The following is a 1,092,371-nucleotide window of genomic DNA, read 5'->3' on the forward strand; positions in this document are numbered from 1 at the left end:
CGTAATTGTTACAACTGCCATGGTTGATATCCTCCTTCTGTAGTAAATAAGCAAGACAAAGAGAAAAAAAAAAGCCATCAAATAAGTGTGGTGCCAAATATACACCAATACAATCTTAAGCCTTTTTGCATGTTGCTACTTAGGTAAAATAGAAAAGTGTTAATAAATGCTGAAAATTATGTTTTACTGTACAAGGTGTCCACAAAGTCAAGAAACATGAAAGAAACTTATTTTTAAAGAGTTATTGATTACTTTGTCAAATATGCTCAATATATTTTTCTTCATCATTTTGATACCTTTTCAGGTGAAAGACCTCTAAGTGTAAGACAAGGGTTCAACTGTTAATCCTAAAAAAATCTATAATAAACATGATTTTCCCTGTTATACTTTTTTTTTCAGGTTAGCAATTAGACCTATTGCTTTATAGTATTTTGTGTGAAAACTTATGGAACAATATTACTTAAAAATGTAAATTAATATATAGTTTAAACACAAGTTTATCTTATGTTTCCCAACTTTGTGGACAGCTTGCACAGTTAAAACAGCTGAAGCCAACTTTCTTCTCTTCACTTCTAAGGCATAGCTCCAAAATGAAGTTTGTTTTCTTTCTTTTTCCCTCTCTGTCTTCCCTTTTTTTCTTTTTTTTTTTCCTTCCTCCCTTCCTCCCTCTTCCTCCCTCTTCCTTCCTCTCCCTTCCCTTCCCTTCCTCTTCCTTCCCTTCCCTTCCCTTTTCTCTTTCCAGAAAGAAAGTTTTACAACCAGAATCTAGAGGAAAGATAAATAACAGATTATTCAGGGTAAATAATCCATTGTAACCAGATAGGAAAAACATTGTTTCAAAGGGCCATCCCTTCACAGTTAGGATACAGAAAAAAGTAATTGATATACAAGGCCAGTATCAATTTCACAAGTCCCAATGTTCCTAATAGGTCAAATTAAGTTAAAAACATTTCAGGTTTTCTCATCTGTATCTTGTGTCTCACAAACTTCTTGTATATTTTATTTTAGTTAGCTGTATATTACTGTCTTAAAAATAACATGTAAATTTTAATATCCTATCTGGAAACAGAATAAAACATCTACAAAGATTTTTAAAAATTTATTTATTTTAGGTGGAGATGGGGATCAAAATTTATTTTTTCTTCATACATTATACAAATCGACCCAGAATTATTCTTCAAAAATTTTTCCCATGTGTCAAATTTTTTTGGTCACAAATTAGGGAAGCAATCTCACAAACCAAGTGATCATGACCTGAGCTGAAACCAAGAGTCAGATACCTAACCAACTGAGCTACCCAGACGCCCCTCCCCAGTCATCTTTTGTTGTAATGACTATTCTTTGGAGACTCAAGAAGGGTCCATGGGTACAAAAATTCCTAAATCTTAGCATGTTTAAACTGTTTTCCTAGAGCCTTGATGTCTGAAAAATAGCTTTAATACAAGTAAAATCCTTTCTCTCCTTAAGGTGTTTTGTTTTGTTTTGTTTTGTTTTGTTTTGTTTTAAAGGCTGAATCATTAATGCCTTTCTCTGAATGTTATTTTAGAGACGTCTGATGTCTGACAAATTCTCTTGCCTCTGTAAGTTATTTTTTTTTTCCCCTGGAGTTTATGAGATTTTTCTTTCTTTCTTTAAAAAATCTAATAGTTTTGGGGCGCCTGGGTGGCTCAGTCGGTTAAGCCTCCGACTTCGGCTCAGGTCATGATCTCACAGTCCGTGCGTTCGAGCCCTGTGTCGGGCTCTGTGCTGACAGCTCAGAACCTGGAGCCTGCTTCAGATTCTGTGTCTCCTTCTCTCTGACCGTCCCCCATCCATGCTCTGTCTCTGTCTCAAAAATAAATAAACATTCAAAAATTTTTTAAAAAATCTAATAGTTTTGAGTGTTCTAGATCAGTTTTCCCTGTTTGGAGTGCTGTGTTATCATTTCCTTCTCCTTCATAGAGCTTTTGGGGCAGGAAGCAGGGGGTTCAACAGTTCATAATGTGGTCTTGTTTTCTGTTTCCTTCATATAATTGGTTTGCATGGTTTTAGTCTGTTTTTGCCTATTTATGTCATGGAAATTCAGTGACTTTTGCAAGGGTCCTAGTCAGAGAGCGCCCCCTCCTGTCAGTGCAGAGAAGTATGGTCTTTAATTAACTTCGGGGGCTTTGGGAGAGTTCTGAGTCCTTTGATGTTATGGTTCTTTTATCTTATAAGATCCCACATTTTCCCTTTTACTTCTTTTCCTTTTGCTTCCCAACCTACAAAGAAATTCTCAGTAAGAAATTACTGGTTTCAATTTTTGAAATTAATAAAGTTGTTGTTTTGTGTGTGTGTTAGGTTTGCATAAAAATAGAGTAGAAAATACAGTTACCCTTCTAATTTAGCATGCATCTAGAAGCTGACTGTGTTCCTCTCCAGAGAACAGGTAAGTCTGTGGCTACCTTCCCTGCCCTCTCCCTCTAGCTCACCCTGTCACCAGTATCTCCCTGGAAGAAGCTTGTACACATGTCTATCTTTTGCAGTTGCCACACAAGAGCTGGGCCCCTGGAATGTCTGGCTCTGATAGCCAAAGAAGCTTGTATTCATGAGTCCCACAGGATTGCAGCAAACAAACAGTGTCAACAGGCACAGGAGTACTCACCTGTGGCTATACAGTTGGTTCCAGTGCAGAGGGAGCAGGCAAAAAAGCCCATCTTCTAGTTTCTCCATGGAAGGGACCTAAGTACATGTTTCCTCAGCTGCAGCCTGAGGGTCTAGGTGCTGTTGCAATCCTCTCCTTTGGGACACTGACAGGTCTTGGCAAACCCTCAATTACTAGGAGCCGCAAGAAAAAAGAAGGTAGCTTGGACAATTACAAAGGATTGAGAGACAACCAAGAGCCCAAGCTGCCTTAATCAGTAAGGTTAATCTCTTATGTGAGACCACAAAGTCAAGACTAGAAATGGTGGCTATTTTATCTAATGCACAGAAACCAACACAGAGTTGAGAAATATGTTCTGAACAAACAAACATAGCTTAATGAAACAGATAAGTGACTTGCCTGATAAAGAATTCAAAACAACAGTCATAAAGATGCTCACCAAAGTCAGGAGAACAATGCATGAATAAGTGAAAATTTCAACGGAAGATAGAAAATATAAGAAAATACCAAATAGAAGTCACAGAATTGAAGAATACAACAACTGAAATTAAAAATTCAATAGAGAGTTTCAACAGTAGACTAGATCAAGTGAAAGAAATGATCACCAAACTCAAAGACAGGGCTGTGAAATTCATCCAATTAGAGGAGCAAAAAGAAAAAAAAAAAAGAATGAAAAAGAGTGAGGATAGATTAAGGAACTTATGGGACACCATTAAATAGACCAATATTCACTTTATAGAGGTCCCAGAAAGAGAAGATTGAGAGAAAGGGGCAGAAAGCTTATTCAAAGAAATAATGCATGAAAACTTCTTCAATAACGGGAAAGAAACAGACATTCAGATCCAGGAAGTACAGAGAATTCCAAAATTATAAATGCATGGAGGCCCACACCAACACACAACATAATTAAATTGCATAAAGTTAAAGACAAGGAGAGAATCTTAAAAACTGCCAGAGAAAAATAACTTGTTACATACAAAAGAAACCTCTGAAGACTATCCCCAGATTTTTCAGCAGACTTTGCAAATCACAATGGGGTAGCATGATATATTGAAAGGGCTGAAAAAAAGAAAAAAATGACAATTAAGGATATACTCCACTACCTGGTTAAGTTGTCCTTCAGAATTGAAGAAGGGCACCTGGGTGGCTCAGTTGGTTGAGCATCCAACTTTGGCTCAGGTCATGATCTCACAGCTTGTGAGTTTGAGCCCCTCAACAGGCTCTGCTGTCAGCATGGAGCCCACTTTGGATCATCTGTCTCCTTCTCTCTCTCCCATTCCCTACTTGCTTTCTATCTCTCTCTCAAAAATAATTAAAAATAAAAAAAATCAAATCCAGAATTGAAGAAAGATAAAGAAGTTTCAATACAAGAAAAAGCTAAAGGAGTTCATCACCACTAGACTAACCTTACAAGAAATGTTAGAGTTCTTCAAGCTCAACCCAAAGGATGCTAATTAGTAATAGGAAAATATATGTAGGTATAAATATCACTGGTAAAGGTAAATACATAACTTAATTCAGAATATTCTAATGTAATGGTGATGGGTAAATCACTTGTAACTCTACTATCAAGGTTAAAAGACAAAGCTATATATTTAAAAACACCATAAAACTACAATAATTTGTTAATGGATATACATGTTAAAAATGTAAGTTGTGATTTCAAATACATAAAATGCAGAGAGGGAGAGAATAAAAATGTAGAGCATTTAAATGTATGCATTAAAAGTTAAGTTGTTATCAGCTTAAAATAGACTGTTATGTTACATGTAAGCCTTATGGTAATAACAAAAGTCTACAGTAACACAGAAAAGATAAAGAGAAAGGAATCTAAGCATATCACTACAGAAAATCATCAAATCATAAAGAAAGAAATCAGGAGAGGAACAAAAGACCAAAGGAATTAATCACAGCCAGAAAACAAAATGGCAAGAATAAGTCTAAACCTATCAATACTTATTCTAAATGTAAATGGACTAACTTATCCAATCAAAGGACATGAATGAATTAAAAAAAAAAAAAAGCAACACCCTTATATGCTGCCACAAGAGACTCACTTCATCTTTAAGACCACACATAGTGTGAAGGGATGTAAAAAAAAAAAAAAAAAAAAAATCCAAGCAAATGGAAACCAAAAGAAAGCAGAGATAGCTATACTTATATCTGACAAAATAGACTTTTAGCCAAAGACTGAAGAAAGAGACAATGAAGGTCATTATATAACGTCAGTCCAACAAGAGGATAAAACATTTGTAAATATTACACACTCAAGAGAACCTAGATACTGAAAGCAAATATTAACAGACTTAAAGGGAGAAATAGACAGAAATACAGGAACAGTAAAAGGTTTCATTATCCCACTTCAACAATGGTTAGATCATCCAGACAGAAAATACATATAAGACCAGAGAGATTTAACAGACATTTAAAGAATATTCTATAAAACAGTAGAAGAGTACACATCCTTCTGAAGTACACATGGAATATTCTCCAGAAAGATTATATGTTTTATCACAAAACAAGTCAGAATAGTTTCCAACCACAATGATATGGGATAAAAAAATCAGTTTACAAAAAGAAAACTAGAAAATTCATAAATATATGGAGATTAAACTATGTGTTACTGAAAAACCAAAGGGTCCAGGAAAAAATCAAGAGAGACATAAAAAAAAAATCTGGAAACAAATGAAAATGCAAATACAACATACAAAACTTATGGGATTCAGCAAAATTAGTTCTAAGAGGGAATTTCATAGCAATAAATGCCTACATTAAGAAAAAAGAAAGATCATAGATAACAACCTAAATTTACACCTCAAGGAGCTAGAGAAAGAAAAACAAACTAAACCTAAAGTTAGTAGAAGGTTGAAATGTAGAAATGACAAAGATCATAGTAGAAATGAATGACATAGAAACTAAAAAAAAAAAATCAATAAAACTAAACGCTGTTTTTTTAAAAAGATAAAGTCAACAAACCTTTAGCTACTCTTACCAAGAAAAAAAGAAAAAGAGGATTCAAGTAAATAAAACTAGAAATGAAAAGGAAGACATTATACTTAACACCAGAGAAATATAAATTTTCATAAGAAAATACTATGAAAAATATATACCAACAAATTGGAAAACCTAGATGCAATGAACAAATTTCTGAAACATACAACCTACCAAGACTGATCATAAAAAAACATAAGATCTGAACAGACCAATTACTAGGAAGGAGATAGAATCAGCAATCAAAACGCTCCCAACAGAGAGAAGTCTAAGACTAGATGGTTTCACTGCTGAATTCTACCAAAAATTTAAAAAAGAATTAATAGCAATGCCTCTCAAACTCTTGCAACATATAGGAGAGGAGGAAATACATCTAAACTCCTTTTACAAAGCCAGCATTACCTTGACACCAGAATCAGACCAGGTCACTATAAGAAAAGAAATTATAGGTAAATATCCTGGATAAACATAAATGTACAAATCCTCAATAAAATACTAGTAAACTAAATTCAGCAGTGCATTAGAAGGATCATTATACCAGGTTTCTAGTGGGACTTATTGCAGAGATGCAAGGATGACTTGAAATCTGCAAAACAGTCAATGTGATACACCACAGTAACAAAAAGAAGGATAAAAATCATATGATTATCTCAAAGATGCAGAAAATGCACTTGACAAAATTCAACATCCATTCATGATAAAAACTCTCAACAGATGTAGAGAACATATCTTAACATAATAAAGACCATATATGACAAGCCCCCAGCTGACATCATACTGAACAGTGGAAGGCTGAAAGCTTTTCCTATAAGATCAGGAATAAGACAAAGATGCCCACTCTCACTACTTTTACTCAACATAGTACTGGAAGTCCTAGCCAGAGCAATTAGGCAAGAGAATAAAAATAAAAGGTATCCAAATTGGAAAGAAAGAAATAAAATTGTCTCTATATGCAGACATGATATATAGAAAAAGTTAAGTCCTCCACTAAAATTTTGTTAAAACTAATCAACAAATTCAGCAAAGTTGCAGGATACAAAATCAACATGCAAAAATCTGTTGATTTTAATGATTTAATGAACTACCAGAACAATAAATTAAGAAAACAACATCCATTTATAATAGCATCAAAAAGAATAAAATGTGTAGGAATAAATTTAACCAAGGAGTGAAACAACTGCACATGAAAACTGTAAGACACTGATGAAAGAAATTGAGGAAGACACAAATAAATAGAAATTCCACACTCATGGAGTGGAGGAATTGATATTGTTAAAATGTCCACACTACCCAAAGCAAGGTACAGATTCAACACAATCCCTATCAACATTCCAATGGCATTTTTCATAGAAATAAAACAAACACAATTTGTAAGGAAGCACAACAGAACCCAAATACCAAAACAATCATAAGAAAGAAGAAGAAAACTTGAGGCATCATGCTCCCTGACTTCAAACTGCACTATGAAGCTATAGTAAAGAAACCAGTAAGGTACTGTCATAAAAACAGACACACAGATCAATAGAAGAAAGTAGAGAAGCCAGAAGTAAACCCACACATACATGGTCAATTAATTTAGAGAAAAAGGGCCAAGAATATACAATGGGGAAAGCACTGTCTCCTCATAATGATACTGGGAAAACTGGAAAGCTACATGCAAAAGAATGAAACTGGACCTCTATCTTACACCACACACAAGAAATCAACTCAAAATGGAATAAAGGCTTAAACCTAAGATATGAAATCATGAAACTCCTGGAAGAAAGTATAGGGGGTAAGCTACCTCACACCAGTCTTGGCAATGAATTTTTTATATATAACACCAAAAGCAAAAGGCAACAAATGAAAAAAATCAACAAGTGGGACATCAAACTAAAAATCTTCTGCACAGAAGAAACCAGCAACAAAATAAAAAGGCAACTAGTGGAATGGGAGAAATTATTGCAAAATATGTGTCTGTTAAGGGGTTACTATCCAAAATATATAAAGAACCCAAAAATTCAATACAAAAAAATTAAAAATGGGTAGAGGATCTGAATAGATATTTTTCCAAAGAAAACATACAAATGGTCATCAGCTACATGAAAAAATATTCAACATCACTAATCATCAGGGAAATGCAAATCAAAACCACAATGAAATACCTCACACCTGTTAGAATGGCCATAATCAAAAAGACAAGAAGTAACAAGTATTGGCAAGGATGTGGAGAAAAGGCAACCCCTGTGTATTGTTGGCAGAAATGTAAATTGGTACAGCTACTATGGAAAACAATATTAAAATTCCTCAAAAAATTAAAAGTACAACTACCATCTGATCCAGCAATTCTATTGCTGGGTATATATTCAAAGAAAATGAAAACAGTATAACAGATATATCTGCACTCATATGTTCATTGCAGCATTACTCATAATAGTTAAGATATGAAAACAACTTAAATGCTCCTCAATGAATGAAACGATAAAGATGTAACATGTGTGTATATGTATGTATATGTATACATATATATATGTATACATATATATGTATATACACACACAATGAAGTATTGGAATGGAAGACAAATACTACATGTTATCACTTATATGTAGAATCTAAAAAAAAAAAAAAAAAAAAAGGCAAGCCCATAGAAACGGAGAGTAGAAAAATGGTAGCCAGGGGCCTAGGGGTGGGGAGTTATGGGGATTAGGGAGAGGTTGCTAAAAAACACAAACTTTCATTTGTAAGGTGAATAAGGTCTGAGGGTCTAATATATAACATGATGACTGTAATTGATAACACTGTTATCAAATTATTGAAATTTTCTAAGAGAACAGAACTTAACTGTTCATGTATGTATGTATATATGTGTGTGATGTGATAGATGTGTTAATTATCTAGACAGGAGGAATCCTTTCATAATGTATACACACATCAGCTCATCACAATGTACACTTTAAATATCATACAACTTTGTCAATTATACATCAGTAAAGCTGAAAAAGACTGACTTCTTTCTGTTAGCAATATGCATTTAAGTGTCTTCCATATATTTTTGTGACAATAGCTTATTTCCTTTTATCGGCCAATAATACTCCATTGTTTAGATGTACCCAGTTTGTTTTATCCATTCACCTATTGAAGGAAATTTTGGTTGCTTCCAAGTTCAGGTATATGAATAAAGTTACTATAAATATTTATGAGTCAGATTTAAGTGGATATAGGTTCTCAATTCATTTGACTAAGTAACAAGGAGTGCAATCGCTGGATTCCATGGTAAGAGGATACCTAGATTTGAAAGAAACTGCCAAAAAGTCTTCCAAAGTAACTGTACAATTTTGCATTTCTATGAGCAAAAAATGAGAGTTCCTCTTGCTCCATATCCTTACCAGTATTTGCTCTTTTCATTGTTCTGGATTTTAGCTATTCAAATAGGAGTATCATAGTACCTCATTGTTTTAATTTCTAATCTTGTAATGACATATGATGTTAAGCATCTTTGCATATACTTATTCATTATCTGTATATTTTCTTTGATGAGATATCCATTCAAATATTGGGAACATTTTTTAAAAGATATTTTTAAGTAATTTCTATACCCAATATGGGGCTCGAATCCACAACCCTGAGATCAAGGCTCTCATGTGCTACCTACTGAGTCAACCAGGAGCCCCTCTTGTGTTTGTTTTCTTACTGTTGAGTTTTAAGAGCTCTTTATATATTTGGGTACAAAACCTTTAACAGATCTGTTGTTTGCAAATATTTTTTCCCACTCTGGCTTTTCATTCTCTTAAAAGTGAGTCTTGCAGAGCATAAGTGTTTAATTTTAATGAAGGGCATTTTTTTTTTCATGGATCATGAATCATGCTTTTGGTGTTGCATCTAAAATGTCATCACCAAACTCAAGGCCACCTAGAATTTCTCCTGTTACCTTCTAGAAGTTTTTATAGCTTTGCACTTTACATTTAGATCTATGATCCATTGTTATGGAGTTATTTTCTTGAAATATGTAAGGTCTATGTTTAGGTTTATTATTATTGTTGTACATATGGATGTCCACAGAAGTCCCAGTATCATTTGTTGAAAAGACAATTCTTTCTCCATTGAATTGTCTTTGTTTCTTTGCCAAAGATCAGTTGACTTTATTTGTTTATCTATTTCTGGGTTTTCTATTCTGTTCCATTGATAAGTTTTGTCTACTCTTTCCTCAGTAGCACATTGTTTTGATTATTATGCCTATATATTAGGTCCTGAAGTTCAGTAGTATCAGCCATCCAACTTTGTTCTTCTTTTTCTTCAATACTGTGCTATTCTTGGTCTTCTGCATTTTCACATAAACCTTATAATCAGTTTATCAATATTCACAAGATAACTTGCTGGGGTCTTGATTTAGGTTACATTAAATCTATGTATCAAGTTGGAAAGAACCAACATCTTAATAATACTGAATTTTCCTACCAAAAAATATGAAATATCTATTTATTTATATCTTCTATGATTTCTTTCATCCAACTTTTATAGTTTTCCTCATATATATCTTATACATATTTTGTTAATGACCATGCATTTCATTTTGGGGAGTGATAATGTAAATGGAATTATATTTTAAATTTTAAATTCCAATTCCTTATTGCTGGTATGTAAGAAAGCAACTGACTTTCATACATTAACTTTTATCCCACAATCTTGTTGTGATCATTTATTAGTTCCAACAGGGTTTTTGTTGTTGTTGATTATTTGGGATTTTCTAAATATGCAATGTCATCTGTGAACAAAAAGTTTTATTTCTTCCTTCCAAAGCTGTACACCTTTCATTCCCTTTTGTCTTATGGCATTAGCTAGAACTTCTAGTACATGTAGAATAGGATGGTGTGAGGGGACATTTTCTATTATTCTTCATTTTGGGGGGAAATCATCTAGTTTCTCACCATTAAACGTGATGTTAGCTATAGCGTTTTTGCAGATCTTCTTTATCAAGTTTCACTCTGTTGCTAGTTTGCTGAGAGTTTTTATCATGAATAGGTTTTGGATTTGTCAAATAGTTTTTCTGCATCTATTGATATGATCATAAGATTTTTCTTCTTTAGTCTATTGATGTGACAGGTTAGTTGATTTGTAAATGTTGAACCATCCTCACATAGCTGTAATAAATACCATTGGGCATGGCATATAATTATGCAATATAATTATGTACATTACTAGATTCAATTTGCTCATACTTTTTTGAGAATGTTTGCATTTATGTTCATAAGAAATATTGGTCTGTTCATTTTTTATAATGTCTTTGTCTGGTTTTGGTATTGGTGGTAATTGGTGGTATTGGTATTGGCTTCATAGAATCAGGAGGTAATCAATCCCTCTGCTTCTTTTGTGGAAGATATTGAAGAGAGTTAGTATAATGTTTTCCTTAAATATTTGGTATTCACCAAATGAGTATACTGAGTATACTTCTTTCTGTTTTTCAATATTATTTACTACTGATTCATTTTCTTTAATAGATTTAGGCCTATTTGAATTATGCATTTCTCCTCATGTGGATTTTGGCAAATCATGTCTTTCAGGGAACTGATCCATTTCACCTAGTTATCAATTTGTGGGCATAGAGTTGTTATAATATCCCTTTACTATCTTTTTAATGTCCATGGGATTGGTAGTGATGACTACTCTTTCATTTCTAATTTTTTTTCTTAGTCTGGCTATAGGTTTATCAATTTTATGTATCTTTCCAAAGAACTACCTTTTGCTTTCACTAATTTTCTGTATTAGTGTCCTGTTTTAAATTTTATTGACTTTAGCTTTTATTATTTTTCTTCTGCTTACCTTGCATTTAATTTTTTTTCTAGTTTCCTAAGGTTGAAGCTTAGATTATTTAGATCTTCCTTCTGTTCTAACATACACATTCTCTGTGACATATTTCCCTCCTTTACCACTGTTTTTGCTATATCCAATAATTTTGATAAATTGTTTTCATTTTCACTTAATTTTTTTTTAACATTTTTATTCATTTTTGAGAGATAGAGTACGAACAGGGAGGAGCAGAGACAGGGAGACACAGGATCCGAAGCAGGCTCCAGACTCTGAGCTGTCAGCACAGAGCCCGACATGGGGCTTGAACCCACTGACTGAGAGATCATGACCTGAGCTGAAGTTGGACGCTTAACTGACTGAGCCACCCAGGTGCCCCTCATTTTCACTTAACTCAAAAAATTTTTAAGTTTTTCTTGAGACCTCTTCTTTGACCTACTTGTTATTTAGAAGTGTGTTGTATAATCTCCAAATACTTGGGAATTTGTTCAGCTATCTTTCTGTTATGGATTTTTAGTTAAATTCCATTGTAGTCTGAAGGTATACTTTGTAGGATTTCTATTTGTTTATATATGTGAAAGCATGTTTTATAGCCTAAAATGTGATCTATCTTGGTGACTGTTCCATGTAAGCTTTAAAAGAATGTATTCTGCTGTTGTTCTATAAATGTCAACTAGATTCAGTTCATTAAAGGTGCTGTTCAGTTCAAGATGTAATAATGGATTTCTGTTTCTCCTTGCAGTTCTATCAGTTTTTGCTTCATATATTTGACACTTATTAGATGCACATACATTAAGGATTGTCATATCTTCTTGGAAAACTGACCCATTCAGCATTATGTAAAGACTGTCTATTCCTCATAATTGTTCTTAAAGTCTGCTTTGTCTGAAATTAATATAGCTATTCTAGCTTTCTTTTGATTAGTGTCAATATATCTTTCTCCATCCCTTTAGTTTTAATCTGTCTTTAAAGTGGGTTTATTCTAAATAATATACAGTTGGTCTTGTTTTATTTTTATGTACTCTGACAGGCTGTCTTTTAATTGGTGTATTTAGACTATTAACATTTAAAATGATAGTTGAATATCCACCATATTTGTAAATGTCTTCTATTCATCACCCTTGTTCCACTTTTTTGTCTGTCTTCCACTTTTTCTACCTTTTATAGTTTTAATTAAGCATTTTATGATTCTATTTTATTTCCTCTTAGCTTATCAATTACAATTCTAAAGAACATTAGTGGTTGACCTAAAATTTACAATATACATGTGCAACTAATTCCATTTTCAAATAATAATATACCACTTCATAGGTAATGCAGATAGATACCTTATGGAAGAGCATTCTCAATTCCTTCCTCCCATTTCTTAGTGCATTGTTGTCACTCATTTTACTTGGCTATAAGCTCTAATCACCCAATTCATTGTTGCCTCACTGTTTTCTATTAGAGCAATTAAAAATAAGAAAAAAAAAATTTGGGGGCGCCTGGGTGGCTCAGTTGGTTAAGCGTCTGACTGGCTCAGGTCATGATCTCGTGGTTCGTGAGTTTGAGCCTCGCGTCGGGCTCTGTGCCGATGGCTTGGAGACTGGAGCCTGCTTTGAATTCTCTCACTCTCTCTCTACCCTCCCCCACTCATGCTCTCTCTCTCTCCTTCAAAAATAAAAATTAAAAAAAAAATTTTAAAGAAAAAAGAAAAATAAAAAATTTTATTTTACCTTCATTTATCCCTTGTCTAATGCTCTTGTGTATATCCAAGTTTTTGACCCAGATCATTTTCCTTTTCTCTGAAATACTACTTTTGACATTTCTTCCAAAGCAGGTCTACTGGTAAGATACCCTCAATTTTCATTTTTCTGAGAAAGTATTTCTCCTTCACTTTGGGGGAAAATTGCACGAAGTACGGAATTCTAGGTGGGTGAGGTTTTTTCTTTCAATACTCTCTTCTTGCTTTCAGGCTCCTGAAAAGAAGTCTGATGTGGTTTATATTTTTGTTTTTTGTATAGGTAGTTTGGTTTTTATTCACATTTTTCCCCTTTGTTTTCATTCAAGATTTTTTTGTTTCTTGATCTTTTTTTTTATTTTCTTTTGCAGTTCATTATACTTCTAGCTGTAGATATTCTTGTATTTATACTGGTTGGTGCTCTCTGAGCTTCCTCAATCTGTAGTTTGGTATCTGTCATTAATTCTGGAAAATTCTCAGCCATTATTAATATATTATTAAAATATTTTCTTCTGTTTCTTTACTTTTTTCTCATTCAAGTCATTTTCTTACAGGCATTTTACACCTTTTCTAACTGAATCTGAGTTCTTGGATATTTTGTTCTAGTTTTTAAAATTTTCTTTCTCATTATTTTTGCTTTTCAGTTTTAAAAGTTTCTATGGACATACCTTCATGTTCACGGATTCTTTCCTCATCTGTGTCCAGTCTGACACTTTTAGACTTCAGTCTCCAGAACTATGAGACAGTCAATTTCTATTGTTTTAAGGCACTCAGCTTGTGGTAATTTATTATGATGGTCCTTGGCAACAAATACAGTAATACTACATTGATTTTCATCTTGATTCGTTCTTCATTCGTTCGTTCTCAATTGATCATAGTGCATAATCCTTCTAAAATGTTTCTGAATTGGGTTTGCTAATGTTTTGTTGTGAATTATAGTATTCATAGTATTCACAAGGTATATTGGTCTGTAGTTTTCTTATGATGTTTTTGGCATTAGAAAAATACTTCATAGAATGAGTGAAGAAATGCTATCTCCTATTTTTTGGAATAGTTTCAGAAGAATTAATGTTAACTCTTAGCATTTACTATTCAAGCCATCTGATCTTAAGCTTCTCTGTTGAGACTTTGATTACTGATTCAATCTTTTACTTTTTTGTTATAGCTCTATTTAGATTTATTTCTTCTTCAATAAGTTCTGATAATTTGATTCTAGGAACTTGATCATTTCATCTAGGATGGCTTATTTGTTGGCACATGATTGTATTCTCTCATAATCATTTTTATTTCTATAAGATTAGTAGTATTGCCTCCAATTTAATTTCTTACTTTAGTAATTTGAGTCTTCTCTCATTTTTTCTTGGTAAGTCTAGCTAAAAGTTGGTCAATTTTGCTGATCATTTCAAGAATGAACCTTTGGTTTCATTGATTCTCTGTTGTTTTTCTGTTCTTGGTTTATCTTTACTCTAGCCTTAATTTCCTTCTTTCTATTACCTTTGAGCTTAGTTTTCTTTTTCAGCTCAAAGTCCTGCTTTTTGATTTGACATCTTTTTTTTTTTTAATGTAGGCATTTACAGCTATAAATTTCCCTGTGAGTACTTTCTTATACCCAATAAGTTTTGTTATGGTGTGTTTTGTTTTCATTCATCTTAAGGTATTTTTAAATTTCCCTAGTGATTTCTTTTTTGATCTACTTGCTGCTTAAGAGTGTGTTGGTTTATTTCTACATATTTACAAATTTTTCAGTTTCCTTTATGTTACTGATTTCTAATTTCATTTCACTGTGATCAGAGAAAATACTGTGTGAGTTCAACTTTTCAAATTTATTCAGATTTGATTTGTGGTCTAACATATAGTCTATGCTATAATGTCCCATGTGCACTTGAGAAGTATATGTATTCTGTTGTTGGAGTCTTCTATATTTGTGACGTCTAGTTGGTGTATAGAGTTTATTCAAGTCTTCTGTTTCCTTGTCTATATTAATTCTATTATTAAAAGTGAGTGTTAACATCTCCAACTATTATTGTATTATCTTTTTTTCTAGTTGTGTTTTTTTTTAATATGAAATTTATTGTCAAATTGGTTTCCACACAACACTCAGTGCTCATCCCAACAGGTGACCTCCTCAATGCCTATCACCCACTTTGCCCTCCCTCTCACCCCCCATCAACCCTCAGTTTATTCTCCGTTTATTATTGTATTATCTATTTCTCCCTTCAATTCTTTCAGTTTTTGCTTCATGTATTTCAGGGCTCTCTTGTTAGATGCATGTTTACTATTGTCCCATCTTCTTGATGGACTGATCCTTTTACCATTATATAATGTCCTACTCAGATATGTAAATTCATGTTTGTAGGGTGTTTGAGAGATTTGGCGATTGATCAAGAAAAAAGTGATATAACCATGAGAAGGAGTTAACACACAGTAAGTTTTACTGGGTGGCACTAGGACAGGGTTGTCTGAGTGACAAAGTCCCTCACAACATGAGACTATCCAGAGGTCACAGGGGAGGGGCCCACCATCAAGAAGGGGAGCACAAGGAAACTCCTGGCAGAGAAGGGGACTGAAGAGACAGCTTACATACGTAGGTGATACTGCTCAGCAACATGGTGGGAGTCTCCAAGTGAGAGAATTCTGGAAAGCCGCAGTAGTTTCGGATCTGTTAACTGCAAGGCCCTCTCTTACTAGGCAACAACTAATGTGGTCAGTTTTGCAGAGTACACAAAAGAAGCAAGTTCAAAATGACTAAGAATCTGCTTGTTTAGGCTATTTTTTAAATAACTGTATGTGTTAACATTTGAGGTTGACACTGATGGGCTCATAGGTCTCTGCCTGTAGTAAAGAAATAAAGTCGGAGCCAATTCATAGAGACCATATTTGGCTCATTTATATATTACTGTCTTTTGTATTTTGGAAAATTTGTAGCCGTGATTTCTTCAAATATACTTTTTGCACCTTTCTCTCTTTCTAGGATTCCTATTACACATATGTTGCTATGCTTGATAGTGCCCTACAGATCTCTTACACCCTGTTCATTTCTCTTCATTCCTTTCCCTTTCCACTCTTCAGGCTGAATCACCTTAATTAGCCAATCTTCAAGTTCACTAACTCTTCTACTTGTCCAAATCTGCCGTTGTACCTCTCCAGTGAGTTTCTCATTTATTATTGTACTCTTCAACTCCAGAGTTTCTTTCCAGTTCTTTTTATTATTTGTTGATAACCCCTATATGGCATTGTTCTCATGGTTTCTATTAGCAATTTAAGCATATTTGCAATTATTGATTTAAAGTTTCTATTTAATAAGTCAAATTTCTGGGCTTCCTTATGGATAGTTCATTATTTTTCTTCCCCTATATACAGGCCATACTTTTTTGTTTCTTGGCATGCCTTGAAATTTTTTACTGAAAACTGAACATTTCAAGTATTATAATGTGAAAACTCTGGAAATCATATTTTCTCCCCTCCTCAGAGTTTGTTGTCACTGCTTTAGTTGTTGCTGTAATTTTAAAATGACTTTTCTGCATGAATTTTGTAAAGTTTTGTGTTGTTTGTTGTATGTGGCCACTGAAGTCTCTACTGCATTAGTTTAGTGGTCAGAAAGTGATTCATCAGAAATTTTCTGAAATGTCAAGACTCAGCTGTCTTTTCTTGAATAATTGCTCACCTGGTTGTTATAAGTCTTCGGGTCCAGAGTCCAGTACAGTTAATTCTGATAATCCTTGTCAAGTTTATTGGCTGATTTTTGTGGGGAGATTGGCTTTTGGCATTTCCTATCCACAATTTTTCTCTGGTATTAGTATTCCACTGTATTCTACTTTTATCTAAGAAAGAGGATGAAGATTCTACCAACCTATGTATTTATACCTCCTATATAAAGAAAAACAGGAAAATCAAACTATAAAAGGTAAATGGCTCCTAGTGGGAAAAAGAGGAAACAGGAACAAAAGACAGATTTCTTTAAATACACGTTACTTTGTAGATTTTACTTTGGATCCATATATTTACATAATTATTAAAAAATTAAAATATTAGGGCACCTGGGTGGCTCAGTTAGTTCAGTGTCTAACTCTTGAATTTGGCTCAGCTCATGATCTCACAGTTCATGAGTTTGAACCCTGCAGCAGACTCCATGCTGACAGTACAAAGCCTGCTTGGGATCTCTCCCTCCCACTCTTTGTCCCTCCTCTGCTCATGCTCTCTCCCTCTCTCTCTCTCTCTCTCTCTCTCTCAAAATAAATAAATAAAAGTTTTTTTAGAAATTAAAATATTTAAAAAAATTACCTAAATAAATTATTCCCAGAGTCACAAACTTGCCCACATCTAATTAACATTTATGTGAAGTTGAGACTTTAGATACTCTACAAGTGCTACAATATTAACTATTATGCTAAACTACATAGTATTAAGAGACATAACATAGGTAAAACACCTAGAAAATCAATAAAAAATTAGTTCCCTTTCACCAACACCTTACTTGGGGAGACAAAACATAATTCTTTTGCCATCTTTTTTCTCAGCTCATATACAGGGCTCATTTTGTCTAATTAGTGAAAACTGAATAAACCAAGGTTAGGAGTATAAACATTTGACCACAAGGTTACTTTTTTAATAATGATGGGGAAAATAAATGTCTATTAGAATAGTTACGTTAGTCTTACATTTTCCTTACAAAAATAAAGATTTAATGAACAGATTTATTAGTTTTGATTACATAAAGAAACAAATATATCCCTTATCCCCAACATGGACACCCTACAGGTACTTCAATAAAACTATCCTCAAAACTAAAAAATCTCCTACTCCTATTTTCTGTTAACACCACCACTCATCCATTCATATCAGATGTATCCTTTACACCAGCGTTCCACATCCTATTTGGTCAAAACCTCTTGACCATTTTGCTTCTCTAAATAGTATCTTGAATCCAATGGCCAATCTTCATTCCCACTGTCACTGCCTCAGTTTGCATCTATATTTCCTACTTGGAGTAACCAAATGGTCAAACTAGTCTTTCCTGCCTCAATATTATCTTTTGCAACATCCAATTTTCCATTATGCTTCTAGTGTTTTTATTAAAAATAAATTCAATAATGTATTCAACCTTATCAGTTTATTCAATAATTGCTTTTTTATATCAATTATTCAGTTGCTTCCTATCATCTACAATGGTTTTCAAAATACATTCTTAAAAGATTCAAGACTAAGGGGCACCTGGGTGGCTCAGTCAGTTAAGCATCCAAATTTGACTTAGGTCATGATCTCATGGTTTGTGAGTTCAAGCCCCATGTCAGGCTCTGTGCTGACAGGTCAGAACCTGGAGCTTGCTTCAGATTCTGTGTCTCCCTCTCTCTCTGTTCCTCCCCCGCTCATGCTGTCTCTCTCTCTCAAAAATAAATAAACATTTAAAAAATACAAAGACTCAAGACTCAACAGGAACACCTAAGGGTGATAAAGCAGAAGGTAGATGGATACGGTTCTCTTCTCATTCCTATTCTTCAACCTTTAATCACAGTTGCTCAGTTTGTCTATAGGATTAGAAATGTTGTTTCATGCCTTTACTCTTTGAACAGCTATTTCTCCCACCTGTAGTGCTATTCTCTCCATGCCTCAGGAAACCTCTGAGACACTGTAAAAGATGACAAAGATATAGGAAGGCCACAGACAGTTTCTTGTTTCCCTCTGTTATTACAGTACTTTGTATACTTTGCTATTAATAACCTCTACCACACTTTTCATCACTTACTAACACCTGTGCCCTTGGATTAATAACTTCTCTGACCTTGTTTTCTTCATCTATAAAATGAGGATAGCAAATACAAATATCTAACTCTCAGGGATGTTGGAAGGTTAAATGTGTAATACATGAAAGGGCTTAGAAGAATGCCTGGACATTAGGTTTATTCAATGTTAAATATGATTGTTATTACAAGTAATAACAGTACTACCACTACTCATCTATGTGGGTCTATTAAACTGAGCTCTAAAGGGTTATTTTTGCACCCCTAGCACACAGCTTCACATAACAACTCAATATTGGAAGGAATTAATGTATATTTTATAATATGCAATGAATATGGTCAATTATTTGTTATTATCCTCAGGTTAAAATTTTCATTCCCTGGTGCCTTCAGCTACTTCTTTTTGCAAGAGTTATTATTTAATGTGAAATCTCTAAATTGTTTAGAGTATGCTTTTTTCAGAAAATTAGAATTAAAAGTTCATTTAATTTCTTAGAAGTGAGAGGCAAGTTCCTTCTATCTAATATATTTCAATAAACTTAAGTAACTGACTGTGATGGTTAATGGTATGTATCAATTTGGCAAGGCTAAGGAGCCTAGACATGTGGTCAAACATTATTTTGGATGTTTCTTTGAGAGTGTTTTTGGATTAGATTAACATTTAAACCTGCAGACTTTGAGTAAAGTAGTTTGCATTCCATAAAGTGAATCGGTCTATGTATGCAGTTAGTTCAAGTCCTGTTTAGAACAAAAGACTGAGCTCCCCAGAGCAAGAGAGAATTCTGCACCAAACAGCTTCTGGATTTGAACTGTAACACTGGCTCTTCCTTGGGTCTCCAGCCTGCTAGCCCATCATGATGATTTTGAACTTGCCAGGCTTCATAATCACATAAACCAAGATCTTAACTCTCTCTCTCTATATATAAATAAATACATCCACCTACAGTATATGTATATATATGACATTAAGTTGTAGACAAGATTATAATCATTTAAAGGAAAAAAAAGTCTTTATTTGGAAAGTTTAGAATTAAAAATATATATTATATATATGTATATAAAATTATATAAATTATATACGTGTGTGTGTGTGTGTGTGTGTGTATATATAAATTATATGTACCAGGGAATTAAGAATTTCTGAAGTTTCATTTTACTTCCTTTATCCCCTTTTGATAACAATGTGTTATCTATACAGAGTAAAAAAAATAGGGGATCATTTATGGCAGTTTTAAGTTTCAAAATTATATTTTTCATATGCTTGAGACTTAAAATTTAAATCACGTGCATGAATACAAAGATAAACATAGATGCTTTAAACACTGATAAAATCCAGTTACAATATAATATATATTTTTAAACTAAGTTTTCTATTTTTATAATATAGTGAAAAACTAAGTTCATTAAAAAGTACATAGGAAAATGTAATCGTTAATGATTTGTGTTCTTTCCAAATATGTGACTTAGAAGGTATGTGTTAATGACACTTAAAAAATCCATATACAATGCAACAAATAATTTATAATAACACTTTCCTTCAGTTATTAGTTTATTTACTGTCATTAATAGAAGTTCCATGAAGAGTCATCATTTAAGGAACTCTCCTGCTTAGAATCACAACCAAATTTTAAACATTTGGTCAGAGGAACATGAAAATGCCAGGTCTTGGCACAACAGGTAGAAAGAAATAACCTACAAGGTTGTATACTTCTGATAAAGACAATCTTAACAAAGCTCCAAATCAACCTTTTGGGCAAGTGGTACCTTACTCTCATTAAAGTAAAGTCCTTACTGCTGAGGGCACTGGGTCTCTGGAGTTGATTTGGAGGACACGTATACAATAGGATGTGATTTCTTACAAGTTTCCTTTTCCAATTTGCTTGCAGTTTCTTTCCTTTCTTTAACTTCTGTTTGAAGCCTTGATTCAGCAGCTAACCTACAGGCATTAAAGCATCCACTCTGAATTCAAATATGGTTAAGAAAAATTACAGAAGAAACAATCTTCTCATATAATGGGCCTCTAGTGAGACATAATTGTTTGTATGTATATGAGGAAAAATTATAGGTGACTCCAATACCATTAAGAAAACTAAGTAACTGCCTCTCTAAAAGAGACTTTTTACGTCAACAGACTTAATATTTTAAATGTCCAAAGAAATATTTTTAACGCCGATAAAAGTCATGGCAAAGCCTAAATTTAAGAATTAAAATATAATGGGATGTCTACTATAAGCACACCTAACAAAAAAATTTAAATGCTAGAGCACAACTTTAATGTTAACATGACCTACAAAAGGAAAACACAAGATAAAAATAACATGGAATACTGAAGTGCATGAACACATGGCAATTTGTCTCATAAAAGAAACACAAAATTTAAATTGAATTTTAACTAGCAGAATAATCATTTATGAAAAAACAGTGAAGATATATTTTAAAAGGTTTATAAAGATTTAATAGCAAAATTATCAGTTAAATTTATAAAGCATGCAATAGTGAAGTCCCCAGTAAACCCATATTTACTATTGTAATATTATCATAGTATTGTGTGTCTAAGTTAATCATGCAACGAGCAAAGGCTGGAAACATATTGAGTTAGCAGATGGACTCACACATACACAAAAACAAACGTTTTGTGGTATTTTATTTTTGTTTCACTAGCCAGACAAAATTCCAACGTGCTACTTAATTTGAGTCAAACAAGTAGCTAAATACATTTGCTTAAGTAATTTTTATCAAGCAAAAAAGAGCAGAAAAAGAAATGAAGACAACACAGATAGCAAGGTCTGCACTGATTAATTCTGGAACTGCACCTCCAGAAATATACAATGGTCAAGCACACTTACACAATGAATCACATATATACAAACATAACCTATTGACTTCATTTCAAAACTACTTGGAACTCTGTGTGTGTGTGTGTGACTTATAATTCATTTGAAGTTACTTTTTCTTTGAGAATATTAGGCTTTTACCTTATGAGACTTATAATGTTACTATGTAAAAATTCAAGGAATGGAGTAATAAATTATAGATGATCTGTGAACAATGCTGACCCCTGCAGTCAAAAATCCTCATATAACCTCTGACTCCCCCCAAACTTAACTACTGATAGCCTACTGTTGATTGGAAGCCTTACCCATAACATAAACAAGTGATTAACACATATTTTATATATGTATCATATGCTGCACTCTTAAAGTAAATCTACAGAAAGGAAAATGTTAAGAAAATCATAAGAAAAATACATTTACAATAATGTATGGTATATAAAAAAAAAAAAAAAAAATTCGCATGGAAGTGGACCTGCACAGATGAAACCCATGTTGCTCAGGGGTCAACAGTCCTCTTAATAATAATAGCTGCTCACATTGTTGAGGTGCTTTCACTGTACAGTACCTTTAGTAGCACTGAAGACTTATTAAAAAAAATCAGGCAAAACATACAAAACAGCCCTTTTACAAAGGTGGGCTATGTCTTACTATCTTAACTCAAATACACACTAGTAAAATGTCTTATTCTGTACCTTCCCATCAAAGACTCATGTAGCCCTAGTAGCACCTTAAAGATCTCCTTTTAATAAGTAGACAATCCAACCTGTTTTCACATCAATATGTTTAATTTTTAAAATGTCTAAAGATACTCATTTTAAATGCATCTATCATTCCACTGCATACAGACATCCTTCATCATCTTTTTATTACCTTCTCCATCCTCATTCCTTTTTTCCCTACTCTTGGTCCTGCTACACTTGCCCTGAGCTTGTATCTTATTCTATCCTAGCTTCAGTCACTGTTACCTACCTTTTCCTTTCACTCACTTTCTCTTACCTTCCAATCTCTATTATTTTAATTTGTTTTAAAGATAAGGCCCTTAAAATGTTAATTCCTATAGACACGTCTGACACTTCCTCTTTGAGTCACAAACTCAAACATGCAGAAACTACAGGCTTTGAAGTTTTGATATAAAAATGAAAATGAATTACCTTTGATATTTAAAAATGTCAAAATCAAAGCTGTTTCTTGTAGACTTAGGATAAACAATTTCAAAAGCCATAAAAAAATTTCACCTAACAGTTTCTAGAAGGCTGAAATTTCTTAGACTACTAGAAAGCCCTTTTAGGACGTAAGTTAATTTTTCTTTCATGGTCACTCTTGAACTAGGGGAAAAATAACCAACTATACATTTCTTGAAACCAACAAAACATTCAGAGATGTACTAGACTGTGGTATTTCTGTTTCTTGAAATAGCAAAGTGTAACTCTCGAAAATAATTCCCTTATTCAGGAGTCCTTTCCCTTTGTAATCATTTTAGTTTTTCTTAAAGTTTTAAAAAAGTTGAAGGTAGGCAGATGAAATTGGGGAATTATACTACATGCAATACTAAGAAAATAGATAAAGAAACAGATAGCACAGTTCATGCAGCGATAGAGAAGAGATGGAGAGGTCTGCTGGTTGCCCTGAGGAAAATAGGACACTGACCTGGGAGAATCCGGGGTGTTTCCACTTCTTTCACTTAAGACTTCAGAATCTGCTGAAACTCCTATAAGTTTTACACACTTCTTTTCCTTCCTTGGCTGAGTATCCATGGGCAGACTCTTACGAGGAGACAGAATGACTTCTGGTGTATTTACAGAAACTGTCTTTTCTATCTGCAAGTTGTTATTTTCTGAATTGCTGGGACAGCCCTGTGCCTCCTCTTTCTGAGGTGGTAATCTACAAACTTCTTCCTCTACTGCACTTTTGGCACATACACTGTGAGGGGTGGTTATATCCACAGGCAGGACCTCACGCCTCTTTTTGGCCACAGGCACTTCAATTTTCTCTGAGGACAAAAACATTAAAAGTATATTCAGTCAATAAGTCAAAACAAAGACACTGTAAACATAAAAAGACAGAACTAGTTATATTGGTTTTTCTTTTCCTTTTCTTCATTCTTTTAAAACCCACTTACCTCTTTATTGAAATATATTGTTTCTGTCTTTTATCCCTTCTTTTTCATAGACTTCACTAACTGTATCTTTTAAAAGTTATCTGGCTATAAATTTTCCTTGGGAACTCAAAAGATTTGGCTCTCAGAATTAACACTTATATGTTCTCTTCTGATATTGTGATAAAAGTTACACAGGGCTTTATAAGACTTCAGCATGGAGGTGAGGAAGGATGCAGTGGCTAAGAGTCAAGGAATCCAGATACAAATCCTCATAGTAGTACTCTGTAGCTGGGTGACCTGGAGGAAGTACTTAACCTCACGAACTTTATTTTCTTTGTCTGTAAAATGGGGATTCAAAACACTTACTCCACTCAATATTGTGTGTTGTAATGACTACATGCAAAGAACAAGTCAAATTCTCTATGGCAATTTGTGCTTATTAGCCCCACCCACAAAGTATGTTCAAAATCTGAGTACTTCCACTGTGGATACCTCCCAAGTTCAAACCATAGTACGTCTCACTGCAGACTACAGCAATAGCCTTCTACCCCCACTGCCTAACATAACATCATTCCACCCCCTTTGCAGGCATACTTACAGTCACTAAATTAATTGTTCTATCTTTTCCCTATCCTCATACCAATGTGTTTTTCATTTTCAAAATCAAAATTGTTAGTGAAGGTGGGAGAAACCATGGGTGGACATGGGGTTGGTGTCCCTGCTCTACACTGTTCTTTTTATATCATTATCTTCCCTTTCTCTTGCATCAGATAGATTCTCCCTGAATCAACTAGATTCACGATACTTTCCTCTGTTTGCAGTGTTCAGTTCAGCAGACCTTTGAAATTCATAATGTGTAATTTTTAAGTAGGAAAGCCTATTAGAATCAGCAAAGAGAAAAAGGATGAGAAGAGCAGACTTTTTAAACTATAAAAAAGCTTACTATTACTGACAACCTCCCCACTACTATTGAGAATGACATGAGTCATGAACAATAATGACAGTCTTAGGTATGTGAACAGCATAGGAGCAAAAACTGGCTGAAAATCTATAACCTAAAACATGTAACAACACTTTTTTTTTTGCTTTAAGAACCATCACGTTATTAGGCTTTGTTTTATTTTTGGCCTTTTATTTTTTAATTTACAGACAGTAAAACTACTCTTTTTTAGTATGTAAGATGCAAAGCCTATATATTAAGGCTATTTTCTACCTCAGTGATCAGACTTGCTAGTTGTCCTCTAATATCTGTCCCACTAGTCTTCCTCAATAATAGATCCCCCAAGAATATACTCAATAATATTGTAATAACTTTGCATGGTGACTTATCATGGGGGGGTATCATTTTATTATGTATAAATATTGAATCATTATGATATACCCCTGAATCTAATAAAATATTATATGTCTATTACACTTATAAAAAAAAAAAAAATCCCAAGATGTAGTTGGGAATATGACCCCTGAGAATCAAGATTGCCTTTCTCAGCTTTTCTTGTAGGGGAGTCATGTGACTCAATTCTACTCAAGGATTATACTGATGAACAATGCAAATGAAGCCTAGATCCTGACACTCTGACCAGTTCTGGAATGTCTCTTCCAGACTTTTGTAAGGGGAAGAATTAATACCTATCTTTTTTAAGTCTCCATTTTTAGGTTTTCTATAAATGGTATTAACTAATACAGAGCCCAAACATCAGTTGCCTCAACAAAATCAAACTCTTTGGTATTATGTAGGGTGTCTGCAATCTTAAATGGAAAAATCTCTAAGGTTTTCAAACCTTATCAAGGCTCTAATATACAGATATCCAACAGAATACCTATCATATTCATACATACCCAGTATCCAGTTCTCTTATAATTTTCCTACATCTTTTGTAGGAGTAAATCTGTTTTATTAGATACAGATACATAACCATAAATTAGTTTGTAATGGGATTTGCATAAAGCTGTAGTAAGAAAAAAACTTGATATGATTTCTCAGGGTGTCTCATAATTTAAAAGACAACATAAATGAGACATGCATACCTTCAGGTTCATACTTCAGTTTTAACTCATCTAATTTAGCTCTCAGTTTCATATTTTCACTTTGGGAGAGCTGGAGGCATCTTTCATTTGCAAAAAGTTTTCTTTCAATATCCAAAGCCCGTTGGCTCTCAAATAATGCTTTCATTCGCTGTATGGACAATTCACCTTTAGTGCTTTCATTTTCTTTGCTATATAAATACAAAAAGGAAAATCAAGGAATATTAAAATAACACACAATATACATACATGTTTTATACACACACACACACAAGGTATATTGTTACTGCAAAATCTTTTACTATATACTTGAACTCTTAGACAAAAATACATTTTTGGGGGGTTTTAGATAAGAAAGAAACAATAAACAAAATAAGCTTTAACAATAGCATTTTCAAACAAAAAAATGTCATGCATTCTTCAAAGGAAATGGACAAAGGGGCAAAGTATTATTTCCGCAGTAATGCACGTACAAATAACTTAACTTTCAAGTGTTAAATTAGGTGATATTAATCTTGAAAAATTTAGAGTATAAGTACATTTTCTGTATTAAAGTTCTTTTCACTTACCAGTCTAAAAAACTAAACCCAAAGAAATCAAAATCTTTAATTATTCATTGAAAATATTTTTTCTTCAATAACCAGCACTAATTATATCTTCAATATATCTCATCTGCCACCAATATATTTTTGTTGCTTTTCTTTTCCAGAATTTCTTTTGGCAATGTGAAAACAAAAATTTGTAGTCACTAATACTACTTATTATAAGCAAGTCAAGAGTGTGTCCATCTTTCTAACCACCCAACACTTACTTTAAGTTGTCAAGCTTTATCTGAAGTAAATCTGTATAGTAAGTGTTATCTTCTGGAGTGTCAGAGTTGACGGACTGCCTAGATTCCGTACTTTCATATAAACTCTAAAGAAAACAACAATTCTTATTACTCAAAATGAATAGCATATTGGGTTAATACAGTTGTCCTTTGAATAACACAGGTTTGAGTGGTATAGGTCCACTCATATGTGAATTTTTCACAGTAGAGTACTGTAAATGTTATTTTTTCTTCCTTATAATTTAACAACACTTTATTTTCTCCAACTTACTTTATTGTAAGAATATGGTGTATTATACATATAACATACTAAACATGTGTCAATCAACTGTTTATGTCATCAGTAAGGATTCCAATAAACAGTAAGCTACTAATACAGTTTTGGGGGAGTCAAAAATTATGCAGAGTTTTGACAGCACAGGGGTGGGCATCCCTAACCCCTGTGTTGCTCAAGGATCAACTGATGTAAGATATTCAAACCAAATCTGGCTGCACTATTGAAGGAGTTACACATACCTTAAATTTCTCCAGGTTTCTGATTTCACCTAAGAGGTGTTTAATTTCACTGTTCTTCTGCTCCAGCATGGCAAGCAGCCGCTCCTGTTGCTCAAACTCAGTTTGAGATCCTTTCATTTGTAGCAATGTCGCAATTTGTAACTGGGGAAAAAAAAAAAAAAATTTACAATCCCACCCCCACCCCCCACAGAACTGAATTGGGGAGAGGAAAATTCTAACAATAACATTTTTGGTATAATGCATATTTTGTACTATACTACCCCCTGAACTCAGTTTGGAAACAAAACTAGCTATGTCTAATTTAATAATCTAATAATTTGAAAATATTTGTATCAATAAGTTTAGTTATAGATATAACTCTGAGTACTTATCTGAATACTTAGGAGTAATATCTGATAATAAAAATTATTTGTACTTCTGTGAAACATAAAATTGAAATGAATGGCTATGATCCAGAAGCATCACTTAGCCAGTAAATAAACCTGCTCAAATGCTATAATGTTATACTTTACTCATCACATCCACTGTCATTAAGGGTCTGCTGGGGTTTTTCTAAAATTTTGATTAACTTCAATAGTATTAAGTGGGAGAAATTATGAAGCTACTTATATTTATAAAGGTGAGATTCACAAATGAAAAGGATAGAAAGCAAAGGTAAAAGTCATCTAAGGACACTGAGGGAATCTTCAATACAAATATAAAGAAATTTATTTAAGAGCAGCACCTAATTATGACTCCACCTAAACCTGGAGTTGCATACCAGCTGAAAGGAAATTAACTAGAATCTAAAATTACCATTCCTTTCTGCCTTCAGAAAATTTTGAAGTTCTAAAAAGTATCAGTTTAAATATAGTTTGAGGAAAGCAAACAATATTACATTGCAGTTATGGTCACAAAGGCAGAAAGATGACTTCTAACATTTTTAAGGACCCATGTTTTGTTCCACTTCAGACTAGAGTCTAGACACATTTAGCCTAAGAAGATTCAGAATGCTACTTGCTGTCCCAATATCATGGGAACACTGGGAGATTAATCGTAACCCAACAAATATTGAAAGAAAACAAAAAGCAAATATGAGAAAATTTACAAAAAGTGTCATTCCTGGATTGGGGAGAGCCTCAGTAAACCAGGCAGCACAATCAAAATCCTTAAAAACCACAGATCTTTATTAAGTCAGTACTTCCTTCTACGCCAAGCACCGTGTAAGCATTTTACTATACTTTTATTTAATTCCAGGACAATTTAAGAGGCAGGTTCTATCATATCTACTTCATAGATGAGGTGACTGATGTTCTGAAAAGTAAAAATACTTGTCTAAGGTCACATAGCTAACAATGGATAGAACTAGGATTAAATCCCAAGTTCATCTAACACCAAAGTTTAATTATGACTTTTCATATTTCTTTGTAAATCTCACCATCCTAAATAAAAGGCAGGAAACCCTTCGAGACTTCCAGTTACCAGTTAAGCAAAACAGTTTAAGGATCAGGATTCTAAAAGCTGGGTACAATACTACAATCTTTATAACTTCCACATGTTTTTCTGTTACTGCCTGTTTGACTAAAATGACCAAAAACCCCTTAAATCAAAACATGCTTGACTTGAGGAACTGCAAGAAAAGGAAATCTAAATCCCACTCTTTAATAAGCCTTTGCAGGAGAACTGAAGAATGGTGACAGAGCTAGCTTCCATTGAAGTAGGAACCTTAGGGCTGTGCTAAGAGATGCCAGGACAACAGCAGGAAATAAAAACTTTTCAAGTTCTTTTCCCTACTACACAAACATTTATACATTTCTGGCAAAGTTATTGAGTAACCATTAAAAAAAAAAAAATCAATGGATGCTAACTGTATTACTACTAAATATTTACTAAGGAATTAATTTTTTAAATAAAATACAATAGATCTTTTAGTCAATTTTAAAATGTAGATTTTTGGGGGTGCCTGGGTGGCTCAGTTGATAGAGCATCCAACTTCGGCTCAGGTCATGATCTCACGGTTCGTGAGTTCTAGCCCTGCATCGGGCTCTGTGCTGACAGCTCAGAGCCTGGAGCCTGCTTTGGATTCTCCTTCTCTCTCTGCCCCTCCCCACATGTGCTCCATTTCTCTGTCTCTCAAAAATAAATAAATGTAAAAAAAAAAAAAAAAAAAAAAATTAAAAAAAATTTCAATTAAAAAAATATTTTTTTCTAAAATCATGCAGTTCTAGAAATAACTAAGTACATTCTTTGAATAAAAAGATGCTTTCTTTGATATATTTGTACATGTAATATGGACACAAAATAGGTTTAATAAGCCTCCAATTATGATAACTCGATACCTTCATTCTCTGCATCTGTTCTCTATTAAATGCATTTTGCTTCTTTAGTGACTGATACTTGACTTTCATACTGATGAACTGACGTTCCATTGCTGCCCTTCGATCTTCCACCTAGAAAATATTAACATGTGTAATTATTCTTGTATTAAGTGAAATGCCAATTTAATCAATGGAGTATTTGTTAAGTACCTCTGCAAACAAAGAGTTGCCTTTACTACTGGGGTCCAAGGCTTGCTGGAGGGCCTGGTCTAATTGCACCTGAAGATCTTGATTTGCTACACGAGCTTTCTAAATTTAAAAGAAAACAATTTAGCTGATAGGGGTTAAGTTAGCAAGGAAAAAACTTATTATAAATTGCAAAAAATAATGTTACCGTAATCACAGTACCTCTAAGGCATTATAGTAAGAAACTGCTTCTTTCTCTCGCTCCTCTTTTTCTTCTTTAAGACGGTCTACCTGGCGCATTAAATTAGTACTAAGAAGTTCTAGTTGTTCTTGTCTATACTGTAATTCATTCACTTCTTCTTTGAGGGTAGTCTATTCAACAGGAATTGAAAAAGAGGAAATTCTCCTCAATAAATCTTTCATTTAGCAGCTGCTCAGTTTATCAGCTGTGGTTCAAAACTAAAACTAAAGAACTAGTCAAAGGTTGTAAGGTGCATCATAAAATAATAAAATTATATTTTTCAGCAGGGAACACAATGAAAAGGTATCTTTCTCTCCTGTGAAGTTAAGACTTTAATTTTTAATTAACCTCAGCGCCTACAATAAAAAAAAAAAACCTACATTCATCTGCATATCAATTTCCATGAAACCAACATTTATATAGGGTTTTTAGATACAAACTAGGATCAGTTAATGACTCTAAATTCTTCCAGAGGTTTCATTAATCAGAAGGTAGTCTGCTTTACATAATCACATAATTTAAAGCTTTACTATGCATGAAGTAATCCACCTAAAAACTCTCTAAAATATTTTTCAATTAGTTACATCAAAATTAAGCCAAAAAGTATTTCAGCCTTAAAATTATAACAAAAACATGTAACAAAAATATGCAAGAAAAAAAAAAAAACTCTAAGAACATACATGCCATAAATATTACCTTCATACTTTCCATTTCAGTCAGCTCAATTTGAAGAGCCAGCATCTCTGAAGACATACTTTCGTGTACACGCTCAGACATTATTCTCATTTCCTCTGATTTACATGAAAGGAGTTCCTTCTGATGATCTACTTTGTGCTTCAGCTGCTTTTCACTAAGCCTAGCTTCGTCTAATTCTGCTTTTAGTTTTTCTAACTAAAGTAAAAAAAAAAAAAATGAAATCTTAAAAAATCAAAAGGTAATTGAAGGTCAACAGAATATATAGTTGCAGTACAAATTATTCTGGTAACTGCAGTATAACTATTTTGGAAGACAGTCAAGCTGAACAAAACAAATTACATTTTCATATAGTTCTAAATCTTGGAAAACTGAAAATATATAGTTTAAAGGGAACAAACTTATAGCAGAAGGATGAATTTTTAAGGGAAAGCCTAGATTTAGCCTATTTCATTCCTCCTATATAAAACTGGTAAATGATTGTATCAACCATTCCTGGGTTACTGTGAGGCTCTCAACTGAGATCAGGTGGATAAAACATATAACACAATGCCTAGTATTCACTACACAATTTCTGTTACCAACAAAAAACTTTTGCTTGACGTCCAGGGTTACAATTATCATCTATATTGAATTATCTTCAATTGTGTATCAACTTTCTTAGATTATATCCTGATATTTTCTATTTAAAATATAAGAGCCTTTTGACTTACTTTCCCTTTCCTATTTTCATAATGTGAAAAAAAAAATTTTTAGCTGAATGATCTATGTTGGAACGACTGACTGACCCAAATTTACTACATGATGAGACGATTAGGGTTTCCTATTTGGCCAAGGCTAGGCATCTTTTAATAGTGATATGCTCTGTCTTACAAACATACAAATAGTCCATATTAGTAATCAAAGTAAGTCTGGACTTGGCCACTTTGGCTATTGTGTGAAGAGTGAATGTTATGAGTAGCAACAATGGAGGCAGGCTACCTGGATAGAAGGTTACAATAGTAGTCTGGAGGAGAGATGATGGTGATCTGGACTAGAGTGGTAGCAGCACACATGGATGTTTTATAGATTAGGTTCTTAGAACTTGTTGATGGATTATATGTGAGAAAGAAGTGAAAAATTTCAGATAAAATGTGAAAATTTTGGCACAAGTGACTTGAGAACATCCGTTAAGACTGAAAATATTTTTGACTAATTTAGTCTTTGCTCCACCAAAAAGCCATCTCTTATATAGGTGGCTTTGCCTCAGACTCTGAGTATTTCCTACATTACTCTTTTACTCTTTTTTGTTTACATAATGAAAGCCACTGCTAAAACGAAAATAACGTGGCAAGGAGTGGGGGAAGAAGAACACATCATTATCAGTCATTGGTGTCTCAACTTAGATCAGTTTCAGACAAGGTGGATTACTGTTTGCCCGAATGAATGTAAGATGATTCTATTACCATGAAAGCATATTTTGATAGTCATGTTTTTCTGACAACATTTTAGGAAAAAATATAACCAGCTCAAATATATAATTTCAATGACATCATTACTTAAAATAAGAAAATATAAAAAGAGAGTCAGTTTAAAGAAATTAACAGTACAGGTGGTACAGATACATAGAAATCTTGAAGGATGCTACACGAAACAATGAAAATTAGAAAACAGGCTTCTTAGAAAATAGGCAAAAAGTCAGGAGAGGTTTTGTAGAGAGGGGTCTGGGAAGTAGGGACTCTATACAAAGAGGAGCCATGATAAAGGTTCTGGATTCCTTAGAAGTAACCTGAAGGCACTGGATAGTTGGGGGTACCAGAAAAGAATGGACAATTTGTATTTATGCATGAAATGAAGCCAGTATAACATGTCATTAGACTAAGAACAGCAACATGGACTTTAGAATCAGACAGCTTCAGTTCAAATCTCAACTGATTTCTGTGGTTTTGTCCAATTTACTCACTCTGTTTAAACACTGATTTTCTCATCTGTTAAATGGAGACAATCATGGTATCCTCCTTAAGGAGTTGTTGTAGGAGGCAGATCATATGTTATCAGTTAACCTTCAATAAACAAACTAGAAAGTATCAATTCTAATGTATGTTATTTTACAATAAATAAACTACGGGTTTCTTCTGTAGAATTACAAAGTAGATCACTAGTTGCAGTGAAAACTAGGAGACCAGTCTTTCTAAAACGGGACTGCCATACTATGCACTTTAAACAAGGTCATGGTGGTTAGCAAACTAAAACTCCATTCAAATACCCAGTTAATAAAATTAAATAATTGTATTCAATTAGTACAATGTTATTAATACAAGTCCCTCAGGTAAACTTGTTTCTCAGTGTTCCCACTCCCAACATTATGATGATGGAACCTTTGATCTCAGCTATTATGAATAGACAATATCAAGAAAATCATCATCACCTAACATTTACAGATTGGTAATTCCATAAGCATGAAATATTTTTGTTTTGACATACATAGAAATCCAAACCTTAGTTTTTAGTTCATTCACTTCCTGTCCGTGGCTTCTGCTTAGTTGTTCTTTTAATTGCTCCAGATGTGTTTTCTGTTGTTGTTTAACAGCTTCACATTCAGAGCTCAAACTTTCTAACATTCGACTCTTAAGCTCAACTTCTCTCTGAAGAGTATATTTTTCTTGTTCATAATTCTGAAAACAGATTCAATTATAATCCAATTACATAAAACTAACTTAAAGCCATCATATATAAGCACTTCTCACCTTGAACTGTTTCATTCCTACTTCACCTATTTGCTGCTTTCTACCTAACCAGCACATGTTAGATATGGAGTAACTTTGTAGCTAATCAGTCCTAAGAAAACCCAGAGGCTTTCAACCCATGGTACTCATGTGGTAATTGCTTCTATGCCCTGTTAAGGAAAAAAAAGGTGTTCATGGAATGTCAACATGTCAAGTAATCTCTGCTAGGGAAAACAAAAACAAAAATAAAAACAAAACAAAACAAAACATTTTATAGCACTTCAGCTTTCCTAGTGAGAATTACTTGGTTTGATAATGATATGCTCTACTTATGACTCTGAAAATAAAATAGTGGACTAGGTAAAAAATGAAATACTAAATTAGACCTTTCAGAATGTAGTCATCTGAGAAATGTTTACAAGTGACTTCTCAAATGAATATAGTGCAGAGATAAAAGGAGGATTTAAGAGGGCTTTTGCTTCTGACAGGGAAGTTTAAAGATTAAAAAAAGCATTAGTTCAAACTCCTTCAATAAGCTGTTAAAAATAAGAGAAAATTAAATAAGAGAAAAATAAGCAGGTTATTTTTACTTGCTGTACTTAAATACTGAGATCAAAGTTTAACCATATTACTGAGCACTTACTACATAAAACGGAAAACAGATTAATTCATTCTTTCAATAAATGTGTGCCAGACACTACAGATACAGCAGTGAACAAGGCAAACAACATTCCTTCTCTCATGGAGCTTATAATCTGATTTAATTAGCTGGATCAGTGAATGATGGCAACTTTACAAAACAGTCAGGGAAGGTCTCTCAAGCTGAGGTAACATTAAACAGAAATGTAAAGGTTGAGGACTCAGTCCAAGGGTTGGGACAGGGAATGAGCAATGCAGATGAAGGCAACAGCTCATGTAAAGCCTGTAAGGCAGGATTAGTATAGCTAAGAACAAGGAAAAATAGTTAAAGATGAGGTCAAAAGTAGTTAAAGATGAGTAAAGTAGTTGCCATGGGTCAGATCACATACAAATCTGCAAACCCCGGTAAGGAGTTGAGATTTTGTTGTGAATATAATCGGAAGTCATAGGTGGGCGTGTGTGCGTGTTTAATGTTTATTTTTGAGAGAGAGTGCACACAGGAGCAGGGGCAGAGATAGAGGGAGAGAGAGAATCCCAAACAGGCTCCATGACACACTGTCAGTGCAGTGCCCAACGCAGGACTTGATCACTTGATCCCACAAACCATGAGATCATGACCTGAGCCGAAATCAAGAGTCAGATACTCAACCAACTGAGCCACCCAGGTGCCCCCATAGGTGTGATTTTAGCAGGGCTGTAACATGATCTTTTGTTTCTCTTTCAATGGCCACTTGGCTGCTGTGTGAAGAATGAACAGTATGAAAGGCAATGAGGGAAGCAGGCAACCTGGTTAAAAGGCTACTGTAGTCTAGGGGACAGATGATGGTGGTCTGGATCAGAATGGCAGTAACATAGATGGATGGTCAAGTTCTTAGATCTTCCTAATGGATTAAACATGAGAAAGAAAGGACACAAAGATATTGAATAAAACCCCTAGAAATTTGGCTTAAATTATTTACGTTTACTAAGTAAGCTAAATTGCAAGAGAATGTTTTGTTAGCAGGCAGAGAATCAATGATTCTGTTTGTTACATTTGAGATGTCTATTAGTAGGCAATGGAATATACAAATCTAGACTTTAAGGGTAAAGTAAGGACCTGGTATAGTGTCATAGGACATTTAGGTATTATCTAAAGCTATGAAACAAGTGAGGTCACCAAGGAAGACTGCAGACAAAATAAAATCTAAAATCCAGTATGTGCTAAAGAGAACAATAACTTTTCAAATTCAGAACACACAGGGTCAGAAAGAATATTAGGAATTCATTTACTTCAGTTCCTTTTATTAGAGATGGGGGTGAGTAAGAACTAGAACTAAAATCTTCAAAAAGGAATCAAACTAATATTAATAATTTCTAGACAATACAAATCTTCAATAGCTAAGCACACCCTTATAAACAGAGGAGTCCCAGGGTCCTACCTCAGTCATGGTCATCATTTCATTACGACATTTATCCAACTGATTCTGCAACTCATTTTGGCTCTCTACTAGTTGTAAACCATATTGTGCAGCTTTTAGTCGCTCTTCTTCAACCTCTTTGAGCTTGCATCGAAGATCTGCAATTATATCTGCCTCCATGATTTTTTTTTTTTTTGCTTCTGGTCTACTGTAAACAGAGGAAATGTAAGTACTTAAGCTTAAACAAAATACTCCATACAGTAACAATAATAAAAAAAAATAGATATATCTTTTCCCCTAATACTACTGACATACAGAAAAACATAGCATCAAAGATATTATTCCTGACTTTTAAATGGTCAAATTTGCTTATTCTAAAAGAAAAGTCTGTTAATTCCATTACCTGATTTGAGACCAAATCACAGAGGAAAACAAAAACAAAACCTGAACACACCTGTTTCTAAGAAATGCAGGGAACTGTTCAGTTGTGTGCTAAGCTTCTTAAATACTAAGGTTGGATGGGTCTCATACATCACTAAACAGGTAATCAAGTTAAGAGAACAATGAAAGAAATCAAGAAACTTTATAGTAACATGACTGCTAACTTAAAATGTAAGAAGGCAGCTTTGAATAAGGTTTGTAAGGCAAAGACTCTCAGGTCCACAATTTTTTGAAACAGTGTTAACTTCTTGAACACATTAAATATGCTTTATTGACAACATGCTCCTAGTATTTTCCTAGTTATTCATAAGAAGACATGCAAAACAGAATCATGTTCAGAGTAACTAAAGAACATTTCTCTCATTCTAGATTTCTAATCAATGACTGAAACATTGTATATAGAAACATTCCACTGTAACTGGACCTTACTCATGATCCTTTCCAAATTGATCCCAGTCTCTCAGGCCAGATTTAAACTCAGCTTTGCATTCAAAGAGCAACAGGCTATTAATAAGGTGTTTCCCCACTCTCCAGTCAATGTAGTCATTCATTCACCAAATATTTTTTTTTAATGTTTTATTTTTGAGAGACAGAGACAGAGTATGAGCAGGGGAGGGGCTCAGAGAGAGTGAGACACAGAGTCCAAATCGGGCTCCAGGCTCTGAGCTGTCAGCACAGAGCCCAACACGGAGCTTGAACCCACAAACCGTGAGATCATGACCTGAGCTGAGGTTGAACGTTTAACCAACTGAGCCACTGAGGCGCCCCCAACAATATTTCTTAAAGCCTATGTGCTGAGCTCCATTCTGGGCATTTCAGATCCATCAGCATCCAAATGGACCAAAAGAAAAAGCACTCTTCTTTCATGAAACTTAACTTCCAGTGGGAGAAGATAAGCAAAAGTAGTATAATAATTAAATGCATTAAAGTGGAAATAAAATTAAAAAAAAGAACAGGATAAGGGAACTTAGAAGAGGTAGGAGTATTGTTAGTAGGATGAAATCTAAAATAAGCATTGGGGGAAAAGTCCTCAAGGGACTTAGGAGCAAAGCCTTGCAGAAGGTAAGAGAATTAGCCATGTACCTTTTTCCAGAAAGATAAAGGAATAGAGGTAGAAGGGTAGCATTAAAGTGGAAGGAAACCCAAGGAATGAACAAGAATTTAGATCAGAGGAGAGAATAGGCTAATTGGGCTATTGTGAGGACTTTGGCTTCTACTATGGGTGAAAGTGAGATTCATTACAAAGTCTGGAGTAGAGATCTGATACATTTAAAAGGATCATTTTGGCTGCTATGTTGAATAGTTTGGAGGGGAGCAAGTGACAGACCAAGTGAGATGATTGCTCACATGAGTGGTTATATAAGGAGTACGGAGAAATGGTCAAATTCTGCATGAAGCTTGGACATAAACCCAACATGATTTTTTAACAATTAAGTGTGGGGTGTATAAAAAAGAGAAAAGTCAAAAATATCTCCAAGGCTGGCCTGAGCAACAAGTAGAGCAGATTTGCCATCAGTTGAATCCACAAAAATTGTGAGCAAAAATTGTTTTAAAAAAAAAAAATCAGGGGCTTGCGGTGTCTGGTTGGTGCAGTTGGTTAAGCGTCATGATCTCACAGTTTGTGAGTTTGAGCCTTTCATCGGGCTCTGTGTGACAGAGCCCGCTTAGGAGTGTGTCTCTCTCTGCCTCTCTCTCTCTCTCTCCCTCCCTCTCTCAAAATAAATAAACTTAAAAAAAAAATCAGGGGCTTATGTTTTGGACATCATATATGTCAAGTAACCAGCTGGCTATACTAGTAGAAGGATCTGGGCTGGTAATATAAACCTAGGAGTTATTAACATAAATCCTTGAGCCTTGGTATCTCCAGAGTACGAGCATAATTAAAGAGAAGAGGACCAGGGTTTGAGGCATTAAGAGGTGGAAATAAGAAGTAAAGTGTACTTAGGCATGACCAATGAGGTAGGAGGAAAACCAAGAGCATGTGTTATCCTGGAAGCCAACTAAAATGGGTTGGAGAGGATGGTGGGAAAATAGGAAAACAAGTAGTTTTGCTGCAAAGGAGACTACTAGATAAACAGGGCAGTAGCTGAAAGGGGAATAGGTTTGTCTTTTAAAAACAACAAAAAAACAATTAAGAAAAAATAACAGCATGTGTATATGTCATGGGATAGAATCAGGAGAAAAGAAAAACTGATGCTAGAGAGGTCATGGCAAACTGCTAGAGAGATGAAAAGACAACGAGGTCTAATGTACAGGGACTGATTTCAGAAAGGAGCATGAATATTTCATCTAAAGTAAGGGAAAGCAAAGTATATGGGTACAGACACTGATAAGTAGGTAGATTAGTGGTGGGAGTCTGCATAAGTGCTCTTCTAACTGCTCCAATTTATCAGTGAATCAGGAAGCAAGGTCATTAAGAATGAAGATGAAATGGGAGATACATGATTTTAGAAGACAGAGGGAAATAAAAGGTATCCTATGTTATCCAGGGCTGGCAGTTACTGCTCTAAAATAGAAGACCTTTCCATGGGTGCCTGGATGGCTCAGTCGGTTGAGTGTCTGATTCTTGATTTCAGCTCAGGTCATGATCTCATGCTTCATGGGTTCGAGCTCCACATCGGGCTTCACCAGCTCCATGTGCTGTCAGCTTGGGACCTGCTTGGGATTCTCAACCCCTCTATACCCTTCCCCTGCTCACTTGCAGACACTCCCTCTCTCTCACACACAAAATAAACAAACTTTAAAAATAAAATATAAGACCTTTCCAAAGCTTGGTGGTGGGGCTAGGCACTAATTATTGCATTGTCAGTAATAATATATACTCCGTGAGGATCTACTATTTGCCAGACAGAGTGCTTCAAATGAATTATCTCATTTAACGGACATAAGTTAAATATTATTATAATCGACATTTACCAAAAAAAAAAGGGGGGGGGGGAACTAGCCCCAAGACATCCTGGCCGACAATATCAAGGAAGCCAAAAAACTAGCTCACATTCATTCAAAGACTTGCTAGAATTCTTATTGTGTGTCAGATACTATGCTATTAATGAGGACACAATGATGACCCCAAAAGTAGACAATACCCCTGCCTTCTTGAATGTAAGTCTGTTAGTGGAAAGGCATTAAATCAAATAAATGAACTGTAAAGATTTATAAGTGTGGTAAGTGCAAGAGGGAGAGATGTATCAGGCTGTAACATGGAGGTGCTGTCCTCAATTGGGAAGTGGGGTGGGGACAGAGCAGGGTTAAGTATGGGCAAGAAAGATTTCGCTGAGGAAGTAACTTTCCAGCAAAGGTCTGAAGGATGAATAAGAGTTAACCTATAAATCTGCAAAGAGGTAGCCAGGGTTGAATAACTACAGCTAACAGGTGCCAGACATCGTACTTGGTGCTTTGCATATGGTATCTAATTCTCTCAACAACTCCGTGAAGTATAAGGTATTTCCCCCATTCACACATGTGCAAACGGAGGCACAGAAAGGCTTAGTAACTTGGCCGGGGTAATCAGTATGTGGCTGAGATGGGAACGAGGGTCCAGCTCCGAAGCCTGGTGCTCCTAACCACATTTTAACCTCTCAGAAACATAACAAAGCATTCAGGAGGCAGGGAGCTCACGGATTCAGGCTGCCTTAGCTCTTACTCCACTTCCACAACTCACTGGCAGCATGAACTTGGACAGTTTAAGGTCTTCTTTGCTCATCCATAAAGTAAAGACAGTAATATCGACCTAACAGGGTTTTTGAGAATATTACACCAGCTAAGGGATGAAAAGCAATTAGAACCTGACACGCAGCTGTCTGCGGCCGCGCTGTCCAACGGAAATAGAATGCGAGCTACATCTGCGATTTTTAATTTTCTAGGAGCCAGGTTAAAAAAAGTAAATACAGTGAAATTCATGTTAGCAATATTTTATTCAGCCCAATACATCCAAAAACGCTATCATTTCAACATGTAATCTTTATAAAAATTATCAACGGGCCATTCCTCCTTTTGTGTAGTCTTCGAAATTCAGCCTGCATCTTCCATTTTACAGCACTTCTCAATTCGACTGCCACTAGTGGCTAGCGGCTACCGTACTGGACCGAGCGGACCCGGTGTTTGTTATCACCCGGAGGCCCAGGCGAGCGACCCCGTCTTCCGTAGAGGCAGAACACCCGGAGGTGGCCACCCCGCCCAACGGAAGATTGAGACCGGCTCGGAACCTGGTTGAGAAGAACTCCGGGTTCCGCTGAAGAAGTTGTTCCTGCTAAAGGCCTCCGCCTTGACCTGGACCCCAAGTTTCCCTAGGCCCTGCTTTCCCCCACTCCCCAGAGAGCACTCCCCTTTGCCGCTCCCACAGCTCCTCTCCACACGCACCTCCCTCCAGGACCCTTGCCCCTACCTCTCTCCTCACCCTTTTCCCCCGCTGCTGCAGCCAGCCGCTCGAGACGAGGGCTCACGGCGCCCAGGTTCGCGATGGCAACCCCACTTCACGACCAGAGTCGTCTACACATTCATTCAGCTAGTTCTCAGGTAAGCGCCAGGGCTTTTTGAATGCTGTTCCCGCGAGAACTCACAGGTATCGCGAGATGTTTCCCCCAAGCCGCGCGTTAAGGAAAAACTGGCAGGAACCTCCAATTGAGCGCCCCGCTCCGCCTACTGCGACTGCGCACATGCACGTGGCCAGACTGGGGCTTTGCGCAGGCGCAGACGTAGTTCTTTAGCTGATCGGCTTTACTCAGAGTTGTTCTGCGTGTCTTCCGGCGTCCACTTTGAATTGCCATATTGTTTGTTTTTTCACCATTACCTTCGGGAGAGACAGTGTCACTAAAAGGCGAGACAGTGGGAAAATCTGTGGTGTGCAGAAGCCTCTTGCTTCCTACCGCGGACTGGCCGGCTTGTGCTCTGAGGGCCATGCCCTCACATATCTCCCCAGGGTTCCAGGAGTCTGAATCAGTGTGACAGTGCCTAAACTCATCAAAGGACAGAAGCACAGTTACTGTTATAGAACAGGATGACAGGTATCATTATAATGGCATTGACATTTTTCAGTACAGTGTTAAATTCTTTGCGGATTATATCAGTTAAGTCCACAAACAGCCTTAGGAGGTAGGTAGTACCCTCTCTTTTTACTAAAGAAAACAGCCTCAAGAAGAAAGGTATATTGGTCAAATGGAAGAGCTAGAATTTGAACTAATGCAGTCTGCTGCTAGAGGCCAAGCTCTTGCGTATGTGTTTAAATAACGAATTTATGTTTTGTAAGCCTGATGTCTATTCATAATTCAAAAATTTAAGCAATCAGAACTAACAATAGCCAGAATATACTGAGCAATTCTGAGTCCTAGTAATTGTTCTAAAGGTCATGTGCTTTGAGATCATCTTTCTTGCCTACTTGAGCCCTTGGCCATAGCTCCTCTCTTTTTCATCATCAGTGTTTTTCTTCCCTGGTGGATCTTAGCAGCAAATAAGCATGCTGTAAGGACTTACATCTCAAAAAATAATTCTAATCTTCCTTGACTCCAGCCAGCTATTTGCTTCCCTTGATCACAAAATTCCTGGGAAAAAAATTGATATTGACTATCTTCATTATCTTTCCTTTTATTCTTACATTTTTTTCCCACTTAAGGTTTGGGTCCCCACAAGTCCAGTAAAAATGGCTGTTCTCAATGTCACCAGTGAGTTCTGTCTTTCAAAATTTATTACTTAGTCCTCATTTCTCTTGTATTATGGCAGAGGTGATCAGTCTTATTGAGTCTGGCTTTAGGTCTTAGGGTGCTACACCCTCCTTGCTTTCCTCTTTTCAGTTTCTTTTGTGGACTTCTAGTTCTTTTTTTAAATTTATTTATTTAAATTCAAGTTAGTTAACATACAGTGTAGTCTTGGCTTCAGGAGTAGAGCTCAGTGATTCATTCATCTCTTACATGTGACACCCAGTGTTCATTCCAAAAGGTTCCCTCCTTAATGCCCATCACCCATTTAACCCATACCCCCCACTCAACTCCCCTCCAGCAGCCCTCAGGTTGTTCTCTGTATTTACGAGTCTTTTATGGTTTGCCTCCCTCTCTGTTTTTATGTTATTTTTCCTTCCCTTCCCCTATGTTATGTTATGTTTCTCAAATTCCACACATGACTGAAATCATAAGCTATTTATCTTTCTCTGACTTACCTCGCTTAGCAGCATACCCTCTAGTTCCATTCATGTTGTTGCACTTGGCAAGATTTCATTGTTTTTGATCGCTGAATAGTATTCCATTATATATACATACATATATATGTATATATGTATGTATGTGTGTGTGTATACATATATATATATATATATATATGTATACACACACACACACATCTTCTTTATCCATCCATCATTTGATGGGCTTTTGGGCTCTATCTGTAATTTGGCTATTGTTGCTAATGCTGCTGTAAACATTGGGGTGCATGTGCCCCCTTTGAATCAGCATTTTTGTATCCTGTGGACCTCTAGTTCTAACTGAGTGAGGCCAGACAATGAAGGGTTGACATAGGTTTGAAGACTGGCAACAACTGATACCTTCCAGTTGCCTAGCAGATGTACTTTGGGTCTGAATGAGCCAGGTGCTTGTTCATTTGTCATCACTCCCGTGTTCTTGAGCAAATGAAATTCCATTTTCCCTATCATTTAATAAAGATTTCTCAACCCAACTCCATAAGTAAGAACATTCTAGCCTAGGTCAACCATGATCTGAACTTCATTTTTTTTTTTTGTTACATGAGAAGGTAGACCTACATTTCACTAATGTTTATTCCAAATCTAGGTTTTAATATTTTAAACTATTAACTGAGTGGCCACAATGTGTTAAGCATAGTGGAAGGAATTCAGAGATGTGATAATCCCTATCTCTGTCTGAAAGATGTTCAGAATGCAGTAGGGGACTAAAAAATAAAACATAAATAACTACAGGGCTATATATAAATGCCATGTGAATAGTACATACCTTATACTAAAAGAGTTGTGTGAAGGGAGAGGTCAATTTTGTGTGGGTGCTCCTTTAATGTGTCACAGTGCAGGTGACGCTTGAGCAGGGCCATGAAGGATGGCTGAGCTAAGGGGAAGTGCATTCAAGGGGAGGGGACATTAGCAAAATCATAGAAGTTAGCTATTTCATAATTATGGTCATTCCTTAGGAACAGTCTGGATAAGTTGTTACCACTACCACCATTGGACACTAGATGTCACAATTGAAATAATTCTAGATGGTCCCTGCTTGTTTGGAAAACTTGATTAAGATTCATAGTTCCAGATACAGATGCACATACCCAGATGAGGTCCACAGACCATGCACTAAATGCCATGGGTCAGGAAAAAAAAAAAAAGCATATTATCTGTCATTTTCAGTTTACATAATATGAGATGAGATTTTGCTTCCTCACACAGGTTTTGGATTCACCAAGCATAGGCAGGGAATTTAAATGATGGGAAAGAACAACCCTCCTTCCCAATACAATTTTTAATATTATAGCTGTTCAAAACTAGAAGAGACTGCTATTGTGAACTGGCCATCATTCCTTCACTATGGCTGTTCCAGTGGAAATAAGAGGATTGTTTACCAGAAATGGTGTTGAAAGAGTGTTGCATCGTACTAAAAGCTGTGTGTATTTTGACATGAACTAACTGAATGACTAAATTTGCTTTTGGTATTATAGGGGAATAGTCTTTGTCCTCAAGGAATTTAGAACTTAGTGAAAGAGGCATTTACCAAAATGAACTCTTACTGAGAGTATGGTTTAGACTTTCTTATTCATTTATATTATTAAGTAAAGTTCTCAGCTAGTTTGGAGCACTAGACAAACAAGAACAATACCAAGGCTGTATGACACAGAGTTTGCAAATAGAAACTGGATAATTTACAAAGCTCCATAATTCATAGGATGGGCCAAGAAACGAAGTTTTGGAAGTTACATTCAAGGTTGTGGTGATTGAAACCCAGAGAATGGCTGAGATCAAGAAAAAGTCTAAGAGAGAGAAGAGAGGGCTGTGTGTAGGACTTTGGTGATTGTCCTAATCCACAGAACAGGAGAAGAGTAAGATACTATAGCAATGACAACAAACAACAACAAAAGAACCATTTTAAAAGTGACCAGGAAATTTAACCATCACAGTTACTGCGTTAATTAGATATCTACATGAATGACTGTACCAGGCAGGTGGATTTGACTCTTTAATAGTAATAATAATGATAGTGGCAGTCTTCCTTGGCTCTGCTATGTGTATCCAGCTTCAATTTTTGATGAGCTCTATTGCTATACTCCTTTTCCTCCTAAAAAGATATAGTCCTCACTTGGAGCAAAGTTGCATCATCCTGCCATTGTTGACATTTATTGGTTAACTTCCCAGAACCAATTCCATACTCTTTTTCTTGTCTGAAGCATTCCAATCATTCTTTAATAATTCATCTTTCTCTCCATTTTCAACCATGTGGGTTGTTTAAAATTGATACTACCCTTCAGTTGTAAGGTAGCCCATCACTTTGGTTATAGTAATTTGTTCAAAGATGGGCATGCAACTGAATCCAAGTCAGTGAAACAGAATGGAATATCCACTGAGACTTCTGGAAAATGGATTTTGTTAACCCACTTTGTACCTCAACTTTGTAGCCCAGAGCTGCCAGCTGCTATCCTAGTTCTATGAAGCTTAAGTCTGTTCGGAATAAACTCAGAAGCAGAGCTAATAATTAGAGAAGTTGAAAAAGAGTCCAGGTAATTTTGTTTGTGCCTTACATCAAGCTAGAGATATCCATGAACTATTTAGTCTTTGCTCAAGTGTCTTAATTTTTGTTTTCTGTTACTTGTAACATGAAGGGTTTTAACCAATACACTCAATAATACTTAAGTCTGAGCTTGAGTGAACTAATTATCTTGTCCTGTTCCCACTTTACAGTTAGGATGCTATGAGGCCAAAACTGCAAGTTGCTAACATCCAGAGATAGGATCTAAGATGGCTTCTCTGAGAAAAATGCATTGGTTGAAGGAAGACTTATCCTAAATGAAGGGGCCTAGTGTATAGTAGAGTAAAATAAGGACCCAAAATAGCTTGTATGTAATCCCCTTCTTGGCACCACTTCATGTTACCATTATGCCTCTGTTAAGCTAACTTCAGGTGATTTTAGCACCCAAGACAGTTAGAATTAAGACTGAAGGGTCATATCAGCTATAGTTTTTACTTGCCCAGAATAGTTCCCAGTCTAGTTAAAGATATATATGTAAGTTAAAAATACCAGTTTTAATTTTTGCACCTATTCACAAGACTGTAGTTGCTATTTATGATATCCTGTCTTTCAGTGCCCATTACATATTTCTTTTATTTTCTGTCAGCATCCCAACTAGTTGAGGCTCTTTATCCAGTATAGTGACCCAAATCTGCACCGCAAAATAGAACATATTCACTAGTTATGATTTATATTAATTACTGTTCTTTTGGCCCTAATTTATTTGGTCTGATTCAGAGTGAGACAGGATAAAACTTAGGGTCTTGTTCTTTCTCTGAGAGCTTGAAACTGTCACACTGCTTTTCTGTGTGTGTGTGTGTGTGTGTGTGTGTGTGTGTGCGTGTGCACGTGCACATGAATTTGGTGGAAAGAAGTGGAGATTGTCTTGATGTTGTAACACTTAGTTTCATATATTTTATTCCTAGAAAAAAACAACTTGGGAGTGTACGCAGGAAAAGGAGAAATGGATGAGTCGGCATCCCCAAGTAAGCAGCTGAGTACACCTGTTCGATAATCCTTGCCCATGAACTACCTCCTGCGTGTTGCCACTAGGTGACAGTCTTTACAAATATTTTATCTGAAAGAGCGTCTTTCTGCTACAAAAATTAGATTCTGTTGGGAGAGATGGTTACCTTGCCAGTTTCAGCTAGAAAATTAAGCAAACACATGTATTTGTTATGAAACTATATTCTTAAGTTATGTGAGGTCATAGTTATTCTTCATCTGGAACACTCTTCTCCTCCTATTATTTAGTTTATTCTATTCTACAGACTGAAAATTTCCCCCTAAAATTCATATGTTGAAGCCCCAACCTCCACTGTGACTGTATTTGGAGATAGGCTTTCGGAGGTAATTGTAGTTGGATAATGTCATGAGCGTGGAACCCTAATCTGATAAGGTTAGTGTCCTTATAACAAGAGAAAGAGAAAGATCATGGAGATCTTTCTCTCTCTCTTTCTCTCTCTCTCTCTTTCTCTCTCTCTCTTTCTCTCTCTCTCTCTCTCTTTCTCTCTCTCTCTCTTTCTCTCTCTCTCTCTCTCTTTGTCTCTCTCTCTCCCCCATGTCCCACAGAAGAAAGGCCATGAAAGAAGGTGGCATCTACAAATCAGGAAGAGAGCCCTCACCAAGGAATGGGCCAGCACCTTGATCTTAGACTTCTCAGCCTCCAGAACTGTGAGAAATAAATTCTCTGTTGTTTAAGTATTTTGTTATTGTAGATTGGCACAGACTCTCCACAGCTGTAGAGACCCTATGACTCATGGTTCAGAATACAGTACATGTTCTAGAGTCAACATCTGGGTTCATTTGGAGGCTGTGTTTCTCCGTAGCAGTGTTACCTTTAACAAACTTCTTAGCCTTTCTAAGACTCAGTTTCTTCAAGTACAAAATGAAATAATCAAAGGAGCTAATTCAATAGGTCATTGTGTAGTTTAATACTTTTTAAACATTTAGCATGATGTCAGTAATGTCAGCTATTATTAAGAGCATTGTCTCAGCTAAGATGTTACTCCCTCTGGGACAGAAAAGAGTTCCCCTTTTCTGGGTCCTTATCCTAGAGCATGTCATTTATGTACAGTTTTATAGCACCCTGGGCTTATCCTTTTGGAACACTTACAACAGTTTACAGTAATTTCTGTCATTTATGTCTGCCTGCCTCACTAAATTGTAAGCTATTTGAGGCTAGAAAGGCCTTTATATGTTTTACTCCCTGTGGTTTCTCTTGGCAAGGGTCATAGTGCATGGAGAGCTAGGTGCTAAAGTCAAGTTTCCTTAATGAATGAAAAATGAAATTCATTAATTTAAATGAGGACTCTGTAAATGGAGAGAACTAAGTAACTTGTATTCTTAATTCTGAATCAAATATGCAGAAAATGTATTAACTGTGAAACAAATTAAATGTCTCAGAGATGGTATGCCAAATGTGTAGTTTAGGATATTTGATAACCTTTGAAATTTTAATCACTTCATTCACTTATGATAATATGTGTCCCTCACTTGAATCAGTTTTTCTTCATTGAGAATTTACATATTGATGTAATTTCTTTAATTCAGGAATTTTAAATTATACTCAGGAACCTGGTGTAAAAAATAACCCTATGGGAGGGCCTGTAAAGCAAAGCATTTTTGGCCAAAGGAAATGTTCACTTTTATGTAAATATAGACTTGTATTAAATTATTTTAAAGGAAGATCCACCCTTGATTAACTTAAAGTTTTAAAACTCACATTTTCCTGATATTTTATCATGTCATGGACAGGTTTATCTATTTCGTGCAAAACAAAATATGTTGTCTTATTAATTTTCCAAAAATAGAAAATATTAAAAAGGGTGTATAATTGCAGTAATTCTTAAAGTCTTTTGGTTATGAAATGCCCAACTAAGCAAGATAGCCCAAAAGCATAATAATGAGAAATGTATGAGAAGTATTAGTTATTCATATTTAAAAAGGTAATCTTATGTTTACAAAGTTTTGAGAAAGTGTTTTGTGGGTCTTACATACCTTAGACAGATAGTAGAACTCCCTTTTTCCTACCATGGTGATAAAACTTTAGGAAGCCTTGATATGGGATATGATCCTTTCTTCAAATATTGCTTTACCATTTTATTTGCCTCTGCATTATCAGGCAGGATGCTTGGACCCTGGCTTCATCACAGATGAACCCCATCAACTCCCCTATGACATACTACATGCTGGCAGTACTTGGCTACTTTTGATAAATTGGTCAGTCTTGTGAAATACTTCTCTGAGCTGAAGTTCTGGAACTTGTCAGGTGTCATCTCTGACACTTATGTCTTCCTTCGGCTCTCAGATTACCCAACCAGCTGGGGCAAAGCCCATTTTCTCCCACAAAGCATGCTTCTTTGGAAATTTGGATCTATTGGCTTTTGGCACTAAAAAGTAACACTCTTGCACTTTTTGTCAGATCAGTACTGAATAATCTCTCTGGGGTGAGTAACCTTTTAAATGTTGGAAGAGTAACAATTCCATAGACCAATGTGCATTTACAATTTGTATGAAAACTCATAGGAATACAGTGTACCTTTTGACTGCATTTGAATATAGCAAGGCAAATCTCTATGAACAAAATAGGTATGTCTTATGAATTACATCGGCATGTAATTATTATTATTATATATGACTGAAGGCAGGGAGTTACGAAAGGGTCTTGGTGACTGTTATCCTCCTACCAATAAAACTCCTGCCAAAGGGATTATTAATAAGCGTCCTATAAACAGAGGCAGAGTTAAGTTCTTGAAAACAGCATATCTTTCACAGGATTTAAATCTCCCAGTCAAAGGGAAAAATAGGTTAAAAAAACTAACATCTTGTCTATTCTTAAATATGATGGGAAGGTCTGATTTCATTCCAACTGCCACAAAAATAAGCAGTGTTACTCTCAGTCTAAGAAATAGATATACGTATGTACATTTCAAAGAGTGGTTTCCAAACTTTGTTCTACATTAGAAACACCTAATATAAAACATTAATGAGGAGCTTTTAAACTCCTGATGCTCAGGCTGTACCCTACACTAATTAAATTGGAATGTCTGGGGGTGGGTGCCAGGCATCAGTAAGTTTTACAGATCCCTGGGAGAATGCAACGTGCAGCAAAGTTTGGGAACCCGGGTTAACACAGGCATGCACTCGTTCCTGCACTCCAGCTTTTCTTTACTGCCTCTTTAGCTCAATGGTTCTCAACCTGACTGCCCATTAGAATCACAGAAAATGTTTTTAAAAAATCCCATTCTTATTCATTTGGTATAAGAATCAGAAACGTTTGGCTCTTTCGCAGGTGACTCTAATGTACAACCATGGTGGAATCACTGGGCTAGCTGATTATATAAAGAGGTAGGATAAGGTGGGTCCTTTAGTCTTTTTCTGGCAGTTAAGAGCTTTCTACATTTTTAAATTATTGTTCACGTGCTTTGTTGAATGAATTTTTTCTTCAGTTCACTAGACTGTAAAGTCCAACCATTTTCCTGAATCCATTGGTGGTAAGATTGTCCAATAAAATACAGGACAGCCAGTTAAATTTGATTTCAGCCACACAATGAATAATTTTTAGTACAGGTATGCTTATGCAATATTTGGGATATATAATTAAAAAAACATTATTTATCAGAAAGTCAAGTTTAACTGGTGTCCTGTGTTTTTATTTGCTACTTCTGATCATGTTAAGTAGTGGGAGAACATGGCTCATGCTTGGGAAAATCAGCAGCTGAATTTAGTGAGACTTTCATCCTTATAATCTTCAGTGTTTATGGTCTCTGTCTTTTAGCTTTTACCATTCTAGCTGTAGAGGTGGTAGATAAAAAGGCAGGAGCCGTTTGGGAATTAAAAGCTGCTTAAAATCCTGCAGTGAGCCAAGTATTTACCCACAATTCCTTTTGCTTAGGGTATCATCGAGTGACTAACAGGGGGCAAGCATAAGCACTATGCAAGAAAATAGAACATGGAAAGGGGTAAAGATCTGAGTCTTCAGTATAAGCTTTAGTTTCAGGAACCCAAGTTCTTCACGTGCTCTCAAGACGATTGCCATTTTGAGCCTTTTGTATGACTTTTAAATGGTTCAGAATTGCTTCTTTAAAACGTATTTCTTCTAATCTACCTGAATATCAGATGCTTGCTGCTTCAGCTGGTGTTGAGATAGTTTCAGGTGAAACTGTTCTCAGAGCATAGCTTACTGAGTCTGAACTAATGGAAATTTTAGATTGTCCCCTTTAATCTTGTAAGAACTCTGTCATCTCAAGCGGCTTCCCAAGTGGTCTGGATGCCTTTCAGCCCCATCCTCTAAGGACTGTGCACCATAAGCTGATTACTGAAATTTCCTTCCTCCCCACCATCCCAAATAGGCCTTGAATTGTAAATAAAAGCTGTGGGTAGGTATATTTCTTGGCCGATAGCAGGCTTTATACAAAGGGAAAAGGAGCAAGATTTCACGATAATTCCCAGAAAGCAGGTGTTGTAATGATTTTAGCAAATCGGAGCCTGACATTTTGATGAACAGCTCTTGAGCACCCCTCATAATTTCCTCTATTGGAGAGATAGGCAAACAGGTAATATGTCAAATCCCCATTTTCTGGTCCAAGTTTACTAATAGAAGGAGGTGAAACAGGTGAAGCACATTAACTTTTAACCTGTTAACATTGATTTTTTTCACTAAGCGTTAGATGTTTAAAAGGGAAATGCACTCTGGCAGAAAGGAGACAAGACAGAGGGTGATAGGAAGGGGCTGAAAGCTGGCCTGTATCATGGAACATATTTGCAAGCCAGCTGGGCCCATGTGCAGATGTTTTTATAGGAATAAGAAGGAGGGGCAAGTGTTCTAATATTCAGTGCATTAATGAAGTAGTGGAATTTCTCTTTCTGTGATGCTGCTCCTTTCTGTGGCTGGAGGTGAGGTTAGAGGATCAGAGGCTTTGAGATAAAATTATTATTCAAACTGAGTTCAAGGAAATTGCTTACAGTGATAGTAATGCTTTTTTCCAAGTTCACTTAAAAAGGGGTTAATTTTTTAGTATGCTGACTCTGAAAACCAAAGAGCCACATGTTAATTTGCCTATGGATAAAACAATCAAATCATCATCATATACTTTTTTCATAGGTGGGCAGACATGTACCTAGTTGGAGAAAATAGTTTTAAAATTGATCTTCTTGAGTCTAAATGTTGAGCATGTTTTAGGGCAATAGAAGTTAAGTCCTCCCTTACCCAAATGGTTAGCTTGGTCTTCCACTTTTTGCCTGAATGCTTCAGTACCATGTCTATGCAGCATGCATTCCAGAAAATGGAGGAAGTCAACTTTTCTATGTTAGTTGCAGGTTTACAAATTAATGGCCCACTGTTTGGCGCACATAGTGCAGGAAAAGGGGGGGAAAACACCTTTGAGCCAAAATTAGGAACCAGAGAATTTACACACACACACACACACACACACACACACACACACACACACACACAAACGCTCACACACATAGAAATTTGGATTGCCGGCTTCTCTTGAAAATTCAGATTTGGTTATGCTGTGCCTACATTCTCATGGCAACACCTTTGTATTTTTCTGGACACATGTTTTCCAGTTTACTGTAGTGCCTGTCACTGAGTCATTGGTTTTATTTATTCAGTGAAATAGGTGAGATATAAGGAGACATTTATTGTACCTTTATTTATGGTTCCTATATATATTTGAATTTATCATCTATGATATGAGGCTAGACTAGATTATATTATTGCTCCAATGTCTTTCAAGTTGATTCTGTGATTCTTATATAAATGGTTTTTAATATTGTTGGAGATTATCTGATACTTTGCTTGAGCAAAGAACTTGACTGTATTGTAGCTCTAAAAGTCACTTCTGTCCTATGTCAATTTAGTCTGCTTAAAGTGTGAATGAATTTATGATTAGCAGAATAACTCTTAAGTTCATTTTCTTCTTTGGCTGTGTTTTCATTGATGGGAATTAAAGAGATCATCTGGATAAGCTTATTTATAAATGGACAACAGAACTAAATAATTTGAATGTTCAGAAGTGATTGCCTGTGAAGGTAAAATCTGGCAATGAGATGTTCAACTGCTGACTCCACGTAGTATCAGGCAACTTAACACAAGGAAGTACCTAAGGGATAAAAATCCACCCCCTTTGTTTGACAGATGAAACTGAATTTAAGAGAAGTAAAGCCATTTATTCTTAATCACGCTATAGATTTGTGTCAAAGCTGGGCCTAAATCCATCTCTTTTGACTTTAACCAAAGCCAGTGTTATTTCTTTTATGCTTAATTGCCTCTAATTATATAGATACAGTTTCGGGTTTATTTCTCAGTTTTCATTGTTATTCTAATAAGCATTATTTACAATAAAAATTATTACAACTTCGTCATACCTATGCACTTTATAGTTATCAAAATTATTTATGATGAAATTATAAATCATTTCATAGGTACTTTACTTGAAAATATGAAAATGACCCTTAATAATAAAAAGTTTATAATTCATAGTTTAATTTTAAAAGACTTCCAAACAATAGGAAATGCTAACAATATTTGTCTTTGCATAATTTTAGATAGCTTCCCTACTTCTTTCCTGTTATTTTTTGTTTGTCCAAATTTTCCATAATGAATCTATATCATTTTTATAATTGTTAGAATTTTAAAACAGTTATATAAAAGAAACAAAGGCAAATACAGCTTAATAAAGACATGAAACACTTATATGAAAGTAAAATGTTCTCACACCTCATTCAGTCCTATGAATGGGATGTAAAGACCATTTCCTGTGACTCAAACATGCACACACAAAGAGAAAGGATTTGACACTTTCCCACAGTGAAAGAAAAATGTCTGGTGGCCATGATTGCAAGGGGCATGTGCTGAGGGCTGTGACCTAGAGTGCATTCCAGGCTGAGTAACGCTGACTTTAAAATTGAAAATCCAGCAGTTCCAACCCTCTGAATCATGATCCTTTACAGTATCTGGCTAATTGACTTAGCCCAATCTTCTATCATGGACTTGTCAAAAAAAAAAAAAATTTTTTTTTTTTTGAAATTCTGAAAGCTAAGGAAAATTCAGATTTTGATTTACTTTTGTCTAGTGTTAGGAAATGTAAAGGAAATTTGCACCCAACATCTAAAGGCTATTGCAACAGCTGCATGGTTACCAGGGGAAGAATTTACTTGGATGGAGAAAGAAAATACTTCTTTATAAGTAACCTGTTTTTATGACTCCTGTTTCTGGGAAACCTGATATATACAATGCACCTATGAGTATTAGAGGTCAAGTTCTGACTGTGTTTTTATTAAATATTTGACTGTTTTATGTTTTATTGTAATCACTAAGTTTGAGATCTGGGTGATTAAAGAGCTTGTCTGTAAGGAACTTGCCACTGTCTCTCTTCTCCTTGTCTCTCTCTCTCTCTCTCTCTCTCTCTCTCTCTCTCTCTCTCTATATATATATATATATATATATATATATATATATATATCCTTCTCCCTCCTCTTTCCTTCTACCTCTCTCTATATATTTTGAAAATACTAAGTTTAAAAATAAGGATCAGTCTACTTTCTCACGCTTTTTAATTTTGATTTCTTAAGAAGATGAAGCATCAGAGAATATTGCATAGCTCAGTGTTGATTGAACAATTACTGTCCTCAGTCCTTTAATGTCCTTTCTGCAAAGGCAGGATGCTTGAGAGACTAGTATTGACAAATACATCCAGTGTTTTTTGTCTGCTAGAAAAGCACCATTTTACTTACTTTCCCTTTATCATGAGAAGGGACACACACCCATCTTACAAGACGATATTTTAGGACTCCAGATAACCTATTTTAATTATGAATCTCAATAAAATAGTGCATCAAGTTTTTCTATCAGCAGTTAGCTCTTAGCAGGACTGTTCCCTTTTTACATTTTTATTATGTTTTCAGATAAATCATAACCTCTTTTAATATCTAAGTCAGCACTAACACACACACACACACACACACACACACACACACACTTACCTCTAATCTGCTAGCTGTATCTATAAACCTTCCTAATATAGTTGGGATGTAGAACTGCTTCTGCTTCTGCTTATAGAGTTGGACAAAAGAGCCCTTCGACAAGGCCTAGTGATACTTCACATAACACAGGCATGAAATTTCCTCCCTCCTGTTTTCCCCACTAAGTATAATTTGCCAAAGTAAATTTCATATTTTCTTTCTCAAAGTCAGAGTGATGAGCTCTGGCTGGGAATGCTGAGGCTCTGACACACAGCCAGGAGGGTACTTAGAATCTAAGTGACAAAAGAGTACTTCAGTTTAGAAGGAAGAGTAATTGAAAAATCTCAGGCTGTTCCATGCAGTTCTTCTTAAGTGATTCCTGGAAACAAACTTTTATAGTGAAACTCCCTCTCACTCATGAGTCTTCTTGCTTCTAACCCTACAATGACGTAGGTATAAAATAAAACACATTTACAGTTGCAGATGTGAGTAAAGAAAATTCCAAAGAGCAACCTTAACACAAGTTTTGACTTCTTTTAAGTCTTTTCAAATAACTTTTCAAAAAGTTGTAGGTTTAAAATGCTACTTAGGTTGGAGAATAAGTAAAGTTTTTGTATTGCCTTATACTTTATGAAACACTTACAGGTAGATTACATTATTTAGCAGAAAAAAATAAAAGAGTCTCCCCAGTAGAAAATGGGTTGTGCAATTTAGTCAGATCCCTGAGTGAGTGTGAGGTATTAATATTCAGCACAATGTGCAAACTTGGGAGGGAGAAACTTGGACAGGCAGTGGAATAAACGTGACTGGGGAAGCACCTAGTTCTGAAAGCTTCAGCTGGTGGAATGGGTAAGTCCTGCCACCAGTGACAGACAAATGTTGGTTCTAATCTCTACTTTACTTCTTTATAGAGAGTGGCCTAAGAGTGGAGGTTTGGGTGACATTTCTTGGATCCAAATCCTGCATTCGTAACTTATTCTGTGACCTTGTTATCATCATGGTGTTTGTGTTTTCTCATCACAGAATAGAGACAATAATACCAACTAGTACATAGTGCTGTGAGGATTGAATGAGATCTGATATGCATTACGATTGGAAAGGTGCTGGCACATAGTTCATCTGTAATAAATAACAGTGAGCCACTGTTAGTTAATGTGTAACCTTAATAAAGGCCAGTCACGTGACTGCTCCCTATCTCAATGTCCTCATATAATAAAAGGGGAGAGGAGAATTATTGTAAGGATTAACTGAGAGCATGTTAATTTAATTTTAACCTTTTTATTAAAAATATTGCAAACAGACACAAAAGTAGAGACCAATGTGACCTTGGTTCCTGGTTCTGCATGTAAGGAACTTGGAAGTTGCCTCTCTTGTTCTAACATGTAAAAGTCAAACAAACTTAAAAAATAATAACTCTTCTAGGATATGTAAAAGTGGGGAAGATTCAGGACATACCACTGCCCTCAAGATTGGAGAGTCAGAGAGATGAATACAGGAAGGCATGACTTCCTGGAACAGAGACTTATAAGCAGGTACCAGTGGGGGAACAAGTGCCAGGTAGGAAAACCCAAATCATAATTGACGAATTGCTGGAGGCTCAATGCAGACAAGTCTCAGAGTTAAAAACAACAGGGAGGGGGCACCTGGGTGGCTCAGTCAGTTAAGCGTCCGACTTTGGCTCAGGTCACGATCTCGCGGTTTGTGAGTTCAAGCCCCGTGTCCGGCTCTGTACTGACAGCTCTTACGGCTCAGAGCCTGGAGCCTGCTTTGGATTCTGTGTCTCCCCACCACCTCTGCCCTTCCTCTGCTCTCGCTCTCTCTCTCTCTCTCTCTCTGAAAAAAAGAAAAAAAAACACAACAGGGAGATGCAGGCATAAGGGGACTCCCACCCCGACAACAATATTGTGAGATTTACCAGATTCCCATGGTAAATATGGGAGAAAAATCCCATCATGCTTCCAGCAAAAGGAGGGGAAAATAAACCAGTTTGAAATATGCTGGAGCACTCTCTTCTTAACAAGACCTGCCATTAGGAGCAGCTAGTTAACCAGAGCCTAACCTGGCAAGGTATCATCAGAGCCTAACTGACCTGGGGAAGGGAAATACCCAATTTCAGCTGGCTCCAGCCACCTTGTGCCACCTAACAGGGGAGAAAAGAAACTGAGAAAGACTTGTGAAGTTCACAGTCCTGACATAGGCTCACTAAAAGACTGAAACCTGATCATAGGACTATAGAGTGTCTCTCCCCAGCCACTACCACATTATGAAAGACCTATTTACAACAATACCTGTACCCCAAAACATCATATCTGGCTATCAAGAAAAAAATTACATGGCATACCAAAAGTAAAAAGCAAGCAAACAAACAAAAAATATCACACAGTTTAAAGAGATAGAGCAAGCATCAGAACCAGACATGGCAGGATGTTACAATTATCAGACTGAGAATTTAAAACAGCAATGATTAATATGCTAAGGGCTCTCTTGGATAAAAGAGACAGCATGCAAGAACAGATGGGCAATGTAAGCAGAAAGATGGAAATCCAAAGAAAAAAATCAAAAAGAAATGCTAGGGAGACTAATGTAAATAATTGCATTTGCCCATCATCAAGTTTTAACAATGATCTCTTTTTGCTATTTCTGTTTCAATTACTACCCCATCAATTTTTTTCTGAGACTTTTTGAGAAAATTTCAGACATTATTTAACCATAAATTCTTCACCATGCAGATGTAGTAGATTGCAGAATGGCCGCAATGATTCTTCTGTGTATAATGTGAATTGCGATATGACTTGGTGTCTCCTCCAGTTAGGAAGTGGAGTCTGTTTCCAGTCTTGGGACGTGCCTTGACTAATGAATGTGAAAAACGTGATATTGTAGGATTCCAAACCTCCAAAAATTGCCCACCTGAGCCCAATCCAAGTTGCCGACCTTACAGAATCATGAGTAAATAACACTACTGAGTCTGGGGTGGTTTACTGTGCAGCAATAGATACCTAACACAGTGATGTGTTTTTAAAAGTGCCTAACATAGGTCTTCAAACATAATAAACATTATTTTGCCATCCTGTCCAGGAGACTGAACTCACAAGGTTTGAGACGTTTTGTAACTCTGAGAGAGATTGTCAGCATGCTAGGATTAGTGTGGCATTAATTCCATGGCATTAATGCTAACTAAGATAGTCTTTCGTGGCTGAATTAGATATTTCAACTTAAGGTACAGGATGCTGATCCTTGACCCAAGCTTTATTGGGTCACCGTCTCTTTTGAGAATCTGATGAAGTCTATAGAACTTCTTCCTGGAAAAGAATTCCCATGTACACAGATCACCTTGCATGTGCATCCACATTTGTATGTGCCCACATGCACATGAAAGTTTACTTACATTGTAGAGACTCATGAGCCAGTCACCTTAGGTGAACGCTGAATCCCCCTGGCTGCATTATCAGTGCTAATGGCCGAAGAACCAGTTTATGACTATTTCCTAGGCATTTGCTTCCATTGCGATTGCTGTTACAGCTACTAGTGAATGAGGAGGAACTGTTGGTAAGGGTCTGGCTGGATTTCAGATTTAGAGTCTAAAAGCTTCTTCATCAATGCTTGGTTTAAACAGATCTGTTTTAAGGCCCTTAAAAGCTCTTAGCTCATTTGTCCCACTCCTACCCAGACCTTGCTTTTTAGACCAAGCTCTGGATGACAGAATGCTCAGGAAGTTGGCAGCTGCCCACAGAACCTCAGCAGCTGCATTTTACCATGCTGCTAGCACTGTCCAGTGTGTTGGATGCTTCCACATGACTTTGCTGTCCATTTCATGAAGATTGTAATTGGTTATTTATTAGGATTGTGCAAACTATAAATATTTGTTCATATTTTACACTGTTTAATTGTTGTCAACACTAGTGTGTTCAAGATCTTATTGATGGAGATGGCCAGCTCTTCGGCCATTGAGTCCATCTCTTGCTAATACTCCATAGTGTCCAGTATTCTCCAGCAATAGGTAGAGCTGGATGGAAACAAGGACATGCTGAAGACTAGAGAGCCATCCCCAAACTCAGGTGCACTGACAAGTTGGAATGCCTGTAATTCAAAATTAAAGTAACTTGATTGTTTTTAAGAAATATAAATCAAAAGTGTTATTAATAAACATAAAGTAGTACCCACCCGATATCACTTATTACTCTCTTTCCTCTTTGCTTTATTCTTTGTAACAACACTTACCACCTTGCATAATAATACACATTTATTTGGTTATTGTTTGCCTTCCTTTATTTTAATGTAAGCTTTATTAGAACATGGACTTTATATTGCCAGCACAGTGACTGGCACATAGTAGGTTCTCAGTAATTATTTTAATTTTCTTTTGAATAAATTAATTTAAAATTGATTCAACAATTCTATACATTACTTGGTGCTTATCACAGTAAGTGTACTCTTAATCCTGTCCACCTATTTTACCCATCCCCCTACCTCCTCTCCTCTGACAACTACCAGTGTGTTCTTTATATTTAAGAGTCTAGGTTTTTTTGTTTGACTCTTTTTTCTTTGTTTTGTTTTTTAAATTCCACATATAGTGAAATCATATGGTATTTGTATTTCTCTCACTGACTTATTTATTTCACTTTGCATTATGCTCTCTAGATCCATCCATGTTGTTGCAACTGGCAAGATTCCATTATTTTTTACGGCTGAGGAATATTCCATTGTATATATACCACATCTTTTTTTTTTTTTTGAATCAAGCTTCTGGTATTTATTGTCTGTATCAGGGAGGGACCATTTCTTTTCTTTTTTTTTTAATTTTATTTTTTTTAATTTACATCCAAATTAGTTAGCATATAGTGCAACAGTGATTTCAGGAGTAAATTCCTTAATGCCCCTTACCCATTTAGCCCATCCCCCTTCCATAACCCCTCCAGTAATCCTCTGTTCTCCATATTTAAGAGTCTCTTATATTTTGTCCCCCTCCCTGTTTTGATATTATTTTTGTTTCCCTTCCCTTATGTTCATCTGTTTTGTCTCTTAAAGTCCTCGTATGAGTGAAGTCATATGATATTTGTCTTTCTCTGACTAATTTCGCTTAGTATAATACCCTCCACGTAGTTGCAAATGGCAAGATTTCCATCTTTTTCATTGCCGAGTAATACTCCATTGTATGTATGTATGTATGTATCTATCTATCTATCTCACATCTTTATCTGTTCATCAACTGATGGACATTTGGGCTCTTTCCATGCTTTGGCTATTGTTGATAGTGCTCCTATAAACATTGGGGTGCATATATCCCTTCGAAATAGCACACCTGTATACCTTAGATAAATACCTAGTAGTGCAATTGCTGGGTCATAGGGTAGTTCTATTTTTAATTTTTTGAGTACCTCCATACTGTTTTCCAGAGTGGCTGCATCAGCTTGCATTCCCACCAGCAATACAAAAGAGATCCTCTTTCTTCGCATCCTTGCCAACATCTGTTTGTTGCCTGAGTTGTTAATGTTAGCCATTCTGACAGGTGTGAGGTGGTGTCTCATTGTGGTTTTTATTTGTATTTCCCTGATGATGAGTGATGTTGAGCATTTTTTCATGTGTCAGTTGGCCATCTGGATGTCTTCTTTGGAGAAGTGTCTATTCATGTCTTTTGTCCATTTCTTCACTGGATTATTTGCTTTTTGGGTGTTGAGTTTGATAAGTTCTTTATAGATTTTGGATACTAACCCTTTAATCTGATATGTTGTTTGCAAATATCTTCTCCATTCTGTCAGTTGCCTTTTAGTTTTGCTGATTGTTTCCTTTGCTGTGAAGAAGCTTTTTATTGTGATGAGGTCCCAGTAGTTCATTTTTGCTTTTGTTTCCCTTGCCTCTGGAGACATGTTGAGTAAGAAGTTGCTGCGGCCAAGATCAAAGAGGTTTTTGCCTGCTTTCTCCTTGAGGATTTTGATGGCTTCCTGTCTTACATTTAGGTCTTTCATCCATTCTGAGTTTATTTTTGTGTATGGTGTAAGAAAGTGGTCCAGGTTCATTCTTCTGCATGTCACTGTCCAGTTTTCCCAGCGCCACTTGCTGAAGAGACTGTATTCCATTGGATATTCTTTCTTGCCTTGTCAGAGATTAGTTGGCCATACGTTTGTGAGTCCATTCCTGGGTTCTCTAGTCTGTTCCATTGAACTGAGTGTCTGTTCTTGTGCCAGTCCCATACTGTCTTGAAGCTTTGTAGTATAGCTTGAAGTCCGAGATTATGATGCCTCCTGCTTTGGTTTTCTTTTTCAAGATTGCTTTGGCTAATTCAGGGTCTTTTCTGGTTCCATACACATTTTAGGATTATTTGTTCTAGCTCTGTGAAGAATGCTGGTGTTATTTTGATAGGGATTGCATTGAATATGTAGAATTCTTTGGCTAATATCAACATTTTAACAATATTTATTCTTCCTATCCAGGAGCATGGAATCTTTTCCATTTTTTTGTGTCTTCTTCAATTTATTTCATAAGCTTTCTATAGTTTTCAGTATATAGATTTTTCACCTCTTTGGTTAGATTTATTCCCAGGTATTTTATGGTTTTTGGTGCAATTGTAAATGGGATTGATTCCTTGATTTCTCTTTCTGTTGCTTCATTGTTGGTGAATAGGAATGCAACCAATTTCTGTACATTGATTTTATATCCTGCAACTTAGCTGAATTCCTGAATCAGTTCTAGCAGTTTTTTTGTGGAATCTTTTGGGTTTTCCACATAGAGTATCATGTCATCTGTGAAGAGTGAGAGTTTGACCTCCTCCTGGCCGATTCGGATGCCTTTTATTTCTTTACGTTGTCTGATTGCAGAGGCTAAGACTTCTAATACTATGCTGAATAACAATGGTGAGAGTGGACATCCCTGTCTTGTTCCTAACCTTAGGGGGAAAGCTCTCAGTTTTTCCCCATTGAGTATGATATTAGCATTGGGTTGTTCATATATGGCTTTTATGATCTCGAGGTATGATCCTTCTATCCCTACTTTCTTGAGGGTTTTTATCAAGAAAGGATGCTGTGTTTTGTCAAATGCTTTCTCTGCATCTATTGAGAGAATCATATGGTTCTTGTCCTTTCTTTTATTGATGTGATGAATCATGTTAATTGTTTTGCAGATGTTGAACCAGCCCTGCCTCCCAGGTATAAATCCCACTTGGTCGTAGTGAATAATTTTTTTAATGTATTATTGGATCCGGTTGGCTAATATCTTATTGAGGATTTTTGCATCCATGTTCATCAGGGAAATTGGTCTATAGTTCTCCTTTTTAGTGGGGTCTCTGTTTGGTTTTGGAATCAAGGTAATGCTGGTGTCATAGAGTTGGGGAGTTTTCCTTCCATTTCTATTTTTTGGAACAGCTTCAAGAGACGAGGTGCTAACTCTTCCTTAAATGTTTGGTAGAATTCCCCTGGAAAGCCATGTGGCCCTGGACTCTTGCTTTTTTGGGAGATTTTTGATTAGTAATTCGATTTCTTTACTCGTTATGGGTCTGTTCAAATTTTCTATTCCTGTTTCAGTTTTGGTAGTGGATATGTTTCTAGGAATTTGTCCATTTCTTCCAGATTGCCCATTTTATTGGCATATAATTGCTCATAATATTATCTTATTATTGTTTTTATTTCTGCTGCGTTGGTTGTGATCTCTCCTCTTTCATTCCTGATTTTATTTATTTGGGTCCTTTCCTTTCTCTTCTTGATCAAACTAGCTAGTGGTTTATCAATTTTGTTAATTCTTTCAAAGAACCAGCTTCTGGTTTCATTGATCTGTTCTACTGGTTTTTTTGGTTTCGATAGCATTAATTTCTGCTCTAATCTTTATTATTTCCTGTCTTCTGCTGGTTTTGGGTTTTATTTGATGTTCTTTTTCCAGCTCTTTAAGGCATAAGTTTAGGTTGTGTATCTGAGATCTTTCTTCCTTCTTTAGGAAGGCCTGGGTTGCTATATACTTTCCTCTTATGACTGCCTTTGCTGCATCCCAGAGGTTTTGGGTTGTGATGTTATCATTTTCATTGGCTTCCATATGCTTTTTAATTTCTTCTTTAACTTCTTGGCTGGCCCATTCATTCTTTAGTAGGATGTTCTTTAGTCTCAAAGTATTTGTTACCTTTCCAAATTTTTTATTGTAGTTGATTTTGAGCTTCCTAACATTGTGGTCTGAAAATATGCATGGTATGATCTTGATATTTTTGTACTTGCTGAGGGCTGATTTGTGTCCCAGTATGTGGTCTATTCTGGAGAACATTCCATGTGTACTGGAGAAGAATGTATATTCTGCTGCTTTAGGATGAAGTGTTCTAAATATATCTATTAAGTACATCTGGTCTAGTGTGTCATTCAAAGCCATTGTTTCCTTGTTGATTTTTTGATTAGATGATCTGTCCATTGCTGTGAGTGGGGTGTTGAAGTCTCCTACTATTATGGTATTACTATGAATGAGTTTCTTTATGTTTGTGATTAATTCGTTTATATATTTGGGTTTTTCCACATTTGGCACATAAATGTTTGCAATTGTTAGGTCTTCTTGGTGGATAGACCCCTTAATTATGATATAATGCCCTTCTTCATCTCTTGATACAGTCTTTGTTTTAAAGTCTAGATTGTCTGATATAAGTATGGCTACTCTGGCTTTCTTTTGTTGACCATTAGCATGATAGATGGTTCTCCATCCCCTTACTTTCAATCTAAAGGTGTCTTTAGGTCTAAAGTGGGTCTCTTGTAAACAGCATATAGGTGGATCTTGTTTTCTTATCCATTCTGTTACTCTGTGTCTTTTTATTGGAGCATTGAGTCCATTGACGATTAGAGTGAGTACTGAAAGATACAAATTTATTGCCATTATGTTGCTTGTAGAGTTGGAGTTTCTGGTAGTGTTCTCTGGTCCTTTCTAATCTTTGTTGCTTTTGGTATTTATGTATGTATGTATGTATGTATGTCTTTTTTCCCCTCAGAGTCCCCCTTAAAATTTCTTTCAGGACTGGTTTAGTGGTCACCAACTCCTTTAATTTGTGTTTGTCTGGGAAACTTTTTATCTCTCCTTTTATTTTGAATGACAGCCTTGCTGGATAAAGAATTCTTGGCTGCATATTTTTCTGATTCAGCACATTGAATATATCCTTCCACTCCTTTCTGGCCTGCCAAGTTTCTGTGGCTAGGTCTGCTGCAAACCTGATCTGTCTTACCTTGTAAGTTAAGGACTTTTCTTCCTCTTGATGCTTTCACGATTCTCTCCTTGCCTTAGTATTTTGTGAATTTGACTATGATATGCCTTGTTGATGGTCAGTTCTTGTTGAATCTAATGGGAGTCCTCTGTGCTTCCTGAATTTTGATATCTGTGTCTTTCCCCAGGTTAGGAAAGTTTTCTGCTATGATTTGCTCACATAACCCTTCTACCTCTATTTCTTTCTCGTCCTCTTCCGGGGCCCCCTATGATTCTGATGTTTTTCCTTTTTAATGAATCACTGATTTCTCTAATTCTTAAATCATGCTCTTTTGTCTTATTCTCCCTCTATTTGTCTGCTTTCTTATTCTCCATAAGTTTGTCCTCTATATCGCTGATTCTCTGTTCTGCCTCATTCATCCTTGCTGCTGTGGCATCCATTCAAGGTTGCAGCTCAGTTATAGTATTTTTTATTTCATCCTGACTAGCTTTTACTTCTTTTATCTCCACAGAAAGGGATTCTAATCTATTTTCGACTCCAGCCAGTATTCTTATTATCATGATTCTAAGTTCTGGTTCATACATCTTGCTTGTATCTGTGTTGGTTAAGTCCCTGGCTGTCATTTCTTCCTGATCCTTCTTTTGGGGTGAATTCCTTCATTTTGTCATTTTGAAGGGTGAAAAGGAATTAATGAGATAGAAAAAATTAAAATTAAAAAAAAATAAAATTAGGGATGCCTGGGTGGCTCGATTGGGTGTCTGACTTCAGCTCAGGTCATGATCTCACAGCTCGTGGGTTTGAGCCCCATGTCGGACTCTGTGCTGACAGCTCAGAGCCTGGAGCCTGCTTCGGATTCTGTGTCTCCCTCTCTCTCTCCACACCTCCTCCACTCATGCTCTGTCTCTCTCTGTCTCAAAAATAAACAAACATTAATTTTTTTGTAAAAATTAAAATTAAAAAAATATTAAAATTAAAAAATTAAAAACACACACACACAAAATCGAATAAAAGATGCTAGATCCTAGGTGTGTTTTGGTCTGGGTGTTGAAATTGGCTTGATAGATTAGAGAAAAGAGGGGAAAAAAGAAAAAAAAAGAAATCACTTGAAAATTTGAAAAAATGAATACACTGACGTAGACTAAAATGAAATGGTGGAAGTAAAATAGAATTTGAAAAAAATTACACAAAAGTAAAAAACATAGTAGAATAAAATTAAAGAAAAATATTTTTAATAAAAATGAATTTTTTCTTTCTGTATTCAAGAAAAACAAAAGTAATGAAAAGGAGAAAAAGAAAGAAAAAATAAGAGAAAGAAAATTGAAGAGTTGGGCCGGCAAACAGTGAAATACGACTGAAATTGCTTCGTTTTCCCCTAGAAGTCAAACTATGAAACTCTTTATAGTCCATAAACTAAGCAGGTGGTGAGACTTGGGTTCTTAAAGAGTGACGATGGCCCAGTTGGGTGGGGCTTAGTGTAATGGCTCTGTTCTCCACTAAATGGCGCTGCTAGCCTACTGGGGTGGATTGTTGTGGCGCTTGTATGTGCATATGCACATGTATGGGAGTGGTGAAAATGGCGTTGCCCAGCTACCCAGTCTCTAGTATCGGAACTCTTTTCTCCCTGATCAGCAATCCTCACCGGTCCTTCGTATTCAGCTTCTGTCCTCTACCCACTTCCACACTGTCTGTAACCAAGCTCCAGGCAGCACCTACCTCCTGAGTTTTGTCTTAGATGCGGCTGCCTTCCCCAGTCCCCCACTTCTGAGGGAGTTCGGCTTTGACCTGCTCCACACCTCTGTGGAGGGTCTCACTGAGCAATGGCTGGGTGCTGGCTGCACCCAGGAATGCTTGCAGGACCGTGCTCCTGTGATGCCCAGAGACTACAGCCAGGTGCCAGCCTGCCCCAGAAAAAGTTTGCCAGATAGTGTAGCAGCAGCATCTCAGGGATTATGGAAAATCACAACACACATCTGGCACCAGGCTTAACCCCCAATGACCTTGTTCCAGCACCAGCGAATGTGGCTGTTCTCTGGGGTCTGCTGGGCCCCAGTGGCCTCACAGCGTCTACCAAATGGCCTTTCAGTAGTGGAACCATTTCTCCCTGTGTGACCCAAGAACCTCCTGGACCCCATTCTGCTCCTGGGGATTCACCCTTCCCACCAGAACCCCGCCAGCTATCGAGCTGCGGGGTTTCAGACTTTGTGCTCCCCCTGTTTACAGTCTTAATGGAATTTAAACCCTCTCCTTTCTCCTTTCTCCCTTTTTAGTTCAGTCCCTGCGGCTGTTTCCAATTTTCCACTTTCTCTCCGCTGCTTTTGGGGAAGGGTGCTTTTCCTGTATTCTCCCCCGACCCCCATCTCCGTCCCCTCTCTGCATGCAAAAGCGGCTCCCTCCATGGCTTCTCTCTCCCAGTGTTCACCTCTCCATGCCACGTACCTGCTGAATTCTGTGGTTCAGGGTATGCAGATTGTTGTGTTAATCCTCAGATCAGTTTTTTAGGTGTGCAAGATGGTTTAGTGTTGGTCTGGTTGTATTTCATGGACACGAGACACACAGAAAACTTCCATGCTGTTCCACCATCTTGGCTCCTTCCCTGTACCCATATCTTTTTTGTCCATTCATCTGTTAATGGACACTTGGGTTGTGTCCATATTTTGGCTTTTGTAAATAATGCCGCAATAAATATAGTGGGGCATATGTCTCTTCCAATTAGTGTTTCATTTTCTTTGGGTGAATATGCAGTAGTGGAGTTACTGGATCATAGGGTAGTTCTATTTTTAATTTTTTGAGGAACCTCCATACTATCTTCTACAGTGGCTACACCAGTTTCCATTCCCACAAGCAATTCCTTTTTCTCCACATCCTTGCCAACATTTGTTTCTTGTGTTTTTTATTTGTTTTCTATAGGTTTTCCTGAGATATACATCTCAGAAAGGCTGAAAGTTTCTCCTGATTGTATTTTTTTTCCAACTGAGAAAAATTTGGTAGCTTTCTTAATAATGCAAAAAAAAAAAAAAAGTTTGAAAAATGGGTGGACTCACTCTTGCCTCTGGTCTTAATTTAAAGAGTACATAGGCCAACTAATAACTATAATAAAATAATCTGTTAGGCCTCAAAGAATATAATTAAGTAATTCATTTTAAAAGAGGAATATGAATAACTTAAGATATTTGTGAATCTTTAAACTTTTTTACTGATGAAAGAAATTCAGATGAAAAGAGTAATGAGATTTTTCACTGACATGTTTGGCAAAAATTAGTGTCTGGTGTGGGAAATGTGGAAAAATAGCCAGGCTTGTATGCAAAAAGAAGAACTCCTGCATGACCTGGAATAAATTTTCTAAGGGGCAGCTTGGAAGTAAGTGTCAGTTCTAGGTGTGGATATCCTTTGGCCCAGCAATTATATTTGAGGGAATGTATCCATAGGAAATTATTAGACATGTGTTCAAAGATATATTTTCAAGGATATTAATGGATGGACCATTTATAAAATAAAATATTTTAAAACAATACTAATATCTACTAGCCAAGATTAATGAAATTAGTTGACATATATCCATAAAATAAAAATAGCTGACATTTATTGAGCACTTACTATTTGCTTGCCACTGTACTAGTTCATTATAGGGATTAACTCATTTAATTTTCACAAACATTCTCTGTGTAGATAGTATTATTATCTCATTTTAAAGATGAGGAAAGTGAGACACAAGGAGGTCGAGTAACTTACCCAAGTTTATGCAGCTGCCAAGTGGCAGAGTAGGGGTGACACCCAGGCAGTCTGGTGTGAGTCTGTATATGTGGAATATAACACAACCAGTTTATGGAAAGGGGCATGGGTGTCTTTAGTAGAGGAAAGTAGATTTCAAAAGAATCTAGCATGATTATTGGAAGAACAGAGTGGAGGAAGGAAGAAGATATGTGGAATGCTTAGAAAAAATTGGAAAGAGTTTATGCCAAGATATATCAGGGATTACTTATAGGTGACTTTCATTTTCTTCTTTATAATTCCTTATAATCTGAGATTCTGTACAGTAAGCTTGTATTTTTTTTAACAATTAAAAAGGTGTTTTTTAAAAATCAGTGAACTTTTGGGGCACCTGGTGGCTCAGTCGGTTAAGTGTCCAACTCTTGATTTCAGCTCAGGTCATGGTCTCAAGGTTTGTGAGATCGAGCCCCACATCAGGCTTTGCACTGACAATGCAGAGCCTGCTTGGGATTCTCATTCTCCATCTCTCTGTCTCTCTATCCCTCCCCCCACGCTCAAAATAAATAAATAAACATTAAAAATAAAAAAATAAAAATCAGCCAAGTTTTAGCCTTAATTTGTTTTGAGACATTCCTTTTTGACTCAAATGGTATTGGTTTTCTCGTCTAATGTTTCCTACAAGCCAGTACCTTCCTAAATTTCAATTATTCAACAGTTTAATGTTGGCTATACATCTGTATTTTAATAAAACCCTATGTAACTATCCTATGAGTTGTAATTAAGGAGATTGTAGGGATATGAAGATATAATACTGAAATGATTATAATTGACACAGTTACTTGGCTGACCAAATAGCCATTGATGGGATCTCCACTTTGCAGATTGGAGAAGCTGGATACTCACTTTCATAGCCACCCTTGGACCTAGAGTTGGCCATGGGACAGAAGAGACCAAAGGGGCTGGTGGCTTCATAAGCCCCTACAAAATGTTTTCTTTTCCTTGTAGGAAGAGCAAACCTAACTGGCACTGCTTTCCTCTTCAAGCTGTTAGCCTGTTGTGAGGGCATGATTTTTGCAGTTGTAGTAGCCACTTTTTGAACTTCAGGTTACATATGAGGGCCAAATCAAAAGATATTCTGACCCTAACATGTGGTAGTATTGAACCTAAGACAGCTGAAGCTTATCTCCAGACTTCTTGTTCTGTGGGAAAAATAAAACCTTATTTGTTTAAGCCACCATGAACTCTTTCATAACTTGAAGGCAAGCATATTCCCGATGGATAGTCTATTCAAAATGCTCAGGTGTTATTTTATATTGCATTTAAGAACGTTATAAGGGCACCCATGTGACTTAGTCAGTAAAACATCCAACTCTTGATTTTGGCTCAGGTCATGATCTCACAGTTTGTGACACTGAGCCCTGCAGTTGGACTCTGTGCTGACAGCATGGAGCCTGCTTGGGATTCTCTCTCTCCCTCTCTCTCTCTCTCTGCCCCTCCCCCCTCTTAAAATAAACATTTAAAAAATGTTTCATATCTTACCTTGTGAAGAAATGTTGTTTGAATCATTTTCATAGAGTCCTAAAGGACTGTATGAAAATTAGAACTGGAATTAAAACTTATTTAGAAATAAAGTTCATCTGGTTAAATTTCTTCTTTTTTATATACAAAAAAAAGTATTTAAGGAGGGTAAATTATTAGCACAAGTTTATATGACTAGTTGTTCTTTTCTTTTATAAACATTTTTAGAACTTTGTATGGTGACACCTTCAGGTGGCTATTTCTGTTTACTATAAGTCATAAGTCACAAGGTATATGAAGTGCAAGATGATAAACTATGAGCATCCTACCACATTTCAGTAGATAGACTGCCTGACAAGAAATACGTCTTCTCCTTACCCTGAGCATGGGAACTGCTGGCTGAATAATTCACAGAAGATATGAATGAAGAATGCTTGCCTGGGTGTATTGGTGGGTGTTCTTCATCATAAGCACTTCAAGAGTCATTTTGTTGGATGATTTTGGTCACTGATAGAGGCTGAGATGTGCAAGCTTATGGCAGCCGGCACAGCAATGAACTCATTATTTTTTTCTCAAAGGCCAGCTCAGCCTCTGCTAGAATGTCTTTTTGGGATTTCTGTATCACTCACAGCTAATGAGTCTGGACTTGCCACTTACATTTCCAAAGTGGATTCCAGTGGTATAATATCATTTTAGAATGAAGCTTATAAAGGAAGAAGGTTGACACTGAGAGTATACTATAGAGCCCCATCCACAAGATATTTATTATAAAACTGCATTTGAATGTGTACCAGTAAGGTCTTTTTCTCATGGCCAAGCTATAAAATAGCCCCACAAAATCAGAAGACACAGCTGTATCCTAAACACTTGTAAGCTCTCAGCTCCAAAATCACCTCCAAGAGAGCATTCCCTAATTCTTCAGTCTGAGGCAGCCTTACAGCTACTCCAAGATATAACTCCACCTTAGTTTCTTCTAGGCTCTTATTATCATCTGACCATTATGTTATGAATTCTTTTCCTTGTTCTCTGTATCTCTCCCCACACTAGCATGTTATAAGAGAAGAAGCAGGACCCGCTCAGTCTTGTTCACTGTGGCATCCTCAGTGAAGATGAAAGGCCAAAGAGCAGGAGTTCAATAAATTATTGTTGAGAGAAGGAAAGAGTGACTGTGATGCTGTAGCTACTTTGGCTATTTAGTGAAGTTAATAAATTTTCTTTTAAGGGTGAGATGGAAGATGAATTCTCTCTTTTTAGTTTTGGTGAGGGTATTGATTTGTATGTTAGCCAAGTACTTGTGTATCTTAGCCTGAAGAGTTACGGTATAAATAAGTAGAAATATACAGGAGCAGTTGCAACTAGCATATGTCTTAGTCATGATAAAATTCGTGTGTGTGTGTGTGTGTGTCTGTGTGTCTGTGTCTGTGTGTGTATGCATATAGGTTGGTTAGCTTTATATAACTTGCTTTAGCCTGAGTGGCCAAGGGTCTGGGTTACTGGGGAAAAGATATATTTTTTAGATTGTGCCAGAATTATACAGATATTTTCACATTTCACTGCATAATATGTTAAACAGATATTTTCACAATCTTCAACTGATCCTATTCTCTAAGTATACATACACGTTGGTTCCCCAGTATAGAACCCAATATAAAAAGCACGAAAACCAGGCCAACATTAGCCTCACTTAGGAAACCTGCAGGGAGTTTGATGGAAAGGAAACCTGGGCGTCTGCAAGAGGTTGACACTGGGCCCAAGAGAGAAGAGCCCATAGAGAATCATGTAGCACCCCACCTACTCTTGGGATGGAAAGTCATGTAGGATGTGATATAGCAAAAACATTATTCAGCTCCAAAGAGCAGCTAAATCTGCCAGCAAACTGAATTTTCAGAGCAAGATAAAACATTAATTACAGATGACAAGATTAGCGTTTGCTTTTTCTGCAAATTCCACGGGGTCTCTAAGCAACCTGATCTTTGAATTCCCAAGGTACTAAAACATCCACACAGAAGAGTTTGTTGTCTTAATGTTGCAAGAATCCTTGAGCAATTTACTTGAGCACTGCCAAGTAAAAATCTAGCTTAATGACACAGACTATAAGGAATATTTCTGAGCTTCTTTTAGAGGACTGACATTTAAAACACAGTTTAAGCTGATAATTTTAAGTATAAATTCTTCCAAAATTCTGTGAGTACTCAAGGTGACTTGCCGGAGCTTAAATAAACAACTGTGTAATCATCAACATTGGATTTTCATTTTAGAAAGCCTTTCCACACACTACTTTTTAAAAGTATTTGTCACTTTGAAAGTGTTTGTAATTTTAACAGAGAAGCACTTCCCAAAAGAGAAGTTTGGCTGCTGGAAGGCAAAAAGCTGAGGCCTCATATTTGATATTCATAAATGTGAAGTCACCTTTCCTTTCTTCTTGGCCCAGTCCATTAATACTGATCTCAGAGAATCCTAGGGAACACAATACAGATTAAATTACCAATGTTCAAGGTTTGGAATAAGTTACCAATGTCCAAGCAATATCTGTTAGAGAGAAAATGTTGCTGTTTTGGGTATAGACTCCCAGACAACAAGACAAACACAAGTGTACAAGAAATAGAATACTTTTTTTTTTTTTAGCATGGACCCTCATCTTAATGTTAATTCCCCATTCTGTTGAATGGCATAAAACATAAAGTTAGTCACCTGTGGGTACATTCAGTCTTTTCAGGTTTAAACTTCATAAGTTGAGAGTTTCTTCTTCTCCATCGTTCTTCTTGGAGTAGCAGGTAGCATCGTGACAATTTACAAATCCCTCTGAAGTACCTGGAATGATGCAGAGTTTATTCTGCCTTGGCAATATGGTTGGCTATCTTAAGGTCACTAGGCCTTCAACAATCCATGCAGCCCTCTTTTCCTTTTTCTTCCAGGCAAGACCACTGCCTCCCAGAAACCTGGTTGGGAACTACAGTACAAGTCTCCTCTATTTTATCTGAACATTATATCATTTCCCCTTTTGCAACAAACACTAGCCCCTTCGCTGAGAGCCCCTCCCCCCATCAGCATCTCACTATTTCGCTCTCTTTTCTGATTTTTTTCTCCCATCTCAAAAAGTGTGTTAATTCTGAAAAACAAAAACTCAACTTTCAGAAAAGTTGTAAGACTAATATAATTAATGACTGTATACCTTTTATGTAGCTACACCAGTTAAGATTTTGTATCATTTGCTTTATCTCTTTCTGTCTACACACAGGGATACACACACACACACACACACTTTTTATTCTCCTGAATCAATAGAGAGTTGCTTACATCATGCCATTTCACCCTGAAATACTTAATCATGCATCTCCCAAGATTAAGGCATTCTTCTACCTTATCACATTTGGGAATTTAATATTGACACAATGCCTTAACTAGTATTACTAATGTAGCTCTATTTCTAAAAGTTTCCAATCATCTCAGCAAGGTCCTTTATACATTTTTCCTTTATAATAATAATCTTTGTATAATGATCTGTGATCCAATTTGGGCCCACTAACTGCATTTAGTTATCGGGGGTCTTACTCTTAACTGAGATTATCAGCTCAGAGAATTATCTTGTAAGAGTACATGGAGGGAGAAGGGTTGGGAGTGGAGAAGGAAAAACTCACTTTGTTCTTTAAGCCAGGCCTGTGGTTTTTAAAGCTCAGAAACCAAGAGATCACTTCTTTTGTCACTATTTACATCCTTGCTCTAGCTGCCTACCCTGTAGGCAATGAGGGCCAGTAAAGGAAAACTAGAGGCAGGAAAACCATGCCAGTTAATATTACACTTCAAATTATTACCCTGACCCAATGTTATTACAGAAAAATGGATTTGTGCCTCCCATTAAGGTGGATTTTTCTCCTTGGGGATTTTTTAATAGTCCACAGTGTCATTTTGTTCCGCCTTATAGAACTCAGTCTCTGGAGGACGATGTTCTTCCTTCTCACCTTACTTTCTCTTTTCTGATTCCCTTCTTAGTGTCATATTGTTGCAACTGATACCAGAGAACAAATACTTATAGTTGCCTTCTTGGAGGGAAATTTTGGCCACTGACTAAATTTAGAAGGACAGTCGTGTGGATCAGGTATAAAATCAGTAATGTTATAGATGAAAATTTGCAGGACCCTGATAATGAAGTAAATTGCTTTCACATAGGCCTCCTATAGCTAAAAGCATCAGTAGCAGCCTCAAGTTAAGTGTAGTAAGTTAAGAGTGTCTTTGCTTTCTGATAGTCTCTGAAACTGTCATTTGGACGATGAGCTCAGTTTATTAATTAGAGCTGATAACTTGTGAACTCTAAATCAGTTGTAGGTTTTCAACATGACAACCTTCTGCTTTTGAGAGGCTTATATTATAAAGCCAACAACTTTATGACAATGAACCAAGGGCCTTTTGTGCTGTTCTAGGCAGTATTTTACTTGACATCAGGAAGATGTTATATAAATACTCACTGATTGAAACACAGAAGAGTAATTATTCTTATTCAAATGATAACATAAACAATTGAGCTCAGATTCCAGGATTTACTCAACTAACCCTCAGAACATGCTTTGCTGCTACTAAGATGTGCAGGGGGTAAAAAAAGAAACCAACCAAAAAAGAAAAAAAAAACTACTTTTATATTTTATATTTGAAAGACAAGTCATAGACTGCAAAAAAAATATTCAGTATGCACTTACATGATAAAGCAGTTGTGTGAGAATATAAAAAGAACTCTTACAGTTCAATAATATGAAGGCAAACAACCCAGTTAAAAATGGGCAAAAGATAAAAACAGACACTTGGGTTGAAACGCAGGCCAAAAGGTGCTCAATAGCATTATTCATCACGGGAATGTGAATTATAATGAGATACTACCTCATACCCACTAGAATGGATAAAGTTAAAAATACTACCTAATACTAAGTATTAGCAACCCAAATGTCTGTCAAGATGTGAATATGTTATGCGCGAACAATGGGATACTCCTCAGAGAAATTGTAAAAGGGAATGAGGCAACAGCCTGGATAAATCTCGAAATGATTATATGGAGTAAAAAAAATCCAGGCCAAAAAGAGTACATATTACTCTTAATTCCTGTCATATGAAATTCTAGAAAATGCAAAATAATTAGAGGCAGAAAGCATACAGGTGGGTGTCTGAAGATGGGATGGGAGAGGGTGTCTGAGGGGGGATGGACTACACAGGGGCATGGAGAAACAGTATCTTGATTGTAGTGATGGTTTCATAGGTGTATGGATAGGTTAAAAACTCATCAAATTGTACACATTAAATATTTGCAGTTTATTGTATATCAATTATACCTCCATAAAGCTGTTTTATATAAAAAAAGAAAGCATAGATTGGGAGGGAATATTTATAATATGTAAACCTAAAAAAGGGACTAATATCTAGAATATTAAAAATTAAATTCCACAGCCCAATAAAGAAAAAATATAACCCAATAGGAAAATGGGCAAATATCTCTAATAGGATATATATCTGACCATGGTAGCATGAAAGTAAGATAAGAGGAGGAAGGTAAATAGACTTAGAGTGTTCTAACGTCCTTGAATTTCTTGGGAATTGGCAGAAGTACTTACTTATATTAGATTTAAATATGTTAAGGATAAATATGTCATTTCTAGGAGAACCACAATAAGATAATATAAAAATACATGACTAACAAGGTAATAGAGGAGGGAAATGTAATAATAAAAAAACTTTGTTAATGCTCTCCATTCCAAGAGCTCTGAGCTTAAATTTTTCATATCCCTCTTTAACCCTGGTTCAGTGTTCAAAATAGGGCAAATTTGTAAATTCTTCAGGTTTTTGTTTCTTTTTTCCTGATTTGGGGTAAGAGTTGTGTGTGTGTGTGTGTGTGTGTGTGTGTGTGTGTGTGTGTGTGTGTGTATAATTTTATTTTATTTTTTGCTGCTGCTAGTTTTTACTGTTATTGCTATCATTATTATTACTATGACTAATTATTTGCCCTATGCCAGAGGGAAAGTAATGAAAGATAATTTAATCTTCTACTTACCTAAAACCCAGATAAAATACTTAGCTGAGAAGGAGTCTGAAACTCATAGTTTAAATGCATAATTCATGTCTCCTATAGTTTTGTCTTCACTGTCACAGTGTCCTATGCAAGCAGATAATTGAAAGTTGTGATATTTTGCTTTCAAATGTGTCTCAGGGACAACAATAGAGTCCCATCACATTTATATATATAAGCTACCTAATGCAGGCATCAGCCCTTTAGCCCCTACACTCAGAAGTTTTCTTAGTACTTTTCCCACTGAGTCATGACTGCGGAATTGCCAGAGTGTCAGATGAGAGATTTTAAGTTTGTGGACTAATCTACAGGAGCTCTATAATAAATTATTACTGTTTATGAAGTTAGTATTTACATATATTTATTCACATATTTATGTTGCTCTTCATTACTTCCCAGATATCTGTGCTTCAATCTAGGATCATTTTTCCTTCCCCATCCTTTACTGTTTGTTTATATAAAAATGTCTATTTTTCCTTCATTTTTAATAATATTTTTTGTTGGACATTGAATTAAAAATTGACAGGATTTTTTCCCAAGTGTTTTCCTGATCTGCTTCCATTGTCTTCTGACTTCCATTGTTTACGTTGAGAAGTCAGTATCGGTGTTTTTTGTCTTCTTTGTTAATAATGCATCATTTTTCATTGCCTACTTTTCTCCCCTTTTTATTTTGAAAAAATTCAGAGCTATAGAAAATTTGAAAGAATAGTACAATGAAATCTATATATACTTTACCAATATATACCAATTTTAAATATTTTTCCACATTTGTCTTCTTTTTCACTCTCTCTGTCTGCCATACACATACATACGTATGTCCTCACTATCCTCACTCAGAATACCTCCCAATATCTGTCTTCATTCAGAAATTCATTGCTCTTAGCAGTAGAATCTATCTTTCCTAATTCATCTGACCAACAATACTGTCCACTGTTTTTGATTGAGACAGTCTCTAAACATCTAGCCAAACAATATAAATATTTTAAAAAATGCAAGCATATTAGTTTTCTATCACTGCATAAGAAATTACCATAATCTTAGCAGCTTAAAACAACATATATTTATTATCTCACAGTTTCTATGGGACAGGAGTCCTAATATGGGTTATCCAGGTCCTCTGCCAAGGATCTCATGAGCCTGAAATTACAGTCTTATAGCTGGCACTGTGATCTCATTGAGACTCAGGGTTTTTTTTCCAGCTTACTAGTTGGTAGGATTCAGTTCCTTGTGATTGTAGGACTGAAGTCCTCAATTTCTTCCTTGCTAGAAAGAGGGACAACTCTCAGCTCCTAGAGGCTACCCTCAGGTCTTTGCCACATGTTCCTCTCCATAGGCATTTTATACATACTGCTTCTTCAAGGTCAGCAGGAGAATCTCACTCTTGTCTGCTATGACAGAGTCTCATGTACAGGAGTGATTATCCCATCATAGTTACAGTCCCTACCCACACTCACAAGGAGAGAATTACACAGCACAAATACACCAGCAGGCAGGAATCTTGGGGGCCATCTTAGAATTCTGCCTACTGCAGCAAGATTTAATGGCACTGATGACAGTGATGTTTGGAGAACTGCTTGATTCCTACACAAATCATAGATAAATGAGTAAGATCAATTAACAAGTGAAAACAAAACAGATGAAATTGATAGCATTTCCAAAGAGAATGATTGGTTATCAAGGAATTAAGAGATACTCCTGGAAAAATTGCTAAATGTCATAGAAGTTTTTATAAAAATATGCTTACATAGTAAGTATTGAAACTATGGGTATTGTTTTAGGTTTCTAAAACATTTGTTAGAGAAATTTTGTCTCTCTAAACTATCAAAATGTGATTCATTTTTTTGTCCTAATAATTAGAAGATAGTTATGATAATTTAAATTTTATAAATTATAAAAACAAAACTGGAAGTAAATTCATTAAAAAGTGGTGTTTTTTTTCATTTTATGAGATAAATCCAGAATCACTTTTCTCTCCCCATTTGATACTGAATTTTTAGTCTCTATTTAATTTATCTATCTATCTATCTATCTATCTATCTATGTTTATTTTTTTATTTTTGAGAGAGAAAGAACACAAATGAGACAGGGACAGAGTGAGAGGGAGATGAGAGGGAGACACAGAATCTGAAGCAGGATCCAAGCTCTGAGCTGTGAGCAGAGAGCCTGAAGCAGGGCTCGAACTCGTGAACTGTGAGATCATGACCTGAGCTGAACTCAGACGCTCAACCAATTGAGCCATCCTGGTGTCCCTTGGTCTCCATTTTAAATTGATTTACTTTATGTGGCTTTATCTGGGATCAACTTCCCTGGTGTATTGAATCCCTGCACTTGAAAAATGCATCATGTTTGGGGGGACTATCTGGCTTGGTATATGAAATACAAGAACTATTGTCAGCTAGTAGTATTGCCATGCAGTGAAGTAGACTAAACTATCAATATCTACAGTGGTTAGCTCAACTTGTTGGAGTACATATTGAATTATTTATTGAACCATGGTCTTAGTTTTTCACAGTTATGGTATTCAAAATTATTTACAAATAAGAAGGCATGGCCACTGACCAATCAGATTGAATGTCTTCCATAAACAAATGATAAGGCCATACTAGGGCATTTCAGGTAGATAGGCAAATACCACTCTGTTTTGTATATTTCATTTCATTATTGGCGAGTATCATATTGCATTCCTAAGCCTAGATAATTTTACAAATGATTATACAGATATGACACTAGGAAAAGGAAGAGACTGAATTCCCTGTCCAACCATTTGAGAGTCCAAAGCTTACTACTCAAGCATTTAAAGAGACCAATGAAGTCTCCCCTCACAACTCCCAAACCACAGAAATAATCTTTTTTGTAAGGATGACATTGCAGAAGGGAAAAGTGAATAGCTACAAAGAGGGTGGGGCTTTTGTTCAGTGTGAATTCTGGGACACTGCACCTGGGTATGTCAGACTTAAACTCCAGATGTTAAAAATCAAATAAGTTATTATTTTTTTTCTTTAAAGTAGGGGTGGAGAGAGAATGAAGTCTATACTGTATAGTTCGGGACATTGACTTTGTGTGATACTGTCTGCTAAGAAGCACATCCTTTGACTGGAGGGTGGTTTTTTTTTCTGTTTATTTTTTTAATTTTTTAATATAATTTATTGTCAAGTTGGTTAACATACAATGTATACAGTGTGACCTTGATTTTAGGGGTAGATTCCTGTGATTCATCACTTATATACAACACCCAGTGCTCATTCCAGCAAGTGCCCTCCTCAATGCCCATCACCCATTTTCCCCTTCCCCCTGCACCTCCATCAACCCTCAGGTTTTTCTCTGTGTTTAAGAGTCTCTTATGATTTGCCTCCCTCCCTCTCTGTTTCTATTATTTTTTCCCTTCCCTTCCCCCATGGTCGTCTGTTAAATTTCTCAAATTCCACATATGAGTGAAAAATTATATCTGTCCTTCTCTGACTGACTTCTTTCACTTAGCATAATACCCTCCAGTTCCATCCATGTTGCTGCAAATGGCAGGATTTCATTCTCTCCTATTGTGTATATAAACCACATCTTCTTTATCCATTCATCAGTTGATGGACATTTAGGCTCTTTTCATAATTTGGCTATTGTTGAACATTGGGGCACATGTGCCCCTATGCATAAGTGCTCCTGTATCCTTTGGATAAATTCCCAGTAGTGCTATTGCTGAGTCATAGGGTAGTTCTATTTTTGATTTTTTGAGGAACCTCCACACTGTTTTCCAGAGTGGCTGTACCAGTTTGCATTCCCATCAACAGTGCAAGAGGATTCCCATTTCTCCACATCCTTGCCAGCATCTGTGGTTTTCTGAGTTGTTAATTTTAGCCACTCTGACTGGTGTGAGGTATCTCAATGTGGTTTTGATTTGTATTTCCCTAATGATGAGTAATGTTGAGCATCTTTTCATGTGTCTGTTGACCATCGGGATTTCTTCTTTGAAAAAGTGTCTATTCATGTCTTCTGCCCATTTCTTCACTGGATTATTTGTTTTTCAGGTGTTGAGTTTGGTAAGTGCTGTATAGACTTTAGATAGTAACCTTTTATCTGATATGTCATTTGCAAATATATTTTCCCATTCCATTGATTGCCTTTTAGTTTTGTTGATTGTTTCCTTTGCAGTGCAGAAGCCTTTTATCTTCATGAGGTCCCAAATAGTAAATTTTGCTTTTATTTCCCTTGCCTTTGGAGATGTGTCGAGCAAGAAATTGCTGCAGCTGAGGTCAAAGAGGTTGTTGTCTATCTTCTCTAGGGTTTTGATGGTTTCCCATCTCACATTTAGGTCTTTTATCCATTTTGTTTTTGTGTTTGGTGTCAGAAAGTGGTCCAGTTTCATTCTTTTGCATGTTGCTGTCCAGTTCTCCCAGCACCATTTGCTAAAGAGACTGTCTTTTTTCCATTGGATACTCTTTCCTGCTTTGTCAAAGATTAATTGGCCATACATTTGTGGGTCCAATTCTGGAGTCTCTATTCCATTGGTCTATGTGTCTGTTTTTGTGTGAATACAATATTGTCTTGATGATTACAGCTTTGTAGTAGAGGCTAAAGTCTGGGATTGTGATGCCTCCTGCTTTGGTTTTCTTTTTCAACATTACTTTGGCTATTCGGGGTCTTTTGTGGTTCCATACAAATTTTAGAATTGTTTGTTCTAGCTTCAAGAAGAATGCTGGTGCAATTTTGACTGGGATTGCATTGAATGTGTAGATTGCTTTGGGTAGTATTAACATTTTAAAAATATTTGTTCTTCCAATCCATAAGCATGGAATGTTTCTCCATTTCTTTGCGTCTTCTTCAATTTCCTTCATAAGGTTTCTATAGTTTTCAGCATACAGATCTTTTACATCTTTGGTTAGGATTATTCCTAGGTATCTTATGGTTCTTGGTGCAATTGTAAATGGAATTGATTTCTTTATTTCTATTTCTGTTGCTTCATTATTGGTGTATAAAAGTGCAACTGATTTATGTACATTAATTTGGTATCCTGTGACTTTGCTGAATTCATGTATCAGTTCTAACAGCTTTTTGGTAGATTCTTTCAGATTTTCCATGTAGAGTATCATGTTATCTGCAAAAAGTGAAAGTTTGACTTCTTCTTTGCCAATTTGGATGACTTTTATTTCACTTTGTCATCTGATTGCTGATGCTAGGACTTCCAACACCATGTTGAACAATGGTGGTGAGAGTGGACATCCCTGTTGTGTTCCTGATTTCATGGAAACATCTGGTCTCAGTTGAGGTCCATCTGGTCTCAGTTTCTCCCCATTGAGGATGATACTGGCTGAGGGCTTTTCATATATGGCTTTTATGATGTTAAGATATGTTCCTTCTATCCTGACTTTCTTGAGGGTTTTTATTAAGAAAGGATGCTGTGTTTTGTCGAACGCTTTATCTGCATTTATTGACAGAATCATATGGTTCTTATCCTTTCTTTTATTAATGTGATGTATCACATTGAATGATTTGCAAATATTGAACCAGCCCTGCAGCCCAGGAATGAATCCCAATTAATCATGGTAATAATTCTTTTTATATGCTTTTGAATTTGATTTGCTAGTATCTTGTTGAGAATTTTTGCATCCATGTTCATCAGAAATATTGGCCTATAATTCTCCTTTTTTTATGGGGTCACTGTCTGGCTTGGGAATCAAGGTAATGCTCACTTCATAGAATGAGTCTAGAAGCTTTCTTTCCATTTATATTTTTTGGAACAGCTTGAGAAGGATAGGTATTAGCTCTTCTTTAAGATGTTCAGTAGAATTCCCCTGGGAAGCCATTTGGCCCAAGACTCTTATTCATTGGGAGATTTTTGATAACTGATTAAATTTCTTTGCTGGTTATAGGTCTGTTCAAATTTTCTATTTCTTCCCATTTGAGTTTTGGTAGTGTGTGGGTGTCTAGGAATTTGTCATTTCTTTGAGGTTGTCCAGTTTGTTGGCATATAATTTTCTGTAGTATTCTCTAATAATTGTTTGTATTTCTGTGGTGTTGGTTGTGATATGTCCTATTTCATTTGTGATTTTATCTATTTGGGTCCTCTCTCATTTCTTTTTGAGAAGTCTGGCTAGGGGTTTATCAACTTTGTTTATTTTTTCAAAACCAGCTCTTTGTTTCATTGATCTGTTTTATTGGTGGGTTTTTTTTTTTTGGATTCTGTATTGTTTATTTCTGCTCTAATCTTTTTTTTAAAATAATTTATATCCAAATTAGTTAGCATATAGTGCAACAATGATTTCAGGAGTAGATTCCTTAGTGCCCCTTACCCATTTAGCACATCCCCCCTTCCACAACCCCTTCAGTAACCTTCAGTTTGTTCTCCATATTTATGAGTCTCTTATATTTTATCCCCCTCCCTGTTTTTATATTATTTTTGTTTCCCTTCTCTTATGTGCATATGTTTTGTCTCTTAAAGTCCTCATATGAGTGAAGCCATATGATATTTGTCTTTCTCTGACTGACTAATTTCACTTAGCATAATACCCTCCAGTTCCATCCACATAGTTGCAAATGGCAAGATTTCATTCTTTTTGATTGCCAAGTAATACTCCATTGTGTATATATATATATATATATATACCACATCTTCTTTATCCATTTATCCATCGATCTACATTTGGGCTCTTTCCATACTTTGGCTATTGTTGATAGTGCTGCTATAAACATTGGGGTGCATGTGTCCCTTCAAAACAGCACACCTATATCCCTTGGATAAATACCTAGTAGTGCAATTGCTGGGTCATAGGGTAGTTCTAATTTTAGTTTTTTGAGGAACCTCCATACTGTTTTCCAGAGTGGCTGCAGCAGCTTGCATTCCCATGCTCTAATCTTTATTATTTTTCTTCCTCTGCTGGCCTTAGGGTTTCTTTGCTCTTCTGCTCCTAGTTCCTTTAGATGTGCTGTTATATTTTGTATTTTGGATTTTTCTTGTTTCTTGAAATAGGCCTTGATTGCAATGTATATTCCTCTTAGGACTGCCTTTGCTGCATCCTAAAGTTTTGGATTGTCATGCTTTCATTTTCATTTGCTTCCATATTTTTTTTTATTTCTTCTTTAATTGCCTGGTTGACCCATTCATTCTTTACCAGGACGTTCTTTTGATCTCCATGCATTTGGAGGTTTTCCAAACTTTTTCCTGTAGTTGATTTCAAGTTTCATAACATTGTGGTTTGTAAATATGCATTATATGGTCTCAAATCTTTTATATTTATTAAGGGCTGTTTTGTGAGCCAGTATATGATCTGTCTTGGAGAATGTTCCATGTGCACTCGAGAAGAATATGTATTCTGCTGCTTTTGGATGAATATATCTGCCAAGTCCATCTGGTCCAGTGTATCTTTCAGGGCCATTGTTTCTTTATTGATTTCTGTCTAGATGATCTGTCCCCTGCTGTAAGTGCAGTATTAAAGTTATCTGCAATTATGATATTCTTATCAATAAAATTGCTTATGTTTGTGAATGATGTATGTATTTGGGTGTTCTCAATTGGGTGCATAAACATTTATAATTGCTAGCTCTTCTTGATGGATAGACCCCATAATTATGATATAATGCCCATATTCATCTCTTGTTACAGCTACTTTAAAATCTATTTTGTCTGATATAACTATGGATACTCCAGCTTTCTTTTGATTTCCAGTAGCATGATAGATGGTTGTTCATCCCGTCACTTTCAATCTGAAGGTGTCCTCAGGTCTAAAATGGGTCTGTTGTGGACAGCATAGATGGATCTTATTTTTTATCCATTCTGATACCTTGTGTCTTTTGATTGAAGCATTTAGTCTGTTGCATTCAGCATTATTATTGTAAGATATAGATTTAGTGTCATTGTGTTATCTCTAGGTTTCATGCTTGTGGTGATGTCTCTGGACGTTTGTAGTCTTTGCAACATTCCACTCACAGAGTCCCCCTTAGGATCTCTTGCAGGGCTGGTTTAATGGCCATGAACTCCTTCAGTTTTGTTTATCTGGGAAAGACTTTATCTCTCCTTGTATTACGAATGACAGATTTGCTGGATAAAGGATTCTTGGCTTCCTATTTTTCCCATTCAGCACATTGAATATTTCCTGCCACTCCCTTCTGGCCTGCCAAGTTTCAGTGGACAGGTCTACTACTACCTTTAAAAATACAGACACTTCAAAAATTTGCATGTCATCCTTGAGCAGGGGCCATGCTAATTTTCTCTGTATTGTGCCAGTTTTAGTAAATGTGCTGCCAAATCAAGCCCTGGAATGTTTTCAATGTAATATTAGACCAGGGCCATATCTAAGGATTGTGTGAGTCATGGCCCTAAAAATCAGTGCCTTCTTCAGTTTTTTGGTACTAGCTATCTTGCTTGCCATGTCTTAGTCCTGTGCTTGTGTTAGACCTATGACCATAGACTGAGAAGTCCTGTTTCCCTTTTCCTTAGAAACTCAGAATGTTAAAACACCGTAGACATTCACTTGTTCAGAATTGTTTTCACTATTCTTATTGCATCTTTACTTGGTCGTCTTCTTACTTTATTTTCTGAAGTATATACAGTTGACCCTTGAACAATGCAGGGGTTAGGGATGCTGACCCCTACAGAATTGAAAATCCATATATAACCTCGACCCCCCCAAAACTTAACTACCAATAGCCTACTGTTGACCAGAAGCCTTACCAATGACATAAACAGTCGATTAACATATATTTTGTATGTTATATTTATTATATATGGTATTCTTACGATAAAGTAAGCTAGAGAAAAGAAAACATTATTAAAAAAGTCATAAGGTAGAGAAAATAAATTTACGGTACTCTATTTATTGATACTTTAAATTTACAAGATGGATTGTCTGTCAGTATCTATTTCAATATTGTCTTGTATGATACAAAACACTATAGATGTTCTGTGTATTAGTAACCCTGGACATCAAAACTGGAAAAGCAATGTGAAAAATGTTTATTTATAGGTATGGTAATTCACGCATTGATAATAAAGAAGCAGCAATATGATTGCTTTATGGTAGCCTAGTGTAATCAATATGATCACTTAAGGGCAGCCTAATCTACATACCAATGAATGAATAGTTATAAAAATTCTATTGCATAGAGTATTATAGTCATATTCATAATACTGTATTGGAAACATTGCTAACATTTTCTAACAACACACTTACCTGTAATGATACACAGTTTCTCTAATTAGGGAGAGAGAGAGAGCAGGCATACTGTATAGTAATATAATTATTGGAAAGAAAAGTTATAAAACAGTAAGAAAACAAAAATCATTAATCTTATATTAAATGTCACTCACCTTACGCCTATGTAAGGATAGACTATCCATTTCCATACAAGTCTTGCACACAATGTTTTACATGATACTTAGGCGGTGATGATGACACAAAAACGTCTCTTACAGTTCTTGCCAACAGTTGTTAGTTTTTCACATGAAGACACACACAGGGATACACAACAGGTACATTTATTAACTGCATGGTGTGATGATTACCTACTATTCACTAAATGAAAGTGGATCATCATAAAGGTCTTCAGCCTTGTCATTTTCACGTCGAATAGGCTGAGGGGACAGAGGAAGAGGAGGGGTTGGTCTTGCTGTGTCTGTGGTGGCAGAGGTGGAAAAGGTGGAAGAAGTGCAAGGGGAGGCAGAAGCAGAAGGCACACTGGCTATAACTTTACAGAAATAGATTGTAATTTCTGACTTTTTGCTTTATCATTTCTCTAAAAATATTTCTATATAGTGCCAATTCTTCCACCGTTTGCTTTAGTTTCAGTGCCTGTTTCATAGAAAGGTCTATGTTGTAAAAGAAGTCAAAAGCAGTCTTAAATAATCAGAATCCTTCTGCCAGATTGTCTAATGTCAATTTGTTTTCTGGCACTGCTTCTGCTTCTTTTCCTCATTGTCTGGCACTGGTTTAGAAGCACTCATCTCCATCAAATTGTCTTCTGTTCATTCCTTTGGTGTGGTGTCTGTTAGCTCTTGAATTTCTCCAAGATCCATGTCTTGAAACCCTTCACCTCCCACCTTTTTTGTCATATCCACAATCTCTTTCATGATTTCCTTGATTGACTCTGTTGTGAATGCTGTGAAGTCATGCACAACATCTGGACACAGTATTCTCTAGCAGGAATTTATTGTTTTAGGCTTTAATGGCTTTCACAGCTTTTTATGTAACAAAGATAGCATCTCTAATGGTGTAATCCTTCCAGATTTTCATGATATTCTCTCTATCGGGGTTCTCTTCCATAGTTTGACATTTCTTTCCATGAGGTACCATGTGTAAACAGCTTTAAAGGTCCTTATGATAACCTGATCTATAGGCTGAATTAGAGAATTTGTGTTTGGGGGCAAATAGAACACTTAATTGCTTTCAATGTTGAAGCCATGGAGTTCTGAGTGGCCAGGAACACTGTCCAATATAAAAAGAACTTAAAAAGCAGTCCCTTACTGGCAAAGTACTTCTTGACTTCAGGGAAAAAGCATTCATAGAACCAATCCAGAAAAAAAGGGTTCTCATCATCCAGGCCTTCTTGTTGTACGATCAAAGACTAGAAGCTTGTGTTTATCTTTTCCCTTCAAGTCTTGGGGGTTAACCACTTTATAGATAAGGGTAGATAAGGATAGTCCTGATCATAAAACCAACTGAATTTGCACAAAACAGTAGAATTAATTTATCCCTTCTTGCATTAGAGAATGGTGCTCACTTCTTTCCCTTAGTATTAAATTTCCTTTGTGGCATTTTGTCCAGAATAGGACACCTTTATCTGCATTAAAAACCTGATGCACATGTCCTTTTTCCTCAATGATTTTCTCATGGCATTTCATCTGGGAACTCATCTGCTGACTCTCGATTGGCAGAAGGTGCTTCTTTTGTTATGTTGACATTTTTTAAGCCAAACCTCTTTGTGAAATTATCAAACCATCCTTTGTTGACATCATATTCTCCAACTTCAGACCCTTTACTTTTTTTTTTTTTTTGCTTACAGTTGTCATATAATGATTTTGCTATTTCTCAAATCATATCAGAGTCTGTAGGTATGTCTTTCTTATAATAATCCTGCACTCATGTAAAAGTTGCATTTTCAATACAAGATAAAAAAGGTATTTCACAAAAAGTGCAAGGTTTTTGCACCTGCTCGTGTGGCCACAGTGACAGCTTTACACATTTCCTTTTCTTTTTTTTACTATGTCCTTACACTGGATTCATTTATCTTGAAATGGCAAGCAACCACAGCTACAGACCTCAATCTATGCTACATATCAAGCAATTCATCTTTTTCTTGTAATGTCATGACTTTTCTCTACTTCTTGAGAGCACTTCCAGCATCACTAATGGCACTTCATATGGGTCCTGTGATGTTACTCAAAGCTTATGGTATTGCGGTCAACACGGTGAAAAATATGCAAGACCTGTGAGAAATCACTTTTTACTGCAGTACACAATTTACCAGAGAGATGAACTGCTCGCCCAGAGATGATTAGCATCATATAGCATTTTAAGCCGATAATCCTAGCACTTGAGCTCACCACTATGAAATTATTACAGTTTTGTAGTGTGTGCTACAATTAATTTTATGCAGTTATGATTTAGTACTGCATCTTTACGTTTGTTTACATTTCTCTGGATTGCAAGTGGTTCCATGTACAATCTGTAAGTGTGTGTGTAAGTTTTGATAAATTTTAACTTTTGGTAATAGATTTGTATATACATTTTATGGTAGCAAGTGATAAAATAGATTAGCACCTACATATAATTTATGTATTCATGACAAGCCTAACTTTTTCATAATTTTTCAATTATTTCTAGAGCACACGATTCATCTTCAAGTTGTTTCAAATTGTCACAAATATAAAAAAAATGTCCAATATATTTATTGAAAAAGTCCACATGTAAGTAGACCTGTGCAGTTCAAACCTGTGTTGTTCTGGGGTCAACTGTATTTTTAAAAGTATTTAACTAAAACAGAAATCTATGTTTGTAAAAAAGCTCAAATGCAAAAATATAAAGAGGAAGAAAGTGATCTTCTCTCAGTTCCTCTCTCCATTCAGTCCAGTTCATTTTCTAGAGATAATTGTTGCTATTGACTCGTTCTTCCACACTTTCTTCTCCATTTATATGCATACATATGTATTTTGCCTATATACACTTAAATAATTAATAGAATCATCCTTTATTTACTGTTTTGCAACCTTTTTTCGTCTCACGGTATATTTTGCAGAGTTTCCTATGGCAGGAGCTACAGCTAGATTCTGTTTTTAAATGCTGCATAATTGTGTGTTCAAAATAAGAAACATGCTAACATACTAAGTACCTGCTATGTGCCAGATAATATTCTGGCTGTTTAGAATGGTATCACATTTATTTCTCACAATAGCCCTATAAACAAGGAAATCTTGTCTTCTTTTCTTACCACTGGGGAATACTGCGTCACTGAAAAGTTAAGCAATTTGGCCAAGGTCACATTGCTGGTAAACAGTGGAGCTGAGATATGAACCCAAGCATTTTGGTGCTGAAGACTTTATTCCATTACACTCTGCTCCTAGTATAAATATATCAAATTTTGTTTAGCACTCCCCTATTCCTGGGCATTTAGATTTTTCCAATTTTAGAATATTGTAAGTGATATTGAGTTGAAAAAATCCTCATTTATATGTCTTTGTGTGCATGTACAAATATTTCTTTAGGATAGAGCCTTAAAAAATGTACTCTCTGGGTAAAAAGCCATGCACACATTAAAGTGTGATAGTTTAGATAGAAGGAGGCCCATTGCATTTGGTTAATTGCTGGTCATGACCAAGATCAAATTCAGGGCAAGTTATGACAGGTACATCTATGACAGGAGTTGAGAAATGTCTGGGTTCTCAAGCCTGGTTTATCCTTTTATACTGTGATTTCATCCTTTGATTCATGGACCCTCCAAAACTCCTGCAATCTGTCTCTCAGGAGAAATTGCCTAGTCCACATGTTGCTCTGCCCCAAATTATTGTTTATTTCATTTGCATTTGGCTTGTCTCATAATGATGCAATTAGCATGCAGAGGAGGTCTAATTGCCCAGGGGATTGTGAGTGGGGACCAGAGTTCCATTTCATTGGGACCTCCTCAGGTCTTTTTGGTTGGTTGGACTCTAACAGTGCTCTTGGTTATGCTTATTCTTGTGGTCACAGGAATATAAACATCTTTTCTGCATTTCTTTGTTTATAAAAGGTCTCATCAGCCTATTCTTTTTCTTTAAGTTTTCTAATTTAACTCTTTACTTCTACTTATCTTGCTACCTTTCTCTTCTCCACTATAACATATTCACTTTCTGAACAATTTGGAACACACAACATAGATATCGTTGCACACTTATGTTAAGTGTCTTATTTAGATGGGTGCCTTAACTGAGTCTAGAAACTGGAATTTCCAAATGGTCAAATATCTTTGCCTTGATTTACTGAAAATGCAAGCAAGGGTTCACATTTGAGTGCCCTGACCATAGAGTAAGCAGATGATATGATACAGAGAGTATGAAATCATATTTAACATAAACCTTTATTTTCTGGGAACTACATGAGCGTTCCCCACTTGAATAAGCAAAAAAGGACATTTTTATAAGGGTCTGATTCTGTGAAAATTTTTAGAGAAGGCAGAATTTTAGAGATGACAGAATTTTTAGAGAATACAGAGAAGGCTGTGCTTGGTGGTGGAATGGTATTTGCTTTCCTGACAAATATTCTCTTTCTTCTTATACTTTAAAATAATCTATGTTCCACCAGGACTTTAATAAATATTTGTTATTGTATTTTGTTTCTTGTATCTTGGGTAAACTGATGGTAGAAAACCTAAATCAGGTGTTTAAGAGAAGTTCAGTTATAACCTCCCTTCATTTTTATATATACCATACAACTCCCTCTGTCAAATACATTTTTTTTTTAAATTTGAAGTCTCCATTGCCTGGTTAAGTAATGGTATTTCTCACCTCTGTGAAGATAAAAATTAATATGAAAGTCTTATCACTGAATTAAAGTCAATTCCTGAAAGATGACTTCAGTCTCCTTCCAGATTCTTTTGAGTCTCTTGCTTGAAATCCTTCCCCACCCATCCTAACTCCCCAGCCGGGGGGGCCAGAAGGACAGGTCTTTTCCACTGAGAGTATGCCAGTAAGCTGCACAGTAAATTGAGCCACAGTCAGAAGCAAACTATCAGTGGAGATAGAACTAAACAGAATCAAGTGGTCTCCTGAAAATACTGTCTTTTGCTAACACCAGTTACACTATGTAACACCTTTACATAGAGTAAGCCTCAAAAGCATTTTGAGTTCTGGAGCATTTCCCAGATTTACTCCATCTTGTTTGGTCTCCTTTTTGAAAGGAGAATGCCCAAAGTTAAGACACAGAGGCAGACTTGCTATGGACAATAAACTAGAGGGAGTAAGTGAATGTTCTTGCATTTGTTGATTAGATTTGAGGCACATTGTCTGTTTCTTATTAAAATCTAATGTCCTAGAGAAAAGCATTTTTGGAAAAACCGCACTAGAGGAAATACTAATCAAGAACTTTCTATCTTCATTGAAATATCTACCATATTCTCTCTTGGCCAACCAGCCATTGTTAGGCCAGATTAATTGAAAAAGGCTAGATGCACATCACCTACTTAAGTTTCAGACATTGCCCTTTACTCTGATAATTAGGATATTATCATTGAGGCTGGACTTCAAAACTATTTCCATTTGATTGCTGAGAGCTCCTGTTTTCCACAGGAATGAGAAAGTGTCCTGGTAAAGGTAAGATTACCATTATCATCATCCTCATTGTCATCACGACCATGCATTCTCAACTGAGGAAAGAACATTTTGAGGTTGTAGGTATTTATGAATTTTCATAGCTCTGCCTTGAAGTTTCCATATATATATTTTTAAAAAGAGATGGACGTTTGTGTAGAAAAGGCTAACTCTACTCATCCTTTTGATGTGATAGGCAAACACTTTGTAGGAACTGCTTCCTTTCAGACTCCATTGTCAGAAAAATATCATATCCTACTTTTTTGTGGGATATGGTTACATGGAAAGAAGCCACAAGTCTCTCACCGTACATTGACATCATGAGCTATACTAATCGTATTCATGACTCACTATTAGTATCCTGCTCCCAAATCAAGCTGAATAAAAGAGGTGTCTGAATAATTCTAACTATAGCTACCACTGAGATTTCCTTTTAACTCACTTCTGTATATTTATGAATTAATACATGTTTTTGCTCTGGAAAATATTATTAAATAGAGAAGGAGTTTGTCTGGGCTGAATTCCTTCAGCCTGAATTCCCTGAACCCTTTGAATATGAAAACATATTCAAGTCCTTGTAAATCCTGAGTTGGTAGTATTTTTCAGCCTAAGATCCATGTAAACAAAGATGAGAAGATTTCTATTCCTAGTTCATTTAAGTGTGAGATTTTATGATGAAGTTATTTGTTCATTTGACTATTCTATTAAAAGAAAGAGAATTCCAAACACATAAAGAGTTTCTATGTTTTTTTTCCTTGAGGTATTGTCTATACTAGAATGAGATTGACTTCCCAAACCACACACAAAAAAAATCACCTTCAACTTCCTGCATTGTGTCATTGAGAATGAAGCACCATCCTAAACTTGAGGTTCTTTGGTTGCTGCCCTGACTTTTTGCTGATCTCAGGCTCCTTAGCCTCAGCTTCTGGCTCAGACTTCTCCTTGAGAATCCTGGTCCCCTGAGACCATGTTTAAAGAGCCTACCCAATTCTAGATGTTGCTTCTATCTGGAACCTTGTGCCAGCCTAGACAACTTTAGGTATTAGTTCAAACCTGGATCTAGGCTGAGTTTTCCATACTCTGTTTTGATCCTGAATACTGAACTTCTGGTCTTGGGAGTCAGGTCTAGAACTGGTTAATGGCTAATACTCCCAGCCCTACCTGACCCCAGTTTCTTTCTCTGCCCATCAGTTTGTGTCTTTGGCAGACATCACCAAAATTATGACAGGCATAAACTCAATAGTAGAAAAAATGCAAATGAACTTGGATATGAGATTTCAAACGGTTAATAGGCAAATGCACTTAAGCAATCTCTCAAAATAAAGCTAACAGTTTTAAGTTTCATCTTTTGTTTAGGGTTTTATATATTATGCCCCTTCCTATTTATATTAATAATTGAGAGCTGATTAGATTTCTAGAGGCATTACAATAAGTGATTAAGTTATAAGCCACCGGATGTCACTCTTAAGCTATACAAGTACGGCTGCAGTAGAGATTTTTGATAGTAAATTGGAAGTGGATAGTTAGGAGATAGAGCCAGGGATAGAAACCATTTGAACTGTTTGGGTAGGTACATTTACAATGTCAGTGAACTATGGCAGAGTTTGCCCTTATGTTCTTATATATTTTCTTTAGTTTTGTTTCTCAATGGCAGTTAAACTGGGTTAATAATCAGAGAAAATTCCCTCAGCACCAAAAAGCCAAAAAGACATTCATTTATCCATTCAATTTGTACATTAATCACATGCTATAAGCAGGATATTGGGCTAATGAACTATGGGATTCCAAGAAAAAGTGAATTGGCATCATGAATACATTTAACTTACAGGGATTCAACTATGGTAAAAGAATATGAAGGAAAATTCTGCTTTTTATTCCACTCAGTGAGTTTATGCCTGATAGTAATTTTACCTACTCTGTCTCAGCCTCAAGCTCAGGCTTTTTACACTCCACTCTGTGACACTGGAGCTGGGACCATGCAAACTACATTTCCCAGGCTTCTTTGCTGGCTAGCTTCTGGTTAGGTTATACTGCCTCGAGGCATGATAGGACAGCAGAAGGAGTATTTCTGTTTTTGGTTCTAGCTAGCTTCCTTCCAGCAGTAGCACTCAAGTAGGGCTCCAGACTTCAACTTATTCCAGCATTTCTAGCACCAGTTCTCTTGTGGCCCCTGCAGAGCACCAGTAGCAACTGTGCCACTCTTCCTTTTAGAGCTGTCTATCAGAGTCCACATAGCAATCACATGATGTCCCCCTCAGAGGTCCTAGAACCAGCTGAGCTGTGACACCTTGGGGGTCTGACCATCTGCTCTGTAGAGACACTTCCCCCAAGATCCCAAGTTTTGCTAATAGCATGTATTCTCTTTCACTCTCCCAGCCCAAAGAATGGTAGCTGTTTCCTGAGCTACTAATACCAGGGTGGCCTTAGCAACTGGTTTTGCTCTTTCAGCTTTCTAAATGCTGTATAACTGACCCCCTGTATTAAATCACCTTGTGAAACATCGTGTATGGTTTCTGTTTACTTAATGGGATTCTGACTACATTGAGCAAGAGATGAGAGACATGAATGTTCTCTGTCCTCATTCAGTATCGGATCCTTGTGTGTTTCTTATAGTTGAGACATCTTATAACACTGAATGAGATTCTAGTGTTTATATTTTAGTTATATTTTTCAAATACTATGGGACTTAATCACAAGTCTACTAAAAACATTAGAATGTAAGGCATCATCCAAATAAAGGATGTGATGATACACTAGCCTGTTCCAACACAAAAGGAAACCTGATGTTGAACTTAACAAAACATGGCTTCAAAGTTGCCCCTTTCTAAGAGCTTCCACGGGTTTGATCATATAAGATTTTTGCCTTTCAAGTTGATTTTAGAAACTGAACTTCTCACAGTACACATCTCCATAGTACAATCTTACAAAGTTGAATAGGACAATAGTTCTTGTCTTCAGGAGCTTTCAATCTGGTAGAAGAAACAAACAAACAGGAAGAAAATACATGGCAACATTTGATAGAAACAACATTATAAGGATAGACCCAGTTGTCACGTTAGTGGTCAGACTTCATGAAATAGGTTGGAGAGTGGAAGGAAAACAGGGAACATGATACATAAATTCTGCTAGAAATTTTAGTCACTCCCTTGCTTAGAACAAGAAGTTATTATTATTATTATTAACATTATTATTATTATTATTATTATTATTATTAATTATCCCATTTAGAACAAGAGATTATTATTTAATATTATTTCAATTTTAAAGACCTATTTGGAAGAAGATGCTTGCCTAGTCATGGATTTTGCTTAGTGTATAAATTTCTTTTTATATATTTCAGTGCCATTTTATTTTATTTTTTTTCAGTGACAGTGGAGAACATCTTATTCCTTCCTCAATGTCTCTCAATAATACACTCTTTAGAGGTTTACTAGACCAGTGTTAATTCTTCATTTTATATTGTCAGAGTTTCTTTTTCAATTTGTCTCATTTCCCCCCTAGAAAACACATGATTATATTTACTAGCTCTAATTTTTATCAGCCTCCATCCTTCTTTATGTCTCACTTCTGTAGATGATGAAGTAATCATTGTTCTTTCAGCACAGAACTCCAGGTTTAGAAAGACAAGGAAAGAAATCTTCCATTTCTAGTGCTGGGACCATCACTCCATGGGCACTTTTGAACTTCAGCCTGTGCCATCCTCATACCAGGTCATTTATCTTTGAAGGTGGTGACATACTAGGGTGAGAGATGACCTAATGATGAGGGATGCCTTCAGAAGTGATCATTTGAGGAAGTGGTTTCTGAAGAATAAGGAGGGCATGTGGGAGGGGGGTTAGCAGTTAATTTTTTTCTTAACTTCTAATCTTAACTGTTAAATCTTTCAGGACTCAACACTCTTTCAAAATATATTTGCCTATAATTCTTCAGGGATTCCTTTAAAGGAGAAGAGTAAGAGGGAAAGATAGAGGTTCAAAGCTGAAGAGAAAATTTTTGTCGCTTAAATAGTGTTTGTCTTGCCAAATGACTTAGTTTGAGGGGTTTTCTTCTTGTTTTGAACACTGATGAGAGTGTAGAAAAATGTTTTTTTTTCCTGAAAATGCCCCTCCTATTACTTCAGAGCACACTCTGTGCATAATCCTGTACATTTATCTCTTTTTATTATGGCAGCTCATTCTAGATGAATGTGACAGCCTGAGAGGCACTAATACAATGGAAGTAATAAACTTATTTAAAATAGGGTGTGCTCTACCCTAAAACAAAATATCTATGTAACTATAGCTTGCTGAGTAAAACTTTTTACAAATGAAGGATCTAATGAGATACTGGTATGTTTTGAATATTGATCCATGTGATTGTTAGAAGAACTTGGCTGCCTTACAGCATTACGTTATGGACACACTTCAGTGTGTGGGGTAATACAATTCATGTACACCTTAATGGGAACCTCCTGGCTCTGACTCACAGCAAGAAAGGAAGCCAAACACTCCAGTCTGTAGTACTTGTTCTGTTCAAGTTCCTGGATTTAAATCTGGAGTCATATTTACTTTACATTTATTTTCTAAAGTGAATGATATCATGGTGGCCAGGATTCCAGGTATGGAACACTAATAGTTAGGAGATGCTTCATCTTTCAAAAAACAAATGTCAAAGATTTTCATAAGATAAGCCAAAAGAGACTATTTTAAAACAGAAAAGACGTAGGCAAGAGCCCATAGAGAAAAAGCCAATGGAGAAATTCAATTCTATTTAGACGTCATCTAACTAGGATATGTGAAGAAGAATGTTAGTTTCTAAAACAGGAAAAAAATAATTAGGTGCCTGTAGCACCTGACCATAAGAGTGTATAAAGGAATTTAAAACTTGCAGCCAATTAATTAAATAACAGTGTCAAACCAGCATTGGGTATCATTTGAGCTAGTCTGGTTGATTGCCTAGTCATTTTGCTATTTCATAAAATAAAACTGGGAATAAGTTTAATGTTAGATCTGTGTAATGTGATTAAATTGCTTTGGGACAACTAAATTAATGTGTTTTACTCTCTCCACAACTGATTGTGTTAAAGGTAACTTGATCCACAGTGATGCAGCAAAATTTTTGTTTTTGAGATAGGCCTCCATGGCTGGTTCAACTATGGTTATTTTAGTTGTGAAAACACAGTCTCAATCTCCGTGACCCAAGCCATACAGGTGGTTAGGGCAATTCTCCAAGTACTCTAATTCAGAGAAAACATTGGCTTTTCTGGAAATTACCTGGGTCATTTGACATATGTTTTGCTTGAACTTATTCAAGAATTTTTCCAATCCTTTACTTTGCTTTTGCCAAAGAGACACAACCCTATCTTGTCTGGACATAGAATATAAGCTAGAGATGGAGAATTTTCCTTGCTATAGGGCTTCAATAGGATTTTTCTGACTTGGCAGGTGCAGTCTCATCTAAAATTAGGAAAAAGGTTGTTTGTCTACGTCATTGTGGCACTGGAAGTATCTGGAGTGAAATAATAGAGATCTGTAGCTGTTCAAGATCAGGAACTATAAGGCCACAATACTTAGCTTTGCAATCAGACTTACAAATAATAGGATATTCCACACCAGTGGTTTTCAAAAGTTATTACTAATAATTCTATCTAATAATCAGTATTCCATTATCTTAGTTAGAAAAAGCCAGTATTCTAAAGAAGGAGATTTATGTGATTATAGCAGGAAATACAAACTTACATGTTGGGACAAAATGACAAAATTAAATACCTAAATATAAGTAATATGGAGTGCTGAAGACTATGACAAATTGGAACATTCATGCCCCATTGAAAGGTGGCTGCCATTCATTACTCAGATCAGCCAGTGGATAGTAGGTACAAATATGGAGCCAGTCTTGCCAGTCCTTCCATTTTTTAATAAAAGTCATAAACCTTGATCTTTATATGAAATTTCCCAATATTTAGATGGTGGCAACCTCTTGGGATTTGTGGAAGCCAATTTATAACACCCTCTCCCTTCTTCTCTTGAGTTCATTAGCAGTTGAGAAATGACACAGGAGTAAGACAGATGGAAATCAAGATGTCAGCATTATTACTGATAAAGCTGATTGAAGAACAAGGCTGATATCTGTAGCCAAATGTATTTTCTAATTACCTCTTTCCTCAGAAGAAACCTTAGGTATGCAGAACTGAGGGCTCATAGTGTTCTCAGATTGTTAATAGAATAACTTTACCCAATTAAGAAATGAGGAATAATGAATGTCAGATATAGCCTCCTGTATCTCTTCCATCAGGGGGAGAGATCAGAGGGTTCCTAGAAAGGAAGTCCCCCAACACACACTATCACATACACATGAAAATATTAGGTATAAGGCCAGGGGAATTGTAGAAGTTTCACCATAGTGAGAACTAGTTCATTTTTAAAAATGCTGTGCAAGGCAAATACAACTGGACTCAGCCCATGGATAACCAAGTATAACCTCTGGTTTATACCTATACCATTTTTTGGTCAGTTAATGGCAATTTTATGACTAAAAAAAATTCAGTAATATTATAAGCATAAATACTAAAAGTAGTATTAACTTTTATGAGAAATTCAATATATTAGGATACTTTTTGATAATTTTATACAATAATTGTTGTGTCTTTTTTTCATTGGCTAAGTTTTCCCAACAATGTATGTCTGGATATAGATTTTAGTTGATGTCCAACTCTATACTCTTTACTTATTTATCTAACCCCATAAAGCCAGTGTTCAAAGTTCATGGCCCCAGTTATGATTTCACATTTCTCTTCCACTTACACTTTAGTTTCATATCTGCTAAGACTCACCTTCTAATTTTGTCCTTGCCTCACCCTTCTTTTTAAACATTTGAAGTTGTTTTCTTGGTGACTGTTTTAACTGCTCCGTGATTCTGGTTTCTCCTCCCCAATCCATTTCTAGCCATGCTCCCTTGAGGTGCTTTGAGTAAACACTCTACTAGATTCAACAACAGAGACCCCCAAACACTGCATAGTTCTCCTCTTACACTTGCTCCAGACACTTCAACAGGAAATGGCATTCATAGGTTTTCCATTCTTGGTGGTTCTGGAAATGTTTATTAAATCATTTTGCAATGAGTGAACCATTGGCCAGGGCAATGATATTTGTCATAACAGGATCAGTTCTGTTGTAATGGCCTGGCATTTTAAATGGGTTTCTTATTCAACAGAGCGAGAAAACAAAGTCGTCTTCAATGGAAATATCTTGATGTTTCCTCCCTAATGTGACTGAATCTCAAAAAGTGATTTTAAAATCTAGCTTCTATTTTTTATAAAACCCCTCTCTTAGAATCATAATTGACTAAAAATGTCTTTTTAATTTCATTGTAGAAGTGGTCTGGGGCATTTTTGATGTGTAGCTCTAATTCACTGTTTGTTTTTTGGTGTGTTTTTGATTATTCAAGAGCTGTTTTTTAGGAAAATGACACCCACATTTAAAATGAGGACTCTTTCTTGCATATTAACCCTGGAATTTTCCCATTAGGAGCTTTCTTCTACTAATATTCAAGGGAGGTCTGTCTGGTCAGAGTGCTTTGAAGGAGGCACTAAACTGGATGCTGGAATCCATGCCTGGTATTGTCCTATTTTGTTCTAAGATAGTCCTGTAAGTGAGATTTACCATCTGTGTGGGGGTACAGGGGGAAAAAAAAACTCAGCCCTGTCTTCTCAGCCTTCTAAGCTATGGGCCTTGAACTTCTGCTATTGCTTCCAGTATGGAAGTTATTCTCAACTCAGGCAGGCAGAAGGCCGGAAGACTTGGGTCGACCAGCCATGAGCTATGCAATGAGTTGGCTAGAAGTCATAGGTTCCAACTAGGATGAACCCTAGGCATATGGCATCCACCAAAACTCAGTAACCAAATGGCTGCCATTTACTGAGTATCTATCATGGTTCTGGAGTATACTAAGTGTTTTTCATATATTATCTCTTCTAATTTAATCCTTACTACATCCATGAGATAGGGATCCTCATATGTGAAGAAACTCAGGCTCAGAATAGTTAAAGACATACACAAGGTCACATATCTAGTTAATAGCAGAGCTAGAATTTCACTCACTGCCTGTCAAACCTTGTCCATTGCCCACCCCCACTCCCCACCTACAATGTTTTTTTTGTTTTGTTTTGTTTTTGTTTTGTTTTGTTTTTGTTTTGTTTTGTTTTGTTTTGTTTTGTTTTGCCTAGACATCCTGTTAAGCATTCCAGGTCTCCTTTTGGCTGAGAACTGCAGCATTTGCCTTGCTTTTAGTAAACTGCCCAGGTAGATTTAGAGCTGCCATCTATGGGGTGGCTCTGACTATATCTTTTATGCTGAACTCTCTATTAGAGACGGTCTGTCTTGACTTTCTTCCTTTCCCATCCAACAGAAAGAGGGACCTCAAAACACCTGTCATTATGCCCATGACTGAAAAGATTAATGTTCAAGGCCATTCTCTTAACATAAAATTATTCCATGGACTCCAGTTATATTATAGATTTAAGCTATATTCTTACTTGAGGCTCTTACTTTTCACCTTAAGGCTGCCTTTTGATCTTTACACCATATGTTGAACCTGATCTCTCAGGCAGACAGTTTTATAGCTGATGAGTATTGAAAAGTATCTTTTGGAGAGGTCCTAGCAATGGAATATAGTAGTTATGCACATAAGCTCTGGGATCTGATTGCCCTGGTTAGTATTTGAGCACTACTTTACTACTAAGTCATCTTGGGTGAGTTTCTTGATCTCTTTATGTTATGCTTTCCTCATATAAGAAGAAAATATAAGAACCACCTACATAATGGATTTGTTGTTAGGATCAAATAACTTAAAACATATAATGAAGTTACAACAGTGTCTGGCCCACAGCAAGTACTCAAAAATCTTAAATCTAAGTTATATTGATAGTGTAAGAGTTTGTAGAATTGTCTTTATCCTTTATTTTATCCTGGGTAATTTTTACAAAATGTGCATATGTATATAATTTATGGAGATTTTTAGTTTACAAAAGAGAAAAATTCAACCAAACTGGTTTATAGATGGAAAAGAAGTTGTTGACTCTTAAAGATCAAGCAGTTCACAGACAAACCAGCTTCCGATATGGCTTGATCCAGGGACCAAAGTGAGGACTCCAGAATTCAGTATGTCTCTCTACATTTCTCAGCTATGTTGCCTTGGTGTTATTTCCATTCTTGGTAGCTCTTTTCTTGTGTTTGAAAGTTAACTGTCATCAACCTTTGGAGCTGCATGCTTCTATGTTGAAATCCAGTGAAAAAGAGTGAGCATCTTTATCCTAGCATTTCCAGAAAACATTCTAGGGTCTACTTTCATTGGACTAAGTCAATCTATGTGCTCATCTTTGATTTGATATCTGATGCCATTTTGGCCAGATCTGGATCATTCACCCCATTTTTGAATTAAGGGTAGAGTTGACTCCACTGGAAGCACATGGACTGAATGTGGGGGGAATTGGGGAATAGCTACCAGAACAAAGATAAAAAAAATATTCCAGACAGCAAAATAATAGATGCTCACAGCATGAATGCTTTTAAATAGATTTGGAATACTTTGTACCTATGGGGACTCTAGTACGTATTACTCAGTTCACTGAGTGTCCAAATACATTATGTTTGATGACTAATTATTTCTAGCATTATATAAAAGATAGCACTAATGTAATAGAGATAGTGGGTCTCCTAAAAGAACCAAGTAGACATATGGTAACATATACAATGCTGAGGTATGAAAGATGTTCACATTTTGGTTTCTAAGAATGGAAAAGAACTCTTAAACTATTCCTTTATTTATTATAATCTCTACCCTCCACCTGCAAAAGGGGGAGTTATGGCTACCATTGGCCACATTAGGTAAAGTCCCTGTACACAGATCATTAGGAAGTTTTTCTCCTCTCCTCTGGGGTGGTATACTGGCTTAGTCCTGCTACATTGGAAGAAGGCCTAGCCATCTCTCTGGGTGCTTATTTTCTACTAGAGCCTAAGAATGCCAAGTTGAGCTTTGGGTACTGAAAAATTTGCAGAGATAAGCATTAAAACTGGTTAGGCTTGGGGCACCTGGGTGGCTTAGTTGGTTAAGCATCCGACTTCGGCTCAGGTCATGATCTTGCAGTCTGTGAGTTTGAGCCCCATATTGGGCTCTGTGCTGATAGCTCAGAGCCTGGAGCCAGCTTCAGATTCTGTGTCTCTCTCTGCCCCTCTCTCGCTTGCACTTCTGTTTCTCTCTCTCTCTTTCTCTCAAAAGTAAATAAACATTAAAAATAAACAAAATTTAAAAATCTGGTTAGGCTTTGTTGAGACAGAAAAGCCTTTCTACTGACTTGTACTCCATTCAGAGCTGCTTCATTTTGTTATATAGGAGCTCTCTCTAGATTCATTCCTGGCTTCCTTGAATTCTGCTTTGGCATTTGGGGTCAAAGCCCCAGTACTTTATCTTCTTTGTTTAATAGATCCCTTGTAGTCTTTATAAAATAAGTAGTGGTATACTCAAGGCAAGAATTCAGGTAGTACTAGAGCCTCTGGTTAAAATACCGTCATAATATCTTTATACCACCACTTCATTGCACCTAATTATACATTCCAAACACAACTTTTGAGATCATTTAGATGTAATATTATTGTCTTTAAACTCCAGAATTAAAGGCCCAAGGAACGAATAAAAGGGAAATCAAAGGCACATTATATTGCTCATACACTTGAAGAATATAGATCAGTAGTCTGAGCTGGGCTGTCAAAACTTCTTGTTAAGAACAAAGGAATCTGTCTCAGAAAACCAAACTTGAGTAAAACCACTTAATGAAACAAACTGTTTACTAATACGATTTTCATGGGAGGAATCTGGCCCTAGCTCAAAATTTTATTTAGTACAAACTAATCTACTAAGGGGATTTGTTTTCTTAACCCAAAGCCTGAAAATCATTTTTGTGAAGCTCACCACTGTATATAGTGTGACTGTTGTGCATTTTCCTCATTAGGAGAAAGAGTGGAAAATATCAAATCTTGTCAAATGAAGCAAAGGAAAGAAATTAGACTTTCATTTGTAGGAGAGAAAATAACACCCCAGGGATTGAAATGCCTGCTCTGTATTACTAGGCAGTCTCTAATTGAGCCCTCCTTCAAAAATCCAACTTCACAACTTATGTCTTAGAAATTCCCTTTAATTTAAAGTACTCAACAGTTTAGGATCTGAGAATGTCCCCTTCTGAGCTGTAAGGACTAATGATCAAAAGGAAACCTGTGAGGTATAAAGATAGTTAACTTCTCTCATGTGAGTTCAGTGATTTAGAAGAGATTGATATGCCAGGTTTTTTTTTTTTTTTAATGACCTTTCCCGCATGTGGCTTCTCTGATTCCCATAATAACACTTTGTTTATACAGATAATTTTCTCTCCAGCAGGAGCTCTTACATGCTTTAATAACCCTTTCTCATAAATCAACTCAGTTCCCTGTAAAGTTTGATGAGGTACAGGGGCTAGGAAGGGTTTCCCTCAAGTCTGTCAACTGGGGCTCTGATTGCTCTATTGCCCCCTCCTGGACTTCCAAGTGGGCTGATGTTGGTGTAGGGACCTAGAGGAAGGGTTTAACTGGAACAGGACAGTCATGCCACAGTGGCCCAGGGGTGAGTGCAAGCTCTATGATAAACAGAGTGTCTGAGAAGGTCCTGTGTGAAGAAGCCAAAATCTGAATTTGGGTTCATACTGAGGAAACCTTGGATCAGAGGTTCTCGGGTTGGGTGTTGGTTATCTCTTAGGAATGCCATACTTTTTACTGACCCAAGCCTTCATTTAAAAAATAAAATATCTTCACCAGATGATTCAGGTGGATTAGATAGTGTTCTTTTGGTAACATAAGAAGGAAACAGAGCTCAAATTAGCATAGTCACAAAAAAAAACAGTGTATGATGTTATTGGGACACCCAAAGAAGGGCTTCAGGTACAGTCTGATCCAGAGAGCTTTTTCTTTTTCTCATTTCTTGGCTTTGGTGTTCTCAGCCAGGCTTTTTACACATAATGAGAAAAAAGGCTATTAGCAGCCTCCTTTTCTGAGATCTTAATAACTTAGGATCCAAAGGAAGAGAGAGACCTTTTTTTTCTCTTGGCATGCCTGTATCAAGCCTCAAGGAATACAGTGACACCGTAATTGATAATACCAGCAGAACTACATGGAATCCATGTGAATGAATTTCCCCAAGGCGTCAGACAAAGGAGATGCAAAAATCTGCTAGACTGACCCATCTCTGTCAGCTCTATACTTCTCTTTCCTGTAACCTGCTCTGCCCTGTGACAACCCTCCACACACACATATGCAGGTGTGCATATACAACACACACATACACAGCAAGTATTTTTGCAGTCCTGGCTAAAATATTCTGAAAGGATAGCTCATATGATAAAAATAAAAAAAATAAATAAATGTGGCATAAGCAACAAATTACAGTTCTTAGGGGTCTCATTGTAGTACCACAAGAAATTCTCTAGTACCACTTACCATGTCTGTTTTATTTCACAGATGCTATTTTATGTGTTAGGCACTATTCTAAGTATTTTATAAATATTAACTTATTTAATCCTTATAACACCTGGAAATTGAGGCACAGAGTGGCTAAAGCATGTGTACACAGGTAGTGGGAGTCAGAGCTAGGATTTGAATCCGGGTAGTCTAGAAAAAGTTCCTTTAAAAAGAACTTAAATGTATTAAATGCACTATCTCCTGCTCATTAGCCCTTGTCCTATTAAAACCACTTCATTAATGGCTGCTATGTCCTTTGTTTGAACTGCACTTCAGAGTTACCAGAAGGTACATGTCATATGCTGTCCACTCCCCTCACCTAGTACATACGGTAGGATTGGCATTGCTTGTGACCCAGACAGACCACAGAGATACTATGCAAAGAATCTAACACACAGCAGACTCTCAATATGAATTCATTTATTCTACTGTACCTAGTTTTGTTTTATCTAACCTTTCTTGGCTGTTTTATTTATTTATTTTTCTTTTAGTAATTTCAGTCTTTAAAAATACGGAGATCATTGTATCCTATTTGGAAGAGCCAACACCTTGAGCTTTGAGCAGAGTCAGGAATAGCTTTATGTTCTCATAGAAATATAAATGCCTTTCTTCCCTGTATCCATTAGATCATGGAGTACTTATTCAGGTAGATAATCCAGCAACTGATATCTCACTCCAGCCCTGAGAACCTCCCAGACTATAATCCTATGATAAAGGAACTAAACCATTTGTACTGGGTTGAATACCCCTCCCCCCCTGCCAAATTCATGACTATCTGGAATCAGAACGTGACCTTATTTGGAAATAGGGTCTTTGCAGATACAATTAGTTAAGAAGAGGTCATACTAGATTAGAGGGGGCCCTAAACCAAATAACTGGTGTCCTTATAAGAAGGCCACGTGAAGATACAGACGCAGAGAGGGAGGAGGGCTATGGGAAAACAGAGGGAGTGATACAGCTACAACCAAGGAATGCCAAGAATCTCTGGCAACCACCAGAAACTAAAAGAGGCAAGGAAGGATTCCTCTCTAGAATCCTTGGAGAGGGTGTGGCCCTCCTGATGCCTTGATTTCAGACTTCTAACCTGTACACACTGTGACAGGATAAGTTTCTGTTGTTTGAAGCTACTCAGTTTGTAGTAATTTGGTATAGCAGCCCCAGGAAGCTAATGCACGCTTTGTGCTAATTATTTTCTCAAAGTTTCAAGTACTCCTTCCTAGACTCTGCTCTGTGATGCTGGGACTGGTACTCTGAAACCAGGTTTATGCTTTGCCAGAAGCTTCCTGTTAAGATCTGCCAATGTGGGCCCTAGATGGAAACTTCAGAATTGGGGAGAGTTATGGGGTAAGGTTCTTCCTGTTTGGTCCTCTTCTGATCTGTGTTAGTACCGTAATGCTTCTTCACCCTAGTGTGGACAGTTGATTCCAGTAGCAGCAGTTTTCTCCGTCCTGTCCTCTCAAAACTAGCCTCATTGACCTCCCCACCCAAGAAATCAGTATCAGTATTCTGACTTCCCCACAGTAATCATGGGGGTTCCAGGTTCTAGGAGATCCTCCTCTAAGCTTCTACATTGTAATAATCCAACCTCCTATCTTTCTTTGTTCCGCAGCCCTACGGGTGGCAGATGCAGTTAGTATCTGTGTCATATTTAACTCTTCTCTTTTTGCTCTTTCAGTTCTTAGTACCTAGCTAACAAGTCTTTATATTTCACTCTTAAAATCACCAATGTGGTTTCTGTTTCTTAACTGGACTCTGACTGATGCAGCCTATAGTCCTTGGCTTAATCCTCCCTGTTTGTTCAAATTAGCTATGGGGAGGCAGACCAATCAGGAGGGTTGGAAGCAGTAACACTAAGACCTGACTATAATGCCTTAACCCAAAGTATTTCTTTCTTTTTTTTTTCAATTAGGACTTTTTTAAAAATGTTTTCTTAATGTTTATTTATTTTTGAAGGACAGAGAGAGATAAAGCATGAGTGGTGGGGGGGAGGAGCAGAGAGAGAGGGAGACACAAAATCTGAAGCAGGCTCCAGGCTCTGATCTGTCAGCACAGAGCCCAATGTGGGGTTCAAACCCACAGACTGTGAGATCATGACCTGAGCTGAAGTTGGACGCCTAACTGACTGAGCCAGCCAGGCACTCCAAGACTTTATTTTTTTAGAGCAGTTTTAGGTTCACAGTAAAACTGAAGGGAAGGTACAGAGAGTTCCCATATACCTCCTGTTGCCTCTTACACAGCCTCCCCCATTACCAACTTCCCACACCAGAGCAGGACATTTGTTACAACTGATGAAACTGCATTGACAAATGGTAATCACACAAGATCCATAGTTTACCTGAGGGTTCACTCTTGGTTTTGGACATTCTGTGGGTATGGACAAACGTATAATGACATATATCCAGCACTAAAATATCATACATAGTATTTTCACTGCCCTACAAATCCTCTGTGCTCTGCCATTTATTCTATTCCCTGCCCACCGCCATCCACAACCACTGATCTTTTTACTGTTCCCATAGTTTTACCTTTTCCAGAATGTCATATAGTCGGAATCACAGAGTGGCCTTTTCACATTGGCTTCTTTCATGTAGTAATATGCATTTAAAATTCCCCCATGTCTTTTTATGGATTGATAGCTCATATCTTTTTGGTGCTTAGTAATACCCCATTGCCTGGATGTACTGCTGTTTATCCACTCACCTACTGAAGGACATCTTGGTTACTTTCAAGGTTTATCAATTATGAATAAGTATGCTATAAACATCTTTGTCCAGGTTTTTGTGTAGACGTATGTTTTCAACTCCTTTGGTTAAATACAAAGGAGCACCAAAGTCATTTTTTATTAGGATATCCAGAAGCCGGCTCTCCCTATTGGTTAATTCAGTGACTCAAGGCTATGGTATCATGACTGGCACAAAAGCTTTTTTCCTTTTTTGCCTCTACCACTTTGGTGAGTTGGTAATATCAGCTGTCATGGCTGTGGGATGGCTGCAAAAGTTCTAGATGTCACATGGAGAAGTGAGGACATGTAGTGAGGAAAAGTGGCATGCTTCCTCCTGCATACCTTTTTAAAAAATGTTTATTTATTTAGTTTGAAAGAGACGGGCAGGGGGAAGGGGCAGAGAGAGAGAGGGAGAGAGAGAGAATCCCAAGCAGGCTCCACTCTGTCAGCACAGAGCCCAATGCAGGGCTTGATCCCATGAACCATAACCTGAGCCGAAATCCAGAGCCAGAAGCTTAACCGACTAAGCCACCCAGGCACCCCCTGCTTACCTTCTTTAAAAATGTTTATTCATTTATTTTTAAAGGGAGAGTGTGTACACATGAGCATGGGAGAGGCAGAGAGAGAGGGAGAGAGAGAATGCCAAGCAGGCTCTGCACTATCAGCACAGACCTTCTGCATACCTTTTATTAGGGAGTAAAATGTTTATAGAAGCCCCTAACAAATCCCCTTCAGGGCTTATTGACCAGAATTGGAACACACATCTGTACTGTATCTAGGATAGGTGTCAAAAGTGAGCATTTGGTATTTGTAGCCATGTATATGAATGAGGGGTAGTCACTTCCATCTTCCTTCACCTGACAAAACTTCTCTAAAATGAGCCTCATTTTCCTTGTCTATTAAGTAGGGATAATAATAACTATCCATACAGCGGTTTTATAGGAACTAAATGAGGTAGGGGCTAAAATGTTTCCACCATAACATGTGCATTTAGTGCACATTCTATAGAAACAGACTTGCCCTCCTATTACCTAACTTTTGTCCCAGGGGTACCCTATACAGTCAGGAAGCTGCTCTTGGTTGACTGAGGTATATCTGGGAAGTCAGAGTTCAAAACTCCTGCTGTAGCTCATGGGTGTTCCATTTACATGGCCCTTCTCCCCCCCCTTTTTTTTTGAGTGCTGTCACCTGTGGTATATTATTAGTCACAAAAACTGTGTGAGGAAGCCATCATCACCCTCAAATGTAGGGTTGAAGCACTGAGAAGGAAAGAGTCTCTGATGAGTTTATCAGTATGACTTTTAAGTCCAGAGTTGTGGGGACCATTCTTCCTTTGAGGATGAATCTACATGTCCACAGAGATTTTGCCACAAATAACATAGATCCCCATTCTATGGTAATGGAGTTTTTGGCTCAAGTCTGAACCAGTAAATTTTTCTTAAGGCTTCCTGGGAGAAACATGTCTGCACATAGTTGCAAATGTATTCATCTGTAGCCTAAGGCATTGTATTTCTATCTCTGCATTTTTATTTTGACTTCTACTCTCCCCAGCCTTGTTCATCCACACAAAGGACCTCTTTGAATCCTTTCTGCTTATGCTTAATTCACTAGCATATTAGAAGCATCAAGGAAAAAAAAGGAGGCTGTTGGATCTGGGACAATGCATTCTGAGTAATGGAGAATGTGCTGTGTTATGGCCCAGGGCAGCCCCCAAGACAGAAAGCTCCTCAGCTTGTTTCTAGGACCATTTGGGCATCTTCATGCTATAGTTTTGTGGATGTTGGGAGAATTTCTCCTCCGAACAATCAGGAACACTCAACCTTTTCTCCATTTTGCCCTGTTTGTGTTACATAGTATCCCTCCTGACATGGACTATTAAGTATACAATCTTCTTTACCATAGTGTATCAGGAAGCAAAGAATATTCAGATTGGTTAAGTAAGAGGTAAATTACCAATCACCTTGACTTCAAACCATCTCTCTGAATCTTGAATTTTGCAAGAGTTCTATAAGGCACTAGTTTCCTCTCCTTACCTTTACTGTGATGGCGGAGACTTCTGTTCTGAGAAACACTGTTTTTCCTTTTTAGCCAGGCAGACAGTGTTACAATGGAGTGGTTCTTAAACCACAGTAAAGGTATTAGGTTCTGCCACTTAACATCCTGAAGAACTGTTTAAATCCATTGTGTGTGTTTGTGTGTGTGTGTGTGTGTGTGTGTGTGCGCACGTGCGCATGCACACGTGTGCATGTGAGTGTGATTGCACAGATGTATGATGAGTTGGAGGGTAGGCAGTAAATGTCACATTTTTCCTTAGGACCATCGGAATTTCTCATTCCCTTACAAATCCTCCACAACAAAAGAGCTGAAATACTCTCTTGCAATTTTTCATGGGGTGGGGTGCTTAAAAACCCGTTACTAAGTCTCTGGCTATACTTGGAAGGTGACAGAGAGGACAGGAGGTGAAGGGCCCCAGGTTTGTGAGAAGCTTCCCTTCAGTCAGCAGGACGCTGACTCGTCTACTCTGTGGAACTTGGAGCCCTGCCTGCTCCCTATAGTAGCTGTATGCAGTGTTATCAGGAAGGAAGCCTTTGACAAATGGAGATCAAACTGGCCTTATGGGTGGTAATTCTTATTTTTGTATGTATTCTTGCATGGTGGGTTATCTGGTGAGCTGTCACACCTCCATTTAATTTAATGAAAATGCAAACAATGTTATGTGAAAGGCAAATCAAAAGCCTTTCAAGGTATTTTGAGGAATGATGGAGACAGAACAACAAATAAAAACAAAGTATTTCCTTTTCAGAGAACTGCATATGGAAACTTCTGGAGAAGCAAGAAACAGCCTGACTAGGAACAAAGATTTTCCTCAGGCGTGGATTCTTTTCCTGTCCCTGAAACTTACCCAGGGATCATGCACAAGTCACTTAACCTCTGACACTTCACAGGGTTAGCTGTTCTGTTTTCGGAATTACAGGATTAAATGCAGGTACATCTTGCTGTGACTGCAGGGGCAGCCTGGCATTGGGGAAGGGTGAGAGCCAGGTGTTCACTAACAACTGAGTTTTATATTTTGTTTTGTAAGTTGGAAAATCTTTTCTACTTCAACACATGATATATTTGTACATGTAAATCTCTGACGTGCATCTCAACATGGGGTGCATGTTACTCCAAAGAAGCAGCCTATTTTGAAATTCTGGGCTTATGTGGCTTATTTTTAAAGAATCTGAAATGAATTATTCTTTTTTTATATAAAAAATAATTTAGGGGAAAAGGTCAAACCTCAAACTGCTCTGTTTTCCTTCCAAAAAAAAAAGACCCTTCAAAGTTGAATATGAAGTCAAAATTTCTATACTTCTAAATAGGTAACAAGTGCCAAAAAATTAATCTAATAGGTTTTCAGACTCAAAAAACATGGTTCTCTGCACAGGAGACAAACTGACGCTCAGTAGATGGAGGAGGGGTAGGTGTAGTGATCAAGGGATTGATATCTATAAGGTTTTCACTTATCCTCAACCTACCTCTGCTATCACCATTCTCACCCCCTGAAACCTGTGACAAATGAATTTTGCTACTAAATTATGACTTTAACTTTGTTGATTTCTAAGAGTTAAAAATTAGCATTTTTTAAATATTTAGCCTAAACGTATGATGCAATCATAAAAACCATGTTTTAGCCTAGCACTAATCTAAGTTGTTTTACTACTAATAAGACAGATAAAACTGCATTTTCATGTCTTATCCTATAGCAAATAATCTGTTGCCTAGTTCAAAAAAAGTTTATTCAGAGAAGGTGTATAGGAATGATCCCCAGGATAAAAAATACTTGATTTTCAGTATTTGCTATTATGACCAATGCTGCTATGGACATTCTTACGTGTGCCTTCTGGCGCAGGGATACAGCAGTTTGGTGTATCAGCCCAAGAGAGGAATTGATGGGAAATAGTAAGTGCAATTGTTTAGTCTTACGAAATAGTGTCCAGTTGTTTTCTAAAGTGTTTACACTAATTTACACTACTACAAGCAGTTGAGGTGGGTCCACGTCCTCAGTGATTCTTCATATTCTCAGACCAGTCAATCTCTGCTAACATCCATCTACATATTGATGCAATAATACAGTGAAAAAAGTCAAAAAGATGACATAAGGTATACTATTCTTATAAAGTTCATTAAAAAGACAAAATGAAACTGTATTATTTAGGAACACATCCATGAAAGAGTTTTTAGAAAGAATCAGTCTAAAACTCAATAATGGTTACTTTGGGGAGTGAAGAGAAGGACAGGGACAGGATTGGACAGGAGCACACAGATATTGGTAATGTTCTAGCTTTGCTATTCTGCTTCATAACTTACAATACTTTATGTATATTCCTTTGTGTATAAAAACTATTTTATAATACTTTGAGAATAAAAAGAAATTTCCCTCCAGCTGGAGGTGGGATACTGAAAATGGCCCAGTGATGTAACAGTGCAACCAAGAAAGGGTGCAGACACAGGGAATGAAGGATCAGAGCAATAGCATGAAAGGGTGAGTGAGGCAGCTTATGTTGGACATTAGCCCTTTTGAATTTGAGTCTTGACTCTGCCACTTACCAAGAGTGTGGTTTTGGGGAAGTAATTGAACCACTCAGGCCTGCATTCACCCTCTCTGTAAAATGGGGCCAGTGAAGAATTCAAATTTCGTAGGGTGGTTGTGAGGACTAAATGACAAAATGCAAATAAAGCCCTTATTCTAGAGCTGATACCTTTCAATATTTTAGTATTTGTTTTACAAGAACTCTTGTTGGAGCTTGGAAGTTTAGAGAAAAGCATGGGTAATTTGCATGTAGATCTTAGGCACCTTTGGGAGGGAAGCCTTTGAAACTTTTCCTCCCAGACACCCAAAAGAATCACAATCCATCTGGATGTGGATGATGGAGTGAAGTTGGTGTTTGTCAAGTCCATGGGGGAGGATTATACTCAGAAATCACATCATTTTTGTGGTAGAATGAGATGGTGCCTGTGGGCTGGTGGTTAAAAGGGTCTGCAGAGTTGCAGGCACACTAAAACTTGTCCCAATTTATGCATCTAGGTGTCAACCACAGTCCTAGAACAAAAATGGTGGCCATGAATCTAAGCAGACTAGAATTAGACCACCACTATCACCTTATATCATTAATTTGCAATAGCTTCCACATTAGCGAAGTTACCAGGACACTCAGCCCCAGTCATATTTCTTTGTACTGCTGGAATTTCCTTGAATGTTGAGTTGGGCTCTGGCTTTGGTGCATACAGCAGCAGTAAGTAGGGCATGGAGACATTCCAAGCTTATAGCCCTGTTGGGGTATGTATTTCCAGAAATGCTAGGATTCCAACCAGTCTTCCAGCTCCAACTGAGGCATCTTTGGCAAACAGGTATCTTTTGGGCAGTGACAGGGAGACGTCAGCCTCAATGTGAGTTTGCAGGTGAGAGCAAGCAGGTCTGTATCTTGGAGCATGATGAGTAAGCACCACTGGGTTTATACTTTCTGGACTTTGCAAAGTCAGGGGGAAACCTGCGTGAGGAAAGACAGGGTTTCTCCTCTGAGACTGGACATGAGAGGTCTGAGTGTTTGCTATACTTTGGCCCACAACTGGTTGGTGAGCTATCATTATTCAGAACCCAACCTGTAAAACCAGAATGAAACCTCCAATGAAAATATTTTCATATTGGTTACAATAAAATGACATCTACAAAATGTGCAGGCTGCCATCAGCTGAAAACAAGGCCTGCCTTATGCTCTGTCAGCAGGGAACATATTTGTGTCCTCATCTTGCTTAGATCTTGTGAGATGGAAGAGAAACTCTTTTTGCACGTACACTGGATAACCCAGGACCTAAAGTGATAGTTTAAATTTTTTTTAATGTTGTTATTTTTGAGAGAGAGACAGAGACAGAGACAGAGCATGAGCAATGGAGGGGCAGAGAGAGAGGGAGACAGAATTTGAAGCAGGCTCAAGGCTTTGAGCTGTCAAAATGCGAGGCTCAAACTCACGAACCGAACCGTGAGATCATGGCCTGAGGCTAAGTCAGATGCTTAACTGACTGAGCCACCCAGGTGCCCCTAAAGTGATAGTTTTAAGTCTTCTAAATTGCATTTAGAAGGGTTTTTTTTAAAATTATGTTTGTATAATTTTTTAATCAGATAATATAATAAGCACTCTTATTCCTACAATATAATATTAATAATTCCAACATTTGTTCTACTTGCTAATTTTTTTTTAAAAAGGAACAAACCATTATAAGTAGATCAAATTGAAGTTCTCTTTGCTTACACATTCTGTCCCACTGTTCTCTTGCTCTTCTGAACTGTTCAGAGGCAACTGATAATACAAATTAGGAGCATCCTTCCCCTGCATTTTTAAAAGTATATTTCTTTATTTTGAGAGAGAGAGAGAGAGAGAGAGAGAGAGAGAGTGCATGTACTCACAGGGGAGGGGCAGAGAGAGGGAAAGAGAGAACCCCAAGCAGGCCAAGCTGTCAGTGCAGAGCCCAACATGGAGCTTGATCTCACAAACTGTGAGATCATGACCTAAGCTGAGATCAAGAGTCAGACGCTTAACCAATGAGCCATGCAGGAGCCTCCCTGCTGCTTATTTTTATACATTTACCACACTTGATATATACATATATATATATATATATATATATATATATATATACACACACACATACACACACATATATATGTATACACACACACACATATATATATATGTATACACACACATACACACACACACATATATATGTATACATATATATATATGTGTGTGTGTGTGTGTGTGTGTGTATATATATACACACATTTTTTAGGTCTGGTTCTTTGTTTTTTAAATCAATGTAAATTGCATCATTTGTACACATTTTTATGAAACTTCCTTTCACTATTTTTTTTTTTGAGATCTATCTACTTTTGATGCATTACCATTGTGGCATAATATGAATTACATAATACAAATATTCCATAATACAAATATATAATGTTTTATTTATCTATTTTTTTTTACCTGTGGATATTTAGATTTTTTAAAATATTCACAATTTTAAATAGGCTATAATGAAAAACCTCTTAAAGGATGTTCTTAACATGTTGTACCAGCTAGACTTGTCTGCTTTACAGGAAACATGGATTATTGTAACATCAACATTAACATCAAGGGCAACCAACTGCTTCTGTGATCACACCGTGGCCAGCTCGTTTTGTTTTGTAAGAGGCAATTGTTAAAATTTTATGAATTTTGCGAGGCAGTTAAGAACAGCCATTATTAAAAATGCAATCTGTAGTTTTACAATGTAATAAAATTATATTTTAAAGGTAATAAGTACTCAAAACTCAACACTTTCTAATTATTTTACTAGACCTTGTGATTATGCTCTTGAAATTATATCTATCATTTCCATGTGGTGGAAATACTGTATAATGGTGTGTGACTCTACATTTCCTCTCAACTCTGTGCTGTATTGTTAGCTTGAAATCAGCCATAGAGGGAAGATTTACACTATAGAAATCAGCAGTGCTACCAAATCAAGGCTTGATTGATTGTTTTGTTAATTATGTAGACCAAGAGTTGGCCAATTTTTTCCATAAGATCCACCAAGTAAATATTTTAGGCTTTGCTGAACACATTCAGTTGCTTTCCTACCCCCTTCTTCCTCCCCCCACCACTCTTCCTCCTTCTTTATAATCCTTTTTAAAAATTTTTTTTTAAGTTTATTTATTTATTTTGAGAGAGAGGGAGAAAGTGCAAGTAGGGGAGGGTCAGAGAAAGATGGGGGGAGAGAGAGAATCCCAAGCAGGCTTCATACTATCAGTGCAGAACGCAATTTGGGGCTCAAACTCATGAATTGTGAGATCATGACTTGAGCTGAAGTTGGATGCTCAACTAACTGAGCCACCCGGGTGCCCCTATAATTCTTTTAAAATGGGTCAAAAACAGTCAGCTAATGAGATTTACAAAAACAGGAGCCAACTACAGACTCCTGTAGTTGGCTAGCCCCTGGTCTAAACATAAGAAAGTGTTAGGGAAATGTTACTGCAGATTAACTTAAGAGTGCATTGTATACATAGTATTCACATTTGTGAATAGTGGAAAAAAATTAAGGAAATGTTCTTCCAATGTTTGAAAACTGTTATATGATTCAACAACAACAACAACAACAAAGTTATTCACATCCTTCACAAATGAATGAAATTTTGACATATGTTCTCATTTTTTATCTCATTTTCACCTTACTCATTAACACAAGTGAAATATGAACCAACATTCATCAGAAATACACCTGGAAATCTTGTTGTTAAACATTCATCAATATGTCTGGATCACACTCATTCAATTTATGAGGAAAAGAAGCACTGGTTCCTCTGATTGAGATGCCTTATTAACACCACACCCACACCCTGCCCCCTCCCACACCCCACACCTCCTCACACACACACACACACACACACACACCACCCCTCCTCATACACACACCTCCATACTCCCTACACACACCTATACACCCACACCCCATACCCCTCACACACTCCCACACACACATCCACATGCACCCCACACCCCTCCTACGTGTGCACACCCCCCTACAAATGCACACACACTCACACCCATCCCTATACGCACCACACACACAAACACACACACTACCCCTCCTCACACACATGCACACACAACACACCCCACACTCCCTACACACACCCATACACCCATACCCCTCACACACTCATACACCCACACCCCACACCCCCTACATGTACACACACCCCTAAATGCGCGCGCACACACACACACCACACCACTCATACAGTTGGCACATCTTCTGTCTTATGTATGATCTTCTAGTTTTTTTCTTAAAGCAATTTAAATTGCTACTAATATTAATATTATGAACATCATCATCATCATCATCATCATCATCCTTCCACAGTCTGACACCCTACCAGGTGCTGATCTACTCAAGTGCAGGGACTGACTGTGTTGCAGTTATTCTCTCTAAGCCTCAGTATTCTCATTAAAAAAATAAGCTTAATAGTAGTAACCACCTAATAGGAAGTCTCTATGGGGATTAAATGAGATAATATATATGAAGTGCTTTTGATGCTACCTGGCATATTGTAAATACTCAGTAACTATTAGCTATTATAACCATTATAAATGTTAGTGGTATTTGTATTATTCTCAGCAACCTCAATATCAGGGTAGCTTCAAATCCCAGAATAATTCCTGGCCAATTGCATGTACACTGAAAGTGTTAAATTCATGAATGTGACCTCTTCTTAGCATATGGGATGTACCAATAAAAAAAATGAACTATGTTCTCCTTCTAATGTCTCTAGGACAAAATGCTAGATAATGTGGTAATACCAATGTGTGTAAGACATAAATGCAATGACAGTTAATTGGGGAGACTAACCACCCTAAACTGTAGAAGGAAAGTCCAGTGGAATGGAACAGGCTCTAAGTCCCAGATGCATAAGAGGTCAGGGAAGCTACGTCACTTTCTGTGATCAGGGAAGACTTATGCGTGAGATGGGTCATGGGCTGAGCTGTTTCAGAGGGGCAGAATTTCCTTTGTCACGGCCACCTAATGACACAAATTAATGTAGATCCTTAAAAAATAACATATCTATTTCTCTCTCATTTTTTTTCAAATATTTTTCTTCACTCTATAAAATGTCCTCAGTCTCTCTAACTTATGTATTTTGAAAATTATCTCACATCTTAAACCATAAAAGCTAACCCTGACATACAAACAGCACAAAGTACATCCTTGCAGATGCTGGCAGCCTCCATATCTAAGAGCATTTGCAAATTCCTAACAACCATAAATAAGACTCCCACATCCCATAAAGTGCTGCAGCAAATCACTCTGGGAATATTCCACTTTCATGTTAATATTCTCAATATCTGATGGGGACATCTTGCAAGAGGGCCTGACATCCATCTTAATGGTGCTTATCCATAAAGCTGTCTTATGGTGAGCCAGGCTTTCTCTGAAATGACCTCACCCATTCCCCCAGGACTTTCCTCTCTCTGTTTGTTGTGATGTTTCTGATATACAGGTGTCCTAGGGCTCTCATCACAAGTTTAGGAAGAGTCTGAGGAGGAAGCCTAATGCCAGAAGAGTGGTGTTGGAACATTTTGTTGGCCTGCCAAAAAGGCCTGCATGTTCTATCAGCTGGGTTTCTAGCATTGCAGAATAGAGCTAGTAACATGAAATATCTTTCTCTTTACCTACTGGGTTTTGTGAGGGGGAAATAAAACTCACTCTTCACCCCCTTTGAGTTCTAAGCCTTTCAAGAAATAGACACCCAAGTTAGATGGACCTCACAATATCCATAACATAATTGGCAAAGCTGGTAGAAGAATGTGACTTCGGAGGGCCTAGTGGGCATCCTGTTCTTTACCTCCAAGTCTAGACCTTAGGATGAACGTGGAGAAAGTGTTTCTGCATAGCACTGTCCTCCAGCCTGCCACGCAGACAGACATGGCCAACCTCATACCCTCCTGACACCAGAGGCCTGAAAGAGAGACACAGAGATTGGGCTCCAGGCAAACATTGGCTTAAAATCATTACCCTGCCCATAAGACTTGCAGACAGTGAATGCCAGAGTCTGATCACCTCACCAAGAAGATAAATCACTCTTTGTCATGGAGAAGGACCAGAAACAGGTAGAGTGGGGGGCCGCAGTCTCCCACTCCTTCCCCACCCCTAAGGCTTCTGAGAAAGGGACATTCTTATTTGGGAGGCAAGATTCTGAACAGAGGAAAAATGCTCCATTTTATGACACACCCAGAGGAATACCTCACTCCCAAATAAACTGCTGACCAATCACTATGCATCTCCATGTTGTGACCAGTTGTTGGTGGCCTAGGGGAAAGGCCCTGTCTCTGCTCCCCTCCCCTCCCCTCCCTGCCTTCACTCCCCTTTCCTCCACTTTCCTCTATTCTCCCCTTTTTTCTTTTCTCTCCTGTTTCCTTCCTTTGTTTTGTTTTATTTTCTTCCCCTTTTCTTTATATTTTCCTTTCAACAAATATTTATTGAGTGCATAGTGTATGCTGGTGATAGAGTGGTGACCAAGACCAATGCAACACTTACTTTCAAGGAGCTTAAATTCAAGTGGGAAAGACTATTAAAAAAAATAAGCACATAAGCAAATAGAAATTGTAAGTCATGTAAATGATATGAGGGAATCAAAGTAATATCTGAGATAGAAAATAATGGGAGGCATTTAGGCATTTATTTAGACAGCTAAGTAAGGTCTCTATGGAAAGTCTCTTTGGAGAGGTGTGTTTTGGCTGATCGGGAGGGTAAGAAGTCAGGCGTGAGAAGGGAGTAGAGGGAAAGGGAGAATAGGGCAGGGAAGAGCTTTTCCTAGGCTTCTTATAGGACTGGGCCTTTCTAGAGGTCAGAGAAAGCAACCTCTACTACCAGATAGGAGCTGACCTGTTGGTTTTCTGTCTGTATGCAATGCTGGTAAGTTGGTAGTGGCTTCCTGGAATGTTGTGTTGAAAAGGATTTTTAGGTCCTTAAGGGCCCAGTAGTAAAGAGGTCCATGGAAAATTGGTTGTGCCTGCTGTGAAAGCCCCCTGGGTCAAAATTGTCCCTCCTGTTCTAGAGGATTTGTCCAGTGGTCTGATGTCTTGGAGGTGAGCTGGGAAAACTGAGGATGATGTACTTACCACTATTACCCTTAAAATCAACTTATTCCACTCCAAGCCTTTCATTGAAGGAGGTTTAATAACTCATTCAGAAAACATTTAGTGAATGAGCTGCAGAATTGAAGGTATCTGACCCCACCTTAGTTTATCTCTTCAAAATTATTCCATAGCTCTATGTGTCACTTGCAGCAGTTGAGCAAATTCCTAAAGAGAAGAAAAGTGAAGAGTATATCCCTCCCCATCCTGCTTTCCCATTTTAAAATCTTTTTGTGACCCTACCATACAGAAAGTTAGGTGGACTATTTCTGTAAGACTGATGAGATGCTTTAGAGCAATTGGAAATGTAAGGACTACCCCCTAAATGGGATTTGCCCCATTCAATAAAAACCTATAAAACCCCATATCACATGGAATATGTACAAACCTGCACATTTATGAGCCATTTGGATTTGTGTTTCTCAAAAGGTGGTTATTCACACCAGTGGTGGTACATGAGATAATGTTATGTGGTATTTTTATTTTTAATGCTTATTATTTTAATATTAATTAACATTAAAATTAAATTAATTTTAATTAACATTAATAAAAAGTATTTGAAATAAAAATTAATTAACATTAATATTAAAATAAATTAATATATTAATTAATATTTTTAATACTTTGTGTTTTAATGTTAATGTTAATATATATTAGAAAAGCATTAGATTATTATTTATATGAGAGAAAATCACCTTTTACAGTAAATCTATGTTAGTACAACAAAGTGATTTTTAAGTAGTAAATAATCATATACAGGGTATATGAATGTAGCAGATATATGATGATAATATATACACACATGGCTAAAGTTTGGGAAACACTGATTTTGAGCTTTGTATGGGTTCAGTTGTTCCCCCCAAAATTAGTATGTTGAAGTCCTAACCCCTGGTACCTTAGAATATGACCTTATTTAGAGGTAGGTTCTTTTACTAAGTGTGAGCCCTAAACCAGTATGGCTAGCATCCTTATAAAATGGGGAATTTGGGACACAAATACAGGCATGCATAGAGGGAAGACAATGTGAAAAGATATATAGAGAAGAAAGCTATCTATAAACCAAGCAAAAAGGCCTAGAACAGATTCTTCCCTCACAGCCCTCAGAAAGAATGAACCCTACCCTGCTAACAACTTGATTTTAAACTGCTAGCCTCCAGAACTATGAGGCAATAAATATCTATTGTTTAAACCATCTTGTTTATTTCATTTCAGTAGCCTTAGCAAACTATTACAGAATTTATTTTCATATGATTGAGACCAATTGCCTCCTGGATGATTGTTGAAATCTCACAAGTGTGGACTTCCAAAGGATGGGAACTTCCAAAGTGCCTGTAATGCCCACCAGCAGGTGCAGAAGATGGCTTAGTAAATCCCATTTTCACAGACGATCAATACTCTGTTAAATGTGGAGAAAGGGGGAATATATTTCTCAATGTATATATCTTCTAGTAGAAACACTGGCCTTCAAGTCCAAAAACCTGAGCTCAAGTTCTTAATATGCCACAGACTGGTTTTGGTTTTTTTGGTTTTTTTTGGAACAAGTTTCTTCATTTATGAACTCTCCCTAATGGAGTTCTACAGTTCCCATTAAGTTCTATTTTCTCACTTTAAGAACCCATGTTTAGAAAGTATATGTCTCTAAGCTTCCAAAATGTCAGTCATCTCCACAGCTGGAGAGAGGGAGAGTCAGGGCAGGGCTCATGGGAGATGTGAAGAGGTTTGACTAGCTGTCTAGACAGACAATCTCAATGTTTAAACTTGACTGAACGTCTGTTAATCATCTAAGATGCTCCTGATGCTACATCAGCCTGGTCACCTGGCCGCCAAAGATGTTGTTTGATTGTGGCAACTCAGGGGCTACAAGATAATGAACTAATGAATGGGAAAAAAGTCTATCTAGTCTACACAGAATCCAGATCCTAAGTGATACTAGGAACTCAGTTAGGCTACTAGCTTTGGTCTACCATGAATGGAATTCAGTTTTCCTCATAATTGGCAGGATTCCAGGACCCAAAAACCCTCATTTCCAACTGTTTAGTCTGCCTATAAGAAAGTGTATAAATTTTATTCTCAAAAAACAAGTTAATCTGAATTGGACAAAGCATCTCTTTCTTTAGTCTTTACTCCAACAGAGGTCCCTTTCTCTCTAGCTACTACCAAACAAGTGAGGGAAGGGCACTTATTCTGACATTGGAGATTGTCTCCTACCATGTGGTTGTTCTCTCTCTTTTGAATTTTGGGAAACTTGGAATGAAAATTCAAAAAGAATTTAAAAATCTAATCAAATGAAATCAAGTTAATCAAATCATATCAATCCAATCAGGGCATGCTACTGTCTTGCTGAATCTGTCTGAAGGAGCAAGAATCAGACCAAGACTCCAGCCAGGTTGTTGGAGGTTATTTAGTTCCCATCTTTCTATACAGTGATAGTTGCTGACACTGCAGGAGAAAATGGAACCTTTAGATGGGAAAGACATACGCTCACCCTCAAAAATGTATTTATCTGGCTCCAAATGAGAGAATCTCTCTTTCTAGGGAGAACGAAGAGGGTACAAATGTTTCTCCAGTCTCTTCTCCAGTATGACAAATGTCAATAATGGCAATAAATATTTTATGAGACACTGTTAGGCAGTGATCAACCAATAGCAAATGTAGCACTGGTCCTTTCCGAATCTATGTGTTAGGAGGGAAGCCCATCGTTTTTCAGACCACTGGCTATACTAGTACTTCACATGGGATTTTCTCATTAAATATTCCAACAACCCTACTGGGGGGCTATTATGATACCTGTTCTATAGTTAGGAAAGTTGAGAGTGTGCATAGTTTATCTTTGCCTATGGTCATGTATCCTAAAGCTGGTGATGGTGGCATTTGATTCCAGGCACTCTGGGGTGGAAGACAGTACACCTATTCAGCCTTCTCCCCAACTTCCCAATGTGGTCCTGTAAACAGAGTTATGTGTCTTACCTCTATCCTGTTTACATGTGTGATGGTGCCCCAGGAACCAGGACACGTCTCTGGCTAGGCTTTGGCTTACTCACCAATATCTCACTTTCCCCTTAGATCCTGGAGTCTAGAATTCAGCATTTTTATTTTAACTCAGCTCTGTCTCTCAGAAAGCACAGTTGCAGAATGTTATTTCGGTTCTTCAGTGTAGTTTTTTTTCCCCTCTGTCTTCTGACCCCTTTCTCATTCTCGTTCTCTCATAATTATAATAACAGTTTGAGAAGGAGGTTATACTTGATTTTGGACTAGTATTTCTTCCAGACTTTGGTTCTGTATTTGAGGTTTGAGGATGCTAATTATCCATTCATTTTCTGTTGTTGCTTTTTGTTGTTTTTGTTTTGTTTTGTTTTGTTTTACCAGTGGCAGACAGATATAATGAGATTGGGGAAGACCAAATTCTAGGATCAGTTTTGTGAATTCCAGATTTGGGGCTGCTGGCACTCTGTGCTGAAATATACAGATTGACCTTGAAATAATAATTGTTCTTCCCACTACTTCCTCTTCCCTATGCCCCAAATGTAAACTTTGGTACCCTCTCTGGGGTCTGCATGATTGACATTTAGCTAGCCAGTTACCTGAAAGGCTGTACCTGGTAACTGGCAGGATAGAGAGCTGAGGAGGGGACTGAGTCTCCAAGACTTCTCTTGGAGGCAGATCCACAGCCTGACCTAGCATGCTTTCTGCCTAACAGCAGGAGCACAAAGTACAATTTGGCCCCCTTGCTGGAAGGTGGGATGAAGTGAGAGTGGACAGAGCCTGTTTCCCACTTCTGTGGCAGAGTATCTCCATGCACTAGAGCCAGGACATGGCCTTCCAAATTTACTGGGCAGGAAGGGAGTGATCATATTAGTGGGTAGAGAGAAGAGTAGAAGTGTTGGTGAAAGCACCCCCTTTTCTGAAAGACTAAAAGTAAGAAGAATAAGCACTTCATTTAATACTCAGACATCTGACACATGATTTCTCCCATTTAGCAGACTGTAGAATTCTTTCTCTGTGGAAGAAAGAGCCAGGGAAACACTTAGTGCTGGAAGAGGCAAGCTTGTTCGTGTTGCAGATGAGAAAACTGAGAACCTCGGCGACTCGCCCAAGGATACACATGTGCTTAGGAACTGGACCAAGGAACCCAGAAGTCCTGACTCCCCTCCCTGTGTTCCTCTGTTCATTGACTCAGGCTGGAACTTGGAGGCTTCTCCCTGAGAACATCCACAACACCCACAAACGATTTTCAGCTTGCTCTCAAAAGCTTCATATGATATCTAAATTCTCTTTGTTCAAGAGCTTTAATCAAGTGGCCTTAGGCAATACATGGCTCATCCCAGTCCCAATCCAATTGTCTCTGTCTGTTGACTGTCACCCTCTTCCTTGCAGTCTTTTGTTCTACACCAGGAACCCTAAGGGCAAGCTTGGAAAATCAAAGAGCCCTTCTAGTAGGTGCCCTGTCAGTCTGGGACTGACAGTCAGGAACAGTCAGGAACAGGAAAAGGTGTTTAGTGACCCATCTTCTGTATCTTCTCCTTCTTGAGAAATTTTTAATTTGAATTTCTGTTTATTACACAACTAATATCTTGAGAGCTATGAATAGAAGATGGCATTTTCATCTAACCAGAGAAGGACATGAGTAGAATACAAGCTTTGAAATCAAGAAGGACTGGATACAAATTCTAGCTCTGCCACTCTATTGATTTATGACACGAAACAAACTTAACCACTATAATTGCAGTTTCTTCATCTATAAGTGTGAATAATAAAAGCTGTGTGTGTGTGTGTGTGTGTGTGTGTGTGTGTGTGTCTGTGTGTTAAAATAATAATGTTTATAAGGTCCTGGACATATACATTTAATAAGTTTTAGTTCTCTCCCACTCTCCTTCTTTACTATAACTGTTTGTAATTTTGCTGTACTTCTTTAAGTTCTTGTCCAAATGCAGATATACTTTCACTTCCTGTAGATGTAATTTTGCTTCTTAAGATTTTCACCTAATGTTACACCATCATTTGTTTTCCTCTGTTACTCTTAAGTTTGGATTAGATGAAATTTCTCATATTCATCTGTTTTGAGCCAGATAGAAGATTTTATATATTTCCACCTTCTACAGACTTTTCAGAATCGTCATTGTAAAGGAATGAATAATATTTTATTGAGTTGATATATCATGATTTGTATAAGAACTCCCCATTGTTGACTCCCCATTTTTGGTTATTTCTCATTTTCCCCATTAAAAAAAATAGATCTAAGTAAAAATCTTCACATAGATTTTTTTTTTCCTTCTTTGAATAATTTTCTTGGGATAAATCCAGAAGTAGCTCCAGTTTTTATTTTAAGGCCCAATATTTTGCCCATGTTTTGCCCATATTTGTCACTTCCAAAATGTGTTCCCAAAGTCTGTCTAAGGAGTTAAATCTTTGACAAGAACCACTCAGAAAACAATGGGAATTCTAAAAATCAGCACCTGGTATGTGTCAGGGCTGAGGCAGAGGGGCAAACAATAAAGATACAGTGGGAATTCTTCTCTGGAAGCCTGGTCAATCTCAGATAGAAAAAAAAAGATATTTCATTCATTTTGAACTGTCAGGAAAGTCAGGGGGGAAATGCACAAAAAGGAGAATCTTGGAAGCCACTTTAATGTTCATCAGTAGGAGAATAAAAAAATAAAATGTAATATAGTTCTCTGATGGACAATTATAAGCAGTTAAAAATGAACTAAATCAATATATAGCAATATGGAAAAATTCTCAAAAATAGTTAATGAAGAAAAGTTAAAGTACAATATAGTATACACTTATATCAACTTAAAAACCACGTGTTACAATATTTTGTATTCTCATGGATACTAACATTCATTTAGAAATAAAAAAAAAATAAACTGGAAAGATGCACATCAAAATCATGATCCCCTTTACTTTTGGAAAGGAAAACAGAGGTGATTTGAATTGTACCTATATTTTTTATTAAAAAAAACACAGAAGAAAATATGGCAAAAAGTGAATGAGAGTGAATTCTAGAAAGAGGACATCCTAATGCTTGTTTTATTATGTTTGGTATTTGTCTGTATTTGTTAAATTTCTCAAATCATCGTTATCATCATCATCAATAACAAAAGATCTAAAGATGAGAAGTGGTGGAATTGTTGGAGAGACCACCCAAGTGGAACCTGTATCTCTTCAAGGTGGTCATGAATCAGCATATTAGTTACTCTTGTTAAGTTACTCTTTGTTACTCTTTAAATTAGTTTTCCTTTCCTTGCATTAAAACAGCTCTACCCTATTGTCTGCTCTGTGACACTTTCAAGTGTTTGGTCAGCTGGTGTTTCTGGGAAGCACTGAAACCCCAAGGCTACTTCTCTAGTCTTATCTCAGATGGATCCCACAAAGACTGAATCTTCACTTGAGATTCTAGGAATCACCTGACTGAACAACTACTTATCTGATTTGAGAGATTTGAATACTGACCAATTGCTAGTTCAGCTAATAAGTAGTTTTTGATAATTTGTTTCTGATAAATGAAACAAGAAACTGCAAAGAAGGAAGAACTTGTGATGAATTAAATTTTTGATCTACAATGAACATGTTTTAAGTCAGGTCAAGCAGGTAAAACATCATAGCCAGAGAACAGGTGGAGCTAGCTGAGTCCCAAGCATAGAGGTTTAGCCGAGAAGGCCAAGAGATCATCATATTGTCATGTTACCCAACTGTAGCAGATAGTGTGGTATACCACCAGATTCTGCCCAAGGCACTTACTCTACCAGTTGCTAGTACTGTTGACTCCTGACAGCTTACAACTGCATCCCTTTCCAGGAACTGCCAAAACCGGTTGCCTTGCCTAATGTTATTCTTTATCCTTAGGAATAAACTACATCCAAGGAATGGTCTTAGTGAACATGCAAATACCTGGCTCTTTTGCTTCAATTGGGACAATTTAAGGGACATTTCAGCACCAGAGCTCCCTACAACATTGACTGAAGACTATTGTTAAGTATAGCACAGTTCAGCCTCTTCTTCCTCTACCCAATCTTCATCCTTTCCTCTTGCCCCTCATGCCCCAGAGGTGTTGTTGATCTAAGAGCAACGACTTCCTGAATTAAAATCTCAGAATCTGGAACAATAGCAAAAGTAAAATTGAAAACAAAATAATGATAAAAACCCTTAGAGTTCTCATGCTCTATCTTACAGGGAGCCTGATCTATAACCTATGGACCTTGAAATCCAACTTTTTCTTACGCCTGGGTTGTTTGGGTTGTTTAAATTAGTCTTATAAATTGATATTCCTTGTTCCTGTCATCCCTTATAATTAATTAATCAACTACTCTGCTTGCAAGAAGAAGAATCAGATACAACCCCTGGTCTTGAGGAATTTGTAATTCAGATTAAAAACTAAGACATCATTTTAAAAAATAGTCAAACTCCCACCAAATGAAATAACAATACAAAAATCTCGCTAAGAAATACTACAAATTTACTTGCTTGGTGAGTAGAACAGATGTCTTCTCTCTCAAAAGAGAGAGAATGTGGTGAGTTAGAGAAGTTAGGAAAGAGATTGGAAAGTTAGCAAACAATAAAAGAATTAGAAAATTGGAAAAGAGCAAGGAAGTTCACAAATATATTGTCCACAGATACAATGATGAATTAGATAGTTAAGAGGAGAATGGAGGTAATTCTGTATTAGAGTTTGGACTGATTGAAGCAGGAATGAAAAGCCTAGCTGGAAGAACTGTGAGAAAAAGGAGGACAAAGGTATTCTGGGACATAACTGAATGCAGTTCATTGTCAGATTGCGAAGAGCATCACATATTGGGCTAAGGAGCTTGGTTTTACCCTGAAGATAGTGGGATGGGCTTAAGGATGGGGAAGACACTGAAGGCTTAGGAACAGGGGAGAGACAAGAGGTCAGCAGTGTTGAAAGAAAGCTGAACTGGTGGAGGGTGTATAAGATCCACTGAAAGGATGAGCCCAGAGGCAGCCTGAGGCTTGTGCAGAGGTCTACCTTTAAGCTGTAGGTCAGAAAATAAGGGTGATGTCAAGCCTGCTTCCTGGGCTGATCACTGAAAACTAGTCCAGATGTTCAGTGCAGCCTGTGTCACAATAGTCCCCATCTCCCTGCTTTTGATGCTTTTCCCTCAATAACCTCCTATCTGTCTTCTCATCTACATCCTACTTGTTCAGCGCAGCCCAGGACAAATCATGCCTCCTTCATAGAGTCTTCTCTGTCCCCTTCAGTCCACAGTGATCTCTCTCTTCTTTGAACTCCTACAGTCCTTGAAGCCAAACTATTTAACTGTTCTGAGTTTAATCTAAGTCAACACTGTCTTATAAGTTATTGTTGAAGCTCATCATTATGTCTAGACAAGAGCTAGGAACCCAGTTATACACCACTGTGTTGTCTGGTTTCTTAATTCTCTTCAAAAAGTTAAAGATATATGTTTTTTTTTAATTGATATGTAACCTGATATTTGTTTCAGGTATATAACATGATGATTAACATTTGTTAATGATCACCACAATAAGTGTAGTTAACTTCTGTCACCTTACATAGTTGCAAAACATTTTTTTTCCTGTAGTGAGAACTTTTAAGATCTGTGTTCTAGCAACTTTCAAATATGCAATTCAGTATTATTACCACATAGTCACTATGTGGTACACTCCATCCCCATGACTTATTTATTTTATAACTAGAAGTCTGTACCTTTCGACTCTCTTCACCCATTTCTCCTACCCTCTATTCCCCACCTCTGGAAATCTCCAATCTGTTCTCTGTATCTATCAGCTTGGATTTTTTTTTTTGTATTGGTTTTGTTTTCATTTATTTATATTCCACATATAAGTGAGCTCATATGACATTTGTCTTTCTCTTTTTGATTTCTTAATTCTTAATTAGTTGATGGCTTTCTCTTCTTTACACTCATTTATAAAAACATTCTTTTCACCTATCTTTTCCTAAAACATTAAACCCTCATTGTGTGTCAAACCCTGGCTTTTCATCTGTAGCTCTCTAACTCTCACAGCAATCCTGAGAGGTAAGTCTTATCATTATCCCCATTTTACAGATATGGACATGAGGCACAAGAGGTTAAATAACTTGCTCATATTTATACAGCTAGTGAGTAGTAGAGTCAGGGTTCTAAAGTAGGCAGCCTGACTCTACTACCTACCCATTTAATCCCTACCCTATTCAACAAGGGACTCAAAAAAGGGTTGATGGATGCAGGAGGGAATCAGAAATGGATCATGTATGACATGTCCAAGTCTTTCTTGCACAGTAAGAGATTAGCTTCTCAAAGAAGGCACTCTCTGAACGTTTGTAAGGGAAGAAACATTGCTACCAATCCCAGGTATTCCCATAGTGGATTTAGTGTGTGTATATAGGCTACTGCTGATGGGACCTCTGAGGTCTCATTCAATTCTTAAAGATTAAGAGACTATAAAACTCTCAGAAAAGGTATTGAAACCAGGAATTTCTACAAAGCATGTTTGGTTGACTTAGATGTGTATTTAAAAGTAAGGTGCTAAACAAGTCACAAACCCTTTAAAGTATATTGTTCATCTTAATCTGTAGTTTCAAATGCTCATAAACCTCTCCAGATATTAGATAGGCCGGTAGGGCTTGGGATTCCTTTGGGGCTCAGTTAACTTAAAAAGACCAAGGCACAAGCACAGCCAGGGGTGTTTATCATTAAGGCTCATCATTGTTTCCCACTTTCCTCTTCCTTTATCAAAAGTCAAAGGCAATGTGAAAGATATGTGGCTATCAGAGGGTTATCGCTTGTTGCCAAGTGAAAAAACACAGCTGAGTTGGATTTAGCTTGATGGCCCCTCTGTTGAAATTCAGGATCTCTTATCTTTGCTTCCACTTCTCCTGTCTAGACACTTGACAATGATTTGCAGGAAATTGAGGCACTTACCCTGCTGAGAAGTCATCGCTAAAACATTTCTGAATATAATGTGTGTGTGTGTGTGTGTGTGTGTGTGTGTGTGTGTGTGTGTGTGTGATGTGAGTTAACGATAATTCAAAAGGAAAACAGAGATGTTTTTTTTTTCTGGGTATAGGATTAACAGACCTTCACTCAGGCAGAGGAATGTGACTTTCCATACTCTAGTTTTTCTAGGCTGGTAAGTTTGTCCATTTATTTAGGGCACAAAACACTGGTCTGTCTCATAGGACAAAAGAAAATTAGAAGATCTAAGATTCTTATTTGCAACTACTTTTTCTTTATTTACTTTCTATTTTATTTTTCTTACAAAAACAGGAAAATAATTTTATTTTCTCCACAGCTGGTATCAGAACTTCTTACAATGAAATTTGGCTTTTGTTGAGAAAATGCACTCATAAATTCTCTTTGAGGTTTTCAGGGCCTAGGTGTTATCATCTGGCATCCAGGTTTTGAGAGGAAAGAGGTTTTGCTGCTGGATGGATTGGAGAAGAAATTTGGGATTTGGCTTTCCTGGGAGCATCTAGAGGGGGTAAGCCTTTAGGGTGAATGTTGTTGGAAAAAGAAAAGAGAGACTTCCAAAGTTGTCAATTCTAAGGAGAATATTTGAGGGAGTATGAAAACGTCTAAAGGCCAGTTTTAAGATTTTCTCTGTAGGATAATTAGTATAAACTACTCCCACCTCACCTCTCATTTCTCTTATGAAATCTAATTTTTTTGGAGGAAGAGAAGGTAAATTGTGTGTTCATGTTGATGACCAAAATGCTTTTATGGATTCAATAGCCAGAGTTTAGGGAGAAAACAATTGTCTGGGTCACATTTTAGAGTTATCTAAATGATTAATTTTTGCACAGTGGACCCAATTGGCTGCAGATTTGATCTGATTTAGTCAAGATGCTAACTCTTCAATAGGCAGTGCTCAACCACATTATCTTTCATTCTGCAATACATTCAGGAGAAAGGAAATGAGGAAGAACCAGCCATTTGTAGAAGGCCAACCTTTCCTATAAGAAGCATTTCAGAATGCTATGGAAATTTATTTTCTCACAGTTCTGGAAGCTAGTCTGAGATCATGGTATCAGCAAGGTTGATTTCATTGTGAGGTTTCTCTCCTTGGCTTGTAGATGGATGTCTTCTCCCTTTTGTTCACATGGGCTTTCCTCAGTCTGTGCGTCTGTGTCCTAATCCTCTCTTAGAATACCAATCCTGTTAGGTTAAGGCCTACTCACATGACCTCATTTTACCTTAATTACCTCTTTAAAGGCCTATTTCCAGATACAGTCGCATTCTGAGGTATTGGGGGTTAGGACTTGAACATATACACTTTTGAGGGGATACAATTCAGTCCATAACAGAAATTGGGGAAATTTCTTCACATATGCACACATAACACACACACCATACATCTGAAGACACACATGTTTTTAGCTGCTACACAATAACACACATGCATTTTAGCAAATTTTGAAGGATTTCTGCCATGGCTGGAGGCATGTAGTGGAGGATATGCAGTAAATTCTACTGAATACAGCATGATGTAGCCCACCAGGAATGTTTTCTGTTTTGCAGCACTCTTTACAATCACACTGGGGCTTTTTTTCCCCATGTCTGTAAACTCCAAATGGTATTACTTTAAACCGTGCTATACTTGTGAAACTCAGACCTTAGCTCTGTCTTCTGCAAGAGCCAATGCTGTTTTGTTTGTTTGTCTCAGCTCTGTTCCTAGCTTTCTCTAGTATTTCTACAATTGATCTAACAGAACACTTCCAGTATCTACCAAGGGAATTTGCAATTCCTTTAAATATCTCCAGCCTGCCAACCTTGCTTTTTTGAGAAACCTATCAACCTTGCTTGAATGTGTCTATGGGTGTTCCTTTTATAGCTGGAGATGGAGAAGTTAGCTATAGCATCAGAGCCCAGCTTTTGTTCTGGTGTTTGTGGCCATGTTCTTGAAGAAATGGGGGGCCTCCACTCTGGAGAAGCTTGTGTGAATCATGATTTGCTTAAGATAATTGTAATAATTTTCATTCCTCTTGCTAGTGATTAGTTTGAGCATGGAACCTTAGAGAAAGTCTGCTCAGTGGCTTTTTGGAAGAGGTACATGTTAGACAGTGACAATACCCATTCCGTTTATTACTGATTGTGCTTTTATCTGCTTTAATATTTGGCTTTTTGCAGCTATCTTATGTCCATGAAGACTCTCTATCTCAGTAAAACAATATCCATCTCATAGGAGTTTCGAGAGGACCAGCTATGTCAAAATGCTTGTAAAACATTTAGAACTGCTTAAAACTTACAGGCATTCAACATATGAAAGTGAGGACCATTTTGAAGGCATGCTGAAGATAGCAAGGGACCAACCCTAATGATACTGCTGAGACGCTGAAGTAACTAACTGCAACTCTGAGTTAGCTACCACTGGGCATCTTATTTTGTGAGATAATACATACCCTCTTTATTGCTGAAGATACTTTTAGTTGGGATTTATGTTACTTGCAACAAAAATAATCCTTACTGATACATATCAGTAGATCCTTCTGAGTGAAAGCCTGGTTAACATCACCAGGTGGTTCTATTGTTTCCAGTGCTACTAAATGTGCTTGGGAAATTAGTCATTTGTTAAAGAGTTAACTATGCTTCATAGTCAAGAGCAGTATTTTTCATCTTCCAAGTAATTCGTGCCAGGTACTCTGGGATTTCAAAAGCAATAGACCTTGTATTCCTTGGAGTAATACTATAGAAAAGAGCCTGGATTTTGTAGTCTCTAAAAGTTGGGTTTAAGTACCTAATGTGCCACTTACTGGTTCTATGACCCTGGAAAATTTGCTTAATCTGTATGTGTCTGAGTTTCTTTATCTGTAGGATGGAAACACATAATCTTCATGTCCCATAGTTACTGAAGTGATTTTTAAAAATTATACATGTAGTAATAATATTGAGTTTTTTTCTGTGTGGCCCCAGTCACTGTGCTAAAACACAGACATGTTATTCTCCCATCTGTGAATCTGCCTAAAACTGTATTAAAGAATTCATCAAGGCAGAGTCCCATTTTATTCACAGATTTTAAACTGTCCTGGATGAAGATCTTGACATTAGGGCTCTTGAGAATTGGAGTGATACTAGTTATAGATGAGCCTCTTCATAGTTATTGCCATTTGTGAAACATTTGGAAATGGGCATTGTTTTTCAGGGATGTGCCATGAGAAATGATGACATTCCGCCCCCCCTCCCGCTTGACTCAAAACCTTAAAATCATCTTGTTTCATTTTTATCAGAAATGCACTTATTTAATTTCAGTGTCCTCAAGACTATTCCCAACCAAAAAGCAGTGGATCAGAACAATTCGCATTGAATAGAGCCTTCAAGAGGCCAAAGAACTGCTTGCCAAACACAAATGACCTGAGAAAAACATGTGCCAAGGCAGGCTTGCTGTCAGATACCCAAGAAACTCGTGTGTTCCTTTCTGCACTTAATTTCAGTGTCCTCAAGACTATTCCCAACCAAAAAGCAGTGGATCAGAACAATTCACATTGAATAGAGCCTTTAAGAAGCCAAAGAACTGCTTGCCAGATACTAATGACCTGAGAAAAACATGTACCAAGGCAGGCTTGCTGTCAGATACCCGAGTAACTGATGTGTTCCGAGTTCAGGTTCCATGATGGAGGTGTGTTGATCAATATTCCTTAAGATACCTATAAAAAGAATCTTAATGTCATGTTCTTCCCTTTAAACAAAGAACACCATGTGTCTTTTATATTCTCATGATGATGTTTACTTTTTATGTCTTAATTACCAGAAATCCCAGAGGTAAAATTTTGTGTTTAATAGTGATAAATAGCTTTAGGTAAGCGTTCTGGTGGAATTAAATTTCCCTTCTCCACCATTACATGGTTCTTGATCCAATGTCCTTCTTAAAATGGTCCCATATATGGTGAGTCACCTCAACTCTTCTTCTAGGAAGTAGTTATTATCCATTCATTGATTTATTCACACCAGCATGAACAGATACTTTTGGGTTAACTGTGCTATTTGCAGAGAAATCAAAGGTAAATTAGAACCTCTGCCTTCATCCCCATGATTCTCATAACCCATTGGGAATGATAGACATTAAATAATTTTTTAAGTATTTTTTAATTACTAAAAATTAGAAACACAGGTTCCAATGAGAATGTGAAATAGACATTGTGGGAATACATGGTCATCATATGCATATTCTATAAAAAGGCTTCCTTGCACTCCATGAATCTGAGTTGCAGCTATCAAGATCTTTAGCTGATATGTATAGACAGAGACTGAAGGGGATGGATGTTTACACATAAAGAAGTGGGTCCTCATTATTATTTGTCATTTAAAAAATTCATCCACGAGACGCCTGGTTGGCTCAGTCAGTGGAGCATGCAATTCTTGAGCTCAGGATTGTGAGTTTGAGCCCCATACTGAGTAGAGAGATTACTTAAAAATTAAATCTTTATTAAAAAAAAGTCATCCATATTTAGCTCATAATTATCCCATCAACAAATATAATCTTCAAATTCCCCAAACTATAACATACTGTAAAAAATTTACTTGGCATACATTTTCTCAACATGTGGGTTCTGTTGTCATTATCACTTTTTTCTCCATCTCTGCTGACAACAGAATGAATTGCAAGTTCCAAGAGGAGCGTTCTACATCTTTCTACATTGTTTTGCAGCATATAGTGCACCCAATCTACAAGCCCGTTTTAAATAGGAATTTTGGTTATTTTATTTTGAGATATTTGTCTTGTCCATTTAGTCTTTGGGAATTTTGTAGGCAGAATTCAGAGCCAAGTGCGTATATTGAAAGTTGTATAGGGGAAATTGTTCAAGAATTTAGAAATGTAAAATCTCAGTGTTGGAAGGACTGAAGACATCATCAAGGCTTACCACCTCATTTTTGATGGAGAAACTATGACCAGATAGAAGTAGTATATATAAGTGCTATATCTCACAGGGTACTGCTTATATATCTTATTCTTGGTAGACTCCAATTTCATCAACACTTGTGATATTTTTTACTATAATTTCTGAACTGGCAAAGGGGCAGCTTGGAGTGGGGAAATGGAGTAAAGAGCAAAGGCATCCAAATAACATTAGGCCATCTAAGAAAGTCACATTTGATGGCTACATTTAACTTCTTTTTAGAACAATTTCTTGCTCTTTATCCATACATAAAGCAGCATCCAATAGAGTACAAATGTAGAAACTGGAAATTTGTGCCAGGAAGTACATATCTAGGAAAAGCCCAAGAAATCACTTTATTCATGTTTTGGTTTCATCCGGATACACATGGTTAGAACACAATTTATGTGGAAAAAATAAAACATGACATTGTTCATTTTGAGGAAGGATGTGCCCTGCAAATCCAAGGCAGTGAACTGATTATTTTTTTTTTTTCAAACAAAACCTATTTAGTCTGACTGAGGAACCTGCTGTTTCTACCTTTTGCAAAATCGCTGTTTAAATGTAACCTAATGGTAAATTTCATTGTTTTGCATCAAGAATTTCTGTTGCCTTTTGTCTGACAGGAAGTCAAGGTCATGAAGTGTTTACACCTTCCAGAATCTACTCTGAAATAACATAAGCTTCTGAGGTGTAATGGCTTTCTAAGGTGTCCTTCTAGGTAGCTCCGCCATTTTTTAGTTGAAAGGAAAAAATAGGGTACCACGATATGAAATTTACTCCTCTTGCTTTGTTGTGATGGATACTTTGGGGTTGTGTTTTTCAGTGCTGGCTGAACATTTAAATAATACAGTAACCTTAAAAATAATGCAAGTTCACAGACATTCTTAATTAATCAGGAGTGAGGTAGGGTCAGAATTACAAAGGACATGTGCTTTATGCACCTTGTTAGCTTTCCTTCATCTCTTCCATCTTTCTAAAGGATCTTCTTGCCTCTCTGATCATATTCACCGTTTCTCCTTTGCTAGACCCTTGCTTAACCACCCCCCCACCCCACCCCCACCCCCACATGCAGACACACTACTCCTTAACTCCCACCTCTCCTGAGCTGGCTGGAGCTCAAACTCCAAGCAGCAAGAATCTCAAGAACCAAATGTTGATGTTAGCTGCTAAAAGTCATCTCTCTTTTTATGTAGATTTGGATAAAATGCTATACCCCATGACATGGAATTTGATTTCCTGAGAGTAGCCATGGGCTAAATGATGCCCAGGAAGCAGCTTGCTGTGAGGTGAACCTTGAGTAATGAGAAATAGAGAGGGAATTGGCAGATAAACCTCTTCCCTCTTTCTCTCTTCTGTGGACTGTTCAGAGTGTCACTGTTCCTTGCATTTCTGGAGAGGTCCTGATGAGTGCTGGCCATCAAAGTAAAACTACATAACATTACTTTGCATCTTTCTTTGCCCATTTCCCTTATCTCTTCACCTTCTTTGTCCTGGGCTTGCACCACCCAAATAAAGTGTCAAGCATTTTAATCTTTGCCTCAGGCTCTGCTTCCTACAGAACTTGAATTCACACAATTTTTTTTTTCTGTTCCCCAAGTGATTCTACCTTATAGCCAGAATTGAAAAGCACTCCTTCTGAGAAAGACCTAAACTCCCATCTCTTCAAGAATATCACATGGGAATGAGGTTTTTCTTAATGTTGTTTCCTTTTATTAACTTTTCAAAACAAGCATAGAATTAAATTTAAAACTGTCTCTTTACATTCCTATTTTTCACTATTCCCTATTCATTCACTTTCTCAGAGTTCCAACATTAACTACTGTAAATGGTTTGATGTGCTGCCGTATAGAAATGTGCTTTATAAACAGAGTTCCAAGGTTCTTTTATTTTTTTCATGAACTTGATTATCTATCCATATTGTCTTATAATAGTTTTTGTCATTTAACAGTATCTCTCAAAGATTGTTATAATACCAAAGACTTCTTTATCTTTTGAGTTGTGGTATAATATTTTGTTTTGTTTTATTTTATTTTATTTTATTTTATTTTATTTTATTTTATTTTATTTTATTTTATCACTTAAATGTTTACTTATTTTTGAGAGGGAGGGAGGGGCGGAGAGAGAGAGAGATATTGAGTGAGCATAGCAGAGAATCCCAAGAAGGTTCTATGCCCAGTGCGAAGCCTGACTTGGGACTCTATCCCATGAACCATGAAATCATGACCTGAGCTGAAATCAAGAGTCAGATGCTTAAACAACTGATATACCCAGGCACACCTGTGGTATAGTATTTTATAATGTGGGTATATGGAATAACTTTTTGTTACCCTTATTACCAGAGATTTAGGGGCACCTGGGTGGCTCAATCAATTCAGCATCTAACTCTTGATTCCAGCTCAGGTCACGATCTCATGGTTGGTGAGATCGAACCTCACATTAGGCTCCATGCTGACAGCATGGAGCCTGCTGTGGAATCTCTCCCTCTCTCTCTGCCCCTTCTCACCTTGTGTTCATTCTGTCTCTCTCTCTCTCTCTCTCTCTCTCTCTCTCCCTCTCAAAATATATGAATGAACTTAAAGATATAAAAAAAAAAACAGATTTAGATTGCTTCTAACTTTTTGATATTAAAAACAGTGCTGAGTTGATCATCCCCTGGTGTGTATCTTTGTGCACACGTGAATGTAGTTCTCAAGGATAGATAGTTAGGATGGGAATTGTTGAGTTGAACAGCATAGTCACAGTAAATTTTGATATATTATCCCCAAGTGCCCTTTTAAAATGGTGTCTCAATGTATACTTCCACCAAGAGTATAAGAGAACTACCATTTCTTCATACCTTTGCTAACACTGGATATTTTCAGTTAAAAAAAAATTGTCAATTGGCATGAATAATGATATCCCATCATTGTTTTAATTTATTAAACATCATATTTTAATCTTTATTTTAAGTCTCTTTTGGCCTTGCATCTCCAGTGTGGAAATTTTTATTAAACTTTATTAGAACAGGATGTGAGTATAGTGTGGTTGCTGAGAAGTTGGACTGTTCTTTATAACAATAGTCTTTAAGGCAGGTCTAATTACTTCATACTCTCTATAACACTGCGTTTGGGAATTTAGAGAGCTGACCCATCCCAGCCCCATCTCTGAGAGGAATCAGACCTACGCACCAGAAGATGTTTGAAAAGCCTTCTAATAATTGACTTGCTGGAAGAAGACTTCACTCCTGCCTGGCCTGCTCTCCAAATGCCCTGTTGACTCTAGCTCTAAACAGTCAGTTTGAACAGAGGCAGAGCTTGCTGAGAACTTTCTCCAAAGACAAACCAACATGCTCTGCCAGGGAGTCTGCGTCAGAGAAGCTGGGCCAATATTTCTTTGATAAACAAGCTTTAGGCAAATCTGATGTTGACTTGCCAATGTGAAACATCCCAGGTCCTCAATATAATTGAAGCATGGTTGTTGTATAGATAGGGAAACTGTGGTAAAAATGAGCCTTATGATCAGATATGGACTGTAGACACCAAGCCAGCCTTGCATCTCTAGTCCTTATATAGTCATTATTTTTATGTATTAACTTTCCCTGGATGGGGGTGGGGGGGAAGGCATGCTCCTATCCTTAGGATGCATGTAGTCTGATGAAGAGACATGGTCTTTGCTCCTAAGCTCTCCCAAACTTACTGAGAAAATAGGTAGTGTTATGTCTAGTTAGAATTTATAATATAATTGGTGAAATGAAACATCTTCACATAAAATGACTCAAGAACACTTCAAAAAGCAATGCATAATGAATTTAGTGTAAGCACATTCAGAACAGAAGGGAGCAATAGGAGTGGTTAATTTGGACACAGTTCTAAGAGGCAATGTTTAGCATTTAGGAGCCCAGAAATTTGGCTCCCTTCCATTCTTTCCACTTAATTTTCCATCCTTTGCTTATCCCCAGGTATATACTTCACAGTGGCCTGAAATGGAAAGCCAGTCAGTGCCCCAGACTGGCTCTGCTTCTCAATCCATCCTTCAGAGAGAAAGACCAGGTCCTGTTCAGTGTAATAGCTTTTAGCTTAGACTGTTGGTCTCCCCTGTCTCTGAAGATCCCCTTATATGTGGAATTCAATTTAATTGACCATACTTATTGAGAAGAAGTCTACTGTTAGGAACTGTGCTAAGTGTCGGAAAAACAGCAATGATGAAAACATAATCTCTACTAACAATTTAAGGAGAGAGAAATACAAACAACTAGCTGTAAATAGTGTGATGAATACGACAGGGAGATTTACATAAGTGTTTGTGGGAACATGTAGAAGGGGCTGTTTATTTTGTATATGTTGAGTTCAAGCAGCTTGTGGGACATCTAGCAAAAGATGACCAGTAAATTGTTGGCTAGATAGATCTAGAATTTATGAGTATGGACTCAGATTATGATGGAAATTTAGGATGAATTTAGGATTCATTAACACATGGGTTTACTTGAAACTTTGGGATGAGATACCCCAGAGAGAGTGATGAAGGTGAAGAACAAATGGATGGAAAAACACCGTGTTTTAAAGAGTGAACAGAACTAAAGCCCATGAAAAACTGAGGAAACACAGTCTCATCAAAGTGTTATAACCAGGGACTTCCACATTCACTTAATATAGAGCAAACGTGATCAGATTCATTCTCCCACCTGAAAAAAAAAAAAAACCCACCACCACCACCACCAACAAAACAGAAATATTATACAACAAGAATTTTCAAAATACTGGACATTGAGTAACAAAGGATAGTGATTCATGTGAGATTAGGAAAACATGAGGTAAGCCCTAAAATTGCCCCAGCTTACTGCCTTGAGAGAGTTTCCAGGCCACAGCACAGAGGGAACCCTGATATTGCCTGGTGGACTCCATGAGCTGAAGAGAGAGAGAGAGAGTAGAGACTCTGGGGAGACAAAGACAGCTAGGGTTCACAGGATAGGATACAGGAGGGAGAGAACTGCACAGAAAGAGAACTTCAGAGATCTGAGGATGGTGTTTCTCTAATATTCAGATGAGTACTAGTGCATGCATATGAGGAAACTATTCAAAACCAAGGAAACAATCACCTGAGACTGATAAAGAGATAATCTAGGGCTCCTATATACAAGACCAGGGTTAGTGTTTGTTTTTACTAGCTAGATCCTTAATTACATGTAAGGGAAAGTACTTAAATGGATTTTCCTTTAGTAGTATGGTAAAATTAGCCCTAGAGTAAATTCGCCTAACAAAACTTATAACCAAGACCAAAAGGACCAAACTCTCTCCAAGTAATATAAGTAATAGGAATATAAAAATAACCAACAGCCAACAATGTAAAATTCACAATGTCTTGTATTCAACCAAAATTACAGTTAATTGAAACTGCTCCAAAAATAAAACAGATAAAGTGAGCATTGCATAATGCATAGAATTGTTGCATCACCATGCTGTATACCTCTAACTAACATAGTATGTCAACTATACTTCACTTAAAAACATAACTTAAAAATAAATAAAATAAATGATAATAACAGTAGACAAAGATATTAAACATTGTTATAATTGTATCCTCTATATTCACAAAACTAGGGGTATGAATATATTAGAGTCATGGAAGATAGAAAAAAGAGCCAACTCAAACTTTTAGAGATGAAACTACAAAGTCTAGGATAAAAATACCCTGGAGGGGATTAATATCCAATTACACATTGCAGAAGAAAATACTGATGCACTTGAATACATAGCAATAGAAATGATCCAAAATGAAACACACCAAAAAAACAAAACAACCCACAAACAAAACAAACAAACTACATCATGGCACATAATAATGAAATTGTTCAAAAATAGTGATAAAATACTAAAAACGGCTAAAGGAAAGAAAAGCACACTATATACAGAGAAACGAAGATGTGGATGATAGCAGATTTCTTATTAGAAACAATTTAAGCAGGAAGATGGTGGAACATCTCTAAGTACTGAAAGAAAAACTAAAGTCATAATTATATACCCACTGAAAATAACTTTCAAACTAAAGATGAAATAAAGGCATTTTCAGACATGTAAAAACTGAAGGAATTCATGATCAGAATTACTGCACTACAAGAAATGTTAAAGACATGTTAAAGAAAATCCTTTGGACAGAATTAAAATGTAACAGATAAAAATTTCTACACAAAGGCATGAAGAGCCCTAGATGTGGTAATTATATGTACATGAATATAATTTTTTTCATATTAAGTAATGGTCTCTAAGAGAAAATTGTTTAGACAATGACTACCAATATATTCGGGGATTAATTACATAGGTATAGGTATAGATATAGGCATAGGTATAGGTATAGATATAGGTATTGGTATAGGTAAAATGTATGACAAAAATAGCAAAAGGCCTGAAAGGACAGAAATGTAGTATTTATTATAAGGTTTTATGTATGAAGTATTATACTATCACTTGAAGCTAGATTTTAATGTTATAGCTGTATATTAAAAACTTTTTTAAAAACGTTTATTTTTATTTTTGAGAGAGAGAGAGAGCGCCCGCGCACAAGCGGGGGAGGGGCAGAGAGAGAGGAAGAAACAGAATCTGAAGCAGGCTCCAAGCTCTGAGCTGTCAGCAGAGCCTGGCATGGAGCTCAAACTCACAAATCACGAGATTATGACCTGAGCTGAAGTTGGATGCTTAACCGACTGAGCCACCCAGGTGCTCCTGTATATTACAACCTTAAAGCAACCGATAAAATAAGAAAAGAATTATAACTAGTAAGCCAATAAAGATAAAATGAAATAATAAAAAATACTTAATGCAAAATAACTCAGAAAAAGAGGGAAAGAAGAACAAAGAACAAAGGAGACCTATAAAACAACTAGCAAGATGATAGACTAACCAATCAATAATCACATTAAATGTAAATTTTTTAAACACCCTATTTAAAAGTCTGGGACTTTCAGATTCAGTAAAAAACAACTTGGTGTTGTCTACAATAAACATATTATATAAAGACAAAAAAATAGATTAGTGGTAAAAAGATGGGAAAGATATCCTGTGCCAACACTATTCAAAAGGAAGCCTAAGTTGCCATATTAATCTCAGACAAAGTGTCATTCAGAGCAAATAATTTTACCAAAGATTAAAAGGTCATTTCACAATGATAAAAGGTTCAATTTGTTGAGAGGATATAACATCCTAAATGTATATGCTCCTAATAACAGAGCTTTAAAATACATGAGGCAAACCCAAAAGAACTATAAAGAGAAATAGAAAATCATCCCATTATACTCAGAGAAATAACTCCTTCTCAGTATTGTAGAACAAGCAAACAGAAAGTCAGCAAGTATGTAGTAGACTTGAACAATCCTAGCAACCAACTTGTTCTTTGCTGTTGTTATTGTTGTTAAATATAAAATTTATTGTCAAATTGGTTTCCATACAACACCCAGTGCTCATTCCAACAGGTGCCCTCCTCAGTGCCCATCACCCACTTTCCCCTCCCTCCCACCTCCCCCATCAAGTCTCAGTTTATTCTCAGTCTTTAAGGGTCTCTTATGGTTTGCCTCCCTCCCTCTCTAACTTTTTTTCCCGCTTCCCCATGGTCTTCTGTTAAGTTTCTCAGGATCCACATAAGAGTGAAAACATATGGTATCTGTCTTTCTCTCTATGACTTATTTCGCCTAGCATAACACTCTCCACCTCCATTCACGTTGCTACAAAAGGCCATATTTCATTCTTTCTCATTGCCAAGTAGTATTCCATTGTATATATAAACCACAACTTCTTTATCCATTCATCGGTTGAGGGACATTTAGGCTCTTTTCATAATTTGGCTATTGTTGAAAGTGCTGCTATAAACATTGGGGTACAAGTGCCCCTATGCATCAGCACTCCTGTATCCCTTGGGTAAATTCCTAGCAGTGCTATTGCTGAGTCATAGGGTAGGTCTATTTTTAATTTTTTAAGGAACCTCCACACTGTTTTCCAGAGCGGCTGCACCAGTTTGCATTCCCACCAACAGTGCAAGAGGGTTTCCGTTTCTCCACATCCTCTCCAGCATCTGTAATCTCCTGATTTGTTCATTTTAGCCACTCTGACTGGCGTGTGGTGATATCTGAGTGTGGTTTTGATTTGTATTTCCCTGATGAGGAGTGACGTTGAGCATCTTTTCATGTGCCTGTTGGCCATCTGGATGTCTTCTTTAGAGAAGTGTCTATTCATGTCTTCTACCCATTTCTTCACTGGATTATTTGTTTTTCGGGTGTGGAGTTTGGTGAGCTCTTTATAGATTTTGGATACTAGCCCTTTGTCCGATATGTCATTTGTAAATATCTTTTCCCATTCCGTTGGTTGCCTTTTAGTTTTGTTGATTGTCTCCTTTGTAGTGCAGAAGCTTTTTATCTTCATAAGGTCCCAATAGTTCATTTTTGCTTTTAATTCCCTTGCCTTTGGAGATGTGTCAGGTAAAAAATTGCTGTGGCTGAGGTCAGAGAGGTTTTTTCCTGCTTTCTCCTCTAGGGTTTTGATGGTTTCCTGTCTCACATTCAGGTCCTTTATCCATTTTGAGTTTATTTTTGTGAATGGTGTGAGAAAGTGGTCTAGTTTCAATCTTCTGCATGTTGCTGTCCAGTTCTGCCAGCACCATTTGTTAAAGAGACTGTCTTTTTTCCATTGGATATTCTTTCCTGCTTTGTCAAATATTATTTGGCCATACTTTTGTGGGTCCAGTTCTGGGGTCTCTGATCTATTCCATTCGTCTATATGTCTGTTTTGTGCAAATACCATGCTGTCTTGATGATTACAGGTTTGTAGTAGAGGCTAAAGTCTGGGATTGTGATGCCTCCTGCTTTGGACTTCTTCAATATTACTTTGGCTATTTGGGGTCTTTTGTGGTTCCACACAAATTTTAAGATTGCTTGTTCTAGCTTCGAGAAGAATGCTGGTGCAATTTTGATTGGGATTGCATTGAATGTGTAGATAGCTTTGGGTAGTATTGACATTTTAACAATATTTATTCTTCCAATCCATGAGCATGGAATGTTTTTCCATTTCTTTATATCTTCTTCAGTTTCCTTCATAAGCTTTCTATAGTTTTCAGCATACAGATCTTTTACATCTTTGGTTAGGTTTATTCCTAGGTATCTTATGGTTCTGGGTGCAATTGTAAATGGAATTGATTTCTTGATTTCTCTTTCTGTTGCTTCATTATTGGTGTATAAAAATGCAACTGATTTCTCTACATTAATTTTGTATCCTGTGACTGCTGAATTCATGTATCAGTTCTAGCAGACTTTTTGTGGAGTCTGTCGGGTTTTCCATGTATAGTATCATGTCATCTGCAAAAAGTGAAAGCTTGACTTCATCTTTGCCAGTTTTGATGCCTTTGATTTCCTTTTGTCGTCTGATTGCTAATGCTAGAACTTCTAACACTTTGCTAAACAACAGCAGTGAGAGTAGGCATCCTTGTTGTGTTCCTGACCTCAGGAGGAAGTTCTCAGTTTTTCCCCATTAAGGATGATATTAGCTGTGGGCTTTTCATAAGTGGCTTTTATGATGTTTAAGTATGTTCCTTCTATCCCAACTTTCTCCAGGGTTTTTATTAAGAAAGGATGCTGAATTTTGTCGAATGCTTTTTCTGTGATTGACAGGATCATATGGTTCTTATCTTTTCTTTTATTAATATCATGTATCACACTGATTGATTTGCGAATATTGAGCCAGTCCTGCAGCCCAGGAATGAATCCCACTTGATCACGGTGAATAATTCTTTTTATATGCTGTTGAATTCAATTTGCTAGTATCTTGTTTAGAATTTTTGCATCCCTATTCATCAGGGATATTGGCCTGTAGTTCTCTGTTTTTGCTGGGTCTCTGTCTGGTTTGGGAATCAAAGTAATGCTGGCTTCATAGAATGAGTCTGGAAGTTTTCCTTCCCTTTCTATTTTTTGGAACAGCTTGAGAAGGATAGGTATTATTTCTGCTTTAAATGTCTGGTAGAATTCCCCAGGGAAGCCATCTGGTCCTGGACTCTTATTTGTTGGGATATTTTTTATAACTGATTCAATTTCTACACTGATTATGGTCTTTCAAATTTTCTGTTTCCTCCTGTTTGAGTTTTGGAAGTGTGTGGGTGCTTAGGAATTTGTCCATTTCTTCCAGGTTGTCCAGTTTGTTGGCATATAATTTTTCATAGTATTCCTGATAATTGCTTGTATTTCTGAGGGATTGCTTGTAATAATTCCACTTTCATTCATGATTTTATCTATTTGGGTCATCTCCCTTTTCTTTTTGAGAAGTCTGGCTAGAGGTTTATCAATTTTGTTTATTTTTTCAAAAAACCAACTCTTGGTTTCATTGATCTCCTCTACAGTTTTGGTTTTTTTTTTTTGTTTTTTTGGTTCTGTATTGTTTATTTCTGCTCTGATCTTTATTATTTCTCTTCTTCTGCTGGGTTTCAGGTGTCTTTGCTGTTCTGCTTCTATTTCCTTTAGGTGTGCTGTTAGATTTTGTATTGGGGATTTTTCTTCTTTCTTGAGATAGGCCTGGATTGCAATGTATTTTCCTCTCAGGACTGCCTTCACTGCATCCCAAAGCATTTAAATTGTTGTATTTTCATTTTCATTTGTTTCCATATATTTTTTAATTTCTTCTCTAATTGCCTGGTTGACCCATTCATTCTTTAGTCAGGTGTTCTTTAACCTCCATGCTTTTGGAGGTTTTCCAGACTTTTTCCTGTGGTTGATTTCAAGTTTCATAGCATTGTGGTCTGAAAGTGTGTATGGTAGCATCTCAGTTCTTTTACACTTATTAAGGGCTGTTTCGTGACCCAGTATGTGATCTATCTTGGAGAATGTTCCATGTGCACTCGAGAAGAAAGTATATTCTGTTGCTTTGGGATGCAGAGTTCTAAATATATCTGTCAAGTCCGTCTGATCCAATGTATCATTCATGGCCCTTGTTTCTTTATTGATTCTGTGTCTAGATGATCTATCCATTGTTGTAAGTGTAGTATTAAAGTCTCCTGAAATTACCATATTCTTATCAATAAGGTTGCTTATGTTTGTGATTGTTTTATATATTTGGGAGCTCCCATATTTGGCACATAGACATTTATAATTGTTAGCTCTTCCTGATGGATAGACCCTGTAATTTTTATATAATACCCTTCTTCATCTCTTGTTACAGGCTTTAATTTAAAGTCTAGTTTGTCTGATATAACTATGGCTACTCCAGCCTTCTTTTGACTTCTAATTGCATGGTAGATAGTACTCCATCCCTCACTTTCAATCTGAAGGTGTCCTCAGGTCTAAAGTGAGTCTCTTGTAGACAGCAAATATATGGGTCTCATTTGTTTATCCATTCTGATACCCTATGTCTTTTGGTTGGAGCATTTGTCCATTTACATTCAATGTTTTTGTTGAAATATATGGGTTTAGAGTCATTGTGATGTCTGTAGGTTTCATGCTTATAGTGATGTCTCTGGTACTTTGTGGTCCTTACAACATTTCACTCACAGAGTCCCCCTGAGGATCTCTTGTAGGGCTGGTTTAGTGGTGATTAATTCCTTCAGTTTTTGTTTTTTTGGGGAAAACCTTTATCTCTCCTTCTATTCTGAATGACAGACTTGCTGGCTAAAGGATTCTTGGCTGCATATTTTTTCTCAACCAAGTTGTTCTAACTGACATTTAGAGAACACTTGATTCAACAACAGCAAAATGCACATTCCTTTAAAATGCACACAGAATATGTATCAAGATAGACCATGTTCTAGGCCATGAAACAAGTTGAAATAAATTGTAAAGGACTCAAGTCATAACAGTATATTCTCTGATCACAGTGAAATTGAATTAGAAATCAGCCACAGAGAGAAATAGAAAACCCCCAAATAATTAGAAACTAACTCTTCTAAATAACCTATGAGACAAAGAATAAATAAAAAAGAAATTAGAAGGTTATTTTGAACTGAATGAAAATCAAAACATAGCATATCAGCATTTGTGGGATGTTACTAAGGTAGTAATGAGAAAACATACAGCAACAAATGACTGTATTAGAAAATGAAAAAAAAAAAGGTGTCAATCAATGCATTCAGCTTCTTCCGTAACAAACAGAAAGGAAGAACAAATTAAAGCCAAACTAAGGATAGAAAGGCACTAATAAAGATTAAAGCAGAAATCAAGGAAATATAAAACAAAAAATAATGGAGAAAATCAATCAAATAAAAGTTGATTCTTTGATATCATTGAATTCGATAAGGTGTAGCCAAACTGCTGAGTTAAGAAGAGCACAAAAATTACCAATATCAAGAACCATTGAGGTAACATCACTACAGAATCTATAGATATTAAAAGAATAATAAAGGGATATCATGAACAACTTTATGCCTATTAACTGAACAACTTAGATAAATTGGACAAATGTCCTTGAAAGACATAAACTACCAAAGCTCATTCAAGAAGAAGTAGATGACCTGAATTGCCTATTTAAGAAAGTGAATTTGTAATTAAAATTTTTCCCATAAAGAAGCTATTCAGACATGGTTGGCTTCACTGGTGAATTCTACCTAACAATTCAGGAAGAAATAACACCAATTCTACAAAAACTCTTCTAAGAAAGAAAAGAGAGGGAAATACTTTCCTACTCGTTATTTGGTACCAATATTATCCTGATTCCAAAGTACGACAAAGACATTATAAAAAAAGAAAACTACAACTTGATAAATATTTCATCAACATGAAAACTTATACTTTTTGAAAGACACTGCTAAGAGAATGAAAAGACAATGCACAACTAGTAGAAAATATTTGCAAAACATATCTTGATAAACTACTTGCATTCAGAATATCTAGACAACCTTATAACTCCATAGTAATAAAATATCAATGCAATTTAAAAATACGTGTACATTTGAAATGGCATTTTATCAAAGAAGATATCCAAATGATGAGCACACACAAAAAAATAATATTAGTCACTGAAGAGATACAAATTAAACACAAAATTATATACCACTAAATACTTATTAGAATTTCTGAAATTAACGACTAACCCTTATCAAGTGTTGGTGAAGGTGTGGAGGAACAGGAACTGTCATATACTCCTGTTGGGAATGTGGAATGATACAATCGCTTAAGAAAAAAAGTTTGGCATGTTCTTAAAAAATTAAACATGCACATAGCATATTATCCAACCATTCTGTTCCTAGGTTTTTACTCAAGATAACAGAAAACATATGTCCATATCAAGTCCTGTACATGAATATTCACAGTAGCTTTGTTTGTAAGAGCTCAAAACTGGAAATAACCCAAAAGTCTATCAACAGGTGAATGGATAAACAAATTGTGGTATATATTTACAAAGGAATACTACTTAGCAATAAAGGGGAATAAACTATTGATGCTGGAAACAATCTAGATATATTTCAGAATAATTATGCTGAGCAAAAGAAGCCAGACCAAAACCAAAATACCTTGTATATTTCCTTTTACAAAAAACTCCCAGTGCTTGCTGGGAATGAGGGGTCAGAGCCTGAGAAGGCAGGATTACTGTGGGGCGTAAGGAAATATGTGGGGGTGATAGATACACTTATGCTCTTTTGATTGTGATGAGAGTATCATGGGTAAAGCTTACATACATCAAAACTTATCAAACTATAAATGTGTAGTTTATTAATTATGTATAGTTTATTGTACATCAATTAAATCTTAATAATTCAGTTTTTAAAAATCCTATAATCATTTTTCCATATTGCCATATATGGAATTGATTTTCTTGGTGGAATGTTAAACAAAAAACTTTTCAGGGGCCTTACACTGTTTCAATGCCATCATAAACCCAAACAACCTAAGTCATCTTTACCATGATAACTGAAATGCCTTTAAGAAGTAGCAAAGCCAATATACCAACTTAGATAAGGTTTAAAATATCCAGCTTAATTTGTAATCTTCTACAGATCTTCCACATGGGTGTGCTTCCTTTATATGTGTGATATAAATAACTTGAGATGATTTAAAATAGTAGGCAGGAGATGGCCACTATGAAGAGATTCCTATCTTTGCCATTAACTAGCTCTGTATCTTCAGGCAAATCACTTGCCCTCTCTGTTCCTTTATGCAGTTTTAAGGTAAAGTTGGACTAGATGGTCTCTAACTTCTTTCAGGCTCCAAGATTAGTTTATTTTTAACCTACCCTACCATCACACAGAGGTTTTTAACACTTTTTCCAAAATATGGAGGACTAATTTCCCAGTTACCCTTTGATAACATGATTCCACATTCAGGTAGATTTATTGCTATTATAGCCACCTCCTAGAGTATTGCAGTGCATTGCAGTGTACTTTGGCATGTTAAGTGCCCTGGTATAAGTTTGTTTTTACTCTGTCTTTCCAAATTTTGACCACAGCATCATATGTTTCACTAAACACCTAATAAATACCTCATGATTTGGGGGATGGTGATGTTACAGATTGTTTTCTAGAGAGCAGGGATTAACTGGGGGAGGATGCCCTTGGATGGCTGGTGTGCCAACACTCTGGAACCAGGAAATGGGGAAGTTGAAAGGGATGTGCATGAAAGTGACCAAGATGTGGAGAGACATCTGGAAGATGATGAAAATGAGTAGACATTTTGGAGTGGGTTCTGGGGAAAGGAGGGGCAAGTGACTTCCTTTGGGATATGTATTCCAAGACTCTCCAAGTTGCCTTCATTCTCTCCCCACCCTCCCCAGCTCCATGCAGAGTCACTGCAAAGTACTTTTCTGTGTATCCATCAGTCTGCATATTTTGCTTGGCTTTGATTCTCTCTAATTAAATTTTTAGCAGATGGAAGTCTATTGACTTGGGTCAATATTTCCCATTGTGTGTGGAAGAGGGAGGTTTGGTGGAGGTGGGATTCGGTAGGACCAAAGTTCCTCTGAGGCTGAAGCTCCCCATCCAGGGCCCAGTACTTCTGATATTTGAGGGTATTCAGATCACACATCAGAGTAAAAGTAATCATTTTCACCAATGAAACTAGCTTTGTTGCTTTTATTCCATACATAGACATAAATACTCAAAAAGATAAAACCGTATGTAGAATTTTGAGGGAAAAGATAAAGAACTGAATTTTACTGCTTGTGATAACCACTATCATTCGATGACCATCTTCCATTTGTCATAATATACACACACACACGTGTGTGTGTTTGTGTGTATGCATCCACATTTTGCATGAATGGGATCATAATTTGTGGTAGGCAAGTTCTCGCAGATGTTCATGTCCTGATCCCCAGGACCTATGACTATGTTACATTAAGTGGCCAAGGCAATGAAGGTAGGTAGCAGGTAGAATTAAGGTTGCTAATCAGCTGACCTTAAAGTAGAGAAATTATGCTGGATTATTCTGATGGCCCAATAAGGTCATAAGGATTTTCAACATGAAAGTCAGAGACAGAAAAGTTACTGTCAAAGTGATATGATGTAAGAAACATTAGACCAGTCTTTGCTGCCTTTGAAGATAGAAAAAGGAGCTTCCAGCCAAGGAATGTGGGTGGCTTCTCGAAACTGTAAAAGCATTTTAAACTAATACATGATGTAAATACTGTTATTGTGAAGAACACTTTCCCGTGGTCTTTCTGTCTCCTTTCTTGGTTTCTGCCTCTCCACCCCACATAAACAATTTTAATGACCTGTTATGTACCCTTTCATGCATTTTCATGCTTATACGTACACACACAGATACATAACTTAGAAATTATTTTATAAAAATAGACAAACACTTTCCATTTGGATCATATTTGAACATTTTAGATTGATTTTACAACTAAATATGGCTGCACTGACACAATTGAGGCAGGAGTCAACCTCCCTTATGAGGATTTTCTTGGTTTCTGAATGGAGCACAAGGATATGACTGAACCATAGAAGGCAAAAAAAAAAAAGTGATGTAAAGGGTCTGAACTGTTGGGGACAGTGTTTGAGCTGTTAGATTGAGCATGGCTGTCTATTTGTGAGAGCCACTTCTGGACTTTTTAGCTGCATAGGTCAATAAATTTCCTTCACTTTTTTTTAGCCATTTTGAACTGTTTTTTTTCCAAGTAACTTAACAACACATGGTCCTGAGATATAAACTCCAAAAGTCTGTTCATCTTTGGCTACTATACTATTACAAGCTTTGGGTGACTAGATGGCTTATCAGCTCCTTTCCCTACCCCACCACATTTCAAACCTTGGCAATTATTTTAGTCAAAAGACCAAAACAGCCTGGGTTATGCAATATAATATATATATACATTACAATATAATACAATACAATATAATATATATGCACACACACACACACACCAGGAAGTAGAGAACCAGGAAATGCTACAGAAGTTGTTATCTTATTATCTTTCCATTTTCTCTGAGAAGCTCTCTTCGGTGGTCTGGAACTATGCCAGGAAGTGCTTAGCTCGTATCCTTAAAGTATGCCAACCAAATAAGAAATCTTTGGTTTCTTCAGTTTAGAAAATTCAGAGAAAGTTTTCTGATCGGCTGGCTTGGATCATGTGCACAGGTGATGAGAAGCTATGATTGGTCATCCTGGGCACCAGTCTACCTCAGTGGCCCTGGTTGGGGCCAAGGTCTGTTACCAGTGAAAGAGTCATAGCATAGACATTTCCACAGTATTATTGCAAATACATTACAGGCAAACTTGACAGTCAATAGAGACTGAATCAAAGAAAGGTAAGTCAGAGAACTCTCAGATTTTGAATGTGTCCCTCTTGGGTGTATAGGGTTTCTTGCTAAAATATGAGTAAAATTTAGGACAAAGTGGAATAGTTATGATGTATCACTAAGTGAGGAAAAAGAAGACTCAGAGAAGTGACATGGAATGTATGATCTGTTCCATATGTTTAACTTTTAAGGCAGGTTGAGGCCAGAGGCTAATACTGAAGGCCCCTAATGCCCAATGAGATAGTCCCTGATAGGCCGGTAATTTTCAGAGGTCATAGGCCCACCTCTAGGCAGAAACACCTTTCAGATGCTCATGTTCCTAGAGTTCTCCTGTGAGGAGGATTCTGGCCATCATCTTTTCTGTCCCTCCCTGCTAGACAAGTCCTAGTCCTCTCCCTGGCATAGGACTAGATGACATTTTGAGTCAAGCTGTCTCTTGGAAACTGAAACCATTATGAGAGGCTGGGTTGGGATGGTGGGACAACTGGCATTCAGCTGAGTGGGAGGATGAGAAACAAACAGCTTGCCAGATGCTGAAGAAAGTGTTTGCAAAGTATATGGAAGAGCGATGGAAGAAAAATTGTGGAAATTGTGTGTGTGTGTGTGTGTGTGTGTACAAATGTCGTTCTCCCATCCAAGGCTAGAGAAGAGACAAATGGCATGAGAGCCCCAAACTTCCCACGGATTGTGTAGGACCCTTGTGTGACCTAGAAGGTGGAGTGGATGGTTTCTTTCTCCCCGAGGCCTCCATCACACCATTTAAAGCCTGTCAGTGCTTGCATTACCTCTGTGTCTATGGAGGACTCATTGCCTTTCACCCATTTGTACACTTTAGGTGGGTAATTTAAGCTGCTTTGTGGGTTGATCCCAGTGATTTGCCCATCCAAGGTTCTCTTCAGCTACTATCCCTTATGATGATGAAATAGGCACTGTTTATTGATCTCCTATTATGTGCATGGACTGTGGAGTCAGACACCTTGACTTCAAATACTGACCCTTCTAAGCTGTTAATTTGGATGTATCACTTAAATGCTATCAGCTTCAAATTTCTCACCTGGAGAATGTGACTAAAAAGTAGTACCCAGTTGCACAGAGATGTTTGGGGCAGTGAGATAATAAAAAAGGTGTAGAACGGTAAATGCTCAACAAATGTTAGCTATTGATATTAATCTTCATATCCTTCTTAAGAAGGGGGGTATATTATCTGCATTTTAGAAATGAGGAAACTGAATGTCAGAGAATAAATTAATAACTGGCTGCAGATCACACAGATTCTGAGAGATGGAACCAGAATTCATACTCTTCCTTCCAAATGGAAAAGCAATACCTTGTGAAAGGGGCACCTCCTTACAAAGTTCATGAGCATGTAGGAAAGCAAATTCCTTCTTTTTTTTTTTAATTTTTTAACGTTTATTCTTTTTTTTGATATAGAGAGACAGAGTGTGAGCAGGGGAGGTGCAGAGAGAGAGGAAGACGCAGAATCTGAAGCAGGCTCCAGGCTCTGAACTGACAGCATGGAGCCCGACACGGGGCTAGAACTCACGGACCGTGAGATCATGACCTGAGCTGAAGTTGGGTGCTCAACCAACTGAGGCACCCAGGTGCCCCGAGCAAATTCCTTCTTGTAAGACTGAGCAGTTTATGTAATGTCTCAGGACCTGTTTCCTCATTTATATGAAGTGGGTAATGGTATGCTTGCATAATAGTTGTTATGATGGCTAAATGAGATAATGTCATAGAAGTAGTAAATATTCATTTCTTTTCAGCCTCCTTTCTTTTTATTGTAAGCAGAATGAAATATGATGGAAAAGGTATATTTCCTACCTAAGAAAATATTCTCAAGTGATAAATTCTTTTTGGTTTATTTCATGTTGTAGATCATCTGCATTCCTGCTCTCCTCATGATGATGGAGAATTAGCTGATAATGACTCAGCATCTTCTTACTCAAAGTGTCTCTTTTCTTTGGAAAGACGTGAGATTTATGTGTGGCAGTAGATGTACAGGGCAGTGACAAGTATTGGACAGGCATTCAGAACACTGGCTCCCCAGCCTGGCTCTGCTCTCACGCACCATGTATGTGACCTTGTCAATCACTGAATGTCATTGGGACCCCATTTCTTCATTTTAAAATATAGGCGATGGTATGTTGTCTGATGTCCTCACATGATTATTGTGAAGGACACATCAAAGAGTGAAAGCAAAATAAATTCAATGAGTGACATGCTGTAAAAATGTAGGGATTTTAATTGATGTCATACCCAACTTGATCACTCTTCTTGGGAACTTCTGACAGTGCCTGCTTGTTAGTAACAAGGCACTGTGGAGGGCTGGACTTGGCATCTACATGCCACAGTTCAAATTCTACCTTCAGAACCTTAGCAAGTCACATCTCTTCTCTGGACTTACGTCTTCTTTTCTGTGAAACTGGAATTATCACTTCTGCCTTAAAAACCAAAATATTTGTCATGAAGATCAGATGAGATCACATATATGAAAGAGTTTTACAATCTGCGTGACATCATGGAAACTGTATAGAACCCAAATGGAATCATTCTAGGAATTTCTATTATGTGAAAAGAAGGCTTCTGGATTTTATTCTCACCCTGAGAACTTTAAAGATACTACCCCATTCCATATTCTCTCAGGCTTTCCATCTTTTTCTTCCCCAGCTCAGAGATGGTACATCTTCCCACTAGCTTTGTTTGTCTTGAGTGGTGGCCAAAGGCAAGTTGCTGGTAACATCCAAACTGGCCTGGTGTCTGGTGTTCTCAGACTATCAGATGCTCAGCCAGGGACAGCTAGGGGTGAACAAAGCAATTTAGGGGAGAAAAACTTTTCCTTTCTTTCCTTCCTTGGCTGGCCTAATAATTAAATTGAGATAAGACAGATTAACAGAAGGAAAAATAATTTAATTTTGTCTATACAGGAGCTCATAAAAAATATCAGACTCAAAGAAGTGACCAAAGCAGGCAGCTTTCATACCTTTAGACAAACAAACAATGAAATTGTGAAGAATGGACAAGACCTAAGAAGTCTAGGCCTGAGATAGTTAGTGAAGAAGTAACAAGGTTTAAAACTTTCTTGGCTCTGAATTCCATCTCTGTGATAACGATGCCTCTTTAACTCCTGGTACAGGGAGGGTAACTTTCATATGGGAGATTCATTTCCTGTTTTCAGGGGGGACAAAGGAGGGCCAGAATGTCCTTTTTGCTCTGGCTCTTTCTTAAATAACTTTAATTTCTAAATTATCAATATGCCAAAATGACATCTTTTGGGGCAGCTTGCCCTGAACTCATCAACAAGGAAGGGTTTGGATAATAGCAACCCCATTACAGGCTGCAGAATAGAAATTTCTGCCCTGGGGGTGATGTTCAAAATATTTAATGACCTATAGGACAGAAATATTGGGCAATGCCACCCTGGTAATGGATCAGGTTTGGAGAGACCCCTGTAGTGTTAGGAGACACCCATTTGTTGCTGGGTAGTGTGGAAGTGTGGATCATAGGGGGTGGACCAAGCACCTGGTATGATAGTAGAACATTCAGGGGGTTGGAAGCAATTGACATTTACTAACCAGTTTGTAAGTCAGCATTTTTAGTGTGTAACTATTTTTCAGTACTGCCTTAGCTGAGACTACCAGATGAGTATCAAATTTGCTTTTTACCCAGACATAACAAACATGAACCTTATCTTTAGTATCTTCAAAGACTAGGACAATATGCTTGAAGCTGCTTCTTCCTCCTCCTTTACCTTCACCCCTCTCTCCTCCTTCATCATCTCCACCTCCCCTTCTACTTCTGCCTTTTTCCTCCTCCTCCTTGTTACTTTCAACACAGTATGAAAGAAAAACACAAACATATGAAAAAAAAAAGGTGGATGCACTCCTATACATTTGGAGCCCTGGTCAGAGTTTGGCCCTGTCCCTTCTAAGTCATTCATTAAAACAATTTCATTCTCTCTTTAGTCTTAAAAAAAAATCCATTTATAATTCAGCCATGGGGTTAAGTAAACACTTGATTCAAACAGGAACAAGATTCTTCCTTTTCTCCCCCAGCCTTCCACTTAAGGCAAGACTTGAAGGTTCTCTTTATAGACAGGGAACCACAAAGAATAATGGGAAACACAAAACGATGATTAATTAGGCCAGGATGCAATAAGAACATATATGGAGAAAATGCAAATATATTAACATGAAAAGGTTGAATTTAAAACTGTCTTTGTAACACAAGAAGTGATGTTTGTTGTTGTTGTTGTTGTTCCCAAGATGAGAGGATTTGAGATCTAAAAGGTCACCTAAAGAAGTTCTGGGGAGTATGGCAGCTTTACTGGTACACTGTGTTTGAATTCATGCTCTACCACTTACTAGCTATGTGAATTTGGGAAAATTACTTAATCTCTGTTCCTCAGTTTTCTCATCTGTAAAATGTGAAAAAAGGAATTGTTAGTAACTCAGAGTTGATGTGGGATTAAATGAGATCATTCACTAGCATTCTTAGAGCATTGACTGACATGTAGTAATTGCCGAATAAATGTTTATATTAATTGAGCTTCTCCAGGAAACAGAACAAATAGGATATCTATCTCCATATATCAATATCTATCTCTCTACATATGTATACATATGTGTGTGTGTGTGTGTGTGTGTGTGTGTGTGTGAGTGTGGAGAGAGAGAGGAGGGAGAGAGGGAGAGAGGGAGGGAAAGACAGAGAAAGGCAAAGAGAGTGACAGAAAAATATTATGAAGAATTGTCTCACACAATTACAGAGGTTAAGAAGTCCCACAGTCTGCCTTCTGCAGGCTGGAGACCCAGAAAGTCAGTGGTGTAATTCCAGTCTGAGTCTGAAGCCATAAGAACCAGGGGAGCTAAAGGTGTAAATCCCATTCCAAGGACAGGGGCAAAATGATGGCCCAGCTCAATTAGTGAGGCAGGGAGAAAAAAATGGGCAAATTTCTCCTTCCTCCACTTTTTGTGCCATTCAGGCCCTCAAGAGATTAGATGATGCCTACCCACAATGGAGAAGCCAAAATACTTTACTGAATTCATGGATTCAAATGCTGATGTCATCCAGAAACACCCTTACAGATACACCCAGAAGCAATGTATCTAGGTACCCCATGGCACATCAAGTTAACTTAAAGTTTACTATCACAATGTTCACTGTGTGTTCCAAATCCTTACTATGGTAGAGACAATGCTATGTGTTCATCAAAACCATGTTTTCTTTTCCTCTTAGTCACATGGCTCGACTTTCCTTATAGTTTTGTTCAGACGTATAACTGAATTCTGCCAGAAGTGATAGTAGAAGTCATGTGACACCTCCAGGTCAAGATAGTTAAGAGATGGGTAGTTTGTCCGTGCCCTTCTCAGCACTTGAGAACCTGAGGTAACAATGTGAAGGCATCATGGTCTCTGAATGACTGTGAGGAGCAGATCACCTCTCTACCACCATTCTCTTTTGAACTGTGACACCAATAATAAATAAAATTTTATTGTGTTTTCCGCTGAGATTTGTGCAGGAGGGGGATGTTTGGTATACCAGTTAGTATACCCTGACAATACAAAGTGAGTCACTTCACTTAAAAGTTATGTAGGGAATGATTAAGACTCTGTTTTTCCTTCTTGTTTCCTAAGGAATGGGCAAGGATTTAAGAAAATATCGTCCTCAATCTAATGGGCATTGGCTGTAGTTCAGCTCTGGCTCTTCCTGGATAGCATGACATCATGGAAAACACATAGGACTTGGAATCAGATATCTTGGGTTTAAATCTTGGCTCTGTCAGTCTCCAATTATGTGACCTAGGATAAACTTCTTAACCTCTCTCAATATGTTTCCTTATCTTAAAAATTAGGATAACACAAAATTTAAAATTCACTGCTCTTGACCCAGAAATCATACTTTTAGGAATCAGTGTCATGGAAGAATTCCTACATGTGTCCAACAATGTATGTATGAAGAGACATGTTGTACTGATGTATGTAATAACTTTAGGTCCATCAATTAGGGAAAGCTACAGAAGTCATGGTGTATCTTTATCGTACAGATACCTAAAACTTTTTAAAAAGCAATGAGATAACATTGTATATGCTGGATATAGAAGAACTATCCACAACATATTATTAAATGCAAAAGCAAATGCATGATACAAAATTATCTGATCTCATTTATGTTCTTTAAATGGGTGTATACACATGCGCACACACACACACACACGTATGTATGAATATACACACACACATAGAAAAAGCTCTTGAAAGATGTAGAACATCAGTGGTACATCTATGAAGTATAGTATTCCAGTAGGTGCTTTTGAGATATTATGTTAGGTACTTTTGAAATGGGATGAATAAATGAGTTAGATAAGGAAATAAAGGGGAACCTTCATTTTTACTCTAAGACTTCTAAATTTAAGAAAAATTCATGAAGAAACTGTAAGTCTTTTATAATAGTAAAAACTAAAAAAAGTAAAAGGTGATAGAAAGGTAAATAACCTCACAGAGTTTTTGTAAAGTTAAATTTACTTAATATAAATGGAAGTTTGGGGCACATAATGTCCTTAAGAAAAACAACTTATTTTTTAGTTTTTTTACTCTTCTTGGGGATCCAAACCTATAGTGGTTTGAATTTTAAACACTTTATTATATTACTTATGGATGTATCTCAAGTGGATGTGTTGTCCATTTTACTCTGTTCTCTTTAATTCCACTGTTGTGTGTCCTTTTTTTTTAAAAGGAGGCTTTTCTTATGCCATGTGACCCTGATTTCCTGCTGCCACTGTAGTCTTGACTGTCCCACTTTATGTTCCCTTAAGTACTTTCTTCTAAAGAGGCAACATCTCACCTACCAAGCATGACCTCAGAATCCTTGAAAAATCAACTGCAGTCTTCTTTCAACCAGGGCTAACTCCTCTGGTCATTTTATTAACAGATTGTTGAGGCCAAAATGACTATGATGGGAAACCAGCAGAAGGGTTTCAGAGCACTGGAGATCTTGGCCCTTGAGATTCTTGAGATTCAGAGTACTAACTCTCTACTTTCTTATAAATTCAGTGGGTTGGGAATTCAGATAGGGCAGAAAAGGGACAGTTTGCTTTGCTCCAGGATGTATGGGGTCTCAACTGGAAGACTTGTAGGGTGGAGGCTGGAATCAATCATCTGAAGGTTTATTTACTCACATTTTTAGTGGTTGGTACTGGTTGTTGGCTTATGGCCTCAGTTACTCTCCTTGTGGGCCTTGTGAGACAGTCTCCTCACATGGGCTTGATTGGGCTTCCTCATAGCATGGTGACTGGGTTCCAAGCTCAAACATCTTGAGAAAGATAGCCTTTTATAATTTAGCCTCAGAAGTCACACAGTATCATTTCTACTGCACTGTGTTCATCAAATTAGTTACAAAGTCTTCCCCAGTTTCAAGAGAAGGGAAAATAGATTCTACATGCTTCTGGAAGAGCATGTGGAACCAGAAATATTGCTGTGGCCATTTTTGGAAATTATGACTTTTCATAGTTTATAAGCTCTAAAGTTCCTGAGATGGGAAAGATCATCATATACTTGCAGCTTTGGGGATTACAGCTAAATGAAGTTATTCTGGGCGCTCTTGGGTTGATGATTTGAGCTTATAAGTTATGCTGAAGGCTGAGTATGGCCTTGTTCTTTTAGAGTTTCTCCTGTTATTTGTTTGTTTGTAGCTTTTCTGGTTAGAAAGTGAAGACCTACAGCAGCAAATACTTTATATGTTTATTGCCTTGCTCCAGGCCACAAACCTTCCACAGTAAATGCTGCCCTTTAAATAAGTTAAAGGATTCAACTGACCTTATCTTCTGCCTTTTTGTTGAAAGTGTATTTAATTGCTACCCCTCAAATCCCAACATTTGGATACCAAGGTCCTACAAAGTTGAGGATAGGGAAGGAATCCAGACTAGGAATCTGAATTAGGGATCAAGTTAGAAAAGCAGTCATTTTTCTTGCAGGACAGATGCGTGTAAGGAGCATTCATCTCTGTCCATTTGCATGCTCAGTTCTTTACTCAGAAACATCCCACATAAATATTTTAATGTGGTGATGGTGATAACACATTCTGGGTTTTTTTTTTTTTTTTTCTGCCATTAGAGTAAAGTATTCTGTCACAGTGCCCAGTTAATGTAGGTTATTGTCTTTGGTCCTCAAGCTACTAAGGATTGAGAAGTAAAATTAATTTATAATGGATTTGAATTAAATACTTCACTCTTTTTTTTTTATTCTTAAATCAACTGCCTCTGGTCTCACTCCATCTGCAGAGAAGTCAGGAAATTTGAATGTAGTCACGATTGTGGTGGTGGTGGCAGATCATGGGGGTGAGTTGGGGTGGGGATGATGCTCTCCCTTTCTTGAGGTTGTACATCTTGTCTAGAATACCATGGTTGTAGCTTCCCATCTTCAATCCATTGTTATTGCCATTGATATTCTTATCATTCAAGCTAAAGAATCAACAGCAACCCAAAGGAAGTTCTTCCTAAGACAAGGACAGGAATAGAAGATGGTGAGTGAAAACCCAAGAGGTCTCCTAAGGCCTTAGCTCAGAGTTTTGCAGTCAGTTCTGCTCCATTCTATTTTCGAGCAACTTTCATTGCCAGGCCCATGTCAAGGGCAGTAAAGTACACTTCTTCCACAGTGAAGCCATGCCATGGGTATGGATGTAGAAAAGGGTAAATAATGGAGGCCAACATGTCAGTTGATCACAGTTTCCTTTCTTCATTTTTTCCTGCTTATAATTTATTTGTTGAAGAAACCAAATAATTTGTCCTGTGGAATTTCCCACATCCTGTATTTTTCTGATTGTATATCCATAGTATCATTTAACATGCTTCTCAGTTTTTTGCATTTCTGTAACTTGGTAGTTAGATATAGCAGCTTCATCTGGCATGAATTTTTACAAGGATCTTTTATAGGTAGTGATGTGTCCTTTTATCAGGAAGAACACAGTGTCTCTTTTTGTGTTAGTTGCTATCATTGATCTTTACCTAAATCCATTAGTTAGTTGGGGGTTTGCAAAAGAATAATAGCATTTTTCCTTCATTTATTATTGGGAACCCTTCTATAAAGAAAAAACTTTTCTTCATCAACCCTTATCTGAGGTACAGGTCCTACAGGAAATCAGGCCAACTGCTTAATTCTTTCCTTTACCAGTTTCTGAATAATGTGGTCCTGCAGCAAGCTCCGGAGAAGACATTGAGTATTGTTTTTAGTATCTTATGAACTCATGGATTTTAATACATTTGAATTTTTTGGGGGCACCTGGGTGGCTCAGTCAGTTGAGCGTCTGACTTCAGCTCAGGCCATGATCTTGCAGTTTGTGAGTTCAAGCCCCACATCAGGCTCACTGCTGTCGGCCTGTCAGTGCAGAGCCCGCTTCAGATCCTCTGTCCCCCTCTCTCTGTGCCCTTCCCCTGCTTATGCTCTCTCTCTCAAAAAAATAAATAAAACATTAAAAAATATATGTATTTGAAGTTTTTTCCTTCCTTGGTATATTATTCATGTCAGTGCTTGACTTGCCTTGTTTTAGTCAATGGAAGCCATTTTGAGCTAATTCTTGACCTTCTGACTTGACTACCATTGTCTTTGATGGTGTCCCTGCTTTCAGGTGTGATAAGACATTCCAGGGTCATCTTGTACATTCTCTGCCTATGTTTTTGTTGTTGTAGTTCTCAATGTTCCAAGGTAACTCAGCTATGTTTGGGTGCTAAATTGAAGAAAGATATCAGACTTTTTTGGAATAGTGCTTCAGCTAATATATTTGGAGGTAGGCAAGAAGATTCAATGAGGAAATGGGCATTGATAATGGATAGGACTGTTTTTGTTGACTGAGCCACTGAGAGGAAAGTGGCAGATCCATACTAAGAGCAGTTTTGTGGTTTCAGGACTCCGAAATTCCTATTTACCTCTTTGTAGGTCTGATTACCCACAGATTCATGACCCACTGTTCTCTGGGAGCTTTTGATCAAGACAAGAAATTTGTGTATCAGCAATTAATGAGCATAATGGCTTCATCTCAAGGCAATGCCACCTCTGGACAATAAAACATAGCCTTTAGGCCCTGAGGCACAGCCTCATTTTGAAGCTGTCTGCCTACTTGTTCAGATAACCATTTACAGACCAGCCCCTGAGTCTTGGGTTTTGAACAGCTGGTAGTAATTTTCTTGCACTAAATGACTGCTAATTATCCTATGCACCACACTTAATTTATGTGTTGTTGGCTGAGTTGTGAGTTCACCTACTCATTATAATTACTTCTTGCCTTCATCCTTTAAAAAAATTTTTTTTAACATTCATTTTTGAGAGACAGAGTGTGAATTGGGGAGAGGTGGGGAGAGAGGGAGACACAGAATTTGAAGCAGGCTCTAGACTCTGGGCTGTCAGCACAGAACCCAACGTGGGGCTCGAACTCAAGGACCACAAGATCATGACCTGAGCTGAAGTCGGATGCTTAACTGACTTAGCCACCCAGGTGCCCCTACTGCCCCCTTCTCTCTTATTCCACCTTTCATTTCCAGCACCACAATGCAGGGAGTTAGATACAACTGAACAAAGGTTTCATAGCACTAGCCAGTCTTAGTGGATCAGCAGATGAACTCTGGTCTCTGCAACAGGCCACTTGATGATGAGAAAATGAAAGCTCCAAGGAGAAACTGTCATTTCAGCATCATGGTGACCTAGAAAGCATCATAACCAAGAAGCTGACAGCCTGAGATCTAGTGCCAGGTTCTCTGTTGTTAGGCTGTGTTACTTTGTGTCATTTAATATTTCACTCTGTTTTTTCACCTCTAGAATAAGGATGGTATCTCTTGCCCTGTCCATTTCACAGGCTAAAGTGGGATAACATATATAATTTGGATTTATACATTATAAAGTGCTAGTAAGTATTAATGTTGACAGTTCATGTTTTATGAAATATTACTATCTCTTCACAGCAAATAGTAAAGGGGAGAAACTCTTCCAGGCATGTGAATATTAATATATCATTTCAAAAGTCTTTTTCCATGAAGACATAAAGACATTGGCTTACTGAGTCCTCATAACAAGTGATGAGATGGATTAGAGAGGTGGAATTATCCCTGTTCCAAGCTGAATTGTGTCTCCCAAAAAGATATGTTGAAATCCTAGCCCCCGGGACCTCAGAATGCAAACTTATTTAGAAATAGTGTATTGCAGAGGTGCCTGGGTGGCTCAGTCGGTTGAGCGTCCAACTTTGGCTCAGGTCATGGTCTCACAGTTGGTGAGTTCAAGCCCCGCGTTGGGCTCTGTGCTAACAAACAGCTCAGAGCCTGGAGCCTGTTTCAGATTCAGTGTCTCCATCTTTCTCTCTCTGCCCCTCCCCTGTTCATGTTCTGTCTCTCTAAAATAAATAAATGTTAAAAAAAAAGTTAAAAAAAAAAGGAAATAGTGTATTGCAGGGGTGCCTTGGTGGCTCAGTCAGTTAAGTGTCTGACTCTTGATTTTGGCTCAGGTCATGATCTTATGGTTCATGAGTTTGAACCCCTCATCAGGCTCTGCGCTGACATCATGGAGCCTGCTTGGGATTCTGTCTCCCTCTCTCCCTGCCTCTCCCCTGCTTACTCTCTATCTCTCAAGATAAATAAAAATAATCTTTAAAAAATTATTTAAAAAAATAAAGGAATAGCGTGTTGCAGATGTAGTTAAGGAATAGGTGGACCCCTAACCCAGTAGGACTGGTGTACCAATAAGAAGAGGAGAAACAAACACACAGAGAGAACACCATGTGACAACAGAGGCAGAGGTTGCAGTGATGGAGCTCTAAGCCAAGGAGTGCCAAGGATTGACAGCCACCACCATAAAAGGAAGAGGTAAGGAAGGATTCTTCCCTACAGATTTCAGAGGATTGATACCCTGACATTGGATCTATACTCCACAAATGTGACAAAATAAATTTCTGTCACTTTAAACCACCTAGTTTGTGGTACTTTGTTATGAAAGTCTTAGGAAACTAATACAATCCCCATTTTCTGACCAATATTTTGAAGTTTAGAGAGTTCAATCAGGAAGTATTTGTCAAGAGTCTGCAGTGTGTCAGGTACTCTTCCAGTCCCTATGCATACAGCTCTAAATAAAACAAAATTAAAATCATGCTCTAGGGTATACAGCTTGTTAAAGACAAGTAATATGATGACACCCAAGTGCCAGGACTTCCAGATCAGCATTTCTGTTTTGGTTTATTTTCATTATATCCTCCAAAGTAAGGATTGACTTTAATATTGGCAATGCTGGGGCACCTGGGTGGCTCAGTCAGTTAGGCGTCCGACTTCAGCTAAGGTCATGATCTCACACTTCATGAGTTTGAGCCCCATGTCAGGCTCTGTGCTGAGAGCTCGAGAGCCTGGAGCCTGCTCCAGATTCTGTGTCTCCCTTTCTCCCCCATCCCTGCTCATGCTCTGTCTCTCTCTGTCTCTCAAAAATGAATAAACATTGAAAAAATTTTTTTTAAAAATTAGCAATTCTTATACTGCTTGTGAATGTGCCTGGATTGTTTTGCTATTCTCTAGGGAGCTCAATAACCTGTTTCCTTACTGGCGAACTTATATTCTCCTTTAGACACAATACATGCATTATCACAATCCTCTCTAGCCCTCAGGATGGGCACCCTTCTTTTTTTCCTTGGCTCTGAATTCAGGATCAGATAATCTGATGCAAGAACAACTTTGTGATGCGGCATTTCTGAACAAAGAGAAAAAGGGGAATTCCAAATTGCCACATTTCTAGTTATGTAAGTAGGTATTTAAAACACTATGAAGGTCTAAGAGTCACTGGTCAAGGGACTTGTTAAAAAAAAGTCCTTCTGGAGCACCTGAACTCATTCTTCCAGGTATGAGGAAGTATAGCAGATGGTAGAGTATGGCCTGACAATAGCCTCCTGATGGAGAGAACAAACGTTGGCTTTTGAGCTCCCTGGTGAAGGTGCTAACGGACTTGGTTATTTCATCACTTAAGAGTAAGAAAAGGTAAAATAAGTGTGTACAGGAACCTTACTTCATAAATAAAACCAACCATGGCAATAGCCTTGAAAGACTTAATTCAAGACCTCCTTTCCTTCCCACCTTGACATTTTAATGGGGTCGGCAGCTTGAGCCTCATTGTAATGGAAACCAGAAGACAATCTCCAAAAGTGAAAGGCTACAACAGAGGCCCAGCAGCCTTTGTGTCTAAATGTATCAACTCTGTCCTCAGCAAATGGCAATGTTGCCTGACAGGCAATTACTGCTGTTCCTAATTGCTTCCATCAAACCCGGCTGTTTGAAATACCTAGAGCCCCATACCACCTCGTGTCTCAGCCAACAGTTTTCTTGGCTTTGGTTAATGCTTTATTTTTGGCATGCTGGTTTTTGTCTGGCCATCAAGTCCATTCTGACCCATTAAACTTTCCAAAGACCTTCTCTGATCAAAGCTAGAAGACAATCTAATTAGGTTGTTTTAAGTGGAAGACTGGCAAGGCAAAGTGTCTCCTGTTTGGCTTGTCGGTACATGGGGAGAAGATGAAAGCTCTACTTAGGACTCTGCCTGCAGATATAGAGTTCATGGTAGAGCTGCCTGATAGTGGCATTTTCTTGAATGCCTATAGAAATGGGTTTTGTGTGGGGAACTCTGAGCACCATGAGAAAGGGTGAATGGGTTTACATGTTAAAGTACATAAGTTTTGGGGCACCTGGGTGGCTTAGTTAAGCATCCGACTTCGGCTCAGGTCATGATCTCTCAGTTCATGGGTTCAAGCCCTGCATCAGGCTCTGTGCTGACAGCCCAGAGCCTGGAGCCTGCTTCAGATTCTGTGTCTCCCTCTCTCTCTGCCCCTCCATCTCTCATGCTCTCTTTCTCTCTCAAAAATAAACATTAAAAAAATAATAAAGTACATAAGTTTCATTAGTGTGCTATAGGAAACATGATTTTTTTCTTAACCCAAAATGTTTCCAATGTGATTAAATTAGAACTTTTGATATTTTTCTCTACCAGTAGTATCCCCAACTCAGGAAAGGCCACAACCACACAGATAATTATGAGTCATCTTTGGTGTTTTCATGGCCCTCATCCCCTATTACTTTGAGTTCATTCTCTATCTCCACTCTTATATTGTTTTTCAGTTCCCACCATCTTGCACCTGGACTAGGAAATAGCTTTTTAATGATTCTTACTGATTCCTGTCTTGACTTTCTCTAATTCATTCTCCACAAGGCAGCAGGGATGCATTTTTTAAAAATGTACATCCAGGGGCACCTGTGTGGCTCAGTTGGTCAAGTGGCTGACCATTGATTTTGACTCAGGTCATGAACTCACTGTTCATGAGTTTGAGTCCCACATTGGGCTCTGTGCTGACAGCACAGGGCCTGCTTGGGATTCTCTGCCTCTCTCTCCTTCTCTCTCTCTCAAAAATAAATAAACGTTTTTTTTTTAAATGTACATCCAACAAAAGGCTACTTACTGTATGATTTCCTGTATATGACATTATAGAAAAGGCAAAACTAGAAAGAAAGAGAGAAAGAAAGAAAGAAAAGAAAGAAAGAAAGAAAGAAAGAAAGAAAGAAAGAAAGAAAGAAAGAAAGAAAGAAAGAGACAGTATTTTCCAATGTCTAGGGAGGGGATTAACTCTGCAAAGGGGAAAAGGGAAACTTTTTGGGGAGTGATAGAAATGTTCTATATCTTGATTGTGACATTGGTTATATGAGTATAGGCATTGCCAAAACTCATCAATCTATGTACTTAAAAAGGTCGATTTCATTGTATGTGAGTAAGTCACAATAAACCTGACTTAAAAAAAAAATGTCAAAAAGTGTAAAAATCTCCAGTCTTAGGGCTTGTCTTTATTTGGCTGATGCAAAGATCTGCTGTCTTTGAACAACCCTATCCCTAGGAAATTTGTCAAAAACAGTGACAGGGCGCCTGGGTGGCTCAGTTGTTTAAGTGTCCAATTTCGGCTCAGGTTATGATCTCGTGGTTTGTGAGTCCCAGGCCCACACTGGGCTGTCTGCTGTAAGCACAGAGCCCATTTCAGATCCTGATCCTATGTCTCCCTCTCTCTCTGCCCCTTCCCCACTCTCTGTCTCTCTGTCACTATTTCTCTCTCTCTCTCAGTCTCTCTCTCTCTCTCAATAATAAATAAACATTAAAAAAATCAGTGGCAGTTGTTTAACATGAGAGTCGCCTGTGGTGGAAATATCTGTTGAGGCTAACAAGAAACTTTCAGACAAAAAACTTATCAATCCATAAGGAATAAAATGTAAAAATTATAAACATATACACCTAACATGGTTAGGAGCTGAAAATACATGAAGCGAAAAATTGGGGAATGAGATGTCCATGAAGGAATTTGAAAACCTGAGACATATTCCTGGGAATCTAGAAGGCCCTGCATATATGCAGGGCAGTGCACATACCCAGAAAAGACATTAGAAGACCTGAATCACACCTCTGAGGAGATGTTAATCACACCTCTGGCTGATCTTGAGGACATGTACAATCAGAAAGTGAAAATTAAGGCAGAATTGTCAGCTGCCTGTTGGAGTGTTGAAATCATGCCCCCAATAAACACAGAAAACCTCTTGATAAAGGCTGAGAAATACATTGACTCAAGACATTTAAGTAAATATCTGTCAAATCATTAGTTGAACACTAAGTTAACCAAGCAGAGACTTCAGCAGCTCTACACAATAAAGAATAAAGACTTTATAGAACTAGTCCTGGAAAGCTACTAAACAAATAGCAATAATGACAAACTCTGGAAGGGGGATGGATCTGATTTTTAGAGTTGTTAGATGTATTATTGAAATTGTTCCTTTTTCAACAAAAGAAATGATGAATGCAAAGAAATGGAAAGTACGGCCCAAAAACAAGGAAAAAAGAAGTTAATACAAACTTCCATGAGGAATCCCAGACATTGGGCTAACTGGTTAAATACTTTAAATCAGCTGCTATGAATAAGTTCAAAGAAATAAAGGAAACCATGTAAAAATAAAGTGTGAAAATGATATTTTCTAAATGGAGAATATCAATAAGAGATATAAATTATTTTTAAAAATAAATATTCTGGAGTTGAAAGATACAATAACAAATGAAAAATCCACTAGAGGAGCTTAAGAGCACATTTGAGCTAGGAGAAGAAAGAATCATCAAAACTGAAGATCGATCATTTGTGACATTAACTAGTTTGAGGAACAGAAAGGAAAAAGAATGAAGAAAAAAGAACAGAGCCTCAGAAACCTATGGGAAATATCAAGCCTACAAACATACACAAAATGGAATCCTAGAAGCAGAGGAGAAGGATAAAGGGAAGAAATAGTATCTGAAGCAACAGTTGCCAAAAATTTTTCAAATTTGGTGAAAACCATGAATCTACATATTCAAGATGCTCAATGAATCCAAGTAGAAAAAACTCAGGGATATGTACCTAACTATATAATAACCAAACTATTGAAAGACAAAGAGAAAATCTTGAAAGAAGTAATAGAAAAAGAACTCACCATGTACAAATGATCTTCAATAATAATTAAAACTGATTTCTGTTCAGAACCTCCTATGGAGGCCAGAAAGCAGTGGGATGACATATTCAAAGTGTCAAAAGAAAAGACTGTGAACTAGGAATTCTATAACCAGAAAATTATCCTTCAATAATGAAGAGAAGTTAGATAATTTTCAGATAATAAAAACAGAGAATTTGTTATTAGCAGATATGACCTACAAGAAATGCTAAAAGGTGTCCTTCAGGCTGAAATAAAAGGACACTAGAGAGTTACTTGAATTCACACAAAGATATAAAGTTTGTAATGTATATCAAAGCTAATACATGTATAAATGTGTAATTTTTATGACCATAAAAGCATGAATAAAGGGAAAGAAATGAAGCTTTATTGGAGAAATTTTTTTGTATGGTATTGCAAATAAGTCAGTATTACTCTAATTTGTTTTAGGTTAAGATGCTATGGCAACCACTAAGACTAACTTAAATAAATAAATAAATAAATAAATAAAATGATACTATATATTATATATAATAATAAATACATAACATCATGTGTATATATGACAATGAAATTAAAATGATATGTGAGTAAATATGTATTTAACACAATAGAAGGCAATAATGGAGGACTAGAGGAACAAAAAGAACATAAAACATATAGTAAACAAAGAGCAAAATGGCAAATGTAAATCCTAGCTTATCAGTAATTATATTAACTGTAAATGGACTAAACACTAATTAAGAGGCAGAGATTGACAAAATGGATTTTTTAAAAATACAACTGTATACTATCTAAAAGAGACACATTTAAACATAAAATACATACAAAATAATAAAAAAATGAAAAGAGATATCATGCAAACGATAACCAAAGAGAACTGAGGGAAAGGATTATATTAAAACAAGATAAAATAGACTTTAAGACAAAAAGTATCACTAGAGACAAGGAGGATTTTGTAATGGTAAAAGTGTCAATCCATAAGGGAGAAAATGTAAAAATTATAAACATATACACCTAACAATGGAGCTGAAAATACATGAAAACAGACAATTATAAAGAGAAAAAGATAATTCAACAATAAGAGTTGGAGATTTCAATATCTACATTAATAGATAGAACAACTATATAGAAAATCAAATAGATATACAAAAATTGAACAACACTATAAACCAACTAGATCTAACAGATATCTATAGAACACTACCCAACAAGAGTAGAATAGATCATCTTCTTAAGCACAGGGTAGAACATATTTTAGGCCATAAAAGAAGTAAAAAATTTTTAAAACGATTGAAAACATACAAATTATGTTCTCTGACCACAATGGAATGAAATTAGAAATCATTAACAAAAGTAGATTTGAGGATTTCACAAATATGTGGAAATTATACACTGTGCTCCTAAATAACCAGTGGATCAGAGAATAAGTCACAAGGAATATTAGAAAATTATTTGAGATGAATGAAATAAAAACACAGAATACCAAAACTATGGTATGTAGTAAAAAGCAGTACTTAGAGGAAAAGTTTACCTTTAACTTTTTATATTAAAGAAGATCTTAAATCAAGAGCCTAAACTGCCACTTTAAGAAACTAGAAGAAAGAAGAGCAAACTAAAACCAAAGCTATGAGAAGGAAAACTATAATTAAGATGAGAGTTGAAGTTAATAATTAGAAAAACAATAAAGAAAATTCATAAAGCCGAAAGTTGGTTCTTTCAAAAGATCAATAAAATTGACAGACTTTTAGCCAAACTGATCAAGGAAAAAAAAAAGGACTCAAATTATTTAATTCAGGAAAGAAAATAGGAGGCACCACTACTGAACTTACAGATATAAAAAAGTAGTATAAGAGAATAGTGTGAACAATTGTATGAAATGAAATAAAAAAAATCATAGAAAGACACAAACTACTAAAACTGACTTAAAAAGAAATAGACAATTTGAATAGGCCTACAGTAAGTAAGTGGAATGGATTACTAATAAAATGTGTTTTTTTTTCACAAAGAAAAGCTCAGGCATGGATGATTTTGCTATTGAATTCTACCATATGTCTAAAAAGAATACTAATCATTTGCAAATTCTCCCAAAAAGGAGAAGAAGCAGGAACACTTTCTTATGTATTCTATGAAGCCAGTATTATTCTGATACCAAAACTAGACAAAGACATTACAAGAAAACCACAGAGTAATATCCCTTATGAATATGAATGCAAAAACTGCTCAACAACATACCATCAAACTGAATCCGGCAACATATTTAAACTATGACCAACTGTGTGACCAAGTGTGATTTATCTTAAGAATGAAAATTTGGCTTAACATATAAAAAGAAATTAATGTAATATATTAACAGAATAAATAACAGAAATGTAACAATACCTTTGACTCAAAAAAGGCATTGACAAAATAGTACACATGATAAAAATACCTAACAAAGTAGTAATTGAAGGCAACTTCCTCAGCCTGATAAAGGACTTCTATAAAATACACATTTCTAACATCATATTTAATGATGAAAGACTTAAAACCTTATCCCTAGGGTCAGGCATAACAGAAAGATGGTCTACTCTTTCCACTTACATTCAGCACTGTTTTAGAGATTCTAGTCTGGGCAATTAAGACACACACACACACACACACACACACACACACACACACACATCCTTATGCTATTGGAATTAAGAAAAGAGTTCAGCAAGATTACAGATATAAGATCAATGTATAAAAATCAGTTGTATTTCTGTAAACTACTAATGAACAATCTAAAATGAAATTTAAAAATCCCATTTGCAGTGCCTCAAACAGAATAAAGTACATTAAGCGTCATCTTAACAAAAGAAGTACAAGATATGCACACTGAAAAATACAAAACATTTTTGAAAGAAATTAAAGAAGACAAAAATAAATGAAAAATCATGCTGTATTCATGGTTTATAAGACTTAAGATGGCAATACTTTCCAAATTGATCTACAGATTCAACACTATCTCTATCAAAATTCCAGTTGGCTTCTTTTCAAATATTGACATGCTAAATCTAAAATTCTTGTGCAAGTGCAAGAGAACAACAATATTCAAAAGAACCCTAAAAGAGAAGAACAAAATTGGAGGACTCACACTTCTCAATTTCAAAACTTACCACAAATCTACAGTAGTCTAGACTGTGGAGTACTATCATAGGATAGACATATAGATAAGGGAAGGGAATTGCAAATCCATAAATATACTCTCATGTTTATTATCAAATGATTTTTTGACAAGGGTGCTAAGATCATTCAATTGGAAAAGAATAATATTTTTGACAAATGGTATTGGGGCATTCAAAAGATGAAGTGGGACTCCTTTCTCATACCACACACAAAAGTTAATTCAAATGGAACATAGACCTAAATGTAAGAGCCAAATCTATCAAACTCTTAAAAACAGAAAATATAAGAGTAAATCTTTTTGACCTTGGGTTAGACAAAGCCTTATTAGCTATTGTAACAAAAGCACAAGGAACAAAATTAAAAAATAGGTAAATTGGACTTCATCAAAAATAAAGCCTTTGTGCTTCAAAAGACATCATCAAGAAAACTAAAAGACAACCCCCAGAATGGGAGAAAATATTTGCAAATAATATATCTGATAGAGGATTGTATCTAGAAAATATAAAGAATTCTTCAAAATGAAAAATAAAAAGTCACCCAATTAAAAATGGGCAAATTATTTGAAGATTTCTTCAAAGAGCATGTAAAAATGGCCAATAAACACATAGAAGATGCTCAACATCATTAGTCATTATGGACATGTAAATCAAAATCACAATGAGATACCACTCCATACCCACTAAGATGGCTAAAATTAAAAATTAAACAAGGCAGATAATAACAAGTGTTGGTGAGGATGTGGAGAAATTGGATCATCATATATTGCCAATGGGATTGTAAAATGGTATAGCCATTTTGGAAAATGGTTTGGCAATTCCTTGAAAAGTTAAACATAGAGTCACTGATATTACTCAATAATTCCACTTTTAGTCATATGCCCAAGATAAATCTAAAAAAATTTCCACACAAACTTTTGTACAAATGTTTATAATAGCATATTTCTACAGCCAAAAAGTAGAAACAACTGGAATGTTCATCAACAGATGAATGGGTAAATAAATTCTATCCATACAATGCAATATTATCCAACCATAGAAGGAATGTACTGATACATGCTGCAAAATGGATAAACTCTGAAAACTATGCTAAGTGAAAGAAACCAGACACAAAAGGGCACACGTCGGATGATTCCATTTATAGGAAATATCCAAAATAGGCAAATCCACAGAGAAAGTGATCAGTAGTTGCCAGGGTCTGGGAGTAGGAGAGAATGGGGAGTGACTACTAATTGGTATGGAGTTTCTTTCTAAAATAATTAAAATGTTCTAAAATTAGGTAATGGTAATGGTTGTACAACTCTGTGAACATACTAAGACTACTAAATTGTACACTTTAAAAAGGATGAATTTTGTGGTATATGTATTATAGTTTAATAAGGCTATTATTTTTTTAACATAAATTAATATTATTCTGAATACATCTTTTAAGCTGTTCAATAGCTCTCTTCATTCTTAGGATAAAGTCCAAAGTTTGGCCATGGTCTACACTGTCTCGCCCACACTTCTGAACTGTCTTGTTCCACGTGTTTCTTTCTGAGTATATGCTAGTCACCCTGACCTATAATCTGTTCTTTGAATACATGTAGTTTCTACTGCAGTCCTGGTTTTTGCTCTTCCTTCTGCCTGGAATGTCCTTTCCTGCTTTGCCCCTGGCTTTCTCCATTTTGTTTTTTCTCTATATAAAGTAATTGCTTTTCCTTCCATACATTTTATCACATCATATTTAAAATTTTTCCTTATCCTCTTATAATCCCCAATCTTGTTTATATATGTATTTATTTGTGTATTTGCTTATTGACACTCTAGCCTCATCCCTCTACCACAGGATATAGCTTCCTTGGGGAGGACCATCTCTGTCTTGTTCTTCACTGTATATCTCATTTTGAGAAAAATGTTTGTCCAATAGTTAATGCTCAATGTATGTTCCTTGAACAAATAAATAAATTCTCAAGTATAATGAGTGACAGATTTGACTCCAGACTTCTCAAAAACAGTACATTTTACACAAGGGCCTTCTCATAAACAAACTTTAGAAATGGTTCCTGAGGAGCCAGATGAGTGGTCATGTTTTTCCTCTTAATGGCATCAGGAAACCTAGAAGTTCTTGCCTCTTGCCCTTATTTGACATTTCATTCACTGAGCCCCACATTCAGGTATTCTTTCAGGTGGTAGGAATGCAAAGATGTGGAGCCTGCTCTTGAGGAGCTCACATTCTAGGGAGGGAAACATACCTGAACAATTATGAAATAATGCAATAAATGCTAATAGAGAGCCACAGGACACTAGGGAAGTACAAAGTTGAAGCTGTAAATTCTTGGTTGTAGGAATATGGCTTTAGGGAAGACTTCACTGAAGAGGTTAAATTTGTAACCAGTGATTCTCAAATTGGGGGTGGGTGTGGTAGGAGAAGTGGTTTTGCCCTGCAGGGCACATTTGGCAATGTCTATGGACACTTTTTTTTTTTTTGCCACAGTTGAAGGCAGAAGAGGTGCTACTACTGGAATCTAGTAGGTAGAGACTGGGATGTTGCCAAACCTCCTACAATGCACAGAACAGCTCCCACAAAAAAGAATTATATATATGGTCCAAAATGCCAATAGTGATGAGGCTGAGAAACTCTGATTAAGACATTAATTATTAATTGTTGCTTAAGCTGTTATGTGAGAGGCTGCTAGGTAATTTTAGACTGGATGGGTCAGGCTGATAACACTGATCAATCTTACCTGAAACAAAGAGAGATAACTAGTTGTTCTATGTCCCCTCATGTAGTAGGGTATGAAATATTCTCACCAAAGCATCAACTCTGAACCTGACCAAGCCTCTAGTACAGCACTGGCTGTGTGAAATATGTGAGCCACATATGTAATTCCAAATTTTCTAATAGCCATGCTAAAAAAAATTTAAAAAGTAGATAAAAATTAATTTTAATGATACAGTTGACCCTTGAATAACACAAGTTTGAACTGTGTGGGCCACTTTACACAGATTTTTACAGTACAGTACTCTAAATATATCTTCTCTTCCTCATGATTTTCTTAATAACATTTTCTTTTCTCTAGCTTACTTTATAAAAATATGATACAGAATACATATAACTAGAAAATATGTGTTAGTCAATGGTTTGTGTTTCCGGTAAGGCTTCTGGTCAACATTAGGCTATTAATAGCCAAGTTTGGGGCAAGCCAAAAGTTATACATGAATTTTTGACCATTAGTGGGTCAGCTCACCTACCCCCTGTGTTATTCAAGAATCAACTGCATATTTTGTTAAACCCAATATAAACAAAGTGCTATTATTTAAACATTTAGTCATAAACATTATTAATGAGATATTTGACTTTTCTGCACCAAGTCTGGTATGTATTTTTTATTAAGAGAACATCTCCATTCAGACTAGCCACATTTCAAGTGCTTAAAAAGCAGCAGCTAGTGGCTGCTGTTTTGGATAGAACAGCTCTAGAATTAAACACTAATTTGTAGGACAATTAGAGAACAGAGGCATATGTTACACACACTCCAAGGATGTAATCAGAAAAGATCTGGAATGTGGGAAACATTTTAGGACAATGATCTGTTTTCTTTCAAAAATGAAAAAAAGGAGGGGGGGAGGTGTTATTAATTTTAAATGACTTACGAAATATACCTGTCAAATAGACTGTGTGGATTTTGTATGGATCCTAATTTGAACAAAATGACTGTAAAAAATTACATTTTGAACACTAGCTATTTTATTATTTTAAATAGTTATTAATTTTATTAGGTGTGAAACTGGTATCATGATTACAGTCAAAATCAAACTCCTCTTAAAGACACATACTGAAATATTTACAGATGAAATGAAGCAATGTCTGTGACTTGCCTCATGATAATCCACTGGGAAGGGAGAAATGGGTGTGAGTATAGAGGAAACAAGGTTGGCCATGAGCTGGTAATGCTTGAAAGTAGGTGATGGGTATGTGGGTATTATACTGTCCTCTTTACTTATGTAAATATTTTTAAAAAATTAAGATTCAGGAAATATTTTAATAACAATTTTTTTATGTACATCATTTTAACAAATATTGCCTATGGATATGGTTTGTTGCCCTGGTCCATGGTGTGCACATGCCTCTGACACTTGATGGTGGCTTTCCAGAAGGGATCTCTGTCTTCTCTTCTCCCTTATTCCCCTACAGAAGCCACTTATAGACAGTATTTTAAAGAGAATTGAAAAGAATCAATGGTTGTACTATTTATTTTCACTTGGGATTCCTAAGCTTTAAAAAAAAAAAAAGGGCATTCTGGAGATTCTGCATATTCTATCATTGAGATCAGAGCAGCAATTGAAAGTTGGCATAAAAGTTTATGTCAGGAACAAAAATAAAAGAGAAACAGAAAGGGAATTGCTTATATTGCTAACCTTCTGAGACAGCATGCCCCTATTCAACTTAGGAAGTGGGTTTTTTTTCCCTAAAAGAAATTTACCCATAGGGTATGATTTTAGGTGGTATAAAAATTGGAACTTTTAAACCTTAATATTATATTTATTTTATGTGTAGGAAAACAAAAACTAGCTAGCATACCAAACTCACAATTATATGGATGATATCAATTAGAACAGGTAGAAAGAAGTATGAAATAATAGATAAGTTTAAGTGAAAACATGAAATAAAAATAGTAGCTGGGACACATATATGGCATAAACTCTGAAAGTGATTCACAAATAGGTGAATTTTGGGAAATGCTCAATATAAAGATTTTCTTCTGCTAACCTGGGTCATAGGGGATGAAATTTATTGAAAAGCCCATGGAGAAAAAAATAATACAAAACAACTCAGGCTGAGACATCATTTTAATCGAGTGATTTTCATTATGAGAGTGACATATTCCTGGATTAATCTCTTTGTGTTATGCCAAGACATATTTTTCTATATCTTGTGCCTCCCAGAACGCAAATCTGGTGGGAAATATAATGAGAGAAAGGATGGTGGCTTTTGTTTTAGGGGCAACATGTGCTAGGTAAAAAAGTTCTGAGTAGGAGTGGAGACCTGTGCTTACGCATGCTGTATCAGATATTAAGTCAACTAGTTTCTTAATTGTTGCCTCCTTATTATCCCAGGGCCCTGTGTGACCTGGTCCCTGCTCTTCTCTAACTTCACCCTGTAAACTACAGTTTCATGGCCAGCTTTCTGTTCTCCAGCGTGGGAGTCTTATCCTATCTCAAAGCCTTTGCACTTGCTCTTTCCTCTTTGCCTTCCCAAAGATCTTTGCTTGACTAGTTTTTTATTACTTTGTCTCAGGTCCAATACTGTTGCTTCCTCTCAGGGTCTTTCTATTGAAAGGACCACTTCTTTATCACATTATCTAGTTTTTGTTTTTGTTTTTTTTTTTGTCTTCTTCATAGAAACTAACAGGCCCTGAAATTATGCTATTTGTTTACTTGCTCCATAAAAGAGGAGCCTTGTCTGCTTTGTTCCCAGTATATCTCCATCATGTTGAATGGTGTCTGGCATGTAGAAGGAGCTTGGCAAATATTTGTTGAATGAATACATGTATTAGATAAGCTGGGGTTTGGACTAGATCATCTCTGAGGGTCTCCTTCCAGCTATGAAGTACTATGATTTTCAAAATCCATCACCAAAAGCATTCATCTTTCCAACAGAGAGGTTTTCTCCACAAATTGGCCAAGATAGGATTTCCCAAGGCTTAAGTGAAATGGTGGGTAAGCAAGCCGAGTGAAACAGATGCCTCCGGGTGCCGACATATCTTTCTCTGAGTTTAGCAACAGAGCAAAGAGCAATCATCATAATCAGTAAAGAGGTGGATGAGAGAGTAAGTAAGTCCTCTGCCAAATTGCCTTTGTGGATGTCAGAGCCAGCTTCTCTGAAAACAGCCCTTTATTTAAAACATTACTCCAAGTGGAGCTAGCCCCCAACCCCACCCCTTCCCTCTTACTTGGGCCCTCCAACTTGTCACATATGTGTTCAATTGCTTTCTTAACATCAGTTTGGGTAACCCTGATGTGAGGGAGATGTGAGAGTCAGCCATTAGGTCTGTGAAGCCCTGATGAAAGCAACTTTAACACATAACCATTTGCTTTGGCAGGAGCTCAGGCCAAGAGCAAAAGTCCTCTTGATGTGTCAAATTATAGATAAACACAAGTTTCAAAAACATTTGTGATATAACTGCAAATAAATGCTGGTAACTGGCAGGGTGCTCTGTTTACAAATAGTTTCTGTCAACCAAACAGTAAGAAGATAAACTTGAACACGACTGACTTCCCAAACATTTGAAAACACTTTAATAGCAAGACTCTGAGGCTGCAAGTATAAAACAGAATAATAATTAAGGCTTAAAATACCATCCAGCCGACAGAAAAACTGCACAGGGCTGTGCCTTGGGCTCTGGGGTTTATCATGATGACTTAGTGTCTGATTCCTTGAACCCCTCCCATTTTTTGAAGACCCTCTGAGATGTCCACGTCCTTGCTTTTGGTTTAGGTTGTCCTGTCTTCTTCACGTCCCCAGTCTGAGAAGCATAACCCCTGAGAACTGACTGGAAGAGTTCGTACTTAAGAATAGATGGTGCATTTCTTCCCTAGGTGGGGAGTTTTAGGCCTTAATAAAGTAGTTTCATTTTGAAGATTGTTTCTAAAGAGGAAAAGTCAGGAGGGACACTTGCCCTGTCTGTGAAGCTGTCTGGGGGTATACTTCCCCAGGGGGTATACCCCTGTCTGGGGGTATACTTCCTTCTGCTCATTGGCCACCATGAGCTTTTATCCATGAGCTGAGAAATAGGTATTGAGTTCTTCTGATGTGTCAAACACTGTGCTAAACACCAGAATACACTGGCAAGAAAAACTTGGGTGCTGGAGTCTGATCTCTATGATACAGTAAAGCTCTGAAAAGGGAAGCCATAGGTTTAAGTTCAGGTCTGCATTAACACTAAATCTGCTGTCTTAGTGATATATCAGGAGCTTCAGATTCAGTGCTTGATCAGGTAGCAAAAGAATGAAGCACTCAGGGTGGGCACCATGTCCATTCTGGAAATGTCATGCCCCACGCACAGTAGTTGGTGAGCCCCACCTCTGGTTAACTCTGTGCTGGAAGACAGCACAGGTTCCCCTATTTTCAAGACAAGCAGGAAATCTTGACCTTTAAAATGCAAAATTTCCAGGGGCGCCTGCGTGGCTCAGTCGGTTAAGTGTCCAACTTCGGCTCAGATCATGATCTCATGGTTTGTGGGTTTGAGCCCCGCGTCCAGCTCTGTGCTAACAGCTCAGAACCTGGAGCCTGCTTCGGATTCTGTGTCCACCTCTCTCTCTCTGCTCGTGTTCTGTCTCTTTCTCTCTCTCTCAAAAGTAAATATTGAAAAAAAATTTAAATGCAAAATTCCCTCATGTTAAATATTGATGATTTTGTTTTTAAAAACACTGATCAGGGCAAAACTAAACAAAATCTAGGGTATGTGTCTTCTCAATTTGTTCATAAATAAGAGAAAAGTCCTATATCTATGGAGTCTGATGGTCTGTGTGGTGATTTACAACCTGTAGTTGGGGAAGAGAGAGGCTGGTGGCAGGGCACTGCCCCCCACCTAATTTCAGTCAGTGAAGTGCTGTTTCCACCTGTGTTCCCAGTTGTCATTTGGGTCTTCTTTGCCACCTGAGATCCAAATCGTATTGTCTAAAATCCATCAATTTAAAAGTTCAGTACCCTGCCCAAAATTCTGAGAAGTCCTGGAAGTGGGGTGTATATTTTCATGGCTTCCTCTATCTCCCAGGCTACCACACCACCCCTTGAAGTGGCACTGTGCCCAAACATGGCACTTGGCCATTTCTTTGCATTCCATAAGTAAGTATCTCAGGCACCCAAGTGTTTGTAGACTTTACAACATACATTTTTGGTAGAGGTGGGGGCAAAGTTAGGGAAAGCAGAAGTTTTATTTTGCAGCAAGCTAAATTAACTTCATGTCAAATAGCAGACTTGAGTGTTTTTAAGATGCCGTTTCGTCCGCTCCCTTCCTGCTTCATGTTTGCTACTTGTAGGATCTGGTTAAGTTGTTTAGCCTTTCTCTTCTTCAGAGTAACTTTTAAAATGAGAACTATAATAATATCTACTCACAAGATTGGTATGGGGATGAAATGAGTTAATATAAGAAAAATGATTAGAACAAGGCCAGATGTGTGTGTGTGTGAGAGAGAGAGAGAGAGAGGGAGGGAGGTGGATGGATGGAAAGATGATAGATAGATAGATAGATAGATAGATAGATAGATAGATAGATAATATATCTATTATATTACATTCTATTCAATTCTATATATAAAATAAGGTTATTATTATTTTAATTTCTAGTTCCTTTCACTCCTCCATTCTTTTCTCTCCTCACTGACCTCTCCTTTTCCCATTCAGGAATAACAGCTAAAAATTTGCCTATGACCCTTCTCTATTTTCACCCAGAATAGTTTGTCTTCTTTCTCCTCTGAGGTCTTGGCTCTTGCTGATGTCATATCCCAAGTATGTTTATCAAGGTATTTTCCAAATAATGATAGTTTCCTCCCTAAGAAGGATTAAAATGTCAAATGTCAAGATAATAGTTTTTCAACTTGTTATATTTATTATATACACAAAGGGTTCCATATTTTAAAAATAAATATTACAACACTGGCTAGGTCTTCAGGATGTTTTCAGTTTCTAAAATTATGTGATTCCATAGAAATAAAGTTTTCTGGTGGAGTGGGATGCCTCAGTACATGACTCCTCATGATGGATCAGGGAAGGCTGGAGCACCCAGCCTGGCAAGATCTCCTCCAGGCACATACCTAGGAGCTTGGAGATACTGTTGGCCCTTGCCTAGGAGTCGAGGATGCTGTAGTGCCAGAAGGTCGGAACCCCATCCGATATTCATATAATATGCTTTTCCTCTCACAAAAAAAAATTCACCCCATTACTTTTAGAGTATTTCTAACCTCTTTAATCTACCCAACCTTCAGATGATCAGTCACACAGATGATATATATGGAGACAGTCTTCTCTCAGTGAAGGCAAAGAATTACAGATTTTATCAATCTCACTTTTATGTATTGATATTGGCTTGTAGCTAGAATTAGCAAACACAAAATCTCCAAAGATCCATTCATTTCTCATTCTCTAATAAAGCTAATAATCATATATGTATATAATTTTAATTTATAAATTACATATATATGTATGCTTTATAATTTATATGAAGCATTTTTGCATTTATTACAATACCCATAGAAAATAACAACAGCAAAAACAAAACCCTCCAAGATTGATCTCAGTTTCTAATCTGCATGTGAGTCCTTCTTTTCTTGCTACTATGGCTCAGATAAGAGGATGGCAGTCTGATTTTTAAGCCACTAGTTGCTATCCTTGGCATTTGTCAGGTTGAGAAGTTGATTTTGGAAGCACTGTAACAGAGATGTTCTATTGTAGGTTCAGGAAAGAGATATTAACAAAGTTAAAGAAACAGGAAAGGTGTGTTCTGTAATCTCTTTCTCACGGGTGTGTCATGGCAATTGTAGAGCAGACTTGGCTTTGAGTTTTAGCTCTGACACTAATGTTGTGGTCTTGGGAAAATGTAAAATTAACCTGTCTCAGTTTATATTCTTCATCTCTAAGATAGGAATGATAATATCTGTCTCAGGAGTCTATGTGATAACACACATAGCAGCGGTTGCTTCTCCTTTGTGAAACATGTTCTTCTCCTGGTGGCCTCCATCACCATCGCTCTAGCATTTTATTCCTACCTTTCTGGCTCCTCCTTCTCAGTCTCCTTTTCTTTCCTGTAGGCTAGCTTGAGTTGAATGAAGCTCTTCAACATTTGTTTCTAAAAACAATTCTCCCTTGATACTCTTATCCTGGATGATTTCACACATACTATATTTATTTTTATTCCACTAGAAAAGATAGCAAGATGGTTTCTCATTACTTCATGGAGCAGAACAAGAGGAAGGGGATATATAGTAACATATTGGCATTCCAGGTGGTTTTCAGGTTTGGATTTTTCCAGAAGATACCACCCGAGGTACAGTAGAGCCTCCCAGGGGAGCAGCTGGAGTGGGCTGGAATGGGGTCATGCTCAGCTGCCCAACAAAGCCAACACCCTATATTCATAACAGAAGTATCCTGAAAACATGGAATATTCATGAGACACTAGTAGTGGGTCCCAAAAATCATTTGGGGGAATTCTGAAGCCTTGCTGCCATGCAGGGGATGGTGGAGGGCACTGAGGTACAAATGTGGTTATACATGGCAACATGGCCATATTTGTATCCACAGGCTAGTAAGAACATCAAGAACACCTGTTGCAGATGTAGAATGCCTAACCTACAGTGGGTTCCTAATACATTTTAAATACATTTTAAATTATCTCTCTCCCATTTATTTGGAGGCAAGAGGCCATAAGTCTTGTTTAGAACTAGTCATTTTTGCTCTAATAATTGGATTTTAGATTAAAGATTTCATGGAATTTTATAGTCAAAAGGGACCTTAAAAGGCCAGGTGATCCACTTCTTCCAGTGGGATTAAATAAGCTTGAAGATTCTTTCAGTATAAAATAAACCATTTAAGGAAAATGAAAACTGGGAATATCCGAAGGACTCAAAAGGAGTTGATGTCTTTAGGCACCTGATTTGGGCTAATTCTAACACTTGGGCTAATATATTTTTGGCACAAGCTTCCTGGCAGTGAAGGCAAAGTGGAAACATCTTGGGTTATTTAGTTTTGGTTTTCTGATGATGGAAAGCATACACATTTTTCTTTAGAGACAAACTTTTTCCTGGAACCAAACTTAGGCATTTATCACATGAGTCACTGTGGGACAGAATGGACAACATCTCCCTCCATAGCTTCTTATATAATGTGCAGTTTTTCATCTGGATGGTCTCATCTTGACCATTTATGAAATCAAACATTCTAGTCACTGGGAATCCCCTTTCTAATACGCTGAGAGAGCCTGAAATAAACCAAAAAAGGAATCACTTATGCTGACCTCCTCACCACTATGGAGAAAACCTATGGAGAAAAACTTTGGAAGCAGTTCTGTTTACAAATAAACTAAAGGCAGTCATATTTTTCATCATCACCATAACTACCTTTTATCAAGCACAAGTGCATTTCATAAATATAAGCAAGTTAACTAAAGCTAATTAGGATTGAATAACTCTTCCAAACTCACATAGCTCATCCTGGTTTCTAACTACATTTGATTGGTGGTGTTTTCTTGAAGCATTGTGTTGAGGAGAATTCTGAGGTCACATTGTATAATAACGGGAAAGAGAGGGGCACCTGAGTGCCTCAGTTGGTTACTCATCCCATTCTTGATTTCAGCTCAGGTCATGATCTCATGGTTCTTGATATTGAGCCCTGTGTTGGGCTCTGCACTGACAGTGGAGAGCCTGCTTGGGATTCTCTCTCTCCCTCTCTCTCTTCTCCTCCCTCACTCACACACACTCTCTTTCAAAATTACTAAATAAACTAAAAAAAGAGGTTAGAGTGGGAGAGAGCCAAAGCATAAGAGACTGTTAAAAACTGAGAACAAACTGAGGGTTGATGGGGGGTGGGAGGGAGGGGAGGGTGGGTGATGGGTATTGAGGAGGGCACCTGTTGGGATGAGCACTGGGTGTTGTATGGAAACCAATTTGACAATAAATTTCGTATATTGAAAAGAAAGAAAGAAAGAAAGAAAGAAAGAAAGAAAGAAAGAAAGAAAGAAAGAAAGAAAGAAAGAAAGAAAGAAAGAAAACCAAAATTACTAAATAAACTAAAACAAATGAACAAACAAACAAAAAAACAATGGGAAAGAGAGCCTTGACCAATTCATGATGTTTGCGTGTGAGAAGGTAGTGAGACATGCTGGCTATGCATTTGCCATCATTGTGTGATTACATGTCCCACTAGCAAAGCAAATTTCACATGGTAGTAATTAGCAGATAAATGTGTTACCTATAATTCCTCTAAATTTGTCGGCGGAAATATCCCAAGATGTATGTTACTTCACTGCTTTTCGTTACATACCACTGGGAACCTCAGTATGCCCAGAAGCTGATATAAACTCATAGGAACCAAACCAAATGAAAATTCCAACCTCATCACCTCCCACCAAAAAACACCCAAACCCACACTGCAAATAAGAATTATTTATGTGAATTAAACATATCTACATAATCCAGTTTACAAATGTATTAACTGTTTTTTTAATCTTATCCCATAGCTAGGGAATTGTATGCATGTATGTATGTATGTGTGTATCAGATTTTATTTATTTATTTATTTATTTATTTATTTATTTATTCATTCATTCATTCATTCATTCATTCATTCATTCATTCAGCTAACTGAAAGAACCCATTAAGAGTTGCAAACTTTACAGGTTCTCTGTGTGACACTTTGAATGATTCAGCAATTGCAGCCTACATGCAGCAGTTGAAATGCGTGTCTATATCCTGAAGGGTTGTGGTCCTTCAAAATGAAACACTTATTCCAAGTTTGCTTGAGGCAGCTGATTGTTCTGAGTAGGCAGCTGCTGCTTTTGCCTGCCTAACCTCTCTACATTTGGTAACAGACCATCCATCTCTTCCTTTATCCTCAGAGCATGAAGTTCTGGTAGAACTGACTCTACTTCCTCACCCTGGCATCATGTTCCCCTGACCAATGAATGATGCAAGGAGGTACATGCTATGAAGTCAGACAAGGTAAGCCCTACCTGTGACTTTGGCTGGAGCTACAAGATAAATGCCCTCACTATCTTTGGGTTGCGAGGCTGGTAGAATACACACCCAATAGCTGCAGGTGGACATAGTCCCTGAAAATAAATCTAGCTCCAAAGCAAGTATCGGTGAATGGAGAAAGAGGGATTCAAGGCTTTGAGTATATACACAGAGTTGTGCATCCATAACCACGATCAATTTTAGAACATTTTTATTACCTAGAAAAGAGCACACTCCTGTTAGACATCATCCTCAAACCCTCCAAGTACTACCTCCAGTCTAGGCAACCACTAATGTACTTTTTCTCTCCAGATTTGCCTGTTCTAGACATTGCTTATAAATGGAATAATAAAATATGTGGTCCTTAGTTCCCTTTTTAAAAATTTTTCATAGTTCCTTTTACTTCTTCTTACAGTCCTTATTAAAACTAAAATTTTAAAACATGTGTTATCATTTGTTTAATGTTTGTCTCTTCCATTATACCATACATTTCCATCAGAGCACAGACTCCATGTGTTTAATTCATATTGTACTCCCAATACCAGTGCCTACCCCAATACCTGTGCACTGCAGAATAGACACTTAATAATATTTACTCAATAAATGGATGAATGGATAATAAATGGATGGCTGAATGAATAAATCAGATATCCGCCCTGCTGTCACCACCAAGATTGATCCAGAAATACCAGTCTACTTAGTACAGTGAAAGAGGTTGATCTGGTTAACTTCAAAACCAGTTCCTCATGTTGGGAAGAAAGAGAAATAAATATCTATTTAACAAGACAGAGTGTGGTTACATATACAGATGTGTAATATTTGTAAATGAGAAGTGAATTGTTTGTGTATTGGGGTAGAGAAGCGAGAGACTCAGTAAGCTGGAGCTGAGTTAAAGTAAATTATTTACTGCACTAAGCCACAATATGGCCACAGCCAACTGGTCACAACTGCTGTTCCTTTTTCTTAAAGGCCTCAGTCTCTGTAAATATACTCTGAGTAATAGGAAAGAAAGCATTCTGTTGCTCAGAATTTGCTCATGGCATCCTCAATTGTTTAAGGCCTTATTCCGTGAGTATTTAAGTCTGGTTGTTTTCTTCCTGTGCCTGTAACCACACAGGGAGATAATGGGATGGGAGAGAAGTCAGAGATGCCTGCTCTGTTCCTTGGACAAGCAGATCTTAGAGTGGGAAGCACACTCCCTTCTTAGATGGCTTCTACACTCTGAGGCTTGGCAGAGCAGTTGCTGAAAACATTGAACAAAATAAACTACAGAATAGAGAAGGAATGCAGAAAAAGTCATGAAAAACAAATTGGTGATTCATAGAGATTGCAGTCTAATGGCTACAAGATTTTCCCGTCTTTGATTTAGAATTTTTCAAGAAATCAGTTGTAGTAGAGTCTCCCTTGATGGTTGGATACAAGAGGGGATTTTCTAGAAATAATGAGTTTTTGTTTAGGGTATTTAGTTTATTTTTAATAAAGCAAATATTGTTTTTATTCCCTTCTCCACAAGAAATAAAATCTCTAAGTAATCCCAGATCCTGCATGCCAGCAGCATAAAGAATACACACACACAGATCATTTCAGAGATGGGACCATTTATTTGTGTGTGAGTTGTGAGCACTTCAACAATTATATAAAGAGTTATAAGTGGCAGATGTGGCAGGTGTGTGTGTGGGGGGGTGCACACACGCACATGTGCGCCCATGTGTTTTGCCCCTTCTCTTATGCTGAGCAAATCATTGATTAGAAATGTAGTGAGATTGATTTCTTGAATTATGATCTCTATTATGATGGTCCACAAGGTTATAATTGATATTTTAAAAAAGATTCAAGATTCAAATAAATAAGTAACCAGGATAAATTTTGATATTTAATAGTGGGATATTTAATAATATATTTTTTTGGAGTATGTACTCCAAAGGTTAAATGCCCAGCCTAGCTTTGCCCAGTGAAGGGTTATTCACATGCTTACCTGGTGTAATAAATAGGAGGAGCCCTGTAGAGTTTTCTTCCTTGACCTTGCCCCCAACCAAATATCTCACACTTTTCTGTAGCTCTTGCTGTTAAATTCATCATTCATTCCTCATTTCTTTCAGATAATTCAGAACCTTATAAATTCTTCTAATGGTAAAAATCACCTGGGACGCTTGTTAAAATCACAGATTCCAGGTCCCACCCATGGAAACAGACTTTTCAGATAAATTTCTCTTTTTAATAAGTATCCTAGGTGATTTTATGATCAGAGGAATTTAGGAATATAAGGTTAATAATAGTTTTCCAGTTTCATTTTAGGATAATAAAGTACTTTCATGAAACCCTTTCATGAGATTATCATCATGAATTTGTGACAAAAAATATTATTCCTGTTTTACGTAAAAGGAAACTAAACTTTTAAAAGGTAAAGTACCCTGATTAAGGTGATTCAGGGCTGGAACTTGGCTCCAGGCCGTGTGGCTTCTAGTCCAGGCTTTCCCCACCAAGCCCCACTGCCTTTCAGGGGCTTATGATAATGATGGTGATGTTGGTATCCAGCAAGTCTTGTTTGAGCAAAGAAAGGAGAGGAGGGAATTATGATAGAGGCTATGAGAGCACCTGAAGAGCCTTGAAGGAAGAGAAATCCTTTAATAGTTGAAGATGAGAGAAGAGAGTAGATGAACAGTCATGGAAATGTGAATGTCAATCTATTGTTGGTTAATGAGATGGTGTTGAAAATAGTGGGACCCTAAGAGTTTTGTAAAGTCTCCTCTACAGAACACTTGTTCCTCAAGATACTCCATGAAATGGGGGTTCTTGATTCAAATAAATTTGGAAAATGTAGTGAACTTTACTCTAGCGAATAGATTCCCAAAGTACATTAACATATTAAAGGTCTGAGAAGTCCAGCAGGAAAACAAAAATTAAAACTTTAAGCCTGCAATATCACAAACTTATTTGACATTGGAACCCTTTCCCCTTCTTTCTATAAAATATACATAAACATCTGACTGAGCCCACTTTGGGAAATGCTGGCCTAAGGCATAGATTTGGAGTTGGGAATATATAACTGGGGGTAATTGTAGTATTAACACCCCCAGAGATTGTTGTTGTTGTTTTTTCTAGTGTGTGTTTTCTCATTCTGGAGAGAAACATTACCACACATAAAATAAGTAACAGAATATTTATTGCTCTTAAGTTTGTTGATACTTTCTTATTGCTAACACAAAGCAAATGTATGGCAAGAGAATCAATCAGGAGCTGAGCTAAGCTTTGTGATGGAAAAACATGATCTCTTTGGACCCCCTGACTCTCTCCAGGCATCTGGATTGGAAGCCCAGTTTATCTTCCTTTCTGCCCTCACCAATTTGCCTCTTTGGGAATGAGAGAGTCTAATGATACCTCCTCATGGACATGCTTCCTGCACTTTGTGTTTAACTGTATTGATTCAGAGGAATTCTGCATTCCAGAAGCCTCTTGGGCTCCAGAACTGCCTAAGCAAGATCCGGGTGGCCTCTGGTCAGAGAGAATAGCAGCAGGAGCATAACTACTCAGGCTTGCCAGCTGCATCAGTCTTCCCAATATGAACACCACTCTGGCAAGAATGGAAATGCTATTGACTTGTGGTTGTAAGTTCCATATGTCAGAGCCCGATGGCACCCAGAGATGCCTTCTTAGCTTAAATGGGTAGTCAGGTAGACATGGGCATGGTGTGCAACAGTTCAGATAATTGGGATGGGGCTCACAAAAAGAGTGGAGGGTTAGGGAAGAAAGATCTTCCTTCTTCATTTTTTTTAAAACTTAGCCTTTATACAGGGAGAGAACCTATTTCATTTGCTTGTGTTTATATGCTTTGGAGATGATTGATTTCTCAAAACTGTGAACTCTACTGTTATTATTCAAGTGGGCCCTGACCTTGACCTCTCATAGGTCTGACACAGCAAAAATGGCAGTGGGAAGAGGGTAGAGTGAAGAAGTTTTGTTTAGAAGGATAGTGTTTATATGCATAGAATTTTATGCATTCTCAAGTGATGGTTGATTACCATCTCAATGTCCCAGTTGTTTGTTGATGAATGTTTAATGACCAGTTCTCCAAAAAATAATAAAATGTGTGTATATGGGTATATATGTATACACACACATACATTGCTGATAAAAAGGATGTGTAGCATAAAATTTGTAAATAATAATAAAATATACAATATTCTTTATTGTAAATCTCATAAAGCCAATTGATTCTCACAGGATTATTCTATACCTTTCATCAAACTCTTTTATCCATAGCCAACTGCAACTGACAAGTACATTTCCAACGTGAATGTTTGATGTTTGTTGATATTTTTATCTATGTTAACACGTAAGATAAAATTGCAACAATGAAGATATATGTCTAAGATTGCCAGACTTGACAAATAAAAATACAGAAGGCTCAGTTAAATTTAAGTTTCAGGTAAGCAAAAAATAAAATTTTAGTATAAGTATGTTCTGAACAATAGTTGAGACATACTTAGGCTACAAATATTTTTGTCAGTTTAAATTTAAATTTGACTAGGCTGCCTGGCTGGCTTAGATGGAAAAGCATGCAACTCTTGACCTCAGGGTTGTGAGTCTGAGCCCCATGTTGGGTATAGGGATTACTAAAATAAATAAATTAACTTAACTAGACATCCTGTATTTTACCTAGCATTAAAGAACTTCACTGGTTCTTCAATAACACAAGTGACTTCTTTACTGAATCACAAACTAGGTTCTGAATACTAGAAAACTATTGCCTCAATTTTTTATGCTACTCATCATGTAATGACTGAAAGGTAATACAGTTTTACTTTTATCATCATTAATGACATTTTTGTCATCACTCTCTTCAGTAGAAAATCAACAAAACAATAGGCCAAACACTGATTTGTAGCGTTAGCCAATTTCCTTAATGTCCAAACTCCCACCATAGCCAGTTTCAACCAACCAACTTGACATCACTGGGTGAGGACTGGAAAGAGATGCACAGGAACACACACTATGGCATTTCCATCATACTAGTACAATAGACACAACCTCAGAAACATAGGTAAGGCAACACATTAAAATAGTTAGGAAGTGATGAGTTTTTAGTATTTATTACCTTTGTTTTCTGATGTAATTTATGTAGTGGTAAGTTATTAAAGCTTTGTTTAAACTGGCCCACAGAAGTCTTCACAGTATAACAATTGGTTCTTAAACAAGCTGGTAAAACCACTGCAGTGTACTAAACCTGTCCAAATCACCCTATACCCAGCGCTGTTTTATTAATTAACAAGACCTGCTTGGTTCCTAGAGATGTTTGAGTTTGTGACCTTTGTTAAGTTGTTGAGATTTTAAAGACAAAAAAAAAATGATACATCCCTTCTCTAGGGAACTTTTAACTGTTCAAGGGAGGACTTAACATTTATTGAGCATCTTCTCTATTTGAGGCACTGCTCTCTACCAGAAATTTAAGATTACAACCTTATAAGATACCATGCTATATAAAAGCTAGAAAGGTAGACGGGGCATGCACTCTAGACATAAAAATGTCACTAACATTGTAAGGTAGAAAGTTAAAAGATTAAGTCAATTTGCATTTTCACCAACAGTACATAAGTATTCCTTTTTCCCACATCCTTGCCGACACCTGTTGTTTCTTCAGTTGTTGATTTTAGCCATTCTGACAGGAATAAGGTGATATCTTATTGTAGTTTTGACTTGTGTTTCCCTGATGATAAGTGATGATGAGTATCTTTTCATGGACCTGTTGGCCATCTGGATGTCTTCTTTGGAGAAATGTCTGTTCATGTCTTCTGCCCATTTTTTAATTGGATTATTTGGTTTTTGGGTGTTGAGTTGTGTAAGTTCTTTATATATTTTGGATACTAACCCTTTATCAGATATATCATTTGCAAATATCTTCTCCCATTCTGTAGGTTGCCTTTTAGTTTTGTTGATTGTTTCCTTTGCTGTGAGAGGCTTTTTTATTTTGATGTAGTCCCAATAGTTTATTTTTGCTTTTGTTTCCCTTGCCTCAGAAGACATACCTAGAAAGAAGTTGCCATGGCTGATGTCAAAGAAGTTACTGCCTGTTTTCTCTTCCAGTCTTTTTATGGTTTCAGGTCTCACATTGAGAATTTTTAATTTATTTTTGTCTATGGTGTAAGAAAGTGGTCCAGTTTCTTTCTCTTGCATGTGCTGTCCAGTTTTCCCAATGCCATTTGTTGAAGAGACATTCTTTTTCCCATTGGATATTCCTTACTGCTTTGTTGAAGATTAATTGACCATATAATTGTGGATTTATTTCTGGGTTTTCTATTCTGCTCCATTGATCTATGTGTCTGTTTTTGTGCCAGTACCATACTGTTTTGATCACTACAACTTTGTAATATAATTTGAAATCCAGAATTGTGATGCCTCAAGCTTTGCTTTTCTTTTTCAAGATTGCTTTGGATATTCAGGGTCTTTATGGTTCTATACAAATTTTAGCATTCCTTGTCCTAGTTCAGTGAAAACTGTTGCTGGTATTTTGATAAGGATTGCATTAACTGTGTAGATTGTTTTGGGTAGTATAGACATTTTAATAATGTTTGTTCTTCTGATTTATGAGCATGGAATGTATTTCCATTTCTTTAAGTTTTTATTCAAATTCCAGTTAGTTAACATAAGGTGTAGTGTTAGTTTCAGGTATACAATATAGTGATTCAACACTTCCATACATCACCCTGGGCTCATCACAGCAGATGTACTCTTTAATCCCTATCACCTGTTTAACCCATCCCCAACTCATCTCCCTTCTGGTAACTGTCAGTTTGTTCTCTATAGTTAAGAGTCTCTTTCTTGGCTTGCCTCTCTCTCATTTTTTTCTTTGCTCATTTGTTTTGTTTCTTAAATTCCACACATGAGTGAAATTATATGGTATTTGTCTTTCTCTGACTGACTTACTTTGCTTAGCATAATACTCTCTAGCTTTATCCATGTTGTTGCAAATGGCAAGATTTCATTCCTTTTTATGGCTGAGTAATATTCCATACATACATACATATATACATACATACATACATATATACACACACAATTGTATATTGTATATATACCTCCATGATGTTTTGTCTTTTGATTTCTTTGTGTCATCTTCAGTTTCTTTCATCAGTGTTTTAGTTTTCAGAGTATAAGTCTTTCATCTCTTTGGTTAGGTTTATTCTTAGGTATCTTATTATTTTGGATGCAATTATAAATGGGATTGTTTTCTTAATTTCTCTTTCTTCTGCTTCATTATTGGTGGGAATGCAAACTGGTACAGAGATGGTGAACAACAGTACAGAGGTTCTTCAAAAAGTTAAAAATAGAACCTACCCTGTGATCCAGTAGTCACACTACTAGGTATTTACCCAAAGAATTCAAGAACATTAATTCAAAGGGATACATGCACCCCTGTGTTTATAGAAACACCATTTACAATAACCACAATATGGAAACAGCCTAAGTGTCCATCAATTGATGAATAGGTAAAGAAGTTGTGGTACATATATAATGGAATATCACTCAGCCATAAAGAATGAAATCTTGCCATTTGCAACAACATGGATGGAGCTAGAGAGTATTATGCTAAGAAAAATAAGTCAGTCAGAGAAAGACAAATGCCATATAATTTCAGTCATGTGTGGAATTTAAGAAACAAAACAAACAAGCAAAGGGGAAAAAAAAATAAGAGAGAGCAAAATCAAGAAACAGACCCTCAATTATAGAGAACTGATGGTTACCAGAGGGGAGGAGGGGGGTTGGGGGCTGGGTGAAATAGGTGATGGGAATTAAGGGAGCACATGTGATGAGCCCAGAGTGATGTATGAAAGTGTTAAATCACTACATTGTACTCCTGATACTAAGATAACGCTGTATGTTAAATAATTGGAACTAAAAACTTAAAAAAATAATAGAGGCATACTTTTAAAAAACTGATGAAATCAAAATTCCTAGCATAGTTATAATATCATTGATTATCTATACTCATAATTAAGGATTGGAAGGGATTTGTGTAATTGTTCCTTTAGGACAATGGTCTTAAGGAGTGGTGCATTTTCTTGTATATTTTTCTTTGAAGTTTTGTGAAGAGTTTTTGGACAATAAGTACTAAAGTCTTCAATTCAGACAACAAAGACATTAAAGTAATTTAAGGGGCATTTCTCTGTGCTGGGACAGCTTTGAGGGAGCACATGGAGTATAAGTTAGGCCTTAAAGAATGGGAAGGATTTAGAGAAGTACAGAACGCATTCCAAGCAGGACAAATGGCATAAGGGTTAGAGACAGGTATTTCAAAGGAACAATAAATAAAATAGTCTGTCTGGAAAAGGTTCAGATGTATTCATGTATGTGTCAGCTGTATAAAACCAGGCCCTAGAAAGTCTGCTTTTGGCATGAAATCAAATTCAAATAAGTAATAGTTGGAAAAATTGAAACTAATTTGAAGCTTTACTACAGCTGTTTAAGGAAACACTAAGGCTCTGCTCCTCCTCACCAATCTTTCTCTCCTCTTAGGTTCTCATTTCTTTTGGCAAATTATTCTCTCCCTGTTTCAGCCCTTCTCTACTTCATTAATTACCCCAGTCTTCCCATTAAGTTTCAGGACAGAGTCGAGTGGCAACCAGAATTTTCCTTAGTAGGCTCAGGAGAGAAATGGGCTGGATACTAATGCAGATATCTTTTGTTTGGTACACCTGGTAATAATAATAGTCACACCCACACGTAACAGTTCTGTCAATAAGCAGTTTCTCTACACTTCCTTTCCTTTCCAACTCTGTAATACTAAATTATGTTCATTTCTTCATTTTTTGGTGTGTTCACCCTTGCATTAGGTCTTGTACTTGCTACCAACCTGCATATAATACGCAATTCCTCTATCTTTTACCTACCCAATTAGTGTTAATCCTGAAGGATTAATTTTAGAAGTGACTTCACCCAGAAGTCTTCCCTGATCACATGAGCTGGATTAGTTGCCTCTCCCCTTTAAACCCATAGTACCAGATACTACCTCCTAGTACCTTACCTGGTACCTGGTACCTGGTACTCCTGGTACTTTAGCACTTATTACATTATCTTATCATTGCCTATTTTACCTGTTCTGTCTCTACTGGACTGTGCAAGATTTGAGGACAAGCCCTAAGTCTTATTTGGGGGATGTGTGTTTGTAATTAAATATATTTATATTTATATGGGCATATATAACAATATATTTATGTTTATGCATGTAGCATACATTTCTGATGCATTTATATACATATATATTTATTTTTTAGTGTTCCTTTTATATTTTTGGATAAATTAATGCATTTATAAGCAACTTCTATGTAGCAGGCACTATATTAAGCAATTTGCAAATATCTCTTTTCCTGCTCTGACCAACCGTATAAAGTAGAACTTACCCTTTATTATCAGAAGAGAAATCTGTGGTGCTGGGGTTAGTTAAGCCTCAGTTGGTTAAGCCTCTGACTCTGACTCTTCATTTTGGCTCAGGTCATGATCTTGAGGTTTGTGAGATCGAGCCCTGTGTCAGATTCTGCACTGACAGTGTGGAGCCTGCTTGGGATTCTCTTTCTCTCCCTCTTTTTCTGTCCCTCCCCGACTTGTGCTCACACTCTCTCTCTGAAAATAAATAAATAAACATTTTTAAGAACACAAAATACAAAAGAGAAATCTAGGGCTCAAAGAGATGTGGTGCTTGCCCAAGGTCACACAACCAGGAAATGGCAACAACAAAATTGAACCCCAGACTGTGATTGGTTCATGTGCATGCCTCAGCATAAGGCTTAAAAAGTCCATTATGAGACTGCCTTCAGTGGGGTGGAGAGAGAAGATGTGTTATCAGATCAGAAGGTAGGCTCTGCTTGGGACTGTCAGCCAGGCCTTTGTTTGGCCGTGGGAAGAAGAGCTTGTGCCAGCTAGCTGGTGCTGATTCAATCAAATGCTGCAAAAAGATGGGTGGAGAATGGATGCAACCACACATTCATCACCTGTGGTTAAGGGACTCTTGTTTATTGATTTTTTCACTTCCCTTATGATGAGACATTTAAATATAAACAGCACTTTTTTTCAATAATGATCTCCTGTCCTCCCTCAAAGGACTGTGAATGAGTCTGTATAGTGGGTCTCTGAAGTTACAAGCATATATTCTCTTTTAAAAGTTATAACAATTGTATAAAATAGTATGAGCTTCATACAGTGGCTGTTACTAAGAACCACATACTTAGTGGCTAAAACAACACAAATTAAGTTCTGTAGGTCAGAAGTGCAACATGTGTGTCACTGGGCTAAAATCAAGGTGTCAACAGAGATGCATTCTTTTTTAGAAGTTCTAGGGGAGAATCTGTTCCCTTGTCTTTTCTAGTTTTTTTATTTTTATTTATTTTTTTATTTTATTTTATTTTATTTAACGTTTATTTATTTTTGAGACAGAGAGAGACAGAGCATGAACAGGGGAGGGGCAGAGAGAGAAGGAGACACAGAATCTGAAACAGGCTCCAGGCTCCGAGCTGTCAGCACAGAGCCCGACGCGGGGCTTGAACTCACGGACCGTGAGATCATGACCTGAGCCAAAGTCAGACGCTTAACCGACCAAGCCACCCAGGCGCCCCATCTTTTCTAGTTTTTAGAGATGACGTGCGTTCCTTGGCGTGTGACCCATTCCTCCATCTTCAAAGCCAGGAACATTAGGCCAAATTCTTCTCATGCCGCTATCTCTCTGGCACACTTCCATTGCCACACTGCATCCAACAATAACCAGGAAAGATGCTCCACCTTTAAGGATTCATATGATTAGATTCCTACCCACCCCCACCCCCCCCCCCCCGGGATAAGGAAGGATAATCTCTGCATCTCAAGGTCCTTATTCTTAATGACATTTGCAAAGTTTCTTTTGCCACATAGGGTAACATATGCCACAGGTTCTGGGGATTAGAATATGGACATATTGGGGGGGGGGGCTATTTTTCTGTTTGCCACAATGTAACCCATTCTGCAAATGAGGAAACTAAGACTCATAGAGGTGAAGTGACTTTTCCACAGTCCCAGATCTAGTTAAGTGACAGATTTGAGGTTCAGACTTGCGTCTTTGTGACTCAAAAGTGCTCACTCTTTCTGGAACAGCAAGCTGCCTCTTCTAACCTTTCTGTAGAGGTCATAGAACTGGGTGTCAGTCTTGAAGAGGTGGCAATTTATAGAATGTAATGAATGGATGTCTTTCTAATTGGGAGCAGGGAAGCATCCTTGAATAATGAGAAAACAGAGACCCCTTACTGATCAAAAGGATAATGTTGCATTTTATCTCAGGGGTCTTTTTACGGTTTCCTAGCACAAGTTACACTGGGGGTGAGCACTACCACATATTAGCTGTCAGACCATGGCACATTTATTAGTCAGCTTGGGCTGCCATAGCAAGATACCACAGACTGGGTGGCTTAAACAGAATTAGTTTTCTCAAAGTTCTTGAGGCTAGAATTCTAAGACCAAGGTATTGTCAGGGTTGACTTTTTGTGAGGCCTCTCTTCTTGGCTTATAGATGGCCAACTTCTTGCTCCATCCTCACAGGGCCTTCCTCAGTGTGTGCAGAGAGAGAGAGTGCTCTGGTGTCTCTTCCTCTTTTTACAAGGACACAAGTCCTGTAAGAATCGGTCTCTACCCATATGCCCCCATTTAACCTTATTACCTCCTTAATGCCCATATTTCCAAATACAGGGGGTTCAACTGATACAGATTTTGAGAGGACACAATTCAGTCATAATGCATTCAAGAGATAGTCAGTAAATATTGGCTGAATAAAAGACTGAATTAATTAATAAATTTATTGAGCAAATATTACATACCAGATATTTATGAGGACTCAACATTTGTTGTTCTTTCAATCCTTAGAAAAATGTATGGTATAAGGCTTATTATCCATACTTCTCTAGGCGTTGATACATTGAGCTGTAATCCAAAGTAGTCTCATAATTTCTTTTCATATTTAAGAATCTGTGATCCTCTTAATTGCCTTCTGTGTCCTGTTCAGGGCCCTGTTTTCCAGACCAGAGATCATGATTTTTAAGAGCCTTGGCTTCTTTTAGACAAGACTTACAAGTTATTTTCCCTTGATCTTGTATGTAGATCAGCCTTCCACAGGAGGTATAATAATCCGAGTCAGCATTTTCATTGACCTGGAGGTCAATAGAGCACATTACCTGGAGTGCATTACCTAAAGAGGTTATGATGGAGGAGGCCTATGTAAGCAGAGAAGTGTGCCACATATACCCCTGCAGAGCACCAGCCTACTCAAGTGCTTGCTTTGCATTGACTCAGACCAACCTATTGAACATCTGTTATATCCCAGGTGCCAGGATTATAGAAATTACTCTACCCTAATGTGTTTCTAGTCTAGCCAGATAGACATACAGGTAAATTAGCGAGTGCAATCTAATATGCTATAGAGTGAAGAGCTAGGGCTATAAAAGTATAGAATAGGGGCATCTAAACGAGTCTGGAAGGGTTGGGAAAGGCTTCCTGGGAAAGGTGATGCTTGAACTGAGTATACAAGGATGACAAATATGTAGCCAAAGGAAGAAAGTGGAGGGAGGAAGAAAGGGTGATTGAATTATAACTGACATTCCTGTGTGTGCACAGCAAGAAAGAGGGCAGTATGTATCCAGGTACTTCAAAATGAATGTAACTCTTCATCTGTTAATTCCACTTCTATGAATTTACCCTGCAGAAGTTACTAGACATGCATGTAAAGATTTATGTGTATAGATGTTCTTTTCTATATGATTTATAATAACAAAAATAGAAATAGCCTAAATGTTTATAATGAATTGGATAAATGAACCCATATGATAGAATATAATGTAGCTATTAAAAGCCATATTTAATAAGAGGAAAGTGCTCAAGCTGTAGTAAGTAGGGAAAAAGTAGTTTGAAATATGATCTCAATATTGTGTTAAAATTGGATGTAAAGTAGGACAAATGCATATTAGTTATATAAGTTCTGCATGAAAAAATATTGGAATGAAATACATCAAAATGGTCAGTGGATAGTAGAAATATTGATTTAATTTTTTTCTCTTTTTGCTCTTTTATATTTTCTACAGAATAATTCATTATAACTATAATTTTAATGTAAATTTAACCCCTCAAAACGGTAAAGTGTTGTTATTTGCCACTCACGCGTCCCTTCACATCCTGCCAGTGCTATATATCCCACTCATGCTGGGGCCCCAATCTCTATGTCACCATCTCTACCTGGTTTTGTGCACTTGTCTGCAAGAGAGACCAGAAACACAATTTAGAAATGGTACTTCTATTCCAGTGCCCACAGCTTTCTTTTTTCCATGTCCCTTTCCACCTCTTCTTGATCTCTTTTCCCCAGAAGTGTCTCATTCTGCCCACGTGACTTTCTTGATCAACCCTACTTTTAGGGAATAAAATAGAGCTTTAAGGATAGCTAAATATCCCTAGATATTATTGTAACCTCCATTTTACTTATGGGTGCACCAAGGCCTGAGGGAAATTCAAGAACAGGCCCAAATTCACCTGATTACTAAGTGCTGGAACATGGATTTGAGTGCAGGAAGTCCCTGTGCACACTACAGACTCCTGAAGAGATGTTGATACGTAACCAGAAGCAGAACCTTTCCCAATAAGGTGTGTATTTTAGTAGAAGACAAAATTTTCAACTGACTTAGACCAGTGCAATGGGACTGAGACAGAGAAGTTAATATTAGGGAGTGCTGGGTCTCCCATTCCGATGAGATTCTCAGGTCTCCTGTAGACCTGTTGACATGTGGATCTTTATGTTCCTATTTCTTTGAAGCTCACTTCTGGGCAAAACGCCAACGGAATAATAAGAATTAGGCTCCTGCATGTAGCTGAGAGAGTGTGCCTGTAGAAAGGGCACATAGAACTGTGTTCCGTGATTCTGCAATTTCATGAGCCTCCCTGTTATTATTTTTCCATGTCATGGAGGGGAAAACCCAATCTGTAAATAATGATATGAAGAAAAAAAAGAAGAAAAAAAGCTAGCTTGCAAAAGAGCCTAGCCAGAGCTTTTAGCAGGTTGAGTACCTTGGATGGATCAGTTCCTGTGTGAGCAATCCTGAAGAGGTCCCTCAGTGGGACAAACCCTTTCTATTAAGGTCAGCATGGGCATCAGAGGCAGAGGCCTAGGCCTGAAGGCAAAGTTAGCACTCAGCTTTGTATAAGCTGAGGTTTCAGGGAGCTCCAGCTCATTGGCATTCACCAACTCTACCGAGTCCAAGGTGACCTTTTATATTTATGCCATGTGTTCTATCCGGTCAGAGTGCGTGGTGGTTTATGCAGCCCTCTAAGAGAACTTTCTGGACTGCCTGAAAAGGAAATCAATTGTTAGAGGGCCAGGCTTCTGGCCAGGAGATGTCTTTTCAGCTTTAATGTAGGTAGCCTGAAGCCGAGATAATGGCTGCAGTAATATTAATAATACCCAGTTCAGTTTCACATACATTGACTCAGGGGCAAAAGAAGCATTTTAAAGCCTACATTGAGGTGCTTGGCCTGTTGTTTTTGTCACAGGAAGGCATTGCTTTATCAGTCATTTTGATTTCCTCTCCATGTTTGCGATGTACCTTCAGTCAACAGGATAAGATGAGTATGACCCTAAAGGCCTGTCCCCACTCCACCCTGTTTCTGATACAAGGCATGAGTCACCCACTACAGAATCAAGATATAAAGGCCATAAGCCCATGCTATCAATTTCCAAAATATGAAACAGAAGGAGCATTCTAATGGAAACCTGCAAAATAGTTGCCCCACCTTTTGACTAGAAAAAAGTCATTGGGTTGAGAAAAAAGGAAGGAGACTCAACAATGTAAGACTGATAAACACAGCAGACTCCATTTATCAGAAGGAGCCAGGTGGCAGCTAAAATAGCACCCATTTCTCTTTGTCACAATCAGTGAGGATGACCAACCATTGGCTGGATGGTCCCCAATAACCAGGAAATGATTTTCTGGGCTTAAGACCCCCATACAACCACCCCATGCAGACAGCCCTCATTTAATGGCCCAGGATTCTCAGCATCCTTGAATGGACTCTGCACTCCTAGAGGCCATGTCTTAGCATGAGAGGGAAGCTCCTGTCTCATGCTGGTGGGACTAGATAGAACTAGACCTGGAATTCTTATGATGCCAGAGGCAGAGGTGGAAATCACAGACACAGTTTTATGTGCGTGCGTGTATGTGTGTGTGTGTGTGTGTGTGTCTGTGTGCGTGTGCCGTGCGCTCTGTTATCCTCCCTGTCTCAGCAGTGATGAATAGTTGGAAAGAGTCCCAAGCAGGGCATAGAAACCTCACTTTTGGTACTTACTCAAAAGGACTAGCCTATGTATTGGAGTAAGTCCTTCCAGTTTCCTCTCTGCATATTGGCTACCTTAAGCAAAAATATCAGGCCAAGTGATTTCCATCAGCTCTGCAGTTAAATCATCTGCTCTCCTTTTTCCTAACATATGCCCTTGGGCAAACTGACCTTCACCTCTATGAACCTCAGTTCCTCATATATGCATTGGGGATTGAAATACTTATTCAGAAAACAAAATAAGACATACATAAGACAGTTGTTGTCAACTCTGGTGCATGTTGGAATCCTCTGCAGAGCTTTAAAAATACTGATACTTTGGTCCCACCTCCAAATATATAATTTAGTTGGTGTGCAGTACAGCTTCCAGGTGATTCCAATGTGAAGCCAAAGCCGAGAACACATAATATAAAAAGAATAACACATTTTCTGGCCCCCGAATACACATTTGATGTTGGAAATTCTTCGATAATGCCCCCCAGGAAGGTTCCTGATACTTCAGGCTTGGTGAAGAAATCTAGGGCCATTAATGTGGCCACTAAAGTCATGGCAAATGCAGCCAAATGTATCCATGGCAGAAGGGTTCAGATGCAATACTATGTGTTTAAATCCTGTTTTTAAAAAATAAGTAATACTTGTTCTCAATGTAGAAAACTTGGAAGCCACAGAAAATTATGAAGAATTCCATCACTGAGGGCCAACTACCATTAATAATTTGATGTATCTTCTAGGTTTTCCCCACCATAGCTAAACTGAACAATTAACTTAATCAATAGGTATTTACTAGTGCTTATTATGTATCTACAATATACCAGCACTTTTTGGGCTGCTAAACTAATTTATCACAGTGAACAAGACAAACTAGAATATAATTTTGCATTCTACTTTTTTCACTTGACATTTTAGTTCAAGTGTGTTTTACCACCTTATTAAATATTCTTTATAAATCCATAGTTGTTAAGGACTAGATCATAATCCATTTCATGATCATACTACAATATAGCCACTGTTGGACATTTAAATTATTTCTTATAACTGCTCAGATCTTGGAAATAAATTTTAAAGCATTTCATTGGAGAAATTTTAAAATATTATTCCTACATCGTAGCTGACTATCTTTAACCTTTTGAACTAGGGGTAGAACTCAGCCACTTTTCGTGAAGCTTGTTTCCCCTGATATGGCTCCCTCCCTTGTTGCCTTCAGATCTTCACTCGAGCTTCACCTGTGGAGTAAGGTCTCCCTCTGGGTCTCCCTACCCACATCCTGCTTTATTTAACTCCGTAGAACTTGTGTCATACTGTCTATTTTGCTTTTTGAATTTTGTTTATTATTTGTGTGTGTCTGCCTGAACATAAACTCCACAAGAGTAGAGATGGTTCTTCAGTTCTGTTCACTACTATATCCTGGTGCCTAGATAGGGGATTTGCTGTGTGAATCAGAACATTTGTCACAGACCATGCCCAGCAAGGATGGGAAGGATGGAACATATGCTGTTGGAGGTACTGAGAGAAGGCTTGTGTGGCAGAAACCCGGAGAACAATAGAGTCCAGTTTCAGAATAATGGTTGAGAGTAAACTCTCTTCTACATTTGACTGTTCTCTTACCAAACTTGTACTGGGACCTAGCATTAGAAATGCCTTGCTCTGGGAAGCTGAGAGTAAGTTTCCTGCATCAGCATTAGAGCCTTTCTTTCTTCAGAAAAGTTGACCCTGAGATTGTTTACAGTGATTGGTCCAGCTCAGTATCCATGGATAGAAGTAACTCCCAAGAATTAAATGGCCCTAAGCAGCCACAAAGGCCTGGGCTTAAGATGTCAACTGTTGGTAGGAAGTGTTCAATATCAGCCAAATCGAGACCTTTGTCTTTTTGGCACATGGGTCCCTGGCAAGGGTGCCAGATGCCTGTAGCCCAGGTGAAAGGATGGATCCTGTTCCCTGTGCCTGAGTCCAGCCTCCTTGGGGAACCCTTTGTTATTTATGCGCAGAATGGCAGACAGATCAATGAAATCATTCTTAATCCCTAAACCTTGTTAAGCCATAACAATGACCCAGCCTAGGACTGAGGCATTTAGTGAAATGTTCTAAAGACAGCAAAAGGGCAGGGAAGGTGACCGGTAGTTATGTTGTGTCTGCCAGAGCCAGGATCTGATTTATTTATTTGTTTATTATTTGCTTATATACTATAACTCAAGATAAAGCACACACAAGTTTTTAAAAATCAAATAAGGTAAAGGATTAAGAGTTGAAATTTTCCTTTCCCCACAGCTCTCTACTCTCCTAGCTTTCCCCACCCAAAGGAAACCACTTTTACAATTTTTTATACAATCTTTTCAGAAATGTGTGCTTGTGTGTACATGTTTATGCAAATGGAAGTATACTATATGTTTTATGCACCTTGCTTTTTTTCCTTAATGTAGCGTAACAAATGTACCATAGCAGATGAAATAGATCTTAATTTTTAAGTGTTTTATCATAATCTATTATTTAACTGAACTATAATTCATTTAACCAACTTCCTATTGATGGAGTTTAGATGTTTTCAATTTCTGCAGTTATAAAAATTGCTGTAATGAATAACCTTACATATGTTTTTAATAATATTTTTTCCTGATTATGAAAAAAATACTTATCTGTATAGATAAATACATACAGATAAACAAAGAAAATAACATTTATCTAGAGATCACCATCATTAATACTTATTTCCTTTGCCTTTCTTCTTAGTACTTTGTTTTCATGTTAATTTGTATAGTATAATATTCTATTCTTCACTTAACTTTTATTTGTTGTGAGCATTTTCCCATGTCACTAAACACTCTTCAAAAACAACGTGTTAGAACACTACAGACTTTTCCATAATATGGCTCTATTTTGATTTATTTGACTATTGCCCTGCTATTGGACATTCTAGTTGTGTTTGTTTGTTTGTTTGTTTGTTTGTTTCTTTGTATATGTAGCACTTCAACACACACATTTATTCATAATCTTTGCCTGGGTTTCTACTTCTACTAAGGGATGGTTACTTGAAGAGGAGAATGAACTTCCCTTTAGACCCTTAGCACACATTTTCAATTTGCTTTCTAGATAATCTGTGTCAATTTACACTGCTATCAAGGTGCCAGTGAATGTCCATCTCACCTACCTCTTGCTAATGTTGTATGGTAGTCACTAGGCCTGCTCGCAAATATTTTCCTTCTCCTCCTTCCAGGCATGTCAAAGGGCACTTCCCTGCTGCCTTAAAGTTAGAAGTGACTGTAGCTTGGTTTGGTCACTGAAATGCAAGTGGAATTGACATGTGTCATTTCTAGGTGGAAGTTTATGAAGCGGTGTGAAAATCACTGTTTTGCCCCCTGTCACAGCAACCAGAGACATTCTGGATGGTGAAGGCACTATCTGCCTAAGTTTCTGAAGGAGGAGATGTGGTGCAAAATTCCCAGCCAACTGTCATTAGATACTTTGCATGAATGAGAAATAAACCTTTGTTTGTTTGTTTTTTTGTTAATATAATTTATTGACAAATTGGTTCCCACACAACACCCAGTGGTCATCCCAACAAGTGCCCTCCTCAATGCCCATCACCCACTGTCCCCTCTCCCTCACCCCCATCAACCCTCAGTTTGTTCTCAGTATCCAAGTGAGTATGGTTTGCCTCCCTCCCTCTCTGTAACTTTTTTTCCTCCATTCCTCTCCCCTATGGTCTTCTGTTAAGTTTCTCAAGATCCACCTATGAGTGAAAACATATGGTATCTGTCTTCTCTGACTGACATCACTTAGCATAATATGTTCCTAAACCTTTGTTTTTAAAAGGCACTAAAACTTAGGTTTTTTTTTTTAATGGGGTTTATCATGAGAATTAAGCCTTCATGCCCTAAGGATCTGTTGTATATGATGAATTATCTTTTCTCCTATTTATCTAAATGGTACTAGTTATGCATTTTCCCCAAACCTTGTATATGCCTCTATAAATAGAACAATTAAATTCCTTCAGTTAATATCTTTAAATGTACATCTTTTTCCTGCCAGGACCTCAACAGTTCTAACAATTAACATTTACTGTGCTCTCACTATGTACCAGGTGTGGGTTGCTCAATGCAATGTTTCTATGATTTTATTCCTGTTTTACATAGAGTGAGATTAAAATTTAGGAGCTTAACTAATCTGCTTTTAAAAAGTAACCTTATTACACATTAGTGGTCAATGGTGAAGCTAGTTTGAAACCATATCTTTGGTTGGTTTAAATCCTATCTGACTCCAGGATTTATAGTTGATTAACTCTGCTTCTCCATTCCCAACCGTCTCCACTGGACATCAAGAGCAGGAATCATAAGTAGATCTTTTTTCAGATAGGACCTAGCCATCAGATAAATTTAGTTTTATTTTTTCTGGGTTTTAAAAATTGGAAATTCTCATAGAAATCCCTGTTTCTGGCTTCTACTGATAAACCAGGTCTGAAAGCAATGAACCTGAATTGTGTGGAAACAATTGTCTGGATCCAAATAGTAGCTTCCTCCTTTAGACGGAGTATGAGATCTGCTGTCTCTAGAGTCCCCACCACTCTCTTTAATCTTATAACTAAATCACTGTGTTCATGGCTGCTACCCATTCAGCCTCTAGAGTCATTGGGTTTGTGAATCCTGACCTTGAATCTCATTATGATATTATGCAAAGAATGCCTCACTAGAAAGTAAGCTCCCGAAGGCAGGAATTGTCTGTTTTCCAACTGTATCTCCAGGACTTGGAATAGTGCCTAGAGGATTCTAGACTTGCAATAAATATTTGTGAATGAATGAATGGTGTCTTTGTGTGGACCAGGTGTTTTGAGGGTGGAGCTGCAATCCAGTAGGAGGCTGTCAGTAGCAGCAGTAGTCAAGAAAATTCCTCTGATTAAGAAATATGTGCAGAGCCATCTCATATTAAATCTCTTTCTTTGTCTGACTTCATACCATGGAGGTTCCAGCTCTTCTGCTGGCTGAACTTGAGTTTGGACACAGATGCGCTAAATGTTACAGACTCCACTTCCCTTACCTTCCCTTTTCTGCCCACTGGACTATTCTACTCTGTCATCCTGAGGCCCCTGCAAGTATAAAATTGTAACATGTCTGAATTACAGGCAATTTTCATTATCTTTCAAGAGCTCTTTTTCCCCATCCTCCTATGTGAGATTCTACCATCCAAGAAAACTGCTTTGCGTTCAGAACTCAAGATGCATTGGGTGGGTTCTTGCAAAGAAAGGATATTTGAACCTAGATGAAAAGTGTTAAGAATAACTAGGCTTGAAATCACTGGGCTGCTGCATTAGTGGAGACAGGACTTTTTTGGATCCAGAGGCAGGGACAGAGGAGATCTTTGGAGACTTTCTCTTCCTCTACTTAGATCCATGCGGAGCCCAGAAGAAGTGAATTTCATCCTCCTGGCTCTATTGTGACTCCATCAGAGGGGATTCAGGCACACTGGGACAGTGGATCCTCTATGTCACCTCTATAGTGTGACCCACACAAAGCATTTACCTTGACTTGAAGTGGCAGCACTCATTCCTCAGCATGCGCTTGTGGAAATAAGTTTTCTCTGCATGTGCTGGCAGAAGTTTTGCTGCACTATAGTAGCAACTTTCTGTCAATAATGCGGAGCCTTGCTTGGGAAGAAGTAAACCACAGTCACTGGAGCTTCTCAGGGGAATAGCAACCCTCCATAAGCATGTGCTATATGCTTGACAGAGAGCTAGCTTCATATCTGTTATCTCTTTCAATCCTTATCCTATTTCATAAATAGAGAAGCAGAGGCTCAGTGAGTTTCAATGACTTGCCCAATGTCACATAAACAGTAAGTAGAAGAGTGTCAGAATTTAATCCCAGAACTCCAAAAATGCTTGCTCTTGGTGTCTGTATTTGCCATAGAAAAGAAGAAAGGGCCATCTTGGAAGAGATGCAATTTGCATGTGTAAGACAAATATATGAAAGGATGGGACATTGAAGCAAGTGGGGAGACTAGATTGCAAATTGCACCAAGGGTACCTGTCGTGGGGAGAGGGGCCAGATTTCTTTTTTAAACAACTTTTATAATACTTTCAGAAATATGAGAACCAAATACGTAAGCTTTTCTTCTTGGGTATTGCACTAAAAGAAGCTGAAAGATTTTTAAGATCCAGACAGTGAATAAGGAGCCCATGTTCACTTAACATTTTCACCACTTAATCCTTAAATCTTCCCTCACCCGCCCACACTGTTGCAGCTAGGGCCAAAGAGGCCTTGGCTTCTCTTACCCAGAAACTGGAGCTGCTTCTGTGGTGAGCCACAGCTCCCTGGGGACTGGCCTTGATGAGGGTTAGTGATGTCATCTTCAGCAGGAGTTTCAGATGGAGAAGTCCCCAAGGACCTTACAATCAATATGTCTCCTGCCCCCGTCGCCTTCCCAGACAGAAAATATGTTCATTCCATAAGTTTTATATGTTGCTGTAATATCTCAGCTTGCCACCAAGCTTGACATCCCTTCTTACTCTCAGCTACACCCTAGCCCCACCCTATTTCATTACAGCCGAGCTCAAGTATGGTGAATTTCAGAGCATTTCAGCAATAAAAATGCCCGAAGTTGGAACATACTCCCCTTGTCCTGTGTGGCTTCTTCAGTGACCAGGGAGGGGAGATGGGGCTCCAGAGTAAATCCTCCCTCCTCACCTCTTTTTAAGGACGGCAGATGCTCTTTTATCTGTTTTAGATTTTGAGCTTCTGCATATAATTAGTTTTGAACTGAGACTGAAAGAATTCAAAACCTACCTCCTTACAGAACATCTCTGCAGAGGTGGTAGGGGTTCTTGGGAAGCTGTCTGATTCTACCATATTTCTCAATCTTCCTTTCCCTCCTGTTTTTCCTTTTCTGGACAAAGCTGTATGGGACCCATCTGGCAGGGCAAATGGGAGCCATAATGTGAGCTCATGGAAGGAGCATGAATAACTGTCACTTCCTGGCCCCACTTGCATTACTGAAAAGGTGGATGGAGGAGAATTTTCATGCATCTCATTAAATCAATATTTTATTTCCTCCCTGCCCCCAGCTACTTTCCCAGCTTTGATCTTTTTGCGTCTAGAGCGAAGCTGGACAGGTGACTTTCACAATGCAAATTAGGATCACTGGGCTCTCTGCCCAGTCTTTGATCTCCTACCTAAGGAGAAGGCTGGTAGGGAATGTCATGTGCCCTGGTCCTTTCTCACCCACTATAACCTTGGGTTAAGGTGGAGCCTGTGGAAGGACTTTCCTTTCATCACGTAGAAGAGTAATGTGGCTCATAGCAGCAGCCATTAAACTATCTGAGTTATGATAATTTACACCATACGAGGCACTGGGGGGGGGGGCTAGAGAGGAAAGGGCATCTTGTTGAAAAGATTTTATCTATTTACTTGTTTTTACTCAAATACAGGTTAAGAAGCTGAGTTTAGAGCAAGCCAAGGGCATTGGGAAATAATAGATTTCCCCACCTGTCTTATATTGAGGGTTGCTTTATTAAGTCTGATAAGAGCTATATACCCTCCCCCATTTCCCAAATGTTTGTACTTCTGATGGTCCATTTTATACTATCTGCCTTGGTGCTTAGCCATGAGTCTGGGGTAGAAGAAGGGCAGGACATAGAGGGAGTGGGAAGTCTGGAACCACCTTTCCCTAAGGGAAGTGCATGTTGATCAAGAAAGGGAGATAAAAGCAACTCCTAACCTTTTCAGTTCTGGGGCTTGTGGGGAGAAGCAGAGAGATGGAGGAGAGTGAAGGAGAGAGGTACGAATGTTGCCAACTCTTGATAACTAGGAATTTGGTGATGAATGCTTGGGAGGTGGGGGATTTGATACCATCCTACTTCCCATTTCAGACTCTGAGTGCATCCACTTGCCTTCATTAATTTAGGTTCATGAACAAAAACTCCTACATTGTGTTTATATTTCTAATTACATTACAGACTTGTGAAGACCCTATTATTTCAAGTATTTATCCATGGACTAGCTTCTGGAAATCCCTGTCCTCCACTACTACCAGGTATTTACTTCAGTCTCTTTCTAGTTGTAGTTTGTTTGATTGATTGATTCGATTTTTAAAGAAAAGAGATCTTAAGCTTCTTCAAATAAGTGGTATCTTGAAGATAGATGTGGCTCTGCTAAGGGCTAGAAGTCTTGGACACCACAGAAGTCCTGGGAACTGACACTTCTCTTGGAAACTACTTCTCTGTGTCCATCTTCATCCTTTTCTGTGGAACTGCTCTGGTTATCTATTGCTGCCCAATCCACTCTGAAACTTAGTGACTTAAAATAACAATAATCATTATCTTTCGTGGTTCTGTGAGCTGGCTACACTCTACAGTTCTGACCTGAGTTATTTTGTGGTTGCAGTCAGATGGCAGCTGGAAATAGAGTGATCTAAAGGCTCAACTGGGCTGGACTTCCAAAATGTCTCTCTCACATGGTCTGCACTTGATTCTGGCTGCTGCTGCTGGCAGTTCAGCTGAGGCTGTTGACTGGAAGAACTACATGTGGCCTCCCTATGTGGCTTGGATTTCTCTTTGCATGGCATCTGGGTTTTCTAAGAGAGACCATCCCAAGACCCAGCATTCCAAGAGATGTAGGTGGAAGCTGCAAGGCTTCTTGTGGTCTATCCTTGGAAACCACATTCTATCACTTTCACCATGTGTGACAGGTTGCAGGGTCATGCCAAATTCAAGGGGAAAAAGACTACAACAGAACATGAATGTCAAGTTGGTATTGGGGTTGACTGGGAAGGCCATTTTTGAAGACCAGTTACCATAGGACCATTTATTTGCTTACCCATAGTTTCTGCTCCCTCATAACTTTGGTTTGCATGTAATCCCTCCCAACTGCTGCTCTGCTTTTCTAGACTTTTTTCAAGACATTCTTTCAAGTTCCTATCCCTGCTCTCACTGGTTTAATCACCTAGTTCACAAATTCCAAAATTTTTTTATAGTGGTTTTGTATTATGCTTTATTGGTCCCAACACATTTTTGTATATATGTTTTTTATTATTAAAGTATAGTTGACATACAATGTTATGTAAGTTTCAGGTGTACAACATAGTGATTTGACAATTCCAAACATTACTCAGTGTTTACTGCAATAAGTGTAGTCACCATCTGTCACCATACAACATTATTATAATATTATTGATTATATTCCCTAGGCTGTACATTTCATTCCCATGACTTATTTATTTTGTAATTGGAAGTTTGTACCTCTTCATCCCTTTCACCTATTTCTCCCATCCCACTACATCCCATATCCCACACATACATTTATCACATCTTTTATATCCATTCATCTGTTAGTGGACACTTAGGTTCCTTCCATACCTTGGCTAATATAAATAACGCTGCAGTGGGGTGCCCAGGTTTTGCTCAGTTGGTTGAGCATCCAACTTTGGCTGAGGTCATGATCTCATGATTCATGGGTTTGAGCCCCACGTTGGGCTCTGTGCTGACAGCTTGGAGCCTGGAGTTTGCTTCAGATTCTGTGTCTCCCTATGTTTCTGCCTCTCCTCCTCCTCCTCCTCCTCCTCCTCCTCCTCCTCCTCCTTCTCCTCCTTCTCCTCCCCCCTCCTCTCCTCCTCCTCCTCCTCCTCCTCCTTCTTCTTCTTCTTCTTCTTCTTCTTCTTCTTCTTCTTCTCTCTCTCTCTCTCTCTCTCTCTCTCTCTCAAAAATAAACATTAAATAATGCTGCTGTAAACATAAGTTTGCGTATATCTTTTTGAATTTTTTTCATTTTCTTTGTGTAAATACGCAGTAGTGGAGTTACTGAATCATATGGTATTTCTATTTTTAGTTTTTTGAGGACCCTCCATACTGTTTTCCACAGTAATTTTACAAATTTACGTTCTCACCAACAGTGCATGAGGTTTTCCTTTTCTCCATATCCTCACCAACACTTGTTATTTCTTGTCTTTTTGATTCTAGCCACTGTGACTGGTGTGGGGTGTTATCTCATTGTTGTTTTTATTTTCATTTCCCTGATGATTTGTGATACTGACAAATTCCAAGTTCTTGATGGAGCACTCTGTCCGAAGTTTCTCTGGACAGCCAATGGATTTCTTATTTAATTCCTGTCCTGTCAGTTGTAGCCAGCTTTGTGTGGGGCCCAGTGGTGTTAACATAGCAACCTGGGTTTGCCTTCTCATTAGGGTTATGGGTAGGACAATCACTCTAGAAGACACATCTCATACAAATTGTTTTTGCTTTTCGCTTGCTCATAGGATTTGATAATTAGCTTTTAATAACTCTAAAGGGACCAAGAGTCCAGAGAGGTCACTTCCAGAGCCTCTGTCTTATGTCTGACATACAGTTTGCAGCTCTTGAATTCTGCCACATAAATCTATTATGATGGCCTCTATAAATCATAGCATTTAACTTTGGCCTTTGTTGTGTCTTAGTTCTTGAATAGAAGATGTGGTCATGAATTCTAGACCCCTCCTTTTACAGATGAGGAAATAGTGACTTCAGAAGCATATTGATTACAAATTCCCTAAGTACATAAAGGCAGAGACAGATCAAACTCATTTCCCAAGACTCCAAATCTAGCATTCCCAGTGTACCCTGATGCCTCCCTGGGAGGAACAAGCAACTAAGGGACCAGCAAAAGTAAATACACAGAGCAAAAAATGATAGCAGGTGGGCCTATGTTTATGCCACCTAACCCCATTCAGACAGAAAACACTACTCACTTTCCTCACAACCAGGTTTCTACTCTGTGGTTGGACCCTCACTCTTAAGTTGGTATGCAAGTTTTGCTTAGCTCAATTCTCTACCCATCCTGGTGACCAGCATTGGCTCTGAATCTCCCATATTTACCCATGCTTCTCAAAGAGAAAGAAGTCAGCATCTTGGCACATCTCTTTAAAGCCATTTTCACGTGCTGCTGTAGGCTCTCTGGGGATTTCAATAATATTCTGGGCTCAGTGACTTCAGCCTATATAAACTCATGGAGTATTTACTTATATGGGATTTTTCAACCCCACTTTCCACTCTGGGCTGAAGAATTAGGCAAAATGCCTTGAATTTATCCTGGGAATCATAAAATGGATTCTGTAGAGCGGTATTGGTTAAAAAATAGTTCTCCATATGGAACATAGAAGAGTGCTGGAGAACAACCTTCCTTGAAGATTTTAAGATAAAAACAACAATGTTTATGGTTTAGGAATGAATTGGGTGACAGGAGGAGCAAGATCTGTCAAGGTTCTTTCCAGGTACAGCTCTTAGGAAATAGTGTTTTTCTTAAATATAGTTAGAAGAAGATACTACAGTTCCCAATTTGATATATTTTTAAGTCCTTGAGGCAGAGCTGTGGCTTTAGAGTCAATCAGCTTTAAGGTCTACTTGGACAAAATTGTGAATTCAACTGATCTACTATTTTACCATTCCTTTAGGCACGTTTTCACTCCCATCATGGAAATCCTTTTCTCCCCCTTCCAGAAGAATTCCATTCCTTTAATCTATTATCAAAACCTGCTAAATTTCAAGCATAAGATCATCATCTAATATATTAATTAATTTAAGAGAGGGACTTCTCTGGTATTTCTAAAACTATGAAGGCAGAAAGACTCTTCCACTTTGTTGATATGTTGACGCTGGACCTCTCTGCCTGGTATGGTATCATGGAAATAGCCAGACAGACCTTGAGTGAATTTGAACAGTTATCAGTTCTTAAGCCTCACTTTTCTCCTTTGTAAAACAATAGCTGTTAGGGTGAACTCTGTGAAATTGTCAGTTTAGTGTCTCAACCTGATATTTCTCATGGTTGTCATGAGTTTTAAATGAGATAATGTATGCCAAGTGTGTAGCACATGGCTGGTCACATGTCAGATGCTCCTCCGGTGTCAGTTCATTCCCCTTGCTTATTCAGTCTGTTCCAAAGCCATGACAATGGTATTACTCTTTCTTTCTAAAAATGAAAAACAGGTCCCACCACTTCTCTATGTAAAGTCCTTTTATCTTTCACTTCTGTTTGTGGTTCACATGTTGAAACTTTGCTCATCTAAATAACAGAGAGCTACTGAAGTGGTAGGATTTCCTTATATCCAGAATTTTCTTATAAAAACTGATAATGGCCTCTTCCCCTCCCTTTCCCTTGCTCCCCCCCCCCCTTGAAAATATGCTTTGACCCAGAAACTGGTTATTTACAATACGTATGCTCCAGAAATCCCTTGTAATGAACCATACAAATCTATTTGTCCTGCTGCTACTATAATTGCCTATATCTTATTATAACTTAATATGTAACAGATTTTTTTGGTGAGGCCAGAAGCAACTGAGCATTCACTGAAAATGCAGACGCTGAAGGTTGTTGAGGAGCCAGTGAACCCACTAATTGGATAAAGGGGGGATGGTGTGGAAATTTAATTAAACTGGCATTTGCTCTAGCTGCTGAAAACATTAATCAGAAAATGAATTTCACAAAAAAAGTAAAAGTAAAAAAAGTAAAAGGTGGGGAGCAAAATGAAAAATGCCATAGGTTCCAGGCTTCCTAGCATTGATGAGAAAGTGATTCTTTTTTTCCACGAGGCGTGGGTCATCTGTCCAGTGAGCTCTGCCTACAGCTTATTTGGGCAGAGATCATAAAGAAAGGCGCTTGGAAAGCTGTGAGTTGGGAGGAGGAGTGTGAGATTCTTGATTTGGGGACCAGATGCATCTCTTGGCAATCCTTGATACAAACATAAAGATAAAATATGTGTCTGGAAAAAAAAGAAAAGAAAAAGAAAGAAGAAAAAAGACAATTTCCCCTTTTCTTCTAAAGAAACACTCCTCCCAACATGAGATGAGCTGAACATCTGCATCCATTCAAGCAATAATGCTTAAACAATTGTCAAATTTGAGAGGGGTGGATGAGGATTTTGAACAAGGCATTTAAATACATTCCATAACCCAGGAGCCATTGGGAAGACATTGCCCTCCCTAGGCTTGCAAACAAGAGTGGTGGAGGGCAAACACAGATGGGGACTCTTGTGTTTGGTTTAAGAGCTGCTCTCATAGGTTTGTTTAAGTGCTTTGAGTGGCCTGGACAGTTGTTCCCCTAGAGACACTTGCCCCATCTCCACTGGGGACAGCTGGGCCCTACAGGAAATTCTGGGTTAGCTAGAGAAGCAGAGGAAGATAATTCTTCACTCAGAAGGCCAAAGACCCCAGAGCTTTCTCCTCAGACTTGGCCATTTGGACTTCAGCTTCTAGAAGAGACTTTGTGGGCAATGGATGCTTCAGCTCAAGATTTAACCTTGCTCCAAGAAAACCTATTATATGAAAATGGGAATGTACAAAAGCACAATGTTCTTGCTACTTTGTCATAGTTGCTTTAAACATTTTTTTTTTTATCAATTGGGAAAACTATGATGACCAATGCTGATCTGGGACAAAATGTGTGGCCATACTTTTACATAAATTTTTGACTATTCTTGTGAGTGGCAAAGGCCCTGAGAACCACAGCCCTCAAATGAGCAACTGCTGAATGGGGCATATTTTTCTATAGCCTCTGATGTGCAGATCGTCTGTCACCTCCCCTGCCCTTTCTTTGGCCATGTAGCAAGACAGCAGAGCCAAAAACAAGGAGGAGAGGAGATATTTTTCCTTGGCTTCTTTCACTTTACCCACAATAGGCTCTGTATTAGTTTTCCTAGGGCTGCTGTAACAAAATACCACAAACTGGGTAGTTTAAAATAACAGAAATTTATTGTCTCACAGTTCTGGAGGCCAAAAGTCCAAAATTAAGGTGTTGACAGGGCCACCCTCCCTCTGAAGCTCCTGAGGGGAAATCCTTCCTTGCCTCTTCCTAGCCTCTGCTGGTTCCTGGCATTTCTTGGTTTGCCTCCATCTTCACATGGCCATCTTCCTTCTGTGTGTGTCTCTGTATCTGTGATGCTCTCCTTCTTCTCATAAAGATACCAATCCCTGGACTAGGGCCCACTGTAAGCCATTATGACCTCATCATAACTTGATTGCATCTACAGAACTATTTCCAAAAAAAAATCATATTCTCAGGTTCTAGGAGTTGAGACTTCAGCATATTTCTTTGGGTGATACAATTCAATCTACCACAGTCTTTACTGAAAGAAATGGTATTAGTTATATTGTTTCCATTTGTGTGCACATGCTTAAGTCAACCTGGATTTTAAATAAAGTCCATGATAAATTTTTTAAAAAATGAATGTTTGAACTTTAATTTGTGTTCTCCTGGTGAATGTACATTTCTAACTTGACCAAACTTGTACCAAAAATAACATGCAAAATAACACCACAAATTTAGAACATATCCTGAAATTCTTCAATATTTAAAAGGTGTTTAAAGAATCATTGTGTTGTACTATATACTCCAATCTAATATAACACTGTATGTTAATTATACTTGAATAAAAAACAAAATAAAAAATAAATACATAAATAAAATTTGATGTAAAAAATCTATTTGAAAATCAGTACACCACTGCCAACTGTTGTTAATTCTTTGCTAGTTTATGGCCTTTTTGCATTTTGGTGTTCAAATGTCCCTCCTGTAATAAGTAATGGTGATTCTAAATGGTATTCATTTAAAATTTTTTTATAATGTCATTACTTGGTAAACTAAAGTGTTGACAGTCTTGTCAATTCCTAAAATACTTTGGGCCATTTTGTCTTAAGTTTATATTTATTTACTTTTTAAATTTTGTAATTTTTTTTTAATTCCAGTATAATTTATATACAGTATTATATTATTTTCAGGTGTACAATATCAACAATTCTGTACATTTCTCAGTGCTCATCATATTAAATGTACTCAATCTCCTTCATTTATTTCACCCATCCTCCACCCACCTCTTCTCTAGGCAACCACCAGTTTGTTTTCTACATATAAGGGTCTATTTTGTTTTTTTTTACTTGTATCTTTTTTTCTTTGCTTGTTTTGTTCCTTAAATCCCACATGTGAGTGAAATCATATGATATTTTTCTTTATCTGACTGACCTATTTCACTTAGCATTATACATTCTAGATCCATCCCTTTTGTTGCAAATGGCAAGATACAATTCTTTTTTATGGCTGAATAATATTCCATTACATATATACCACATCTTCCTTATCCATTCATATATTGATAGACCTTTGGGTTGCTTCCATATCTTAGCTATTGTAATGCTGCTCTAAATACAGGGATGAATATATATTTTCAAACTAATGCTTTTGTTTTCTTTGGGGGAAATACTTAGTAGTGGAGTAGTAGAGTCATATGGTAATTCTGTTTTTAACTTTGGTCCATTTTACAACCCAGTAAAATCCCAAAGTATGGGAATCACTGTAATAGGAGATTTCTATTTTCATTTTTATGTTTAAATTGTTCTTTATTAAAGTAATCTCTTAAATAGAGGCCATCACTAGTTCCTTAAAGCTTGGATTGTTGTTGTTGTTGTTGTTGTTGTTGTCATCCAAAAATTGTCTAGGGATGGGATGGGGTGGGAATTTAGAGATAAATCCAAGACTGACATATTGAATCAGAAATTGAGGATTGTTAAAATGTAATTGACAATACATATGGAAAGTTAATTCTGGTTTACAAAAATTCTGCATATTCCTGGCTTTTCAGAGACTCATCTTCTGTATCAAATGTAGTGTGTCATTTTAAAATTGTGATGCTGATGCCTAAATGTGTGGCAATGATTCAGTATGTCTATAAAAACTAAAATGCCACAAGCCTCCATGTAAGTGGTCTGAACATCTCTTACAATTAGTCATGAGATTGGAAGGCCCAGCATGGTTATAGTCTTGAATGGTCCAACAAATAAGTAGGTCACAGGTAGGATAGCTGAACTAATCATATAAAATGGGTCTCTAGATTTTTTTTTAATGTGAAAACTAATTCAGATGTACACACTTCAGCAGGAACAGCTTCTCATCATGAGAAGGAGGTTAGGCAAACATTAGACCTGATTATTAGACAAGATTGACTCTGGATATCATCACTTAACCTTATCAGAGATCTTTAGAGCTCTCAAGAGAGGTTGATTAATTATTGACAGGCAGAATATGAAGAAATCCTGCTGATTGTGGTTACTTAGTGACAGAAATAAAAGCTAAGGAATGACTTAACAAAGTCTGTCATATGACCTAAAGAAATAAAATGGATTCCAAGTGCAGTGAGGGTGGGGGAGAGATAGGACAACTGGAAGAACTTCCTACCAGGACCTTGAGGAGTTTTCAAGTTTAATTGTGATGTTATTTTCCCAGAGATCTTTTAGGTTTAAATGAAGTGACACATCTGGGATGGGTAGACATTTTCTCCTATGTGGGCAGGGGAGTATCTCTGAGCTGTATACCACTGTAATGATAGGGCTGGGAATTCTTTTTTCTGTCTTTTTCCATGGTCCTGTGAATACAGGAAATGATGACTTGGCTGTCTCCATCAGGGCTCTCTCTCAAGCTATGTTCATTGACTGAGTAAGTGCATTTAATGTGTAGACACATCATCCCTCACCTATACACAACCCATGGTCAGTTTTAACTTCAGTGAATGATCTTTTCAAGATTAGGTCATTCACAAATGGCATAGGTTTGTTTGGGACAGCCTAAATTGAGAAAAGTCCTTTGTATAGGGAAGTTGATTTTCTGTCCTTTCCCTCCACAATTCTACCTAAGTCTGGAAGGGAGAAAACTGCATCCTTCTTCCCATCTCCACTTATATATTCTATCCTTCCCAAAGAAGTGCTAGTAATTCGATTGATAGAATAAAGAGCATTCACTGGGCCACCTGATGCTAGTGGGTGAGTTAGCAACATCAGGCCCCAGGTATAGTCTTCCTTCTCTTTCTGCCTCCTTATGCTACTCACAGAGGCCTTGCTCTTTTTGGACAGGCTGGTCATCCCTGGCCATACAGATTGTGGTGTTAATAAATTAGGGATCTTCTCTGCAGACCTAGCTATATCTATTAAAGGAGTAAGTAGACAAAGCCACATTTTCTAGCATCATCCACCAGCTATGTTCCAAATTGTGGGAAAGAAAAGGAATGGAAGGTAAGAAGGAAGTGACTTGGTGGTACTTTTCTACATTTCACCCACAGGTTTGCAGTTAGTTTCTTTGTAAATAAACCTTATTAAATGAGTGTGCCCCTGGGGTCCTAACTGATAGAATAACCCTTGTATAAATGTCAGTGTTAGAAGATTGATTTTTGTATATTATATCACTAATTACTTTTCAAAGGAGATCTATCTTCAAATTTGACTTTTCTTACATTAGTAGCTTCAGAATTCCTCACCTTTCTCTATTACCTTTGGATTACTGAATGGTAGACGTGCTATGTTGTTTTAGAGAAGTCAGTTTTCAGTGCCCCACCCCCTGACACACGACTTTGAAACCTCTTGGGGAAATAGATATAGAAGGCAGAGAGGAATCAAGATTTTACTTCTATTGCCTATTGAGAATAGACTTCTCCCTGGGCATGGTGGCACATGCCTGTAGTCCCAGCTACTTGGGAGGCTGCGGCAGAAGGATAGCTTGAGCCCAGGAGTTCTGCGCTGCAGTGCGCTATGCCAATCGGGTGTCCACAGTAAGCTTGGCATCAATATGATGACCTCCCCGGAGAATGGACTTCTCCCTTTCCACCTGAAATTAATTATATGCCCACCCATATGTATGGAGGAGAAGCCCTGCTCAGGTGAGTTTACATTCCATGGGACTGTAGGAAAGCAAGGAACACTCATGTTCTGTGGGCAGGTCCCAGGGAGCCAAACCAGAAGGGGATGAGCCTCTGCAAGTTTTGCTCTGTTTTCTATTTCATGAGTCAGACCATTCCTTCCTCATTGGCAAGGGGCAGAGAGGGACTTAAAAGGAGAAGAACCTGTTGTCTTTCAAGTATTTTGAAAAAATGAGGAGTTTCTATTTTATGGAACAAGGTAAGAATACTGGGAGCATTATACAAAAATAGTCATCTGTGGGTGGGAGGATGGGCTAAATGGGTGATGCGCATTAAGGAGGGTACTTGTTGGGATGAGCACTGGTTATTATATGTAAGTGATTCATCAGTACTCCTGAAATCAATGCTATACTATATGTTAACTAACTTGAATTAAAAAAAAAAAAGAAAGAAAGAAAGAAGAAGAAAGTCTTCTAAAATCAAAACCTCCATCTAGGTTGACCATAGGTGGCAATGGTGTGACTTTCCTGATGTTTTAAAATGAAAGTTTCCTCCCCAGTCTGGTCCCCATATGATGGGGGAGAGAAGGGGAATGTATCATGCCCTGGGTTGCTATCATACTTCTATTCCTCAGGCACTTTTTGAATAAATTTAGTATTATTTTTCAGTAAGAATGAATGAATGAGATGCTCTTTAATTCAACAAACTTCGTTGAGTGTCTGTCATATGCTAGGTTCTATACTAGATGGTAATACCCTATACTGAAGATGTTCACAGATCAATGGGAAAAATTGGTGTGTAAATATAAGGTGACCATAACAAATGATAATAATGGTAGCTCATACTTATTGAGTGTTGAATGTGCCAGATATTGATGTAAGCACTTTACATGTACTATATAATTTAATCCTCATACAAGCCTACAAGGTGCATAGTTTTATCATCTCTATTTCACAGATGAGGAACCTGAAGCACAGACTTATTAAGTAACTTGTCCATGGTAACAGTAAATGGCAGAGTTGAACTCAAGCAGTTTGACTAATGTCCTGAGCTGCTGATTCATATAAACCTGCTATGTTTGCTATGGGTAACTCTGGGTGTGCAGAGGAAGGGTCCCTAACCAGGACCACGGAGGTTCAAGAGATTCTATCAGGGGACCTCTGGGGTCACAACTTGTTTCTACAACCTTTGGGGGCAGCGGGAGCTTACCATGGAAAGGAGAGCTTCTGTTCATCCTAATGCAAGGTCCAGGGGAGTCAGAGTCTCTTCTGAGATCCACTTGGCTTTGTCTTCACATCTTTCCCTTATAGAGATGGACTCAGGGACTGAACCAGAAGAACCAAGCTCCCCTTCCTTCAAAACATCCCCAGGGGTTAAGTCAATGTGTCTCTATTAGGAATCCAGACATGGATCCTCTCTTTTTGCCATCCTTTGTTACAAAGAACAGAGTTTCATGAGCAAATCTGGCTGCTTCCTGCCTAATGACAAACTTGTGAGCATCTCTCTGCTGTAATCAAATGTGACCATTGTGTGATTAAATCAGCTTATGCCATTGTAAGATCTTGGACATGCAGAGCACTCTGGAGAGTGTCTTATTGTTCCAAGACTTATTGCTTTGGAGACGGGTTGGGAATCCTATGAGGAATTCCATTCAAATTCCCCCATGGACTGCAGAGTAAATGCTCTCTGTGCCGACACCCACAAAGTGACAGATGTGGTTAGCAACTGTGTAAAGTCTCTGTTTGCTCCCAACTCAGCTTCCTGGAATCCCTGCAGGCCAAGGCTGTTGATTATCTCCAGGACACACTTTCTGTTCTCACACTTTCCCTTAACACTGAGGTGAAGAGAGTAGGATTTGGAGTCTAGGAGCCAGGGCTTGAGCCCCTTTCCTCCACCTATATTGACTGTTGGACCTTGTAAAACAACCCCATATGATTGGTGGGAGTGTCAGTGAGCATGGCAGGCTGTGTTCAGTATGTTGTCAGCTTCCAGTAAGCGATGGCTAGTATTATTACTGTTACTGTTTTAGCTATTAAGTATTAAAAAATAAGTGTACATAAATATCCTAAACCGAAGACACACCTTATCCTCTAGAATTCTCGGAAGCCTACCTTTCCCAGTATCATTTTTTCATGGCTGTCATCATGGGACAGGTCGTCAAGGACCAGGCTACCTGGGGCCCAGGTAGAAATTGATGTTCTTGATGCCAGCTCTATATCCCAAACATACTTCTTTTTATCTAGGAGCTTACCAAAATCATTCTTGGAGTTATTTTTAGTTGTATACAAAAGCTAAAGAAGATTCCTGTCTGATTTGTAAAGTAGCATTTCAGCTGCCACTGATCTGATCCTATGAGGTCTAGTTTTCTAGGACTGCATGAACCTATCTTTGCTTGCTCTATCCATGCCCAGTATGATTTTACACACCTGTATTTGGTTCTTTCCTCTAAGGAAGAATTTCTTCACAAGTACTGGTGCCCATTTAAAGCATTCACGAGACGCCTGGGTGGCTCAGTTGATTAAGTGTCCAACATGAGCTCAGGTCATGATCTCATGGTTCTTGAGTTTGAGCCCTGTGTTGGGCTCTGTGCTGACAGCTCACAGCCTGGAGCCTGCTTTGGGTTCTGTGTCTCCCTCTCTCTCTCTGCCCCTCCCCTGCTTGCGTTCTGTCTCTCAAAAATAAATCAACATTAAAAAATTTTAAAGAGCCATTCACACATCTCTCTCTTCTAATATCTTTGGTGTCCTATAAGAGGCAGAAAGATTCTACAATTTTGGATTATCTTTCTTATGAATTTTAACTCCATTCTTGACTGGGCTGCCCACATCCCAAAGGACAGGATAATTTAGTGGCCAAACATATACTTCACTATGTAGTTTCCTTCAAGTACCAGCAATATGAATTCTCTAATCACACATCCTTATCTGTAAATACGGATGATAATAATAATTTCTACTTTGTAAGGCTTTTATAGGATTTAAATGAAACAAAGACCTTGGTACAGCACCTCACTCACAGTAATCCTCAATAAATGGAATATTAGGATTAGCAATGCAAATTGGAATTGGGATTAGTATTAGGATTAATATTAGTACTCCATGTCTTCACATATTCTATGCCTCTGTCTGGTTGGCCCTTCCCCTGTGTTCTTTGTAGATACCAAATCATCCTTAAAAATCCAATTTATTTTTTTTTCCTTTTCAGAATCTTTAATATTAATTAATATTAATTATTTTTAATGTGAAATTTATTGTCAGATTGGTTTCCATACAACACGCAGTGGTCATCCCAACAGGTGCCCTCCTCAATGCCCATCACCCATCCTGCCCTCCCTCCCACCCCCCATCAACCCTCAGTTTATTCTCAGTTTTTAAGAGTCTCTTATGGTTTGGCTGTCTCCCTCTCTAACTTTTTTTTTCCTTCCCCTCCCCCATGGTCTTCTGTTAAGTTTCTCAGGATCCACATAAGAGTGAAAACATATGGTATCTGTCTTTCTCTGTATGACTTATCTCACTTAGCATAACACTCTCCAGTTCCATCCCAAATCCAATTTAGATGCTGTCTCTTCTAGGAACTTCCTTACTCTCCCAGGTAGAATTTATCCATTCCCTAGTACCTTTTAATCTTCCTCCATTGTAATACTGATGTCTCAAGATGGCATTCATGTATTAATGTGGACTTTCTCCAGCTAGTCTGCTTCCTGAGAGAGGGCACCGAGTCTAGGTCATGTCAGCACGACCCGTCAGAAAATCTGTTAGAACTGTTCTTTCTTAAGTGCTCTATAATTTGAAAAGAACTGTAGAGGCTGCTCAGGAGATAAACAGACCCAGAAGTGCCCAGAGATCTAATGACTATAAGAAAATCAAGATGGAACCCTCCAACCCAGCTGCATTGTGCAACTTCCAGATAGTGTTTCTTTTCACAGGAGCTAGGCCAACTGTACCAGTGTTGGGACCCAACAAGGAAGTTTCCAAAAGTTACACCAAGTCTCTGCCTGCTCTGAGAGACAGGACCTAGTGAGTGACTGCCTTGTCATGCTGTTAGATGCAGTGAAGACACCAACCAGGGCACATGATGGAGTGTGGAATGGAGGCACATCACTCTTAAGTTGTTGGCATTGCTTTATTTATTTGCTTTGTAGGAAGGCGAGTTGTGTGCTTCATAGCAGTCTCACTCCTCTTTTATTCATGAAGGGCTTCTTTCTTCTTGGTATTTATTGCTGTGAGTCACTTCTCTGTGTGCCAGATGGAAGATGCAGAAGGCTCAGGCTCCTGTGAAGAAACATGAAGTTTGGTGGGGGGGGAGGCGGGGTTTCAGGCTGAGAGTGGGGGATGGAAAGAGAGCTGGGATGGGGACATGCAGATTTGTTTTTAGATGGAATCATGTTCCCAGTCTCCTCCCTCTAATCCCACAGAATTTGATCAATTCTCTAGAGATGGTTATTTGCATGTGTTTTTTTCTTGCTCTTTGAGCCCATCTGCACATTGCAGAAAAATTTAATCCTTATGGGCTCATTCATTAAACTCATTAAGCTGTTGTTTAATGAGAACAATTTTGTGACTGTGAATCCTTCAAAGTTGACTTCTAGCAGCTATGATTTCTTGTCTGTGAAGAACTTGGGCACTCAGGTCTGAAATGGTTGTTCCTCAGGCATCTTGTTCCAGAAATTAGACCTCTCTATTCCAGAGAGGGCTGGAGAGGCTGTGTCTCCTGATTACCAGGTACAGCACTGGCACCATTTCTGGCCTTCTAGGTCAGGATGACCACATATATCTAGACCTGAAAGATTTTAGAATCTAAAAAGCCAGGGTCTTTTGGATTTATGACAAGTTACATAACTTCTGTGAAGCTTGCTGCACTAATTGGGCTGAACATGATTTCCTCCTTGGTTTGATTCTCTTTCTACCTTTATCTTCAATTTTAGTATATGTGCTGCCGAAGCAAACACTCTACCTTTATCTTCAAATTTAGTAGAAATACAAAAGTATTTCCAAAGTGTACCAAATTATAATTCTATCAGTGTATGAGAATCCCATTACTTTCCATCCTTACCAACACTCGATATTATCCATCCTTTGAGGTTTCAGCCATTAGACTAGGTGCGTGATAATATTTTATTTTGGTTTTAATTTTCCTTTTCTTGATTATTGATAGATTTTGTACCTTTATTTATGCTTATGAATGATTGGATTTTCTCCCTTCTGAAGGACCTGTTAGAGTCTTTGCTCCATTTTCCTTTTATTAAAACTTTTCTTTCTTTGCCTGTTTTTCTGCTGGATTGTCCATAATAATTTTATCAACTTATAAGAATTCTTTATATCTTCTGAATATGAGCCCCTTTGGGGTTATATGTTTTGCTACTATCTATTCACACTCTGTGGTATGCCTTTTTATTTGCTTACTAATACATTTTGAAGATATGAAGATCTTAATTTGAATGTGGTCAAATTGATCAATGTCATGGTTTTTACATCATAGTTAGGAACTTTTGTCTCAAACTAAAGTCATAAAGATAGTCTTCTCTATTATAATCTAAAATGTTATTGTTTCCTTCTCATATTTAAGTCTGTAATCCACCTAGAATTGTTTTCTTTTTTTTGTTGTTGTTTATGGTGTTAAGATAGTAGTCAAATTTATTTTTTTCCCATGTGCATACATAATTATCCCAGCACTGTTTATTAAAAAGACCATCCTTACCTTACTTCTCTACAGTGACATTTTAGGATAAATCAAATGTCCCTTTATTGTGTAGATGTGCTTCTATTGTGCATTATTGATGTATTTGTCTAAACTAATACTAATAAAATATTGTTTTAATTATTATAACTTTATAATAAGTCTTGATATCTAGTACAGCAAATCTCCCCACCTTGTTTTCTCTATTTAAATCGTCTTTGCTATTCTTATATGTTGACATTTCTATTTTGAAATCATATTGCAGAATTCCACAGAAAAAATTTGGGATTGATTTGAAAGCAGAATCAATCTGGAGAGTATTGAATACTTTGCAATAATGAGTCTTCTACTTTACAATCAAGATATATCTGTCTGTTTAGGACTTTTAAAATTTTATCATTATATTCTATTATACTCTAGTAGGAAGTTTTTCACAGATTTTGTTAGATTAATTCCTAGGAATCTGGTATTTTGAGTCTATTATGAGTGGTTTCTGTTCATAAAATTTATTTTCAAACTGCCACTTGAATTTAGAAATGCAGTTGATTTTTGTATCACCTTTGTTAATTTTACTTTGCTTAGTCATTTCATTCAGATTATTTCCCATATTGAACATTTTAATTGCTCCTTGTTCCTTCCTGCACCTCACTTTCCTTCTGTCTTAAGAGCACCCTTTAGTATTTAGTATTTCCTATAGTGCAGATCCACTGGCAGGGAATTCTATCACTTTTCATGGTCTGAAAATGACTGTATTTAATCTTTTTTTTCCAGTTTGTTTGAATTGGAATTCTAATAAAATCTATATACATGGTAACTTCTTAATAATATTTTAAATTATTTTCACCTATAGTTTCTCTTCATGTCTTCTTTTTTATTGCATTTTAATTTTTGAAGCTATCGTGATTTGTCCTGTAGAATTTCTCCATAAACTTAGTTTTGCTGATAGCATCCCTGGAGGGTTGCTTAACATGTCCCTCTCTGCCTCTATTTCTCACAACTTAGTAGTTAATGGATTTATTGCATGCATATTCATTTGGCAAGACTATTCAGATATGCTATTGAATCCTTTCATCAGGAGGCACATGATACTGATTGCTTTTTTTTTTCCTGATGAGAGCAGTTATCCATCAAGTGTAATTATATTATGTCAATAACTCTCACATTATGTTAGAAAACTCACTTTGGTTGTCTGAAGCCTTTCATCTAATACTTTCTTCCACACGTGCTAATGAGAATAATAGTCCTAATGTTCATGGTTTGTTTAGGCCTTTATTCTTAAAATACAATGTGAATGACTAAATGATAAGCCCACATTTCCCTACATAGGAATTTTAAACATGTTACATCATTGTCCTCTGGCATAATGTATAGCTATTAAAAAATCAGATAACTATAGGATTTTTTTTCTTATAAGCGACTTGGTAATTTCGTCTGTATAGCCAAAAGATTTTTTTTCCATTTCTATAAAGTTCTACTGTTTTTTTTCTAGAATGTGTTTGGTGTTGGTTTTTCTGGTTTGATTTTCCCAGCCAAGAGATGAATCGTTTCAATATGTACTTTCATGTCATTTCTTTTCAAATTCCACAAATTTTTCTTTTATTGTAATTCAATATTTTCTCCATTGCTTTATTTTTTAGAGACTTCAACTGTGCATTCAGAGATCTTTGCCTACCTTCTTTATCTTGTATTGTCTCTCAGTTAATTTCAGTCTCTTCATTTCAGTTTTTTATTCTTTCCATTTCACTTTCCAAGTCATAATTTATTTTGTTTATTCCTATGCTACTTCTAGTTTAATCTTCATTTCTGAAATACATTTGTTTTCCTTTTCTTTCTCTTTCTTTCCTGAATTCCATCACTTCATTTCTAAGTTTTTAAATTTCTGATGTATATTATCTTTTTATATCTTTGTCAATTTTCTTGATCTCTCTTAGCTTGGTTTGATATATAACTTTGCAATCTTTAGGTGTGGGTTAAAATCTTTATCTTTATTTCTGGTGTAGTTTCCATGTCTGTGGGATGTTATTATGCTCCTCATTTTCTTTTTTCTCATCATATCTTCCAATGGGTAATGCACAAAGGTCTTTTCAGTTTCTTTTTTTTTTTTTTACACATAAAGTTAGTGTTATTGGACTTCCAGAAATGAGGGTGAATAATTTTTCTAGCTTTGCTACTCAAGAATTTGTCCTTCTATTATTTTTGTAAAGTGTTTAAAAATATGGCATCATATTTTATGAGACCTCCTGGCATTTTCCCCCTTCTCCACTTTTATCTGGCTCTTTTCTTTTCTTTGCCCCTACTGACCCTGCCTTACTCAATTTTTAACTCTTTTTCTAGCCCTTTTCCTACAGTGGAGGGTTTTATACTGAAAGGAAACTTGAGTGGTTAGTTTTGAGAATTGGTAAGGCCCTGGCTGCTTCAGCCATTCACACCTTCCTACAGATCCCTTGCCCTCAATTGTAAACTGCAATGTAAAAAAAAAATCCCTCCTAGTTTTGGCTCCTCAGTCTCAGTTTGGACTCTTAATGCTTTTCAGAGAATAACTGTCAAGGATTTTATAGTTCTTATTTCAGGACAGTAAATGCCCTGTTGCTTCCCTCTGCTGCCATTCATATACATGCTGACAGTATTAATGTCCAGTAGCTGCTGTCCAATGATTCATCTAAATCATGTATGTTTGGATAGGTGGAGATACCTTAATCTCTATTTCTCTTATAGATATTATTCTTGGTCTCTTAGTTTTTCGATCTTAGTTGCTCTGAATATTTTTATGGGGTGATTCAGAGAGACTAAAAAACAACCATCTCTCATCTTTATTATTGAAGAATATTTTTTTGCTGTCAATTGTTTTCTTAAAGCAAATAAAATGCTGTCATTCCACTCTCTGCTGGCTTTCCCTGCTGATGTGGAAAGTCAGCTGTCACTCTCATTGTTACTCCTTTGAAGGTTATCTGCATTTTCCTTTAGCTACTTTAAAGAATATTTTCTTTAAAAAAATTCTATATGATATTTTTAGGTGTAGGTATATTTTTATGTTATGCTTGTTATTTATTAGGTTACCTCAAATCGGTAGATCAGTACTTTCATCAATGTTGGGCCATTCCCAGTCATCATCCCTTCTTCCATCTTCTCTTTTCTCCTTCTGGTTCTCCAGTTACAGGTATATTAGACCTCCTCATTGTATCCTTTAGGATCCTACTTACTCTACTCTGTTTTTATATACATTTTTCTCCCTGTGATACTTCCTGAATAATTTCTTCTGACCTCTCTTCTAGTCTTATTTTCTTTAGATCTATTTAATAAACTACTGAATCCAACCAATGTGTTCCTTTTTTAATTCTAGAATTTCTAGTTATTTTCTAAATCTGCAAAGCTAGATTTAATAATTTCTAGTTCTTTGCTGAATATACTAAGTTCAACTTTTATATAGGTGAGAATAGTAAGCTAATTCTTTTCATAACTTATGCCTAGAATTTCCACTATTTGGAGCATTTATCTATTTAAGTTTTTTTACTAGTTTCCTTTTATGTTGTCTGGTCTCCTATTAGTTTGGTTATCATTGTATACTGGCTATTGTGTATGAAAATTAATTTTTGAAAATAATTTTATGGCTATTCTGTTCCTATCTTTGTCAAGACAAGGTTCTCATTTGCTTTTTGTAGATACCTGGGGTCACTAGCATCATAGGATCATCTGAATCCAATTTCAGGGCTTGAAATTTTTCTTGACCATCCAGGTGAATTAAAATTATTTCATATGACTGTGATTTCTGCATTAGTTCTTCCAGGTTCTAGTCCTTAATGTAGCATGTTTTCTTAGGACCCCTAAGTTTGGCAAGCCTGGGATTTCAACTTTTATTTCCCTAAACCTGTATGATGCTGTGAAAAGTATTGCTCAGCCTCTTATCTACTTCTACTGCATTAGTATATATAATATACTAATACTATAGTGTATATATATATATACTATATATATGTATATATATATGTATATACTAATATACTAATACTATAGTGTATATATATATATAGTATTAGTATATTAGTATATATACTATTAGTAATTAGTATTAGTAATTAAGTAATTAGTATATATACTATTAGTAATTAGTATATATATGATATATATAAAATATATATTAGTAATATTAGTAAATGTCCTTTGGGATAAAGTGGAACCAAATGTAGTCTCCCTTTTCCTGATGTTTGTTTTACTCCATATCTTTGCTTAGTAATTCCACTCTCTAACTTGATTCCTCTTTAATGCTTTTAGAGGAAGATGGTTTACATATTTCTTCTAAAATTTTTAAAATTGCCTTCAGCAAGAATATCAGCTTGAGCTACCTAATCCACTAATACTCAAGACTTTATTTTTTCAAGTGTATAAAGAGTTCATAAATACTGATATTATGGTATGGCTGTGAGGCCCAAATGATACATTGATAAAATATTAAGCAAACTGTTTCACACATAATGAACTCTCTTTTTAAAATAGCTATTATTGTCCTTCTGTCATTGGCAAGGACAATGTCTTACTAATTGTTACACCTATGCAACAACTATTAACTCTCTCCGGCAGGAGGGAAAATAGTCATATAATTGGCAAATTATTGAGAATTTCAAAGTATGTGAATGGAAAGAATATTTTTCCAGTCCAAGATTAACCTTGTAGCTAAGATAATCAGAAATGGATGGGCAGAAATCATTAAAGAATAGTTACAATGCATTCTTGCTTCTTAAACATTTCAACAAACTATCCATTGATTATGGAAGGGACATGGGTTAGTATTTTTTATCTTGTTTGCGTTTTATTCACTATCTTGCTGGAAAATAAACTCCTTTGGCCTTTCTAGTCTTCATCTACTTAACACTCTGTAAGATTACATGGTAGGTAGGAGAGACAAGAAAATGCATTAATTTCTTAAAATATGGAATGAACAAAAGGTCATGAAGCCTATAGAGTAATTTAGTTTCCTCCTGTGATGTATTTCTGCTGAAAATTCTTCATTGGCAGGAGTGACTGCTGAGTTTAGTGACACTTGAAATGAGATGATATCAGTTTGGAGATTCAGATGCGTCTCCTTCCTTATCCAAGGGTTCTAACGGCTTTTGGTTTCTCAGTCAGGAGAAATAAAAGGACACTGAACTCTCTTGCCCCATTTATCTGAGTCTAAGGCTTTCTTAAAGTAGCAATCCTGTGTTCCACTCAGACCCATTACTGAAAGCTATGAAATAATGACAGTAATACAGCTATTACTGAATCACTGAATTACTAAGCACTTTAAATGGTTTTCTGTTTGTATATTTTTAAAGTTTATTTATTTATTTATTTTGAGGGAGAGAGAGAGAGAGCAGGGGAGGGGCAGAGAGAGAATCCCAAGCAGGCTCTGTGCTGTCAGTGCAGAGGGCTCAATCTAACACAGGTCTCAATCTCACAAACCGAGCGATCATGACCTGAGCCAAAAATCACAAGTCAGACACTTAACTGATTGAGCCACTCAGGCAACCCCCTTCCTTTTTTTTAAAGTTAGCACTTTACATGTTTTAACTTGCTATACTCATCACAAGAACTCTAAGCATTGAATGTTATTATTATATCCATGAAGAAATGGAAGCAAATAAAGTGTGATCATCCAAAGTCACATATTGAATAACTTCTTGTTAACCTTTCTGACTTTATAGTTTACATCTCCAAAATGGTAAATAGTAATTAGTGTTGATAGGATGATTGGATAAGGTAATTATGTAATATAGCTGGCTTGTGGTAGGTACTCAGTATTGTTAGTTGCCTACATAGACAGAGACATGTCATAGAATTATAGACTCCACTGAACTACTTTTCCCTTGGGTGGGTTATTTGTATCATTATAGTATCTCAGTGCCTAACACAGTGCCAGGTACATTATTTGTACCCAATAAATATTTGTTAAAATGTAAGCACACAAATGTTAGAGTTAAAGGACGTTAGAAGACATCAAATCCAATCTGACTCATTAAAGGAATCCTTTTTTAGGGAACCTCCAAAGAGAAAAGGCAACTAATTCACCATTTTTATAAGCCAATCACTCGATTGTTGAAAAATTCTTATTCTTAGAAAATTCTCTCTCTCTCTCTTTTTTTTTATGTTAAGGCGAATGATCTATAAACGTAGGGCATTAGCTCTGGTTTTCCCCTCCAGCAGTGCATGGAATAAATTTGCTTGTTTGTTTTAAATTTTATTTTATTTTGCCTGAGATACTGCACTACAGTTCATAGATCCACTTGGTATCTTCCATTCCAGGCCAGATATGTCCAATAACTTCCATCACTCCTCATATAAACCAGATGTCAATTCAGGACAGTCTTTCCTTTGAGATTTAAATAAAATTGGCTAGAACCTTATATCCCACATCCTGTGGGAAATCCAGGGCCCAACCCAAGGTTTCTGTGAATTCCTGGGAATTTATATTCTTAAGGTAATCTCTGGCTTTGAGTTTCTAGTTCCATAGAACTGTCTTACTCATTTCTTTGTCTTGGATTTTCTCAACTCTCTACCCAATCATGATCTTGACATAAGCTCATCCTCTTGAACCCTTAAAACCACACACGTGTCATATTTGGGTGCATGAGAGAATTTACTGATAGTGATGATAGAGGCAATTTCCACTGTTAAACACGATTTGATGATATAATTCTTTAAATCTCTTATTCATTATGCCAGTGGAAATTTATTATTTGCCCCCTTTTTCCTTGGATTATGTCTTTTAGCATATTGCCCTCATTCCCCTCTTCATTCTCTCCCCATTTCCTACTCTTTTTTTTCCAACAATATTCAAATTTCTGTTTATTACTTATGCAGTGCTCTCTCCTTTCAAGGTATGCCCATAGAGTCTTCCATACGAAAGCTATTTATCAAAATATTTTCCTAAACAACAAGAGTATCTTCCTAAAAGGGCTCCTGCTTAATAACCCTTCTTCTGTCTCCTAGATGTGCTCATTAAACAAGCTTTGCTTGTTAATATCTCTCCTGGAATAGAGCTCCCAGATGGGACACAAGAGGTCTGAGAAAATACCTTCAATAATGTAAAAACTGCACCTGATAGAGTTCCAGAATTGTGCCTAGATAGGGCCTACATGTAATATAAATGCCAGACATGAATAACATGGTGTCTGTTATTTCTTCTCCCTCAAGGTATTTCAGCCAGCTAGAGATTTAATTTACATATGCATGCACCAGTAGAATCCTTAGTTGTTACTCCAGCAAATATTCTGCACTACGAATGGGATGCAGACAGGACACCCTAGGCACATGACTCCCATTCTGAGTGATGGACATGTTTTCTTATCTCTATGTATCTGGGGAAAGTTATATTAATGTCACATGCATACTTTTAAATCTACATTTGATTGCTTCTGGATGTCAAGATGTGACTTGGACTTTTTAAAGCATAAGAAAGCAATCAGAGAGATCCAGAATGATAAATAACAACTTGGGAAAGCCCCAATTTTGGTCCACCAGTTATCATGTCTGTAGACAGTTTTGGAGTTCCCTAGAATGCTAAGTTGAAGTTGCATTCATAAGTGGTGGTTTGAAGGACAGAGGAACTTGGGATTCTTTCAGGTACAGTTGTGTGTATTTCCTAAATACCTACTTTGGGCCAGGTGCTGTGCTAAATGCATTATGTCTATTATCTCATTTCTTCCTCACTAAAACCCTAGACTATACGTAACTTTATTCTCCCCATTTTATAGATGAGGAGACTAAGGTTTAGAGAGGTAAAATAGTGTGCTCAAGGGGACACAGCTAAGGAACAGGAGAGTGAGCTGTGGACTCAGCCTAGCTTGGCTCTCTGCACTGTTCTCCCACCCCTCCTACCCTGAGAGGTGGGAGAACAGAGATCAGGTAGAACATTTCTCTTTTTAGTTTTAATTTTTATGCAGGATGTCTCAACAGCCTCCTTTTGGGTCTTTTACATACCATTATTGGCACATCTAAACCAGGTGGCTAGTCAATTTTTTAAAAGGAGCCTGGAAGAGGAATTGCTTTTTTGTCTTTCCCTTGTGGGAGACAGAGCTGCACAAGAAGTAATGGGAGAGTTCACTGAATTTTAAAGAGGAGAGAGGCATTGGCTCAGAGGGGCCATGAAGAGGTTACCAGGGAGATGCAGGGGTGACAGCTATCAGAGATGAACTGGCCCCATCTTGGTCTCTGTGGAAATGTCAGTCCCTTTCTGAGAGGATTATTTTGCATCTTTATTAAAGTGTCTCAGGAGATGAACCTTATTAAACAGAACCAATGGGTTGAAAGCATGTAATTAAGCTAAACCATTTTTGTTCTTAATGCCTTAAATACCTGTTTGTGTGGGGGACTGAACATCAAATAGCTTCCTCAGGCAAAAGACAGTGGAAACCATAGAGTTACAGTAATAACAATTCTCTGGACAATTAAGAGTCCTCAAAAAAAAAAAAGAGGCCTCATATTTCTTCAAGGGCTGAGCTCACTTTCTAAAACTTACACAGAAAACACATACACGCTCGCAGTCTGAAATATCAGAATCAGAGACAGTTCTTGGAACATCACCTACCTCACTGATTTGCTTATTGAATCATACAGTATTTACTAAGGGCCTAATGTGTATCAGGCACAAGGAACCCAGGAGTGAATAAGGCATATTCCTGGTCTCAAGGAATGTATACTCTAGTAGACAACAAAGCAGCCTTCTTTTAGTATTCTTTAGGAATCCATTCTATGTTTGTTTCCTTTTCTTCTACTTTCACTTTATATTCTCACCTAGGTGATCTTAGCCATTCTCACAAAATCACACCACTTTTATGAAAATGATTCTCCAATATATATTACCTGTCCACTCTTCTCTTTGGAACTTCACATCTATATACTTAACCATCTATATGTTTTTTCAACTTAAATGACTCATATGAATCTTAAAGTTCACATGACCAAAACACAACTTTCAGTTGTCCTCCAAAATCCTTCTCCAACCATCCTCCGTCTTGATAAATGGGCCCATAATCCACCTTGGGCTTCAAATCAGAAACCTGGGAGACACACTGAACTTTCTCTCCTCTCTTACCCTCCAGTCCAATGGATACACAAGCCTTCTTCCTGCTCCTTTCAAAGCTTATCTCATTAGATTATGTCTCCTCATCCCTCTTACCACTTCATTACTCTAAACCTCTAGTATCTTTCACCAGAGCTACTACAATAGCCTCCTAACCAGTTTCCTTGCTTCTGTTCTTATCCATCTCCAACCTGATCTTCACACAGCAGCCAGAGTGGCCTTCTCAAAGTATAAATTGGACTATCCCTATTCTGCATAAATTAGCATAATGTTCACAATAATTACAATGTTCTACAAGGCCTCTCAGATATGGCTCTACCTACCCCAAAACCCTTCTTAGAAATCTCAGCCCTCACAGGCCTAGTTTGGCTTGATAGTGGGTTGCAGTGGGGGAGTATATGTGAGAGATTCTAAAGTCCTTATTATAATAGCTACCATATGCCCAACTTTGTACTAAATGGTTTACTTATAGAATTTGCAATCTCAAATCTCACTCCCCTGCAAGGAAGCATTAATATACCCATTCTACAGATGAATAAATATAGATGTGATATCATTCAGCTAGTGATTGGAAGAACTTGGACTCAACCCTAGGCCTCTCTTACTTCAAAGTGGACCCTACATCTAATTTATCTCTGCTGTGCTGCTTAATGCTGCCTCAAATTGTACAGTATCAGTAACTCTTTGAAATAAAATTAGAACCCAGAACTCCAAAGCCTGTGCTGTTTTGATGCTACTGGGATAACTCTTCCTCTTCTACTAAGAAACTTTCCATGGAGACCAGGAAGCCACTAGAATCGTGCTGGCTGTGCAGAAGAGATTTTAAATGTCCCTAGCAGTTATAGTCAACCTTAGTATCATAAGCTCGTGGAGAACTTTCATAAAATAATGATATGCAGGCTGCCTCTTCAGGGAGTCTGATTGAATTGGACTCTGATAGAATGTGGGCTCTGGGTATATTTTTAAAATGTGTTCTAAGTGATTCTAACTTGTATTCAGGATTGAGAAGCTATTCTAACTTGGTTGGAAGGTGCCTGGTTCAAGTTGAGATGATCATCATAGGCTGTTTCTCCCATTTTAAGCCCACTGGATAGTTCAGGTGAGCAGGCAGCTTCAGCACCTGACTGACTAGAGTCTGATGGAGAGCCCACATCACTTCCTGGATAGTACTCTTGGACAAGGAACACTTTGAGAGGCAAATATGATAAAGGGGGTTTCTAGAGCCTATTTGGTTACGTGGGATCATTTGAACACTAGTTTCAGATCTCCTCCAAAAATTCATTTCCTGCTGAGCAGCTTCTGAGGAAATGAAATCAATGTCTCTCTTCCTGTCATCCTCCTGCTATTTCTTTTCAAGTAGGTGAATGATTCCTAAAGGTTGAGGCTCCATTCATCCCTCGGGGTAACTTTGAAAGCTTTGTTAAGATCTGCAGGGAGTTTGGGAGAAGGATGAGGAATTAAGGACAAGGCTTAGGTAGAAGAAGACATTAGTAAGCTCTCTCACTTTCCTATTCCACTGAACTGCCCTCATGGAGATTTAAGATGATCCCTCAGCAGGTTAAACTGGGAGTTTAAATATACTACTTTTCACCCTAAGGAGGAAGACGCGTCATATTGTTTCCAGTCTGCAAATCTTACCTTGTAGTGTGAAGATTACCTCGACAATGGGTACCTTCCTCTTTTTTATCATCATCACATCATTGCTGAGTAATATCAACAGAATCAAAATAATTGAAGTCTCACTTTACTCCCTTTATAATGGTAGAGCTGTATGACTAGAAGCCTGAACTCTGGAGCTTGATTCTTTAGCAGATTAGATTCTTTAGATTCGGAGAATGTACTCTTTACTAATGGATTACTTTAGGCAAATTACTTTGCCTAGTTCCTCTATCTATAAAATGGGCAGTCTAATTTATTTGGATTAAAATAATCAATACGTGTGGAGTACTTATAATTGTTCCTGGCACTTAGTAAATACTACATAAATATTTATTTTAAAATATCATAAAATAAAGCTCACAACCACACAGATTAACTGCTAGCTTGTTAAACTCGCATGAGAAATCTAGGAGAATGTTCAGTCTTTGAGTTTGGTGGTATTCCCTATCTTATATCTATTTTATTATGAGGTAGAGAGTAGAGAATACTTCCCTGTTATTCTTGTCATCTTTCAGCTCATAAAAAAAAGCCTGGGTTATTAGCTGTGGCCTTCTAAGATGCTCTATGCACCATTGCTAATGTCACTAGAGACACCTACCATCCCTTCTTGGGTACTATTTCATCTGTCTGCTCCTACGCTTTCTTAATCCTTTCAATTCCTTTGTTTCCCCCAAACTCCACTCTTTAGATTCTGCCTAATCATCTGCTCAGGCTGGAATAATATATCATTTATATATGTCCCTTGCTTCCAACTCTGCTTAAAAGTTGGAGGTTAGATCTTGAGAATAGAGGTAGGAAGACAAGAAGATGCCCTCACCGTGGTTTGGTCACAGAATGAGTCTCTCCATGACAATCAGACCTTTCATTCTATTAATATTACATGCTTGCTGGTGTATTTTTTTTTATTCAGCAACATGCTAAATTTTTTTCTCTGCCATTTATTTTCTTGGATTGTTATGTGTCAGCTTCCATGGCGAATCTATCCATCTCACTGTGAAATAATAAATAATAGCTGCCATTTATTGAACACCTACATGTACCGCACACAAACTATATTGACACTGTGTATGCCAAGATGCCTCAAAAGTAGGCAAGTGTTATTATTCTAAGTTAGAGTCAAAGAAATCAAGGATATAGGGACTCCTTCATCTACATAATGCTGCTTTTCAAGAGCTTAAAAAGGTGAGTCACTTTAAGCACCACAGGCACTAAAATATTTAAAGACTGCTTTAACCACATTTTAACATTTATTCTTTGAAACATCACAAGGAAGCATTCATTATCTTTCCCATTTTTTAAATAAGAAAACCAAATTTGAGAGGATTTAAAGGGCATGCCCTAGGTGACACAGCTAGTACAAAATTGGGACCAAAAGCCAGGTCTCCTGACATGAAATCCGCATCCTGACCACTGCACCAGTTGTTGTCATTTCTTTGTGGCTTTTCTTAGTACAAGATTGGAGCCTGGCATGCTGTAGATTATCATCATATACTTTTTGAATAGATGAATGAAAAAGTAAAGCCTGTCTTTAGTCCCTTCTTCACCTCTTTTCCATGTACCCCCTAGATGGCTAATCTTAGTTAATACTTAGGAATTTCCAACCCTGTGGCTCTCAGGTAGCTTCCTGTTCCCGATGCCCATTAAGAACTTAGCCATTTTTGGGATGCCTGGGTGGCTCAGTCGGTTAAGCATCTGACTTCAGCTCAGGTCATGAACTTGAAGTTCATGGTTTTAAGCCCCACATTGGGCTCTGTGCTGACAGCTCAAAGCCTGAAACCTGCTTTGGATTCTGTGTCTCTCTATCTGTGCTTCCCCCACTCATATTCTCTCTAAATAAATAAATAAATAAATAAATAAATAAATAAATAAACATTTAAAAAGTTTAAATAAAGATCTTAGCCATTTTTAAATCTCATTCTTTCTAGTTTATAAGAACATAAACTATAAGACCGGTTAACATTGAGTGTGCACTATGCATTAGGTACTTACTTATATCATATCCTTAAAGCAAATTTAAAGGATTTTGGATTATTATTTCCATTTAGAGATGAAAAGACTTAAAAATTACATGAGTTAGCTAAAAAGTGTGGAATCTCGTATTCTATCCCAGATTTATCTGACTCCTGAAGTTGAAGGCCATACTTACTGAACTCTCCTGCCTCCACATAAACCTGACAGTGACTGACAAGAGTTTATTTTTTCGCTCATCCTTCCCAGATGACATTTGCATTTTAATAAGGTCTTTCAACACTTTATCCCAAAAGTTCTCAAAGTGCACTCCATGGGCCTCTGGGGTCCTTAAGAACCTTTCAGGAGGTCTACAAAATCACAACTATTTTCATAATAATACTAAGATGTTATCGGGCATTCTCACAGAGTTAACATTTGCACTGATGGTACAGAAGCTACTGTGGACATAACTGATGCCACTTTAGAGCAAATCAAGGCAGGATACTCAAGTATCATTGCATTCTTTAACACCACACACTCATGGGAAAGACAAAAAGGCAGTTTTCCTAAGAATATTTGTGATGAAGCTGTATTAGTACTTTTATTAAAATCCCAACCCTTGAGTATACATATTTTTAATATTTCCTGTGACAAAATGGGAAGCATACATAAAACAGTTTTGAGACATACCAAATTCTCAAGAAAAAAGCACTTGTGAGATTTTTTGAGCTGTGAATTAAACCAGTCACTTTTTGCCATGGAACACCATCTTTTTTTTGGAAAAACTGACTGACAGACAAACTGGTTATTCAGACTTGAGTATGTGGCAGACGTTTTCTCAAAAATGAACAAAGTGAGTCTGTCACTTCAAGGAAAATAACTGACAATATCTGATTTCAATGATAAAATTTGAGCTTTCAAGTGAAAATTAGAATTAAAAAAAATTTTACCTGCTGCTATGAGCTTGACAAGTTTCCAATACTTAAAGATTTTTTCTGATAAGATCAGTGATGTTATTAAGAGATGTGAGATTTTTTTATATTGTATAATGAAATGTACCAACATTTAGCAGATCTGCATACCTCAGTGAATCAATATTTCCCAAATGATTAATGAATAATATTACAAAACCATGCACTGGTAAAAGATCTATTCAAAGTGCAAGACAAATCAATAGATTTTAATGTAATAGAGTATGAAAAGTTCATTGATATGGGGTCAGATTCCTGTTTTGGTGTGATAAAAAAAAAAAATCACCACAGTTATCTAAAAAGGCTATTGCAATACTCCTCCCTTGCCTAATTACATACTGTGTGAAGTGGGATTCTCTTCATAACCTTCATCCCAAATAACATATCACAACAGATTGAAAGCAGAAGCAGATCTTAGAATCCAGCTGCCTTCTATTAAGCCAGACATTAAAGAGATTTTCAAAAATGTAAAACAGCGACAGTCTTCTCAACCAAATATTTTTGTTTTGTAAAATATATTTATTTTTCAGAAAAATATTGTGTTAGGATAGTGTATTGTTATTTTAAAAAGAATTCATGAAGTTTAAAATTTTTCTCAGTTTTAATTTCCAATGTGATAAATATTGAGAGGTCTAAATCACATAAACAAAAGCTCTTTGGGAGCCTATATTATTCTTTTTTTAAACTTTTTAAAAAATTTATTTATTTATTTTGAGAGACAGAGATAGCAGGGGGAGGGCCAGAGAGAGGAAGAGAGAGAGAATCCCAAGCAGGCTCTGCACTGGCAGCGCAAAGCCCCACTCAGGGCTCGAACTAACAAACTGTGAGATCATGACCTGAGCCTAAATCAAGACTTGAAACACTTAACCGACTGAGCCACCCATACGCCCGTATTATTTTTAAGAGTATAAATGAGATTTGAGATCAAAATGTTTGAGAACCATTGCTTTAACCCAAGGAAGTGATGATTAGGTATTTCTGACCAACCAGTGGGGTGGGCATTGAGCAGAAGGACTTGTTCTCTCTAAAAACCAAATGTACAATCTATGCATGTTCCTCTGAGAAAATTTGCTTCCAGGGAACCCCCAGTCAAGATTTGGGTTACATTACCATTTCACAGTGCCAGTTAAATCTGTGCTCAGGCAAAAGCTCAGCGTGGCATGCATTTAATTCAGATCTTTTCATGGATCATGACTTTCAAACTATAGGAGTGAGTGAGGGAGGGAGTTTCTATGTAGTACCACTGGGAGGGTATCTTTCACCCCTAGTGTGAATCTCAGTCTGAGAACATTTCTTGGCGGGTCCTGAGAGTCTGTGTCTAATTAATCACCTTTTCAGACACTCAAGTGGATAGCCTTTGGGGCAGGAAGGGAGAAGCCTGGGAGGCAGAGCAGAATAAACATCTTAATCCAAATCGAGACCGAGGCCAGCTGTCCAGGCTGTTCTTGTGGCCACAGCTTGCAGGGCTACTGCCCACGGCTGCCTCTACTTTATTCTGCTTCCCCTTAAAAGTGCCTCCTTCCTTCTGCTTCCCACGCAAGCAGCCAGTCCAGTGCATGAATTTGTGGGTTGGACTCTAATTGCTAGCTGTGCTGGGAAGCCCGCCTCCCTCTAATTCAGCCTTGACACAAATAGCTAGAAAGTTCACTTGCAAAGCCACAACTCCCACAGCAGTGCACTGAGGGGTTCCCTTCTAGAGAGAGGACTTCTATTCCATGCAAATCAACAGATACTTACCAAGCACCTATTTGGTACTTAGCACGTCCTGTGAAGAATGAATCCAAAAAACGTATTTGACAAAATCATAGTAGCTTGGAGTTCCCAGTCTTCTCATCACAGTTCTACCCTCACACAGTGCCCACCAGCTTCCACTTGGACTACTTCAGTGATGAAGACCTGGCCACCTCTTGTAGCATTTTTAGAGAGCTATAGTTGGTAGATAATTCTTTCTGCTGCTCTGGGAGAGCCAGCATAGCACAGTGGTTAAGCCACATAGACCTGGGTCTTAATCCTATCTCAGTCATTTATGATCTTGAGCAAGTTTGCTTTATCTATCTATGCCTCAGTGTCCTTATCTGTAAAAGGGAATAGCAATACCCATCACAAGCCATTGTGGTATTAAAATAAAGTATGCTTGTAAAATGTATTGCCCAGGTCCTGGTACAACTTAAGTGTTTATTAAGCCAGTTCCACCATTTAATTACCTTTGACCTTTAGCAAATTTGGTAATTCAGGTTTTTTTTGTAACTGAAATTGTACCTACATCATAGGGTTGTCAGGATTCATCCCTGATTAAGAACTTAATAGTTTTAGGACCTTGGGCAAGTAATTTTAATTTTTTCAGCTTGGATTTTTTTTTAATCTGTAAATAGAGGTAGCAGTGCTTGTTACTTAAAGGGATTTGTGAGAAATAAAGTATATAAGGTACATATTAGCTTTGTGCTTGGTAAACAGTAGGTTTCATTGTCATTCACTTCCATCACTTTGCCCTGAGAGATGTCTCCCTTGCATGGTCTGTGGTCCACTATTTGGATCTACACAGACTAAGTCAAATCTTTCTTCTAGTTGGACTTTCATTATGTTTCCCACATGTTTTCTTTCCTCTGGTATAGACTTCCCCAGTATCTCCAAAGCATTTCTTGCATAAGATTTTGAGCTTTTCACTATCCTGGGAATGTTTCCCAGATGGCCTTTGGTTTGTCAAGGTTCTTTTCAAAATATGTTTAGATTTTTTTTAACGTTTATTTTTTTCTGAGAGATAGAGAGGATAGAGCATGAGCGGGGGAGGGGCAGAGAGAGAGGGAGACACAGAATCTGAAGCAGGATCCAGCCTCTGAGCTGTCAGCACACAGCCTGATGCGGGGCTCGAACTCACGACCATGAGATCATGACCTGAGCTGAAGTTGGTTGCCCAACCAACTGAGCCACCCAGGCACTCCTGATGTTTAGATTTAAATGTGAAATTCCAGGTGAAGATTGATCAGCCCAGAACACTTTGAGACCATCATCTTCATTGTGTATGATGCTGAATTTTTTTTTTAATGGAGCCAAGTTTAAGTGAAAGATATGCCAAATTATTGATTCATATTGAGCTTGTAATCAACTTAAATCATAGAATTGTTTTCATATTTTCTGCTGTTAAACCATGTATCCCCAATTCTCTACTTGTGACATATAATAAAAAAAAATTGGAACACTTCACAAATTTATGTGTCATGATTGCACAGGGGCCACATTAACCTTCTCTGTATCATTCCAATATCAGCATATGTGCTGTTGAAGTGAGCATGTTTAATTTTTTAAATCATAAATATGGGATTTTTTTTTCTTGATCTCTGGTAAAATTGGTTTCAATATTTTGACTCACTATTCTTATCTATTTATTTTAAAATGAGTTTGGATTTTGATGTCCAGCATATTGCCCACTTGTTGCACTCTCTGTTTGCATATTTAATCAGAATTCCCTTTATTTAAGTTAATTAAACTGTTGAAGAAGATAGGCCACTCCATAGCTCTATGGGGTGAAAGAGTGTACCCCATCCCCAACCAGGTGAATTTTGATCAACATTATGGAGGTCTGGTCAATTAAATGCTATAAACTCTCCATACTGTAATATCATTCAGTTCTTAGTTCTTTATCATTTCATATAATCCGTGCTTAAGAAATGAAGAAATGAAGTTATCTCCCTCCTCCATGGCATAGGGGAAAGCATATAGCCAAGAACAGGATTCATATCTTTGTTCTTTAACATACTTGTTGGGTGTCATATGAAAAATCATTTAAATTTACCCTGGATGTTCTCATATGCAAAAAAAGATAACACTATTACATTTTTCACTGCTTACTGAGAAAATTAAGAATGGTAATAATTAGAATAAGTTCTGCATGAAATGAAGATATTGTTTATTTCAGTAACTGGATCGGGAAACAGATCATCTTTTATTATTGTATATGTTTTAAACATGCAGATGAAGAAAAAAGGCTCAGAGAAGAAAGGTGTCACCAATATTCAAACTCATATCTGTTTTGCTTAAAAATATATTATCTTTCCATAATGCTATGGTACTTCACTGAGAATTACCTGTTTAAAGTGCTTTGTATTATAAAGTCCCAGATTAATATGAATTGTTGTTATAATTTAGTTTACCAGTTAGAAAAGACAGTTAGGTTCATTTAGCATAATTTATCCTTTGTGAATGCAAGTAGCCTCTTGATGATTACAGATTCACTTTTTGTATACTCACAAATCACCTTTCAATAATTATTGTTGCTAGTTTTTTACTTTAGACACAATAGGTTTATAAATTCTAGAATCATCCCTTCTTTCTCAGAAAAAATCTGACTATTTATCCTTCTCCAGGTTTCTGGTACTTCTGACATTGAGAAATATGCTATGTTATTGTATGTGCGTGCGTGTGTGCATGTGTGTGTGTGTGTGTGTGTGTGTGTGTGTGTTTTCTACAAACTGCTTACATGTAACTGTGGAGTTACACAAAACGTAGTCAGGTATTAAAATGAATAACAGAAGGGCTCTGGGGTGGCTCAGTTGGTTAAGCATCAGACTCTTGATTTCGGCTCAGGTCCTGATCTCATGGTTCAGTTCATTAGATTGAGCCCTGTACAAGGCTCAGTTGTGGACAGTGTGGAGCCTGCTTCAGATTCTCTCGCTCTGCCCCTCCCCTGCTTGCACGTGTGCACTCTGTCTCCCAAACTAAAACTGAAACTAAAACTAAAACTAAACTGAATAACAGAAATAGAGAATTATCCTAGTTGATCAAGAAAGTGAACAGTGTGAATTGCAGGTATCAGCAAAGACCTCATAGTAAGGACTGTAATTCTAGACTCCAAAAGATCAGTCCTTCATTTTTGAATTTTCCCTGATCAAGCAAGGAAGCATTGATTGTGTTCCTTGGAGATTTCAAGAATCTGTTTATACTTTCCTGTGCTTTTTGGGCTCCTTCTGTCTGCATTGGTACCCAGAAGCAGTGCTGACTGTCAGAGCTGTCTGGTTCACTCCTCTCAGCCTGTGGTCCATGAACTGAGATACACTGAGCTGAGGGAACCATCAGAAGAGTCTGGGGGAAAACTTGTGTTGACTGAAAGGCAGGGGGTAGTTATTGCCCACAATGTCTGAGAAGATGGAGCTGCAACAAGCCCAGGCACTTTTGCCCAAAATCTGTAGGTTTGTAATTTATTTATATTATAAACATGTATCTAACACTTACTCTATACTGGGCACTGGGCTAAATGTTGGAGATAAAAAATCAAGCCAAATGTGTCTTCTAGGAAGTTTCTCACAGACGATGAAAATTGAACTTCTTAGTTGAGTTTTGAAGAGAAACTAGCTATTAGTTGGATGAAAATGTTAACAGAGGTAAGGTATACCAGAGAGTGAAAACAGGTCAGGGGAAGCAAGTAGAAAAGCATGAAATAACCTGTCAAATCTGGGAAACTGAAAATGCTTCTGGATGACTAGACAATACATTGACTGTGAAGAAGTGATGGGGGCAAAGTTGGAGGAGTGGTCAGGAGCCAGATGATGAAGAATTTTTGTTGCTAAATCTTATCCTAAAAGCTGTGGTGGCCTATTGAAGGAATTTAATCAGCATAATGAAATGATTAAAGCTATGCTTTTGGAAGATGTCTTTTATGAGATGTGTAGAGAGTAAATGGGAAAAGAACCATTTTGAAACCCAGAAAGTCTAGTTAGGAGACTGTGGGAGTAATCAGATTAGAAACTATGGCTACTGACTAGAGCAGTGGCCATTAGTAGGAGTCAAGTAGAAAGAACAAATGCAAATGATATTAAAGGATGTATAATTTGCATCCTTGGTGTTAAGAGGGACGACATGGGAAGAAAGGGATAATAATACAGTGAAGAGTCTGGGTTAATTCTCACATTTCCTATATGGCTCAATGCATTGATTATGATTCCTTTCATTGAGATAGGGTATGAAGCAGGAGGATCAAGTTTTGGGTGGTCAGATGATGAATTCAGTCTTTGACATGTTAAGATTTGAGTCTACAGGATTTCTAAGGAGATATTTCAGTTGGAAGTTTTATATAAGAATCTGAAGCTCATTTAAAAAAAAAGGGAGGAGAAAGAAATTCATCAATATATAAAAATGGTGGTTTGAAGCCCTGGATTGACATGGAAGGAGGAGATACCAATAACCATTATTTTGGAAGATCTGTCCAAACATGTACTTCTTGCCATTTGCAATGATGTGGATGGAGCTAGAGTGAATTATGCTAAGCAAAATAAGTCAGTCAGAGAAAGACACATACCACATGATTTCACTCATATGTGGAATTTAATAAACAAAACATATGGAAAAGGAAGGGGAAGAGAAAGGGAAATAAGTGATGAGAGGCTCCTAAAGGTAGAGAACAAACTGAGGGTTGATGGAGGGAGGTGAGTGGGGGATGGGCCAGATATATGATGGATATTAAGGAGGGCACTTATTACAATGAGCACTGGGTGTTGTATGTAATTGGTGAATCACTGAATTCTACTCCTGAAACCAATATTGCACTCTATATTAACTAGCTAGAATTTAAATACAATTTTGGAAGAAAAAAAAAACCATACACTTCTTCTCTAAGAACTCTCCCTCACCTGATCCATAGGTGGACATATTTGAACTGTGTGACTTTTCCATACTGTCCTAATAGTCATAACTAGTGGGTCCAAACTGGACTAATCAGAATATATCATCTAGGGGATCTGACATTGAAACATCCTTGCACAATATCTCTGCATGTTGTTTGGCTGGGGAAATGTAAATGCAGGAAGTATGGGGCAACCATATTTGGCTATGAAAAAGCTAAACAAGTTGAGAAGAATGGAGGCAAGCCTGGGGAGGTAAGAGAGAGAAGTTCCCTATTGCCTAATGGTTTTTGAGACTCTGAAAACTCTTCAAGAAGCCTTGGTTCCTGGAAATACCCCAAAAATTCTTCCAATAAATTCCAGTCCACCCCCTCAAACACCCTTTAATCTTGTATGGAATGAACATGTTACTTACGAACAGAGGGAGAATTAGACTATAACTACTTTGAAAGCCTTAATGAAAGTATGAATCTAGGCAGTAAATAGTGATGGCTGCTAACAAAACAAAAACTAAACAATCAAATATTATGTGTCTCCTAGGTAAAATTTGACAGCATTACTTATGGTGAATCACTGCTAGAAAATCAACCTTGGGTCTGATCAAGTCTCTAAATCTAACTAACAGTTTACAGGAAATATAGGGTTAGAGGAGCATGTTAAACTCTACCATGGGGATAAAACTGGTAAAACCTAGACAGTGGCAAGCATGACTAAATTATCTTACTTTTTTCATGCAAAAAAAGAGGTGGGAAGAGGTGGAAAGGTGATCCAAAAAGTTAAATGAGAGTTAAGGGACACATGAATCAATTTTAATATATAGACCTGATTTTGATCTTGAGTCAGATTTTTTAACTAAAGAAATTTTTTCACTGGACATTTTATGATATTAAGGAATTATTTTAATTATGATGATATTATGACTATTTTTAAATAGTCTTACACCCTTTGAAATACATACACAAATAGTAACAGATGAAAAATATATTTTTTTGGATTTCCCTCAAAATTATTAGAATGTGGCAGAGCTAAGCAAGGAGTATAGATGAATCAAATTGGTCCTGGAGTAGATAATAATTGACACTGAGGGTTCACTATATTATTCTCTCTACTTTTTATGTGTTTGAAATTTATAACAACATAACAAAAAATTTGGTTGCTTTTTTAATAATAGCTTGACATACCCAGGAATTGACATCTGAATATCAATGTAATATACACTATCAATAAAGGATAAAACCCACACGATCCTTTCAATAGATGAGAAAAAGCATTTGACAAAATCAACACCCCTTCATAAACACACACACACACACACACACACACACACACACACACAAAAACTTACCAAACTAGAAATATAAAGGAACTTTCTCAACTTAATAAAGGTTGTCTACAAAAAAAAAACCCCAATAAATACGATACTTCATTGTGAAAGACTCAATGCTTTCACTCTAAGATCAAGAACAAGACCAGGATGCCTGCTTTTGCTGTTTATTTAACATTCTGCTAGAAGTTCTAACCAGCACAATTAGACAAGAAAATTAAATAGACATTTAATTTAAACTTTAAAATAAGAAATATTTAAGTTTAAAAAGACATTTAAGTTTTAAAGGAAGAAATAGAACAATCTCTATTTATAGATGATATGACCTATGCAGGAAATCCTAAAGAATCCACTAAAAAACTATTAGAATAATAAATAAGTTCACTAAAGGTTCAAGACATAAGATCAATATACAAAAATCAATTGCATTTCTATACATTAGCAATGAACAATCTGAAAATGAAATTAAGAAAACAATTGTATTTATATTAGTATCAAAAAGAATAATAGAGGGGTGCCTGGGTGGCTCAGTCAGTTAAGTGTCTGACTTCAGCTCAGGTCATGATCTCACAGTTTGTGAGTTTGAGCCCCACATCAGGCTCTCAGATGTCAGCACAGAGCCACTTTGGATCCTCTGTCTTCTTCTCTGTGCCCCTCTCCTGTTTGCTCACGTTCTCCTTCTCTCAAAAATAAACACTTAAAAAAGAATAAACGGAATCCAAAAAATAACACACTTAACAACTGATTTAACAAAATACTACAAAACTTATAATCTAGGGGCCCCTGGGTGGCTTAGTCAGCTAAGTGTCCAACTTTGGCTCAGATCGTGATCTCAGGGTCCGTAGGTTTGAGCTCCGCGTTGGGCTCTGTGCTGACAGCTCAGAGCCTGGAGCCTGTTTCCGATTCTGTGTCTCCCTCTGTTTCTGCCCCTCCCTCCCTCATGCTCTGTCTCTCTCTCTCTCTTAAAAAATAAATAAACATTAAAATTTTTTAAATAAAAATAAAAAAACTTACAATCTGAAAACCATAAAACATTGATGAAAGAAACTAAAGAACTAAATAAATGGAAAGAAATGTCATGTTCACGAATCAGAGGCTTAATATTGTTACGATAACAGTATGTCCCCAAATGATTGACAGATTCAATGTAATTACTATTCAGATCCCAGTTTGCATCTTTTCAGAAATTAACAAGCTTCATATAGAAGTACAAGGGAATAAGCATGGCCAAAACAGTTTTGAAAAAGAACAATGTTGGAGGACTCATGCTTTCTGATTTTAAAATTTTGTACAATGCTAAGCAAAATAAGTCAGTCAGAAAAAGATAAATATCATATGATTTCATTCATGTGGAATTTAAGAAAGAAAACAGATGAATATAGGGGAAGGGAAAGAAAAGTAAGATAAAAACAGAGAGGGAGGCAAACCATAAGAGATTCTTAAATGCAGAGAAAAAACTGAGAGTTGCTGGAGGGGTGTTGGGTGGGGGGGATGGGCTAAATGGGTGATGGGCATTAAGGAGAGCACTTGTTGGGATGAGGAAGCACTGGGTGTTATATGTAAGTGATGGATCACTAAATTCTTCCTGAAATCATTATTACAGTATATGTTAACTAACTTGGAATTAAATACAATTTAAAAATTAAAAAAACAGTACATATCTATGCTAATCAAAACAATGTCATACTGGCATAATGATAGACATATAACTCAATGGAATAGAATTGAAAGTCCTGAAATAAGACTCTCACTTTCAAGAATGGAAAGTTCTTTCTACTAAACAGTGATGACTATTAAGAACAGAGTGGTTGCTTTTTACAGGGGAGAGGGAAATGTAGGCCATTTGACCCTACTTAATTTTGATGGCTTTAATATATAGGTCATTAGAAAAAACTTAAAGTCTTGTGCATATGTAAAACAGTTCATAAAAATCAGAAGACACAGAAAAAAGGAGAGAAGACACTAATTACAACTACAATGGTGATGCCAATTACAGCCAACATTTATATAACATTTACTAAATGCCACTCCTATTTCCAAATATTTTAAATTTATTAAGTCATTTAATACTCACAAAAATCATAACTACCATTATTATTTTCATTATGTACATGAGAAAACTGAAGCACTAAGAGTTTGTATAACTTACCCACAATCAGAGAGTTGGAAGTGTTAAGACAGGGGTACTCAACACTGACTGCACATAAGAATCATGTCAGGAGCTGGTAAAACACTTAATGATCTACCCATACCTCAGACCAATTAATTCAGACCCTGGTGGGTTTTTAAATCTCCCAGATGATTTCAATGTGCAGCCAAGGCTAAGAACCACTGTATTAAGGCCCAGTTCTTACCCAATGACCAGAGTAAGAGGCCGACTCACCTAATATTACAGCATCCTCTGGGTTTAAAGACTGAGTTTTCAGAAGGGAGTTCCTAGAGCATTGCGTGAACATTGAAATGCAAGTGAATTGAAAATTGTCATGTCTCCCACAAGACCTTGGATCTGTGTTTTAACTGTCCTACAAGGTAATTCTGATGCTTATTCAAGTTTGGGAACCAGTAATATAAGGATTAGGACAAGTTTCTCCTCCTGTCTTATATCATGGCCTAGGAGACCAAAAATCTGAATTTAATGCAGAGTTTTGTCTGTAGATGTTTATCCACCAGCAAGTGTTTTGACCATGAAGTCCTCAGATTTCTTCAGTTGTGAAGAGAAAGACAAAATCTCTTTCTTTTTAAAAATTTTTTTAATGTTCTTATTTTATTTTTGAGAGAGACAGAGTGCTAGCGGGGGGAGAGAGGGAGACAGAATCTGAAGCAGGCTCCAGGCTCTGAGCTGTCTGCACAGAGCCTGACATGGGGCTTGAACTCACTGACTGTGAGATCATGACCTGAGCCAAAGTCGGACACTTAACTGACTGAGCCACCCAGGCTCCCCTGAAGGACAAAATTTCTAAGATATTCTCTGAGATTAAAAGTCTGCATTCAGATAATTCTTCCATAGGTTTCAGAACTGATTCAAGTTCCCTGGTGGAAGGAGATTTTCCTAAACCATAAACAAATGCATAGCAAAGTGATTAAGAGCATGGCCTCCTGGCTCTATCTAGGTTTGAATACCATTTCTAGTTCTTCCTATCTGATCTTAGAAAAGTTTTTAAATCTGTGAGCCTCAGTCTTTATTATAAAATTGGATTCCTATTCATACTTAGGCTTGTATCAAGGGTTAAAAAAAAGTGCTTATAGAACACTTAACATCAACTCAGGCACACAGTGAGCTCTCAATAAATGAAAGCTATATTTATATTTATAATTATTTTTTCATACTGGTTATTGCACAAAATTTGAATTTCAATATTGTCCCTATTTCCAGGCATACTTCAGAGGCAGGTATGAAATGAGAAAGCTTTGGAAATTAGAAGAGAAAGTGACTGTAGAGGACATGGGGCTATGAGCAGAGATTATATAACAAGAATGAAATCCTAGGATCATTTAGTCTTACAGCTGCCAGGGACCTTAACTGTCTTCTAGATCAACGTTCCAACCCTGTGGATCTGGGGAAAGAGGCCATGTTAGAGTAGAGTCTTGGCCTTGGAGGGGCATCAATTTATGAAGCCTTAATGGGTGGGGTCCTATTAATGGATGTGACTGGGATTGGGTTCCTCCAGAGGCTTTCAGCCTACAAATAGACTACTTTTAATTCAAAGTGAAAAGAAAAGCCAATGTAGGAGACAGAAGATTTTGTATTGAGGAAGACCCACATTGTCTTAACCATCAAACCAAAATTTAAGTGTCCTCTCAGCTCACCAGAATGGCTCCTGGAAGTAATGCACCTTGCATACTGACAGGTATTTCACCTATCAGAAATTCTATGTCAGACACCTACAAGATTTACCACCTGTGCTACAAAATTATCAGTATCTTTCCAGTGCTAAATACTAATTTTACACACACATGAGATGAAGGCCAATGAGAGTGGAGGATGCAGAATGGAATTAAGGTTGAAAGAGTAACACAGGGCTGAGGAGGGCACTGGAAGATATTCTTGGCTATGAGAAAGCAGAGTGGGGTGCTGATACCTGAGGCCAGAGGCATGAGAAGGAATTGTCAGGTGTAGAAAGCAGATGTGAGAGAGTGTTGAGGGCAAACTGTACTCTCTTAACAATCGTGTATTTTTAATCCCTGGTCTGTGATAGTCTGCTACTTTCTCAAAAGCAGAGGAGGGTGGAAAGTAAAAGACCCTGAATCACTGTAGCGATATAGGTCTTCTGGGAAACAGCCTCTAATAATTTTCTGGGGCTGCTTAAACAAAATTCAGAGGCTAGAAGTCCAAAACCAAGGTGTTAGCAGGGTTGGTACCTTCTAAGTTCTGTGAGGGAGAATTTGTTTCATGCCTCTCCTAGCTTCTGATGACCTCAGGCATTCCTTGGCTTACAGATGGTATTCTCCCTGGGACTTCACATTTTCTCCTTCTGTATATGTCTGTCTCTGTGTCCAAATTTCCCCTTTCATAAGGACACAGTCATATTGGATGACCCACCCTAATGACCTTATGTTAATTTGACCATCTGCAAAGACCCATGATTTCTAAATAAGGTCACATCCATAGTTACTAGGGGTTAGGACTTCAATACCATTTGGACAGAAACACAGTTCAAACCATAACATAGCCCATGCTCTGCTCCCATCTTCTGGTTAACATGAGGCCTACAGAAACTTCCCTTGGTCACTAGATTTCTTGAGTCCAGTTTTCTATCTCTAATTCAGGACTTCATGTCTTTCAGGCACATTCCCTATTGTCTTCAACGTGGAGAAGTGTAGGGGATCCTGTACCTCCCTGAAAGGTACTCTGTCTAGCAGAGAAAAGCCTCAAAGTCCTCTCCCTATAGCTGTTGACAGGCAGCTGTTGCACAAAGAAAATGTAGATCTGGGAGGAACCTCAGTACTCATGTGGTCCATACTATAGAAAAGTGGAGTGGGACCAAAAAGTCATTTTTGTTCAGGTGCATGGCAGAACCAGTTACAAATTAAGTTTCCTCATTTGAAGGGCAACACTCTTCCCATTCCACTTTTGACCAACTCAGTATTGTGTTAGGCACTGTAAGAGAGTCAAAGGAAGTATAATATTCCATTAGTTAAAGATGTGCATTATTTCATGTTTTTAAAATCTTTGGAATAGAGATGCTATTTATAATCAATGGCAAGTCTAATTGGCAGCATTTTCTCTTTATTAGTGGAATACAACAGTAAACACACATCTTATTTAGATATCTTAAATCCAATAAAATATAGTTTAAGAAATAATCCCAGCCTTCATGGTGTCTCCCCTCTAGTTAGGAAGATAATGTTTTGTCATTTGATGTCATAATAAGCATTATTAAGACAGACTGTAACTTAGAAATTCACACTAACAGCTTTGGCTACAGAAAAAGAAAAAAATAATTGAAAAATCACAACTCATCATGTCCCTAACCACTCCCTTTTTAAAACCCTTCCAACAGCTTCTTCTTGCTCTTAGGATGAAGACTAAACTCCTTATGTGGACCATGAGATTTGGTATGTCCTGGCACTTGTTAAGTTTCTATCCTCATCTTGCACCACTCTTCTTCTTTCGCTCTCTCCACAGTGGTCCTCTGTTTTTCTTTTCTTTTCTTTTTATTTATGTTTGTTTGTTTGTTTGTTTTAGTCCATCTTATTTCTATGCCTCCCCCCCCTCCCGGAATTTTCCCTTGCTGTTTCCTCTTCTTGGAGTGTCTTCCTTACATTCTTCAACCAGATAACTCTTAATCCTTCTTCCGATTTCTTTAAAAGAGTCACTTCTTTGGAAAAACTTTCTCTAATTTTCTGATTAAGTCAAATTGGTTCCTTATATGCTCTCAAAGCAATGTGTATCCTTTTCTTTGTAGCCCTTGCCATGAATACATATAGTTACATATTAATTTGATCATTTGAATAATACCAGTTTCTCCTATTACACTTGAAGCTCCTTGGGGATGGATTCCTGTCTGTTTTTCTCATTATTGTGTCCCAGGACCTAGCATAAACCCTGGTACATGGATGATGCAAATACATATGTATTGATGAATAAATGATGAATCTGTACATGTTCACAGAAGATGTCATGGTAGCTTTGTGATTTGACCCTCATCTTGCAAATGGTGGGCAGTGAGCATAGAGAATATTACAGTCATTGGGTCACACTAACATGAAGTAAAATCTCAATTCTGCCTTCAATGGAATTATTGAGATCATTAAATTATCATATACAAAACACTTGTGCAGTATCTGGACTGCAGATAACACTTAATAAATCACAGCCTTTATTGTTGTTACTACATGCTTATGTCTAAGAGGCTGTTTGGAGGTTGGGGTCATGCCTGATTTTTGTACATTTGTAGTACCTTCTGCCTGCCACGTGTCCATAAACATCCATAACTGAACACATGGCATTAAGGTTAAAGAAATGTTTCTGGGAGCAAGTATAGGAATGATTGAATTTGCTTTGTGTCTAGGTCCATGTCTAAATAATAACTGTAAAAGTTGCCTTTATGTTTTTCAAGAAATCATTTATGAATGGTAGGAAATCCTTCTGAATGGTAGGGAGCTATCTAATCTTTCTCAGTGCAAATGTTCCTCATGCAGCATCTGTGATTCAGCAGCATTTTCAGGTTTGGCACCAGTACATGGTTTTAAAGGGGAATAGAATCCCTAAATCAAATCATGGGGCAGGGGCTTATTAATGCCCCTGGCTTATGAATTCCCACTGTGGCACCCAGGGCTGTTCACAAGCTCCTGGCTCCTAGCTACTTCATCTGGCTGTCATTTTTGGCTGCAAGCCTCATAATATAGAAAGTATGTCACAATGTGTTTAAGAATAAATTTATTTTCTCTCATTAGGCCTAGATTTTGAGGAGTCCTTTAAATCCATTAATATTGGCATTTTTCAGCAGAGAAACATTTTCATCTGTTTTTACCTTTGATCATTGATTTTAGTTCCATTTTATAACACTATTTGTCTGTGTAATGGTTCTCTATTCTCTTATCTCTAATTCTCTCTAAATGTCTTTATAGTTTTGAGGTGGGTGTGTGCGTGTGTGTGTGAATTAACATTACTTTGAGATCATTGTAGATTCACATACAGGTGTAAGAAATATATAAAGATCCCATATACCCTTTGTTCAGTTTTCTTCCAGGGTAATATCTTTCAAAAATATAATAAAGCATCACAGACAGGATATTGACATTTCTATAACCTACCAATCTTATTCAGATTTCCCCAGTTTTACTTGTACTCATCCGTGTGTGTGTGTGTGTGTGTGTGTGTGTGCATACTTAGTTATATGTAATGTTGTTACATGTGTTGGCCCATTTTCCACCTCCATAGTCAAGACACAGAATAGTTCCATCACCACAAATATCCCTGACATTGCCTTTTTATAATGACACTCAACTCCTTCTTGCCTGACTCCTCACTTTGTTCTTTTTTTCTACATGACTTTTATATTAGTCTACCATATTACTGATTGGATTTTCTGCAATATCAATCCTGCTCTTCACTGCTTCCAGTATAAATCGTAATTATACAGACATACTCTTTTTCCTCATAGTCCTTTTTAAAAAATCTTATTCATATCCCCTGCTTTGTTATTCCCTTTTCCCTTTGTAGCTATTTTCACATGAGCATAAAATTGGGCAGGATCCTGGGGAGTCATCTAATCCAGGGAAGCAAATTCTTGGAAAATATGCTGACATATACTTCTGTACTTCATATACTGAGGCTTATGGCTTGCAGTTCTCCAAGGCAAATACAACTAATCAATTGGATATGGCATACAAAAGCAAATCTGTTTGCCATTCATGGTCTTTTCCAATCTTTCATTTCACAAATGAAGAAACTAAGGACAAATATAAGAGAGTCTGTAACAAAGTATACAGATAAGATTGGGAAACAGATCCATATCTGAAAATGATGAAATGGAAAACCAATGCCATTTGCATTCTTATAGTTCCAAGTCTTTGCTTGGCCTCAGGGATGTTTTGCATCTAGGCTGGATGTATGGTACTTCTGGATGACAAAGAACTCTCAGGAAGGATCTGCTGATAAAGCTATTTTTCAAAAGTGTTCTGTGCCTGAAGAATTTCCTGCCTAAATAAGGCAAAAGAACGAAAGACTGTGGATCCCACCTCTAGTTATATGTATGTTATTTGAGACTTTTCTCCCCACCTTTCTCTTCAGCCAGTTAAAGAGCTTTAAAAGCAAGTGGGATTCAACCTGGTTGTATGTAACTAACAATGTAAAATAGCACTGATAAGAATGGATAATGAAGGGTAATTTTCAATCTTGAACACAAAGGATGTGGTCATATAATATAGACCTCACTTCAGAAGAGAGGCAGTATTATTTAGTGGTTAGGGCCATACACACTGGGTCCAGCTTCTGAGATTTGAAGCCAATCTCCAGCACCTATTAGCTGCTGACTTTGAGCAAGTTACTTAACTTTTTTTTGCTTCAGCTTCTTCATCTGTAAAATGGGGATTATAATATCAGTACCTACTTTACAGCAATGTTGTGAAGATTAAATAAATCAACATATACAAAGCACTTGGAAGGGTTCCTGACATATAGTAAGTGATATATTCGTGTTTGCAATGGTTATTTTCACCACATCTAGACATAATGTATGTATCTTATGAAGTATATATTGCTTTTCCCATAAAGGAAATAAAACTGAGGAAGTTACATAATAAATAAGTACCAATTTTGAATAGAGAAAAGAAAACTAATATTTCTAATTTGGGGAAGTCATGGATGCTTCTTAGAAGAATAGGCAGATGAGGGGCACGTGGGTGGTTCAGTCAGTTAAATGTCCATCACAGTTTGAGGTTTGAGTAGGTTTGAGTCCTGAGTCGGGCTTTGTGCTGACAGCTCAGAGCCTGGAGCCTGCTTCAGATTCTGTGTCTCCCTCTCTCTCTGCCCTGCCCCCGCTCATGCTCTGTCTCAAAAATAAATAAACATTAAAAAAAAAAAAAAGAATAGCCAGATGACTACATATGGGAGGAAGGACACTATTAAAACAGGAATAGATGGAGAAAAGAAGAAAACATGTCATATCCTGGTGTCAGGTCTCCTGGGGGAGGGTACCAGATGCATAAGACCTAGAGCAGCAATGTCATTTCATTCCTTACCTATTTATTTGGCAATAGTTAAATATATACCATGATGCAATTATGACGAGGAACAAAAGACAATAAAGAAACTAAACCCCAGCCTCAAATATAAGTATCGTGTTCTTCCAGGAGAGAAGATGTAGAGGGTAGAGATTGGTCATTTTCATGCCCTTTTATTATATTACTTTCTAATAAATTTTTCAGCACTGAGTAGGTGAAATTTTCCAGAGAGATAATACTTTGAGGTCCTTTCCTATTACTGAAAATATCATCAGAGTTTGTCCTCTTGATGATAGCTTCAGAATAGGGGTTGCAAACTCAAATCCTACAGGGGCCATAAGGGACAATAAACCAATGAAGCATTCTGAGTATAAGTGTAGGAGCACGAGAATGTAAAACTTGGGGTGTAGACCATGGAAACTTTGGGAGCACACAGACTATATAAAGGGCATCCATTTTGGAGTAGGTTATTGCCAGGTCTTTTAAATTTTTGAGAGAATTCAGAAATACAGAATTTAACATGAAAGCTCTTTTTTTTATTTAAAATTTTTTTAATGTTCATTTATTTTTGAGGAAGAGAGAGAAACAGAGTGTGAGTGGGGGAGGGACAGAGAGAGAGGGAGACACAGAATCCAAAGCAGGCTTCAGGCTCTGAGCTGTCAGCGCAGAGCCCGACGTGGGGCTTGAACTCATGGACCTTGAAATCATGACCTGAACCAAAGTCGGACACTTAACTGACTGAGCCACCCAGGTGCCCCAAAAGCTCTTTATTTTTAAATACTGCATCAAATACTGTAAACAAAATAGGTGTGCCAAACAGTGTGTTTGAATATCATTTTTTAGCCTTTGGCAACCAGCTGGAATTTAAACAAGCAATGACATATAGTGGGTGCTGTTGTCTTTCCAGCTGTCTGAGAAAACCCAGAGTTCCTGCTCCAAAGCCCACCCCCCGCCAGATACCCTCTACTCTATCCTCTCACACCCACTGGCTCTCCAGACAATAAGCTGGACAACTGAAACCAAGAGTCTTACTGCCAAGGTATTGCTGCTGAGATTTTCAAGTTTCAAGTCCCTGGTTTAGAGTGAGTCATCTCAGATTCAATTAATGGAGAATTCCTCTGGGTTTGTCACCATTGGCAGAGGGGGAAATGACTCAGACAGAGGAGTATGCAGTGCCTAATGGGTCCAGCATGTGAGGGCTTTTGAGATTGCTGGGTATGGTGCTCATGGTGCCCAAAGGGAGCACAGAGGAGGGCTAGAGGTTACAACATGCTCTCAGCTAAATTCACTGCTGGCTCTTTTGGACTAAAAAGAATTTGAGATATTTGCATCTGACCTCAAACATAAAGTAGGTCCAGCATCTCAAGGAGATGTATTATTACAAGCTCTCTGTTTCCTTCCCCAGCCTTATTTCCTTCTGCCTGCCCAAACTGTGCACTTTGCATCCTGGTATCACCAAACTACTTACAGTTCTCCCAACCCCCTTTCTTGCTTTTATACGTTTGTAAATTCCATTTTGCCTTCCTGGAATACCTTTGGCCTTATATTTATATTTTGCCTTTATTCCACAGTGCCTTGTGCATGGACAAAGGTTTATAAAACTGTATTGAATTGAATACAGTCACTACACAGCCCTGAAATGCCCACAGTGTGAACTGTCTCAATCCTGTGGGTCAGACCTAAAGCATCATTGACTCAGGCTCTGCCATCTAAGCCCTTCTGAGTTATCTGCGGGCATAATTGGGGTGATTAGAGCACAGAAAGTGGGAATGCACAGATAACTGAGAAGCCAGTAGTTTCACCCTACTGCTATCATTCACTCACATTTAGGAAACATTCATTGAAAAAATACTTTGTCAGGCATTGTTCTAAGCACTGGGGATACAGCAGTCAGGAAGAGGAATCTGCTTTTCTAAAGTTTCTATTATATGTGGCAGGGGAGAAGTAAATCAGTAAATATAAACACTAGAATACCAGGTAACATTAAATTCAATGAAGACAATCACACAGAATAATCTGATACAGCTAGAATAGTTGGGGTAGGATTTTCAGATAGAGTAGCAGTGTTGGTCTTTCTAGGAAAGCATTTTTTTGTGTGTGTGCTGAGACATACATGATTAGGACTCATGGTAAGACATAAAGGAAGAAAGTGCATTCCCATAGAGGAAAGAATGACTGGAAATGTTCAGAGCTTGGAATGAACTTGGTGTGTTCCAAAAAGAAAAGGGCAAGAATGGCTGGAACAGCGTTAGAGAGGGCAAGAAATAAATTCTGAAAAGTAGTCAGGTGCCAGAGAATGAAGGGCCCTGTGAGACCACAATAAGGAATCTGAACTATTGTGAGTGTGATAGCAAACCAGTAGAGGGTTTTATGCAGCTTCCTGTATGTTATGACTTTCCTTCAGTTGGTATGGATTGCTGCATGACAAGAGGAGAAACAGTAAAATAACTGAGACTGAACTTGAGGACTGGATGCCCCTTTACTTATGGACCCAATTTCAGACCAAAAGGCCTTTATTAGTCATATTGAGAAAAATGCCTTGGCAGTGATATTAGGAACTTGTAGACTCCATGAGGTGCAGTATTATTGAAATGATTGGACATGGACTGTGTCCTTCCTTATGCATACAAATATCTTTGTGGGCCTATATTCCTCCTTTGCATATATAATCTAGTAGTATACTGTTTCTTAAACCTTAACATATGTATGAAACACCCACAGATCATGTTAAATTGCAGGTTTTGATTTGATAGACTTGGGGTGCTGCATTCCCCCCTTTTTTTAGCTGCCTGGTGAATAAGTTTATTATTGTCTTTATCTGAAAAATCTTCATAGAAAATTGTGGTTTGGTTTATTAGCTCTCAGCAGCCTGCTCCTAAGCTCTAAGGAATCTTGCCTTCTGAACTACCTAATCTTTCTTCTGGACAAGAGACATTTGGGGGGACGGTTTCACCTCTTCTTCTTAACTTATTTCTTAGGCTTCTTCTTATAAACTGGATTCTCTCATATAGCAGTGTGAGCTTTCTTAAACATCCCCATCATGTCTGGAGTTATGTTGTTCCTTATGTAATGAGAGAATTGTTTCTTGTAAGAATCTTCATCTTTTTCCACTAGGTAATGCATATAATCTGCAACTTTCTGACCCAGGATGTTCTTCCAGTATACTTCTACATTGAATTCCTTGCTTTCTGAACTATACCAGGGAATTGTTTGAACTGTGAAGGATAGACAAGCCTCCATCCACAGCTCCCTTGAGGGCCCCATAAACTTTATTTCTAGTAGTAGTTCTGGCAAGCCCTGTATCCAAATAGCAGCTGAAGGTACCAGGTTGACCATCAGTGCTTTCCACATTGTATTCATCTCTAGTCACCTCCATTTGGCCTTCATAGGTCTTGTCCATACCAAATGAGTTAAGAAGACTGCAGGCCAGCAGCAGGCTGGTACAATATGCTGCAACATAATTTGTCAGGCCAACCTTCACACTTTGGGAGCTCAAGAGCAAAGCTACACAAACTATCATATCTCCTTCTCTACAGGCATAAGCAATCTGACAAATGATATGCATGAACTATCATCCTCTATTTAGATGTGTTGTACTTATTTTTATCCTGAATTACCAAGTGTTTCCAAGCATAGTAATCATTTTACCCTCTCATCTGTTTCTAAATTTCATTTGGTATCTCTTGAAATAAGCCTTATTCTTGACACTTTTAACAAACCCCATCCTGTGAAACAAAGGCCAGTCAGTGTCTATGGCTCACCACAGACCAACTGGGGTGCTGCATTTCTAATAATCTCCCAGGTGGTGCTGAGGTATCATGTAGTCAGATTATGCAGTCTGAGGACTACATTTTGAGAAGCCCCTTTGACCAGGATGCAATCAGAGTCCTTCACCTGTTTTCAGTTTACCTGTTCAGATTCAATCTCCTTGGTTCCAGGGTTGGAGTGACCTTGTATAAAAGGAGATAGAAGATGAAAAGTGATGTTGAAATCATACCTAGGCCCATGGGATCCTGAATTAAGTAGCGAGGCCAGATGGACTATGTCAATTCAAAGTTCTATCCATTTTAAGTGGTCATTCCAGATGCCCTCCTAAGGCACCAGGGCCATTTGTTACAGAATCTCCTAGAAGACAGAAGGCAATTTGAAACAAACCTGAGCCCTGAGCCCTGAGCACCCAGGACTGGCCAACGGGCCAGCTGACCATAATCTAATGGCACCCCATTTCTGTTTCCTAGAAACACCAGGCTCCCCTAGCCTGTTCCTTCAAGGAAAGCTCTTTGTATTGCTTCAAAGTCTTGCACAGGATATTAGCCACTTCCTTCTCTATAATTCATCCTTCCACTTTGCCATCTGGAATATTTCTCTTTTACAAGTGCCTAAGTTGTTACAGTTTGAGGCAGTTGAATCTTAAATTTGGTAATTTATTGTTTTTAATGCTTTCTTCCCCAAATTCAGATTTTGTGGTTTGAAACAGACTCCAGCCAGGATTTCTGCTTCCCAGCTAGACATCTGGTGGTCTGCCCTTTCCAGGTCTTCTCTGGGTTTATTTTTCAGCTTCCCACTAGTGACTATCAAGGGTTTCTTCAGTTCACTCCTCCCATTGCATCCATTAGTTTCTTTCATCTCATCACTGCCCTGAATGCCTAGGACAGACCCCTTATGGTGGGAGCTAAGATAGAGTTACTGGGGACCAGTAGGCTATAATTTCAATTGCAACACAAAGCTCTTGCTGTGCCTGAAATATCTTCCTACTGATACTTGAAATCCTACCTTTAAAAACCATTGGGGTTATGGGTCATATAAATAATAGGTAGAAATAAGTACAAGGTAAACAGCGAGATTTGAGAGGAAAGGGACCTCACAATTGTTGAATATTTACTGTGTGTCAAACTCTGAACTGGGATAGAATAGGTAAAATCACCCTTACTCTGCAGATGAAGAAATCAAGTCTCCAAATAATTGTCCCAAGGAATTCTGATTACAGAGTGGTGGGGTCAAGACTTGAACAAGATCTAACTCAAAGCCCATGTGTTTGTCATCAGGTTAGTATTGAAGAATTACATGAGGGACAGGACACAAGGCAGAGGATGTAAACCAGATTCTGGGAGGTATTTAAGGGTGGGATAATTGGGTACAATCAAGCCAGGAGGCAGAATGGGCACAGAATTTCCAGAACAAGGTACCAGCTACTAGATATAAACTTCATATTGAACTAACCTTGGCATTACTTCAAGATTTTTTGAGCTTCCTATTTATGGCAAGAACTGTACTTCCAGTTTGGTTAGCTTGAAGCTTGTAAGTAAAAGTGAATGGCAGTAATCTGCTTTATGGAAATTCTGAGTAGGAGTAGGACAAGATTAGTTGATCCCTGGAACTTTTTCCATGATTCTCTTTGAAGAGGTGCTTTTAGGTAACAATACCCTGGTGGTTCTCATCCCGTGGAAGTTTTAGCCCAATACTTGGGCCCCACCCAAGACCAACTGTTGGGTTTCTAGCTGTAGGACCCTGACATCTTTGCTCTCTGAAGATATCCAGGACTGATGAGAAGCCAGAGCTAAAACCACAGCCTCAGGATAAATGAGCTTACTATTTTTCCTTGCTCTGAAAAGGACAGATCTAAAACACAGGACAATTCTAGGAGGCAGAGGAAAATAGGGAAAGTTTTTTGGTGCTGAAAGCTAGAAAACTGAATTTTTATCATTTGGAAGGAGAAAAAGACAAATTTTGACCATTTTACAATTTTGCCAAAAGACCAACCACCCAGAAATTCCCTTCATCTCATGTTTTGATGAGTCCAACTTCCAATGTTTAACCTTCGTGGAGTCAAGAGTCAGGAGTAGGTTCGATTCCGACACCCACCGGAAAAGCTCAATTTTAAAACTCCTTATACTACATACAGGGTCCCCTATTTGTCTAAAGTACTTGCAACTAGGAAAAGCCTGCTTCATTGATTTTAGATCCAGAAAATCTAAGAGACACAGTGGTTATTTGTCCTGACCAAGGTTGCTTACTAAGTCATCAGGGAGCCAGAGCTAGATCTGTGCCCTCCTAGAGCTGTCTTCTTTAAGTGCGGCAGCATTTAAGACGTGACTGGAGGGGTTCCTGGGTGGCTCAGTCAGTTAAGCGTCCAACTCTTGATTTCAGATCAGGTCATGATCTCACGGTCATGAGATCTAGCCTTGCGTTGGACTCGGTGCTGGGCATGGAGCCTGCTTGAAATTCTTTCTCTCCCTCTGCTCACTCGCTCTCTCTCTCTCTCTCTCAAAAACAATACAAAAGTGCTCCTGGAATGTGATGAGGAATACAATCATCCCTACAAGATGAATAGGGGATGCTGAGAGAAATAGTCTGTGTGCCCAGCTTAATACAGCCTCGTAACAGTGCCCTAAGGATCCATGGGGCACCATGGTTACAGTTACAAGTTTTTAGCAAGTCTCTGTCTTTTTGGAATTGCTACAAGACCCCAAGATGAACTATGTCCCACGAAATCAGAAATGAGCTATAGAAGATTATGGAAACTTCAGAGCAAGATGATCCCAGCTAGCATTTATTCTTTCTTGATTTGTCCTCCGTCTATTTCTTGGGATTTATTACAATCCAGAAGAAAATAAATGAACTAGATTCACGATATGTAAATGAGCTTTTTGCCTAAGAAAAGGTATGGCCAAGAGAGAAAACATAAAAATCCCAAAGAGTTGAAGTAGACTTTTATTTTTTTTTAATTTTTTTTTAAACTTTATTTATTGTTGAGAGACAGAGAGAGAGCATGAGCGGGGAAACGGCAGAGGGAGGAAGACACAGAATCTGAAGCAGGCTCCAGGCTCTGAGCTGTCAGCACAGAGTCCGACGTGGGGCTTGAACTCACAAACTGTGAGATCATGACCTGAGCCGAAGTCGGATGCTCAACTGACTGAGCCACCCAGGTGCCCCGAAGTAGACTTTTATAGATCATCTAGGTCAGTGTATCCGTCAGGATTGGGAAAGAAATGAAAATGACTTCCCCATCTCACATGAGTTCATCTTATTGGTAGAGTGTAATCCAAATGCAAAACTCACGCTTCAGGAGTCTAAGAAGTACAGTTTTTGTCCCTAACCACTCTAAATAGAAGGATGGTAAAAAGAAGGTTTAGAGAATCAGTCCAACTATTGGGCAAAAACAGCAGTTCAACCAATAAACCATAGAATAGTGAGATGTAGCTACATGTTATTTTTTAAAAAAGAGATTTGGGGCGCCTGGGTGGTGCAGTCGGTTAAGCGTCCGACTTCAGCCAGGTCACGATCTCGCGGTACGGGAGTTCGAGCTCCGTGTCAGGCTCTGGGCTGATGGCTCAGAGCCTGGAGCCTGTTTCTGATTCTGTGTCTCCCTCTCTCTCTGACCCTCCCCCATTCATGCTCTGTCTCTCTCTGTCCCAAAAATAAATAAACGTTGAAAAAAAATTAAAAAAAAAAGAGATTTTGTTCTCAAATGAATTTGAGCCATGCTTGGCAAAACAAAGTTGAATATGGTTCTTTACTGAAATATGTCTCAGGATCTTCAATATCCACTTACACAGCCCCATTCTTCATATTTTGGAAAACATGAATTAGGTAAACACTTATCTAAGCCCATTTTGCAGATGAGAAAACTGGAGTCCAGAGATATTAAATAAGTGCCTGAAATTGAATAGCCAGTTGTTGGCAAAGCTTGGACCAGAATCTATGCCTCTTAACAAGCTAGGAGTGTTCTTTCTGCTAGGAGAGAATGAGGAGGAGGTAAGGGTGGCAGGCAGGCAAGAAAGAAGAAAGAGGAAACTGACAGGACGGTGAGAAGAGCTAGAAATCTAGAGGAAGACTATGCATCTCTGTCTCCCCCAGTTACTGAGAGTAAAAAGTACAAACACTCTGCATGCGTCCTGACCCCAGATGCAGAATGAATTCATTAAAGAAGGTCAGAGCCCTGAACCCACATCTCATCCCTTCCCACATGTGCCTGGAATATGTTGATGCTTTGGCCTCGATTAGTAACAGGGAAAACTGGTTCTGTGGAACATGTCATCTTTATAAATAGAACCAGAGGCCAGTGGTTTCTAAACAGTCAGGAGACACTCTGTCTTCTGGTGTCAGCTATTTATTTGTATTTCCGTTTCATAAAATGCACCTTCTCTGGTTCTAGGCTTTGCCCCATTAGACGTCTGCTCTCCTGCCCCAGATGTGCTACACAGATTCCTGGCCTCTTGACTCAAACCCCCGGGAACGGGGCCAGTGGGCACTTTCTCCTCTGGTCCCTGCCAAGGTTGTCACTGTGGTGAGGATGTTTGCATTTGATAGTAATTCCTCCTTTAGATGGTGCACTTAGGGGAAAGAAGAAAAAGAAAAATATCTTTCTCAGCTGCTATGCCTCAGTGGCCACATCTCTTTCTTTCAACCAACGTGCACATTTGTTAATTCTTTTTAACAAAACTTTTGGTGGGTTAGTTCTTTCTGGTTTGTCACCCACAAGAAGTAGGTAGTAATTCTGAAATGATGAGCAATCTGGTGATGTTATAGTGCAGTCTCTTCCCCACTCATGTCTTTCTTCCTTCCCTCCTTCCTTCCTCCTTCCCTCCCTCGCTCCCTCCCTTCCTCTTTCCCTTCCTCTGTCCATTTCTTCCTTCCTTCCTTCCTTCCTTCCTTCCTTCCTTCCTTCCTTCCTTCCTTCCTTCCTTCCTTCCTTCCTTCCTTTTTCTTCACACTATCTTCCTCAGGTAAATGGACACAAACCTGTCCTCAATCAACAAGGCTAAAAAAGGATTTAGGGTTCTCCAGTGATACAGCATTTCCTTTTCTGATAGACCTAATTTTATATGAATCATTCTGGAAATGGGCAAATCAGTCCTCTGTGAAGCAACTTATACTGTGGATAGCTATTTATCTCCCTTAGCCAACACATGTTTTGCCACAAGTAATAGAAGAGCCAATTAAAACTGGCTTAAATCCCACCCCACGCATAGCCGCCAGAAAAGGTAATTTAAAGATCACCCAAAGAACAGTTAAGGAATAGACCTACTTCTTGTATTTTTGGATCCAGGAGCTAAAACAATGTTACCAATTTCTCTCTTTCTTCCTCTTTGTCCTGCTTCCTGTATGGAAATTCACCCTTAGAAGACTTCTCTTAACCAAGACACCCCCAGATGCCCCAGAATGAGGAAGAGAGATTCTATCCTCCGACTGCTCAAACAGGTCCTGATATTTGTCTCACTGTACCAAGTTCAACCATGTCCAGTCTCCTGAACCAGTCACTGGCCAGGGCTGTTCATTATTTGATTGCTAAGGCTGGGGTCATGGGCCCACTTCTGGAGCCAGGGGTGAGGTGCTATTACCCAGAAGGAGGGCAATGCATGCTGATCAGGAGAAAATACTCTCAGTTACACTCAGTTTATTTATCATTTGTTCATTCATTCATTCATTCATTCATTCATTTTGCAGAACTGAATTGAGGGCTTGTTTTGTGCTGGAAACTAGGGATAAAATCCTGGATAACTACTACTTATCTGTCATGATGCAGCTGAAGAATCATCAATTTTATGAGGAATTCCTTCACTGACACCCTGTCCTGATGCTCCTTCTTTTCTCAGTAAATGCCTCCACTATAGCACACACCATTCAGAACTATATTAGTGTCTCCTCATCTTTCTCTCTAGTTTACATGAGCTTCTGAAGGATAAGCATTGTATCTTATTTATCTTGGACTCCCCAGGTACCAACAGTAGGCACAAAGCACTCAAAAAACTTTTGTTGAGTAAATATATGAGTATTGAGTTATTTATTTAATTATGAATTAATATATATGGCCCCAGTCCTTGGAGATTTTGAAAACTCTCAGGGGGAAAGAAATCCATACATAACTAACTAGAATACAGTGTGATCAGTGAGACAATAGCTATATGAACAAAGGGCTGGGAAGCACAATGGAAGATGACATATAACAGAATTATTGAAAAGTTGTAAGGTATCCTTTCGTATTACAAATTTATTTTTTTATTATGAAATTTATTATTGTCAAATTGGTTTCCATACAACACCAGTGCTCATCCCAACAGGTGCCCTCAATACCCATCACCTACCCACCCTTCCCTCCCACCCCCCATAAACCCTCAGTTCTCAGTTTTTAGGAGTTTCTTATGTTTTGGCTCCCTCCCTCTCTAACCATTTTTTTTCTTCCCCTCCCCTATGGTCTTCTGTTAAGTTTCTCAGTATCCACATAGGAGTTAAAACATAGGGAGTCTGTCCTTCTCTGTATGACTTATTTCACTTAGCATAACACTCTCCAGTTCCATCCATGTTGCTACAAAAGGCCATATTTCATTCTTTCTCATTGCCACGTAGTATTCCATTGTGTATATAAACCACAATTTCATTATTCATTCATCAGTTGATGGACATTTAGGCTCTTTCCATAATTTACTATTGTTGAGAGTGCTGCTATAAACATTGGGGTACAAGTGCCCCTATGCATCAGTACTCCTGTATCCCTTAGGTAAATTCCTAGCAGTGCTACTGCTGGGTCATAGGGTAGGTCTATTTTTAATTTTTTGAGGAATCTCCAAATTTTTTGACGAACTGTTTTCCAGAGCGGCTGCACCAGTTTGCATTCCCACCAACAGTGCAAGAGGGTTCCCGTTTCTCCACATCCTCTCTAGCATCTATAGTCTCCTGTTTTGTTCATTTTAGCCACTCTGACCGGCGTGAGGTGATATCTGAGTGTGGTTTTGATTTGTATTTCCCTGATGAGGAGTGACGTTGAGCATCTTTTCATGTGCCTGTTGGCCATCTGGGTGTCTTCTTTAGAGAGGTGTCTATTCATGTCTTCTGCCCATTTCTTCACTGGATTATTTGTTTTTTGGGTGTGGAGTTTGGTGAGCTCTTTATAGATTTTGGATACTAGCCCTTTGTCCAATATGTCATTTGCAAATATCTTTTCCCATTCCGTTGGTTGCCTTTTAGTTTTGTTCATTGTTTCCTTTGCTGTGCAGAAGCTTTTTATCTTCATGAGGTCCCAATAGTTCATTTTTGCTTTTAATTCCCTTGCCTTTGGGGATGTGTCAAGTAAGAAATTGCTGTGGCTGAGGTCAGAGAGGTTTTTCCCTGATGTCTCCTCCAGGGTTTTGATGGTTTCCTGTCTCACATTTAGGTCCTTTATCCATTTTGAGTTTGTTTTTGTGAATGGTGTAAGTGGTCTAGTCTCATCCTTCTGCATGTTGCTTTCCAGTTCTGCCAGCACCATTTGTTAATGAGACTGTCTTTTTTCCATTGGATATTCTTTCCTGCTTTGTCAAAGGTTAGTTGGCCATACTTTTGTGGGTCTAGTGCTGGGGTTTCTATTCTATTCCGTTGGTCTATGTGTCTGTTTTTGTGCCAATACCTTGCTGTCTTGATGATTACAGCTTTGTAGTAGAGGCTAAAGTCTGGGATTGTGATGCCTCCTGCTTTGGTCTTCTTCTTCAAAATTACTTTGACTATTCGGGGCCTTTTGTGGTTCCATACAAATTTTAGGATTGCTTGTTCTAGCTTCAAGAAGAATGCTGGTGCAATTTTGATTGGGATTGCATTGAATGTGTAGATAGCTTTGGGTAGTATTGACATTTTAACAATATTTACTCTTCCAATCCATGAGCACAGAATGTTTTTCCATTTCTTTATATCTTCTTCAATTTCCTTCATAAGCTTTCTATAGTTTTCAGCATACAGATCTTTTACATCTTTGGTCAGGTTATTCCTAGGTATTTTATGATTATTGGTGCAATTCATATTACAAATTTAAATCTATCTCCCTATAATGTCTCCCTGAATTTTCTTAGTTCTTCATTCTTGAATAGCTCCAAATATGTCTACCTATTTTTCTAGCACCTGGGACAATTCCTGACAACACATAGACATTTAATCAATATTTCTAAAATAATTAATTGCATTTTTTCAGCTATGTAACAATATCAGTTGTGTAAAGGTAGATATCTTATCCTACTCTTGGATATTCTCTGATAATGGTTATATCATTGTAAGCAAAATTACTCTCTTGTTGATAATCCCCTGTGTTGGTATGTCTGCAACCAAAAGTCAACTTCAAAATTGGTTGTTTGAAACCTGAATTACATTTTCTTTTAGGTAAAATATGGTCAATGGTGCTTGCTTTCCAAGCTAGTACACACTAGCTAATTTGGTGGATATTGGTACTGGTCTAGATCTCAGGAGTCAGAAACCTCTAAATAGTCCAAACCTTCATTTGAAGTGTGAGTTGAGTTTTGAGCAGAACTGGGCCAAATCAGTCTTGGCCTCCCTTACCTGGCGGTGTCCCTCTTTCTTCCTCTATTGTCCTATTCATCCATCGCCTTCTGCTACACTAAGGCTTCCATAGCTATGGTGGCCTTAAAAATGCACCACTTAGAATTCCTGCTGTGTCATGGGGACCATATTTAATAGATATCCCTAGATGCTGTGCTCCAAATCCATGCCATCTGCTCTGAGGCTTTGCTTCCCTTGGGATACTCTCAGCCAATGACTGAGCACAAGGGGGGTACTAAGGCAGGCCCATACCTGTGAGATCCCAGATAAATTGGTACTAGGGGTCTCCATCAACCTAGCCAAAAATTTCCTAGCACTGTGCTGCAGTCTGAGACTGCTAACCCAGCACTCTGTCCTTCTTTCCCTCTTGCCTTCACAGGGTCAGACCTGTTCTATGGTCTGACAGCTCTCCTTGTCTTCTCTGACTCCACCTCTGTTTCTCTCGCAGACATTTTCCAGTAGATTGCTTGCATGTCTAATTCCATCTTGGCTTCTGCTTCTTGCAGGATGAGGTGTAACAGATTTGTGACCTTGAGATTGCATACAGGAAGCATGCAGCAGGGAGACTTCTTCAACCCCAACAACTGATGAGCATTTCCTTGCTTGGGGTACAGAAGAGAGTGGTTGGACAGTGCATCAAGGAAGTATTAATTTGAACAAGAGGGGTTGGATCTACCTAATGGAGCTGGAAAAGATCTGAGACTCTTATACATGTAGTTAGCACCCAATCTTCCTCAAAACCTTAAGGTCAAACATGTGATCTGTTCTTCCTCATTTCCTGACTTATATTTCAGACTGTTTCTTGTTTTTACATTATTAAAGTTACTTTGAAGATTCACTTTGATCTGATTTAAATGGAAATAAATAGGAGTAGAAAGAAACGGTTTCCAGTGCAATTTTCTGCCCCTTCACCTCCAACACTATGTGTGCATCCAGTCCATACTGAGACGTTGGGCATGTCAGATGAGTAACTTTGGTCCTTTTTACATGATTTTGTCTATTCTTTACATTTCTATTCAATATTTAATAGGAATGGGAAAAATAATAAAAGTAAATGCTTTTTACATTCAAAATAAAGGTATATTTTCCATGTACATATTACATGTGATTTTCTGAACTAGACAATTTATTGAGAGGCATAGTAAACTCTTTAAATGTAGACATTCTAATAAATCATCCCCAGGAAAGAGCACATACAGCATCATGAATTTTTCAGTTTCAGAATTTAAGCAGGCTGGACTGTTACAGGGAACTCCCAGAAGGCCAGTCTGAAAGTTAGTAGTGAGACCTTATACACACCATGTAAATTTCATGTATTTGCCATAAAAAATATCAGCAGAGAGAGGCTGGCAGCAATAGGGAGTGTTTAATTGCAGCCAAATCCATTTATGTCTCATGAGTTTTGTCAGCAGTCCTGTATGGAGACCTGAATTGACTGGCTCCCTACTCTAGTTTTATGCCAGTAGCATTTTGGTGGCCCCTATTGACTGGTGCTCTGGACAGCTGCCTAATGGCTCACCCATGAATCTGGCCTGTATCATCCTAATCCTGGGCTATAGAATGGACTCAGCCTGAAACACTGTGTCATTTCTATGAAATGCCCCCTGGAGAGCCTGGGTGCCATCTGGCCAGAGGAAGACTGGGGAGAGGGGAGCCTGCTGGAGCTAGATGAAGGGATTGGGTTTTGGTCATGTAGCTGGAAGGGTGAAGTATAGTTGTGGTAGAAAGTCACAGGTTTTTCTCACCATCTGAGAGGGAAAGTCTTCAGAGAAATAAGGGAGGTGGCAGTGCTTTTCAGTTTTGCCATTCTTACCACCTGCAAAACATTTGGCAAAGTATGGAGACTTTTTTTGTGGTTGTCACAAGTGGTGGATAAGTGCTACTGGCATCTAGTGGGTAGAGGCTAGAGATGCTGCTAAATATCCTATAATGTTTGGAACAGCCCCACAACAAAGAATTTTCTGGTCTAAAATGTAAGTAGTGCTGAGTTTGAGAAACCCTGCTAGACCCAGGATTAGCTCTAGTCCTGGGCTAGGATAGATTATGGGTGTTTTCTTTCCTTTCTAGGATAAAAGCTTTCCTACAAGGCCCACATCTCCCTTTGCTTCAACCTTGGCTTACCTTCTTCTCATCTGAGTCCTGCAGCATCTACAGTCCGTTCCACATCCTCACCCCATACTGGTGGAGAACATGCATGGCCAGAAGTTGGGAGGGAAGGGAAGGCAGAGAGCTTTGATCTAAGGTACTCCCCATCTTCACTGGCTTTCATTTGTATCCTGAGGCATTCACAGGAAGGAAAGGTTTTATAGACTAACAAGGAGACTGGGCTCAAGAATTAGTGGGGTCCGGATTTGTGCAGAGGAGGGAAAGATTCCAGGAAAGAGGCTCCTTATTAACAGTTATGTGGGAGAGGGAATATGTGTGGTATGCTTATGTTCCATTTGTCTAAATGTTTCCATGAAGTCAGAAACATTACCCAATATTCTGACTATCCATAAATGCATAACAAATCACCCCTAAATTAGCAGCTTAAAGCAATTTGTTAGTATCTCTCACAGTTCTTGAGTTGGCCTGGCTCATCCAGGTGGTTCTTGCTTGGACATCTTACATGTGGTTATAATCAGATGGCGGTGGAAGACTGTAGTCATCTGAAGGCTCGACTGCCCTGGATGTCCAAGACAGCTCACTTGTATGGGTTGCACTTACTGTTGGCTCTCGGCTTAGAAACTCAGCTGAAGTTGCACCTGGAACATCTCCATGTGGCTTCTCCATGTGGCTTGGGCTTCTTACAGCAGGGCATCTGGCTTCTAAGAGGGAACATATGGAAAAGCAAGCTGCAAATCTTTTTGTGACCTAGCCTCAGAAATCCCAGATTTCAGATGGTTAAAATAAAGTCACTGAGGCCAGCTCAGATTAATGAAGAGGGAAATTAGACAACTTCTCTTGATGTGAAGAGTATCATGTACACACGCAGGGAGGGAAGGGATTGATTGTTGCCATCTTTGACTGTTTACCACCTCCTACTCTTTGATGCCTCAGACTCTCCTTCCCAACTCCAACACCCCAAACAAGAAGGCCTAGCATAATGCTGTGCCAAGTAGGTGAGAGCCAGTATGGAGTAGTGGTTAAGACCATAGATGTTTAGAGGCAGGGAGACCTGGGTTTGAGTATGGGATTTTCTATTTAACAGCTGTGGATCTTGGACAATTTGTCTAACCTGTTTGAGTCTCAGTTGGCTCATTTGTAAAAGGGTATTAATATATATGTACCTCCCTTCTTTGTACCTAGTTGGGGGTGAGAAGGGTGTTGGCCTCAATGGATTCCTTTGGCTTTCTGCTTATATTTAGGTTCAGGCATTGAAGGATCCAGCAGGAGACTGGAGAACACAAGGCAGGAGAGTTTGAAATATTTAATCCCACTGGAATGCTGCAGTTCTGTCATTATCTGTGACATTTCATGACCACAGCTTCTGCAGGGCAGCTCACTTTCCTGGCTCCAGCTCTCACTGTTCCTTCCCTTGCCTCTACAGGCCTAGAGGTAAAAACAGCTTCTCAGTGTTGCTTTTCTTGGGTGCCTCAACATCCCTCCTTAGTTCCTTTAACTCCCCCCATCCCCATGAAAAGAATTCCTTCTGTAAATTACCCCAACATTTAACCTCAAGTATGATTCAAGGAAACCAGCAGTTTCCTCCTGAGGCTGTAAGGGCTATATCCACCAATGACTTCCTATTGGTCTCAGGGTGGAGCTCAAGCTCCTCTTCACAAGACACCCACAGCCCTGCCAGATCTAGACCCTGCCTGCCTCTGCAGCCCCACTGTGCTGTTTGTCTCCTTCTTTGTATCTGGTACCTGACCCTAACTCAGTTCTTAAAATGCTCATTCCCACCTCTCAGCTTTTGGATGTGCCTTTATGTCTTCCTGGAAATCCTATCCTCATTATCCTTCTTCCCTTGCAGAGTTAACTCCACTTACCCTCAGCTCAAATGTTGCTTTCTTCCAAAAATCTCCATAAATCACTAGATTGTGCATTATATTAGTTCTTTAGATTTCCTTCATACTTGTATCACAATTGTTGCATTTGTTTGATCAGTTTGTCTCTCCTACTAGACTCTAAGAAGGAAGGGATTGAACTCACAGAAGCAGAAAATAGAGAAGTAGTTACCAGGGGCTGGGAAGTGGAGGAAATAGGGAGAGCTGGTAAAAGGGTAAAAATTTGAGCTATAAGATGAATAAGGTCTGAAGATCTAATGTATAATATGGTTGGTTACTTTGGTTGATAACATTATATCATATAATTGAAATTTGCTAAGAAATATGTGAGGTGTTGGATGTGTAAATTAACTCACTGGGGGGGGGGAATCCTTTTACAATGTGTATGTTTATCAAATCATCACATTGTACACTTTAAATATCGTACAATTTTATTTCTCAGTTATACCTCAATAAAGCTGGGGGTGGGGCAGAGTTAAGGAGCGGGCACCGTGTCAATTTTGGCTTACTTTTATATCCTCAACATGTAACATGGTACCCTAGTACATTGCAGAAATTGTTAATCAATATGTATAATCCAAAATCCCAAATGTTATCACTGGAGGATAGAAAAAAATGATTTGGTGCTTCCAAGGTCATTTTAAGAAATTAGACACTGTGTTAAGGACTTGAGTCACCAGATTGCATATAAGTTAAATTGCCCCTCTGCACCTCCAATTCCTTTTGGATATTTTTAGAAACCATGTGTCCAAACAAAGCTCTGCAAGGAAAATTTATACCCCTACTACCACCACGTGTGTGGTATGCAGCAGAGCAGAAAAACAATCAGAAATGCACTTGATGAAGAAGAAAACAGCAGAATGTGAGTCCCTGGGCAAAGCATCTTGGAGAAGCCAGCCCAACAGCTGCTTGCATTAAAAATGATTGCTTTATATTTATGGCGGACAGGCAACAATAAGCAGTTTATAGCCTATAATCTAACACAAATGACTTGGGAAAATAGTCTTAATAGATAGTTTAGCTGAGTGTCCCAGGGCATTAGGAAGCCCAGCAGGGAACACTCAGAATTGGCCTTTATTGATCTGACAAATCCTCCCCGACTGGCTGCATGTTAAACCATTTCTCTGCACAATTTTGTATTCTCCCACTTAAGGAAACTGCAGAAGACCTATCAAACGCTGCGGGCACAGACTCTCCTAGGTAGTCATCCCCAGACTATCTTCTGGCTTCTTAGAAACCAAACCCTCCTCCCTGGGCTGTATCAAACCAGGGAAAATGAAGCGTGACCTTGTAAAATATCAGTCCCTGGCTGTTTTCCCCCCTAATTGTGGGGATGTTATCATGGCAAAAGAAAAATATCATTTTCCGCACTCCATTCTGGAAAACGATATCCATCTGTGGGAACGCTGAGCAGGCATGACTGCTGTGGCCAGGCGTGGTATCAGACTGACAGGTTGAGTGAGAGTTTGGTTTCCATAAGGGGTCAGCAGAAAGAAAGGAAGTAGGTTCCAGGGGAATTCCAGTTCTCAGTGCCCTTTCTTCTGGCCGTCTAACGGTCTTCCCTTGGGCCTTCTTGCTGTTCGGTGATGCCCATTTGAGCTCAGATGCCCATTTGAGCATCTTATATCATTGGATCTTATGTTGTACACACGTATTCCTAACTGGACTGCATCCTTCTTTTTTAGGCATGCCTCAGACCTCTTTGTCTCTCTTGGACCACATTAGGACAATCCTTTCTATTAGAAAGGACTAGAAAATAGTAGTTCCATCTACGAGAAAGAACTCAGCCTCCTACTTTTAACCACAGGTAATATTTTGTATTGCACCAATCCCCCCCCCACCCCACCATGTTAAACTGGTCTGACCTAAACTCCTGTTTCTCTGTCCCTTTAATGATTAAGAATTTAAGATCCAGTGCTAGGGAATTAGGCGCCAGCATTCCAGCTGTCTCATTCCAGTGGTGTGGTCTTTGGACAGTTATTTAACCTCTCAGAGCTTCAGTATTCTTATGTGTAAAATGTGGATAAAAATGATACCTATGTCACGGCGATGTTATAAAGACTGAGTGTGATGTGTGTTAATGTCGTTTGTACAGTGCATACAAATAGTTAGCACTCAATCAATGTTAGATTCTTGCTGTAGTTTGAATGTTTCTGTATCTTCAAAATTCAGTTGTTGAAATCCTAGTGGCCAGTGTGATGGTATTAGGAGGTAGGAACTTTGGGAGGTGATAGGGTCCTAAGGGTAAAGCCCTCAAGAATGGGGTTAATGCTGTTATAAAAGAGACTCCACAGAGCTCTCTCACCCCTTCCAATGTGTGAGAACACAGGGAGAATGTGATATCTATGAACCAGGAAGAAGAGAGACCTCACAAGAGTGTGACCATGCAAGTGATTTGATCTTGGACTTCCCAGCCTCCAAAACTGTGGGAAATAAATTTTCTTTTTATAATCTGCCCATTCTGTGTTATTTCGTTATAGCAGCCAAATGGACTAAAACAATTCTTCTCTCCCTTTCCTTCTTTTTCTTCTTTTTTATGAGGGTAATCTCATCTTGGCCTAAAAATACTTACAGAATGTTTAAAAAAAAAAAGTAGATATTTCTGCTGGAGATGATTGTCCTAATGAAGTACAAGAAAAAGAGTTCTGAGACATGGATCTTTCCTTGAGGAGCTTGTAGTCCAGTTAGTGATAAATGTGTGCAATACAGGAAACAACAATATAAGACAGTGAGCTCTGAGTTCACAGCAAAAGATCAAATGCTTTGAGCACAGAAAGAATGAGCTCTGTGAGCATGAGAAATCTTACCAGAGAAGCAGTGTCTTCAAGTTCTCAGAAAAATTAACAGGAGGATAAATAGTCTGGATAGAAAAATGACATCAATAAAAATCTTTAGGTAAGAAATAGGGTAGTAAGTTCAAAGGACAACAAATAGACCATATGACTGAATGGTCCTACATATGTTTGGCCGGTAGTGAAATATATGGCTAGAGAAAGCCTTTGCTCCATTAACCATAGCTCCCATGGGTGTTTTTACACATGAACTTGGGCTGTTCAACGTCATAGGATAAACATAGTATCTTTTTCTGCAGCTTCAACTTACTTAAAAATTAAATTTTAAATGCATCATGTTTTCATTAAAATAAATCCAGATATAATGTGGGGTAGACTAAAAAATTCACATAAAAATTTAGGATAAATAATGAGAATTTATAAGTACTTTGTATTTTATTTTATTTTATTTTATTTATTTATTTATTTATTTTATTTATTTTATTTTATTTATTTTATTTTATTTTATATGTTTATTATTTTTGAGAGAGAGACAGAGAGACAGAGAGCAAGCAGGGGAGAAGCATGAGCCACAGGGAGACACAGAATCCGAAGCAGGCTCCAGGCTCTGAGCTGTCAGCACAGAGCCAGATGCGGGGCTCAAACTCACAAGCTGTGAGATCATGACCTGAGCCGAAGTCAGATGCTCAACAGACGGAGCCACCCATGTGCCCCTATAAATGCTTTGCAATTTATTGTAAGTATCTTAGAGCTATGTCGCAGATCTTATGGAGACTCTTCATGAGAGTACTTGGTAGTCAAAGTTTGAGATTCACAACTAAACCAGTGGTAGACATTGCATAGGACAAAAAGGGGTATATTTTGGGTCAGAGGAAAAAAAAATGATGACATGTTAGATACCAAATCCTTTTTCCTAATTTTTATATAGAGAGAATGAGGTTTCAAGAGAAGGCAGTTTTTGCCTGGGGGTGCACAGGTAAGGCTCGCCAACCAAGAGATAGCTCATATGTGGGGTGACTGTAATATAATTTGTTTGCCTGCTTCTGAGATGCTGTCTCAAAATTAAACCTTACAAGTTGCAGTAGAAACCTTGTACAGTGGTTTTGATAGCTGGTAAGTTTTCTATGTGAAATGTAAAGTTTCCCATTCAGGGATACTGACCTAGGTACCATTTACAGTCTGTGAAAGGCATGTAGGAAATCTGTCCCTGACAGCATGTCATTTGTCGCTGAAATTGTGACATTTTAGATCTCCAGTCTTTTTAGCTTTCATTCTGATGGTGTCAGGTGAAGTGGCTTCTGGAGGTCTAGGGTGACCAGTGAACGCTGAATCCTACTGACAGTCAAGAGTCCTAAAGACATAAGTCAGTAAGGAAAATCAACCCAGCTTCAAGAGCAGTGTCTACATGGGTCCCAGAGGAACATGGAAATGTCACCTCCTCCTATGGTGTCCACACCACACTGTAGCAAGATGGAAAAGCAGAAATGATACATTTTAGCAAATAGAGACTACAGAAATCTCAACCAAGTAAGGTTTTCTTCAGACTCTAAGGAAGTTTTACAAGCCACAAACTAGAAGAAAATACTTACAATTCACTTACAATTATATCCAGAAATTACAAAGCTTCTTCATAAATCAATAAAGGAAAGATTAACTCAAAATATAAAAATGGATAATTCACAGAAGAAACCTGAAAAACCATTATCATGGGAAAAAAATCTCAACCTCATAGTAATCTTGTAACTACAAATTAAAACCATAATGAGAGAATACTTTATATCAGATGGAAAAAAAAGTAAAAGGTCTAACAAAACCAAGTTTTGACTTGGATATTGAACTCAAGATTGGAACACCTGGGTAGCTCAGTCAGTTGAGCATCTGACTTTGGCTCAGGTCATGATCTCGCAGTTTGTGGGTTAGCCCAGCATCGGGCTCTCTGCTGACAGCTCAGAGCCTGGAACCTGCTTCAGATTCTGTGTCTCCCTCTTTCTCTGCCTCTCCCCCACCAGTGCTCTCTCTTTCTCTGTATCTCAAAAATGAATAAACATTTTGAAATGTTTTTTAAAAAAATAAAAGAAAGAGGGGTATCTGCGTGGCTCGGTCAGTTAAGCGTCTGACTTTGGCTCCTGCCATGATCTCATGGTTCATGGGTTCGAGCCCAGTGTTGGGCTCTGTGCTGACAGCTCAGGGCCTGGAGCCCGCTTCAGATTCTGTGTCTCACTTTCTCTCTCCCCCTCCCCCACTCGCACTCTGTCTCTTCTATATCTCAATAATAAACATTAAAATAAAAAGGGAAGTCAAGATCATATTCTCTATCAAAATGTTTATGGCTATAAATTAGCACAACCACTTAGGATAGTAATTTGTCAATACTTAATAAAGTTAAAGATTTCCAAATCCTATGATCCAATAATTGCAAAACAAGCATACAGCCCAAATAAACTTCCACAAATGTGTGCAAAGAATATTCATGCATCAGTAAGTTATAAGAGTGAAGAACTAGAAACAACCTATACTTACAATAATAGAAAAATCATAAAATGTTGAGTTTTTTGAGGGTTTTTTGGTAATGGAATACTACACAGCAATTAAAATGAATGAGCCTGATCTGTATTGATCAGCATATTTAAATCTTCAAAATATGTTTACTACAAGAAAACAAGTTGCAGTGAATAACCACAATATGATGCCATTGGTATAAACTTTAAACCGCAGATCAATAGTGTACAGTTGTTTTAAACAACCCAAAGTATAAATACATGAATGGGAAGGATATAAGCCATCTCCAAATATGAATTACCTCTGGGGAAGAGAGTTGGGAAGGGGTAAGAAAAGTTTTAACCGAATCCTCTATGACTCAGAGAGGTTAGGAATTTCCCATGAGAAATCATACCCTGGGCTTGGTGCTTGGACAAGTATGAGCCTAAATTTACACAACTTGGATGACATACAAATCTCCACCTGAGAAATTGTTTAGAAAAAAAAAAAATCAATATTGGACTGATGAATCCCTGAAAGCACATGATAGAAATACTTCCACAACTTGGGGTATCCAAGATTGACCTACCATACTTATGCACACATAAATCCCTACTGATAATCAGCTCACAAACAAAAATTAAAAAATACACAACCTAGAATGTAGTCCATCATGAGAGAGAGTCAGGAGACACCACTAACTGGAGAATGAGCCTTCCAAGAAGCTGATATTGTAGAACATTCCTAAAGAAACTAAATAATAATCAAGAAGTTCCAATCCCTATTGAAGTGGGCCTTCTCAATATCTGCTCAGTGCCATTTTAGAATGGCTATAGACCAAAGACTGCTCTGCATCTTCCTTTCTCCCATTTCTGAATGGATGTGTTCATTGAAATTATCCTGCTGGTATTCTACCACAGTGTTGGGGAGAGGAGCAGATATTTGTCTTTTTGGTGTATCAACCTTAAGGCAAAGAGGAACCATGTCCAGATCTGAGGGAGTTTGGATGAAAGGACTGGATAGACCTTTGGGTAGCTTCCCTTGGGGGAGGGGAGGGCTTGAATGTGTTCTACAACTGGGAGGAAGAGGGAAAAAGAGTATTCAGTGATTTAAAAGTAGAAACACTTCCCCAACAATTTTCTGGCCACTTATGGTTTGTCAGGACCATGCGACTATTTCTAAGCAATGGATTGTAAGTGGAAGTGACATGGGTTACTTCCGGATTGAATCATAGAAGAGAAGGCATAAGATCTCCTGCCCTTCCTTTTCATTCCTCAATGACAGTGGCAGCTCCACCTTGAGATAGTTTAGCCACTAGATGGAAACAGCTGGATTGCCAGATCACTGCTTAGAAGGAGCTGCAGACTTTCCATGAGAGAAAAATAAACTTTCATGTGTCAAGCTAAAACTCGTATTGCATGTGACTCTTATACACAAATGCGTGCGCACACACACACACATGCACACACACACACACACACACACACAGTGCTCGTTGAAAAAAAGATCACATACAAAAAAGAAAACTACGCTGGGAGGCAATCCACTGTGAGGAGAACTGCAGATATAACAAAATGAGAATTAATGCCCTGAAAGTCTGAAATAATGGAACTATATGATAGAGACTATATTAAAAAGTACATTTTAAATATTTGAATTGCCATTTACAGAGATACAGGTACTATTGGAAAAATTTTTTAAACTATTTAAAGACAAAATCAACAGGCCTTAAAAAAATTTTTTTAAGTTTATTTTTGAGACAGAGAAAGACAGAGCATGAGTGAAGGAGGGGAGAGAGAGAGGGAGACCCAGAATCCAAAGCATCAACAGGCCTTTTAAAAAAGGAAAAGCATTACATTTGAAATTGAAAAGTCAGTAGAAGACACACACATGTATGTTTACTCATTTTATGACAAAGATGAAACTGAAATGTAGTAGGAAGTGAGGTTTCTTTTAAATAATTTAATTTTTCATCAGTTGGATACCTATATGAGGAAACATTTTGATTTATACCTTGCATTATAAAAAATTCCAGATGTTTTATACATCTAAATATAAAAATAAAGTTTCTACATGACAACAGGAAATATTTTTAGGCAAAGATTTCTTAAGTAGAATAACCATAAAATACTAACAATAAAAGACAGTTGGACTGTGTTAGAAGTAAGAAATTGTTTGTCAAAACATACCACTATGAAAGTGAAAAGGCAAGACATAGGATGTGAGAAGATATTTATAGTACATACATCTGATACAGGATTGCTATCCATAATATCAAAGGAACTCCCACAGATTAATAACAAAGACATAAACCCAATAGAAAAATGGGTGAAGGACTCAAAGAGGCATTTCAGAAAGAAAGCTTTCCAAAAGCCAGTTAGCACTGAAAAAGATATTCAGTATCATTGGTAACTAGGGAAATACAAATTAAAACTTCAGTAAGTTACCAATCCAATATCATCGAAATGAATAAAATGAAAAAATAAGTATTGGCAAAGATATCAAACAACTGGAACTTTACTGCTATAGAAGTGTAATTTGATAGAGCCACTTCAGAAAACTATTACATAGTAAACTGAAACTGAAAATATGCATATTCTCTGTAGTAGACAGAATAATGGATCCCTGAAGATGTCCATGTCCTAATCTCCAGAACCTATGTTAGATTACCTGGCAAAGAGGAATTAAGGTTGCAGATGGAATTAAGGTTGCAAATCACCTCATCTTAAAATAGAGATATTAATGGGATGTTCCCAATGTAATCACAAGAGTCCTTAAAGATGGAGGAAGGTATGAGAAGAGAGAATGGGTAAAACAAGAAGTATTCACATCAAAGTTACTGGGAGGAAGGCAGACACAAGCCAGGGAAAGCTGGTGGCCTCTAGAAGCTGGAAAAGGTAAGGAAACGGATTATCTCCTAGAACCTCCAGGAAGAAAGGCCGCCCTTCTAAAACCTTGACCTTAGCCCAGTGAGATTCATGTTGGACTTATGATCTACAGAACTGTACATTATTAAAATTTTGTTTTAGGCCACTATGTTTATGACAGTTTGTCACAACATCAAAAGAAAATTGATGTATCCTATGGCTCAGTAATTCTACTCCTAGATATATACCCAATGGGAATGCAGAGATACATATATTAAAAAAAAAAAAAACCATGTACAAGACTGTTCATACAGCCTTATTCATAGTTACCTCAAATGAGAAACTACCCATATTTACATAAATGTACAATGGATCATGTGTAATATCTTAATACAATGGAATACTAAACCACAATGAGAAAATTCGAATGCTACATACAATGGTATGATGGCTCTCACAAACATAAAGTTGAATAAAAGAAGTCAAGAGTTAAGGTTGAAAATTCCATTTATATTAAGCATAAGACTAGCAAAACTATTCTATTGTGTTATAATCAGAATTGTGGTTGCCTTGGCAGGGGTCTAGTGACTGAAAAAAGGGTGCAAAGGGGTTTTACTGGGTGCTGGCAACACTCAATTTCTTGATCTGGGTGGTGGTCTCACAGTGTGTTTGGTTTGTGGAAATTGGGCTGACACTTATGATTTATGCATATTTTGCATATTTTTGTATGTATTCTTTATTTCAATAACTAGTTTAACTTTAAAAAGGCAAGGGATTGGTTAGAAAACATCAGACACAACCAAGGTGAAAATTGAAAATTGAGAAATATATCTGAAGAAATTCTCTAGAATGCAAGTAGATGATAAAAAGATGGAAAATGTAGAAAGGAATGTAGGAATGAGAAAGATCAAATTTATCTATAATAGATGCTACATAAGGAGAGAGTAGAGAGAATAGGAGAGGAAACATTCAAAGAGATAATGCTAAAAATTTTCCAGGCCTAACAAAAGATATAAGTCCTCAGATTTGAAAAGCAGGATAAATAAAAATGAAAATAAATACATACCTTGATATATTGTAGTTAAGCCAAGAAATACCGTTATCAACAACAATACAGGATAAAAGCAGTGCAATAATAATTTCAAAGTTCAGAGGCAGAAACAGAGCAGTCAGCCTAGATTTTTTTTAAACCTAGGTGTATTAAATATAGTTTCCATAAGGCAAAATTCTCTTTTTAGTGTATGGTTCTATGAGATTTGACAAATGCATACAGTTATGCAATCTCTAATGTTATCAAGATATAGAATGGTTCCATCACACACACAAAAATTCCCTCATGTCCCATGCTGATCAACCCCTTCTCCCATTCAGTCCATGGCAACCACTGATCTATTTTCTGTCCCTGTAATTTTCATTTTCCAGAATATCATATAAATTGAATCATACAGAAGTTAGTGAGAAAGACTGATTTCACTCAATATAATTCATTTGAGATTTATCTAAGGTGTTGTGTGTATTGATTCGTTTTTTATTGCTGCGTAGTATTCCATTGAATACATGTACTATAGTTTATTTACCTATCCACCAAGTAGAAAGGCATTTGTGTTGTTTCCAGACAATAAAGTTTGTGAATAAAATTACTATACATATATGCATACAAATTTTTGTGTAAATATGTTTCCGTTTTGGGGGTTAAGTACCTCCAAATGCATATTCAACTATATGAAGAAACTGATGGTTTTCTAATGTGTCTGTACTGTTTTGCATTCCTACTAGCAATATATGAGAATTTTGCTTTCTCTAGACCCTCACTAGAACTTTGTAGTATCCATTTTTTCTTCTAATATGTGTGTAGTGATATTTCATTGCCATTTTAATTTGTATCCTTTCATGTGCTCATTTATCATTTATCACTGGTATACACTTTGGTTAAGTGTTCAAATCTTTGCCCAATTTAGTTGGTTGTTGGTTTTATCTTTTGGTTGTTTTAACTGTGTTTTGAAGAATAGAAGTTTTTAATTTAAATGAAGACTAATTTGTGATTTTTTAAATACATGATGCTCTTGATGTGATGTCATATCTAAGAAATATTTGCCTAATCTAAGATCACAAAGAATTTTTCCTGGTTTTCTTTCTAAGAATTTTATACTTTACCTTTAGGTTTATATCCACTTTAAAAAAAATTTTTTTTTTAATGTTTATTTATCTTGAGACAGAGACAGAGCATGAATGGGGGAGGGTCAGAGAGAGAGGGAGACACAGAATCCGAAACAGGCTCCAGGCTCTGAGCTGTCAGCACAGAGCCCAATGCGGGGCTTGAACTCACAGACCGCGAGATAATGACCTGAGCCGAAGTCGGACGCTCAACCCACTGAGCCACACGGGCGCCCCTAGATCCACTTTAAATTCATTGTTGTCAATGATACAAGGTATGGGTGGAGGGCTTTTGTTTTTTATTTTGTTTTCTTTCATGGGGATGTCCAATTATTCCATCAAAAATTGTTGAAAAGACCATCATTTTCTACTGAATTACCTTTGTGCCTTTGTTAAAATCTATTGTGTATATATGTATGGATCTTTTTCTGGACACTGTCTCTATACTATCAACCTATATGTCTACTTTTTCACCAATACCACGCTGTCTTAAATACTATAGCTTGACACTGAGTTCTGAAATCAGGTGGTATAAGTCTCCAACTTTGTTCTTTTTCTAATTTTTTTGACTATCCTAGTTTTTTTTGCCTTTACAAATAAATTTTAGATGCAATTTGTCAATTTCTACCAGAATGTTGGTTAAGATTATCTTAAATCTATATACAGATTTACATCTGTAGAATATTGTGTTTATCCATCTATAATTCTGATGTATTTATTTTAAGTCTTTAAAATTGTTTAAAATTGTTTCTTCAATATTTTGTAACTTTAGCATACAGGTCTTGTACAAATTTTATTAGATGTACATCTACTTACTTCATTATTTTTGGTAATATTATAAATTACACTGCTGTTTGAAATTCTAATTTTTCATTGCTATTTTTCTAATAGAAAAAAATTTTTTTGGATCCTCTATACTATAACATGTTACTACTGGTAGATTTTTGGAGATTGAGATTTTCTATATAGCAATCATGTTATTGGTGAATGTAGACAGTTTTGTTTCTAATTTTTTAATGTAAAAGCTTTTTTTCTTGTTTCTGGAACTGGCTAGTACCTCTAATATGATGTTGAATAGAATTCATGAGAATAGATATCTTCACTTTATTCTTGAGAAAGCATTCAGTCTTTTAGTAAAAATACATCTACAAAACTCTACAACTAACATCACACTATAACAAATGGCAAATACTAACAGTATAAACCAGCACCCCAACATCTATTGAGTGTACCATGTAAGTGTTATTGTACTAAGTTTTGCCTATATCATAGAATTCATCTTTTATAGCTGTCCAATGTAAGAGATAATGCCAGAATCCTTTTTCATAGATAAGGAAAATGAAACTCTTATTTATTAAGTCATTTTTCTTAGGTCACACAGCCAGAAAATGGAAAGGCTGTGTCTCTAATCCAAGTCTGATTGATTCAAAGTCTGCACTATAAGGGACTAGTATGCTTTCTTTATTGAGTTCAAGGCTTTCTCACTAAAGTTTAGTGTCTCATGGGTCTAAGATTGGAAAGGCAACCTCTCATTCCAGTCACCATAAGATATTTTATGGCTTACACCCCACCTCATGGACAACCATTCTCACATACCTATAGTTCAGAGATAAATGGTCAGTATAGTATAATATGTTCCTTCCTACATATGTGATGTAGCTACAAGGATCTACCTTGAGAATCATGAAGCCTAAACCCAGAATTAAAGATGGTAGGAGACTTCCTCAAGGCACATTTGGGAGGAGAGCAGAGGTCTCAAATGATCTTTTGACTTTTTTTATTTATTTAAATTTTAGTTAACACACAGAAATACAACATGCTTTTTAAAATTTTACTTCAATAAATGGTTTTCCCCAAGCATATGAATAACTTATATTAGCTAGCATGGGTTGAATGGAAAAGCTTGGAGTCAGAGAGACCCACCTGTTTAACCTACCATGTGAAATTAGGCAATTTGCTTATTAGTTTATTCATTCAGTGATACTATTTTGAATATCTACTACATTCCAGGCTCTGTTCTTAATCCTAGGTTATATCACTAAACAAAGTAGAGGGTCCTTCCCTCAGGAAGCTCATATTCTATCACAGGAGGTAGTCAATAAATAATAAACATGAAAAAATGAGTGACTTATACCGAAAAAAAAAAAAAAAAAAGGTAAGTTCTTGGCAAAAAAAAAGGAAAAAAAAAATAAGGCAGGGCAAGGAGGAGTCCCGAGAATAGGTAGGAGGGAATGGAAGTAGATGGTATATAAAATAACATGGTCAGCATAGGACTCATTGAATAGTCATATATGAGCAAAGACATCAAAGGGGAAAGGGTGAGACAAGGGGATATATACAGGAAGTTTGCTCTAGGCTAAGGGAAAATGTGGAGCAAAGCAAGGTTTAACAGTGTCTGGCATATTCAACAAACAGGAAGGAAGTCAGTGGGGCTGGAGTGGAATGAACAAAGCAGGGAATAATAAGGAAGGAGGTCACGGATGTAATGGGGGTATGTGTCCAACTATGTAGAATTTAAGACATTACAAGGACTTTGGCTTTGAGTGAATTGGGGTGTCCTTGAGGTATTGTGGACAGCCATGATAGAAACAGCCCAATTAAGGGACGATTGCAGTACCCAAAGAAAAATGTGATCATGGCTTGGAGAAGGGTCATGGAAGTGGTGAGAATTAGCCAGATCTGAATGTATTTTGAAAATTAAACTGACAGGATTTTCTTATATATTAGATATGGGGCGAGAAAAGGAAAGGAATCAGGGATGATTATAAAGTTTTTGGACTGAGAGCCTGGGAGGATGAAGTTGCCATCCACTGAGATGGGGAAGGCAATAAACAGAAAGTTTGAGAGGAAAGACCAAAAATTCAGTTTTGAATTTGCTAAGTTTGAGATTTCCATTAAGCATCCAAGTAGAAATGTTGAATAGACAGTTGGATATTCAAATCTAGGATCTAGGATAAAGATACACATTTGAGAGCCATAAGTATAGAGACAGTGTTTAAAGTCTTGAAATCAGATAAGATCACTGAGGGAATTTGTAAAGAAAAAGAAGAGATGCAAGGACTGAGTTCTGAAGCCTGTGAACATGAATAGGTTGGGGAGAAGACAAAGCAGAGAACACTGAAGGAGATTATTCAGCAAGGAAGGAGGAAAAGCAGCTAAGTGTAATGGAAAAAAAATGTATTAAGAGAATGATTAACTCTGTGAAATAGATCAAAACGATGACTGAAGACTTAGAATTGACCATGGATTCAGAAACACATGGAGCTCATTGTTGACCTTGGCAAAGGGTTTTTAGTGGAGTGATGGAGGAGGAACACTGGTGGCAACTGGTGGCAATAGAAAACTTCCTTTCAAATTGGAGCCAAGTTGGTGATGGATGTTGAAGTGGAGTCAAAGAGAATTTTCTTTTTTAATGGGAGGCAAAACATGTTTTGTGCTGAGGGAAAGGCCTGGTAGAAAAACTTAATTATATAGAAAGAAGAGGGGAGAATTGCTAGAATGATCATAGAAGAGAGGGGTTAGGATCTGGTGCACAGGTGGAGGGACTTAGCTTTAGATGGGAATGTGGATGTTTCACACACAGGTGAGAAGGCAAAGAGAAATCTTTGGATGGGAATTGTAGCAGGTGGCTAGATGTGGTGGTGGGATCTATAGAAGTAGAAATTCTCTTGTGGTTGCTTCAGTTTTCTCAATGATGTAGGAAGCAAGTTCAGACACAGAGACTACGGAAGTGGAGAAGAAGGAAGTGAAAAGGGGAAACACAGGACAGAGAAAAGGAGAGAGACTCTTTTGGTGGTTTGAGAACAGAGAGGATGTGAAAATCACATATATCTTTGAGTCTCAGTTATATTGGAGATAAGAATTCATGAATTGCACAATAGTATATCAAAAGCCAATGTTCAAAAACTTACAGTTATCATCATCAAATCTACTGTCTGTATCTGCTTCTTGCTCTCAGGCTCTCAGTTTGGAGAAGATGAATCATGTAGCACTTTTTTCTTTAGATGCTACCTAGAAAAGTATGAACTCCATTTGATATCTGAATTTTTTAAATCTAAGGAAATTGGAACAAAAAATTGCAGAGAGAGGAAAAAAGATACATCACCCATAATTCTACCACTTCTCTAGTGTTATGCTTTTATTTATGTCAGTGTGTATTCCAATCTACTCCTAATTAGATATCACATATACATTACATATTGTTTCTTTAATATTATATATTAAACATTTTCTATAATGTTAATCTTCAAAGCCATTGTCTCACTGGTTGCATATTTTTCATGTGTACATTCATGTGAATGACTATATTTTATACAACAGTTCATTATTGGACACTTAAATTGCTTCAAATATGTTATTAAAATTTATTATTATGAATGTATTTGAGCATATTTAAGAATAATTGGTGAGTTTATAATAAAGGTACCTACCATTTAATCACTAATTATCTACTACCAATTATAGAGCAGTGTGCTAATGATTTTTCATACCTCTCATTTGATTATCTTAATGGCAGAAGAGTGATTTTATGTTGAAATACTTTAGCGTATGTAAAAGTTGGAAATTAATATAAACAAACATTCTTTAACTGCCTCATCATCTTTACTAGATCTTAATATTTAGCTATATTTGGTTTATAATTTTCCAAAGAAATAAAATATCACAGGTGGAGTTGAAAATTCTTATTCCATTGCCCTCCCTTCTTCACCGTAAGTCACTACTATCCAGAATTTAGTGTTTACATTTCTACTGATTTTCTAATGACTTCATTCATATAAATGTGTCAATAAAGAAAATTTAGTATTAAATTTGGTTGTGTTAAGCTTTATATATATGGCATAATTCTTCACATGTCATTTTTGAACTTCATTTTTTACTGAATTGTGTTGTATATTTATGTTGATACACAATACTCTCATTGATTCAAACAGCTGCATATTTTTCACTGTATATATAATCACAATTTATTTAACCATTATTTTGGTAGACATTTAGGTTCTCCTAATAATTTACATTTGTGAGAAATGCTATATCAGCATCTTTTTACACTAAGTGTGGAATTGTCAAATTCTTTAGGATGTATATCTAGATGTGAAATTAGCTACAATGGTGTTTGGGAATACATATAGTTTAAAGTTTTTCCAGGATGTCTAGTGTGTGGCCTGGGTTGAGAACTGCTGCTCTAGGTTTTATCCTTCTCAGGTACAGTTAAATTATTGCCTGCCTTTTTGCATTATAAGTGTACAACTAGATGCATAAAATTGTGGCCACTGAAGGTGCTGCCTCAGTGTTCTGGGGCTGACAAATCTTAAGAGCAGCTGTAGCTTTCTGTGTATATGGTCTCTCAGAAGAGAGATTCCAAAGCAGACTGGTCGGTCACTAGATGACACCTTTGCAATTCATCTGCCACCTCTGTCTGTGCCTTCACCTGTAGAAGGGAAGAGTCAATACACAAGCCAAACAAGCTCAGCTAAGACAGGGATGGAAAATGATTCTTCTCTACCATTGAAAAGCAGTTGATGGAAGCTTCCTCAGCAGAATAACGGGAATGATTGGAAAGCCACTTAGGAACTCTGTGGAAGGTTGCTGTGATTGATTAGTGATGTCTGCCATGGGTTGAATATAAGGAAGTGGTCATATGGGTGCATAATTACCAACTCGCCCCCACGATTTGCCTACCAGCAATCAAGGAAAAGCAGCTCTCTGGAGATTGGCTCTGTTATAATAAAAGAGGAGATCTAAAGGTTGTCAATGGCTTAAAAGGAAAGTTTTGCCAAGATTTTTTTTTTTTTTTTGGAAGTCTCATTTCTTTCTCTCTTTTCAAAAGTTTGGCCTAAATTTACCCCTGGGCCAACATATTCTTGCTGATAGGCAGGGTGAACTCTTGATCCTTCTCACCCAGGGAAGAATATAGGTTTTGGACAACAAATATAGGTGTTGGAGCCCAGATCTGCAAGTCACAGGCTGTGTGGCCCAGGAAATGCCATTGGGATGCTCTGTGCCTCAATTCCTGATCGTAAAATAGGGACATTACCTATGTCACATGTTGTTCTGAGGGGGAATTATATGTGTTTAGTATTTTCCTGAGCCAAATTACCAATGAATGGTAATGATTGACATATTATTATAATTATTGTAATTGTTATATTTTTTATTAAAAAGCAAAATAATGATCATGGTGGTGCAGTTTGAAGATAGGTCTGGTATAGAAAATTTAGCTATGGGTAGGTTTAAGGAGACTGTCTCCAGTTACAATGAATGACTAGAAATTGGGCCCATACAATGGGATACACCAGGATGGTTGGGGGAGAAAATCTGTGAAGGCAGCAGACACAAAGGTCAAGCAACAAGAATTCCTGTTAGAGTTGTAATAGGACATAAACACAGGCTGAGTTCTGAGGCCAAATGAAGGAATACCCCCACCTCCAGAGGAAATGGAGGAAAACACAAAATGGATTCAATTACTCTGAGCATAATTATGTCAGCTATGAAGATGCATTTACATGTTGTACTGCTGTATGTCAGAACTCTGATACCTCCTAGGCCATGAGAAATAAATACAAACATTTCTGAGAAATTCTTCCTTCAACCCAGTCAACATTCCAATGCAAACTAAGAAAAGAGGTCAGGGTGTGAATTCTAAAAGCAAAATATTCCCACTACAGTTTGGAGTCTAGCGTATCTGCTTGGACCCTGAAAAGATTGACTTTCACTTCCTCTTTTATTAAATATCATACTCATTTAAGTATTGCACAATTTACTAGTACATATGAAGCATAATGAAAGATGCTTGTCATAAGTATATTTTAATTTTATTTCAATGACACAAAATGGCAAATAGTAATCAGAGCATTGACTTAGAAATCAGAACCAGAATGATATTTCCATGGAAAAGGATGATTAAAAAAAATCATAACAGTGGCTACAAATGTATAAATGAAGAAACTGAGGCTTACATGTAATTTTGGGGGATCAGGTTTATTGAGATATTTATAGACAATAAAATATTCCCTTTTTAAGAGTGTAGTGCAGTGAGTTTTGACAAATGTGCATAGTCCTGTAACCCAAACCATTACTATATTAGACCCATTTCTGTTACTGAGAAAAGTTTATTTGTGACTATTTGTAGTCAATTATCTTCCCTCACCTAGTAATCAGTGACCTGGTTTCTGATCTGTTTTTTGCCTTTTCAAAATATTATACAAATATAATCATAAAGTATGTAAGTTTTGTACCTTCTTTCTCTGGCATAGTGCTTTTTTGAGAGTCACCTATTTTTTTCCGCCTGTATTGATGTTTTATTTTTTATTTCTAAATTATATTCTATTACATTAACGTACCACAAATTAGTTATCCATTTAGCAGTAGATGAGCATTTGAGTTGCTTCTATTGTTTATTATACATAAAGTTTCCATAAACATTTACATACAGATCTTTTGTGGATATAGGTTTTCAATTTTCTTGGTTAAAATATGAGGGGTGGGATTTCTGGGTCACATAGTAAGTGATGAATGCATTACTTTACTCGAAAGTGCCAAAGACCTTACCTTTCGCATTCCCATGAATAATGTGTATAAGGCTTCCAGATGTCCTATTCTCAATAGCACTTTTCAGTTTTAGCTATTCTTATGGGTATGTGGTGATATCTCAATATGATTTTAATTTTCATTTCCTCAGTAACTAATGATGTGTTTCTTTTCATGAGTTTGTCATCTATATGTCTTCTGTAGTAAAGCTTTTACCCAGTTTTTGCTTTCTTGTCTTACTGAATTTTGAGAGGTGCTTTATATATTCTGGACATGAACCCATTATGAGATATATGTTGCTTATCTTTTTTATTTATGTCACCATATCTTTCAAAGAAGAGATGTTTTTAATTTTGATTAAGTTCAACTTATCATTTTCTTTCTGTTGTGGTCTGTGCTTTAAGTATATTATCTAAGAACTTTTTGCCTAATTCAAGCTCAAAACGATTTTATCCTATGTCATCTTCTAGAAGTTTTTATACATTTAACACTGGCATTTAGATATAGACCATTTCAAGTTAATTTTGTACATAGTGCAGGAAAAGATCAAGGTTATTTCCTTATTTAGCATATAGATAGCCAATTGTTCCAGTACCCATTGCTGAAAAGATGATCTTTTGTCTGTTGAATTATCTTGGCACTTTGGTTGAAGATCAGTGACCATGTATATATGTGGGTCTATTTCTGAACTCTTGATTCTATTCCCTTGATCTCTGTGTCTCTCTTTTATCTAATACCACACTGTCTTGATTATTATATCCTTATAGTAAATCTTCAGATCAGGTTATTTGAATCCTCCAACTTTATTCTTTGTATTCAAAATTACCTATTTAGCTATTTTAGTTCCTTTGTTTTTCTATATAAATTTTAGAATTAATCTATAAATTTCTACAGAAAAAAATCATGCTGAGATTTTGATTGGGATTGCTTTGAATGAATAGATCAATTTGAAGAGAATTGATATCCTAACAATGTTGAATTTTCCAATCCATGAGCACAGGTATAGCTATCCATAGATAACTTCCTCTTGATTTCACTGATCAACATTTTGTCATTTCCAGCATTTAAATCCTGTACATATTTAGTTAGTTTTGCCTCTAAGTATTTCATGTTTTTTAATGCTATTATAAATGGTACTGTTTTTGTAATTTCAGTTTCCGGTTATTCTTTGCCAGTGTCTGATGAAACAATTGATTTTCATATATTGACCATATATCCTGCAACCTTACTAAACTCACTTATAAGCAGATTCTTTAGGATTTCTTATGTAGACAATCATGTTGTCATTTATATAAATGTAAGTTTATGCCTTCCTTTCACATCTGCATGCCTTTTTACATTTTTTCATATTACTGCATTGGCTAGGATCCCCAACATAGTGTTGAAAATGAGTGGTGAATCAGACATTCTTCCCTTGTTCCTAATTTTAGGAGGAGCACATTCATTTTCATCTTAGCTAACTAGTTTTTTTCTAGATGCCCCTTATCAGGCTAAGGAAGTTTCCTCTTTCCTAATTTCTGAGAATTTTGTCATGAATGTATGTGAAATTTTGTCAAATGCTTTTTCTCCATCCATCTAGATGATCATATGCTTTTTCTTTTTTATACTCTGTTAATGTAATAAATGACACGGATTAATTTTCAAGCACTGAACCAACTTTTCATACTTGAGGTAAACTTCAGTTGGTCATAATGTATTATCTTATTAAATACCGAATTCCATTTTCTAGTATTTTGTTAAATTTTTAAATATTTATGATGGGCATTGGTATATAATTTTTATTTTTTATAATGTCTTTGTCTAGTTTTGGTATCATGGTAATTCTGACCTCATTAACAAGTTGGAAAGTGTTCTCTTCTATTTTCTTGATGACTTTGTGTAAAATTGGTCGTTTTTGTCAGGGAGACTATAACCTGGTTTCTTTTTGTGGGAAGGTTTTCAAACTATGAATTCAAAGTTTAATAGATATAGGGTTGGTTTGGTTATTTCTTCTTGAGCTTTTGTAGTTTGTGTCTTTCAAGAAATTTGTCCATTCCATCTAAATTATCAAATGTTTGGCATAAAGCTTTTCATAATATTCTATTATTCTTCCTTTAATGTTAGTTGTCTTTGTAGAAATGTCTCCTGTTTCATTCCTGATATTAATCATTTATGTCTTCTCTTTTTTATGATTAATCTTTCTAGAGATTTCCAATTTTGTCTTTTCAAAGCACAAATTTTGATTTCATTGGTTTTCTCCATTGCATCTCTGTTTCACTTTTAGTGATTTCTGCTCTTCATTATTCTTTCCTCCTCTTTACTTTGTGTTTGACATGCTCTTCTTCATCTAGTTTCTTAAAGTAGAAAATTAGGTTATTGATTTTCGTCCTTCCTTCTTATCTAATACCAAAACATTCCCTTCAGACACTGCTTTAGCTTCATTCCACAAATGTTCACATGTTGTATTTTCATTTTCATTAAATTAAAAATATTTTCTAATTTCTCTTGTGATTTCTTCTTTGACCATGGTTTATTTACAAGAGTGATGTTTAATTTTCAACATTTTAAATGATTTTTGTGTGTCTTTGATTTCAATTTTAGTTCTAATGTAGTCAGATAATATTTTTTTTTACAATTTTAATCCTTTAAAAATTATTGAACCTTATTTTATAGTCTAGACTATGGTTTATCATAGTGAATGCTCCAAGTGGATTTGAAAATAATGTATATTCTGCTGTTGTTGGGTGGAGAGTTCTCTAAATGTCAATGAGTCTTATTTGGTTACTAGTGTTTTTTTTTTTTTAATTTTTAAATGTCTTTAGTGATTTCTTGTCCACTTGTAGCAATTACTGAGATAAGAGTGTTGATAGCCACAGCATAATTATGGATTGGGCTATTCTTTTTTTTTTTTTTTTTTTAGGTCTACTAGGTTTTGTTTTTATGTGTTTTGAAGCTCTCTTGTTGGGTACATCCACATTTAGGATTGTTATGTTCTCTTGGTGAACTGACCCCTTTATCATTATAAAACATCTCCTCTTTATCTGGGGAAGCAATGTTTATTTAAATTCTACTTTGTCTAATAATAATATAGCTACTCTAGCTTTCTTTGACTAGTGTTTTCATGCTGCATTCTTTCCCATCCTGTTATTGTCACCATCTTTGAGTCTATTTATTTATTTATTTATTTACATTTATTTATTTTTGAGAGAGAGAGGGCACAAGTGGGGGAGGGGCAGAGATAGAAGGAGACACAGAATCCGAAGCAGGCTCCAGGCTCCAAGCTGTCAGCACAGCGGGGCTGTACCTGGCTTGAACACACGAACTGCGAGATCATGACCTGAGCCGAAGTCAGACGCTCAACTGACTGAGCCACCCAGGTGCCCCGAGTCTTTATATTTAAAGAGGATTTATTATAGATATCATTCAGTTGGGTCTTGCTTTGTTTAAACAAATCCCATAAGTAGCTGGCTTTAAACTGAATTGTTTAGACCATTTATATGTGATGAAATTACTACCACATGGGTTTAAGTCTACCATCTTGCTGTTTGTTTAATATTTGTCCCCTCTGTTCTTTAATTTTTTTAATGTTTATTTATTTTTCAGAGAGAGAGAGAGAGAGAGAGCAAGCGAGCATGAGCAGGGGAGGAGTAGTGAGAGAGGGAGACGCAGAATCTGAAGCAGGCTCCAGGCTCTGAGCTGTCAGCACAGAGCCCGGTGCGGGGGCTGGAACCTACAAACTGTGAAGTTGGAAGCTTAACCAACTGAGCCATCCAGTCACCCCCTATCTGTTCTTTCTTGCCTTTTTTCCTATTTTCTTACTTTAGATATAGTGAGAATTTTTTATCATTTTATTTTATTTCTTCTGCCGTTTTGCTATATGTTTTTGCTTTACTTTTTGATAGTTTCCCTAAAATATTGTTTACAACACATATTTCAAATTTTCATAGTTTGTCTTCTACACTCTAATAATATTATACCATGTTCCCTATAGTGGAGTAATCTTACAAGAGTATACTTCGGCTACTTTCCTCCTGTCCTTTTTGCTATTATTTTCATATCCTTTATTTTTGCATATATTATAAACTCATTGATACATTGTTGTTATTTTACTTTAAACAATTGTCTTTTAGCAGATTTATTGAGGTATAATTTAAATACAATAAATTTTTTAAGTTCAGTTGATTTTTTGAGTTTTAGTAAACTTATATAATTGAGTGACTATCACCAAAATCCAATCTTAGAACAATTCCATTGACCCCAAAAGTTCTCTTATACCTGTTAGCAGTTAATTTCCACTGCCCACCCTACCCCATCCCCAGTTCTAGGAAACCACTGATTTGCTTTCTATACCTATAGCTTTCCTTTTCTTCATATTTAACTAAATTGATTCACACAATATGTAGTCTTGTATTTGTATCTGCCTTATTACAATTAACATTATGCTTCTGAGCTGCGTGAGTTGTATCCACATCATTGCATGTATCAGGAGTTTGTTTCTTTTTTAAACATATATTTATTTGTTTTGAGAGAGAGAGAGAGAGAGATACAGCACTCACATATGGGTGAGAGGGAGAGAAAGAGAAAGAGGGAGAGAGAGAGAATCCCAAGCAGGCCCCATGCCAGCACAGAGCCTGATAGGGCTCGATCCCACCACTGTTGAGATCATGACCTGAGCCAAAACCAAGGGTCAGATGCTTAACTGACTGAGATACCCAGCCACTTCACTCTTTTTAATTGGGGAGTAATATTCCATCATATGGATGTATCATTTTTAGTTTTAGTTTTTATCCCATCATCAATGATAGACATATGGATGGTTTCCAGTTTTGAGCTATTATGAATAATATTGCTATATAAGACTTTGTAGACATATATTTCCCTTTCTCTTTGGTAGGCATTTAGAAGCAAAATTACTAAGTCATATGATAAGTGTGTGTTTAACTTTTAAGAAACTGCCAAGCTACTATCCAAAGTTGTACCATTTTTATTCCTATTAGCACTGAATGGGGGCTCCAGTTTCTCTATGTCCTTTTCGAGGCTTCGTAATTCCAATCTTTTTAATGTTGGCCATTCTAGTGGCTATATAGTGGTATCTCATTGAGATTTTAGTTTGCATTTCTCTTATGATTGATTTTGAGCATCTTTCCATGTGTCTACTTGTTATTTATATCTCTTCAACTACCTTCTTTGATGAATTGTCTCTTCAAGTCTTTGGTTTATTTTTAATTTGGCTATTTGTCTTTTAATTATGGAGTTGTAAGAGTTTTCTTTTTTTTTAAATAAATTTTGGGTACAAGACATTTTGGTGAATTTTACCTGCTGCCAATACCATCCAGTGCATTTACATGTTAAATATTCTATTTTGCATTTCTAGAAATTCCATTTGCTTCTTTTTATATCTTCCATTTTTTCTACTTCCTAAATATACAAATTATGTTTATAATAGCTGTTTTAATATCCTTGTCTATTAACTACATCATTACTACCATTTATGTGTCTGTACTGGTTTTCTTTTCTTCTTTTTTTTTTCTTTTTTCATAAGGCATATTTTCAGGCTTGTTTGCATTGCTTGTGATTTTTGACTGGATGGCAGTCATATGAAATTTACATTTTTTGGTGCTCTTGTATATCTTTAAACAGTGTGGGACTATGTTCTTGTCACAGTGAAGTTACAAAAAATCAGTTGGAGCCTTTTGCAACTTGTTTTTAAGCTTTTCTTAAGGTGGGTCCAAGATATCTTTAGCTCCACTGCAAAAGCAATACTCTTCTGAGGTTTCTTTTCAATGCCTTATGTTATTATGAGGGTCTTTCACTGTGGCTGGTGGAAACACTAACTATTCCCAGTATTGTGTGAACTGTGGGAATGATTCAGCCTATTCCTGTCAGGTGGTTCTTTCCTCAGCCTCCTGTATTTTTCTCTCACAAATACTCAGTGAAAGACTCAAAGGAACATCTCAATAGATTCTAGAATTCTCTTCTGTTCAGTACCCACCTCTTAGGTACACAGTGTTACAAGTCTAGACACAGTTGTCTTTCCAGTCTCTGTCTCCTCAACTTAGAATGCTGAGTTTGCATCCCTGGACTGCAGCCTAGAAATGATCTCTTGGAAGTAAGGTGGCATAATTGTACAACTTACCTCATTTGTTTCACATTTCAGGGAGCAGTCGTATACCTCCTATTTTCCAACGTTTGAAAATCATCTTTTTTATATATATTTGTGTCCACTTTTCTACAGGCTTCAGGTAGAAAGGTGAACCTAGTTTTTGTTATTCCCTACAGCTAGAAGCAGAAGTCTCTATAGGAAGCTTTGGATCATAAGAATTACATGATCAGATGTATATTTCAATAATGTGGAGCTGCTGAGTTAAAGGTTGGCTATAGAAGGTGGGGGGTAGTAGAGGCAAGGAGTTAGGAGATGACTGCTAGGATCCAGATGAGAAGTGACAGTCATTTGTTGTAATGGTAGACATGAAACAAAATGATTGAATTCTGGACTTGAAGAAAAAATATAGGAATTGCTTATTACTTGGATGTTGTGTATGAAAAGAACGGAGAAATTAAGGATGACTCTAAGACTTTTGGCCTAATTAATTAGAAAAATGGAGAGGTCTTTGAAAACAACAATTTCACTGTTGGGGAGAAATTCTGAAAGGGGTGTACTGAAGAAAGAATAAGAGAGGAATCAGACACAGTGAGGACAGACAGCTCTCTCAAGAAGTTCAATCAATTACATTCCATCTGTCAAGAGACCTACAATCTAGTTGGGCAGGAGTATTATTCGTAAATAGATAATTACATTAGTGTAAGGAGTATAGAATAGAGATTTCTGCAGCCACAAATCAAATGAAAAAATCTCTAATATAAGGAGGGTATTAATGGAGGAAAGTATAAAATGCTTCACAGAGGTGGAGAGGCTTGAGCTGCATGGCAAAAGACCAGGACAGTTTCACCAGAGGAGGTGGGCCAGGGCATTGCATAAAGTGTGAAGAACATGAGGTAACTTGACAGATGGAAAACACCTCAACACTTTCAGGAAATTATTTTTAATGTTTATTTATTATTAAGAGACAGAGAGAGACAGAGCATGAGCATGGGAGGAGCTGAGAGACGGGGAGACACAGAATCTGAAGCAGTTTCCAGGCTCCAAGCTGTCAGCACCGAGCCCAACACGGGGCTCGAACTCACAAACCACAAGATCGTGCCCTAAGCCGAAGTCAGACGTTTAACCAACTGAGCCACCCAGGTGCCCCAACGCATTCAGGAAATTTTAATTCTCTATGGCTCAGCTTAAGGTGTGAAGGATTTGTGAAAAAAAAAGAAGCAAGAGACAAAGGCAGAGACAAGGTTGATTGACAAAGACCCTTCTTTACCATGTACATACTTTAGACTACTTTGTAAGTAATGGAAATGCCTCTAAGTATCTGGAATGTGACTGGAGGTGGTGAGCAGTGAAGTAAGTGGGTTGAAGGGCCTGGGTGAGAGGCCTTTATGGCCAGAACAGATCCAAGGAGATGGAACATTTGGAGTAGGATCTCACAGTGTTTGAAGTTGAGGAGTCAACAGGTCTTGGTCTTGGTGAACTGATGGATAGGGTGAATTAGAGGATTAAAAGGTGAAAGTTAAAGATGATGTTTAGGTTTTTGGCTTGGCCATCTGGGTAGATTGTGATACCATTAGCTAAACTTGGGAAATAAAATATTTTACAGAAATTCACACTCCTCACCCAAGACTGAGTAATCACTCATTAAGGTGGTAGCTCCAAGAGTGGGTTAGAAGGTCCTTAACCTCCTACTCTAGTGTTTTTCATCAACTCCACCCCTTATCCCCTAGCCATATTGAAAACTTAAAAGCTGTGGGAAAAAAAGAAAATATGATGCTGCCTATACAAAATAGCTTTGCTACAAATCCCCTAATTAACATGCCTTTTGTCAGTCCCTTTATCTACAAATATCCCTGGAATTGCAATTGACTCTGCATCAGGTCAGATTAGTCCAAAACATTAGACTTCTCTTCATACACACAAATGATAGTATTATACCAAATGATAGTGGTATTACCACTCATGGTAGTACTTCACATAGACTAGGCTTAGTACAGTGGTGAAGAAGAAATAATTCTGACCTTCTCAGAAGGGGTCTCCCTCATGTTCTAGGATCCATCTACAGAGCCCTTTCTTATGTTTCTCCAACTAGCCCACTCATACCAGGGCTTTTGCATGTGCCATTTTGTCTCTTGGAGTAGTGACCTATCCCACTCCATACCTTATTATTTTTTAAAAAAAATTTTAATGTTCATTTATTATTGAGAGACAGAGCATGAGCATGGGAGGGGCAGAGAGAGGAGACACAGAATCCGAAGCAGGCTCCAGGCTCCCAACTGTCAGCACAGAGCCCAACGCGGGGCTCGAACTCACAAACTGAGAGATCATGACCTGAGCCAAAGTCGGACGCTTAACTGACTGAACCACCCAGGCACACTTCTCCATACCTTATTATATCATAGCCAGATTCTTCTTGTCTTTTGAATCTCCTTCTATGGCCATTTTTCTGAGACCTTTCCAGCCTCAATTAGTCTTTATCATATCACCCTGTTGATTCTCTTCCCAACACTTTATAATTTTTATTCATATATTTATTCTCTTGCTTAATTGATTGTTTTACATCTATTGCCCAAACAAGACTCCATGAGTAGCAATCATGTTTTACTTTGCCTTCACTATAATGTGACCTTCACCCAAAAAGTATACAGTAAACACATGTGGAATCAATAAATAATAAATAAAAGGCAGATAATTAGGGCTACTATTTAAAAGCATTTCATTAATTGACCAATAGGAAAAGGTATTTATTTTGGGAAGGGGAGAATTTCCTGTTGTTTCTGAAATTATACCACATAGATAACAGCTTTCCCTAAGATTCGTCTTGTGTGATTTGGAGAAAATATAATTTCAAGATTGCATTGGTATATCATCCTGGGCAAGTAATGCCAATGACTATGATAAACAACCTCCAAATCTTAGTTGGGGGGCTTAGGTTATTCTATTAAAGACTGTATGGTCATTGCCTTGTATGTGTTGATTCAAAGATTCCAGTGTCTTCCTTTCTGTGGCTCCACCATCCTCTTAGGACACTGTGATTCTTCAGTGGATCCCCTCTATTTGTCTAGCCAACAGGCAAAGACAGAAGACCTGCCTGATTATAGGGGTTTCAAAGGCCATGTCCAGGAGTGATATGCATCACTTCTGTATAAGCTCCATTGGTCAAAATGAAGCATATGGCCCCAACTTAACTGCAAAGGAGGCTGGGAAGTATAGTCTTCCCGTGTTCCAAGAAAGAACTGTATCTGTGAGCATCAAGCTAGCCTCTGCCACAATAGGGGACTTCATTTGGTTGTTATCAAGATTAGAGAGTTAATATACATGAAACACTCAGAACAGTACCCAGCATATCAGGGGCATCAATGATGCCAGGTAAGTTGCAAGAGGAGTTTCTTTGAGTTGGCACTAATTACTGCTTGCTAAACAAGGGTGGTATTCTAAAGTTTCTTTCAGTCCCAACAGCTGGCTGGAGAGTTTTGTGAGCCCCAGTGCCCAAGGAAGCCAGCCAAGAATGCAGATGCCACCGCCAAGTCTGTGTGGCACATCTTCATGCTTTGTTTAATTTGGTTCCCTGGGTGGGATGAGTTTTATGAGCAGGTGTTCTGGTTAATTAGGTGATTAATACTCCTCAAATTGGAGAGCCATTTCCCCAGTGACAATTCTTGATCTGCTCAAATATGAGACAAATCTTCATTGCACAGTTTGGACAGACCCATGATTGCACTCACCTGTCTGCTAGGCTTCTCAGGTCAGCACTCTGGCACTGAGGACTAGGAGCCTGACCTCACATCTGGCTGAGTCACTATCTTGATGCACCAGTTTGGAGAAATAAGAGCTCCCCAATTCATTTGCCGTTCTTTCAGACTAGGGTAAAGTCGATCTGGGGCACATTTATGGTTCTTTTCTGGGGATTCCAAACCATATAATCCCTGAAGATCAGAGTCATTGTCTCTGCACAGAGCCCTCTAGCTTCTAAAGCAAGGTGGCCAACCCACATCTAAGGGTAAATCAGGATCAAAGCTTTTACTCAAATTTTCTCTCAGACCAATAGAAATCTGCCCTAAATTCTCCTATATTCCACATTCCCAAATCCCTTTCCTCACACTCATATACCATTCTATTTCTGTCTCCTTGTCTTTGCTTTCCTTATGATGAAGACCCTTTTCCTCCCATTGAGATCATCAATTCTATATATCCTTCCAAAGCCAAATGGCATTCCTCAGCACTTCCAATCCAGCTTGAAGTGATTTCTCCCTTTTTAGAATTTTTGTAGCACTTACTATCTGACTCACATTAATTAGCATTTAATCATATACCATATCTTTTATCTTCTTTCATGTATCTTAATCTTATCTTCCTAATTGGATTGTTGGCAGCTGTGGGCTGTGTCTTCTAGGCATAGATAAAATTCTCAGTAAATCGCTGTTAATTGCTAAATTAAGCTAGAATGCCTCTTATACTTCCAGAAAATGGGTCAAATACCAACTCGGCCACACAGCTGAAAATATGGCTACTAATTTTAGTTCCTCACATGCTCAAGCTTTACAACCACAGAGGGACTGAATCTCTTCCTCCAGTTCCAGTTGGAAAAAATTCAGGGAAGACCCAGATTGGCTTATCTCAGTCATGTGCTCACCCCTAGAAAATCACTGTCTTGACGAGGCGAGATCTGTAAGAACAAGAAAGTTCTAAATTATAATCACATAGTTGGAGTGGAAGATCTAGTAAGAGTTGTCCACTACAGAGGGATCTGGATTTTGGAAGGTTCTATTCTACCTTCTTCTCCATGATAAGTTATTTATTTTAAAATTATGTATTCATTCATCAAACATTTACCTAGTCAGAGTAGATCCTGCCCTTTGGAGAAGGTCAATAGTTTAACTGGCAGTAAACCTTTACTATTCTTTCTTTCTCAAGGGCGAGAAAAAGAATCATTTGCATAGAAAAAAAAATAACCTTCCGGGTCCAGCTGATAGTACCTTTCCTTAATCCTGTGCTCCAGAAGTGACCTGAAATTCACATATGTGAATTCTTCCCTCTCCCAGGAAGATATAATAGGAATCACAGTCTTAATCTCAAATTAGAGTTTTCACCCTCTTTCCCTCCCCCTCCCCATTCACATACTCCTCAGAGAGCTGCCTTGATGGCTCAGTGAGGTAGTGTTTCAGTTTCAGGGCCTCAGATAGGAAACAGACAACACAACCTGAAAGAGTCATTTGAAGAAGGGTTAGTAAAGGGACTATTTAGAAAAGTGAGGCAGGGTTAAGGAATCAATAAGAGATGAGGAGTCCCTAAGGTTTAGGAATAGTGGGAAGCCATTCCTATTCCTACCCTCTAAAGAGAAAAGGGGATGGGAATGGCAGCTGGAGGCCAGGGCTGGAGAACATGAACCATGACCTTCATTCAGTAAAGGAAGGCAGCCGCTGCCAAACTGCTGTCCTTATGGAGGAAGCCCTGGTTTTTCCTCCAGATCTCTGGGCTAGTTCCCTACATTGGCAGACCCAAGAGAATACGGGTGATACAGTCCATAGAGGTCAGCCTTCTGGTGAAGATAATAGGGTGTCAGTGGGCAGAGCGATCTGGAAAATTCACTGGAGAATGACTAGCACAAATGCTAAGTTTCAATGAGATAGGACCAAACATATCAGAATGGAGGTGTGGGGCAGGGAATGTGTATAGTTAAAAAAAAAAAAACCCACTCAGAGATTCTAGAAGAATATAGTCTCATCATCCTCCCCCAAAAGGTCGAGTAACACTGATCAAAATAAGTAAAACTGCAGCGAAATAATGTCAAATAAGCTAGCTGATTGGGTGAATCATTCAAATATTTGTTAATTAGTCCTTCGTCAACCATCACAGAGGTATTTGTACCTCTAGGCATCAAGTATGCAAAAATGAATTAGATACTTCTGTATGTTTGAAATTTTTTATAATGAATGTTGCCTTAATGGATTACACATGTTCACTGACTTTGAGAATCCAACAGATTGGACCAGCAAGGTTTCCTGGAGGAGTGGACAGCTCAGCTGACTCTAGGCTAGTCAGATAGGAAAGAGCCAGGAAGAATGCTCTGGAGGGATGTTGAGAGATGGGAGAGTGGGGGGAGATGAGGTATAGAGGTATAAATCAAAGTTCAGGTTTGCATTGTCAGGTGTGCATTTTAGAAAAACCCCTTGATCATCACAGCTAAGGCTGAATTGGTGGAGGAAACCAGACAGAGATTTGGTGGGGTGGGGGGAGAGGTATGAGCATTGGCCATGCATGAAGCCAGGATCTGAACAATAGCAGGAGATCCAAAGATGAAGAGGGACAGATCAAGTGATAATCATGAGGAAGAATTAATGGGACTCAGGAACTGAAAGGCTGCGTGTGGTGTGAAGCAGAGGCAAGATGCTTCGGTGCTGTTTGGCTTCTCGTCATCCCCCTGTTTTTTCACCTAACAGCTTCCCAGTTTTTCTTTGAGAGCACAGCTGCTTACCTGCCCAACTGAGTATAGTTTCCATGGAACCGTTATCCACACATTCTTGTCTTCTTTGACTAAGAGGACGATTACGTGACCTAAGCCAGGCCAGTCTTTCCCTCTTGGGAATTTGGATACCTTGGGCTTGGGCTTGATCCTAGATCCAGCCTTGATTTGTGTCTTTTTTAAAACTTGCTGCTTTAGTTTCTTCCTCCTTAATTTTGTATGCTACCCAAAGACTTTCTTTAAAAGTATTACTTTTTTACTTTAATCAGTTATTTTTCTATTGTTGCAACCAGAAAACCTCAACTAATTATAGTGGCCATGTAAATGGTGGTGCCTTTTCCTGAGAGACAGAAAAGACGTAGAGGAGAAAATTTGAGGTGGGTTTCTTGGTGGGCAGTTTGCTTTTGAGAAGCCTCTAGAAAACCAAAGGGAAGAATCCAAAAGTTTGCCCCAGAGGCTTATGTGGAATCTGAAAATCACACCACAGAGTGTAAAAGCCATCTCTGGCAGTTAAACATAAAAAGTCCTACCCAACAAACTGACCTCCGAAGGACTTACTCATCTTACTCATGCTCCTCTGGGAAGAGTAATGCTTCCATGTAGAGGCTGACATATTCTAAAGATGCCTCAGAATTAGTGGGGGAAAGTGGATAGAGCCTAATTCTAGGCACTGGGAGCCCTGGGTCTTGGCTCTGGTTCTTTCACTAATTAGCTTGATAAACTTGTACCAGTGCCCTTCCCTCTCTGAGACTCAGTTTGTGTGTTATTGAATACAGGGGCTGATTGATATTGGGTGGTCTCCAAAATATTCAAAAGAATTTTAAGTTTACATGTAAACTGGGAAACTGGGTTCAAAAAACCTTAAACCAGTTTCCTTACTACAAGACTTCTCAGGGTCATAAATATGCTCATCAGAGATGCAGATCTCCAAGAGAGGTGAAAGTGAGCATTTCTCACCCTGTTTTTGCCCAAGATCACCCCCCACCAACATTCTTGAAGAAACATGTAGAACTAGTAGTCGTCAGAACACACATGCAGAGATTTTGGATTAGGTGGTAGCTAAGATTGTTCCACTTACACTCCCTGATTCTGTATGGCTGGTGTCCTGTGTACCTCCTGTTTTCCCCACTTGTCCCTTCCTCCGGGATGATGGACTCCCAGGCTCTGTTCTAAAGTGTTCTCCCAAGGAAAAGCAAGCGTGCTTGAATGCCTATGAAGTCACTTAAAGATCTAGTCAGACTCATGAAATCCCCCATCAGCTTAAATGGAAAATACAGTCCCTGCCCACCCCCCCTTCACCCCCGCCCATTGTACTGTGCTCAGAGCTCAGACCCAGGCCCAGCCTAAAGGGATTGCAAAACATGCTCTAGCGTGGACTTGGGAAAACAAAGAAAACTCTACTCTTTTCTCCTCCAGACAGTCTGAGACGCTTTTGTGCCCTTGGGCTTTTGCCCAGTTCTCTCATCTGCCTCAGTCCTGGTACTAAATTGGTTCAAGGTTTGGAGGAAAGTTTCGGAGGAAAGGATGTTTAGAGTTCTTAGAAGCTGAAGTCACTCTATGGACCAGAGCATAGACCACCTATGGCCACCAGAGGGCGATGACAACAGCTTCGTGTAGAAAGCTGCTCCCAAGAATAACAGCAGTAAATTACACCTAATGTGTTTATGAATGATGGAGGGGCTGAAGTGTGTGCGACTATATATGTATGTGCAGTTGGATGCCTGCAGCTATGATTCTGAAAACATGCTAAATAGAATAAAATAAAAGCTGCACCTCTACTATATATTCACAGGATATGGCCAAGTCGTTGAAAATTTCCTTGAAGGAAAATGAGGTAGAAGGAATTAGAATAGCATTCATAATTGTAATTGTGGTATGCGTGATTGTGTGTGGTGTGAGAGTATGCATATACACGTGTGTATTTGAGTGTGAATGTGTAGATGGATGTGTGTGTGTGAGCCTGAGTGTAAGCATGCGTGTGCACAAAGTGTGTGTGCACACGTGTGCACACGTGCACACGCATGTTCAGGGCTCATTTAGACTTTGCCAGTATGAGCAGACTTCAAGGAAGTCTGGGCAATGTTTCCTACAGTTCCTGCCCTCTCCCTCCAAACAAACAAACAAAATCATTCCTACAAGTATTTATGGAGCCTCTAACACACGCGCCCCTCCCCACCAGCATCTGGAAAAGCTCAGACCTGGCCAATTTAGAGCGCTATGGAAGAATGAAGGCTCTGGGGGCTGAAGGGATGCCTCACATGCGAATGACTGTTTTGCAAAAAACACTTTCTCTTCTTTGATGCTCAAAACATCCCAGTGAGGTGTGCCCAGACAGAGCTGTGGCCCCTTGCTTTGAGGAAACCAAGGCTCAGAGGTGATGTGATTGGCCCAGAGTCATCCAGTCAGGAAGCAGAAGCTGACTATGAACAGGCATTGTCAATGCAGGGGTCCAAGTCCCTGCCATCACTACTTTGAGCAGCACAGCTGGCACTGGATCTAGGCAGAGCAGGACATGTCTCCGAGTAGGGGTTGACAGCAGCGACCTAAACAACACGGACAACCATTTTATGTGACACATGTGACTGTGAAGTGTGTTAGTATCAGTACAATAGGTCCTTTAGGAAGAACTTGGGGATCTTTGCCAAGATGAGGTAGGATCTTTGCCAAGGTGAGGTAGGATCTTTGAGGATCTTTGTAGATGAGGTAAGGACGAAGCTCCTATCGGCTGTGATGTAAAATATGAGTGAATGTGAGTGCTGCGGTTTGGGGTACCTAGCAGCTGTGTGGCCTTGGGCAAGTCATTTGACTTCTCTGAGCTTTATTTCATCTATAAAACACGGTACTCAGATGCCCCCTTGCGGGACGCTGTTGGAATGGAAGGAAGGACTAGGAGCAGAGTGCCTAGCTCAGTGCCAGAATAAAGAAAAAGTGCCACCAGCGAGAACAATCCTTAGCTCCTTAAAAGTTAATGGATCTCAATTCTGGGGCCCTCCTGGCGAAGCCCCTTTCCTTCCCTCATCTCCTGCCTCCTCCCCTCCACGCTCTCAGTTGCTCCAGCAAAGTTCCCAACTTAGTCGACATGACGCGCGGCTCAGCCAATGGGAGGCGGAGCTGGCGGTTTTGGGGGGGCGGGAGGGGTGGGCCCCGCGTCTCCGGTGTCTGCCCTGCTCTGTGAATGGAGAGAGCGAGCGCCGGCCAGCTCACCCGGCTGCCCCGTGCCCCAGCCGCCGCCGCCGCGCTCCCGAGCTCAGGCTCAAGCCGGACTTCCCCAGGCGCCGTGCCCCAGTGCGCTCGTCCTCAGGTCCCCGACCCGGCCCACGCACTGGGCTGCGGGCCACCGGGGCCAGGAGGCGCTCGGCACCTGGGCACTCCGAGCGATGCGCAGCGGGGCAGCGCCGGCCCCGCGGATGGAGCTGCTGCTGCCGCCGCCGCCGCCGCCGCTCGGCGCGCCCCGCTCCGCCCGCGACCCGTGCGCCTGAGCGCCGAGCTCGCTCCTCCTCCGCGCCAACTCCGCCGCCGGCTCCCCAGGCCGCTCGGGCTCCGCGCGCGCTTCCCCAGGCTCCACGCGTCTTGCCCCGCCGAGGCAGCCTCCTCCAGGCGCGGGCCCCTGCACACCATGGCCACCGGGCGGACAGGGGCCGGCGCCGCCGTGCGCGCCCGCCTGGCGCTGGCCTTTGCGCTGGCGAGCGTCCTGAGCGGGCCCCCAGCCGCCGCCTGCCCTACCAAGTGTACCTGCTCCGCCGCCAGCGTGGACTGCCACGGGCTGGGCCTCCGGGCGGTTCCCCGGGGCATACCCCGCAACGCCGAGCGCCTGTGAGTACCTCCGCCCCGCCCAACCCGGGCCACCCACCTGGGTCCATAGTGGGGCCCCAGGCACCAGATCTTTCCTTTCCCTTTGGCCGCACTGGATGCAGTCTCTGCTGTCACCCTCTCCTGGGTCGGATCTTTCCTTCTCTGAGTTGGGGTCTCTGGCGTTGGGCACGTCTAGAGAGAGGTCTTGAAGCCCACCGGGATGGGCAAAGAGCAGTGCTTCTCTAGGGGTGAAGGCTCCAGACGTAGGGCCCGGTGACAGCTTCCAGCAGAACGCTGGCAGGAAGCGAAGGGAGTAGACAACACTGCAGCCAGCGAGGTCTTAGGGTGAGAGCGTGGGGTCTGCGCTCATGAAAGAAGGGAGGCGAAGGAGAAAGCTGAAGGGTGATGGGGCGTCAGGGCACGGAGAGGGGAGAGGGCCGAGACTGTGACCAGCTTGGAGATCAGAATGGGCCACTTTCCGGATGCCCTTGCAAGCGAAGTTGGGTGTGTGTGTGAAGGTCTAACTTCTGAGGAACCAAACGAATTCAGAGTGGGTGCTTGCAAAACCCGCCCTGCCTGGAGTGCAGTCTCAGAGATGCCAAGTTGCAGCCCGGGTGAATTTTTTATGGCTCGGTTATAAATGCCTCCCCAAACGGGCCGGAGAATGGAAATGCTGACAGCCCTTTAAATGAGACCGAGCGCTATAATCTTACAAACCGCACTCAGCCTCGGATCCAGGGTTTGGCAGCGAGAGGAGAGGCGTTTGGAGAGTGGGGTGGATTGACCCTCGTTTTAACCCCAATTGTGCAACCAAATATTTACTTTTCATATGTCAACGTTTTGGAAACATTTATCATTTTGATCCTCGGACCAAACTCAAAACTTGGACTCCGAGGGTGGGCTCTTCCCAGCCCGCAGTTGGGGAGTACGGAAGGAGGGAGAAATGGTGGAGGGGGTTGGAACCGGCCTGGGAACACAGCCCAGAAGTGGGTGAGGGTTTGCTCCAGTGTAATAGACTTCTCCACGTCTTGCTCTCCTTGTGTCTCCCTTCCCCACGTGTCTTAGGGGTAGGTGCGTGGGTATTCCCTTCTGCCTTCTTGACTTTAGGCTGGCAGAGAGAGAGAGTGGCATGAGACTAAGTGGATTGTCCTGGAGTGTGTGATTCCTGTTGATCACGTCCTGTCACCCCACTCTCTTCCTCAAACTCTATGTGTCCCTGGGCAGAATCTCAAAGGTACTACCTACCTTTTCCCTGGAGCTTTCCTGTGGCTCAAAACATCTTTTTTTCAAGTGCATTGATTATTCTGTGTGGTCATGAAATTCTAGAGGGTTGGAGCTGAACCTTCGTTAACACATGTAGAAAAGGTTCAGAAATGTGAAACAACTTGCCCAAGGTAATACAACAAGTTAATGGCAATAAAGGGGCCACAATCTAGGTTTCCACAGCTTAATTCAGACATTATAGTTTACCATACCAGTTACAATTTTGTTTTAGTGGTATTTTGGGGTAGCTAACACTGTGCTAGCCATCTTTGGAACAAGGGTCAGTGTGGGCCAAAGTCTGTAAACAGACAGTCTTGGGAGGGTTCTGGCTGGGCTTGGGTCTTCGAATAGGGTGCTCTTGGCTACTGTTTCAGGTATACGCTGCAAACATTCAGTTTGCTTTGCCATTAGCTCTCCTGTTGGGAGTTTTGAGACTTCCTCTCCTCCATTGTAAAAAAAACATGGTGCATAGTTGGGAAGCCAGGGGGAGTGAGCCCTTCTCCTGCTGTCATGGAGGAAGTCTTCAAAAGCTGCAAGCACAGCACAGCAGCCAATATGCCACCCACCTACCTTGGGGCTGTCCATCTGCTCTACAACTGGAGAAACTGGGTGGAGACTGAGTCCTGGGCGTTCACATGGGGCCCTGCTGCAGTCACGGTCATTCGCATACCTTGGCAGTGTGGGCTGTACTTTGGAATAGTCTCCGGTCACTGGTGCCTCTTCGGCTGGGGTGCATTGGGTGACGCGGCTACCCAGTCTAGCTCCTCATTCTGTTCTCCTTCCTCCCTGGGAGAGGGGGCAGCCTTTAGAAGAAAGCTGGGCAAGGAGTGCTGCGGGGCTAGGAGCAGCCGACCAACAGTCCTTCACCACCTCTCACCCTCTTTTGGTCAGCCCAGCTGTAACATTTGAATTCTGCAAACTCTCGGGTCCAGTGTGTGTGTGGGGGGGGGGGGGGGTGATGTTTGGCATTTCAAAGCTATGGAAAGGATTTCTTTAGGGAGGAATTTCTGATTCATCCCTCTCTTCATTCATTCAACAAACATTACTTGAACCCCTACTGCATTCCAGTAACTGTATATAAAATCATTGCATATACAGAAGAAAACTGGCAATTCAGCTTAAGGAATGTAAGCAAAGGACCGAGCAAAGGGAGCTTCCTTAAATGAGTCTTCTAAACTTTCCAGGACTCATTTCTTCATGGGGCATATGTTTTGTCAGCATCAGCATCATATGCTTGGGACCTTCCTAAAATCCAGTTTTCTGATCTCAAATGTTTCTGTTCTGTTTTATAACAAAGAAGAAGCATTTCTGCCTTCTGCATTCCTGCTACTTTACCTCCCAGAGAGGCTTTCCTGAGGAGTGTGTGTGGTTGGTTTTCTGGGGGTTTTTGAGTTCTGAGGCCTCATTTGCTCATGCTACCCCTTGAGGAAAATCTGCCGGGGGATAATGTGGTCACCATTTGGACTTTGCTTCAGGCCTGAAATGGGGTCTGTTATATTGTTCATAATTAAGCTGGTATCAGAGTTGGGGGGGGGTCTGTGTTCCAGCTTCTTCTCCATAATGTCAGCACATTGCATAGAAAGAGAAACTCTATGTCGTTTATAAACTACCGACAATCTTTTTCCCTCAATGAGGAGGTGACACCCACAAGAAAGCTAAATAAACAGAGGGGAGAATTCAGTGTAATTTATTATCCATGCAGCAAAGATAGAGGACGAGAGGAGAGGAAGTGAATGGTGGTGCCTGAAACAAAACATTTACCATGGAGCACAGAGTAAACAGATGTCGCATTTACCCCTCTGAGTACAAAAGGAGCCCACAGATGTAATTCTTCTCCAATCACAATCTCAGCCTGGAAGAAGAGGAGACAGATGAAAATGAACTCTCACGAGGGGCCCCTTCTCTCTGTGCTGCCTAAAGGCAGGCAGAGGCCTACTTCTCACCCACGGCGAGGTGGTGGCCCAAACAGCAGAGTGGGGCAAGAGTGGACATCTTTGGTTTTTCACTTGGCTCCGGAACATGCTGGAGACTGCTGTATTTAAATAAACATTTCCTGTTTGCGAAGGAAAACGGGCGAAAGGCTGAAACGTGAGAATGTGGTAACTTAATTTTCTCCATCACTCCAGATGATGGCAAGCTTCGCCGGTGGTTGCGTCCAATAAAAACCAACACCGTGTCACAGGCTTTCCCTCACTTGACCACAGAGGTCTCCAGGTCAAGTGGGAGGCTTTCCAAGATGCTCTGTGGCCAGGCCCTGCATCCTGGTATTCCTAGCCTCAGGGCCAGCCCAGAGGACTAGGGGCAGTTTGGTGAATCCTGGGGCCTCTTTGAGCACAGTGCTCTCCTGGTGAACCTGTGGGTTGGACACGAGCAGTTAAGTGCACCTGCCTCCAGTGTACTGTGCAGCTGAACAGATTGCTCTACCTTTCGGGGCTTATTTTCCTGAAAGCAGAATTCTCGTGTAGTCCTAATAGTTTTCCTTGTATGGGCCTCTTCCCCTGTGCCTAGAACAGTGCCTGGCACATAGTAGTTTTTCAACCAGTATGTGTTGACTAAATGAATACATCTCAAAAATACAAGTTTTTCTTTAGTTCTTGCACGTGAAAGATGGGCAATTAGAGCTTTGCATTTTTTATGTATGGCCAAGGGCAACTTACTAGTAACCTATTACATGAGTTATTAAGGGTTCCTGAAATTTAGCTTTCATGAACTAAAATTATTGCCTTACTAGAGTTAGCAAGGACTCCTAATGAGTGACACAACTCTGGAGTCTGGTTGCCAGGCATTGCTTAGCAACCTTGCAAAACTCCTACTGTGCACATGCCCCTGAGAAGAACTAGAAATCCCAAACACTTAAACTGTAGGCCTTTCTAATCAGGAACTCATCAGCATCATCCTGCGCTCTCTGTGGTTTTTGATTGCTGCTCTTCTTGTATTAATTGATGTATTTGTAGGATCATTATTAAGTTTTGCTTTTGCGGATCATCTGGGTCTTGTATATTTCTGCATTTTTTTGCATTTTAACAGTTATTTTGTTTCTCTCTGGTTCTGTTTGTTGTCACTGAGTTCGTCCTCCCCTGGAAAGTGAGAATGGTAGATCTGAGAGCCATGGAGTCTTTTCCACCGACTAAGTGGACTACATGGGCCGTGGCAAGGTTTCAGAACCCTGTGCCTATTAGCTCAGGGTGTCGGCTCTGGAGGCAGAAGGCTCTGGTTTGAATTCTGGCTCTGTTACATCTTTGCTGTTGCACGCTGGGTGGGTTACTCTGGGCTGCAGTCTGTTTACTCCCTTTGTACTGTATTTCCACAGCTGTACTACAGGGGTGACGATCACTCTGGCCCCCTGTGTGCATGCTGTGAATGTGGCCTGAGACGTCACATCATACACTCAGCACAGTGCTTGGCACTTCAATTCTCCAGCTACCTCTCCTTACTTGGAAAGTATGCATAGTAAATGTTCCTCTTGGGGAATCAAATGAAATAATGGACAGGAAGTGCTTAACACAGTACCTAGCACTTAGGCCTCCATCAGCCATTAATGGTAGTGACCATGGCCATTATTTCTGTGGCTTCATCTCAGTCCCCATCCAGCTGGAAAGCTTGAGATGCCCACTCTAAATGTACCCCATGGAGGCAAGGTCTTCGCTAGCATGTAGGCTGTGCCCAGCACGCTTGTGCCTGGTCCCCCTCCCCCTTCCTCTCCAGCTAAGCCCAGGTTGGCCTCCGTTCCATAAAAAGGGGATTACAGTTGAAGTGGTTTATATCTTTTCCATGGGCGTGCTGCTTTGTGGTATATTTAAATAAGGAATGCATTTTATTTATTTATTTTGGGGGGTTAGATTTTCATGGGGAATTTTTGGCCCTGACTTTTTTTTTTCAGTGCTCATTCCTTCTGTCTTTCCCTAAATACCTTTTACTGACTTCCCATGTCTGCCCCTGTTACTGCTTTTACTTGAAACAGCTGTATTTACTAGTATGCTCCACCCTCATTATGTAAGGTGGTGTTAACCCTTTTTAGAACTGTTGAAAAGGAAACAAAACAAAACAAGTCATGGGAGGCTTTCCCAGAAAGCTGTTGTGGACCATAACTAATTCCAGATAGGATAGATGCAAAGGGTGCCCTGCTATGGTGCATGGTGTTGAGTTTTCAAAGCTCTTCATTATTTGTCATTCTCCAGCCTTAAATTTAAATCAGTCTTGCCCAGGTAGGAAGAGCTCACAGTGGGAATCTTCTGCTTCTCTGTTCTGCAGACCTGGATTATGTTTTGTAAGTAGTGCTATTGCTGGTCTGCCAAAGGCTGTACTTTCTTCCCACTCACTGTGGTCTTCATAGTTCTGTCGCCAGCACTATATTTGATACGCCATTCTCTGGGAAAAATTCCTCAAGAGTGTGTGATTAAAAGTCCTCAATAGTGAGGGGAGAGGGAGGTGAGAAAAGTAAGGATCTTTAGGTAAAGGTATAGACTTTAGAACCAGATAGGGTCCGCTCCTGGTTTCTCCATTTACCAGCTGGGTGACCTCAGTTTTCTCATTTGTAGAATGGGAATAATAAAAATACCGCACCCCCCCACCCCCGCATTCATAGGGTGCTATGAGTACTGAATTTACTCGCATAGACTGCCTAGATCATAGTGCAGCCTTTATAAGTGTGGCTGTTATTGTTATCATCATAATTCTTACCAACTATAGTCCTTCCAGAGCTCCAGATAAAGCCTGATTTGAAACAATACAGATTGTTAGGGTTGAAAGGGTTCCTCTAGTCCAAGTTCACAGGCAGCTTGATCTTCCACCAGCGTAATTTTGGAGAGAGCGGCCATTCTCCTTTGCTTGGTTACATCTAGTGGTGAAGAACTCAGTTCTTTCTAAAGCAATTAATTCCATTTTAGAAAACAGTTTTAACCTGAAATTTTTCTTTGCCTGGGGGTTGAGCTTATCTCCCACTGACTGTTGTTACACAGAGCAAGTATAATCCTTCTTCCAAATGGTAGGATTTCAAAAATTTATTGCCGTTGTGTTTCTCACTACCCACTTATCTAAGTCTTCTCCTCTCTTCCATACATTTTTATAATTACCTCAGCGGCTCTGTATGTGTTAGACTTTGAGACAGGCCCCCTCCCCATTCCCAGTTGTCTTCCTCTAAATACGTTTCACTGTTCTTTGCTCGTATTAGTTTGATTGAGTCCTTGCACTGCCTTGCTACCTTGACTTTTGTTGACATCCTAAAGGAACATTTTCAGTTTAGACAGGCACACCCCTAGGTTGGCCTATTTCTACCAGGCTATTCCCTGCCTCCCCCATGTCTTCCAGCCTTCCCTGCTGTTGATCCTATTTTCCCCATCCCAGATTTGTGCAGTTGGCTTTTTGGAGTCTAAGCGCAACACTTTGCATTATCCTAATTAAATTTTGGCAAATAGTTTAATTTCATCAGCTTTTCAGCAACATTTTCTATTTTGATTCTCCCATCTAGTGTGTTGTGACTCCTCCCCCCACTCCCTCTGCAGTGAGGAGCTTGCCCTGTGGATCTTTATCCAGGTTGTCAATATAATCAGCACAGTCTTCTCTGCTCTCTTGAAGTCTTTCTATGGCCAGGATGTGGATCATGTAAATATATTGTCCGGTTCTTTCTGGCTGGGAAATTTTGAGGTCTTATTGGCCTGTAGCATCTTCTTTCCCTGGGGTTCTGTTGTTCATATTTTCTCTGGAATGATTTCCTATTAATGCTTAATTCCTCTGTTTGTTGAGTATTTTCTAAACTATTGGTTTCTCATAGCACTTTCCATTGTGATTTTAGCTTCACTCTTGTTCTAGTAGTCTGATGCCAGAAGCCCTACCAGCATAGGATGTGGCGTGTGTGTGTGTGTGTTATTCTCTCCTGTAAAGCATTGTAGCCTGAGAAATGGGGCTCTTCTGTCAGTGGCAGAGCTCAGCTGAGAAGCCTCACTCTTGTAAAGTGATTTCCTTTAGCATCTTGGGTGCCCATTGGCACAGAGCACATTCGCTTGAGTAGTGCTGAGAATGAATGTGTTGGAGGATGAAGCATAGAGGTGCACATGCTTTCCCCAAATTGCTAAACAATAATAATTATAATGACAATGACAGTCACTGCCACCGCACCAGCTGCTGTTTATTGAGCCCCTCTTTGTGCCTGGCACAGCTCTCCCACTTTACACACTTGCTCTCACTTAATCTAACAGTCATGCAAAGCAGAAGCTCATCCTGTTCTCATTTTACAAATAAGGAAACTAAGAGAGGCAAAGTGACTTCCCCAGGTTGGAGCAGTAGAGTCAGAGCTCATTCACGCAGGCTGGTCTCAGCTCCATGCCCCACCCGCTGATCATGCCAGTCTTCAGCAAGCCTTTGAAGTCGGCCCCCTTTCTTGTCTTCCAAACCCAATTCTCAAGTAAGAAGAAGAAGGAAAGAAGGAGGAAAAAAGTGAGTCCCAGTTGAAACAGGGAGCACCTGTTTGAAGCAAGGCACCCCCGAGAGGAATGGCAGTGCTGTGTTCTGGACCGCTGGTGGTACAGCCGTCATGTCCAGTTTGGGGAAGTAGGCGGCATTCAAATTGGAGCTTGAAGGATGAATAGTGTTCCCGGAGGTATTAATGGAAACATGGTAGAGATTTGCAGAAGTTCATCGTTACCTGGAACGAAAGAGAGCCTGCATCCATTTTAAAATGATAGGAGCAAAGGGGGGGTCTGGGTGTCTCAGTCAGTTAAGCGTCCGACTTCAGCTCAGGTCATGATCTTGCAGTCTGTGGGTTCAAGCCCTGTGTTGGGCTCTGTGCTGACAGTCCAGAGCCTGGAGCTTGCTTCGGATTCTGTGTCTCCCTCTCTCTCTGCCCCTCCCCTGCATGCTCGCTCTCTCTCTCTCTCTCTCTCTCTCTCTCATAAATAAGTAAGTAAGTAAGTAAATAAATGAAGTTAAAATGATAGGAGCTATACTTGAGGAAGTTTCATATAACAAGGGTGTTTAGAGATGGTCAGGTCTTAGGAAAAGTATCACCGTGGTTATGTGGCTAATTATTATTTTTATTTTGGATTTTAGGGGATAAACCCTCCAAGAAGGGTCCTGATGAGGCTTCTTGACCAGTATTCTTCCCCCACAAGGATCTGTTTAAATTTTTGTAGGGACTGCCTTTCTCTCCAGTTAGAGGTACCACTTGCCTTCTCTCAGCCATGATCTCTGGGCTCCCCCACCCTGAGATCAGGTCCTGATAGAACAGGACAAGTATAAGATGCATCCTGGCTGGAGTGAAGATGACTTCACTCTTCACAACCTTATCACTGCTTGTGTGGCCTCAGACTCCTCTTGTCCGAAACACCAGTCTGGGTTCTCGACCCCTGATTCATTCTGCACTTTGGCAGTACTGTGAATTGTAGTTCCTGAAAGTCAGCCAGCACATTTAACCACCCACCTTGACTCCCTCTTGAGTTTTTCAGCCTCCCTAGTTCCTGTCTGCTACCTGGCATACCCACACCTTGCTCCCCTGCACTCCAGAATTATTAGTGTATGCCTTGACTCTGGCTTTGGAGTTCATGGTCCTCTTCTGACCTGAGTTGTGTGTGGGCTTAACCATGGACCTGTGTATTTTCTGCATCTCTCCTTGAGCTTGAGCTGCTCCTGGTCCTTGCCTTGACCCTTCCAGCTTGGCTTCTTGCCTCCTCACCTTCCCCTGCCTTCCATGTAGCTCTCCATAGCCTTGGCGCTGAATTCAGACATTCATTCTCTAAGTCTCAGGTCCTGAGATTGCATTGCAGGAGCATCTTTGTGGCCTGGACCTTCCTTGGAGACTGGAGACTCAAGACTCCAACTTGTGCTTATGTCCTGGAAACAACCTCAGACTTCATCTTCATGGCCACCTGAAAAGCCTTTTATGATGTCTAGCGTGAAATGTAGAGATGAAATATAGAGATGTTCCAGGGCTGGACTCTGTGAATGATAAATTGCTTGCAACATGCTCCCAAGTTATCTGCAACCCAAACAGAGGGTAGAGCATGTTTTTCTGTATTGAAAAGCCCAGCAATGGTGATTTCATTGAAGAGATGTCCTGTTCATAAATGTGTTGCAGAAGTTTCTGGACTATCTAGTACTTTGCTGATATTCTTTCTTCTCCGCATCTCTGCCCAGCCTTAGAATGTAGATAGAGAAGTGTTTTATATATGGGGTTTCTAACTGGTATTAATGTGAAACCAGTAGGGAGTCCAATTTGATATAACTTAAAATGAGTAAAAAGAGGGTGCCTGGGTAGCTCGGTCGGTTAAGCACCTGACCCTGGATTTCAGATATGAGTTTCATTGGTTCGAGCCCTGCGTTGGTCAGTGCAAAGCCTGCATGGGATTCTCTGTCTTTTTCTCTCTCTGCCCCTCCCCGCCAATTGTGTGTACATGCGCTCTCCCCCCCCCCCCAGTAAATAAATATTTTAAAAAATGAGTAAAAAGACCCAGGCAGAATCCTGGTTTCCATCCCCCTCCCCTTTTTCTTTTAAGTGTGGTACTTTGTAGGAGTATCTTTCTGAGTCTTAGGTGCCTCATCTGTAGCCTTTAGAATGGTAGGACTAACCCTTCTCTCCTGGGGCTGATGCAAGGTTTATATGAGATCAGATGTCTGCAGATACCTCCTAAATTTAGTGCTCTGCGAATACCTTAATGAGTCCACCCACGATATCTGATTTTAACCACTAAATCCTGTATTTGAAAGATGATCAGTGTGAAGTTTCAGAAGAGGAAATGCAGTGAGTTCCAAGTCACCCATGCCTTCACGTTCTTGTTGGGGGTTCCTTTTCACTTACTAAGGTGCACTGTTTACAAAAGCAAAGAAAGCGCCCCACTAGCCAAGTCAGCAGCCCAACCAGGTGGAGCTTAGAGGACTTTTTTGTCTAATAGAGTAATGAATAAGTGGCAGTTTCCAAGAAAGTAGAACCCCATAAGGGGCTGTATGAAGGATGAAGTTGTTTCAAGGAACTATTTATTGAGTGCCTACTATGTGCCAGGAATGGCGATGCATAAAGCAAGCAAAATGTCCTCATAACTAGGACAGCTCAAAATAATATGATGTAGTCTGGGCCGTTGCTTCCCACAAAATGACTGACAAGGCAAAGGCCACCATGCTAGGTTCAGAGAGGAGATTCATAGGATGGCAGGGGAAATGCTAGAACAATGAGGGAGGCGGGACACCAAGCCCTCAGGAACCACTGATGAAAGCGAGTCTCACTCATCCCTTTTAGTGGGTACAAATATGCAGAAAAACTCACACATCATAAAAAAAATAGTACAAGTGGAATTAAAAAAACTCATGGGGAAAATATTAATCTGAGAACAATTGTATCCGAGAAAGCATTCAAGTATGCCTCTGCAGCTAGCTGGCAAACAGCACAAGTTCTGCATTTTATTAGAGCCCTAACTCTGTGTAGAACACTGACCTTATTTGAGAAGCATTTCATAAACACTGACACACAGCACAGCAGCATTTGAGGCTATGAGGAGATACAGGGCCTCCTCTGGGCGGCCAGCTTCCCTTCCTGGACGCTTGCAGCTGTAACCAGACCACTGGACGTTGTTCCCCTGTGGTGTTAATTCACTTATTCTTCTCTCTCAGGTTTAACAAGCAGGTAGGAATTTTCTCAGGGGAAAATGAAAGAGGGGGCTTTGGACTGAAATGTGCTCTTTGGGCAAGTTTTCCTGGGAGTGCAGTGGGCCATGAGCAAGACTAAGCTTTGGAGGGAAGGGTCTGAGAACTCAGATTTGGCCCAGTTTCTTGTTGGAGAGCTCATCCTGTGCCTGGAAACCAGTGATGTGTATGTGTACAGGAGGGTGGTTCTCAAGCAGCTTTTACCTGGTCCTGTGGAATAGAAGACCCGTGGCTTGCAGTAGCCCTAAGAAATGTGTGCACCCCCTTTCCTCCTACTACAAGTTGGCAGTTTTCTTTCCATCTGCTGCCAGCTTGAAAGTCCTGAATTTCTGCCATGGAACTCGGTTCTGTCCCTCCCCCTCTCATTTCCTTCCTTAGCTAAGAGATTTTTAGGCTTTTGAGGCATGTTTGGAGATCATCTGGTCTGCCCCTTCCCCACTGATCTGACCCACCTGGACAGAGAAGTGTCTCAGAAAAATCGTGGGAGGGGATGTCATCTTTGTGGTGGGAGCTTCCCTTCTGAGAAGCTTGCCTCCTTTCATTTCAGCCTTGCTCACAGCATTAGTCCCGAATAAAGATCTCTCAGCCTTAGGAAGCCTCTGCCAATCTGAGAAGCTAGGGAGAGAGAAGAGGGACCAAATCTAGTACAAAAATAAATAAGTAAATGAAAGGGATAATGTGGAGCTAGAGGGGAGAGGCACAAAATGGGTGACTTGGGATTGCAGTCCCAAGACCCTAAGCACCAGGTACAAGCAAGTACCTAAGCTTGTGTAGAGTCTAGAAGGGGAAGCCCTCAGATAGGAAAACTGCAAGGGAAGGGACGCGGGGAACCAGGACTGGAGTGGGAATCCAAAATGGGAAGGCCAACTACTTCATGGGAGTTTTTAATGAGTCTAGTGCCCCCCACCTTCTAATTACTTCTTACCACAAGATGGTAACCAGTCTGTTCTGTTTACTCTGTTTACTCATACATTTTAATACTTTCTGAAACATTTCCCATAAGCTTCCTCATGCCCTGTGTCCTCCTTGTATGTTCTAGAAATTTTGCAAAGACCTAAATCTCCTCTGCGTTCTTTCCCGACTGGAGCTGCATGCTGATTCAAGCCATATTCAGCCAGGAAGCTCTCTTGCCATCTTTAAAACGAGAAACATCTTCTTCTGAGAAGACTGCACTACAGTTTTCTTTGTCTGTGTTGCTAATGAACAAAGAGGCCCCGTTGCAAAACAGCATTTCACGAGCAGAGCGGGGCTGATAGCACCTCTTGCCAAATGTGACTGTGTGTAGTTGTGTGTGGGGGGAAAACAGCTTTGTCAAGAGGAGAGCCGACGGAGGCAGCTCTGGGGAATTTTTAGCAACTGCAGCATGGTGTAGTGGAAAGAATGCTTGCATGGGAATTTGGAGACCTGGCTGTGCCTCTGACCCACCGTGTGACCTCGGACAAGTCACTTGACCTCTCTGGGCCTCAGTTTCCTGGTCTTTAAAGGGGATGAAGGGAGCAGGCTGGATGATCTCCAAGGATCCTTTCAGCCCCATGCATCCTCACTTCTGGGGGCTGGGATTTGAGGTTTAGACCTGAGCCAGCATCCATCCAACCCAAGGGACTTTCTAGAGGCAATAGAGTGGCCAGGACAGCTGCTTCAGGGAGTGGCTGGTCCTTGATTAAGGCTCAAATAATTAGCTCAGCTCCACAGTTAGCCTTCTGAAATTAAGAAAGAAAAAGATGTTTAGGTTCAAAAATAGCAGTTGGGGTTCCTTAAAACCGATTGGCTTTGGGCTTTGTACACTTTATGCACAGACATAATTTCCCTTCCTCTATAGAAAGCTGTTTAAAGTATTGATACTGGAGTTAGTGTGACCCGGCTTAAATGCCATAGCTAGGTAGGTAATCTTGGGCATGTTCTTTGATAGTAACCTGCTTCATTGGGTTGCTGGAAGGTTCAAATGAGGTAATACATTTCAAGCTTAGAGGGCAGTGTTTAACCTTAAATAACCACTCAGAAAGTCATTTTTCTGATTACCTATTTCTGCTTAACAAATCATCCCAAAACTTAGGGTTGGAAAGCAACAACCATTTCATTGGTTGTTTCTCCATGCTTCTTTGAGTCAGGATTTGGAACATGGCTCAGAGGGATGGTTTGTCTCTACTTCCTGATGTCTGAGGCATCAGCTAAAGAATGTGAGAAGACTAGGGGAGATTTGAACCGCCGGGTGTTAGAATCATCTTCAGGCTGTTCTCTTACACATCTGGCAGACAGGCTGGGTTGACTTGAAGGAAGGTTGGCCTTAGGCTGGGATCGTTGACCAGAGTCCCTCCATGTGACTTCTCTGTGTGGCTTGGGCTTGTTTGCCACATGGTGGCCATGAAGTGTTCTAACTTCTTACATGGAGACTCAGAGCTCCAAGAACAATGTGCCAGTAAACAATCCAGAGGTTGCATGACTTTTTAGGAACTAGCCTTAGAAGCAACAAAGTGCCCCTTCTGTTGTATTTTATTGTTCTAAGCAGCACAAGTTAGTTAGCTTCCATTCAAGTTAAGGACCACCTGTCAAAGAGAAGTCCCAAAGAATTTGTGGCCATGTTTTAAGACCTCTGTAGCCATACAATTATCATTGTTACTTTCTGTACTGTGTATATAATCTCTTAACTAGATAAGAAGCTTCTTGAAGGCAGAAGCTATACATTTCTCTACAGAGGTTTAGTACAACACTTTGAACGTAAAGCTAAGTGAACACATTTAAAAAAATAAAATTGACTTGGATAGGCAGGAGGTTTAGTGGAAAGACCCTGATCATTAAAGCCAAAGAGAGTTTGGTTAAAAAAATGAATTAAAAAAATGTGCCCTTTGGCAAATCACTTGTCTTTCTAGACTGAGTTTTCTCACTCCCCGCTCAAATGGAGACGTTATACCTGTCTCAAGGATTGTTGTAAGAATTAGGGATAATATGTGCAAATGGCCAACACATATTTGATGCTAATGAGCATTGTGAGGCGTTGTGGCACTGTGGCAAGCACATAGATGCTCAAGGTGACAGAGTGGTTTCAAATCCCATTGCTTTCTTTTCTTGGAGGGCAAAATGGGTATAATAGTATATTATGTCTAGGTTTATTGTAAGGAAGATTAATACATCATGTAAAGCTTCCAGCTCAGTCCCTAACACACAGCAGGGACTTAATACCTGTAAGGCCTGTAAGGGTACCTGTTGAATAGCCACAGTTAAAATTGCTGTTCTTTTGTTTGTACACTGATTCCTTTATGAATTTATGCATCGAACAATTATTTATTTAATGCTCATATCTCATAATAGCTTCATTTCTTAAGTCCTTGCTTGGTAGGGCCTGTTAATGCCTAGATCTGGGGAGATACATTCATGGATGGAGAATTGGCCCTTCAGCAAGGAGCTCACAGGTGCAGGCCAGCTGCTTGGGACAGTATTCTATTTGAACACAGGTGCAATTGAGTTTTAACTGTCCCTGTTGACTTTTGACCCGAGAGTGCCTCCTGGCTTCCTCCAGTTATAACCCTTTTTGCTCAGATATCCACATGTGTCCTTTCCTCTTTGAGCCTGTCTTCTTATTTTTTTTTAAAGTTTATTTATTTTGAGAGAGAGAGAGAGAGAGAGAGAGCCAGAGCACATAAGTACATGCATGAGTTGGGGAGGGGCAGAGAGAGAGGGAGAGAGAGAATCCTAAGTGGGCTCCCCACAAGGGGCTCCATCACACGAACTGTGAGATTATGACCTGAGCCAAAATCAAGGGTCCGAGGTTTAACCGACTGAGCCACCCAGGCGCCCTCTTTGGGTCCGTGTTCTTTACTACTGTGTAACTACAGGCAACATGTGAGCTCTTTGTGTCTGTTTTTGTTGTTGTCTTTTTAAAAAGCATTGTTTTCCTAGCTCAGATGTGTCAAACTATACCAGTCTGGTCTGTGTGGTGCCAAGAAGGACACTCAGTCATTTCTCCAGGTGGTTCCTAGGACCTGAGGCTCTATTAGGAACCATTGACTAGGAGCTCCTCCCTTTCTTCCTGAAGATCCCTCCCCAAAGCCCTAGCCTTAGCCTTTTTTAAAAAACGAGTCTAGAGAATCTGATAAATTGTCTTTGTCTTTAGAAAAATACACAGACACAATACGAACACAATGTATTTTGCAGACGATTTTGAGGTTATTCATGGCCACCTCACCAGGTGGCATATTTCTTCGGAATGATTCTGTTTCAGTGATTTTGATTACACGATCTTCTGGCCTTTTGCTGAGTTCTACTTGAGGATCATAGTGTACCTGTGAGACTTAGGTCTCACTTTTCCAAGTCCTGCATCCGTCCATTGCGGTAGACATGTGATGTGTTTGGCTGCCAAGAACTCGGCTTTCCTTCCTAGCCAAGTATCATCTTCTGCGCCCACAGGATGCAGTGGACTGGGTTTGTCACCAGGGGCCTTGCCCTCCCCTAGTCAGGGGATGAGCTCATGCCCCAAGTCAAGTCCTTTGGGTGCTTCCTGCCTGGAAATGGAATCTTAACCAAAGGGATGAAGAGATTGGACATGATGGCTTGCCATTTCATCTAAGCACTTCTGCAAAATGGCCAGACATGCCTGCTTTTCTTTTCCCCAGACCTGTTCTTCAGATTCCCATTGAATCCAGAAGTTCCTGATAGCCTTCTAGTGAATTGCCTTTTGCTCAAGCTTATAAACTTGCCACCAGATAACACTGAGAAAGCAACAGACAACAAACTTGTGGAGGAGAAAGTGGCATAATGAGAAACATTATGACTGGCGTTTGGAGAAAGGCAGACCCAGGTCTGAATCACAGTTTTACCATTCACCAGCTGGGTACCCTGAGGCAAGTTCATTCTTCTCTTAGGATGTCAATGTCATTGCAAAACAGGGATAATGAGTCCTGAAACCTTGATTCTCAAACTTGGCTGTGCATGGAAATCACCTGGGGAGATTTTAAAATTACTGGTGCCTGGTCCCATCCCCAGAGATTCTCTTGAATGATTTTGGGGTGCTTTCCTGGGTGTTGTGATTTTATAATGCTCCCAGGTATTTCTGATGTGCAGCAGCGTTGGAGAAAATTGACCTAAAGAAATTCTTCAAATTATAGAGGAGATTAAATGATAATAAGCACAGTGGAGGGATTGATAAAAGTCATTCTCCTTTCCTTTCCTTTCTTAAGGTGAGCCAGAATCGCTTGCCTTTGCTTCTAGTCCGGTTTTCTTTGTTTGGAACAGTCATCGCCATGCATGACAAGCACGGTGCAATATAACCCTGCTTATTTATACCATTTGAGGTGAAGGCCAATCGTAGATGTAGCCAGAATTATAGAATATACAAAAATGTGACTAGTGGCACATCTGGGGAATAACTAGGACGAGTTCAACAGTGTTTTGTGAGAGCGTTCTATGGAGTAACTGCTTTAATGAGAGATGAAATTGATTTATAATTACCATGGCAACATCAAAATAGAGTGATGTCTCCCCAAGGGACCTGGACCAGGACCCATGAGGATTCTCTCCCACGTCTTCCCTGTAACTTGCTGAGTGGCCTTGGCTCAGACAGTTCATCACTCAAGTCCTCGGTTTCCTGAGAGCACATTTTCTGATGGGTGCAACTTCAACAGAATTTTTTAGGAAATCTGTTGATGTGACTGTTGTTAAGACACTGATGAAAAGATTCTATAGGAAGCAGAGTGAAAGCAGGGCCTTGAGCCTCTCAGAAAAGATCATTATAGATATCGGTTCTTCTATCTCCCCTCTTCCCCTACCCCACAGCCTCTCCCACATCTTACCGTGTAGGAACCTGTCCAAACCTCTATCTTTATGAAGGGCTTTCTATAGAGAGGGTACCAAGGGAAACTCCTATCTTAGCCCAGGGCTTCTCTACCTAGGAACTATTGACATTTGGGGATGGATTTTTTTTTTTTGGTTGTGGGGAGCTGTCCTGTTCATTTTAAGATATTTAGTAGCATCCCTGACCGCTACCCACAGATTCTAGTATAAGCAAGCCCCTCTCCTGTCTGACATCCAAAAGATGTCGCCAGACACTGCCAAGTCTTCACTTCCAGTCTCAGCGAAATGGGTTTAAGTAAACAGAGCAGCATAAATGTTGTGGGTGCACAGTGGTTAACCTCCTTAGTGCCCTCAAATCCCAGGGAGCCAGACAGCTATCAGGAATCCCTACATCCATTGTTACAGATGGGGGTTCTGAGTTCCAGAAAAGTTAATAGTAATCATAATAACCACCGGCTACCATTTATTGAGTGTTTATTATGTGTTATGTGCATGGCTAAGTGCTTTATATATTATATTGTCTCAATTAATAGTTACATTGACAGAGCTTGCAAACCAGTGGCCAGTAGGCCAAATTCAGCCTTCCAGTGTGTTGTACTTGGCTCACATGGTATTGGCTCATAGAGTTGTTATTTTTCTTTTGAATGTCGGTTTCTTGCCAACATTTTAAGATTGAGTGAATTCATATAAAAATCTACCTCCAGCTTCTTTTTAAGAAGTTGGTAAATTTGGGGGTACCTGGGTGGTTCAGTCACTTAAGTGTCTAACTCTCGATTTTGGCTCTGGTCATGACCTCATGGTTCGTGGGTTTGTGCCCCACGTTGGGCTCTACACTAAAAGTACAGAGCCTACTTGGGATTCTCTCTCTCTTTCTCTCTCTGTGCCCCTCCCCCACACGCAGTATGCTCTCTCACTCTCTCAATACATAAGTTTTCAAGGTAAATTTGGCAGTAGGGGGTCAGATTGGCTCAGTGGTAGTAATTGTCTGGTTTTTAGATGAGGCATGTCTCCTTTGCACTGCAGTCCCCACCACTCCTGGCTGGGACTCCAACTGTGTGTCAGATGCCATTTGGCATCATGTTATTTTTCTTTTGCTTCCCTCGTTGATGTCACGTGCCTGGCTCCTCTAGGTTGTTGTATTTGTGGCTCCTTCCTTATACCTACCCTGTGTTGCATATATTACTGTTCCAATTTTAAAGTTTATTTATTTATTTTGAGAGAGGGAGAGAGAATCCCAAGCAGGCCCTGTGTTATCAGCGCAGAACTGGATGTGGGGCACAAACCCATCAAATGTGAGCTCATGACCTGAGCCAAAATCGAGAGTTGGACCCTGAACCGACTGAGTCACCTGGGAGCCTCAGTTCCCATTTTAAAGATGGGAAAACAGAGGCTCAGCCAAAGGAAAGCTCTTGTCCAAATTCACACAACAAGTAAGCTGGGAGAGAAACCCGAGCCCCCGACCTTGCCAGCAAGCATACCTCTTCCCGACATCACAGAGTAGCTGCTGGGAGAGCCTCCCTGCATCCCAGGATGCCCCAGCCAGATCTTCGGCAGCTTAGGGTTTCCTTGGAGAACCAAGTCTCACTGCCCTTTTGCTCACCAGGAAACCACATGTCACCAGCATAGGAAGAGTGTCTTCTGAGTGTAGCTCCCAAGCTGCGTTTCCCCTATGTCTGTGCCACTCTTTCGTCTGTGTCCAAGGGCTGCTCACACACTCCCACGTAGCTGAGGGGCCAGCTGGTGTGTGTGCTTCTGCCTAAGATGAGGCTGCTTGCCTGTGGGGAGGCTGTGATTGCTTTAGGAAATTAAGTGGGAGTGATTAATTAGGAAATGTACTGAGGACTCTGGAAAGAAATAGCTGAAAAAGAAAAAAAAATTGGAACTCTAAATATGGAATGCTTCTGGCCACATGGCTAAGGATGCTGTGTTCAGTGGAACTGAAGGCATTTGATTCTGTTATTTCTGCTGCTGCTGCTTTGATATACCCCCCTTGCATAAGGATGCTGGAAGGAACCACAGAATCAGCTGGCTCAACCTCTTCTTTCACCAAATGGCAGTGAGAGCTCAGAGAGGCCACCAGGGGAAGCTGGCAGCTTCGAAGGAACAGCAAGGCTTGAGACTCAGAAAGACCTGATGTATAATCCCGGGCAAATCTCTGAGTCTTGGGCTTCTTACTGTGAAACCAAGGTAGCACTGGCCATTGCCAAGAGTTGTTGCAAAGAATTAGTGAACAAAAGCATGAGCACTGACTGCTTCTAAGTAACATGTGCCAGGCGCTGTTCCAGCATGTTGCTGTGTTTTCTTGCTCTACGACAGTCCTATGAGGGGGGTACTATTATTAGCTCAATTTATAGATGAAGAACAAAGGCACTGAGAGGATACATTATTTACTCAGCGTCCTCAGCTGGTCAGCAGCAGAGCCAGGTTTCCTATGCAGTCTAAGAATCCACCTTCTCAACCACTAAGCATTCAGCCTCCTTTACATATTGTATAATGTGTAGGTGACATTATATAATCAATAAAATAGGGAATTTATGTATGATACAATTTATTGTGTATAAGATAATTAACATATAAGTAATTAATATATAATGTGTTATATTAGGTGGAAACCTATGAGATTGCCTCTTTTGTTAGCAGGAAATGTTGAATAGTAGTAATTTCATAGAGTTCATCCTAATATATGATACGTAAGTCACAGAAATTTTTCCTTCTCTCACCTTCAGTGAATTCCCAACTTTGAACCTTCGTTTCTTCCTCCATAAAGTGGGGCCAGCATCCGTAACACATGGTATTGCTATACCGTATCAGTCAGACCATGTGTGGAGAGTACCTAGCACAGTGCCCAGAAAATAGGATCCATTATTTTTTGTTTGTTTGTTTGTTTTGTTTGTTTCCAGTCACAGCCATGGCTCCCCACACACCTGCAGAGTCCTGATATGTAATAGTCCTTTCGCCCCCAGTGGTTTGGCTTTTGGTTTGAGGGTCTCCATGTCCAAGAAAACTTGTAAGTTATAGGTAAAGTATTGGGCCCAGGGACTGTTTTTCATTCCATGGACTTTGATATTTTCAATATGCTTCAGTCTAATATAAAGCTTCCTGTCAGGCCAAACTGAATGTGTTGCCTTCCACTCACTTAAGAATTATGGTGCTGCCTGCATGAAATACCACCCCGCCTAGGCTCGTTCCTTCTCTGTTTCCCCTTGGGTCCTTGTGGTAAAGCCCCTTGCTATACTTACTGAATTTTTGTTAGTGAGCCTTGTCTTTGGAAACTCTACCCAACTGGAGTCCTCTCTGTGGGTTTTAATGAAAGTTCTCTCTGATCCTTTGGGGTATGGGCTTTGTATCCTTGCAGGAGAACCATAAGGTGATGGCACCACTCTCTTTACCAAAATGAGAAATAAGACTGAGTCCTCGTCTCAAATCCTGGCTGTGACCCTGGATGGGTATTCTGAGTCCTTCCAGTCAGCCTGGAAGATCATTAGGAGACTAAGTGATGATGAGTCCGCCCTCATCCCAGAGCTCTTCTGCTTTCCCAGGGGTCTTGGAGACTAGAGGAAGTAGCTGAAGCAGGGTGTGGAAGGAGGGTTGGGTCTGTGCAGTAACCCTAGAGTAACAATAAGAGCTTACTTTCATGGGGACATTACATTGTGTCAGGCACTGTACTAAATGTTTCTTATTGTTTCATTTAATCCTCACAAGACTAGGATTAGGGCCTGACTGAGGCACAGAAGGGATGAATAGTTTGTCCATGGTCATACATGTGACAAACAGTAGAGCTGAAATTTAGGCCCATCTGTTTGACCCGTAACTTTGGTTTCTTAGCCACCATGCTCTATAGCTTATAGTCTTCTTTACTTTTGAGGAACTACCAAGTGGGCTTCCTTGATTCCAAAGCAGTAAGTTTTACTGATTCCTAAGTGTGAAAGCAAAAGCAGAAAGATGGTGCAGATGGTCCGTGAATTAAAGCCCTGAGCTACTTGTCATCTCAGTTGCTGCTTGGGTCTCTTTTGTGGGGCTGTGCTTCCTTGTGCAAGTTTCAAATCCTGTAAACAGGAGACTCAGGGAAGAGTTGTATAGGACATCAGGTACCAACATACTATCCATTCATTCATTTGGCAAAGCTGTACTCAGTGCACCCATATTCACCTGTGATGCTCTGATGACCAAGCCATTTCTTATCTCCTCAATTTGCTCTTCCGAAAAACAACCACACATCACACCTACCACAATGGCTGTAGTCAAAACAACAAAACAAAGACTAAAAACCCAGCAAGTAACAAGTGTTGGTGAGAATGTGGAGAAATTAAAATACAATGTAAAATGGTTTCTGTGAAAAGCATAAAAATAAAACGGTTTCTGTGAAAAGCAGTATGGCGGTTCCTCAGAAAGTTAAACATAGAATTACCATATGATCCTGCAGCTCCACTAGCAAGGTTACACTCCAAAGAATCGAAAGCGAGGACTCTAACAGATACTTATGCCACTATTCACTGTGGCATTATTCACTAGCCAAAAGGTAGGAACAATCCAGGTGTCCATCAACAGATGAATGAATAAGCAAAATGTGGTGTATGCACACAATAGAATATTATTCAGCCTTAACAAGGAATGGAGTTCTGACACACAACAAGGATGAGCCTTGAAAACATTATGTTAAGCAAAATAAGCTAGACACAGAAGGACCAATGTTGCATGATGTCACTTAAATGACATATAGAATAGGCGAATTCATGGAGATAGAATGTAGATTACAGGTTATCAGGGGCTGGGGGTAGGGTGGAGAATAGGAAGTCAATGCTTAATAGGTATAGAGTTTCTGTTTGGGGTGATGAAAAGATTTGGAAATAGATAGTGACTGTGGTTGTGTAATATTGGGAATGTTCTTAATGCTACTGAGCTATGTACTTAAAAATAGTTACAGTTGTAAATTTTATGTTACGTATATTTTACCAAAAGATGATAAAAAAATAATCTCATCACAAGAGAAGCAAACAGTCTTCTCTGTAAAGGAGCAAAATCTTACAGACATCTCTTTCTTATTCATCTCAGCACCCAGGCCTTATACCTAGCACAGGGCCTGGTATATAGTGCATGCATATTCCTTTTTTTGCTGAACCAAACTGGGAACAGACTAATTCCATTTGTAGTTGAAAATGGCAGTGAGGCTGTTGAGTGTAAATTTTACTACCATGGCAACTGTGGAGCACAAAGACAATAAATATGAAAATGCAGTAATATTTTTGGCAGGTGGGGTCAGCCGGAGGTAACATGGCCCATTGCAGGTAAATATAAGATTTGAGGGAGAGCGAAGTGTTAGTGATTGTTACAAAAACTCAGAAAGCACCCAAGCAGTGTCCTCTTTGTTCTGGTTGGGAGCATTCAGACAGCTTTCTGGGCCAATGGAACCAAAATGGATAAAAGGTTGGAATCCATGTTGGTATTAGACTCCAGGAATCTTTGTTCAAAGCTCTCAAGGGCAGACGAGAGGCCAACCATACTTCTCTCCATTTATTCATGACATAGTTCAAATCCTCAGGAAGAGGCGTTGTGGGTCTACACATCTCCTTGGCTGTTGGCAGAATGCTATCCGCTATCTAAGGGGAAGAAGACAGACCACAATTTGGCATTTAAGGAAATAGACTGGGAAGAGATGAGAGGGATTCATCTTGCTGTGTTGTCTCATGGGCCAAAAGCTTCGTTTCGAAGAAAATGGTTTCTAAAAGCTGGTGTGAGTTTTGTGTTACATTTAGTTGTGCTCCTTCTGTGAACAGAGGCTTAGATAACCATTTTGGGTGGGAAAGAAAGTCATTTCTTCTCCTCCCCTCCAACACCCTTTCCCTCTTGACTGATATACACATTTAATCATTATTAGCAAGTGGAGGTCCGTCTTAGAATCCAAGAGCCTGATCTCCTGCAGTGTCCACCATCCTGCTGTCAGCCCACCTGTGACTTCCTTTCAGACTCGGAGTTGGGAGCTGTATTCCCTTCTTATGTTTTGTGTGACACAGTGTCACCATGAAAGAGTCTGGCCCTCTGACACTACTGGGGGGGTAAACCCCATTTGGAAAGATTCTTAGGCAGCCTGTGGAGGAAGTCTGGAGCTGATTTCATGATAGTAGAAAGACCGTGGGGTTTGGAATTAGGGCTGCATTTGAATCCAGGTTTTGACACTCGATAGTTGTAAAACTGTGATGAGTCACTAAACTTCAGTTTCCTTATCTGTAAAATGGGCACAGTGGTAGTTAGGTCTTAGGGTTCACTGTACAGCCCCTATTCATGAGAAGTACCTGCATACAACCTGCAAGTAAGCATCTGTCCAGTACTTGGCAGCTACTGCTGGTGTGAAGAAACCCAACAGATATTTTGTGTTGTTTGGATCTGGCACTCAAGCATAGTGATGCTGGTCTGCTGGAAAAATCCCAGCCAGTCATAATTTAGTAGAGGTCAGGGTAGCATCCAGCTGCATGCCGTGATACAAAGAGCTAACATTTAGAGATTACTCGCTATATTTAAAGCACCAAGCTGATTGCTTTATGCAAGTTATCGTGTTCAATTCTCACAACTCTATATGTTGGTCCTATTATTATACCCATTTTTCAGAAGACAAAACTGAGGCTTAAGTGACTCATCTGAGACCACCCAACTAGTAAGCACTTGAGCCCAGATAGTTTGGCTCCAGAGCCCCAGTGCATAAGCAACACATGGCTGCTATGGCAGGAAAACCTTCCTTGAGATTGCTTTGCAAGCTGAGCCAGGAAGATGCCAGTCTCAAGATCCGTCATGTGTTATGACCACTCAGTCTTAGAAGCCTGTGTCTCATCTTGAAAATCTCCCCATTTGCCCAAGAATGAAGTCCCCATTCTTTGTTGCCTTTCGAGGCTTGCCAAATCCAGTCCCCATCAATCATGCATTAATTAATTAGTTCATTCTTTCATTCACTCTGTCAACATTCATTTGCTCAACAGCTCCTTTGGACCATGACTATTAGTGCTGGAGATCACTTATGGAGTACTTACTAGACCCCAGGCACTGTTGTGGTGACTTTTACACATTACCCAGGTACTCATAATACAACTCTACATGGTAGACCTCATTACCACTTACTGCTTATTACTACTTTACAGTTGACAAAATAGAGGCCATAAGGAGGCTAAAGTAGTTGCTTAAGGTTCCAAGAAGTATGTCAGAGCCAGGAGTCAAATCCTTTCATCAACCCTTGATCCGAGGAACTGTCTTCCCTTTCTCAATGCCTGTAGCATTAACTAGTTCTCTAAACTATTGGTTCCTAAACTTGAGGAGGCATCAGAATCACCTGGGCTTGTTTAAAAATAATTTTTTTAACATATATTTATTTTTGAGAGAGAGAGAAAGAGAGAGGGAGAGAGAGAAACAGAGCATGAGTGAGGGAGGGGCAGAGAGAGGGAGAAACAGAACTTGAAGCAGGCTCCAGGCTCTGAGCTGTGAGCACAGAGCCCGATACGGGGCTCGAACTCATGAACCGCGACATCATGACCTGAACCAAAGTCAGACGCTCAACCGACTGAGCCACTCAGGTATCCCATGGGCTTGTTTAAACACAGACTGATGGGCCTCACCTCCAGAAGTTCTGATCTAGGAGGTTGGAATGAGGCTGAAGAATGTGCATTTCGAATAATAGGTTCCTAGGTGATGCTGATGCTCCTGGCTGGGTGACCCCACTTTGGGAACCACTGTTCTAATCCAAGCTCTTTGAGGACAAGGATCCTATCTTTGTTGTTCTCCTTGCATTACAGTACCTGGCACAAAGTAGATGCTTGATGTGTCTTTGTCATTTTGAATTGTTTGATCACATATTCATTTCTCCTTCATATACCATGTTTTTATTTCTCCATGTGCAAATAGGCTTTGCCATGTAGGATTTAAACTCCTGGGGGTCAGAAATTTCACCTTCTTAAAAAAAAAAAGGAATTTCACCTGATATTGCGTAGCATCTTTTACAGAGCCAGCCTCGCACACACTGGGTGTTAGGTAAATGTCAGCTGGTGGGTTGGTTGATTCAGAGACCAGCCTCGCTAAGACCGAATTTACAAGCCACTTGAACTCTGCATGTATAGCTCTTGAGACAATCTCTAGATACCTAGAAGAGGTCCCAGCATATAGTTGGCGCTCAGTAGTGCCTGTTGAATGAATATCCTCAATCTCTGTGGCTTTGTGGCCAAAAACCTCAGGTTTCCCTCATATCTTGAGCGCAGTTCCAGCTTGGGAGCTCAGCCTCAAAGTGTAGTTTGGAGGATGGAATTTTCCAGGGTTTTTGGTTTACCCAGGGCAATGATTCTTAACATTAGCTACACATTGGAATCACCTGGGGGGCTTTAAAATAATATTGATGACTGATACCTACCCCTGGAGATTCTGATTTCATTGTTCTCAGTGTGGCCTGGGCAGCAAGTTTTGTATAGATCCCTTGGTGATTCTACTGTGCATCCAAGAATGGGAACCCTGATCTAGAGCACTTGGTGGCATAAATTTCTCTTGAGCATTTGTAGAAGGTTGTGCATATATGTGAATATGAGTGCACATGTGTGTAGAGAAGTGCAGGGCTATGCGCTCCTGGAGTGGCACAGAGTGATCCTCTCTGACGCTAGAATAAGGGTGCAGGAACTAGAAGTCAAGCCTTGGGTAAAACCCTGGCAAAGCCAGAGGGTACTTGAGAGTGCTGAGCAGGCCTGCCTCTGTCTCCCACGGCTGCCTTTAGCTGACTGTTGGTTGCCACATTCCGTGGCCAAGGAGGCTCTGTTTCAAGGCTGAATGCAGGTGGTGTGGCTTTTGCAAGGCCCTTTTGTTCACTCTCAAATCAGAAGGGGCCGTCCTCCCAGGGGCTGAGGTGTGGGGCTTAGTATTTGGCATCACGCACATCAGTGTTGAGCTTATTCTTGGGTTTCTCAGTGGAAATGCACACGGCTACTTGAGACCCAGGAGCTGGCTGAGAGCAATGGGAAAGGTCATGGCTGGGCCCCCACCCTAACAGGTTGCTTGACTCAGCATAATCCTGGTGTAATTAAGCATGACAAGAAGAAAAGGGGGAAAGGGCTAGCGGTTACCAGTATGCACTCAGCCCAGGCCCCCAGGGACTAGGGTATTCAGAAGTGCCAGCTGTTCTCAATTTTATTGGAGCCAAGCCTTGGCTCACCTACAGCCATCTCCACCAATTTGTCCCTGGGCATTTGGGGTGTGGTTCAGTGGACCTGTAGCATCAAGTATCCCAGAGAGATGGTTGGGTGAGTAATTCTTCCCTTCTCTTCTCTCTTGTCATATCCTCTCAGAAGCTGTGTGTGAGAGACACAATCACGTTAGTACATACAAATCACCCACTGTTGTCTGAGTGGTTGTGTTAGGTAAGGCAGGCACTGTGCTGGGCCCTGGAGCAAGGACTGGTTCCTGAGACTTGGTTACACTAGTGGGAAAGCATTTAGTCAGGATAAAGTCTGGAATCAAATCCAATCACGTACTTGAGCCAGATAGATAATATAAATGGGTGAATTGGGCTGCCTGTGAAGACATAGGGAATGATGGGGGCTCATAAGGGCATAAGTGAACGGGGGACTACATGCTCAGCAAAAACTCATTATTTAAAAACCATTTTTTGCCAAGCAAACAAAACAGGGTCTGTACAGTGGGAATCAATGATGGGGAGCCAATGTGACACCCACTTCTAGCCACTTAGGGTGGGGAGTACTCAGCCAAAAGATTGCAGACTCCCTCATGTCTATGTGCAGGTCTAGAAACCTAAATTCCAGAATGGACTCATGATCCTGGAGGTGTTGTCTTTTGGGGCCAGCTGCACCCACAGTTGCTGCTTAGGGAGTCCACATTGAGCATCTGTGAAAGCTTCCAGAATGCAACTGGCCAAATCAGGAATTGACCAGGAATCAGGAATCAGGAATTGGTCTGGTGGAGGTATATAATGAGACTGCAAACATGATAGGGAAGAAATTGCAATGACTCTGCCCTCACTCTCCCTTTCTGTTCCCTTAGGAACATGAGAAGCAAAGGACAGAGGAAGGAACAGAGAGGGATCCTGAGCACACTTATCCATGTTTCCTTCAACTTAGACTTAGGAGAGCTTGGTAGATTTCTGTCCTGCTCCCACCCAGTTTCCTTCTGGTCTCCTTCTTCCTCACCTGCCTACCTTACCCAGCAATGTGTTCATTTATCCATCACTGGACTATGGACCCAGATCTCCCAGGGGGAAGCCCCAGAGGCTTTGCCTGTGGTCTCAGTTTCCTGAGCTCTACTCTGCAGTACTAGGGTCAATGGCAAGGTTTCTGTGGATCACGAGGCCTTCAAAGGTCAGAGCCTCAAAGGTCCTTCCAGCAAGAGGCTTGTGAAGAAACAAGTCACTTGTGCTTATGGAATTTGAATGGCAAGTCCCTTTCTCTGGGGTTTGAAGCACTACATAGCTTCTAGTGCTTGCTCGCTTCTGACATGGTGCTATTTTTAGCATTGTTCTCCAGATATATGGGACTCTCCCACTGTTGTTCTCTTTTTATTTGTTCATCCATGTGCTTGTATTTTCCACAGTGAGTGTGCTGCAGTGAAATGGTTTCTGCAAAGCCCCTTGCCTCCTTCCTAAAATAATTTACCCCTTTGCAGTGCCCCACACACCAACACCATGGCCCCAAGCCACGTCAGAGTGAACAAACCACAGACTGAAATTGCAACCATTCAGGAAAGAGGAGTCTTTAATTTGGGCTTAAAATAGCCCACAGCCTGAGAGTTTGGGGGACCAGGAGCAAGGTGTAATCGTAGGAGTGGGCATTGGAGACCCACCCCGGAATGACTGGGCAGAGACTGTGGGCAGAGCGAAAGACAGGCATAGAAGTTGGGGGTCTGGGCTGGAGTCCCCCACAGTTCATTTAATACTGTCTTCTTGAGTCTCTTTTCATAATGGAAGAGTGAATGACATGGCAATAAAAATACATGGCAACCACCCACTCCATTTGGAATGGTGTGTCTGCTCCCCTCTTTCCTCAAAACTCTGTGCAGGCATCATTGTAATATTAGCCGTAATCAGAGCCACCATATTGCTGAACTCCTGGGTAATTATGCACATTATGTCCTTCAGGGGTGCCATTCTCACTGTATTCTCTTGAACAGCATCTCCTGAAGTTGTGCAAGCAGCAGGAGTGGTGATAATAAGAGTAAAGGGATGTTGAGTGTTTATGGGCTGGGCATTGTCCTGTCCTCTTGATATGCATACAGTAGATTAATTCTCAACCCATGAAGAGGACATTGCAATTGTGTCCATTTTACAGATAGAGAATTGGAGGCACAGAGAATTTAAATAACTCCCTGCATCATGATGCTAAGTCAGCCACGGTGCAGAATAAGCTTCAGTCCAACCCTGGTGCCCATACTTAAGCATTATGCATCACCCTCCATGTTAATATTGTGGTTTTTATTCTTCTGGTTATTGTGAATGCTGCCTGTCTTAGCTCAGGATGCTATAACAAAATGCCATAGACAGGATGGCTTAAACAACAGACTTTTATTTCCCATAGTTGTGGAGGCTGAAAATCTGAAATCGGGGTACAAACACGATTGAGTTCTGGTGAAAGCTGTCTTCCTGGCTTGGGTATGGCTGCCTTCTCTCTTCCTCACATGTGGAAGAGAGTGGTCTGATGTCTCTTCCTCTTCTTATAAGGGCACTCATCTCCTCATGGGGCTCTACTCTCACGACCTCATCTAAACATAATTACCTTCCAACGCACCCCCTCCGAACATCATCACACTGGGGATTAGGACTTTAACAGAAGAATTTGGGGGAGACACATTCAGTTATAACACTGATATTTCCTTGTTTTCAAACCTACCAGACTTTGTAAGCTCCTAGATCAGGGGTCAGCAAAAATTCTCTGTAAAGTACATATTTAGGCCCTTGGTACCAGTCTCAATAGCAGCTACTCAACTCTGCCCGTGTAGCACGAAAGCAGCCACAGACAGTCTATAAACAGATGAGTGTGGCTGTGTTCCAGAAAAACTGTATTTATGGGTACTGAAATTTGAATTTCATATATTTTTATGAGTCGTGAAATATTATTCTTCTTTTGATTTTTCAACCATTTAAAAATATAGAAGCCATTCTTAGTTCATGGGCCATACAAAAACAGGCAGTGGGCTTGATTTGGCCTGTGGGCCATAGCTTGCTGACCTCCATCCCAGAGTACAGGGATTTGGAAGGTTATGTATTTATTTTAATCCATGGCTTCCCAGGATCTCTCTTGATCCTGACCCTCAGTTTCCACCCATAAATGCTGATTGAACGAATTACTGCATAGTAGGCTCTCTGAGGTATACTAGATGATTCTGGGATACTGATTTTCGGAAAATGAGTAAAAAGTTCCCTTTACTCAAAGCAAGGGATGGAAATCCAGTCTTTGTCACAATTGCTAGAAGACGGCAGGAGCCTCCCTTCAGGGATTTTTGTAGAACAGCGAAAAGAGAATTTTTTTTTTTCTGCATGAAGTGTAGAGATTTATTCTTCGCAAATAGACCTACAGAATGTGATTCGTAATAGGAAACAGATTTTCCCCTGAAGATAAATGGAATGTCCCCCACCTCCCAAAATGAGAAGAGAATTGTTTCCTCTTTACAAAGGAAACAAATTGGATTCTCAAAGGAATCATCAGAGAAGTTTTAAAAATTGTCATAATAAGCAAGATATGGTTTCATGAATGATGAAAGGGATATTTGCCTCTTTGGGTCTGGACATGCAGGACTGGTTGGAGAATCAGATGAGCCCTTCTCTCTCCCAACCTAACTCTTGTCCCTAGGCATTTTATTGGTGCCAGATGCAGGAAAGTGGCTCCCACCTGACTGGGGTTGGTGGGTCCATCGCTGCCCCGCTGGTATACTATAAAGGTATCCTCTTCCTTTTTAGCTCTTCTTCTTTAGCACCCTATTAAAGAAGGTCCTTATTCCTCAGCCAAGCTTCCTGTTAGCTACATTCATTTTGGTCCATGGGAGAAGGCATTACAAATGGGAGACTTGCCTGAGCAAAGGCATGGTACTTGAGATGAGCCTGGTGTGTATGTGGAGTATGTGGCGGGGGGGGGGGGGGGGGCAGTGGGTGGTGTGGGGAACCTGCCTAGATAGATGAGCTCTTTGGGCTACATTTCAAGGCAGCCAGGGCACAAGGCTGAGGCCTCTTGTCTTGCTGAGAGCAGAGAAGCACAATGATGCTTTTGGTTATGGATGCCAAGAGTTGGTACACAAGTAAGAGTGGCTGGGTGAGGGAGGAGCTAGTTGTTTGATCCAAAAGCCTTAATTTTCCCTTTCTTTGCTGGATCCTGGAGATGTACAGGAGACTCCCACACAACCCTTGCCCTCTGGTTGTTCATGGTAAAGTAGACAGATATAATTCTTTCAATTCCTTCAATTCCTTGTGATGTAGGAGAGCAGAGAGCAGGGAGCCCTGACAATCTAGCCTGCCCTCCAAAATCATTATTTTGTGGATAATACTTAGATGTGCGAACTGGGGGATGTTGCATAACCTCTAGGGAGCTCAGTTTTCTGTAAAACAGGGCCAATAATAGTACCTACCTCTTAGAATTTCTGTGGGAACTCAAAGGAGATGAACAGCACCTGACACATAGTGATAAATCAACACATGCCAAACTATTATTATTATTACTGTTTATTATTATTATTATTATTATTATTATTATGCTTTCCAGCAGTTATAATTTCCAACACTTGTACAACTGTTTTAATTTATCAGGCCCTTTATCTTGAATATTTTATCATCTTTAAAGCCTGCTAAGGTTCAGTAGGTGCTATTAACCCCATCCTCACATGAGCAGAGCGACTTGCCCCAACCACACAGTTATACTATGTCGTGATCCCCGATGGTACAGCTTCAGTTCTGTGCCATTCTGCTTTCTTGCAGGGGTACGGGGCCATGTCAGCCTGATGGGTGATTCCAGATAGGTGAGAAGTATTCTCTGCTCTCAAGGAGCTTATAGTCTAGTTGAGATTTGAAGAGCCTTGTTCTAGGAAGTAGAGAGTCCACATACAAGTAGAAGCCACTTTTGCTGTCTCCAGCAAGAGAAAGCAGGCCAGAAATGGACTGGCCAAGAGTCCTCTAATGGAACCATCAGATGACACCCAGAATCTTCTTGTGCTGAACCTGCAAAGACCTGTCTCTGATTTCCTGCATGTCACTCGGCAAATTCCCTCCATGTGTGAAATGAGCAATGGAGCCAACTCTCTGGTAGATGGTGTTAGCTCCAAGTTGCATCACATTCCACCCCCTCCTCCTTCGCAACAGACCTTAACATTATTCTGTGATTACTTCGCATCATCCTTCCCAAATGTGCATCAAATTAAAGAGTTATTAGGGCATGGCAGGACATGTTTATGGGGAAGAATTTCCTTTAAAGTCACAGCTCAGCCTGAACTCACTTTATTAGTGTTTATACAAAGTATGTAGTCTGTTCCAATGCAATCCATGTTTATATTCCTGTAGCAATCATTGCATTCCTGGGGCCGCTCCTTCCTGTTTTCTTAAAGTGATTACTGCACCTATATTAAAAGTTAATAGTGTGTGTGCTCTATGGCTGTTGGGTTTGGAGATGTGCATCATTTGGAGAATGACACTTAACCATGACATGTCCTACAAATGGTATAAGCTTTGAAGTGTTTGCCGCCCAAGTGGACAAGAAGGGACATTCCTTAAGAACAAGGACATTGTGAACAGTCAGGCCCCTTGGGAGTACTTCCTTTGTCACTCACCTCTGTTGTGGGTTTTTGTGACTGTAGCTAGGATGACCACTTGTGCTGAATTGCTTAGAACAGTCCTAATTTCTGCCTCTTTGCCTGAAATAATCATTAATGGCATCTCCTTTGATTTACAAAAGCATTCAAGTTTGGATGAGAAATTATATGATCACTCTAGTTCTAACTGGTGATCAGATTTACTGGTACAAATGAAATACTGATACTGAATTTGGATCTCAAGTCATTGTCAATGAAAGACAAATGTAACTCAGTTAAAAATGTCGATAAAGAGCTAGGTTCAGATCACTCAGCCATTCAACAAATGTTTATTTGTGCTTTTTATATGTCAGACATTGTGCAGGACCCTGGGGATTCAAACATAAGTAAGATACAGCCCCAACTCCCAAAAAGTTGGAGTTTACTGGTTTAGCTAAAATTGTGGGTATGTTAAGGAAACTCTCTGATCAGACCATTTCATTTTGCCTTTCACCCCTCAGGACTCTATTTTTTGCAAGTTGATTGATTGCTAAGTTCTCAGGCACTGACCTCTAACTGTCTGAATATAAATGCCCTTGGTGTACTTACCAGTTTGTGATCATAGATAAGGGTCATAATCTCCCTGTGCCTCCATTTGTTCATTCATAAAATGGAACTAATAATAGCACCAGCCTTGCAGGCTGGTTGTAAGGATTACAAGAGGCACTGAATGTGAAGTACTTAGAATAGTGCTTAGCACATGGTCAACACCCAGCACACATTGGCTCTTGCATAATAATTACTCCACAAATATTTATTTAGACTCTAATGTGGGCTGGCTGCAGCTTTCCTACCTCTGTTGACTAGAACTTAGGTGGCCTTCTTAAAAACATAATTTAAGGTAATGTGTGTTAATGGAGTCCAAAGCCTGTGAGAATTTTCATGGGTGAGAATTCAGGGTCAGTGAGATTCTGACCCTGGGGATCAACCAGTTTATTTTCCTCCTTTCAAAGGTTGGGGGCAGGTAGCTTTTCCAAAATCATGCTATGGGTTAGAAACAGAGCACAGAGAAAAATCATGGATACTTAGCTTCTTAGGCCTTTCTTTCCCACTCTGCCAAACTCCCATGTGTATCAGTTAGTACGGACAAGACTATGCTGCAGAAACAAATCCAGATTAGCAGTGGCAAAACACAATAATAGTGTATTACTTTCTTATATCAGAGTCTAGTGTAGTTGGTCTTGGTAGTGGGCTGTGACCATCTTGTCACTCAGGAACCCAGGTTCCTTCCATCACAGGACACTATCATTTTTGAGACATGGCCTACACATGTCAAAGAAGACAAGAGAAGGGAAGAGAGTATAATGTGAAGGATGTTTTATAGCCTTGCCTGGAAATGGCTTGTATCACTTTCATCCACATTTCTTCAATCAGAAATCAGTCACGTGGTCCCACCTAGATATAAGGGGTGCCCAGAAATTTAATCTTGCTGTTTACCTAGGAGGAAAATAGAATCGTTTGGTGAACACATAGCATTGTTCCTGCCATATCATGTGCCTTACATTTCTTGCCACATTTTCAAAGGCTGATCCCAATCTCTTCTGAGATTTCTGTTTCATAATTTCCAGCGATTTGTGGAGCCTTTCATTTTTTTTCAGATGCCCTCCTCTATAGGGTAGAGAGGGGTTTTAAGAATGGGCCTTCTGGGAAGAATTTGGAAGGTTTGAGATTTCTGGACATGTAGTCATTACCTGGAGGTTACTGCTCAGAAAGAAAGAAATTGTCATATGTCATTGTAGGAAGAATTGGGGAAGGATTTATTCTTTTTTTGTTTGTTTGTTTCTGAGAGTCAGGACTGGGATGCCCTGGGGTGTGTCATGAAGGGAGAGATAATCCCTCTGGGTGTTTTATTGAAGGGTGTGCTTGAGTGGACTAGGAAGATCTGGGAAGAGAGCTGTGGATTGGAGTATGTGCGCCTTTGAGTTTAGTTCAGCACTGAGGTCTCACTAACCTATTCTCCATCTTCCTGTGCTCATGTTTTGTATGAATAATAATCAACAAATTAATGACAATGTTTACATATTGGGTATTTACTAGATGACCGGTCCTGTGCTAAATCACTTTCTCATCTCATTTAATGCTCACAACACCCTAGGAAATAGGTACTGTTATTATACCCATTTTACAGACGAGAAAACAGAAACTTAGGGATGAGTTTGCCTAAAATCATTACCACTGTCTGGCAAAATTTGAGCCCAGGCTGTCTGATTCTAGTGCCTGCTTCCTTAAGCGTTATGTTCTGGAGCAGGGAGAAGGATCTCAAACTGCAGTGCCTGTAAGGGCCAAGCAGGTGGCATAAGTGAGGAAGCAGATGAATGAGAGTCCATACCTTATCCAAAATGGGCACTTGCCTCTTAGCTACAGTTTCCGGTGGCCATGAGAGCCCAGTGGGTCAGATCACCTGATTTTTTGGAGACAATCTAGAATTCCAGATTTGTATGTGAAATGCTTCCAAATTGGCAATTAATTAATAATGTTAAAAGTATATCAAGGGCCAGACTAAACATGTCTGCAGGCCAGAATTGGTCCATGGGCTACCAGTTTACAAGTTCTACTCTACTGCCTCCAGCAAAGAGCTAGATATGCCCCCTGTATGCCCTTTCCTGCTGGAGCATGAAGCTGAACAGAGCAAGACAGGGGCCAGCAGGGAGCCCTCCTGCTGCAGGGAGAGGAAGAGCAGAGACCCATGCTTGCCCGTCCTCCTTGTAGGGCCCTCACCACCCCCACATCCAACCATCCAGGTTGCCCCTCTGTCTGGCTCCTCTCCTCCCTGCAGGTAGCTGTCTGTATAGCACTGGCTGCAAACTTCTGCAGGTGTAAAATTATATATGCGAGAGTGTTGCCAAGTCAGAAATTCAGCCCAGGGAGGCTTAGTTCCCAAACAACTGAGGTAGTGTGAAGCCAGTTTTTTAAATCAAATTCAGTCATTTCTCTCCCGAATGCGTGTGTGTGTTTTTAAACTTGTATGTAGTTATGTAACTGATGAGGATGAAGTGAAAAAGTCAGAAAATAATTCAGTAATGTCTCTGTTGTACAGGTTGGGGGGGGCGGGTAGCATGAAGGGGAGGCTCTGTGAGGGTGATCCACAGTGAAATGTGGCCACGTATGACCTAGTGGGGTGGTGATTTGATGGTTCTTGAACACATACTGTTTCCTCTCCTCTATCATGAAAGATGAATGGATGGCTGGGGAGAGAAAGCAAAGAAAGAAAGACACCTATAAGCATAGGGCCATCTGAGCAGATTCTAAGAACTGCCCTTGGGCTTATCAAAGTACATCTTCCTTTGGCCAGATTTCCAGGTCTTAGATGGCTTTAGCTCTGCTGGTCACTTTAGCCATGAGAAAAGTCCTATTTCAGCCAGGCCACTTTTTCCAACATTTTGCGGGGGAGAGAGGGAAGGGTGCGTGAGTAATACATATTTATTGCAGAAAACATTGGCAGTCCTAAGAAGCAAAATGTAAAATATTTAAGAAAAAAAACAACAAAACTCTTCACCCCAGCATCCAGAGAACACTAGTGTACATTTCTCTGAGTGTCTCCAAGGGACCTCACTTCATCCAAGGTGTCTGGGAGGAAGTGAGGGGAGTGTGATATGTGGTTTTGGCTCCCACAGAGCATCACAGTCCTTTGGGAGACGAGACAAACACACAGGAAACATGCAGCGCACACGAGGTGGAAGGAAATGTGATGAAAGGCCAAAATGGATTGTGCAGAGGCTAAATGATGCAGAAGTTCAGAAGTTCAGAGAAGGGAGAGATCAGTGTGGGATGGAGAGGCTGGGAAAGCTGCAGAGAAGAGGCTTGGGGGGGGCCTTGCAAAGCCTGAAGAGAAGCCATATGTTTCCTGAGGTGGCCAAACCAAAGTACCACAAACTGAGTGGCTTAAATCAACAGAAACACATTCTGTCACACTTCTGGGGGCTAAGAGTCCAAAATCAAGGAATCGGTGTGGCCGTGCTCACTCTGAAGTGTATAGCGGGGGGATCCTTCCTTGCCTCTTCTAGCTTCTGGTCCTTGGTGGTCCTTGGCATCCACTGACCTGCGGCTGCCTCACTCTAGCTCCTGTCTCTGTTGTTTGTTCCTGTCCTCCCTGTGTTTGTCCTGTTGTCTTGTGAAGACTCTAGGCATATTGGATTGGGGCCACCCTAATGGCTTCATCTGAAACTAATTCCATCTGCAAAGACCCTATTTCCAGATAAGGTCACATTTACAGGTATTGGCAGTTAGGACTTCAGCATATCTTTTGAGTAGACATAGTGGTAGGATTTGGAGGGAGAAAGGATGTTGAGGGCTTTCAAGGCCAGCAGATAGCGGGGACGTATGTGTTGATAGAGTGCCTCACAGAGTCCCAGATTTGTAAGATGTTCAGTAAAGGTTTGTGGACTGAAAGAAGAAAGAATTAAATGTGACAGGCTGAGGATAGCCATGATGCCCACCTGGCTGCAGTGCTGCTGCACTGTGAGAGACGTTGGCATCTTGGGGACACAAATCTGGTTGTGGGGACAGGTTTAATGTCAGGGGAAAGAGCTGAGGGCTGTTAAACCAGTTGCTTCCCTGCTTGACCTCTTCTGTGGTTCTGAGTGCTGAAAGCATGCAGGCTGCCCCATGGATGCTCCACAGCCTGGGTGCCTCCTGCATCTGTGACCCCATTTGGTATCTGCTCCAGTCACTCCCATTCTGCTCCATTCACCTGACCTTTCTGTTGCTTAGGCCTTCCAAATGCTTGCTCTACTCAGGGCTGTTGTGATTCTGTTCCTGTATTTGGAAATATCTCCCTTCAGCCTCTCCCTTCGCCTGGCTCCTCCTTTCCCTTCAGGTCTCAGACCAAATGTCTCTACCAAAGAGAGGCCCCTCCCACCACCCTTGCTAGAGCCTCCACTTCCTCTCATGCTTACTTTCATTCTCTTAGCCTCACCCTGAAATGATTTTCAGATATTTATTTTTTCTTTTTTTGTAATCTGTAGTTCTGTGGTTTATTCGTGGTTGCCTGTGGCCCCCTGTGTTAGTTTTCTGTTCCTGTGTAACAGTCTTACCACAAACTTGGTGGCTTGAAACAACTCCTGTTATCACCTTACAGTTCACCAGAGGCTTCTGCTTCAAGATCTCACAAAGCTGTTAGTTAGGGAATGTGGTCTCATCTGAAGGCTGAACTGGGATGAAACCACTTCTAAGCTCTTTATGTTGTTAGCAGAATTGCAGTCTGTTAGATTGAAGACTTCAGACTCTTGGTGGTTGTCCTCAGTTCCTCCTTGGTTCTTTTGTGGGGGGCTTCCCTTAGTTCCTTGTCATATGGGCCTCCCTAATATGGCCACTTGCTGATCACAGGTAATAAGAGTAAAGGTCCCCTAGCAAGATGGGCATTATACCTGTATGTAATATAATCACAGAAGTGACATCCTGTCACTTTGCCGTGTTATATTGGTGAGAAGCAAATAAGTAGGTCCTGCTTTGCTCAAGGAGAAGGGATTACATAAGGGTGCTAGTACTAGGAGTCAGGGATCATGTAACCCACCCTATAGTCTATCTGCCATGATTACTAAGAGAATAAAGTTCCCAGAAGGGAACTATTTTTGTTGTTGTTCAACACACTATCCCTAGTCATAAGTACAGTACCAGGTCCAAAGTAGGTGTGTAATAAAGGCCTATTGTAGGAATAAAAGAAGGATAAAGGGAAGGACAGAAAGAGGGATCGAGGGAGGGAGGAAGGAAGGAAGGAACAAATGGAGGGAAGAAAGAAGGAAAGATGGAGAGAAGGAATGTCCTGCTTTCTCCTGTAACATGCTTTAACAGCCCAACAAATCTGCTTGCAATTATCCTCAGGTAATGCCTCTAGGCTTTTATACGTGCTCTTTCTTTTACCTAGAATCCTTTTCCTCCCTCTCACATAGTCCTATGCCAGCCAACCTGGCCATGGCCAACTCATCCTTGAAGTCTCGATTAAAACATTACCTTTTCCTGGAAGCTCTTCCTGACCCTTAAAACATGATTTTTCTATACTCTCCCATAAGCTTTTGTTTATACCTCTGGCACAGTATAGAACAGGAGTCTGTAAACTGTAGCTTCCAGACCAAACCTGGCCTTCAGCCTGTTTTGTAAATAAAGTTTTACTGGAGCACAGCCATACCCATTAGTTTGTGTATTGTCTATGGCTGCTTTCATGCTACACAACTGAATTGAATAGTTGTGATAATAAATATGGCTGGAAAAACCTAAATTATTTACTATCTGGCCCTTTACAGACAGAGTTAATCAACACTTAGTGTAGACTATTTAGCACAGCCTGTGGTAATTGATCCTTTCTATTTTTCCTACTAAACTCTGAGTTGCTTAAGGTCAGAGACCATACCAGTCTTGTTTACACTTGCATCTCAACATTTAGTATAGTAGCTGAAACTTAAGGCTTAAGACAGTTTATTGAATGAATGAATGAATGAATGATGTATCATATCAGTCAGAAAAAGAAAACCGGTAGAAAAACTCAAATTAGAATTATTCCAGAAAGGTTGATTTATAAAGGGACTATTTCAGAAACTGGGTGTGGCTCAGGGAACCAGGACTAGAAGCAGTAGAGCTGTTACCGCCCCTGAGCCAGAAGAGATGAGAGGAGGCAAAATGTTCTGGAACCAGGAAGAGGTCAGTCATGAAGAGGAACTGTGACCTTTGGTGGAGACAGTAGCTAACCTGGATGACCTCTCAGGGAGGGAAGCAGGAGAATAAATACACTGTCCTCACTCTGTTCCCTTCCTCTATCTGCTGCTCAACTCAAAGCGAAATAAGACACAAGAGCCAGCCCTGTAATGTGGTCCAATCAGGTTAGTTTCCCAGGGTAGAGAGCGAATAATTGAAACTGAGGTCAGAGCCCCTCCACTAAGTTATTCTGGTTTGGTTGGAACCTGTTCTTTGCTAGTGGTAAACAAGGGGTCAGGCTGGACCACAAGACATGTTAATTCTGCCCCCTCTTACCACTTTCCTAATCCCCAGATTCGGCTTTGGGATCTGGAATGTGAATGCATCACACTGTCTGAAGGCTTGTTCAGAAGCTTGTTTTCCTTGTCCTCAGACCCTCCACTTCTCTGTGATTCCTATCATGGCCCTTGCTGTCACCACCCCATCACAATGCACTTGCTTCCCATCTGCTCCAGGTCTTCTGAGCTCCTGTTCTCACAGCAGTCTCAAATCTTTGATTGTTCACTCTCCATGGAATCTAAACCACATCTCTTAACATCTAAATTTTGCATACTCTTACATTGTTCTCTAAGTAGCTTGCAAGTCTCAGTTCATCTCCTCAACTAGACTCCAAGCTGAGGGCAAGGTCTAAGCCATATTTTTTAAGGCCACTTGGTTCTGGGCCCCCAAAACACAAGAGTTATAGATCTTAAAATTATTAAGACTTTATACGTTATGTTGTCCCGTTTCCTACCCATCACAAGTACATCATGTCTGGCATGAGTTAACTACTAATCTCTGCTTATATACTCCTGTAAGAGGGAATTAATTCATTGTGAGGTAACCCTTCCAAGTTCACCTTATACTGAGTCTTCTTTCCTGAAACCCAGAAAGCAGCACTCTGTAGATACTTGTTGTGCAGGGGCAGATGGTCTTATCTGAACTGATGGTATGTTCTCTAACTCTGTACATTGTACCCTCACACAGAAACATCTTTTTTTGACACCAGTCCTAACTTCTACCTCTGCATCCTCTTTCAACAAGTTGTTGGCTGTGAGTGAAAAATTAACCACCCCAAATGCTGTTTAGAAAGTGTTTCCTCACACAGTTTATCTCTTGAGCCTTCTGATAGTCCTATAGAGCTGGTGTTCCTGGTCATATTTTATAAAAGTCTCAACAACAATACCAACAACTGGGGTTCAACAGATTTAAGTGATGTTCCCAAAGTCACACAGCTGAGAAGGAAGAGGGGACTCAAATCTACATCTTCTGGGTTTGGTGTTGATGCCCTTTTCTCCACACTATGCTATTTTACTGGAGGTTGTTTTTACTGCTTCCTCTTCCCAGATGTGCCATGGCAAAAAGAATGTTTTGCTGGAATGCCGCAGAATGAATCAAAAGAAGGATGTGAATATACATATGCCAAGTTAGGAACAGTAGTCTGCCCTAGAACATTTTTGTTTCATTTTTTCCAGTGTTGTTCTGAATTCCTTGCCCTCCCTACCCCACCCAAGGTGTCAAGCAGATGTGAAAATACCACAAAGCTGCGACTCATAGCATTGGTTTATGATTCACTGATTGGGATGGGGGAAAATAATGCTGGAGATTACCATGGTGATGCCTGTTTATGGAGGCAATATGGTAGATGATGAGCATCATGGCAGAAACCAGACATGGGCAAAAACAGCAAGATAGCACTCCCCCCTGGAGTTTGCAGAGGGGCTCAGCACTCCCACTGGCCCAGACCTCACTGGAAGACAAAAGAGGAAATGGGCCCTGTTGGCTGGAGAGGGAAGCAGCCAAACCACCAGGAATGCCCTTTGCTTTCTTCAAGATGGGATGGGAAATTCTACTCTGTACTGCTCTGTTCTATTTATTTATTCATTTATTCATTCATTCATTTTTCTTCCTGCCAGAAGTTCACCTGATGCAGTAGAAAATGCTTAGACTCTAGATGTAGATGGACAGCGTGATGTGATTTAAAAAAAACAAAACAAAACAAAACAAAAACACAAAAAACAGTTGTCTTCTGCATTCAGAGAGCCCAAATTCACATCCTAGCCTTTGCCCCTTACTGGTTGTGTGACCTCATGGCAAGTTGCTTTGTTGGTAAAATCTAAGCTAGACTGGTGATGGAAGAGAGGATGCTTCAGCTTCCTCATGTGAAAAATGGGGTAATAATAGTATCTACCACATATGATTGCTGTCTGGGATAAGAGAGAATGAACATACAGTTTTTAGCACAGTGTCTGGTGCAGAGTTTGGGCCCCAAAACATCAGCTTTTGTTAATTCCTATCTTCAGTATTTTTATCTTGAAGGAAGATCATAACACTTACGTTTCAGAACCTGTTGCAAAGAAAAAGGAAAAAAAAAAGATGGAAAGTTCCTGACTCAAAGATACTGCATTTGTCCATGTAGACTGCTATAACAAATAGGCCCCAAATTTCAGAGGCTTAAGAATTATTTATTGAATGTGTATTATGAATGTGAATTATTATTTATTGAATGAGTTTTATGTGGGTAAATGGAGAGACAGGGGAGGGAGGGTCTCTATTCTGTGAAGTCATTCAGGGACTCAGGTTCTTTCTGTCTGACAGTCTTGGAGTCCTCCACTGGATTTACTGAATTCAGCCCAAGATGAAGGAAGAGAAAGAGCATGGAGGACTGAGCAAGAAGTGTTATGGGTCAGGCCTGAAGGCAGCACATATTGCCTCTGCCCACGTAATAGTGAGAACTCAGTCACATGGTTGCACCTACCTGCCAGAGAAGCTGACAAATGTACACTGTGTGTACCAGACAGGGAAAATGGTTCGGTGGACAGCTTGCCAGGCTCTGTTCAATGAATGGTACCCACTATTGTGATTACTAATAATACACCAGGGTGATTCTCATGGTGTCCTAAGGCCCACTTGGTGGGATGGACAACCTTAATTACACAGTCTTTACTCCTGAGAACCAGAGAGGAGGGCCAATTCTCACTTCATTCCTAGGATGACAGGGTATCTTTGGCCCCTTGTGATCCATCCTTGACCATATGACAGGACTGAGGATCTCAAGAGTGGCAGTCAGGGGCAGAAAGGACATGCCTTTGAGAGTTATCTGAAGGGCATTCCATTGTTAATGGTAAATTAAATATTCAGAAAATGTCTTTCTCTTCCTTTCTCTTCCATATCTGTATTGTGCCAAATGACTCATTTCAGAACTTAATGGCTTAAGACACAGGACTCACTTTAGTATTCTTCCTCATAGTGTCTGTGGGCAGGAATTCAAGAGTACTTCGGCTAGGTGATCTGGCTCAGGATTTCTCATAAGTCCTACCCAGATGGTGGCTGGAGCTAAAATCTCAAAGGTGTTTGCACTTACGTGCCTGACTTCCAGGCTGGAAAGAATCAAACAGCCAGGGTGGAACCACCAGGGCTCCTTCAGCACCTCTCTGTCTCTCTCTGTATTCTCTTTCTGGTCTTCTTACGTGGCCTTAACCAGTGGCGACTCTAGGTCTCCTGGTCTTCCAACGTGACAGCTGAGGACTCTCATGCAAGTGCTCTGAAAGAGAGCCAGGCAGTCACTTCTTACCTCTTTTAAGCCAGCCTCAGAAATTCCACATCATTCCTACCCCAGGCTTGTCTAAGCAGTCACGAGGCCCGCTCAGGTTCAAGGGAGAGGGACACAGACTGTACATGTCCATGGCAGGTTTGTCAAAGAAACAACTTGCAGACATGTTTTCCTGCCACCCCACGTCCCTACCCCTCATCTAGAACCATAGTGGCTTCCCATCTCATGAGCAGGCTTGCAGCTGGTTTGGAACTCGTGCTAGGTAGGCTAAGATATACTAATTCCCTCAAAGGCCAAAGCTGAAGGCTAAGAAATCTGGCTAAAGTTCCAGAGCAGCCTGGACTGGGACGGGGGGGCTGGGGGAGCAATGGGCGCATGAGGTACTGCAGCCTCTTCTCAGTGTCCATTTAATGAATTCTTATGTTCAGCCAAGCATGCTGGCAGTCTAGTTTGTGTTTCTTGCCATTCGAAGGTTGCAAGTAGGAGGGGCTGACATAGAGCATGGAGGCTCAGCGAAGTTAAGTAAAATACTGAAACTCACCCAGCTGGGAGTGGGGGGATGGGGAAGAGATTTGAACCCTGACCTGTGCCACCTCAAAGCCCATGAATGTGTTCCCTGACCTCCTCCCTGGCAGTCAGGCAGTGCATCGGTTGGTGGGGCTGGGAAAGATATGGAAATAGGTGTCATAGAAATGTGAGAGAGAGGCAGCGTGAGGGGCCTGCTGGTAGTGCCATCCTACCACTTATTGGTCACAAAATGCGCCCCTCTTTTATCTGTAGGAAGATAGTCTCTTGGGGATCCCAGGATTCATCTGTAGGCACAGAATTTGAGGTGCTGCAGGCAGCAGCTCTTGGTGCACTGAAATTTCAGAGTGGAAGTGGGGGGGTGCAGGTAAGAGGGATGCAGTTCAACTAATTACAGTAGCAGTAGCTGCCACGATTGAGTCTTTAACAAGTGCCAGATAAGCACTGGGATAAGCGGTGCGTATGTGTCATCTCATTTGACCTTCCTAAAAGCTCTGGAGGTTGAGGTGATTACCCTCATTCTGTGGATGGAATAGCTGAGCCTCAGAGATGAAGTGAACTACCAGTAGGTCACTCACTAGGTGGCAGGGCAGGGAGTCAAACTCAGGGCTGCTTGCTTCTGAAGCTCCGCCTCCCAAACATGGACTATGTGCCTGGGGCAACCCTATGACCCGTCCCCCCTGAAATCCTCAATGTTTCAGCAGAGCACACTATGTGCCCCTTCACATAATAAATATTAATTGAAAATATTGGTGCGATAGCCACCAGCACAAGCTGCTAAGATATCATGCTGTGTCCTGGTAATTAAACCCTGAGATGCATTGTCATATCTGCAATTTTCAGTGTCCCCAAACATCAGTCCCAACTGAGACCGGAGGTGAGAAGAATACTCAGAGTGAGGATAAGCATGAGATTCCTGTCTATGTGCTCGTTTCTAACCCTCACACGAGCAACTTTCTTCATTTTCCTGTGTAATTCTTGCTCTTCCTTTTACCAGCACTCCACTACATCTGAAAAGACTATATACTGCCTCACTCCATCACAGGCTGGCTAAGAAACAACTTGGTTGCTATTTTTGTTAGTGGAAAACTGGATGAGGAAGGGAGGTGGTTCCCAGGTGAGGTTACCCAAGGACTCACTTGATTTCTATTTTTGATATTATTTTCAATACCAGGAGAATAATCCCTCCTCATACCAAGTATGAGAACCTGAAGATTGTGTCTCCATTCCCTTTATGCAGCTGTAGAGCTCCCAAGTCCCTCTGAGGCATGACTGATGGATGGCAACTTTAGGACCTGGATAGGTAAACCAAAGAAATAGTGAGTGTGTGGGTGGGGATCTGTCATGGGGAAAATGGCCTCTTAGTTCCTGAATGTTCAGGAAGGAGCAAAGTCATTTTACAAATACCTTGTTGAGGGGTGCCTGGGTGGTTCCGTCAGTCAGGTGTCTGACTTTGGCTCAGTTCATGATCTCACGGTCATGAGTTTGAGCCCCACATTGGGTTCTGTGCTTACAGCTCAGAGCCTGGAGCCTGCTTTGGATTCTATGTCTCCCTCAGTCTCTGCCCCTCCCCCACTCACGCTCTGTCTCCATCTCTTTCTCTTTCAAAAGTAAATAAAATATTTTTTAAAAAAATCTTAAAACAAAACAAAACAAATACCTTGTTGAAACTACAGTATGACCAAAACTACAGTATGCCTCAAAAAGGCATAGTAGATAGAATTAATCACTCAGTATCTATTATTAAGAATTGTAACATATTATTCCTGGTCTTACTCGTTTATTTATTTTTGCATCTAGTCTTCTTAGATAATTTTAGTAAACATAGAATATATATATAGGTATATATATATATATATATAGATATAGATATAGATATATAACTTGTTCATAGGTTCATTTTTGACTTTGGTTTTCTCTAACCCTGGTGTCCTAATACCCATGGTACCCTTTTTCACCAACAGAAATATCACCATGATGCTTTCAGTTCTTCCATGGCAAATTCTTCTCTTTGGGACCATTTTTGCAGGAGCAATTCATGTAGCTGTCTTTACCTAATGTATGAGATTAGTAAAATTACCTCCACTCTCTGCCAGGCACATACTTTCTATATTGGGGTATGGAGTTAAATGAGATATTATCTTTGTCCTCAGGGACTTTACAAACTAGCTGGAAAATAAATAAATACCTAGGTAGGTACCAAAGTCAGTCGAGATTCTTTTGTTTTCAAGTCGTAGAAAATTCAACTCAAACTGTTTAAAGATAATAGGGATATGGGATAGACGGGCTCATGTGATTTTGAAATACAGAAGTATTTGGCTTCAGCATGGGTAGGTCCAGATACTCATAAGATAGCACCAGGAATCAGTCTCTTTATCTTTTGACTCTGGAAAACTCTCTCTTCATAGTGGCAAGTTGGCTTTTGGCAGTGCTGAACAGCTTGGAAACCTAGTGGGGAGAGAGCTGTTAGAAATTTGAGTCATGTACGCATTCCTGAAACAATTCCTGTGGTCAGAGGGAGTGAAGATGCTTATAAGCCTAGCCTGGAGCTGGGAAGAGGGGCAAGCCTCACTTATGTGACATGATCTGAGAGTTGGGGGAGGGGACTTCCAAAGAAAAGTTCTTACCCAAAGAAGGGGCAACAGAAGCCAGGAAGCTAAATATAACAGGGCTCTACTACATATATAATGGATGGCTTATTCCATACAGTATCCTTAAGTTGGTTGGGCATGCTCAGGGGATGACATTAATCATTGGAATTACCTTTTCCTTGACAAGCAGCATTCCTTCAAGACTGTCTGGGTTGAATAGACCATAAACGTAACCTGCAAAAATCTGACCTAGATCTGCTCTCCATTGCAGTGACCTGGACAGAAATAATATTACCAGGATTACCAAAATGGACTTCGCTGGACTCAAGCACCTCCGGGTCTTGTAAGTAACGCATGGCTCTCCAGTGCATTTCATTTTCAACTCTTAGGCCTGGTGAAAATGTTCTGCTGCCCTGACATCACACCCGTATGCACTAGGTGACAGGACTTACATTCTGTAGCAGAAAGCACTTCATTAGTGTACCCAGGTTTTCACAGGTATCTCATTCTGTGTCTCCATGCTGCTGGCTGGGCTAGACCAATGGAAGAAGTCAATTCCAGTGACAGGGAAAACAGAGGGCTATTCACAAATAAATCAAAAGGCCCAGCTTCTAGGATGACAGCAATGTCAGGTTGACTGACCATGCTACTCTTCCATAGAGATTATAATTTCTTCTCCAGCCTGTGCATTAAAAGAGCAATCAGAACAAAAGTTATTTATGTTGTTGCCTAATGGAGAAGAGGAGAGGAGGGAGGGGGAGAGTCAGACAGGGTCAGAGCCCTTGTTATACACCCACAGCTGTATAGACAGGTAGCAAAATTTGGGACGGGTATTGGTGCAAAAGGGGAGCAAGGAATATCAGGTTTCCTTGCTAAATATTGAACACTTTAACCTGTCCCTAAATCTGTCAGTGGTAAGAATGTGCCTAAAGGCTTGTCTATTGGCAAGTCTCAGACATTTAGAGGTATAGGAGAGGAGCAATTGGAGCCTCTTTCCTACTTTATTCAGAGGTTGATTTTGACCCATAAGTGTGGCTCCAGACCTGGAGCACCGTTTGGGCCATCTGGCCACTGCCTTGGTGTTTGTTGTGTTATGGAATTGTGGATGGCAAATGTCTACTAGAAGCAGCAACTAAAGTCTTGGTATCTGAAGCCACCTCCTTTTTACCAATAACCCTTTGTAATACAATGAATTTTGTGGTAGGGACAGGAAGCACCAGGTTCTGGTCCTGCATCAGAATTAACTGCCCATGGGATCTTAGGTGAATCACTGTACCTCTGTGGGCTTCAGTTTTCTTGTGTGTAAGATGAGGAATGGGTAGTATACTAGTTTCCTAAGGCTGCTGTAACAAAGTACCACACACTGGGTGGCTTAAACAACAAAACTTATCATCTCACAGTTTCTGAGGCCTGAAATCCAAAACCAAGGTGTCAGCGGGTTTGGTTTCCTTTTGAGGGCTGAGAGAGGGTGGGGATCTGATCTAGCCCCCCCTTCTAGCTTCTGGTGGCCTTGGGAACCCCTGGTTTCTAGATAATTGTCTTCTTGATGAGTCTCTCACATTTTCTTCCTTCTATGCAGGTCTCTGGTTTACATTTTCTGTTTTTATAAGGACACCAGTCAGATTAGAGCCCACTCTAATAACCACATTTCAACTGAATTACCTCAGTGAGGACCTTATCTCCAAATAAGGTCACATTATGATAGCCTGGAGGTTAGGACATCAACATATGAGTTTGGGGGGCATAAGTTCTTCTAACTCTTATAATTGTGCATTTAATGCTTTATGGTTTTAACATTTTCATGTAGTCTATTTATTCTCACTGCAACCTGTGGAATATTACTTGTGCTACGTTATTTTCCTGATTGAGAAGTAGATAGTACTGGGGTGCCTGGGTGGCTCAGTCGGTTGAGCGTCCAACTTCCACTCAGGTCATGATCTCACGGTCGTTGAGTTTGAGCCCCATGTTGTGCTCTGAGCTGACAGCCCAGAGCCTGGAGCCTGTTTCGGATTCTGTCTCCCTCCCTCTGTGCCCCTGCCCCCATTCATGCTCTGTCTCTCTCTCTGTCTCAAAAATAAACATTAAAACAATTTTTTTTAACTAAAAAAAATTTAGAAAAGAGAAGTAGATAGTAGTAATGATGGTGATGACAACCAATGTATATATGGTACCTTTCACAGACCAAGCTCTGTGTTATGTGCTTATTAACTCCTCTCTGACCAGGAGAAATAAGGGGCATAGTTGGTTTAGTTGTCCCAGCTTCACATGGCAGGTAACCATGTGGAAGAGAAATCAGAAACCTGAACATGTTCTTACTGACCTCTGTGCAGAGCTGCTGTCCATTTACATTATAGAAATTTTAGAAAACCAAGAAGAAACAGCCTACCCATTTTGTAAATGCAGCCCTGATGTGCGAGTAAGTTGCTTATGTGAGTTTCCCTGAACACCAGTGTGTGGGGGCACTAGGATCTGAATGTCAGGCCTCCAGATAATAGATGTTTTCCCCTTCATGTGTTCTCCAGTCTGTGACATGTTCATGCTTCTCTCACCATCCTCTGGGTGGGAGTGTTGGGGGATGGGGAGAGAAGGTGGAGGGCAGAAGGGGGAGACTCCACCCTCTGCCCAGTCTTTCTTTTGTCCTGAGGAGTCACGTGTCTGTGAAATGACCAGCAGCTCTCACAAGATGTATGTGGGTCAGAACTGAGACTGGGACAGGTTGAGGGAATTCTATGGCTCAGTTTCAGGGTAATTTTATTGAAGAAATAGAGGCAGTAAACTCCTGATTCCAGGTCATTTGACAGCTTAAAGAACAAACATGTAACTTCTCTGTTTCCATTTCCGCCCCCTGTATCTGTAAGAGATTTCCTTTTACATAAGTCAGAAATTTTGCCTAATGTTTCATTTTCTAACCAAGTTAGCAAAGAAAACCCTTTGATTTTGTTACATCAGAAGACTAATAAAAATTCCGATTTCCATATCTGCTCTCCACAAATAAGAAAGTTTAAAATAATCACAAAAGATCATATTAATATCCTCTGGATGATCTACAGCATTTCTTTGACTCCAGTTTATCTTTTGTTTAATTGGCACATTCTTCTTATTTTTATAACCAATGCCAAAACACTGCCCCTCCCCTGCTTTATAGACACTGTTAATATACTGTGTTTCATTACCTTCCTTATCAACTCAAAGACAATTCCATTCAAGTGGCCCTTTATTACTGTGAAAGAATCTGCTAGGTGGGATAGCTGAAATGCTTTCTAACACCAGTAAAATACCCAGACATTTAAACCATATTTTCCCTCATTCTATTCTTTTCAGCTGAGTAACCTAGACAACTATCTTTTTAGAAAAGCTTTCATCACACCTTAGCACATTCCCTATATCTGTTTCTTATTTACAATTTATAGTGAAGCCAGAAAGGACTCAATAGTCCTTAATAATTTGAGTTTGCCACCTATTTCCATGCAGAACTGTTAATACAGTGCAGGTGAATGGGCAAAAGCAGATAAAATGGAGATTAGGGAACTTTGGTCTCATCGAAAGGCAATTTTCCCCAAATAAAGTACATTCAAGAAGATATAAGAATTGCCCATAACAATCCTTTGTCCCACAGAGTGGGAGTGAGGAAGGATCTCTTCTGGTGGTATCAATTATATTCCCTTTCTTAGTAGTCTGTTGCAAGAACTCTGCTATGCCCACAATGTGGGAACCAGCTTTATCCCAAATGGGGTTAATAAAAGAGTTAAAATCCACCCAGCCATCATCACAAGGGGCGATTTCCGATTCTGATCCAGTGTTAAAACTAAAAAAATAACAGTGCCAAAAGAGCTGAAAATGAACACAGTCTGTGTGTCTTTAACTCAGAACAGACTCAAACCATGGACAGCCTTCTGGTCTTCCAGCCTTTCCTGGATCCCTGACCTCCTGCATCTGGTCAGTAAAATGAGAGTGATATCAGTGGCATTAGCACATTCTCCTGAACTGCATCCCAGCCTAGAATTCTGGATGGAAGGTTCACAACGTCTGCATTCACTGATTCATTGATTCATCAAATGTTGATTATTCATTGAGCCTCTAAAAGTCAGGTACTAGGCTGGACTCTGATAGATCTAGGAATTAGATCTAGAAAGGAACCCTAGCTACCTTACCAGTCAGGATGCCAGCAGGAAAAAGATGGCACTCAGAGCTAAATAAAGAATTATTTACCAAAGTGTGGGCAAAGTTAAGAGAAACCAAGGAGACATGGTGCAGTTTCCTGGGTATAGTGACAACAAAGAGCCCCAGCAGCCCTCTGGGCCTCAAGGAGCAGTGGGAGGAAGTAGTTATCTAAGCCTACAAAGGTAGGAGCTACCTGATTATTGGACCTATGGTCTTAGGTAGAGGGACACAATCAAGCTGAAATGACTTGGCAGGGAAGGAGGTGGCAATAAATCCCTCAGTCTCACTTTTGTCCTGCCCTCTCATCTCTTGCTGGTGACTTCCATTGGCTAAACCCAACTGGAAGCCAAAGTCAGAGAAGCTTCTTGAAGTGATAAATGTTAGCTTCCCAGAGCCTGAGCAAAGTGGAGAAGGGGAAGATATCTAACAAAGATATATTTGCATTTTTTTTACCCCCCTTTCTGAAAGAAGCAGAACTAAAAGATTCATCATAGGAAGTTGGAGTTAAACTCCTTCAGAAACCCAGTGAGAATATGACACTCAGTCCCCATCGTGTTGCTCCTTGTTATTATTGGGAAGTAATCACAAGCTCTGTGATGGATTGATTGATAGTAAAAACCTAGCTAAACAAACCCCCAGCCACTAATATTGAACTAGCTCCCTGGTTAGCAAGATGTGCTAGTGTGAGTCTGTTAGCATTCCAAGGCACTCCTTGCCATATGGCAAAATGGAGAGGGAGAGAAGGGAAGAAAAAGAACATTTATTAAGCCTCTAATTGTACTCCAGATCCTGGGCTAGATAATTTATACACTCGGTTCCATTTTTATTCAGACAAGGACTTATGTGATGTATGTATGTATGTATGTATGTATGTATGTATGTATGTATGTATTTATTTTAATTTTACAAAGGAAACAGAGTCCCTGAGAGGTTGACTAGATAGCCCAATGTCACACCATCAGCCGGTAAGAAAGCAGGAAAGGGATTTTACGCCAGATTTGGCAAGCACACCAGACTGGGAGTTAGGGAGTCTACCCAATATACAAATAATTTTTCTTTGGGTGAGTCTCTTAGCCTCCCTGCTACATGGTGTCCATATCTGTTAAGTAAGGAGGGCCAGCCTCCAGAGGCAGAGTAACATGAATGTACAGACTGGAGTAGGTGAGGACGGTGGAAGACTGAGGAGCCTGTGTGCCTTGCCTGACCCCATACTCAGTTCCCGCCAATTGTTGGTATTTGGAAATGCAGGAGCTGATTTTTCAAAAGGAGTTTCTTTTGTGATGTGATGTGATGTGATGTGATGTGATGTGATGTGATGTGATGTGATGTGATAGTGATTTTTAATTATTTGTAAAAAAAAAAAAAAAACTCACAAAAATGTAGAATGTCATTGAACCCAAACAAAATACCCTTATCATTCTGATAGTCTCAGTCAGACACCTCATACATCCTAGACTAGACTTTTCCTTGATATAAAATCAATATGTTATGCAGCCCAAAGTCCTCTTTAGCTTTTCATTTGTCAAAAGCCTTTATTAGGTGGCTGCTGTGCTAGGCAACTGTGTTAGGGCTAGGAATATGATGACGAGCAGAAGTTCTCACCTTCTTGGGCCGCCTGGGTGGCTCAGTTGGTTAAGCATGTGACTTCGGCTCAGGTCATAATCTCACAGTCTGTGGGTTCGAGCCCTGTGTTGGGCTCTGTGCTTACAGCCCAGAGCCTGGAGCCTGCTTTGGATTCTGTGTCTCCCTTTCTCTCTGCCCCTCCCCTGCTCATGCTCTGTCTCTCTCTCAAAAATATATATATATAAAAAAAAGTTCTCACGTTCTTAGTCCTTACGCATAGTGGGAAAGATGGACTTGAAAATAAATGCAAAGACCCAAGTGTTAAGCCCAAGAAGTATAGGGGTTATAAAATGCCTTGGAGGTGGTGGGCTAGCATAGATGCAGTTGTTTTGAAATGAAGGCCAAACCTTCCCTAAAGTTTCCTTCTGTCCTTCTGATTTTCCTTCAGGTGCTTCAGGGCACCCCTCCTCCTGCCTAATCCAGAGGAACCCTAGACTCTACCTTCCAAACAAACATCCTCCAATCACAGATGCATCCTCCTAAGTCTCATTCAGTGACCAGGGTTAGTCCTAGATGGAAACTGTGCAGCCTCCATATTTCCCCTCCCTACTGTTCAGCTAATCCATTTTAGGCTGCCATTTTTTTTTAATTAGGAAAACAAATGTTTCATTGTATACTCAATTCTTAGGATATGGCGTATGCAGGAATCAACCTCACTTAATTAGTGGAGGACTTTGGAGGTCAGCAGAGTTTGTGGCTGGACTAGCTTTTATGACCATCACCCAGATGTTGGGAACAGCCAGGCCCTGAGCAAGCAGAGTTCCTGGCATGGGCAGTTGTCCAACAATAGGGTCACCCTTCCTGCTAGGTGACCCAGAGACAGTGCACAGAGAAGGCCCTTTTTAATGAAGTATTTTTGAATCCTTAGAGGAGGGAGCTCCAAGGGAAGAGATGCTGAATATATGTGTGGTTTTCATAAGAAGCTGCTTTTACCTCTTCCTTTTCTGTGCAACATCCTGCAGTGCTTGGGGGGACATTTGCTGAGAATATTCTTAAAATAGAGGCATGGAAACCAATCTGTCAGGTAGAAGTGTGCAGGCGGCGAAACCCTGGTTACCGTGACACCAAGCTGGCATGTGAATTATCTTGTCCCACCAGACTGATCCCAGTTGGGGGGCGGGGGGCAGGGCAGAGTGTTGTGGGAGGGGCTGAGTGACCATGCCCGCTGGGCCTGATGCCTAGCATGGAGACCCCTTAGACCGCTTGTCCTTGACCGCTGCTGTCTCTGTGGTTCTAGGCATCTGGAAGACAACCAGGTCAGCGTCATTGAGAGAGGCGCCTTCCAGGATCTGAAGCAGCTGGAGCGATTGTAAGTATAATACAACCTCCTTTCTTGAAAAGTCTTTTTTTTTTTTTTTTTTTTTTTTTTTGTGAATTGACTTCATTGCGACCTTGCCAAAAAAAAGTCTCCAATGTTTAATAAAATGTTTGCTGTTTTATTTAAAGCACATCAGATGCATGTTAAAGAGACATGGAGATCCTTTTAAACTCTTTTGCTTTATTTTATTTTTTTAAAGTCTTTCTCTTCAAAAGATGCTAGATTTGGCATCTGGGCTTTGTTTTCCTTCTTCCCAGGCTTGAGCCGTTGCTATTGGTATCTGTACATAGGGGTCCTTCTGGCCCAAGCCTCAGCCTTCCCTTTTGCAGAGGAAGGAAGCCAGAAGCCGGTTATCCCTGCCATGGAGGCCAGTGTCAGATACGCTCTGTTCCCCTGCATGGGTAGCAGGCTCCCTCGTCAGGCCCTCTCCTCCCTGAACCCCCTCTGCCCCTCACGGGAGAAGGATGGGAGAGTGGGCAGTCCCGCTGGTGTGCCTGTATCTCCTCTGAGCATCAGCCTGTGTCAGGGAGCCCACATGTTTCCAGGAGAGAATGTGGTGCCAGGGTTTAAAAATAGGCTGCTGTTCTGACTATCAGAGGGAGAGATGAAGAAGGGTGGGGATGGAGATGGATGGAGCCTCCATTTGTTTTGGTGATTAATGCCTTTGCAGAAAACTCTTGGGTCACTTTGATGGGGTGCTGCTCAGATGGTTAAGTGGGCAGCTTCACCTTTCCTCAGTTAATCACATCTGGCAGCTCATAACATCTGGAGATTTGCTTCCTGCGCTCTAAGTGGGGATTGTCCCCAGGAGCACTTAGTCATGCTGGTGGGCGGCTCTCTTCCCCGTTTCCCTCCACATCCTGGATGGCCTGACATTTCAGCCTCTTTCTCCTGCAGTTGGGAATAGGGCTGCAACAGCTCCCTGCTCCATCATCCTCCCTAGAAGGATCCTGTTCGATTTACCTGTTGCCAAATCTCGTCTACAGAGATGGGGTTGGGTGAGGTGGAGGGCCTGCCACCACCATGTTAGCTTTGTGATCCGCCATCTTTTCCCTTGGAGTCATTGCATCTGGGGCAACACAGGTATTATCCAGCAAAACCCTTTATTGCTCCTCTTTTGTGTGAGCCGTCCCATTTATTGCTCTCCTTGTAGGTCATAGGTCAGCATATGTTCTGTTGTTGGTTTAAAAATGTGAGGCACCTGGGTGGCTCAGTCGGTTAAGTGTCCAACTTTGGTTCAGGTCATGATCTTTTGGTTCATGAGTTTGAGCCCCGTGTCAGACTCTGTGCTGACGGCTCAGAGCCCAGAGCCTGTTCGGATTCTGTGTCTCCCTCTCTCTCTCTGCCCTTCCCCTGCTCATGCTCTGTCTTTGTCTCTCTCAAAAATAAATAAACATTTAAAAAATGTGACATTTATTTCTTATAAAGGAAAAGAGTTCTAAAAATAATGAATGCTGCCTCCGTTTACATTTATATTTTTAAGTTTCTTAAACTTTAAATTCTTCTCCTTATTTAGACCAATGGAAAAATAAAAGTATTTATTGAACCTGGTTCCTTTGTATGAGATATTAAACATTTCTATGGAAGAGTAAAATATATAATCCCTTGTGTTTTATGTTAATGTTTATTGATTTTGAGAGGGTGGGGGGAACATGAGTGGGGGAGGGACAGAGAGGAGGAGAGAGAGAATCCTAAGCAGGCTCCGCATTGCCAGCAAAGAGCCCGATGTGGGGCTCAAACTCATGAACTGTAAGATCATGACCTGAGCCAAAATCAAGAGTCGCACACTGAGCCGACTGAGCCATCCGGGCGCCCCTGTACAGTCCTTTGTGAAAAGGCCACCTCTTGCTTAGTCTTCTGATTAGAAGGGTAAGCAAACTCCTAATTTATTCATTTCATGATTGTTGGGAGGGAACTAATTGAATGCCTTAGACATGCTGGGAACTATGCTGATGTTTTATGTGCTATCTGTTATTTTATCCCCATAAAATTCCTGTGAGGTGTTACTACCCTCATTTTGCAGATGAAGAAACAAAGGCTCAGGGAGGTGAAGCCAAAGAAATGTCAAGGGTGGGGGGCAGACAAAATTCAAAGCCACATCTGTCTGACATCAAAGTCCCACACCCTTTCATACTTCTGTGCTCGGACATTAGATGAAGTGTGATCTTTAGCAGTGGCCCTGCAAATGGCCTCTCACATACGCACTTAACTCCAGGGAATATCAGTGAAATATGCTGGCAAAAGGCACTTTTCTTTGGCATGGTGAACACAGCTGAAATACTGTGCATGTCTGGGGGACTGAGGGGATTACAATTGCAGGGTAAACCTGGCTGTTTCTCTACTTTGGTGTATTAAGAAGCTAATGCTAGCTGCTGTACTAGATAAACCCTCAAATCTCACAGCTTAACACTGTGGAAGTTTACCACTTATTCATATCAAACCCAGTAAGGGTGTTCTTGGTTTCTGGGCCTCTCCCCTTCAAGGGGAGAGTTGGGGACACAGACTCCTTTTACTCTTCAGCTCCGCTATCATTAAACCTTGGCTTCCAAGGTACCAATGTGTGTCTGAATCAAGCCACTGGAAAAGGGTTGCACGTGTAAGGTTTTCATGGGCAAGATCTAGAAAGAGTATATATCAGTTTCACCATTATATACCTTGGATTAGAAATTGTTCACGTGGCCACAGTAATCTGCAGGAGAGGCTAGGAAAGGTAATCAAGCTATATGCCCAGGAAATAGAAGAAATGGGGTTAGTGAAAAGGTAACCAGTCTCTGACTTATAGTGCAAGTGATCTAAAGAAATGGTTGGGCAAGAAGGAGAATGGAAGTAGAGGTAGCTGGCTCAGTGTGCACAGTTAGATGGGCCCCTTTAGTTAGGGTTTCCCAGTGTCAGTGAGGGGGAGGGTGTATGTGACATTATCCTGATGTGTTATTCTGGTGTTGGTTTTCCAGTGTGCTCCCAGACAGATGAGAGCTATAGAATGGAAAAATGTAACATATTTGTTGTTAACAGCTAAAGAAGTAGATGGCTGATTGTGCCATCTGTAGCTCTCACTCCTGGCTTCCCTTACCTGTGTCTCCATATTTTGTGGTAGATTCATCTTTGTCATACTTTGAAATACAGCCTAGAAATGTTATGGGTTTTGATAATTCATTTCTGAAGTACTGATTTTCATTATGAATGGTCTTTATTGGTTTGATCTCTTGAGCCTTAATGAGGAACGGGAGAGAATTCTGTCCCTCACGTCTCAAATCTGAGTTCTTCATTCTTCCATGAAAGGCCTCTGCTGTAGACTGAGTAAGGTGCTTCTCTTCACATACAGCAATGATTGTCCTTATGACAGCACTGATCATACCATGTGTTAATTCTCTATTTGCCTGATTGTTCCTCCCCAAAACCATAAATGTGTTGAAGTCAGAAATCCTGTTTCATTAGGTCTTAATCTCAGAGCTTTGCACAAAGCATGATGGTTAGTGCTTGTGGAATACTTATCAAATACTTGGGTTTTTGTTCCTTACCAGTGGTTCTGAACTGGGACCAATCCACCCCCCATCCCCACCCAGAGAATACTTGGCAATGTCTGGAGACATTTTTGGTGGTCACAACTGGAGGATGCTACTGGTGTAAAATGGGTGGAGGTCAGGAATGCTGCTAAACATCCTACAATGCACAGGACAGTTCCCACAACAGAAAATTATCTGATCTAAAATATTAACAGTGCTGAGAGTGAGAAACTGTGTTCTTTATTTACTATGTGTCAGATAGCATCACAGACACTTGACATATGCCATCTCATTTAATCTATACAATATTATGAGGTTAGAATGACTGTGTCCCTGACATGACAATATAAAATTCAGAGCATTGCCTTTAAAGTTGTATTGTTAAATATGTCTTCCCTACATCTAATTTAGCTACATCTCACTTTTGGTTTCCCAAAAGAAGATAGGGTAGAGGACCAAGTTAAATGAAACCAAGAAACATAAACAAATCCCGTAGGTGGGACATTCTACAAGACAACTGCCTTGGTCTCTTCAAAAATCAATGTCATGAAAGACATGGGAGTTGGCAGTTGCAGATTAAAAGAAGCTTAAGATATAAACAGTAGCAAAAAGTTGGAAGGGTCAATAGAGTATAAGTGTTCTAAGATCTTTGAATTAACCAGGAAGTGATAATAGCACTAATGTTTATTGCCTTATCAAATCAAGGATGCATGTTGCAATCTGTAGGATAGCCTCTAGAAAGAATGGTTTACAAGATATAATAGCCTAGTAGAGGAAGAAAGGACATAGAATGACACAAAGAGAAATATGATTCATTCAAATCAGGGGTAAAAGGAAAGAGAAAGGAACATAGGACAAATAAGACAAAGAGAAAACAAATAGAAGATGATCTTAAACACAGAAATATCACAATTATTTTGTATGTAAACAGGTTACTCCTCCATTTGAAAGGCAGAGTAGATAAAATAACAAACAATAATTATATGCTTTATACAAAGACAAACATTAAGCATGAAGATAGAGACAAATTGAGAGTAAAAGGATGGAAAAGATACCATGAAAATATGAACCAAAAGAAGGTTGGTGTGATTCTGTTAATACTACATAAAATAGACTTTTAAAAAAGTAACACTGTTGGAGATGAAGAAGGCTATTTCATAATGATAAAGGAGTAAATACACCAGAAAAATAGAGAGAATCTGTATTTTGTATGTGTCTAAAAACATAGCCTAAAAATGCACAAAGCAAATATTGACATAATTAAAAGGATAGATAAGTTTATATTCATAGTTAAGATACTGTTATTGTAATTAGTGGGATAAACAGATACAGTTATTAGTAACAACATGGATTATTATGATATTAGTGACAATATGAAGTATTATTCATAACAATGTGGAATAATATGACAAACTTTGCAGATCTGATCCAAATCATATGTAGAGAACACTGCAACCAAAAAATGTAGAATAAACATTTTTTTCAGGTGCATATGAAACTTTTATCAAGCACTGGTCTACAATCAGGTCTCAACAAATATCAAAGGGTTGAAATCATATGGAATATTTTCTCTGACTACAGCAGCAGAAATATTTAAGAAGTCAATAAGAAAACAATAACTGAAAAGTTCAATATATTTGGAAATTGAGTATTATACTTCTACATAAAATCTTAAACTATCACATGGAAACTGGAAGATATATTTTCTGAATGTTAATAAACACACTGTATATCACACAATGGATTATAGCCAAAGCCATGCTCAGAAGATAGTGTATAGTCTTTAAGCTATATTATTCAAGTTATGATATATGCTATCATATACTTAAAATGAAGTAAGGATAAAATCTTGATGAAAGAACCCATCTTAAGAAGCTAGAGAAAGAACAAAACAATAGGTGAAAGGAAGTCAGTAAAAGCAGAAGTATATGAAATATAAATATAAATATATATATATATATTTTAAAACTCTGAAAAGCCAAACTTTCATTCTTACAACAATAAAATTATAAAAACTAACAAGACTGATCATAAAACAAAAAAGAGGGGCACCTGGGTGTCTCAGTTGGTTAAACATCCAACTCTTGAGTTTGGCTTAGGTCATTATCCCAGGGTCGTGGGATCAAGCGCTGCGTAGGGCTCCATGCTGAGCATGGAGTCTGCTTAAGATTCCCTCTCTCTCCTCTGCCCCTACCCCCAGCTCTCTCTCTTTCTCTCTCTCTCTCTCAAAACAAAAATAAAACAGAACAAAGGAATACAAAAAGAAAGAAGTAGTCTTTCCAGTTGCCAGTATGAAAGATAAAAAGGATGACATTTGTATGAATTTTACAGATTAAAATGATAAAAGAGTAGTTTTTTTAAAGTTAATTTATTTTGGGAGAGAGAGAGAGCATGTAAGCAGGGGAGGGGCAGAGAGAGAAGGAGAGAGAGAACCCCAAGCAGGCTCTATGCTCAGCAGGAGCCCAGCACAGGACTAGATCCCACAACCCTGGGATCATGACCTGAGCCAAGGTCAAAAGCTGGATGATCAGTCAACTGAGCCACCCAGATGCCCCAAGAAGAAATTTTGAACTTTAGTTCAGTGATTTTAAAGATTAAGTGAAATTAAAAACTGAAGCAAGAAGGGATAGAAAGTCTATATAGTCCTATATTAAAGAAATTAAATCTTCAACTGAAACACCCCACCCAAATCCATCTACACTCAGATGGCTTAACTAGTGAATTCTACCAAAGTTTTGAGGAATAAATAATATCAACATAAACTTATTGTATAAAAAGAATGGACATTTGTCATTTGGACAGTATAATTTTTATGGCAAAATCCAGCAAAAACATTTCAGGAAAAAATATAAATCAACATATTTTATTAATATTTATATGAATTTCCTAACAACATATTAGCAAAGAGAATTTAGTGGTACATGAAAAAGATATATTAACCACCAAGCTTGAATTATTCAAGGAATACAAGGTTGGTTTAATATTTAAAGATCCCTCTCCTATATAAAAAAATGCGAAACAACTAGGATAGCAAAGCCAAAGACACACACAACATCTACAATAAAACTAGTTTACAAAGTATCTTAGTAAACTCTTGCACCCCTAATAAAAGTAGACAGGGAAAAACAATCGATGTTTACAAAACCATTGTGTTATCTCATCTGTGTGGGACAAAGCAGAGGCAAGCCAATTGAAATTCTTATGACTCTGGGAGCAGGAGATCACTTAAATGACTAATATGTAGTCATTGGAAAACAGTGGCCAGCCTGAAAAAGGCTGCCAAAAATGGAGGGGAGCTGGATTAGATGCACTCCATGGTAAGTACAGAGGAACCATGATGTAGTAATGACTTATACAGTATTTGGAGTATTCTGGGCCCTATAAATTCTTTAACAAAAACAGGGCTCTTTTTCAAAGAAAGGCCTAGCATTAATAAGTAATTAATAAGTAACCTGAGAGTAGTTGACCAGAACAGGAACAATAGTAGAAATGAAAAGAGAACTTCTTCATGAAAGTGTTAGAAATCACCAGAAGAGTTAGATCTCAGAAAATACAAGGCCGTGGTTTTCATTATTTTGTGCAAAAAAAAAAAAAAAAAAAAAAAAAAAAAAAAAGAATAAAAAAAAGCAAAGCAAGAATGAACTCTAGACTCTTGAAGCTAAAAAAGCTATCAATTCCCACCCCTTCCTCATAAAACTACAGGAATTTCTTTCATTTAAGAAATAACCAAAAAGATTATGGTTGAAGCTCATACAAAGTGCTTTTTCATAAGAAAAATTAAAAAAGTAAGAAGTATAATAACCTTTCTAGAAACAATGAAAACATGCAAGAAAATGGTACCCACAAAACAGATGAAAACTATAATAGAATAGTTCAAAACCAGCTACACAAATTTAAGGTCTTACAAACTATAAAAATACAACAAATTTGAATTAAAAAAAACTCAGAATTTAGATGATTAGAGAAAAATAGGATTTGAAAGGAAGGATAAAGAACGCAGGGAATGATTTTGAAATAAAAGAACTAATTTAAAAATAAGTGCTGTCAACTCTGAAGAAGAAGAATGAACTTGGAGAATCACACTATCCATTTTCAAGACCTACTGTAAATCTACAGTAATCAAGACAGCATGGTATTGATGAAGTAATAGACATATGAATTAGCAGAACAGAACTAAAAAAAAAAACAGAAATAGACTCATTCAAATATAGTCAACTGGCTTTTAACAAAAGTGCAAAGACAATTCAATGGAGAAATAGTCTTTTCAACAAATGATACTGGGACAATTAGATGTTCATATGTAGATAATTGAACCTAGATATAAACCTTATATCTTACACAGAATTCAATTCAAAGTGGATCATAGACCTGAATGTAAAATGTAAAACTACTAGACTTCTAGGAGAGGCAAGAGAAAAAATGTACATGACGTTGGGTTTAGGGATATGTTTCTTGACATAACAACAAAAGCATGATCTATAAAAGAAGAAAAAAACTTGATCAATTGAACTTTATTAAAATTAAAAACTTATGTTCCACAAAGAACACTGTTAGGGGAATGAAAAGACCAGTCACAGACGGGGAAAAAAATTTTGCAAAATGCATATCTGACTTGCATACAATATATACAAAGAACTTTCAAAAATTTAACAATAAGAAAACACTTCTAACCCCCCCCCCAAAGAGAAAGAAATGGGCAAAAGATTTGAACAAGTACTGCATCAAATATATGCAAATGGCAAGTAAGCATATGTAAAATTCTTGATACCACTTTTTTAGGGTAATGCAAATTAAACAACAATGAAATATCACTCCCCCCCCCCTTAATTATAATGGCTAAAATACTAAAACCTGGTAATACTAATTGGTGGTGAGAAGGTAGGGTACTAGGGACTCTCATTTATTGCTTGTGGGAACGCAAAATACTATAGCCACTATGGAAGACAATTTAGCAGTTTCTTACAAAGCTAAATATAGTCATATCTTACAGTTCAGTTCAGTGTTTAGGGGTGCAGAGAAGAGGGGATGGAGGGTTGAATAGGTGAAACCATGGGAAAGGAGGGGCTTAGGGTGGTGAAATTATGCAGTATGATACTAAAATAGTGAATATATGACATTTGCATTGATGAAAGCCCATAGAATTTTATAGCATAGAGAGTGAACCTTAATGTATGAACATTTCTAAAAATCATTTAGAAAATTGGAGGATCCCAACATGGAATATAGACTGTGATGATGAATGTATGAATCAACCTCTTAAAGGTAATGGGGAAAGTTGCTGACCTAAATGAATTTGAAAATGAGCAGAGGGAACCACACACATGAACTGTACTGTGGTTGATAAAATTTCCCACAGGAGTATGGGTTACTCTGAAATCACTGTACCTGTGTATTGGAATTGAACAATGGATGGTGGATGGTAGAGACAGGTTTCTCATTGCTGAAATGCATGGTTACAGACAAGCAATGAAGAAAACTATAATGATCTTTGTGGCAATGGATAAGAGTTGGAGACATCAGTATGAACAAATGTTTAGTCTGATAAAGATATGTTCACTTAATATAGATGGATATATATAGAAATATATAGATATAAAAAAAGAAATATATTGATATGTAAATATACATAGGCTTGTACACAAGCAGATGTGTCCTTGTTCTCTTAGCAGGAGAGCCTAGAGGCAGTGACACCACAGCAGCAGTGAGCATACCTACTGTCCTGATCTTGGTTTCTAATACCATTGTCCAATGAAAGGGAGCTAAGACTCTTGGAGAAATGGGTTGATTCTAGGACTTGGTATGAGATAGGTTGTACCAGAAAGGAAGTGCTCAAAACAAAACAAGACAAAACCCACAATTAGGGGATATATGAAAAGAACATAGAAGCAAACCAAAAGAGCTAATTGCCAAAGCTGAAACCATTTCAGCAACAAAGAAGCAAATCAGTATTGGGTTATAACCAAAGCATAAAATATTCATGAGTCCATACTGAAACATAAGTAAATGATTGAATAAATAAATGAATGGGGAGAGGAGAAATCTCCCATTCAGGAGAATTCTAAATGATTTATCTAGATTTTCTGTTCTTAAGGAGGAGGAGCATAACTCTCCACTCCTTAAATCGAGGCTTTGCACAGTGACTTCCTTCAAAAGAGTACTGTATGAAAAAGGGCAGAGCATAGTAATTTAACAGTAGAGAAATGTGACACACACTACTGTCTCAGCCAGATGATCAAGGCCAATGTCCAAAGTGGTAAGTCATATTGATAGTATGTACCTTTGATATGATGTAATGAAAATAGCAGTTTACATCTGTGATCTGCAGCTCAAAAACCCCTACCTACATTCTAATGAGAAAAACATCAGAAAAATTCCAGTTGAGGGACATTCTTAAAAACATCTAAACAGTCCTCAAAACTGTCAAAGTCATCAAAAACAAGAAAAGTCAGTGAAGCTGTCAGAGCTAAAAGGAACATAAGGAGACATGATGACTAACTATAATGTGACATCCTTGATAGTATCCGAAAAAAGGGAAAAAAAACATACAGGTAAAAACTAAGGGAATCAAAATAAAGTATTGACTTTAGTTCATAATAATGTATCAATATTGGCTCATTAATTGTGGCAAAGGTACTAATGTAAGACATTAATGGTAGAGGAAACTGGGCAGGGGATATATGAGATTGCCTTGTGCTATCTTCCCAACTTTATGTACATATAAATCTATTCTATAAAAGTTATTTTTTTTTAAAGTTGACTGTGCCAATCCCTACTTGAACAACAGATTCATAAGCAAAATAAATGTGGTTATTGTTTTACACCAAAAATATATACATACATATTAATCTAGATACAATTCAAGGGCATATAAATGTAATGGATGATGTCTTAAGAGAAATGAAAAATGGAAAGGAGTAGTTTTTTCAATCAATAAGAAGTTAATACAGAGATTAAGAGGATTAAATACAAAGCGATAGATACAGAAGTCAAAGTCTTTCTATCACATTTGTAATACAAATTTCTGAGGAAGAAAACTAAAGCAATTACTCTGAAAAACTCTTTGGCAGTATCAGCTAGAGCTGAACATACACATACCCCGTGACCCAGCAATTCCATTCTTGGCTATACATCCCATAAAAAGATATACACAAGAATGTTCATAGGAGCACTATCCATAATAGCCCCAAATTGGAAACAGGCCAAACGATCATCACCATGAGAAAAGATAGATTGTGGTATATTCATATAATGGAATAGACTGATGGAAAATGAAAAGTTACACCAACACAAAACGACTGCAATATGTAACAACACGACAAATCTCAGAAACAGAATGAGTGACAAAAGCCAGACATAAAAGAATATATATTACCTGATTCCATTTATATAATCTTCAAAATAGGCAAAACTAATTTATGGTATTAAAAGTCAAGGTAGTGTTTATCATTGGAGGGCTATAAATGGAAGAGAGCATTCGAGGGTTTCTGGGTTGTGTCATCATCTGTTTCTAGATCTGAGTAGAGGTTTTGTGGATCTGTTCCACTAGGTGAAAGTGCTTCTAGCCACAAAATTTACATTTGTTTATTTTTCTATGTATATGTTTTACTTCAAAACAATTATTTTAAAAGGAGACTTTAGAGACAAATATAACAACCAAATTCAGTGCCTTGCTCTTAATTGAAGCCTGGTTTGAAAAAACGAATATATAAAATAAAATTTTGAGACAAATGGAGAAATCTGAACATGGATTAGATATCACGAACACAATGTCAGGGAATCGTTTATTAATTTTGCTAAATGTGATAATGGTACTCTAGTTATCTGGGAAAGCCTCTTAAGGTTTTGAGATGCATGCAGAAATCAAACATCCTGATTTCCATAATTTACCTTACATGGTTCAGAGTAAAACAAATACAGCAAAAGGAAAATAATTGTGGAATCTAATTGGTGGGCATATTTTTGCTTTACACTTGAACATTTTTAATTTTTTTGTAAATTTTTTAAAGTTTATTTATTTTGAGTGAGAGAGAGAGCACACACGCTGGGGAGGGGCAGAGAGGAGAGACAGAATCCCAGGTAGGCTCCATGCTGTCAGCGCAGAGCCTGATGTGGGGCTCAAACTCACAAACTGTGAGATCATGACTGGAGCCGAGATCAAGAGTTGAACACTTAACCGACTGCGCCACCCAGGAGCGTTTTTTATTAAAATTTAAATCTTTTTAAATTATCATGTACTTTTCATGGAGAAAAAACCCTGAAGCTCTAAAATTAAGGTAACTTGCCACGCTGAGATTTAAATCCAGGACTATTCTGAATTTAGGTGCTAGGAAAAGAAAACATAACTGACAGGAATTTGGAGGAGATTATGATGTTGTATTATCCAGTTTCCTCATTTTACAGACAAGGAAACAGGCTAGAGAGGAATTTGACTTCTATGAAATGTTAATGCAGCATGCAGTATTTGAGGGGTTGAGTTGTCTTGGTGTTAGCTCAGTTTTTCCAAAGAGCAGAACACAATGGTGTTCTTAGCCCTAAGCCAGAGTTCCCATTTACTCTTTAATTAGATGTGAAGTCAATAATTAGATTATATATTTAAATGCATATGTGTGGCAAATATATATTTTTAAATTATTGCAAGATTTATTTTGTTTCTGGTAGGATAGAAGTCTGCTTGTCCCACCAGAACTAAGATTGTGTTATGTTCCTTGAGCCAATCATTTAGAGGCCAGACATTCAAACAGCCCATGAATGTGGCTTTTTCTTCCTTTGGCCTCGTTTGTATCAACATCAAACACTGACCATTGTTACTAACTCAGAATTATGGACAGGGTTTTCTTTGTGCAATTTTATCGCCTGCGGTGTCTACACTTAAATTACTCTACGTCCATGAAAAAAACCCAGTGCCTGTGTGGGTGTATAAGCTGCCAACACCAGAAACACCACTGTTGACAGATTTTTGATTGGTTTATGTTTTTATTCCCTTAAGAAAAAAAACTTCTATCTTGGAATATATTCTCCATTGGTTCCTTAAGAATTGCAAAACAGTGTGAAGGGTATGCCTTAAGACTAGGGAAATGTTAGGGGAAAAATAAAAACTGGAGACTGTGTTCACCATCACGCCTGGAGGCCTGTGATCATAGACCAGCCTGCTTGATTCTCTCCCACCAAGCCTTTTCCTCTCTGGTTGCATTGAAGGACCAAGACAGATGAGGAGGAGGTTGTTGGAAGACTCAAACCTAAAATCTTCAACTATACCTTATAACCATAACCATAACCATAACCATAACTATAACTTCGTATAATGGGCGTTGGGGCCATCTCCCTAGAGAACAAGACTCAGGATTATAAGCTTAGTGATGGCAGGAAATTTAAGTGAATATGTAGGAAGTGTAGCAAAGTAGTAAGGAATGTGGGCTCTGACATCGTGGCCCACACTTACATGCTGTTTGACCTTGGACAAATTAATGAGCCTCTCCTAGCCTCAGTTGCCTTATCTATAAAACATCTGTATATCTACCTCATAGGGTTGCTGGTAAAACTAAATAGCATACATGAGAAGAATTTAGAACAGGGTCTGGTTCGTAGTAAATGCTTGTAAGCATTTCACTGCAGTCTCTGGGGGGAAAAAAAGACTGATTATGTGTTCCTGGAGATTCCTTAAGACCGGCATTTTCAGACTTTTTTCCAGCGACTTCCTCTCCCACTCCACCCTACAGCAGCTCACCCATCTGCAGACAATTCCAGGTTAACAAACATCTGTTAAGCATCTGCTATGGCACCAGGTACTATGTCAGTTCAAGAGTTTTTGAGAAGAATACAGTGGAACCCATGCCATCAAGTTGCTTACAGTCTATTTAGGAAGGCAAATGTGTAATCACAAACCTTTCAACAGGGCAAATAGTGAACCCTCAAGAGTACAGAGGAATGGCCATCTCTACCAGTGAGGCCAGGGAAAACTTTACCCAGGAGGCATCGCTTGAACTGAGTCTTGACTATCAAGGAGTACAACTCGTGACCACCACATCAGCAAAGGATTATATGATCTGGGGTCATTTGGAATAGAAACAAGAATAGCAAGGGCCAGTCTCTAAAAGTTTCCACGGGCCCTTAGATCTGCCAATTTTGATACAGTGAGTGTGTGATAGATATTTAGTCTAGTGATTTAAAGATTAAGAATGTGGACTCAAAGTTAGGGTAGACCTGGATTTGAACTGGGGTAAGTCTTTCTATTTCCCTTACTAGCCATGTGTCCTCAGGCAAGTTTCTCAATAGTTCCAAGCTCCATCTGTTAAATGGGGATAATCATTGTTGAGTAGCATTGCCTTTTAAATAGAAACCCATTTCTAAAGTTGGCATGAAAGATTAAAAATGGAAAATATTCAAAATTCTTGACAGTTCTGTCTCCCATGAACAAGAAATGTAGGGACTGTTTTATACTGAAAAGCACTATTGACCACTGGAATCCCCATCAGCAAAATGTTCAGGGTGAGTGGCACAGGAGGACTGAGATTGAGGGAGGGGCAGATTCTTGTCTCTCATCCGAGTCATTTGGGGGCACAGGTTCATTGAGAAGAATGTTGGTAGGACCTGCTGTACCTTGTATTTCTTAATTGTCTTTTAATCTTTGCTGAGTGCCTGTACTTGGGTTCACCCATAAATTACAGGCACATGTGTTGTGATTCCACTAGACCACTTCATAAGGCGCTCACGAGATGACCCATGTGAAGGGCTTCATTCACACAGCGATTGGCACAATTGTCACTCAGTGTATTGAGTCATCCTTGCAGATCCTCCTCTTCTTCTTCATCGTCCATCATGGGCTAAGAGTGATGGATAAATAAAAAGAGCAGTTTATTTGACCAAATGAGCCAAATAACTATATTTTTATGCATTGCTTTGTTTCCAGCTCTTAGGCCAAAGACCCCGTGCTAAATACGTGCCAACTTGGCTTCCTGTTCTTATTTTCCCGTTAAAAATCATCAAAGCATGTTTTCTCATATGGAAAATGAGCTTAATAGTATTTTCTGTCTGATAAGAGTAAGGCTGTTGTCAGAAAATATGTATCTGCTAAAGTACTCTAAAAAGGCAGACAAAACAAAGCAAATTGTCATGATTTCTATCATCATGTGGGGGCACAGCAACATAGCCGGGTTAGATTGTACCCACTTCTTCCCCTGAATGCCTTGAAGATCAAAAGAATTAATACTTTTTGGTTCATTTGTTTTATTCTCTTTCTTTATATTATACTATTTTGTGGGAAGTAGAGATCTATCTGAAAGATTGGTCTTCTCATTTCAAAGTATAACAAGTAGAGTGCTCTAAGTCTGGGAATATGTCAGCCAAAGTTTCAATCTCAAAATGCTTGTGTCTCTCTCGCTCTGTCTCTCTGGGGTGAGTGTGTGTGTGTGTGTGTGTGTGTGTGTGTGTGTGTGTGCGCGCGCACATGTGTGTGTGTGTGTTTTGGGCTTCTCCAAGACGTGGAGGTTTGGAATGAAAATGGTAATTGACCTTTAACAAGAGAGCTGAGAGCACTGCTTCTGTGTGTTATATGACTGTGAGCTGGATTTTAAATGTTTGATTAAGTTATTAGAGTGTTTTACTTTGGCATAAAGTACTGTAAATTTATGATTGCTGGCCAAAGCGGTTAGTCAGTGGAGAAGAATAAATTGTTTTGAGAGGTGCTTCAAAACCTGGATTTTATTCTCTTGGAAAGACAGGGTTTTAAATAAATCATGTAATACAAATGAGAATTTCCATAATTGAGGTTCAAACCAGGAAGATCCCTAGGAGCTTTGGAGTAGTAAAATGAAAAACAATATTCCAGGATGCTTTCTTTCTTTTTTCTTTTCTCTTTAAATTTGTGTTTTGAAGGGTGCCTGGGTGGCTCAGTCAGTTAAGGATTTGACTCTTGGTTTCAGCTCAGGTCATGATCTCATGGTTCGTGAGTTTGAGCCCTGTGTCTGGCTTTGTGCTGACAGTGTGGAGCCTGCTTGGATTCTCTCTCTCTCCTCTCTGTCTCTGCCCCTCCTGCTCATTCTCTCCTTCTCCCCCCTCCTCTCTCTCTCTCTCTCTTGCTCTCTCCCTCTCTTTAAAAAATAAAGAAACACACTTTAAAAATAAAATTTACATTTTGAGGGTGCTAACTTTGTTTTTAGGGATCCAGAGACCAAAAAACACAAAACAAACACACATTAAATATATGTTGTCACACAATTTTTGTCTGAGATGTGAATGCTGTAGAGAGACTTAAAAAAAAAAAAGTTTCCGGGACACCTTTGCTTATAGTGATTCACACAGTTAGAGGCCCCTGTCATCTGCACCCATGTCATTACCTGGAGAATTTCTGTCTGGCAGTCCTCACTCCCTGTCACCCAGTAATTTCATTCTCTGACAGCTTTCATGTTTTCAGAGCGTGTTCTCTTCCGTCAGTTAGGAAATCTATCTTAAATGGCAACTCCCCTCTCTTGGGGGCCTTTTTTGGCTTGTGGCCTCAGACCTTCTCCCAGGATCCTTCCACCTGTTTCCTCAAAGTCCCCAGCCTTCCCTCAGCACAGCTAAGCTTCTCCCAGGAGCACCAAAGTAAATAAAACATGATTAAATGTATGTGATTGGTTTTTGTACTGCTTTATGTATTTGATATAGGTATACACTAGAGAACTTTGTACCATACAGTGTATAAATATACCATATATAATTGATTAAGTAGGGCAATTGTGGCCATTTCTAGAACAGTATGCCATCAACCCTCTGTTTGGAACCTGGGCATGTATTCTGATATTTGTTTTTATGGGGTCATGTGAAATAAAGTTAGGGCTGCAGCCCTTTGTACAAGATTGTAGAGCGCTACCCAAATTGTACTGCTAAAACACTGATTTTCATAGGAGATTAGCTCAGTGATTAAGAGCACAGGCTGTGTCTTCAGGCTACCTCCCTGGGAATCTCAGGTTCTCCACTGGCCAGCGGCACAGCCTTAGGCAAGTACCTTAATCTCTCATCTGTACAAAGGGGTAATAGAATTACCTACTCCAGAGTTGTTGAGAGAATTGAATGAAATAATGCATGTTTTGGGTCTAGCAAAGCACCTGACACAAAACAAAGTAAGTGGTGAATACATATTAACTATTAATTACAACATCATCATGATCAGATTTAAGTGATGTTTAGCATATAAAAAAAAATCTCTCCTCAAAATGGAAAAAAACGTAAATGTGGGGATGGTCTGTTCAGCTGTTCCCTCACTCATGAAGGCTCAAGTATATGCTAATGCCCACCCTGGGTTGGACACCCCAATCATCCGTACCCGGCAACACTCATCTCCTCAGTGGCCTCCATGCCTCCCATTCACCCATGATCTTGTAGACCTGCTATTGCCTGGGAGCCATCCTTTTCCCAGCTGGTCCCCACTTCCTGTAGGGTGAGGGCTATTTTGACAGGACTGAAGGATGGAGAGTCCACAGATGTGGAAAGTTCAGTAAAGTCACTGGCACTCCTCCAGCCTTAGCATCTATCTCACTGAAGCATCCCCTGGGCTCAGAATGTTAAAATAACTCTTCCAACATCCACATTGTAAGATATCAGAGAGATTCCAGGCCTGGATCTTAGCAAAATTGAAGATGATCTTGAGTCTTTGAGCATCCTGAGACCCACCATTACTACCTTTAGAGTTTGTGACAGAGTGAGAAAAGGGACTGAGGGTAACAGATGTGTTTGTGATTTTGGCCTTTACCTTGCCCTTAGAATAGTGAATAAGTACTGGCATTTATTAAGCACCTTCTTAGTCAGACACAGTGCATGGTTCTGTACAAATACTGCCTCACTGCATTCTCTGAGCTATCTTCCAAGGCAGAGGTTATTGTCAGCATTTTACAGATGAGGTCACTGAGTCTCCGGGAAGTTAAATCACTTGTTTTCAGCCCCACAAAGCAGAGACCGGAGGCTGCAACCTAAGTTTAGACCAAAGCCAAGTGCTTTGGTCTCTATGGGTCTTTGGTTTTGTGTTAGGCACCAAGTAGGTGGGAAGTGGTTATAAGGCCACTTTCTTTCCACCCCAGGAGTGGGGAAGGAGCAGGGAGAAGACAAGGGATGAGGAGGAGTCCATCCTGTCTCCCAAATGCATGTCTAGAAAGAGGTTGTCCCCCACAGAGGCACAAACATTCAGCCCCACTCTCTAGTCCTCCTTCTACCCCTTAAGAGTTCTCAGATTTACCTAGCTCTATACCTCTGGAGCTCCCATTGCTCAATGATGAGTGGTTAGCAGACATGAGGGTGGGGATTTCACATCCACGTTGATATTCCTAGGGGGTGGCAGGGCCTGGAGGAGGATTGCAGAGTGACAGGGATATGGTGGGGGCTGCCTCCAACAATGGCCTCTCGTTTCTCCTCTCATCTTCATCCCTACCACTGCTGAACTCACCCATATCATCATCAGCTCTTATTTGAAGGACCACAGTTCTCCTCTCTTACCTGTCTGCTTCCATTCTGGCTGCAGAGAAAGTGTTCTTCACTCTAGAGTAAGCCAGAGTGAGTTTCTCAAATACATGTAGTGCTTAAAATTTTTCGCAGTCTTCCTTTGGCTCTTAAAATCCACTTCAATCCCTTGTCCCATCTTCCTTCGCCCCCTTCTCAGCTAGGAACCACCAGTCATCCTTTGGCTCTTAGCAACAGGGTCCCTTCCTCAGGTCCCTTCCCTTTCTGTGCCCCTCCAGCCTGCTCAATTCTTCTCTCACACATTCTTACAGGACCCTGACCTTTTGTTCATCTCAGTCTGTATTTAAACATTCCTTAGTGATGCTCAATTGATGTTTGTCTCCCTCACGAGACTGTAAGACCTCTGAGACAAATGTGTCAGTGCTCAGCACAGCAATGCTAGCACCTAACATTCAGGTGTGCCTAGCCACACCCTGAATTTGTTAACATTTGTCATGTGTGTGAGTAACATCACTGGTGAGTCCGTGCTTTGGAAACCCAGGAAGAACACGCATACAGATGTAGCCACACTATGGTTACCCCTCACCGCTTCCCTTCCATTTCCAGTTAGAGAGGCTCTGCTGGGCTCTCCTCCACCCCACCCATAATGAGAACTACCAGCAGAACTTCCTTTGGGGTACCTTCTTGTTATACTCATTATTTTGTGAAGCCCTACACTGATCCCAGGGAGGAACCCATTTGTGGAACACCTCTACCTTCACCTCTCCTGTGGTGGTGAGAGAAGACCTGGCACATAGTAAGTATTCTGGGAACATTTGGTAAATGCTCAGCAGCATATTACTTTGACCATTCTGCATAGCAAATATTTTTTATTGAAATAGGTATGTATGTAAAAGAAAATGTATACATTTTGAATGTTATGTAATTACTTGTTGGAATCTACATTTTATTTAAAAACTGGGTGATCCATTTGGGGCCTGGTCAAGTAATTATAGTATGTCAGTAAGCTGAGCAATGTCGTATCATAGTAATTTTCTCTATACCATCTAATTTCTGTAGTGATCTCCTGTTATGGATCTGGCATTCATTCATTATTTAATCCTTACCATAATGTTAGGGAGTACTTACTATTAGCCTCCCATTTACCAGTAAGGAAACAGAGAGGGTCCAGAGAGGTTAAATAATTTGGCCAAAGTCTCAATGCTGTGAGAAATGGGGGCAAGATTTGAAAGCAGCTCTCCCTGCCTCCAGAGCAGATGACATTGCCATTGTCCCATCCTGTGCATCTCCTTAAGATCTAAGTAGTAAGGACAAGGTGTGGTTACAAATCAAAAGCCTGCTTGTTTTGTGTGCCTTGTAAATAGACTCTGAAGGGGCTTCCTCCACCAAAGGTGGAGGACTCCTCTCTCAGCCCTTCCCATTCCCTGCAGCCTCCTCCCTTCCCTCCGAGATATCTCTGCAGATGGTCTGGGAGACATGCGCAGGCCTTGCTACAGAATCAGATCTCTGAGTCAGCCCTTGAAAAAAAGAAATCTCTTTGCTGGTTTTATTTTTCTTGGTTGATTTATTTGACAAGGACCCATTTTGTACATCATTTTGGAATTTCAAAATCTTTTTTTATCTCCAAAGGTCTGTCTTAAAAAGCTGAAGAAATAAAAGAGAGGCTATGTATGCTATTCCCTGTGTGATGCTTTCTAAACCAAGGCTCTGCCTTTTTATTTTGTGACCCTGAGAGCACACAGGTTGCAGGATAGGGGCTGAGAAGAGCTAAATCCCAGCAGGTAGGAGTCCGATTTTCACTAATCCCTAAAGACACATCTCTGTCACTGTTGTTTGACTTGTCAGGACACCTACGTTGCTAAACCCCACAGAGGAAGAGCAAGCACATGAATTATTCACTTTCTGACAGAGCTTCTCTGGTGAGATTAGGTGTTGAAACCAGCCAGCAAAAGGAAATGTTCCCAGCTCTGGCTGGCTGCAGATACAATCACTGTTGATCTTTACCTGGAGGTCCATGAAGCCCCACTCTGAGGCCTTCAGTAGAGATTCTAGCCTGGTGTTCCTGGGGTCACAGTTTCAGCAGCAAGTCATTTCCAGAGGAATCCTTTATCCTGGCACATGGCATGTCAGATGCAACCAAAAGAGGCACCAAGCTTCCCTGGAACTTTCTCCACTTTCACATGTGTTTCAGCTGAGGGAAAAGCACCAGGGGCGGGGGGCTAGGGGGAGGTTGGGAGAGCCTCTGACTGAATTTATAGTTGCATTTAATAACCCATGCAACTCAATTTATTAGGTCACAATGCCCCTTTGAACTGTGGCATGAAATTTTGCATGCATAGTCTGGTTTCTCCAGTGAGAAGCAGACCTTCCCCATTCAGTTTTGTGTCCTTGTTGAATGAAATGTCCATGCCTTGACCATTTTGGTTAAGAACAAGCTTTGATCAAGCGTGGGCTGGGGCATTTCACCATGGCCCTTGATGCTTATGTCTGCTGACAGTGGCTAAAGCACTGTACCCACCCATGTGGATTACCATCCGTGTACCAACTCTGCATGAAAGGTCTGCATCTGCAGACATTCTTCCTCCTAAAGACGCTTAAAGCAGAGTTCTGTGTCTTTTTTTTTTGCAAGCTCTGCTTTCTGTTTTGCTAAGAATAAGTTATGGCATAACTTTGTCTGTTTCCTTAGACCCTTCTAATTGAACCAAGAAGTTCAGGGCGATGATGTTTTTTGAGCAGTTTCCAAATCTCAAGGCGTGGAAATCAGGGAAATAATTCGCTTAGATCGTGGAATATCTTTTTTTTTTTTACCACAATCCTGAGAAGTAGAGTTTGGTTAAATGGCACCTGAAATCAATTCAAATGAGCGAATTTATATTGAGCACTTACTGTGTGAAAAATCCCTTGCTAGTGATGATGGGAGATAGAGTTCAAGACAAAATGGAGTCTATTGACTTCTGAGTCATGATTTGCCTTGTAAGAGTGCCAAGGTGTAAGAGACATAACATTTTCATTTTTATGATTTTTTTGTGATGTGTATTAGATAAATAGCTCTTCAAATGCATGGCCCTGTGGGTGATTTCACTATGAATGAGAGTAAAGCAGGCATTTAAGGAAAATAAAAAAGGTGAGTTAACTTAGGAATACATTAAGTAATAATACAGATGATACCTAGAAGTGATAACAAGGTAGTTGGTGATTTATTAGAATATCAAAAGCCACTATCCTAGATGTACTGAAACACACATCTCCAAGGAAGCAAGTCAGTTTATTATTCAGGAAGGTAAGCCAAGGGCCTTTGAGTATTTGACGATACCTGGTCATTAGCTTGCATGGCTCACTGCACAGCCAAGCCATGATGGATGTTAATGAAATTGCTCACACATGTCCTTGTGTACTTCCCATCATCCACACAGCAGTAACATTGAGATGTAGACCACTTCGTGCCATCTTGACTATCCTGATGTGGAGGAGACATGGTAGAGAGAAATGAGGTTCCCATTAAGCTTTGCACATCCCATTCCAAGCATTTGCATTGGAAGGGAGATGCTGGAGACATGATGAAAGGCGGATACAGCACCACAAGCTAGATGGCCCAAGGTCAGAGGAGAGACAGAGGTAAAAGGATGTCTTGAGGCATGGGGACTGCTGGTCTGATGTGCCACAGCTAGTGACATCCCATCCCCTGCAACAGAAGCGATGTATAAACCCCACCACACACCCCTCTGAGGAGCCTTAAACCCATTCAGATGTATAATACTGTTGAGTGCAGTGAATAGACTAATATCGTCTTGGCATCTCTGCAGTGACTAATTTGTGGGCTCTCTGATTTTGTTCTGAGTTAAGCGGTCTTTATGTTCCAATTCTGGCAGCACTGAACAGTGATATATTGTGTCCACGATTCCGCCCGGTTTATTGGCGCTCACATAATGACAGCCTGTTGAATGGGAAGAAGTAGTGCGTAAACAAAACAGCCTGAGCTGGAGGGGCAGCACTAATTTTCTGAGCCATGTTTGTTCTGAGTTAGGCGTGAGATTTTCTTCTATCTGTGTAAGTTGGGATTTTGAAACTTGATATGCATATAACTTCACATTTACACTTGGAGTTCCAAAAGAGCTTCAGTTTGATTACATGGGGAAATCAAAAACTAGCATAAAGCCATCTTTGCCTGATAGAAAAAGTGAATTCTGGAGTACTGACTCCTCACAGTGCCTGGGAGAATCCCTCTAGGTTTGGGATCTCAGGAGTGAACACAAGACACCCCACACTAAGGAAAACTCTGAGGGCCTATCATGGGCAGAGTCCTTTGTCCTAAGAAGACAGATCAGTTGATTAATACAAAGAGTGGGAGCTGGAAGTAGACGCCATGTGCAGGGTCACACACGGGAAGGGTCTGGTACAAAAGAGGAGCCAGGTGAGGATTGAGGTGGATGCTGTATGTTTGTCTTGAAGTGTGTTTTTCATTGTTGACATGTGTCTAGTGTGCTTTGTCAAAAAGGAGTTGGTTTGAAGAACCAGTTTAGAGTGGACACATGAAATGATTGTATTTCTCACTAATTCCATATACTTTTTATTGTTATTATTGACTGGTTTTGAAATTGAAATTAGCAGATACTACGTATTCATGGTACAAACTATTAAGGACTAAAAGTGTATAAAAGAAAGTGTCCCTGCTTTACCTGATACCTGGTTCCCCTTCCCAAATGTAGCCGTTGTCTTGTTTTTTGTTTTTGTTTTGTATATTTCCAGAAATTATTCTTATACAGGGTCATCTGGGTGGCTCAGCTGGGTAGGCTTCTGACTTTGACTCAGGTCATGATCTCACAGTTCATGAGTTCGAACCCTGTGTCAGGCTCTGTGCTGACAGCTCAGAGCCTGGAGCCTGCTTCAGATTCTGTGTGTGTGTGTCCTCTCTCTCTGCCCCTCCCTTGCCCACACTCTGTCTCATTCTCTCTCTCAAAAAAAAAAAATTTAAAAAATGAAAAAAATTATTCTTATAGATACTTAAGCGTGTGTGTGTACATATGTATTTATGTATATATGTGTGATTTTCTACACCAATCAGAACTCTATCCATAGATAGAGAAGATAATCATTTACTTGGTGTGGTTGAAGGAAGCCAGAAGGTCCCATAGCCAAAAAAACATATGCCCAGGGCCTACCATGGATCCAAGGTTGTTGTTGTTTTTTAATTTTTTTTAATGTTTATTTTTGAGAGACAGAGACAGAGCATGAGTGGCAGATGGGGAGCGGGAGAGGGGAAGACACAGAACTCATAGCAGACTCCAGGCTCTATGCTGATAGCCTGAGGCAGGACTCAAACCCATAAACTGTGAGATTATGACCCGAGCCGAAGTCTGATGCTTAAATGACTGAGCCACCCAGGCTCCCCTGTTTTTTTTTTTTTCAACTATTTGAAAATTATTCTTTAGATTTTAAAAAATTATTAAGACTATTTTTTTAGAGCAGTTTTAGGTTCACAATAAAATTGAGGGGAAGGTACTGAGATTTGCCATATGCCTCCTTCCCCTGTACATGCATAGCCTCCCCCATTGTCAACGTCACCCACCAGAATGGGAGAATTGAGACAATTGAACCTACCTTGACACATCAAAATCACTCAAGAAAACACAGTTTTTATTACTATTCATTCTGGGTTGTACGGTCTCTGGGCTTGGATTTAAATTTTTTTTTTCTTTTAATTCCAAATTAAGACTTCTCTTACAGTTGACTAGGATTCATCTGCCCGTTTGTGAATGAAGAGGGCCTGTTTGCAAGTGGGTTGATTTTAGTATCTTTTCTCTGCCTGTGGGGGCCACATGGGGGCACTTGGCCCACTGGGCACTGTGGTGTGCAGAGCAGCATGGGGTCCCAAGGACTGGCAGGGGCTGAATGGGAAAGCCATGAGTGCAGCAGAACCAGAGGCGGGGAGTGAGGCTGTGTCTCACTGTCACAGAGGAGGAGGGGAGCCAGGAGACACTACTGGAGAATTGGGGGCTGGGACAAGAGCCCCATACTCACTCGCATTGGCCACCTGGTGCGTGGTGTGTAGGCGGTGAAGAGACAGCACGGAGGAGAAATCACAGCCTCCATGCTTGCATCTGCATCTGTCTCCGCACACACACAGAGACATTGAGTCTCTGCAACCAGAGACTTCTTGACAACTCGGGGTCTCAAAAGACTTCTGAGAGCAGCAGGGAAAGAGCCACTCAATGAATGCTCACCTATAATCATGTGCCTTTGTTGACAGATGCCTGTCTTTGTACTTAGTGTGATAAACTGCTTCTGTGATTTCATCTTTTGAATTTCCATGTTGCTATTCCTTGGGCTAGGAATAGGCATCCCAGAAAGTGTCACCACTTACTTGTAGCTGAGGCTGAGTAAGATGAGAAGCCCTCCCTCAGGCGGGGTGTGGAATCCATCCCTCCCAAGATGGGGCGAGCTCCTTGTTGCATGCCTCAGTCAACCCACCCTTGCCTTTTGTGGGCAACACAGGATGTCCCGGCCACACAGGATGGACAGATGGCAGGAGAGCAATGGTCAGTTAAGGCACAGATGAGGTGCAAGGGGCATTGGGCACCCTGCCAAAATCCTAGTTCTGCCACTTACTAGTTGGGTGATGAATCATATAATAAGTAACTTAAGTTCTCCAAGCCTTGGTTTTATCATCTGTAAAATGATATAAGATAAATAACAGTCTGGACCTTATAGGGTTGTTGAGAGGATTCAATTAGTTAAAACCTACAAAACCCTTAGAACACTGCCTGTGAGCACTCAAAAGAGGTTAGGTGTTGCTGCTATTATTCTGGAAGCTTGTTCTGCTTCCTTTGTCAGTTGATAGCACTGTCTGTAACAAAGGTGGGTCAGTCCAATCCTATGGCCTTTCTCTTCCTTTTGGCTATAAACCACTGCTGGGCTGGGCCTGAGGTTGACCCAATTCGTATCTGCATCGGTCCTCTGAGAATGTGTCCTCTGGAGGCCCGGGTGTGTTAGCTGATCTAATCAGGGGAGGGATTCAGGGCCCATTCCAATGTTTAAGTTGGCACTCAGCCTAGTCTTGTCTGTCTTGAACTGTAAGTCCAAGAAGATGGGCCAGATCTGGTTCAAGTACTCTGCAGGGCGGAGCCTTTCAAACATTTGGAGTGATAAATAAATGTATCTGGGGAGGGTGGCTGTGTTGGTGGTAGCTTAATCATAGTTTTACTGTTTCACTCCTTTGAGACCATCTTGTTACCTGAAGAGAGTGGTCAGTTGGACCATCATTCTGCCCCCTGTCTTGGACACTGGGTTTTTAATAACCATTGCTGGCATTAATTGGGCATTTACCAGTTATAAGCTTGTGTTAACCACTTCCATATGCATGGTTTGGGGCAAGCCTCAGAACTACCCGATGAGTCAGCTTGATTGTTTTTTCTTCTGCCTAGATGAAAAAAAATGGAAGCTTGGAGATGTTAAATCACTTGCCTAGGTCACAGATGTTGTAAGTGCAGAACCAAAATTGATGCAGCCTGTCTATAGAGCTCTAAACTCTCAGACCTTAATGTTCACACAAGTCACCTGGAGATATGGCTAACAGGCAGAGTTGGTTTAGCAGATCCCAGGCATGACCTAAGAAACTGCATTTCTTACAGGCTGACCTGTTGGTCCCTAGACCATGCTTTGAGTGACATGGCACCAAACCAGGAAGTCACATAGCCTTAACCTGACATGTTATCTTTTTGGCTGGGTCTAAGGGTTGACCTCACACACAGTTCCCTGAAAGCTATCAGCTCACCTCCTCATGGTGAAGATGATGTCATACAGGGCTCTCCACAAGTGACGCAATAAACAATACACTCTTAGAGTCTTTGGCAAAGGTACTTGTTGAGACCATTGCTCTGCCCTTAAAAGGTCTAAGAATGCATCCTACTTGACTGACTGAGGGCCTTCTGTGCCCCTGAATGTTTCTTTTTTTCTAGTCTCAGCTGGGTTTCTGGATTTGAGACCTAGGGGAGGCTACCATGACCTTAATTTTTTACCCAGACCTCTTTCTCTTGTGCTCCCCGTGTCTCTGATCATCGTCTCATTCACCCTTTCATTCCCCCCAGGCTCAAATATTTTCAGGAGTTTGAATCCTTCCTTAACCCCAGCCTTCCTTCAGTTGTCAAATCTCAAACTAATTCAGCCCGCAGAATATCTCTGACATCTCTGCCTTCCAAAACCTAGAGAAAGGGACAAGGCCCTGATCACCTCCTGATAAAAGAAGCGGGTATTTATTAGATAGCCAGTATGTGCATTATCTACTTCACTGAGCTCTATCACTATCCAGCAAAGGCATTATCAATTATTGCCATTGGTCTGATGATATACACAAGAGTTAAGATACCCAGTCACTCCAGGTCACCCAGAAAGTAAGTTTTGGCTCCAGGACTGAACCCTGAGCATCCAACCCAACCCTCTCACTCCTAACCCTATGCAATACTGCCTCTATCCTTTCTGTCCATCTCCACTACAGCTAGAGGCACCACGATCAAACACATTTGGTCACTTGTTCATTCACCAGCTACCTATTAGGCCTCCAGTATGTTCCAGCACTATGTGAGGTGCTGGTGATTACAATTGCTAGTGATACAGGTATACTCCCTACCTGTGTGGAGTTTCATGTCAGTAATCACATTATTGCTACTTGCTAGCCATGTGGCTTTTATTGGGTAATTCAACTCATATGAATCTATATGGCCCATATGAACCTCCATTTTCTCATCTGTAAATGGGAATTGTTACAGTACCTACCCCACTGGGATGCTGCAGATATCAAACAAGGTCATGTATGTAGCAGTTAACACTGGCATATAGTAGATGGACAATATCTTACCTGAAATTGCATGTGAATGAAATCTATGTTCCTCGGCATGCCATTCCAAAACTTTCATTCCAAGCACCCATGTATCACCCAAGATAAAGCATTGTTCTTTCCCAGGTATGGCACACTTTTTCCTGATTCCATGATCCTACTCAAATGCTACTTTCCTTTGTTGTGATGGTATCTTACCTCTTCTCCACTCTCAAACTCCCACCTACTCTTCAAAGCCCAACACAAATGTCACCTCCTCCACTAAGCCTTCAATCTCACCTGTGTAAGAACAGCTCTCTGTCCTGTGATTCTCTTGTACTCTGTCTCCCATGTAGTATGGAATCATGCTTCCTTGTATTCTAGTTTTTGAGTCTGCCTCCCTGGATTTTCACTCATTAGCAAATATTTCACGAACATTCACTGCATGGTAGGCACTGTGCTACCTGTGGAGGTATATAATGGAGCTAATAACTGTCATGATACCTCTTTTCACAGAGTGTACAGTCTAGCACAGCACTGTCCAATAGAATGTTCTGCAGTCGTAGAAGTGTTCTGTCTCTGCATTGTCCAATATGATAGCCATTAGCAGCATGTGGCTATTGAGCACTTAAAATGTGACTAATGTAGCTGAGGGACTGAATTTATTTATTTTGAGAGAGCGAGAGAGAGCGAGCGAGCACAAGCAGGAGAGGGGCAGAGAGAGAGGAAGAGAGAATCCCAAGCAGGCTTCACTCAGCATAGAGCCCACTGCAGGGCTCAGTCTCATGACGGTGAGCTCACAACCTGAGCCAATATCAAGAGTTGGTCTCAGTATTTAAGAATCTCTCATGGTTTGCCTCCCTCCTCTTCCCCTCCCCCTGGGTGTTGTATGGAAACCAATTTGACAATAAATTATATTTAATATAAAAAAAAGAGTTGGTCTCTTAAGTGACATCCATCCAGGTGGCCTTTAATTAAATTTTTAAGTGTATTTATTTGGGGGGGGGGCGGTTGCAGAAAGAAAGGGAGGGAGAGAATCCCGAGCAGGCTCCGCACTGTCCACATGGAGCTGGTGTGGGGCCTGATTCCATGAACTGTGAGATCATGACCTGAGCTGAAATCAAGAGTCAGATGCTTAACAGATTGAGGCACCCAGGTGCCCCAATTAATTTTAATTAAACTAGTCACATGGCTAGTGGACACTGTATTGGACAATGCATGTAGTGGGAAAAAGCTGTTAAATAATCACACACACACACACACACACACACACACACACAAAACAATGGAAGATTACAGTTGTACTAAGTACTCTGCAGAAGGAATGCATGGTTGCACAAAGGCATACTAGGACATCTGACTTAGTATGGGCGGGGTGGTAGTCAGGGAAAGTAATGATTTCCTGAGGTAGTAATGATTGAGCAAAGATCTGAAGCTTCTCAAAAGAAGGTTAGGAAGCATGAAGGGCATGCATGCAGATAAGCAAGCAGCATGTACAAATGGTCTGTGGTGGAAAAGAACATGTCCTATGAGATGATTTCTGAGAGTCCAAGAGCAAACACCATCTCCCTCCTTTCCTCTTATTTGAAATCTCCAAAGCACTTAGCACCATGCTTTGCACACAGTAGGCATGGAATTAAATTTCAAATTTGGGTGTGTGAAGCCAGGGCCTCACTAACTATGCAACCTCACCCATTTCCTCCTCAGAAATGCCCCAGCTGGAGAGCCAGGAAACAGGAGCCTCCTAATCCATCTCTGCTGTGGTAGCTCCAATCACTAAGGAATCTTGGTTTTTGTCTCAGAGAACTTTCTTTACTATATATATGGCTGGCAGCCTGCAACCTCCCACCTCTTAGTATTGTGGGAAATTACTCCAGGTGTTGTTTGGAGGAGATGTGGCCATAGGCAGGGGCTGGAATCACAAGGGAACCTGTATTTTGTACCATTTGTTCATTATTGGACAAACATGTGTGAGTACTTACTACAAGCAGATGCTCTGCTAGGTGTTGAGGATGTGGTCAAGAGCAAAAGCAATAGTGTCCTTGACCTCACGGAGCTTGTATTGTGGCAAAGAACCTCAGGAATCCCAGCCTGTAGCAGCCAGGGCTACTAGCTCTTGGTGGAACCCACAGAGTGTTTGTGGTATTCTTTCATGTTCTCCTGGGTCAATGCACAACTCAAACATGCTCTCCAAACCCAGTCATCCTACACTGGGGTCCCAAAAGCCTTGGACACAGAGTTGAACCTTCAGATTGCCCAGTAATTGAGCTGTAGACTTCTGAGACCTGTACATAATTTGCTATATATTCTCCCCAGGAACTCTGCCTTGCCTACAATTTGGGAGTGTGTGAACTCTACAAAGTCATCATCTCATCATCTTCTAATAAGAAGAAACAACTCCTTGTTTACACCCCAGCTTGCAGTCCCCACACCAACTTCTTATTCACACCCTTGGCTCACAAAAGAGCTTAAACAAAGTTTAGTTCCCCAAGGCTGGGGGAAGGGTGGAAAGTCTAATTTTTTTTTTAACCTACTCAAGGTCTTGTCCAAACGAGTTGTCACCAAAAAATGAAAGCCAGATGTTATTTTAGTGAGAAATAAATATGTGGCCAAGCTGCAGATTGAACCTGAGGTCCCCCTGGATAGTTTCCACGTGTATCGGTAGCTGGACTCCCAGGTATCGGCAGCCCACATTCTTTCTCTTGTCTTTTAGCTGAGGCGCAGCTCGCACAGATGGCTAATGAGCAATTAACATCTCAGCCTCACATCCTGCCATGGTGATACCCATCGGTTCATAAGTTAGATTCAAACCAGTGCCGTGAGTTGCCAGGGGCTGCTGAGTTCAGGGTGAGAGGCAGAGACCCATGTCTGGAAAAGGGGGGGAGAGGACAAATTCAGGCTGAAAGTGCCGCCTCTAGCTTCTCAATGAGGGATCTGCTTTTGTTGGGAGCCCTTAAATCCTCGCAGGGAACATACTTCTGATAAACATCGAGGAATTACAGATGAAATCAGGGCCTCGGAGCAAAGAGCGGCCCTTTGGGGTTTAACATTACAGCGTGTTCTTCCTCAAGTCTGATTCAGTGGTGAGCTTTTCAGCCAAAGGAAGTGTTTTTGGTAATTGGCCGAATCTCTGTAGGAAGACCGCTGAGCTTGCTACTGCTTCTATCAGAGCAGTTTTCATCTCTTGGATTTTTCTCACACTTTTCAAGTTCTAGATGCAGTCGTTTGTGCCCTGGACTTTGAAATAGGTCATGCTGGTATTAGAACTTCCTTGGAGGACAGAATCGAGACGAGAGAGGGGAAAAGTGAGAGAATGGAGCTCAAAGGGTCAGTAGGGCCCAGAGTAGTGCCAAATCCCTGGGGAAAAGGCCAGCAGTATCAGACCCAGAGATTGTGGGTGAGGCATTTAGAGGGTTAGGCAGGCAGGCGATCCAAATTAGGAATGTGTGACCTCAGACTGGGTGCATGGCACATAGGCACAGCAGGCCAGGGGAGGCAAGGCTTCAGGCCCACCACAAAGACAGTGGGGGAGGAAGCCCAATGAAGGTCTGGATCACTGGCACTGAGCAAGGGTCTCTAGAGAAGGAGGGCTCTGCTGAAGGCAAGGCAGACCTCTAGCTTTGAGGAACCTCTCTGAGGTTTCTTCCTGCGTAAACTGAAGACAAAATCGTCCATAGCTCATAGGGTTATTTTGAGGATGTAATAGATTCATCGTTGTCAAGTGTTTAAAAGGGTGACACTCAACAAATATTATTTCATGACAGAGTTTCAAACATGAGGGAATAAGAAAAGGGACAGTTCCTAAAATACAAGTTTAATTCTAGGAAAGATATTTTTCAAACTAGGTCAGCTTGGCCTTTAAAACAGCATTCATTGGGGCACCTGGGTGGCTCAGTGGGTTAAGTGTCTGACTCTTGGTTTTAGCTCAAGTCATGATCTCATGGTTCATGAGTCTGAGCCCATCATTGGGCTCCATGCTGACAGTGTGGAGCCTGCTTGGGATTCTGTCTGTCTGTCTCTCTCCCTGCCCCTCCCTTGCTCATGATCTCCCTCCCTCTCTCTCTCTCTCTCTCTCAAAATAATAAATAAAATTTAAATTAAAAAATTAATAAAATGTATCATTCATTTACTCATATATCCTTCATTCAATCTTTCCTTCTTTATTCAAGAAATCTTTATGGAGCCCCTTGGGTGTATAAGGAATTCTTCTAGTCCTAGGGATACAGTGTTAGTCTAGAACAGAGTTTGGCAAAGTATAGCCTTCAGGCCAAATCCAGCCCACTGCCTGTTTTTGTAAATAAAGTTTTACTGGAACACAGCCATACCCATTCATGGATGTGTTGTTGATAGCTGCTTTTATGCTACATTGGCAGAATTGAGTGGCTGTGACAGGTAGTGTAAAGCCTGGAAAGCCTAAGGTAATTGCTACCTGGCTCTTTACAGAAAACATTTACAGACCTTGGTGTCGAGAGATCTTTTAGTACAGCACTCACTCTCCAATGAAAGAAGCCAGTCAATGGGAAGTTTCAGTATAGTGAAATAATTTCAGAGGACTGTAGGAGTAGAGGAGGGTCAGATAGGCTTCCTAGAAGAGATACCTTCTCAGTTGAGATCCGGAGGCTGAATCGGAATTACTGAAGTAGAGGAGAAAGGAAAAGAATTCCAGATAGAGGGAATCTATCTGCAGAAGCCCAGAGATGAGGGAGAGCAGGGTATGTTCAGGAGCTAAATAAAATTCATCACAGCTGGAGTGAGAAGGGACAGATGACACCAAGCTTCCCAGGTAGGATGAAGATATTTTAATATTTTTGGAGAGCAGTGAGGAGCTATTGAGGAATGTTCAGCACGGGAACAATATAATCAGTCTCATAAGGAGATGAATTCACCTGGAATATGTAGAATCACTTTAAGAGTTGGGTGGGAGGGGGGCGCCTGGGTGGCTCAGTCGGTTGAGTGTCCGACTTCAGCTCGGATCATGATCTCACGGTTTATGAGTTCGAGCCCTGCATTGGGCTCTGTGCTGACAGTTTGGAGCCTGGAGCCTGCTTGGATTCTGTGTCTACCTCTCTGTCTGCCCCTCCCCCATTCACATTCTGTTTCTCTCTCAAAAACAAACACTTAAAAAAATGTGAAAAAAGAGAGTTGGGTGGGAGGGTGAGGAACAAGAATAGAGGCAAGAAGTCTGGCAGGGGGAGCCCCTGGTAGCCTGAAGTATGAAAGAGGCAGTGGAAGTACGAGAAAAGCATGGTTTGAAGACATGCTTAAGAGGCAAAGCTCACAGCACATAGTGATTTGTGGCACATGGGGAGTGTCAAGTGAAAAGGAGTGAAGTACGAGAAAGGATCACTCCCTCAGATGGGGATCATGTGGGCAAGAGCAAGTTAGGGGTCGAGGGAGATGACACTGTACACATTGGACATGCCTCTGGGATGCCCATGAGAAGTCAAGTTGGATTCTTTTCAGAGCAGGCCATATCATTTATTGTACTGCTTGAGACTGGAGATGAAGATGTTAGCTCTTTGCGTATCTGAAGGAAGTGTTTTCTAGGAAGAGGACAGCGAGGGGATGTCCCGAGGATGGGAAAACCCTGATGTGTCCCAGGAGAGGCAGGGAGGCTCTGTAGCTAGAGCAGCATGAGAATGTGGGAGAGTGGAAGGAGCTGAAGTTTGAGAGGTAAAGGGGGAGGGAGGTAGACAGATCATGTGGACACATGTGACCCATTGCAAGACCATCGACTTTCACTGAATTAGATGGGAGCCACTAGAGGATTCTGAACAAAGGAATGACTTGATTAATGTGTATTTTGAAAGGATCTTTCTAGCTGCTAGAGGTGAATAGGATGTAGGTGGGCAATGGTAGAAGCAGGGGGACCAGTCAGGAGACTACTGCAAATCTGAAGGCAACTCCTCCTCCTCCCCCTCCTCCTCCATATTAGTCAATTTCCCTTTTTATCCAAACAACCTCAGAATCTCAGTGTCTTATAAAAATAAATGTCTATTTTCCTTGCTTATGGGTCATAAGTTGGCTGAGTTTAGCTGATATCAGCTGACTTCAGCTAGGCTCAGCAGGGCTTGGGTTCAGGCTGTAGACTAGGTTTAGTATCCTTCATGTGATTTCTTATTCTCCTCTGGCTCATGACTACCAGAGGCCTACTTTTCTCAAGGCACGTGGAAGAAGAGATGAGATCCAGCCAAGTCACAGAAGCGCATTTAAAGCCTCTGCTCACATCACACCCGCCAACCTTCTATTCACCAAATCAAGGTACATGTCCAAGTCTGGCACCAGCAGTGCAAGGAGATATACACTGCCCCCTTTCATGGGAAACACTGCAAGGACACATGGTCCAAGTCTTAGGTATATGATTCTATAGCAGAGAAGGAGGGAAGAATTAGAACAGTAAACCCATCTACCATGTTCTCTCTGTATTCCAATTATCCTCATCTTGTGTCATCACGTTTTGCCTTGTCATCTTCCTGTTTGTCAGCCAGTTTTCACTCTGGTCATGTTTGACTTCCACAATGATCACCTTCATTTTCTCCCCCATCAGCTCTTGCTTCTCCCCGATAAAACATCCTGCATGCCCTGCCTGAGTCTTCTTCCTACAGTGTTCCTTTCTTCACGTCAAGCCTGGTCAAGAAACTTGAGTGATCATTTAGCAACACAAATTTCCCCCAATGCGAGTGATTTCTGTACGCCCTTCATGGTTTTGGTCAACCTGTGTAACACCTGAACTGTTATTAGTTAATATTTTCTTTCACTTGACTTTAAGTCAACTTACTTTTTTCCCCCTTTGCTTCATCTTTTTAAAACAAATTTTTAATTTTTATTTATTTTTGAGAGAAATACAGACAGAGCATGAGCGAGGGTGGGGAACAGAGAGGGAGAAACAGAACTTGAAGCAGGCTCCAGGCTCTGAGCTGTCAGCACAGGGCCTGACATGGGGCTCGAACTCAGAAACCACGAGATCATGACCAGAGCTAAAGTTGGACACTTAACGGACTGAGCCACCCAGGCACCCCTTCCTTAGCTTCATCTTGAGTAATAACTACCATAAGAGAGTTGCACATTATTCTAAAAACATAAAAATCTGTGCTGATTAAAATAAACATACTCATTTACTGTCTGAAATCACTTAGAAGTCTGATGACTGCATCTTGGGGACCCACAGGCCTCCCACCAGCCCTAGGGCCTCATCCCCATCCATCTACTCTTCTGTCTCATCCCTATGTATTTCTACTGCTGGGACCATGATGGTTGCCTGTCTCTGCACCTGTTGTGGAAAAGCATTTGCCCCTAGCTTTGCTCATACTGCCCTCTGAGCTTGGAAGACCCTCCCTCCCCCTTTCTCTCTATCTGTCTTTGAAGACTTGCCCCATCCACAAGTCCCTAGTCCCTGGTTGGCTCTCTCTCCCCACTTCCCTTCCAGTCTGTGCCCATCACCCAGGGTTCCAGCTCAAGCTTCTCTCATTGCTTCATGTGTGTTTGTCTTACCAGCTCAGCTCACAAGTGCGCCTTGCCTCACATGACTATATCTGCCGAGTCTTAGTCTACCCACCCACAGGAAATCCTCATCCTTCACTCTTGCACGTTGAAACAGATGCTGGTTCTATAGTGTCCTGTCACAGGTCTTTTGACCAGGTACTCTCTCTGGCCTTTTTCTGTTTTTCATTCCTTTCCTCCTTCTCTTTCCAGATGCTAATCAAATATTGCCTCCTCCAAGAAGCTGTAAAGACTTCTCCCACAGCTTCCTAGATTTCCTTCTCCATCAGCATACAGCACATTTGCCTGTGGTCATCAGTGAACTTATCTTCCTTCCCTACTAGACTGACTGTAAGCTCTTTAAGGAGAGGATCTCGCTGGATTTTGTGTGCCAGAGCATGACATAGAATAGGCATTAAGAAGATGTGATGATATAGGTATAGATATATGTAGAAATACAGTTACAGTTACATTTACATATACATATAGACACAATGGAATATTATTCAGCCGTAAAAGGAATGAAATCTTGCCATTTGCAAGATTTGGATAATCTAAAGGGAACAATGCTAAGTGAAATAAATCAGAGAAAGACAAATTCTATATGATTCCACTCATGTGGGATTTAAGGAACCAAACAAAGGGGAAAAAAAGAGACAAAAAAACCCCAGCCTCTTAAATATAGAGATTATACTGGCTGTTGCCAGAGGGGAGGTGGGGGAATGAATGAAATAGGTAAAGGGGGATTGAGTACAATTATCTTTGGAACACTGAAAAATGAATAGAGTTGTTGAATCACTATATTGTACACCTGTAGCTAACACTGTGTGTTAATTATACTTGAGTTGAAAAAAGGGAAGCATCCAAAAAATGAGTAAAAATAAAAAGGAATAGGCACTGAGTAAACATTAAATTTCTCAATTTATGAATTAAGTCACTTGAACTCAGCTGTTTCAGCAGGACTCTATGTTCATTAAGGCAGAGATCTTGCCTTCTCTCTTTTTTCCTTCCCTATATTGCTTGTCCCAGGTAGGCCCATGGTAGGTGCTTGTTAAATTTTCAATAAGGGGAGTTTCATAGGAAATGCAGGAAGTGGCTAAGATGGGCAATGAAAATTGATGCCAATTAAGATAGTTCAGCAATTCTAAGCATCTTCAGGCCTAACCCGATTTTGAACATCAAATGTATTATGCTTTTGATTATCGAAGGCAAGGGGGATATGTTTGGAGCCCTTTGCCTTTGTCCATGATTGAAAAGATGTAATTCGTGTTAGGTAACTAGTTCTGTCCTTTCTACATCTGGAGATGGTGTTGAATTATTTTTCAGGGTAGAACTGGTGTGTGTGTGTGTGTGTGTGTGTGTGTGTGTGTGCGCGCGCGCGTGCGCGCGCACGCATACACATGCGTGTGTGTGTGCGTGTATGTAAAACAGAGAAAAAGATAGCAATCCAGATGCCAACACACCTGGAATCTATTTGTGAGGATCACTGATTCAGTCCACAGCTTGGGCCATTCATTTATTTCTTGCTAAGTGAACATCTGGGATTCAGTTTGAGACGCCAACAAGTTTGGAAGGGATCTCAAAGCTGTGGTTGGGATGGGGAACTGCTTGCCTGAGGTGGGAGTGAGAGAGGTGAGCAGGGGCTCTTAAACTATTCTGCAGACTTTGGTTCAAATGCAACAGCCAGAGGGTTGAGAAACCATTCCCATGCTGGAAAAGCATTCACAGAAAGAAAAAACCAAAGAAGTTTCAATCAGATTAAAGCAATAATGCAATCTGAAAAATGCCCCCTTTCCACTTTCCCCATTCCCTTTCCACCTCACAGTTATAAATGTGTCCAGGTATCTTCCTTTTCTAGGAAAAAAGAAAAAAAAAGAAGAAGAAAAAAACCTTGGACCTGGACCAGGAAGGAAATACTATGAGAAAGTAAAATTCTAATTAGTTATAGATGAGAATTGGTCACAGATAATTACTCTGCATTCCTTGGCTCATGCCTGAGAAAGCCTCAGAGATCTTTTTTGTTGCTTGATGTGTAGACATATATCTAGATACCTAGATAAACACCCAGGGAAGCGCACCGTCATTAACAAATCTTGCAGAGTGAGAGTGTTTATAACAGAAACGAAAGGGAAATTTGTCATTCACAAGCTAGGAATGTTTGAATGATTTTGCTGTCAGGACTCTTTTTTCCTTTCTCTCTCTCTCTTTTTTTACTTTGAGCTTTCTTAAACCAAAAGCAAAGGCCAATGGGTTCAAACAGGACCATTTTAAACAGTACACTTCCAGAGGATTTGTGCTGAGTCGTAGGCGCCCCTGTGACATCCACCAGCTAGAGTATTTCTCCTTCGATTTGCATCTGTCATTTTCCTACCTGTGGGTCAAAGGGGTTGGAGACCCAGAGGACGGGCTCAGAATAAGCCAGAGAGAACATGTGAAGTCTGTGATGGGCTGTGCTCATGCCATCCTATTTAGAACCAGCTTTGCTGCATTGTTTGGGGGATTTTAAGTGGGGAGGGGGGTACTCCCATAGCTGCCTAAAGTATTTTTCTCTTAAATCCTAGTAGAAATAACATTAACTATAGGCTGCTTGAGGCATGCTCAATGTCTTGATGGAGTGTGCTTTTACAGAGTAATACTGACTTCTGGGGAATTCTCAATCCTTCTCCTCTGCCCCCCAACATGGCTCTCCTATATTCATTCCCTGACAGATAAGAGAGAGTTAGCCTTTGGGGGCCTTCTACCTTTTCTCTTTAGCACCCCTCATTCTGCTGATATAGAGGCCCACTCTAATGCCCCATGTGGTATAAGGGACCTTCACCCTCCCTCTGGCTTTCCTCAATTCTGAAACTGTCCTTGCTTCCCCCTCAGCCCACTGTATAAATCAGATGGCATGTGCCCAGTGCTCCATACTCTTAGGACCCGCCTTCTGGGACTGTGACCCAGGGTTTTAGTCTATACTATTATGATTGCAACTCTCCAGTAATCTGGTTGCAGTACTCCAGCAGGTCCCTAACAAGATACTCTGGTTTTAATAACCAGAGTGAAATGGCCAGCACAGGGGTGCTTGGGCATCATTGCATAGCAACGTACAGCACGGCAGACTTCTTACAAAGTTTACTATCTCTATCTCAGTTGTTCCCCAGTAATTTTGTGGAATAGGTGAAGTGGGTATTCACTCACTCACCCATTCATTCATTTAACCAACCAACCAACCAACCAACCAACCAACCAACCAATCAACCAACCAATCAACCAAATAGCCAAACAGCAAATATTTATTGAGCACTATTGCTTGTTAGACTAAGTTCTGAGTTGCAATGAACAAAATTGACCAAAAAAATCCCTCTTTTCTCATGGCACCTCTTATTTTTGTGGATAATCTAATAGGTATCATTATTCCCATTTTTCATGTGAAGAAGCCAAGAGAAAGAGAAGTTAAACCCAAAGGACTCTAGAGGTGGATATAGAATCCAGGTATCCTACCCATCTTTCAGAAGAAGGAGAGTTATATAGGGATCTTAGGAATCATCTCAGTAACCCACTGATTCTGTTGATGTAGAAAACCAGGGTACTGTGGTTTACACAGACCTGCAGCTCTTGGGGATAGAGCTAGGACCATCACCCAGCTTCCCAAAGCCCATACCCTGTCCATGAGTTCTTGGCCCTTATAGGCTCTGTCATCTTGTCACTGTCCCTCACCCACCCACTGAGGTCATTAGACCTCAGTCTTGTTCCATTTGGACTGCTACAACAAAAGACCACAGACTGGGTAGCATAAAGCAACAGACATATTTCTCACAGTCTGGAGGCTGCAAGTCCAAGATCAGGATGCCAGCATGGTTATGTACTGGGGAGGGCCCTCTGCTGGGCTGACTTCTTGCTGTGTCCTCACCTGATGGAGAGGGCAATAGATCTCTCTGGAACCTGTTTTACAAAGGTATTAATCCCATTCATTAAGGCTTTGCTCTCAGGTCCTCATCAGCCTCCCAAGGCCCCATAACCTAAATCATCCCATTGGAGGGTAGGATCCTAGAATATGAATGTGTTGGGGGTGGGGGAGACACAAACATTCGAACTGTAACAACCTCTCCCCCCTTACTCCTTCAACTCGCTTGTCCATCTTTTCCAACATTGTAGTTCCTGGGAAAACCCCAGCTTAGGCTGAATTCAATTTCAGTTGTTTGCATGCCCTCACCCAGGCAGCTTGGATGTGTCTGGAGAACAGACACATGCTTATGTAGGCAGATGTCACAACTCAGGATCACTAACCTCACTGGCTGCTGTCCCACCAGCCTCAGCCTTTCCTGATCAATTCACTCTCCTGCTCTTTCCTGAACAATGGTTTCTTATCTCCTCTCCTCAGTCACTCAATACCTCCTTCCCCTCCTCAGTCTCTGCTGATGGTCCAGCTTCCTTTTTCAGTGAGAAAACAGGAGTAGTCAGAGGAGACCTTCCATAGACTCCCATAACTGTATCTGCCATACCTCTGTCCCCTAACCTCTGCCTCCCCTGCAGTTGCCACAGGTGACCTGTCTTCCGCCCTGTCAAGGGCCATTGCCATCACTTGTGCATTGGAATTTTCCCTGTCACCTATTCAGGAGCCTTGGTCTAAAAATTTCCCCCTCAATCCCCTGCTTACTTTACCCTGTTTTCCAGATCATTCTCATCAGCATATAAAAATGTTGCAATTCTCCCCCATCTTAAAAACTAAAAACAAAAAGCCTTTCTTGACCCCATGTTCCCTACCAGCTACCAGCCCGTTTCTCTCCCCCTTTATAGCAAGCCCCCTCAAAATCAGTGTTTCCCCTTGATTTTCTCATCCCAGTTTTTCTTGAGCCACTCCAGATAATAGTTCATTCCTACCTCTACACAAAGCTGCTTTTTCACATCACCATTGAGCTGCATGTTGCTAGAGCCAATGTCATCCTCATCTTTCTATACCTCTCAGCAGCAATCCCACCCCGCCTTGGAACTCTCTCCCCTCAGTTGGCTTCCACTATTCCACCCTCTCTTGATTCTTCTTCTACCACACTGGTGGCTATTTCCTGCTCCCTCTGCTCTCCAGTGGATGGCACAGCCCATGACTGTCCTTACTCCTCTTCCCCTTTCTTCATCTCCCATGGTGGGGCTGTGGTTACTGCATTTATTTATTTATTTTTGAATATTTATTTTGGCAGAGAACGTGAGCATGGGAGGGGCAGAGAGAGGGAGAGAGAGAATCTCAAGCAGGCTCTGCACTGTGAGCACAGAGCCCAAAGTGGGGCTTGATCTCACAAACCATGAGATCATGACCTGGGCTGTAACCAAGAGTCAAACGCTTAGCCATCTGAGCCACCCAGGTGCCTCAGTGGTTCATGCATTTAAGGATCATCTACATCTCTATCATGGTCTTATTCCTGAAGCCCAGGTTTGCATATCCAACTGCTTACCAGGTATCTACACTTGGGTATTTATAGGCATATCAAATTTAATATATCTGAATCTGGTCCCCAGACTTCCTCTGTCCACCCTCCTCTCCCTTCTCTAGTAGCAATAGTTCCACAGTTTTAGATGCACAGGCCAAGCCTCAGTGTCAACTTTCATCGCCCCGTCTCTCCAGCTTCACTGCAATGCATTGACAAATCCTGTCTGCTCCACCTTCAAAACATTTCTATTAACATCTCCACGGCTGCCATCCTGGTCACAGGGTAAAAAGAATTCCCAGGGAAGGGAAGAATGTGTGCAAAAACCCTGAGGCAGGAGAGGATGCAAGGCTGGAGTATCTCAGAGGGGATGAGTCATGATTCTTGAGTCTGGGGAGCTGCCTGACCTTTCAGAATGAGGACATCACTGTGCAGATCCACGCTTTGGCCACCGTCAAGTAGTCTGGCTGGCTGAAATGGATCTGGTCAGCTCTGAGGGATATACATGGCCCTGTGGCATGCTCAGCATGTCTGCAGTGTATGTTGGATGCACATGTGTATGTATATGCATTGACATGCATGCACAAATGTGTGTTTTCTCCCACCCTAGACATGTTTTCCTGGAGTCTGAGCCTTGGTGTACTAATGTGGTTCCATGTACAATCCACTGGGAAATTCCCAGAGACCCCTGCTTGTGAATTTAGTCCTAGATAAAGCAGCATGTTGGTCACAGTCTCTGGGGTTCCCTGAATTGTTCTAGGCACGGTGACTTAGGTGTCATGGGTTAGCCACCCCGGAACAAGAGAGCTCTCAGTGCCTTTTGGCTCATTCTCTGTAGAGTCAGTGGTATTCTGCTATAGCTGCACACACAGGACTCTTGCCCTTCTTTCTCTCCACCCCCACTCCCCTCCTGAAATCAAAGTTTTCTGGAGGGAGGGGTATTTGGGCATAGGGGTCAGAGACAAGGCAGGCTCAGGCCACTGATGTGCTCTGCTTTCTTTCTGACAACCATGTAATTGGAGGAAAATTGGTCCAATGTGAGGTGCGGGGAAGTTCAAAACGGGTTGTTTGGGAGTCTTTGTGCTTGTTTTCTTTTCCTGCTAGCATCCTGAGTTGGATCCCAGCAAGGTGAGATGTTGGGCAAGCCCCAGAGCTCCCTAGAACAGTACATAAACCTCAGTACAAAGTCACCTACAAGGGCAGGCAGGGAAGTTCTGAATGGACAGATCCTTTACATCTGAAAGGGGAATGAGAATAAATGTCCTTTAGAAATGGCTCTGGATTTCCCTCCTGCCCTGGGGACAGTGATTCTGGGACCCTCAGAGCCTTCTGAAACCAGAGGGAAATGATCATTATATAAGCCTTGGGCAGTAAGATCAAGAGAGCACAGGCTCAGCTTCCTAGTCTGCTTTGACTCAGTTTGTCTCACTATAAAACGGACAGATGCTCTCTGTTGCTGACCTCCGTCTTGGGATTGTTATGAGGCCTGCTGGTCAACCAGCACGAAAGTGTTACTTGGAAGCAGAATGGTGAATGGATTCAAAGACAGCCTTTGGTATCAGAGAGACCTCTTTCTAAACCTTACTTATCAGTTGTGTGACTTTGGACAAATTACATAATCTCTCTGTTGCCTCAGCTTCCTTATGTAAAATAATGACAGTAACAATGTTTACTTCAAGAGTCACTCTAAGAGTGAAGTGAGATAGTACATTTAAAACATTTCACACTGTCCCTAGTACAGCATAAGTGCCCTGTCTTAGTAGAAAAAAAGGAAGGAACAGCAAAAACAAAGAGATCATCATTGTTGCTTTAATGTAAAGACAGCTGGCTATTACCATAGTTCTTACCAAATATCCAAGATCCCTGTAGATTTCCCACCTTCCTTTACAGTTCTGTTCATGCCGTGCCGTTAGTTCTGGCCAGTAGACTGAGTGCAGAAGTGATAGGAGTCCCACTAGGTGGAGAAAGCTAGTTGCTGCTGGCTCCTTGTTTCCTCTCTTCCCTAGCGCTGTGGCCTTGGAGGCCACATGTTCCCTCTGTCATCTGGCAAGATGGAGCAAGTCCTTTATGAGAGTGTAGAGTCTGTGTTTAGTGTGTTAACCCAGTGGGATTTAGGAACTCATTTGTTATGCTAATAGCCTTGCTGACCAACACAGTCATCTATGGAGAAGTAAATCTATATTTCTGGGTCCTGGGGCATCTAGGGATGGTGATGCTGGTAAGAACAGTTGCTGCAACTGCCATCATTTATTGACGCTTTGAGAAGCGCTACGGGGACCTTTGCAGTTGTTAAACCCTTCCTCCCTCTCAGGTACCTCGTGAGGTACGTGTTTTGCTATTACATAATAATTGTGTTCCTAAAATACACTTTAAGTTATTTTTAAAATGGGTTCTCTCAAGCAACTTCAGTGAGGAAAAAAAAAACTGCTTAGGGGCAAGAATTTTAGTGATGAAAACAAAGTTATTTCTCCCACAGAAATGTCAAAAATAAAGATTTTTAATTGCTATTAAGGACGTTTTGAAGTTACAAACTAAAAATAACAGATTTTCAAAATTGGCATAAGCCAACCTAAATGTCAACGAGCAAATGCTGAATTCTGTGGAAGATGAGACTCAGGTCAACTTACTTCATTCAGAACCATCAAAATAAATCGTGGTTTGGACTAGAAGTGCTTTTAAAAAGGAAGCCCCGTTAGATCTCAAGAAAGCTGCTAGCAAAAGAAAAAAAAAGAAAAAGGAGAGAAAGAAAGATTAAAAATGGAAATCCCACTGGCAAAGAAGAGTCAGTCACCCAACGAAAAGAGGCCATGGGTGCTGAGGCAAATAGGCTTTCTTTCCACACACATGGGAACCATTTCTGACATGACAATGATGTAAACCAACAACATCACAAATCAGTTTTCTTACTGAACTGATCAGGTTACATCCAGTTTGCATTATGAAATTTGCATAACAGGAAAAAAGCCTGAATTTGATTTGTTTGACCAGTAAGGAAACCAAAAAAATAAGAGGCCATTGTTTTTATAGGGAGCAACTGTAGAAATAACCCCAAATCAGGGCTGTCTGCTTTTTTCCCTTGCAAAGTTCAAGTTTTTTCTCTTATGCTCACAGAGTTCCCCTGATGTATAGTGACACCAGTATATCCTCATGGATGATGGTGCCACCTCTGAGTTTGGTGCTGCCCTTCTTCTGGGCTTGCCTGGAGCCCTAGCTCCATGGGCCTCTCCATCTATCCACTGGGGGAGGCTTGGAGCTTCTGCTCTGAATAACAAAGCCACTTTAGCCCTGTTGCTTAGACATGTTGATGCTTCTGAAAGTACCAGTAGACCTGGAGAGCATCCAGGCTGCCTAGGAAAGTGCCTGGGGCTGAGGAACCAATTGATTTCATTACTAAAGTAAGCAATCCCAGTGACCTTTGGGAGTTAGCACACTGACTTTTTCCCTCCTTCAGGCCGTAGCTGGGCAGCTGGACAGGCCACTGTTCCCTGAAGAAAGGAAAGGACTTGGCAAGCCTTGCCCTGGCTTGCTGACATAAATGCTTCTGGCCTGGAGGCCTCTTGCACTGTCCTTCCCCCGGGGGGTGGGGGGAAGTACTGAGTGAGCCCCATAGTTCTTACCTTGCCTGTCAGTGAGGCAGGTGAGTCTGCAAGAAGTTTCTGGAGAATGCAGACAGACAGGTGGGCCCTCTGGGAGTTTTATTCATCTCCAAACAGGATGACTTCTGTCACCTAGCCCAGGAAGGCCATTGATCTTTGAGGCTCCCCAAATTTGCCATTCCTCCCTTATGATTTATTCATGAAACTCAACAGACCCTTCCTGAAGCACCACCCTCTTGCATGCCTGGGGCTTTGTGGGCTAAAGTTGGGATCTCAGGGAGACATTAGATGCATATTCTATACTTGAGGACCTTTAGAGTTTCCTGGGAAGATGAGACTCATACATTAGGTGATAAGACAGTCTATAACGAAGAGCTAAACTAAATACTATCATTATCCGTGGCAGTCAGGAGCACAGACTTCACATCAGGTGCCTGGGCTCAAATCCTGTCACCATCATTTTGGTCAGGTTGGTCTTTGGACAAGTGCTTTAACCATTTTAGGCTTCTGTTTCCTTATTATGGGGCTACTGAGAGTACTAGCCTCAAAGCATTTCCATGGGTAATGGGAAGCCCAGTGCTTCATGGTGGGATAGTTCATGTAAAGTGCTTAGTACAGTGCCTGAGTCATGGCTTTACTGTTATTACTAGCTACTGATACTAGTTGTCAGAACATATTTGAGAGATCCCAGTAGCATAGAAATCTTGAATCTGAACACAGCACGTTCTGCATGCTGTCTCCCTTCTCTGTTCCTTTTGGCAGTGATAGGTAATCTCAGCTGATCAGTTACCCACTTAGCAGGAGCCCTGGGGGCCTGTTTAACACCTCCACCCCTGGAACTCCTTTGGACTGTCAATGATGCCTCACATACATCTCCTACACTCCAATACCATTCTCATCCTTAACCAGGTCCTCACACAGTCATGTGGATTACACAAGAGCCCTCATAATTAGTCTCCTTGCTTCCTTTTTCACTCTGCCAAATGAGATTTACTGCTATTCAGGAGGACTTTCCAAAACCCAAACCAGATGATCATTCCCTTGCTCACCCCTCTCCTGTGGCTTCCCATTACTCCCAGGAAACAACCGAACTCAGATCCTTTATCATTACCCATGAGGGCCCTTGCTGTAAGACCTCTGCCTGGCTCTGCAGCTTCATTACTTCTGCTTCTCATGTCCTCTCTGGAATCCAGCGGTGCAGCCTACTTCCCAGGGGCCCCTTGGTGTCGTGGCCCTCCGTAGACATACAAAAGTGTAGAACTCTTCGTCCCTGTCTCTTAAAGAGTTGTACTCCTGCTTCAAAAGTAAATTCCAGCCACTTCCTTTTGGAAGCCCTCCTTTACCAGGTCTGGGTTAGCTGGCCCTCCTCTGTACTCCCATGATACCTTTGTTTTCCTGTCTTCTCCACTAGCATCTGATATTCAGAAGGGAATATTCTTACTCATCTTCATACATTCCTATTGAGAAAGGACTGACGAGATGAATGGATGGTGGTTGGATGGAAAGGTGGGTAGATGGATGATTGAAGGGATAGATGAATGGACAAATTCAACAAAAAAAGTGGCAAAATCTCGAATCAGATCTTACACCCAGGTACCTCCAGAAAGGTGATCAGCAGTACTTGCAGTGCTTCATGGTTCAGGCTGGAAAGCAGTATGACCTTGCAACTCACAGCCTGTGGGCTTTCGACATTGAGGCTGCCCATTGTTCTAGCAGGTAAAGCTGAAAAAGAGTGCTGATCTCTGAGGGACGGGGGATAGCCAGGAGGGCTTTATCTTATCACTGACCTGGCCTATGGTTGGTGTCAATCCCCTCAGGTCTGCCCTCACAGGAGTCCCATTTGGTCCTTTTCATCCAGGCCTGATGGATCTGTTTTCAGCTTGAACCACAGCAGGAGAGTTTCACCTCTGGATACAGGGTGACAGAGCAGTGGATGACATGAGGGATGGAGGGCATTATGGCCACAGCCCCTGTCTGCAGCCCAGTGCTTCCCTGTTCCTCTACCAGGAGAACGACACATTGTGTAACTATTCATTTTCCTGCTCTGGAGCTGCTCTACAGCAGCCACGTGGGAAATGCACTTTATGCAGCTTGGAGCCTCCATCAGCCCTTCAAGGAAGACCTTTCAGCTGGCTCAGCTTGCTAAGTAAACGTGAATAAACCCTGGAATGAACTGGAAATGAAATGGAGCATCAGACTCCTTATGATAGGGAGAACCAGCATGAGGCCCGCCCAAGCTGAAGCGGAAAAACCCAGAGGCTCTGGGAGAACAAGCCGGGTCCAGCTGCCCTGGAAGCCTCATCAGGGTTTATGAAGCAGCAGGCAGAGCACAATTGGCTCAGTTTGGTTGTGTTTTTATTTTTGTCCAGCCACAAATACTGAAAAATGATTCCTTCCCTTCCTGGAGCTTTGGAGCCAAGCTGGTTTTATTTTTAGCTTCAACTCTGGTTTAGGGCTTTTAGCACACTAAACACCCTACCCACTGCAGGCCTCGGTGGGCTGAATTTTAGGATTTTTGCCTAGACTGAAGTGTTGGTCGTCTGAATATAACTGTCACCCGGCTCTGTGCAGCTGTGACAATAGAGGGTGGTTCCAGACAGACACGTAGAGACCCAATTCTGGCCTTAGGGACCTCCAAGAGAGTTCTTTTCAGGGAGGGAAATGTATTCAGGATGGATGGTTGTCTGAGCTGGGGCTGAGGAGGTGGTAACCCTGAATGAAAGGAAGGAAAGGGGGGAGGAGAAAGAAGAAAGGAAAAGAGGAAGGGAACTGTCAGTTATTACAAGGCTTTGAGAGGTTAGTGGTTCAGAACTTGGGCGCTGGAGGCAGACTGCCTGGGTTCAGATGCTGACCCTACCACTTCCTAACACTGTGGCCTTGTGGAACGTACTCATCCTCTCCAGGCATCAGCATCCTCATCTATGAGATGTGGGTAGTAATGACGCCCGCTTCCAAGCTCTCCTGCCTGTGATTGTGCCCATCCAGCATGTAGCATAGCATCTGATGTGCAGTTAGGACTGCATCATTTTTATTATTATCTCCATGCTCTTATTGCAGTGCTAGACACTTGGGCACACACTGTGTCATTAAGAATTTCTGTAACCCAATGTATAGGGTTATTTTGAAGATGGAACACTGAGGTTCAGCAGGCCAGATAACTACCCAAAAGTCCCACAGGGAGATCAAGATCTAGTTAGACCTGAACCCAGCTTTGGCCAAAGTCATATCACCGCACCTTCTCTGGGATCAGTGCTCCCATATGACATCAAAGGACATATCACAGACTTATGGGAGCTGCTCTGAAGAGCAACTAGATTACCCATCACTCTTCTCTCCCCTGGGCTCCTCCTGTATTTCCATTTTAGTGACAGGAACATGAACAGCAGATACTGGGAGTGATCACTGGTCACAGGGCACCTGGGTGGCTCAGTTGGTTAAGCGTCTGACTTCGGCTCAGGTCATGATCTCACAGTTTGTGAATTCAAGCCTCGCGTTAGGCCCAGTGCTGACAGCTCAGAGCCTGGAGCTTGCTTCAGATTCTGTGTCTCCCTCTCTCTGTCCCTCCCCTGCTTGTGCTCTGTCTCTCTCTACCAAAAATAAATAAACATTGGGGCGCCTGGGTGGCTTAGTTAAATGTCCATCTTTGGCTCAGGTCATGATCTCGTGATTCGTGAGTTCAAGCCCCACGTTGGGCTCTGTACTATCAGCTCAGAGCCTGGAGCCTACTTTGGATTGTGTGTCTCCTTCTCTCTCTGAACACCCCCCCACCCACCTCTCATGCTCTGTTTCTCTCTCTCTCTCTCTCTCAAAAATAAATAAACATTTAAAAATTAAAAAAAAAAAAGCAAACACTGGTCACACTCATGGAAACAGAAAGTAGAGTGCCGGCTATCAGGGACTGGGGTGGGGAGTTGTTCAATGGTGATAGTGTTTCAGTTTTGTGAGATGAAAAAGTTCTGAAGATCTGCACAACATTATGAATATACTTAACACCACTGAACTGTACACTTGAAAATGGTTAAGATGGAAAATTTCATGTTTTTGTTTTTTACCACAATTAATAAAACATTACAGAAGAGCACTAGTGTGGGAGTCATGCTGCTTTTGGGGTGTCGCTGGGAACTTGAGCTTATCCGTCCAACTTCTCAGCCTCTTGTCTGGTCTCCTTGCAGTCAGGGGGCCCACAAACAGCATCACTGGACCACACCTGCCCACACATACCATGAGCCCCTTCAGGGCTGAGCAACACACTTCTGACAGGAGCCTTATTCTGGGGTCTTCAAAGCTCCTCTCTCACATGCTTTGCCCTTTCTGACCTCCTGCTTGTCCCCTGTCTCTTAGAAATTTTTGGCCATCAACCTGGGACAAAAGGGGGAAAGTAGCAAAATCCCCCCAGGAAAGCATGTCTGCTTGGCGTGGTGGAGAGAGTGTGGGCTTTGGGCAGAAGCAGGGAAGAAGCTCATCTTATCTTTTCTTCAACTTGCTTAACTCTAAGATAGGATAGTATGGTTGTCCCAGGTAACGAAATGGGCAGCTCACTCCAAGCAAAAGTTTCAACCAGGCTATAAACTGTTCTTTTGCTGCAGGAGATTCTGAGGATTCTGGGGACAGGTTTGGAGACACTGGTTTGGGCACTTGCTGATGAGGCTGTGTAAAGATGCTAGGACAGAGAGTCATGGGAGTGGGCAGGGATGAGGGTCTCCCTCTTGGCCTCCTACTCCCCAGAGAACAGCCTTCTTGGAGGCCACAGTAAGGGCTTGGTGTCCCTTGAAAACTCATGTGGCCTTCTTCACTGTTGGCATTAGCATTGACCATTCTCAGGAGAGCATGAGATTGGCTCTGTTGCTGCCATCCAATGTGGGGCATCCCTTCTGGGAGGACTTTACCTCCAGCCACATGGCTTGCCCAGACTGTGGTTTTTGACCCAAAGCTGACCGCTCCATTAGGCACAGCGGGGACAGTGCTCAGGGCCAACAATACTTTCAGAGGCCCATGAAAATGTTTTCATTTCTTTTAAAATTAGAAGGAAAAAAAAAATCCTTTCAGGTCAAAGTGAATGTTATAATATATAATATTAATATATTTTTATACCAACATAGTTATAAAATGTGATATTAATTTTTTATATAGAGTTAGGGGCATGCAAAGGCAAAAGTGCCAAGGGCCCATGAAAGTTATAATACAGCCCCGCTCCAGGCTGGCAGGGATTCCATTTGGCCCCTCAACCCATGGCCTCTTCTGTTTCCATAGTAACTGCTATCTCCCTACTGCAACCACCACCACTATCTAGGATGAAATACTCTCTCTGGTATTTTATTTCTTTTTAGGGACCCATTTTGCATATCAGTTTCATCGCTTGGCAATTGCTACCTGGAGCACATGGCCGGAAAATTTCAAAAGCCTTGTCTGGAATCTGTGGGAAAGAATGGTGTGATCAATTAGTGATGTCTGTCCTAGGCTCTTGATGGGGAAGGGACAGCACACGTGCTGTGTTCTTGCCTTTGACTGACCTTTGCTTTGTATCTCCAACTTGACTGCAAGCCTTGCAAAACAGAATATGCCTTAACATGCTGTGCATCCCATGTTGAAATATCTAGAAAGTCTCTTAATACCTGTTGATTGATTGAAGTGAGTATCTGTGAATACTCTTAATCCATTTAATGTCTCCTGATACCCTTTCATTCTGTTCTTTATCTCTAGGCGCCTGAACAAGAATAAGCTCCAGGTCCTTCCGGAATTGCTTTTCCAGAGTACACCAAAGCTCACCAGACTGTAAGTAGAGCCGAATTATGTTCTCTACCTGGTGTCCTGCCTGACTTTGGTGATATGGATATTGTGGTTGCCTTTGTGAATGGAGCCTGGTACCATGCAGAGCTTGGTAGTTAGGCCATATGTATGGAGACTAGGAGCTGGGCTTCAATATGGCATGCCCCTACACTCCCCTCCACACCCGACTTTTGCTCCCATTCTTCAGATATCAGTGGCTTAAGTGGCCAATGAGGGCTGGTGGCTTGTGGTAGTAGATCTCTTCTTTGCAAAGAAGGACACACTGCCATTTAACATGGTCTGACGTCACCTCAGGGAAATGCCCTGGGGATGGGATTTGAGGTAGGTTTACTCAAAGGAGACACCAGTGGTCTCAGAGGGCATTGTATTGGACTGAACACTTTAACCTCACCATCCTGCAGACCAGAACAATTCCAGCCCTTTGCCTGCTTCCTACCTCCGCCAGTCTGAGAACCCTGGGTCTGGAGATCTATGATTTTGTGGGAAAAGGAAGAAACATCTTAAATTTTGCTTTATCTTCTGGAATGGTCCAAGACATAATGCAGGGGGAAGATTGGAGATGTTTCTGTGCATTTATTCAGTATGAGAGTTTGGAGGTTCAAGAAACTTGAGATGCACGTCAGAATGGAGATTGCGGTTGGCATATTGTGGGCATTAAGCAAGTGTTAATTAATTGACAGTGAATGGCTCTATGATTCTGAGCCTATAAGTCATACTGGCAGTGACTCATGTAGTTCATGGGGTGAACTGGGTTGGCCCAAACCTTGATTTTCTGAATGGAGTGACAGTGTCTGGCTGCTTAGTAGCCAAGCAGTGAGATTTACAGCCTGGGTGGGAAGACTGTAACATTACTGGGGAGGCTCCAAACTTGTGGCCACCATTTACATTCCCAGTGGCTGTGTTTAATACCTATTTATGCAGTCAAACAATGCATGTAGGCTCCAGGATACATTGGGAAATACAAAACACATGTCAGTGTGTGTGCTTAAGAATGAGTTCTGAATTAGGAGTCTGTATCTGTATCTATATCTGTGTGTGCATACACAGAAAGAGACTATATACATAAATGTATTTTAAAGGACACTTTGTTGGAACAGGAACCACAAGGGTTGGCTGGTGTTTAAGTGGTACAGCAGCGTTGTTCGCCTTCTCTAGGACACACCTGTACCTTGTCAAGGTCTTCTCGTGCTGTGTACTGCATTTCTCTAGCTAGGTCCACCTGGCTGACTTTGCTATCTGTGGGGAAGAGTATGCCCCCCCTTTTCACCTTTCCACACTGAATCCATCTTGATGGGCATGAGGATGACTAAAGTGATGTTCAGCAGCCTGAGCGTCTAGCTGAGCTGGATAAACAATACTAAATGGGCATATGGGGAAACAACCTGGTTTTTAATTTCCTCTTCCTATGTAGTTCTTTCCTTACATGCTCACCTAATAGCTGTCTTTCCACCCAGCACCACATTGTGCCTTTTCAACCTGCTCCTAAATAATGCTGACTCTAAGCTCTTCATCTGGAATCTCAGCATCACATTCTAAGCAAACAGAAGGTGTCTGTGGGGCTGGGGCTGCTGGAAAGCTTTGAGCAGGTGGGGTCTGAGTGTTCCACTTGTTGCAGGGTGTCAAGCGGGCTGGTTCTTGCTCATGGAACATGGCCTCATAGCTGCTCCCATCAGATGATGCCCATTTTGTGCGAGGCTGCTTTTGATGCAGGCACAGGAGGAATTTCAGGCAGTGATAACAGGTCTCTGAGATGCTGGGGGCCAGGCCCAGGCAGGCAGCCTAGGGCATGGGAACCCCCAGGGTGGTATCCTGTCACTTTCTGAGAGAGGTTGGGGGAGTCATTTTCCCTTCTGTGCCTGAATATCCCCATCAGTATAAGGCTGACACTCCTCTTCCCTTTTATCTTCCTCGCCAAGTAGCTGTGAGTATCAGATGAGATCATAGTGTGTGTGCATTTGTTTTCTAGGGTTTACAGTGAGGGGTGAGTGTAATTACCAAGATAACTAGTGTTACTCCCGCACTTCCCCTTTTCTCAGCTTTGCTCTCTGATCTCTTTCTTCTGGATGCACGAAGACACTGGCAGTTGCTATGGGCACTGAGGTGGATGACTCTGAGCTTTTGCTTCAAGCCAGAGAGCTGCAGCTGGGAAGGCAGGCACGACATTTGACTCAGTCTGTCATCTGTCCTGCTCCAGGTCCTAGCCAGGCACAGAAGTGGGCACACATAAGCACTCAGTGAATGGGTAGATGAATAAGTGAAGGATATAGGCCTAAGTATTATAAACAGTGCCCTTAGGGAGCTTTGGTTCTTTTATCCTTCATTCATTCATTCCCTCATTCATTTATTCAGTAAGCTCTTCCTCTGTGCTTGTTCCAACCTGGCCTCTGCTGGGTTTTCAGGTACAGACATGAAGGATGCCCACTTCTCTGTATGCCTCATCATGACACATTCTGAATGGCTGCCAAAAAGCTTAGAGCTAAATATAATTTTTTTTTTATTTAAGCAACTATATTAACTCAGGTTTCGGCTATAATCAGCAATCTCTTTTTTCTCTCTGGGCTTGATCTTTGATTTTTCTTAATGGCCCTATTGTGTCTTTGTCTTATTTTGCAGGGTACAAATTAGAAATCAATAAATGTGCAATCATGGGTGTGTATACATATGTCACTAGCTCTGTAAAGGAGTGTTGCATCTCAATAGACACAGTGAACCATTTTCCAGGGAATGCTAAATGTGGGTACTGTGTGGCTGTCTACTCCGTAGCATGCCATGTGGGATAAGTAGCAATTCTGGACACGCCTTTTCCTTTCTTATTAGATCTGTAGACAAAAACTGCTTAATACTCACTATTTATCCAAAGAATACCTTTTGTTAAGGCTATGGATGTGTAATAAGATGTTTCAAGGAGTGATGGGAAAGGGAAATAATTGTTGGAAACCTGCTATTATAATAACACTACTAACCACTAGGTGACAGAAATGTGACTAAAATTAGTTTAATCCAAAGAGGAAAGATACTGGTTTATATGCCTGGAAAGTTCAGGGACAGTTATGGACAGCTTCAGGAACAACTGGATCCAGGGGCTTGGTGAAGTTATTGGGACTTCATGTCACTCCTTACATCTTTTGTAGCAGTGCACGTGTTGGTGAGCAAAAGCAGAAGACCCAGGGTACTAATCTGGCAATCCGGGTGGAGTCAACAGTCCTTCAGAAAAGAACCAGTGGTAGATTGCTTAGCTTGGTGACATGTCCATGTCTGAGCACATCATTATTGCCAGTGAGGTGGTGTCCTCTGACCAGTCAAGTTTTGGAAATGGGTTCATCCCACTTGTTTGGGGATGAGAGTTTGCAGGGCTTGGGAATGGGTTTCCCAAAAGAAAGAAAAATTCTGTTATCCAAAGATGGGGGAAATGATGCCAAACTTGAAAACAACAGATGTTGGGGCGCCTGGGTGGCGCAGTCGGTTAAGCGTCCGACTTCAGCCAGGTCATGATCTCGCGGTCCGTGAGTTCAAGCCCCGCGTCAGGCTCTGGGCTGATGGCTCAGAGCCTGGAGCCTGTGTCCAATTCTGTGTCTCCCTCTCTCTCTGCCCCTACCCCGTTCGTGCTCTGTCTCTCTCTCTGCCCCAAAAATAAATAAACGTTGGAAAAAAAAAAAAAAAGAAAACAACAGATGTCTACAAATTCATTGAGCAACGACTTTGGGCAGTCTGCTGTGCTTTAACTGAATGCATTGGATCCTCAGAAACACTTCAAGGTAATAACAATTGCAAACCCATTGGCTGGCAGGTACTGTTCTGAGCACTTGAGGTATAATTCATTTGATACTCCTTACAGCCCTGTGGGGTGATACTATGACTAGCATTATTCTATAGATGTGAAACTGAGGCTTAAAGAAGTTAAAAACTTGCCTGATATCCTACAACTACGTAGTGACAGAACCAGAGTTCACATTTGGGTAATCTGACTCTGGAGTCTGTGCCGTTTTTCTACTATAGGCAGCAACCTGCCTCATTCCTCCCATTTTATAGTAGAGGCAACTAAAACTCAGAGTTTAAATTACTTACTTATATAGCCCACATTTCTAAGAAGTAGCACTACCCTGGGGACTTTGCCTCAATGCTCAGACTTAACCTTTACACTAATCCTATAGAGAGAATCATTATCACATCTACTTCTGAGGCCGAGAGGGGTTATCTAACTTACCCCATTGCTGTATAACCAGGATACAATGGAACTGGGACTCAGATGTGTGTCTGTGTCACTGCAGAGTCCTTCGGTTTTCTACTATGCCAAGCTAGCTATTGTGGAGACCTAAAATGATGATAAAAAGGATTGATAATGGACCTGTCATATGTCCAAGTGCTTCTGTCAGGCCTTGCTGACCACTCTATCCCCATCCACCCTCAGATCCAGCACCAGTAATTCATTGATCCATATGTATATTAATGGTGTATCTGTCCTCTTCCTGTTTTCAAGCACACAGAGTACTGGACAGAGAATCCTAGAGCTTGGGAGTGCCCTAAAGATTAGGTAACATCACTGTGGTCTGTAAAGGGCCAACAAGGTCTCTGCCATGCCTTGGGCACTCAATAAAATAAATATTAGCTTTCCCCAATCCTGACATAGATCAGAAGGTTCTTGAGTGTGGGGATTATGTTTCTGCTCCTCCTAAGTTCCCTACCACTCCTGACTCAGAGCTGGGCATAGGAGGTGGCAGTAGAGTGGAGGGCTTAAGGGGCTGTGAGCTCGTGGACAAGTCATTTAACTTCCCCGGGTCTCAGGTTCATCATCAGTACAATAAACAAGAGAACCTACTTCTCTACATTGTTATGAGGATAGATGGAAGTGGCCCATGGGCAGCCTTCAGCATTGACTGTAGCACCATAGCAAGTGCTCAATGAAAGATGTCTGTGGTCGCCTTTGCTGGCCGACTGAGGCGAGCAGTGCATATGCTATGGCTCTGGCATTGGTGGTGTCAACACTTCAGCACCTGACAGGGTTCAGGCTCTGAGAGAGATGAAGATGAGGTGGCGGTGCCCTTGAAGTGGGAAGATCCTGGTGTTCAGAATGGTCCTCCACCACCCACAAGCTCTGTGGCCCAAGACATGTTACTTTTCCTCTCTGGGCCTCAGTTGTCTCATCCAGACAGGATGGCACAGAGCATGGTCTGTTACATGGTCTATAGGTTATTAATTTCTCCTTTTTTGTGTCCCCTTCCAGCTTTCTCTTTCACCTACCCATGGGAGAGGGAGTGAGGGATTTCTGGTTTTTTGGAGGTTAAAGGGTTAATGTTGCCAGAAATCCTTAGAAGGGGCAGAAGACAAGGTGAAAACAGTGATTGAATGTCCTCTGCATTCTACTCATTAAAGAGCTTTAAGGAGATGAGGGGCACAGTGGTTCACAGCCGGTTTTTAAGAGTTGGACTTTGCCATATGAGGATGAGCGGGTCCTGTTGGCCCCTCTGTTCTGGATTCATGTCCAAAGAGCCCATTCAGTGTTTGGTAGTGGTTTTCAACCTGTCGCTGAATAAGCAGCTTGATAGCAGCAGCACAGAGGCCTCCAATTATTCTCCACTCAGTTCTACGAGGTATTTGACAGCTTTAAAAACATGCCATTGGGGTTAAACCCCCTGGCCCTCACTCGCATCTGCAGAGTTGCAAGAGACTTGGAAGGTTAATCCCTCAGGCCTCTGAAAACACTCTGAAGTGTGGCCAGCCAACTAGCCCCAAGTCACTGGGGCTGTTGTCATGGTGGAGCACCATCCCTCCCAGAAGTAAAGGCTGTAAAACCTCAGTTTCTAGGGAACTTCCTTCCAATGAGGGAGACCTCCTCTGAACTCTCCTCTCTGCTTGCTTGTACCTCTCCTTCCTTTTCTCCATCGTCCCGTCTTGTCACTGCCTTGCGTGTATGTGCCATGTACTCCCCCACACACAGAAAGTTGCATTCAGCAAGGTGGTCCAGTGCCTCTTTGAGGCAGCCCAGTGCGAGAGTAAAGAATGTGGCCTTTGGAGCCGTACACACCTGGGTTGGGGTCCTACCCTCTGGTGACCCTGAGCAAGTGACTTCAACTTTCTCAGCCTCGGGTTGATTCACTGTGCAACAGAGGTCACAGCCACAGCTCCGGTCTTTGTTTGCTTGGGCTGCCATAACAAAGTATCTCAGATGGGATGGCTTAAACAGCAGAAATTTGTTTTCTCATAGTTTGGATCCTGGAAGTTTGAGATCAGGGTGCTGGCAGGGTTGGTTTCCTGAGGCCTCTCTCCTTGTCTTAGAGCCAGTATCTTCCTGTGCCTCTACGTGCGGTTGTCCCTCTCTTCATGCTCAGCCCTGGTGTTTCTTCCTCTTCTCATAAGGAAACCAGGCATACTGGCTCAGGGCTCCTCCCTAATGGGTGTGTTTTAACTTAATCGCCTCTATAAAGACCTGATCTCTAAATACAGTCACATGCTGAAGGAATGGGTCCAAGGGCTTCAATTTTAGGGGGACACAGCAGCCCACAATAGTTCCCAAGTGCATATTACATCGGGTGCTTTGTGACCTGCTTCTATGTGAATCCTCCTTCTTCATCTCAGGTCTAGGAGGTGAGATACTATAATATTTCCTTTTTAGAGATGAAGAAACAGAGTCCTAAAGATTTGGACAGCTTGCCCAAGGTCACAGAGCCAGTAACTGGCAGAGCCAAAATTCAAACCCAAACTTGCCTGACTCCAGAGCCTACATTCCTTACTGTACTTATGAGAAGTTAATAACTAGTTAATGTGCTGGGCACTTAGTAGAAGCTCAGTTAGTGTTTGTTCCTTTATGTCTTTGAAGCCCTCAGTGGGCCGAGACGTGTTGAGTGACTGGGGCCCCATACCTCTAGGTAGTACCTTTTGCAGTTCGTAGATCCTTTTGTAGCCACCTTTAGTCTTCCAGTTCTACACTAAACTTGAAAACATAACTACATGCAATATGTGTCACCATAAAACTCTATATCAATGTGAAACAATACTATAAAAGTGAAACACCAGTGGAGAAAACAAAAACCATACTACCCAGTTTTCTAGCAGAGTTGTTATCTGATGTGGTGAAATGATAATAGGGCGATGGGGAAACCAATCCATCAGGATGGTGGGGGGTTCAGAACCGCCTGCCTGCTGGGAGCTGCATCCCAGAGACCCGCTCCCCCTGTGCTGGCCTAGCCCTCAGAGGCCAGGGACGGGCCAGCCTCACCGTTGCAGACGTGGGGTCATTTTTTCCAGGGGCACAGCCACTAAAAGCTCATGGAAAATCTCCCTGCAAACTGGAGCTCCGTTCCCTACTCCCTCTCCATTCCCCCACCCCCTGAACACTGCAGTGAGGCCTCAGCCTTCTGTTTGTGTTATGCCATGCTCTGTCCCCTGCGGTTTCATCATGTGCTTGAGGACAGGTTAGCTTTAATCTGCATGTGGACAGATAATGGATTACAATGGGTGCCGTGGCACTCTTGGGATTTCTGTTTTGCGTGATTTGCTCGTGCTTTAACCTAGAGCTAGGAAAGAAGGCATGGAAGGTTTCTTTTCTCCTCCACTGAGGCTTTATCCAGCTGAACACAAGTCTGTTGTCTATCCACAGAGTTGATTACAAGGCTAATACTTTGAATTGTCTTGTAGACTCTTAAATGATAGAATTTTAGAGGTAGGAATTAAAGTTATCCAGGCCAGAATTTCTCAAACTTCTCTGAGCATCTGAACACCTGGGAATCTTATTAAAATGTGAATTCTGGTTCTGTAGTTCTGAGGTGGGACCTAGGAGTCTGTGTTTATAACAAACTTCCAGGTGATGCTCCTGGCCTAGGACCACATTTGGTGAGCAAGGATCTAAGTTCCACTGCTTCTCAAGCTTAGCACATGGAAAAAAAAAAATCTCTTGAGGTGCTGGTTAAAATGCTGATTCCCAGTCTGTGTAACCGAGACATCTAGTTCATGAGATCTGGAATGGACCCAGGATTCTGACCTTATAAATAGGCAACCTACACCTTTGGTGTATGTCACCCATGGGTATACTTTGAGAAACGCTGATCTATTATAAACCCTATTATTTTATAGATTGGGGAGCAGGCAAACAACCAAACATTTCTTGAGTACCTACTGTGTACTAGGCACCTTATGCGTATACAGTCTTCTTTAGTCTTCCTGAAGTGTAGATATTTTTATGCCTACTGTACAGATGATAAAACTGAGGCTTAAGAGTTTAACTAAGTCACCAGGAATAAACCCAGGCTTTTCTGACCTCCAGTTCTGTGGGTTGTTTTCTACCTTATCATGTGCCCCTGTGCTGAAACACACCTTAAAGAAGAGAGAGGAAAAACAATCATGGATCTCTGAAGGTTTCAAGGTTCAGTATTTTGTACTTTTATGCTTATATGAGCCTCTGTGAGCACGTGCTCATATCTGAGATCTAAAGTATTAAGGCTTGAAATATTAAAACAGAAAATTTATAGACTCAAATGCATGTGTGCGAGTAGAACTTTCTAAATTCCCTACAATGTATCAAAGTTAGAGTTGGGTTTTATATTTTAAAACTCTTTGGCCCTTTGGGCCAACAGAAGAACTTTCTAAAGTGATCAGGTAATACTTATACTGAGAACATTCTACCAGCTTGAAAAGTTTTTTTTTTTTTTCCAGAAAGAAAGAAAACCAAGCTGTGACTTTACAATGCTTTGGAATTACAGAATATGCTTGTAATTTTTACAATTCTGCACAGACTTCTTTGCCACATCTGGTTGATATTACTGGCAGGGATATATGGGGGAATAAACCATAGGCTGGAATGTGAAACATCCCACAAAATGAGTTTCTTATAGGTTGCTGCATAAAACATTTTGATTCTCCCTTTCTTTGGAAGGATGGCTTAAGTGATTTCATGGATTTAGTATTTTCTTTGGTTTGAAGGTAAGAGGTTTTGCTGGTCTACCTGGTGGGGGTTCCAAGGTGGCTTTCTGAAGATGTGTGCAAAGGGTTAACTATTCTATAGTCATGCCATGGATCACGGTGAGGAAAGTAACCCTTGAAGGTCAGACCGACACTGGACACTGGTGATGATGGTGAAACCCTGGGGCCAGCTGAATTGCTACAGAAAAGGGGAGAATGTCGAAAGAAAAGGTTATATGTATAAGGGCTTCAGAAAACCTCTTGAATTTTAGTTCTGATGGTGCATTAAACAGCTCACAGCAAGAAGAGCTCAGCTCCTTGCACATACAGCCGGAAGCCTTCATATGTCGGTGTGTTCTCTGTGCTGTATGTGAAAACAGTGAGTTGAGAAGGTGGAAAAATAAAACAAACACCCAGCTGATACCTGGCACATAGTCCACTCCCTGTTGGGGACATTCCTGCCCAATTCCTAGGAAGAGAACTGTGTGACCAGGGACAACTAAAACATTCATTAAACACCTACTGTGTGTGTGTGTGTGTGTGTGTGTGTGTGTGTGTGTGTGTGTGTGTGTCTGCAATGTGCTGGTTGTTGGGATGCTGAGTATAGAATGCAGACATGTCTAATCTGAGCCCAGAGGGTGTGAGGATGGGCTTCTTGCCACCTGGCTTCTTCTCAGACTTCCTTGGCTGGGACCCACCTGCAGAGTTGGAACCTCTCTGTACAACACCATGTGCTGCTCTCAGAACCTTGTGGCATGTGGTAGAGTCAGCTAGCCTCAGCGGGTCTGTGTGGCCAGCACCAAGGGTGCTCACATAAAGACTGTGCTCTCAGTGGCAACTTAGCCCATTATTGAGAATGAGAACCAGAGGCCAGCCTATGTGCACACCCGGGGATCCTTGTTCCCCTTATCTGGAGTTAAAAACTGTCAAGGGAATTGAAAATGTCTGGGAAATATCACATTATATATAGAAAAATATGTCTTTTGAGGTGGGCCGACCCCAAACACACGTTCTTCAATTGCCTGAATGATGCAAATGTACCCACATCTAATAATCGTGAATTATTTGTTCTTGAATCACGTTCAGCATCAACAGAAACATTTCTAAGAGCCTAATTATCCCTCATTTCCAACCAACATTTGGGAATCTTTCCAGGGGACAAATAGTGTTTTAATTTGATGCCCAAATTCTAGCATAATTTCAAATTATCAAAAAAAAATAATAAAAGACGTCTGTAACTTTGACTTTCTTTTATCTTTTCTGCGGGCTCAGTATCCTATATGTTGAACATTAATCTTCACTTGTAAGGTTTTCAGTCCATTTACAAAGTCCTGGAGATTGAAGATTGTAAGGAAAATGTTTATGCCCTATTAACAACAAAACTGTGCTAACACAGTACTGTCTAAGCCAAATAAAAAATGGAGAAGTTTGAGGGGACAGTTCAAGAAGGAAGCATAGGAAGATCCTAAACTCACCTCCTTCTATAGACATGCCAAATATATAGCTACATATAGAACAATCCTCTATGAAAAAGACCTGAAAACTAGCTGAACAGCTCCTCCACAACAAAGGATAAAAAGGCCACATAGAGACGATTAGGAAAGAGAGAGATATGGTCTTGCCAAAAGTCCCACCCCTAGTTAGGAGTAACCCACTACTGGGAGGGGTCCTATAAATATAGATTGTATCCATAAGGAGCAAGGGGTTCAAACCCCACATTAGGCACCCCAGTCATTGGGACCTGGGCTGGAGAAATGAGCCTCCAAAATATATGGCTTTAAAAACCAATGGGGCTTATGTCCAGGAGATCTAAAGGGCTGTAGGATACTGAGACTCCACTCTTAAAGGGCTCACACAGATTCACTCACCCCAGGACCCAGCTCAAAAGCAGCAAGCTGAAAAGCACCTAGACTATGTGTGAAGGAAATTCATTGGCTAAGCTTAAAGGGTCTGCCAGAGGAGTAGAGGTCTGTTGGAACTCTCTCCATGGGAAGGCACCATTTTTGCATTCTCCCTCCACCTTGCTACCTTGTCCCACACCCCGTGCTGTCCTGCAGCCCTGCCAAACCCAGTAAGTGGGCTCATCCCAGCCTAGCATGCCCCCACAGCCCTACTTTGCCAAACCTGGGGGGACCTCTTGCCCTAGGCCACTTCTCTGCCATGACCCCACCTTGCAAAACTCACTTGGCAGGCTCATTACAGTCTGGCACTCTCCTATAATCTCAAAGTTAGCAGGTGTGCACATTCCACACAGGGAATGCCCCTTGAATGCTTGGCTTTGAAGCCAGGTGTACTAGCATTTCTGGGCCCCACAGAACTGAGATAATAGAAGAGTTAGTTCTTATAAGGCTATGACACCCAGGGCATTGCACAGACATCAGACTGAAATTTACCTCCAGGCTTCCTGTGACCACTTCTTAAAATTAGGAGAGGTATCTGCTTTGTCTAATACACAGAAAAAAACACAGAGAGTCAAGCAAAACAAGGCAACAGAAGAATATGTTCCACATGAAAGAACAAGATAAAACTCCAGGAAACATTCTTAATGAAATGGAGATAAGTAATTTACTTGATGAAGAGTTCAAAATATGGTCATAAAGATGCTCACAAAAAGAAATAGAGTAAGAAAAGAAAAGCAAAAGATGCTCACCAATCTCAGGACAAGAATGGATGAACACAGAGAGAATTTTAAGGAAGAGATAGAAAATATAAGAAAGTACCAAACAGAAGTCACAGAATTGAAGACTATAGTAACTGAACTGAAAAATACACTGAGGGGTTCAACAGCAGACCAGATGAAGCAATAGAATAAATCAGCGACCTGAAGACAGAGCAGTGGAACTTACCCGGAGCAGCAAAAAGAAAAAGGAATTTTAAAAAGTGAAGATAGCTTAAGACACCTATGGCACAAATCAAATAGATCAACATTCACATAATAGAGAGTTCCAGGAAGAGGAGAGAGATAAAGGGACCTAAAACTTATTTGAAGAAATAATGGCTGGAAACTTCACTAACCTGGGGAAAGAAACAGACATCCAGATGCAGGAATCCCAGAAACTCCCTAATAAGAGAAATCAAAGGGACCCACACCAAGGCACCTTATAATTCAGGTGTCAAAAGGTAAAGATAAAGAAAAAATATTAAAAACAGCAAGGAAAAAACAATGTTTTACATACAAGGGAACCCTCATAAGACTATCAATTGAGTTTGGGGCACCTGCATGGCTCTGTTGGCTAAGTGCCTGACATTAGCTCAGGTCACGATCTCATGGTTCATGGGTTCGAGCCCTGCATCAGGCTCTGTGCTGACAGCTCAGAGCCTGGAGCCTGCTTCAGATTCTGTGTCTCCCTCTCTTTCTGCACCTCCACCTCTCTGTTCATTCTCTGTCTCTGTCTCATTCTCTCTCTCAAAAATAAATAAAAACATTAAAAAAAAATTTAAGACTATTAGTTGAGTTTTCAGCAGAAATTTTGCAGGCCATAAGGGAGGGGCATGATATATTCAAAGTACTGAAACTTCCAACAAGAATACTCAACCCAGTGAGGTTACCATATAAAAGGAGAGAAGAATTTTTCAAACAAGCAAAAACTAAAGGAATTCACCACTAATAAGCCAGACTCACAAGAAATGTTAAAGGGACTTCTTTTTAAGCCCAAAAAAAGGGACACTAATTATTAACAAGAAAAATTATGAAAGCAAAAATTCTCACTGGTAAAAGTAAATATATAGTAAATGTAGTGGACAAATCACTTATAAAGCTACCATGAAGAGTAAAAGACAAGGTAGTAAAACTAACTATTAAAAATTAGTTAAGAGAGAACACAAAATAAAAATATGTAAAATATGACATCAAAACATAAAACGTAGGAGAGAAGAATAAAAATGTAGTTCTAGAATGCATTTAAACTTAACTTTCTATCAACTTAGAATATCTACATCTGTATGTCTGTGTATCTATATCTATATATACATACATACATACATACATACATACACACATACATACATATGTGTGTATGTGTGTATGTTTGTGTGTGTGTGTATACAGATGCACAGAAGATAATGAGAATGGAGTTGGAAAATAACACTAAAAAATGGCATCAAGCTACAAGGGAAGAAAGCAATAGGGTAAAAGAACAGAGAGGAACTACAAAACAGCCAGTAAACAGTGAACAAAATGGCAATAAGTACATACCTATCTATAATTACCTTAAATATAAATGGACTAAATTCTCCAATCAAAAGACATAGAGTAGCTGAATGGATATACATACATACATACATACATACATACATACATAAGACCCAATATATGCTGCCTGGAAAAGACTCAACTCTGAAATAAGGACACCTACAGACTGAAAGTGAGGCATGAAAAAAAAAAGATGTTTGTGCAAGTGGAAACCAAAAGAAAACTGGGGTAACTATACTTATATCACAAAATAGGCTTTAAAACAAAGACTGTAATTAAGAAAAAACGGGCATTACGTAATGATGAAGGAGTTAATCCAGCAAGAAGAAATAACATTTGTAAATATTTATGAACCAACCTAGGAGAACCTAATACATAGAAAGTAAGTATTAACAGACCTAAAAATAAATCAATAGTAATATAATAATAGTAGGGGATTTTAGTACCTACTTAAGTCAATGGATAGATCACATAGATGTAAAATCAATAAGGAAACATCAGCCTTAACACATTAAATCAGTTGGGCTTAATAAGTATATACAGAACATTTCACCCAAAAGGAGCAGAGTGCACATTCTTCTCCAGTGCACATAGAACTTCTCCAGGATAGATCATAGGTTAGGCCACAAAACAAGTCTCAATAAATTTAAGAAAATTGGAATCATATCAGGTATCCTTTCAGACCACAATAGTATGAAACTGGAAATGAATCACAAAAGAGAAAACTGAAAAAAATCACAATTATGTGGAGGTTAAACAATACTTTACTGAATAACCAATGGGTTAATGAAAAAAATCGAAGTAGAAATTCAAAAATACCTTGAGACAAATGAAAATGGGAATGCAACATACCAAAATCTAGATGCAGCAAAAGCAGTTCTAAGAGGGAGGTTCATAGCAGTACAGGCCTACTTCAAGAAAAAAGAAAAATCTCAAATTAACAATCTAGCTTTAAACCTTAAGAAACTAGAAAAAAGAGGAACAAATGAAGGCTAAAGTTAGTAGAAGGAGGGAAGTAATGAAGCTCAGAGCAGAAATTAATAAAATAGACACTAAAATGACAATAGAATCAATGAAACGAAGAGCTGATTGTTTGAAAAGGTAAATAAATTGATAAAGCTTTAGCTAGACTCACTAAGAAATAAAGTGATAGGGTTCAAATAAATGAAATCAGAAATGAAAGAAAATATATTACAACTGATACCACAGAAATATAAAGGGTCATAAAAGACTGCTATTAATAATTATTTGCCAACAAATTAAACAACCTAGAAGGAATAAATTCCTAGAAACATACAATACTTCACAATCAATTCATGAAGAAAGAAGATCTGATTAGACTGATTACTAGCAAGGATACTGAATCAGTAATCAAAAACCTCCCAACAAGTAAAAGTTTATGCTTCACTGGTAAGTTCTACCATACAAAGATTTTATACCTATATATCTCAAAGTCTTCCAAAAAACTGAAGAGGAGGAAATGCTTTCAAACTCATTTTACACAGACAGCATTACCCTGATACCAAAACCAGACAAGAAAACCACAAAAAAAGGAAAATTACAGGAATATATCCCCAATGGATATAGATGCAAAAATCCTCAACAAAATATTACCAAGCCAAATTAGATAATTCATTGACAGGATCATACACCATAATCAAGTGGAGCTTTATTCCAGTGGAGATTTAATCCAAGGATGCAGGGATGGCTAATATTCACAGGTCAATTAATGTGATATACCACATCAACAAAGTGAAAGATAAAAATTATATGATTATCTCAGTGGATGTAGAAAAAGCATTTGACAAAATTCACCATCGATTTATGGTAAAAACTCTCAACAAAGCAGGTATATAGGGAATGCACCTCAACATAACAAAGGCTGTTATGACAAACCCACAGCTAACATCATACTCAATGGGCAAATCTGAAAGCTTTTCCTCTAAGATCAGGAACAAGACAGGATACCTGCTCTTGCCACTTTTATTCAACATAATATTGGAAGTCCTAGCCAGAGCAGTTAGGAAGTAAAAGAAATAAAAGTCATTGAAAACAGAAAGGAAGAAGTAAAACTGACACTATTTGTGGATGCCATGACATCATATATAGTAAACCCTAACATCACCACTAAAATTGTTAGAACTAATAAATTCAGTAAAGTTTCAGGGTACAAAGTCAATATACAAAATTTTTTTGCATTTTAATACACTAACAAAAACTACCTGAAAGAGACATTAAGAAAACTGTCCCATTTATAATTGAATTAAAAAAATAAAATGCCTAGGAATAAATTTAACCAAGGAGGTGAAAGACCTGTACACTGAAAAGTACAAGACATTAGTGAAAGAAATTAGAGAAGGCACAAATAAGTGAAAAGATATTTCTTGGTTATGGCGTGGATGAATTATATTGTTAAAATGTCCATATCACCCAAAGCAATTTACAGATTCAGTGCAACCCCTATCAAAATCCCAATGGCATTTTTTCACAGAAATAGAACAAACAGCCCTAAAATTTGTATGGAACCACAAAATATTCTGAATAACCAAAGCAATCTTGAGAAAGAACAAAGCTGGAGGCATTCCTGTGCTCCCTGATTTCAGTCTATATTACAAAGCTATAGTAATGAAAACTGTATGGTATTGGGAAAAAAAAAAAAAACAGACACATAGATCAATGGAACAGAATAGAGAGCCCAGAAACCCATTCATATATGGTCAATTAATTTATGACAAAGGAGGCAGGAGTATACAATGGGGAAAGGACAGTGTCTTCAATAAATGTTATTGGGATAACTGAACAGCCATATGCAAAAGAATGAAACTGGACCATCCTCTTATACCATATACAAAAATTAATTCACAGTGGATTAAAAACTTAAATATAAGATCAGATATCATAAAACTCCTAGAAGAAATCATAAGTGGTAAACTTCTTGACATCATTCTTGGAGACATGTTTTTGGATCTGACTCCAAGGGTAATGGCACTTAAAGCAAAAATAAACAAATGGACTACATCAAACTAAAACACACAGTGAAGGAAACCATCAACAAAATTAAAAATAAAACTAAATGGGAGAAAATATTTGTAAATCATAGATCTTATAAGGGGTTAATATCCAAAATATATTTTTTAAAAAGCACACAACTCAATAACAAAAAACAGTCTGAATAATAAATGGGCAGAGGGTCTAAATAGACATTTTTTTAAAAGACATACAGATGGCCAACAGGCACATGGAAAGATGTTCATCATCACTAACCACCAGGGAAATGTATATCAAAACCACAATGAGGTATCATCTCATAATGTGAGAATGGCCATTACAATAAAGACAAGAAATAACAAGTGTTGGTGAGGATGTGGAGAAAAGGGAACCCTCATGCATTGTTGGTGGGAATTTATTTTTATTTTTTAATTTTTTTAATGTGAAATTTCTTGTCAAATTGGTTTCCAAACAACACCCAGTTCTCATCCCAACAGGTGCCCTCCTCAATGCCCATCACCCACCCTCCCCTCCCTCCCACCCCCCATCAACCCTCAGTTTAGTCTCAGTTTTTAAGAGTTTCTTATGGTTTGGCTCCCTCCCTCTCTAACTTTTTTTTTCCTTTCCCTCCCCCGTGGTCTTCTGTTAAGTTTCTCAGGATCCACGTAAGAGTGAAAACATATGGTATCTGCCTTTGTCTGTATGACTTATTTCACTTAGCATAACACTCTCCAGTTCCATCCACATTGCTACAAAAGACCACATTTCATTCTTTCTCATTGCCAAGTAGTATTCCATTGTGTACCTAAACCACAATTTCTTTATCCATTCATCAGTTGATGGACATTTAGACTCTTTCCATAATTTTGTGGGAATTTAAATTGATGCAGCCACTGTGGAAAACAGTATGGAGGTGCCTCAAAAATATAAAAATAGAACTACCATATGATCTAGCAACTCCACCTCTGGGTATTTATTTGGAAAAAAAACAAAAGCACTAATTTGAAAAGATATCTGCACCCCTATGTTCACGGCAGTGTTAGTCATAGTAGCTGAGATATGGAAACACCAAAGGGTCTACTGATGGATGAATGGATAAAGAAGATGTGGTGTTTATATATATTAGAATACTACTCAGCCATTAAAAAAGAGAATGAAACCTTGCCATTTGGGACAACATGGATTGGCCTCGAGGGCATTATGTTTGGTGAAATAAGTCACAGAAAAATACTGTATGCTCTCACTTATATGTGGAATGTGAAAAGCAAAACAAATGAACAAACAAAACCAACCACATAGATGCAAAAAACAGAGTGGTGGTTGCCATAGGGGAGAGGAGATTAGGGGACGGGTGAAAAGGGAGAAGAGGGTCAAGAGGTACAGAATTCCAATCACGAAATAAATAACCCATGGAGATGTAATGTACAACATGGTGACTATAATCAACAATATGGTATTGTATATTATATAACTTTATGGTGGCAAGGAAGCTAGGCCCACTGTGGTGGTCATTTTGCATTGTATACAGATATCAAATGGTTATGTTGTACACCTGAAACTATTATAATGCTATATGTCAATTGTACTTCCATAAAAAATAATAAATAAGTAAAATCTGTTTTAAGTTAAAAAGAAGAAGAAGAAGAAGAAGAAGAAGAAGAAGAAGAAGAAGAAGAAGAAGAAGAAGGAGGAGGCAGCAGCAGCAGCAGCAGCAGCTGCTGAAGGGGGAGGGGGAGGGGGAGGGGAGGGGGGAGGGAAAATGGAGAAGTTTAAGTAAATTTTGTGCTCCTTGCCTGAATGTGGTGTGCTGGACCTGAGTTTTGGTTCATGGTTTAGAAAAATATTTTGATCTTTTATTCATGATGTTTCTTTCTTCCCATCCTTCCTTCTTTAATTCTACTCACTCTGTTTATGGTGATGAAGCCTATTTGGAAGTCTGGCCTCATCTTGATTGGTGCTGCCTGTTGTATAGCCAAAAACTTCCCATGGTTGGCTGAATGGAGTAGTTAGCTATTAAACTGATGGTTTGGCCTCTCATTGGTCTGTCTAGGACTCTGGACGAGAATTTCTCATGAGTGAGTCAGCTTTTGATCAAAATATACATAGAATCATGCCAACATTTCTCCTAGTGAAGAAAACATCTCGACTTTTGGAGGTCAAAATGCTCTAAGGGAAAAAAAAAACTACATCTCTAAGAGGGTTAAAGGGTAACCAAGGACTAATCCCCTCCATCTCAATTTCATTTAATTTTAGATGTATGAGATTCTAAGATGTATGTGTGTCAAGACACTCAGAGAGATCTAACTTCAATAATTTTTTAGAATGTTTTGCATGGGAATCAGTGATAGGTATAGAAAGAAATGCTAGATCATCAATTTTATTAATATCATGGCCTTAATCATCTCCTTCCTGTGTCTCCACATCTCCTACTCTGCCCTTTCTCTTTCCCAAAGTACTTGCACATATACATAACATACCACCCACACATACACATAAAACCTTCTCTCTATAGCAGAATCCTAGACAGATAAATGAAGCTCCCTTCCAGGCTGTTACATCTAAGCACAGATATAATTTCACTTTAGTACAAGATACTGACTTTTAAATTAGCTCAAATTGTTGAGCAACCCTGTGAAAAGATATCAGGGGTCAGAAAGGCAGCCCTGGTGGTGGAGGGGAAAGATGCTTTTTCTCCTTGGCTCATAATTGGTGTTTTAGGTGCATAAAGATGGTAGTGGCAGATCTGTGTCAGAGACAGTAAATTATTAGTGTAAATGTTTTCCAGTCTCCAGAGAGAGCTTCTGTCTTCCCTGGAAGAGACGTGCATGGTCAGGCTTCTCTACCCGAGACCTTCCAGGACTTTCATCCCATTTTACAACACAGAACAGAGGATTGTCAACCACCAGTTCCCAAGGGTTCAGTCATTGAGCAAAATTATCTTAGGGAATAATTCTTATGGCTTCTGTCACTAATGGTGTTTTCTGCAGATCCTGTTCTGCATAGCACTTCCTTTATTTAAATGAGAGTGAAAGATGGGAGATCATTAGGCCTAATGAGGCCAGGAAAGCAGTGGCAGGGGAAGACGGGTAGCCCAGAGACTACTCTACTCACAAGTCTCTCCCCAAGTGTAGAGTCATTGACAGGAGGATGAGGAGATTGGGTAAAATTTGTCAGCTCTATCTTTACCAGTTTGTCCACTACCTTCTGTCTCTGCTGCTGTCACCCTAATACAAGCCACCATCCTTTCTTGATTAGATGACCTCAGGGACCTCCTCACTACATCTTCCTGCTTTTACTTATGTTCCTTCATTATCCAAGGTCCATCCAACAGATGCCCAGATCGTTTTAAGACAAAAATCAGATCTCCTCATTCCACAATTAAGCCTTCTAATGACTTTCTGTTGTTCTAAGAAAAAACACAAGCTCCTATCTTACACAGTCTAACCTCTGCCACTCTTCCTGGTGCCATCCTAGGCCACTGTCCCCACTTCCACCATGGCAGCCTTACATGCCTTCTTCCTATTGCTCCAAATCTCCCATATCTTTCTCAACTCAGGGCCTTGGACTTGCTATTACTTCTGCCTGGGACTTTCTGACTCCAGATGTTGGCCCAGGTAAGTCCTTCTTGAAATGCATATCCTAGCTCAAACATCACTTTCTCAGAGAGCCCTTTTCTGATAGCCCTACCTATAGCATTGTGTCTTCCTTGCTGGTCATTGTACGTAACATGATCCTGTTTTCTTCATGGTACTTACCACTACCTGAAATTCTTTTGCTCATTTATTTGTTTAGTTGTTTATTTTCTGCTCTCCCATTCCCTATTAGAATGTAAGCTTCTTAAGAGTAGGGGTTTTGTCTTATTGACTCTATAATTGCCTAATACTGTATCTAGCACATACTGGGCACTCGATAAATGTTCTGTAAATGAGTGAATGAGAGAAGGAACTTGGTCTTTCCAAAATCTACTTTTTTTCCCTCAATGTATAGTCGAATGCACCTTCTCTTCCAAATCATTGCCCCGAAAAAGCCCCAAATCACCATTTAATAGCACATGTGCACATATAATGCATACATGCACACACGCACACTCAAAAGTGAGGATAAAACTAACACACCAGATTTTCTTCCTCAGTTTCTGATCTCTACTTTACTTTTGGCAAGAAAAATGACTTGGCTTTAAAAAACAGAAGGTTCCTGCCCTGGAGTTTTGAGAGGGCCTTCGTAGGATGAGCCATCCACACACAGGTGGGGCCATGCTGCATGCAGGGGAGCTGACTTCAAGAGCCAGCAGGTGGATTTCATACTCCCACCAAAGAGAGAGAAACAGCCTATGCGAGATCCTCTGCTGGCAGATGTGAGCCAGTGCCTGAGACCGAGAGCTGGGGAGGGAATGCTATTTTTTGATGCTTATTTCAAAGGCCTGGGAATAATATTCTGTGATACAATGAAATGAAAAGATAAACTGTGTTTGCTTCATCTCCTGGCCTCATTGATTTTTTACTTCTAATGGGCATTGAAAGGGATTGTGTAGCTATTGGGAGCCTCAGCTCAGTGAAGGCTTTACAAAAAAGGAAAAAGAAAACTTGTGGGGGATCAAACAAAAACCAAGCCTTAGTCTGGAAGAAAAAAAAAAAAAAGAATAGATTACACTAATTTACTGAACACTGACCTAAACCTCCAAATTATTCTTCTCTTGATCTGAGATCTAAACCAGAGATTGTTTGAAAGACATCTGGCGAATTAGTCCAAACCTGAAGTGAACCCTGTCTTCTAAAACAATTGAACCAGAGCCATACTGGAACATCAAATTATTAATGTTTTCCAAACTAACCCTCTCTGAGTGTCTGGCTGGTGTTGTATAAAGCTGCAATACCAATTGCCCTTTATTCATCTTTGCTCCCATCCTGCCTCCTGCTCCTATCCACCATTTCTCCCTTCTGTGCAGATACCAGCCTTCAGTAATGGGTCCACCCTCCATGCTGCACTGTGGAATGTGGACTGTCTGTCCTGCTTCTGTGATCGTGAGGGATGCTGCTGTTCTGAACAGCTTGGCCCAGTCACCAGCTTTGATTTCATGTCATGGGGAAAAGAGGAGTATCTTTTCAGTGAAGGCAGACTTACTAGATAAATTGGGGGAAAAGGGACTATAGAATGGAATAAAGGAAGAAAACCTGGAATAAGGAAGGGAGGGAGGAAGACCAGAAAGCAAACGTGGAGCAGAGGCAGTAAAGACGGAGACTCGGTGGAGGACAAAGGAAAGGAAAGAAAGAGAATAGGAATATTTGGGATGGCATGTATTTCAGGTTTGTTTTTGTCTTTTTCTCATTCCTTCCAAGGTAAATGGAATAATTTTTGGTCACACGTGTCCCTCTTCAATCTGTGCCAAGCTCATTGTGAGTTCTTGTCTGTACAGTAACCCCCCAGGAGGTAAGAAGCATCATCTTCATAGATTACCAGAGTTGAATGGCACCTTCTGGAACTTCTAGACCAATGCCCCTATTTTATAGCTGGAGGACCTGAGGCACCGAGTAGTAGGGAATGCACAAACCCCAGCCCTCAGATTTTTGGTCTGGTGCTGTGGACCCAGCTGGAAGATACATTCTTTACCTTGGCCATGATTTTTCATTAGGTGACAGAAAAGAGAATCCATGGAAGAAGGATCATTGGCTTATAAGGAATCAAGTATTGATGCCTGAGAGGTCAGGCTACGTAGCAGTTACCTTAACAGAAAAAGGGTATTTCTTTGAAAGATGTAATACTGGTAATAGATCTGCTGGATAAGTAAGGATTAGTGATTCTTATCTATGATAGGATTGTTGGAGGTTCTATGGAAGCATTATGACTACTTTCTAGTAGTTATGTCATGACATATCTGAGGAAGGAAATTGAAAGGTCAAACCCCACATGAGAGCCATTCCAAGGAAAAAAGCACCAAAACAGGTAATCATAAGGCATGAATAGAGGCTAACTCCCTAGGATTTCCACCCTGGTGTTGGAAGAATGGATGAGAAGAGGAAGTCTTCTGGAAGCAGAGTGATGGAGACTGCTTCTCGGAGCCTGCAGGCTTCCCAGGGACAACAAGCCTGGTATATTTGAATTTCCACCCCGTAGGAATTTTAGAAATTCAGAAGCTGAAGTCAGCTTGGTATCAGCCTGAGCAGATTTTCTTTCCCTCTTCTTTCCCTCTTCCTTACTTCTGTAAGGACACATTCTTTATAAGGAGCCTGTGCATTTAAGAAAAAAGACCCCAGCCTGTTACTTATAACCCAGCAGACACTGAGGAACTCACCAGGTTTTCCTAGTGGGCAAGGGCACTGCACCCTGCTTACCTGTCATAAATAACCCATTTACCTGGAGCTAATTAGCTAGACTTCAGTGTGGAGTCCCAAATTGCTATGCTAATGATGGCAGCCCTCCCCTCCCAAGCAGTGCTGATTTCCCAGCTCAGCATGAGGGCCTTCAATAATATCTCTTTCCAATGATATAATTTGATTCCTCCATGGGAGACTGCTCTGGTCCTAGCTCACTTAGCACTAAATCTCTTGCTAGATAGTCTCATTACTTAATCTTTTCAGGCCCCAGACCAGCCCCGGCCTCTTATTTATTTATCTGGGGCCCTGTTTACTTCCCTCTTGTAAATTATTTCTGGCTCCTGGCCGTCTGATCGCTGCAGTGATAGACTAATAGCTCGGAGCTACCGCATTTGCCTTGTGTGATGAGGCAAATAATATGCTTAACTTATGGGAGAGAAGTGCACCCTCCATTTATTTCAGTGGGGGAAAATATTACTCAGGGGAAAGGGCCAAATCATTTACCTAATGGCTGCTGGTGGAAGTCGGTGTAATTACTGACAGAATTATGTGAAACAAATTGCCACGTGCATAAATCTAAACTTCCAGTTTCTCAAAGGCAGAGAGAATTTCAGCAGTTGGCAAGGGTTCTGCATTTCTGATGGGTGGGTTTCTGAGGGGGTGTTGGCAGAAAGAGGATCTTGGCCCACTGGTTTGCTTGGCAAGGGGGACACTCTTCCTCAGCTCCAAACTCTTTAAACATCTAAGGCCCGGGTGGGCAATCTACAACCTTTTCGCCTGTCCAGCCCACTGCCACCTGCTGTAGTAAATAAAGTTTTATTGGAACACAGCCACACCCATTTATTTACATAGTGTCTGTGACCCTATCTGTGCTATAGTGGCAGAGTTGCATGGTTGTGGCAGAGACTGTATGGCCCCCAAAGCCAAAATTATTTACAATATGGCTTTATAGAAAGTTTGCTGAGCCTTGCTCTACCAGAAGAACCTTCAAATATTTTGTATGGAGATGGAGGGATTAAATTGGATGACTCCCCTTAACTTTACTTCAGACAGTTCAGTCTGAAGGAAATTTGAAGGGAACTAGAACGGTTATCTTGCTTTGTAGGACTTCTGAAACTATTCATTGACCCTTCTCAACAATTGTGTGGTTTGGTAGGGATTGTGAGCCCAGTTGACAGAAGAGAAAACGGAGACCCTGAAAAGTGAGGTGTTTTGCCCAAGTCCTTCAGTGAGGAAATTGCAGAACTGAGATTCATGCCTTCACTGTCTGGCTCCAAATTCTGTGCCCTTTCAGCTAAACCTCACTTCTTCCCAAGGTAAAGAAGGACAGAGGCCTCGGCAGTGGGAGAGGATGTATCTAGGCAGAAGGGCTACTGAAAGGGGTCATGTGAGCCGCCAAGTCACAAGGAACACCAAAGCTAGAGGAGAAGTGAGGGGGCTCTTGCTTTCTTCAGTCCACCCTCGCAGTGGGGTAGATGGTGGAGCAGTTGTAAGAGTACCTTATCATGAAACACAACAGCCACTTGTCAGGCAGCAAGACAAAACCCAAAAAGAAGAAAGCCTGGGTGATAAAAGTTTATTTCATGGCCTGTGTTGCCCATGCAATGCCGGTTGCTGAAGAAAGAGCCTGGTCCATATGGCCTCCTTCTGGGGGAGGTGAATGCCACCAGCTGTACTGCAGCCAGGGCTGAAAGCTAGCCTTGGCTCTTGCACCCTTTGGAAGCAGTGCTCTAGGCTTTGGAGCAGCGTGGAGCCAGACTCTGATGCCCCGAACTTCTGCTGTGAGTGTGAGAAGGGTGGGGTGTCCACAGGCCTGCAGGCATCAGCAGCGTGCCTGCTGCAGGTATAGACGTCTCTGGTTGAAAACGTGACCTAAAACTCCTGGCAAAGCAGTCTTTGGGCTCTGCACCTAGGAAGACAGGAGGGCACAGTGGAAATGATAGTAAATAACACAATCGTGGAGCAGCAGCTACGATTTGTTGGGTGCTTACAAAGCACCAGACATTGTTCTAAACGCTATAATCTTCAAGAGCTCACTTAATCCTCATAATCATCCTGTGAGGTGGGTGTAACTGTTCCATTTTATCAGAGAGGAAATGAAACTCAGAGATTATAAAAAATCTGCTCAAGCTAATGTATAAATGGTGGAGCTGAGAACCGAATCTGCCTGACACCTTAACCGTTCCACACACCAGGGGTGGGAGGTGCGAAAGCCACACACACAGAGCCAGATGCCATAGAGTAGCTCAGCCGTGTGGATACATAATTTTGCTCCTTAGAACCTCAGTGTCCAATGTTTGAATGTATGTAACAGCCAGGGGCGTGGAGACAACCAAAGGTGATGGTATATTTTCAGCCTAAACCTGCTGTCTGACTCATAAGAGCTAAGCGGGTTCCTCTCCACTTTCTTCCCTCTTCCTGTGCCTGATAAAACACAAATCCAAGCTTTTCCATCACTACCATCATTATCCATGATATTCTGCCGAGCTCCGCAGGGAGTGGGATACACAGACCCAGCCTCTCCCTTTAAGGCATTTTCTGTGGAGATGGACATATATTTACCCATGTGTAAATGGATATGCATTTATGGACTGTGCCAGGGGTGTGGGGGAGAGAACATTCCACCACATGTGAATGAAGCAAAAGGTTTGTGTATTGCATGCATGTCAAGGGAAGTTGTGTTTTAGAGGAAGACGTTTTTACAGTTCATTCATCCTTGCTGAGCTGCTGCTCTGGGAGATAGAAAGCAAAGAGCGATTTGGAAATAGGCAGATGGGACAGATGAGGCCTTGCTGTTACTTGTCTTTTGATCAAGCCACAAAGGCTCTTGGTTCAGTCCTCTCTTCTCCTGGAACTGGCATGGATTGTGAGTACTGATGGGTTGCCTTCAGTAGGATATCTTGACACACAAGAGAATTAACATTGTTTTGTGTTGCACTACATGCTGGGCAAGTTCTTTCTCTGGAATTTTCATTTTTTCCTTCCATCCCTGTGAGGTGGAACATTTTATGTCTGTTTGATGTGGAGGGAAGAAGTTTAAAGCACTTATGGTCTTACAGTTAAGGAGAGATGGAAACAAGATCAGAACCCATATCTTTCCAACCCTGGAGCTCATTATACACTACACATCAGGTCATGTCTTCACTCCGAGAAGGAGAGGTACTGGCTTTGTGCCCTCTGCCATTTCTCATGATATCCCAACTGTCTCCAGAGAAATTCTAGAAATTATTACAGGGTCTGTGTATAGCTTCTTGGGGTGTGACCACTTCCAGCTTAGAGAAACTGGGATTTTTAGGACTGTCTCAAGATTACCACTGATAGAAACCTGAAGCAAAGTAGAATAAGGAAAAACTAACAAGCATCAACAATGACAACACAAAGCCATGAGATGGGACTGGTGTTAAAGATCCCAAGGTTCTAGGCCTAGAGCCCACTGGGTCTTTGTGACTCTCCAGATGTCATCTCTGCAGCTCTCTGCCTGGCAGCTCCGTTCATTCGGGTGCTCCCCTGTGATAGAGCCCTAGCAGACTGGCACTATATCCTTACAGCTTTGGTCTCTGGACCAGTCACCCTGGCCAGAGCCTGAGCCTATAATCAGCCCAGTCTGGGTCACATGCCCACCTTCTGTTGCTGGAAGGAAGTTGGATTGATTCTAGGCAGACAGAGCTGAGAACAAACATGCCTCAACCAGGTGGGGTTCTGACTATGATTCCAAGGGTCATAGTCACCTTATATGCAGAACATTAGGCCTGTTCAAGTCAGCAGCCATGTCGAGAGAGCCTTGTTATTTCATTCCTCGTCTTCCCTAAAATAGGGAAGGCACATCTGCAGCTCTTGCCAGGACTCACACAAAGGGAGCTAAAGAAGCACACTTAATAGGATTGGGAAGACATCAAGGCTGCTGGAGGAGCAGTGAACATTTGAATTCCTAAGGCTGGGGAAATCATGGGAAGAAGGGAGGCAACTTGGGAAGGCCATGCCCTTGTTTCCAGAGCTAAGAGACAGCATTCTTGGAGCTTGGCAGGACTTTAGGAGAACAGAGAAGACTTGATGCAAGTCTAGATCTCTCCTCTGCCTCCCTCTCCCCCTTTCATTCCTGCCATGCCCTCACTCACTTCTTCTAATCCTGCCATTTCAAAACTGCCTTTTGCAGTTCAGAAGTTCACCAGGTTTTATTTTCTCTGCATCTCTGTGCCTTCTTATTCATATCTAGAAGGCTCTTCTCACATCGTATTGTCTAATTAAATGTCACTCTTTAAAACTCAGCTATCATCTCACCTCCTCCAGGAAGTCCTCCCTGATGTCACTGGTTTTATGTATTAGAAAGAGTTCCTCTGGCCCTAGCCTCCTGGGTGAACTATTATCTGAGGATCAACCACACCTACTCTTGAGACTGATGCTTTGCCTGACCTTCTACCCAACTCTAAGTCACTTGTGAATGGGGAATTGTTTTTTTTTTTGTTGTTGTTGTTATCAAGGTTTAGTACAGTGCTAAAATATTTTTATTGGAAAAACTGAGTAAATGATGTCTTAGCTCAGACTGTTACAACAAAATACCAAAGACTGAGTGACTTATAAACGATAGATATTTATTTCTCACAGTTCTGGAGACTGGAAGTTTGAGATCAAGGTGCCAGTATGGTTGACTTGGGGTGAGAGCTCTTTTCCTGGCTTGCAGATGGCCATCTTCTTGAAGTATCCTTACATGGAAGGAGAGAGACCAAGAGATGGGGTGGGGAGGGGAAGAGGGAGGGAAGGATTGAGGGAGGGCAGGGGTGGAGAGAGAGAGAGAGAGGGAGAGAGAGAGAACAAGAGAAGAGAACTCTCTGGTCTCTTATAAGGGCACTAATCCCAACATGAAGACCCTACCTTCATGACCTCATCTAATCTTAGTTACCTCCCAAAGGCCTCACCTCCAAATACCATCACATTAGAGGTGATGGTAGGACACATTCAGTTCATAAGAAATGGGAAGTAGTGCCATAGAGCAGATGTTGATTTTGTAGAACTAATTACCTCAGAGGTATTTGAGGTGGAGGATTTGAACATCACTCTTAAATGTCTACATATGCATTTTCCAGATGTGTTCTGTCTTAATAGATCTTCAGCAAAAGAAAAAAAAAGTGTCCTGGTCAAACCAGTTTGGGAAATGTTTTAAAGGAAATATGGAAGGCTTCATGATTGCATGACTTATTTGAAACTTTATTTTGTCAATACGCATTGTGAATTTCCAAGAGGTGAAAACAAGCATGCAACTAGTTCCCATTTTTTGACTGTGGAATCTGTTTTCATGGTGCATTTGGTGGGTCTTGAGGTTTATAGGACTGGTATTGAGATGATATGAGGTTAGTTAAAACTTTTTTATAAATTAGGTTAATCCATAGAGCCTGAAAAAAATACTGAGGGCAATTCAGTATTTCCTCTGGGAATGCCATGGTGATCAAAGCAGGTTGGTGATTCTAAGGCACCATTTAATTGCAATCTCACTGTGGCCCTCGAGAGCCTTCTCATTGTTGGTTCTGATACGGTGCTAAGGTCCCTCTTCAGGCACTTCCTTCCACTGAGGTCCAGAAGCATTTCAGAGGCTTTCTTAACATCCCACCTCTTTCTCAAAGCTTCCCCTGGTTTGCTAGAGGAAAGGTGTTCTTTTCCCTCTGTGCCACTTGTCTAAACTTCCTGGTCCTCTCTCTCCTCTCTCTCTCTCTCTCTCCGGGGCCCACCACCCTCAACATTTCCCCTTTGACTCTATCTTTGCAGAATTCCTCTTGCCTCAAAGGAAGAGAATATCTGTGGCCTGCTGAGGATTCTGAGTGGGTTGTGGGAACCCAGATCCCTGTCTGAATCCACTATCCTTACCCCAGCCCGCCCAATCTCCCTCCAGAGGTGGAGTGAATTCTTCCCAGCTGAATCCTATGAGATGGGATGCCTGCAAATATTCAGCACATTCCCCAAAGCTATTAATATTTATGCGTTTACAGGGTGGGCTACATTCTAGCCTAGGGTCCTTTCCTGCTGGGCCACCCTTTCCCTCAGGACTGTAGTCTGATCCATGTACCTTCCGTGGGGAGAATGGCAATTAAGTGGAGCCTCAGAATCACCAGCCTGGATTGATCACCATGGAGCTCCCAGAGGAAATACTGAATTGCTCTCAGATACGTTTTCTCTTTCCTGAGGCTTCAGATCAGGGGAGTGCTACACCACCTCAGGGCTGCTGTCACCTCTGGATTCTTGGTGTCAGACTCTTGCACAAAGCACCTAAGCACAAAGGAAACCTTCAACACATGCCCGTACCTCCCCCTCCCCTTCTGCCCACGCACTTGTTTGACCCATTACTACTCCCCACGCTTTTGTTCATGCCTATTTCTCCTGCCTGGGATGCCCTACCTTCTCTTCCAAGACCTATCCAAGGCTAGAGATGGTGCCATGTGGTTCTTAAGAGTAAGCATTCTAAGTTGGAAGATTATTGCAAACATTAAATGAAGTATTCCTTATAAAGCGTTTAGTAGACTGCTTGGTGTTCAGTAAATGTCAGTTACTTTTATCTTGTCCACAAGCCTCAACACCGCCCCCCCCCCCATTCAATGAAGACCTTGTGGGAATCTCATCCCACATTGGTCCCCCAGATTCCTCACTGTGATCTCCAGAACCACTTTGATCACACTTCTGATGATATCATTTGCATTGTTTTAATGGACTGCTGTTCATCTTTGGTGTTATTAAACAGGGTCTTCCCTCCATTTCTGTCTTTTTCTCCCACCTGCATGGTTGACAATCATGTTGTCTTCTGGAGTAGACTGCACACACAGGCTGGTTAATTTACTTGCCTGTTTAATTCAGACACCTGAGTGGCTAAAGCCAAAGATTTGGAAAAATCACCTTTGTTCTTCTGGCAGCCACCCTTTCATTTAAAGAGCTTGCAAAATGGCAGTCCCACAGATGGAATCCTGCCCACAGATCTATTGTGTTTGGCCTGCATAATTAAAAAAAAAAATGGACTACATTTAAAAATTGAGAGTTCATATAAAAATCCAGATTGCTTGTTCCTCCCTGCAAATCAGGAGCTCTGGCAGCAATACAGGGCCCCGATTTCCATGTAACAGCAGTCCTCAGAGCCAAGTCTTGGGAGCCCCTTTTGAGAAGCATGCTTTCTCCAAATTGCTAAAATCCCATCACTGTCACTGCCCCACATGAGCCTTGCTCATTTATTTTCTAACCCTTGTAGTCTTTAAAATCTGGGTACAAGACCACCTTTCTTCTCTAGCAGCATTGTACAGAAGAGGCACCTGAGGCCCACAAAGCGAGGGCCACCGATCGGGCAGTGATGGCAGAGATCTTTGAAGGGGGATGGCCATCAGGCCGCTTCTCCATTCCCCTAAATGAAGAGCAGGTCCCTAGCAGGATTTCACACTCCTTTGCTGGATTTGGAAATTGTGGAAGACCCTGCTGGGCATTTCTTTGATGGTTCCCACAGTCCTTTCACTCTTGAGCAGTGGGTAAGGCAGACCTCATGATCTCCATCCCATAGAATAGGGTGCCCAGCAAAGTTGACATCCTCAATGCTCTTTTGGGCCTCTGAAGTCCAGCATGAGAGCCTCTCAAATGTGGGAGTCTGAGGAATCTGCCACCTCCAGTCCGGCAAGACCAGATCTCCCACTCTGGGTGCAATCATGCAAGCACAGAGAGGATCCCCCCTCAGGGCATCCCCCTAGGAAGTCCTCCACCTGTACACACCATTCCCTGTCCCAGGAAAGGCACACCTGAGCTGCCTGCCCCATGTTACAGAGCTGTCCCCCGGGGGGAGGGCTGGACTCAGTCTGTGTGGCTGGTCCGTGCAGCCACTAGTGGCGTCACATGGTCAAGATCAGGCCTTGGAGGTCCTCTGCCTGGTAGGGCTTTGCAAATAGGGTGTTTAGAGAAATGGGAACGTCTGTTTTTAATTGAAACAATTGCTTCACTTCATCTCAGAGTCCCTGGGTCAGGGCCCTGTTTTTGCGGTAATGCTGCTTCTCTAAAGTTCAGGCCTCTCTGTCTCCAGGTCTTACTTATGTTGTTGCCGGCAAGTGATTTGGGGTGCGCTAATTACTACCTGAACCGAGCAGCAATTCTCTGTGGTAAGAGAGACTTCCCGTGCCAGGGATCCCCTCTCTAATTTTCTGCACCGTGAAAACTTCCATTCTCTCTCATTTGACATCTCTAAGTTCCTGGACTCAGGACGTTTTTACATGGAAAGGTTTGGGAGAAGCCAGCTAATTTATTTTCCCAAGTTATGTCATTGAAAGCTGATTCCATTATTTATTCCAGAAAAAATGTGTGTTTTCATACACTTCGTGTGTAGACATACCATAAAATGATATATTCATCTGGAAGGGTCCTTTGAGATCTTCTCGTTTAGGCATGGCAAATAGATTACATCTTGAATGCCAACTGTGATTAGATAAATGGCATGCAGGGTAATACGTTGAAAAGGATTCTGGGGCCCATCCAAACTCGGGCAGGCACCCTGATATCTATTACGCCTGGTTGCCCAGAAGTCAGTACCCGGAGTGGCAGCACATTCTCTAGGTACAGTTACCCCCAATGAGGGTCAGACTCCCCATTTTACAGATGAGGAACTTATGCCTGAGAACTGAAGGCATCTGGGGTTCTATTAGCCCTTAACAACACCCCAATGTGAGGGCACCTGGGTGGCACAGTTGGTTAAGGCTCTGACTCTTGATCTCGACTCAGGTCATGATATTACAGTTGGTGAGTTCGAGCCCCACATCAGGCTCTGCACTGACCGCACAGAGCCTGCTTAGGATTCTGTTTCTCCTTCTCTCTGTCTCTCCCCCACTTGTGGGTGCTCACTCTCTCTCTCAAAAATAAATACATAAACTTAAAAAAAAAAGAAACACCCCAAAATGAGTTGGAAGAGGAAACCTCTCCTGGGCTGTCAGTGCTCCAGGATCACGGATTTGGAATGTATCTTAAATGAATGACTCCTAAGAAAAATTCCCACTACCATGGTGGAGGGAGAAGAGTCACAGAGCTATCCCGGCAGGGTCTCTGGCCAGTGGCCACATCCTGTCACCATTTCCTGTGGTCTCTACTGAAGGATACAGGCAGGTCAGACATCAGCCATCAGCCGTTAGGAGCATTCCTTATAGTTGAGAGCTCGAAGAAGATTCTGTACAACGAGTGGTTCAAGACTGTGAAATCCAGACAGACATAGGTTTGAATTCTGACTTTGACACTTTGGAGTCCTTGCCAAGTTACTTCATTTCCCAGAGATTCAATTTTGCTTTATTTTGTTTTGAAGTAGTGATACTAACACCTACCTCATTGAGCTGTGTAAAATTTAAATGAGATGATGCATGTAAAGCTTCTAGCACAGTGCACAACATTTAATTAACACTGTCCCAGTAAGTGTATGCTATTTTTATCATCTGACTCCATGGAGCACATGTTACCCTGTCAAAAGGCTCTAAGGCATAGACCTTACCAGATTATTGAGCAGTCCCAGGGCTCTGAGAATCTATAGTCCTGGAACAATAGAAAACAAGATGGCAGAATACTTATCATTTTCTAAAGTTATTTTTTACCTAATTAAAAATGATTTGAGCAAACAATTTTGGAAATAAGTGCTGAATCACAGTTTTGCAAGTCATGTAGCCTACTGTCTAGAAACTGTTTTCATTACCATGAGGTTGTAGAAAGGGGCTGACCCATGCTCAGAATGAATGGCCCAGGAGGATGTGTGGGACTCGGGTTCTGTTGACCTAAGGTACAAGAGAAATGCTTGAAAAGAATGAAGAGGAGCTCCCACAGGAAATTCCCTCATTAATGCCCATCTTCATTGCCAGGAACCACAACAGAGCATTAAAATCCAAATCCTCACTTTGGAGATATTAGGAAGTTCTCCAGTAGTGCTCCAAAAGAGCTGTGTGCTCCCCTTCCCCCAGGTCAAAGCACTTTCCAGAGTTCACGCACTCCCTGTCCCTCCTCCCCTCCCACCTCCTCCTGCCTGTGAGGAGGCAGGTGGGGTGAGCAGAAGTGCCCAAATTCAGCCAATCTGGGCTTGAATCCTGTGGTCCTCATCTCAGGAAGATTATTTCATCTCTTGGGGTCTCAATGTTGTCATCTGTTAAATGGGTATGATAATAGTTCCTAGCTCACAGGATTGCTGTGGGGATGAAATGAGTTAATGTATGTAAGTGCCTAGAACAGGACCTGGAACTCAGTAAGCATTCAGTTCATGTTGGCCAACATCATTGTTACTAATGCAAGAGTAGGGGAAGGGAGGTGGGAATGTCACTTTGGAGAATGTCCCAGATTCTTACGGACTTTTGTAGACAGGAAGGATCATTTTCCTCATTTCTATCTTTCCTGAGTTTCTCCTACCTGTACTTTCAGTACTATTGCTGGAATAAACCATAAACTGGAAAAGATGAGACCTGTAGCATTAAGGGAAGGTGATATTGGCGGGGAGGCACCCACCAATTCCCCAGCCCTCTGTTAAGTGCTTACTGGATTAGCCTAACCAAAATGCAAGGGAGTGTTTCTCTATCAGTGAAGAGATGGGTGCCAGAGAGGTGAACTGACTTGACAAAGATCTCACAGCTCTGTTATAACAAGGTCTCACTAGGAATCAGACTGACGTGTGTGGCTCTGGGACCCAGGCTGTTTCTGCCACCTTTACTTCTGCCCTGTTGCTCAGGAAGATTCCCGTCACCCTGCCAACAATAACACCACTATCGTGTACCTTGATATGTCCGCTGCTAAATGAAGCATCTGAGCATGAACACACTGAGTGAATCATTTACCGGGCAGCAGTTTTCTCATTAAGAACACGTGTTAGCAAATGAGTCTGTATCTGGGGATGAATGAGTCCTTTGGAGGGGGAGGGGTGTCATTGGTCTCTATGCAAAAGAAGGCCAGAAACAAAAGCAGTGATCCCAGAAGAGGAGAAGGAGGAGGAAGAATAAAAAATAAGGAACAGACGCTGACCTTAGACAGAAAAGTGAAAGAATATAGTGTGTGGTTTCTGAATTTGAATCCTGGCTTTGATCTTTACTATGTGACCTTGGATGAGTTATTTAACCTTACCAAGCCTCAGTTTCTTTATCTGCAAGATAGACATAATGATGTTAATACTACTGGCCCTGTAGGTTTCATTCAGTCAACAAATGTCTGTTGAGTACCCACTCTGAGCTAGACCATTCTGTTCCAGTTGCTGGGGACACAGCTGGGAATGAAATAGAGCAAAATGGAGGCATCTGGGTGGCTCAGTCAGTTAAGCGTCTGACTTTGTTTCAGGTCATGATCTCACAGTTCATGGGTTCAAGCCCTGCATTGGGCTCTGTGCTGACAGCTCAGAGCCTGGAGCCTGCTTCAGATTCTGTGTCTCCCTCTTCCTCTGCTCCTTACCCCACTTGTGCTCGCTCTCTCTCTCTCTCTCTCTCTGTCAAAAATAAATAAACATTAAAAAAAAAGAAATAGAGCAAAATGCCTGTCCCCAGGGAGCTTATGTTCTAGTAAGAAGTGCATATCATAAACAAGGTTAATAAGTAAAACAACTAGTGTGTTGGATAGTGGTACATGCTAAGAACAGTTACACAGAGATGATTGCAGGTGGCAAGGTGAATTTTAGGTGAGGTAGCCACAGAAGCCCACAGTACAAAGGTGACATTTGAGCAGTGACCTGAAGAAGGTGAGACAAAGAACAACGTGGGTATCTGGAGAAGAACACTATCGAATGAATGCATGCATGCATGCATGTGTGCATGCATGGGGTTATGTGGATGAAATACGATTGCCATAAGTGTAAAGCACTTAAAACAGTGTCTGATGTATAGTATGTGCTCAATAAATGTTGGCTATTCTTATAATTTATCAGATTAATCACTGAAGTTGCTGCTGTACCTTTTGTTTCTGGCTTTCTGAAAAGTCATTTTCAAAATAGGCAGAAAGGAAGGCTGCAGAAACCGCTTTCTGATTTGTTGGGAGCATACAACACGACCCCTCTTTCAGGTTGGCCTGGGCACAAGTTGAGACTCATCACACATTCAGGGATTGTGCTCATGTTTCCTCACGCATGGAGCCCTTTGGAGATTCTTCATACTTTCGCATAGCCTGCATTACTTCCCACAGCCACCTGGGGTAGGAAAGGCAGGTGCTTCCCCACAAAGGGGATCTAGTGTCTCCTGAGTAGCCTCTCTAGAGCCAGGTGCTCTGTAGTTCCTTCATGCTTATGTGTCCATCACTTCTCTTAATCCTTCCCGGAGTCCAGTAGGACCTGAGTTATCACTGCTATCTGACAGGTGAGAAAACCAAGTGGGGCTAGGGCCGTGGCTGCCTCAGAGAGGCACAGCGGTGAGTGGCCTGGGGGGAACCCCTGGCATCCTGTGGCAGCACATCTAGGGTAGCTCATGTAGTGTGTCTGCCCCCATCTTTCTCCCTGGTGCCACCTTGGGATGGCCAGCCATGCATGGGAATCCAGGGGACAGGGCCTGTGGTAGGCTTGCAGTTGAAGTGAAGTGGAAAGCAGCCCAGTGAGGCAGGCACACATCTGCTAATCCTGATCTTAAGAATGTCAGAATTCAAAGCAACCGTGGGCGCAGAGAACAATGGCTCCACATACCAGCAGAAAGGGGCATGGGTCACTGCCCCCCCCCACCCAAACAACTGTTCTTTATCTAGCAGAGCCAGGGCCTGGAGGGTTTGGCTGGGTCCAGCCCAGGAAAAGGCTGACTCACAAGAGATGAGAGAACTGTCCGGAGAGAATGGGAAAATGCAGAAGCCAAGTTTGCCCCTAGTGACATATACTTTGGGGCTGAGTAATGTGGCAGACAAATCACTCCCTTTACCATCCCACCCAGAATGGAAGCACACCCTGAAACCGCAAAGATAATTTTTACTACAACAATAAAGTAAAAGGGAACCACAGACTCCACTGTTTCTTCAGGAGAAGATGCTATGGTCCTGAGCCCTCCCCCTACCCCTCCCGCCCCACCACTGCTTTCTAGAGTGGGACCTTTGGAAGTAAACATTCCTCCAAGGGAATTGAATTAGCCAGAAATATTTCCGATCACATCTTCCCTCCCATTGACTTACAGTTACTGGTCTTGGTGGGGAGTCTGAGGGTGGTGTTTAGAGGGCCTTCAAGGGAAATTCTAAAACAATAGGCTAGACTTTCAAATATGTGGTCATGTTGAGATGTCTTGGGTTGTTTAACCCTGGCTTGGAAAAGGAGCAGCCAAAACATCTTGACTTGCTAAAATCTCTCCAGAACATAAGTCACTGGGTGCTCTTAGAGCTCATCCTGAGATGGGCCCAGTGCCCGTCTCCCATAATCTTCCAGTTGGACTCTGCCCTCCGCCTCAGAACCAGTCTCCACGGGGCCAGCAAGCACCATTTCTGCCCAGGCCCCAAAGGGACTAACAGGACAAAAGTCTGAGAAATGTGTCTTGGTAAGTTTTACAGGAAAACTAGCCTGAAAGTCGTAAGATTGGAAGAGGACAAGAGTGATCGTGTCACATCCTTCCATTGTCCTGGGGATTGTTCCTGAACATCTTTAGTATTTCCTGATATGCCCTAGACAAAAAGGTAAACCAAAGTTTCCAGGTCTTTTGCCCTTGCTCTGGGCTAATAGCTCATGCTGTTGAGGTTTTAGGACTCCAGAACAAGGAGGAAAAATACATGGGACAGAATCAAAACTTAAATTTATTTCAAATATTTTTCCCAGCACATGAGTTATATTTTGGATATTCCTCCAAAGAATGTACAGAGAAAGAGGAATAGCTATAGGAATATCCACATCCCTTTTCCTGAACACCTGGTGAGTTAACAGAGAGTGGCTTACAGAGCCTGTATCCAGCTGTGTCTAACACACTACGAGATCTTGATTCTGCATTCTCAAGGTGAAAGTCATGTAGATCAGACAGCTTTGGCCTACTGACTGTTAGCCTGGCATGCTTTTTAATTTCCTTCTTTACTAATCAATGGTACCAGGGGTGCCTGGGTGGTTTAGCCGGTTAAGCATCCGACTTAGGCTCAAGTCATGATCTCGCATTCCATGAGTTTGAGCCCCGCATTGGACTCTGTGATGATAGCTTTGGAGCCTGGAACCTACTTCAGATTCTGTGTCTCCCTCTCTCTCTGCCCCTTATCTGCTCATACTCTGTCTCTCTCTCTCTCTCTCAAAAATAAACATTTAAAAAATTTTTTTAAATTAAAAAACACATTTAAATAATCAATGGTACCATTTTCTTCTTTCCCCTTATGTCCATTTGCTGAGATTTTCACCCTACGTTGAAATCAAGTTCAAGTTCCTTTCTCTGTAAACCTTCCTCTCTCAGCAGCCATCTCCTCACCCCATCTTACCTTTCTGTCATGGTTTGGCAATGTAATCTGTATCATCTGGTGACAAATCTTAATGATGACCCCAGCCATTTAATAATCAAGCCCTATACCCTGTGCCAGCCACCATGAAAGGTGGTTGACCTAATTTCATTTCATCCTTAAAGCAGCCCCAGGAGTCAGGGAGAGAAGCCGGCCCCATGAGGTCACATGACTTCATTAAAGTCCCAGCTTGTGAACATGGAGACCAGAGTTGGCACCAGCTCTGTTTGACCTCCCAACCTCTGAACACTGATGCTTTTGACTCCTAGTGTGGTCTGCGCTGTTGGATAACTCTGTGCACATGCTTGTCTGGGCTTGATAATCAGGGAATACTCTCCACAGGCAGGAAGCTCACATTTCTTTGTGTCCCATGGCATCTAGCACAGCACCTTGCACCCAGAAGACCCGTGTTTCTGTGTATTTTTGAAAGGTGTGTGTTCTGTTCACTTTGTACCAATTACCAGGAGACAGGAAGAAAGGAAGCTTCTTCTCTTGCTGTGAGGGGAAGGTGGTGATAGGGCATCTCAACCTTTCGGCATCACACTCTCCTGAAGAGCTGATTAAGATATCACTGAACCCACCCCAGAATTCCTGACTCAGTAAGTCCGGATGGGGCTGAGGAATTTGCATTCTACCAAGTTCCTAGGTGGTCTGGGACCTCACTTTGAGAACCATTGTCACAGTGGGAAGTTTAACCCAAGTTCAAATCCCAGGTTTGCCACTTACTGTCTGACCACAGACAAGTTTCTATAACTCAGGGATGCAGTAGACTTTTCTCTAAAGAGTTTCTCTAATAACCTCATCAAGCCATTGTGAAAATGAACTGAATATCATATATATACACATATATATGTATGTATATATACATATATATATGTATGCATATACACACATATACATATATAAAGTATACATATATATAGTTGTTGTTTTGTTTTTTTTTTTTTCTTACCAAACATGGACATAGCTCTTGCTATCCTTTATAAATATGAACTCATGTAATAGCTATAATGAGCTTAGGAGGTGATCCTCTTATTTTCTTCATTGTTCAGAGAGATGAATGAGGCCAAGAGAAGTTCTATGACTTGCCCAAACTCCCCTAGGTAAGTCTGTGGAGCTGGGTTACAACCCAGGCGGACTAGCTTGAGTCCATATGCTCAGTACTACACAATGCACCATACCTGGTCCATCGTTGGCACACATTCTTTCCCATTCCCAGGTAGGCTAAGAACAGGCTCTCCAAAAGGGCAGAGAGACTGGTTTTCTAGTTCATAGGCATATTAACCAGAAATGACAAAGAAAAGACAACTGTTTTATGACCACAGCTTGAAAATCACATGCTTGACCTCACTTCTGATACCAATATGTTTGGTAGGGAGTGGCTGTTTCTCTTTAAACTTCTCTGGCACCAAAGTTTATCATTGCTCAGAAGGAGGGTGCTTGAAAGAAGCCTTGTGGGCTGAAGGAGTGTAGGAGGTGGGTTGCGGGTCAGTAATAAAAGCAGAGAGAGGTTTGCAGCTCCCCTGCTGAGGGCCTCAGGATTCTGGTCAGCAGGCGGGTGCAGAGGTGCAGCCTAAGGAAGGGGCAGTGATGGACAGAGTGGGAGGGGAGCAAATAGTTTCAGCCTGGCCGGGTAGCTGACTCCAGAGAGCAGGCAGTGGGAGAATTCCAGCTATGTCATGGGAAATGGCTATGGCCAGGGCTCTGATTAGCAGCCAACCACAAATCCTCTGGGACCCAGCCAGGGGTCAGGAGACTGGGGCACACTGAGATGCCAAATGGTTGCTGTATTTTATTGTCAGAGAAGAAGGAGGCGATTTTGACTGTTATCCCTGAATGTGAATGCTGGCACTGCCAGGAGCCGAGAGCTGGGTGGGGACGTGGGGGTGAGAAGGAAGCTAGAAAAATCCACTTTTCATTCCAGGGAACATAGAGGAAAGACCGAGCCACACTGCTGGGGCGTGGCATGATCTCAAAGCTTTTTGACCACCCTCTCTGAAGCATCTCTGCCATTTCTTCTTCTGTCAGCAAGGTGAGACGTCAGAGTCTCCCATTGCCATGTTGGGGACATTAAAGAGGAAACTTGACCTAGATGCCTCAAAGTGTAGGGGGGTTGGGACAGCAGGGCTTCTGGGAGAATGGATGGCACCAGTGAACCCCCATAGTCTGCTTGTTTGACATGTTAGGCTTGGAGCTGAGCAATGAGATGTGGAAAAATCCACTTTCAGAGTAAACAAGCTCAGTGCCCAGGCTATAAATGGGGACACCTATGGGAACAGGATCAGGTCACCTAATTCATTCTTCTAGCTTATCTCAAGGCCCAGTACCATGAAGCCTTTATAAATGCTTGTTGAATGAATGAAGAGGCTGATTCACTAATTGATTGATTATGTCCAAAAGGATAATAGATTTAGCAAGAATATTAGCTAACTCTTTTTTTAATTTTATTTTTAATTTTTTTTTTAATTTACATCCAAATTAGTTAGCATATAGTGAAACAATGATTTCAGGAGTAGATTCCTTAGTGCCCCCTACCCATTTAGCCCATCCCTCCTCCCACAACCCCTCCAGTAACCCTGAGTTTGTTCTCCATATTTATGAGTCTCTTCTGTTTTGTCCCCCTCCCTGTTTTTATATTATTTTTGTTTCCCTTCCCTTATGTTCATCTGTTTTGTCTCTTAAAGTCCTCATATGAGTGAAGTCATATGATTTTTGTCTTTCTCTGACTGACTAATTTCACTTAGCATAATACCCTCCAGTTCCATCCACGTAGTTGCAAATGGCAAGATTTCATTCTTTTTGATTGCCGAGTAATAGTCTATTGTGTGTGTGTGTGTGTGTGTGTGTGTGTGTATGTATATGTATGTATATATATGTGTGTGTGTGTGTGTGTGTGTGTGTGTGTATACACACACACACACACCACATCTTCTTTATCCATTCATCCATTGATGGACATTTGGGCTCTTTCCATATTTTGGCTATTGTCGATAGTGCTGCTATAAACCTGGGGTGCATGTGTCACTTCAAAACAGCACACCTGTATCCCGTGGATAAATGTGAGTATTAGCCAACTCTTTAGGAATGTCTGACAAATAAAAGCTTTCTCTGGACTCACATGGTCCCGTGTGACTGTGAAAGAAGCCTTTCAGCCACAGGGAATGGTACAAGCCTCTTTTTAAAAGGGATTTTACAAAAAAATAAAAATAAAAAAAAATAAAAGGGATTTTACTTGGTTTTACAGTACACTGTTTAGATTAACATCCCAGGCCCTGCAGTTAGACTTCTTATGTTTGTACTGGGCAGATGAAATGTGTGACCTTGGGCAAGTCACTTAACTTTTCTGAGCAGTAGTTTCCTAATCATTATCAAATGAGGAAAATAGTTCTTTCCTCTTCAGTTCATTAAAATAATCTCTTTAAAGGACTTGGTATAGTGATAGACCCATAGTAGCTCTCAGTAAGAATAACTCTTTGATATTAGTGAGCATTGAGTTTAACTGCAAGAAATAGAAAAATCCCATAGTAACAGGGTTTAAACAAGATAGAGATTTATTTTCCTCTGAACTAACAATCCTTGGATAAGTCCAGAGTTGGTGTAGCAGCTCTGCTGTAACAAGTACTCAAAGAGCCAGGTTGCTCTAGCTTTTACTTCCATTTTCCCTATATTGTGGCCTTACCCTGACAGTCTAAGTTGGAAAGACAGCCATCATCTATAACTTCTAAGAGACAGAATGGAGGAAAATTCAAGAAGAAGAAAGGACATGTGCCAGTTGCCTTTTTTTTTAATTTTGTAATGTTTATTTTTTTTTTGAGAGACAGAGAGTGAGTGGGGGAGGGGCAGAGAGAGAAGGAGACACATAATCCAAAGCAGGCTCCAGACTCTGAGCTGTCAACACGGACCTAATGCAGGGTTCAAACTCATGGACTACGAGATCGTGACCTGAGCCAAAGTTGGACACTTAACCAACTGAGCCACGCAGGTACCCTGTGCCAGTTGCCTTTTAAGGGAACTAGCCAAATAACAATTTTGCTTACGTTGTATTAGCATATACTTGGGTCATGCATCTTTTATTTTAACCCATCAATCTCTGTCTTTAAATTGGTGTATTTGGGTTATTTACATTTAATGCAATTTATTGTAATTATTGGCTTGTTAAGTCTGCCATTTTATTTTCTGTTTTCTGTTTGTTCTTTTTTTTTTCTTTTGTTTTCTTTTTCCTGCCTTATGGTGGGTTACATGAACATTTTTTTAGAATTCCATTTTGATTCATCTGTAGTGTTCTGAATGTCTCTTTTTTATATAGTATTTTTAGTTGTTCATCTAGGTATTACATTATATATACTTAATTTATCACATTCTACTGGTGTTGACAATTTACCAGTTTGAGTGAAGTGTAGAAATCTTCCTAACCTCCATTTATATCCCTTTATCATCCCCAATTTATAATAATTGTTTTAAATATTTCTTCCGAATACACTGAGAAGCACAACAGACAGTGTTATAGTTTTTGCTTCGACCACCAAACATAATTTAGAAAACTTAAAAGGAAATAAAATTACCCATATTTTTTTTACTCTTCCAATTGTTCTTTCTCTTTTTTTAATGTTCATTTTCTTTCTGTTTTGAGAATTTCCTTTAATCATTCTTTCTTTGTAGGCTATATCTGCTAGTGACAAATTCTTAGTTTTATTTACTAAACTTTATTTACTAAAATTTATTTACTAGCCATTTACTAAATGGTTTCTGATGAGAAATTTGCTGTTATTTACATTATTTTTTCTCTAATAGGTAAGGGGTTGTTTCTCTCTCACTGCTTTCAAGATTTTTTCTTTTGTCTTTAGTTTTCAGAAGTTTGACATATGTGTCTTGGCATAGATTTTTGTTTTGTATACCCTGGTTGAGTCTGCTCACATTTTTGAATATGTGGATTTATGCCTTTTTCCAAATTTGGGAAGTTTTCAGCCATTATTTCCTGAAGAACTTTTTCAGCTCTGCCATCTTTCTTTCCTTCTGGGTCTCCAATAACATGTTAGGTCTTTAAGGCTATGTCCATTTCTTTTCAGTCTATTTTCTCTCTGTTGTTGAGATTGGGTCATTTCTATTGTTTTATCCTCGAGCTTATCAGTTCTTTCGTCTGTTCCCTCCATTTTGCAGTGGAGCCCATCCACTGAATTTATCATTTTGATCAGTTTATTTTTCAGTCCTAAAATTTCCATTTGGCTCTTCTTCTTTTATCTTCACTTCCTTGCTGAGAACTTCCAATTTTTCATTTGTACCAGATATCTTCTTTGTTGCTCATGGAAGCATTTCTACTGTGGCTGCTTTAAAATCCATGCTAGTATTGGCATTTTTTATTGTCTTTTCTCATTTAAGTTGTGATTTTTCTTGTTCTTGGTGTGACAGGTGATTTTCAATTAAAATTGAATACTTCGGGTATGTAATGGGACTCTGGATCTTATTTAAATCTTTTGCTTTAGCTGACATTTGCTTGGCTCCTGACTTTGCTCTGGTGGGGGAGGGGTTGGCATGGCCTTATTACTGCCAGGTGGGGGTAGGAATGCTGATTCACCACTTGGACTCCAGTGATACCTGGAAGAAAGGGCTCTGTGTTACAGCTGGGTGGGACTGGGAATCTTAGCTCCCCACTAAACTTCTGTTGATGCTATCTAGCTGGGAAGGCAAGAATACCCTATTACTGCTTCCCACATGGCCTTACCAACACCACAAGGGTAGAGGGTGTAGAAGTGGCCTCATTACCACTGGGTATTGGTAAAAGTACTGACTTTCCTTGAGACTCCTCTGATACCACTTCAATGGTTATTTCGTTGGGGAAAGCCACCATGTTACCTACCATCAGGTAAATCTAGAAGACCAACTCCCCCCATGGTCTCCACTAATATTGTGGAGAAGAATTTCTTTACTACTCAGCAAGGATAACATGCCCTGATCTGAACAAGGACTTGGGGTAGTAATGAGGCTGATGAGGGTAGAGGTCTAGCTTCCCCACTCAGCCAGTGCTGGAGGAGGTGATGGCTATAGATTTTTCAGTGTGTTTGGTTGGAGTAAAGTCATTATCATCTGGAAGTTTCCTGTTTGGTAGGCTGCCTCTTTTCTACTCCTTAGACTAGGAAAGCAGGCTTTATTTGTTTGTGCCCATTGGCATGCTGGGGCTGCTGGCTTCACTAGCACTAGGTATGGGATACATGAAGCAGAAAGATAACCCAGAGAACTCACCACAATCCTATTTCTTGAGTTCCAAGTGCCTGGCCAGACTACCTTCTTCTATCCATCTCTTAGAGTCTTCTGATACTTGTTTTATGTCATGTCCAGGGCGTTAAATTAAACTCAGTGGAAAGAATAAGGAAAAGTGTCTGTATCTATTCCATCTTCCCAGAAGAGGATGTCCTGTAAATGGACTTTTCAACCATTTTATCAGGTATCTCAGTGGTTCTGACAGAGTAGACCTTTGATGATTTGGGCCATGATTTGTTCATATATAAATCTACCTTTAAATCCCCTGTGATTTTCTTTTAAAGATTCTGCTTGGTGCCCATAAGAAGTGAGATAGAAGATTCTCTCTATTGAACTCTTGATAAAAAGCTGCCCTCAGTGGGAGAAAACAGGCCAAGACAGGGCAAAGGAGGGGCAGAGATGGGCCTTCAAACCTCCACAGCCTGGGAATGCTTCTCCTCCTGCCGATCCCAGGACCAGGCTGCTGGAGCAAGAAGACTTGACTGGCTGAACAGAACATTTGTTATAGTAGCCACTGGGGGTGGGAATCAATCAGGACATCCTCAGTTTGGGTCATAAGGGTCATTAAATGGGATGTTGCTTGGCCTTGTGTGTGTGTGCACTCACACACACATGCATATGTGTTACAGCTTTCTGCAAGACATCCGTCTTGGAGGAAACCATTTTTTCAAGGCTTTCCCTTTACCATTATGTTGATTTCCTACTCCCATCAGGGTGGAACGATCCAGGATGAGAATTGTTGGTTTTTTAGTTAGCAATCAGATGAATGAACTAGGTAGCTTATAATAAGCTTGACATTTCTTGAAGCTTCTATGGGCTAATAAATTACAAGGTCTCTCAGTTATAGCCCTGTATCCACATTAGAAATGAAAATTCTCATTTAGGGGCCATTTTGCTTCAATGATTTGATTTTAACCTAAGACAAAAGGTTTCTACCTTAGCAGCTTCTGGGGCATTGAGGTTTTCAATAAGTTAATTTCAGATCCAGATTGTTCATGATGTTGCGTTATGTAAACGTGACTTGGGCCAGGAGAAAGGCTCTGATTGCTATCAGTTGCAGACACCGAGGTGTTGACAGCGGTTGGAACAGTCTTGCTTTGTCTGAGTAGGAATGCAGCCTCCGAGAGCTGACTGCACCGATAGGGAGAACCTGAGTGAATTGTCCTTTTGTTGAGGCAAAACTGTGGATGTGCTTTGTAAATTAGTTCTTATCTGACTCACAGACACAGGGTTCAAAGACGCAAACACCAGCCGTGGACACTGGGTTACCAAAAACTGCCACCACATGTGTAAATTGTAGTTCCTTTAACCAGGTCCTAGTTGAGGCCTAGTAGGCCAAAATGTCTTTCTCATCCTATCTTATCCTTAGAGCTGAGTTTTAGACGACTTCCTCTGATAATGTTCCTAAGTAAAGCGTTCTTTTTGCCATGAGATAGACCCCCCAAAGAACTTGGTCTGAGGTTGCTTTTAAGGTGAATTTGGAAAAGCCTTGGTGCACTTATACATTCCAAAGAAATGTTCTAACCAGTCATGTTCATTTTCTCTGATTCTCATTCTCAGTTTGCTTCAGACTTCATAATAAATTTTAGAATTCCCAAGTGTTGACACCACATAATTAGTATAATAGCTAGTATTTAATGTGTACTTAAAAGTTACCAAGTATCATAGTATTCTTTCTATTCATTATCAGATTTAATTCCCACAACAACTCCATGAAGCTATGTTGACTTTACAATGAGGAAAGTGAGGCACAGAGTGATTGAGGAATGTGTCCATGATTGTACAGCCAATGAAGCTCTGGGGCTGGGATTTGAAGTCAATAATCTAACCCCAGAGACTATGCATCCTCTTTCAGAACAGGCTTGGGCATGATCCAGTTCCTGGCATTGAGATGAGACAGGCAGGCAGAGGCTGGACCTGGAACCTGAGGAAGAAGCAGAAGGGGCATAGTGTAGGTGATGACAACAGGAAGAACCCAGGAAGTGGAAGGTATGGCTCAGGTAATGCCAAGGAGCTGTCAGCATGGGGAGGTGCAATTAGGAGTAATTCAAGCAGAACAAAGGATGAAGTCAGGAGTCTGTGTTACCCAGAGATCTGGAAGGACTGGCAGCATCAGGTCTCAGCTGGGTGGGTAGGGTTCAGAGGCAGGACCCACACGTGAAGAGACTCCCGTGCCACCTAGTTAATTTCAGTGGACCTCAGGCCAGAAGAAAATGTCTGGAACCAATAACCAGAACCAGAGTCCAAAGTGGAGACTGAAGGCAAGATCTGATCTGAAAGGTCACGGTTAGAACCAGAGTCAAAGCCATATTGATGATGGAGAATCCCAGTATGTGAGGCAGAGATCCCAAAGTCCTCTCAGCCCAAATGATAATTAACTCCTAGTATTGATTCAGGACATACCCCCCACCCCACCCCCGCCCCCCGCCCCGGCAGAATGCAAGCGAGCTCTGCCTGACACACAGCCTGTCCTGGAGCCAAAGAGAAAACCCAGGCCTGGGCGTTTCCAAAAAAATGCCAAGTATCTGGATGTTGTCTGACAGTCTGTTAGTGGAGATAGGAAAACGGCAGACTTGGGTGTTGCAATACCACCTAGCTGCTCACTCAAATAAAACACTGTCTGCTGCCACAGTAGACAGCATGTAATATTTGTTGAGAGAATGGGAATTCTACAAAGGGACCCGTAAACTGCCCGATATAATTTCCATTGCTTTGTAAAGTCTGGAAGTTGGAAATGAAGTTTCTGGACTTCAGGGGTTGTTCAGGGAGATAAAAATCATTGTCCATTTGCCCGATACTGGAAATTCGCCCTGGTCCTCCTGCGCTCCTCCTGGGCCTAAATGGAGTGAGGGGTAGGCCATGTAACTTGGTTTGAGGCAGCTTGTCAGTACTCAGCTGTGAATTCTGAAACCTGGCCCACATCAGCGAAAGTGATGTCTTATCCAGACACACTCCATAGGAGATATGAACTGGATTGAAATCAGAGCAGGGAAGGCTGTGGGGACCTCAGTGCCTTCTGAAGGTATTTTTAGAATGCTTTTAACCTGAAAAAGGGAAAGTGCTACCCTTCTGGAGACCATGAAGCTGAGAATGGCTCATAGATAAATCAGGCTAATACTTAATTTGGGGGGAGCCCCTGGGCTGCTAGCCTGGGATTGGGGTAGGCGTGTCTGTTGTAATGCTCTGGGAATGTGACATGCAGAGGTTGGTTGGCTGCCATCAGAGCCACCCCTCCCCCTCTCTTTAGCCTGAGACTGGGACACCAACAGTGTCAGGGAAGGAAATAATTATTCCCTATATTTGTAAATGTGGTTTATAGAACACATGGGCAGATTTTATACCAGTGACAGCACTGGATACACAGGCTACTGCCCCCACTTTTCTCATGAGGGTCTCGAGGATCACACCACATGTCCACACAGCTCTACAGGAGACCCTGCCTGGAGACTCGCAGCCCCTACATTCAGCACATAAAGCAAAAGATTATATATAGTCAAAGTTACTCTGAAAAATCACAAAAATCGCCCTCCGAAAACAGTGCCTGGCCAAGTTTGCCATAGTTGGATGAGATCAATCTCTTCCATGGACTACTGGCGCTATAGTTGCCTTGCATTTAGAAGTCATGTTTTATGGGGGGAAAAAAGAAAAGAATTTCTTTGTGCTCAGCCTGCTGAGATACACACACAGGAGAAGCATGTAGAAGCTGAGACTGAGTGAGGGGCAGCTTTGAGTCCTTTGTGCACGCTCAGTGGGGGCATTTGCCTTCTGAGCAGTACGGTGGCCAACAATTCAGTAAGTGGCTTTCTCTCTCTTCTCCTCCATGACAAATGCATGAAGTTGAATTTTCCCAATTTAAATGTGTGTGTGCTGGGATTGTACTGTAAGTCACAGAGCAGGCGTTCCAGCCAAAGGTCCCCACCTCAGACCTGGTACTCTTTGTGCCATTTTCCCTGACCTCCCATGGTCCAGTGTCACCTAGCTATGGGAACTGTTGTCTGCTAACCTTTTAATAATAATAATAATAATAATAATAATAATAATAATAATGGTAGCAAGTATTGAGATCTCATCTTGCAGTAAGTGTGGTACATGCTTTATCTTCTTTGCTCTCTAAACAACACCTTGGGATAGGTGCTGTGTTTATCTCCATTTTATAGATAGAGAAACTAAGGCACAGAGCGAATGAACCAAGTCACTCATCTTATAAGAGCCTGGAGCAGGATTTGAACCCAGACTTAGGTATCACCAAAATCCATGCTATTATATCACTTGGCTCTTCTGCCTCTGTCTTACCCTTTTCCTGACCACTGAGCCCTGAACCCACATACCCTGTTAGGAAGGCAAACCCTCTAGAGGCCAGAAGGAGCAGGCCTGAGCACCTTACCCTGGGCTCTCTGGTTTGCTCTTGATCATGGTCCTGGAAGTTAGTAGCAAATGACCCTGTCATCTGACTAAAGTTCCCAGGAAGTGTGACACAGATGGCAAGTGGAATCCCAGCCAGCCCTTCTTCTGCCCATACTGACAAAGTTCCTCAGACACTACACACTGTAATCTCCAGAGGGGGCTCATCTGGGTCCCCAACAGGGGGTTACCCAGCATTGGTTTTTCAACTGCCAGAGCTGTTATTCCAGACTAACTTTTAAAGTTATTTCACTCTTTGGAGTGCCACACCTTCCGTTAGAACCCCTTACATCTGATGGCACTGGCTGGAGCTCAGGGAAGTCTCAGAAGTGAGGTCAGGAGTTTTGATCACAATAAAGAGGGAAACAGGGTCATGTAGGGCAGACGGAAGTACACTCTCAGTCTGCTGATGGTGCACTTAATAAATGGCCACCGCTGTGCTGAGAGAGGGGGCTCCAGCCAGGCCAGGGGCCCAGGCTCCGTTGAAACAGGGGTGATAGCTGCTTTCATTCAAAACATTGATCTCAAGTGTCCCTTTCACTGACCTCTTTCTCCCAGCCCCAGTTCCTGGCCTGCCACCCAGCTTCCAAGTCCCAAGTTAATGTTGCTAGTGTTTCTTCTCTCATCCAGAAGTCCAGGTGCAAAATGTTTAAGGGCTCTCTTTTCTAGGGAAAGGGAAGTTTAAGTTTTCCTTTCCCCAAGTTTCTGGGGACTTGTTTTCAGTAGATATTTCCAGCACCTCTGTCATGAGTTCAAATTGCCTCTTCCCAACGCCACATTCTTCTGATTCCCAGACCAGCCTTCTTACCCCCTACATTCTGGTGTCTCCATAAGGCAAAGAAGTACCAGAGTGGCTACTCCACCTGAAATTCTTACATTCCTATGTGAGATAGGTGTGTGTGTGTGTGTGTGTGTGTGTGTGTGTGTGTGTGAGATTGAGAGAAGTACACGTATGTGATATGTGTGTATGCTCACACCTGTGTGTATGACAGAGGTGGTATATGTTTGTGCATGATCACACATGTGTGTATGAGAGAGATGTGGTGTGTGTGTGTGTGTGTGTGTGCGCGCATGCACACAAAGTAGAATGGGAAATTATTCCTTGATCCCACACTGGGACAGAGACCATTTTCCCTTCCTTATTTAGACCTCTGTTTAACCCAAGTGTCATTTGCTTGTCCCTGAGAACCTGCATAGCCTCATGGCTTTATCTTTATCTTACTTTATATTTAACCTCATTAGCTATTGGTGGGCCTCGCCTGGGCCAGATCATAATGGCAGACACACAGGATAAGGGGCCCTGATGTTTATCTCTGCTATGGACTGTCTGGTATAGTAATTAACTTTGAAGTCTTGAATACAACAGGATATGGAAGGAAATATCAGAAAAGCCCTTGCTAATTTGCAGAAGGCTTTATAAAACAGAAATCAATTATTTATTTGTTGCCTGTATAAGGAATATTTACATTATCCAATTGCACATCAAAATATAATGGAGAAGAACCTGGTTTTGGCCTGTAGCTGCCAGGGTTGGAATCCTACCCACTGGCTGCATGATCCTGGATGAGATACTTTATCTCTCAGAGCCTCAGTCTCCTCAGGTGTGAAACAGGAATGATAAAATGTGGATTAAATGGAATATACAGTTAAAGCACTTGGCATTGTCCCTGGCATGCAGCAAGGTCAACAAAAGTAGGAGCTCCTATCCAGCCTGCTGTAGCCATCCAGTGACCAGTTGTACCCATCATGCCTGCATCTCAGATTCCTGTTGATGTGGGGCCACCTAACAGTGATCATTCCAACATCACATTCAAAAGTGAATTTAATTTAATTATTAAGGGAGTACCCCTAGACCTTCCTACTTTGGGATACCATTGCAAAAAGAGATTTTAAAAATCTCAGATTTAAAAAATTATTCTATATTATTCATGTGCTTGATCCCTCAGGTTGTACAGTATCTGGTAACTTGCCCCTCTTTGCTTTCACAGGAGCGCACACACACGCACACACACACACACACACACACACGCGCGCGCACACACACAAATGTTGAATGTCTCCTTGATTTGTGGAAGCTCCCAGTGTCTTGATTCTGTGGATTTGTCCTGATAGCCACTAGAGGGTGCCCCAGGGGTCTCTGGGGTCTGGGTCTCCTACTGATAGGCTGAAGAGTCAAGTCAGTAATAGCAGAACCCTCCTAGGGAAGAGCCAGACTGCAGTTCAGATGATGGGAACAGGATTTTGGAGCTGGAGTTAATAAAGGATTCTTGCTACATGATGAAAAAAAGCCCGTGTTGTATTCCTTTGTGAAGTTGTAGGCCATATCTTTTTCTAACAAGACCATTTACAATGATTTTACCCCTAAACAATCATTGAGTACAAAACGCCTATCTATAAGCAATCAAATAAAATCTGTGAGTATCATTTCCTTTTAATTAGTCATGCAATTAGTGTGTGATTAGAATTTCCCAGGTTGTCTTTCTTTTGTTTTAGGAGGCTAGGTGGCTGGTGGTCATAGATTTCAGAGTTAGAGAGATCTAGCTTCAAATCCCAGCTTCTTCCATTACAAGCTGGGTAGCTTGTGAGGTCATGTAAACTTTCTGAGCCTCAGTTTTCTGCTCTTTAAAATGGGACTGATGAGGGACATCTGGCTGGCTCAGTCGGTAGACCGTATGGCTTTTGATCTAGGTGTTGTGAGTTCGAGCCCCACGTTGGGTGTAGAGATTACTTAAAAAAGTAAAATAAAATGGGACTAATTATATTCCTTTAAAGGACTTCTTTGCCTGGGTGGTTCAGTTGGTTAGGCATCTGACAGCAGCTCAGGTCATGATCTCACGATTTGTAAGTTCGAGCCTCACATTGGGCTCTGTGATGACAGCTTGGAGCCTGGAGCCTGCTTTGGATTCTGTGCCTCCCTTGCTCTCTGCCCCTCCCCCGCTTGTACTCTGTCTCTTTCAAAAATAAACATTAAAAAAATTAAAAAAGAAGGACTTCTGTGTATAGTAGATGTATAGTGAGTCCCATATTGGTCTGGGATGTGGTAGCTTTGTAATAAATGGCAGATATTATGCTCATTTTGATTCTTTTAAATGACACTGTTAGTCACAAACATCACTGGTCTGCCTTGGAGAGCAACTTCATGATATAATGACATGTGTCAGCTCTTCGGCCATCACGGTTTAAATTTGATCCATCCTATTTCCTTGTTATGTGTTTATTCAACTATTTAAGAAATAAGCATTTTACACAGCACCAATGCCAAATCACAATTAGTGACAACTTTTATACAACACATAACAGAGGCCAGGAACTGTTTATGCAAGATGACAACAGCCACTGAGCAATGTGCAAAGAAAATATTGTGCCTTCCTGGCCATTCCTAACATTTCAAGTCAAGGTGTTGCATTTAATGAATCTCCAGAAGGTTTAATCTTAGACTTATTAAGAGCATTATTTTGTGCAGGCAAACAAACAGCCCTGCTGGCGGCACCAAACATGTTTATTCCGAATAGTTAATTACATTGTGTCAGTTCCTGCCCTGGAACCTTCAGGCTATTCTGTTTTTCTACCCATGTGGACATTCCGTCATCATTCATTTTTATTTCCTCTCTGGCCTTTTAAAAAGCCAAGCGGAGAGGAAGCGCATGCATGGGTGTAGCTGGAGCATCTTGCAAAGTGAAATAGGCCAAATGCAGTCCCAGTGGCTGTTGGGAGCTGTCTTCAGTGTTCAAAACTCATTGGGGTTTTCCAGCAACGTCAAAAGATTCCTGAATGATTCTGACCTTGAAGCCTTAGCCACAGTGACCAAGGCTTGGGAGTCTTTGGAAGTCCCTGGAGCTTGAAGCTGTGTGGAAAGAAGAGCATAGATTGGAATCTGGGAGCAAGAAGATATGGCGGTTGGCTTACAAAACTACTAACCCACATCTCTTTCTCTTTTTCTCTGACTTGCAAAAACAGGATATATCAGCTTAGGATCTTTCTCTAAGAAGTATGGGGGCCTCCTTGGGACGCCTGGGTGGCTCAGTTGGTTACGTCTCCGACTTCAGCTCAGGTCATGCTCTCGCAATTTGTGAGTTCAAGCCCTGTGTCTGTCTCTGTGCTGACAGGTCAGAGCCTGGAGTCTGCTTGGGATTCTGTGTCTCCCTCTCTGCCCCTCCCCCACTCGTGCTCTGTCTCTCTGTCTCTCTCTGTCTCTCTCTCTCTACCTCTCAAAAATGAAATAAAAGCATTTTTTAAAAAATTAAAAAAAACAAGTATAGGGGCTTCCTTTGGCTTCAGGAAAGCAGAGTGCCAGCCCTCTGCAGGGCCAGGGGGACATGGAAGCAGAAGGAAAGGCACATAGTTCTGTTTGCCTGGCCTGTAGTATATGGTGAGTCAGCAACAAGGAGACTCCAGTTCTTAGACATCCAAGGCCCAGGGACACTGGATCTGGGGCAGGCTGGACCAGACACCCATCACTGAGAAGCAGGAGGCTCCAGGTCTCTCCACACTCCCAGTCTGGCACCTCCAAAGCAGTTAGAAAGGAAGGTGTAGAGAGCTAAGCACTCCCAAAATAGTCCACAAGTAGATACGTACTCACCAGTCATACTTGCGCATGAGCATCAGACATGGTTCCATCCTCAAGGAGCTATAATTCTCTGTGATAGGGAGTAACAATGGACATTTATGGGGCACTTAACTGTGAGCCAGACACTAGGCTAAGTAGTTTCCCTGCATTAACTTCAAACACCTCTATGAGGCAGGCACACTCGTTATCTCCATTCAGCAATCTGGGAAACTAAGGCACAAAGAAGTGAAGCACCTTGCCAAAGGTCACACAGCTAGTAAGCGGCAGCTCAGGGATTTTGTTGCATGAAAGGATAATAAATGGTGTTATGAATTAAAACACATGCATATACCGGCTTGGCAAACTTATGTGCTGAGTAAGTCCTGAAAAACTCCGGGTCAAGAGGTTTCAAGGAAGAAGGGGTCTCAGTGAGCTGGGTTTGGCAGAGGTGTCGTAAGACATGGCAGGGTGCACCAGTTGGGTTTGGAAGGACCTACAAATGTAGAGAGAAGCAGGAAGAACATCCCGGCTGGAGAAAGTTTTGCAGGTAGCCGAGGAGGCAGGAGGAGCTGGGATGATCTGAGCAGGTGGCAGAGGAGGATGTGTGAAGGGCAGGAGGATGGCTGGGGACAGCTGGCTCATAGAGGGCCTTGAACTTGAAGCCATCGTCATCAAACCAGAACCAGAGAAAATGAAGTGATTAAATCCCTGCAGCTGGCAGAGTCCTGGTGGGGGCGGAGGATGGCACTGGGCTCCACGAGGGCAGTCAGTCCCCTTGCCAGAAAGATGGAAACTGCCCTCAGTTAGCAGGGTCATGGACCAGCCACCGCATCACTGCTATTTTACAGCACCAGCCTCTGCTTGAGAGGGAATACGCTTTGCGGTTAGGAGCAAGTGCCCAGGTTTGTGTTCTGGTCCTGCCATGGAGCTCTGTGTCAGTGAAAGAGTGACTCCGTTTCTCTGTGCCGCCTCAGTTTTCTCCGCACTATAAAATGGAGTGACGCATTCCTGGTGGGATTGTTGTAATTGAACTAAAGTGCTTGACATGTAGTAGGTCCTCAGTATGTGTTAGCTACTACTGTTTCTGTTGGTGGTGGTGCTGGTGGTGTTGTCATTGTCATCTCCAGCTTTGAGACATGAGCATCATCCCAGAGCCTAGAAAATGGCAGGGACAGACTATGACTATGCAGGTTCACTTATCTCGCTGTTTCTCAGCCATGTGAGGTCGTTAGCGCTGCTAAAGGGTGACAGGGAGCCCAACCAATGTGGCCTGGCCACTTGGGTGTGACCAACTTCTTTTTGGCTGCCCTACCACAAGGCTAATAGCATAGGTATGCTCCTTTTGACACACAGAGCCTCAGCCGGTGGAGGTCCACGCACGGGGGCTCTGCCTGCGGCTTTGGGCTTCTCTAACATCTGCACATTCACGTTTGTACCTTGTGAGCAGCGTTGATGGGGGAGATGCTGACATGCAGTGCAGTGGCTTTTCTAGGAAGGCCTCTTGTCCTCAGTGGACCCAGTGTGCATTGAGCAATAATAAATTGTATTTCCTCTCCAGTCCAGGAGGCAGGAAGCTCCAAATGGGACTCTAATTAACTCTGAAGGAACAACAGATTTCTCCAGAGCCTGGCAGTTCCGACGGGGTCTGAGAAGGTGTCACACAGCCTTAGGAAATATTTACAACCATAATGACGATGCCTCAAAAGTCGGGCTCCTGACGATACACCTCAAACAAATGTGTGTTTCTCCCTCCTCACAAGGTTCGCTGCCCTTAATTGCTACCCTGCTTCATTAAGGGGCAATTAATTTTGTGACTGGGTTTTAAAAGGCCGTAATTATAAGGCGAGGACAAAAAGCCCATGGTTAAACATAATCAGCTGGATGTAAAAGGTGTTCCCTGGCAGATTACAGAAGGAAAGAGAGAAGGATCTTATGTCCCAGGCAGCTGACACTTCTTTACGGTTTTTCTTTTCTCATTTCACAACTGCCTCTGCTGTTACAGGGTCGGGTGTAGAACAAGCCCATCTTTTTGAGGGTATGAGACTTAACTATCTTATAGATCTTTGATTTTGAGATATTGGCCCAGTGGGCCTTCTCTTGCCATAAAAGTCGACTAGAAGGCCTGGGCCAAGGTCAGTGACCTGAGGTCTTGAGTGGTGGGCCTGGCTTCCCAAAGAGAGCAAACCCCTTTTTAGGATTTTTACATGTTAGGAGTACTTTTTATTTCAGCGTCATTCTGGACACACATCCATTTCTTCATTCATCACTCATCAAACATTTGCTGAGAGCATCGTAGACACCATGCTAGACTCTTGGGATGAAATGGTGAGTGCAACAAGCATGTTCCATGCCTTCAAGAGTTTATAGTCACGGAGGCCAGCTGAATGTTAATGAGATGATAACCCATATACATCATTAGAAGGAGGATTTTTTTTTATTTATTTAAATTCCGGTTACTGAACATACAGTGTAGTATTGGTTTCAGGACTAGAACCCAGTGATTCATCACTTCCATATAACACCCAGTGCTCATCCCAACAAGCACCTTCCTTAATGCCTGTCACCTATTTAGCCCATCCCCCACCCACCTCCCTTCCAGCAGCCCTCAGTTTGTTCTCCTGCCATGAGAGAAAGGGGGGCCATGGGAGCAGAAACTGGAGACATCAGAGTGGTCACAGAAGATGACCCCAAGAAAATACTTCTGCACTGAGGGAGTGGAACTCAGTTAGCCAGGTCATGTGGGAGGGAGGGAGTATTCCAGGCCCAGGGAAGAGTGGGTATAAGGGCTCCCAAGATAAGAGTGAGTGTGACACTTCCAAAGAAGAGAAAATACAAGTCAGTGGAGTGCGGCACAGAGGTAAAGGGGGATGGGTGTCACAAGATAAAGGGAAGAAGCTGGGTAGCTTAATGGGCCTCACTTTTCCCATTGAAATAAAAATGGTATTGCCTTCTCTTGCCTACACCAGAGAGGATAAAGTGAGAGAATAGCTATATGATTGTGTTATCTGTGCAACAGTATTTATTAAGCTCCTGCCATGTACCAGCCTATTCCTTTGAAGTGGATAGAGAGTTAAGGCCTCAGCTTAATGTCACTATGTAATGTGAGCCAGTGACATAATAGGACCTTCTCCTCTGGTATTTCTGTATTGTTGCCCCATTTTCACCATGGACCCATGTGATCCTGCCTGTCATGAGCCTTCCCCCTCTACCCATCTCTCTTTCTCTCTGTCTCTCTCTCTCCCTCCCTTTCTCTGTCTCTGTCTCTCTCTCACACACACACACACATACACACACATTTTTTATGCAAATAAAATTGCAATCACACTGCAGCAAGATAGTATGGGGGTTAGGATGGGGGCATGGGCTTCAGTGCCATTGAGTTTATATCCTGGCTATACTAATCAGTAGCCATAGAACCTTGGAAAAGGTACTTAGCTTTAAGCCTCAATTTCTACATCCGCTAAATGAAGGTGAGAACATCTTCACTGGTGGTGTTTGGATTAGATGCGACGGTCCTGGAAAGCCTTTGACAAACTTCAGGCCCTCAATAAAAGTAACAATAGTCTTAACATTATTAGCACCCAATGGCTTATTGCGATGTTTGCTACCTAGTGGGTGCTCAATAAATGATACAGTTATTGAAAGTAGGGTTAATGAGGACTCTTTGGGATAATGAGCAGGGACTTAACTTACACAAAAATGAGGACCCCCTGGTCATTAGGACTCATCCTCTTTTCCTCTCTGCTTCTTTCTGCATCTCAGTTTCATTCTGCCTTGGGCAAGTAGGCTTTCTTTTTGTTTAAAGACTTTATTTTTTTTAGAGCAGTTTTAGTTTTAGAGCAAAATTGAGAGGCAGGTACAGAAACTTCCCACAAGCCCCTGCCCCTACACATGCACAGCCTCCCCCACGATCAACATCCGTCACCGGAGTGGACATTTGTTACAACTGGTGTGCCGATACTGATACATCACAATCACCCAAATCCCATAGTTTATGTTAGAGTTCAGTCTTGATGGTGTACATTCCGTGGGTCTGGACAAATGTACACTGATGTGCATCCCTTCCCTTCCCTCCTTCCTGGTTTTTGTGGAAGGTGGGGGTGGACCTTTGTGGAGGTGGACCTCTGTGTGAAAGTTTGCTCTTGGAAGGAAGGAAGGAAGGAAGGAAGGAAGGAAGGAAGGAAGGAAGGAAGGAAGGAAGGAAGGGGAGGGAGAGAGGGAGGGAGGGAGGAAGGAAGGAAGGAAGGAAGGAAGGAAGGAAGGAAGGAAGGATGGACGGACTGCAGGGTATCATAGAGCATTTTCACTGTGAATTGGCTTTCTTCGTGTAGCAAGAAATGTGGTCTCTGGTAGCTCCAAAGACGTGTTCTTCCATCGAGTAAGCAACCTGGAAAGGGATGCAGCTATAGTATGAACAAGCCCGAACGTGGGCTCTCACTGGCTCTCCTTGGATATGTACCTCACACTCGGAGCAGTCACTGTGGCCCCTGGATCCAAGGTGGGTGACTGGCAGCCCCCAACCATATGGTTGGGTTGAGGGGTGGGTATTGGGGGATGGGAACAAAGTGTCCCAGAGAGGGTGGGGCAGTTTAGCAGAGACAGCCCTTGATGAGGGCCCATGTCCAGAGTGTAGCACAGTCGCAACCTACTGACACTCCTGCCCTGACCAGTCTGGTTATGTGGGCTGAGAGGATGAGGGTGTTGGGACCTAGACATTTCATGAGTACCAGTTTATACTCTGTCTCAGAGCTAATGAACTGCTTTGCCATTTCTCTCTGTCTCTGGGCTGAATCCAGTGGGCAGTGACCCAACGCCCAAGTGATTTGTGGGCCTGAAGGAGGAGGGGAGAAGCTGATTATGGAGTCAGCAATTACTCTGCCCAAGCCCATGCCTGGCAGGGCCTTATCTTTATTTATAGCTGGCTGAGCCTCCCAGAGCCCAGTTTTTGCCCTTGAGTGACTAGTGCACTGCAGTTTTAGTTCATAAAACACTGTTTGTTTATAATCCTTAACGGATTCTGTTTTATTAAAAGAGAAGCTCCATCCAGAGTATAAATAAAGTTAACTGGTTAAGTTTTAGTTTATATCCACAGTGAATATGCAATGGATGGGCATTCACCGCAGAATTATGCACACTCATGACCTAACTTTATTAATTTTTTTAAAGGTCTCTGTGGCCTGGACAAAACCTTTTCCAAAGCAGGGCGGGTTAGAGTGGAGGAATTTAAGAACCTAAAATCAGCTTTGTGGCAGTGGGTTTTTTTTTCTTTTTAGTTATTTGTGTTTTTTCTTTGTGTATCGCAGGCAATATGTCGTCACATCCAATTCTGTGATTTGGGGGATGAAATTGGGGTAGACTCAGATATGTTTCTATTTTACTGTGTGTATAAGAATGTGTGTGTGTGTGTGTGTGTGTGTGTGTGTGTGTGTGTGTGTGTGTGTAAGAGTGTGTGGGGGGGGGAGGGAGGAAGAGAGAGATTGAGCGAGAGAGCACAACCCAGGGAATAGTGAAGGCTTCTTGGAGCAGGTGGCATGGAGCTGAATCTTGAAGGATAGATCAGATTCTGACCAAAAAGCAAAAAGGAAGGAAAAAACCACGAGTCAAATTCATGCTCAAGGGGGCAGTTGAGGTTCTTTATGGTATTGCATGAGGATTAATCTGTCAGGAGCATGAAGATGACACAGGGGAGACCGGATTCAAGGATAGGGTCTCCTGCTGTCAGATCAAAGGTTTTTATACTTGACTTAGAAGGCAGTGGGAACCGCTGATTTTCTGAGGTGGGGGAGGGGCGTGGTTGGCCTTACCCTTTGGCTTGTGTGACTCTTCCAACTGGCACCATCCCTCTTCCCTCTTTTAACCAGTATCTTTCCTGAACGCTGGAAGAACAGCCCCACATCGCTCTCCTGATTGCCCCTCACCCTAGCCTTCCTTCTCTTCCTCCTGGTCTTTGTGGTTGCTGCAGCCCCAGGTGCAGGTGGGCCTCTGTTTGAAGGTTTGCTCTCGGAAGGAAAGATGGGCAACTTCAAGCTGTCTTAGAAGTGAACGGCTCTGAATTTCTTACCCAAGACCCCCCAGGGCTCCAGGAGTTTCTGAGTCAATTTGGCCGCTGGCAGGCAGAACAGTGTTTCAGGTCTTTCTGCAGCAGCCTTGACGAGGGCAAATAAGCCCAGGTGCGAAGATGGGATTTTTCAAGGCAGTGAAGCTCCAGGGGATGAGGGGGGTGTCCTGCCTGCATCCTCCCTCCCTTCTGGGTTTTCTTCCAATAAATATATATTTATTAAGCGCCTGTTATATACTTGCCATTCTGCATTGCATGTTCCACTTTCTCTCCTTGGAGGGACCTGGAAGGGTTTCTTGAGAAAGAAAACAACCCCAAGTATCATCATTACCCTTATACACTTAGGAAGGCATGGCAAGTAATTGGCCTATTTGTTGAGACTCTCCCCCTGTGCCCATGGTAGACATCACAAATAGATCACAAGACACCATCTCGTAGAGCCTGGAAGATGCCTCAGAACCACTCTTGACACAATGCTCCAGGCAGCAATTTGCAGTTAGTACGACTGGGCTTCTAGGATTGCCCCCTGCATATCTGACATCCTCACTCTATACCAGCTGGGCATAGCTGACTTCCTTCACACAGGGCTTCCTGGCATGCCTAGAGGTCCATGTATGCCCCACTCCTCTTGCCCTGCATCCTATACCATTTCTGTAGACACAGTGGCCTCCCCTAGAAACTGGCAGTTGATATTTGAGCTTGGGGAGGCAAGTGTTGTATGCAGGGTTTACTGCTGCAGAAAACAGAAACCTGGGCCCTCTTCTGGGCTTGGCTTTACTGCTTAGGACCTTGGGCAAATCAGCTCACCTGCCTGGGTCTTGGTTTCGTCATCATTAAAAGGAGAGAGTGGATGAAGTGGTATCTTGTGTCCCGTCCAGCTCTGGCATTTTCTGATCTGATCAATGAAGATACTTCCCTTTCAAATCTAAGAAACTAAGTTCCAGTCTTTTCTTTAGTGACAGAAAAAATAACAAGGGGAAAAAAGGCAAAATGGGTTTCTGGTTTTATTTACTATCTATGAGCCATATACATAAATATAACTAAGATCTCCATCACCCATAACTGAGCAGAACTCAGTGCTGGGTCTCCACTTTGACTGTTGGCATCATTATCACATCTCTTGAGTTCCTTGTTCCCTGGGTCCCTGTTCCTGGCCTAATTTACATATCCCTGAAACCTGCAGAAGAAAGTGATGGGAGTCCCTGGAGCTCTTTATGCACAGACATGGCTCCATCCCCAGCCTGCCCATCATGAGGGTGGCAGGTCTTAACATCCCCTGGACTCTTGTTCCTGAGCCAGCCCTGGTTCAAGAGCCTTGCAGACCCCTCCACCAGGAAGTAGATCCTGTTTCTGGCTCTGATGAGGGCCACGGGGGAGGTGGCAGGGGGCCAGGCTCCCCCTCCCTGCTGAGGCATGCTCGCTGCATTCGCAGTGTTTGAGCTGTGGTTAATATATCAATATTTGCTCGGGAGGGTATTTGGCACAGAGTGGGTCCCTGGGAAGCCGGCAGATAGATTGCCTTCTCTTGTAGCATTCTTTGTTTTCTGGCAGGGGTGGAGGGGTCCCTAGCTGCTGACAAGAGGCATGGAAAAGGAGCCCCTACTTTTCTCATGAACACTTCCATCTCACAACTTGGCACTGTATGATGTTGTCAGTGCCTCATGTTGTCCCCATCATTTACTATTTCCCCGTGTACCTCACTCCCCCGCCTCTGCTAGAATTCTGTTCCTTAAACTCACAGTTATTTCAGCCACTCCACTGAAAGCCCCTGGGGGTCAGGCTAGTGCTAGGAGGGGTGGAGCTTAGTAGAGGCGAATGTGGGCCAGAAGCAGTCTGCCTGGGATGACTCCTGCTCCCTTTGTCTAGACACACACACTGGGCAAGCTCCTTGCTCTCCCACAGTCTCCTATATCCCTCTGGAAAGTGACAGGGAGGATGATAGAAAAGCTATGAGGATTAACTAATAACACCTATGCAAAGCAGTTAGCAAAACACCCCATGCATAGTAAGTGCTCAGTAAAGGTTGGATCTTGGTAATCATTGTTTTTCTTTTTCAGTAAATGTCTGATGATTCTTGTGTCGTTTTGCCTGCCCTAAGTTTCTGGAGGACAAGGACTGAAACCTTGATTTCTTCTCTAGTTTTTCTGTCCCTCCTAGAGCAGGATTGGCTCCTTACAACTTTGGGGTTTTAATCTAAATGTTCCTTATCAAAGGCTGGTGCCCTCACAGGCCTGGGAAGTGGCATCCACAGAGAAACCACCAGCACCAAGGAGAAAACTTGTCCCTGAACTTGGGACAGGGCTTGCCAGTGGAAGATGAGAGGAGGAACCTTCTGTCTATGATCTCTTTAGGAAGCACATTGAAAGAGGACCCAGGCCTCCTGGAAGGCCTGGGGTAGTGGGGCCTAGATGTAGGCAGCCATTCTCAACTGTGATCAATGTAAGAAATCTGCTATTTCTCCTACTCCTGGGGCTTGCAGGTGGTTACTTCAAAACTCAGAACAATATCCTCTGTAACAATGTTATAGGGACATTTCCATTCTAGAATAGAAGTTGTGAGTCAGGGATTGCATAACAGCTTGGGGTACCCAGCATTTGGTACACCTAGGATATGCCCGTGCACCTGTGTCATGCATGGAGGTGTTAGCAACTGAGGTGCCACAGGGAGGCAGGGGGAGATAAGACTTGTGGTACCATGGGACAAGACTAGCTCATACAGGTCAGCACAGAACAGCTAGAGTACGGGAACTTACTATGTGGAGGCTCTGACAGGATAAGCACTTTATCACAGTCTCTCCTTTAGTCTTTCCAGCAGTTCTATGAAGCAGGTGTCTCAGCTCATGCTCTCTAGGAGCAGAGCCTGAGCCAGGGATTCTTGGACAAGTGATTTGTTGAGAAAGTGAGGGAAGCGGGATAGGATGGGGGAGGAAGCCAAGCAAAGATGTGGCTGCAGGAAAAATCCAGTCTCTGCCTGACCCCACAGGGAGCGCTGGCATGTGAATGGCACCACAGATCTGTTCTCACTTGAGGCAGGGCGGCTGGGCTTCTGTTCTCTGGTGTCAATCAGTCACTGGCTATAGGTCACACTTCCCAGGAGGGTGTGTGGCATCACTTCCTATGCATTTCAGGAGTGACTCCTGTATTCCAAGGGCAGCTTTATGCTATTAGCAGCCAAACCCCAGCTGGGGGACCAGTGTACCAACCAGGAAAAAGGGAACTGGGTGGGACACCCAACAGCTTGCCAACCATCTACTGGTCAGTACAATTAATAGCCCCATTTTCCATATCCGTAAACTGAGGTCTAGAGTGTTCATGTAATTGGTCTATAGCTGTGTAGAGCCAGAAATCAAACCTAGGCATCTGTCTCCAAGCCTTTGGTCTGGCATGACTTGTATTCCCTCTCCTGTTAACTCCAGTGTCCCTGCTGAGGGCCAAGTAGGAATTGGTAAACCAGAGATAGATAAGACATGTGCTCAGGAGCCTGGAGAAAGGTCATCAGAGGAGTCCAAGGGGCAAGACCAGACTTTAGGGTTCTAGAGTATGACCAAATCATCCTTCTTTGCCCAGGACTTTCCCAGTTTTGATGCTGAAAACTCTGCATCCTGGGAACCCCGTCACTCCTGGGCAAATCAGGTGGGTGGGTCAGCCTGGCTTTCTGGATGGGAGAAAGGTAAGAATGTCAGGGACCTTATAGTGCTTGGTGGTGTGAGGTGAGGCAGGGTTAATTGTAATTAGAGCTACCATTTCCTGGGCTACTAAAGTCACAGCCACCTTACCTAGAGGATGTTTGGGGAACATAGGTATGGGGGACTAAGCCAGGAAAAGCCCCTGGCAGGGGGGTATCCTGTCCAGGAGCTGAGCAGAGAGGGTGGTCTGAGATCCAGGGTGGGCTAATGAGAGGAGAGACTTGGATGGCTCAAAGAAGGGGAGGGGAGTGAGTTACCAGTCCCCTGAGGCCTCCTCGGGGAGCTTGCCAGAAATAGATACCCTTCTCCTGCCTCAAAGCAGGCTGTGTGTTTGCTCTGTGTGTGTGTATGTGTGTGTGTGTGTGTGTGTGTGTGTGTGTGTGTGTGAAAGAGAGAGAGAGAGAGAGAGAGAGAGAGAGAGAGAAGGGGGTGATGTACATTTGAATTTATTTGTGCATTTATTTGTCCCATTAAGTTCCTACCCCATCCATAGGGTAAAATAGGCTCCTGTGCTTTTGAAAAACCCCATCACCTGAATCTGAGTAATATTCTGCAGACCTAATAAGAAAAGCTATCAAGAAGCCAGGAGCCAGGAAACTTATGAATAATCATGTCCTTTGGTGAAGCTTCCTGGGGAAGAGTCAATGAAGGTGATTAAGACCTGAGGTCCAGAAGTCTAAAGCAAAAAAGTGGGTTCTGGATCCCCAGGGTTGAGCCCTGGGCTATAATGGGTCAGCAGTTATACATAATACACATTATACACACACACATACACTCACACATATGTATTCATGTATGTGTATACACACACACCTATACATGTGCGCACGTGCACACACACACACACACACACACACACACACACACACACACAATCTCCCTGTAGCCAGAAAAACATGCTGGCCTATTCTCCATATGGGAAAGCTGAGCCCAGGCCCCTACCTATGGGTTAGGCTTGTTTTTCAGAGTTGAAAGGAAGGTCCAGGGGTCACCAGGTTTAACCTCCAAGGTGGTCAAATTGCATTGTTGACACATGGTCCAGTCTGACCACATGATTGGACTGCTGTCTCCTGCCACCTTAGGAATGAAAGTGCTCACTTGATTTTCCAGCAGCCTAGGAGTGAGAAGCAGCCCTGCCTCTGTGGCAAAATGCCCCACCTCAGTGTCAGGAAGCCCTGCCTTGGTGGCAGGTGGTGGAAGGAAGTGTAAGGCGTGCCCAGGACATGGCAGCAAGGGTTTGGAGGGATGTTGGGAAAGTAGCAAGCCAGTACAAGAGGCAGTGCCCACTGGCTCCCTTTTATTTGGAGTCTTTGGGTTCACCATGGATATTTCCATTTCATGCTGCTTTTCTAACAGTCCCTAATCAGCATTTCCTCCTGAGTGGTCTGCCACTTTGGAGGAAGACTCTGGGGAAGGGGCCCCCCTCCTCCCAGCCCTGGCCTCTGACTGTGGTGTCCAGCCTGGCTCCTCTCCATACAGTAGTGAAATGGAGAGAGATTATTCCTAGTTCTCTCTATCTGGCATTCTGACCTCTCTGTTAAATAAAGGTGATAAAGGCAGGACTGACTGAGACATGCCTTCCTGGGGACCAAGTCTAAAGTCTCTTCTTGGTCTCCGGGGTCAAAGAATGCTGTCCCATTTAGACAGATCTTCCCAGCTTGCCCTAGGGGTGAAGGGGGAGTGGGGAGAAAGATCCTGGAAGGCCAAGGCTGGGAGCCAGGTTCAAGGTCTTGGAGCTTCTGTAGCCCAGGCCTTTCCCAGCATCCCATGTTTGTAAAACTTGTTGATGTTTTTTGTCTGTGGCCCACAGGAATACACACGTATCCTTGACATCACAACCAAGTGAACAAATGCATGCAAATATATAGGTGCCGAAAAAAGAGTATCATGAAATGGTACTTACCCTTCTGGTTTCACTGGTGGTGAGAGTAAGCATTGTTTCCATGTTTCTGGTCATTTCTATGCGATTTCATGTTTCTGTGAGTGTTAGTCTTTGACAACCACTGAATTGGTCTCATGAATCCAGAAGTAGACAACCACCCACAGGTGGAGAGAGCAACGATCCAGTCTACACTCTCACTTTGTAGAAGAGAAAACAGGTGCACAGTGAGGGAAATGACACCCAAGGCTGGATATAATCACCTACGTTTATTGAGCAGTTACTACATGCCAGGAACTGCCTAAGGTGGATACATAGTAGTGAGCAAAACACATGTGATCTGTATCCCCCAGATGCTTAGAGTCTCGTGGGGGTGGTACACATTGAACAGTTAAAAGAACAAATTGGCATATAAAATTATAGCATGAAATGTGATCAACTATGGGAAAGGAAGCCGGGAGCTTTAGTGGAGACCAGCTGGGGTCAGGGAGGGGTAGGGACTCCTTTTTGTAGGGTGGTCGGAAAGCTCTCCCTGTGGCTACGAAAGCTAGGTCCAGTCCTGTGGAAGAGACAGTTATGGAGGGGTGGGGGATGGAGGAGGACAGGAGCCAGAGGAGTGGCAGAGGAGTGTGCTGAGCAAGGGAAGTGGCCAATGTGAAGACCTCGGGTAGAAGAGGAATTGAACCTGAACTGAAGGAAAGACAGTGTGGCTGGAGCTCAGTGTCCCTAGGCGGTCAGGAGGAGGCATAGGAGCGCTTTTGGCCTTTGGATCTTATTCTGAGGTCACTGGGAGCGTTGAAAGATCTTAAATCACGTATGTGACATGATCTGACTTATGGCTTTAAAATATTCCCTTGGCTGCCATGTGGAGAAGAGATTGGATGGGGCAAGTGTGGAAAGAATGAGAGATCTGTCGATTTTTGTCTGCAAAGTCTCAAGAAGGAGGCCAGTGGGTCTGCCTTTGTAGTGGCCCAGATCTATGCACACTTAAAAAGACTGCACTATTAATGAAACGTTGGCATCTTAGGAAATTATAAAACAGGCTGCTACATGTAAAAATTAAGTAACTCAATTTGTTTTAACAGCTTGTGCTCTAGTACAGCAATTTGTTTGGCATATACACAGGCTCCATCTGAACAGTAATTATGCCATGCTAATTATTTTACTGCATTGTGTACATCTGACATTTAGTTACGGGCAAGTGTGTGAGAGTAGATTTTCTTCCTCCCTCCACCTGCCTGACAGGTAGTTTTGTTTCCTGTACCTCTTTTCCACCTACATTGTCTTTATGCCAACTTGTCATCTGCAACGAAATCGTGTTTCCATGACAGCTTTGCTCAGCCATGTTGCCTGCAACTAGCAGACAATCACCAAAATAAACAGTTGACACAGATGTCATTCTCATCCTCCCATTCTGCCTCTCCCTCCCCCTTGATCTAGCTCCTACTATAAAGATTTTAATTTTTTTTTCTTCCACGTTGAGAAAGGAAAGTGATCCCTGTCAACCTGCAGCATATCCTCTGCTACGTCGGCATGTCTCTCAGTGGCTTCTCTTGTGACCTCTGCCCTTCTCCATGGAGACTGCTGGCAAGCTGACTCCTGTGGCCCTGTGCATGGATGACGCAGTTCAGCAGCTGTGGGTGGTAGACAGACAGGCTCCAGTCTTTGCATCCATGGGGTGGGGATGGGGGGGGTGACAAAAGTGGGCTCATGGCTCAAGAAGCTGGACCAAGGCTGCAGCGTGCCCTTCAGATGGTGCCATTTACGAACACCATAAAGCCATGTCAAGCTTGGTACTGGCCCTGCCTGCAGAGATGGGCTGAGGGCTGGTGGGGAGGGCTGGAGAATGACATGAGAAAGGACAGGAAGCTCCTGCCTATGGACAGAAATGCAACATCTCTGCTGGGATAAGGGCAGGAAAAGGAGGGAGACACAGATCAGCACCTCCTGTTGGTCTGTCCTCTAGGCTGGTGTCTCTGTAATGGCCTTTCCACAAAGAGGAAACACTGTGCCTCTCTGTTGGAGGGAGGGAGTTGAAGGGGAGGCGGGGAGGGGAGTTGTGAGACCAGAACAAGAAAGAAGAAATGTCTTGCAAGAGAAAGCTACCAGAACCCCATAAGGCATTTTATAAAAAAATGAGCCTTGCTATGGGACTCTAAATCTCAACATATAGCACATGCACATTAAAATGAACACGCAGTCTTGTTAAGGATAAAAATAAGTGTCCTAGGGGTTTAGAGATCACAGAGCCTTCCCAAGGCATTCTTTGTGTTCATTATATTTCCTTGTGTACTCGGGGTTAGCTAAGATATGTGGTGTACCTTAGGGAAATACAGACAATAGACATGAAGACCTTCCACTTGGTACAGAAATGTGCTCTCTGAGAAGTACTGGTTCCTGCTAAGTTCAAGCAAGCTTAGATTTGGATCTTTCCAGCTTACATTTTGCTATTTCAGACCTAAAGCTGCAAACCCTCTGGCCATGAATTTGCATAATCCAGCGCTCCCTGTGAGTGCCAGGCAACCTTCTGTTGGTTCACAAGATGATTTTTGGTGGCACATGAGCCAATATATATATGTATGTGTGTGTATGTGTGTGTGTGTGTGTATAAATTTTAATAGTTATGTATTCATTTTAGTGTGCATTAAAATATGTATAACCAGCACATCAAACCCATGTTTTAATGGATATAATAAAGTTTCTTGTATAAATACAGGTTTGGCATGCCTTCTTTTTCCTTTCTGCGAAGCTTGTTCTCACTTTACATACTTGCTCAAAACTCACTCCTTTTAGGCATCCTGTCCTCAGTAATTCCACCTGCTCACTGTAGCCCTCAGTTCTCTCTCTACTTCTTGTCCAAGAATGATATCAAAGTCTTCCTGATCCTCCACCCTTCCCGTGTGACCCTCATGTTTGCAAGAAGGCTGCTACACAGGACTGATGCCTATGTAAGACCTCCTTCCCTCCAGACTGTGTTTTACGTTTAGAAAGCTCAACCCTTTCGCTCACATATCCTAGGGGGATCTATTTCATACGGGTGTACCTACCGCAAGGGAAGTGGAGAGTGCGTTTCAGCTTTACAGTCTCAGTAGTAAAGGAAGGCAAGGGAGAGCGAGGTAATGGATGGATTAGAGGTAGCTAAGCCACAGTCAGCCAATGGAGAAGATAGTAAGAAGTACAGATAATGGTCTCTGGCTTTATATTCTCCAAGGTGAAAAAGTCTGATGAAAAGTTAAACTTAAAATCGTTTATAAATTTCATATTAAAAAAAAACTACAGAGAAAAAAACAATAAATAACCTTTCTTTAAAAAAAAAATCGTTTAAGTCAGTTTATGGTCATAAACTTGGAGAATTGAAAAGGAATTGGGAGATCATTTGGACCTGATCAGTATTTTAAGAAATGAAGAAATAAGTCAGAGATAAAAGGGCTTAGTTTTGGCTAAGCAGGTCAGGATCCCTTCTCGGCCCACCCTGCTAATCCAGTGGTTCTCATCTGGAGCAAGCTTCAGAATCACCAACGGCTTATTAAAACACCCGTTGCTCAGCCCTACCCCTAAAGTTCAGAAGGTTTGGGGTGGAACTTGTGAATTGCATTAAAAAAAAACCATTTTAAGTTTATTTATTTTTGAAAAAGAGACAGAGCACGAGTGGGGAAGGGGCAGAGAGAGAGGGAGACACAGAATCTGAAGCAGGCTCCAGGCTCAGAGCTGTCAGCACAGGGCTCGAACCCACGAACCATGAGATCATGACCAGAGTCAAAGTCAGACGCTCAACAACTGACTGAGCCACCCAGACACCCCAAATTTGCATGTTTTAAAGTTTATTTACCTTAGGAGAGAGAGAAAGAGAGAATGAAAGAGCACATGAGCAAACGGGGGAAGGACAGAGAGAGAGGGAGAGAGAATCCCAAGCAGGCTCTGTGCTGTTGGCACAGAGCCCAACCTAGGGCTTGATCTCAGGAACTCAGCCTGAATGGAGATCAAGAGTCAGACACTTAACTGACTCAGCCACCCAAGTGCCCCGACTTTGCACTTTTATAAAGTTCCCAAGTGATGTTGGTGCTGCTGGTCAAGGAACCCCACCTCGAGAACCATTGTGCCAACCAATTGCAAGCATGCAATTAAACCAGTACTCCCACAGCAGGTTTTCCTAAATTATGCTGTTTTAATTTGTGTTTCTTTGTGTGCTCTTTAGCAACTAAGTAATATAGTAGCAGATAATCAATGTGGTTAACAGGCCTGCTAACTTCATTCTTGAAATTGTCAGTGGTCGCACTGTTTGGAAGCCAGAGTCTCTCTGCTTGTATGACCCGGCCATACCTCAAAATGGCTGAAAAGTGGTCCATCTCAGTCACTCTGCTCTTGCCCTGCGGTGACCACTACCACACATCTAAGGGACCTTTCTGGTCCACGTTTCTTGATACTTTTCACCATGCAAATAAGTACCTAGAATCTGTATATGGCAACCTTTTATGTATTCTCAGGCATTTTGCATAAATGGTATCACATGTACTGTTGTGTAACTACTTAACATATTTTATTCAACGTTATGTCAAGCTCTGGTTGTAGTGAAACATCTCAACCTACTTTATTTTAACTGCTTTGTGGTGTTCCATTTGCATATACTCAAGTGCGTTTACCTCCCCTTATGTTTCAAATTATTTTCAATAGGGTTGGTAAGGTTTTAATATTGCTATTAATAGAACAATAAATTGAAGTAAGATTACCATTTTGAACTTTGTTCATATATTCACTCACATAACGATCATTTGTCAGGTAGCTAATTTGTGCCAGGCACTGTTGTAGGCACGGGAACTACCGCAGGTAATGAACTAAATCCCTCCCTCCTGATGAGTACTTCACAGGATACTTGAAGCAAGCCTGCCCCACACATGTTACTACTCATATTTCACAGATGAGAAAACTAAAGTTCTCTGATGTTAAGTGACTCACTCAAGTTCTCATTGAAAAGAGCAGGGAGTTTTGAATCCGATCTTTTTTCTGTAATTCCAACCGTCTTTCTAGCATTTCACCCAGATTTCTGGTGAACCTACAATTACCATTCCTCATCTTCATTATCTTTGGAGGCCCTGGTTCCTTTTTTTAGCAAACTGTTAATTTGGAAGTAATTTTAGATTTACAGAAAAGTCTCAAAGACAGTACAGAGAATGCCTACATACCCCTCATCCAGTTTCCCTCATTATTAACATATTACCGTGATATGTTTGCCAAAACTATGAAACTGACATTTCTGTATTACCATTAATTAAACTCTAGACTTCGTTTGGTTGTCACCAATTTTTCCATTAATGTCCTCCCTATTCCAGAATTGTGTCCAGGTCACCCCATTGCATTTAGTTCTCATTGTCTGCCTGGCACCCTTTGGTCTCTGACAGCTTCTCAGTCTTTCCTTGTTTTTCATGACCTTCACAATCAGTGTACTGAGGCGTTTAGTTGAGTTCATTACAAGGTCCAATTAAGGCAGTATCAAGAGTTTAGGGGGCTGTAACCAACTCACCTGAGAATTAGTTTGGTGGGCCCTGGCAGTAAAGGGAAGTTGCCACTTCAGCACATCAGAAAGGGGCATCTTGTCAACGCTGCTGCCTGATGCTCTCCTGGTGCAAAGATGCAGGGAGACAATGGAGTGACCCAGTGTCTTGAGTGAGGGTAGAGGGGCTGGATGCTGGCCATCTATGGCTGATGATAGGTTTCAGTGGCTTACCAGGGGATTTTAACCTCCTGCCCCTCAAGGTCCTGTTCCATTTCTAAGTATCATGGAACCTCAATGTGACGTGATTGCATCTCCCCCAGCTCTGCCTTTTTTTATGAATATCTGTATCTCTCATAAGTATGTGCTTACTTCTGATGACTCCCAATAAAAGACCTTTTTCAGTCACAAAGGGATGAGAAGGAGCTTCCACTGTCTGGGTTCTGTGATACTGTCACCAGAAGGAATTTGATTATTACATTTTCCAAGCCCACTGTCCATGTTGGCAGCAACATGGAGGGATCAGAACTCTTTGAAACAATGTACAAATTATTGATTAAAATTATTATTAGGTTCAGGATGGGAGAGCCCAGAAAGGGTCAATTTTTAAAGCCCACTAAATAGCCACCTGCTTTCTTAGAAGGGCAGTGTTTGGGACAGTTTCCATTTTAAATTTATATATGTAAGTATGTATATTTTAAGTTTATTTTATCTTGAATTTATATTTATATATGTATATGTATATATATATGTGTATATACATAAGTATATATATAGATGTGCATATATATGTGTGTATATACATATATAATATATGTGTGTGTATATACGTATATATATGTATATCTATAACTTGTATGTATATAACTTGTTTACTTCCACCACATTATAAAGTGAATGTTCAATGCAAAATTTTTAGAAAATTTTTGGAAAATAAAATCTAAAAATGACTATCTGTGATCCACTTCCTGGAAGACAATTACTGTTGATATTTGGCTTGTTTCCTTCCATACGTTTTGTTCTCAGGACATATTATGTAACATACTTTAAAAATATTTTTCTTACGATATGATCATAAGCAATTTACTTGTTTCAAGTAACTATAAATAAATACATAATAGTTTTATGTTTAAATAACCTTTAATTCACTTGATCATTCTATGATACATTTGGCTAATTTTTGATACTGAGAGAAATGTTTTTGAAAGTAGAGCATGTCCTTTCCTTATATATTCAATTAACTCCATAAAATAGAGTCCCAGAAGTGGGACTACTGGGTCAAAGATTATAAACATTTTTAGGGCTTCTGATACGTTTTGAAGTAGAGGGGCAGTTCAGCTTATTAGAGCTCTATGGGAGCCAAGTAATGGTGCTACCTTTCCTAACTTTGTCCTATGTCACGGCTTGCTCTCTAGACTTCAGCAAACTTTGACTTGTTCATAATAACTAAAGTTCTGATTCTTTCATTCCTTCATCAGTCAGTGTCTGTGTCAGGCTATCAGATGCTAAGGATGAGCCTAGCAAAACCAGAGCCCCCCTGCTCTTGTGTCAGAAGCAGCATCTGGCTCTGGAAGACCCTGATTTGGTTGAGAAGAGAGTTAGATAAACCCTTTTGAAAGCATCTCTCTTTACCAGAGGCTTGATGCCTACTGTCTACTTCCTGAACCTGAACTGTTCTGATTTTAGAGAAAGATGGCCATCCCATGTTCAATTTGAGGGGCATTTGATCTGAGCCCAGGAGACCAAACTAAAGTATTTTGTTTATGGTGGATAAACCATTTTAATTGAAAGGCTGATGCTGGGGCCTTGCTGTTGCTGCCTCCTTTTGACAATTGAAATACACTTGGATTTCTCATAACAATGGAAAGTGCAGTCTGGAGGGTTTCTTCACTGGTTTTGCAGGCGGTACCTACTTTACTGTTCTCTGAGTAAAGGCCCTGGTTTTATGGCTCTACCCTATAGATCTTCCTCATTGGTCATCTTAACCTCACACAAAGGGTCTTCATTTGACTTTTTTCCTTTTTGTGATTTTGACTGGGTGGGAGAGTGCCATCTTGAAGTGGCTTCCCAAAAGGATTGGAGAAACAAATGTCTGCGTCTTGGCAGCCAGTAACTGAAGTCTACAGGAGTAACTCTCAGACCAGCTCTCTGATGATGAAGCCGTGGTCAGTTGTCTGGGGAACATTTTGTCTAAGTCACTTGAATCATTGAAATCAGTGTAGACTTTTCATTGTAATTATGTGGATCATGAAGTCCTGATGACTCCCAGCGGATGTCAGTAAAGAGTGACTAATGGATCATGGGGTCATTTGGTTAAGTTGGCGGGGGGAGAATCTGGGCAACCAAGGACAGTGCTTGAGGCGGTCCTTATCTGTGGCCAACCTCTGGCAAGTGCTCTCTCCTTCTGTCACTTAGGAACTCTGACTCATCAGGGCCTGCCTCCCCAGCTTCATTACAGGAAAGCCGGAGACACATGGGCAGGTTTGTGCCTCTCCAGCTTTGCCCCATGCCCCCTGGTGCCTCGGTAGTTGATATCACTGTGTCAAGAGAGCAGAGCCTGTGTCTGTGAGCAAAGCTGCCATGGAGTGCTTGTGAAAGGCAGTGCCCAGTGTCAACCATGATGTCATTTGAGAGTCAGCCCAGCCCAGGCTGTGCTCTTTATGATGTCACCACTAAAGTCTCTTGGCTCTGAATTATAGTTGTTTCTCTTATGCTAGCTTTTTGTGTTGTTAGAGAGGAAATCGTCTCTGCAGATATTTTGCCTTTACCTCTAAATACTTTAAATATTTTATCTCTCACAACATCCTGATGTTCCCTGGGTGAGGTCTCGCATCCCTTTCTCTCTTTCCCATTTCTCTTTCTCTCTCCCATTCTCTCCATCTCTCTCTTCTTTTTTACATACATTTGATTTTTAATTGGTCAGGGTACCTGTCACTTCAGAACATAAATAGAATATCCAAAGTGGATGAGTGTTAAAAGAAAAGGTTTTAAATAAAAATCTATCACAGATCTTGCATGGGAGGATATTCCTACAGGGTCTTTTGAGGTCAAATTTTGCCATAGAAGAGCTGGAATCAGGCTGTATCAGTCTTCCTATGGTTTATGGGGCCATGGGGCCCCTTCTCTCTGTGGGCTCCAGTGCAAATGTGTTGTCATGAGATGAACTAAAGAGCAAGTTAACCAAAATGAAGTCCCTAAGGAGTGTCAACTCTGGGACACCAGTCGATGCTTTTCCAACATTCAGGCTAGAAGCGCATTTCATCTCTTGGCAAGCTGGTTTCATCTCTACCTGAGGAAAGATAAAGAATTTTGCTCAGCAAATGTAAGCCCCTGTTCCCAAGCCTTGTTTCTCTCAAGCTGATGGACAGGTATGGAAGGAATGCGTTTGTTGGCAGGTATTAGTTCGTACTCAGGCACAAATGGAAGCCATGTTCTCATCCATCCTCTCTGGGCTTTGGGGAAAAAAGTCATGGTGGGGAGATATTGTGCAGGGAGAGGGTGCAGAACAAGCTGTCTTAGTTTCAGCCAGCTGTCACTTGTCAGTGGATTCCAACAATGGCGTCTGGCTCAGCAAACATGGAAGCCAGGAATGTGCCTAGTGATGGAAGCCGAGTGACCAGTGGGAGGCAAGATAAACCTCCACTGCAAGTCAGGAGCAGACTACGAGGACTTTGCTTGCCCTGGATATATTCTCCCAGAGAAGGGTTTTTCCCCACCCTGTGCTGTTAATCAGTCATGGCTCCATCCCAACTGGGAGGCTTGGTATTCCCTTTGCTTCTGTTTCCAGACAGATGGCTTTTCATGGCAAGCAGGTGGCTAAGACAGGAATTTAGAGACCTAGTTAACCTGAAGTTCCAACCACAGGCTTGGCCAAACGCATTACGGTTCAAGAGGATGCTGCATGGCTGTTGCAAGCGATGCTGGAGATCTTAGCTCCTGTGTAAGGATGTGCAGGATGTAATAGGCAAAAAGCAAAGGCCATAAAACAATAGGTACAGAACATTACCATATTAGTAATCTCTATTCTCTCTTTTTTCAATATGTCTTTGAAAAAGAAGAATGGAAAGCAAACATGCCAAAGATTTAAATAGTCATAATTTCTCAAGGTGGTATTTTTTCTGGTGGTTATTTTTTCTTTGAGGTTTTTCTGTTTTCCAAAATTTTTTTTTATTTCCCTTGATGACATATGATCACTATGTCTAACAACCTCTACCTATATCCATAGTCCATATCCATCTATATTTTTCTCCAGGTTTGCTGTACAGTGGGATAGGTTGAGCACTGCACCAGCACTGGCTTAGAAGGGGTTAGTGGGGTCTCAAATCTGTCGCTTGATTTAATTGCCAAACTATCCCTGGACTATGTCTTCCCAGAGAAAAGGAAGCCTTTTTCTAATTTATCTGTGCAGAAGGGATGCCTTTTTCTAATTCATAGAGTGACACTGGATTTCTTGGAGCAGCCCTGTGTGTGTGTGTGTGTGTGTGTGTGTGTGTGTGTGTGTGTGTTCATGTTAATAATTTTGGCCATTCTATTTAACCACCATATTGTTTTATAAAGGGGTAATTATTCCTCACTCTAAATGTGTCAGGAATCTTAATACACAGATTGAGAGTTTGGAAATGGCTTCCTGGAGGGGTAAATAAAGTTCAAGAGTTCTTCAGAAGGACAAGTTTTCTTTGGGCCTTATGACTATGCTTTTATGTGCTTAAATCCATATTTCTTAGGGGTCAGAATGGGTTGGCGGAGGAGCACGAATATGTCACTTTAAATTTGTCAGTAACAGACATTAACCAATAAAAGCTCAGGTAAACCCCCAGTGTCGTAGGGATGTAATCAGCGTTCACTGTTCCAGGAGATAGTGATGGTGTCACCAGCAGTGTAAAATAAAGGGACCATGACCATGTGGCTCTGCTGGGGAGTGGGAGATGCAAATTCTTTCATCATCTTTCTAATCTATTTGTTTGTGTAGCCTCGCCTTTGTTATGTTGAGGAAACTGAGCTAGCTTAACATAGAGAGCATATAGTTAGCATGAAATATCCAGCAAGCATGAAATAATGGAACCAAATGGCTCCTAGGGTTCTTTCCTCAAGTCAGAGAAAAATGTGACGAGCCAAGAGGATGCTGGGCTTTGATACACATGCGCAAGGCAAGCTCATTCCAGAAATAGTATCCCTGACCCCAGAGATGGGGGCGGCCTTGTTTTAATTTCAGGGTTGGAATAATGACAGTTTTATGAACAACCAAATAGTTATTCCGGGTTCTTCCCTTGAGAGTGTGGTCTGAGACCTTGGCTTGTGTAGTCTAAGTGTGTAATAACATCTGATTGTGCTCCCAATGATCCTGTGACAGCCTTCACTTTGAGTTCTATTTCGGAATGCCCTCCTATCGGGGAGCACCTAAACATAGGCCCTAGTGGGGCGGAATTTAGAAGCAGCATTATCTCAGGGCAGTCTGGGGCCAAGCTGGTCAACTCCCCACTCTCAGCTCGGTGAAAAGAAAAAAAAGTCACCCCAACATTTTGGGGATGGTAAAAAGAGCTACCATTTGGTAAGCAGAGGGATTGCTTGTAGGGTGGCTTACGAACAGCTCTAGAATTCTCTGAGGAATAGCTAGAATTAGCGTGTCAGGTAAGGTAGGGTAGAGGGAAATGCACAGAATTGGAATTACAACAGCTCCTGGGTGACTCAGAATCGTCATTGTCCTTGATGTTATCTCCAGTTTGTAACTAGAGGAAAAGCTTTCAAACCAGAAAGGAATGTTGATTGGTTTTCCCTCTCTTTGCAGAATAAATGCTTCCAATTTTTACTGACAGTGGGGTCTTCAAAAATGTTAATGATGAGATTGTGTTCACTTCACAGAATGGCTTCCAAAAGTAAATACAGAGCAGCAAGGAATATCAAGATGAGTGATCCCTTGATTAGTGGTTGACTATGAAAACCAAGCCCCTTCAGTTCTGAACACTAAACATCAACAGGATAGGACAGCCTTGGTGTCAGTCAGTGGTTGAGGTAGACAGGCCATCAGGGGTCATGGGAGAGTCTCTCTATGGAAAAATCAGGTGTTTGAGGCCCAGACACAATAGACACAAGCCCATGGGGGGGCATCTTTTGCATCACTGTGGTTGATAAATCTAAAACTATATAAAGTATGATACTCTAGAACTTAGATTTAGTCTTGCTCTCTCTTGATTGCAGTTAGGTAGAGATTAAGTCAGTTTCAGCACTCACCAGAAAGGTGTAGGTATTGAAACTCCTAAAGTTAATTCTGAGCCATTGGAGTTCAGAGGTAAGGTCCTGGGCCACAGCTCCTGGAGTTTTCCCATAGGGGTGGTTCAAGAATGGCCATGCTGAAGAGTCCTTGAGAACACAGATGTGATGTTTGGCCTCTGGACTGCAATCCTGGCCTTACCAGTTAGTAGCTGTGTTAATAGTTCTCTAACTTCAGCCTCCTTGTTGCTAAATGGAGGGAAATACAGTATTTCTACATATAGTAAATACTTATGAGACATTAGAGATCTCATGGAAAATTCCCAAGGAATCGAAGCTAGGATTACAAGAGAGGATCCTATATGAATCTTGAGACAAAAAACACTACGTTTATCGTTTACTTATTTTATAACTGGAGGGTTGTACCTCATCATTCCTCTTATCTATTTCTAAAACAAGTAGGTCTTGAGGTTGTAATGTACGACTTAGGGAATATAGTCAATAATATTGTAATAACTTTGGTAACTAGACTCATTTTGGAGATCATTTTGTGATATATAAAAATATCAAATTACTATGATGTATGCCTAAAACTAATAGGATATTGAATGCCAATTATACTTCAATTAAAACACACACACACACACACACACACACACACACACTATGAGCAGACCAGGCAGCACAAAAACAGGGAAAAAGGGGCTATCCAGCTTCTGGGATGTGGGTGTTGGGTCAGAAGCAGGTAAACCAAGACTGTGGTAAATAAAAAACCAGTGAGAAGCCAAGGGCAGATAGATGCAACAGTGATGGTGGATGGACACAGAGCAGGTACGTGTGCAAGGTAGCAGAAGTCTTAGATCACATGCTGTGTTAGTTTCTTACTACAGCTGTAACAAATTACTACAAATTTAGTGGCATACAGCAACACAAATTTATTATCTTACAGTTCTGGAGGTCAGAAGTCTGAAATGTATTTCACGGGGCTGAAATCAAGATGTTGGCAGGGCCACACTCCTTCTGGAGGCTCTAGGGGAGAATCTACTTCCTTGCCTTTTGCAGATTCTAGAGGCCACCTGCATTCCTTGGCTCATGGTACCCCTTCAATTTTCAAAACATCAGCATAGCATTTAAATCTCACTCTCTGGTTCTGTTATCACATCACCTTCTTTCTTCCTCCTGGGCTGGGAGTGAATTCTGATGGATGGCACTAGACAGAAATCACTTCTCTTAGAAAGGATTTCTCCAAAGCATGTGTTCCCAGAGCAACTCTCTGAGGAAGATGGGCAAGGCTAGAAAATCAGGTCTCTGTTGCTTCTCTAATTTATGTCTTATACCATCACCCCCAAGCCAAGCACTCTGACATTGTATCTGTGATCAACTGACTGTGTTTCTTGAAAGATCAAGTTAAGTCCAATTTTAAGTGGGAAGAAAGGTAGGACTCTCTTTACATTCCTACTTAAGGAGATATTCTTCTTGGTTCTGTTCTGCCCATGGAGTAGTTTTAATAGCCAGAATCAAGGCTGGTTTTGGAAGCTGATGAGCGATGAAGAGCTTTATAATAAAAGGGCTTTTATTGGCCTCCCATCAGTTAGCTGATTTTTTTTTCTTTAAATAATATGACAAATTAGTGTTCTGATAAGGTTGCCTTTGGTGTGGTTTCATGAGTTGACATAATTAAGAGCCATTCCACTTGGCAGTGTTGCAAGAAAACCATCCAAGTCAGATGAACAAGGAAATTACTTAATTAGCAACTCAGGTGAAGACTGGCTCTTGAGAAAGTGGATGTTAAGATTGGAGGGAAGACAGGAGAGGCACACAGAGGCAGCGTACCGTGGTTGGGTGGCCTGCTGAAGACAAACTCCCCCATCCCTTTCCTGCTGCCCCTGCATGAGTACTTGCTGACCGTGTACCTGAAATGGGACATGGATGTGTTCTGGCTGTACTGCTGCTCACCTGTCAACACCAAAGAATGATTGCGATTTTGGTTCCCTCCACTTCTCATGAAATAAACATCACCTGGCAATTCCTTTGAGATTGATTAGTCACTATTCCTTTCCCCTGGGTCCTTCTTTCTGAGTTAATCATTGTTCTAAACAACGGCAGCATTAATCAGGATGATAACAGTTTTTAGTCATTAACAGCATAACCAGCTTTTGTGCCTATTGGAGTTGCCTTTATCAAACCATCATGAAGATCGGAAACTCATTCTACAGTGGGCGCTATTTCCCGGGAGAGCCACATGTGCCCATATCAGGAATGTGCCTGTGGGAGACTTAGTTTTGGATAGTTTCCAGGGGTCAACTGCAAGGCAAGCTGGAGAAGTCTGTTCTGGTGGAACTCCAAGACCTTTGCTGTGGGTGAGCCAGGGTCTTTGACTTCCATATGTATCAACTTTGATGCTTTTAGTAGCTGCAGAGGCAGTCCAAATGTCGTAGTTCAGTAGATGGGTTTGGGATCTAGACAGACTTAAGTTCAAATATAAGCGTCAGCACTAACAGGTCATTGGACCTTGGGAATATTTTAACACAAGAGTAAATACAGTCATCTATGTGGAGTACTTTTACATGGTGCCTGATACATGGTAAGTGCTCATAAATGGTAATTTAAAAACTGAGACCACTGAAATTGTTTAAAAAAATTCATGAGACTCCAGTCTGTTTTCTGGGACTTTAGAACCATAGAGTATATATCCTGAGGGGGCAGAAACAAACCATAGAATGTCATAAATGCCATTCAGGTGAAAAGATGGCTAGAGTGTTCCCTACTCTCAAAGTGAGTCACCATCAGAGTGGCAGATGAGTGTATAAACAGGTTCCTGCAGGTGCCAAATGACACAATTACCCCTTTTAACAAATGTTCAGTTTCATCTCCTATTGATGGCCAAGGTCCTAAATCCCTCAGAACTATATACCATCCAAATTCCTGGGTCATCGTTTCTCTGGAGATCCAGAGCTGACCACTTGGGTGACTACTCTTGCACCTTGAGCTTAAAGTGCAGATTGAGGTCTGCTCCTTGACCCTGTTCTCCTGGGTTAAAAGCTTGGCCTTGGGTGCCTGGGTGGCTCAGTTGGTTAAGGATCCAACTCTTGATTTTGGCGCAGGTCATGATCTCACAGTTAGTGAGATTGAGCCTCACGTTAGTCTCTGCTCTGACAGTACAGAGCCTGCCTGCTTGGGATTCTCTCTCTCTCTCTCTCTCTCTCTCTCTCAAAATAAATAAATACACTTTAAAAGAAAAAGAAAGCCTCAACTTGGTCTGGCTCTGCCTAGGGTTTCAAGAAGAACAGTTAGTGAAACCACTAACTCCAAATCTTCTTTCCATTTCGTGCTCACATCTGCCCTATCAAAGGTGGGGCACTGAAAGACTGGATGAAACCTCCAGGCCAGAAACAGCTCCAGGCCCTGTCACTAGGGAGGCAAACTCAGAGCAGGCTAGTGCGTGGTCTTAGCACCATCTGCCAAAGACTTTTCCACCAATACATGCAAGTCTTCCATTTAAGACCTCATGTGACACACAACCTATCTAACATGAATTCCTGGGAAAATAAAGACACCGTCATATGTTCACATCAGAAAGGTACATGTTTCACAAATATTCACAAATTCACAAAAAAATCAGTTTCAGTGGTCTTAGTTTCTAAATTACCATTTATGAGCACTTGCCATGTATCAGGCACCATGTAAAAGTACTCCACATAGATGATTATATTTATTCTTGTGTTAAAATTTTCCCAAGGTCCAAGTGGAAAGCATGTATCATAGAATCAAAGAGCTACGACCACTGTTCTGGGCCCATGTCAGAGTGTCATTTCCTTGTTATGCCAACTCATGCTTAAGAAACACTCTAGGGGGTTCTCAGGTGCTATTTAAACGGCTGAAAGAGAAAACTCTAAGTTTTCAAATCTATTACATCTATTTCTGATTTCACTGGCAATGTTCAGAGCTCACCTTGCATAGGCAGACAAAAGAGTTCTTCTGTTGAGAATAGAGACCTCTGGGTGCCATGGAATAGTATTTGTCAGATATTTCCAGGGAATGGGAACCCTTGACTGTGGGTTGCATAAGATGTTTTAAATAAACAGAAATTGGCTAATACCGCCCACGAGTGCTTAGAAATCCTGCCTTCCTCTTCCCTACAGCAAACTTGAGGTGACGTTCTGGTTGGCAGCAGCTTGGCTCTGCCATCATGTTCAAATTCCACTATTGCTGGCCTGAATTTGCTTTTTCTGGCAGACTTCAGCCTAGTCCCAATGAAACATATCCACGGCTTGCAAAATTACTGGCAAAATTGGGCTGGCAAGAGGTGAGGGGGGAGAGGAGGGAGGGGGAGGGGAGAGCGTCCAGGGTAATTGCCATGAATGGCCCAGTGATGAGTATCTACATCTAGGAAGTAATTTCGTGAGATCTCTGCTCACTCACTTCTGGTTTGGCTCTCCCAGCTCACTCATGCCGGTCACAGAGCAGTACTTTTTACAGACTGTAAGTCCATTGTGAGCTTACGTATCCTAGCAGTTTGTAAAGTGGTATTTTCTTCATTTTTAATGGTGGAATAGTACAGGCACACATATTTATTGGTGCCTTCCCGTTCCACACTGTCCCCAAATAACCGAGAAGGACTGTCCCCCTCAAGCCATTCCTAGCAAGCCATGTTTCTTCTGGGCCCAGGGCAGCTTCTGATTTGCTGTATGTCCCTGGTTGAGGGTCCCCCAGCCCATCCCAATGTCGTGGGAATGAAGGAAGCATAAGGTTGCAGCCCTTCCTGAAGGGTTGTATAAATCTGAAAGATTTACTTTGATCCCGGCCAAGGGAAACTTCAGCTAATCAGCAATCCCTTGCTTTTTATTAGACTCCCCATAAACAACGAGGCCACAATTGTGAAGGAATCAGAGGACGGTAGGTGTTTGATGCCTGAAGCCTCTCCTCTAGTGCTAGTGCCAAGCAGTTGGAGCTTCTTCTTGTAATGCAGGCTTGATTAGCTGGTTCTCCCTCCGACTTCAACCTTTTGTGGAAGCATTTGTGGCCAAAGGAAATATAATTAGCAGAAAGATCCTGTACGCAAACTGTCGTCTTATCAGTGATGATAATAACAGGCCTGGTTTCCTATATTTTTCCGGTTAGCCACCGTGTTCTGCCAGTATGGCATTCATAACTCCCCCCTTCATTCCATTATCGATGTCTTCGGACTCCTAGCCTTTCCCTCTACAAATCCATCCCAAATACCATAACCAGGCCATTCATCCTGGAGAGGTATCTTGGCACGTTGCCCCCAAACATTCAATAGTTCCCTATTTCACAAAGGTAAAATCCGAACTTGGTATGTGACATCCAAATCCCTGCACGGTGTGGTGTCAGCCCGTATTTATGGCATCATGCCCTGTGCTGCCTCTGTGTGTACCAGACCAGAGAGCTCGTGGTCCCTCAGACACCTGCCTTACCACATCTCTGCTCAGAATGGCCTCCTTTGTCTGGACTTCCTGCAGTAATGCTCCATTCAGATCCTCATTCCTCACAAGCATCTGCGACAGCTCTATCCCCAGGATCTCTCTCCTCTCTCTCTCCCTCCCCTTCTCCCTCACTGCAAGCTCCTTTGACACTTGTAAACTGGGAACGTATTTTTCACCACTTTGTAGAATACCTGCCCCAAGTGCAGGGACCACCCTCCACCTCTCTGCAGAGCCCATTGAGCCTGCTCTGCTAGATGGGCCTTGTCCAAAGCAGAGGTGGACTGACACGGAAGTCTGGAGCACCAGCCTGAGTCAGGAGCACTAAGCCTTGAATCCCACCATAGTGCACGGCCCTGGCCCAGTCCCTTAATCTCTCTGGTCCAGAGTCTCCAGGTTTGCAAAGCAAGGAGTGATGACTCATTTAACGGAAATAGTTGTAAGGGTTAAATTAGCTATTCTGAGTTAGGCACTTAGCATGGTGCTCAAGGCACTATTGGTATCATTCTCATTATCGTTAAGTAGATGTGTGTTGATGAATAGACTTCTGGTCCTAGGACCCCAGGCCTTTCTGAGGAGTTGGACACATGGCTTGGTCTGCATGTGGAACCCCTGGTCTACTTCTGTAAGTTTGACTAAATCTCAGTTTGCTCGTGTGCAAATCGGGAAGAAGAGGAGTCCCCATGTCCCAGGTTGTTGTGAGAACTGAATGTGATGATGAGTATAAGATGTCTGTGCTTAGGAAAGGCTTGGTTAGTGAATAAGCTATGGAATCCTGAGAATGGCTGGGGTTAGCAGTCAGGAATCATGACCTGTGTCGTCTCTCGGGCTTTCCTTGCAAGGGGTCAGGGCGGGGTGGGGGGGGGCGCTTAGTTTCCCTAGTCCCTACATTGAGTCACGTTGGGGTGGGTGAGGGAAGCCTCATCAGACTCTGAATTGACGTAATTCTCTTCTTCTGCCACCCTTTGCCCACCCTATCTGACCAGAGCTGGCAGAATTTGGGGATCTTAGAAAGATGGGGACCTTCAAGTGGCCATGGCAGACAGGTCACCTGTGTGCCCCCCAGGCAGCTCATCAGACCCCGCAGATGCTTCTCAGTGAACACTGAACACCCCTGGGACTTTGTGATCTGGGCGGCTGTGAGGGCTAGTGCAGACATATTAGCACCCTTCCTCTTCGTCCCTGCCCCCTCCTTTTCATCAGCTTTATCCTAAGGTGGATAATGTTTCTCTAACTGCCTAATTGGGAGAACTTAGCTGGAAAATTGCCATCATGCTCTCTTTAAAAGGGTGCCAGCAGCCGGAGGCTCCCAGCTGTAATGTCAGTAGGTAATCCTGGCTTTGCTGCCATGGAGCTAGGAGTACCCCCTCTCTCTTCAGTCTACTTTCCTCATGGTTGGAGCATGCCACAGGCTCTGAGAGAAAAAACCGAACATGGAAGAGCAGGACAGAGGTAGCCCAGGAAGCTGCTGCAAGCACTGATCAGCATTCCTCCTGCCCCCCATGGCCTTCTGCTGCCTGTACCAGTGGGGGATGAAATGCCATCAGTTGGACAGCCAGGGCACCTTGGCACCACACCTTGGTGCGCTGGTTAGCTCCACGTACTCCCACGGCAGCAACCCTGAGTTTAGACTGTGTCTGAGGGCCGTCCCGGAAAAGGAAAATCTAATCGTGAAAACTCGTTCCTGAGTTTGAGAGAGTGTGTACAGCAGTGTTTAGGAGTGTGGAGCCTGGAGCCAGACCGCTTGCTTTATTTCAAATCTAGGCTCTGCCACCTGCTCGACAAGTTACCAAATCGCCTGATTTTATCATCTGTGAAATGTGGGTGATAATTCTAGCACCTACCTCTGCTCCACACATCAAGGGACCCTGGCTGATGGCAGCACTGCCACCCTTAACACATGGCATCCAGGGTCGTCCTGCAAGGTGGATGTCTAGCCCACACAGAGAGAAGACACAAAGGATTGGATGTCAGAGGTTTCGATGGGCCAGGCTTAGAAGGGGGGCGCCTCACTCCAGTCACATTCCACTCTCAAGAAAGAATGTAGTCATATGGTCCCAGCCTAACTCAGCTAGAGAAGATAGTTTGCTGGTGCTGAAAATGAACAGGCACGGCAGTCTAGTCTCTGCCCCACAGAGAAACCTTCCCGGTAACAAACAGCAGGCATTAATTGAGCACTCGCGTTAAGTGCTTTACACGTATTAACTAAATTACTCAACATGACATGATGAAACTACGCACACATACTATATATCAGTGAGGGTCTTGCTAGAAACCCAGTGGAACCCTCAGAGGACCAATTAGAGAGGGTTTAAGGATATCTGTATGACATGTTCATAACAATATTATTCTCATTAGCCAAAAGGCAGAAGCAACCTAAGTGTTCACCGACAGATGAATGGATAAGCAGAATGCAGCATGAACGTACATAGAATATTACTCAGCCTTTTTAAGGAAGGAAATTCTAGTACGTACCGTATAATACAACATGGATGAGACAGAAAGTAGAATGGTTGTTACCAGGGGCTGGAGGGAGGGGGAAGGAGGACTTACTGTGGATACTGAGTTTCTGTTTTGTAGGAGGAAAAGAGCTCTGGAGAAGGGTAGTGGTGATGGTAGCCGAACAAGGTGAATGTATCTCATGCTTCTAATCTGTAGGGTTAAAAACTGTTCAAATGGTAAGTTTTATGCTACATGTATTTTACCACAATGAAGAATCATTTTAAAAGAGGGCTTAGGGGCACCTAGGTGGTGCAGTCAGTTAAGCCTCTGACTTCGGCCCAGGTCGTGAGCTGGTGGTCTGTGAGTTCGAGCCCCGTATTGGGGTCTGTGCTGACAGCTCAAAGCCTGGAGTCTGATTCAGATTCTGTGTCTCCCTCTCTCTCTGCCCCTCCCCCGCTTGCATGTGGGCTCTCTCTCTCTCAAAAATAAAGATTAAAAAATTTAAAAGAGGGCTTAAGGAAGGGGCTATTTGCAAAATATAAATGAGTCCTATGTGCCAATGAGTGATGGTTAAGCACAGAGGGAAGAGCAACCATGGGAAGCTACATCCACCCAGAAACCTGAGGGGTAAAGGAGGGGACAGTTACCAGAATGAGGTGGGAACAGTAGCCATGGGAGAAGGGCCACCGAACAGAAGGTGAAGCTTTAGGTAGAGGAACTCAGCACTTGCAAACCACAGCCCAGCAGAGTGGAACCAGTGGATAAGTACCCAGATCCCTGTCCTCCTGCCCATGACCCCTCTGGCTGTACCCAGCTGGAATCAGAGGGCCCAGGAAGCTGGTGATGTCTTCCAGTGACTCAGCCTCCCCAGGGCTCAGAGATGGGCCGAGGGTGGAAGAGAGCCCTTGGGGGTAACCAAAAAAGATTGGGTTCAGCCACCATATTCCCATTCTATAGATGGGGATACTGAAGTAAAGTAACTCACCCGAGGTCACACACTTAGTGAATGCAGAGCAGGCTTTCAGCCCTGCTGGCCTCAGAGCCTCCTGCAGGAAAGGGCAGAAACTAAAATGTCAGGAAGGTCTGCGAAATACCCAGCACTATGCTTTCTCCTCAAATGAGTGAGAAAAGAGAGACTCAGCTTAATTTAGTAATTTTCCCAGGTCAGGCAGCTAATAAGCAGCAGATCCAGGATTTCTGACTCCAGAGCTAAGCACTTCCCACCCACTACAGGAACCTTCAGGCAGGCAGCCACTCACTGTCACCACCATTATCACCAGCATCAGGATGCGGTCCGTGAGCAAGGCTTTCAGTGTGCCTTGTGTCTGGACAAAGGAAGCCACTATGTACAGACCCTATGCCTCTCCCACCCCCACTAAGCCTTCAGGCCAGGGCATCTACTTTGTAAAAAGCCACACTAAACACGAACCCAAAACACAGTCCCTCCCCTGTCAGCAGACACCAGAATGTTGAGCTAAAAGATATGTTTGAAGCCATCTATCAAACCCCCTCATTTTGCTTGGGCTGAAATGACCTGTTTGTCCAGTGTAAGTTCAGGTCACAAGTTCAACGTTTACTGAGCACCTGGCTAGTGCCCAGCATGAGTTAGATGTGAGAGTGACCTAAGATGCAGACCTGGGTATCTCACATACCATCTGCTTCTTTTAATCCGCACCACCATCGCCTGGACCCAGAGTCCAAAAGCTATGGCCCGTGGACCAGCCCCACCTGTTGGCTGTTTTGGGGCATCAAGGGTCATTGGCACACAGTAACACCCTTTGTTTACCTATTGTCTATGGCTGCTTTCACATTATGACAGCTTAGTTGAGTAATGATGACAGGGATATTATGGTCCCTCAAGCCAAAAATATTTATATCACGCCCTTTAAAGAAGTTTGCTGACTCCTGATCTAAGCCAAGTGCGTTAGTTTGCCGTGGCTGCCCTAACAAAATTCCGCGTGTTGGGTGACTTAAAATAACAGGCCTTTATTGTTTCACAGCTGGAGGCTAGATGTCCAGGATCACTGTGTCAGCAGGGTTAGTTTCTTCTGGGGGCTGCGAAGGAGAGTCTGTACATGCCTCTTCTAGCTTCTGATAGCCTCAAGCATCCTTGGCTTGGAGATGGCATTCTTCTGTGTCTTCACATCACCCTCCCTATATGTATGTCTATCTCTATGTCCAAGTCCTCTCTTTTGGATAGTCATGTTGGATTTGGACCCATCCTAATGACCTCATCCTTATCTGATGGGTCCAGGAAGGCCATTTCCCAATAAGGCTATTTCCAAGTAAGGCTACTTTCACAGGCGCTGGGGGCAAGAATATCAACTTTTCGGGGGACACAATTCAACCCATAGCCCCAAGCTACATTATCTCTTCCTGAACTATGGCAATAGCTTCCTAACTTGTTTCCCCCAGCCATTTTTGCACTGCACCTCATCCCATCCTCAAACTCTTATTCCACAACCCACTGTCCATGTCTCAGATTAATCATTTCTCAGCGTCATTGGAATATGTCATTCTCATGTTCGAAGCCCTCCAATGCACACCCTGTGGGTAAAGACTGAACTTTACTATCATCTGTGATGTGCTGCTGCCCCTTGGAGGACCTTGCCACTTGCTCATACCCCACGTGTCTGTACTCTCGCTGTTGCTGCCTCGCTGGCTTTCCTTCTGGTATTCAAACTTGCCATGCATCCTTCCTAGACAGGGCCTGTGTTTAAACCATCCCTCTTCCTGAGCCTTTGTTCACCTCGCCTCTGTGGGTTCAACTCTTACTCATCCTTCATAGATCATCATAACTATCCTTTTCTCGCTCGCTAGGTCACATCACCCATTAGTGGCTTAGAGCATTTCTCTGACATTTATCCACAGTCATAATGCTCTGAGAGATGAGTCCTTTGTCATTAGGACTCATCATGAGATAAGAACAGGATCTTTATGCTGCTGCTGTTGTTTGCCTTTGTATCCTAGCAACTAGCATACTGCCCAGCCCACTGTGAGCACTCCAAAACCATCTGTCAAAGGTAAGAAGAACGGAGGAAAGAAAATGGAAAGACAGTCAGGACCCTTGCCCCTGAGGAGCTCAGGGCCTAGTGAGTGCAATCAATGTGCAAACAGAAAATGACAATATAGTGTCAAAAGTTATTATAGAGCAAACATAGGTAGCATTGGGGGAGGCACAGATGAGGGACTTCTAGAATGGGAACAGAGTAAGAATAGGGAAGATTTCCTAGAAGGGATGATGTTGAAACTTAGTCTCGTGAGTGCCCTTAGTCCCACCTTTGCAGATGGAGGAAGGCCATGATTAAGGCCTGGAGGCTTTGTTGCTTTTCCATTGTTGTGTAACAACTTACTACAAACTTAGAGATTTATAAACAGCATACATTTACTGTCTCACATTCATGTGGTCAGGAGTCTGGACACAGTTTGGCTAGAGCCTCCATGCAGGGTCTCACAGTACTATAGTCAAGCTGCTGGCTGGACTTCATTTCATCTAGAGGTCTGACTGGGGAAGAATCCTTTCCAAGATCCTTCAGGTTGTTGGAAGAATTCATTCCTTTGCGACTGTATGAATGCCTGCTTTTTGCTGGCCATTGGCTAGAGGCTGCCCTCATGTTCTAGAGGCCTCCCACACTTCTCTGCCATGGGGGCCTCCCCAACATGCCTTGTTTCATCACACCAGCAAGGAGAACCTCTCTCCAGTCCACTAAAAACAGAGTCTGGTGTAACTGCAGGGAGTCACAGGAGTGACAGCCCATCACTCTTTCTATATACATAAAGCAATCATGGGAGACTCATCTTACCTCCTTTGCTATGTGACTTAACTGAGTTGAGGAGTTACATTCCATTACCTTTCCCATATTCTGTTGGTTAGAAGCAAGTCACAGGTCCTTCCCTCACTCAAGGGGAGAGATCACACAAAGGCATGAACACCAGTTGGTAGAGAATCATCAGGGGTCACTCTAGGGCCTGTCCACCACAGAGGCCTGAGAGGAAATTGTGTGAGGATACCAACTATTCCCTCTTTTACTCACGTAGGCTTGATGGAGGACCCGCTGTGTAGCAGGCACCATCCTTGGTGCTGAGAACACAGTGGAGAACAAGACAGACCAACCATCTACCTTCCTGGAGCTTCTCCATTCAGAGTGGCTGAAGTATGCAGGGGAGGGGGAGATTACTTTCACTGGCATGTTCTTGGGGAATCTTCCATTCAACAGCCTGACGAGTAGAGGACCTTCCTTATGGAGAGCTGCTGCATCCTCTAAAAGCATTAGGCGAGGTCTTTGGCCCAGCCATTTGTTTAGCCATCCCAGAGACCTCACGGGTTATTATGCCCCCAGTCATTACTAGCAGGTGAAGCTGTCATTGCTCACTCTTACAATATTTGAGCCAACCCTCTGTGGCCTTATGCCCTTTTTCTGCCCCTACCATTTTTCCAGCCCTGCTTCTTCCCAGCCTTGAAGAGATATCTCTGAAAAATCCCTCTGGATTTCAGACCAGTGGTAGGATGCTTCCCCTGGGTCTGTTTTTCTGCTGGTCCTTAGAGTGTGCTGTGCCAACTGCCTCTGAGTCTGCCAAAAACCTGCTCTTAAATGTGGAAATACAAGCATCCAAGTGTCCAGGCCGGGACTTGAACCGAGGTCACCTGGACTTGAAGACCCTTCTCTTCCACTGCAACTTGCTGTCTGAGACTGAGAGCACCTGATCCTTGCCCTCCATCTGGAGAATTTTTGATCTCTTGCTTATCCCAGGGGTGTTCATTGAGTACCTAATCAGTGTCCTAGGCTGAAAACAGGCAGAGTGCTCACCCTTAGCAAGCTTACAGCCTAATGGGGGAGACAGGTGTAGATTGAAGTATCACACACATAAATGGAAAAGGCATCTGATTCCACCTGTAATAAATGTTAAGAGTGACCAGAACGTGGTGATAAGAGAGCCCATGGGACAGCATTAGAGCTGGTCAGCAAGGACAGGAAAGGCACCCCTGCCTCAGAGGTTCTTGACCCAAAATTAGGAAGAAGAAAAGTCAACTAAGCCAAGGACACAAGGAGAGGCAGTTAGAACAGTAATCCAGGCAGAGGATATAATGTGGGCAAAGGCTGTAGACTGGGAGAAAGTTTAGTTGGGCTGGAGGGAAGAGGGCCAGGTGGTTGTTCTTGCTCAATCTGAAGTCAGACAGCCAGACCCAAACAGAGAGAGTGCAAAGGCCCTAAGCCTGTCTCATTCCCAGGCTCCCTGTGATCCCGACATGCCAGGGCCTCCCATTTATCATTCTGAAGAGCCCTGCCATGCTTCCTCCCTGGGGCTGTCACCCCTTGGGAGAGGTTATCACCACATAGAAATCCAACCAATCCCTTTACCATATTTAAGGCACACAGCTTAGAATAATAACCTTTTTTTTCAAACCTTCAGAAATATCAAACCCACATATATTTGGAATGAAAGACGAATATTACAACTCTTAGCACCAGGGAAGTATGCAGGCCGCAGCTCTTAGGAAACTGAAAAAAACCAATAAGCACATGCGCATCTGTAAAAGGGGAGAGAGAAGCTTGATTTTCTACACCTTCGGGTTTGGGAGTGCAAGTTTGCGCTGGGAGGAGAGCAAGCTGCAAAGACTCATCTGTGAAAAAGGGAAAGGGAGACAGACAAACCCACTCGTCTTGTCCATGAGCAGCAAGGAGCAGGGTCCAGCCATATGGGCAGTCATGAGGAGGCAGGACTGTGTGCCCTGCTCAGCACTAATTAGAAGCAAACTAAGGCCTGGCTGGAGTGGCTGCAAGGACACCCAGCAGGGACCATTTCCTGCACAGGGCGGGCTGCCCTGGACGAGGGGGCCGACAGGTGCTGCCTCCTCTGACACTTTTGGCAGCATCTCCCCTGCTCTCCTCCTGCAACTCATCCCAACAAGCGCGTGACCTTGGAATGCCCAGGGAAGCTGGGTTTGGCTAAAGGTTCTGGAGGCTGCTTTCTGCAGGCGATTACTGTCTCTCCAGCTCTCTCTTTGGAGGGCTTATCTATAAACACTGAAGGACCTTCGCGTCTTCTGAAGTTCAGCACAGGGGTGGGTAGTAGTTAGACCTGGCCGTCTTGACACAGGGTCATTTTGACATGACCTAGAAATCAAGCCAGTAAATTGTCAGTGTGTATTACGATGCCTTGGTGTGCCACGGGGAGACAGGGAGGGGGTGACGGGACATGTGCAACAGCCTCAGAGATGGGGAAGCTCAGGACTGAGGCAGAGAATGAGGAGAGGGTCAGAAATAGTAAAAGGTCTGGGATACGACAGCGCACTCAATACCGGTAATTTTTAAAACCGTATTTTGCATGTTGAAGCAACAGTTGTAACATTGGAACGATTGTGTCAGAAAGCTCAGATCAACGTGACCCTCTTTGCATTGGTCGTACAGAGGAAGTGTCTATTTGACAGACTCTCCAGGAGTTCTTCCCTCTCTCCTTTCCTTTCACACCCTTGGCCTAGACTTTCATCATCACTCGCTCATACTATTGCAGCAGCCCCAACACTGATCACTCTGTGACCTACCCTCCATGCAGCAGCCAGAGAGATTTTTTTCTAAAATGCATTTGATTGAAAAGGATGCTTGGCCTCTGAATCCTGATACCAACTCAAGGCTGCTGACTCTGGTCCCTGAATCCTGTTCTTCTACTTCCCTCTGCTCTGGAACCTATTGATTTATCCAAAGATGACCTTGAAGGGCATTAACTGGTAGACAAGTCTGACCTTCATAGGCCTGATGCCTCCTGAGGCTGCCCTCTACCCAGAAGGTGTCCTCAAAGCTTGGTAACACTCAGCACGCCTTCGGAAGGCCAGGGGACAGTGTTGTGGAGTATGGCCCTCGTCCGCTTCTTGGCCTGTGAGCTGCTTCTCCATGAGGATGAAGACGGGACAAGAAGTTGTACCTTGGGTAGTTCCCTGATTTAAAAGGAAAAAGAAAAGCCTTCTCAGTCTGTGAGCACGTGCATATACGTGCATTAGAATTGTTAATGTTTCTTTGAAGAGAGGTAAAATTTATGTGTGGTTTAACCAAACGATGTGTCTCCAGTGGGGGAGAAAACCGCCCCTGACCCCATTAAACACTATTTGTGATGCATGGGGGCGGGGGGGGGGAGGCAACCTTGAACTCTATGAGCGTGAGAAAACAAAGGGGAAATCGAAATTGTGGATCTGCCAGAAACCTGCCATTCATAGAGCCCACAAATCACAGGGAAACAAAGAGAAATGGAAAGATTTGGTATTAAAAACCCATTCTTCCCTGAACCTGTGCCAGCATCTATAAAACAATTACATGTGATCATACTTGAGGCTTTTCTGAGACACTAATTCTTCTCTTGACATTAAAATGTTGTACATGCTGCTTTCAAAATGTCGCACCCAGTCAAGAAGGGCACACATCAGAAGGGCAGACACAGCATGCAGGCCAGGTTAGCCCCGCTCCTGAAAACTGGGAATCCTCTGTGGTTTTCTTCCTTGAAGTTTCCTTGGAGCTGCTAATTTGTGACCCCCAGGGTGTGATATCCTTGCCTAGCTCCCAAACGGCTCCCTTGTTGCCAAGAGACCAGACAAGGGGGTGGTTGGTTCCCTAAGTTCCCCCCACGCTCCCTCGTCCAAAATTTGAGAAAACTCACCAAAGCTCATGACCAGGAGAAGGTGAGGAGGCTTCAAGCGTGGCCCAAGGTGGAATGAATGCACATGCTCAGTTACTGTGAGAAAGCTGACCCCCAGATCCATTTGTGGATGCTGAGTTCCTCATCGTGTTCAATGGGTCTTTGATTTAAGATTAAATAGGGCCCCTGTGTGAAATCGGCTGTTAGTTTTAAAAGCCTTTTCATTTTGACAGGTGAAAACTTCATTAGAATTACCCTATGCAAAGATGTCAGGAAAAATATACAAAGGGAAATTGGAAAATGTGATTGAGTCGAGCGTGCGCTTCCTCTGTCCTGGTGTTTCTGCACGGGCATATTTATTTCTCATGCACTTGCTGTTTGGCATGTCCCCTAATTGAGGCTTAGATGTAAAAATGCACAAAAGGCAGGTGATTCCACGGCTTTTGGCTCCTTGCTGGCATGGCTTCACTGGCTCATTTCTTGGCAGGGGACCCATCTTTGGATCAAATGTGGGGGTATTTCCAAATTGAGCTTTGAGAGGAAGAGCCCGGAGAAGGAGAGGCAAGAAGAAAAATAGGTGAATTAAGTGAAAAGCATGTTGTGGGCCAATTTAATTAGGGCTAATATATCAGGCCCCATATTGTTTTTGGAACTGGATTCGGGAGTAACAGGATCCCTGACAAGTTGTAGCCAGCCCTGCTAACGAGTGACTCTGGAGTTCACAGACCGGTCTTGAGGAAACCCCAACACAGAGCAGAAAGTGGCAAGTCCTCTCTGGTGGCAGGGGTGGGACACGGGGCCAACCATGGCTCTTTCTTCCCTTGGTCTCACTGCCCTTCCTGCTGAGGAGAGACAAGGGCTGGGAGCAAGGGCTTCTGGCAGCGTGGCTGGCCTTGGGCCGTGCAGGCCTGCCCTGGCCAGAGGTATGGGCCTGCTTTCAGAAAGCTCCTGTACGGAGAGCTGCACATACTCCATCTGGGCCTAGAAAACGGGCAGGCCCTTTCATCTCCCAGTCACAGCATGGGGACCATGGGGAAGGGGCTCTGAGGTATGTAATTTAATCCCCACATTTTGTGAATAGAAAAGGACTGGCCCAGAGTAGGAAAGGGTCTCACTCCCCACGTACACTGCTGGCTTCGGCCCAAGGGAAGACTTAGGAGACTGGCAGCCAGGCAGAATTGACCTTTCTTTTGCTAGGGACCACAAGCTCCCATATCCTCTGCTTGGTTTCCCTCACAGACTTTGAGGATCACTTGAGCCATGGCTTCTCAAACCCTTCCTCAGAGGCTACAATCCAGGGACACTGCTAGGAGGAAGGGGCCACATGTCCACTTCCAAGAAAATAGGCTTGATTTGTCTGTTTTATGTAACGTGCTGGGGAGAAACCCTACTCCTTGTGGTCAAACACAGTCCTCACTATTTGTAAGCTGTGTGACTGAATATGTTATCTTACCTCTTCTTTGTCCCCAATTTCCACCTCTGAGAAATGGGAGTAGAATAATAGTACATATTTAACAGGATTTCTATGGAGATTCAATGAGCCAGTGTATGTAACACAGCAAGAATGGGACCTGGATGTAATAATCACTCAAAAATGTTACTACTACTACTACTGTTTATTTGTATTACCATGGTTATTATCATATTAGAGTTGTAGGAAAGATTCAGTTTGAAGAAAAAGGGGGTTTCCTGAAGGATAAAACAAGTTTGAAATCTACTGATTTGGAACAGAAGTAACCTGTGATAGTAAGTTCAATATGTCAACTTGACAGGGCCATGGGATGCCCAGATATTTGGTCAAACATTAACCTGGGTGTTTCTGTAAGGGTGTTTCTGGATGAGATTAACATTTGAATCGCTAGACCAAATAAAGCACTCTGTGGTGTGGGTGGGCCTCATCCAATCAGTTGAAGGCCTGAATAGAACAAAAAGGCTGACCTTTCCTGACTAAGAAACCATTCTCCTGCCTGACAGCCTTTGAACTAGGACATCAACTCCTCCTGGTTCTATAGCAGCCTACTGGCCTTTGAACTCAGACTGATTTGTCTGTTTTATGTAAGGGACATCAGCTGTATAGATTTAGACTTGTCAGTCTCCATATAATAAATCTTTCTTTATATGTGTATCTGTATGCATATAACCACACACTTATTATATATGGAGTATATAATATATTCTATATTTAACATGTATATATAACAGGATATAGATACATATATGTGTATGTATGCACACATACACACACATAATATGTATCTCCTATTGGTTCTGCTTCTCTGAGAACCCTAATACATGACCTAAGGACCACACTTGGCCCTCAGTAATTGTGTGTGTGTGCACATGTATGCATGATTGTCTACATGTTTTCATGTTAAAAATAATCCACATATCCAGTTTCTTTGAAAAATCATAAGGTATAGTAGCAGTAGTCTCAAATTGGCTGGAAGTGATTTCAGCTTATTCCCATTAGGACACGTGATCCCCAGTTCTCACCCAGACCTAGACATATATACTCCTTTTTATAGCCAGCTCTACATAGGGAATAGAGAAAAATTTTGAGGGATACTGGGAAAGTTGATTGCCCTCTAGAATATAAGATTCATTCATATAGTCAATAGCACTGGTAGGTGGCATGGTGAATTAGACATAACTTAAGGAGCTCATTGTCTTAGAGAACAGACATTTGAGTGGAAAACTGAAGTGCTGAATGGTAAGGGGTAGATCAGATGAAAGGCCAGGTTCTCTGGGGTTATACAGTCTGGGATATAGGAGATGTTGAGGAAGGCCACTGGAAAGTGAGGAATCCTTGAATTGAGTCATAAAGGTTGCATAGACATTTAGATAACTGAGGAAGAAGATAAAAAATAGCTCTAAGAAGAGGGAATGGCATGTGCAAAGACCCTGTGGTAAGAGAAGCAGAATAGATTTAAAGAACATTTTGCCATAGCTGGAGCATATGGTGGCACTTAGATGTTGAGGCCAGAGAGATAGGGAAAAGCAGAATCATCAGGATCATTTTTCTTGAAAGTGATTCAAGACCATTAAGGATTTTTAGTAGAGAAATAACAGATATATTTCCATTTTAGGAAGATCTCTCTAGCTACATTATGGAGAACGAGTTGGGAGGAAAAGCTGTAGATAAGATGACCAAGGAGTTGCCATGGAAGATGTCTGAAAGTCTAAGATTTCCATTCTAGTAGTTAAAGCTTGTATCCCTGTCATATTATATATGGGATAAGAACTTAATCTCTATCACTCTTCATTGTGAATAAGTTCAGGGACCTTCTCCAGGAGGGGGTTTCCGTAGTAGGAGGTGCAGAAGGTAGTACGGCATTAAAAACAAATGTCACTTATTCATGATTTTGCCCAGGTCGTATCCTATGAAGAGGGACCATTCAAGAGCTCAGTAATGACCTTTAGTGGGATGTTTATAGGCTGTTCTTCGGGACAAAGAGACAAAGGTCTCTGCCCCCTGATGTTCAATTCACATTTATGGCTTTCTTCTTGGAGAATGATGACCAGTTTTCCTTTGTTCCCTAAGACTATCAAAATGAAAACACTATTTTCAGACATCCATGGGACTCAGGGTGAGACTGAATGCTCGACGTTAACTTTTTCTTTATAAAAACAAACAGAACTCAAAACCAGTTAGCCAGGATGAGTCCCTTGGGATTAGGACTCTGATTGTCAACTTTTACTTAGGCTCCCACAGTGGGCTGTTTGTTTAAACATCAGGAGGACATTTGGAGAGGCAGCAACTAGCATTTTCTTGCCAGCGGATATTGTTGATAAATGGTGTTTCCCTGTGTCAGCTTATCATCAGTAATCATGGAGAGAATCCTAATGAGTCAGCCTGATCCTAAACCTTGAAGCACCCCTAGCCCTTTGATAAAGATGGAAGCACCTAGAATTAGCCACAAGTTCACTAGAAGATGGAATGAGTCAGTATCTGCTCTGGCCTCTCCCCCCATCTCAGGCTTATGATGGAAGTTCTGGTACAGGTCATCATGAGGAAGGTTGTAGATCATGTTCTTGGTGTCTTTGTATCCCTGTTTTCCCTCGGTGTCTAAAGAAATGATCCAACATTGAAAGGGATCTCACACATCATGTGTTGAGTGACCAATTTCTGCCCTCTGCCTAGGTGAGAGCATGGACCCTCTTGCATTTTAGAACATCTTGCCTGCTTTCATTTCCAGAGCACTTTCTTGGCACTCTTCCCTTTGTGGCTGAAATAACCCTATGAAGGTGCAGTTCATAATCCCTATTTAACTAATAGGTAGACTGATGTTTGTCTGCTTTGAAGATCTTGACCCAAGTTCACAAAGCTTCCATAATTGCTCCAGGACTGAACCCAGCTGTTAAATCCAGAGCATTTTGCTGTCCCGTCTTCCACATCCAGCTGGTGGCTGTAACATTGTCTCCTCGGGCCCAGGGGAATCCTGCAGTGCCACTCTTCCTTGGCTTTCCTTGTTTTGAACTGGATCCCACACTCTGCCCAGCTCTGCTGCAGGCCTGCACCTCCCTGCTTCTACTCTATTATCACTGAATCCTGAGCACTCAAGGAACCAGAAGAGGGCTTGACAGGGTGATTAGATACATTGGAGGTGAGGCAGAGCAAGGCCCTCCGAGCTCAAGGCCAGTTGCTTCTCTGACATCTCCCTGGGGAAGAAGCTGCTCTCTGGCTCAAGGTCAGTTGGCCTTTGTTTAAGTAAACCCAGTAAGTGGGACTGGACCTCTCTCTACCAGCTGGCAAAAGTCCCACTTGCCTTCAGCACTCGCCTTAGGTGAGTATTACCTGGACACCTTGTTCACTGTACCATGAGCCACTGAGGCTGAGACCAAGGTTATGTGGCAGGCCACTGTTACAGTTAGGTCAGTAGCTGTATGACCCACTTAGAGGATGTTTTCATATTTGTGAAATAGAGCCAATAATCATACCTGATCAAAAAGTTATTATGAGGATAAAATGGCATGATGTCTAGAAAGTATTCAGCACTATGAAGGGCACACAGTAGGTGGCCATCATGTCAGTTGTTGTTGTTGTTATTATTTTTTTATTATATTGTATTGCTAGTGTCTAGAAGGTACATATGAATGGGAGAGAGGAGGAGGAGGCAACCTGGAAGGAAGAATTGATTGGATTAAGAAATGATGAATGATTGAATAGCTGATGAACAAGTCATATGTGTGTATTAGTCAGGCCTTTCCAGAGAACAGCCAAAAGGAGATGATAGGCAGGTGGATGGAGATTTAGTGTAAGGAATTCGCTTTTGCAACTACAGAGGCTGAGAAGCCCTACAATCTGCTGTTTGTAAACTGGAGACCCAAGGAAGCCAATGGTAACTCACTCTGATGCCAAAGGTCTCAGAACCAAGGAGCCGATGGTATAAATTCCAGTCCAAGAGCAGGGGGAGATGATCTGAGATGTTCCAACTCAATCAGTGAGGCAGGATAAAAGGGGTAAATTCCTTTACCTCTTCTTCCTCTGCCTTTTGTTCTATCCAGGCCCTTAACAGATTGGATGAAGCCCACCCACACTAGCTAGGGAGGGCCATCTACTTCCCTGAGTCCATAGATCTAAATGTTAATCTTACCTGGAACACCCTGATAGACACCCCTAGATGTAGTGTTTAATTTGGGCACCCATGGCACAAAATTAACTGTCACATACAAGCATGAGGATAAAAACAAGGCCCAACAGTACCCTGAATCCTTCCCACCAGCCTGATATGTCAAGGGCACTGTCTTTGGGGGCTGCTGTGCCTATGAATCACCTGTTTTGTGAAAACACAAATCATAACCTGAGAGGCATATTCCACACTGATCAGAGATCCCAAAAACTAGGAAGGGTAGTCCAAAGAGATGGCAGAAGTCTAAGAAGGCATGGACCAGGGAAGATGCTTGCTTAGTGTTCAGACCATCTCTGGAAAAGGTCAAACAGAGGGAGTGGGTTTTTGAAACCTTCACCAGGCCATGGGGAACAGGCCTGAGCTCCTGAGCTTTTGTGGTGGTGGGGGATGGGGTGGGCAGACACCCGAGATCTGACCTCTGAGCTCAGTGCTCTGGCCTCCTCTTGCCTGTCCAGGTGTGTGACCCTCCTACCCGCCTGGAATGCGGCCGTGCTGGAGATGTAATCAGCAGAATTCCTCTGACTTCTCAAGAAATGCCCCTTTGGGAGGGAAAAGTACAAACAGGCTGGGAAAATGCGAATCCTGTTTCTGTGGCTGAACAATTGCTCCATTGTAATGACCATGTGCCGCAAGGTAGAAGTCTAAGATTTCAAATGACATCTTTGTCAGAAGCCATCCACATGTAACTTACATCATTTGATGCATTTGTAGGAGGGCACATCAGCTTCATCCACCCTTGCTGTTGTGTTTATTTGCTAAGCTATTTTATGTCTACCAAATTATATGCAACATCTCTCTTTCTGGAATTATTGGAGCTGGAAATATCCAGAACTAGACTCTTGTGATGTGTGGAATGGTAGATGGTGAATCTATCAATAGATGGGATCCTCTGTGCCTACCAGCATTTGTTCAGATTCTGGCTTAATGTCATCTAAATAGCCTCCCCTGAATCTCTGGGCTCAGTAAAGAAAACCTCTGCATCTGCTAGGAATGGATTCACACTCAGGCCAAAAATGTGCCTAAGTTTGTGCTTAATTATTAGTTGCATGTGGAGAGGTATATGTGCATGGGCCTGGTGTGGGCAGGGGATGCCCACATTGAAAAAGATGAGGTTCTTTTTGTAGAAGGAAAGACACTTGGTCACTCTGTTCCTTGGAAAGGAGAGTTCTTCCTTGAGTAATTTGTGACCAAATACTGGTCTCCAAGCCATGAAACCCCACGTGTGAGAAGATGTCAGCTCTCCAAAAGAAATAAAACCAAGCTGGGCCCAGTGATAACCATCAAGAAGGCATGGGCAGCCTGCCCAGAGTCAGAGTTTTCCTTTGCTCTGGGCATCCCTTCTGACGGGTTTTCCCCAAACTGGGAATAAGCACTTGTCAAGTATATTAAAACATTAAAAAGGAGGAGAACATTTAGAATGGTTCCTGATTCAGGCCCCTTGGGAGTTCCCCACTTATATTTTTAAAACTCGGGCCTTGGCAGGTCTTGGCTTTCCAGTTGGCATGAGATGGAGTGGAAAATACACTTGATCCTCCAAGTTGTGCCTGGGAGCTGAGTTTGAACCTAACAAAGGGCAGATGAGGGGCAGCACTTGGGAAGCTCTGGGGCTCCAGAGCAAGCTGCAGAACACCAGTGTCAAGTTGGCAGCACTCCTGGTACTGCCACTTCACCTGGCTATTCCCCCTAAACCACCTGTGGCTGAAACTGCCCATGGCTGCTAAGCTCACATTATCCATAACTGCTCTTCTTGCAGAATAAACTTCTCCCTGGTAGTCTGCCCTTGATAGTCCCCAAACTGTCCCTAAGAGGTCACAGCACATGGCTAAACACAATTGTAAAAGCACATATACCTTTAACAGTAGTATTCTTGTATTCCCTTTTCTTGACCTCCCTTCCTCCTTCTGTCCCTCCCTCTCTCTCCTCCCCATTCCCCCTTTTCTTCCCTCCCATCCCTCTGTTCCCCCTTTCATTCACCTAGTCATCCATCCATTCCCTTGTCATCCTTTTGTGGGAAGCTAGTTTTAATGTCCCTTCTCAAACTTCCTGGACCAAGGGGGGGAGAAAAGCAAGGATCTGAGGATCTCTATCCAAAGAGGGAAGTTAAGAGCTACAGTGTCTCAGTGCTATAGGCAGGGTAAGGTGAACACTGCTGGTAGAGCAGGCAGGTTGTAGTGTTTCAGCATTGGATAGATGCCAGCCACATTGAGTGTTACTATAGTGAATCTTAACCTAAGGCTCATGGGTGGCACTTGAGGGCTCTCTGAAAGACCTGAAATTATAGGCAAAATGTGTGTGGATATTCCTGGGAAGACAGTCCAGTAGAACCATCAGATTCGCAGTTGTAAGAACCATCTGGGACTTAAATTACTGACTAGCTAAGTTTTAACCCATCTTCATTCTACCTTTTCTCCCCTTAATAGTAGGAAGACATTGTGGTATAGTAATTAAAAAAAAAAAAAAAGACTGGAGACATGCTACCTGGATAATGCCAGCTCTACCAATTACCAGCTAGCTATGTGACCTTGAAGAATTACTTAATTTACTGAGCTTCAGTTCTGCTACTTCATAGGAATATTCAGTGGATTAAATGAGATAATGTGGGCAAAGTATGTAGTAGTGGGCATACTGCATCTAAGGGGCTCAGGAATTTAGTAATCATCGGTGCTATGGTATCGTAACCTAGAAATACCCATAAGATGCCAGTGTTCTAGTTTGAAGGTATGCTCTAAACCAAGGGATAGCAAACTATGACCTGTGGGCCAAATCCTGCCCAATGGCTGTTTTTATAAATACAGTTTTATTAGAACACAGCCACACCCAGTCATGTACATATAGCCTATGGCTGCTTTTAAACCACAAGCACAGACTTGAACAGTTACGATAAGAACTGTATGGCCTGCAGAGCCTAAAATATTTACTACCTGAGGCTTTATAGAAAAACATTTGCCAACCCCTGCTATATAAACAGTCAGAAAACAATAATCTACCCTGTACTCACAAGTACACAAGGAGGCACAGACAAGGATGTTTGTAACATCATTATTTTACTCTCAAATAGCTGAGACCAATCTAAATGTCAACCAGAGGAGGAGTGCTGTGCTCATACTGTGGCAGATAAAAAGAATGAATTTTATCTATATTGAGTAATGTGGAAAAGTCTCCAGTAGGGATTGTTGAGCAAAAAAAGCAAGGATGTTTTCATTTGTGTAAAACATGCCAAACATATTGTATATTTTCTACTAGTTCATATGTAAATATGCAGATGCTTAGAAAGGACACTGGAAAAATATGCAACAAATAGATAATAACGCTCGCCTTTGAGGAAGAACAGAGCTTGGGGTTTTTGTCAGTAGAGACTTTAACCCTCTCCATAATGCTTGCATATTATGACCAGGAGAATGCATTCATGTATTTCTTGTTTAATTAAAATGTATTGAAAGAACAGTGTATGTAAAATGAAAGACACTTGGGCAGAACATTGAGGGATGGGTGTGATTCTGATAGGTGGAATGATGAGGGAAGAACATGAGGCCAAGCAGAAGGAGAAGGACTACAAGAACAAAACAGTGGCAGGGAGGCACTGATGTCACTGGGCAATGAGGACAGTGACCAGTGTGGCAGGTCACTGAATGGCAGAAGGTGAGGCTCAGGGAGGGGAGGCAGACAATTAGCATGAAAGGAAGTCATTTATCACAGTAAAGGTCAGAAAGGAGAATTAAGGCATTACACCTAATGCCACCGTGGACCACTCCAGAGAGGCAGCAGGCTGGAAGGTCACAGATACTTACAGTGAGGCTGGACAGAGCCCTGGGGTCCACCTGGCCCTCCAGACTCGGGGATGGGGGGCTTACTCTTCTCAATTCTTCCCTTTTATTTTTTTTTTAATTCCCTCAGACTATGTTCTAGGGGAAGGAAAACATAATTCACTCTGCTTCTCAGGGCTTCGTAAAACAACAGGATAGTTGGATAGTTAGGTTTGGTTTTTAGCATTAGGAGAAAAAAAAATGCCTGTTTCTAAAACAGTTGCTGTAACACGTAAAAGTTCCAGTCAGATGTGGTTTGGGGCAAGATGACTCTGCATTGATATTTTTAACATAAGGAAATCACCCAGTTGAAGGACACCTTAAATGTGCTTCCTGGGATGAGGAGCAATTATACAATAAACAAGAAGAAACTGAGTAAGGGGCCAGATTTGGGGCTCTCGTTTGAAATGAGGGTAGGCCCTGGCTATGAGCATTTGGTAGAAATAGGAAGTAGGGCAAGGAAATAAAGTTTCAAGGCTACAGAGATGATTGTCAAACTTTGTCTCTGCCGTTAGATACTAGGGAAGCAGTCATTTTTTGCTGTCCCTCGTCAATCCACAGTGGTCCCTGTGGTATAAGGTGTAGCTAGTGAGACATGAGCCATCCCGGGTCATCTCCAGGCAGGAACTGGTTGGCAAGCTGTTTCTGTAAAGAGTCAAATCGTAAATATTTTAGGATTTGCAGAACAGGGGGTCTCTGTCACAGCTGCTCAGCTCTGCTGTTGTGACATAAAAGTAGCTGTAGATAGTATATAGATGAATAGAGATGGCTGTGTTCACATAAAACTTATAGATTTGGCCCACGAACCATAGTTTGCCAGTCTCTGTTCTAAAGCGGTGATTTTACACCTTAGGGTTATCAACACTATGTTTTCTCCCTTGGGGATTTGCCGTATGTTGGGAGGTGGTTAAGAGCAGAGGCTTTGAATTCTGGCCCAAAGCCCTTATTACATCTATGATCCTGGACAAACAGTGTAACATCATAAGCCTTAGTATCCTCATCTTTAAAACAAAAATAATGCCTACGTCATTGGGCTCTTTTTTTTTTTAATTTTTTAAACTTTATTTATTTTGAGAGAGACAGAGCAGGAGCAGGGGAGGGGCATACAGAGGAAGAGAGAGAATCCAAAGCAGGCTACGTGCCATCAGCACAGAGCCTGACACAGGGCTTGAACCCATGATACTGTGAGACCATGACCTGAGCTGAAATCAAGAGTTGGGCACTCATCCAAGTAACCCAGGCACACCTGGGCTCTTTTGAACAATAAGTTAAATTATTGAATGGAGACAGGATAACATAGTGGTTAAGAATATAGAATGCAGACTTACTGGGCTCACACTCTGGTGCCAGCATTCATTAGCTCCATGATTTGGGGCCAGGTTCTTTTCATTTCCATTCCTCAGTTTCATCATTTGAAAAATGGGATTAGTAATGATGTCTCCTTTGTCATATATTAAGACTGTGATTTGAGTTCATAGATAGGAAGAGCTTAGAACAGTGTTGGAAACATAGTGCACTCTTAATAAACATCAGATATGGTAGTAAGTGGTAGTAATTACTCTTATTATAGATTTTTTTTACATAATAATAGAGTTTTACCCACTTACAAGTTAATTGAAGCTGATTTAAGGCTATCCTTATGATAAGGTCACTCTTACTTGCAGTGCAATGTAATTTTTTTTTGAGAGGGTAAGAAACAAATGGACCATCGTTTTATAATCAAGTCTGTCTTATATCTGACACAACCAGTGGAAAAAGCAACTAAATTCTACTAATCATACGTTAAGTATTGTAGAATAATTTTAAAAAATTAAAAACATGAGTTACTCTATTGTAGAACCTTCTTCCCATAAATTGGGGAAATAGGAAGGGTAGCAGGGTCAGGGTGTTCAGCAAAATGTCAGAACATTTAACTGAATGACTGACTTAACCCACAGTGTAATCCAGGTCTGGGTTAGTCAGCTTCTGGCCCTCACCCCACTCAACCCTGACCATAGGTTAGAGTGGACAGGTGACCTGAATGTGCCCAATTGTACTCCCAGGATTTTGCTGGACTTTGAGGAAAAAGAAGCCTTTTTCTTTCTCCTACTGTAGTTGGTTAGCTGTGGGCTACAAACCTGGAGGAGCCAGAGACCATTAAGTGAACAGAACCTGCTTAAGAGTGAAGCCAGGAAAGAGGAAAGCAAGAGAGTTAAATTCTTGACATTACTTACCTCACCAGATCCAGCTGTACCTGGATCCTGTTAACCCCCATACTGTACAGTTATAAATAAATTCCCATTGTTCTTAAATCAGTTTCTGTCACTTGTACCTCATAGAGGCCTGACAAATATATCCAACCTATTATGCTCTGACAGAACAAAAAAAAATGGAAAATCATTTTCCAGAGCTCTCCTCCAGATAAAACACGGCAAACTTCCTCCAACTCCTTAGAAATAAACCAGTCAACACTCTGGATTGGTCAAGCTTAATAGTCCTAAGGAATAGAAATCCACACTGGCTGAGGTAAACAGCAACTTCATTTATAGGAAACAAATCAGGTCTCAAAATTGCTAGAGATCTGCAGAGCTGTGCTCAGGATAAGGGTGTGAACAAGGGTGCACCAGCACCACGAAGGCCAGGACGGAGACGCCACAGCTACTGCCAGAACTGGACGCTAATCCCAGATAGAGATGGTCCTATTTGGCACCCCAGAAGTGGGCTGTGCTGCCCCGCCCCCCTGCAAGAATTCTGCATGCCAACTGACACCATCCCAGGCAGGTGCATCTGAGCATCTGAGCCGGGGTCACATGCTTGCACCCTTGCCACAAAGGAAGCTGGGAAAGTGATCTGGCTATTCTGACTTCTAGAGAGGAAGGCAGACTACACCCTGCACTGAGATTTTGTGTAGAAAAAAAAAAAAAGTGGAGTGGAGTAGAGTAGAATAGAATAGGAGTAAATAAAATAAAATGGCATATGTCCACCATGGCTCATCTTCCCTTTCCTAGAAATGCTGCCACCCTGCGTGGGTCCCTGCTCACCATCCTCAGTCTCTAGCAGCTGCCACAGCTCATCTCCTACCTGCTGTGGGTCAACCGGAACCCATAACATGATCAGCACTGCCCACCTCTGAGACATTTTTCTGGGCCACTCGGTGATTTCACTGGGACATGTTACCTCCCTGGGCTGTCAGCCTGGATGGTGTGATTTCCAGAAGGCCCTCAGCCCAGCTCACGCCATCTGTGAGCAGACTCTAAATCCGCCCACAGCACTGAGTAATAACTAATTATCAGGCCAGTCCAGCCCTGCCATGAGGCTCTGCACACTTCTGCTCGGCATTGTGGCAGAAGGAGAGCTAGGCAAGGAACAGCACTGAGGGAGTCACAGGTCCCGGCAAGCCTACCCTCCTTGTCATTTCCCTATTGTCTCCCTGGAAACTAATCCTGTCCCTCTTGACAACTGCATGGTGAGGCTGCTTGCTTCAGTGATCGTCAAGGTAGCTTATCCCCTTGTTAATTAACTACTCAGGAAAATGCTGTACAACACTGTGCTCTTGGGCTTCTAGCTTGTTAACACGGGGGACTCCAGAGAAACTTTGACCTGGCCTGTGGCTGTGAGTTGGATGACTCAAGAGAAAGGCTGGATGGAAGGGTGCTTGCTTCCTGCATGGCTCACCATCACTTTCAGGCACTATGGTTTGGACATAGGTAGGATGACTGGGACCATAGGTGCCACTGGGAGATTTTGCTTTCTGCCACCTAAAGCAGACTGTCCCTTGCAGGGCCTTCGGCCATGGAGGCTGAATGACAGAATAGAAAGGCCTGCAATGTAGAATGTAACTAGAGGGCTAGAAATTAACCTCTTCATTTGGGCAATACTGTCTAAAGGAAGAAGTCAAAGATCAGGTGTGGCTTAAAACCCAAATTCAATTTACTAACATTTTTTGGTCATCCATTACATGCCAGTCACTATGGTGAGCACGGGGGAAAGAACTACCCAAGACATAGTCCCTCAGGTAGGTCAGTCTATGAGGACAGATCAGACAATGGAATAGGCTACGTGGATGCAGAGGGGCAGTGGACCACGGAGGTGAGCAGGGATGCTGATGGGAGCATAATAGAGGGGCATGGTATTAGCTTCCTGAAGCTGCTATAACAAATTGCCATGAATTTGTAGCTTAAAACAACAGAAACATATTCTCTCACAGTCCTGGAGACCAGAAGTCTGAGATCAACAGGGCTTCCCTCCCTCTCCAGAGGGAGAAGAGAATTGGTTCCCAGCCTCTTCCAGCTCCTGGTGGCTCTTAGCCATCCTTGGCTTGTGGCTGCATCACTCTGGTCTTGTCTTCACATTGCCTTTCCTCTGTGTGTCTGTCTCCCTCTGCCTCTCTCTTGTAAGGATACATGTAATGGCTCTCAGGGCCTGTTGAGAAAATCCAAGACAAGCTCCTTCTCTCAAGATCCTTAACATCTTTGGGGGTATAAAGTAAGACTGTCCCATAAGGTAATATTCAAAGGAAGTGAGTGTATCTTCAGGGGACCATTTTTCATCTTGGGCTTGGGGCAAGAAAAGCTTCCTAGAGGAATTAAGGACCACTGGTCTGCTTAGGCTTGTTTGCCTTCAGACCCATTCCCCACCCTTCCCTGCTCTGTTCTATGCCTCTGGGGCCCATCTCCTGCAGGCTGTGGTTCCTGTGCTTCTGTGTCAGCTGGCTCCTGAGTCCTACCAAACTGAGCCATTCACAAGAGACATGAGGAGAGGGGGCTTGGAGAGAGAAGCCAAGGTACTCTTTTCCTTCTTCTTTCCCTAACTACTCCTCTGATAGTGACTGTATCACTGTGTCTCCTTCGTGGTTGCCTCTCCTGCCATTCAGGTCCCTGGACTCTGGTCACATTGCCTGCTCAGCTGTGTTTCTCCAACATAAGAGTGGGAATACCTTCTTATTGCTTCTCTGTGGGATAGCTCAGAGTCCTCTGTTAGGCTCTCGGCTCTGCTCTCACCTGCATAGCCAGTTCGCCTGCATTAAATTCCTTCTGTAGGACATACTTACAGTGGCTTCAGTTCTCCTGGTAGGCCCTTGACCAACACCAAGTCCATTTGGAGGATAAATCATTTAGGAGAGGGTGGAGGAGGACTGGTGTGCCAAGGGCTAATGGTGAGCAGGGCAGGCAGACCTTGCCTCTTTGGAACCCTCAGTCAGATGGAAGAGGCAGACATCAATCAATTCACCACCCAAATACCTGTATGATGACAAACAAGGGTCAGTGTATGAAGGGAAAGTAGGATGGCTTTAGAAAATGCAGTGAGGGGACATCAGTCCAACATAAAGTGTTATTAGGGCTCCCTGAGGAGTGATGTTTGAGCTGAGCATTGAGACCTGAGCTAGGAGGTAACTCAGTGGAAGCACTCCAAAGACAGGATGAGTCATATGCAAAAGTCCTGATGTAGGAGGGAGCTCTCAGGGGTCTGAAAGAAGGTCAATGTGACTAGTACCAACAGCTAGTACCAGCAGCTAGCTAGTATAGGGCTTCCACCCTAGTACAGGAGGGACAGAAAGGATAGGCAGAAGGCAGGTTGGACAGGCAGGCTCTTGTGGGATTGGGGTTTGAGGAAAGCAGTCAAGTGGTAGGTTTTTTTGGGAGCAGAAAATATAGTCTAGGCTAGAAGCCACCTAAGGAAGGTCTTAGCTGGGCCATAGGCGATCAGGAACAGATGGAACCCCACTCCCAACCCTGCCATGGGTTGCCATGAGCAGCCATTGTACTTCTCAAGAAGTGAGGTAGCACATGCTCAGAGGCCATGAGAGAGAACTGCAGGATCCAGACACCAGGAAGAAGTTTCTAGAAATTTACAGCCACAGAGGGGCCTGCCATCCTCAAAGAAGCCCTTGAACTCAATGATGGATAGCCAGAATAAAGGATGAAGAAGACTCCAGCTGTGACTGGACAGGGGTCCTTAAGTTTCCTTAGCACCTACATGCAGGCCACAAGTCCAGAGCTGGTCGCATCAGAATCCTAGGCACATTTGCTCAAAACACAGGTTCTCTGGCCCCACCTCTAGAGACTCAGATGCAGTATTTCTGAAGAAGGGCCTGAATCTGTATTTGTCAAAGCCCCCTAGACTTTTTTATGCACAGACATGTTTAGCAACCAGTGCTCAGTCTGATTCTTCAGTGGACACCTGCCCCATGTCTTATTTGGGGTGTAATCCTTGCTCCCTCCACACTACATCCCTCTCTCTGCTCGTGTTCACTCCTGGGGCCCGTTATAAATCCCCGGTTCAGAAATGCTGGTTTTATGCTGTGATTCTTTCTGGGATGGCTGTGCCAATGCCCATTGCTTCTGTTGTTGTTAATGTTGCTGTTGTGATGGTGGCAACAGCTTCTTGTAAGAAAAAACTGGGGCAGTTTTTTGACAGGGAGTATGGGGCCTGCGGATCTCAGCATGTTGCAAACACCCTTCTGGACCCTCTGTAACCCATGTTGTGGCTTCTGAAACTTCTGAAGCACCAGATACCACCTGGCTAAGATGAGAACAGCTTAGGAAGGCAGACAGGTTGTTCTCACTCACCAATGCCAGACAGTCAGACAGCTCTACCCAGCCCACCCCCAACTGTAGGAGGGAGAGTTGCTTAGTTCCCACCTTACCTAAAGCCATTGTCCTTTGTTTCCTACTTTAGAGAACCTGGGGAAGAGTCATGTAGAGGCGCATCAGTGTTGGCATCTAGGGGCACCCCTGCCCCCCTGCCTCCATTGCCCCACCTCCTTAGAAGCCAGGGAAGTCCCCACTTGTAGGTGGTCTGGGAAGAATAGGTGGTGGGAGAATAAAAGAGGACACGCCCAGGGACTGGGGCAACTTTTAGAACTCAAAATCATGACTTTGGACTCCCGGGTCCTGATCTGAGCTGTTTGTTCTCCTGCAAGTCATTTATGTTTTGTTCATGTGTAAAATGGGGTGGTTGGCCTGTGTAACCTCTAAGCTTTTTTTTTTTTAAGTGTTTGTGCTTCTTGGCCTTGACCATTCTCACAGGAAAATAAAAATCGATTATACAGAATGCTAGAGCTTCTGAAGGACACCCCGTGGCTGGGAGTGGAAACGTCACTGGCTTTAGAGGTGGGCTGACATGTTTTGCTCAGGAAGCTGACTGCGTGAATCAAGGTCTCTGAGAAATTTCGGGAGTACCCGTGTGGAATAAAGGTTGGTGCTGACTCCCTGGGCTTCAGGCTAGTGTGTGGTGGCCAAGTCTGCTGTAGATCAAAGATGCCAACGTTGGACCAGCTAGCTTTTCAAGAGGGCTAAATGGTGCTGCCTGGCAACACCCGTGTCGTTTCTGTGCATGGCTTGGCCACACTGTCTATCCAGCCATGAAAATCACAGAAGGAATTTTCATCAGCTCTTTCATTAGTCCAGAAACTAGGGAGAGGATGGATCGGTATTAGGACTGGGGTGAGCATCGCATACCACTTGCTTGTCCCTTTAAGACCGATCTGCCTTGCTGCGCTGGGGCTGGCTGTGTTTGGTTTGGGTATTGACACCAGGCCATTCTGATTCACAGCAGTCACCTCCTTCTTGTTTCCGTTTCATTAATTTTCATTAAGGCTTAAACAGCCATGCATGTGGCCTGGATTTGGGGAATCGGGTGGATCTGGACAATTAACAGCTCTTTAAGTTTTGCAGGTTATCTCTGAGTAGAGAGAGGCCAGAGAGAAAAACTCTTCCCCCCACCCCCTCTTTTACTGCTGTGTTAGTTGAAGCAATTTCAGTGGGATTAATTGACTGCCGGAATGCTTTGCATTTTACTGCCCAGGTCTGCTCATTGGGTTAGAAGATGTCTTAAAAGCAGAAGGCCAAGGCTGCTGACAGCCTCAGAGACAGCAGGCCGCTCCACAAGGAAAGCGGACCAGCCATTCTCATTCTTTATAACTCGGTGGTGTAATAAGCCCCATGTGTTTCCAGCCGACCTGCTGTGGCTCTGAGAGTCAGGTTTTCTGTTTTTCCAGGGCCCAGGGAAGCAAGTAAGCCTGAGCAGAGGGGGTTGGGGGTGCTGAGTTTAAGAAAGCAAGAAAACTGGGGTCTAGAAAAGACTGGACTTGGATAGCAACCCAGTAAGAATTTTCTCTGAAGGCTGGGTAAAAATCTAATCTATGTGTTGGTGCTGTTGAACTTGTAAAGTTTATAGCTGTAAGGTCTTGTTGTCTGTAGCAGGGATTAGACCCTCCTACTGGGAAAAGCAGGTAACATGAATGGGTAAAGTCGGTCAGGTGGCCAGTGGAAGGAACTGAGCTCCTCTGGCCCATAGTGAGGCTTTGTGTGAATTAGGAAAAGGGGCCCCTTTCTCCCCATGGAAGCCAACTAGACCAGCTTTGATTTCATCCCGTCTGGGCCCCCTCAGCAGACACAACCAAATGCAGTGTCTCCCCAACCTAAGAGGGGTGCTCCACTCAGCTCCAAACAATGTTTATCAGGCAGGCATGTGGACCCAGCTTGCCAACTGCTTCTGATTCGTTTTTGTTTGTTTGTTTTGCTTGTTTGTTTCAGAATAAACTGGAAATCTAATTTGTGTGTGTGAAATGTCACAGGTTTAAAATGTATGCCACAACTTCAATTTTCTGTTTCGCCTGAGGAGTGTTAGAGGGTACCACGAAGGCATGTGCGAGGGGTGGACTGGGCTGCAGCTTGCAGGCTCTGGTGCTATACCATAAAGGAGTTACTAATACTCTTGACTCCTACACACACACACACACACACACACACACACACACCTGAAATGAAAAAGAGTTGAGGATTCTGGGATTCTTTTCTTTGATTCTAGTACGCAAATGAGCACACTTTTGGAAAACAAACGCCAAGCATGAGCATGTTCAGACCAGTAAGGTGGAAAGTGTCCTTGAAGAGAGTAAAACCCCAAGGGAGTGAGATGCAGGGAATGTAAGAAAAGGGGTATGTTAAGTGAGGCAAGCAGAGTTAACCAGGAGGGACAGTTCTGCTCCAAGGTGGGTATTTTTGATAGCCCATAATGAGCTTTACCTCATTAATTGCCAGGCAGGCTAGAAAAATTCCAGGTGTTCCCCTGGGCATTAAAACTTGGGAAGGGGAAGGAAGAATTCCTGGAGGGCAGCTGGCATGCCTGCTTCCTGGTGGACAGAGCTCTGGGCAATACTGTGTGCTTCCCAGAGGCCTGTGATGGCCAATTCCAGCCCTGACAGTGTTTGGTCTTCCCTGCTGAGCCCAGATTGAGTGCATAGAGATGGCTAATTAAACTCTGAACTGACAAACACTGGAGAGGCTCCCCTTTGAAGAGCAAGAGATCGCAAGGACAATTTCCTGTTTGCCAATTTGCAACCCCCGGTCTCATCAGTATGGGATTGTGTTAAATTTAACTAAGGCATATGATGGCACTCAACACCATTTCCCATTTGCTGAAAGTTCTCATCATAGATTGATGGTGATCTCTTTTCTTCTCCCATTTCATTTTCAGGTATGTGTGCTTTGGAGGGGATGGGGAGGTAGGTCAGTCAAGCTTTAATGGCCCAGTTAACCCCGAGTCTTTTCATAGGAATCTGTTCTGTTAAAGGAACAGATATAGGTCCTTCTGTCCATATATGTATATTCACACATGTATCCAGATTGCCATAGGCATTTGGTAGGTAAATGCAGATGCACATAATAAATACAGAAGTAGAGGTAACGATGAGGTTAGTTTGGTTTGGAGCCTTTGCGTGTCCTCTTCCCCCTCTGGGGTGGTCAGTTGGTTCCCAGATAGTATTCACAGAGTGCATCTCACTGGCAACCAAGAGAACCAAATTCTTATCTTGGCCAACTTATGTCACATGTGGTAGTCATTCAATAAACATTAGGTAATTTGATTCTGAGATCACTGCATTTGCTTTCAAGCTGTAAGAAAAAATGGATAAGTTCAAATTGAGAATTTACCCTGTATTGGACTGCAGGAACACCCCTACCAATGACTCAGTGACTGGGTAAGTGGTGTTATTGAGGCAAGGAGGAAGCAGGGATAAACTTAGCTGAATGGAGCATGAAGTTGAATATGGTTGCTGATGAAGATACCAGGCAGAAGCAAAGGATAGTGGGTCTCATGGAAAAAGAGTGTTAAATAACATCACTTTTAGATCTGTCATCTCTCCACTTTTCTCCAGGAACCTCTGGACTGATTCAGTGGCAAACTGTGGTAACTCTTAGCTCTGGTGCAGTCTTCTCCCATTCTGCCACTTGATTTTACACACACAGTACACATGCACACAGATACTTCCCAAATTCCTGGGCACTGGGGTGGGAAGAGCAGAATATAGAGAGCCAGTAGACAAACATCCAGCTTCGAGGAGTTTCCAGTGTGGTGGAAGAGGGAGGCTTACGTGTTACTTTTTTAAATAAACTGCCTCATTACTCTTTTGGAAATAGGCAAGGCAGACAGTATTAAAAAAGTGATAATTACTCCAACATTATCTTGACTAAACCTTTGTCAAAAACTCAAACCAGAAGCTCTGTAGATTAAAAAGAAATCAGAGGATAAAATATGAGCCCTATATCTTTGATATCTATCTGTGAGCTTCCTTAGGAATATAGGAGGGGGAAGAGGGAAGAAGCTAGAAAAGATTGAACGTTTTCAACCACCCACAGAAAGCTGTGGCTTGTTTAGCATGTTTTCCACTCATGGACCAGTTTGCTGGAATGGCCAGAGGTTGCCGCATTCTATCTAAGGACATTTTACTGTGTTACTCTGTGCAAATCCCTATGCCTCTCTGAGTTCTATCTTCGTCATTTGCAAAATGTGTTAATAACAGGAATCCTATAGAGAGTTGTTCGTGTTAAAAGGGAAAACAAATACACCTTACCTTGTACAGTACTCCCTGAACTTTACAGTGTGGGGTCTGGAGACTCACTGACCTAGGTTCAGATGCTGGCTCTCCAGTTCTCTAGCTGTCCATTTTCTCAACTGAAAAGCTGTGCTGATAATGCATGTCATTGTGAGGAGTGAGACAGTGTATGCAAAAGAGCATAGTGCAGGGTCCAACTTAGAATGAATTTTTTAGAAGTCTGGGATGTCATTAGCTGCCTTAAATATAACTCATTCTAGCCAGCCTCTTACTACTACCACTGCTGCCCACTACTCAGACCTCCCACTAGCTGACAGACGCTTCCAGTAACTTTCTGGGACCTTCCCAGAGCAGACCCCTAAGTTCAGTATCCCCTCTCCTTGGAGACCCTGATGCGAGAAGGTTCTGAAGCATCCAGTCACTCCAAAACATGCCATAACCCCTCCCCGCCAGAGGAAAGAGCCCCTTAGCACTTGCACAATTGGAGACCCGTGTCAGGAGAATGGCCAGGAGCTTCCTGCTGAAACCCAAGGGCATGGCAGGTTTACAGAGGCCCTTCATTAAGATGAGTTATGAACCTGTGGGTCTCTCTGGCTCTATTTGGCCCAGGCTAGGAGTCTGAGGCCCAGCTGGCCCCCTGCCGGCACTGCCTGAAAACCCTCTTCCTCTCCTCCCCCTCCTGGGCTCCTTCCTACCCTGCTGTGTACCCCTTACCCTTGTTTAGTGAAAAAAGAAAAAAAAAAGCCATCAACCCCTCCTGGAGGTCCCCAGAGCAAGAGGCAGAGTTCAACCTGAGAAAATTCTTTCTTGTAAGTGGCAGGCACCTGGCTGAGGAGGCCTGGCCCAGACCCTTTGTGATGTGTGCTGAGACCTCTCCTGTCTTCCCTCTCTTCCCCCAGGCCATTTACAAGTCCTCACAGCCGGAGGGGGGGGGGGGGGGGGAGCAGGCACAGCCTTCGAACTGTCTGTGTATTTCCCATCCTAAGCCACAGGTCAGAGGCTATCCTGTCAGCTCCTCCAGTGTGCCTGGCTTTTTATGGTTTTGCTTTTTTTTTTTTCCTTAAAACCGTGAAATATGATAAATGGTTGTTCAGAGAAGCCAAGCACAAATGCTCTCTGGAGCAGTGGTTCTTAAATGTTAATGTGCTTACAAATCACCAGGGAATCTGGGCTTCACAGGGAAAGCCTCCAGCACGAAGGTGACATTCGGTGGCAGCCAGCTGAGGCCTCCGAGGGCTCATCTGCAGCATGAGGGATGGGAGTTAGACACTAACAAGGTCTCCCCACCTGGCCACAGAGTTGGCTGTATGGCAGAATGGAGAGTTGCGGACGGATCAGAGAGCTGGGAGGTTTGTGAAAATAACTTCCCCAGGAGAGTTTTAAAAATAGAAGAGGAAACTAATATTTACTGAGGGTGAACCATGTATGCGCTTTATAGCTTTTGCCAGGGAGGCAGAATGACACAGTGATGCCTGTGTGGTTTTGGAGCTGGACTGCCCGGGATCAAGTCTAGCTCTATCACCTTCTAACGAGATCTTAGGCAAGTTATGTCATGTCTTCCAGCCTGAGACTCTGTCTTTATAAGGATCATAGTGATAGGTATGTGTATGTCACAGCATTATTTTATTGGGGGTTAAATGAGATAGTATGTAAAAGCACTTAGCAGGGTGTTTGGCACATAAACACTCCATAAACATTCTGTGCCATCAACATCATCATCATCATCATCATCATCATCATCATCATTAACATAATCGCCTAGGACCTCAAAGTTTGCGATCCTGTCTCTGACTCTACTCTCTCTGGTCAGTGGGAGCTTTTTTTCCAGCTGAAAGAATTGAAATTCTGTTAGGGACTAAGGATAAGAAGCAAAGCTTCTTTGTTTAGCTGGAGGCTGTGAGAGCTGAAAACAGAGACGCTGAAAGGAGTCAGGTGCCAAGAGGCCTCACCCTTTACTTCTCTGGTTTACACATCCACCTGGGTGAACCCTAGCCTTGGGTGCTGTGAGGTATGTGCTCTCCCTCATGGAAAAGGAGGGAATGCATCAGCGAGTCATTGCCTGTTATCAGCAGCATGAGGGACAAGGACCTGCTGTTCTCTCCCCATCACCCCCCCACCACCACCACCACCACTCTCTCTCCTTCCCTTTTCTTTCCTTTTTAGAGTTTCAAAAATAAAGGCTGATTCTGGAAGCTGTGCTTTTTCTGATATTCCCAAAATTCCATGCAATTAAGCTTGAAATTTGGAGCCGAGGGGCTCTCCTGGGTGGCTGAGTCAGTTAAGCGTCCAACTCTTGGGTTTCGGCTCAGGTCATGATCTCATGGTTCAGGAGTTATATAGTTGGTGAGTTCAAGTCCCCCATCAAGCTCTACACTCTCAGTACAGAGCCTGCTTGGGATTCTCTTTCCTTCTCTCTGTGTCCCTCCATTGCTTGTGCTCACTCTCTCTCTTTCTCTCTCAAAATAAACAAATGAACTCAAAAAAAAATTTTTTTTTAAAAAGAGAGAAATCTGGGGGCACCTGGGTGGCTTGGTCAGTTAAGCGTCGGACTTCGGCTCAGGTCATGACCTCACGGTCCGTGAGTTCGAGCCCCGCGTCCGGCTCTGTGCTGACAGCTCAGAGCCTGGAGCCTGTTTCAGATTCTGTGTCTCCCTCTCTCTCTGCCCCTCCCCTGTTCATGTTCTGTCTCTCTCTGTCTCAAAAATAAATAAACGTTAAAAATAAAAAAAAATTTTTTTTGAAATAAAAAAAAATAAAAAGAGAAATCTGGAGCCAAGAAGAAGGATTTTGGGTTTGAACTATGACATTGAGGCTAATTAATTCTTCCAAGCCTCAGTATCTTTATCTTTTGAACAGAAATGGTAATGGGAGAATCCACTAGACCATAAGCAGCTTGAGGGCAAGGAATGGATCTTTCTTTTTGTTTTACTTATTTCACTCAGAAAGTCTAGTGCAGTATGTGCCATGCCACACCATTAGTGGTCAATGCCTATATGAGAGAATGCAGGCTGCCGCCTTGCTGAGTTGCAGCTACCTGTGGAGATGCTGTGTGTGAAAGCCCTTTGCCTGCTTCTTTTTGCTGCTGTTAGGGAAAGAGGAAGGGTAAAGAAAGGAAAGTGATAGGAAGGGGACCTCAGAGAATAAGGAAGGAAGGAAAAGGACAGCAGGCTGAAGCAGGGAGGGCTCCAGGTTTGGAGGAGGCCTGCCTTTTATCGCACACTAGGTCTGTGGTTTCCGAAAGCTTGGCCATTTGACTGATCTGAGTCTCAGGCTTCTCATCTGAAAGATGGGAGTAATAACATTCACTTTACTAGTAGTGTGTATCTTAGGAGAAATACATTTGTGGAGGCAGCCCCCAGAGGTCCTTGGGTGCAGTAGGTACAAAATGCTATGAAATCTGAGGGTGGAGAGGAAAAGAGAAGCAAAGAAAATAGGAAGAAGGGAAATATGAAACGGGAAGCGAAAGGAGAGAAGAGGAGAGGTTTGGATCTTTTGCTTCAAAATACAGCCAGTTCCTGCTGCTTCTGGCCAGTATGGGTTGGCCTTGGACCTGAGAAGTCCTTGCACTTAGACACCACCTATTGTTGAACCCTGTATTTTTAAACCTGAGGTGATTTGAGCGAAGCAGTGGACAGTTGTGGTCAGGAGTGGGTTATGTATGCACAGGTTGCAGTTCCTATGGAGGAAGCAAAATGAAGGGAGGACCCCAGACTATGCTCCTAGAAAGTTCAGTGAGGTTTCCTGACATTCTGCACCTTGCACATAGATCCTGCCTGAGCTGGAGGCCGTGATTATCAGTTGTCCCAGCAAGTCAAGCAACAAACTGGCTGTGTGGACAAAGAGACATGGCCCGAGAAAAATACACCTGGGAAGTACTGTTATTTGTTTTAAATAACTTTTAATATTTTTATGACAATTTCATTATTAATAATTAATAATTAAGGAAGGCACTCAACCTGAAAATTTTGGAAAATATAGAAAAGAATACCTAAACTCATCACTAGCTAATCCACCATGGACTTTTTGCTGTACATTTCTTCATATGTGTACATGTGCACCTTGCTTTTGGGTGAGAGCATATTTTTTATTATCCTCTAAGGACTTAGATAGGTTTCCCAAGACCCATCCATTCAATATTATTTCTTTGAGTATATATGAAGTCCTGAACTAGATTCTGATTAACTTTTCTACAGTCTGAAGTCAAAAAGAATAGTCTTGGGAAATGTTGTTAATTGCAACATTCTCTAATTTATTCTAGAATTTCCAAAGACTAGAATTTCTTCCAGGCATTGAGTTATAATATGTTCCCTATTTCTGTTAACCTCTCAAGACAAATTTCTTCTGCCCTCTCTCTTCACTTAGGGTAAGTAAGAGAGCGGGAAAAACCCGATTTTGACTATTTTATTTTTCTGGGTGTGTTCTATAAAAGAGAGTTTTAGTAAGCTAGAGAGAGGGTAGGGGAATAAAAAGGAGAATGTAGGAAAGGAAGGAGGAAGGAGAGAGAGAACGCAAAGCTGGTAGAAGAAGGCAGGAAGCAAGGTGAAGGGGAATCTGTGGTGATACCTTCTTCTGCTGTGGGACTTGCATAGTCCTTTGTCCAGCTGATAACTTACGGCATGTCCGTCATTTGCCAGCCCTATGTAATAATCACAGCCTCCTGAACAAACCCTAGCCTTAATATATGCTCTCTTTGATCTCTCTAAAGTCTGAAAAAGACTCCCAATCCCCTTGACCTTTGAATAACACTCTTCATAAACTATTGGGGAAATTCAATTTATCTTCTTTCCTGTAATCCCCTTGCAACTCCCTGTGGCCAAGGTCAAACCAACCCAGCACCAGGACCAGTGCCAGGTCTGTTCTCTTCTGAATGAAAACTTCCCTGAGGGTCCTGACCTTGTTGGTGGGCCTTCTGCAGGGAACTCTTAGCCAGAGCACAAGGGGACTCCACTTTGTTCAGCAACCTTCCTGGGATATCTCTCACCACACTGCAGATTCTCAAAGAGCAGGGTAGAATCACCTTCCTACCTGAAGATGCCTGTGCCTTTCCCTTTGCCACTCTGATGGGGATTTGTTGTAGGAAAGCCCACAGAGACTAAATGGATAGAGCAATGGATCCATCCAGAGAGAGGGAGGGAAGATTGCATCTTATGGTAGGTAATTGACTAGTTGACTCTTTCACTCAAGAAATTTCTATTGAAAGAAAAAAGATACATATGTGAGGGTATGGGGGTGTTGATTAACTGGATGGAGGAGTCCTTTCTCAAGTGTGTTTATCAAATCATCACATTGTACACCTTAAACATCTGACAATTTTATTCATCCATTATATCTTAACAAAGTTGCAAAAAGTCCTCATGCTTGGGCTGCTGACTGGCTCCTCTGGGTTTGGAACCAAGGTGAGCCTTCTTTAAAGGTGAACATTTACACTATCAAGTGTTCTCTGCAGTGAGGCTGAAACTTCTTCCAGAGGGACTAGACTGTGGCCTTTTCCCTTGATATACACTGTGAGAGTGAGGACCCAACATAGGTCCCCAGAGCTCTCTGGGTCCAGAGACACCATGGGGATAAGCTAGCTGCTGGGAAGACAGAGGGTGTTCTCTGGAAATGTCACTGTTGACCTCTTAATCACCATCCCATGATTGGATTAATTAGGCTGAGAGCTCGGCATATTGAGCTGTTCTCACACAGGGAGTGGTTTCATAATGCACGAAACCCATCGCAGGCCAATGGTCAAGAAGGAGAGTTGGGGGGTGCCTGGTGACTCAGTCAGTTAAGCTTCCAACTCCATTTGGATTCAGGTCATGATCTCATGGTTTGTGAGTTCAAGCCCCGCGTTGGGCTCTGCACTGACAGCTGGGAACCTGCTTGGGATTCTCGCTCTCCCCTCTCTCTTTTTGCTCCTCCCACCATGCACACTCACTTGAGCTGTGCACTCTCTCTCTCAAAAATAAATAAGCAAACTTAAAAAAAAAAAGGAAGAGAGTCAGATATAAGCATAACACGTCACTAAGAGGCTCTACTTATGGTCAGGTCATGATTCATCACCTGGAAATGATTGGTTGTCTTCTCTTTGTTCTGATTTTGGACCGGACACTTTGAGATGTTGGTTGGTTTAACATTTTAATCATCTTTTCTCATTCCACGAGGAAATCTGAAGTAACTGTGATTTGGCTAGGAGAGGGAGGGAGGAAGGGATCGGCTGATGCCAGGATTTTTATGTTATTTTTCTTGAACGAACTACAATAATCACATACTTGAGGAATAAGGTCTCTGCATCAGGGGTGAGTGAGGACCTGGAATTTTCCCTGTTGGTGTGTTTTTGGTGCTGCTTATGTATGTATGTTTAAATCCTGGGAAATAATACAAGCTGTGTCCTAAAATTTTGTGAGGCTGAACACATTTTGTTAAGAAATTCTCCCTCCCCAAACTCCAAAGCAAGGAAAGTTGTTTGCTTAAATTTTAGCTGTGTAGAATGGGCTATATGAATGCTTTCTTTGCAGAACCCCCTCAGTTCTGTGAAGGGTTGCCTGAGCTTGGTGCTTGCCCAGAATAGTCCAGGCAGAGGCACAGGGCAGACTCGGCTTCTTATATACAGACAGAACAATGGAGGAAAAAATTATCAGTGACAGTACTCTCTTTAGAGTTCCCATTGCCCTTCATGCAAAGCCCTACATGATCTGGCTCTTTCCTGCCTCTTGGATCTCATCTAGCACTTTCTTTAGCCATGCTAATCTGCTTTGGACCAAAGCAGATTGGTCTGCTTGGACCAGCCAAGCTGGTCCTCATCTGCCTTCCCATTGACTCTTCCCTGCCTTGGCCATTCTCATTCCACATGCAGGTCTAAAGCAACCCCACCCCCACCCCCCAAAAGTGAGGCAGGCTCTGCCTTCATTGGCATATAGAGCCTTGCTACTAAGTGTGGTGCAGGGACCAGCAGCATCAGTATCACTTGGGAGGTTGTCAGAAACACAAAGTCTTAGGCCCCACTCAGACGTTCTGAATCAGAATCTGCATTTGTAACAAGATCCCCAGAGGATTCCATTCACGTGCAAGTGTGAGAAGCCCTGAGTTAGAACTCCAGCTTGAATGTCACACCTCCGTGTCCCCTTGGAGACCTTCTCTGAGCATCCAGTTCCCCAACCAGAACCCCCCCCCACACACACACACTGCTAACCATCACTTCTCTCCTGCCTTGTCCTAGCTTGCTTTCTGCAGAGTACTTATTAGAATGTGACATTTCTATTTTACTTTCAGTGTGTCTGTGTGTCTGGAGCCTCTGAAGTCTCGGTAGGACCATGGAAATTATCTTGTTAGCTTACCTGAGTGCTCCCAGGGCCTAGACCAATATCTGATGCATAACCAGAGTAGAACTCTGGGGACCCATCCCACATTGGGCCCTCACTCTCGTGGTTTGTAACAAGGCTAAGGGAAAGGCCGCAGTCTGGTGCCTCTGGAAGAATTTTCAGTCTCACCACAGGGAACACTCGACAGTGTTAATGTTCCCCCTTAAAGAAGGCTCACCTCAGTTCCAAACCAAGAAGAGCCAGAGTCAGCAGCCCCAAGCATAATGACTTTAATTCAGAATTCCATACTTCAGCCAAACTCCTTAGGAGGTGGTAGAGGACAGGGTGACCCTGAAGACCTCAGCAAAGTTACTTATCTCTCCGACATTCTACTTCCTCAACTGTAAAATTGGATTACTGATCATACGTACTTTTTGAGGGTATGTTTTAGGAGTAAATGAGTTATTATATAAAGAAAAAAACCTTTGAGACAATGTCTGGAATGTGGAAATACTCAATAGATCCTAGCTATTAGTAGTAGTATTACTGTTACTGTTATTATTTGTGTCATTTGGTGTATTACTCAGAATTCCTAGTCTCAAGCTATAAAATCAGACTTAGCTGATTTGACTAGAAAAGGAGCTCATTAAAAATGATATTGGGTGGCCTACAGAATTTCCCAGAGAGATGGGAAATGAGACCTGGAAACCACCCAGACAGGAACAACACCCCAGATCACCCTTGAGTGTGACACTGCTGCCCAACTGCTGCCCACCCCGGGCTGTGGATGTGGGTGGTACGTACCACTGCCCACTCCAGCCACTGCTACCCCAGAACTCCATCTTGCCCAACCTCTGAAAATGAATCTTCCAAATCCCCGTTTCTTCAAGGAACACACTCCTCATTCACTTGTGGATGACCTCTGTCTAATCAGCAGAGCCTCGATGACATGTCCCTATAATTACTGCAAGGGAGTCCAGGAAGCAAATATCTGCCCATTGTCTGGTTCTCTTGTAGAAAGGGGCTTTGCCTCCCAGCAAGACTCAAAATAAGGAGAATTCCTCAAGTGTTGGAAGAAGGAGGGGCTTGGGCATGGTTGTGACCATCATGTATACAGGCCTCAGCCCCCCACCCCTTTTGATGTGCTGGTGCTTCTGGAAGTACAGGAGAACTAGGAGATACAGCTCCCAAGGAGAAGGCAAGGGACCTGAGAGGCTGGGGGAGGGGAGGCTGCAGTGTAAGAAAAGGAGCTTTAGAATAAAAGCTTAATAGGATGTGAAGGATCAGGTCTGAGGATAAATTTCCATTGTTTACATGCCCCCTGCACTGCATGAACATTTACCAATAAATAGTAAATGAATGTGCTGTAATTACTGGATGAGCCCTCTGGCCACCTGGAGCCACCACTGTGTTGGAGGTACGCTGGGGTCTGCCGTGGGGGTTGGCAGTGTTTTAGCAAGAGGCGGGTCCCTTCACTAGAGCAGTTTGGGCTGCTTGCAGTGAGCCCTGCGGAGAAGCAAGAGGGAAGATATTGGAGGCTGAGAATGGCCAGAGGCAACAGGAAGAGCATCCAGACACTCACACTGGGGTAGGGCACAGTGTTGCTTAAGACATTATTCTGGCCAGTGACCCAGCCTCATAGGTGATCTGGCGTGAGTTTTATCTTCCCTGGCTGGACTCCCACTGCTCTGTGCTGACCCCTGCCCAGCTGGAGTCTAGAAACATCCCTAACCCTCTCCCTGGAGGGCTACGTCAGGATGAAACCTCTACAGACAGGCTAGACCTAGTGTGATTTCTCTGCTTGATCCACCTGGGAGTCTTGAGCTCTGAATAATAAGTCACCTCTTCATTTGTACTCACCTTTCATCACAGTCCCCTTAGAGCTGGAGAGACCTGATGTGAATAATGGAAGAGTTGATTTTATACAGAGCCATACATGCCTTAAGTCATTTGCTCCTTTCAACCCCTTGAGGAAGGGCTAGCAGATATTTATATACCTCATGTGATAGATGAGGGAGACACCTGGGGTTCAGGAGGCTTATCGGAGTTAAAGTCACACAGCAGTAAGTAGAGACTCAGGTCTCTTATCTCCTAGTCCAGTGCCAACACACCTTGTGTGGAGACACATCAGTGCAGGAGATAGGAGAACATTGTCCTTGAGAGCCTTGGGACCAGACTCAGACAGCCGAGGTTGCTGTAAAGGTTAAAGAACAGTTAGCATGGAGCAGCCAAATGACAGCACTCAATAATGCTCTTATTCTGCACTTTTTTAATTAAAAAAATTTTTTTAACGTTTATTTATTTTTGAGAGAGAGAGAGACAGAGCATGAGCAGGGGAGGGGCAGAGAGGGAAACACAGAATTCGAAGCAGGCTCCAGGCTCTGAGCCATCAGCACAGAGCCCGACATGGGGCTCGAACTCACAGACCATGAGATCATGACCTGAGCCGAAGTTGGACGCTTAACCGACTGAGCCACCCAGGTGCCCCTCTTATTCTTCATGTTTATTGTTATTATCTGCTGTTTTCTGGCACACGCCCAGTTGTCTGCACCCCCGCCACCACCACATGTCCATACTGCAGAAAGTCCCCTCTATCTTGATCCAGTACTTCCACGTGGGGGCCATCTTCCTCTCCCTCTCACCAGTTTCTGGAATCTGGAGGTAGTAATTCTCATACCTGTTAATAAATGACTTTTTTTGCTCTTTGGGGATCAAAAGTGAGCTATTGTTCTAGTCCCAACTCAAGCCAACTTAGATACAAGAAACATCAAAGGGAGCTTTTGTTACCTTCTAGCATTTCCCTATGACATTCTGAGAGCCCTACACCTGTCATTTCCCCCTTTTTCCTCTAAACACAGTGACCCAACACCCCTCCTCTACCTGCCCCATCCACCATTCCACTAGCTCACACCAGGAATCGAGAAGGCAAGAATAGCTATTTCCTGAGCAGGAGGCCAAGTCAGTCGTAGTGGTAACTCAAGAACACATAGCCCGTGCAGTGGAAAGAGACAAGGCAGGCAATTTCCATTCCAGTGGCAACCCTGGAGTCTAGCTCATCCCTGGCTGTGATTCCCAGTCACAGGGATACTGTAGAAACCCCTTCTAACCTGGAGGCTCATGTTAGGGGAAAATGGAGAGCACCGAGTATTCTAAAGGCATGGGGATTTATCAGAGGACTGAAGCCTACAGAATATGTCTAAAATGAGAAAAATCCCTCCTCTGATGCCTTTTTCTAGGATAGCCATTTGTCACTCTGCATGCCCTCTACCCAGTAATCAGTGTCTTATGGACTACCTTTCTAGCAAAGGCTCCTTCTCCTTCCTTATGTTACACAAAAGAAGAGTTTAATTAAACTCTGGGTTTCTCCTGCTGCTACTTCACAGAGCAGTGAAATATAGCTGGAGGTATTAGATTGTGCAAGAATGATTATATCTGTTGTCTCTGCTTGTAAGGAAGAAGAAAACGAGCATAATCCCTGGTTTTGTGTCAGCTACATGGGCTCCCCATCGGTGCTGAAACAAACATACACCTTCTGCGAGATTAAGTGTACTAAAGACTTTTTGACCATGATGGCCATGTATATCAAGAACTACCCATGTGACATCACTGATAATAAGCACCATCTCAAGACCCATTTCATATCAGCCTCACAATTACCTTACCTGTAACACTTACCTAAGTGCTCTTAGAAGTAGCACTTTACAGATGGGGAACTGAGGCTTATGGAGGTTAAATAGCTTGTGCAAGGACACACAACTAGCCAGGATTCAAACCCTGTGTGCTGGCTACAAAGCCCAAGTGTCTAATTGCTAAACATTTTTCCTCTTATGGAAGCAGGTTGATGATGGGTGGCTCAGCAGCATGGTATCCTAAAAAATATGTAAGGGAAGTTTGAAAGTGGGGACATCAGGCTTTTTTTTTTCTTTTTCTTTGGAGGAAAAGATATGGAGAAAGTCCAGGCACATGTTGGTGGACATAACACAATGGCATTCAGGCGATGGCATTGGGAACTCAGGTGATGAATCTGGCCTTTGCATCTTTAAATAACTCAGAAGGTCAGATTAGCACAGAAACCCTGATGCTGAACCAAATACTTGGTCTTCCCAGTTGGCAAACATTAGCTGGTTGAAATACTTCCTGATGGAAATACCGATAACACGCTGACAAAAGTTCAGACTTGTTTCTAAAGGTCATCTCAACCAACGGAGCAATTAGTTCAAGTTTGCCTTTTGCTTTTCCCTGGCGAGAGTTTTAGCCGAAACCTCAAATTTTAGTCCTCTTTGCAACATATGGTCAGTGGCGGGAGACAGCCTGAAAATGTACCTCATACAGAATGTACAGTGATCAAAGTTTCTCTTCTTCTGGGCCAGAAGCAGAGTTACACATTCCGACAGGGTCGCAGAAACAGACAGCAGCCTCTCCAAGGGAAATCTCTTTCCTGGGATGTTTTCTGAAACCCAGAGACATCCAGTGCCCTCTTGCACATAGTGTCTGAATACTGCAAGCCCACAGTACCACTGTGTGGAAACCCCCTAGAGCCTCCTGTCCCCTCTGCATGACCTACTAACTTCAGCGTGGAATCTGCTTCAACTTTCATCTTACCTGCATCTCTTTTCCCTTCCTTTTCTTTTCCCACTGCCCTTTTTCACATCCTGTAACCTTCTGCCTAGCCTGTTACAGCTACCTTGTCTTCATCCCACCTTTCTGTGTCTCCTCCATATGCAGGTGGAGGGACCTTTCTAAGACCCCCATCTAACCTTGACTTAATCCTGCTTGAAATCTTTCAGAATTCCCCACTGCTCTCAGAATAAAGCCCAAATTTTTCTCTGGACTGGACACGTCCCTATTTGCTTCTCTAATCTCCTGTGTTGCACACTCTTCACATACTTTTTTCCCTTTCACTCTGTCTGCCTCCCTTGACTCTTGCCAAACCCCGGATAGCCCATGCTCTCTTACACATTTGTATGCTATATTGCCTCCACCTGTAATCATCTTAACTACTCACCGAGTATGCGAAGTGGAAGTTGGACATCTTCTCCCAGGCAACCAAGCCTTCTGGGACCACTCCTACAAGTCAGAGTTCCTCAGGGACCCAGGGCAGGGGCCCTCTCTCTGCAGTGAATTGCATAGCACCTGGTACACAGTCAGTGCTGCAAGCCACCAGTAGAACAGATGAGGACTGAATACACCTTCGACATCACTGCTCAGTCTGCTGACTCTGGTCCTAAAGTGACTCTAATGGCAAATCTGCCTAGAGCTGTCTGGGACCCTCCATGGTATTTCCTCTTCATGTGCCTCACCTGCCAGCCGTATGTGACTCTTCTGCTCCTTGTTATATGAGAGCATCAAGAAGTCTTTCCCCGGCTGTGATAGGTGGCCTCTGGAATTGGGCTTGCATTCATCTCCAGTGTCTGACACTGAGGATTTCCATGCCTCCATGGCACCTCCTCTGTCAATCAGGGGTGGTGGTTATAACTCTTTCTAAGGGTTGTTGTGAGGATTCCTTGATGTAATTTGCATAAAGCATATTTGGGTCTGGCCACTCAGTCGAAAGGTCGCTGCTCTTCTTGCTGTTTCCTATCTGTGCCTTCTACTCCATTGTAGCAGAATTTATGCTGTCCGCTTATTTCTCCTGTATGTTGTAGACGCTAAAAACAAACCCAGCAAACTTATTAATTGAGACTGAATTGGCCCTGAGCTACTGAAGGTAACCTTTCTCTATGGGATCATAAAGAAAGGATTGTGCACTCTTTTTTTGAAACTTTTAAAATTTGCATGTTTCATAGGGAAAGTCCTAGTAACAGGGTAGAAGCACTATGGTAACTCTTCTCCAGCTGGGTGGGCTGTGAGTGTGCTGTGTGGACATGCGTGTGCTAGTTGTGCTCTGACACAGTCCCCTCACTTGCCTGTCTCATCAGACACCTAGCTGCCTGGACCTCATTGCTTTAGACCTTTAGAGACCTGCGTTTGCTGCACAAGGGGCATCCTAAGAAGCAGTCTTGAAACTTGCCAGGACAATAGCCTTTCAAAGGGTATTGTCGGGACATTGTTATTTTGAAACTCCCAGAAGAAATTCCTTCCAGCTTTTGGTTGTCAGAAAGGACTTTATTTCTGTAGAGGAGATTGCTATGTTTTGAACGTTTGTATCTCCCTTTACTTTGGCCACTGGGAAGCTCAGAGTATAACTGACAGTCAGCTTTATATAGGTCCGTCTGGTGCTCAACAATGTCTTCTGACTTTACCTGAGGCTGCATCTTGGTGCCTTACCTTAGTTTCCTTTTACTTTAGTCTCTTTACCTCAGCACCTAGCTCAGTTCTGGGCCCATCGTAATTAATTATTAACCATATTCTGTTTTCCAAAGTCTACTACCAATAGACTACTCTTTGTACTTTTTTCTATGAAAATATACATATGGGACTTCATTGGAAAATGGCAAGATATAAATGAAGAAACCTTGTTATTGTCATTTTTTTCCTCTCTCCCTTGCTTTTTTCCTCCCTCATTGTCTCTCTTCTTAAAACATAGTGAGAGTTCCCTTAAAGTAGGATTTATTGTACTTTTACAGCCGAACAGGGAATATTCCTTACCAGCTTGACTGGTGGAAAATTTCCAAGCTGCACAGTTCACTAGTTTATATTACCTAATAGAGAGATAAATAAGCCATGATTCTTCTTAAGGACTGGCTTTTAATTAGATTTTTAATGGATCCTCTTTGACTTTCCCAAGCATAAGTACTGCTGTATTAGTTCATTATTGTGATTAAAAGCGGCTAATAATGATCATAACTAAATAATTTTCCTCAAGTGTTCCAGCCCGGTTTACTGCCCTGTGTGTTCACATGAGCTGGCCTAAGCCTATCTCTTTTTCTATGCAGTGCACAACAGAGCCACTGTTTTGTGTTGGAGGCAGGAAGCCTGCAGACACAGGAATGTGCAGGGGACAGAGAGCGCGGTCTCTCAGAGCCATGTCTTTGTGTTTTATGGAGTGCTGCTCAAAACGCCCTCCACCACATTCCTCTGACATCAGAGGCCCCTAACAAACTTAACCCAACTGGAATATTTCCCCAGGACTCTAGTTAGGATGTAAGTTGGGAGGCCCAACCAGATAGAGGTGTGTGTGAGTTTGCAAATGGCTACTGTGAGGCTCAGCCGCCATATTGGCCATGGGGCTGAGAATTAAAACTCAAGGCCTCCTCCCGCTGCCTGCCAGCTCTTCTACCTGAGAAGTGTAGACATGAATGAATTGTCCCTGTATGTGGGGTAGGGAGCCCCCTGGCCTATGTGGGGTAATTAGTTTTCATTCTTCATATGTATTAAACAAAAACATAGTCATTGTGGAAAATTTTGAAAACTCCTAGAAGGGACAGAATAATGATCACTAGTTCTTGTACTATTAATATTGCATGTTTGTTCTTGCCTTTTACAAAGCGTATATTTATCTCTACGTTTTTTTTTTTTTTTCAGAAATGGCATCATGTTGTTGCCTTAGCAATATATCATGGCCATTTTCCCATGTCATTAAATCATCTTCTATAAAAATTATTGTTTAAGATCTGTAAAGTATGTCATTACATAGATATATCATAATTTAGTAATCTGTGACTATTGTTGGACATTTGAACTATTTTTAAGACTTATATTATTATAAGCAGCTCTGCTATTAATATCCTTTTAGAAATATATTTGAACACTACCATGATTTCTTCTTTGGGTAAAAATTTTAGATGCCAGTCAAAGGGAGTGGAGAATTTTCTATGGTTTTGCTAATGTTCTCCAACATGGAGAATTATCATTTTTATTATTAATATTCTTTTCTAAGTTCCAAGGCACAGAGAATGGTGGTTGATTTAATTTAAGATTTTGTCCTCCCATACAAGTCAGATTGAACTTTTTTTCACGCATGTGTTGGCTATTTGAATTTATTTTGTGGATTGCTTCTTCTTATCCTTTACCTATTCTGTGTTATGATGTTAATTTTGGTATAATTACCATTTAAGGGATTCAGAGTGTCCTAATTTACCAAAAAGTAAAGTAACTCACTGGCTATATCACTTCATGCTTAAGGCCAGGATAGGATCAACTTTGGGTTTGGGATTGGGAAAATATGATACCACTGCAGTCACGTCCAGGAAAGTATATGCACCAAATTACAAACCACCCAAAGATATTTGTAAATGCTATTGCCAGGTAATATTTGTATTATTATAGTTATACCACGTCTTAGTCCAGCCTGCCTCTGCCATTTACTTGCTTTGTGAACTTGGGCCAAGGTCACTTCACCCCTCTGAGCCTGTTTCCTCGTTTGTCAAATGGGATGATGGCATTTATCTCACAGTTTTCTTTGGAAGCAAATGTGCTAAACCTTATAAAACACAGTGCCTAACACAAAGATGGCAGTCATGAAAAACACTATTATTATCATTTAAATGACTGTGCAGAATGATGTCTGATTTTCTGTTGAAACATGTCACTTTTTAAAAAAATTTTTTTAATGTTTATTTATTTTTGAGAGAGACAGAGACAGAATGCAAGTCGGTTAGGGGCAGAGAGAGAGACACACACAGAACCCGAAGCAGTCTCCAGGCTCTGAGCTGTCAGCACAGAGCCCAATGCAGGGCTTGAACTCGTGAGCTGTGAGATCATGACCTGAGCCAAAGTTGGATGCTCAACCAACTGAGCCACCCAGGTGCCCCGAAACATGTCACTTTTGAATAGTTTTTTTTTTTTTAATTTTAATGGGTAGCTTTGATGTAACTGTTGGGGCTGCCCTCACCCTCCTTCCCTCTTTGCTGATAGCACAAGCAGGGAGAGGTACATGCTGTGTTAGAAAGAAGTTTTCCAGATCCCATGGACTGGCCCCTCTTGGGGGATTCACAGATATCCCACCTTCATCCTGACCCACAATACCATGTGAATAGAAGTATTCCCAGGACCCAAGGACATCTTGGAGGTTAGGGGGCTACTTGGCCTCCAAATGCCCCAGCGATGAGTGGGATGCCTGATGTGGCCAGGTCAAAGGCCAAGCTAAAAAGAGAATTGCTTTGGTGGTCAGCGCCTCCAATTCGTTCCCAAGGGACACAGTCTTAGAACTTCTGAGGATACCAGGACATTGGCCCAACTTGACAAACACTTCAGAGGAACCACCCAAGTGGAAGGTAATGGATTTATGAGGACTCTGTCATGAACCTTGGGCCCTGCTCTGTGTGATGGTTTTCACATTATTCATTTGGGTTGAAGTAGAGAGAATTTTTTTTGCCACTGTTTTTATTCTAGCACCCTTTATGATACACTATAAACAGTATCAGTTGTGTAAATGATGCTGAATGTTTACCTAGTAGTCAAAGAGGAGATTTGACTGTGTTTGAAGCTGATTTGAGAGAGACATTAATTTTACTTCTTATGAACATGTAAAACTGTCTAAGGGATCCTCTTTGAGAATTTTAGGTAATATTGATAATTCCAGCTTTGAACCTGTCCACCGGTACCATATACAACTTGTAACCATGTGAACTTTGCTCCTCCAGGCTTCCATTTCTTCAAGGACAATAGTAATAATTTCCACACCTTCTTCAAAAAAGATGTTTTGAGAATAAAATTAAATAGTGGGAGCAAAACGTCAAAACTCATAGTGTCAAGATGAGCAATTAGTCTGGGCTTGAGTTTCAAAACTACCAGGAAGAGCCTCTGAGGCTTTTATGTCACCATCTTTAAAATGAAGAGTTTGAACTGGGTCCCTTATAGCTATAACATTCTGTGAGTCTATATGAAAATGTCCAAAAGGATTCATCTATAGCAAACCCCTAGAATATAGACAGTACTCCTAGAACTGAGTTAGTATTGAAGGAAATCCAGCTCCACAAGACAGATTATATTCACAGAGGGAAGAGACTGCCCACCCTTATACCTGCATTCAGGTAGCAGTAATGCTCAGAATACAGGTAGCGTTGCATAAAAAGTACATTAGATCTGGCGGCAGAGGATCTAGGTTCAAATCTTGACTATCACTTTCTAGCTCTATAACTAGAAATAAGTCATTTTACTTCTCTGGCCTCAGTTTCTGTCTCTGTAAAAAAAAAAAAAAGAAGAAGAAGAAGAAAAGAAAAAAGAGTAAATTTGCTGGGTTTTTGTAAGTGGAAAATAAGGTCATGTGTCCAAAAATACTTGCATATTATAGGGCCTCACACATAGTAGGCATTCACTAATGTGATCGCCATTGCTATTATTGGACTAAAACAAAGAAGACAAGTTTTCTATTTCAACCCCCCAAAGAATCCAGAGGCAGTGGCCCAGAGCCAAGAAATATTCCAGCGGGCAATGATTGTGTTCTGTCCCCCTGCCTTCCCTTCCCACTTCAGTTAGGTCCTACCAGGAAGTCACAGGTGAGTTATAAGAGTTAAGTTTGACCTTTAATAATCCAAGAAAGTGCATCTGCTTATCTTTTTAAAGGAGAGTAACAGAATCCTTTTTTTTTTTTCTTGACACCAACCAGAATGGAAAGGTGTTCCTTTGTAATGGGCTGGTTTTATGCCTTAAACCCTTTCCTTATGAAAATAATTTACCCTGCTAATTACATCACATTAACCAACTACTCCCGGTACAGATTAAGGGGCTGATTTTTAAATCATTCCATAAATTAAAAGCAGTCCTCCCAGATACATGATTTCATGGATAAATGCTGCATTTGTGTTGTCAGAATTTATGTTGAGAGGAAATGGAGGAAATGTATCCTTAAAGAAATATTTTGCAGTAGTTGTTAACACCTTCCACTCCTGCTCACTGCTTCTGGTACCGTAATATAAATGTGCAAGCTGTTAGCGTGAGATGAACATTCCGGAGCTTCAGGGGCCACCTGCCTGCGTGGCTGGCTTGTTATTTAAATTCCCTTTGCATTTCACAGATTTAAATACTGCCAGCGTCCTGATTTATGGTGTCCACATCACACACATAAAACTTTCACTTGGATCTCCCTCTTTCTCACACATGAGAGGAAGTCAATTGTGGCCACAGGTGGAATGGATTGTGGAACTAGTTGTCACCAGCAGGGTGTAAAGACCAGGCGAGAGCATCCAGAAGTCAGCTGGAATGTGGCACCGTTTGGGAGCCTAGTTCTGACGAGTCTGTCTCTACTCCTTCCATCAGCCACAAGAGAATTGAAGGAACATGGAAGGACTGAAGGGGCAGAGACATACGCTAGAAAAAATTCTAAGGGGTATCATCTGCCCCTGGTACAAAAGAAATCCACAGCCCCTCCTTCCAGAGATGGAGCTCATGGGATGCTGGAGAGCGGTCCTCTAAAAGGAGATTAAACTAAGTGACCTTGGAGAATACACAATTGACAGTTAAGGCCCCACATCTGGCATTATGCCAAGTTGTGGCCCTCCATGCTCAGCTGGCTCTGGGGCTTTATCGGCACTGAGGATTCCAACCCCCTCCCCCCCCCCCCGGGTATCTGCAGCAGCCAGTGTGCTAACCTGTCTAAGCATCAAGCTTGGGAGATAATCCAACACATGCTTTTTAAAAGCAAACAACAGTCTGTACAAGTAATATTTCCATTCTGAAATGTAAAGGAACATCTTAGCAAAGGCTTGATTTTAAAGAGGTTTATACACATGCACGCACACAGACTCTTTATGAAGGTCTTGTTAATCTTCCTGGTCCTTCACATTCATAGCTGAAAGTCTTTCTCCCTCTGGCTATGTTGAGAACTTCTCTATAAGGGTAAGGCAGGAAGGGCACATTAATGGTAAAATGAGTGCAACAATAACACCTTATGGGGCCTGACTCTGTCAAGGGGACTCATAGGTGGCAAAAATTCACAGACAGGGCCTCTGCTCTCATGGAATTTACAATATCTTCAGAAGAGACAGACTGTAAGAACCAAACACATGAGTAAATGAAATAATTTCAAAAAGTAAAAAATAATTAGAAAACACAGTCGGATGACAGAATTATGACTGGGGGCAAGGGCAAGAAGAAGGGGCTGGACTTGACAAGGGGTAGAAAGGAGATAAGTGTGGTGAGGACACAGTGAGTAGGAGAGGGGGAGTGAAGGCAGATAAAATCAGAGAGAGAGGAGAGGCCAAATGGTAGAGGATCAAGGTGGGGACTGGAAGATGTGAGTGCTTGTCTATACCATGAAGGTAAGGAAAAGGATGAGGCAGTTACCAAAGTGTTTCCCTAGATATCTGTATAGACTCAGTGAGTAGTAATATGGTTCCTAAAGCTTTAGCGAGCGCTGAATGAATTGGCTGGGTTTATATCCCAGCAATAAGAATTCAGCCAAAAAGGATGACTGGCAAATGTCTGTCAAATGAACTGTCTGGAGTTTTTTCTGGGGTGATCTAGATTCTAACTATCCCCAAAGTAGAAGGATAGACTCAGCCTCCCTGGGCACCTTCCTGACCCCGGAGGGTGAAGGGTGGAGGTGGAGAAGGATTCTATCACCATGACACTGGTCTGCAGCTGGAGAGAAGGGAGGGTGTTTCTTGGGGCATAAATCATGATCCATAGACGAATGATGTTCCAGCATCTTCCCAGGAAGGTCTGGCAGCATCTCATTGATTCTTGCTTTCAAGTCTTCCTAGTCCACACACTCAGGGTTTCTTGTTCCATTGTCAGTGACTGATGGAACAGAAATGAAGCCAGCCTTGGCCTTCCCAGCCTCTATCTGGGACTCCATTAGAGCTCTGTAGTAAGGTCAGGTGGAGACAGGACAGGGAACCAAATGCTACATAGGAGTGTCTCTCCATCTGACCTCACATGTGTGCTTAACAGGATATTCTCTGTAGCCAGGACTATAGGGTGGACAGTAGGGAGCCAAATGGTACGTAAGTGGGCCTCTAAGTTATGGGTGAGGGGAGAATTACACAGAATGGTTGGAGACCTGAGGGCAAGCAGACTGGGGTTCAGTTCAACACATGTCGCCAGTCACCATCCAATTACATGTACAGCATATGGGCAGCATCAATTCAGAGCCTTTCTCTCCTTGGCCTTGTGGACCAAACTGCTGACAGAGTCCTGCAAAGATGCCACTGAAGCCACACATAGCATCCACCCCATCGGAGCAGTCTCCTCCCTGGGTTGAACTGAAAATCCCTCTAAGTCATCCAGGAAGGAAACAACGGGAAAATAAGAGTTGTTTCTGCTTATTGAATATTTATTCTAGACACCATGCTCAGGAATTCTCTCATTGAATATTCACAGCATCTGAGTGAGGTAGATTCTGCTACTATCCCATTTGCAGATGAAGAAACTGGGGTGTAGAGAGGTTACAAATTTGTTCAAGGACATAGGTTAGGAAGTGACTGTGCAAGACTTGAGCTCAGGTGTCTGTGACCCCACAGTCCATTTGGGCACCACTGCAATTCCCATCTAAGGGAGATAAGCAGTTCATCATAAGTAGGCAGGTGGAGGGTCCCAGTGGCACTTGGACAGCTGTCCGGATTTTTAGCCCAGGCCCCGTGGGTCAGACCCAGCCAGGATCAGTGCCTCACACAGCCTGGTGAGCACTGCTTTCATTGTGTCTTTGGAGGCTCTTCTCTGCACGCAGTGGGGCTTCTGGTCAACCGCAGACTGGAACCACACCAAGGAGCAGGGGACAGAGCTGCATCATGTGGTGCAGAAAAGAGCAGGAGACACACAGAGTCCTGATCCAGGATGCTCAGGCTGCAGTTATACCCAAGGTGGTTGTGACATAAGGCCATACGCAAAACTAGAGAAACTCACACACCTGCAGGCTGGGCAGGTCACCTAAGGGACAGAAGCCAGCCAAATGCTGCCAGCTCTCACCTCTTGGGCCCTGTGGTAATGCATGACTGGTATAGTCAGGTCTCTGAATTGTGTTTTAAGTCAGGCTAGAAATTTGGATTTTTAAAGGTGAAATCTCCCATCTTTAAAATACTGGCAACTTATTTAAAAAATTGTTTTTAATGTGCTGTGCATACTAAGCATGTCTGTGGGCTGAAAGAGGCCCAGGGACTGCCCATTTGAGACATCCACAGTGTAGTAAGGGATCAGAGTGAACAGCTTTGGGACGGACTGCATTGGGTTCAAATCCCTACCCTTCTACTTCCTGGCAGTGCCACTTAAATAATATGACCTGGCATCTCCATCAAATACCACCCTGCAAGCTTGCTGTAAGATTAAATGGATAATGAAATGCCTGGCTTTTGAAATGCCAGGTCCAGTGACTGTCAGGTAGTAAGTGCTTAACAAATGTTGCTATTGTTATCCCTGTTGTCAAGTAGGTATGAAGGGGGAGCTACCTGACTCTGCTCCTAGGAAGCAGGAGAGGGGCTTTTATTATATCGTGTCCTTCAAAGAATCTCTGTGGTCCTCTAGAACTGGAGAAATGGCAGCTCTCTGTTTGCCAGGAGGATTCTGACAGTGAGTTCCCTACCAAGAAGGTAAAGGATGCCATGAGCTTGTGATCAGTGAGACAAAAGCAAGTGCTCTCGGGGCTTGTGCTTTAAAATGAACCCTCTTATTCAAGATTTCTCACAAGATTTCTCTTGTGGAAAACTCTCCAGCATCTGTGTTCCTCACTCTGCATTGCAGCATCCTCACAGTGTTTGGTCTGTGCCAAAAGGGACTTGAGATGGTGGCTTCTGGCATGGAATATTCTGGAAGCTCTTCCTTCCCCGACCTTCTGGAGCAGCAGAGAGTCCTTTTCCCTGGGGAGATGCACTTTCCGAACCTGAGGTCATCCTACTCTCTCCTCTGGGTTCAGCCTACTGTCTGAATCTCATAAAAGGAGTGAGAGATAGAGGAGGGCTCCCTCACCGAGGTCAAGAGGTGTGGTGTGTCACCAGAGTAGGGAACAGACTCATACATTGTTGCAATCCAGAGAAAGCCAAGTTGCTCCATAGCCTGTCCCAGCATAGTGAAACCTTCAGACAGAATCACAGACCAGCATCCCAAAAGAATGCCCAAGATCTCAATCTTAAAACACTTTCTCCAAAGTTACAGCACAGAATTGCATTCATGTCACACAACAGAATTTCTGTGAATTCTCTCCATATCCCACATGTCAGGCAGCCGCCGCCTACTCCCCAGTTCCCCCCAAATGTTCTTCCAAATGTAGCCTGAGCTGTTCTGGCCTCCTTGACCTGCTTTTCTTACCTTTCAGATCTAATTTCTTCCTAACTCTGCCTTCCCACGTGACTCAGGCTCACCTGCCTGGCTTCTCCAGGTCTGTGCCCCTGGCCAGAACTCCAATAAAAGCAAGCAGGCAACAAAAAGGTCTGCACGTGAATGCTGCTGGGAAGGAAGGCTGTGAGTACATATGCACTCACATTTGGCCCCATCACATTAACAGAGTGGATGTCACAGGCTCGGGAAGAAGCCATTTGAGAGACAGCTCTTTTGACAGGCAGAATGCTTGAGAAGCAGTGTGAGGAATAGAGTTTTCATGTGCAAACAGGGAAGTCCCTACATCTGCAATAATACTCATCTCATTTGACACTGAAGGAAATTCCACTCTTTATACCTCATGGAATGGAGCTGATCTTTTGATTTGCTACACAGAGAGACAAGCAACCAGGTAACTTATGTTCTGTAGCCAATCTTATTGTGATCTCAAGCTCTCATCCTGCTGAAAGGGAAGGGAGAAATCCCCAACCATTCCAATGAAAAGAGAAGCCATATCTTTTTGCTTAAATAGTTTCTTGTGGGCTTAAAGAGAAACTTAAGTTCTTCTAATGGCAGGGGTGGACACAGGATCCTTGGTTCCATGTACTGGCTCCATCCTAATCATCCAACATCCATTGCTGGAGTCCACGGTGATGAAACTTGTGGTCTCTTCTCTTCACACAGTGGGGAGTCTTGATGACCTGTCCCACCCACCGCAGAAGCTGGGACCCACCTACCTTCTGCATCTTCTCTGTGGTTCAGACATGTTTTCCTTCCAGCCCCCTGGTGTATTCCTCCCTCTGCTTCTGCTAAGCAATCCTTTTACCCTTCACATGATAACCTCATAATAGGCCCACCAGTTCCCTCAGCCACCTTCCACCCCCCACCCCCCACAAGGAGCTCATGGGCACTCTTCACTTTTCCACTCTCAAAACTCTATTTCTGCCTAAGCCCAGCATATCATTTCCAGGCTTCACTAGCTGCCCATGCTGGTGCCAGGGCACTTGGCAAGGCAATCTCCTCCTGGAAAAGGGAAGACAGGGTAGGGCCCCACTGAACTTAGCCTCTCCCCAGTCTAGCTCAGGTAACTGTTGTTGACCTGTCCTCTGGGCCTCAGCTCGGTGAACTTTGCTGAGTACCCTCAAGACTTGGCCCCTTTGAAGTTCTCCCATCTTGTCCAAAAGAACGTTCTTTTCTTTTCCTGATTGAAGGAAGCTCACTACTATACCATATCCTCCTTCTCACCTTCCCTGGGTTATAAGTGATAGCTGTTGTTTTCTTCCCTGGAATATGAAACCTCAATGTGGCTTCTTGTTTACTAGAAAATGGGAAATAGATCAGAAAGTATTTTTAAAATATCAACACCATTTCACTTATAACATGCTTGCTTTTGTCGTAATGAAGACAGGTATGGTAGATAACATTTTCCTATTTTCCACTTGAGAAAACTGAGGCTCCGAGAAGTAAAGAGACCTGCCAGGGTCACACAGCTTGTTGTTGGCACAGCTGGGAAGAGCACGTGGATGTTTTGACTCTGGGTTGACTGTCCCTTCTGTGACACTGCACCACTTCCTCTGGTAGGGCACCCTTCTCCTCCGTGAGGCTGTGAAGTCAGTCACGGGACACCATTAGCTCCACCAGTCTGCTCCCCTGTCCCTTAAAGTGATTATAAAGTGGAAACCATTGAATCAGCAACCATAAGAACGGCAGGAATTCTGCCTCAAATAGGCACAAATCCTGGAAGCCAGCAGTTAATGCTGAAGTCACTGTGAGCTTCATTTAATCTTTTTTTTTTTTTTTAAGAGATTGCCAGCTATCAATGTCTGGGAGGTGGCCAACGATCTGTTGTAAGCACTTAATAATTTGTAAGACAAACCCCTGTATTGATGGCAATGTGATGTCGAAATCACTCAACTTAACACACATTAAAAAGATAAATCAGTTATCCCTGGGTCTCTCGAAAGGTGGTTTGGGATGGCAGCACATGGATATGTAAGTATGTATAAGCATATATATCTAATGGATTTCAGAAGGAATAAAAACTGGCATAATAATTGAGGAATCTTTTGGATTCCATTTCTTCCGGCTGGGAAACCAAGGATCCACAAGGCCCCTGAGTCAAGTCAGAGCTGTCTCCTTATCCCCTGGGTTTAGGAGGAAGTGAGGCTCCCTCTGCACACAATAAAGGTGCTGGAGCCTGCTCAGGCCCCGTTCTGCGCAGTACTCTTACACAAGAAGAAAAGATGGGACATCTTTGTCTCCTCCAAGGTCCCTACAGCTCCACTGTCTCCTCCAAGCCCTCTACATCTCCTACCTAGAATTCTATGAAAGTTGCCTAACGAGCCTCCTTGACTCTACTCTGCCCTGTGCAATCCATTATCTGTGGAGAAGCCAGAACAGTCTTTTGAGAACCAAGGTCTGATCATGTCCTGCTCAAGCACACTTCCACTGGTAGCCCATTGTATCCAGAATAAAATCCCAGTTTTGTACCATGGCCAATAAAGTTCTACATGTTTTGACCACTGCCTACTTCTCTGACTTCTTCTCATACTTATGCCCAGCACCCTCCCTAAGCTGAAACTTCTTCTGGTCTTCTGGTTCTGACTTGAACAAGCCAGGATGTCCTTTGGGCCTTTGGTCAACCTCTGTTCAAATGACCAGCTTTTGATCTGGCACATTATTCGAGTCTGATTTCCAGTATTATTTCCCCTTCAAGGCAAAACAAGGTACGCTGTTTTATTTCTTTTAGCACATATTTTTATCTGAAAATGTATTGGAGTCAGTTATTCATCTGCCTACAGTGGAAGGTTCCAGAAAGCAGAGTTTTTCTGTCCAGTACCTGGAGTGCTATTTGGCTTATGGTTGGCATCCTTGGGAATCTTGATTGACTGGACTGATTCCTTTCTCCCCCTACCTTTACCAATTGAGAAACTACCATATTGAAGTTTACCAGAACTCCAGTCATTCATTTTTTGAAGTTTATTTGCTCAACAAACATTCACCAATTCCCTACTATCTTCCAATCTGTATGCAAGCCACTGGGGCCAAGGAGTAGTCTGTGACCTCAAAGAAATCAAGATCTGGAAAACTCCATGATATTTGTTCAGTATGATGACATATATAACAAAGATGTGCATCATGTTCTCAGAAAATGGACTCCTAGATGAGAGCTTTCAAAGAAGAGATTTCAGAAGGAGATAAACCTTGAGTTATACCTTGGAGGATGTGTGGGAGTTAGGCAAACAAGGGGTGGAAGCATTCTAAACAGAGAATAAGCAAATATAAGATGTCCCTCCATATGGCTAAAGTAAATGATGCTCATGAAGGAGAAGCAGGAACTTGGGAGGCAGATAGGGGCCAGATTAAGAAGGACCTTTATAACATTAAAGAGTTTGGACTTGATCTTGAAACTAGAAACTTTTAAGAAAATCACTTTAGCCCCAGCAGAGAGGATGTGTCTTTCAGAGGAAGAAAATATTAAATCTTGAGAGACCCTGTGGGCCTGGATTCAGGGAGTGTAACAGTTTCCTAAGGCTGCTGTAACAAATGACCACAAACTGGGAAGCTTAAAACAGAAATATATTCTCTCACATTTTTGGAGGACAAAGGTCCAAAGTCAAGGTGTTGGTGGGTCATGTTCCCTCTGAAGTCTCTAGGAGAGGGTCCTTCCCTAGCTCTCCCAACTTCTGATGGCCCTAGGTGTGCTTTGGCTTATGGCAGCATCACCCCAATCTGTGTCTCTGTCCTTACATGGCTATCTTCCTTTGTGTGTCCTTATCTCTGTATGGCATTTCCCTCCTCTTACACAAGAACACCAATCATGTTGGACTGAGGTCCACACTAATAACCTCATCTCGATTCTCTCTCAAAGACCCCATTTCAAAGCAAGAACACATTCTATAGAACTGGGGTGTCTTAATCCTTTCAGGCTGCTTTACCAAAATCCCACAAACTGGGGGCTTATAAACAACAGAAATTTTTGTTTCCCTTCCCTTACTTACATTCATCTGTTTTGTCTCTTAAAGTCCTCATATAAAAAATAAAAAATAAAAACTAAAAATAAATTAAAAGAAGAAAATATAAACTCATCAAATTATCCTAAATAAAATATGTTTAAGAGAATAAATCTAAAAACAAAAACAAAAAAACAACAGAAATTTATTTCTAACAGTTCCAAATGCTCAGAAATCCAAGATCAAAGCACTGGCATATTCAGTGTCTGGTGAGAACCCTCCTCCAGATTTCAGACTGCTGACTTTTCGTTGTATCCTCCATGGTGGAAAAAGGGCAAGGGAGTTCTGAGGGGCCTCTTTTATAAGAGCGCTAATCCCATTCATGTGGGTTCCACCCTCATGACCTAAGCGCCTCCCAAAGGCCTCACTTCCTGATACCATCACATTGGGCATTAGGTTTCAACATATGATTTTTGTGGAAGAGCACAAACAGTTGATACATGGCACAGGAGTTTGGATTTCAGTATATCTTTTGGGGGGACATAATTTAACCCAAAACAGGGAGTAAATAGAAGAAGGGGAAAATTCCAGAGTGGAATAGAAATGGATTCAATTAAGTCTTGGAAGCTAAATGAATATCAAAGTTAGAAGGAGAGGTGGCTACCTAGAAAGATTCCCACGTTTTTGGTTTACGTGATCAGGTGGAGTGTGGAGCCATCCATTATAATATAGACTGTATCAGACAGGGTTTAGAACACATGATCCCTGTTTTTCTTCTTCAGATATTTAGCCCATTATCCAATGTAATCTTAGTAGCCTAAAGGACATCCCTAGAGAGGAAGAAGTGGAAAAAATAAAAAAGAAGGTAACTGCATGAGTAAAGCAAGAGGGAATGTTACCTTTCTCAAAATTCAGACCAGAAGCTAAAATGGAAATCAAATTACTGAATTCAGTTGGTTTCTTAAAAACTAGAGCCACATACACAACCTGAGTATTCCTTCTGGAGGAAAAGGCAGAAGCCTGTTTTCCCAGTCTAATCTATTGACCCTTCATTCATTCGGGAGTCAAGCCGAAATCAATAGTGTCTTGTTTGGTTGGGAAACTTTAGGGAAGAGAAGCCAACTTTTAGCCCAGAGCTTACTTGAGAAGAGCATTCACATGCACAGGAAACAGCAGACTCTACAGGTGTAGCACCTTTTGCTTCGGCCCCAGTCATCCAGGATCTTGTTCTGACATGGTTCATCCGGCACCTATTGCCAAGCCTCTTTGATGTCCAAACCAAACACAACCCGCATTCCCATGGGCATCGGTGCCTTTTAGCATGTATACCTGGAGGTGGTGGTTCTGTGCAACAGCCATCTATGCTTTGAAACAGAGTGGGGCAGAGGTAGGTAGGTGATCCCCGTGAAAAGGCTGATTGAATCTGTAGACACCAGACAGAGATGATGATGAAGTATTTCAGCAGTGGTCTGAGAGGAAGCTTGGATGGTGTGGAATGAAATCTACCTTCCTTCTACTTAGAACCCGGTTCAATCTTGGAAGACCTCAACAGTGTGATGGCTTATTGGGACTGAGACATTACCGGGTCAAGGCCAAAGAGGCTGTGACCTACCACATTACACAGATTGTTGACAGAAGGGCTTACTGGCCTTCACACTCTGCATTCTTCTGGACATTTTCCCTCCCTCTTATTCTTCTGACACTTGGAAAGTCTTGTATGGCTTAGCTGTCCTTGACAAACTCTGTTGCCTAAGGCCGGGAAACCACCTCTGCTCTTAATCTGACCCAGCTAATTGGCCCTGAAGAAGTAAATTATGTAGAAAGAAGAGCTGTCTGCGACTCTTGCCACATATATCACCTAAGTATAAGATACACAAAGAGTGACCACAGCCTTCTTATAAATCTATTATGGCCTCTTGACCTCTGAGCAATAATAAATAGTATTCTTGCAGGCTGTCCTGAAGATATGAAGACGTTTTGTTGAGAACATCTGGCATTCATTGACTCAGGAAAAGGAAGAAAAAAATCACAAGCCCTGGGACAGAATTTCATTTTCTTTTCATGTTGCCATGTGGGTGAAGGAGCCCTCTCTGTCTTTAAGCAAATGTGTGTGGGGGGATAAGGGGGGGAAGGTTGGTGGTGGTATGTGAGCTCCCTTTCAAGTTTTAAAGGGGGCATAAAAATGCACATGCATTTCTGTGAAGAAGTTCTCTGGCAGGGGGAGCATCTTTTTGAAGGGGGCTGGGGATGTCCGGTTATTGTAACTTGCTGTCAATATGTCTTTTTTCCTTCTGCTCCTGTGAAGTTTTCTCTGTGCTGCTCTCCAGGGAGACTTGGGTCACAGAGTATGGATTCTTTAGGTTTGTCAGGGGACACCAGAGTGTGCAAGCTTGAAATGGACAAGAACCCAGAAGGCTAGTATGCATGCTCCCTCTCTTTGTCTCTACCTCCTTCCCTCTGTCTCTCTCTCTGTGTCTCTCCAGTTCTGTAGAATAACCTGGCTCTTCAGCTCAAAACCAACAAATTTAGATTCCCCTTGGAATGCAGTGGAAGTTCACTTCTGAAACCTGGATTTGCCTCTTTTCCCACCGGATAAGCATATGCTCTCCTTCCCCCACACAAAAGTTGGCCTCTCTTTGATCAGTGAGTTTAAATCAGAATAGCTCTTAGGTAGCCAAAGTGGCTTAAAATGTTAGCAAACAGTGGGATCCCTTTTAATTTTTAAAGGGAACTCTAATTCTACCCTTTATGACTTGCTTAATTATCCTGGGCCCCTGAACAGCTGTCTATTGATTCCAATTAACATGATTGACATCTCCTCTGGAAGGTAAAAGCTAATCAACTACAGGGTCCCCCACTGAGAATTCATTTCCTTCTTGGAGTCACTCCTGGGCAAGAGGAAACTTAAATAGAGAATTGAGATTCGGCACCCACAGCTCTGATTTACTCTTTTATATACAGTCCCACAGTGTCTTGTGCAGGAAAAAAAAAAAGGCTAGAAATAAAAAACAAAAAATGGCAATTTATTTTTGAATCAAACTAGTGTTAATTCTGTTGGCTTTCCTTTTCCTTCTTTTCTATTTTTTATGAATCTAAATTGATCCCTTGGATTTTGATTTCCTTTTCCTTTTGAGTTCTTAAGGACCCACAAAATCTACTCTTGATTACTTCTGACAAGTTCATAAGTTGATATGAATTTTCTGGTACAGTCAGGTCTCTGTTTTCCATCTTTTAGATGGAGATCTTGATGGTTTTCTAGTGATATTCTCAAATTAAAAACAAAAAGCAAATAAGAGAGAGGTTATGTTAGGTAATGAATCAGGCTCTATAAAGATAGCAGAGGGCTGGAATGATGTTGAACCCAAATATGAAACATAAAATAAGTAAAGCCAACAAATTCATTCAACACGTATTTCTGCCTATTATGTGCCAGGTACATGGAAGCTCCTAGAAGGGGTGGGTGTGATCTGGCCATGATACCTGTGGCATCCGCTTCCCTCCATGTGTATTCCTTCTTGTCAGAAAGGAAATCTGAGTGTTAACAGTTGGCAGCAAGCTCAATATGAACAGTATTATATGGTTGCAAAAAAAAAAAAAAAAGGTGTCATTATGGGCCTCAGAGTATCCAGTTCAAAGGGGGCCAGTGGTTAGGCAAATCCTCACATTGATTGGCATTTTATTTGACTATAAATTTCATTAGAGCAGACACAGTGTTGGTCTGGCTGATCACTGCGTTCCAATAGCCTAGCACAGTGCTTGGCATGTCACAGATACTGAATGGAGATTTGTTGAATGAATGAATTCTCTGGGCACAGACCCAATAATTTCAAAGAAATGTGGGCCAACTTTGTGCTCAGAAAGCTGGGTAGAGAGAATGATTATTGGATGGAGAGATGGACAGGCAGATGGATAGATTAGATAAGGTGAGATTAGAGAAAAACGAGATGAGATTTTGTTTTGGACAAAGAATGTAGGATAACTGACAATGCTCAGTGTTGACTCTGAAGAAAGAGGTGGTGGACTGAGGATTTGTACATAAGAAGACCTAGCCTTGCATCCCTAACTGTTGAGTGCCCCTCATTCAGTTGGGTTGGGCAATCAGCGAGAAGAATGGCACAAGAACCCTTGACAGCAAGCAGCATGGTCCAGCAAACCCAGGTCAGCCACTATGTTAATTTCACTCTACTGACTGGAGAAAATACTCTCCTGACACACCCCTTCTTTTTTTCTGTCATTCTGGAGCCATGTCATTTACTCGAAGGAGAAATGGGGAGGAAGGGAGACAGCCAAGAAAGAATAAATGGCTCGACTATGCTGGGAAACCAGTGTCCAAGTCTGACTTTGCAGGCTGCTACCTCCCTGGTGCAGATGAAACAATTGTGGCAGTATTTCTTGACCAAAATGGAACCAACAACAACAAATAAAAACAATACTACAAACCCACCCTGGGAGCTGCAGAACACTTTGATTTTGTTTCTTGTTCACCCGTTTCCGAATGTAGGTTGTGTCTAACAGATTAAAGTATGTTGGCTATCATTTGTCAACCCCAAATGCCAGTTTCTGGGTCTTAATGTCACTTCCTTTTACCACTACAATAAATCTTCAGACAGTGAGAAATTTCCTAGCTTCCTGCAAGGAGTCCAGAGCCCTAGACCAGACGTCCTAGAGGGAAGCAAGTACTTCTGATGCTTCCATTTAAAGCACTTTGTATAATTTTGCTTCTTATATTTGATTTCATACTTTTTTGTATGTTGGGGCCAATATATTTTTTCCAAACATTTGCCAAACACTTGCCTATACCTTGAGAAAGCTTCTGTGATGAAGATGTTGACAAACACGTAAAATGACTTTACCTGCCATAGTGTCCCCACTGGCTCCTGACAGGCAGTTGGCTTCATAAGACACCTGCCTGACTGTCATCTCTGTTGAAGCTGGGCTTTCAGTCATCCACTGAAGGTCTAGCTCTATGCTGGTCACAATGTCCTTTGACTCCCAAAGGCCCCAAGCTCTGGCCTGTTCTTTTCTCAGTCTAATCTGGAACTCCACATTTTAAGAACAGTATCTTAATTAAGTGGAGGATTTTTTTCTCAGCAGCTGAACCAATGGGGCAAGAGAGCTGGGTTTCCCTTTCCAGATTGTTATTCCTTCCAGAGGAATCCCATGCCACCTGCAGAGATGAGGTAGAGGCGGTCACTATAACAACTGAAAATGGCTATTATCGTCTGAAGCAAAAATGTTATGGCATTTAACGTGCATTACTGTTATTCGGATCTGGAATTCAGAACTTGGATCTGACTTTGCTTTTTATACTCAAAGACTCAAAAGTACAAACAATTTTGAGTCCTTGGCAGCAACGCTGGAGGAAGTCTGTAGGCAAGCTAAATAACTCTTGCTTCAAACAACCATATCTGTGGTGATGATTGAATTCTGATAAGTTTGGGTAAGAAAATCTCTCTCCTTTTCATTGTCTCACCTCATCTGTCACCCCAGCTGGACTACCAGCTTCACCAGGGCAGAGAATTTTACAGCTTGAAGAGATGTAGTCAGTAAAAGATCACTAAGGACAGTAATACAGACTAATAATAAAAATTGTCATTCATTGAATGCTTACCAAATGCCTGGTTCTGTTATGGAAACGTTTTGTACCTTATCATGTTGGTCAAAGGTTAAGGCAATCCATAAACCAGCTGATGATTCTGTTTAAGAATAAGGAAACTGAGGCTTTGAGAGGTTAAGGGAGCTGTCTGAGAGACCACCATGGACAGAGTGTGAATATTCAAACCTTGTCTGCTGCAAAAAGTCTGTGCTTTGAGTCCTCTCAGCTTCTCCTTTCTGGCTTGAGTTTCATTCAAGGGTCATTGAAAAAACAAAAATGAATTTTGGAGGCAATATGCAGATGTTAAGAGCAGTGAATTTGACTTTTGTTCCATTTTGTTTCCTTCTTTCCTTTCTTCCTTACAAAACCACTTACTAGACATTGTGCTAAGCTGACTATAACTTGGCCCTGCTCTCAAGTCACTGGTCACTTAGAGCATGTGACAACATGTGACAACATGTGACACCACAATGTGTGCTTGTGGCAGAATGGGCTGAGGACCTTCACGGAACCACCCCACATTTGCTATAGCACAGGGGAAATAGCAACCATGGAACGGGGGCAGATAGTAAGTATCCCCACACAGAAGGAGACAGCATTGTATGGGAAGGCCTAGAAGCAGGAAAACTCACAACATATTCAGAGAGAGACAACAAATCCGGGGGAACGTGGTCAGACCGAATGGATTGAAGGAGCTATCATGGAAGATGATGGTCATAAGACTAAATGGAAAGGCAATTCAGAGCCATACTGTGGAAACCTTTGGAGGATGCTAGAGGCAAGAGACCCCAATAAAGATGGTTGCCAGTGGTGTTAGGACAGAAGATATCCAAGATGAGGTAAGGGGTTGTATTCAAAGGATATTTCGGTTGTAAAACCCATAGAGCTTCGAGACATATTTGGAAAGGGGGAGAGGGGTATAGGGGAAAATGAATCTGAGGGTTTCAGCTAAAGCAATAGGGTGGTTGGGGGGCATTGTCAACCAGTATGAGGATGAAGAAGTGGCTTGAGGTGGTGGCCAGGGAGTCATCATGAGTGCAGTTTTGGACATGTTGAGTCTGAGATGCCTGCAGGACATCCAGGTAGAGAAGGTTTTTTTGTTTTTGCTTTTGTTTTTGTTTTGCAGTCTACAAATAGAACTAGAATCCTCCTTAAAGAAGTGAAGTTGCCAGTAAAAATAATGTCAGCATGAATGTGTCTTGACTGTGGCTGGGGTAGACCCCCTGTGGCAAAGCCCGGAATATAGAAAGCAAATGGTGTTTTTGGCAGTCAGGGACAGGCACCCAGCTGCTAAGTAGGGGTTTAGTCCTGGAGAGGGGGCCAGAGGGTTGAGGAAGGATGGAGAAGAGGAGGGGGGCCAGCGAATTATCTCTAAGAAGAAATCACTTTTGTTTTTAATTTTGCACACATGGGGCTCATAATACTTGCAAGAACAGGGCTTAGTGATGGAGAGAGATGGAAAGATAAGAACGAGCCTCCCTTCCCAAGAGGCTGGGGGGCACTGTTGTTTTCTGCGGGACAGATTCCGGTGCTCACAAGAATGGATTTTTGGTAAAGAGGGAGAAGAAGGTGATTCCCAGCCTTCTCATGGCTTTCTTCATGCTTTCTTAAATGTGCAGTCCACCTCTCACTCCTGCTCTGCCCAAAGTATACCCGGAAGATTGTGGGTCTGGAGAAGTTTCAAATATACAAAAGAGTATTTCTCTCTGATGTGCCTTATTTTTACTTACTTACCTAGTTACTTTAAAGCAGTGTCAAAGGGAACCAGTATCTTCTGCAGTGTATCGGATTCTGGGAGCCTCACCTCCCTTCTTGTATTAATTTAGGAATGTTTCATTTCTGCAAAAATGGTGCTGTGATCTTTGCTTTTCTATGCATGCCTTTCATCTGGCGCTCACAATGTGCTGTACAGATGTTCCACTGCCAGACCCGGGTGCCCCCTAATTTGCTTTGAGATCCCTGGCTAGTTACAGTCCCTCTAGGCAATACCTTTACCTGTAGCTAAGCGCACAAACAGGACACCTTAGTGGGGGAAGGGATCTCCCTCCACGTACTACTTTCTACTGCTTTCCTTTGCCCATCAAACTCTTCCCATACTCTGCCTTCTCTGTTTAGGCTATACAGCTCCCTCTCAAGTTATGTTCATTCGTTAATTCAGTATGTCTGTATTGAGTGACATACTAAGTACTGTACTTGTGTCCCTTGGGATACAGCCATGAACAAACACAGTCAATCCCTGCATCTAGGAGCTCATAGTATAGTGGGGGAGATGATAGAAAAGTGAGCATAAACTTACGATCTGGTTTATAGATGCTAAGGTGGGGGCAATTGCAGAGTGCTATGGGATCACAGAATATGGGCCCCTCACCCTGGTGAAGCAGAAAATGCTTCCTATAGGAAGTTAAGACCTGGCTTGCTATTGTCTGGATCCTGAATACTGTATCTACTATTTACAAGTTGTGTTACTTTAGGCAAATCACTTAATACCTCTGTGCCTTTACAATATGATAATGAATTTAAAACAGTAAATACCTAGCACATAGTAAATGTTTAATGAATACACTTATTCACTCCATTCATTCATTCACTCCTTCAATCAGTAAGTACTCCTTTATTCAGTAAATACTCCTTCATTCAGTGGATATAGGCCACTGAGTACCTACTGTGTGCTAGGCAATGTTCTTGAAGGTGTGGAGAGGTGTGCCCAGGTCTTGGAAAATCAGTTCTTCTAGGAAGTAGGTACTTCCTTTCAGCCCATTTTATTCTACATAGACCGTATTTGGAGAAAGTCTTAGAAGGTATATTAATGGACGTTCTCTTTTGCTGCCTGTCAGGTGGCAATCAAGAGGCCTTTCCTAGGGGTGAGGGAAAGCCCAGGCAGTGGGGAAGTATCAAGTGTTGCTGTGCCCAGCTTCCACATTTCAGGTCCTCAGCAATTCTACAGGTCCACTGGCTCAAGCCTACAGGAGTCCCCTTCTCCGGAGACTACCTGGCTCCCGACCCCCATCTCAAATTTAGGTCTACTTAGCATGACAAGGCACATAGGAATACATTCTCATCTTTTGCTGCTGTCAGAAATAGTCTGAAACCCAAATCTGTTGCCTTAAAGTTACCAACACCCACTGTGGCCGAATACTTGAAATTCTTGGAAATAAAATGCACTGCCCTCAGGGGCTCTTCCTCAGGGAGAACCTGACCATCGCGTTCAGCTGCAGCTGCTTCAGATCCCTCACATGGAGGAGGACACTGTAAACCAGTGCTGCCCTGAGACCTTAGCGTGACCCAGCATCTCTGCGGCTGCCTTGCCCGAGAGCAGCTCTGAACCGTGGAGGGGTCCTCCCCATGCTGCGATGGACAGGGACTGACTCTCCAGAGAAGATAAACATGGTATAGAGCTAAGGAAGCCTATACTTAGTGCCATTGTGATGTTCCAAAAATGCAGCAGTAACTAGTCTCCTTTTCTGGAAAGTCCAGAACACAGAGCTGGTTCTTCAGCCCCACTGAATTGAAAGACGGTAAAGCACCACTGTTGGGGGCCCTTCTTTTTCCAGAAAACCTTTGCCCTGTTTTCTTGAGATATAATTGAGATATAATTCAAAGAACATAATATTCACCATCTTAAAATATATAATTCAATTTTTAGTATATTTACACTATTGTATAACTGTGACCACTATCTAATCCCATAGCATTTCCATCACCCCTAAAAACAACCTGCTATACATTAGCAGTCTCTTTACCTCCCTCGCAGCAGCCCTGGCCACCACTAATCTACTTTTTGTCCCTATGGATTTGCCTTTTCTGGACATTCCATATAAATGGAATCACTCACTGTGTACCCTTTTATGTCTAACTTATTTTGCCTAGCGTAATGTTGCCAAGATTCATTCATCTGTAAACATGTAACAGTACTGCGTTCCTTTTTTATGGCTGGGTAATATTCCATTATTTGGGTAGATTGTGTTTTGTTTTTCCAGCAATCAGCTGATGGGCATTTGCATGGTTTCTACCTTTTGGCTATATGATAATGCTGCCAATGAACATTCACGTGTAAGTTTTTGTGTGGGTGTATGTTTTTAACTCTCATGGGTATGTACTCAGGAATTACTAGGCCATATATGTTAATTCTGTGTTTGACTTTTTGAGGAACTTCAAAACTGTCTTCTACAGTGGCTTATCATTCATATTCATACCAACAATGTATGAGAGTTCCACTGTCTCCACGTCTTTTTCAACGTTTATTATTGTCCTTTTTTTCTTTAAGTGTAGCCATTCTACTGCCTACTGGATATGAAGTGGTGTCTTTTCTTATGCATGCTAATTTGGTCATTCTAAGCTTTTTCTACTTCTCTCTACCCATAGCTATCCTATCAAAGATCCAGAATTTTTCCTAGAACAAAAAGAAAGATGATGGACAACTTACAGTGTGTTGTATCTCTCATAGTTACATCATTCTTAATGTTAACCTGGCCAGAATCCGCATAATCCCAATCTTGAGCCCCCAATACACATGCCTTCCAAAGACCAAGCTCTCTTTTATTCCTGTCCTTTGCTAATTTTAAGACCTGAATTTGATAAACCAGAGATAGCTACTCCTCATTAAATCAGCCACCTTTTCCTCTCTGGGCACGTAGAGGGAGGAAAGAAGGAACGCATTGTTTTCACATGCTTCTCTTTGTTTCTAAACCAAAGGGTTAATGAAATACACAGGTTTGGTTTGGAAGAAATTAAAAGCTAAGCATAATCATATCAAGGCTTACTATTCAAGACTTTGTGTTTGAACATAACACCAGCTCAAACGTAGCCAGTGTAAAGTGTCTTCAAAAGAGAATTTAATATGCATATTATCAAGTTACACTAAACCAACTTCAGGGAACAGAGTATTTTCATGGAATTTAGTTGTGTGTTCCTGTTACCTCTATGTGTTGGGGTTATGACTTATAAATTGTTCTTATCATTAAAGTAAGTCCTGAAGGATCTCTAGCAACCAGGAAAATCACCAACTCATTGTGTATACTCATAGGTAATCTGTGCATATTTTATAACTCAAACTTTTCTAGTAAACTTAAGTAGTCATGTGTGTCAACCAGCCCATGTTAATGGGGTTTTGGTTCAGTCTGATTCCTATCAGGATAGTGAAAAGCAAAGCAAAACAGACTTTAGTTTCAATCCCGGGTCTGCTCTGGCTGTATGACCTTGGGCAAGTCACTTTTCTCTAGTATAAAAGGAGATTCCAATATATAGGTTACAGGGCTGTTTTGAGAAGTAAATGAGATTACTTATGTAAAGTGTCAGCCCAGAGACAGTCACATAAGTATCAAGACACTGAGTAGAAGGAAACCTTTAGTAGCAGTACATTTAAATAATAGGTGTATTCCAAAAATGGTACAAGTAAACACCTTTTTATTTTTGTTTTGTGGACAATGAAACATATTAACTAGATTAGGAAACTGATTTTTAAGGCACACCATGGTGAGTCCTCCTTTGTACATGGATGAATCACTTTGGGTTTTATCAGGTTTATATACATTTTATTTTTTTAATACCAGGATTTGATATTGAATCTCCTGCCTCTGATTGAAAAAATATCACCGTATGATTCTCATGTTGTCAAATGCTGGTGTGGCAAACAAACATCCCACCCCACCTTCAATGTAAGCAGATTGTGTGTGAGAGCCCAGGGTCTATGGACTGAAGGAGGTACTGGCTCCTGGGTGAAAAAGACCAGTTTCACTAATCTCATTCTCCATTGGACTTTTAAGGGAGATCTTACAAAGATGTTTTGGTTAAAATGAAAGCAAAGTGCTCAAACCATAATAAGGATCTCAATTACAACCCTGGGAGAGCAGATGGGCACCCGATTGATAGAGAGGACCCTTTTAGCACATCTGTCTTTGATAACTTCTAACACAGAGAGTGGCGCCTTTGAAATTAATTGGTAACTCCAAAGCAGTGTTTTTATTAATGTGACTGAGAACCTTTTGTTATGTGGAACAGTCCTTACTGGTGCTGACTTTGAGGACTGAATTAATTTTTCATGAGTTCATAGTGCTTTGGGCTACCATTCCAGCCTCTCCTAGTTTCTGAGGATTTTTTTAATATATAGTGTGATTTGTTTTAAGCATCTCCATATGAAGGTATTTGAGGGGCTCTATTTTGTCCTTGGTCACTGTCTGGAAGAATGATTCTGGAGTTTGAAAACTCTCCAGTAGGCCCTGTAAACTGGTCTATCTCACTTTGCTACCAAATATTCTTCCTCCATCTTCCATTTTTCTTGTATATGCCATGTACCAGCAATGTACACACAGCCATTGAATCAAAAAGTCAAGTGGGAGAGGCAAGCTTCCCTCTTGGAGAAAAGTGCCTTCTTTAGAACTGCAAGATTTGAATAAGGGATGAGATCCATTGCTTACTTTTTTCTTTTCATCCCAGAAGGATTCTTAAGACTCTTTAGCAGCCCCTTGGGTTCCTAAGAGGTTATGTCCTCATAAGTCTGGTTGCTGGAAATGAGGGTCTCATCTAATAGATGTAGAAAGCACTTACTTTATTGTTAGCCTATTTTAGAAAGCAAGCTCCGCCTCCTCATTTTCGAAGTATCTTCCAAATACTCTACTCCACACAGATTACCCCCATTCTCTGAAGTCCTACAGCAGTCATACTGTCTGCAACATTAGGTATAGCATTTAATCATCCATAGCCATTCATCAAGTAATATATATTCATGGCATGAAAAAAATAGAAACTATCTTTTTGCCTGCCTTTCTTTCCCAGCATTTTATAAATATGTCATATTTCACCAACTTGTAAGCGCAAGAATTGAAGCATGCCTAAGAAGGAAGGAAAGTAGGAAGGGAGGGAGGGTAGGCCCATAGTAGTTCTGTAGTTTAGAAGACTTGATCTAAGTGCTGAGGCCACTGCAAGTGTAATGAATAAGAAAAAAAAAAAAAAAGCCTTCTCTGTGTATCCTCCTGAGTCTGAGGTAGACATCACTCCTATGTATCTCCACAGTATCTGGTACTTGGTTCCTTCTAACATTGCTCACGCTCAGTTGTTATTACCCGTGTGCATGTCTGTCACCCCCAATATTCTGTGTTCCCTAAGAACAAGGAACTTATTCTATGTCTGTCTTGTTTGAAGATCATGCCTAGTGCTGGGCACACAGCCTACACCCAGCTCAGTAAATGTTGAATGAATGAATAAATGAGTAAATGAATGGAAGTGCCATGTAAATTAGTTGGGGCTTCTTCTCAAAAGAAATGATACTGAAAAATAATATGCACATAGCCAAGATATTTAGAATTGATTCTAAGAATGATGCAGTACTTCTGTAATTTAGTTTGGGCATAATGGTACCAGGAATCATGGGAAGAGTGACAAATATTGGAATATTGGTCCAGTAAAGAAACTGTGGGCAGCTGAAGGTTTTGTACCCTTTTTCATGTTGTATTGACAGTACATCTGTTAATCACCATCTCCATCAGTTTAGGAGCCTCACATTAATGCACCATCCTTTGCAGAGGTGGGGAGTAGGAGAAAGGAGCCAGCTGTAAGAAAGATTTCCATCCTCTGAGGATAGTAACTAAGCAGCAAAGGTAGGATGCCTATTGGTGGGATTCTTCAGGTCATAATGTATGCACAAGACCTCTTTTTCCCCCCTTTATTAAGGGATAATTGATTGAGGTCAGAAGTTTTTGAGAGTCCTGGGAGATTTTTAATCCAGTGCCATCATGCAAAGCTTACTACATCAATAAGACGGTTCCGTAGGGGGATAGAGGAGTAATTGAGATGCCACACCAGCTGGAATCCAGATGAAGATACATTTGGAAGCTTAATCACAATCATGTTCTACACTAAATATTCATCCGTCTGTCTCCCAAAGAGGACAGGAAATTAAGTTGTCAAGGGCAGGGGGGATGAGGGTTTAGCTGAAAGAAGAAACCCACACCTCAGCCTTAATCTCTAAATATGCAAGACTGTCTTCAGTGGTTGAAGCAAAATCCTCTTCTTTCCAGTTTTATTTTCTGAGAAATATTTGAGCTGTTTATATACAATTTATCAGCTTTACAGTTACCAAAATGGACTGTTAAGATAGCTCAGGCTTCTCGCTGTGGGATAAATACAGATGAACAGTGCCATCTCAATAGAAAAATGCTTTTACTGAGCCAATATAGGAAAGTATTAAAGTTGTGTAAACATGCAAGGAGGAGCAGGGGAATTCCTAAACAGAGCTGACGGGCTGTGATTGCACATGCCATGAGGTTCTGTGACCCTAAAGTTGGACCAAACCCTGCATGTAGTCAGTAGGAATTACGTCACATACTGTGAGTTTTCTTTAATTTCTTTTTTCTTTTTTTTTTTTTTATTTCCAAGTTAAACTCTTATGGTCCCTTCAAGGCATCTAAATTTCATTTCAAAGGGTGATTTGAAAAATGTGTGTTGCCACCATAAACTAGATAGTTTCCTTCACATTTTGGTCTGAGATTATGAATCAAACATTGGCTTGAATTAAAAGGGGCAGTGAAGCCCAGTGATATTATCATGTGAGGAGGTTGTATCAGGCAGGGTGTCTTTGGGTGCAAGTAACAGAGCAGTCCCCACTCAAATTAGTTTTAGTAAGGGAACGTGCACAAGTTTCCCTTTTCTCTGGAAGTTCGCCTTATGCCACATCACTTTTACGGAAGACCTACGTTCATACCTGCTTTTGCTAAAGAAACAAAATCCAAAGAGGATTTTCACTTTTACAAAATGGTGTCTTCCTCTTTGCTTTATTCCACTTCAGCTTACAAAAGTGAGCTTTTGGTTCGCAGGGGACATCTGTATTTCACATGACGGAAGTCTTTAGGTGGGAGATACCCCAGGTGCAGGATGTTAGGGCTCCTGCTCTGCTTCTCTGTGGCTCTCTTGGTGCTCTACCTTCCTCAGTGTGTTGACACCATCCTCTAATTAGGTCTTAGATGGCTATAGGACATCCCAGCCATCATGTCCTAATGCTTCAGTCCAGCAAGAAAAGGGGCCATCCCTTCTCTATGCCTTTCTCTTAGGGAACAAACTTCCTAGAAGCTCATTACTAGGCTTGCTTTCCCTGGAAACCTACCTCGGCCAGCCCACTGGTGATTTTTTTACAGCCATCTTTTCTTGGAAGTGGTGGTAAGAACACACCCATCCTCTTAGTGCTCTCTGTGATGTGACTAAGACATAGCTACCCATGACATCACCAAATTCATGTGGTGCAGCAGAAGGAACATGGGCTGTGTGGAGTCCGAGCTACATTTGAATCCCATTTTCACCCCTAAATAGATGTGTGACTTGGTGAATGACTTACCTTCAGTGAGCATCACTGCCCCTTGGGTAAAATATGAGGATGACCCACCGAGAACTTGGGAGAATTCAAGCATGGCACACAGTTCTGGGTAGACATAGCTCAGTCATTATTCCCTTTCCTTGCGTGCCTTTTTATCGAGTGGTTCTTGGCGCTAACTTGCTAGCTAGTTTGCACCATTCCTCCTAGGTATAGGTGTCCGTTTTGCAACCCTATCTTCTAATTACATGTATGGTATAAAACATAATTTAATTGAATGTATGCGCCTACACCTATGTTTGATGTGAATGCATCATATATAGACATAATATGTGTGTGTATGTGTATATATATATATATATATATATATATATGTTATATGTACAGCACATATATCTTCAATCAACAGGTACATATTGAGGAGATATCTTAGGTTCCACGTTGTTCCAGGCACCCCAGTGTTCTGCCATGGTGCTACTCAAAGCGTACCGTGCAGATTGGTGCCGGTTGACGAACTGTATGTTACTGGTCTGGGACAGAGAAGTACAGAAATTGAGAGTAAACATTTAGACACATCATACTTTGACACTGCTAAGACATCCGTACCCGTGTTTGTCCTTGTGATCCTTCATTTTGATCGTATTCTCCAAAAGTACTGGTGCATGCCAGATTGAAAACTAAAACAAAAACAAAACCAGCCAGCCCTTCGTGGAGTCACCAGAGGAGTTTGCTAGAACAGACACGTGCTCAAGCTGCTCCCCGCCTGCCAGGTGCTGCAGTTTATTTGCGGAGTGAGAAGAGACCATTACACAAAGTCGTCAAACAACAATACAAAGACAACAGTGAAAAATAATGTCATGAGGCAGTCATAAATGATCCAGTGCCACACCAGTGGTCGCGATGACACTTGCCACAGATGTCCGTAGGGGGACGAGGTGTCGAAAAAGTCTTCCCTGAGCAGGTGGATTTGTTTTGATTTCCCCTGCATTGCGGGCCTCCTGTCAGGGTCTGCTCCGTCCCTTCTCACTCGACAGCCTGACGGGTTAATCTCCTGGTGAGCGAGGGCCTGTGAATGAAGCTGGATGGAGTTATATGTCAGCCTACAACGGGCACACTCTAAGTATCCCGCTTCATTTTCCTTGACGGCACTTTGATGTTAGCCTAAGACACGTCAGATTACAAGGGACGTCATGTCATGTGTCAAATCAGTGTTGGGGCTCCATCCTGACACTTTAATTAGTACGGGTGGAAGGAAAGGATGTATTGTTTTTCTGTTCCAAGGCAAAGACCCTAACACCCACTGAGAACTGTTAGGTTCTGCCCAAGCCCCTTTTAAAAACACAGCCTGTACCCCCTAGGATAATGGCCACAGTGTCAAGCTAATGAAAAGAGCCCCCAGCCAGGAGATATAAACCTCCCTTGACTCCAGTCCACCAGCAACGCCTTGTGTGAGCTATGTCCCCCAAGTGTCCTGTTCAGTAACACAAATGCTTGTTAATTATTGACCTTGCAGGCTTCCCAGCCTTAAAAAGTAGCTACTAATGCTTTCATATACCTCACAGGAGTATTAGCTGTTGAAATCATGCCTCTGACAGTGTGTCAGATGCCACAAATGATGCCAAATGGGGGGAGGGTAGGCTATTGTGTGTGTGGGGGGGGACGCCATTGGAGACCTTTGCTTTTAAGAACCATTGTCAATTACCAGCAGTTTATTCCACAGCTGGAAACACCTGCAAACACCTTGCTTTGCTTGTGCCACTGCAAGCAAGTGGGGGTGTCAGAGTTCAGGGACGTATTCTATCCAGAAAAGTGCCCAGGCATGAACGTAGCCCTTTGCCATTTGCGAATGTGGCCCTGAGTAATGAGAAACCTGCGCTTTGCTGTCTGCTCCCGGAAGAAGGTCGTCCAACTTAATACTGAGTAAAATCTCTGAACGTCAATAAGCTGCATTCACTCTGACATCTAGACTCCTGTGTAATTAAGACCTCAGGTCTGGCGCTTGGTTTATCAGTGTGTCACTTCTCATTTACATAAGACTTTGGTTTTTCCCACATCTCTGCACAGACGCCGCCAAAAAAAATACTATTAACAATGAAAGGGCTGAGGATAGAGTTACACAGCCCATCGTGTCTTTAATCCCTGCTTAACATTTCCCTTAAAAAGAACATTGCCCTATTCGGAAATTAAATGCAATGTGTTAGATGTTCTTTATAGAGGGAGAAGGGAGGTGGATTTTCCACTGCTTTATTTTGAGCTTGAAAACATCCGATTTCATGCCCTTTATTCAACTGTGAGGCAGAGTCTGCTGCATAATTGGAGGGTGGTTTCTTCATCTCTCTTTTAGAAAACAACAGACTCTTCTCACCTCCCTGTAGCTGGATGCTAAAAACTCAGACTGGACTCAAAGATCCCCTAGGTGTGTTAATCTGGTTTTGTTTATCCAGACTGAAGTCTGTTGGGGGAAACTGGATCCTACAAGGGAGAAAAGTGACTTCTGGGCTACTGGAAACCATCCTTCCCTCCCCATGCAGCTTTCTCCAGGGCAAGGAGCAGTGGGGACCCAACACTTTGGATGCCTCCTGTTCCGACGTTAATGGCTGTGAGGCAGAGTTCATTGTTGCAACTCAAATGAGAAAAAGCGCATCCAAGAGAAGTTAGGGGACTCTCCCAAGACCACACGTGGAGTTGGTTATAGGACCTGGGAAATACTGCAGCCTCTACAGGCCTTTATTTGCATGCCAATATAATGTACTCATCTGCCAAATTAGGGATAGGGAAAGGAGTCTAATAAAAAGGTACAGAGGGGCACCTGGGTGGCTCGGTCAGTTAAGCGTTGGACTTCAGCTCAGGTCATGATCACATGGTTCATGAGTTGGAGCCCCACATCAGGCTCTCTGCTGTCAGCACAGAGTCTGCATCAGGTCCTCTGTCCCCCTCTCCCTGTGCCCTTCTCCCACTTGCATTCTCTCTCTGTCTCTCTCAAAATAAACAAACAAACAAGTAACTTTTTAAAGAAGGCACAGAGATAGGAGATTCTGGTTCATAGAACAGGATTCCAGGCCCTAAGATGTCTGTTTTAAGTAGCAAGCCATGAATAAAGGATGGAGACTTGGGCTTGCTTTCAAGGGTCCTCCATTCCAGCTCTATCACTTCTACTGTGTGACCTTGGCCAAGTCCCTACACCACTCTGGGCTTCAGATGCCTCATCTCAGAAGCAGATTATTATGGTGCCCCCTTTGCAGCATTCCTATGAATACTAATGAAGTAATTCTCATAAACTACTTGGAGGAATAACTGATGTAAACTTAGCTTTCAGTGAATATTGCCTATTAGTAGTAGCACTGCTACTGTTTTTATACAGATGGTTAGTCCCTTCTGAATGAGACAAAAACAGTGATTGACTCCACTGCTGCCAGATTTTCCCCATGTCTGTCCTCAATATCTGGACAGTCCTAGGAGGCCCAGGCAGCCCGGGAAGGCACCCAAGAATCTAGGTCAGTTCTCAACCTGGGCCCTAATGAGAATCATCCCAGGGAACTTGGTAGTATACTGAGGGTCCCATGCCTGAAAATTTTTGTTTACTTGATCTGGGATCCAGCTGGGCATCAAGAGTTTTAAAAACTCTCCAGGTGATTCTAACGTTAAGAACCCCTCGGCTAGCAAAAGGCCCTATTAATTTTGATACTGAAAAAAGTCCCTGAAATATGAATGGTACAAGCTATTATTTCCCAAGTATAGTGTTTACTGCTGATGTTATGTGAGATCCTCATAGTTCAGATTATTTGTATGTTGATAGCCTTCCAACTATTTTAATGTGAATTAGGAATCGATATTTCACAAGTGATATTCTTGAGATTTAAATTCATTAAAGCTAAAAGTGGAAGGGAATATATATAAATTCAATTTAAATAAAATACCAAGTATCTTTATGCATTTATGGTTTAAAAGTATGACTTTAAAACATAAATGGCTAAGGTTTGGGAGATATAGTATGAAGCAAGTATGGCTATAGTCATAATTTTGAGAAAATATGATAATTCTAAAGAATAAAATTGAGTAATTGTACAACTTTATCATTTGAAAAATTAAAGGTAGATTTATGGTGGAATATAATGAAACTCTGAACCCATCTAAGAACACAAATTCCTTGGTGGCTAGTAACTTACTTTGGGGATGCAATTGGAGATAAAAATGTTATTCCATATTTACTCAGAACTATAATTATAATTACTGTGCATATACTGACATGGTTAATGATAATGGCATCCTGTATTTTAAGAATGCCTTACCATTTACAAAGTACTTGCACTTACATTATGTAATCGGATTGCCTGATAACTTGCTGTGGTTGGGCTATTGGACCCTCATCACAGCTGGGGAAGATGAGGCCTAAGGGCTTGGTTAAATGGCCTGTCTCACGTTACAAATAAGATGTAATAGTGCAGGGCTGGGACCTTGTCATCCAAATCTAAGGTAGATCTTCTCATTTTTACTACTCTTGTTCTTCTAAAGTCTTGTCCATGTTGCCTGCTCTCTCCCTTCCACGTTAAATTATAAAATCTCCCAAGGGCATCTCTGTGTGACCGTGGATTTCCTTTCTGATAACTGGCTCCACTCTCAAGAGCATCCAGTGTTACTTCCAGTATTAGAAATTAATTGGGCCAGTTAAGTCACATATATACAAAACCACCCTAATGAGGCTCCTAAAAGTCTCTTCACTTTATACCCTTGACCAACCCCATTTTTTTTTCCAGACAGTAGCCAAAATCGGACAAATGGACAGTAGCTGTCCATTTTGCTTTGCATAAATTCTAAGCCCTGCACCGCCTGACCCGTCTCCCATCTCCTGGCACTCTGGGCCAGCTCATGTCCTTGATATCCCTCAAACAGGCCACACTCTCATAGCTTCATATCTAGACAATATGTTGTTTTGTGCAGCAGGAATGGTCTCTCTCTCCCTCTCTACCCTGCCGAGAAAGCCTCGCTTCAGTATTGTCTCCACAAAGTGGAATTCTCTGACCTCCTAAGTGGATGAGACCCCCTCCCCCACCCTTACTCTTTCATACAGCAGGCAGATCTTTCCTTCCTAGTCCTTATTATGATTTGGAATTATTTATTGGTGTGAAGCTGCATGAGGGCAGGGAATCAGTCATCTTCATACTGGTTTTCTATTATTCTAGTTCCAAACTCTAGCACGGAACTTAGTACATGGTAGTTGCCTAACAAATTTTGTTGAATTGATGAACAGGATATGAAAAGGCTGTGGGGTAGCTTACCCTCTCTGAGGACAGGGCACAGTTTTCACCTCCCACACTGACAGCAAGTTGGGAGGTCAGAAGTGTTTATAAGATCCTCAGGGCTGATCAGGGCCGCCTGCAACTGTACTATCCTGAAGCCACTGTCTATACCTGACAAGTACTACAAGCTGGGTACTTCATATAGGAAATGACAACCTGCCAGCAGCTTCCAAGCTGCTTTTTAAGGGAGAGAACATTCTAGTTAAACCAGGGTAGGAGACCCAGAGCGCTGCCAGCCCCACCCTTCCATGGCTCCCCTAGGAGTTCCCAAGGTGGCATATAAGAACCCTGCAGTTTTCAGAACACAATTTTAAAACCATGCATCTAGTAGATAAATACAGCACCAGATGTTAAAAGTCTGTATTTTGTTCCCAATGATACCACTTTCTATTGCTGAGCCAGGAGGTTGCTTTTATTGGCCAACTTTTAGTTTCCTTACCATTATAATAGATATAATACTGCTTATCCTACTTGTTGGATTGTTTTGTAGACAAAATAAGAGAAAATGAAAATATTTTGAATAGGTAGAAGCACTTTATATTATTATTTGAGCCTGAGTTACACAGATATGATGTCTTCTCTATAAAGGCTTTTAAATGAAGACACACTTATTTTCGCAGATACAAAGGCGTCCCAAAGACATAAACACAGTGAAAGCACAAATGCATTATTCATTAGTGTTATGGATTTAGGTGGGTAGTCAGAAAGAAACAGTGTTCTATAGCAGGAAGGTCTTCACCTGCGAATCAGGAGACCTGATTTTGAACCTACCTTGTCATCCAGTTGCTATCTGTGGGAATTTGATAGGTTATGTAACCCCTGGAAGCTTCTATGACCCCCATCTGTAAATTGCAGGGGGCCAAAGTGGGTGGGAAAGCGGAGAGGGGTAATGATATTACAGTACTTTGGAGGATCCCGTGAAGCAAATAAGAAAGGCCTCTGGAAACAGCAGAGCGTCTTAGCAATGCAAGGCATTAGTATTATCCAAGCTCTTGCATTGCTTAGGCAAGGGGAAGTCAAGGAGTTGTCAGGGAAGGCTGCCCAGAATAGCAAGGGAGTACCAAGAGCGACTTGCGTAATGACAGGGAGAGGCCAGGTCTAGCCAGAGAACGTGTGCTTCGGGCGAGGGAGCAGCCTGGGAGAGGGCTTATTTCCAAGGAGCTGGCAGGACCCAGCCAAGACGGTGAGTCGTCCCCCCTTCCCAGGAGCTGAAGTGGCTCCTAAAAGCTCTGGATTACAAGGCAGAGGACAGCATCCAGGTGGGCAGAATGTGTTAAAAGAATCCCAAGCACACTCAAGGATGTTTGTTTTTGATTGGAAGATAAGGATTAACTGGATTAATGGAGCCTCATGGATAGAGAATGTGCAGACGCTAATTACCCCTAAATTACAGTGGATTCCATTGGAATTGTGTATTCTCCTCTACAAGCCTAACTGCTGCCCCTCCTTCCCTCTCTCCCTTCCTCCCCACACAATGCTAAATGAACATGTCATGGTAACTGAGATGAAAGGCCTTGAAATTTATTTTCCACTTCCCTCCAAGATCTCTTGTTTGCAAAATACAAGAGGAACTAGGTTACTAATCTAGTTTCAGTTTATTCCATACCAAAAAAAAAAAAAAAGTGTATTCCAGGGTCTCAAATTTCTGGAAGATTTTTTAAAGCCCTCTTTCCTTGTTATGTTTCTCTGCCACACCGATGGCCTAAATAAGTGGTTCTCAGAGTTGAGTGTGCTTCAGAGTCACCTGGAGACCCTTTTGAAGCACATTCCTGGGACCTACCCCCAGACTTTCTGCTTCAGTTGTTCTTAGGAGGTCCCCCAAACTTGCATTTCCCACAAGTTTCCTGGGAATACTGATGGTGGTGGTCTAAAGACACACTTAAGAACCACTGAACTAGGGAAAACGAAAGCATTTTGAAGAACCTGGTCAAAGGAAGAACAATGCAAACCTCAAAATCCTGGGGCTGCATTTCCTGGGAAATGGAGGTACAATCATTCAGAACTCAAAAACTATTTATTTCCTAAGTCAAATATGCATATTATCTTGGATGTTGTAAAGCCTGTAGGATAAATGTGCTTTTTTATGCATGGGGAATGCATAAAAGTCTGTAACTGGAGAAAGTTCTGGCTGGTGGCCTCCACCTGCTACCCCCTTCACTCTGGTTTGCCCACTGCCTCTCCTGTGGATTACTGTTGTCAAGAGTTTTTTGGCATCTCCACAGCCATCACACCTCCAGACCCCTGAACATCCCCTCTGCCTTAACCTTGCCAATATGTGTTCAGTCCTGTTCCACATTTATTCATAGATCACTTCTTCTGTGCACCACTGGGTAAGGCTTGGGCTCCCTTCGCTAATGCCTTCAGAACTTTGCAAAGCACTGGACAGTGAATCAACAGATTTGGGGGTTCTGGTTCTGGCTTTGCATCTGTCTGGAAAGAACACTCTAAACCTCTGGGCATGATTTTACTCATCAATTAAAGGAGAAAGTCTAGCTAGATTAGTGGTCCTTCCCCTTTAGGAGAAAATGAAAATTAAGTGTATAGACCTATTCCGGGAAAATGCACATATGCATGACATGCAAAGTGTTGCTTACAATTTTTAAGCTGCATAAATAATAGTATAGTAATAGCAAGCAATAATAATAGCTGGCATTTATCAAGTGTCAACTTTATGCCAGACACCGTGCAAAGCACTTTACATGTATTACCATATTTAATCCTCGCAACAACCCTGTGAGGGCCTCAGGCCCAGTTTCTAGATGAGAAAATCATGGCAGCAACAGGAAGGAATGCATCTCATGTCACCTAGTAGTACGCAGCAGAAGGGAGACTTAAGGCAATTTACATTGTCCTGAAACTGATAAATGGTCCTCCGGGTTAAGAAGGGACCCTGTACTAGGTGGTATTTCAAGTTCCTGAAGCTCTGAAGTCCAAGTATTTGCCTCTTGCCCCCAATTTTCCTAGTCCTGAGAACCAAACATCGGGGAATGACCCATGGTGTTCTCAAGGCTTTTATGCATCAGAAGTGATCACGAAAGTTAGAATATAAAGGAGATTTGGGGTTCACGCTCACAAAGCAAGTCACTTCTGTCCTTTGTGTCTGTCTTAAAAATGAATGCTTTCTTATCACGACTTCTAACCAGAGGCAGCCTCCTCTCAAGGCAAGGGGAAATACCCATCTCGGCTTGGGCAGGTCAGTGATGTGACAAGATAAAGGGCAGATCCTTAATGAAAACCACTCTGCCTCCTGCCAGCAAAGGAGTTTTCTTAGTGCATTTCAAGTCCACTAACACCTCTTCCCAGATCAATGGCTTTTCATAAATGCACCAGGAGATCTTTGAACCACTAATGCTTCAGGGGCTGTTTAGGTTTGGAGTCAAACTGTTTAATATAACTCTCCTCCAAGTCTGGCTCTATTGAAAGGTCTCAGGAAACAAGGCGGGGGGATGTATAAAAAGCAGAACTGCCATAGCCAAGTGACGTCCCCCCACCTAGGCCTCCTGTTTATACAAGCAAATTGGACGAGGCTGATTACTTGCAGGAGGGGAAAGAAGGAATGAAATGACACGTGGGTCATGGTAGAGAGTTGAGTGAAAAGGAATCAGATTAAAGGTGCCTTTTGATTGGAGGGGAGCAATTCATTTGCTTGGGGATGGAGGGAGCCATTGATTGGCTTCATCAACAGATTAAGTCACCAACAGATTAAGCACTACAATGAATATTGCGCTGTGCCAGGGAGGCGTGGGCCAGGCTTCCCTGTTCCTGGGAAAATGAGTGCCATTTTGTTTAAAACTTCTTCAAGCACTTAAGCTAAAGGAAGGATCTTTCCCAGAAGGTAGAGGACTGTCAGCATCAGGAGATATTATGCCAAAGGGCTGTCTTCCTTGTGTCTGTGCTATGCCCACACCTGCTTTCACAGAGCCCTTGGTGAGAGTGGTAATGAATAGTAATGGTAATAGTTGATATTTCCTGAATGTCCCTGTCGGCACTGTGTTCTGTCTTTACCTCATCTAAACAGCACAGCAGTCTTCTGAGGCGGATCTTCTGCTGTTACCCCACTTTTAGATGGGAAAACTAGGTCTCCATGCAGATAAACAACTTGATCAATGTCACATCCATCTGGGATGGGAATCTAGATGATCTTGTCCACTTAACCACCTGTGTCTATCTACCTGTGAGAACATGATCCACCATCATTGAATGTTTTGTTCATTTACTCCTGAAGATCTGGGATCTGATTATTTCATGTATCACCTTGTTTAGACTTCAAGCCCTGTGAGGGCAGTGACCATGTGGTTCCTTTAATTTATTTCCCACCAGAGTTCCTGGTAGAGTAGAGACCTGATCCCTATCTTTTATCCTTGAAAAGTCACTTTTTTTTAATGTTTATTTATTTTTGAGACAGACAGAGTGTGAGCTGGGGAGGGGCAGAGAGAGGAGACACCGAATCTGAAGCAGGCTTCAGGATCTGAGCTGTCAGCACAGAGCCTGATGCAGGGCTTGAACTCACGAACTGCGAGATCATGACCTGAGCCAAAGTCAGGTGTTTAACTGACTGAGCCACCCAGGCACCCCGAAAATCACTCTTAACGCTACTTTAGAGTTTTATGGATTTTTTGATATAATATTAATATAAAATCACCACATAAAATATTGCTTTAGGCACCAAAATTTTGGAAAGATAAAAAGGAGAAACCACAAGAGGTAACAGTGATTAACATTTTGCTATACAGCCTTCTACTCTTTTATGTGTATAGGCACACAAAAACATACCTTAAATAGGATTACACTAGGGGTGCCTGGGTGGCTCAGTTGGTTAGGCGACCGACTTTGGCTCAGGTCATGATCTCACAGTTTGTGAGTTCGAGCCCCATGTCGGGCTCTGTGCTGACAGCTCAGAGCCTGGAGCCTGCTTCAGATTCTGTGTCTCCCCCTCTCTGTACCCCTCCCCTGCTCACACTCTGTGTCCCTCTGTCTCTCAATAATAAATAAACATTTAAAAAAAAATTTTAAATAGGATTACACTGTATACGTTGTTTTGTAGCATGATTTTTTGCTAACAACATATTGTGGACATCTCTCCACATCAATAAGCCTAGATCTTCAGTTGTTTGTATGTCATAATCTTGCAGTGTTCCAATGTGTGGCCAGGTCAGAATGCAGTAATCTGCAGTCAATCGACTGGGTGCTCCCTAGTATTTGCTTGTCCCTACAAGATGCAGCAAGCCTCCCTACACCTACAGCTTGCTGCTTCTGTATTTCCATCACTGCTCTTGGCCCCACTTCTTGAAAACGTCACTCCCTCAGCAGTTGCTTGGATCACAGTTCTCGAAATGGCAAAATATGTATGCTGTCTGTTTCAGGATGCCTTGGAGACTTATACGATCCAGTTTTTAATATAAAAATTTGGCTGTGGCATAGCCCTTAGAACAGAAGGAAGTCACAAGTGCCATTTCTGACTCAGTCCCTCCGGACATACTAGCCTTCTCTCCTGTGAATGCCCCATCCCTGGAGTAGACGCAACCTGGGGCTTGTAGCCATTTCCAGAAATACCCTGTCTGTGAAATTGCAATGGACAGCCAATAAACCCAGGGTCAGGGGTTAATGAATGCCAGGAAGAGCATGGGAAGAGGAGGCAGGCTGGAGGTTTGGGAGTCTGGGGAATGAACCACTCGTCTTTTAAGTTCCTGGGCCCAAGAGCATCATGGGGAATCACAGGTGGCTGTAACTGTATGAAGACCTGGCCAGGTATGAGGGTGGAGCTGGGGGAGAATTCAGGGTGGCAATGAGAGTTTAATATAAGGTACAATCCTGGGAGCCCTATTTATTATTTTTCATCAGCCAAAGAAGGCAGTTTTTAGATTTAGGTTTTTTTTCTTTGATGAGCTGTCACCATGGTGACAGAATTGGAAATTCTTTTTCTGACAGCATTGCTGTTAAGCCATTTGTTGAATTATTTGCATACCGTGACTCTAGAAGGCCCCCAGAGCTGTGTGCTTCCCTCTCTGTCAAGAAGAAAGTTGGTGTCAGCATCTCTTGGGTTCTTTGCCACAGAAATGTCCAGGTTTCCTGCATGCCTGGTCTCTAGCAGGTATTCCTGGATTCCCCATAGTGCATCCTGCAGAAGGAACTCATGAGAAAACAAAATCAAAGAGAAGAAAAAAGTGAAGAATTTACCATCTGTTCCAGGGAAATTTGAGTCTCTCTACTTTTCTCTGGACCCATGTGGTTTGGTCTCTGGTACATCTCGTCTACAGAATCCACCACAGGGCAGAAGTGCTTGGAGGAGACATGCAGTAAGTATGACCTTCCAGAATGATCCAGGCACTTAGGAGCCCAAGTTGCTGCTTCCATTACTGGGCTGGAACTATCTGAATTCACTCCTGTTCTTCTGTGAGTGATAGTTTCTTTAAGATTCCAGATGGATCCAAGATAATTTTTGAAATTCTCTTAACTTTCTGACTGATTTCAAAACTGTATCTGGAAAAGTGCCTTCTTCACATCCTTCTCTGACTTGGGCCCAGTAAAAGGGTGGATTGCATTCTGAAACTTGCAGCACTTTTTGCCCTGACTCACACTTCCATTCAGACCTCTTGTCTGAAAAAGCACCAGCCACAGTAATGAAGAGCCATATCCTAATGAGAAGAAATTGAGTTTACTGATTATCTTCTAATTCAGTGAGACTTGGATGTGTCTGGAGACTTCAGGAGTCGCAGTTGGCCTCTGATCCCATGGCCTGTGAGAACTCTATATGCCTAGGTAGGAATTTTTTGAAGCTGCCCCTATGGCTTGGGTTTGTGTCTTCTCATTTTGTCTCTTCTCTGACCCCATTCCTCTGCTACTCTTCTTTAAAGACAAGTAGGGGGTGGTGTATTCTGGGTTGCTATCGGTTTGCTTCTGGAGGATGGGGTGCGTGTGACAGCTTGGGCAAGGCACGGAGCCCAGGCTGTTTGTGTCACACTCCGTTCCCAGTGACAAACACTGCTGCTCGCCTCCCTGTCCAAATCTAATAGCACGTATGTTCTCCCAGTTCCGTGCTGTTGCTCAGGAAACGGAAGCAGCAGCATGATCTAGAGTAGGATTATGGCTTAGTCAACCTTAAAGCCTCGCAGCCCTTCTGGCAACTTCTGGCAGGAAAAGCCTATCTGCTCCCACTGCCCAGGGAGAGGTTTGTGATAGACAGGTTCCTCTCCGTACTGGGAAGGTTTGCCTCCTGAAGTTAGAGAATATGTGTCTGCCCACAGCTCACACTGGGGCAATGTAGTTCTCAAACTCTAGGATCTCAGCCAAATCCCAGCCTTGCTGCTCACGAGATAAGGCACATGAGATAAGCGCTTATTAAGCACGAGCTGTTATCATAGCCCCTTCAATGGCTCTCCTCTTCCTCCCTGGGTGGACTGGCCGTCCTGGAGTTTCCCAGTTGCTAGACCTTAGTGCTGCTCTCCGGATTAAGTTCCTGGCTCAGACGCTTACCAGCTGGATGATTGGTCATGTTCTTCACCTTTCTGATCCTCCCGTTGGTTATTCATAAAAGAAGAATAATTATGCCTATGTCCCAGCCAGTTTTGAGGATAAATAAAATAGCACTCATGAGGCCCATAGCTCAGGACACACCCAATGTGGCCTTCTGGCAGAATCCAATTCTCCAAATTCAGGATATAAATGTTTCCACTGGGGAGAAAAAACAGTTCTTTCCCTTTCCCTGGATTCAGTCCTTGGTCCCTTTCTGAAAATGCACCTGCCCCTTGTATACCTGCTCCCCTCTGTCTGAGGAGATGGGTGAAGCACAGGTGAAAACCCAACCTCTGGCTCCCTTACACACACACTGACACACTCACCCAACTTTTCTATCTCTGCTAGCACATTGCACAGAAGGCCTTTAATATGGTGGGGGAGCCCAAGAGTTTGGGGCACAGGAGGCAGGGTGAAGATTCTAGGAGACATCCGTGGGAGAAGGTAGCTAGGAGTAGGATGGAAAGAGAACAGAAGGTAGGAATGAGGAGGAGGAGACAGAGAGAGAGAAGAGATTTTCCAGTGAGCTTAGAAGCCCCCTAGTTTCCTAGAAGGCTTTGGGGAATTTACCATAGCTTCTTGTCACTGCCAACGGCCTCCTACCCAGAGGTCTAGAGCTGTCCCTAAAGAATACTAAGGACCTGTGAAAACCTTTAGTCTTATAGTCATTCTTCTTTTAAAAAAGTGTTTTTAATGTTTTATTTTTGAGAGAGAGAGAGAGAGAGAGAGAGAGAGAGAGCGAGAGCATGAATGTGGGAGGGGTAAAGAGAGAGGGAAACACAGAATCCAAAGTAGGCTCCAGGTACTGAGCTGTCAGAGCCTGACACAGGGCTCAAACTCACAGACTGCAAGATCATGACCTGAGCTGAAGTGGGACACTGAACCGACTGAGCCACCCAGGTGCCCCATAATCATTCTTCTTTAAATGAAAATTCCACTGCCTCCAGTTTTTAATAGAACCCTAATATAACACAACCTTTTTGTTTTTTTTACAAAGAACAAACCATTTTCTTATAATAATGGAGGAAATGAAACCCCAAGTCCATCTCTGCCAAGAGACTCACTGCTATAGATACCAACATGTGGACCTCATGGAAGAACTCACACTAAAGCCTTCTTTGGTTCTCAGGACCTTCTTTGGTGTGCTTGCATTATATGCCTGTGTGTATCTGGACACTCGTGCAACTCCTCACCATAAGATGGCCATCCAGAGTGATAAAAATGTGGCTGGTGTGACAATAAATAAATTGATTAGGAAGTTTTCAGGAACTCACAGAGAGTATGCTCAGATAATGGAAGTCAGAGCTTTCATTTTCGTAGGCCCCTTCATATAGCCAGAGAATATCATTTAAAAAATTTTTTTTATTTTTTTTTAATTACTGAGACACACACACACACACACACACACACACACACACACACAGAGTGTGAGTGGGGGAGGGGCACAGAGAGCGAGAGGGAGACACAGAATCTGAAGCAGACTCCAGGCTCCAAGCTGGCAGCACAGAGCCCGACACAGGGCTCAAACTCAAGAACCGTGAGATCATGACCTGAGCCAAAGTCGGACACCAACTGACTGAACCACTCAGGCCCCCAGGGAACATCATTTTAGACTGGGCATCTCTAGAAGTACAAACGCTATAGTGCTTTACTAAGAAGCACATTTTTGCTTACTACCTGTTCATCGTTTGCTCATTTTCTTGTGGAGCAAGGCAGAGCTTTAAGCTTGGATGGGGTGTGTTTCCTCTTGGTGAGTTACTGTGTTTAAGCACAGAGCACATACTCTATTGTTTACTTGTCATGGCTCTTGTTCCCTTCGGGAGGGGAGTTAGGGCATGTGCCAGAGAATTTTGTCTCCTTTACATACCCTATGTTTCATCTAAAACAGTGACAGGTCTGAAACCACTTCCTGCATCTTCCTGTTACCCCAGACACATTTTGTCCAATAGGATACCCTTAACTGAAAGAAACATTAATCTCTGACTCGTAGAACTGATCAACCTTTCATTATTTTCAGTGGCAGGATTGTGTTTGTACAAGGAAAATATAAGAAATACATAGTGTATGTAAACACAGTCTGCAAACATCAGTTTATATAACAATTTCTCGCTCATTCCCACTTTCCACAAAAGCTAAACCTCACACACTGCTGGGGCTGTGTCCATGCTCCTGGGTGTTTAAATGGTGCCCACATAAAGAAGGAGGTGATGGGCATCTAGTTCAGAGCATTTAAGTCTGTCTACCTGGGCACCCAATAAGACAACCCCCTCTTTACATCCACCTTCCTTCTTCCCTGCAATTCTGCCCAGCACAGGAAATTATTCTTCTACTTCCTTGCCCCTCAGAAGCTCTGGGAAACTCTCAAAGACTGTCTCCCCTTCAAGACTGCTAATTGCCACCATGAATCCATTCTTCTCTAATGCCCCCGCACCAGGACAGAGCGAAGGTAATTCTGAGAGGCTTTGTCCCCTCACTTGGCTCCACCTGGCACAGTTGGTCTCCTCAGACCTCAGCTTCTATCATTCTTCATCCCATCCACGTCCAGTCCTGCTGCTTGGCAGAGAAAGGTTAAGAAAGGGGTCTCTACCATGTGCCCATCTGTGTCTCAACTCCCTTCACAATCCTTTTCAATATTTTTCCCAACTGGAGAAATCTTTGGATCAGAGAATTTACTAATTCTGACTAATCCAGTATACCCCAAGTACTTAGTGCTTAGATCAGCACTGTCCAACCGAATTCTCTATTATGATGGAAATGTTCATTATGGTAGCCACAGCTACATGTGACTGGTATGACCAATGAGCTGAACGTTTAATTTTAATTGACGTAAATTCACATAACCACATGTGGCTAGTGGCTGTCCTGTTGCACAGCACAGGTCTAGATTTTTCAAACTTAAAAGCCAAGAGTTAATTTCTTTGTTCTCTATGTTGTATAGGACAATCCATCCCTAAGGCAAAGGTAGAATATATCCTGTGTGCTTGGGTACAAGAAAGTGTATGGGTATTGGTGGGTGTGGTGTGGAACATATCAGTTATCGCTTCAAAATACTATCCCCCCATAAATAAATAAAAAGCCATGCCATACTGGTTCAGTCAGTGGGAAGCCCAGAATCTGCCCATTGCCCATCCCTTAAACCTTATAGAAGATACTGAGGGACCTCTGAAGGATCACAGGAATTCTTGGAACTTGCTTTGGAAACCACTGAGCTAGCTTATATTTGAAATCCAGTATGGTTCTGACATTTTAAAGATGTAGACTTGTTTTGATGAGGAAGTCATGCCTTCAAAGGGGTGGTGACTTACCTTAAGGTACACAGCTAATTCTTTCAGGAAAGATCTGAAAGCCAAGTCTGCCACACCTTATCAGAACTCTTTCCCCTGCACTTTGTGTCTTTCTACAAGATATTAACCTGGATGCTAGACTTTTCCATCTCCCCTGAAGGTACTTATTTCTTGGAGAAAAGGACCAGTCTCTTCCTCTAGCACTGTGAATGACAGGGCTTCTACCTGTCATCAATGGGGAGAACAAACTCATTATGCTGGCATTACAGGATGTGAGGCTAGCCCTCAGGCCAAACAGTTCCCACAACCACTGCCCTGTCTTCTCTAACCTTCTCTTTCCCTATAAACAAGTTGCAACTCATTATTTCCCATCCTGCATTTGAAAATGCAAAGGACCTCCCTCCTTAATTCTTTTACCTATGGAGAGAACTCTGTGTTTAAATTGAATTAATTGGGCTGCTCTAGCAAGTGAATTCAATATAATGTATAATGACCCAAATTGATTGAGATTTATTTCCCTTACATAAAGCCCAAAATGCATTTTCCATGCATGAGTGGCTTGGTCCCAAGTAATGACTAAGAGAGACCCAAACTCCTTCATGAATCTCTGGAACCTCCAATAGGATGACACCTAGGTTCAAGGCTAGGCTTGTCTGCAGCAAGGAGGATCAAGTCAGGGAGATTTAACAGTCCAGGCCAGTCTCAATTCCTTTTCTCATTTCCTTGGCCAGAGCTCAGTTACATGATCAGGCCTAACTGCAAAGGAGGCTAGGAAATGTAGTCTAGATACGTGCCAGGAAGACAAAGAAATGGATTTGTCCAACAGCTAACCATTCTCTTCCACCCTTCTAAGCCATAGAATCCTTTATATGCAAAAAGCCAAATAGGAAATATTTTCAGCTTTACAGGCCATACTGTCCACTTCTGCATTGCAGTATAAAAGTAGCCATAGACAATATGTGAACAAAATGGCATGACTGTGTTCCAATAAAACTTTATTACACAAATATGCAGTGACTGGCCAGATTTGGCCTAAGGACTGTAGCCTGCCAGTCTCTTTTCTGGACCAGGGAACATGCGTATTCCTAAACAAAACACAGAACAGGAACATTTTAGACTATTTACAAAGAACTGAAAAAAAGTATGTGTATTTTCTGTGGATGCTGGAGGCAGCAAAAGCAAATGGATTATGAGGCTGTAGGAGGTGTCGGGGGACTTATTTAATTAGTCCTTTATAAAAGTGGAATATTTTCAGCTATGCTTCGAAGGAAAGGCATGATAGCTATGAAAATAACATTTATTAAAAATGTAGATTTCAGGATTCCACCCTCAGTATTTTGGGACAGGGCCCAGGAATCTGCATTTTTGGCATGCTCTCCAGCTTGTTTTAAGCAAATGGTAGAGGTAGTAGGTGATCACAATTTGCTGAAAACTGCTAAGCCATTAGTTTTTCTGATTCTCATGGATGTAGCACTTATGACATAACTATGGGCCTTCTGAGTACATAGGAAATAAGATGCAAGGCATAGACAAATTCACTAATCTAGATAAACCTAATCCCCTTTTCCTTCAAGGAAGCTATCGGAATGTATGGGAGTGGGAGTGATCCTACAGGTCTTTCTAGTTTAATTTTTTTACCTGAATTAGCTTGGGACAGTAGTTAGCGAAAAATTGCATATGGCACAACCCACAATTGGTTGTGAAGCAAGGAATAGAATCAAGACTTCCAATGAGACTGTGACTGGCAGGCATTGTTGTTTCATTTAGGCAGTCCACCACTTGCATCCCCTCCTCTGAAAAATGGCGGCTCCCAGATCTGAGAAGGGCCAGTGTTTGCACTGGTGAGAGAGTCACAGTCGTAGGGAATGAGTTGACACAGTTGGGTGATTCTGATTCTTAACACAGTATCGCTTCCCTTTCCCTCTCCATGATGCAGCTCAAAGTTCTGTGAAACAACCCTGGCCAGCACTTCCCCTCCTATCACCCAGCAGCCCAGAGTAGGAGGAGGCAAATCGGCCTGGGAGAATCAGCAGAGGCTAGGTGTCAAGGCTGGGTGCCAGTGGACACCCAGAAGAGAGAGGCAAAAATTTGCTCTCTGCAACCTTGAGGAAGTCACCACAAGAGTGCCCAGGAAAAGGAGTCCCTTATGCCAGTCTGTGTGTTCATGTTGCAAAGATGTAGTTGCAATAGAAGAAAAAAGAAAACTGCCTTCTATAATACTGTATGTTAATTATACTTAAAAAGAAAAAAAAAAGACAAGTTAAAAACAAAACAAAGACACTGTGTAGGCAAAAAAAAAAAAAAAAAAACCCACATAAAAAAAAGAAACATAAGTGCCTTCGAGCCCTCCCCTTTCCCCTGGATCAGCAGTCACACACCTCAGAATGGGTGGAGATGTTTTCAGTCCCTTGGCAAGAAGACTGCCCTGCGCCCAGGAGTGAAGAGCAAATCAATATGTGTGTTTGCACAGTTCAGCGCCCAACTCAGAGATAAGAAGAGGGAGAAAGATAAATCACTGTAAGGTTTCTTTCTCTAGTAGAGGATGGGAGTGCTGCACTCAGATCTGATTTCTGGGCACAGGAATTTGCCCTTAAGTGACGTTTCCCACCCCATCCCTCCAGGGCTAGGCCTGGCAGCCCCCTGTCAGCTGTCTGTCTGTAATCAAGGGTTACCGACTGAACCTGTATCTTCAGCTCATCAGCTTGGCTGTGCCCTGGGGTCAGGGTGGTACTCTAGCACTGAGCAACCCCATCTCCCTGGGAAAGGCAGCTTTCATTTTTATTTTAGTGCCCTTTGTAGCAGCCCTCTGATGACTTTGATAAAATGCATACATTCAGAAAATTCAAGGTGGAAGGCACCTTGCCTTGGTTCACTCCCTGATTTCCATGTAAATAGGAATCACCTTGGGAGCTTGTCAAATTGTGGTTTATGGTGCACCCATCTCCCAGAGATTCTGACTCAATAGTGACTGAGGTGAGGCCTGAGAACTTGTATTTATATAAGCTTTCCAGGTAATTCTAATACAGATGGTATAAATGGTGCTGGTAATTCTGGGACAAATGGTGTAAGTGGGAGACATAAAGGACTGGGGAGGAGAGGGAGGGTTTGGGGGAGTTTTGGTTTGTTTGTTTGCTTTTGAATTGCTTTTTGGAGATTTAGAACCATAACCTCACTCAACAGTGAAACCTAGCAATCTTATCAGCCTTGCATTCAAAAAGAGCTTTGTTTTGTCTGACTGGAATTTTTCTCTAGCTTAAGCCCTTTTTCCTTTCTTTGATCCTCATTGGCTCCAGATTGCTTCTCTGACTTCTCCCCATATAAGCAAATAAACAAAATAAAACTTGGGAGCTGCTTGAAGACACTAAGGCATTCCTTAGGCTTTTCTTTCTCTTACTTTCTTCTTTTCCTTATAGACAAAATTCTTCTAGGACTGCCTCCTAGGACCAATTATCTATGCCACTTCTTCCATGCTTCCTAGTTACTGCTGTAGTACATGCCTTTGAGGTCAACCAGGAAATTTGGCCCCGTTGCCATATAGAGGCTTATGGGAAGCATTCAGTGGACTCTGAGGAGCTGGCTGCAGATGGTATGTAGTTTGGCCTGCCCTTTCCACCATGCTGCAAGCGAGGGCTGGCATAAGTGTTATGAACGCCCCCCAAGGTAGCTGCTTTCCTCTCCTTAAAAGCTTTTTGTGAGAGCCTCCAGCATTGCTGGGTCTATGCCTTTCCAGCCCCATTTCATGCCATAGCTCTTCTTGGCTCACTCCTTGACTTTTCTGTGTTGGGGACCCCCAGTGCCTGGGGTGAGCTGGGTCATTAGGGAAGAACAAAAGGGAATGTTCCAGAAGAGTCTGGAATGGGGGGGAGGGGTGGGCAAAGAGGAATCACAGATGATCATGAAGCACCTGATCTACTGACCTCAAGGTAAAGACTACAGGCACCTCTAACTCTAATTAAGGCCCTACTGTATATGCCATATATTTGCATGACTTTTCCAAGGCAAGATTAATTGACCTGCAGATCCACAATGACTTTTAAAGGTAGATTGCAGGTCTAGTCCCAGAAGGTGCAGAGTTTACTGGAAAATTTAAAGAAGTTGCCATCAAGCAGTGATAGTTTACATCACAAGGGATGACAGAGTGTGGTGACATGTGAGCCATGTGACCTCAGCTCACTTACGCTCTCTAGACATTAGTAGGTATATATGGAAAAATGATTCCATCAACAATAAGTAATGTTTACGGAGCATTTACTACATTCTTAACATTGTATTTCGTGCTTTATATAATATTTAATTGAAAAATCATACTAACCCTATGTGGTATATACTACTCTTTGTCCCATTTCACAGATGAAAAAATGGAGGTATAGAGAAAGCCAGAATCTGTGTGACTAGCAACATGCTCTTAACACTGTGCTGACATCAATCTCCTGTTTTATTGTGGACTGAATGAGGTGTGTATGAGGAGTTTAGTGCAGTTCATAGCAGGTAGCACTCAACAAATGATAACTACACATACTATGTATGTTTAATGGATGGGTCCATCCCAAATGATGTGATTTCTCAATTTATAGGAGTAGATGCACTTAATGAAGAATGAGGATATTATGTTTTGCTAACCTTGCACATTATCATGCCCTCTCCTAGGAAGGCTTTCTGGATCCCCAAAAGTCACTTCTCCCACAGTCAGCATGATGCCTTAGTTGCTAGATTTCCCCCATGAGCCTGTCTTGATTTCTGCAGCAGAAATGTTGCCATTTGGGCGCACCTGTTTCTGTATTAGACTAAGCTTCTTGGTGCAATGACTGTATTTATTGTTCCATACCACCAGGACTCAGTCAGGAGACTCTCTTTTGCTGACTGGCTGGTATGTCTTATTTAATGCTTAACAAGAGACTTGGGGATTTGTCTTAGAACCTAGGAGCTGGATAGTTGAACCATAACCATGGGACATCAGCTACTCCAAACCTTGTGAAAACAGTTGCTGATTTGCTGGCTTTCCTGGTTGGCTGCTGGGGGTCACTGGCCCATGTGAGGCAAATGAAGGGCACTTGGCCAAGAGGAAGAAAAGAAGAAAGGCAGAAGATGAAACAGGAAGAGCAGGGGAGAGAAAAACAAAAGAGCATAGAAAGTAATGTTTGCATAGAAGTCTAAAATTTTTAAACTGAAAAATCCTTAGAGGGTACCTATTCCAATTTCTTAATTTTATCAAAAAGTTTGAAGGCTCTAGACAGGTTGTTACACAAAGTTACACAGCTATGGATTATGTATCACTTTTGGACAATCCTAGCAGAAACCATTCTTGCCTGTGTGTGTGTGTGTGTGTGTGTGTGTGTGTGTGTGTGTGTGAACATGCATATTGCCAGACTCTGGCTTCTGGGACCCCATTGCTCACTGGCTCCTGAAACTCAGAATTCCAGCGTTCTTTTGCAGATGTACCCACGGCCTTTAAATGCACACCTGCAGGAGTTCTCCCACTGGATTCTGGGTCACCAGGAAACATGCCCTGAACCTGCCCTTATAGCAGGAGCATTCCATCCTGCTCATAAGAACAGCTGCTAAGAAGGGGCAGGTAGTGGTAGTTGCCATGACAAGGAGGGTGGCCAGAGCTGCTCCTGTTTTATTCTTTCATAATATATAGAAAATCTGCACTGGGCCAAATCTATCTGTCAAGAGTGTTGCTTTGTTCTCATTTGGTTAGGTGGTGTGCAGTTTATTTTTGCATGGATATGCGGCCCCCCTCAATAACTAGATTTTACTTTTTGCCCTTTTGGCAGTTTTGTTCTAGCCTACAAAGTCATTGCAGCCTTGTGAGGTTGCTTCTTAATCCTCCTGTGAACAAGGCTTCCCCTTCTCTGCCCTGTTCCCCATCCTTCCCTGCAGCCCCATGTACAGAGAAAGCTGTTGCCAGCTCAGAGAAGCAAAGGGAAGCATTTGTGGCTACGTGAGGGAAGCTAGCTTGACCTGAGTCTCGACCTGCCCCTTTTTGTTGACCTGTTTTAGACTTCGCAAAGCCGCAACTGTTCCTGTTCTTTCTCTTCCAGACCCCATCTCCCCAGCCTCCTGCCCCCACCAATACTTCAGATTTCTTGGCTCTCACCAAATTTATACTGACTTACCATTCCATGTCTTTAGATATCCAGGCCCTCAGCAATTTGGGCTCAGCAAATTCACTAGATACAGCAAGAGAGAGTATGAGAGAGAGACTATGTGTAATATATAATGGCCAGCCATACTTCCAGAGAAAACGACCTTGAGTTTCTCAGGCCTTGTGTACGATGTCAGAGACTATAGTCAGTTTCAGTTCGTGTGTGTGTGGTAAATCTTTAGAACATCAAAAGTAAAAGAACATTACTGTCCTTCCTTCCTTTCTAAAAAGAACATTCTCTGTACTCTAAGCCCCAATGGCAAGCAGGAGTCTAGATTTTTGTGTGGCATCTTATAAGTCTTTTGTTCTTTTCCCTTATCTCCTCAGTGCAAAAACTAGCACATGCTGGGCCCGTAGCATGAACAAGACAGGTAGAGCTTCTCTTCCCAGGGATCTGACAGTCTAGGGGCAGCAGGCAAACGCAGGTAAGCAAATACATACGTGAGATGCTTTGGAATAAGTGGCATGAAGTCAGAAAAGGAAGACGTGCAGAGGAGACAGGATGCATGCGACTTTATATTTGGAGGTCTGGTGAGGACTCTCTGAGGGGTGGACACTTGGGCAGAGACCTGAATGAGTAGAAGGAGTCAGTCTTGCTCAAAAAGTGTCCATCAACCCAGGAACTGCTTCAGGCCCTGACTGCCCTGAACTGCCTGTATAGCCCGGGTTCAATTCTAGGTGGGTCTTTGCCTCAGTATGGGCTTAGGGAGGGGTCAAGCAGCCGCTGAACACAGAGTAACCCAATCTTGGCGACATGTTGGCCCTTTGAAAAATGAAACCTGTGTTCAGGTCCCCCAGAGCACAGGGATTTCAGTTTTAAAGAGATGCCCCTGCCTGTATCCCATTTTGCAAAATTTCAGCTTCTCCTGGAAGAGGGCTTCCTGCCTTGGATCCTGGAGGCCCTGGTATGCTTACCTCCTGAGGATACCGGCTCTCTGAGTATCGTTGGACACGGAATCTGGGCAGTGAGCTCACAGGATAGTAGGGTGGAAATAGAGGCCCCAGATGTTGTGTGCAAGTGGGTGATGAAAAGTGTGTGGGAGGTGGGGACCAGTTACAGGGCTGGTTAGTGTTCAGATTTGTGGGCTGCTGCTCGAATTATGACATCACAGAAGGATGGGACAAGTTGTGAATCCAGCAGCATGAACATGGCTTTTCCTCTCCTTAGTTCCCCATGTAGCTGGCAAAAATTCTCTTAAACACAAGATGGAGCAATGCAGCCTTGCGGGGGGGAGTGTGGGGGAGGACGGGACCCCTGTTGATAGCTCACATTTTTGGCACCTGCTGTGCGCTCAACACTGGGGTAGGCAGTGGACATGCATTACTTTCCTTAACCCTCTCAATATTTGACACGGTAGGTCATAGTACTCGTCTCATTTTATAGATGCAGAAAGTGAGACTCACAGAGGTTAAGTAACTTGCCCAAAGTCATCCCAGTCGGATTCAATGGCCAGGATTTAACTCAGGCCTGATTTAAGAGTTTGTATCTCTCTATCCTTCACCATAGTGTTTCACTGCCTGTTGGCTTAGGCGCCAGACCTGCCAGAGTAAGACAAATGGAAAGAGGTGACCTACCTTCCTAAAGGCGTTTTCTGAAGTGATTTCTAAAGCTTTGTGATACGGGTAACTTTCCCGAATTCACTCAGTAGTTAGTTGCTTAATGGATGAATAAGTAGGATCAGGGGTGGGGGTGGGAAGCAGGGAGAAGGAGAGACATGGGTGGAGAATGATTTCCAAGGCTGGATCTTTTCTTTATTTGACTCTAGTAAATTTTAACAAGGCCCTTAATAAAATCCCAGTGCTTAGCAGAGCCTCCACGTTTACAAGTCACTGGCCTGGGGCGGAGGAAGGGAACTTGGAATCCTTGGAATCCTGGCGCAGAGCTTAGTCCTGCTGACCTTTCATCAGATCAGGTGAACCGGACTGGTCAGAACAGGCACCATACTCTGAGTGCATCACTCCTGCCAGATACATGGACCGGGAGTCCTGACGCTGGCACGAGAATGACCCCAGCTCCTTGGAGGTGGCTCCTTAGAGGACTTGCTCCAAGCCAGTGGATGAGATGTTTGAAAGAAATTCTCAGATACAGTCATCACAGGTCTGCAGAGCTTCGTGTCATTGTGCTTTGGAAATGTTACAAAATAGTCGTTGGTAATGAATACTGTGGTGATCATCAGAACCCGTGTCTCATTCCCCAATCTGTAAGATGCCCTTTCTCACACCCCAGAAGTGACTTCCACCAACAAGGAGGAGTTATCATTGTTGGTATTAACTGTTTAGTGGGCAATAAATAATATGTATAACATATCAAAGTATAAATAATAAAAAATGGCAATAAAACGGGTTCCTGTCTTCTAGCACTTAAAGAAAAAAAAAAAGCAAAGCAAAGAAAAACATTTTCCTGCCATTGAAATCCTCCGTATAGAATGAAAAATGAAATTTTAATCAAAGTGGGCAGTGGTATACATGGGGCTTCCCCAGGATCATATTCTTTATTTCCTACAACATACTTAAAAAAAAAAAAAAAAAAAGCACCAGCTTTTGTAATGGCAAAAACAGCTGCAGCCCATTTGCCAACAGCAGAACCAGGTAACTTTTCAAGTCTGGTTGAGTTTTTTTCCCTTCCCTTTGACCTGACATCCGTAAGTAAAGATTTTAGGATGTGTAAAACCCTGCGCTCTGACAGAGTGGCCCCTCCCCCCAGGCAGCAGCTGTCTTGAGCTGCTGGACAGAGCATTCCTCCGGCTGCTCTCAGGCTCTGCAAAGCATCCCGAAGTCAGGCCTCCTGCTCTGCTCAACTTTCTTCCCCAGAAATCCCCATCCACACCATCCTTGCTGAGTCCCAGGGGAATCAAGCCATCTTATTTGTAGGCAGTTGTCACCTGACCTGGAATATGATCAGCCCAAAGGATTAGTAGCTAGACCTGTTACAAGTCTTGTCATCCTGGAACCCACAGATGACAGAGACTCCACTATGGACACCTCACCAAGTAAAACCATTTTCTAGCTCTGGCCCTTCTGCAAACCAGAGAGAGATCATCTGGAATCGGACACCTCTGAAACTTCATGCTTCACAAAAGCCCGTGAGAGGCATTTTGGAACTGAATGGAGTGCTGTCATGTCTGGAATGCTGGAGCCTGGGCCAGGCTGGGACTCGGGGGGCAGTGCAGGGTCCCAGAGCAGAGCATCATGGGAGCTGAAAGCCAGTTTGGGTTATAGCCTTGGCCCATGTGGACTTAGCAAGTCTTCGGCAGACTTAGCTTCCCTGATCCCTGTTATCTTTTTCTGGGAAAATCAGACCCACATTTCTCATCTCCCCAGGTTATTGGGAAGGTCAAATGATACAGTATATGTGAAGGAACCTTATAAACTATAACATGCTCTAAAAATAAAAGGTGTTATATGTGAATGAGTACAAATCACAGTGCACCATTTCAGTTCTGCAAACTCAGATAAGAATTTTTGTCCACATCATTTTTGTCATCTTAGTTTCTACTTCAAGCCCAATGTAGGATTGCCAGACTTAGTGAATAAAAACACAGGACACCCAGGGCAGGGCATCCTAGATTGTTTCTGGCAACTTCACCCCATCCGTCCAGGCCACCAGGAAATTGTGGTAGAATTGCTTGGGTTCCACCCTGTCTGGGCCATTGTTCTAGGGATTTGTACAGTGTCAAAGTAAGGCAGAAACCAAACAAGTTACCTCCGTGTTTCCCCTTACCTCCTCCATATGGCAACACTGGGACTGGCTGCTCTCTGTGGGCACACTGGAGACCTGAGAATTATTTTTGCAGAAAAACAATTTGCCTGTATTTGCCTAGCCATACAACATAGCCACTGCCTTGTGGAAGTCTTATTGAGACAAGAATCATGAGGTTGAGTCCTCTTTGCCTAAGCACCCAGCAGTCTAAGCCTCGGTCTCTCTGTCTCTCTGTCTGTGTCTCTCTTGATGTCTCATGCTCTCATTCTGCCCCTAGCCCCGGGGTATTTTTTTCTGTTCTGGGAGAAATCTCTACTTTGACTTTCTCCAGTTCACTTTGCCTCTTCCTCCATCCAGTTCTTCTTTTGCCCCTTTGTTCTCCACAAACCATATTGGTTCAATTCTGGGCATCAGCTTTTGGAATACCAAAGCCAGGGAGCCTTGCCAGTAACTTCTTCTTTCTCTCTGCAATGGACCATCTCTGAGGCAATGAAGGCAAGGCTGATTGGCTACTTGCTTGAGGAGAGAAGACAGGAAAGGAGAAAAATAGATGAAAAATAGATACAAATTAATGGTTCAAAATGTGTTCCAGCCATAATTTAAATGGTGCTCACTCATTTAGCATGTATTTAATTACCCTTATGTTGTAGCATTTCTCCAGTAGTCTTTTCCTGCAGTACATTTATAATTTGGGGGAGGGACAGGCACTGTACTTTATCATGTACGCTATCTGATCCAAAGTGAGTGCTCAATGTAGGTTGAACTTGTTTACTGGCTTAGAGCTACTTTGTGGGATGTTGGGATGCACACTATCAGATGCTAAGCAACTTTCGGGAAAGCTGGCTGCTTTTGATGACAACAGCAGACCCAGTATTACCTCTGTGGGTTACTGTTGGTTTGTTCTTCATCAGCATAGACAGCTGGAAGAGGAGCATCAGCCCCAACAGGCTGGAGGAGCCTGGCACAGAAAGGTGATGTGGAAAGGAGCTGGTAGCTACAGGAACGCTTGCTCTTTGGCAAGAAAGGAGGAGAGTGTTTGCAAATGGACTCCCCAGGTGACACTTGGCATCATTTTGAATTAATGATACCTTTCCAAGAATCTTGCAGACCTTGTCAGCTGACTCCATCAAGTTATGATCACCCAGAGACACAGCTACATGGGATCTGGAAAGTGAATTAGCAGGCTGTGGGTTTCCAAAGTTGGAGGGGAGTACATGCTGTAGAATGGAAGTTTCAAGAGGAGGAAGACGATTTTCTGCTTTGATACCTTCTGAGGTCCTTTTGCTTTGTGTTCCAAGGCGACCCCTCTCTCCTGATTTACATTTCCTGGTTTCTTCTAAAATGAGCAGTAATTTTTGCTCATGCTGAAATGTGACTTTGGGTGCAGAAAAATCAAGCTGCCTTCGCTCAAATCCCAGCTCACCCACTTACCAGCAGTGTGACCTCAAACAAGTTAGCTCATCTCTGAACCTCAGTTTCCACATTGGTAAAATGCAAATAATAGCACATACAGACCTTCACCATGAGGTGGTACGAGGGTCATGTGCAAAAACGTGTGAAAGTGCTTGCTGTAGTATTTGACAGATAATTAGGGCATGGTGAATGTTTGCTATTAGTGCTTTTGGAATAATTTATCTTTGAGGCAAAATAAGACCTGGAAGATTTCCCTTTTGAAAAAAGGGATGGCAAGTTCAAGTGGTTTGTTCAGACTGCAAGGGAAGTCAGCAGTTGGGTTGGGAGCCCCTCTTCCTCGGTAAAAGGTGGACCTGGCCAGGACCACAAACTCTATGGGTTCCTGTGGCTCCTGCCAAATGCCACCTCTAGCTGTGACTGTGGTCTTTCCTTCAAGGCTCTGTACTCCTCTGCATGGCTGAGGAAAGCAGGTGCCATGCTCTGCATGCTCCCCCTCACAACCTCACAGCTCTGTTGCCACAGATGATGTCTGACCCAAAGATGAGTCACCACAGAAATCATTTGCCTTGTTTCATAAGAGTCTAGAGACCTTCTTCTCCATGAGACCCAGAGTTTTTCTACCTCACATCCTGCCAGAGATGATTTCTTTCCATCACAAACAATTAATCTTTTTTGCTTCTTAATCTCTATCTTTTCTTGTGTGGACTTCATCCTGGAGAAAGATAAAGTTATCATCACTTTGGGGCACCTCCATGGCACAATCGGTTAAGCGTCAGACTCTGTATCTCAGCTCAGGTCATGATCTCATGGTTCGTGGGTTCAAGCCCTGCATCAGCTCTGTGCTGATGGTGCAAAGCCTGATTGGGATTCTGTCTCTCCTTCTCTCTGCCCCTACCCCACATGTCTCTCTCTAAACAAACTAACTAACTAACTAACTAACTAACTAACTAACTAACTTAAAAAAGAAGAGTTATCATCACTTCGCCAGGAAACAGAGCTGGGGGCATATGCCCAACATGGCAGCAGAATGACCGCTTTCACCTGGGAATACTGAAAGCAAGTGGCAGTTCTCTGCATACATGCTCCATGAAGCCCCAGAACCTCCTGGCAGACTGGCTGCTTTGCAGAGGTCACTGTTCAGTACCCCATTAAGGCAACAGAGAAGAAGGGAGTTTAGTGGGGAAGATTAGCATCCAGATTAACACCCAGAGATGATATCATTGTCTCTGAGTGTTCTAGCTAGAGAATTCATGGAAAACCCAAGATCTCTAAAGGCAAAGTGTAGGCATATGTACTGGTATATGTACAGTATAACTGCATTGGGAAGAGACCATCTTAAGCTCTGATAAATCTTAGGAAGAAAAGCTATTGAGAAGTTCTTTCTACTTTAAGAAAGCCGGGAGAGTTAAAATTGTAGCAAAGCCAGTGGATAGGTATTCAGTCAAGCCGGCAGACTGCAGTGTATGTAGGCAAACACACATAGACTGTGCACCCCAAAATATACACTTTTAAGTACACACACACATGCACAGGTGTAATGTGAACACATTTACACCCCTATGTAGAGACTCCCAGGCCCTCTCTACCTTAATCTCATGTTAAAGTCTATTATTTCTGAGTCAAAGAGTACATATAATACTTTGGCTAGGCAAAAATACTTTGCCTTGATGGTCAGGGCAGGTCCCCTGAATTTGCCAGGGAGCCAGGATGATAGAATAGTGGAACATCAACATTCTGAGGCCTGCAGGTGTGCAGGTGACTGCTGGGGAATAAATGAGCAGAGCTGTGTGACAGGAGTTCTGTGACTCCCCCAGTACCCAGGCCACTGCCTGGGCACCATGCTGCCTCCTCATCCTTTGCCAGGGTGTGACAGCTGAGAAGGCCAAGAGGGTTGGCTTTGTTCTCTAGTTGGCTTGGGTGGGTGGCACTCATGGTTGCTGGTAGAGCAATCTCTTATCTATGAAACTTTGCGCAGGAAAGAAAACAAGTAGAGGTGTAGGGCTAGGTTTCTCTCATTGGGTTTTCAGATCCTGTTTCTAATAGTAAACACCAGGCTGTCATTGGCTTTTTGTGCTCAGAGAAGTGGGAGTGTGTGTGTGTGTGTGTGTGTGTGAGAGAGAGAGAGAGAGAGAGAGAGAGAGAGAGAGAGAGAAAGTGTGCAAGCAGGGGGGAGAGGGGTGGGAGACAGAGTCTTTAAATTTTAATTGGTCTGCAATGAAAGATTTAACTGTTTAAAAAACAAGACCCTCTTAGTCCCAGACCACAACTTATGTGCTAATGTGGGAGGTTAGGAGCTAGTGAAGAGAGGAGGAGGGGAGGGGCAGATTCCTAATGGATCCTGTGGGGAATCATGCTGTTAAGGGACAGGGGAACCAACCATATGGATAGTAGAATACAATCCCCATCTACTACTAGCTGTCTAACTGTTGTCTCATCTCTTAGGTAGGGAAGGTAATCTTTGCTTTCCTTCTTTTTAAGAGTATTGTGTAAGTGAAATAAATGATTAGGGCATGCAAAGTTGGTTTAAGGTTTAGCTTATACCCTGCTTCAAAAGATGGTGGATAGTTTGGTATAAATCCCTGAAATACAGTGATGTAGCAGATGCTTTGGGGATCAGGCATTGCCATTTGCTTAAATGATTGTTTTCTTATCTATCTTCTCTTCCCCTTCACTTAGATTATACACCCTAATCCCATGGCATCCCTGGGCCCAGCACAGTGCCTGGTACTGAGGAGATGTGTCAGCAAATACCTATTGGATTTTCTGTGGGCATTTGGAGAAAATATAGCCCCTAAGTTCCTGTGGCCCTGATGATTTCTGTACCCTGCCATTTGTTTGCAGCATGAGCCTTAAGTAATAATTTCAGATGGCCTTTAAGGCATCTTGCACTGTCTGCTAAGATTGTGTTTCAGCCCCACCTTACCCCTCCCCCACCCCCACAGCAGAGATGATTGTGCTCTCCAGAAGGACAAGGATCGTGTCTTCCCTGCTTATAGCTATATCTGCCAATCTAGAAAAGTGTCTAGAACATAGTGGGTCAATAAATATTTATTAAATGAATGACTGATTGGATAAATGAATTAATGAATGAATGTTATAGCTGCAGCTGCATTTGTTTTGTTTCCTGTTTCTTGTTTGTCCAGCTGAAAAATGACACTAGGGATGTAAGTACTGGTACTATCACAAGTGCCATTTGCAAATCCATTCTAAATGGCCTTGAGTTGAGTTGAACTTAATGCCTCTGTTCTTGCTCAACAGGTCATCAGGGAAGATTGTGATGGTGTTGGTGATGATGATGATACCTACCATTAATTGAGAGCCTGCCATGTGCCAGGAACCCTCTGACACATTTCACATGTATCATCTCACTGACTTTTCATAGCTATTCTATAGTGCAGTTACTCAGTTTCTATTTCACAGTAACCGGAGCTCAGAGTAGGTTAACCCCCATATCCAAAACCACAGAGTTAGGAAGGTGTAGAGGCAGTATTTTAACTCAGGGCAGTTGACCAACCCCAGAGCCCCTTCTCTTGCCTCCCTGTCTTGCTGAGCGATGTCAGACTCAGCATTGGAGGAAGGCCCAGAAGGGTTAGTAAAAGCAGCAGAAGAAAAACAAATTGTAGGGAGTCTATTATGGTTGATCTTAAAAGTCTTGTAATGATCTTATTTTCTCTGGAGGACATTGTGAAAGCTAGTGATTTACCATACTCCCTGGCTAGGGGAAGATGTCCAGGCAGCCGTCTCTCCCTACCTGTGCCTCAGGGCTCCAAACCTAACCCAACAGGGATTCCAAAGGAACTATTCCCATCCACTTTTATTTCCCTTTGACGCGCAGAGTATCAGCCCCTCCAATTTTGTGGGGTTTTTTTTCCCCCAGGCGGATAATGGGCTTCTAGCCAAAAATCTTTTCAATTAATGGACTAGGAACAGCACCCATGAAGAAAATTAGAAACAGATAAGAAGAGAAGGGCCCCTCTGCTCAGAGCAGAGGAAGGGAATAATTCTTGGATTATGCTGATGATTTACCAATGTTTTCCTAATGTGAGAATCGGTCAGTAGGGGCCTGGGTTTTTTATGAGGGAGGAACCTCTTCCAGACAGCTCACTCCCCAACAGCCCCGATAAATCCCCACACCCCCACTTCCAGTGAGAACGTTGCCCTCTCCAGAGTCACGGTGTCAAAGCCTGTTTAGCTGTTCTTTACGTATCAGCCACAACCCCAACATTAGTTCATGCTTGGAATATGAAGCCATTTCATATTTATTCTTGTTTTATCTGGCAGGGAGCCTTAAAAAAAAAAAAGTCCCCTGCTGGTGCTGTTCAGCTCTTATATCTTTATAGTCTCTTGAATTGATTTGACAGAGCAATCATAGGCCATGGGTGAGACCAAACACCTCTCTCAGCAACAGGCTGGAAGAATGGACAAGACTGCACAGCTCACTTCCCTGGGGCCAGTCAGGCCACATCCATGTTCTGCCCTGAAGGGGCTATGTGCATGCCCTCACCCACTCTGGCCCATGCCAACCAATACCATAGAAAGAGTTTCCTGTGACAGTTGTTCAGTGGGAGTTTCTGAAAAGAGCAAGGGTGTCTGGGGAGCCATTAGGAATGGGTTTCACCTCAGAACATTCTAGAAGCTGAGAGGAGTCTGACTTCCTCAGAGGAGTTGCAGGCTCTTGAAAAGGCTTCCCCAAAGCCACAGTGAGCTTTGGGAAGATTTATCAAGTGACCTGGCCTGCTGAGAAGGTAAGGTTCACGTTTTGCAAGCTCCAGATAAGTCACAGGGTTTTAACACAAGGGACAGTGACTTGAAAGGGCATACAGAATCGTATGTACACATAGACATACACTCAGTTTTCTGGGAAAAGAATCTAGATTTTAGTGGGTAAGAAGAGCAGTCTGTGACCCCAGCAAGCTTAAGAACCTATGAACTAAGGCAACTTTCACTGATAGTCTGAGATGATGTTAAGTACATGTCAGAAAAATTTATTTTACTATCTGTGTACTTGTTTTCATGTGGGTTAAAAAAACTAATATGTCACATTTATGATTTTACAGATATAACAGATTATGTTAAGTAAACCCAATAGTCAAGTTATTCACGGATAAGGATAAAATAAGTAAATAGCGGTACAAGTTCTTTACCTCCATAGTAAAATTCACTTTTGGTGAATTGGGAAATACTTGGATCCAAGAAGAAAAACATGGAAGATTCTAGCCCTAACAACCTCTTGTCCCAGTTGTGGAGATGTTTCTCAGTTAGACTCCGATTTTAGTTTCTCCTACCAGCTGCCTGCACACCACCCTGCATTCTAATATACATTCAGAACAGAAGGCTGTGCTCTTCCAGAACACACGATGGCTCCCTGTGGCCACTACATTACGTCCCATATCCTCTAACTGGGTTCGCAAATCCAGCCTTCTATCTGATGTTAGCCCCACTATTTCCTGCTCTGGAAACTCTTCTTCAGCCAGACCAGTCTTTTCACTGTCCTCCCCAACTCCTGAAAGTCCATCTTTATTTCTGCCCTGTTGCTTTTGCCATGTAATTACCTCCATAACCTGTGCTTCTTGTTTTTCTCTTGAGCCACCCCACCCCCTAGAAATCTGTGGTTCCCACCAGTGTTTTCCTTCTCTGGAATATCGCTGCCTGGCGGTTTTGCATGTCAGGAAAAAAAAAAGGGGGAGACTTTTGGTTAATTCCTCTGTTTGGCACCAGTAAGCCTAGACATGGAGAGGAGCCACAGCCAGGAGTCTAAACCTTCCCTTTTGGCTTGTTGAGCTTGTTGACGAAACAGGATAAGTTTGGGATTAATCATTGAAAAACAAGTGAGATAAACTCCTGGGTTCCAGAGATATTAACTCCTTGGTCCTCGTCCCAGCTTAGGTTATCAAAACCAAGATTTGTTCATTTTTCACAGTTTATGAGGTTTATCTTTGGCCTGTCATGAGACGCTGACAGAAAGATGAAATTGGTCTGTTTCCAGTCTATTTCACTCAGTCATTCCTGCTTATAACAAGTTGAAATGCTCCATTGTAAACACTTGAGGAGGAAAAACATAGAGACATGAGCAGTGAATGGTCATGTACCTCTTGCAGTCATCTTGCATTTTTATCTACATGTTTTTTATCGTCAAAGCCAAACTCAAAAGGTAGAGGGCCTCCCCCTTCATTCCAAGCAGAAGGTTAATTTGAAGTGATTTAGTAGGGGGAGTGGCTGCAAATGATACATGGGGGTACTTTGAGAACTTTTTGTTTTCTCAGGATTAGACAGAGAAGATACAGGTTCAAAACACTAACGATGAAGGAGGTGCTAGATATGAGAACCTTCTAAAAAGTGTTGACTGACAAAGCATTTGGATAAACGTGAAAGTGATTTGAAGTGTGAAAAGTACTGTGTATGTACAGAAAAACACTTTTTCAATTGAATCGGATTTTTAATGTTCCTCTGACGTATCACAAGTTTACTGATAAATAAGATGACAGTAGACTCGGGCACCCTGCTCTGTGTAAAGTCCACTAAAAAAGGTTTCAGAAACAAAAGACGGATTAGCAGGAAAAGTTACTCAAGAGAGGTGTGGAACTAAAGCCTCCAATAATGAGCATCTAGGATAAAATAAAGACTGACTTAAAAAATTGTTTCTCATGACTGTTATTATTGAACAGTAGATTAATATTAATCAGATGTTTACTGAATTCTTAGAGGGTTTTTATAACTGACAAGTGTGTGTCTTTCTTTTGGTGACTATGTTTGTATAAAGGTAATTTCTGACCATTCTTTAGTGAGGTTGAACCAGGCCAATAATGTTCAACTCTGTATTATATAATTCATCTCATGCTTTGATTTCTAATACCATAAAGTCTCTGTTATTCATTCTTACCTAAACGTTTTTTATTGTCACTGGTGTTTTTAGATTGTTGAGCATTTTCTGTGATTTCTTTATTGTGTTTCTCTTTGTGTAATTCTAAATTGTAGATTTCAGGATTAATGTAGCTGAAAGAACTTTCCAGTTCTGGAAAGGGTCACAATGCTGTGTGTTCTTAACTAATTTTTTTTAAGGCAAGGCACGCATGTTTCAGAATTCCCAGTGTCACTCCAGCCAGCACAGCACAGTGGCTAGGGACACAGGCCCTATAGGATGACCACCTAGTCTTGAACTTGGACCCCTACTCACTGACTATGTAACACCTTGGCTACTGGCTGAGCATCTTGTGGCTCAATTTCCTCATGTGTAGAACTGAAGTGAATAATATTACACCTACCCCACAGAAGCATAAGAATTAATGACATAATACATTGATTAATACACACCTGGCCCATATTCAATTCTTCTCATGTTTACTGTTGTATACCTGCCTGACAGGAAGCATTCAGTGTTACCTTTTTTCTCCACATAGCAATCTGGAAATACTGTATAACTTCTTAGTAACAGTCACGGCATTTATTGAGCACTGATTTTTGTAAATCATGGGAAATGCTTTACCTCCACTTCTCCTATTTCCGTAGAGGGGCAGGAGCATCCAGGCCCCAAGAGGAAAAACTATGAAGGTCCTTCAGGCTGTCTTCTCCTCTCCTTCACTCACTTATCCCTAATACAAGCCCTAAGCTACAAAATCTTTGAGGTTAAGAGCACCATTTGAGCCAGGAGGCTCCTTTTTGTATAGATCTGCCAGCACGCAGATGGGCACCAGCTCTGCACCTGCCACTGTAGGGCCCGGCCTGCCCTTAGTGTGGGGCCAGGACTGCCTTTGTGAGGCCTGTGGATGTATCTATCCTCTTGGGGTTTGTCGGTGGGAGCCTGTGATTCATGTTAAACATGGCGCCTCTGCATATTCCACCCTCCAACCCCACTGCCAGACACGTTGTCCAAAGTTCTAGGAGGCAACTAAGAAGTCTAGTGGTCAGTGGTGGCCACACACCCGAGTCACATCTTTTATCTGAAGACCTTTAGGAACAGTAAAGCCAACGTTCTCTATCTGGTTGATTCACATTAGTCTCAAATTTGGAAGGGTTGGGGGTTGTGATTAGTTTTCACAGAGTACTCCCAAATACCCACACTCACTGGATCTGACAACCCTATGAGATAGGAATTATTAGTATGTTGACCAGATCAGAGAACCAGGCTGAGAGCGGTGTAACAGGCAGCACAGCCTGGTGCCTGGTGAACAGCCTGGTGCCTGAAGGTCTGGATTCAAACCAGGTCTGTCTGACTCCAGAGCTCAGTGTCTTGAACCCCCTCACCAGAGGTTCTTATACTTGGAAGTTTACCCAGCATCCCCCAAAGGACTCATTAAAGCAAGGTTGCTGGCCCCCGCCTCGCAGAGTTTCTGATTCCGTAGGTCTGGGGTGGAGCCCAAGAATCTGCATTTCTAACAGGTTTCCAGCTGGTGCTGAGGATGCTGGTCCAGCGACCCCACTGTGGGAACCATGCTGTATACCCAACCTCGTACTGTCCAGTGGCTGTTTCTTAGCTTCAAGCTTCAGAGTCCACTAATACATGAGGTGGTATCAAATTTTGGTGTAAAACATTAGAACCAGGAAAGTAAGCTTATTTGAATGATTAACTAAGATGTCTACGATCTTGCATAGAAGACAGATCCGTTTGAAGGCATTTTAGAATTTGTTGTACTTTCTAAAGCTAAAATGCATCAAGGAAGGGATGAAGGGATGTGTCACTTTAAGCCATGACAGAGTATTTTATTCTTAAGATACATTTTCCAGTGACATTTTATTCTAGAGACAATATGGATGACTTTCCTTCTTGTAACTGTGAAACCAGGAACCATCCCTATGTCCCAGGTGATTCCTAGAATTTATTACTGAGAGCTCCCACCTGGTTTTGAATGTGAACAGTAAAGAGGGAGAGAGAGATTGGAAATTGGTCCCAAATTCAGGGAAAAGTGATTATGTGAAGAACAGAGCCCCTGGTCATTCAATAGACACCAAAGACAAGGCCAAACAAGGGTTATAAGTGGGTGTGAAGTGCCCGGGAAAAACTCGGATGTGCAAGAAATACCATTCCCACAAACCTGATTTTGACCATTGAGACCTTTAAGTTGGAAATTCCATGTCAGTCACTATCTGGATCTCCCCCGTTCTGTCTTCCAGCATCACACCCAGTACAGTTAGGAGTTTGCATGTGCTGGGACACCACAGATGGCTAGCACTGCTCCCCCACTGTTGTGCTGGACCACTGAGGGCCCTTGGAACATAGCAGCTGTAATTTTTCTGAGTTTTGCTGGGAAAGGGAATTTTTGGCAATTTTGGCTTCCAGATGGGCCAAGAGGTGTGATTCCTGGGGTCTTTCCCCCTCCCTGGGGCACAACAAGGAGTGAAGGCTCTCCCAAATCTTTGGGCCCGGTGCATCTTTCCTTCTCTAATTCCTTTCTAGTTTTTGGGAAAGAAGCCACTTGCCACCTTTTTTTGATGCCACTCTCCCTTCAGTCCCATCCTTCCCCAGTGGGACTCGATGCCAACTGTTTCCAGGAGGTGCAGAAAAATCATTTCATTCTATCCTTCTAAAAAGAGAGAAGGGGTAAGAAAACCAGCAGAACTCAGATTTGATCCTAAAACAATGTCACTCACCTCAGATTCAGTCATGGTTCTCGGCAGAAAGGTGTCCCTCTCCAAGCCTCCCCACTCTTGAGGAGTAGCACACCAGGGGCACCGAGCACAGCTTTTGCCAGATGGCGATGTGAACTCTCAGGGGACTAGCTACCAGGCCCTATGTCCTGGGGCATGCAGATGTCACTCTTTGGGATGGGGCTGGCATTGTCCAATCCCCTCATGTATGGGGCAGAAAGCTAAGTCTCACTAGGATAGAAATAGAGGACAGCAAAGACACTGAGGAATCTTTGACATTGAGGCAATCAGTCCCTCCTTCCCTCCATGATTTCCTGGGAGGGGCTTGCTGTTACCTTGCCTCACAGCTGTAAGGATGACCTATTGACACAGCAGTCACCTGATAGTCCTACAGTAGCCAGATTCTACTCTTCATCAGCTCCTCCCCAGCTCAGGGTGCCCTTCACGAGGCAGGCCTTAGTCTCATACTGTGTCCTGGTGGAGGCCATAAAAACATAGATGGCTGGGACCCCTTACTGTCAGGAGTCCTGTTTCCTACCACCCTGCCTGGGTACTGGATGCACTAGCCTGAAGCCAAATCACTGACCAGCCCAGAGTAACTTCACCATTTAAGAACCTGCTGTAATAACTTTCATCAGGTCAATTCCCACAAGCCAAACATTGTTTAGGGTCAGAGTGGACAGAGTTTCTTACGGGGTTTTGAATTCACTGTCTTTAAGAAACCAAACAGTGGGGGCACCTGGGTGGCCCAGTGGGTGGAATGTCCAACTCTGGATCTTGGCTCAGGTCATAATTTCACAGTTTCATGGGCTCGAGCCCCGTGTCGGGCTCTGCATTGATAGTGTAGAGCCTGCTTGGGATTCTCTCTCTCCCTCTCTCTATCCCTCCCTGACTCCCTCCCTCCCTCCCTCCCTCCCTCCCTCTCTCTCTCTCTCTCTCTCTCTGTCTCTGTCTCTCAAGGTAAAATAAACACTGAAAAAACAATTTTAATTAAAAATAAAAGAGAGAGAAACCAAACAGTAGCATCATGAAGGGGTTTGACATTGTAGCTGAAGCCCCAGGTATAACTAAGCAAGCCTAGAAGTCACAGATTATTTCTCTTGCATAAATTTGGGGGTATAAGTACCTATGAGAGAATACTTTATTGTGTCTGTTAAAAATGAAACTTTAGCTCCAGGCCTCCCTCTTCCCATCTTTCATCCACTTAAAATGGAACCATTTTGTGTCCCTGTGGTGTGAAATGGGAAAGGATATTTGCAGCTCAGATGTCCCCATGTTGACTTCAGCCTAGGGAGGAGGACAGTTCTGGAAGGGCTCTGCTTGCAGACCCGGGACCTCTGTATTTGCTCCTCCATCTGAAAGGGCAATGGCCTCTCTTGCAGGGAGGAGCTTCCCCAGAACAGAAGTCTAGTGACACCCACTCTCCCAGCTGCCCCCAGCCATGCTGAGCTTCGGTGAGCTTTGTGCCATGCCTGCTCTGTGCCTGGCACTGTGCTCAGTGCTTTTGTGTCTGCTAATGATCTTGGCAGTCACCAGTTGAACGTTTGAGAGTGTGAGGGTTGGGGAGCGGGGAGGGGTGCAGTGCTCGTGGTTGGTCAGCAGTAGCCAGAAAGGACAATGCTGAGGGAATTGGATTCAATCGCAGTCTTTCTCTGGGAAATCAAGCATAGTTCTCAAGCTGTGTACAAGAATGCAGGATCAGATGTCCAGTGTGTTTTGGCTTTGCTATCTGGGAGTTGGGCTGTGTGCAGAGTTGACAGGTGCCAGCTTGATGCTGGTTTGCCATGCAAGCAATTATGCCACAAAAGGGGGCAGGAAGTAGGGGTAGCAAAGGAAGCCTCCATTGGAGACCACAAGTTCCCAATCCATTGGAACCATTTCCAACTGACTAATGAGAATAATCTATTTTGCAACTGTGTCAAGTGGGCGCTCTTGGGGGAAGAGACTTCTTGACACATGATTCTCAATTTTCTGACAGTAGATTAGCCAAGGTTTTTTTTTCCTCCTTCTTCTTCTTTATCCCCTAACACAATTCCAATAATTTTCTTTCATCACTTTGTCATTGAGTACTAAGTATTAGCTTTAGTATTTAGTGTTAGCTGTGCAAACAATGAGTAAGGTATCACAGTTAAGAATGGGGGGAGTATATTTTTAAATTGTATAATTAATTTGATAGCAGAATCAGTGACTTTGAGCGTCCATCCTGTTGGATGATCAAAGTAGCTACTTTTTTCCTTGCTCTGTCTACATGCCCCCATTTGTAGCCCAGCCCTAAACAGCTCATTTGTGAACCTTTTTCTGCTGTGTGTGAAAGAAAGCCCTATGTGCTCTCACACGGTGTCAGTTTGCTTGGTTGCATTGTGAATATCCTGAGGCATAGCATCCACGCTGCAGTTGAGGGGGATACACAGGAGATGGGCTCTTAAGTGAGATTGGATTGAATCTTGCCTCTAACCCCTACCAACTGTAATTTGAGGCAGGATACCAGATTGTTCTGGCCTCTGTTCCCCTCTGTATAAATGGGGGTAATGATAGCTCCTAACTTTGTAGACTTCTTGTAAGCATTAAATAAGACAATTTGTGCAAAGTAGGAAGCCTGATGCATGGTGGATCTTAATAGCACTTACTATTATTATTCTCTTCATCCCCATTTTGACCACGGGACAGAAGGACTATTAATCTTGGAGGCCAAGATGGGATTTATGTGGACATATAGATAAATAATTTTGTTGGGCATGGGAGGACACCAAGATGGACAGATAACTGAATTCTGGGATGTGCCTGTCACCATTGTTGGAGTGTGAACAAATCTCAGGTGAGAACGTGTGGAAAATAAAGGTCAAGGACCGTGTAAAAGTTGGGGCCGTTTTTCTGTACAAACCCAGAAGATGACTTTTGATTGTCTGTGTGTGCCAGAAAGCCCTGAGAGAGAGTCTTAGCCAGCCACAGCAGCTGACCATCACACCCTGCCCAGCACCAAAGGACCCACTTGCCCTGCTTGTTCTTTATTCCGTGGGGCTCTGGAGCCTTCCAAGGATCCCACACAGCCTCCCACTCCAGTGCCTGTCGGACAAGGGTGTCTTCCTGGTAAAGTCATTTTCTTCTCCTTCATCTTCTCTCAAGGCTACACAGTGAGCCTTTTAGGGGCAAAGTCAAAACAAGAACCCCAGTCTCTGATTGCTCGTCCACATCCCCAGATGCCGTACAATCCTAGCTGATTCTAGAAGCCCTCAGTCAGCTGCCGCTAGAACCCTACATTTTGCAAATGTTATGTTTTGCTTTTGTTTTATTTATAATATGGCATCAAGAGGACTCCAAGGGCTCTCCTAGAATGGGGAAAAGGCAGGATGCAGCAGAGAAGGTGGGCACTGCCCAGGAGCGAGGTGATGGCTTCCCATGCCAGTGGTCACTTTTTCTTATTCTCATTTTCTGCCTTTCATCACTGATTCAGGATATTTTTTCCTCATTACTTAAAAAGCATATGAGCAAACAAAACCCTTTCCATGAATCTTGGAGAAGCATGTAGTCACTTAAAATAGAGAACAGTTGGAGGACTAAACAGAGCAGGGCCTGAGGGCAAGATGAGCTAATAGAGGGAGAGTGCCCACCTGGGGGATTCTTTGACCTTCCGCTCACACTGCCTCAGCCTTGATATCTGTACAATGGGCTACCATCTGTCCTGCCTGCTTCAGAAGGATTACAGGAAAGGTCCCTGAGAAAGCAAGGGCAGCATCTCGCAGGTAGAACACCATGCACAGGGCTTATATAAGTAAAGGCTAACATATCACAGCTTTTTCACCAACCCCAGGAGCCTGGGCCAGAGCACAGAGCCCGAGTCCTGCTCTGTCACAGCAGCTTGTCAGAAACTTCCTAAGGACCTGGCCATTCTTGCACTTGACTGACATCTCAAGTTTCCTCAGTCCCTTTGGAGATGGAGGGGAAATGTGTATTTTCAGTTTGAGAAGCAAGATAAATCTCAAAATGTCAGACCTGAGGCTTAAAGTGAGTACATAAGGGTCGTTTTCATTTGGGGCCTGACAGAACTGCGTGGGTTTCCTGGCCTCCAAACACCCACCTACTGAAGTCCCAGAGGCTGACCCTCCTTGAGAGGCTCGAGGGTAAATCCTGCACCCTGTCACCCTTTCCAACAAAGGGAACTCTTTGAAGCTCACGCCAAGCTCTGGTGGTCATTATTCCACATGTAAAGGGCCTTTGCTAATACCCACTGGCACTTTCGAGTACAAGGAGGGCACTGTATCAACCCCCACGAAATGGAAATGCTATTGACACTGGCATAGGAGACCGCAGTTCCCTATGTTCAGCAATCCTGGGAGGCACCTACTAGAAAATATGTTCTGAGGAGTATTCACGCATAGAGAGCAGTGTTTCTCAAACTGTATCCTTCAGAACCTTGAGGTTTCATGGACTGTGTCTCAGACTGAGGCAGAAAGTCTGGAGGAAAGGGGAGGGAACTTGGGAAGCCCAGCGGGCAAGGCCTTCCTCCTCCAGAACTTCTGCTTTCATCTGTCTTTTATGTCATGGTTCTGGATGCTGCTTCACTGACAGAAGGTTCCTCTGCTTTTAAAAACAGCTTGAAGACCTCTGGCTGATTTCGAGGTTCTCTTCACAGGATTCAAGCTATAATTATATCCATAGAAAATAAATAAATAAAAACCATTGACAAATCTAGGCGAATTAGCCCTGGCATAAAGTGAAAGTAAACTTCAGTAGAGTTCTACAGGATTCTGAAGCGTCATAATCTTCTGGGTGTAGTTGAAGGTCCTTATATGTGTCATCAAGCCCCCCTGCTCCTAACTCATGGGGTTGCCTTGCACTGTCTGTGAGAAACTTCCACGGACTCTAGCCAGAGAGTGAGCGAACGTGAAAAATCTTCAGCAGTCTCCACAAAGTGAAGAAAATGCAGAGGGTCACTGTCTTTTCTGTAAGGGGCAACTTTTCAACCACTGAATGGTGGCCCAGGAGAGGGGAAGGGGGTGGGGGGGGGGGTGGTGAGTCCAGAGGCAAATGCAATGGCTTTGGGCCAAAAGGTAAAACGCACGTTTTCAGGAAAATTAGAAAAATTTGCCTGAGGCAGGTCCTACTTGCACACTGAGTTCTTATATGGGCCCTTTTATATTGCTGTTTGCTTTGCTTTTAAATAAAAAATGAGGGCCTGCCAACCAGGGGGCCCCTCAGTCCCTGAAAGCGTCTGCACAGAGCTGTCCCCACCCCCACCCCCAGGCTCCTGGGTCAGAGGCAGATGGGAATTGCAAACCAGTGTCTATGGGGGGTGTGGGGGGAAGAGGCAGGCAGGAGTCTGGGCTGGCTTTGTCCCATAAAGGAAAAGCAGGGATGGCCACTCTGAGAAAGGGGCTTTCTCCTCTCAGGTTTCAGGGGCGGGCCCTTGAAAACAATTTGCCTGCTAGAAAGACTAAAAAGGATCTTCACAGGGTCCCAGGCAAAACCAGGAGAGAATGGCAAGCCTCTTCCAGGCTCTCAGGACAGACCACCATAGCACTGGGTTTTCCCCAGGCCAGCATTCCCTCAGTCCTGCTGGAGGAAAAAAGCCAAGATGGACAGCATGATTTATGATGCCTGTGATCCTCCTCCACACCCAGGGCACAGTGTCCTTCCTGAGAGGGGGGCTGCAGGCCCACAGGCTGCCAGGCAGGTGGCAGGGGCATGGTGCAGGGTGAGGCCATGCACTTGCTGGTGAGACCAGGAACCTGGGAGTACTTCAGATCCCAACTGACCACTTCCTCCTGTTGAGCCCTCCCAGCCTCGGGTTCCTCACCTCTCGTGTGGACACAAGAACAGAACTGCTTTCTAAGGCTTTTTGGAAGGCTGAAAGGAGACAGTCTGTGTGGAATGCACAGCTCAGCCCTTGACACATAGTAGCCACTTGTGTGAGTGTTAGATATCACTAATTTAGCCATGCTTGTTGGGAAGCCAGCACCCTAATGTAGTATCTAATAAGGGCATCCCTTTTGTGATAAAAAAAGATCTCAGCAATGTCATTGCTTCCTGTGTGATTTTGGATCAATTCCTTGACCTCTCTGAGCTTCACTTTCCCCTTTGGAAGATGAGATGGTAATGTCTATCTCACAAGGCAGCCAGGACGAATGAAAGGATGTAATGAAGATAAGTGCTTAGCACAGGGCCTGGCACTTACCACACAATGAATAATGATAGGTATCATTATTAATGCTAGCTCTCAGGTATGGTATTCACCAAGGAGAACTTAAGTGCTTGCTTTTTTCCCCTAAAACCTCTGTTCCCCAAACTGAACCGGTAGTCAGGAGAGGGACATAAGCACTGATCCACCCGAGAGCATCAGTCTCCCCATGGGCCCCGCACCCTGGTCCCCTTGTGTCTCCTTAGAGAGCTGTGCTGTTGACAGCTCTTGGCTGGGACAGGGATGAAATTGTTTTCAGTGTTTTGATTCTCATCAAATTTAATAAAAATCATACTCTTTAAGGCTGTGAGGTGATGGTGAAAGGTATATAGTGAAAGATAAAGTCCTAGCTATGAAAGTGAAGGAGGGGCGCCTGTGTGGCTCAGTCAGTTAAACAACCAACTCTTGATTTCAGCTCAGGTCACGATCTCAGTTTGTGAGTTCGAGTCCTGAGTTGGGCTCTGTGCTGATGGTGCGGAACCTGCTTGGGATTCTCCCCCCACCCCTTCCCCTCCCCCACTCACTCTTTCTTTCGAAATAAATAAATAAACTTTAAAAAATTTAAGAGGGGCGCCTGAGTGGCTCAGTCAGTTAAGCATCTGACTTCAGCTCAGGTCATGATCTCACAGTTCGTGAATTGGAGCCCCGCGTCGGGCTCTGTGCTGACAGCTCAGAGCCTGAAGCCTGCTTTGGATTCTGTGTCTCCCTCCCCAACTCATGCTCTGTCTCTCTCTCTCTCTCAAAAAAAAATAAACATTAAAAAAAAATAGTAAATTTAAAACAATTTAAGAAAAAAAGGAAGCAAAGTAGAATTAACAGGACTTCACAGGATTTGAATCACTTAAAGCAAAACAAAAAACATGTAGCATGAAAACAAAGGTTTTCCCTGAGAATTTGGAAGCTGGGGTAGGACTTTCTCAACCGGTCCTATCCCCAGCTCACCACCCCCATCCCCCACCCACCTGCCAGTACAGTTACCAAGGGCAGAAGACGGACATCCCCCCGCCACACACACATCCCGAGATCTCCTGCCTCCATTGGGCTGTCCTCAGAGCTCACCCCTTCCCATCTTTTGGGGAAAGTTGCTTTAGGATCTGCCAACTTGGTCTGAGCACAAGGAACTCAAGACCCTGTTCTGAACCCAAATAAATAGCAGGAGAGGCTGCTGTGGAATTTTTATGGAATGGGTCTGGACTTTCTTGTCTCCTCAGCTTAACCTCTAAACCGTTTTGTGCCAGCTACATACCTATTCGCAGAATTGTTAGAAATAAAAGGGACCTCCGAGGACACTCAGCCTGACCCCATCGCTTTAAAGGAGAAAGAAATCGAACCTCAGGTGAATAACGTGTTCAGGATCCCACCACCAGTTTCTGGCCGCCCAGGGAGTAAAACCCAGATCTCTCGAAGCTGATGACCTGTTTCTCAACTCACTCTCTCCTGCCCTCCCATTTCTGTAGAGCTGTGGGGGCAGTGACTCTGCTTCCTTTTCCAGGGCTTTTGCCCACACTGTTTCACATTAGTGTGTGTCTGCCTTTTCCATTCTTGTGGGTGTTGGTTACAATTCAGATTTGCCTAAATCTTTTAGGGTTCAGCTGTTCTCCCACAGAGAACTTTTGGAATTATATTAGGTGCAGAGTGGTTAGCTGTGACTTGTCCTGGGCCTTCCCCCAGTCAGGCCCTCCTTGCAAACCCTGAGGAGCAAGACAAGAGTGGCAAATCCCACAGGAGATTTGCTAGTCTTTACTGTGTTCTTCGTAGATTCCTTTCAAGTAGCCGAACCCGGGTTTGAGTCCTATTTTGTGGAAGAATCACTTGGTTCGTTCCTTCTGCATGTAGATACTCCTATTTCCTGCAGAGTTTGTTTTGAGAAACCAATTTCTCAATGTTTTGTTACTAGTAAGAATTCTGTTTTGTGAGAATTTTTAACAAACAAAAAAAGTCCCTTCTTGAAGATGTATGCTTACCGTATTCAGTTATTAATGGATTCACCTGGTTTTCATGACTTTGGAAGAGAAGCATTCTTTCCCTCCTGTTTTGCAAAGATTCCCTGCATTCAGTTTAGCTTTCTAATAAAAAACTTGAATTCAGGGGTGTGTCTCTGAGCAAATCCATTTGGTAGTGCCAGGGCTGGGACTGTGGAGATAATAAATGTCTGATAACATTGAGGGCAGAGGTTGGCTACAGCCAGATTGGTTAATGAAAACATATCCAGAAAATTTTGCTTTCTGAAGTGAACAAGGAGGGCAGACGGCTGGCACAGCTGAGATGGGGAAGTACCAAAGAGATAACAGAAGAAAGCTAGTACATTCTTTGCTCTGGAAGCAAAATGCAGGAAGGCTTGCACGGCTCAGTTCGTGCCCTGCTGGCCTTTGGGGGAATTTCCTAGTTAATCCTCCTCCAACCTACCCCACCATACCAAAGTGAGGTCTGGGCAGGTGTGCCGTCCAGTAAATTTAAATCCCAGCCCTTATTACCCTTGTATGATGTGTGCCAGTTGAGGGACGCATTAATAATATCCCTGAGCATGTGGTGTGAAGTTTGCTGTAAGTTAGATCTTTCAGTCTCCCTGGGTGTATCCTGCTCTGGGTTGCTGTTTTCCAGAAGTTATTCTGAGAGAGTGGCCAGGAAGCCAGACACCCCTCCTTCTGTATCCTGTGGCTCCAAGTGGACGGGAAGCCCATGGAAAGAGCTGTGTTTCCCATGCTGGGAAAACTGGATGTTGTCTATGATCCCTTCCAAATATACAATTATAGAATTCTAGGGCTTTGGCAAATTGTATGCCCATGTCACTGTGAAGGAAAAGAAAACCACGTGGTCAAGTGAGAAGAGCAATGTGGCAGAGAAATGTCCTAGAATGGTCAACCACCCCCGTCTGCCAGGGACTGAGGGAATTCCCAGGACCCAGGACTTTCAGCTTTAAAACCAGGAAAGTTCTTAGGGCACCTGGGTGGCTCGGTCGGTTAAGCATCCAACTTCAGCTCAGGTCATGATCTCATGGTTCATGAGTTCGAGCCCTGCATCAGAATCTCTGCTGTCAGCACAGAGCCTGCTTCGGACCCTCTGTACACCTCTCTCTCTGCCCCTCCCCACTTGCACTATCTCTGTCTCTCAAAAATAAATAAACATAAAAAAAATTTTAAATCAGGAAAGTTCTGGACAAAAATCAGTCACCTCAGGTTCACTTAGGTGCCCCACATCAGCCTCCCTGACGTGTTATGGTAGATATGGGTTGGGGAAGCCCAGCCTAGAGGGGATTTCTAAACCCAACAGGCTTTCTGGTGGAGCATGGCTAATGGAGGAAGGGGGGTGGGTGCTAACCCAAAAGGATGCCAAAAGAGAGTGCCTTGAAGTGCTGGTGACTTGTGTAATCTGCTTTAGCTGTGCCTATTTGAGCTGTTGTGTACCGATAAAAAACTCACAGACAATGGAAACAAGAGCTTATGAAGATTCTGAGTTAACCCCTGCCCCCACTCCAACACCATTAAAGGAAAAAGAAAAGTCATCTCTATATTCCATAAGAAATCATTTCATCTTCTTCCTGTTCTGGGAATGGAAGCTTCCTCTACAATGGATAGGCTGCCACCTTGTGGCCATAGGGGAATGTGGGACAATGCAGCTAACCACAGAGAAGGCAGTGCCCCTGGGTTAGAATCAATTCAGCTCCCAACTCCTAGGAGGCAGCAAGCTAAGTTCTGTGCAACTAAGGCTGTAATGAGGTTAACAAGGGTAGAGCATATTATGTGCATATGAGAAACAACTATGCCTAGCACGTTCCATGCAGTTTCTCTGAGAGCGCTCCCATCATCCTGAGAGGTAGGTATTATCATCACCATTTTACAGATGAGGAAACAAAGACAGGGATTGTCACTTTTTTAAGGTGACAAAACAAAGAGCTAGTGCTTGAAAGCAGGAGAGCCTGACCCTAAAACTCATGGCCTCAACCACTTGTCTGGACAGAGGGTGAGATTAGCATGAACAGAAACAGCACAGCACAGAGTCTGGGTGGAAGAGATGGGCCATCCTGAATATATGGGAGAGACTCACCTGGGGGACCCGAAGTTTGGATGCAAGGCAGGGGTAAGGTAGGGGGTGGCTCTGATGTCAAATGCAGTGGGATCCAGAGTACAGGGAGAGAACTAGAGTTGTTGGGATTACGGGTTAGGCAGAAGGCAAGATGGAGCAGCCATTGGAAGAAGGGTAGGAGTCAGGTGAGCACCATTATCTACTGCTTATTGGCCATTAAATGATGTGCTGACAGACCCCCGGCACCATAAACGTTACCTTCTATCACCGATATTTGCTAGCGTGAGACCCATGCTAAGCGTTTTGAACATATTTCATTAATTTGCAAGAGCTCCGTGAAATCTGATTTATTATGAACCCCGTTTCGTAGGTGAGGAAACTGAGCCTCGGAGAGGTTGTCACTTACCCATAGTCATATGGAGGATAAATGAGAGTCACGGCTTGCACCCAGGTCCTTCTGACTCAGAGCCTGCACTGAAACCTCCACGTGTTTACTGGTGGAGGAGAACAAAACCAGTGCAGACATGGAGGGCAGTGCTCACAGCATGTGCGGAAGAGTCGAAGCCAGGCAGCAGCAGAGAAGGGTTCACGCAGGGCAGATGGGCGAGGGTCTAGGAACCAAAACAAGGGCCCGGCTGCCTGTGTTCTGGCTGGTGAATGTGCTGGGAGCCCTCTCCCTCCAGCTACTGGTGTGGGTGGAGAGCTGCCTTTGTACCACCTAGGGGAGAGGAGGACCTCACAGTAGCAGGGTTGACTTGTCCTTATTCACACCCCTGGGAAGTGCATGGTGTGACACCTGCACTTATCAGTCGACCCCAAGCAATTCACCTCTCTGAGCCTCAGTTTTCCTACCTATAATATGGGGATCACTGTGTTTACCCTACATCATGGTATTTACCTACCTAGCAGCTAGCACCATGGGAGGGCAAATTATGAGAATTAACCGTAAGAAGAGATGTGAAAAGGACCACAGGAGAGTATGAGTCACAGGATGAAACTGAATGTATGTGCCTATGGGAAGACTCGGTGTCAGCATGGTGTATGAAGAATCCGAATGTAGTATGTTCTTTGTGAGGCTGGACAGCTCATTAAAAAAAAAAAAACAAAAAAACAAAAAACCAAAAACTTTTCTAATGTTTGTTTATTTTTGGTAGAGAACAGAGCATGAGAGGGGGAGGGGCAGAGAGAGAGGGAGACACAGAATCCAAAGCAGGCTCAGAGCTGTCAGCGCAGAGCCCAACGCGGGGCTTAAATTCATGAACTGTGAGATCATGACCTGAGCCAAAGTCGGTCGCTTAGCCAACTGAGCCACCCAAGCACCCTGGATAGTTCATTTAAAAAGCCCTACTACATTGGTTAGGTATCTTTCAGTTACAAAGTTTTAGGAAAAGCCAACCCAAATTTACCTTATTAAAAAAAAAAAAAAAAGAGTGACTGTATCATGGATCTGAAAAGCACCCCTAGGATGTTTTAATCAAGGATCTGGATATAACCACCATACCCCCAATTCCTGCCTCTCTCTCTCTCTCTCTCTCTCCCCCCCCCCCCACTAGTTTTCTCTGCATTGCCTCCATTTGCAGACAGGTGCTCCCCTCACTGTGGTAAGGGGACCACCACAGCTCCAGACCTCACATCTTCTAGGCTCAGATTGAGTGGAGAATAATACCTGCCTTTGTCTCTGTTCCAGCATTTCTGCAAACACACCCCCCTCCCATTGGGTGCAGCTGGGGACAGAGGAATGAGAAGCTGTGGCTCAGCCCCGGGCCACATGCTCTGCCCACCCAAGCACAGGAACCGACACATAGAGAAGGCTGGCTGCACAAAGGAAGATGGGGGCTGTTGCAATAAAAACCAGGGAGAGAAATGCTGGGGAGATAAGGCATCAGTCAACACATGTTCCCCCTCTTTGCCTTACCCTTTAGTTTGGGATAGACTCCTTCTGCTGAACCAAAGCCGCTACTTTGTTCTTCTGATGACTCGCTGATGAACCGCAAAGCAAAGATTGCTGAAACGTAATCTCTTTCTGCTCCCTGAGACCTTGCAGAATCCAAAAAAAAAAAAGGGGCAGAGTGACCTTGGAGCAGGATGGCATATACCTGGCTCAGCTCCTATGACAGCCATAGATGGAACTGGGTCCTGACTTCTATTGAAAGAATTCAAGTGTACTCAGGCTGCAGTTTGGTCCCCCTTCTGAATTGAAGTCCTGCCCAGGTGGCTGGCTATAGGTGCAGCACCAAAAATCCCTGGCCTTAAGAAATTTCATCTGGTAGCCTGAGTGGCTCAGTCGGTTGAACATCTGACTCTTGATTTCAGCTCAAGTCGTGACCCCAGGTCATGAGATCAAGCCCTGCATCAGGCTCTGTGCTACGTGTGGAGTCTGCTTAAGATTCTCTTTCCCTCTGCCCCTTTCCGCCACTCACTCTCTCTCACACTTGATCTTAGCCAAAAGGCTGAGAAGCGATCACTCTCTCTCAAATTAAAAATAATAATATTTCAAGTATTATTTAAAAAAAAAATCTTGTCTGGTAGGGAAGGCACTTAAGGGGCAAGCCACTATAATTCTATGAAATGACTTGAAAATTTTAGCTAACTCCTTTGCAGCTTCTTATAACATTCCTTCTGTTGTTTCTCTCATATGTGATGTTTCTAGGTCATGTCTCAAAGTGTATCATTAGAATAATCTGGGTACTTGAAAGTACAGAATTGATCCTATAGGAGACATCATGATTCAGAATGGGGGTCGGTGGGAGAACAGGAATCTGCCTGTTTAATAAGCACCCTGGGTTGCTAAGTCCGCTGAGGTTTGAGATATTCTTCTATTATGTGTAAATTTCCCCTGTAACTCACATTTCATCTATGCTTAACTGAAAATCAGCCTCATATTCCAGTTACTTCCCTCTAAATTCCAGAACAGTCCATTAAGGAGTAGAGAACATTGTAAATGGGGCCCTTCCTCTTGGAACAGTATGGCAAGCAAGGGGTTTGAGAGTTACCCTGACATTTTCCCAACGAGAGGTCATTAGACCCCATATAGTCTAACCTTGGTATTCCACAGGGACTAGAAAAAGAGCGTTCTTCTGTTGTTGGCCTTATATAGACAGCGTGGCTGCCCTAGCTTGATGATCAGAAGCCAGAACAGTTAAAAGACGAAGCCAGCTGAGAGAGAGTATTGACAGGAAGCATGCCAGGTGACTTAATTGAATTTGGGCAATTCAGATGGGGTAGCTGGTTCTCATTTAGGAAATTCAGATTGAATAACCAGTTCCCCTGTTAAATAGCGGGATGCAATTTGAGGAGTTCTGCATGAGACACAGACAACCCCAGCCGGTCCCTACACTGAGTTCTTGCTCCTGCTTATGTTCGCTGGCTTTTTAAATTCACTTGGTTTTTGTTTTCCTCCTTCCCTGGGAGTTTTCTAAGTTCTATCATTATGGTTCTTAATTTTATGGTAGTCAGTTTCACAGTCTAGTTTGTCACAAGTGTATTTTACAATGTCTGCCCTCCTGTCATCCATTCTTTTTCCTATCAGACTCTCCATTTCTCTTTCCCTCTTTTCCTTCTCCTTTCTTCCTTGGCCTCCTTTGAACATGGTAATGATATCCTCATGGAGTTTCCATCCAAGACTCAAATTTGAGGGGTCTGGTTCTTTTGACAAAGGAAAAATTTTCTGTGACTTGTCTGTCTATATCACGTACCTCAAAAAACCTTTTAGAAATAGCTCATACCCTCTTAAATAAGTAAATAATAATGCTAGCTAATATTTACTATGTGCCAGGCACTGCTGTAAATACTTCATAATTTAATTTTCACAGTAAGTCTAGGAGTCAGTTCCCCCCATTTTGCAGATGAGGAAGCTTGAGGCACAGAGAGGTGAGGTGATTTCCCTCAGGGCCCACAGCTGAAAGGTGGTAGAACAGGGAACAGACCTCAGACCTTTCCCCTTCTCCACCACCCTGTGCCACCTCCCAAAAAGAATTTTAGCTTTAGAGAAAGGAAGCAACATCAAAGCCCCACTTTGGATTTATAATATTCTGATGAAGAAGATATTTGCTTCCATCCTGGGGAAGGGATTGCAGGGCTTAGGTGGAGAAAATCACAGCACTAACCTACTATTGATTTATGTGAAAAGATAAATTGGCACCAGACAGGGAAATCCCTGGCTTTAGATAGTCTTGGAGAGTTTACCTGGGGGATGAGACTTGTAAGATCCCTACATAGTGAGGAGCACTTTATTGTACAGAGAGTGATGTTTTGATCACGGAGTTTTCTGGAGCCAGTAGCTATCAGGAAGTCTGACTTAGCCTTTTGACGTACAAATCCATCTCGAGTACAAGTGGAAATGTCACTTGAGACAGGGGCCTCAGTTCACCCAGGCCTTCAGGACAGCAGTGTGACTGCTTCTCACCTTCCAGTTTCGATCGTTCAATAGCTTACATGGCATGGCTGAAAATGCATGATTATTCTTTCACAAAGGAAACAAAGCTAGTAGGTTAAAGCTGTGGGCAGTATCTTAACCTCCCCCATTTTCTATATACATTTTCTTGTAGCCGAGGTTGTTTTAAAGAAAACTTCAATGTTGCTGAGCACAGCTGCATAGACCAGAAAGTTTGAGTGAAATTTCAAGAAAGCAGGGTGCAGTGAGGATAATGACGATGTATGAAATAAGGAGATTAACAGTGGGAGTCCCTCGGAACAAAATAAGGATGTTATGCTCCAGAATTGTCTTATTCCATTAGCCTGCTCATCAGCTTAGTCCAAAAAGAGTCTTAAAAGGCCCTGATGATCCTTCCATCCACCACCCAGCTGGGGATCTACTCAAAGATAAAGCTGTACCCCAAATGCCAGCTCTGTTCAATTCTTAATTATCTCCATTAAAAAAATCTGAGAAGACAAAGCTCATACCTACTTGGTTACTTCTAAAACTATCTATGGAGGTGGATTTTTTCCTTTAATAAAAAAAATCATTCTCGGGGCGCCCGGATGGCTCGGTCGGTTAAGCGTCCAACTTCAGCTCAGGTCATGATCTCACAGTTTGTGGGTTCAAGCCCTGCATCAGGCTCTGTGCTGACAGCTCAGACCCTGGAACCTGCTTTAGATTCTGTGTCTCCCTCTCTCTCTGCCCCTTCCCTGCTCATGCTCTGTCTCTCTCTCCCCCCCAAAAAAATAAACATTAAACAATTTTTTTAAAAAAATATTCTCCAAACCACAGACTAATGTATTTGTAAAATATAATTAAAATGACCTACTAGAAAAATGACATTAAAAAGACATGCAAATGGGGGCACCTGGGTGGCTCAGTTGGTTGAGTTTCCAACTTCAGCTCAGATAGGGATCTTATGGTTTGTGGGTTTAAGCTCCATGTCAGGCTCGCTGCTATCAGCACAGAGCCCACTTCAGATCCTCTGCCCTCCTCTCTCTCTGCCCCTCCCCCTGCCTCAAAAAATAAAATAAAAAGACATACAAAATAGAGGCCCAAATATTTGAATTTTAGATAAAACAGGTCTAGAATGACACTTCAAAAAATATAATCAGAAAAACAGGAAACAATTACAACACTGCACATTGGTCATGGAAAAGGTGTGTGGAGGTGATGATTAAGATCACTAGGATGTGGCAATGTCAAATGGTTATAAAATTTTCTAAATTACTTACTTTCAGCTTCTGTATTTATGTCTTCAGGGGCCAGTAGTCAACAATTTGTGGACTGGCAGCGATCCCTTGAGAGTAGGACCCCACTCTCAGCTCTAACCTTCCGTGCCCCTAAATAACCAGGGTCCCAGAAGCTTCTTGGGAAACCAGATTCTTTTGATAGAGTAATCCAGGGCTCTAGGAATAATGCTTCTGACATTGATTCAAACCATTTATCAGAGGAATATGAGAGCAGATGATGTATCTTTAGAATTCAGGCATAGAGCTCTTGATCAGAGAAGAAATGAAAACTTATGGCTATTCTCGTAATGGGTGGGTGGGGTAGGGGCAGCAGTGCCCTAGGGCATTAGGTAACCTTTCAATTCCATCAGCAATAATTAAAATCAGCGAGTGTTGGCTGGGCACATTGCCAGCTGATTAGGCCTGCTCTTGGCTCTGCTGGCCCTATCACCTAAGGCTTTATTTGTTTTATTTTTATGGGCATGGGGAGGGTCTACGTATGGAACACCCACCACATGCATTGGCACAACTGTTTATGAGGAGGGAATAATCCCCGTACCTCTTTCCCTGACGCTTCCCAGCCTTACCAGGTTTTTGTCTTCTCCTCTGTCTATTCAGATCTGACTCCAACCTCCCTCAGATCTCCCCATTACCAAAATGTGACTTGTACTGTCAAATCCCTGTTAGCCTGCACCCCACAGGGTGCCAAGTACACACCGACAAATAAACCAATGTGTGATTCAAAGTACATGTATGTTGATAAACAAAAGCAACTTGCTAATGTGTGGTATCATCATCACACACATAATGACAAAACCATATTATTGAGACAGCTTCTAAAACTAATGCCTACACCTGAGTGTTGAAATTATTTTTAATCCTTTTTTTTCTTATTAAGAAAAATAATATGTTTTGAGGGAAAAAATACTGGTTAGCAAAAAGAAGAAATCCTTCTAAGGATTTCAGTACTTGTACAGAACTCATTCAGATAGAGAGAGAGAGAGAGAGAGAGAGAGAGAGAGAGAGAACAACTCATTATTTTCCATGGAGTCATGATACCCTATTGCAAGGCTATACCAGAATGGATGTATCCTTTAGTTTGTGGATGGACATTTGGTTACACATTCATTTTTTTTCACTTGACATTACATTGTAAAAACTCTCATGTCATTAGAAGACTATCTATCTTAGTCATTTAATGACTACATAGTATTCTATGGATATAATATTTTATTTAGCCAATGCCATATTTTTCTCCCAAATTTCTGCTATCAGTGGTGAACATACATCTTTGTCTGCCTTCACAATTATTTCCATAGATGAAGTCTGTAGCTTTGTAGGCAGTGGATCAAAGGGCATGGGACCTTCCCGAAGTCCTGCCATATTACTCACATCAATATGGGAAGACAAGACCTTAGACCGTGGAGAGGGCTTTGGTCCTAATTCTCACTCTGCCACTTACCAAGCTGGGTGACCTTTGCTAAGGACTAACATTGTCTGAACTTCAGTATAACGTAGGGATGGAAGTATAAACATTGACTTCACAGGACTGTTTTGAGGTTCAGACAAACTCATGCATTTTAAGCCCTGAGCACAGTTCCCCACCTAGAAAGCGGCCTTCCCCTTGGTCAGATGGTGTACGAGTGAGGACTCTGTCTGCCATCTCCATCAGTTTTTACACAAGGCTCAAACTCAGGCATCGCTCCTTAGTGCATTCTAGGCGGAGAGAAGGCTGTGTGGGTTGGAATTTGGAAGGCATGCAGAGCTGGTCTAGCCCTTCTAGAATGTGAATAAAACCTCATGTGAACAAACTTTTACTCGATAAAAAGTGTTTGGGGTTTGAGTCTTCTGAGGATGGCGCCCCATTCTCTACAAGCATGGGGCCTCCAAATTGTGTGGTTTTGCTCACTTGATGAGCAAGGCGGTGATGTCAGGTTCTGAAATCCCAGGAGCTGAGAGGAGGCCATTTTTGCCCAGGTCCTGCTCACCCAGGGTTCTTTGTGCAGCTTGCTGAGGGCTCAGGAGAGAGAGAGAGAGAAATGACACCCACTGATGCCCAGCAGAAATACATGCACTTCACTTTGATGTGCTTTGATTGAAACCTACAAAGGGTAAAATGGAGAAAGCCCCCCCGGGAAGGTGAGTGGTATGCAGTTTGCTTTGTTTGGGACTTGAGTCCCCATGTCTGCCCTTGCTTTTACAGCAGGCACATTTGTATGTTTGGATTTTCAAGAAGGGATAAATCACACAAACAGAGCACCTTGAGAATCCTTCAGGGAGTCCAAGTCTGCTCCAGCCCCTCCTGTTAAAAACACATGCCCCATTCTCCAGGCTGTGGAGAGTGTTGCACACACCGCCCTTGTCTGAAGAGCTTTTTTCTGGAAAACTCATTCTTGGAGAGAACTTTCTTTGTGCAGCAGTTCAGCATTTTAGACTAAACAGATGATGAGAAAATAGCGAAGCGGCGGGGGGGGGGGGGGGTGCGGGGAAAGAGTTCCTTGTGGTAAATAGAAAAAGGAAGGAGTTACCTTCAGTCTGATGTTCCCTACTTCTCTGATTCATGTACTCCACGTTGACAAGTGGCACCCAAGCCAAGAAAGATATTGAGAAACAGACCCTCTATTTCACTGTGTCCTGCTTTCTCTTTGTTTTCTCATTGCTTGGATGGTGCTGTGAGCCCGTCTGGCCTCCAAGTGCACATCTTGTCCTCTCTGGGCCCCAAAACAGGCCTGTGGTATTTGGCCTACAATGCAGCATTCATTTAAAATCAAAGCTTTGAAGGTCGGTCTGGTTTGAGAACAATCTGGGAGCATGGGATTCCTTGGCATGTGGGCCTCCTGGGGCTAAGTGGAAAAAGCAGAGTCTCCTCAGGAGGAGCCCCAAGTGATGTTCAAGAAGTCTCAAGGATGATGGGTCTGGCTCTGAAACCAAAGCCGGGACAGTTTCCCCTGTCCTACATCCCTGTCCCCCCTCCATTTGGGCTGGTCTGTGGCACTCACATCCTGTTTTTATTATGAGGTGTATTTTGCTTCCAGCCCCCTCCACTCCAGCCCCCACAGCCCCCCACCCTCTGAGATGAACACTGGTTCCATTAGCGTGCTGATGGAGTCGGGGCACATGACAGCACGCCCAAGGTTGACCTTCCAACTAAGGAGGGAGGGAACTTTGGACCGGCAATTTCGGGAGACAGTTAAAAGATTAGATAGTAAATTTACTTAACAGAGACTAATCGCCTGGGACTGGGTTTCATATCCTGTTTTGAAATAATGTATTTTCTTTTGTGCTCTGGTCTGAATCTGTCATCCCTCCTCTAATAATGAGAGGCAGTGGATTTTTAATCTTTGACCCTCTTCCACATAATCTAATCACAGTGGTTTTCGGCTCCTCTTCTCCTTATTTGGTGAAGTACAGGAAAGAGAAAGAACTCATTTCTCTGGCATCACTGGCCATTCTCTACTTCTTGTAAGGAACTGGCATGACTGGGAGGATCGGACTCTACCTGTGAGATGTTCAGCTCTGTGTCCTTCAAATGGGGGAAGGTGGGGAGAAGAGAAGAAGAAAGGAAAGGAAAGCCGAAGGCTCTTCTGTCTCAATCAATGAGCGATGGGGGCAAATAGAAAGAAGGTCCAGTAAAACAGTCCTGACATCTGTTTCATACCAAGACTGCCTCTTGAGCTGTGAGTCACAAGATGGGAGTGGCCTTAGGTGAGGCAGGCATCCTCCCACAAAGTCTCTGAGTTTTAGTAGAATTAAAAATGAGACCCAGGTAATCCTCCAATTGTCTACACATGGAAATTTGACACATGTAGCATGCTCTTTGTCCCTTTCAAGCTGGGAGGTCTTTGGGTGCCTCTCCTTTTCTCCTAGGGTTTTGCTCATAGGTGGAGGCTTGACCCCCGGCAACCCATGCTGAGGTCTTCCCTTCAGGTGGGGTTGCCAGATGGGGTGTTTCTCCAGGCTCTCTGACTTGGGAGTCGCTCCAACAGGAATCCTGGAGGCTGGGAGGTTGGGTTTAGTTGGAACAAGAATTGGAAGAAAAAGAACAGAGGGATTCTTTCACTTTCCTTCCTGCCCTGCTCTCCCCATCTGTGTGACTGTTGCTTGACTGGGGTTAGAGACGTGGACAAGATCTCTGTCACTTCCCTCTCCACCTTTCCCATCTCTCAGGGCTCAGTGACTTCCAGATAAAGTCAAGTCCCTTAACAGCTCAGGAGGAGTTCTCTGGTTGAAAGTAACAAAACACAACCAAATCCAAATGAAAAAGTATTTTTGAAACCATATGGGGGTGGGGCATCTCAAATCAAAGAGAAGGTTTTAAACAGAGCTTGCGAAGACAGGCACTGATCATCGTCAGAGGATCTTAAGAGCAGTGATCACTTGACAGTTATACCCAGGCATCACTGTTAATGAATACATGCCAACTACATTCAGATTTTTTGGTTCCTTTGCCTGTAATTCAAATGCCATTTGGTAGAGAGAGAATCTCATGGGCCCAGCTTGGGTCATGCGTTTGGCCAGGGAAAGGTAGGGCATCTTGAGTAACAGCCCTACCAGATTGTATGTAGGAAAAGACAGTGCTTCAACAGGTAATTGGACAGTGTGCCTCTTCTTTATCCAAAGAAGATGAAGGTGATGATGGGCAGCCAAAACCAACTAATTTCAGCCATACTTCTGCCATTCCATGTCTCACTAGGATATGACCTCACTCAGTAGGTCTTGCCATGGAGCACACAGAGTAGAGCAATGTAAACGCCTCACAAGAAACACTGGTGATGCTCTCTTCTCTTGCCCCATTCTCTTCACTGTACTGCCATCATACACCCACACCCATCCTCCTGCTGGCATCACAAAGGGTAGAGAGAGATGCCCAGAACTTGACCTTCTGATTTGAGGTTATTGTATTTCTTTTGCATCTCCAGGGTGCTAGTCTTCACTTGTCTTCATTAACTTTCCTCCTGGGCCCCTTTGTTCCCCATTCAGATCCCTGCCACCACTCAAGATCCCCATCCCAACCCCCTCCCTCAAATTCAGAGCTGAGATAAATAATTCATAGGCAAAATAAATATCCAGCCCCCCCCCCCCAGCTTGGTGTAATTACCTCCCTGGTGTGCCTTGGCTTTGCCTTATGGGAAATGTGAGAAGGGAAACGAGTCCTTTTAGCCCGTGAATGGTGCTTTATTATTTTGATGCATGAATGCGGAAGGAATAAGAGACAAAATAAAGTTAATAATACATTGCAGTGTAGATAATTCATCACTTAAATCAATAGGAACTGCAGGGCACTGAACTGGAACTGGTGTTACTGTGATCCAAACATGGAATTAATAATTGAAACTACACTGATCTGTCTTTCTGGAATGGGAAGACAGACAACCCCAGGGATAGATACGTACAGCACAGGAGGAGCAAGGCGATCGAGACAGACAGATGATTCATTTAATTCCTACAGCTGTCACATACAGTAAATATGAAAATCTGCTTTCTATCTGGAATCAGTCTCATTTGGGAGCGAGGTTAGCTGAATTATATCCTTAGCCGTGTGTTTATTTTTTCATTTATTGCAGGAATTTAAAATGATTGGTTAGCATGGAATGCCACATTCTCTGAGGTTGGACAAGCTCTCTAGCAATAACTAGGCAGTGGTGTGCACAGCATATGTGGCCCCAGTACCTCTTCTTCACTTACCTCGAAATTCCAGGACCTCAATTTCCCAGGATGCTCATTTCTGAAGCCATGTTGAGGACAGTGGAATCAGTTAGCAAAAGAGCATAACAGAAGAGTCAAAAAGATGAGTTCTGAGTGGAAGGCCTCAGTCCTGCCATCTTGGGCAGGTTATGTAATCTCCCTGAGTTTCAGCTCCCCTTCCTGCAAAAGGAGGTAAGGCGCACCTACCTCATAAGGCACGTGAGGAGTAAATGTGTATGAAGGAAGAGTACTTAGAGTCACAGCTGGAATGTGGTACCCACAATGTTTGACATCGTTCTTGGTCGTTGGCCGTCAAGTCTCTAGGCCAGGGTAGGGTGAAGTTTGTGGTTTATGGAGAAATATTTATTGTTGCTGGAAATTAAAAATCAACCCTAGCTCCTGTGGCTCTTAGAGAAGTAGTAGCACCAGTTGTAGAAGTTAATCTGTGCCCTGTTGCCTTCTGCCTGAGAGAGTGAGGATGAGTGGGACCCCGAGCAGGGGTGCACAGCTAGGTCTGGACACATTCCAAAAGTAGGACTTCTATCTGGAGTGGGGAATTTGGCAGAATTGAACTGTCCTGCCTGATAAAGTGGGAGAAAGTGGGGCAAAGGTCAGGTATCCAGAGGACACTTTTGAGAAAGGAAAGCAAAGGAGAGAATCCAGGGAAGAATTCAGGAAGTAGAGCCTTGCAGAGAAAGGTAGCTAAAAGTTTTAAGAACAGAGGTGCTTAAAATTAAACCTCCCTGCATCCCCTCAGTCTTCCCTTAGTGGGCATCCTATACCAGTGTTCTGTGTGTTTGTGTATGTTGGGTTGGGGGTGGGGAATGATGATAACAGATAGAGGAAAAGGGATTGGTTTTCCTGGCTGAAGTGACATGGTGCATGTCAGAACGACACATCTGAGATCAGCCAGATGATTCATAAACTGATGTAGTTTAGAAGTAGGACTTCAGAACGATAGCCGCCTAGGAAGAGCCCAGTTTTAGCTTCTATTCCAAGCCCTGGAGAAACCAGATGAGCACAGGGCTTCCTCAGCAAGTGAGATGAGTCTTGCACCCATTTCACTGGCTCCTGTGTAGGCTGACGAGGGTCTGGCAAGCGTCATCTGTCAGGTATGCAGAAGTCCTTTTTCCAGGAAGTCCCTTGCTATGTTTACCTGCATTTCTGGTGAAAGTAGGGTCTGCTTCTTCCTTGTGGTGACTTTTCTACCTAAATGGAGCACATATCTGAGAAGGTCCGGAGATGTGTGGCCAGCTGTGGGAAAGAGAATGGCAGGAGGCCAGCCCCCTGAAGCCACGGAGGAAGTCCCAGCAAATGAGCAGGATTTCTAGAAGGGAACTCCCAGTCCTTTCCCCATCCTCAGAGGAAGGGCCAGAGTCGTGTTTACAGGTAGAAGACCAGGCCAAGTCTTAGTCTCTCAGGCCCAGAGCTCAGGGCAGAGAGTAGGTGGGTAAGGGGCCCCAAGTTTGCCCAAGGCTACCCCACTAACCAATACCAGAGTTGGAATTAAACCCCATCCAACTGGCCTTAGAGATGCATCTTCTTGCACTACACTGCCTCGCTGTCAGGCTCTCCACCCCTGGGCCATGTCTGATGCAAGAAGGCAGAGCATCACCTGGGTTGACCTCAGCTGGTAACCTGTATATGAGGCAGCTCAAATTTTTTAACTCTCTGTGCATGTCCACAAATGACTGCAAAAGCACTATGAGTATTGATTTGGGGGTTATAAATAAATTTTAGCAAGTAAGCGAATTTGCAAGGATGAAATCTGTGAATAATGAGGATCTGCTATTTATGTAATGCCAGCCATTAGCATTCTAGTCAAAGCTAGAGAAGTTGTTCATTCTACAATTCTGCTGTTCATGTGCCCGATACAATTTATGTATCTGTTTACCTTGGTAAACTATTGGTCAAATTAGCTAGGGTAGGACTCCTTGAACAAGTCAAAATCTTCTCACTCCTACTAATGAAAAACTAAAGTGAAAAATGTATGCATTATAAAAATAAAGTTTAATTTATGTAATAGTTCCCTCCTTCTCATTCCTACCCCTATTCTTCTCTGCCCCGCCATTCCCTGCTGCCTCCCCAACGCCCCCCTCCGAGAGAGGGTCCTGTCTTTACCAGTCTAGTTCCTGAATGTCTTGTGATGTAAAGTCTGGAAAATGGACAAGAGTTGGTAAAATGGCAGGGTTGATTGAGCGATAGGGGTGTGTTAGCAAGTAGGAGTGTGCACAGCGTCCATGAGGTATGAGTATGACACATGGAGATCAGGAAGGTGTCTGAAAAGTCCTCTTCCAGATAAGTGTAATTTAAGAGGTTCAAATAAATACTAAAATCCCTTTTTAACCATCTGTGTTGCCTAACTTCTTTACATATAACTCTATGTAGAAACTGGACCATCAGGGTTATGGGACAAACCTAAAATCTGTGTCTTTTAATGGGTATGTTTATATAGTCTTTGCAGCATTATTTTTCTTTTTTTCTTTTAGAGAAAGTATGCCTGCAAGCAGGGAAAAGGTAGAGAGAGAATCCTAAGCAGGCTCCATACTCAGCACGGAACCAGATTCAGGGCTCATTCTCATGACCCTGAGATCATGATCTGAGCCAAAATCAAGAGTCGGATGCTTAACCGACTGAGCCACCCAGACGGCCTTGTGGTATTATTTTTCTGTATTGAAGTCATTAGAGGACAAGGAGGTGGTTTTGGATGAAAAACTATGAAGGTGAATTTTACTTCTTTTCTGAAGAATGAACATAAAATTGGAAGGGGGTGACTAGTATCATCAGAAATATGAACCTTTGGAAGAAAAAATGTTCAGGCTCAATATAACTATATCTTTCATGTTTGGTTTTCTTAGGAAAATCAATCATGGAAAGTATCTAGGAGTTTCTCTTTCCTTTTATGTTATTCAGTTTCTGTAAGCCTCAGATTCCACATCTGTAAACTAGGGGTAATAATAGTACGTATCTCAGGCCAGTTGTATGTGGATTCAATGAGATAAAATCAACACACTTCCTGACACCAACTAACAACACAGTATGTTATTTGCTATAATAATGGTCATTACCATCCTACTGGTGGGAAAACTTATTTTTAAAAAAGTTTTAAAAAGTTATTTCTAAAGAGAAATGAAGACATGTCCAGACATGTTGTACACAAATGTTCATAGCAGCATTCATAATACCCCAAAAGTGGAAACAGTCCAAGTGTCAGGAATGGACACATGGATAAACAAAAATAAGGTGTATTCATGCAACAGACTATTATTCAGCCATAATATATAAAGTAATGAAGTATGGGTATATGCTACCACATGTGCATCTTGAAACATGCTAAGTGAAGAAGCCAGTGAGAAAATGCCACATAGTATATGATTCTATTCATATGGTAATGCAGAATGGGGATATCTGTAGAGACAAAAAGTAGACTAGTAGTTGCTTAGGGCTGCGCGTAGGGCAGAGATGGGAGATGGGGTGATAGTTAAAAGATACAGAATTTCTTTTGGAGCAGATGAAAAGTATACACATTGGCCACACTGATGGTTGCACAATCACTTTCTTTAAATGGATAAATTAAAAGTATATGCATTATGTCCTGATAAAGCTGTTTAGACATTTTTTTTATGAAGAATAGGGGGCGGGGAAAGGTACTTCCAGATGATTTCATTTCTGACCAGGAAGGAGTCAGAAGCCAACAGTAAGAAAATTGTCATCCTATTCATGGCAGACATGGAAACACGACCGAAGGAACCTGTCTGCGTCCCCTTATCCCTTTGGGATCTGCAAAGACAATACTCCGAATCAGTGTTAAGCTCAAGCTTAGCATCCTTAAGTTGGAAAGAATTTCAAAGGTCATCTGAGGGGAGCATGCCCCAGTCACTGCCAGCATTTTGGCTCAGCCAAACACTTCTTATCTCTGCTTGCACCAGGAAATTACACCTACAGAGGGGAAGGGAACGTAAAAGTCCATGTGGGGGATATTTGTGGCACAGCCTGGGGGGAAGAAAGGACTTGGGAAAGAATGCATTTGATCCCGCAAATGGAAGGAGAGAGCAGAGTGACAACAGCTGCCCTGAAGTGTGGGAGAGATGTTGCACACTGCTCACACCGAGTGCGGGGCACTAGCAAACACTGAGTGAAAACAGGCAGAGACAGGTATATGAGTGTACAGAAGACAGCAAAGGGAAGAGAAAAGAAAGGGAGCCAACAGTCACGGAACCCTCATGATTAGTCGCCACACCAGCTGCCACACAAAGGTCCTCTCGCTTACTGCCTGCAACATCCCTAAAAGTAGGTGTTAGTACACCACTTTTAGAGGCGTAGGGGGGGGGGGCTCAGAGACTACCTTATCAGAAGGTAGTCAGTTAACACATGGGGAAACTGAGATTCAAGCGTAAGACCTAGAGTGTCTTTACCAATATTGCCCTCGGAAATGGGTCCACCATAATCCACTCAGGTACTCCAGACAGAAACCTAGGAGTCATTCTTTACACTCAGATTTCTTTTCCCACTTTGATTCCCAGCCAATCCATCAGCAAGCCAGGTTGGATCAAACTTCCCCCCGCCCTCCGGTCTCTCCAGGTCCTGCACACCCTGGCTCCACCTTCCCTGTCCAACCTCATCCTGTACCATTCTCTTCCTCTTGCTCACTCTTCCCCCCAGTCCATGGCGAGGCAGCCATGCTTCCTCTCTGCCTGGAATGTCCTTCCAGGTCTTCTTCACCACGTGGTCCTTTTCATTCTCCAGATCTTAGCTCAGAAGTTGCCACCTCTTCAGAGAGACCTGTTGGCATCCCATCTAATGCAGCCTCCTCCAAATATTTGCTGTCCCATGGCTACGATGATTTCCTATGCAACATTTACTAAACCTGCAGTTATTTTTGCAGTTTATTTACAAGTAGTCTTATTTGTTCCCTATGTCCCCAACTACAACGTTAAGTCCGGAAGGGGAGATTCAATTCTCTCTTTCCCCAAGATAGTCCTGGCACCTACAACAGTGCCTTGCACTTCGCAGGTGCTTGAGAGAGATAAAGGGTGAATGGAAATGAAGGGGTGCTCTTCGGAGGCACCCCAAAGAGAATGGAACCCCAAAGCAGACATTTCTATACAGCAGAGGGCTCTGGGATGCCCTGGTCTTCTGCTTATCTGCTGTGAACATGTGAACACCTATCTCTCCTGTGCATTTGTTTCTACAGATATTTATTGAACACTTCTAATAAAAAAATAAAATCCAGTACTTGGTAATTGAAAGCAGATATCCTGGAAGGCAGGAAATATGGTTGCTAACGTTTAAATTTGACCATGAGGTACAGTTATGAAGTCTGTGTTCCCTGGTTAGGTGTGGGAAGGGTCAGGACTGTCTAGGAAAAGCAAAGCTCCCATCTGTTTTAGCACACATCAGGTACAACCTCATTGAAAAGGGAGAACTGAAAAAATGTCTCTCTGGTCCCTGCAATACAGCAGAACCTCCACTGCCCTGGTCAGCTCAAACCCCTCTCACACTAGATGCACCTACCTTCGCAGATGTCTGTTGCAGGCATGGAGCAGGAGAGCCCTGTGACCAGACCACCCTAGAGACAACTGATCTGTCACCTCAGGTGATTCACATGTGATGATAATGAAGATGGTGATGATAGCCATGGCCACCATATAGAGCAAGCCTTTGCTTTATGTCATATAGGTCCCATGTGATTTCGATACAAACTTAGACTCCATCAGAGCAGGAACATTGCATTTCTTAACCATTGATCACCAGCACCTAGAGCTGTGTTTGGCCTATAGAAAATATTTGGTAATTATTGGTTGGATGAACAAATAAAGGATGTGGGTCCTATAATTACCTGCCAGCAGCCAAGCCCTTTTAATACAAGGGGCTTTTTCGGCTATGGTTCTTCTCCACAGATGTGATGCCTGGCACAAAATAAGCACCTAATAGTTGCTAAATAAGCAACTCCCCATTTCACAGATAAGGAGACTGAGGCCTGGAGAGATTATATAACCTGCCTATGGGCACATAGTGAGGAAGTGGTGAAGTGGTGACAATCCAGGCTCTTAAGTGTTACAAATGAAGGGTACTTCTGCTTTAGGGGTGGGAGTAGGAAACTAGAAAAGAATAAGTGAGGGGGGGGAGGGAGTTTGAGATAGCACCTCCCCCCCCCCCCCGACACACACACAAATGCAATAACTTGCCACAACAGCTTTATGTGATGTAATTTGTGGGCAGACAGCAGCTCAAGTGCTGGACTCCTGCAGAGAGCCCATTTCTGGGTTTTCTTACCCAGTTTACTGTAGAGAGTGTGTATTTGGTTTTGTTTGGTCTTCTTGATTTTAAAGGAAAGGGTGGCAAGGAAGAATTAGAATGGGAACTAACCCCACATCACCAGAAGAAATGTTGTCTCAAGGACCCTAAAGAGAACCCCAGGTGCGCATTCTCTTGCCTAGGAACCAGGGCAACCGCAGGGAAGGAAGGCAAGTTCACGGAACTGCACCTGTCACTGACAAATTTAGGGCGTCTCATTCCCATTTATCTAGCTGTCAACTCCTCACCTGTCAGAAAATCATCTAGATGTGTTTGAGTTTATCAGGCAGATTGAGCAGAGCAGCCCCATCCGGTGGCTTTTCTTGCTGATAGCTTGATGGCTGTTTTCAGAACGACCTGAGAGAGGGAGGGAGCCTCTTCCTGCTGCTGTTTCCCTGAACAGGAGAAAATCAAAAACAAACAATCAGAGCACCACAATTTGGGGTAATGTCGAAGCCAACAGTGGACTGCCTGTGGCCAGGGATTGCACAAGTTAGAGATGTCCGTGTCTGGTGGCACGCTGGTGCCTGGGCAGTAAGCAGCTCAAGGCACAACATGTCACCTGAGGATTAAAAGCAAAGCCAAAAACCTCCGTGTGATTTATTCCTCACTACCTAAAATTGACTCCCTGTTTGTCTGCATTCAGGTTGAGCCCATTTAACTGCTTCCACTGTGTCTGTTTAAAGACAAAACAGAAGAATCGGCTCAGGGGGTAAGATAAACCAAAACACCAACTACAACAAAGGTTCTTTCCTTTTGCTTCTCAAATGACTTTGTTCCTCTCTGCCGGTTAAGATGAAAATGACTCTGCATCAAAAATGATTAATTATTACGATTATTATAAGTTTGGTGTCTCATAAAAAATGCACTGGATATTTTTTTTTTGAGCCAAAGTTCTGTAGACAGGGAATGCAATGCTTCAGTCAGACTCCCAACTGGGTTTTCTTCTGCTTCTGAAAACATCAGTGCATAGTAGACATTATTGCTGCCGTTTTACAGATGAAGATCAGAGATATAAAGTGATTTGCCCAAGGTCACACAGCTAGAAAGAGTCAGAACTATGACAGACCTAAGTCAGTCTGAGTCAGAGTCTTGAAATTTCCCTGAGTTTCAGGAGACTGTGGTCAGTAGGGCAAAGACCTACAGTGGAATGTAGCCAAGAAACTATGAAGTAGGAGATAGATTTGGTAAACACGAGAACTGACTCTAACTTCAGAAGAGTAGTTGTGGTTGACAGGTGAGGTAAGAAGCAGATTTCTGTGGATGAGCAAGTTAAGGTTTATATCCTATCTCCCACTGAGATTTTTTGGTACTTTTTTTCTTATGTATTTACTTAGAGACAGCTAGCAGGAGAGGAGCAGAGAGAGGGAGAGAGAGAATCCCAAGCAGGGTCCACACTGTCAGCACAGAGCCCGATGGGGGGCTTGAACTCATGAACCGTGAGATCATGACCTGAGTCAAAATCCAGAGTCAGACGCTGAACCGACTGAGCCACCCAGCCCCCCGAGATTTTTTTGCTCCTTAAAGACAAATACTGCAAAAGTGTATACAGTTAGATCTGCAGAAGGATTCCCTTTGTAATGCACTCACAGAGCCCACTACAAAGACAGCTTCCAAAGGTTACAGTGATGCTGTTGACAATGATGGCAGTGGAGATGGCATCTGCCAGGTCGATGGCATCCCAGAGATGGGATTCTGCCGTTGTGCACATGTGGAGACAGGAGCTTCCATCTCAGCCATATTTGGGGAGAGAAGAGTTTGAAATTCCAGGAGAACAGGGAGAGGTAAATGAGAAGATTTACCTGTTGCCCTTGGAGACACAGGAAGAATAACAGTTGAGCAGGGCACAGATTGGGGGAAGCCGAGAACGGGTAGGCTTGCTGATAACGATGGCGATGAGCAATACCCCCAGTCCCGCTGACCTGGGCAAGCAGAGGAGGAGATCAGCTCTGAGACAAGAATGCCATGTTTAACAGGAGGGCAGAAATAAATAATTCTTTATGTTCACGGAGGAGTGTGGTGAGGAATCTTAAAAACCCACTCTCTTTTCCAAGGCCCAGGGAGTGCAGTGAGGAAGGAATTTGAACACCTGCCAGAGCAGGTGAGCAGGGCTTGGGAAGAGAATCCAGAGCAAGCACGCGATGTCGGCAGGAGGGAGACTGTCTGAGAGCGCAGACCTCATCTTTTCTGCCAGCTTTGCCATGGCAGGAAGAAAAGTGGGAAACCACGTGCTGTCCTTTCTGCAGAGGCAGGCTGACCACATCAGATATCGTGGTTGTAGAGCCGTGAGAGGGACAGGTGCAACTGAGGTAATGAAAACCCCTCAAAGACTTGAGACAGAGGTTCCAGAGGAATGCGACAGTTTTTAAGAGTTGTTACACAAGTATTATATCACATAATATCTGTATCACATGAGGCAGAGAAGCCAAAAAATAAAAATTATTTACTCATAATACCTCACCTAGAAAAAAAATCACTATTCATATTTCGATGCAATTTCCCCCCAGATCTTCTTTCCCCATACATGTATACACACACACACATACACACACACATACACACACACATACACACACACTCATACATGTGCACATTTCTATTTACAGCATTGGGTTACACCAAGCAGATCTTTGGAAACCTCCCTTTTCACTTAAACTGTATCGAGAGAGCACTCGTCTATCAACATTCTTCTTCCTTTTAAATGGCTATTGGTTTTCCACTATAATGATAGGCCATACTATTCAGCTCCTATGGTTGGGAAGCTTAGGTGGTTTTCAGTTTTTTCCATCTTCAAAAGTGCTCCAATGACCAGTCTTGTCTATATAATTTTGTGTGCTTTTGTCATACTATTTCCTTATAAGTAAAGTTGCTAAACAACAGGTTATACACACAGTAAGGGTACTGAGATGTATTACCAAGTTGCCCAATCAAAAGGTATTACCAGGTTTTATTCCTTCCGGAAGTGAGAGCATCTGTCTCTCCCTATCCTCATTTTCATAAGGTATCGTTTTTTAAAAATGTGTTAATGCTGTTAAGTTTGCAAGGCTGTAGGGAACATCCTGACCTAACTCCTCCTTGAACCCCCACAGCACTCTTTAGGCCGAAAAGGTTCAGGCGTTGAGGACATTTAGAGCCCTCAGAGATGGATTTGGGGGAAACAAGCCACATATAGAGGAAGACATTTAACATATGCACAATGGTGGTGACTAGGGGGTTCCCTCTGTCAGTTTAATATGTAGATGCAAGAGACAGCTTCTGCCATCAGAGTTGACAGTTTAAAGAGGTGACACTGGTAACAGGGAAAACATGGTGGCACACAGAATGGCCTTCTCTTACTCCTCTTCCTGGTGATGCCAATGAAGGGCCCAACAATTTGACTCTCTGTTATAAAAACCACTCCAACTTTAAAATTAAAAAAAAAAAAATCCAGTGCTCTCCTCAGGCTCCTTTAAGCAAAAGATTGGACTTCATCTGTGTCCCATTTGAGAAGAGTAGGCATATAAAAGTCTGACATAAATGGTGCAGATAAGATCGAGAGCTCACCTGGGGAGACTTACAAGTGTTTCACATTCAAAGCACATGTCTCTAATGCTAATCAGATAACCGTAGCGTTTAGTTCTTACATCTGGCACAAAACTCTTGCTTTTATGTTTCCTATTTTTTCCCAGAAGGTAATAAAATTCACAATTGTATCTCACAATCAATATAGCATCTCTTCAGGCACTTCTGCACATTATGAGCACCGAAACCCTGGCCCACCTCAGTTAGGAGAACCATATGCTATTGCTTATTTTTCTTTGTTGAGATGCTCAGTTCTAAGATGTTGTCACTGGAGGACTTCGAAGGCAGATATTGTTTCCTCAACAGGGTAAGGTGAGAGAGTGGACGAGTTCATGGTTGGGAAGGTAGACACATCACTGCACATTTCAGTTGGGGTTATTGAGCTATTCACCTAGAAACTATAAGCACCAACTCAGAAACAAACAGAAGGTTTGCCTTCAGAAAGACAGTGAACTTTTTAGGTGTAAGTGCTGACAAGTGATAAGGGAAGAATTCGGTCTTTACTCAGAGTTGCCGTATAATATCAGCTTGTAACACTGGTGTGTCAAAGTGCTCTTAGCATGAAGTTCCTTTTGGATGACCAACAGGAGATAGTCATAAGGGCTCCAAGCTTGAATAGGCAGAACTTATTTCCCTGAACTAATTTAATATTGGTCAAAATTCAGTGAGAGTCACAATTATATACATATTGGGACTGATGAGAATGTACGAAGTGTCTTAGTATCTTATAGCTGTCTCCAGTTCATATTAGAACTTCCTCACAAGAGGAAAAGCCATATTAAAGTTTGCTTCTGGGGTATACTGCTCAGAAACTTCATCTTCCTGTTCCATCTTTACTTGAAGTTTAACGATCTTTCCTTATTGAAGTAAACAAATTCTCACACCTAATTAATGTGTTACTCATCTCAATGTTTGAGAATACAACTGATGCCCTCATTTTGTTCTTCCCATTTTGTCTTCAATAGATACTTTATCATCTTAAAATGTTTCTCTTTCACAAAATTCTAAATGGAGGAAACCACCATTTCTTCTCTTGGAGAGTCAGCCATTCGGGCTCCATTGTTCTGAGAACAAAAAGTCCTTGTCAGAGCCTAGACTAGGAGAAGACAAGCACGGTGCCCAGGGTGAACCATTTGAGGAGGCACTCACTCTGAGACATGTGTACATGCAGGGTTGCACCTGCAACTGAGACCTCCTTAAATGGTGTCCTGTGTGCCTTCACTAGCCTCACGCCAGTCCTGGCTGTGGGCCTGGTTATGATCTCCAGATGTTTTGGGGACACATCAGTGATGTCTAGCATTTAGGCCTTCTTCAACAGAAATGTATTAAGGGCCCTACTAGATGTCAGAAATTGTGCTTTGTGGTGTGTGCAAATAATAAAGAGCAGACATGCCTTATGGTAAAGGGGTCCCTCTTGGCTGATCTGCAGGTGGCTCAGCTGCTAACGTAGGTTGACTGCTCTTTCTTCAATGCCCAGCCTAGTTTATGTTACATCTTTGCCTCCATTACCACATTTGGGCCAAAAGATTTGAAATAAATACCACTAGGTGACCAGAAGTCTCAAGGGTTGAGCATACTCAACTGGACTATATTTTTTTTCAGTTTTTGCTTTGTTTATAAACAGTGAAGTTCACTCAGTTCACCTGACTTCTTACCTTTTGTTCAGCTTAAAATATGAAATGAGGTTTTTGGGGTTTTTTTTTGGCAGTATGTATTCCACAGCCTCCTAACCTCCCTTCATACGTCTTACTGGCTGGTAATATGTGAAACTGTGCTCCAGGCTTTCTGTAAATGCATGTCAATATCTGCCTCTCTCTTATCTCCCAGGGTAGTAATTTATCCAGGAAACTTATTTATAACAGGTTAGGTACTAAAGTCTCCCTTACATAAACCCACATTGATGTCTCTGATCAAATTATAACTTTCAAAGTATTCCATCACTGAGTCCAGTTAAATTGTTCCTAGTGTTTTCCCAAGACTAGGCAATTTTAAAAATCTTGACTGTGCTACAAAAGTGTTTTCCCAAACGCTTTATTAAATTAAGATTTGCACAAATGCTCACCTTTTATCAGCAGAAAGTCTTGGCCCACTTGGAGAAAAATCAAGCTAATATTTTTTTTTTTTCTTTTACCAAACCTCTTGTATTTCTCTCCATTCAGGCTGCCTTCTTTGAGCTTGCTATTGTAACTAGGGACAACCCTCTGTGGCCTCATAAATCAGAATTGTTAATATTTATGGCTTTGTTGGTCTTTTAAAATCCAGTTTGAGGATTAGGGTTCCCCCCGCCTCTTGAAACTTTACTTTTTGTTCTTTTTTAAAGGCACTAATTTGTGGAACTAAAGTATCTTCTCCTGGTTTTTAACCCCAAACTAAGTATAAGGCGAGCCCTAAACAAAGCAACCACCAACAACAAAGCCTGAAGCTTGAAAATGAACATTAGCCCTTGGCCATTGACTCAGCAATCCCAACCTAGCATTTTTGAGGGTGTGTCTTTTGACAAATGCTTATCAAGTGCCTATTAGGAGCCAGACTCTGAGCTAGAAACCAGTAATAACCAGATAAACAAGACAGGCCTAGTTCCTGCCCTCATGGAGTTTACTGTCTAATACAGGGGTCACTAAACTTGTTCTGTAATGGACCAAGGAGTAACTGTCTGAGGCTTGGAAGGCCCTATGGTCTCTGTCACAACAACTCAACTGCCGTGTATTGCAAAGCAGCCTCAGACAGTCTGTGAAGAAATTAGCATAAATGATTGTGTCCCAACAGCAACTTCATTTACAAAAACAGGCAATGGATCAGATTTGACTCGTGGACCATAGTTGGCCAACCCCTAGCCAAATGAAGGAAAGAAGTGAAAATTAGGAAGGAAGTGAATATGGTTGCAATGTGCAATTATTTCTATAAAAGATAGAAGCTGGGCACTGAGCTATGCAGTGACAGGGAGACTGGCTTTGGGTGGGGTAGTCTGGGAAGGAAAGGTGGCTCCGCAAAGGTGCCCTTCAAGCCGAGTCCTCAAGGAGGTGTGTGATCTGCATGGTGAAGTAGGGGGTTTCAGGAGTGAGAACTGCATGTTCAGAGGCTCCTAGGAGTGGGGCCACCTTTCATCCCTCCCCACCTTCACTGTGCTTCAAGTGGGGCACTCCTGTGAAACATGGGGAGTCTGTTTGTGTGCCCCAGAATCTGACCACGAAAGGGGTGGCCCAAGCTGTCCTGGGGGATTCCTTGGCACTTCCAGTGTGTGGATAATGACCTCTCCTCTAGCCACCCAGGGAAGATGGGGGTTGGGTTCACTTTTGCTTTTGCTTTTTTCCCTTCTACTTCTTAAGGGAGGACCTTTCACCAGCACATGGAATACAGAAAGCTTGCTTGGAATGTGTCAGGCTAAGCAAAAACACATGGTCTGGATATATTCTCCTAAAATAGAGCAAGAGAGAGGCGGGAAATAGAACAGCCTCCCATAAATCATCATTTGTCCAGGGAAAAGGTTTCTGACAGATATGCAGGGTATCAATGTGTGTGTGTGTGTGTGTGTGTGTGTGTGTGAGAGAGAGAGAGAGAGAGAGAGAGGGAGAGAGAGAGAGAGAGAGAGAGAGAGAGAGAGAGAGAGAGAGAAAGAGGATGTTGTTGTTTGATTGCCAAGGCAGAATTTCATTGTCCGGTCCTGTGTGGAGAGCAGAATGCTGGTGCTTTCTACAACTGGAAACTGTATCTCAGTGTGACCAGCCACTAGAGAGAGATGTCCTGAACCCTTTGGAATATTGAAACTCTTTATGGGTGCTCCAACTGTCCAGAGATCCCTGGTGGGGCAGGAATAAAGCAGGTGGGCAGCCAGGGATTCTAGAACATCAGAATCCATAGTTCTGCCCAGTAGAAAATGTGGAAATGCCACAGTCCTGTGCAGTGGAGGTATCCAGGAGAATCACAGGGCTCTGTGGCCTTGTCACACCTTCCTGGCCTTCCCCATCCACGCTCCATACAATACCCAGACTGATCTTTTCAAAGCACAGCTTTGACCAACTCTTTCTCTCCTTCTGTCTTGTCTCTCTCTGTGTGCCTCAGTCTCTTTCTGTCTCTCTCATACATGTATATGCAGGCACACACACATATGTACGCATACCTTAAATCGGTGTCCTATTGCTCTTAAGATAAAGACAAAAGTTCCTAACATGACACAAAATATCCCAGTGGTTAGGACCTCGGGTTCTTTCTTCTCTGGATTCATCTTGTGCTGTTTTCCAACCACATCAAACTTTTTTTTAATTCTACCAATCCATCCTACTTCTTTCTGCCACAGAGCCTTTGCACATGCATGGGAAGTTCTAGTCCATGTTACCTCTTCATTGTGTTCTCAAGTCCAGCATCTGCCCTCCTACTTAGGTCTATTTTCTCTTCTCTAAACTCCTAAAGCACCCTGTATTTCTCTTTCAAAGCACTTATTGCTACTGTAGATTTACATGTACTTGTATTATTTGACTAATATTGATTAGTCTTTGATTAATCTTGGTTCTTACCTCCCACCCCCACCCTCCTCATCAGTCCTGGGACAAGAGACAGGGCAGGGTCTGTGTATAGGTTTTGGTTGTGTTGATTCCATTTTTTTGTTTTGTTCCGTTTGTATTCCTCATTGCACTGTATCTGGTATGAAAACAGTGTCTGGTACATGGCTGAAACCAAAGACATTTTTTTTAATGAATAAGTGAATTTCCTGGCTATTCCTTTCTATGGTGGGCACCTGAATATCTTTGGGGTTCCCCTCTGCCCAGGCTGTCATCTAATCAAAGATGCATTGGTCCCTGATGGGTATTTCAGCACTGAATGGGGAAGGGGTGGAGGGAAAGAATGACAACCCTTTCTGGAAATAAAGATTTTTTGAGTGAAAGGTGATTGTAGAGATTATCCACTGACTCCTCATTATACAGGTGAGGAGATAAAGTGTTTCAAGGTCAAGGGCTCATTACATTACCAGCCATATTTACAGCCCAAATTGTCAGTACTTGAGACACCAATTCTTACATAAAGTCTTGCTGCCTGCCCTCAGTCATAGAGCATGATCCTTCCTGAATGCATTGCCCTTTTTTCCCTAAAGCTAGGTTAACCTTCAGCAAATTAATAAAGCTCCAGCATCTCTTCTCCGTTCCTTTTGGATTCCCCCTCTTCAGTCTCAATGTCCTCCTCCAACTAGGCGCAGTGACCCTTTCTACTCTAAGGGTGCCCCCTATGCCCACCTTTCCTGACCGAATTTCATCCTTAAAACTTACCTGTTCTATATGCATTATACATTGGTTTGTAACTTTGTTGATTCAACTGTCGAACACACCACCTTGTTGTGTTCCTGGGTCATATGCAGCACAGCTAAGTTAACACCCACATTCAAACTGGGACCTCCTGGAGCTATTTAGCAACAAGAATTTGGGACACTGTTATTAACCAATATGTGAGTTTAAATCCCACTTGTGTTAGGTCAGCCCTGTCTCAGCAGAAAAAGCCGTAGATTTTACCTCTCAAACAGGGATTCCCCCAGGGATTCCTCCAGCCAGGCATATGTTAAAGACTGCTTGGACTCATCAAAACTGAATTGACTTGGTTATTCCATCACTTGCCATCTGTACATGGACTGAAGGTTAAACCTTGAATGATTTGTGCCCTCTAAGTGTACCATAAGTCATTCAGGTCCATGTGGATAGTGTAAGACACCCTGGGTGCTATCATTGGCTCAGCCATGGTTGTTGGAACTAACTGTTCCTGCCCTAACTTGCAAGTGTGGAATATGTCCCAGGTCTTAACTCCCCCATCTGTAAAATGATTCTGACTCAACAGCTGCCTTTTGTATGTTTCTATATGTATACACGTTATTTTACTTAATTGGGGAAAGGGAGGCATGACTTGCGTTTATTGTTTAATACCTGGGAGGTATGGCTAATATAAGCCTGGTGTCAGACAATAGGGAGTGGTGGAGAGCATGGTGCACTGGGCATGTGTCCACCAAGAGGGCAGGATGGCAGGATCTGGTGGATAATGAGACTGTCTCTTCAACCTCAATCCTCCCCCTCCCCAGTTGGGTAGCAGCAATGTGCTTAGGATGGAACCCCTCCAAGCCAGTTGTTATGCTCCCCACTGGTGTAAACTAATCAGAAGAATTCTGTACACCCATGCTACCATTATTGTTTCAGGTAATCCAGGTTTAAACCAAACCACAGAACAATATATAAAGCTGTAAGTATTAGTTCAAGATGACTTGATTAACCCAAAGCTCTGATCTTTGCTGGATATTCTGAGGCACATAAAGTCTGATTGCTTCTCAGTGATACAGAATGAAATTGTAATGTCTAGGACCACAATGGCCATTTTGCCCCCATGAGGGGAGCCAGCCTTTTGATGAAGTCAGCATCTTAGAAGGAAGAATGGAGGAAGTAGAAAGAAATTGGGTCCTCTATGACCTTATTGAGCTCTATCTCTAACCAGCCTTGCCTTCTGATCTATTTCTGGACTTTTCAGGCATTTAGCTTGGGTTTTTTTGTTTGTTTGGTTTTTTAGTTTTGTTTTTGTACTACTTAGATTCTTACTCAAGTTAGCTCCATCCAATATTTACTAGATGAGAATACAGGACCACAGTTTTCATATCTTCCTTTTTTCCCCCAATAAAATCTGGAAATTTGGAGTTTTAGCTTAAGTTACATTATTAAAGTACCATATAGGCCAAGTAAACATCTCTCTGAACTCCCATTCCACACATCCTACTGCTCTAGCGATCTGACTTTAATATTCTCTGGGTCTGTGACTACAAATCCTTGCTGGACCCCAGTATTTTCTCTCCAGTAGTCTTAACCTGGCTTTGTGTGGCCAGCTCTGTGTCAGAATCTTAACATTCTCTGGAACACTGAAGAAGTAACCCTTCAGTTCCCATTGAGCTAATGAACGTTTGGATAACTTAAGGACTTTGTGGTTTCATAAGATTCAGGCAGAATGGGGAAAATTAGAAAAAAAAACACCTAAGGGTATTATATATACCTTCTCACTACTGTCCTCTTCACCACCACTTCCAGTTGGTCAAAGAGAAAGCACCTTCTCCCAGCTCTAGCAAGACCGACTGCTATGTCTCCTGACCCTGCTCTGGGCTCTGTCTCTTCCATTGAGTCACAGACCATCAGAATAGGGAAGAATTATCTGCTTGAGCCTCATCATTTTGCAGATGGTGGAAAGAGTTCCCAGACATGAGATAACCTTACCTATGACTACATAACTAAATTAGTAAAGCTATGCCAAGCTTTAAATCCACAAATCTTGACCTTTACTTAATTTTATGTTATCTACATTTTACTATGTTGTGCCTCTTTCTTTTATCCCAGACCAAACCATCTAGGCCAAGAATCTATTTTTGGTAGAACACATTGTCAGGGAATGTTCATGATACTTTAGAGCCAGTTGGCCATGAGTTTGAATCCCAGCTCTACCATTTAAATGTACATGATCTTGGACAAGATATGTGAGGATCCCAGAGCCTCAGTTTCCCCCATATGTAAAGAAAGTACGAAATCGTACTTCTTTTGGTTTTTATGATGATTAAAGAAACCAATCATGTAAAACATTAAGCACAGGATCTGGCATATAGTGGGAATTGAACAAATATGCTTGACTTCTTTCTTTTCAGAAAGCTTATACTTCTAGGGTGGAGGCATTACTGCTTAACTCTTGTCTTCTGGATTTTACACACTCATCTGATTATGCAAGCATTGATCAGAGATTAATGCACACCTACAATGTGCATGCATTTGCTAGACAGCATAGGTATAGTAGTGAATAAGTAAGGCATGGCCCCTGCCCTCCTAGCATTTGTAATCCAGCAGGGAAGATAGTCACTTAAACAAGTGTGTAGAAAATACGCAACAGAGTCCCTGATTCTCCCTAGAGCCAGAAGCCATGTTAGGAAATTGATATATGTGGCCAAAGTGTAGGTCTCTCAGTCTCATTGTGCAGGATTGAGTCCTGGGTTGGCCTTCTACTAGTGTGTCACCTTGGGCAAGTTGCTTAACCTCTCCATGCCTTAGTTCCCTTACCTCTGACATAAGGATAATAGTTCCTGCCTCATAGGAACGTTGCAAGGGTGCAAGCATATATAACAGTGCCTAGCACAATGAGAGTACTCAATAACATCCCTTGTTGTTATTATCTGGGGTGGCATTGTTCTCACTAATGCCAGACATCTTGATATTCACTGGAAGCCACAACTGCGGTCCTGCATATCTGAACTTAACAGAGAAGAAACATCTCCAAGCTGACTGCCAAGCACAGAGAAGTCAGAGCTAGGGGCCTGGGGGTGCAGAACTAAGCAGCCATGTCCTCAAGGCTCCAAAGCCCTCTGCCCACATCACTAGAACAGATTCTTGGCCCCCACCTTGGGTTCCATTCCAGAGAGATCACCTGCTCCAGACAGCCTGGGAGGTGAGGCCTCTGCCAGGTTGTCACTCATAATTTGAACAAACGATATCGTGTTTGCTTTTTCTTCTACTTACAGACACTTTATCCCACAAAGTCAAAGACAGTGTGGAATAGTGGCCTCTACAGGGTGGTTCTCACATGTGCAGGGGGGATTTTCTTATACATGTTTGATTGTGCAGTCATATTAACCCAGACAGAAGCTTTCTTTCCCCTGATGAGCTCCACCTGGCTTTGAATACCTGCCAGGACATTAGATGTTATTTTTGGGAGAGGCTTTAGATTCCCTAGGGCCTAGGCCAACTCCTTCTTTTATGGATGGGTAAACTAAGGCCTAGGATGAAACATAACCTGTATGAGGTCACAAGCAAGGTAGTATAGGAGCCAGGATTAGAACTCAGGCTTCCAAATCTATTTCTATTTCTAGTGTTATTCCTATTTTGCCACAGTGCCAGTAAGGCTAAATGCTGAAAGGCAGCCACTTTCTTTTCAAATCTCAACCTGAATCAATTGGCTATGCCTGCCTGGAGTCGTCTGCAAGGCAGAGTGGTGAAGCCACATCAGCCTCACGAAAAGAGTTGTGATGGATTAGCAATGTCTGCCACGGACAGGAGCGTGAGGCCATGTTCTGCACACATTATTATTCTTGACTTCTTGTAAGCCAAGAGAGGCACCACTCAAGGTACAATTTCAGTCAGAAAACCACAGGCAGGAAGGAGAGTCTGAAGTGTTAAGTTAACTTGGAGCGGAGTGGGGAATGTGGAGGAGAGAATGCCGGTTCACCACTTCACCCTCTCTCATCAACACATGTGATCCAGTTGCCCCCTGCAGGCAACCGTTTAATTTCTCTGCACTCCAACTCCCTCCCCTTCTCTTTCCTGAGGAAAAAGTCCTCCCTAAGTCAAGGAATTGTCATGGGCTGTAGATGAAAAGTGGGTGTGTACACGGTGGTTACAGCCACAGACGGTGCAGGCAGAGAGTTCTGGCATTGAATCCCAGCTTCCCACTTGCTAGTTAGTTTACAATGAGCACCTTATTTAATTTTAGGGGGCTTCAGTTTCTTTCTCTGTAAAATGGGGATGATAATGCCTGTCTATCCCATGGGGGTTTATGAGGAATAAAAGAATGCATGTAAAATCCTAAGGACCATTCCTGGCATGTTATTAATTCTCATGTAATAAAATGGTGGCAGAACATGAATATATCTTGAAACTGTAAAGTGCTGTGGCCATAGCAACTTCTTTCTAGATATGTGTCTTGAGGCAAGGGAAACAAAAGCAAAAACAAACTATTGGGACTACATCAAAATAAAAAGCCTCTGCATAGCAAAGGAAACAATCAGCAAAACTGAAAGACAACCTACGAAATGGAGGAGGATATTTGCCAATGACATGGCCGGTAAAGGCTTAGTATCCAAAATATATAAGGAACTCATAAAACTCAACACCCAAAACACAAAGAATCCAATTAAAAAATGGGCGGAAGACATGAATAGATATTTCTCCAAAGAAGACATACAGATGGCCAACAGACACATGAAAAAATTCTCATCATCAATTATCAGGGAAATGCAAATTGAAAGTACAATGAGGTATCACCGCACACTTGTCAGAATGGCTAAAATCAACAACACGGGAAACAACAGGTGTTGGTGAGGGTGGGGAGAAAAAGGAACCTTCATGAACTGTTGGTGGGGATACAAACCGATATAGCCACTGTTGGAAACAGTATCTGGATGCCTCAAAAAGTTAAAAATAGAACTACCCTATGATCCAGCAATCACACTGCTGGGTGTTTACCCAAAGAATACAGGGGCACCTGGGTGGCTCAGTTGGTTAAGCAGCCGACTTCGGCTCAGGTCATGATCTCGCGGTCCGTGAGTTCGAGCCCCGCATCGGGCTGTGTGCTGACAGCTCAGAGCCTGGAGCCTGTTTCAGATTCTGTGTCTCCCTCTCTCTGACCCTCCCCCGTTCATGGTCTGTCTCTCTCTGTCTCAAAAATAAATAAACGTTAAAAAAATTTTTTTTAATAAATAAAAAATAAAAATAAATTAAAAAAAAACAAAGAATACAAAAACACTGATACAAAGGGATACACGTACCCCTATGTTTATGGCAGCATTATTTACAATAGCCAAGATACGGGAGTAGCCCAAGGGTCCATCAATTGATGAGTAAAGAAGGTGTGTGTGTGTGTGTGTGTGTGTGTGTGTGTGTGTGTGTGTGTGTGTGTGTATGCGTGTGCGCATGGTGCATCCCCAGTGGAATATTATTCAGCCATAAAAAATAATGAAACCTTGCCATTTGCAAAGACATGGATGGAGCTAGAGTGTAATGCTAAAAGGAAGACAAATACCATATGATTTCACTCACATGTGGAACTTAAGAAATAAAACAAAGGGAAAAATAAGAGAAAGACAAATCAAACAGATTTTTAACTACAAAGAACAAATGGATAGCTATCAGAAGGGAAGTGGAGGTGGGTAGTGAAATAGGTAATGGGGATTAAGGAGTCCATTTGTGATGAGTACAGGGTGATGTATAGAATTGTTGAATCACTATATTGTACACCTGAAACTAATATAACACTGTATGTTAACTGTATTGGAATTAACATAAAAACCAGGGCACCTGGGTGGCTCAGTCAGTTAAGCATCTGACTCTTGATTTTGGCTCGGGTCATAACCTTACAGTTCATGAGATCGAGCCCAGTGTCAGGCTCTGTGCTGACAACTCGGAGCCTGCTTGGGTTTCTCTGTCTCACTCTCTCTTTCCCATTCTCTCTCTGCCCCACCTCCACCTCTCTCTCAAAATAAATAAACATAAAAAAAATAAAAAGGGGTGCCTAGGTGACTCAGTCGGTTAAGGGTCAGACTCATTTTTTTTTAATGTTTATTCATTTTTGAGAGAGAAAGAGGGGGGAGGGGCAGGCAGAGAGGGAGACACAGAATCTGAAGCAGGCTCCAGGCTCCAAGCTGCCAGCCCAGAGCCCGATACAGGACTGGAACTCACATACCGTGAGATCATGACCTGAGCCGAAGTCGGACACTTACCCTGAGACTGAGCCACCCAGGCGCCCCAGGGTCAGACTCTTGATTTCAGCTCAGGTCATGATCTCACCATTTGTGAATTCCAGCCCCGCATCAGACTCTGTGCTAACAGTGGGGAGCCTGCCTGGGATTCTCTCTCTCTCTCTCTGCTTTTATCCCTCTTGTTCTCTCTCTCTCCCAAAATAAATTAATAAATAGACTTAAAAAAAATTTTTTTTTAATGTTTATTTATTTTTGAGAGAGACAGAGACAGAGTGTGAGCAGGGGAGGAGCAGAAAGAGAGGGAGACACAATCCGAAGCAGGCTCCAGGCTCCATGCTGTCAGCACAGAGCCCGATGCGGGGCTTGAACCCACAAAGTGTGAGATCATGACTTGAGGCGAAGTCAGACGTTTAACCTACTGAGCCACCCAGGTGCCCCAAATAAATAAACTTTAAAAAAATAATAAAAATAGAAAGGAATTAACAGTGTTTAGGTAACCAAACTGCTATTTATAGCAAACCCCCACTACAGTGCTTGAGACTCAGCGTGGTTTAGGGACTGATACAAGGTTACACAGCGAATAACCAGGACTAGAATCCATGGCACCTTGATCCCTCTCCACTTCCACATATACACAGCAGAGGGTGCAACAGAATCATCTGGGAAGCTTGTTAAAACATACACACCTAAAAAAAATATATATACGTGTGTATATATATATACATATATATATGTATATATATATACACACGTATATCAGAGCCTCTGGAGTGGGGCCCAGAAACAGGTACCATTAAATCAGCTGTGATTCTGGGGCACAGTCAGGAGGTTTGGCAACCATTGCTAGGCCTTGGCTACTCAAAGTGGGCCCAGGGAACCAGCAGAATTGGTATCACCTGGGAGCTTTTTAAACCTGAAAAGCAGCCCAGGCTCTGGTCCAGACTTCCTGAATCAGAATCTGCATGCTAACAAGATTCCCCTGGGTGGCGTATTTGTACTGATGTTGCAGACGCCAGGTCTGTAAGACGCACACCCACAACGTCCTTGTGGCCAGTCCCAACGGCAATGTGCTTTAACAGGTGCCAGAATTAACAAAAATATCTGCCTTACACTGAAGAGAGTATACAGACCTGGGATGAAGTAAAATTAAGCCTTCGACCTTGTAGGTATCAGCAATATTTTCAAAACCCAGCTACCTCAAAGACGGGCTTCCTCTGTTTCTTCGTGGATCAGTTGATTGAAATTTCTCACAGCAGGTCAAAGGTAATTTGATGGGTTTTTTTTTGGGTTTTTTTTTTTAGTGAACCTTAATATTTCTTCAAATGTCTTGGCATCCGTCTTAACTATTGTCTACATAAACGTACACCAGTTTCTCCAAGTTGTTCTTATCTAACATACAGAGAACATCTTCAGCTGACTTTCTTATACTCTGACTTCTCAGAAACCCTAATGGCTTTTTAGGTCTTTTGGCATATGGTGGATTGTTTCTGAAGGAGAGTTTTGTTCTGATGTTACTTCAAATAGTGGGTATTCATGGAGTGCATGATAAACAGCCTTTATGTTTGAAATAGGCAGGAAGGAATTTCTCTCTAGGAAGAGATTGTTTGATTTCTAGTTGGACAGGCACCATTTGTGTGTGTGTTTCCCCCCTTTAAATCCCAAAATGAGTTTCCCTTGTGCATGGTGTGGTTGCGTCCAGGATCTGTGTTGCAATAGACCAGCAGATCACTGCCCCCTCTGTTTTGCTGGCATGGACAGAACCCAAATGTTTTGTTGGCTGGTCTTTCCTCCTATTTCTTGAGCAAAGTAAGACCAAACTCAGGGGGATTCACCTCTCCAAACCTGAAATCTTAGCCACTAATGGACATGGTCCTGCAGAATTAATTGGGGGGGGGGGGCGGGTTGGAGGGTGGCTATCAGGGGCAGGAGGGAAGGTTCCCTTGCATGTCACAAAACAGAACTTACACAGACTCGTCTTTCGAGCTCTCTTCCCTGCTGGTACTCATTTAGGTCTCCTCTCCCTCCCTCACTGCATCACACAGTCCTTAAAATCCCCTCTTACCCTAAACCTTTCAGCAGTGGCCCAAAGCCCAGAGGTTTGGAAGTGGGTCCAACGGTGACCTGTCTCCCAAGCCTGCCCCTTACAGGCAGCAGCTTGAGCACCTGGCCATATGGCCGATACTGAAGCGTGTCTTCCAGGGTGTAATCAGAGCCAAGGATTTTGAGCTCCAGCCTTCCCATCTCTTGGTCTTCAGAGCGTCCTGACCCAGGGCAGGAGCTCACTAAACCAGCAACCTGAACTAACGAAACGAACAGGCTGGAATCTGTTGGCTGGAAGGGGGAGATACGGGCAGGAGAGCAGGAAGCAGTTTAGTCCTGACCATTAGTATTCTCAACTCTGAGAAAGCAGCCATACAGAGTCCCTCTTGGGGGAGCCTCCAGGGAGTACTGCTGTCTAACCTGCAAAAATAGAAAAATAATTTTCTTTTCAAAACGCCACACTACCCAAGTGATTTGCTAATGGGTTCTGGCAGGCTTTGTATTAGCCTGAGAAGCCATTCAGACCACCACTGACAATGTCAAACTTATAAATTGCTCTTGTTAAAACCTGCACATCAAAATTAAATAGGAAACACCTGGTAAGCTGCCCCCCCCCCACCACAGGGAAGGCCAGGAGGGCCACTAGGTGGTCAGAGAAATGTGGCCAACCAACAGGCCTTCCTGTAGAATGCCCAGAGACATTCTGAAGTCATTGGAGGCAACAGCGGGAGATGGGGTTAGGACTTTGGGCTTTGGGTCACATCCAACAGAGGTGCAGGTAGGGTTTTTCTTCTTTTCGTGACCATTAAAAATACAGTTTTTGTTTTGCTTGAAAATGGGAAGACCTGGCCACCCTCGCCCACATTCTCTCATGGCAATAGTCAACTGGAACAACTGTGCTCTTTAGGTAATCTCTTTAACTTTGCATTTTACCAAACAATTGCTTTCCTTCTGGCCTCTTCCGCTCTCCTGCCTTACCTGCCATATCCTACCTGCAGACCTTGGTTTTCTCATCTGTAAAGTGGAGGTGATAATGCCCATCTGGTAGTAATAGCTCAATTAGCCAATAGAATAATTATTTCTGGTACCCTACTTCTTGAAGCATCAACCAGCTGAAAACTGTAAGACAGGGATCCTTGAAGCCATGAGAGATGCCTTTACTCTCACGGAGCCTCTTTTACTCTAAAGGAGGACTTTTTCCTCCCTGGCCCCCAACCAAAACAGCCAGTATTTCTAATGAACAATTGTAATATTTACAGAGAGAACCTTGTATGTGCCAGACACAGTTCTCTCACTTTGTGTCCATTATCTGTGTTTCTCCACACCCAGCAAAGCTGGAACAATTATTCCCGGTTTATTGATGAGTAGGGAGGGCCCAAGAGGCTGACTAACCTTCCCAAAGCCACCTCCTTCAGAGAAGCTGTCACCAAAAACATCCTACCTCCTCCTTCCTGTGTTTGATCACCTAGAATAAGACAATTTTCAGTGAATTGCTGGGCTCTGGAGTGACACCTGTTTCCCCAGAGCAGAAATGACACCTTTGAAGTAAAATTTTCTTAGCTCCCAGCTCTACAGGAAAAACCTATTTGGGGGCCCATTATGGCTGCATTCTGGAAGCCGTCAACTCGGATGCTTAAATACAGCAGCTTTTCAGTTCTCGGGCGCTGGCGGCAGGAAAAACATTTTGAAGGGCAAATAAATATTTATGTATGAGGGCTCTTTGTGCACAGTAAATGTTTGATTCTGTTGCCCCAATTCCCTGGGCTGAGAGTCAATTATGGAGCCCAGAAGAGAGCTTGCAAGTAAATATGCATTCACCACCTAGATTCCTGCAACGAGGTTAGAGTGAACATCTATATGTGGGCTCTGCGCCCTGTGTCAGTGGAAACAAGCTATGAAGTGCTTGCATGTGCCTGGAGACCTGCCTAGTGTTTCGCACTAATTATCTCATTTAATTGTCGCAACCCTTCATTTTGTAGATGAGAAGCAGCTGAGGTTGTTTCTGACCTGATGTGTGTAGACATGGGCCCAGGAAGAAAAGCTAATCTCATTTTTCTCACTTTTCTCCCTTTCACACTAACCTGCAGACTCCTTGGAGAGTAGCTGGGGTGATAACAGTTGCAAAGATACTCCTGGGCCCTTTCCAGAGGGCAGCCCCTCTAAGCACTTGCTGTTGCTGCAAATCCTCAGAACTGCATGCTAAATGAACGAGTGAAGGTATACTCATCTACTCACAGTCATGGTAGTGGGAGGAGAAACCTCCATGTGGATTATTCCTAAATCTGTGGAGAAGATATCAGAGGAAAGAATCCTCCAACTGAATCTGATTGTTATGGGAAGGAATAGTGTTCTCCAGTGGATTTGACCTTCTCTCATTTTCCCTTTCTTACTTTCCCTTATCTATTCTTCCTTCTTCGTAATCTTTTCGTTTTCCTTTTGATCTCATTTTTGTTCTACTCTTCCATTCTCTCCTGTTTTGGGGAGTTCCTCTTCCTCCTCCCCCCTCCTTCCTCCCCTCTCTTCTCTTCCTCCCCACCCTCTTCTTCCCCACCCTCTTCTTCCCCACCCTCTTCTTCCCCACCCTCTTCTTCCCCACCCTCTTCTTCCCCACCCTCTTCTTCCCCACCCTCTTCTTCCCCACCCTCTTCTTCCCCACCCTCTTCTTCCCCACCCTCTTCTTCCCCACCCTCTTCTTCCCCACCCTCTTCTTCCCCACCCTCTTCTTCCCCACCCTCTTCTTCCCCACCCTCTTCTTCCCCACCCTCTTCTTCCCATCCTTCTTTCTACTCTCCTTTCTCTCCTTCTTCTTCCTTTTCTTGGCCTTTCTCCTGCTCCCCACATAGTTCACCCTCAGACCCCCGAGACTGCAGGGGAAATGTTTGCAAGGACTTCTGGGCTGAGGGAGCCAGGGGGGCATGCAGCCACTTGGGGGAAGTAATGCCAGATGTGTTGTCGGTGCTAACAATCAGCCTGAAATGTAAACGTGGGCCGAGCTCCAGTAATAAAGCCCTTACAGCTGGAGGGTTGGCAATGCCAGAAGGAAGGAGAAGTGAGGCCTTGCTTCTTAACCAGAGATGGATCAAAATCTGGTCTTTGCATATATTTATGCCTCCACCATCCCTTTTTGCTTTTGCAGAAAGGTGATCCATCTTCCCCCAAGTTTATTAGAGGCGGTTTTCCAACACCGCTTATAAAATATTACAGGCAGCCCCATGATTCATGGCCTCATTTATAACCCAGAGCACTTGGGAAATTTGGGGGAATATTTCTCATTAAATCTATTTCCCAACTCTTTGGCACTGCCTCCACCTCCCCGAGAAACACCAGGGAATTCAAGACCAGTTTGAGCAGAGTGGCAAGGTGAATCTCCTGGTGCTGAACCCGGAAGGCTGAGTTGTAGGTGATCCACTGCGATCTTCCAACTGGGCTTCTCGGGGCTGTGTGGTGTATTTCACACATCCATAGAAGCCTCATGCACCTAAGCACTTCTTCGTGGGCCTGTTTACTCGTGCCTCTGCATCTTTCTTTAGCAGAGGTGTCTCTCCATGAGATGGTTTTGTAAGAGTAGAGAGAAGGAGTGACCTGTCAGGCCAGGGGTCACGCTATTGGTAAGTAGGAACCCTTATTATAAAGAGGGTTCCCTTCTATAAGGAGTAAACTGTACCTCATGTCTTGGGCTTTGCTATCAAATGGTGCAGCTCCTTACAATCGCTTGTTTTGATTTTTTTTTTCTTAATAGTAAGCGTTGTTTTACTTAGTAGTGATACTTTTCTTAATAGTAAGCGTTGTTTATAGCTGGTAATCAATTTCTTTAACCAGTGTCAGCTTAAGTCACTCTACCTTAAACACTAGACCAGGTATCTGTAAGGCTTTCATGAGAACTTTTACACATTGACCATTATTTTTTTTTAATTTTTAATAATTTTTGCTTTAAAATGATATTATCTTGCTGAAACTTGGCAGTGAGGAAACCCAGAGCTCTTCTCTCTCACACCAGTAGCTGTCCCTATCTAATCTTCTGTCCTGGGGCCGATTTTTTTCTTGGTGATGGCCATCTCGTGCGATAAGGGATAGAACCAAACTTTTACAATATTTTCCCTTCCTGCCACCCATGGTTTAGATATGCCAGTCTAAACCTATAGGATACAGCATAACTCCATGAAATTAGGAAAAAGATAAGCTTGGTGGTTTTTATATTTATATATTGGGTTGCAAAGGGCAATAGTCACCTTATGGAAATCAACTCTGTGTTGAACAGCCAGAGGCAGATAAATCATCCAAATATTGGGCAATTTCACCTGCCATTCTGGTCAATGTATGCCCAGGGAGACCGTGAGATAGAAAACATGGATCTGTTTCTTACTGTCATCCCCCACATCCTTGTGTAGTAGTGTTTTCAGACCTGATTTTTGTAAAACAGGTCCTTTATCATATTCTGTAACTAAAAGTGACAAAGTATGGCCTGGGAAATTGGCTAGAGGGCCAAGTTTGACCCACTGCCTGTTTTTGTAAATAAAGTTTTATTGGAACACAGCCATGCTCATTTATTTATCTTTGGCTGCTTTTTTGCTACAAAAGCAGAACTATTGCATAGTTGTGACAGACACTATGTGACCAACAAAGCCTAAGATATTACCCTTCTGGCTCTTCAAGGAGTTCTGAACAATTACATATTACTGTACTGAGCTAGATACTCAGAGTCATCCAATGTTGTGCTTCATGGGTGATTTAAGGGCTTTTTAAGGGAATTTTAACTAGCTGTGACTTTGTCTTACACTGACTTCTGTTTGCCATTCCAGCAAAGATCCCCCTCTACTATGGGCATTCTGCTGTTGTTGTTGTTTTTTTTTTTTTGTTTTTTTTTTTTGTTTTTTTTTTTAACCCAATTCAGCCAGCCATTTTTGGCTTCATGTGTGTATAGCCATGGCACTTACTTTTGGAGGGTTCTGAAAGGAAACCTTCTCTGGAGGATGGGCTGGCTGTAACAAGAACATCCCTGTGATGTGTTTTAGGGACTGGGCTTTCACAGTCCCCCATGTGTGGGGGACATTCTACAGATACGAGCCTCCAATGATGACCTGATGCTTTCCCTCTGTGGCATTTCTCTTAAAGTGTTTGCATATGCCGAATGATCGCCATTAACTGCCTGGATTTTCTGTGGCCTATGCTCTGGGGACACATTGGGAGGGAAGCTTAGCTTACCCAAACCCAGTCAGGTTTATTGAGAGTTAGAAGCAAGGCTGCAGAGCCTTGGAACTCCTGCCAGTGAAGAGAATATCACAGGTCAGCTTCCTGTCCAGCGGCTTCCAGTCCCAGGCATCAGAATCTCCAAAAATGCTTTTGAAAAATACAGATGCTTAGGTGTTACCCCAGGAAGTGCTGATCTTGGAGGTGTGGGGTGGGGATAGTTATCTGTGTTTACAAATTCTACCAAGGAGTCTGAAGAACAGCCAGGTGTGGGAGCTGCTAATCTGGTCCACATGCCTCCTTTGAGAGCTCAGGAAGTGGGCCCAAATATGTCCCAGCAGGTGACCAGCCAAGACCAAATCCTGGGGGTCTTGAGTCCCTACCAGTGGTTTCCCAACCAATGTCAGCAGAGCTTGGGGTTTTCACAAAACACCTTTGAGGCTACCCTGGGGTAAGAATGACAACCAGCGGGGAGTCCAAAGAACAGGGCTCTAATTTGTCCATGTTCAACCAGACTCCCTTCACTCACATGTTTTATATATTAGGCTCACATTAGATTTTGTTTCTAGAGCAAGAACAGGCAGGAAAAAAGTATCTGCTAATGGGGCCCCAAAAAAGGAAAGTGGCAGCCCTGCATCTTGTAGCAAATCAATCTACCTTTTCTACTAGAGTCTCCTTTTTTGAAAAATCTCAAGGGACACTTTACTACCTAAACCTGAAAAGTGTCACCAATTCTCAAGATCATTTCTCTCCGAAGTGCAGAGAAAACTGCTTTCTGTTCTCCACAGATCCCAGATCTGAACTTGATTTGTACCTAAATCCCACCTACTCCAAACTGAGCCCCTTCCTACTCTCTCTCTCCTCTAGACCCAGAAGACAGCTCACCTCAGCATCATGACTGCGAGTCAGATAGTGTTTGAGCACCTTCTACATGCCAGACAGTGTGTAAGGCTCTGGCCCAGGCAGGCTTCCTGCTCGGGTGCACCATCTAGGCTAGGGAGAGGACGAAAGGAGGAATGTGTCCCTCCACACCCTTCCCTGGGCAGCAGTTTCCTCTCCTCTCCTACTTTTCCTTCAAGATGATGCAAACTACCTTTCAGGCCCCTTCCCTATTGCTCAGGCCTTGGGTCCTCACCCTGCCTCAGGCCCTGGCTACAGGGCACGTGCTTCAAGAAGGATTTCACGAAACTCAACAAACTGTGCAGAGAAACTGGCCCCCGATGGCTATGCTGGCAGCCCTGGAGTTGTACTGCCTGGACAGGCAGTGTCCCTGCTCCTTCCCTGGGCAGGGATGCAGGGTGTAGATGATCAGGGCATCCCAGTCTGGTTTTCCTTTTATACCACCTCTTTGGGCTTCAGTCTTATACAGCATCTCTGCCCTGCCACCTCCTGGCTAAAATAAGGAGCGAGCAGGGGCCCGAGGGAGCAAAGTCCTGCTGCCCAGGTTGCAAGCAGCAGCTGCTCCCGCAGCTCCTGAGGGATCCAGGGAACATCCAGGAGCACAGTCTGCAGAGATGACACCTACAGGCCATGGACAGGTGATGGGATGACACCAGCCCAAACGCTCCCCCAGAAAATGGTCCCGGCAGAGGCAGGGGTCTGTTTTCTCTCTCATTGCCTTTCTTTCAGCCTTTCAGCTTGTCTTCCCCCTGGTGTCTGTTTAGATGTTTAAATGCTTGCATATTTTCTGTGTATGTATGTGTGTGTGTTCAGGTCTAATTCTCTGTGTGGTATATGTTCCTTGCTTCCATAGACAACCTTTATACTCTTTATAGTACAGCTCAAAACAAGGGGAACAGCCCGATGAACATGAATAAGACAGTAGTGAGGGACATAATAGTAATAATAGGACACCCAGCCCACTTGCCATTTGCTTGTGAAACTTTTCTCTTTGAGGGAAGGACTGAGCTCATGTTTAGTTCTAGAAACAGCTGCTATATCATCAGGTGGTGCTGACAAGATTTCACGAACAGAGATGTGTTTAGGGAGTGGGGAAACCTGCTTTCTATTCAGTTAGGTCAGATGAGAGCCACCTTCCCTAAATGCTGGTCACTGAGCCAAAGGCTGGAGGAGTGTGGGGGTGAGGACCAGGCCAGGGGGAAGCCATGCAGTCTGTGTAGAAGGACCCCCAGCAAGCTGCAAGGGGGTAGGGTTGCTGACTGACAAGCCCCAGAGGCCCAGCCCCTGATGATTCAGGGTCTTGTGTGTCTGCAAGTCAGCCTGAAACCTGCAGAGATGCTGGAGCCTGGCAGTCCCTGCCATCACCCAGCCTCTCCCCTGGATGTCACTGTTGTGCTATGTAAGCAATGCTGGGGAGCACTTTATGGGACCATGGAAAACCCTCCAGGGCAGTGCTGACCCTTAGGGCTGGGGAAGACCCAGTAGGAAAGGGCAGGGCCAGGCCTATTTGCAGGCTTTTGGGAGAGTGGGGTTCAGTGTCCCCCAACTGGATGGTGCTGCCCGTGATAGCAGCTGTGGACGACACCAATCGCAGGTCCTGAGTCAGGACAGAATGTTCAGTACAGAGAGGCTTTGATGGCTAAGAGAACTGGGCAGCTGAGCCCCACCCCCACCAAGGCTCTCGGGCCTGTCTGTGGTCACCGAGTCAGAAGCAGCGAGAGAGGTTTCCAAGCCAGCGTGGTTGGTTAAGAACACGGACATGAGTCCAAATCCCAGCGTCACTGTCAACAGGCCAGTGACTTTGGGGAAATTGTCTCACATCTCAGAGCCTCTGTTTCCTCACCTGCATTAAATGGAACTCCCTCATAGCATCATTGTAAGAAGTAAATGGGCATAACGTACGCAAAACTTCTACATAGAGGACAGCTGTTATAGCAAGGGATTTAGAAAGAGTACACCAAGACCTTCCAACCCTTAGCCTGGGAGGACAGTTTTGTGTCTGATCCAGTCATAAAAATCAGCACTAGCTCAGAGATTAGAACAAATCAGGAGATTTGGCCCAGGCCTAATAGACCGAGTACCCTCTTTTTTCTTGGTTCTGAGTTTCCCTAAAAACCTAGCTGCCTCTTCACAGAGCCACATATGCATGTGTTTTGATCTACGTGTTGAGAGAAAGCACAGGAGTTTACCCCTAAAGCAGTCAAAGGACTTTTTTTCTGTATCGCTGCTGACATGTTTGGAATAACTGAAAGCAGACTCAGGACATACTAAAAGCAAAGCATGTGCAGAGAGTTCCAGGCAGGGTCTCCCATGATGATGAGCAAGAAGAGCATAGACCCTCTGAGGTGCAGCCAGGCCAGAATGTGTCAGCCTCTCCCCAGTCCTAATAGTGCAATCCAATCAAGAAACCCATGATGATCTGCCAATTTTCTTCCCTGGAATGAGATTTCATGCTGTAAAGTACTGAAACAACTCTCTGATGAGAATCAGTGTGGTGTGGCTTTGGGTGGCATAGGCTGGTTTTACTACCAAGGTCTCGCTGTGTTTATGGAAGTTGCCAGTTTCACCAGGGTCCCATTCACTTTGCACAAGTTAAGCAGCATTCCTAGGATCAGAGCTGGAGAGAGGTTCACCCGTGGAGGGCCATTTCTTTCCTCCTTCACCCTCCTTTCCTCCAGTAGCATAGAGTTGTCCCAGTTGGGGTTCTGACACTCCTGCTTCACCAGCATCTTCCTCTAAGTGTTGAAATGGGTCAATTAAGTGAGACCACCACTCTCAGTTCAAGGTAACTGAAGGATACAAGTGAGAGACCTATGTGATATTGAAGAACCATCATTTTCCCATACAAATAGCTTGGGGAATGGCCAGTCCAGATTTGCTAACGACTTCTACCCATAGACAAAGAAAAACTAGGAGATGGAAGGTGCCCTTTTGTTTTATTGTGCATTTGAATTCTCTGTGTTTAGGGAGCCCTTTTGATGTCCTAGTTTCACAATCACTGACTCAACCTGAACTTCCTCTTTCAGAGTATTTTGAGCCTAGTGCCCCCAAAGAAGCTTTGCATCTTGGTGTCTGAAGGGTAACGGAGAGAGCAGAGGCGAGCATGGCATGCTTTGGTGGGGGGAAGGTAAATTGGAAAAAGAGGAGGGAAACCATGCCTGAGCAGCTACAAAATTGTTCAAAACCATTTGCTCAACTCGGTTAATTGTTCTTCTCCATGGTGCAGAGACACCTATGCCTTGCGAAGTCTGTGTTTCTGTATTACAAGGAGCAGCCTATTAAAGAGAGACAGATAGTCTACCAGGAGCAGCTGACTCTCTGCCCCTGCCCCTCTCAGCTTTCCCTCTCTCCCACTTCTCTCTTGCTAACACCCTTGCCTCCCAACACAGAGCTCATGCGACTCTCTCCCCCTTGGCATCCGCTTTATCACTGGGAAGAGTTGTCAGTGATGGGGGCGGGGGGAGCGACTCAAACCAGCTCTGCTTGCAGAGTAGGAATAATTACAAAATCTCAGGCCGTTATCCAATTACTTTGACATGTGGCCATTCTAGGGAGTTCTAACTGGATTAAGTTCATTATAAAAAGATTAGTCCTAGGATGGGGACTGTGCATAACAAAGTGAACCTTCAGAATGTGTGCTGCTGAGCCACCAAGGACTTTGGGGGTAAAACCAAGTGAATGGCTTTGTTTATTGAATTACTGTTTAGGGATTTGCCAAGGAGTTTTGTTCAGATAGAGTTTGTGGCTTAAAGCAACGGTCAGCAGTTTTCTGTTTGTTTTCCTTTTTTCAACAGCATTCTTCAATACCATTAGAGTTCTTGTCAAAGCACTAATCCAAGATGTTTGTCCCCAATGTTTTATATGAGCATGGAGGTGAGATTATTGAGCTAAATGGGTCTGAGCCACACAGAGCTTATATATTATTCATAAACTATGTGTATATGGGCACATGGAGAGAATGTGCCTATATGATACCTTACATTTGCATAATGCCTCAAAGTGGTGCAGAGCACTTGCACGTTTCTCATTTGACCCACACAGCAGTACTTTTGGATAAATAGGCATTATTATAATGATTTTACGTATAATGAAACTGAGACTCTGAGAGGTTAATCTGTGGTCATCCAGCTGGATAGTCCAAGGACTGAGATTATAACTCAGATCTGCTGTTCCTAGCCTAGCATTGCACAAACACATGGGAACTCATTTTATATATCTATTTTTTTTCTAATGTTTCTTTTATTTTTGAGAGAGAGAGAGAATGTGAGCAAGGGAGGAGCAGAGAGAGAGGGAGACACAGAATCTGAAGCAGGCTTCAGGCTCCTAGCTGTCAGCACAGAGCCCGATGCGGGGCTCAGACTCATGAACCATGAGATCATGGCCTGAGCCAAAGTCAGGCGCTTAATCAACTGAGCCACCTAGGTGCCCCTTTATATCTATTTTAAACACATAGTATGTGTTCAGCTAATGGCAATGGAATATTTGGATTAGCCAAATATTCTGAGACCAGTTTTCTTCCTCTATTTCCCATGAGAATTACAGCAGCTATCAGTTTCGAACAGCTCAATGTAATTGCTTAAAAACTTTCTTCTCTTTCTTCTGAGCTCAAGAAAATTTTGTATGCAGAAAACATCGTGGAACTATTCTTTGGGGGTCACCCCAAACCCTTCTTCTGATACATTCCCTAAAGTCTGTCTTCCTTTAGGGCAATTAATCATCACTTCATCTTCCTAGAATAAATGCCCAAGCCCTTACTGAAGATCCTGAGTTTTGACACATAGATGTTAAGGTCAGTGGAAAGATACAAATTACCAATCTCTTATAATTTCACTTAGCATGACTTAATTGTTGAGGGTTCCATACCCTTCTGGATGAACTGGTGAGATTTAAAACTCTAGGTAGGTCAATAGGAGACCCCCAACAAATGTGGATCAGCAGTGCTCTGCTTCCTCCTCCTAGGCCCACTGTGGGCCTTATCACACACTTCTCTACTTAGCCTGGACTTGCGCTTACAGCACATCTCAGAAGTCACAAGTTGGCTAGCAAGATGGCATGTATTTACCACCTCAATCCTAGACTTTGGTGACCCCAGAGAACTCCAGAGGCCTTGAGAGGCTCCATCAGACCAGCCTATCAGCCTCTTTATGCCTGATATCATCTTTATGGCCTCGTTTCATGATAAGCAATTGGAGATACCCAGGGAAGGTTAAAGAGAATGTAAATGATCAAAAGCCTTTAGATTTAGGTAGTAAATATATTCAGAGTACAATTACAGTAAAAATTAGTGCAGAAGTTAGTGTGCAAGAAAAGAAAGTTTGTGCATAAAGCAGAAATCTAGATTGCTGCAGACCAGTAATTCTATATATCCCCTCTCCCCAAAAGGAAATACACATGAAAACAATATGTTGTACAAATTTTTACTCCCTAAGCACATCTAGCTTATAGATCAAGGTTAAATAACAAGCAAATAAGCAAAACCAATATAGACTGTTGAAGTACATAGTCAGGATTCTCATTTGCAAATAATACAACCCAAGTTCAAAATGATGCAAAAAAAAAAAAAAAAGGAAAGTTATTGGCTCATAAAACTCAAGATTTAAGGGCTTCAGACACGGCTGGACCTAGTGGTTCAATAACATCATTGGGACTTTTTCTGTGGTAGCTCCCAGCATTTCCACACTTACCCCTTCAGCATGGAGTTTGGCAGAAAAAGAAGCGTTTTGTTTTTTTGCTTTGTCCTGCCCCCCCCCCCCCATAGTTCCTGTAAAAGTTCTGGAACTTATTCTGATTGGATCTGGTTTGGTCATGTGACCACCTCTGAGCCAATCACTGCTGCCAGGGGATGTACTATTTGCATTGGCCCGGCCTGAGTCATGTGGTGCCTCTGGAGACCAGCCCTACTCACTCCTCCACCCCTAGCACATGCACACCAACTACTTACACTGAAAATGTTAGAGATACGGTGACTAGAGGGAAAGCTCAGTTCATTGCTTGCTGTGTACCAGGTCCAGTGCTAGATGCCAAAAGAAAACTTTACCAATAGGCCCGAAGCTTAGCAGCTTGCAGGCTCTTTTCCTACAGATAATCTTATCTGACCCTGACAAACAAGATATTTTTATTCTTACCTTTGTACACATGAGGAAAGTTATGTTCAGGGGGGTTCGGTAACCCACTCCAGTAGACCCGGCACTTGACCTTCCAATTTATCCAATTCCAAATTCTGTTGCATTTCTATAATCCCTGTTTCTGGATAGGTGACAGTAGGAACATGAACATTTGAAATTTCTCACTCATTTACCTGAAAGAGGCAAATCAGAGACAGGATTTCAGTTTCTCCACTTAGGAATAAGCCTTGAACCCCAAATCAACAGAACTGCATTCTCCACTGTTTGTCAGCACTTAGGTACAATGTTGAAACAATATCAGCTGTTGTTTATTGAGCACTTACTATGTGCCAGGTACTATGTAAGCACTCAACAAAGAATATCCAATTTAATGGTAAAAAACAGCCCAGTGGACTAGCACTTCTTATTCTTATTAGACAGCTGAGAAAAGCAAGTCTCAGAAGGATGAAATGACCTAACCTAGGTAGTGTGTGGACCAGAGTTTGAATTCTCCTCCCTGTTCTTCCTACCAAGAAATGAATGAGCCCATGTCTTTGCTTTCAGTCACTAACTGGTTAGAATTCGTTAGAAAATTGGGTAGAGATGGGAGATGAGAAAGGCATCAATCCTAAACTTGGGGGGGGGGGGGAGTGGGTAGGAAAAAAATGGAAGAAAATCAGATTGTAGATGAATTCCTGGTGATTCAAAAGGCCTCAAACCAAAATAATGAGAAATAAGCAGACAAACTGCAGGCCAAAACAAGAAGATCATTTTTCAAGGATTTCTAAAAGTTAAAACTGACTAGGTTTTAATTGTTCAAGCCCTGTGGGCCTGTTTGCTTTCCGTAGGAAAGTCTTGTGTTTCGCTTGCTCCTGTAACTCACTCAGGAATGACAATAGTCCCTGGGGGATCCTGAGTGGTTCCATCTGGAGATAAGGGCAAACCAGCCAGAGCTTCACCAAAGCAGTGTATACGCTCCTCTTCACAAGCCCATCCTTTGCCATGTCTGTTTGCTGCAAAACCCGTATTTCCACATCATTTATACTTTTCAGGGTGCCTGTCTCATGACAACACTGGCAGCTTTCAATTTATTAGGCTTATTAGCAAATAAAACTGTCCTGAAAAGCCCAGATTTGATATCTGGAAGATTCATTTCAGGATTGATTTAATGCAACCTGCCTCGTAGTTTATTTCACATCTCCAGATTGGAACTAAATCACCCTCGTCTTGTTGATACCCTTAATATGATGGTGTTTGCAAAATAGACCAGGCTGTAAAAGAATCCGAAGACTCCACTTCTCTTCTTTTTTTTTTTTTTAAACAGAGATGATAAAAATACTTCATAACTTTATATGTCTAAGAGATTCTGAGGTTTTTCTTTTTTTTTCTCCTTCTTTGCTATCAGTGATAGTGTTTGAATATAAAGAGTGGTAAATATATTCAAGGATGTGGTCCTCCTTAACTGTTGATTTACAGCAGTGGGAAATCACCTACTTTCTCTGGAATCACCACTCTGCATGAAGGACCAGTGACACTGGCATTCAATATGAGTGAACCTATAGAAGCACCATCCAGAAACATTCCATCATTTAAGTCTCCTTGTTCTTAACCTGGGCAACAGCATACTTCTTCAAGATGAAGACTTGAACAGAACAAATCTGTTATTACCACACCAGCCAATGGCACTTACCAAGGGCTATTACCCTCTGTTAGCGTTTATCACCCGCATCTCATTTGACACTTATCATTTATTGCCTGACAGTTTTATTTAGCTTTTATCCTCCCCCACTGTATTCCCATCTGCTGAGGATGTAGGCCCCAGAGTTAGTCCAATCCAGTATATGTTCCATCTCTGCTACTTTATACCTGGGTAACCATGGCTATTTTAGCCCTGAATCTCAGTTTGCTCATTTGTAAAAATAGGATAATGGGATTAAATTAAGTAATGTATGAAACATCTCTAAAAGAGTGCCAAGCACATGGAAAGTGCTTAATAAATGGTAGCTGTTATGATGATTAATATAGGAGCAATAATACTAATAGCATTAAAACATGGTCTCAAATGTTACTTTACGTTTCGTATACCAGAGTGCCTTACATAAAAGTAGATAATGTGCTTCTGTAAAACGTCCTGATTATAGAACACTTATGGAAAAAAGATCCATTTCACTAAATTTTATTTATGTAGATGTAGATACAGATATACAGATATATAAAATCTCCTTAAGTGAAAGAGAGTGGAGATGCTGGCAGCTTACTTTACAAGAGAACACTTGAAACTGTCCAGTGTGCTTTGAATGTTGGGGTTTTTTTGTCCACATAAGTCTCCCTCTATCTTGTCTGCTTTTGTAAATTGTTTAGCCAAGCCTTCCTTCATAGAACATACATGAATCATCTCAAGTCTTTCTTAATTAGCACAAATTCCAAATTTCTGAAGTATGAGAATCCACGAGTTTTAGTGTATTCCTAGGATATATTATACTCAGTAGACCACAGTTCTAACTGAAATTCCTGAGCCAGGTACACATTTGTGCTCTTGTCTGTTACCTATTTTAACATAGTAAATCAGAGGCCATGTGACAGTGGTCTCCCATGTGCCCAAGCACAGCAATAACACCTGAAGACCCCCACTCATCAATCCCAGCCTTCACCGGCAACAGCTCTGGACTCTTTTAGGCCCAGGTGCCTCCATCTGGCTTGCTGCTGCTTTGCCTGCCTTGGGTTCTCCTTTATTCTGTATTTCTGGTTCTTTGCGTGCCTGCCCCTCAGTGTTCACTCCTGTGTCATCTACAGGGTTTCATTTACCCAGCGAGGACCTTTTTCATGTCCTTGTCCTGCAGTTGATCTAGAAGTGTGTCTTGTCTTCCAGTTTAGTTTGTTTTCTTTTAAATGTTTATTTATTTATTGAGAGAGAGTACGCGTGCCCACACACAAGTGGGGGAGGAGCAGAGAGAGAGGGAGAGAGAGAGAATCCCAAGGAGGCACACAGGGCTCAATCTCAGGAACTGTGAGATCATGACCTGAGCCTAAATCAAGAGTCAGATGCTTAACCAACTGAGCCACCAAGGTGCCCCTCACATCTTCCATTTTGAACAAGTATCTCTGTTTTATCAATGGGGATAGATTGGCCTCTGCTACAATTATTATGTAGAAAAGTGGGTAAAATAGAATAGAGGGATTTAAAAATTAAATTTATTAAATTATTGAATTTAAAGCCCTGGCATTTAAATTTAAGATATTTAATAAGTGCTCTGAAAGCGTTCTTATAAATTATGTTCAGATATCAAGGTTTATTCTAGAACACACAATATATTCATTAGCAACATCACAATCGTGCCACCATGTATTTGTCACTAGGTACAAGACAATGTGCTAAGCACTTATGAGCATTTCTCACCCATTTCCTGTTAAATGCCCCTTTCTCTCACACTATAAGGTCTTGTACTGGAACAAAACATTCTCTGTAAGAGTTAGGTGGGGGGCTCCTGGATGGCTCAGTCGGTTAAGCATCCGACTTCAGCTCAGGTCACGATCTCACGGTCCATGAGTTCAGCCCGCGTCAGGCTCTGGGCTGATGGCTCAGAGCCTGGAGCCTGCTTCCGATTCTGTGTCTCCCTCTCTCTCTGCCCCTCCCCAGTTCATGCTCTGTCTCTCTCTGTCCCAAAAAAATAAATAAACGTTAAAAAAAAATTTTTTTTTAAAAAGAGTTAGGTGGTAGATTCCATCTGTTATAGCAGTAAAAGCCAATAGGAGTTTTTAGATGCTTTTTTGTCTAGTGTTTAGCCAGCACACACTTCATGTTCTCTCACATGCACAGAATTGCAGCAAATTGTATGAATTAGAAGAAGTTCACCCTTCCTCCAAGCAGTTGACTCCTACATTTCAGAAAATTGTTATGATGTACTGGTTTGTTAGGACAAGGATTTTATAGCCATATTCTGGGGAGGAAAATGTATTAACTCTACAGATGTACAGTGTCTACCTTGTGTATGGACCCCCTAGGATAATGACCATATTGTATACTTGCATTCTGGGAGTCAGAAGTTCCAGCCAAGATATTTCAGGAGTTTTAGTGTGGATCTGATGGCTTGTGCTGGGAAAAATTACTAATGATGATTATCACTACTGTAATTTATTAGTATTATGTACTGGGCACTGTGTTAGACACAAAACTTTATTTTACTTCTTAAAAAATACAAGATAGCCATTGACATCTATGAATCAGAAAAGGGAACTAAGGTGCAGGAAGGGCTACGTGACTCACCCAAGGTCCTACAGCTAGGGAGCAGCCAATCCAGGGTCCTCACCTATGTCTGTGATCTTCCTCCTCAACTCCAGTAGCTTCCAGTGTCCCAGGCTCAGAGAACACCAGAACCTCCCATCAGCTGTTCAGGCTGGTGCCATGCTGGAAACCACCCCCTCCTTTCCCCACCCCCACCTCATCAGTCTAGTTGATTATACTTCCGAAACATGTCATCGACCCACTTCATCTTTTCCCACTGCTTCCACCTGAGGCCAGACTGCCACCACTTTTTGCCTGGACCTCCTAAATGGTATCTCCTCATGCATGTTTCTCCCTGTTCAACTCCTTCTCCATAAAATCAGTGTCTCTTCCAAAATACACATCTGATCCCCTCACTGGCCTGCTTAAAACACTTTCACGATTTTCCCTATTAGGGTAGAAATGAAAATCCTCCCACATGACGTATAGGGACCCTGCCTGGCTTCAGGTGATGACCCAGTGTCATCGCCACACTCTGCCTCAGCTCCTGTCCTCCAGACACACTGGCCTTCTCCATGTCCCTCCATTGTGTTGGATTCCTTCCTACCCCAAGGCCTCATTTGAAGTTTCCTCAGTCCCCTGACTCTACCTGGTTTAGTCCTACTCATTCTTTAAACCACTGCTCCTCCAGGAAGACTTCTCTGACTGCACCCTTAACCCCATATATACCTCTGTGTATGATCAACTCTCTTCCATAACACCAAGCCCAGTTATAATTAAGGAGCCTAAAGAGCCACTTGTGCAGTTGTTTAACCTCTAGGTACCACCTCCAAATGGGAAGCTCCAGGAGAACAGGGATTACCTTTTCATCTTTACCACTGTGGCCCCAGTTCCTAGCACAGGACAAGACCTAGTAGGTGCTCAATAATTATAGGATGATTAACTAAATGACCTACTGATTCCAAAGCCCCCTCCTTTTGCTGACCACCCACCTTGCATCCATTAAGGATCAACATCAGCATATCACCTGGGCTACGAACAGGGCATTACAAGAAGTCAAATGACATGGAAAGGTGTGTGCTTGTTATCCTGGCATGATCTAGGCTGTTCATGGAGTTAATTTCCTCCCTTCTGTGGACATTTACTCTTTCAGGGTAGAGACCTGTGGTTTGGGAGGTCTCTAACCACTTGCTTTGAGTGGAAAAGCTGTGGTCCAGGAGGGGCATGGGAATGAGCTGGCCCCATCTTTGGTCTTGGCCTAATGATTGTTGATTTCTCATCCACAAGTAATGGGATCCAAGTACCTTAGTGCCAAGGGGCAAATTTCTTGAGAATCTCTTTGTTCCGTTTCACTAACTTCGCATCCATGTGGTCCTCCCTAGGCTAAGCATCCCTAATTGCGTGGGGAAAACTAATTATAACTATGAGATTCCAGAGCCTTTATTTGCTAGGCCAGGTTCAGTTCATTGTTTGAAATTTGCTTTCAGTCTGATATGTTTTTTTAGTTGCCAAATATAAACAGATTTGCTTCTTTAATGTTTGCCATCTTGGAAATAATCTTTAAACAAAAATCAGACACAAATATAAAGGATGATTCTCAAAGAAACCACACCACAGGGTCTGTGAGGGCTGTGATGGGATTTCTCTGAATTTCTCCAGGGCCCTGGGAGCTCAGAACAGAATGTGCTGAAGCTCTTTTTCCTTGCTTTTCATCGTAACCCTATACATCTCTATTTAGAAAACACCATGAAAGCTGAAATGCTCTCAAACTTCCCTTTTGGCCGGGAGTTAGAGACATGTGTAGACCCAACAGGCTTTTCCATTTAAAAAGATCGTTTCATCAGTATGGCACTGGAACAAAAGAATGGTCAATCAACAGATAATTCTTAAGGTGCTATGGGAGAATTAGAACAAAGGAATGAACAAACCTGCCACAACAACAGAGTAGAGGCTGCACCCCCGACCTTGAGGAAGGTCCTGTCTGGTTGTGGAGATAAGAGGGAATCTAGTGCTAACCAGAGAAGGAACAATCATCCTTGTAGACTGATGAAGTCAGGAAAGGCTTCCTGGAGGAGGTGTGGCCAGAGAGGCCCTCCATGCACAGGGAGGTGGCTCTGGTTTCAGGAAGAAGACCTGCAACTGAATCCTGACTCTATTACATTTAACAGGTAAACCGGGACCAATTATCTACCCTCTCTGAGGTAATTTTTCATCTGCAAAATGACAGCAAGACTTACCTTGTAAGGTTATTCTTGTTGTTTTGTATTTGCAGATCTGTGAGAAAATGTGCATAAGGCATTAGCCTAGGGCCTGGCCCACAACAAGTGCTCAAAAGTAGTTAGACGTTTATTGTTGTTTTCATTCCCAAAACAGGCTCTCTTGCCTCTCCCTTTGCACAAGCTCTCTGCCCTCCTAAACCACTCTTGCCCTGTCTCAGAGGCTTGCTTCACTCTCCTTTCGGGACTGAACTTGAATGTCATTCCCTGCAGGAAGCCTCCCCGTCATCCTCTGTGGCTCTGGTAGCCTCATGCCTTTGCAGTTATCACAACGTGGTATCAGCCTGACCTCTGCTGAAGGCAGATGCTGTCACACTGACCTCTGTTTCTTCAATAATTACGAGTGGAATGAATATATGAGAGAATGGGCTACTTCTCTCCTGTAATTTTGCTGTATGCAAAAATAAAAAAAAAAAAGAGTGAATCCGGAAGTGGATCATCTAAAGACTGGCTATTTAAGGTAGAATCCCAACAAGCGGGAAGGGAAACCAGGCTTGGGTGCCTCAAAATCAGTAGTCTGTCAGCTCTCTAGCTTCATTCCTTAATCAGGAGCTTCCTGTAGGTTAATTGCCCCTTTGGGAGCCCCTAGCGAGTGATTATTGCTGTGCCATCTGCCAGCAGGGCTTGGCCACTTTGGCAAGCGGATCTCTTTAGAAGAGGACCAAACCAAAGTTCTGGTAGGCTTCTGGGAGGCAAATCAAGCCCATCATGCCCTCGGAGTACTGCAAGTCACATATTTATCGGACTCCAGAGCCACTGCTGCCTGGTACAGTGGAACATAAGCTCCCAGCCAGAAAGGGAGAAGATGGACAAGAGGCACCTTCTCCACACCACACCCCATAAACACGGGCCGGATAATGATGACTTCCTCCTTGTCCCTCACTGCTCCGTGTGTCATTCGACTTGTCCCAGCCAGGTTCATCCTCTTAAAACATCCCTGTTCTCATGTCCCCCTTCTGCCACAAGACCTTCCTTCCCTCCCCATTGCTTCTCCCATGAAATCCAAACTCTCCTGTTGGGCCTTTGATGACCTGGGTCTGGTCCCAGATGATCCCAGTCCTTTTTCTCTCTCTTTACCCACACCCATGCTTTGGAGTCAGAGGCCCTGGCCCAAGTCCGGACTCATTCACTAACTAATGGTGCTCTCTAGGGGAAGGCACCCTGCCCTTTAGAGCCTCAATGTGCTCATCCCTAAAAAAGGAACCACGATCTTTGCTTCCTCTACCAGTTACAAGAATTAGCAGAGACGCTGGTCAGAAACACTTGGCCAACTGCAAAGTCCTTTCTAACGTGCCAGTGATTATTCGATACCCTCCACTTCAGCCCAGCTGTTCTGTTTCACAACCCCTTGGCTATCTCAGAGTCTTTGCTTATGCTGTTTTCCCCCTCCTATCCTGCAGGATTCTCTGTATCCATTGACAGTGAGTGTTGTCATCTTTCTAAGCTGGCAGTCTTCCCACTTTGCCTGGTAGGCTTGGTGGTGGTATTCATGTGGAAGGCTCCCTTATGGTGTCAGCTGCCAAAGGCTAGGATCTTGTAACAACAGCTGCCACAGCTCTTGCTATGGGAGGCTTCCACCTATGGTTATGCATGTTGCACAGAGTTCAACTCTAGTGAGTGCTACCCAAATCATGGTCTGAGCTGCCAAAGTCTTTATATGTGTGGGGCTGGTTCAGAAGCGTATGGCTTTACTACAAGCAGACCTGGGAGGGTCCCCAGGCTCCCCATTTTACAGGTATGGAGACAGGGTACAAACTGGCCCCAGTCACACAGCTGGGATGTGAAGGAGCTGGGATCTGACCCCAGTGCTTTTCCCTCCAGGTTTATTGGTGACTGACTATGATGCCCCCCAGGGTGTCCCTCAGCCACATGTTGATTGATTGAGATGAATACACTAGGGCTTTGTCTGCAAACAGGAGGAGGAATTTTGCCACCCAAAAGGGGGGGGGGCGGTGGCCAGGAACTGCTGTTCTGTCTCCTTATAAAAGGAGGGGCCCAGGAAGAGAGAGGACTTATAGAAAAGAAACTCATATGTGTATGTTTTTTTCTACTCATTCCCTTCCTGCTCTTCTTATCTAGTCTGGAAGAATAGCTTGAAAAGTTATGGTGCCTTCTACGAAAAAGAAAAGTGTCAGGAATGGAGTAGGGAGTTGTGATTTGGAGCTGAATTGGGAGAAATGGTCCCAACAGGTCCTGCCACCTGCCAAGGAGCTCCAGGCATATGGCAGCCAGGCTCCCCTGCAGCAGGCAGCTTCCCCTTCATCATCGTCTGTGGTTCTCAGCGGTAAAATGTAGTCCCAATTCTACCATATTTGAAATCATCACCATATCACTGGGAACACTGTGATGGCTACAGGCCAAGCAAACAGGTGGATCTCCTAAAAAGGCAGGATTGTGCCCCTCCCTACACCCTCCCCGCCCTGCCCAGGTCTGTGCCTCAGAGTAGAACTGTCAAAAACATTTTAAAGTCTGGCCCAGTGCTTGGGTACGTGGTGAAAACATGTCCCAGAAGCTATTGAGCCAGACTTTGAAAAGGGAGCCCTCAGGAGTCATCTCAGGCCAGCATGTCCTGGGCCGTTCTCCTTGTACAGAAGCATGTGCTGACATACACTGGTGCCACGAACCTTCTGGCCATACATCGCTGCTTTGTTTGCTGACCCTCAGCAGAACATAGAGGTAGGGCTACTGAAGCCCCGATCACCCAGTACCACCTGGCCCCACCCAGCCCAGGTCTCACCCTGCATTACATGCTCTCAGACACACTATGCCTTTCCTTCCCAGAGAACTTTTATCAAAACTCTCAACTTATGACTTGAATTTTTGTGGAGGGGCAGATGGGATCAAGGTCTCTCTCTTTCATTTCAGCCTTAAGCTCAGTGATGCCAGGGACTGTTTATTTTGCTTATCCCTGTATCCTCAGGTCCTCACATGTTTGGCACATAAAAGATGCACAGTAATATTTGTGGGGTGGATGAACGAGTCAGTCAATCAGTCATTTGTTTTTCAACTCCATCTGATTTTTTTTTTCCTGGAAGACCATTGCCAGGTAAGGGGCAGTCTAAACTCCATGTGTAGCATATGAGAAGGTGAAATGGAATGCAGTCTTTCTCTTTTAAAAAAAAAATTAAGTTTCTTTATGTCTGAGAGAAGGAGAGAGAGAGTGCGAGCATGAGTGGGGGAGGAGCAGAGAGAGGGAGACACAGAACCCAAAACAGGCTCCAGGCTCTGAGCTGTCAGTACAGAGCCCGATGCGGGGCTTGAACTCGCGAACTGCGAGATCATGACCTGAGCTGAAGTTGGATGCTTAACTGACTGAGCCACTCAGGCACCCCAAGGAATGCAGTCTTTCTTTTTGGGGGGGTGGGGGGTGGACACATTTTTGGTGTCTGCTGCTCTGACTTGCCTAGGGAATTTGATCTGTGCCCATGTTTCCTCCCCACCAGATCATGGACAATACTAGTAAGACTATTTGTGAGGGACTCCCGGACTTTCTGTGACAGGGGCATGGAGGGCAGCAGGCCTGGGCTGGCTATCACCAGTCAGAGCAGGAGGCTGTATTTGCAGGAGGCAGCAGCTCTGAAGCATTTATCCCCAGAAATAGGCTGTTCCATTTTCCCCAGGCACAAAGCACATGGGTTATTTACCAGGAGGCACATCACTCACGGCACTCGGCACCTTGAAACAGGACAAGAGACTCCGTGCCAGGTGGATCAGGCCTCTGGGGGGTCCTGGTGTGAGAATTTCCAGAACTGGAGTTCCACTACCTCCGTGAACTAAGCTGTAGGTGTCAGCTGCGAACTCTTTCCCAGGGTTCTGTTTGCAGACATGAGCTGGGGAGGAGAGTCCCCCGGAGTCCCTTACTAATCCCATTAGTAGGGGTAACAGTGCTGAGGCCTCGTACTTGCTGAGTACTGACTATGTGCCAGATGCCAAGCTCCGCTCTGTCCGTGCTGTCTCCTTACAGCGCTGGCACCTGGAGCCCCATGGGAATGGTTGTCTCCCCTGTGGAGACAAGAAGCTGCGGCTGTAGGAGGTGTGAGTAACTGGCCCAGAGTCACCAGGCTAGAAGTGGCAGGGTGCATATTGGAAACCAGATTCCCTGACCTCAGAGCCCCAAGTGTGTCTGCCTGTTTTATTGTTTGCTTACTTATAGGCCTATATCCCTGGCAGACCTGTATGGGGAAAGCTGAAAAGGGTGTGATCCCCTCTACACCGATGGCCCTGCCTACAGCGGATGGTCCTCCCCACTTCAGAGCCATCTTTTCTTTAGGCAAAGATGCAGCCATGGGCTCTCAAAGCTGAGCGTGGACTCTGAAATACCCAGTCCTCACCCCCATAAGTGCTGTTTCATCTGGAGGCGTACCCAGGAATCTGTGCTCTCACCTCTGCCCAGAGATGTGGGTGGTAGCTTCCCCCCTGCATCACGCTGCCTGAGCCCTTGTTTCTGTCCCCTGAGGGTGACTTGTCCTGCAGGTCCCTGGACTTGCCATGTGTCCTCCTTGCCTGGCTGAGTTACGTTTAGGTACCAGGCCCAAAGGTGACTGTGGTCCTCAGGGAGGGCACCCTGAGGAATAAACCAGACCAGAGCCTAACTGTAAGGAGGCATCCGCCTCTCCTGCCAGCCTCAGCCACTTCCCAGCAGTTGGTATTCTACCCAGGCACCCATGTGAGCCATCGGACAGTCTTCCCAGGCACTTCCCTCCCTCATGGGAGCCAGACCTTGTCTGCCCATGCATGAACAGACTCCTCGGGGAGGCTTCAGATAAATAAGCTGCCAGTCAGGAGACACAGCTGTCCCTCCGGAGTAACTGAGGGAGATTTAATCCCAGGAGGTCTTCCAGTTGGACAGAATTTTCCCACTCTGCTCTTCCCTCACCCGTACCAATCCTGGTTTCAGAGCATGCCTATCTGTGGTCCTGCCTTTCCCACTATCTGCTTGCCCACACAGCTTGGAATGGGCTGGTTAAGCACTCTGTGCCTCAGTTTCCTCATTTGTAAAATGAAGGTTCTGATAACACCTACTCATAGGATTGTTGTGATTATTTAATGACTTAAATCTTATAAAATGTTTAACACAGTATTTCGCATGTAGTAAGCCCTCAAAAAAGGTTAGCTATTATCATCATAACAGCAACAATAGTAATAATGCTTAATATTATTATAGGACATTGGATGGGGCTGGGAATCGCTTGCTGGTACCATCTGGAACAGATAACCTATCCTCTATTAGCCTTGGTTTCCATATCTATGAAATGGACACAATAATAGTACCTAAGATAGGATTGTTGTGAGAATTGACTAAGTTCTTAGAACAATGTCTGGCAATATAAGCACTTGCCAAATATTAGCTATTATATTATCATTGTTATTACTCAGTATTTTTAATGAATAATTTATTTTTTGTCATTGGCCCAGGCCAATAACATATAACCTGATGGAGAGAGTCATGTTAAGGGTCACAGGCATGTATCGCCAGTCCAGGGACTTTTGGGCAGAGGTACTTTGATGACCTTAGCCAGGGTTATTACTCTCTCCATCTATAAAATAGTGCCCATTTCCCAACTTCCTTCCAGAGATATTATGAAGAGAAAACGGGAGAACAGGTGTGAAAGTGTTTTGGTTCTAAAAGTTCTATTTTAAGTAAAGTAGTACCTAAAATATTAATTAGATTCACTCCTGGCTGTTTAAATGTTAAAAAATAAATAAGATATCCTCTAAAGGAGAATGTCATGGCAAAAGCTAGAGATTTTTAAATTATGTTTGGCATTTCCTCCTTGTAAAAGTTGTGAGCACCCATCAAGGAGCAAGAAGTGGCCCAGAGGCCAGGTTTCTAAGCAGAGGGAGGACCAGTGAGCAGATATGATTTACACAGCAGCTGCTGCCGCCATCTTCCCTAGGCATAGTCCAAAAATCCAGTCCTTGCCAGAGATCTGGAGGGACACCAGAGTGGCATAGAAGCCAGGGGCTAATTCTTTACACCTGTGTTTCTCAAAGAGTGATAGTTAACACAATATAAAGATACATGGGAAAACTTTCAAAAATTCATTGTTAGTTTAATGGATAATAGAGAAAAATATAACTCACACATTAAACTCTTGATTTTACTGATATTACTATTTTTCCTCTTTAAATATTTTTTTAAATGTGAGCCAACTTAAAAGGAAGTGTAAGTAAATATGACAAAATCTTGCAAGTGGGGAAAAATGAGAAAAGTTTGGAAAATGCTACATTAAACAAACCTTTATTGACTACCTATTACACGCCAAGCACTCTACTGGGTCCTGGAAGTGTCACACTTAATAATGTATCATCCCTGGCTTGAAGCTTTCCATCCAGTGTGAGAAACAGCCACATCCACGCTAACTATAACACGATGTGATAGGTGATGTGCCAGCAGTTGAAGAAAGTGCCAAGCAAACCAGATACAGGAGGGATCCATTCCACTAGGTAAATGAGAGGGCTTCAGAGAGGAATGACATTTGACTGGGTGCTGAACGTGCCAAGTACTCCAGTTAATGGTTGGTGAACAGTACTGTAGTTAACGGTGTCCCTATTGTCACAAAGCTTACATTCTTGCAGGCAAGATAGACTTAAGTCCTAACAGTCAAGGAAATTCATGATGCAAATGCAAGTTTCAATAAGTGCCATAAAGGAAATGAGCTACAGAATAAGGAGGGGCCCTTCTATGGGGCATTGGTCAGAGAAGGTTTCTCTCAAAGGTAAAGCTGAAACATAAATGATAAGAAGCCACTAGCCATTGGAAAAAGTAAAAGGTCTTAAGAGTTTTAAATTGTGGTATAACATACATAACATCACATCTTAACCATTTTTAAGTATGCAGTTCAGTATTATTGAGGACATTTACATTGTTCTGCCAGCAATCTCCAGAACTCTTTTCATCTTACAAAACTGAATCTCTATACCCATTAGATAACAACTCCCTATGTCCCCACCACCCTCAGACCCTGGCAACCACCACTCTGATTTCTGCCTCTGTGAACTTGACTACTCTAGGTACTTCATATAAGTGGGATTATACAGTGTTGGAGGCTTTTTTGTGACTGGCTTATTTCACTTAGCATAATATCGTCTCAAGGTTCATCAGTGTTGTAGCATGTGTCCAAAGTTTTTCCTTTTAAGCAAAGGGCCTTTTAAGGGCCCAATAACAGTCTATGTACATACCAGGATTTTGTTTATCCATTCATCCTGCAATGGACCCTTGTGTTCTTTCCATCCTCTGACCTGTAAAACATGTTCCTGTGAACATGAGTGTACAACATTTCTTCATGACCCTGATTTCAGTTCTTTGGGGTATATACCCAGAAGTAGAATTGCTGGATCATATGTTAATTCCATTTTTAACTTTTTGGGGAATTGCCATACCATTTTCCACAGCAGCTACACCAGTTTACATTCCCACCAACAGTGCACAGGGGTTCCACTTTCTCCATAATCCCCTCTAAAACTTATTAGGAATTCTTTTTAAAATTGTAGTCATCCTAAAACAGAGATAGTGTGGTATCTCATCGTGGTTTTGCTTTTCATTTCCCTAATGATTAGCGATGCTGAGCATCTTTCCATATGCTATTAGTATATTTCTTTAGAGAAAAATCTGTTCAAGTCCTTTGTCTGTTTTTTAATTGGGTATTTTTGTTGTTGAGTGGACTTTATGACATAGCAATAAAAAGCTGAAAGGCTCTTGAGCAAGGCATTAACATAGATCAGATTGTAGAAATATACGTCTGGCAGTAGGAAAGACGAATTGAAGGGTAGAAGCACAAAGTGGGGCTCCCAGGGTTGGTGCTGTGATGGCCCAGTGAAGAACTGTTCAGAAGTAGCACCGAGGCAATTGTTATGACTAAGTGAATAACCGTTTGTGTCTGCTTATGCCTGAAAACCTCATCTCCCAAATCGGAGATCTATGTTCTCTCAGAGAGATGAGCTTCTCAGGACCTCATAGGCTGAGTTGGGTGGGTGGATGGACTCAGTCTTCTTGTGTTTTGGGGAGCTATGGGTTTCCGTTTTATGATGATCCTGCTTTCTGAGTCACTGCTCCCAAACAAAAGCACTGTTGTCATTGAGCAACCCTGGTGGATGGAATGTAGTCTGTGCAAATCACTTCCTGAATAGTGAGTTGCTGGAAAAGCCAATGGAGATCCCACCTGGGTTTACAGCCAACCCTGTCAGCTGACTTGTAATCTGTTTTCCAGCAGCTAGCTGAGCTCTGAAATGTGTCATTTGGGGCAGTAAGAGGACCTAGACTTCACTTGGTTACTGTTTTTAAATATAACAAATGACATTGTCTTTGTATTAGAACAAGCAAAGAAGCTTAGAATTGACAAACCTGGACTTGACTTTGAAACCAAGCACATCACCTTCAGAACCTTGGTTTCTGCTTCTATAAAATCAGGGAAATAGCAAACCCCCCTCCTTTATGCATTCTACATATTGCCTCATTCCACGTTCATTCCAACTTCTTCCTTGTGTACTTTTCTATAATGTAGAGACGGCAAAGCTAAAGATGGAAGCTCCCAGACCCTACTGCAGCTCTGGGGTGATTAATATCTGCCACCTGATATGCTTGTGCAAGACTAGAATCCAGAACTAAGTTTACTGGGAAGAGAGGAGTCCTGCCAGGGATCCCTCTTGCTGGTGTGGATACAGAGCCAACTGTTCTGGATATAGCTTTTAAAATCCCCCTCTGGCAGCTAGATGGTCTGACTCTGGAACCGGCTCTTGGGGCAGTTGCCTCCTGCTTCCCCAGCTTGTGCACTGTAATAGCTCTCTTGGCTGGCCAGTTCTGCAGTATTGCTCCCTGGAGCCATCCGACAAGTTAGTAAGCATTTAATCCCATTTGCTACAATATCGATAGATGCTTATAAAATTGTTGGTCGTCTTGTTCAAACTCTCTAGAGTAGCTCCTATTAACCTGTAACGAATCCCAGGCTCATTTACATGGTTTAGGAGCACAGCACAAAATAACAAGCAAGCATTCCTCACACTGTTCTTGACTCCTAGAAGATGTTCAATCAATACTGATTGTTTCTGGCTCTGAAATTGGGGGTGATCTCCTCGGTGGAAGATACCACTGCTTTCCTCTATGATGGAACCTCAGGGATATGAGGAAGGGCTTTCTCTACCTTTTCCCTCCACTCTGCCAAATCCTCCCACCTGTTCACTGATCTTTAGAAGGTTTTTTTAAAAAGGAAAAGACTTTCTCATTTAGACTAAAGACTCAAAACTCAAATGTTCCTGTATTCATTACACTGGCTTGAGTTGAAGAGGTGCAGTGGTTGATTTGGGCTCCTATGCTAAAAGGGGGATTTGAGGATGAAGGAGGGAGAGTGTGGAGGGTACTAGCTACAGGCGAGAAGCAGGACACAGGAAGGGAAGCCAGACAAAGATGGGAGCTAGGGATGCCCTTCATCCTAAAGGCCTAGAGTTAGGATACTCATGCCAATACATGGCCACTTAATCCCTTTCTGTGGCCCCTGTGAACAGCTGGAAGTTGGCCAGAATGGCTGAAGTGCCAAGAACAAGGGGATCAGTGACACGAAGGGAGACTGGAGAATTAGGCAGAGGTCCAATCAGGCAGGGTCTTGTGGACCAGTTTAAGGACTCTTATCCATGGTTGACCAGTGTTTTCTGTAAAGGGCCAATCTCTATCATAACTATTCAACTGTGCTATTGTGGCACAGAAGCAGCCATAGACAATACATAAACAGGAGGCTGAGTTCCAGAAAACCTTGTTTCAGGTAGCAGGCTGGATTTGGCCCATGGGCCATAGTTTGCTGACACCTGGCCTAGTCTAAGGACACTGAGAAGCCTTTAAAAGCTATAAGGAAGTTACCTAATGATGTTTATGTTTGTGAAAGAGCTCTCTGGCTCCAGGGAGGAGAGCTGATTGCAGGGAACAGAGGCTTTGGAGTAGCCCCAGAAGAGATGGTGATGGCTCAGGTGAGAATATGGCCAGTGGATAGACAAGTCGATTGCACAGACACTTGGAAGTGTAAATGATAGAGCCTGGTGATTGGATGGGTACAAGAATCAAGGAGAGGGAAGCATCAAGACTGATGCCCAGGCCTCTGGCCAGTAGAATGTTCTGAGTATCAGTTTGTTTTACCCTTCCTTGTTTCTTCCATCTAATGATCTGTTAAACCCTTTCCCCAAAACACTCTCAATCCCCTCCTTCTGTTTCTGCTTATGGGCTCTCTATTATTGTCCCAGTCATCAAGACTCCAGGCTGGAATCATCCTTGACTCCTTCTCTCTTATGAGTCCTGCTCTTTCCTAATTAAGTACATGAGCTGTCAACTCAGCTCCACCATCTGCAATTGCAACCACCCCCTCTCTGTGACCTTGGTCTCTCACTCTTCCCCTTCCAAACCTCTTGGTCTTGGTCCTGGTCCGAGCACATTCCCATGGTGCACATTCCCACCTCTGCAGATTATAATTCATATTGGTTCACACACGCCACTTATTGTGCCTACCTAGGATTGATCTTCTTTGCAAAGACCAAGACCTCCCTTTGAAACCTTGCTCCTTGACACAGTAACACTACAGAATGGGGCCAGTTGCTTAACTTCCAAAATCCTTAGTTTGCTCATCTGTAAAATGGAGTTAACTTTATTAATATGAGTATTAGCATATTGCTATGAATACTAACAAAGAAAACTCACAGAATCCATTTAGAAGATGACAGATGTTCAGTAAATATTACTTTCCTTCTCCCACACTCCCAAAGGGGGTTAAATAATTTGGGGGGCGGTTAAATAATTAAGCAAAGGGCACCTGGGTGGCTCAGTCAGTTGAGTGTCCAACTTCAGCTCAAGCCATAATCTCGTGGTTTATGAGTTAGAGCCCCGAATCAGACTCACTGCTGTCAGCACAGAGCCTGCTTTGGATCCTCTAGCCCCTTGTCTCTCTGTCCTCCTCCCCTGCTCACACTCTGTCTCAACATAAATAAAACATTTTAAAAAATAAATGAACAAGCTTTTATGGATAAAGTACTTAGAATAGTGTCTGACACATAGTATGTGCTCAGTAAAGATTGACCAACTTTTTTCCTATTTAATGTAAACATCAGGCAGAGTTATAAACTGTTGTCCCTCTGCTTGTCATTCCATCATTATGATAATCAGTTTGGGGAACTTGCGATCAAGAGTGGGGGTGGGGAAGCAGCTTGGAGCAGGGACGGAAGACGATGCAGCTGGAGACGAGAGTAGGGCACTAATGGTGTGCAGTTCCCAAAATCAACTTCACCTAATTTTTAATTTTGCTAATGGCTAGTCTTTATTTGAGATGTCATGCTGAAATAACTCTTTTAATAAAGGAAAACTAATGCACTCATTTCCCCCCCCTCCTTCCTCTACATCAGCAAGGACTTGGTGCAATGATGTATATCACCCTTTTATTTTAATTAAGCATATAGCTGTGAGAGGCTTGTAAAAATGTTGCCAACAGAGAAATGCTTTAACGGACGTGAACTTGAGGTTGGCTTGTCCCATATATCTTTACTACATAAAATTGCCCTCTTCATCTTGCACGTGAGGTGAATAGATGAGCCCCAGTGAGCACCTCTGGGGTGGAGGAAATAGGGTGTTTGGGAACATGAAGAGTGTGCTGTTGCTAGCATTTTCAGGAAGACTGAGAAGAGAAGAAGAAAAAGGAAAGCTGTTTTCTGTGCATGATCACGTGCAGGGAAATATCCCCTTTGAGGTTTTCTATCATTTGCCCTCCACGTGTCACGTGACAGATGGTATCTAAATGCACAGATTTTGAGGGGGCAGAAATCGAGTTTTAAATCTGAGACCTGGGATCAAATTCCAGCAGTCCAGTTCCAGAGCCTCTGCATTCAGTCATTGTGCTAAGCTACTCCCCCACTGACGGGGCATAGCCAGGTGTCCTGGTGAGAAGATTGCAGGTATTCCGTGAACTGTAGATGAGTGAGTGATGCAATGTGCAATGCTTTGTAACTAGTAGATCAGTGAGTGCAGCACGGAAGGCTGAGTGTGGGGTGTCTGTGATTCCTATTTAAAAATATATATAGGGAGAGAAACTGTTTAAGCCAGGAAAAGAGAGAGAGACCGAGAAACTGACTTACAGAAAAGAGGTTTTAAGGGAAGAGACCACACACACACACCCCTCGTAGAGAAGTAAGCTTGTCCTGGAGGAGGGAGAAAGAAGGCAGCGGTTTGGGAAGCAACGTGGAAACCCCCTGAATGCCCACACTCTCCACTCAGGAGGGCTGGAAAGCGCATTAAAACTGAATAAGGAAGTTGGTGAGATGTAGCCCCACAGGGGGCATCTGTATTCCCTCTGTGCAGCCACAATTGTCTCAGTGGTGAATAATTCATTCTGAGATTATCCTCCCAGGCTCTAGTTAAGTTGTGCTTGCTCTCTGCAAAATCAGCTGGGTGTACGAAGCTGTTGTGCAGCATCGTGGAGAGGGGAAGTTCATAGAAGCGGGGTCTCCACAGCTGTGGGGGCTCCAGGTTGCTGAAACCTTTCACTCCCAAAAAGAAGCCAAATGCATCCAGTCAGCATGTTTATCTTCCCCGACGATATGTTTATCTTCCTTACTTTGTAGCCTTTTATTTTCCTCTTCTAGAATTCTGTCCAAATGGAACTAGACATCCCAAAGCTGTTTATCTTCTAGAATCAAGGTCATTGTTACAGAGAGTTTGCTGTTCCAGAAACTGCGTTCTATAGATTCATGCTGGAAAGAAATGACAGTCACTCCCATGTAGTAACAGCCAAAACCCCCATTTGATTTTATCCGTTCTAAATCATTTAGTGTGTACTACTGATTATGAACATTGACTTTTCTCAAAGTGAAGTCCTTTAATAGAAGAAAGCATATTAAGTAATATCATATTGAGAGTAGATCACCGAAACAGGTCATGGGAAAAAGTTCTTGGCTTTTATGTTCCCACTTTTTATCAATGAGGAAGTGACTTTAAACAATAATATATAGAATCCAAAATATAATTTATTGTTGAAAAATTAAGGCACTTGGTGGTATTTAACCCGGAAAAGAAAAGCCTAGCATGTTGTTCAACTTATCTTTATTAAATAAGGCACTTTCAGAAAACAAAGAACAATATTATTTTTATAAAAATCAGGTATTACCTAATCTTACGATATAAAAGTTCCTCTCTACAGAGATAGCCATTATTAAAAGCTTGAGTATCTTTCCAGAAAGTTTCTATGCCTGTTCAAATGGAATCAGATTATATATTGTTTGCAAGTTTGCTATTTCACTTAACAACATATCACGGCAACATTTCCATGTCTGAACAGAATTCTCTTTGAAAAAACTGCTTGGTCTTCTCCTGTCAAGATGCACTAGAATTTAGTTTAACATTAACCAGGCAATCACTGATAGAGATTTAAGTTGTTTCTAGCATCGCTGAGACAGTATTGTAGTAAACATCCTTATGCATCTATCTTTGTACATTACTCTGAGTATATTTATAGGATAAATCTCTAGAAGTGGAATGGCTGGGGCAGAACATTTTTAAGAAAAAAATGAAATGGGCACAAATTAAAGCCAGGGTTCTTTGAGCTAGACAAAAGTAGAGTTTTGCCGTCCCTATATAACCCTGGATGCATCACTGAGGCTGTGACGTCTTCTTTTCCAAAGAGCTTTAGGAAGAACCACCCCCTGTCCAGGCCCAATGCAGCATTGCCGCATCAATGCTTGGGGAAGCTGTAGCCACGCCACACGTCTGTCCATGGATCCACACCGCTGAGAGCTCAGTTCTTCCACCTGACTATAATTAATGGCAAGTGCAAGGAAGTTGTTGGAAACGCAAATCGGGTTCACAAACCTCTTATAAAATATCTTCTAAAAGCCCTCACCTCACTGCAGCCGTTGACAACATGGCTGGGGTCTCAGTGACAACTGATATACGAACTTCCTTTACCAAAGTATTACTAGCCCCAGGGACCCTTTAAATCTCATTTTCTTTTGCTTTTACCCAAGTCGGAACACTAGGCAGAAATGCATATATATGTAAGATGAATACAGTGCACAGTTGAGATTTCTCCTGCTATGAGTCTCTCCACACCTTGAATTTTGGACTCTCAAGCCGTTTTTAAGTGCGGCTTCATTTTTCTTCCCTGTCATTACCTGATTTCATCTGAAAATCTCAGCATGTGGTTCTCTTTTCCTTTAATTCAGTAGATTTGGCATTGCTGTTTATTATATCAACGTGACATCTATCTAATATAACATCTTTGAAGCACCAGGATGTTTAAAAAAGCGGGGGGGGGGGGGGGAGAGCTTAACTCTTCAAGGCTAACTGGAGACTTTAAATTTATAGAGGTGACTTTAGCCCTTTGTAGATCTTCCTCTAGATAGAAATATATTTGTAATCAAAATGATAATCCATATTCCCTCATTCCTCAGCTGAGATGAATGGAAAGAGACTTGGGGGAAGGCTGAGCTATTTATTCACAGATTGTTTAAAGTCAGAGTTAGTCTGTCTTGGGAGAAAAGATTGTATTAGCTTGATAAAGCTAACCCTTTCAGCCTGGGGGAGAAAAATTACACAATAACATCACAAAGGTTTCCTTGGCTTCTCTCAAGAGGAATTAGATTTTCACACACCAAAACCTTCCATAGTGGAGGGTATGCTTCTAGAGATGATATGGACATAAAGGCAATACCAGATTTTTCTTCTTTTGATGGGAAGCAGGAGACATTACAACAGACCCCAGGATTTAGAGAGAAGGCTGGCAGGGAGCCACAGGGGCATGGTGGAAGGGCTATGGCCGTCTTTCTTCAATACAGACAGTATCTTGGAAAAACCTGTCATTAGTGTCTGTGGCCAGAGGTGCCTTGTTTGGAGTTCTGGTTGGGATTCTTCAGCATGGAATATCAATAAGAAACAAATAGGGGGCTTTGACTATGATTTATGTCAGGAACCAGTCCTTTCGTTTCCCGCCGTGCCACACACAGATTGGGATGTAGGCAAGGAAGCAAGCTGATGTATACAGCCAAGGCAGGAGGCACAAGACAGAGCTGAGCAGGAGGGGTTGGAGCTGTTAAAATCTGGCTTGTAAATCTCAAGGTGTGAGAACACTACGACTTAGCTAGAAATTGCTGTTGACTCTGACCCTGGAACCTAAGCTCCCTCTACATTTGACCTTAGATAGGGTGTTGATTTCAGATTGTTTTTTAGTCTTTCAGGCCCTCAACCTGATGATGATTAAGCAATAATGCTGGGGGCCGTCTGTTCCTAGTTACTCATCATCCCACTGGAGGGATAGAAAAACTCCTATTTAGTACTCCCTTCATTTATTTCTGTCTCCTTTGTACGTCTGAAGCTGAACATATTAGTCATGTTGTATGACAAGGATCACAGGGGTATTCCCAGCTGTTTGGAAGGAGACAGGGAGAAATGACAGGCAGAGAGGCCACTATCAATAATACAAAGCACCACAGGTGAGGTGTGTGGCATTTTGGTGTTGTCAGCAAACTAGCCAGATCCCAGTCAATCTCTTGTAGGAGGTGTGCCCAGTGGACTTGAGAAAAAAGTTGCCTGGAGAAAGAGTTGGGTAGAGGGGCAGGTGAAAAACTCCATGTAAGACTGAGAAATACATTATTTCTAAAATTGACAGTCCTTTTTGATGAGTTAAGTGGAAGCGAGTTATGATCTAAATCAATAGAATTGATAATTTTTTCATCTTGAAAGGTTAACCGTATTTTTGACACTCCCCTATCTCCCAAGCAACTTGGCTTTTAAGAAAAAAGAAAAAAATCCTCTGGGCAAGGAGCCTCAGATACACTTAATTTAGGGCTGATGTTTATGACTGGTCATTGACCTTGAAATTCCATTAGTGCTAATGAAGGACAGTGCTGGATGCGTCCTGCCCGGAGACGGGAGTCCGGTAAGTAACAGGCTTGGCGCCTGGAGCCCATCCCCCCCCCCGCCAACTCCATGGTCAGCTAGATCTGACTTCCCCAGGTCCTTCTGCCTCAGCCAAGGCTCTGTCCTGCAGGCCTTCCAGACAGCCTCCCCCTGGCTGCGGGTCCTCCTGGACCTTCCTCCCAGAAGAGAGGAGAAAAGTCCTATTAGAGTGAGTTTATTGTTTGCTGTATCTGCTTCTCCTTTCCCAGAGCCCTGGAATTCAAATGCAGATATGCAGCTGGCATCCTAAAATTTTCCATCTGAAAGAGACAAAGATAACCGTTGTGAATATTTTGCTACTGGTGGGGTTGCTACTGTTGTTTTGCCAAAGTATTTTAAAGTAAATTATGGACATTGTGACACTTTTTATTCCCAAATATTTTAGTATGCCTCATTAAAAAGTAAAAATATGCTCTTCCACAACTATAACACCATTATCATGCTTTTAAAAAATGAATAATTCCTTAGTATCATCCAATATCCAGGCGATATTACAAGTCCCCCATTATTCTAAAAATATTTTTTTAGCAACGGGTTTGTTCAGATTACAAACCAAACGGTATGCCTGTTGCATTTAGCTGTTATTCCTTTTTAGGTCTAGAACTATGCTGTTCCCTACAATAGCCTCTGACCACAAGTAGCCTCTGGCTTACAAACACTTAAAATGTGGCTAGTCCAAATTAAGACATGCTAGAAGTGTACAAAACATACCAGATTTCGAGGACAGTACCAAAAGCAAATGTCAAATGGCTCATTAACAATTTTATATTGATTCTGTGTTGAGATTATAATATTTTGGATGTCGTGGATATAATAAAATAAATATATTTCAGGTGTTTCTTTTTACTTTTCTAACGTGGCTACTAGAAAATCTAAGATTCTGTAGGGGCTGGCATTTGTGGCCCATATTATGTTTCTATTGGATAGCACTGGTCTAAAAGATCACCCTCTGCTTTTAATCTGGAAGAGTTTCTTCCTCTGTTTTTCTCTTGCCCTTGGCTTATTGAAGAAACCAGGTCCTGAGGTATGCCCCATCTTTGGGATACTTTTTTGATGGCTCCTGTATGCTACAGTTTAACTTCTTCCTCTAGCCCTAGATTTCTAACAGCTGGTTAATTAGGCTTGCTTAGATTCAGGTTTCAATTTTTCCCCAAGAAGCCTCCACGAGTGACACTGAACTTCAGAGTACCACCTCAGGATGCCCCTAATCTTTGTCTCCTTGCTAAGATTAATCAAGGAGTTATGTGGTTACTATCTGATCCCTTTCTTGAAAAGATGCTTTTCCACCCTCATTACCAGCAATAAGCTGTGACCAAGTATTGGGCACCCTGAATCTGCCTTTAACTTAATGATTTAACATTCATTGGTGACTGTTGCCTGAATTAATTATTTAATTGGAGGTTAGGTTCCAAAATGACTTTTTCTACCATCTGTTTAGGTCTGTTAGTTATAATTTACATGTAAAGAAAAACTCAAAACCTAGACCATTTGGTTACTGTGAAACACAGTTCCTACAGGAGAGACCAGATAAGGTGCTTGATGCCTTCTCTTTACCAGTTTTCAGAATAAAGAGTTGTAGAGTGGTGACAAGTGAATTTTTTTTATTTCTCTTCTTGAGTAGTACTGTGTATGTAGGGATTTTTGTATATTAAATATCAAGTAGGATTTTACACTTTTAAATTTGTTCCCAGCACCTAAAAATCCAGAAAAAGAAATCTAGAAATTTTGCTTTAAAATCTGTAGTTCTGGGGCTCCTGGGTGGCTCAGTTGGTTAGGTGACTGATTTCGGCTCAGGTCATGATCTCACAGTCTGTGGGTTCGAGCCCCACGTTGGGCTCTCTGCTGACAGTTCAGAGCCTGGAGCCTGCTTCATATTCTGTATCTCCCTCTCTCTCTCTGCCCCTCCCCAACTCACGTTCTGTCTCTGTCAAAAATGAATAAACGTTAAAAAAAAATTTTTTTTTAAGTCTGTAGTTCTGAATTCCCATGGGAAACTGGGAGCTCAAGCAACAGAGGGCTCACATGTTCACCACGCCCCAACCCCCACCCTCCACCCTGGCCCCCCAGAGCCATCTGGAGGGGAAACTCAGTCCTCACACAGGCCATCTGCACCCTGCCCCCAAGTTAGGTTCTCTGCCTCATCCCTGTAATTCGTTGTGTGACCCTGAGTCCACTTGATGTCATGAATAAAGAAATAAAAGTACAGAGAGAAAAGCCTGGCTGAGGGTTAAACAGCACAGTGAGGGGCGGAGGAACTAGAAGCCAGGTTTCCTCCCTCCCAGGAGGGACCACTGGGTTCATACTCTGTAACCAGGAGGCTGTTCCCAGAAAGCCTAAGTAACAGTACAGCAGCTAGAGGAAGGCGCCCATTCGGTGTGTGCTCTGTGTTGTCTGCATGCAGATGACAGCTTAATACTGCTGCTACTGTGGTTCTCTCTGACTGTGATTAAATTTTCCCAAATCCTGGGCAGACTCTGATGCTGCCCACAGCATTAGCCCTCCTTGGGGACCATGACCTGTGGAGTCTATGTGAACTACTCAAAATAAATAGGATTAGTACAACCTCTTTGGAGACCCCTTGGGCAATATTTATCAAAATTTTAAGTGCATATACCTTTTAAGACCCAGCAATTGCACTGCTAGGAATTTTTCTAACAGATATATTCACAAAATATTCCAAGATGTGTGCGCCTTGAAGTTCACTGTCCTCGCAGAGAACTGGAAGCTGCCTTCACTAGGGGACCAGTTAATAGTTTATGGCACATCCATATATAAAGGAATAGCATGTGGTCATTTAAAAGAGTTAGCTAGACCTGCATGTGCAGATATGGGTGAGGTACAGTGAAGTTGAAAAGGTACCATTAAGTTAAAAAAAGAAAATATAGAATAGTGTGTATATTATTTTCTTATTTGTGCTTATTTTAAATAATATGTATAAATGCCAGTATATGTAGAAAGACATTTTCAAGAAAGATACACAAGAAAATATTAAAATCTTCATAGGTAGAGACTAGAGGTCAGAGTGAAGGCAAAAAATAATTGGTTTTACTCTCCATTTTGTATCCTTATGGATTTTTTATGGACATGTATTAATTTTTTAAATATTAAATTTATAGGGGCGCCTGGGTGGCTCAGGCAGTTATGCATCCGACTTTGGCTCTGGTCATGATCTCACAGTTCGTGGGTTTTAGCCCCGTGTGGGGCTCTGTGCTGACAGCTTAGAGCCTGGAACCTGCTTCAGATTCTGTGTCTCCCTCTCTCTCTGCCCCTCCCCTGCTTGCACATGCACGCTCTCTCTTTTAAAAATAAAAACATTTTTAAAAATGTTAAGTTTATAAACAAGTTTGAGTATTCAACTCAAGCAGCTGGGTTAGGGGAAAACCAGTGGGTGCCGTTCTTTAAATCTGGTCTTCTGGTCAGAAGGGTAGTCGTGTTTCTCAAACCAGCAGCAACCATAGATATACACCGAGCAAGATGCAACAGGGGAGGTATTGGCAAGTGGTAAGGAGCTTGCTGTCAAATTAGGGAGAAAAGACTGATGGACCTAAAGTGATTCAAACAAGGGCATCCAGTCTGGAATGAAACACTCACCTTGGCTTCTAGGCTGTTGGTGCTTCAGAATACAGAAGAGAATCTGTTATCAGGAGATAGGGCAGGTCTGGGTGGAATCCCAAAGCCAAATGTTCAGTAATAGGTGCATCCAGGCTGGATAGGCACAGAGAAGTGGGAGGAAAGTCTGGGGACAGGGTGGGTAGGACAAGAGCAGTGGAGCTGAGGATGATGGAGTGTGAGGGGGGGGCATTCAGAAGGTTCAAGGGCTTTGGTTTGGTGGGACACGAGTTTACAGCCCAACTTGGTCACTTGTTGAGGAGCTATAAGCAAATATTGTAAAGTATATAAACAGTTGTAAAGTATATACAGTTCCTTCAGTTGTAAAGTGTGGAAACTCTATCCTAGAGTCATTAGAGGAATGGAAGGGTCTGATGTACATTCAGTGGTCAGTCCATGTGGGACACACACCCCAACTTCTGGTGGGGCACGTGGACATGGAGGAAAAGAGGGGGGCTCAAAAAAGGGGAAGTGAGAGGAAGCATGTGGTAAAGATGGCTCAAAGCCTGAGGGTCTGGCTCCAATTCCTCACTCTACTGCCTTCCTGGCTGTACTGTGGGAGGCTTCCCTGACCTCTCAGATCTCTGGTTTTCTTGTCTGTTAAATGGGGAGAAAGTGAAAAAACTGGGACATCTTAAGTACTTGATAAAGGGGAGTGGTGGTTGTGCAAATGAAGATCAGTTGGAAAAGTTGAGGGTAGTCTGGCACAGACAGCCTTGGTTTTTACACAGGCTAGGTTTGGGGGCAGTTTCAAAACACTGTTACAGAAAATCCTCTCTAAGACCACATAGGGGCACCAGGATGGCTCAGTCAGTTAAGCAAGCATTCAACTTTGGCTCAGGTCAGCGTCCAATATGGACTGAAGTCATGATCTCATGGTTTGTGGGTTCGAGCCCCACATCAGTGTCTGTGCTGTCAGCATTGAGCCTGCTTCAGATCCTTGGCCTCCCTCTCTCTTGGCCCCTCCCCTGCTCATGTGCCCTCTCTCTCAAAAATAAAAAGACTGTCTAAGACAGGGCACCTGGGTGGCGTGGTCGGTTAAGCATCCGACTTCGGCTCAGGCATGATCTCAAGGTTCGTGAGTTTGAGCCCCACATGGGGCTCTGTGCTGACAGCTCGGAGCCTGGAGCCTCCCTCTTTCTGCCCCTCCACCACTCATGCTCTCTCTTTCTCTCCCAAAAATAAATAAACAGTAAAAAAAAATTTTTAAATAAAAAGACTGTCTAAGATAAGTGTGGCAAGAGGGCTAAGACACAATGAAGAAAAAGGTTTCTCCAAAAAGTGATTCAGACGTGAATCTGAATCGGCTAAAGCTCTGAACTGCCACTTTGATCGCTCTAATCCTGACGACAAATGTGCCATCTAACATAAATCTCCCTTGTTCTGAACTCAGGCTGGAATTATTTAGAAAGGCAATCAGAGGATGGCTAAATGATGGCCACTTCTTATTGCTAGAGTACATGGATATGTTTTCATTATGCTAACAAGACTTGGTGTGGTGAGAGTGTTTCAAGGAAGAATTTCCTAAGCCCTGCATTTAATTTACATTTTGCAAAACCCCATTTTTAATCAGACTCTTTATTAAAAGCATACTCATTGGGAGCTAATGGTAAGTTAGAGAAAATAAGTTTAAATCCACAGTGCAGCTGTTCTCCCACGTGCACTAGTTACATTACACCAGCATTTGGAGATTGTACAGAAACGGGAGAACCTAACAGGACAGCTACTTCAGCTCAGATACCCCATAAATTATTCAAAACGTACGCACTGCGGTCTAACATACATATATCTGCTACGTACGTAATAATTATTCCCTCACAAGTGTTTTTAATCATTTGGTATTTAATTACTGCGCGCTATTTGTCTTGGGAAGGCAGTCTGAGATGGGAGTTAGGGCAGAGAGAGGAGGCTGGCTTTCATCAAACCAATGGAGAAACCGCTTGATTTTAAACACAGCTTTTTTTGCTTTTGTACCTGGTGCAAAACATTAGGCTGTACTCTCTGTTTCCCAGAGTCTAGGATTTTCATTGGTGTTTTCTTTACAAAGGAGGGATGGGGGCTGTGACTTCCCTCCACAGTCTCCCAGGCGGGGCTCCAGATGCCCTTCTTAAGGAGACAAAGCATAAACTGCATTTTATAAGAGGTTCTATTTGCAGAGGTCATTTTGATCAAGTGTACAGACCCACTTGTTATTACCATTTAACTTTGCAACTGTCATGGGATTGTTTAATCCATCATCAATGCATGGCCAAATATGTATGTGTGTAAGCATACGGATATGCATAGGTGGTTATATAAATGTGCGTTTGTGTGTCTTTGTGGATAAAAAATTTTCTTTAAACAACCGGAGCAAGCTAATGTAATGGAAATTCTGCTCATTTAGATGTTTTAGTCTTGAAGTTGATTTTCCTATGACAAGAGAGTAAGTTACATTGAACCTTTCATCTCATTACCGTGTAAGTAAACAGACCTCATCTATATAGCTAGACCAAATCAGCCAAAGAGCCAAATACTCTGTGATCCACCATCAAGGGGAGAAAACAATTATTTTAAGAAGCTTGTTTTCAACCCAGATGGTTTGGTTCTGCACAAAATCACTTGATTATGTGCTTCTCTCAACTTTGAAACTATGGACCTATCTGTCCATGTTTAACAAGAAAGTAAATGCCACACATTTGTAACAAATTAAGTTAATGGGTTTAAAGCACGTAGCACAAAGGGGGAAGTGGGACTTCTTTTGGGGTACAACTGGAGAGTATGGCCAAGTCTAGGTAGGCAGGTCTGGAGTCTTGGCTCAGTGGACTATAAGCTGCAGTCCCTTGGAATGCACTCAAACCCAGACCAGAAACCTGTTTGTTTGTTTGTTTGTTTTTATTTGATATTTATTTATTTTTAAGAGAGCAAGAGCAGGGGAGGGACAAAGAGAAAGGGAGTGAGAGAGAATCCCAAGCAGGCTGCATGCCCAGCACAGAGCCTACTGTGGGGCTCGAACCCACAAACCATGAGAACATGACCTGAGCCGAAATCAAGAGTTGGATACTCAATCGACTGAGCCACCCAGGTGCCCCAGAAACCCAGTTCTGATGCAAGAAAGAGTGAGTTAGGGGAACCGCCATGATGCAAAGGAAAGCTAAAGGCGTTGTTTTGGGTTTTTTGTGTCTCTTACTTTTTATAATGCCTAAATAAATCTTCAGGCCATATTCTCAGAACTCTAGGCCAGGGATTACAACTCAAATGCCTTCAAGTAAAGTAATTGAGTGAAGCAGGCACACATAATAAAATTATTTCTCTATGATGAGAAATACAACAATGTAAGTCCAATGACAAATGGCAGTGGACACAGGGACCTTAATGTTAGGAGGCAACAGGGACTTCTGTGGACAAAACCAAACTCAAAATAAAAACTGCCTGCACCTTCCAGAGAGGGCTACTGCCACTAGCTTTATGCCATGGAAGAGAGGGCCTAAGCTGATGGATATTTGGAGTTTTCAAGAGTAGCCACAAATTCAGATGTTCATATAAATGTTCCAATTTTAAAATGTTGGCTCAGTTTTATTTTTAAGAACATGCAGTTCAAATCAAACACCAGTTTGCATCATCTGTAGGCAAAGGAGGAATCCACAAGAAGTAAAATGATGCCCTAAATATTGGTCCTCTGTGGGAGAACAAGTCAGGGATTATCCCTTGCTATCTAAGGTGCTATTTATTCACACATACACACGGACATGATGGATGTATGGCTGGAGGACAGACGTCTGTGGGTATATACAGGTGTGCATAGAAAAGCCCTTCGACATATTGGGAGAAAATGCAAGAACTGGGTATGTACCCTGATGTGGTTCCCATGACACTTCCAATCTGTAAGAGAAGTTGCAAGTCAAGGTAGGGGTTAGGTGGGTGTTGCGAGCATGACTGAGGAGTCTCATACACAGGGTTCGTGAAATGTGTGCCTCTATATAAGAAATAACTGCAGTTCCTCCATGGGTCTTACATGGGAAGCAATTTTGGTTGAAACAGAGGTTGAATGAACACCTTTATCATTCTTTATGAAATAGGGTAATCAGGTTTGGAAGAATTGCAGTGAACTTTATTACCTGGTTTGCTGTTTTATATTATTTCAGGCCAAGAAAGATCTGTAATAAGCCATGTTTGCTGGTCTCTCAATGACTTTTTTATCCTGTTTCCTTGCACGGTTTGTTACTCTGATTGTGGGTGTTCCACAATCCCTTGTCATAAGAGGAAGAACTCTCTGGAGCCACCTTAGGAGCAATCCATCAATAGCACTGTGTCCCTTCTTGGTTTGGCAGTGTGGTCCATGAAAGGTCTGGGATTTGGAGATGCTGTTAATTCAGCTTCTTCTTAGTCTCCTGCCCTCTCCACCACTCATGCTTCTTGACAGCAGGATTCATTCCCATAGAGTGACATCAGCTTTGCTGGAAAACTGCCCTCAGCCCTCCGCAGACCAAGCCGTGGGCTGCATGCAACATAGGCAGATTAGGAAGAGAGTTTGGGCAAGAGTGAGAAGGCCAGAAGGAAGAGGTGACTTGACCGTCACTGATGTGACTGACATGGTCACCATTCCTTCCAGCACATTCACAAGGAATTTAACACAGCCACTCAAAAAATGACTATGCAAATGTGATAATACAGAAGTGCTTACTACAATAAGAAATATATATTTTAAGTTTATTTATTTATTTTTGCGAGTGAGCAGGGGAGGGGGCAGAGAAAGGAGAGAGAATCCCAAGCAGGCTCTGTGCTGACAGCACAGAGCCCGATGCAGGGCTTAAACTCACGAACTGTGAAATCATGATCTGAGCTGAAATCAAGAGTCAGACACTTAACTGACTTAGCCACACAGGTGCCCCAAGAAATTATATGCTAATCTACTTTCAAAATAGGCAGTGCATGAAAATGGATCAAAATTCAAAAGATTCCAGAGGTATACAATGAAAAATTTTCTTCTCACTTCTATATATGGCCACTCAGGTTGTGATGTGATGTTAAGTGAAAAAAGAACAGCGTAAAGCCAAACCTTTCTCCTTCTCTTCCCCCCTCCCTCCCTCTCCCCACCCCCTCTCAACATGTATATTTATTTATAAATTTATTTGCAAGCATACACACACACACACACACACACACACACACACACACACACACACACACAGATGTATCCATAGAAGACTGAAAGAAATAAGCAAAATGGTTTCAGTGGTTGAGAAGGAGGATTATAGATAATTGCTTCTACCTTCCTATATTTTCAAAAGTGTCTTTCTTGTGTGTGTATTACTCTAAGGAAATAATAAGTTTTTTTTGTTTCACATATAATACCATCACTGAAGTCTGTAAAGCAAAATTGGACATGACCGATAATCAGTAAAGAAAGAAAGAAAGGTCACTCATTTCGTTGTAACCCAGAACTCTCCATCGATGGTAACTAATGTTTTTGCACACTGCTTTCCTGGCCTTTGCATTTACATGATCGTACTTGAACACTGCTGGATAACTGGCCTTCTGATTAGCAAAATATTCAGGATATCTTTTCTGTTACTTACACAAGAGAAAAATTATTCGAAGGAAGAATGTTGCATGTACACTCAGACAGGTGGAAAAGCTGTGGGTAAATTTGCACCCTGATAAATCAGCAACAGAGATGAGGAAAAGGACTGTGGTCAGTTGTGTTCCAGTGATTCCCCCATTGGGTATGAGGTCCTAGCACCAGACTGCCCTCCTCACAGCCGTGGTTCTGCAAGGACATGGGGCTCGGCGGAACAGAGAGCCTGGCATCAGCTGCTTGGAGCACAGAGACTTAAAATAGTTGCTGAGAAAGTATAAAAAAAAAAAATCCCTCCCTTGATCCCAGGGACAGTAAAAGGGGGCTCTGTATGTATAATCACTCACTTTAATGTTAACTTTCAAGTACGCATAAGTAATCTATGAATACTTTACTATAAACATTACAATACAGAAATACCAAAATTATAAAGTATATGGTTTGGGCCATGTATTTTTTCTTTTCCTCTATTTTATTATTGAAAAAAAATGTAGATTATTCCCCTTAATTCTTATCTCCCAATCCCACTCCTCACTGGAGAGAGAACCATTTGGGATCTAGGCAGAACTTTTCTGAATGTTGGATTTGCATCCAAACCTATAATCACACACAGATACATAATGAATGGATGCTTTTTTTTTAATTAAACTTAAACTCTGTTTTTTTATCCTCATGGGCTCTAAATCTCAGTTATTCTAAAGCTCTTTTCCAAAGCAATAATGTTTCCCACATATGAATCACCAAATGCTAAATGTGCTCTTCTCAGCAAATGCAATTCATTTGAGAATAACTCCCAATAAATTGCCTGTGATGTTTCTTTATTGCTGGAGACAATGGACAATGCCACGGCAACGAGGGGTGCACACCAAACCAGTCATTAGTTTTAATGTGGTCTGGCAGTTTTAATCCTTTCTGTATTTTTAAGTGTAATAGCATGGTGTGCTGTGTTAAGATATTTTTTTTTTCATTCTTTTCTTTCTTGAACAGTAAAATACAGAGGGAAGGTGGGGAGCAGAATGTGATATTTTCCTTACAAGAAAACACAGTGCCTACCCCATTTCTGCAGACTCTGAGCGATGTGGGGCAGAAATTAGGACTTGCTGGTAGTTAGGGTTCCGGGCTTGCTGTTTCCAGCATGCCCACTCAGTCCTGTCTCACAGGACCTTATATTTCTTTAGCTCCAATCCCCTCTGAATGCTTTGCTGCCTAACACTCAAAGCCTCAGCCCAGAATTTAACCAAGAAACTAACTTCCATACGCAAGTTTATGCTACGTGATGTGGGATGTCAGTTAAAATCTTTTCAAAAGATGGGGTGCCTGGGTGGCTCAGTTGGTTAAGTGTCTAACTTTGGTCTAGGTCATGATATCGTGATTTGTGAATTAGAGTCCCGTGTTGGGCTCTGTGCTGACAGCTCGGAGCTTAGAGCCTGCTTCAGATTCTGTCTCCCTCTCTCTCTGCCCCGCTCTGCTCATGTTCTGTCTCTCAAAAATAAATAAATGTTAAAAAAATTTTTTTTAATCTTTTCAAAAGAGAGTGCCTCTTCAAATTCTGTTCTATCCCCATCACCTCATCACAAATGCTAAGCTTCAGTGTGACCCCAATAAATGAAAGATGTTGAAATAAAATAGTATTTAACTTCAGAATATTTGGCAATATTAAACCAGGAAAATACCATCTTCTTTCCAAGTCAAAAGGTCTAGACCTCATCTCCATGTTCATGGGTACCAAAGTCTGTCCTCCTTTCTAACTGTGATACAAGAAGAAGTGGGGGCACGAGATGGATGGGATTAACCGGGCCCCTCCAAGTAACTGTTGGAGTTTCACAAGGGCAGGACAAGGCTCTGGAGTCAGACATGTTCAATCCCAACCTCTCCTTGCCTTGTGCCCCTGGGCAAGTTGCCCAGTACTTGTTCTGTGGTCTCCTTAACATGTACGATTAGAACAGTGGTATTTGTCTCAGCATTTTGGAAGTGGAAGTAGACACATAGTAGGTCCTTATCAAGTAAATGTTCATCTCTCTGCACTAAGTGCAGACATAAGCTAGGTGCACTTAGACATAAGTCTAAGTGCAGACATAAGCTAGGACTCCAAGTATCTCCTGGTGCTCTGTGGCTACATCCCTGTTGGGGAGCAGAGTTTGGAAATCTCTTCTTTTTAAAGAAGGTTGTGAGATTAGAACACTGAGGGACCCCAGGATTATCTAGAACTTCTGTGCCAGCCCAGGGCACCCTTGTGCTACCAAAACTATGGCACCAAGGAACTGCCCTCTCCCAGAGATCAGAGATGTGACCCCTTTCGCTATGGGTTCTTCTAATTATGCACATGTGTCTATCTGAATGTATTATCTCCATAGCAATTCACCCTCCTGCCATTATGCCTGCCCCCAGAGCTGGAATTAGCATTTTGCAGAGATGTCTGGGAGTTTTTCCTGCATTCTCCTGATAGGAAAGAAAAATTGAAACCTATGCCAAAATGCTTGAAAGAATACTAGCAACGGATAAGGGCTAGTTAAGCATGTGCAAGGTGTTTTTATCACGATTACTATTTCTAAAGTAAAGTTTGCTGGATTAGCCCCCCAGGGGAAGTAAGGGTCAGAATGTTTAAAGTTTCATAGCTTTCCTCTCTGAGGGGAGCTCTGATTCACTGCTGTGAATATACACAGACTGATTAGCAGAAATGGAGCATCAGGCAATTTGGGGTTTTTTTCCCTTCCCTATTCAGCTTCTCACTAATCTCCCCCCTCCAAGCAAGCCTAGCAGGACAGGCCTGGAGGGAAGTGAAATGCATTTTTTTTTTCTTACCTAGAACATGTAGCCCCCAAGTCACTCAACTGTAAGCAAGTGTAGATGAGGTCAGACTTTGAGTCTTCATGGAGTACAGTCTTCCCGCTCTGAACGTTTGTACGCTCCTGGAAATGGAGCGCGAGGGACAGAATTCTGGAAGCAGGCATGATGGGGCCTTGGTGGTAGCCCTCTCTCCTGAGTTCTCCGACAAGGCTTTGATCCTCGTGCCTCAGCTTGGAAGCAGTTGGTAATGCTCAAAACCTGTCAAAGCACCCTGGGTTATTGGGGGTGCAACAAAGCCTGGCTCCCCATCACCTCACCACCTCAGTCAGAGAAGATCCAGTGTGAGCTATTTTGTACTTCAGGGCACTACGGAAATCATTCATTGGACAAAACAATTCTGCATGTAAATAGCAGTTTAAAACCCACTGAACTGCTTAAGGCATGCTGGGAGGCACCACCGTGACTCTGATATTCACGGAGAGTAGGGAGGGTTAGATAGTAGAGGTGGGGTCAAGGGCAATGACAAGAGGTGAAGAGGGGAGAGAGGTGGGTGGGGACCTTGAGGACCAGCAAGAGAGTGACATGCCCCAGGCATGCCCACACAGCAGGGATGACCCAAATGCCCTTTGACCCCCAAGTCATTTATTCTATGCCCCCCACAAGTGCCACCTTTTTGCCTGGGAAGCTAGAATAAAGCAAGGGATTTGAGGATCCTGCCCTAGCTTTCTGTGACATTGGGGTTATGGGGCAAAGCCTCAGCCCTCTGGTCTGGAGGACAGGACCCAGCATCCCCCTCTAATGAAGTGCTGAGGTGAGATAGATTTATAACCCATCAGAAAATGCCAAAGCATGCTGGGGTTCCTGGGGCACCAGGTTCACACCCCGCCCCCCCCCCCCAGGGAGCCCAGCTGCTTTTGTGTTCTTTATCCTTGCATCTGCCACCCCTCCCTTCCATGTGTGTAGACTTGGGGCGTGTTCCTCCCTGCAGAGCTGAGTGAGGAAGAGGCTCAGGGTGACAGAGTGTCTGTGGCTTCTTAAGTGAAAATCCACATGTAAATGTGAATTCGTTAAAGTATCAGTTATTTTTTAATGCAAGAGCATAAAGAAGACCTATTCCTGTTGGTCTGCTGGTTTAGTTTTGAAAGTCTCACCAGCATTCATGAAGAACTGTCCCCTCCCTGCTTAGTACTCTCAGTGGCTCTTGTCCTGAGACCCTTGTCCAAACCTGATCCCATCTGCCAGCACCTCCTCTCCTCCCCACCAGTTTCCACTCTGCCACACCCTGCCCTCACCCCATTCTGGCCACTGTCCTTGGTCAGCTTCTCAAGCCACGCCATCCCCCTCCCAGCATGCTCTACACCAGTGGTTCTCAACCACGGGCATGGGCCAGCATCATCTGAAGGCTTGTTTAAAACTCAGGTGGCTGAGATGTACTCCTGGGACTTTGTTTAGATCTCAACTATGGACTGTTAATTTTGTTATGTGTAATAATGCCTGATGGTTAAACTTAAAGTCCTTATTGATTAGAATTGCATACTGGAATACACACACACACACACACACACACACACACACACACACACACACGTGTATGTGTAAAATGAGTTGATGTCTGAGATTTGCTTTCAAACTACTCCAGAAAGAAAAAACAGTGTGTACATGGAAGGAGGGGGTGGGGAAAGAAGAAATAAAATTTGCAAAATATTGATAATTGTTCAAGTTAATGTTTATTATGCTGTTCTCTCTACTTTTGTGTCTGTTTTTAAATTTCTCCTAAAGCACCCAAGTGGCTTTTCCATACCCCCAGAGTTTCTATTTTAGTATGTCTAGGATTGCATTCGAGAATTTGCATTTGTAATAGTTTCCAGATGATACTAATGCTGCCGGTCCGGAGACTGCACTTTGAGAACCACTGCACTGTTTCCTTTGCATGATTCCTGCTCATCCATTTGAATTTCACTTCCCCTGGCTGCCTAGTATGGATTGAGCACTCTTATTATACATGTTCTATCACGTAAGCATCTTCTACTTCTTCATAGCATCTAGCTGAATTATAAATGTCCATCTGTAAAATTGTTTGCTTGTGTTTGTCTTCCCTATAATTCTATGAACTCTGTGAGCAAAGATCCTGTTCATCACCTATCCCCTGTGCCTAGTATGTAATAGCTGCTCAATAAATGTTTGGCAGGTGGATGAATCTAGAAAGAGGCAGGCAGAGCATTAGGAACGCTGTTCAGATGTTGCAGAGAGATAACAGAGGGGAGAGGGCACCTGCCCAGTTAGCCAGATCAGCCAGGTGCTCCCTGGCAACCAGGGAAATGACAGCTACTGCATCCAGACCTCCCTGACATCCTGCCCTTTTTATATTAAACAGAAACAACACATGTGGAAGGCAGGAGCCTTCTCCACAGAATCTGGGTCCTGCGTTCTTGCCCCAGGCTCTGTGACATTGGGCAGACCCTTTCTCTCTTGGGGCTCCAGTTTGCCATCTGTAAATCAAGAAGCTGCAATCTTATAGCTCTAAAATTTGTTGAGAATCAACATTGCTCATTCTGAGCAAAGAGGCTTTATTTTGAATAATAATATCCAATAATGGTTGGGGTGTTTGGTTCTTTTCCCTAAGTTGGCCAGCTCATGTCAGCAAAGGGAATCAAATGAGGAGGACCGGCTGGCTCTTGCTGCCCTACCTGGGAACTGGCAGGGCATTGGCTGTGAAAGGGTGAGAGGCCACAGATACAGCCCTCCTACACCAGAGCCTCAGAGGAATCAGGGAGCATGAACATTTGAGGGGTACCCACTTCCTCCTTCTTGTCATTCTGCTTTATTGAGGGCAACGTTCCAACCGGTGGCCTGGCTTAGGTTTCAGGACTTGTGTATTTCAAATCAATGCTCCAGAATAATTTATATTTTTTCTTTTCTTTCTTTTTCTTTCTTTTTTTTTTTTTGCAATCACAGTTTTCGATAGTAACTCTGAACCTCCATTGTAAAACATACAGCTTTGCTCGTTCTGCCTGGGACTTACCTGGAGGAATCCACTACAGCAGTACAAATGCCCCCTATCATTCAAGTGTCTCGCCTTCACTGTGTGTGTGTGTGTGTGTGTGTGTGTGTGTGTGTGTGTGCTTGTCTAGAAGGCCTCTTTGTTTTCTATCTTTGGGGACATAGACTACAGTTATATACAGAAATAAATTGATTAGGAAAGCTGAAGCCAAACAAGCATAAGAAGAGAGAAGCAAGAATCTTGGCTTGCTTTTGCCACATTATTTAGTTAGAGAAAATAGGCTTTTAGCCTAGCTTTTACATAGGAGATTAAGAATACTTTTACCCAGATGTTTTGATGTTCTGGTAATAGCCTTCTCAGTAATCATGCCTTTTAACCCCATGCCCTGTTTGGGGTTTTGTTTGTCAAGGAAGAGGGTATGCTTTCCTCTCTGTGGGTGTACCAAGGAGGTCCAGCTGCAGACGACTGAAAAAGCAAGCTGCAGAGGACCAGAAGAAAGTGAGGGCATTCGCAGGTTCAATGGTGTGAAGCTTAGAAAAGTTGATAAGAAGGATTAGAATTGAAAAATGAAAAAGACTCTTAAAAAACCAATTCATTACAGGGTCCATTACTTTATATATATCGTCCAAAATCACATGAATAAAGGGGAAAGAAAAGACGGGAGAAAAAAACTGGCTTCAGTTCAGAACGTCAATTTTGTCTTTTTTTAATCCTCTTTTTACACTTTATTTGACATTTTGAACAGTGGCCAGAAAATCTATTATAACTATAAAACATATTCATTGGTATAAATCTCATTAGGTTGGGTGATTTAATTAAAGTATTGACATGCTTAATTGATACGTGTAAGCCAAGACCATTTTCATATCTCATTTCCATATGCTTTCTGCTTTAAGAGAATCAAGGAGCTGGAACTTTAAAAAAAAAAAACTCCCTCCATAAAAAATGCTATAGATTCATCAGTGCCTGACATCCCAGGGGACCACTTCCTGCCACTCTTCTTGATTCTGAGCCAACTACTCCTCTAAGTGGCGCTGCTCAGAGGGAAGGTGATGTATACCCAGCTTGAGTGCCTGTCAGGCCCTCTTATGATCAATAGGAGAATATTTATATTAATAAAGCACCAAGTTAATTAAATAAAATGGTCCTCTGGGTAAACTTAAGATACTAGAGGATGGGCAGGGATCGATATATTCTGCCATTTGAACATTAAGTATGTGCCTTGAAATTTTATGGAGCTTTTAAAAACTCTCTTTGTAATGTAAAAAGTTTGAAACCTTCACAAGTTTCCTCTGCCAGAACCTCTAGTGCCTGCCTTCTGGAGCTGAGGGAGGCAGGGACTGGGGCAGTTTGTTAGAGACGGGAGCTCTAGGAGACCTTGCCCTGGGTAGCTCCCCTCCTTGTGCGGGGCTGGTCTCCCAGACAAGGTTTGGGAGGGGGTGGAGGCCTGAGCTCAGTACAGGGTCCAGACAGTGAGGATGGCACTTCCTGGTCTCCAGAGCAGTCTCCTAAGTCAGATGTGAGAGAGGCCTTGGATCCCCTCCCCTTCTTGGTGCCCTCATCCTGAGAAAGCCCAAACACGATGGATCCTTTGCAGAGGAATCTCTGTGGGCCAGCCTCACAACCCCCTGGCCAGGTTCCACCTGATCTTTGCCTCTTGCTTTCCTCTGCCCCTTGTCCTCTCAACCCAGCTCTTTCTGTGTGTCTCTTTTGTGTGTGTGAACCTGTCTCCACCCTGTTTCCCTTGTCTCACATTTGTGCTTCTTTCTCTGTGTGTCTCTGCCTTTCATGGTCACTTCTGGGAAATAACTCTGTGCATGTGTGTTTCTCTTTGACTTTCGCTTTTCTTTGTTTTCTCTAGTTTTATTCTGTTTCACTGTGTCAGTCTCTCTTCCTCTTTTTTTTTTTTTTTGTGTCTCTGCCCATTTTTCCCTCTCTCTTTCTCCATTGCTCATGCTCTCTCTCTCTCTCTCCGTCCCTCTGTCTCTCTCTCTGCCCCTCTGTCTCTCTCTCTCTCTCTCTCTCTCTCTCTCTCTCTCTCTCTCTCTCTCTCATCTATCTCTGTCCCTCTCTGCTTGGGTTCTCCCACCCATCCACAGCTGACTTTACAGATCACAGACTCAGCCCTTCCACACCAGCACTCAGAGAGTGACTTTCTGCTTACTTCCTCTCACTCCTTGAGCAGCCTCCAGGATGGGTTTGGGAATAGGAAAGAGAACAGAGGCCCGATGTGTCTTGCCTCATATAGCCAGGTCTGTTTGCCGAGGTGACTTTCATTCCCTAAGAGGTGACGTCATACTTGCTGTCCCCCTTTGTCCTCTTCCCCAGACTGTGTCTTTTCATTTTCTTAGCTCTGACCCATAGCACCTAACTCCATGGGTGCACTGTAGTCACCTTATTAATGAGGACCTTTCTTTGAAACGTAAGCCCTAGGACAGTTTTCACAGAGTAGGAAAGACAGCCAGGGAATTTGCTTTAGTAGCAAATTCAACTCACCTTCCATCTTGAGTGATCTCAGCCTCTCCTCTTCTGGCTGTTTCCTGCATGGCTCTGCACCCGAGGTAAGCTCACTGTTCCCCAGCTTCCCTTTGGAAGGTGGAAGGCTGCCTTGACTTGTCCTGAGTGTGTACAGAGATCAGTGGTCACCATCCTGCTCTCAGCCCCAGAGCCTGTGTTGGGTTGAGGCCACTCCCCTGTCTAAACCCTGCTGTCATACCAGTAGTCCCACCAGCTGCCTCCAGGCCTCCTTCTTGTCCTTCTTCTTTGTGGCGCCTCCTGCTGGCTTCCCTGCATAGCAGTTGCTGTTCAGTCCGAAGTTCCAGCCGGCTTCCTAGGGCATATACAGAGAGCTGTGGAGCTTTTAACTCTATGCCCATCTTGACCATCCATCCAAGGACAGCCTGGTCGATTCCATGAGGTCGCGCCTCCCTGCAGGGCCCAGAGAACCTTTGAGGCACAGCAGGCTGAGTAGAACCCAAGTATTGCTTTCTTTGGTATTAAATTTGACTGGGAGTTGCTGCTTTACAGTTTGAGTTCCTCTGTAATATTCTCTGGGACAAGGAATTTGTGGGGATTTTCTCTTCTAGCCATAGTGTATGAATGCACACTTGAACAGTTACAAGCACTCATAATAATTGGTTTTTATTTAAAGTGCTTATTATCAGCCAGGTAACATACAGACAGCTCTAAAGTCATTAGCCATTTTATAATAATTCCCTGACCTAAGTATTTTCATTGTCCCCGTTTTGCAGATGAGAAAACTGAGGCCCAGACAGGGCAATAAACTACTCATACAAAGTCACATAGCTGGCAGGAGGCCAAGTCTGAACTCACACCAAGATCTTCCAGGCCCCCAAGCCATGCTTCCAGCACTGTGCTTCACTGTGTCCAGGAGTCTTGAGCATATGCAGGACCTCTGGGGTCAGGTGTGAAAGAAGGGGACTTGAGTTACCAGGCAGAGTGTGGCTCAGGCTATAGTTAATGAACAGTCTCAGAGAGGCAAGGGAGCTGTTTCAGAAGGAGTGGCCCTTCTGTCCCTCTGTGCCCCCACCTCCTGCTGTGGAGGTCCTTCCCTCTTTGGGACAAGCGAGTTTGTGGTACTGGGCATAAGACTAGTAGCAGCAAGCACACATTCAACACCGGTTACTCTCATCTGTGCAGTTCACTGGGTTCTCCCGGCACGCACCCCTTGTCCACTGCCTTTCAAGCTAAATGGTGAGAAGCAGGTCTGGGATTAAGCATTAGTGTTAACTTCAAGCTTGGTGTAAACCTATTGAACTGCATCCATTTTTACATAAATAAGCAAGAAAACAGCATCTATCCTGCTTTAGTCGATACCAGGACACCCACAGGTGTGAGTTATTAGCAATAACTGTAATTGTTTTGAATGGAACAATAAATAGTGCAGGGGATCACGAGGAGAAATGTCGTTCTATAGTATTAACATAGCTTAATAGCTTTTGCCGCTATATGCTTCATCCAACACTGGGCTTTGAGAGGCTGGCCTTGCAACTCAGGACATGAAGCTCTTGCTGAATTGCTTTCCTGCTTGGGGAGAAGATAATTTGGAGCCTTTCTGAAGCCGCATTGATTTTATCAGCAGATGGCCTCAGGATAGCATCTCACCTTCATCCCTGAGGTTTCACTTATTTAATGGGGTTCTGAAAAGTTACAAGAAAGAACAGGCATATACAAGCCCCATTTTCTTGAGCCTCAGCTCTGCATTCCAGACCCCAGCCACAAGGCAGCTACAGCCCAAGGCATATGTTATCTACCTCCTCTACCCTGCTCCTGGGAGCTCATGTTTCTTCAGTGAAATAGAATGGACGGCAGAAGAGGGACCACAGTGGCATATTCCCCAGTGGAGGAAGGAGGGGTTGCTCAGTCCACAAACATTAGTCTTGGGGTCAGGCAAACGTAGGGTACCCAGAGGAGTGTTCTTCATGGCCAACCTGAGCATTTAAGGTTACAGGGGATAGAAATCAGGAAATGGCTTCACCTGCTCCCAGACTACAGGGCCTTAGCCCTTTGGGCTGCCTCTCTGCTTCCCACCTTCCCCAACTGGACTTTTTAATCCACAGCTTTTAGACCCTTTGGCAGAAAGGAGAGTGATCACAGAGCAAATTATCACACAGATAATCTAAACTTTCCATGCCTTTCTAACATCTCCTTAGCTTGATGCTAAAAGTGTCTCCTGGGGGGAAAAAAGTGTCTCCTTTTGCACCCAGAGTTTCATTATCTGTATTCTCCTAGTCTCTGAGTTCCAGAATTTAGAAATGGCGGGGAGGAGGAGGAGAAGATGTTCTTGGAAACATGTTCTTGTCAGCACACAGCCCTTTTCTAGATGGAATCCATTTTCCAAATCTGTTGTACCCTCTGAGACCAGGTTTAAACTCTGTCCCGAAAAACCAAATTATTTGTCTGCTTAGCCTCCCTCCCCAGGTAACTGCTCATTCCCATACTTCAGTTTAGCTCACTAAACCCTTTTCAGTTAAAGGCTTTATCTGTGGCTCTTTAGCATGCAAGCCTTTTCTACTGACATTACTCCTCAAGCACAGTACTCCACCGAGAGGCAGAGATAGAAGGGTAGGGGCAACAGGGGGAGAGCTCTTTATAATCTAAAGGGACAAACTAGACTTGGGTGGGGGGAAAATCCCTATATTTTGAGATTTATTCTCGATCATCCATGAGCCATATGCAATAGCATGAAATCTTTTTCACTTTTAATCCATTCAACAAAAATGTTTTTCAGCTGTATGTCAGGGTTTTTGCTCAGCAAAAGTTTCTGACCACATGAAACTAATAATTTACAAAGAAGCCAGCAGAAACGACCATGTTTCCATATAAACTGGACCTTCAGTCAGCACATAGATTAGCAAACGAGCAATCTGTCTAGGTCAAAACTCACTTTTACCTGTGCCTAAATCCCTAATCTGCCTTTAGCTTTTTGGTAAGGTCAGATTTAGCAGTGCCCTGGAATAGTCGCTGAGTTAAAGGACCACCAATGTGGGATGATCCAGCATTTTGTTAGAGCTTTCTTTTTCAAAGGCAGTAAGAGGTACTTGGAAAAGAGATTGAGTCAGTCACAGATACTCCCTCCTTCCTGATGCTAACAGGAATGGGCCCAAGTGGTAACTGAAAATATAAATTTGGAATCCACCGAAAGAACATGTCAGAAAGTATACTTTCCACCCCCTGTAATTTTTGCTAATTGTACAAGCAGATCTTCACCTATGGGATATTATGCCTCAGAACCTAGGCTACCAGACCACCATCTGGGAGGCAAATGAAGGTGCCCAGGTCAGCAATTAATCATGAAGCAGCCCAAATGCACATACTTCATTTCAGAACAATTCCACAAACACTCCCCCAACCCTTCTGCCTCCCCCTCGCTCACAAGGTTTCATCTCCTAATTGCAAAAGCTTTTTGGCATGGGAATGTCTTTGTGAAGAGGAGAGGACTCAATTTGGGCCATCTCTCTGAAGAAGACACGGGAACAAGGACGCTTCTCCAATTAATCAGCAAATGCTTGGCTCCAGCTTTCGGCCAGAAGATCGATTTACATAAAGCTATTCTCAAGATGAATTTGCCTCCCCCTCTGCTCCCCGTGCACTCCCCTTGTCCAGCCAGCATTAGACGTGCTACTGGGTTTCAGATTGACAGTGTCAGCTACGACAATCAAATTAGGGATGAAAGCCTCAGAGGGATGCCAAGGGAGAGGGACGGAGGGAAAGGAGGGGGTGGGAACAGTATGTCAGCCAGGAGGAGGATGGAATGCAAAGAAATGGGATCCCTTTCCCCAACTCTATTGGGCAGACACATAGCTTCAGACAAGGGAAAAAAAACCCTGGTCCCATGCTTTTGAACCAGGTGGATACCCTACACCACATACTCACACCAGGATTGGTAAATTAAATCAAAACATTTCATTGGGCCTCAAAATTGGCAGAGGACTATCTCAGGTATATAATTAGATCCTTAGACTCTAGTGATTTTCAACATCAGATTTCTGCCTACGATGTAAAAACACCAAAATCTCGGTTATACCTCCTGAATGGTACATGGCAATGGACACACAGGCTGGAGTCAGATGATGATAGTGAGAATCCTAATGATGTTTCCTGAACCAGTTAGTTAAGCAGGGATGTCTGGACCAGAACAGAAGGCACAATTGGACTGTTGAGAGCTCCTCATACCTGTCTAATGTAACTACCTTGTCGCTAAATGGTGATAATTCTAGGAATTAGTGAGCTGTTGAGCAGCTCAGCCTCTGTACCATTTGCTGGAGATCATCAGTCAGTTATAATGCTGTCTCATGAACACAAAGAGCCTTCGTTGGCATTACATATGATAATTAAATTAAGAAAGCTTCTGTTTGGACTGGAAGCATTGGTTAACCCTGCCAGCCCTGGAGGGGTGTTGGTTCAGAAAGACGCAAATTAAATCCTAATGGCTGGAAGGAGGTTCTCTGCTCATAGGAGGGATGGCTGAATGACTGGGAGATTTCAAGCCATAGTTTGCTTCCTTAAATCTGAAGGTTTCTACCTTGAATGGTTCCCTTTCACATTTCCTATTGTATACCCACCCCCCATCCCCAAGGAGGCCCACATTGGGCTCCTTTAGATTGGTTCCAACATTTAATACTCTTTTCCTCTCTTGGCAGAGAGTGGGTGCAGAAGTACAACATCCAGCTCCTAGCCTTATTCTAGAGCTTCACTGTCCAATGTAATAGGTGCTACCATGTGTGGTTATTGAGCACTTGAAATGTGGCTGGTCTGACTTGACATGTATATAAAATATACACCAGATTCTGAAGATGCGGTATAAAAAATAAAGTATCTCTTTAATATATTTTTATATTTATTACATGTTGTAATAATATTTTTGGATATATTTGGTTAAGTAGAATACTTTACTGAATTCATTTCACCTGTTTCTTTTTACTGTTTTTAATGCAGCTAATGGAACAAATTAAATTGCTTGGGTGTCTCATGTTATATTTCTGTGGAGGAATGCTGTCCCAGAATTAGGAGATCCTTTGTTGGGGGGTGCTGGCCTCTGTACCCTTCAGGCCCTGGGATGAAGTGTCCTGTTGACTAGCACAGAGGGTTATTTGTTTTTAATTGGGAGAAATTCATTGGGGTGGGCCCTGCATCCCCCATTTCACCCCTCACTTCCTTTGTGTCCACAGTCAGCCTGCTTTGCTCATTTCCTTTAACCTGCATGATCCTAATGCATTTGAATTTGTGATTTTTAGAATATCTGCCCATAAAGAGACAGGAAGGATGTACATTAGTGACTAATCGTAGAGCAAACCAATAACCCTAACCTTACATTCAGCCCTCAGTCCCTGTCTAAGTGATACTTAGCTCCATGGTGCTCAAACACCAGGCCTTCATCTGCTTTGGAATGGTCACAGCTTGAGATCTGCCTCAGGGCCTGGCTGCTCATTACCTACCTGCCCTCCAGTGCTCTCTCCCCTCTACTGCAACCCTCCTAGAAACCTGGGAAAACATTTGTCTGTGAGGCCCCACCAGAATGTGCTAATCCCAATCGCCGGAGTCTTCCCTGCACATTTAGGAGAGGCCCAGGACAAAATGCTTGGTTTCCTCTTCCTGAATTGCTGGGGTCCTGGGGGAAGTTTTAAGCATCCATGGACTCTTGCTGGGGTCCTGGGGGAAGTTTTAAGCATCCATGGACTCTTCCCCCCGCTAGTTCAGCTTCCAACTGGGCCCCTGGGTGGCTTTGTCAAGTGTGGATTAGATATTGTCACCCTGTTCCCTTCAGCCTTCTCCTGTGACACTAGTGTCCTGTAAGCATTTTGCCCAAATCCAGCAGGCTCACACCTGAGACACAGGAGACCTTTGCATCTTGGACCCAAAATTTCCCCTAGATGCTTAAGGTAGTATGATGCTATATTTGTTAGCTTTCTGCTAAAAAAAAATGAAGATACTGATTTGCGTTTATATACTGCATTCAAGTATAGAAGAAGCACTTGATTTTTCATTACTCTTGATGCTTATCTGGATTTCACAGAAGCACAAGTTGAGGCTCAGAATTGATTGATGCTCTTAAAGACACAGCCCATTAAGTAGCACAGCTGGGGTGTGAACTTGCCACCTAATCCCATGCACAAATCATCCTACCCACATTCTCAAACTTGTTCAAAGTTTACACTCTAAAGCCTATCCCCAGGGTTTCTGATTCAGTAGATCTCGGATGGGTCCCAGAAATCTGCATTAATTTTTTTTATTATGGAAAATTTCACACATACATAAAAGTCAAGCACAAATTATAAATGAACTTCCTTTGCACCTAGCACTCAGCTCTTCAATAAGTATCCATTCATGGCCAATCTTAGTCCATCTATACCTCCACCTACTTCTCCCTCTTCTACATTATTTCGAAGCAAAATCCAGACATCATCACTTAATCCTTAGTTATTTCAGTATGTATCTCTCAAAGACAAAGATCTAAATGAAGGGAAACATAACCCACAATACCATTATCCTATCTAAATTATTTTAAAATCAGGGATCTGTATTTTTTTTTGAAGCATCATCAGTAAATTCTGATTAGGTAGACCATGAGCCCCACTGCGAGAACACCTGCCCCGTGCCATGCCAACTCTTAATAACATCTTCAAACTGTCATGATTTTTATCAGACTGTCCACTTTGAAAGACAGAATCAAAGTACTTGATGAAACAAGACTGGATCCCTGCAAGTCCCAGTGATTCGATTGGCGCCTTTCCCTTCCCCTTCCCCTGCACTGCCACCCCAAAACTAAAAAGATTTTGAGCCTTGAATAGGTAAAACAAAGCTGTGAATTATTTTCCTTGCTGGTTAGCAATAATCCTCAGTGTAACTTTAGACATAGGGCGTCTTCTTGTTGAAAAGGAAAAAACAGTGAAACTGCAGCTCTTACTTTTGGGGATGTCTAGGTATTTATTTTCCAGTCATTTGTATGAAAAGGTCTGTTTATTTGTATCGGGGCCAAAGAGAATACAAGCTCCAGGAGAACAGAAACTTGGTTCCGTTTACATCTGTGCCTCAACATGTGACATAGAATAGCATACAGTAGGTGCTAAATTTATTTTCTTGTTGCGTGAAGAGTCTGAGCTGACATTTAATCTGCCAATCTTAAACATCTGAATGGTATGATTAGGACTTCTCTAATGAGATTGTCGGAGAAGGAAGAATGAAAGGAGCTCTTACTGATCTCTTTCGTTCAGTGACTTTTTAACATCAAGGAAACAAGCACATAAACTGGTGTGATGAAATATTTAGAAACTAATTGGAGCAGTGGAAAATAATTTTTTGGTCATGTTTTGGTTTTCTGTCCCCCATTGATACTCTGATCCTCTGGATCCCTGAGGCAGGTGGCAGTTCTTTCAGGAAATGGTTCAGTTTTTCCATCATAATCTCTCTTGGACAAAGGATACCATTGACTAGACACCCAGCCAGAGCTACCAGGACTTCTCAGCTGAGACATGTGCTTGGGGCTCACCTGGTTTTGACAGTGACCCAACTGAAGACATACAATCTTGCTTATTAAGATAAATTGCCTGCAGAAGAGATTTGCCTTTTAAGATAAATCCTCCCCAAAGTTCACACTGTAGAATCCCCAGGGAATAATTTTTCCTGCATGTTTGTCCCTCCCTCCCACTGTATAAAATAAGGTAAGCAAAACAACATCTTTCTCTTCTGTTCTGAGAGCAGAGTGATAATGTCACAGTTACTATAGGAGTTGGGGCTAGGGGGAGCAGGCCTTGTATAAGAAGGCAGCAATTGCGAGTACAAGAACTTTTAGACTCACGGATTATCCATCAGAAATGTTTTAAATCCCTAAATGAGTTTTGATTGATACCTACTGCATCAGTGGGCAGGTTTCCTCCTATTAGGCAGTGAGTGGGAAAGTAATTTTAATACATACTCAGGCCAAAGAGAATCAGAATAGTAATCCACTTCCCTGATCTCAAATCCAATAATGGTTCCAAATAGAAATGCTTTTAGATCATCCCCTCATTTACTTTGGCTAATCAAGGGTTGGTAGTTTTTTTTGTTTTTGTTTTTGTTTTTTTTTCTTTTTTAAGTTACTAAAAAAGTGCCTGTTGGTCTCAGTGCAAGGTCTGGAGAAGTAGACAAAGAAGGCATCAGATTGCATTGTTCTAATTTCCTTTGGTCACTAAGCTTCTCCCTATGGCCTCCTGATCTTTGGTCCTGAGTATGTCATCTTTCATGAGTGATCTTTTTTTTTTTTTTTTTAAAGTCTTCTGAGAACTTCCTGAATCAGGAGAACTGTCCTTGAAGCCTTCTTATGAATGCTTTGAGATGGATCCCTTGGGTCCCTTTACTGACTCTGGCTCCTATCTCCTGCTTCTTTAGACTTTGCTGGCAAAAGTCATGACTGGGAACCTCCTCAGCAATCTGTCGTTGAGTCTTGGAGTCACCGTGTTTAGCCTTATGGAGAGCAGGCAAAGCCCAGCAATTTGTATTTCTCTTGGGTGATCGCTAACCAAGGACTGTCTGATGCAGGGCTACAATGACCCAGATCCCTTGGTTAGAGACAAGGCCAGGACTTTACCTAACTGACCTATAATTATTTCCCTTGTTCATCCTGCTTCCTGCATCCTTTACTAGTCTCTCCCAGGATGCAAGTGTGAATCCATCACTTGGCTAAATGTCAACTTCTTTGAGAGCCCAAACTGAGACAGACCTTCTCTCCTGAATCAAGCTCTCCTCTTTCATTCAAAAGACTCTAGAATCAAATAGGGATACTCCTGTCTAGATGATAGATGAGGGAAACTTCGATTCCTCACTCAGATTTTATAGAAAGAATATTAGTTAACATTTATGTGTTTTATTCTTTGCATAGTCGTAGGCATATATCCTGAAGAGGATGATAAAGGACGTTTTCGGCAATGTAAAATTCAGGGCTAACTGGGCAGAAAATCCAAGAAATAAATGCAGCCATTCGTTGAATGCCTATAGGATTCCACGTGATTTGCAAGGTGCATATATATCAATTCCTTTCATCCCCATGATTAACCTAGGAAGTCAGTAAAGCCCCTGCCCTAAAGATGGGGAAACGGAGGCATAGAGCATTTCAGTACCTTGCGTGATCATACCGCTAATAAGTGGCCCTCCCCACTTCAGAAACAAGAATTCACCAAGGTTGGGGGAGCTTCTGAACCCCTTCTGGTACATTCAGAATAATTCAAGATTGATATCTAGGAACAAATTTCACCTCCCACAAACTGCCATTTAACACAGACAAGACTTCCGGGTAGCGTGAATGTGACTGAGACCAGTGCATTGTCCCCACTGAGCAGAGGAAACTTTTCCTGCTTCTCGCCTTGCCATCTTCCCTGGTAAACATGGGGTGGGCAGGGGTGGGGGTGAAGGTGGGGACTGTCATTCACTGTTGCTCTGAGAACAAAGCCTGCCTGACATTGCAGAGAGAGCACTGGGAAGCATTTCAAAGCTCCACTGGAACTAGACAACCTTTCAATCCATTTATCAAAGTGTCTGCAGTTCCCGTTTCAAGGTAGATGAAGCAATAATAAATTTGCGAAGAAAGTTAATCTGTGTCCAAAGCATTTTAGTAAATTAAAAAGGGGGGGGTGCTGGCTGGAAGGGGGATGTATTGGTGCTTGCCAACTCCTATTTGACTTACTGTCTCCTTAATAAGTCCTCTCTGGTCTTGTGTTTTTGGATGGAATAATCCGTCGGTTAATCATTTTCCGGAAGCAGGAAAATGCACTTTAGCTAATGCAGTCCTCCTTTCTTTCAGAGTCCTAATTATTTAAAAAGGCATCCCAATCCATAACCCTACTGCCAACCAAGAAAACCTTTCCCACCAGCCATCTTCCTTTATTTCCCCCAGAAAATTTCAGCACACGCCCCTTACCCTCTCACTGTGCTCCAGCCTCATACCTTATATCTAATGTTTTTTTAAAAAAGTTCCCTTTCCCTGGTTATTTCTGAACATTTTCCCTCAGGAAGGGCAAGGCACTAAACCCCCAGCAAGCAATTGGCCGGAACTAGGCTCTTGGGCACTACGGATAGATTTTGTTATTTTTACTTAAGTGTCAGTTGAAAATGGTGGCTCTTGTGGCTCTCATGGGTGGTGCTTAGCAATAGCTCCATGCTCTGGCATCACACTGAGATAAACACACTATTAGGAGCCCTCACAAAGGCCCCAAGATAATTGTGAAGGGACAGTTACCGAAAATGAAGCACCCAGCCCTGAACCCTCCTCCACGCCCCATCAGTAACACCATTAAAGCTGTCAGTTTGTCAGCCCACTGGAGGTATTTATGAAATCAATATACAATCCTGCAGATGGATGGTAGTGGTATTGTTAGCTGGAGAACAGAGGCTCAATGGAAAATAAAATTAATAAAATTTACAAGCAGATTGTCATGGGGAACAGATAAATTCCCTACAATCCACTGTTTTCCTCGGTTACAGCAGGAGGAAAGCCATGGCAAGGAGGTGGAAAGAAAGCTGTGCTTTTAAATGGGGTCCCTTAAACTGGGAGCAAGACTGGGTGTATTTCCAGCAAGAAAGTAGTGACCAGAAACCCGAGAGGCTGCCCCGTGCAGTTGCAGGGTTTTGCCTGTGTGATGGCTTTTGTGGAACGTCTCTCAGGAGGTGGGCCAGATTTTTCAGCTAAAATGCTGCTCTCCTCTTTTCAGCCCACCATATAGCAAGTTGGAACCTTTATACAATTGTTATTTCTTCAGGATGTTTGAGGCTACATGTCAACTCATTAAACTCAAAGGCTACATTAAACTCAAAGGGTTAATGCATTACGGGAGTAGGTGCCCCTTCACCTGGCTTCCAGACATGGTTAGAGCTGACAGTCCAGACCTCTCTCCTGTTTGTTTCCCCTGCCCCTGATTTTGATCATTCCCCCTTGGCCGGCACAGCAGCCCAAGCTGTTTCCCAGAGTGGCCAAAGATAGCGGCCAAGCCTGGGAGGATAGTGGGCAGGGGCTCACTGTCCTGGAGACCAGCCTTCACCTGGCAGAAAAGACTAGACCCATTGTGGTTGCTGGAGCCTTGAGTACAGCCCAGATGCCTGGTGGAAATTGCATTAGTCAGATGACAGGACCTGCACCCCCTTCCCCTGGAGTCTGATGGAGAGCAGAGGAGTGACCTTGGTGAACCTGCCTGACCTCTGCTGTCACCATAGGCTTTGTTCGGTGCCCCGACTCCAGGCTGGAGCCCTGCTCATTGAATCAGGCCTGGCCGGGGGAGCCTGCAATGGGGCTCCTTGTGCACCTAAATTTATTTACACCGTTGCAGATGGAGGAAACTGGATTTGAGATGGGGAATACCCTGTTATTCAGCCCCAGAAGCCACTGGTAGTTATATCTGCACCCTACCCCAACTCTGAGCCTTGCGTTGGGGCTTAACAGTGGCCCCAGACAATCCCCAAGTGTCTGAAACTCCAGTCACCCACTCAGAGTGTGGTAGCTCCTCTCAGCAGGTGAGAGCAGGAAAGTGATGCCTCTCTTCTGCTTTCTGTTTTTCCTCCTGCCCCTTCACAAAATGTTAATTTAGATGGCCTAAGTTTCAGTGAAGGATGGTTGTCTGACCTCTCTTTATTTGGAATCCTCTTTAGCTTTTGATTAGGTTCCCGTGGAAACCTAAGTGTAGGAGTGTCCATTGGTACAATCTCCCTCTAGGACCACTCAGCAGTTAAAGACGTTTACCCTGTGACCCAGCACATGCTCCTTATGGGACTTTATACCAAGGAAGTGGCCGAACAATTGTCCCAAAAATGTCTCGGGAGGAAAACCCATCCTCATGTTTCCTTAAATGGCAAATACCCAACAATGTGGGATCGCATAGCCCTCTATACAATTGGATGATATACAGTGATTAAAAATGTTGGCATACATGTACTGTTAATGACATGAACAGATGTTCTCAATATAATAAGTGAAAAAAGAGTTTATGACTGACTATATACTATGAGATCATATTGTGAAATTTATACATATTGCTCCTAATTGGTAACAGTGGTTATGGTCTGGGTAGATGATTTTGTACCTTAATATCTAAAAGTTTTTGTGTTATTTTCAAAATAATTGAGATATATATCCGTATCTATAGATACATGTCCATATGATTGATATGTATGTATATGTTTGTGTGTATGTGTGTAGAGACATGCAGTTATGACTGATTGCTCACTGAAATTCCAAGCAAGCTTGAGGTATGAATGAAAACAAGTGTATGTGTTTGTTTAGGGGGAAAAGGGGGAAACAAAAAGGAAAAAAAGCTGCATAGGTCTTAGGAAAGAAAACTGAGGCTTTGGGGATTCTTAAAGAGGACCCTGGTATGAGACCCGGGTTTGAGCCAGCTTCAAGACCTGACACTTTGTCCCTTACCTTTCCTCCTCAAAGCAACACATTAGCACCCTTAATGCTAGATGGGGTGCCCATGGGACCCCCATTTTGGACAGGTTTGTGCAAATGCAATTTGAATTCACCATGGCTGTCACTTAGCTGATCTAGGAGGCCCCCAGGGTGTCTGGGTCTCTAGAATAAACAGAGATGGTCATCCCCCATCAGAAAATCAGGGTTGCCAGGTTCCCTTCCAAACCCAAATGACAAAGGCAGAGAGTCCCTGAGAGATGGGAGACTGAGTGCTGTTGACCCTGAAGTGGGGGAGGGACGGCCTGGGGAAGGGGGGCCAGGGGTCTCACTGGGAGGTGGCAAAACAGAATTGGGTGCGGTCTGTGTGCAACAAATAACCCAGCGTCTTGGCTCGTGGCCTGGAGGTGCGAGACCACCCACAGAGCCCGCCCTGGAGGCGAGCTGCTCCCGCCTGGTAACCATTTCAGCAAAGGCCATCACTAGAGGAACAATGTGAAGGCTCATAGCAGCCTGTGGCCTGAGACTAAACAGTGCCTCCAACACTCCTGACCGCAGAGGCAGCCTGTGAGAGGTTTTGTTGTCATAATGAGATGCAGATAAAGCCGGGCCTTGGTCGTTAATGCATGTGCCTCTTCTCTTCTTGTTTAGAGATCTGAGCGAAAACCAGATCCTAGGGATCCCGAGGAAGGCATTCCGTGGCATCACCAACGTGAAGAACTTGTAAGTGATGTTTTTTTGGTTTGTTTTTTTTTTTTGGTTTGTTTTTTTTTTTTGCTTCTCTACGGATGTGGCTTTCTGGCCAGAACAGGGGTGAGGGACGGGACAGGAAGGTGGTGTCACTCTGATATGTGCTGCCTTGGTGCAGACGCCTTTGAGACAGATTGAGGGATGTGCCTGAGTGGTTTCCAGGGAACATGCATCAAGTGCCACAACAGCTCCACAGAGTCCTGTTCCTCTCTGGTTTTTCAGCCCCAAGTGTGAGCACTAGAGTCCCGGACCTGGGTCAGAGCTTGGCCTACAGTAACTCTATGGCCTGGGGCTCTATTCAGCTCTTCCCAGGGTCATGATCTTCTGCAAAATGGGGATGATATTCTGGTAGGGGTGTTGATGCCAATGAGAAAGTGTGCTTAGTACATAGTAAGTGTTCCATAAGTGGGAGCCTTGATGATCATGACCATGATCCTGATGGTAAAGGGGTGGCTGTTACTAATAAGATATTGGAGAGGGCATTGGCACTTGTGTCCCAGGCTGGTGGGGAGACATAGCCAGATCCACTCACTGCACTAGGTGCTTGGTTTTGGGGGGGTGTTTTTAGTTTTATTTTGAAGTAATTATTGATTCACAGGAAGTTTCAAAAATACTAGATAGGTCCATGTGCCCTTTTACCCCAGTTTCCTCCCAATGGTAACATCTTACATAACAATATGATCTCAAAACCAGGAAACTGACATCAGTACAATCCACAGACCTTACTCTTCAGATTTCAGAGTATGACACACACTCATTTGTGTGTGTACATGCACATGCAGTTCTGTGTAATTTTATCACATGCAGATTCTTGTGCCCATTGATAGAGTCAGTGCAGAACTATTCCATCACTACATTTTTTTAACCTGCCAAATAACCCTTGCCATTTTTTGTCTGGTCTCCACTGTTTGCTGTTTAACAGTGAATCCTGGACCATTACTTTCACAAGGAGTGTGCCTTTCAAGTTTTCCACCCATACCACTGTGTCCATGTGTTTAGAGCATGTGTTGGGAGATAGTTTGTCTGGGCAGGCATTTCTGTCCACTGGCCTCCTACGCAGGCTCACATTCAACTTGAGAAGTCTTGGAGGAGGTTTCTTTAAAACTAACTATTTTAGCTATCAGCTTTCCTTATAAGGACTGTAGGGATATTAGTGTCCTGGGATGCTGATGATGGCTTCCAGATACAGGCTACCTGCTTCCCCTGTCCCTGAGAACTTACCGGAAAGCCTTTGGTGTTTAACATGCAAAGTACACAAGAGGGCAGAGGCATCTCAAGGTGAAGGAAGCCTAGGGCAGAGAGGACTTTGCAAGGGGATCCCACATAGGAAACTTCCCACTGCTTCATCTGGGGGCATTTGCCCAGAAGCAGGAGAGAGCAGGGTGGAGCAGACAAAGCCATGGAGAATGTGACTCAACATTGTGCATATAAACCAAAATTAAGAGGTTGTGCTAATTAGCATCCCAGAAAGGCAAGGCAAGAGAGGAACTTAGAGATCCTCTAAAACCCCACAAGTCAACAGTGAGAAAATTGAAGACCAGGAAAGGGCAGTGACTAACTCAAGGTCAATAAGGTTCATGATGGTTGAACCCCAGATTAACATTTTACATATGTAAAGTGGTATATCTGTTCTATCTCATGGCTCTGATTTTAAATGGGCCAGTTAACAACAACAACAACAACAAAAACATTGCAGTGATGTGTAAGCAGGGCTGTGTAATTACCAACTTCATTTTTGGTTCTCAAGAAAGTGATTAAATCTAATAGTGGTCCACGATAGTTGTTGAATCTGGGGGTTGTTGTTGTTTTCCTGTAATATGTCTAACTTCACAAAGGCCTCAGGAGCTCAAAGATTCAAGATTCTGCAGACACAGATTCCTGAATCACTCAGGAACTACTGTCAGACCCTCCTTCTCCAGGCCATGCATATATTTGTTACTCGAAGGCCTGAACTCAGCTCTGATCTTCTCTTTTATTTCTACCCAGTGTCAGCATGTGGTCCTGGGGTGAGAGGAGGGACAAATAAACCCACTGCTCAAAGGATGAATTAGCCAACAGAACTAAGTGTGTGTGTGTGGCGGGGGGGGGGGGGGGGGGTGTCGATTACTTTATACTTCTAATCAATTTCATCAAGATACATTTATTGGGCAGAACCTGTAAGACCCAAAAGTATAATTCATATTCTCAGGTGGCTTATGGTAAAACTAGGGACAAGAAACACATGTGTACAAGAGAGTTTTTAGTGATTTAACATTCCACATGAAAATTGGCAAATGGGGGGAGAGGCACCTGGGTGGCTCCGTCAGTTAAGCATCCAACTCTTGATTTCAGCTCAGGCCATGATCTCAGAGTCGTGGAATTGAGCCCTGCGTCGGGCTCTGCACTGAGTTGGAGCCTTCTTGAGATTCTCTTTCTTTCCTGTGCCACTCTCCCCTACTCATGCATGCTTGCTCTCTCTCTAAAATAAAAATTAAAAGGGTACCTGGGTAGCTTATTTGGTTAAACATCTGACTTTGGCACAGGTCATGATCTCACAGTTGGTAGGTTCAAGCCCTGTATTGGGCTCTGTGCTGACAGCTCAAAGCCTGGAACCTGCTTTGGATTCTGTGTCTCCCTCTCTCTGCACCCTCCACCCCCACCGCTTGTGCTCTGTCTCTCTCTGTCTCTCAAAAAATGAATAAATGTTAAAAAATATTTTAATAAAAAAATTAAAATTTAAAAAAGAAAAAGAAAATTGGCAAATGAGTGGCCATGATGCATAGCAAAGGCTTGAGAGCTCAGAGAAGAAAAATGGCTTTAGGGAGTCTAGCCTAAAGGTTAGAAACATAGCTTTGGCAACCTGACAGATCTAGGTCTGATTTTCAGCTATTGTGCATACTGAGTCTATGAACTCAGGCATATTACTTGATGCTTCTGAGCCTAGATTTCCTCACTGTAGGATGAGGATAAGAATTGTACTTAACCGCCTAGGGTTTTTGTGAAAGTTAATAAAATAATGAGTATGAATAACTTAGTACTATGCTTGGCACATGGGACATAAAGTTCTAGCTACTGTTACTGCTGCATTTCTTTGTTGCTGTTATAATTGTAAAGACTTTACCTGGGCCTAAATGATGATTGGAATTCACAAAGTCAACAAGGCAAATAGTATGTGCAAATACAGAGGTAAACCTGTATAAGGTGTATTTCAAGGACACAGGCAGAGCCATCTTGTGGAGGTGCGGGATTGTGAGGCAGAACAACAGGTGATAAGATCAGGAAGAGTTGGCAAGCCTTGCCTGAAAGGTATATGGATTTTAGATGTAGGTACTGAGAATGTAGATGGCTTCCAACCCAGGAAAAGTCATGATGAAAATATTTATTGTGGAAGAGGAGCCTAGGATGGGAAGAGGTGGAAAAAGGAAAGGCTGGGGGCAGGAGAGGAGGCTGAGTCCAATGTAAGGGGTCAGGGCTCATGCTTGTACAAGAGAGCAGTCAGAAGTGAAGGAGGAACCAAAGATGCCAATAGGGGCCAAGTTAACAGAAATGGGCAATCAGTGAGGTATTAGTGACTGGGGGAAAAAAACTAGAAAATGATGAGTTTCAAGCTTAGATGATACAAGGAATGATAGCAAAGCTCCATAGTCATTCATTGTTGCAGCCATCAAAATGTTTTTTGAACCTACTAAATGCCAACTCTGGGGGAAGCCATAGGAAGTAAGATACAGAGATCTGTGAGATTCTTAGAGCTTCCAGTCCACGAAGACTGAAAGGCCAGGAGGAAGAGCCAGACATGAAGATCATAAGTTGGCTGTGAAGTGATGTCAAGTCCTTCCACGGGCAGTGTGGATGGAGCATCTTCTGTGTGCTTGGAAATTGGTGAGCCTGACATCCCATCCTCTTGACCCTGCTGGTGAAATGACTTTGGTCTTTGGGCCACAACCATGTCTACAGTCCCCATCTTCCATAGTTTTAATAAGAGGGATATAGGTGAAATAATCTTACAGCCTTAAGAGAAAATATCATGTGGGTAATTGGAGATATAGGAGCTGAGCTGAAGAGCAAGTTCAAGGAGGGGAAGCATCTGCCTAGAGGTGATAATTGAAGTTATACATTTAAATATGCATTGGTACATGTAAAATAGAAGATGCTTTGCAGAAATTAAGTTTGTATCAAACCTATTAAGGAAACACTCCTCCTCCTACCAGACCTCAATTACCCACATGTAGATAGTCTCTCTTGTGACAAATTTTAAATCTCAGGAATGTACATCCCTGTCATCAGTCTGTTTGAGAACCACCTCCCATACCCCCGTCCCCAGCCTTCTCTACTGCCTTGTGTGAGCTCAGGGAATATAACACTGTTCTATTCCTTAAGTAACATAGGAATAGAAGATAAATTACTGGAATATCAGGCTACAAAGTGACGATAATTGGGCCTAACCATGATACCATATGTTAATAATAGAAAGGGGGTGCCTAGGAGGTTCAGTCAGTTAAGCATCCAACTTCGGTTCAGGTCATGATCTCACGGTTTGTGAGTTTCAGCCCCGTGTCGGGCTCTGGGCCGACAGCTCAGCGCCTCGAGCCCACTTTGGATTCTGTGCCTCCCTTTCTCTCTGCTCCTCCCCTGTCTCACACTCTGTTTCTCTCTCCTTCAAAAATAAATAAACATTTAAAAAAGAGAGAGAAGAGAAAGTCGAGGATTATCTACTTTTTTTTTTTATAATTTTGTAGTTTTGACATGGATTTTCTTTGCTTGTCCCGACATTACCCTTCAAGAAGGAAGAAACTGATACACCCATTTTCCAGATGATAAGATTAAGTTTTGATAAGTGTGTCATTTGGCAAAAGTCAGCAGACAACAGTTGGGCCTAGGCCTCCCCACCTACCCTATCCTTAGTAACAGACCCAACCAGGTTTTAGACACTGTCCATAGACCTTTCTGTCTACTCAGATTCCTCTCCCCTCAGCCATGCTAGCAACAGGAAGAAAGGAAAAGTAACCAAAGAGGCTGCTAGAAAATGAAGGCAAAGAGGCAGGTGTGCAGCTTTTATCAGAGCCAGAGGGCAGGACACAGGTGGTGTTTGAACCCAGTGGGAATGGGTGCTAAAGGGACTTGGCATCCTGCCCCTGACCCAGCCAGGCAATGGAAGGAAGTCTCTAATTGCTTCCTGCTCCTCAAGAGAAGGGCGAGAAGGTAATTAGCTGGGGATACCACTCTATGCAATTACTAAAAGCTGGTTTTATGGGATGGTTCCACTCTGTTGCCTATCTGGAAGAGGGAGAGGCGGTATATTTAAAGAGAAGCAGTCAGCTGGACAAACCGATCTGGAGAAAGAACTCTCAGAGAGACCGACCTGTAGATAGAGCAGCATTTAACACAGCGGTAGCAACTGCCTCCCGTTTGCACGTGCCATAACAGGTTACGGGACAAAGGCATAGTGAGGGAGAGAGAGAGATAATCAGGAAAACACAGAGATAGGGAAAAAGGAATGAATTGGGAAAAAAGAGAGATGACAAGCCACAATCCAACAAAGCATAAGAAAAAGACAAAATCCAGTATAGATTGTTTTTTTAAAAAAAATGTCCCCTTGCCCTATCTTTCTCAGCCGTTGTGTTTTCCTCTGTTTTTCAGTTTCTATTTGCGAGGACTCTGTAGGACATGCATTCCAGAAGGGAAAATCAATAAGCCCTGTCTCTGCCAGCTAGTGGAATTTGGAATTGACGGTTTCAAAACAAAGCTGGGCAGGCGGCCTTTGTGTTCTCTAGTTAGTCTGGGTTGCCGCACTGCCCGAGTCTGCCCTCCCGCTTCCTGAGATTAATGAGGGCTGTCTCCGCCCGCCGGTGAGCAGCCAGTAATCTTGTGTGAGGGTGAGGGAGGTGTGTGGAGGGACATGAAGCACCCATCCGCTGGTAGCATCCCTGTCTGCGAATCTCGGTGACCATTCATTCTGTCATTGTGCCTGGAACAGAGTTCACGCTCCTGGTCATGCCCTGCAAGACTCTACGTGGCTGGGCCCTCCCTCACCCACATCATGCTTCCTGTGCTCCGTTTCATCCCTTGAACAACCCAAGCTCCTTCCCTGCATGGGACACCAAGCCCTTGGACCTCTGTAGGGTCAGTTCCTTCAGATCCTATAGGTCTCAGTTTGAACGTCACCTCCTCAAAGTAGCCTTCACTGACCCACCCAAAGCAGCTCCCCCAGCCCCCACTGTCCCTCCTCTCTATCCCATTACCCAGTTATATTTCTCCAGGGTACTTATTGCCCTCTGAAATTATCTTGTTCATTTATTTGTCAACCTGTCTCTGTATGTCACACAGAATGAACATGTATAGGCAGGGACCCTGCTGCCTCTATCACTGTGGAATCCCCAGTGCCCCAGTGGTTTGTGGCAGAGAGTAAGGTCGACTAAAATGCATCAAATCAATGTTTGTTCATTCATTTCTCAAGTATTTGCAGTTGACCTATTACATATAGGAAATCATGCATGATCATTATAACATTTAATATGAAAATAATATTATAAAATAACAAGATACCATTCTTGTACTCCAACAACTCAGTCAGATGAGGGGACAGACTAGTAAATGAGCAGTTGCAGAACATGGGCCAAGACTCCATTGGACGTAAGGATGAAGAGGTGGGAAAGCACCCAGACAGGCCTGATTCTGGCTTCACTCAGGAAGTGACATGAGTTGGGTCTTGAAGGATGAGTAGGAGTTCATGCAAGGGAAGGACTTTGCAGACAGAAGGGGAACCGCATGTAAAAAAAAAAAATCACCCACCTGTGCAAAGGCACAAAGATGTGTGAAAGAGTTGAGGCTTGTCAGAGACTGGCAGCTAGAAAATGAGCAACAGAGGCAGTGGAGAGAGATGAGGTTAGTGAGGCAGGGAGTTGGGGCTGGAGGTAGGGAGGACTTCGAATGTCATGATCCATAGCACGAGATACATGGAAGGGCTTATAATAAGGGAATGACAAGATCAGATTTTAATTTAAGAAAGACCATGCCGGTGACAGTGGGGAGGACAGACTGCCAAGGGGAGACTCAAGTCCAGTCGCCTGTGGGGATACTTGTGCAGTTATTAAGAGATGGCAGCGCCCTGAAGCTGGGCTCAGTGGACCCAAAGAGGCAGCAGCAAACTTCAGAGACCTGCAGGGACTGACTGGGTGGGTGAATTGAGTGTGTCACCAGGGCCTAGCAGGCCAGAGGCAGAGGCGGCTTTCAACACAAGGCATCTCTGCCATCTTGTACCTAGGAGTAGTGCCTGCCTCTTGTGAGGAAAGCCATGCTGCCTTTGGAAGGTGGGTTGGGAAATCTGCTCACAAGGGGGCACACCGATACTGCTCTATCACCTCCCCAAGGTACAGCCAGTTTTCTAGCCTTTCCTCCTTTGCATTCGTGGCTCTGAGTATGTCAGGTTCAGAAGTGCTGATGGAGGAAGTTGGACTGGACCCCAGTCTGCTAAGTGCTACCCAAATAAGCTGTCTTTAAAAAGGGATCAGGGGTTCCTGGGTGGCTCAGTTGGTTAAGTGTCCAACTCTTGATCTCAGCTCGGGTCTTGATCTCAGGGTCATGAGTTCAAGCCCTGTGTTGGGCTCTGCACTGGGCATGGAACCTACTCAAAAAAGGGGGGGAGGGGTCATGGTCAGCCCACCTCCCTTTCTTCCTTCCCTTCGTTTCTTCCCTCCTACCTTCTGTCTGCTCTTCCATCTTTCCATTCTTCCTTCCACACATTCATTGAGCCCATACCTTTACCAGACCTGAAGCAGCTCCTAGAAACAAAAAGATGAGTAAGACATTGTCCCTGTTCTTGACAGACTTCATCTTCAGAGGGAGGGAAACATATATAAATTCTTCCCTAGAGCACTCTTTCTTATCTGTTCCATGGCCAGCAATGCAAGTGCTCAATAAATACCAGTTGATTTATTAAAGTAAATCCACTGAAATGAGAAAAATAGTAGAAGACACTGGTGAATTAGATCCCATTAGTCTGGAAAAGATATGTTACTGTGTTGTTCAAAGGCAAGGAGGTGGTGGTGGTAAGTGCCCCGTCCTGGAAGTATACCTGGAATTGGCAATTGTGTAAGTGACAAGTAGAATCCCTTCCTGGCAAGATCACACAGTTTTATAGTCTGTGTTAGCCGTCCTCTATTGGGCTTTGCATATTTCTTGTGCTGACTCTAAGTTATAACTGTCGGCTCAGTTGTCTTTCTCCTCCAATGGCCTGAAGCTATGTAGACAGAGAGGTCAAGTCTGTCTTGTTCACCGTCTGTTTGTTTGCAAGAGTCAGTCCTGTGCCCGGCACCTATGATAGGTGCTCAAACAATGGAAATGAATAAGTGGATGACTTTCAGAACAAAAAGACTCCAGCACTTCAAGAATTACTAAAACCCTGAATGAAAGAGCATGATTACATCTGGGAGCAAAGAAAAATTAAAGCAAAGCACCAAGAACCAACCCAGAGAAACCCTCATGTTTTTTTTCCCCCTCAGGATAATGGAGCCTGCTATTCTGACTCCAGCACTGAAATTTACTATCTGGAGTATTTTCATTTGTGGATAATATTCTTTTTTAATTCACCACAGATATGTAACCCTCCCCGCCCTGAGCATTAAATCCACAGGAAATAAGGGGTTTAAACAGGCATGTAAAATAGAATCTCATCTTTCCTGCACACTGGCAAAAGGCATAGTGATTCTGGGCTCCTCAGAGTAGGGCTTAGTGGTCTTATGAGAAATTCACCATCGGGCTGAGCTTTTGCCTGGAGATTTTTAGCTCTAAAAAGAAATGAAAGGGTGTGATCAGAAGAGTCAAGACGAGTATTTACAGTAAAGATTACACTTTGAGACTCTAGTAACTATTGATGTTCTGATTCTTTGTCTCATTGGAGTCAATGTAGTGTTTTGAAAAATATGAATATAAGGTATAAATGGAAAGTATGAGTTTTGGAATCAGGCTTGATTAATTTATTGTTTATTATTATTTATTATTATTATTATTATTATTATTATTACAGCTTTGCTGCTTATGACCTGTGTGGCTTTGGGCAAGTTACTTAACCTTTCTGAGCTTCAGTCTCCTCACCTATAAAATGGGGAAAATGCTAGTGAGGAGTTAAACAGGGCAAGTATGTCCCTTACCTGTATGAGTAATAATGCTTTATCATTTGCCCAAAGTCTTCATAGGTATTATCTTATTTAATTACCACAACAGTCCTGCCAGATCATTAGGGAAAAGTTTATTAGCCCCTAGGTATAGATGAGGAAGTTGAGGCTCAAAGAAATGCAGGAATTCTCCCAAAGCAGCAGAGCTGGTCAGTGGCAAGGCTGGGACAGGATCTCAGGATGCATCATTGCTGTTCTGAGAGGTTAAGTCAGGAAGAGCTCTGAGATTTGGTGAGCATGGAGTGATGTCTTGTAGGAAAACAGCAGGTACAGATCAGTGGGGAATGTTGTGAAAGCATTTCTGGCTTCCAGCACCAGCCAAGACCCTGGGTAGGAATAAGCTGTGATGGTCACCACTGGGAAAGAATTTCTGAGAAAACCAGCAAGGATGTCTGAAAGTGTGAGTTCATTTTTTAATTAATAGACTTAATTCTTTTAAGAGCAATTTTAGGTTTACAGAAGAATTAGGCCGAAAGTGCATAGTCTCTATACCTCCTACCCCCACACATAGTTTCTCCCGTTAACATCTTGCACTACTGTAGTGCATTTGTTATGATTGCTAAGCCAATATTGATACACTTGACTAAGACTGTAGTTTATAGTAGGGTTCACTCCTGGTGTGGGACGTGGGTTTTGGCAAATGTATAATGATACATATCCACCTTTGTAGTAAGGTGCAGAATAGTTTCACTGCCCTAAAAATTCTCTGTGCTCCCCCATTTATCCCTCCCTCCATTCTCTCAAGCCCCAGAGTGTGAGCTTTTAAATATACAAGGAAATCCCTTCATTTTTCACAGCCTTTCCCAATGGCTATTCCCCACAGCTATTGCCAATATTTATTCAGACCCAAACAGCACAAGTCTTTTTTTTTTCCTTCTTTGAGAGAGGGTAAGTGACACCCTGCAAGTTTAAGTGCCATAGAGAAAATCAGCAAGAAAGCCAGGACCAGTCCCAACTTCCCCACCCATAGCCTGAGGTATGAGCATTAGAATTGCCTCCGGACAGCTCTCCTTCACAGAAGACCTGTAATTCAAAAGACCTGCCAAGGCCTCATGTTCTGTATAGACACCGCATGAACTCTGAAGGTGTTTCAATAATGGTTGAATTCTTAGGTTTCCAAGTGAGACTTCCTGGAGTCAAATGAGCCCTGGCTCTTACCACCTATGTGATCTTAAGCAAAATATGTAACTTTCTTAGTCTTGGTTTCCCATTATGTTAAATGGAAATATTACCCTCATCATAGTGTTGTTATGAAGATTAATAATAATTATTGCTCCTTTATCTCATCTCTGATATTCTATTTGAATCAGACCAACACCTCTGATGAACTATCTTCTCCTCCTAGACAAAATACTTGCCTGAAGAAAAAGCGTAGACTTCCAGTGTTCTGCTTCAGACTCTTAAAAATAGTTAACTTCATCACGCCTTCTCTTCTTCCTTCCAGTGGGGCTGTCCTGTTCTGGTCTATGGCTTGTAATAGGCAAGTTACAAAATGGGTCAGAGAAAAAGAGGTGTACCTTCCCCACCCTGATCCCTCTTCCTGTACCCATCAAGACACAGAAAGTACCAAAAGAGCCCAGGGGTTCTGGTCTCATTCACAGCTTTCCTGTTAACTGCTGCCTACTTGTGATGGGCTAGTAATGGCTCCCCAGAGGTGGCCACACCCTAATCCTGGAATATGTTACTATGTACCCTCCATGGCAAAAGGGACTTTGCAGATGTGATTAAATGAAGGATCTTGAGATGGATAGACTATCCTGAATTATTCAAGTGGGTCTAATATAATCAGAAGGGTCTTTATGAGAAAGAAGACACATACTGAAAGCAGAGGGAGAAAGACCATGTGATGCAGCAAATGAGGACAGAACCACTCCTGGAAAAGACAAGGAAGCAGATTCTCCCCTAGAACCCCGGAAGGAACACAGCTCTACTTACATTTTGATGTTAGCCCGGTGAAACTGACCTAGAACTTCTGACCTTCAGAATGCTAAGAAATTGTATGCATATTTTAAGCCTCTAAATCTGTGATAATTTGTTATGGCAGCAATAGGAAACCAATACTGATACTACCCTTAGGCTGCTACTTAACCTCTTGGTCTTGGCTTCTTCATCTGTTAAAATAAGTAATTGGTGCATTGTGATCAGTGGATTTCAGTGTGTAGTCTGAGACAAGACCCTACAAATAAAAAGTTACTCTTAAAATATGTTCTTTAAGGGTAACCACCTGGGTGGCTCAGTTGCTTAAGCGTCCGACTTCAGTTCAGGTCATGATCCCATGGTTTGTGGGTTTGAACCCTGCATCGGGCTCTGTGCCGACAGCTCAGAGCTTGGAGCCTGCTTCGGATTCTGTGTCTCTATCTTGCTCTGCCTGTCCCCCACTCATATTCTTCCTCTCTCTCTCTCTCTCTCTCTCTCTCTCTCTCTCTCTCTCTCTCTCAAGAATAAACATTAAAAAAATTTTTTTAATATTTTTTTAAGTTTATTTCTTTATTTTGAGAGAGAGAGAGAGAGGGAGAGAGAGAGCATGCATACACTTGAAATGGGAAGGGGAAAAGAGAGAGGGGAAAAAGAATCCCAAGCAGGATCCCTGCTGTCAGCGTAGAACCCAATGCAAGGCTCAGTCTCACGAACTGTGAGGTCATGACCTCAGCCGAAATCAAGGGTTGGATGTTCAACCGACTGAGCCACCAAGGCACCCCTAAAAAGTTATTTTTAATAATGATAAAGTTTTAAATTCTGCCTTTTAGACTTTGGTGTTCCACATGAGATTTTGTATAGCCAAGAGACCTACTTAAAAAAAACTTGAAAAATCACTGGACTGGATAGATGATCTTTCAGGTAGGTTCAGGTTGTAGAGTGTAATGATTCTTTCAGACCATCATCCATCAGAGAAGAGCTAGGTTGTGTCATTTGAGACAAAACTCAGCAGCAGAGTCAAGAAGCCAGGGTCTGGTGGAGACCAGCAGAAAAGAAGATCAGAATAATACCATAGGTCAGTGTCTGGAAACTGGTTACCCAGGTTGAGGGTCTGGGATAGGCTCACCTTCAGAGAAAAAGAAAAGGTAATGTTGGATGTTGACTGGGAGAGATTTTCTGGAATGGGCTGAAGGTCTCTGAAATCTTTGGGGCATCCTTGTGACTGGTTACAGATTTCTGCAGCAGGTCTGAGTTCAACCAGCTCTCCTGTACAGCCTCTCTTCCTACTTGCTGCACCAGTTAGACTGGTTTGCATGTCAGGGAAATGGCTGCTTCAGGAAAAAGGATTCTTTAAGGACTTGGAGGACAGAAGACTTGGTCAGCCACAGCGCTCAGGAAACATTTGCTGGATAAATAAAGAAGTCCTTTGTGCAGTGGGTGAGAATGGTGGTTTTCAGAGCCTGAGAAGTCAGCCTCAACACTGCTCATATGATTACGGGTGTGTTATTGGAGCTGGTGTTTCAGAGTGCCTTGTAGTATCAGAACTGACAAATCCACATGCACAGCGCTTGCCACGTGAGAGCAGAGCAGTTCTGTGTCCGCCACCAGTGTTCAGCTCTGTAAGGGGACAGTGTGTTACAATGTGTCCATTTAGAATGACAGCCATTATTTGCCATTGTTAACAATCTTCTTTAAAGCTGTCTCTATAACCAGCCCGCAGGCGCAAGTGCCCAAAGCTAAATGACTTCTAAATGCCAGTGATCAGCTCTCAGGTACTGTGTCTGCCAGGAAAACTACCTAGCCAGACAAATAAGTATCTACTAGATAAGATTTGGTTTATACAGCACACGGCCCAGCAGCAGTTCTGAGATTTTATAGCTAATTAGCATTTTATTTTGGAAGTTTGCACTTCTTTTTCTGCTTTCTGAAGGAATACCATTTCTTGGGCTCAGCAATGAGGTATATGTGCTGACATCCCTCTAAAGCCTGTGACTTTAGAGGCTGGTTCAAGAAAGGGGTAGTAGCTTCAAACACACTCATTGTTCTTAGTAACTAATAAGTTCTTAAAGAACCCTTAATCTGATTAATTTCTACCTATTATCTCAATGCCCATGAAAACCTTATGATTATTATCCCCAGTTTACGGATGGTAAAACTGAGGCACAGAGAAAGTGATAGATCACAGGGTCATATGCTAATAAGTGGCAGAACTGGGACGTGAACCCAGAGAGTGTAAATCTAGCACCTGTAACCGCTATGCAGGGCTGCCAACACTTAGAAAGAATTTAATGAAAATCAAAACCAATTAAACACATCCCACTTCCAGACAGGTTTTGTTTCTTCTTTGTGGAGTTTCAAAGATCCATACATTTTGCTGGAGAAATCTGGATTTCCAGCTTCTTTAGAAAAATCAGATGTGTTAATATTGGACGCTGAGTCCTGCATGGCAAACAGTAGACTGAAGCTTCCCTCTTCGAAACAGTGTGCTCTCCTGTCCCCTGCAGGCCTGCTTCCCCGGTCTTGCAGGCTTCTGATGAATCTCATGGTTGTTTACGGCCATCTCTTAGGAAGAATCACTGATCCACCTCTTCCCTTAGCAGGATCCCCAGTCTCCAGGGGTTGGCAGTTTGTGCTTTGCTCCTTACGTATGCTACTTCTGTTCCCTGAGCCTTCATTTCCTTTTCAGTAAAAATGAAGATAATAAACCCTTAACCAAGCCATACATTTTCTCGTAAAAGTAAATGAGAAGACAAGTGGAAAGGCCCGAAGGTAGAGCTTGGCACAGAGTAGATCCACGTTCTTCTTCTTCACCTTCACTGATGCGAGGAGAGATAATCCCACAGCTGGCCTATTGGCATGAAGGGTTGGAGGAGATGGAGGGGTTTGGGGACTTGGTTGGTTGTCTTGGTTAGCATTCTCTCTGTTCCTGAATCTTGAAGACAAGCCCTTCAGTAGGGGATTGTAAGCTCACATACCAGGAGTATGTTGATGGACACAGCCTGAGCACTATTGAAGAAGTAACCGGAAGTCGTAGGCACTATGGCTAACTGGAGAGTGAGTGCTACAGCACATGCATATAGGCCCACCTTTAACAATTTTTTTTTTCATTTTCCTAAAAGAAGCAAGAAATTTGGACTTCTGTGTAAATCATCTGATTTCGAGATGCTGGCATCTAATGCAAAATCCTTTTAAATACTGAATGTCCACACTGTGCAGGCTAAATAACACCACCTGTGGGTCAGATTCAATCTCAGATATCTGGCGCCTCCCACTCCCTGAGGAGAGAGCCTGCTACAGGAGTGGAGTGAATGGAAGGTTCTGGTGGTTTGTCCCAAAGCCCCATGTGTCAATAATTTGATCCTTGCTAATGTGTTGGCAGGCCACAGTGCCATAATTCCTTAAGCCAGTTAAAGTCCACCAGTTTCCAAAGGCCCTGAGAGAGTGACTCTGATAGTGGCAGTCAGTATGGCTAGAGAGGGATAAATTTGAGAACAGTAGTCCTGTAACCACATCACACAGATCACTGCTAATCATTCTGAGCAGAGCACTGTCCCTGGACTTGAACTTTCCTTCTGACCACAACCCATAGTGTTTTCAGGCCGAATGCCCTGCCAGGAATTGGGTTTTGCTGCATCAGAGTATGGCACTGGCCCATTCCTGAAGTGAGTGACTTTGCCATGCTTCTTTCAAAGTCACACCCCAGTGGTCATCTTCACTGAAGCATCCCAAAGCTTCCAAACCTCGAGGGACTGACACATTCTTTAGCTTGACTCTGGGTTATTTATTTGGATAGACTGTTTACTCAATACATGCAGACCCATCTGTGTGCCTCCACCGGCACCAGCATCATCTCAACGCTGTCATTGATCGCCTGTCCTCTCAGGGCCCATGAGTCCTGTAGCCCCCCTCCTTCCCCTCTCCCTAGCCAACCCCCATAATTTCTCTCCGTTTGTTTTTTAAAATCATAATTGTAAAGTAATCATTGCCTTGCTTCATTATGGCCATGTGTAATGTCTCCCAAATGTGACATGATGACCCCCTGCTTCCAGATCTGGACCTCATTTAGAATGCAGATTCCTGAGCCCTGTTAATGACTAAATGCATCTTTATTTCTGGTCAAGTCCCTAGAATCTGCATTTTAGCCCACTCAGGGCTGATTCTATAAGGTTTAAGAACCATGGCATGCTGGATAAGGACTTGGCAGTGACATGAGAGAAATCTGGGTCTGAGTCCCAGCCTTCCCCACTGATCTTAAGCAAGTTGCTAATTTCTCCGAGCCTTTTTTTTTTCCCATGGAGACTAAAGGCAGTGCCTGTAGAACCCACACATAGTGAGCACTTCAAATGTGAGTTATTATCTCATGGAATTGTTGTAACAGCCCAGCGAGGTAGGTGGGATTATTCCTCTTTTCAAGATGAAATTTACACTCAGCAAGGTTCAGCAGTATGCAGAAATCACACAGCAGAGCTGAAATTTGAACCTAAATCAATCTGACTCAAACAACTAACTATTCTTAAAACAATAGTATGAAATCAGTCCAGAACTAAAATAAGAACTAGGGGCCTGGAGCATAAAGGGTGGGGGACCCAGCCTTGCTTGGGAGATGTCTGTGAGAGGCACTGGTTGTGGCTCCCATTGACTCCTTTGTGTCTAATGTCCTGGCCTTTGTTGCTCTTAATTTGTCAACCCCTTGGAATGTTGTCAGTGGAGGAGGTGCCCTGTCCCGACAATGTATTGGAGAACTGGGAGGGCCTCATCAGGATCGAACCCAGAGAACAAAGCCTCCTTTCAGTTACTTTGAGGCCTTTGTCTCCCCAAAACAGTGTAGAGTGGAGGACCTCTGGTTTTCTTTGGAGCCTTTCTGGGCTTCTCCCTGTGAGTGCCATACAAGCTGGGGGATGAGTCTGGCCAGTTTTAAGTTTATGCTGACTACACTGCACCAGTAAACTGTGATCCCGGCGGCTGGGCCATGAGAGGTTTGCCATCTGCCTGAGGCCGATATAATGCACACATCTTGTAGGGAGAAAGAAAAGGGCATCTAAAAAAAAAAAAAAAGATGTCAAAACTCATCATGCTTCCTCAAACTTGGTTACTCCATGAAGATGATTTTTTACCTATGGTGGGTGGTGGGCAAGTGAAACCCACTACTATTGCTGTTAGGAAAGAAAAACACAGCTTGAGATAAGGAATTAAGCTAGTAAAGAACCTAGTTAATATGTCATTAAGACTTCTTGTAAAATTAGGTTACCAAACCATATGTTCTCATTTTTTTTAAGAAGTGTAATGAAAGGTACATTCAGAAGTATGAATACAGTTTTATGTATGTGCATGTTCACATGAGAAGTAAAGTCTGAATGATATAAACCAAGATGCCAACAATGGTTATCTGTAAACGGTAGGCATTTAGGTGTTTTTAAATTTTTAGTCAATTTTATCGAGGTATAATTTACTACATTAAAATGCATTCATTTTAGCTATACAGTTCAATGCATTTTGACAAGGATATAGTCCTGTAACCATCCCCCAAAATGTGCTTTGTATCTGTATACAGGCAGCCCCCACTCCCCCTTACCCACACGTCGACCCTGGCAGACACCAACCTGCTTTCAGCTACTAACATTGAGGAGCTGAACGTTCACATAACTGGTCTCATACAGTGTGTTGCCTTGTGTAACTAGCTTCTCCCACTTAGTATAATATTTTGAAATTCATCTTACGTTGTATTGTCTATTGGCAATCTGTTCTTTTTTTAAAATGTTTTTTTTTTAACGTTTATTTATTTTTGAGACAGAGAGAGACAGAGCATGAATAGGGGAGGGTCAGAGAGAGAGGGAGACACAGAATCTGAAACAGGCTCCAGGCTCTGAGCAGTCAGCACAGAGCCCGACATGGGGCTCGAACTCACAGACCTCAAGATTGTGACCTGAGCCGAAGTCAGATGCTTAACCAACTGAGCCACCCAGGCGCCCCCAATCTGTTCTTTTTGATTGCTGAATAGTACTCCGTGGTACAGATAGACTACAATATGTTTATCCATTCTCCTCTTGATGGGCACTTAGGTTGTTTCCAAGTTTGGATTATTATGGATAAAGTTGCTATGACCTTACACTTACATTTTCATTTCTCTTGGGTAAATACCTAAGAGGGAGTTTGTTTTATTTATTTATTTTTTTACCTTATCTATTTACCAATATTTCTACAGTGAACATACATTACTTAACAGCAATCAGAAGAAATACCAGAGTAGTATAGACACCATATCCTGTTGTTTTAGAAAGGTGACATAAATTGGGAAAGCAAACCTTAGTATATTTAGGCCATGGCTGTCTTGATTCCAGGGTGGTACATCCAACTGCTCCCTATGAGATTTAGATGTGATTAGAGAGATTCTTGAGCGCTTGCTAAGAATTCATAGGGCACTGAACTGGCAAGGATGTTGAGCAATATTTTACACTGACAGAGGGAGTGTCACCAGTATAACCCCCTTAACGAGCAATCTGGCAGCCGCTATCAAACGTGAAAATATGCATACCTCTCAATCTATCCTTTTAACTCTAATGAATTTGCTCTAAAGATAAACTTGCACAAGTCCCCAAATGATGTATAGGTAGGCGTCATTTGCAACGAAGATGTCTTGGAAGCCACCTAAAAGCCCATCAGTAGGCCACTAGTTAAATGAATCATGGTATGTCATTCACTGGACTGTTACAGAGTAGTTACAAGCAATGAGATTGATCTTTGTATATGATACAGAACAGCATCCAAAGCTGATAAATGAGAAAACAAGATGCAGGAAGGTCAGTACAGTTTTTGTCATTTGTGCTTTTAAAACCATATGCTTGTATTTGTTCTCATATGCTCTTCTATATGTGAGGTATTTGTGGACACATTTATGGGAAACTCTAATAGTTGCTGCCAGGGAAGCTAAGTTCCAGAACAGGAGGGTTAGGGCAGGAAGGGTATTACATTTCACTCTAGACTTTTTGATGCCCTTTGACCTTTTCTTCATAATGTGAATATATTTACATATTTTAAAAATTGTGGGTTAAATCCATCTGATCTCAGCCCAAAGAATGGGAGCTCTCCCATTTCACTTGATTCCGTGGTATGACATAGATAATAGAGAGTGCTTTTCTGAGCAAGAACTCACAAGACTATGAGCCAGCCATGCCCCATGCCACCTGTCTTTGTCAGTTGACCCCCCGTAACTGGAAACTATGATCATTACCATTTGCATAAGTACAACCACATTGACCCACAGTTCTGGCTGCCAGTTCTGAATGAGGGGAATTATTTGTATTCCATAGGCATCTCTGATTGTGGCCTTGACCAGCCCTGAGATATCTTTGAACAACGAATCACCAGCAGCCAACCCCATGACCTTTGGAAAATGAATTTGCCCGCCGTTGGGCCGGCCCCAGTTCTCTTGCCCAAGTAAAATGTCAATTAGATCACTGGCTGAATATCGCTTTTGTCTAGTTAAGCATATTCAGCTCACAAACCTGCAAATGTTTGCTTGATTCCTTCTAAAAAAAGATTCCACACCCAAGTTCAAAGTGTGCTTCTGGCTCTGTGTGGTCACTGAAAGGAACCAATGTATTGATTCATTGGGAAGATACAAATATTGAGTCATTATTCAATTGTCAGGCAAACCAAATGGTATGGTGTTGTGAACAGCCTGCATTTAATTTGGGTTTGTGAACACTCTGGTCTCATGGCATGGGGGTCTTGTGTACAGCATTTTTCTCCTCCTTCACTCCCAGCCTGCACTGCTATCTAAACCACATGAATGAAGAAGATAAAACCCAACTTAGATGATCTTAGGAGTTATAGACAAGAGAGAAATGAATGGGGAAGAGGAGAGGGCTGAGCAAGGGAGATTCACCCCAGAACCATAGAGTGAGAAGACACTGCCAGGCAGTAAAACCTTAATTAACTGTGACCAGTTTCTGGAGTCTTCTGCCCTAGACTCCAGCACATTTCACTGGGGTTGAAACACAAGGGGTTTTCCTGAAATTTCCTTAAGCAGAATATCCCTGCCCACATTCCCTTTTATCTGCCTTTTACTGCCCATGCCTTATTTCAAATAGCCCAGGGGATTCCTTTGGTCCTGAGTCAGCCTTAGGCCTGTTTTTCAGCTACAGGGAAAATATACAGACCACAAAGCCAAGATTCTGAACTCGAACTCTACTTTAGAAATGGTCCCATTGTGTCCTCCAGAGAGAAGGCCAGTCTCCACTAGTTACATCTCTCATCCATAGCCCATTAAGTGATGTTCTCACTGTCAATAACCAGCTGCTACTGTTTAAAAGGGCTCATCTCTGCCCTGTACACAAAAATCCCAAGGGCCCCAAGCTAAGGACATCTGCTTTGAATTTTGAGGGGCTTCCTTACTGTGTGTCTCAGAGGTTAAATGGTTGAGTCAAGCCTTTCCGGGTCCTCTTCACGTGTCTTGGGCCATTTTAGAATGAGCACTGGCACTCAACTTTCTTTTGGCTCCACTCTGAAATTCCTTCATAGCATTTGCACCTTCCTAGCAATTAAGATGGCCCATGTGCAGTTGGGGGAACCTGCTGTCAACCAGTATAATTGAGTTGTGAATGTGCAAATTTTCTCTGCTGGATTGTTCATCACAGAAGACGAGCCTTCTCAGTAGACTATTAATCCAAATGCCTTTTCTGGAATCAGCTCCTTAATGCAATTAGATTTCCTAAAATGAATTCCTTTCTTTGCCCATTTTACCACTGAGACAAGTATGAGCTGTGCTTTTATAAAAAGTGGTTTGGCTAGCATGCAATTCCTCTACTGCAGCCAGCCTCTCTGCCTGTTGAATTGAGGACCTGAAATTCAAGTGGCTCTACTTAGACTCCTAGACTTAGCCAAACTAGAAAGGACTTGAAAACGCAGTCTGCACGTCTCCTTTTTTAAGAGGTGACGATTTAACTTGTCCAGAACCATTCAGACAATGAGCAGGAATTGTGACCAAAACCTGGGTCCCTTTGACCTCTGCCTGGGTCTTGGTTTGTAAAGGTGGGTGAGTGATAACACAGGGAGGTTCAGTGCCACTGGGAAAATAGTTCATTGTTACTCAGAGCGATCCTAGAAATGAGAGGCTCACCATGCAGGGAGAGCCACATAGGGAAGCACCAGAATCAGGAGGCAGAAGCAGGAGCAGAGGGGAAGCAGAGGCCTGAGCCTCTATTGAGGTTTGCTTGGGAAAGGCAAGTCAAGACAGGGTAAATACCTTAGTATGCCTAGTTCGAATCATTCCAGTGTGCCTTGGGATATGGGGGCTGTCCCTAGTGGTCTGCTGCCTGGCCCTGGGTGATTAAGACAAGGGGATATTGGCCTGGTATGTGAGAGAGAGAAAGAGACAGAGACAGAGAAAGGCAGCTGTTGCAGGGATGGACTCAGGATCAGGTGGTTTGTGTATGAAAAACAGGCTCCCCGACAAGTTGTTTACTACCTTCAGGAATTAACTAGCTCTGGGAGAGGCCGTCTCTCCTCAGTCAGCAAGATTCCCCACCCCCCCACCCAGATGTCAAACAATCATAAAATGCAAAAAAAAAAAAACTATGATGGATATACCCCTAAGTCCCTGGGACTCCAATCCTTTTTAGCCCCCCACCTCCTCATCATACTTGAAGCCCTGGACTTGAAAGGGCCTTGGATTGAAAGGATCAAGCATCCCTGGATGCTAGGGGCCTTCAGACTTGACAATACAATTTGATCATCATTCACTGTCTTATTTTTTTCATTCATGTATCTTATATCACTCTTCTCGTCCCAAGTAGTGTGACCTAAGGAGTTTGTGATCAAGCCCTGGCTATTCTGAAAGTTATCTTAGGATTTAAAACAATTATTTCTCTCTGATCCTGTCTGTCCTTTTCTTTAAAAATGATGGACTTGGACTGGATGGTATCTAAGATTGCTTCCAATACGAAATTCTACGATTCTATGGTTGTCCTCACCCAGAGAGCTGGAATCTCCTTCGGCAGGGTGGAGGGCCGGTCATAGTAGGTGATATTGTTAATGACCTAGAAGCAAACAGTGATGCTCTGAAGTTAGGGGGATGGAACAGTAGGCAGGTAGATGTTGCCCGAGAAATAATGTTACGGTTTGCTATCAAGGTGCAGAAAATAACTCGAAGGAAGAGAGCTCATTAGGACTGAAAGTCTTGGCGATCGCATTCCCTTTCTCCCCCACCTCCTCCTGCCCCCACTCCCGAATAAAACAAAAAGGTCATCTTCTCCTACACACACACACAGATTCTTTTCTGAAATATGTGGGATGCATAAAATAGCAAATGCCGTCAGATCTCAAGTTGGGCAAATACAGAGACAGCATTTTCAGTCTCATTGAAAAGTAGTTGTCAGAAATATGCCATTCATTCAGAGTCTCTAAGTGCTCTGTCAAGCTTTAACTTGATTAAAATTGAAAACCACATTGCTTGAAAACCAAACGCAAAATCGAAATCTCTTTACTCGGTGCTCTTAGATTCTGAAGCCTGGGCTTATGGATTATCCTCAGTTAATTTATGCCATCTTTGTGCCATACATTAATTTTGAATATATTTGTTGAAAATTTCCTGTAGCTTGCATTTATGGTTGTCAAAGGGGCTTTTATCTTGAAAAAAATGGTGCTGGTTTTAATTACAATTCTAAATAGCTTCATAACCATCGTGAACCCTGGATTTACATCATCTTTATGACAGCCACGCAATTCCCGCTTTATTGATTTTGTCATTTGCTTCATTACAGTTAATGCAAACCTTTTGTACAGACACAATTCTGGTGCTGCGCTCTTCTTGGAGGGGTTCGCATAGAACATCATGACCGAAGGAGACCCCATCCCTCCACCCCTGCTTCCACTGCAGTGCTGACCAAAGGAAAAATCAGGACGGGAAATAGTTCCAAAGTGGCTATCCATCACAGACAAAGGAAATGTTAGCTCTGATTATCCAACCCTTTCCTCTGATCCGATGGGTTCTGACTTTTCTGTTTTGAAGTCCTGTGAGATGACATCGCTCACTGTGGAAGGACTGTTGGGTTCACCCCACCCCAAGCCACACGTGCCCTCTGTTCAGAGAAGACCTGTAGCAGCGGTGACTGCCTTCCACATTTCACATGCGACCCTGCTGCACCCAGTCCATCCAGGGGCAATGGGGCCGAAGCGTATTGGGATGTAAATGTGTTGTGTCCTATGCTGAGCTTAGTCCCAGGGTGTGAGTACCCAAAGAGTGAGTGTGGAACCTAGGTTGGAAAATTGGAACCTTGGCTGGTGAATTTGAAAAGGAATTTTTTAAGGGGAAAAAAAAAATAGAATGAGAGAGCTCAGGGAAATGTAAAAAGACACAAGCTTATCCATTTGTATCCATCAGGCACAAGCTTCAGAAAGCCAACAGCAGCTGAGGGAACAAAGAAAGGTCCTGGGCACCCCATAAGTAAGGGAGTTTCTTTGTGGCAATTTGTGGACAAAGGCCAGGACACTATCTAGGTGGAGTTGGGACAGTTGAGAAAACAGCACTTTTGACCTAGGAATGAGCATTTTCCCTTTCAGGTCCAGCTTCAAAGGACCCTGCTTTTCCCAAAGCAAGGGTTGTAAGAGAACTGGCCTTTAGGCGGGATATAAAATAGGGTGAAGTTACCAGAAAGAGCAATGTGAGTCCAAAGATCATTTCAGGAGGGGAGAGGGGTCCCATTTCTAATGTGCTTTAGGGGCAAATCCAGGAAGGTCCTAGACGGCTTGTCTGCCCTGGGACCTCCCAGGGACTTATCAGTGAATCACTCAACTGGAGGGTGTCACCAGGATGGCCTTGTCCAATTCTGCCTTCACACGCTGTGTTCCCACTTCTACATTCTCACTTTGCCAGTCCCCAATTTCATGGGGGGACTCTAGCCTTAGCTTTCTGAGGCCACTCAGAAAAATTAGTGAAAGCTTTTCAAAAGTTGCCTCTGGGACTAACAGGATGGGGAAAGATGCCGTTTCTGACCAGGAAGAGGAGACGTTTCACGGAGATGAGGTAGAAGGAGCCACAGCAGCCTGATCCCTTATTTCTAACCCATAAACATGCAAAAGCTTGAGAGAGCAGGTCTTTTTCTAACTAAGAAATGCTACGTGAATCTCAACCCGTTAGTTAGGCACTGTTGTGGCCTTCTGAGCTCAGTGGGTTTCCCGGGGAGCATTTTGGCAGACGTTAATACCACTTTTTGTTCATTCTTGTATTTTTTTTTCTAACCTGTTCAGACCTCCAGGGCCCCCGTCCTAACTGCTCCAGGCAGAGGAAACTCATATTTGCATTCTCAACATGCTGCATTAAAAATAAAATCAACTCCTCAGATAGTACCTGTAACAACAAAATGAGAAAATTCTCATGTGAGGACTTCAGGGGCTGGATTAAAATTCTGCAGCCCTGAATATCAGCTCTGGAGGGGTGCACAGAAATCATCTATTTCACAGCTTTGTTTTACTGATAGGGAAATTTTAGCCCAGAGAAGTTAGGCCACGACCCAGCAAGGTCAAAGATCTTTGTCATTTGATTTCCAAGCAACCTTTATTTTTTCCCACTCAACCATACCATCTTAGATAAAACTGTACTGCTGGCAAATGAGTAAAAGAAAATCATTCTTTTTCCTTTTTCCCCCAGCACGGTACTTCTTATCCTCAGTTCTGAAGTCTAAGTCATGCTCTCATTTCCCTTTCCTGGAATCAGGGGAGGAATTAGAAGCTGATTTCAGGTTTGACATGACCAAGTGGCAGTAACCACAGTGGAAAACCAGAAACCTTCAATCCTGATGTGGAAGCTTGTTGATAGAACTGGGCCTCACCATGCACCCGGGTGGGAACTGTTTCAGTGGGGTCCCTCTGGCTTCTAGCCCTTTCTGTCCTCTGTTTTTCTGGCCTCTTCCTTCCATTCCAGCTTGTTTGGTTTCATTCAGCTCCCCGAGACCATGTGGCTGCTCCAGAGTCCAAGTTAGAGAGGGAAGAGTAGGGAAAATGAAGAAGACTCCCCATTTCTACCCAGCCTTCATCCTCCTCTCTTTCCCCAGGAGCCTTGCCCATGGGGCTCCCAGAGGCTCCAGCAGAGAAGAACTTCTGGTCAGAGACACTTCTCTTTCTGCGCCAAGGAGAAGATCATGGCCTCCTTGCTAGCCTTCTTAGGGGCACTAAAGAACCAATCTGAGGAATGGGAAGAAGGAAACTTAATGCAGCCTACTGAGTTATCTGTGCTGGGTACCAGTGGAGAAGAGGGTGCAGTGGTGTGGACAATACAAACTAGTGGCTAATCCCACAACATTTTACATTTGACTTGGGAATTGAGCAAATGATCTCTCCCCCTTGCATCGAGTTTACCATCCTCATTCTCTTTGCTTAAACTGTTGTTGTTGTTTTTATTTTTTTGTTTTGTTTTGCTGAGTGCAAAGTGACAGGTAGTGTCCCCAAAGCCAGCTAAGTGAGTTTTTAAATTTGCTATAAATAACCCCCAAAAGTAGGTGGATTAAGTCTCCCCATGTTTCTTTCCTTCCTTCTCTTTGTTCTTCAGATGCCAAGATCCTTCTTTCCACGTGAGGTGGAATTGCGTTTGCCTCCTGATGGTACCTAGTATAAGCTCTGGCCCTGGGCTTCCTTGCCTCTGTGATGATGTCACAGGAAAATTATCCCCACAGTGTGATGCTCTCTTAAAGCTCCTCCCTGCCACAGGAAGAGCAAGCCCCTCTTTGGTGGGGGGTGCAATTCACATAACAGAATTCAACATTTTAAAGTATACACAATTCAGTGGCATTTAGTACATTCACAATGTTGTGCAGCCATCATTTTTATCCAAACCATTTTCATCCTCCCAAAAGGAAAACCCATACCCATTAAGCAGTTATTCCCCACACCCCTCTTATTCCCAGTTCCTGCCACATACCAATCTGTTTTTCTGTTTCTGTAGATTACCTGTTCTGATTATTTCACATAGAGTCACATAATATGTGTGCATTTATGTCTGGCCCTTTCGCTTAGTATAATGTTTTCATACTTCCTCCATGTGTATTGCAGCATGCATCAGGGTCCCATTCTTTTTTTATGACTGAATAATATTCCATTGTATGGATATGTCACAGTCTGCTTACCTGTTCATCTTCTGATGAACATTTGGGTTGTTTCTGCCTTTTGGCTATTGCAAACTGCACTTCTATGAACATTTTTATACAAGTTTTTGCTTGAACACGTTTTTAGTTCTTTGGGGCACACACCTAGGAGTAGAATTGCTGGGCCATCAGATAACTCTATGATTAACTTTTGAGGAACTACCAAACTGTTCCAGGCTGCACCATTTTACATTCCCACTATCACCGTGAAAGCCTCCCTGTTTCAACACATCACTTTCTAGCTTTTTGATTCTAGCCATCCTAGTGGGTATAAAGTGGTAGCTTGTTGTAACACCCCCAGGGTTGTGTACCACGTACTTCCTGTGTGCCAGGCACTATGGGGCAGGTGCAGCTGTGAGCAAGACAGACCTTGCCCTGCTCTCCCATTGCCAGTGAGTCCAGGCACTCATTATGCATTAAAAGTAATGGTAATGAAAAAAGAAGCCAGCCTTTTCCTAGAGTATTTCAGTTTGGTGCATTAGCTGGATTGAATGTGGTTATCAGCACTGCCCATGTTGCTGAGTTTTGATGCCCCCTTTTTCAGCAGTTAATTACAGGGACCTTGATGTCCCATTACAGTGAGCTTACAAGACATATTTTAATTGGCTTCTGCTGCCACAAAGACACCTTTGAATGACACCTCACTAATGGCCACTGACCCTGCACATCCCAGTACATGACCTGGTTAGTACTGCTCAGTTGTTTCAGGTTGTACAACTTTAGAAGACAAGTCTGTGTCACCACTGGGGAAGGCCATGTCCAGGAAAGATTGATTAAAATCTGTGCAATTTGCCAGTTGCCTGGAGCAAAGAGAGCCATTTCCTTGAATGTGCCTCAACCTTGCTCAAGAAAGCACTAAGCTGTCCCATCATGGTCAGAGGCCACCTCCCAGGTCCCAATAGGCAGCTTGAATTATAGCATCTCCTTAAGCTGTAGGTGCCTGCCCGTTATCCTCAGCAACTGGAACCCAAATCAGTCTGCTTCCCCCAGTTAAATGGCGTGGGACTTCCAGGGAATCTAATTGAGAGACACACAGGGGACAGTGAGGGGAAACCATTGAATTACTGCCCTTACATACCATCTTCTGGGTAAGAATGCTTGCAGGCCAATGAAAGTAACTGGATTCCAGTGACATATGCCAAGACCAAACCTTCACTCTTCTCACTAGCCTCTTCCCAACTGAATATAAATGAGTTAAGTCCACATGGTCCTAATACATGCCCCCTATCTTTGCACTTTGGAAGGCAAAGAGAAGGATGGCAATGGAGGGTAAGCCCTGAGTCCCCTGGATCAGGAAGACAGGTTTGACTCTGACTCTCTGATGTATTAGCTGAGTTACCTTGAAGATGCTATATAACCTCTCTGAACTTTGTTTTCCTCGTGTGTTTACAATTAGCCCTACTACTGTGAAATAAGTGCTTTAATGGAAGGATGACCAAAGTGTCAGGAGGTCTGGAGAGAATTCACTTCGCTGAGTTTGCACAGGAAGGTTTCCCAGAGGATGTAGCCTCTGAGGAGGGCCTTGATGGATAAGAAGGGATTCCCCAAACAGAAGAGGCAGGAAGGACCAGCACGATGAGGCATGGAACCATGCAAGCACTTGGTACACTCGCATATTGCCTGCAGAGTGGGTGGAGTGGTGCCATGCTGAGGAGTCTGAGCTGTGTACAGAGAAACAGCACCACCTGTATCATTATCATTATGAGCATGGGCAGACCTGGGTTCAAGGCCAAGCTAAGACTGAACTCTCAATGTCTCACTTGCTTTTTCTGTAAAACATGGATCATGATGTTTTGAGACCCAGCAGAGATAAGACATTTAAGATGCCCAGCTCAGTAAATGGTGACTAGGTGCTATGTGCAGTTATGATTGTGCTTGTGTTATTGTTATAACTTGTAGGCCATGAGGAGTCATTAAAGGTTCATGTCCAGATGAAAGAGTGTCAAGATTAAGAAATTACACATCACTGGGTGCCTGGCTGGCTCAGTCAGTGGAGCATTGACTCTTGATCTCAAGGTTATGAGTTTGAGCCCCGTGTTGTGTAGAGAATGCTTAAAAATAAAATCTTAAAAAAATTATAGACAGTAGTGTGGCTTTTGGCTATTTTTGGTGCTCAGCAGGTAACTTGACTGAATATTAATTTAAAATGGCCACCAAGGAATGGGGCTCAATTTTGTAATCACTCTCCCTAAAGGTTCTCACCTATGGGAATTGTAAGTATGGGCCCATGTTGACGACATTCTCCCAGTAAGAGAAAAATTTGTATTTTCTTTCATGTAGGCTTTTGATGGCTTCTCATATTTCAATCTCCTATCAGCTAGAGAAGTACAAAAAAGCATATGAGTCTGAACTGCTGCCCTCAGTCCAGAAAAAAATATATTGAATATCTCAAATAATAGATTCTTTGGTCTGGGACAGAAGAAGAGGGGATAAAGGGATAGGCTCAAAGCACAGAAGGATCTGAATAAGATGAACAGGAACTTTTTCTTAAGAATCTCATAAGAAATTGACCTCAGGCCACGTAACTTCAGATCTGAAGGAGACTTTAGAGATTATATAAGATGAATTCCTGTATTTACTATTATTTATTTCAAAGGAAAGAAAACTAATGCCACAAAGACATTTTCAGAGCGCATACGTTTCATTACTTTCATACTCAAAACTTCCTTTTGGGCTAAATGTTACTCCCTCCATTTTACAAATGAAGAAACAGACGTGGGAACATGAGTGCTGTTCATAACCTGGGTGGTTTATAAACAGTCCAAGATCAGCATGCCAGCAGATTCTGTGTCTGCTGAGGGCCTGCTTCCCAGAGGGCTGGCGGTCTTTTTGCTGTGACATCACGTGGCAGAGGGGGCAAGGAATCTTTTCAGGGCCCTTTTGTAAGGATACTAGTCTCATTCATGAGGGCTCTGCCCCACTTCCTAATAACCACTTTAGAGGAGAGTTTTCAACATATAAATCTTGGGAGGGGGGAAGACACGTTCAATCTATAGCATTCTACCCCTGGCCCCCCAAAATGCATATCTTCTCACAAGGAAAGTATGTTTCATTCCATCCTAATAGACTCAAACTCATTCCAGCATCAACTTAAAAATCTGAAATCCGAAGTCTCATCTAAATCGAGGCTCAAGGTATAACTCACTTGGAGCAAATTCCTCTCTAGTTAGGAACCTGGAAAATCAAACGTGTGCTTCCAGAATGCAATGGTGGGACAGGCCTAGGACCAACATTCCCATTCCAAAAGGGAACAATAGTAAAGAAGAGAGGAATGACAAGTAGGTCCAGAGCAAGCCCAAAACCTTAAAACTCAATAATAATCTTAGGCTCTGTGCTCTGCCCTCCAGGTCCACTGAGACAGGTGTGAGTCACTTCATTCATCAGCTAGAAATTTATGGGCACCCCAGTCTTCTATTTTATTTAAAAAAAAGGGGGTAGCAAATGTTGAGACCCTCCAAAAAGTTACTTCACATGGGTTGGAAATATGAGTAAATTCAGAACGTTTTAAAGTTCTACATGAGAGATTCATGTGATTCTCCTAAAGGGAGACAAAGCTCTTTGGAGGTCTGAGAAGGCCATTTCTGTGTTTCCTTGATATGGCCTTGATGGACAGTCAGGGAGAAATCCTGGACCAACCCAGAGTAGAGCTGCTTACATCCTGTATTTGAATGGAACCCAGCATCCTGCCTGGGCTCTTATGCCTGAAGCTGTTTCAGTCCTGGAAGAAGTACTCGGCTCTGGCTGCCGTGTGTTGCTCATATTCACATGTCTGGAATAGTTTCTCTAGAGTCCAATGGGAAAATTTCTGAAACCCCTGTGGGGGTGAAAAAATTTAAAAACTCCCGACAGTTTATGCTGATTGACTTGAAAACAGAAATAAAAAACCAGAGATGTGGACGGTAACTTTCAAGCCTGTTAATAAAAGTACTTTTCATCTTTCCAGTTTCTCACTCCCTTTCTCTTCCACCAGGGAGGAACCCCAGATGGTTATCACTCCAGAGTGTAACTAGGGAAACCACAAACCTGCCCCAATTGCTATGGAGACAGCCTTTTTTATTTGTTTGGCCTCTGAGTATTCATGACATCAGCAAGGAGGCCAAGAAAAACACGGGTGCTTCTTACAAAGGCATTTTAATTCCCAGTGAGGAAAATTAAGAATGCACACTAGGACCTCTCAGCAACTATCAGGGCTCCCACCAGCCCCGCTGTGGGTATAGGTGTGTTTGTAAAGGGACAGCCCATTTTACAGGAGATGCAGTGAGGAGCCTTGAGTTGATGTCATTGATGTGCAGAGAATAAATCTGTTTCCAGTGGAGTCAGCCCCAGGGATACAACCGGGGAATGACCACCACAGTTTGCTGGGATGGATGAGTTCCCCAGGATGGGTGTCAGAAGTTTCAGTGCTAAAATGAGAAAGTTCCAGACACACCTTGGCAAGCTGGACATCCTAGGTATAAAAGCACTTTGTTCCTAGTATCACAAGAAAGGGACACAAAAAAAGGACGGATTTGAGATCAACCTCAAAACAGGAGAGCACATTTTGCAACAAACACCAAACTTCCTTGATCCTGTGGTCTACGAGTGGCCACTAAGTGAATGAAACTCTCCTCCACATGAATATAGGGTGTTTTTGTTTGATCTGCTTTTGTTTGGTCGGTTGGTTGTTTTTGTTGTTGTTTTATTTATCTAGAAATGCTAGAAATTGGTTTCAAATGGATACTCGTCCAAATTAAATGAGAGCTCAGCTTCTTCCTAGCAACTATCCTTCATGCTAAATTGGTTTGCAGGGATTTTCCCCCTGCATTTTTCAGCACAAATTCATTTGCCAAATCCCCAACAAACCGGAAACTATGTAAACACAGAAGTGGAGTTATTGATATTTCCCAGTGATGTGTAAAACACCCCTTTATTCTCCAAGGTCTGGCGTGCTTCTTTGGTGCTAATCCATCATCTGTGTTTGCATTATTGCAGAGCTTGGTTTCAGGAGCATGTACTGGAGTGGATGCAGTTATTCTCCTGCTGAGAAGTTGCATGTGTTGAACAGCAATGTGATACATACTTAATAAAAGGTATTATGCTAGGCATGTGGCAAAGTGTGCATAAGGATGCTTGTTGAAATAGATTCTGCTTCAATTTTTAAGTTAAGTTCTAAGCAGGATGTTCTGATCAGAGAGCTTAATTAACCTAGAATTCTGTCCTTTCCAGAGTAAGTGTGGTTGGTTAAAATCTTTGGAATACTAACAATCACTTAATTATCTAAATATATCTGTAAATATGACTGGAGATGGGCACATTAAATTTCAGAGGTCAGCAGTCACTTTACCCATTTTATAATATGCATTTGCATTTATATGCATACAATAAGGAGATATTACATGTAATAATTATGTAAGAAAAATAGACATAAAGTTGTCATCTGTAGACAGGAATCTTTGTGGATACATAAATAATGCATGGATCGGTAAACATATCAATATGCATGTGTTCTTGGGTCTGGTGGACAAGTGTACCAAATGTGCAAAATAATAGATTCACCTCTTTTTGTTCATTTGAGATGTTATTTTAATGTGGAATTACAGTAGCTCCTTAATGATGAGAAGTAGTGACAATTCATTAGCAGACTGTGGCTTAGATCAAGTGTTTGATTTGCCTACAAAGTGTGGCCAGTACTCAATTATATGGAGTGTATGCTTTCCTTTTGAACATATTTTTTCCCCTTTGCCAGTTAAAATAACCTTGAGCTTTTTTTTTTCTTTTGAAGACCCCAGCCAGCAGCAGACAAATTGTTCTTCAGTAATGATTTTTTTTAGAATCTTAAACTGTCATTAAAAAAAACAAAACAAAACAAAACAAAAAACCCTTCTGAAGCGCTACGAGATTTCTTGTTTTCTGCTTAAAGGACAATCAGATAATGAGAAGAAAAGAAACAGCATGTCAGGGCTACTTCATGTTTTGTCTTCTGGCTTGTTTTAAGAAAGCAGGGATTCCCTGGGGTTTTTTTGTTTGTATCTCTCTTTCTTTTTAATAGTTGCAACACTTTGAGTACACTCCCAGTACATATGCGTAGGAACATATATTTTTCATCAAAAATAAATCTGAATTGGTTTTTAGAATCCTCTTATATCTTTTAAGATAGTCAAGATGTGAAAACCGCATGTGTCGCCTCTCCCACATATTTTCAAAGGATGTCGTACACTTTATTTTGTATCCTAGGCACCTAATACAGTATGAACATCTACGAACACTCAGTTGCTCTTATGGGTTAATTAATTGTTGGATTCTGAGACCATAGGCTTGCTTTGAATTTCTCTTGTGAATTTCATGCAGAAGTCCTTCTACTTACTGTGCGCATTTTATGGAGATAGTTTTGCTCGGAAATTAGCAAACCGTTTAATTCCAAAGAGCGCTGAACCTTAGCTACTTCTCCCATTTAACGTGAGGGCTGCAGTGACGGCAGCTGCAGTCCTGGAGCAAACACTGCGGCTGGATTGGGGGCCGGAGCAACAGTGCCCTTAGGCTAAGTTTAACCATCCAAGGGCGGAGATGCTGGGGTCGCCCAGAACATCTGGATGAAAAGGAAACATCTGGATGGATGTGCCTTGGTATGTAGACCTTGTATCTAGATGACTAGTTGAGAATTCTACTTTTCTTCCAGATATCCAAAGCCTGTTTCTGGAGATTTCTGTCTTCGAGGTATTTCTTCCTCCTGGGGACTCAAATGCATCAGGGAAATCATGAGATTTTCTTTCTGCCTTTGTTCTTGTTGTAGGATGGTGGTGGTGGTTAGGAGATAGGTACATTGCCTTAATATTGTAATCAGTTTTTTTAAACCCTTTTTAAAGGATTTAGATCTGCTTCTTTAAGTTTTTGAAGTGCAAAAATATTTCTGTCCTGCCTCAATTGTGAAATTTGAAACTGTGATTGAAAGAGATGAATCGTGATAATGTTATGCTTATGAATGGGAATTCTTACAAAAGCACCATCTCCCTGTCTGCTGTGGGTGAAGATTATTTTAGGTCCTCACTCACGCTGGCTTTCCCTTCTGACTTGTTTATATTCTCAGAGTATAAAAATACAGTAGTCAGAAAGCTCCTCTCAGGGAGTCTGCATTTAGTTCTTCTCAGAGGAGTCCTTTCTAAATGGACTCTGGTATCATTTTAGCACACATTGTTTGCTGAAATCTGAGCTGCCCAGGGAAATTAGAGCAGTTAATTTAATATTGTGAACGTTTTGGGGCTTCCAGGCTTAGTCACAGGCAGAAAAGTATAAATCAAATTGAGTTTTCTGTATAAAGTAGATGACAATGAAAGTTGCTTCCAAAAACCAGCCCAGCTTTCCCCCATCTGCTGCCTTCCCGCTCCTCATCTTCACGCTGGGCCCACAGAAATTCACGTTATTCCAACCTTCTCCCCAGATGCTCCCTCAGGGGAGGTCTGTGTGGCAGAAAGCTCCCAGTGTGGTCGTAGAGGGAATGCTACCACCATTACCCCCTGTTAATAGGGCCATAGGGCCGCAGCCAGGACTGTGGAGCTCATGGCTTAGCATCTCCCACCATGTAGTCTGAGCCCAGCCCTGCTGTACTTCAGGACAAGGACTTACCCCTGCAACCACGCGTGACCAGCTGGGAAGTCCCTGGCACTCTGCTAGGCACCAGGGCAGGCTGTTTTGTATGGTAAAATTGGATTCGGTAACAGTGCAATATATACCTCTTACTGCCATGGGAAAAATAGAGCGCCATCAGGCATCCTAAGACTGCCGAGTTCTCTGTGCTCCCCTTTCTAAAGTTCCTTTTGCACATACAAGCCTCCTGAGTAATGGAGTAGGGAGTGAGCAATGGGCTTTTTGCTTTGTTATTGAGAGGATCTTTGAAGGAGTCCTTTCAAAACCATGAATTGGACCTTTGACCTGAGAGCTTAGAACACAGTTCAGCAGCCTCCATCAACCCCCAGAAACAAACTGCTAGCTAAGTCAAAGGCTTTGGCCTTAGCTCTGGCAGATTCTCTGTGTGTTTAGTCGTGCTCCACTCCTAACACCTGCAAAGAAATGCTGGGCTTGCATTTATTTTGTACTCCCTACTCCATGCTTCAGGACTAACTTTTGCATGTCTGAGATGTAATTTTGAAAGAAAAAGAACCCTTATCTGAACCAAGCGTGTATTTACTTTGCTTTAGGGGCTAGTTTATTTGCATGAAATACCAGGATTGATTACAGACAATTAATGACCTTTTTATGAACACTCTGATACTTGGTGCCATAAAGATATTATAGCTGGACAGTGAAGTAATTCTCAGGTTTTCGTTTGCTTGACGTGACCCTCCTAGGCCTTGTACCTCTGTAGACTTCCCTGATGAACAATGCAGATGGGGAACGACTGACAACTGAGGCTGGGAGACTGTTTATCTGTGAGTAGAGTGAAAGGACACAATCTTGGTTATAATAAATGTTTTCCAGAAGAGCACACTTCTGCATAAATATTTGAAATTTTGATACATTTCATACATTCTAAACCAGTCTATAAAAATACACGTACAGAGATGCTTCTGATATTAAAGCTCGGTTTTCCCCATTACTAATAAACGAGTAGGTGCCAACTCGTGCCACCCACTGAACCTGTTTAAACATCATGGCACACTGATCATGTGTGACACCTCTCTGCTTTCAGCCTCACAGCGACCAAGCCCCACCTAAGACTCTGTCCCCACTGTGCCAGTACCCTTGGTGGCCAGGCTCCAATGGGACGCTGACTAGTGGGTTTTGATTTTCATCTTTCGCACGTGTCCTTTCCCTCACCCTTTTTAATCTCTTTCCACCACTTAATTCTTTCCCTTCTTTCTTTCTTTTTTTTTTTTTTTTGAAGTTTTTTACTTATTTGAGAGAGAGAGAGAGCAGGGAGGGGCAGAGAGAGAGGGAGATAGAGAGAATCCCAAGCAGTCTCCCCACCAGCAGCTCTGAGCCTGACTCAGGGCTCAAACTCAGAACCATGAGATCATGACCTAAGACGAAACCAAGAGCTGGGCACTTAACTGACTGAGCAGCCCAGGTGCCCCTCCTTTTTTTTTTTTTTCTAGGAGTTTCTCTTCTCCCCTGCAGATTGCATTCTTTCCATATAACATTCTGTATACTTAGAGCATCCTGTTTGGTTTCTGGTGCTCAAAAAGAAAAGGAATAGAACACACCTGACAGATCCAGCAAATAAATAACATTCTAAAAGCAAGGACCTCTCTCTGAAATGTCTGCCCCAAAGCAGATAGATGCACGACAAACTGCCATCTCTACGACACTCTCCTAGACTTCTCAATGTGATGATTTAGAAACTTTTCTATTTAGGAGGATGCAGCCATTTTTGCCGAATTCAGCATATTTATTGAACAATTTCTTGGAGCCAAAAGCCAACTCCACTGTATTTCTGCTTGGTAAGGTTTGGTGGCCTTGGTATGGGGCAGGGGTTGTTGATTCATCGGCCCTTAAACTGATGATAAATCTAGAAACTGGGCAGCAGTACTAGGCTGCCTTAATAGAACCTTTTCAGGGAATCAGCAGCCTCAGTACTTACAGGAAATCTTTGGAAAGGATATCCAGCAAACTCATGTGAAGAAAAACTCCAGAAGAATTCCGGGTAGCAAGAACACTGAGATTTCACATGAGTGGGCATCAGCGAGAACTCTGAACACTCGATGTAGAAGTTGCCGACCTAAAGAGTGCTTCTGCTTCATGAGATACCCATTTCCTGTTTATTTTTAAGGCCTAAATGTCTAAGTCTCATATCGTGAGCATTTATTGGGATGATTCCATTCCCTGTAATATCGTGACAGAGCCCATCTGTTGTGACACACGACATCAGTCTAATTGTATGTGTTTCATCCACGTGCACGTACAGAATCCTGTATCTATCTGGTTTCTCGATGAGAAAAGTATTTTAAATCCTCCTTCCTGCTGCAGAATATAAAACCCTCTGTGAGGGTTACCGAGTGTTATCATTGATACATGTTTTGCACGGAGTTGTTGGGATAAATGAGTACAAGTCATAAGTGAAAATGCCAACATCAGGCAATCCCTCCACCTGAGAGGGGCTGATTTTTTCTAAGACAAAAGAAAAAAAAAAGTCTATAAGGGAGTTTTCTCAGTACAGCCATACTTCTTTAGGCCATTCCCCCCAAAGACCGTGGTATGTTCTGTACACAAAATGCAATAGACAATCTGGTGCTAATACACATTTTCTATATCCTGTCTTTTAGCAAACAAATTACTGATACATAACATGATATTTGAGTTGGAATGTGGTCTTGACTTACACATCAGATCTATTTTGATTTAGAGATAATGGTGTATATTTGTTATCCTTCAACTAAAATACCTCAATTGCCAACTAGAATGTATATTAGTCAAGACATCCTTTTAAAAGACATTATTTTCATGCTCATAAGATGGAAAGGAAAATTTAAAAAAAGGAATCCTGAAATAGGTGCATTTAATTCTCCCCAATTTAAATTTAAGTGGTACATCTTTAAGGCAATAACAATATTCCTTTTTTTCCCCCATCAGGAATGCTTCCATCAATGGATTTCTTTAATGTTGATGGTGGTTGGTGCAGTTTGAGGGAATCTGTATTTAGTCAGAAAATGCTTCAATAGAATGACCTACCAGATGGGCCCCATAACAAAGCACGGAGGCATCAAACCACCACAGACATTTGGTGCTTAGAATAATAAAAAGACTATAAAATTAGATTAGTTGAGTCTAATTTGGAATTGGTATATTCCCCATGCACCCTCGCTGCTCTTGGGCAGATAAAGCCTTGAGATTTAGCACTGTGTCAGAGCAGAAGACTGCAACTTCCAGTAAAGGGAGACGAGGGAGAGGGAGAGAGGGAAAAAAGCATTCTGGGAGGTCGCGGAGGGCAGAGCAGTGACCTCCAATGATTTACAGGCCTTTAGCTTAATGAAATTGTTTCAGTGACATGACGGTAAGAGCTCGTAATGGATTGGATGCCCTAATGTAATGAAATTACTCCCTTCTGCCTAAAAAAAAAAAAAAAAAAAAAAAAAAAAGCGCAATTAATATTTACTGAGACCTGACAGCCTTTGGTGCGCTCGTCTGTGTAGTTCTCTCAGACAGTCAGAGAGCAGAGACGGAGCAGCGTGGCAGACAAGCTGGCTCTGCGCGAGCTCCTGGCGGGGACGAGCAGAGCCTGCCAGGGGTGGAGGGACAGGCGCTAGGGTGGCCGGGGACGCCCGGCCCGGGCCGCCCGGCTCCTCGGCGCTGCCCCCACTCAGCCTTCATGCCCTCCCCTTGCTTTTCCACAGGCAACTGGACAACAACCACATCAGCTGCATTGAAGATGGAGCCTTCCGAGCACTGCGCGATTTGGAGATCCTGTGAGTTGATTTTGCGACCGCTGCCTTGTGTGCGTGTGCGTGTGTGTGTTGTCCATGTGAGGAGGAAAAGAGGGGGAGTGTGTGTGCAGGGGGGTCCGTGTGGATGCCTTTCTGTCTTCTGCTGCAGTGCTATTAAAATTGGGAACCGGGAGATCCCTCTGGCTCACCTTGGCCAAAGTGTTCGCAGGCAGCAAAGTGTGATTTCTCACCTCCCACAAACTGGGGTTCCTGCTAATTAAGTCTCAATTGAGTCCTTTCTCCCCCGGTGCTCCCGCGGTATTTGTTGCTGGGTGGAACAGATGGGCTGGAATAGCCCCCCAGTGCCTGCCAGAACATTCAGGGAGAGTGTGTTTGAGTGTGGGCATGGGAAGAGACAGGTTACAGGTCTGGGAGATGAGAGAGGGGTAAGACCAAGGGGTCAGTAGGAATCACCCAGAATCACAAAGGGACCTTGGCACAGGGCTGGGGGCAGGGGGCAGGGGGGAATGCCAAACAGCCTGGTGAAATCTGGTGATTGCCATTGCTCCTGGGATCTCATCTCGGGTTTAAATCCAAACTTTAAGCAGTAACCTTAAAGTGGCAGGGTGGGAGCAAGATGAGAAGAGGTGGAATCCCACCCTATATAGCTTGTCTAGAAAAAAAAAAAATTGTAGGTGCCTTTGTGTGCCCAGATTTTCAAATGGGTCCAACCTGATTTCCGGGGAGTCAGTGGGGATGGGGGGGAGGGTGGAACTCAGCTAGGAACCATCTTGGGGTCATTCAAACTAAAGTTGAATGTGTAAGAAAACATTTTGATTGTTGTCCCCAGAGCGACACTTCTAGCTGTCCCTGATTTGGAAAAGCCCGGAAAGGAAGGCAGTAAAGCCTAGTAGAACTTGTGTCAAGAGATGTGTGGTTCAGTCCCGACTCAGCCCCTAATTAGCTGTGTGACCTTGGGCAAGTCCCTTCTGCACTTGGGATCTCAGTTTTCCCGTTTGGAAAATAGAGGGTTTGTTGCTATATCTTGCAGGCGACTTCCCTTTTCCAAGCTCTGTCACTGCTTGGTTCTAAAAATAATTCTGATGGTACAGTTCTGTCCAGTGAATGATAGGGTAGGATTTGTTGAGCATTCCCCTGAAAATCAAAAATTACATAGTCGCCAGGTTACAGATCTCTGACTTCCAGAAGAATGAATAAATGTCGAACAAATGAATGAGTGAATATGTAAAAACATCCCTTTATACGTGAAGGAAGGTCCTCCTCCTACCTTCCTTTCCACCTGGCCCCTGCAGACAGTAGGCACGGGTTGGAGAAAGCCTCTCCACGTTGTATGAGAGGAAGGTGATTCCAAGAGGAATCACGGGAAATCAAAGGGGATGCTGATGCTGCAAGGTGCCGGAAATCTGACGAAAGCCGCGAATTCCTGGGACAGAAACGGCAGGACCCACAGCCAGGGAGGTCAGGTTGTCAGTCCTAAGACGGATGATGGCTTCTCACCCAAACTCTGACCCCGGAACCGGCAACAAATGCAGGTCTGCTAGGGAGAGGGTGCCAGCCCAATTTAGTGACTTAGGACTTCTCTTATCAAGAGGCTGAGGCTGAGAAGGATAGGCGCAGTTTTCCCAGCCTGCAAAAAAAGCATTTCGGGAAAGGGCTGCTAGGAGAATTTCACCCTTTTCTTGGGAAGGATGAGAAAATTCCTTGGGAAGAGACCAGGAAATGGAAATCACCAGCTGCCATGAAACAGCTGTGATGACCTGACAGCCTGCATGTAGTTCTCTGCACTGGGAGTGCTGATGCCTCGTCTCAATGGGAGACCTGTCTGGGGCAGAGGATAGGGCTGGACAGTCAGATACTGTGGGTATGGGGTCCTGGGTGCAGTGGGACTCAGGCCAAATGGCTCAACTTCTCTGAGTCTGTTTCCTCAACTTTAAAAAGAGTCAGCTTTTGTACACATAGAAGTGGCTTTCTGAATGCCGTCCCATCCACTCCCCTAACTCTCCATCATGCCCGCACCCCCATCAAACCCCGTCTGGGACAGAACTGAACTGCTCCTCTCTATGCCAGTGCTTTGCTATTTTTAAAACATTGGTATATTATAGCATGTTGGTACACCAGGTTTCTCAAACGTGAAGCTTAAAAGCCTCTGGGGGGGGGGGGGAGTAGTTCTCCTTCTCTATTATTGCAAAGAGCCCACAGGACCTGATTAGTTTATCTCCTCAATTCCAAACAAAGCCAGATCAATAGCTTTGTTTTAAAGACGCTCTGATTTGGCTTCACATGGCTAAGTACTTAAAATTAATCATAATCATTTATTCCGTGGGTTTTTAATTTCCAGCAGAGGCACACGGCTTTGGAACCATCTATCTTAATGGTGAGCCATTCTGAAATTGGCTGGAGCCGACATCTCCATTTAAAGAATCTCCTCTCCCCACCCCCAGACCTTCCAAATCTCATTTGCACATTGACATTTTATAATACTTCTCCATAATCACAACTTAGCCATCATAAAGAACCTTGACAATGAAATAATAAATAGGAACTAAGTGAAGGCATCATATATTAACTTAATAAGTTTTTGAGAGAGAGAGGTTCAAAACACCTTATCCCCAGAAAACTCATCTTTAAGTATCAAAAGCTTTAAAAGTCTGCAGATTAAGAAGACAAAATAGAGTAACTTCAGGTGTATTTTCTCTCTGACATTAGGCAAAAACAAGGAAAGCCCATGATTATTCCATGGAAAGCTCTCTCAAAATTAACTTAAGGAAAGTTTGTGGGTGTCAACTAGTGGAAATATTTCACAAGGGATCCCCCTGTTATTTCATCCTTTCTGCGGATGAAAATGCTGTAAAACTTCTTCCCATCCAGGCTGGGGTTGGTCTCACAGGATACACTGAATGGGAACTTAGGAGGTGAGCCTGGGAGAAACACTGGCAGTAAGAAGAGAGGAATGGGCACAAGGCTGGAAAAGACTGTAACACCTGCTCTCTTGATCCTCATTTTTGGCTCATACCCCTGAGGAAGGTCTAGCAGAGAATATGGTGAACAAAGGAAAAGAGCCACCACCCTTCTCCCCTTTACAGGTAACCAGAAAAGGGGCTAAGGAAAAACAAACAAACAAACAAAAAAACACAGCGTGAGTTAAATTTCTCAAGGCTCCAGTGCCACCAAAGAAGAATCATGGTGCACGTGATACTGCCTTTGTAGCATTTGTTGTGCAGTTATCCGTGCCCAACCGTGCTTTTACATACCTTGCCTCTCTGCATCCTCACAACCCTCCATGAAGCTGCCATTGTCATCTCCCTCCTTCTGCAAAGGACCCATCTCATAGAAGTCAAGTAACTGCTTAACTAGTAAGCAGCAGAGCCTGTGTGATTAACCATTCTACCGAGCTGCTTTACTGATCTGTGTGGCCAAGGCCCTCGTGGTGTTGGCTCCCTGAAGCATGGCCAACATGTGACACACAGTGATGTGAACCGGACCCCAGAGCCAGGCGAGGCGAGCTATCAGAGAGTTTGGAGCCTCCCACATGCTTGTGAAATTGTCTTTTTTTTTTTTTTTTTTTTTACCCAGTGAATGGGTCCCCACAAAGTTGAAGGTAAATCAGACTTGCCAGGGAAAGAAAATAATCCCACTTTCTCACCAACTCACATTCTGGTCCCAGGTGTGATTTATTCTCACTTCTGGACATCACCATTTGACTTTGACACTCAGTGGTTTGTTGGCTCCATTCTTCAGACCTTCCCACGATATAGCCCCAGCCTTCTGTATGGCCTTAAGGTCCTTAACTGAGAGTTTCTACGACTCAGACACCTTCTGTTACCCAAATCACTGGCCTTTCATTTCCACCTGTTCTATACATTTGGCGATTCACTTAGTCCGTTTCCTTCTGGTTGTGTTTACACTGCCTTCGAATATGCCAAGACTGCATTTGTGACTCTGTGTGGTCAGGAATCATTTGTTGCAGTACCCTGAGCTGTGGGTTTCCTTGACTGTCAGGTTGAGGACAGCCAGGCATTTCGCCAGTAATACCAGTCACCTCCCTGCCCAACATGCCATCCTGGGTCAGAAATCTGTTTAATGAAAAAAAAAAATTAAGCATATGGAAAAATGAAACAAAATGAAAAAACCTACTTAATAAAGTAATTAACTTTTTTAAATAGTACTGTGGGAAAGGAAAAAAGATTTTCAGACATTGTCTCCCGACTTTATGCAGCAAATCAGAAGTTTAGTAGATGTGCTGCCAAAAAATGCCAAACCAAAGATGTCAGGAGCACAGCCCGAAAATGCTCATACATACCAGTGAGTAGCCTGCCCTTGATAAACCCCTGGTACCAGCTAAATTGTATGCAGGTCCAGCACATCTGCAGATAACTAATGTGTGCTGTTTGGAAGGGCTCGCTCCACTTATGTCACTTGCCAGTTTTTGAAATTCAGCGAAATTATTGTAGGCGGGGCCGGGAAGGATCTTAGTTGTCTCCAGAATGACCTTTTATTTTGAGATAAGGCACAGAAAGATTGAGAGCAGGTGAGAGCGAGGACCAGGCCACATAACGTTTGGCCCGGGAACCCCGCTTCCCTTACCCTTGTCCAAGCTCTGGCTAGGACATTTGCCGAGGGAAAACAGCAAGTTAGTGGCAGCAAAGGGTCGACAATCTGGGTCTGCAGACCCCTGATCCTATGTTCTTTTTCCACATTGGACACCTCCATGCAACTATGCTATTCAGAAAAAAAAAAAAAAAACCCTCAGGAAGATCAGGGATCCTAAGCACAGCTGTCCTTTCAAAACCATTATTAAGTGTTTGCTGTTATTTAGGAGATTGGGGCTAGGGGGCAAACATTAGTACATGACAGAATCAAGGAATGATTCTGCTTTCAGCTCTCTTAAAACCAGAGGTTGCAAACTAGATAGATCACAGACTATACTGCAGCCACAGATGAGTTTTTAAAATCCCGTTGAGTAGTTTTTCATTGAAATCAGCATTTTGTATTTTAAAATTACAAAATTCTTCATAAAAGTATAGATTCCCAGCTTAGGATTTCTGGGAAGCCAAAAGCATTGGCAACCCTGGGCTGCCAATGTGACAATACAATCAGTTGTGGCTAAAGAGCACATTCCCTCCCTAGATGGGATGTATAGACTCCACCTTCCCATCGACCTCCATTCATTTCAGTTCCCCACCAGCCCAGGTGGCCCATGCTTTAATCCATCGAAGATGCAAGGGCACCCTATGTGCCAGCATGGCACCAAATGCCAGAGACAATAAAGCTTTAGAAGAAGAGTCTCTGGCGGACCAAACACTATGGGCCAGAGCTTACCAGAATTGTTGAGTGGACATGTACAAGCAGAGCTAAGTGATGTGGAGCCCAGAAGTCCCAAACCGAGCAGGGACACTACAGAAGCAAGCAGGATCTCTCATTTCTCATCTTCTGGGAAGGTCTTCTCAAAAATTGAACTAGCTTCCAAATTCTCTTTGACTTTAAAGCAGTGGTCATTGGATTTATGCAATTGATGAGAAATAAGAGATAAACACCCCCCACCCAATTTCATGCTCCCTAGACCCCTTTGTCATCCCATGTACTGAGCTCTTGCTTAGCCCACATTTAGAGAAGAGAGATTCAAGACTTAAAGCAGTGGTGTGTGTGGAAATTGGCCAGACTTTCAGGGTTGTTTTAGTTCTGCCACATCTGGGCAGGTACGACATGGCTTGTGACCCCAAGTCCCACTTGTAGACACAGAAGAATAGAGAAGAAAGTCCTTTGCTGGTATAAGAAGAAGGCAGTGACAAGAAACTGGCAATCCTGGTACCCATGTCAGGGTGTGCTCACTTCTCTAGCATGGGGTTGTTGTCCTGGCTGAAGGGTGCAGGGCATTGGGTGTAAGGACTTTCATAGACACTGTTGGCCGGGTAAAGAAAACCCAGAGCTGTATACAAGTGGAGGTCTATCCTCCACTTCAACTGAGCTTCCTCTGAATGTAGAACTAGATGCTCTGATTAACAAATAATAATTAACAATATATAATACAATGATGTTATAACAATTATTAGTATAGTCACTATAGATATTATAATTACTGTTACGGCCTCTAGTTCTTAGTGTCCGCTATCTTCCAAGTGCTATGATATTAGGATGCAGCATTTTATGTAAATCCTCACCACAACCTTATAAGGTAGAACCTCTTGATCTTGTTTTTCTCATGAGGAAACTGAGGCTTAGAGAAGCTGCACGGCCTGTCCAGAGTGATACTGGCAAGTACACGGGACTGCTCTTCAAGTAGCAAATCCAGCCCCTGCACTTCCCTGCTCTGCTACAAAAAATTAAAATTAAAAAGTGCATTCTGCAGCACCCATACCAGAGAAACAATTATATGCATTAGTAAGATTACAGGCTACTGTAAATGCCCACAGTGATTCAGGAATGAGTTTTTCATTTTGAAAAGTTGACCCATAGGGCACTCAGATCTAAACCTATGACCTCAGCTTAATCAGACTTACATCCAGTTCTGCAAAACTGCCCCAGACCTGGAGGCATGAGGCCACATTTGACCTTGGGGGTGTTAGAGTCCTCCCATAGGACTGGCCTCGAGGCCGGCTTCACCAAACTGGGTGGTTTGGGGTTCCTTTACTCACTGAAAAAATAGTAGCAGTAATACCAACCCCTTAGGCTATTATGTGGATTAAAGGAGATACCATAGGTGTGTGTCTAGCAAATAGCACACACCCAACCAGACACTCGTCACAGTCAAGGTTGAAGGATACACCTATACTGTTTCACTGCCTTATCTCCAGAACTTCACAGGAACCTGGAACATAGTTAGGTAGTCATTTAAAGACAGAGAACCCAAATCGAGTGGAAATTAACTGAATTGAAGCCTACTCCACCCTATTATGTCTATGTTATGTGTCGGTCCTACTCAGAACTAAGGTTGTGGTTGTCCCAGAATTATTTTAAATATTGAACAAAACAGTGTCTTTGGCTTTTCTTTCCTCCAGCAATGGCAATTTTTTTTTATTACCAATGAAACAATTAGAGCCGTAGTGAAAATTGGTGTTTCTAACAGACAAGACTTGTTTTTGTTTATTTACAAAGTGTTTCACCTGGGTTTCTCTGGGAGCTGGAAACATTTGTTTCAACTGAATTTTGAATCAGGGTATTTAGTCATGACATACCTTTGAATAGAACTGTCATTGCCTAATGAAAGTCTTAAAATACCTACAGAATATGATTTTTTTTTTTTTTGGTACTGTGCTACAAATTGTAATTTGTTCAGGAAATCAGAATTAAAATTGTACTTTGTGGAGGGCACCAGTAACTTCCGTTCAGCTCCCAGAATACTAGGAAAAGAACTGGGTTTTCTGTAAATGCTCACGTGGGCCACACAACACACCCCCCTCCTTTGTAGTCACCCAAACTCAAGGCTCAATCATAGTCATGTTCTTAAAATGACTAGCTTGGTTTTGAGAACATCAACTTAAGGAAAAAGTGAAATTTTCTCTGAAATACAGGATAATTTTTTCCATTTAAATAAGCAGCCCTTGAACAATTCAAGTAGCTAGAATTCAGATGGGGGAGGATATTCTAGTGGTTTCCATTTGATTTCATGTTTCTGTTAACTAAAGGCTAGTTTAGTCTCTGAAAAGAAAATGTGTTGGTGTACATTCCTGGGTTAAGAGGATGTGGTGAAGGTCACTGAACTATTTGTTCTTGATCACAGAGGATCTGTAAATTGGTAGGAGTACCATTTTCAGCTTCTATGAGCACCACTTGGGTGGAATCGGGTGTTGGAAGTCTTGCTGCTCGAGGGAGCCACAGACTCCAGCCACCAGGACCCTGGGCTGAAATTCTGTCTTGACAAACTAGATTTGAGAGCAGCCTTTTGGTTTTCTTTATCCCACCTAAAACAAACTAGAAAAATAGCCCTGCATCTTTGAAAACAGAAAGATAACAGAGAAGTTTTTTTCTCTGGGACAAGATGCAGAGGCCAGTGGGGTCAGTTCACTTCTAAAATGCAGCTTCTACACTGATTTGCAAATGTGCTCCTATGCCAATGGTCAGCCTCTGCTTTATCTCTATCCCCCAGCAGCCAGCAATGACTTTGGTGACCAGTGTGTGAGCACTTTCAGTGAGTATCTTGCCCTTTGTTCAGTTCTCATCTCGTGGCTCTCAAGGGCCCCCCGGCCAAGAACCATGATGCCTTGAAAAGCCTAACCTGCCTCTTGGCTGGAGCTGCCACTTCCATCCAGGATGCAGAATATCGGATGGTTTGGCTCACCTATGGCCAAGAGCCCATTACTCTGCAAGAACTGTGTCCTGAAAGCCAAGTCCTAGGAACTCAAGCGGGATATTGACCCCTTCCTGTTAGCTGGCTTTATGGAGGAGAGGATGGCATGTTGAAGACATGGAGATGCAGTACTGGGGAGAATCAGAACATCCTCCCTTTCTCTGAGCTTCCATTTCCTGTATGCAAAACCACTCAGGAGCAAGGGATGAGGAGGAGGGAGGGTGGAAGGAATCTGATTCTGTTTCTCCAGTGTCATGTTTTTATTCTTTGGACTCACAGAAGCTCTAGCGTGCCCATTCCATCTTGATTTATAACTAAATCAGAGCACCCCAACTATTGATTAATAGTTGATTGAAAACTTCAGCTGTGGAATTTGATTTTTTTTAAATTGTTTTAGTCTTTATGGTGTTTTTAAAAATTAGAATTAGTTGCCAGTGTGTAAAACTCAGGTAATTATTTATTATAAATAAGACACTTATTTGTAAGTGTCTAAATTCAACTTTCCCAGAATATCTGGAAGCTGTGGCAACCCTGGGCATGCTTTTGTCTCTGATTATCTAGAGCAGCACTGTCCAGTAGGACTTTGTGTGATGCGAGAAATACTTATGCGTGTTATCCAATGTGACAGCCACTAACCACAGTGTGACTCTTGAGCACTTGAAATGTGGCTAGTACAACTGAGGAACTGAACTTTTATTTAATTCTAATTGATTTAAATTGAAATCACTACCTTTAGCTCATGGTTACCTTATTGGACAGCACAGGTTTAAAGCTGAGTGCCGAGTACCCCATTTGGACAGGGATTGCCCTCTACACATCTCCATCGCTCCCACGGGGCCTGCTTTCCTATTTGCTTTGTTCCAAACCACTGGAGCCATTTCACATTCATTAAGAAGCACATTTAAACAGTGTATTTTCTGAAACTAAATACTTTAAGATATCTGCCACTCCCCTCACCCTCCACTCTGTCCTTTCTCTATCTGAATTTAACCATTTGGATCTTGTGCCTGCAAAAGACCCATTTTCATTGAAACCCAGGAGTATGATTATTAAAACCGTCTCCCCCCAAAGTGAAATCTCTCTCTGTGAAAATTAGTTTCCTGATCCCAATTATACACTTCTTTCAGCCTTGCAAATCACTTCCACGAAGTCAACTGGGTAGGAAAATCACTCCCATGTCTGGACCCGTCCCTTCTCCATACATAAGCTAGATATGCGGCAGCTAGTTGGAGAAGCCAGCCCATTAACCCAACAGAAGCCGAAGCTTTATTTCCATAAAGAGAAAAAGAAAAAGAGCTGACCCTGCATAACTTTTCAAATGCAGTGGGGGTTAGTTGTGACTTTCAGAGTCGGGCCAGACGTCCTATCTTTATACAAATCTGGACATCCACAACCTCTTCCACTGCTGTCTGGAAAACAGTTCCCATTCCAAAATTGCCATTTTAGAGCCAGCACCAGACCAGTGGGAATCGGAGAGTGTAACTGTAGTTGGAAAGACCCTGGAGATCAACCAGTCCTACAATTTGTCTTAAAAGAAAGAAACTCCCCAGAAGGTTGAGTGAGTTACACATAGCCATGGAAAAACTTCATAGAAGAACAAGCCAGGAAACAAGTCTGTTGGCTCTCTGTCTAGTGCTCTGTATTACCATCTACCTTTCCCCTGTATTAGCAAAAGGGAAACAAAGACTAGTGAAGCCAGCCTCTATGCTCTGTCCAGCCCATCATCTCTTAATCTCTAGCATTTTTCCAGAGAGAACAGTGTATGTTCAGTATGGGGACCAACACCCTCCCTTTCTAGGGCCTTCTAGTCCTGCAGGCACTGCTGGGGTGTTGACCACCCCAGTGTCCACCAGGTTGCTATCTGGTAGGAAGGCAATCTGGGAAGAGATTGAATACTACATTGTTGATCCTGGCTACCAGTAGTGACCAGAGGCCTGATGAGTGAGCACAGGGGTGGGTCCCTGTCCCTGTTTGAGCCCAAATAGCCCAAGTAAACTGTGCCTAGCTCCCCAAGAGAGCCCTTTCCTTGCAAACACCACAGGGTGAACCCAGACCTTGCCAGCATCTCCACTGAGAAACAGAGCCTCGTGCACACTGTAGCTTAGTTCCAAACTGTTCACAAGAAACAACTTACAGGTTTAGCCACAGGACTGATGCATGGTGTGTGGGAAGCTGGCAAGGGCACACTTGCCTGGTGGGACACAGTCTTACCCTTAGAAACAGAAACTTCCTCAGGGCTCTTTGTCTCCAGATAATGATAGTGGGACGGGAGATGAGGGGAAGGAACCTTGAATAATTTTCTATCATTTAAGATAGTTCATTTAAATAGTAAGTTCCCAGTGGCTGTCCTCCCAGAGATGCAGTACAGAAGGAAGGCGTTAACTACATCTCACTATTAAAATACTTCTTTATTTTTTTTAAGTTTTTAATTTTTATTTATCTTAAGAAAGAGAGAGAAGCCTGAGTGTGAGCAGGGGAAGGGGCAGAGAGGGAGGGAGGGAGAGAATCCCAAGTAGGCTCCACACTGTCATCGCAGAGCCCAGCATATGGCTCGATGACCCCATGAACCGTGAGATCATGACCTGAGCCAAAGTCAAGAGTTAGACACTTACCCAACTGAGCTACCCAGGTGCCCCCAAATACTTTGGATTTGATATATGTAATATGTATGTGTTAAATATGTGTGTATGTATATATATATGTGTGTGTGTATATATGTATATATGTGTGTGTATGTGTATATATATATATATATATATATATATATATATATATATATATATTTGATTCAGATTGTTAAATTGATCTTTTTGGTTCAGAGACTAAAAGCTGGCATTTGTAATCCAAATCCAAGGTATGTCTCATTTGTGACTTTTGTTACCTAAGATGATCTATTCACCAATATTAAAAAACCAGGAGACTTCATAAAAGAATTCTAGATGTCTGGCTTTCTCTTAAAAAAAAAAAAAAAAAAAAAAGGAATAAGTGGCAGCACTTGCACCCACATTCCAGCATAGCGACAAGCCTTTGAAACAAGAAGTAACCGTCCCATGTGGCAGAGGTGGGTTTGTTGCAGACTCCATACAACCCACTTACTCAGATGTAAAAGCCTGGCTCCTGCAGGCAACTGAGTTTGTGCTCCTGGATCAGCCCAGGCGGCTGTTCAGAGCAGAAATTTATTTTTATGAAAAGATGCCAAAAGCATGACCCTTCACATTCTAAAACTCATCCATCCATGCAGTAAATATTTATTGAGTTGTCCTGTGTGCCAGACTCTGGGCTGAGCCCTGCCTATACAACAGGGTGCAACACTGGCGTGTTCTCTGCCCTCTCACTGCGCACACATCAGTGGGCATTCCAAGACTTCCTGTTCTTCCCCTCTTACAGGCTGAAATGCAGCTGAGGGGGAAATTGTCCATTTCTCCCCCTCTCGCCTGCAAACTCACCTGTTCGGTTATGTAAGTTGGAGGCCATTCTTCCATTCTCAGTCCATTGCAGACATCTTGGCACACTGGCAACTTCCTGATTTCTAAATAATGTAGTAGACAAGATTGATCGTCCAGATTCCCAGCTTATGGATGATGAAACAGGATCGGCAGAGGCCACCTCATTCATGTTGTCGTTTAAGTACATTTTACAATTAAATCGGTCATTGGGAGACAGTTGGATGCTTCTGAATCACCACTAGGCAGTGTCTGTGATGATCTCAAAAAAACTGGGTAAGGAGATCTTCAGAATTAAGGGATGTAAAACACTGGAGCATCAGGAATGCCTACACTACCAGCCATCTGACTGATGATTGGCACAATTTGAAGATTCATGTTTCCCTTTTGATCTTCCACTTTTTACATTTATTTTGGAGGCATCTTTTCTTTCCTCCTTTTAACACTGAAGCTCTGCCGGGTGGAAGGAGATGAGTTTCTTCCTGTCACAATATGAATATATAATGAAGGAAGAACCAAAGACAAGCCCTTTTGTTAAGGAATCCGTACCATCAAAGGCTCAAATTGGCAGCTGATTGTTTTTATTTATTTCTGTAGGTTTTACATGACACCTGGAGACCATTTAAAATGTTACTTGGCGGTGAGAGCTCTGTGTTTAAAAATAACGCTCACCCGGTGCCAAATCACTTTAGAGTCGGGTACAAATATTGAGACAAAAACCCCAGCTGTTATTGCTTTGGCTGCTAATTTGAGGTGTCAAATGAGAGCTCGCCTGCTATACGTCAGTGAATAAGGCCCCTTGTGAGATCATTATGTTTTCTAACAGTTGAGAGTAATGGACTAATCAGTGCAGCATCAGTTGTTTTCATTATATGCCCACACAATGGTTATGAGCTTTAATTTAAACGGTCCACAGGGAGATCAAGGAAATCAGTAATTGGCGGCACCCAGGATAGTCCCGGAGAGCAGGTGATGTGAGAGGTGGCTTCCCACCATCCTTTCTCCTCTCTCCCTTCATCCCTCCTGCCCCATCTGCCCTCAGAGACTCACTACCTGCTGCAAATAGCCAAAAGATGAGCTTTGCTTAAGAAGCAGACCTGTACTCTTAGTTCTGCAGGGGTATGCTTAAAAATTCCAGTCCACCGATCCAACAGTAAAGGTGGCTTCTGGCAGCGATTAGACTTGTTAGCCAAACCTTGACCTCAGAGGCTTTAAGACCCAATTTCTCTCTCTTCTGTGTAGGCTCTACCACTGCCCTCACTCTCCATGCTGGGCTCTCTGTTCTGAGGACGAGAGGAGGGTCAGGTAATGCTGTTGTCTTTGAGCAGCCTTGGCAGTGAGGCAAACTCCACACTCACTGCCACATGGAAGCCTGTGAGGGCTGAGACCAGCACTAGCCTATAGGACTCATCTCTGCCTTAGGAAAGACATGGAAATTGGACAGCCAGCATCTGTCAGATGATCCTGTAAGAGGCAGTTTTGTGTAACAGTTAAAAATATAGGGCCCTGGTGTCCCTTTTGCCTGTATTTGAACATTGGCTCCACAACTTACTAGCTGTGTTCGATCTCTAAGTTCAACTCTTTGAAGAGTTCATCTCTAAGTAAGTTCATCTCTAAGTGAGTTCATTTCTTAGGATCCAAAATGGAAATGACTACCTGAGGATTGGTGCCAGCACATAGCAAATACTTAATAGTATTGTTACTGCTATTACTGACATCTTTACTGGAAGCTCTTGGCAAGCTCACACCAAAGCAGCATTCTTTACTAGTCTCACTCATTAGAAGGCAGAGTTCGTGGAAGAACCTATAATATTCAGTTTAGGTTTTCTCAAAGGGTGTGTCATTATACATTCTTCCTGATTTCTGGAGTTTCCTAGAGCCTCCAGCCAAATTAGAACAGTGCACAGCTGGGTGAGAAAGGCAAGTTCAACCTGGATGGGAGGGGGACATGCAGAGAAGCTTCAACCAGAAATGACTGAGTCAATCTGTTGGGAAGCAATTCTGGGCTGGGGGAAAGGCTTGGGGATGCCTCTCTCAAACTTAGTGGGCATTTGGCATGTGTTCTCCTGCAGCCAAGTTCACAAAGAGACACCACCTACACACATCCTAGTGGGCTGAGCCAGCCAGCAGCATTCACATTCCCAGGACTGAGGAGGATGTGGAAGGGCCTGGTCATCAGCAATAGGCCTTGAGTCCTGGTGCCATGATGGCTGTCCAGTCAGCAGCCACTAAGCAAGACCAGGACAGGCTAGTCCTGCTTTGACATGTAAACCAGAGAAGAAAGCAGGCACCTAAAGCATCCTCAATTTCATTCCTCCCCTCCCTGTCTGAGCCAGCAAAAGGGAGAGGGAGAAGTGAGCCCTCAGTCCCTCCCTTTGAGGTCCACCACAGAGGTGCTGCCAGAATCCCTCTGTGCTTTTCATTCCCCATGCCAGCAGTTTAGATGTTTCCTACAGGGTCTAGCCACACTATTTGCACTCAGCTGCTCTTCAGAAAATGATGCTGCCTACTTTGGTTTGTGTTTGCCCCTGTAAATTCAATATAGGCACTGTTGGAGAAGTGGTATCTTCAGGGCCTAGAGTGCTGGCCATTGGGACCCTGGTGTCTGTAAGTACAAGTCAGGGCATCTCCAAGCTCACTTTAAAAAGATATTCTGCTGCCATGGCTGCCAATGACTCACCAAGAGTCTCCTTCCTGGGGATTATTAAGGAGGGAACCTAGACTTAAGGAACAATTAACCTGCCTTGAGACAAGGGAAACAGGCCAGCCTTCCAAGAGGATTTATCTAGCCCAAGGAGTTTGGATTCCCAAAGGGGAATAGGAGGGGCTCAAAGAGTATCCCAGGAAGGTTGGCATACTGGGAAACTGCAGTGGCACTTATTGTGGATGCCTGGTTTTGCAATTATGTGATACATGCTCATAGATAATATTGCTGCATTAGAGCCAATTACATAGTGTTATGGACACACAACACGCAGATTACACCCAGAGCCAAGAAAGCACAGGGTGATAAAGCGATGGCCTAATCGGAGGAGACAGAGGGAAATGTCAGCCTTATTAAGGTTGCCAGGGTGGTGTGGCTACATCTGGACTTAGCTCCTCCAGATCAAAGATGGCTATCTTGAGGGATGTGAAGGAGAGCCACACTCCAGCACTCAGCAGAGAACAGTAGGGAGCCAGGAGCAGATGCCAAGTTGGAGCTTTCCCAGGGTGATTACAGCTACCTCCATGGAGGACTGTGTACTGTTTCAGAGCCTGGGCCTCTTTCTAAGCAGAAAAGCACCATGCCCTCCACAAAAGAGGCTTTCAAGTCCCAGAGTCAGCAAGAAGATAGCCTATATTCTGTCCTCTACACTTAGGTAAAGGCTCTATTCTTAGCTATGCCTCTAGCTCAATGGTTTTCAAACTTGAGCTTGCATGAGAATCCTCTGGAGGGTTTGTTAAAACGCACATGGCTGGGACCCCCCTCTCCCCCAGAGCTTCTGATTCAGTGGGCCTAGGTAGGGCCTGAAGATATGCATCTCTAGCAAGTTCCCAGGTGATGCTGCAGGTCTGAGGACCACACTTGGAGAACCACTACCCAAGTTTTCATCCCACACCCAACCCAATCTGGGTACACCTGCCCTGTCCCTTGAACAGGGCCTTCTCCTTGGCTCCGATTTCATCACAGCATTGTAGGTTCTGGACGCAGTGGGAGCCATCTTCCAGGTGGGACTGTGGTACAGGCCAGATATGTGTGGATTTTAGAGTTAGACCACCGGCTTTAGATTCCCAGCCCTCCCGGTTGCTACTTGGGCTTTCCTACCAGTTTTGACAGTCTCTGACCTAATCCCCTCTTCTTACAGAGCAGTTATGCCACTTGCCAGCAGATCACAGTTAATTACTGACAAAGGCAGGACTGGAATTTCCCAGTTCTAGAGGAGCCAAGGGTCGGCAAACATTTTCTATAAAAAGGCAGATGTTAATATTTTAGGCTTTGTGCCCTGTGGTCTCTGTTGTGTCTCCTCGGCTGTTGTGACACGGAAGCAGCCATAGACAATACATAAACAGGTGGGTAAAACTTTATTTACAAAAAACATTCTGTATTGGATGGTGTTTGACCTGTGGGCAGTAGTTGGTCAATCCCAGTACGTGCACAGCTTCTCACACATTCTTCATTACTGGGAGCCCTTGTCTTGCCACAGTGCCCTGGTATTTAGCTGAGGAACACAAGCACATTTTTTCAGGGTAGCAGGGTTCTAGTTGGGCTCAACAGGAGCAACAATAAATTCACTAATCCCTTAGTGCCCTGGGGGAGAAAAGTTTAAAGCCCTCCTCCTGGTGCTCACAACTGAGAGAGAATGGGATCCATTGTTAAAACTAGCATTGTCCACATGGATCATTTTAATAGGGAGAATGATCCTTTTTCATTAAACATTTATGTTCTGATTATGACAAAACAGAAGAGTGACTACTCAGTATACTGGCCACACTTAGTCTCAATATAAACATAGTATAATGGGGTAATGGGTTTTATAAAAGAGAGATGGGAGGTAGACAGACTGTCTTTAGATCTCATGGGCATTGGGGAGGGAATGGCTTTATTTCTAGTTTAGACTCAAATGCCCACTCAGGAGCTCTGACAGTGCAAAAGGGGGAGACCAGAACTGAAGTCTTACAGAGTTGATCTGAGCCTGGCTTGATCTTGACACCTGATGGAAAATGCTGAATTGAGAGCATTCATTTGGGAGTAGCCTCCAACCTGGGTGACTGGGGATAAAGTGTATTTTCTCAGAATCTGTCCAAAGGAGCAGAGCAGTGAGGTTGAGACTAGACTATGGAAATGGCGGAACCCCTCCAAGAGATGGAAGTAAGAAAGACAAGAGATGAGGTCACCATAGCCTAGTCTGGGCCAGCCATGCAGTAGGCATGGGGGGCATTGTCAGACCCAAACATTTATTTTCCTGTTGGTTAATTTTCAAGGAAGTTTACAGAATAGGAGACACTTGTGCAGTTCTTTCTAACTTTGGGTGCCAGGGTAGACATGACAGAGAATGTCTATTGTGGGGTAATAAGCTTGCCCTGAAAACAGGAGGCAGTGGGCAAGCTGGGAGAAACTGTGATGTAAAAGAGAACAGTAATTCCTGAACCCTCCAGGAGCTGATGTGCTACCCTGGGTGTCCCTCTCATAGCTTAAAATTGCTCATCTATACAGTAGGGGTAAGAATCCCAACCTCAGGGTTCTACAAGCATCAAATGACAAGAATGTGAAAGCATACTGTAAACTATAAAATACTAACAAACCCAAGCTAAAATAACAGCTGATCATTACTGGGCATTGCATGTGAGCCAGGCTGTGTGTAACAAGTGCACTTCCCATGCCTTGTTTCAGGGTGTGGTAGTCAGCTGGATAATGCCCCTCTCTCCAAAAAATGTCCTTGTCCTCATCCCAGGAATTTAGGAATGTTACCTTATATGGCAAAAGGGATTTGGGAGATGTGACTAAGATAAGGATCCTGTGATGGGCAGGTTATCCTGGATTATCACTTGGGCTCTGAATGTCCTCCCAAGGGTCCTCATAACAGGAACGGATCACAGTGAACAGTGGGAGATGTGGCCACAGAAGCAGGAGCTCAGAGTACTGCAAGGAAGGGAAGCACAGGCCAAAGAATGTGGGTGGTCTCTACAAGTAGCAAAGGACATTGAAACATTCTCCTCCTGATGCCTCCAGAAGAAACGTGGTCCCACGAACCCATGTTAGACTTCTGACCTCCAGACTGTGAGAGAATAAATTTGTGTTTACGCCACTAAACTTTAGTAATCTGTTATCCTAGCGGTAAGCAACAAATCCAGGCATCATTCCTGGAGTCAGGCTAGTTTGGATTCATATCCTGGTCCTACCACTTGCTTCATCCATGAAACAGAGGTGATAACAAAAATGCCTTCCTCATAGGCTGTTTGGAGCAATTAACTGAGATGGTACATGCAGAACCCTCAGTTCAGTTCCTGCCTGGCATACATTAGCTCTCAGTCCATGTTGGCAATTATTAGTATCATCTTATTTAATCGCCACTAAAGCTCTGTGAGATTGGTGCTATTATTATCTCTGTGTTACAAAGGAGGAAACCTAATGAGATTAAGAAAACTTCCTCGTGGTTGCACAGGCTATAAGTGGCAGAGCCAAAATCTGAACCAGGTCTCTGCCTTCCACACGCATGCTCCCCCAACCCTGCCCATCATGTTGGGGTTATGACCACACCACTTCCATTGAAGGCCAGCTACTTAGGGATGTGAGAACCAGATAGAGCACTGTGCTCCATACATGGGCAAAGGCCACCAAGACTGGAGATCAAATAAATCTGTGTTTATTAGGGAAACAAAAACTGTAACTACAATGGAGATCAGCATCCAAGAGGTGACCAGCCCTCTGACATTCCTGGGCTGGCCAGCCGCACGCAGCAAATCATGAAAGTCTGAATACTGTGTTTAGTCATTTTGGTTCTGGAATAATTGCTATTATCGTAAATGTTTTATAGCCCTCATTACAGCTCACATTTAAATATCAGTGTAGTAATACATTAATAAGTCATTGCTGCCGGACTACTGCCGGATGCAGTTAGAGTCAAGCCCTGCATATAACTGCACTGTGTATTCAGCTAAATTAGGGCTGGCTGTGAACTCAACCTGATGTGAATGGCTGGGCATGGTTGGAAGGAAGCCTCTTTTCTGCAAAGGCTTCTTGCTTTTTACCTTTGAGAGAAAAAGTCTGGTAGTGAGTCAATGATCCTAATAACTAGGTATTGCCCCAAGAGTGGAGCCTAGAACTGTGGGACAGATAGAAAGGGAAACAAAGGCCATGATTTCTACCCCAGAGGCATTCCTAATCCTATGGAGGACTGGAGTGAGGCATAGTCCCTACTTCCAAGAAGCTTCCTACCAAGGAAGTGGAGTGATGGATTCTTCAGCCTTGTCAGATAAGATATTCAGAAGGTTCCTGGGTGTGTGGAGACAGGATGGGTTAGCACACTTCACAGAAAAGTTAGGCCACATGAAACAAAACAACTACTTAGGTTCAACTTCATAAAATGCCAAGTGTCTGCACTGGAGCATTGGTAAAGTATGGAGGAGGCAGAAGCAGGCAACACAAATGTGGTCTACTCCTTGCTCTTTACCATGTGCCTAAAATAGTGCTGGACACATGGGAAATATGGGAAGGGGGGGAGGGAAAAGTACTAGGTTCTGTGTCTTGAGGTAAATAGATTTCCTTCTGGCCCAAGAGCCAAACAAATGCTAATAAGGCCCTAGGGAATTGAGGGATAGCCTGGGGCAAGGGGGTGGGATCACTGGAATCCTCCTGTGGCCTGGGGTGGGGGAAGAAGGAATCTACACAGGCCCCTAGGGTGCAGTGGGTTTGGGGGCCACTGTGCTGAATGCAGCTGTATTTTTGCTTCCATGGAGGTCCAGGTAGGGGGAAACAGGAATGATCAGGACAGGACTACATTGTCTCCACCAACATCGGTAAACTGGTAGCCTCCATTTACTGAGTATATACTCCACACTAAGCCTTTTACCAACCTGTGAGGTACCATTACCTGCCTCCTGCCAATGAATAACCTGTGGATAAGAGATGCTGATAATTTGCCTAAGATCACGCAACTAGGATATATCCGACTCAATTTGAAACACGTTTGGACCAAGTCTTGGGGCTATAGTAAGGCACAGGACAGAAAACGTTGGAGGTCATTTTAAGAGAAAGGCAATGTGTTTACCAAGAACCAAGGACAAAAGGAGTCTGCTTAGTTTCCGAAGAAAGGCTTCTTTCTGGGCTAGTGCGGGCCTATGGCAGAGTAAGACAAGGTGAGCTACTGAGAAAACACTAACAATGAACTGTCCACATAGACCCTGTATTAGGCAGCATGTACAATGGACAGAGCAGGGAAATTGGAGCAAGATAGTGCTAGATTCACATGCCGTCTCTCACGCTTAGCAGCTAGGGGTCCTTGGGAAAACCCCTCCGTTGCTCAGCTTCCCCATCTATAGCACAAAGATAACGCCCACCTGGTAGGTATGTGTGTTACTAAAAAGATGATATGTATATGTTTTCTTCTTTCTAAAATGAGGACACTCGTATGTAACTGGCACTGTGGTTGTGTGAATTAGTGATGCCATAATGAGGCACTCAGCACATAGTAGAATTTCAGGAAGTGATACTATGGTTCCAGATGGGTAGGTCCATAAGTATGGCAAGGACAACAGAGGGGAGGAAAGAGCCACCTGAAAAAAGGAATGGGGGGAGGGAGCCTGATTAAGCATCTGACTTTGGCTCAGGTCATGATCTTACAGTTCGTGAGTTTGAGCCCTGCGTCGGACTCTGTGCTGACAGCTCAGAGCCTGGAGCTTGCTTTGGATCTGTGTCTCCCTCTCTCTCTGCCCCTCCTCTGCTCATGTTCTGTCTCTCTCTCTCAAAAATAAATAAACATTAAAAATAAAAAAAAATAAAAATAAAGGAATCAGGGATCCTCTTATCATCTGGAGATCAGACCTCTTATCTCCAGCTGCTCCATAGCTGTTGACTTATGATTCTTCTGGCAGTCACACCTGTTCCTCCCGCCACCTTCTAGAAGCATCTTGGTGCTGCCTTCCCCCCATGTTACTTCCTTGTTAACCATTTCCCTTTTCCTCTACCTTCACAGCACACTCAACAACAACAACATCAGCCGCATCCTGGTCACTAGCTTCAACCACATGCCGAAGATTCGAACGCTGTAAGTAAAGATCGCTGCTTCTGCCCCCATGTACTACTGGCCTCACTCAGCCCTACATGCTGCACCCTGAGCTGCTTGCTCTGCAGATAGGTCCTGGAGGAAACAGTGCCTTTCTCTACTGTTAACTAAGAGGTGTTGGGGAGCAACAGAAGAGGGGGAAGTGTGACAGTGCCATCCACGGCTCTGAACCCCCATTCCACAGTGGACAGATTCATTTCTCTTTGCCTTAGGACATGGGGATTCGTCCTTGTGTACTTCACCCTGATGGAAAGTCTATTAGTGTCACAAAACATATAGAACTGGGACATAATGACTTACTATTTTCTTAGCTAATGTCGTGTACCGTTGGCAGTTCCATCATAGTGCTGTGGTTATGTTTTCCCGCTATGTCCAGTGGAGGTGGAGGAGTCCTAGTCCCTGCTTCTCCCCATCCTCCCAGCCCACACCCAACACACTCTCCCCTGCTCCCTTGATGGTATTCTGATATTAGAATGCAGGAACTTGATTCTTTACCTTTAATTTGGGGGTAGGCTCAAGCCTTCCTTTTCTGTGTAGTCAGAAAGCAGATCTCCCCATAACACCCCATACCAAGAGCAGTTGCTTATTACCTGGGAAGTTCTTTTCTCCTCTCAGCCAGAAACCCTTTTGTGAGTTTCTCTGCAAATGGACTCCATTCGCCTTTCCACCAGAGGTTCATATTGATGGTTGTCTTGGTGGAACCTCATTGGTGTTTGTATTACAGTAATAGAAGAGAGCCAGCCCCCAAGAGTTTTCAGCTAAATACATTTAAGGCCAAGGCAAAGGGCGGCAATTCCTGCTGCACCCTTTGTGAGCTCTGGGACCTCTGTTCTCTCCTCTATAAATGGGGGCGGTGGTGAGGATCAGATGAGATGATGAGGTATGTGCAGTGCCTGAGGAGTAGACAATAAATGGTACTGACTGTTACTGTTATAACTGCTCTATCCAGAAATCTGGACTAGAAGTACCAAGCAGCCAGCTAATTGATGGCTCCTGAACAACATGGTATCCACAGAGATTTAAAAATCCTTAGAACAGTTGTTCCCAAAATTAGGTCCCTGGACCAGCAGCACCAGCATCACCTGGAACTGTAGACCCATGGAATCAGAATCTCTGGGAGTGGGTCCAGCCTTTGGGTTTTAACAAGCCCTCCAGGAGCTTTTGATGCTCATAAGGTTTGAGAACCCCTGCATTAGTGAGAAAGTGACCTTATCTCAGGGGTGGAGAATGAAGCAGAAGCCAGTGAAGGCACTGTGTAAGGAAACAGTACAGAGAACCTGAAGCAGACCCGAGTTTAAAAGTGAGCTCTGCCACTTTGGGCAAGTTTCTTTGTCTCTCTGCCCTGCAGGGACAGTGAATTAAATGCTTGTCTCACAGTTGTTGTGAGAATGAAGTGCACTAGCATGTAAAGGGCCCGGTCATGGTGTGCACTCAACAAATGCTAGTTATTATGAAGAAGAATCTGAGCCTGGTGTTCATCATTGCTCCCCGTCTCTCCCTCCGATCCCTCGTGTGATAGCATAATTCAACCAAGAAAATTTACCCTTTTGCTTCCACTTTAAAATGGGATGGTGCAGTCATGGAGTTTTAAGGAGAAACCCTGGGGTCTTCAAAGACCTCTTCAAAGTCCACAGCATGCCACAAATGAGCCTCAGGAGAGCGAGCCGAGGGCCCCTGGCCAAGAAGCTGAAAGCAAGTGTCCAGGTACAGGGCCTGCATTTCCCCAGACAGGTTGGTTGAATAGAAGAAAAATGGCCCTCGCCTACAGAGAAAGCCAGAGTCCAGCTCCGGTGGCTACTCTTCTGTGACTTCAGCCGCCCCTCTTGTTGTCAATCTAAGAGTAGCAATAACAGAAGCTGGGCCAGGTCCACGGGATGGGGGCCGGGGGTAGCTAGGTCTGGATCTCAGGTGCTTTGTTCGGCTGCGTCGGGTGGGAAAGGAGGGCAGAAGAGTTTCCTCTCGTTTCTGTTGTCATCCTTGCCTGTGGTTCTGAACACTCATCTGATGAGTTCAGATCAATCAATCAATCTCATCTGTTCTCTTTGCTCCGTGCCTGCTGCCACTTTCTCTTTAGTTTAATTTCAGAGACGGCTCTGTACAGAACTCCCCAGAGACTTGCGCTAATCCCCCTTTGCTGTAATTAAGGTGGGGGTGGGGGGAGACTAGAGAGGGGAGATGGGGGAAGAGGAGAGAGGAAGGAAGTCATAAATGGGATTTCTAAAGGAAAGCTTTTATATTTAATTCAGAAAGCCACATTTTATAGAAAATGAACAGTGACCCTCTCTAAAAGGATTTGCTGGAAATTTAATTTAGTGCCTGTGGCTAAAAGGCACCTTTTACAAATTGGCATTAGGATTCATTCACCTTATCTTTTGTGAAGGTGGTTTGGCCAACATGGAATATGGTGTTTCCAGCGGCAAAAGACTGCAGAACATGCGGGAACCACCTAGGCGCCTTGATGCCTTGGTGTCTAAGTTAGAAATGGTAGCCTTGTACAGGGGAGGGCCATGGGTTGAGAGGAGACAGAAGTGTGGACCTAGCATCCTCATGACAGTAATGACCACGGACGTCACTGTGGTGGCTCATGGTTTGCAGGGCCTTATGCCAAGCTTGTCTCATGAATTCTTTCAGTCCTTACAACAGCCCTGGAAAGGGGGCACCAATAATATCCCCATTTTACAGATCAGAGCACTGAGGCCCAGAGTTAAATCCCTGCCCAAAGTCAGAGTAGGAAAGCAGCGAGGCAATGTCAGATTTGGGCAATTTGGCATCAGAGCCAGAGCTCATTCCGTTCACCAGAAACTAAGGCAAAAGGGTGTGTTCCAGGTGAGCCGAGGAAGGAGAGAAGGGCCACTGGAGGCCACCTTCCCCCAGGTCATTGCTATCCCAACTCACCAGAATTATGGGAAGTAATTAAAATAATTTTCCGTCTCAATCAAGGGGATTAGGAATACTCCTGGCAGTGTCCAGGCTCATGTTTCATGATCAATGTGATTACTTTTCTTTCAATGTTACTATTTGGGATCATACTGCTCAATTCAATCTCCCAAACATGATAGGAAAGGCTGCACTTTGGAAGAATCTGCCCAGTTCAACTCTGCCAGCACTTCTGGTGGGTAAAATTCCAAGAGTGGGGATCTGAGCCCTTCCATTGTCCTGGGCTTTTGACAAGAGCCTTCAGGTACCTTCCGAGTCAGTTCTGGTCACCTCTTTTCCATGGTCCCACGTGGAAGGGGAAAAATTCCTACAAAGGTGGACAAAGGGTTAGGAACCATCTGTAGCAAGGTTAGGAAGAGAGGTAGCTTGGGGCCAGCCAGCAGGGATTGAAAAAGAACCATCCTAATGTAATTTTCCAAAAGGAAATCTTCGACATTTTCATTATCCCAGAAATTAATCAGCTAAGGATCTGACTTACTTAACCCTCATTTTTGTCATTCCATTGATGTCTTACCCCCGATGGGAACTGGTGGGGAATTGGTTGACGTTGATTTGCCTTGTGGGCCCATGTTCAGTGCTTCATGGGAATCCCGTTTCCTCAGCTTCCATACCTCACTGCCAAAGAAGGCAACTGCCTTTCCTCATAGAAGCCAGACTCTCATCAGAAGGCTCTGATTCTCCTGGCACGTGAAAGAGCCCCAACGCCTCAGCCTGTGCTACCACTGGAGCCTACCTCTCTCCACCTTGTCCCTAAGAACCAACCCACCGTTGCTGTTCTCCTAGGCAGCCTTTATACCCAGTGGTCTATTCCTAGCCATAGAACCAACACTCCATGCCTCCTTCTCTTTCCGCCCCCCTGACTCTCTTTCTCTCCCTCCCTTACTTTCTCTCCCTCCTGTCTATCTTTCTCTCTCTCTCTCTGTGTGTGTGTGTGTGTGTGTGTGTGTGTGTGTGTGTCTGTCTGTCTGTCTGTCTCTACAACTCACTGATAGATCAGGAAACAAATCATTTTCACTCATGCTGAAATTTCCCAAGAAGGCCCAGTATACAAGAGAAATTCCCTCCTCTCCCTCATGTTCTTCCCCTAGTTTAGGATTTTGCCTCCCCTCCCCCTTCCCGCCTACAGCACTTCTTTCTGAAGTGCCACACGAAGAGAAGGCAGCATAGGAGTCTGGGCTTTGAAACTCAAAGGGGAGAATTTCCTGGAGCCCATTACAGACATAGCATCTTAGGCCTAGGAACCTATGAAAATGTGTTCAAACTTAAAGTATTGGCTCTGAAATCCAAAAGAACATTACAACATCAAAATTCATCATTTTGAAACAAAATCATAAACACCATTTCAAATTGTTTTTCAGCAGAAAAAATAATTGCATTCTACATGGGATATAGGTTCATTTAGTTGGCAGATATGATGGGATCTTGGGACCCCCTGAGGCTGTCAAGGCCCCTAGTGGCCCTGGCCTGCCCAAGGTTTGCACCTGTGCAATGGCAGGAATGCTCGGCCGGCACGCCCCTCAAGTTAGCTGCACTTGGCCGGTGTTCAGCAATGCTGACTTTATACTCAGTCGAGTGTGGTCAAGAGCCCTTCAGCGCTCTCCATCTCGGGCATGGAGATAGCCCAAGCCACTGCTTTAGGCTGCCACTCAATATTAACCAACTTGACACAGAGCACTTGAAAGTCCCAAGATATCGCTGGCTGATTAGCATGTCCAGGATTGGGCATTTGAAGTCTGCATCAGAAACCCAAGTGTGTGATAAGCTGATGTAACTAAAACTTTCCTACCATCACTTCTAATGACCTAGGGTTGGGGGGAATGTGCTAATAGGAAGACCCTGATAGAGAAGCCTTGGGGAAAAACCTGTACAAGCCCCTACATACCCTTAGTTTGCCCCTCAGTTCGTGGAAAGTAAATTCAAGTCATTTAACCATATGGATTCCTTTCAGAAGTAGAACATACAGATCCCTCTAGGGAATCTTAATCACTCAGAGGTGAGAAATTGATCTGGAATCACAGCTACTGCAGGAGGAAAAGCCAAAGAGTCCTGGAACTGGTTAGGAGGTCTTAACAGGGGCACCTAAGCCAGAATAGCAAATACACCTGGTAGAATTTAACTTGGGAAGGAGAGGAGGGCAAGGTGGAGACATTGCTGTGGGCTGCAAGGGTCTGGAATGGACAGCCCTTTATTTGAATGGGGGTGGGTGGAAAGAAGGTATAGGACCCTTGCCTTCATGCTTTGCTCTCTGGGCTACTGCACACAAGCCCTCCAGCTTTCCATGTAGGGGTTCATTCACTTTAGGGAGGAGATGAAGGAGAAAGTGAAGGCAAAGTCAGGTTTGGGCCACAGTGCCACCATAGACTGAAGCATTGAGATTGAGAAGCTGTTTGAAGCTATCTGGAACCCAGGCTAACTACAGTACTAAAATTTGCAAGTCAGTCACCCCTTTGAAAATTTGACTCGAATCTGAAGCATTGCTTTAATAATGTCACTCTCCTCCTCCTACATGTTGAGGCTTTCTTGAGTGGGAAAGAAAAGGGTGGAATTACTATTAAGAAATGGAGAATTGTTCAGAACCCTGGAGGTATCAGTTGGATGTGGCCTGCATGTGAAGATAAAAAGTCATTTGTGGTTTGGCAATAAAAGGGCTGAGGCTCCCATGGTAACTCACTCGTACAGCGGGAAATGCTTCCCTGGGCTCCGGAGGGTTATCACACTGGGCAAAGGGGCACAGAAGGTTTGGCCTACTCTGTTCACTTCACTCTGTGACAGCATCTTACCTCAGTCCCTCCCTCTCCTAGGCGCCTCCACTCCAACCACCTGTACTGTGACTGCCACCTGGCCTGGCTCTCAGATTGGCTGCGACAGCGACGGACAATTGGCCAGTTCACACTCTGTATGGCTCCCGTGCACCTGAGGGGCTTCAATGTGGCAGATGTGCAGAAAAAGGAGTATATATGCCCAGGTGAGGCTGTCCCACCCTCTTCCCCTCTGTACTGTGACTCACCCACCCCTGAGCTCTCCCTGACATCACCCTGGGCATGAACCCACACTTAGCCCAGAGCTTGGTGTGCACTCTCCTGGGTTCCTCAGCACTCTATAGTCACTTGGGCTCTGGGGTGCCTCAGAGGCTTCTGAAAAAGCAGCTCTTGTCATCTGGTAAAGGAAAATGCTCAAGGAAGTAATGAATCACTTTCTGTTAAGCTTCATCATCCATTGATGCTAAGAAACTTAACAAGTGTTAAGTACATTGTTTAGCATTTCCTAAACATGTGCCTGTCGTCTGATTGCCATAGAAATTGAAAGACAAGTTAATGGAGGTGGTAGGGTCAGCCTGCTTGGCTGGAAACCCTAGATCTGCCCCTTAGTAGTGTGTGACTTTGGCAAGTTCCCATATGTTTGCAAAATGGGAAAATCATAGTACATAACTCAAGGGATGGGTGGGAGGATTAAATGAAATAATGCCTATGAAGTACTTAGCATAATACATAGCACTTGGTAAGAGCTAATAAGTGGAGCTTAATTATTATAGTTTAGTGGGTCCACAAAATGTGCTGAGCAAACATAAGAGTTTGATCTGTGGGTAATTGAAGTGTAATAGAAGCACAGATCGCCTGCGTAGTATAGAAAACAGAACTGTGCACAGACATAACTGAACAGAGCGCAGATCTCCAGGGATGGGAGATGCCTGACTGACCTGAGAAAAATCTTCTCCATTGATGTAGTGGCTTTTAACCGAGTCCTCATTTTCACGCTTGCTTTTTTGTTTTTACTTTTCATTGACACCCTCCATTCCCACCGACTCCCTCTATCTGGGAAATCCCTGAATTTCCTCAAAAACAGGAAGTATTCAGTTCAGGAGTTTCCCACAGAAGCATTCCTGATTTCCAGGAACCCAGTCCTGGAACTGGGGCTCAGTGGCCTCTGAAAGCTGATGTTGGGAGTCAGCCTACAGGAAAAAGGAAGGACAGATTGCTCAACACTAGTTGGGGCTACAGTCCTCACATTTCTTGACTGTTGTGTTTTCAGTATTGAAGATCACCTAAGCTCCATGTGTGCTGCAGGGAGGGCCCAAACCAGCCAGCAGTGTAGACTGGCCCCCTTCTGCTCTTAGGCTGCATTTGCAATATGGAAGACTTTTTTTTTTTTTAATTCAACTTCATCTCGCTCCCTGCCACTCTCTCTTGTCATGTTACTACTTCATCAAGTTATTTATTATCCAAAAACATTTTAACATGTCTCAGAGCAGTACCTTAATAATTTCCTATAGACGCCCACTTAGAAATCACTTCCCGTCAAACACATATAATAAAACCGTTTATCACACAGGCACCAACCTCACATATAGTGACTATAATTACAGTAATTATTAGGCAAAGAGTACAATATCGGCATAAGTGCCAGTGAAAGAAATAATTATAGAGTGCAGGAGTCATCCAAGAGCTAGTGAGAAAAACTAATTAGACAGAATGTTAAAACACATCATTATAGGTGGGTGCCGGGCTTAATGCTCTGCACGAACACAAATACGACTTCGTCAGAAGAGCACCTTCCCGTCAAAGGAGTGGCGAGACATTGCTTCCCCAACAGCAGTTAGGATCCAAACCCCAGGGAAGAAGGCTGAAGCTCCTAGGTCCCGGAAGTGCTCGTGCCCCAAATCTCCTGCCTGGAAAAGGCTGGATCTAGTGGGCAGGTTAATACTTAACATAGAAGCATCCCTATCACCTCCTCTGTTTATGTCAATTAAGCCTGTGGCTTGTGATAATCCCTCACACTTTTCAGTACTAAGCCAGGTGTCTTCTGAGGACACAGGAATCAGGTCCACAGACTCCAGACATGACTGTGCTATTAATCTACACCCTGCCTCACCAGTAGTAGAAATTCAAGAGAGCGACAGTGGAACCCCTTTGTGGGAGGGATTCTTCGATGCTTTCCAGGCTCTCATGGGTTAGGGACAGAATGCTGTGCAGCGTTGCTTTCTGTAAAGATCTAAGTCAGATATAATGCTTGGCCAAACCGAATATCCCTGACGAATGGGGCCCTATCATCATTAGTGGGGTGCAGGAGTAGCACCCCCTCCAGAAGGTACTACTCCTTTAATAACTGTTAAAGGTGGTTTGTGAGGCCATGTTAAAGGGATGCCAGAGGAAGCCATGTGGAGCGAGACTCCACACTTGGGAGGTGGAAGAGGACAGCTGTTTTCACGCACTGACTATCCTTCCCACACACCCCACCATGTGCAGGCTCTACCCATGGCAGAGTCCACAGGGCATCCTCGTGAGGCAGTTTTGTATGGATCACATTGGTCGTACGCTGCAAAATTGTCAGTGTTCCTCGTTCCAGCTCTCCTCCCAATGACTCACAGGAGGAGGGCTTTAGTCAAGAAAGGCAGGAGTAAGAACATCTCTGTAAAACGAGAGGTCATCTGCTCAGGAGAAAAAAAGGCATGGGGTACCAATTAAGCCATCCCTGCATGTAGTTTCATCACCAGTGGCCCCTGTCAGGGAAGCATCAGAAAACCTCCTGGGACCCTTAAACCATATCACAAAATTCACCAAACACATGACTCCAGAGACAGGAAAGAGTTTTATCTCTCTCAGCCTGTGAGGGCCCTGGTTGCCCAAGTCCCTGCTATCTCCCTGTGAATTAAATCCAGCCGGCCGGAGCCCATCCTCTTCTCCCCAAAAGCCTTGGCTGCAGGCTCCTTATCACTCCAGCTAACCCAGAAATTTGCTAGCAGCACACTTTGACAGAATTCATCTCCTCTGTCACCCGTACCCCGCCAATCAAAGGTATTTATTTTCTTCCTCTAGAGAGGCACCTGAGAATTTTTCAAAGGGTGGGAGACTATATCTTTATTTTATTTTTTATTACTGTTTTTGTACAGTATGCAGCTAGACTTCTTTGTTTCCTTCAGCCACTGCTGCAAAAATTTCTGTTAACTTTTCTTGTTTTGGAGAGGAAGGTTAGGGCCCTATGACTAGAAGGGTCTGTGGTCCCCACTTGTTGCCTGTACCAGATGGGGACTTTATCAAGTTCATGATACTAGACCACAGAAGAGGTTCTACTATGGCCACTACTTGACTCATGTGTGTTGCAAGTTTTGGGTTTTTGCCCATCCTTACCTAAAGGGTTTATGCTGGGGTTTAAACTCCAGGATTTATTTTCCGTGTGTCAATTTTCTGGTTACCTTAATCTGAAAAAGTTTCTTCCAGTCACAATTCGTAATTCAAGGGTATTAGTTAAATATTTGACCTCCTGAGTCAGTTATCTCTTTCCTTTAAACATCTTTGTATCCACTGGCTTGTCCACCTATTTTACACTTATCTGCCCATAGCCTTTGAGTGTGAGATACCCTTTCATGAAGATCGATCTTGTCTTCTAGTACTAAGGGGTCACGTTTTTAAGGTTGCCCCAATGCCTGCAACAATGCTTGCTCCTAAAAGCCTGTCAAGAAACACTTCCTCATTTATTACTAAAAATTAAATCGGCATATAACCCTGGAAACAAGAAATTTTCACCACCACCCCCTTTTTTTTTTTTTAATTTGGGACTAGTTACTAAGTATAAAGATAATTAAGGTAAGCCATGACTAGCCGCCCATCTCCTTAGGAGGTTTTAATTAAAACACCATAATTGGACATTGCAAGAATGAGATTATTAGGTTTATTTAGCCATTCCTAAAATTATCATGCCTCTGGTATTTAAATCACGTTCATTTATATTCTCATCATAATTGCTCAAACCCCATTGTCATTGCAGTCTGTTGTTGGCTTTTGAAAGGCCAGAGGCCAACAGGGATGCTTAATTTGAATGCTGGAATTAATTTATTTCCACATGCTCACAAGGCCATTGGATTTTTCGGTTCTGTGCACTCTGCTGGGTGGGATTCCCTTTAAAGACGGAAAGAAATAAACACAGCTCTAACAAGAGTGTCCTGCTATCTCCACTGTAGCTTACACAATCTGTGTCATGGCCCCTGAGGCTCTTCTTCCTACCTCCTGAGATTCCCAGGCTCTGATGGCTTTCAAAGTCATGGCAATAAAGAGAGGCATTTGGGGTATCTTCTTGGCAAAGGAGATGGTACAAAGAACACTGAACCAGAATTTAGAATGTTGTGGTTCACTAGTTCCATGATCTTGACCAGTTTGCTTGACTCCCTGTTCTTCCCTTTCCTCATCAGTATAATGGAAATAATAATAAAAGAACGTACGTCATGGGTTTTATGAGAACCAAATGAGCTCACACATGCAAAGCCCTTGGTGCAGCATCTAGCACTTAGGAAACATTCCATAAGCGTTAGCTGCTGTTACGACAATGACATCATTCTTAGTTGGGCCACCACTGTGTCCCTGGGCAAGTTCTCTCCCTCCAAGATGTCTGTTTCCTCATCAGCTCCACAGCCCTTTCTAGGTCTGAAGTTCAGTGAGCTTTTCCCCATTCAATTGGACACACCAGTTAGGACTTTCCACTTCCAGCATGATGCCAAATAGAAGAACAGAGTTGAGGAAGCAGCCTGGCAGGAGCCAGTGTCCCTGATCACTGCTCCTCCTCCTTGTCCCTCAGACTGGAGGGGGTATCATGCAGTCACCAGAGACACGATGACGTGATCGCTGTTCGTGCCAGCCATCACAGGCACTTTGCCATGACAGGTCTGGTCGGGGACACATTCCTGCCCTGCCCTTGTGCTCACTGAGCACCCCCCCCCCCATCTGAGGGGACAGCAGCCTGATAATCAGGGAGGGGAGGATCAGCACCTCAGTTGCCCTGTGCTCTGCCCTGCCCTCCCTCAAGACATCAGGCCACAGTCCTGGGAGTGGGAGTCAGGGGACATCAGAAGGCTGGACATCTCAGTGTCCTCTTTGGGTGACACGGAGGTGGCTCTGGCTCCAAAGTGAAATTCCTGAGCTGAAGTGGTGATTCCGGAAAGGGGAGACAGGCCCCGAGAGGGGAGACAGGTACTTGGCCCATATCCTCGTCTCCCTGTTCTGTGTGAGAACTAGCTTCCACCTCAGTGCAGCAACATTTTGTCCCACAGGAAGAGTTCCAAGGGCAGATAGCTTGGGCACCCATTTAAAAACAAAGAGCAAGTCCACATCCACTTCAAGTTCCTCACAAAACATCTCAGAACATGGATTACAGGGGTTCTGTGTGCTAGTGCATCACTACGCTCTGATTTAAGCTGCTTTCTGTGCCAGGAAAAGGAGGAGATGGTACCAGCAGGCAAGCTTGCTTGGGGATAATGAGTATTCACGAGCCCTGTGAGCACGTGTTATACAACAGGAACACACATGTTCACGTAGGCACAAGCCCACATAGTCCTCTCCCCTCAAACATGTGTGGAGACTTTCCACCTCGATCAAAACACTCTGTTCCCATTCATCTGCTTCTCAGCTTGTACAGTGCTCAGAGAATTTCCTGGGTAGAACCATGGGTTTTTCCTCACTTTGCCCCCCTTGGAAATTCTCTGTCACCTGCACCACCCCCTTCACTCTCAATATGTGTGGACAGGAAAGGCTGAGAGGAAGGGGTTTGCAGACAGAGCTAAAACGAGTGCCTAGGACACCCTGAGCTGTGCAGGTGAGCAGGGCTCAGCAGGAGCCTCAGCAGAGTAGCAGATGGCCTTTGCCAGCACTGAGCTGTGGTAGAAAGACATGAGCTTCAGGCATAAAGGTCCCATCCACCCATAACTGCTTCGTTCCCCACCCACCCACCCCCACACACACTATGGCTGGTCCTAGCAACCAGAGCCCAGGGCACTCAGAGCTCAGGGGTCTCCCCTTAAGGCCCTTCTAGAAGGATTACTCACCCCCATAGCTTGGTGACATTCAGCCCCCACTCTGCCAGGCTTCTAGACCAATTCCATTCATCTATTCATCCTTCCGCTGACCCAAGGTATGTTTACAGGGTTTTGTGCTTTGGCCCTGCTTTAGGCATTGGGAACATAACAGGGAATAAGACAGAAAAGACCACTGCCCTTGTCGAATTTACATGCTAGTCTCAGTCTATCCAAAGACAAAAAGCAAAGGGGAGGGACTTCTGCCACCGTAGCACTCAGAGGTTCAAAGGGAAATGCACTCGGTCCATTGGGCATGGAGCAGAGGGGAATGTTTCCAGGGAAAATGAACCTATCTTTCAACCCCATCTTAAACCTGAAGTGTTTTGTTTCAACAAGAGGATAACACCCTTACCACGTGTGAATGCCTGGCTGGGGAGCCACCAGCCCGGGATGCTGACAGAGGCTATAATTACCTTTGTTTCTCTCTGTGTAATTAAAGGTGTTGTTAGTGACCTGGTTATGGAATCTTTTTCAAAGGCTTTTTTTACCTTGACAACATCCCTTGAAATGTAGCACATACTCCCTACAGAATCAGAGCCACCCTGTGAAAGACCCAGCTCATTCCCAGAGGGATTCAAGGCTACAACCTAGGGCTGGTTTAAACAGAATTAATTCTAGCACAGAAGTCAAAGGGGCATTTTTGAAAAAAACTCCCATTTCAGAACTTCCTGTTGCCCGTGGAAGCCCTGACTGTAATGTCTTTCTCCCCCCTCCCTTCCTGACACACCCCAACCAAGTAACAATTTGACAAATCAGAAGAAGTACAGCCATCCGATTACTGTCTGCCTCAATGGATGGAAATACAGGAGGAGCACAGACTTCATCCTTGCACGGAATCCCTGACATTTCCCAAACAGGAAGGTGCCCGTGGTGTGGCGATTCTTCCTGGCTTTGTTAGGCACCCTAGCCCCTTGATGTGGAGGGCCAAGCCTGGCAGTTTTCTTTGGGAAGCGTCATAGGCACTTCAAAAGCCCTGACATCTGAAGCCATACCACTCCCAGCCTCTCTCACATGTGGGGAGAGGGTGGGAGCTCTTCACATTGCATATCCTCTTGGCCCCCTTCAAAGAAGCAGAGCCAGGATGGACAGGTGCTGTTGGGTGTTTTACTCCTTCTCTGTTTCGATTCTTCTGAAGACCAGGAGTAATTGATCTTTTCAGTCCAAAAAGGACTTCAGAAGTCATGCAGTCCAAATTTCTTATTCACTGAGATGGTAACAAAAGAGCTCAGAGGGATATTATGATTTGCAGGCAATTCGTGGCAGAGGTAGACTCATTAACAGTAATAATAGCAGCAACTAAGCTCTGACTCTGTGCCATGCATTCTTCTAAATACTTTATATGCATTAACTTTCTTTGCCTTCGCAACAAAACCATGCTGTGAAATAAGTATTGTTATTTCTTCCCATTTTACAGATGGGGAAAACTGAGGCACGGGGATATAGGGATGAAATGACAGAGCCAAGATTCAAATTGAGGCAGTAGGACTCCAGACCCCACTCCCTGAGCCACAACACTCTCATTCCTGATCTGAGGCTCTTATAAGCTGATTCTCTGGGGTTGCCATTTCCTTAGAAATGGAAAACTTCCCCAGTTTGGAACAAAGCTTGTATCACCTCTCCCAGAGAATGTTCTGGTTGGGGATTTTAGTGAAAGTCATCATCATTCTGGCATTTTTCATGGTCTCCATGAGATCTGCTAATGTGAGTAACACTGAAGAGTTTGAAGTCCCTATGCCCTAGACATGAATATTTTCTCAAATGTCCCAGAAAGGAGGATATTTTTTAATTTGGGGTATGTGTGTATGTATGTGTGTCTGTAGGTGTGTGTGTGTGTGACAGAGACAGAGACAGGGAGAAAAAGAGAGAGGAGATGGTGAGGCCAAGAGAAGTGATCTTTGATTACTGAGTCAGCACTTTCTGGCAAGGTAAATGTTCCAAAACGATCCTTTGGCATCCATTTGAGCCCTTGCAGAAGGACCGTCCCCAGGCACAGGGACTGTTGAGCGTGAAGAGGGGGATCCTCCACTTTGAGTCTCAATGTCCAAACAAGCATTTGCCCAGGCCCCCTTGGTTCTCTGATGCATCCACTTTGGCTGGACCCTTCTGACTTCCCAGACTCAGCTTCTCCAGTGAACAGGGGCCAAACCAAAGTCAGTGTTTCCCTGCAGACATTTTCAGGTTTCATATTGAATCTCTGTCCAAGGGCTCCCAGTCAGAATCCCATGTCCAGGCAGTGAGAGATCGGCAGAGTTGGTGTGAGCCTGTGGTCCTCCGCTCTGGGGGTGGGCATCTGGAAAGATATCAGGTAATCCCTGCTGGCTAGATCTCGCAGGCGGTGGAGAGGTCCTGAGGAGGCTCTGGGGTCGAGTTTACCTTTGGGACCACAAAATGTCCACATTTGGAAAACAAACCACAGGTCTGAGATTCTTACCTTACTTTGAAGAAGTAGTGATAGCATGAAAACTTTTATGTGTTTAAAACATTTGAATGTACTTCTTGTGACTCTTTGAATCCTGGGTTAGTTTGCTAATATATATCTTTATTTTTGTGTGGTTTTCTAAAGAAGTTCTTTAGATGCCATTTACTTGGGTTTTTACCACTTTGCTTTAAATTCACACAGATTCTCACCTCAAACAAAATTAAAAGCTGACTCCAAAATACGTAATAACTTATTTGCCTTTTTTCTAATAAGATAGGTTTTATTTGCATGTTCTCTGGACATAAAAGTTGCTTGAAAATGCTTTAGATGATGTCACTGCTGATGACTATAGACACTTTGAGAACATCAGTGCCCCAAATAATGAAATTCTGACAGCTTCCCCTACCCCAACTTGGTTTTAGAGTGTGTTCAAAACTCTAGAGAAAAGAATGAAAGCGTGCCTATACCTAGCATCCAATCCCCAAATGAAAGCCAAAAATCGTAGGTGTTCAGACATTGGGCACCCTGAGCAAATAGTCCCAGTGTGCCTTTTTTGGCATTCTGGTGGCATATTTTCATGTGGGACTGACTCTGAGAGCAACCCTTTCTCTGAAAGACGAGGATGATGTGATGACAGAGCCAGTAGAACAATCCAGAAACAGGTCAAGGTCAGAATCTCTCCTCTTGGCTAAATGTTTAGCCAGTTGCAGCCATGTCTCCCAGATGAGAGGAGATGTCAGCTGGTGAAAATTTCTCAGGTATTTTATCTGGTGCTGCTTCCTTGGAAGCTGGTTAAGGGGCGCAAAAGCTCCAGTGGCTCCTGACACTGTCATGATTGACCATGTGTTCTGGACCTCCAGGACCCCACTCAGAACCTCCGTCCTGCAATGCCAACTCCATCTCCTGTCCCTCGGCCTGCACATGCAGCAATAACGTCGTGGACTGTCGAGGGAAGGGCTTGACGGAGATCCCTGCCAACTTGCCAGAGGGCATCGTCGAAATGTAAGTGCCCCATCTGCTACCCTCTGTCCCTGGTGAGTTTATCTCTCTGCCTCAGCCAATCCCTCAGTAGTCTGGTGGCGTATGGGCCTGTTACCGCTAACTATTAAAAAACACTCAGAGATCCCTTTGCTAACTGTCCAGGCTTTCCCAGGTGTGATACCTCAGTTGTCAAGAGCATAGATTCCAGAGCTCAGTCAGCAAACTTCTCAGTGGTCCAAATATGTCCACCATTTATTTCTATAAGTAAAGTTTTATTGGAACACATCCAGAGCTATTTGCATACGGATTGTCCATGGCTGTCCTCGTAAGGCAGTATTGAGTAGTTGTGACTTAGCCCACCAAGCCTGATATATGTGCTATCTGGCCCTTTACAATAAAAGCTTGCCAGTCCCTTCCCTGGAGTCACCCTGTGATTATATCCTAGCTCTACCATTTACTAGCTGTGTGACTTTGGGCAAAATAATCGCTCTTTTTCATCTCTACTTCTCTCATCTATAACAATGTGATAATTACAGTATTGTCAATGGGTCATCGTGGAAACAGAATGAAATACTGCATGGAAGCCCTTAATAGGGTCCTTGGCACGTGGGCAGATGCTCTATGCACTGGTGGTAGTATTGGCAGAAAGTACATGAATGATGAACTCATTTCATAGCTACCGTTATCTGAGCAAGAGTGAACTGTTAATCATTTCAAATCAGATCGTTGTCCTCTAGATTAGAACTGTAGGTACAAAGATTGTGTATGTCTGTGTGTGTGCACAGATGTCCATAATACCACTAAAAATTTCTTGACCGTATAGTTCAATCTTGTCCACTCTTGCCTTATACATTAGAAAATGGCCAGTTTCTCATTCTGGGTCAAGTAGAGGGGTCAGTCAACACCAACCTCAAGATCACTCTTTTTTTTTTTTTTTTTAATTTTTTTTTAACGTTTATTTATTTTTGAGACAGAGAGAGACAGAGCATGAACGGGGGAGGGGCAGAGAGAGAGGGAGACACAGAATCAGAAGCAGGCTCCAGGCTCTGGGCCATCAGCCCAGAGCCCGACGCGGGGCTCGAACTCACGGACTGCGAGATCTTGACCTGAGCTGAAGTCGGATGCTTAACCAACTGAGCCACCCAGGTGCCCCAAGATCACTCTTTACATGACCACAAATGTTTTCATTTTTTACCTTCACCTTTAGGTGGCTTTATTAAAAACATGCTTAGATAGAATCTTCCTAGTCAAAATATCATTAGATAAAATCCCTTCAAATAAGACACACGTTTCCCTAGCCCCTCTGCTCATCTGCTTCTCCTCTCCCTCTTCCTCTCCCTCTTCCTCCTCCTCTCCCTCTTCCTCCTCCTCTCCCTCTTCCTCCTCCTCTTCCTCTTCCTCCTCCTTTGCATCCCTTCTGTTCCTGATGCGTTCCAATAGATAGCCCATTAACTCTTTCAGCCATTCACACATTCATTCAACAAATGTCTGTTGTTAGCCCCCTATGTTCTAGTCATAGTTCTGTGCTCCAGGAGCATCAGTGAATAAAAGATAAAATTTCTGCCTTTATGGTGCTTGCATTCTGGTGGGGTGTGGGGAGGTAAGAAACAGTAAACAAAGCAATGTAAATTATATGATATGATAGAAGGGGGTAGCTTCTGTGGAGAAAAATAAAGCAAGGAAAAGACTTGAAGTCAGTTAAGGGGAAAAAAAGCAAGCAGATACGTGGAGGAAGAGTGTTGCAGGTAGAGGGCACAGCATGTGCAAAGGCCCAGAGGGAGGAGAGTGCCTGCTATACCAGAAGGCCAGTGTGGCTAGAGTGAAGCAAACATAAGGGGCAGAATTAAGGGATAAAAGTAGAGGGGCAACGAAGGGCCAAATCATGGGGGCATTTTAAGGACTCTGGTTTCACCCTGATTGAGATGAGAAGAAACATAGGATTTACAACAGTGGAGGCTTCATTTCTTCTTTCATTGGTTTTGTCAACTTTTCCCTGATTCCCTTTAAAACTGTCTTTCCAGCCCCTGTAGACACAATTCATGCCTCTACCTCTTCCTGTAGGCGGGAGCTCGTCAGCAGAGCCTCCTTTTGGCCTGACAGCCACACCTTCTGTAGCCTCCATCCCTCTTCGCTCACCCTTCAGTCTTCCTTTCGTCAAGAACCAGCAGTTAATTTGTTCACGTTTTGCTGTTTTCTCTTTGCTCCTCACAGTCTGTTGCTCTAGACTTGAAGATCCCTTCCTTCATGAACTCGCTTCAACCTCATGCCTCTCCTGCTCACCCCCTTGCTTCTCTTCTTCTCCCATTTCCTTTTGTTCCTGGCCTTACTCTCTCCCCTTTCCGTACCATTTCCCCCCTGTGTTTATCCTCCTCCCCTCATTCATTTTCTCCCTTCTCTCCCCACCCATGGTCTTCCCATGTCACTTCCCAGTGCCATCTTTCTTCACCCAGTCAGCTCTTCCTTCCTTGTTGTAAGAGCCCCTCCACCTTCCCTCTCCATCCATGACCGGGTAGGACACTGACTGTCTCAAACAGATGTGCAAGACGGAATTCCTGCCCACATTCATCTCCTTTCAGATTCCCACTTTTTCTGCCCCACTTCATTCCTTTCTCCCTCCATCTGCCAGGTTTCATCTTCTGTCTTTGGCAGCCATAGATCTTTCCTTGACCAGGTCTCAAACCACAGCATGATGAAAGAGGCCAGTCTAGTAGATAAGCTATAACCATTGACCCGCACCAACCCCCGACTCACCCTCCTCTCCTCCACATCATTATACCTCCAACTTGGGCCTCACAGGCACACAGCTCAGGTGTCTAGGAGAGAGGAATTGCAGATGGAAATTGTACATTGGAGGTGGGACCCATGCAGACCAAGCCATACCTGGACTGTTGGGCTCATACCTGGACATCAAATTTTTAAAGGGACATTAACAAACTAGAATAGTTTGATTCAGTGATTTCTGAAAGGCTGTCTGATTACTGGAATGTTTTTCCCAATGTGAGGTAAAGTGAAAAAAACAAGAACAATGTGATTTTTTTCTGATGAGCAAAAATATTCCATTTAAAGGAGACTTTATTTTAAATTCTTGAACTTCCTTATTCTATTGTTGTTATTAAAAATACCCTTCATTGCTTGTTGGGATGAGCACTGGGTGTTGTATGGAAACCAATTTGACAATAAATTATATTTTTTAAAATGCCCTTCATCTTATAAAATGATGGCCACTAGAGGCAGAATATATATGTTTGGGTGTGCATGCACATGTATGTGCTAAATACGTGCTTAATTAACACGTGTATAAATGTATGTCTCTATAGAATATACATTATATATAACACACAGAGCACTTTCACTGGCAAAATAAAAGGTCTATAACCACCTAGCCTGTGAAATCTAAAAGTCTGGGAATGAGCAACCTAGCTACAGTGCTTCTAAAAACAGCCACAAACAGCAGCCATCGAGGGTAGACTATGGATTCAGGGAGACCCACATACTAGCTCTGGCCATGCCTTTTGACTCTGGACAAATAACTTTTCTGTGTCTTGTTTTCCTCAACTGAAACATTCACAGGCCAACTGTACCTTCTGAACAGTTCTTGGGAAAGTTAAATGAAATGTATGCTGTCAAATGCTTGGCGTTGTGTCTGACACATAGGATATACTCTGCTGGCCGTGATTGTTATTATTTTACTACTGCTAGTACTTGTGTTGCTATTGTTGCTGCTGCTACTACCATTTTATTAGGCTCCGTGAGAAAGGTTGGAAACCATATCATAGGAGCTGAAGCTACCTGCATTTGGAGATCCTTCCATAGAACTAAGTCAGGACTTTAAGGGTGATGGTTGACAGAAGAGGTTCAAGAACCGGGCTAGCCACTTGCATTATGAATTGAGCCTGGCGGTAGCTCATCATCATGCAAATGTATGCAGACATGGAAATAAGGCCGCCCCTGCTTGTGGAGCTCCCACGGCCCACCAGACAGATTGCCCAGGATTTCTCTTGCTGTGCTCACCTCCTTCTCCTCTGTGATGAAATGAAGCTGAGACATTAAAGCAGATGAAGCAAGACTCTGTGGTTAGGAGGCTACAGGCAGAAGTGACATGTAAGAGAGACCTTTGAGGAAGAAACCTGCTTGTTCCTCAAGGCAACAAAACCCGTGCCTGGGGACTTGTGTGTTGGTCTGAAAGTCTTGAAAGCAGCTGAAATGCAGCCTCTTGGGGAGAGAAGACCAGCAGGTGGGGGAGGTTGAAAGATGAGACAGAGAGTGGAAACTGCAGTACACCCCCCCGGATGAATAGAAGTGTCTGATTTATCATCCCAAAGACATCTGAATGTGACTTTTCCTTTTTCCCATCAAGAATTTTGACTCGTGTCCATGGCCACCCATACAATCCAGACTTCCCCTTTCTCCTTAGGGTTGCTTGGCACCATATCAGGTTCTTCAGATCCCATGGGCCATCCTTAGCCAGTGGTGATGCGTTAACACCTTAGGAGGGGTTCTGCACTCCCCAACATTTGGGGGGAGGAAGGACTATCTCTCATGCAAAGCAATCTGGCAAACTCTTTTAGAATGTTTTTCAAAGCCAAGGCAGCTCAGAGGAGTGTCTGCTGGTCTCCCCGCATAGCAGAGCCAATTCCTCTAAAAATAGCTTTCTTCCAGAGAACCCACAGTGAGACAGTTCCCTGCAGATTTTCCTCGAAACTGAGCTCCCACCATCACCATTCTTGCTGCTCCCTGTTGATTCTCTGAACCAGCTCCAGCCTCCAGCAGGGATAGATTCTGGGAAGAGCCAGAGGCTCACACCTTCCTCTCTTCTGTGGTCTTCTGTCTTCACCCCTGAGTCCTCAAGCCTCCAGAGGGACCATCTGTGCCTACAGCCCCATCTTAATCACTGCCCATCTTCTTCCAGTTTGCTCTACACCCCCACATAGTGCCATCCAGTGTATCTCATGCCCTCTGCAGTAGCATATAGATTCAGGTGATGGAGAAGGGCTGTGTGGATGCACTGAATGTCAAGTCATAAGTGAAAGCATCTGGGGGAGAGGAACGGTAGCCCCACTCTCCACCTAGTCTCACCTCACCCCTGTTGTTTATCTGGGGTGGAGAGACAAATAGTGGTTTATCTGTTTAACAAAAGCAAATATTTTCCCATTACACAGGTCACCAGGGCATGTTAAAAGGAGAGAACTAAAAAACAAACCAAAAAAAAAAAACAAAAAAACAAAAAACAGTCAAAAGAACAAAAGGACTGGAGGGTTCTGGAAGCCGTCAACAATCAGGATTCTTAAATGTTCTGAGAGCACCAGGTTTCTGAGGGATTGCCACGTGGAAGGAGGGAGATGGGGTGGATTGGGGCAGTAGTCTAAAGGGGAAGCCGCTGAAGCACAGAGAATAATGAAGAACAGAGCCTTAGGATAAATAGTTCAGGGTTTGAGTCTCAGTTTCGCCTCTTACTTTGCGCATCTTTCTTAACATCTCCTGCTTCACTTGGTCCGCCACTGCCCACCGACCCCCCCCCCCGACCCTTGCAAAATGGGGCTCATCAGACCTACTAGAGATTTTCCATGAAGATTAAATAACACAATTGCACAGAAAATTAGCACGATGTTTGGAAGGCACTGAATGAAATCTGAAAAGAAAAGCCTATGCATGTGTCACATGGACAACATGATAGAATGGTTTGGTCTCAAGTTCCCATATTATTTTTCATTCATTGTTTTCTAAGATGATAAAAAAACAAATTCTGTGGTGGAGGCATGTGGGCATGTGCAAATAGTAAGAAGAGAAAATCTGGCTCTCTCTCTGCTTTCTGCAGGCAGTGCCAGGTATTCTGCAGAGTAGGTTAGGAGCGGCTCGTGTCACATATGCCTGCATCCCTCAACTTCGTTGTTACTATATTATTAATAACACTTGCTTTGTAGTTTTGCTGAAGGAATAAAATGAGCCAGTATGCAAAGAGCACAGTGTCTGACATAGAAAAAGCCCTCGATAAATGGTAGATGTTCATCGTTATTGCCACCTCAGCCACACCACTACCAATATTCCAACCCAGCTCCAGGACGTCTTTATCAGGTGACTTGTAGCCATGCCCTCGCACTAGCCATGCCCCTGCCAGTCTCTCTGGCATCATGTTGACTTATGCATTGCAAGAAATATATTGCGTTCAGTCGCATGTTTGCAAATGACAGATCATTAAGGAAGCACCGAGAAACTAGGGCAAATCAATACAGAGCGCAAACGGCTGAAATCCCCATCAGATGTTCCCATTGTTTTTACTGGTGCCGGAAGATGTTCAGATGTTTGATTTGTATGTTTGTTTTTATGCTAGTTCTATTAAATCAGTTTGCAGCCTGAAGAATGTTTGCCAGACAAAGAAAGACACATGTGCCATTTAAGAGAGACCTAAAACAGCTGTTGGCTTCAGACACCTCTCTAAATGTGACAGTTTTTTGCTGATGCTAATGCTTCTTTTTGTTCTTCACACTGAATTCCTGTCACTGGGAGTATGGATCTTTGCATGCTTGTTCCAGGCTATATAAAACCTACCAGGGGCTGTTTCTACATAGAAAGTTTGTGTGTGCACAGGCACTGTAGTCTTACTCCCTTGACAAAGGGGCCATTTCTCTGAGGATGAGCTGCCGGCAACTAAAAATGGAGATGCCTCAGCTACAAATGGGATTCAACAAAGCTTAGTGACTGTGGGCTCAGGTTTTTGAATTGAATAAACTTGCCTGCATTTCCTTCCTGTAGCTCTTCTTGACTTTGTGAATTTGGACAAGAGACTTAACATCTCCGAGCCTCCATTTTCTCATGTTTAAAGCGGGGATGGTAACGATGAATAGGACCTGCCTCACCATGGTGTAAATATTAAGATAAACAAGCCATGTAAAACTCTTAGCCTAATGCCTGACTTACAAGCACCTGACACCTCATAGCTCTTACTATTGTTATTACCCCTTCCCTTGCCTTTACCTCACATTCGAAGGACACTGACTATTCACAACTGTACCACCCCAGACAAACTCTGATCCCCTCTGGAGCGAGGTTAACCCACATCATGGCATGGCCTTGGCACTCCATAAGGGATCAGGTGTCTAGCCAGGACCCACAGCAGCATAAGAAGCAGAGAGACTGCAGAGACAAATACCATCCCCAGAGTGTACTAGTCTGATGGGTATAGGACGCACAGAACCGTCCCTGCTAAGATGGAAGTTCTTTGCTCAAAACCACACCTTTGTACTCTGTTTGCATATTTATATGTATTCGCATCTGTATTGCATCTCCCTCAACTCCTACAGCCTTTTTACAAAATGCCTACGTCTTTTTTTTATTTCCTTATGAAATTTTATTTTAAGTTTATTTATTTTTTAAAATTTACATCCAAGTAAGTTAGCATATAGTGCAATAATGATTTCAGGAGCAGAAGCCAATGACTTCATCCCCTACGTAATAACACCCAGTGCTCATCCCAACAAGTGTCCTCCTTAATGCCCCTTGCCCATTTAGCCCATCCCCCACCCACAACCCCCACCCCCAGCAACCCTCATTTTGTTCTCTATATTTTAAGAGTCTCTTATGGTTTGTCCCCCTCCCTGTTTTTATATTATTTTTGCTTCCCTGCCCTTATGTTCATCTGTTTTGTATCTTAAATTCCACATATGAGTAAGGTCATATGATACTTGTCTTTCTCTGACTGACCAACTTCACTTAGCATAATCCACTCTAGTTCTGTCCACGGCGTTGCAAATGGCAAGACAAAATACCCACTTACACAGAGGCTGCATGATGTCTCAGAATCAGCATTGGGGTCATAACCTCCTAAACTCTTCTGTGACTTTGGGGAGGCCACTTTAGCCTCTAGGCCTCAATTTCTCTGTTTTCAGAAAGAAAGGCAGTATGTCCGATGTGTAGAAACAGGTGTCAGTTCTGCCTCTTGCTAGCTCTGTCACTCTGGATGGGCTATTTGATCCCTGTAGGTTTTATTTTCCTCATCCACCAAATGAGGCCAACATAGCTTGCCTCATACATGTAAGGATTAAAAGAGATAATAGACATAAATCAACTTGGCCTCATAAATGATCGCTCTTCCTGTTTGTTATGATAGCAATAGAATTTGGTTCTGTGGTGGACCATCTTGGACTGTCTCTATCCCCAGATGATTAAATTCCTCAGGGACAGGTACCACATACTGCTCATGGATTCATCCCTCCCTTGAATCTTACACCCCTCACTAAAGTGCAGGTTAATTTGTTATGAATTGCACTGACAGCCAGCCGGCCACGCACCCTCGGCTGGCCTGACTTGCCTAGGTTCTTGGCCTGCAGCTGGAAGCAGTGGGTCCTCTTGTGAAAATGGAGGGGGTTACCATCGTTACAGACAGTGACTCTCCCCAGAGGCATCATCCAGCCGCAATCCCTTGCCAAAGTGGCAGGTGAATCACAGGATTCCTGGAGAGCATTTTCCACCTGACTGGCAGCCCCAGAGACCCATGGAGCTGTTGCCTGGGCTGAGAGATCCCTGCTGAACTCTGCTCAGCTGGAGAACAAGAATGTCCTTGGAGCTTCCCTGCTGCCTCTGCAGCTGGCTGTATCGGGTAGCCCACAGTCTCTGGGACCTTGTGGCGCGCTCTTGTGCCTTACCAAGAACCAGACAGGCCCCTGTCTGGCCAGCCTGTGCCCATGTGCCCAGCAGAACACGCCCCCCACCCCCTCCAACAGGCCACAAAGGCTTTCTTAATAGACCGTGGCAGTCTCATTTGTAGACTCTATTCATCTAGCAGCCAAGAATGATCTGTCCTGATGCTCCCTCTCTCCTCCCACCCGCCTTTCCTCTTTCTCTCTCCCCCACCCACCCTTCCTTTGGCCTAGAGAGTGATTTGTCTGTGTTATGGGTAGGCCTGACAAACCATTCCACATTAGCAGCTGAGATGTTGTTTGAAATGGGAAAATTGCTGGCAAACTGCTCCATTAGCAGTTCCAGTAACAAATACTCTCTTCCCCCAATGAAGATGAGATCGCAGAGGCACAAATTAATACGACTGTCTCCCCGACTCTGCAGCGGGGATTACTCTTCAAGATGAATGGGTTCATCCCAGCCAGAAATGTGCAGCCACTGGATGTAGCCTCTGAGGGAGCCACTTCCGCCCGTCTGTTCCTTCTGCTCCCCCCACCCCCCGCCCCCGCGCACACCTTTTTTTGTGTCTTCCCAGCTGAGAGGTTAGGGAACATCCATGCCAAATGAGAAGGTGATGACAAGACCCGTGCCTTGGAGACAAGGGAGATGGACGAGAAGGAGATGCTGAGTCCTCAGCCGAGGCCTGAGGGCATCACTCATCACCTCTAATAGAGGGCCCTGCCTCCTACTCAGGCCTGTTTCCCACCACACCTGTTCTTGGTAACAGGAAGTCACCTGAGAGGCGAGAGAATAGAGATGCTTACTCACTTCTCTTCAAGAAAGTTCTCGGCCCTGGGCCTGGGGCCTATGACATCTCTTGTCATTCCAGAGTTATAAGAGAGGAAGGTCTTCAGGAAAGTCTGTAACATAGTAAAGCCACAGATTCTAGCAGCATCCCAGGGGAGTGGTCCGGTCGGGGCGCCTAGGGTCCTCAGGGTGTCGGAGTCAGTTTGATGAATGGCAGGCTGGGAGCCTAAAGACTTGAAGGCCATTTCTCCAGCATATTAGAACAGCCCATTGAAAAACCCAGAAACAAATAATCAAATGTTATTTATTGTATGTCATATTCCTGAAACTAATATTATATGTCAGTTATACCTTAATTTTAAAAAAAGCCAGGAATGAAGTCAGCCATTGTCATTTCTGCCTGTACAATACCCCAGTGGCAGTGTGGTTGAGTTTTTTTTTAATTTTTTTTTTAACGTTTATTTATTTTTGAGACAGAGACAGAGCATGAACAGGGGAGGTCCAGAAGAGAGGGAGACATAGAATCTGAAACAGGCTCCAGGCTCTGAGCTGTCAGCACAGAGTCCGACGCGGAGCTCCAACTCACGGACTGCGAGATCATGACCTGAGCCGAAGTCGGCCGCTCAACCAGCTGAGCCACCCAGGCTCCCCAGTGGTTGAATTTTTGACAGAATGGTGACATGCTTCCAGGGCAGATGAGCATTGCTGGCCCATAGGCCACCTCTTTTTCTTCTCTTTATCCCTTTGACTTTTTCAGCATGCCAGTTACTTCCCACAGCTTTTGTGAAGAAGACATCTGCCTTCAAAGACTACTTAGAATAAGCAAGAACCAAAATCCTGCAGAAGTTTGCCCAGTGTCCCGCAACCAGTATCGGGTGCCATGTGATGGGAGGGGCCGTCCTGTCCCCCAAGGCCCTCAGCAACCGCCTGTTGACAGGTGGATAGTTAACTGACTCTTCTCTGCTCTGTTTCCCAGACGCCTGGAACAGAACTCCATCAAATCCATCCCTGCTGGAGCCTTCACCCAGTACAAGAAACTGAAGCGAATGTGAGTTTCCCCTGGGGAGGAATGAACCAGATGTTTTCAGTCTGGGGGGTAATATGCCCTATGTAGTAGGCGACCTGCCCAGATGACAGCCCACATCACATTCCTCATGGAGAGCCCAGTGTCAGGCCTGGAATGCTTTCCTGAGATTGCGAGGTAAGGTTCAGGAGTGTTGCTTTCAGATGGTGAAGTGTAGCGATGTAGACACCTCAGAGCTGAGGGCCTCTCCAACTAGAGCGAAGTAAAATTATCTAGGTGAGAGGTGCAGCTGCATTGGCCTAAAAAAGCCCATACTACCATGTTTATTGTCTTCTGGCTTTCATGATGTGGACCTGAAGTAGGAACTTCAGTAAAAATGAGATGGCAATGGCCTTGTATCAATCTCCAGCACCCTAACATGTTGGCTGTGGTACATGCCTACAACTGTGCACACATTCACCTAACAAAGAGTGGCTGTCCACCACCTGCAAGGAATTGCAGGGTCTGTGGATAGAGCATGCTCTAAAATAAAGTCTGCTCTCATGGAGCTCACACATTTGAGTGGGCGAACACAGAAAAGAAACAAATATCAGAAATTGCTAAGTACTAGAAAGTGAAACAAAGGGCGGGCCCACGAAAGCCTCTCTGTACAGGTGATCCAAATGAAGGGTGGGAATGAGGAGCTCTTGAGAGAGAGCAGCTGAAAGGCCCTGGGGAGCGTGCATGGATGGGTTGCAGAGCAGGGAGGGGGACAGAGGCAGGGCTTGTGTTGGAGAGGTGGGAAGGTAGAGGCCAGATCCTGTGACCCTTTAGACCATGACAAGGACTTTCTGTTCTAAGTGAGATAAGAAACCTTGGGCCCTTCCTTATTCTCCAACCACATATGACTTGCCTGTGATTATCCCCACCACCCCCATTACCGCTGCATCCGGTATCACTGCTACCACTACATCCTATCAGTCCCTGGTTACGCCAGTGCTGCCATTCCTTCCCTCTCACGGCTCCACTGACAGCATCCTGTACCATGGTCCTCATCCCCGCCATTGTGGTGATGTCATCATCGCTGCCTTCCCCAGCCCCATGACTGTCCTGAGCACGACTCTGTGAGTCACGCAGAGCAGGGCACTCCGAGGGGACGCCAGTAGGATTCGGAAATGGCCCAGCCATTGCCAGCTTGGATATTTAGAATCTGGGAGGGAGATTCCTTTCCCTTTTCTGAGCTGAGAGATCATTTCTTACAGTCCAGTAATCAAAATGCTGCTCTTATCCCAGTTACTTACTGTCTCTGGCCTCCCACGGAGGAAAAAGAGAGCAGGTAGAAATATGCACAGGCTCGATCTTGTTCCCTTCCACTGAAGGCTGATTCATCGGTTTCCCTTGAGTAGGAGGGCCTACATTGAAGAGGTTAAGTGTCTGCTGACTCCTTTTTATGTTAAAAATAAACATCCCCAAGAAACAGTGGCATTGGTTGGCTTTACCCTCAGATCTTGGGAAGGCAACTTCCCATCTCCCTGGAAATCCAAACCAAACAAGATTTTCTCCTGGTACAATTCCAGAAGTGGAAACCAACCTAATGAGCCAGCCCTGAGCACATACTTTTCCCCTCCCCTTGGCAGCATTCTTGCTGGAGGAGCTGTATAAATATAGGCCTTAATATTTAAAACCTTAGGCCATTAATCTCCTGGTCTCCCTGCTTCCCCAGCTCACTCCATACGCCCCCCCCCCAATTCATTTTTAAAGCCTAACTTGATTATGCAGCCAGATAGTAATTTCAGTGAAAAATGACAAGTTCAGTCACTGCCCCAACCTATATCTCTTGCATGATTTAAGTTACTGCTCTAATTTTTTGTGAAGTCCAGGTAATTTAGAGCTTGGCTATGTTTTACTGTCCTTTCTTCATCCCATTGGAGTTGCCATGATCTGTGCATTCAAAATTCATAAGACCTTCTCAGTCACGACCTGGGAAGTGAATTTAATTTTTGATCACTTCTGATGTTACTGATATTTATTATGATGCCCCCTTGCCCGCCCCCCCCCCCCAAAGGGATGGCGGTAGGGAAAAGAGACCACTTACAGATTTTTCCAGCTAACAGAACCTCACAAATCAAGATGGAAGTATGACGGCTTGGGAGAAATAGGGCCCCTGGTCAGAATGGATTTTAAAACCCTAAGTGTGAATTCCTCATAGGTGTACATGAACCAGTCTCTCTAACAGAGAGAAGTTTCCCCTCAACTATGAATGAACCACACCCTCCTCCTCTTTCTAACAACAACAACAACAACAACAACAACAACAACAACAAAAAGCCCCTGGAATGAATGACTTTGTCCCTATTTCTCGTGTCCAGCTTAGTAGAAAAAAATACTTCCAGGTAAAAACTAGTATCAAGGTAGAGCCATTTGAGAGGAGAACAGAGGGCACTAGAGAGAAGCCCTCAGTTGACAGGGTTGGTTAACTGATGGCGCTGACACATGGGGACCAGAGCTGTGTGGTGTGGCCAGAAGGGCATGTTCTTTCGTCTCCATGCTCTGAGGTAGAGTAGAATCCACAGGTGCCAGCACCTTCCCACTTGAGCCTTGCCCGCATGGAATTTGCCACCTTGGCTCCGAAGAGTCTAGAAAGTCCGCTGCCTCTTGTCCATCGAGTTTGTAAGCCCCAGGGGACTGGGGTGGGTCAGAGACCAACCAGGCCATAAAATGCTGTGGCCTAAAGTATGACCCAGGGATCACGTGCATGGGAATCACATAGAGATGTGTTACCTATGCAGACTTTTTAGCTCCCTTCCCCAGGCTAGCCAAAGCAGACTCACTGTGGGTGCACTTTGAAAACCACTGATCTATAGTGACCCAGATGCCTGGAGTCAGCTCAGGGCCACCTGCTATGGACCTGGAGGGGTCAAGCATGGAGACTGGTAGGCGGCAGAAGCCTTTCCCAGCCTGCCTTCTGTCCAGTGCCACTACCTTTTGCATCCATCTTTGTGAAGTGAGGGGAGACTTGAGATACCAGCCCTCTACCTGAAGAGCCATGTCAAGTCCCCTCTGGCTCTGGGTCCTTGCCCTCAGAGGGTTGCTGTTTCCTTCCTGCAGTATTAAGAACTAAGATGAAGTGACCCTCCAGGAGCGGTTCCCAGTTAAACTATCACTTGTCCAGTTCTACTCCCCATCATCTCCAAAACCACAAGACATCCCTCCTGTGCTGCAGAGAGGAGTGCATCCAAAAGGCTAGCTGTGGACTGAATACCACTTTGCCCTGACAAGGCTAAAGCAGAGGACTTTCCCTCCACCCCACGTCCCAGAACTTCCTCTTGCATACTGGGGGGTCTCAGTAGCTTCAAGAGACATCCCGTGATCAGGAAAACAAAATAAAAAACCCAGGCTTGCTCACTAGTCTGATCTGAGCACAGACCCCGCACGCCTGCCTGGAATGCCTTGCTAGGCAGGCAGGCCAAGGGCGAGCAAGATTAGGATAATCCAGGGCATTTGCTTGTTAAGACCCTTCTACAAAAGTGGAGCGCCGAAGAAAAGCCTGGTGTAAACTGACGAGTTTGTGAGCACAATCTGTGGATTTGTAAGAGGCGATCTTGCCAGCTAAAGGGATAAGCTCGACAGCTGTGCCTAAGAAGCCTTAACCTGTGAAATATCTTTCAACTTACCGGCTTCAGAAGCAGGGAGGGAAGAGAGCAGAGGCCTAGGAAAAGTGGTTGCGCAACGCTTTAGAAGGAAGGGAGAGACAGACCGGGGGAGGATGCTTAAGAGGCTGGGGGCTGGGGTGTCTGGCTCGCTGGAGGCAGTTGCTTAAGGATCTGCTTAGATGTGCTTTCTTCTCCGTATCCCCTTGTCTCCTCCTCATTGACCCTCCAAGACCTCAGCTCTCTCTCTTCTGAACAAAACCAAAGATCCATTGATTTATTTTGTTAAAGGAAAAGAACTGGAGAGGTACGTTGTCTCTGGAAATTGGAGCATCTCACCTTCCAGTGACAGGAGCCCAGAGGCCGCCCCTGAGCTAATGGCTCAGAACGTCTCCCCTCTCAGAACTGAGGGCCAGGTGCTCACAAGTCACTGGGATGCAGGAAAGGGGACAGCCTCTGGGCTTTGGAGAGGAGCCGGGTCAGGGAGATTCCTCTGCGCCAGCCCGGCCAGCCAGGGGAGCTGCCTTCTGTTACACAGCGTCCCTCTCATCCACGTTACCCCAAAGCCCTAGGCATCACTCCCCAGGCTTGTGCCTTTCTGAGGAGCACTCCAGTGACAAATCCACATCTCAGAGGCATCCCGTGAGAATCGCGTGATGTGCTTATGTCACACGACCTGAAGGATGCCCTGAACCAGACAGAGACTTAAGTCCCTGCTCAAAACCTCTTTTCAGGTCAGGAAGGAAAGGTCACTGGGGAGGTGAAATGACTCAGGACTATTTGGGGGAAAAAATAAGCATTGGCTGAGGCATGAGACAAGAAGATGATGCTTGCAAGAACCCTGGCCTGTGTTTGGGTGAGGCAGGCTTCTGCTTCATTTATGCTATAATTGCTTGGTAATGCGACAAGGCCCTAATGTGACTGAGTGCAGTCTTCCCTGCAAAGTGAGGGCTCACATGTGCAAAGCCATATGTCAAAGTCAGGGTGCCGTGGGTGGGCGTTCTTTGAAAGCCAAGAAGAGTGAAAACGTGGTATATTTTATGAAGAGACAGTTGAACTGAATGGTCTTTAAGCCCCTTCTCTTGTACGATGAATACATAAATTGATTAATTCTCACCATTTTCAATATCTGAAATGCTTGACTCACACTTAAGAATGGTCGTATCACACCTTTGAGCTATGTTCTCAGACTCTCCCATTAATGTTTTTTAGAGACATCAGCAAGAATCAGATATCGGACATTGCTCCAGATGCCTTCCAGGGTCTGAAATCACTCACGTCGCTGTAAGTGGGGAGCAGAGTCATGGGGGAGTGGTGGGGGGGGGGGAATGTGTCCATATTTTTCAGGAGGTGTTTATCAAGGCTTTATGTTCCCTTACACACTTGTGGCAACCTGGTAAAAGAAACAAATATTTCTTCAGGGGAAATTGATCTTAGGGAATATTTCTACAACCCAAATGCATTATTTTTATTGATTAAGTGCCCAGCAGCCTTCCTAGCTATTGGCTTCTAATTCAAATGCATCTTCAGCTCTACCCACACGTCCCCCTCCTGCCCTGCGTGCCTCAGCAGCGCTCTCTAGGGAGATGGAAGGACAGAATGGTAATGTATGTTTATTACCAACGTGCCCATTTCTCCCAACTATGTGACCTTGTCAAGGGAGGAGCTAATTTTCTTCCCCTGATTTTCAGGCTTTTTCTCCAAACCAACCTCATGGCCTTTGTTCTGAGAAAGCACACTTGCCATCCTGTAAAGGCTTCTTTTCTTGGGTTTTGCAACCCTAGGGCAGCCTACTGGATGGAACCACAGCCTCATCCACCAGAGAGTCAGAGACCCACAGGGGCAAGAAGGCATGGGGCTTTGTCCTGTGGCTCACCGTGTGGCATGGGTAATGTGACTTGAGCCTACTGTGTATTTTCCTCACAGACAAAACGAGGATAGTGATACCTTTTCTGCCTACCACATATTCAATGGTGACCACGATTACAATAATTGGCAGCACTTATTAAGCACTTACTGTGTGCCAGATACTGTTCTAGGAGTCTTGCAATTTTAATCCTGATAACAACCTAATACACAGACTCTATCCACTTCCTTCTTTTACAGTAGAAGGAATCGGGTGATCTAAGCTCCACACAGACAGGGACTTTTCTCTGTTTGGATCCTGGCTGAATCTCTGGCATCTCAAACAGTACCTAGCACATGATAATTGCACAAAGCTAAAGCGTGTTGAATGAATGCAATTATCTGAAATCCACAACTGGGAGATGCAGGATTGGATCCCAAGCAGTATGACTCCAGGACCCATGCTCTCAATCCCCAATGCTATGCTGCCTCTCGAGATAATATGAAATAAAAAGTATACAGTAAGATATAAGAAAAGCATCCTCAGTTGATATTATTTATATCATTTGGTGACCTGCCCACTGAGTAAGAGTGAGGACGCTCAGAAGCAAGCTGTCAATGCTTCCTTCTCTCTGTAACCTGTTTGCTTAATTTATGAGTGGGCAGGTAACAAGATCCACATTTGTCCCCACCTGGCCCCATCCCACTGGGAAGGGGCTGAGGACAGGGAAGTGTCTTGATTCAGCTGTTGCCGGCTGCTTGCAGAGTAAATTAGTTTCATTTATCGAACAGAACATCTGGCTGGGATATCAAAGACAGGATTGTATATGAGATTAGTGTCTGCGTATTATGCTGAAGATCACAGAGGAGCAGGGAGAGTGGCTGTGTGCTGCCAGGATCCTGTCCCTGCCCCCACCCTCCTATTCCCCTTATCTAGTTTCCCTCTGCTGGGACTTGGGAACAATCCGAGGACAGTGAGATGCTTCTGGTCCTACAGGAAACAAAATTCAGAATCTGTTTGTCATATGTGAAATGGCATCCCACTAGCCAATTCCAAAGTACACACTGGGGCATTAAGTGAAGTGCCCCCTGACCTCTAATATATGCATTCATCCTTCCAAGTATGCCTGCTAGGTACTGCATCGTCTTACAGGCATGGAGAATGTGGCAGTGAACTGGACGGACAAGACTCTCGGTCTCATGGAGCTTGGAACACAAACATACCCAATCCAAACTCACCAGGGGCCAAGCTAAAGGGCAGGAAAGCCTTGCCTGTACTCATTCATTTATTCTTTCAACAAATACTGTGCTGAACCCTGTTCAGCTCTCAGCTCTAGGGACTCTGCCATGAGCAAGCCACATAATATCGCCACATGCACGGAGCCTACGTTCAAGTGAGCTGAGAGGTAGGGGCACAGAAAATGTTTAAAATAAAGAAATACCTGAGTAGTAGAACATGACATAATGAAAAGTAATGAGGAAATAAAAATAAAGTGACAGGTGGTGAAAAACATTAAAATATTCTGGAGAAACTTCCCAAGGATGAGATGTTTGCACTCAGATATGAAAGGTGTGAAGAAGGCAGTCAAGGAAAGATTTTGGGGGAAAGCCAGGTGGGTCTACACCCACATTGCTCCACAGTAGACCCACAGCCCTCCTCAGTCTGCCGGAGGGTGGTTTGGACCCACGAGGTTAGAGCTGTCCCATAGGGAGGTCTGATGGGTCATGTGAGGCTCCCCTGCCCCAGTCCCTGGCCCCTCCACCCCACCAGCTACTGCTGCACCACAATTTCTGACATCAGCCAAGACAAGCAGACAGGGACACTACTACATTTGGCACAGTGAGCAGGGGGACATTCATATGAATTACAAATTGAGCCTGAGCCATCATGCTGACTTTTATTTACTCATTAATTTGTTGAAACATTAATGAAACCCACCCGCAGGCTGAGTGAGACACTCACGCTTTTTCCTGGTGGTGTCTGGAAAATAGGGGGTTTGGTTTAGCATTCCCATTTCCTGTTTCCCCACCCTAATATTTTGTCTCCTCAAAGACATATAACAGCCTGAATTTGCAGTCTGAGTGGGAATTGGATATTGCATTCATTCAGGATACTTCAGGGCCCAAGAGGGAATTGAAGGGGGGAAAAAACAAAAAAAACAAAAACCAACCCTCCCAAATCTCTCCATCTCAAAGGAGGCTGGGCCCAGAAGAAGCAGTCTGTGCCGTGGATGAGAGCAGAGAGCGGCCAGCAGTGTCTTTAGCACCTACATGGATGGCCAACAGGACCCCCTGGGCGCTGGGCTGGAGAAGCAGACAGTAGAATTCTTCCCCAAGGGCTCCCAAGTCACCAAAGCCCAGCCCACCAATAGGAGGCACAGTATGAGGGACCTGTACACCTACTAGAGAGGAGAGTAAAATAATTCAGTTTCTTGTTTCCTAGAGCTCAAAGACTAGGCAAAGGGGCTGGAGTGTGGGGGCCATCACTCTGAGGTAACAATTCCTTGCTCTCCAGTTTTTCCTGTGAGCCAGTCTTTGACTCTGTGGTCCCTGTGCCATCTGGATAGGACCCCCACAACTCAAAGCCCTGCCTAGAGGGATGATTAAAGAACTCAGCTCAGGAATTCCTAGGATACAACGGGATATTAAAAGGAAACGTTCTGTAGGCTGGGCTCAGCCTGATCAATATCCATTGAAGACAAGAAGACACAGGGCCGGCCAGCTTCCTACACGTCTTATTTATTGCCGAGGTGTGAGTCATATTAGCAGCTCAGGGAGACACTACAAGGGGACCGCTGCGCCCTATTGTGGATTATTTATTAAGCTGGGCTGCCCAGTAATGAAACAGGATGGAGCTGATTTCTCCTTGCCTCCCAGACAGCCTGTCTCTGCAGCCCCTGTGGCACTTGCCTGCTGTGTCACTGGTAAGGAGGAAGGGTAAGGCCGGCCAGGGAAGGAGATGCTCTGAGAAGCCCCACCCTCCTACAGGAGTTGGCAGAGGCGATGGCCTCTCACTTGAGTGGGCTTCAGTGGCCTCACATCACAGAGACTGCTGTCTTCTCTTTTCTAGGGTGCTGTATGGAAACAAGATCACCGAGATTGCCAAGGGACTGTTTGATGGGCTGGTATCCCTACAGCTGCTGTGAGTAGGCATATTGTCACTATGTATGTCTCTAGGAATGTCTACTGGCTCTTCACCTGCAGACTTCGAGCCATGCTCAGTACAGTTCTTTTGACTTTACACACACCAAAAGGGGGGAGGGGATTCTGAGCTGTCCACCCCACACTTCCACCACCTCTTTTTGATGGAAGGACAGCCAGGGAGTTGGCAGAGGGAGACCAAGGTCAATGTGAACAAACCTACATGATACATTACAGCTCAGGAACCTGGACGGGGCATGAGTCACTAACCCCATAGGTCTGGAGGCTAGAAATTAAGGCTGAATGGAATCCTACAAGGGGAAGCATCTTGCAGGAGCATACTAGGAACTAATTTAGGGAACTAAAACATTCACACCTTATTCCGATAAAGCTGAAACAGCTGCTGATACACATGTGACCTTGAAGAAGGGTTGGGGGTGGGATGGTGAAATAATTATAGAAGAACATAATCAGTCACCAATATGACTCTATCTGGGTAAGATATAGCTGAGGGGGTAAGAGTTTATTTAACTATTTATTAAAATTTTTGTTAATGTTTATTCAATTTTTGAAAGACAGGTAGAGACAGAGCACAAGCAGGGGTGGGGCAGAGAGAGAGGGGGACACAGAATCCGAAGCAGGCTCCAGGCCCTAAGCTGTCAGCACAGAGCCTGACGCAGGGCTCAAACTCATGAACCGCGAGATCATGACCTGAGCCGAAGTTGGATGCTCAACTGACTGAGCCACCCAGCCACCCCAGAGTTCATTTAATTTAAAGGAAGACTTGTTGCCTCAAATTTTAAGCTCTAGGATTATTTATTTGCATTTATTTCATTCTGGTCATTTGAGCTTTAAATGTTTGAAGAAGATAATTGAACTCTGATGTGGAAAGGCAAGGAAAGGAATTTAGCTTGTCATATATTTTAAGATTCTATGATGGGGGAGAGTTATCTGTAGTTTGTGATTAGGTAGCCGTGGGATCTACGCGCCTGTGCTGTGGGCATGGGAGTACATGTGCGCACATACACATCCTGCTCGGTGACCATCACAATTCCTAGGAATATGAGGAATTGATCTTGAGTATCCTGGGAACACTGGAGAATGCCAGGTCTCAGAGAGGTAAACGCCTTGCCCTCAATCACACAGCAAAATAGGTGTGGAAACTGGAGAAGAGTTTACATGGCCCTGTGCCTCAGAAGGCTCTCAGCCTTCCAATAGAGGTGTATATCTGAGTAAAGATGAGTGAGTGAGCGTGTGTGTCTTTGTAAAACTATCTCCCAAGTCACAGGCAGTGAGGAAGGGGCCCAGGGCCTCCCGACTTCCTGTGTGCAGTTAAACAAAGCTGCAGCAGGAATTTGCAGACCAGGTAGGCAAGCTGGGTCTCCGGGTGGGTGGGAGGCCAGGCACAAAAATAGAGAGAGGAAGGCCCGGTGACTCCCAGAGACTCTTCAAGAAAGAGGAAATGAGATTTGTCCTCAGCCTTTACCTTCTCACATCTTAACTCCCTCCCCTTCCCATGTCCTGTAAGACTCAGGCCTGGACGGTTCTCCTAAGACAATGCAGTCATGTAAATCATGCCCAGCTAGTTTCCAGGCAGCATGTCCATCTACAAGCAGCAGTCAGGTTTGTTTCAATGAAGCTGAGAGCAAGAGAAAGAAGATTCTTTTGTGTCTTTTCTTCTCTGTATCTCCTCTCACCTCCATCTCCACGTCTGTCTCACTCTGAATCTCTGTGCGGGCATCTTTGAGTTCAGAGGTCCCAGCCCTTGGGTGAGCCTTTAAAGCTATTTGTTACAGTGACCCACCAGGGCTCTGCAGGGAGCTGGGTGTTTCACAGATGGTATTCTTTGCTTGTAGCAAAGAAACTAAATCGTAACCACCTCCATAAGGCTAGTTAACTGTAGCTATTAATCCCTTGAAAGAAGAGTAACAGTAGCATTGGCGTTGAGGTAGATTTGGGGGTGGTTGTGTTGTACTGGGCTGGGGTGAGTATCCTTTTACAATCTGCGTGTCTAGTGTAGACAGAAAAATGTCATTGCATGCATTAAGGAGAAATCTAGCATGCATCAAAGTGCCTAGCAGAGCGCATGGCATGTTGCAAAGATTCAATAAATGCATGGGTTTGGGGGGAGTTTTTTTCTGGGGGGGTTGCATATTTTTTAAAAAAGGAAATGTCTCCCAGCTTGGAGCAGACAGCAGTGATGATATTAATAGAACTCACAGGATTTGCATGGGCCAGGAACTCTAGTTTAATCTCACCAAAATTTTGAGCAGATGGAATGGAATAGCTGGGAGTAAACTAGGAGTAAAGACAAAGCATCCCTGCCTTGCGCGTGACCAGGAGTTGACACAACTCAGGCAAGCTTGCTCTCCAGAAAGAAGCAGCAACTGCAGCCGTCATTGGGCTTTGACCTGCCGCTGAGCTGTTGGAAAGCAGGTCCTGATTAGATCTAATTTAGCGTCCAGCCCGCTGTAGATTGGATTTCTCCTTGTTAGACTGGAGACACTCTGATAAGAAGGCTCTGATTAGAATACCCTGGTAGTCTGGGTAATTTCCTCTCCTTTGACTCCAAGGCTTTTTGTAAGAGGTTCGTGTTTATTTCTCTCTCCCTGTTTCTCAAATTATTGGTGCATCACAAAGCCAAGCTGTCTCTGCCACGTGAAGCGATCTCGGATATTTCCTCTCTGGCACAACTCACGGTGTTGTCGGTAGTAAAGGGGGTACATTGTAGTTGTCCTGCCTGCGCCCCCTTGTCCCATTGTTCCACATTTTCCAGCCATCCTGCCAGCTTTTCCCAGGCCCTGCATGTACTCAGTCCTCCTGGGTCCTGTTCTTGAGATGCTTATTGCAGCAGATGGTCAACACTGAGAATAGAATATCTCAGGCTTCAGAGTTTCTTGGAGGCCACCAAAAATGGGCTACGTGGAAACACTTAAAAGTCCTGGGAATGATCCCCTAAACCCGATGCCCTGTCCTCTGGGTGTCAGCCTCCAAAGAGTCACCTCCTTTTGTTTAAGTTCCAGAATTTTAGAGGTCAAAGGAACGTCAGGGCTCCAAGCACAGTCTCCTACCCAGCTAGTGCAGAAACCCCTCCCACGCCCTCTGTGACAAATTTTTCTATCTGTTCTTGCTGATGGTGTCTGTGATAAGTCATCATTGTGTACTTAGAAAGTTAGGCAGTTCTTTCTTATACTAAAGCTCAGTAATGGCTTCTGGGGAAACTCAGAAAAGGCTATTCTCAAATCTTCAAAGTTTCAAAATAACTAGTATGTCTCCCTGTAATTAATCCTAAACAGGTTCCGTTCCTGCAGACATTCATGGTATAAACACACATTCATTGGTCATTAGTAACAGTCCTTATTTATCTTTGGGGGTGTGCGTGGTGGTCTGTATGCCCATCCCTCCTTAAAACAGAGTGCTGGGAAGCGAGTCCCACAGCGATTTGGACAAGAAGTATGTTAGACACTCCCTGCTAATGTGCTGAGAACTGAAATATCCCATGTGAAGATGTCTCAGAATGTAAGGTTAGGACAAGATATGTCACATGCTCCCAGGTCCAGGGATGGGAGCAGCTGGATTACCAGAGAACTGACCCTTCTCCTGGCTGTGCCCATCCCTTTCCTCACCAGAAACTTTAGCTCAGAGGTCGACCTCTCCCAAAACAAGAAAAGCCATCAGTGCGTCTCTAGAGCCATCACTTTCCCCTCTGACGGGCAGCTGCAAGGTGTGCTGTCCCAGCTCCCCCAGGAAATAAAGAGCATTCATTTAGTGCTCATTGATTGCATGGCAGATGCGTAGGAAGGTGGCCCGAGTAGGGCAGGCGGTCCTTTGAGGTAGAAGCTTTCACGTAAATGCTGGGCACGGTCAATGTTAAGCCTGCTCCAGGAGGTCTGAACCCAAACCAGACTGCCTTTGGGCTGGAATAAGTTAAGACAACCCAGGCACCTGTTGTTTGATTTTCTTGGAAGGCAGACAAGACCCTTTGAGAATCTTGGAGTCTGCCAAGCAACATGCCAATTACAGGGCAGTGAGCAAAACTCCACCCCCGTAGCTCACTTTTCCTCACCAGCTGTTTCGCGAGTATTACTACTGCTGCTAATTACTTAATATGCTCCAGAACCCGTGCCAAAGCAATGTTATGTGCTTGTATGCTTCTCTGATCTATGCAACAGTGCTAAGAGGAAGGTATTGTGAAAAGGCCCATTTTACAGATGGGGAAACTGAGGCATCGAAAGGTTAAGTAACATGGCCATTGTCTTTCAGCGTGTAAGTGACGGAGCGTTGGCATCCAGGCAGGCTAATTCTAGAGTCCGTGCAAGAGACTTCTGCTTCAGACCCTGTCACAGGCAGATCTGCAGAACTAGTTCTGTGATTCCATAGAGCAGGAGTTCCTCACAGGCTCGTGCCAAGGAGGAGGTACTGCTGAACCGACTGTTTCCGGTTCCTTTTGTTATGCCTTAGTATCCGTCACAGGCTGCTGTCTCCCTGGGACTTCCTCTGGCCCCTTGTCATCCCACTAATCCCTGTGAGAGGGCATGAAGGAGCTGCCCGTCTGTAAAGACTGGGTTGAGGGCTGATGGTGAGAACTCCCCAGCAGTGGAAGCAGCCTTACTTTGTGATGCACTTTTGAGGGAGGGCTTCTTCCCTTCCTTGTGCGCCCGGGGCTTCCCAAGTGAGGCCTGCAGGGAGATGTAAAATCTGGAGTCATCCCATGCTTGGCCATTGAGTGAATGATTCACCCCTCTTAAAGGACCAGTTGGTAACCAGAAGGCAAATGACCACCCTGGTAGCTGTTGAGGGAGGGAAGGAGCAAGCCAGGTCACACTAGGGGAGGCCTTTGATCCCCCAATAGCAGGTGATGGCTGCCGTGTCCAGTCTCTCAGAATCTCCGCTTCCCTCTGCTTGCACCCTGTTCCTACAGTTCTCCTCTGTCCGTGGACTCCAGGGAGGTCCTGTTTTTCAGACAGGCCATCCAATGGCATTGCTACATTTGCAGTTTCCCGTGCATTAGGAATCACCATGACAACCCACAGGCTGTGACCAGCAGTGCAGCCATTATTGGGAGGGAATGGAAGAGTCTTCTTTGTCCCTAGTTGGGTCTGGGATGGTTCCTCCTGTTTCCTCTCCTGAGTGTTGAGCCTGACGTGGCCCAGAGCAAGACTGGGCAGCGTTAGGGTTTCTTGACCTCGTGGAACCAGATATCACCAGGCTTCTCCCCATGTCTGGCCTCAGTAGGTTCCTGAATGTCAAAGTAAATCCCCCATATCATATGGTTATGATGAGAGCATAGTATCTGTGCTAAGGCAAGAGAGTAGGTCTTATTAAAATTAATGTGTAAAAAAAAGTCAGGAGCACCTGGGTGGCTCAGTCAGTTAAGCGTCTGACTTTGGTTCAGGTCATGATCTCACGGCTTGTGGGTTCAAGCCCCACGTTGGGCTCTGTGCTGACAGCTCAGAGCCTGGAGCCTGCTTGGGATTCTGTGTCTCCCTCTCTCTCTGCTCCTCCACCTCTCTCTCTCTTTCTCTCTCTCTCAAAAATAAATGCATTAAAAAATCTTTTTTAAAAGTTCAGGATGACAGAGGGTTAATTCTGGAGAAATTTTAAAAAAAGAAAAAAGAGGAAGACATTAATGAGAGAGGTTTGACTCTGTGTCCTGCAGCTTAATCAGGGGTCCAAGATGCCTCCCCAGATTGGTGTCCTCACGAATAGTTTATGCCAATGCATAATGGTGGTAAATACTCACAGGGAGAGACCTTTTTCTGAGGAGGAGCAATAGAAAAAATGCCAGGCAGTTATTGGTACTGTCTTTCTCCTCCTCCGTATCTACATCTGAGTATTTATAAAACAAACTGACTCCCCAGCCTTGTGTTAGGAAAAGGAGGCTCCCCCAAGCACCTGTCCCCTTGGCAGGAGCCTGGGCCAGCTTTCCGTCTCATGGTCTTTCCTGCAAGGACTTGACTAATTTCCAGGAAGGGGGTCACTACGCTCTCTCTTGGCACCAGTTTTCTGAGCAAAACTTGTACTCTGGAGTTTAGAATATGCTTTTGGCATTTCCAGACAAATACCACTCAAGTAGGAGGGGCAACATAACTGCTGTCTTCCACAGACCCACGGGCAGGTGTGGAGAGTATAAATACCACCCAGAATGTTAGCTCTGGGCCACTGAATCAACACGTGAATTGCTAGAGTTGCCAAAGTGATTTTAATGCAATTTATCATTAAAGCTGACTCCCAGTGTTTGTGTTTTCCGAACCGTGCAGCGAAGGCCTGTGAGCTCTGTGGGAATCTTCACTGAGGAGGAGATGTGGGCAAGAACAGTAGCTAAAAATGGGGTCTCAGTGGTCTTCTGCCCTGTTGGCCTCTTTAGAGAAAGTGGGTGTGGTAGGGCCTTTTCATTGACGAGGGTGGACCTCATCTCCCTCCTGTGGTTCTTCTCTCTGTATCTCCTGGACCTTGAAGGAAGGAAGCTGCCAGCTGCTCCTGTGTTGAGAGTATCTGGGACCTTTCTGGCCAGGGCAGGCCGGGTCCCCGAGCAGGAGGACTTGAGTCACAAGAGCCCTCCTTAGCCCAGACCCAGGGTATTTCACTGCCCCCTCTACAAGCTCCAGCTCTGTGGTTCTCTGTGGCTTATTTCCTGTCTGGCCTTTTCTGAAGGCAATGGTTCTGGAAAGGATTATCTCTTAGCAGCATCGTTATGTTGGTTAGTCAGTGGACTGAGTGCTAATACCTCTTGACATGGAACATATGTGGAAGCTGCACGTGCTCATGGAAGAGGGGTTGGGAGAGGGCCTCGTAGGGCTGACACTTGGAAGTAACTATAGAAGGTGATGTCTGTGCACTCCTGCTGGATGTGCCATTCTCCTTAATCCCCTCTGAAGGGAGCGTGGATTTTGTTTTGTTATGTTGTAGAATCGTCACTAGCTTAATGGGAGTGGCCACAGAAAACATACTGCCATCTCCTCCCATCAGCATTGGGTGATTCCCAAGGTCCATTAATGGGCATCAGGGTGGCATAATGAGTGGGAGCAAAGCCCTTGTGCTAAGATAACATGGATCCACTTCTCAAACTGCCACTTACTACTGTGCAACTTTGGTCACCGTTACTTAAGTTTTCTGTGTCCCAACAGTTTTCTGTGTCATCTGTCTGATGGAGATAACTCTTACTCTCTAGTGGGGACATTCAGTGGGTTAGTGTTTGTAAGGTGGTTGGTGGGTGTTTGATCACACATTATGCTTGTTACATGTTACGTCATGTGGTCCTGCTGTTCATCTGGCCTGTCCATCTCAGCCCTTCTCTCTCCTTTTGCTTATAAGACCTTCAAAAGAGGCTCTTTGGGAGGTGGGTCTGGGAGCAGGTGGTCCCAAAAGATGGCTGGATTTGCTTCTGGGGGAAATATTTATGAGCACAAGATGCCCTCAACCCCCAACTCACTGGATCCAACAAGAGATCAAGCTGAAGGTCTAGTTGGGATGTCAAAGTTTTGGCTTTGAATACCAGGCAGCCTTTCAAATGAGGCAACCTGGAGCATCTCATCTTGCATGAGGGTTGCTGCTGTCTCTGCTTCATCACTGTCCCCTGATCTGCCCAGGGTAGAGTGAGAATTCAGAGGAGCCACTCATACTGCTCCCAAGTCAGCATGTGGTTAATGATCGCTGAAGGTTGAAATGCTGCTTCGTGTGTGTGTGTGAGCCCCTCAGTGAAGAACCTTCCACTTTGTGCCAATGGCAGTTTGGTGAGCATCCCAAAAAGCATCCCATCTCCAACAACTTGGTGCCAAGTCCTTCCTAAGAGTTGGCAGGATTCCTGATGGCTCCAGACAACCAAACGGCGAGCAGTCTTCCTGACCCAACCAGACCTCTGCCCACCTGGTGCATTCCATGCCCAGGTGCATTCCAAAGCTAGCAAAAATAACCACTCCCAGAGACCAGGAACATGCTTCACTGGGCATGGAAGAAAGAGTATAGATTCTCTGTGGTGGATAAAAGCTGAGGTCTGGAGTCAGGCTGGTATGTTTCACTTACTGCTTGGTCAAATCTGCCACCACTCGGACCCTCAGTTTCCACACCAGCAAAATGAGGACAATCTTAGTGCTGCTGTGAGGCTGAAATAAAATACTGCGTGGAAAGTGCTTTGGAAAACGCTTGGCACAGGGCTGCACAGAGCCGTGGTCCCTAGAGATGTCACTGCGTTATTAGTATCATTTCAGCAGCTGCACTGCTGTTGTTCCTCAAAGGGAGATGAAATAGGACAGACCCAGCAGCCTTGAGGGGAAAAAGAGGGAAAATCGATCTCTCCAGGGAAAGAGACAGAAGGCCTGTCTTCAGGAGTTCTTATGGAAATGCTGAACCCCATTACAAATAGTTGTTTACTCTCTGTTTGCTCCACACATGTTTTTTCAATTCCCCTCCAACTCTTGTCCATGTACCAGGTAGCTCAGGGATCCTTTCGTGGAAGACAGATGGAGTTGAGTAGCTGCCAGCCTTCCTCCCAAAGGAGAGAGGACAGAAGGACGGGCTGTTAGATCTTGCCGGTGCTAGGGATCAGTGAGGCTGTCCTCAGCATCTAAATCGGGATAAGCAGCTTAATTTTATCTCTTCCTGCACCTACGTGTCTTGCCTTAGGGAGCCAAGCATCCTGGGAGGGAGGGAGTGACCAAGAGACTGTGCCCTTTTGTATTTCCGCTTGCTCCCTGCTTCATGCACTCTGCGCCTCATGCTGTCTTTGCCTAGTAATTCCGCCAGCCTGGGGTGTTTTGATGCCTTCCATCTTTGAGATAACACCCCATGCTAAGACATCTAGAAGTAGTAGGGAACAAGGAAAAGCATTTGGATCAGAAAAAGAAGCCTCAGTAGTTCTGATGAGTGAGGAGGGTTGCCCCCAGGAGCATGCAGATTGGCTACCCTTTCAAGGCAGGTCAGAGTCACCACTGCTCTCTCCCTGGGGGCTCCCTCTTTGTCCAGGGTCTAGCATTCCCCAGAACTGCAGCTGGGCTCTTTAATCTGCACTAGGGTCTCAGGTATGAGTGCCCACTCAGGCAAGACAGGCGAAGAAGCTGGTGAAAGGCATCGCTAGGGAAGAGTGAGGACTGTGGCAAACAGGGAGCATGGGTCCTATCGAAAGGGGACAGCCTCCCCATAGCTGCCTCCAGTGGACTCCATGTTGCTAGAATTTCTGAAATTTTTTTTCAAGAGGAAATAGAAATCTGGGGTGTGTGTGTGTGTGAGAGAGAGAGAGAGAGGGAGAGAGAGGGAGGGAGGCAGGGAGAGGGAGAGAAATTTCCCAATTTTAAAACACTGGGAGGGTGAATGAACAGATTTGCATGTGGGATGTCACAATATATTGCAGGGAAGATTCTTTCTTCAGGGCATCAGATTGGTACCTCTGATTTGGTCTCTTTACTGAATTGTTCAGTATTTCCTAGCAAAGGGATCCCCTCTTAAGGCCCTGAATATCAAGGTTTGGAATAAATTATTTACCATGCACTTTATTTTCCTTTGTAAAAAAGCACACCAAACACCCGTGTGTGAAGGGTCCATTCCTGCCCCATGGGTGCTTAGCCCTGCTAGGTCCTTCCGGCTTTTCTCCCTGTTTCGTTGCTCCTTGGTGTCCTCCTTGGAATGTCCCCAGAATGGATTGACCTTGACTAAAATGCCATCTATAAAGCACAGGACATCCTTGGGGGGGAATGCCACTGGGGGATAGACAGATGGGTGGGGTATATAAGGTGTTCGTAAAGAAAAAAGTGCACCCTCCAGAGACATCAGTTCTCGTAACTACCTCCAGCATGTTCCCTGGAAATGCATGCAACCTTGACCAAGCCACCACATTCTCAGCCTCAGTTCTGTCACCTAAACTTGGGAGGCTGGCTGTACCCATCTGCCTAGGTTACCGTGAGAACAATTGGATGTCAGGAAAGCACTTTGGAAAACAACAAGAGTATTCTAGCTTTTCTCTACTGCAAGGCAGGAGGACATCTGTGTGAACCCTTGGGACCCGCCCATTATTAGCCAGATTAAACACGCAGCTCTTGTACTTGTCACTGCCACAGCTGCCTGCCTGCACGCAGGCTGCAGGGACCCCACTGGGAGGACGGGCTTCCAGCAAGGGAGAGGTGCTATAGAAGGCTGAGCTCCCAGGGGCAACCCCCCATCACCAACTCAAGTCCCCTAGACCCTGGCATCAGAGCCTGTGGAGGCCAGCCCGTTACGAGTCTCCTGGGCCACTCTCCACGAGAGAAGCTCTGAGCCAGCCTTGAAAGAGAAATGTTAAAAATTTAACATTTTTATTGGTTCGTCTAGTTCTCCTCTCCCCTACGTTTATTGACGAGGGAATGAGAAATGATTTTATACTAGTTAAGAGGGTACAAACAGTTGGTCTAGGATCATAAAGGAAATTCTCAGGACTCAGATTTGCTTGACTTGCCAGCCCCATGCTGGAGAACTCTTCTATAACCCTCATGGCATCACCTACGCTGGACCAGAGTTTCACCTGAAAGGCAGCTTCTTTTGATGCTTTTTTTTTTTTTTTTTTTTTGGTGGAGGGAGGGGTATGCAGATCTAAAACCAGGGAAGACAGGTGCCACCTTAGAGTGTGGTCCCCTGGAGTTGTGTACGGGGGTTGGGTATATTTCATAATAAATGCTTGTTGCTGAGCACCAAGAATAAAGGGAATGAAAGTGATGTCATCTGTGACATCAGGGCTTACAGTCATCATAGGTGGGAGGCCAGTGGTAAACAAGGACAAACACCCTGTGATCACAAATGGAGAGAAGTACTATGAAGAAAATAAACTGGAGCTAGGAGAGACAGTCATGGGGGGCTGGGGGTCTTGCTATAGGTGAGGGGATCAGGGCAGGCCTTTCTAGGGAGGTGACATTTAAGCTGATATGTGGGGGAGGAGAAGGAACCACCTTATGAAAGGTGGTAAAGAACGTGTTCAAAGGACCTGGGCCAAAATGCTTATGGGGGCGTTTGAGGAACGAAGTGTAGTGAGCAGGGATGCGTGGAGGAGGGGAAAGGGGTAGAGCTTGGGTCACACGGGGCTCCATCCATGTTGCGTGTGTGGGAGCACGTGCATGTGTGTCAGAGACAGAGAATGTGTATGTGCACACACCCATGCTTGCCCGTGGATATATCTTTTCCCGGGAGGATTGGATGACCTATAACTTCCATCACATTTCCAATGGGATCAGTGATTTCACAGAACTCTAAGAAGACTTCTGAATCAAAATTGCCCTTCGTCAGTCAACTAAAGCTTTGAAACAGTTGTGCCAAATGAATTTTTTTTCCCTCATTCCTGGAAGCTCTGTGTTCTAAAGCAGAAAGTCAAGCATGTGTGCTGCCATTTCCAGGCTTCCTCTGAAGGCCTGGGTACCAGGGAAGGCTGCGGGGGATTTCAGTATGTGGCCCAGTATCCTCGGTAGCTGGTGTACAAGTGCCTGGACATGTTTGGAGTTTCGGTGGCCGCGGGAATGCAAGAACCCCCCCGCCCCCCCCCCCCCCCACACACACTCTAGCGGCAGGGGCCCATGGCTCTCAGGAGAGCATTAGGCTGTCTCTGGAGGAGAGCTCTGAAGCCTGTCTCCTGCATGTGCAGCCCTTGCTCCGTGGGTGACTCCCAGGATCAGTGAGTCACTGGCCTCTCTTGTGCTTGCAGCCTCCTCAATGCCAACAAGATCAACTGCCTGCGAGTGAACACGTTTCAGGACCTGCAGAACCTCAATCTGCTCTCCCTGTATGACAACAAGCTGCAGACCATCAGCAAGGGACTCTTTGCCCCTCTGCAGGCCATCCAGACCCTGTGAGTATGCCCCCTCAAATGCCAGCACACGCGCAGGCAGCCAGTGACCCCAAACACCCAGGCACAGACAGCCCCCAAAATGAAGGCTAGGTGAGCGTGTCCCAGAGCATGTCTGGAGGCTGTGGTGAGAATGGCCGTAAGCTCACCTGTACTGAGCACCCACCCGGTGCTCGACACTTCGCTGAGCACTTTCCCCGTGTTCAAACCTTTAGATCTCACAGCAACCCTGTGAGGTAGGTGTTGTGAGGATCCCTCATTTCTAGGTGAGCAAACCAATGGGCAGAGAGGTTAAGTAACTTACTCAAAGTTGCACAGCTAGTAAGAAACAGGATTCGAACAGGCTCCCCTGCTCGCTTAACCACTGTACTCTGAGCAGGCCCCATCTCTGCTAATAGCCCGATCCTCCCCACCAACACCCCGCACCACCCTGCAAAATCAACCCTCTGCTACAGGCACTCGGAATTTTTCACCTTCCCTTCAGGAAGCGCTTCCTCACTGCAGAGGATCATAAACAACTCCATTAGATAAATAACACCTGAGGACAGATCTCAGCCCATCCCAGGCCTGACCATGAACCTGGGGCTTCTGGATGCCTTCTAAGTCACCTGGCACTTACTGCCCCTAGCCAGAGACAGGCGCCGATAAAGAGCTGAGAACAGCTGCTGCGTGTTGAACACCGACCATGCGCTGAGCGCTGCGCTGGCCCTGTGGAGTTTTCTTATAAGCCGGGCAGAGCCGGACCCACGGTGCTGCCCTGGTGATGATGAGGGTAACAGCAATACCCACTGCTGTATGTGGAACACCCACCATGAGCCAGTCACCCTGCCAGCTGCTTTATGTGCCTGGCGTTGCTGAGCTTAGAGAAATAAAATCCAGGCTGCTGTAAGCACATACCCTGAGCCTGTGACTTTGCCCATCACCGCTGGTGTGGGTCAGAATCGAGGTGAGTGGTGGGTCCTGCCCCAGGTCAGGAGAGCAAGGAGATGGCACCAGCTGATGCCAGCCGCACCTGTGACCCTCTCTGGCACATAGCAGGCCTCAGGCCCCACCCGCTCTGCGTTCTGCCCGATGAGGAGGGGCCCAGCGCCAGGCACGGTGGCGGTGGAGAGTGGCACCCCGGGTCACTCCTGATCAATTCTCATCCCTCTCGCAGCCACTTAGCCCAAAACCCATTTGTGTGCGACTGCCACTTGAAGTGGCTGGCCGATTACCTGCAGGACAACCCCATCGAGACGAGCGGGGCCCGCTGCAGCAGCCCACGCCGGCTGGCCAACAAACGCATCAGCCAGATCAAGAGCAAGAAGTTCCGCTGCTCAGGTAATCAGGTTACGGGGCTGGGCCCCACCTTCCGACTCAGTACTGCAGCCCCGGAGAGGCCAGTAATCCAATCTGGAGGACAGCGAGCGCTGTAATGGCTCCTAGGGAGCATCTTTGCAAATTAAATTGGGAAAATTCAGTTAGTCCTGCAGAAAACCAATTACCTTATGGATTTAAAATAAAACACACACACACACAATAAAAGCATGGGGTGGGGTGGGGGGTGGTGCACAATTTCAGGAGAGACAGAACCCAGGTGGCAGCCTATCTCCAGGGTCAGGTGGAAGCTAGGGGAGGGGCAGCCTTTACAAACGTGCCTTTTAGAGGCTGCGATTTATTTTCTTTGAGTCTCCAAAGCGTGCTCCCCAAGTGGCAGATAGGGAAAGAAATGGGTCCCAGGCCAGGCTGCAAGCAGCATGTAATGTTGGGAGGCTCCCATCCCCTCTAAGACCGCCTTTGGTACAGCCCTCAGACCACAGTTTGTTACAGATTTCACAGACATTAGCTAGCTGTCTCCTCCACCCTAGACTGGTATAGTCTGTTCATGGAGAAAACAGCAAAGAGTTGTGCTCTCTAGGAAAGCAAAGCCTCAAACCAGTTTCCAAGCTCGTTCTGGAATCCTTCCTCCCTACTGCACCCAGGAAAGACACTGGGGGTGAATGCCAGAGGGGTTCTCAGGTCATCTTGAAAAGAGAAGTAGCTGTCCTTGACCTGATAGCTAGATAAACAGGCAGTTAAAAATGGCGAGCATTTGTGCCATTTGCTACTGGAAAAAAATCACCACACTGCCTTGTGCTCCCAATGGTGAGAGATTGATAGTATAATGTGCTGAGATGGGTTGGTGCCAACCGTCACAATCTGTGTGTCAGCAAGAGCCCTTCTTCTCCCCTGCCCAAGTGCATCTTATGTAAGCGACTTCTCCCAGGGAGAATGACAGCATGGTCACCGGTCGCTGGGAGAAGACCAGCAGACAGACTTCTGCTCCTTTCATGTTGTTCTTGGCCTCTAAGTCAAATCCTTTAGTCCACGTCTCCAGAGTGATAAACTTTAGCTATTTTATCTTCTTCAATAGAACCTAATACCTCGAGAGGGCTTGGAGATACCACAGGGACTTTGTGGCAAAATGAGGCGTTGGTCCCAATCTGTCTGCCTCAGAATAACAATGTCAGTTTCTTACTTGTGATGAACTCTGTGCTGAGTGCATCTAGTTTGACTTGGTTCTTCCACTAGTCCTGTGAGATCACCCGGAGGAGTCCTCATTCTGTAGCTGAGGGAGCCAGGGACTCAGAGGTAAAGGGCACCCCATGGTCACAGCAAGCAAACAGTGGAGGCAACCCCCAGGTCTGGCTCACTCCTCAACACCACGCAGCATGTAGGAGAGAAGGAGCATTGGGAAAACAGTCCAACTGCTTGGATGACTCTCTTCCTAGTCTATGGTCCTACCCCCACTCCCCAAAACTCTTTCCTTAAGTTCCTTCTTGGGCCAGCAGCATCTCTGGGAGGGAAACCCTCTCCCAGCCCTGGAGTGTCACCTGAGGCACAACCATCCTTCCTCAGGGCCTTTCTCATAATGCACACCTCTTCTTCCCTCTGTCCCCTCTGTTCCTATCCAAGTCTGGGAGTGGGGGGAGCTGACTTAATTAGCTGTAACAAGCAGTTGTGCCCCAGAAGAGGGGGCGATAAGAAGCAGGGGAAGGCAGAGTGCCATCTCCCAGCCCCAACCCCTCAGGCTCACAGGGGACCTGTCAGGAGCTCAAGGATTTGTGTTGATGCCAAGACCATGGGGCCACACAAAACGGGAGGGGGATCGGCCCAGGGTCTGAGGATGGCATCTCCCAGAGACAAAATCTTGGCAGGTGCCTAGGAATGACTGTGGGCTGGGACTAGGGGTGGCAGGATGAGGGTACAGATGGAATGAAGTAGGAGAAAGAAAATAGCAAGCTGACCTAGGGGACAGTAACACATAGTTCTCTTGCTGTGCCACTACCTGCCTACCTTTGCATGGGAGAGATCCTGGCTGCTTTTCCTACGGAGGGCAGGAGTGCTTGGAAATTTTAAAAAGAAACAGAAGCACAGGGTTCTTGGATTGACCCTGTCTAAAAGATTTTTTTTTTAAATCAATACTAAGCAGATTATTCCTGTAAAGGTAGGGAACGTCAGAGCTGATGCCTGACAGATAGCATTCTATGTGCTATTATTTCGTGTAGCTGCAGAGAAGAGAGGTAGAGAGACCTACTGGTGAGTATCAAAGGCCTTGGATTTGACAGACACTGGGGTCCAGGCCCGCCTTGGCTTTAGGAGATACAGAAGCCATAGGTCTAAAGCTTTGTGTTTCCAGGAAGCTCCAGAAGGAGGGTCAGGTGATGCATACTGGAGTTGACAGATAATAACTCTGCATTTTACTTTCCCCTAAAAGCACCCCCATTGCAAAGACAGCTGATGTAATTAGAAGCCAATTTGAGGGCTGCTCCTGCAATGCATAAAGCCCCTCCTTAGGCAGGGTGTCTGGTTCCCAGCTGCCCTGTGTCTGCCTCTATCAGCTGCATCCGCCGCCCTGGGCAGCAGTATCTGGTTAGAGGTGAATGCTGCCAGCTGGGGTAATCTGACCATCAGATTAAGTCCCCCTGAAAAGCCGCCGTCTGGCTGCCTGGGACCCCAAGCCCATCCTCAGGGGAGCACTTGGCAGTTGGAAGATATCTTCCATCACACCTCCTTCCTTTGTGTGTAGCGATCTGTTGGCAAGAAGAAATTCACAGTGAAAAGTACAGAGGGTGATGACACAATATGAGAAAAGATGGCCAATAGCAAGATACTGCTCAGGTCATCACAGAGTTTTAGAGAACTCAGAATTCACACAGTCCCTGCTAGAAATGAAGAAATTGAGGCCTACACAGCAGGAAAGTATTGTCTGAAGTTATAGAGTAGGATTTTCAAGATGAGATCTGAAACCCAGGACATTCAATGTGCTGTGAAGATTTTCTCTCTTGTCCCTCCTTTTTGTTGTTGTTGTTGAGGGAATTCAAAGAGAAGGGTTAAAGGTTTGGGGGCAGGGGCACGAAAGGGATGGATTTTTCCTGCTCTGGTACCAAGGCCCTGATCCAACTTGAATGTGAAATCCCAACAACCAGGGTGTTACAGAGCCCTGCATGTCCAGACATCAGAGCAGAGTTGAGACTAGAGTACAACGGCCACTCTAGCTGGTCAGATGGGAGGGCTTTGAAAGAGGTCAGACCTGGGGCTGTGGAGTGACCTTGACTCACTGGTCAACCATTGCAGATAACCTATGCACTGTCAAGATGCTGTGACCATCTCGCCCCAAAAACACATTGTAGGGGAACAGTGACTCCGTTCCTCCTGTCAGAGGCCAAGAGCAGAGAGGATCCCAGTCACCTGGCCCTGAGTTCTGGTCTGTTCAAGAAGTACATATCTCCTCCCAGTGGCTTGGGAGGAAGTTCATAAAAACTGTCACTGATCTGTTGCAGATAGGGACATGGAGACTGGACGCCCTCACCTGGGCCCATGGCACCCAGAAAGTTTGGTTGTTGGTCCCTCCACCCACTGCCATGATTCACAACCATGGAGGAAATCTGCAATCAGGAAGGACCCTAGAATCTGGTGTCTTCCCCCTTTCCTTCCTTCTCTTAGTCTGAAAGAGACTACTCATCGTGATGGGAACTGGTCACTGTTCTCAGACAGTTGTGACTGTAGGTTTCCCAGTCCCAAACGCAGGGCCCCATTGGCTTTCCCATCTTCCTCCTTGGCTAGGGACGTGTATTTTCTTTTGATACCGTACCCCCCCCCCGCCTTCTCCATTACATGTTGAGTCATCTGGAATGAATGTCTGTCAGCCAGAGGGTTTCTGGGGGTCCTTGAAGGATACTGAGGAAATTTCTGAGGTATGGAATATGAAAGGGGCTTTTCCTAAAGAAGAGCATTGCAGCTTCGTTAGGCCACTGGGAGTTGTGGCTTGTCTCTTCATTCAAGGGGCTGGGGAAACAGATGGTTATGGATCCACTGTGCTGTGGGGATGGGCCCCAGGATGCAGAGTGTGCAGAAGCTGCTTCTGCTACGTGTGATATCTTGGCAGATCAGTGGTACGATCGAGCGGGATTTAGAGGTTCTGTTCAGGCCCGTGATATGACCGGAGACATCTGCGGTCATAACCCATTGTGCCCTGATTCTCCTGAGCAGGGGTGTCCAGTAGTCTCCCGCCCGATCTCCTCCCTTTCCCCTGTGACTGCCCCAGGGCGTGGTCCAAGGGCGGTGGGGCTCCTTTCTTCAGAAGTGTTCCTGTGGAACCCTGCTCCTGGTACTAATCACGCTCCGTGGGGGCCTGCTCCGGCTTCCGCTTCTCCACGCTGCTTCCTCTGAGCGCTCCTGTCCTCTCTCTGACGCTGCTTCCTGACCTTGATTCTGACCAGTCGCCGCGGGGCTTTCCTTTGTGCTTGATCTAACCATGTGGTGGAACGATGGAAACGGAACATGGTTCTGTCAAGCACCGCGGAAAGCTCCGCGCTCTCCTGCAGCATGGCCCGCCGCCACCGCCACCACCGCTGGACATCTTCTCTGCTCTGGAGCACCGCAGCCCGCCATCTGCCAGACCCACCTCTCCTGGTCTAGCCTCACGGAGGGCGGGGGGCGGGAGCCTCAGAGGATCCGCAGAGACCTCCACCTCCAGGTAGCGGATACGGGCTGAAATGGGTTTGGAGGAGCACACTGGGGACAAGCTAAGATCTAGAACCACATCTCCTACCCCAGATGGAGGCATCACCCCCTCCCCCAGGCTACTCTGGATGCCGGCCAAGGGGTAAAGTAGCTAGGCTGAAGCTCAGAAACCACTGTTTTTCTTCTGTTCAAAGAGAACAGGTACACCCAAGGCCTGTGCCCCATCATTTCATGGAAAAGTCCCAGTGCAAGGTCATCTTCCCAAGTGGTAGCTAACCCAAAGGTCATACTGCTTTGTGACCTACTCCCTCTCCTCTGTCTTTACCAGAAGCATCGGGGATAAATGTGAGCATGAGAATTAGTGAGAGTGGCATGAGTCTGAGACTTTGGATTTAACTCGCACCTCCTCCTGGACCCAACCCCCACTCCTCATGAGTACATTGGCCCTGGTCCCCATGTAGCCTAAAGTCCAGGCTGTTATCTTGACCTTCCGGGAACAGTTAACATGTGGCCCAAGAGCTGGGCTCCTCACATGGAGCTAGTCCAGTGCCACACGAGGGCTGTGCAGAGATCTGCTATCTCTGATAATCAAGAGAGGGATCTTGGCAACCCCCGTTCTGTTTGTTTCTTAGTAAATCCTAGGCTCAGTGTAACTAGAAGATTGTGGTTTTGGTTCATGCCATGAAGTCTGTGTCTCACCCCAAATGAGAGAAAGCCATGCTGGGAACCAAATCCTGGCATAGGCCTGGAAGCCAGCTCTGGCCTCTCATGGTAACATGTGACTTGACTGTCTCCTCTCCCTCAGGTCACCCCTCAGAGCCAGGGCCCAGCCGTTGCTGAGTAACAGAGTCCTGTTGGCCTTTTTGGATGCTTTTACCATTTACTGAGTGCTTACTCTAGGTCAGGTGCTGAACTATTTCGATCATTACCTTGTTTTAATTTTTACAACAACCTTATAAGTCCCATTTCACATATGAGGATATCAAGTCAGAAAGGTTAACTAACTTGCCCAGGCTCAGATGGCTGCTCTTTCCAGCTATAATACTCACCCTTCCTAGCTACAGACAGTCTCATCGCCTTGAATTAGAAAATGAAAAAGAATGATAAGATTGACTTGAATAGATAGGGAGTTGAAAAACATTTTAACACTCCCCCTCAAGCTTGCTTCTGTTAATGGAAAAAAAGTTAAGTAAGCACGTGAGCAAGCAGTGCTGTTTGAATGGCTCCTCCCTCCAGCATGGATATACCAAGATCCATTTGGTACACAACAAATCCCTGATCCTGGAGCAGTCCCCTATCCTGAACAGAGGGGGCATTCTGAGTGCCTTGGCACTGCCCCCACCATGACAGGGGCCAGGCCTCTGGTCCACAATGGCACCTTCACGGGCACCTCCCTGGTTCTGCAGCAGCAGGCTTGTGACCAGGCAGTGCCCAGCTGCAGGCCATGGGCATTTCCCTCTGGTTTCAGGCAGATGGCTGCATTCATAATAGACTGTGATGGGGATAGCTTACGAGGACAGCTGTCTGCCCAACTGATCACCAAACTCCTGGTAAAACAGTTGACATTTTCTAGTCACTGGTATCTAGTCCCCCAGCCTTTGCCCATGAGTGGATAACTGTGTGCCTGGCAATGTTCTCTTGATTCCATTCCTTACTTACAACCCTTTGCTTGTCCACGTGGCTCTCTCTTCAAGCTGACGATCTCCCCCCCAATTCCTCTTTCTGCTCCTTTCCTCCTTTCATCCCACCCACGTTACGGATATTGGAGGTAGAAGAGGAGAGCTCTGGACACACGTGCATTGGCAGGGCCATGGTCATCAGATAACAGTGAATCTGTGACTTTCATTCGACAAACTGGTTGCCCAAAGAATGACACAAATCCAGACCGCTAAGGACAGCAGCCATCCTGGGCCCAGCACTGGCCTCTGCAGCCAAGCCCATCCACAGAGTGGGAGCTGTGGCTCCCTACCTGCCCCAATCCCATGACCATCCAGATGTTAAGTACATGCTCTCCTGGGAAGTGGCCACAGGGCAGGGATTCGTAATAAAATCGCATTGCTATGGATTTCCACCCCCTGGTCTATTAAAGCTCTCTGTGATCACGTACCAAGTGTCGTTGTTCTGAGCTGCCCGCGTAGAGGGAGGAGGGCTACAGGGGCAGGAACAGGCGAAATGCCAGATGACATCAGCTCTCCCATGACCCATTTCAGCTGGGGTTTTGTTTTATGGTCCTTCTTCAAGTCCTCCGAGATCTCTGCTGTCTGAACTCTCCCCAAAGAGAAGAAGCAGCGGCCTCTTCAGTTACTCCCCTCCTCCTAAGTATTTCTGGCAGTGACAAATATGCATTGAGATTGAAATTGACTTTTAAAGCTCTGGAAAAGTTAAAAATACTTTTGGGTAGTTATGAGCATTAGGCATAACAAATGGCTCCGAGAAACCCAGGGTAGTTTCGGTAATGAAATATGAAGTGATGGGGGTGGCATTTCAGGCTGCCTGGGGAAGGAACTCTTTGGGTTACGTGCAAACGCCGTTATTAACATTTCTGGCTGCCACTCAAATAAAATATCACACTCCGACCCCCTCATTACTACAAACCAGGGCAATAACAAAAACAGCAGGGGGGGATGCTGGAAAGAACATATTAGTCCATTGAATCTAATTGCAAAATCATTTCATTAAAATGGGTCAGCGGTTCCATCGCAGAGGTCCACCAGTTATAATCTAACTATACTACAGAGAGCGATTCCTGCTAACTACAGACGCTCTCACCTTGATTAAAACGAAAACGCATTTAATCGGCGGCAGTCCCCGGCCACAGCCCAGCCAGGGTACATCTTCAAGCTCATCGTGTTGAAGAGCAGCACACTGTGCTCCCTCCTGTCTTTCAGAGGCATTTGATCAGTGCCCAGGGTTCCTCCACTTTGCAGGGATTCCATTGTAGACACCTTCTGAAAGAAAAATATATGCATATGTCCAAAATGCCCCTTCACGCCGTCACCGTGTAGAACCACTGGCAGGGAACAAGAGAAGATTGTCATTTAGCAGGGTTTGCAAGATGAAATTCATCCAGGACACAGCATGCTGATGTGTCTGGAGGAAGATGGCCCAGGTCAGAGTTATTCAGTGGGAGGGATGCTGGCAAGCCAAGGGCAAGAGATTTGCATAATGCATTGGATTAGGAAGCAGCCCAAATAACTGCGGGGATACGTGCTCAGATTGTGCTCACACAAGCCTGGGAGTGGAAGGGTGGGATGAAAGAGGGGGACAAGGAGGGAGCAGAGGGAAAGGTCCAGGCCTCTGATCCTCTGTCTTAAGTAGAAGACACTTCAGAATCAGAGACTTCATTCCCAGTCAGGAATTGGCATAGGTTGATAAGGTGAGGGGGAAGAAACCAAGAGCATGGAAGATGTCTGCTTCCTGCCTCCCATAGCCCTCTGCAGGAAAATGCCAATCAATCTACCTCTGCCAAGTTGGACTCTATGCTCAGTTCTAGAAGGACTGGAATAAAGGTTTTGTCAAAATGCACATCTGCAGGAAAGCATAGTATTAATCACACAAGCCTTGGCTTCAGCCTGACTGGGTTCATCCCTCTGTCATATTATCAATTGACCTGAGAGCCTCAGTTTTCTCTTCTATAAAATGGAGTCACAGTGATCTCGAGAGTGTTGCAGGGATCAAATGGGCTCACCCATTTGAAGTTTGATGAATAGTGCCTCGTTCATGGTCTGTGCTCCATAAATGTCAGCTATTATCACTAGCTACACTGATATTTTAATGGCCTCTGATATGCCAAATATTCCACTAAGTTCTTGAAAACAATAGTAGTAGAATCATAAATATTTATATGATTCTTTACCCTTCCCCAGAGACTCTTCACTGCCTCGCTCTTCCTTGCATTTTCATGACCACCCCTGTGAGATAGGGGCAAGTACTAGATTCCCATTTTACATGTGGACAGACTGAGGCTAGTGAGTGCCAGAGCCTGGACAAACCCACTACTGCTAAAACTTCTGAGCTGCTGGTGCCCCACATTGCCCCTAATGCAGATAAGATCACCAAGGTCTGTCTCAACCAGTTAAGCGCTCCAGTGATGTCCACGTTCTCTGAAACACTTTCAGAAATACTTACAGGACAACTGATATGCTATTACACCTCAGGCAAACATGGACCAAGCCCATGTTTTGTACCTAGCATGGTGCTAATGAAACGTTGGCCCCTGCCAACTAGCTGGTGGCTGGTAGGAGAGCCAGGGTTTCCCCAGTCACCTCCGCTGTGATTGCTGGTCTCACGAGGTTTGCCCAGGTACCAAGCAAGGGATTATTTCCAATCAATAAAGCAGTACCCCTGGACATCTTGTGAGACATCACTTAGTGATACTGTTGCCATTACTGTGTGACCTCAGGAGAAAGTCAATGTCAAAAAAATAAATCTTAGTTCCAGCTAAGAACTGGCCTTTCACTGTGGTTGAACAGAGCTTATTCTCAAAAGATCGGGCAAATCATTCAGACCCTCACAAGAGCTGTGCTTGTCTTGACAGTTTTTAAATGTTAATTTATTACTACTGTGTTTTTAAAGAGGATCATCAGGCAACTCTGAGCCAAATTCCCAAGTGTTAGGGCAGTGGGCTTCAAATCCCCAGGTCCCCAACCCTCGTTATTTTCTTCAATGCTGAAATCTAGTGTCAATAGTCATTGACCGCCATATGCTGGGCCTCCTTTATTGTTTCCTTACTTGCTTGAAGATAACTGAGTGTGAATCCCCCTCCCTTACCTCATCCTTGCCCTGACAGCCCTCATCAAAACCCCATCAGAGTCTCTTCATTTGGACTTTCATGGACATTTAGACAGTCCACAGATGATGGGCATCATGGACTCAGTACTCTCCACCCCAAACTATAGGACAAATTCTGCACACATGCACCTAAGGGCATTTCTCTGAGGAGAACATAAGTTTGCATCAGCTTCTCAAAAAGGTCCGTGACCCACCAAAGCTTGAGAGCCCACAGAGCTTGAGCCTGGTTTCCCAGAGGACTGAAATCATGAATGACAAAGACCAAATGGAAAGTGGGGATCTGGGGTAGAGAGGGCACCAGCAAGGTGGCCACGCATGAAGGCAATGCTGTCACTGAGCCCTCCCCACCACCACCCCACCACGTGCCTCCCCATCCCCCTGCCAACAACCTCAGCTGGGCCAGGAGCCCCGGTGGTCCTGACGCCCCCCTCTTTGGCCCCGCCTAGGCTCAGAGGATTACCGCAGCAGGTTCAGCAGCGAGTGTTTCATGGACCTTGTCTGCCCCGAGAAGTGCCGCTGTGAGGGCACCATTGTGGACTGCTCCAACCAGAAGCTGGCCCGCATCCCAAGCCACCTCCCTGAATACGTCACTGATCTGTAAGTACTACCTGGGCTGGAACTCCCTACATGTCCCCACACCCAATCACCTTGAACCAGCCCAAGCAGGGTCCTCTGGAAGCAGCCCCCTCCCGGCTCAGTCACATGGGCACTCTGTGGCTGTCCTCTGCATCCTTGGCACAGGATAGACACCTAGGCATCCCCTCCCCGCTCCCCAGGAATAGCTTCCTCAAACATAAAGACAGTCCATTCGTTATACAAATATTTTCTGAACACCCTCCGTGAGCCAGGCACTGTGCTAGGCCCATCAGCCTCCACAATGAACAAAGCAGACGGTCCCCCCAGTTCCTTACTAAGCTTACAATATAATAGAAAGATGGCTATAAGTAATTGTCAAAAGCGAGAAAACACTAAAATCATTAGATCTATCTGAGCCTCCGATTATCCATGCTAATAAAAGGATGTGTTGGTTGGTCCACAAATGGAAGAGCTAAAAAGCTACAGCATGGTCGGGGTGAGGGCACAGCATGTGCGGAACCAACACACCTGGGTCTGAGTCTGGTCTTCTCCAAGTTTCCTCACATCAAGCATGTTGCTTCTCAGGTCTGAGTGTCCGATTCTTAGCTATAAAATGGAAGTGATGGTGCCTACCTCCTAGGGGGGTTAAGAGGATCAAGTAAGAGAATGCAAAGCACAGAATTCATATTGAACCATGCATGGCATGGGCAAACCCGGCATAAATGATGGTGGTCTTCATTATTAGTGTTGTTAGTGTGAGGGTTCTCTTTGACTTTACACATCCCAGGGGCACACAGTGAGGCAGCGCCTTTCAGCCCCTCCTTCTCTCTGACTTTTCCCCAGCTCCACTGACCTCAGCTGAGTGTGAGGTCCTGGTGGCAATTCAGCTCAAGCCATGGGGGAGCTGTGGGAGGGTCCCATGGAGGGCAGCAAAGGAGGTGCCCCATCCTCAGCTATCCCACTACCTTGTCTTTTTATTTCCCATGCAGGCGACTGAACGACAATGACATATCTGTCCTAGAGGCCACTGGGATCTTCAAGAAGTTGCCCAACCTGCGGAAAATGTAAGTCAGCCTCGGGAACTTAGCAGCAGCCTCCAGGCCCTGGCCAGGGTCTGTCCTGCAGACTACAGCCGTGTGCCAAGGCATTGGTGGCCCCCTCACCACTGCTCCAGCTCTTCTCAGCCTCCTCCTGACCCCACACTGGGCATGTATTTAGAAGTAGGACAGGAAGGCACAGCCATACAGAGACAGACCAAAATGAAACTTCACTGTTTTTACATTGTCAGTTATTCTGCAGATCATGCATTCTACAGAATCCCTAAGTCTCCAGGTCCCCTCTGTTCATCCTGATCCCCCACACCCAATACCTACCCCAAGGAGGGTTAAGAGGGACTCAGGTAAGGTCCAGCAATGGAACTCAGAGGTCTCGGGTGCACATCACTTCGTACTTTTTACAAGGTGACAGGTGAAAGGTCTGTTTCTAGATGGCCTCTAGAGGCTTCTGCATTAGACCTTGGAGCAGAAACGCCAGATGTCTTGTAGGCCGAGCTGCAGTCTCGGTGTCCCCGGGCCTGAGTGGAGCCTGACATCAGGCAAAGGGTCCACGTGCTTACACTGGCTTCTCCAATGCCATGGCTGCCTGTCCTCATAACCCTCTCCCTGCCTAGGAGTTTGGGCCAGACAAGAATAATGTGGCTGAGCTAAGGGAGTATTTGTCCCGGGCCAGGGGCCACATTCCCTGCCTCATGCACATCATCTCATGAAGTCCTTATATACCTGCCTGCTGCTGCTTCACACTCCTTTGTGTGGCTGAAGAGGCTGGCAGGGCTCAAAGAGGTTTTATGACTTGTCTGAGACCACACAGCCAATAAATGTCAGAGTTGGCACTCATACGTGGGTTCATCTGTCATCGCACTAGTGTGCAGGTGGGCTCGCTTCCCTTCATCCTCCCTTCCCACGTGCCCTAGCAGAGGAACCAGCACACATGGGGACTCTCTACCATCTAACTCCCTTCTCCTTGGCCCCTCTCCCTACTTTCACCCCAGAGTCCACATCTCCTGGCCCCAGAGTTGGGTTTGCCTGTGGAACAAAGGAAATATAATTAAGCCTCATTACTCACAAATCCCATATTTGCTAATTGGCTTACTCACTGAAACTTATTTGTAATCTCAAAATCAATACAGTGCTTTCATACTCATTTGTAGACATGGACGGAACAGCAAAAAACTTTGAGCCCCCTACACGCATGTTCTCAGCTGAAATCAAAAATGGCCACGCATGCTCTGATTTCTTGTTGCGGCTCTCGGACTGTAAATAGGTGTCCTTTTCACAGTATATTTGGTGCCACATCCTTTCACATGTTTATGCTTTTTGTCAGTGATTTTGCTATTTAAAGGGCCCTAGTTTTAGATCTTTGCATAGTGCTGAAGGGCTATCTAGCCTTCCTAAGCACAAGAAGGCTGTGATGTGCCTTATGGAGAAAATGCGTGTTACATAGCTTTGTTCAGACATGAGTTATAGGGCTGTAGGCTGTGAGTACAATGTAAATAAATCAATGGTGTATATTAAAATAAGGTGTCTTTAAGCAGAAGCACATATCAAACAATGTTATGTATTGATCAGCTGATGAAAATGTTGTGACCAGAGACTCACAGGAACCTAACCCTGTATTTCCCCTAGGAGCAATGGTTCAGCATTCCCTAATTCATTTTTCCCTGGTGACTTTATAGAATATAGCCACCATGAATAATGGGAACTGACTGTAACCCTTAATTTTTGTCTTGTTCTTCAGTCTTCCCCCCCATCAGTCCCCTGCAGGCAAAGAGGAGAAAGACCTTCCCCTGCCCTGTGCAGTACCCCCTCCTTCCCTCCCTGCCCACGGCCACCACCTTGCCCATGGCCTGGCAACTGCTCTGTAACTGGGAGCAGTAGCACTCTGAAGGGACAGATGAGAGAGGGACACATGTGGGTCCTGGTGAGGATTGTGGCTGCCTGTGTGTCAAGCTTCAGAGGCCAAGCATAGACATCACCCATCACCTGCAAGGAAATGCCCTTTTGAGTTCAAACTTGAGAAAGGTGTGCTTTTTTAAACCTCAAAACAGAAACTTCCATGTATATGGAGATAAGGCAGGTATCAAAATGAGTAAGGCTGGCCAAGTACATATCTGCACAGTAAACAGGATCAAGTAGTATTTGCTTCCATAAAGAAATATTACCCCCACACACACCATGTTCAGTGGAGTTCATGCACTTGGAGTCGATCTTTCATCTTCCCATTTGTAACAGGGATGGGAGAACAGAGAACCATTTCTGTGCACCAAGAAAACAATAGCACAAACACAATGATAAGTGGCAACCAACTCCCAGCATCCACATCCAAGCAACAAGAGAGTGGTGGGGACTGTGGCAAAACACAGACCCAGTTCTCGCCCAAAGAGGCACCGGTTGCTTGGCTTGTCCCAGTATTTGCCTTGCTGGAATGAAGGTCAGGGTTGCCAGATAATCCCTTCAGCAGCCAGAAATCCATGTGTGGGGAAAGAACAGACCTGTGTTTCTTCTGAATTCAGCTCTGTCCCTCTCCTGCCGTGTGACCCTAGGAGTGTCCTTAGCCTTGCTGAGCCTTAGTTATATTATTTACATAATAGACACAAATCCACCTTCCTTGTAAGTTATGATGAGGATCAGAAATAAGTATGGGAGCGCCTGGGTGGCTCAGTCGGCTAAGGGGCCATCTCTTGATTTCAGCTCAAGTCATGATCCCAGGGTTCATGAGATTGAACCCCATGCTCAGCGAGAGCTGAGAATACCTGCTTGGTATTCTCTCCCCCTTTGCCCCTTCCCCACTCATATTCACTCTCTCTAAAAATAGATAAATAAACATTTTTTAAAAAATAAATAGGGGTGCCTGGGTGGCTCAGTCAGTTAAGCATCTGACTCTTGTTTTTGGCTTGGGTCATGATCTCGGGGGTTTGTGGGTTTGGGTCCTGCTGTCAGCACAGAGCCTATTTAGGATTCTGTCTCTCCCTCTCTCTGCCTCTCCCCCACTCACACTGTCTTTGTCTCTCTCAAATAAAATAAAATAAAATAAAATAAAATAAAATAAAATAACTTAAATAAAACAGGAGTTGCAAATTCAAATACTTTCAGGACCCAGGAAGTAGCACAAATGTGGAAAGGAGCTGGGTACAGGGCAGTGTTAATAATAACAATAATAATAGCTAGCCATTAATGGTTACTAAACACTGTACTCTGCCCCAGACTGTACTGATACTAGTCCATTTAACTCCCACCAAGAGAACCAAAAAAGCTTTTGGTTGTTTCCTTTTACAAATAAGGAAGCTGAAACATAGAAAGCACCTTACCCAAGGTTAAAACTCAAGCAGCAAGGGCATCTGGGTGGCTCAGTCAGTTGAGCATCCAACACTTGATTTCAGCTCGGGTCATGATCTCATGGTTCATGAGATCAAGCCCGTGAGATTGAGCCCTGTGTCTGGTTCTGTGCTGACAGTGCAGATTCAGCCTGGGATTCTATCTCCCTCTCTCTCTCTGCCCCTCCCCCCACCCGTGCTAGTGCTCTCTTTCAAATAAACATTTAAAAACAAAAACAAAAACTGAAGCTGCAACACCAGCAGTGGTAACAGTGGGGAATGCATGCATCTCTGAAGGCCGTAAATGCATGTGTGCACATGTATGTGTGCATAAATGCATATGCATAGTGCTAGCCAACCAAGCAAATGACCCGTGGAGCAGATCTGGTCCCAAAGACCACCGGCTACAACGAGTTATTTAAAATAATGTGACGGCAACTCTTTTTGTTAAGGCCCTTAAACTGGGACCCATCACCATCCCTATATCCCCGTAGAGGTTGTGGCTCTGAACTGGATCAGAGTAAGGTTAAAGCCAGCAGTGCCTGTGCCCAAGTCGGCTAAGCTCCCCTAAGGACTATGGGGTTACACTCTCGACCTGACCCTGACAGGGCACAGGGGCCAAGGAGAAGGAACATAAAATCAGGTGTTTAAGCTCCATGGTGCGTGCCTTTCCAAACCCTGTCTGAAGCTCTGTGCCTTCACCTGTCCTGTTAGAATCATGAGATCTCCATGAGTATCACATGTACTAAGTATACCAAAAAGAAAAAAAAATGTATAAGCCATTACCCAAAAGGTTTATTAGTACTGTGATAATTCAAGGTGACTCTTCAAATGAAGGAAGTCACATGGACTACAGTCCTCAGGCAGACTTCTATGTCAGTCCTTATTGTGAAGGAGAATCTCAGCCACAGGCTAATGCCCAGCAGCCCTCTAGCCTAAATCAGGTATACACAGGTGGATTTGTTGGCACTAGTTGTGTTTTTAATAAGAATTAGTTGCCCACTTTTAAAAATCAGGATTGTTCACACAAACAAAAATCCAAATTTCTGGCATCTTTTGGAAAGTCAGAAGATCTGGCAAAACATGGCCTGCATTCCCAAATGGCTGTTGAAGTGGAGTTGAAGTGAGGGGCAGCCTCCCCCTTAAATAGGGCCTGTGCTTTCCTGGTCACTGGGCTTGTGGCCTGTGCTGTCCCCACTGGACTTGCTTTCTACTTTAAGTCACCATCCTGGGCCCTGGGGACATTTGAGCTTGTGACCCCAGCTTGAAATAGAATTTCTACCTCAAGGGGAGGGAGAGGTTCATAAAAAGGTGGATAGGACCTCCCTGACCTGACAGTGTGCCAGAGTGCTCTTTCATTATGACCCAGTATCCCCAGTTTCTAGAAAAATCCACATAGCTCTCTCCCCACTACGTTTTCATCTGGGACTGGGCTTTAAACAGGATTACAGATGCTTGCCTGTTGCCGGAGTTTATGCACTGTCTTACGAACCATGGGCTAGAAGAGGCCTGGGCTTGGCTTCTCAGACTCAGGCTTCCCAGGGGTAGCTAGACGAACCCCAGCCTACAGGGGCCTCAGTGTTTCTTGGGAAGATGAGAAGAAGGTCTGAAAGGTACAGGCTCACTGGGGCTGTCCTGCCTCTGACCCTCTGAACTGACCCCAAGTCTGCATAGTGTCCAAGGCTGGACTCTTTCAAGTGTAATATCCCATCCACATCAGAGTCAAAGCCATGATGTAGCCATATTCCTTCAGGTCCATTGGTGGAGACAAAAGTGGAGAGAGGCCTCCTGAGTGGTCCTGGTTTTACATCCTGGGGTTCCTGGGATCTGGGGTGTCTTCAGGAATATCCTGCTCTGAGAGTAAGACAGAGTTCCTACAAAACCCTGATGTCCTTGTTTTGTGTATGGAGTGCTTGCCTCAAGCTGCCTATAGGTTTGAGCAGCGCTTTGATGAATGGAGAGACAACAGCAGCCTGGTCTTCTGGAAAATTCTATCCCCTCCTTTTGTGCTCTCCTTATGTTTTCCCTTCTCCCAGCCTGAGGAAATCCAATTCACAAACCTTACAGTAATGTGATGTTAATTTTGTTCATTTAAAGAAACAGATGTCAGGAAATGGGAGCCCTCCCCCTTCATGGCTGCTTTAACTCATCTTCATTGCCCGTCCTGTGTACTTTAATTCCCCAAGGAGCCTAACTCTCTGGAGCAAACTCCCGCTCCTCTGGCATTCAGATGAGTTATAGCTGCTGGGAGAGCCTTTATCTCTCCTCCCATGTCTAATTTGGGGGTAATTTGCAGTCTCCCCAGTGCATTACCTCCATTCCTGGATTATCCTGGACCAGGACTACCAGGATTTATAAGAAAACAGGCTGAATTTAAGAAGAGCCAGTCAAGGGTACAGAGCAGAAATCCAGTTAGAGTCTCCCAGCTCTCTCAGACCTTGGGGGAAGGATGCTGAGGAGTATTGCTCCTGGTTCCCAGGCAGGGCAGAAAGTGGGAGGAGAGCAGGGCTATGACAGGAGCACTAAGGGAGCAGTCAGAGCACCAGCTGTTTCTTCCGCACCTGTGCACAGGTGTGAGCACTGCCATGCCTTGCGGGACCAGTCCCTGCCTGGAAAGAAGGCAAGGGGCTGGCGTCAAGCCCACGGGTGCCCAGTTCCATCACTTGCTCGGAGCCAGCTGATGAGGGAGGCTTCATCCCCTGGGGTTGCCATGGCTGAGCCCAGAGCTGCGTGAGACCGGTGCAGGAGAGAAACACAAGTACCAGGAACTCAGGGTGCTACTCCGGGACCTGGAGCCACATCCTCACCTGTCTGGGCCTCAGTATTCCCAGCCGTAAAATGCGCCAGCTTGTTCATTTCCGGCGAGCCCTCGGTCCCAACCACATCAGTGTGCTTAGTGGGTTAGTAGGCTTCTTCTGCACCTGCAGATGTCACTGTTCACAAAACACTATTCCCTGTGCCAGGCATTTGCTCCAGAGACTGGATTCTTCCCCCAGTTTGTGTAAACACCATCACTTTCCACTCCATCCATCCTGCCCGGAATGCATTTCAGGCGTGACCATTTTGGGTGGTCCATGGAGACCCCCTGCCAGGAAGAGCCCGGAGGGACTCCCAGCATCAGTGGCCCTGCAGGATCTCTCATGAGGCCTGGCATGTGGTGATCAGACATCTGAGGGAAAGACCATCTTTCAGAGCTCAGGGGCAGACTCAGAAGGGGCAGTCCCAAGACTTGATAGGACCAAGGTTGCTAGGACTGTAAGAAAATCCAATACCCCAAGCTCTGAATTCTGCAAAGCAGTAAGGATGGGTGTGAGTATCCACATCACCAAAGGAACATTCACTCGAGAAAGAGGCAGCTCCCTGGAGGACTTTTTATGCACCAGAAAGCGGGGACCCAATCTCTTTTCTATCAGCGCGTGACTTTGGGCAAGTTACTTAATAAACTCTCTGAACTTCAGTTCCTCATCCATAAACTGAGACAATGATAATATACATTAATATTCCTCTGAGAGGCATTATTTTAAGGATTCGATGTGATTCCGTGGTCCTAACCCCTCACACGGAACCTAATACATAATCAATGCTGAAAAAGTAGTAACCAGAAGGTATCCATTTACATCAAGGATCTCAGCTGTAGAACTGGAAGTTCTGCAGATGTCCCACCCCCACTGAGGGCACATTTTGTGTTTTTGTCCTGCCCCCCACTTGAGAAGCACTGCTTGGCTAGAGCTTCTGTTGAAGGGAGAAAATCAGTTTTAGAAGCACCATTTTAAATCTGCTCATCCCCAGGGAAGAGGAACACCCTGAAAAGACTTTAAGCTCCACACGGCCCATTTCACACAGCAACCCTACCTGTGTGGATTGGGGTCCCTGCTCCACGGCTGCAGGTGCTGAAGACCATACCTCAGGAAGCCCCACCATCCAGTCCTTGTCCAGAGGTGCCTGAGAGTCCCCACTGGCCGCAGGGCTGACGATTCCCTTCCTGCACCCTGCCCCACTCTGTCCCCTCCTTCTAGAAACCTGAGCAACAATAAGATCAAGGAGGTGAGAGAGGGTGCCTTTGATGGAGCGGCAAACGTGCAGGAGCTGATGCTGACCGGGAACCAGCTGGAAACGGTGCATGGGCGCATGTTCCGCGGCCTCAGCAGCCTCAAGACCTTGTGAGTGCCCAGGGCCTGGGCCAAGTCCCAGAAGGGGATGGGAGGGCAAGGGCATCAGAGGGGGATCACAAAGGCTGCCGGGCAGTTCCTGGGCCCGGGTCTGTCCTGACCTGTTGAGTGCCTTTCTTCCTGGAGCCAGAGAGGCGCTATACATTTCCCAATCCTTGATGGGAAAGAACTTAGCACCCTCAACACACACACACTGAAAGATACTTGCCCTAAGCTGTACACATATATAGATTCGTACTGGAAACATGCTGATAGAGGCACATGCACGTTTACCCACATAAACACATACATACATATGCCTAACAATGATACACAGTATGCACATAAGCACATACACAAATAAGCATGTACATACAGGCGCACACACACACACACACACACACACACACACACACACTCTCAAGCTGATGTCCACAGCCACATCTTGATTCTCCTTTCTCCTCCCAGAAATATACATGCATACACTAACCACCATACAACATACATGTGTACACACATACACTCCTGACACCCAGTTTCACTGTACACAAAGCAAGCACAGGCAAGAATGTACGTACACATTTACATACATGTAGCCCCGGTGCGGACCCAGACCCTACTATCACAGAACAAACCTCAGCAACATGACTAGTCTGGGCTTGGAGTTGGCATCCCACCTACACACACACACACACACACACACACACATTGTAGCTCTGTGGTGGGGAGGAGAAGATAATGCCTGTGCTCCCCTCATCTCCACCCCTCTTCTTGCAGGATGCTGAGGAGTAACCTGATCAACTGTGTCAGCAATGACACCTTTGCTGGCCTGAGTTCAGTGAGGCTGCTGTCCCTCTATGACAATCGGATCACCACCATCACCCCTGGAGCCTTCACCACACTTGTCTCCCTATCCACCATGTAAGTCCCCCTGTGCCCACTGCACACTGACTCTGGGCCCCTCTCCTGCAGACCTCTTCCCTGGCAGCTCGCTACTATCTTTGGCCAAGGTTATTTACCCATCTTTCAACTTAATAACCATTTGCTAGGCCCCCTCCATGTGCCAGGCACCATCTAGGTGCTAAGGATTCACAGACATGGTCCCTCCTTCCTGGAGCTCACAGAATAGTAAATTGACACAGAAGGGAGGTCCACAGTAATATGAAAACCCAACACAGGCTTTGTCAAGGAACACTGGAGCTGTGTTCTGGAAGGTGGGTAGGAGTTAACTTGTTCAAGAAAGTGGGAAGTGCTTCCATGGAAAGTGCTTTCCTTCCATGGAAAGAATGTGTGCAAAGGCCCTGTGGTAGGTTGTTGCAGAGCAAATGTATAAGACTGAGCAAAGTCCAACATGGTCTAGAGCACAGAGTAAGAGAGGGTGAGATATGGGGCGCCTGGGTGGCTCAGTTGGTTAAGCATACAACTCTTGGTTTCAGCTCAGATCATGATCTCATGGCTCGTGAGTTTGAGCCTCGTGTCAGGCTCTGTGCTAGCAGCGTGGAGGCTGCCTGGGATTCTCTCTCTCTGCCCCTGCCCTGCTCTCTCTGGGAGACCAGGCTACAGGCCTGCCATGGACTACTTTTATCTTCATCCAATGCATGTCAGGAAGCCACAGAAGGTTTTAAGCAGGCCAGTGACATGACCTGACAGGGATTTTTAAATGATGCCTCTGGCTGCTTAAATGTATACCAGAACCAGAATTAGACTCTAGCTCTCAGGACACCTAATGAGTGCTCCTGCCCAGGAGCACTTTTACTATATTGGTAAAAGGGGCTGTTTAGAATAGTGATAAAGTGATGGGCTCTAGAGCCAAAGCTCCTGGGTTCAAATCCTGGCTTTACCTCCTATTAGCTACGTGACCTTAGAAAAGTTACTTCGCCTCTCAGTGTTTCAGTTGTTCCTTCGGTAAAATCTGTCTGGTAGGATTGTTACGAGGATCGAATCTGCTAATATTTGTAAAACGCACAGCAGGGGCCTGAACACGTTAGCCTTTATGGTTGTTCCTAGTACTTCTATGTGGCTCCTTTAACCTCAGGTGCTGGTCCATTCACTCTTTCCTTCCCCAGTGACTCTGGAAGTCAGAAGAGAAAGGCTTTTGCTGCATTTGTATTGCTGCCCATTGTTATGTTCCCATACACCTGCCTCACTGGGAATAAAAGCCAAATTGTAAGGGTCCTAAAAAGCCCACGCCATCCAGTCCCTCCAAAGCTCCCTCCACGCCAGCCCCACCAGCCTCCCTACTGCCCCCCCCCATCCACCGCACCCCGGACCCACTCCCACTACCTGAAACGGCCTTCCCCTGGCCTCGCTCCCCACCATCCATTCTTTGCTTAAGTGTCCATCGCCTCGCCCCACTCTCCTCCTGTGCCATCACCCCCAGTTCCTCAGCCCTGCTCTCCTTAACCTTTTCTGTAGCACTGACCATTCCCAATATACTATTACAACTGACCTTTGTGTTGTTGATTGTGCACTGCCTGCCTCCCATCAGCTGGAATGTAGGTTCCAGGACAGGAATGTGCAGCTCTTCTGTGCACTGCTATATCCTCAGTGTCTCTATCTGTGCCTGGCACTAAGTAAATGCCCATTATATAACTGGCGAATAAACCGATGCATTGAATGAATGAGTGACAGCCAGACCAGGGACTGTGGGTTAGGAACTAGCACCAGCAGGTTGGTTTATTTGAGCCTTCTTTTTACTCCTCCTGTTTGCCTCCAAACTGGGAATCCAAAGACACAAAAGATGTCAAGAGAGGTAGAGTCACAAAGCACTAAGAAAACCAGCTTCGACATGAGAGGAAACTTGCCTGACTTCACGCAGCTGCTGAACATCAGCTCTAGGATTCAAACCCGGGATGTCTGACTCCCAAGCTCTTAATTGTCCTGTCAGACCACAGCCATTCAGGGCTGTCTGGCTTCTTGTGTCACCTCCCTGAGCTTTATTTTCCTCATGTGTGAAATGAGAATAATGTTACCTCCTCCCCTGGGCTGCTGTGACAAATCTGCATGGGAGAACAGCTTTATGAATTGCTTAGCCCGGTTGCAGTCCTCTGGGTGACACTCACAGCCTGACAGCTGCCCTCCCCGATTCCTCCACCAATCCACTCACTGCATTCCATAGGTACCCGTAAAGAGGCCGTGCTGGTGCCATGCGGGATCCTGGACACATCGGGCAGACAGACAGGGCTGACCCCCACCTGGGAGAGCTGAGAGTCTAAGGAGGGAGGCAAACATTGCCTGTGGGTTCTGTGCAGGCAGCAGACAACGGGGGAGAAGACTGGGACAGGCAGGACTCCTCCTTTCCTTTTAGGGAAGGGGCCATCTGAGCCAGGAATGAAGCCAGGCCAACACAGAGAGATTTATGCCAGGAGAGGGGGCAGCGGTGTTAAGAGAATCCTGCCGAGGGATTGAAGACAGCCAGCAGCCCGAGCCCAGGGAGGAAGGGAGGGCGTGTCAGGAGACCGAGGTTGGGTCTGTGTGTGGAGGTCCGGAACAAGGCCCTTGCAAAGACTGCATCTGGATCTTAGAAGAGAGTCTGCACTTCCTTCCCCAGATCTCCTTCCTCCTTTATCAGAACCCAGAGCCGGCCTGCCTGGAGAGCTGGGCCCCAGGCTTGCAGACCTGGATCCCAAGTCCCACTCCCACGGGGGTGGGGGGTGGGGGTGCTGACCACTCAGAGAGAGCCCTTCTTTCCTCTCAGAAACCTCCTGTCCAACCCCTTCAACTGCAACTGCCACCTGGCCTGGCTGGGCAAGTGGCTGAGGAAGAGGCGGATCGTAAGCGGGAACCCCCGGTGCCAAAAGCCTTTCTTCCTCAAGGAGATACCCATCCAGGATGTGGCCATCCAGGACTTCACCTGTGAAGGTGAGAAGGCTGGGGGCGGGGTGGAGGAGGGGTAGTGCCAGGGAAGGCAAGAAAGACACCAGAGAGGGGAGGTGCAGCAGGGGACTGAAGGTCAGGACCCCCTGAGATCTCACTCGCCCTCAGGCATGCATCTGTGGCTCTGAAGGCCTCTGCAGGTCTGCTGCTAGCCATATGGCTCCTTCTTACAAATTAAGAAAAGGAGCCTCTTTCTAAAGACATTTTACTTCTGTCAATCAGAAATGTGTTGTAATATACTGATTTTGTTAAAACAAGATGACTTATGACTATCTATGAGAACGCTGTTGTACTCAATATCCTAATCTATCGTGTCAGTGAGATTAGTGCCCCTTGAATGATGAGGCACCCTTGTGCAGTATGTAACCTACACAGCTGTGCCTGGGAGCCCAGGCCCTCAGTTTTCCTGTCTGCATCGTGATGAGGCTCCGAGTATCAGACTTCAACATGGGCTCCTGGAAATTTTCTGTCACTGGCTAGGGAGTTATGAATACCTGGAGATCCAAGGCTTTGAGTGTCAGGATTCCAAAGGGCATATTTGCATAAATTCAAGCCAGTACTTGGGTCAACTATAGGTTATCTGGGGACAAATTAACAGGTTTGTAGATTAACTGAGGTTAAGGTATAATGGGGGCTGGGGACACATTTACCACTCCAGAGGGATTATGGCAGTGGAAGGAGTGAGAAAGGGAGGAGAAAGAGGAAGGAGACCAGGCTCTCCCCCTCCCCCAGACCTCTCCTTCAGTAAGGTTGAATTATTCCTGATTCAGTTAACCATGACCTCTTTCCTGCCTAATACTCTGGTTGGTCAAGTTTTGGTTTGGTTTGTTTGTTGGGGGGTTTTTTTGAGCCTTAATTTTATGTTGAATGTGGTAGAAGACAGGTGACCCTATTCCCCAACCCAAGCACACATTCTTTTCCCTTTAACCGTGGGTGAGACCAGCAGGCTCCTTGTTCCTGGTTCTGGCTCAAAATGGAGGGCTTCCCTTCCCTGAAGATGGCACGGTGCCTGGTGCCTGGCCTTGCTCACCTGCCTCTGCAGAGAGGTTTGTCTCCCGCCCTGCTCACTCTGGGGCTCTCTGCAGGCAATGACGAGAGTAGCTGCCAGCTGGGCCCACTCTGCCCGGAGCAGTGCACCTGCGTGGAGACGGTGGTGCGGTGCAGCGACAGGGGGCTACACACCCTACCCAGAGGCATCCCCAAGGACGTGACTGAACTGTGAGTACTGCCACCCCCCGCTGAGCACCCTTAGATTTTCCCCCCACCAGCAGCTCTGTCCCCAGTGTCTCAAGCAAGACTGCCTGGGATGCCCCTCTTTGAGGGGGTCCCAGCAAGATGGCAGCAGGGCCCCGGCCAAGGGTGGGTCGGGCAGCAGCGTGGACTTGGGAACAGGAGTAACTCCTCCCCAGTGCCTCTGCCTGGCAGGTGACCAGAACCTAGCTCTCCAGAATACAAGCGGGAGGGTTCCTGTCTCGTCTTCTAGATCACCCCAGGCCCCCTGCTCTGACTCCACCTTCTAGATTCCCCAGCAGTCTCTCAGTCTGACACCAGAAATGGCACAGGATCATCGTAAAAACACTGCCCAGCTGGCACTGTGGCTTACTGAGCTCTTCCACCAATATGATCCTTTTCCACCTTAAAGCTACCCACGTTGCAGACATCATCTTAGTTCTGTATCCTGTTCATGCTCCAGCCAGGAGCCATCTGACTCCAGAGCCCAAGCTCCTGAGACTAATTCCTCAGGGTTGTTCCTGCCCCAGAAGCTCCCACTTAAATAAAAAAGACAGATCATTCCCTTCCTGAAGGGCTCTTCCTATGGTGCAGAAAACTGCATTTCTGCCCCCCCGAAAGCTCAGCCAGTCCCTGGGCAGGGAGGCCTCTCTCGAACGTGCAGAAGCAGCCCGGCCACAGCAGGTGAGCACAGCCAGCACAAGCCACACTCACTCTTGCGTGCGTTCATTCATTCACTCAGCGTGTGTTTATTGAGTGCCTGGTGTGTCGGGCACTCTGCTCACACCCGGGAGCCAATGGTGAGCAAAACAGGTGTGACCCCCACCCATGTGGGGCCCATGGTTCACTGGGGAACGTGGACATTTGTTCCATCATCTCAGCAGCACATGTGAGATGACACCTTGAAAAGTGCTCCGAGACAGGAACAAGGTAGTGAAGCCCGAAACTAGAGAGGCGTCACTTGGGTGTGGAAATCAGAGAAAGCTTCTCTGGGGAGATTAAGCTGGAGCTGAAACCTACAGGGTGAGGAGAAGGTAATGAGCAGGGGAGGGGGGTGCCCCACACGCCCCACGGCAGTTGCTGCAGGTTGGGGCAAGCAGAGCTGGGTGACATGTGACGGGACCCAGGCTGCCTGAGTGAGAAGACACACTCACACGCCATCACCCACTCACATCTCAGGCTCGTACTCTCTCCCTGGATCCCAGACACCAGCAGGGAGTGTGTGTCTGGCACTGCCCGTGCTTGCTGGGGAGGAAGCTGAGTAGGGCGCCGTCTGAGAAGAGCGGGTCAGTTCCTGGGTGTGAGTTGTGGCTCCCCCATCTCCTGACACCCAGGGAGGTTGCAACCAGGACTGCTGATCCCAGGGAAGGAAGGAAGTCTTGGCGGTCACTAAGAAGTCCACAACAGCCCCGCGTTTGGGCCCTGGCCGTGCTGCTGGAGGTCTGCATGAGCAACGCCACTCAGTGCAGTGAGCTCCGAGCCCTTTCCTCAGCCAGCAGTGCCGATGGGTGGGGGCTGCCGAAAATGACCCAGGTCCTCGCCTCCTTCTTGGGTCAGTTGAATGCCAAGTGACACGTGCTAAAGAGAAGGAAATGCCATGAAAACAGGCCCACAGAGGCTTTTCCCCAAAGTTCATGACACAGAGATTGAAATAACAAAGATAATTGGCTGTAATTATAAGTAAACTTCAGAGCTTGGGGAAACCTGATTTCCTGCTTTGGAAATGATGGTGCTTCCCTTGGCCACACTGGTTTCCAAAGCACACCAAGGACGGCAGCCCTCACCTCTGAGCCCAGACCACCTCCCGGAGGGAGGGGAGGAGGAGTGTCCAGGGAGTGGAAGGCAGGAAAATTGATGCCAGAGAAAGAGAAAGCTGCCAGGCCCAGAAAACAGTGGCTTGGAGGCCCCCGCTTTCAAGGACTAGATGCAGTGTTTGGATCCAGTGCTGGCTTTCCAGCTCCCTCAGGCATCATCCGTGGTCTCAGGCAGAGCTGCCAACTTACAAAACAAAATTAAAGTTAATTCATTGAGAAGAAAAAAACAAAAACAAAGCTTCGTAGCATTTCTCCAAAGGGCAGGGTGTGGGAGTTCAGTGTAGGCACTAGTGAGCAAGGCAATGAGAACCAGAGGGAAGTCAGTTCTGCCAGCCGTCTGCAACCCCCTGGCCCTTCTCTCTCCTTGGGAGGAGGGCCGCCCGAGACCTGTAGCTCTCTCCTTTGCTCATTCAAGCTGTCACCGAGCTAGGCCCTCACTCAGTACCCCTGACTCACCTCAGTGGTGAGAACTAAGTCACCCCCCAAGCCTCACCTCTGGTAAGCAGCCGAGTCACGATCAGAAGGCACTTTGGTCTGACCCCAACCCCCTTCTCTAGCCCCCTACCCCAGAAGCTCTTCATCTTTGGGGTCTCAGGGCCCCTTTATGTTTTTCAAAAGCAGTGAGGACTCTCATCGAACTTTTGTTCACGTGCTTAAATCTGTTGATAGCACATTGGAAACTACTACTGAGAAATATTTTTAAACGTGTTTATTAATCCATTTAGAAATAAAAATTTACACATTATATGTTTGTATTAAAAAAAAGCATACTTCTATGAAAACCAAACCAAAAGACATTTAACTGAGAAGAGTGACATTTTTAGAAATGTAGTTGAAGGCAACTGGGTGTTCATTTCCTACTTCAGCACTCACTCTGTTGTGACAGGGTTTGGGGTCAAGTACGAGAAGAAAATCCAGCTTCACATAGACACATAGTTGAAAAAGGGAGAATTTTAATAGCCATTCCAAATAATTGTGGAGATTCTTCTTTGATAATATACCAAAACTGCATGGTGTTACAGGCTAGTTGCTGTGTGGAACCTAAAAGTTTATCAATGAACTTTTTATACTCTGTTACAACCCACGGGTCTATCTTGTGCTTTGAATGGAGCTTTCCCTGCCCCGTGCATGATCTTGTAACACTGTGCCCTGGTCCTGTAGTAAATACTGGTTCACAGAGTTACACAGATCTTCGGATGCTGACACATTGCATTATACCGTATCAAAAATGTCGGATCCAAAATGTCATAGCCATTAACATGCATCACCAGAAATCTCAGCAGAAAAGTCTTTCAGTAAAGGGATGCTGCTCAATGTAGCCGATATGGGTTTTCTAAAATTTTAATTTTCACTTGGAAGCAAGCTTGAATTTTTATCATTGCCAGTAAGTACTAGTTCGTTGTTTTCCTTGAAGTGACAGACTCACTCTGTTCACTTTTGAGAAATTACTTACTAAATACCTATCCCTGAAAAACCTGTTGGCTAGTCATTCTTTTAAGTAACAATGGTGTTTTATGGGGGGGAAAAAAGGCTAATTCAGCTTGTAAGTCAGTGACACCAGATCTTTTTCTTAAGACAACCAAAGCAGAAAAGCTTTGTGCACGCCTCCCATTTTGCCACACAGAATATTAAAAAAAAAGATGTATGCTCAAGCGTTGATATTTAATGCAATTAATAGTTTTTTTACTGCTTCATGGAGGGCATTCTTCCGTGAAACTGGCTTTTTTTTCCCCTTACCGTCATGTGCTTGAGGGGGAAGAACATAATGACCACTGATATCATATGGTGCCATGGCCTTGATTCCTACTGAGGTGCCAGCAATTTTACTCAGTGAAAATGGAAAAAAATGTCTTAATCTTATCACAAAAGTAGTTCCAGCCTCAGAGAGCCCTGAAAAAGTCTAAAGGACCCCCAGTGGCCAGTAGACGACACTTTAAGAACCACTCGGGTAATTTACACACTAGCAGGCAAACAATACAGAGACATCTGCTAAGTTCCTGATTCAAAACCAAGCCTACAAGGGCACCTGGGTGGCTTAGTCGGTTGAGCATCCAACTCTTGATTTCAACTCAGGTCATGATCCCAGGGTCCTGGGATCAAGCCCCATGTCAGGCTCCATTTTGAGAATGGAGGAAATTTTGAAACTGATTTTGGTCTGAGGGCCATGAGCATGGATTTGTTGTCCCACCACTGACATCCCAAGGACAGGAGAGGGAAGGATGACATGTGTCCCCCAGGCACTGCTGTTGGAAGAAGGGATTTCTGCTGGGATGCGGAGTCTGAGGACATCAGGCTGGCAGTGTGTGCATGCACATGCACACACACACACACACACACACACACACACACACACACACACAGCACTGATAGGAGACTTGAAAGGGTTTGGGGCTTGACCAGCAGAGCACAGGCTGAGACACAGCTCTGTGAGATTGAGTGTGGCAGGAGGTGATGATAAGAATGCATTGCTTGATGGAGACGGTGGGACCTGGCCCTGCACTGGTTAGCTCCAGATCATCACGATGGGGCTTTGGGGTACAGCAGGCAGCTCAGATGAAGCTTTCTCCTCAAGTCTAGGGCGATGGAGGTGCATGCCAGAGAAGGGGCAGAGCAATGCAGGAGGTGACAAGCACAAAGGAGTGGCATAGAGAGTATGTGCTCTGGGATAGGGAAGAATCCAGGAAGTTCTGCCCACGCTGGCCTTTAAGAAAGCAAGGGAAGATGTCCTGTGTGAGTCAGTCCACCACAGCCAGCACTCCTAGAGCATTTACTGGGTGCCAGGTGCTATGCTAGATTTTTCTCCTATGTGATCTCATTTAATCCTCCCAGCAATCCTGTAAAGTAGGCATTGATAATCCCATTTTGCACATGAAGTAACCGAGGCTTGGGAAGGTTGAATGATTTCTTAAGATCACACTGCCAAGGAGCAGCAGAGCATTAGGCTCGAGCCCAGGGCTGTCTGACCCCAAGGCCCGTCCTTTAGCAACTCAACTACTTTCTTCCTTTGGCAGAGGCCTGGGTCCCTGTGTGCTCTGGCCGGTGGCCTGGCTCGTCGGTGATTTGCAGTAGACAGTCATGGTCTCTTTGGAACCTGCCATCTGCCCATAAGCGGGGAGAAGGCAAAAACGGCACCCCTGCCATGATGCCGTAGGTACCTGTCAATGGTTCTGGCTGGGTGGGTCCTGACAGCTGGACCTTCTCTAGCAATGCCAGCTGCTGCTTTCTTTGCACACTTGCCACCCCCACCCCCACCCCCACTCACCAGGCAGGCTCCCAAGAGCACTTTCTAGAGAAACTGCCCGGCACTGACTGTATTCTTGCCTTTCTTTGGCCTGGGGAGAGGGACAGAAATTGCCTGCAGCCAGCTGGAGAGCAGCTGGCTCTGGGCACATCAGCACTTAGGAGTCCTGGCACAAGCCTTGGCCCAGAGAAGACCTCGGCAGATGGCTTCAGTAGAGGACACTTCTAGGCTATCAGGCAGTCATGGCCATCTGTGGGAGGGACGAGGGGAGGCTGGAGCACAGGCCACAAGCTGAGGGAGCCCTCTTCATTCAGTCAGGTGTTCGCTGAGTTTATTGTGCCAGATAATGTCATAGGAGCTGGGAGCACAGCAGCTAATGTGACAGATAAGCCCCCCTGATGTCAGAAACTTAGAATGGGGGAGAAAGACAATAAGAAAGCTAATCAGTAAATTAGGCATTTCAGATAGAATAGTGTTTCCCAGGGGAAATGGGTGGGGGTGGGACATGGAAAGCAGTAAAAAGAAAGAAAATGTTCTGTGAAGACCCGAAGATAGAAAGATCATAAAGTCGGGAAACCACGCAGACTGTGAGATGGAGCAAACAGAATGGAAAAGAGACTGGTGTTCACTGAAAACTCAAGGAGGGATGTGCAGTTTTTGTCGGGCGGTGGTGAGGGCTGACTCCTCATCCCCGGAGAAATACGGACGCCGAGGAAGAATTGTAAGCAGGAAAGTGATGTGGTCCAATTCACATTTTAGAAATATTACTCTGGGAGAAGAATAGAGAATAGACAGCAAGGGAATCATCTGTTTTCCAATATTCATATGTATTATTGGATGGAGGGGTGTGTGTGTGTATTCAAAGCACGTTAAACACCACTGTGCCAAGCAGTGCTTCAAGGGCTTTCCACTGAGACTCATTGAATCCTCAAAATCACTTCAAGGTGGTGATGATGATGAGCCTCCTTTTGCAGGTGAAATGCAAGCTCAGAGAGGTTAAGTGACTTGCCCAAGGTCACACAGCTGTTAGTTAGTGAAGCTAGGATACAAGCCTGGGCGGCTGCCTGACTCCAGAGCTGCAACCATCATCCCAGGCCCCTGGTGGAAACCCTAGCCATGGTGGGGGCTCCTGGAAGGTGGCTGCCAGTCTCCTTCACCATTCAGCAGGTTTGAAAGTCCCTGGGACACTTAACAGCACCACAAAGCTGCTAACAGAGATGGGGAGCTCTGTGTGGATTTTCGTGTGAGGCAGACACTTCCTCATGTGCTCATGCTGGGGCTAAAACAGAGCATTTAAATGCAGATCAACGCAAAGGTTGACCCGCTAGAAATGCTCTGATAGTTCTGAGGCTGGAGGGCAAGAGTGCAGTTTTCTGAAAGGGTCCCTCTGGGGCCTGGGCTGCAGGCTACAGGCAGCTTTGGAGTTCAGAGTCTTCATGAAGGGCTTTGCACAAAGAGAGTTTTCCCACACAGCCACATCTGTATTTGTGAAGTGAAGCCTTTTCATTCCACGTCTTCTGGGCTGCAACACCAGGTTGCCAGGGACGTTGTGCACTTAAAGTGGCTGCCACACGGGTCCCATTCAGCCCTGCAGTGGCACACACAGCTCCACCTGGGGACTTCTGGGGTTTGCAGCATACAGATGGTGTTTCCTGAACATCTACTGCTATCAGCCTGTGCATTGGGCTGCTGTAGTGAGCAAAACAGACACAGTCCTGCCCCACTAATCACAGAACCACACTTGGATGTCACATGGAGGGTGGAATGCTGTGAAGAAAACACACTGAAAGCTTGGATTGAGCAGCCTGTCACGTCCCCAGGGGGTGTGGGAGATGGTGTCGGAGGCAGTGCTTGAGCTGAGTTCTGAGCTACCGTAGGAGTGAACTAGGCAAGGAGGAAGGGGAGGGACATACATGTGCCGAGACTGGCTGCCCATAAGGAGCATGAGGCATTCAGGGAGGGCTGAGGCCAAGCAAGAGAGAGTTTGCTGTGGGGGTGAACAGGAGAGGGAGGCAGGGACTGGGATGGTTAATTTCATGGGTCAACCCAGCTGGGCTGTGGTCCCAGGTTTTTGCGCAAACACTAGCTACATGCTGCCCTGAAGGTATTTTATAGATGCAGTTAAGTAAAGGAGATTACCCAGGATAATGTGGAGGTAGGCCTCATATAATCAATCGAAGGCCTTAAGAACGAAAAACTGGAGTTTTCTGTAGAAGGGGGAATTCTGCCTCAAGATTGTACCACAGAAATTCTATTGAGTTTCCAGCCTGCTGGCTCTTCCTTAAAATAAATTCTCTCTCCCTCTGTATATATATATTTATATGTGGGTCGTGTGTGTGTGTGTGTGTGTGTCCAATTGGTCTGTTTCTCTAGAGAACACTGACTGATCCAGGGCAGACCACAGACAGCTTGGCAGGATTTGGGTAGTCCTTCGCTGGCAAGCAGTAGAAGCCAGGAAGGATTTTAAGCAGGGAGCAAGGCTGATCCAGTCAGCATTTGCAGAACATCAGTCAAGCCAGGTTGGAATCTGGGGAACTGGCACAGCAGTCCCAGAGGCTCCAAAAGCATCTGTGACATACCGCCCATCCTCCAAGGCCCCCTGAACCTCCCCATCTCAGATGAGGACACTGTTCGAATCCCTGAATTCCAGTGGTCTTTCTATGCCTTCATTCAATTGTTGAGCAAATACACGCATCTATAGAGCATGGCCTGCCTTACGGGTGGACGTGGGCCAGACCCAGGGCATTCTTTGAAACCACTGCAGGTTTTTGTTTAATCCAGGGTCCTATGAACAGCCCTTCTCTGCATTCATTCATTAATTCATTCATTCAAATATTTGAGGTCCTGGGGCACCTGGGTGACTCAGTTAAGCACCAGACTTTGGCTCAGGTCATGATCTCACAGTCTGTGGTTTGAGCCCCGTGTCGGGTGGTGTGCTGACAACTCACAGCCTAGAGCCTCCTTCCATTTCTGTGTCTCCCTGTCTCTGCCCCTCCTCCACTTGCGCACACGCTCTCTCTCTCTCTCAAAAATAAAACATTAAAAAAAATTTTAATATCTGAGGTCCTACTATTCGCTAAGCCCTACAGTATGGTCTGGTGATGCAACAGAAACAAACCTAGCCCGAATCCCTGCTTACCACGTGGTAGAACATATCCTGTCAGGACAGAGATGGCCAAACGTCAAAATAAAGAGCTCCAGGTGGAGAGAGGAAATAGCATGTGTTTGACTTCTTGGGCTGCGCAGCCCTGCCTCCTGGACTCACTACTCCCCTCTCTGAGCCTCAGTGTTCTTGTTGACAAAAATCACAAAACACCCAGCAAAATATGGCCCCCTGTTTAGAGAATTAGATGAGGTAACAGACCAGAGTCTATCTCATCGCACTGAAGTATGCACCTGTTGTTTCTGTGTCATTATTTTCCTTGTCACCATGTTGTCTGTGAGGTTAGGTAACATGCTTCAGATATGCTTGTCACAGGACCTTCTGTAAATATCCCAGCAGGGAGACTTGGGGTTTTGGTGTCTTGTTCTGGGTATCATCTTAGATGCCTCAAGTTTGCTAAGTAGTCGTAGCAAACAAACAAGAATGAAAGAATAAGCAGCATGGGAGAGGGTGAGCCATCACTGCCAGCCTGAGGCCAGACCCCTTCAAGTGGCTCCCTCGTGGTTAATTAGCCTCCCTCCAGCAGAGATGCTCCCTGGACCAGTGCCTCCCCACTGGGCCTGTTCACTCATCCAGCTCCTGCCTCCCTCCCTCCCTCCCTCCCTCCATGCCACACTATCCACAAAACACTTCCTGCAGGCAGTGGCCCAGCATGGCTTGCCCCTCCCCCCCGCCCCCCTCCATCAGCCTGCACACATGCCAGAATCCTGCCATCTCCACAGAACCTCGCTGCCCAGCAGAGAAAGCTGGAAGGTCTCCTTCACAGGCCTGCCCCTGGCCACCACTGTTGAGGCACAGGGCCAGTGTCCAAACGGAATGTGAATGTCCTACATCCTGTCCCTCAGGGCACAGCAGAAGGGTGAGTGCAGGGTAAGCTCTCTGCAATACCAGCACCCTGCACCTGTCTGAAGTCACTCGTTGCACTTGGAATGAGCCCACCTCCAAGGCTTCAGTGTGATCCGCCCATCTCCCTTTGCCCCCCAGACTGACCTCCCTGGTCTTCTTTCCCTGCCTCAACAGCCCCAGAGCTCAGGGCCCTCCACAGGCCTCACTCTTGCCAGACGGCACCCCCCTTCCCCTGCTCCTGTCATTCTGAACATCCCTCTCAGCTACATCTTTCTGCACTAAGTCCCTGGGCATTCCATATCCTAGCACCTTGCTCCTTTCCTTCAAAGTGCACATCACAGTTCGTCATTTATGTGGCTTTCTGTGTGTGTCCTCTCCTTCTGACCCCCCGCCTCTTCCCCTCTCCTTCCCCCTCCACGTTAGATTTTTAAATGCCCGAAAGTAGGCATCACTCCTGTCTTCTTCACCAGTATATACACTACCTGGCACACTGCAGTTGCCCAATAAATATTTCTGCCTGAATAACTGAATGCATCAGTGAATATGTTTCAGCTCCTCTGCCCAAGGGCATGATCTAAGTGTATGTGGCTGAATTTTAGGCCAGATGATCAAACTCCCCGAAGGCAAAAATGCAGTCTGGTTCATCTTTGTATCTACCCTCCCCCCCCCCCCCCCATCTAGCATAGTTCTTGGCACATAATGAATATACAGCAAGGGATTAAGGACCAAAAGGACATTAATCCAACATGCCACGGCAACCTAAGACCATATGCAGGCCTGCCCGGTATTCTGAGCCCTGAGGATTCCCAGGGACCAGCCCTGGAAATAAAGTTGCTTGGCCTTAATTTACAGTAATAACCATTCCAACTTACCCTCAAAGCTAAGCCTGGTTTGGTCATTGACAAACTGACTCATATCCTGTTTTAACCCATTTCATCCCATTCAGTCATTTGACGGTGGGTCTACTGGATGCCAGGCAATGTGCTAGCACCTCATTATTCAAAATGCAACCTGCAGACTGGCAGTTCCCACCATCACCCAGGAGCCTGTTAGAAATACAGACTCTCCGAACTGACACAGACCTACCAGATTAGGATCTGCTTTTTAGCCAGATCCCAGGTGATATGTACATATGTTAACGTTTAAGAAGCACCGGGCTAGAGATAGAGACTGAGAGTCTGCTGTCTTGGAGTTTAAGGCAAACCCAGCACCGGTGGACATCACCGCTGGGAGTTGACCACTCCAAGAGGAAGCTATGGGAGGCTTATGTCAAGAAAGTTTCACCCAGGAGACCAGAGGCAGTGTTGTAAGCCATCTTAAAGGTTTTGTAATGTTGACCCAAAAGCAATAAGAAGCCCAGGTGAAGGGGTTTCCAGCAAGGATGGGAATAAATAAATTGGCCCATGTCACCCCCTAAAGGTAGTGATAACTTTTGTAATTCATGATTAAAACGAGACTTCCTTCTCTTGTTCTCAAGCTCACTCAAGTGTCCAAAGAGGTGGCCTCTTCCTAGGTGAGCAGGTCAGTGCAGGACCCTGAAGTCCAGACAGGTCTAGGTTCAGCCTTTGCCTGTCCAGGAGGAGTCTCCATCTGTTGGTACGTCCCCAGTCTGAACCCCTGTACCCTCTCACAGGCAGTCATCCCACTGGGAACCTTAGCAGGAACATACCCCCTTTCCTCAGCTTTCAGAGGCACACTAGAGAACAAAACAATGAATTAGAGTTCTTAGCATGAATCGTGGCTCAGGAATCCCATGCCCTCCAGTAGCTAAGTAGAGGCCATATGGAACTGTGGTAAGATTATAGTCAGAGGGACCTGGGTTTGAGTCCTAGCTCAGCCACTCACTCACTGTGTGACCTTGGGCAAGTGTTTTAACATCTCTGAAATTCTGTTTCCTCAATTGTGAATCCAAGAGAATTGTGAGGGCTGGGTACAGAGTGAGTGCTTTATTTATTTAACAAATATTTATTTGACATCTACTGTGTGCCAGCTCTGTACGTACTCTTGGGGGATCCAGCACTGGGCAATTTTAGACAACAGCCCTGCCATCAATGGAGTTTAGTAGTCCAGTGGGAGAAAATGTCATTAGTTGAATAATCACACATATAAATATAAATGACAAACGTGGTATGTGTTTTGATGTAGGGGAGAAAAGAAGCTGAGAGAGTAAAACAGAGGCCCAACCTAGCCCGGGGGAGGTGACTCTGAGAAATGACAAATTGTGCAGTGTCTCTTGGCCAAGCGTCACTCTGCCCCTCTCTTTCAGGTACCTGGAAGGAAACCACTTAACAGCCGTGCCCAGGGAACTGTCCGCCCTCCCACACCTGACACTTATGTAAGGAGCCCGGCATCGGGTGGGACATGTAATTTTCTTGCCTGGGGGAGCTCAGGAGACTGACGTGGAGGGTCAGGGAGGATGATCTGCAGGCTTCGCCACATTCCTGCACTTTCTCCCGGGTGGAGCAGAGAGAGGCAGCTGGGAGGAGTGAGCCGGCCTGATGGGCCAGGTCTTACCAGTGAGAGCTACACACAGAAATACCCAGAGCCTGGCATCACTGACTGTCCATCCACATCAACTTCCTCCTTGGCATAGAGAGAGGTGGGACAGCCTCTGACTTTCTGGTGCCCCAGTTAAATCCCAAGCCTCCTCAGTCTCCAATTTCTTGCAAGCTGTGGCTGCACTGAGGTTTGCCAAAAGCTTAAAGGGGCGTTTTTTTCTTCCTCCTCTAGTTGCCCAGAAAATGTTCCAGGTAAATGGTTGAAATTGAGGTTCCTTTGGGTGGTAAATGCCACTGGCTGCAAGTCTGCCAAGATCCAGGAAAACTCCCGAATGAGGAAATGTGGGGCATGGATGAGGCCCAGGAAACCGGGTGGTCTGTAAGCTTTGTCCCTTGACCGCCTCGCTGCCTTGCCAAAGTGGGACCCGTGAGAGTACAAAGTAATTCCTTGGGCGAGTGGCCATTGGAAGATCACCCTGGCTGATTAGGGGGCGGGGAGCTGGTCCACAGGGGGGAATTGAGAGTTCTTTCACAATGAAACACTGTTGCCCTTGGAAAAATGGGGCTGCTGAAGAAAGGTGGAAGAAAGCCACCTGTCACCTCATTCAGCCTTGCTTCCTAAATATCCCCCAAACCAGCCTCTGGATGAGATCTCTCAGCTTCAGCCCTGTGGGCATTTAGAGCCACATCATTCTTGGTTGTGGGGCTGTGGTGGGCATTGTGGGATATTTTGCAGCAACCCGGGGCCCCTACTCACTAGACACCAGCAGCACCCCTCTGCCAGTAGGAACAACCAAAAATGTCTCCAGACATTGCCACATGTCACTGGGGAAGCAAAAGTGCCCTGAGCTGGGAACCCCTTCTCTAAAGCAATGGCTCTGAACCTCAGCTGATTAGTTTTTTGTTTTTGTTTTTGTTTTTGTTTTTTAATACTGATGCTCAAAACCACCCTCAAGCAATTAAATCAGAATACCTGATTTACAAGCCAGAATATCTGGGCATGGAACCCAGGCCTCAGAGGCTGTAAACATTCTGCAGGTGATTCTGATGTGCAGCTACTATTGAAAACCACTGCTTAGGATATTTATCCCTGAAGAGAATCTGGAGGTTGTAATTGGGAGAAGACTATACCCCTACCAATCTCATTCCCCCTAAGAGAGAATCTGATAAGATGGAATGAATGAATGCCAGAAGAGAGGGAGGAACAGTGAAAGGAAGGATTGACCTGGGAGGAAATGGCACTGGCATAAGGAGAGATCTTATGTGTTATGTTTTGCTGGAAGAATGAAATGGACAGATAAACTTGTAATTGAATGGTTGAATAGGTGGATGGATGGATGGATGGATGGATGGATGGATGGATGACCAACAAACGCTTGAATGAGTGATTGAAGAAATCTTGAATGAAAAAATGAACATTTGGATGAATGGGTGGGTAGGTGAGTAGATTGGTGAGTGGATGGATGGATGGATGGATGGATGGGTAGATAGAAAGATAGCATGCACAAATGTATGAAAGTTGCCACTAACAGTAAAGTGTTACTCTTCTATTTGTCCTAGTGACCTGAGCAACAACAGCATTGGTGTGCTGACCAATTACACCTTCAGTAACATGTCTCACCTGTCCACCCTGTGAGTACAATGGGGCACTGTGTTCAATATGGGCCTGGCAGTCAGTGGCCTGGGACCATCCTTTCTCCCTGTCCCCTCATGCGTATGCTCTCTGCTCTAGTGATCCTCTGGGCTATGGCTGCCCCCATGTAGAGCAGACCTTAACCAGCAGAAGAAAAGTAAAGTAGGTCAGAACTCTACTGTCTGGGCAGTTAGAGAGGAACTAACACCTAATTACTTCTGAAGAAGGCCCTCTTTAGCTTACCTTCTGTGATTTGTGAATTTTCTTTCCCAGTGGAGGGTTTCCCTACACAATTATATTTTTCTCAGATCCATTTATTTCCTATTAGCTCTGCACATTGTGAGCACTGACCATTTGACAACAGAGGGAGGTGATGGCAAAGCTGGTTAGGAAGCCAGCCTGCTGTGGCAGATGAGAGGAAGCTGGGAAAACGAAGCCAGAAGCCAGTGAATGTCCTAGAGTGGGGGAGGGTGTTCCCCTTCCCTTTATTGTTGGGAGGCTTTTTGTCAAAATATTAAAATTGGAAAGATAAAGAAATCATTTGCTTTGAGCGGTCCACAGTGTGGGCCATACGCCCATATGTATGTGAGAATAGGAATGGCCGTGTGTCTTTGTCCACAGGATCCTGAGCTACAACCGGCTGCGGTGCATCCCCATCCACGCCTTCAACGGGCTGCGGTCTCTCCGAGTGCTGTGAGTACCCAGAGCCCTGAGTTCAGCTTCTGCTTCACCATGTAACAGCAGGCGATACTCAGCACAGTTCCCACACACACACTTCCCCAACCCCGCACTCCTACTGGCTCAGTGGGGTGGGGCGGAGGGGGGAGGGCAGAGAGCCAGCTGCTACCATTTGTGGACCTGGATCAAATCACAGACCAGTCTGAGTTTCTACTTCTTTCTGTGCCCAGTGAGATCACTAGCACCTCCCTCGTGAGGATTAGCATATGCAACTGTATTCTGCACCCTAGTAGAGCACAGTGTGTGGCTTATGGCCACTATCTTGATGATCATTCCACTGTTGGTCCCTCCGACTTTAGAGCGGCAGGGTAAACACTGTGAAACTCTGCAAGGAAACCAAACGCATCTATCAGAGGTCACAAACTAGAAGCCCAGAGACCTGGCTCAGCTCACAGACAGCTATTAGTTAGCAATTGTAGAGTTAGTTGGCTCATAGAGTATCTTTTCAATCAAGCAGTTTGGGGGCACCTGGTGGCTCTGTGAGTTGAGCATCCGTGTCTTGATTTCAGGTCAGGTTGTGATCCCGGGGTTGTGGATCAAGCTCTGCATAGAGCCCCGCACTGGGTTCTGTGCTAAGCTTGAGGCCTGCTTGAGATTCTCTCTCTCTATCCCTGTGCCTCTCTCTGCCACTCCTACTGTCTCTCTAAAATTAAAAAAAAAAAAAAGTGTTAATAAGTTGCCAACAGTTAAATATCAGCAGGCTTCTCATACAAAATCCTAATTTCTATTCTCTCTTAGAAAATGGGGAGACCTGGTCATTCCAGGGCTCCCATCTACATTCTTGCATGGCTGAGCAGCCCTGCCCCTTTAGACCAGACTGTATAGTCTGCAGCCTCCACAACTGCCTCCCCATCACCTTATGACACCTGCCTCACCCTGTCCTACACAAGGTAGAGGACAGCCCACTGAGGCAGATGAGCCCCAGCAAAGGCACGATGACCATGAAGTCTACCTGCTTTTCAATCATGGCTCTGCCCCTCCCTAGCTGTGTGTCTTCAATAAAATCCAGATGGTAATTACCTCACAGGGTCTTATAATGATTAAATGAGATGCTGTATATAAAGCATTTAGCGTAGCTCTGGCCCACAGTAAGCACGTTATAAATATTTGTTATTACTGTTATTTGTTATTACCTTGCAAGAGCAGGAATGGCACCTCACTGCCACCCCCAACCCTTGGTCCTGTTGTCGCCTGATTTTTGTGCCTTCTTATCTTGCACATTTTGTCGGGAAAGGAGGATTCTCTGAATGATATTGCCATGAGAACAGAAATGCCACTTTTTGTGGCCGTTGCCTCATATAACCCTTTCCAACAGTGCTGTAAGACTGAGGGGATTAGGCCCATTTTAAAGATGGGAAAACTGAGGCCCAGGTTGTAACTGGCCCAAAATCCAGCAGTCAGGAGCTTGCAGAATCCAGCCTCCTGACTCAGAACCCTGGACCCTTCTCAGGACCCAGTAGCAACCAGCAAACAGCACCCAATGAGCCTGTCCATTTCAGAGCCTCCAGGCTGATGTGATTTATCGAAGCCCACAAAACACTGGTGTCAGCGACAACTCCCGCCACATGTCATCTGCGCTGTTATTAAAAATCAATTCTCTGGAGGCAAAGAAGTGCCCACGCTGACAGTGTGCAATCTGTTATTGTCACTTATTTATTATCCACCTTCTCTGGGGAGTTTGAGAATGGAAACATCAGCAGAACCATTTCCCTGTTTCCAGTTGAACACAATGGGAGATGGGCTTGTTTCATTGGCCGGGGCTGAGGCTGGACCTGCTCCCCACTCCCACTTCCCACCATCCTCCCTTAGTCCCACCTTGTCTCCCATCCTGGTCTTCTGGTTCTATGCATGGGTTTGCTCCCAGGGGCTGGGCCTGACAATTTTCGTGGGACCCGTGTGTATATGTTTGTAGTTAGAGAGGTTCTGGCGGGGCAGCTCAGCACGGGAAAGGGAGGACAGTGGAGAATGCTCGCCTGTCCATTTCTCTGGTCTCCCATGGTGTTGGCATGAACACCACCAGGTTTTCTGCTTCCTAGGCACCTTGTCCACCGTGTTCCAGATCACTGTCATTAGTCCACCAGGAGCACACCTCAACATACCATGTGCTTGTGCTTGCTTCTTGAATTAAGAATTAGTAGGCTTTTAGCATCATCATTTTAGAATCATGGGCTCTTGGAGATAAAAAAGGGTCTTAGAGGCCCTCATTCCAACCACCTACCTCAGTGGGGAGCAACTATTTTCTGCATAAAGGCCAATTCAGGAAAAATAAAAATGTTTATGGAGTACGTTTCTTTTATGATATTTGTATCCTTTCTCCCAGTAATTGCACATCTAGGAATTTATGCCTAAGAACAATCCGATATGAGGGAAAGATTCTCTGTGCTAAAATATTGGTTGCTCTGTTATTTTTAACCTCCATTTTAAATATTACCTACAAGTGCCACAGTGGGGAAATGCTTAAGGAAAGCATAATGCAGCCAGTCAGTGAAAGGCAATTATTAAAAGAGGTAAAGACGAAAACTAGGTAGCAGTGTGGGGAAGTGTTGACCACACGGCCTTATGTGGAAAAGTAAACCTAATTTTTTACGTTATAATTATAACTTGCATACATTTATAATTATGAAGTTCTAAAGGAACATAGGAAACTTTAAAAAAAATCATTGATAGCTAACTGCTAATGTGAAGTTATTTATGTAATAAAAGAAGGCAAAGTTAAAGATGACTGAATATAGTAGGATAGTCACAATTTAGAGGGTTAGGGGGGAAAGGTAGGTTTTTTTGAATGAGTATCTACAACTGCGTTTGAGCATTCGTGTATTCTTTTCTCAATTCTAAAGGGTTTCATTATTTTAGTGAAAATTTCAGAAATGACCAGAGGTCAGGGATGCAGGCAGTTTGGGATGGGGGAAGAGAATGAGTATCAGGTTTAGCCATAGACAAAGGCCAAAAAGTATTCTAGAAAGACCTGACATTTAATAGTGAGTGAGTGTGTGTGTGTGTGTGTGTGTGTGTGTGTGTGTGTGTGTGTGTGTGTGTGTTGGTGAGTAGATATGTATGAATACATTTCTGAGACAGGAGGATTATCAGGGACCCCTGAGTACAAAACATTGGGTGAAAGTATGTGAGGTTTACCAGTTTGCTCTTAATCGAAAAAGAGCTAGAAGGGAACATTCTCATGGACATTCTAGTTCTTCTTTTCAGGGATCTGTGTGTTCCCTGATCGTTGCCCCACACCGAGCCACATGCCTTGTGCGTGTGTGGTCCCAATTGTCACTCCCCAGCCCCAGCCACAGGAGGGCCACCTGGAATCAGTTAGCTGTGGGAGAGCTATTTCAGTGTGTGCTCAAGAGATGTGGGGTGGGATTTTCATTCATCATCCTCAGTATTTTTAACCCCTCATCCCTGAAGTAAGATTGTGCTTACTATTTATGTATATGGGGCTGTTCATCTCTCCCTGCTCTACCGATTGCATGGATCCTCCCTACAGCATCCCTACAGAGGGCTCCATTGCCCTTTGCTTGATTATGTTTAGGTACCATGAGCCTGCTCCCTTCCCAGATAATCCCACTCCATTTTTGACCAGCTGTTGAACATTAGACAATTCTGGTGAGCCAAAAGGTGATTCCTTAGGGACTTAAACCCTGGTCCCGGTTTGGCCCTTTGGTGCTACCAAAAAATAGAATTAATTGTGAATTTTAGAAATGGGAAGTGAGTGTTAGAAATTATCCTATCCAAACCTTACATTTATAAGGTAAGGAGACACACTCAAAAAGGTTTAGTGACTTGCCCACAATCATTCACTTATTTTCTAAATGCCAATTGTGGGTTCAATGCTAAACACTAGACAGGAAAATAATGAAACAAGTTCTTGTCCTCAGAGAGCTCACAGTCTAGAAGAGGAAACAGACAAGTATATAAGCTACTGCCACACATGGCCATACCTGTGGGAGAGCCATGGGACCCAGTGTGGGCCCTCAAAAAGGCTTTCTGAGACAAAGATGGTAATCACCACTGACATATATTAAACCTTGACCATGTACGACATACTGGGCTACATACTTTAGTTACATTATCATATCATATCCACTTTTCATATCAACCCTAGGAAGAACGTACCACTATTAACCCTATTCCCCAGACGTGGAAACAGAGGCTCAGCAAGGTTGAGTCACTTTGCCAAAGGGATGTAACCACTACAGAGTAAAGTTGGGATTTGAACCCAAGACTGTTGGCTCTTAGAATCACTGCCCTGAGCTTGTACTCCCAAGGCTGAGTCTGCGCAGCCAGGGGGAGTTACCTGTGTGATGGGAGTGGAGAATATTCTAGGCAGGGGGAGTTACCTGTGTGATGGGAGTGGAGAATATTCTAGGCAGGGAGAATATAAATTCCCTAGACAGAGTCCCTGAAGTCAGGAAGGGCATGTGCATAGGGACCACAAGGAGCTACAGGTGTGGATGGATGTGGCTTCTGGGAATGGGAGCAGGAAGCTGTGCTGCAGACATGCCACAAGGTGGGAGCAGATGCAGGGCTGGACCCTGGTTTCCAGCTCCTAGCCCAGTGCTCTTTCCACCACATTCCATCCTTCCCACCAGAGATTATCTCTTTTTGTTGCCACCCATTTCAGACTTTTCTTGAGGATTAGAAGGATGTGGCCCAGAGATGCCTCTGATGAGAATTAAGGAATGTGGTGGAAAGACACCTGAACAGGAAGGTGACAGGCACGGGGTCACTCTGCCGAAACCCAGTGTTCCTCTTCTCCAGTCCTGGAGTCTGTCACAGGACATACACGCTGCATAGCTTCAGGCTTCCCCTCTGTGTGTGGGGAAGGCTTTGAGAGGACTAGCCCCAAAACACAACCCAGAACCTAGAGGGGAAGGAGTCATGGTGACCTTAGCCATGGCCGCAGCTCACGTGAAGGAATGTGCATCAAGTACAGGCCCTGCATGTAGCCCTGCGCCATCTGAACCACTTGCATTGTGTCTTTTAAGCTTCACAACTAGCTTATGAAGCGGTACGTTAGATCCCTTCCTGGCTGAAGGATAGGAAAATCAGCTCAAACCACATTAGGCATGAAGACAATTTATCAAAGCATATTACTGAAAACTTCAGTAGTAGATATTACATTCTAGGGCTGGGTGCAGGGACTTCCAGTGGTATCAGAAATGTGCCTCTTTCTGCTTCTCAAAACTGCCTCTGTCCTAATAGTTCCAGAGAAAGTCCCAGAAATATCTCACTGGCCCACTTAGGTCACCTGCTCAGCCTCAAACCAATCTCAGTGACTGATTGGGCTGACCTGGGCCATGGTTCTGCCCCTGAGACCAAACCAGTTGGACTGAGGGGAGGGAGGGGTGAGTCCCCCTTGGAAAAGGGAGGAACTGTTACAGAAGAGAGATTGGTGCCAATTAATCCACATTCCTAAAAAGATATCTACTGCAAGTGGATCCTGAGAATTCCCATTTTAGAGATGAGAAAACTAAGGTACAGAAAGATTGAGTCTGTTGAATCAGATAATCACACAGCCGGCAATGACTCACACCCAGGAGGTCTGATCCAGGGTCATTTAACCCTTAGGAGTGACCTAGCCCGCTGAAAAGAGACTTCACCCACCCCAGCCCACATCTGGGATGAGGATCTTCCCTGCCATCTATCATATACACTGGAACGCCTGTGCAATATACACATTCTGTGAGCACCTGGGGATCCAGAGACCCAAGGTTCAGGCAACCCAGAATTAACATGAGATGGTTCTGCCTTCATGTTGCTCTAAATGATGCCCTCATCCGCATCCCAACATTCCCAAGTTTGCTTTAACACCTATTAAGAGTCAGCAGGGAAAAGGAGTCCCAGGCGCTTGAAGATGGGTCATTCTGAGTTGGAAATTGCTTGCCATCACCAGCCCCATGAGGTGTAAGGGGAAAGGGGAGGAAAAGCAGCGGTGGGGGAGGGAGGAGGGAGTGCTTCCTGGGAGGGAACCTTTGTCCCACTTCCCTGGCATCCTTTAGGATGGTGGTTGGACATGCAAGAGTCTTTCTTTGGGGGCAAACCAGGAGAGAGAACCTGCAGTGTAGGCAGATTTCTTTTCGCGTTGTCCCAGTAAATTACAGCCCCAGTTACTCTGCAGTTTATGGAGATCTCAGCGGCTCAGCTCGTAATAAATGGGAGCGTGACTTACAGGAGTCACAGCGCCAAAGCTGCCTTTGGGTCATTTGATGTTTTTAAATTAGGGCTTCGTGCCTCTCCAGGGGCTCAGGCCTCATTCAGAAATGATTAACAACAGGGCCAGGTGCATTTGCCAAACAGCGAGCAGCCATGAAGTCATCCAAGCTAATAGCAGGCAGGAGCCGGTGTGATTCATAAATAACCACATGCATTCGAGACTAAATGATACTGATAAGTGTTGGGAAGTACTTCTAGCTCCTTCTTACGCAGGCCGGTGAGAAGCTACCTCCAACACTCTCTAAAGGACTGGTTACCTTCTTCCTGCTGTCCTGGGGAGCGAGAAGGGCAAGGAGCTTGAGGTGATGAGGATGACAGCCTGGGACAGCTAAATGTGGTCCGGAGGACCAAGAGCATCAGCATCACCTGGGAGCTGGTCAGAAATGCAGCGTCTCAGGCCCCACCCCAGACCCACTGAACCAGGGCCCCTGAGAATGGGTGTCAGAAATCCACCCATGTGTTGGCTCCAGCACTCAGTCTGTATTACATGTAATTAAGCTCCTGTCTGTATTTCAGCTCAAAACCCAGGGCAGGCTAACATCAGCCAAAAGGAAAACAAAAGGACAGATTCATTAGTTATTACCCTGTTTACACTTCCCCAGTCAACTCTCATCACCCCTTTGTTTTACTAGGGTTCCTTCACAGCACAGAGGACAGTGAGCAGTAGTCACTAAAGAAGGCTTTGAGTGTCTATGAATTTCATTTACCTTGCATTTCACAGCTCAGACCCAAAGTGAGTCATCGGTGTGGGGATATTTTTGTAGGCAGTTGAGGCTTAATTCTTCAAAGGAGGGTATAACCCATGAATTGAGGATTTACTAGCATTGTTACTTGAGCACTGGAGCAATGTTCATTTGGTATTTTTCTCATGGACCTATTCTCCAGGCATTTATTGGAAGGACAGTATATGCCACCACTTTGCAAGTGAGAATAGCTCCCGGCCCCTATACCACAGGATGGAGAGAGGTATAATTAATACCAAGTAGGTTGCCTGGCCCCTTGGACACGCAGTCAGAAAATGCACTCAGATGCACACAGTGCCAGATACATACGTGTGTGGCCCAAACCCTTCCCCATAAAGATGAGGGTCCAGCCCCAGGCAGTCTCCCCAGGACCTGAGTGCTCTCCCCATCTATCACCTAAGCTGGGATTGGTAACATTTCTCAATCTTCCCAGAATCTCTCTAGGTGAATATGAAGGGAACTAATTTATTGATCTGGCTGGGCCAGACATTCTTTGAGACCCTTTCACAAATATTGATAATGGTTGGTCATTCAGCGCGTAGAAAATGCCAGACTTTATATGGATTAATGCACCCACAACCACCTTCCATGACAAATCTTTTTACTTTTATTCCCGTTTTACAATAGGAAACTGAGGCACAGACAGGTAAATAACTTTGGCCACAGTCACACAGCTTGTAAGTGGCAGAGTCAGGATTTGAATGCAAGCAGCCTGGTTCTAAAACATACAGTCTCAGCCAGTTCTTCACATTCTCTCTCGGATGCCTCTGTTGGGTATCTCTCTCCATGCTTCAGGTGCAAAAACGGAGGCTGGGAAGAGTAAAGTTAACTTACCTAATGTTCCACAGTTAACAGGGGCTGGTTTCTGATTCCATCCCAGGCCTGTCAGATTCAAAAACCCATCCTCTTCTTTCCCACACCCTCTACCCCCAACATCCCCACTGCTGAGCTGGGCATGGAAACATTCACACACCTGCCGAGAAGGAGGACACACCCCCCACTGTGAGCTTTGGGGCTCTGAGCACAGCTGAAAGGCATCTGGGCCAGCCTGGGACCCCAAGAATGTACTGAATTCAGAACTGTTACTGGGGGGTTAACCTCTGACCTGTGTTTCTGCTTCAGAACCCTCCATGGCAACGACATTTCCAGCGTTCCCGAAGGCTCCTTCAGTGACCTGACATCTCTTTCCCATCTGTAAGTAGCCATATTTCTGCCTGGTGTGGATCCATTCAAAATGCAATATCATTAGAGTGCCAGAGATGATGCTGTGACTGTTAACATTTCAGTATTCATTCTTTCCGTATGCATAGGGTATGTTCCATGAAAATGTGCCCACGTTGTGCACGTTGTGTGTTCTCTACTTCAGATGCCTTCAAAGGCATCATCAATTATGTAAACAATGTAAATGTTTAATAAGAAGAACTAACATAAAACTCTTACTGTGTGATAAACACTTTAGATGAATTATCTCATTTACTTCTTATAGCAATAAAGCATTTTTATCCCCTTCTTACACAGTGAAGCTTAAATGGAGAAGAACCAAAGAATTGGTCCAAGGGTCACACAGCTAGTAAGCAGCAGAGCCCTGGTTCCAACCCAGGTCTTCCTTGGCTCCAAAGCACATATTCTCTGCCACTCTGCATCAGGGATTCTGTCCCCATTGCACACAGGGGAAACCGAGGTCTGTAAAAATTAGGTGTTACAAACCTTTGCCAGGAACATTTCTGAGTCTATATGTATACAACTCTATGTATATTTGATTGTTTTCAGATTGCATGCATATATTGTGATACTGATACATTATGCATACACCTTATAAAACATCCAACAAATAGAAATTCTAAATGATACGATTTTTAAAATAAGCAAAAATCCTTGTATTTTCTCTCTGGACACCACTGTTGAGAGGTCTGCATCAGCCCATGCCGTCCCCCAGCTGTGCTTTTTTAAAGCTAAGGGGTGTAGCTGGAGGAAAAACTTGCTTCTACCCCCTTAGTTTCTGTGGCTGGTCTAAGAATTAGACTGACATAAGACAGAGCAACTGGAGAAAAGGATATAAATATATTTGATGTTTTTATGTGTATGTGGGAGTGTTCAAATGGAAAATGAAGACCCAAAGAAGCCATTGGACCCAAAAACTTATATACTTTTTTATGCAAGGAATGATAAATTGTAGGGATGTGACAAGACAAAGGGCCTTGGGCTAGGGCAGCAATTGTGTGGCAGTGACTAGGAAATATATGGAGAGGGACCACTGGAAGGTCAAGGTTATTTGAGCAGGTAGGTTTGGCCTGGTCCATTTTAGTATTCATTCCCAGTCTCTAGTGATAAGAATATTTTTCCCTTCTTGGTGCAGGGAGGGCATCTTTCTCACAGGAAACTTTCTGACTTGCTTTTAGGTAGAGACAGGGAGGTCAGAGAGCCCCTTCTGCACCTGCCATTTTTCAAGTACCTTTAGCTTGAAATAATCAATATGCCAAAGCAGCATATTTAGGGGTGGAGTGCTCTGAACCGTTTCTGTGGCCTGAAGATTCTCCCTAGGTTGCTGTGTATCACCCTTCTCTGAAGAGTGCATCCTTCAGTGGACCCTTCAGTAGGGCAAGGGAGCCAGATAATCAGATGGCCAAAGGTCCATCCTTCTCCTCCTGGAAACTCCTTCTCTGCTGGTCCTCATGTCAGATACCCCCAATCTAGTCAGAGTCTGAAAATTCTGTTTCTCCAGAGGGCCAAGGGTATGGAGCCTATGGGCCAAGCTGGGCAAGGGGGGCCCTGACTTCCTGCTCTGCCTCCTAGGGCGCTGGGAACCAATCCACTCCACTGTGACTGCAGTCTGCGCTGGCTGTCAGAGTGGGTGAAGGCGGGATACAAGGAGCCTGGCATCGCCCGCTGCAGTAGCCCTGAGTCCATGGCTGACAGACTCCTGCTCACCACCCCCACCTACCGATTCCAGTGCAAAGGTACATGCTGACTCTCCCCCACCTCTCGAGGGGTCTGCTCTGTCTCCAACAGCCCACCAGAGCTGGGTGTCTCAACAGACGTGACTTCTAAACCACTGCCCTGTCTCTTCTATAAGCTGCACAGAGAGACTCAGATGCTGTTATCTCCTCCAAGTTTCTCTGCTGGCATCCCTACATACTCCTCTCTGACTTCATTCTCTATATCATTTTGCACAGAGAAAAATCTTTAACTTGCATTTTTTTCACCCAACATTCTTAAAGCCTAAGCCTTTTCCCATTTTTACTACAGCAAGCTTTAGGTACATGAGATTTTAACTGACGACAACAAACTGCTACTGGGTTTTTATGTGCTGGACATCATGTTAAGCACTTTTTTGTGTGTTATTTCATTTAATTCTCACTTTCCAAGTATTTATTCAGTTCCCCAACCCTCTCTGGGTTAGACTTCAGTATCACCCTTATTCTTAAGAATGAGAAAGCTGAGGCTTACTGAGGTTAAGGGACTTCTCAAGTCCACAGTTAGGATGATTCCAGGTCTTTCTGATTCCCCTGTACCTACTTGTGGCCACCAGGCTTTAATAATTCCACTGTAACGTCTTTAGCCAGTTCCTGGCCCTGAACCTTTAGTCTTCACTGGGTATTTCCAGTTGTTTTCTTACCACTGATGCATAAAGGTCTTTTTCTATTGAAAATTATTCCTTAGATAAGATTCAGAGAACAGAAACTACTGAGCCAAAGTATGTGATCATTTTTAAGGTCTTTACACATATTGCCCTGCCATTTGGTGTCTAAAAGAGGGTTATAAACCACTTTATGCTCCCAGTAAGCACCATTTGAGTGCATTTTTCACCAGACTCTTACATTATTTTATCTCATTTCATCTCATTGCTAATTAGATAGGTTTAAAAAAGTATGTCTCCTATTTTGTGTCTTTGCTTATTGGGGAAACTGCATTTTTTTCAAAAATTTACTTTCCATTTATGTCATACATTTGTCTGGTAGTGTCTTTGCCCATCTCTTAGAGCCTTGAGTTTATTTTGATTTATATATATATATACTTTGATTACCCTATAAACTTCCTGTGTCTCACATTTCTGCTTAAAGCAGGAAAACATTCTTTTGGCTTTAAGATAATTTTTCATTTTCTCCTCCTGCTTCCAAGTCATCTCACTTGATTGATGCTAAAGAGGCCCAGATCAGTCTAAAACAATGTTTCTCAATCCTAGCTGCACATTTTGGAATCACCTGCAGAGCTTTTTACTGGTTCCCTGGCCCAACACTCCAAGTTTTGATTAAATCAGTGTGGGGTACAGCCTGGCCGTGTTGAAGATATTTAAAAGCACCTTCGCTCTTTCCTCTGTAAGGTGACCAATTCATCCCGGTTTGGCTGGGGCCTTCCTGGTTTTAGCACTGAAAGTCCTGTGTCCTGGGAATCCCTTCAGCCCCTGGCAAACAGGACAGATAGTGTCCCTGTTCTAATGGAAGCCAGGGTTAAGCCAGCTTGTACAGATTCTTAGGCCATCCTTTCTGTTCACCCCACCCACAAATGGTCAGACTTGCCCTGGGGTCATTCTCAACCCAATCTCCAAAGCTCTGTTCAAGGACTATGACCTCCATCCCTCCAGCCTTTGTAGCTGAAGAGAACAGGACACTGTCAAAACTGTCATAGATGCACAGTGTGCCTGAGCACAGTTTACCATCTGTCAACAATATCATTGCTGTGTCTTTTGGGGCCACTTCTTACTTCCTCCTGCCAATCAAGGGTTCCACAAGAGGGACTTCCTATGTGTGTCTTTGGCCCAGGCACCCTGCCTTCCTTAGCCTAGCATAGACTATTCCATGCGGAGGGGTGTTTAGGGGCAGAGGAGTGGGAGGTCCAAATGGAGCCTGGGACCAGAGCTCCCCGAACATGAAAAGATACACAAGGGGTTTCTAATTATGGTGTATTGTTTATAGATTAGCTCCAAAATCGGATCAGGCTAATTACAGTAATTTATTTGACTGCAGAAGTGCTTCTGAATGATGTCCCACTGTGATTTTTTCCTCACTGGACAATGGCTGCATTAATGGGACTCAGCTAGACTGGATGGTGCTGGCTGGGGAGCCACCCTCTGTGTGTAGAGATGGAGAGGGGCCGGCAGCTGGCTGAGGAAGGGGCCAGAGAGGAGGGAAAGGGAGGGAGGGGTGACAGTGACCTGCTACCAACATCCTGGTTTTGCTGTCCAGGGCCAGTGGACATCAACATTGTGGCCAAGTGCAATGCCTGCCTCTCAGACCCGTGCAAGAACAATGGGACGTGCAGCCAGGATCCTGTGGAGCTCTACCACTGCACCTGCCCCTATGGCTACAAGGTAAGATAGGAAGCCCCGCCCCCACCATTCACGGCCCAAGGAAGGCACTGTGCCCTGCTGACCCTCCCTTCTCCAAGGGCAGCCTGGAGAACTGCATTTCACAGGTCACTCCAGAGTGGCACTTGGCACTTGCCAGTAACACTGCTATTCTACTGGCGGGGGCTGCCCAGTTGTGTCACACTCATGCAAAACACAGAGAACCCCATCTTGGCAGTGACACTCTAAGGAGGAAATGTAATATTTATATTTTCCTTGTTAAACATGAGGAAATAAGTCTCAGAGAGTGAAAATGCTTCCAAGTAGAGGCATCCCTTGAACTTACTATCCTGGCTTCCTTTCAAGGGGATTTCCAGACTCTCCCCATCCCCTCCCTAACTCTGCCTCAGGAGGGCCAGTGCTGAAAGTGGGCTCCAGTTTGAGAAGGTACAGGGATGAGGGATTGAAAGGCCTGGGAGCTGCCAAGCTAATGCACTGTTGACAGGCTCAGGTCAGCCAGGAAGAGGATGGAGACCCTCGTTCTCCTGGGTGTCCTCCCCAGAAATCCAGGCTAATTCCAAAGCAACTTTTCTTCCTTTCTTCTCACCCAACACTATCTATCCTAAGTCCCTACTAACATCTATAGAGTATGGACTACATGGCCAACATTCTGCTTGACATCCTATTCACCTTTTCTTTTTAAATACCCCTTATGAGGAAGGCTCATTACTTCCCATTTATAGATGTGGAAACTGGGCCTCAGATTGTTGAAAAGGCTTGACTCAGTGTCTCAAAGCTCATAAGCAGTAGGGTTGGGATAGGACCAAGAGCTATATGATTCCAAAGTCCCCACCTTTACTCCTGGATAGCCAAGCCCTCCGCCGTGGCTCGCTGGGGTCAACAAAACAGTGGTTCACTCCTCTTCCCCAGGACCTTCCCAGCTTCCAGCCTCGCCAAGGCACCCATCCGCATACAGTGGGCAAGCCAAGCATTCCAACACCACTCCAAAACCCATCTACTGCACATGCCTAGTACAGGCAGAGCGGAAGGGAGCCGGCATCACTGGTCTCCTGTCCCCAGGGGGACTTGTGTGTGTAGTGACAAGCTTGAGGGGCAGAATCACTCTGGGGAACAGGGCTCCCTGGTGGTTTTTCAGCTGTAGCTGTGCCTCCAGCAGATAGTGTCAGAGTGCCACCTATGGGCCTGCCATAGGAGAGCCCAAGGATTCCCTTTGCAGCCAGCCAGCCAGACGGCCTTGCCCCAGGCAGCCACCCCAGATCCATGCATCCTACATGTGCAATGCACAGACATTGCAGGGGAAGTGTAGAAGTGAAGATACCATACTCAGGAGGCCTAGCTCCTCAAACCCACTTGTATTAATTCAGTGGAGAAAACTCAGGCTGTGGAATTATACAGAGGGCACATGTGAACTCCAGCTTTGCTGTCTACTAGCTATGTGGTGATGGCCAGTGGCTTTGCCTCAGCCTTCCTGTGGACAAACCAGGGCCTATCTCACAGGGGTGCTGTGAGAATCAAATGTGCAATAACATATGCAAGGCACCTAGGCAGCTGTTCAGTATGCACTCTGTACACTGGCACATTGCTACATCTCTCTTTACCCTTGCATGCTGGTCCTGATACCAGGATATGGATGGGCCGCCGTTAACAGGCAGTATGCTGCTGGTCTCACTAGGGATTCTCAGCCCATGACACTGTGAATTGCCAGAGATCATCAGTTGCTCTCCTGGAACGGTGATATGTGCATTTATAACATCCCCAATACCATACCTATGCGTCGACTGTGGATCAGGCACTCAGCTGGACATTGGCATTTATTCCCTTCTCTGAGTTGTATAATCAACCTTTGAGGTGGGCGGGATCATCCCTATTTGAAAGATAAGGCCACTTGTTCAGACTTTGCTCGTAAGATTCTGAAGGTCTAGCAGAAGAATCTGAACTGAGATTTTGACCTTTACGAAGCTATCGGGCTCATGCAGGCCTGGAGTATCTTAAGGAGGAGGATGATAATGGTGGTGATGGTATGTGATGGTGATGATGGTGATGATGGTGAAGGAATATGAGCAGCCAGCATTTACTGAGTGCCTATTACATACTGACAGTATACTAAACAAGGTACAAGCATTATCGTGCATTCTCCTCATCAAAGCCTAAGGAGACAGGTCCTAAAATGACCTTCATTTTCCAGTTTAGGAAACTGAGATAGTAGGTGAGGGAGTTGGGATTCAGAGCTCAGAACCAATGGATTCCAGAACCCATGTTTTTGACCACTGTATTCACAGTCCATTGAGAAGCACCATGAATGCAGGGTCCCTAGCCATTTGGGAACTAAGTCTCCAGAATAGGGAAAGTAGTTTATGCTGGTGGAAAGAACACCAAGCAGAATGGAAAGAACACTGTGGAGCTTGTCCCTACCTGACTGTGTGGCCTGGGACAGCTCCTCCTCTCCTCCCCGTATCAGGTTCAATCTCAAAATGCAGCAGATAGAAACGAAGAGGTCCTTTAACCTTTAACCCTGGGTTGCATCATACCCCCTGCTCTGCATTTATTCCCTGGCTTTCCCTTCTTCCTGGATTGGAGCCCACCCAGGCAGAGTGACTGAGGTAGTAAGTTCTGGATGAGTTGCTAAGTTGACAATAATCACCAGACACCCACAAAACCAAGTTCAAAGTTCTGGCATTTCTCCATTTATTTCCAGATACCGCAGCGTTTCCATTGACTAGCTGAGTGACCTTGGGAAGCCACAATATTATCCAAAACAGCATGGCCCCCACTGTTCAGTGTTTGGTGGCAGCTACTGGTCATCTATAATGGCAGGCTTTTGTGAAGCAATTTGAGCACATTACCTCATTTAGCACCCTCAGTCACCTTCTGAAATAAGGTCTGTTAACCTCTTTTGGCAGATAAGGAAACTGAGGTTCAAAAAGATCAGATAACTTACCCGAGCTTCCACACCTAGGGAAGCACACAAACTAAACCCAGAGCCCTCCTCTCTCACAGGAAAGTCCCCACACTCAGTGCTCCACTAGGGACCAGGTCCCTCAGAGCCTCACTCCCCACCTGGAGATGTGAAGCATCACACTCACCTGCAGAGCTCCTAGAAGGATTCCGAGTGTCATGTTTGTGCTTCATCCGCCTTGGTGCCAGGATTCAGTAGGCACTTCACAGAGAGACCTGTTTTACAGCTGTTTCGCATTGGGGGAAATAAGATGTATGTTTGGGCTCGTTCTTTTTCAGCCATTTAGCTTCACGTGTGCATGTTCAGTGTCTCCACGCAGTGCTTCTCACGCTGTATTGGCACGAGAACTACCTGGAGGTCTTAGTAAATGCACCTTCTGATCCATTAGATCTGAGGTCAGGCCCAAGTTTGTACCTTTCTAACAAGCTCTCAGGGAACACCGGAGCTACTAGCCTGAGGACCACACTCTGAGTAGCAAGGTCCTGGAGCAGCCCTCCTGGCTGTCTCAGAAAGAGGTTTCCAACAGGGACAGCTACTCCCCGGCTCCTTTAAAAGAAGCCAGAAGCCCCAGCCATGTCCCTGTCTCCCACCTTCCCTCCCTCTCTATTTCTCTCTTTCTCTATTTCTCTCTCTCCCATACACACACACACACACAGCAGTGGGGACCAAGGAACATCATAAATCTAGTAGATTTTAGCAAAATGAGGCTGAAGAGAGTTGAATTGAGCTAATTAGCCAGGTATTGAGAATGGTGATTATTTCTCAAGGACACGTAAGTGACAGAAATCCTTACCTCCAGGCCCATTTAGCACATCACCAAGAGCTACGGTCTGCCTCCTGGTTTCTGAGCTCAGTATAAGTGACCTGAGTAGATGTCACCAACCCCACCCCCAGGGGAAGATCCCAGCTGGAGTCCCTGATACTCAAGAGTTCCCCCAGAGCAAAGAGGCTGGCCCAGGCAGGGGCCAGGGAGGCCCTGCCTTGACTTGATCAAGTTCTCTTGTCCTGCTCTTCATGGCTCATCCATCTAACACACACAAAAACTCCTGAACAATTCGGTACCAACCAAATGCCTGAAAAAAGTCTTTTGAGCTCCCACATTCAGCCCTGCCTCAGACCCCTGTAGTAATCCGCCTCCTCATCATCCGAATAGCTCTTATTTAGGTTGCTACCATACATGCCTTGTGCTTTATATATGTGTGATTTCTAATATTCATTCCATAGGGTAGGTATTATTCCCATTTTACAGATGATAAAAACAAGGCTCAGAGAGACCTGGTAGTTTCCCCAAGGCACACAGCAGCCAGACTGGAGTGTGTGCTCCAATGTGCTACCCCTGGAGCCCATGTTTTGAGAGGGCAGCATCAGTGACCCGGCAGAGGGGTTCCCAGTGCTGGCTCTGGACTGGATGCCTGGGTTCAGCTGCTGCCTATTCCACTTAACTGCTGTGCAATCTTGGACATATTAGCTCACTTTCCAAGTCTGCCTTCCCAATCTGAAAAGGGCAGTAATAACAATCCTACCGATCGCATAGGGTTGTTGTGAACATTATATGTGATTGTGAATATAAAACACTTAGCGTGAGGCCTGGAATGGAAAATGTTCTCAATAAATTGAGAATGAGTATTGCAGTTTCCGTTGCACGCAATGACTTTGTGTAAGGGATCCCGTGTTGTTCTGGTTTAGGATAAGCCCAGATCCCACATCAAACTGCATTCTCCTTCTCCCCCTCAAGAAAACTCTGACTGGCCGTTAGCTGTGAGGGGGCATGAAGGGAGCCAAGACAGACGTGGCCATGCCTCCTGGCTGCTGGATACTGCAAGGGCTTCAGGGTTGGAGACAGTAGGGAGAGTCGTAGGCCCAGTTGGCAGCGACCTTCGAGCCAGGGAGCCCAGCCCCACTCCGTCACAGGCACTGGCAGCAGCAGAGGCGGGAAGAGGATTTTCTCAAGCAGATGGCGAGCAGGTGGTATGGCAGTGGGAGGGCTCCCATGATCACCCCCGCCTGGCATGGTGCCCACACCAAGTCCACAGCCCAGAAACAAATACAACGGATGCCTCCCCAGACCCCGCAGGTCCTCTAAGGGACTGCTTGCCAAGACTTGGGTGTAGCGCTGGTGTGTCGGTCCCAGGGGAGGGGGGAGTTAGAGCCAGAGGGCCAGCGGGCTGCTCCCCGGTCTTAATGTCCACAGCCTCTGCCTTGGCCTCCCTCCTCAGTGCCTTCATCTTCACTGTCCTTCTGCCTGGCATGTTCCTCCCCACCTACTGCAGTTGACTCCTCAGCTGAAATGTCCTGCTCCAGAGGAATGCCACCCCACACAAAATTGTCTGTCCCAGAGGTCCTCAATCTGGCCTAACATTAGAATCGCCTGCAGAACTCTAAATACCAACACCTGGGCCCACTTCCAGACCAATTAAAGGTAGATCTCTGTGGAATTGTCACCCTATAGGGGCAAGGTCCTCTGGCCACACTTCAGCCCCAGCCCTCCCTACTCAAGTTGTGGATTATATTGAGGCCTCAGTGCAGCTAAGAGTACGTGTCCTCTGCTAGGTAGCTCTGTGAGGTAGGCTGAGAGTTAAAAGGCTTAGATGAGGTCATGGCCAGCCAACCAGGAAGAGATGAAGCTGGAATTTGAAACCAGGCTTCCCTGTACCCAAAGCCCATGCTCTTGCCCTGCAGTTCAGGATAAAGAAAAGGATGTGAATTCCAGGAAGTAGGGAAGCTGGGGCCTGAACTCCTCAGTTCTCAACCTTCTCTCAGTGTGGAACGGCCAAAAGTAAGGGCCCCCTTTGGCGTCCTCCAAGCCACACAGCAGAGGCCACAGAGAGGCCTTCTGCCCGGCCTCATCCCAGAGGATGCTGGGAACTCCAGGGGCCTCCTGGTCAAGGCAGCCACTGAAAGCCTCCCTAACCAGGTGCTTCTCCCTTTCCTGCTCCTCAGGGCAAAGACTGCGCTATGCCCATCAACACCTGCATCCAGAACCCCTGTCAGCACGGAGGCACCTGCCACCTGAGCGAAAGCCACAAGGATGGGTTCAGGTAACAGCTCAGCCTTGGGCCTTCCCTCCCTCAGGGGGCTTTATAGGCAGACCACTGGGGCAGGCTGATGCACAGCTGTTCACTGAGGGCCTACTGTGTGCCCACACTGTGCCAAATCTGTTATGCAGATCATCTCAAGGCTCTTCCCACCCTGTAAGGGAGCTACTGTGATCCCTACTATACAAATGAGAAGATTGAGGCACCAACAGGAGCTATCCTTTGCCCACAGTGACACAGTTAGTGAGCGTTCCTATGGGGAATTCAGAGAGTCTGTCTCCAGAGCCAGGAGGATACCGAGGGAGGCTAAAGCTGCTGGCACAAGTCAGAGAAGGATGGCATGATGGCCCAAGGCCCCCCCTCCCCCACAGCATGGCAATTCCACCTCTGTTTCCTGTGTGCTAAAAACAATGATCATAGGTGATATTGACTACATGTTCATCATGTGCCAGGCACGAACTAGCCGTGCAGCCTCTAATTTAAATGCTCACAATGAGCCTACCCACTGCAAGCTGGTACTATCCCCACTTAACAGATGAGGAAACTGAGGCACAGAGATTTACTTGCTCTAGGTCGCATATCCTGACACATTCCTGGATCTTCCAACCCCACTGCTTTCCTCTCAGGAATTCAGAGCTCAGGAAGAAAAAGGGATAGGAGCCACTTAAGTTTTCCCCATCCCTGTCAGTTAGGTGGACTTTCGAGGCCTCTGCCAAACCTCAGGCTCCCTTCCTGCTTCCCCCCCTTCCCAGCTGCTTTCACGTGCCCAGCTTGCCGGCCCGTGGCCCTGGCAAAAACAGACCTGTGGAAACTGGTTCCTTTGGCACCCCAGTGAGTGAGTGGGTCAGGCAGTAAAGCAGGGGCACCCAGTGCAGAGCTGTGTGTGGATGTCTTAGAGCACAGGTTGCAAACAAGTAGCAAAGGCACTCTGTGTGGGGGGAAGGAGGGGCTGCTGTGCCGTCTGTGAAAGAAATCAGGTTCTGGGCCCTAGTTCTTCCAACAGAGCCCAGCCTGCCCCTGTGTCCACCTGCCAAGCCAGCCCCATCAAACTCTGGCTCTTAAAAAGTGAAATAAATTCAAGGCCAGTTTTGCTTTCCTGCCTGGAGTCGGCCAAACCACCCACTCCCACCTTCTCGCTGGGAGCAGGGTTAAGGAGAAACCACACAGAAATTTCACAGAGGTGGCCACATGGCCCCAGCCAAGAAACAAACCTCCAGGGTAAAAGCCTGGCTCTGCCCACCCTGCCCAGAAATAGAGGTCTGCAAGAGTGAGGAGTGCCCCCTGCAGGCGACTGTCTCTCCCCTCCCTGTCCCCCTCTGCATGTGCCCCACTCTCTGTCTCTTTGTGGGGTATCTCTCTTCGTCTCTGGAACTGCAGGTGAGCAGAAGGATCCTTCCTGGTTTCCACCTTCCGTTGTTGAGATTTGAATGAACTGGAAATACTTTTAGAATTTAATTTTCAAGGAGAAGGGCCCAAATCTACAGGATTAGGGAAATGGGGTAGAGGATTAAAGCAATGAGGCCCACATGCTGGGGAAAGCATAGTTTGTGTGGGCCTGCCAAGGGGCAGGAGCACTCCCCCTCACTAGGTTAGCACCTGATAGGTTGGCAAAGGGAGGGACACCTATCAGGGAAGCTTTGCTCCCTTTTTCCCTCCTGTGTCCGTTTGCTGGGGCTGCCATAACCAAGCAGTGCACCAGGGCGGCTTGGACCAACAGAAATGTATTCCCTCACATTTCTAGAAGCCAGAAGTCCAAACTCAAGGTGTCAGCAGAGCCACACTGGCTTTCAAACCTGTAGGGGAAGGTCCTTCCTTTCCCCTTCCTAGCTTCTGGTGGTCGCTAGTGATCTCAGGCCTTCCTCACTGCAGCCTTCATCCTCATGTGGCATTCACCCTGTGTCTCTGTCTCCACATGGCCATCTTACAAGGATGGCAGTAGATCTGGGGCCCACCCTACTCCAGTATAACCTCATCAGAAACGACATCTGCAAGGACCTTATTTCCAAATAAGGTCACATTCTGAGGTGCTGGGGGTTAAGACTTCCAGATACCTTTTTGAGGGGACATAATTCAACCCATAACATGTCTTGTGAGTGATAATTTTGGAAGTTTCACCTACCTCTTCATCAGATGCTTTGCTCATCTTGATGCATTATCTGATCACAAAAAGAGCAAAGACTGGCAGAGCTGGCCGGGCAGGAGACTAAGACGGCCCCACAGCTCACTGGGTGCCCCTGGAGTCTCCTTGACAACCCCCAGCCAAGGTTTCCAGGGAGGGCAGAGGAGACTTTAGTCTCCTTCCCTCCCTCTGTCTACTCCATGAGCAACCCAACCCCTAAGAGCCATCTACATCCCACTTTCATGCAACCCTAAGACTTTGGGGACAGCCAGAGTAACTTCTTTCAGGAAAATAGGCAACACTATGGTTTCAGACCCTTAAAAACCTACTGTCCATCCAGCTCTGAAGAAATCGCTTTTCCTGAACTTCCAGGGTCCCTCCTAGAAAAAAGAAATACATCATTTTGCTCCACCCCAAGAGCTCAGACCGAAGAACCTTTTGTAGAAAACATGGCATGGTGGGCACCTGGGTGGCTCAGTCAGTTAAGTGCCCAACTTTGGCTCAGCTCATGACCTCATGGTTCCTTAGTTCGAACCCTGAATTGGGCTCTCTGCTGTCAGCACAGAGCCTGCTTTGATCCTCTGTCCCCCACTCTTTCTGCCCCTCCCCTGCTTGTTCTTTCTCTCAAAATAAATTTAAAACTTTAAAAAAAAAAGAAAAGAAAATGTGACATGGTTTTCAGGTTGTAGAGGAAAGGAGGTTAAGTAAGATTCCAGAAATCCACTTCCTATTAGTTTAGTTTTACAGCTAAATCCCAAATCGGAGGAATCTGTAAAACAGAGAGAGGCCTGGAATTCTGAGCCCGAAGCTGGAACGTATGTTCGTGAATGGGGTGTAAATCCCTGACCAGGGGGCTGGGCCACAGAGGGAGTAAGTAAGTGCCTGCAGCTCATTTAGTCAGCATTTGTCTCCCGCGTGCCCCTTCCTAAACTCTCCTGGCCCCTTCTCATCTGCTCAGCTTTATCTATCCTGACTTAGTTTGCAGGCCTAATCCTGGGGTGTGGCCAGGGTTGGGCAGAGGATGCAGGAAGTTTGAGGTTTGTATCTAAGAGTTGTAGCTCTCCAGATCCTCCCACCCCATCCCCTTATCTGGAAGAAGCTGGAGGGAACAATGGCATCTCTGAGAAAGTTAAGGAGGCTGAGTGTGGAAGTCATCTAGAACTGAAGCTAACACATTCTGAGTCTTTTCTATGTACTAGGTCTCCTCCTAAGCCTTTTACTTATATAATCTTCTTTTATTCCCCACAACCAACCTGGAGGTAAATGATATTACCCTAGTCCATAGATGTGGAAACTGAGACACAGAATTTAACTAATTTTCCTAAGATCGAATACCTAGGAAGTGGCAGACTCAGACTTCATTCCCAAGAAACTCGGCTGCAGATCCTGATCTTGGCCACTTTGTCCTATTCCTGTTCAAGGTAGAGAGGCTTTCCTGGAGTAGGAAGTCACTCAAAGGGGGGTGTTTGTTATGCCCTTTATCCCTTTGTCTACAAACCACTCCCCGGAGAAGAGGGGAAGGAAGACAGCTGGAGGAATTTAAAGTCTATCCTGGGGAAAGCACTTCCAGCTGGGGGGATGATGAGGGGGCATTGCTGGTGAGAACTCCCCAGAGCTAACGCAGCCATCCACGGCCAGGGGAGATGGAATTCTGCCCAGAGATAGGGGTCTAGATGAAATGACCTCTCGGGCTCCTGAGGGTCTTCCTGCTCAGGACCCCAAGGCTTCAAGTATCCAGAGTGCTGCCTCGGACCTCCATCCAGAGAGAAACCTGACTAATTATATCCCCCCAACATTCTTTTCTGCCACTCCAACCCCACCCAACACTCCTTATTCCCTGGCTCCCCTTCTTCCCCACCCCACACACCCCCAAAGCTGCTCCTGCCCTCTGGGCTTTGAGGGGCAGCGGTGTGAGATCAATCCAGATGATTGCGAGGACAACGACTGTGAGAACAATGCCACCTGTGTGGATGGGGTCAACAACTACGTGTGCGTCTGCCCTCCTAACTACACAGGTAAGGTCCCCTAGTGCCTGTCCATGGTGGCAGGCCAGGTGTCATGCACTAAAGAATGCTGTTATCTTAGTTTTCAGGGCCTGCACCCACTCCCCTGTGGACAGAGATGTGAATCCCCAAAACCTGGTGCTGTGCCATGACGGGCTTCCCAGAGGCCCTCTCTGTTTGCTTGTCCACCCTCACCACCTGCCCCAACCCTGCACATCTCTAGCTCCTCCCTACTTTGAGACAGGTTCCCAGGGCAAGTTTGCTGTCCATTCCATTAGCCTTCCCCTCCTCCAGGAACTGGAGACCCAGTGGCGATTGAAGCTAGTGAGAGGGGCTTACATTACATTTAATCTTCATTCAGTTCTAGTCTGCTTTCTCTAGAAATTTACTTTCCAGACACTTTCCAGCTAGGAACTGGAGACACAAAAATGACCAAGACAAAGTCCCCTCTGATCAGAAGGCTCATTGTCAAGTAGAGGGAGACATGTATTCAGTAGAACGAGACTATGACACCTGGAAGCCTGGGGGGTCGTGGGGTCACAGAGGATGAACCTAACCCAGCTGGGGAATAAAAGAAGGCTCCCCACAGGTTGTTCCTCAGGATAATCATCCTACCCACCCACCCCCAAAACACAACACCTTTATTTCCTATATTAACAGCTCCTAATGAGGACAGTTAAATATACCACTAGATTATGAAGCAAAATGCACCTCAGTGGTGCAAGCACAACCTCCTTTGTTATAGGATCCACCTAAAGTGGCATATCCCAAAATGGAATTCCATGAGTTCTTTGAGGAAAAGGCTCCATAAACAAAAAGTTGGGGAAACGCTGTATGTAATACTAGCTCTCTTCCACGTGATACAAATGAGCCTATTAAAGGTTTTCACAATTCCTGTTTGAAACAATGCTATTTAACTTCTTTTAACCCAGTAAGTTTCAAATTTATTTTAAGTCAGAACTTCCCTCCTACCCTACCCCCAAACTCCTTCCCAACCCCGGATATCCTGTGTTGCAAGAAACATATTTTAGGAAATACCAACCTAAGGTGAGGATGAAAATAAGGACCATGCAACCCAGGGACTGCCACACCCTACCCTGCTGGCACCTGGCATGATGTCAAGAGTGAGATAGGGGATGGGATATACAGATGCTGATTAGAAGCCTACAGAGAAGGAAGCCAGCTAGCCCCCATTGCTCCTCAGGGTCCTGTGGCTGACACAGACCTCAAGCCCATTAGCCATGTATTCCCCAAGCACATTCTTGGGACTGTGGTGGAGCGTGCCAAGACCAACTGAGAAAACCACCTGCTCTGCTTACTCCTCGCCTCTTGGGGTCCCAGAGAAGGCTTTACGCTTGGGGAAAGTGCAGGGAAATCTGCTGAAGGTCTACTTCCCTTACCCCTTATACCTTCCATCTTTGCAGAGAGGAGTTGTAGCCAAGAGTTAAAGTAGCAAGAGGCAACACTTATATGCTCCTACTGTATACAGAGCACTGAATTAACTAACAGGGATACCAAGAAGTCTAAAGTATACCCTCCGGCCACAAGGGGCATCTGGTCTACCTAAGATGAGAGGAGGGGTCATGTAGGGCCAAATCATTGGTCCAGAAGGATCTGCTCACTGCCAGAAGAGAGACAGTAAAAATCTCAGCAGTTAAAAAAAGAAGGCAAAGGGACTCAGAATAGGCTTTGGGGCAAATGGGCAGTGGAAGGGGGACTGAGGACACACTTGTTGAGGTGGTTTCCTGCCCCAGTGGAATAGCCTAGCCTGTGTCTGCAGGTGACTGAAGTGCACCTCTACCCGAGAATGGGTTGTCATGGTTTTCTCTGTCCCAGAAAATGTTGCCAGTCCCACACAAACACCTGTGTGCCTCTCTGGGTGTCTCCAGGAAGTGAGGAGGAGGAAAAGGCTTATAAAGAACACAGTGCCCTCTGTGGTCTTGAGAGGCTGGCAAAATGAGGACAGGGTCGGGGTGGGCTTGTCCCCACCACAGCAGAGAACAGACTCTGGGGCTGTGGATGTCATTCATCTCCTCCCCAGCCACCCTCAGGACCTTCCTCTGCCCTGTCCCTGCAGCCTTCTCTGCCCCTATTCCCACCCCGACCTCTGAGAGAAATTCCATGGGTGAAACTTTCCTCTCTCATATCACTGTCCACCTGGCCAGGTGGAATTTAAGGGAACCCAAAGCTTAGGGGTGCATCTGCCACTGCCCTCATCCCTGCCATCCTGTCTCACTTCCCTCCACATTCCCAAAACACATCTCCGATGGCATGAGCTTTGGGGAGTTTGGACATGCAAGGACCTCCCTGGATATTTATGACCCATTCTTCATTTCTTGGCACGATGAATTTCAAAGGGAGTGTATTCAGAGACCTAAACATTAAATTCCTTTCATATTTTCTTCTTTGAGAAAATCCAGGGTGCTTACTTATCTACAGCAGGTGCACTGTGCTGCTAAGCCATGTCCACTCCTCCAGGAAGCCTCTGGGCTTCCACAGAGTTTATCCCTGTGGTCACACATCTCTATGTTACAGTCACCTACTGATTTATAGGTCTCCCCCACTAGGCTAGGGGGAAGACAAGACCTGGTCACTGTTGTGTCCCTAGTACCCATCACAGTGTCTACCACACAAGAGGTGCTTAGTAAATTGATGGGGAATGAAAAAAACAACTAAACACAGCCCAAAGTCAGGGGCTGATGTCCTACAGTTTCAGCTGCAGCAGCCCCTTAATGGTCAGGTGAAACAGCTCAATGATGGTGCTATGACAGTGCCCAGGGAAAATCCCAGAACCTGCCCATTGTTACCACTAGGGAGACTGAAAAAGAGGTACAGCAGAAAGGATACATCGAGAGAGCAAATGCAGGGTGCCTGAGATCCATGACCTCCCGACAGGGGGCTGGTTGGACCTGACCTTCTAGTCAGGGTATCCCCCAGGTCCTCCCAGGTGCCTGAGCTTTCTACCCACCCCCACCAGGTGAGCTGTGCGACGAGGTGATTGACCACTGCGTGCCCGGGATGAACCTCTGTCAGCATGAGGCCAAGTGCATCTCCCTGGACAAAGGATTCAGGTGAGGCTTGGCTTTGTGTCCCCACCAGCACAGGCTCCTGAGGACTCTGCCTCAAATTGGTCCCTTTCCATTCTCCTTCTCCTTCCCTCTCCCGATCTCTCTCTCTGCCTATTACTTGTACATTACCATGTGCTTCTCTGTGTCTCTGATTAGTCATAGTCTAATTCTCTGTCTCACTGTCTCTATGCACGTGCCTCTGTCTCTTTGTGATTACCTCTCTTTGTAAGTCTCTATCTCTCTCTGTGTGTTGATAGATATATAGAAATAAAGATATCCCTCTTTCCTTTATACCTCTCCTTCCTACTCTCCCCACTTCTGCCCCTACCCCCGCACACCAGCATAGCTTTCCTTTCCAGAGCTAATATGGTAGAACAATCCCACTGATGAAGCTGAGTCCGAAGGTTAGTTGGTCACCTTCTTTGTGTGCATCCTTCCCAGTGTTGTGCTCTCTGTGGCTCCAGCAAGTTTGCCAGTTTATGCATCTGTGTATGTTAGGGGGTCGGGGAGAGTGAGCACTGACTCAGTTCAGCAGCCACAGCCATTGTGGAGCTGTCTCTGTGGTAAGCAGCAGAGCCTATAGCAGCTAGGGGATTTCAGGAACAATTCTAAGGGTGGAAAAAGAATTTGCCTCAGGAGAAGGCACCAGTTCCAGAGCCTGAGACTCAAACAACACCCCTGGGAAATCACTCCTGGGCTCTGTCCCTACTTCTTCCCTCCATTCTCCTTCATGAAAGCATGTGCCATTGCCTCTTCTAGAGAAAACCCTGAGACCCTTGAGTCCTGGGATTTTCTGATATCAGTAGGGACATCCCAGGGAGCCAAAATAGTCTCCCCTAAACACTCTCCCAAAGCTGCTTTGCACACACAGTTGCTTCCCCTCATCTCCAACAGGCTCAGTCCAACACCGAAGGGTGGGTGGAAGCTTCTAGCACCAGAGAGTTTGGGGGAGCAGGCAAAGACCAGAGCAGCTGGGGAAACCCCAGATGAGCCTTCAGCAAAGATACCTGAAGTGACTCTACAGAGTCACCCTAAAGATGAGGGATGTGGGTCTGAAGCTCGATGCCTATGCTGAGAAGTCTTTAATGAGAATCCTGACCAGCATTTCATCCAGTAGCCTCTTCAGCCTCTGAGGGATGAAGCTCATGGTCTGGGTCTAAAATGTCTCCAGGGTCTGTCATCAGTTTGAGTCTGTCTAGCTTTCAGTCATAAGGCAGAGAGTTCCCAGATTCCGGGGGTTTTGAGACTATGATGCTATACTGCAAAACTTAGCACTTTATGGAAAACAAGGATTTTAGAAAGCTTGAGACTAATGACATCATAAAGTCACAGAATCTTAGGACTCTTAGATTCATAAATCTCTAAGACTTGAACTTGAGAACTCTTAGGATCCTAGAATCTAAGAATGATGGGTCCTAGTTGTTGTCCCCTGGTGAGCCAACCCTTCAGTCCTCAAATTCTCATTGTGGTGAGTGTAGTGGGTACTATAAGAGGTTTTTGATTCCCTCCCTTTCAAGGCCCTTGACATGGACTTGGGGGCGGTGGGGGGGGGTGGGATTTGACACAAAACAAATGTTTAGAAATTTCTGGAGCCCTCAACTCTGGCTCTGAGTGCTGCCGGGGTGTTGAGGAGGGGAGGGAAGAACCTGCTGAAGCAAAGAGAAGCCCTCCACATACTTTAGGAGGTGAGCTGTGACATTAACATCAAAGGATGGGTGAGATTTGAATGAGCTGAGAAAGGGAGGGAGGGCCCCACCAGTGGGAGAAGAATCTAGAGTAGGTGCAGGTGAGAGGGGGACATGAGCATGTCTTGTCTGGTGTTTTCCTTTCCTATTTTGACATCTCAAGTCTGGAGTTCATCACCAGGGAAAATGCAAGAGGCATGTTAGGGGCTCTGGTTTTGCTGAGAACAAAGGAAACTTCAGTGTTTCCATGCATGAACCGTCATTCAAATCTCCCTTATCTGCCCTGGTCCCCTCTGAGAGGGGTTAGGTGGGCTCTTAGGCAGTTGCGCTACTAGAGTATAAGTAAGGGTGAGGGATGCCTCCCAACCCCATTTTCCCACTCTCAGATTTGACTTCAACTCAGGGCTGCTCTTTAACTGAAGGAAGAGGCGAAGGGGGGGAGAAGAGATGCATGGAACACAAACTTGAACCCAAAGCACAGCAGGCTGCACTGACCAGCAGCATGCTTTGGGCGTGCCTACAAGGGGCAACAATAGTGACCAGGCATCTGAGCTGTGAAGAAGTGGTAGAGTATCCATAGCTGGAAAGGAGATCAGTGGCATTGTTTCAAGCTCAGCGGATGCTGGCCTGACAGAGCACAGTGAGCATGAAAACTGGTCAGAAATGGTCCAGGGTATAGGTCTGGGGTCAGGGTGTGAGGAGCTTGGGACCAGAGACATAAGCAGGGCCAGAGATCATGATCCTCTGGTACTTCTCCCTAGAAACCTCACTCTACTTGAGTTCTAGGGGAATACAGAATAGGATACAGAATAGAAAGAATATAGAATGTAGAAGGAAACCAGTCTTGCTTTCATATTCTTGAGATAATGTATTTATGCACAGTGTCTCCTAGAATCCTGAGGAGGTCTACAGGCCAGCTCAATAATGTGAATTTTGTTTTATTAAAATACATTTAGGTAAAAAAATCCCTTCTCCCAATGAAATATTTCCTAATTTTATCCCCCTCATCTTCCCTCCCCTCTCATCACCTACATCCCAAGGCAGGCTGCAGGGACAGTAACAAGAGACAGTCAGTTGGTGCAACCTTTGCCCAAGTTTGAAGATGTTTATCCTTGAAGATTTCCTTATGTATGTTTTAATGAGGCTGCAATGCAACATAACAGATAAAACTGTATAACTATCCATGATATAAACACTGAAATCATAATATACCAAAACCCTGACAATAATGAAGAACACTCCCATGAACACGGAAAGTGACAATGACAAAAACACAGATCACGATGATTACCATGCACTGAAGACTTACTCTGTGTCAGGCACACTGGCCTATCTCCTGTAACGCTCCACAATCTTAGGCTGTAGAAACAGCAGTCTGCTTTCTGGGTAGGGGCTGAGGCACGGCGAGGTGAAGCAAGCTCCCTGTGCACGCACACACAGAAACAGCTGGGGCTGCAAGCCAATCCTGACCTGACTCTGGAGACTCCCAAAGTCCTGGAACCAAGCACATCACTTGGTTACACCCCCTTGTCCAGAATCAATAGGTCATATACATAACAAAATCGTATAAGCCTTACACTTTCGAGGAAAGGTAAGGGGAGAACATTTGAGAACACCAGGGAAGGTAGGTTGTACCAGCAGACGCTTCTCTTTAGCAGATGAAGAAACGTAGGGTAGATCCTTGCTTTGGGAGGGAGGTGCAGGAACCAGCAGCATCACAGGGCAGCTTGTTGGGAGTGCTAATTCCCAGACCCCACCCAAACTCCCAGATCAGAAGCTGTACGTTCACAGAATGCCCAGGGGCTTTGTTTGAAAAGCAAGGGTGTGAAGAGGGCTATAGCATTGACAGTCTCCACACCTCCATTGCTCCTTCTGCACATCTGTGTCTGCGAGGAACCAGGTCTTCCCTGATTCCTCATGAAGACCTCCTCAGCCACCTTGACTCCATGCCTAACAGGCTAGATTTTACCCTGCAAGCACTGAGCGGCAATTGTTGCCTTGGAGAGGCTCATAAGGCTTGAGTTGCTCTGCAGGTACTTAGAATTCAGGAGACACAAAGACAAATGCCTACAGGGGCCAGGCTTACCACTAGCAGAGTGTATTGACCACATGCCCTGACAAAGCCTTGCCCAATCTGTTTCTTTAATTTTTTTTAATGTTTATTTATTGTTGAAAATCAGAGAGAGTCAGAGCGTGAGCAGGGGAGCAGCGAGAGAGGGAGAAGGAGACACAGAATCTGAAGCAGGCTCCAGGCTCTGAGCTATTAGCACGGAGCCCGATGCGGGGCTCCAACTCACAAACTGCAAGATCATCACCTAAGCCGAAGTTGGACGCTTAACCGACTAAGCCACCCAGGTGCCCCCAATCTGTTTCTTTAAAAGACTAGGGTGGAGTGTGGGCTCTGACATGAAAGTTCACACCTTCTGGTGCAGCAGTAGGTCACGTATTTCAAATTTACCCTTCAAATAAGTAAAGGTGAGGGGCGCCTGGGTGGCTCAGTCGGTTAAGCGTCTGACCTCAACTCAGGTCACAATCTCGCGGTTCATGAGTTCAAGCCCCATGTCAGGCTCTGTGCTGACAGCTCAGAGCCTGGAGCCTGCTTCGGATTCTGTGTCTCCCTCTCTCTCTGCCCCTCCCCCCGCTTGTACTGTCTCTCTTTCTCTCTCTCTTTCAAAAAAAAAAGTAAACATTAAAAAAAATAAGTAAAGATGAACAGGTCAGATCTTAGCAGGTATCAGTTCTGAATGCAGGATCAGTAAGTCCTCTGATTCTAGAACTTGTCCTTCTCCAGGGATACCCCACCTCCCAAGTGTCTACCTAGCCATGAATCCACAGCACAAACTATGCTCTGCCAACCAACCCCAGCAATGCCAGGATCCACTTATGATTCCACTCTATCCACAACTGCAGGGAGAGTAGCAAGGCGGGCAGGAGCAAGGAGAGGGGGGAGGGAGGACCATGCCTTTGTCCCGATGCTTCCCCTGTCAGTCTCCTCTGTCCCCTGTGTATTCAGAGGTCTTGCTTCCCTCTCCATCTTGGCCACCTGTCCCACCTTCCTCCTCTGCCTCTGCTGTAGTTATTATTTCTATTCTGGCCAGTAGAATTCAGTGGGTGGGCCCAGAGAGGTGCGCAGGCTCCAGCCTGCAGGAGGCAGAAGAGCCAGGAAGTGTTTGTGTCCACCTGTGCCCATAGGTAACACGGTGCCTTCAGGTCTGTTTCTTGCTGGAACTTTGGCACAGTGTCACCCAGGCGGAGGAGCCCAGGGATGCGTGTTCTGGGCACATGCTCAGGGAGGCCCCACGTGAAGTGCACCTCTCGGGTGTGCACCTGGGCCAGCAGGGCCGGTGGGGGCAGAGAGAGGGTGCTGCAGTTCCCATCCTCTTCCCTGAGGAGCAGCACATCAGCAGCCCCACCACCCACTCCTGAAAACAGGAGTCACCACATGAAGCAAGCAAACGTCAACTTGCAGGGACCCAGAGCCCATGGATGGCCAGTGAAACCAACTGTGGGCCAGGCTTTGGAGAGTCCTCAAGAGTTGAGAGGGACTTAGGAACATGGGTAGACAGAGACGACACAGGGCCACCTAGAAGCCAGCCTGGCACATGGACAGCCTTGGTCTGCTGTGTTCCAGGTGTGAATGTCCCCCTGGCTACAGCGGGAAGCTCTGCGAGGTGGACAATGATGACTGCGTGAACCACAGGTGCCGCCACGGGGCCCAGTGCGTGGATGCAGTCAACAGCTACACATGCATCTGCCCCCAGGGCTTCAGGTATGGTGGAGGGGCCCCTCGGGAAGGGGCCTGCAGGCTGGGGACTGGTGAGCTAAGGCAGGCTCACCCATGCCCAGGTAGCCCTAGCCCTGGGCCTCCTGAGTCTCCTTGGAAGGTCAGTCCTTCCTTGTCAAAGACCAGATGTTGTCAACCCCGTGTTATAGACAGAAGAGCCATCCAGGGCACCCATGTGGGAGTTGGACTTAGGGTCCAGCTCACATAAGGTCAAGCTTGGGCATGATTCCTTCTAATGGAAGATGCTACCATCTTGGAGCTCAGCTTACAGGGTAGGGGTAGCCACATGGCCACACTGGCAGGAATCTCATTTTTAGGCTGGAGAACAAAAACCTTGTGCCCTAATGGTAAAAAATGGAGGCAAATAGGAGAGCTTGGGGTTAGTCACTGGAATCACTGAAGCCAGAAGAGAAGGAGGGGATGGGAAGCACTGACCAGGGGATCAGGAGAGGTCCATGGGGTATATACAAGGAGAAACTGGGTTCCAGCCCTCACACCTACACTGCCTGGAAGGGAAGGGTGTAGGGGGCACTGGAGGGGAGGCAAGGACCAGACCTGAAGTGGCAGGTGAGGGGGCGGCCTGGGGACAATTCCATGTACATCAGTACTTGCTGCATGACATTAATCCAACTACGCAAATGAGCCTTGGTCATAGACTCTGAGAAGGAACCACTCTGAAAAGGCCAGTTTTTCCAAAGCCTGATTGAGACCTTGTTGAGGCTTGGGAACATATAAATTCCTGACGCCCACCCCAGAGCTATTAAATTAGAATGGGGGCGGAAAGAAGGGGCTAGAAATCTGCACTTTTTTTTTTTAATGTTTTTAAATTGTGGTAAGATATACAGAACATAAGATTTGCCATCTTAACCATTTTTCCATGTACGGTTCAGAGGCATTAAGTGCACTTCCATTATTGTGCAGCCAATACCACCATCCATCTCCAGAACTTTTTTAATCTTGCAAAACTGAAACTCTGTCTCCATTAAACACTAACTGCCCATTCCCCCTCCCTATGGCCCCTGGCAGCCACCATTCTACTTTCTGACCCTATAAATTTGACCGCTGTAAGTGCCTCATAAAAGTGGAGCCACACAGTATTTGTGTTTTTGTGACTGCTTTATTTCACTCGGCATAATGTCCTCAGGGTTCATCCATGTCGTAACAGGTGTCAGAATGTCCTCCCTTTTTAAGGCTGAATAATATCCCATCGTATGCATGTGCCACATTTTGTGTATCCACTCATCTATGGATGGATGAGAATCTGGGCTTTTAACAAATTCATCCAGATGTTTCTGATGACACTGAAACTTGGGGGCCAGCACTCTCATGCAACCCTATTATTTTAAAAATGGGGAAACTGGGGCTTAGAGAAGGAAAAGGCTTGCCCCAGTTGGTGGTAGGACTGGAACAAGTCCCAGTTACCATCTTTCTTCCCTCTCTCTGCTGGTGGCTCTTTGGCCCAAATAACTATGATTGTCTCCCCACACTGTTCTTTCCTCATCCCTCCTCCGTCCCTCCTCTCCCCTCCCCACAGCGGGCTCCTCTGTGAGCACCCCCCACCCATGGTCCTGCTTCAGACCAGTCCCTGTGACCAGTATGAGTGCCAGAACGGGGCCCAGTGCATCGTGGTACAGCAGGAGCCGACCTGTCGCTGCCCCCCAGGCTTCGCCGGCCCGAGGTGCGAGAAACTCATCACTGTCAACTTTGTGGGCAAAGACTCCTACGTGGAACTAGCCTCCGCCAAGGTCCGGCCCCAGGCCAACATCTCCCTGCAGGTGCGCCCCGCCCCTATGTGCCCCCCAAGCTCCAGTTGTTCTGAGAACAGCTGTTGTTCTACAGACAACTCTTGACTGGCTTTCACTGCTAATAGCAGTCCCCACGTGCAGCCTTTTCCATTCATTTATCTAGAAAATATTCACTCAAATATTACATGTCAGACACTGTGCTAACAATGGGGATTCAGTGATGGACAAGACAGAGCCCCTTGCCCAGGGGAAGTTGACAAGCAGAGGGGCCAGTGGCAACTCTGGGTGTTGTGGGAGCACATAGGTGGGACGGAGCTCCTTCGCCCGCTGAAAAGAATGGGATAGGCTCCCCAGAGGCAGTGGTAACTAAACTGAGATCTCAAGGATGAGTAGGAGTTTGCCTGGAGAAGGATAGAAGAATGAGGGGCTGGCAGAGCAGGATGAAGAGGGGATGCCATCTAGCCTGAGACATCAGCATGTACAAAGGCCCAGAGGCACAAACAAGCAGGGCCTTTTTCAGGGAATGAAAAACCACTTAGTAGGAACCAAATTCTTTTCCAGCTAACTTCTTTCAGGTTCCTTACCCGTGGACCTGAGCAAAGTTATTCCAAAATGCATTTCTGGGTGACCCAAATGCAACTGGGAAGGGTGGAGCAAGGATGGTATATGGCTGAGAAAGAGCAGGCCCTGGCCCCTAGGCTTTCTGGGGAGGAAGACCCCAGAGACACAGCTGGAGGATGCAGCCCAGTGAGTGGCCCCTGCCACATGGCACTAACTACGGCCCTGCTCTCCTTCTGCTCATGGACACTCTAGCTTTAAGCTTATGGTGAAAATACTTGTTCAGCACAGATCTGTTGCATGCCTCTGCATGCCAGGCACCATTGCAGGTACTGGGGCTGCAGAAACGCACAGAAAGCTCAAACTGCCTCACCTTGTGGAGCCTCCAGTCCAGTGGGCAGGCGTCTGAGATGAGCATTGACCCTGAACACACACACACACACACACACACACACTCACACACACACACACACACACACACACACACACACACAAGAAGGAAGCTCTGGGTGTGTCAGCCCCTCCTGGGTCCTCCTCATTGCCCTCCTGCCTTCCTCCCTGCATCCCACCCACCCAGGGACCTGAATGTTGGGTCCCAGCTAACCAGAGCAGCACCTGTGCCCCAGACATCCAGAGGGTCCATCAGACCACCTGCTCCACATCCATTCCTTTAAGCTGCACTTGTGCTGGGCAATGGGAGTGGACAGGCTAGTCAGAGAACCCCATCCCTGCAGCAGGGTGTGCCCTCTGGGCAGCAACTTCTGAAACCAGTGTCTCTCAGCCTTGGCAACACATTAGAATCACCTGGAGAATGCCTAAAATTGTCTTTGCCTGCCCCCTCCCCCACCTTGAGAGTCATATGTAGTTGGTTTGGGGTGAAGCCTAGACAATGATTTTTTTTTTAATTCCCCAGATGACTCTTAACACAGCGCCTAGTTCATAGTAAACACCGAATGAAATGGTAGTTGTTAGCATTTTGTTTATGATTGAGATTATACAGAGAGGCAGAGGCCTTGAGAGGGGCAAGGATTTGGGTGGGATTACATTGTATGCCGGTGAGAGAGGCCAGAGTAGAGCTTGGGGTTCCTGACACACACATACACACACACACACATGCACACTAAAATAGTGTGTGTGTTATATTTATCTTATAAGTGTATACATAAACAAAGTGGCTCACAGTGGGTGCTCATTAAATAGTTATTGAATTGAATTGCACCATCAGCATTTGCTGGAGTAGAAGTATATGCCCTCCTAGCAATTTCCAGACCAGACAAAGGAAAAAATAGGGAGATGAACTCAGATCTGGGGTCCATTCAGAAGATGCCTCCCGGAAGAGATCTCTGTGAGGGGGCGTTGGGGAGGCTAGTCCTCAGGGGAGCCCTAACCCACATGCCTCTCCAGGTGGCCACTGACAAGGACAACGGCATCCTTCTGTACAAGGGAGACAATGACCCCCTTGCGCTGGAGCTGTACCAGGGCCACGTGAGGCTCGTCTATGACAGTCTGAGCTCCCCACCAACCACAGTGTACAGGTAAGGACCACAGCCCCTCCCGCCAATGCACACGGGTCCTGCCTCTTCCCTCCTGCTTCCTGCCCTGAGAGAAGATGCCAGGGCCACTCTGATGCCTCTTCTCCCTGCTGCCCTCCACGCACACACACTCAGAGCGGCTGGTGGGAGGGAGAGGGGCGGTGCTGGAGGAAGAGGCAGGAGATGAAGGCTGACCCCACAGGGAGATGACACCTCATTACCATAAGATAAATGGCCAGCTGGCTACCGTGCAGAGCTGTGTGTGCCAATGGGGATGAGGCTGCTTAATGAGGTGCCCTTTTCAAAATGTCATCCTCATCTTTTATTAGTTTAAGAAAGAAAACAGGGGGAGATTAGCATGCAACTCAAGGGGAAGAAATTCCAGAGCACCGAGGGAGCAGGACTATTCCTTAAGTGACTTTCAAACTGTTCTGAAGGGTGGTTTTTCCTAAACTTCAGTCTTTCCAACAATCGCCCTGATTTTTACAAAAAGCTTGTAAAAATATGGTATGTCAGCTAAGTGACTTTCAAACTGTTCTGAAGGGTGGTTTTTGCTAAACTTCAGTCTTTCCAACAATCGCCCTGATTTTTACAAAAAGCTTGTAAAAATATGGTATGTCAGTTACTTAGCAGGTTACCTTACATAGGCTTTAAATGTGCTCACTCTCTACCCTGAGCTTCATCTCAAGGAATATCGTCTGTGAAATCACAGATATGCTAGCTCAACGTTAGATTTGTTTCTACTTCTCAGCGGAATAAGTACTAAACACAAAAAATCATTTTAGTCATAAATATTTTGTAATAATTATAAAAATAACCATTGAGATGAGAAATGTTTGTGTTACACCTAAAAATCACATAAAACTGCCCGAGGCAGGAGAGCCATTCCTTGGAGGGAGAGCACCTTGCGTAAGAAGGGCCCGCATCCCGAGGCCAGCCTTTCCCCTCTGCAAGCAGGAGCACATTGGTTAGGATTGGGGAAGAGCAGCAGTTTTCAGACTAAATCATTTATTCAATCAAAACTTTTCTATTGAACTCAAGAATATTAAATACACAGAAGCAAAACTGTCCTGCAGGGGCTGGAGAGAGCCAAGCTTCTTCCTTCACACTTCCTCTCATGAAAACCCCCAAAACAGCACCTACAAACCCAGTTGAGAACCATTGGTTTAAACCAGTGGTTCTCAAAGTGTGGTGCCAGGGCAGCAGCAGCAACGCACCCAGGAACTTGTGAGATGGGCACATTTTCAGACCCCACCCCACACCTACTGACAGAAGCACTGGGGTAGGGCCCAGCCATCTGTTTCAGGGAGCTTCCAGGTGATTCTTTGCACAAGCCTGATTCTTTCCAGCTCACACAGGAAGCCTTCCTGGAGAAGGAACCATTTATGCTGGGTCTTGATGAGAGGGAGAATTTATATGAGCAGGAGAACAGGTGGGCAAACAGGCTGAGGGGACATCACCGGCAAGCCTAGGGGAAAACACAGGGGGTTCGACCAGAGCAGAGGTTCACAGCAGGGGTGGGTGGAGGGATCACTGACCAGGCTAGGACAGTTGGGTACAATAGATGCCAGGAGAAGGAGCTGTCACCAGTGGCTTCACGAGTTCCCTGGAGTCAGGGCCTCCCAACATCTGTGTTTCTGGAGCCGCTGGTCATGGGCCAAGTGGACAGAGAGCCTGGGTGCAGGGCCTGGGGCAGCCTGTCACACAGCCTGTGGTATCAGACACATCCAGGTTTGAACAAGGTATTCGACCTCTTGCCTCAGTCTCCTTCCCTGTGTACTGTGGATAATAGGACATACTTCTGCAAGAGGAGGGCAGGATGGGTGGGGGGGGCCGTTTGGATATTGAGGGTTGGCAGATGAGAAAGTGCTTGGCAAATTGAGCCTTTACATGAGCATGTCAAGGACAGAAGGTGGCAGCCAGGCTTGGGGAGGGGGCTGGGCTCTGTCCAGAGCCCATCCCAGCAGAGCCTAGCTCTTCCCTCACACTGATGTTAGCTGCTGGGGGGGTGGTTTGGTAAAAGGGTGATGTTGTTGGTAAGATTGTTGGAATGCTTTTCTGCTGTCTGAACCAGGTTGTGAAATAGGAACCCAGAGAACTACTTTCCCCTATAGAACTACTCTCTCCCCTTGTCAGGGGGTCAGGCGGCTGAGGGTTAATAGGGGGCCCTGGGGAGACCCCAGGCTCTTCCTTTTATCCACAGGAGGAACCCAGTGAAGTATGCCCATGCCCACAGGCAAAGCCTAGTGACAGACTCTTAGTGCCCTTCAGCTCACAATCCTGAAGGGCCCAAGTCTCCAGAAATCCCATTATTTAAAATGGGTTTGCTTCCAGTCTTCTGTGTGGCAGCACTGGCTTTGCCCCAGTTGTGCACTCTTTCACTCAGCAAACCTCTCCCAGGCACCTTGCATGGACCAGGTCCTGGACTAAGTGTGGGGGACCCAGAGTTAAGCAAAACACAGTCCAGGGAAGAAGGCAGGTGTGTAAACAAGCAATAGTCACATGGGCAGAATAAAATAGGTCTTGCAGAAGATACGGGTGCATGCTATGGGAGCAGACATTTCTGCTTGGAGGACTAGGGAAGGCTCCCTGGAGGAAGTGGTAACGTTGAGCTGAGGCTTCAGCTGTGGCTGACAAGCATTTCCACAGGTTGCCTTTCCGGAAGGCACTGGGCTGGGGGAGGCCCATCAGTATGCACAGAAGCCACACTGTGTGGGACTGGGGTTAATAGAGGGCACAGGATCACTGTGGTGACCCCTGGCCACCTAGGAAGGCCTCCTTAGCCTCAGGGCCAGGGTGCCAAACCAAAGGTAATAATCAGGGGAGTTGGCAGCTTGCAAAATTCTGCCCACTGAGGCCCCATGGACAGCCCCAGAGTGAGAATGAACCACCAGTGCCCCCAGCAGGGAACCACAGGTCTGGAGCAGCAGGATTCTGAGCCTCCTCTATGTGGGAGCCTGGTTTGATTCATCTGCCTAACTATAGCCACAGGGGAGTGCTGGTGCTTCAAGGTCTGACCCCAGGCTCCAGGGCAAATACACAGAAAAGCCTGTCTTTGCCCCTGCCTGCCTGCCCCAGAATGGGAACAGGCTGCACTGTTCTGTAGTTCTGAGACTTGTCAGAGGAACTTCAGGCACTATTTCCTACCAGCGAGGCCAAGGGGCCAAGTGAGGGAACCAACCTCGGGAAAGCGGACTGAGGTCTCCGTGGGAGTGTGAGGAGTGTGGTAGCCTGGGGAGCACAGGCCTTGTCCAAAGGGACAGCTGACCTCTGCCCCAGCAGATGCTGCCCCGTGGGAATGCAGATCATCACGGAGCACTAGAAACTCAGGGTTTCCATGTGAAATAGCTCAGTGTTCAAAGGTTGCCCAAACACCACAAGAGAGCTCTCTTTGGACCATCACACATGCTCCCTGAGTCTTATTTACCGTAGTCCCATCCATTGCCAAGGTCTTTGTCTCACTTGCTCCTCACCACAAGCCCTAGGGTAAGCGTCATCACTCCTGTTCTAGGGATGAGAAACATGATGATCAGGTGAAGTTTTTGGCCCTAAAGCACACAAACCAGTAAATGGCGGAGCTGAGATTCAAACCCAGGTCAGGCTCCCACCAGAACCCATATTCCCACTGTGCTGGGGCATGAAGGCCAGAGCAAGAGAGAGTTGGGGCCATGGTGCTCCAGGAGTTGGGGAGCTGCTGCCCTGCAGTCTTTGAAGTCTCTGACTTCAGCTTAACTGAAATCCCAGGGACTATTTGATCCTGCGAGGCTCTATTGCCACCTAGTGGCCACAACTCAGCACCCAGGTGAGCAGGCCCAACAGCACCTGGAGGAATGGCCCACCAACCGTTCACTCCCCAGGGAAGTACGGTCCCTGGTTTAGGAGCTTGGGTTTCAATCTGCCTCCACCACTTCCACTTTAAGTCTTTGAGCTGGACACCTTAAGTCTCCAAGCCTTAGGCCTCTTATCTCTAAAATGGCAAAAAAATTGTATGTCTCATTTAGGGGCTTGTTAGGGTTAAATGAGAGAATGCAGGTCAAGTGCTTAGCACAGAGTAGCACAGTGCATAGTCCTGTAGCACCCAACACACTCCCACTGTTGATATTAAAAGCAGAATAGAACTCCACATGTCCTCATGCCGGTCCCACACAGAAGCCACCCAGCTAGCTCTGACACCTCCAGTGCTCTCTACCTCCCACTGGATGCTGGTTCATGTGGCCCAGTACATACTGGGAAAGACTCTCAGAGCCCCACTGAGTCTTCCCTGTAATCCCCAAATCTCCAGAGACGAAATTAGGAGGCTTGGAACCACAGTGGGATCATTTCTTTTAGAGTTAACAGCAGGTGGTTTGGGTTGGAGTTTTTTGTTTTGTTTTGTTTTTTTACCCCAATCTTTTTTCTTATAGCAGCAGAGTCATTTTTCTCATTATACACTTCAAAGGCCAAGATTTAAAAGGTGGGGGGAGGTGGGGAAGTAGGTAGAAATGGAGCCATCCTGATTTGTTAGATGGAGGTGAGAAATCACAGCCTGCAGTCCCCTCCAGGGACCTACAGTGTGAAAACCATTGGCTTTAGCATCATTTCCAGGAGATCCTAGTAAAGATGTGCCAGGAAGGCAACCTGTCAACCCATGAACACCTACTGGCGTGGGTTATGGGAGGTTTAGATTTGGAATCCATACTGACTTTGAACCTCAGTTCCACCACTTCTAGCAATGTGGCCTTGGTCAAGTTACTTAGGTTCCCTCTCTGTAAAATGTGGCTCTCATGAGTGCCTTCCTCAGAGATGGTTATGAGCCAGTGGAAGCAGACAGAAACCCAAAGCCCTGGGCAGCTGGAAGGTTGAGAATCAGTAGAAGAGTTCCTTCAGGTCCAGTAACCTGCTCCCCAACTTCGTCTCTCCTGCCACACCCCGCTCCTCCAAGCCCAGGATCAGGGTGGAAGAAATCATCATTCCACCTTTGAGTGCTTGCCAGGTGTCAGGGGCCCTGTGTTGTCAATCAGAACTCAGTGAGGTCAACATCATCACCAATCCCATAGCATGTAAGTGGGCTTGCCAAGAGCCCCTCAGCTGGAGGACCCAGTGTGATATCAGATCTCTCCAACTCCTGAGCATGAACTAGCTGAAGGGTATAGCTGGAGGAAGGGGCCTGCTTTATGGAAATCAAGAGAGGCTCTCCACACAGCCAAGTGGCTAGGGCACTGAGGAGCCTAGCACTTAACTGGGGGCAGGAAGGGTGGTCTCACAGTCCTCTCTGCTCCTGCGGCTCCTGCCAAACCACTGTCTCCAGGCTGGGACCCTCCATGGAGGAGCACCAGGGCCTGGACCAGTGCATGGAGTGCAGGAAGGAAAAAAGGAACGGACTTGGAGCAAGTGGCCAGGAAGGGGTTAGTGGTATGTGTTTGCTCACTGTGTCTGTGGGTGTTTATAATGGGATAGTGGCTGCCTCAGACTCCCTGAATTTTAATATTGGAAGGGAATGCCAAGACCACCCACCCAGAGCTGCAGCCTCTCTACAACGCCTCTTAACAGGTGGCTGCCCAGCATTAGTTACACACTTCAGGAGAGGGGGAGCTCTTTCAGGACAGCATCAATTTACCAAGTGGTTTAGGGATACAGCTGCATGTTCTTGCATGTATGTTTAAAAAACTGTGTTAGGGCTCAAGGTCAGAGTTTGTGGTCTCTGCACACCAGCCCTCATTCCCCCACTGACACCATCATCAACTCATCTGCAGGAACACAGGTCTCTGCCTTATCCTCAGCTCACTACTTAGAGTAGCTGGAAGCTACTGAAATAGAACAGCTCCATCTTCTATGGCTTCTTGGCTCCCCATCACAAATGAGATCCTCCAATGGACCCTTAGCTATCACTCCACCCCCCACTGCCCTATTTCTTGACCTGACCTGACACTACTATGTTGGTGGTTTGATTTAAAGGAAATGTGGGCTCATGATGGTACATGTCTGTACTGTTTGCCACTGGTCTCGGTGGGCGAGTACGTGGATGGATGAGAGACAAGTCGTTGGAAGGATAGATGATGGTTGGATGATAGGTAGATGGAAGAGTAAGAAAGTTCATGATGGGTTTGGGAAGGTCTTGGGCTCCTGCGTGCCCCCCTCTACCAGCACTTTCTCCCAGAGATCAGCACAAGAGCAGGAGTCAGGAGGTTTGCAGGCAATGGTCAGTTCTTATCGTCATTAATACTCTGACACTAGTGATAATGGGTCACATTTTCTCAATAATTTACAGTGTAAATTACAAGTCTTGAAAGGACTTTCAAGTACCTCCTCTGATTCGATCATGGCAGTAATTCTGTCAGGTTGTTCTCCCCCTTTTATAGATGAGAAGACCGGAAACCCAGAGGGCTTCTGAGTGGCCACACTCGCTGAGTGGCCACACCCACTGAAAAAGGGGCTAGGACAGACTCCATGCTTTCTCCACCCCACCCCAATTTATCCTCTCTTCTCCCAAGCATTTCTCTCACCTCTTTGCTGAGATTTCTAACTCCAGGTCAGTCGGTGAAGCTGTCCCTGCCTCCCAGGTAATCGGTGCCACCTCTGGCATAGGATCCTTTTGTTGGATCCAACTTACTGGGGATTTGCCAGGGAGAACTCAAGGGGAGAGGGAGCCTCCATATTCACCACCCACATTTGAATGGTTAAGACAGAGTTCAGCGTCCTCCTCAGAGAGCCATTTTCAGGGAAGGAGTACCATATCCCCCAATACCTATCACCTGCGCTCACTTCTCTCTCCCAGGCCCAGCCGAGGATCAAGTAGTGGAAAGAGCAGAACTTTATGGAGTCAAATGTTTTGCCTATGAATTCTGTCTCTGGAACATACTAGCTGGATGACCTCAGACAAATCCCTTAACCTCTCTGGGCCTCAGTCATCTTAGCTGTGAAATGGGATATCTGACACCACTTCATAGAATGATGGTGAGGTTCAAATAATAGCAGAGAACCATTAGCCCTGTGCCTAGCTCTTGTGTCTCATAAGTCCTTGGTGACTGCCTGCTGGTACTGAGGGAGGCGATGGGAAACGGGCATGCATGTGGGCTTTGAGGCTAGATGCACCTCAGTGTACATCCCTAGCCTATGGCTTATTAGTTGTGGGGACTTAGGAACATTATTTAACCTCCCTGAATTTCTGTTTCCTCGTTTCTATAATTCTGTAAACACGTGAAGCAGTGTTGTGTGGTAATATTAATCCAAATATGGCGTGCATACTTCGGATGGTGCATGAGACGAATTTAGGTGGGACAAAGACACTGGTGACATTTTAACTGAGATCACTTTTTTCATATGTACTAGGAAAAATATATACATCATACTGAAATAGTCTTTTCGTGGACAGTATTCCTTCCAAGAACATTGGCCTTATTATATCCTTACTGGTGTTTAAGGGGGAAATGGAGCAACTGAAGAAAAATTTAAGGAAATAATGGTTCCAGTGGCATGCAGTAGAGCAAAAATTGAGAAGGTGGTCGGAGGATGGAGTTTGCTTACCTCTGTAAAACACTGGAAAGGAATGCAAACCAATAATGATAACCATGAACCACTTGTGCTTCATGGTTGGCCAAGTTCAAATGCTGGCCACGTTCACAGCCCAGGGCCTGGCTACAGAAAGCATAAAGCAATCCCTCTGATTCTCACCCCTTTTGTCTTGCCCAGTGTGGAGACAGTGAATGACGGACAGTTTCACAGTGTGGAGCTGGTGATGCTAAATCAGACCCTGAACTTGGTGGTGGATAAAGGAGCCCCGAAGAGCCTGGGAAAGCTCCAGAAGCAGCCGGCAGTAGGCATCAACAGCCCCCTCTACCTCGGAGGTAAGGCTTTTCTCCCCTCCCATCCCCACCACCTACACCCCCCACCTGTGCTCAGGTACCCACACCCAGGCCCACTGGCTGGGGTTCCCCTACTCTCAGCATCCACTGCCAAAACAAATGACGGAAGGCTTCCTGGAGGAAGTGACAAGTAAGCCAGATCATGGGGAGGAGGAGAGGAGAGAAGACAGGGCTCCTTCTGGGAAGCACAAGTGGTTCAGGAATGATGGTGGGAAGAGGCAAAGATGGAATGGAGAGGGAGGAAACAGAGACAGAGTCCAAGCCCCATGATCTGCAGGGGTCATGTTCCCTCTGCTCTGCCACCATGTCAGATACTGGGAGGCTCATGTGATACATGTAGGACATGTTTGAGATTAAAGTCATACAAAGGCCAAAAAGAAGTAGCCACCTCTCTGGCAGAGCCTAGACCTGAAGTGCAGCCCAGGACCTGTAGATGTCAAAGGGTTATGTGCAAAAAAAAAAGTCACCAGAGCAGCTTGTTCAGCACAGAGATTCCCAAGACATCCCTGCCAAGGAGCCCGGGAATCTGTATTAACAGCCAGTCCAGGTGCCAGGGGTCCAGGGAAAGTCTTCAGGCAAGGGCAGTCCCAGAAGGGACACAGTTTGTCCCCCTGTGAAGACCCCCAAGTTTCCACAGATCAAGGCTGCTCACCCAAACCCCTTCTCTCCCAAACTCTAGCTCTCCAGCCTGGTGCTGTGCAGGGTAGAACAAGGGATGGGGACAGGAGGACCTGGTGGGAACAGTAGAGGAATGGGAGGCACCATCCCTTCCCTGCCTAGAGGGGTGGGCCTCCTCCATCCAGCTAGTTGTGGCCCTGTGACTAGCCAGCTCGTCTTTTTTTCTAGACGAGCCCAAAATAGAGATTTTAGAAATTTTCTATATTTAAAATAGGTTGGTAACAAATTCACATTTTTAAGAGTCAAAGTGTAGGAAAAAGGACTCAAGTCCTTCTGTGGACAAGGTCCCAGGTTTTGGGTCCATTCCCTCCATCTGAACAGCAGAGGCCCAGAGCTGTGAGCACTTAACTGTGAGCACGTAGAGACCTCCTCCTTGCTCTGAGGGGAAGTCTGGGCTGGTGGGCAGGGAAGGGTCTTCAGGCGGCTGTGCTGGCGCCCCTCCCCCAGGCATCCCCACCTCTACGGGCCTCTCAGCCCTGCGCCAGGGCACGGACCGGCCGCTGGGCGGCTTCCATGGCTGCATCCACGAGGTGCGCATCAACAACGAGTTGCAAGACTTCAAGGCCCTCCCACCGCAGTCCCTGGGGGTCTCACCAGGCTGCAAGTCCTGCACCGTGTGCAAGCACGGCCTGTGTCGCTCCGTGGAGAAGGACAGCGTGGTGTGCGAGTGCCACTCGGGCTGGACCGGCCCGCTGTGCGACCAGGAGGCCCACGACCCCTGCCTGGGCCACAGGTCAGTGTCCCGAGAGCCTAGACTCCCTGCCTGGATTCAGTCCCTCCCCCCCCCCACCCCTTCCCCACCCAAGAAGCGGCACCGATAAAAGCTGGAGGAAGTGTGGTCAGACTGTCCACAGGTCCTGCTTAAGAGATCAGGAGCTTACACAGCCAAACAGCAGGTCCCACCTAGAGACCTCAGTGTGTGAGGACCTTGCTGAGAACACCGGTCTCTGCCAAGTGACCCTTTAGAACCTGTCCAGAGCCACAGCACATACCTACATGACTCTGGGCAGATGCAGCCCCATGAGCATTTGGCTTGGCAAGTGGACTGAGGGTGAATTTCAGCCTCAACTTCTCCATCTAGGAGATGTGAATAAGACTGTCTTCTACATAGAAGCAGCAGAGGAGAGGTGATTGTAGAAAATAAGAATGATGCCAGGTATACAGCACTTAGTCCCATGCCTGGCACCATTGATGGTGTTGGTAATAGTTCCATTGCTATCAGTTAAGATAGGGCAATTAAAATGTTCTGAGCTGTGACCTTCCGCTTGGATATGTGAGTTCTAATGCCTAGAGAACAGCAAGCCAGCCTCATGGTCACAGTTGGCAGTGGAGTTTGGGTGATGTGAGCCTCCAGCTGTGGCAGAGTAAGACAAGACTGCTGCTCAGCCGCTGGGCTAGCAGAGGACAGACCATGGGATGGAGAAGACCTAAGGTTCCACAGCTCTGGACCTGCTGGTCAGAGCCTGGTCCCTGGCTGGGCTGGACAGAGAAAGCCTCCAGCAGCACCGTCTCTGCCCCTTCTCATTCTCTCCTCTGCCAACAGTTGCAGCCATGGGAAATGTGTAGCAACCGGGACCTCGTATGTGTGCAAGTGTGCAGAGGGCTACGGGGGGCCCATGTGTGACCACAAGAACGAATCCACCAACGCCTGCTTGGCCTTCAAGTGTCACCAGGGGCAGTGCCACATCTCAGATCGAGGGGAGCCCTACTGTCTGTGCCAGCCTGGCTTTAGTGGGGAGCACTGCGAGCAAGGTGGGTCTACTGTGTGCCCAGGAGGGGGAACCTGAGAAGGGTGCAGGGGTCAGAACTGGACCCCAGAGCCAGACTGAAGTTTGAATTCTGGCTGTGCCACCTGGAGGCTGCATGACCTTTGTCAGCCGCTTTCTAGAAAAGCCTCTGTTCTTTCATTTTGAAAATGGGGGCAATACCCTACATTGCTGCAGCAGTTGTCTATTGCTCTGTAACAAATTAGCCCCCCAACACAGCAGTTCAAACCCTCCTTACTCTCTTCCCCTCCCCCAGCCCCTGTAGTGCATTTAAAAATTTTTTTTTAATGTTCAAGAGGGAGAGAGAAACAGAATGCAAGTGGGGGAGGGGCAGAGAGAGAGGGACACACAGAATCCGAAGCAGGCCCCAAGCCCTGAGCTTTCAGCACAGAGCCTGAGGTAGGGCTCAAACCCACAAATCATGAGATGATGACCTGAGCCAAAGTTGGATGGTTAAACTGAGCCACCCAGGCACCCCTGTAGTGTGCTAATATTGAAGTAAACTCAAACAGGAAAATTAAGACTAGATTGTATTAGAATTCAAATCCACCTCCCCACAGGGGGTTATTTTCCTGCGCGGAAACTGAAGTCTTCCTCCCTGCCACTGGATTCCTAGGCAGACCACCTTGTCTCTAAGGGACACTCACATTTATATCTAGTTGAAATACTATTCAACCAAAACTGATGTTTTTATAATTTTTATTAAATATTTTGAAACATGATTTACAGAAAAATTGCCAGAATATGAAGAGCTCCCACCTTCCCTTCACCAGATTGCCCAATTAACATGTTGCCACATCTGGTCTCTCGCCAACCACATTCCTACACTCATACACTCATTATCTTGTAACAATCTCATAATTTAGAAGAATTATATCAAGCTTAACAAAATTCATTAAAATGCATAAAGCCCTTTCTCACTCACAGTCTCCTCTGAGGCTCATAAGCTGTGAGGCATAGGAAGGACAGGGAAATGTATCACCATTTCCAGACAAGGAGACAGGCTCAGGGATAGTGAGGGTCTGGCTGATGGCCAAAGCCAAACTCTAAGCTCAGTATGGTCTTCCTCAGTGCCTTGCTGCAGCCCTCCTCCCAATGTCGTAGGGACAGTGCAGTCAGAAGATGAAACTCCAAGCAGATCTCACCTCCAGCAGCACTTTCCAGAGCCACACCCCTGGGCTGCAGCAGGCTGTTTGCCACGTTCTGTTCCTATAGAGCATCCACCTCTGTTTATCATTACTAATTCTGTCATCGCTGAAGTGAACAGACCTAGATGCTGCACCAGTGGGGGCTGGGGCAAACCAGACACTTCCTGGTTTTCTGTGAAACCAGAAATCCCAATATTTAAGCTCCTGGGGTTTTTAATGGTGACATTTAGCTCAGTTTCTAAGTCTAGGTGACACATCAAAACTGGGGCACAGGAGTTAGCCCCCCGTCTACTACTTTGCCACATCGAGTTTGGTCTTGGAGTTCCTTGAAGGAAAGGATGGGGCTTGTTTTTGTCACCATTAGATCCTCAGGGCTTAGTCATAAATCCCCTAGAGAGCCTGGCCCAGGAAAGGCCTTCATAGTTGTGGAATCACTGGGCAGTTAACAGGTGGGAGACAGAGGGATGACTGAAGACGTTCAAATGGTCTTTACACCTCAAGTGTTTCCCAACAGCCTACCCAGGAAATGGCCCTGGCCTGTCGTCGATGCCGCCGATGCCCTGACCTTACCTTTTCTACCCTCTGCAGAGAGCCTGTGCCTGGGGGAGGTAGTCCGAGAGGTGATCCGCCGCCAGAAAGGCTATGCGTCTTGCGCCACAGCCTCCAAAGTGCCCGTGATGGAGTGTCGTGGGGGCTGTGGGCTGCAGTGCTGCCAGCCCACCCGCAGCAAGCGGCGGAAATACGTCTTCCAGTGCACAGACGGCTCCTCGTTTGTGGAAGAGGTGGAGAGACACTTGGAGTGTGGCTGCCGCGCGTGTTCCTAAGGCCCTCTGCCCCCCACCTCTCAGACTCCAGCTTCGTGGGGCTGCGACAGCTACGCGGGACCCCCTCGAGATTCGAGGTGAAGAAGTGGGCACTGGAGAGGAAGCAGAAGAAGAGAATATTAAGTATATTGTAAAATAAACAAAAAATAGAACTTATTTTTATTATGGAAAGTGACTATTTTCATCTTTTATTATATAAATATATCACACCGTCTGAGTATATGTACCATATAGTGAGTTATTTTTACCAAGTCTTGTGTTGTGTATTTGTCGTGTTTTTATAAACCACTGTTAAAAATTTTAAGAAAAAAAAGACTAATAAAAATGTTTTAAAACAAAAGGATAAGAATAAAGAAGTGATAGCCTGTCCGAGGAAGAAGGAAGTTTTTAATGTGATGAAACAGTATCATGTCAGCAGAGATACCAAGACCTGCTTACTGAGCTCAGGAAAAGGAATGATAAGAGGAAGAGAAGGAAAAGATTTTTCTTTGTTTCTTCTTATCTTTAATGACTGTTTTCTCTTCCCTAAAAGCACCCAGCTTTTAAGTTCTGGTTGCTGAGGCCCATCCTTCCAGGACAAGCTTTTGCACCCCGGCCACCTCAGACTCGCAGTTGCCGCCCCCATCTGCCCCAGGCCACCAGCGGGGTCTGGGCCCTCTTCTCCCTCCAGGCTGGCCCTGGCTTCCACCACAGGGCTATCCGAAACTCTGCCACAGCCTTCATCTGAGCCTGTTTTGCCAAATTTTAAAACACCGCCTCTTTTCCTGACCCTCTCCAGGTGAGTCAAGGGAAGAAGGGATTATGTAGTCTCCTCAGGCCCCAACCACCGGTCCTTCCTTTGGAAAGTTGTGCACCGTCCTCTTCCCTCCAATGTCCCACGAATTTCACATTACAATGCAGTAATGGGAGAGCAGGCAGCCAGGAGCCCAGCCTGCCCACAGCCTGGGTACAAGTATGACTCTGGAAAATTCTTGGGGGATCTTCTATGGGAAGCACAAGCCTCTGCCACCAGATCCTCCAGACCACCGCCATATTGAGGACAAGTCCTTGCCCATCTGCAACACTTTCCAACGCATATCCATACCGCACCTTATTTTATCCATGCAACCCCTGCCCCCATGAGAAGGGTAAAGCCGTTTAGCCCCATTTCACGGACAAGGAAACCAAAGCCTCTCTCAAACTCTGTGTCTTGTCTTAAGCCACATATCTGATAAGTAGAAGAGCCAGACTCAAAAGTTCTAGATTCCTTCTCCAGAATGGTGTAAACAGGAGAAATTCAGGTCGTTTAAGTTCATCAGACAAGCCCTACCAGGAGAAGAAAGTAGATGTTCTTTACTGCTATTTTTCCTGCTCATGTCCATTCCTTGTTCTGTTCCCCCAGTATCCAAAGTTTCTAAACAGAGTTCTAGGAGAGCAAAGGCATACCTCCTGATGGAGACTTGCCCTGGCCTCTCTCCCTACTCAGTCTAGTGCAGAGGGCTCCAGGGCTCAGCTGCCCATCTCTCACTCATCCCTCCTTTCCCCTGGGAGCCTCCCTTGCAGAAGTGTCAGGGAGGAGAGTGTGGGGCTCAAAGGACCTTCCAGCATCGAGTGTCCCCAGAGGAGCCTAGTGGTTCTGTGAGCACCAACAGTGGGCCAAAGGCTCCAAGAATCAGGAGGGAAAAAGAAAAGATGGAAGAGCACAAGGCAAGTGGCAAATAAGGAGGGAAGGAGGAAGAGAAAGAAGGGGTGGGGAGGGAGGGAAAGAAGGGAGGGAGAAATTAAATGGAAGAACTTACTTAAAAATATGCATACTTAGATTATATTCCAGGTACTTAGTGTACCTCATGATGGATTTGTTTCAAATAGTAATAGATTCATTTAGTACTTACTACATTATACATCAGATACCATTCTATATTATATACACACACACACACAGGTATATGTGTGTATATGTATATAATATTCATTTAATTTTCAAAACAACCCTGCAGCAAAGACATTACTAACCCATTTTCCAGTTGAATAAGTTGAGGCGCAGAGAAGTTCAGGAACTTGCACAAGAGCAGGCACCTAATAAACTGTAGAGCCAGGATTTAGGCCCAGGTAGCCTAACTCCAGAACTTACTCCTCACGGGAAAGAAACATCTGCCTTTAAGAATCCTACAGTCCAGGGCAAAAACAATCATGGGACAACTGCTTTATTATAGGAGTTCCCTGATGGCAATATGAACAAGGGAAGTGGCTGTCCAGAGTTGGAAATCTCCAATTCTGGATCTTTAAGGATGAACAGGAGTTTGCCAGGGGGTTGAGAAAGGGAGTTAATCGCCCAGGGCATAGCCTGTTAAAAAGGAGTGAAACAGGAAAAGACCCGGTATGTCGGGAACAGTCAGAGGTCCAGGGGGTGGCAGGAGGGTGGGATGCTCACTGGGGAATAGGAGTCAGTGGGGAAGATGTAAAGGCAGAGGTTCAGCCACTAAGAGCCACGTGTGGCGAGCTAGAATGCAGGGACCCAGCGGGGTTTTTGAGCAGGGGGAAGGAAAGACATGCTGTGTTTTAGGAAGAGAACTGGGGGCAAAGTCAAGACAGGCTTGGGAGAGACAGGGCTCCACCACCCAGAACGGCTTGGGGGCTCCCAGTTGTTCAGTTTCTTGTGGCTAAACAATGCTGATTTCCAGGTGGGTCCCCAGAGTTTTTGTGGTAGCTCAAAAGTTCTGTCCTGAGATCTGCCCAACACCCCTCCCTATCCCTCATGCTCTGCCAGCCCACCCCACCCAGGCAGGTAAACCCTAGGCTTATTCTACCACCAATACTCCTAGCTGGCCTCTCTCCACATGACATAAAGCCCACTCAGCCTGCCATCTTGAGAGCCCACCCCAGGGTCACTGACTTTTCTGGGAGGATTCACCAGGCTGCAAGCTTTCCCTCTGGCTCCCCCAATGAACCCAAGTCCTGCCTCTGTCAATCATGCCCTGGGCCCAATCCTGAATCCAGCAGCAGTCAGCCACAAAGGACCAGGTTCTTAGTGTAGCTTGAGGGGGATTTTGAGTCTTCCCCTTAGTTTTGGAAACCCTGACTTTATGAAATGCCTAAACAATATCATTAAGAAAATTATCCCCAAAAGGAAGTTTCTCTAACAAATAGAGATTAAAACTCTTATTTCAATGGCCAAATTCTAGAAACAAAGTCCCAGAGGGCAAGAAACATTCAGTGAGGTAATTTGCATGCTTAAAAGTATGGTTCAGTGTTTGTGTGTGGATACGTACACATGTGAAAAGGGGGATTAGGCTCTGTTTCACCCTGAGCAGGAATCAGGCAAAGGAGAAGGGAGAATCCCTTTGACTCAACCAAGAGATCCTAAAATGGCTGATGAAATGATGTATTTAAAAGTTATTTGTAAAGTGTAAACTAAAAACCTTTAATGTAAGATGTTATTACCATTGTTGTTGCTGCTATTGACATGCCAACAGGCTCCATGTAGAAGATGGCTTTGCCTTTTCAATTTCAGAAAGGAACCGGAGTCTGACACTTCAGAAAAAGGACAAGGAAGAGGGGCAAGGAAAGGGAAAGAGATTACCTAAGGCCAGAGAATGAGAGGTAATCCCCCAGAATGACCCTTAGGAACCCAGGAGTGGCCAGGATGGGGCTGGAGCCAACCTTGCCTTCCACCATATACAAAGCTACTTTGAACCCTAAGGCCAAGCAGCCACCCATTGACTTTGCTGTAAGAAGCCCCTAGCATAAATGGGCTTGCCCCTCAAAATTCACAGGGTCTCAGTATTAAAGCTGAAGTAACCTGAGGGAATCCCTGATGAGTGATAAACCTGAGAATCAGAGAAATGGAAGGTCTAAACCAGAGACCAAGGTCATCGAACAAATTAACACCAGAAACAAGAAGAGACCCTGGTGTCTACCCAGGCCATCATTCTTCTTGCTACTCCACCATGGGCATCCAGGAAGACTGAAATTTGAGAAAGACCCTGTAATACCTTCTAGGTGGCCAGGAAAGTACCCCCCCCCCACCCTTCCTGGACAGTGCACTCAGATGTCTGGGAAGCTGGGGCATGGCGTGGTTTGGTGACACTTACCCATATGTTCTAGTCTGGATTAGTGCCAAAGGAAATGCTTGGGGAAAGTTGGTGAAAGATGCCAGCTAGCCAGAGAAGCAAAGACAGAATTGGGCATTTGGCAAAGCTTATTTCTCTAACCCAACAATAGATTCTAAGAGGAAAATTTTTTAAGATGTTTTTAAAAACAATGCTATAGTGCCACTTCACCACTATGGGATAAATAATGTACATTTTTTATGCAACAGACTGTCATATTCTGATGTCATTAAAATAAATGGATGAGTCACAGGAGAGCCTTCAGATGCTCTTGTGAATACCAGAAGTTCAGCCCTACTCCCTGGTGTGTGTTTTATTTTTACTGCTGACCTTCACTCCCTGGGGCAAAGATTACTGTAATTCATGGGGTTTGGGCAAGTCTGGTGTGGAGTTAGTGAAAACAGTTGGTTTCTTGAAGCATGAAGTGGGGAAAAAGAGATCCAGAGTTCCCAAGAGACATGGGAGAGAAGGCCCAACACATGGCTTAAAGTCTACAGGGCATGTGATTTGTATGGTCACAGACTGCCAAGGGTCATGGGGAAAGATGCCACTCCAGTGCAGAGAACACATATTAAGATGTGGAGGAAGATTTGTCCTGGGCACTCCAATGCCTAATTAAATCCCCTCCTTTATTCATTCATTCTTAAGCATTTTCTGAACATCTATGTGCCCAGTACTGGTCTAGGCACTGAAGACTACACAAAAGATGATCAAGACAAAGTCCTTGTTCTCCTGGAGCTTAACTGAGTGTCAATCAACAAATAAGTAAAGATAATATCAGATAATATTAAAAAGTAGAGATGTACTGGTGGGTACTTTCCACAGTGAAGTCAAGGAAAGCCTCTGTGACAAATTGAGACGGGGGTGGATGAAGTACCAAGAAATGGAAGGAGGAAGCCTGACCCCGTAGTGCTCACTAGATAATCTGCCCTCACACAGGTGTATCCAAGGGAGGTAGAGAGCTTGAGCATCTTAGTAGGCCAGAGGTGATGACATGAGTGAGACAGCACTATGAGAGGGCTTTCAGGGATGAGGGTGGAGACAGAACTCACCCTTCAGCTTCCCAGCCCTGGGACAACCTTGGGAGCCAATGGCCTTTCTAAATAAAGAATGTCATGGATCTAGAGGCCACTACCAACTGACTGAGGACCATTTCTGCTTCCCTAGAAGAGAGACCTATATCTCCATGAAAAACACCATTAGGAAGCAAGACGCTGGTGGGCAACAGATGCACCAAATATAGGAAAGGGCCCAGGCCTGTTGTTCCTGGGCCATAGCAAGCAGGGCCATACAGTCTGGAGGCCCTGAGTGTCTACCAAGATGCCCTTGATATTAGCTTCAAAGCTTTCAGCTTGAAAGAATCTGAAATGAAAGCGGGGAGATTTTGTCCTGACACATATTATGTCAGGCTGCCTGGGCATCTCTGCCAGAAGAAGCTGCTGGCCAGGAACCTACAGCTTCCACTCTCCAAGCTTAGACAAAACAGCCCCTCCTCCCAGGTTGGGGGCCTATAGTTCTACTGATCTGTCAAATTTCCCTTTTGTGTCAATTGCAGAGCTTCTCAATTGAGAGAGATATTGCCCCCAAGGAGACATTTGGTAATGTCTAGAGACATTTTATATTGTAGGACTAGGACAGGGGAGCTACTAGCATCTAGTGGGAGGCCACAGGTGCCACTAAACACCCTATGATGCCCAGAATGGCCTCCATAACAAAGAATTATCCTGCCAACATATCAACAGTCTTAAGACTGAGAAACTCTGGCTTGGACTAATCACCTCCTTCCTGTAACACCTGAACGGAATTGTTTACAAAGGAAGAAGGGGGTAAAAAAAGGGGGGGGGGGGGAAGAAAGGGGCAAAAATGCTAAATAGGTAACAAATAGGCCTCCTCAGGGGAACATGATCTCTTGGTGAGAATACATAGCAAGCTAGTGATGTATACTTGTATTTAAAACACAGTTATTGATGTGGGACCAAAACATTCCTGGCAATGAGGTACCACCATCATCCTTCCTTTGCCACTCTGTCCTTACCATTCAGTCACTGCAAATGGGTGAACACTGGATTATGGATTTATTATGCTTAGGTGACACATAAAATATGGCAGAGCAGGGGACATTCATCTTTGGACCTGCTACAGGCAGAAAAATGAATAGGATTAATAAAAATGTTTTTTCTATTTCTTGGAACTCTATCCCTCAGCTGAGTCCCAGCAGGAAGAACAGCAAAGGTTATCAAATAAAGACATGAGGACCATGGATGTGTCTGTGGAATGTCAAAGGTGAGCAAAGAAAGTGTGGGTCAAAAGGCTTAAGCAGCCCAACTTCAAGATGGGGCAGGGGATGTTGGGCCAACTCCCAGTAAGGATGATAGGATTAACTGGTTGTCAGAGTAACCTTGCTCACTCAGAGTAATCTTATAAATTGCTACAGGGATAGGACTGGCTCTCTGCCCAACCAGAGCTCTGTAAATGGACCCTGTAAATATCCACATTTGCAGGAAGAGAGGAGGAGAGGCAATCCTTGAGAGCAGGGATTGGAGTAAGGTCTAGGTGATAAGAACAGGCCTCTGTCCAACTCCAGCTCATTGGCCCTAGAAAGCTCCACATCTTCTCCCCTGTCTTGCTGTTGATTTTAGCAATATCACTGAGATTCAGTTTCTCCTTCTAAAAAAACAAAGATGGCAATACTTGACATAATCAAGGCTCTGTAGATTACAAGTGGCAAAAAGCAATTCAAATTAACTTAAGCCACAAAAGGAATATGTAGGCTCAAGTCATTGGAAAATCTAAGATCATTCTCACTGAATCAGACAGAGATGTATGTATCCTGGAGCTCAATACAATGTCATAAGGGCTCCGGTCTCTCATGCATGCTTGGCTTTCTTCTGTATTGGCTTCATTCCCATGAAGGTCTCCCTAGAGAGTTGGCAAAGTGACTCTCAGCCACTGCACAATGAAAGCAGTACAAACTATTAATTTCAAGTCGAGAAGAAAAGGGCTTCTCTTTTCCAATAATCCCAAGAGACATCTCAGCAAAGTCACTGCCACTGACTGGCCTGGATTCAGGTAAATGTCCATCACTGAACCAGACATTATGGGCAAAACAATAAGACTTCTTGATTAGCCAAGCCTGTATCACATGATCATCCCTGGAGCCAAAAACAGGTAGTTGAAGGTGAGGACAGGTGTTTCCCCCAAAGAAAAGAAGTAATAGATGCTAGGTGGGCAAAAATTGCAGATAATAATTACTCACAAGGAATTAGTTAGAAACTATGACAAGTTTCCAGTTCAAGATAGCAACACAGAAGGATCCTGAACTCATCTCTCCCCACAGACATAATAAATCTACAACTACATATGGAAAAATTTCCACTGAGAGAAACCCAAAAATTACTTGACCCACTCCTTCACATCAGATGAACATGAAAAAAACCCATATCCAAACAAGTAGGAGAGGCTGAGACACAATCTTACCATAAATTCTACCCCTTGGCACAGAGACCCACAATCAGGAGGAAAGTAACAACCTTGAGCTTCTCACTGAGGCATGAAGGGTTTGAAATCCACATCTGGCACCCCAATTTTTAAGACCTGCACTTGAGGGGTGAGTCCCCAAAACATCTAGCTTTGGAAAGCATCAGGGCTCACATCTACAAGACCCACGAAGCTATAGCAAACTGAGAAATAGTTCTTAAAGGGCTCGTGCCTGTAGACCCACCCACCCCAGAGCCTAGCACAGAGACAGAAAAGTGACCAGTTTTTCTGTGTAAGAGACTTATGTTAAAGCATCAGCCTGAAGGGCAGACATCTGATTTAACATATGTAAGGGACCTACTGATATATTCTCCAAAGACAGAGGCCAGTAGGTACCATCTTTGCACTCTCCCTCTGCTTGCCTCCAAGTCACCGGTATCTACTGGAAAGGAGTTTATGCACCCATCTGGTACCCCAGTTCTGCATCTATTGCCCAGGGAACAACTTGATCACCTGACTCTGCTGGTCAGTGGGGCTTTCACTCATGGGTCCCACAGGACTGTAACAAATGGAGAAAGAGTTCTTAACTGGCTACACACTAGGGCACAGTGGGAGGCAATAGATTGAGGCTCCCAATCTTTCTATGAAAGAGACCAATTAGCTTATCTTCATAGCTTTAGTCTCAAGGGCAAGCTTCTAATTAAACACACATCTAAGGGCTGACTATAGTTCTTCTACAGAGACATTGGAGGGCAGGTGCTCCAGACCACCATTGTCTCCCAGAAAGAAGCTGGTGCACATGTCTGGTGCCCTGTTTTTTTTTTTTTTTTTTTTTTTTTTTTTGTGTGGCTACCACCCAGGGGATGATCCTCGATCACCTGACTCTGGTGGACAGCAGGGCTTACATTTGCAGTTCTATCAGTGCTGAAAGTAACAATCTGCCAACCGAGAATATTCTACCTGGCAAAGTTGTTCTTCAGAATTGGAGAAATAAAGTTTTCCAGACAAGCAAAAGCTAAAAGGAATTCATTATCACTAGACTGAGTTTACAAAAAATGTTAAAGAGATTCTCCAAGTGGGAATGAAAGGGTACTAATTAGCAACAAGAAAACATATGAAAGTATAAATTTCATGGGAAGGATAAATATATAGAATTCCAAATGATGTGATGTTGTAAAGACGGTGGATCAATCACTTATAAACCCAGCATGAAGGTTAAAAGACAAAAGTAATAGAAAACCTACAACTACAATAATTAATGGATACCCAAGATAAAAAATGTAAATTGTGATATCAAAGTGATAAAGATGGGAGCAGGGGGAGTAAAAATGTACAACTTTAGAATACATTCAAAAATTTTTCAGTTTACATTATAAATCACTTTATATAAATCTCATGGTAACCACAAAGCAAAACCTATAGTAGACAGACAAAATAAAGGAATCTAAGTATAACACTACAGAAAATCATCAAATCACAAAGGAAGAGAGCAAGAGAAGAAAGGAATTACACAACAGCCAGAAAACAAAAATGCCAATAGGCATCAATAATTACTTTACATATAAATGGACTAAATTATCTGATCAAAAGAATTTTTTTATTCATTAAGCCACTCTATCTATACAGAGCACACAGACAGTGCAGGGAATAGAAAAAGATATTCCATACAAATGAAAACCAAGGGTTAGAGTAGCTACACTTTTACCAGACAAATTAGACTTTAATGCAAAGATTGTAATAAGACACAAAGAAGGTCATTACATATAATGAAAAGGGTAAATCAGACAAGGTAGAACATTTATAAATATTCTGCACAAAACACAGGAGATTTAAACATATAAGGTGAACATTAACAGACTTAGTGGGATAAAAAGTCAGCAATACAATAATGGTTGGGGGATTTAATACTTCACCTTCATCAATGGATGGATCATCCAGAGAGAAAAATCAATAACATTGGCCTTAAATCACACATTAGACCAGATGGATCTGACAGACATATACAGAATATTCCATCCAAAAGCAACAGACGATACATTCTACTAAAAGAGTTATGAAACATTCTTCAGGACAGGTCACAGTTTAGGCCACAAATCAAGTCTTAGTAAGTTTAAAATACTGAAATCGTATCAACCATCTTTTCTAACCACAATGGTACAAAACTAGAAATCAATTACAAGAAGTTAGAAAATTCACAAATGTGGACATTAAGCAACATGCCACTGAACAACCCACAGGCCACATTATACAATCAATGGAGAAAATAGAAGACCTTCAAACAAATGAAATTGGAAATACGACATGCCAAGACTTAGGGATGCATGAAAAGCAGTTCTAAGAGGGAAGCTCATGACAATAAATGCCTACATTAAGAAACAAGGGGGGGGGCCATGATGCTGGAACAAGATGGAAGTCTTTTTTGCATCTCTCATCTCTGAGATGCAGCCAGATCAACACTAAACCATCTTGCACACCTAGAAAAGTGATTTGAGGATTAACACAACAATCTGCACAACCTGAACCACAGAACTCGGCAGGAACGCAACACCGTGAACTGGGAGAGAGAGAAGCCACAGAGCGCAGGGAGTGGATTTTGCTTGCGGAGAGAGGAGGGAGATGGGGGAAAGTACAGGAAAAGCAGCACCTCCCCCCAAAACCAGCTAGAGAGAAAAAGTAAGAGTGCAAACAGCCGCAGGGCAGGGACTGAACAAAAAAGGGAGAAAGGGAGGAGAAAGGAGGAGAAAGGAGGAGAAAGGAGGAGAAAGGAGGAGAAAGGAGGAGAAAGGAGGAGAAAGGAGGAGAAAGGAGGAGAAAGGAGGAGAAAGGAGGAGAAAGGAGGAGAAAGGAGGAGAAAGGAGGAGAAAGGAGGAGAAAGGAGGAGAAAGGAGAGGGTTTAAATTCCATTAAGACTCTATAAACAGGGGAAGTGCAGAACCTGGAACTCCAAAGCTCAATACCTGGCAGCGCTCTGGTAGGAAGAACAAATCCCTGAAAGCAAAGTGCAAGATCCAAGAGGTCCTTGAGCCACATAGGGAGAGGCGGTTCCCCTGCTGGGAAGACATTTGGTAGAGGCAGTGCAGCCTCCCCACAGGCAAAAGTCCCAGTGGACCCCAGAGAATGGCCACATTCACTGGTGTTGGAGTGAGGACATTAAGGGTGAAGCCTGGCACCAGATGAGTGTTGTGATTTGCCGTAGTCCCTGAAACACTGCTGCTACACAATCACATGAACATTTTCTGGGGCAGGATGGTGCCTGGCCACAGTCTCTGGGCATCAGCAGCAGCACAGTCTCCCAAATGTTCCTGGGGGTGGTCCCACACCTGGCCATTTCTCAGTAAGACCCTCCCCCAGAGGGTCAGAACAGGTCACAGTCCCTCAGAAGTGAGGTGTTGGGAAACGCAGCCCCATCTGAGATAAAAGTCAGGAGGGAGGTGCCCCCTGGCAGCCTGATGGCTTGGTTACAGACAGTGTAGAAGAGGGGAGTGGATGGAAGCTGGAGACGAAGGAGGGGGGATTAATTGCCTGTCGGGAAGAGCACAGAGTTGATACTAGAGACTGGGTAGCTGGTTGACAATTTTCAAACCTCCGGCACATAAGCATACATGCCTACAGGCACCACAACAATCCACCCCAGTAAGTTAAGCAGCGCCACCTACTGGAGAACGGAGCTGTTACACTAAGTCCCACCCAACTGGGTCAACCACCATCTTGAGGAACACAAGTCTCTCTGCCTGCTTGGTTTATGGACTATAAAGTGCTTCATAGTTTGACTATGAAGGGGAAACCAGATGTAATTTCAATCATATTTGATTCTGTTTGCTGGTCCATCTGTTTTTTTCTTTTCTTATACTTGAATACAGAAAGAGAAAAAAATTTTATTTTCCATTTTTATTAAAAATTTTTATCTACTATATTTTTAATTGTAAATTTTTTATATTCTATTTTATTTCCATTTCATTTTATTCTATTTTATTCTACTCATTTTTTCAAATTTTCAAACGGTTTCCTTTTTTCCTTTTCTTATCTTGCCCTTTTTTCTCTAATCTATCAAGTTTCTTTCAACAACCAGACCAAAACACACCTAGGATCTAGCATCCTTTACTTGATTTTTTGTGTTGTTTTTGTTTAACTTTTTTTTTAACTTTATTCCTTTTCTTCCTTCAAAATGACAAAAATGAAGGGATTCACCCCAAAAGAAAGAACAGGAATAAATGACAGCCAGGGACTTAACACAGATACAAGCAAAATGTTTTAACCAGAATTTAGAATCAAGATAATAAGAATACTAGCTGGGATTAAAAATAGATTACAATCCCTTTCTGAGGAGATAAAAGAAGTAAAAGCTAATCAGGGTGAAATAAGAAATGCTATAGTTGAGCTACAGTCTTGATTGGATGCCACAGCAGCAAAGATGGATAAGGCAGAGCAGCAAATCAGCAGTATAGAGTAAAAACTTATGGAAAACAATGAAACAGGAAAAAAACAAAGAGGGAGACTAAGGCAAAAAGAGAATGATATAAGAATTAGAGAATTCAGTGACTCATTAAAAAGGAATGACATCAGAATCACAGGGATCCCACAAGATGAAAAGAGAAAAAAAGGGGTAGAAGGTTTATGTGAGCAAATCATGGTGGGAAACTTTCCTAACATGGGGAAAGACACAGACATCAAAATCCAGGAAGCACAAAGACCTCCCATTAGATTCAACAAAAAACAACCATCAACAAGGCGTATCATAGTCAAATTCATGAAACACTCAGGCAAGGAAAGAATCATAAAAGCCGCAAAGGAAAAAAGTCCTTAGCCTACAAGGGAAGACAAATCATGTTTGCAGCATACCTATACACAAAAACTTGGCAGGCCAGAAAGGAGTGGCAAAATATATTCAATGTTCTGAATTGGGAAAATATACAGCCGAGAATTCTTTATCCAGCAAGGCTGTCATTCAAAATAGAAAGAGATATAAAGTTTCTGAGATAGACAAAAATTAAATTAAAGGAGTTTGTGACTACCAAACCAGCCCTACAAGAAATTTTAAGGGGGACTCTCTGAGAGGAGAAAAAAAAAAAAAAACAAAACAGAAATAAAAACAAAAAGACCAAAAGCAACAAAGACTAGAAAGGACCAGAGAACACCACCAGAAACTCCAACTCTACAGGCAACATAATGGCAATAAATTCATAGCTTTCAGTACTCACTCTAAATGTCAATGGACTAAACACTCCAATCAAAAGAGTAACAAAATGGATAAAAAAACAAGATCCATCTATATGCTGTTTACAAGAGACCCATTTTAGACCTAAAGACACCTTCAGATTGAAAAGGGGATGGAGAACCATCTATCAGGCTAATGATTACCAAAAGAAAGCCATAGCAGCCATACTTATATCAGACAATCCAGATTTTAAAATAAAGACTGTAACAAGAGATTAATAAGGGCATTATGTCATAATTAAGGGGTCTATCCACCAAGAAGATTTAACAATTATAAACATTTATGCTCCAAATGTGATACACCCAAATTTATAAATCAGTTAATCACAAATATAAACTCATTGATAATACTATAATAGTAGGGGAATTGAACACCCCACTTACAGCAATGGACAGATCTTCTAAACAGAAAATCAACAAGGAAACAATGGCTTTGAATGACACATTGGACTGGATGAACTTAACATATACACAGAACATTTCATCCTAAAGCAGTGGAATACACATTCTTCTTCAATGCACATGGAACCTTCTCCAGATTAGATCACATACTGGGACACAAATCAGCCCTCAACAAGTACAAAAAGATAGAGATCATACCATGCATGTTTTCAGACCACAGTGCTATGAACCACAAGAAAAAATTTGGAAAGATAATACTTAGAAACTAAAGAACATCCTACTAAAGAATGAATGAGCTAACCAAGAAGTTAAAGAAGAAATTAAGAAGTACATGGAAGCCAATGAAAATGATAACACCACAGCCCAAAACCTCTGGGACACAGCAAAGACACTCATAAGAGGGAAGTATATAGCAATCCAGGCTTTCCTGAAGAAAGATTTCAGATACACAACCTAACCTTATGCCTTAAGGAGATGGCAAAAGAACAGCAGATAAAACCTAAAACGAGAAGAAGGCAGAAATAATAAAGATTAGAACATAAATCAATGCTATCAAAACCAAAAAAAAAAAAAAAAAAAAAAAAAACCCCACCCCAAAAACAAACAAACAAAAAAAAACAGTAGAACATATCAATGAAACCAGAAGCTGGTTCTCTGAAAGAATTAACAAAACTGATAAACCACTAGCCAGTTTGATCAAAAAGAAAAAGGAAATGACCCAAATAAATAAAATCAAGAATGAAAGAGCAGAGATCACAACCAACACAACAGAAATACAAACAATAAGAGAATATTATGAGCAACTCTACACCAATAAAATGGGCAAATTCCTAGAAACATAAAGTACCCAAACTAAAACAGGAAGAAATAGAAAATTTGAACAGACCAGTAAAGAAATTGAATTAGTAATCAAAAATCTCCCAAAAATACAGGAGTCCAGGGCCAGATGGCTTTCCAGGGGAATTCTATCAAACATTTAAGGAAGAGTTAACACCTATTCTCTTGAAGCTGTTCCAAAAAATATAAATGGAAGGAAAACTCCCAAACTCATTCTATGAAGCCAGCATTACCTTGATTCCAAAACCAGACAAAGACCCCAATAAAAAGGAGAACTACAGACCAATTTCCCTGATGAACATGGATACAAAAATCTTCAACAAGATACTAGCTAACTGGATCCAACAATACATTAAAAGAATTATTCACCACGACCAGTGGGATTTAGACCTGGGATACAGGGCTGGTTCAATGTCTGAAAAACAATCAATGTGATACATCACACCAATAAAAGAAAGGATTAAGAACCACATGAGCCTCTCAATAGATGCAGAGAAAGCATTTGACAAAACACAGCATCCTTTCTCGATAAAAACCCTCAAGAAAGTAGGGGGATAGAAGGATCATACCTCAAGATCATAAAAGCCACATATGAAAGACCCACCACTAATATCATCCTCAATGGGGAAAAAGTGAGAGCTTTCCCCTAAGGTCAGGAACACAAGAGGGATGTCCACTCTCACCATTGTTATTTAACATAGTATTGGAAGTCCAAGCCTCAGCAATCAGACAACACAAAAGGAATAAAATGCATCCAAATTGGCCAGGAGTAGGTCAAACTTTCACTCTTCGCAGATGACATGATACTCTATGTAGAAAACCCAAAAGATTCCACCAAGAAAACTGCTAGAACTCATCCATGAATACAGCAAAGTCACAAGATATAAAAATCAATGCACAAATATCGGTTGCATTCCTATACACCAATAATGAAACAGAAGAGAAATTAAGGAATCGATCCCATTTACAATTGCACCAAAACCCACAAAATACCTAGGAATAAATCTAACCAAAGAGATGAAAAATCTACACACTGAAAACTATAAAAAGCTTGTGAAAGAAATTGACGATGACACACACAAAAAATGGAAAGATATTCCATGCTCCTGGATGGGAGGAATATTGTTAAAAATGTCAATACTACCCAAAGCTATCTACACATTCAGCATAATGCCTAATAAAATAATACCAGCATTCTTCACAGAGCTAGAACAAACAATCTTAAAATTTGTATGGAACCAGAAAAGACCTCGAATAGCCAAAGCAATCTTGAAAGAGAAAACCAAAGCTGGAAGCATTACAATCCCACACTTTAAGATGTATTACAAAAATTTAATCAAGACAGTATGGTACTGGCACAAAAACAGACATTCAGATCAATGGAACAGAATAGAGAACCCAGAAATGGACCCACAAACGTATGGCCAACTAATCTTTGGCAAAGCAGGAAAAAATATCCAATGGAATGAAGACAGTCTCTTCAGTGAATGGTGTTGAGAAAACTGGACAGCAACATGCAGAAGAATGAACCTGGACCACTTTCTTACCCCATACACAAAAATAAACTCAAAATGGACAAAAGACCTGAACATAAGACAGGAAACCATCAAAATCCTAGAGGAGAAAGAAGTCAAAAACCTCTTACTCAGGCAGAAACTTCTTAACACATCTCCAGAGGCAAGGGAAACAAAAGCAAAACCGAACTATTGGGACCTCATCAAAATAAAACTTCTGCACAGCAAAGGAAACAATCAGCAAAACTAAAGGGCAGCCAACGGAATGGGAGAAGATATTTGCAAATGACATATCAGATAAAGGACTAATATCCAAAATCTATAAAGAACTTATCAAAATAAACACCCAAAAGACAAATAATCCAGTGAAGAAATGGGCAAAAGACATGAATAGACACTTTTCCAAGGAAGACATCCAGATAGTCAACCGACACATGGAAAATGCTCAACATCACTCATCATCAGGTACATACAAAATCAAAACCACAATGAGATACCACCTCACACCTGTCAGAATGGCTCACATTAACAACTCAGGCAACAACAGATGCTGGCGAGGATGCGGAGAAAGAGAATCTCTGTTGCATTGTTGGTGGGAATGCAAGCTGGTGCAGCCACTCTGGAAAACAGTATGGAGATTCCTCAAAAAATAAGAATAGAACTACCCTATGACCCAGCAATTGCACTACTAGGTATTTGTCTAAAGGGCACAGGAGTGCTGTTTCAAAGGGACAAATGCACCCCAATGTGTATAGCGCGCTATCAACAAGAACCAAAGTATGGAAAGAGCCCAAATGTCCATCGATGGATGAACGGATAAACAAGATGTGGTGTGTGTGTGTGTATATATATAAATATATAATATATGTGTAATATATATGTAAATACATAGTGTACGTGTGTATGTGTACATGTGTATATGCAAATGCGCGTGGTGCACATCATGTGCGTGTCTATATGTGTGCCTGCGTGTGTGTGCGTGCCTGCGTGCGGGTGCGCGTGTATGTGCGTGTGTGTGTATATATGTGTATACATGCACATGTGTGTGGGGCGCATCACAGGCGTTTGTGTGTATATATACATATGTATACAAAACACACACACACACACACACACACACACACACTGGAGCATTACTCAGCAATCAAAAAGAATGAAATCTTGCCATTTGCAACTATGTGAATGGAACTAGAGGGTAATATGCTAAGTAAAATTAGAAAAGAAAAATATCATATGACTTCACTCATATGACGACTTTAAGAGACAAACAGATGAACATAAGGGAAGGGAAACAAAAATATAAAAACAGGGAGGGGACAAAACATAAAAGACTCATAAGCATAGAGAACAAATAGAGGGTTGCTGGAGGGGTTGTGGGAGGGGGGATGGGCTAAATGGGTAAGGGCATTAAGGAATCTACTCCTAAAATCATTGTTGTACTATATGCTAACTTGTATGCAAATTTAAAAATTAAAAATTAAAATTTTAAAAACTACATCTCAAACAATCTAACTTTACACCACAGAGAACTAGAAAAAAAAAAAAAAGAGAATAAATTTACCTGATGTTAATAGAAAACAGAAAATAAGTCCAGAGCAAAAATAAATGATATAAAAACTAAAACAGAATATATTAAACTAAGAGCTGGGTTTTTTTTTTTTTTAAGATCAACAAAATGGGCTACCTTTAGCTAGATTCACCAAGAGAAAAAGAGTGGACTCAAAATGAGAAATGAAAGTGGGCACCTTACAACTGACACCACGGAAATACAAAGGATCATAAGAGGCTAGCTACTATGAACAATCTTAAGTCAACAAATCGAGCAACCTAAAAAAGAAATGGTTAAATTCCTGGAAACATACAGCCTACAAAAGAGTGCATCAAGAAGAATATAAAATTTGAACAGACCAAGAATTACTAATAAAGAGATTGAATCAGTAATCAAAAACCTCCCAAAAGACAAAAGTCCAGGACAAAATAATTTCACTGGTAAATTCTACCAAACATTTAAAAAACAGCAGCAATCTTCCTCAAATTCTTCCTAAAAAACTAAAAGAGAATGGAACACTTCCAAACTCATTTTACAAAGCCAGCATTACTTCGATACTGAAAACAGACAAGAACACTATAAGAAAATTATAGGCCATTATTTTAGATGAACATACAAAAATCCTTAATAAAATAGTAGCAAACCAAATTCACATATACATTAAAAGGATCATACAAGAATGTCATCAATGTAGAGACATAGGTCATTCCTGACTTCACTCCTCATCACAAGAAAATCAACAACTATTCATGAACAAGATACTACTGAGACACCATGTAAAACATGGGGGTGAAGCTAATGCATCTTCCTCCACCACAGAAACCAAGACAGCATTAGAAGGGTAGGAAAAGTGGTTACATGCTGACTGCATTGCCACTTCCCCAGGCCACTGCAACATCCATCAAGAGGTCTCCCCAGAGCCTACAATTCCTCTAGTAGGAAAAGGGAACACAGCATAAAGATCTAGCTCCCTTAACATTGTAGTCTGCTTCTTGGGAACTCCCATTTTAGTCTCACACCATGGGGATTTCAGGGGAATTTGTAAGCACTAACCACTGGTAATCTGATTGTGAAGAAGAAAGTGGAAGGGGCTTGCAACAACAGCACTCAAATGTTTGCAGACCAATTTCCCACCTGCAGTGCACAAACAGATGTCCCAACCAGCACCTTTGCTGATCTGAAGAGCCAGGACAGTAGCAAAGTCTGATCAGGGACCTCAGCAGAGCACAGGTCCTCCTGACTTGGCACCTTAAATGAAGAGCCATGGAGCCTCATATACTGGCCCCACCAATCCCGACCCCTGCAAGCCCCTGCAGGCAGAGGAGTAAAGTCCTATCCCCACCTGCTACTAAGTGTAGCTCCTGGCCATTCTCAAGCAGAAAGGGCTTTGCTGGACTTGAAGCCACCTATCCTGCTCAGACAAGACAGGTGAGCTAATTCAAAACCTTGCCCACTGTTTGGGTATAGCTCCTAATCCCTCCCAACCACAAAGCTTGACATATGGATCTCCTTGAAAACTTCTTGGATCTGGCCCTCCCAACCTGCCAAAGCAGGGTAGCTAAGTCATAGCCCTGTCCACAGCTGAGTGAAGCTTCCAGACCCACCCAAAGAGAAAGCCTGGCCAGAACACCTGGAAAGCCATGTAGCCCAGCAATGCTGAAGCAGAGAGTCTACCAGGCAGGACTAATGGTCTCCAGAGAAAAGCCAGTGGCCTAGTTAGGCCAGGGAAATTAGGGTGCAGCTTGCCTAGAGTCAAGACCATAAAGAGTCTTTCCAAGCTTGAAACTAGTTTTCTTGCTGTGTGTGGGCAGGGAAACTAATCTGTAGCCCCATTATTTGCTGAATACAGACTTCAGCCAACCTGAACAGAGAACCTAACCCACATACACAGGAAACTACATAGCCCACCCAACAGCACTGTTTACAGAGACTTTGAACACAGAACATAGCCCATGGCTTTCACTGTCTGCTGAGCAAACCAGGGGCTCTGTCTGATCAAGCAATTCAGTGCACAGTCTTGTCTGATTTGGGTCCCCCCCAAAATAAGCCATGCAGGCCCTCAGACCCATCCTACTGCCCCAGCAGGGCAGAGAAGCAAATTCATAGCCCCAACCACTACTAAGTATATTACCCCATCCCAACCATCTATTAAGCCTGAGTAGAGAACCCAGTCAACAGCAGATTAACATCCTACAGTCTCACTTAGGCAGGGAAACAAGACAGCAATGCTAGCCAACTGTTCTCAGCCAACAACACACCCACCTCCTGACCTTTGAGCTTGGGCAGTGGCCTTGCCCAAAAACAGACCCTGACTGAAAGCCTCACATATCCAAAGACATTACCAGCAGACATGTCCAAAAACCCAAACAGATCTGACTGGTGAAAAAGGGTCTCTGCCAAAACAAACCTGTAAAATCTGGAAATGGAGACTACTTACTCAGATGTGCACATACCAGGGTTCATGGCTGGCTCGGTTGGTGGAATGTGTGATTATTGATTTTAGGATTGTGAGTTCAAGCCCCACAACGGGTATAGAAATTACTTTAAAATAAAGTCTTTAAAAAGAAGTGTACATGAAAAGATACTCAACATCACTCATCAGGGAAATACAAATTAAAATCACAATGACACACCACCTCATACCTGGCTAAAATTAACAACTCAGGAAACAACCAATGTTGACAAAGATGTGAAGAGGAACCCTTTTGCACTGTTGGTGGGAATTCAAACTTGTGTGGCCACTCTGGAAGATAGTATGGAGCTTCCTCAAAAAATTAAAAGATAGAACTACCCTATGACCCAGCAATTGCACTACCAGATATTTATCTAAGGGATACAGGTGTTTCAAAGAAGCACATGCACCCCAATGTTTATAGCAGCACTATCAACAATAGCAAAATTATGTAAAGAGTCCAAATGTCCATTGACTAATGCATAAAGATGTGGTGTGTACATATATATACATACACACACACAATAGGATACTACTCAGTGATGAAAAAGAATGAAATCTTGCCATTTGCAACAACGTGGATGGAACTAGATAATATTATGCTGAGCAAAATCAGTCAGAGAAAGACTGATATCCTATGATTTCACTTATATGTGGAATTTGAGAAACTCAACAGATGAACATAGGAGAAGGGAAGGAAAAATAAGATAAAAATAGAGGGAGGCAAACCATAAGAGACTTAAATACAGAGAACAAACAGAGTTCCTAGAGGTGCGGGAGATGGGTTAAATGTGTGATGGGTATTAAGGAGGGCACTTTTCAGGATAAGCACTGGGTGTTGTATATAAGAGATGAATCACTGGGTTCTACTCCTGAAGCCAAGACTACACTGTAAGTTATCTATCTTGAATTTAAATTTTAAAAAAGTATACATATACCAATAGAAGAAATCAAAGAGCCTAGAAAACTCTAACAAACATGAAGCCATCAAAGGAAACTAGTAAAGCTCCAATAACTAACCCCAAAGAAACAGAAATGTATGAACTATCAGATAATTCAGAATGGTTCTCTTAAAGAAGTCTACCGAAAAAAAAAAAAAAGTCTAGTGAACTACAAGAACACACAACCAAATGAAATTAGGAAAACTGTGTGTGAATAAAAACGAGCAGTTCAAGAAATAGAAAACAAAATAAAAGAACGAAAGATAAATTCTTAAGCTGAAAAATACAATGACTGAAATGTAGAATTCAATAGAGAGCTTCAAAAGCAGAATTGAACACAGAGAAGAATCCATGATCTAGAAGAAAAAATATTTGACACTATCCAGTCAGTAGGTAAGAATGAAAGAGTGATGAAAGGGTAAGAAAGAAAAAAAAAGAAAGAAAAAGAGTGATGAAAGCCTATGGGATTTATGGGACATAATCAAAATAAATAAAATCCATAGTATGGGAATTCCAGGAGAAAAGAAAGAAAGGGACATAAGGTATATTTAAAAGTAATAATTGGGGCACCTGGGTGGCTCTGTTGGTTAAACTTCCCACTTTGGTTCAGGTCATGATCTCACAGTTCATGAGTTGAGCCCCACATTGGGCTTTGTGCTGACAGCTCGGAGCCTGGAGCCTGCTTCTGACTCTGTGGTGTATTCCTCTCTCTCGGCCCCTCCCCTGCTTGCATTTTGTCTCTCCCTCTCAAAAATAAACATTTAAAAAAATTAAAAATAAAAAAAATAAAGAAAATAAAAGCAATAGTGACTGAAAATTGCTTAAACCTGAGGGAGAGATGAACATCCAGATCCAGGAGGCCCAAAAAAATCTCAAGTAGGTTGAATCCAAATAGGGCTAAACCAAGATTCATTATAATTAATCAAAATCAGTCAAAAGTCAAAAACAAAGAATTTTAAAAGCAGCAAAAGAGAAATTAGATAAAAGGAACTTCATAACACTATAAGCAGATTCCTAACAAAAATGTTGCAATCCAAAAAAGAATGGGATGATATATTGAAAATATTGAAAAAAAGTTGTGAACCAAGAATTCTATACCCACCAAAGCGATCCTTCAGAAATAAATGAGATAAAGACTTTCCCAAACAAACAGAAGCTGAGGGAATTTATGACAAGATCTGCCCAAAAGAAGTGCTAAAAGTAGTTCTCTGACCAGAAATGAAAGGTAAAACCCTAAGAAAGGAGTGTAAAGTTTATTGGTAATGGTAAATATATACTCAAAGTTAGATTCTGTAATACAGTAATGGTGGGGCATAATTTACAAGTCTAACTTAGAAGTTTAACAGATGTAGTAAAAATATCCATAACTACATTAAACTCTATTAGTTACACAATATGAGAAATATGTAAATTCTAATATCAAGTCTAAAATGTGAGGGAGAAGTAAAAAGCATAAAGTTTAGGAATTCTATTGAAGTTATAAGTTTAAAATTGGAGTTATAACTTTAAGATTTTATTTAAGCCTCATGGTAACCACAAGAGAAGAAAACCTGTGGTAATTACACAAACAAAAATGAAGTCAAAGCATATGGATACCAAAAGATATCACAACAGAAACAATACAGGCAGATAAAAAAAACAAGGCACAATGTATCTACAAGGAAGTAGTGGCTTTCAATGACGCATTGGACCAGCTGGATTTCATAGTTATGTTCAGAACATTCCATACTAAAATGGCAGAATACACATTATTTGCAAGTGCACATGTACATTCTCCAGAATAAATCACATAACAGGCTACAAAACAAGTCTCAAAAAATTCAAAAATTCAAAGTCATACCATGCATATTTTCTGACCACAATGCAGTAAGACTTGAAATCAACCATCAGAAAAAAATCTGAAAAGAGCACAAATACACGAAGTTTAAGTAACATGCTACTGAACAATGAATGGGTCAACCAAGAAACCAAAGACATCAAAAAATATATGGAGACCAATGAAAATAAAAAATATAATGGTCCAAAATCTTTGGAATGCAGCAAAAGCAGTTCTAGGAGGGAAATTTATAGCAATATAGGCCTAACTTCAGAAGAAAAATGTCAAAAAATCTAACTACATCTCAAGGAGCTTGAAAAAAAAAAGAATAAAACCCAAAACCAGCAAAAAGGAAAGAAACAAGAAACATTAGAGCAGAAATAAAGGATACAGAAACTGAAAAATAAAATAGATCAATGAAACCAGGAGCTGGTTCTTTGAAAAGATCAACAAAATTGATAAACCACTAGCCAGAAACATAAAAAAAAAAAAAAAACCCAAATAAACAAAATCAGAAATGGATAAATAGCCACCAATAGCACAAAAATACAAAAGATAATAAGAGAATACTATATAAAATTATATGCCAACAAATTGAACAACCTACAAGAAATGGATAAATTCTTAGAAACAAAAACCTACCAAAACTGAATCAGGGAGAGAGATAGAAAATTTGAACAGACTTTTAATCAACATCATACTGGAAGTCCTAGTTACAGTAATCAAACAGTAAAAGCTTCCAAATTGGTAAATAAGTAAAACTTTCATTATTTGCAGAGGACATGACATCCTATATAGAAAGCCCTAAAGCAAAAAACTAGCAGCAAAAAACTGGCAGAACTGATGAATGAATTAAGCAAATTCTCAGGATACAAAATCAATGTACAGAAATCTGTGGCATTTCTATACACTAATAATGAAGAAGCAGAAAGAGAAATTAAGAAAAAAATCCTACTTACAATTGCACCAAAAATAAAATACTTAGGAATAAACTTAACCAAGGAAGTCAAAGACCTGTACTCTGAAAACTATAAAACATTGATGGAATATCAATTGATATTCATTGATGAACATGACACAAAGAAATGGAAAGACATCCCATGCTCATGGATTGGAAGAATACTGTTTCTTTTTCAAATTAAGAAAAAAAATTTTTTTAACATTTATTTATTTTTGAGAAACAGAGTGCAAGCAGGGGAGGGGTAGAGAGAGAGAGGGAGACACAGAATCTGAAGCAGGCTCCGAGCTCTGAGCTGTCAGCACAGAGCAAGACATGGGGCTCAAACTCACAAACTGCCATGACTTGAGGCAAAGTCAGATGCTTAACTGACTGAGCCACCCAGGCACCCTGGAAGAATAATGTTAAAATGTCTATACTACCCAAAGCAATCTACACATTTAATGTAATCCCTATGAAAATACCAACAGCATTTTTCACAGAACTAAAACAAACAATCCTAAAATTTGTATAGAACCACAAAAGACCCCAAGTAGCCAAAGCAATCTTGGAAAAGAAAAACAAAGCTGGAGGTATCAGAACTCCATATTTCAAGTTATATTACATAGCTGTACTAATCAAAACGGTATGGTACTGGCACAAAAATAAACACATAGATCAGTGGAATAGGATAGAAAGCTTAGAAATAAATCCACAATTATATGGTCAATTAATCTTTGACAAAGCAGAAAAGAATACACAATGGGAAAAAGTTTCTCCGTAACAAATGGTGTTGGAGAAACTGGACAGCTACATTGAAAAGAATGAAAGTGAACCACTTTCTTACATGATATACAAAAATAAAATTTAAAATGGTTGAAGGACCTAAATGTGATACCTGAAACCATAGAAATCCTAGAAGACAGCATAGGCAGTAGTTTTTCTGACCCTGGACATAACAACACCTCTCTAGATAGGTCTCCTGAGGCAAAGAAACAAAAACAAAAATGAACTATTGGGACTACATCAGAATAAAAAGCTTCTGAACAGCAAAGGAATCAATAAAACTAAAAGATAACATACTGAATGGGAGAGGATATTTGCTAATGACATATCTGATAAAGGGTTGGTATCCAAAATATATACAGAACTTATACAACTCAAAAGCAAAAAACAAATGATCCAATTTAAAAGAGGGCAGGGGGATCCTGGGTGGCTCAGTTGATTGATTGTCCAATTTGATTTCAGCTCAGGTCATGACCCCAAGTAATAGAATCAAACCCCGCAGCAGGCTCTGCACTGAGTGTTGAGCCAGCTTAAGATTCCCTCTCTCTCGGGCCCCTCTCCCCCACTCACACACTCCCCCGTCTCTCAAATTAAAAAAAAAAAAAAAAAAAAAAGAATCATTTTTTAAAAATGGGCAGAAGACATGAACAGACATTTCTCCAAAGAAGACACATATGGCCAAGACATATGAAAAGATGGTCAACATGATTTATCATCAGGAAAATGCAAATCAAAACCACAATGAGATATCACCTCACATCTGTCAGAATGGCTAAAATCAAAAACACAAGAAACAAATGTTGGTGAGAATGTGGAGAAAAAGGAACCCTTGTACACTGTTGGTGGGAATGTAAACTGGCATAGCCACTGTGGAAGATAGCACGGAGGTTCTTCAAAAAATTAAAAATAGAATTACAATATGATCCAGTCATTGCACTAATGGGTATTTACCCAAAGAATACCAACAAAAAACACTATTTTGAAGGGATATATGCATCCTTATATTTATGGCAGCATCATTTACAATAGCTAAATTATCAAAGCAGTCCAAGTATCCATAGACAAATGAATGGATAAGATTTGGTACATACATACAATAGAATATCATTCAACCATAAAGAATGAAATTCTGCTATTTGCAACAACATTAATAGATCTAGAGTATTATGCTAAGTGAAATAAGCCAGAGAAAGACAAATACCATATGACTTCACTCATATGTAGAATAAGAAAATAAAGAAGAAAAAAAAGAGAAAGATAGAGAGACTTTTAACTACAGAGAACAAACAGATGATCATCAGAAGGGAGGTGTGGAGGACAGGCGGTGGGATGTGTAATGGATGAAACAGGTGAGGGAAATTAAGAGTACACTTATCACAATAAGCACTGAGTAATACATGGAATTGCTGAATCATTATTGTACACCTGAAGCTAATAGAACACTTTATGTTAACTAAAAAATTTAATCCTAATTTGGTTTTTTTTTTAACTATTGATCTGGTTTTAGTAAGACATTATAAATATTTATCTTTAACATTATCTGCCCAGAAAACAAGGATTCTGTATTTTCCCAAAATAATTACCTGTGTTTATCAGGTCTTTGATTTACTTTACAAAAAAAAAAAGTCTTAATATTCTAAAAAAGCTAAATTTTGCTCATAGAGATATGGTCTGATGCATTTGTCTTTGATATCTTTTATTGTTATTTTGATTAAGTGGATAATTGAATATTGTTTCATACTAAACACAAATCAAATTTACAAAAAAAAGATCATATTTGTGTTTACCAGAATTAGCAGGTGGGTGGATGGGGGATTGGATAAAGGCTGTCAAAAGGTACAAACTCCATTCTAAGGTAAGTATTAGGAAGGTAATGTACAACCTGATGACTATAGTTAACATAGCTCTATGGTATTTATGAAAGTATAAATCCTAAGGATTTTCATCACAAGGAAAAATAATGTTCATGATTGTAAGTCTTTACAAGATAATGGATTTTAACTAAGCTTTCAGTGATGATCATTTTACAATATATGTAAGTCAAATCATTGTTCTGTACACCTTAAAGTTATATAGTGCTATTATCAATTATATCTCAATTTTTAACGTTTATTTATTTTTGAGAAAGAGAGAGACAGAGCATGAACGGGGGAGGGTCAGAGAGAGGGAGACACAGAATCTGAAACAGGCTCCAGGCTCTGAGCTGTCAGCACAGAGCCCGACACAGGGCTCGAACTCAGGGACCGCGAGATCATGACCTGAGCCGAAGTCGGCCACTTAACCGACTGAGCCACCCAGGCGCCCCAGTTATATCTCAATTTTGAGGGGCGGGAGGATCATTATAATCAAGTGGGATTTATGCCAGAGATAAAAGCTTGGCTCAATCTCTTATCAATTGATGTGATTATCCACATTAACAAAATGAAGGATGAAAATCATATGATCATCTCAATAGATGCAGAAAAAGCATTTGACAACATTTAATGTCCATTTATGATAAAACTCCCAACAAAGTGGGTATAAAGGTAACATATCTCAACATAATAAAGGTCACATACATATCTATAATTAACATCATACTCAAAGCTGAAAAGCTGAGAGGTTTTCTTCCAAGATCAGGAACAAAACAAAGATGTTCACTCTCCCCTTTATTTCAGCACAGTACTAGAAATCTTAGCTAGAGTAATTAGGCAAGAAAAAAAAAAAAGCCCTCCAAATTGGAAAGGAAGAAATAAAACTGTCACTTTGCAAATGACATCATATGTAGGAAACCCTGAAGACTCCACCAAAAAGAAAGATCCAATCAATAAATTCAGTAAAGTTGCAAGATACAAAATGAACATACAAAAATCAGTTGTGTTTGTATACACTAAAAATGAACTATCAGAAAGAAATAATCTTGTTTACAACTATATCAAAAATAATATGTAGGAATAAATTTAACCAAGGAAGTGAAAGTCTTGTACACTCAAAACTATAAGACACTGATTAAAGAAACTGAAGACCCAAAGGAGTGGAAAGATATTCCATACTTTTAGATTGGAAGAATATTCTTAAAATGTCCATAGTACCCAAAGCAATCCACACATTCAATGCAAGCTCTATCCAAATTCCAATGGCATTTTTCACAGAAATAGAAGAGTCCTAAAATTGGCATAAACCACAAAAGACCCCAAATAGCCAAAGCAATCTTAAGCACAGAGCTGGAGGCATCACACTTCCTGATTTCAAACTATTATAAAAGTTATAGTAATCAAAACTATGAGATTTGCATTAAAAACAAAGGTCAATGGAACAGAATTGAGAGCCCAGAAAGAAATGCATGCATATATGGTCAATTTTAGCAAAGGAGCTAAAAGTATACAATGGGGAAAGGACAATCTCTTTAATAAATGGTGTTGGGAAAACTGGACAGACATGCAAAAGAACGAAACTAGATTACTATTCTATACCACACACAAAAATTAGCTCAAAATGGATTAAAGACTTGAATGTAAAACAGGATACCATAAAACTAGAAGAAAACACGGATCATAAATGCCTTGATGTTGATCTTAATCATTTTTTGGATTTGACACCCGAATCAAAGGCAGCAGCAACAACAAACAAAAAAACAAGGGAGACTACATCAAAACACTTCTGCACAGCAAGGGAAATCATCAATAAAGTGAAAAGGCAACCTGCTGAATAAGGGAAAATATTTGTAAGTCACATATATATGGGGTTAATATCCAAAATATATAAAGAACTCATACAACAACTCAATAGTAATAAAACAATCTGATTAAAAAATGGTCAGAGGATCTGAATAACATTTTTCCAAAGACAACATACAGATGGCCAACAGGCTCATAAAAATGGGCAGAGGATATGAATAAACATTTTCCCAAAGACAACATACAGATGGCCAACAGGCTCATAAAAAGATGCACAACATCACTAATCATCTGGGAACTGCAAATTAAAACCACAAGGTATCCCCTTATACCAGTCAGAATGGCTATTATCAAAAAGACAAGAAATAACAAGTGTTAGGATGTGGAAAAAAAGGGACCCTTGTGTGCCATTGGTGAGAATATAAATTGGTGCCACCACTATGGAAAACAAAATGGGGGTGCCTCAAAAAATTAGAAAGAGACACCTGGGTGGCTTGGTCAGTTAAGCCTCAGACTCTTAGTTTCAGCTCAGGTCATGAACTCATGGTTCATAGGTTTGAGCCCTGCATCAGGCTCTGCACTGGCAATGCAGAGCCTGCTTGGAATTCTCTCTCTCCCTCTCTCTCTGCCTCTCCCCTGCTCTCACTCTCTCTCAAATAAACTTTTTTAAATTTTTAATAAAAAAAAATTAAAAGTAGAACTCCCCTAAGATCCAGCAATTCTGCTTCTGGGGATTTATCAAAACAAAATAAAAACACTATATTAAAGAGATATATGCACTATCCCATGTTCACTGCAGCATGACTTGTAATAGTCAAGACACAGAAAAAACATAAACGTCAATCAATGGATGAATGGATAAAGAACACGTGAAAAAGAGTATCATTAATATATAATTACTAATATAATGACTAGTAATTAGTCATTAGTATTATAAATATATAATATTCCTTTGTGTGTATATGTATATATATGCATACACACACACAATGGAATATTATATGGCCATTAAAAAGAAGGCAATCTCACCATTGCAACAACACATATAGACCTTGTGGGCATTATGCTAACTGAAAGAAGTCAGACAGAAAAGACAAATAACATATGATCATACATGTAGAATCTAAGGAAAAAAACCGAACTAGAGAATAGACTGGTGGTTCAGAGCAGGGATTAGCAGCTATCCTGTCACCACCATCCCCCCTCCAAGGTAGGATAAGATACACTTTTAGGCTACTGAGGTGGGTGTGGGTGAAAAGGGAGAAGGTGGTCAAAAGGAACAAATTTTCAGTTATAAAATAAATAAATCTAGGAATGCATGCACAGCATGGCGACTATAGGACTGCATTGTATATTTGAAGTTGAAAATAATTCTGAAAGTTGCTAATTCTTAAATAACTCTTATTACAAGACAAAGTGTGTTAACCATGTATGGTGATAGCTGTTAACTAGACTTGATGGGGTGATCATTTTGCAGTATATGCAAATATCAAATCATTATGTTGTACATCTAAAACTTATGTAATGCTATATGTCAATTACCTCAATAACAAATATGATAAAATATTGATGTGATAAGCTAAGGTTAGGAATCCACTTTGTGAATTCCAGCTCACCAGGTAAATATATGGCAGAGGCCAACATTTAGAAGCTAAAAAATAACATGAAGTTTCTTACTAAGATTTTTGAATGTCTCTAAGTTTCATCATTGGACTCAGGGTGCTATTTTCACGTAGTCTTAAAAATTAAATTTAAAAATGCAGCCTAAAAATCCATCTTTCCTTACACTGGAGTGGGGGTGGTGGTGACAGAACAGCCACTGACCCCTGCTCCGAGTCCTAGAATAAAATATAATTAGCTGAAGAGGGAGGCTCAGGCTGACCACTTCTCCGGTGACCTTGTTTTGAAAATGACCTCATCTTTCATCTCCTTGTGATGGCAGCTAATAGGCTGTAGGAGCAGTGTTTGAAGATTGCCTAGTCACAGGTGAGAAGGTAGATTCACAGAATGAGGTGACAAAACTGACATTCAGGCAGCACATGCCCTTTATCACACATTTATACACATCCTTTTGTATAAGCCCCAAGCAATACTGCCTGCAGGTTCTGTTCTCCCCACTTCACCAATGAATGAGCAAGACTTGAATCCCACACATAGGAAGTGGGAGAGGGGTGATTTGAATCAGGTTTGACTAAGAACAATGCCCATGTCCTTTCCACTATTACACCATGATTTGCACATGCCCTTGGTAAATGTCTCTTGTTGGATGCCTTCCCACATACAGGGGGTCTTGTGCAAGATGCTGGAGCTCATGGGATTAAGGAAAGCTGCAGAGCTAATTAATCCAAGACTGAAACCAGACCTTGTGTAAGCGTTGGAGTAAAGCCAATGCAACTATTAGGAGGAAATAATGGGAACAGTTTTTATAGAGCGGCGGCTGTGGGCCAGAGGTTTTACACATTTATCCCCAATTCTCACAAAAACTCTACACGGTAGGGATTGTTATCTCCATGTCGTAGCTGGAGAACCTGGATCTTGGAGAAGTGAGGTCATTACCCAGGGGTTCCACAGCTAATAAACTGCAGAGCTGGGATTCAAACCTGGGCCTGCTATGCTTTTTCACTCCACCATGCTATCCCACCTTTGGCCTAAAGAAGAGATCTCTATTTACCAGGGGTGGGGGAAGGGACTGAAGGAAGTGTTTCTGAAGATAGGAGGAGGCCATGAGTCCAAGGAAGCTGTGAGTCCCTGGAAGCTGAGTCCTGAGTCTAACTGGCAGGCCTAAGCCATAGTAACCCAGGTGTAGCTGGTAAGGCTGGTCCTCCCCCCAAAGAGCCTTCAGCTTAGGCCTATGAGAGGCATTTCCACATTCATTCTCGTGGACTCAGAACTTTTCAGCTGAGGGGGACTACTGCACTAGAAAAAAAGCACACAAACTGGAGCCCGAGGGCCACCACTGACTTGCTAGGTCACTTCAGTAAATAGGTCATCTTTCTGAGCACCTGCAAACAGGGGAATGGGTTGGTAAAAGCTACCCGAAGCCCAGAAAAGTTACCTGGTTAATAGGTTCTTCATTAACGCAATTTCCAATGTGGGAAGAGGGGGATTTGCCCACACACCAGCAAAAAGTCTTGGACATCAGCTGTGTGTCCAAGTCAGTTGTGACTCTACCCTGCAATAGCATCAGATTCCACAAGAGTTCAGTCCTCCAAGACTGCCCCACCACCACTGTTTTCTAAAGCAACTTTTAAGTCCAGGTTGTTACCAACAGGCTATCGACTGGAAGTTCTAACGACCCCCTCCTCAAGCTCAATAAGTTTGCTATAGTGGCTCACAGAACTCAGAAATACGTTTTACTTACTAGATTAGCAGTTTACTATGAAAGGGTGTAGCTCAGGAACAACCAGATGGAAGAGATGCTGAGGGCAAGGTATGGGAAAGGACGTGGAATTACCATGCTTCCTCCGAATATACCACTCTCTCCAAATCTCCATGCGTTCAACCAACCCAGACGCTCTCCAAACGCCGGCCTTCTGAGTTTTTATGGTGGCCTCATCACGTAGGTGTGACTGATTACGTCATTGGCCTTTGGTAATTGAACTCAATCTCCAGCCCCTCTCCCCTCTGTGGAGGGTCAGGTGGTGGAACAGAAAGTTCCAACCCTCTAATCACTTGATTGGCTCCACAGGCAACCAGACCTCATCCTTCCAAGCTCTCTGAAAGTCGCCTCATTAGCATAACAAAAACCACCTTTATGGCTTTCACCACAGGGAATTTCAAAGGTTTTAGGAGCTTTGTGCCAGGAACAAGAAAACCAAATGTGTAATTCTTACCGTAAATCACAGTATCACACCCGGCAAAACATTTACCATGAGAAAAAAATTATGTGCCTACACTTTGTAAAAACTACAAACACCATGAAGATATGGATTAATCCTAGAAACAGTACCCAATCTGTATCAATTTTCTAGGGCTACCATAACAAAGTACCACATACTCACTTAAAACAACAGAAATCTATTCTCTCCACACTTCAAGAGGCCAGAAGTGCAAAATAAAGGTGTCAGAAAAACGGATTCCTACTGGAGGCTGAGAGAAATTCCCTGCCTCTCACCTAACTTCTGGTGCTTGCTGGCAATTCTTGATATGCCTTGGCCTGCAGACTTATCCCTCCAATCTCTGCCTACCTCACCTTCACAAGGCCTTTCCTGTGTGGCTATAAGCTCTTTTCTGTATCTTAGTGAAAGAGGACTTCAACTACCTTCATTTTGACCTCAAACTTTCTAATTGATTAAGTTATTTGCAGCTCATGTCTTAACTCAGGCAAAAGAGCCCTGTGGGCAAAGCATGTCACGAGGGAACAGATACTACCCCATCATGCAGTAGGGACCGTCCTGAGCCGGCAAGGCCCAGCCAGTGATGACCCCAAGACAACAATGGACCTGACCGGTACTGCCCACCTGCATGTACCCACAGACCTTTGTCCCACATTTTCCTTATATAAGCCTAGAAACATTTTCAGCACTTTGGAGACTGTCTTCCTGGTGTCGACCTCACTGAAATAAATCTTTGTTTCCCCACCATTCGCCTCTCTCTTTTGGATTTTGTCAGCGGCAACTGGCCGAACCTGGTCTGTTTGGGACCCCCACAGCCAGGTGCACCCCAACTACATAATAAGGAGACTCTCCTTTGGATTTAGGACCCATCCTATCCAGTAGGATCTCATGTCAATCCTTACCTTAGTTACATCTGCAGTGACTCCAATTCCAAATACAGTCACATTCTAAAGTTCTGGGTGGATATGATGAATTTGATGGGAGACACTATTCAACCCACTACACAATCTAATACTTTGATATACAGCTGAGAAACCTGAAGTTTTTTAAAGGGAAATGACTAACCCATGGCCATACAGCTTCACATGTGTAACAGATGTTGGAGGGAGGAGAGGCATGGGCACTATGATTTTCATAAGTGGACAGCCCTTCATAGGTCAAGATAAATAAGCCCATCCTACATGAAGACAACCAGAGGGAGTCTACTCAAAACATGGTCTATAATTTCAACCCGCATCTTCCCCTCCTAGGAAACAGAAGTAGGCATCTCACTCCACAGAAAAACCATTGAAGCCAGAGAGAGAAACCACAGAACCAGCCACCAGCCAGCTCTCTTACCAGACACAAAGAGAGAAACCACCACCTCCCATTTCCTCCTCTACAATTTCCTCCACTTAAAGTTTCAAAACTCCGCCATAATATTAATCAGAGAAGTGACGGACCTGGCCCACAAGTTTATGATGTGCGTCTCCACGGCATCCCTGGTTCTTATGGCCAGGTGCAGCCACGTGGAATGTTAAGGAGCAACTTGAACCGTAGCTATTTCCCCATGTTTTTCTGTCTGATTATAAATACAGCTTGGTGAAAATCCAGCCACACCACAGTTTCAATAGGGCTGCATTTTTTTCCAAAACCCAACTTGCCTTCAAGGGCACAGAGCATCTGTTTCAAGTCAGAAGCCAGGGCAAGCCTGTCTCACACGTGGCATGGCTTAGAAGCCCCAGCCATGGTACTTAAACCCTAAGTGCCCTGAGATAATTGGCCTCCAAAACAAATTCAGCGGCTGGGACCTGATCAGAAATTGCTGGTGGCTTTTTTCCTAACCTAATTTCATTCCCACCGCCCACCCCTGCCCTCTGACCTTCTTTCCTTTCTCTGGCCTAAATCCTGGAAAATAGAGTTTGGAAATGCCTGGGGGATTTCTTGGGTGGGCCCCAAATCTTCAGGGAGAAGAGATAGGACTGAAAGTTACCAGAGGGATAAGAAAAGAAGCCAGACACGAAAGGTCACAAATTGCGTGATTTCATTTGTAAGAAATGTGCAGAATAGGTAAATTGAAAGAGACCAGAAGCAGATTGGTGGTTGCCAGGGTCTTTTGGGAGGAGGCATGGGGAGTGACTTCTTGAGTTGGGGAGTCCCTTTTGAGGATGATGAAAATGTTTTGGAACTAGATAGAGGTGACGGTTGCACAACAGTGTGAATGTACTAAAGGACACTGAGTTGTTTACTTGTAAATGGTTACATTTCTGTTTTGTGAATTTCACCTCAATTTTAAAAAACATTAGAAGAGGAAGGGTAGAAGGGTGGGAGGAGGAGGAGGAAGGAAGCCCTGCAGCTGAGAAGAGCTAGCCTCAAGAACAGCCAGGGGCCAAGTCTAAGTTAACCCCTCTCTTTCCAGGACAAAGCTGCTAGCTGAGTGCCTGCTGCAGTTTCCCCAGAAGCTTCAGCTGAGAAACTGCCCTGAGCCAGCTGGTCAGCCCCTTAAATCTAAAAGGTTCTGCCTCTTCAATGCTTCGGCTCAATCACAGGCTCTTTTCTCTAATAGGTAATGTTTTGAAAGAGAGAGAGGAGGGACCCTACCTATTTCAGGAGCTTAAAATGAAATTAAGCGGAATGACACGCAGTGGGGAGGGGGGGGGGAATTTTTTTTTTTTTAAGTTTAGGATTCTCTGCTTCCCTACTCAGAAGTGCCTAAAATGCACACTGCCTTCTCTAAATTGAACGGAATTGCTGTTTTGAGCCCCCATCCTGTAGCACTGCAAAAACTTTATCTCACTTGCAAAAACTTAATCTCGGTTTAGCATCTGGCCGTTGCTGTCTTCATGTATTCCTGTGAGGTGCCAAAATGTGCCCATACTCTGGACCTCTGGACAACTGTCCTGACTACTTTTGTTCAATCTGTCTGGCAGGTCTCCTCCAAGTTTGCAGGTTCTCTATGCCACTTCTCTATGCCACCTGTCTGTTCCCCACAAATGTCTGGGAATTTGCCATTATAAGAAGTTAGGTGGAGCTAAGACTGTTCACCTACTTGCTTTCTACTCTTAGCCACACAGAAGAGTCGTTTTATTGCTCCCCTACTGCACAGAGGTTTGGGAACTCTTCAAGGCTGACTCAGTCATGGTGACCAGCAGCTATTTCTACTCTACTTCTTTTGCAGCATGTTATGGCATATGCAATATCCCTAGGGATGTGCCCCTTTCCCGGGCTCTGCCTCCTAAATGGACACAGGTCTTCTCTACTCTGGGATTCCCCAAACCTATATGCAGTCTCTGAGGTGGAATTCAAATCCAATTTGACTTTAAAACACACCTACTTCCTCCTACACAACACTACCTTGTTGCATTTAACCAGGGGCCTTAGAAAGACATCAATCTTTTGACTGTAGTCAAGGTGAAAGGACTTTCAGGAAGAAAAACTGAATTAGGTACTCCTACAGAAGAGCCTCAAAGCACTGTCTGAAAGGGCGGGCCTACGCCAGCCGACTCCATCTTGTTCTGTGTCCTTCACCTTGACCACACCTCCTCCCCTGGAGTAACCCCCCCCTCACCTGCCTAACAGGACTCGACCCTTCCCCAGGACCCTTCCCCAGCCAATCGGCTGAGGCCATAGCCATTACCTCACCAACTGCCCCCAGGCCCCAATAAAACCTTTGTCCTTTTGAAACTCGCTCTCTTTCCCTGGTATCTCACCGCTGGGTCGGTGCAGGTAGGGGATAGAGCTCGAGCTAGCTCGAATAAAGGCTCTTTGCTTTTGCATCGGACTCGGCTCCCTAGTGGTCTTTGGGGATCACGAATTCTGGGCATAACACTGTCAATGGGGTGTAGAAACAGAAACTTGGCAATGGGTCAATGTGCCCCACTGTGGTAGGGTCCCCTCCCTAAAGAAAGAAAAACAAAAAACAAAACCAAAAAAAAAAAAAACAAAACAAAACCCTCAAGGTAACCTGGCTATAGGCTTATGTGACAACATCCGTCATGACCTTGTAACATGAGACCACTTAATCAGACAGCCTATTTGTGTGTTACCATATATGGGAGACAAAGAAGTAGAAAATAAATTTAAAAACCTAGGCCACATGGCGTTCGGGGCTCAGTTTTTTAGGTACGAACCCAACTGAACAGCGCCGGCACAAATAAAGTTGCTTCCTGGAAAGAAAAGCCTCTTTGTCATGACTCTGTCGAGAACCTGCTACACTTCAAGGTTCCCTGTTCCCTACAGGAAACCCTCATGGAGTTAACTTGAAAAAGTCAAGAGACAAAGGAGTTTATTCAAAAATGAGTGTCTAAAAAATTCCAGGCAATGGGCGAAACTTGAAGACATTATGCCAAGTGAAAGAAGCCAAACACAAGGAGTCACATATTGTATGATTCCATTTACATGAAATGTCCAGAGAGATGAATTCATAGAAACAGAAAGTAGACTGGTGGTTGGCAGGGGCTGAGAGGAAGAGGGAATACAGACTAACAGGAATGGGTTTTCCTTCTGGGGTGATGAAAATGTTCTGGAATTAGACACTGATGAAGATTGTATAACATCATAAATGTATGGGAAATCATTGACTTACACACTTTAAAATGATTTAATTGGGAATTTTCTGTTAATTTTACATCAATAAAAAAATCTTCCCAGACATACTTGGATTTGGTCATTAAGACTACTTTATGCTTGGAGGGCCTGGGTGGCTCAGTCAGTTAAGCATCTGACTTCGGCTCAGGTCATGATCTCATTGTTTGTGAGTTCAAGCCCCGCATTGGGCTCTGTGCTGACAGCTCAGAGCCTGAAGCCTGCTTCACATTCTGTGTGTCTCTCTCTCTGCCTTCCTCTGCCTGTGCTCTATCTCTCTCTCTCTCTTTTAAAAATGTATAATAGACATTTTAAAAATTAAGAAAAAAAAAGACTACTTTATGCTGGTTGGAGTGCTCAGGAAAGAGACCTATATTGCAATAGGGTTTGGGGGAAGGCATCATCTCCTAGCCTCTGCCCTTGATATGCATTTCCACCAGCTTCTTGTTTAACTCCATCAACTCTTTAAATTTCCCTTTAAAATTCTTGATAGATTTATTTCAGACCCCCACCCCCCCCCATCTTGATAAGCTTTACCTGGAATGCAAAAATGTTCTAATGTTTGGGACTTTGCTTATTTCCAAACAACTGTGAATGTCTACAGTTGGAGGCATAGACTTCTAGTCTGAAAAGCCCCAATAGAAGTCATCCACATACTGTCTGGAAGAGAGATTCCTCTAGCTTTGTTCCCTCTCTTTCAAGCCCTCTGTGAAAGAACACATTGTTCTCTTAACAGTAGTGACTACCTTTGGTTATGATTATATGCCAGATATGGTGCCCTCACTCCCTCAAAAACTATGAAAACAACACTATCATTCTGATTTTGCAGGTAAGAATATAGGGACCCAATCAATGGAGCATTTTGTGTAATCTCATACAGATGATAAGTGGCAGGGTTGAGATTAAACCCAAGATTTTCTCCACAGTCTATGCTCTTAACCATTATATCATACAGCCCGTTTCCTATTCGCCCTGTTGAGTGTACCTCAGGGCTTTGTGTCATTGCTTCCCTGACTTCTTAGTTCTTCCATATTCACTCATGTGGAGATTAGCAGAAAGAAAAGTGAGGAAAAGATTCTGGTTCTGGTAGGAGCGGAATAGCCTGTCTAAAACTAACCCTCCCACATAACAATTATATACTCTTGATAAAATTTTTTAAAAAACAATTGCCTTAAGGCACTAGACAGCAGCCAAAGCAGGCAGAACCTAAAGGGATCCAATCCTTGAAATAAAGGAAACACATTGAGTAAGATCTTCCCCTAAAGGCACATCCCTTTTTTACAATGTGCAGAGGGCTTGAGTGACTGGAAATTGAGGCGTGAAATCCAGCAAATGATGGAAGCACAGAAGAGTTTCCCTAAAATCTGTGTGCTGATTCTCCTCCAATACTTGTCTGACTGCTTACAGTTCATACATAGGGTGAGACTGTAAATTACCCATAGGTTAAGAGTAAGGACCACATCCTAGGACTAAGGTCTACACCCTAGGAATAGGATAGAACTGGAAGGGACAACCCTAATAAAGGCTGAAACTACACTTCCACAGGATTAAGGTGATCTGTTAACAACTGAATCATTCACTAGGACAAAACTTAATACTTTTCAGAGAAAGACCACAGAATTGAAAGACAGTCTTCTATTCTTAGAATCATTTCATTTACTCAGCATAGTGTTACCATGCTTAGCACGAAGCCTGCTTAGGATTCTCTCTCTCTCTCTCTCTCTCTCTCTGCTCCCTCCCCTGCTCACACGCTCTCTCAAAATAAACATTTTAAACGTATATTTTATAGGAAAAGATGAATGTAACAGCTAAAGAGCTGGTGAATTTCAGGATAGATAAGAAAATTCTAAAAAGACAAATGAAACCTCACAAACTAAAAAAAAACGATATTTGAAATTAAAAAAAAAAAAACACTAGATAACAGCATACTAAATACCGAACACTTTAAAAGTAGAGGTGAAAGTAAAGACACATCAGCAGAAATTATCCAAACAACTACAAAATAAAGAAATATTTTTCAAACATGAACAGAGTCTCAATAAGAAACATTAAATAATCTGACATCTGTGTCATTGGAATCCCAGAACAAAAAGAGACAGAAAACTAGGAAGAAAACAAATATAGCAAGCAATAATGGCTGAAAATTTTGCAAATTCAATAGAAGAAACTGCAATCTACAGATTTAAGAAATTCAGAAAACCGCGCCCATGATAAATACACACCCATATCCACACAAAACCATGAGCAGGCACATCATAATCACATTAGTAATGACTAAAGATAAGGAGAAAGTCTTTAATATATCCAGAAGGAAAAAAATACATATAGACAAATGAAATAAACAGAAGAACAAATAGTTATCAGAAATGATGGAGGCCAGAAGACAATGGGATGATATCTTTAAAATGCTTAGAGAAAAGTGGGTCAACTCTGCAACACCTGTGAAAAACCTACTTACACGTGAAAATTATTTTCTGTAAGCATCTGCTCTCAATAGAGTTAAAGTTGAATGTTTTATCATTGATACAAAGGCAGCCCTGAATTTTTACTCTAAGGCCCAGTCCTGGAAGTATACTAGGTAAGTGCAATCTAACATTTTTGACCCAGAGTTCTCATATGTAAATGGCGATGATAATAGTACCTTCAGCTCATGGAGCTGCTGTGAAAATTAAATAAAATTGTAAATGTAAAGCACTTAGTACAACGCCCAGTATATAATGGGCTATAGACCACAGGGCGACTGGGGATGGAGAAAACATAGACAATGGGGTCCAAGACTCCCAAAGTCCTTTCCAACCAGCTAGGCAACTGAGCTCTATGGCCAAGGATATTGGATATGATGAGGGCCCAGACTGTGGTCACAAGCACCTCAATGAATGGGACCACAAGTGAGCTACCAGGACTGAGAGCAGGAATGGTAATTCCCTGGATTAATACTAGGGGCTGTCACTAAAAGAATGGATGATGGAGGTGGAAGGTAAAGAACAAATGTTTACCCTAGAGGCTAAAGGTGGGTCACAGTTTTCCCTCGAGGAGCTCTTGTATAAGGAAATAATTCAGTAGGAGACAGAATACAAGGCACTAAGCTTTGTGATAGAGGGATGCACGGGTTCTAAAGGGGCAAAAAGGGAGAGGAGAAAGGGGTGATCAGGGAAGTCTTCTTAAAAAGCTATTCATTTGAAATGAATATTCAGGGAAAAGTAGGAGTCCACAACCAAAACAGAGGAAGAAGATTTTTAAGGCAAGCCAAGACCTTGAAGAGACGGTGGGAGTTGAGGCAGTAGAGACAGAAGCAGGTTGGGTCCTGCTTTGTGAGCCATGCTAAGGAATTTGACTTTCTCCTCTAATGAGTGGCTTTCATTGTGTGTATTGTGTATGTGTGTGTATGTTATACCAAGATCCACAATAATAAAATCATTTTACATGGCCACCTGAACCATAGCAATAGACATTGTATGTGTATGTGAACGTATGCACGTATAAATCTCAAATGTAACTATTCTAAAAAAATGGAAGTTTTAGGGGCTCCTGGGTGGCTCAGTAGGCTGAGCATCCAACTTCGGCTCAGGTCATGATCTCACGGTTTGTGAGTTCGAGCCCCGCATCGGCCTTTGTGCTGGGAGTACAGAGCCTGGAGCCTGCTTCGGGTTCTGTGTCTCCCTCTCTCTCTCTGCCCCTCCCCAATCACGATCTGTCTCTCTCCCTCTCAAAAAAAAAAAAATAAATAAACATTTAAAAAAAACGCCTGGAAGTTTTAATAATTATCATACATCTACCCTGAGGCTCACAAATTTTACTCCGATTAGCATGGCTAAAAGAAATGAGTAGAAATGAAGAGACAGGTATAAAATTATTCCCAGGAGCTTTGTTCATAATAGCCAAAAAGTGGAAACAACCCAAACGTCCCCCAAACGTCCATCAACAGGAGAAATGGATAATGAAATTGTGCATTCACACAACAGAATAATGAAAGCAGACAAACTACTGCTACACACAACATCACGAATGTATCTCAGACATACTGAGCTAAAAGAAGCCAACCCCCAAAACCCCATTCAGTTCAAGAACCAGCAAAACTAATTGATGATTATATCAGTCAGAACAGTGATGAACTCTCAGGGAGTGAGGGGGGTTAGTTTGGATTGGGAAGGGGCATGAGGGAGCCTTCTGAGATACCAGATATGTTTTATGCCTTGGTCTAGGTGGTGGCTAAATGAGAGTAGGCACATATAAAAATCCATCAAGCTGCACACTCAATACTTCACTGAATATGTTATAGCTGTTGGGGAATGTCATCAAAAAGATATGACTGCCAGTTGGCCCATGAGCTGGACCTGGGCACTTGGAGGCTCCTCACCTGCTCCCCTGCCCTGGGAATGTGGGTTCCACTTGCTTTTTCCCCCCTGGAGGCTGCTCCTAGGGCATAGCCTTAAGATGGTGAGACAGTTGAGAACACCTGTACTGTACATGTGACTGAGCCCAGTTAAGTCCTCTCTATAGGCTTTTAAGATTTAAGGGGTGGATATGGGGGTCCATTCATCTTGCAGCTGCCCAAGAGAAGCCTCGTTATATAAGATCCCTTTGCTTATTAAAAGTGCCACCTACCCACCTGGAAAAGCCTGCATTTCTTTGGTCCTCCCTGTCCTTCAAGCATGGAGGCTGAGAGGTTCAGATTATACTCAGGTAGCTCCCAAGAGGAGCTACCATTTAAATGTAAATGCTTACATTTAAAATAATCTGAAATAAATGTTTCACAAAATAATACTTATATATGACTGAGGCTGACATTTAATCCATTCAATTTTTAAAAAAATTTTTTTTAACGTTTATTTATTTTTGAGACAGAGAGAGACAGAGCATGAACAGGGGAGGGGCAGAGAGAGAGGGAGACACAGAATCTGAAACAGGCTCCAAGCTGTCAGCACAGAGCCCGACACGGGGCTTGAACTCACGAACTGTGAGATCATGACCTGAGCTGAAGTCGGACACTTAACCGACCAAGCCACCCAGGCGCCCCATCCATTCAATTTTTTTAATGCTGATTGCAATTCACTAAATTGATTTCAGAACTCACTAAAGGTCCTTTTTTCATTATTTGAAAAGCACAGATTTAACCACGAGGGAGCCACTGAGAATTTTGAGAAGAGGAGGGATGCAAATGGGCTAGCGTTTCAGGAAGTGCCCTCTGGTGTAACGTGGAAGGTGGGCTCAAGGTGTGAGACTGGAGCTGCAGGGCCAGGTGAAGGCCTGTTAGGTTTGAGGATGGGCACTTGAAAAGAGCATTGGTGAGCTGGGTCTTTCTTTCAGGTTGTGGGGTTTTGTCTGCACTCTGCACAGACCTCTCACCCTGCATCACCTGGCCCCAGTGTTCACAGAGTTGACCTCCTTCCCGCCCTGTCCTGCAGGTGGCATCCCCCCAGGGAGTGGGTGGCTAAGAGGAACAGGCCCAGTCTCCCCACCATTACAGCCAGCATACAAGGGTGTAGACAGAACCTGCCCTCCCTCTTCCCAGCAAGCAATGCTCGCCCTATGTGCACTATTAGTGTAGTAGGGTTCTCGTGCATAGTCGTGACACCGAGGCTTTTCTTTCCAGGAAGCAACTTTATTCCTGCCGGCACCACTCTGTTGGGTTTGTACCGAAGAACTGAGCCCCAAATGCCACATGGCGTAGTTTTTTATATATTTTCTACTTCTTTGTCTTCCATATATGTTAACACACAAACATGCAGTCTGATTAAATGGTCTCATGTTATAAGGTCATGAGGGATGTTGTCACGTACGCACATAGCCAGGTTACCTTGAATGGTTTTTTGTTTTTTTTTCCTTTCCTTAGAGAGGGGACCCTACCCCATTGATGCTCGGACCCCTCTATTTTGGATCAAAGAGCATCATCTTGGTTTAGAGGTTTGTATTTCTGTAACATCATTACATGAATGGCCATCCTTTTTTTTTAAATCATGGCCTCAATGAGACTGGAGACAGACCAAGGGAGCCAAGCAAGGGAGGATTAAGCAACCTCCCAGAATTAGGAGGATATTTTTACGAGAGTTTGAATCCCCCAAAAGTTGAAAACCATCCTCCAAATAACTCCCTAGGTTTCAACTGTTCCAGGTCTGGATGGGGACATGAACAATCCTTTTTATTTGATTTGTGATCTCTTTTATGACTTTTTCCCCCCATTATTTATCTGAGAACAGCAGTTGCTTAGGTTAAACTTTTTATAAAGCTTTTTTTCTTTTTTCCAGAAGCAAGCAGATAATCTAAGGCCAAGCGATTTTCATAGATAGTATTGAACATTTTGGTTTGCTGCTTGGCTAGTAAGTTAAGAGCTCTGGCAGTTTTATTGGCAGTTATAATTTTTATAACTGCTTGTAGTCTGATTATGTGGTTTAGCATGTAAATGGGAGTGTGGTAGCCCCAGGACCCATCCTCTGCCCAGGTGGCAGGGCCATAATATTGGATTATACGCTTGGGAGGCCATTTATCATCTTTTTAATTGCCAATTTGTAAGGCACACTGTTTCCTTTAAGTCTCCCTGTTCCCATACATTTGGACTCCGAAATGTTTCCCTCTGGCAAGTGGGAGCAGGAAGAAAGATGGACGAATGGTTTCCAGCACATATGACCCTGACGAGACTGAGGGAAGTACCATATAGGCTGTCCTTCCACATATCTAGTATAGTCCACCTGGGGCCCACCATTTCATGGCTGTGTTGACATTGTCCCAGGCCTCTCAGAGATGAGAGAAGTTAGAAAAGGGGTGGGGACCTGGCTCAAGGTAATTTGGGGTCCCCCACCATTGGGTTTTCTGAGCAGTTCAGTTATAAAATCTGTTTTAAGGCATGTTAAGTTTTTAACAGAGATGATGATGAACTTTTACCCCACCAGACAAGACAGTTTTTCCCAATAATTGAGCTTTTGAGAACCCAAACCCCAGTAGTAGAACTGGGGTATTTTGTTTTACTAGGAAATTTGTGGGGATCTAATTTTCTAATCTCTTATGGCCATTGTTTCCCCCTGTTGGTACCAACGAAGTATCCTATCCACAAAAGGAAGGTGAGTGCTAACAGAAACCTCTCACCACTTTTCTAGCAGGCCTGGGCAGCCTCAGCCAATCCTACGGCAAAGAGCAGAGCAAGAATCATAATAGCAAGAAACAAGGTGTGACAGTGCATCACAGTAAGGAAACAGATATAGAAAACAAGGACCATCTTTTGTTTTGCCGGACTGTCGATTCTTCAAGCTTCTGCCACACGTAGATTAGTCAGCTTCCTGAGTGACTAAAGCAGGGCTGCAGTCTCCCAGAGCCTCTGGAGTTGCAGATTGCTTCTTCGGTATGGTCAGCTTACATGGTGTTGATGGATCAGGAATGCACTCCCAGTTTCGAGATGCTAGCTTCACTCTGATGTAATGAATCCAGGGACCCACTTCAGCTAAACTGCAGTAGGGGTGGCCAAAATGACAGTGAACAGGCCCCTCCAATGGGGTTTCAGGGGTTGGACATTTCATTCCTTTATTTATACTGCATCCCCTGGTTTAAAGGGGTGAGTGTCTGTGGTCAGACTCACAGGTAATCGCTCCCTGACCCAGGGGCATAAGGTGGTTAGGGTAAAGCCAAGGGCCCACATCTGTTGTCTTATTGCCTATCTCATTTAGATACCCCCTTAGGCCCTTAATAATGGGAGGAGGGTGCCCATAAAGGATTTTATAAAGAGAGAACCCCATCTGTTCTTTAGCCTCCCACTTGCAGCTGCCTCCCTGAAGGTTCTTATCTCTCCCTGCCTAATGTTAACCCTTTCCCTATTCATTTCTCCCCCTGGAATAGGGCCCCTAACTCCCATTAGGGAACAGGGATGACGACTGTTCTGGCTTCTTCAAGCTGATAAGGGACAATATAGAGGTACAGCAGTTTGAGTCTACCCAAGGGTCAGTCGAGTGGCCCACAGTATGGTTCTACAGGAAAGCTGGCAGGCATGAGGCGGCATAAACATTAGCAGACACAAGGAGAAAGACACAAAGTAAAGATTATATTGACCAACAAGATGGCATTTAAGATAATGTCCCCAGTTCCCAAACCTGTCAAACAATCTAGGAGAGACCCTGACTTTGTAAACAACATGTGTCAGGGAACCTCTCATAACCCAGGTGATGGAGGAGGGGGAACAGTAAGTAATCAATGGTGGCTCTATTGCCAAGAGTTTGGCCCTAACTTAATTAAAAAAAAAATTTTAAGCATCTAATACCTGTGAGGTGTTATTTAGAGTTTTGCTGAGTATAAGCAGGCAGTTTGCTTTATTTTGAGGTATAAAACTTTTTCAAGAGCCAGGAGTTCTACTAGAGAAAGAGTTGAGGCAGCCATTTACCATTATTAATTTGCAAATCTTTAGGTAAGCCAAACCTGGGTATTATTTTATAGGGCAGAACTGTTATTACTTTTTGTGCCGTTTCTGTCTTGTAGGGGAAGGCCTTTACTCGATTAGTAGAAGTATCAATCCATACCAACAGATGTTGGAATTCCTTTGACCTTGGCATCTGAGGGAAACCTAATTGTCAGTCTTTCCTGGATGGCCTCCAGTTTCTTGACTGCCTGGGAGAGCAAGTTTGTGGTTGAGAGGATTGTTTCTAAGACATACTTCACAGGCTGATACTACTTGCAGAACTGTCCTTGACAAATTTTTTCCAGTAAATATCCTTTGGGCCATTTGATAAGTTTTGTCCCCCCCTAAATGAAAGGCCTGATGCTGTGTTTTAATGATCTTTTAGCTTTGTGAGCTTGGTAATAGTAATTGCCCTGCTCTGTTTGTAAGCATTCCAAGGGCTGGAGACAGTGTCTAGGAGTCAGACCCTAGTTTATTTATATGGGGGGGGTGGGGGGGGACGGGGATAGGTGGGATTGAGTCTCCTTTAATAATTGATATAACAGGCAAAATATTTTCCTGAACCCTGGTATTTACAGCCTACAAAATCCAGTAATTCCCAAAAACTTACCCAATTGTTTATTTGTTCTGGAGTTAGTAGTATTATAGTCTCTAATTTAGTTATAATGTCCCTTCCTAGCAAGGGAGTAAGGCTCTCTGGTATTATCAAGAAAGAATGAGAAAAAAATTAGTTTTTCCCATATGTATCCCAGGAGCTGAGAGAAAAATTTAGTTATAAGTTTTCTGGAGATGCCTCTAATCGTCATGCTGAGTTTGGATAGTTGGCCTGGAGTGTAAAGGAGGACAGAAAATGTAGCTCTGGTGTCAAGAAGGAAATCAACTGGGGTGCCTGGGTGGCTCAATAGGTTGAGTGTCCGACTTCAGCTCAGGTCATGATCTTGCGGTTTCTGAGTTCAAGACCCTCGTTGGGCTCTGTGTTGACAGCTCAGAGCCTGGAGCCTGCTTCAGATTCTGTGTCTCCATCTCTCTCTCTGCCCCGCCCCCCACTCATGTTCTGTCTGTCTCTCTCTCTCTCAAAAATAAACATTAAAAATTAAAAAAAAAAAAAAAAGAGAAGGAAATCAACCAGTTTTCCTTCTATATTTAGAATTGCTTGAGGCTCTGGGTTTCTGCTAGATAGTTGGTTTAGGGGAGCCACCATGAAGAGCCCCAGGCCCCATCAGTCCCTTCCAGGGACACTGGTAATCTGAGCCCTCACAGATAGAGGTCCCCAAGGGTATTCATCCCCAGTGATTGTCTCCACCACGTAAGGGGCATGGCTTAAGGGGTTTTCATTTTGGTTGTCCTCTCTGAGGACCTTCTTACTTTTAGTGCTCTGAACGGCCATACAGATGGCACTTGGTTCCAGGAACCTCGGGAAGTCCGGTCTGACATATTATGTAAGGCTACAACTAAGGCCTCAGATTTTTTTTTTAAGTCTCTTTTTCTTTTTGTTTTTTGTTTTTTGCTTTTTTTTTTTAAATTCTCTTCTTGATCTTGGTTGTAATTACCCAATTGGCAGCTTGTAAGAGCTCCTCCAGGGTCCCTTCTGGACCAACAGCCAGTTTTTGCAGTTTTCTCTAAATATCCGGGGCCGACTGAATGACAAATTTGTCTTTTGGAATCGTCTCAGCCTCAAGGGTGTTAGGGGAGATAGCCATATATTTAACGAGAGCCTCCCTTAACCTTTCCAGGAAGGCCACCAGGGTTTTGTGTCTGTAAGATAGTGGGTAATTTAGCATAACCTTAGATCTCCTGACCATATATAAAAATTTTTTTAAGATTTTTCTTTACAAACCTTTTATAACTTTGCTTTTAGATTTTGACCTAAGCCTTTATATATATAAACAACCAGTCTCATTTAGGACAAAATTACTTTTTTAACTTTAACAAAAAATGCATTATCATTTCTTATATATATATTTATGTATCTACTCTTTTACATGCAGAGTTGTTTTTCTTATTTTCATTAGTCTTAACTATATTTGGCAGATTTTTAACTCTTACAAACCTTAGTCTCCAGTGAAAACTAAGTAGTAACCAATTGTGAACTGTTACATCAGAATTTTTTAGACAGCAAACTTATGAATCAATTAAGCACAAAGCATGTTTTCCAACAGGTCCAAATATCTTTAGTTTCTCTGCAACAAGTCAAAAGCACACACCTACATCTAGTAATTAGTGCTTTAGCCTCTTATCTTGTTAGATCTCCAATGAATTTAATCCCAATTTAAACTTTAACATTTTAGTTTACCAAAGACTTTGAAAGCTATCTTAACAATTACCCATGAAAACTATGAGACAGACGAAGTTAACCATTACTTTAGGTCATCCTTTTGCTAACAAATTTGAACAGAGATAACATAGGCATATTTGACCTTCAGCAAATCTAGGTAGAATAAAAGTTTTTGTTGTTGTTGATAAACATTGTTTCAAACCAACAAACTTAAATTAGCTTAAACACTGAATACATTTTACTTGGATCCATTTAAGACAATTTGCTCCCCATGGTTAATTTTTACCTAGAGCACTGGTGGGGAAATCTGAAATGGGTGGTCTTCGCTCCAAGGCCTCTAGGGTGGGAGGAGGAGCTGACGGTGTCTGAGGCATTAAAGAGCAGTTATGCAGGCTGCCCCCCAGGTGGTGCAGAAACAGGAGGGGGGCGGGGTGGGGGGGGGGGAGGAGGGAAAGCAGAAGAGGCCAGGTGCCAGCAAAAGGCAGAGAAAGAATTCCCAGTTTTAAATCTTGTCAGATCAGACAGAGGAGCAGACTCCAGGTTTCTTTTCTTTTGTTTTGTTTTCCATTAGTGGAATTAGGAAGCCAATGTCAGTTGAGAGAAGACAGGGGAATTTTCCCAAAATGAAGAGAGTTTCAGCAGCTATTTGGGAATATTCCTTAAAGTCCCCGTTCTTAGGTAGACTATCCAAAGACAGTTGGCTCTAATTATCATAGTCATTGACCCAGGAAACGAATGAGAGACAAGTCCCCACACACAGTCACACCGCAACTCCAACCCATCGATCTCCCTACATTCAGTGCCTTAGAGTTGCGGCTTTGTTCCTCATCCCTTGTGGAACTACTAGGGCAACTCTGGGAGGTGATCAGGCTCCCCTTCTGCCTCTTAGGGGCAGGCCTGCCAAAATGAACCCTGGTTCTTACCAGTCTGATGGGCAGCGCTCCCTGAGCTGGTTCCTGGGCCTTATGGGTTCCATTGGCGCACACAGGGTCCTCACCCTGGTACTGGGAGGGCTAGTCTCTTGTGGATCAAGCCATCTGCTGGCTCCAGGTAAGGCTGCCTCTCCCGGCCCTCCGGGATTCATATCTCCTGCAGCAAAGGAGGTGGAAATGCACCATCTCCAAATCCTGGACGAGCCCCCAAGTAATGTAGCAGGATTCTCACACAGAGTCATGACACCAAGGCTTTTCTTTCCAGGAAGCAACTTTATTCCTGCCGGCACCACTCAGTTGGCTTCATACCCGAAGAACTGAGCCCTGAATGCCACATGGCATGGTTTTTTATATATTTTCTTCTTTGTCTCCCATATATGGTAACACATACAAACATGCAGTCTGATTAAGTGGTCTCACGTTGTTACAAGGTCATGAGGGATGTTGTCACATATGCATATAGATTACCTTGAGGGTTTTTGTTTTTTCTTTCCTTAGGGAAGGGACCCTACCACATTAGGGACCAGGCTTCAGGTAAAGCTGATGGGGAAAGAAAGCAATTTGTATGTCCTACTCTTTCCCAGACATTATGCAAGTCACTTTATGTGTGTTATCTCATTTTATTCCTCCAGCAACCGTTTAGAATAGATCTGATCAAGGATGAAGAAAGCGAGGCTCAGAGAGGGGAAGTGACACACACACGTAAGCAGAGTCGCACAACTGTTAAGTGATAAAGCCAGGCTTAGAATCCTGTAGGCTGATGAAATGTGCAACCCTTTCTGAACAAAAGGCCTAATAATGTGAGTGTGTCCCACTCGATCTGAGATGCAGGCTATAGAAGGGGAGCCCGAGTCATAGCATGTGCCAGCACTCCTGGGCTCTTTGAGAGCTTCCAAAGAGGGCTGAGAAATCTCGAGGAAGCAGCCCTCTCTGTGTAGTACTGGGACTTCACACTCTCTGTCCAAAGTGTGGTACATGGTGACCCTTCCCACTCTTTGGTCCTTGTTTCAGCTGGGCCAGCACTTCTGCTGGCAGCCCCGACCTCACAGCTCCTGCGCTCAGCACTGGGCAGCACTGGTGGCAGCTGTGTTACCTCATTTCTCTGGCCTGGGATAGCAGATTAGAAAACTGGTGAGCAAGAGTAGGACGTCTGGAGGTTCGAGGAGAGTGGAGGTCAGGAAGGGCCATATCCCTGGCTACCAGGCCCAGACAGGCCCAACAACCCTGCCTCTATTTCTATATGAGGATTGCAAGACAAGGAGAAGCTGCTGAAATGCGTAGGCTCTGAGGCACCAGGTTTCCTTCTAGTCTAGTCACCTCCAGAGAATTCTGGAGGCAGAAGACGATTCTAGTGGGAAGCGTTGAGGCCACTGCAAGATGCACCTCTCTGAATGAGAAACTGAGCATAATGAGTATCTCCCAACAGTGCCTAGGGAGAATAAATTTCCAGTTCACACACAAGCATGCATGTGTACATGCACACACACACACACACACACACTCACACACACACACACACACCAGCCAACCTAATCACTGCTGTCTCTGTCTTGTGCCCTGAGACCCAATCCCAAGGACAGTATCCTTTGGGTTTCCTTTTCAGGGTCCTTGCTGGAAGCCCACCACACACCCATGGTAGCTCTGATTCCTCAGGCAGGCTCTAGCCAACCTCTTTTTTCTTTAAGTTTATTTATTTTGAGAGAGAGAGAGAGAGAGAGAGAGAGACAGAGAGCAGGGAAGGGGCAGAGAGAGACGGAGAGACAGAATCCCAAGCAGGCTCCATGCTATCAGCGCGCAGCCCAGTACGGGGCTTGAACTCACAAAGCACAAGATTATGACCTGAGCCAAAATCAAGAGTCAGATGCTTAATCAACTGAGCCACCCAGGTGCCCCTAGACGACCTCTTGCTTTCAGTTTTAGGAAGGAATAGGCATCTGTTCCAGATTGCCCTCTGAACTCAAGGTGATACCACATTCTCTCAGTGGTTCTCAGGGAGCCTCCTGCCCTTCCTTTGAGGTACGTGTGGGCAGGGATTCCTGCTCTTGGTCACTCTCTCTCCATCATTTACATGCCTCTTTATACTCCCAAAGCAGCAATGGAACCAGATTTTTTGATCCCCATTTGGCATGTTCTGCATAACTGGTCTAGCTCCTCCCTTTAGAAATCGAGGGCTCTTAATGCCTTTTGTTCTCAGCTTTATGGGTATTTTTAATCAGAATATTAGAAGATCAAGAATGCTGTACACCCTCCACCTACCATTCTTTCTTTTTGGCACTTCTCCATATAGCGGATAGATCCCACCCCCTAAATACATGTGCACATCTGCACAGATGCATACACACACACACATATGCATCTCCCATACACACACAAATACAACAAGTAGCTGAAAACAGAATCTAAGAGACCCAAGTGGTAGAGATGTTATCTCCACAAATAGCATCTGGGCCCAAAATACCTGACACGTGTCAACCTATGAAGACATCTGGTGGGCATGAAAGGTTTTGAGGCTGGGATCTACGCAGCCCCCTCCAGCTGCACTTCAATGTGTGTTCATTTCAGTATTGGACTGTAGGAGGCAGTCTGATTCCCTCATTTCTAAGTAATCAGGGGGAACCTCATAACAGTCTGCTGATACTTAAAATAAATCACTCCAAAAAGGATGGGTCACACCATGGACCCTGTGCCTGCGTTCCCCCAGGGGTCATCACTGTGTAATGGAGTCCTGGCATCATCTGAGCCAATAACCAGGCAAAATTAGATATTTTCAGTGAATGCCTTTCTTCTGCCAGAAATGCACAGCTCACAGCTCACAAGGGCCTTCCACACACATCAGTTTATCCTAGTCTTGTGCAGAGCTCTGTGAAAAGAGAATATTACCCGTCTCTGGGAAAGATGAAGATGCCCATTTCAAGATTCCTGAGGTTCTTAATAAACCAAACTAAATACATTGGCAGAAACCCTGATTACTTTCCTCCCCTACCCCATTTCTCCTCATCGCAAACCTACCTACACTGATACGGCTCCTCCCCACCTGCAACAACGGGCAAGGATCCAAGGCACACCTGGGCTTGGGACCCCATTGCTCTGCTCCTCAGGGCAAGTGCTGTTCCCCGTTCACCCTGCCCTCCTCAAGTTGGCTGCACTCTCTCTCCCAGAGCTCCCTAGTCACCTGCTTCATTTGCAGAATGATCCAAAGTTAAGCTTAGAGAAGAGAACTAGAAGGAAGGAAGAGGAAAGGGGGGAAGGAGAAGGGAAGAAGGAAGGGGAAAGAGATGGGAGAGATGGAGTTGGCTCTCTACCTACAAGAAACAAACACACTTGTGTTTCTTCTGACTGGACACTTATTCCAGACATCGCCTTAATATCTTTCCTTCTTTTCACAGCCAAATATTTGGGAAGAAAGGTCTATACATGTCTTTACTTCTTTACTTCCTCTTTCTTTCCCAACTGGCTATAATCTGGCTTCTGTCCCCTCCTCTCCACTAAAACTGATCTAAATTCACCAAGGAGTATCTGACTGCTAAAAAAAAAATTAAAAACAAAAATTCGTTTTCTCCAGAGCCTCTGGTTCTGCAGATGACCCCCTTCCTTTTCTTGAGACTCTCCTTTCCCCTGGCTCTGTGTCCCTATCTCTTCCTGAGATACACCCTCCCTCTCCCTCTCCTTTTCTTTCTTTGTCCACTAACCCTTAAATGCCAGGACCCCTCCCTACACCATCTTAATTCCTCATTCTTCATTACCACAGGGATGTGACATTCAAATCCACAATTCTAACCACCAGCCTCAGCTCCCCACTGATGATGGCCTACACCCTGCCATAATAACAATAGCTCATATGATTAACTGATACTATGTGCCAGTGCTGTGCCAACCCACAATAACCCTCTGAAGCAACCCATTATCAGCCATATTTCACAGATGTCCAAACTTAAATAACTAGCCTGAGGTCACATGGTTATCAAGAGGCTGGTTTTTTTTTTTTAATTTATTTTTTAAATTTACATTCAAATTAGTTAGCATATAGTGCAACAATGACTTCAGGAGTAGATTCCTTAATGCCCCTTCCCCATTTAGCCCACCCCCCTCCCACAACCCCTCCAGTAACCCTCTGTTTGTTCTCCATATTTAATAGTCTTCAAGAGGCTGCTTTTAAAGTCCATTCTCACTGCTGTTTCTGGTTTCCAGCAACATGATAAACTAACAAAGGGCTGCTGGCTCCCTCACCACAGTCCAACCCTGGAGGAAAAATGAAAGTGATAAGGAGCTGGATGAGTCTGAGGTCCTGTCAAAACTGTGAGGAATCCCTCTGGAAAGCCAGAAGATGGTTGGGTCCCAATGGAGATGGAAAACAGTGGCGTAGGGAATAGGAGGACAGCCAAGTGCCAACCAGGTAACAGATTCTGAAGAGGGCCTTAGAGCTGCTCTTTCCTGCATTTCCATGGGGGCTGAGGGTAGGACTGCCTGCCAGCCAGTGCCTGGAGACAGAGCAGCAGCAGGGCACTGGCTGGGCTGGGAACCGAGAACAGCAGGTGCACACAAATGGCCTGGCTCAGGACACTCCTCCCTGCCCCACAGCCTGAGGACAAGGGGATGTCAGCCAAAGAAGACAGCTCTTGGAAAGAGCAGTGCCCAAGGGTAAGTACAGCCAGGCTCCTCAGGGACAGGGAAAGAAGCAGTGGTTAGTTCCAGGCTGGAAGGCCAGGGCACTCATCTTGAGGTGTACACCCGAGCACACATACTCACATTCTTAAAACTCTGCAGAACACAACAGGGGCCAATCCTTTCAGCCCTCCGCCTGGACACACATTCCCAGCCAAGGCGATGAGCCCCCAAGGGGAAAGCTGGTGTGTGTGATCACAAATTAGAATAACCGAGGCGAGCAACACCACAAAAGAAAGTCAAAAGGGTAGCCAATGAATATCAGATAAAGCCCAGCTGAAGGGCCAGAACAGACAATTCAAATAAGCACAATAAATATCTTCAAAAATATAGAAGAGTTTGTAAAATGACTCAAGAACAAATACTCATGTTGAAAAATAATAAAAAAAAAATTAGCAAAGCTGGTTTGCAAAATATTAACTGTTTTAATGTCAATTAAATATTAAAATATTAAATATTAAATTAAAAACCAATGCTGTTTTTTTTTAAAAAGGAACTTTATAGATTGGTTGAATAACAGAATGCAGAAACTTATTTTATTTATTTTTACTTTTTTTTTTTTTTTAAGAAACTGTTTATTTCCTGTCAACCTTATTTCCATTTTGTTTGCCTTTATGGGAAAATAGCTCAAGACCACTCAACGGTTGTTCCTACCCATTCAGTGGCCTGAATAAACTTGAAGAATGAATTAGTGAGACTGGAAATTCCAGTCAAGACAATCATCCAGAGGAATAACTGGGAAGAGATGAAAAAATAATAAACTATAGAAGAGAAGCTACAAGACATCTATGGAAGAGAGAAGCAGACCTGTCAGCATTTAGATAATAAAAATCCCAGAAGGGGTAAAAAATAAGCATAGGTAAGAAAATATTTGAAGAAACAATAACTAAAAATTTTTCCCAAGATTAGAAAGAAAGAATAGAGTTTAGATTAAAAGATCTCACAGTGGGGTGGCTGGGTGGCTCAGTCAGCTAAGTGTCCAACTTTGGCTCAGGTCATGATCTTGTGGTTCGTGAGTTTGGGCCCCACGTTGGGCTCTGTGCTGACAGCTCAGAGCCTGGAGCCTTCTTTGGATTCTGTGTCTCCCTCTCTCTCTGCCCCTCCCCGGCTCATACTCTCTCTCTCTCAAAAATAAATAAACATTAAAAAATTTACAAAAAACATCTCGTAGAGTGACAAACAGATATGTATGAATAAACCCATTCTTAGTCACGTTAAAATGATAGCTTAGGATATCAAAAACAAAGAGAAAATGCTTCCAAAGAGGAAGAACAGATCATCTCTTAAAAGCAGACAATGGAATTCTGAAAAACATTTATTCCAATATAAGTATGTATATATACATATACATATATAAAATTTATATATCACATAATGTATAATTATATATGTAAATAATTATATATTTGTATCTCACCATTTATAAAGCACAGCTTGATTTTCACAATGTGAATACATATGTGTAACTAACCCTCATATTAAAAGGCCCTTTTAATTGGCCCTTACCAGTCACCATTTGTACCCCACAGACAACTCCATCCTAACTGCTAACACCATGAATTAGTTTTTTTCTATTTTTGAATTTTAAATAAATATATGCACACTGTATATACTAATTTGTATCTGACGTCTTTAGCTCAACATATGTTTATGGGAGTTATGTGTTTGCATCCATGTAGCAATTGTTCATCTGTTCTCACTGATAATAGAGCAGAGTTTCTCAACCTCAGCAGTGCTTATATTTTGGGCCAGATAATTCTTTTAGGGGAAGACTGTCCTATGCAATGCAAGATATTTAGCAGCGTCCTCAGTCTCTACCCAGTAGATGCCAATAGCAATCCTCTTCCCTCTCCCAACAAGTTATGAGAACCAAAAAAATATCTCCAGACGTTGCCAAATGTCTCCTGGGAGGCAACATCGTTTCCAGTTAGAAACATTGCTGTATTGTAGAAATATAGGAAAAGTTTATTTATCTGTACTACTGTTGATAGACATTTAGGTTGTTTTCTAATTTGGGACTATTATGAATAATACTATTATAAAGAAAAGCAGTATTTTCAAAAGTTTTAAAGGAAAAGAGCATCAAAACTGGATTTTTTAAGTTTATGTCTGTCTGTCCATCCGTCCATCCGTCCATCCATCCATCCATCCATCCACCTATTTATTTTAGTAATCTCTACACCCAGCATGAGGCTCAAACTCACAACCCTATGATCAAGAATCACATGTTCTTCCAACTGAGCCAGCCAGGCACCCCTCAGAATTTTAATCTATATAAAAAGTGCCAGTTTTATCACTCAAAACAATATTCTCTTTGGAAATATTCTTTGAAAATTCTTTTGTAGTTAGTATTCCAGCAAGAAGAGAAACAAGGGGCACCTGGGTGACTCAGTCAGTGAAGCATCCGACTCTTAATGTCAGCTCAGGTCATGATCTCATAGTTTGCAATATCAAACCCCACATTTGGCTCTGTGCTGACAACATGGAGTCTGCTTTGGATTCTCTCTCTGCTCCTTCCCTACTCATATGCTCTCTCGCTCTCGCTCTTGCTCTCTCTCTCTCTCAAAAAAGGAGGAGGAGGAATAAGAGGAAGAGGAGGAAAAGGAGGAGGAGGAGGAGAATAAAGAGAGGAGAAACAAATCTATACGAATGCTACAAGCCATATGTAAAATAAAGGTGAGTAAACAGCATAGCAAAGTATGCTGTTATCTAAAATAGGAAAAACAACTTCCACTTCTGGGTAGAATGTAGGAGGTTGAAACAGGCCAACCCTGACACTAACAACTATTAAAACCTAGACAGATTACCTCCCCCCCCAAAAAAAATCACATTTTCCAGATGTCAAGGACTTTGGAATAAGGACTGAAAGGACTAAACACCCCACAGAGGAGAGAACAGTTCACTGGAGAGCTATCAGATCAGCAGCTGATACACTCCCCTGGCGGCATTTGCCACATCGAGACATGGGTGGAGGACTGGGACTTGGCCCAGGCAGACAGCCACTACTGGGGGAAAGGGAAACCATCAAAGCTTTCTTCTATTGCTGGTGGCTAGAGTGGAAAAAACAGAAATGAGGAGCCTTCAGACATGCTTGATTTTCCTGACCACAGGTTTGCGGACTCCAAAGCAGGAGGGCAGGAGGCTAAATGAGGCTAAAAGCTTCTGAAAGTCAAATAAAATCTGATGCATATGCTAATCCATATAACAAGTCTTAATAAATGTAACAGGACTGAAATTATACAAAGTGTGTTCTCCAACCACAATGGAATTAAGTTAGAAATTATTAGCAGAAAGAAATCTCAGAATTGCTCAAATATCTGGAAATTAAACAACATATCTCTAAATAATCCGTGGGTCAAAGAAGAATTCCCAAGAGAAATTAAAAACCATCTTGAACTGAATGAAAACACAACCATAATGTCAAAATGTATGGGATGTGGTAGGGGTGCCTGGGTGGCTCAGTCGGTTAAGCATCCAACTTTCGCTCAGATCATGATCTCATAGTTCATGGGTTCAAGTCCTGTGTTGGGCTCTGTGCTGACAGCTCAGAGCCTGGAGCTTGAGCCTGCTTCGGATTCTGTGTCTCCTTCTCTCTCTGCCCCTCCCCTGCTTGTGCTCTGTCTCTGTCTCTCTCTCTCAAAAATTAATGTGTTAAAAATATTTTTAAAAAATTATGGGAGGTAGCTAAAACAATGCTTAGAGGGAAATGCATACCTTCAAATACCTATATCAGAAAAGAGGAAAGACTTCAATCAATAACTTAATCTTCCACCCTAATAAACTAGAACAAGGCCAACAACACTTTAGGAGAAGGTACAAAAGATCTCTTTGCAAAAGAAGATAACCAAATGTCTGATAAAAGGTACTCAGCTCTGCTAGTCATTAGGAAAATACAAAAAACCACAAGGTAATACAAACCAACCAGAACCAAGACAACTAAAAGAAACAGAAAAATATCATGTGCGGGTGACATTGGTGATGGGGGTCTAAACTGACACACCTACTTTGGAGATTCGGTTAGCAGTATTGACCAAAGCTGAACTATACATACCTGATGAACCAGCAGTTCCACCCCCAGTGATATACTCAACAGGAATGCCTACCTCTGCTCACCAAAAGCCATGCACTAGAATGTTTATAGTAACTCTATTCATAATAGGAAAAACAAACAAACAGAAAACTGGAAAATACCAAATGCTCATAAAAAGTAAAATCAATCAATAAATTGTAGTATGTCATATCATGAAACACTATGCAAGATACTACACAACAATGATCAGACTACAATTACATACAGCCACCGAAATTAATCATACCAAAAAAAGGGGTTAAGCATAATAAGATTGATACAAAAACATACATGCTGTATGATTCCTTGTATATAAAATGCAAAAATTGATAGGACAAAAAAGAGTAAATAAAAAAATATTTACTCTTTTAGAAGTAAGAATTGTGATTTACCTTAGTAAGGGTATGAGGAGTGATTGGTGATAGGCATAAGGAATATTTGAGTGTTAGTAATGTTTCGGTTTTTTATTTCGCTAGTTACACCAGTGTGTTCATTTTCTGAAAATTCATTGAGCTGTACCTTAATTATATGTTTGCCTTTGTATACACATATAATATTTCAAATAAAAATTTCAAAAAATCATGCAGTAAGTGATTCAGACAGGATTCAAACCCAGCCAGTCAGATTTAAGAGAATGAATCCTAAATCTCAATTCTAGATTCAAGGTTACACCATTCTCGAGAATGGTTGAATTAAAAATCTAAGTATATCCCTACGTTAGTCAGGGTTCTCTGAGGAACAACAATAGGATGTGTTTGGAGAGACAGAAAGAGGGAGAGAGCAATTTTTTGTTTAAGAAATTGGCTCCTGCAGTTGTCGGGGGCTGCCAAGTCCAAACTCTGCAGGGAAGGCCAGCAGGCTGGAGACTGAGGGAAGAGATAATGTTTGGGCTCAACTCTGAAGGTAGTCTAGAGGCAGAATTCCCTCTCCTTCAGAGGACCTCTGACATTTTTCTCCTAAGGCATTCAGCTGATTGGATGAGACCCACCCACACTATATAGTCTAATCTGCTTTACTCAAAGCCTATTGATTTAAATGCTAACCTGTAAAAAATGCCTTCACAGAAACATTTAGACTGGCTTTTGACCAAATATCTGGGTACTGAAGTCTGGCTAAGTTGACACATAAAATTAACCATAGCAATCTCTAACAATTCAAAATGAAAATTCTAGACAAAGTCTAGAGACAAAAGAGTGGAGACAAAGAGTTGTCGAGTGGAGACAAAAGAGAAAAAATAAGGGATGTGAAAACATGCTAATATTTTTGTCTTGTTCAGGAGGAAAATAGTGACAGTATTATGTTTAAGACATTATTAGGGAGGATAACTACAAATATTTGTCTTAATTCGTTAAAAATAGAATGCCTGAGGCACCTGGGTGGCTCAGTCGGTTAAGCGTCCGACATCAGCTCAGGTCATGATCTCGCGGTCCGGTCCGTGAGTTCGAGCCCCGCATCGGGCTCTGTGCTGACAGCTCAGAGCCTGGAGCCTGTTTCAGATTCTGTGTCTCCCTCTCTCTCTGACCCTCCCCCATTCATGCTCTGTCTCTCTCTGTCTCAAAAATAAATAAACGTTAAAAAAAAAATAAAAAAAAAATTTAAAAAATAATAAAATAAAATAAAAATAGAATGCATATATTTCAAGCCAACAGAACAAAATTCAATTTAATGAAAGGAAGGAAAAGAATAAAATAAAAAGTGTAGTAAACATAAAATAAGAATAATTCATATATAATATGAATCTTAGTTTCAACAAAAGTAAACTCACTGCTCAAGAGACTATTAGATTCTATTTTTGAAATGTCTATATCAAATACATTTCTTATAAGTTACTGGTAGAATTTATGTCTACAAACAGCTAAGCAAATTTTGAAAAAGAAGAACCAAGAAAGACTATCCACATTACTCGTTGTTAAGGCATATTTTAAACCACAATAAGTCATCAATGCATTGATATAAAGGAGCAAATAAACCAATGGACAGAATTAAGAGCTCAGAAATAGACCCAGGTATACATAGCAATTTGTTAGATAATAATACAATGGACATGGATGGATTTTCTTGGAGATGATGTTGGGAAAACCAGTTTACCATATGTGAAAAATAAAGTTGGATCTCTACTTCAGACCATACACAATGGTGAATTACAAAAAAGTAAAGGCATAAATATAAAAAGTAAAATTATAAAGTTAATAGAAACTCCTATCTGTGTGACCTGTGAGAAAGAACCTGTTGACACTCTAAAAGCAGACATTACACAGAGGAAAATATTACATTTGACTACACCAAAATTAGAGATTTCAGGGGCACCTGGGTGGCACCTGAGCATCTAACCTCAGCTCAGGTTATGATCTCACGGTTCTTGGATTTGAGGCCATGTTGGGCTCTGTGCTGACAGTTCAGAGCCTGGAGCCTGCTTCAGATTCTGTGTCTCCCTCTCTCTCTGCCCCTCCCCCATTCATGCTCTGTCTCTCTCTTTCTCTCTCTATCTCTCTCTCAAAAATAAATAAATATTAAAAAAAAATTTTTTTTAATTAGAGATTTCATAAACAAAATACAGATGAAAAATTGGGAAAAGATACCTGCAATATTTAAAGTTGGTAAGAGATTAATATCTACAACACTCAAAAATTCCTTCAAAATCAACAAGAAAAGAACTGGAAACCCAGTAGAAGAATGAGCAAATGATATACACTTAAATTTACCGAGGAGGAAACTTGAGTGGCTAATAAGCAAAAAAAGAAAAGGATAAAGGCCCAGGAGCTCCTGGGTGGCTCAGTGGGTTAAGCGTTTCAAAATTCTTGGCTTCTGCTCAGGTCATGATCTCATGGTCTGTGAGATGGTATCCCACTTCATGTGCTGTCAGCACAGAGCCTACTTGGGATTCTCTCTCTCCCTCTCTATCTCTCTGCCTCTTCCCTGCCCCCCCCCCCAAGAGCTCTCTCCTTCTCAAAATAAATAAACATGAAAAAAAAGTTTTAAAAAAAGAAAAAGTTAAGAAAAAGCCTAAACTTACTAGTAAAGAGCGAATTACAAACTGTCATTAGATATCCCACCAAATTAGTAAAAATTAAAAAGTCAGGAAATACCAAGTGTTGGCAAGGATATGGGAAAACACCAACCAATCCTCTTGCACTGCTGATGGGAGAGAATAACAGAACAGCTAAACTGGAAAGCAATCTGCCAGAGTTTTCATACTTGACCAATTCTAAGATACATGTTTTTGGTGTGCTATGAACTGAGGGGGAGGTGATTGCACATAGCCATATGTCTGTCTATCTGATTCCCACTGAGGCTTAAATTCATCATGATCTAATGTAACTCATCATCTTGCTCTACCCTCTCACTCCACTCCTCCTCTGTTTCTTGCATTAAAGTCCCTGCCAGGTTAATATTATCACCATCTACTTAGTCACCTAAAGAAGGTAACTTGAGTCAACTTGTACTGTTCCCACTCCCTGTGACTTTGGTCAGTTCTCCCATTTTATGATTCCACCTCTAAAGTGGTCTTGAATCCCTCCATTTGTGTCCATCCTCACTGCCACAAATGTAATACAAAATCTGGTTACTCCCCTTTTAAGTAACTAAAGTAGCCTCAGTCCTGCATCTTCCCCTTTCCTCTTCTATTCACAGTGCATACCAGCAGCTAGAGTGACCGTTCTAAAATATAAATGTGTTCACAAAACTCTCTCCTTAACAGTCCTTCACCAGTTTCCCAAAGTTCAAGTCCTTTAAGCTGTAAAGCACATCTTCACCATCTGCCTTCTGCCTCTCTCCAGCCTCAATGCTTTCCGCTCTTCCACATTCAACCCATGACCCTGAAACACCAACCTGGTGACACCATACTCTGTTCTTGCCTGGGAAGCTCCAGGGTTGGCTAATTACAAGGAAATTTGATTATAGAAATAATTATAATAGATTATCAAAATAAATGTCTATTTTTTACTGTATATATTTTTGTAACTTTGTATTTTTATATCATTACAATCTTAGAGAAAATTTGCGTGAACAATACAAAGAACTGCATACCCTTTACCCAGATTTATCAGTTATTTATATTTAGCCCCATTTGCTTTGTCTTCATAATTCTCTCTGTATTTTTTTCATGTCATTTTTTCTGAACTATTTGAAAGTACGTATGTTGGAGACATCATGGCCCTTTATCCCTACATATCTCAGGGTATATTTTCTAATAAGGACATCGTCTTACACAATCATGTACAGTTATCAAAATCAGGAAATTTAACATTGATACAATACTATTATCTAATCTACAGATCTATAGTCCATTTTCAAATTTTATCAATTGTCCTAAAAACATCTTTTTTAAAAAAAATGTGTATTTATTTTTGAGAGAGAGTGAGAGCCAGGGAGGGGAGAGAGGGGCAGGGGAGAGAGGATCCAAAGCAGGCTCTGTGCTGACAGCAGAGAGCTGGATGTGGGGCTCAAACTCACAAACCATGAGATCATGACCTGAGCTGAAGTCGATGCTTAAGGACTGAGCCACCCAGGTGCCCTGTCCTAAAAACATCTTAACGTTTTGCCTGTTTGGAACCCAATCCAGAGCCACACATATAGTTCTTATGTCTCTTTGATCACCTTTACTCAGACTTATGTCTCTTTGATCACCTTTACTCAGCCTTTTATTGTCTTTCTTGACTTTGACGTGTTTGAATTGTTCAGGCCAGTTATTTTGTAGAACATCCCCCAACTTGTGTTTATCTTGTGTTTCCTTATGAAGAGATTGGCATTTTACATTTTTGGCAAAATACCACTGCAGGGACATGGTATCCCTTCTCAGTGCATCCTATCAGGAGGTACAGTTTGATCCAGTATTGGTGATGTCAACTTTATCATTTGATTAAGTCACAACTGTCAGGTCTCTACACTTTAAAGTAAGTTTTTAGCCATTTTATTTTTGCTTTAAACATAAATACGCACTCATTCACCAATCTTTTCATTCAGGCCAAGGATTTTTCTTTGAGTATCGGTCTGTTAACTGGATCTTTAAGCCATTTCCAATGCATTTCCTAGAATGCATTGTCTAAAACTTCCAATTTCAATTTCTTTAAAGAAGAGCAATAACTGGGGTGTCTGGGTGGCTCAGTCAGTTAAGTGGCTGACTCTTGATTTAGGCTCAGGTCATGAATCTCATGGTTCATGAGTTTGAGCCCCGAGGTGGGCTCTGCACTGACAGCACGAAGCCTCCTTTGATTCTCTCTCTCCCTCTCTCTCTCTGCCCCCCCTCTACAATTTCTCAATCTCTCTCTCTCAAAATAAATAAACTTAGAAAAAAAAAAAAGAACAAGAACTTAAAGCCACTGTCAAAGCAATCTGAGCGCTGAATTATTCTAGAGTTTGCATTTTCCCAGTCTTTTACTTTTTTTTTAAATGTTTTATTTGTTTTTGAGACAAGGAGAGACAGAGCATGAACAGGGGAGGGTCAGAGAGAGGGCAACACAGAATCTGAAACAGGCTCCAGGCTCTGTGCTGACAGCTCAGCTGTGCTGGGTGGCTCAGTCGGTTAAGCGGTCAACGCAGGGCTCGAACCCACGGACCCCGAGATCATGACCTGAGCTGACGTCGGCCGCTTAACGGACTGAGCCAGCCAGGCGCCCCTTCCCAGTCTTTTACTTAAGCAAATTGACTTCATCCATTTTTTCCCAAAGTTTTCAACCTGGTTTTCCTGGTAACAACTCTCTTTTCATACTTAAGTTCATTGGTAGGTACAATTTTTAACTAATTTATATAATTCTAATAGCAAGTGCAACTGGCATAAGCAGGTTTGGGAACAAATGCAACTAACTGATAGTGGTAATTAGCACACAAGTCAACTGATGGAAATAAAAACTATGGGTTTTATTTACTCCTATGTATGAGCATTTAGAATGCTGTGAGCATTTGTCAATATATTTTTCAGGCAGAATGGATAGTGTGGGTTAATCTAGCAATGTAATTAAGTAGAAGTCAGTTAACAGAGCTTTTGCTAGAAATTAAACCTCCCAAATGGACAGACATGAGTTTTCAGATTGAAAAATCCCACCAAGCACCCAGAAAAATAAATTTAATCCATCATTGAGAAATGTCACTGTGCTGAAATAAGGAGAAAACCCTAAAAGAATCCAGAGAGGAAAAAAACAATATTCACCTACAAAGCAAAGAAAGTTGTAATTGCACCAGATTTTTCAATAGGCTTCAAAATTCTGATGGAAAATCATTTTTAGTCAACATTTATGTACAAAGATAAACTATGAACCAAGTATGAGGGAAGCCCAGCTACATAATCAGTTATGCAAGATCTCCCAAGCAATCTTTCTTATGGAGGTAGTGAAGAATATATAAGGAACACAGTAACACAAGGGAAGACGCCGAATCCAGGAAACAGAGGGCCCAATCCACAAGTGTGGGCAAGTATCAGCTGTCCAGATGAGAGAAGAAAGATGTAAGGAAGCAGAAGAGATGTCTCTGGTAGGGGGAGAGAGGAGAGGAGAAACAAAGTATTGAATGGAGTACCCGATGTCTCTGAACATTTAGAAATATTATTGATAGGCATTTGACAGATTTTAGCAGCAATGGGAATAAAGAGCAATAAGTACCTTGAAAACTAAGCAAATGACAAATACTGAAGGACCGCATCAACTAGAAAAAAACAGCAGTTGTATAAAAAACAAGAAACAAAAAAGTATCAGAGCATAACTTTTGGCTGAACAAAGAACAGTATTTATACAGAATAATACAAACTCTGCCTATTGACTTAAAAACTGATGTAGAAGTAGAATGTAAGCTTTATGAGAACTGAAACCCGGGTGCCTGGCTGGCTCAGTCAGTGGAGCATGCGACTCTTGATCTTGGGGCTTTTCGAGCCCCATGTTGTGTGTAGAGATTACTTAAAAATAAAATCTTAAAAAAAAAAAGAAAAAAAGAACTGAAACCTCATCCTAGTCACTATTATATCCTAGTATTTAGGACAGTGTTTGGTACATTGGAAATGTTTAAATGATGTATCTTGTTTTTTAATGATAGTATTTAGAGCTCAAAATTTTAAGTGAAGGCTAACAGAGTTTTGTTTTTTGTTTCGCTTTGTTTTGTTTTGTTTTAAAGATCTCTAATGAGAGACTTCCTGGGGCCATACAGAAAACTAGCTGGTGGTGTGAAGTCTGCCATTCTCCCAGGCACCTCATCCATGTAAAAACGTGTTCTCACAGACCGTCCCCACTCATCAGTGTCCCATCTTGGTGTCCCAGCCCTGGATATTCACAGCTGGTGGTCACACTGCGCTCATGCTGCACCCATTAGACTGATACATTGGATCTGAAGCTATGTCAGTCACTCTTGGTGGGGCAAATTTGTTGTTCCAAATGAATTTAGCCTATGTTAACAGACAAGAAAAGTTTCTGATGGATTCTGCCCCTTCCCCCCCAATCTGCATAGTTTGGTTCTACAAGTGTTTATTTTCTACACAATTGTAGATCTCTGATCACTAACAACATACAACATAATTTTTCCCAATGTTTATCCTTGTTCCCCCTCTGATTATCAACATAATAAATAAAGATTGCAGAAACCTTGGAAGAAGAAAAAGAAGTAAAATTAAAGTAAAAATAATGTAAATAAGTAATCCATACACTATATGTTAACTAAATGGAATTTAAATAAAAACTTGAGGTAGGGGGAAGAGGTGATCCTTCCAAATAACCAGAGATAACACTATTAAACATTTTTTTTCTGAGCCCCTTTTTTTTCTTCTCGACATTCAGATTTTACTATTGTAAATATTATTTCATGCTTAGTTTATTAACCATCGGAAATAAGCATTTCTCCAATCATTAAAAACAAACCTTATAAGCAATATGAAAGATTGTTTCAAACTTATTGCCCTTAAAAGAGCATTTTAGCTGCTAGGAAAACCCCTTTTTATAAAAATGGTAAGGGAACAGAATATTTCCTCAAAGTGCTGGTCCGTGGGAGGAAGTCCATGTGATACACTGGGGTGAGGCTTTACCACCTGGGGCTCCACACTCAGGCTTTGATTCTAATACTAGTGTGCCTCTTACTAGCCAATGACCTTGGAAGTTTCCTTATCTGTAAAATGGGGATAATGATATCTCCCTCACAGAGTTATTAGAAAGATTAAAAGAAATATGGCATGTCAAGTGCTTAGCACCACACCTAGAAAAGAGTAAGGACCCAATGAATACCAACTGCCATCAGTCTCCTCCCTTCCATCGTCATCCTAATTAAGGGTTAAGACAAGCAGACACTCCTAAAGCTTGGTTCCATCTCCTGCGGTTAAAATAGCATCTCAGAGCTTGTTGTCTTTGCTTATTTGATCCTGAATATTTCTGTTCCAATTAATACTTAGTTTCCTTTTGGAATGCTGTAGCATTTTGCCTTCCAAAGCCAGCGTTTAATTAATGCTTTCACCCATTCTGTGCCTTACCCTCTTATCCTTGAGAAATGTTAAAAATCTAACTGCCAACTTTGGCCGCAAGCCACATGTGAGAAAATAAACGCATGGGCTAAACATTCTTTGTTGTAAAATGAAAAGAAGAAAGAGAACTGAGTAAGTTCTGAGTGAACCATAACCTGGGCTGTTTGCTTTTTCTACCAAAATTCTGCAGTGCAGGTATTTTACTCCTTCTTGGCAGATCAGAGAGGGAAAGCAAATTGCCCACAGTCACAGAGCTAGGAAGTGGCAGATTTAGAAATGGGAGCGAATTCTCTCAGATTTCAAAGATCTGGCATCTTCCACACTATCATGCCACTTCTAGAATGTGCACTGCCCAAGAAAGTTCAGAAAACACTCCACCATCAATAATAGTTGATATTTACTAGGCAGTCACTAGATGCCCAGTGCTCAATCTATTTCATGCAGGATCTCATTTAAGCCTTATGTCGGCACCATGAAGTAAAAACAGGTATCATCCTTGAAGAGGAAAAGTGAGGCTCAGAGAACTGAAGCCACATGCTTGAGGCCATGCTGCTATGAAGAGTCATTGCTGGGACTCCAACCCAGGTCCATGTGACTCCTGGGAGCAGGCTCTGAACCACCACACCCTCCTCCTTCCCTGTCATCCTTCCCTCTCTTGCCCACTCATAACATCTGGTTGAAAAAAAGGAAATCAATTCTTATACCCCAAGTTCTTCATATTGATTCTGTAACTCAGTTCGTAATTAGCGAACATGGAGTGAACATCCCAGGAACCAAGGGGAGACAAAGACAAAGTCCTTTGTAACAGGATTCCTGCTGTGTCCATAATTATCCAACTATGAGATACCAGAAAGCAAACCTGGCTCCACAGTCACACTTTGCTAGGTCTCTTCATTGTCCCTGTGCCAAAAGCCATCCCAGTAGAGACAATATCAAGCATTACAATGAATTAAAATATCTTCAAGCCTGAAACTGTTTTCCAAAGAAATTGGGCCAAAGGCCAAACTTCGATCTTCTCTCTCCTGAGGCTGAGGATCTGATTCCCCTGAGACAGTTTTCTGAAAAGAACAACAGACTGTGCTCCTTGATCAAAGAAGAGGCCAAGGACTGACAGGGGAGGATGTAACAGGCAGGTTGCCAGGGTGGGGTCAACTCTATGATCCTGTGAGGGCTCCAGAATGCCCTGGGGACATCAGGCTACAATAGGACTCCTATTGAGACCATATTCTTACTTAGCTTTTTGTCAGCTTGTCTTGCTTCCTCATTCCCCTTTTCCTTTTTTGCTCCCTCAAAAAATTATTATTTTTTTAAAATTATTATTATTTTTTTTAATGTTTATTTATTTTTGAGAGAGGGAGAGACGACAGAGTGTGCGCTGAGGAGGGGCAGAGAGAGGGAGACACAGAATCCGAAGCAGGCTCCAGGCTCTGAGCTATCAGCACAGAGCCCGATGTGGGGCTCGAACCCACGAACTGTGAGATCATGACCTGAGCCGAAGTTGGACGCTTAACCGACTGAGCCACCCAGGCACCCCCTTTTTTTTTTTTTTTTTAATTTTTTTAATGTTTATTTATTTTTGAGATCAAAAAATTATTTAAACAATAAACCCCATCTCAGGTTCTGCTTGTAAGGAAACCAGTCCAAAACAGTGGGTACCAGAAAGAGTCCTAAGAAACAAAATGCATGCCACAGCAATGCCATTGCTAAGACTTCCACCTACAAAGAAGAGGCAGTGGTGAAGTTGAAGGGAACACCAGATAGTACAATCCCTCTGGCATCTGAAAGGTCTGGGGCAAATGCTAACCAAACAGACCATGGGATTGGGTGGTTCTTGCTAAGTTCTTCAATGTGTTGAAGAAAGAAGATGACAGATTCATTGATAAACAATTCCAGAGGGCCTATTTGGCAATAATTTAAAGAGATACTTACCTCCCACAGCTTGCGGGCTACCAGAGCTGAAGAGCAGGCACAGGACTGCACTCTAAGAATGGCAGAACTTCAAAGAATGCCAAGTGCATCCCTTTACACCAAAGACAAGACCCTGACAGGGAAAGAGGGGACAATGATCCTTGGGAGAGGCTATCTGTAGAGATAAACCAAGAGAGTCCTGAATCCTGTGGACCTGCTGAAGTGTCCCTGTTCCCTTACTGGAAGATAAACACTCTACCTTGCTTAAAAATGAGTCAGGTGCTTTATAAAACAATATATTCCCTCCTATAGATTTGTCCCACCTCAACTCCTGGCCACCAGACTGATCATGGGGGTAAAACCTTAGCATGGACCAACTCAGAAAATGCTAGGCCTACTGAGGAAAGAAAGGGATTATATATCAGATCTGGCCAATGTGCATAAACCAAACTGAGGGAGAATGTCTGTGGAGGATTCCAAGGGTGACAGATCAAAGCAGGTAAGATATAAGCTCGATAAGGTAGTTTGTTGATGTGAAGGGGTCCTCTCTCCAGTGCCACAGGATGGCCCGAGGGGTTGGTTCTAATATGCTGGTGGGAGGCTCTTGAAAGACTAGGAAAAGCAATGAGCCAAACTGAACAATGCAGAGATGCCACAGCTGCCATTGCAAACTGGAGGGGAGGTCTGATGAGCTCAGAGAAGTGGGCATGCTAGAATGGGCCTACCATATAAGACAGGAAAACCCACCAGCCAACCATGCTCCTTGGGAAGGCCTGGAGGACTCCCCCTTTACCAATGAGATCAGAAAGTATTAGTGAGGTTGGCAACAGTATCCCAAGAAGCTCCATCGTGGCTGTCCTTTATAGGAGATGCTGTAACAGAACTGTGTTCCCCAGGAAAAATAAAAAAGTGAAATTCCAGAATAGCAAAGACAAATGGAAGCACTCAACCATATGAAACAAGATGGGTACAATTACCATAAAAGGCAACAAGGGTGGAATAGTGGCCAGGGCTCCTGGACCTGCAGGCATCTAGATAGCTGGTTCATCGAATATAGTAATGTTGGGAGCAAATTAAGATAGTTAACTAGGGTATACACAATCAGAAGAGATCAAGAATGGAAGAAGCACAGAATGAGATCAGGGATACTCACAAGTATAAGATCAAGGCAATCACACAGGGTCCAATGCTCAGAAGGGCCTCTTGCTTGGAGTTTAATGCTCTGCACTTGCCATCTTGAACTTCTTAATAATTTTATCTTTGAATCTGCTTTGTAGGGGAAGTCCTATTAAATTAAGACAGTAAAGATGAACAGAAACTTGGAGTCTTGGTTCACAGGTAGTGCCACTTCCCAGCACCTCTCTGCCTCCTCTACTTCCTAACACGCTTCATTCTCCCCCACCTCTCCCTCCCTGCCCTGTCCAGTGATGGTAAAAGCCCTCTGCCCTTGGCAAGGGCCTGAGTGTAGACATTAGGAAAGGTGGGGTTGGGCAAAATGGTAGCTGTCCCTTCTTCTGGCTGGCAATGCCATGGCACATTTGGCAAGCATTGTGGCAAGAACAAGCCTCTCACCTATCCCCCATGCAGGTAACTGTATGTCCCAGAATGGAGGTTGAAATAAGCTTAGGGTCTCCTTCCACTGTGGGTTGGAGCGGGTAGCCTGTGGGAAGGGGAGGTTCCTGGCTCAAATTTCTCAGCCAAGATGCATCATGGCAGGTGCTGGTGTATCTTTCTGCCTTGCACACCCTCCCTTCCAATCTTCCTGGGTCTGGCGTGTGTTTGTGTCTTCTGACGAGGCACCTTCTGGGGATGAACCACAGAAATACAAATTAACGTAATTTTGGTGATATTTGCCTTTCAAATTGGCATTGCACAAAATGAAGATAAATGGTAAAATTCATGCTAATAGTTAAAATTTTTCATTTTCCTTTACTTAGAACCACATTAAATAGCAAATAAAAATACCATGGCAAGTTGAATAAAAATGGTAGAAAGAAGAAAAAAGTTTTATATGTTATTATCTCTCTCTTTTTTTTTTAATTTGAAAGAGTGTGCACAAGCAGTGGAGAGGGGCAGAGGGAGAGAAAGACAGAATCTTAAGCAGGATACATGCTCAGCACGGAGCTTGACGTGGGGCTTAATCCCATGACCCTGGGAACATGACTTGAGTCAAAATCAAGAGTCAGATGCTCAACTGACTGAGCCACCTAGGCTCATACTAAATATATGTTAGTATCTGGACCTAAAAAATTATATAACCAGTCCTGCTCACTCCCCATCTCCTGAGAGCACTGCCCCCCATAAATCACTTGAACAGGATCCCTATCCTTCTCCCACCCAGCTATTAGAAAACCTAACATAAGATACATGGCAATTTATCCAGAAAAGAAGAAAATAGAATTCCGCCAAAAAACATGGGAGCAGTGAGAAATAGGCATTGTGTCCTGTCAGCAAGAGCAGAACTGAGTTCTCCTCAACTGTCACACTTTCTCTTCCTCCCAAACTCACCCTGAGTTCCTCTCTAAAACCAGTAGACAGGGTTATCTCTGGGGTTCCCCCAGAACCTTTGTTCATTTACTCCACAGGCAGGGGTTGAGCACCTAATAATAACAGCTATCAGACAAGTGCTTACCATGCCTTGTGGCCAATCCACAGGTCAACTCTAGGCAGCAGGTAATACGATCCCCATGTTAGAGACAGGATACAACCTCACTGGCATGGGGTCACTTGCCCAAGATCACTCATCAAACAAGTGACAGACTCAGGATTAGACTGCAGGCATCTGCTTTTCATCACCAGATTACTTATCCTCTGTCTGCCCTATGCTAGTACTGGAGCTAGAGAGGTGAGCAAGACACAGTCCTAACAAAAGCACATCTTGTTAGTGAAATATTGGCTTATTTATACATATTGCAGGCTTAATGATATTTACAAACAATTTGCATCTAATCAGAAAGTCCCAAAATAGAAAGGGGGTTCAAAGTAAGTCTAAATATGTCTCCCCTTCACTAGCCAGCTAGCCTTACCAGGAGGGTCAGTATGGCCTCCTGGAATCAGACAGCTCTAGTGATGGGATGCTCACTCCCACACTGGAAATTTCCACCTATTTTCTCCAGTAATCACCATTGGAAAGAACATACTTACCATCTATTCCTTTGTAACTACTTCTCTTTGGTCTAGCTCTACTCCTGAGAGCACAAACTAGAAAAGACAAGCAACAGCCCCAACCAGCAACAGCCCCTCACACAGGGGTGAACACTGCTGGTCTCCCAATGACTTCTATAGGATATGGTTTCCCAACCCCCCTCACATCTTGGCTGCCTTGTCCACTCACTCCAGTTCCATAAAGGCAGACTCTCTTGATTCCAAGTGTCAAAAAGCAAAATCAACCTGATTAAAAAAACAGAGAAACTGGAAGAACTGCATTTATTGGCTCAAGTAACTGAAAATGGAAGCCTGACAAGATGGAGGAACTGGAATGATATATGAGCATGGAGTCTCTTGCCTTGTGTACTCCACTCTGCGGTAAGCTCCCTCTAGAGGGTTGAAGCAGAAGCAGCAGGCTTACATCCCCAGAGCTTAGCATCCCTGAGGGAAAGAAGGCCAATAAAAGCACTAAGGTTGAGCCTCATTGGTCCAGCTTTGGATTGTATTGCCAACCTTGAACCAATCACTGTGGCCAGAGGAATGGAACATGCTAATTGCTAGGCTTACCTAGAGGCTTACCTGGTCCTAGAACAGGGATAAGAGTGGGAGAAGGTTAGTTTCCCAAAGGAAAAAAAAAAAGTCAAGTTACTTTTATAAGACATGAGAATGAATATTCAGCAGGCACAACCCACAGATGCCTTCCAAACACCCACAGCCAAAAGCATGACACCATGTGGTATGACAAGCCCCGTGATGGCAAGATTCTAATTCTTTCTGTCCTGCCCAAGGGAGAAAGATGGTTTCTGGGGCTCCAATGGGAACTGTGACTTGGACTCATGTTCAATTTTTTTCCTTTTTCCCCTCTTTTCATTTCTTCTTTATCCAACCCACTAACACAGACCCAGACTCCTTCCTGTTGAATCCAGAGGCAGAGAGAAAGACACATGGTATACTAAGGGACCTGGATTCCTTTGGCCTCCCAGAACCTGAGAAGACTACCAATCCCAAAGACACTCCTTCCAGGGGAAAGACAACCCAGGACTAGTGGGATTATCTTGAGGCACTCAGGGGAACTGATGGAGAAATAGCTCCTTCCAAGTGATCAGGTTACACAAGTCACTCTTCCAGGTAGGCCTCACTTTACATAACATACATGATTCTGTACAGGTTGGTAATTTTTTAAATATCAAATTATACTTTAAATGTACTGTGAGGGGCGCATGGGTGGCTCAGTCGGTTAAGCATCCGACTTCCGCTCAGGACATGATCTCATGGTTTGAGTTCCAGCACCATGTTGGGCTCTTTGCTGACGGCTCAGAGCCTGGAGACTGCTTAGGATCTGCGTCTCCCCCTCTCTCGCACACTGTCTCTCTCTGTCTCTTAAAAAATGAATAAACGTTTAAAAAATAAAATAAAATAAATACACTGTGAAAATAATATAATAAAAGCTACCTACCATTAAGTATCCTCTATTTGCGGGAATATTTTAAAATTTTATGAACTGGGTATTATCATCACCATTTTGCAGCTGAAAAAACTAAGTCTCAGAAACTTCCCAAGATTCCAAGGGCAGTAAATGACAAAGCAAGGATTTGAATTTAGGCCTGTTTGCCTCCAAAGCCCTATTTTGTTTTTTATCACACACACTAAAGGAAAGGAACCCTACAGCAGTGATTTTTATAATATTCTTGATAATGCCGCAGAATGTCAATTTTGTGCATGTACATTTTTATATTCAAACTTGTTTATAGTACAGTGTACCTATGAGTTATTCTGATGGTTTATGACAAAAATCAGTATCGAATGCTTTTTGACAATGAGGTTGCAGACATACAAGCATATTTATTCATCCACTCAAATGTGTTCTGTCCTGTACTGTGCCTTCCATATGCAGTTTAGCATGGTGGTCAAGACAAGATCTATGGCATCAGACTGTCAAGACTTTGCTCCAACTAGGTGAATGGCCCTGAAACACCACCTTACTGGTCCCCATCATAAAATTAATGCAACAATAGGACCTATGCCATATGAGTTTTACAAAGATCAAATGAAATAATATAACTTAAATTCTCAGCACCATACCCTAACCCTAACCCTAACCCCTAACCCCTAACCCAAACCCTAACCCCTAACCCCTAACACTAACCCTAACGTGGTAAGTATTCAATGAATGCTCCTACAAGACTATAAGCAATATGAGGGCAGGGAGTGTGTGAACTTTTCTTCGCCACTCAACCTTAGAACCTCGTCCAGTGCTTTGCATGCTGTAGGCACTCAATAAACATTTGTTAAATGAACACTTTATTTAAGCTAGATCATTTAATCCTTAACTAATCCAAAAAGTAGGGGCAGAAAATAAACAAACACAACTTGTTTAACATATAATAATTTTAGGCAGTGTTAAGGGCAGGAAGAAAAACAAAGCAGAGAAGAATAATGAGTGACAGAAAAAAAAGGGTGGGGTGGGGGGAACATGTGTTGTAGATAGCCAAGAACTAAACCAATTTAGACCTAACAGAGAGTGTTATGGACTGAACATTTGTTTTCCCCTGCCCCCCGCCCCGCCAAATTCAATGGTAAAGCCCTACCCTTCAGTGTGGCTGTATTTGGAGATGGGGCCGCTAAGGTTAAATGAAGTCATAAGGATGGGGCTCTGATCCAACAGGATTAGTGTCCTTACAGAGGAGACATCGGAGAGCCTACTCTTCCCATCAGTCTCTGCACGTACATTTAGGAAAGACCATGTGAGCACACAAGGAGATGAAGGCCATGTATAAGCCAAGAGAGGAGGCCTCAGGAATGAACTTACCTTGTCAGCACCTTCATTTTGGACTTCCTAGCCTCCAGAACCATGAGAAATAAGTTTGTGTTGTTTAAGCCACCCAGTCTGTTATGGCATTTTGCTATGGCAGACCGAGCCAAAAAAGACAGGGCATGTTCTAGGAAAAGGGAACATCAAGTGCAAAGGCCCTAAAGGAGCCTGGTATTCAGGAACAGCAGAAGGCCAGTAAATGAACAAGACAAAAAGTGGCAAGACAGAGGGTCAGAGTGCCACACCAGTCCTACCCATAGGCTCTAACAGTACCGTACCAAAAGCAAGCCCTCACTCCAAACAAAATCATTATTATCAGCACCATAATATTTAAAATGAACTGACTTTTTCCCAAACTTAGGTAAAGGGTAAATAAGGGCCTTTTAGAAAACTAAGATACTATAGTTCTATAACACAGTCTATAGATAAAAAATATTCTTGCCATGCAAATTTAGCTTCTATGCAAATCAGACATGGCCCCCTACTGTGAAATTCTGTGTTAACCCCTGGAAACAGAACCTTTCCCTCTCCCTCAGGCAGTGACAAGTGTGTTCCAGCTCTAAGCCACCAAAGCTATGACCCTCAACCCCTAGATGGGGCCCGTGTGAACAGTGCTAGGGAAAGGCTCCAATTTCTCTATGCTATCAGATCTGGCCAAGCCTGTTATTTTTCCTGCCAAGGTAGATCAACAGACCTGGTTAATGCTGAAATCCCTGGAGGTAATTAAACAGCAAAACTGGGCTTGGCCTCAGAGAAGGAAGGAGGGAGGGGGCTATGTAGATTTTCCTTTCTTCAATGCCAGCCAGCACTACAAAATTGGCATTGTTATCTACTTTCCTCCTGGTGACATTTACTTTTGAAGCAAAAACAAAAACAAAACAGGGAAGAGGAGTCAGGTGGATTGGGAAATCAAATTCAGAGGTGGACGTAGCTTTAGGCATAAATGTCTGCCTTTTATCTGAAGAAATGGTTTGCAACTGGCAGCAAACTTGCCCACCTAATCTGTATCCCCCTGGCCCTTCTCGCAATATGTGGAAACATTTTTGGTTATCACACTTGGGGTCAGAGGGAGTGCTACCATCATCTTGTGGGTAGAGGCCAGGGATATTGCTAAACATCCTACCGTGCACAGGGAAGCCTTCCACAACAAAGTCTCATCCAGCCCAAAATGTCAACTCTGATTTAAGAAAACAGGACAAGGAAAAATAAACTCAAATATTTAAAGGCCTTCCATGTACCAAATGATATACACATATACCTGCACATACACATATGTCATTTAGTCTCTACACCAAGCCCATAAAGTGATGCCCATTTCCCAGATGAAAAAAATAGAATGGGGACTTCACCCAGTTAGTAACTGGCACAGTTAGCAACTTCACAGGAGGAATTTGAACCTGACTCTGGGTGGTTCTCACTAAACTGTGAGCTCCATGAGGACGGGGACCTTGGCAACCTTGTTTACTTCCTCATACCTAGTGCCTAGCAGAATTTATACTTACTGGAAATATAATAAAGACTTCTTTGAATTAATAAGTATCTGAGTCAGTGGACCTAAAGTACATGATTGTTTCTTCCCACCACTCCTTAGAATAATGAAGATCCTCATGATATCCCTCTAGGGTTCCTGTCAAGTCAATATGTTGGATGTCAGAGTCAGAAATCTCCCTAGGCCAGCACAAGTAAAAATGGAAGTTTATGGAAAAATGCAAAGGTATTATGGAAACAAAGCATCGCCAGGACTAAAGGCTTGGAAAGCCACCAGGAATCAGAGTGCCTCATGTTCTCTATAATGTCTACATCTTGGTTTTCTTTTCCAACAGAAGACTTGCACAGTGTAGCCATCTTGCAGATGGTCCTATGTACCAGCCTCAGCAACATTTTGACTCTGAAAGTCCCCATGGCCTTTCAGCTTGGCTCTCCTTAGGTAAGTAGCTTAGTCTATCCATATCCCAGTTATTATACATTCCCTGAGGAGGGATGAGATCGGCATAGCCTGGGCTAACCTTCAAGATGGCCCTGGCCCCAGCCAGAAAATTGCAACTTCACGACACACTCTGAGCAAGAATGGCTAAATTAGCACCTTCAAGCCTGAGGACCATGAGCTGTAAAAATGATTGTTGTTTTCAGCAACTATGTTTTGGGACGTTTATTATCCAGCAGGTACCAGAAACAGATTTTGGTATAGAAAGTGGGTTGCTGCTACAACAAAAACTTAAAAGTGTCTCAAATTATAATTCTGCTCCCAGTTCCAAAGTCTGAAGACCAAATATATATTTCTTACTAAACATCACAATATCATAATTACCCTTGTGTTTGACCAGCAGGCAGAACTAGAAGGGCCTTGGAGAGCATGTTAGTGAAAGTCTAAAGGGTCTTGATGATGACTTAAAGGAAAGTGAGGAAAATGCTACTGAAAGCTGGAGGAAAGGGGACACCTGTAGCTGGTGGAAGGTTTGGTGACACTGTCATCTGCTGTAATGTGGAAAAGAAGGAATTGTTCCATAATGAATATGATCATCTGGCCAACCTGATTATAGTACAATGCAAAGGAGAGAGAGCATCTAAAAGAAGAAACTTTTTTGGTTTGAGCAAAATTTAGATGGTACGTAAAAAGTGCCAGGGTTTTCTGAGTTTGAAAATAAAACAACTTTCAACCTCTCCAGAGGGCAAACTTTTCTCAAATTGAAATGACTTTCAGCAAAGGGTGGGTACAGCATCTTTTGTTAGGCACTCAGAAAGGTTTCAGATGGTACTTCATAGACCAATTCAAACGGACAAAATCCTTCTAAAAAACTTTAGACTGTGCCTGGCTGTCTTAATTAAACAACAGGATTTCCTAAAAAGGCCCCCAAAATAGAAAGGACTTATGTAAGCCAAAGGGATTTGTGGTCATGGCTTTTTCCCCAATGGAAGGAACTCCAGGAAGAATCATTTAAAAACTCAACATTTTTTTAGAATGAGGTTGAAATAAAAAGGAGGAGATAGTGTAAGGTGGAAAAAAAGGGCTTTGGATTCCAGAACTTCTACGGGCAGGAAGCAGGTTCAGAAACTACTCCAGGCAAACACAGTTTATGTTCCATGGAAAAAGAAGGTTAAATTCAGAAGGTAGAACCAAGAGCATGGGAGGAAGAGCTGCAGAGATCACTACAGAGAATTGGTCCTAACCAAGGAAACTATAATGCTTGCTACAGTTTTCCGATGCTGATTCCAATATTGTACATTGGGTGTGGAAGATGAATAACCTGTCTTTTTTAGTTCGCAGATACTCAAATCATTCTTGAAAAGCTGTAACTAAGGATCAACACTCAAGGTACCTCATCTGGACTTCATGCCTGTCCATGATGCCATTAACTGTTTGGGAGAGTCTTGGGATGGGCCAACACACTTTTGAGTGAAGGAACATAATTTGTGATCAGAGGCAGACTGTGATAGTTTGAAAATCTGACCTTGCAACTTTTTGACATTCCTACTATGGAAGAATGGTCTCTTTCTCTCAACGACTGCTTGATCAACAGAAAACAGGAGAAGTGGTACTGTGCCAGTTTCTTACCCAGTCCTTAAGAAATGAGCAGCTTCTATTTCCTCTTTCTTGAAATTCTTGCTTTTGGATCCCACCCATCATGCTGTAAGGAGTCCAGGCCACAGGGAGAGGCCAAGGGATTGTGTTCCAGCAGACAGCCCCACTAAGGTCCCAGTCTATAGCCACACGGGAGTAAGAAAGCCTTAAGAAGATTCCGGCCCCAGCCAATAACCAACTGTAACCGCACAGAAGACAGTGAGTGAGATAGTATTAGCTAAACCCAGGCAGACCTCAGAACCATGAGAGATAGTTAAATTATTGCTGTTTCTTTAAAGTCACTAAGCTTTGGAGTGATTTTTTACACAGCAATAGATAACCAGGACAAATATTTGCTGTAGTTACTTTATGTAATCTTAAATTGCTTGAATTAAAACAATAACCTTAATATATATATAAAACCTTAATAATAATAAAGAATCACTAACATATAAAATGAATTAAAAGTTACTATTAAAATATTACTATTAAAATGACACAAGGCTTTGGGATCAAAGAGAACTAGGTACAAATCCTGGTCAGCATCCTATTAGTTGTATGACATTTGATAAGTTACTTAGCCTCTCTGATTGCCAGTTTCTTTCTCTTTAAAATGGAGTAAAGTGGAGGGTACCTGGATGGCTCAGTCAGTTAAGCATCCAACTCTTGATTTTGGATCAGGTCATGATGAACTGTGCCACAGGCTCATGCACTATGAGACTGAGCCCCAGGTCAGGCTCTGTGCTGACAGAAGGAGCCTGCTTGGGATTCTCTCTCTCTCCCCTTATCTCTGCCCCTCCCCCACTTTATGTGGGTATGTTCTTTCTCTCAAAATATATAAACATTAAAAAAAATTTTTTTAATGGAGTTAAGGGACACCTGGCTGGCTTAGTTGATGGAACATGCAACTCTTGATGTCGAGGTTTAAGTTCGAGCCCCATGTTAGGTATAGAGATTATTTAAAAATAAAATCTTTTAGAGACATCTGGGCGGCTCAATTAGTTAAGCATCTAACTCTTGGTTTTGGCTTGGGTCATGATCTCATGGTTTGTGAGTTAAAGCCCCATGTCACACTGTGGGTTGACAGTAAGGAGTCTGCTTGGGATTCTTTCTCTCACTTTCTCTCTCTCTGCCCCTCCCCCACTCACACTCTTTCTCTCTCAAATGAAAAAACATAAAATCTTTTTTAAAAAAACCCACACATTTAATGTGTCAATACAACCTTCCTGAAAAAGGAAGAAAGGTCTCAGATACACAACCTTACCTTACACCTTAAAGAGCTGGCAAAAGAACAGCAAATAAAACCCCAAACCAGCAGAAGACAGGAAATAATAAAGATTGGAGTGGAAATCAATGCTATCAAAGTAAAAAAAACCAAAAAAACAAAAAAACAAATCAATGATAGGAGCTGGTTCTTTGAAAGAATTAACAAAATTGATAAACCCCAGCAGGTTTGATCAAAAAGAAAAAGGAAAAGACCCACATAAATAAAATAATAAATGAATAAGGAGAGGTCACAAACAACACTGCAGAAATAAAAACACTAAGAGAATATTATGAGCAATTATATGCTAATAAATTGGGCAATTTGGAAAAAATGGACAAATTCATAGAAACATATAAACTACCAAAACTGAAACAGGAAGATATAGAAAATTTGAACAGACCCATAACAGTAAAGACATTGAATTAGTAATCAAAAACCTCCCAAAAAACAAGAGTTCAGGGTCAGATGACTTTCCAGGGGAATTCTACCAAACATTCAAAGAAGAGTTAACTCCAATTCTGTTAAAGCTGTTCCAAAAAATAGAAATAGAAGAAAATTTCCAAACCCATTCTTTGAGAATTACCTTGATCCCAAAACCACACAAAGACCCCACTAAAAAAAATAGAACTATAGACCAATTTCCCTCATGAAGATGGATACAAGAATTGTCAACAAGATACTAGCCAACGGGATCCAACGATGCATTAAAAGAAATAACAGGGGCACTGGGGTAGCTCAGTCGGTTAAGCGTCTGACTTTGGCTTACGTCACGATCTTGCAGTTTGTGAGTTTGAGCCCTGCATTGGGCTCTGTGCTGACAGCCCAGAGCTTGGAGCCTGCTTCAGATTCTGTGTCTCATTCTCTTCTGTCTCTCTGCCACTCACTCATTTTCTCTGTCTCTCAAAAATAAATAAATGTTAAAAAAAATTGAAAAGAATTATTCACCATGATCAAGTGGGATTTATACCTGGGATGCAAGGCTGGTTCAATATCCACAAATCAATCAATGCAATATATTACATTAATAAAAGAAAGGACAAGAACCACATGATCTTCTCAATAGATGCAGAGAAAGCACTTGACAAAATACAGCATCCTTTCTTGATAAAAATCCTCAAGAAAGTAGGGATAGAAGGATCATACCTCAAGATCATAAAAGCCATATACCAAAGACCCACCACTAATATCATTCTCAATGGGGAAAGCTCTCAGTTTCAGGAACATATGTAAGGAACACGACAGGGATGTCCACTCTCGCCACTATTCAACAGCGGATTGGTAGTCCTGGCCTCAGCAATCAGACAACACAAATGGATAAAAGTCATCCAAATTGGCAAGGAGGAGGTCAAACTTTCACTCGTCACAGATGACATGATACTGTATATGGAAAACCCAAAAGATTCCACCAAAAAACCTCTTAGTACTTATTCATGAATTCAGCAAAGTCGCAGAATACAAAATCAATTCACAGATATTGGTTGCATCTCTATACACCAAAAATGAAGCAGCAGAAAGGGAAATCAAGGAATCGATCCCATTTATAATTGCACCAAAACCCATAAAATACCTCGGAATAAACCTAATCAAAGAGGTGAAAAACCTATACACTGAAAACTATAGAAAGCTTATGAAAGAAACTGAAGAAGACACACAAAAAAACAGAAAAATATTCCATGCTCATGGATTGGAAGAATAAATACTGTTAAAGTGTCAATACTACCCAAAACAATCTACATATTCAATGCAATCCCTATCAAAATTACACCAGCATTCTTCACAGAGCTAGAACAAACAATCTTAAAATTTGTATGGAACCAGTAAAGACCCTGAATAGCCAAAGCAATCCAGAAAAAGAAAACCAAAGCAAGAGGTATCACAATCCTGGACTTCAAGCTGTATCACAAAGCTATAATCATCAAGACAGTATGGTACTGGCATAAAAACAGACACTTAGATCAATGGAGCAGAATAGAGAACCCAGAAATGGACTCACAAATGTATGGCCTACTAATCTTGGACAAAGAAGGAAAGAATATCCAATGGAATAAAGATAATCTCTTCAGTGAACGGTGTTGGGAAAACTGTACAGCAACATGCAGAAGAATGAACCTGGACCACTTTCTTACACCATACACAAAAATAAACTCAAAATGGATGAAAGACCTAAACATAAGACAGGAAACCATCAAAACCCTAGAGGAGTAAGGAGGCAAAAACCTCTTACTCAGGCAGAAACTTCTTACTCAACACCTCTCCAGAGGCAAGGGAAACAAAAGCAAAAATGAACTACTGAGACCTCATCAAGATAAAAATCTTCTGCATGGTGAAGGAAACAATCAGCAAAACTAAAAGGCAACCAATGGAATGGGAGACAATATTTGCAAATGACATATCAGATAAAGGGCTAGTATCCAAAATCTACAAAGAACTTATCAAACTTAACACCCAAAAAACAAACAATCCAGTGAAGAAATGGGCAAAAGACATGAAAAGACATTTTCCAAAGAACACATCCTGATGGCTAACAGACACATGAAAAAATGCTCAACATGACCCATCATCAGGTACATACAAATCAAAGCCACAATGAGATACCACCTCACACCTGTCAGAATAGCTCAAATTAACAGCTCAGACAATGACAGATGCTGGCGAGGATGCGGAGAAAGAGGATCTCTTTTGCATTGTTGGTGGAATGCAAACCGGTGCAACCACTCTGGAAAACAGTAGGGAGGTTCCTCAAAAAATTAAAAATAGAACTACCCTATGACCCAGCAATTGCACTATTATGTATTTATCCAAAAGATACAGGTGTGCTATTTTAAAGGGACACATGCACCCCAATGGTAAAGCAGTGCTATCAACAATAGCCAAAGTATGGAAAGAGCCCAAATGTCCATTGATGGATGAATGGATAAAGAAGATGTGGTGTATACACACACACACACACACACACACACACACACACACACACACACACAGACAACGGAATACTACTTGGTGATGAAAAAGAATGAGATCTTGCCATTTGTAACAACGTGGATGGAACCAGAGTGTATTATCTTAAGCAAAATTAGTCAGAGAAAGACAAATACCATATGACTTCACTCACATGTGGAATTTAAGATACAAAACAGACGAACAGATGGGAAGAGAAGCAAAAATAATATAAAAACAGGGAGGGGGACAAACCATAAAAGAATCTTAAATATAGAGAACTGAGGGTTACTGGAGGAGGTGTGGGTGGAGGGATGAGCTAAATTGGCAAGGGCATTAGGGGGACACTTGTTGGGATGAGCACTGGATGTTATATGTATGGGAGGAATCACTGGATTCTACTCCTGAAATCATTATTGCACTATATGCTAACTAACTTGGATATAAATTTTAAAAAATGAAAGTAAAAATAAATAAATAAATAAATAAATAAATAAATAATAAAAACCCCACACATTTAAAAATTAATTAACTAAATCAAATGGAGTTAATTGAGAACATCTGTTGTATAAGATTGTTGTGAGGTTTAAAATCAGAGGATAAATGTAAATCCTTAGCCCAGTACCTGGTACATAGTAGCTATTCCATAAACATTTCTCATCATTGTTACTTGATATTGGTTGAGCCAGTGTTGGCTAGCAAAGCCTCTGGTAATGAATAGGTCTTTTCTCACGTGGGAGCATTGACAATTCTATTAAGCAGGCTGGCCAAGTACCTACCAGCCTGCCTTGTGCCATGGGCTCTGTGGCTGGATGACTGTGGAAGCAGACATTCCAAACAGGGCTTAAGCATTTATGTGGTTCCAGATGAAAATGGCTCCAGTTCAGTTGCTACTGAAAACCAACTCACCTTCTAGCCTTAAGCATCAATGTAAACAGATGAGAAGTGAACAAGATAAAAGGACAGACATCCACAGCATGGACAAGATCAGCCTTGTGCTTCAGGACTCAGCTTCTGTAGAGTAAAAGGAGAAGTTAAGCTGCTTTTCTGTTAGCTAGTCAATTCAACGAATTGGATATTAATTAAAAATTGACTTTGACAAAGATCTGTTTATGCTATAAAACATCCAAAGCAAGAGTTGGTAAGGCTCATGATGTAAGGAAACTTGTGGTCTAATTAATGATGTTAATTCAATCAATCTTAACACTTATTCATTCCCACTGCTGGAATCTTTGCCTGAGCCCCACCTAAGCCACCACCTTATCTTTACCAGGCCTGAGTAAACTTTCTAAAACCTAGTTCTAATCCTGACACTCCCCTGCTTTTAAATCTTTGATGGGTCTCTGTTGTGCTTTGGATTAAGTCCAAACTCTTTAACATGGTTTCCAAGAAACTTTATAATCCGGTTTAAAACCCTTCAATGGTTTTGCATTGCTTTAAGACTGGAATCCAAACCCTTCTCTGTGTTCTACTAGACCTGCATGAACTGGATTCTCTCTCACCTCACCTCCTTTACTCCACTCCCAGACACTAGTCATCTTGTTTCACCAATGTGCCTCAGAGCCTTTGCACATGCTCTTCTCTCTGCCTGGAACACTCATCCTTGAGTTCTTTGATTGACTGGCTCCTTCTCAAACTTAAATGGAAGTCAACCATTCCCTAATCAACGAATCTTTTACACATTAAAGAGTTAGTTGACTTTCTCATAGCATGTATTTTAAACTGGAATTATCTCACTTCTTTATCTGCAGGCCCCTTGAAAGCAGGAATCCTATCAGCCAAGGTCACTGCAATAGCCTCAGCTTGTAGAATAGTTTCTAGAATCTAGTATGTGCTTAAAATGTTGTTGGTCAAGAATAAATCTCCATTTTCCAGATTTGAAATCTAAAGCTCAGATAACTTAGAGGACTTGCTTAAGTAGTACAGCCAAGTCTGACCAACTTCAAAGTCCATGCTCTAGGCCTGTGAACTACTTGTTACTGGTCCAAGCCTAAGATAGTGACAAACTGGGCCAACATGTAAAACAGTGAAATGCCACCTTCACGGAGTATATCTTGCTAGGAAAAGAGTATCAACTGAACTAAAAACAGTGTGTCAGTCAGTGAGGCAATTGATGTACATTTTGCTACAAGCTCCCTACCCCACTGGGAGCTAATCCCAGGCAGGGGTCAGCACTGCCCCGCGGGCCACAGTTTGAATGGCATCTAGTCTGGCCACCACATTACGCTCTTCACTCTTCCTTATCCCTCATGCAGTGACTTCGTGTGAAGCACACGGTTTGTTCCTGACTCCTTTATCCTCCCATCTGTGGGCTTGTGCACAGGAAGGGTCTGATAATTTGTCTTGTAGATACAGAGAATAGTGAAAAGGTGGGTGGGGTTTTCTTAATCCTGCTTTTCAAAGTAAGTAAAAAAATAATTTTTTGTGGATTATTCCCAGTTTTGGAATGTTCATAAGGTTCTAAGTTCCTACAAGCTAGCTATTCTTGACGGGTAGTTGGTTAAACTCTGTCAGAGCCCTGATTTCCAAAGTACAACTATGCAAACTATTCTTATCATACACACTGGCCTCATAGCCTAAGGCAGTGACAGCCTTAAAAATCCTATGATGAAGGGCCTGTCCTTATGTGCTCTTAGTGTCTTGTTCCATTGGTACAGAGCTTGCTAACCAGAGTCTGCCCCCATTCTCCATCAGTATGGGCTTTCTACCATGCTAATCTCACCAAATAACACCCCCTACACACACACACACACACACACACACACACACACACACACACACACACACAAATACCCATGCCAACATAGCATGCCAGTAGGGAAGGCTTTTACATTCATTCAAATAGTCAGTGAGAGCTTTCTATGGGCCAGTAACTGTGTTAAGAGTTGAGGATTAAAGACCAGAGTCCTTGCCTTCTAGGAGCTTTCTAAGCTGAATGAGGACATCAGACTAAATGTGACATAAATAGTCTCATGATGAATGCTATGAACAAAGTACTCACGTTTTACAAGGTCAACAGACACCTTAATGCAGTCAGCTTGAGTGCGCTAGTAAGAGAAGAAGGGACATTTACACTGAGGCTCAAATATCAGCATGAATGCTTTGTTTCTCTAATAGTTCCCAGTAAGGCCACACTTTTGCTCCCATATGATAGGTACTATGTTAAGCACTTCAGATGCAGGAAGTCATTTCATCTTTACAAAGGCATGGGAGCCTTTTTTATCCTCATTTTATAGATGAGGAGACCAAGACATAAAGAAGTAAAATTACCACTCCAAAGTTGCACAACCAACCAAAGATCAAAACCTAATTCTGCCTAATTGTGATGCCTAGCTTTTACCATTAAACTCTACTCTAACCTGGTCAAAGCCTTGATAAATACAGTCTTACAGGTGTCCTAGGCCCAGGAAGAGGCCCAGCTGTAATTAGAGGTGCCCTTGATCAAACACAATGTTAGGAAGTACAGGATGGCTCCCAGGTCATACTCTCTTCAGTATTAACCCCATAAAGGACAATGATTCACTCCTGCTAAACTGCCTTCGTTGCCAATACTTATTGGTTCTTAGAAGTTTCTAGAAGGCTGAGAGTTTCCAGGTTGCATTTGAAGGTCTTGGACCCAAACTCATCCAATTTATTTATTTGTGAGCCACTATTCTGGGTTAGCCCCCATGCTAAGCTTGGGGATACCAAAAAGAATAAGTCACGGTCCTAGCCTTGAAAGAGTTCATTTGGTAAGTAAAGGCATCATTATATTACTATGCAAAGAATGGCAAGGAGAAGCTTGTGCTGGGACCAGAAGTAGCATGAAGGAAAAGAAGTCTTTCCAGAGGAGGTGGGGATTTCTGGGATGGATTTTAAAGTATGAATAGGTGCTGAATGGGAACTCAAGAAGAGAGTCTTCCACATGCAAAAGGAGTGACAGCATCAGGCAGTACAATGTACTCCGTTTGCTAGAAGCAGCTTTTATCTTATCAAAGCATATATAACGAGGGTGCACAAATACAAGGGAAGCAGCTAAAGAAGTTTACACCAGCCAATCATAATGTGTCTTATATCTCAGGCTAAGGGGCTGGATTTCATCCTGAAGACAACACTGGGGGAGAGCCATGGTTCTAAGCCCTGGAAATGATACGGTCCAGTTCGCTTTTGAGAAAACTCACTCTGGCATCAGTAAGGAAGGTAGATGGAAAAAAGCCAGTCAAGAGGCAGGAAGAGCCTTTAAGAGTAGACATGGGAGATGTGGAGGCTGGTGCTCAGATGAGAGTGGTGAGGTTGTATAGAAGTAACAGACATGAAGACAGCAGCGAGAGGACTTAGTGACTGGTCAGATGTGGGCTGGGAAGGGGCGAGAAGAGTCCACGATGACTCCCAGATTTCTGTGTTGGCAAGTGGGTGGATGCTGGCACCACCAGCTGAGACAGGGCCTTTAGGAAAGTGAGAAGTCAGGAGAAGAGGGGGAGGAGGATGATGAGATCATATCTGGACTTGTTAGGTTAAAGTGCCAGGAAGCAGGGCTCAGTGGTCCGAGTGGAGCTCCAGAGGATCTTCCCTGTCCCCACAAGGAATGTCCAAGGGAACTCATCCCCGGGCAGGGCAGAGGTATGTGACATCCCAGCTGGGAGCCTCTATGATACAAACCACCAAGTGTTCAAACATGCTGACCACTATGACAAAACATGGACTGCATCCCCAATTTCAGGAGAGGAAGGTCCTGGAGGACCAACAAGGCCAAGGCAGAACCCTTGACTTCCCACTTACTTATTCCCCATGCTCCTTGGCAAGTGACACTACCACACCCTAAAACCTGTCCTCTTACCTCCCTTTCCTTCCCCTAATCCACTTCGCTAGCTCTCTATCTCAAACAGCCCTATCACTCCTGATCTCTGTCCCGCTTTATCTTCATAGCATTTATACTTTCTAAAATATTATGGTTAACCAATGAGACAAGAGTCTACTTGTTTACTATCTAGGTCCCCTTTGAAATGTAGACTCCAGGAGGGCAGGACTTTGTCCTGTTCTTAACCATACCCCCAAAACCTAGAATGTTAACTGGCACACTGTAGGAGCTCAGTAAGCGGTTGTTAAATGAAGTTCTCATCCCAGAACTTCTCTCCCTCTCTGCTGTCACCACACTGATTCAAGTTCTCACACACTTCCCAGAGTGTTCCCGGAGCCCCTTAGACATGTTGACTGCTTGCATGTGGGCCAGGAGGGCGAGGGAGGAGCCTTTCCATTTCCAAGTCACGGAACCTCTCCAATCCATCCATTCTCCACATTGTAGCCAGAGTGGCTTTCTAAAATCACAGATCATGTCAATCTCCCACTTGAAAATTTCCAGGGGTCCTCAAGGTCCAGCATGCTCACCTCTCCAACTGTACCTCCAATCACTTTACTCCACTTTACTCTTTACTGCCCATACTCTGCTCTGTTCCTCAAGCCAAACCTACCTCCAGTGCCAGTCACACCTCTGTCTTCCCCAGAAATCTGCAAGGATTCCAGTTCATACACTACCTCCTTGGAGAAGCCTTCCCTGACCATCCAAACTAAAATAGAGCCCTCCTTCTCTGCCCTCACACATCCACCTGATTATTTCCTTCACATCACTCACCACAGCCTATTCTTGTTCACTGATTTGTTAACTTGATTATTATTTCTCTCTTTTTCACTTCTCTCTTCTCCTAGCATGTATTCCAGTGCCTAGAACATAGTTAAATCTCAGTTAACATTTGCTGGATAAAATTGTGTTTCCACTATCATGATGGTGATGCTGGTGATGCTTATAGTAATGACGCCCTCCCACAGTGAGATGCTGGTTTGAATTTGTGGAGCCAAGGTCTGACTGGAGCATGTTCTTGACCATCTAATTAGAGATAGAATCCACTGTTACAAGCTTGGTCTGGGCTTCGAAGCCAAGGTGTATGTGTGTGTGTTTACTTTATGCCAGGAGACCTCATCAGCATCATTAGGTACGATCTACCACCTATCTCCATTGACACACACTCAGCAAAAGCAAAATGAGGATGTGTCCATTCTCCTCTATTCCTCCGCAAGATAGGGTGAATTTATTGTGTGTGATAAGCTATAAATATTGAAACAGGAACACAGTCTCTTGGCCCCTTTAGATACTCTCCCCAACTCTCACACTCACCCTGCTGGGAGGGGTTTTTAGGACATGATAGAGAAGAGAGAAAATGCAGTTAAGCAAACAGTACTGGAGGGAGGGATGGGGCTGATAGTCAATAGGGGATGCAGAAGAAAGTTTCTGGCCAAAAACCGAAGCAGGATAACCTGTCAGTTTCAATACCACTGGAAAAAAACTTAAAGGAAAATGCAGTTGAACACATCTCATAATGTTCCTGAAAAAGAGATATATTTTAGTGAACCTCAAAAATCAGAGACAGAAGAAACCTCAATTGTTTCATTTTAAAGATGGGTACTCTGAAACCTAGAGAGGAAACAGGACTTTCCCAGGACCACACTGAAATTCAGTGGCTGATCGGGGTGCTTGGGTGGCTCAGTTGGTTGAGCGTCCAACTTCGGCTCAGGTCATGATCTCACAGTCCATGAGTTCGAGCCACACGTTGGGCTCTGTGCTGTTAGTTCAGAGCCTGGAGCTTGCATCAGATTCTATGTCTCCCTCTCTCTCTGCCCCTCCCCCACTCCTGCTTTGTCTCTTTCTCTCTCAAAAAACGAATAATCGTTAAGAAATCAGATTCTATGTCTCCCTCTCTCTCTGCCCCTCCCCCACTAATGCTGTGTCTCTTTCTCTCTCAAAAAATGAATAAATGTTAAAAAAAAATTTTTTTAAAAAGAAGAAGAAATTCCATGGCTGAGCTGAGACTAGAATTCTCACTGTTCAAAGTTCAGTAGTTTTCTGGGACACAGCATCACCAGTGTAAGCCTAACTTAGCTAAATTGAACTAAGTCATCCACATGTACACTCATCTCTGTGGCCACGGAAACTAGCAAAAGCTTGTGTCCAAAACTCACCCAAATTCTTATGGCTTCTCATTTTAGCTCTCCTTCCTCTTGGTCCTTGGCCAGCCTATCACAAGACACACATATCACTTCCCTTCTGACTCCCAAGCTGATGCTGTCAAAAAAAAGCAGGAAATAACTGAAAGATATATGCTGGTAGAGAACAGGGTATGTACATTTTTACAAAACCAGTGGGTGAATCATATTAGATACTGAACACTCTTTGAAGCCATGTCTGATCAGAAATCATGATTCTCACCCAATAAAATTGTGGGCAATCAGGACCATTTAAGAATATCTACAGCTCCATATGGGATGGAATGACAAGAGGGAAAAAAAGAGAAAAAGAAGGTTAAGTCTACCACTCATGGTTCAGAGATCAGGTCAGATATTGGGGAGCTCAGAAAAATGTTTCTATAAAAAATATAAATAAAATTATATTTCTAAACGACAAATGTGAAAACTGGGGTCAAAATAACAGAAAATAAGGAAACACAAAGTACCAATTAAACTTGAGGTCCAATCCCAAATAATTACTTTAGGCAAACAGTGTAGATAATCTTTCTTCATCTTTACAATAAGGATAACAACAGCAATCATAGATGTAGTCATCGCTTACAGATCACTACCCATATGACAGGCAGTGAGTTAACTACTTTATATCCCTTCTTTCATCTAACCCTCATCTAATCCAACCCCAAGGAACATAGACATCATTATTTCCAATGAGACTCAGACAGATGAAGTAATTTGCCCAAATTTATTGCCAAGGTACGGGACCAAGATGTACATTCAAGTCTGCAGTTTTTAATCATTATATTTCAAAGGGTGGTTGTGAGGATTACATTTAAATTTAATTTAATTTAATTTAATTTAATTTATTTATTTATTCTTATTTGAGAGAGAGAAAAGGCATGAGTGGGGGGGGGCGGGGAGAGACAGAGAGAGACAGAGAGAGAGAGAGAGAGAGAGAGAATCATAAGCAGGCTCCATAGCAAAGCGACACGAGGGCCTGATTCCAGGACCCAGGGAACATGACCTGAGCCGAAATCAAGAGTGGGATGCTCAACCAACTGAGCCACCCAGGCACCCCTAAATTAAAATTTTAAAAATAAGCTCTCAGTACTTGCTCCCTGGCAGTTTGTGTCCCTTCCTGTCCATATTTACAATCCTTGTCTCATCCTCCATAAGAGAGGGGCAATAAAGCTCAATCATCCATTGCCAACTCTCAGACCATCTGTTGCCAAAGTCACTGAATTCCTGGTCAGCTTACTGGCGGACAGAGGTGGAGGGGAGGCCAGGAAAAGATGCTCAATGCTATCCCTTCCTGTTCCAGCTAGAAGACTCAGAAAATAGGGGGCATTGAGAAAGGGGTCTCTGGCTTTGCTGTGAGAACTGGAAAATCTAATTTTCTTCTCTGGAAATTTCCCCCTTTGGAAAGAGGAAGCTGGACTGCAGGGCCCCTGAAGGGACCACGGAACTGTTGCAAAGAGCACGTGTTTCCCAATTTATTTAACTCCTCAGGTCCCACCCCATCTTCAAAATGGTAGATAATAAAATAATTGTAGGCAGTTTACAAGGTTGCTCAATCGAACTAAATAATTCCACAAAAAGTGCTTAGCAGAGTGCCTAGGACATGGTACGCATTCCATAAATATTATTATTTTTATTGCTATTATTAGTATTCCAACCCCATAACATTTGAGGTGTGTCTTAAGCCAGAGGGTCCCGTTGTGAATGACTTTAATTTACAAATGCATTCAACGGTCTGCCTAAAGAGCGGCTCTACAGCCCTGTGTTTAGTGCTTTCCACCGCCCAATGACCAGGTTTTCTACCTCCAGGGGAAGGCTGCGACTTACAGAACAGCCATGACAGTACCTGCACAGACATAGTACCCTTCCCCTTCTTTTCCAGCCGCGGGGTGAAGCCTGAGCCCCAGACTTCCGCAGCCCGCCCAACTCAGCCACCATTGGTCGCCTCCTCGCTGGCGTGATTAAGGCCCCGCCCCTTCTCTCTGGGACCACGCTGAGGCGACCTCCGGAAGCGGAGGGGCCTCAGAGGAGGGACTGCGATGCAGCCTGGGCTTCGTAGTCCGACTGGAAAGCTGCAGCCAGAGACCGGGGCATCGCCATCCGGAGAACTACCATCCCCAGCAGCCGGCGGAGAGAGGAGGGGCTGGCGTCACGTGGGCGCTCGGCCTGGGCGGGCTATTTCTCAGTGCGGCGGCGGCGGCGGCGGCTCGGGGGACCGGGGCCTTTTGTTTGGAGCGGCTGCGGGGGGGGGCCCCGGAGCGGCGAGGCCGGAGGCCTTCCCCAGCTCGCTCGGTCCCGGCACACCCTCGAGGGGGTGGGGAGGCCGCCCCCTGGGCCGGGCCTCGCCTTAGGCGCCGCCGCCCCGCCCCAGGCCCGCCCCGCCCGGCCTGAGGGGAGGAACCGGCCGGGCCTTCCCGCGCGGCCGAGACACCTCCGGAGTCGACTCCACTACCCCCCGTGCTCCGGACCCGAGGCTGCCTTTGGTTCCTTAGGCAGACGCCATGAAGATCAAGGATGCCAAGAAACCCTGTAAGATGGGGGCTTGGGCCCCCCGGGTTGGGAGAGCACTTTGGGCCCCGTGTAGAAGCGCCTTAGCGGAGCGGCGTTGTTCCCAGCCCGCCGGCCCTCGCAGGCGCCCGGCACGGGATGGGGGGGCGGAAGGACCATTTCAGCATCGGGGTCGAGGCTCCCTCTTCATTCCCCTGTGAGCGCGTGACGAACGCCTGCCGCCTCCTGGCCCTTTCCTCCCACTTCCTTCTCGAGATCTGGAAGGCACTTGGGGGAATTTTTGATTCGGGTTTTGCCAGACCAGACGGGAGCTATCAGTCCGCTGCCCCAGCTGGCTCTGAAGTCAGGTTGAAAATGGGTGTCATTTGCGCAGGGGCATTTACCGCCCCCCCCTTTTTTTTTTTTTTTTACTGATTTCTGAGCTTCCAGCATGTGTCCTTGAAATCCTGGTGTGTTCCTGGGAGTTGTCACCGCTGTTACAATTAAAGCCTTTTTAAAACACGCCTGTAACCTACCAGCGGGTAATTGCTTTGGCTTGTTTTTGTTTAGAATAACAGCTAGATCGTGTTTGCTTGGAAAAAGAGACATAAAAGGATGAAAATCATAGGTATTCCCGCCGCTCAGGGCTAACCACTATTAATATTTTGGTGAATACTCAGATTTTTCTACGCCAGTATATATGTGCGAACTTTTTAATGAAACATTCTTTCCCATGTTTTAAACGAGCGTATCAACTTTCATTTGCTTCCTTTTATTTTTAGCCTTTTAAAAACCTTTACTCCTGTAAATAGCTTATTTAATCATTCATTGTGATTTCATACTAAGTACATTCTCCCAGAGCAACTAGGAATGTGGGGATGCATGCTTATTTCTTAGAGTTGTGTTGATAGTTCACAGTTTTTAGTGTCTCAAGTGATAAAACGGAGCACTGACACTTTCCCTTCTGGCCCATCAGGGTTCTTGTTACCTCAAGGGAGAGGCAACTTACTGCAACACTCTGAAAACTATGGATTGTTATTTAAACGTGAGATAATTCATTCTTAATGTTACTGGTGAGGAAATTGAATTTATTTAGCCCCAGAGTAACTTTTCCAAGGCTATGCCAACCAACTCTGCTAATGAGGCTCAGGGCCCTAAGTGAACTCCTAGTCCAGTGTTCTTTTTTCTTCACCCATAGGGCATAGTTTAGTCTAAATACTTAAACAGAAACCTTTCTGACGTCGTGATTTTATCTGCCTGATGAAGAAAATGTGTATTTTAACGATTTCTTGTGATCTTTAAAGAGTACTTACTCAAGGGGTCTATAGAATAGTGATGGGAAGGTTTAAATGACAGTTAATAGAGAACCAGTTTTAATTTTCTTTACATTTGCTGAATTAAACTAACCTTGAACAGATGCAGTAACGTCGAACACTTGGACATGTTCCTTTAACACATACATTTTCCCTGCTTGTCTTAGAAGTTCCATTTGGTAAAATGAGTTGAACTTTGACAAGCTCATATTCTAACTCTTAGGGTATTTTCTTTTTGCCATGATGCTGATGTGATTTGTTAGATTTGGGCACACTTGTAATCAGGTATGAATGCTGCCTCTGTCAAAGGTGCTTCAGCAAAGATAATACGTAAAGGTTTATAAAATAAACTAAGTTGAGAAAGGAGCACCTGTTTTTTAGAAGTTGCTTATTACTGCTTAGGGGACAGTGCTGAAAGAGTCATGCTGAAACACTAGTCAGTTAATCGGATTTAGAAGTCTAAAGTGACATTTCCCGTTTCTTATATGTAAAAGGTGACTTTGCTGCTTCCTCAGTTCTTCACTGGGAAAGTAAAGAACATCTTGTTTTTGTGTGGGGGAAGTATTTCAATTATGAGCTATAAATATATAGAACTAGAAAGTGTCATTTCTGACGTTTCAAACCACTCCGATTAGGGAAAGATGTATTTGTGTTGTTTTTGAGTACTTGTATAGGGTTTTTTTTTAATAATTATAAACTAAGTGAGCACTTCCTATGTGTAAGGCACTCTTTACATACATTGCAGCATTAAACAAGTGGCTTTAGCTTCACACTCTTACATTCACCTAAGGGTTAGAAAACATTGCTTTTAGATACAACACTAATATATTACAGGGTTAGAAACCAAATGCATGTATTTAACCAGAAAGTGAGAAAAAGAATCCGTTTCATCCTCTAGTTGTATAAGGTTAGTGTTAATTCAACTCCAAGGGAAGGATGAAGTCAAACATGAACCTCATGACAAATTTTTCTAGTGAAAATTTTTCTAGTTTTCTATGAAAACCTGAAAAATGGCAATGTTTGCTTGCTTTGCCTTATGTTTTTCACACTGCTTAAGTATTAGATGTTAAAAAGCCAATCACGGGTTCCTCTCTACCTGGACTGATCTCTTAAGATATATTCAGTCTTTGTTTTGCTTACCTTTGTGACATGAAGCCTGATTAACAAGGGGACAGTAAAAGATAAATTTTTTTAATTTGATGAGATAAAGGTTTTTGAATCTCTGCTTTGCTAACCCAACCTGAAGCTTTTGTCAAGACCAGAGAGAAGTATATGGCATATATGTGTAGTTTGGCCTGTTTGTAAATTGAATCATTGTTTAACAATTACCACTTCCAGTAGATAATAAGGTACAATTTAATATGATAGTTTCTAACATTCCCTTAGATGTACCTAGTTTACCAAAGGAAAAAAAAATCTTACGTGATGCTTTTCTAAGGAATTGTGACACTGAAGGTGTGAAGGTGATTATTTTCTTAGTCTATTTTGAAACACCAGCATTTTTATTTGGAGTGATTATTGGGAAGAGCAAAATGTCTTTTTTATCCAAGAAGTTGAAGCATACTTGGAGTTTACCAGTGCACATTCCCATTTTAGAATTTTGTTTCTTAAAATAATCTAATGTCTTGAACATTTTCATCATTTGGTTTCTCTTTCTGCTAAAGAATAATTAAATCCTAATTTGGCATAGGATCCCTTTGGGCTGAAATCTGCATGGGGCCAGTAGCAATTAAATGGTTTGATAATGCTTCTCCTCCACCCCTTTACAATGCCTAGCAAGACACCAAAGTCACATAACACAACTTACTAGAAATTAACAGTTTGCCCTGTGGCTAGATGTCTCCTGCTGTTTAATCATTTCAAAAGGTAACTGGACATGCAGGTTTCTTCATTCATGATCCACCCTGGTAAGGAAGATAATTCTTGGTAGCACTTTATGCTTATGGTAGTCCTGGATATTTTTGTTACTTACAGGGAACTAATGGCAGCTCTTTTAGGCTTGGCTGAGAAATAGACTAGGAACTATTATTTTTTTGAAGTCCAAGTAAATCACAGGAGATTCTAGGAAAGTCTGGGGAAAGCAATGCATATTTGCCATCATCAAAGTACGTATTTGTATATATGGAGTGTGTGCTTTGTTTTTTAAATGTGTGTTTTGGTTCATTTTCTTTTTTTACCTTGGCAGTGGAGAGTTTAATTCTCAAAGAATAAAAAAATATTTAGCTTATATGCAGTAAGTAGGCTGCTCATGCACTGGTGACCTACTTTTAACCTATCCCTTGGCTAAAAGCAACAAAGCTATAGGTATAGATACTTGCCTGACTTTTTAGAAAACTGATATTTTTATTACTTCATAAGCTATTAGTGGACCTGTGGTTGTACTTAATAACCTTATATTTGCTTCATGCTTTCATTGCAAATAAAGTTTGAGCTCCATGATCCTTTCCCCTCCTATTTTGGTCAGTGAGAAAATGTTTGTTTGTTTGTTTGTTTGTTTTAATGTACTGAACAATGTAAAGATCAGATATTTGACCACTTACTAAATGATAGGAATGGGTCATAATTAAGGATTTGTGTTTTCTGTGGTGCACGCCTGGCTGGATCAGTTGTTAGAGCATGCAGTTCTTGATCTCTGGGTTGTGAGTTCCAACCCCATGTTAGATGTAGAGATTACTTAAAAAATAAAATCTTTAAAAAGAAAGAAGAAGAAGAACTTGTGTTTTCTGTGTTCTTACTGCCTTCTCCATACTTTTTGAATGTGATCCTCCCCACCTGCCCACATAAGGAAATGAATTCCAGAATTCTGCTCAGTTGAAAGGCTCACTAATACCAAAGGTGGCTATTACCAGTTGTTGTTTTTTTTGTCAGTGGCAAGGCTGAGTTCTCTTTCAGTATCTACCTTTCTGATTTTAAGAAGAGAATTACCATAAGTGAGATTTACTAAGAAATAGAGGGAACATGTTATGTTCTAGATTGCACATGATGATGAGTGAGAAACTCATAATTTACAATCTAGTTACCCTTCCTTTAAGAACAGACATCTCCTAGGCTAGATGTGAGATGAATCTTGAGCTTTTTGCATTCATAATTTTAAAAGCCTACCTCTAGGCAATAACCCTTAAAGAAATTACATAGTTCTTCCAACTTAATCTGAGGTATTTGGAAGACCCTTCTGTTTCTTTAGTGTACAAAAGTGGCTACACAAAGATTTAAAATTGAATGGTAGGTGTGCCTGGAAAGCTCTGTTAGCTAAGCTTCTGACTTTTGACCTCAGCTCAGGTCTTGATCTCCCTGGGCTCCATGCTGGGCTTGAAGCCTACTTAAAAAGATAAAATTGAATGGTAGTACTCTGTTTCATAAATTTGTCATTGTTGATGGTTGTTAGGTCATACATATTTTATATTCTTCAGCAATTAATGTAATTTAAAAGAAATAAGGGATTTGGTATACTGTAATAATAAAACAGCTTTGTTTACAAATGTTTTTTACTTCTGTGTGGAGTTTTCCTTTTCAGATAGGACAAGTTTGGTTGTTTCATGCAAATAGATCAAGAAAAGCCTTTTAAAAGAAGAAGAAGTGAAAGGTTTTTGTTTTTCGTTACCATTTTAATGATAATTACACCTAAACAGTCATTTTCTGTCTCTGAGAAAGAACTGGTTAACACTTTCTTGCACCCAATCCTGTTTCATTCACAAACAGGATTTCATTCTGTGAGCCTTTCTGTTGCCTACTCCACAGTTCCGTGTTTTGGAATTGGCCATTGCCCTTTGGGGTCAAAAACCTTAGTGCTAACCACACAGGTTTAGAAAAGTAGAAAGTTTCTTCCTCCCCAGTATTTTTATCTGTAAACTTCAAATATCTTCCTAGGCAGTAAGTAAGGTTCTTTTAAAAATTATGGTTTCATGTAAGAATTAAAAGTTCTTCACATAAGTGTTAATTGGTTTTTTTTTTCTTTCAAGAATGGCAGTGTTCACTTATTTATAAACCTGGGAGTAGGCAGGGACTTCTGACTAAAAATAAAAATAAAATGAACTTTGAACTTGGTAATGTTTCAGCGTTATAGTTTGCGTGGAAGTAACATTTTTATTTGTATATTTTGACACCTGAAAAAGGCATAGAAAGAAAGACTATAAACTTAAACAACTTTTAAAGTATTTTGAACTTTGGAAAATAAAAGCTTTTAGCTCAATAAAACTCACCTTGTAGAAACTTTTCTATCCCAAAATATACTTTACATAGCAGCAATGATTTGCACACCCACCCCCATGAAATCTAGAATCAAGCATCAATCAAATCAATCATTTTGGTTATATAATCTCAGAAGCATTCCTATGTTTTATCTAATATCCATTGAAAAGTGTCCTAACTGCATATCTGTTCAACAGTTTGGGAAAATTCTGAAGGCATCTCTGATTTATTGGATCAGTAAAGCTACTCTGTATTGTTTTCTTTTAAGACAAACAGTTGCTGTGAATATCCCCTTTGTAACTGTTGTTAGTATTGCTACTTCCTAGTAGGGATTGAAAAATTGAGAAACTTTAGCCTGTTTCTTTTACTACATCTTAGTTATTTATAAAAACATAGGCATAAAAGCATAATGCCTCTTTGGGGTCTTACTGCCACCCAGATTATGGTCTTACATCATTTTACAATTTTTTTAAAGAAGTTTCTATTTTAAGATTGTCTTTAATGTAGACCTATATCTGCAACTTAGGTTTCCAATACAAAAACAGGCTAGAAAGAAAGAAAAGGAAAGAAAGAAAAGTGAGCTCTTTCTCCAGAAAAAGATAAGAATTACACTTCCTCATATTTAATATTAGTTTCAGTAAATGTAAAATTCTGTAATGGAGAAATATATAGAATCCTATCTTGCTGAATTGTATGTTCCTGGTTTCTAATAGTCACACATAACAAAAACACTAATATTTAAGAAACGGAATTTTAGATGGAACTAGTCGTCTTTGACAACTTATACATAAAAACCTGTTATATATTTTATTCTGAGGCATTTTGTAATGTATGTATTTAAGTATTAAATTATTTTGAGTATCATCTTGTTTAAGAGATGAATAGAGAGAATAGAAACAGACCTTAAAGAAACTTGGATTCAGAGAAGTTAATGGCTTTTCTAAAGTCATATAGTCCAGTTAGTGAAAGAGCACCAAGTCCCAACTTACCTACCCAAATGATAGAACTGGCTGCCCACATATGCCCCAGGTAGACTTATCTTCAATATTATTAACAGCTAATTTTATTAACCAGATGTACCAAAGAAACCTAATGCTTAATGAGAAAGAATAAGATTTCTTTTTAAGGAGGTACTTTTACCTTGGGTTACTTGAAGTAATTATAGGCCAATTTTACTATGTTAAAATGTTACTAGAAACATTATCAAGTCCTAGGTGGTGACCTATTTATTAAAACAGAATTGTTCCAAATTTTTCCTGATCCCCTGCGGAATATGGTAAGTATTTAATAAATGAAAAGGAATGCCTACCTGACCAGGAATTAAAAGGCCCTGGACCAGCTCTAAGCATCCTATGTTACAGAGTTTTAGAAAATAAACAAAGTAATGCTTCAAATGGAAAAAGTTGAGTTGCACATAGAAGATGCATCTTACCCCAAAAATATTACTGACAGCATGATTCAGAGTAAGCGAAATTTGTGGCTAATTAACTAGTTTCTAACTAATTTGTGTTTCTAAAACCAATGTAGGTAAAGTTATTACTTTTTTTAATCCACAGCTTTCCCATGGTTTGGCATGGACATTGGGGGGACTCTAGTAAAGCTCTCCTATTTTGAACCTATTGATATCACAGCAGAGGAAGAACAAGAAGAGGTTGAGAGCTTAAAAAGTATCCGGAAATATTTGACTTCTAATGTAGCATATGGATCCACTGGTATTCGGGATGTACACCTTGAACTGAAGGATTTAACACTTTTTGGCCGAAGAGGGAACTTGCACTTTATCAGATTTCCAACCCATGACCTGCCTACTTTTATCCAAATGGGAAGAGATAAAAACTTCTCAACATTACACACGGTGCTATGTGCTACAGGAGGTGGTGCTTACAAATTTGAAGAAGATTTCCGCACAGTAGGTATCTGTTACTCAGAGCCAAACATTGATACCCATTCTCTTTAATTTTTAAAACATGAGTCTAGGTTTCCTTCCATCTTACATGTTTCTTAGATTAGTTGCCCCTGCTTGGATACAGAGGAAGTTTATATTCATGACAAGCTTTTCATCTGGGACACGTTTTTGGCGGTGGGGGGTGGGGTGGGAGGGGGCAGAGGGAGACAGTCTCAAACAGGCTCCACTCTCAACGTAGAGCCCAACATGGGGCTCTATCTCATAACCTTGAGACCATGACCTGAGCCAAAATCAAGAGTAAGACATTTAACCAACTGAGCAACCTAGGCATCCTTCTTTTGGGGCACTTAAACACCTTTATAGACTGAGTAAAAAATCACCCAGATTTGGCCTTATTGTACATAATGTTTGGTAAAACCTGCTAGGTTTAGGGACTGTTACAAAGCTACAATAAGAAGAAATTTCAGTGAATTTGGTAGTGTACGAAGCCAGATATAAGTGGGGTTTGAATTATTTTCACTATTACTGTCCTGTGTTTGCATTGCTCTTTGTTATTACTCATATAGCCCTCTCTCCTAGGGCCATCCCCTTCCCCCAAAGAAAAACAGCTGAAGCCAGTGTCTTTTGACTAGTAGACATCTGAATGAAAGTCCCTATTACCTCCTTTTCCTGATTTTATCTGTCAACATTACCATGGTCTTGTCTCAAAGAGTGCCATTTGGAAATGGCAAATGTAAGCATTGATTTATGTGCTAGTGGGGGTTTGCCAAGCTTCTAGTTCTTTCCATTAGAGTAAAGATTAGAAAGTTGGCATTTGGGGCTACTGAAATTTGTTTTCTGTGAAAATATGCAAGTGGACCGTTTAATTTCTTAAATTTATATAAGAAAAATCTTAATAGAACATAAGTGATCACTTACATGGCTCATATAACATAAGCCCCTTAAACTTTGGGATAGTTTAAAAGTCTAAATTTTATTAATTCTTTTATTTTGATGGATAATACTGATTTGTTTTCAATTTATTGAATAATTTGAACATAAATTTCATAAATTTGAGACCAGTTTGCTTGGACATGAGATATTTGGTGTTTAATATTCTTACCAAAAGCAGTGTCCTTGATGCCAGCTTTCATTTCACCTGGTCACTGTCAATATTTTCTAGTGATGAAGTTCTGTAATAACTTTCCTGTTGATGCTCCATCATTTATTAAGCTAATAATTGAGCATGTAGTATATGTCAGGTATTATGCTAGACACAGCTCAGCTGGAAATAAGACACAGTCTTAGCCCCGAAAGAATGTAGTAGTCTAGACCACACAAATGATTTAAAAGTAAAAGTACCGTGTCTGATAATTAACGCTATTGCTGTGGAAAACAGTGCCACGGGAACACCAGAGTAGTGTGGTACCTAACAAGTTCTGGATAACGAAAGCTTCCCAGAGGAAGTGATCTCTAAGCTGAGATTTTATTACAAATACTTTATAACATTCTTTACTAACCTGAAGTAAGTTTAATAATTTCAAACTAGTACTCAAAGTATAATATAGAGACAGGAAATGAAGTTATTTATATATTGGTAGATTTCTCTAGTAGGATCACATAAAAGGGGCATAATGAAATAGTTAGATACTGGCACTTAGATATACATTCACCATAAATTCTAAAGCCACAAATGCTAACAGATTGATATGGAAGTCCACTATTTCCTCAGTTTATATAATGGTTGCATTCCTAGCAAATTTAGTGTATATATATTAAAACCATATAAAGAATACTTTATGTTTACATAGGCATGGATAATTATAAACAAATTTTCCTACTGCTACCTACAAAAATGTCTGTCAGAACAGTGAAAGATAGAGCAGGAATGGGATATTTCTTTGTTTTGCACAACTGCCCCACTCACTGGAGTTGTGCCCCACTCATTTGCACAACTGCCCCACTCATCTGACATCACAAGTCCCTGCCCATTAAATGTTAGTTTGGTTCTTTTCTCCTCTCTATCTTTGTGAAAACTGAAAATCCCCACAAATACCTCCAGAGGTAATACCACCATCACCGAGATGGTGATAGGACTAAGAGATGTTGACACAAAACAAGTGGAAATGTATAGATGTATAGATGTATAGATGATTTTGAAGTTTTATAAAGTATGTGAAAATTATACAGTGCATTTGAGTCAAATATTTTTAATACTGTCCCTTGTTCACTTTGTACAACTTTTTTGGTGTTTTTGTGTGTTTTTGTTTTTGTTTTACAGATTGGAAACCTCCACCTGCACAAACTGGATGAACTTGACTGCCTTGTAAAGGGCTTGCTGTATATAGATTCTGTCAGTTTCAATGGACAAGCAGAGTGCTATTATTTTGCTAATGCCTCAGAACCTGAGCGATGCCAAAAGATGCCTTTTAACTTGGATGATCCCTATCCACTGCTGATAGTGAACATTGGTTCAGGAGTCAGTATTTTAGCAGTCCATTCCAAAGACAACTATAAACGAGTAACCGGGACAAGGTAGTAACCTTTTTGTTCTTATTGCAGCATTCATGTTGTTTTATACACAGAAGTTGTGAACTCATATTAATGCCAGCCTTTAACATGTATTTATGCAATAGAAAAAAAAGGTAGATGTGTAAGTAGAAGTTAAAGTGTTAACAGATAATTTTGTTTCATAAGGTATGTGTGTAAAGACTCAAACTGAAATCATTATTTATATTTGCTTAGCAACAGTTGGCACTAAACTTTCCACAATTGTAAGAGGGAATTTTTATCTGGAATGATTCCAGGGACTTTTTTATTTTCCAAAGCATTCTTCTCTCCTTTCACTGTTTTATAGATATATTTAAGCCTAATGCTTGACACTGGTTAGCTTGCATGCTGATTGGATTAGATTCATATTTAAGTGTTGTGTTAGACATTATGATAATTCTTATAGGATGAATTGAACATAAGCTCTTTATGGAATAACATTAATGTTCCAAATATCCCAGTGTTTTCTATAATGCCTGAAGTATTATGAAATGAAATTTTTAAATTGTCCTTATGATTCTGATATATACTTTATCAGCTTTTAAGGAGGGTAGAGACTCCTTTTTATTTGAGGAAGAAAGATTTTGGGGTTTATGAAAAATACTCATTTCCATTTTAAAGTAGTGCTCTTATTAAAGTGATACATAATATTTTTGTTCGTTTTAATTAAACTGCCCCCCTCATGGAGCTCAGACTCACAACTCTGAGGGTCACATGTTCTACTGACTGAGCCAGCCAGGCGCCCCTAAGTGATCCTTAAATTAGTATTTTATATCTATGGTGGCTAAAAATCTACCTCTTTTGTGATGCTCTATGCCAGAGAATTACAAGGAAGTATTACCTACTGCAGTCAATTCTAAAAGAAATTAAGTCTGGTTAACTAAATTCCAGCAGTGACCAGGAATAGAGTCTGTTAGAAATTGAGGTGAAACTGAGGAACAAAGGTTTTGATTTTAGGGGTTAGACATTTCATTTTATCAGCATATCCAAAAGAATAACAGAACCAAGTAAATTTCTGGCATTAACATATTGACCAGACTGACAAAAATTTTCTCACCATATTCATTTCTGGGTCACATTAAATGCTTATGTATCACAGTGAATTGATTTCAGCCTTGTCAGACCAAGTAAATAGACCTTTCACTAAATCATTTCCTGGGAACCATTTAGAGTTACAAATTTTCTCCTTTTAATTCATATAGTAATTTTTAACATTTAAACTTTTTTCACACATAAAAGCATTTATTTTTTGGCAATTACAAAGTGTAAGGAATTGGTAAAGATAATAGAAGATATAAAATATCTCTTCCATCCTCATGATGCTTCCACCAAGTGATTATCTTTCCCTTTGGTTTATTTCATCTAACAAATTTGGCTTTGCTAGGCATTTTTCTTACCTTCATTATGTTGATATTTCAGCACTTGGCATTAGCAATATGTTCTTTCTTTGTGTTTGTTGAATATATGAATACTCTCATTTTTACTCTGGAAGAAGAATACAGTATATAAATGTAACTTACCCAGTTTTATTTTCTTTAGCCTTGGAGGAGGTACCTTTCTGGGTTTATGCTGTCTGTTGACTGGCTGTGAAAGTTTTGAAGAGGCTCTTGAAATGGCATCCAAAGGTGACAGCACCCAAGCCGACAAACTGGTCCGTGATATTTATGGAGGAGATTATGAAAGATTTCGTCTGCCAGGTTGGGCTGTAGCATCTAGGTAACTTTAATATTTATGTTGTAATGAAAGTTGCCTATTTAGTTTTTAGAAAGCAATATATTAGGAAGTTGTAAGGAGGCTTACTTACTCTTAACCCAGTTTAGGTTCCAAGTTTTGAACATTCATGTAGTTTAAAAATTAGATACACATTAAGAAGTCTCCCAGGTATATACCCTATAGGAAACCATTTTTATTCTTGTGCATCCTTTCAGTTTTTCTTGATGCAAATGTAAATACATATCCTTATCCTCCCCTTACTTAGAAGGTAACTTTCAAAAGGTAATATTTGTATACTACCATACAGCATACTGTATATACTCTTCAGTAGGCAAGATATCCTAGTCTATCTGCTGGCCTCCCACCCTACCTTCATTTCTCTCTCTTTCTCACCTTCTTTTCTCCCCCTTCCCTTTTCCTCTCCCTCTCCCCCCCCCCCCCTTATTAACAGCTTCTTGGTATTTTATTGTGTGGGTTTATCAAAGTTTGTTGGATGTTTTGGTGGTTTCCAGTATTTTGCTGTGTATAGTTCAATGGGTCAGTCAGTAACCTTGTTAACATGCATTATTTTGTACATACCACATTTATCTGTAAGATAAATTCCCAAAAATGTTGATTATCAGCAGAATTGATTTTGTCTTTCATTTCTTTGCAGTTTTGGGAATATGATTTATAAGGAGAAGCGAGAATCTGTTAGTAAAGAAGATCTAGCAAGAGCAACTTTAGTTACTATCACCAATAACATTGGGTCTGTGGCACGAATGTGTGCTGTTAATGAGGTAAAAAAATTAACTATATGGAAAATGTGGATTGAAATTTTATTTATGTACAGCAGGGCTTCTTTATGTTCCTTAAGGAGGTCTCTAGGATTGAGGTTACTCATCTCTGTTAAATCCCAAGGCTCATTAGCTAAATGTCATGTGTACCCACTTATTGTTATTTGTAAAGAAAATAGCAGATAATTCAAATTGGAAGGAGGACAAATAGATATTTATATTTCAAATTTATCTAGAAGCTTTTCCAGAAATATACCACCTAAATCTCTTGAAGATAGAAAATTCTTTTTTCAAACATAGAACATTTTTGAGGTAACTACTGAAAGAGGGTTTGGTTTTGTTTTTTGGATTTTTTTTTTTTTTTTTTTGCTGTTAATGTTGCATTTGATTAGCAAAGTGCTTGGAAGTTTTCTTTTTGCCTTTGGCTTCTTTACAGTGCTGCCTTGTTGCATATGGATCAAGCAGCATTGTACAGGGCTATGAAGGCATTGAGACTTGTTCTTCACATGCAATTTGAATGATACATACTTATGAAAAGCATAGATTTATCTCATAGATTTGCCTCACTGTTGGGTTATTTTTATATGAAGGAGAGTAAATACACAGTTCTGCCTTCATGTAATAGATGTATTTGCCCATTTAATTTTTGTAAATATCAAATACTTTAAATGAGTTGGAAATTTTGCTTTTTGAGAGAATCCTTCATTTGTTCATTCATTTATTCATTGTGGAGTACCTTGTACCAGGTATTTTTCTAGGCACTAGGGATATATTAGTGAAAAAAACAAAGACCCCTGACTTTGTGGAGCTTCCATCTATTCTAGTGATAGAGTAAATTTTTTAGTATATGTTAGGTAATAAATGCTACTTTTTACAAAAAGAAAACCAAACAAGATAAAGAGAATGGCAGAAGTCAGATTGCTGAGTAGTTTGCTTGTTAAAGGAAGGCTTTATTGAAAATGTGACCCTTGGATAAATATTTAGAGGAGGTAAGATAATCATGCATATTATTCTGTGTTAAAATCCAGAGTTCTAAGTGTCTCAATAACAGTTTAGTAAGTTGGTGGAAAGAGCCACTAACAGGTGTTTTAACCCAGGTTTGGGGAATATTTCACTTTTGGGGGCATACAATATTCTGGGACCTTTTTTCTTAGCCCTGTAGATCTATCTAGATTTTCACTGGCCACTTAATAGTAATTAAGGCCATAGCATACACTATCCAAACTCAGTGTGCAAAAATGTATACTCAGAAGTCAATATATTGTGAGAATAGAAAACATTTTGGAGATTGAAACACTAGTTCCTCCATCTAAGATTTCCTTCAAGGTATCTAGGGAACTAAATTAGTGAGTTGCATCTTAGCAGAGAGTAACTTGATGGGTTAGGCAGGGCCAGAGATGCTGGAAGCCTCAAGTTTACAGTGTTTTAATTCTAAACACATTTAAAATACTCTCCCTTGGTTTCTCTCCTTTAATCTCTACTTTCTTAATAGGTTATTTATTGGCCATTTTCAAAAACAAGTCTCATCTAAAATCATTTACTAGGGTCTTTCGAGAACTTTTCTTTTTTAAAATAGACTATATTTTTTAGACAAGTTTTAACTTCACAACAAAATTGAGTGGAAAATACAGAGTTCCCACATATACTCTTGAACCCCACTATCACCCAAAGCCCATAGTTTACATTTTGGCTTACTCTTGGTATATATTCTATGGATTGTGACAAATGTGTAGTGATATATCCTGAACTAAATTTTAAATATTCAGGATTATGGAGGTATATGTACCAGGAATGTAATAGACACTAAAAAAAGGTAGTGGCTAATTATATTTTAAGTGGAGATTTTCTAAACCCTACTGTATTATAAAATGTACTTGATAGCTCTTATTTCAGGTCATTCTATTTGTTCTTTTCTTTTAGAAAATAAACAGAGTTGTCTTTGTCGGAAACTTTTTACGTGTCAATACTCTGTCAATGAAACTTTTGGCATATGCACTGGATTATTGGTCAAAAGGTCAACTGAAAGCATTGTTTCTAGAACACGAGGTATGATAGGAAAATGATGTTTTGTGAATTTTAATAGTATGCTTTTTTTATATGCAAGTTTTATATATTGCCTCTTGCTGTGTACTTAGAAGTATAAAACTGCAATTTACTAAATAGTATATTGAGTCCCACACTTCAGTTTGAATTGGGGAGATAGGGGTTACTATAACCCCCATAAAGGTTACATGGCCCATTAATGCAGGCACCCCATTAAGATGGAGTTTCCCACTTCTTCTGACCAAGAGAGAGCAGTATTAGATCTTATAAACTCCTTAAATATTGGGATTGCTTGTGTACTTAGTGGATTTGTTTTGTTAAATTGTTTTCTTTTGTTTTTTTTTCCTCCCTTGAAATAACAAATATTAAATGTGAACAACACAAAAATATATAATTTAGCAGTGAAAATTTTTAAAATTCTTAATCCTCCCATCACAACCTCACCCCCAGAGGTGACCACTGTTAAAATTTTGGAGTTTATTCAAGATTTTTTTCCTATTCTTTCACTACATCCATTTATTCTGATCTGAAAATATCAGTTCATGTAATATTTTGGGTTAAGTAAATTTACCTTGAATTATTTTGTTTCTGGTCAAGTGGACATATTAATAATTTTAATAACACATATTCAGAGTTTTCCCTTATAAGTGTCTGTTTCATTGTCTCTGCTCTCACCCTGTAGTTGAGAATGGTGTCCTGCTGTGCAGGCTCCGCATGGCATGCTGTATGCTGTGAGGATGACACATGAACAAAAGGAATTGCGTTTGAGGAAAAGGGGCAAGAGGGGTACAGACTTGCAGCAATAATCTTAGAAGCTTTTTAATGTCTAAGAGCAATACTTTAAAAATAGGTATTTCAGGGGTACCTGGGTGGCTCAGTTGGTTAAGCATCTGCCTCTTGATTATGGCTCAGATCATGATCTCACCATCATGAGATCAAGCCCCAGTCGTCATGAGATCAGGCCCCAGTCGGGGGCGTGGAGCCTGCTCAAAATTCTCTGTCTCTGTTCTTTCCCCGTGCGCGCGCGCTCTCTCTCTCTCTCTCTCTCTCTCTCTCTCTCTCTCTCTCTCTCAAAAGCACGTATTTCATATTTTCAGATATTAACTGATAACACAAATTGGTAGATTTCCAAATAGATGTTCTTAAATAGATTATAATAAATATCTGTTCCTAATAATGAATATTTTATGCTAATTTAAAAGCTAGACTGCATTAATAATTGTTTTTAAATTATACAGGGATACTTTGGAGCAGTTGGTGCACTTCTTGGGCTGCCAAATTTCAGCTAAAAAGCATCCGGTTTCTCTCTGCTAATAAATGTCATCCAAGAGGAACTGAAAACCAGAGGCATCATTACTGGGAACCAAAGGATAACAGAGTAGCACTACTGCTGTTGATTTTTAAATGTCAGAATGGTAAGCTGCTGAAAGTTGCCATATTAAAAGAGAGCTTGGTAACATGTGAAGTATTTCTAATTGAAATGCTTTCCCTTCTGTATATAACCAGTGTTAAATCCTTAAATGCAATACAGCCTCTGATTCTTGAGCTTCCTCTGAGAAGATTTTCTATTTATTTTATGTAGCCAACATTGCAGTACTGTATGCTCAAACACAAATCTTAAAGTCTCAGAAATGTTTAGCTCCTGAAAATAATTGAATCTGAATAAGTGTGTTCTATGTGTTTTGGTTCCTAGTAAGTGGACAGTAACATACTCTGTATCAAACTTATTGAAATGGCTATCAAAGATCATTTTTATGTGATTTTAGAAATGTTAAGGCAATATTAATTTTTCATTATTGTAGTTTTGTCAGCATTTCCCCCGGCCAAAAAAGCACGTTTATGTGATCTTTTCCCAGACATACAAGCTTTTTCAAATGGTATAATTTAATTAGAATACTATTGTTAAATATTAGCCTGAATTTTAAAATGAATCCTAGAAAATGCACATAATTGGTGATATTGCACTTCCTGTATTTTTTAAGTTAATCATTATATTTAAAAATGTTTCATATTTTTTAATTGGAGGCTCGATTACTTATTTGAAAGTCCATTTAATGAAGTCCCAGGACTCTTCTAGTAGAATATGTTTTGCGTGCATTGATAGAAGTCTGTGATCTTTCTGTACCACATTTATCTTGGGCCCAAACTGAGTCATTTCTGTTTAATTAGGTCTGACCATCAAAACTACAGACTTTAATCTGTTATGAACAGCAACCAAATCATATTCTAAAGAGATGTGATGGAAATCTGAAATATGAATGGTTTTGAAACTGTAGGAGTCCGAGGCAGTATTACAGAATTCTAAAAAGATCAGTGTTTTACCATTTTGGTAATAGAGGCATTATAGTTTCAAAATTTGTAAGTCCTTTTGCCTTGGAATTTGTTTTCTATCTTGAAGTCATTTTTTATAATGTTACAAATCTTTTCAGATTTTTACTTTGGCAGCAACATTTTGGAGGTCCTGTAGTTCAGCGAATACTCAAGACCATTACTTAATGGTTTACAAAGTAGACTTGGAGAAAATATTCACCTCCTTAAATTACCAGTAAATCTGGATGTACTTGGAAGAGCTTAAAAATTGTGTATATCACAGGAAGAAAGAAATATTAGTATGTTTTTATAGAACATAATTTTGCTCCATAAAGAACAATTTGCAGTAGAGGTGCTGGACATTTCTCCTTATAGTTTTCAAATTTTGTGCTCAAATATTTAAAATTCAGTTTTATTTATCTAAAGACATGAACATATGAACAATAGGAGTGAATACTTAGAGGAAAAAGCATGCAAGGTAATGTTTTGGAATTTAGAATATTTGGAACTTGGCATTCATGTTCGGTCAGTAAGCCACTCTGAAACCCGACAGTGACTAAACATCTGTGACTTTACTGTTTCCGTTGTTGTGGTTAGATCTTTCTGTCACTACAAAAAGCTACATGTTCATTTTATTTTAAAATTTTGTGATTTGGACATTTGTACAAAAAGTTTTTATTTTTAAATGATAATTTCACATTGTATCTTGTGGCAAACTACATTACCAGCTGTAGATTTAGGACTGTGTTTAAGAAAGAAATAGAGGGATGCCTTGCTGGCTTAGTCGGTTGAGTGTCTGACTCTTGGTTTCAGCTCAGGTCATGTTCTCACAGTTTGTGATTTTGAACCCTGTGTCAGGTTATGCACTGCTAGCATAGAGCCTGCTTGGGATTTTCTCTCTGCCTCTCCACCACTCACATTCTCTCTCTCTCTCTCAATAAATAAAAACTTAAAAAAGAAAGAAAAGAAAATGGAATGGTCAGGGTCCATGTAAGTTAATTTGATCAATGCTCTGGTTAATCTGAGAATGTGGTTCATACTTTGTGTCCTTTGAAACTGAAATTTCCTATTAAAATGCATGTAAAGTGAACAACCCTTTCAGCACTGTTACTCTTGGCCATTCTCATGTATAGTCAAGAATTACTTGAGTAATAAGAATGAACACAGAGTTGTGATCCAGACTGCCAAGATTATGTTTTTTTAAACATAATCTCATGAAATTCTTTGTAAGCATACAGTGGTAAATAGGTTTGGTTCTAAGCCCAAACAGCATAATGCCTCAGAGCTCTATTTCTATTAGGCTATACTGTTTAAGAACATAAAGTGTGAGCAGTATGTAATTTTATATTTTCTAGCAGGCATATTTAAAAAGTAAAAAGAAACAGATGAAAATCATTTTGATTATATATTCCTTCTTGACCCAGTATATCTGGTATGTTACTATTTCACCGTATAATCAATATAAAATGTTATTTAGGAGATACTGTACCTTTTCTTTTCTTTTCTTTTTTTTTTTTTTTTACTTTGCCTTCAAAACCAGTGTGTATTTACACTTAATAGCACATGTCAGTTTAGGCTAACCACATTCCAGGTTCTCAGTAGCCACATTTGAGTAGTAGCTACTGTACTAGACAGTTCAGTTCCAGAACCAGCTCTTAAAAATGACCACTATCAAGTATCCATGAAAATTTTATGGATAAGGGCTTTTAAAAGAATACTTGAGAAGGGGATATGGGAAATGTTATTTTTTATGGGAAAAATATGGAACTTTTTAAAAAAATACAGATTAAGAAGTACCTTGTTTGGGCTAGTTTATTTTACAAAGACAAGCTGTATTTCTGACTGTTCCAAAAAATAGCTTACATTGGATCCTGCCATTTTATCATACTGTGTATCATTTTTCCAGTGATACACTGGATAAAGTTGCTCAAGACCCATCCTGACTGGCCTCAACATTCTCCAAAATGTCTATTTCCTTCACTGAAGCAAATTTGAGGATTCCAGTGACTTAAATCCCCTTCCCACCCCCAACCTCATCTACTTGAATTTAGAGAAGACAATTTTAAAGGACAAAAAAGAGACCCTTTTAATTCTTCATTGAGTTGTATATACATGAGAGAATTTTCTTTATAACTTTTGGATTTAATTTTCATTCTTAAAAACTGATAATATTTTCAGATGCAAAGAGCACTATCAGTTTGGGGGCTTGGTAAAGAACACAAGGTCTAGAACTTTCCACCACCAACCCCCTTGTCCCCCAAAAAAGATTGCCTTTTAACTAGAGACTCTTAGAACTAATGGCCTTCAGTTCTATAACTAGTCTCTCCATAGACTTAGTATTAGACTTGCTTGACTGTCAACAGGGGTATTTATTCCTTGTTCAGCTGCTCTAATTTAAATAGGTGGGCTCTTAGTTTAAATAAATGGCCATTGCCAATAACATATACATGGCAATTGATGGTCTTTCAAAAGGTTCAGATTCCTTTGCCAAATATTAGACTCTGTAAAATTCCTGAGTTTTTACTTTTACATGCAAATGTGATTACTGTATTCTAAGTACCAGTTCCTGAAAGTCCATTTCTATAAGAAAAATGATGCAGCTGAAGGGAAAGGTTTTCCTCTATGTCCTGTGGGACTCTTACCTTTGAGAGCAGTCTTGCCTTGATTTCTAAGGTTGCATTCTTGGGTGGAAAGCTTATTAGCAAGTTAATAGTTCCCAGATATCCTTTATAACCACTTTGCTTGTTATATGCAAAAATTTTATATTTTGTTTGGTGTATCTTTTTTTTTCTGTTGAGCACTTTATGCTTTTTAGTCTATTGCATTTGAGAATGTAGCTTAGAAATCCTTTCTTATTTAAAGCCATGTAAAAACTGTTAAAGGATAATCACCAGAAAAAATGAGTGTGCATTATTTTGCATTTAACTTACTGGTTTGTGGTATGTATAAACAAAATATTAGAAATATATTGCCTTTTTGTAATCCTCTTTGACCTTATTTAAGATGATTTGCCAAGAAATATCATTGATGTCCTGTTTTCCTAGTAAGTTTATTTTAGTGTGTTTTATTCTAATACTGAAGGAATTCAGCCAACTTTGTTTATATTGTCAGATAACCTCAGAAAATAATGTGCTTTATCTGTATTACTGCCTATTTTCAATATCTGAGACAGTAGTTGTCTTATATTTTCTACTGAGCCTAGTAATAATCAGCAAAGACCAAAAGAAGTAATTTTTTTCTTCCTTTAAGGTATTTTTAATAGCCTGATAAAAATAATGGTGGCTTGAAAAGTAAATTACGCCAGCTTTTTGACCATATCTAAATTCTGAGTAATTTCCACTTCTAAAAAGTTCAGATGTCTTCTAAAAGCAGTCTCTATTGCTTGTGTTATCTCTTGTGTATTCAGTGGATGTGGGGATCATGATTTGGTATTACATTGGAAATAGTGCCAGCCACTCTTCTAAATTCTTTGAATATTATTTTCTTTCATTGTAAAATGAGGAAATTGATTTGTTACAATGGGAAAGGACACTGTTATCATCAAGATCCTGAAAGACAGTTGGTTGCTACATTCATGGCAACATTTGGAAACTAAACTCATTTGTTTAGATATTTGGTGTCAATGTTTTGGAGTTAATTTGATTTGTATATGTTGATAGGTACTAGATTCTGGATTCTCACCAAACCAATAGAATGATATTAGGTTTCTCTCATAATGTTATGTTATTGCCTGTAATGGCCAAGTAGATCTATCTTAAAGTAATATAAGAGGTTTTATATATATATATATATATATATATATATATATATATATATATATATATATATATATTAAAACTGTGTATGTGTGTGCTTTAATCTGTGGAAGTATCAGAAATTTTTATTGAGTTAACTCTAAAATTATGTGGACATTATTAGAACTTCTCCGTTGTACAAAAAGAAACATCCCACTAAATTCATGAATGTATGAATATTAGATATATTTGAGATTCTTTAGTGGCCATTGTCTTCAAGTTCTTTCTTTCTGGTCATTGTGAATAGGAACAGATGTGAGATTAACCCCTCCAAGAATTACTTACTGCTTTTGTCAAACACAGTTTGTAGCAAAATGTATAAAACAGTTTTAATTACCTCCAGGTGAGTTGAAATGTCATGTATTCTAGTCATCTACATCTAATATAATGAAGGCCTAAAACACTTTTATCCTTAGAATTATCTGAGGATAATCAAATTGTACATGTGTGTGACAAAATAATGTAGCAGTGAGTTGATCTGGGACTTCAAGTACATGAGTTTGTGCTGAATGATGTGTTTGAGGGGAATTTTTCCCCCCTTAAAAAAAATCTAGAAATCTGTACATTCTGGCTTTTTGTATAGTGAAGAGATTATTTTTCTTTTGTATTGTTAGTCATTTTGCTGCAGCAGCCACTAATTCTGTGTTTAAAAGAACTAAAGTGGAATGTATTTTTCAAAGGAGTGAATGAAGTTAAAATTCAAGGTTTTGAATTATATAAAATATGCAACTAAATTTCAATTCTGAGATATTGCTGGTTTTGTTTTTTGGGTTTTGTTTTGTTTTTTTGCTATTTCTTAACATCTTTCATTCGTTGCAGTAACAGTTTCAATAGCTTTGAAAGAACATTTCAACTTTTACATAATTTGTAAAGCATATGTAAGTAATGCAAATAGTTTGAGATAATTTTGGCTTTACATTGTATCTCTGAATCATGGACATCATATCTGTCACAGTCAGTAGTGATTACAGATAACCAAGCCATTTTGAAATTTACCACTTTTTCCTGAGGGGCCCTTTTTAGTTTATAACATTTAGAAGCAAAGGGTAACTTTATACATCTAACATCAATATCTTAGTCTCTTGATCCCAAATATAATTAATGGAATTAGGATATAAGTCATATTAAGACAGTTATCATGTCTTTATTTGAGCTTTTTATTTGAACTACATTGAGAGTTCAGCTTTTTAAATAAGTTGAATGGCACTTGTCTTACTTCTGCCCAGTGATTGACCAAATTCTATCTTGATGTTTGTATGTTTGAATTTCACTTACACAAGCCATTTCAGTTTAAGTTGCCTTATTCTGTCACATCGTTCTTGTCAAGTCTGAGCTTTGTCATGTTGGAATTCTTCTAACAATGAATCTGTGATGTAAAAATGTATGATGTGCTACAAATTTTATTCATAATAAACTAAGTTATAGCCTATTGTAACCTATAAAACATTGCTTGTAAATCGTCTAATTTATTTTTTCATTTATGTACATTTTCTTATGTAAATTTTTAAATATTTGTTGTGGCCTGTTCTATACATTCTTGTACTCTTCTCCTTAATCCTTATTTGCATGAAGGAAGCTTAGGTTTTGCTTGTTTATATTGGCTGGCAATTAGGCCAACTTCAGTACTTTCTGCCTTCTTTTCTGTAGTTTAACTTTTTCTAGTTTTCTTCATATTCTAAATAAATGTTAAAATCATACTTTTTATTTCCTACTTTCCAAATAAATTCTCTAAGTTGTTTCCTATGTGTATGTTTTTATTATTTCATTTTATATATTGTACTCCCACATTTTCACTGATTAAAGTTGTAGCTGAAATTACCTATAGTAGAATGTAAACTCTGAGAACAAAGACTTGGCAAAGTCTTACCTTTATCCTGAGTAGTTGGCACAGAGAAGGCGTTCAATAAACAATTGTACAGAAAGTGTCTTATCTGTCATGTAAGAAGTAATTGTTAGTTTTTCCCCACCTTCTTCCCATCATTAGAAAGTACAGGTAGTTATTCACAGATGAGAGTCTTAATGACACTGGGTAAAAAATTAAAGATTTCATCTGAGTAAACTTCAAATTAGAGGTGCCCTGGTATCTCACACACCAGTAGCCCGTGACCAGCCAAGTTTGGGCACTCACAGACTACCGAATCAAACCTAGGATTTTACAGGGAATTACAAAGCTCAGAGAAGTCAACTGTACTGTGCCAGGTCACACAGCTGATTATTAGCAGAACTGAAACTAAACTAGTTTTTCTCAGCCCATTCCACTGTTGTTGTTTTAACCCTCTTCCTGTTGGGCAGGTAGCATATAGGAACAGAATGTTATTCAAATAAATTTAAAAATAATTAGGTTATAACATCCAAGTAAGATAGAACAATCAAAATAGAAAAATTAGAACAACTATACACAAGAAAAACCAGAAAAGGTAAATATCTTCATAAACAATAAAGTATACTAAAATTTGCCAATTGAAGAAGTAATCTGGGTTTAAAGGGAGAAACATCCATAAGCTTTTTATAAAATAGAATGTTGGCTAAAGTGTGAGAGAGGTCAAGACACCATTTTACAAAAAAAACCCATTCCCAATGCAGCAACACAATAGGGAAGGATCTCACCACAGATATTTCTGGACGTGAAGGATTTGTGCCCCCTATCAGGTACTCCAGCCCCTGGGATCTGTACCAGAGAGACAAGCTCCCATAACATCTGGCTTGAAAAAGCAAAAGAGCTGATGTCTAGGGATCCCAAAGTGCTATAGGAAATAGATTCCTCTCTTGGGGGGGTTCATACACAGTCTCACTAAACACAAGACGGCCAAAAGCCAAAAGTTGGGGAAGTGCCTGGCAGCAACCCATAAATGAATACCATAGGTTCAGGGGTCCTTCCTCAGGAGTGAGGGGTTCAAGCCCCAAATTGGGGATCCCCTGCTCTGGAGATCTGCACTGGGAAGACCTGATTTTGAAAATTGGCAGGGCTTAGCTCCAGGGGCTTTGAAAATCAGTTGGGTTTAACTACAGGAGAGCCCAGGGCTATATAAGGTTACCAAAATCCTGCTCTTAAAGGTCCCATACACAACCTCACTCACTCTGAGGCATAGAACAGAGACAGCAGTTTGCAAAGCACCTGGGCCATGAGTGTAGGAGAGCTATTGACTAATTTTAAGGTATATGCCAGAGGGGCAGGGATTTGTAAGAACTCTGGGAACAGAAGTGCTGTTGGTCACCATTTTTCTTGACCTTTTTCAGTCCAGCTGGATCTATGCTGGTGGGCAACAGTTCCGACACTCTCCAGCTAGCTACATTGCTAGTACCACTCAGCCTGGTGTCCCTTGTGGACCTACCACACCCAATGAACCAACCCAGACAGGTGTCCTTCCAAAGCAGTTCCTGCCATACTACACCTAATAGGCAGCCTTCTTTGGAATCAGCAGCCCTCCAAAGCAACTCCTGCCCTCAGGAGGAAGGGAGACAACCAACATGCACATAACAGTCATTGCCAGTCCCCTCAGCCAGCACCCCCACAGCAGTCACCTCCCAATCATAACACGAGGATACACAAAGCCCACACAGGGGACACCGCAGGAGCACCTGGTTCTGGTAACCATGGGAAATTGTGCTTCTGGGAACCAAAGGCCCACACATAAGACCACTACCTTCAGGAGATGAAGTTGACCTACTAATACATAGAAACACAGAATCAGACAAAATGAGGAGACGGAGGAGTATGTCCTAAATGAAATAACAAGACAAAATCTTTGAAAAAGAAACAATGGAAATAATCTACCCATCTGAGAGTTCAAAGTGGTGGTCATAAAGATGGTCAGTGAATTTGAAGAATAAAACTCAGTGAGAACTTCAACAAAGAGATAGAAAATATAGGGGCACCTGGGTGGCGCAGTTGGTTAAGCGTCCGACTTCAGCCAGGTCATGATCTCGTGGTCCGGGAGTTCGAGCCCCGCGTCAGGCTCTGGGCTGATGGCTCGGAGCCTGGAGCCTGTTTCCGATTCTGTGTCTCCCTCTCTCTCTGCCCCTCCCCCGTTCATGCTCTGTCTCTCTCTGTCCCAAAAATAAATAAACGTTGAAAAAAAAATTAAAAAAAAAAAGAAAAAAAGAAAATATAAAAACCAAGCTGAAGAATACAATAATGGAAATGAAAAATACCCTAGAGGGAATAAACAGATTAGAGAATGAGAAGAATGGATCAGTGGTCTGGAAGATTGGGTAGTAGAAATCATCCAAGCTGAACAGCAAAAGGAAATTTAAAAATTTTTTAAGTGATTATTTATTTTTGAGACAGGGAGAGATAGCATGAGCGGGAGAGAGGCAGAAAGGGAGACACAGAATCCAAAGCAGGCTCCAGGCTCCGAGCTGTCAGCATAGAGCCTGACACAAGGTTTAAACTCAATGAACTGTGAGATCATGACCTGAGCCGAAGTCGGACACTTAACCAACTGAGCTACATAGGCTCCCCTAGAATTTTTTTAAAATGATGATAGGCTAAGGGCCCTTTAGCAAAACATCAGATGTACTAACATTCACATTATAGATGTCCTAGAAGAGAAAGAGAGAAAGGGGCAGGAAGTTTATTTAAAGAAATAATAGCTAAAAACTTCTCTAACCTGGGGAAGGAAACAGACATCCAGATCCAGAAAGCACAGAGAGCCCAACAAGATAAATCCAAAGAGGGTTACTAAGACACAGTAATTAAAATGTCAAAAAGTAAACATAGAGAATCTTAAAAGCAACAAGAGAAAAGAAATGTAACATACATGGGAATACCCATAGGACCATCAACTGAGTTTTCAGCAGAAATTTTTCAGGCCAAAAGGGAATGGCATATTATGTATATATAAATAAAGTGCTGAAATGAAAAAAACCTACAATGAAGAATATTCTACATAGTAAGGTGATCATTCAGAATTGAAGGAGAGATGAAGAATTTCAGAGACAAAGAAAAAATAATTTAGAATGTGTTCAAAGTTAAGTGACCATCAACTTAAAATAGACTGCTATACACATGGGGTGTTATGTATGGTCCTCAAAGTAACCAAACCAAAAACTTCAGGTAGATGCACAAAAAAACAAAAAGAAAGAAATCCAAGCATAACACTAGAGAAAGTCAACAGTTCACAAGGGAAGAGAGCAAGAGACGAAAGGATCAGAGAAGAATTACAGAAAGAACCAGAAACCAAAATGGCAATAAGTAAATATCTACCAATACTTACTTTAAATGTAAATGGAATAAAAAGGTCCAGTCAAAAGACATAGGGTAAGTAGGAGCAGCTGGGTGACTCAGTCGGATTAAGTATCCGACTTCATCTCAGGTCATGATCTAGCAGTTTGTGAGTTCGAGCCCTGCGTCGGGCTCTGTGCTGACAGCTCAGAGCCTAGAGACTTCTTCTGATTCTTTGTCTACCTCTCTCTTTCTGCCCCTCCCCTACTCACACTCTGTCTCTCTCCCTTTCAAAAATAAATAATAAACATTAAAAAAATTTTAAAAAAAGACATAGGGTAACTGAATGGACATAAAGATCCATCTATATACTGCCTACAAGAGACTCATGTCAGACCTAATGTCACATACATACTGAAACTGAATGGATGGTAAAAGATATCCCATGAAAATAGAAATGAAAAAAAAACAAAACAAAACAAAACAAGAACACTTTGGTACCATTAGTTATATCAGACAAAATAGACTTTAAAACAAAGACTATAACAAGAAACAAAGGGCATTACCTAATAATAAAGGGATAAGTCCAACAGGAGAACATGAACACTGTAAATATCTGTGCATCCAACATTGGAGCACCTAAATACATAAAATCTCACACTAAGAAACATATGGGAGAAATAGTACAATAGTAATAATAGGGGACTCCACTCCATGTACATCAAAGGATAGATTATCCAGACAGAAAATCAATAAGGAAAGTATCTTTGAAGGATATATTAGACCAGATGGGCCCAACAGATTACATGTATATTACAACACACACACACACACACACACACACACACACGTATATAAACAAAAACATTCCATCCCCAAACAGAATACACATTTTTCTCAAGTGTACATGGAATCTAATCTAGAGCAGATAACATGTTAGGCCACAAAATAACTCTCAATAAATTTAAGAAGATTAAAACATATATCAAGGATCTTTTCTGACCACAATAGCATTAAACCAGAAATTAATTGCAAGAAAAAAACTGGAAACATAAGCACATGGAGGCTAAACAACATGCTATTAAACAACCAAAGTCAATGAAGAAATCAAAGAGAAAATTTAAGAAAATACCCTGAGACAAATGAAAATGGAAAAACGATGTCCCAAGATCTTTGGGACACAGCAAAAGGAGTTCTAAGGAGGAAATCTATACAGGTCTACTTCAAGAAACAAGAAAAATCCCAAATAAACCATCTCATACCTAAAGAACTAGAAAAAGAACAAAACCCAAATTTAATAGAAAAAGAAATAAAGATCAGAGTGGAAATAAATGAAATAGAGACATCAAAAACAATAGAAAAATCAATGAAACTCAGAGCTGGTTCTTTGAAAATATAAACAAAATTGGAAAACTTTTAGCCAGATTTATCTTTAAAAAAATAGAGAGGACTCAGAATCACAAATGAAAGAGAAATTACAACTGACACCACAGAAATACAAAAGATTACGAGAGAGTACTAAGAAAAATTATGTGCCAACAAACTGGACAACCTGGAAGAAATGGATAAATTCCTAGAAACACAATCTTCAAGACTGAATCAAGAAGAAATAGAAAATCTGAAAAAACAGATTATTAGTAATGAAACTGAATCACTAATTTTAAAACTACCAACAAAGTCTAGGACCAAACAGTTTCAAAGGTGAATCCTATCAAACGTTTAAAGAAAAGTTAATACCTATCCTTCTCAAACTTCCAGTAAATTGAAGAGGAAAGGAACAAGTCCCAATTCATTCCACAACATCAGCATTAGCCTGATACCAAAACCAGACAAAGACATTACAAAAAAAGAAAATTACAGACCAATGTCCCTGAGGAGCATATATGTAGAAGTCATCAGCAAAATATTAGCAGATCAAATTCAATAATACATTAAAAGGATTATCACCGTAATAAAGTGGGATTTATTCTAAAGATGCAAAAATGGTTCAATATCCACAAGTCAATCGTGATACACCACATTAAAAAAATTAAAGATGAAAATCACATGGTCATCTCAATAGATACAAAAAGCATTTGACAAAATTAAACTTCCATTCATGATAAAAACTGTCAGTAAAGTGGGTATAGAAGGAACATATCTCAACATAATAAGGCTAACTATGACAAACCCACAGCTAATTCCATATTCAATAACGAAAAACTGAAATCTCTTCTTCAAAGATCAGGAACAAGAAAAGGATGCACATTCATAGCACTTTTATTTAATATAGTACTTGAAGTCATAGCCACAACAGTCAGAAAACAAAAAGAAATAAAAAGGCATCCAAAGTGGTAAAGAAGTAAAACTTTCACTCTTTGCAGATGATATGATACTCTATATAGAAAACCCCAAAGACTTCACCAAAAAAAAAAAAAACCTGCTAGGACTTATAAACAAACTCAGTTGTCACATGATACAAAATCAATTTACAGAAATCTGCTGCATTTTTATACACCAATAATGAAGCAGCTGAAAGATAAATTAAGAAACAATCCTATTTACAATTGCAACCAAAATAATAAGATACCTAGGAATAAACCTAACCAAGGAGGTGAAAGACTTGTACCTGGAAACTATAAAACACTGATGAAAGAAATTAAAGATAACACAAAGAAATGGAAAGACATTCTATGCTCATGGATTAGAAGAACAAATAATGTTAAAATGTCTATATTACCCAAAGCAATCTACACACTTAATGCAATCCCTATCAAAATACCAACATACTTTTCACAGAACTAGAACGAACAGTCCTAAAGTTTGTATGGAGCCACAAAAGACTCTGAATAACCAATCAGCAATCTTGAAAAAGAAAAGCAAAGCTGGAAGCATCACAATTACAGACTTCAAGTTACATTACAAAGGTGTAGTAACCAAAACAGTATGGTACTGGCACAAAAATAGACACATAGATCAATGGAACAGAATAGAAAGCCCAAAAATAAACCCACTATTACATGCTCAATTAATCTTTGATAAAGCAGGAAAGAATACCCAATGGGAAAAAGAATGTCTCTTCAACAAATGGTGTTGGAAAATCCGGACAGCAACATGCAAATGAATGAAACTGGACCACTTTGCTAGAGCTCAGGGAAGATGGTGGAGGAGTAGGGCAACCCTAAGCTTGCTTCCTCCCTCAAACACAGCTAGATAAATATCAAATCATTCTGAAGATGCAAGAAATTGATCAGAAGTCTTAGAGAACAAAGCTGCTCATCTAGAAACAACAACAACAAAATATGACCTATGGAAGGGAGGAACTGTGGAAAGTTGATTCGTGGGAGAAAAGAGCTCAGGCACTGCCCAGGGGAGGGAGCCCTGATTGTGGAGGAGTAGCAAGAGAGGAGGAAAAAGAGAAGGAAAGAGTAGGGGGAGGAAAGTGAAAACACACAAAAGGGACTGCACCAAAAAAACTATTCTCCAAAACCACTGACTAGGAAAAAAGAGAGGGTTACAATACCACCAGTTTTTTAACAGCTGAGAGCAGAGTCTGAAGTTTGGGGGGTCAGCCCTGGTTATGCCCTGAGGAGGCAGGGCAGAGCCCAGGGTGCAGGCAGAGCCTGGTCTGGGTATCTCCTGGGCTTCACTGGGAGAAGTGGTTCCCCAGCTTGGCATGCATTTTGTAAAGGTGATACGGCCTCTCCATGAGCAAAAGACCCAGCAGACACCATAGAGCTGCCTCGCTTTACCAATATAGGAACAAAGACCGCTGAGGGCAGCAATCCCTGGTGGTGGCTGTGTGTTGCAACTTACCATACATAAATTCAAAGGGGCTGCCACTGTGCAGTCACGCAACCATTTTCTGGGCCAAGCCAGTACCAGTCATGGCGTGGCAAGACCCATGCCCAGAGGATCAGCACAGGTCCAAGCTGCAGGGGTCTCTGAAGTGTGGGGTTTTAAAACACAGTTGTGCCCCCTAAAACCTAGAAGGGCAGTGCTGCCTGGAAGGCAGACAGCTGAGACACAAACAGGGGTAAAGTGGGGATCTGACAAAAGCAGGGGACACAGAAGGGGTAATTGCACGTATGTAAGGGCATCCTGAAGAAGGGTGGGCGTGTATCTCCCAGCTTTCTCCAGAGTGGTAAACCATATTTACCCCATGCCCACCAACCTGATCCACCTCAGCAAGCTAAACAGTGCCACCAAATGGAGAACAGAGCCACTAACCCAAGCCCCGCCCCCCGTGCCCTGCAAAGGCATCTCCACTAGGGCAAATCCACCTGAGCATCACAGCAGCAGAACCCTCCCCCAGAAAGAGCAGCACAAACCCCCCCTCACCCACACCAAGTATACTGATCACAGAGTGCTATAAAGCTTCAGCTCTATGGGAAATAGGATCTAACTTCCTTTGGGTTTTGTTTGTTTGCTTTGTTTATTTTTGCCTTTGTTTTTGTTTCTGGATACAGAAAGAGCAACTTTTTAATTAATTTATTTTTTAATTTCATTTCATTTTTTATTATTTTTAAATTTTTTATGTTTCTTTCTACCTTTTTCTGTCAAGCTTCTCTTAACAAGAATACCAAAATATACGTAGAATCTATCTTCATTTAATTAAAATTTTTTTCTTTTTCTTTTTTCTTTTTTTTTAACCTCCAAAATGACAAAACAGAGGAATTCACCCCAAAAGGAAAAAAAAGAAGAAATGAGGGCCAGAGATTTAATCAATACAGATATAAGTAAAATGTCTGAACTAGAATTTAAAACAATTATAAGAATACTAGCTGAACTTGTACAAGGGATAGAAGACACTACAGACTCCCTTACTGCAGAGATGAAAGAACTAAAATCTAGTCAAGGTGAAATTTAAAATGCTATTAACAAGATGTAAACCCAAATGGCTGCCGTAACAGTGAGGATGGACAGAGCAGAGGAATGAATCAGTGATACAGAAAATAAAATTATGGAAAATAATGAAGCTGAAAAGAAGAGGGAAACAAAGGTAATGGATCATGAAGGTAGACTTAGGAAACTCAGCAACTTATTAAAATGGAATAACATTTGTATGATAGGAACCCCCAGAAGATGAAGAGAAAAAAAAGGGCAGAAGGTTTATTTGAGTTAATTATAGCTGAAAACTTCTCTAGTTCAGGGGAACTTCTCTAGTTCCCCTCTGGGAAAGGACCCAGATATCAAAATCCAAGAAGCACAGAGAACTCCCATTAAATTCAGCAAAGGCTGGCCATCGCCAAGGCATATCATAGTCAAATTCACAAAATACACAGACAAGGAAAGAATCCTGAAAGCAGCAAGGTGGAAAAAAGTCCTTAATTTACAAGGGAGGGCAGATCAAGTTCAATGCAGATCTGTCCACAGAAACTTAGAAAGCCAGAAAGGAATGTCAGGACATATTCAATGTGCGGGATGGGAAAAATATGCAACCAAGAATTTTTTATCCAGCATGGTGGTCATTCAGAATAGAAGGAGAGAGAAAGAGTTTCCCAGACAAACAAAAACGTGACCACTAACCAGCCTTGCAAGAAATATTAAGGGGATCCTTTGAGGGGGTAAAAAAGGACTCAAAGCAATAAAGACTAGAAAGGAACAAAGAACATCACCAGAAACTTTACAGGTAACACAACTGCACTAAATTAATATCTTTCAATAATCATTCTGAATGTAGATGGACTAAATGCTCCAATCAAAAGACATAGGATATCAGAATGAATTTAAAAAGACTCATCTACATACTACCTACAGGAGACTCATTTTATACCTAAAGACATCTGCAGATTGAAAGTGAGGGGATGAAACTGGACTACTTTCTTATACCACAAAAAAAATTAATTCAAAACTGATTAAAGACCTAAATGTGAGACCTGAACCTATAAAAATCCTAGAAGAGAACACAGGCAGTAACTTCTTTGACATTGGCCATAGCAACCTCCTTCTAGATAGGACTCTTGAGGCAAGGGAAACAAAAGCAAAAATGAACTATTGAGACTACATCAAAATGGAAAGCTTCTGTACAATGAAGGAAACAATCAACTAAGAGGCAACTTACTGAATGGGAGAAGATATTTGAAAATGCTCTATCTGAAAAGGGGTTAATATCCAACATACATAAAGAGCTTATATAACTCACACCCAAAAACCAAATAATCCAGTTTAAAAATGGGCAGAAGACATAAACAGACATTTCTCCAAAGAAACAGATGGCCAACAGATATCAGATGGCAACATGAAAAGATGCTCATCATCACTTATCAGAAAGGAAATGCAAATCAGAAATTACAATGAGATATTACCTCACACCTGTCAGAATGGCTAAAATGAACAACACAAGAAACAACAGGTGTTGGGGCACCAAGGTGGCTCAGTCAGTTAAGCATCCAACTGTTGATTTCAGTTGAGGTCATGATTGCACAGTTTGTGGGATTGAGTCTGGTGTTGGGTTCTGCACTGACAGGACAGAGTTTGCTTGGGATTCTCCTTCTCTATATGCCTCTCCCCTACTCACGCTCTCTTTTTAAATAAATAAACTTAAAAAAAAAAGAAACAACAGGTGTTGGCAAAGATGTGGAGAAAAAGGAACCCTATTGCACAGTTGGTGGGAATGCAAACTGGTACAGCCACTGTAGTAAACAGTATGGAGGTTCTTTAAAAAGTTAAAAATATAACTACCTTATGATCCAGAAATCAGACTACTGGGTATTTATTCAAGGAATACAAGAACACTAATTCAAAGGGATACATGAACCCCTGTTTATAGCAGCATTATTTACAATACCAAAGATATGAAAGCAGCCCAAGTGTCCATCAATTGATAAACAGATAAAGATATATATATATCACACACATGTGATATGTATATATATATGTATACGCATATACATACAATGGAATATTCAGCCACAAAAAAGAATGAAATCTTGCCATTTACAATGATATGGATGGACCCAGAGGGCATTATGTTAAGTGAGAAAACTCATACAAATAAAGACAAATACTGTATGATTTCACTTATATGTGGAATATAAAAAGCAAAACAAATGAATGGACAAAACAGAAACAGACTCATAAATTTAAAGAAGAAACTGTAGTTGTTAGAGGGGAGGTGAATGGGGAAATAGGCAAAATAAGTGAAGGGAATTTAGAAGTACAAAATTCCTGTTATAAAATAAGTCATATGGCACAAGAACAGACACTCAGATCAATGGAACAGAATAGAGAACCCAGAAATGGACCCACAAACGTATGGCCAACTAATCTTTGACAAAGCAGGAAAGAATGTCCAATGGAATAAAGACAGTCTCTTCAGCAAGTGGTGCTGGGAAACTGGACAGCGACATGCAGAAGAATGAACCTGGACCACTTTCTTACACCATACACAAAAATAAACTCAAAATGGATGAAAGACCTCAATGTAAAACAGGAAGCCATCAAAATCCTTGAGGAGAAAGCAGGCAAAAACCTCTTTGCTCTTGCCTGCAGCAACTTCTTACTCAACATATCTCCGGAGGCAAGGGAAACAAAAGCAAAAAATGAACTACTGGGACCTCATCAAAATAAAAAGCTTCTGCACAACAAAGGAAACAATCAGCAAAACTAAAAGGCAAGCAACGGAATGGGAGAAGATATTTGCAAATGACATATCAGATAAAGGGTTAGTATCCAAAATCTATAAAGAACTTCTCAAACTCAACACCCAAAAAACAAATAATCCAGTGAAGAAATGGGCAAAAGACATGAATAGACACTTCTCCAAGGAAGCCATCCAGATGGCCAACTGACATATCAAAAAATGCTCAACATCACTCATCATCAGGTACATACGAATCAAAACCACAATGAGATACCACCTCACACCTGTCAGAATGGCTCACATTAACCACTCAGGCAACAACAGATGCTGGCGAGGATGCGGAGAAAGAGGATCTCTTTTGCATTGTTGGTGGGAATACAAGCTGGTGCAGCCACTCTGGAAAACAGTATGGAGGTTCCGCAAAAACTAAAAACAGAACTACCCTATGACCCAGCAATTGCACTGCTAGGCATTTATCCATGGGATACAGGTGTGGTGTTTTGAAGAGACATATGCACCCCAATGTTTATAGCAGCACTATCAACAATAGCCAAAGTATGGAAATAGCCCAAATGTCCCTTGATGGATGAATGGATAAAGAAGATGTGGTGTATATGTACACACAATGGAGTATTACTTGGCAATCAAAAAGAATGAAATCTTACCCTTTGCAACTACGTGGATGGAACTGGAGGGTATTAAGCTAAGTGAAATTAGTCAGAGAAAGACAAAAATCATGTGACTTCACTCATATGAGGACTTTAAGAGACAAAACAGATGAACATAGGGGAAGGGAAACAAAAAGAATATAAAAACAGGGAGGGGGACAAAACAGAAGAGACTCAAATATGGAGAACAAACTGAGGGTTACGGGAGGGGTTGTGGGAGGGGGGATGGGCTAAATGGGTAAGGGGCATTAAGGAACAATGAAATCATTGTTTCACTATATGCTAACTAATTTGGATGTAAATTTAAAAAAATAAAAAATTAAATTAAAAAAATAAGTCATAGTAATATAAAGCATGGCATAGGGAATATAGTCAATATTTTAATAAATTTGTATGGTGACAGATAGCAACTACACTTAGGATGGTGAGCATTTTGTAATGTGTGTGTGTATGTATGCATGTAGAGAGAAAGAGAGTCATTATGCTGTACACCTGAAACTAATATGATATTGTATGTCAACTATACTTCAATTTTGAAATAAATACAATAAAAACATATCAGGTAATCATTAATAGATCAGGCAAACATTTTCAAAAAGCTTATGTAGTGATATTAAGGCAAGAAAATAAACGTGAAGACAAAGGCCATCATTAGGAATAGGGCCATTACATAATCATTAATAATCAGAAGACATAACTATTAAATATATATAGGCAACCAGTAAAATATCCACAAAATAAAGCTAAAATTGATGAAATGTTAAGGCATAAGACCGCCATCACAGTTGGACATTTCAACACCTCCTTCAATCATTGACAGCTCAGGTAAACAAAAAATCAGTAAGGCCACACACTGAATTATGCATCCAGCAGTAAAAGAATACACATTCTTTTCAAGCATACATAGAACATTTGTAAACATTGATCATATACAAGACCATAGAGTAAGTCTCAATAAATTTCAAAAAATAAGACCACATTCTCTGAGCACTTCACAATTAAATTATGTGATGTTATTACATGATGATAACAAGAAGATAAAAGCTAGGTATTTGCTGATGACTTGAGAGGCAGTGTAGAGTACTGGTTAAAAGCTAGTATTTTGGACCATGGGTTTAATCCTGCTCTGACTTACTAGACACATGATGTCAGGCAGATTTCTCAACTCTGTGTACTTCACCACATGCAAGATGAGGCTAATAATTGTACCTTCTTGTGGCTCTCATTAATGTTGTTCAGCAGAAATTTTTACTATTCCATCTTTCAGACACATAGTGGGATTGTACTTCCCGGCTCCTTTTTGATTGGGTACATTCATATGACTAGTCCTGGCCAACTTGTTGAGTGAATTGTGATTGGAAATGATGTGCACTACTTCTCAGCTAGATCACTTAATCACCTGTGTGAGAGCTTTCAGAATCATCTTTTCCCGTTACTTTGACAACCAGCAGCATTCAAGATAGTGGCTGCTCTGACAGCTTGATCTCTAAGTGATGAAAATTAACAGAGGTCCTATCTCCTCATTCACCCACCAAATAATGAAGGTGCTGTGGTGTAAGGGAGAAAATAAACTGTTCATTTAGGCATAGACTTGGGGATTGGTTACCATAGCATGATCCATTTGATATATCTATCCCAACTGATACAGAAATTGGATCAAATAGGAATGCCACTGAATGCCAAAAACCTAAAATATGTGGCACTGGATTAGGGGCCAGCGGCAGGTGGTGAAGAAACCACTATAAAAGGATGGTGATTCATGTTATGAAGAAGTGAAGCTTTGGTCACCTGATAACTTGGAAGGTAGGAAATGTGCCAGTGAACTTGGGACCTTAAGGGAAGTCGAAAAAGAGTGTTAGTAGCATATATTGGCAGCTTTGTTTCCATTTGATCATGTACTCCAAGAAACAGATGGGTTCAGTAAAGAATTGGACAAGGAATTCAGCAAGGAAGTAACTAAAGTGGACCATGAGATCTTAGCCAGGTAAGGAAGCAGGGAGTTGAAGGAGTGGTAAAAGATGGTGGATCAGAGTGTTGGGGGCCTTCATGGGGTTGGATGATTGCTGGATCTACCTTTTTTTTTTTTGAGATAGAGAAAGAAAGGTTGCACAAGTAGGGGAGGGGCAGAGGAGGAGAGAAAGAGAAGGAGGGGGAGAAAGAGAGAATCTCAAGCAGTCTCCAAGCTCAGCACGGAGAAGAGAAAGATACTGTTTTCCATAAAAACAACTTCTGGTTTCCCCCTCAGCTTTTTTTGTCCAGTGTTTCTGAAAGCCTTCTTGTTTGGTAGAGATAGAGCACTCTTCCACACACAATGGCTGCTGCATGTAGCCAGATTTTTTTTTTTTTTTTACCATAAACAACAACTTTAACAAGATGTAGTAAGTTCTCTGACCAAAAGAAATGCAGAACAACAGGGTTATTCTAGCCTTTTTTTAAAAAAAGTTATTTATTTGAGAGAGAGAAAGACACAGGAAGGGCAGAAAGAGAGGGAGAGAGAGAGAGAATCCCAAGCAGGTTCTGCGCTGTCAGCACAGAGCCCGATGAAGGGCTCAAACTCAAGACCCATGAGATCATGGCCTGAGCCGAAATCAAGAGTCAATCATTTAACCAATGGAGCCACCTGGGAGCCCCTATTCTAGCCTAAGCAGAGGAGAGGACAGATAGAAGAAACAGGAGACATGGGAAGAGGGGACAGGGAAGACTACCTACAGGACATGTCTGAGCCAGGTCTTGAAAGCATGAGGAAGGAGTAAGTCAAATAGAGGATATGGAGAAGAAACTACTCTACAGGAAGAAATGATCATGAGCAAGGCCCACAAGTATGAAACGCAAGGCCATACAGGCAATTTAGAGGTTCTGAAACAAAGTTCAAAGCAGTATGAAACAAGATTGAAGTTGTCAGAAGTTGGCCCCTGATGGGCTTTGAATGCCAGATGCTGTTTTAGTCATTCAGGCTACTGTAACAAAACACCACAGACAAGGTAGTTTATAGACAACAGGAACCTACTCCTCGCAGTGCTGGAGTCTGAAGTCTGAGGTCAGGGAGACAGCGTGGTTGGATTCCAGTAAAGGTGCTCTTCCAGCTTGTAGAGCACCAGCTTCTTGCTGTGCCCTCATGTGGCAGAAGGGGAAGAGACCTGTTGGGGCCTCTTTTTTTTTAATTTTTTTTTAACATTTATTTATTAATTATGTTATTGAGAGAGAGAGAGAGAGAGAATGAGTGAAGGAGGGGAAGAGAGAGAGACACAGAATCCGAAGCAGGTTCCAGGCTCTGAGATGTCAACATAGAGCCAAACGCGGGGCTCGAACTCACAAACCGGGAGATCATAACCTGAGCCGAAGTCAGATGCTCAACCGACTGAGCCACCCAGGTGCCTCTGGGGGCCCTTTTTATAAGGCACGGATCCCATTGGAGAGGACTCTGCCTTCATGACCTAATCACTTTTCAAAGTCCCCACCTCCTAAGTCGGTTCTGTGCCCCAATTCCAAAATGTGGAGACAATTTTCCCCCATACCACCACCAATTCTCCAACACCATCTAACTGTCCTACAATTCAACCGAACTCTGACATTCCCTACCTGGAGATAGCCTCAGATCCCACAGGCTGAGGGCTCAGTCCCCCAAGATTCCACACTCCCAACGTCAGATGCCAACAGTAAGCCCTGTTTATTACCTGTGCTTCTGACTGACCAGCTATAAATCAGAGGCTCCCCAGAATTCTTGTGTGATGTTTTCAGGAAACCAGGTCCTCCAGGCAGAGGTTTGGCTGGAGGCAGTAGGTGGAAAAGTGTTTAATGGACAGTGGACATAGAGCCATATCTGATTGGAGACTTGGTGGCCACCAGGGAGTGGGAATGGCAAGCATGAGAAATAGAAGGAAAATGGAAAGGCAACATTTTGGAAAGAAATCTATAAATGTTTTTGCTCAAGAGCCAGAAAAGCCCATACAAGACAACTTAAGTATTGAGTACTACTTAGAGTCTGGATAAGGAAGTAAACATCACAGAATCTGGCCCCTGATTAAATATAGATGTGTAATCTCTCATGTCTGATCAGAGGTGACCACAAAGGCTTTACTCAGCAGATAGGGTGCTGGGGGGTGCACAGGGGGAAGCCGCCTCTCCATGCCAGATTTGGTGCACAGCCTGCACACTGAGGTCTCTGAAGGACTCTGGGCCCGCGGCAGGTAAATTTACACTTCTACCCCATCCCCTCCATATATAGGTCTCTATCTGAAGCCTTAGAGATCTCCTTCAGGCACATCTGCCACCTTCTGGAGGCAGCAGGAGAAATTGAAGACACTTTTCCCCTCTCTGACTTAGTACTCAGAACTTCTCCAGTCCTAGCCTTTCCCATCATCCCCGCACAACCTACCTTAGGGTCCGTAAAATTGCTGAAGCCTTTTGTTCCAGATGCTGGGAAGGGTGAGATGACTGCCCACCCCCATCATGGAGCTCTTATCTCCCTGACCCTCAAGCAGGGCCAATGGAATAGGGGAGTCAGCACTTTCTCTAGTTTTAGCTTCTTGCTCATTCCATGGCACTAATTAAAACTTAATTCTGACACCTGACAGCTCAGTGCTCTCCCAGCTCAGCTGAACTTTTGACAAACATGATCTGCATGCAGCCCTCAGGGGCGAAATGGACAGCAACATCGGTAACTTTGTTTTCAAGCATAGACTTTAATCCTCCTCCTTTTTGGAATCTTAGGGAATATCCTGGCCTGTCATAGAGGCCCCAAGTACCAGCAGGTACTGGAGAAAAGTTCAGTTTGTCTTTCAGTTATTCAAAATACTATCCTAAATTTGCCTTTCCCAATCAAAGACAAGAATGGTATGGGATTTTAAATAGTGGGTATCAGCCCTGGGTGCACATTAGAATCACCTGGGGGACTGATTAAAAAAATAACACTGAAGCCAAGTCTTTCCCTAGAGTATTTGATGTTAATTTCACTAATTTAAAGAAACAACATAATCCTGTTCTAGAACATCCCAGATCTCCCACTTTCTAACCAAACCACATTGGGTGATTCATATCACTTTCCTGAGCCTCAGTTTCCTCATCTGTCATATGGGGGCAATAACACTTGCCTCCAAGGGGGTGGTTAAGTTAAAAAAGTTGTCTGGAAGCACCTGACACATAGTATGTGCATACTTAGATATTGTCTCAATCAGAACATGAATCAAGAGCTTTCAGAAGAGGGATTTCCTCTGGGCCCAAAGGCCTGGAAGACTATTTGAAAGAGTTAGATTTGCCTCCTTAAGAAGGAATGTTGACATTTGTGTGGGTAGAGAGACAAAGGGGCCACTCTAAGACATAAGCAATGAGAACACCTGCTCTGGGCCCCATACTTTACAGGACTTTGCTCTGGCCTTCCTCTGTCAGCACCTTGTCCCACAGGGCAAGGAGGCTATAGGAAACAAGTGCCATGCACCCCAGGAGCCCACATCCCCATCTTCTAGATCGTGGATCAGACACCAGAACCCAGCCTGGTCAGCCTGGACCTGCTTCTATTGTATTCCCCAAGCCAGTTCTCCTGGGAGATAACACTTCCAGTTTGCAACTCTAGTCCCACAGAGTGCCTTAAAGAAGGCTATTTAAAGGGCATGGGGACAGACCTTGGATTTGAAGGCTGGGATACTACAGACGTGTGCATGAGGCCTTTCCAGGTATGCAGGAGATGAGGGGTGGAAAGAGGAAGGGCAGGCCATGGGCCAGGCAGGGGCTTTCATATATTCTCTTTCTCCAGACCACACAAATATTAGAAATAGCTCCAACAGCACTGTTCATTTTACAGCAATTCATTAAGCTGAACATTTACATTTCAGTATTTTTCTGGTACAGCTGTTCTCATTATGAGATGTAAAATAATATTTTTAAAATCAAATAATGCTTAGCTCCATGCCTGAGACCTCATAAGTGCTTGAAAAATACGAGTGAAGCAGAATCCAAACATACTCACTGCAGCTCAGATGTGCATCTTGCTTTGTAGTAGGATTGCAGCTCAGGAGGAAACTGCCAATTTAAAGGAAGTTGGTTTCTTCCAGTTTAAAACAGTCTCTTTCGGATAAAGGTCCATTATCACAGGTCTTCACCCTCTCTATTCTTCCTCCCTTTATCCCAGAAGGCATCTGGGCAGGGGAGGCTGACAGACATCATGGTGATGGTGAGGGTAGGTGAGATTGGATCTGTGTGTTCTCCGCTCCCCCGCACCAGCTTGTGCTGACTTACTTTGGCGCAGAGATCATCACTCCTGATCTTCAAGTATCAGCCTTTTACCTTCATGCACCTGCTGCAGAGGTGACTGCGGGAGGCCATGCACTAAATGCTTGGGCCAGGCTCTGCTGTGGCTCTTGCTAGGCAGTTGATTCTCTGAAACTCAGCAACAACTTCTATCCAGCTTTCAGCTTGAATATCGGGCCCAACTGAAATCCTACTAAGTTTGCCACCCCCGATTCCAGTGCAACCTTTGGCTTTTATGCTAATTCCTAATTCTCAGCTAACTTGTCATCTTATATTGCCAGTAAGAGGAAACCTGGGAGGGAGGAACAACATGCAGAGCTCTGTGCAGGTATTTCGCATTGCACGTGGGTTTCCTCAGTCAATCTTCACAAGCCAGTAAGAGAGGCATTTTAGCTGAAGGTTCCTGTCCCTCCCTAGTGTTATAGGCTGAGCTGTGTTCTTCTAAATTCAAGTGTTGAAGCCTTAACCCTCAATGTGACTGTATTTGGAGATGGGGCCTTTAAGAGGTAATTAAGGTTAAATGAGGTCATTAAGGTGGGGCCCTAATTTGATAGGACTGGTGTCCTTATAAGAAAAGGAAGAAGGGCACCTGGGTGGCTCAGTCGGTTAAGAGTCCGACTTTGGCTCAGGTCATGATCTCATAGTTTGTGGGTTCAAGCCCCGTGTCAGGCTGTATGCTGCAGCTCAGAACCTGCTTCAGATTCTCTCTCTCTCTCTCTCTCTCTGCCCCTCCCCTACTTGCATTCTGTCTCTGTCTCTTTCAAAAATAAATAAAACATTAAAAATTGAAAAAAAAGAGGAAGAGACACCAAAGATAGCTTTCCCTATCCCCTTCTCCTCTCCCCTTCTGCCCCCCAACATGCATACAGAGAAAGGCCATGTAGGACACAGGGAGATGGCAGCCATCAACAAGTGAAGGGGAGAGGGTCACTGGAAACCAACTCTGCTGGCACCCTGCCCTTAGACTTCCAGCCACCAGACACGTGAGAAAATTAGGCATCCAGACTGTGGTATTTTGCAATGATGGCCCAAGCAGTCTAAGACACCTAGAAATCACAGTTTAATACCTTCTGGGAACTCAAGCATTCTTGGCCCTGAGCATCTCAGGTGACCCTGAGCATTCACTGCTGCCTATTTCCTGAGCCTCACTGCCCCCTGGAGTTACAGTCCCATACTTTTCCCTGCCTTTATTCTCCAAATCAGGTTCCAGCTTCCTTCCTATTTTCCCTTAGTTCTAATTCCCATATTTCTCTTGGTACTTACCATGTTGTTCCATTGGCCCAGGAACGCATCTGCAATTCAGAGACAATCTTTAGGAGGCTGTTTTCATGCCATTTCTCCATTGATAGTCTCATCTCAAGCAGGTTCAGACATGGACTATAAATTGTCCCTGTGTATGCATGTGAGGGTTCTCCTGCCAAGGAAAGAGGCTGAGTTTTCCTTGTTCTGTCTCCCACCCTGGGGAACAGACACCCTGTAAAGAAGAACCAAGTGTATCTTCTTGAGGCTGAGCTCACTTTGACAGAGGCTGGATCCTGTAATGCTCTGGAAGTTTCTTGCAAGTCTATCCCCAGCCTCAGGGGTTCATCCCAGCATCAAATTGATAAGCCTAGGACTGAAAAGAGGGCTTTTCAAAGCAAAAGAGCCAGCATAGATTTCCATGTAAGGGCTACAGATTTCTGAGTCAGATTCCTGTGTATTTGATTTATGGCTGAAAGCCCTATGGGAAGAACTTAAGCAAGTCATGTCATCTCTCTGAACTGTAGTTTTCTCACTAAATGGGAAAAACAATCCTTGCCTTTCAGGATTGTAATGAAGATTTCACACTCTTTTTTGGAAATGACTAGTTGGGTTTTTGTAGACATTTATTCCATTCACCCTATTTCACCTGAGTCACTCTGGCCAACAAATCTGAACTGTAGCTCTTGGCCTGCAGTATAGCTTTGGTGTGCATGTGGTGGGGGAATGAAAGGAGGCGAGGAGGGATGGATGGATGCCTTTTTAAAAATCTAATTTATCTCATTTTGTTCAGGAAATATCCTCTCAGAAAATGCAGACTAACTTCAGTCTCTGCCCCAGCACATCTTTAGGAAGGCAGAACCATTCTCCTAATAATGCATTCCTGAGTAATAATTCCCAGACTCAATATCAATGACCTTGGCAATTGGCAATGGGGATTTTCTTTAATGTATGAGTAAATGAATAAATAAGATGTCTTTTAAAGGACTGGTTTTGGAACATTCCCAGCCCTCCTGGGATTGCTTATTCTCCCACTCCCTTTGGGCTAGTTTAGAGAGCCAGAATTGAATGTAATGAGTCCAGCAACTCAAGATCTGTAGGAAATGGCTTTCAGAGACAGGTACTTTCTGAAGTCCTTTATATGGTTGTTTCTCAGACACTTGGTGATACCACTTTGGGCATATTATGCCTTGCAGTAGGAACACTCTGTGAAGTAGATGCATCTCCTACCTCCCTGCCCTGTTTTGCTCTTTTGAAATCTAAAGGTAACACAGGGAAGTGGAAGAAAGAACACAATGAAACCACAGAACTCCGTTCTGTGTGTGTCCACATGTTGGGACTTGCGATCTGTCCAGTGTGGGCCATGCAGAGGAGAGTTAAGATCCCACTGGCATAGAGGAAATAGCAGTGAATTTAGAGCCCAAAAATTGGGATTTAGATTCTATCTCCTAACTAGTTATACAAACTTGGGCAACTAATGTACCTTCAGAAGCCCTGTTGTTTTCCATGCAAAAGGAAAATGTTTAACAAAGCCATCTCAGAGCTGGTATGATGAGTTAATGAACTAGGGAATGCAAATGGTCTTAGTTGAGGAGTAAAGTACTAAATATATATTGTACTGGAACTCTGGCTTTGAGTCAGACAAATTAGGTGTGTTACACTATACTATTTTCCATCAATATCCAGTGCCACTCCCTGGAGTAAGGCTTGATTGTGTAATTTTGCCAATGTAAACCGAAGTGCCCCCTCAATTCCAATGAGGACTTTACAGGCTTAATAGCAATTCCCCAGCTCTCTACTCCCTGCCCCTGTGATGAGAAAGCATGTGTGAAGAGAAGCTGAGGGGCCTGCAGGGCCCTAGGTGATTAGAGTAAGCACAGCTCCCATGCTCTCCCTTGATGGGTTCCTATCAAGAGCTACTTTAGCTTTTTTGGGATTTGGGGATTGATTGTTACTGCAGCAAAACCGTCTGGCCTCCTGATACACCTGGGTACTGTTTCTTTAGACCATTTAATAGAAGAAAGAAAACAACACACAAAGAAAACACATATATGGTTATACTGAACACGGCACAGTCTTGGGGAGATCTCAAGGACAGCCCTTGCTGAGTGCTACTTGCTGCTGCCCTTGGGAAGGGGCCGGTAGACCCCGACGACTACAGCGTGGTCCCTTTCATAGGGCTCCAGGGTCAGTTGCTCTTGAGGCTTTAAGTTCTCCTGCTGCAACTTCCTCACCTCTGAAGCAAACACCGCCTCAGCAGATGCAGTGGAGTCGATGCAATTGGCCTTAATGGAAATAAGGAAGTGGCCCCCGTTGCGCAGGAAGGTGTGGGCATTCAGAGCCACTATGCGGGACTGGTCAGGCTGGGCCACATCGGCAAAGATCACATCCACCATTCCTATGAGCATGCGGTACTTGAGTGGGTGCCGGGCATCTTCGAGAACTGGGATGATGTTGGTTCGCTGCTTGGCCACATTAACCAGATCGCGGCCAGCGCGGTGGGAGAACTCAACCGCATACACAAGGCCATCGGGGCCGATGATGTCAGAGACGTGAGACACCGTGGTCCCCGAGGCAGCACCCAGGTACAGCACTTTGGACTTGGGCTTGATGTGGATCTGGTCGACCCCGCCCAGGATTGCGGCTGCCAGTTTGGAGCGGAAGGGGTTCCATGTGCGGTATTCCTGCTTCACGCCGCCCTCAGTCACTGTGATGCGCCGTTCGCCGTACACCGAGTGGCCCGGCACCATATTCAGCGTTACCAGCGCGTCCTCCGCTCCGCGGTAGATGAAGACACCCTCATGCCTGTGTGGCTCCACCGTCACGGCATTGGCGCCCTTCCGCCGGCGGTTTTTGCTCCTGGCCACGCCGCCACGCCGCTGCCCGCTGCCACCACGGTCCCTGCTGTCCCCGCCTCCGCGACCCCGCCCCCGGCCTCCGCCCCCGAAGCCACGCGACCGCGCCCCGAAGCCGCCTTTGCCTCCGGGGCCGCCATCCCCTCCTCCTCCTTTGCCTCCTCCGCCTCGACCCCCGCCCCAGCCACCACCCCAGCCGCCACCACCACGCCCACCGGACCCACCGCCGCGGGAACTTGAGGCAGACTTCATGGTGCGCCCCGGGCCCCCGGGTGGCTAGCAGGGATTGTAAGGTGTCGCAGATAACTGGCGGTGGTTGTTAGGGGCTACCAGTGGCTTGGAGCCGTTGTCAGGGGTCACCGGTGGTTCTGGATGGTGGTCCTGGCGTGGGACAAAGATTGCTAGCAGCGGTTGGTGGCTAGGTAGGCGAGCCACAGTGGGAGGCCGGGGCAAGGTGTGCGGCAGTCGGGAACAGCTCTACCGCAGTCCCCCCATCCTTGGAGCCGCCCTTTGACGCAGGGGCTGGCGTGATTGCATCACACCCGCTTTGGCGACCGTGCAGCCCCGGAAGCCCCCCTTCCTAACCCTCTTGCAGCTGCAGCCTGCTGCCTTATAAATCTTCCCCTTCCTCCTTGCTCGTCTCCTGCTCTTTCAGACACCCTTTGCACTTCTCCTGGGGTGCAGGGAAGGAAGCGTCTCCGCTGAGAGAGATGAAGAAGACAGCATCGGCTTTAGTTCTTGCTGTGCCACTTGCTGTGTGGTCTCAGGAAGCTTCCCTGACCCTCTCTGAGTTTCTTGTTTCAACTTGACAAGTTTCTGGAACTGAGTCTCAACATCCCACCTGTAAAACAGAACCTATCTCAAAACTTTGATTGATTGATTTTTAAGTAGGCTTCTCGCCCAACTTGGAGCCCAACGCTGGGCTTAATAAAACCCCGACTTGGGTGGTGAATTCGTGATCTCAAGTTCGGGACTTGAGATCAAGACCTGAGCTGAGATCAAAAGTTGGCCGCTTAACTGACTGAGCCACGCAGGCGCCCTCAAAAGTTTTTTTAAAGTGCTACATACACTTATCCCAGACATGGCACATGATAAGTACTCTGTTAGCCTTTCTTTCTTTTCTTCTTTTCTTTTCTTTCTTTCTAGTATTTCTTTTAGTCTTTTTATTGAGATATAGTCTACATACAATAAATGCACTAATTTTTTAAGTAAATGCCTTAGAGTACCTTGTAAAAATGGCTCTTGCACACTTATACAACGTTTATGAGAATGCAAATTGGTACACTTAAACAATATATCTATACTTTGACTTATTCTACTTTAAAAATTTTATCCTAAAGGGATGATCCCAGCAATTACCAATGATACTAATTAGAACTGCTAGAGTGAGGGTGGTAATGGCGGTTGTGATAATGATCATTGTTGTCAAAGAAGTTGCAGAGGTCAGATGAAGTAAACTAATCCAAGAGAAATATTTAGAAGATAGAAGTCATAGGACTTTCTGATGGAATGTATGTAGGTCAGAAAGGGGAAAATTCCAAGCCAGAGATTGTCTCCTCTTTAACGGTTAATAATCTACAAGCTGCAGCCCTGGTTTCTCTCTCTTTAACTCTGCTCTTTTCCATCAACTTCACTAAATCCCAGAACTCATTCTGGGATTATGGGGCAGCAAGAAATTGTTGTTTCTTCAGTGTGAATGGGGACACAAAAACCCAAGCCCTAAATCCTGTAACACACCTCAAGCAGGAAAAATCTCATGTTTACTCCTGAATTATAGTTTATTCTTCAAAAATCCACTCGTTCAGTCTGCATCATCATTTTGAGCATTAAAAACAAAACCAAAACACGGTGGGCATCACAAAGAGTAGAAAACAGGTGTAACGTGGAGGCCTGAACTTTCAGTCAGCACCACGGACAGCGACACCAACCGAGGACCGGCTTGGGACTTGTCCAAGAGCAGGATAAGGGTGGTGTGGGTAGGTGAAATAAGCAACCCGTGGACCTCCCTGTTAGTGGAATTAAGTGCCTGCTCCAGAGAAAGACAAAATGTACCTGCAGATCGGGGCAAATGTCAGGCAGGGTGTACTGAATGTGCACATGCCAAATAAAGCTTTTATTTCATCCTGGACTCTTTATCTTTCAAATTCATGGACAGCGACACCAGGTCTGGTTTTCTCAGAGGGCTAGAGTGCCTCCTTAATAGGGGCCATAAGTTTATGTGTTGGAATGTGGACAAGCAGTCAAAGAGTGCAATGTACAGTTCCTGAGGTGGATGATTGTTACAAAACGTTCTCCTTAGAGGCTTCGCTATCATTATAAATTGAGGAGTGTTCTCCAAAATGATGAGCTATGCTTGCTGCCTTGGTAGGATTTCCCCCAAATCAGACCTTATAATGGTTTATTTTATGGATAAATTTGACTGGACCATGGAATGCCCAGATGTTTGGTCAAACTTATTCTGGTGTTTCTGTGAGGGTGTTTGGGGATGAAATTAACATTTAAACCAGTAGCCTAACTACATAGAACAGTGTGCCCTTCATAATGTGAATGGGACTCATTCAATCCATTAGAGGCCCAAATAGAACAAAAGGCTCACGCTTCCCAGAATAAGAGAGAATTCTCTTGCCTGACAGCCTTTGAACTGGCACATTGACTCTTCCTGGTTTTATAGCAGCCTGCCTGCCTTCAGATTTGAACTCCCACATTAGCTCTGCAGATTTTGAACGTGTCAGTCTCTCTAATTGTGTGAACCACTTCTTTGTAATATCTATATATAGATATAGATGTGGATATAGATCTAAGTACAGATATAGATCAATCTATCTATACTGTTGGTTCTATTTCTCTGGAGGACAGAGCCTGAGGCAAGAACATGGATCCAGGTTTTTTTTTTTTTTCAGGTGGTTTTTTAAGAGGTGATCCCAGGAATCACATATAGGGGATGGGAAAATGAGACAGGAAGATAGAAAGGCTAAGATAGGGCACATTAATTAGCAGATTACTGCAGTGGGAGATGGGGGCTCAGTTGTGTTGAGCACTCTCTGAGAAATTGTGTGGAGGGCATCTCATAATCGTTCTACTGCAGGCTGGAAAGCTAGGGCATTAATTCACCATTCTCCCTTTTGCTATTGTTGGGAGTTGTTTCTGGGGAATTAACTCTCCTGCCTTTTGAGTTGCTCCTGTGTGTGGTTCAGCAAACTCCTATGATGCTGCAGAGAGCCATCAGACAGAGAGGCAGGTGCTTGGGTGGGGAGCTGCTATCATGGTAGAAACTGTTTACCACAGCTGCAGATGAACTCAGAGCTGGGCCTAGGGGATATTGGGTAAGGCGCCAACAGTGCCCGCTTCACTTGGCTACTATATCTCCTGTACAACCAGAACTTTGTAACTTAGAAAATGTGCATGAGCTCATAAAGCTTATTACATCAGGAAAGAAAGTCCTACTATAATTGCACTAGCACTCTCTGTAATAAAGTTACTCAATTTAGCAGTACAAAACTCTCATCAATATTTTTTACTCTAGTACACAGTATCATGCAACTATGCAATTGTATTTGAGAAGTTTATCCCTTCTTTGCTTTTATTCAGGGTACTAAAGCACAATTCTTCACAATGAACCCTTTCCATTATACCTCCAGACCACTGTAGAGGATCCATATCCAACACCAACAATCTGTCCAACTAAGACAGTTTAGATAATTTACCTAAGACAGTTTAGATAATTCTGTACAATATTCCAGGTATAAGCTTTTGAGGGCATATCAACTGACTCATTCTGAACTTTGTCTTATCACTTTCTGTTATGCTGTTATTAATGCTCCTTTACCACAATACAAACAAGTATCTCCCAGGTCTCTATTCCTAGCCTCTGTTTTAAATGGACTGAGGTAGACTTTCTAGTGTACTTGCTGTTCATTTCAGAACTGACATTCTCAAGAATGTCATGCATTCCCATGTGATCCATTAAATGGAATCCACTGAGAGGGGTGGCTAGTGATTTAAAATTCTAAATCTAATGAACAACATCTTCATGAATTTAGAGTTTTGGGAGTAACTACTGTAAACTGGCAATAGCAGTGGGCTACCTCACTGGTGGTAAGGCCCACCCTATTCACTAGATTTCATGCCAGGGCTTGAAGCAGCCTCTACCACACTCTACAAGTGACAATTTCTCCAGGTATCTTTTCCCCACCCTCATCCTCCATCAGTCTCATCACATTACTGCTGTCATTTTCTTTTTTTTTTTTAATTTTTTTTAATGTTTATTTATTTTTGAGACAGAGAGAGACAGAGCATGAACGGGGGAGGGTCAGAGAGAGGGAGACACAGAATCTGAAACAGGCTCCAGGCTCTGAGCTGTCAGCACAGGGGCCCGATGTGGGGCTCGAACTCACGGACCGCGAGATCGTGACCTGAGCCGAAGTCGGCGCTCAAACGACTGAGCCACCCAGGCGCCCCACTGCTGTCATTTTCAACAAGACTGTGGCTTAGAGTTCCAGAACCACCCTCCCTTATGGTATGCAAACCTCAGCAGCTTTCTCATGCCTCTTCCCACTGCCTCATTGCTGGTGGCAGCTTTGGAACTGATAAAAACCAAGTTTTCAAATCTTGCTTTTAACCAGAAGCATCCTTACCCAGAGCAGTGTTTGATGACTCCCAGAGAACTTTTCTGTCTCCTGGCTTTGGTTCCTACCTGGCATATCCATTTCTTAGAGCCTGTCTGTTGAGATGCTACAGCCTGGGGCACCCATCAGCCAGCAAGACTTTCAGTCCAGTTGGACATGTTCCACCTATCCTGTGCATGACTCCAGAATGCTACCAAGGCAAGGATTTACACCAGGTATTGGCATCCTAAGGTGTCAAAATGCTCTTCCATTAAAATTTTCATCTGAGGCCACTGATAACATTGAAATCTGTCTCATTCCCAAAGGTTTATTCACGGTGGGTCCTATCTACTCAAGATATTTCTTCAAGTGCTAATTTGGCATTATGACCCAGATAATTTTCTCTGACAGAGAATAAGAACAAATATAGCCAGTTAAAATTTATTTACAATTGACTTGTTATTCCATAAAATATGGCCTATAGTGATGTTCATAATTACATCTGTGACTGGGCCTTAATAGTTAACATGGAGTACACCAGTCCTACTCACAGACTTAAAAAGATACATGAGAAACTTTGCTATATTTCTCTCATACACCATTCTAGAAAATTGCCTGAGGATGACCAGCAGTGATTTAGGTAAAACCAGCTGGAAGCTGTGTAACCTCATCCCCGGTATCATTAGTATTTAAACAGTCATGCATGAAATGGCTTCTCTAACCTGGTTTCTAAAAACCTTGGTTCACTTCCAAAGGTGACTCCAGGGATTTGTATCTCCATCCCCAGTGAGTCACAGCTGTATCTAATCAAGATGGGGTGAGCTATGATGCAGAAATGTAACCTTCAAATCTCAATGGATTAATATAACTATGTATATTTCTTGCCTACTTTTCATGTCCATTGAAGGTCCATTGGAGTTATGCTCCACATAGTTACTGAAGGGCTCAAGTATCAACATCTTGTGGCTGTAATATGAGAAACAAGAGGGCTTCCATTATTACCACTAGGGAAAAGAGTGCATAGAGAGCTCACATTCCTTTTTCTGCGTGTTGGCCTAGGGTTTGATATAGTCATTTCTACTTACAACTCATTGACTGGTACTAGTTACATGCCTTGTCTAATTGGAAGGCAGCCTGGAAACAGGAGTGAGATAATCAGTGAACAGTAAATGTTTTTTGCCATAAGTATCTATTGCATAATGCCAGGCTAGCACACCTGGATCAGTGTATCCAACACAAACATCACAAATGAAATTTACTGTTCAATGTGCATATATTTAAATTTACTCATTGAGGGAAAATATATTACCTTTTTACTAACACATGACTGAAACCTAGAATCATAATCAAATTTGTGGCACATATCTAATATAGCTTGTTAACTAAAGCAGAAAAAGAGAACTGTCTCTCCTTTCCTAGTCTCTGGGCCTTAGAGAACAGCTCACGTTCCTTAAATGGGATTCCATTAACATTTGGCCATTCCATCACTAGTTGTGGCACTTTATGTCTAGGGTGGATCACACTCTCTATTTCCCTCTGTAAAATTAGTGACTGGGACTCAGTTAATGCGTAGAAAGCTTTGGTGGGTATATTAGTCAGGGTTCTCCAAAGAAACAAAAATTTATTTTTTCACAGCTCTGGAGACTGGAAGTCCAAGCTCAGAATGCCAGCATGTTGGGTTTCTGGTGAAAGGTTTCTCTGGCCTGTAGATGGCTTCTCTCTGTGTCCTCACCTGATGGAGAGAAAGAGAAAGAGTGAGCTCTCTGGTGTCTCTTCTTATGAAGACATTAATCCTATTAGTGTCATACCCTAGGACCTTAATTAACCTTATTTACTTCCTTATTCTCAATATAGACATTGAGAGCTTCAACATCTGAATTTTGGAGAGACACAATTCAGTCTATAAATAAGGAACTACTTTTCCAAAGGTTTTCTTTCTAGAAGAAATCTTAGAAATCATAAGTAATTCCTCTTTTTTCAGAATAGGAAATTGAGATTCAGAGGTTAGCTGGCTTTTCCATATCACAAATCCTACAATCTACAAATTTCTACAAACAAATTACCTAACATCCCCACAAAAATACAGTGGGTCTAACTGAGCTTTCATCAATCCATTACATTTTACCTCTTACAAGCATTTTATAAATGTATTTCATGAAACTCTTGGCCAATTGGAAACTCAAAGCACCAAACAACAAAACAAAGCAAAAATGTTTTACCTCAACTGGCCAACCACATGTACTTTAATTAACCTCAATAAAATTTCTATGATCCAAACCAAACATTATTTAACCAATTTTCTAGGACAGTTAATGCTGGCCACCTGAGCCAATACTGGCCATGAAGGAAAATCAAAGAATGACAGGGAAAATTAACAAAAAATTGCATTAAATCACATCATGCCCTCGTTTAAATTCTCCGTAAGAATTAATTGTTCAATGGAGAAAAAAAATCAAGGCTGCAGATGACTCATCATTTACCTCAATATATTAAGAATAATTTCTCTAAGACCCCATTTGGACCATTAGTTTGCTCTGCTTTCTAAGAATTTGATAGCTAGTAGGGAAACCACAAATATAGCCATAAAAATTAAAACAACACTTTTGAACTTCAGTTGCTCTCATGGCTCCTCTTTGACACCAGTCAACTCTAAATAACCTGTGTGTGGTTTCATTCTTGCCTGTATGGATTCCCTCATTTCTCTAGGAATTCTTTGTCAGTGGGGCCAAATCAGAGCCTGATAGAAAACATCAGCAACCCCACAATTCCTTGTTAACCCTAAGTAACTCTGACTACAGTTTAGTTTCTTTGTCAATGATTTTTAACTTCATTTTGGCTTCTCTGCTCTTTAAGAATTTCTAGGAAGATGGAGAAATTCAAGACTTCCAGAAAGAAATAATTAGACTAAAGTTGACACCTCCTGTACTACTGATTCCTTGATGATTCCAGTTTGCCTTTGGAAGTTCTCCCTGATGTCAGATGATAAAAAGTGAGTTTAATGAGTTTTAATGATTTTTCCCCAGCTTTACTGAGATATAACTGACATAAAACATTGTGGAAGTTTAAGGTATACAACATGACTTGATATATGTATGTATTATGAAATGATTACCACAATAAGGTTATTTAATACATCTATCACCTTACATCATTCTTTTTGTTGTTGTTGTTGTTGTTGTTTATTTATTTTAAGAGAGACAGAGCACGAATAGAGGAGGGGCAAGAGAGAGGGAGAGAGAATCCCAAGCAGGCTCTGTGCTCCTGCCCAGCTTGGTGTTCAAACTCATGAAATTGTGATATCATGAATGACCTGAACCAAAGCCAAGAGTCACATGCTTAACAGACTTAGCCACCCAGGTGCCCCCTAGTTACAATTTTTTTTTGTATGTGATAAGAACTTTTAATATCTACTCCCTTATCAATTTTCTTTTATTTATTTTTTAAAATTTACATCCAAGTTAGTTAGCATATAGTGCAACAATGATTTCAGGAGTGCTCCTTAGTGCCCCTTACCCATTTAGCCCCCCCCCAAAAAAACCCTCCAGTAAGCCTCTGTTTGTTCTCCATATTTAAGAGTCTCTTATGTTTTTGTCCCCCTCCCTGTTTTTATCTTATTTTTGCTTCCTTTCCCTATGTTCATCTTTTTTGTATCTTAAGGTATTCATATGAGTGAAGTCATATGATTTTTGTCTTTCTCTGACTAATTTCACTTAGCTCTACATCTACTTAGCTCTAGTTCCATCTACATAGTTGCAAATGGCAAGATTTCACTCCTTTTGATTGCTGAGTAATACTCCATTGTGTGCTGAGTATAACTCCACATATATACCACATCTTCTTTATCCATTCAACCGTCGATGGACATTTGGGCTCTTTCCATACTTTGGCTATTGTTGATAGTGCTGCTATAAACATTGGGGTGCATGCATCCCAAAATAGCACACCCATATCCCTTGGATAAATACCTAGTAGTTCAATTGCTGGGTTGTAGGGTAGTTCTATGTTTAGTTTTTTGAGGAACCTCCATACTGTTTTCCAGAGTGGCTACACCAGTTTGCATTCCCACCAGCAGCACAAAAGAGATCCTCTTTCTCCACATCCCTGCCAACATCTATTGTTGCCTGAGTTGTTAATGTTAGCCGTTCTGACAGGTATGAGGTGCTATCTCATTGTGGTTTTGATTTGTATTTCCAGAATGATGAGTGATGTTGAGCATTTTTTCATGTGTCAGTTGGCCATCTGGATGTCTTCCTTGGAGAAGTGTCTATTCATGTCTTTTGCCCATTTCTTCACTGGATTGTTTGTTTCTTGGGTGTTGAGTTTGAGAAGTTCTTTATAGATTTTGGATACTAACCATTTATCTGATATGTCATTTGCAAATATCTTCTCCCATTCCATTGCTTGCCTTTTAGTTTTGCTGATTGTTTCCTTCGCTGTGCAGATGAGGTCCCAGTAGTTCATTTTTGCTTTTGTTTCCCTTGCCTCCAGAGATATGTTGAGTAAGAAGTTGCTGCAGGCAAGAGCAAAGAGGTTTTTGTCTGCTTTCTCCTCGAGGATTTTGATGGCTTCCTGTCTTACATTGAGGTCTTTCATCCATTTTGAGTTTATTTTTGTGTACAGTGTAAGAAAGTGGTCCAGGTTCATTCTTCTGCATGTTGCTGTCCAGTTTCCCAGCACCACTTGCTGAAGAGACTGTCTTTATTCCATTGGACATTCTTTCCTGCTTTGTCAAAGATTAGTTGGCCATACGTTTGTGGGTCCATTTCTGGGTTCTCTATTCTGTTCCATTGATCTGAGTGTTTGTTCTTGTGCCAGTACCATACTGTCTTGATGATTATAGTTTTGTAATATATCTTAAAGTCTGGGATTGTAATGCTTCCTGCTTTGGTTTTCTTTTTCAAGATTGCTTTGGCTATTCAGGTTCTTTTCTGGTTCCACAGCAACTTTCAAGTATACGGTATTATTTACTGTAATCGCCATGGTATATATTACATCCCCAGTACTTACTCATCTTATAATTGGAAGTTGGCACCCTCTGACCACCTTCACTCATTTCCTCTCCCTGGCTACCACCAATCTATTCTGTTTCTAGGAGTTTTGTTTTTTTTAGATTCCACATAGTGAATCCACATAGATTTCACCTAAGTGAGGTCATGTAGCATTTGTCTTTCTTTGTCTGAATTGTTTCGCTTAGCATAGGATCTCTAGTTTCACCATATTATCATAAATGGCAGAATTTCCTTCTTTTTTATGACTGAATAACTTTTCATTGTAAATATATACCACAATTTATTTATCTACTTACCCAGCAGTGGACATTTACATTGTTTCCATATCTTGGCTATTGCAAACAATGCTGCAATAAATATGGAGGTGCAGATCTCTTTGAGAGAGTGATTTCATTCCTTCAGGTATATATCCAGAAGTAGAATTGTTGGTTTATACAGTATATATAGAGTATATACATTATATTAGCCCTATTTTTAATTTTTTGAGGAATCTCCATGCTTTTGTCCATAGTGGCTACACCAATTTACATTCCCACAACAGTGAACAAGTGTTTCCTTTTCTCCGCATCCCCACCAACACTTGCTACTTCTTGTCTTTTTGGTAATAGCCATTACAACAGGTGTGAGGTGATTACTCATTTTGGTTTTGTTTTGCATTTTCCTGATAATTAGTGATGCTGTGATGGCCATCTGTATGACTTCTTTGGAAAAATGCCTGTTCAGATCTTTTGTCCATTTTTAAATTGGGTTATTATTTGCTCAGATTTTTTGTTTTTATTTTCTTTTTGCTATTGAGTTATATGAGTTACTTACACATTTTAGACATTAACCCCTTATCAGATACATGGCTTGCAAATATTTTCTCCCATTGTGTAGGCTGTCTTTTCATTTTGTTGATTGTTTCTTTGCTGTACACAAGTTTTTTAGTTTGATGTGGTCTTACTTGTTTATTTTTGCCTTTGTTGCCTGTGCTTTTGGTGTCATATCTAAAAAGTCATTGCCAAGACCAATGACAAGGAACTTTCCCCCTATGTTTTCTTTTAGGAATTTTATGGTTTCAGGTCTTACGTTTAAGTCTCTAATCCATTTCAAGTTAATTTTTGTGAGTGGTGACAGGGGTCCAGTTTCATTCTTTTTCATGTGAATATCCAGATTTCTCAATATCATTTATTGAAGAGATTATCTTTTCCCCATTAAGTATTCTTGGCTCATTTGTAGAAGATAAAATTTTAATGTTTAGAACACAGGTATGTTGAAATGCAGTGATACTGCCCCCACATAGTACCTTAATTGAACTCATTTATTCAGTTCCCTTGGTCACAATATGAAATTGTTATTGTTAAAAAATATTCAAGTTCTCCAAACATGCTATTTTTTTAATGTTTCTTTTTTTTTAATTTAGTTTTGAGAGAGACAGAGTACAAGCAGGGGAGCGTCAAACAGAGGGAGACACAGAATCCAAAGCAGGCTCCAGGCTCCAAGCTGTCCACAACAGAACCTGACGTGGGGTCTGAAGTCACAAACCGTGAGATCATGACCTGAGCCAAAGTCAGACATTTTACTGACTGAGCCACCCAAGCGCCGCAAAACATGCTATTTTTATTTTTTTATTGAAAATTAAAAAAAAATGTTTATTTATTTTTGAGAGAGAGAGAGAGAGAGAGAGAGAGAGACAGAGTGTGAGCGGGGGAGGGGCAGAAAGCGAGGGGGACACAGAATCTGAATCAGGCTCCAGGCTCTGAGCTGTCAGCACAGAACCTGACATGGGACTCGAACTCGTGAACCACGAGATCATGACCTGAGCCGAAGTTAGATGCCCAACCGAGCCACCCAGGCGTCCCAAAACATGCTATTTTTAAAACCAGCACCTCCAATAAATTCTTTATTCATCCTGGAAAGGCTGAGACCTTTTCACTGAAATGCCTGCATTGTCTTCAGTAACTCAGTTTTCTCAGAGGTCCTCAGCTCCCAGGCCCCTGTGCATCTTGGTGTCCTACTCAGGGCTCTGTGCCTTACAAAGAAAGGGTAGCTGGCATTCCTCTCAGTCCACCAGATACAGGGTCATGGGAACAGATGATCTTGAAGCTACAGGGATAGGTGATACTCCTGGTATGTGGACACAGGTAGGCCTGAAATCTGGATAGACTAGAAGGAAAAGGAAGGTATCTGAAAAGTAGTAGAGGAAAAAGAGGAGAGAAAGAGAAAGTGGAGGAGGAAAAACATACCCTTTAAGGCTAAGAGACATGGGTCCCAATCCTGGCTCTTTGAGTTGTCAACCGTGTCTTCAATGGAATAATCAGGTTATAAGGAGTATAGAGCCTAACAGTAGGTGCTTGAATGAGTAGTTCTTACCAAATACTTGCTTAGCCAGAGCAGGTACAGAGGGGCTTATGATGTTGGCAGAATTTATTTACTGCTAGATATGGACACATTTTTATTTAACTATGCTTGACATCTCTTAAGAAGCAAATAGGTATTTACTAAGCAAAATCATAGGAAGAAAGAATTTCTTTCTTTCCTATCCAGTCCTTATTCTTATTTCAGTTTCCTCCTAGATTGGTGCTTCAGCCTTCTTATGATTTTTGCATTCAGTCATGCAAACCCAGTGACAGGCAACTGAACATCAGCCCAAAGGAATTAAAAGGATTATTTTTCCAACGGAAAGGGGAAAGACTCTTGACAAGAATAAAGACTTAATTTGACCAAGTCTCACTGATTCAACCCTGACTTTAGAGTTCTTCACAAAACAAGCCCTTTGGGTTGTTAATTTGTCAGGCATTAAACATTACTTTTCTAAATACCTTTTTAAAGTTTATTTATTTATTTTTAGTAATCTCTACTCCCAACATGGGGCTCAAACCCACAACCCCCAGATCAAGAGTTGCACACTCTTCCGACTGAGCCACCCAGGCATCCCTATACATTCTTTAAGCCCAACGTGGGGCTTAAACCCATGAACCATGAGATCATGACCTAAGCTGAAATCAAGAACTGGATGCTTAACCAAATGAGCCACCCAGGTGCCCCCTTACACATTATTTTTCTGACATCACTTTCTAAAGCATTCCTAAGGGAAGAAAAAGTCCTCCTACGTTCCTAGTACTGAGCTAAATGTTTCATCTCCTATAATCCTCACAGGAACCTTGGAGAGAAGGTATTATTGTTTCCATTAACAGATGGGGAAGCTAATGACTGAGAGAGGAAGTGACTTTCCCAAGCCAAGGTACATAGCTTGTAAGTAGTAACTAATATTTGTTGAGTGTCTACCAAGAGCTATCTCAGTTATTATTACTGGTGGTGGTAGTAGAAGCAATGGTAATTGACTACCATTTTGTAACACTATATATATATATATATATATATATATATATATATATATATATATTATATGTATATTTTGAGAGAGAAAGAGTGCACAGGTGCTTGAGCAGGGAAGAGGCAGAGAGAGGGAAAGACAGAATCCCAAGCAGGCTTTGTGCTGTCAGTGCAGAGCCCGATGCAGGGCTTGATCAGACAAACCGTGAAATCATGACCTGAGCTGAAATCAGGAGTTGGATGCTTAACAGACTGAGCCATCAAAATTTTGCAAATATACATACATACATACACACACACATACTCGCTCTCTCTCTCTCTCTCTCTCTCACACACACACACACACACACATATGCTAGTGTTTGGGGTTGATACAAAAATATATATTTTTAACACTGTGCTTATAATATGATATATATGTATATATGACTATCAAAAATGATAGACACTACCATATAATTGTTAGCTATTATGTATAATATATAATTCTATAATTCTGTCTAGTTGGAAAGAGTAAATAAGAATACACACACACACACTCACATACATATATACTCATTTGTCCTCCTCAACTAGATACACAAATTATTTAACATGTCCAGAGTCACACAGCTAATAACTAGTGGAACCAGGGTTTAAAACCATATCCAGTGGTGCCTGGGTGGCTCGGTTGGGCGTCCAACTTTGGCTCAGGTCATGATCTCACTGCTCATGAGTTCAAGCCCTGTGTTGGGCTCTGTGCTGACAGCTCAGAGCCTGGAACCTGTTTTGGATCTGTGTCTCCCTCTCTGTCTCTGCTCCTCCCCTGCTTGCACTCTGTCTATCTCTCTCCGTCAAAAATAAACATTAAAAAAATTTTAGACAATATCCAACTTTATACATTCTGCCCTTAATTGCAGTCCTACGTGGCCACATCCCCATTGTATTAGTCTGCTAGGGCAGCCACAACAAAACACCACAGACTGTGGGTGGCTTAAAAACCAGAGATTTATTTTCTCACCATTCTAGAGACTCAAAAGCCCAAGATCAAGATACCAGAAGAGTTGGTTCCTGATGAGAATTCTCTCCTCAGCTTATGGGTAGCTGCCTTCTTAATGTATCTTTACATGGCCTTTCCTCTATGCATGTGTGATGTGGGAGGAAGAGAAATATCTCTGGTGTCTCTTCCTCTTCTTATAAGGACACCAGTCCTATCAAATTAGGACCCCATTCTTATGACTTCATTTAACCCTAATCACCTCCTTAAATGCCCCGTCTCCAAATACAGTCACATTGAGGGTTAGGCTTCAACATATCAATTTGGGAGGGAGGAGGGGACACAGTTTAGTCCATAAACTCACCATCTTCATAGTTGGTAGGCAAGGTTAAGGCAAGGAGAAATTAAGTAACTCTTCCAGAGCCAAACAGCAGGGCAGTAAGTGTTTGAACTGTGTAAAAACCCAGCCCATATCCTGTGAACTTCTTCAGAGAAAGAATATGTACTTCTCCTGTACTTTAACAAAGAGTTAGGGCATGATTTTAAGCTGATTAATTTTTCTACTAACCTTGCATTACCAAATCTGTCAAATTCAATGGCCAGTACTGACAAGGTACAGAGACATGTAATTTTCATGCATTGTTGCTGACACTGCGACGTGGTACCCTCACTCTGGGAGCCATTTGGTAATATGTGCTGAATCCTATAATATGAGTGCACCCTCTGAGTCAACAATTCCATTTCTTTGCTATGTGTTAGAAGATCATCATGGATATGTGCAAAAATTTAGCTCCAAGAATCTTCACTGCATTCTTATCTGAAAAAGCAGAAGTTAGGAAATAAGCTCTGTGCTCAACAAGAAAGGATTAACATAAATTGTAGTATATCCATAAAATGGAATAAAAATTCAGCTAAAATTGATGTTTTGGAAGAACATGCAAAGCCATGGAACAATGACCATGATATATTAACTGAAAAAAAAATGGTTAAAATATGACTCTTTTCAATTATAAATGTAAACATATGCATATGTTTGCACACAGAACAAACAACATACAACGTTTATAAATGTAACAGAATTATTGGTAACTTTTGTTCTCTTTTTCTTGTTCATCTATAGTCTCTAAAATTAGTTTTGTGGCAGGGGAAAAACATTGTTGTTTAAAAGAATAACTATAATATTACATCTGAACTGAATTTTGATTAAAACAATTTGAGTATGGGGCATCTGGGTGGCTCAGTCAGGTAAGCCTCTTGACTCTTGATTTTGGCTGAGTCATGATCTCATGGCTTGTGAGATTGAGTCCCACTACTAGTGCAGAGCCCGCTTGGGATTCTCTGTCTTCCTCTCTGTCTGTCTTTCTCCAGCACTCTCTCTCTCTCTCTCCCTCTCAAAATAAATAAATAAACATAAAAAAAAAAAAAGACTCTGGGGCACCTGCATGGTTCAGTTGGTTGAGCATACGACTCTTGGTTTCAGGTCAGGTCATGATCTCACAGTTCCTGAGTTCAAGCCCCACATTGGGCTCCATGCTGACAGTGCAGAGCCTGCTTGGAATTCTCTCTTACCCTCTCTCTGTGCCTCTTCTCTATGTAAATAAATACATAAATAAATAAATAAATAAATAAATAAATAAACCTAAAAAATAAAAAAGCCTCTCTTTATAAAAGTATTCGAGTATCTTTAGAAACAAAGAAAATGTAAAAAGGACAATAATAAAAACTTAATATTTTAGCTTCAGAAAAGGTTGCATTTTTTTTTCTGTAATACACTAAGGGAGTGGTCTAGAGAGGAAATACATAGGGTTCAACTAGGATACAATGCTCAGATCCTGCTTTTCTAATCATGAGCTAATACTTATTTTGAAAAAAGAATCCACTTTTTAAAATTAGGAGTTTATTGAATAGTTGACTTCAACTCTCTACTGAATTTGCCCTTGATATTTGGCAAATTCTTTATATAAAACAAAGCAAGGGAAGTATGCTGGTCTAGAAGCTCAAGAAGGTCAAGGTTAGCAGAGAGCCCTTACACAATTTCGCCACCTTTTAATTTAAATAGACTATTTTTAGAGTAGATTTAGGTTCACAGCATATTTGAGTACAAAGTACAGAATTCCCGTATAACCCTGACCTCACACATGCACAGGCTCCCCCACAACATCCTGTGCCAGAGTGTACATTGCTCCCATCAGCGAACTTACGCTGATACAACATTATCAACCAAAGTCTATAGTTTACATTTGGGCTTACTCTTAGTGTTATATATTCCATGGATCTTAACAAACATAGTTTCTTTTCCTTAAAGAACTAATTCTATTAAAGTTAGTTTTATAATTACAGCTAGTGCTTACTGGGGAAGGTAGGAACAATGTTGAAAGAGCCAATTGGGAGTGAAGGGAAAAACTACATTATTGTCACCATTCCTTCCTACCTAAGGAATGTGGCAAAGGGTGGTGATCCTAACAAAGCAGAGGTCTCCCAGAGAGTGGTCTACAACAGGCTCTACTCCCTCTGGACCCAGTCTACAAAACACACTTACATGGGATTTCTGGACTCCTGTCTCAGGCACCAACAGTAGACTCAGCCTGGCATTCTTTGTGGCACGGTGGCCTCTCAGTGCACTGAGGCCCCTATTGCACATCTAAGCTCTATGTTCAGTTAAGAATTACCTGAGGATGGGACTTGCCCTTCCCTTTCCCTTAAAGAATACAGGGAGCAATCCTAGATGGCCTTCCTTATGCACTAAACCTCCTTTCCTTGCCAAACTAGAAACAACTCAATTTTTATGAAAATTATGGAAATGTTTGTCTCTGGTTGCTTTTTGTTCTCTGCCAGGTTAACTGTATAGACTTTGTCCTATATATCACTCTTCAAGCCTGCAATCTCCAAGGATGCAGCCTCTTCCTGCTCTGTCCCACTTTATACCACCATGCTGGAGGCTTTTTATTCCTTTCTAAAGTGAAGAATTCTTCTTGCTCTGATCTATTCCAAAGAAAGTGGGTTGGCAGAGAATCCTTCAGCCACACCCTAGACCTCACCATTGGAGCCTTAGACCTTTTCAAATAATTCAGCTCACTATTTTAACCTATTTGTATCCATGCTGGTTTTCAAAAGCACTTACAGAAGTTTGAAAACGTTCCTTATAAAGGTAACAAGTGGATCTGAATATTTGAGATATAATTGAGGCTTCCCACGCTAGGGCTCTCTGGTACCCTTTACTCATGGCGTGCTGCCCCATGTCAGCTGAGAGATCCTTAATGTCTGAGATAGAGTTTTCCTGGGGCCCAGTCGGGAGCCTGGTATGGCTAGTGTGTGTGCTCTGTTCATGTTTGTTTGCCATGTCTAAGTAGGTTCATCCAAAACAGTTAAATGAGGCAACATCCGTCCTGTAGACTGCCTTTTACTAAAGAGGGGGTTGCAATTAAGTCTATCTGCAGCAGCTCTGGGATCTCCCGGCGAAGGAGAGCAGATACCACTACACCCATTTTAGAAATAAGAAAACCAAAGCTTTGTGAGTTTTGAACCTTTGCCAAAGGTTACACAGTAGAGCTGGAAATGGACCAGTTTCTTGGCTCCTGGCCCCTGCTCTAACCCCTGAAGTGTGTGGTTACTCTGCCTCAGAAATGGATGCAGCCTCTCAGGCTCAGCTGGATTGTGAACTGTCAGGGAGAAAACTTGAAAGTTCGATGGCCTTCTTGCCCACAGAGCACATAGATAGACAGGATTAGGTGTGGTAGGCTGAAAAATGTTCCTAAAAGACACCTCATTCCTGGAAACTGCAAATATTAAACGGAAAAAGGGTCTCTGCAGATAGAAGTAAGGATCTTGAGATGGAGAGATTGTCCTGAATTATCTGGGTAGGCTCTAAAGGCAGTCACATATAACTTTATCAGAGAAAGGCAATGGGAGCTTTCACCCACAAAAGGAAAGGTGATTTGACAGAGACAGAGATTGTACAGATGTGGCCACAAGTCAAAGAATGCTGGCAGCGGCCAGAAGCTAGAAGAGGCAAGGAACAAAATTTCTCCCAGAGCTTCTGGAGAAAGTGTAGCCCTGATGTCTTGATTCTGTCCCAATGATACTGATTTTGGACTTCTGGCCTCCATAATTGTGAAGGGATAAATTCCTGTTATCTTAAGCCATCCAGTTAGTAGTAATTTGTTACAACAGTGATAGGAAATTAATACATTTAGAATATGGGGGCCTAACCACCATAAAAGGAGTGTTTGCTTCATAGGACAGAAACTCTGAGCGGCTGACCCATCAGCATTTTCAATTCCTTTTATAAGCAGTGAGTGCCTGTGTGTGTGTGTAGGAATTTTAGAACTACACAGGTTCACTGGAGATAATATAGTCCAAAGGGACATAACAAAAGGATAGAAAATCAAGTCATCAGCAAGATACAGTCCTCCTTATCATGGATTCCATATTTGTGAATCTGCCATCACAATAACATTTATTTGTAATCCCAAAACTGATACCTGAAGAGTGAAGAGCTTTTTCAGTCATTCATGGATGTGCTCAGAGTAGTGAGAGATTTGGGTCATCCAAAGAACACGTTCCCAGATGAATTACAAGGCAATGTTCTGCCATCTTGTTTTAGGTCTCAAACAATTGTCCTTTTCATGGCTATTTAGTGTCACATTTTCACATTATTGTGCTTTTTGATGGTAATTTCACTGTTTAAAATGGTCCCCAACCATAGTGCTTAGGTGTTCCTAAGTGCAAGAAGGTTGTGATGTGCCTTACAGAGAAAATGTGTGTTACATAAGTTTTATTCAAGTGTGAGTTATATAGGGCTGTTGCCTGTGAGTTCAATGTTAATGAATCAACTTAAATTATGTCTTTAAACAGAAACACACATAAAGTTATGTACTTATCAGTTAATGAAAATGTGGCCAGAGGCTCTAGGAATCTAATTCTGTTATTTTTCCAAGGAGTAATGGCTAACTATTCACTAGTTCCGTGTTTACAACAACTTTATAGAACATAACTACCACAAATAATAAGAATTGACTTCAAAGTTGTTCTAAGTTGTTATAGATCAAATAATATAATGTTAACATATACAAGGCAGAATTTGACCAAATTAAAAGGAGAAATAGACAAATCTTTTTAAAAACAGTGGGAAATTTTAACAAACTTCTTTCACCAACTGATTGAATATCAGATGAAAAAACCATCAAAATGTAAAAGATTTTTAAACTGAAGCAAAATCACATAACACAGAATTCCTCAATTTAACCATTTAAAATTATAAAATCTATTGGTTTTTAGTATATCACAGTATTATGCAACCATCACCACTACATAGTTTCAAAACATTTTTATTGTCCTATAAATTATAAACTCTATGTCCATTAAGCAGTCACTTCCTATTCCCCTTTAATTCTAGCCCCTGGAAACCACTAATGCACTTTTGGATTTGCCTGTTCTGGATATTTCATACACATGGAATCATGCAATTTATGTCTGGTTTCTTTCACTTAGTATGTTTTCAAAGTTTATCTATGTTGCAGTGTGTATCAGTACTTCATTCCTTTTTATGGGCAAATAATATTTCATTGTATGGATTACCAACTTTTGCTTATTCCTTCATCTGTTGATGGAAATTTGGGTTATTTCTACTTTTATCTTTTATGTATAATGCTATTAACACTGTATACAAGTTCTCAAGTGATTCTCTTGGGTATATCTAGGACTGTTATTGAAGGGTCAAGTGGTAGCTCTGTGTCTGACCACTCAAGGAACTCTTTTCCAGACTGTTTAACCAGACTGTTTTCCACAGCAGCTGCACCATTTGACATTCCCACCAGCTGTGTATAAGGGTTCTAATTTCTCCACAACCTCATTAGTATTTCTGGCATTTTTATTGACATACCAGGGGTTGTAAAGGGGTAACACGTTGTGGTTTTGATTTGTATTTGCCTAATGGCTAATGATGTTGAATATCTGTTCATGTATTTATTGGTCACTATATACCTTCTTTGGAAAGATGTCTCTGCAGAGTTTTTTGCCCATTTTAAAATTGGGTTGTTTGTATTTTTGTTGAGTTCTTTATATATCCTATAAGAGAACATATAGCATAAGAGATATTTATATATTCTGGACAATTCACTAATCAGATTTATGATTTGCAAATATTTTCTCCCATTATGTGGCTTGTCTTTTGACCAGATTGATAGTGTTCCTTTGATGTATAATAGTTCTTAATTTTGATGATGAAGTGCGATTTATTTTTGTTTGTGCTTTTGGCTGTCAAATTTAATAAACAATTGCCTAATCCTAGGTCATGAATATTGACACCTATATTTCCTTTCAAATTTTATAGTTTTATCTCTTACATTTGGGTCTTGGATCCATTTTGTCAATTTTGGCATATAGTATGTAGTAGGGGTCCAAATTCACTCCTTTGCGTGTGGATATCTAGTCATTCCAGCACCATTTGTTGAAAAGACTACTCTTTACTTTGTTGAGTAATGTTGGTACCCTTATTGAAAATCAGCTATGGATTTATTTCTGGACTCTCAATTCTATTCCATTACTCTGTCTATCCTTTTTAATTTATTTTTATTTTAGAGAGTGAGTGAGTGAGTGAGCAGGGGAGAGGGACAGGGGAGAGAGAGAATCTCAAGTAGTCTCCATGCTCAGCGTGGAGCCCAATGCAGGGCTCAATCCCAAAACACTGGGATCATGACCTGAGCAGAAATCAAGAGTCAGACATTTAATTGATTGAGCCACCCAGGCATCCCAATCTCTATCCTTAATAATACCAGTTCCAGAACCCTTGCTTGGGATTCTCTCTCTCTCCCTCTCTCTTCCCCTCTCCCATTTGTGCTCTCTCAAAATAAGTAAACTTAAAAAAAAAATGCCAGTTTCATACTGTTTTGATTACTATCACTTTCTATTGTTTTGAAATTGGGAATTTTGAATCTTCCCACTTTGTTCTTTTTTAGATATTCTCTAATTGGGGTCTCTTGCAATTCCATATGAATTTTAGAATCAGTTTGTTCTGCAAAGTCAGGTAGGATTCTACTGAAAAGTATAGTTTGTAGATTAATTTGGGGAGTATTGCCATCTTAACAATGTTAAGTCCTCCAATCCATGAACACAGAATGTCATTATTGAGGTTTTCTTTTCTTTCAACACTGTTTTGTAGTTTTTAGTGCACAAGTCTTATACTTGTTGGCTAAGTGTATTCCTAAGTATTTTATTCTTTTTGAGGCTATTATAAATGGAATTATTTTCTCAATTTCATTTTGTATTGTTTATTGCAAATATATAGAAATGTAAAATACCTGAAATTGTGGCAGCCATCTTGCTATCAGCTTGAGACTGATGTCAATGCTAAGAGCAGAAAAAACATGGAAACAACCATATCCAAATGATACCATAATGAATCAACTCAATCTGCAATCTCTACAACTGGACTGTTTCCTTAGTGCTTATGCCAGTTTGTTTCTTTGAGAAAAAATTTTATGTGAAAACCTCTTGGTTTCACTGTCTGCCCAATGTTTTCCCCTCTTTCTTTATTACTATGAGAACCTCATTCCTCCCCTCTGCCCAGGGAGGGAAGGGAAATAAATATGCCCAGCTAAATGTTGCTTTCTCTTCAGATTTCAGCTAGAAATCGCCATATGACCCATCTAATTCCAGCTACTGAGATAGAGAAACATTTCAGAGTAGGGACACATGAAAAATCTTTTTGATGGGAATAGGCTTCTCCCCCACCCCCACCTTCTAAACTGTCACATTTAGGGTTATAGATAATATTTGCTGAATTGTGGAGTATTCCATCTAGGTATAGATTGTATATTATCTAGCAGATAACCTTCAGAATTTGGAGTGTGGCTTTGTTGCCATGGTTTAGTTTATAAAGTTTACATCCAATTTGGGGTTTTCTTGAGTTTTGTTTTTGATCACAAATTACTAGATAATAGTAAGTTATTTGCTGGTGTTGTTCAATAATGCACCATATTTATTTTTTCTATTTACCTCTTGACTCCCTTCACCCATTTCTCCCATCCTCCACTCGTCTCTGGCAACCACCAATCTGTTCTCTGTATGAGGCTTTTTGTTTGCTTTTGTTTTGATCCCACACGTATGGGAGACCACATGGTATTTGTCTTTCTCTGACTTATTTCACTTAGCATCATGCCTTGAGGTTCATCCCTGCTGCTGCAAATGGCAAGATTTCATTCTTTATGATTTAATTAATATAACAATTTACTATCAATAGTGTACAAAATCTTCGCTATGTCTGCCTCCAAGTTTTTGTCATAAACCTTTATACATTATGTGCCCATAAACAGATTTATTCAGTTGTCTTCTAAATAAGAAAAAATGTTACAGACAAAAAAATACATAAGTATTGTCATTTATACTTATCTATATAGCTACCTTTATTGGCATTTTTTACTTGTGTGGATTTGCATTACTATCTAGTATTATATTGTAGGGACTGTCTGTCTACTAGTGACAAACTCAGTTTTTGAGAATGCCATTTTCATCTTCATTTGGGAGGGACTGTTTATAAAATTTTTATTTTAAATTCCAGTATAGTTAACATAGTGTATTCGTTTCGGGTGTACAATATAGTGATCCAATACTTACTTACATCACCCAGTGCTCATCAAGACATGTGCCTTCTTTAGTCTCCATTACCTATTTAACCCATTCCCCTACCTACCTCCCCTCTGGTAACCATCAGTTTGTTCTCTACAGCTGGGTCTGTTTCTTGGTTTGTCTCTTTTACTTTTGTTTCTTAAATTCCACGAGTGAAATCACGTGGTATTTGTGTATTCGTGACTTATTTCACTTAGCATTATACTCTCTAGTTCCAACCATGTCATTGCAAATGGCAAGATTTCATTTTTTGTGGCTAAATAATGTTCCATTGTATAACTTCATTTTTGTAGTTTTTCCAGACATTGAAGTCTTGGTTAACAGGGTTTTTTTCTTTCACCTCTTCAAATATGTCATTCCATTGTCTTCTGGTCCTCATGGTATTTGATATCCTATTGAAGACCCCCTGCACATGAGTAGATCCTCTTGTTCTCAAGATTTTCTATTTGTCTGTGTCTTTAAACTGTTTGATCATGTGTCTAAGAATAGGTCTGAGTTTATCCTAGAGTTCACTGAACTGGTATGTGTAGATTTGTGTTTTTCGTCAAATTTAGGAAGTTTTTAGCTATTATTTCCTCAAATACCTTCTGCCTTTCTCTCATCTGGAACTCTCATTATACATATGTTGGTCTTCTTGATGGTGTCCCATACGCCTCTTAGGCTCTGTTCATTCTTTTTCAGTTGGTTTATCTTCAAGTTCACTGGTTCTACCTTCTGTCTGCTCAACTCTGTTGAGCTCCTCTACTGAATCTTTCATTCCAGTTATGCTTTTTAGCTCCACAATTCTACTTGGCTTCTTTTTATAATTTCTATCCCTTTATTCCTATTCTCTATTTGGGGAGATATTCTTATTTTTTCCTTTAGCTCCTTAAATATATTTCACAGTTGATTGAATCATCCTTATGTCTAATGTCAGGGTTTCCTATGGGACTATTTCTATTATTTCCTTAGGTATGGGCCATATTTTCTTGTTTCTTTATATGCCCTGTAACATTTTTGTTGTTGAATACTGGACATTTTGGATATTTTAATGTGGCAACCCTGTAATCAGGTACTCCCATTCCCACCCCAGGGTTTGTTAGTGATGCTTGTTAACTTTTCTTATTTTGTAAAGTGTGTATTCTTTGTTGTGTGTAGCCACTGAAATCTCTGTTCTATTAGCTTAAGGTTAGCTAGTTATTGGACAGAGGTTTCCTTAAAAGCTTGTAATCTAAAATATCTTCCAGGCTTGCAGATGGGCTCTGTGCATACTGGTACAACCTTCAACACTCAACCAGGAAGTTCACAACTCTGCCTTCGTAGTTAATCCCGCTTGCACAAAGCCTTAAAATAAGCTAGAGGTGGACTTTTTAAAATTTTTGCTGAGCATGTGCACAGCCCTGGGCAGGTGCATGGCTTTCTAGACACCCAGGAATATGTCAGAGCCTTTCAAACTTCTTACTCACCAAAGCATCTCATTCCTCAGCCTCTTAGCAAGCTCTTTGGTTAATCTATTGTTTTCCCAACTGCTAACTATTCCCTGAGCCAGCAACAACTAATATATTCAACTGTAAATGTTCTTGAAAAATGCCCTTAGGTAACTATCTCCATACCAGAGAGTTCTGAGTTAGGTAAGACAAAGGCAAATCCTTTAAAATGGTACTCTAAGCCAGACAGTTCAAAACAAAGAAACAAATCATGTTTGCTTTTTTTTGGGTGCAAATTAGTTCCATTATACTCACTGTGGTACTGATGTACTTACAGGGAATGTGACTGTTCTCTTCAAGGCCACTGCTAAGCTAGGAAGAGGGGGAGGAGACCAGGGTAAGTTAAAATGCCACAAAGCTGTCCTTATCAAGATTCAGCTTTCTCTTCTTGATTGTGTTACCCTGGCTACCGTAAGCCTCTAGATAGTTCCTGGCGTTCTGAAAAAGTTTTTTTTTTTTTTTTTCTTTTTGCCAGCTTTACATTCCTTTTAGTGAAGGCATACTTTTCAAGTTCCTTACTCCACCAATTTCGCAGAAGTCTGGATATGAAAGATTTAAAGAACTGTATAGGATAGTATATCCAACAAACTGCAGACGTCACGTTCTTTTCAATGCTCTGACACAGGGCTGCCTCATACCTTCCCTCATCCAGAGGTCTGGTCTGCCAGTAGTCCATTCTCTCCCTCCGCAAACCCATCTCCCCACTGGGAATTTTAGCTTTGTTTCCTGACAGTCCCATTTTGTCCCAAAGACCAGCATATTAAAAACAAGCTAATCAGGGGCACCTGGGTGGCGCAGTCAGTTAAGCATCCGACTTCAGCCAGGTCACGATCTCGCGGTCCGTGAGTTCGAGCCCCGCATCAGGCTCTGGGCTGATGGCTCAGAGCCTGGAGCCTGTTTCCGATTCTGTGTCTCCTTCTCTCTCTGCCCCTCCCCCGTTCATGCTCTGTCTCTGTCTGTCCCAAAAATAAATAAACGTTGAAAAAAAAAATTAAAAAAAAACAAGCTAATCAGAGCTCTATTATTTTCTAAATAAGTTTCTTACTGTTTTTAAAAAATTTTTTAATGTTTATTTTTGAGAGAGGGTGAGCAAGAGCCAGGAAGGGGCAGAGAGAGGGGGTGACAGAGGGTCTGAAGCCGGGCTCTATGCTCACTCAAGAGCCGTGAGATCATGCATGACCTGACTCACCTAGGTGCCCCAGGAGAAGTTTCTGATATTATCTATCACCTAATGATATTTATAATTTCTGGTAAGACAATGTTTTCAAGATGAAATAACCACATAGTTACTATCTCAGGAAGCAGAAAACTGACTTGCCAGCATATGAACTAATCATGACCTCTGGTTAATTTAACACACTCCCCAGTCTTTCATTAGTTCCTCCCATCTCACTGAATCCTGTTTTGCACCCATAAAACTCCTGGATCTTCTAACCAATGGACTCAATACTACAGTAGTTTTTCTCTTTGCAGATACCAGGCTAAGAGGAAACTGTTTAGCTTCCATGTTTGCTAGAGGAAATAGTAGTGATCTAATGTGAACACCTCAAACTTTTACATACCCATTTGTTTGTAAATTGTAGTTATTGTTATAACTCATTAAAATCATCTCTTGGTTTCCTTTGGAGACCTTTGGAAACAGCATGGTACAGTTCATGTTCATTAAGCGTTTGTTTTCCCAAATATTACGTTAAGTTCTTTACATGAATTTTAATCTTTGTGCTGGCAAATTACATTAACTGCTGACCCAATAATCACTATTACTACCCCCCTCCCCCACACACCTTCCCTGACTACCCTTAGTGCCGGGAGAAATCTCCACCTTATCTTTTTACAACTCCAATTTCTTGGAGTGAAACAATACAACATGACTAGGAGATGAATCTTGACTCATTTAAGGAAATCATGGCAAGTGTTCTCCTTTGCTTAGATATTCAAGTTTTCCAGCTTCCTTTGCAACTATAATTGGCACATAACTAACAAGATGTGAAGAGTAAGCTTCTGAAAAAATACCAGGCTGTTAAGTTTCCTGACCTTCCCCTGAATCCAGGTTTGTTATATTGCCAATGTCATCTTTTACTGAAACAGAAAAGAAGTTAAATTTAGGAGTCAGACACACATAGATATGAATCTTGGTTTTCTTCCTGAGCGATACAGGGGAAGATACTTATTTCTGTGAAGCCTCAGTTTTGTCACTTGCTAAACAGGGAAAATGTTACGACAGAACAACAGAATAAATAATAAATGGGGCAATAAAGGTGTGTAAATTTAGTTCCTGAGGTCTATAGTAGAGCTCAATAAATGGGACTGCTTATCAAATTAAAATGAATGAAAACACATCCCAGCCAAACCAATAAACACTCCCTAAGCCACACAATAAACCCTCTTCTCCATGGCCCCACTAAGTAATTTTGGTTTAATGGTCAGCAGAAATAAACGTATTTATGAAAGTTATGTTTTTCTTTTCAGAGGCCCAGTTGTTAGAAAAAAAGCACAAGTTATGTAGACAGCTGACAAATTTCCTTTACTTATTTTTGTATCCGCATGATTGTAAAAAAGCAAACAGTGTTAAATGGCTACTTCTGGTAAAAACACACAGTGTTCAAACCTAAGAAGGATTACATTCTTTGGACAGGTTTTATTCCCAGGATATCAAATGCCTTGGCCATAACAGCAGCTACTGCTTCACACAGCAGCATACGCCACATGTTTACTTTCAACACTTGTCCTGAGAAAATAGAAAGAAAAAAAAAAGATTAATTTGTCTTCTTGAAAACCATTACTAAAGAATCTGTATTACTTCTGTATTTTACTGAAATGTGAATAGCCTAACCCATGTTTTGGGACTTTAACTAGAATTACCTTCACATTAAAATACAGACAATCCAAGATTTAAATACAGACAATGCAAGGTTAAAATACAGACAATTTAAGAAAGATGTTTCTGTTCAAGAAATCTGTTTCTGATAAGGGGATACAAGTTCTACAATGGTTAGAATGATCAATTTTATCTTTCTTCTAAAATTCTTTCAGAGTTTTATCTTAGGCCTCATAGTTTGAAATAACTATAAACTTTAATTTCAGGATAATGGTGAGATTATTTTTCCTAATGAAATTTTAATTCTCAGGCATGACTCTCAAAAACACCTACTTGCCCTGTAACAAATTACTTCAGTCTACTTCAGTAACTGTAACAGAAGCTAGCAGAAAGCCTAAGGTAAGAAAAGATACCACTTTTCTCCCAAAGGCAGTTTCCATCATCAAAAACTCCCAAAGACTCATTCTGGGACCCTCAGTAACATTGCTTTCATTGGAAATGTCCTATTCCTAGTGGTCTTCCAATTGTTTTCTTTGGAGTTCTATGGTTGGTTCCATGCATGTGCCTGAGGGTGGGTAAAACTACTTTGTGTGGAATGAGAATTCCATTTATGCTTTTATTAGATCTAGTTGAATTTTGTCTGTTATATATGATAACGACCAGTGTATAGTTGGGAAGAAAATCTAGGAGGGGTGGGGGGGGGCGGTTGTTCCATAAATAAAACAAGTTGAAAACCATCCATCCACACCCAATTCAAATAAATGCCTTGCTAGTGCCCTGTCCCCAATATGACCACTGAATACGACACTTACCAGTTTGTCGATCCTTTTCCACACAATAGCAGCTATCATAGAATTCTGTGAAAGTAGTTGCCAGCTCATAGATATAATCACAAAGAGTGTGAAGAAGTAAGTCATCTAAAATCTTCTGGAGAATCTCAGGGAATCGTAAAATGCACCGGCCTAGTTTCCATTCCTTTTCGTGGTCCAAAATGATCTTGGTCTCTTGAGCTGCTTTCTGGAGCATCTCTTCATCAATATTGGCCAGACGTGCAATAGACCTGAAAAATCAGGAAACAGCCATCATTTTCTTTTGTTAGGCACATCCTTCTCCACTCAGAAATATGTAGTAAGAAATGACTGATGTAAATTAAAAATCCTATCAACTGATTCAAAATAGAACAATGTTGTACAAATACCGGATTCTAGTGAAGGCATACAACAAGTAAGCAGCTGTGTTTCCTCTGTCATCCAACATTTTGTCAAAGGAGAATATGTAGTCATTCAACCGGTTATGAGAAAGATCTGCATATTTGATACAACCATAGGCAACGGATGTCTGAGCAGCCTTTAATTCCTCTGCAGTTAAGACCTTTTGGAAAACAAACAAACAAAAACTTCATAGCTTACTGAACGCTGCCTTTGTCCTGGTGCTAAGGCAGAAAAAGTAAACTTTAATAAATATCGACACTGAGGAAACATGGGCCAATCTATAAAGGGAATAATGAAAATATAACTCATCAGCTCTGCATAACAAAATGTTTTTCTATGAGATTTATAAAATATGAAGTGTCTGCTTGAATACTTTCCCCCCAATGTATTCAGTAGATACGAAATAGAAAGCACCAATAATTAGTTTATATCCACTTCATTCCATAAAGATTCTGAAGTAGCTTATAGAAAATAAAGTAACATAGCAAACTAGAAAAAAACTTAGGGTCGGGAAATTAATTGAAATTAAAACAGGGTGTCACAATAGAATGAATAAATAAGATATGGTATATATAGATAATGGAATTACTCAGCCATTGAAAAGAATGAAATAACATGGATGGATCTAGAGGGAATAATGCTAAGTGAAACAAGTCAGAGAAAGACAAATAGTATGTAATTTCACTCATAGGATTTGAGAAACAAATGATCAGAGAAAAAGAAGACAAAAAAACAGACCCTTAAATATACAGAACAAACTGGTGATTACGAGAGGGGAGGTGGGTAGGGAGATGGGTGAAACAGGTGAAGGGGATTAAGAGTACGCTTATCCTGATGAGCACTGAGTAGTGTATGGAACTGCTGAGTCACTATGCTATATGCCAGAAACTAATGTAACACTGTATGTTAATTACACTGGAATTAAAAAAACAGGGTGTCAGGAGTAAGAGGAAGAACTCGTGCATTATTGTATTGTTAATATTTAGCCATGCGTTCTAAAGCACTATTAGGCCACAAGTGATTAAGGTTCTTTTCTAGACACGGTGGAGTTGTCTACAGTAGACTAACCCCTCTACCAAAAGCAACTATTTAAAAGTTGGATAAATCATAGGAAGCAACTATATGAAGTCACTAGAGAACATCAATATAAGCAAAGTTTGAGGGGCTATATATAATCTTTAGGAGAAGGAAAACACAGGAAGTTAAGTCCCACATTTACCTGACCTTTTCCCCTAGGGCACTGTCTAAATCACCATGTGGTAGTGACAGAAGGGAACAAAAGCCAAGCAGAAAGAAGTGGTCTTACTGGGGTAAGAAGAGGGAATTCAGAGTTTGGGGCTTCCAAAAGAGGAGAAAATCACCAAGATAACAAAGAGGAGTGAAAAACTGAACACCTTCTTTCAAACTATCCAATGGCTGGCATTAACAAGGCAGGACTCCCAAAAAACCCAGCAGGAAAGAGCAAACTGGTAGTTGAAGAACTGAGCAGAGATTTCAGCAGCTGTGTGAGGCTGGGGAGTCCCAGAAGGAGCAAGGGAGAAGGGCACTAGTGAATTACCTGGTGAAACTAGAAGGGCCATATTTTACCAAAAAGAACCGTACCCTAATAGTAAAGATAAAACTGAAATGCTTCATTCAACCCTAACAAAGCTCCAGACCAAGACCGACAGAATTAAGATCACCAGCTGGTATGCAATCTGCCAGAAAAAACTTAATTGGTTGTTGGAGGAAGATGACATTATCCAAAACCTTTATAATTTTGCATTCACAACACCCAGCATCCAGTTTGGGGCGGGGGGGGGGGGGGAAGGCAACTTAATAAAAAAGCCAGTTGATATGACTGAAAACCAACGGGTGGGAAGAGGACCGACAAGACAACAGAAACAAAAAAGACAAAAGCAACTTTAAAATCTGGAACTGCTTAAAATAAAAAGATATTTAAAAATACTAATTACAGGAGCACCTGGGTGGCTTGGTTAAGCATCTGACTCTTGAGTTGGGCTCAGGTCATGATCCCAGGGTCGTGGGATCCAGCCCCGTGTCAGGCTCCATGCTGGGTGTGGAGCCTGCTTGGGATTCTCTTTCTCTCCTTCTGCCCCTCTCCCCTGCTCACACCCTCTCTCTCTAAAATAAATTTGAAAAAAAGTAATAAATAAAAATGAAGACATTAAAAAGACATGACAACCAACTATAATAGGTGATCCCAAACTGGACCCCAGACTAGAAAAACAACATGCATGAGACAAATGGTAAACTTAAATAAGGTCTGTAGACCATTAACTAGTGTTATATCACTAGTTAGTATCCTGATTCCATAATTATACTATGGATACATAAAGTATTGTTATTTGGGGAAGCTAACATAGCAATTCTTTGTTACTATTTTGTAATTTTTATATGCCTAACATTATTTCAAAAATGAAAAGCTAAAATGGGAATGCAAGCTGGTGCAGCCACTCTGGAAAACAGTATGGAGGTTCCTCAAAAAACTAAAAATAGAACTACCCTATGACCTAGCAACTGCACTACTAGGTATTTATCCAAGGGATACAGGTATGCTGTGTTGAAGGGACACATGCCCTCCAATGTTTATAGAAGCACTATCAACAATAGCCAAAGTATGGAAGGAGCCCAAATGTCCATCAATGGATGAATGGATAAAGAAGATGTGGTATGTATACACACACACACACACACACACACACACACACACACACACACAATGGAGTATTACTTGGCAATCAAAAAGAATGAAATCTTGCCATTTGCAACTACGTGGATGGAACTGAAGGGTATTATGCTAAGTGAAATTAGTCAGAGAAAGACAAATCATACGACTTCACTCATATGAGGACTTTAAGAGACAAAACAAATGAACATAAGGGAAGGGAAATAAAAATAATATAAAAACAGGGAGGGGGACAAAACAGAAGAGACTCATAAATATGGAGAACAAACTGAGGGTTACTGGAGGGGTTGTGGGAGGAGGGATGGGCTAAATGGGTAAGGGGCATTAAGGAATCTACTCCTGAAATCATTGTTTCACTATATGCTAACTAATTTGGATGTAAATTTTAAAAAATAAAAAATAAAAAAATGGAAATAGTCTAAAATAAGTAGAGGTAGATTGTATGTTGGTAATATTTTAGATATGTTGGGTTAAATAAAATACATTATTAAAATAAAAAAAATGAAAACCTTAAAGAAAACTACAATTGAAATACTCAAAAAATTAGAGGAAAGGGGCAAAACAATGTAGAAAAGATTCAAAATGAAGCAGAGGGAGAAAAAGCATGGGGAAGAAAAAGCAGAGGGGCACCTGGCTGGCTCAGTCAGTAAAGCATATGACTCTTGATCTTGGGGTTTGAAGTCTGAGCTCCACACTGGGGGTGATTACTTAAATAGTTTTTAAAAAGCAGGTGTGAGAGACATGTAGGACACACAGTCAAAAATTCTAACATATTATATAAGTACTTAGAATTCTGGGGAGTATAGAATGGAGCAAAGATGAAGTAATTTAAGAGATAGGGCTGAAAATTCTAAACTGATGAAAGAACACAACCTACAGATTTAGGAAGCTCAGCACCTCCCAAGCAGGATAAGTACACTCCACACGCCTCACCTGCAAAAACCCTCAAACCATACTTAGGCATTTATTTAGTCTAAGTACCAAAACAAAGCCTAAGAAAAACAGTAAAAGTAGTCTGAAAAAAAGATACATTACCTTCAAAGGAGCAATGAGATAAGTGATATTGAAAAGAAACTAAAGAAGCTAAAAGACAATGGAATGCCACCTTTAAAATGCTGAAAGAGCTATGGGACTACAATTTTACACTCAATCAAAATACTGTTCAGGGGTGCCTGGGTGGCTCAGTGGTTAAGCGGCCGACTTCGGCCCAGGTCACAATCTCAGTTTGTGAGTTCAAGTCCCTCATCGGGCTCTCTGTTGGCAGTGCAGAGTCAGCTTCAGATCCTCTGTCTCCCCCTCTCTCTGCCCCTCCCCAACTCACACTCTCTCTTCCAAAAATGAACATTTAAAAAAACAGATCGTTCAAAACTACAGGCAATATAAAGATGTTCTCAAACAAATGCCAACAGAATTCATCACCGGCAAACTTGCATTACAAAAAAAGTATTAAAAGGAGATCCTCAAGGAAGAAGTGCACAGGAAAGAGTAAATATGTGAATAGATATCAATACAACAAACAATGGGTAAAGACTTGAAAAGACCCCTCATGAAAGATATATAAATAGTCAATAAGCATTAAAAAAGGCAATCAACATTACTACTCATCAGGGAAATGCAAATATTAACCACAGTGAGATGCCACTGAATTCAACAGAAAGGATAAGACTGGCAAATCAAGTGTTGGTAAAGATATGGGGCAACTGGAACAATCAAATATTAGTGGTGGGAGTATATAATGGTTACAATACTCTCTTTGGCAATTTTTTTTTAAACTTTTTTTATTAAAAATTTTTTTAACGTTTATTTATTTTTGAGACAGAGAGAGACAGAGCATGAATGGGGGAGGGTCAGAGAGAGGGAGACACAGAATCTGAAACAGGCTCCAGGCTCTGAGCTGTCAGCACAGAGCCCGACGCGGGGCTCGAACTCACGGACCGCGAGATCATGACCTGAGCTGAAGTCGGCTGCTCAACCGACTGAACCACCCAGGCCCCCCCTCTCTTTGGCAATTTTTAATAAAGTTAGGCAAAGCCAACCCTAACCTTACAGTGCAGTAATGGTACAGCTACATCCTGTCTAGGCCAGGACTAACATCCTATTCTACTTCTTCTGTAATTGTACTCTTCTGTGTATAGTAGTTCCGTCCATTCCCTTTTATCACTTGACTTACTGAAGAGTAAAAGACACAAGACCCTTTGAATCTCAATCCTTGACCTTCCTAATGTAGGCTGCAGAATCTAACCCTTTAGTTTGCAATATTTTCCAATCATTCATTCAAATTTGTGACAGGAGAAATGCCAAGAAGCAGAGATACTACGCCACAGTAACAGCAGGAAAAGGTCATAGCCTTTTGTAGTAGCCAAGAACTGTATTTTCAAACTCAATAATGAAACAAATTTACTGTGCAATAAAATCTGAGTAATATAAGCTTACGTGGATTTTCTAATCCTCCCCAGTTCTCTCTCAAAAAAAAAATTTAAAAATCACAACACAGCACATGGTACACAATATGCAAACAAGGCTTTAGATTACCTTGTCTCTTTCTTTTTCCTTCAATTTGTCCATGGATCGTTTTAGTCCTTCTTCTAGAAGGTCTATGAGACGCACTGTTTCACCTGAACGTGTTTTAAACTTCTTCCTAAAAAAATGTAAGAGTCCCAATTAAGTAGATTTTGAAACAGAATTTACAACTTAGAAATCTTTGAAAATGACGTTTTGACAATGTCTCATTCCACCTGGCAACCGGGGAGAATGCTGAAAGAAAGAGTGGTACTTTCAATTATCTTTCATCTTATAGTCCTCAAATCAAAGCATTCTATGCTTTAGGCTCCCCATAGCATTCTCTACATGTTGACCTATAATACATTCCCCAAAAGGGAAATAGAGAAGACATTTGTTCATTTTCCTCAACATCAAGTTTGGCTTATTTTGCCTTCTCAGAAAAATTAATAAGATACATGTTTGATTCTAGAACTGTCTGGGAACTAAGCAAATTCTTTTATTTATTTTTAAAATTTATATCAAAGTTAGTTAGCATATAATGCAACAATGATTCCAAGAGATTCCTTAATGCCCCTTACCCATTTAGCTCACCCTCCCACAACCCCTCCAGTAACCCTGTTTGTTCTCCGTATTTAAGAGTCTCTTATGTTTTTGTCCCCCTCCCTGTTTTTGTATTATTTTTGCTTCCCTTCCCTTATGTTCATCTGTTTTGTCTCTTAAAGTCCTCACGAGTGAAGTCATATATTTTTCTTCTCTAATTTCACTTAGCATAATACCCTCTAGTTCCATCCACATAGTTGCAAATGGCAAGATCTCATTCCTTTTGATTGCCGAGTAATATTCCATTGTGTATGTGTGTGTGTGTATATATATGTGTGTGTGTGTATATGTGTGTGTGTGTGTGTGTGTATACACACATACCACATCTTTATCCATTCATCCATCAATAGACATTTGGACTCTTTCCATACTTTGGCTATTGTCGATAGCGCTGCTATAAACATTGGGGTGCATGTGTCCCTTTGAAACAGCACTCCTATGCCCTTTAGATAAATACCTAGTAGTGCAATTGCTGGGTCATAAGGTAGCTCTATTTTTATTTTTTGAGGAACCTCCATACTGTTTTCCAGAGTGGCTGCACCAGCTTGCGTTCCCACCAACGATGCAAAAGAGATCCCTCTTTCTCCGCATCCTGTCCAACATCTGTTGTTGCCTGAGTTGTTAATATTAGCCATTCTGACAGGTGTGAGGTGGTATCTTATTGTGGTTTTGGTTTGTATTTCCCAGATGATGAGTGATATTGAGCATTTTTTTCATGTATCAGTTGGCCATCTGGATGTCTTCTTTGGAGAAATGTCTTATTGATGTCTTTTGCCCATTTCTTCACTGGATTATTTGTTTTTTAGGTGTTGAGTTTGATAAGTTCTTTATAGATTTTGGATACTAACCCTTTATCTGATATGTCATTTGCAAATATCTTCTCCCATTCCGTTGCTTGCCTTTTAGTTTTGCTGTTTCCTTTGCTGTGCAGAAGCTTTTTATTTTGATGAGGTCCCAGTAGTTCATTTCTGAGCAAATTCTTAATTGGAATCTCATTTTTCTTTCTCTAGATAATAACCCCACCTGTTGAGTAGCAACCAACTCTGGATGTACAAATCAGCTGAAGAGCTTAAACACAGGATGTCAGGGCTCCATTCATACCACTGAAATCAGAATCTCTGAGAATGTGACAAAAGCTTTGACAGACACTGTCCTGGGCAGTGGTACTATTAAAAGCATTTCACAAAAACTGGATTTTACTGGGACAATTGGCTGGCTCAGTTGGTAGAGCATGGGACTAGATCTCAGGTCATGAGTTCAAGCCCCACGTTGGGTTTACTTCAACAAAAATTGGATTATACCTATTAAACAGAAGTTTGTACAACACTGAGTATATAATTTTCTTTTTATTAAGTTATCTCCATACCTAATGTGGGGCTCAAACTCCTGACTCTGAGATCAAGAGTTGTATGCTCCACCAACTGAGCCAGCCAGGCACCTCTAATTTTCTCTTTTTAAAAAATTCTTTGGGTAGGGTGCCTGGCTGGCTCAGCTGACTGAGCATCTGACTTTGGCTCAGATCATGATCTCACGGTTCATGGGCTCAAGGCCTATGTTGGACTCCATGCTGACAGTGGGGAGCCTGCATGGGATTCTCTCTCTTCCTCTCTCTCTGCTCCTCCCCTGCTCGTGCTCTCTCAAAAATAAATAAACATTAAATAAAAATAAATAAAAATTCTTTGTGATCACCTTGGCTGGCTCATTCAGTTGAACATGTGACTCTTGATTTTGGGGTTGTCTGAACTCCACATTATCAAAAATAAAATCATAAAAAAAATTCTTCAAATGCAGAAATGGTACAAATGAAGCATGCTTTTCTAGTCAACACAAAGCCTACCAAAATAATCATGGTATTTCCCATTAAAGTTGTATTTTCAGCATTACCTTAGAAAGGATCTTCTTCTTGATTATAGTATTAAAACTTATTATCCTACAAATACATTAAATACTTCTGTGGCTTTCCTTATGCCATCCCCTACTGTTTGACTATTCAGTGACTTCCAAATCTTCTGTCTGATGAAATGATAGCCATCAAAAGAGATGCCAAAATGCTAAGGGAGGCCTTCCTATAACATCTCTACAATAAACGGTCTTTTCCTTTACTGCCTATATACACCTGCCTTGAATTTTTCTGTTTTTGGTGCTGGTTTACTGTTCAGACTAGTGGTTCTAATAGAAGGAATCCATACCTGAATATCAAGAATTTTTAAAAAGATGACTAATACCTACTTTAGTACGTAGTAAGTCAATAACTTCCCTGGTGGGGCTGGCACGTATAGTTTAACAGTCTCCCCAGGGAACTGCTCTGCTTCACAAGACAGGCTCCTTAGGGAAAAGTCCACATTCTATTATCTTTGTGTACACACTGGAGCATCCAGACGATGCCATTCATATGTGCTCAATAAACAGGTGTCCAAAAAATAAGAGGAAGATGTTTAAATAAAAGGACAAACTATTGCAAAAAGCTTTAAAACAGAAAATTCCACTAAAAAGCATATGGCAGAATCTGTGAGCATTTCAATGTAAATATTTAAAATATGGTACGCTGCCACTGGTTAACTATCATTAAAATTATTTCTCTCTTTAATGGTGCAGGATGCCATAATTACAATGGTGAGAGTGCAGAAATATGAAACAACAAAAAAATCATGGAAAAAACCTCTTAGCCATTATGTGATCAAGTTAATTGCCAAAATATGAGTACTTGTGAGAAATATAGGTATAAAAGTAAATGTGAGAATTTCACCCAACTGTAAGAAAAATCATCTAATTATCAGTCCAGGGGCGCCTGGGTGGCTCAGCCGGTTAAGCATCCAACTTCAGCTCGGGTCATGATCTCACAGTCTCTGAGTTTGAGCCCCGCGTCGGGCTCTGTGCTGACAGCTCAGAGCCTGGAGCCTGCTTCAGATTCTGTGTCTCCCTCTTTCTCTGCCCCTCCCCTGCTCATGCTCTGTCTCTGTGTCAAAAATAAATAAAAACATTTAAAAAATAAAAATAAAAAATAAATAAATACAAGTCCAAAAAACCAACAGTTAATAAACTAAGATATTATAAGCAATACTCAACTCATCGGCTGATATTCAAGCACTTTTTTAGGACCATGACACCAAAATGAGGACCTAGTGTCTTTTGATTCCAAAAAAGTGCAGCTCTATATAAGAGTGTAATTTAAATTATAATTTAAAAATGTTTGATGCTGGGGCACCTGGCTGGCTCAATCAATGAACATATGACTTCAGTTTGGGTCATCTCATGGTTCATGAGTTTGAGCCCCACATCTGTCTCTGCGCTGACAGCTCAGAGTCTGCATCAGATTCTAAGTCTCCCTCTCTCTCTCTCTCTCTCTCTCTGCCCCTCTCTGCTCATGCTCCCTCTCAAAAATAAAACATTAAAAAAATTTAAAAAGTGATGTTGATTTCCACGTACTCTAGCTAAAATACCTTCATACATCTAGCCTGATTGTTGTAAACTTCATTAAGGCTTTTGTACATTGGCTAGCCAAGCATCTTGAGCTACTTCATGTGGTTTTTAAAAGCATTACCACTTTTGTGTAATGACATTTGGGCTGGATCACTAAATCTAAAATGCCACAGATTTTTAAAAAAATTTTTTTATTTTTTAATGTTTGTTTATTTTTGAGAGAGAGAGACAGAGTGTGAGCGGGTAAGGGGCAGAGAGAGGGAGACATGGAATCTGAAGCAGGCTCCAGGCTCTGAGCTGTCAGCACAGAGCCTGATGCGGGGCTCGAACCCACGAACCGCAAGATCATGACTTGAGGTGAAGTTGTGATGTTTAACTGACTGAGCCACCCAGGTGGCTAAAATGCCACAGATTTTAAAAGACATGATGTTAAATAGCTTAGTGACCCTAAGATATTACTGAATACAAGATGCTAAAAAATTTTATGCCTTTGAGTTGGTGATTATTATCTATATTTGCTTGTATTTATCTTTTATTTCATAAACATTGTACAGAATGTGGGGAAAAGACTGGAAAACAAAAACTGGATGTATGAATATTAACATGCAGGTCTCAAACTTATTATTTTTGAGATAAACATAAAAATGAAAGCTCAATTTTAAAACTCAATTGGAATCTCAATAAACGTATACCTATTGACTAGGTGTTTAACTGTGAAAGAAAAAGACAATTACAAAATGCTTGAAATATACTGTTGAGTATTTTCTTGAAATCTGAGGAGGTACTGTGATCGACTTTACAATTTAGATCTGTGCAAATGGAAACCCTCTTAAAATCTGTTAAATCTAGTGTGGTTTTCATTCAACTCTTTACAAATCTCCCTAAAAGGCTACATTCTCTAATAGTGATAAGACATAGGTACAAAAAAGCTCAGCTGGCAGCATCTGCAGACTGAGAAAAATTATGCACTTTAATTCTAATTTAATATCTAATGAAACATAGCCTTTTGCAAATAAATCTGGGGGTTGTGTATGTTATTAATACTCAGACTTTCCAGACTTACTTGTCTTCACCCAGCACCACACCAAATCCAGCATGAAACACTCGAGTTACTTTAGGGTCATACCAACCAATCATTTGAGCAGCACCAAATATTGTCTGGAAGTGCACAGACTACAAAGAAACAAATAGAAAGTTATCTGCTAAACTTTCTAATAACAAAAAAGTGACTTAAAGCTCTGTATGTAGCGATAAAGATTTGTAAAGTTTAAATCTCACAAATCTTAGAAGGCAAGCATAATTATAATTATAAATAAGATCATCTTTATTCCCAATGTATGAGAAACAGGTAGAGCAGGACTGTTACTTTCTATGTTCAAAGGTTTTTAAAGTGGCTGAATTAATAGTAGGTTCATTGTGCAAAAATTTCAGTTATATTTTAGGTCTCACAACCCCCTTTCAGATAGGAATGGTCACTGATGTTCAGGAAAGTAATTACCAGTTGATGGAGAAAAGCGGAAAAGCTGGGAAATATATTCCGATGTGGTCAAATCCAAACCCGGTTTTTTCTCTGTTACAGCAAAGTTCTGATCTTTAGTCTTTGGAAGACTTCTATGTGCTAAATGCCACAAACCTCACCATACTGTCTCAGTTCCAATCAGACCATGTAAGAACATAAACAAATCTGCAAACTCACTTGTCCACTGTCCACTACATAGATAATCATATCTGCTTTTTCCTCAAATAGTCTTTGTTTAATAGCAGCCAGGTCAGATGTATCATAAGTGTAACCTCCATCTGATTTTACTATGGTTAATGGTACAGAACATCCTGGGACAAACACAATCTTTCTGCCATCATCCACTTGCACAAATCCTAGGAAAGAAATCTTCATTAATAATATTAAAAGAACCCTGAAGGAATATAAAGGATGAGCCATTATAAGATATTTACCAGAGAGCTCAAGAAATCACATTTTATTTTCTGTGACCTACTAGGAGTCCGGGAAAATAGCTATTGTCTGGGCAGCACATGATTTCCTCAGGGCAGAGGTGAGATACCTGGCAGTTTTCTGGATTCTCACTACATTTGGCTCCTAAAAACGTCCCTAAAATTTTATTACCTTAAAAGTATAATCCCTAGGCCACAGATTGTGATTAATAAATACCATTTCCCACTCAAGGAGCCAGGCTTTCTTGGAGATACGAGATTGGCTGATTCTAGATCTAAGGCAGGAAATGTACAATAATCCTAGAATGTCGTGTACCTGAAAGCAAGTAAACTAGCAAAGACTAGAGAGACCGTAGGGCTCAAGAAAAAGACAAAAAATAGGAAAGCCAATTTGAGGAAGCTACCATTAGCCAAAAAAATGAGACAATGATTATTAAAAAGTATCATAAAGGCAAATGATTTCAAAATGTAGAATGGAATAAACCCCATTTATAATAATGCTAAAAACAACTCAGTTGTATCTGGAACATGCTAAAAAACTAATTTATTATTCTGAAATTGATAATTAAAAAGAATCAAGCATTTACACTACTTATCTTGAACTGTACTTCAGGATAACCAAAATAATTATGAGGCATCATTCTACAAAGGAGAATTCGAGGTAACAGAGAAAGAACAACAAAATACTACCATTTTTCAACCTGTAATGAAGTAATGCATCAAAATCACGATAGCTGCTAAAAACAACAGGGAAGAGGCTAACAGGGAAATCTGTGGCTAGATCAGGCTGACAACACCTGAGCCCACTAATCCATCTTAACCTAAAGAGGGCCAACCTGATATTATTGGAATGCTTGCAAATAAACAAAACAAAACAAAAAAAACCAAAAAACAAAAAAAGAAAACCTAAACCAGAATTTAATCAAGCCATGGGGCGCCTTGATTGGCTCATTTGGCTAAGCGTCGACTCTTGGTTTTGGACATGTTCTTGTGTTTTGGGAGTTTGGGCCCCATATCTGCACTGACAGTGCAGAGCCTGCTTGGGATTCCCTCTCTCTCTCTCTCTCTCACAAAATAAATAAATAAACTTAAAAGAAAGAAACAAACAGACAATTTAATCAAGCCTCTTTAGAAGATACAGATGGAGGAACTGTTAAATATTATATGGGAAATACTCTTAGACAAATGGCCCAGTTTCTTCAACAACAAAAGAGAAAAATGGGGGGTGGGAGGCCCTTTGGCTATACAGAATGTAAGATATATATTAAATAAACATAATGTGCAGACTGAAAAAAAAGCTATTGATTGAAAAAGAGAATGTTGTGTCCACTTTGACCTATTTGAAAATTTCCATAATGAAGTTAAAAAAAAGTAAAGTGCCTACCTCTATCTTCGAATTCCTTTACAATATCATTCATCCTATCTTGATAGAAGGACTCCCCCCTCTCTATTAAAGAGATGTCCAATGCATCATAGATTTTATTAAACTCTAGGAAAAAAATTTCACCAAATAAAATGTCTAAGAATTTAAACAAACAGGAGACATGCATTTAACATTAAAATATATTATTTAACTACAACATCTGGAAGGTTAAATTTAATCACATTAAAAATGTATGATATAGAACAGTATATATATACTGCCATTTTGAAAACGTGGAAAGAATATGGAAAGACACTCATCAAAATAATAGTCGGTGGAACTATAATTTTTATTTTCTTTTTCCTTGCCCACATTTTGTTCTACAAGAAACATGTACTTCTTGTATAACTTTTAAAACTCTACCTTTATAAAATGTAAATGCAAAGAAAAAGAACTTTCCTCTTTGGAGATCTAATATTTACTGAATTTTCTTATAGTTTTTCCTAAATTGTTCCATCTACCTATCTGTCTAGCCATGCATCAGTGATGCAAATACTACCTATGGCAGCATTATAAAACATTTTACAAACTAGTGCTGCAAAATAGCTATCACTACCATTCTTTTATTGGCTATTCTTATCCATATATTCTTCAAAGTGACCTTAAAATTACTTTGTCAAGCTTGAAAACCTGAAATTGTTTGCGAAGTTTTCCCAATTAATTTTTTCTCCTAAGGAAGTTAAAATCTGCAGTTGCCTATCTTAACATACTTTCTTAATAGCTGTTTCAGTGTCAGAAAATATTTGAAGAAAAAAATCCATTTGGCAGTCTTTGAAAGTTTAACACGTCATTAAAGGTCAATTGAGTAAAAGACTCAAGAAAACTACATACAATATATCTTTTGGATGAAATGAACAAAGCCAAGCACTCACCTTGGCGGGAGACATCACAGATAAGCTTCCAAGCTTTTATAATATCTGGATTTTTACTCTGGAGCAGAACTACACATTGGTATGCTCGCTTCTTAAATTCCTCCTCGGTATCAAATCTTTTCTTGGATTCCTGTGTTTAAAAAAAAAAAAAAAGTAATGTTAAAAGAGCCAGCTTTGTATTTCTAGATACAGAGTGTTTCTAAAACAAAAACACCAAAAGTGAGGAAGTGGAAATTTACAACACCTGGACAGAAACAGAACAGATGCTCTCAAAAGCCAACAGTACAGTTACAAATCAATGTGCCAAAGAGCCCTATTATTTCTTTGAAATAATTTTTCTTGAAAATACAAAATTCTCACCACAGTGCTACCTCCACTTTTCCAAGTCATAAAATCATTCTTCACAGCAATGGTTTAAGAGTAATAAAGAATAGCTAACAGGTGGGCTGAATTTTCCGTGCTCCATTTTCCATCCTGGATGTGGTTCTGAATGAGTAATTACTTTTTTTGTAATTAAAAATAAAATTGCTGTCATAGTTTTATTTCTATTTTGAAAGAAACACATTTACTATTAAAAAAAAAAAAAAATTGTCTATCCCACCCCAACCTAAACAGGGATAATGCTTTGGTGCATAACTCTAGACATTTCTTTGCAAATACATGCCTATGTGTTTTAACAAAGCCTGACTATATATGGCTTTTCTTTTACTGTGCCTTTTGAATTTAGCCTCATTATATCCAGAACACAAAATTCCAATAGATTATAACATTAGTTATGTAATTTACCAGTCTCACATCGGTAAATATTTTGTTTTCAATTTTTTCATTAGAAAATACTGAGACACATCCTATAAAACAAAACAAAAACACACCAATATTTTTGTTTTAATGTTTACTTTTTGTCATAGTAATCCTGTTCTTGAGAAGTTGTCTATCGTAAGAAAATAATTTTAAAGAGAGAAAAAACTTCCATGTTCAAAAGTTGTTTACTGAATGGATGCAAGTACTCCAAAAACACCCCCACAATGGGGATTAACATAAATTTTAGCACATCAATCCAACAAAAAATATAGTAACACAAAAGAGCTGATAATGAAATGATAAACATTAATACAAAAATTGTATTACATTCACAAATGGTGTAATAAATGTCTGTATATGGACATCACAAAGTCAAAGAAAGTTGACTACAGTAATTTAAAATTACGGTTTATAAAAACCTAATTGCCTTCTAAAAACTATTTTTACCTAAACTTTAACATTTTCAACATACCAAATTGAGAAAAGCATCAAGAAAACTTCAAACACTGGGGTGCTTGGGGGGCTCAGTTGGTTAAGTGTCTGACTCCTGATCTCAGCTCAGGTCATGACCTCATAGTTTGAGTTTAAGTCCCACATCGGGCTCTGCACTGACAGCACAGAGCTTGCTTGGGATTCTGTCTCCCTCACTCTCTGCCTTTCCTCTGCCTGTGCGCATGCACGCACACTCTCTCAAAAATAAACATTAAGAAAAAGGCAGGGTAATGTGAGTAATGTGGTTGAATTCAACTTTAAAAAAAAAATTTTTTTTTAATGTTTATTTATTTTTGAGACAGAGTGAGACAGACCATGGGTGGGGGAGGGCCAGAGACAGGGGGACACAGAATCCGAAGCAGGCTCCAGGCTCTGAGCTGTCAGCACAGAGCCTGACGCAGGGCTCAAACCATGAACTGTGAGAACGTGACCTGAGCCGAAGTCGGACGCCCAACCGACTGAGCCACCCAGGTGCTCCAAGAATTCAATTTTTAACATACACTGATTCAAAAAGCAAAGATGGTGTGTTATGGGGCAGGGAGTTTACTTTTAACCCCACGGTAGCTTCAAATACTATTCAGAACTCCCTAAAGAAAAGTAGTAATTATTATTAATGTAAACATGAAAATATTTTAACAATAAATGATATCTAACCTTATAAAAGGCTTGTAGATCCCCAATTGGAGGTGAAATTGTTAGGTAATCTGGAAATTTATCTTGAAGGTGAGCGATGAGCATGCCAAACTGGGTCCCCCAGTCTCCCACATGGTTTAACCTAGTATCAGTCAGAATACAAAATCATTTGAAAATGAAAACCATGCTTAAATTAGACAAACTATATTCCATTAGGAACCATTAACATTGAAGTGCCAGTACATCACATTTAGCAACATCTTGTTTACTCAGTTGTCTCAACTGGTCTGCAAGCTCCAGGGAAGGCTGCACATAGCAGGCCTCTAGGATTTGGTAAATGAAGTCCCTACTGATGGATTATGATCCGTTGTGTAATTAACTGAGACACAGACAGGTGAGCCAACTGCTGATCATTAAAATTTTCTGAAAATTTAATTTCTCAACCAATTATCTTAGTGTAATTTAGATCAGTGGTTCTCCAATGTCAGTGGACAAAATTCTTCAAAATGTGTCAATCCAACCATTTTACATCCCTCACTGTTTTTCACTAATCTCAAATCACCAGATAATCTCATAAATGGATTATAAAAATAGTCTTCTGGGGCGCCTGGGTGGCTCAGTTGGTTAAGCGTCTGACTTTGGTTCAGGTCATGATCTCGCGGTTTGTGAGTTCAAGCCCTGCGCCAGGCTCTGTGGTGACAGCTCAGAGCCTGGAGCGTGTTCCCGATTCTGTCTCCCTTTCTCTCTGCCCCTCCCCCACTCACACTCTGTCTCTCTCAAAAACAAACAACATTAAAAACAATTTTTTTTAAATAGTTTTCTAACCTACATTTCTGCCTTCTTTGCCTAGCTTCTTCACAGAAGTCAGACTAATCTTTATTTGGATTACACTGCTCTCCTAATTATGACTCTCAAGAGCTTCCCATTATACTTAATAAAATCCTAATTTCTTACCATGGCCCACCGGCCCAGGATCTCTTTCTTGCCTACCTCTCCCCCTACTAGACTATAACCCCTTGGATACAGGAGGTACTCAAGAAGATCTGTGGAATGAATGGGGAGCTTTTTCCTTGGTTCCACTCCCAGAGTCTAAAAGTTATCAGTTCAGAGGGTCCCAAGACACAATTTAAAAAGCCCACTGGGTGATTAGAAGCAGAACTGGGGCGCCTGGGTGGTTCAGTTGGTTAAGCGTCCAACTCTTGATACTGGCTCAGGTCACGATCTCACAGTTGGTGGGAATAAGCCCTGTATTGGGCTCTATGCTAAAAACATGGAGCCTGCTTGGGATTCTCTCTCTGCCCCTCCCCTCCTGGTTCTCTTTGTCTCAAAATAAATTTAAAAAAAAAAGAAAAGAAAAAAAAGAATCATACTTATAAATCAGTCATTTAGTCAAAGATTCTTTCTCAAGCAACATTTTTCATACCTTAGCACATCATATCCTGCAAATTCAAAGAGGCGGGACACACTCTCTCCTATGATAGTTGACCTGAGATGGCCTACATGCATCTCTTTAGCTATGTTGGGAGAGGAGAAATCAACTATAACCTGAAACAGACAATAAAATAGATTTTAGACAATAATATTGTACTATTATTATGTAATGTGATAAATACAGATACAAAGACAATTACGTTAAAATACATACGTGTATCAAAGTAATACCTCATACATCTTAAATTTTCACATCATGACAAATACTTCAATTAAAAATTTTAAAGGGGTACAAGACATTTTATTCTAACATTTATTAATAACATTTAATTGTAAACTCAGACATAAATAGTAGCTTGGGTTGTAATTCAAGGGTGTTAGGTTCTGGTGAATCTACTTGTCCATTTTTAATTGAAAAGGAATAAAATTTATTTATATAAATAATCCATCCCTTATTTCAGCCAAACCTCAGCTGGCTACCCCAAATGCCTTGTGGAATAACGTGAAAAGAAAAACCACATAATAAACAAGACCCAGGAGAAAGGCTATTTCCATTATGTTCATAATCTCAAATATTAATGATTAAATCTCAATGGAAAAAGTGGAAGCTGGTCACAGCACTTCGCATTCACTTTAAGGTATTAACATATCAACTGAAAACTATATATACCTTTTTATTTTCTCCAAGGGGAGGTAGTTGAACCCCATTCACCAGGAGATTGGTTAACTGTTGTGATACATAGTCCTTCCTTAAGTGGACATTAATAAAACCTAATGAACGGTAAGAGGAGAGAAAAAAAAAATCAGATCGTTTTCCTGTCTTGAATGATTGTTCACTCCCAAAGACTTTGTCAATTTCATTTATGCTGGCTCCAAAGTGCTGATCTGGCTCTGGCAAAACTCTTTTAAGAATTCCAACACCACCTGAGGCCCTCTTGGAAGCTCCCTGTTTCAGTATCTATTTCAAACATTACCACTCTCCTGAAAGCTTCCTACTTACTCCTGGGCCCCTTTATTCTCAGTACATGATTTGTTCATCTATTAACAGAAAATTGAGGGCCCTTTCGTCCCAGACTTATCTGCCATTATCCATCTCCTTTTTGCTAATGAAACACTAAGTCACAGGGAGGTAAAATAACTCATCCAAGATCCAGCAGCTAAGTCGAGACTAAAACATCAGTTTCCTAACTCTCAGTCCAAGGTGTTCTTACCACTTTGTTAGGTATACAGGTTTTAACCCTATACTTATATTTAAAATGGTTCTTTATTTCAAAAAAGACCCAACATCAGTACAACCACTTAAGAAGGGTAACACTGTCATACCAGGACCAGCAATTTCAACTTTTTCAACACATTCATTGTCTGGGAGGTGTTTGGTAATGTTTTCGGCAATTTCTCTTGGATTAACTTTCTGTTCCTTGGTTTTGAGCATCTATAACACAATATAAAATGATTCATTACACAAGTTCCAGAAATTTACTCAGAAATACACAACTGATAAAGCATGAGATGCATGACATTAAGACCCATCAAAAGGCAGAAGCAAAGAAGTCCAATGACTTGTATATAATCTTGAACACAGACAGATTAAAGCATCAAGCCATCAACAATGCCAAGAGGAATACAAAAGTGCCCAAACCACATGATCTCCATTTCAAAATGAGCTGCCACAGACATCTAGAACTCTTTTATGAAGACATAACAAAGTCTTTAGTTATGATGCCTGTTTCCAGGATATTTACATTTTGAATTTTCAAATCAGGAAAGTGTGCAATAATCAAACCTGGAAAATAAAATAGTACCCTTATAAACTTAACCCCAATGTAGACATATAAAAATTACTTAGAAAAAAAAATCTGGATTTTAAAAACCCTTCCTACTTAACAAAGAAAGGAAAACAAAAAGTCTCAAACCAGGGGCAATTAACCACAAATACATCAGACAATGCAGCTATTAAAAATAGGGAATTCCTCTAACTGAAAATGAAATATGTAAGCCCATCTCAAAGACACCAGAGCTGCATCAAATTATTTGATGGGAACACTGGTTGGTGAATGTAACTTTTAATCCTTCACCTTTCAACACTCATTAGTAACACACAGCAATCCTGGACACAACAGGAAGTTGTGTCCAATGCAACAGAGAGTACCAATGCAAGAGTATCAACTACTAGCCTTAAATATTGAAAATACACATAAAATTTAACTGAATATTCAAATTTGTGGTTTTAAAATTAAAAACATACTACCCCTATTCTCAAGTTTTTCTGAACTGTGGAAAATGTTCTTTTCACTGAGAATATAATTTGCTATTATTTATATAAATAATAATGATGCCAATTAATGCTTAAGAAAATCAAATCACCAAGAATGCTTTGTAATAACACAATCACCTGTGAGATACCCATGGCACTATTACACTGATAGTCCCCAAACTTGGGCTGTTGACTTGGTGTCACTATCAGAGGAGGATTTTCCAGATCTGGATATGCAGCCTTAATAGCGCAACCAAAGACCTCTTGCAGTCGGCTATTGATGTTAATCATATTTTTAGTTGGTCTGGTTCTTTCTGCTTGAAGACTCTGTAAGAAAAGAATGAAAATATCAAATCATCATACAAAATGTTCCCAAATATTTTGAGAAACCTTCAGATGTCCTGAGAAGGTAACAAACACTTTGCAATGTTCTCATATCTGGGACATGCTGAAAAACGTTAATAGGACAACCATGCAGTGTTTCTAAGTCAGAGCATGTGACCAAAGTGACCCAGGGAAAGAAGGTAAGGTGCATGGGTGTCCACACAGTACTTTATTCATCTATGGCTTGTTCTTTTCTTTGTGTACCTTGTGTTCAATTGCCATTCACTTGTGAAAGAACTAATGTGCCCTTCCTCCCATTACACTGACAGCATTCTATTATTTACACATTAGAGTTAATGTGCATGATGGAAATGTGTATTAGAATACACTGTACTTGGGGCGCCTGGCTTGCTCAGTTGGTGGAGCACATGACTCTTGATCTCCAGGTTGTAAGTCTGAGCTCCATGTTGGGTGTAGAGATTAAAAATAAAATCTAAAAAAAAAAAAAAAAAAAAAGGAATTGACTGTACTTCTTTTGTATGTTTTTCCTCATATCTTCTGCCACATATTAGACATTTAATACTTTTGAATTGAAATGAATACAGAAATGAGTACACATCAGAATGAATGAGGTAATTAGAAAGGTGAAGTATCTGGGGGAAAGACTCCGTGGAAAAGAAACATGATCTTAGAAGACTCCAAGCAAAGTGATTTCAAGCAGAATAGATCACAAGCTGGTGATAAAAACACTTCATAGGAGTCAGGTGGGCAGAGTCTAAGATAAATGAAAAGAATCTAATGCCAGTGTAGTCTGGCTGGAATAGTATACACACACAGGAGAACAATTATAGTGGTGAGATCATCCTCCAGGATGTGTCATCAGCAGACCTGAGAGTCAGGCCAAGAAATTTAAACCTCAACTAAAGGTTTTTTGACAAAACTGATAAACACTACTAGATCAGTGGAAAGAAACCAAATATGGCACTGTAAAATATAAAAATAAAATTGTAAAACAACCAAATTAGGGCAGAGAAGGACTATGGATATATTCTATATTTTCTTTTGATAGAGAATTATTTAAAAAGATGATTTTTTTAAAAAGGCAACAGCATAAATTGTTTAAAAAATGTCTCAACTCTACTCAAAGCCTATGTCAAGCTGGCCAAATATTTAGGATGAAACACTTCAGAGGGCCCTGGAAGGACAAGGCTACACCAACTTCTCCATTACTTGCACCAACAACTTAGTCCTAACTGGTCTAATGCAGGGAAAAAGACAGGATTTCTTTCCTCACATCTCCAAATTCCTCACGGCATACTTTCTGAGTCTTTGATAATAGTTTTTTTTAAAACGTATAATAACTCAAACTGTAGAATGAAAAACAACCCAGAATACTTACCCTTCGAAGGATATTTAGTCGATATTTTAATTTTAAATTTTCTTCTCGCAACTGTTCCAAATTTGGAGAAACTTCTAAACCGCCGCAGTTTTTTAACTGATCAATTTCAGCAGTCAGAGACTTAATCTCTTTTTCCTATGAAGGAAAAGGCAGTTCATTCAGTCCAGTATGATTGATGACATCCATAATGTGATGGACTGTCCCTAAACTTATTTCTTTTCCTCTCTTCAGCAGGGCATGGTAGAGGTGATGGGAATGAAGGGCCTTCCCTTTGATAAGTTGTGATTTTTCCTCCTTGATGCTTTTGATTACATTAGCACATTATCCTGTATATGAAAGAATCAAGTGTGCATGTTGGAGAAGAGGAACAGGAGTGTTAAGCATATAATGGGATAAGTCTTACATCCTGTCTGTGTCTTTGGTCTCAATAAACCACTCTGATTTAGTGACAGTACCAGTTAAGTTCAAGGGTGGCCAAATTGACTTTATTCCCAAATCTTAGGACTTTAGGGCTTCTTTAAAAAGAAACTTTTTGTCACATTTAAAATAGCTCCAGTGTCTGCCTTTTGTCCTTTCTTAGACAAAGTAACTTCCTAATTTTTCCCTTAATTTCCCTTGTCTTATGTCCTAGACCAGGCTTTTTACTCTAATACCTAAACCTAAAAACATGCAAATTCAGAAGGAAATAAATAAAGCTTCCAACCTAACAGAATTACTAAGGAGGAGATTCCTTACCTGAAATTTGATAATGTTTACCAGAAGATAACTACAGCAAAACAAGTTGCCATAATGAGCATATACTATGTTTCATGCACTGAGCTAAACATTTTTCAGAAACTATCTCTGGGGCACCTGGGTGGCTCAGTTGGTTAAGCATCTGACTCTTGACTCTGGCTGAGGTCCTCATCACAGGTTTGTGGGATGGAGCTCTGCGCAGGGCCCTGCACTGGGCCTGCTGAAGATTCTCTCCAGGTGCCTGGGTAGCTCAGTTGGTTGAGTGTGGGACTCTGGCTCAGGTTATGATCTCACGGTTCATGAGTTCAAGCCCCACATTGGGCTCTTTGCTGATATGGTAGCTCAGAGCCTGCTTCAGATTCTGTCTCCCTCTCTTTGCCCTTCCCCCACTTTCTCCCACTCTCTCAAAAATAAACATCAAAAAAAAAATTCTCTCTGCCCCACTCGCACCCTCTCTCTAAAACAAACAAACAAATCATCTTTATAATTCTTTATAACAACCCAAAGGTAAGGTACTTATACACCCACATTGACAAAGAATACATGGCTCAGAACCAGAAAGAACCTGACATTTTGCTCCACGAACTTGTATTCTGTGATAGCTGGTTTAGCATAAAACGGTTCCTGAGATTTGATGAAAGTACTTAAGCCACTTTCTTACTACCCTTCCCTACCTGAGCATAAAAGGTTATGGAAATGTCTCACTTTCACTTTTATAAGCTGTGACTGTTCTTCCCCCAGGAATACTGAAGGCTGAGACCAAATTAACCACTCTTTGGGCATTTTAGGAATCCTCTCGCTCAGTATCATAGAGAGAACGGCGACTGAGTTGCGAACCAGGATCAAGGGGTGCTGCTTTTATTCCACTTACCCCCTCTGCCTGACCCTCCCCCCACCCTGCATCCCGAGAGAGCACGTGTGTGTGCGGGAAAGGAGGGGCACAGTGGGAAAGTAGGAGCACTTGTACTGAACACGCTAAGCTCCAGCGCACCAAAGACGCTGGTTTGGGGGGCTCTAGGAGAGGGCAAGGACCTCTACACCGGGGGTGCTGGTTCGGGAGGCCACTGTCATAAGGGCCTTAGAAGGATGGGTTCTTCCTCTCCCACGCCCGGGAAACATCTCTGGGAAGGTGTTTGCTTCGGATCTAGCACAGGCCCGGATGTCCGGACACCCTTGCCCACGTCTGAGGGGACCAGAGTGGTCCCGCATCACCGCCGCTGTCCTGACGCTGTTCGGGCAGGAGCTAGTCCTTCCCCTCCAGGCCTTTCTACTAGTCCTATGTGGTCCTACCTGCTGCAGCAGTCTCGCGGAGCACTGAGCCACCAAACCTTCCATCCTCCCGTCAGCTACAATCACTCCAAGTGGCCGGAAGCGGAAACGACCAGTTCCTCCCGGAAGCGGAAACCCTCCTTCCCGCGCCACGCTTTGCTGTTGACTGTGTGCCGCCACCTCTGCTGCCACCTGGTGGGATGTAGGCGACACTCCGGGAACAACAAGTGGAGAAATGCTGGCTGTTGCCTTTGGATTCCTATGTTGGTGCAGGGGCAGAGAAATTGAGAGGAACTAGGCAAGAGCTGCTCTGTGCTTCGATTAATTTAGACAAAGACACGTTCCTCTGTCTCTCAAGGGCATCAGTTTTCCCTTCTGTGAAATGGGAACATAATGAACACAATCCATTCATTTATTCAACAAGTATTTATTTTGCACTTTAACATGGGGGACACTATTCCAGGCACTAGAACACAAGCTGGAAATAAGACAAGGTCCTCAAGAGATATGCTAGACAAAAAAGTAAACTCCCGCAGATAGTTTTAATTGGCAGGAAAGTGTTAAAAGACAAAATTCAAGAAAGTCTGAAGATCTAATTGACTTTATTAAGTGATGCATGAATGAGACAGGTCCTATCTAAAATGAAGGAGAGATCCAAAGGGCTACAGAAAAAGAAAAGGTTTTAAAGATAGGACAAAGAAATCATAAACAGGAAAAATGATTATTTGGGGTGAGGTCACCTTCCTTTGGAGATGAAAGGGTCTTAGTAGGTGGGTTACATCATCTGCCTTTGGGAGATGGAGAGGACCCATGTGACAGATTGATTATTTTATTGGTTCTGACCAGAACATTTCTAAGCAGTTAAGAATATATTTCTGCTAGAAGTTGAATGTGCAATTAGGTTAGGTATTTAGCTCCGGCTTGGCGATTTGTCCTAAGTGACACCATTTGTGGCCTGTGGCTTTTTTTTTTTTTTTTTTTTTAAACAAAGATAATGTGATAGAGTTACTCAGGGCAGGAAAGACTTCTCATTTGAGTTAAAATTTTAAACAGCTAACCTGGAACTTAAATGCTGAGAAGACAGGGACATGAATGGGAATGTTCATTCTTCCCTATGGCCCCAGTACTTAGAGCAGCGGTCTCTAAACTTTTTGCTTCTGTGTCTCATAAAAGGTGTTTAAAAATTCATTCTCCAATAAAGGTTAAAAAAATTTTTTTTATGTTTATTTATTTTTGAGAGAGAGACATAGTGTGAGCAGGAGAGGGGCAGAGAGAGAAGGAGACACAGAATCCAAAGCAGGCTTCAGGCACTGAGCTGTCAGCACAGAGCCTGACACGGGGCTCAAACTCACAAACTGTGAGATCATGACCTGAGCCGAAGTTGGATGCTCAACTGACTGAGCCACCCAGGTTCCCCTCCAATAAAGATTTTTTAAAGTTGACATCTGAAAACGCTTGTCACAACTTTATTTTCTTTTTAAGATTTTATTTTTAAGGTAATCTCTGCACCCAACATAGGGTTCGAACTCACAACCCCAAGATCAAGAGTCACATGCCTTACCAACTGAACCATCCAGGTGCTCCTGTCACAACTTTCAATAGTGGTAATGGTGTATTTTCTGGCATGATGTTTCCTGTATAAGTGTTCTCAATGTATTGTCATCAAACCTGTAGAGCTGCATATTTAGCCCATCCAGAATGTTACCATATTAATTGGCAAAGCCAGTCCTCTGTCAAATCAAATAATTCAAATCATATCAGGTGAAGTTCTGGGCGATGCGTGGTTTGTGGGGTCTGGAGCCAATGGCAAAGAAAGAATTCTTGAAGACATCTTCGGTGCATAAAGGATTTTATTAAACCACAGGGACAGAACCTGCGGGCAGAAAGAACTGCACTGGGGTTGTGGGGGTTGAGCATTTTATGGAGTCAGGGGAGACAAAGTCGAGAGGGGAGATAAAGTCAAGAGGGAGTTTCCAAAGAGATTTTCACATGCCCAAGACTTACTGGAAGCCTAGGCTATTGTCAAGCTATGGTTGTTATTTTCCCTTTAGCAAGGCATTAACATTGAGACAGTAGGGAATTCCTGGACTGGAGGCTGTTGATGGGATTGCCTTTTTCTGGTAAACTGGTGGAGACTTATCAGTTTAACCATTTGTTTTTTGTCCTTTCTTGTTTTGGGGTAGCCAAAGTGTTCAGGGAATATCACACATGTCCCACCTGGGAGAGGGGGGGTGTGCTAGCTTGTGTTTTGCCCTCAGCCTGCCTCACAATCCCTCATCAATATTTACTTAATGTTTTTAACTTATAAGTTTACCTTTACTTTTATTTTTTAAAAGCATTTTTAAATATTTATTTTTGAGAGAGAGAGAGAGAGAGAGAAAGAAAGAGCATGGGGGCAGAGAGAGAGGCAGACAGGATCTGAAGCAGGCTTTGTGCTGTCAGTGCAGAACCCAATGTGGGACTCGAATCCACAGAATGTAGATCATGACCTGAGCTGAAGTTGGATGCTCAACCGACTGAGCCACCCAGCCACCCCTATTTTCTTTTAAACAAAATAAAAGTGAATACGTGTTCTCATGACATCTTGTTTCTAAATTCTAAGAGGGAAAGATGAACTCATGGAGGGATGAGCTGGTGGATTGACAAATGGATGAACAGATCTCCACCTTCAATATAAAGCAGAAAGTAAGGGCTATCTTTTAATGGAGCATCTTTTGCTTGGTGCTTAAGGCTTTGCCTTCAGGAGAAATACATTCTGGAAGTGCCCTGTTCAGCTCCTGTTATTTTATACCAAGAGCAATGGGAGAGGTGTTATGCCTTTTCTTGTGGACAGGAGAGTATACAAAAAAAATTTGGGTAACTGAATTTGTAGGCAAATCAGTTTTAGGAAAGACAATATGAAAACTCAAAATCTTTAGATGGATTTCCTTGATGTATACAGGTCCACAGGCCCCTTGGAATGTCTTCCTTGGAATGCACCTCAAGGTGCATATTGCCCATTTTGAAAGACCCTTCTTCTGGAGTGGTGCTTGTCACAGGGCATTGCCCCAAAACTGTTTCCTAATTGAATGAATAGGAAGGTTCAAAGCAGAGAGGTATCCAATGCAAATGACCTGAGGTAGGAGCTAAATGTATCTGAAAACAGAAAAGAGAGGGATCGGGTGTGAGCCAAGTGGAGAAATTGGCAAAAGTGAAGCATATAGGTATTTCTAAATCAGTGCCAGCATTTTAAATTTTATTCTAAGCACAATGGAAGCCATTAGAGGGTTTGGATAAGTAGTGGAAGAGTATAAGTTTTTGTCTTCCAAAGGGGGTGTTATGGACTGAATTGCATTCCCCCCAGTTCATGTCAAAATCTTAATCCCTAATGCCTCAGAATGTGACTGTGTTACTACGGCATCTCTCCGATGGGATAGGGCCCCTGAATGCGGGTGGGGACAGGTGATGCAGGAGGTGAGAGTTCACCAGAGGCAGAACAAAGGTGATAGAAGTTTATCGAATATACCACAAGGGAGTGGTGGGCAGGACAGCAGAGGAGAGACGGTCTGCAATGAGGCAGTGGGTCAGTGGGGGGGCTGTATTTAAAGGGAGAAGGTGAGAAAGTATGAGAATGTATGGGATTTTACCTTTTGTGGTAACTGTACCTGGTTGTAAGTAACCCATTGGTCAGTTAAGGCCTATGGATATTTTGAGTTGGGTCCCCTGATGGGCCTGTGTGTATTCAGCCTGGTGGTTGCTGTGGGCCTTTTTGCCTTGATCAAGTTTCCATTGCTGAAGCCTGTTGTCTAAAAGCAGCCTCTCCAATTACCTATCCATTGACCATAGCCACTAACTCAGGAAACAAAAGGGGGAACCCTTGGCCAACTACTCCGTCCTGGAGAATCCCACAGGGGCTGGACAAAAAAAAAAAAAAAAAAAAAAAGCACAGTTCAGCTCCTGGCTGGGTTTTCCAACACTGTTGCCTAAAACAACTCAGAAAAACTCATTGCAAGAGAAGCCTGTAGCTCTGAAGACGAGGGTTTGGAAAAGAGAAAAGAAGAATTTGGGACACCTGGCTGGCTCAGTCGGTAAAGCATGCAACTCTTGATCTCAGGGTTGTGAGTTCAAGCCCCACGCTGGGTGTAGAGATTACTTTAAAAAAAAAAGGAGAAATTTATTTTGGGTATTAGCAGCAGGGGGAAGTGGAAGGCTCAAGCCTTAACAACCAACCTCTTCACCTGTAAGATGGACACCTAAAGTTTGATAGGAAGAGGTTTCAGGGATACATGCAAGAGAGCAGGTAGGGAGCACATGATCATGAGTGAGGGGCAGTATGTGTTCAGTGCCTGATTATGGGCAGGGAAGGGGATGGAATGTGATCCTCTAAGCATTCCATTACTATCAGGGCTTTTATGGCCTGGAATAATCTGGTCATTGGGAATTATGGCTGGAATAATCTGGTCATTGTAAAACATCTTTGTCAATGCCTCAAGAAAGTGCTATAAGGGGATGCCTGCATGGCTCAGTCTGTTGTGTCCGACTCTTGATTTCGGCTCAGATATGATCTCTTGGTCATGAGATCCAGCCCCTCCTTGGGCGTGGGGGCTCCAAGCTGGGTGTGGAGCCTGCTTAAGATTCTCTCTCCCTCTCTTTCTCTCTCTTTCTCTTTCTCTCTCTCTCTCACCCTCTGCCCCTCCCCTGTTGACACATAGCTTGCACACTCTCTCTCTCAAAAAAAATTGTAAGAAATAAGCACAATAGTTTTAGTTAGAGCGTGAGTTAAGAGGTCTTGTCCATTTATGGTTTTAACTGTTGGGGTCTATAATTGAGCAAGAGGAATCACTGACAACTGTGTTTGGAGAGAGCGTCGGTAAAGAGGTAATAAAGTTAAAATGAGGTCATGAGAGTGGGGCCTAATCCAATCTGATACATGTCCTTATAGAAGGAAATTAGGACACACACACACACACACACACACACACACACACACACACACCATCACCACCAGGTGAAGACAAGGGAGAAGAATGCCATTTACAAACCAAGGAGAAAGGCCTCAGAAATCACTGGCCTTGCCTGCCGACACATCGATGTCAGTCTTCCAGTCTCTAGAAGTATAAGAAAATAAATTTCTGGTATGTAAGCTCCCCAGTCGTGCTACTTTCTATGGTTGTCCTAGCAAATGGATACAGGAGACTTTGGAAGTCCAATCCTTTCTTGGGCGCCTGGGTGGCTCAGTCAGTCAGTGAAGTGTCTGACTCTTGATTTTGGCTCAGGTCATGATCTCACAGTTGTGAGATCAAGCCTTCAGTAGGGCTTACACTGAGTGTGGAGCCTGTTTGAGATTTTCCCTCCCTCTCTCCCTGACCCTCCCCCATTTGATCTCTCTCTGTCTCTCTCTCAAAATAAATACATATTTTAAAAAATGTAAAGGAAGTCCAATGCCAGGTCCTATGGGAATTAGTGGCAGTACCTACAGAGCCATCTTGGTGGCCAGGATGCAGTAACATCTGTAGGTTACTGCTGGTAAGTTAAGGTGCACAGGTTTTTCTGCCTTGTTTTGTGTAACAAAGGCAATAGCTAAGTGATGTCTCAGAAGCCAAAAAAGAACTCCAGGCCTTAGGTTTCATCTCCAGATTCCTATATTCCAAGTCAGAAATTGCTGGTGGCACTTGCAAGTTCTCCATTTGTTTGGAATCGGTCCTCAGCCCTCATTCCTGGGGCTTGCGGGTTCAGTTCTTTCCACACTTCTCAGATTATTAGTGTGGCTCAGAGAAAACAAAAGGCCTAGCTAAAAGAAGTGGGATTCTTTAAATCCAGAGAGGTGAGCCTGCCACCTTCGGGCACACTTGCCCATTTTCTAAGAACTATAGTCTCAGGAGTTGTAAATATCTAGTAAAATGGCAATGTCTTACTAAATCAACCTACAATTATAATGACCATGATGGGGACCGGTCCAATTAGATAAGATCATTTGTGTACTTGAAAGCAAGCGTTCCCAAGTTAAACACAATGGGAACTAATTGCATGCAGAAGCCTCCAGAAGGTTTCAAATACCCAAAATAGCTTCACTGAGAGATTCCTTGCAAAAGGATAATCACAAATTAAGGAGAGGAAAGGTACCAAGAAGTGGGGCCTATGAGACTGACATATGAGACTGATATAATTCCTCCCTGCTCCCTTCTATCCTTTACTGGAGTGCTCATTCTAGTAATCCTCTGAATTGCCTTTCTACTTGAAGACACTTATTAAAACCATTACCTTTTAAAATAAGGCCACCTGAGGCTACAGGCAATCCTTTTCAGGTATCTTTCTTTCACTCCTTGGTCACAGGCCAAAAGAATTTCTTAAATCCAGGGAAGATCCTCGCAAGTTTTTGTAAATAGATTACCTTCTGAACCCGGTAGAGAGAGAGGAAAAGAAAATTTCACATCATCTTATCCTTTTCAAATCCAACCTAATTTGTTATTGATCCTTTCTCCTCACTGATAGCAATTGCCTTCTTGTTTGTCTCACTTTACATCCTAAGGACTTGACTTGTCTTTCTGTCTGCCTGGGACATGCAGGTTGTTGGTCCTTTCTCTGGCTCTATTTGGGAGTGACTCCAGATCTTGGGACAAGAGTATCTTTTGCACCCTCTTTGAGGACAACTCTTGGGGCCCTGAAGTTATTTAATACTACAAGAAATATTTACGGTTTTTCCTGGCTGAATCCTGACAGGAATTTCTTTAGGCCTTCAACCCTAAGCCAAATGTACCCAGAGGGAAATGAAAGAATGGTACCAGAGGTGAGAGAGAGAGAGAGAGAGTGTGTGTGTGTGTGTGTGTGTGTGAGTCCTTGATGTCATTTAGGTGGCAACCCAATTCTTTGCAGAATCACGAACAGCTGTCCTTACTTTACACATCTAGTCTTTGTAGGACCAGAGGTGTGTTTCCAAAGACAACTGAAAGTTCACCAATCTTTTTTACTAATCCCCAAATTTCCCCTATTTATTTCAAAAGGATTATAAGTATTATAAAAACTCTGGCTTTAAGGGGAAAATGTCTTAGGAAGAGTTTGCTTACCACCACCATCCCGCCTAGTGCCTTTGAGATATAAATGTTGTACCCAGGGGCACCTGGGGGGATCAGTTGGTTGAGCATCCGACTTTGGCTCAGGTCATGATCTTGAGGTTTGTGAGCTCGAGCCCCACATCGGGCTTGCTGTTGTCAGCCTGACAGTGCAGAGCCGGCTTCAGATCCTCTGTCCCCCTCTCACTGCCCCCAACCCCTGCTTGTGCTCTCCACAAAATAAATAAATAAATGTTGTACCCAGAGTCTTCCAGAACTCTTATCTAAACCATCTCTTTGATATGCAAACTTCAAGGGGGGGTAATTCTTTTTTTTTTTTAATTTTAATGTTTTTTTAAAAACATTTTTAATTTAGTTTTCAGTGAGAGAGAAAGAGAGGGTGTCAGCAGGGGAGGGGCAGAGAGGGAAACACAGAATCTGAAGTAGGCTCCAGGCTCTGAGCTGTCAGCACAGAGCCTGATGCGGGGCTCAAACCCACAAACCTGTGAGATCATGACCTGAGCTGAAGTTGGATGCTTAACTGACTGAGCCACCAGGCACCCCTGGAGGTGGGTAATTCTTATCAAAAGAAAAAAGGGTGCAGCAGGGAGGTGGGGTTATTTGGAACTTGACTTGTCAAGGACAAGTACAAACCTTTAAGTGTCTTTTCTACAAATATTTTATAAAGTTTGACCCATCTGGACAGTCAACTTAATCTATTCCATCTGCCAGAAAACAAGCTTAAATCTAACTTATAACTCTTTTGTATAATTGTATCTATTTTATGGCAGTCATTTAGCCATCCTGATGTCCCTGTATCATGGTGACAGTCTGCTTCTGAATCAGAGAGCTTGTGGTGGGTAAACAGGGGCTGTAAATTAAACAGTTGGGGGTAATGGAGAGCCCAAGATGGTTCTTCCCAGCTACCTGACAAACCCCATTTTTCAGTTTTTGCATTCCTTCACCCACCACAGTATATTTAAGATGACTCAAATTATGAATAGACATCGGTGGGGAGACTTCTATTCTTCATTGCAAGAGCCTGCAATGTCTGATCAGTCAGACCCATAATCCTGGAAAAGCTATTTTTATTTACAGTAGCCTCCGACCTCCTCCCTCTGGACTCTTTGAACATCTGCAGCTGGCCTTCATTCAGCTGCTACTTAGTATGGGCTATCAATATGCTCTTGTTGTATGTGTGTCTTCTGGATGGGTTGGGGTATTCATAATGGCAAAGACAATGTTAGGGAATATATTTCTCACTTAGGGTATATCCTCCATAATCTCCAGTGATTGAGGCATCCACTTCACTGAACAAATCATATGAGCTCTTTTTTTTTTTTTTAATGTTTATTTGATTTTTAGAGAAAGAGAGCTAGAGAGCACGCATAAGAGGTAGGGGCAGAGAGAGGGAGACCGAGGATCTGAAGCAGGCTCCACCCGGACAGTAGAGAGTCCGGTGTGGGGCTCGAACCCACCAACTACAAGATTGTGACCTGAGCCGAAGTCGTACTTTTAACAGACTGAGCCACCCAGGTGCCTCAACTAATCATATGAGCTTTAATGAAAGTCTCACAAACTTTTGGAATTAACACTGTTTTATCATCCTCAGTCATTAGACATGGTTGAGAGAACTAATTGGTGTTACCAAGCTATTGGAGCTGCTAACTCAGAAAATGAATGTGGAAACCCCTGGCACTGTTACACCTGGTCCATCCTGGGGAGTCCCAAAGTGGCTGGACAAATCATAAGCACAGCTCCGGGCTGGGTTTGTCAACACTGTTGCCAAACAAAACTCAGATAAACTAACTCATTGCAAGAGAAGCCAATAACTCAAAAGACTGGAGTTTGGAAAAGAGAAAGGGAGAAATTTATTTTGGGTGCCGGCAGCTGGGGGAGGTAGCAAGTTCAAGCATTAACAACCAACCTCTCTCTTGACAAGACGGACACCTGAAGTTTTATAGGAAGAGGTTCAGGGGATACATGCAAGAGAGAAAGTAGGGAGCCCATGATCATGAGTAGAGCTCAGTATGTATTCAGCCTGTGATCATGGGCAGGGATGTGGTCTTCTAGGCATTCCATTGTTACCAGGGCTTTTCTGGTCTGGTGATTGGAATGTTCCAGTCATTGCAAAGCCTCAAGAGTGCTAGATAAGGAATAACTATTGGGGTCTATAGTTGAGTAAGAGGGCTCGCTGACAGTGGGATCCTCAAACTTAAAATTTCTAAACTTGCCAAAACTACTGGACACTCCTGGCCCAAGGTATTGCCTTTGGTCTTGCTGACTGTTCGAAGTTCCCCATTCTGGAAACATAAACTCACTCCACATGACAGTCACTAGCAGACCAATGTCTACTGACTGGCATAACAACTTTCTGCTGATCCCTTGTTTCATGCTAGTATGACCAGCTACTGGAAGTCTCTAATGTCTTATGCTGAAGCCTATCGTCAACAGGTTAGAAGAAACCTTCCTAGATCCCAATTCAAAGCATCCTGTTGGTCATGAAAAAGGACTGTAACTACCTTCATTTTGACCTCAAACTTTCTTTTTTTTTTTTTATTATTTATTTTATTTTATTTATTTTTGGGACAGAGAGAGACAGAGCATGAACAGGGGAGGGTCAGAGAGAGAGGGAGACACAGAATCGGAAACAGGCTCCAGGCTCTGAGCCATCAGCCCAGAGCCTGACGCGGGGCTCGAACTCATGGACCATGAGATCGTGACCTGGCTGAAGTCGGACGCTTAACCGACTGCGCCACCCAGGCACCCCTGACCTCAAACTTTCTAATTAAGTTCTTTCTAGCTTATTTGTTAACTTGGGCAAAAGACCCTGCAGGCAAAGCATCCCATGAAAGGAACTGAAAATACCCCCTCAAGCAATCAAGACTGTTCTGAGCCAGCAGGATCCTGCCAGTGATCAACTTGACCTTTACTGCCCACCTGCACACACCACCAACCTTTGTCCTACATTTTCTTTATATAAGCCTGGAAGTATTTTCAGCACTTTGGAGACAGTCTTTGAGACATTAGCCCTCTGTCTTCCCTGTGTTGGTCTCCCTGAAATAAATTCCTTTCTTGTTTTTACTGTGTCTCATCTCTCTGCCTTCAGATTTTGTTAGCAGAGAGTGGCTGGACCTGGTCTGTTTGGGACCCCTGTAGCCAGGTGCTCTGGCAGCCCTGCACCCCTGCTACAAGTCACAGTCTTAAGCTTGGTGACTGCATATTCTGGAAACATATCAGAGGAAGATGGCTCTCGAACCGTGAGAAGGTACATTACCAAGTGCTCCTGACTACTGACCTTGCTGGAGACCTCCACATCAACCTGACGAAAAAGGAAGTAGCTGACATTGAGGATGAGAAAGGAAGTAGCTGACATCGAGGTAGGCTATTTCCATCCAAGACTCTGGATCAAGATTTCATACTTTAAGTGAACATGAAACCTTTCTTCTTTCCCTTCCCTTCCCTTCCCTTCCCTTCCCTTCCCTTCCCTTCCCTTCCCTTCCCTTCCTTTCCCTTCCCCCTCCCCCTCCCACCCCTCTCCCCTCCCCTCCCCTCCCCTCCCCTCTCCTCCCCTCCCCTCTCCTCTCCTCTCCTCTCCTCTCCTTTCCTCTGACATTCTCTTAGGAAAATAACACCCTCATCTGTATTTTCCACACCATCGCTAAGGGGGGCAGGTAACCTGGAATTTGGAATGAACTTTTATTTCTGGATAGAAGTAAATCTAGCTGCCCCTAATTTTTCACAAGCAAAATAAGAGATCTCATCAGTCGACTCTCCTGAATTTACAATGTTGAGTTAGAAAGGACCCAGCAGGAGGCTTTCAGGATTCAGGATTCACTCCTTTTGGCAGGTCCCCATTTCCCTGGTTAGGCACAAATGAAAATGAGGCTTTCATTAGGAACTTCTTAATTCTTAAAATCATTGCAGAATCTGCTACTAAAGCTACAGCTGCCCAACAACGATTCTTAGGCTCTCTGGCCAGGGTTTTTGTTCTTGTTTTTGTTTTTGACAGGAGAATAGCTCTTGATTATCTTTTAGCTGAGAAAGGAGGTGTCTGTGCTGTGGCTAACACCACCTGCTGTATCTGGGTTAACGCTTCTGGGGGAGCTGAAACTCAGTTGCTTGAGATCACTGAGCAAGCCACTTGGTTTAAAAGGCTGACTCCTGCAATGAGGTCTTTCTGTGACTGGTTTGGGTCTTGGGGACTATGACTCCAAATATTAGGAACTATCCTTCTTATAATCTTCCTGGTGCATTATATTCTCTCAAAAGTTTTAAATGCATGTTTGTAGCCACTAACTATCAAACAGATGATCTCCCTGAGACTGGGACACTGGAAAAGCAATGAGAATGACTGGTTTAGGATTATAAGCCTGGAGTTGTGATCTAAGAGTATCACAGGGTTAAGCAAAAAACATCATGACCTATGGATACCACACAAAGGGAACAAGAGAAACTTATGTAAGAGTTTCAGAGTAGCAGCTGACAGTGGCCCAAATACCTTCAATTTTGATCATGGCTCTCAGGCTGAGAGTCTGATCAAAAGGGGGGAATTGTTAAAAAGAAAACCACAAACCCTAAATGGCATCACTTAAGCCAAGTCACCAAGTCTACACTTAATACCTAACCTAATTGCAGTTTCAGACTCCTCCAGAAATGTAGTCTTAACAGGTCTGTCAGGAATTTTCTGGCCAGCATCAGTGAGGTAATCAGCCACATGAACCTCCCTATCCTCCAAAGGAAAAGGAGATAATTTGCACCTAAGGCTCCATGCCTTCCCCAAAGGTAAGGTGATCTTGCCTGAAACACTCCTTTTCTTTTTCTTCATCTTTTTTTGTAAGTTTATTTATTTATTTTGAGAGAGAGAGAGAGAGAGAGAGAGAGAGAGAGAGAGAGAGAGAGAGAGACAGGGAGCAGGGGAGAGGCAGAGAGAGAGAGAGAGAGAGAGAGAGAGACAAGAGAGAGAGAAAGAATCCCAAGCAGGCTCCACGCTGCCAGCACAGAGCTGGACGTGGGGCTCAAACTCATGAACTGAGAGATCATGACACAAGCTGACACCAAGAGTCAGATACTTAACAGACTGAGCCACCCAGGTGCCCGGAAACAATCCTTTTCTTTTGGTAATAACTTCTTGCCCTGCCCTTCTTCCCATAAAAACCTTCCAATTTATAGAACTCTACAGAGCTCTCTGGAACTTGTTGGACGGGATGCCATGGATTCATGAATCACTTAATAAAGCCAATTAGACCCTCAAATTCATGCAGTTGAATTTTGTTTAACAAGTTCAATTATTTAAAGTGGAAACCACTAGTTTAACTATTAATCATGGATTCCAGGAGATGAGGGTAACTTTTATCTTATGTCCTTCTGTAGCACTTGAGTTTTTGGTTGTTTTTTTTTTTTTTTACCATGTACGCTGCTTATTTACATAGTAATAGTAAACAATTTTTAATGTTCATTTATTTTTGAAAGAGAGAGCGAGGCAAAGAGAGAGGGAGACAGAGAATCCCAAGCAGGCTCCACACTGTCAGCACAGAGTCCAAGGAGGGGCTCAATCTCAGGAATTGTGAGATCATGATCTGAGCTGAAATCAAGAGTTGGACACTCAACTGAGCCACTGAAGTAACCTTTTTTTTTTTTTTTAACATTTATTTATTATTGAAAGACAGAGAGAGTCAGAGTGTGAGCAGGGGAGGGGCAGAGGGAGAGGGAAACACAGAATCTGAAGCAGGCTCCAGGCTCTAAGCTGTCAGCACAGAGCCTGATATGGGGCTCAAACTCACAAACCGCGAGATCATGACCTGAGCCGAAGTTGGATGCTTAACTGACTGAGCCACCCAGGCGTCCCTGAAGTACCCTTATTTTTTAAAAATTTCTTTAAGAGCACATGTGAGCAGGGGAGTGGGGGAGAGGGAGGGAGGGAGGGAGGGAGGGAGGGAGAGAGAGAGAGAGAGAGAGAGAGAGAGAGAGAGAGAGAGAGAGAGAGAATTAAGAAAGCTCTATGCTCAGGGAAGAGCCTAATGCTGGGCTCAATCCTCTGATTCTGGGATCACGAACTGAGCTGAAATCAGGAGTGGGGTGCTCAACCGACTGAGCCACCCTGGCAGCCCTAGAAAACAAATTCCAAACTTAAAAAAAAATAAAGGCACCAAGCTCCCATACTGAGGCTCTAGGTGAGGGCAAGCCCTCTTTGTTACCCTAGTGGTAATGAAAACTCTCCCTGCAGAATGACTTCTACAGAGAGGGGATGGGACTGAGACAAGGCCCTGGCCTAGGAGGAGGTAAGTCTTCCCCATCCCATCAGAAAGCCTCTTTGTCCCCTCCCTGCTATTGGAGAGATAGTCCCTGCTTCTCCTTCCTGCTGATCTGTCATTTGTCTGGGCCCAGTGTCACACCAGCCTTTGCACTCAGGTAGGAGGAAGCCAGAGAAAGTTTGGAAGGCTTGGACAGTGGTAGTTTTCCCATAACCTCCCCCCAGCTTGTTAAGGCACCCTTGGGACCCTGAGGGTTAAAGGGCAGTGGTGGGCACAGCTCAGACCCAGACAGCCCCCTTCCCCTGCCATGTTGCTTCTTTCCTTCACCCCCTTACTTGTTCAACAGTCACTGTTAACTAGGATGCAATGGGGAGTTTCTCAAACAAGAGGGCTGAGAACGATCAGCAGAAGGGAGGGAAGGAAGGTACAAAGCAGGGAAGAAATGTGTTTTGTTTTGCAGAACCAACAGTTCCAGCCAAGGAGACACCCAACTATTGTTTCACCTGATAGCCCCTTGCTAGGTCCCTCTCACCTGATAGGCCCTACAGGAACCAGTTTGAGCTGGATTGGAGCCAAGGACATGCACAAAAGCCCCCCTGAGTGGACCTCAAGTTACATTTAGCTCATTTTAATACTAAGATTTCTTTCTGTGGGCAGTTTTCTGCCTTTTTGAACACACAACGTGTGTTCTAGCATGTTGACGTGCTAGGCGTGTGCCATTGAACTAAAGTGCTTATGCAAGCTCCCTGCTCCTATCCACCCCCACAATACATGGAATAAAAGCTTCCTGTACTAAGCCCATGGGGGAGACAGTCAGTGCTTTGAGAGCTACCTCCCTGTCTCCTTGCTTGTAACAAGTGATCAAAGTTGTCTGCTTGGGTTGTGTTCAATTTGATGCACCCCAAGCAGCAAACCCCTTGAGTTTGGTGACATCACCAGCACCCATAGCTCAGAACTGGGCATCCAGGGACACAGATGAATTAGACATAATCTGTGCTCACAAGCAGCTGACCATCATTGGGAGAGAACTCACATTAAAAAATATTAAGAAAAGGAAGACGTGTGTGGGTTGTTGATGGAAGTGGCAGTGAGGTCTGGGTGGTAGGTGATGAGGAAGTGTTTCTAAAGGTGATGTTTGGGCTGGGTATGGGATGAGGAGGGACATTCCAGGTGGAAAGAAGCCAAGTTGAAGGATAGGGCTCTGGGGTCAACATTCCCTTTAGACTTCTGGGTCTGCACTTGGAGGGTAAGAGGAATGGGTTCTGGGGGATGGGGATGGAAAGGTTACTGTCACTATTTCTAGAGCCCTGCAACAGAATCAGAATGCAGTGATCTGTGTTGTCTTCCTCCCAATGGGAGATGGCTCAGATGTGGGGGCTGGCACCAACACTGAGGTCGGGCCTTGACCTAGGAGGAGGGTATATTGCTGCTGTGGCTGCTTTCTGCTGCCTCTTGCATTTTCAACTAGATCAGTAAATCTTGAGTATGGATGAGGGAAGGGAGGGGTTTATTAGAATTTCCAGATGAAGCAAATGTATTAGAAAAAAGCAGATTCCAGGGGCACCTGGGTGGCTCAGTCAGTTAAGCATCCGACTTCAGCTCAAGCCATGATCTCATGGTTTGTGAGTTTGAGCCCCGTGTAGGGCTCTGTGCTGACAGCTCAGAGCCTGGAGCCTGCTTTAGATTCTGTGTCTCTCTGTCTCTCTGCCCCTTCCCTGCTCATGCTCTGTCTCTCTCTCTCAAAAATAAATAAAACATTAAATAAAATAAAAAAGCAGATTGAAAATAGTGATTTTATATTGCGGGAGGCACCATTGTTTTAGTAATTAAAATTAGATATAAGCTTTTCAAAAGGGCAGAGGATTACACAGAAGATACAATGGTAATTAGCAAAGGGCATTAGGACTTAGGGGAACACCGGGATGAGGTAGATGTGGAAGGAATAAGAAATGCTGCTCCAGAAGCACCCAGGTGCATCTCGTGTATCAGCCTGACCAGGCAGCTCTTACTGAGGCCACCAGATGGAAGCAGGGATAGAGACAATTCAAAATGGTCCCTGAACATCACTGTCCCTTTCTCTTAGCTACCAAGAGCTCAGTTTATTGCTGGCAAGCCATAGCTCCTGGGCCTGCTTTCTTTACCGGTAAAATGGGAGACTGTACAAGGTGACCCTTTAGAACTATTCTAGATACATTAACTCAGCCTTTCCCAATTGTGTTTCCGTCATCAGTATTTTTGACATTTCTTTGTTCTACTGTATTAATGATGTTATCTTTTTCTTTAAATTGATTTAACTTACTTATCCCCATCTGAAGCAGTAATAGCTTTGAATTCATGGGTTTGATGTGCATGTTGAAGTGAAATTATAAAAAAAAAATCAGCTAGATACCACCGAACATTTTATCTGATGCCTCCCTTTGGGAAACACTGCATCAAGTCACTGTTATCAAGGCAGCCTGCTGAGAGGACTGGAAACCAATGGAAAGTGTCTGCCCAGGTTTGTGTGTCACTTTCTAGGACTAGAAACAGAACTTTGGTCTTAGTGTAAGTCATTCAACTGTTTGAGGGTCTGCCATCGGTCAGGGACTGCTCTGGCCCTGGGGATTAAAATAGTGAACAAGACATGCATGATGCCTGCCCTGAGATCTCCAATATTCTCACGAACAGATGGCCAAAAACAAAAAATCAAACAGATAAATGCACGTGGTAAAAAGTACTGTAACGTCAGGCTTATGCTCCCTTGTCACTTCTGATTGGCTTCATGTATATTTTGCTTGTAAACTTGACTTACCATTATGTCCTACGTAAATTTATTTAGTCCCAAGTGCTCTGAGAGAAGTCTTACTAATGGTGTAGGACAAGCTTTTAAATTTAGTTATCCCCAGAAACATCTAGAATATAGGAACTAGAGTATATTCCTGTGCTAGAACATAACAGCTTCCCTACCATTCACTAACAAATTCATCTATCTGTTCAGTACTTGAAGTGTATTATCTCCACGAATCTTCATGTTGCTTAGTGAAGACAGCAAACGCACTGAGAAGAAATGTCTGAGAGGCAATTGCAGTTTCGCGTAGAGCTCTGATGGTGCATTTAAAAAGTGGAGTCAGGGGCTCCTGGGTGGCTGAGTCGGTTGAGTGTCCAACTTCGGCTCAGGTCATGATCTCGTGGTTCTTGAGTTTGAGCCCCACATCGGGCTCGCTGCTGCCAGCTTGTCAGTGCACAGCCTGCTTTGGATCCTCTGTCCCCCTCTCTCTGCCCCTCGCCTGCTTGCACTTTCCTAAAAATAAATATTTTACTTTATATTTTTTAATGTTTATTTTTGACAGAGAGAGAGAGAGAGAGAGAGAGAGAGAGAGAGAGAGAGAGAAAGTGTGCACACATGCATGAGCAGGGGAGGGGCAGAGAGAGAGGGAGACACAGAACCCAAAGCAGGCTCCAGGCTCTAAGCTGTCAGCACAGAGCCTGACATGGGGCTTGAACTCATGGACCATGAAATCATGACCTCAGCTGAAGTTGGACGCTTGACCGTCTGAGCCACCCAGGCACCCCTCTCCCAAAAATAAATATTATCCAAAAATAAAAGTGGAGGCAGTACTTACTTTACAGATATTCTCATACACATGTGGAAAGATGGATGGATGAAGATCAGTTAGACATCGTAAAAGCAAGAGATTGGCTATAACATAAATGACCATTGATTAATTTATGGTACACCATTTAGTGGAATACTACATCATTGTTAAAAAGAATGAAGCTGCTTATGGATACCTTATTGAGAAAAAGCAAGATACAGGACAGTACATTTAGCATGCATTTTGAGGTGGAAAAAAGAATATACATATAAGATTATACATCCATTCACTGCATATTTACAATACACTGCCTATCCCTGGTAGGACCATGGAAGAAACTGGCAAGCTGGACTGTCTTTAGGGAGGGAACTGGCAGGTGGGGGCAGACGTGTGGAGAGTTCTGGTTACTGTAGTGAGGTGTCTTGAGAGCACACACTGGGTTTAATCGTAGGTCTACCACTTATCAGCTGTGTGATGTCTGAGCCAGTTTCCTCCATGGTAAAATGGGAATGATCATAAGAGTACCTACCTCATGGGGTTGCTATGGGGATAAATGAGTTAAAAATAGGTGAATGTTTATTAGAAGAGTGCCTAGGCCTACAGTGAGTGGAAGGATGTGCTACTGACGCTCTTCTGTACTCTTTGGATTTCGTGTAGTGTGTAATAATGAGCTATTAATGCAACGCAACTAATCGTTACAGGCAAGAAATGATTTCGGGGTAAATAACCTGACTTTTCCCCCAAAGAACGTAAATACTGTGTGTGTGTGTGTGTGTGTGTGTGTGTGTGTGTGTGTGTGTGAGTGTGTGTGTGTGTGTTAGCAATCCCAATCACTTCTGCTTCTTCATGCTGAAGGGTGAAGTGTGTGTATTTGGCAGGGAGTGCACTGGGCTGGATCAAAGAGGTGTCTGCAACCTGGCACTGCAAAGAACAGCCTTCAGTACTCCTGTCCCACCCAGAATCTTCTTTTGTCCTGGTCAGGAGTGACAAACAAGGGAATGAACACACCTCTGGGGCAGACATCTGATCTCATTCATTCATTCCACAAATATTTATCAAAGATCTACTCTGTGTCACACCCAACAACAAAATGCACGGCAAACAGGGTCCCTGCTTTAAGATCTTACGTTTTAGAGGGAAGAGACAGATGAGGAGATGTGACAAGATTACTGCAGAGTGCTCTGAACAAACTAATTGGGTCATTGTGTCAGAAAGTGACATGTGTGTGTGTGGGGGGGTAAGTTGCATAGGGTGGCCCAGGATCAGGGGAAAGGTCTTTCTGAGGGGTGAGGCTTGAACTGGGAGCAGGATAGTGATAAAGAGAGAGCCATATGAAGACAGGATGATGATGTGGAGGAACAGTGGACCGGGCAGAAGGAACTAGAACTGTAAATACAGAATACAGAAAAGAAGGGTGAGAATACAGAGAAGAATGGGCAAAGAATGGTAAGAGAATGGTTAAGGTGGCTGGAGTCTGATTAGCAGGTGGACAGTTAACTGGACAAACCTTATTAGCCTTCGTGGATGCAGGAAGCACAAACATAGCCACTGTGTACATTGAAAAAGGTTTACAGTCAAAGGCAACCATTGGTTTTATGAAATGGTTGGAGCCAGTCTTTTCTCAGGCTAGTGTCCTAATCGTGCCACCTTTCTCCACACCCCCTTGCAGAGAAACCACAGGATTTCCTGGCTTCACTCTTCAAAACCGAATGTTCAAATTCCCTTCAAGTGGGGCCACGTGTGACCACAGTGCCATGAAACAGAAACCAGAGCTGAAACACAAAAGACATTTCGGAGCCGGCTGACAGCGTTTGCATCCCTGCTCTGGTCATTTGTTATCTGAGAGACCCAAAGCAGATCTTTCCACATTTCTGAAATCATGTTTCCTGAAGGTTTTGGAGAACACACATGCATAATTTTGAGGGAACTGTCTTAATCTATTCTTCAGTTCTTTGCCAG

At 42.1% G+C, this 1,092,371-nt stretch overlaps 5 protein-coding genes, 5 long non-coding RNA genes, 2 other non-coding genes and 1 pseudogene across 17 annotated transcripts; 4 read left to right on the forward strand and 9 right to left on the reverse strand.

Moving 5' to 3' along the window:
* Positions 1-19,978: 19,978 nt before the first annotated feature.
* On the reverse strand, positions 19,979-40,307 carry SPDL1 (spindle apparatus coiled-coil protein 1). 3 transcript variants are annotated; one of them, XM_015065768.3, is made up of 12 exons: positions 40,142-40,307; positions 35,338-35,524; positions 33,053-33,229; positions 30,579-30,773; positions 29,864-30,013; positions 29,666-29,764; positions 29,477-29,587; positions 27,159-27,299; positions 26,625-26,728; positions 25,817-26,004; positions 23,338-23,680; positions 19,979-20,792 (listed from the first exon to the last, which is right to left on the reverse strand). In XM_015065768.3, the coding sequence occupies exons 2-12, from the start codon at positions 35,494-35,496 to the stop codon at positions 20,645-20,647; spliced, it is 1,815 nt and encodes a 604-aa protein (XP_014921254.1). In that variant the 5' UTR covers positions 35,497-35,524; positions 40,142-40,307; the 3' UTR covers positions 19,979-20,644. The 3 variants fall into 3 exon arrangements, with proteins under 3 accessions (XP_014921254.1, XP_026889871.1, XP_026889864.1); XM_027034070.2 differs by lacking the exon at positions 19,979-20,792 and having other exon boundaries at positions 23,006-23,680; positions 40,154-40,294; XM_027034063.2 differs by lacking the exon at positions 19,979-20,792 and having other exon boundaries at positions 23,006-23,680; positions 40,142-40,285.
* Positions 40,308-82,017: 41,710 nt separating this feature from the next.
* Positions 82,018-82,124, reverse strand: LOC113594974 (U6 spliceosomal RNA). The gene has a single exon (XR_003415453.1). It is a non-coding gene; the product is annotated as a U6 spliceosomal RNA (small nuclear RNA).
* A 152,783-nt stretch (positions 82,125-234,907) lies between these two features.
* Positions 234,908-235,014, reverse strand: LOC113595010 (U6 spliceosomal RNA). Its single transcript, XR_003415485.1, has one exon. It is a non-coding gene; the product is annotated as a U6 spliceosomal RNA (small nuclear RNA).
* A 9,972-nt stretch (positions 235,015-244,986) lies between these two features.
* On the forward strand, positions 244,987-261,966 carry LOC128316478 (uncharacterized). Its single transcript, XR_008300439.1, has 3 exons — positions 244,987-245,216; positions 256,984-257,115; positions 261,635-261,966. It is a non-coding gene; the product is annotated as an uncharacterized LOC128316478 (long non-coding RNA).
* On the reverse strand, positions 251,683-252,558 carry LOC106969270 (60S ribosomal protein L5-like; annotated as a pseudogene).
* Positions 261,967-298,658: 36,692 nt separating the features above from the next.
* On the forward strand, positions 298,659-888,862 carry SLIT3 (slit guidance ligand 3). 2 transcript variants are annotated; one of them, XM_027034042.2, is made up of 36 exons: positions 298,659-299,290; positions 344,346-344,417; positions 351,096-351,167; positions 400,093-400,164; positions 699,405-699,476; positions 736,008-736,079; positions 756,458-756,529; positions 762,286-762,449; positions 771,603-771,744; positions 782,120-782,191; positions 787,009-787,080; positions 790,712-790,783; positions 802,439-802,582; positions 803,736-803,899; positions 813,802-813,952; positions 814,921-814,995; positions 822,317-822,460; positions 823,226-823,369; positions 826,146-826,309; positions 827,410-827,542; positions 838,885-838,953; positions 840,677-840,748; positions 841,371-841,442; positions 849,569-849,640; positions 851,240-851,403; positions 853,630-853,754; positions 859,648-859,745; positions 863,737-863,876; positions 866,842-866,935; positions 872,249-872,386; positions 873,936-874,176; positions 876,109-876,239; positions 883,905-884,059; positions 885,203-885,488; positions 886,299-886,507; positions 888,258-888,862. In XM_027034042.2, exons 1-36 carry the CDS (start codon positions 299,094-299,096, stop codon positions 888,491-888,493), a joined length of 4,572 nt encoding a protein of 1,523 aa, XP_026889843.1. In that variant the 5' UTR covers positions 298,659-299,093; the 3' UTR covers positions 888,494-888,862. The 2 variants fall into 2 exon arrangements, with proteins under 2 accessions (XP_026889843.1, XP_053082627.1); XM_053226652.1 differs by lacking the exons at positions 298,659-299,290; positions 344,346-344,417; positions 351,096-351,167; positions 400,093-400,164; positions 699,405-699,476 and adding an exon at positions 731,164-731,306.
* Positions 476,381-485,090, reverse strand: LOC128316481 (uncharacterized). Its single transcript, XR_008300446.1, has 5 exons — positions 484,999-485,090; positions 484,332-484,392; positions 483,458-483,571; positions 482,749-482,837; positions 476,381-480,462 (listed from the first exon to the last, which is right to left on the reverse strand). It is a non-coding gene; the product is annotated as an uncharacterized LOC128316481 (long non-coding RNA).
* Positions 553,242-575,810, reverse strand: LOC113592633 (uncharacterized). Its single transcript, XR_003412547.2, has 3 exons — positions 575,634-575,810; positions 563,740-563,892; positions 553,242-553,543 (listed from the first exon to the last, which is right to left on the reverse strand). It is a non-coding gene; the product is annotated as an uncharacterized LOC113592633 (long non-coding RNA).
* On the forward strand, positions 673,694-681,257 carry LOC128316483 (uncharacterized). Its single transcript, XR_008300447.1, has 2 exons — positions 673,694-680,120; positions 680,160-681,257. It is a non-coding gene; the product is annotated as an uncharacterized LOC128316483 (long non-coding RNA).
* Positions 888,863-940,213: 51,351 nt separating the features above from the next.
* Positions 940,214-973,504, reverse strand: LOC128316480 (uncharacterized). The gene is made up of 6 exons (XR_008300444.1): positions 971,936-973,504; positions 969,844-969,948; positions 956,785-957,015; positions 956,366-956,497; positions 955,234-955,387; positions 940,214-940,989 (listed from the first exon to the last, which is right to left on the reverse strand). It is a non-coding gene; the product is annotated as an uncharacterized LOC128316480 (long non-coding RNA).
* Positions 973,505-978,135: 4,631 nt separating this feature from the next.
* On the forward strand, positions 978,136-998,176 carry PANK3 (pantothenate kinase 3). 3 transcript variants are annotated; one of them, XM_015065767.3, is made up of 7 exons: positions 978,136-978,474; positions 985,490-985,842; positions 988,100-988,353; positions 989,908-990,084; positions 990,737-990,860; positions 992,778-992,903; positions 994,139-998,176. In XM_015065767.3, the coding sequence occupies exons 1-7, from the start codon at positions 978,447-978,449 to the stop codon at positions 994,187-994,189; spliced, it is 1,113 nt and encodes a 370-aa protein (XP_014921253.1). In that variant the 5' UTR covers positions 978,136-978,446; the 3' UTR covers positions 994,190-998,176. The 3 variants fall into 3 exon arrangements, with proteins under 3 accessions (XP_014921253.1, XP_026889813.1, XP_026889824.1); XM_027034012.2 differs by lacking the exon at positions 978,136-978,474 and adding an exon at positions 978,488-978,974; XM_027034023.2 differs by lacking the exon at positions 978,136-978,474 and adding an exon at positions 979,000-985,396.
* A 23,697-nt stretch (positions 998,177-1,021,873) lies between these two features.
* Positions 1,021,874-1,023,246, reverse strand: FBLL1 (fibrillarin like 1). The gene has a single exon (XM_015065773.3). The coding sequence runs from the start codon at positions 1,022,987-1,022,989 to the stop codon at positions 1,021,994-1,021,996; it is 996 nt and encodes a 331-aa protein (XP_014921259.2). The 5' UTR covers positions 1,022,990-1,023,246; the 3' UTR covers positions 1,021,874-1,021,993.
* Positions 1,023,247-1,049,230: 25,984 nt separating this feature from the next.
* Positions 1,049,231-1,073,723, reverse strand: RARS1 (arginyl-tRNA synthetase 1). The gene is made up of 15 exons (XM_015065766.3): positions 1,073,577-1,073,723; positions 1,071,552-1,071,686; positions 1,069,967-1,070,155; positions 1,068,898-1,069,006; positions 1,068,245-1,068,345; positions 1,067,567-1,067,688; positions 1,066,165-1,066,285; positions 1,064,218-1,064,347; positions 1,063,307-1,063,411; positions 1,061,669-1,061,847; positions 1,061,036-1,061,145; positions 1,055,983-1,056,088; positions 1,050,749-1,050,921; positions 1,050,363-1,050,610; positions 1,049,231-1,049,460 (listed from the first exon to the last, which is right to left on the reverse strand). The coding sequence occupies exons 1-15, from the start codon at positions 1,073,619-1,073,621 to the stop codon at positions 1,049,351-1,049,353; spliced, it is 1,983 nt and encodes a 660-aa protein (XP_014921252.1). The 5' UTR covers positions 1,073,622-1,073,723; the 3' UTR covers positions 1,049,231-1,049,350.
* Between the last annotated feature and the right edge of the window lie 18,648 nt (positions 1,073,724-1,092,371).

This window comes from Acinonyx jubatus, chromosome A1, assembly GCF_027475565.1.
Source record: "Acinonyx jubatus isolate Ajub_Pintada_27869175 chromosome A1, VMU_Ajub_asm_v1.0, whole genome shotgun sequence".
Taxonomy (NCBI): domain Eukaryota; kingdom Metazoa; phylum Chordata; class Mammalia; order Carnivora; family Felidae; genus Acinonyx; species Acinonyx jubatus.

Excerpts from the sequence above, each read along its gene's own strand:
- RARS1 (XM_015065766.3), bottom strand. The coding sequence starts at position 1,073,621 with ATGGAAGGTTTGGTGGCTCAGTGCTCCGCGAGACTGCTGCAGCAG. Across the intron at positions 1,067,689-1,068,244 it reads CCCTTGGAGAAAATAAAAAG|GTTATAGTTGATTTCTCCTC; the intron begins GTATATATAGTT and ends TGTCTGTTTCAG. Across the intron at positions 1,066,286-1,067,566 it reads GCAGGATATGATGTGCTAAG|GTTAAACCATGTGGGAGACT; the intron begins GTATGAAAAATG and ends GACTGATACTAG.
- FBLL1 (XM_015065773.3), bottom strand. The coding sequence starts at position 1,022,989 with ATGAAGTCTGCCTCAAGTTCCCGCGGCGGTGGGTCCGGTGGGCGTGGT.
- SPDL1 (XM_027034070.2), bottom strand. The coding sequence starts at position 35,496 with ATGGAGGCAGATATAATTGCAGATCTTCGATGCAAGCTCAAAGAGGTT. Across the intron at positions 33,230-35,337 it reads AAATGATGACCATGACTGAG|AATTATGAACAAGAAAAATA; the intron begins GTAGGACCCTGG and ends ATCTGTTTTCAG. Across the intron at positions 30,014-30,578 it reads CTGAAATGGAAAGTATGAAG|ACTACCCTCAAAGAAGAAGT; the intron begins GTAATATTTATG and ends CCTGTTGAATAG.
- PANK3 (XM_027034023.2), top strand. The coding sequence starts at position 985,318 with ATGCTTCAAATGGAAAAAGTTGAGTTGCACATAGAAGATGCATCTTAC. Across the intron at positions 988,354-989,907 it reads AAACGAGTAACCGGGACAAG|CCTTGGAGGAGGTACCTTTC; the intron begins GTAGTAACCTTT and ends TATTTTCTTTAG. Across the intron at positions 990,861-992,777 it reads GAATGTGTGCTGTTAATGAG|AAAATAAACAGAGTTGTCTT; the intron begins GTAAAAAAATTA and ends CTTTTCTTTTAG.
- SLIT3 (XM_027034042.2), top strand. The coding sequence starts at position 299,094 with ATGGCCACCGGGCGGACAGGGGCCGGCGCCGCCGTGCGCGCCCGCCTG. Across the intron at positions 853,755-859,647 it reads CCTGCCCCTATGGCTACAAG|GGCAAAGACTGCGCTATGCC; the intron begins GTAAGATAGGAA and ends CCTGCTCCTCAG. Across the intron at positions 886,508-888,257 it reads TGGGGAGCACTGCGAGCAAG|AGAGCCTGTGCCTGGGGGAG; the intron begins GTGGGTCTACTG and ends TACCCTCTGCAG.